This window comes from Ambystoma mexicanum, chromosome 5q (genome assembly GCF_040938575.1).
Source record: "Ambystoma mexicanum isolate Mex_15411 chromosome 5q, UKY_AmexF1_1, whole genome shotgun sequence".
NCBI classification, from domain to species: domain Eukaryota; kingdom Metazoa; phylum Chordata; class Amphibia; order Caudata; family Ambystomatidae; genus Ambystoma; species Ambystoma mexicanum.
The window spans coordinates 883,501,517-884,654,949 of record NC_090933.1 but is presented as its reverse complement, the minus strand read 5'-3'; the positions used below and the strand labels follow the sequence as shown (position 1 = coordinate 884,654,949).

Genomic DNA, 1,153,433 nt, shown 5'->3' with positions numbered 1-1,153,433 from the left:
CAAGACTGAAATTTGCTCTTGAATGTTGTCCAACTCGCATTGACTGCGGCAGCAGGCCTATCATCAATATGTGAACAGAAGTGGACTCAAGTGTTTACCCGCTTTTTTCCACTCTGTACACAGCACCAGGGCTCTCAAACACCAGAGGGGCAGGTGTACGAGAAAGGCTTCACGGTTCTTTCTTTGTAGCAGTCCTCAGCTACGCAATGCGAGCTGCCTTATGTCTCCATGACAACATGTCAACATCACGTTGAGAACGTGTCTGACGTTCGGCAGCAACGCTGCTTTCAGTTTTGACATTGCCATGACAACATGGCTGACCTAGTAAGCCGCAGACGCCGTAGGAGCTTATGCCAGGACACACACGGACAACATTTCAGGTATGTGGCACCCCAGAGGGAGTGTAATTTCAACATGACCGAACGGTCTTTACAGCATAGCTTTCTGTTGCAGCTCGCTGACCGCCCATTGGTTCCTGATCACGCTACCAAACATCCCAGTATGTAAATGCCGCACGGGCTTATGTATCGCAGCGCGCCTCCTAGTATTGGAAGGGGATCAAGAAGCTTATGCTGAGGTAGGTCCCTGACACCCAGATGCCTCATAATTCGGGCATATACATAGAATACATGTGACCAGGTCTGACTGTCAACAGTCAAAGTAACAAGTGACAAAGTAACGAGGCAGGGAAATACTTAGAAGGCACAGTTTTTTCTGTTTCTCCCCACACAGTGCCAAAAGCACCTGTTTCTCGGCTGCCGTTTAGACACTGTATTACGTTAGGAGAATGGATACCTAACCGACACCACTGTGCCCCGGCAAACAGTTTCTTGATTTTTGCTGTGGTCAGATACAATCATGAGGGAAGCTTTGCCTCCATCTCCATGATAACAGACAACTTTGCAGTATTACAATTGCCCATGTGCATCAAAAGGGGACAAATTCCGCCAATTTTCAGTTAGTTCTATAGTGGCTGTTTGCATACCGAAGGATACACCATTTGTTCAAGAGAGGGGTGTGCCCTCCTAGTACAAGGACTCCCGTGGTTCTGGAGAAAATACCACACATCTTTTACATCCCTGTCTGTATTACAGGGTGAGTATTATGTGGAATTTTTAATTGAATTAGCAGATAATGAGGAAATGATCAAATGTGTCTATCACGAGTATGGAGTATTGATACACAATATTTTTTTTCTGCCCCCTAGGGTTACTAGTTTTACCTGCCCTGAGGAAGGCTTGACATGGAAGCCACGACCATGGGCACGCCGAAACGTGCACCAGTGCGCGATTAAATATAACACAAATGAGCATTGACAAGTAGTATCGATATTTCACGTTCACGTAGGCAGACAGATGGCATGATCATTTATTAATCGTGCCAATAAAATAGGCAGACAAACGGCATGATCATTTATTAATCGTGTCAATAAAATAAAAAACAAAAATATCATCCAGGGTAATATTTCGTATACCCCAAAGCAGTTTCAGAGTAGTATTTAGTCTACCTTGCAGTAGTTCATATGATTGTTTGAATTGTTTTTTGTTCTTCTGTATTTTCGTTTTTTTATTTTTCAAGTATTTGTGATACTTTGCGTATATGTATTTTCCTAGAACTTTGGTTTTAGGCTTTTTTATGTGTTAAAAGAGAAAATGTACCACTCACTTTTGTATTAAAATAATTTCTATACTCTAAGACACCCTCTGTGTCCTCAGTGCACATAACAACTAAGAATAAGCATGAATGATGATAACACATTGCGTTGTCAGTAGCGTGGATTCTCCTCTTTTTTGTTTAATATTGTATATTACCCCCATTCCACGTTTGCCCACAGGGGCAGCCCTATGTTTTGTAACATTCTACAACAGACTGTATTTTCAATGTTTTCTTTCCAGGCATGGGTTTTTGCTAGTGTTTTTAGTTAGTTGATTGAATTCTTATTGTTTAATTAAAAGTCTACATTTTTTTCTAGAACCTTGATTGGACATTCTTTTATTTTAGAATCTTTGTACTTATGTCTTTTGGGTTGTGACTGATATCAGCTCACACCCCTCCTTAAGATTTAGTCGTGCCTCTCCCGGCGCTACCACATAAGGCAAAGGAGGTATACCTTATGGGCTGTGCCTGTTTAACCTTTATGTTTGGAATCACTACTGGTTTAGTAGTAGTGTGTGGTTCCGTAGTCGGTTTAGCCACGTCGTTTGTGGTTGAGTAGTCGGTCTAGCCACCGCTCATCCCAGTGCTCCTGTAAAGCAGTGGTTGTTTCTTCAAACATATAATAATAATGTGGTCATTATTTTATAACTCTGATAATTGGACCCATTTCTAAGCTCCGTAACAATCAGGCTGATTATCTACTGATGGTAATTGATTAACCACTTGCAGAAAAACGAAAGGCCTTGTCACCCCAACCAGGGTTTCAAACTTATCGTATTATTTCGTCCCATTCCAGAAACTAGCATGCTGCACATATCCAGCCAGTGTGCAACTATTTTCCAGAAGTTATCATTAGATGCACAGGTGCTCACACCATAAACAACTATTGCCATCCCATGCCTAAGTAGCCATGCCCTTTTCTAGATATTATCATCCTGTACTCGGGTGCTCTCACTATATGGCAGATTGTATTTATTTATTTATTGGGAATTGGATTAAGAAAATGAAACCATACACAAACATCTTCCAGATATGACAGATTTTGCCATTAAATGCTCATGTATTCAGACCATTTTGCGGGGATTGTTATAAATTGGGTCTATGAACTCACATCATATGACAACATAACCGCTTCTCCACATAGCCTACCAACTTCCCTTGTCTTCTCCGGTAGTGCTTTGAAGCAGCTTCACAGAATCTTTGTAACCTAACCTTACCTAATATAGCTGGGAACTGTCACCCTTTTCCCCACCACCTAGCTTTCTTGCCCTATCTTTCACACCCCTCTTCCATTCTTCTCTGGAACCATTTGGAGTGGGCTCTTAGCACCGTGTTCCCCAACTGAGGAGAGCCATTGGCTCTTGCTACGCTTTGAATTGAGTGGGGGAAATTACACAGCACCCAAGAGTGCCCTACATTTATATAATCATGAACACAAACATGGAATAATGAAAATGAATTCCTGTTTGTAATATTGTTGTATATGTTGTTGTCTACTTATTTGTAGTGTAATTCAATGAAACGTTATTTAAAATGCAATGAGTGAATAATGTTGGGGAGGGATGTTTCGCCATGGGCACAATATTGTCTAGAAAGTGTCCTGCCGTGTTTCCTGCATCCAATTGTAAGCACATTCAAGCCAGAGAGGAAAAGGAAAGAGAGGTCAATTCGCTTATACTCTTCCATTTCCCTCTCAGTCGTGTGAAAAAGTTACCTCTGCCCGTAAATTGAGCTTTTGCAGAAGGCATTTATTAATGCATTCCTATCTATTTGGCCTGGTCTTTACTTGGTGCAAACCCAAGGAAGAGTCCATAGCACTCCATTCGTTTTATGCCTGCGTGAAAATGTGAGGCATAAAATGAAACATACTGACAAGGCAGAGGAGGAATGCATGGCAGAGATCTTATATCCAGTCCGTGCCCCTCCTCCGTCTTGCCACTGCAGTAAAATGGGGCAGAGCAGGAAATAGAGGCATACAAGTATTGCTTCTTGCTTTTACTACTTTAATCCCTGCTCACCCCATTGAAAATGAAGGTGCTAAAATTACATTTACTTTTTTTTCCTAGCAGTTTGTAAGCATCGCAGTGCCACCACAATGTCAATGATAATATTAACAGAATACATGTGCATCGCTGCTTACTGTAAGGTGCTGTTCCACTCACTGTTCCACTCACTGACCCGGCCCAGTAAATTCCATGGCCCACTAAGGAACCAAGCATAACACAACTTTTAAATAACATTTATTAATTTATTATGTTTAAGTTCAATTTAGAACTTTTCATTAACATTAATATCCATGCACAATACATATAAATAATCACAGTTACATATCTAAATAAATAACATGGTTAAATTAATTATCCAGCCTGAGAAATGAGACAAAAACGGGCAGGACAAACAGGGAGACAGTACCCATATCAGCACTTAATTAATAGAGATCAACACAATTCATATTCCATGTACGGTTTCCCCCCCAAATTACAGTACTGCTTTCAGAGCGTCATAAATTTCGGGATGGACACCATGTAGCCCTACAAGTTTGTGGTGTCCTGGGGGTTTCCTAACAATATATACATTTTTGGCCAAACCTGATAAAGCACCACGTGTGTGGATGTAGTGTCTGTGTTTAGGTAGTAGTTCCAGAAATCTAAGGATTTTATGCTCTCGTACTTTTGGACTAGCATTCCCAGGGAGGTCATATACAAAGGGCCCAATTGGGGACAGCTAATGAAGACATGTCTTGCAGTCTCCAAGTTGGTGGGGCAGAAGCAAATTCGACAAAATCTCTCTTCTAGCTCCTCAAATAGCCCATAGTGGCAGTAGATTACAGCGCAACAGGATGCGCATAAATCGTATTCCAGGATGTGGGCACTGAACACAAGGGAGGTCATTACGACCTTGGTGCTAAGTGCACCAACTTTACCACCATGGTGTAAACTCTGTTTACACCATGGTGGATGGCGGATTTACCGCCCCATTCCAAGGTGAGTGGGGCGGTAAATCCCCATTTCCCATTTTCCCTTCCCCATTCCCATTTTTGCCCCATAGGGCATAATGGGAGTGGGGAAGGCGCTTATTACGCCGCCGTAATTTACGGCGGCGTAATTAGCACCATGGCGGGTTAGCGCCATGGATTTTAACGCCTGCTAAAAGCAGGCGTTAAAATCAGAATCAGGCGTTAAGGGTTAACGGTGGCGTTAACCCTTAACACCTGAGTTGTAATGAGGGCCAATACCTCTGGGGCTTTCCAAATGTGTGGGTCACAGCTGAATAGCCTTTCAGTTTTGCTAAATGGGAGTAGTTACAACACCAATCCCATGTGTTTAGTTTCGTACAGAAGGCCCCTTTTACTATGTTAAAATTGTTGCAGCGATTTAGATCAGGATGCCATTCCATTAGGTCAAATTGCTCGTTATTCAATTTAGTGTAGTTCGAGCCTCGTACTAAAGGCTCTTTCTGTGTGTTACTGCTCATCACTGCTAATAAGGTGCACAGTGGCGAGAGAAGAGATTTTATATGGAGTACCCCTCTTCTTCTCAATTACATGCCTGTCAAGGAGATCAAACCCAATTCTAAATGTATATGTTCTATAGGCGTTGACTTAGGCAATACCAATACGCTATGCCAAAAAAGACATTCCAGTCTATTCAACCAGCTCGGGTCACGCAATGCTAAGGCCTCCAGTCCATATAGAATCGAGGGACAGAACCACTGCTTATATAGCGTAACTAGCCGAAGCAGGGAGTAGCCTGTGTGAAGATGAACAGATCGACGGCATAGAGTACTTAGTTGGTTTGCATTCCTTACTGATTTTCAGTTCTCTAATCTTGGCATAGCTTGATCGATTTGATATGGTGATGCCTAGATATTTATAGGAGTCAACTTATTGGATCTCTCCCAAAAATGTAGTCATCATAGGGCGATTAATTTTCTTTGGGGAGAATAGCATGATATTGGTCTTACTCAAGTTCACAGCCAACTCGTTGGGCTTTGCATATCTCCCCAATTCGTTTAGCATGGCCTTTTGTCCTGAGAAGGTCTGGTCAAATATGACCAGATCGTCAGCATAAAGCATGGCGGAGACGTATTTTGCTCCAGTTTTTGGGGTACTTTTGGCTTGACTCTCTAGACAAACTGGTAAATCTGTCATGTACAAGTTAAATACCAAGGGAACTCACAAAGGTCTGTCACTATTTGTTATACCACTCTCTAAGCCCAGACAACTTGCAGCAAGTAGGCCTACTTCTCCAGAGTATGACACTCACTTGACTCCACCCAGCACCCATGTCCATAAACTGCTCCCATTTCCTCTTCCTGGGCATACATGAAGGTGGCAGAGGACTCCAATTCCACCTGATCTTCTCTCTGGGGAACAATCCATTTCATGGGACAGCCTCCCGAGAAGAGGGTTGGTTAAGCAATCTCCAACACAGAGGCACAGAGGGCTTTTTGGCACCTGCTTCACACAAGGTGTCTTTATCAGGTCAAATGGGTCCCTGGAGTGGGCAAGCTGTAGTTTCCCATTGATAGGACACAGTGGACTTAAAGGTGACAGTTTGCAGGTTGATTGCCTCTCCCCGAGTTGAAGGCACCTCATCTATAACCTCCTCCACCCAATTAGATGACTTTCTGATGTCTGGCTCAGCTGCCTGAGTACATCCTGTCTCCTTACTACCCTTAGACCCAGATGCTGTATTGTCTTGAGATGCTCCTCTAGTTCCTTGGCCCGGGATATCTCCATCTTCATGTGGAAATCATGCAAACTCTCAATGAGCCCCTGTAATCTGTTCTTTCCTCTTTGGCAACATTGTACATGAGTACCGCCATCTTTAGATGTTGCTGTGGCTCTGCTTCTGTACTGGCAGAAGGTACACATCAGGCATCCAGGGTCTCTGGAAGAAAATTCTACAGGCGCAGCGCAGACCACATTAATGCAGAGTTTGAAAGGCTTAGGGGGTGCAGCCTGACGATGGATAGGACTTTGGTAACTCCATTGCACCAGTCCCATCTGCTCGGTCTCAGCATAAATGTTGGGCATCTATGATGGCTCTTTTGTTTATGGTTTTCTTTGGGTGTACGGCTGTTGGTGAGATGATCTTGGCCTGGTGTAGCAATCAATTGTTCGATTGGTGGCTTGAGATCCTTGTTCCTGTGTAGGGGCGATATACTGCTTGGGTGGTGTCCGGGTGTGGCATCTTCATATGCGGCTGCCGCAGTGTTATATAGAATTCTCCACAAAGCTCATGCACACAGCTTCTAGCTGGATACTTGCCCGTGCACTACCATGAAGGATGCCCTGAGGCCGGTCCCACAAAGTTGTGGCCTGTCTCAGGGATTTGTTTAGTTTGCCCATTTACCTGAATCCTCGTTAAGGAATAATAGCATTGGGACAGGCTGTACCATGTGGTTCCGCTACACCGCCCCATCACAATTAGCAGGCTTTTCTTACAGTGGTAAAGCTCCTGCACAACAGAATCTGGGTGCAGCTGTGATGTGAGAAGAAGCGGTGCATGCAGGTAGCTGAAGGAAGGGAAGGAAAAGGTGGCACAGCCGAAGAATGGCAGAAGCTTGCTAAAATAAAAGGCCAGGGCTGATATACAGGGAAAAAGTTAAGTCGGGCTGACTTGGAAAAAAAAAGCACAAAAGAAACAGGAGCTCAGGCAGGAAGGTAAGTAGAAGGAGTAGGGTGGTTGATTCCCTTTCTGTTCGTCTGGGTTGCAGCTCCTGCCATGCAGAGAACACGGGAAAGTGAATCATGGTTGGTTAACTCCATAGCTGACTGAAAGAGCCAGTCATGAAAGCATCACAGTAGTGTAATGTGGCTGGAAAACGGTATATTGTTTCTTTGATGAACCACGTGTCAAAAGAAGTGCCAGACATCTTCTAACAGACCATGGATGTTATCTGTGTAAGGAGATTTCATTTTATTTTGCATCAATTGGAACAAGTGAAAATACCATTTGGGTATATCCGATTACAAATATGTAAGTTGAAATAAATTCTTCGTATGGACTTTCATGGGACCAGCGTTTAGCAGTGTATGTGAGTTCATACGTTAGTTGCAATATAGCTAACCAAACTAAGCATACAAAATATGCGTTCATTAGGCAAGGAAAACGAAAAGCATACACAATGTGTATTGGATGTACACAAATGAAAAAAACAGGATGAAGGTTTGAGGGAGAAGGGGGGGTTATTAAAACAAGAATTATTGTAGGGAGAATACTATCAAACCCAAAAGAATGTTTGGCATTATAGCTGTGAGGCTAGACAAGGAAGATTTTCATGGTAAGAGACAGGCCCATTAAATGTTACTGAGCGGTTGGAAAATGATAGAGGATGAAGGACGAAGGAAGGGTGGGTGGGAGGAGAAACCGAAGCAGAAGGAAGGGAGATGGCAAAGAATAACAGTGAGAAGACGTAAGAGGGCAAGTCACCATTTAGGGCAACCCCCCCTTTCCCATATCACCCCCCACCCCCAAGGACAGCGCTTAACATGTGTTGCACAGCAGAAGGCGGAAGACAACCGTTGGATTATTCCCGTACACATTTTCATGGCGAGGGATCTAGCATGTCAAGTTCCCAAGAACATTTTGTCCCTGCTAATGTCTGGTCCATTCTGGCCCATGGTTTAGACATGTCGTTGGTAACCCATTCTTAGTTGACCTTCGGCGTAATATCTCTCGAAGTTCGGGAGGTCAAAGCCTCCCTTCGCTTAAGGTGACATCAGGGTCTCAAGTGCTACCCGTGGCGGTTTCTTTTGCCATATAAATTGGGTTATAATTCTCTTCAAATATTTGGAAAAGGAGGGCAGTATTTTAATCGGGAGGGACTGAAAGAAGCATAGGATTCTGGGAAGTACAGACATATTTATTGAGGCATTCTTCCAATCCAGGACATCCGCAATGGGGTCCATCTGTTCAGCTCAGCTTTAAGGTTCAAGCGTGCCCCAGGGAAGTTGTCCCAGTACATGGTCGAGATCGAGTTTATTATTTTTATTTTTTTATATTTATATAGCGCACAGGCAGCCCACGGGTATCGTGGCGCTGTTACAAGAAGGCTTACTTGGCTACATTGTTTGCACTGGTTACATGAGATGAAAAAACAATGGGGAGGTAAAAACAGAGAAGACAGAGAAGCAACAGCCTGACTGAGGTTCGTAGTTCCAGTCAACCTGCTAGCAGTGAGGGTAACATAAAAGTGGATGACACTATGACACTAGCGTAGGCAGAATGGGAACAGTGATCCCAAGGGCCGGATGAAGGCGCCCATAAGGAGTGTCTATCGCAGAGGAATGGGGCAGTATAAGTTAGTTGAAGAGTATGGTTCTCAGTGTTTTCCGAAAGGTCATATGTAAGGTTTCGGTCCTTTCGGGGTTCGGTAAGGCATTCCATAGCTTTGTGGTAATGTGAGGGAAGCTGCCGTCGCCTGCTTTGGCCCTTTTAATTGTGGGAATGCGAAGTTGGTTAGCGTGTTGGGCTCTCTTAGGTCTGGAAGAGGTGGCTCTGACAATTTTCTCAGACAGGTAAGAGGGTGCTGTGAGTGCAGTTTGTTAGTTTCACCCCCAGGTAGATGATCTTATCTGTCAGTTTGAATGGGGAAATTCCCTGTATCGATCTAAGGTGGTCTCGTCTTGGCCCTGAGGGTAGCAATTCTGATTTTGTATTGTTAATTTTCAGCCCTGATACTTTTTCTACCGCTGAGAGCTCCTGCATTAACTCTGGTAGCGAGGAGGATGGGTGTGTCAGGGTAGGCAGCATGCCATCAGCAAAGGCTGCTATTTTATGTTCTTCACCCCCAAAGCCTATCCTTTGTATCCCCGTGTTGCGTCTAATGGACTGTATGAATGTTTCCAGGTATACGGCGTAAAGTAACAGGGACAGCGGGCACCCCTGTCTTGTGCCTCGCAATATTTGTCTTTTTTTGGATAGGCGTGAGTTAATGGTGAGTCTCGTAGTGGGATTATTGTATACCGCCTTTACCTGCTGTAGGAAACGGAGCCGTAACCCATAAGTTCTAGTACCTCGAACAAGAATGGCCAACATTTGTTCCACGTCTGGTGATACTATGACTGCTTGTGTCTCGCTTCGCTCAACCTTTTTCTATAAAGTGGGACACTCTTCTCATGTTGTCTCACGTATGTCTGCCCCGAACGAACCACGACTTGTCAGACCCTATCAGCTCTGGTAGTATGGGGGCCAGTCTAGCCGCTAAGACTCCCGTGTAGATCTTAGCATCGCGGTTTAAGAGCACGATAGGCCGATAGGAGCCGCACAGCTTAGAGTCTTTATTAGGTTTAGGGGCACTATTACTTTGGTTGCTGACATGGATGAGGTCACAGCACTGCTCTGTATAAAGGAGTTAAAGAGATTCGCCAATTTTGTGCACAAAATGTTTTGGAACTTCTGGTAAAAACCTGCCGAGAACCCATCCTGGCCCGGCATTTTATTCCTCGGGAGCACCTTTATCACCTCCTCTACCTCTCTTCTAATCAAGCTCTGTCTGTGGTGGAGACCCTGCCCATGTTGGTACTCACCAAGTATCTTTTTACCTCTATCTGACTAGGGTGGTCGGAGTTATATAGGGAGCCATAGTAGGTTTTAAAGGACTTTATAATCCTTTCTGTCTCTGTTGTTGTTGGTCCATCCGGCTGTTTCAGGGCCGTAATGGTACGGTTTGCCTCTGCCTCTCGAAGCTTTCTAGCAAGGAGTCTATGCCCCTATTTGCCGGCATGTAATATCGCTGCTTTGTGCTTGATAATGCTCTTCCTGCCTTGCGAGATCTGGTTAACTCTAATTGCGTTCTGAGTTCTTTTAGTTTTGTATAGTTAGTCCTGTTCTTGTTCCCCGCCGCTGTTTTTGTGGCCTCCCCTATATGGGCTTCTAAGTACCGGTCTAAGGCCTCCCACACTTTCCATTTCTGGGACTGTATAGTTATAGTCTCTCCCCGAATCACCACTTTAAATGCCTCCCAGATCCCTTCCTGCAAGCATTTCACCTCTCATTCTGCTCAAAGTACTCCTCTATCCTATCTCTCAATTTAGCCACCATTTCCTCATCTGCCAGAATCTCTTTCGGGAACGACCAGGCCCACGGGCTCCCACCTACGTATCGCTAGTGTTAGCGGTGCGTGGTCGGACAGCCAGATTGTGCCCAGCTCAATGTCCTCTATTTCTCCTAAGAGAGACGCAGAGACCCAGACATAGTCTATCCTAGAGAATGTCTGATATATATAATATATGGGAGAAGCACGTAAATCTGCACTCCTCGCCTTTCACCTTACGCCACACATCTTTGAGAGCTAGCAATGGTTTCCCGTAGGTGTCTGGACGGGGGCTTGCTCCCCTGCTCCCTCTTTGCGCTCCTATCTTGAGAGGCGACCCACGCCAGGTTGAAATCCCCTGTTAAGATGATCTCTCCATCCGCAAACATTTCTAATTTTAGCATTGTCTCCTGGAGGAATTCGACCTGGTTAACGTTGGGTGCATATATCGCCCCCAAGGTCATTAGTTTGTTCCCTACCTGTACTAGTAGAAATAAGTGTCCCCCCACCCCCCTTGTCCTCCAATGTGTCTAAAACTTGCGCCTGAAGGCTGCTTTTAAGGCTTATTAGCACCCCCACCGTTCTCCCTTGGCGTTTGCTTGGTGTATGGCTGTGAAGTGACGGAATCTGGGCCCTATCTGTTTTCTATATATGGGTCTGCTGGAGCATGATTATGTCTGCTTGATAGCGGGTGACCATTCCGTTTACCTTTTTACACTTAGCAGGTGAGTTTAGTCCTCTTATGTTTTCACCTAGTGGACGGAACCTTACCTAGGGTCAGCGCTAGACTGGTCCCGCTACCGGAAGATATTCTGTTGGTCTGGTGCCCCCCTCCCCTTTTTTCCCTATGCTTCTGATCTCCTCCCTCTTTGATGCGATATCCCCCCTTTCCTCCCCAACGTTAAATCTCAACTCCCCACACCCCCCTCCTCCTCCCCCCACCCTCTCCCACTTCCACTCCCCCTTTCCCCTCTCCCGGTCAGGGCCTAGGTTCCCAAGAACTACCCGAGATACTATCCTGGAGTCTTGGACCTGATACAACCCCTGGATATACCCCTGCAGGGGTGAACTACATCCCTTGGCCGATTCCATGGTCATCCTTTAATCTCCCCCCGTCCAGGGCAAGGCTACTCCTGTCGAATTAACGTGTAACCGTCAAGTAAGGGTAAGACACGTGTGTTCGCTGATAAGACAGAGTCAGGATCCAAATGCTTGGTTTAGGAAAGGAACCACACAAACCGGGACTGTATTAGAAGACGGTTCGAGAATGACTGCGTTATATACAAAACACTAGCAATGGTGGTTACAGAACATACTAAGATTTAAGGTACATCGACCAGAAAAAATAGAATCGAAAAAAGGTTCATTGCAGAAAGACGGTTTCTGAAAGCCAAGATACAACAACCTTTACGGGGTGACCATATTGAAAAATGAAAAGATTCACATATCCTGAAAAAGACACAGACAAACATCTGGAGGAAAATGACTAGACATTGTTTAGTCGAAACTATTACATGTTGGAAGTCCTATGTAAAACTGATATTAAAAATGTGGGACACCTATAGTTGATGAAGTTTGCAATGTGGACTAATAGTATTAGTGGTTACACCACCACCAATAACACAATTGGAAAGTAAAAGAGCAGGAATAGAAGCTTTTTGTTTATATAGAAATTGGCTTCTATTGATGAACTGACTGAGAATGATAGAAGTTTGTGGTATGAATTGAGTATGAATGAATGAAGAGAGAATATTTAATAATGTTTTAACGGTATTACCCAAATTGTTTGTTTACAATTGTTCGAATGAACAATTGACCGAATTTAAAGGGTCACAATTATATATATATACATATATATACATATATACATATATATATATATATATATATATATATATATAGGGGTTTTGGGGGGTTTGGCATTGAATGGGGGTTGTGGGGGGTTTCCCCCCACATATATGTTACAATTGACCTTCACAATTCGGTCAATTATGAAAAGGTCAATTGTAATTCGAACAGTTGTAAAACGAACAATTCGTATACAACCGTTTTAACAAACTATTTTTGTATTGTTTTTTATTATATAACAATAAAAATAAAATAATGTTTGACTAGGATTGCAGTTTTAGTCTCTTCCCCTAGTTATCTCCTCAAATCCACTGGAAATCATGTCTGTTTAATATATAACAGTTCTACCCCTAGGTGTCTGTGAAGTAGGGGCTCCCACCTTGGGTTTTTGCACCAAACAAGGTATGGCCATCGAATGGTATCTTCATTGGCTCCAACTTCTGATGGAAGTCAGAATGACAATCTAGAAAGCGGAGATGGCGACGGTGGTCAGTTACAAAAGCACCCATGGCCATGCCGGAGGCCTGTACCCCATCATAGGCCATATCAGAAAGAAATTCGACTAGGGACTTGACTGGGCGGAGCAGCAGAGAAAGAAATGCCCCCTCTTGTAGTGCCTGGGAAAAAAACGCAATCCTCCAAGTGCTGTTTCCACAGTATATGAAGAATACATTGCTGCTCTCATGGAAGATGTGCCCCTCTGTAAGCTTTTCACAAGGACCCATCCATCTTCCTGTCCGTGTCATATTTAATAGCTTCACCTGGTGCCATGGTGGAATGGCCCACCAAGATTTGGGAGAATGGCATCAACCTGAATTGTGCGGGTCCTGAGCTTCTCTTCCTCCTGGGGTGGATACGATCTTTCCAGGAAACTGGGGACCATGACCCCATCAGGTTCACCCCACTATTTACAGGATCAACTCTTTGACTTCTGTCAACAAGGGAAGACCAGTCTACAGTGTCATTTGAAGGTGACGGGGAGGAACCCTGCACGATGGGGGTCAAGCTGGGCAAACCCCATATAGTGAGCCTCCTGGATCAATACAAAGGCTAGGGAGACCATATCCAAGTATTCCCTCTTTGGACCTCCATGGACCAAGGGGATACTGATGATGAGGAGCAGGAAGAAGAGGAGGAAGATTCTCTAGAGGGAGGAGGGGATCTATGCTTCCCCATTCTACCACGCTCCTCTCGAACAGCTCTTGTGGTTTTCTTTGTAAACTGCAGCAACCTCTTCTCAGACAACCCAGAAACCTCAATCCTGGGTCTTTGTGGAGAAGCAGGGCTCGAGGAGTTAGGCTCCACATAATTACTTTTTTCTGTGTGCTTCCCCATGCCTAAGAATCAGGAGTATCACCACAGAAGACCAAAAAGTAACACCAGTTAAATATGATGCCAGGAGCGCACCATCAGCCCGTCCAAAGAATCAGGTAACCAGGGTAACCAGCTGAAGCAATCACTTGGGCCGTTGTCTAGACAGTTGTTAGGCAGAATCCAATGCAGTGCCCTTAGGGGCCACTACACACAATTAAGACTACAAGTGGTAATACAAATGAGCAGTAGTAGAGATTACACAAAGGACCACAATTACTGTGACTCCAGCAAACACTGACTTAAGGATTTTGGTTGAAAAGTAAAAGTACATTTATTTCTAGACCATCTGTTCGGAAAACACTTCACTTCTATTAATGTAAAACCACAAGTAAAATACGCTACACACAACCAATTCTCTTTGTGCAGAACAACTCAAGGTAAGTACCTTAAGATTTGACAGACCGGTGTTATGAAACAAAAGACGTTACGGGGAATACATATGCAATCACTTTTTGACAGTAATGACAGTTCGGTCTTACTAAAGATACGCGTACCCGCGGGAAGAAATGTTACCAGAGTTAAAACACACTTAGCACCTGAGTTAACAAAAGAGAGTTGGGGACAAAAATCATAGGCAATACTTTTGTCAAGGCAGACAGAATCAGAGAACACTTTCTGACAAGAAGATAAAAGTCAATAGGCCTGTGCCAGTGTCAAGTGGAACCGGGTTCCTGTTGTCGAGGATCACACAGTCAGATAGTTCACAATTGAAGATTGCCAGGAGTACTTGGATATTGTCAACAGAGGAAGCAAAAGTTATAAGAGGGAAGGAAGACAAGGACAAGCCTTGGATGAGGAGAAAAGGGTTCACCCTTGTTCATTGAAGCTGGACACAGTACCTTATTCTTTGAAGAAGCTGGTGCCACGGCAGTTGTTCCTCGTAGTTACCTGCAGACTTACAGTTCCTGGAGCTTCAGTTGTGGAGACAAAAAGGAGGACGTCTGGAGTAATCTGCACTACCCAGGGAGGAGGCCAGCAGCAGCGACAGTGAATAAAAGGTGCGTTCCTTTAAAACAGGAGAGGCTCTACAGATGGCTATCCGGACCACTACAGCAGTGTGCAGCGATTTCGACCGCAAAGAGGATCCTCAGGCTGTGGAAGATGAGCTGGTTGATCCCACCAGGCTCAAGCGAAGAAGAGTCCAGACTGGATCTTCTCTTGCTGTTGAAGGGTAGATAGCTCAGGACTGCAGCAGGGCTCCACCGGGACTAGGTAGTTGCAGCAGCTGTCTTCTTCTCCACTTCTCTTCGGTTCCTTGCAGTTCCAGTGGCGACTTCCAGCCCAAGAGTCCTGCCTTTTATGCGAAAATCCCCCATGCACACAGCCTGGCTGTCAATCACCCAGCAGGGGGGTTGTCCGGCCCGGACAACCACCTTAGCCAATCATGCCAAAGTGCGACTTGGGTTTCCAAGTATACCCTCTGCAGGGGGTGACTACACCCCTCCCTCACATACAGCCCACCTAGACACCCAGGTGCCAAGAGGAGGGCTTCTTGGAAGAAGCCCGCCAAAAGACGGTGAACAAAGGAGGCAAACCTGGTTTGCCGCGCAAAGTAAAACACAAGAAGGACTTTAACAAAAAGAAATGGCGAATAAACCCGACCAGAGCCAAAAGAAAGAGCATTTGGTCAAGCGGGTTTATGTTCGAGGCTACTATGATAGCCTGGAACAGTAGCATGTTTATATAATATAATCTCGGTAGAAAAGTTAGGGTAGATACCACTGCCACCAGCTGAGTCTGAATGTTAAAAGAGCAAAATAAAGCTCAGAGAGGCACAGACAAAAAGGGATAGGAGTTAACACTTTCCAGTACTCCATGTAAAATGGAGTGTATTGGGTCTGTAGTTTTAAATGACTATGTAAAGTAAATGCCAACTTTACGTGTTTTGTGGGGGACAGTAGTCTGCCCCAGAAAATGGAGTCAGGGGGAAGTCTCAAAGACAACCCTGTGTTACTGCACAGAAGGTGCTGTGTAACACACATAAAGAGTGGGGTTCATGGAGTGGTGTCCTCCAGAGCCCACTATTACACAAACAGTAAACATACACATGGCAAAACACATGTAAGAGTGGGAAAAAGGCTCACACTCTTACCAAGTGGAATAAATCTACTCCAGAAATCCAGCAAAGCTGCTGGGGGACTCACTAGGTGAGGGAAATTAGCCATAGAATGAGAATTCTCCCTAACAGCAGTACACAAGCTGCATCCTCCCCAGCAGCTGGGGTGAAGCACAACATTTAGCAGGGCCCCCAGCAGGGCATTCCTGTACTCGGGGCGGGGCCCCAGCTCTGCTGAGCCTCCGTTCACATCTGACATAACCATATTGCATCCTCCTGCCCCAGGGTGCTGTGCCTGGAGTTTTGCTGGATTGCGGTCCTAGAATTGCTCAACTAGGATTGCCTCTGCAAGGGTTCCAGGAGCCTCGGCTGGGAGAGGACCCACAGGGCTGAAGGCCGGCAGGCCCGTGGCCAGGAAAGTAACCGTGCCAGAAGAGGAAGAAGCAGATCCTTGCAGAAGATGTGTCCCTGCCCGGTGTCCCCTTGTCCAAGGTGACAGAGGGTGACGGTAGAGAGGTACCATACCAAAATGAAACCATCAACAACTCTAATGCATATCACTTGACTGTTCAGTTTTAAAGGGTCGTGCCATCTTAAGTACTTTTGGGGCCCAGGGCACCGACACCTTTGGGGTCCCCTGCCACCGACTCAAAGAAGGTAAGTGAACCAGAATATCTGTCCGCACCCTCCTCGTCATGATCAAACCCCATGGCATGATATGCTGCCTTGTCACAATAAGAATGGGTACACCCTTTCAGCGATGTTATCATCTTCTTTCTTTCTGTAATCCAAATATCAAACAAGTAGCATCTCAAGGGCAACATTAGCAGTTCACACCGAGGGTACTTGTTCTAGCATAAGTACAGGACACTTTTTCACTAATAGCAGTCATGAGGAAGGTACATGGGCATGGCATAGATCGTATGAAAAAGCTGCACATAACCCAGAGCAGACAGAGGACTTAGACTAGCTGCCTGGCAAGTCCAAGTGGAAGCAACGTGAAAGCTACATATACCCTAGCATAGATAGTGGATGCAGATTATAAACGAAAGGTGTCTGTATTCAGACAGGCTGAGATTAGAAGAGGGATGTGGTTTTCACGTGGTCTTACCCTTTGAGAGCAAATAAACAAGTGGCTGTGCTGTGCAATATATCAATGCTCACTATTATCATAGAGGAAGCAACACTATAGCAAGTGAAACCATGAGTGAGGGATGACAACATTAAATGCCCAGGATCCCACATTGGTTAAGAGGTGAAGCTGGGGTTTGCTCCCAATCTGCAGTTTCTGCATTTTATCACTTTCTCTTCGAGTTTTTACCATTAACTAAAATAATCCCATTTTATAGAACTGACTTGGAAAGTGCCAAATCACATACTGCATCATGACAATTGTTTAAAACAAAACATTATAGAAGCATATTATGTAAAATGGGAATGATTCTAGCTTCATTGTCTCCACCCTCAAGGGAAGTTTAGAAGTAACAGCATACTATCTGATATGATCTTTAAAGATTTCGTGTGTTTCTCTTTTATATTTTAAAGTTGTAAACACACCCAAACCACAGGCTTGTGGATTTTTATGATGTGCAGAAGAACCTTTGAATTGTGTAGAAAGGCAAATTGTTTTTATTTATTTATTTATTTATTTATTTATTTATTTGTAACGCGCCGAAGCTCGCAAGCATCAGGGCGCGACAAGGACACAAGGACGAAGAAGAACGGGACAACACATAGAGAGCATAGAGAGGGAGGAGGCAGAACGATGGCAACTAGAAGCGGTGTGGAGGTTGTCTAATTATATGAAGAGAAAGGTCTTCAATTGTTTCCTAAAGCGTTGGAGGTTGTTTTCCAATCTGAGGCTGCAAGGCAGTTTGTTCCAGTGGAAAGTCGCCAGGTTCGGGAAGGCTCGGCCGAGACCAGTGGCTTTACCTGGAGGGCTGGGATTGATCAATCCTTGTTTTGCAGATCTCAAGCTACGGCTCGGCTCGTACCAGCTGAATTTATTCTTAAGGTATGCAGGTGCCGTGCCATATAGGCATCGGTGGGTTAGGATCAGTGATTTAAACTTGATCCGTTCCTTTACAGCCAACCAATGAAGATCTTTTCTGTCCTTGGTGATGTGTTCACGTTTGGATTTATTAGTGATGGACCTAACAGCATTATTCTGGATAATCTGACATTGTTTCAGGCAGTTGTTGCTGGCGCCGAGCATTAGCGCGTTCCCATAATCTAAGCGGGATAGTATGGTGGCTCTCCCTATCGTGGTGCTGTTCTTGGTATTAAGAAAAGGTCTTATCTGACATAGAAGCCTTTGGTAGTATTGACAGTTTCGCTTTAAATAAGCGGTTTGGGCTTCTGCACCTAAGGAGGATTGTAAGTAAATACCTAGTGTTTTAACCTTATTAGATACCTTAATGGTAGAATCTTTTATGGTGAATGTGGAGTAATCCGAACCAAGATTGTTTAAGGCTTTAGCACTTCCGAAGGTCATAAGTTCCGTTTTGGAGCTATTAAGACACATCCAGTGTGCAATCATCCAGTTTTCGATGATGTCGTAAATAGCCGATAGCTTCTCGTTATCTGCGTGATGGTCTCCGCTCAGCTCTAGAATGAGCTGTGTATCGTCAGCGAAGTTGGTGAAAAAAATTCCGAGCTGAGATAAAAGAGTACAAAGGCAGCGGATATATAAGTTGAAGAGCAAGGGTGAGAAACTGGCTCCCTGGGGGACGCCGCAATCTACAGGTTTGGGTGAGGTGGAATGACCTGCCCAATTGATTTTTGAGTTCCTGTCTTCTAAAAATGAAGACACCCAATCTATTGCATCATGGGAGCAGTTACCAGCTGCGCCTAGGGCCTCTCGGAGCTTTCCGTGATCTAACAAATCGAATGCCGCCGAGAGGTCCAAGAGGATTAACAGCCCTGTTTTACCTCTGTCCAGGATGCTCAACATTTCTGTCTGTAAGTCCAGCAATGCTGACTCAGTGCTGTGGGCACTTCTAAAGCCCGATTGTTGGGGGTGTAGCAAGCTGTGATGATCTACATAATCTTGTAGTTGCCTGGTCGCTATTTTGTCAAGGACCTTCAGAAGAAAGTTGCAATTAGTAATGGGTCTAAGGTTGGCAGGGTCTTGTTGATCTAATCCTGGTTTCTTGACTAGGGGGGTGACTGTGACTGTTTTGATTTCTGTCGGTACCTTCCGGTCCCTGAAGGAAGCATTTGTCATACGGCAAAGAAAAGGGGAGAAGATTTCAGTATTATCAAGAATCAGTTTGGGAGGTATGATGTTTTCGGCGCAGGTAGTGCAATTTATGGAAGAGAGGGTGTCGTTCATGTCTTCAATAGAGACTGGCAAGAATGTGAATTTAGGAATGTCTAGAGCCGGATGTGTCATCTTAGGTTGCACGGGTGGCGGATCTGATATTTTGCGATTTATAATGGAATCTCTAGCCTTTTTGATTTTATTTGAGAAAGCCAGTTGGACTGCTTTGCAGTCAGACAGGGTTGGTTGAAAGGGTGAAGAGAGAGTGGGTGGTTTTTCGAAGGATTTAAGGATTTGGAACAGTTTTCCGGTGGCGTTGGAAGCGCTGGTAACTTGAGTGTTATAGTATTCTTTTTTTACTTCAGCAAGTTTGGCTCTGTATAAGAAGTCACACTTTTTCCAGTTTTCTTTATTTTCCTCTGAAGGGGTTTTGTTCCATATTCTTTCTAGTTTCCTTTTAGCTATTTTAAAAGTACTCAATTCCGGTGTGTACCATTGCTGATGGTTGGGGTTGGGGCGAACCTGTTTATTTTTAAATGGCGCATATTTGTCGAGAATCTCCCGGAAATGATTATTGTATTTGCGGATGATGCTTTGGCAGGAATCATTGTCAGCAGTGTTATTCATGACATGAATGAGGCCATCTTTAAGAATGTCATGAGTGATTTTCTTGAGGTTTCTGCTTAAAACTGGTTTAGGGGAATTGTCAAAGTGATCGGTTTTGACTGTGAGGTGGAATGTAGCTTCGACTTTAAAGTGATCTGTCCAGATGCATGGAGTAGTATTGGTCACTGTCAGTTTAACATTTTGTATCAAGCATACCTTTAAAATATGGTTTTCCGAGGCCTGTGATATTTGGTCTGCTCTCTTCTATCTAGAACCGCTTCCATTGAAATGGCTTACATACAAAGAAAGATGTAGCAATGGGCTGAACAATGCCACCAGCATGTGAGAAGGCAAACCTTTCCCCAGAAGACAGCACAGTACTGACAGTGATAGCACCAGTAATGGCACATGTCTCTGTACTCTCACCATGGCTGTTCAACGCTTATGTCCGTTTACTGGCATCCATAACCAGAAAAGCCATACCAAAACTCCTGCAGGCGATACCCAGACTGAGTGCAGACTAGATAACCCTCAGGCATACCACCCATCATATCACAATCTCACAGCCATAAACAAACTGTTGAGAGGCTCGCAATAAGAAATCCTGCTTGTATTTATGCCACCAAATTACGCCTTGCCGTTCAAATGGCCGATAGCGAAGATTCAGCCCTATCCCTGTCAAAATAGGCAAGTTGCAAAAAGTGATTTTTGATATCCACCTGTCCTTACTGTTCAGCTGAACATGATCACTCAAAGCATGCGTTTCCACCTACATCTTCTAAATAGATTTGCGCCACTCCCGGAAATGTGGCACAAAGTGGAAGTCCTTAGAGCTTTGGTTCGAACCCCATTGAATTACTGCAATATACACTGGACTCGACAGTAAACCAATCTACCGGCTTAACTGGTACACAACACAGCCTACAGCATGGCACTGGGAGTCAAAAACGCAGACCACATAACACCAGCCCGCATGTCCCCACACTGGCTTTCCATGGAGTAGTACGCCGAATCACTTGCAAAGCCCTGTGCCTCTCTACTCGACCTAAACACCTCGCCAGACAAATCTATGACTGTGTGCTCCCACTAGATCCTTCACACTCTTTAGAATGAAACCATCCATTCCAAGCACATTCTGCATAGTCTCTGTGTGCAGTGGTCTGGTCTTCAAGATGTGTTGTGCCCCATGGGGAACCGGCGCTATGACAGGGAGAAGGGGGGGCGGCGCATGAATCCCGCCGCGTGAAGCAGCATTCACAGTCTGCCTTTCCGATTGAGCTCGAGGCTCTGGTGAGCAAGGGAACAAACCTGAGGCAAATGGTCATATTAGTTCAAATAAACACAATGAAAGCAAGTTCCATTCTGTTTTTAATTCGGTGTTCCTGGAGTCTTCAGCCAACTTCCTTGAAAGAGAGGCACGCTGCACAAGACAATAAAAAGGAAACGAAGGGAGGGAGAGAAAGTGAAGTGCAGAATAGAAGAAAGGGAAGAGGGCGTACGCCATGGGATGGGGGAAGCAAGTGTTTATTTTATTTATTTAGTTTGTCAAACCCACGGGCATCTAGGCGCTGAGTTCAGACAGAAAGGGAATAAAGGAAAAGCCAGAACGTAAGGGGTGAACAAAAACAGGAAAGAGGGAGTGAAGAGAGGTAGAGTCATAGATAGTGAGAGAGGGAAAGAGTAATAGTGAGACAGAATGGTAGACAGGGAGAGGGTCACAGGCGGTCAGAGAGTGTAAGGCAGAAATGGGGAGGGAAAGAAGAGATAGGCAGAAAGCGAGACATAGACTGACGCAGAGAGGGACAGAGGTAGAAAGTGGGGGACAGAGTGTGAGACAGAGACAGGGAGAGGGTCATAGACAGGGAGAGGGTGAGGCAGATCGTGAAAGAGAAAGAGAGAGAAAAACAGAACGGGAGACAGACTGTACCAGAGAGAAACAGAGATATAGTGACTTTGAGCGACAGTGAGTGCAACACAGATAGAGACAGAGTGAGAGAGAGAGCGGCAGAGAGAAACAAACAGAGAAAGTCGGAGAGAAAGGAAGAGTGAGAGGTAAAGTGAGGGAGACAGAGGGAGGCACAGCGAGACAAGGAGAGAGAGCTGCGGAGACGGAGAGAGAGACTCTCTCTCCATCTCTCTCTCTCTTTTAGTGTGAGAGAGAGAGCGAGACAGCTAGAGATATAGAAAGTCAGAGAGAGTGAGAGATAGAGATATAGAGTCACAAAGAGCAAGAAAGAGAGAGTGAGAGAGATACAGAAGGTCAGAGAGACAGAAAGAGATCGAAAGAGGGAGGAGGGAAAAAAAATAGCCACTGGGGTAGAAAGAAAGAAAGAGAGAGAGAGAGAGAGAGAGAAAGAGAGAGAGAGAGAGAGAGAGAGAGAGAGGTTGTGTGCTACAACACAAGAACTGCTCCTTTAAGGGACACAGGAAGTGTGGGGAGTAGGGGAAGGACAGAAAGAGAGGGGCAAAGGAGGATGAGTCAGTATTGCAGAGACAAGATTGTAGAAGGACTAAAGATGTAGTTCCTTACGCTTGACTCTGCCTCGCTATTATAGAGCGACCTAGGCAACAAATTAACCGGCGACGAGGATCACGTGAACCTCATCCCCGACCTACTAGCCAAGATGCACTCTAAATCCATTGCCAAGGGGCTCTGAGCCATCCGGCATGGCTTCCGTCCAGAATCAAGCGCATCTGTGCACCCTCCGCCGTGCAGCACTCCCGACAACCATCCACAAGTTGGGACACCTGCACATTCTACGGCACCCAAAACATGGACACCAACTGGCGCATCTCCTCTGGGTTCTACAGCAACGGCCCTCCTCCACTGCCAGATCCTCTTCAGAGCGTGATCACGGTGATCCCAGCGCTCTCGCCCCTCTGCCAAATTCTGCAGTGACAGCCCTCCACCACTGTCAGCTCCACTCCACAACTTGACCAGGCTGATCCTAGCGCCCGCACACCATGCCAGCTCCTACAGCGACGACCCTCCAGCGCCTGCGTGGCCATAACCCTCCTACGGATCACACCACTCTACTCCAGAATTCCCCCAGTAGCAAGTCCTCCACAGGACAACCTCTCATACTAACGTGACCCTTCATCATTCAGGGGTTTTCCAGGATATTTAAACCTCCTGGACAAAATGTCACATACTACATCCGCCATCCTTGGCTGCCCACTCCCGCCATGGAAGAAGGTAAGGACGCCACCATTCCTACACACCCATCATTCGCCTCCAGGTTGTCAATCCTACAAAGACCTCTACCAGACAAAGCACATTGATGGGAAGAATGTCTTGAAGACTTCGCTGATGTCATCAAAGCTGTGGGAGACAACAAATCCCTAGCATTCCGTGACATCTTCACCAATTTATCTGGGAAAGTCGATCATCAAGACCCTTCCTGCTCGGGAAAGGGTGTCCTATGGTACCACAGTAGCTGCCCATAAGAAGAAGTTGATAATCCAACCCGAAAGGGATTACGAGAGGTACACTTTTAATCAGTGTCACCAACTCTTGCATGAGATGATGAACGAATTTGTCACCAGACATCAGAAAAAATGAGTATACTCCCAATTTGCAAACTTCTCAGATGAAGACACCATTCGTCTATTCATCATAGAGGGATGGATGTACCTCCTCTGCCTTTCGCAAACACCTACTAAAAAAGCATTCACCACTTGATGAAATCATTGAACTAGCTCAACTCTATGAAAGGGGGGATATCCAGGCGGCAGCCATTGAAGCCCAAAGGCTAAAGCGAACAATATAGCAGCTCTGTCACCCCACTTTCTCGCCTGCCTCACCACCCACCTAACAGGCCTCTGACACACTTTTCTCTGGCAAACATGATGCAAAACCCCAGGCTATGCTACAGATGTGGATTCCACTTCTCACACAAGGAAGTCTGTCTATCCATTGGACAACTATGCACCAAGTGCGGGAGGGAAAATCATTTCCAATCTGTATGCAGAGAAGGTAAAGCATTCCTGCAGATGCGCCTAAGTCAGCCCGCATAGCAAACTCTGCCCACATTTCCCAGACAGCCCTCCATGGAGCCCCATGTCCACAAAGGATGATTCGCGCCATGGAAGACACCCACATCTGTAACGATGCTCCATACATTAATGAATACATTTATCTTATTAGTGAGTCACCTGCATATGATTCAGTGCCCAGTCACTCTCAAAATAGGTGACCAACTACATCAATTTATCATTGATACAAGGGCTACAGTAAATATTATGGATGAAACTGAATAGTCCTGCGTCCCAGATATGTGGCCATTATCAAAGTCCACGGCAAGAATGTACCAGTGGGGAGCGGCACACCCCCTACCGTCACTTGGCCAGTGTAAATGCATCCTCAAAACAGGAACAGATATGCCACGGCGACTGTACATGTCTCGAGAAGCCCCCACGCAGGACGTTGACTCCTCAGTTTCTAGAAAGTGAATACTTTTGGCTTCATTGATCTCAACTACATGTCCTCTGACAAAATACAATGTCGCCCAATGCCGCCAGACATGATGTGTACCCTGGAAACCACAGCAATACCCAAACAACTACACAAACTGTCCCCAACAATCTATATGGCCTGGGCAAGTTGAACGACACAGTCCTAAACTGCATATCGATGAATCTGTTGGACCCGTCCCTCAACATCCTAGGCACATTGGGCTCCACCTCCAACAAAAAGTCTCCGGAGAATTACGCCTACTCCTGCAAGCTGACATCATTGAAAGGGCAGTGGCCCCACGCTGTGAGTCTCACCATTGGTATTAGCGCCTAAAGGCGATGGGCGCATGCGCTTGTGCGTAGACATGCGCATCACCAATGTTGCCATCAAAAGAGAACCACAGCCAGGCCTGAACATATAAGGCATGATAGTAAAACTCAATAAAGCGGTCAGGTTTTCTAAATTATACCTCAACCAGGAGCAGGTGAACCGCTGCCTGATGCTAAGGGGCTGCCGGGATTCCCGAGGGGAAGTAACTGAAGAGTCAATGCTCTGCAATGGTAGGGCTGAGAGAAAGAGGCTGCCCTTCGACAGCGGTGACCAGACGGAGAGCAGAGAAGAAGCTTATCGTTCTCTCGATCGACTGACGGAACAGCAGCATTCACTGTACGGCACGAGGAAGAACAAAGCCAAACACAGCCATTGAGCCCAGCTGGGGAAGGTGGAATGCCAGGGTGCTTCAGGAGGATTACGGCACACCGGGGAAAGAGTTGTAAGGCCGCTTGAGAAGGGTGAGAATCCCTGGAAGAGAGAGACTGTTGAATGCATGGAAAAGGTTGCAGCCTGAGAAACTGTGCGAGTCTGAGGCCCGCATGAGAGAGAACTGATATGTGTGAGAAAGCCCTGGCAGGAGAGTATACTAGGCATAGTCAAGTATGTGAAGAGAATCCTAGGGAAGACCCATGCCCTTGGGATTGTGAACTGAGTTATATGAGAAAGTCCTGGCAGGAGAGTATACCAAGCAAAGTCAAGTGTGCAAAGAAGATCCATGGGAAGACCCATGCCCTTGGGATTGTGAACTGAGTTATATGAGAAAGTCCTGGCAGGAGAGTATACCAAGCAAAGTCAAGTGTGCAAAGAAGATCCATGGGAAGACCCACACCCTTGGGATTGCGAAATGAGTTATATGAGAATGACCTGGCAGGAGAGTATACCAGGCAAAGTCAAGTGTGTGAAGAAGATCCAGGGAAGACCCATGCCCTTTGGATTGTGAACTGAGTTATATGAGAAAGTCCTGACAGGAGAGTATACCAGGCAAAGCCAGTTGTGTAAAGAGAATCCTAAGGAAGACCCAGGCCTTGGGATTGTGAATTGAGTGAACTATCTAAGAAAATCCTGGCAGGAGAGTATACCATGCAAAGCCAAGTCTGTGAAGTAAATTGCAAATACGGAGAGAGGGTGTTGTCCTCTTGGCCTATAAAGAACTTGGCTTGAACTATTGTTTGTTGTGGAGAGAAACCTGGGGAAGGGAGCCATCCCCTGGAACTGTGAACACTATGCATTTTGAACCTTGTTGTTGGAGTTATCCTTTTATTTTGGAACTTAGAACATTTGTGCACTTTCAAGGCCCAAACCAATACCCTTAGCACCTTAGAGATTAGAATTTGAGAGCAAGGATAGGATTTCAGACACAGGACACTTTGCTTTGGACATCTTGACGTAGGACAGACACTTCGTTTTTGTTTGAGGTAGGGAAATACTTCATAGAGCAGGGACAGTGAGGCATTTTCCGACCCCTTTTATTTTGAATAAAAGTCTATAGCTATCACTATTAGTCCTCTTTGTCTGCATCTCATTCCTGGCTCACCACAAGACATAAAGATACAGAAAGAGACACAGAGAAACAGATACAGTAACAAAAGGAAATCAAGACAAAGATGACAGAAAGAAAGGAGGGGGTAAAGCAAGTGACATAATAAGGCAGAAAGAGAGAGAGAGCAGTCAAGAGCTATCAAATTTGCCTATGCATACATCATCCGGTCCTGGTTTTATTTTTTGCAATCTGAAACTCTCAGTGTTGCTGCAAAGCAACAACAGGACCAGAAGATCTACCTACTCACTCAGGCATGGCACCAGAAGCTTGAGAGCTCAGTGAAGAAGGTGGGAGTAGAGAGGTGAAACACAGAATAGGAAGGGTAGAGACAACAGACCAAAGGGAAGACGAAAAGAGAAAGGAGGAATGAGAGACAGGAGAGTGAGTACAGAAGAGAGTGAAGAAAAAGTGATGATGTTCAGAGGGAGAAAGATCCAAGACACACAATGAGAGATAGAGAGAGTGATCCAAGTGACAGAACGGAAGGGAGAGGGAACCAAGTGACTGGAAGTGAGGCAAAACGTTTGGGGTACAAAGGAGAAACAAAACAACAAAAGGAAGAGGAATGAACAAGGGCAGTGATGGAGCCTGCAAGAGGGACAGTGGGAACATGAGTGGTACTCATTTTCACCTGCCTAACAAAAAGAAAAGCCACTTATTGGTTTCAATGGGATTAGCTTCAGAAACATCCTCAAAATCACCATACTTCACCGACTGAGAGATGTTTTTATGGGAGGGAACTGCCAATGTGGTATGGGAGAAATTCCCCTGATTTCACCTGGGGTGCTCTGTTCACAAGGAAAGATGCAAGAGACCTGATGCTGTCCCTCCCAGTCCCACGGTGGAGGCGGGCGAGCAGTATGAGGTGATCGACTCTGTCAAATGAGCGTTAGAGTTCCAGTGGAATCAGTGGCGCAGGATGATTGTTGCAAAGGATGACACAAGTCCCTCACTGATGTCTATCAGGGATCACATGATGCCCCTCAACGACCTGAAGCCTGACTGTAGGCCTTGCAGCAGTGACTTTTCTTCGCAGTATTTCGAGAGATGCATAGTGACAATCTTGTTAGGGATGGGATGGAAGTTATTGGTGTCTGTGGAATTCTCTGTTGTTTTGAGCAGTGGGTTGATGCTGATTACCAACCGGTAATCTTCATGAAACCTATTCACGCTCTTCTTTGTCACATTCAATACTTGTAAAGGCAATCTGCCTTCCCCCAGACATTATCCAAAAGACTTCCCTACAAACGTTCAACAAATGCCCCTCCCACACTCCGCCATGCATGAGAGGGGCGTACTTACAATTCTCCTGAAAGGAATCAGGGTGATTGCTTACTCGGACTGAGAGAGAGACATTAGGACTGTAACATGTAACAAGGAAGAGAGCAACTGGGTGCAATAAAGCATTTGATCAACCCATGAATCAAATAGAGGCTCAAAATCTGCTGCAACACCCAGTGACCTTCATTCACCAAAAAGCAGAGATGAGATCTCAGGTGATAGAATCCCGTAGAACTCTGGAAGCTAAGTCGTGATCAGCCTGGCCTGGTAGATGGAGGCAATAATGGAGCATACAAGGGCCCAGAGTAGCCCATGTGGCTGCCTCACAAATGCCCCTGAGCAAAGCCCCTTTTGGCGCTGCCACCCACCATGGGAGCCTGCGGAGGAAGAAGACCCAGACAGAGGGAAGCCCAGATAAATGGCATTCTTAACCCAGTAACTGATGAACATGGGAGAAGCCTATTGGCCCCTCCAGGTCCATAGGTGACAAACAGACTAACAGAATATCGCAAAGGATCTGGGCGAGTCAGAATGGCAGATTGGACATCCAGAGTGCCAGAAACTCAGCCTCCCCTGAGTGAATCCAAACAGAAGTAAGGGAAGACCAAAGGTCCTTGGACCTGAGGAAGGTGGAAACCATCATGGTCCCGCATGTTGGATTGCAGCATAGGGTGATGGCATCTAGAGAGACCACTAGGTAGGGCTGAACACACAGAAGCACCCCAGTTCACCAATCCTCCCGGCCGACGGATGCTACCATGAAGATGGTCTATACAGTTGAGGATCTTGGGTTTATAGAACTGAAACTCAAAAGGTGGACCCTATACAACTCAGGGCACACGGCCTGGCCAGATCTCGACTGCTTCTCCTTTTGGGTCTACACCTACAATGGCCCCAAGTACACGCCAATACCACACACCACTCTCAGCACCAACTCAGAAGGTAAGCGCATGTCTGATGGTGCATGCACTTGCTTGAGACGAGCCATTCACCTTAGCTGTGCCCCCACATTGCGCTCCCACTCCCCACCTACTTCCTGCCCCCATCCATACCACCACACCACCCCTGCTTATTCCTTCAACCCCACCACCTTGCCAAAGCTTTTCCATCAGCCACACCTCACCCCCTGACGAGGTAGACCCTTTTGTTCTCATCATGAACCTCCCCTTACCTGCTGCATCTCCTATACTAACATGCTCCCCTCACACAACATGGATACCATTGTACTTACACAGCCTCACACCATCTATCCGCTCGCACTTTGCTGCCCTGCCTCCCCACCTATTCCCTTTCCCCTTCCACCTGCACCCGCAACCAATGTATACGCTCTAGGACCACAGCACCAGGCGCCCCATCCACAGGCACTCTTTTCCTTTCACCCCTGAACCCCTACCTAATATTCTCTGTGCCCTCATTAACGCTCGCTCACCTGTTGCTCATGCCACAGACATTTTTAACTTCCTCACAATTAACAACTTTGACATTCTAGCCATCACTGAGACCTGGCTTCATGAGGCAGCAGGTCCTGCTCTCTCTCTCTCACCATTCCTCCCAACTACGCCATTCTAAGAAACGACAGCCTAATCAAAAAGGTGGTGGAGTCACAATTATCTAAAAAGATACTCTCTCCATTCGTACCTTACCTTCAGCCACTCTGCCTGTCAGACCCTTACAGAGAAACTATCCTTGACTTCCACCTCTACCATCACGCTACACATTATCTATAGGCCATCTGGACCTAGCAATGCTCTTCAAGAATGACCTCATGCATCTCCTCTTGGGTAACCTTCAATCCAAGTCTAAAATCATTGTTATGGGAGTTTTCAACCTCTGCTTCGCTTACTCTAACGACAAGGAGGCCATATCCCTCGCACACTCTGCCTTTTCCCTAAAAAAATCCTTGACCCTACTCGTACCCTAGGGCGCACTTTGTATTGGCTACTGGACCATAATTGCAACATCACAGTCCTAGGATATACCCCCTGCGCCTGGTCAGATCATCTTATCTCCTTCGCCATCCCCCCTCAAGCAGAACCCACACCATGCCCTCACTGAAACTCCCCCGGACTCTCCAGATCCACCCAGAATCTCACCTCTGACTGCCTACAGCTGCTGCTTGCTCACCCCTCCACCCGCAATGCCATGCAAGTGGATTTCTTGGTTAACCAATACAACACTGCTCTCTCTCAAGCCATCAACATGCTTGCCCCTCTTAAAGAATACATGCCTAAACCCTCCAAGCATTCCAATCCATGTTTCACCCCAGAACTACAAACCTTGAGGGCCGAGAAACACGCCATCAAATCCTCCTGGCGCGAACAAACTTCACCCGAATACAATTCAGGCTTTACAGCCATCTCCAAGACTTACACATTCCCACTCCTCCCAACCCACGTCACTTTTCCATTTCCATTCAGTCAAAAAATCCAAAGTTGCCAGCCTCCTCAAAGGCCTTAAGCCTTCCCGCTGTCAATGCAACATCTGTCCTGCACCTCTCATCAAAGAATGTGCTGACCTCCTACTACCACACATTCACTGCCATCATCAACTCATACTTTGCTGCATGCTCTTGCTCCTCAGCATTAAAAGAATCATGGATCTCTCCCCTCCCCTCCTTAAGAAGCCGTCACTCGACCCAGCGATACCAATTTAACTAGCGGCCTATCACAACTGTCCCTTTCTTGCTGAAAATCTTAGACCAAGCTGCCTATGTCCAAATCCAGCAACACCTTGAGCAAAATAAAATCCTCAGGCCCCAACAATCTGGCTTCCACCCCAGACACGGTACTGAAATGGCCTTACTTGACCTCAAAAACCAGCTTGACAACTCCAGAGACGCCGGCAATCTGTCTCTCCTCATGCGCATCAACCTTTATGCCACATTCAACCTAGTCAACCACTCAATCCTATGTCACCACCTCACTGCTTTCACTGCCTTCTCGCCAGATGCCCTCCTTTCTGATGGATCGTTCTTCCCGAGTCTTCTCTAACAACCACTCTTCCAGCCCTACAGCCCCCACCTGTGGAGTCCCCCAAGGCTCTTGTGTGGCACCCACTCTCTATAATGTCCACACTATGCCTCTTTTCGACCTCCTGGACTCTCTTAACATCAAATACAGTAACTATGCAGATGACACCCAGATTCTCATCTCTCTCACCGGCAGCCACCATACCGACTCTCGGAAAGCCAACGCGATCTACGAAACCATCCAAACTTGGATGGCCACCCACCCCCTACATCTCAATGATGAGAAACCTGAGCTTCTTCTCGTCGACAACCCCTCCCTCCTCTCCAAACTCAGTCCAGACTACCAAGCATTCACTATTGACAACCACACCGTTCATATCTCCCCAGCCGTCAAAACACTGTGTGTCCACATAGACTCAACCCTGAACATGTCCCATCATGTCAATGCTATCGCCTTATCGGCAGCATACACTACAAAAAGTACCAATGCCAGCAGACCCTTCTTATCTTCCAACAATTGCATTAACATCGCTTGTGCCCTAGTTGGCTCCAAGTAAGATCACTGCAATGCTCTCCTGATAGGCGCCTCTGAAAAATACCTTTCTAAATTACAAACTATACAGAACATAAGGTCTGCCCTTCGCCGACATAAATGTGACCACATCACTGTTGCCAGAAGAGAGGCACACTGGCTCCCCGTCAGGGAAAGAATACAATTCAAAATCCTATCCATTACTCACAGATGCCTCACCAACACTGCACAGAGCTACTTGGCACACAGATTATCCAGAGCTTCCTCCAACAGACCTACACGCCTTGCATACAGCAAAAGACTATTCATACCAAGATATAATGTGATTATAAACTAGCTTCCCTGTTTCTGCCCCTTTGCTTTGGAACTCCCTCCCTCCTCGATTGAGAGGTGAACCGTCCTTCTCCCGATTTTGGAAACAGCTAAAGACGCACCTGTTCACCTATTTTCCCCCAGACAATGTCTTGTTCTCCCTCACCTGTCCTCTCCGCTTTTAACTTTTTCTGCCTGTAACTAGTGCCTGGACGCCCTTGGGTTGGGTGTGCTCCTATAAATGTAAAATAAAATAAAAAATAAATGGTTATGGAACACCTATTCCCTCTGAGCCATTGCCTTAGAAGGACAGGGCAGACGTCCCTATTGCTCAGAAGTTCCCAAGTCTCATGTTGCAGAGAGGCCCTCTGTTGTGGATCCTTGGGCCAATGGTTACCTCTCGTTCCTCTGTCAGTAGGGAGGGACTTGAACTTGAGGGAGTAGTCTTTCATGTTGCAGTCCAGTACTACGGTGGCTGAAGTGAAGTGGGACCAAAGGAGGATGTACTGACCAACCCAGCAGAGAGATGCTAGCTCAGATAGGACCTAGACTTCTTGGCCAGTGTTGTAAATCTGGATCTTAAGGGGGTCCTTTGTTTCCTCCTGAAGCGAGGACATCCTTGAGGGACTGCGGCTGCACATCTAGAAACCCCGATTAGGGGGGTTTGACTCTGGAGGATCAGGGCCTCATTTTCTGCTGAAGGGTGCCAGGATGCCATAGCTCTCAAGTCACACACCTTTGGCGGTTGTCTCCTGCCTTGTAAACAGCTGATTCATCCACCAAGCCTCCTGAACGCCCATTCACTTCAATGGACTCTCATCCGCCAAAAACAAAATCGGATATTTTCACCCACCTTGGCGATACAAATGGTTGAGAGCTATGCCGGATGCTTTTCCAACTGAGAGGAACCTGTGGACTGTTTACTCCTAACTGCTCCCCAAAGAGCTTGGCCCCCGAAATGGTAAGCCAAGTGTGACTTACACCCGGGGGAGTCGGTGGAGGGGCAGTTCATTGAATGTTTGGGAGGGAATTCTTTGAGGGACTGTCTAGGGGTTGGGCAGGCTGCCATCATATGTACTGTCTAGGACGAGGAAGGGAGGATGTGGGTGCATGATGGCTTCTTTCATCTGGTGTGGTTTGTAGGAAGCATATGCAAATGGCAGTGATGGGAGGGTTCTAGGGAGAAGTGTGTTTTTTAGTTAGCGAGCCTGGCATGGGCAACTCTGTGCCGATGAGGCTTTAATTGTGGGGATCTAATTGCTGGCTGCTGTGGTTGTGATGCTGCCCCTTTAAGGGCTGCATACACACGGCGGAGTGATGTTGCACTCCGCCGCGTGCACTATAATTAAAGGGGGCGTTCCCAGCCGCGCAAAATGACCGGGGAGCCCGAACCGAGTGGATGTGTCCGAGTGCATCCTGTGGCCGGAGGAAGACGCAGAACACCCATAACAGTGGCGACGAAGCAGGATTGCAGGCCGGGCGGTGATATGAGCCGTCAATTTCTTTTTACATTCTGACAATTTCACCGTCTGATCATGCCGAAGGGGAGGATGCAACCCACGCGGTTGGCTGCCATTTTGTAAACCGGGCCTAGGGAGGTCGCTGCTTAATTTTAAAGTGTTGCTGGGCCATGCAGGGCCAATTTTTGGAACGCTTTTCAGCGGAAGGCACCTTTTACCACTCAATGTGGTTTTGACAAGGATTTTGATGATTTTCATTGTGTTTTCACCGAGTGTAAGGTGTATCCAGGGGATGCATGCTGAGCTAGTGGTGTAAACCTTGGGCCTACCTGGCTCAATTTTTGGAACTCTCACCCACAAGGGTGCACTAACAACCTACTCTACTCATGGTGGTGATTCCTCCTGGGGTGGATTGGACATTGTCGCTGAGCCAGCTAATTGTGAGGATGGTGATGGTGACACACTGCTAACCTGCAAGGAAGGTGGTCTGAGTTGCGGCCTTTGTGCGTTTCTACAAGGGTGCTTGTGCGCTCAGTGCCATGGATGGTGGCGGTAAAGTGGCGCCCCAGCAACCAGCGGACCAACAGCAACCTCCTGCACAAGGTCAGCCCCAGGCGCAAGCCCCTGTGTTACCAGGCCAACTGCCAGCACAACCTCCTGCAGTAGCAGTTCAACCTCCAGCGCAACACCCTGCATTGCCAGTTGTGCCTCTGGCGCAGCCCCCTGTGCCACCTGTTCAACCTCCAGCGCAGCACCCTGCAATGGCTGCCCAACAACGACCTGGGATAAGACCTCAAGGTGCTCTCCCACCAATGCCTGAGTTTGATATCTCGGGTGCACTTTCGAGCTTGGGACCACGGTGGAAGATGTGGATGGACAGACTTGAAATGTTTTTCAGGGCCATGATGGAGACGAATGATGACAGCAAATTGGCTACCTTGCTGTACTGCGCAGGGCTGGCAGTGCACAAGGTATTTTTCTCTCTTCAACCCCGCAATGTCTCATGACTACTTTCTGTCCCTTGCTAACGCTGACTATGAGAGGTTCCTCATTGGGGCAGCCTGCCAAAAAGATGATGAAACATTAGACACTTTCTATGGGAGATTGAGGAGGCTGGCCCTGCGCATGGGTTGACCCAGAGACTATGATCAGGAACCAACTGATCCAGGGGTGTGCTTCTGGGAAATTGCGCAGACAAGTGCTGAGGGAGCGGGCATCACCCTTCCCCGTATCCTGGAACTAGGGCGGTGCCAGGAAGTATCCGAACTATGTGTGTCCCGCATGGAGGCTGGAGTGCACCCCAGCAAATCTGAAGATATCTGTGCGGTAGGTAGCGGCAGAGGAGCAAGACGCTCGGGGGTGAATCCACGGGAGAGGGGGTCAGCCCCGGCCAACTCATGCTCTAAGTGTGGGTATGACCTGCCTCACCCTGCGGAGTGCCCAGCGGTGGGAAAGACCTGTGGCAGGTGTGGGGGTGCTGACCACTATGCACGAATGTGCAGAGCCACTACTCCGGTGGTAGTACCTCAAGACCCGGTGAGGGCTGGTTTCTTCCGGCAACAGCGCCCATCAAACGTTGCTCAGGTTGATCAGGCTGAAGATAACCCAGCGTCGGATGACGATGAGGAAGAGGAGGAAGAAAATGTCTTCTTTGATTCCAGCGTGGGAGTCCTAAAAGCAAAAACAAGGAGACAACCTCGATGTCAGGTGTTTGTGAACGATTCCTCAGTCCCTGTCCTGGTGGACACTGGTGCATCGGTGAATGTCATGGCCCGAGAGCACTACGATGCCATGGTGTGCCCACCCAGCCTGACCACGCCCAAGGCACGCATATTCACCTTCGGGGTGCAGACCCAATCCCGCTGGGCGGTGCTTTCATTGCAGATGTGAAACATGGCGGATCTGCGATAAGAGCCCAGTTCCATGTTACGCCAGTCAGCAGCAACACCTTGCTGAGTTGTGCAGCGGCAGAGGCATTGGGCATCGTCACCTTCGCATATTCTGTCTACGTCGAAGACATTCAGGTACTCTTGGACAAGTATTCAGCCCTCTTTGAGGGGATTGGGCGAATGGCTGGTGAGCCGGTCAAGTTGCCCATAGATGAGTCAGTCCAGCCCATTGCCCTCAAACACAGACGGGTCCCATTTCATCTCAGGGAATTGATGGATAAGGAATTGGATAATCTGGTCAGGCTGGACATAATCGAAAAGGTGGAGCCGAGCAAGGCCACCAAGAGGGAGCGGCACTTGACACCCACGATGAATGACATTATCACGGAACTCCAGGGTGCCCGTTTCTTCTCAAAGCTTGACCTCCGTGTCAGGTATCATCAGGTGGTGCTGCACCCCGAATCCAGGTATATAACAACGTTTACCACCCATCAAGGCCTCTACCTATATAGAAGACTGAGCTTCGGGGTGTCGTCGGCGGCAGAGGTGTTTCAAAACATCATTAGAGGGGCGCTGGCTGACCTGGACGGCGTACTAAATATCGGCGATGATATCCTCATATTTGCCAAGTCGGGAACGGAACACCTCGCCAGGCTAGCAAAGACTTTTGAACGTTTCCAGTCATTGGGCCTGACTCTACACCGTGACAAGTGCGAGTTCCTGAGGACAACCATTGAGTTCTTTGGGTTCGTCTTTAGGGAGGGAGGTGTGTCCCCAGACCCGCGCAAAGTAAAAGACATCGTGGAGGCTCGGGCCCCTGAGAATGTGTCGGAGGTGAGGAGTTTCCTGGGAATGGTCACGTATTGTGACCGTTTCATTAAGAATTTAGCGTCAAGATCTGAGCCCCTCAGAGGCCTCACCAAGAAGGACATGACCTGGCAGTGGGGACCGCTGGAGCAAGCGGCCTTTGACGACATCAAGGGAGCACTCATGGCTGAAGACATAATGGCGTTTTTCGACCCAGCCCTCCAGTCTGAGATAGTGGTGGACGCCAGTCCGTTTGGCCTTGGGGCAGTACTGACGCAGATTGATGCAAAGCAGGAGGTCCGCCCCGTCGCATATGCCAGTAAAGCGCTAACAAAAACGGAACAACGATACTCCCAAATCGAGCGGGAGGCACTGGCCGTGCTCTGGGGCTGTCGCCATTTCAGAATCTATGTGCTGGGATGACCCGTGACGGTGGTTACAGATCATAAACCACTGCTGCCCATACTGGCGGGGTCATCATACAAACCTCTGGCAAGAATTGAACCCTGGATGTTGGTCCTGTTGGAGTACGGGGTGTTCCTAGTGTACAGGCCCGGGAGCAATAATTCTGTAGACTATCTCTCAAGACATCTGGAGAGAACTGAGGCCCCAGAGGCTGGCGCTTGGGGACGAGGTGCTGGTACTGTCATTGACCTACGAGCCGGAACCCCTGGACGTGGTGGCAGTCCAGGGTTCAATGGTGACTGACGGGACGGTGTCAGTGACCAGGAATGCCAGTTTCTTCAAACGGCTGGGAGAACCCAGGACGGAAGCGGTGCCCAGTGGACAAGTGGTGGAGGTACCGGACGAGGGTGGTGGCCCCATGTGCCTGCCAGGATCCCCAGCCCGTGAGCTGGCTGGTTAAGGGACTCCGACCCGAGATGCTGGCAGGAGGTACCCCCCAGAGGACTCGGCGAGGGAAACCTGCCCGTCTTTCCGATTATGTGCTGGAATAGAGACTGTGAGTGGGAGTTCTGAATGTCCGGGGAACCAGGGTGGTTGTTATAAAAGGGGTTTCTGGGATATGTTTGCAGTCAATTTAATTGTGTGGTATCTAGGTATCCTTTGTTCATTTGTTCTGTTTGTTATGAAAAAGGAGGAGTGTGATGCTGCCCCTTTAAGGGCTGCACGCACGCGGCGGAGTGACGTTGCACTCCGCCGCGTGATTTATAAATAAAGGAGGCATTCCCGGCCGCGCAGAGCGACCTGGGAGCCCGAACCGAGCGGATGTGTGCGAGTGCATTCTGTGGCGGGAGGGGGCTCACGGACATCCGCGAGGACGCGGAACACCCATAACAGTGGCTGAGGCGGGAATAAAAATTGTTAGAGAGTGTGGCTTATTTGGGGCTTTGTTTGGAGAGATTATTTCAGTTAAAAGGCTGTAGTCTGATTGAGTTTATGTTTTCTTCAATGCAGATTGCTACCAGGTTGTCTGCAAGTGAGTGTTGAAGCTGGTCGGGATTGGCATGTTAGGGGCTCATTTGAAATATTTCAGCTGTCATGTTTAGTGCTTCCAATCCCAGTTTCGTGATGAATAAAACAATTTTTTGCCCGCCAGTTGGTCTGTTGGCAGCCTCTGGAGTTTACCTTGCATGGTAATGTGCTTGCACAACTTTACGAATTTGCATTAATATCCTGCAAGGGAGTGTATGAACGAGGGTGGGTAAAAACGTGTAGAGACGGGGAAAAGGAGGCGTCAATTCAAGCATGTTTTTGTTTTGAGGTGACATTGCCGTAAAATGACCGCGTGGCGGTGAGAGAACTCGCTGCCCTTTGTTCTGTAAAACAGAAAAATAGGTTGCTGAAAACATGAGAAGTTACAGAGAAAGGTTGTTCTTGTAAAGAGGCCATAAATCACCAGGGGAAAGCTGTCACCCTCCTCCCAACAACCTGTTTTGGCAAGCACTAAAAAAGTCATGTGTACCTTGTTTGGTGACCTCGCCAAATCAATAAACAGAATTACATTGTAGAATAATAGGACGGTTTAGAATCACCCACCCATCTATTTGAATCCGTGATTCTTATCACGTACACGCTTTTGAAAATTCCCGCTGAATTGTCTTTGTTTTTTAAATTTGATGGTTCTGTCGCATCCATGTTTCTCACCATTTAAGATTTTAAAGTAAATCCGGTCCTCACTGGTCCACTGGTCATCGTATGAGACGCTATCTGATGGAGGCTGGAGCCCTAGAGGATTAGTTGACAACAATATTTCAAATCAAAATGGAGCGGGGCTGGCGGGAAATAAATAGCTTGGTGGAGCTCAATGTAGTGATATCTATCCATAAACGCTCTTTTCTTGGTCTCTTTTACAGATCAACTCTGTGAGCTGTGGCGCCACCTGGGGGTGGGATACAATAATGCAAATACTTATTTTTTTCTGTTGGAAGCAATGCCACGTGAAACGTGTTCACGTGCTGGCTGTTGGTTGTTCTCGGAATCATTTGAACAGGCATGTGATAAATTGTTTCTTTTATTGTAAATTGTTTCTTGAAGCCAAGTTCCTGTTTGAAACTTAATACACACTAAAGTGAGATTTTAATTCTATGGCATGACACGAGGCTTCATATTATGCATTTCAATTTTTACTTGTGAAACCACAGCAGCAAAGAAAAAACTTTTACAAACAAAACGGTTTAACAACAGATCTAAATAGAGTTGAATGTCAATGTGTGGGTGGGAGGACTCCCCAGTCCATCCTGGAGGACAGGTCATGCCCTGCAGGAGACCAATGGGCAGGGACCCTCCTATATATATATGTCCTTTACTCTAAACCGGCCCCTCTTTCTTTGCTGCTGACACCACAGCTAAATCACTTGTTGTAGTTGTGCTTTGCAGTAATTGTCACATTGTATATTATAGGATATTATATTATGTAGAGTGTTGGTATTACAGTATGTGCTTACTGTTATAAGGTTTCTCCTATGAGCATGTTGCTGCCGCTTATTTTCATCAGGATCTTTTTCTTTTGTGTTTGTTTACTCAACGCATGCAGGCCTGTCAGAGGCTTTGGCCTCAGGCCCGACACATGTGGGTCTGCGGCGCTCGAGCAACGCCGGTGTCTTTCTAGGTCTGCACACGCGGGTCTGCAAGAAGCTTGCGCTGCACACCCGACGCGTGTAGGCCTGCTAGGCTTGGAGGGTGGCACCAAGCAGCCCACTCACTCCGTGCCCTCCTCGCATGCAAGTATTTCGCATTGGAGGTGGGTGGCGCCGGTCGGCCCGTCCACTCCAGGCTGCTTGGACGAGTGTGTTTTTCTTGTGCATGGTGCCAGTGGCCCACCCACTCCTTCCCCAGCGCGTGCAGGCCCATTAGAAGTGTTAGCTTCACACCCGAAGCGGGTGGGGCACTTTATTATAATATATATTATGTATTTATTTTATTGTATTATATTTATATATTTTTATTATGTTATTATTTCTTGTGATATATTTTGTATTAAAATATATTTCAATATATTTTTGTTATTATAATGTCCAGTCCGCCCACCCCTGCCCCACGTGAAAGCCTTTCAGAAGCTGTTGCTTCAGGTTTCGCACATGGGGCGGGGGATTATAGGAAAACTGGTTTATGTGGCACAGTTAGTTGATACTGTGCCTTGTGCCTCAAAGGCTGGGGGTTCAAACACATCTTTCCATGACAACATTATAGACAATGTTAGGTTTTGGAAGCAACACCACACAGGACAATAGGGGTGCGAATACCATATCTGCGCTTAGAACACCAAATGATATGGGTATTAAGCGTGTTTTAAGAGGGGAATAAATGTATTTTTAACATTATGACTTTGCTAAAAATTTTGACACAGCTGGTTCACCTTGCTATAGGCATACCACGGCCTGCTCGGCTTCTGGTTTTGCCTGAATTATAGTGTGGGGTTACCCCCTCGTGTGCTGCTGAATGCCACACCCTGCTAGGGTGAGCAGCTTGAAGGTGCACTTGCGCAGTATGTTTTTTCCTATGTTTCTTCTGTTACAGAGAGAATTTGAGATGTATTTGAGGAATATTAACCCTTACCCGCTAGGTTTGTGGTTATATTAAGTGCAATGGTAAACATTTTTTCCCCTTCTAATAAAAGTGAGAGTTGGAATTTAGGCATTGATACCGCAGTCAGTCTTCATTGGACACTTTGGTCATTAATTATTTCCTCTCTAGTATCAGCCTTAGGGACCTATAAAAGAGCACTTCCAGTTAGGTTTTTTCTGGTTTTCAGATCACGCTCCCTTTAGGTACATTAGCATATCCTGTTAGGTTGCAGGACAACTCAGTCCGTCTCTCCTCTTCTCCCCCTGCCCCACCCCATCCCATAGTAAGGTGTCAGGGAAGCGAGTCGGAATAATTCTGACAGTCCTTGTCTGTCCCCCTTTTTTATCTGATAAATGTTTCCTGCAGTTCCTATTTTTTCTTTTGATAACCCAGTGGTCTGGGTTTGCCTCCAGAAAGGAGCAAGATAAACTTAGTTCTCCAGTTTTCCTCCACAAAAAAGGGGTGTAACATTTGTCATAATTTTTTCTTTATAAGGTCACCCGCTTCCAGGAATCGACTGCTTCATGGTATCCTTTTGGTCCCAAATAACGGGTACAGGCCCCTAGGAAGGGGGTAGCAAAGGCCTTGAGGATTGTCAAGGCAGGTTATGGAATGTGGTGGGTCAGATCACCCAGACTTTGGCACTGGCTTTGCCCATGGATGTGCAAGTCCTGCAGAGCTGGCCTCTAGGAGCGGTTTGCCTGCTCGGCATCACTAACGCCTTTATTTTCTACAGAACGGCGTAAGTCCTTTGCTCATGTGACTTGATCCCTATGGCCATTAGTCAAAGTTGCTTTCATTAACATCTTTGCCCCTCAGGGGAATACAGCCCGCTCCTTTGACTGTTTTCTCCCAGAGCTCTACCCATCCTCGATAAGGCGCATCAAGAGGTGCACACAATTACTCCTCTGCTCGAGGGGCTTGAACACAATTGTTTACCTCCTTTGATGTTGTACCGGAAGGAGTCCGGCTAGACCTAGGGTATCTCCTGCAATGCCTCATGTGCTGGGGGTGGGGAGGGGGCTTGGAGGGAGTTCACCTCAAATTCCCCGGGGGTTGCAGTAAGTCAAAGAGGGTTCATTTTGAGTATTTCCTCTCTTTGTCAGTTTTCCCGTGCCTCCTTCCCCAGTGTTGAGTAAGGTAAGCAGAATATGATTGTGGGGAAGTCACTGATCTCATTTTTCTTGCAGGGACGGTGGTATCAGCGTCCCTCATAGTTTCTCAATTGTGAACGCAATAACTCTGCTCCCGCTACATGGAGGTGTGGGAGAAGGGTTTTGCCCGATAATTAACTTGCAAGTTCTAACATCTATTTGTTACATCTTCAAATGAAAGGGTTTATTGTTATTATTATTGGCGCCCTTCTCCCGGCGGATTGTATGATAAAGTTAGACCTCAGGGATGAGGGCTAGGTGGTTCCTGTTTTTTCCTCCTCATCAGGAGTTTCCTCTTCAGGTCCACTGTTGGGTTCACACTTAAAAATGTCCCTCCCTCTCGGTTTGGCATTTTCCCGTCAGCCCCCTGGTGCTTCACCAGGTTAATGAAGCTGGTCATAACTCACCTCTGTTCCAAGGGGTTTTCAGATAATTTCTTTCTTTGTCGACAGTTAGCGGTGTCCCTTATACAATCATGGGGTTGTTTTTTGTTATAAATACAAGCGATTAAAGCTCTGCATTTTCATCATTCAGGATGACAGACTCTCCTTCGTAAGGAAGTAATCTGTCTTGTTTCCTTGTAAGGGAGGGTTTTTTCCCTCAGTTAGCTAACATGTATGGCAAGGGCGTTGCTAGGGAGGGGCTAAGGGGGCTATAGCCCCTGATCTTTTGGTTGTAGCCCCATATAGAATCTCAGGAGCTGCAGCCAAAAGACTACCTAGCCCCCAGTCCCAACAGTTCCGACATCAGCTTAGCCCTGGGTCTTTTCCAGACCTAGCAACTCCCCTGAATGGGCAGATGGTCAGTTCCATCCGAGTCATACGTCCAAACATCTTCGTAGGAATCTGTCTTTCTCACAGTTAGGTTTCTTTCCCTGAGGTCGCTGTGGTGCTCCTTCAGTGGCTCATGAATGCCTAGATGGCACAGCTCTTTTTTTCTGTTCCCTCTCCGGGTGCCTTTCCGGGGTCAGAAACCAGCAGACTGGGCTGAGGGTGCCAGGATAGGAGGTTTTTTTCACAGGCAGAGCTAGTCCACTTTAGTGAAGCAACTGCATGTCAGCAGTCCGGAATTGTTAGAAAGCTCTCTTGCAGTCAAGAGTTTTCTCTAGGTTCAATGCCAGACATCTCCAGGACAGGATCAACATAATGTTACACAGGACTCTCTTTGCCAAGATCTTGTAAGGTGGGGTTCCAATTTACTGGTTCTCTTTCCCTTGTCCCTTATATGCTAGGTTCCCCGGCTCTCGGTTAGAATGTGGATCCTAGTGCACTACCTTCAGACTGTTTCCTCTGTGATTGGTTGGTTCCTTGTGGTATGGATTTTCCTCATTTGCCATGACAGCAAGAGTTTCTGGTTCAGTTGCGCATGCAGTTCACATAGCTAGTGTCGGCCTCGCGGGGTGGTTCCCAGCCCTATAGGAATTTACAGTGGATTTTACTGGTATAGTTCCTCTCCACCCTTGGCCTATCTCTGTACCGATATTTTTTTCTCTTATGAGTGGGTCCTTCAGGGACCCCTCTCTCTCTTATTTATTTGAACTCTTTCATCTCTTCCAGATGCTTCCGAGGTCTTTCACAAGACTCTATCTGTGTCATCAAGGACTTCGGCCAGCCTTTAATAGTCAGGGTACCTTTTCAGCTTGCAACTGCTTGATTAGTAGGTGTGTGGCTCCAATTTTTTCAGTTCCATTTCTCCTTTGCAGTAGAGATAGGTAGATTCTGGTGCAGTTGTTTGAAAGAGTAACATCACATGTAGATGAATACATTTAACTGCCGTTATTTCAACGAGACACAGTGTCATTAAGGAGGTAAACAGTGGATAGGCAGTGCTTGGTCTGCAGGGCCTTCAGGTCCATTGCCATTGGGGTTCCACCTAAGCTAGGAGTTCTTTCTTCTAGGGGACGTTTACATCGTATGGGATTAGTGCGTTTTATTTTTGTAGGGAAGGGTTGTCTGGGCTACAACTGTTTTTCCATGTCATCCAGGTGGTATATTTCTACCTGTTAAAATATTTTTTCCGATATCAGTCCGTTAGAAATGGACAGGTTAATGCTCTCCTCGAGGGGGAGGGTCATTTTTCTTTGTTGCCAGAAGGGGTAGCGTAGGCTTTCCTCCTTCTATTACCCAGATTCTTCCTGAACCTTTTAATGTATAGTTATTAAGTGTTTTTAAAATGTTTCAGTGGAATAAAAGGCTCTTAGACTTCTAATACCTCTCAGCTGCTATTTCTGTGGAACACTTTTGCGGGGTCCCTTGCCCCCTTTGACCAATTGGATTAAATAGGTTATGCAGAAAGAGGGAGTTATTTACTCCTTTGGTTTTTCAGTTTAAGGTGCTATGGTGTCTCTAGGACGTTTCTCCTGGGGGGGAGGGGCACAAATTTATCAAAGCAGCTGATTGGTCATGGGAATAATAATTGGAATAATTTTATTTTTTATCACAAGTGTATTAATTATGTTGGGGTTAAGGTGGTGCAAGGGCTTTGAACTTGCCTAATATGAAGCCTCCTGTCATGCCATAGAATGACTAATCCCCCACACTAACGTGAGAGGGGGTTTAGATTCTATTAAAGACAGGAGGCGGGAGACACCCTTGATCTAAGAGTTAAGAGCAAAAGGAACAGGGAGGGCTCAGAGGGTGGGCGGGGCTTAGGCCAGGTGACCTAGATCCGCTTGCACCTGCTCCCTATCTGCAAAGGAAAAGAGGCTGGAGGGCTGCTTAAGTAGGGAAAAAGAGCGGCAACCAGAAAGGCACCAGGTGGGCGGGGCTAAGGCCAAAAGAGCGGAAACCAGGAAGGCACCAGGTGGCCGGGAGTTAGGCCAAAAGAGCGGTAACCAGGAAGGGACCAGGTGGGCAGGGCTTAATCCAAAAGAGCAGCAACCAGGAAGGCACTAGGTGGGCGGGCCTTAGGACAGGTGACCTAAATCCACTTGCACCTGCTCCCCATCTGCAAAGGAAAAGAGGCTGAAGGGCTGCTTAAGTAAGGAAAAAGAGCGGCAGCCAGGAAAGCACCAGGTGGGCGGGGCTAAGGCCAAAAGAGGGGCAACCAGGAAGGGACCAGGTGGGCGAGGCGAAGGCCAAAAGAGCGGCAACCAAGAAGGTATTAGGTGGTCGGGGCTTAGGCCAAAAGAGTGGCAACCAGGAAGGCACCAGGTGGACAGGGCTTAGGCCAGGTGACCTAGATTCACTTGCACCTGCTCCCCATCTGCAAAGGAAAAGAGGCTGGCGGGCTGGAAGGCTGCTTAAGTAGAGAAAAAGAGCGGCAACCAGGAAGGCGCCAGGTGGGTGGGGCTATGGCCAAAAGAGTGGCAACCAGGAAAGCACCATTTAACTTTGCACCCTTTCACCATACAGATACACCTAGGCAGCCTCCCATACATTTAATTGTGCACCCTTTCACCGTACACACACAAACCCAGCCACCCATACATTTGTGTGCACCCTTTCACCATACACTTACACACGCACACGTCATGGGGTTGAGCGGAGCCCTATTACTTCAAAAAGAAATTGTTTCTTTTTGAAGTCACTCTGACTTCATTAAGAAATTATTCCCGTTAAAGACCGAACCATAACGGAAAAGATTTCTTTATGAAAGCGGAGTGACTTCAAAAATAAACGATTTCTTTTTTAAGTCATAGTCATGGGGTGGGAGGAGCCCTCGGACTTCAAAAATATATATTTTTTTGTAGTCACTCTGCCTTCATAAAGAAATGATTTCTGTTACAGAAATAATTTCTTTATGAATGCAGATTGAAATAAAAAAGAAATGTTTTATTTTTTGTGAAAAGAAACTTTGCATTGTTTCTTCTCTGCGTTACGCCAGTGCATTTTATTATTTTTAATACAGTATTGCCAAGTAGAGTGGTTCGAGTCACAGTAAACAGAACCATGACTACATCTAGAAACACATGCACGCTTATGCCAGAAGTGATGGAGATCTTTGTGAGGCATATGGCAGAGAGCACGGCCAGGCCGACTCGGGCAATGATGTGGTGGTGATCGATTATGAGGTCCTGTCGAAAGCAGTTAATTTGATTGCCCATTAAGCACTCGTTCTGTCCCATGCAGGAAGCTGAATTCCTGGTTCTCGCCAGAACCTTGTCAGCTGAGGGTGTGGAAAAGAACATGTTTTAGGACCTGGGTAAAGACAGGGGCGACTGGAGACAAGGATGTATATAACAAAGCAGCTAGGGAGTATAAACTTGCAATCATAAGAGCAAGAAAAGCTGCCTATAATACTAGAATTGTGGAGGCTAAATCTTATACGAAGGAAGTATTCAAGATACTGAAGGAGTTAGAAAATCCATACCCCAATAAGGAGTGTGACACCAGCAAGGACAGTGCGTTGTGTGCTCCTATTCAAGACGCCATGATAAACAAGCTAGGCATGATTAAAGACAACATCAAAGCCAAATTAGAGCTGCTGAACTTGAGCAGCATGGAGCCTACTGAGGAGGTTTTGTCAACACCTCAGGTTCGCTGCCTGAGAGCCCTCACATGGAGTTTAATTTTAAATTAGCATCAGAGGCAGAAATGAGGGTCATTATTGACCAGCTAAAGCCCACGAACTGCAAAGGCGACATTTGCCAGGCGGACACAGTTAAAGCTTGCTTGCCAGCATTGTTCTGTTCGATAACTGCATTTGTGAATCTATCATTCTCTGAAGGTTCCTGTTGGCATAAAAATGCATGGATTACCCCTCTTCTGAAGAAACCTGGGTTGAACCTTCTCATTCCTTCTAATTATCGACGCATTACAAATGTGCCATTCTTGCTCAAGATTTCAGATTGCCCCAGCTTATCTGCAAGTTTTGGTCATTTGTCCAATCACAACATCTTCAGCAGGAGGCAATCGGGCTATAGACCGGCTAATGAAACAGACCCAGCTTTATTAGATTTAAAGACTAACATCTTATAAACCATCGATAAGGGTTAAGCCGTGCTGTTAATGTTATTGGACCTCTCTGTGGCTTTCGAATTAGTGGACTACTCTCTTCTTGCTGAGCGACTGCAGCAGGTTGTATAGGCGCGTTATAAATGCCATATCATGTCATATCATATCATATCATATCATATCAATAAAGTCTATTCACTCGTCCAATTGTGGATGGCGAGGAATGAGCTGGCCTTCAAGCATGATAAGATTGAGCTTATGATCGCTGGTACAGCTCACAGTCTACCGAAAATGCTTGAATCTCCTCTCAGGGGATTATGAAAAGGACTTGAAAGGTATTAAAAAAGTCTACTCACTCTTCCAATTGTGGATGGCGAGGAATGAGCTGGCCTTCAAGCATGATAAGATTGAGTTTATGATCGCTGGTACAGCTCACAGTCTACAGAAATTGGTTTTTCGAGTATCAGCACTTTGTGATTGCTGGCTGTAAACTAGCTACTGAGTCCAAGGCCAGGACGCTAGGAGTATTTCTTGACCAATACATGCACATGAGTGCCCAGGTCAGCAGCTTGGCCTCGACCTCTGCGTACTGTATCAAATTGCTCACACAGATTCCTCCTTTTCTAAGACTAATTGTGTCATGGTGGCAAGGGCCATTTTTGGGACAAAGCTGGATTATTGCAGTAACTTTCTGCAGGGTATCAGCAAAAGAGAATTTACAGGTTTACAGGTCATTCAGAACAGTGCCGTTCGAGCAGTCCAGGGGCTGAATAAGAAAGAACATGACACCCAAGCCAGAAGAAACCCTCACTGGCTACCTATGTAGGCCAGAATCCACCATAGGTTCATCAGCATGGCTCATAAATGCCTCAAAATTTGAGGGAAAGCATCTCAAGGCGCTCCATTCAGACGACCTTGAGGCCTAACGACTCTACTGTACGGGTCATTCCGAGGGTCAAGCTGTCCCTGGTTAGCAAAGGTGCTTTCTTTGACGCTGCTCCCAAGCATTGGAATGCTTTGCACCTGATTTGAGAAGGATAACTTCCATGGATATATTTTAAAAAAACCTGAACCCACATCTTTCTGCCCAAAGGACATTCCAGAGCATTATCTTCCTCTTTCTTTCTGCAACTGTTGTGTGTAGTTGTCAGGTTGTTCCTGAGGGCTCTGCAGCCCGCCCACATCGTTGTGTGGGCAGACCGCCGTTGCGGTCTTAGTTCCCCTGACAAAGGGAAGTGACGTTGGGGTAGGGAGGGGGCTGGGAGAGGTTGAGGCGGTTCCTGTTGAGCTGCGAATAAAGAGAGTTGCACGAAGCCCGGCTCCCGCGTGATAATTGTCCTCAGCGGTTTATGGGGCCCGCGCAAAACCCTACAACTGGCGACGAGGGGTCCATCGTACCCACTCGTATCTACAGGAGGCCCGCAGGCGAGCGGGTGCAGCGCGTCGGCGCACCTCCACTCCGGAGGCCCGGGTGTGTCACGGAGGTCCGCGGTCGAGCGGCGTGGCGCGTCGGCGCTCCTCACGGGAACGGGGACCCGCCGGATCAGCCGCAGGCTCGGAGGGCCGAGAAAGGAAGTGGCCCTTCATATGCACCACGGGGGCGCGTTTGCGCTCTAAGAGGTGAACGCGGCAGACCCGCTGGCAGGTGCGGGCGCTGGTCCTGCCCCCCCCTCTCTCACATCAACCCGCATGCGGCGGGAGGCCCCAGGAACCCAGGGGACAGCATAAAAGAGTCCCTTGATAACTTTGTGATGCGCCTACGCATCAAGTTAAAATACTGTGAATTCCATAAGTACTCAAATGACGAGGCACTATGATCCCAAGTCATAGCCGGCTGCATCTCGCAGCCCTTCAGGAAGCACCTGCTCGAGAAACAAAGGTCCCTTGAGGAAATCCTCGCACTTGCCAGGATGGAAGCTGCAGTTGAGTCGCAGCTTGACAACCTAGGCAAGGTCACCATTCAACACCCGACACCGAATGCAGACACGATTAACAGACTATATACCGCGCCCTCACCGGGAGGGAAAGGAACAGACGCCACGTGCTACAGATGCGGGTTCGAGTATCCACACGTGGGTGACTGCCCAGCAGTAGGACAAAAGTGCGCCGCCTGTGGCGGAATGGACCACTACAGAGCTGTCTGCAAGAATCCGCCGGGACCAGGACCCAGCAGACCGAGACAACAGGAGAGAAGGAGAAGCTTGCGACACAGCCCACCAGCAGGCAGAGGAGAAGAAGAACAGACGGGATCCCGGACAGAAGAAAAACCTCGAAGGAGCTCCTACGCCAGAGACGACAGAAGGCCATCCGACGGATCAAGGCGCTCACAAAGAAGACGGTTCGTCCGCTACATTGAGATGAGATCCCCATCAGGCAGCGAATCTCAGTCATCAGAGGACGATCAATGGAAAAAAGGGTATGTGTGGGCACTCAACAACGCCACAGCCACCCAACACAGTCCGACGCTCATCTTACAAGTCAACAACACACCTCTGGAATTCCTCATAGATACGGGGGCGACAGTCAACATAATAAGTGAACAGGCGTACAACTCACTCACCAACCCCCCAAAGATCCGAAAGGCGTCAGTGGACATATACCCTTATGGGGCTACAACCCCGCTACCCTGCAAAGGGACAATATCAGCATGGTGCGTGCACAAATCGCACGCGGCAAAGATCACGCTACACATTCTGAAGACGGAAGCCAACAGCGGGTGCATCCTCAGCTTTAAGACAGCCGTGGAGATGGGTCTGGTGCACATACTGTATCAGCTCATGGCCCATAAATACTTCGTTAGACCGGACGCCATCGAACAGACATTCCCCAATCTGTTCAAAGGCCTAGGAAAACTGAAACATTGAAAGGTACAGCTGCACATAAACCCGAGGGTACCGCCTGTCGCACAGCACTATAGGGGCATTCTGGTAAACATACAGCACCAGGTCAAAGAGGAGCTAGACAAGCTAATTAAGCTCAACGTCATTGAACCAGTCACAGGGCCCACCCCATGGGTCTCCCCCATCGTTCCCGTCCCCAAAAAGTCACCGGACGGATCGATACGCCTGTGTGTCGACATGAGGAGAGCCAACATGGCCATTGAAAGGGAAAGGCATCAGGCGCCCAGGATCACTGACATGATACACCTCCTCCATGGGGCACAGGTTTTCTCCAAACTGGACCTCACGAAAGGTTATCATCAAATTGAGATCGCTCCCGAATCCAGATACATCACGACATTCGTCACACACCTGGGTCTATTCCAGTATAAAAGGCTCAGCTTCGGGATATCCTCCGCAGCCGAAATCTTCCAAGAGGAAATACACCGAGTCATCAGACACGCGCCCAACTGCTTGAATTACTCGGATGACGTCCTCGTATTTGGAAAGACTAAAGAAGAGCACGACACAGCTCTCCACAGAGTGTGCGCTGCACTACAAGAGGCCGGACTAACACTCAACAAGGCCAAATGCGAGTTCGGGAAAGGCTCACGGAGGTTCTTCGGCCACATATTCTCCGACAAAGGGATGCGACCAGACCCGGAGAAAGTTGTGGCGCTCAACTCAGCTGCACCCCGGACGAACACGACGGACCTTCGCTCCTTCCTGGGACTGGCCAGTTATTGCTCCAGATACCTAAAGGACTACGCAATCATCAGCAACCCGTTGCCCCTTTTAACGTGCAAAGATCAACCCTACACATGGTCCACAGATTGCCAGAAAGCGTTTGAGGCGATACGAGATGCCATTTCAAGGGCGGAGGACATGGCCTACTATGACGCCAAAAGACACACCGAGGTAATCGTGGACGCCAGCCCCGTCGGTCTGGGTGCCATATTAACACAAATTGACCCACAGGAAGCAGCAAAAGTATACATAGTCGCATACGCCAGCAGGAGCCTAACCCTGACAGAACAAGCCTACTCCCAGGCCGAAAAGGAGAGCCTAGCAGTGGTATGGGCATGCGAGTACTTCCACCTGTTCGTGTATGGCAAGGAGTTCACGATCATTACGGACCACCAGGCACTGCTTACTATCTACGGAGACCCCAAGTCAAGAATGCCGCCAAGAATAGCCCGATGAGGTTTACGATTGCAGGACTATAAGTTCATCATCAAACACCGGCCTGGAAAAGAAGACAACCCAGCGGACTATCTGTCATGCCACCCGACTGGCCCTGCCAACTCCCAACCATCCATCGCCGATGAATATCTCAATTATGTGGTCCACCACTTGCAACCGTTACCAGTGGGGTGGGCAGACATCATAGCACATTCAGAACAAGACCCGGCGCTACGAATTGTACGACACTGCATACAGGAAGACAGAAGGGCACACATGCGTCAACAGGCGCAGCATGAATCGGAAGAGATCCAAGAAGATATCAAACTAATAGACCATGTCCGGGACGAACTCTCCATTGTAGACGATCACGTAATATTAAAAGGGTGCAAAGTACTCCTCCCGAAGCCACTGCGCACCAGAACAATCCAAGTAGCACACGAAAGCCACCGAGGAGTGGTTGCCACCAAGAGACTACTACGGGAAAAAGTGTGGTTCCCCAGGCTGGACACGATGGTGGAGGAAATGATAGGACAATGCATGACGTGTGCACAGGTAGCACCGCCTCCGCACCCAAACCCACTCCACATGTCGCCACTACCGAAACACGTATGGGAAGAGCTGGCGGTGGACTTCTTTGGACCTCTCAGAAACGGCACATATGTATTAGTGCTAATAGATGAACACTCCAGATTCCCGGACGCACAAATTGTAGACAGCACTGCAGCCTCCAGTGTCATCCCTGTACTGGACCGCATGTTGTCCACATATGGAATACCCAGGATAATAAAATCCGACAACGGAGCGCCGTTCATGAGCACAGACTTCGAGAACTTTGCGAGATATATGGGCTTCCACCATCGGAAGATAACTCCGAGATGGCCACAGGCCAACGGGATGGTCGAGAGGTTCATGGCCAACATCAAAAGAACCCTGCAAATAGCGACCCTCCTCCATAAACCATTCGAACAAGCACTCTATCAGTTCCTCAGGGACTATCGTCACACCCCTCATAGCACGACGGGCATATGCCCAGCCAACTTGATGTTCCGCAGACCAGTCCAGACACAGTTGCCGGAAGACACACACGCAGCAGAGGCCACGCCCCTGGAACAGGAGGCCAGACACAAGGACGACACAGCTAAAGCCAAAATGAAGGACAACGCTGATCACAAAAGAAAGGCACAGGAGTCGAACATGGAACTGGGAAACCAAGTGTGGTTGCGGCAACCCAAGCAACGCAAGGAGGATGTCACGTTTGCACCGGAACCGCTGACGGTCACACACAAGAAAGGGACGATGATCACGGCCCAGAGAACCGGCCAATCCTCCGTCACTCGAAATGTGTCGTACTTCAAACCCAAGAGGTATTACATGGAGGATGTACAGGACAGAGAAGCAGACAGTGAGGACGACCACATTCAGGACAGCTATTACGTGGAGGAGAGCGAGACCTCAGAAGGTGAGGACATCTCGTCACCCCAGGGCATGGCCGAGCAGACGCCTGGTCACAGTGGTCGACCCCAGAGAAGCTGTTTCAAACCCCACAGACTCATAGAAGAAATGGAGTAAGAAGGAGAGAGCACCTCGGTTGCTAAAAATGTGGGAGATGTCAGGTTGTTCCTGAGGGCTTTGCAGCCCGCCCACATCGTTGTGTGGGCAGACCGCCGTTGCGGTCTTAGTTCCCCTGACAAAGGGAAGTGACGTTGGGCTAGGGAGGGGGCTGGGAGAGGTTGAGGCGGTTCCTGTTGAGCTGCGAATAAAGAGAGTTGCACGAAGCCCGGCTCCCGCATGATAATTGTCCTCAGCGGTTTACGGGGCCCGCGCAAAACCCTACAGTAGTGTTTTGCTCTTGTTTGTCTTTTTGTGTCTGCGCCCTTATGCCTACGGGCCTGGTTGGTACGTTATAAATAAATAACGAAAGAAACTACATTTCACATGTACATGTGAACGATTCTAAATAATTAACTAAGTGAACCACAGAGTTGCCCAGGTGTGGCCAATCGTGCAGGCATGATTCCCCTCCCATCTCAGATCAGATCCTGAACATATTCCAAGCATTTACTTGGCCTAGTGACCAGGGGAACATCCAACATTGAAATGTTGGAGGGAAGGAGAGACACACAGGCATGGAGGCCGTGTTCACATTTTTATTGGTGTGTCCCAAACAGTGACACATTTCAGGGTAGCAGAGCGACCTCGTGCGCCGTTTAACATTGATGACTTCACAAGAAGTGGTTGCATGTGTCCCACCGATATCACAGGTGGTTCTATCACATGACTTTTAAAACTCCCTTTAACATCACAGGAGGTGATATCAGTCATATCACTGACGTTAATAAACTACAATACGTTAAAACAAATAAAGTCTTATTTATGCAATTAAGAAAAATTCACAGTATATTTCTACAATGCTGTCTGAGGGTTGCTGCCTGTTTACCTAACATATTCTCCAATCCAATTGTTCCCGCTAAATATCACCCGTATCTTACCCTACAATGTAAAAATGTATGTAGTGAAACTGAAAATCACCAAATAACATGCTAAAGCCACATCAGAGTATGTAAGAATTCTTTATAGGAGCATGTTAGCCAAAATACCTATGATTCCCTGTGAAAGTGCACGGGAGCATGACAGAAAATGCATATCTGCAAGGGAATAACAAGGCAAGGCAAATAAGCAGATGACAAATGCATGTACATGGTTCTCCATAACACACTATCAAAAGCAAGGAAGGTAAACGACTGTACATTTGTTGAACTAAGTGAACCTCGCCGATTGTAACCATATCAAATGGTGACAAAAATACTTTCACATATCATTTTGTGATTGATTAATGTGGTGTTTTCAGATATGGGCAACAGCATTTACCATAACGTGCAAGACAATGATGGTAACTTAGCTCATTGGGTAGAGGGCCTGCTGCAGAGATGTGTGCCATCTCCAGCTAAAAAATGTTGAATCTAGGCTGGGCCGACCTAGTGTTTCATCCTTCCAAGGTCAATAAAACAATTATAATTATGTCAAGTAATAATCAGAACAAATTTTGGCTGGCATTGTACAACTGAAAGAATACATACTTTTCATGACTGCCACCTACTGGATCCAATACCTCATACTCAATGGAAAACTAAGAAAGGCAGATCTCAGTCTACTGGGTGATAAACTACTAGTCAGAAGTCTTTGTGTGTAGTCATGATAACAGCTCTCAAGTGGCAATGAGCACCAGAGGTATATCTTGGATTGGTTAGCTGCAAAATGGAGTTCTCCATGCAAGGCAACTTGAGTAAAACCATTCTGAAGGAAGCTAAAACTATTAGAGGGTAATTCATAGAATTTAGTGCACAAGTGGCGCACGTGGCTGGCGCACAGTGTGAGCGTGCGGCAGTCTGCGCGAGCCGCGTGCGCCAAAACCCATTTCGGCGCACAGCGTATTCATGGATTATACATCCATAAGCAGCCGTGACGCAGAGTGGCGCAGTGACCCTGCAGCAGCGCCAGTTACGCCTCCAACCCCGCCCCGGGTGCCAAAAACATTGCACAAATCCAGTACATGGTGCAAAGGCCAGTGGACCAGCATACAGCCCCCAACCACGAAAACGCCCATAAAACTCCCTGCGCATCCCTCTGAATACGCCGCTTGTGCTAGCAAAATCGCTTGTAAAACTCCCCGCACACCCCCAGAACACACGTACCCTGCTCGCGCCAGCAAAATCTCGTGTGAAACTCACCGCGCAACCCCGGAAAAACCCGTACCCCGCTTGCGCCAGCAAAATCGCATGTACATGTATTCTGGGGGTGCGCGTGGACTTTCACATGCGATTTGGCAGTGTGTGCCCTCCCGGGTGTGCCCCCCCTCCCCAAGCTCCGCAGGCAGCCCATCACCCCAGGGCAGGCCACATGGCACCATGCACTCGGGAGCACCGACACATGATCCCCCAATCCCCCCACCCCCCCTAGTGATGGGCACCTGCCGACAGGCCCCGACTCGTCCCCCCACACCCCTAACCACCACCCCATTGACGAGCACCTGCCAGCAGGCCCCGACTCAATCCCCCCATCCCCCCATCCCCCCCATTGACGGGCACCTGCCAGCAGGCCCTGACTCATGTCCCCCCACCACCCCCATTGACGGGCACCTGCCAGCAGGCCCCGACCCATGTCCCCCCACTCCCCCAACCACCACCCCCATTGACGGGCACCTGCCAGCAGGCCCCGACTCATGTCCCCCCAACGACCCCCCCATTGACTGGCACCTGCCAGCAGGCCCTGTCTCATGTCACCCCACCCCCCAACCATCCCCCCATTGACGGGCAACTGCCAGCAGGCCCCGACTCATGTCCCCCTGCCCCCTAAACCCCCCCCCCCATTGACGGGCACATGCCAGCAGGCCCCAACACATGGCCCACCAAACAACATGTCCTAACAAAACAGACCCATGGCCCTAATGCCAACCCAAATCCCCCTTGCCCCCCAGGCAAGCATGCAACCATCCACCGCACCCACTCCCAAATTACCCATGCCATGACAGTCTTAAAAGAACCACCATGCCCATGCATAAATGCACAACAGAGCCACACAGTGGCAACACATGACTGAGGCAATGTTCATTGAGACATGCACAAAACCAATGATAGTACACAACACCAATCATGAAGTTAGAATAAATGTATTAAAACATAATGAAATTACATAAAGAAAATCAAACTTGAAAATCAATAAACAATGACAGATATTACCAAAAGATACAGAAAATCCAATGAAAAACAAAAATCCACGGCATGAAAAAAGAAAAGTGGTCCATCGCCAATGTCAACATGAAAAAAATAATCCAAAAAAATGAAACCATTGATCCATGGAAAATGTCAAAAAAGAAAGTATGTGCAAGTCTTCAACTATATACAATCCAAGTCCAAAGGGTCCATGATCCCCAAAACAAATGAAACCTACCAAAAAGTCCAAAAAACTATATACATGAAGTGGAGCACAGTCCATTAACTCCAAAAAAAAAGAAAAAACAAAGGAAACCTAACACTAAAGAACTATGTACAAAGACGGTGGGCAAGTCCAACGGCTCACTTGTTGATGTTCCGGGCCAGGGCATCATCGAACTCCACGTCGATGTCCCAGAGGCGGGCCTCTTCCCTGGCCTTGTGGTCTCGCAGGGATGCAGTCATGGCGTCCTCCAACTCCCTGCGAGTTGCCTCGAGGCACTCAGCCCGCCTCAATGCCCTGCGCATGGAGTTCTCCGCCCTGACCATAGTGAGCCGTCCCTCCTCCGCCTGCCGCCGCTCCGCATCTATCCGCTGGCCCAACTGCTGCCACACGGAAGACACTCCCAATCCAGAGTCCTCTTGCCCTCTGGCCGGTTCCTGCCCCTGTGATGTTGAAGGCCCTGAGACATCATCGCTCCCACCCTGAGCCTGCTGCTGCCATGCATGTGCCCTGCTTGGCAATGCCTGCACGTCCTCCTCTTGCTGGAGTCCAGTTGTTAGGGTGGCCACCTCTGCTGGACCTCCGACTCCCGACTGTGGCAGGGATGTGTCCTCCACCAGCCTTGCCGCTGGGTCAGGGGTAGCTCCACAGGTTGCCCAGGTGATAATTGGGCAGGAAGATGGCACGGAGGACGACTGGCGCATAGGGGGTTCAGTTGAGGAGGGGGTTGCTAGAAGATCCAGCACACGGAGGAACCCAGCCTTGGTGACCTGCCCTAGTAGGCCGACGTGGTCAATGAGGTATTCGAAATGACGTGCATTGTCCTCACGAGAACCCTGCACGTCATCCCAAATACCACGTTGACGCAACACCATCCCAACTAGGACAGGCTCAACATGGTCACAGATTGCCACGCCCGCAGGGAGAGGAAGGCCAGTTGTTGTGTGCGCATCCCCTCCCTGAAAACGGGTCTGGACGAAGGCATCCCTGCTGGTGCAGGATGATGCAGTCATAAAATCAGGGACAGGATTACACACAGTCACCTCAACGGCGGCCTGTGCTGCCTACTGTCCCTGCCCCTGGACTGCACCACTAGCACCAGTGGAATCCCCCCCTCCAGGCCCGTGCGTGGGCCTTCCATGGCCTCCTCCTCAACCGAACCCCCCACCAACCTGGATGACACCGTGCCATCTTCCTCCAGAGGCCCCTGTGGGGGCTCAGCTGCCCCTACTGCTGCCGAGGAGTCCACCTCCAACTTCCGCCTCTTGGACCTCCCCTCGGCAGCTGTGGCCATGGACGCGGCACCAGACTCCTCACTCCCGTAGAGATGACAGCATGGGAGGAGAGCTGGGCCTTGCGTCTCTGGCTGGCAGTGGGATCCCTGCCTCTGTGCTCCACAGCACCGTCTCCGCCCTCTTCATCAGTCGACGCTGCAGACAGGGAGAGACAGAACACAGGCATCAGGGCACTGTACAATGGTCGGATACACACATGACAGTTGCACATGAGTGGCAGTGTCAAACTTCACAGATGGCATCAGACTCCCTAACACTCATATCATTTGAACCCACACACATGCACAAATTGACAGGAATCGTGCAGCAGGCAGCAGCATCCATACAAACACACACCAGCATGAACATCCGAAGGTTGGCATGACGTCACAAGCAACATGGGGAGTGCCGAACACATGCGCACACGCCAACAGACAGACATGCATCTGTACATCTCCACTACCTGTCACAGTGCAATCATCGGCAACTATGTCACATCTGCTAATCAGGTTCATACATGTCCGTGTCACATGCATCCATGGCATATCACAGTCACACACATGTCAAACACACACACGCACATGTATGCCGTGCACGTACATGAAGGTGGAACCAGCATCCATGTGTCACACCCCAACCGTGCCATAGTACATACACAGAAATGCTAACATGTGTGTGTCTCCACATGCAGTTGTGCATCATGCTTTGCAACACATACACCATTGATGTGCATCACACATGACTGGACTCACATGCAGCACGGTCATGTCCCTGCACATGCACATCCATACATGGCCCATTTCAGACATATGTCCAAGCTGCACACTCCTGGCACACCTCAACATGTCCTGCATCCAAGAAGTACGCATGGACACTTACCGCTCGACTCCGGAACGCTCTGCTTCTTGAGGATCTGGCGGTGAAGCGCTGGGTTAATGCGTTCCAGGACCCTCATGTCGTCGGTCATAAGGTGGACCCAGCGCCTCACTGCACCCGCTGCTTCCAATAGGCACCTGGCCTTCCTGAGGGTCCTGGACCTGAAGTCCTCCCAGCGCTTCCGGAGGTGTCGTATGTCGGGGGCCGCCACCCCCTCCACGTTTGTTTGGTGTGTTTGGGGATTTATATAGCGCTAGCAAACCCTCAGGTATCTGAGTGCTGCTTATTTCCCACGGTGTGTGGTGCTCATTTATTGACCTTGGAAGGATGGAAGGCTGAGTTTGGCCCTGCCGGGATTCGAACCTGCGTTAGCAGGCTCTGCACGGATGTCAAAGCGAGCGCTCTACTCGCTGTGCTATTCTGACAGTCATGCAACCAAGACTCTAGGCCCTGGCACGTTGTTGGCAGCCACAATGTCCTTCCAGATCCTCTCACGTCCATCCTTGTCGGCGCGTCTTCTTCCGTAGAGGGCATCATAATGCACCAGGACTTGCTCCACCAGGATACCAACTTCTGCGGCACTGAAGCTGGTAGCCCTCTGCCTCTCTGGCTGGAGGTCGCTGTTAGGCAGAATCCTGTGCAGTGCCCTTAGGGACCACTACACACAATTAAGACTACAGGTGGCAATACAAGTTTTACCTTTGGTACAAGCCTGTACTACTATGTTATAGTGGTAGCAGTAGCAGAGCAGCCAGGCTTATCTCAAGAGTATATGAGCAGTAGCAGAGATTACACAAAGGGACCACAATTACTGTAACTCAAGCAAACACTGACTCAAGGTTTCAGGTAAAAAATCTAAGTACATTTATTTTTAAACCATCAGTTATAAACACAACACTTCTATTAAACTTTAAACAAAACCACACGTTAATATATACTACAACTAACCACTTCACTTTGTACAGTATGTCTCAAGGTAAGTACCCTGTGTTTAAATGAACCGGTGTTATGAACAAAACACACTACCGCGGATACGGTTGCCATCACTTTTTGACAGTTCGGTCTACTCAATAAACGCGTATCCGTGACATGAAATGCTACCAGGGCAAAAGCACACTTAGCACCTGAGATACCCAGAGGGAGTTGGAGGCAAAAATCACAGGCAATATTTAGGTTAGGCAGACAGTATCGAGAAACACTCAGAAACAGGAGTTCAAAAGTCAAAGGGTCGGAGCCAGGTTTAAGTGACACCGGAGACCTTTTGCCGAAGATCACACCGTTAGACAGTTCACGATTCAGTGTAGCCCAAAAGTATTTGAATATTGTCAATGTTCGGAAGCAAAAGTTATAAGAAGGAGGGAAGACAATGACAAGCCTTGAGGATGAAGAAAAGGGATGCACCCAGTTTCCTTGAGTAGAACACAGTACCTTATTCCACAATGCAGCTAGAGCCCTGGCAGTTGTTCCTGTTGGTTTCCCGCAGACCCACGATTCCTGGAGCTTCGTTGTGAAGGAGGACGTCGGAAGGGGGTCTGCACCACACAGGGATGAAGCCGGCAGCAGCGACAACGAATAAAAGATGCGCGCCTTAAAAACAGGAGAGGCTCAGCAGGTGCCTATCCGGACCACTACAGCAGTGTGCAGCAATTTCGACCACGGCGGAGATCTCTGGCTGAAGAAGATGAGCTAGTTATCCCCACCAGGCTCAAGGGAAGAAGACTCCGGACTGGATCTCCTCTTAGTCGTCGAAGGGTAGATCGCTCAGGACTGCAGCAGGGCTTCACCGGGATGGGGTAGTTGCAGCAGCCGTCGTTCTCTCCGCTTCTCTTCGGTTCCTTGTAGTTCCAGAGGCGACTCTGACTTCTAGCCCAAGAGACCTGACTTTTATGCGCAAAACCCCCATTCACACAGCCTGGCTGTCAATCACGCAGCAGGGGGTTGTCCAGCCGGGACAACCACCTCAGCCAATCATGGCAAAGTGTGACTTGGGTTTCCTAGGATACCCTGTGCAGGGGGTGACTACACCCCTCCCTCACATTCAGCCCACCTAGACACCCAGGCGCCTTGAGGAGGGCTTCTCTGCCAAAAAGACGGTGAACAAAGAAGGCGAACCTAGTTTGCCGCGCAAAGTAAAACACAAGAAGGACTTTAACAAAAAGAAATGGTGAAAAAACCCAACCAGAGCAAAAAGAAAGACGATTTGGTCAAGCGGGTTTATGTTCGAGGCTAATATAATAGCCAAGAACAGTACCACGTTTATCTAATATAATTGCGGTAGAAAAGTTATGGTAGATACCACTGCCACCAGCCAAGTCTCAATGTTAAAAGAGAGAAACAATGCTGAGGGAGGTGCAGACAGAAATGGGGTACAGATTAGCCCTTTCCAGTACTCCATGTAAGATGGGGTGTACTGGGTCTGTGGTAAAAATGACTATGTGAAGTAAATGGCAACTCTACCTTTCTCTGGGGGACAGTAGTCAGCCCCAGTGAAATGGAGTCAGGGGGAAGTCTTAAAGACAACCCTGGGTTACTACACTGAGTGTGCGGTGTAACCCATACAAGAACAGGGGCACCTGGAGTGGTGTGCTCCAGTGCCAAGATCACACAATGAGTAAAAATTCATAGGCCAAAACACATGTAAGAGTGGAAAAAGATGTACACTCTTACCAGGTGGAAAAAAATAAACTCCAGAAATCCAGCAAAGCTCCTGGGGGACTCACTAGGTGAGGGAAATTAGCCCTAGAAGGAGATTTCTCCCTAACAGTCGCCAGTGGTCCCTGATGGTGTTTGCCCCGACACGGCAACCCCTGAGGCAGGTGTGGGTGGGCAACTGGGTCCTGGTGCTGGGCTGTGGAGCGATGGAACTGCAGTCGGGAATCTTCTGTTCCAGCAGGGGTGGTCATAGCACCTGAACCCCTGCAGTAGGCTGACGTGCAGGCACCAAATAGCAGGGCACGTGGCCAGCAGGCAGGCAGGCAGTAGCAGATGGCTGGTGGGAGTCGGCTCGGGGCTCTGGGGGGCAGGAAAAAACAGCACGTCAGCGTGTAATTCGAGGAAAGGCCCTTTGCGTGTAAGCGCATATGTGACGTGATACGCGTGGGCGTTTCCCTCATCACAGGTGCATAGTGATTCAGCACGTGAAGAAACAGCACCTCCACATGTTAATGCGTGTAATTCGAGGAAAGGGCCTAAGCGCTTAGGTGATGTGACACGTGTGGGCGTTTCCCTCAGCACGGGTTAAAGGTGAGCGGGGCCAGCAGTTTGCTGTACGTGCCTTTTGTGGAGACCGACGCGTGTGTTGCTACTTCTTGTTGTTTCACGCGACATCACAACTTCACAGCGGATCAAGGACGTATCTCTTCTTTTGGCGGGGGTATTGGCTAGGCATGTTTTTCATTACCACGCTAGTCAGACGGTGAGTCACTCATGCTATTTTTCCCAATGCGGGTCCCCCTGTGTATCACGTACCCATTTTCGAGGTCATAGTATCCTGCGTGTCCCATGCGTACATGTTTTTCGTGTACCTGGGTGCCACCGCATACTGCGGGAGGTTAATTCCACACACGTGGGCTACCGGGGGTTGCGTGCACGGTTTTACTGCAGTTTTGGGGTACCTGAGCATTGCGTGATCCGTCACTTTATCAACAGGGGTCACATACAGCCTTGCAGGTGCACAGGGGTGCTGTTAACATCTTGTATCCCACCCCCTTCACCCCAATTGCCCAGGACAATTGTCATGTACACCTCCCATTGGCACTACTACATCTGTGCCGGCACTACTACATCTGTGCCATGGTTGGGAGGCCACTAAAGGTGAGGGGTGCCTCAGCTGGGCATATTCTATGTGGCGGGCGTGGTCAGGGATGTGGCCGGGGTGACCAGGGAGTAGGGGGACTCCAGGGTGTCCAGGTTGGCTGCAGAGGGGGAAGAGGCAGGGGTGCGCCACTTTGGCACGATGTTGTGCCACGTGTTGGTGCAGTCATGCCACCACCCCCTGTGGCTCCGGGAGATGCAGCTCTTGCATTGGGCACTGGTGCCCATGTGACCCGGCAGTCTGTTTCATCGCCTGCCACAGGCCCAAGGGTAGCGGTAGCTGCAGGTGCAGCTGTGGACACCACTACCCAGGCTCAGGGTTGGCCAGCGCATGCTGCGTTGGCCCCTGAAGAGTCCCAGGATGATTTCCAGGAGGGCAGGAGGCACACGGTAAGTGCACGCAGGGCTGCCCTGACCAGGGCATATGTCCCTGGGGCAGTATTGTCATCTACTGCCCCGAGCAGCCTGGTGTTGGCAAGTGCATGGGCTGATGCAGCCAACACCACCCTGGCTGTGAGTCTACCATCCAGGACAGTCCCGGTCAATGACCTTGGCACAGGGTCCAATCAAGGGCACCCAGCAGCCACTGACGCAATTCAGGGCTTCCGTCCTTGTTCCACCGGACACTCCCTTGGTTCAATCCACCAGCCCCACTGCCCCTACTGATCAGGACGGCATTTGCCAGTCAGGGTCTGGACCACTGTCCAAGAGGAGGAAGGTTGCATCTGCACAAGAGGCTGGGACCCCAGACACGGCTCCGGCCTCCGGCACGTCGAGGAAGAAGCCTTTCTGCAAGCAGGAACTGGACTTCCTTGTGGACTACGTGTGGGGACACGACCGTGATATGCTAGTGGGCCCGAATTGTCACACTACGGCTGCCCAGCGTTTGTCCCACTGGAAGCATGTTGCGGAGGGTGTCAGTGCAATCGGACATGAGGTGCGCACTGCTCAGGAGTGCAAAAAGCATTGGGATGACCTCCGACGCTCTGCTAAGCTAAAGCATGCCTCTAATTATAACATGACTCTGGTGACTGGCAGTGGGCCACCACCTGAGGAGGAAGATCTCACTTTGCACAAGTCAGTCGCTGCAGAGTTCATACCGGCAGAATTGTACGAAGGAGTGGGAGAGATGCTGGACTTTGATGCCCCGTCCAGTGAGTGTTGTCACGTGTTTGTCCAGACCATGTGTGGTTTGCTTGTGTGATGTGTTGTGCTTGATTGCCACTACATGCTATGTGTACATGGTTCTCATGTGCGAGTTATGCAATGCTTCACTGATGCGTGCCTTCTGTGCAGCATGCTGGACATGTAGAGCAGACGGGGACTGTCCTCATCACCACACTTGCACCCTACTCACATGCTAGTCACCCGGCTGCCCCTCCGGTCCATGTTCCAGCTCACTGGCCCTTCTGCATGTAGCCTGGGGTGTCTTTCCACTCAGCACTGAGATTATGTCATTGCATGACTGACATGCATGTGTGTTCTGCCTGCATGCGGGTACTCCACATAGGCATGCTCCCTTGCCCCTCCTCCCCACTGCACCCCAATTTCACCATGGCACTGGTGGGTATCATGTTGGACTACTGCAATGACCTGTTCAACGCTCCTGTGTACCTGCACACTTCCCCCTGCCAACCTGCCAGACACATACAGTGGGGTACATCCTTTGTCCTTGATGCAGGGTGTCTCATTCGGACTGTGCAGATGGCAGATGCTCCTCTGGGACATGAGTGCCCATTCATGCTCCATATACATTCCATGCATGCCCCTATGTGACCTTGGCGGGATGATCATTGTAGTACGTGTCCAGGATGACATACATTTAATGGCATTTGATCATCCATTCCATGCCCACTCTGGCTCAGTCCTGCATCACGCACATGTTTAGGGTATCATAGTCTGTGTGGGGCACAGGCCTCCCCCTGTTTCAGGCCCCCTAACTCTGTTCAACTGGTGTAGTGCCTTCTGCACAAATGGGTGTACTACTGAGGGTTCATCATGTGTCCTGCTTACTGTCCCATTCTCATCTGCTGTGTTGTCAGTTGACTCAGATGATGCAATTGACGCTAGTCAACACTGTCTGCCAATACACAGTTCTCTGGTCAACCTTTCGCTGCCATGCAATACCACGCTGCATTTCCACTAAGTGGGGGGTGGCGGGAGGTTGCCAGTAGCCATGCAACCCATTGCATGCACATTGCACGTGATGCCTGAACTTGCCCTTACACTGCCTTAATGTTAATTGATTGACATCATAATGTACTTGTTCATGTAGATAGTCGGTAACATACACATGTTCTGCACTGCACCAACCCACTTCTGAGCTGTGTTACACCGTTCTACATGCCTACTCACTGCTGCAATGTCAAAGTGACCTGGCATGTATGGTCAGATTGTCATCCCTTCACTGTCATGAAAGCCACGGGCACATGTGCATCCTGTGACACATGTACTCAGTATTGGAACACCGTAGTGGGTGTTTAGCAAAGTTGATTGGTCAATCTGAGGCTGATACCAACTGGTATAGGCCGCAGATTGATTGTAGCCTACCAATTGGGTTGTAATGACTGTGGAGCTGCCTTCACATGTGTATGTGTACACTTTCACATACATCAAAGCAAGCAGTGTTGTAGCTGCTTGCTTTGCTGTATAGGTTGCTGTTCATAATCACCATATGGGTGTATATGGACACGGGTGTTCTTGAACACTTTCACATGTACATATGCAAGCAGCTTCAACGTTGTGTAGTGCAACATTGCAGCTACTCACTCATGTGTGTGTGAAGGTGTTCATTTACACATGTGTTCTCTCCAGCTTTTTTGTTGAATGACTAAAATGTAGTTGATTAACGTCAATGCTGCTGGGATTTCAGTATTGCGCCCGTTATGTTCAACTGGCACAATCCTGAAGGTGCACTGTGGTGCAGTATGTGTACACCCAGGGCCACTTAGCTAATCTGCTGGGGCCGGGCCATGATGGTTTGACACACTGAACAATGGCTTAGTGCACATTAATAGCACAATGTGCTCAATCAGGCCCTGAGGGGTGTTCTGGAGGCTTCATGGCCGGCAGCTCGGACCGCACTGTGCGTTATGGTCCCTCATGCCTGGTTGCAGGCCCTCGCTTTACTCGGGAAATTCACTATCTCTACCTGGCCCATGAGGCCCGGTACGGGCCGAGCTGCAGATGGATGAAGCTATATTGGTGATGATGGATTAGTGATGCATGTGTACATGCATATTCCGTGTGTCATTGTGTGTTTGGATACACTTGCAGCTATGGGCATTTTGCAGTTCAGACATGCGTATGGTATGTGCCATATCTTTGTTGCCATCTGTCTTTTCTGCCTGTGACATGTGCCTGACAGAGGTGGTGTGTGATGGAGGTGATATACTACATTCTGTACATGCGTATGCTTTGCTATTTAGACACATCCATTTCAGCTTTTGGGATGTGTTTGCATATCAATGCCACTGGATGCATGCCGGAATTTCAGTTGTGTCTGACATGTCTGCTTCATGTGTTGGCTGTCGATGTGATGTCTATGTGTGTGTGGGTTATGTGCTTCTGACATGTGTACCCATATTTGTTTTTTCCACATTGCAGATGATGACGCAATGGAGCCAGAGGATGGTGATGTCAATCCAGACACAGGGTTTGCTATTACACCAGCAACCCGGCACAAGTGGGGGTCGTGGGGTGGTAGGCCATGAGAACCCACTTGTGCTCCAGACCATCGTGTCTGGGGCTGGCAATGAGTCTAGCCCGGATGATCACTCTGACGTCAATGTTGAGTTGGATGCGCGTCATGTCCATTCGTCGACGGTGAGTGATTCTGATGCGGACGATCTTCTGTCCGTGACACCTGCACTGAGGGGCCAGGCGGTGTTGGAACCTCTGCCTGTGGTGGGTCGGGACGCACCGTCACACTCAATACAAGTTGATGATGTGTCCGGGGCATCACGTCGACGGATGGATGTAGTCCTGCAGCCGCGGGCAGTGCCAACCCAGCGAGAACCGTGGCTCTTTCGGCCCTGCGCGTGTCAAACTCGGCAACGCTGTGGCTGTGCGCCACTGGGGTATACTGAGTGGGAACGATCCATGTGTGCCAATTCAGAACAGCAATTGATAACATCACTCAGAGCATGGAACGTGTGGCCCAATCTGTGCCCCCCCGCCAGGCAGGTGGAGCTCCAGCAGCGGGCAGCACAGTCCAGGGCCCGTTCACTCAGGCTGGGCGTGGCAGCCTCAGACAGGGCACGCCGGGCTGAAATGGTGTCTCCGCGTCAAGCAATTGCTGCTCACGCAGAGGCACACAGGGAGGCCCTGAGGGATGACCATCAATCCCACAGATCTACTCTGGGTGTGCTCCTGATGTCCCAGAGGGAGCGGACAGAGAAGAGGTTGGAGCAGCTTGAGAATACCATCTCGGCTGAGCTATGTGCATGCCGGGAGTTGCTCCTGATGTCATGTCCGGCCATGCAGGAAGAACTCCGTGTTACACGTGTTACCTTGCAAGAGGAAGCACGCGTATCATGTGAGGTTCTGCATGCTGACCTACGTGCCATAGCTGCACAGAACCAGGCTCACCGGTCCCACAGACATGCTGCCGACGAGGGGCAAGCTGCGCATAGGCGTGGTCAGGGTACTGTGCCACATCCACCTTTTGAGTCAGAGGGTGAGCAGAACGACGACTTATCTCCCACAGAGGTCGGGCCGTGCAGGCGTTGAGCCCATGGAGTTTTTTGTTTATCTCAACATCATCGCATGTGGGAGTTGAGGTGCACCCTGCACCTCCCCCCTCCTGGGCGTCCCCTGACCCCCCGGGTCGTATGTGGCCATTTTTTATTTTTATAGTTAGTTTAATTAGTTAATATAGTTTAAAATTGTTTGTCTATTGTGCATTCATGTGACGGTGTGGTGCTTTGTGGCGTTTGAAAGCATCCACTGTCTGTTCCAGCTGGGCCCATTCAAGCTTGTCTCGTGTATGTGTTTGCAGCTTTGGGTCCTGACTCACATATGCCACTCCTGCTTCCCCTATCCATGGGCTCGCAAGTATGGTTCGGTGTTACAACCATTTACACAAGGGCATTGGACTTTCATCAGATCTGTGGCCTGTCTGCTGCTGTACTACTTGTGTTAACACCCCTTATGGGGATTATAGATCTTTTGTCCATGGCATGTCTGCAATCAATTTTGGTGAGTACATTATTGAAATGTCCATTTATTGATGTTGATTGGGATGTATGTTCATTTCTTGCCTGTATACGTGCTTGATGCACTTCATGCTGTAGACGGTAGCCTGCAACCTTTAGCTGTCAAACTCACACTGATGGTGGGAGGGGTACGGGTGGTGACAATGTAAAGTTGGTACATGTTGAGTACAGCCCCTGGGGATTGTGGCAAAGGAGGATGCATTAGGAATGTGACCCAAGAGGCACAACTCACGGTGCAGTCCTCACCTGAGATGTCCGCCTATACTACTACTACGCTCTGTTCGGTTTGGATGACACATAGTGTCTGTCTTCCCTCTTGGACTTTGATGCAGCCTGAGGGTGCAGATTTCCTACTGGACTACTGCTCTTTTACTTGTTTATCACACTCTGGTGCCTTTAGACCCTGTACTTCTTCCTGCTACTGTCCTTGTTGCAGATCTGTCCGCCCGTCTCTCGGGCTGTTATTTCCACATACTCTTACACTGCCTCGGTTTGCCTCTATACAATTCTGTTCAACAGCATCTTTCTATCGCTCCTCCTGTCTTTAATCTATTAGATCCATGCCTTTATGTTGGCTGTTGGCTTTTACCAATGCTATTCAACTGTTGTGGCTCTTAACTTGCTGTCAGCTGTTTCCGGCTATCTCTCATTCTCTGTGGCTTTCAAGAATTCTGCTGTCTATGCCTTTCTTTGTTCACGCTATCAGCTCAACCATCCTGTTGTGCCAGCCTCCTTGGTTGTTTTCAACTCAAGTTCCAGCTCTACCTGTCAGGGTACAGGACCTGGGGTTGTGTGGGAGGAGGTCAGATGTAGGTCTCAGATATGGCCCAGTGACAACCAGCATGAAGACACACACACAGGTAACTTTCCAGCATTATTAAAAGCTTTTATGCCCTTTCTGCAGGAAAATTAGCCTACAGACTACGTTTCCCAGCAGACACCGGGCCAAGAACTACAAAAACCTGGCCACGTTGGGTGGTGCACACATGCACATGCGTGTGCAAGCAGAAGCACGGGGCTTGTGCTCAGACGTCCGACAGAAGCAGACGTGTTTCCAGGAGCTCCAAGCAAGGTGAGCAGCACAAGGGGCCACGTCCCAGCCAACCTTCCTCCAAGCCCCTCGCACATGCATGCTAAGTAGCACCAGTGCTGGTGAACTTAGCCAGGCGTTGGGGGAGATGCGCACAGTACAGCTAAGCCGCGCTGAGGAGCAAATGCAGGAAGCTTTCACAGTTGTCAGGGGCACACGCAGGGGGCGTCGGCCATATCCTCGAGTCCCTCCTGAACCATAGAATCTAAGTTATTAGCGCAGTAGCATTCCTAGCCACAAACTGATACAGCACAAGGGGGGCACCCATCGACGCACAAACTCGAGTGCAGTGCATATCATTAGCCTATTCAATTAGCCATGTATGCTGCCTATAGAAAGCCACGGGTGACAGACCGCTGCTTGTACTGAAGTCGCACCTCCACACATGCATCTAGCAGCACATCGAAGGCACATTCTATGATGTGTGATTCTTAACACATGGTCTTCCGTTTAACGCGGGGACATGTGCGGCTACCCTACCGCATTAACAGTGTATTAACCTTCACGAGGCAAGCAAAACTATACGAACAAAGCAGCAGACAAGAGTGCTCGTTTGGGGAGAAGTCACTAAATTCGAGACATGAATGGTGGTATGTGTGTGTGGGAAAACACACACACAGAATAGTAACTCACGCTCTCTTTGCAGCATTGAACTGCTCCTGTTACCAGATCTGAGAGTGCGCAGGCAGGAGGCCAACACTCACCCCAGAGATAGGTCTCTCTTTTGCTTGCCTTTGAGCCATATTGTACAATGTGCATGAAGTACATGGTGTCTCTTGTTGAGTATGTGTAATTGTCAATAGTTGTATTTAGTATTTTCACTACCTTCCCTTGCCCATCAACCTCCCCTCTCCTGAGCCTCTTTCCGGCTATCCTAAATACCGATGCCTATCCAACCAACGGATCCCTAACCCTCTTTCCCCGCCGGGGTCTCGGAGGCCTGTGTAAGTTTTACCTTGCAGGTGCCCAGACCGCGGAGGGGGTGGTTGGTTCGTGCCACTCCTGCGCCTGGAGACTGGAGCTGTGACACTACCCATCAGTTGTTGCATCCTCATTGATTATTGTGTACTGAAATTGCTACCCATCCTGTTGAACCATTGTTCAGCTGTGCTACCTTGGTAGTTATTCTATCATTCTGCTTGGACATGTGCTTGGCCAAATTCAGCGACTTCAAGTCATCTACTGGAGACTCTTACAGAGTTTTTTGGTGCCTACAGGCTTTTCCCTGGTTTGAGGGTCTGGCTTCTTGGAGTTCGCTGCGATTTGGTCTTTTTACCAGTCAAGGTGGCCTCTGAGGGGGCTGAACCCTATTTACATGAAAGGTAGAACAAGGAAACAAAGGGGTAGGGGGATCGTGAAGCCAGGTAGACTACAAGGAAGAAGCCAACGGACCCCAGACACAGTTCTTCTGAAGGTCATGGTGATGAGTAAACGAGGGAGGGCCTTTTGTTGTCGTACAGTAAGCTTGGACTACAGTGTTGGGGCACTCCCTGACATTGTCATTGTGGGGTACTACGTACATGATGTGTTCTGCTGGTCAATGGCTATTCCTGTGTTGTGTTTACATTTCAGGTGTCAAGGGATTGTTGTGGTTTGACATACTGGGGTGTACACATGGCCAATGTTCACATGTGATGTGTACAGGACACTGAGGGTGACTTGATTTCACATGCATGTATTGAGTGCATGTCCCTACTGACACACACACTTACACAATGCTCCACCACACATTCAACCACCCTTCCATGCCCACACATTCACACAGATTGCCTTCTATGGCATGCTGTGTCCCTGCAGCGCATGATCACTTACCATTTGGGGATCGTGTACATGCATCAGTAGGTTATATATGTTGCTTGTCCTTTTTATATGATGCTCAAGGTATATCCCCAACCCAATGGCTTCTCAGTGTGCTGTGTGCTGAGCGGTGTGTTGCAGGAGACACACACAGCACACGGGTTAGGGATTTGCGGATTTGGATTGGCCAATGTGCATGCCAACAGGCATTCTGTCTTTTGTTGATGGTACCGCTGGTGGCATGCATTTGTGTGTGACTTTGTATGTGTGGGAGGTTGTTGGTCAGTCATTTCTTCTGATTCCATGTCAGGTGTGATTGTCTCAGGCCTATTTCCATTTATCACGTGTCACTTCGTATGTAATTGGTCATGTGTTGTGCTTTTGGTTTCCTCTTTTGCTGTTGCATGCCACGTCATGGTGTGGCCAACAAGGGTGATGTGAGTTGGGAGGGTTTGGGTGACATACCACTGATTCTCATGGCCTGTTTTGCAGGGGGATGGTGCAATTTACACCTTGCATGGTTCCTTTTGGTCACACAGGATTGGTTATGTTTAAGTAGCTATGGATGCACACATTGTGGCACTTCCGTGGCAACATTCTCAGGGTGGTAAGGTTGTGACAGTTGACTGTCTCTTTGTCATCATCGATTGTCACCTGGTATGTGCCAGGCCTGTGTGCACTCTGCAGGGGTGGGAGCTTAGGTAAAAAATGTGGCCAGAATCTGGGTCCGGGCTGTCTCGCCACGTGCCCTTTCCCCTCCCATGAGCAGCGCCTGTGCCTGTGGTTGGGGATGTGGGGGCACCACCATGTCCACCGGTACGCCCTGCCGTGTTGCAACATTGAATTTATCATGATTTATGTATATACTCCCCAACATGCTTAATTGCCATACATATGGTTTTATTTATTTTTCATACAGAGGTGCTTGCCAGCACACATGAACACAGCAGCTTGATTGGTTCAATTAAACCATGCACTCAGCACAACAGAGAATGCACTGACTTACTACAATGTCTCTGTAAGTGTGCACTTTTGACTGAAATAAGTTCATGCATGTAACATGCCACAAATCCACGGGGCGATTGGTGCATGGATGGTGACATATATTACATTTTTCAGACCTCTAGTCAATTCATTACATCACGCTGCAACTCAGAACCCACTTATTCTGGGGTGCAGTGTTGAACTCTCTGCCATAGATGTTTTTAGGTGTATATTTCATTTAAAATGTTCACTTTTTCTGTTTTTCACCTATAACGCTCTCTTTTGGATTCTAATGCATATAGGTTATCTAATCCTTAGTCATGCTAAAGGGGACCAGAATTTGACATCCTCCATAGTGGTCATAGTAACTGTATGCAAGTATGGCATACTGTCATGACCGCAGCCTCCAAGGAGTCAGGTTTAGCCCAACTGCCTCGGAAGCTGGGTCACAACTTCATTTCCAGGCACCCATCGGCTCCCATAGGGGCCTTATGGACCTTGTCCTGGCGCCAGTGGCGCCAGGCTCATAAGGGGACCCAGTCCCGGCACAGGACGTGCCGGGCTCATGATGTAAGGAATGGTGCTTGGGTGGACCTACCTGCTGCAGACCATGCTGCTCACTCACCTGCAGGATGAAATCCTCATCCATCCATGGCTGGAACTACTTTACCTTCTGGGTGTGGCCAGCACCACTCCCTGGGACTGGATACTGGAACTATTCTGGAAGCTGGGACTTCTTACCTGGGCGAGGCTGCTGTGGAAGGAGACACCTAAGCACTCCAGTAAGCTATTTAAACCACGCCCGATCAGAGCAACGTGCTTCGCGTTATTCTGCAATAGCAGCAGGACGCTCACCGTGTCAGCTCCAGAGAATCTTCAACTTCTGCATCTGGGGAAGAGAAATCCGCAATCTTACCTTCTGAAATACCATCTTCGTCTTCAGCAGCATCTGAAAAGGGAAAAGAACACCAGGTTAGCACGAGATAAAAACCAGCGCAGCACTTACCCAGTCCATCGGTGCATCTCAAGCCACGGGCTGCAGCTTTCCATTTTCCGGCAACCTGTGGAAGCAAAGACATTGGTCAGTAAACCTCCGTGAAACTTTCCTTACCTGCGCTGCATTCTTCTCGCCTCCGCCGACGCTGCTACTCGCATCTGCAAAACAAAAGGACATTGTTAAGAAATACAAAACTCCATCTATACGCACGTGTTTTGGGCAGCTCTCATCTTTCTCACTCCTCGGCGCATTCCTCGACATCCATTTTTCTACCCAGCTGCTTCTGCGACCTGAAAAAGGAAAAGAGACATTAAGAAGTGCTTTTAACTTCGAATTGACATTTTCTACTTACTTGCCTGCAATACCTTCGCCATTCCATCGCTCTCCGGACCTCCATATTCAAGCAACCGCCGATCGTGCTGCAAACAACGGCCTAGCTCCAAATCTTCATCCTCTGCAACCAAGAGGCTGGACAATTAACCAGTGAAGTAACTGGCTTCGGCGCCCCTGCACAGACACAGGATGGAGAGCTCCGCTTTCACCTACATAAGGTGAGCACATTAGCCTACGAACTACTTGGGGAGTACCAGGAAGGGGAGGCAGCTTGCCCAGTCAGGCTTATATATCCATATTAACCCCTTGCTCTCATAATTGCAGACACCTCACCCTTCAGATCAAGATCTCAGTGAGGAAAGGGCCTTTCCAGGGTGGCATTCGAGGCCTGCGCGTGACCCTAGAAGACTCCGAGAACCCCCAGCCCAGACCTGCGCCTCCGAGGGATTCAGGTGAGCGTTACACATACAGCCTAACCTTGCACACACATACATGTCTTATGAGATGCAGTGCTATTTCTTTTCCGTGATAGTTATTAGGTTTTTATTGTTTTTTTGTACCTCAGTGGTCACGACTGCTACTGGTCCTGAGGAAGGTGGGACACATTGAACTCCGCTGAAACGTAGAACACCCGTACCTATTGAACCAGTCATGTACGAGTGAGGCACCTATCAAGTTTCTTTCCGGTGTCACACGTAATAGGTAGAAATGCAAATAAAAAATAAAAAATGCATATCTAGGAGTTCTCTATTCAACAGCGAGCTTAATATAGGACACTCCAACAGATGAGTAATATATAGACTCTCTGTGTGATGTCTCATATATTGTGGAGACAACCAACAATTAATATCAATATTGATTGAGCTTTGTGTCTCATACCTGTCAGGACAATACTTTTCTCTTTTGCAACATTGTGCAGGACACATGCTACCACACTGATCCTGCACACTACTGGGGGTGCATATAGTAGCTGGCTGCGAGAGCGGTCAAGGGAGCGAAAGCGTGACTTGAGCACTCCGAATGTGCGCTCCACTATGCCCCTGGTTGCAATATGGGCAGCGTTGTATCTTACCTGGGGTGGTGTGGTGGGGTTCCGTATTGGCGTCATCATGTGGTTGCTCAGAGGATAGGCACTGTATCCTGGGGAGGTCATAATGGTTGTGATTAGCTGGGTTTGTGTATTTGTCTGTGTGCGACATGCATGCATGTGCACAGGCATTTGTACTCACCTAGGAGCCATGTGTCGCCATGCTTCTCAGCTTCCAGGGCCCGGCTCAGGGCGGACATTCTGTATATGAAACTGTCATGGGTAGACCCAGGATAGTTTGCATAGACAGAGGTGATGATTCCATGGGCATCGCATACAACCTGTACGTTGATGCCAGTGCTTGCGGTTTCGATAGATGTGCTCAGTGGCCCTAGGTGGATGTAGGGCCACATGTGTGCAATCTATGGCACCAAGCACTTTGGGGAAGTGTGACACCCTGTAAAGGTCCTGGACCACGGCCTGCCTTTCTGCGGGTGTTCTGGGCATGTATATGTGCCTGCGGACCGAGGGGCGCGCAGTCATGATTGCCAACACCTGGTGGCCTGTGAGACACCCCCAACTATGGCAGTTGTCCGCTGAAATGACCCAGTGGCCAAAAAATGCAGGACATTGAGCACCTTTTCCAAGGGGCTCAGTGCTTGGGGGCACAAGGTGGGTGATGTGAGGTCATCCTCCCACTCCCTGACCAGGTCTAGGATGATACGAGGTGGAAACCTATACCTGCCATAGACTTCGTCATCAGGCATCCCAAAAAGGCTGGTCCTGGGCAAAAAAATGCGGGCCCTGGCTATTCTCCTCCTCCTGCTGTGTCCCACGATCAGTGCTGCAAGAAATGGAACATTCATCGTAGCTGTATATACGTGTTTGTTGTGTGCACGCACTTTTATACTGCGCGGGGATGCTTTCGCCTGCCTTCGTGTGGCGGATGTGTTTCCGTCCTGTGCGTGTCGTTTTGCGTGCGCAGGTTTCCCGTATTCGATTCCATGAATGCGTGTTGTTCGCGTGCGTGTGGGCGTTCCGTGTATTTCCCAGCAGTACTTCCCCAGTTACGCCTTCTTTTTCACATGTTGTTCCCCATTTCGCGTGTTCCGCCCACTTTTTGGTGTGTGCGCTACACGTTGTGCATTTTCGCTGTGCGCGTTGTGCACGGCGTTGGGGATGTTGCAGTGACGTGTGCGCCAGTGTGCGCCACTCGTGGATTTGGCGTACATCCCGGAAAAAACACGCGCAGGGCCTTCCATGAATCGCACGTGTGCGCGTCCGCTTGCTTTTTCACGCTTGCGCCACGAATTTCGGCGCACATTTGTTCCATGAATCGGCCCCATCACATTGACACATTTTTGCCAATATTATTATCTAACATCACTCCCTCATTTACACTCAGTTCTCGAAAATATGCAGATCAGCGCACATTATTGTCCCACTTTAGGTTTGGGATGTTCTGGTTTTTAAAATGTAATTGTTTATTTATACAGCGCTTATACACAGGTGGAGTGCTTCAAAGTGCTTCAAGGCGGGAAGGGAACAAGGGAATACAGTAGTCATTCTTAGGCCTTGAAGTCTCCGGATGATCTAAGCAGAAAAAGTAGCATACTAGGCCTGACGTCATTTCTCCTAGTGCAAGTGCATGAAGTGTTACAGTTTCGACCCAGCTAGGGAAGGGGGACAGAAAAAGGTGGGGGTGAGGGGGACAGGATAGACAAACTTACTAGTCCTAGTACATTTAGATAATGCATGCATACAGACGGAGGTGGGAGAAAGAGGGGATGGGGGAACAAATGCGTCCAGTTCAACAGGGCCCAGGGTTGAGTGCAGGGAGGTTGCCTCGCTCATGGAGTGTAAGCTGAAAGTGCAGTAATGTTGAACATAGTAGAGTGGCCCGGAGGCAAGTACAAAGACTGTCGGTGGGGCCTGGGACCTGTAAGGCTCTGGAGGTGAACCAGGCAACCAGTCAGCAGAAACTGAACAGAGTTAGGGAGGAGAGGGAGGAAGGAGGGTGGAGAAATAATGGAGGTTAGCAGGGTAGAGGGAGAGAGAAGGAGGAAGAGGAGAGGAAGGTCTTGAGGAGTCTCCGGAAATTAAGGTGCTCCGGCTTAAGACGGAGAGAGGCAGGGAGGCGGTTCCAGGGGGAGGCACCTGCAGAGGATGAATATCTACCCCCAAATCTCTGTTTGTGAAAGTGTCTCACCCGCAGAGAGTCGGAGAAGGATGAGCGGAGGACTCTAGAGGGAGAGTATTCAGGAAGAGAGCGTTGTAGATAGTACGGGCCCTGACCCCAGAAAGCCTTGTGGATTATGCAGACGGTCTTGAACTTGATCCTTGCAGCCACGGGGAGGCAGTGGAAGGATTTCCGCGCCGGAGAGAGGCTTGAGGCTATGGATAAGTCATGCGGTTCTGTTCTGGATGAGTTGTAGAGGATGGAGAGTAGAAGTAGGAAGGTTGAGAAAGAGGCTGTTGCAATAGTCCAGCTTAGAGAGAACCAGGGACCTCGAGGTGGTGAGCCTCTGAGGGAAAGTGAGAAAGCATATTAATGTCTTCCAGAAATCCTCTGGCAGAACATTATCGCACTCTTCATGGCCCAAATTACCTTTATTTGACCCATGTCTTTGTGCACCTTAAACCATGCATTAACTGATGAAAAAAAGATACTACATTTACAATTACAGTCCTTTGTGTTCCAACAAATATAGCTGAATTATTCTCCAAATAAGACGTTCAATTTTTATACTGATAAATATAAGCATTTGCTGCTTGATTCTAATACTTTTTTTTCAAAATCAACAATACATAATAAACAAAGTTATTCAAGTACAGCCAATTCAACAGTCCCTAAATTACAGCTGAATGATAGGACACATCAACATTTAAAGTAACAAATAATTTCTTAATCTGAACATTGTTAAGAGTGCCTGTGTTTTTCTTTCTTTATGCGCTTTGAGTTAGACCCGTCCTCAGGAGAAGATACATCATGACCTCCTTACCCTTAATAAACATAAAATAGGTTTTACTAATGTACTCTATGATTATTGTACTTAAATGCTGGCATTACAGTTGACATTATCTATTACAGCTACCTCCGTTCTAAATGAGTTGATTTCGTGTACTGAGTTCATGTACTTCGGGGGCAACCCATTCGTCTTGGAAGAAAGACAATGCGTAGCAACACAGGTTCGATCCCCGGATCTGCGCTTAGAAACCTCTTGGTATTAAGTGCATTATAAATAACCCATTACAATTACAAATTACACCATACTTTCCAAATCTCAGAGAGCATGCCACTCTGTGATCAGCTGTAAAATTTGAAAAATAGTAATCCGTCACCCTATCGGACTCATTATAAGTTTGTCGGTATCCCGCCTGTATAAGCGGGATACCGGCAAACCGACCCTACTGTTTCTGCCACCTGATATCCCGGTATTACCAAGATATTTTAGCTGGCAAAACCCCGGTAAATCCCCATTCCATAGAGCCCCATAGGATCCTACGGAGGGGACTGCTGCAATCACCGGTGATTACAGCATTATTTTGCCTGTAGGGCCATGATTTACCGCTGGTCAGGACTGGAGGTAGATCTGTTGCCTCCACTGGCAAACTCGTGTTTTCCTGGTACAGAAAAAAAGCTCTTGCTACAATTACCGGCAAAAAATATGCTGCCATTTTTTCCCGTACCGGGAAACTCGTAATGAGGCACATGGTGTTTCAACATGTATGGGGCAAAGTACCTGCTACAGTACTTTTTTTAAAGACATACTTTATTAAGCATTTTGAAAATAAACAGTGCACGCAATGTGTAACATCACCGTGGCGGGGCGTGGCTTGGCGTCCATGAAGCCAGAAGCTCCTGCAAGATCCGATGACAGATCTGTAAAAACTGTTGAAAACCCTACCGATAGTGGCTGGGAAGCTACATGAAGGTGTATGACGAGCATGACCACAGCTGGGAACGAAGTCTGACAAAAATCCGTCCAGAAAAAGACCAGAAGGATGACCGGGGAGCCCACTGCACAGACAGACAAAATGGCCAAAATGGCGGGTGCGATTAGCCAGTTCGGCGGAGGGGCCCGTTGAGACCAGGAACTTAAAGGGAGGCACAGGGAAGGTGTCAGATGCGACAAACACACCACCAGAGGTGAAGGGAGCAGTGAGGGATCCCTCCGGCGGCGTGTGAGTTCCCAGCAATATCAGGTGCCGGCTGCGGGTGAAGTGAAGCAGATGGGAGAAAGGTGCCCCGCGGTGACCGAAGACTTCGAGTGCCCTCATGGAGGCAGCAGGCAACAGGCGCGGACGGAGGAGAGAGCTTGGAGATGCCTGTGCCCAGTCTAACACCAACCCGGGACGGGTACCCAGCTTGCGGAGTGAGCCCACCAAAGAGAGCAACAAACTTGCAGGTGCGCCGAAGGAAAGCGCAATTAGAACTGAAGGGTGCGGGCTGGAACTAATGCCGCCCTGTTGCCCGCCACGAGCAGCTGAGAACGACAAGACAGAGTCCCGTTGGAACACGGAACAGTATCCTGCAGTGGGCGCCGGAGGAATCAGCATCCACACCGCGATGGGGAGCTGTGATAACCGTTGGGGATAAGGAAAGACGGCAACATACAGAGGAGGACACGGTCCATTGCCCTGGGCACCAGCGTAGGCTCTTAAGAGTGACTCCCAAATGCATTGTAGCGACCCGCAGTGGCAAGGTGGACATTAACATAGTGCGCCCACCGCAACACTGCAGCAACGCCACGGGTGAACGAAAGACGCCTGCCAGGCTTAGGAGTACTATCACTTAAAGCCGGGAACTCGGCCGGCTGGACGGGGCCGGACAGCCTAAGGCAGAGAAGGATTGACATGGCAGCAGAGAGACGCTGAAGAGGACCCTGGAGGACGACGCAGAGCAACGGACCCCCCAGCAGGGCAGGCACAAGTGGAGGCAGAAGGAAGACAGATGCACCGCCAGAGGACTTCTCGCAGAGAGGACTAGAGCAGAGTGGAGTGGATCAGCCCAGCAGTATAGAGGAGGCACGAACAGGGAAAGGGCATGCCTGGGCCTGACACATCAGGGAGCTGGTGAGTGCGTGTATAGTAAGAACCCGACGTGAAGCCCAACGGAGCAGTGCGGGAGGCGGTGAGTGCGTGCTGGGGTGTGCCTGCTGTGGGGGCCCATACATGGAGCTCTATTATCACAAAGAAGGGGGCCTCAACGGTGGGAGACAGGATTAAGACAACAGGGGGCTGGGACCTGGACGCACAAAGGAGTGCACCACATTGGCATGCCCAACACTGGATCAAACTGTGCTGCTGGCGCACTGATGTCCCGACCTCAGCACGGGGACAGGGAAAGCCCAAGAGCACTGCTAATAAATTGAACATGGAAGTCCACAACCCATTGACTGTCGTCAAGCGGACAGCCACTACCAACAGAGACCGGGACTCACGTCCGTGAGTACACAAAGAACAATCGGTAGCAGCAAGATAGTGCAGACTACGCAGTCATACAAACTTCCGCATACAGCCATAGACAAGGAAGCAAGGACATCACCGACACAAATTATATAGGAGAACTTCCAGCCAACACTACCAGGATGACACAGCACAAGCTATACGAATAAGGTCAATTGGTGAGATGCACAGCGGCCCAGGGAACTGCTAAGGGTCTGGCAGACTGGACACCTGGGTGAGCCAGGCACTTGGGGGAGCAGGTGCTGTCATCATAGTGGGTAGCACTGTCAGATCCAGAACTGCGCACCACAACGTGTAGTGGACACCTGCCCCACACAGACTTGCGGGTCTACTGGAGGAACTAGAAGAGAAAACAATGCCTCATGCCAAAAGGGGGATAATGCCAAACAAGAAAAAAAGGAAGAACCAAACAAACTAGCATAGACTCCATTACCAGCAGATCCAGGAAAATACCACCCGCTCAGTCAAACGCAGAGATGGCTACAACGGGTGCAGCACAACAAGTGGGAAGCGTAAGTGAAGGACCTATACTGGAAGCGATAGGCGCCCTGAAGGCATCCTTAGAAAACAAGTTAGACCCGGTCATGGTGGATGTGGGCCTCCGCCGGCAGGATGCACGAAACCTGATGGACCATGTGATGACAGCAGAACAGCAGGTGCACCAGAACGCCACGGATGTCTCTGTCACACAGACGCAAATGTCGGAAGTTCTGCAGCGAGTCAAGATCCTGGAATGCAGAGTGGAGGATGCGGAGGGAAGGGCAAGAAGGAACAACATACGTATAGTCGGACTGCTGGAAGGTGAAGAAGGCAGGGACCCTATGGGTTATGTCGAAAATCTTTTGCTTCAGGAGATCGTGGCAGGGAAACTGTCCCAAGGTTTTGTAGTAGAAAGGGCACACAGAGCCCTGAACAAAAGATCCCAACCCCCCCGAGATAAATGATCGCTAAGATCATGAATTTCAAAGATAGGGAAAAGATATTGACATTCTCAAGGGAAGGGGGAGTCATCACCAGGAACTCCTCAAGAATCACCATATAGCTGGACTACACAGTCATGGTCCAGAAGCAAAGAGCAAGATTTGGCCCGACCAAAGAACGCCTCAGAGAGGTGGGTGTACGCTACATGCTGCTATATCCGGCCAAACTCAAGGTGATACATCAGGGCAGATCGAGCTTCTTTGAGTCAACAGAGGAAGTCCACAAATGAATGGACCAGTAAGGTATGCCCCAGCAACGACCTAGAGATGACAATGAAGTTGGAAACATACCACGGCAGTAAAGAATGAGGACTATACATGAGCTGAGACATTCAATACAAATTACACAAAGCAAGCCAGAAGGAATCTATGCCGGAGCGGGGACTCACGATCGGCCACACAGGCTGACAAGATACACAACCCCCCAGTGTATTACGAGTTTAGATGTCAGTTTTGAGTCATCACGCTGCGGTGGGCCAACCCCACCACGGTGGGTGCAGCAAGAGAAGCAGCGAAGCCCGAGCAGGGGGAGGGTGGCTGGACGTTGGTTTAATAGTTTTAGTTAGTAAAGCGTTTGGTTGGTTAGTAGACGGCACTAACAATGGAGGAAGCAGCATAAGAAGAGACACGGAGTGGAGCGACTGGCGGCGGAAAGGAAATGGAGCAAGAGGGTCAGTCTCGGATAAACAACCCTGGGCAGAGGCTCACTGAGACGGAGATACATGAAAACATTGGTGAATGGATGATGAGTATCGGCCTACAAACAGATGGATCGCCCCAAGCTGAGGCCGGAAAATGGAAATCCGCGGTGGGGGGCATACAGAAGGCTATGGGACAGCAGAGCCGGAAGGGACACAGCGAACATGGGCTCGGATGAGATACCGATTGCAACCTGGAATGTTAGGGGGCTAAACGCCTATGTGAAAATGCTTAGAGTATATGCCTGGCTAAACAGGATGAAGGTTAAGATAGCAATGCTGCGAAAGACTCACCTAACATGAGAGAAACAAACTAAAGTGAACAAGAAATGGGGAGGCCAGGTGTATAGTTCCACATACTCGAACTATGCAAGGGGAGTGATGGTATGGATTGCCCCAGGGGTACTGTTTCAGCTAATAAAGCAAGAAAGCAACTCAGAAGGAAGACTAGTGCTGGTGCACTGAATGCTGGAGAGTAAGGAGGTATGCCTGATAAACACATATGCGACAGGACTTTTTCAGGGAACTTGCACCCAGGCTAGCCCAGTACAGACAGGCAATGTTCATCTGGGCGGGAGACTTCAATTGCACTCTGGACCCTCTCCTTGACAGGTCGGATGACAAACACAGGAAGCCAGCACCACCCGCCAAGGTGTTACAAAAGATCCTGACCCGATTGCAGCTGCCGGACGTCTGGAGAAAGGTACACGGCGATGAGAGAGGATATACACATTATAGTGCACCCCATGGAATATTTACACGCATAGACTATTTATTCACGGGCACTGAATCTTTGAGAGACTTTACTGGGATAAATATTAAAGCACGCACACTCTCTGACCATGCACCATTACTAGCAACATGGGCACACACTCATTGATGGGCTCCGAAACCATCATGGCGATTTAGGGTGGAGGCAGTGAAGGAGGGTACGTTTGAGGAATATCTACAGGACGTGATAGAAGAATATTTTGAGCACAACGCAGGAAGTGTGGACAGTAACGGCACGCTCCGGGAGGCGTTCAAAGTGGTGATAAGGGGAGCAGCGATAGGAAAAACGGGGGACTAAGAGGAGAAGCCCTGGCAGAACTTGGCAACCTTGAAAGGGCGATAGAATTTGGAGAACACTGGGCGGGGATCGCAGGAGAGGTAACTAAGGAACTAATGGCGCAGAGATTGAGATGCGTGGAACTCTGGGAGAAACTGGGAAAACTGGACTATGGGAAATATATACAGCGGTTGCATGCAGAGGGGGACAAACCTGGCAGGCGTCTGGCATGGCTCACCAAGCAGCAATGTAAGAGAGACCCAATTATTGCAATAAACGGTGAAGCGGCGACAGTGATCAGAACTCAGGAGGGTATTAACATATTATTTTCTCGCTTCTATGAGCAATTATATGCCCCAGACACTGAGGCGGAGCCAGGGGATATAGCAGATGCCCCGGCAGAGATACGATTGCCAAGATTAACAGGAGAACAAGCTCAATTATTGGATGTCCCCCATACAGTGGAGGAAATAGAGACAGTAATCACTGAACTCTCATCAGGCAAATCCCCAGGACCCGACGGGCTCCTGGGCGAATTCTCCAAGGCGTATAAGGGCACAACAGCAGCTAGATTGCTTGAAACATATCAAGAGGCGTATGAGAGAGAACAAGTGTAAGGCAGCATGTCGGAATCAGTGATTATACCGATCCTTAAACCAGGGAAATCACTGTTGGAGTGTGCCTCTTATAGGCCGATTTCCCTTATCAATCAAGACGCCAAAATTCTTACGGCAGTCCTGCCTAACCGCCTAAAATGGGTGATACCCACGCTGATCCACTTGGACCAGGCAGGTTAGGTCCCGGGGAGGAACACGTCATGGAATCTCTGAAGGCTCCACCACGTGGTAGACCGGACAAGCAGTATACGGGGCAAATGCGCTATAGCGTCGTTAGACGCTGTCAAGGCCTTCGACTCCAAGAATTGGAAGTGGCTATTTAGTGTCCTCGCCCACTTCTGAATAGGGGAGGGGTACCTCTGGTGGATTAGGCTGCTGTATAAGGCTCCCAGGGCTAGAGTCAAAACAGGACGGCACATCTCACAGGCATGGAGGATATATAGATGAACCAAGCAAGGTTGCCCACTTTCACCGATGCTGTGCATATTGGCTCTGGAACCGCTGGCGGTTTTCGCTAGAGCGAGCATGGAGACACAGGGATAGAGAAAGATGGAGTGCTACATCAAATATTACTGTACGCGGACAATATGCTCCTTTTTGTTAGGAACCCGTGAGAAAACCTGACCTGCTTGCTAGAGGCAATCAAAGCGTATACCAGACTCTCGGGGATAGCCATCAATAAAGAAAAGTCCTTATTATTCCCCTTAGCAGACCTAAGACGGTTCCCCCAAACCGACTTCTGGATTTGAGCCTCACGTGGGCACCGCGCTCCTTCTGATATCTGGGCATAGAAATACACCATGACACCACAGACACACACAAACTTAATACACATGCAGTCCTTGATAGAACACAAAAGGCTATGGACTTCTGGGGGACACTTCTGCTAGGTATGATGGGGAGAGCGGCCCTTTTGAAGATGGTAGTACTACCACGTATGTTATATTACTTTTTTCGAACATCCCATATGACATACCCAGGGCCTTTTTCACAAATTAAACACATTGGCACAAGCGTTCCTGTGGGGGGTTGTGGGGGGATTCCCAGGATCGCTATGACGACTCTGCAAAGAAGCTATGAAGCAGGAGGCATTAGACTGCCGGATTCTGAGAAGTACTACCTGGCGGGGCAATTTCAGTTTGTAGTGAAATGGCCAGGGGAAGAGACATCAATAGATATGATACTGTTGCAACCGGTGCTGAAGAGGTACTACCTGAGGGAACTGCCGTGGACGAATAAATCCCTAATCAAGACCCTACCAAACATGGTCAAACTCGCAATGACCCTGTGGAGCACAGCGTGGAAACTTCAGGGGATGAGAGACCCACGCTCGACACAGATCCCCCTAGCGGGATTTGTAGGCCAGGACACAGGTACTCTCGCAACATATCGATCCCAGTGGGAGGCCAAGGGCGTAGCCCAGATACGAGATCTGAGGAAAATGGATGGATGGAATTCCGGGACATCGCAGAGGATCAAGATATACATGGGGGCCAGTTAATTCTATACGCCAGCATGATAACGACAATCGAGAAGAGATGGGCAGAATGGCCGGAGGAGGATGAGATAAGAGGAGGGTTGGATGTGTGATATGACATACCTGAAGGGTGTCACACGGTTTCTAGACTACACAAACAATTGCTAGAATTCAGCAATGCGAAAGTGCTGCAAACGAGAGAACGCTAGGAAGGGGAGCTTCAGAGGCCCTTTAGCGAACAGGAATGGGCCAGAGTGCTGAGATACCACAAAAAAGTGTCCAGGAATGCAGGGTTCAAACAAGCGCAGTTATACCTTACGCACAGGACATACCTTACGCCCAGAAGGATGACCATAATAATTAAGTGTTTTGAAGAAAAAAAAACATCACAGTGGCGTTTGCTATGACTTTGTTGTGCGTACCTCCAAACAGTGCACTCCCTTATCCCCCTCTTTTGTATTTTGTATTTTTAAGTTTGTATTTTTATATGAAGATCATCAGTTTCTTCAAAGCGCTTCACATGTTCTCAATGTAATTAAGTATCTTAATATTTTGGTTATACAAACAAAAACCTCCATTTACTAAAACAAAACAATAGCACATAATGTAATGATTACCAATGACTACTTACATCAAAATCAATGTTCACTCCTTTTGGTGATAAAGCTGCCATTGTATAAATCCAAAAAAGCTCTCTCTATGGTAATTTCTTTAGGGAAATTCCACCTGTTTTCAGTATTTTCAATATGTCTAACATGACGTGTGTTTCTTTTGTTTTCCAATTGAATTTTATTGGTTTTATAGCAACAAGAAAAGGTACAAACAAGCAAGGGGGAAGTCCCCCTACATCAACTAATCACCCTGATTATACCTCCCAAACCCTTTCCCACCTTTAACTCCCCCCCCCTGCAACCCCTTTCATTAGATATATATCCTTGCCCGTGTCCGACCATTCCTTCTAACTGGGGAGCTCTTTCCTTTTCCAAAATCTTGCTATGCATGTCCTTGCTGCTAACAACAACAAGTGTGACATGTGGGGCAGGGTTTGCCAGTGCCCTCCTACATTCTCCAGCCCAAACAGCGTCAGTACCAGGTCCAGCCCCCAATCCCTTCCCCCCGCAGTCTTGATCCATCCCAAGACTTCGGTCCAATACACCCTGACCAATGGGCATCCCCACCAGATGTGCCAATAGTCTGCTCTGACCCACAACCATGCCAACACAGGGGGCTTACCGTCTGAAACATTTTGGAGAGCCGCACCGGGTCGTAGTGCCAACTGTGCAACAATTTCACCCCATGCAATTTATACTGGCACGCTATTGATGTTTTCCAGGCTCTCATACACATTAATTCCTCCAGTCGTGCATCCAAGTCTCTGCTCAAATGCTTTTCCCACCTCTGCTGGAGCCCTTTCACAGACCCTCCCAACGTTTCCACCAGCGCTTTGTACAGCAATGATATAAGTCCCAACATGGTCGAGTGCCCATCTAACACCTGTTCCACCGGAGTAAGGTCTCTCTGGATCTGGTCCCGCCATTTCATTCCTCCCAGGGCCCCCTTTAACCTTAAATATAGAAAGACCAGGAGCCTTCCAATCCCCAGGGCCGTCTCCAGGTCCTGAATTCCAATAAATCTTCACTCTTTCCATAGCTGCCCGACTCTGGCCAAACCCGCCTCAAACCACTCCTGGTATCTATCTGGTTCTGGGATCTCATACCGTATTGGTGGGGCCTAGAAGACCTACAATCACCTGACCCACCTTAATTTCCTTAAACTCCTGCTGTTTACCCTTCGCCACTTCCAGCTTCTCCCTGCCCTCCTCCCTCGCCCCCTCCCCTTTGTCTCCCCCCCTCTAGAGCCCCAATTTCCCTCGTCAGTGTGTCCGCTCAGAGTGTCCTAATTCCGATCAGTAGGCCCTGCCACGTGGCTTTGGCTGTGTCCCAGACCATCCCTAGATCCATTTCCCCTGTGTCGTTGAAGCTAAAAGTACTCTCTTATGGCCGCCTTCATTTCCTCCACGAACACTTTGTCCTTCAACAACAATTCATTACAAGGCCAGAGAGATTCCCTCATTTGGAGACCCACCAAAGACATTGACATAAGCACCATGTTGGGGTCGGACCAGCAAACAGGATTATGTGCGCTCATTACCACCCTCCATTTCTGTGACCTTTGGATGAGCCAGTAATCAATCCGGGTCCTGGACCCATGCGCTGAAGAGAAAAAGGAGTAACTCCTGTCAGCTGGGTGGCCTTCCCTCCACACATCTACCAAGTCCTGACACCTCATAAGGTCCATTAGGCCCCCTGGACTTACTCCCGACATCCCCTTCCCCACACCGCCCTCCCCCCACTGTGATCAATGCTCCAGTCTGCCCACATGTTAAAGCCCCCCCCACAATAACAATAACCCCACTAACTGATCCATTATTTCCCCCATAACCCCCTGTAGGAACTGAGACTGCCCCGTATTTGGGCAATATATGGTAGCAAAGGAAATCAACACTCCCTCCAAGGTTCCCAAGACCACCATGGCCCTTCTGTCTATCCATTTCCACACCGTAGTTCACCCAATCTTATTCTCTTGTTGTGGAGGATACCCACTCCACCTTTCTTAACACCACTAGATGACCAGAAAACCTGTCCAATCTGGGAGCCTGGAATGCACATCTAATCCTCTATTATGAAATCCTTTTACATTCAGGGTTCCCATCTTTAATATACCAGCCGAGCCACTGTTGTTATCCTCCATTATTCAGAGTTTCCTTCCAATCTCCCGGCCCACCCACTCTCAACTTATCTCTTCCCCCGGGCTGTTCACTTTCTCCTTCCCTGACCGTGTCTCCTTCATATTGGAAGCTCTCCAGATGCTTTGCCTTTTCCAGGACCTCCATTTTTTCTCTGTACCTCAGGATAGCGTACTTCTATCAACCTAGGCCCTCTACCTCCTCCACCTCTGTGGGCCCTCTCCAGTTGGACCCCCTTCCCGCCATCCAGGGCAAAGAGCTGGTTGGTCAATACTTGTACCTTACTTCCCTCTTCTGTCGCAGTTTCTCCCTTTTGCTCTCCGACCCCCAGGATGCGCAGGTTAATCCGGTGCTCCCTGTTCTTCAATTCATCCAGTTTCAGCAGGGTTTCTTTTTCACTCATCTCCAGGTCCATCAGGCACGCCTCATATTTAATTTCCAGGAGGTCCATCTGTAGGTGGTTATTCGCCATCCCCTCAATTTTATCCTCCACCTTGCCCACCCGGCCCTTGAGATCACAAATTTCTGCCTGAATATCTGTCTGGATTGCCTCAATTTCCTGAAAGATGTCCTTTAGGTCCTCTCTAGTCAGGGCTGGGGCGGGCGCGTTTCCTCCCTCCGCCATCCTGTTGTGGGTGTCCAGGGCTCCCCTCTGGCTACTGTGCAGGCTTCTCCTGGAGCATTGTAGAGACACTACCCCGACGGTACCATTTCTCTGCACACAGGGGGTCCCCGGGGCCTCTCCAGCGTTGTTGTTAGTGAGCGTCTGCCAGGCACCGTCATCCCCCAACCTTTACCGGGCACCCAAAAGGCAAACCTCCCCCTGCTTCTCTCTGTGTCCTGCTGGGCACTTTTTGCTCCTTTCACCGTCCTGAAACACCTCTTAGCCCCTCTTCGCCCAGGGACATACCATGCTTCGTGCCTCCTTGATTATTCGAATTTCGGGCTCCTACAAAGTTCAATCATCCAAGGCTCTGGATGGCCACAATGTTCCCCCTCTCTGTCTTCCTCCTGCCTCTCCTGTCCTCAATGCAAGGTGGATGCTTTCAATATAAGGTCTGGAGCACCCTGAGTGGGGAACATTTTCACAAATCCCTCAGGCTAGGCGACTGTCACAAAGGCCCATCCATACCCTGCAGGGCCCGGGGGCGTCCTCCTTAGTTGCCCAGCACCAGGGTCCAGTGCAGTCTATCCCTCCTGATGGGGATCCTTCTGTTCCCCTCCAGCCCCCCAGGCATCAGGGTTCACCTGTGTGGCTTGATTAAGTCTGCTGCTCCCTCTCTGGTCCGGCTGCTCCGACGGGCCTCTCCATCCCGGGATCTCGCTGGACACTCTGGCCTTACGCGGTTGGTCTTTCCTCTTCCTAGGGCCGCTGTTCCCTCTCCGGCCCGGGTGGCCTCCCACTTTCCTCTTCCCGGGCCTACTGTTCCCTCTCTGGTCCAGGCAGCCCCCCGATTTCCTCTTCACAAGGCCGCCCTTCCCTCTCTGGTCTGGGCAGCCTCACACTGCAGTGCTTGGCTCCTCCATTGAAGTTTACTCTGCAGTTTACTCCGCACTGCTCCAGCCTCGCCTGGGCCAGGTCCACTAGCGCTCGTCGCCTGACTTTGCCAGCCGCCAGTGACCTTTCCTCGGCCGGGCTTCAGTCTCTAGCACTGCTGCATTCCACTGTGTATTTCTGGAGGGACAGGGGGGAACTCCACTGTTCTCCCAGTCGACGGCCTGTGGCGGAGCTCTGTCAATACACAGCTATCTCGGTCCGCACACGCTGGTGGTCTCTGCCGTATGTTTTTGTCCCCCAAAATGAACAGCAACTAGTGCTTTTAAGCTATCAGTTTGGATATTTGATGTTTGTTCCAGTCACCTTTGTTTGGCTTTTCTTGTAGTTAATTCAATGTAATAAATGCCACAGGAGCTTGGCATACCGCAAATTACAATCAAACAGTCAAAGGTCACAAAATGACTTGAGAAAACAGGGTTTCCTGTATTTGGTTGATGTAAAGTATCTCCTCTCATTAAGGGTTTGCATTGCTGGCATGATGAATATGGAAATGTACCGTTTTGTTTGCAGTGAAAGGCCATATGGTTCCTGACGGCATTTAAATCTCCCAATGTTTTAATATAATAGAATGGATTTTTGCACTCTGGAAAAAGTATATATGTATACTAAAATAGGTGAACCTTTTGAGCCATTTGTTTGTAGTATAGTAAATGATTCCATTCAAAGGTACATACTTTAGAACCAGCTTTATGTAGGATATTTCCTTCATAGTCTCTCTTTTTGAGTCTCATGATCACAGGTTGCTCTTGTTGGTTCTGAAGCAACTCCCTTAATTCTCAACAATTGAGTAAATGAAAGTCTCATGATAGTGAACCTAGGATGACAATTCTCTGCATCTAACACATTGTTCATAACTGTGGGTTTAACAAATACTGACGTGGTGAGTTTTTGGTTCCACATCTGTACTTGCACATCCAAAAATGTATGGTAGAATACCTATAATTCGCAGTAAATGTTCTCCTGTCATGCACTGTATTTGCAAAATCAAGAAATGAGACTTATTATTCAAATGGTCCTGACCAACTACATAAATATCGTCAATATAACGTTTTAAAGAGTCCACTCTTACTCATTTAAGAAATAACACGTCTCCAAATATAACATCATTATGGTGGCGTATACTGAAGAAATGCAGCTCCCTTTAAGGTTCCAGTAGTCTTTAAATAAAATCGTCATTAGAGAAATCATGTTTTGTAAAATGAGTTTAAATAATTTTATCAACATTTTTTATCAGATCCTACATTTTCATGTTTGAGTATAAACCATTCAACAGATTCTATGCTGTCCATATGATGGCTAGAGGTATATGAACAAGTCATGTCCGTAGTGGAATTTAATGCATTTGGTGAATTTTGTTTCTATGTCCCCTCACATTCCCTTCATTCCCAATCCCTTTTCCTACTCAATCTTCCGTGCCCTCCCTGTGCTAATTCCCGCTTTCAACCTTTTTCTCTTCATACCCCTAAACATTGGAACACTCTTCCTCTTCGTTACTGTCCTCCGTTGCCCTCCTTCGTTCTCGGCTCAAAACCCATCTCCTTGCTTTTTGATTCTGCTTGCTTACCTTTATGATTTCATTTGTTTATCCCATTTAATTTGTACCGGCTATTTGTTTTATGTGTAGCGCTTTGGCGTATAGCGCTCTATACATATAATTTCAATATTCAATTCAATATGTACCCAATCAAGATTGCTAAATTGTAATTTGTGGAATCTAGGGATAGGGAGTATCCCTCCCCTTTTGCAGGTGAAGTCTGTGAGCTGTGGTAAAGTCAAGAAGGCTCCGGGCAAGGGGCATATCCCTTGAGCCTGAGAATGATGAAACTGTGAAACCTGTAAACTGTGGACAATATAAGAAAGTTCAGGAGAAGAAGCATAACCCTGGAAGCTATGAATTGTGGAACTGTAACATCTGTGAACTGTGGAAAAGTTAAAAAAGCTCAGGGGCATAGGCATACTCCTTGAGCCTGTGAATTGTGTAACTGTGAAACTCTCACGGGAAGGGCCATACCACTGTAGATTGTGATTAGTACATGGGGGCCCCCTTTCACATCATGTTGAATTTTGAAAGATGGACACGCCCCCTGTTTCTGGTCTAAGTCTCACCCCTTTGATATCGATTTGATATAAAGTTGGTATACATTTTATAACAAAATGATGAGCCCACCCACATTTTTTTAGATCAATTGTATTGAACCCCAATCATTTTTATATAAACTTTATATACATTTTATATATATTATTTTGTTATAAAGTTGGTATACATTTGATAAGGACTCTTATATGTTTTATATATATATTATTTAGTTTAAGAATCCCAAGAATGTTTGATATAAAACGATCGATCTATGAATAGGTCTGCAGTGGTTCTAAGGCTACGATGGCCCTGGGGAGGGGCTTATAATGCCGCTATATAGCTTTTGTGTTAGGTCTGGGAAACGCGTGCGCCTTTCTAGCTTCCCAGGGGCTATCGGACGTGGTATCCAGGAAACGCTGATTATGAACCGCTACAGTTACGACGAGGGGAAAACGCACCAGGGAATCTGACGATAGTTATACTCATGATTGTCCTATGGTGTATGATGGGATGGAAGCTGTGCAGTACTTGATGGCTGACTATGAACCCAAAGCTGTTTGGGATGGCAACAATGTGGTTCTGTAGCAGCAGCTGGCCGTGGTGCCTGGGCAACCATCCGAGGTTGAAGCGAACTCTGAAGACAATGAATCTATGGTTTTGCAGGCGGAGGCGGCTGTGAATCCGGAGAGTGACCACGCCCCCCTGGGACTTGATGAAAAACAGGGCCCGGTGTGCAGTGGTTCAGAGTGCCACGCTGTAGCAGAGACTATCAATAATTACTGTGTTGGCTGTTCAAATCAATTGTGATTGTGCTGATAGCCTATTTATGGACTGCATTTCGCTAATGGATATTGATAGCATTAAAGACGTTATTATTTATTGTGCTTGCTGTACAAAACAAAATGAAAACCCGGGGGATCGCAATAACAGTCTGTGTAATGTAAGAAACCAAAGGGTGTCTCACTTACTAGTCCCCAGGGATCTTCGGGAGTGGGGGGTGAGGCAACTGATGGTGAGACACGGTATCCCCTCCTTTCTCGTGCCGAGACCCCATCCTATTTTATAGGATTCTCCAACCTTCCAACCCCCCCGCCCCAATGTTAACACAGTACCAAGAAGAAGAAGATACAAACTAGAGGAGTAAATATTTCCAACAAGAAACACACTAAGACATAGAGGACACACTCTCTTATTCTGAAAGCAGGTAGTCCGGTTAACGAGGACAGGCAAGGTCAGGCAGACCCAACCTTGACCAAACACCTGCAGACAATTAACCTATCTCAGGTGTACAAAAGGAGACTGCAGGGGAAAGGGTGTCAGTTGCTCTTGGGAAGCTAGGAGCGAGGCGGCAAGGCTGAGTCTGGCAGAGGATCCCTACCTCAATCCCAAGCACTCAGACAGCAGCAGTTGGGCTGGAAGAAGGGAGGCTGTTTTGTGAACTCCAGCAAGGGAATCCTTCTAAAACCTAGCCTAAATTGTTATCTGGACCAACAGAGACAAGCACGCTGGAACGCTGGCCCGGGGTGTCTGAAGGATTGCATTGTGAGGGAGCCATGTCTCTGTGGAGTCAGAACAAGGGGAGCTGCTCACAATGGGCCGTGTCCAGCCCAGTTTTTGCTCCTCTGGGGAATTGAGGAGCACAGGAAGAAGTGCATGCTGGGAACTGTAGTGCACCGCCTCCCAGGTGAACGACAGGGTTGGGGAAGACCAACATTGCCAGAGGCATTCGTTTTTCTCCCGTGTGAACGAGTTGGGGAGGAAGGAGGGGCAGGTGGTGTGTTCCTGACCTCAACCCAGAGATCCCCAAGAAGCTGCTTGCCAGCACCACACCAGCCGGTGAGTCTTGTGACAAGAAAGAGAGGAAACCTGGTGAACGTATGTGTGGCTGGAGCGGGAACCTGAATATTGAATTGAAATAGGAAACAAAGTGATAAGTGACTGTTGCATTATGGGACTGGCAGTTTTGGAATCTCACAATTGAACATTGCGTGTGTGCTAATGAGATGCAAAGGAGAGCAAACCAGTAGTGAACTTTAAAGCAACCGATAACTGTGAAGCCAGTGATACAGAGTAGCGGAGTGGTCTGGCAAAAGGAAAGTCTCTGTGAAATGTTTGATGTCTTGTTATAGAGCGACAAAGTGAACAAACTCTGAAATGCGCAATGGTCAAGATTAACCCTGTTGAAATGGGAAGTTTAAAGGTGAATGTTTTAAGAGAAAGATTTCTTTGAACTTTTATGATTGTGTTGTGAAACTACCAAGACACACTGGGGCAAACAACATAAGGAAGAGCTGAAGTGAAAGTCGAAGTGGTCCTGCAGGGATCTATGGTAAAAGCCTTGCACACTCAAAAGTCTTCAACATCAGTGAAAGATCTGAGCCCGACTGAGGGAGACCGGGAACATGAAATAAGTTAGGGGAAGCGAACCCCTAATGAATGTGAATGAAGCTTGGGGAAGGGAACCCTTGCAAGTGCTGTGATTGTGAGGTTCGAGCCCTGCTGAGGGAGATCTACGTTGAATCAGGTACTCTTTGTTTGGTAAGAGGCCTGAGCCTGACTGATGGAGAGCTACATAAATTGTTGATGCCTTGAGAGGGAGACATGCGTGAACTTTTGTTGAACTTTGAAAGAACTTTTGGTGTACTGAAAATAAGTGACTTTAACGTGGAAAGCCAAGCCGGCCTCGACTCACGTTTTGAACTGCCTTTTTTTGATGAGCTGAGCCAGAGTATATCATCCTGTTTACGGGGGCTGCCTTGCTCCGTGCTGTTCAACGTGGGGAGGAGAGCTGACTCAGCCATCTTTATTAGTTATGTTATAACACTGACTTTCCTTTGTATACATATTCCCCATTGCACATTTTTGCATATGTTTAGAGCAGGCAATAGGTCTCTTACTTTAACTATTGTTTTTGGACTAAGACTGACTAGGACTGTTTTTCTTTATTTTGAATGGTCGTGTTTATTCCCATTTTAGTATTGGGGAAAGTTAGGAAGTCTCCAACCCATTTAAAAGTGTATAATAACGCCTTTGAACTTGCTATTTTGTGTTGGGTCCTCACTTGTGATACCATGGGTTCGTCACAGTAAGGAATGTATCTTGCTAATAGAGACTGATATGGACTTGACGGCTCTCCCCCACACTGATACCCAGGCTACTCAGGGGTTCACAGCCAGAGAGGCGGGGGTGTATTTAAATCAACACTTTTACAGATGGTGCTTAGGCCATAAAACTGCTGACATCCAACCGAATGGTCATGCATGTTTGAAACCATCTTACTCTTCACCAAGATGTGTGATCTCTCACAAAAACTCAAATCCCAGAGTGCATGTACTGCAAAAATTGGATGTTCACAAAATACCTTGCATCTTGAATACACAGCAACACCCATAGGGTTTAAAAAGTAACGTTAATTCAGGGTAAAAGGCACTACATTGTAAACAGTAACATGGAATGGCTGTGAAACAACAGGGAATCTCGTGGTGTAAGAGAAAATGCCACAGAATTACTGCATACTGGGCGCACTTCATTAAACAGCATTATAATACTCCATGATATTTCGCTTTGTTGCTTTATTACATGCATCACTGACTTTGTCGCCTCACTAGTCTGCAGCAGCATCACACGTGCAAGAATGTACTTATACCACAGACTTTACACACAAATATCTAGCAGCTGCTCCTTTGTAACAAGGACGAATAGTGAATTTACAAATTGCATGTATTACAGGCCCTTTACTGCTGCACAATAAAGACCCCATAAATAAAAGGTGAGGTTTATTGACATGTGAACTATAAAACATATTTTCAAACTTACACAGTGTTTGAAGTCATGCAAGTGGCAGTGCCCACTGAAAAAGAGATGATTTGCCTAGTGTGTGCATGCGTTTATGTGGGTGTCTGTGTGTGTGTATGTGTGGGCCCTCACAAAAATCACATTTTGTTCTATAATGTAATCTATGCAGGGTGCAAGGTTATAGGCTTGGAAGGTCTGATTTTGCAAAGAGTTTCCATTACTTGAAATAACCACCACCCACCACCACCCATTGTGTATACTTATAGCAGAGTAGGCTTAAATAATTGCATAGACTCACACACTCTGGGTGATTGCTGAAGCCAGGATGTTACCCTCCTCTTTAATTTTGATCTCATACTTTCCAAGCTTTCATATTTAAGTGCTGGATTGATTGTGTGACAGTCCAGTAAACACTTACAAACGCCTCTACACAATTACAACCTGTTCCCAAAGGCTGTAGTCAAAATATCAAAACGGTTTTAGAACATAAGTTCGGCACCCCGTAGCAGCACTTATGTGATCTCACAAATGACAATACAAATATGCAATCCCATATTGTCCCCATCTGTGCCTATTCAGCACCTATGCATTAATGTAGCTGACATGCAAAGCCACAGAGCACAGTCTAGCGCCTGGGCCCTGCCTTCTAAACACCAAAAACATATTTAACCGGCCTGCCTTAGAAAGGGTCTGTCACACGTGTCTGTACTCTTTACATTTTAATGCATTCTAAATATTTCACATGTCAAAACACCTTTAAAAAGAAAAGCCATGTCAATGCTTTAATAGTTAAATACCACACAAAATGTACATTTGTAAACATGGCATTGGAACACAGATAATGAAATATCCCCAAAGCACACACTTATTTAGTTTGAAAATAAATAGCCACTCGCCTTTTGTTTTTCTGGCTGTCAATCGTCAAGACAAGATTAGTAAACACAAGGCTGGTTTCCAATCAAAGGCCTTGCAGGTGGTCGCAGTCCTCTGTCCCAGTGCACCCAGAGCCATGATAAAATCCAATTAGCCACAGATAGCGAAGTTTCCTCGCAGGGCTGCAACCAGCTCCAGTAAATAAGTGGTGCAGCAGGGGGACAGCAACTAAGGGTTCTGGCAGAATTTCACTCCAGGGTAAACCCACACAAGTCCCATTGCTTTTAAGGGGTGAAGGCCCATAGCCATCACCAATGCTGTTTCCTGGGTCCAGAAGCATGATGCAATATCAACAAAGCACAGATTTCCCCCCAGATGCCCTGCACCCCATATATTTCTTGCTTGCTTTGAAGAAATTGATTTTGTAACAACATCTAAAATGATCTGTTTCCTCTGTGGATGACTGCCAAGTCATCATTCTGTCATAAATTGAAAATAACCCTGCAGGCTACAGCAGATTTAATTGATAAACAGATCTCTGTGTGTATTTTCCTGGGGGTCTGTCGCAGAACATCCTATATTCTAATTATAGAATGCCTTCTTAGCCTGCCACCCATGTGTATCCTATTGCTGTTGCAGTGAAAATGTTGCAATGTTGGTGTGAGTCATCAGAATTGCTGGCCTTCCTGGCATTCCAAATACCCCCTGAGTCAGTGTAGTGCATCATCTGTGGGTGAGATTCACAAAACCAAAACCCCTCCCCCTGCAGTGCTGACTTCATAGCTGCGTGTCACCCGCAACACATTAATTTCTCTGCTAGATGTGTCCATGTAAACTGCGTTGAACTTTTACATAGCTATGGAACCACTCTTTTACATCTGCATTGTGTCCATTTCAAAAGCATCAAGCATTGCCAAAAGCCAATAGCGTGGGGTGTTTTGCATTGTGAATGACACTTTGCATATAAAGTGAGTTCAACTAGGTTTATTTTGGCCACCGTCCAAGGTCTGAAGTTGCCACGCCGACATCTATACTATATATAGATTTTATATGCAGTTCATATAACATTGATATAAAAGTTATATCAAAATTATATCAACTTTTTTATATACAATTTTGGGGGGTCCTGAAATGTATTTGATATATGAAAAAATATAAATTTTTATATCCATTGTATACATATTTTTATATTAAAATATGTACATTTGTATGTGAAATGTTATATTAAAAATATTGATTTTATATTTTCTTATTAGAAATGTATTACATTTTATATTCCTTTTAATTTACATTTCATACAAAAAAGATATCAACATTTTTTGATATCATTTCGATATAAAATGTATATTAATTTTATATCAAATCGATATCAAAGGGGCAGGACTTACACCGGAAACAGGGGGCGTGTCCCCCTGTCAAAATTTAACATGAGGTGAAAGAGGGCCCCATCTACGACTATTGTGGAATGGTATAAACCAAGAGGAGATCAAGAGAGAAATCGTATATCTTGAGTTGATGAACTGTGTAACCCAGAGGAATCACCCCCTTGAGATTGTGAAGTATGGTAATGTGAAAGTGAAGAACATTGAATACATAGAGAAATCCGGGGAAGGAAAGAACTGATTTAACTGGTAGAACTTAGTTGGTCTCTTTTTTCACTTTGGAATTTGATGTTGGAACTTTGGAAAGGAGCTGCAGGTGGTCAGCTAAAAGACATTTTTCCCTTCACATTATGAGTTTAGTGTGTGAGGTTCAAGTTAGGATTTTGGATGCAGGACGGAAAACTTGTTGTTTTGGTCACTCTGACATGGATGTTCCTTAGTTTTGTTGAGGCACTGAAACCCCTCCTAGAGTTTGGGATAGGTAGGATTTTCCCAACCCTTTCTTTAATCACCATAATGCCTCTGTATCCAAGTCTTAGTCTTGATCCCTTACAGCCCCCTCTCAAGTGATGCACCCTGTACTGTTTGTTTCTCTGCATTCTGGTACTTGTGGTTTTGCTTTTACATTGCAGATGCAGTGCTACCAGTGACAGAATGTAAAAAATAAGTGAGCAGAGCTGTGAGTGCTGTTCGCACTGACATGGCACCGTTTGAGAGACCTGCATATACATAGATTATCTGTGGGGCTATGCCCTGCAGACCCATTTTACCTGGTGCTTATGCGCATAGGGTCGATGTATGTATGGTTTGCACTAGCATATGGGAAGAGCCTATTTTCTGCCAGCGCTACACATAGACTACTGGAGGTGCATAAACTGAGGTGTCCCTAGGAGGGGAGCGCTGTGCTACCTTTCCAACACTCTACATCCAGACACCCTACACTATGATGTGAATATGTCTTTGGCTCAGGGGCGAACACGCTTTAAGGCTGCCTTTTATGATGCCTGGGTGTCAGGGTGGATGCAGATGTGTTGAAACAAAACTGAGGGGATTGGAGAGTAATTCCTCTTTTCTCTCTCCCTAGACCGCGAATGACCAGGCTACATAGGCAGGGAGCCGGGTGGAGCTACGCACACTTAAATGCGGGTGGACAATGTAATCTGGCTCCTTTTGTAGCAATGCCCCAAGGTGAGCTGCCTGGAAGTTCATGAGGCCTGCTAACAGCTTTTAGGGATGGCTATAGTGGTGTTGGAAGCTCAATCCCTCTTCTTCTCAGGCTGGGCTCTTATGGACGTGCTCTGCAGAATCCAGCCTGTTCTACCCTCATCCACATGGGCTGCAGTTATATTTCACAGGGGTGTAGAGGCAGTCTGCCAGCCTGCATTTGCAGACTTACTTTGGACATGAAAGCCCTTTTGTTGGAATGAGTTTTGCTTTCTGTGCATTAGTTATTTATTTGGGTGTTTAGTAGAATCCCACATGCCATCTTTAAGTTGCTTCAATATAATGGTTGATAGAATTTGCTTCACAATGCTAGGCATTTTGTATTGCATCAAGGATGAAAGTTCAGTTCTCATATTGATAGGTTACCCTGATTCTCTTATCAGCCGTTGGCTTCATTCTGCTGGGTTAGAGCTAGAAGTAGGGCCAGAGTGTTCTGTGGGGCCAGTCACTCGGAGGTGAGGCAGTGGGCCATCTCTTTTACATTACTGTACCGGACCCTGATGCTTATGCAGTTATAAATGCAGAACTATCGCCACCCGAATTCTGGATTGGATGGGCTGCTCACTTGTGACGTTAGACAACTTTAGCTATCTGTAGTATTTGTAAAATGATGGCCTGTGCAATGCAATCTGATAACCTAAAAGATATAGCCTACGCGGGGAGCGAATTGCACATCCTGCACTGATTATTTCTGTTCATTTCGGTACCTTTTGTTTTACCTTCATTTATAAATAGGGGATCGTTTAGGTTTCAATCAATCAAACCCATTACAACCTCACAAGATCAAATGTTTGCTTTTCATTGGAAACAGGAAAAACACAATGTTCATGTCCACTGGCTGTATTTTTTGTGTGCTTTGCATTTGTTACTGGTCGAGGCCTGGACCAGTGGTGGAGAGAAAAGGAGCCTGTAGGGAGCGCTGTGGAAAGGCTCCGGTGTTTCTCTTTGGCCTTTCGCTGTTTCCGGCGCAGACTCTCATGCAGTGAACATTTACATGCCCCTTGTTCAGCCAACCCCCAAAGCATCGCAACCACTACCCCCATCGGCTCATTTCTCTTTTGCACTCCTTGTGCTCTGCACAGCTTTGTTGACTTCACAGAGCTCATGGATGGCTACACCAGAGGTTTAAGGAAAGGCTGGCCTCAACTGGTATTTTTATCAACAGTTTCAATGAAACCGATCTGAGGACTTTTTTAAAGTTAATAAAGGGAATGCGAGCCATTGTGTGTCAATTAGGATCACAAAGCCAGTCCCAAATAAGAAGTGATATTTATAATAAAAGTAATATGTTATTTGTGCGGACAATATTTGTGTTTCAAATAACTGTCGGTGCAGAAGTATAAGCAACTTTTCTGTATATACTGAAAAAAAACAGTTGTCTGGCGAAAATGGGAAACCACTGATAAAACACAGATTGCACATTTTTGTAAGAATTGGAAAACACTACTTTAAATTGAATTACAAATAAAATATGGCAGAAAACTGGAAAGCGTAATTATAAATGCAAGCCTGCAAGTGGCAGCATGCAAGGAAAAGGGACGGGTTCGAATATGCTATTCACAAGTGAAATGGGCCAACTTGACTAGTCTGTAAACTCTTCTACGAGCTTTATTATCAGGAAATGTCACCTGATTTTATCATTATTTGAAACAGAGTTGCATGTTGCTGTTAGGCATCATGTGAATAAAATGTTAATTACTGCAAAAAAGTAAACCTTTTTTTGTTTTTATGCAAATCATGTGAATAAAATGTTAATTACTGCAAAAAAGTAAACCTTTTTTTGTTTTTATGCAAACAGGTAAAACTGTTTAGTTTTCCTTTTATTTCTCAAAGTAATCCACTGCCGGATGTCGTGGGGGTTTGGCTGTAGACATTCAGATGACCCATCAGGGACTAAGCAGTGCATCAGTAGCACCTTTTTGGAAGATTTGGAACGTTTTGCACCAAGGGGTAACTGACGATTTGCTCACCCTCATGACATATTTTCCAATTAATTGTTGCCTGCCGGCAGCCCTTGAATGACATAAAAGTTGTAACTTACAGAATAGATGGAATTAAAAGGTAATTGAGAACACGCGAAAAGCGTTAATGGGGGACCCCTGGTATGGCCCATTTGGACTTGAGACACACACCTCCCCATCCGAGTGCACCTTTTTAGCTGACAGCATGATAAACAGAGGTGGCGGGAGAGAAAGATGCAACACATTGGGCCTCATTCCGAGTTGGACGGTAGGGGATACCAGGCACCGGAAAGGACACCGGTGCCGGTAATCCCCTACCGCCCGATTCCGAGGTCCCCCAACGGGACCCGTAAGGTACGTTTGGTCGGACCAAACATACCTTACGGGTCCCGTTAGGGGACTACGGTGCAAATAACGGGGGCTCAAATAGGAATGGGGAATGGTTTGGTCAATGGGAACTTACCGTTCCCTCCAGGGTCGGAATGGACCGGTAAGTCCCCATTGAACCAAACCGGAGTCGGTACCGGTATGGGAGGCAGCCATGGAGCTAATTGCTCCATGGCTACCACCATACTTGGAATGACCCTCATTGGGCCTCATTACAACTCAGGCGGTAAGTGGTTTACGGCAGCGTAAACAGCGCCGACCCTTACCGCCTGATTACGAGGTCCCCTAGCGCCATGGTGCTTTTAACACCTGCTTTTAGCAGGTGTTAAAATCCATGGCGCTAAGGGACCATGGAGTTAATTACGCCACCGTAATTTACGGTGGCGTAATTAACGCCTTCCCCACTCCCATTATGCCCTATGGGGCAATAATGGGAATGGGGAAGGGTAAATGGGGATTGGGGACTTACCGCCCCGCCTAGGTCGGAATGGGGCGGTAAGTCCGCCAACCACCATGGCGTAAACGTAGTTTACGCCATGGTGGTAAAGTCACGGCCCAGGCGGTAACTTACCGCCTGGGTCGTAATGAGGCCCATTGTCTGCACACTTCTAAGAAATTAGAACAATTGTTTAATAGGTAATTTCTGCTGACCAGGCCCAGGCCAAACCTCTTCAATATGTCAGCAATGAAGGAAAAAGGAAGGGTGTAAAAGTGTGTGTGGGGGAAGGAGATTTCTTAATTTGAAGGGGGCAGGTCCCACTGTTGTGGGTTTGTTTGGACGCATCTAATTGTTTTTGACTAATATATTTGTTAAATCACATATGTACTATACATGTTCTCCCAAATCCCTCTTCAGTGTGAAATTCTGAAGTGACACATGTCAAAACATTTTGCTTATCAGTTCCATAGTCAATTCTGCTTTGACCACTGCTTGATGCTAGCTACTAAAGTTTCAGTAGCATGTAGGAAATTCCCTTAAATCTATCCTCCCATTCCAGCATATCCACACTTTTATCCAGTAATTGTAATTTACAAAGCAAACAGTTTTTAAGGTGAGGGGAGAGCCTTCTCCACTACTGACAATGCTTCTTCTCCATCTGTCACAAGCTTTAGCTGGAATCGCCACAGGGACACACACTCTAGTGTTCCAGATGTCAAGTGGTTAGAGTATAAGCACAGTGTTTTTTCCCCAGACCTTTGCCTCAGTTCTGCTGATTAAAATATTCTCACATGATCCCAAAAGTGTATCTAAATAAGGAAGACGCATCTTACATTTATACATAGGGATCAGTTGTTTAACTTTCTACGCACAATACTTTTTTTGTTCATATCAGCAATCAACCAAATATGTCTCAACATTCTTTTTTTATTCAAATGTTTGGTCATTATCATAAACCTATAACCTATATATTTAAAATCCATTAAAACAAATACTATTTCGACAAACATTCAGAGAAACAGAGAATTTTTAAAATGACCCAACCTTCCTCCTTCTCATTTAAGCAATACGAATAATGAAATTGGAAAGAGAAAGAGAGAAAAAAAAGAAAACTAATTAATGATAATAACTTATCTCATCCTTCAGGTTCCTTCTGTACTTCTCCTGACTGCACTTTACTCTAAATCACATCCAAGAAATCTGCTCCAAATACTATCAAACATTTCGCTTTTCTTCTGCAGTCTCATAACAATTATCTCAATATTGCATGCAGAGTAGATTTCCTCCAACTATGCATCTTTAGTTGGGAAAATTTCAGATTTCCAATTTCACAGAAAGATCCTTTTTGCAACCATTGAAGCTCTCAAAACACAGGTTAGCTGATGGTATGACAGTCCTCTAGATCAGTGTCTTCACCCAAAATCAAAGTTCCAAAGTCATATTCTCTGTCCACTCCCATGATTTTATTTATCACACTCGTTATATCACTCCAAAATGATATGACCTTATAACAATCCCATAACATATGCTCAAGTGTTCCTCATGACTGTCCACATTCCCAACATGCATCCAATAGACTCAGGCCTTGTTTGCACATGCATTCTGGTGTCCAATAAACCCTGTTCAGCAACTTCACCTGTCGAGGCCTCTCTCCTATATTTATTGACTTAAGAGGAATATTTCCACATATTGTCTCCCATCTTGTTACAGTCATTTCCTCTTGAAGGCAATTTGTCCAGGAATCAAGGAGTTTCCTATTTTCCCGTGAACCATTACCCACGAGTTTGTACATCACCCATACCATATGCTCCCTGCTTCCTACGTGTGCAATGGAGATCAGTAGATCAGAGTCCTTGAGCTATATCAATGGTACAGCTGCCCTGAGGGAACGATAGTCTCCAAATGTGCAACCTTCAAGACCATATTTGTTCTTTAATGCACAAAAGGAGAGCCAAGACCTGTTGGACGCTCATATATTCCACACAGGACAAAGACACAGAGACGTGTTCACCGTTTTATTACTTTCTTCAACTAGCTTCTCTTCTCAGGGCTTCTCCTCTTCCTCCCAACATGACGTGTCCTTAAAAGGCACGTTTGCCTTACAGTTCCAGCCCAACACTTCCCCCTCGCTTATCTTCTTACGTCCATCTCATATTTCTTTAATGAGTCTGATGGGCCTTTTGATGGTTCTTCTTGGACGGTCATCTTTCTCAGTTTCAGCTTCTGTGGGCACTGTACATTATTGCTGTACGGTTCCCCTTCATCCCTTGTCGTCTCTTGTATAGTCTGCGTCCCTGCCCGTTCTTGGCCCGACACACTCTCGTTCCCAGGTAGGAGGTGCTTGAAGAATAATGCGTTCCTGGTCACTTCCCTCTTCCTGTTGGCGGCAGTGACCATTGTCCCTTTCACCTCTGTCACCCGCAATGGCATGCACTCGTATCCCGAGTCTGTCTTCCTTTGTACCCTTTGCTTCACCAGAACTTCATCTCCTTCGTCAAAGACCTTCATTTTCACCTTTCTGGCCCAGTTGGTTCTCTCACTGGCCACTTCCTTCTCTCTGACATCCCTCTCTCTCATATGTCGGTTTCCGTGATCTTGACCTCTCCTGACTGGGCCTAATTCACTCCTTCAGCTTGGGGGTTGTGTTTATGCATTATAGGCTCTCATCAGGTCACCAGGCGGTATCCCTGTCACGGTGTGTTCATGTAGTGACGCAACATCTGGCACAGAGCCTGCTGTACTGGCATTCCTTCGATTATAGCCTTCTGTGTTGTCCTCTTTATGGATGACATGAACCATTCCATCATGCCGTTGGCCTGAGGCTACAGAAGAGTTATCTTCTGGTGTACAAACCCTAGGTGTTTTGCGAATTTGTGGAACTCTTGGCCATTTAACAGCTGCATATTTTCCGTTTTCAAATTGTGGGGAATGCCCTATTCACTGAAGACCTAGCCGATTACCCCCACCACCTGGGTGAATGCTGTGGAGGGGGTCCTCTTCACAAATGGAAATCTTTAAAACTTGCCCATGATCACCAAGAGGTAGTCTCCAGTTTCTAACGGTCCGTAAAAATCCATTGCAACACTGTGAAACACTTTCTCAGGAATCACTGTCACTTGTAGCAGGAGTGGCGGATCGCTCTTGGCCGCACATTGGCATGGGACTCATTGCCTGACTGCCTCCTCTACCATGGCATCCATGAATGGTAACCATGCAGTCTGTCTGGGCATCTTCTTGGTTGCCTGGACCCCCTGGTGTCCTTAATGTGCCAGCAGCACCAGACCTTTCCGCAGGGAGGATGGTATAACAAGGCAAAAACCTCTCAGTAGTATGCCCTGTTCAGAGACGGCTAGCTCTGCACATACTTTTGCCATCCATTTTATTTCCTGCCTGTTGGCACATCTGTGCTGTGGAAGCAGTCGCTTGCAGTCCCTCCACTTGTTGGTATTCGTCAGCTCTCTGGCCATACTGATGGACCTGTCCGCCTGTGATGCCTGTGCCAGTTCCTCTATGGTAAGTGCCTGCTGTATGGCCTGCTCAGTGACGTAGTGCCTGTAGCCTGGGGTTTGGGTGCTGCGAGATGTAGTCAGATGGGTTCTTGTCCCCTCCTGGTCTGTGGACTAAGTGCCTGCTGTATGGCCTGCTTGGTGACCTAGTGCCTGTAGCCTGGGGTTTGGGTGCTGTGAGATGTAGTCGGATGGGTTGTTGTCCCCTCCGTGGACGATGTCATAATCATATTCTTGGAGGCGGATGCCCCACCTCTCTATCCTAGGCGGCATCTTAGTCCCCTGGTTGCCGATAGGAGGGCTTGGTGGTCAGTTACAAGTGTGAACCTCTTTCCAATCATGAAGTCGTGAAAGTACTTGCATGCCCAGACTGCAGCCAAACTTTCTTTCACTGCCTGTGAATATGCACTGTCTGTCTGGGATAGAGCGCGGCTGGTGTAGGCCACTATAAAGATCATCTGCACCTCAGGCTGTTTACGTTGGGCAAGGATGGTCCCCAGTCCAACAGGGCTATTATCAACCATGATTTTAGCGTGCCATGCCGGGTTGAAGTAGGCTAGATGTGTTGCGCTTGCTACCCCTTCTTGACGGTCTCAAACGCACTTGACATTCCTTTGACTAGTGGAACAGCTCATCTTTCCGCAGCACTCTCCGTAACGGTTCAGGGGTCATTGCATATCTTGGAAGGTACCGAGCACAGTACCCTGCCATCCCTAAAAATGACCTCACATCTGCCACTTGTGCCATTGCCGGGAGCTCTCTAATGATGTGTACCTTCTGCGGGTCTGGCTGCATTCCCTGGCTGGAAAATATGTGGCCGTAGAAGCATAGCCTGTCCTTGCTGATGTTGCACTTTTCATAGTTCAATGTAAACCCAGCCTAACTCAGGATGTCGCACACTGCCATGAGGGCCTGATCATGCTCTTCTTGGGATTTCCCATATACAAGAATGTCATCGGAGTAGTTAAATGCCAACTTCACAGGGATCAGCAGTTGCCTCGTGGCCTCCTGGAAATTTCTGCACCTGATGATATTTTGAAATGTAGGCGTTTGTAGCAAAAATTACCCATCATGGGTGGCGAATGTCGGTATCACCCAAAATTCTGTATGTAATTCCAACTGGTGATACCCCTGGTTGAGGTCCAGTTTGGAAGATTGTGTAGCACAGTTCAGCTGAACAATCACGTCCTCTATTTTTGGGCCTTGATGTCTCTCCCTCTCTATCACAGTGTTGGCCACTCTCATGTCAATATACAGTCTTGGTTTATTTCCTTCCTTTGGCACTATGACCAGGGGTGAGATCCACAGTGTGGGGACGGTTGCTCTCTCAATAATGTCATTGTCCATCAGCTTTTGCAGTTCTTGGGACACTGCCTCCTGTAGGTGGAACCCTACCCTCCTGGGTTGCTGTGGGACGGGCCTGATGTTTTCGTTGATGTGTAGCCACACTACAGTGTCTTTCAGCTTTCCTAGTCCTTGAAACAACTCCGGGAACATTTGCTTGATCGCCTTTTTCCCCATCGGCACTCCGGACATGTGAGCGATGCTCTAATTTCCCACTGCCTCTGCACTGCGACGGACTACATCATTGTCCTGGAAGTGACTGTCTATCAAACCAAGCTCCTTCCCTGTCTGGTAGCTGAGCAAACACTTCCCCCTCAACGGGCTCCTCAGCACGTGGATGGTGGTGTTGGTCGTCTTGCGGTTGTGTCCTCTGAAACTGTCCAAGTGACAGCAGCAGTGTGTTGGCTCTCCACTGAAAAATGCGTACCTTGGACTGTGTGAGATCTCTCCTGTCCCCTGTTCATAGGGACTCCTGCTCCCCCATAATTTTGACAGTGACACCGGTGTCTATCAAGAAGCAGTGTGTTGCCTCCCCCATCTGGACCATTTCCTTCGGAACTTCCATTCACTCTTTCTCCCTTTGCAACAGACGGTGTGGAAATTGCCTTCTGAGCCACACTTCGGTGTCCAGACATTTGGTCGACCTAAAACTGGTCGAATGACATTTGGTCGACGCAATTTGGTCGAAAACCAAATGGTGGAATTTTTTTTTTAATTATATATTTATTTTTCAGGTTTTCGTTTTTTACAAAAATGGGTTTTTAGAAAAAAAAGGGGGTTAGGGGGGACCCCCCCAAAAAAAAAAAAAAAGGGTGAAAATAAAAATAAAAAAAAATTCGACCATTTGGTTTTCGACCAAATTGGTTCGACCATTTGTCTGGTCGACCAATTTTTTTCGACCAGATGTCTGGTAACCCCACACTTCAAGTATCGTTGCCTGATAGCTGGGCACATTCCAGAGTACGGGAATGACTGGCCACATTAGTAGCATAGTCTCTGAGACCGAGTTTCTCGATGTGGTTGGGCTGACACCAGGTCCTCTTTCCACTTCCCTAGATGTCGAGAACGCTGTCATCATCTCCTCCTTTTCGTTTCTCTTCTTCTGTGTCTCCATGGTGGTCGCCTGGATTTTAACTCTTTCATGGACCCTCACCATCTCTATGACTTTGTCAACAGTTAAGGGCTTTTTCAGGAGCTGCTTCCACTGGGCAGATGACACACAGCCCTCTATAATGCGAAGTCGGATTGCCTCATCATCGGAACAATCTGAACATTTGCAGTGGACCAACTTCTGACGAAGACGGGTGACAAACTCGTCCACGGTTTTGTGGGAGGACTGTTGACATTGATTGAATACATATCTCTCGTAGTCTCTATTGGGCTGTATCACCAGCTGCTTGTTCAATGCTGCTACAAGTTCGCCGTAGGTGGGCCTCTCCCCAACCGGGATCGTTTTGATGATGCTCTTTATTTCCTTTACCAGCAAGGTTCATGAAAATGTCTTTTAGGACTAGCAATTTCTCCTCCCTTACGGCTCCCATGAAGTCATCAAAGTGCTTAACCCATTCGGTCCACCGTGTCCCCTTGTCATGTTGTGGTAGGAGGGTGAACAGGCACAGGTTTCTCAGAAAAGCCACCATCACTGTGCCTTGCAGCGCCAGCCCTTGGTCTTCTGCCTGGTCCACCATGATAGTGCCTTAACGATGACTCTGCACACCTGGCAACTATATTCCACTCTCCCCTGCATGGTAACGCGGTCTGCAACTCACCAGGTGCTACTTGCCACACCTCACCACACCAGTACATACGTGCTGGTGTGATCTGTCACTCTGCTGGGCGTCTGGGTCACCAGTAGTATGCTTCGGTCACAGTCCCATTGCCATGCATCATGGTCTAGTAGTGCAACTCCAGAGGTCCACAGTCAGCCTTACTTTAATTTCCCGATGGCTATGCTGGGGGTAGGGTGTTAACCTGTCTCTGCACTTGTTGTGGTAAAGTGTCACTTTATTTCTTCCTCTTTTTTTTAGTTATGCACTAGATGGCCACATTAGCATGCACACATGGACTAAAGGCCCTACAGCCTGAGAATGGGGCATGTGGCACCACTGCGCAGGGCTGCTGTGCCTGGGGTAGGCCTATAGCCCGTATTGAGGGCTCCACAAATAGAACAAGGCCTCTGGGCCTTGTCACGTGCACACAACGGTGCATGCGGAATGACCCGGCAGCGCTGCCTCAGAGGAAATGCAGTCGAATGGTGGGTTGCTTTGCCTATGAACTGGGTTGGATCCCAATGGGGAACCCAGCAGCTGTACTGAGCAATTTGGACAAAACAGAGTTTTGTTGTTGAGTTTAATCAAAGGATTCAGCTATTAAGATGCACAGCCCATCAGGCCTGGTTCCATGTTTAAAGACACCGCTACATCTTTCCAGCTAGACCTTAAAAAGTCAATTAATACAGATTTCTCTCCCCACCCCTTTCTCCTAGTGGATAGCAAGAGCAACGGTTTCAGTGGACCAGCCATGCTCACTTCAGCAATCAACCAATCATTGAATGGCTCTCTCAAAAATGTAAAGAAGTGCCATGTCATGAATTCCTGGTGATATCTTGCAAAGTCCACGACACATAGTCCTCCTCTTTCATTCTGAAGCTGCAGCTTCCAAAGATTCGATCTTGGTGGTTTGTATTCCCATAAAAATGATTGAATCATACTATCCAGCTTTTTCATCATGGATTTACTTGGTGGAAGGGGAATCATGCTCATAACATAGGTGATCTTTTGTGCTGCTGTCATTTTCAGTGCACTCACTTTACCCCCCAATGATAGTTTGAGGGATTCCCATCATTCCAAATCCACTGACCATTTTTCCATTGCTAATCTCAGGTTCACGTCCATCATGAGTCTCAAATCTCCAGTAAGCCAGATCCACAGATACTTCTTTTTCGCGGGGGACCATTTAAAACCAAGGCCAGTCAGAACTGAACTATTGCAGAATTGGGAACATGGTAAAGCCTCCGATTTCGACCAATTAATTGCCTAGTTCAAAACTCTACCATACCTCTTGATAAGATCCATCAAAGCTGGGGTAGACTCTGTTAAGTCCTGGAATACCAGAAGTAGATTGTCTGCATAGAGCCATAGTTTCTGTCTTACTCCACAGACGTTGATTCCAACTATCTTCTCCTCTGATCTGATTGCAACAGCCAAAAGGTCCAAAGACAGGGCAAAGAGCACAGGTGATAATGGACATCCTTGACGAGTCCCATGAAGTAAATCAAACTTTGGTGAAATAGTGCCATTACTTAACACTTTCGCTGTTGGGTTCATATATAGTAACCTCATTCAGCTCATGAATTCCAAACCAAAGGTCCGAAACAGAATATCCCAAGAGACTCTGTTGAAGGCTTCTCTGCATCCAGTGATAGAGCAGCCACCCATACCTTCAGCTTGCTGGACTCAGACAATGTCAACAAAGGTTTTCTCATATTAGTTGCAGAGGTTCTTCTTTTAAAAAACTTGTCTGATTCGGGTGTACTAGTTTTGATGAATTTGGTATGTTGCTTCCCACCTCTAAAGCAGGCTTCCCTGACTTATTAGGTGGCATGTGAGGGTGGAAGTCTTCTCTTGTCTTTGCTTTATGTGTAAGTTGATTTCAACACATTAAAACCCCCCTCGGGCATTGCCCTATAAAATTCCACAGGCAACCCATCAGGATGCAGGCACTTCCAAATATTCGGAGCATACACAGCTTTCTTGATTTCATCCAATGTCAGCTCTCCCTTTAATAACATCTTTCCCTCCTCTGACAAATATACCAAAGTATGATTTCTCAAATATTCACCAATTAACTCTATATCATCCAATGGTGTTTCCTGGTAAAGGCTCTCATAGAAGTCTCTAAATTCACTGTTAATCGCCTGTTAATGTCCTGTGGGTCATATGTAACATGACCCCACTCTTCTCAATCGCACAAATAGCTTTGCTTCCAGCAACTACTCTTTAACGATATTCCATTAAGTGACTACATTTCTCTCCACCATCATAGTAACTGCTCCCTGTTTTAAGTAGTGCTCACTCTGCAAACTCACTTAGATGTTTATTTAATTCATATTTCATTTTTTTAAGTCTTCTCATTTTCCTCTCATCAGGCCATCTCATTATATCCTTCTGCAAGTCTTTCACAGATGCGCTCAGTGCAATCAGCTCATAATTATTCTCTTTCCGATTGACTACTGAGAGCCTCATTAGAGCCCCCTGCATCACACACTTGAAGCTTTTCCATACAGTGTCCACCTCCACTTCACCATTCATGTTAAATTCAATGCACTCCTCTGGCTCTCTAATCAGCACCTCCCTCAATGTCTCATCTTCTAATACAGAAGTGTTCATTTTCCATGTGTGTGATCTACGGGATGAATAATCTAAAAATAAGACCATCTCTATTGGGGCATGATCCGAAATCACAATATTCCCATTCTCACATCTTTCAAAGTTTTGTGACACCAATCCTGACGTCAATATGTTATCTATTCTTGAGTAAACATCATGTGCCCCTGAATGTAAAGTGTACTCTCGGCCTGACAGATGTTCCAATCACCATTGGTCCAATAAACTAAAGTCACCCATGAGTAGGCCTAATGCCTCCCTGTCTTTCTTTCTCCCATCCCGAAACCTTTGACTATCCAGGAAAGGGTCCACCACCACATTAAAATCACCACCTATTAAGATATTTTGTTCCCTTGTATCTTGTAAATGCTGTCCCACATCACCCAAAAAAAGCTCCACTGTTCGCAACTGGTGCATAAATATTACACACTAACAAAACCATGTCCTGGATCCTTAAGGGAGAACATATAAACAAATGTGTGTACCCTTACTAACAATGTTTCAAACCAAACAGGGTATTGAGGGGGACAGATGCAGAGTTTTAGGTCTGTCCGCAGAGTTAAAAGTACGGTCTCATGAATTAGAGATCCAAGGAGTAAATCTAAAGGTAAGAACCACTCACCGTGTCTTTGTGTTAAATGCTAGAAAACAAATATTTATTCTTTTTGGCAAGTAGTCATAAAAAATATGTTGGTAGACAAATGTGACATAATGAATATCAAGACAAACATTAAATGGCAACTTACAATGACATCATAAAACAATGCAATAACACAACATTACATGGCGTACAGAATTACGTGCAGGTATCAATTATTACTTCATCGATACAAATGATGAAATACAAGAATTTTTTGTTGTAAAAGAAGAAAAGAAAAGTGCCTATAGAATCACACTTTATATTTAACAGTTTTGGCTTAGGTGCAGGCTAATAGTTAAATCGATCTACTGCACTGTTATGTCAGGGGGTTTCAAAGTCTCCCTTGGAAGCACATCATTTCAAATGAACAATGAATGTTCCAGGGTCATAGCATAAAAGATATCTTTGCCGACGTGGCAGAAGCTGACTGAACAGGATCTGTAAGCAGGGAAACAGACTTGATCGGGTGTTCCCTGTTTTCTTCACGTTCCAGCGGTGTTAGAGTGAAACAAGTCCACCTTCATCAGGGCTCCATGTGGGGGACCCTGTGGGGGGTACAGAAATCTCCAGTGATGAGGTTATGGTGTGCCATTAATTACTGGGCACTATAGCCGTTGATCTATTCTCACAGTACCAGGCTAGTGTCTTACCTGCCGGTGCTGTGGATCCCAAGTCCTCAGATTCAATCACAGAGGGGCTTAGTGTCGGACAGCGTGGTTGGTCACACGGATCCCGATGAGATAATGAGATCCCGGAGGGTTATTTTTTGCACACGAATTTCTGTGTGAGTAGAGAAATGCGAAGTTGTAGAGAGGATTTCTGGTGACCCGTTTAGCAGACCACTCAGTAGAGATGGGTGGTTGCAACGGTGCTGTATATGTGCAAAATACAGACAGAGAGGAAGAAATCATCACTTTGTGGTACCTGCTAGCTGGGCAGGTATTGTTGTTGTGCCGTATATTTGTGTGCTCCAGGTGGTGGTGCCCAAGGATGATATTATGTCCAGGGTGTTAGCTCCTGGAGGGGTCAAAGGAGACAACAAGAGAAAAGAGAAGACAAATGTCAAATGGTCTCGCTGGGCATGTGTAAAGTTCATAGAACAATTATTGTGACGTTTCACGGCAGAGGAATGAGTGAATATGGTAGGGGGAGTCTGTGTGAGTGCCTGTGGCTGATAAAGCAGGGCATGTACACTAGTGACAGTGCCGCCTTGTAGAGGGCGTGACATATCCCCTAGAGTGCAGTGGAAAGCAGAGGATCAATGCAATTACTTGTATATACGTGCCAAATTCCATTTGCTGATTGGATCGGTAAGTCAGAGAACCTCAGGTCGGTGGGCTGACTGAAAGTGAGGTGGAGAGGGTAGCATAAATGGTGTCCACCTTAGGGTTAAAAGAATTACTGGAAGTTGCGTCCAACTATCTGTGCGGGGGAGAGGCAATAACTTACCTGGCATTTGCGCTCATCTGTGGCTCTGTAGAGGGATATGCTGGCCGGCGTTCGCGTCTCGAGTGAGACATGTGCGCGTACGCAGCTGGAGCAGTTGTTTATAGTCCGTTTTCACAGGAACCGTGCGTTAGTGGGCGGAGCGATCGTGTGTGCATGCATGCGCGTGGTCTCCTCTGCTATTGTCACTACATTGTCATGGATACCCATGCTCAAGTTGCTGAGTGAAGCGCACAGCCATCCTGCCAATGACTATGGATCACGTCCTGCGCTGATTCCCGATTCCTGGTTGATGTGAAAAGTGCAGGTGGTGTAAAATGGAGAAGCTACCTGGGTAGGTGTGACCTTATGTAAAGGGTACTGATGGTGTGACGTGGCATACACACAGTCTGTCCTGACCACTGTTGTGTCAGGCTCTGGATCCTTAAGGTCACTGAAAACCAGTCGCCCTTCTTTTTCACCATGGGAAGCCAGAATCACTCCCAGAAATTATTTAGGAATCACAATCATTACACCTTTAGAACTCGAGGAATATGATGAATGGATCACCTGCCCTACCAAGCCCCTACACATTTTGTCTGCTTCTGTTTTGACCAGGTGTGTCTCTTGGAGGAGAGCAATATACACCTTCAAAAGGGACACATGAGACAAAACTTTTTTTCTCTTTATTGGGCCATTAATTCCATTCACATTCCATGACACTAAGTTTATAGTATCCCTGATTCCGGTTTGTGGAGCTGCCATTACACCTACTTCTTCCTCAACGTAAATTGTCAGCCTAAAACCGATAGAACCTGGAAATAGATGCCTCTTCAAAAGAAAAGAAAAGTATAGAATTAAGAGGGCTTGTAAAATAGGTAAAAAACTTAACCAAAATACAAAACTCCACCTCAGAGCTGTAACTGAGTATTTTAGCGACAACCCAATTGTAGTTTATAGACTACCCTTTGAGCCGTCCCACCCTGGATCTTTAATAACTTCCTATTTCAAAACTTAACAACCCCTACATTTATATTGAATGTATTCTCTCACCATGTTCCCATCTCTTCTGGATTGGCCAACCCTGTAATTGTTGCCACTGTGACAAGCCTATCAATGAACCTGTCATAGACCCTGGGGGTTAAAATATGCCTTTTCCTCTACCCTTGTGCCCCAGGAGACTCAGCGTTTTTTAAAGGTTATTCAATAAAAGCGTACTATAATCTACTTTCGCGTCATCCTCTTTTTTGCTGAACAGAGTGAAGATAGTGTTTTGTTTTTAACTTGCAAGCATACCCTCTCTAAATATATATTTCTTTGTCTTGTTCCTTTTCACTTGCTGTTAAGAGTAGTGATCTCTTATGTGTTGAACTTTCCAAGCGGAATAGCCCTACGAACTGGGCTCTCATTGAATTAGCCTCTCCTGCCTTTTATCACGTGATGTGCCTGCTCAGATACTTTACTAAATTCGGGCTTTAGGCTTATTGTATGCTGTAACTGTAACAAGTCGAATCCACCAGGCTCCTACCAATATATTCTGCATCCTTATATTTCTGCAGATAGACCAACAAAATATCACACAAAATGTTTGGAAGCACGGCACTATGCACAAATAGTCAACGCACCTTTGTCCAGCAATTTTACTGGTAACATGCAAAATATTTCTCGGATCCCGGAACAAACGAATCGGGTGGATTATTGACAGTATTACAACTTGCTATCTATGAAGTGTATCATTGGGAAAACCCAGGGATTCTGTCCTTTTGTACATCAGTCTCGTTGCATTTAATATATCAAAAGCAGTGATATAGTCACTCTACGGGAAACTTGGACTATGGTGGATTTGCATATTGATGTATACAATATAACGCACAGACATGCTGTGCATCGCATTTGTGAACGACCAATGGGTGGCCTTCTAATAGGGGCTCAATCTTCATTTAGACCTATGCCATTTCGTGCGGAAATTGCTTCTCCTTGCGTGTTATAGGCTATTCTTACTGCCTTCCCTCTGGGGATTTGTACATTGATTATTAATATCTACTCCCCCCACGGGTGACGAAGGGCTAAAGAAATGTTGGGGTGGTGGATATAATCTTAAATAAATGGCATGAATGTAACCCGGTGGGTAGAGTTATAGTTGCTGGTGACTTAAATGCTCCTCTGCTTGCTAATTTTAATTGGACTTTTTCTCAGGATTGTTTAAATGAGAATGTGCACTGTTCACTTGCAAATGGTGACGACTCTATATGGACTTCTACTTTCAACATACATGATTTGATTTGTCTTAATTGTAAAACTTGCAGTAGGGAGTCATTATTATATACATGGTCTAATAGGCAATGTTATTCATGCCTTCGTTATATTTATGTGAAACATGATTTGTGGGAGAATGCCTGAGACTGTTTTTAATACATCAAGTGAGCACGCCATTTTAACTTGGTCAAATGAATGGTCTTCAGCTGTGAACATTTATTATTTTAATGATCGTGTCTGTCCCATTAGTCAAGGTAATTGTCTCATTTAGAGCTCTAGAAATGTAACAAAGGTGAGCACTTGTATCGAAAATCCTGGCCCTCTTCTCTAGAGGTGGCTTATGGAGAACCAGTGGGACCTTGCCTATATGATGAGACTCCTGAGTAATCAATTAAAATTAAAATCGGGATATAGAAATATGTGTGTAAATAACAACAAAGGCTTTGACATACTAATATATCAGGCCAAGAAAACTCTCTGAAAGAAATATTCAAAGATTAATAAATCCCTGTTGCATACACAGAAAGACAAGCATCAATTGAAAGTACATGCCGCCACTCATTATAAAAACTGGTTAAAAGCCCATAAATCTTCGATGGAAAGCGCCAATTGGAAACACATATTTGAAATGCTTAAAAGCCATGATGAAAGGCAATTCTGGACTAGAATTCAAACCTTTATCACCACTAATACTACGCTTGAGTTGAATCCCATATGTGACTCTGACTGGACAGTAGCTATAAAAGAACTTTATCGGTCCACCAGTGAACAAAGAGATAGAGGCTCGAAATATGCTTCTAATACTTGTTTTTCTAAGGACTTTGACAGAGACAGTATCATTGTGATTATCAGCACCCTAAATAATTTGAGGGCCCCGGGACCAGATACATAAAGCGAACGCAGTTTTTAAGGCTAATCCGATTTTTTGGGCAGCTGTTTTAGAACAACTCTTTCAGAAGATCTTAAAGGCAGGCCTGATCCCGAACAGTTGGCGCAAATCTATCCTGATCCTGGTACACAAAAGGGGTGCTAGGACCAACCCAGCGAATTACCACCTGCTGGCAATGATAGATGTCAGCCAAAGAATCTTTGCTACCATACTGCTGAAGAAACTCTTCCATTGGGTCAAGGAGACCAAATTATTCTGTTTCAAACTGGATTCTGCAAAGACCACAATACCTTGCATAATCTCTGTGCTTTGCAGTTTCTCATCTCAGCCTGCATGCCTACTGCCAATAGTAAGCTATATTTTTGTTTTTTCGAGTTTAGCAAAGCGTTTGATATGGTATCCAGGTCCTTATTATGGAGAAAAAAGGGAATGGGGCACAGACCCTTCCTTACAACATTTCATTATTACACTCTACTTTAATAATAGCCTATTGGTGTGCTTGAAGCAAAGTAGTAAAATTAATTTGGAAATTCCCTCTAATATAGGTTTGAAACAATGCTGTGCTTAGCGCCCCTTTTGTATAATGTGTATGTCAGCGATAAGGATCTTGCCATTAAGGCTGCCCATAATTTTCTGCAGCGGATTGGCATGATTCCGGTCTCCTGGATAGGCTATGCAGACAGTACAATCTTGATAGATCGCACCCCAATTGGGCTTTAGTGATCCCTAGTAGCCCTACACACTTTTGCAAAGGCTAATAATTTAAAAATAAATGCAGACAAAACAAAACATTTAATTATTGGTGGCAAATCAAAGAAGGTTAATTATACATGGTCTATTGGCAATAAGCCGCTGGAAATTGTTGACAGATATATATACCTTGGATTTCCGATCACTAGCACCCCTTCCCAAATATTTTACAGCAATTATAGCTTCCTCAAAGTTTGGATATACATCCAAGATGGGTGGGAAGAATATTAACAGCTTTATACCGTAAAAGCATAATTCCAATGTTTTTGTATGGGCTTGCGGCTATCCCTAGTAACATGTTAAATTGGTTGGACCAATTGGAGGGCACGATACCTCTATCTGTTACTGTCGAGACCCTTAGTTGTGAATTGGGAGTCCTCTCTATACAATCAATATGAGTGACGCAGTGCAGTAATTTGGACATAAACATACTTCCATCATCTAACGAAGCATTAACTCTATTAAGCCTGTTAGCTGAACAGTATCCACAGGCCATAAAAAATGCATTCTTGATTCAATTAAGAGCAACCACTCTAACGTGTTTAGATTCATACATGTATTGTATGAAGATATTATTTCTAACCCTAACAGAGTAACTACATTAAAAAGGAGAACTAGAGATACCGATAGGTGCAATAATATTACCAGACTTGCTAAGTCAAAACTGTATGCCGTTTATAGTAATCAGAGGTTTTGATATAACCTACCTTGTACCTATCTTACTAAATTATATTCGATACAATTACAAAGGTTTATCACATACCTTCGGTTCAACATCCTTCCCACCTTAGAACACACTGGACGATGGTCCTGTATACCTATGTCAATTGTCTACAGAATTTGCATGGCACCTTCGTACCCAGTGTATTGTATTGAAATCTTATTAGTTTAAAAGCTCTTTCAAGTTTGTTTCATCATTTGAATTCATTGAGGAAGATTAATTTTGGAGTCTTGTATACGGGGCAGAATCTATAGTGAGACCTGCTGCTCCCCTTCACATATGGAGGGAAGTTTTGCGACTGCTATGTAACAATATTATGATGTACTTTTTGTGGTTTAAGTCATGTTTTAATTGTCTGTATTAACTTTCGTATTTTATTGTAGTAGTGCTGATTTGATTAGTAATATACTGATAATTTTTAATGTATAATAAAATGTGTGAAAGGTTTATATTGAACCAGTAAAAAAGATTTTTTTAAAGAAAGCAAATTCTTTGAGGGGGCTTCAAAACAGAGGGTAAGAAGAAAGAGAGCGAAAAGCCAGTGGGTGTGCGTTACAGTGAAGAGGGGCTAAAAGAGTAAAGGAGCAGAAACGGGACTGGGCACGAGCGGGATGAGGGACAGTAAGAAGAAAGAGGGATTGCGAGCATAGAGAGTGAGATAGGAATAGAAGGAGAGCAGCGAGGCAAGATAGGGAGGAGAAAGATTATGTAGATATTTGAAAATCAGACATAGAAAATTAAACTTAAGTCAGGTGTGAAAATAGAGCTACTGGAGAGAGGAAGGAGCAGGGGAGATCTCAGGCAGACAGAGAAAGCAAGAGTATTAACAACCAGCAAGTAGAACTTAGAAACACACAGCCAATATCTAACTCTGAAGTATCTTCTAGTGACAAACATAGGCAACATTCCAACTTTGACTCTAATTCTAGTATGCATCACCTGATGCTTCAGTGCAGAAATCATCCATATATATCTTATGACTTAAATCGCACAAGCATCTTGAATATATTTGCAGGAATTCCATTCTTGGAGGACGTATTTTCCAATGACATTGATCAGGTGGAATTTGTGAATGATAAAGATTTATCAAAAGCAGAATTATGGATGTCTTCAGGTGTTGTAATGAACACTTTATACCAAGCTTGGTCCACATTATTTGAGATGGGCTTTCTATTGACCAAACAGGAGTCTTTGCAATATCCAGCACAGGTGCTATATTCTGCGACTTTAAAAACTTCCCCTTATAAATTGGACAGACCTTCACTTGCCATAACGTTTAACCATAACACACTTGCTTCAAAAAGACAAATCTTTGAAAATAATCAAAGGCTGCAAATTGAGAAACACTAGCTAACCGGTAAACAGATTCTTGTTAATTTAAAATTAGCATCATGGAACACGAGAGGTTTCAAACACCTCATTCAGATAGACTATAATTATATCATAGATTGACATTGTAGCTTTGCAGGAAGTATGGCTTTCCGTTCCACCGATATGGGTTCATCATCAAATAGCTCTAATTCCAGCCAAATGTTTACCGGCCAAGTTCTGGCCTGATGGTGGCAGTAAAAACCACAAACCACCTTACTCTTGTTCCCTGGGCCACTCCAAATATATACACTCAATTAGTAAAGATTACATCTCCGACACACACAATTGCATTGCTTAACCTTTATTGCAATCATCTTGCCATTCAAGATGATATTTTTGTTCATGATCTCCAGACTCTTCTTGATTTAATTTCTGTAGACCCTTCTATCAATCACATCATTATACTAGGAGATCTAAAGCCGATTCATGGAATGAATGTGCGCTGAAATTTTCAGCGCAAGCGTGCAAAAGCGTGCGAATCGCAGTGCCAGTGTGAAAATCACAGCGAAACCCGCGCACAGCGATTCATGGAAGTCCGTGCCCGTGTAAATCCCAGGATGTGCACCAAAATTCTGCGTGGCGCACGCTGGCGCACACGTCTCCAAACAGCGTGCGCTAGGCGCACAGCGAAATCGCACATAGCGCGGCACACACAACAAAAGTAGGAGGAACAGTGGGCGTCACACGCGGAATGGGGAACAACTCGTGAAAATGTGGGCGTCACGGGGGAAGTACGGGAGGCAAGTGCGCGGAACGCCCACACGCACGTTCAAAACACGTATTCATGGAATCGAACGGGGCTAAGGCGTGCACCAAAAAAGACGCGCTAATCAGGAAACACGTACGCCAGCAGGAAGCAGGCGTACATGGACCCGCGCAGCATAATCCGACATGAGACTACTTAGATCCAATGACAAACTCCTCCTGGACCCCCCCCGATTCAAAAACACAAGAGCAGGGGGCAGCAGCTTCACCACTTTAGCCCCTAAACACTGGAACACCCTACCCATCCACATTAAAAAAGCATCTTCCTTTACGATCTTTAAGAAACAGTTAAAAACCTGGTTATTCAACCAATATTAGCACCCAAAGATAGGACCCCGTCCATCTTATACTGCTGTGAATACTTAGGCTATTGTATAATATTGTGAATATTCTGTAATTTATATCATGTAATGGAACAAATGCAATGTTTTGAATTTTACTAATTGCTAAGCTGTCTTTTAACCACGCCGTGACACCTGAGGGTTTGGGCGTGTAACAAATAAAAAAATAAAAAAAAAAAAATAAAAAAATAAATAAATAAAAGTGTGCGCAAACAACAAACAAGCACAGACGCCAGGATGAATATACCGTTCCTAGCAGCAGTGGTCGTGGGATACCGCAGGAGGAGGAGGAGGATAGTCAGGCCCAGAATTTTTACACCCAGAACCAGCCTTTTTGGGATGCCTGATGACCAGGTGTATGGGAGGTACAGGTTTCCAACTCACATAATACTCGACCTGGTCAGTGAGTGGGAGGATGACCTCACATCACCCACCCTGTGCTCCCAAGCACTCAGCCCCCTGCATAAGGTCCTCAATGTACTGCACTTCTTGGCCACTGGATCATTTCAGCGGACAACTGCTATAGTGGGGGGGTGTCACAGGCCACGCAGTCACACTGCCTACACCAGGTCTTGGCCATCATGACTGCACGCCCATCAGTCCGCAGGCACATATACCTGCCCAGAACACCTGCAGAAAGGCAGGCTGTTGTCCAGGATTTTTACGGGGTGGCACACTTCCCCAAAGTGCTAGGTGCCATTGACTGCACCCATGTGGCTCTACGTCCCCCCCCAGGGCATCAGAGCACATCTATAGAAACCGCAAGCACTGGCATTCCATCAACGTCCAGGTAGTATGTGATGCCAAGGGAATCATCACCTCAGTATATGCCAACTATCCAGGGTCCACCCACGACAGTTTCATTTATAGAATGTCAACCCTAAACCGGGACCTAGAAGCTGGGCGGCATGGCGATACATGGCTGCTCGGTGAGTATAAATGCCACAGCACATGCATGCATGTCAGATACTGAGCAATGTCACAACCCCACTAATGATACCCACCACCATCTGCCCATGGGACAGTGCCTACCCTCTGAGCACCCACATGATGACACCAATTCGGAACCACAGCACGCCACCCGAGGTAAGATACAAAAAAGCCCACATTGCAACCCGGGGCATAGTGGAGCACACATTCGGAGTGGTCACACTTTCGCTCCCTTGACCGTTCTGGCGGGCAGCTGTTATACGCTCCCCCAGTAGTGTGCAGGATCATAGTGGCAGCATGTGTCCTGCACAACGTTGCAACACGCTGGGGCCTGTCCGTGGACATGGTGGTGCCCCCACATCCCCAACCACATGCACGCCCGCTGCGCATGGGCGGGGAAAGGGCACGGGGTGAGGCAGCCCGTACGCAGCTGGTGGCTAATTACTTCACCTAAAGGCACACCCCTGTGGAGTGCACACAGCCCTGGCACATACCATCTGACAATCAATGATGATGACATAAGGAACTGTCACAACCATACCAGCCTGAGATTGGTCACCTGGAAGTGTTACATTGTGTGCATCCCTACCTATACAAACACCACCAATGCTGTGTCATCAAAAGACACACTTCTATGCTGTTAAAATCATTACCCCCTTGCAAAATACAACATGACAACAGTGCCTTGTCACCCACCCCTCCCCAGTTGTGCCACCCAACACACCATGGCATGTCATGCTATGTGAGAGCAAACAAAGCAATCCCCAAAACATGACACAAGTGTCAAAGTACAGTGTCCCTAATGGAAACTGCCCACACACAATATGCTCCCAGTAATGTAGAACTAACAACACACATGACCAAATACTTACCAACAATACAATGCAGCTACACAACCTCAAACATAGCATAAACATGACAGTACTAAGTTAAAGTAGTGGTAGTCTTAGAACATGATCATGCCAGCACATCGGCCACTTCCAACTGTACAGTGCTGCTGCCACGCAAATGTAAGTGCACTGCTTAGAACATGAACTCCATCTCCAAAGTAGACGGCCTTGTGAAGACATGAGGAATTAACCTGCAAAATAGGCGAAAGACATGGATGCACAAGCACATAGCAATACACCATGCAGTGTACAATTCAACAACAATATCCACTAGGAATGTATACACAGTATTGACTACAGACTGCCACACAGCTCATGGGAGTCCAACGTCACTGTGTAAGTCACTGTCACTTGGACACACCCTTTGCAAGCCCATGGAAACGGGAAGCAGGAGGGGTGTGTGTCTCACGAACCCAAGCATCTAACCCAAACTCAGGACAAGCCTGCATGTGCCCAGCCGGAATACAGTGGATGCCCACGGGAGCCACACAAGGCAACACACTGTAAAAAAAAGAAAAAAAAATCAGAAATGGCCATGTGGCCACCCAGGAGGTCCGAGGACAGGGTGCGCACCAACACCCACCTGTGTGGATGTTGGGAAAAAAAACACCTCCATGGGCTCATGGCCTGCACGGCTATGTCAATGTGGGAGAACTGCTGCTGTCGCTCTCATCACGCTCTGCTGCTGCCACAGGAGGTGGTGGTGCTATGGGAGGCAGCCCACGCAAAGCTCTGATATGGTCCTCCATGGCAGCAAGCATGCAGGTGTGGAAGGTCTCGTTCTGGAGGATTATAGTGCGGAGATCCCCATGCAGCACCTGACGTGATGCCCGGATCTCCTCCCGAGTTGCCTGCATCTCAGCTGAGAGCGAACGTGTGAGCCGCTCCAGCTACTGTTCTGTCCTCAAGTTAGTGGAAGCCTCAAGGTCAACAAGAGTCTCCCTGAGGGGATGGAGTTCTACCATAAGGGCTTCCCTGTGGCCCTGGGACTCTATTGATATCGATTGGTGTAGAGTCTCCAGTGCCGCCCGTCTGTCCCTGTTGGACGCCAACATGTCCTCCCTGTGTGATTGGCAAATGGAGTCTGTTGCCTGCTGTAGTTGCTCCATCTGCCTTTCAGGGGGGGCAATGGAAGTGGCCACCCTCTCCATTGCTTGAGTCATCATCTCAACTGATGCTGCCTGTTGGGTTGCCATACCGTACATGGATTGTTCCCATGCGGTATTGCCTGATGGCGTACGGCCACCGCGTCGGTGGGTACCACACCTGTTTGGGGCAAGGCGATCTGCGCCTTGCTTTGCCGGCACTGCCTGAGGCTGCAGGACTGCATTCCCCCTCTGATCTGCTGGCCCAGGAACAGGATCAGATGTTGTGGAGTGTGACCCTGCATCCGTAACCGCCAAAGGCAGACTTACCAACACTGACATCCCCATAGAGGGTTCTACCCCTGGTACAGGTGGGTTGGACAGAACAGAATCCCTGCCAGAAACACTTACCTGCGACGCCATATAGGTCTCATCATCCGAATCAGCACCTGAATAGAGGTCTGGGGAGGTGCACCCAGAGGCACCCCTCGACAGAATGGTCTGCAGCAAGATTGGGTTCTCACCCACCACCACACCATGTCCCCCACTGGTGCCCGGTTGTGCCTGAGATTCCTCCTGGGTCTGCACCATCTCCTCAACCTCAACAGCATCAAGTGCATTATGCCCTGCAAAAACATGAAAGACAAAAAATGGAAACAGGCATTAGCACCATAGCACACAAATAGGCCTGACAAGCTACAGAACCAGTACATGATTTACACATGTACCACATGACTATAACCCTCCCATGCATGCACTGTCACTGAGTTGGAAGGGGAGGCAAAAGGCAGACACTGATGACACCAACATGGAAGAGCAACACATTTGCTGCATGCTGGGTAGCACTGCCATCACACATTGGCCTGTGAGTGGCATGTCCAATACACATACATGACACATGCCATCACACAGATGGCATGTGCCATAGCCATGGTACATTCCACAAGTACATCCATATGTCAGTGAATGAGTACTGTCATCCATCCATGTGAGATGGACATGATGAGATCAAAAATGCTACATAGTGTGACAAAATAGGCATGTGCAACACATCCAGTGTACAAAAATACAGTGATTGCAGGCCGATGTACACATCAATGGTTGGTCACTTCAACATGACAGGAAAGAACTATCATGTTCCACATTCAAACAGGCCCCAAAAATTCCTGTGATCAGGCCAATACTCAATTAGCCTGAATGGTCAAATCATTCATTTAACAAGGTAACACATGTGGGCCAATGTGGGGTTCATCAATGACAGAAGCATGTCACAAATCTGACAATAGGGCAGTGGAATGCGTAGCATAAGTTGGAGAATTGAAACAATCAGCCTGAACGAACACTGAAAAATACAAACAATGTTGTTGCAAGATGCCACTTCAAGGGCAACTGCCGTAATGTTGAGGCAAATTACTAATGCGGGCAGAAGGGATACTGTCACACCCAAATCCAAGGCCGCTGAATGTTTTGGATGAAGCACATGGGTGACCCATACCACTCAGGCACACACACCCTCACCTGGCACTCAATCAGAACCCGTCACCCAAACAACATACACATGCATTACACACACATGCATGGGCACTCACCGGACAATGCATCATAATCAGGTAGTCCCCCCACACCTTGGATCTGTTCCTCTGTGACGAAGGCCCCAGCAACAGACTCATGTTCAGTGAGTTCGTTGTCCTCTTGTGGAGACCCACCGCCAGTCACCAGAGTAGCGGCATGATTTGAGGCCAGCTTGTTCTTTGCTCTGCGTTTCAGGTCATTCCACCGCTTGTAGCAATCATCAGCTGAGCGCCTCATAAATCCAAGGGCACTTATGCGGTCGGCGATGGTCTGCCAGTGTGCCTTACGTTGACCAGGTGTAGTCTTGCACCCTGCAGTCACCAGCATTTCGTGGCTATGTGCCGACACATAGCCCACAAGTGCATCAAGTTCCGGTTCATTAAAGTAAGGCTTCCTTGAGGTACCGGAGTGTGTAGCCGTGTCTGGGGTCTCAGCCTGTCGTGCCAGAGCACCCTTCTTCCTCTTCTTTAAAGGTGGAGCAGAGCCAGAGTGGCTTACGCTGCTCTGGTCAGTAGGGGCAGAATCACAGGTGGACTGGGTAGTAGGAGTGTGGGAATGCACAATGACCATAGGTCTTGATGCAGGCATTGGTTGCAGGGTAATGTTGGCAGGGGGAACGTCAGTTTGATGGACAGGGACTGACACTGTCCTGGCTGGGAGAGTCAGAGCTGGGGCAGATGGAGCTGCAGCTGCCCCTGCAGCCTTCCCACCCTGCATACTTGGGGCAGCAGATGACATAGCTGCTCCAGATCCACGTGGATTGGTGACAACAAGTTGCACCACCACACGTGGCCTAGACTTGCTGACCTGAAAGTCAGCCAGGGAGTCATTCTGTGCCAGGTCAGGTGCCACAATGGGCTGGTCCAACAGGGGCTGAGCTTGGATGGTGTCAACCATGTTTCCCTCAACCATGGGGGGGGGGGCATGGGTGTCCCCGATTGGTCCTCCACACATGGGGGTATAGGGGCACCCTGCAAATCCCAGCCATGTCCCCTACCACGCCCACCACGCCCACCTTTTGAGGGTCGGCCACCTTTGCCTCCCTTACCGCTTGGTCGCCTCCCAGCCATTGCACTGATGTTGTTGTGCGTATGGGAGTTGCAGTAAACTATTGTCCTGGGCAATTGGGGGTCAAAGGGGTTGGATACCAGATGGAATTCGTACCCTAGTGCTCTAACAAGGCTGTCTGTGACCCCTGGGGGAAGATGACGGGTCACGCAACGCACAAGCACCCCAATATCTAAAATTAACGTGCACGCAACCCCTCGTAGACCACGTGCGTGAAATAATGAACCCTCACTACGCTGTGGCACCCAGAAACACAAAAATAGGCGTACACGTAATACACGCAGCCTACAATGACCTCTGAAGGGGAACGCGACACACGGGGCAAGCACAGTACCAAGTACGTGCGGAACTCACTGTCTGCCTGGAAAAAGAACGTGAAAAATACGCGCGTGTGCGCGTTGGCAACGCCCCCGCCAAAAGAAGAATTGTACGCTGTCTGAGGAGACAGGACAAAAGGAGAAGTGAACTCTGTTAGAGGAAACAGGCCCAACAAAAATTCAGAAAAGAGCTGTCAGAGGTAACAGGGAGTACGAACTAGAAACGCTGTGAAGTAATCGCGTGTGAACCGACAAGAAGTACAGATTTCACCCACTCGCTCTCCACGAAAAGCACGTACAAGCAAATGGCGTCCTACACGTAGCTTTTAAACCGGCCCACACGTACACGTCAGATAGGCGTGTACGTGGGCGCTTTCCTCCAATTACACGCAATGACACTCGGACGTGCAGTTTTTCCACGTGTGCTCTGTCATCACGTGCTATGAGGGAAACGCCCGTGCACGTAATGTAACTTACGCGCTTATGCGCTAAGGGCCTTTGGTCCAATGGAATCGCGTGCATGTGCTGACGCACTTACGCGCTAAAGCCCTTTCCTCGAATTACACGCTGACGTGCAATTTTTTCACATGCCAAATCACTCCGTGTCAAGCTGGCCACATGAAAACACACGGAAGACCACGCTCCTGCCCAGAAGGCTGAATTACTGCCCCCCAGAGCCCCGAGCATGCTCCCACCTGCCATCTGCTGCTGCCTGACTGCCTGCTGCCCAAGTGCCCTGGCATTTGCTGCCTGCACGTCAGCCAGGGGTGTAGTTGCTGTGACCACCCCTGCTGGAACCGAACACTCCCGACTGGGATTCCATCGCTCCACAGCCCAGCCCCAGGACCCAATTGCCCACCCACACCTGCCTCTGGGGTTGCCATGTCCGGCACAACACCATCTGGCAGCATTGGCAACCCCCAGCCAGAGAGGCAGAGGGCCACCAGATTCACTGCCACCAAAGTTGGTGTCCTGGTGGAGCAAGTCCTGGGGCAGTATAATGCCCTCTTTGGAAGTTTGCGCGCTGACAATAAAGGACGGTCCAGGATCTGGATTGACATTGTGACTGCCATCAACGCGGAGGGGGTGGCAGTCCACGACTTACATCATGTCAAGAAGCGCTGGGAGGACTTCAGGTCCAGGACCCTCAACAAGGCCCGGCGCCTCGCTAAGGCAGCGGATGCCAAGGGGCGCCGGGGCCAGCTGTTGAACCATCAAATGAGGGTCCTGGAACGCATATGCCCAGCGCTCTACGTCCAGATCCTTGAGAGGCAGACCCGTTTAGAGTCGAGCGGTAAGTGTACATGCATGGTGATAGTACGCTGTGCGTGTCGTGGTGTGCCAGTAGTGTGCAGGTTGCACATGTGTTTATGTAGGGGCATGTAGGGATGTGTATGAACATGGGCGTGAGGCAGCCACATGTGAGTCCTCTCAGTTTTGAGACACATTGATGGTGTATGTGTTGCTAAGCAAGATGGGCAAATGCATGTGTGGGAGCACACATGTTTGACTTTCTGTGTATGTACATTGGCATGGTTGTGGCATGGATGGTGGTTCATAATGCATGTATCTGCACTGTGTACATGTGCATGTATGTGTATCTGACAAGTGTGCAAATGTGATGCAACTAGGATGCACGTGACACTGATATGTAGAAGGATGAATGGCAGATGTGACATGTATGGCGATCTCATCACTGCAACAGTTGGAGGAGATGTAGACATGCATGTAAGTGTGGTGGCGTGTGTGCATGTCTAGTGCACTCCTTGTGTTTCATGTGATGTTAGGCTCACCTTTGCAGGTTCATGCTGTTGTATGTGTATGGATGGTGCTGCCTGGTGCAATGTTGCTGTTGAAATGTTCATGTGTGTGAGTTAAAATGACATGTGTGTCATGGAGTGTGATGCCGTGTCTGTAGTTAAACAATGCCAGTCATGTGCAACTGTCATGTGTGTATCAATCCATTGTACACTTCCCTGATGCCTGTGTTTTATCTCTCCCTGTCTGCAGCGTCAACTGAAGAAGAGGGCAGTGAGGGTGCTGTGGAGCACAGCGGCAGGGATCATCCCGCCAGCCGGAGACGCAAGGCCCGGCTCCCCTCCCAGGTTGTCATCTTGTCGGGGAGTGAGGAGTCCAGTGCCGCGTCCCAGGCCACAGCTGTCAAGGGAAGGTCCAAGTGGCGGAGGTCGGAGTTGGACTCCTCGGCAGCAGAAGGGGCAGCTGAGACCCCACAGGGTCCGACAGAGGAAGATGGCACGGAGTCATCCAGGTTGGTGGGGGGTTTGGTGAAGGAGGAGGCCGTGCAAGGGACAGAGACGGGGTCTGGAGGTGGTGGTGCAGTGCAGGGGCAGGGACAGGAGGCAGCACAGGCCACCGCGGAAGTGCCTGTGTGTAATCCTGTTCCTGATCCTGATCCTGATCCTGTGACTGCATCATCCCCTGCACCCCCGAAATACACGTACCCTGCTGAAATTGCGTGTGAGACTTCCCGCAAACCCCATAATACACGTATCCTGCTCGCACAGGGCCAATATTCCTGGGGTTCGCGCGAAGTTTCACACGCGAAAGGGCCCTGTGCGAGCGGGTTACATGTATTACGGGGTTCGCGGGAAGTCTCACACGCCATTTCAGCAGGGTACGTGTATTTTGGGGGTGCAGGGGAGTCCTACACGTGATTTGGCAGTGTGGGTCCTCCCAGGTGTTCCCTCTATACCCTCCACAGACCCTGCAGGCAGCCCAGACCACAGGGGACTACCCTGCACCCCTGGTCATGTCCCGCTGGCAGCCCATCCACCATGGGCATGCACCCCAGCCAAGCCACATGTCACCTTGCACTACTGATCAACAACGCATTACCCCCTGCACCCCCACCCACCAGCAGTGCCGGGCACCTGCCAGCAGGCCCCCACTCATGTCCCCTTGCACCACCACCCCCCAGCAGTGCAGGGCACCTTCCACCAGGCCCCCACTCATGTCCCCCTGCACCCCCACCCCCCAGCAGTGCAGGGCACCTGCCAGCAGGCCCCCACTTATGTCCCCCTGCACCCCCACACCCCAGCGGTGCAGGGCACCTGCCAGCAGGCCCCCACTCATGTCCCCTTGCACCCCCACCCCCCAGCAGTGCAGGGCACCTGCCAGCAGGCCCCCAATCATGTCCCCCAGCCCCCCCACCCCCCAGCAGTGAAATGCTGATCTCATGACACAAACCAAAAATCAACTATGTACATCAACACATGTCCGTCACACACATACACTGGTTGGCATTGCTTGTGTAAACCCACATTTTCACATGCATCAACCCAATGAGCGAATCCCACACATGGAAGTAAAAAATGTAAATGTATTATGTACATGGAATCAAAAATGAAATGAAAGCATACCAAAATATGAAACATGAAATGAAAAGCATGTTAAAAAGATGATTGACTGAAAATGATAACCAATTCAAAAACATTTGAAAGAAAAACAGTCCAAAGTCACCCTCCAACAACGCAAATCCAAAGGAAATGTAAAAAAATAATCTCCATTGCTTCATGTTCATAATACAGAAAATAAGAGAAATCAATCCATAGTCCAACTATTTACAATCCATTGTCCAAGGATGTAAAGGGTCCATGATCCCAACCAAAAAAATTGAAACCTACCTACCTAACTACCTAAAAATATAACTATATACAAATTTGTGTGGCATTGTCTATTGAACACAAATAAAAGGAAAACGAAAAGGAAACCTAACTCTAAAAACTATTTACAAGGGCAGCGGGCTAGTCCGACGGCTCACTTTTGGATGTCCCGGGCCAGGGCATCATCGAACTCCTGCTCAATGTCCTGGAGGCGGTCCTGTTCCATGGCCCCGAGGGTTCGCAGGGACGACGACATGTTCTGCTCCAACTCCCTGCGAATTTCCTCGAGGCACTCGGCCCACCTCAGGGCCCTCCGCATGGAGTTCTCCGCCCTGACCATGGTGAACCGTGCCTCTTCTGCCCCCTCCGCATCTATGGCATGGCCTAACCGCTGCCACATGGAAGACACTTCCAGTCCTGGGTCCTCCTGCCCTCTGGCCGATGCCTGCCCCTCCGATGTCGAAGGCCCCGAGCCATGATGGCTCCCACCTAGAGCCTGCTCCTGCTGCTGCTGTCCATGTGCCGTGTCTGATGGTGCCTGCACATCCTCCATCAGCTGGTCTCCAGTTGTGGTGTCCACCCCTGCTGGGCCGCCGACTCCTGACTGTGGCAGGGATGTGAGCTCCACCAAGCTGGCTGTGTTGGTCGGGCCAGGTCCACAGGGGGCCCTGGTGGAATCTGGGCCGGAGGACAGTGTGGAGAACGACTGGCGCATAGTCTCCACAGAGGAGGAGAGGTCCGCCAGAGTGCGCGACACATGTAGGGACCCACCAACCAGGACGGAGCCCATACGTTCATGGGATCCCTTGTCCGCAGGTAGTGGAGAGGCAGATGACATGCACTCTCCCCTACCTGTGGACGGGCCTGGGACAGGGCCTCCATGCTGGTGCATGGTGGTGCAGTCACAGGGTCAGGGACAGCGACATGCACAGGCCCCTCCGCGGTGACCTGTGCTGCCTCCTGCCTCTGGCCTTGGACTGCACCACTTGCACCAGTGGTACTACCCCCACCAGGCCCCATGTGCGGCTCAGTAGCGGGGTCCTCCTCCTCTGTGGAGACCACCAACCTGGATGTCTCCACACCGTCTTCCGCCATTGGAAGCCCCTGTGGGGGCTCACCCGGCCCTTCCGCCACAGCCGTTGTGGCAGACACAGCACCAGCCCCCTCGGTCCCAGATGATGGTAATTCCTGGGAGGGTGGCTGGGCTTTGCATCGCCGCCCAGTGGAGGCATCCCCACCGTTTGGCTCCACAGCGCCGTCTCCGCCCTCTTCTTCAAGTATCAGGGTACAGTACAAAATACCCTAGACAGGAAGCAATACCACATGCGTGGCACTGTCAAATGTCACTTCCATCCTGTCATTCCACAACACATGGGTGAATGCACACAACACACATGCAGAAACAGTCCTGGCGCCTTCAATCAACATCCATGTAGAAGGGCCCCTGTAAACCAAGATGTTGCCTTCAAAGTCACATGCAGCCATGGCGTTTCAAAGTCACACACACACTTCTCTGGCACACACACACACACATGTGCACCATACATGTACATGACATCAGCACCCATTCCTCACCCCCCTTTCATGTCCAGGAACAGAGACAGCCATGCTTTCATGTGTGCATTCCGCATAGAGCTCCCCATGTTGCATTAAAACACATGCACCAACCATGTGGTTCACACATAACTGGTCTCACATGCATGACCATGATGTCCCTGCACACACACATCCATACATGGCCTATGTCACACATACAGGCAAGCATCAGACTACCAGCACACTGCAACATGCCCTGTCTCACACAGCAATGCTTGGCCACTTACCGCTCAACTCTGGACGGGTCTGCCTCCGAAGGATCTGGGCATGGAGCGCTGGGCCTATGTGTTCCAGGACCCTCATCTGGATGTTACTCATGCGTGCCCGGCCCCCCTCCGCGAGGCGCCAGGCCTTGTGGAGGGTCCTGGACCTGAAGTCCTCCCAGCGCTTCTTGACGTGCTTGATGTCGTGGGTTGCCACCCCCTCCGCGTTGATGGCAACCACTACGTCGTCCCAGATCCTCTCCCATCCTTCCTTGTTGGCGCGTGATGTTCCGAAGAGGGCATCATAATGCCCCAGGACATGCTCCACCAGGACACCAACTTCGGTGGCAGTGAAGCTGGTGGCCCTCTGCCTCTCTGGCTGGGGGTTGCCAGTGGTGCCAGATGGAGATGTGCCCGACATGGCAACCCCAGAGGCAGGAGTGGGTGGGCAACTGGGTCCTGGGGCTGGGCTGTGGAGCGATGGTATCCCAGTCGGGAGTCTTCTGTTCCAGCAGAGGTGGACACAGCAACTGGACCCCTGCAGATGGCTGATGTGCAGGCACCAAATAGCAGGGCACGTGGGCAGCAGACAGTCAGGCAGCAGCAGATGGCAGGTGGGAGCGTGCTCGGGCTCTGGGGGGCAGGAAAATGGCCTTCAGGGCAGAAGCGTGGTCTTCCGTGTGTGTATGCATGGCCAGCTTGATAGGGAGTGATTTGGCACGTGAAAAAATTGCACGTCAGCGTGTAATTCGAGGGAAGGCCCTTAGCGCGTAAGCGGGTCAGCACACGTACGCGATTTAATTCGACCAAAGGCCCTCAGCGCGTAAGTGCGTCTGTGACGTATCGCGCAGGGGTGTTGCCCTTTCGCGTGTCAAACTTCACGCGAATCCCAGGAATACACGTACCCCGCTCGCACAGGGCCCTTTCACGTGTGAAATTTCCCTTGAACCCCGTAATACACGTACCCTGCTGTAAATGAGTGTGACACTTCCCGCGAACCCCAGTTATACATGTACCCCGCTCGCACAGGGCCCTTTCACGTTTGAAACTTCCCTTGAACCCCGTAATACATGTACCCTGCTGTAATCGCGTGTGAGACTTCCGCCGAACCCCAGTTATACACATACCCCGCTCGCACAGGGCCCTTTCGCGTGTGAAACTTCCCTTGAAGCCCTTAATACACGTACCCTGCTGTAATCGTGTGTGAGACTTCCCGTGAACCCCAGTTATACACGTACCCCGCTCACACAGGCCCCTTTCGCGTGTGAAACTTCCCGCGAACCCCGTAATACACGTACCCTGCTCCAATCGCGTGTGAAACTTCACGTGAACCCGTTATACATGTACTCCGCTTGCACACTTTCGCATGTGAAACTTCCCGTGAACCCCATAATACACGTACCCTGCTCCAATCGCGTGTGAAACTTCCTGCGAACCCCAGTTATACACGTACGCTGCTCGCACAGAGCCCTTTCACGTGTAAAACTTCACGTGAACCCCAGTAATACATGTACCCCGCTCGCACAGGGCCATTTCACGTGTGAAATTTCCCTTGAACCCCGTAATACACGTACCCTGTTGTAAACGCGTGTGAGACTTCCCACGAACCCCAGTTATACACGTACCCTGCTCGCACAGGGCCCTTTCGCGTGTGAAACTTCCCTTGAACCCCATAATACATGTACCCTGCTGTAATCGCGTGTGAACCTTCCCGTGAACCCGTTATACACGTACCCCGCTCGCACACTTTCGCGTGTGAAACTTCCCGCGAACCCCGTAATACATGTACCCTGCTCCAATTGCGTGTGAAACTTCCCGCGAACCCCAGTTATAGACGTACCCCGCTCGCACAGTGCCCTTTCACGTGTGAAACTTCCCGAGAACCCCGTAATACACGTACCCTGCTCCAATCGCGTGTGAAACTTCCCACGAACCCCAGTTATACACATACCCCACTCGCACAGGCCCTTTCGCGTGTGAAACTTCACGCGAACCCCAGTTATACGTGTTCCCCGCTTGCCGTTTGCTGTTTGGCAGCCCTGTAAACTGGTCCAGGGTTAGCGCAGCCCTTTGCGCTGGATTGGGGATTTTGATGGCTTTTCCTTGCGCTAGGGGCGTTCTTGGGGGCGTAACTCGCGCTGTTGCAGGGTCGCTGCGCCACTCTGCGCCACGGCTGGTTTTGGAGGCTAAAATCCATGAATACGCTGTGCGCGGAAATCGATTTTAGCGCACGCGGCTGGTGCAGACATTCACATGCGCACACTGTGCGCCAGCCGCGTGCGCCAGTTTTGTGCGAAATTTTATGAATTACCCTGAAAATGCATCCACAATAATTCTCTGGTACTAAGTTGGACCACGGTTCGGTGGAACAATCTTATGACTGAATGCCAAATGTATATGCTCAATGGAGCTATAATAGGAGATTGGCCCCCTGCACATACTTGGCACCGCGATCAACAGACTGCTGTAATTATTGGTATATATGTTGACAAGAACATGTTTTCGCGGAATAATACATTCACGGTGATACCCCAGAATGTTAACGATCATGACATACTGCCAATGATGTGGACATGGTTGGATATAAAGAGCAACATCATGAAGTCATCCATTTGTGATCCCTCTATCTCCCAGAAGAAAAATAGTCAATTGGTCCTCTCATACTCTAACCGTTCTCAATACTATGCTGTCTCCTTCTAGTCGTCATCTATATCCAGCTCTAAACATAGTCGATGCATCGTATGTAGCAGCACTTCAAATATTTCAATCAAAATCCAAAGTAGGCAAGACAAAAACTACCACACATCTACACTCATACAATCCTGATCTTGTTAGAAGAAAGGCTATGTTTAAAGCAGATTGTCTAGCAGCTTGATTTCTTTCTGGTGTATCTAAAACGGACAGATTGACATCTCTCAAATGTCAGTATCATAATTGGATAAAACAAAGAAAATATCTAATTTATCAGAAATACGCAGAATTCATGCTACATGCCCTCGCATCAAATAAAATCGGCACTAATTTGGGACTTATTCAATAACCCATTTGGATCTTTTCAAATGGGCATTCAAATAAATGCTGTTCCAGAACAAATATCGAACAACTACTATCAAACCTTGTATGCTTCCCCCTTCATAGGTGATGCTTGCGACTTGTCCTGGCATGGTACAATTAATATTGATTTTGACATGGATGACATCATGATGTTTATCAAGAAACTGAGTTTGTCGCAAGCCCCCGGGCTGGACGGACTCTCCAACTTCATGATCAAGAAACGTCCCGCTGCATGGGCCAAAATTATGATAAAAATATTCACTCAAGGTATTGATGCGAGACAGATTCCACAATCGTGGACAAAATCTATCATTATTCCAATTTACAAAAAGGGCGATCGCTGTGTACCGCAAAATTACAGATCAATCGCCTTACTGGACGCTCCGGGCAAATTATTTTCTAAACTTCTATTGACAGACTTTTCTAAATGGTTAGCAACAACAAACCATTCTGATCCAAACCAGACTGGTTTTACGACAGGCATTGGGACGGCAGTTAATTTGCACACACTGCAAGCCATAAAAACACACAAACATCATAATAAACCACCATTCTATATGGCCTTCATCGACTTCGAGGCGGCGTTCGATTCAGTGTGGAGAGAACTTCTGCTTGAAACATTGTGTTTAGCATCCTGTCCTTTATATTTAATCTATTGGATCAAACATTTTCATTCTGATACTACCATTCAGATTAGATTAATTCTTGGTGGAAATCTTTCATCACCCATCAAGACTTAGAGGTTTGAAACAAGGGTTTTTGCTCGCTTCTGCCCTTTTTAATTTCTTTACAGCAGATAATGCGCCATAATTTTCAGAAAACAATCTCAGATCCTCCTAGACTGGGTACGGTAGGCATTCCCTGGATGTTCTACGCTAATGATCTTCTGTTATTGGCAAAAACGCCCAGGGTATTGCAGACCCTTTTAACCCAGTTGGGTGACTACGCTGAAAGTAACTTGCTCACAATCAATCAGGCAAAGTGTAAAATTATCATTGAGGGGCATAACAAAAGCCTATCCAAAAGCTGTTGTATTTGGAGATTGCTAAAACAAACAATACAAATTGTTAATGAATTTAAATACTTAGGTTTAACTATCAGCAATCATCCCACAGATCTCCCTTACATTCAAGATATTCATCACAAACCAAAAACAGACATATCACAGATGCGCATAATTCAATCTAAATATGGGAAATTTACTTTAAAGCCGGCTGTAACTTTCTATGATCAAAAGGTGATTGTGATATTATTATATGGCGCTGAGACTAGATTGTGGTATTCGGAGAATATTTGGACACGCATTGAGGGAAAGTATTGGAAAGCAGTTTTAAACCTTCCAATGTCCACATCAATGTGTGCCATCAGGCATGAATTAGGCCTTTCTTTGTTGAATGCTAAGTATATGTGGAAACTGCTATCTACCTACAGAAAATATTTGCTGAACAACAAAAACAAATGCCTGATGAATACTATATCTACATGTGTGTTACAGTCAAATGACTTGAAAATGCGAATACGGTGTGAAAGCGTAAAAGAATATATGAATAAATCTAATATTTCACAAGATTTATTGTTAAACAAAGCTAAAACTAAATCCTTTTGGCAAGATTGGATAACTACCAGAACTAAATGTGAACAATTACTATTGTTCAGTGAGCACGTTTTCTCGTATAAAAAGCTTAAACAGCTTGAACCATATTTGATCAAATTTCCCAGTACTTTCTTGAGAGATCAATATCTTAGATTTCAACTTGACTTATGGGCAACGAAAAAATGTATTAGCCATGCGGCGTCTAATAAGTCAAGAAGAAAACATATGTACATTTTGGGCCAATCGAGACAAGCGAGAATCCATCAGGCACTTGTAAGTTGAATGCTCAGCACTTTTAAATGAGAGAAAAAAGTATTTTTATGATAAGTTATTGTATTTTAACATCAGTAGTATTATGGGAGGCTATATTTAACTGTCAATGTCAGAAAACTAATATAGCAGTGGTTCAATATTTATCACTCTTAAATCTGACGGATAATGACTTTGATGACTTGGACACAATGAAGTGTATATCAGTAACAAACTTGTAATTAGGATGATAGGTCTTTTCTTGGTTCTTTGTTACATTTCATCTAATTTTCCCTTTTTGTTAATCTTCATGAATGGTTATTTTAACTTAAATCATGTAAAACTTTTATTCTAAGAATTGTTAATTTGAATTTTTAGTTTATTGCTTTGTTTTACTTTTTATATAACAAAAGATTCATAGATTATGTGATGACATATGGAAATATGTTGTTATTGTGATTCTTAGTGATTGTATAGGACATTAGACTAACATCAAAACTATGTTGTAACTGTTGACAAATCAAGCTGAATTGTAATTTGAAAAGTTGGCTTCGGCCAGCTATATCAAAGTAATAAGAACATTTTTTTAAATAAAACAAGAGACAAATGGAGGGAGTAGAGTGGGGGTAAGTAGGAGATGGGAAGACCAAGAATCAGGGAGGAACAATAGAAGATTCGAGAGAAAATGAGAGAGGATATTAGAAGTTTGGTAGGATTGAAGGTGAGATAAGGACGTGTTTTGCGAATATTAAAAAGGTGGGCTCTTCAGGAATGAGAAAGAGAAGAGAAATGAGAAGAAAGGAAAGAGGAGAGTCGAAGTGAACGCCTAGATTACAAGCAATAGAAGAGATGGGTAGGAGAGAGGGAGGAAAAGACATGGAAATGTAGGGATATAGGGGTTAGAGGAGGCAGGAAAAAAATAGTACCTCCGTTTTGGAGGATTTGAGTAACAAGTAGTGTTCGCCCATCCAGGATTGAATTTCTAACCGACAGGTTGAAATGGTAGCATAGATTTGGGAGGTGAAGGAGTAAGAGAAGGATAGAAAGGTTGAGTGTCATCAGAGTAGAGCTGTTGAGAAAGCCCAAAAGAAGAGATAATGGCAGAAAGAGGTTGAGGGTAAAGTGAGAAAAGGAGGGGTACCAGTACAGAGCCTTGTGGGACCCCATGAGAGAAGGGAAAAGAAGAAGATACATTACCCACCCAGGAAACCGAATATGTGCGATCAGCCAGATAGGATGCAAACCACGTTTGTAGATGACTGGAAAAGCCCAAGGAGGACAGAGAAGACAGAAGAAGAGTGTCAAAGGCTACTGCTAGATCAAGGAGAATAAGAAGAGAGGAATGTTTGGCATAGCGTACAGAGAGAAGAGAATTAGATACAGAGAGAAGCAGTCTCAGTGGAGTGATGAGGATGAAAGCCGGATTGAAAGTAGGGAAGTAGCGAGTTAGAGGAGATGAAAGACGAGATTTGAGAGTACACCTTACACTCAAGAAGCTTAGAATGATAGGGAAGGAGGAAAATAGGGCAGAGGCTAGAAGGAAGAAATGGGTTCAAAGAGGGTTTTTTAAGAATGGGAAGGATAGTAGCATGTTTAAAAGAAGAGGGGAGCACAGGGTTCAGAAAAGAGGTATTAAACAGAGCAGTAAGAAAGGGAGGAGTGGATATACTTTGAAGTTAAGAGTAGATGGAAGAGGATCAAGAGGAGCCGAGGTAGGCTGTGCGTTGGCCAACAGGGGGACTGTGTCACAGTCAGAGAGAGGTGTGAAGGTGGACAGAGAAACCCCAGACGAAGGCAATGAAGAGGAATGGCAGGAAGAGGACAAAATATTGTTATGATATGATAAGTCATTTATAAACTACACAAGTGTTCCTAGGTGCGATATGGAGTAGAGTGACCTCAGGGATCATCACAAATCATCAAAGACGCAGCCAGAGACCTCTCACCGTTCATCACCAAGCTCATCAATTTGTCCTTCTCTTCAGGTACCATCCCCAGTAACCTCAAAGAGTCATGGGTTCTCCCTCTACTCAAAAAAGCTTCCTTAGAAGCTTCAATACCCACAAACAACAGACCCATCACCGCCGTCCCCTTCCTGCTTAAAATACTAGATAAGACAGCCTATCTTCAAATACAACAATACTTAGAAAAAAACACCTCTTGGGAATCCGTCAGTCGGGCTTCAGACCTCAACATGGGACTGAGACAGCACTCATTGACCTTAAGGCACAAATTGACACACTGAGAGACAACGGGAAAACTGCTCTACTACTTCTACTTGACCTTTCAGCGGCATTTGATTTAGTAGACCACAACATTCTCTGCAACCACCTAGACTCGGCAGTCCACTTCTCGCAAGAGGCCATCGGCTGGATTCAATCCTTCCTCAACAACAGGTCTATGCGTATCTTCTCTACCTCAGCCTCTGCTGACCCTATCGCCATCACCTGCGGGCTTCCCCAGGGCTCATGTGTCTCCCCCACCCTGTACAATGTGTTCACAAAGACCCTGTTCGATATTCTCGATGATCTTGGTATCACCTACACCAACTATGCCGATGATACCCAGATCCTCATCACGTTGACCGGAGATTACGACAAGGATTTGGCCTTGGTGAACAAGGTGCACCTCATAATCCAAGCATGGGTGGCCTCTCATAGTCTATGCCTGAATGATGACAAGACCGAGCTCATTATCATTGGCACCACCCCCAGCCTAAACAAAATGAATCACAAATACGCTAGCTTTATCATAGATGGCAACACTATTAACGTAGCCAAAGAAGTTAAAATGCTGGGTTTCTATCTAAACACCACCCTATCCTTCTGCAAACAGGTCAGCTCTATGGCCTCCTCCACAGCCTTCACCTGTAAATTAATTAAAGCAGCTAAACCCTTCCTCTCAACCCAGAGCTGCACTACCCTAGCCAGAGCCCTAATCCTGTCAAAGCTGGATTATTGTAACTCCCTATATGTTGGAACCAATAAATATATTACAAACAAAATCCAGATCTTGCAAAATAATGCTCTCAGAGCAGCTCTGAGCATTTCCAAAAAAGAACATATCTCCAACACCAGGAGAGCCAACAACCGGCTCACCACAACAGACAAAATCTTGCTCAAGGTAGCATCACTGGCACACAAATGCCTCAATAACACAGCCCCTCGCTTCCTTGTTGACGGATTCAAGAGATACACCCCCTATTGATCCACCAGAACTACAAATTCTAACCTACTCACAGTGCCTAGATTCAAACGATCCAAAACTGGAGGTAATAGCTTCCAGGTGAAAGCGGCCCAACACTGGAACTCCCTGCCACCCACCTTAAGGACTCCCCAAACCTACCCTCATTTCAGGCGGAATTACATTCAGTGAATAAAGGAAAAAGTCAGTTAACCTCACCCTGGCATGCCTTCCCTATGAACATTTTGTAAACTGCTTTTAATGTATCTGCCTCATTTTTGCACCTGTATTAACCTATGTACATAACTGTAAACTAATGCACAGCAATGTAACTAAGCTGAGAATATCCTTGTTGCTCCTGCGCCCTGATACCCTTGGGTCTGGTGCGCATTACAAATGAATAAAACAAACAAACAAACAAACAAACAAACAAGAGGAGAAGTACTGAGCCAGATCATGAGCAGAGAGTGAAGAAGAAAGGGCGGGATCAGGGGAAGGTGGGGAAAGAATGCGAGATAGTTTTTGGAAGAGACACAGAGGATGTGAAGAGTAGGAAAGGAGAAGGTCAGAACAGAGTGTAGAGAGGAAAGAATAGCAGAGGCTGAGTCCACACCAGATTTTCAAAAAAAATGTTGTTCGACATGATGAAGACTACATCGCTGGGAATGAAGTTGGGGAGTGAGCCAAGGTTGGGGAGGTTTCCGGGTAGGACGGAATGGAGTGGCAGGGTATAGAGAATCAAGAGACGTGGACAGAGAGGAAAAGAGGGAGGAAGTAGCAGATTCAGCAGGTAGAGAGGCAAATTCAGAGAAGGAGGGCAAGAAAGATGTACAGGTGGAGATGAATGGAGAATAATCAAAGGCATGGAGAAGGAATGATGGAGAAGGAGAGAAGAGAGTGGTCAGGAGAATAAATAGGGAGAGCAGCAACAGAGGTAATCGAAAGTGGCAACAAAATAATGAGGTTGAGAGAAGAGCCAGTTATAAGGGAGGGGGGAAGAGGTGACAGATGACAATTGATAGGAGTCAATAATGGAGATAACTGCAATAGAGGAAGGAGCAGACACGAGGTGGAGATTGAAATCTCTGAGAAGTAGAAGAGGGGGATCAAGAGATAAGAGAAAATAAAGCAGGGAGCCAAGATTCTCGCAAAAGGAGGACATGGGGCCAGGAGGGCAGTATAGCAGAAGGAAGGCCATGGAAAAGGGACATTTGAAGAGCCAGTGGTGGTCCTCGAAAGATGAGAATACAGGTACAGGAGGGGAGGCAGTAAGCGAGAAAGGGGAGCTAAAGAGGATGTCAACCCCACCGTCTCAGCCAGAGGGACAAGCGGAATGTTTAATGGCAGTGAAAGAAGTGATGAAATCAGCATGTGTAGCAGTGTTAGATGGTGAGATCCATTTCTCAGTGAAGAACCAAAAGTGTAGGCTGAGTCAAAAAAACATATCGAGCACTGAGAGGGTTTTCTTGGGACAGGAGCGCGCTTTACAGAGGGTGAAGTTGATGGGGGAAGGATTATGCAAACAAGGAGGGTAGGAAACCGTGGATACGTTCTGAGGAGATAAATGCAGGGGAAAGGGTGAGATGAGTAGTACCAGGGAATTGGAAAAGCAATGGGGATCAGAACAGGGAGCCAGCAGATGAAAAGAAAATGCAAATGAATTGAAAAGGCAAGCGCAAGAAGGAAACGTGAAGACAAAAAAACTCATGATAGGCGGTATAGGTGCCAATTTCTTTTTTTTTCCAATTTATTTATTGGGGAAATGTGCTGAATCTATCCATCATTTAGTCCTATTTTGCAAATGTTTTACAGATTGAAGAACAAGTCTGTCCAGAGGTTTCCTAAGTAGAGTGGGGACCCGAACACGGGAAGAGTGGTGGAAACTGTTGCTGAGTGGGGAATGTTTCCCACTGATTTTTGCAGCAGTGCGCCAGTTATCTGGGACACTTCAGGGTCCCGTTGGAGAGATATTGCTTGAATTCTTCCCCTGTGAACGGGGGTCCATTGTCACTCTTGATGGTTGTAGGCAGACCATGAGTGGCAAACATCTTTTCTATCACCGGGATGACTACTTCTGCGGCGGTGGACTCCAGTATCTCGACTTCTGGATAGCGTGAGTGATCATCAATTGCCACCAGTAGATGTAGACCCTCTCTGATTTTGCAAAAGTCAATACTGATCGCTTCCCATCGTGCCCGGCCGCGCTCGGCCGACAGAATCGGTTCTGGATCTGGGGGCCCACCCGTTATTTGGCAGGGCAAGCATGTGTTTACTAGGCCTTCGACACGATCGTCGATGTGAGGGAACCACACCCTGTGTCTGACCGGGGCCTTTGTTCTTGCGAGACCTTGGTGTCCTTCATGTGCTAAGGCTACTATCCTGTCTTGCAACTTTGGCGGTAAGATGATGCGATCACCCCTTAGCAGTAGCCCTCCTTCGGTGATTGAGAGGTCCTGTCGAACTGTGAACATTCCAGATAGGAACTCCCTAGCCCCCTCGGTTCTGTTGCGGGTGTGCATCATGAATTCCTTCCAGTTTCCTGACATGATGGCATCTTTCACCAGGTCGCAACAGGGGTCACTCTGGGTTTCTGTTGCAATGTCCTCAATATTCACCGGTTTGGGCCTCATGGCGCGAACCACATGGCAAATGTGTTCCTCCGTTTCTTCGGCGATCAGAACTTCCTGCTGAGTAGCTGGCTGTGGGTGTCTCGAAAGGAAATCTGCCGGGTTTCCACTGCCCGGCTGATAGACGAGTTCGAAATCATATTGCTGGAGGTGTAGCAGCCACTTGGTGATTCTAGCCGGTGGGTGCGCCGATGACCCGATGAAGATCGGTAGTAGGGGCTTGTGGTCAGTGATTGCCGTGAACTTGCGCCCATGCAGGTACATGTGGAAGTGTCGACACCCCCATAGTACGGCAATGGCCTCTTTTTCTATGTGGGAGTACCTTTGTTCCGTTGCTGTGAGTGCCCTGGATGCATATGCGATCGGTCTTTTCTCGCCCTCCTTTGTGACCTGCATCAGGATTGCTCCAAGTCCTACTGGGCTGGCATCCACGAATAGTTCTGTCGGGAGGTCCGTGTCGTAGTAGGCCATCTTGGTTTCAGTCGACAGGGAGTCTTTAATGCTCTCAAAGGCTTCCTGGCATTCCTGCCCCCAGTCCCACTTAGTGCTGACCTTTGTTAGTTCTCGTAGCGGTTCAGATAGGGTTGCTAGGTTTCGGATGAATCTGCCACAGTATGTGGCCATTCCCAGAAAACTGCGTACTTCGGTGGGGGTCGCTGGGGGACTAGCAGCTTGGATGTCCGCTACTTTTTGTGGATCAGGTGAGATGCCAGTGCGGTCAAATTTGTACCCAAAAAAAGTGATTTCGGATTTTAGAAACTCGCACTTTTCTCGATGGATTGTGAGTCCGGCTTCTTCCAGCCTGCCCAGGAGTGTCTTGAGTCTTGTGATGTGTTCCTTGGTGTCTGGTGCATGTATCAGGATATCATCGCTCACGTTCAATACCCCTGGTATGCCTCTGATGACCTCCTGGATGGTCTGTTGAAAAACTTCTGCAGCCGATGAGATGCCGAAACTCAGGCGCTTGTACCTCCTCAGACCTAGGTGGGTTGAAAAAGTGGTAATGTAGCGCGACTCTCTGTGGAGTTTGAGTTGGTGGTACCCCGCCTTTAGGTCCACCTTCGAGAACACGCATGACCCAGTGAGGTCGGTGATGATCTCATCGATTGTTGGTGTTATGTGTCGTTCCCTTTTTATGGCCGCATTGGGCAGGCGCATATCAATGCAGATCCGGACTTTTCCGGGCTGTTTGGGCTTCCTGGTGACCACCATTGGGGAGACCCACGGCGTTGGTCCCGTGACCTCTTCAATGATGCCGGCAGCTTCCAGTGTCCTTAACTCTTTCTCTACCTGTTCCCTCTTGTGGAACGGTGTTCTCCGGTGTCTCACCGCACGTGGTTGTATTAATTGATCAATGTGTAATTTGATAGTCTTTCCCTTGAGACAGCCTATCCCCTTCTGTAGCTTGGGGTGTTGCTTGAGAAAGTTCTCGACTTCGGCTGCGTTGTCAATCTGGCAGATGAATTTGACCACGCCTAGGTCTTCAGCCGCATCTCCGCTCAGTAGGCTTTCGATTCCCGCCTTCACGACATATATCTTTGACCACACCTTATGTTTGCCATGTTCAAGAGTGGTGCGGAACCTCCCGATAACTGGTAGGGGTCTCCGGCTGCCGTAGGCAAACAGACGAGTGTCTGTGGATTTGAGCTCAGGTGGTGGTGTTAGGGTTTGGAAAACACTGGTTGGCATGACATTTACCGAGGCTCCCGTGTCGATGGTCATCTGTACGTACTGGCCTTGGATGGTGACCGTGCATCTTCGTCGCCTGGCAGTTCTTGGCGGTGGTACTGGACCCTGGTTCAGTGTAGATACCAGGTATACCTTTCGGCCCTTTCCTTCGCACTCCTTGCCTGCTGTTTGCCGTATGGCTGAGAGATCATCCCCTTCCTCTTCTGTCGAGGAGTTGACTACTGCAACCCTCCTTGCGCTGGCTTGCTTCTTTTTTTTCGGTGACCCCTTTTCCTGAGAGCCTTGCGGGGGCTGTAGCGGCATGTTCGCTGATCTGCACACTTTCGCGTAGTGATCCTTCCTGCCGCACGCTCTGCACGTGGTGCCTTGCGCCGGGCAGTTTCGCCTTCCGTGTCTTTGGCCACCAGACCACCTACATTCCGTGGGTCCTGGTGCTCAAGGTTGCCACCTGTTCTGGGTGTGGCTGCCGCCACCTTCACCTCTCGTAAATTGTCTGTCGGAGATCTGGGCGACCATTGCTGTGGAGAGGGACGGCTGCAGTTTCTGTAGTGTTGCTTCCATGTTGGCGGCCCTGGAGTGGGCAAGCTCCCGCTGTCGACCCAGTTCCAGGATGCGTTGTAGAGGGATGCCTTTCTCACTGAGCACGAGTCGCCTCAGCTTCTCCGAATGTATGCCATTTATGATTTGTCTTCTAATCTCCCTCTCCGTGTTCGTGAACTCACACGACATGGCCAGTTTCCTCAGCCTCGTGTGGTAGGCGTCTAGAGTCTCATCAGTGGCCTGGATGGTCGTGCAAAAAATGAAGGTCTCATAGTCTGGATTCAGTTGTGGGAGAAAGTGTGCCGTTAGAGCGTCCTTTGCACTCAGGTATGCGTCCTGGCCATCATCAATGTTCAGGGAGTTGAAGATGCGTAGAACCTCGTCGCCCACACTGAGGAGTAGATGAGCTTTCATCTTTCTGGATGACGTGATGTCTTTGCATTCCATGGCCATCTCAAACTTTTGTAGCCATAATTGCCATCGGGGTCCACTGGACGATGGGTCGGTGAACGGGTCGAAGGGTTGTACCAGCGTCGACGAACTGCCCTGTGTGCGGGGGGGTGGCGACGCCATCGACAAGTTTGCCGCAATCCTGGACGGCGTGGAGGGTCCAGGAGTTGATGTCCCAGCCGCCATGGTGTCCCGTACCTTTGATTTGTAGTTCGAGCTGTCGTGCTGGCCTGATTTTGTCCTGCCTTATGGGTTCGTCCGCACTTTGCAGTGGGGAATGTTCTTTCGTGGTGAATGTGCTCACTCGCACTTGTGCGCCGTCCGATGGGCGCCTTGTGGCATGTGGGCCATGCGGGAGAATTAGAGCAGAAGAAAAAAAAAATTCTCAACCCCCCTGGGAGAGGGCTTGAGAGAGGAGAACAAAAAAATGTGGTCTCTGTGGCCCCCACCGGGTGTCCAAAAATTTGTTTGGGACGTCCGTGGGGCATCCGCGTGTGAATTGTTCTCGAGCGCGTGGTTGCTCGTTCACTTCCTCGTCACCATTGTTATGTATTGCAATCCGGAGGGCCCCGCACGTGGGGCTGGCTCCGGTCCAGGAGGCCGCGCGGCCTCGGGCGCGGCATCAGCAGAAGCGCGGACAAAATAGGACACCCACACGCTGTGCTGCATTCGCCCGGAACTGCCTCCCACTATCGGGGGCGGGGCTTTTATTAGACGGCCCTACGTCACCGCGCTGCGGGACGTAGGGCGGATATAACAGTACCAATAGCGGTGGTTTTATCCTACCTATCAGTGAATTAGGAATTACTTAAATGTTCCTATTTTTTGACTGAGTTTTAATGATGAATTGTATTGAAGAATTATGAAGATGCACGATGATGAGTTTAATGTTTGTTTGTGTTGTAGGTCTGTTTGTATATTTTTGCAAAAATGTTTTCTGGTAAAACTAATATATTGCAAATAAAAACATGTATTGGGTACTTATAAAGCGCCTATACAACAAATGGTGTTTATAGGTGCCACAAGACAAAAAAACAAAAGGGGGGGGGCAGGGAAGAAAACAACAATAACGGTCCTTCTAGGCCTTGTGACATTCAGATCGTGCGTGGAAGTCCAGGGATAGTGGGCAAAAGGATGGAAATGTGGCAGGGAGAGACCTGCCAGATACTAAAGGCAGGCAGCATGACTGTGCCGACATGGCATAAGGATGGAAAGGACACCACACAATGGCCATCTGCGGACAGCTACAGGCAGCAGTCATTCAGCAATAACTGGATAACCACATGCAACAAATGCTATAATACTGCCCGGGCAGAACCTGTCAAAATCCCTATCAGGAATCTAACCTACCTTTTATCCGGTCAGTGACAAATAAGCAGGGCTTAAAAGTAAGCTGCACCCAACACAAGTCAGGGATCTACATTACACAACTTAGGCCCCAAAAGGTGGATCCCCAAATGACCATTGCCCATCTCTGGGTCCTCCACTAGGACAACCTTTAGGGAAGCATTTTTACCTTTTGGAGTCTGTACCTTAGTGGCCATCCCATGGACTGTAGAGGTCAGCATCTGCAACTGATCCATTATCTGGATTGAATTCATGGGGTGTCACTAGCTGTCAGGATGGGAATGTGGGGTTTAACTGGCTCATTGATCCTTATTGGTGAGTAAAAATGGGTGGACCTTCCCTAATACCCCTACACCGTCTTTCTACTGAACACAGAGATATGTGGAGTTGCCCAGGAGTGAGGACCATGTCTGGGAGAAAAGAATCACCGGGCACAAATAATATTGAGCTCACAGACCTCCATCTAACCCACCTTTGAGGACAGTTGCAGGAGAGACAAAATGGAGACTACCAAAAGGGCACCCATGGAGGAGAACACAAAGTGTTGCAGCACAACTTATTCTTTCAAGCTGGGGTCCCTTTTATACTGCTACACGATCGCGTGAAAGGAAGGAAGAACACGCCAACCATGATGGTGTGGAAACCTTGTTGCCATTAACATGAAAGAAATGTTTTACAAAATACCGCAGACATGAGGGAAATGGTAAACCTGCAAAGTCAAGGGGCAATAAAAAAGCACCCTGGCAAACTTTAATGCTGCACACGCGATACCTTGCCCCCAACATCTAGGACCACATCTAACTTCGATCCTTTGAAGACAGCCAATAGTTCACCCAGGATGTTGCAGATGTAGCAGGCTAAAATAATGATAACTGCTGACAACATTGATACCCCAGTGTGCCAAGATGTATTAAAGTAATAATGATTTAATTGAGATGCAAATGCTTTCGTAGAGAAAGAAAAAAAGTGGTGACTAAAAGAAATGTTGAAATGAAATGAGAGAACATGCTTGAAAATGCTTTAGTAGAGAATGCTAATGATTAATAATATCTGCAAACATTTGGCTGTTTAAGAGATTCTACTTAAGTGTGAAAAGTGAAGGAGGGCCAAATGATGTGTGTGAAATTGTGATTTTATTTCAAAAGATATTTATACAATATTTAAAGATGGATGAATGAACTGTCATTCTAAGTAAGCAATTACCTGAAAGTCTGGATCCCTTTGAAGAAATAAATAAAATGACCTTGGAACAATGTTTAAGGTATTTTACAACTCAACTCAACAACACGATAACTAGGGAGAGTTGTAGATAATGGTCATATATGATGCTACAATTGCAACACGTCCACAGGGGAATTGCATATTATCTGCAATAATCTCAGGAAAGTTGCAAGTGATATGCAGATACTTCATGGAAGCTTGCTCTAGGAAAAGAAGTTGGAGACAGAGTGTAGCACAGTACAAAATATGGCGGTAGGTACAAATATTGAAGTACTATATTGGAGCTTTAAAATGTTTGAAGAGCACATCTTTCTCTCAAAAAGCCAGCAAGAGCTCCTAATTCATCTGTGTTGCCACTCTATCTAACCTTGTTAGATGTCCATATTCACGTGTGGCAGGATATATTATTCAATTGACTGGAAAGAGTATGGCTCTGAGGATTGCTCTTTTGAACCTGTAGAAGAAGGTTCAGGGTGAAAGATTGATGAGACAGGTTGACTCATGATACAAAGATAAAGAGGAAGGAGGTAATGGTATTGTCAAACGGATATAAACTAAAAGGGATCAAGACAAAACAACCATTTGCCGGTATCAAGGAAGAGATAGCTGCTGCTAGCTCTTTTCCATGTGCAGAAAGCGTTTGGTTGGAAGTTGCATTAATGTAAGTGCAGTTAGATACTGGCGGTTATTTAGGAGTGGCGGGCTGCTAACGTGGAAGGAAGATGTGGGTAATGGTCGTTCCACAGATCGTGTGTGTGGTTTGGTGCACATAGGTACGCACCGGTTCTACGCATACAGACATTGATGCAGTGGAGACATGCTTGCACTCACGCGTTTAACATGATGATGCACACTTGAGGCTGTAAGATTACAATAAAGAATGTGTGAGCAAGGGTAATTCTAAAATAAATCATCGTTATTTATTATTGTTCTGTGAGCTTGCAAAGAATTAGAAGGTACATACTCAGCATCCATGAGTGTGTTGTGCACATAATCATTGTTTAATTACTGCTCTATGAAGTATGCCCGGTCTGGGCATTATTAAAGAAGAGCTACTGTATACAAATTGCAAACATATGTTATTGGGTGAAAAAGATATGACAAGGAATATTGCACTATCAGCTGCAAATCTAAATATGTAGGTAGTCCTGCCTAAATAAATATGCCGCAAAAACAACAGTGGTACTGAAAGGCTTTGTCCCTACACATAATCCAAATTAATAATTTACCAACCTTACAAAAATGAATCAAGAACTCATTGAATGCCAAATTGAACTGACCCTTTTCCTTTCTCTGGGAGCAGTTTGTTTTTTAAAAAGAGTAACATTAAAAAACTCGTCTTGCTATTCGCTACAGGAAGGCAATAGTTCACATTGCAGGGGAGTGACACCACTACCACGGAACATGCCCCCTGCCATGATTGCTTCGTGACATCTCTCCTGGGAAACTCAATTGGGATAATCTATTAATCTTCAGAAAACCATCATCCCAAGAAATCAAAAAAGCCTCTCCAAAAAGGCCCGAGAGATGGACAGGTGGTAAACATATAGGTGGTGTTAGTGGGGCGTGTCTGGCAGCAATGTCACTGAGCCTCACATCTCCTTTTCTAATTGATAAGCCACTCAAGGTTCTACTGACACTGGGAAATGGTGCAATAATCTAGCGATCTATATCTGGTTGCCATAAAACACATAACGCATGGGCCTCACTTGTTTTGGAACCACTGTATGCCTTACCTCTACGACCAGCCTCTGGGTCTAATGGTTTGCTACACACTCTGGATCATTCTTCTGGTATTGATTGAACTTCCAATTCTTTGGAAGGATTGATGGGTCTATATGCATATATATATGTGCCTGGCCACCTGGAATGAACCTACATAATGGGTAGAGGTAAATGTTTTCTTTTCCGTTCTACAACAGTAATCTGCAAAAGAACTGGTAAGAATAATGTGTATTTGCAAACAAACCAATGCCCGCTTTTCTCGCCTACCTACATTATTCACATTCTTGTTTATTAATAATATCCTGAAGCAGAGTTCTATAATCATGTGCTACAGGTTGCAATGAATTTACTGTATGCCATTTGCCATTCCTGTACAGGTTATGAATATGAACCTAGAAGTAGCAAAATGCAGTCTGACGTCAGGACTGGGGACAACTTATGATCCTGCCCTATGGCTGGCATGAAGACGTCCATTCTCCAGAAGACCAGGAGTGGTGGCAGGAGGGTTTACTATATGGTTGCAACTTTATTTTTAATGGGGATTCTGCAATTTAAAAAGTGACCGAATGCAAGACATTTTTCTCTGTAATATAAGGCCTGCTGCAAGGTCAGACTGGCTAGCATGTGGCAGGTCCCGGTGTGCATGAAGCATCTTTCTATGTAGGGTGGGAAATGGCATACATGGCCGCGGGTGCATGTCTGATGAAGGACGAAAGAATGTCTTTTTTTGTTGTGTTGTGTGTAGTACAATGTCGTTGCAACCCTAGGCAAGTAAAGGGATTCACTGAAAGACAATACAATGTTCAAGTTACTTTGAAGTAGTTGGTTAACTATCAATCAGCTGTCTCGTGCACCCCGCTCAGCATTTGTGGTGGTGTGGGAGACAGTGTGGCTGGTGCTGCACTTCTAGTGCCCCCACATCTGGACCCGCATGTGTACTGCTCTCACAATTTACAGGTGCTTGTCTGCGCACACTCTGCAACCTTAAGCCTGCCATCTGGTGACACACACATGCACACGCTCGCACAAAAACATGCGTCCCGCCTCCACCCCAACAGGGAAAGACAGGCTCTGAATGAGTCAATGTCACAAACTGGTGTGTCAGCAGGCATCACAGGCAGGCCGATATTTTCACTTTCATCTTGAAAGCACTGATGATGATCATGTCAATGACTAGGGTCATCATGGCGATGATCATCCATTGACACACCAGATGAACTGTTAGTCTGATCTGCGCTTTGTGTCTACTCGCTGCAGGGGTGGGGACAAGACATGACACCGGCCTACATAGAGGGTACCAGGGATCACACCTGCCCTGCCTAATACAGTCATGTATACAGGGAGTGCGTGGACAGGGTGCATGCAGTGAAGACACCTCGGTGTATTGAGCACAATAAGACTGCAGTGAAGCATGGCACAAGAGAGGGGGCAGAAAGCAAATAGCAAGAATGTAGTGAACACCAACAGTGTACTCAGGAAGGGTGTCCCGTGGTACAAGGAAAATATGCAGTGAGCACATGCCATAAATTGCAGTGAGCACAAGGAGAGGGTGCAAGGAGGGCACCGAGAGCGCAGTGCTTATTTTGAGATAGTGTACTGAGCATAAGGAAAATAGCGTGCTGTGCAGTGAGCACAGGGGGAGTCCGTTCAGTGAAAACATGCCGAGGTAAGACCTAGGTGAGCATAGGCGAAAGAGTACAGTGTGCACAGGTGGGAGAGTGCAGTGAGTACAGGGGAGAGTACAGCTAACCCAAGGGCTTGAGTTCAGTGAGCACAGGGGGAGAATGCACAGTGGGCATAGGAAGTGGGGGTTCACTGCACACAGGGAGAAAGTACAGGTAGAAGACTGAGTGCATGGAGAATGACTTGGGCATAGAGATAAGTACAGTCAGTGCTTGGGGGCATTGAGCAATGTGAACACAAGAACAACATACGCGCAGAAAAAACAGGGAGAGTGTGCACTGAGCATAGGTAAAATGTACTGGATGGGATACATTCAAGACTGGTGCAAGGCCTTTTGTTGCCCTAGGTCCTAGAAAAATCGTAATTTTGCCTCCCCATGCTATCCCTCCACCAACTACATATGCACCTGATTGACAATAGCAGGCTGGATCTATGTGATCTTACCGAAAAGAATTTCAACGAATGAAATCTTACCGGAAAAAACAGATTGATTTGTTTTTAATTTAAATTGGCGGGTTCCCCCCAAACCCACTGTTTTCCCATGCTTCTAACCCCACCCGAAGACCCCCACACCTTTTAACGCTTTACCCCCCACCCACTATATATTTAGAGGCCGATTCATGGAATTAATGTGCGCTGAAATTTTCGGCGCAAGCGTGCGTAAGCGTGCAAATCGCAGTGCAAGTGTGAAAATCGCAGCGAAACCCGCGCACAGTGATTCATGGAAGTCTGTGCGCGTGTAAATCCCTGGATGTGTGCTAAAATTCTGCATGGCGCACACTGGCGCACACGTCTCCAAACAGCGTGCGCTTAGCGCACAGCGAAAGCGCACATAGCGCAGCGCACACAACAAAAGTAGGCGGAACAGGGGGAGTAACACGCGGAATGGGGAACAACGCGTGAAAATGTGGGCGTCACGGGGGAAGTACAGGAGGCAATTGCGCGGAACGCCCACACGCGCGTCTACAACACGTATTCATGGAATTGAACAGGGCTAAAGGGTGCACCAAAAAAGACGCGCTAATCCGGAAACACGTACGCCAGCAGGAAGCAGGCGTACGTGGACCCGCGCAGCATAAAAGTGCGCGCAAACAACAAACAAGCCCAGACGCCAAGATGAATATACCATTCCTAGTAGCAGTGGTCGTGGGATACCGTAGGAGGAGGAGCAGGATAGTCAGGCCCAGAATCTTTACACCCAGAACCAGCCTTTTTGGGATGCCTGATGACCAGGTGTATGGGAGGTACAGGTTTCCACCTCACATAATACTCGACCTGGTGAGTGAGTGGGAGGATGACCTCACATCACCCACCCTGCGCTCCCAAGCACTCAGCCCCCTGGAGAAGGTCCTCAATGTACTGCACTTCTCGGCCACTGGATCATTTTAGCGGACAAGTGCTATAGTGGGGGGTGGGGGGGTGTCACAGGCCACGCAGTCATGCTGCCTACAGCAGGTGTTGGGCATCATGACTGCACACCCATCTGTCCGCAGGCACATATACCTGCCCAGAACACCTGCAGAAAGGCAGGCTGCCGTACAGGATTTCTATGGGGTGGCACAATTCCCCAAAGTGCTAGGTGCCATTGATTGCACCCATGTGGCTCTACGTCCCCCCAGGGCATCTGAGCACATCTATAGAATAGAATCTATATAGATAGATGCCAACTATCCAGGGTCCACCCATGACAGTTTCATTTACAGAATGTCAACCCTAAACTGGGACCTAGAAGCTGGGCGGAATGGCGATACATGGCTGCTTGGTGAGTATAAATGCCACTGCACATGCATGCATGTCAGATACTGAGTAATGTCACAACCCCACTAATGATACCCATCACCACCTCCCCAGGGGACAGTGCCTACCCTCTGAGCACCCACATGATGACGCCAATTCAGAACCCCACCACGCCACCCGAGGTAAGATACAACACAGCCTATATTGCAACCCGGGGCATAGTGGAGCGCACATTCGGAGTGCTCAAGTCACGCTTTCGATCCCTTGACCGCTCTGGTGGGCAGCTGCTAAATGCTCCCCCAGTAGTGTGCAGGATCATAGTGGCAGCATGTGTCCTTCAGGTGCCGAGGAGCTGTTGGCGACACCACCACTGCTGTGCAAGAAGAGGCTCGTGAGTATAGAAGATCTGAGGCCGCTTCTGAAGGAGCACCCTTTTATAATGTCCTTTTCTGTCTTTCAGGTGCCGAGATGCTGTGGGCGATGCCGCCGCTGTTGCACGTGCGGTGGCACGTAAGTATAACTGAATTGTGGCCGTTTCCAAATGGGCGCCTCTGATAATGTCTTTTCCTTCCTTTCAGGTGCCGAAATGCTGAGGGCGATGCTGCCGCTGCTGCGCGTGAAGAAGCGCGTAAGTATTACTGAATTGTGGCCACTTCAAAATGGGCACCTCTAATAATGTCTTTTGTCTTCCAGGTGCTGGGATGCTGCCGAAGCGAAGGCCGCGGTGAACTCCGGTGTGATCACAGATGGATAAGGTAAGCGAGCGCAGCTGCGAGCGTTTTGCCCGTTTTCTAACCTTATGTCTTTATTTGCAGGTTGTCGGAGACTGGACTCTTGTGGCTGAATTCTGGTGAGTAGATGTTCCTGTGACTTTTCTTCATCCATAGGTTGCTGCTCCGAGAAGCTGAGGGTGTGTCTGGACCTGGAATGCAGGAGCCGACTCGGTGAGCGTCCTGCTGCTGTTGCAGAATAACGCGAAGCACGTGAATTCTATCGGGCGTGGTTTAAATAGTGGAGAAGTGCTTTGGTGCGTATTCTTCCTCCAGCCTCACCCAGGTAAGAAAACAGTTCCAGTGTCAGAGGATTAGCATGAGCCCCACCCAGGTAAGAAAAGAGTTCCTGTAACAGAGGATTGGTCCCTCCCAGCCAGTGGCTGGGACTTCACCCAGCTTGGATTGTTCTAGGTGAGTATGCAGCATGGTCTGCCACAGGTAAGTCCACCCAATCACTACTGCACACTTTAAGAATATGAGCCCGGCGCCCATGGCGCCGGGACTGTGGTTCCTTATGAGCCTGGCGCCAGAGGCGCGAGGACATGGTCCAAAGGGCCCCTGTAGGGGTCTGCTGGAACCGGGGGTGTGGATGATGAGCCTGCTTCCGGGGACGCTGGGCCAGTCTTGGCTCCTCGGGAGTAGCGCTCATGACATGAACGCTGTTTGAGGAAACAGGCCCAAAAAGAATACAGAACGCTGTCAGAGGTAACAGGGAGTACGAACTTGAAACGCTGTGAAGTAATCGCGTGTGAACCGACAAGAAGTACAGAATTCACCCACTCGCTCTCCACGAAAAGCACGTACAAGGGAATGGGGTCCTACATGTACCTTTTAAAGCGGCCCACACGTACAGCGTCACTTACGTGTGTACGCGCTAAGGCCCTTTCCTCCAATTACACGAGCTGACACTCGGACGTGCAGTTTTTGGACGTGTACGATGAACATGCACCCGTGTTGATGGAAACGCCCGCGCTCATCACGTCACTTACACGCGTAGGCCCTTTCCTCGGATTACACGCATCCACACGCGGACATGCAGTTTTTCCACGGCGCTGCCACGCCACGAGGGAAACGCCCGTGTGAGTCACGTCACAGAAGCGCTTACGCGCTAAGGGCCTTTGGTCCAATGAAACCGCGTATGTGTGCTGACGCGCTTACGCGCGAAGGGCCTTTCCTCGAATTACACGCTGCCATGCAAGATTTTCACGTGCCAAATCACTCCGTATCAAGCTGGCCACGCAACAACACACGGAAGACCACGCTCCTGCCCAGAAGGCCGAATTAATGCCCCCCAGAGCCCCGAGCACGCTCCCACCTGCCATCTGCTGCTGCCTGCTGCCCACGTGCCCTGCTATTTGCTGCCTGCACGTCAGCCAGGGGTGCAGTTGCTGTGACCACCCCTGCTGGAACCGAAGACTCCCAACTGGGATACCATCGCTGCACAGCCCAGCCCCAGGACCCAGTTGCCCACCCACTCCTGCCTCTGGGGTTGCCATGTCGGGCACAACACCATCTGGCACCACTGGCAACCCCCAGCCAGAGAGGCAGAGGGCCACCAGCTTCAGTGCCAGGGAAGTTGGTGTCCTGGTGGAGCAAGTCCTGGGGCAGTATGATGCCTTCTTTGGAAGTTCGCGCGCCGACAATGAAGGACCAACCAGGATCTGGATGGACATCGTGACTGCCATTAACGTGGAGGGGGTGGCAGTCCGCGATTTACACCATGTCAAGAAGCGCTGGGAGGACTTCAGGTCCAGGACCCTCAACAAGGCCTGGCGCATCTTGAAGGCAGCGGATGCCAAGGGGTGCTGGGGCCACCTGTCCGACCACCAGATGAGGGTCCTGCAACACATATGCCCAGCGATCCACGTCCATGTCCTTGAGAGGCAGACCCGTCTGGAGTCGAGCGGTAAGTGTACATGCATACTGATTGGACGGTGTGCGTGTGGTGGTGTGCCAGTAGTGTGCAGATTGCACATGTGTTTTCGTAGGGCCATGTAGGGTTGTGTATGAACAGGGGCGTGAGGCTGCCACATGTGAGTCCTCTTAAGTGTGAGACACATCGATGGTGTATGTGTTGGTAAGCATGCTGTGCAAATGCAGGTGTGGTAGCACACATGTTTGAATTTCTGTGTATGTACGTTGGCATGGTTGTGGTGTCACACGTGGATGGTGGTTCCTGCTGCATGTATCGGCACTGTGTACATGTGCATGTGTGTGTATTTGACAAGTGTGCAACTGTGATGCAACATGGATGCACGTGACACTGATATGTAGAAAGCTGAATGCCAGATGTGACATGTATGGCAATCGCATCACTGCGACAGTTGGAGGAGATGGAAACATGCATGTAAGTGTGGTGGCGTGTGTGCGTGTCTAGTGCACTCCCTGTGTTTCATGTGATGTCAGGCTCACCTTCGGCTGTTCATGCTGTTGTATGTGTATGGATGTTGCTGCCTGGTGCAATATTGCTGTGGAAATGCTCATGTGTGTGAGTTGAAATGACATGTGTGTCGTGGAGTGTGATGCCATGTCTGAAGTTTGACACTGCCACTCATGTGCAACTGTCATGTGTGTATCAGTCCATTGTACAGTGCCCTGATGTCTGTGTTTTATCTCTCCCTGTCTGCAGCGTCAACTGATGAAGAGGGCGGAGAGGCTGCTGTGGAGCAAAGCAGCAGGGATCACACCACCAGCCGGAGAGGCAAGGCCCGGCTCCCCTCCCAGATTGTCATCTCATCGGGAAGTGAGGAGTCTGGTGCTGCGTCCCAGGCCGCAGCAGCCGAGGGTAGGTCCAAGAGGCAGAGGTCGGAGGTGGACTCCTCAGCAGCAAAAGGGGCAGCTGAGACCCCACAGGGTCCAACGGAGGAAGATGGCACGGAGTCATCCATATTGGTGGGGGGTTCGGCGGAAGAGGAGGCCGCGGAAGGGACACACACGGGGTCTGGAGGTGGTGATTCCACTGGTGCTAGTGGTGCAGTGCAGGAGCAGGGACAGGAGGCAGCACAGGCCGCCGCGGAGGTGCCTGTGTGTAATCCTGTCCCTGATCCTGTCACTGCATCATCTGGCACCAGCAGGGATGCCTACGTCCAGCCCCGTTTTCAGGCAGGGGATGAGCGCACAACAACTGGCCTTCCTCTCCCTGCAGACGTGGCTATCCGGGACCGTGTTGAGCCTATCCTGAGTGGGATAGCGTTGCGTCAACGGGGCATGCGAGGTGACCTGCAGTCTTTTCGTGGAGAGACTGCACGTCGTCTCGCATGCCTCTTTGACCACGTTGACCTACTGGGACGGGTCACCGGTGCTGGATTCCTCCGTGTGCTGGACCTTCTTGCGACCCCCTCCTCACCTGAACCCCCTACGCGCCAGTCGTCTTCCATGCCATCTTCCCACCCATGTGTCACCTGGGTACCCTGTGGAGCTGCCCCTGACCCAGCGGCCAGGCTGGTGGAAGACACATCCCTGCCACAGTTGGGAGTCGGACGTCCAGCAGGGGTGGCCACCACAACAACTTCACCCCAGCCGGAGGAGGACATGCAGGCAGCAAGAGCCAGGGCGCAGGCATGGGCACAGCAGCAGCAACATGGTGGGAGCAATGATGGCTCGGGGCCTTCAAATCGGAGGGGCAGGCATCGGTCATAGGGCAGGAGGACCCCGGATTTCAAGTGTCTTCCATGTGGCAGCGGTTGGGCCACGCCATAGATGCGGAGCGGCAGCGGGCGGAAGAGGCACGGCTCACAATGGTCAAGGCGGAGAACTCCATGCGGAGGGCCCTGGGGCGGGCCGAGTGCCTTGATGCAATTCGCAGGGAGTTGGAGGTGAACATGTCGTCGTCTCTGCAAACCCTCGGGGCCATGGAAGAGGACCACCTCTAGGACATTGAGCGGGAGTTCGATGATGCCCTGGCCCGGGACATCAATAAGTGAGCCGTCGGACTAGCCCGTTGCCATTGTAAATAGTTAGATAGTGTTAGGTTTCCTTTCTGTTTTTGTTTATTTTGGGGCGATTGGACAATGCACCACGTTTTTGTATACAGTTCTTTATTAGGTAGTCTTTTTTGTAGGTTTCATTTCATTTGTTGGGCTCATGGACCCTGGATTGGTGATTTGTATATAGTTGAACAGTGGATTTTCTTTTTTTTCTTTTCATTTCACCATGGAGCAATGGATTTCACTCATTTTTCCCTTGGATTTGCTTTGTTGGACTGAGACTTTGGACACATTTTCATTTGGATTTCTTTGGAAACTGATTTCATATTTTTCATTATTTTCTGGACATGCTGCGTTTTATTTCTTCTTCACATTATTGTGTGTTTTCTTTTCATTACATTCATTTTGGATTAAATACATTTTTGTTTTATACTTTGGTGTGTGGTATTCTCTCATTGATTTCATGCATGTCATGATGTGGGTTTTCACATTCACTTGCACCCATTGTGTGTCTGTGACAGACATGTGTTCATTTACATACTTGCCATTCGGGTTGTATCATGTAATGGGCATTTCTATGTGGGTGGATGCCCATGATTGAGGATCGTCATGACGTGGGGGCAGGGGGACATGAGTGGGGGCCTGCTGGCAGGTGCCCCTGACTGCTGGGGGGTGGGGGTGCAGGGGGACATGAGTGGGACATGAGTGGGGGCCTGCTGGCAGGTGCCCCTGACTGCTGGGGGGTGGTGGTGCAGGGGGACATGAGTGGGGGCCTGCTGGCAGGTGCCCCTGACTGCTGAGGGGTGGGGGTGCTGGGGGACATGAGTGGGGGCCTGCTGGCAGGTGCCACTGACTGCTGGGGGTGGGGGTGCTGGGGTACATGAGTGGGGGCCTGCTGGCAGTTGCCCCTGACTGCTGGGGCTTGGGTGCAGGGGGACATGAGTGGGACATGAGTGGGGGCCTGCTGGCAGGTGCCCCTGACTGCTGGGGGGTGGGAGTGCTGGGGAACATGAGTGGGGGCCTGCTGGCAGGTGCCCCTGACTGCTGGGGGGTGGGGGTGCAGGGGGACATGAGTGGGACATGAGTGGGGGCCTGCTGGCAGGTGCCCCTGACTGCTGGGGGTGGGGGTGCTGGGGGACATGAGTTGGTGATCAGTAGTGCAAGGTGACATGTGGCTTGGCTGGGGGGCATGCCCATGGTGGATGGGCTGCCTGCGGTACATGACCAGGGGTGCAGGGTAGTCCCCTGTGGTGTGGGCTGCCTGCAGGGGCCGTGGAGGGTGTAGAGGGAACACCTGGGAGGATCCACACTGCCAATTCACGGGTAGGACTCCCCGCGCACCCCCGAAATTCACGTACCCCGCTCTGACAGCAAAATCGTGTGTGAAACTTACCGCGCAGCCCCGAATTACACGTACCCCGCTCCGATCACGTGTGAAACTTCCCGCGCACCCCAGTAATCCACGTACCCCACTCGCACAGGGCCAATCGCGTGTGGAACCTCCCGCGCATCCCTGATTTACACGTACCCCGCTCCGATCGCGTTTGAAACTTCCCGCGCACCCCAGGAATACACGTACCCCACTCGCACAGGGCCAATCGCGTGGGAAACTTCCCGCACACCCCAGGAATACATGTACCCCACTCGCACAGGGCCAATCGCGTGTGAAACTTCCCGCGCACCCCAGGAATACACGCACCCCACTCGCACAGGGCCTATCGCGTGTGTAACTTCCCGCGCACCGCAGTTATACACGTAGCCCACTCGCACAGGGCCAATCGCGTGTGAAACTTCCCGCGCACCCCCGAAATACACGTTCCCCGCTTGCCGTGTGCGGCCCTGTATACTGGTACAGGGTTAGCGCAGCCCTTTGCGCTGAATTGGGGATTTTGATGGCTTTTCCTTGCGTGAGGGGCGTTCTTGGGGGCGTAACTGGCGCTGCTGCAGGGTCGCTGCGCCACTGTGCGCCACGGCTGGTTTTGGTAGCTAAAATCCATGAATACGCTGTGCGCGGAAATGGATTTTAGCGCACGCGGCTGGCGCAGAAAGTCGCACGCGCACACTGTGCGCCAGCCGCATGTGCCACTTGTGCGCTGAATTCTATGAATTACCCTGTCAGTTTTTGGTATTTTTTCGGTAATGTTTCATCCGTTGTTTCCAATTCGGTAACATCACTGGATAACTAGCAGGCCCTACCCCAAATTTGCTCTGGCCACTTCACAGGCATATCATGTCCACCAAATTCACTGATCCTTCACGCAGTCGACCGCAGAAACAGATGGTGAAATAATTTAAATTCTATGGGAAATGAGTGGCTCACGCCGGAATACAGGGAGGCCATCTTAAAATGGGAACCACTTTCCAGTGTTGCTCCAGGAGACCTGGGATTTAGCTTCCAGGCTTTGTCACCAAAGAAGATGAATTAAAAATCATGAAATTTGAAAAATTAAGAAAATGAAAAATGTGCCTACATTCAGATAGGCTAAAAGGAGGGCTGGCTATTTGCACCAGGAGCCTTTTATAAATTGGAAGATCTACGCACTTATGCATCATGTCACTCAGTAGTGTTCTCAAAGATCTGAAGAAAGCTTAGTCATAAATGACTGGCATCTGCAGCCGAAACGTAAAGTTGGCAAAAAACCTATAACTGAACATATGTGATCTTGCAACCTAGTTGATAGCAGGGGACCTATGCAATGTTAAATATTCATATATGAGAGGAGCCGTTTCTTTAAACTCTGATCCCTGATCTGTTGCGTTAACATTAGAAACTGGAGCATGAACGTATTGCTTATACATTGCAAATATTACGCTGTGCTTCACTTGGATAGTGGTAATAGGGTTTCACCTTGAGGGTTATGAATGTGTGTGAGATCCATGCAATAAACTCTATAATGTTTTACTCTCAGTCTACAGACGTATTCTTTCAGAATGGCTGTGTTAAAAGGAGGACTTCGTTAGAAAGGTATCATGAAAATTAAAAACGGATTTATTAAGGACCAAGAAAGTGTAACTATGTGTTAGCCCCTCTGAATATTTTGAAACTATGTGTTCTTTAAAAGCATCATAATTTGGTATGAAGGTTTTTGTCGTTGTTGTTGAACTGACCCAAACGACCTCCTTCCAAATAACGCATCGGGTTACCCTCTTTTTGTAAGTTACGAAATTCACAAAACCATCCTGCAGCATTGTGTTAAGCATCATGTTCCAACTAAAACATTTGCAGGATTGGAAATAATAAACAGATCAGGCAGCATTAGAAATAACAATATCAGGCAGGAGTCGATACAATAAACATATTATGACAGATATAATGACCATTATGAACGGCCACTCCTGCCCCAGATACACACACATAAACAGAAGTTAAGGCTTCCTTGAAATACATGAAAGGTACACTATGGGCAGTATTGGAGCAAGCGTCCACTACACAAAGAACCAGAATTGTAAGTTCAGTCAAATTCACACTGGACAGGTACCTCAAAGGGATTAGGTGCATCATGGGCAGGACTAGTGCATGCTTTCCTTGCAAATCAAAAAATTACATCATGGGCACAGACAATGGAAGCTTCCCTCACAACAGGTGCAGTATGCACTAGTCCAGTTAAAGCTTGTCTCAAAAACAGATGCCAGATGGCCAGGACCACTATAAGCTTTCCTCATACATGGGTAGTCATAACACATGGACAAGGTTAGTGTAAGAGGAATATCACATGCTGGGATAGTGCAAGCTTACTGAACAAATGGTAACAAGCACAGTGGGGTCAGACCCTGGAAAGGTTGCACATGTGCAGACACAGCTGCTCCCTGCACTCTCTCTTGGCACTCGCTCTCTTCCGCTCACCTTCTTGTGGGATGGTGGTGGGGGCTAGATCAGGAAAATAGGGTTGGGGCAGTCAGCGCAGCTGTTGTAAACATATAAATAGAAAAAGGCTCACTTCTCAAAAGCAGCCACAGAGACGAGACCGTTGCCCAATACAGTTTCCATGGCCAAGTCTGCCCACCCTACCTTGGGGCCAAAATCAGGTTCATTTTTGTGCACTTTGGGGGTGGTCCACACACCACAGGGCAGATAGGCTCAGATGGAGCGTAGGGGGTCCTTTGGAGCCCAAAAGTACTGTCGCCAGAGCTCTGTTAGCACCCAGGCCCGCCATTTCATGTCACACCAATACATTGTTGGCCACATCTGCACTGCTTTTAAGTGACCCTATTTTGACAATAAAATTACCAATTTTCTTCAATGGCCTTCCAAAAGTTAATTTAATCTAATGCATTCCAGTATAAGTTAAATGATGGCATTTTGTAATGTAGGCAGGTAGGACTATAGCATGTATGTCTTTGTGTGCATAATATGGTCAGTTTGAAAGTTTGGGTAAGATGAGATGAGAACAGCTATCGTTTGCTCGGAAAAGGGCAGTTGGGAAGTATGCACACAATGTGAAAAAAGCTCTTTGAGTGGGATAAAGTAGACTCCAGGAGTTCTGCTTCAATCGATTTCATAATCCATAAAACGATTTTGCGCGCCCTGTAAATAAAAAAAGAATTTGTGAAAGAAAACATACTTGCCAATCCTACAGATTTAGGGAGTAGGCTACTGCTTTTTAAACAGTCCTACCGCCTACAGATTTCAGTGACAGATCCTACTGCTTTTTACAATGACAGGTCATTTATGTGACTTTAAGGCACGCTCCAGGATAAAGCATGCAACACATTCATTATTCTGTCTGTACAGTTGTCTGGGAGGTAATTACTTTGTTTGGGCTCAGACCGTACATGCCAACATTTCAACCCACCTGTGCGGGAGATTACGTCAGAAGAATCGGGAGGCAAGGATTTTCCCAAAGGAATGCATTGGGCAAAGATTTATTTTAGGCGCGAAAATGTAAAAAACACATAATTTTTCACTGAAAAATCGTGAGTCTCCTTCCTAAATCGGGAGGGTTGGCATGTTTGTCAGACCAATCCACTGACCTGACAGCTACTTGACTCTTTCCTGCACTCTTGCCGGGACAACCTTTAGGTGAACCACGAGTGAAGCATACATGCCAACATTTCAACCCACCTGTGCCGGAGATTACGTCAGAAAAATCGTGAGGCAGGGATTTTCCCATAGGAATGCATTGGGCAAAGATTTATTTTAGGTGGGAGAATGTGAAAAAACGCATAATATTTCACTGAAAAATCGTGAGTCTCCTTCCTAAATCGGGAGGGTTGGCATGTTTGTCAGACCAATCCACTGACCTGACAGCTTCTTGACTCTTTCCTGCACTCTTGCCGGGACAACCTTTAGGTGAACCACGAGTGAAGCATACATGCCAACATTTCAACCCACCTGTGCCGGAGATTACGTCAGAAAAATCGTGAGGCAGGGATTTTCCCATAGGAATGCATTGGGCAAAGATTTATTTTAGGTGGGAGAATGTGAAAAAACGCATAATATTTCACTGAAAAATCGTGAGTCTCCTTCCTAAATCGGGAGGGTTAGCATGTATGGTGAAGGCAAGTGGCAGAGCGTACCACCATCACACAGTACCTGCCTATCAGACTGAGGGAGGTATCAGTCTTCATGTCATTGTATTTGTATTTGTATTTTATTGAATTTATATAGCCCTTTAATCCAAAGTGCTGTATATAAGAACTAGAAGAAATACAACAAGCATAAGATGGTAATTGAATCACAACTCGAAAACAGTATAAGGAACAATTTACATTATTGCTGATGTGAGGAGGGAGCGGAGAGGGACAAGGGATACGGGAGAGACAATAAACAGCTAGTAATAATTGAGACATAAATTGAAACAGTGAAAGGAACAATTAACATTATTGGTAAGGGGGGAGGGGTGAGGGACAAGGGAATAAGAGGGAGTGGGAGGTAAAACAATATATGATGATGAATGAGACACAACTCGATGTACGAGGAACAGTTTACATTATTGCTGGGGAGAGGAGGGAGTGTAGAGTGACAAAGGAAAGGGAGGGAAAAGGAGGGATGAGAGGAGATGTCAGTGGAGTTAGAGGGAAGCAGGAGGGTGAGATGAAGAGGAAAGGGAGGAATAAGATTAGGTAAGAGTAGGAGGTAGTATAAGAGGGAAGTGGAGGGGAGGAAAGGGTGTAGAGGTGAAGAAGTAGGAGGTGAGGCAAGAGCGTAGAGAATTGGAAGAGGGGGTGAGAGGTGTTAGGGGGGAATGAAAGAGATAAGATTTTAGAGAAGAGCGAAAGGTAGGGTAGGAGGGAGAAGAGCGGATGGGTAGTGGAAGGCGGTTCCAGTGGAACGGAGCAAGGAGTTGGAAAGAGCGGAAACTGGAGGAGGCGCAGGGAGGCAGAGGAGGGGAGAGTAGGAAGAGATCAGCAGAGCGAAGAGAACGAGAGGGGGAGTAGAGAGTAAGAAGGGGGGTAAACTAGGGGGGGGGCAAGACCATGGAGGGATTTAAAGACAAGACAGAGGAATTTGAATTTAAGTTGGGAGTGAAAAGAAAGCCAGCCTAGAGAGATGAGAGTAGAGGAGATGGAGTCAAGAGGTGAGAGAAGGCAGAGGGAGCGGATGGCAGAGTGGTAGATAGATTTGAGTGGGGAGAGGTGAGAGGAGGGAAGACCGAAGAAAAGGGGGGAACAGTAGAAAAGTCTGGAGAAGATGAGGGAGGTGATCAAGAGTTTAGTAGCATGAAAGGTAAGGAGGGGTTGTATTTTGCGAATGTTGTAGAGGTGAAAGCGACAAGATTTGGCAGTAACAGAAATGTGGTGAGATAGGGAGAGGCGAGGGTCAATGTGAAGGCCAAGGTTACGAGCGTGGGGAGAGAAGGAGAGTTGGGAGGGGGGAAAGAGAATGAAGGGGGGAGGCGAGGGAGGAGGAAGAGTGTTAGCAGGGAAGAAAAGGATTTCAGTTTTATCAGTGTTAAGAGAAAGGAAGTGAGAGGACATCCGGGATTTAATAGCAGAGAGGCAAGAGGAGAGTTTATCATGAATGTCAGGTGAGAAGGAAGAGAAGGAGAGGAAGAGCTGGATATCGTCAGCACAGAAATGATGTGAGATACCAAATGAGGAGATTATGGGAGCTAGAAAAGAAGTGTAGAGTGAAAAAAGAAAGGGACCAAGGACAGAACCTTGAGGGACTCCATGGTTGAGAGGGTAGGTGGGAGAGGTGGAGCCACCCCAGGAGACAGAAAAGGTACGATTAGAGAGATAAGAGGAGAGCCAAGTGAGGACAGAGTCTTTTAGGCCAAATGAGGAGAGGGAGTTAAGGAGAAGAGGATGGTCGACAGTATCAAATGCAGCAGAGAGATCAAGGAGAATAAGAATGGAGGAATGCTTAGAGTAGCGTGCAGAGAGAAGAGAGTTGAGAACAGAAATGAGGGCCGTTTCCGTGGAATGTAGGGGACGGAAGCCGGATTGGGTAGGGGGGAGGAGGGAGTGGTTAGAGATAAAGGAAGAGAGTTGAGAATAGACAATGCGTTCAAGAAGTTTGGAGAGAAAGGGGAGAAGAGAGATGAGGCGATAGTTGGATGCGAGATGAGGATTAGCAGAGGGTTTTTTGAGAATGGGGATAATAGTCGCATGTTTAAAAGGAGTAGGAAAAGAGGAAGTTGAGAGGCAGATGTTGAAAAAGGAGGTGAGATAAGGTATAAGGAGAGGGTAGATTTTGGGGATGAGGGGAGTAGAAATGGGGTCAGCAGGAGAAGCTGTGGGATGAGTTTTGGCTAGGAGGAGGGAAACTTCAGATTGAGTGACTGGAGCAAAGGAGGCCATGGAAGAGGATGGAGGAGGAGGAAGAAGAGGAGGGGGAGAGTAAAAGGGGGAGGACAGGATAGTTTGACGGAGATTGAGGATTTTATTAGAGAAAAAGGAGGCAAGATCAGAGGCAGATAGAGGAGAGGCAATGGAAGGGTCAGGGGTTGCAGGGGAGAGAAGTCGGGATAAGGTTTGGAAGATGCAGAGGGGGTGGGAGGATTGAGACTGGAGGAGTTCGGAGAAGTAGGTGCGTTTGGCTGAGTTGAGGCAGGAATCATAGAGGGTGTGATAGGAGAAGTACGCAGATTGGTTAGAGGGGGTGGGGTGTTTAAGCCAGAGACGTTCAAGGCGCCTAAGGAGGCGGCGCATGGAGGAAAGTTGAGATGAGAGCCAAGGTTGAGCAGGACGTAGGGAAGGGCGAAATGAGGAGAGAGGGTAAAGGACATCAAGAGTGGAGGAGAGAGAGGAAGTTAAGACGGAGGATGCATCAGATGCAGAGAGAGAGGAGAAGTGGGAGAGGGGGGGAGAGAGGAGGAGCAGGAAGGCAAGCATGGAATAGACTAGGGTTAAAGCTGCGTAGGTCACGCCGGGAGAAGAGGGTGGATGAAGGGGTGGGAGGAGGAGGAGGGTAGAGGGGTGAGGGAAAAAGAGAGTAAGGAGTGATCGGAAAGGTAGTTGGGTAAGGAGGAAATAGGAGAAGCGGTGAAGGAGAAGGAGAAGATGACATCAATAGTAGAGCCAGACTGGTGCTTAGGAGGGGATGGTAGGGGAGAGAGAAGGTAGGAGTCAAGGATGGAAAGGAGAGGAGGGAAGGTTAGGGGAAAGATGAAGATTGAAGTAACCAAGTACAATTAGTGGGGTGGGGGAAATGAGGCTAAGGAGATGGTAAATGTCCTCATAGAAGGAGCCAACAGGTCCAGGGGGGCGATAGATTATTAGGAATGAGATAGCATGAGGAGAGTTAAAGATTTTGAACATGAATTCAAAGGAAGGGAAGGTAGGTAGAGAAATAGGAGAGGGAGAGGATGTGAAGTGTGTTCGAAAGAGAAGGCCTAGACCACCTCCGCGGCCAGAGGATCGAGGGACATGGTCAAAAGAGGAGGAGGAGGTGACAGAAGCAGGAATGGAGGTGTTGTGGGGGGAGGGGGTCCAGGTTTCAGTAATACAGAGGAATTGGAGGTTGAGGCGTAGGAAGAGGTCGAGGATAGCAGTGGTTTTGGTTACAAATTGATCTAGTATTCCAGAGGGCAACATCAAAGGAATTGGTAGTGTTAGTGGGATGATGGTAGATGAGGTTGCTGCGTTGGAATGATGCATTGGGGAGGGGGGTTGAGTGGGATTGGGAGGTGATGGGTAGTTTGAGAGAGGAGATGGCCATGAGGAGAAGACAGAGTATTGTGTTCAACTTGCACTGCAGGAATACATATGTATTGCCCAGGCTGCTGCTACAGAGCAGTGACAAATGTTGCCTATCAGCTCTGTGCAATTACGTTCTGTGTAATTGGATTTGGTGTTAACTTACCATTCAGAATTATACATTTTTAACATTTGAACATCTTTCCATGTTGTGCTGTTTGATGGATTGTGTATTTTAGAATGCTTCAATGGTGCCAACAATGTATGTTTTGTATTTTCCTGTGATGTCATTGTTACGCAAATTATTATTTTTGAAACTTGAAAAAATCCTACAACTTTTTGGTTACTGAATGTTGGCAAGTATGAGAAAATAGCTTCTCAATGATAAAAGTACAGTCTCTGGTCCGCAGCAAATGGCAGGAGGAGTGGAAAAGAACAGGGAGGGACTACCGAGAGGAGCATCTACTTGCTTCGGCGCAGGCGCAGCAGAGAATCCTCTCTGGACTGGTGTGCTCCCTCCAGGAGCTGGCGCTATTCTCCGCACCCTCTCAGTGTAACGAACAATCGGTTACAACCGAGAAAGTGGCTAACTGTTAAGAGTCGAGATATAACTGAGTGTATTGTTGTGATTTGTAGAGATGGTCACATGTTTTTATTGTTAAACTACTAATTTCTTCTTGGGAAAAGTAGTGTATTTTAAGGAGATATAGGAAATGTATTCCAGTTTTTTTTAAAGATGCTGTTATCGGGCATTAAAGATGGAGAAGCATAATACTTCGACTCCTTGCCTTTAATATATTGAGTTTCCTGAATTTAAGTACCGAAAATGAATGTAGTTAACCTCTAAGAATGTACTTCACTCCTTAAAAGAAGATTTTCTAAGATGGCCGACAAGTCAGCCTTCTGTCCAGTAGCTCTGGTTATTTTTGTCTTTTCTCCATGTTTATCAATTTCCTGTCTACACCATCCGGAGCTGGGCGTTGGTTACTGTCTCTTCCAACGCGGCATTTCCTGTCTGCTGACGTGGATGCAAGAGCGTTGCGATTGTCGATAGTATCTATCACACAGTGAAGCTGTCGTTTTCGTCAAGATCTGAAGTCCCAACTGCAGAGGTGACAGCCGTTGAACGTGGGAGAGCAGAGGCATAGCGCTTACTGGGCCGAAAGAGGAGATGCTTACCAAGTTTGAAACGAAATCTGCCCGCGTGAAAGGGCTCAGCTTTCACCCAAAGCGACCCTGGATTTTAACCAGCTTGCACAATGGTGTTATTCAGCTGTGGGACTACCGTATGTGCACCCTGATTGACAAATTCGATGAGCATGATGGTCCAGTTCGTGGTATTGACTTCCATAAACAACAGCCTTTGTTCGTGTCTGGTGGCGATGATTACAAGATAAAGGTGTGGAACTATAAATTGCGCCGATGCCTCTTTACTCTGCTTGGACACTTGGATTACATCCGCACCACTTTTTTCCATCATGAATACCCTTGGATCCTGAGTGCATCAGACGATCAGACTATCCGTGTTTGGAATTGGCAGTCTAGGACCTGTGTTTGCGTACTTACAGGACACAACCATTATGTGATGTGTGCCCAGTTTCACCCTTCGGAGGACCTAGTTGTGTCTGCCAGCTTAGACCAGACTGTGCGCGTTTGGGATATTTCTGGCCTGAGAAAGAAGAATCTCTCACCCGGAGCTGTTGAGTCTGATGTCCGAGGCATTACTGGGGTCGATTTATTCGGCACCACAGATGCTGTGGTGAAGCATGTCCTGGAGGGACACGATCGTGGCGTAAATTGGGCTGCCTTTCACCCGACAATGCCTCTAATTGTGTCTGGAGCGGATGACCGGCAGGTCAAGATTTGGAGGATGAATGAGTCCAAGGCATGGGAAATAGACACGTGCCGTGGGCACTACAACAATGTCTCCTGTGCAGTATTTCACCCTCGCCAGGAGCTGATACTCAGCAATTCAGAAGACAAAAGCATCCGTGTCTGGGACATGTCTAAACGGACTGGGGTACAGACGTTCCGCAGGGATCATGACCGGTTCTGGGTTCTTGCTGCGCATACTAACCTAAACCTTTTTGCTGCAGGCCACGATGGAGGAATGATTGTGTTCAAATTGGAGAGGGAGCGTCCAGCATATGCTGTCCACGGCAACATGTTGTATTATGTCAAAGATCGCTTCCTACGCCAGTTGGACTTCAACAGCTCGAAGGATGTAGCAGTCATGCAGTTACGAAGTGGTTCCAAGTTCCCAGTCTTCAATATGTCCTACAATCCAGCAGAAAATGCAGTCCTCCTGTGCACGAGGGCCAGTAACTTGGAGAATAGCACATATGACCTGTACACTATTCCTAAAGATGCAGACTCCCAGAATCCAGATGCTCCTGAAGGGAAGCGCTCATCAGGCTTAACTGCTGTCTGGGTAGCTCGCAACCGCTTTGCAGTCTTGGATCGTATGCATTCAATTCTCATCAAGAACTTGAAAAATGAGATCACAAAAAAAGTTCAAGTGCCGAACTGTGATGAAATTTTCTACGCCGGTACAGGCAATCTTCTTCTGCGCGATGCGGACTCTATTACTCTCTTTGACGTGCAGCAGAAACGCACACTGTCATCGGTTAAAATCGCAAAGGTGAAGTACGTGATTTGGTCGTCTGACATGTCTCATGTGGCACTTCTTGCAAAACATGCTATCATGATTTGCAACAGGAAGCTGGAGTCTCTTTGTAACATCCATGAGAACATAAGAGTGAAGAGTGGAGCATGGGATGAGAGCGGAGTGTTTATCTACACCACCAGTAACCATATCAAATATGCCTTAACTACTGGTGACCATGGAATAATTCGTACACTGGACTTGCCCATCTATGTGACCAGAGTCAAAGGGAACAATGTGTACTGCCTGGACAGAGAGTGCCGCCCCCGTGTCCTTACAATTGACCCTACAGAGTTTAAATTTAAACTGGCTCTTATCAACCGGAAGTATGATGAGGTTCTACACATGGTGAGGAATGCCAAGCTAGTAGGGCAGTCCATCATTGCATACCTGCAGAAAAAGGGTTACCCGGAAGTGGCTTTACATTTTGTGAAGGATGAAAAGACCAGATTCAGCCTAGCCCTGGAGTGTGGGAACATTGAGATCGCGCTGGAAGCAGCAAAGGCTCTGGATGATAAGAACTGCTGGGAGAAATTGGGAGAGGTGGCTCTCCTTCAGGGTAACCATCAGATTGTTGAGATGTGCTACCAGCGCACCAAGAACTTTGATAAGCTCTCTTTCCTCTACCTCATCACAGGCAACCTTGAAAAGCTTCGCAAGATGATGAAGATTGCTGAGATCCGGAAGGACATGAGTGGTCATTATCAGAATGCTCTATACCTAGGGGACGTGGTGGAGCGTGTACGCATACTGAAGAATTGTGGACAGAAGTCGCTGGCCTTTCTCACAGCTGCTACCCATGGCTTGGATGAGGAAGCAGAGAGTTTGAAAGAAACCTTTGACCCTGAGAAAGAAACGATTCCGGAGATCGACCCTGGTGCAAAGCTGCTTCAACCACCACCTCCTGTTATGCCCTTGGATACCAACTGGCCTCTTCTAACCATGTCCAAAGGCTTCTTTGAAGGAGCAATTGCCAGCAAAGGGAAAGGAAGTGCCATGGCTGCCGACATTGATATTGACACAGCTGCAGCTGAGGGATGGGGAGAAGATGCAGAATTGCAACTGGATGAAGATGGATTTGTTGATGCTGCAGAAGGATTTGGAGATGACAGCATTGGCAAAGGACAAGAAGGTGGTGGCTGGGACGTGGAAGAAGATCTGGAGCTTCCACCAGAGTTGGACATCACTGTGGGTGTCTCGGGAGGAGCAGAGGATGGATTTTTTGTCCCACCAACTAAAGGAATCAGTCCAGCACAGATATGGTGTAATAACTCCCAGCTGCCTGTTGATCATGTGTTGGCTGGTTCCTTCGAGACTGCCATGAGGCTACTTCATGACCAAGTCGGAGTGACAGACTTCACTGCCTACAAGCAACACTTTCTGCAAACATACTCTCGTGGACGCTCCACTTACCAAGCCCTTCCGGGACTCCCATCCATGCATGGTTATCCACATCGTAACTGGAAGGACGCAGGCCTGAAAAATGCAGTTCCGTCGGTCGGCTTGAAACTCAGCGATCTCATCCAACGCCTACAGCAATGTTACCAACTCACCACATCCGGAAAGTTTGAAGATGCAGTTGAAAAATTCCGTCTGATACTGTTAAGTGTTCCATTACTTGTGGTGGATAATAAGCAAGAGATCTCTGAGGCCCAGCAACTGATAGCAATCTGCAGAGAGTACATTGTTGGACTATCAATGGAAATTGAAAGGAAAAAACTTCCGAAAGAAACACTGGAGCAGCAGAAGCGCATCTGTGAGATGGCAGCATATTTCACTCATTCCAATCTTCAGCCAGTGCACATGATTTTAGTGTTGCGTACAGCCCTCAATCTCTTCTTCAAGCTTAAGAACTTCAAGACTGCTGCAACCTTTGCTCGCAGGCTCCTTGAGCTGGGTCCAAAGCCAGATGTGGCACAGCAGACACGAAAGATCCTTTCTGCATGTGAGAAAAACCCAACGGATGCATATCAGCTAAACTATGACATGCATAACCCTTTTGATATATGCGCTGCTTCGTACCGCCCGATCTATCGAGGTAAGCCTGTGGAGAAGTGTCCGCTTAGTGGAGCCTGCTACAGTCCGGAATTCAAGGGACAAATCTGTAAAGTCACAACAGCAACAGAAATTGGCAAGGATGTAATCGGCCTAAGGATCAGCCCCCTTCAGTTCCGTTAATGCTAGATTAAAAAGGAATACATTCAGTCTTCCCTGAAGCCGAAATGCTTACTTTCTCTCTGCTTGGTGACTGCGCTTAACTTCAATGTAACTTTGCCTTCATGATTCCCATCACTTAGACTATGCGTGGTCAAATAATGTTGTCTCTGTGTTGATTTAAGCCACAATTATCAGTCTTGTGAAAAAATGCAACTTGGGAACAGTTGCTTCAATATATAAACCCTTTAATGCATCATCCTTCTTTTGTTGCCTAGAGCAAATGAACTAGTAAAGCTTGTATGTGGATGGAACTGTCTTCTTGCCTTTGTGTTTCACCAGACCCCTTTAATCTACTGTGTCTTCTTGAAGGTAGCTACTGGTTCCTGTCCAAAGCTAAACCACACCTGTACTTCACTTTATTCTTCCTATAATAAAGCTGTGCTTGGACAGTGATATTAATTTTGCTGTCATGTGAAGATTCATATTTGTCCTAATTACATTTTTAGCAAAAAAATAAGTTGGACCAGCATTTTAAAATCAGATGATATACATTTCAACTTTGCAAAGATGAGTGCTGTACATTTACCATCCGCATTCACCCATTCTCATGAAGCTTGCGTAACTTGGCTTTGCAACCTACACTGGATAAACATACACTGGCAATCTTTGAGCAGTATGTTTCAGTATTTCTTTGAAAGCTACCACAGAAAAGGTGCATCGCTCTTTTGCATTTAAACACTCTGTATCAGTTTTCAAACCAATTGAGCAGCTTTTCAGCACTAATTTTCAAGAAATGCTAGATCATACGTCACATGACTTGAACCAGGCATTTACTTTCAAATATTGCAATATGAAAGTAACTGCCTTGTGCAAAAACATCTGTTTATTCTAGCAGTGTTTCTAAAATTTCATGAGTATATATACTTCGTGTTGAGAACAAATGCTGCAGCAAATTTGTCATTGGATCAGTACTTTAGAAGCACCGTGGTCCAGTAGTGCTTGAAAAGTTATGATATATATCAATCGCCATTTCCAAAAGCATATGTTGTGCACTCACGGCTTTCTCCATCCCATTCACATAGTTTCTGGCCAAAGGCATTTGACTCCGTTTTGCTGTACCTGCCTGAGGCTCCTAACCGCCGCCTCCTTCCCCGTCTCTCTACTTTGCCCTTACTTGTGAGGTGTCTGCTTGGACGTTGCTGGAGTATGATGTGCTCTCAGATTTCTAGGAAGTCACTGCGCTTTTGACCTACCTGGAGTGAGTGATCTAGTCTTGGCCTTGCTGTTCCATTAAGAGCCAGGCCTCAATGTTTTCCATAGGCCCTGTGGTGCTACAGTCTAAAGAGAACTGTCAACTGGAAGTAGCGCTGTTACCTCTGAGTAGAGTGGCAGTGTGTCTTTTTGCCCTGTGGGTGGAAGCAGGGCACACCCCATCTCCGTTTGAGGAAGGGCTTCTGGCAGTCGCAGAAGTATTGTTTGCTTACAACTTTTTTGTATTTCATGTTGTGTATTTTAGTGTTCCCTGCTGGCTGGTGCTCTAGGCAGCAGCCTAGTTGGCCTGGTGATTGCACCAGCCCATAGTACACTGAGTACAGGAAGAGAGTGCATTGAGCACATAAAGAGAGCAATGAGCAAAGTAACAATGTATATGATTGAGGGCATCGACACGGGGGTGGTAAAGAGGAGGTACAGTGATGTAACTCGTGGAGAGTTTGCGTTTTTATTTCGGAAGATGAGGTGCTGTAAAAATGCTGTTCTCACCACAATGAAACGCAGGGGTGAGTTGATTATGGTGAAGGGAATAGAACTGTGATGGGTTGAGGGCGGGGTTGGGGTGGATCCTAATGGCGTGAATGTGACACATTCTGGTACATTTCAGAATATATATTTTCATAGATGTATATAGTCCAGACATGATTAAGTCACGAATGTGTAGTTAATAAGAAACATTCCCTATGATGGCTTGCTCCCCTCCCTCTTTTTAGCCTCAGAACCCAGTGCCTATTGCCACTGATGAACAAACAGGTGCTAATAGATTCCGAACTGGAGCAATAAGTGTGTTTAGCTGCTGTGCTTCCGGTACAGAGCAGAATTTTGCATTTTTGTGGGTTGCAATGTCGAACGCTCAATGCTCATATAAAGGGACGAATTTGGTCAGGTGTTTCAGCTTTCAGAGCACCCTGGTTCTTTGTATGTAAGTTATCAAAGGGGGTTCCAAATATGGATGTCCATTTTTTATGGTGTTGGTGCTTTAATTCCATCAAAGGTTTCTGCTGCATGACAAGTCACGAGGCTGGATGTCAGCTGTTCCCTAAAGGTCTACAAAAACCTGAGAGCTCCATTGGACCATCATTGGTTATATATTGGGAATGTGAACGAAAAACACACTTAGAAAAGCTTTATTCGACAGGTTCGAACACATCACAAAATACTGGTGTTAATATAATAAACCTACATAAATAAGCATTAAAACAAGAATTCATTCTTATCGCTAGTTATTACATCAAGCTCTATGTTAAGAAACATTGGAGTTGCAATCATAAGATGCGAGTGCAAATATTGCATAAACCATCTTCAAATAAAATACCCTAATCACGTCTTATTATAGTTTCCCTATTTCATATTTATCATCTTATCTTTGTGTAAATCTTTGAAAAACCAACCTGGATGCCTCTTACACCTGATCAACACCACTGAATTATGTTGCAGGCTGCACAGTACAAAGTGTCGCAACCAATCGATGCATAATGCTTCCTGTGTATTTTGGGTGCTTTGGTTTCCCACATGTTTACCCCCGGGTACTGCTGTGTGCAAAAGATAATAAAGCACCGTCCACATGGAGGCACCTAAAGTGCACAATGCACCGGTGTGGAGCTAGGGTATTCCAGGTTCCCATGTCCGCGGGACCCAGTTTGCATCGGCCACAGACAGGGATGGAGGGGCTGACCTGAATTAGAAAAAATATAGAATTGTAGCGATTAACTAACGCAACGTAAGGACACAGAGATGAGCGACCGCCTTGTCATGCTGAAACTAGATCACTGTAAGGAAGACATTTTGTCTAAATCTCGAAAGACACAATATGAGTGTGTTTCTCCAAACGACTATGCTAATAACCAACCCTACTAAGACCTCACCCATCTTTACACACCTCTCAAACCCTAACTAAACACAATCATACCTCTTAAACCACAGCAACCCGCATGCACTTCACCACATCGCAACAACAAGCACACCACACAGAGCCTTACACAACGGATTCCTATTGGATACCACACCAAAAAGCCCTGCGAACCGTGTAAACCGAACTGAAGCTGCCAACAGTACATCACAGCTCCTTTGCTCTCTCTCCAAACATTGTCCTCCTAACGCACCCCCCTTTCTTTCACATCTGCCTGAGTGCCAGGAGACCACTACGGTGGTGATAGTGTGGTATAAATATCCTTTAACATTAACATGTCCCTTGTTTGAAGCGTGGGGTGGGGCAGCATGGAGGCAGAGGAGCTGTGAGGCGGTTAGTAAGAAAGATGGACAGGGAGAGGAGTGGAGAGACTGGGGGCTAGGAGACAGAAGGGCAGCGAGGCAGAGAAGCAGAGGGAAACTGGAGAAGATTGGGGAGAAGTTATAGAGCACGTAGAAAAACGTGCAAGGAGTTAAGACTTGTGAGCGCAAGCAGAGTAGGAAGGAGGAAGCATAGCAGGGGTATTCATGAAAGCTGCATAGTTAAGGTAACACGTACCAGGATATGTTTCGATGACAGTCGGCCTGATCAGCTGTCTTCTTCTACTTAGATAAGAGAATGATGAACAATTACTTCTAAAAGGCCATTTTGAAATGTTGCATCTATGATTTTCAAACCTGAAACGTAGCATGATTTACTTTCTGCCCATGTTCCTCTAAAATGATATAGCAAAGGCCTGCACCTTCAGCTACCAATGAACGGCCTCAGACTTAACAGTCAACCTCATTGACAGGATTGGTAGTTCTTTGGGGGGGAATTTCAATGCTAATCTAGACCTACCCACCAGATGACTCCATCGTGGGATAAAGGGAAACAAAGCAAACCCTTCACCCAAAGGGAAACCAGCATTACCGCTCCACCCAATCCCGAGTTTAGGCAGAAAGTGGGAGGTTTACCTTCAGCTTTTTGCTGGAGGTAAAATTCTCCCCTTTCCACACATTTGCGGTGCTATTACTGAGACGCGAATACCGCCGTTACTGCCCCACAGCATCCTATGGACTCAACAAAAAATGAGGAGTAACAGCCTTAACACAACTCGGGATCTGGCGATAAATGCACCGGGCCGAGTTGCGGTGATGCTATTTGCATTGCGGTATCCCGGTGCATTTAAAGCCAAGGCCGGGATGAGACCCTAAAAGCTGTTTACAGCAGCACTTTAAGTTCTGCTCTATGGCAACGGTATTCAAACTGTGGGTCACACCCCCAAAGGGGGCGTGGCCTTTTGTCCAGGGGGGTGTGCATCCACAGCCTGACAAAGAAAAGGAAAAAAAAGGATTTGGCTGCTGCTTCACCAACCGGCTGCAGCCCAATCCAATATGGTTCCTGCAGCACATGCTCAGTGCGACCAGGGCTCGACCTGCATAGGAGAGTTGGGGGCACAGCCATTTTTGCAACACAGCCTTCCCGGCCTGCTTTCACCTCCTGCTCTCGGCTCCGTGACTGCCGCACCACCCAACTGCAGCACCACCACGGGGCAAGGTAAGTGCTTCCTTTTTTGTCACTGACTGTTCAGGGCATTCGCCCCCGCTCCAGACCCTTAACATTCGGTACATGGGTTTTATGGGTCTGGGGCTGGGGTCTTATGTACCCAAAAGTGGGATCGCCTCAACTTGAAGTTGAGACCAGCAGGGGTTTTATGCTATTAAAAGGCTTTCCGGTTTCCCCGTTAGCACTGGGGTATTACATTCTATTCAGGGTTACAAAGCCCAGGGGGAGGGAAGGGACTGGCATCTGGTACTACACATATATGTCTGGAGTGTGAAAGTAGGGCACTCGCAGCATGAACATGTGATTTAAGGGGAAATGTTGGTATATCTATTATTGGGAAATGGCTGCTTGAAAACGTGTTTTACAGGACAATGCTGGCAAATAATTTTATGCCCAGGAAAATGTGTTTAATATGGGCAGTTCTGAGATATGATACGATAAGGCATTTATAATGCGCCTTTACACAAGTCTTTCAAGTCGCAACAAGCCTCGTGCATTTCTTTGGGCACAATCAGCATAAAATAGGGGAGGTTGGGCTATGGCTGGAAGATTGTAATCACACACTTCATGATTGAATTTGGATGCAAACAGTTTGAAACTGGGGCAGTACTGACATACTTGTTGATACAGGCCTCCTTATCAGGAAAATGTGTTGCAAAATTCTTCGGTATACCGATGGTGACCTGACATCAGTTGGAGTTATTAATGTGTTCTGATACCGAATTAAATGTAAGTTGTATGGCTTTTTATTCTAGTTGCCTGAATCTGTGCTGCAAAATGGCCTATTTCAACCCATCACCTAAAACAATTTATTAGAGGGGACACGATCTCCTGAATTCTCCAGATTAGGTTCAGACTCCCTCACTGAGGTCACTCACATTCATTTGTGGAACACATTCACGCCCAATTGAGAAAATTCACTGGCTGCCACCGGTTGATATTTTCTAGGAAAGCTCATGTTCTCCCCAAGCATTAATCAATTCATTAGGTTGGGGCTTTAATTATCTCTTGCCAAACGTTATAGAGCCCCTAAATGATGACCAGTTTGTTTTTAAAACGTGGGATTGTTCAATTTAAACTGACACTGGGAATACTTAATTCCCTAAATCGTGGGCAAAAACAGTACACCAAACGGGATCTTCCATTAAAGGGCATTCATCTTTTCGCAAGAACGACCCAATGATGGGGCCTACAGTTGCGTAGAGACCATCTGCTGACCACAGGGGGCAATTTAAGGCCCACCCACTGGCCCTGTAGCTCCAGACGAAATAGAGAATAGCTGAATCCAGCAGTTTGCTAGTGAAAATGTAAGGTTACTGCTCAAAATAAATATATAACCTCAGTAGTAAAATCATCTTAATCACATTGCGACTGCCAGCAGGGCTTAAACAAAGAAGATCCAATTTTTGCCGGCAATGTATGCTCACATTTAGCAAATGTTAAAAGTTATACTAGACAGTACTGCAATTGTATCCAGGTAACTGTACAACCACAAATCTACCTTTTCTTAGAACAGTGATCAGTCATACACACCTCCCCACCCCCGCTTCTAGATGACCTTTGATTCATCGGTATGAGCCAATACACCAACCATCAACTAAATTCACTGGTAACAGTCCAAATAGGGATATTTGTGTTTGCCCGATCACAAGCAAGCATGCATAGTGATTTCATCAGTCAATACGGTTGTCTTACTCTTAGTTTTGTTTGCTTAGAAGGGCATTATAGCCTCATTACCCAGAAACACATGTATTAAGAGTGCCTGACACATAGGAAAAATTAGGGGTTATATGAGACATCCCTGCAAGTTGCCTCCTTTTATCTGGAAAGGGTTCGACAATTGCCCCATAGCACAAACATTTGAGAAACATTCGAAGTACAACACTCTTACATAGGCAATGTGTCGGGAGGGAATAGCAACCTGTTCTAACACAGCCCAGAGAAACTCCCAAGAGACATGGTCGATGGCCTTCTTTACATCCACAGAAAGACACCAATGCGCTGTCAACATATCACTTCCTCAACCATTTTATTTTTTTATTGGACATTAGTATGGGGCCTGTAGACAGCACCACAAGACAAAAATGGGTGGGGGTACAGGGAAGAAACAAACAATAAAATGGTCCTACTAGGCCTTGGACATTCAGATCATGCAAGTGCAGTGACAATAAGTGCTGGGGGGAGGACAGGGAGGAAGTGCTGGCATAAGGGAAAGGGGGGAGGGGAGAAGTGCATGAATGATAGGGCCCCAAGTACAGGGCAAATGCTGATGGGAGCCCAAGAGGAAAAGTGCCAGGGGAACAGGGATAGGGGTTAAATAGTGCGAGGGCGGGAGACCAGATGTAGGCTAGTCGGGGAGGGTGCCCAGGTGCAAATGCTGGTTTAGGGGAGCTGGGGAAGACTGGACAAGGGGGCCTGGCCACTGTAGGGCACATAAGGGGCCAGGCGCCATTTGCAGCAACGAGGGACATTAGCAAGGGAGGGGGAGAGGGAAGGAAGATGAGAAAAGGAAGGTCTTGAAAAGTTTCCAGAACTTAAGGCGATCCGGCTGAAGTCTGAGTGGGGCAGCAAGGCCATTGCAGATGGAGGCTCCTGTCGAAGAAAGAGATCTACACCCCACGTTCTGCTTGGAGAAACGTCTGATCTGCAGAGAGTTGGAGCTAGAGGACCGAAGGACTCTAGCAGGTAGGTATTTTGGGAGGCAAAGTTGGATGTAGTGGGGTCTCGGGCCCCAGAAATCCTTGTGGTTGATTCAGATGGTCTTCAATTTGATCCTTGCAGCCCCTGGGAGCCAGTATAGAGATTTTAGGGATGGAGAGCTGCAGTCCCTGGGTTTGAGGCCAAGGATAAGTCTCGCAACCCTGTTCTGGATTAGTTGAAGAGGGTGCAGGGATGAGAGAGGCATATTGAGGAAGAGGTTGTTACAGTAGTCAATCCTAGAGAGAACCAGAGCTCTGGAGACATTGAGTTTCTGGGGAAAGATCAGGAAAGGGAGAATGCCTCTGAGGAGGTGGAGCTGAAGGTTATACTTTTTGGCAAGGCCCGTGATGTGAGGGGAGAAGGAGAGAGAGGAGTCGAAGATGACACCAAGGTTTTTTGCCTCACAAGAGGGTGAGGGGAAGGAGCCCAAGTAGGGCGGCCAGAGAGTCGGAGGGAAGCAGGGAGCAGGCGTCCAAATAAGAAGAATCTAACTGTTACTGGCATTAAGGCAGAGATCATTAGCGGAACACCATGCCTGGATAGCAGTCAGGAAGTCGGGTATGAGGGAGGGAGAAGAGGAGGTAGAGGAGGGAAGCTTAAAGGAGAGCCGAGTGTCATCAGCATAACATTGGCAGTGAGAAGAGAAGGTGGAGATCAGGTGGACCAGAGGGGCAAGATAGATATTGAAAAGCCAAAGTGATAGGATAGAGCCCTGGGGGACACAGCAGGCAGAGAGTGAGGTAGCACAGAGGAAAGGGCCCAATTGCACTTGGGAGGGTCGGTTTGAAAGCAAAGAGGTCAGCCAGGCCAGTGCCTAGTCCGGGATTCCAAGGGTATCACAGAGACGATTTATGAGGATGGCTTGATTGACAGTGTCAATGGCAGAGACAAGTTCGAGAAGGATCAGAATGGAGGGAGAGTTGGAATCCAGATTAGAGAGTTGGTCTTCACGGGTGTTCAGGAGAATAGTTTCCGTGCCACTGGATGCTCTGAATCCAGACTGGGGGTCGTGGAGACAGCCAGCAGATTCAGTGTGGTGGGTCAGTTGGGGATAACCAACATCTCCAGGAGTTTGTCCAGGAAAGTGGTGATGGCGATAGGGCGATAGCCAGGCAGGAAGGGTCAGCAGGTGGCTTTTTTTGGAGAGGGTGCACAAGGGAGTGTTAGGACAGTTTTTCTGAAGTCCAAATAAGGGCTTAGTAAAATCATTCAACTGAGGCATTGCAAAACTCCACTCTTAATATAAGCTGTACCACCTGAGTACATGGTAGCGTAGTCCGAACGGCCAGGATTATTTTAGGAGGGAGAGAGGGCTGTAGAATCAGTACAAATGAAATTGTAATACAAATGGTACAAAGAAACACTGACTGTATTGTAAAAAATAAATGGTTTATTTAAATTAAAGTAGGCCCTGATAAATCTTGGGGGGAAATAAGTACTATCACATTATATATAACCACGATTATAAAAAAACACTATACTATGCTTGAAGGTACACAGACCAAATCATATAACCTAATTCGGAACACCTAACAGGAGATCGAGGGAAGTCAAAACCAATAGTTAACTTTTTACTTTCAGTAATAGTTGTACCATGACGCTCAGCAAGAAATCACATAGTCATATCAACTGGACAATATATTTTTCTGATCTGGTGAAATACTGATACTAATAACAGTATAAACCTAGAACTCTGATTCAGGATAACACAGTTATTCTAGGGGAGTTGTACCTTTGGGTGCAATATTCAATTAGTTGCTTTTCAGTTCAGACTAAGGGAAGCAATAACTCTTTAACTTATTTTTGGATAACACTGTTATACTAAAGGTAAGTAAATCCTATACACTTTTTACAAAAGCTATAAGCAACTTAACCCCTTAAGTGCCAAGGACGAGGTATCTCGTCCTTGGGATTACCTCCCTGTTGCCGCTTAATGAAGGACAAAATGTTAGAAGGCATTGAATGGTGTAATACCGAAATCACCAAAAATGGCCTTGCCACTGGGGGGAGGGGGGAACCCTTGGCAGTTATTAAAGGTTGGTATAAACCTAAGACTCTTTTTGTGTCTGTCTTCAACAGACCATGGAATACAACACCCAGTGTTACACTTTATGAATGACTCAAAGTTATTCTAGGTAGGTAAAACCTAATGCGGACCTCCTCTGGACAGGCTAACGGCAAGTCAGGAGAAGCAAGGCCCAGTGGGGGGACACTCATATATTTATCCTAAGAGGAATAATAAAGTGAAACCAACAGCATTACTTTTGGGGAAGAGACACAACCAATTCACAGGTAAGTAACTTAACCTTATATATACTTTTCAGAATAGTGCAACACATATTCAAAGTGAGAACTTTTGTAAATGTTCACTCTCAGAGTTCCATTTACCAACCAACTTCTTTTTCAGGCGAGTCACTTTTAAACCCGTATTCTCTTTTCTAGGCAAAAGGCCCAATCCTTTAAAAGTCTTTCCCTTATTCTTGGAGCATGAGTGTTCTCAGCGGCAGAAGGGGGGTCACTAGTATCCAACAGGCATTGTCAGGATAGGTTCTTAAGTAGCAAAAGTCAGAGTTCCTTAGGAAGACTGTTCAAACAGGTGAGTATTTTATTTTAGAGTTAGTTGACGGTCCAGGGGCTTCACAGAAGACACCTTAGGAGGATTCCAGCAGGGGGTGGGGGCACTGGACGAGATGACTCCCATTCACAGAAAACACCCCAAAACTACACAGGAATCACAAGAGACTTAAGGAAAGTAAATACCCAAGCCAGCACAGTACCTCAGCACAGAAGAGGATTTTGCAGCAGGAGGACCAGGATCTGCAGCAAAATCCCCTGTCGGTGGATGCCTTGTCGTGGTGACTGAAAACAGGACCTTGTTTGCAGCAGAGATCAACGGGGAAGGCTCTAGGCAAGGTTTTTCCCATCACTGGATGCAACTCTGTGGATTTGGCACCTTCTCAGGATCACAGCAGAAGACAGAATATTGACGGTCGGATTCTCGTTGTTACAAAGGTCCAGCACTCTGAGGGGACTTTCTGGACTGAAATCATCATGCCCCTGGAGATCCAGCAGGATGCCCATGCAGTGTAAGGGAGATTTGGAAATCCGAAGACTGCACCGCACAATGGCTTGAGGTCCCAGGGTATTGCAGCCCCGAAAGGTCGCAGCATGGTGTGGGATGACTCAAAATGCAGGCTTCTTTTTTTTTAAAAACACTTTTTATTAACATTTTTAAACATAACCATGAACACAGCCCCTGAAGGGGTGTTTCCATGCTATCGCTACCTGGCGTTTGGGCAGTATCAACAGAAACCGGCCCATCATATTCTGTATTTTTTGTTTTTTCCCCCCTGGGAGTTTACCCCATATACATACTTCCGGCTTCCATTCCAACTTGGTGCCCAACAGCCCATTCACCCCTTTGATCACTTCGTCGCAGTATTCAGCTATTACACCACACTCCCATTTCATGTGCCAGAATCCCACCTGGCCTATTCCACATCTGGGATATTTGTGCGACAGTTCTTTGTTCATCGCTCCTAGCCTCACTGGGGTTACATACGTCTTGTGTATGATGTTAAATTGGACCAGTTGGAAGCGGCCGTTACGTGCTGTCTTCCGGACCAATTCCCATACCTGTGTTCACTGTTTTTCCGAAATTTGGTATCCCATGTCTGCCTCCCACTTCTCCTTAACCTTCAACTCCCTCCCGGGCTCCCCTTCCCGCAGGGCTTTACAAATCTGCGAAATCCATGCCCTACCCCCCATTTGGTCTAGCAGTACCCACAGCACCAGACTCAGTCCTGGTTCCTCCGGGATTCCCTCCCATATGTCCGCCAGTCTTCGGACCACCGCACCATATGCTAGGAAAAGCCCTTGCGGGAGAGCACACTTTAAACACCATTCCTTACAGGTAAGCAGCTTCCCACCCTCCAAAAGATCCCCTACTGTCTCACACCCTTTTTCCCAGCCTCTGTATTCTTGCCCTTCCAATCGCCTCGCAAATTTTCTGATCCACGCCCCTTGGGAGTCTACCATCATAGTGCCTCCTTACCCCTCTCGTATCAACATACTTCTTCCACGTCCCTCCCACCGCCTCGAACACCATGGACTTCCCTTTATTACCCAGTGGGTGCCACAGCAGTTCCACCGCTCTCCGATTCGGTGGCAAATCACCAACCAGTCCTTTCAGGGTTAACCCCCCCACCCCGGGTTGGTCCCACAGCAGTATCGCCTGTAGCTGTGCCGCCGCAAAGTATTTCCCATAGTTCGCTAGACCTAATACTCCCTCCTCTCTAGATCTTTGCAATATTTCCAAAGATAGCCGCCTCCTCCTCGTATTCCACAGTAATTGCCTTACCTTGGCATCCAGCATTTTAAAGAAGACTTTTTTTTCACCACATATGGTATGCTGGTAAAGAGATAAAGAAGTCGCAATATCTCGAGCAGCTCTGGGAGACATATCCTATGGTCTGTTGCATACAGCAGTAGGCCGTCCGCATATAGTGAGACTACATGCCTTTGACCTCCCGCTTCAATCCCTGCCTCCATCATTTCCTGCCGTAAAAATGCTGCCAATGGTTCCAGGGCCAAGGCAAATAGAATTGGGGAAGCTGCACAACCCTGCCGTGTCCCCCTACCTAGTTTCCATGTTTCGGACACCCAATTATTGGTCCTCATCCATCTCTGTTGGTTTATTATATAACAGGCCCAACCATCTACATATGTTATCCCCAAACCCAAATTCCCTCAGCACCCGGAATAGCCATTTCCATTCTAGCGATTCAAACGCCTTGATGGTGTCAAAGGAGGCTATCGCCATATCATGCCTCTGTGTCTTCACTAGATCGATGACATGATGAAGGTGAGAGATATTACCAAACGTGTTCCTTCCCCCCAACAAACCTGCATTGATCCGGGTTGACCAGTTGCAGCGCTACCTTCGCCAGTCTGGTGGCTAGGATTTTCCCGTCAACATTTAGTATGGATATCGGCCGGTATGCCGTACAATCCATTGGATCCTTCCCTTCCTTCAATATCACAGTAATCACCGCCTTTCTCATAGATGCTGGGAGATGACCCTTCTGGAAAGCTTCCTCATACACTTTCTGGAGCTGCGGCACCAGGAGGTCAATAGACGTGGAGTAAAATTCTACCGGAAATCCGTCACTACCAGGTGCAGTGCCTTTCCTCATTGTGCGGATTGCCCAGTGGATATCTCTCTCTTCGACTGGTGCTTCCAACTCCTCTCTTAGGTCCTCCCCCAGTTTTGGTAAACGTAGTGATTCCATAAGGTCCTCCACATCTACATACCCATTCTCACTCCTACAGTTCCTTGTAGAATGTTGCAAATGTTCCATTAATTTCCCCCTTGGTCCCCACTACTTCCCCGGAGTTAGTTCTAATTTGGGTGATAGCACGACACAGGCTTTCCTTACTGATCATTCAGGCCAGTAATTTTCCCGCCTTATCCCCCTCCCCGTGCAATCGAACATCCCGTTTGCTACTATGAAACTGCGACAGGCTCGCCAGGGTCTGTTGGTGGTGTTCAAGTTTCCGTGCCAGGCATTCCCCCACCGGGTCTCCCCTTGCTGTCTCCCTATCTAGCTCCACCACCTGGGCGTCCGTTTGGCGTAATGTGTCAAGGAGACATCTACGCATACCTACTGTCATGGATAGACACTTCCCTCTCATGGTCGCCTTGACGGCCTCCCAGAGCGACTGCCTTGACTCTACTGACCCCTCATGTAGCTCAAAGTAGGTTGTGATCCCTCCCCGAAGTTCGCCAACAAACATCCCATCCCCTAGTGCCTCTTTCTGCAGTCGCCATATCCGTCGGAGAGATCTCTCATTGGCCCTGAACATTGTGGCCACTAAGGGGGAGGGGTCGAATAGGGTGCGACGCAGGTATTCTGGCTCCTCAAAGTATTGACAGTCTTCCCTTCCCGTTAGGAGGTAGTCCAGGCAGGAGTAGGAACCATGCACGCCCAAATAGTAGAGTATCCATTTTCCTCCCCATTTCTTTCCCTCCACACCTCCACCAGCTCGAGTTCCTTCATTATTCTATGGAGTGACACAGTCCTGTGCTTCTTAGGGACCCCCCTACTCCCGGACCCATCCAGGCACTCATTCAAGTGACAATTGAAGTCCCCTCCCCACACCACCATATCTCCCCTGTATGTCCCTATCACGCGTAGTACCGATGGAAAATATTCCTTATAGTCAACATTCAGTGCGTATTAGTTGACCAGACAGATTGTTCTACTTTCCATAGGCCCACCATAATCGCCGTCCTACCTGCCTCGTCTTTCAGCACTGTCTCCACCTTCAGTGGTACCACTCTAGCTACCCAGATGAGCACCCCCTTTGCTTGGGTTGAATATGTCATTTCAACTACCTGTCCTCCCCATAGTTTCCCCCAATTTCCCTAGTCTTTTGTCAGCGACCTCCTGTAGCTGTGTGGCGGGCTCTCTCGGTCTGAATCTCCCTGTGTTACCTGATCAGGGTAGCCACCAACATGGGGGCCTCCTCAGGGGGGTGATGGTTACTGCCTGCACCCTTGGATGTGTGAAGGTTAGGTCCCTGTGTTGGTGCCACTGAGTACTGTTCTGTGGGGTCTCCAAAGCTCCCTTTGTGTTTTTATTTGGCACCAAAGGGCCCCCGATGGCGCACCATATTGGCAGGGTTCAACAGGAAGGGGGCCCGCTGTTATATCTGAGCGTTAATGTCGGTGCCGGTGCCTGATTTCAGTGTTCCAGTCCTCTCCCCACACTGTTAGCAATCCCTCCTGGGCTCGCCCCCTAGCCCGGTCACCAGGGTAGTGTTTTATATCTCAGCCGCTGTGGTGCTGCCTAGTGTCGGTATCCAGGGCTTGCTGTGAGATTGGGAGACCCACGTGCGACAGCCGGCTCTTCTCGGTGCAGTCCGTAGCCTGATTTCAGGATCCCCTTGATGTGAGCCTGGGCCGCCAGTCTGTTGTCACTGCGGGGGGATCCCGGGGCTTTGTGCTGCAATTCACCTGCTCACCTACTGAGCATTCCGCTCCTTCCACCTCCTCCGAGCGCCCCGTCCTGGGTCCTCCAGCCGCCCAGTGTCGGATTCAGTCCCCCTCCTCACAGGACACCATACGTCATGCTCCCGTTCCGTCCAGAGCACCTCGAAGTCATGTGGTTGCGGAGCACCCTTGCTCCTCCGCTCACACGGCAAGGTTCCGTGGTGGGTCCCCGATCCCTGTGTCAGTCTGGGCAACCTTGTGCACGAAGGGATATAGCGGGTGTTCAGAACACTTTGCTCTTGTTCCCAGTCCAGTTCGGGAAATCTGCAGCTCTCTCCCAGTGCCTATGGGCCGGCGCTCTATCCCGCCCAGCTGTTCGTGGGTTCTTCCCAGCCATTTTTCAGCAGAGTGTGGTGGCCATCTTGGGAGCGCAGTCACTGCGTCTCAGCTCCACCTGTCAGCCCGAGGTTCTGGCTCTCATGCACATATCAACCCTGCAGGAGCACCGTTCACAGCCCTGCACTCTCCGTTTCAGCCACCTTCTCCGTAACTTTATTGCTTCGGGGATATGTCGCAGGATATTAGCAGGATCGGGCAGGTGGAATGGGAGCTCCACGAACTACGTGCTCATCATCCACTGGCTGGCCACGCCCCCAAAATGCAGGTCTTCTTGAGTCAAGTGGGTCCTACTAGGCTGTGGGTCGTGGTCGCCCATTTTGGGATCCCCAGGTCGATTGGAAGGAAGGGCTACAGCAGTCTTCGGTTACACTGCAGACTTTCTGGTCACTGGAAATCGTCTTAGCCGCTTTTCCTTCATCATCCTCTTTGGTTTTTGTTCCAATGGTCGACTACCTCTTCAGCTTCGAGGTTCGGACTCTTATGCAGGAACCCAGCCAATCAAACTGCCTTGCAACATTCAAACTTGGGGGGGTTGGCAAACCTTTCAGGACAGCCAGCCTTCCAGTTTGAGCTGGAATCTTGCACTTAGGCTGGAAGACAAAGGGCTGTGGAATTTTGGACTCCTCCATCGCTTCCTGTCTTCACAGACACTCTGCAGCCTGGGCAGGGAGTCCACAGGACTCTTGCAGAAGATAAAAATCACACAAAGGAATTTTCCACCCTGGATGTCAGGGGAAGGGACAAGAAAGGACAAGGAACACTAAAATGGCAAAAAAAACAAGACCGGGCCCATTTTGTTAAAATGAGCAACCATGGATGCACATAGCCCTGGTAAAGGTGCACCAAATTAATAAAAGGTATCACTCCCACCAGCCATTAAAGGTACGTTTGTCCTTGTAACATAAATGTTACATTTAAAATGAGAAGGGGTATACTCAGTATCTCCCCAGCACTCCACATAAGGTGGTCTCACTTAATAAAATGTAAAAGGGATTCAAAGATACTTTTGACCCATGGGAACTGTACCTCTCACAAGGTTAGCCAGAAAAAGTTAAAAGGGGAGCTCCTAGGGCAACCCAGCAACAATAGGCACTTATTGCCAAAAAGTTGTCAACTTTTAAAGGACACTATTGAGAATCTTAAAAATGACACCCATAAAAAGAGTAAAAGATTCTGTGAGTGTGGGAAAATGTTCCCACTCATAGAGGTATAAGGAAAGAAAATCCACCAGTAAAATCAAAATGTTCTGGGGTTAACACAGGTCAGGAAGATGTATCATAACTACGAAAATCAAAGAGATTGCCATATAAAATATCTTTGATAAAGACTTTCCCACATATGGAGATATCACCAATAATAACATCCTTCGAAGTCAGTGTGCCGTATTTGTGGTGAATATTTTAGCATCAACATTGATTAAAGATATCAGCCGATATAATGGTCACTGATCATGGAGTTTGTCTTTTTCATGTAAAATAGCTATTATAATATTATCCCATGATGGCAATGAGTTTCCCCCGAAGTAGTCCAGGTACTTAGTTTTATTTTTAAATGTTTTTATTGGCATTTATATCGACAAAGAACAGTTAAGCATGGATGCATGGCAACATCCGGTTTGTCACGAGGTTGCCCGATGAACATTACAGAACAGTAACAAAAAAACAAAAAACAAACACTAACTTGACCGTCCCGCCTCCCCCCACCGCGTGAGTACCTGCCGGCCCCGCTTCGGGCCTCGCTCCAGGCACCATCCGGTTGTCTCTTAAAGTCACAGGGTCAGGGTTGTTGTGGATGTAACTGTTAAGTCTGCTTCAGGTCGACAGTTCGTGGCAGAGGATGCACTCCGGGGGGCTTAAAGTCCGTCAGGAAGATCATGTCCTTCAGGAGGGTCTTCCAGGACTCCAGTGTTGCACTCACGTCTTCGCCTCCTCGGTTGTTCCCCTCCTCCCAGGCTTTGGTTTCAGCGCTGGTCCATCTCTCCATTTCCCTGCTCCACGGTTCGTATCTGGGGCCTCCTGGGGATTTCCAGGCCATTGCTATCGTTCTCTTCGTAAGAATGCACGCCGTGTCCATTAGTTTCACTAAATGCTTGATTTTACTCAGTCTAGGGTATGTGCCCAGGAGGCACTCCTTGGGCGTCCACTCGTACCTTTCCAATCCGGCTCCCCTACAAGTCCTTTCAACAGCGAACCAGCGTTTCTTGGTTTTGGGGCAGGTCCAGAACAAATGGATTAGGTCTGCGTACTCGCTGGTGCACCATGGGCACACTGGTGGGGTTTTCCTGCTGAATGTGGATACCCTTTGTGGGGTCATGTAGCTCCTGTATAGGACATTCATCTGGATGAGCCTGAACCTGGCGTTGCGGGACACTTCCTTCAGGTGCATCAGGGCCCTGTCCCACTCGCTCTCCGTGATGTCAGTCTCCAGGTCCGCCTCCCACCTTTCCTTCAGGAGTGCACTCCTCGGGTTGCGCCTGTCGTTCAGTTGGGCATACAGTCTCGCCGTGGGTTTCCAGCCGTCGCTTAAGTTGTGCATCTCTTGCACAAGGGGGTCGGTTTCCGGTTCCTCTGGCCATGTGCTCCATGTCTTCTTAGCGACCTGTTTCACCCTTTGGTACCATAGGAATTGCCCAGCAGCAAGCCCTTCTTTTATCTGTAGTGAGTCAAATTCTCTGAAGCTTCCATCCTCATACATGTCCCCCCAGGTGTATAGGCCAAAGTTCTCCCATTTCCTCATTGCTGGTAAATCGGTGGGTGTCTTACAGACGTCAGCGAGCATGGGGATTTCAGGCATGTATGGTTGGCCCAGGCCGAGCGACGTGCGTGCCTTGTTCCAGACTTGTCTCCCCAGCCTCACCAGCATGGGCGGGTCGGGAGGCCCAACCTGTGAGCTCCATACTATTTCTTTAGGGTGCATTGGGGCTATCAGTTGGCGAAGAAGGCCTGTCTCAGCTGTTGGTTCGTCGGACAACCACTTAACAACGTGTGTCAGTTGCGCTGCGAGGTAGTACTTTTGGAATTCAGGCAACTGGATTCCACCCTCTTTGTACGGGAGAGTGAGGGTGTGCAGCGAAAGCCTATGTCTGGCCGGGCCCCACAGGAAGTCTCTGAGGAGAGATTCCAATTTTCTGAAGAAGGGGGGGGGGTATATAGTGCGTTATGTTGGTGAAGTAGTACAGGAATCTCGGTAGTATTATCATCTTAGTGATGGCCGCTCTGCCCATCACAGAGAGTGGGAGTCGGGACCAGAATTTGGTGGATTTGTGTACCCCTCGCATTGCTGCTTCCGTGTTGCTTTCGTGTGTGGAAGCAGGCGTGTGCATGATAGTGAGTCCGAGATAGCGGAACGCTGCCGTCTGCCACTGAATCCCGAAGTCTGGTAGCTCTTCTGTTTCCTTCCCTTGAAGCCCGGCCAGGGGGAAGGAGCCTGATTTCTGCCTGCTGAACTTTATCCCGGAGTATTTCGCGAAGTTGTCGAGGATGTCCAGTGCTGTGGGTGCATTCATTCGGGGGTTGCGGAGGTAGAGGAGGACATCGTCTGCGTACAGCGAGACGATGTTGTCCGTCTCGCCCGTTCTGATCCCTGCGTCGAAGAGCTGCTTCATGAAGTAGATCGCTACTGGTTCCAGGCCGAGGACGTACAGCATTGGTGACAGTGGGCATCCCTGCCTTGTTCCCCTTTGGATGTCCCAGGATCCAGACACCACACCCCCTGTCTTTACCCTCGCCACTGGGGTGTTGTAGAGCACCTTGATCCATCGTATAAAGCACTCGCCTAGTCCGAACTCCCTCAGGGTCTCAATCAACCATTCCCAGAATATTGAGTCGAACGCCTTTGTGGCGTCCAGTGAGAGCACAGCCAGATCTTCATTGCTCCCTGCGGATTGTGCTATGACGTGCTGGAGCCTTCTCAGGTTGGCTGTGGTGTTGCGCCCCGGGACAAAGCCGTTCTGGTCCTCGTGTATTATGGACCCGATCACCCTAGACAGCCTCTTAGCCAGGATGGTTGTAAGGATTTTGCTATCGTAATTCAGCATTGCTAGGGGGCGGTACGAGTCGCACTCGCCGATGGGCTTGCCAGGTTTAAGCATTGGTATTATGAGTGTCTCTCTCATGCTGCCAGGTAATATGCCGGTCTCATATGCCTCTACATATACTCCATGTAACACCGGGGCTAAGATCTCCTCGTAGGCTTTATAGAATTCTGGTGTGAGGCCGTCGGTTCCGGGAGTCTTGCATGTAGAGAGGGACCTGATTGCCTCCGAAATGTCCTCCTTCGTGATGGCTTCTCCCAGCATCGCTCGCTGCTCCGAGCTCAGTTTGGGGAGACCCACTTCGTCCAGGGTGTCTCGGATGTCCTCTATTGGGACCAGCTCATCGTGAGCGTAGAGCTTGGCATAGAAGTTTGAGAAGACATCGTTGATTGCCTGTTGTGTCCTCTGGGTCACTCCATGTTCGTCCTTGATTTCCTTGGGGGCTTGTCTTGGTTGCTCTTTCCTGCACAGCCAGGCCAATATCCTGCCCGGTTTGTCTGCCTCCTTGTGTGCCTTAGCGGTGCGTGTGGAGAAGTCGAATTTGGACAGCCTGTCCCAGGCGAGTCGGCATTCGTCCCTGATTTCTGCTAGCTTGGATTCCCTCTCACTGGGTGGGGTCGGGCTGTTCTCCAGTCGCCTGATCTCCTCTTCCTTGGCCTCGAGTTCCCTTTTCAGTTGCTTCCTGATTCCGCCTGCTTCTGCTATCACCTCGCCTCTGGTTACTACCTTCATTGCCTCCCAGAGCGTGCTCCATTTCTCGACTGACCCCGTGTTGATTCTTACGTATTCTTCCAGTTTTCCTCCTAGGGTGCCCTTGAAAGAAGGAACCATCAGGGTCTCCGTGGGCATACGCCACATCGGGATGGGGGGCCTGGGGCCCTTCAGGCGTAGTTGCATGAGCAGAGGAGAGTGGTCCGAGATCGACCTGCCCAGGTAATCCGCGGAGTGCACCTGTGGGATAAGTTCACCGTTGATGAAGAAGTAATCTATCCTGGTGTGGAGGCCATGCGGGGATGAGAAGAATGAATAGGACCTATCGGCTGGATGAAGGTCTCTCCAAATGTCGACCAGGTCCAGGTTTTCCACTGCGTTGCGAAGTGCCCTTGAGACAGAGTTGTTGGTGGTTTGTGGCGTCCTAGACCTGTCCATCTCTTCATAGTCCAGGTACTTGGACAACAAAAAAATGTGATGTACAGCCAATGAAACTCCTTGGAAGACCATCCTCACCATATGCTTTTCCATTCCATAGATTATTCAGTGTCTATCCATTTTTTCTGCATAGTCACAGCGAAGTCTAAAAGGGCACTCTACTGACTCTATTGACAGCCATGGGTGTTTTTTCCCTGCTAGACAGTCCATGATGTCCTGTGCGATACTAGGTATTCCTCAATATCGGATAGCAGTACATAATATTTTTCATTGAATCAAGTATCAAATGTGCACTAGGTACTGTCATTCCCTCTATAGCTACAAAATTGCACACACGCTTTCCTCTATTATTAATTTGAATCTCAGGGATGTAGCCCAACATTTCCCTTACCTCAAGTCAGTAGCAGGTCTTCCCTGGGAGCTTTTTGGTTTAGAGGAATAGAAGAGATATGACTGATCCCCTTCTGATGCCACACTGCCAGCAGCTAATAAAACCGAAAGCGAGCAGGGTTCTCAAAAAGAGAGCATGAAAAGACCTGGCAGAAAACCCAAAGGGAAAAAGACCACAGACGGCAAAGTCAGGATCCAAAGGACTTGAAGACAAGGGCTGGTGCTGATGACAGAGAGATGAAGAACTGCATATATTGGACCCAAAGACTTAGGAAGGGCTGAGAGTCGGAGAGCAGGGACCTGAGAGGAGAAAGGGAGAGCAGGAAGATGAGCTGAGAATAGGAGAGCCCAGAGGAAGGGCAGAGGCCTGGACAACAGCTGTAACAAGCATACTGCAACAGTGAAAACATGGATCTGGGGTGGTTATACAGCCTCCAGCATTTATACTGCATACTTGTCGTGCTGAAGTGTCTGACCCGGAAGTAAAGACATTACATCTTCGATTGGCCTTTGCAAGTTTGGATGGGGATTCTGTCATCTTGGAATTGGGAGGAGGCCGGTTTTGTGAAAAGTTCTGTGTCTCCTCTCTGTTGCTGAGATGCCTTCCAGATTCCGGGTTTCCCATCCTTGCAGGATGAAGAGCACTGCAAATGGCAGTTCACAGACACTGAGCACTGAGAGTGCCACACTGGGAGTGCCACTACTGCCACAATGAACAGGCACATGGCCGCCAGTGATACTATGCCCCCCTCCAAGCGTTGGGGCACCAGGTTTGTCTGGATACACCCTAAAACAATGACAAAACAATCTGGGGCCTTGATTTTCAAGGCAGTTTCCTTGGAGCATCGTCGGATCAATAGTGTTTCCATCCAACCAGGAAGTGATATTGGGAAAAGCAATGGAATTTCATTACGATTCAGGAGCCCATGTCGCCAGAATAAGAAGACCGGGAGGCTTGGAACATCCTGGTAATGTTCCTTGTATGTAACATTTGAACGAAGATACATGGTATATTGGATGTATCTGATTCCAGGATGCTGAAAGTTGGAGCTTTTAGGCCATTGGATTGAAATTCTATAGTATCGGGAAAGGGCAGATGTATTTCGGCAATAGCTTTGAAGGTACCACTTGGGACGGAGGATATTTCTGTCCCAGACAACAATTTCTGGACCTGTGCATTTTTTATTATCAGCAGGTCTTTTTGTGTTTCATTAGCCTTCTCTGGGATTTCAGAAACCAAGGCATATGTGTCATTAAGTATTATTAGTATGTGTTTCAAGGAAGGTATCAGTCAGGTAATTATTATTATTATTAAGATATTCATTGAGCGCAGACCTAGCTTCGGCGAGTAACAGCGCGCTTTACAATCATACGGGGAGGAATAAGGTCAGGGAGCAGAGAAACAAGGAAGTGGGCATCTAACAGAGTAGTGTAACCAGGGGAGTCAACAGTGGGGATCAGATTACCCAGTCTCAGGTTAGGTGGGGAGTGGATGGTGTAGGGAACACATAGAGAGGAAATCCATTAGAGCAGAAAAACGTACAGTGGTATTTAGCGGTATGTATTTTGTTATTGTACGAGACTTCACCAGTTGGTAGGAGGGCCTTCCAGTTGTTTTGTACAGCTGAGGAGAAATGTCAGAGACAGCTGAGATATTGTTCCAGGATCTGATTGAGTCATTTTGTTTGTCAGTTGGACTGTAATATCCAGAAGACAATGTTCTATGTATGCCTCGATATTTGCAACATAATGAGAAGAAGCTTGAGCTATATTGTAAACCCTGGTCGGAGATTAGGTTGGAGGGTATTCCATGAAGATGGAAGAAGTCACTGAAAAATTCCAGATCCATTTTCGAGACAGAAGGCACTCTCTTCAATGGAGAAAAGTGAGCAACCTTGGTAAATTATTTTCTTGTTACCATGAAAGGTGGGGTAGATCAACTACCAAGTCAGTAGAAATTGTCTGGCATGGCCATTTTAGACGATTGGGTACACCTGTTTACCCTTAAGACATTGTTGAGGGTTTTTTACTTGAGAGCAAATGTTGGAGGGAGTCAGGTACTCAGACACTGGTAGCAATACAAGATCACCAGAAATTGTGTTTTACTGTAGTTTTAATTGTGGTTGCTATATTCTTTAAAAAAAAATGTTTTAGTGGTTTCAGAACACAATTAAAACCTTTAACATACACCTCCTCCATTAACAAATTAATACAATATCAACACTACCTTCCATAAACAAATCTTCATAAGACATCAAATCCAAAATAATTCATAAAGGAAAAAAACAATCTTTTAAAAGAAGCCCAATTGTAGGGAAACCTTTAATTCCCTCCATTTCCACATCAATCTCCCTCCCCTTACTCAGTTTCCTCTAGGATAAATTCTACCAACTTCATGATCTCAATGGTCATACTGGTTCTTTCACCTAAAAGAACCCATTCGCATCATTTCACTGAAGACGGGGACCAACATGAGCTCATATAACCCTCCAAAAATGTACCTCTCACTTCCCTTAAAGATTTATAGGAGGTTACTAAATGGAACAATGTTTCTACCCCCCTATTTCATTACAAAACCTACTTTGGGCATTTCTGAGGACAGGTCTTTTCCTTGCCCATTGAACCTCTCTTGTATTCAATATCTTTAGTCGACTTCGAAGAAGGAGGTCTCTATACACTGGTGAAGGAAATTTTTGGGGATATGTCGATATACAATTTAATCAATACAAAAGGGCTCCTGGTCAAGACCGTATTCTAACCAGGAGGGCTACATTGTCAACAGACACAACTGAACGGGTCAGTAGAGAGAAACATACATAACCACCAACATGGTCTAGGTGCATTGAGAAAACCAATCTTCAATCAATGATGGTCAAACCCCCTTCATTGTTTCAAAATTTTCATTGTAATTTAGCACAATCACATATCAATGTCTATTTGAAGACACAACACAGAATAACAATATTATATTGATAGAACAAAGTGAATTGCAGCGAGCGTGATACCAAAACACATAATTTTGGCTGAAGTATACACAGTCTGTTAAGTAGATATCCTACTGTCAAGGTACATCAGGGTGGTCCCTATACCCTTAACGAAACCCGTTTGCCTTGGATCCAGAATTCCACTCCTAGCAGCCCATGCTTTTAAGTCTCGCAGTAAACCAGTTGCAAACAACTTCCTCAATGAATCAAGAAGTGCGATAGGGCGGTAATTCTTTAGATCCACTCTCTCTCCCTCCTTGAATATCGGGACTATGTTTGCCTCACGCCAGGAGGCTGGTACTTCCCTGTTCCGCATGATCTGTGCAGACATGAAAACCTGTAATTTTCCCCACTGCTCCTTGTTTTTTTCAATTTCTTAATTGGATAGCCCATCATGCCTCGATGAGCTCAAATTCCCAATCATCCTCTGAGCCTCCCCCTCATCGAATACAAATTCCCATCTCGAACCTTTGGAGCCCCCTTCCTCACTCTGTGGTTGCTATATTATGTTTATTGGTTTTTCAATTTTCTGGGGAATTGCCACTTTAAAAAAAAGAAAAGTCTAGAGATGGCAGTTTGGTTGGTAGTTTGTGATTGCAACTGCCCACTTCTCTAGGGTGGCACCACCCACGGGAATCCTGCTGTGGCAAACGAAACACAATATCTTGCACTCGCTTTGGTTCACCGCCAGACGGATGACAGCAAGTTGGGTCACAGGTGGTATGGCCGTTGCCCCGCTGGTGGAAGGCACTGCACTTGTGGCCCTGGATGTTGCTGGAAAAGATGTGGCCAGAGCTGATGGTGGGGCAGGTGAGGAGGTGGATGCAGCACTGCAGACCTGTCGTGGTGCTCGGGGTCCGTGGGCCTGCCACTAGGGCTCGTCCACCTCATCCCACTGGACCCTCACCAATGTTGGATGAGGGTTGAGATACCCAGGCTCTGGGATGGGGTGTTGGATGGCATCCGCTGCAGCACCATTTGGAAGAAGGTACAACGGACCTTCTCCACCTATTTCAAGCAGCAGTGCTCCGGCACCAGGAAATATCTCCAGCAGTCCAATGTAATCATAATGCTCTGCACCTTCTTGAAGGTGGGGGAGGGGGAAGGTTATGTGGTGGCGACCCAGACAACATCATCATCTTGTGGAGGGACGATTACCTCTTGGATGTCATCATCACTGCTGTCACTGGGTCCTGACATGGTGGTAAATGTAGGACTAGGGAGGAAAATGTATAAAGTAAAAAAAAGACTGGACAAAAGGACAATGTCACCTAAAAGAAAAAGCTAAAATAAAGAATACACAATACAGACAGATGACACTGGAGGCAAATAGAGTCTTGCCCCCCCCCCCCATTGCTTTGTCTGAGAGCAGTTAGACTGTTTGGTGTGATTCGGACCGACCCCTCCCAGTGGGAGAACTGGTGCCTGGGGAGGACCTGCTCTGCGGTGGTTCCCTATTCGGGGGCGGCCTTGCATGGACCCCAGGTGCTGGCTTGCTGAATTTGCATACCTGAGCAGGCCTCAAGGGGCGGACAATAACAAAGAGAGGGCGATGGCAGCTGGAGGCGAGGACTCAATGGCTACAAAGAAGGACGTTGCATCTTTCCTGGAGGAAATCAGGGGCATGAGAGCCGACATAAGGGGCAAAGTCGACAAGATCACTGTCAGACTCGACAATATGGAAGAGAGGCTGTAGGAGGTGGAGCACAATCAATCCTCACTGGACACTCTCGAAACTCAGCTAGATATTAGGATGAGCGAGCTGGAGAGAAGAGAGGCAGATATGGTGCTGAAGATGGATGATTTCGAAAACCGCGAGAGGAGCACCAACCTTCGGTTCTTCGGGATCCTGAAGAAGGAAGGGGAGACAGAGAGAGATCACAGACGAGCTAAACATGAGGTTACAAAACTCCTCTTCCATGACGACTCCATTGACGAGACAAAAATTGAGAGGGTCTACAGAGCCGGTGGCCTGCCTGGAGCCCGAAATCAGTGTTGGCACGATTCCACAATTACCCCGACAAAGCTAAGAGCAGGGAAGTGGTAATGATGGGTGCGGCAAGAGTCACCATTTTCCAAGACCTGTCCTCTCTCACCCTCTCGAAGAGGCGACTGTGTCTACCTCTGACGAAGTGGGTAACTAGAAAAGGGGTGCGATACCGACGGGGATTCCCGTTCTCGATATCCTTCGAGCTAGATGGGCAGAGAGACAGGTTCGTGACTGAAGAGGAGATACTCGGATCCATGAAGGAGCTGCTGGCGGATGAGGGATCGGCCTCGGTCCGGTCCCACAAGGAGAGAATGAGAGTGACAGATGCTGGCGCATTAAGGGACCGAAGAGGCATTGACGTTATGTTCCTCCAACAAACCAGATACCAGAGAGGTGAAGAATGGAGATTCCCGGGTGGGCAAATTGGATGCGAACACTCGGGGTCGGGTATGGTCAGGAAGGGAGGGGTGGGGTCTTTGGTTTGGAAAGGGCTATGTATGGAAGTAACAAAGGTTTTGTCGGACACAGAAGGGATATCGGTGTTCATCTCTGGTTTGATTAATAATATAAGGGTCACCCTCGCAACGGTTTACGCACCAAATCAGGGTCAGAAGAGATTCCTCCGGAGAACGTTAGAGAAAATAATGATGGACGGCCAGGGACACCTCAACCTGGGAGGGGAATTCAATATGTGGATGGACGCAAGGCATGGCAGGCAGGGGACCAAGATCCGCAGAGGCAGGGAAATGTTGAGATGGGATTGGCCATGGAGCTGTACGGGTTAAGGGACATATGGCAGCACCTTCACCCACAGGAGAGGGGATTCACTTTCTATACTGTACCTCGTAGCACTCTGACGAGAATAGACTGCCTGTATGTCTCCAGGGAACCTCGGGAGGTGTCAAGGGACTCAGAGTTTCACCCGATTTGGTGATCTGACCATGACATGGTATCTGTGGGCATTAACTGGGGAGGGCTGTGTCAGAGGAATTCCAAGTTGATGTGTAATGATTCACTGCTGAAGAATCTAGTCTTCAGAGAGCAATTTGAGAATGCCATTAAAGAATTATTTACCATTAATGACACTGGTGAAGTGGGAAGGGCACGGTATGGGACACAGCTAAGGCCACATTGAGGGGTCTGCTGATCAGGGATGGGTCCCACAGGAAGAGGGAACGTACACTAATTGAGAAAGAACTCGGGGACAAAATAGGCACTCTGGAGAGACATGCTCAGTCCTCCCCTGCGGACAGGGAAGATCATATTCAGGAGGCAAGGGGTCTGAGGGAAATGTTGAAATTGCTGGAGGAAGGGAAGGTGGTTCATACTCTGCAGTTCCTTAAGAAAAGATTTTACGAGAATGGAGATAAAGCGGATGCCCTCCTCGCAGCAAGGCTAAGGGGACAGCAGGCAGAGAGTTGGGTCACGGAGGTCAATGGTAGGGGGTAGGGGGGAGTACAGCGGAGGGGATTCAGGAGACATTTGCTGCGTTCTATGAGGCTCTATATGAAAGTGAGGGGAGGGCCACAATTGGTGAGATCAACACATACCTGAACCTCCGTCCCGTCTCTTTCTGAGGCTGACTCGGGGATCATGGATGCCTGTATTTCGAGTGAGGAAATTCAGAACGCCATAGGACGCCTCTGGTTGGGAAAAGCACCTGGGGAGGATGGGTTCACACCGGGCTTCTATAAGACCTTCTCACTGGCCCTCATTTCTTTTCTGACACTTCTTTTTAATGATTTCCTGGACACAGGAATGCCAAAGGAAGATAGGGACCCCAGCTCCTGTGGTTCATACCATCCAATCTCACTCTTAATTATATAGACGTCAAGATCTATGCTAGGTTTCTGACGGCCAGACTGGAGACGCATCTTCTGAATCTGGTGCATTCAGACCAGGTGGGGTTTGTGGCGAGGCGTCAGGGGGAAGATACTATGAGGAAAACACTTAATTTGATCAATGAGGCCCAGGCACTACAGGGTGACCCCACACTTCTGTCCGTTGATGCAGAAAAGGCCTTCAACAGGGTTGAGTGGGACTTTTTGGAAGCAATACTTATTAAAATAGGGTTGGCAAGAGATTTTTAAAAGGCATCAGGGCAATCCATTCCTCCCCGAGGGCCTGCATAGTGGTGAATGGAGGATACTCGAGGTGGTTTCATCTGGGGAGGGGAACGAGGCAGGGCTGCCCGCTTTCCCCGCACTATTTGTGCTCTTGCTGGAGCCCCTGGCTCGGAGACTGAGACAGGACCCACGAATTGAGGTGTTTACTGTGGGAGGCATGACCTATAAACTGGGTCTTTATGCAGATTACATGCTACTTCATGTAGTGAACCAACTGACCTCAGTCCCAACGGCAGTGGACTTGATTGAAGGATACGGCCGTTTGGCAGGGTTTAAAATAGATACAAGAAAGTCAGTCCTCTTCCTGTTAGACAGAAGCAGGGATGGCAAGCTGGGACGGTTCTCACCCCTCGGCATGAAGGTGAGCTTGGGAACATTAAGGTACCTGGGGATTAGCTTCACGAGAGAGTTGGAAAGCCTCTACGAGGCAGATTTCCCTCCTCTGAAAATGAAAGTAGAGAGACCTAGAGAAATGGAACAGGTTGACCGTATCGTGGAAGGGCAGGCTGAATGCAATTAAAATAGTTATACTCCCCAAGTTCCTATATCTATTTCAAATGCTCACGATACAGATCCCTGATGCCTTTTTTAGAACGACTAAGGGTACTCTCACACAGTTCCTCTGGCAAGGGAAGCAACCAAGGGTCTTTAGCGTGACACTGAGTTTCTCCAGGGATAGGGGGGAGTGGGGCTCCCGGATCTACAACTATACTACAAGGCCTCAAGATTCTGATTCCACACCTCAGGAGAGGGAGCGATTTGCAATGGGTGGGCCTGGATAATTACCATTTAAGACCGGCAACGGTGGGAGAATGGCTGTGGATCCCCCGGGGTAAGTTTCTAAGGAGAATTAGAGAACACCCCATCTTCGACACTATATGGAGTGTCTGGCGCCAAGGAGCAGGAATGTGTGGTGTCATGACGTGGCCTTCGCCCCTAGTACATCTATGGGTCCCAGGGATCAGGAACGCCATTCCAAACCCTGAGAGGTTCCAACAGTGGTACGAGGCGGGATTGGAAAGGGTTGGGCAACTGTGGAGGGATGGCAGGTTTATCACGCTACAGGAGTTGGAGGAGTCCCTGGGGTTGGGTAAGCTCAATGTCTTCTCGTATTTGCAATTAAAGGGTGTCTTCACAAGGGAGATCTGGAGAGAAAAAATCCAGATGGATCTCACGCCATTTGAGAAGATTCTAGATACCGCCACAGGGAAGTAGGGTTTGATCGGGTCTCTATACAGGGCCCTGGTGGACATGAGAATGGGATCCTCTGACAGGGTGAGACAGAGATGGGAGGGGGACCTTGAGATGGTTCTTTCCCCTCGGACGTGGCAGAGAATGTGTCGGGGAGCCTCACAGGCCTCAATCTCCTGCCAATACAAATTGCATGCTACTAAATTATTTCATAGGAGGCAGTATGACACGGTCAGGCTGGCCAAAATGTTCCAAAGCGTGAGCCCTATGTGTTGGCATGGGTGTGGCAAAAGAGCTGATTATTGGCATATGTGGTGGGGTTGTGAAGTGGTCCAGTCCTACTGGGATGAAGTCCCTAGCTGCATAAAGGACCTGCATGAGATCTCGAGATGTAAAACGCAGGTGCTGATATTGTTTGGACTAGAGGAGCAGGAGGGGGAGTACATCCGATTACCACAAAATGGTGCACGGTCTTCTTGTGGGGAGGGCATGCCTGGCCACACAGTGGAAGAGGGAGCTACCCCCATCCAGGAAAGAATGGATCAACATGGCTAAGAATTTATATTTGATGGAAAGCCTAAGGGCTACAATACATGGTGACTGGCTCACGGAGAGGGATGGGGCCAGGACTGTACACCATGCCGTTTAATGGGGTCATCACGTACGAACGGAACACCACAGCAATCATCGAGACTCTAGACCCCCTCTGGATGGTTTTTGAGGTTTAAGTGAACACGGTAGAGCCATTATAATGTTGAGTGGGATAGGGCGGGGCGTGGGAGTTCATTGCGGTGTCTAGTGGGGTAAAGTATTGTTTGATGATACCTATGTTGTAACCTTTCTCTGGCGTCTTTATCTGAAAACTCAATAAAAATGGAAGTTTAAAATAAAAAGTCATAAAAACTTTCTGTGAGTGTGGTGAAATAACCACGGTTATCATGCAGACCAATCAGGAGCGTGTGTCATAGCCGTGTGAGGCGTCATTGCGCTTACTCTGGGGGCGTGACTTTGAAGCTGCAGTAACTGACATTGGAAACAACCAAAAAAGCTGGATTTTGGCTGTTCTCACAGTGTCTATGGAATAGAAATCCTTTATTGTGGTGTAGCCTATGGCTGTTGTATTACTAAATGTCATTTTATGCTTTGTCCCAAAACTGCTGCATAGCCGCGGAATAACCGTGTTTATGAGCAAATTCTTTTGTCAGTAGCCGCAGGAATAGCATGTGCAGTCAGGGTGATATGAAGCTGTGGTCAATGGGTCTCATAGTCGTGGTTATGGGCAGTGGAAACTGGAAAAAAACACAGACAAAACCGAAAATCTTTTTAACGATTTAAATGAGTTGGTAATGTTCGATTGTGGTGTGGACTGGGGTTGTTTATTTGGCAAGCGTTGACTAGAGTGTCATCAAGGTATAGCCAGAGAACATCCTGTAGAGAGTCGCTGGGGCAATGAACAGTATATGACAAAAAAACAAGACCCTTGTTATTTCTGTTATCTTTTTGGGATCAAAGAACTGGCTGAATTTGGAGATGTTGCTGTGAATTTTTGGATAGTCTGCAATGGTCAAAAAATGCTTAGTTGGCAATTCTCTGTTCCCCAGGGTTCTAATTCTGGGTAGTGTTGAAGTAAGGTGTCAGCAACAGTGATTTAGCACCCTCAATATATTTGAAGACAAAGCCACAGTGAGCAAAGAAATATGTTTTACATGATTACCTATTGTTAGATAAGTCCATTTGTTGTTCTACCTGCAAGTCTCGATGATTGATTCTAATTACCACTGGGTGATGTACACCCATCAAACAATGGGCCTCTTTATGAGTCCGGTGGTAGCCATGCCGTTAAAACCGGCAGGCTGCCGCTGGACTCATGCATTTTTCTGGCTCCATGGAATCACCAGGGTATTACAACCCCGGTGTTCCTGGAAGTCAGGCATTGGAAAAATGTTAATCCCCATCCCCATTAGGACTCAATGGGAATGGGGATAATGGAAGCACCGGCACAGTTGATAACGGCGCTGGTGCTTCCCGGAAAGTCTGTGGATGGCTGCTGTCCTGCCCGCTGGTGGGATGGCAGCTACTCGCAGACTCAGAGTGTGCCGGCACCGTTGTTACCGGACCGGCACACTCGTAATCAGGCCCAATGACTCGGGTCCGGTACCGGATCCCGCGAAAGGGGAATAACCGGGCCATTCCGACCTTTGCGGGCCCAGTAATTTCCCTTACACGGGACCTGGTGCCGGTATGTCCCCATTCCCATTTGAGCCCCCATAGGGCTCAATGTGAATGGGGAGGATGGTAGCAGCGGTACCGTTCATAACGGTACTGTTGCTACCATCCTGTTCTGCTCGTGGGTGTCGCTCTGCACGCCTGGTCTGACCAGGCGTGCAGAGCGGCACCTGCAAGCAGAACTCGTAATGTGGCGGCAAGGTAAGGTTGTTGCCTTACCACCACAGTTATAATGAGGCCCAATGTCTCTATTCAAAACATGTTGACTTAATGGCCAAACTCTCCTTTCCTTTTCTAGAGCTGAATAGTTGATATCACTGTCTGTTACCTTGCTAGAGTGAGAGGCTATAGAGTGCACTTCTCCATCTGATTGAACTTGTTGGAGAACTGCCCCTCTTGCCCTGTTGAAGTATATATTTTGTATTTTAGTTTTATATATAGCAAAGCTAGCTAATAAGCAACAGGGTGTTTTTTGTACGTGCTGTTGAATGTAGCATATGAATTAAGGAGAGGCATTTTACAGTATGTGGCATGAGGATGCTCCATTATTTATTTACTTATTTATTTATTTAATTTGAAAAAGATATATACAACCCATAGGCATTGAGGCGATGTTGCAGGTACAATGTACTAGTCAAGCTAGTGTAATACATGTGGGCGTAGGTCGTGATGTGGGAACACAAGGGGTTTTAAAGATTATCCTGGTGAGGATGGGAAGCCAGTGTAGACCCATTAGGATGAGAGACATGCAGCCAAAGTTCTTTTTGACCTGTTATCAATTGTGCCGAGTACCACCAGAGTTCATTATTGAATTATTGACTTTTGCCCTTAACAAGAATTTTTTCACCTTCGATAATCAGTTTTTTCTCCAGACTAAAGGCACGGCAATGGGTGCAACTTTTGCACCGAGCCTAGCCATCCTATTTATGGCTACGTTTGAGGACCAGTATGTCTATAATCCGATCAACCAATGGGAAGCCAACATCTCCCATTGGCATCGATATATTGACGACATTATCTTTATCCGGACAGGGGATGCTATATCACTCCAACAGTTCTTGATATGGCTAAATGCCTGCAACAACAACATACAATTTACTATGGAGTACAGCACCACTAAGATACATTTCCTGGACCTCGGAATTTCCACTGATCGCAACACACTTTTGCACTACCACAGTGATCACCCGCATCACATCAAACAGAATCTTCCATACGGACAGTTCCTGAGAATCAGAAGGAACTGCACCTATTTGGAGGACTTCTATACTAATGCCGAAACACTCTGCACTAGATTACGCTCACGTGGCTACCCTAAAAGACTGATTAACATCGCCACTAAGAGAGCCAGATTCACAGATAGAGACTGTCTTTTAACACAAAGACCAGAACAAGACACACCTAAAAATGAAAGACTCACATGTGTAATTACTCACGGGCCTAATACTTTTGATTTTAAGAAAGTCATCAGAAAATATTGGCCTATTGTTAGACTACAATTAGTCGATGAACCCATACCCAGATTCGCTTTTAAAAGAGCGAAAAACATCAGGGAATATGTGGTTCACTCATCTTTTACCAAAACCTTACCACGTACAGGTCTTTGGAACTTACACAAAGTGACTGGGCATTACCCTTGTGGGTCATGCACAGTATGTAAATTCACCAGAAAATTACAAACATTTATGATTGGCACCAAACAATGGGTCCTTAATAATTTGACCAACTGCAAGACTAATCAAGCCATATATTGCATCGAATGCCCCTGTGGGCTTCGATATGTGGGACAAACTACACGCAGTGTTGGCACCCGCATCTCCGAGCACCGCTCGAGAATCCGGGGCAAGAATATTACTTCTCCACTAGTCTCTCACTTATTGGCCAACCACCACACACCTGATGACATTCTTTGGTGGGCTTTGGACCGGATAAATACTGGTTAGAACATACAGATCAGACTGCTGGAACTTGAAAAGTGATGGATCTATAGACTAGACTCCCTGGAACACGGACTCAACGAACAATCTCCTTTTTAATACTCCTCCTCCCTGCCATTTCTCTATCATTACACACCTTTGGCCACACCACAGCTTTGCATTAATTTACATCACCTCCTGAGATGAACCGTCTTTCTCTCCCCCTCTCCCCTTTTTTTACCTCCTTTCTCTCTCACACTTAGAGCTTCACCGGGTGCACTTTTCTTGGCAGGCACCCCGCTTATCAAACCTTTCCTTCTGATGCTATACTCACTTGAGAATGATTATTTCATGCGTCCATGTCACGCATTCCCTTTATTTCCCTACACTTGGATTCCTAGGCACAGACATCTGTCTTCCGTGTGTTCACAGGGACACACGGAACACTTACGCTGTTCCCTTCGATTTTCTGTTCGGCACCTCGCCAAACGGGACAGACAGGTCTCTAAGACCACACTGTGTTCAGCAGTCTTCTAGCCACAGCGGCCTTCTACCCATTCCCACTTACGATTCTCGCCGGTTCAGGCCCTCGTACATGGGCAAAGAATCCTCCCTTGCTATTCTCTGGGGCTGTAGACAGCTGGGACAGACAATTTATCACCCGTTTCCCGGGCTACCAGCACTTTTGGCAACCAGCTTCGGCTTCGCCGAATGACACTCCCCCCGGCCTCCGACCACACTATTGGTCTGACGCAGCACACACACCCCATCACTCGATTTGGTCTTGCCTTCCCATTGGACATCTCATTTCCTGGAGGCACTTCTCCCTCCACGTCGAGACCAGACATAAAGTCCGGTTGCTCTGACAACCGCTTCCGTGCTTCTGCTTTACAGCTCCAGCCTGCATTAGTGCTGCCGGCGTCAGCGAGGGCTGACATGCAGGGACGACTCTGCCCTCCCTCACTTCGTGTGAATGCCATCTAACCTGACACATCCTGTTTATCCTGCACAGGTAACACCGTGGGTCTCTTTACACGGTTTGGGTGGGGTTCTCTCCCCCCCCCTTTTTTGTGCAACAGTTGCACCCATCCATATTATATTGGGCACAATCCATTTTGGCCCCATTTTTCTATAGAATCTTGATAACTCCTTCCCTCCTTGTTTTATTGTCTCGCCCTCTCACACAGCCACGCGTCCAGGGATCCCCACTGAGAGACGCACCGCTAGAGGCTGTTCCCAGGCAGACATCCGTTCTTCTGGGTTCTGCTCCCCCAGATTTTCTGTCTTCTCTACGTCAGACAGTCTTGACAAGACACCCTTGCAGGTAATTATTCATGTGCCTTTTGTTTCCAAGGACAGGATAACACTTATTGCTTCTGATGCATTCCCCATCCTTTTCTATTTCTTTTTTAAATACAGTCATATTTCCGTTCCAGGTCTCAGCCGGTCCACCGGATCGATGATGAGAATCTTTGAACCTCACAAACATCTTCGAAATTTTTGTGCTCCAAAATAAAGACTCATCCTCAAGTGTTCAATAGAGACACACTTACCACAAAAACAGCCTTCCAGAATTACTCTCATTTGATCGAAGCCTTTGTGGTGAGTGCCCTTTTAGTTTGCCATATCTTGTCTCTTTCCCCCCCCGTACCCCTCCACGTGTGTGCCGCCGGGCCGATAGGTTTGCACGGAGACCCTTGCATTGCGCTTCCGAAGGGGACCCAATACCATTATCTTTTTATGTTTTCAGGAGGGGCTGGTCCATCAGCACTATCTGAGGACTCCCTACTTTTATAAACATTTAGACCTGGTAATGTGAGACACACGGCAGACAAGACTAAGTCCTCTGCTCTGCCCCCATTCTAGCATGACACTCTAGTCTGCATGCAGATTTTGATGTATAACCTGTTACCCTTCACTTACTCTTATAACTTTGTATACACTTTTATATCCTGTCTTTTTCTCTTCATTTAACTGGCTCTCCCCCTTTTCATAACCACAGGGTCCTGCTATTTATTGCCCTGATGCAGGCGGAGTATTCTCTTCGGATACGAAGATCATTATTCTTTTGATTCTGTACCGCCGAAACGCATTGTTAACCAGAGGGGATACAAGGTCCATCACACAACACTGTGACATCCAGGATCTTTTCCTTTTTGCAACCACCAATCGATGGACAAGGATACTTTTTTCTACAAGCTCCTTTTTTGTCAATCTGTTTCCTTTTCTTTATCCCCCTGATGCTTAGGCAGACCCAATCCCAACATATAATAATTTTTGACTTTGGGATATAAAAACAACTAATTTATTTGTTTCATCACAATTGTACAACAACAAGGGGCATTTGTTTTCCTTATGACTTCCTAGCAAGAACACAGTTTATTATTAATACAATTGTTTTTTCAATTCAAAACTTTCACTTGTTTAGATTTCATTTGTACTACAAAAGTGACAAAGAACAAATTTATGTTAACGTTCACCATTAAGTGTTCTTTTTTTCTTAATGACTCTATACCCAATATTTGTATGCACCATTTATATCACTGATTTTATATGTTTGTACATGCTAGACTTCACCATGTACGTTACTCTTGTTTCTTTGATATAAAGTTTTTACTTTGTAACTTCCATAATGTTTATGTCTCATTTTGAAGGAGTGACTTTACTTTTTACCGCATGTAATATCTATAAATTATACTAGCTATACAGGTTTTGGACCAGATGAATAATTCTAATTCATTTATACCCCATATGGGCCAACCCTTGATACACCAGGACCTTGATTTGTTGTAAATAAAGATATAAAACCCATAGGCATTGAGGCGCTGTTGCAGGTACAATGTACTAGTCAAGCTAGTGTAATACATGTGGGCGTAGGTCATGATGTGGGAACACTAGGGGTTTTAAAGATTATCCTGGTGAGGATGGGAAGCCAGTGTAGACCCATTAGGATGAGAGACATGCAGCCAAAGTTCTTTTTGACCTGTTATCAATTGTGCCATGATGTGTTGGGCGGCTATAAGTGGGGCCAGGTGACCCGCAGGTGAGTGGGGGCATTTCCCTCATCGACGTAGGAGATTATCAGGGCATGGACTGCATGGATGCATTTGAAGCTCTCGGGTAGAAGGAAGGGTATTTTCTTTCAGAGGAGGAGTGTTAGCTGCTACCAGGTGGTTTGATCCTTTATGTTGATAAGTTGTCGGAAGGCAAGAGTGCTGTTTATAGTGAACCTGAGGGATTTGGTCATCAGAGTTAGGCTAGGTGTGAAGTTGTCAAAGTGCATGTCTTTTAGCCATCCTTTAATTGTGTCCTGCTTAGATAGGTGACTGAGTTGGACAAATTCTGTCTTTCTGTAAATGTGTTTTAGGTATGTGCTTGTCATGCAGGCTTGGATGGAAGCGAGACAATTTCTGAGGCATGAGATGTCCTGGATACCACTGACTTTTAGGTATAATTGGGCATTCTTTAGGTATTGGTGGAGTGAGAGGTTGGGGTCGTTGAGAAGTGACCTCAAGTGATTGATTCCAACAGCTCTGAAGATTAAAGATCACTGGGGAGAATATTGAACCTTGTAGGACTCTGCAGGTGACCGGGCAGCGTCTGACCTGAAGTTACCCATTTGGACGGTTTGGTGCCTTTCTGACAGGCAAGATTCGAACCATCTGGGAACTGAGCCTGAGAAGCCCATTCTATTCGCAAGAAGACTTGTTAGTGTGAGGTGGTCAAGAATTTCAAATGCAGAAGAGAGTTCAAGGAAGACCCGTAGGCATGAGTCACCTTTATCCATGATTGAAGAGCATCATCTATGACCGGGATGGTGGGTCTTTCAGTGCTACATTTTATTCTGAATCTAGATTGGCAATCATGGAGCAGGCCTTGTTGGCTAATCCGATCATGGATTTGGGTTGCAACTGCCTTCTCAATGGTTTTCCCAGTGTATGGGAGGTGAACGATCGGTCGGTAGTTCACAGAATTGTGTGGTCCAAGGTTGGTTTTTGAGAAGGGGGTGCATTAGTCTTGTTTGTAGGGTATTTGTGAAGATGACTTGCTTGAGTGAGACATTTACTTTTTTGAGGAGCGGTGTGGGAAGTACCCTTGATTTGCTTTCGATGGCAGCAGGTAGGGTGACATATTTGTATATGGTTGGTTTAAATGATGCAGGAGTGTAAGCAAGATCCTTTGAGGTGAGGTATTAAAGGCAGTTCAGGCTTGTGCCATTGGTTAGAGACCAGGGGGTGGGGGATAACCGATTTTGTGGTATTGATCTGCTGTTCAATACATCTTGTTGGTGAAAAAACTGTAAATAGTGTTGCAACTTTCTGCAGACTCAGATTACTGGGTAGGGCTGTGGGATTGAGCAATGCTTGACTGCTGTTAAGAGATCTTCTTGTTGGTGGCTGCAGAGATAGTTGATGGATAGTATGCACTTTTGGGTTAGATGACGATAAACTGGTACATACTGCGTGAGGCTTGGAGGGTGAAGAGTTCTTCTTTCCTCTGAATTTTATGCCAGCAATTTGTAAGAGTGACCGGCTCATGCACTTATTGTTGTTTAGTTCTATGTACAAGGGGACAAGGGGTTTAACACCCTGATGCAACATAGTTTCCTGGGGACATCTGCATCAACCATTTTCTGTTACGGTTTGGTTAAGAATTCATAAGAGTGACAGCATTAGGGGGATGGGGTTGGTTAGAGTTGGTTAGAGTTGTTAGTTTGTGATTCACAGAACGTTTCCCAATGGTGTTTCGCCATTATAAAACACTTCTGTGAATTAGGCCCAAGGTCTTAATTCTCTGGTATTAGGCTCTGTTTAGTGTAGTTTTTTTTTAATGTTTTTATTTTTTTACAATATACAGTTAAGGAAGCCACCAGATTTGTGGTGCAATTGTAGTTGTGATGGTGTGGCAGTTCCTTTTCTTCAGGGTCCAGACAAACCTTTGGGTATTACTGAATTTTAAGGGGTATTTTATGGATATCTTGACCTCGATGTCCTCGGTCTCACCGAGACATGGTTCACGGCCAGCTATGTCACAAGCTTCGACACTCTCCTGCCTGATGCCTACAATATCCTCTCCATGCCCAGATCCAACCGTTCCGGGGGGAGGGGGGTGTAGCCCTGATCATCCATGAGTGGATTTCTGCCTCTGTCATTCCTACGCAGGGCTACTCCTCTTTCGAATGCCTCGTCTGCAGGCTCTCTCTCTCTCCTGGCCATTCCCTTACTGTGGCTACTATCTATAGGCCACCTGGTCAGATCTCCTCCTTCCTCTCTGAGTGGGAGGACCTCTCCTCTCCCCTCCTGGTCTCAACGACTCAACTCCTCCGTCTTGGAGACTTCAACATCCACCTGGATGCTTCCTGCCCCTCTACTGGACTCTTTCGTGACCTTTGCGACTCACTCTCACTCTCTACTCTCCCTTCCAGCCCGACTCACTCTGCAGGGCACATTCTGGATATTCTGATCTCTTCAGACCTTTCCCTTTTGATCCCTCTCACCACTTCTCTCTCCTGGAGTGATCACCTTCTCCTTTCCTCCCATCGCACCCTCTCTACCCCTCAGGCCAAACCAATACCAGCACTGCCACCTACCTTCTCGGTTATTTGACCCATGAAGCGTGTATCAGTTGAGGCTTTCGCCGCCACTTTCTCACCACCTCTTCCCCCCTTGGCTGACTCACACCCTGACACAGCCTTTTCCATGCTCCATTCTGCTATTTCTGATACTCTAGATGTTCTTGCCCCTGTCATGAGGATCCGCTTGAAGCACAAAGTCAAGTGCAACTCTTGGTACCATTCAGACCTCGTCACCCTTAAACGTAAGTGCAGGGTGGCTGAGAGGAAATGGTGTGCTTCCGGTACATCCTCCGACAAACTGGCCTGCCGTCTGCTCCAAAGGCAATACCGGCTCTCTTTTTGCACTAAGAAGAGAGCCCACATCCAAGCATGCGTCTCTACAGCATCTAATAACTTAGCCAAACTCTTTAAAATCTGCAAGGAGCTGGCCAATCCTGCTGCAGTCTCTACCTCTCCTGTCCCCACTCAGGCCCTCTGAACGGCCCTGGCTTCTCATTTCAGCTCAAAAACTCTGGACATCCTGTCCTCTCTCTCTTCCTCTCCCTCTACTCCTTGCTCTTCCTCTGGCTTTTCTTCGGCTACCTCTCCTACCTTCTTCTCTGCATTCCCACTGTTCTGCTCAGACAAAGTTTCTAGACAAGTCTGATCTATGAAAGTCTCGTCAAAACAGGTTCACCCCTGTTCCTCAAAAACCATCAAGGACCACATTGACACCCTGGCTCCTGCTCTGGCTGATTTCTGCAACCACTCCTTCACCACTGGAGTCTTCCCTTCCCCACTGAAGCACTCCCTTGTGCACCCTCTTCTTAAGAAACCCTCTGCCGACCCTTCCTGGCTGGCTGTCGCCCAATCTCCATCCCTCCTTTCTTGGGCAAGCTCCTGGAAAAGCTGGCCATCTCCCAGCTTAATCTTCACTCTGAATCTATTGGTTGTCTCCATGACCATCTGTCTGGCTTCAGAGCTGCCAGAAGCACAGAAACTGCTCTCCTGAACATCCGTGAAGACCTGCTCTCCAACCTCGATTCCAACACCCCTTGTGTCCTCATCTTGCTTGATCTCTCTTCTGCCTTTGACACTGTCAACTATGCCATCCTGCTCAACCGTTTCCGTGATAAACTGGGTATCACTGATTGGGCCCTGGCTTGGCTGACCTCCTTCCTCTCCGATCGAGCCTCCCAGGTCCAACTTGGGTCCTTCCTCTCCTCTATCTGCATCTCTACCTGTGCTGTTCCCCAGGGGTCTAACCTCTCCCCCTGGCTGTTCAACCAATACCTGGCACTTCTCGCCCACCGGATGACACTCAGCTCATTTTCAGGCTCCCTTCACCCACCTCTTCTCCTTCTCTCATCTCTGACTGTCTGTCCGCCATCCAGGAGTGGTGTGCCGCCAATGATCTCTGCCTTAATGCCAGTAAGACCGAGATTCTCCTCATCGGCACACCTGCTCCCTCCTTTCCTGTCACTCTCTGGCCGGCCTCTCTTGGCCCTCTTCCTGCTCCCACCTGTGAGGCTAAAAACCTCAGGGTCATCTTCGACTCCACACTTTCCTTCTCTCCTCACATCTCTGACGTCTCTAAGAAGTCACACTACCAGCTGCACCTCCTCCGAGGTATTCTTCCTTTCCTCTCCTTCCCCCAGAAGCTCACTGTCTCCAAAGCTCTGGTTCTCTCTAGGCTGGACTACTGCAAAAGCCTCTTTCTAAATCTGCCAACCTCTATTCTCCGCCCCCTGCAACTCATCCAAAACAGGACTGCGAGACTTGTCCTTGGCCTCAAGTCCAGGGATTGTATCTCTCCAGGACTGAAATCTCTGCACTGGCTCCCAGTGGCGGCGAGGATTAAGTTCCAAACCCTCTGCATTGTCCGCAAAGCCTTCTGGGGCCTGGGGCCTCAATACCTTCAACTCTCTCTTCCTAAATATCTTCCTTTGCGAGCTCTTTGCTCATCCACCTCCAACTCCCTCAGGGTTAGTCGCTTCTCCAAGCAGCGAATTGGTGGTAGATCTCGAACAGCCTCTCTACCTCTCTGAAACTTGAGGAGAACCATCTCCGGTTCCGGAAGCACCTCAAGACCTTCCTCTTTGCTTCTGCTTTCTCTCCTCCTCTCCCCTACTGATCTCCTGGCTGAATCCGAAACTGCACTGGTTACCTGGCTACACTCTGATCTCGGGCCCAGGTCTCCTCTCGCCAGTTGCGCACCGGCACTGCCCCCTGGCAACCCTTGCAGTCGGGGGCTGTTTCTGTAGCCCTACAGCCCCTACTAGGACTTGACACCTGATGTCGGCACTTGCACTTGACCTGGCTGCACTCTTATTATTGTCTTTATTTATTACTGTTATCCTGCGTACTGCACTGCCCCGTCACCTTCCCCCCTGCACTTCTCCCCTTCCCCCCTCCCCAGCACTTGCGCAATCTCAATGTCACTTGGCCTTTTAGGAACGCTGTCTCTGTCTTCCCTCCATTTCCCCTCCCTTGCTTCATCGCGCCTTGAAACACTTGTGGATAGGCGCGTTATAGATGTCATGTCATATCATATCATATTGGAGGCCATGGTGCAGAAAACTGGGAAAAGAAAGAGGGATCCTCCTCAGACCTTGTACTGTAAACAATAGGATACAAAGTGTTGTGAACCAAAGAAAAGGGTATAGGCAGTTCAACAGATGTACGACAAACCTCACAGCAAAGTAGACCACTTTAATCAAGTCATGAGCATATATCTTCCTTGTGTCTAACAATCGTCATATTGAGTGTGACTTTCAGTTCTGAATTGGGACAAGAAGTCAACGGTTGTTTTTGATAGGCAGTGCAAAGGGCTTAGTATTTCTAGGTAAACTATGGCATCTTGACCAGCTGTCACTCATGAACAACCAGTCAGCCCCTGAGTCTGCAAGTGCTGGTTCCGTAGGGGTAAATCGGAGTCCCAAGCAGGGGCAATCTATATCACGAAAGGGGTGGTCCAATGCCCAGTATTGCTAGCTACCATGTGCTTACAGGGACTGAAGTTGAGCCCCCGTTCTTCGGTCCCTCTTAGGGATGGGAATTGGTTGTTTCCCTGCTTGTTCTTTGGAACCACAGGACATTCTGAAACCAAGGGGCATTTATGCTCATAGTACACGCAGAGACTCAAAGAGCACAGTTGACTTCTCTCTTTTCCTGTTGGCTTGCCTGCATGGGTCCAGGTTTGTTGAATGGAAGCAGAAGCAACAACCTGAAATGAGGAGTCCTGCAGACACTGGCATTTTTGGTCTTATTATTTCTTGGAATTTATAATCCACTTGCAGTATTAAGGTTATAGGTACAGATAATGAATCGGGTAAGAAACACAGGCAAGTTCTTGCAATCGTCCTTCAGACCTTTGTTCTTGAAGCTGCTGGAATCGTGCGACATGTGGCAAAATGTCAAGCATTACTTGCTGGAACTCAAGAAGGACTGTTAGACAGCATAGACTACATTTGATCAGTCAGCTATCCCTTTAGGCCGATCCGAAACGCCTGATAGTTATTTAGCAAGGTACTACTGACAATAAAAAATGGGGTTGCCCAAGAAAAATCACTACTGCTCACATTGCTAAACAAAAAGCTCACATTGGCATGGTCTGTTTCGAACTGGTGTGGTATAAAAGTAAAGTGAATGGTACAGGAATTCACTGATCTGTGTTGGGTTTTTGGGTTATTGTTGAATTTATAGGGGTCATCTCTCCTAGTGTCATGATTCCTGCCCCTCATGTCCCCAGCCCTCCAAGATGTCAGGCTGGAGCCAGGCCACGATCACCTACATGGCCCTCAAGGGCCTCTCATCTCTCCAAAGACCCACTTGGAGTCAGACTTGGCGCTTGTGGCACCAGACTCACTCACTCCCATAGGATAACATTGGGGATTGGACTTGTAGTGCATTGATGGGGACAAGATGGATGCCCCCACATATTTCGGTTTGCAGAACTGCATGTGCAGTCTAGTCTTTTGGGTGTGGTTCAGCCCAGAGACACCTGGGATACCCAGAGACTATTTAAGCCACGCCCAGGCTGAGAAACATGCTTTGTGTTTTCTGCACCTGCAGCATGACACTCACCGTGCTCAGATCGGTCTTCAGTAGACCTGCATCTTTCTTCTGCGCTCAGCTCCTGCAAGAACAAGAACACCATTAGGAACAGCCTTACCTTGCAGCACTTCTGCCCATCATTCATCGCTCCTTGTGTTCTGCGGGCATTTTCGGCGGTGTCATTCCCATCCCGGCACGCCGCTTCCTAAGGAAAAGGGAAAAGAACAGAAAAAAGGCATTAGTAAGCATTCAGCAAATCTTCGCTTATTTTTAAAGACTGTACAAGCTTCAAATGCTTACCTGAATCCCAGCCGCTCTGGGGGAACTCTGTCTCCGGAACTTCTCATCCATCTGCAAGAGGCAAAAGGAACTCCAGGTTAGCGTGGAAACATCTAGAGGCGCCACATACCGCGCTTACTCATTGCATTTCTTCTTCATAACCGGTATCCACGCTGAAAACGTCGCGGCACCTAAAAGACACAGAAAAAGAACTCAGTTCAATACAAATACGAAAGGGTCGCATCGCGGATCGCGCTATCACTCACCTTCAGCGCTACTCATCTCAGCAGCACGTCGCCATCCACGGACGCCGGCCATCATCTAAGGAAGGAAAGGAACGAAGTTAGAGAACTGTTCAAAAGACTCATTATACTTACCTGTCGGACTCTTGCCAGTGAAGTAACTAGGCAGCAACGAGCCCGCATCAATCAACATGCCCCTGCGCTGAAAGCAGGATGGAGAGCACACTTTCCAAGAAAACAAGGTGAGCTGTGGATCAAAGGGAAGGGTTGTACCCCGGGGAAGAAGGGGTTCAAGCACACAGAGACAATAGGGAGTTAAACTCTACCAATCCTGTGTTTCAGGCCCTGTCTCCAGTCAAGTAGACTCCAGGGAAGGGTTTGAGGTCGTAAGAGGTCAGAACAGGCTGAGTGACGTCCCCGTGGATACCAGGTGAGCGTTACAGAACACAAAGCCTAACATCAAAATCCACCTGGGCGTCATGGAAACGTCAGAAACCGACCAGTTAGCCAACATGTTGGGGCAACTACGTTCCGAAGTACATGCAGCCAGGCAGGAGACCAACACCCTGAGGAGAGAGCTGATAGTAGCCAAAGAACGCACTGATGATTTAAGCCGGCAACTTCTCCAGTCACAAGCAAGGCATGCACCATTGCCGGGAAGCGTGCCCTCGATGCCAGCACCATCAGCCAATCCCGTTCAGATACCCCTTCCTGGGGCAGTTCCCTTGGCCCCGTTTGAACGATTTACGGGGGATCCAAGAGGTTAGCAACGTTCATGAACCAATGCCGCCTGCACTTCCTTTGTAGACCAGGGGCCTTTCCGAACGACCAATCACGGGTCGCTTTTGTGCTATCCTACCTGAGTGGCAGCGCCGCGGACTGGTCTGTACCCTTTGTGGCCCAAGACGATCCTTTGCTGCATGACTTCAGGCGCTTTCAGCAGGAGATGGTAAAGCTGTTCGCTCGTTGTACTCATGGGCAGGCATTAGACAACGAACCTCTGTCCCTACGCCAAGGCAATCAAGACTTAATAACATACATAGGCACGTTCAATAGACTCGTAGTTGAAGCAGAATGTCCAGTGGAGAAGAGAACCACGTTATTTCATCAGGGGTTGCGGGGGGAGCTCAAGGATGTTCTTGCACAAGTAGTGAACCCCCCGAAAGACTGCTCAGAATTCATTGACCTTGTTGTTCAACTGGATCATAGGTTGCAGGACCGAAGAGCAGATCGAACCAGACCGGACCCTCGCCCTATGTATGTGCGTTCAAAGGACAATATTGCCCGCACAATGGAAAGTTCAGGAGAACCAATGCAAATCGTGGGGGTGAGATCCCCCTTGACTAAAGCGGAAAGGGATTAAAAGGAGACAGCAGCAGTTATGTCTGTACTGTGGAAGGTCAGGTCATTTCCTTAAAGAGTGCCCTGTGAAGCCACCGAGGAGGACGGTAGGGGCCACGGACAAGGAAGATACCATCAAGGAATCGGAAAACTCCCCAGCCCGACAAGTGTAGGGGTCCACTTGTCGAGCGAAGAAAGTGAACTACAGACCTCCCATTTTGCACTATCTGTGATCAATCACCAACAACCATCTCGGATGCACGCAGTAAGAGCGTACATTGACAGTGGAGCCGTTGGGAATTACATCGACCAGGATCTTGCGGCAAAGATGGGGCTTCCGTTACGCCCTAAATCAACCACCGACACTGTTACCACTGTCGACGGCACGGAAATAGCTTCTGGTCCAGTATCTCAATGCACTGCAGCTTTAACACGTCTGCGCTAGGATGGACACCAAGAATCTATCGTTTTCGACCTCATTAAGGCACCACAGTTCCGGTTGATTTTGGGAATGCCATGGTTGGTAGCTCACAATCCTCGAATCGCTTGGCGAGCAAAAGAATTGGCCTTTCCCGAGACTTGCTCCCACACATGTTATCGCCAAGAGAAACAACCAATAGACACCAGAACATCTACGCTTGCGACTGTGGCAATCGGCACCCTACCAAGTGAATACCCAGACTTTCAAGAAGCCTTTCACAAAGACAGGCTAATACCCTGCCACCGCATAGACCATACGATTGCCAAATCGACCCGATACCTGGCGCACAAATCCCTTGTGGGCGAATTTACGCACTCACAGAACCAGAAAACCAGCACCTGAAGGCCTATCTTGACCAATACCTGGCCAACGGGTTCATCCGTCCCTTGAAGTCTCCAGCAGCCAGTCCTCTATTCTTCGTACCGAAAAAAGGAGGGGGACTTGAGAACGTGCATCGACTATCGCGCACTGAACCAGATTACCGTAAAAAACCGCTACCCCCTGCCACTGATCCCTGAATTGCTTGATCAAGTCAAAGATGCCCAAATCTACACAAAACTAGACCTGAGGGGGGCATATCACCTTGTTCGCGTAAAACAGGGGTACGAATGGAAAACCGCTTTTCGCACCAAATACGGCTTGTACGAATATCAAGTAATGCCCTTTGGCCTTTGCAATGCGCCTGCAGCATTTCAATACTTCATGAACGATGTCCTACGGGAATTGATTGATGTCTGTGCTCTAGTGTACATCGACGATATTCTAGTATATTCCGCATCAAAGCAGGACCCGTTAAACACGTCCGAAAAGGGAAAAGAACAGAAAAAAGGCATTAGTAAGCATTCAGCAAATCTTCGCTTATTTTTAAAGACTGTACAAGCTTCAAACGCTTACCTGAATCCCAGCCGCTCTGAGGGAACTCTGTCTCCGGAACTTCTCATCCATCTGCAAGAGGGAAAAGACACTCCAGGTTAGCGTGGAAACATCTAGAGGCACCACATACCGCGCTTACTCACCGCATTTCTTCTTCATAACCGGCATCCACGCTGAAAACGTTGCGGCACCTAAAAGACACAGAAAAAGAACTCAGTTCAATACAAATACGAAAGGGTTGCATCACGCTCTCACTCACCTTCAGCGCTACTCATCTGAGCAGCACGTCGCCATCCACGGATGCCGGCCATCATCTAAGGAAGGAAAGGAACGAAGTTAGAGAACTGTTCAAAAGACTCATTATACTTACCTGTCGGACTCTTGCCAGTGAAGTAACTAGCCAGCAACGAGCCCGCATCAATCAACGCACCCCTGCGCTGAAGGCAGGACGGAGAGCACACTTTCCAAGAAAACAAGGTGAGCTGTGGATCAAAGGGAAGGGTTGGACCCCGGGGAAGAAGGGGTTCAAGCACACAGAGACAATAGGGAGTTAAACTCTACCAATCCTGTGTTTCAGGCACAGTCTCCAGTTGAGTAGACTCCAGGGAAGGGTTCGAGGTCGTAAGAGGTCAGAACAGGCTGAGTGACGTCCCCGTGGATACCAGGTGAGCGTTACACCTAGCAGTGGGTCCAAATAAATAGTGACAGGGGATGCTATGACTTGAGAGAAGCGTTTTCAGTTTTCAATGGCTGTATATCAGTTGACAGGGTTTGGGCAGCCATTATTAATTCTTGTTGTTCCATTTGTTTGGTATGTAATCATTGGCATCACAACCAGTCAGTAGGAGGTCTTAGCTGATGCTTTTTGGTTTTGCAGAAGAGAAGAGGTTTGGCCAATCCCTTCCAAATACCACTGTGACATCATCTAGCAAAACAGTAGGTCGGAGCACTAAAAAAACTAAGAGGAAATCTAAGTAAAGAAGCACTTTAAATGATGTAAGGCAAGTGCAGGATACAAGGTGAAGAAGACCAGGCCTTGATTCCTTGATCTAAGAAGGGGAAGAACAGGGCTGGTTCCACTGATGCCAAAGAGTTGGGAAGGACTGGGAGTCCGAGTGCAGGGATCCGAGGGGAGAATGGGGTAGCAAGAAGAGGCCGAAATGCAACAAGAAGGCGACAACAATGAAACAATGTAGCAGGAGTGGCGTGACTGACAGTTCTTTACTGTTTCTCTCCCTAGTGCTGATGCCTGCTGTCAGGCGCCTAATCTGTGCGTGTACATCTACAATGTACACACACTGTGGACGTACTGCAGCAGTGATCTCAGATGAGAAACCTTTATTTGTAAAAAATTGTATAAATTTAGGTAACAGTTGAAAATGACTCTACAATAATTACACTTTTTTTTAAAATACAGACCTGCATTTCAGGAGAGTCTCTGACTAGCAGCACCCCAACAAAAGGGTGTTGAATTGCTGAGGTGAATTTCATACCTTGCTGCATAATTTTAAAAACTAAGTGGCCCGATGTGACTCTAGGCACACTAAAATAGTCATAGGGAAGCCATCTCCTGGCGTTCTTATTTCCCAGAAAACTAGTGCAAAAGTACAATTCATGGCACTATGCGGTATACCGCTTCCTTGGTGGTGAAGTCACTCAGCCTTACTCCACACAATGCACATTGGGCAATATAAAGTATGTGCATCACATGCTGTTATTTCTTACAAAAAGCAATTTCTTTGAGAGACAAAAATAAAGGTCAACATATTTAAAAAGTACATTCCAGGTATGAATCAAAAATAGCAAAACACCATTTATAGTCCAACTTTACATTTGTACAGCAACTAAAAAAGATGGTCCTACTTGATTGTCTTGAGGAAGTTACGAATCGCACTGACTCAACCAAATGTTGAGAAGTGCTTCAATAAATAAGTTACTATTTACATTTTGAAAAGTACTTCTGTAACAGTGTACAGTAGGTAGGGTGGCCACAATATCACTGTATTTTGCCTTTACCGTGCAACCATACGGCCATGCGTTCTGTGCTGGCAGCATTGACTTCCAACTATAGAGCTCTTTAGTGACTCGCGCCTTGCTATGGACACAAACTAGAATGTCTTGCGGATCACAGGCCGGTTCCTTCACAAAATAATGTTGCAATGTTCCATAAACGAGCAGCGGCTGGACATGCGTCTGCTCATGCACGGTCATCTGTGACTTCATAAAGTTCTTTGAGCTTGTCAAACTTGGAGCCCCACTCTTTGAGGTAATCATAGTTCAAGTCTTCGTCCACATTGCTCGAGGCCAATGAACTCAGGCTTCCCGCCAGAGATCCGTGGCCTTCCAAGCAGTAGACATGCAGGAGGTCCGTTGGAGAGTTTTTCGGGTCATTGTCTGCTTCCCAGATGATTTGGGACACATATTCTCTGAAGTCTGGGGCCCCAAGTAGAGAGACACTTGGTCCTTTCTGCTGTGGGCTTTTTGTGAGCGTAGAATACATAAGCTTCTTGGGACATATTTGCATCTTCTGATGTGGCTCTTTGGCTACCATGGGAGTTTGGGGGATCACAGTCCGGAGCGGTCTCTTCAGTTCATGCATGTCGTAAGCATTCTGAAACAGTAAAATCAAAACAAATGTTATGTTCTGAAATGATAAATCAAAACAAATATTACAATAAAATGTCTTTGCTCCCTAAAGAAATAGTCATGTCAAGACCATCAGTTTCCGACTTGAAACAGGATGTGTGATCTTAAATGGCGCATAGAAATGGGATGCGTGATCTTAAATGGCACATTGTGAGGTAGTGAATGATGGCTGTTCTAATGAACCATTCGCTAGAGCCCTCTGCAGATGTCCAACCTAGTCGCGTGGGCTGCTCAATTCTTAAACTATTGGTTCTAAAAAGGTAGAGCCAGCAGGTTTGCACTATGCCATAAATACATTATTGGATGAGGGATCTCAATTTCAGCATTACGATCTTGGTAAGGGGACCATCCAAGGCAGTAATAGCCTGGTGCCCAAGATAAGGGTCCAGGTGAGGCATATTGGTACCATTACCCACTGGGATGGCCAGCTACCAATCTCTTATTGCCCCCAAAACTCACAAGTGAAAAACCTAAGTACTGATGCATTTTGTTTTTAAAGGAAACTTAGCTGATGATGTATTTACTTCTCCCTCGCCTTACCCAGAGGTTGAAGTGAGCAGGAACTAACAGGACCTGAGTTCCACCTCTTTGATTTTATTAAAAAAAGAAAACAAGAAGGAAAGTGCATACACTTTGTGGAGTGTTTTCTTACATGCGTGCTTTCACTGGAGCTCTCCTGTTACCTAGTGCCACTAGAGCTGCACCTCCCTTGTACTGAAGCAGCTGGCCTCATACCCCAGCTTCAGATCCTCAGTGCTGACCATATAGCCCAGTGTGAAAATTGGGTCTATGATGATTTTTCGGCAGGCCGGTTTTGCTGATGCCCAGTTTTACAGGCCCTGTTTTGATGTTTCAGGAAAACACCATTCTTACACCCGTTACCCCTCTGACTCTCCTTTAATGCAAGGGACATCCACACACCCCCCATTCTCTGCCCAGCCTCCTCCATCACCATTCTCCCCTAACTTAAGCCAGGGACACCTTTGCAACATTTGGTTTCCTGTCAGGTCAGCTCCTTTCCTTCCCATGACTCTGCCCCCTTCCCCTGTCTCTGACACCCGGGCATAGAAAACCTAATATTTACCCCTCCCCTGACGTCAGCCACACCCCCACTTTAACTTTCGTATTTTTCCGCCATCCCACTTCTTGCGTGATTGACACATGCGCTATTTACTGACAGGCGACCTGTCAGGAAATAAAACACTGCAAAGATGGGCAGAAAATCCACAACAGCTGTTAACCAGTTTCACTGGAGCAGCGCGGATGGGGAGCACCCGAAGATTCTCGAATGCTCAACGCTTTCCAGGGAATCCCAAATTACCTTCCTAAACCAGGGTACCCAAGCCGTAGACAGCTCTTCTTAAGGTACCAGAGTGGCAATACACACAAACCCTATTGCCCCCCTCCTCCACTCTGCATAGGATCGATACCCTAGGCTCTATGACATGGGCGGTTCCCAACTCTGAAATGCTGATGCATAGAACAAATGCTCTTTAGCGCTCCTGCGATCTATGTTATAATAACGAAAAAAACCAACAAATTATTTTTTAATCTAATTTCCCAACTTTTATTTTTGCAGATTGTTTGTATTTAAATACGGGGGGGGCACTCCTCATATCCCCCACTGCAATTTATACCCCAATCCTCATAAATTTCTTTGAAAGAATTTGCAAAAAGCTCTTGAAAATTTGATTAAAAAAACATTGTTTTTCGGCCTCAGTGCTTTGCAATTCATTTTTCTCAGGTGGTACCAGGCTATTGTAGGTAGAGTTGCAGTTGGCAAAATATTTGGTATAGATACCACAAATGTTCAGATTTACAGAGTGAAAAAAAAAGATCTTCATTTTGCTTCACTTCGGCTGCTTATGGAATGAAAAAAAGGAACCGTGACTATGCCCCAACCTTAACAACACTTAAAAAGTTGAGACACATTTTCTTGCTTCATTCCTTATTCTCTAAGCAGCAAAGATAGTTAACAAAACATTTTCATTGCTTATAATGGAATATGGCAATACAGCTTGCTAAAGGTTTTTCCATAAAATGAAACTATGGCATTAACCTCAAATCAGGAAGGTTAAGCTGACGTCCGTGTAATATGTATGGCATCCTGTTTGCCCATGATGCTGCACGTATCTCTGCTTGAGGGTTGATCTCATTGCTCTGTTTTCATATAGAAGAATGTTGAGTTATATTTCAACGAAGTCTCCTAACTAGTCAGTGTCCCTTCATACGACTGTAGGGAACGGGTTGTCTATGTGCCCTATGGCAGGGTTAAGTAGTTCCTATTTAAATGTGTCTATCAACATGATATGTGCTCATTTCCACTCAGGACGGATTGGCAACCCAGTGAGTTACATAAAATTTAGATACTATGCTCTACATGCATCCTTAAAATATTAGATGAGTGGTTATGAAAATGAGAATTCTATGTTGCTAGTCTTTAATAATGTTACATATGGGTAGGAGTTTGAACCCATATATTCTTGATAGTGATCTGGCCATTGGGTTCACAGATTTATAATGGTGACCTTCAGTTAATACCCGCTATCATCCTAAATAGTTCTGATATACTGGGCTGACAGTTTTAAAGGTTAGATGCATGCTCAAATTATTAACCTTTGAGTTTCACATCCAGGGGTTGTCAAGCTGTCCTGCTATACTGTATTGATTATGAGAGGTTATTGTACTGACATGATGTTGCCAATTAAAATGGCGCTTAGATTCAATTATAATTAATTGCCACCATTTGAAAAAGAATATCTTATTATGATTCACCTGACGAGGAAATATTAATATTAATTGCTATATTAAGAACAAAACTTATGGTTGAACTTGGAATTTTCTTGAGTGTTTTGGCCTTGAATTACATAGGTTTACAATTTATGAAATGTTCAACTAAGTATTTAAGGGAGATCATAAAATGAGTTGATCTGTGATTACCACAACTATAATTTCTAAAATGGGCCCACTAGGATATCATGGATGGGGGAGTATAATATAATGGCATGGAGATTCATTTATGCCTGTTCATATGTCAGACCAGCATTCAGGAGGATACTAACGAACAGTGATGAGCACTCAAGATACCATAGTATTTGCTGTGTTATGGCCTAAATGACTTTATGGAATTTAAAAACTGCTTAAGTAATGTGGACCTGTCTGCCTATCTTGGTCAATTATGGCCAACTCTATGTCACGGTTAAGATGTTAAGGTCTTCTGATGATCCGAGTTATTCTAAAGGGTGATTTATTTTCTAGATTTATGTTAATAGGGTTCACATTGCTAGTATCGGAGTGTGTGCTTTGTTTTCCTATGATAGTTGAGAGAGATAGGTTAGTGTTATGTATATATGGACTATATTATCTAGGAGGCTTAATGAGTGTAATACGTTTTAGTTTAACAATTTTGGGGAGAGCTATAAGGAGTTTACCTATTTCTAATAATGTTTGAGTTCAATAATTAGGAGAGGAGCCTGGAGTATAGTATCCTTTAGAATGTTAAGGTTGTATAACAGGTGGAAGCTGGAGTGAATAGCCAGCATTTTCTTAAGAGGGTAGGTTTTGTTTTTTTTAATTAGTTTTTATTACAGAGACTGGTGGAATCTCAGGAAAGTGTGTGAATGAGTGGGAAAATGTTGGGGAAAACTGGGAAAGAAATGTGTGGGGTGACCTGGAATGTAAATGGAATCAATAATCAACTAAAAAAGATTTTTTTTTTAACTACTTGGATGATATGAAAGCAGATATTTGCTTCCTGCAGGAGACGCATTTGTTGCAGGATGAATTAGCCAACCTGAGAAAAGAGTGGGTTGGGAAAGTGTATGCTTCTTCGTTTAATTCAAGGTTAGGAGGTGTTGTGGTTCTAATACGCAAGAATGCGCCGGTAAAAATACCGAAAGAATGTTCTGACAAAGAAGGTACAATAATCACTCTACTAGTAAATATTCAGGGACAAGTTATGACATTATCTAATATTTATGCACCTCTGTAGATGATGGCTCGTTCTTTAGGCGTGTGGCTCAAATAATAAAAGATTTGAAAACTCCAAATGTTTTTTTGGGTGGAGATTTTAACAAAGCTTTTGGACCCTAATATGGTGGAGAGGCGGCGAGTGGCAGTCCTGCAGGTTACTCTAGTGTGCAGAGTCTGTCTTCGCTGCCCTTTACTGTTGGAGGAGGAGTGATTCCCAATCTACCTACAAGAAACACTACAGTCGCGGAGTGGTGGCGAGTGGCAGTCCTGCAGTCATGGCAGTCGAGGCTGCGAGGACTGCCTTCGCCGTTAACTCCCCTCCGAACGAGGAGAGGCGCAGGCTGCGCAGCTCACGTCCTCAGTTGGAGTCTGACGGAGAGATGCCTTTGGAGCCCCTTTATGATCAAAGGCGTGCCGCAGTGAAAAGCCTAGAGGATAAAAAGGAAAAACAACCAAACACAAACTATGTCAGTCCATGAAGGACACAAAAGCAGAAGCTCCACACAACCTCCACCTTTCAGCTCCTTAGCAAGTGGTCGAAGCCCAGAAAGACCCCGTGAAGGGACCCGTGAGACCAGAAAGCACTGGAACTCCGTTGACAATCCTGGCGAACCCCGAGAAGTCTCCCCCCATGGCCTGCCTACCTGGTACTCTCAGAAGGGTGATCGGGTCGGCGTTGCCCAGTGGAGAGGCTCCAGGGTTGCCGTTCAGAGCGCCTAGAGCGCTCACAAGTCCGGAGGAAGCCGCAAGCAGTACGCCCGGTGAGGACGTCGGAGGCCATGCTCGGCTGACTCAGGCGACTGGAATTGGAGAAATGGGGTCGGGGCCGGGGGAAGCCACTCCCGGCTCCCTCATTTTGGTCCAAGCCCTCGTCCATTGCAGCATAGGAGACTCTCAGACGAAGCAACATCCAGAGGAGCCTCCAACGCCCCCACAGGACACGGCACTGGAGCCCCCATGTGGAGAAGCGAATCAAGAAGCCGACGCAGTTGACCAACAGCTACCTTCGGCTGAATTAGTTATAATTTCAATGGTCCCGCTGAAAATTCAAACCCAAGGAAAAGACAAAGACTCTCCCTCTCTGCTCCACAGAATAGGAAAAACTGCCGCCGTGGGACAAAAGAACTGCAAAAGAAAGCCTGTCTCTCTGATAAACAGACCCTTAGCAAAATAACTGGCAGAGGTGACGTGCCCCTGACTACGAAGAGGGGAAAAGCTAAAAAACAAACAGCTTTTCAGCCCTCGCTAATGAGATTTTTTAATTGCAACAACGTCCATCGTGTGCCCCGTGGAGCTGAATTAACAGTCATGGAAGTCCTGGAAGCAATCCAGGACTGTCCACTGATGTCTAAATACAGAAGGCTGGACCCCCAAGCAACGTTTAATCCACCATTAACGCCCCCCGCCCTATTAGCCATGTTCAACTCCCCCAAGAGACAAACTGCTTGGGGACCAACGAGCCATAGGCCCCTCTGAGCAAAAATGACTCCCTGTGCAGCGGTGATGGAGAGACGAGATCCTAGAGGCAACTGTGGAACCACCGGCCCAGCCACTCCAAAGTCCAGGCCACGTTCAAGAGCAGCTAGAAGACGAAGAAATCCACCCTGATGGGGTGCCTCTAACAACCTCGGCAGAGCCCATACCAAAAGATGCCGCCTCAACGACCATAGAGGACGGACCACCTGTGAAGGCTACTAGGACTATGCCATCCAGCTTAGATATGGAACCACATAACTCACTAGGAAAAGATAACTCTGGAGTTACATCAAGGGGGAAAAATGTTCTTACCTCTGAGCCAGATACCACGTCTCAACCGGACTTAACCATCAGTGGACCTGGCAGCTACGGACGGGGCAGAGCTGAAGAGAGTCCATCCTCTCCTTTCCAGCGAGCCCCGCACAGAGGTTTTTCCTTGGATAACTCTGTAAACAATCATCAGCAAAGAACATCGAGTGCCGCTCACCCACCACGGCTTACACCCAGGAAGTCGAATAACCATGGTTCACCATCTGTAAACGAGACTCCATCGAAAAAACTGGACATCCTTTCCATCATGTCGGCTATCACAATAGCACTAGCTCCCTTTACAAAACTTTATGAATCCATGAATGACACTTTAAAGGATCATATGACACTTCAAGCAATGATACATACAAAGCTGATTTATCTAGAAGGCTATGTAATGGCACAGGAGGACTGCCAAAGACAGACTAAAGACCAACCCCACCATAATTCCTTAACACAGAATCTAGGTGAGATATCTGGCTTCCAAGATGATGGGCGGCCCTCGGCCAAAACCATGAAAGACAAGGCTGAGCAAACAACTCCAGCCATTGACTTAACTACACCAAGTGAGCCGACAGACCCTTTAAGGCAAATGGACACATCATCAACCAAAAGGTCCGCAATAGGGGGAGGAAATAGTGGGAACACGGAAGTGCTACTAATTGTAGACGAGTCCATTTGCTTACATCCTGAAAACACGGACCAGCCCGTCCAGGTCTTTACAAAAAAGGTCCCTCAACCAGAAAGAGTGACAACTGCTGGAAAGAGGGCCCTTAAACCCACAAATCCCCCAACTGTGCCAATCAGTCTTAAAAGAAAAATAACCGAAGTTCAACCTCCAAAAGAATGTTTGTCTTCAATTTACCCAGATAAACGGATAAAAACATTTGGAGAGCAAAACAAAGAACTTCAATCACTGAAATCAACAGACGACTTCATGGGACACAAGAGCCTTATGAACATTAGTCAGCACCTAGAAGAAATAGTCCTACAAGGTCCCGCAAGTAAGACACGATCTTCCCCGGAACGAAAAGTGACATTTGTTTCCTTCCCGGACAGTCCACCTCGGAGCACAGCTGACAACAATTTGGTCCAAACCTCCCCTTTCCTGACACTAGAAGAGCGTCGCAAAAGCACATTACTACTAGGTATCGCTGAAAAAGAAGGAGGGAAAATGAAAAAAGATTCTGGCAAACTGCAGCGAACTTCAACGAAAAAGGTCTTCTCGATCCCCAACTCAGGTAAACTTAGGGGAGAGAGCTTCACCGGTTAGACATAGGTCTAAAAGCTACAGAGAAAGCTTCAATCGAGATAAAGAGATAAGGAGATCGCCAACTAACTCTCGTTCTCGAAAAACGTCTACCTCTGAGTATCGACATCGCTCTCAAACAGAAAAATATCACAAAGCCCCTAAACCAATACCGGAGTGGTGGCGGCGATTTAAGTTAGAACAAATCGAAGGAAATCATGATGACGTGTTCCTAAACAGAAGCTCTGTGTTAACCTTGCTCCACTATGTTCCTAAACTGACGGTATTAACAACTGAAGTCCTAAAGATAGTCGACTCTAGCCACAAGAATGGCAGAGCGTTAACTTACTTGTATATCTCATCTAAAACGGCCCAAGAGTTGCTAAGAGAAGAGGCAAACAAATTGCTTAGACTAGGATACAATCTCACGGAGCCGAAAGAAAGCAGACAAACCCCACAAACTGAGACACGAGCCTCAATAACCCCAGAGCGTCTACTGTCCCATCAAGCAAACATGGAAGCTAGAACCCACAAGAGCCACATGAGAGAAACAGAGATGTGGTCTCAGAAAAATGTCTATCGACATTCAAATTCTTCTCCAAGACTACAAAACCATGACCAGAAACTTGAGTCGCCCCACCCAAATTTAAGGACGCAATCAAACCGGAATCAATTTTCTGACGTAAGAGCAAACAAGCCTACTACTCAACGGACGAGCAAAAACATCACAACCCCTCTTGTCTTGGAAAAAACTATCAGACAAGAGGTTTTAACTGTTCCTTCTGAAGAAAAGACTAGACCGAAAACTCTGTCTGTCTCGTGCCTTTGGGCCTGGCTGCCTAAAGCCCTTACAGCCAAAAAAACCAAATAGCAATCCAAGCCTCAACTCTTTGCCAACAGAGAGACTTGTAAACCTGCAACGTGCAACATAAGACTTGGTTTCTGGAACAACAGGGGCTTCCAGCACTTAACAGTCACAGGAGACGTTAACCTAGGTGATTTTGACATTCTATGCTTACAAGAAACATGGCTCATGAAAACACCTACACTGACTGGTACAAAACCATTTTGGCACCGGCGAAAAAGAGCACAAAGGGGCGTCCATCATTGGGATTCCTAACGGCAATCCGTATTGGCCACGGATTAAAGCTAGACAAAGTACTAACGGCAAACCAGTCTTTTTTAACGGTCCTCCTAACATGGACTCATAAATCGGAACTTGACCAGAAAACACAAGATATGGCAATGGCCATTCTAAATGCTTACTGGAATCCGGCAAAAATCGAACCCTCAATCTTTTTGAAGGAACTCGAAATAGCTATTGATGAAATCCTGGTGATCCACCAAGTATCAAACATACTAATATGTGGGGACCTAAACTCAACAGCTGTCCTGCAAAAGCCTAAAAGAAACTTCACTCCAGCAGACCACAGGGGAGTGCAGTGGCTTATGTTAATGAACTCAAGAAAGTTGCAAAACCTTGATATAGTTTTTCCCAATCTGGATCGGTCACTGACTTGGTCAAACGGGACGATTAAATCTACAATCTACCACATTTTCACCTCGAGATCATTCTTGGACCTGATTACATCCTTCGAGGTAATTCAAACCAAGGCAAGTGACCATAACCTCTTAACCACTACTTGGAAGAGCACTAACGACCCTGAGGAGAAACTGGACTACCAGCTAGAACGGAATATGCAAGGAAACAGACTCTGACCTTCGGCGAAAGATATTAACGATCTGATTACCAACTACAAAAAGATCAAAACTGAAGACCAGACCAACACGACCGACTATCACCCTCTGCTAACAGCGTATAAAAAGCCCTGTCTAAAGACGCGCTTACCCTTTAGCCTAAAAGACACACCTACGATACGATGCTAGTCGATAAACGACGGACCTATCGAAAAGCACTGAGAATCGCAGAAAAGCTAAACAGTGACCAAGCGGAAATGGCCAGCCGAGAACCAAAAACCACATATCGTGCATGGTTAAGAGCTCATCGACTGAACGTATACCAACAAGATTCAGAAGAAATTATCAAGTCCATCTGCACAAAGAATCCGAGAGAATTTTGGTCACTACTAAACTCCACATCATCGAACAAGACTAGTAGTATCCAAAACACAATCAGTGAAAGGTCCTGGAGAAAGTACATTGAGGAAACCTTCAAGCTCCCTTTCGGCAGCCAAACATCAAATCCCACAGAAAACTCCACCGTCTGGGAAAAACTAGATGACCAAGAAGACATTTATGAGCTAATAACCTCACTGAAAAATTCCAGAGCACCGGGCCCGGAGGGTATCACTAACATCGATTTAAAAGCCCACCCCATTGCCTGGTCAATATTTATCAGCCAAGTCTTCGCAAGATGTGCAGACTCTAATTCGTTACCTGTCTCATGGACGTCTGGCACCATAATTCCTTTCTACAAAAAAGGAGACCCCAACAACCCTTCAAACTATCGACCAATTGCTTTGCTTGATCCAATTGGAAAGGTCTATGGCTCACTATTGCTGAGAAGATTCCAAACTTGGACCAACGATGCCCCGTGCAATGACCACTTCCAATCGGGGTTCAAGAAAAGCATGGGAACCACTGCCAATATCCTTACGTTAAGTGTCCTCAAAAGTAGAATGATGGAAGGAGGTCCTAGGCTATACATGGCTTTCATAGACTTTACTCAAGCTTTCGACAGAGTTGACACGTCACTCTTATGGAACAAACTTGAAGCTTGGTCCTGCCCTAAAGGAATCTTGGAACCTATCAAAGCCCTCCATACAAACACTACAGTTAGAGCCCGATTAAACTGCAAAGGCTCTCTGTCATCTACCATCGTGACCAATAGAGGAGTCTAACAAGGGTGCCCGTTGGCCCCTTCAATCTTCTTGGCCTACATTGGAGACTATCAGCCATCAGAAGCATCAGTAAGATATTCTCCTCCGAAGTTAGGACAACAAAGAATAAGCAGACTCCTCTACGCTGACGACCTAATTTTAATTGACCAGACGCCAGTAGGATTACAACGTCAGCTCGACAACCTTCTGTCATATGCAACAACTAACAACCTGGAAGTAAATAAGGAAAAAACTAAAATAGTAATTCTTGAAAGAACAGCAAAGAAATCAGACAGAACTAAATGGTACTATCAATCGTCGGAGATTGAAAAGGTTCAAAGCTTCAAATACCTGGGTATAACATTGGACAGTTCCAAAAAAGAATTAGCCTTGCAGGAAGCCCTCCATTCAAAAATCAGGATACTGGCTACCAAAGGCAAAGCAATCGACCAACCAAAAGTTCAGACGGTTTTCAACAATTCCAGCTATAAACCTTTACAAAATGAAAGCAGTACCATCAATAACCTATGGAGCGAAGCCATGTTACTGCTACCGGCCGATATATGGCCGAAATTGGAAGCCTACTATTGGAGAACAGTTCTTGGCCTACCCTCTTCTACGCCAGTAGCCTCGATCCGCAGAGAGCTGAGCCATCTGTCCTTACAAGGGACTATGAACTGCCACTCCCTGAGACTATACAGAAAATGCCTGTTACCCACAAGCCCACTGCTGTACAAATTAATAAAAACTGAGCTGGTAGCAGGCACAAATAAGACGCTACAAACCTGGAGGAAAGATACACTCCCCTTCTGAAATCAATTGAGAGCGACGAGGAGGAACTGCTCCTAAATCCGACAAAAATCCAGAGGAAAATTAAAGAACTAGACTGGATACAGACCCTGTCAAAAGCCTCTGAAAACAAACAAACTCTTCATCTGCCCTCAAACATAAAAATACTGAATGAACTTCAGGGCTACATCAAACAATTTCCGAGCAGACAAGCCAGAAACTGCCTCCTAAGAGCGAGGCTTAACCTCCTTCCAACGAACGAAATCAAAGCTATTAGAGGACTTTCAGACACAAGCAATTGTAGACTCTGTCATAAGACAAACGAAAAGGAAACAATACGACATCTTCTCCTCAGCTGCACGGAAACAGAACAACTCAGGACATATTACATGCAATATTTTGCGTCTGATCCTTCGTTGGAGCCGGAACACTGCTGGTGGTCAAGGATGATCAGTGGCGACAAGCCGATGTGGCTAATGGCAACATCAAAAATACTCCAACATGTGATGATCCAACTCGTAAACTCTCCTTAAACAATGGAATAAACAATGGAATCTGCTAAATAACACAAATAATTTCTAAGCTGTTAGTCTCTACTACACCACATACGTAGACCTGCTACAAAAAGGAGAAAAGAAATGATAAAAGGGCCGATGGTCGGCTGAAAACTCCAGTTAATCATGAGAAAATTAATCCGAAAGCCACTTGGAGCCATAGACAACGCTTTGTAAAAATCATTCATTTGATTAAAACAATAAAAATAAAAAATAAATAAAAAATATGGACAAGAGTAGGTGTAGATCACACAGAAATCATTCCTTGTCACTTCAATCTCTGCTAGAGGAGCAAAAACTAAAAGATAATTGGAGATTAGGACATCCGTCAGTACAGGAATACAGTTCCTACTCTAGTGCTCATGATTCCTTTTCAAGATTAGATATGACACTAACACCAGGTAAATTGACGGAAAATTATAAACCAAGGAAGATTGTAAATATACTTTTACCAGACAATGCACCAGTGGAAATGTATTTGAACCTAAATTATGAGTTGAAAAGAATGTTTATATGGAGGATGAACACATCGATATTCAATTGCAAAAAGGTTTTGGAGAAGATAGTCTCAGAAGCTGAATGCTTTGTTGAGGAGAATCATACTGGAAAGGTGGATGCAAAGACGGTGTGGGAAGCCTCCAAGTGTACTATGAGAGGGTTGTTATTAAGTCTATCGAGCATCATAAAAAATGGCATGACAAGGAAAGGCACGATTTAGATATACAGATTAGGAATCTCTCACGGGAAATGATTAATGGAACAAAGCAGTCAGAGAATGCTACACAGTTATGCAAGTTGAAAACAAAAATGAACAAGATGCTGCCAGAAAGAGTAAGAACTGAGTTTATATCAAATAAAATGCTCATATTATGAAAAAGGGGAAAAATGTGATCGATGGCTGGCGCATCGATTCAGGAAAATAGATTCAGAAAGGGCTATTATTTCAATACTTCTATTAGAGGTCCTGATGGTTTAATTACATTCAAACCCAGAGAAATTCATGAAATATTCAAGAATTTTTATAAAGAATTATACAGCAACGTACAAACAGTGTCAGGAATTGGTGACATTTTTTGGGGAACCTAGAGTTACCAAAGATTGTAGAGACAGAGCAAGAAGTTCTGGCAGGAGAGATGACGATTGAAGAAATAAGGAGATCTATCAGTAAATTGAATTCAGGGAAATCTCCTGGGACTGATGGCCTCCCAGCTGAATTCTACAAGATTCTACCAAATTCAGTTTTGACATTAATAAAAGATATGTTTGAATCATCACTGACAAATGGCCTACTACCTCAAACAACGAGGCATACTATGATATCAGTTTTTCAAAAGAAAGGTAAAGACGAGACTCAACCATCTAGCTATCGACCTATTCGTTTGATAAACACGGATAATGGAGTTCTATCCAAAATCTTAGCTTTGCGATTGGAAAACTTACCTCCAAAATTTATTAAAGAAAATCAATCTGGTTTTATAAAAAAAGACATACTTCAAGTAACATCTGAAAACTAATTCAAACAATGTCAGTTGATGATATTGTGGTTATTGTCCTTAGATGCTGAAAAAGCGTTTGACTGTGTTAACTGGAAATATCTGTATACAGTGCTGCACACAATGGCCCTAGGAGAGAGATTTATATCATGGATTAAATTATTGTATTCAAAACCAACTGCTGATATAAATACAAATGGATTGAGATTGGATGCATTTGAACTGGAAAGAGGTACTAGACAAGGATGCCCGCTGTCCCCACTCTTGTTTGTCATTGCAGTAGAACCATTGGCCATTGCAATAAGACATGAAGGAAGAGTAAGTGGGATAAGTTGTTGGGGCATGGACCAGAAGCTTTGGTTCTATGCCGATGAACTATTGCTGGTCTTAAAAGACTTAGAGCACTCAATATCCGTCTTAATGGAAATCTTGTCAAATTTCAATGCAGCGTCTGGATATAAAGGGAACTGGGCAAAGTCGGAAGTGATGCCGTTGACTATAACATGTAATAAACAGTGGGTTGACTTCAATGGGATTCAGATGGTGTCCAGGCAGTACGAGATACTTAGGAATATGGTTAACGCCAAATATAGAGGGAATGGTGCACGAAAATCTAAAAGAATTGAACGAAGGTTTAAGACTAGGGGCCTCATTACACGGACGGCGGTGGACCAAGGTGCTATTAGGGTTTACCGGTACCAGTAAATACCGGTACCGGTAAACCCTTACCGCCGTCCGTGTAATGAGGCCCTAGACCTGGAGAGATGGAAAATATGAAACCTTTCCTTATGGGGGAAGGTAAACGCCTTAAAAATGAATTCAACACCTAAGATTAATTATGTGCTTGGTATGCTTCAGTTGAACATTGGCCCACAGTATTGGAGAGAGTTTGATAGACTCATGCAGAGTTTTATCTGGGATAACAAGTCTCAGAGACTAAAACTATGGAAGTTGCAATTACCCATTGAAAAGGGTGGTCTGGGTGTTCCGAACTTTCACGCTATCACTTGGCGTTTGTGGCACAATTTTGTGCTCCATTTCTAAGAAATAATCAAAATAATTGGGCGATAGCTGAAGCCAGAGCTACTGGGCAATTGATGTCTAGGGCAATTTTGACAGCAGTAACAAAACCAGGGAGTAAGTTTAATCCCACAACTGAATTTTTAAGACGCTCCTGGAAAGAATTAGCAAGTTTACTGGGTATTGATGATCTTAAGGCCCCAGATGCTTCCATTTGGTTGAGCGCTCGGATTAAAGAAAAGGGGAAAACATTGTTTTGGCCAGAATGGTTTTTGGGGGGGTTAGATGGATCGGGGATCTGCAAAAAGAAGGGAAGTGGCTCACAGCAAATGAATTTAAGAATAAATGGGATATTAATAACTTTTCTACCATGGATTATCGGAGAATAAAAAAGGCTATTCGAGAGGTGGATTCTGGAAATGGGCTAAATTTTGAAATTATTTCTGATGACAATAATAATAAAATGGGTGGAGGAGGTTTGGCGAGTAGAATCTATAAACACATTGGGCCTTATTATGAGTCCGGCGGTAGCCGTACCAGGAAATAACCGGCAGGGTACTGCCAGACTTGCGGGGATTTACCGGCTCTGGACTTGCCGGAATCACCGGGGCATTACAGCCCTGGTGGTCTGGTAATTCCAGAGCTGGCATTCCGTTACTCCCCATTCCCGTGGAGTCCCACAGGAATGACCTGTGCGGCCGGTGCCGTTACGCCCGCCAGGTCAGTCCTGGCAGGGTGTAACACTACATGGCCACATAACTCGGAGTTAGCCGGTCCCGAAAACGGTGCTGGTACGGTACCGTTAAATCCGGACTGGCTGACTCGTAATGAGGCCTATGGTCTCAGGATCTAAGGAGAATGGTCAGCTGCGTGAGGATTGGAGTAAAAGACTTGATAGAAATGTCAATCTATGTTTGATTAGTTTGTGTGAAAGGGCCATACAAATCAAAATCTTGAATAAAGTCTTCTGGAGCGTTTATATAAAAGGGGTCTTTCTGACACAAATGATTGTTGGGGATGTGTACATTAGACTGGGACTTTGGAGCATATGTTGTGGGATTGTGGGAGAGTGCATGATTTCTGGCTGAGTATTGGTGAAATATCAGAAGAAATTCTGGGGGTGAAGATTGCTTAAGATTTTAAAACACTGATATTGGGAGGAGATGAGTTGTTGGGAGAACTTACCACATGCCAAACGAAATGACTATTTAGAGGTGCTACAGTGGGGAAGAAAATGATTTTGAGAGGTTGGAAATCAAGAGTATCCCCGAGGATTGAGGATTGGATTGATGAAATACACAAACTAGCGGAAATGGAGAGGTTGATATACGGGAGGACAAAAAAGAACTCTCTCTTTGATAAAAATGTGTGAGAAATTCATGGATTCATACTAGTCTCTATATATATATATATATGAAGATATATAGGGTGGGCTGGGAGTGCGGTATGTATATATTAGTGGTTTATGTATATAGTTAGCAGTTGTTAATCTTAGTTTCTATGCAACCTTTGTAACTATACATTGATTTGAGTTTAATTGTTTTCAGATATTCTTTGTTTCTATTGTTAATACTTATAAAATGAAAATAAAGAATAAAAAAAAATCAAATCAGGAAGGTAGGGTACATTAGTTTGGGCTACCTTCACGGTAATATCGCAATGTACCCCTTTTTTTCTTTTAAAGCAAGCCTCCCCCTAGAACCACTAAAACAAAGTGCTTTTAGGGCTCATAAATCTTGCTGGGACTTCTGCCCCAGGCTTATTTACCCTTGTTGGACATATTCGTCATCACAAATTAAATGATAGTGGCAGAATCTTTATGTGCGAAGAACTCATAATCCGCATCTCTAGCATTTGGAGAAGGTTTTCAGGTTGCCTCTTTACTGAAGTCTGTGGCGGCAGAAACACTCTTCGCCCTTTTTCTGAAGATGGATTGAATGTTTCTATTGACATATACTGTCTAAGGTCAGAGCCTCTCAAGAGACTTGCATTACCGAATATCACCGACATAGCATCTGATCAGATTGATGTACTTTTTAAGGACCGCTGAAAAAAATGTAATAACTGAGCCTTGATTTGGAGCAGACATGTATCGTAGAGGAAAGTACTGCTTCTCCAGAATCAAGGCTTGAGGCTTTTAAAGAAAGGAGAGCATGAACACATTTTGCAGTTTTTTTAGAAGTAGTAGGAATGTGCCTTGTGTTAAAAGTAGATTCGAGCACTAGAACTGTGTTCACAGGCTCTCTCTACAAAAGTCTTAACTGCAACTGCACTTATAGATAAAGATACAGACAACTACAACATTACTGGAAGACAGACTGAAGAATTTGAAATTTCTAGAGGGTGATGTAGAGAGGCAGATGTACACATCAGGCCTCATTCCGAGATTGGAGGTAGTCATGGTGCTATTTGCGCCATGACTGCCTCCAATAACGGTACCGGCACCAGTCTCGTTCAATCGGGACTTACCGGTGTAGTCTGACCTTTGCGGGACCGGTAAGTCCCCACTGAAAAAAACATTCCCCATTCCCATTTGAGCCCCCATAGGGCTCAATGGGAATGGGGAAGTAGCTAATAACGGTATCGCAATTTGTGGTTCCGTTATTGGCTCTGATTTCCCATAACCGGCCCCGTCAGACCAGGCGTTAAAGGAGGGACCCGCAAAGGGGACTCGTAGTAGGGCAGTAAGGGATTACCAACACCGGTCACCTTACCGGTGCCCGGTACCCCTTACCGCCCTACTCGTAATGAGGCCCATCATCTACAGAGCCCACCGCCTCACCTCTGTCATATTGGAAGAACAGCAAGAAAGCACTGTGCATGACACCTGGTATCATCCCAATACCATATTGAAGGTCTGACAGACGTTATGCGCTCAGACAACCGTACCGAATGTACCCTCAAATTGAAATGGCAGACATGAGTCTGAAGACACGACTAGACATAGAAGAACAATAAGTAAAGTTGGACAAAAGAGAAGTGACGTCACAAAGAGAGAAGATATATAGACGCATAGAATCTGATTAATAGATGTCCAAAGAATGAAGGATGTAACTGAAGCAACAAAATAAATATATGTGTGAATATGAAGAAAACCATAGGCAAATAGAAGATGAGTGACAAGAGATGTAGTAGATGTATATAAGCAGAAACGCAAGGTAGATAAGACAACGCAGAAGCCTGCTAAAGTAGGAAATATAGCGCGAATAAAGCAGCCAGGTTAAGAAAATGGACGTTGGCATTGTGTAATAGTAAGCAAGAAATCTTGAGAGAGAGACCAAGGCTGCAGAATTGACAGATGCTGGATTACAGCTTTGTACGAGAACAAAGGGTATTTGCTTGGCTCAAGATCAAGGATGCCACAGTAAGAGGCAACTGCAAGGAACAAAAGGTGTTGGAGAGGATAAGCCATCTACGTAAGACATATTTCTCTCAGATTAAGTAAAGGAGTGAATAATTATGAGTGCCATCTATTGAACAATTAAAGATGCAGAAAGTGTATGCAAGATGGAGCAACCAAGTCTCCAGAGGCCAAGAGGAGTAATAGCACCCAATATAATTGAATTAAATAGCCTTACATAGAAGGACAAAACACACAAAATCATGGTCTCCTTACACGTGGTGTAATGACCAGAAAACAAGGCCTATTCATAAAGCTCCAAATGAAGATAGCAAAGTACCTTCACTCCCTTGAAAGTTCAGAAGAAAAGAACAGCCAGCAAGGTGAACTACAAACAAGAAGCCTTGTCTTAGGGGCCTGATGAGAGATGGTAGGCTAATTAGTTAAGAAAGGCAGTTGTCTGACGTTGTTCCCCTGCACCTGGGTTTCGTTGCTTACGTGCTGTTAACGAGCCGAATGTCGAAGGTTGGAAGAGAGTGCCAACCAATCATAAGGGTCTAAATAATGATGTACCATACATTGTTGCAGCAGCCTATCCACTGCTGGTATTATGCTATTATCTGTATTTTACGTGGAGTGTATTTAAGGCGTGCCTACCAGATATGGGACAACTAATGATTTTATTAACACTTATTCAGAATATAGGTATATATGTTCCCTTAACTAATCCCTCCACCCGATAGGTTTTATTGTTTGCCACGTAGGATGACGTCAAAGCCTTTTGCGTCATGGAAATGCGATGAGAGTGAAAAACAGCAACTGGTTCTGTGAAGAACCTCTTCCACGAGCTATGTCCATGATCCATGAAGCCTGTCTTGATGTGCACCTGTCACCAAAGACAGAGCAAGGAGTGAGTGACGTGCCTAGCCTACTGACGCTAAATTAGAACATTCTGCCATTATTTGACCAAAATGTTCTACTGCAAAAGAGGCATTAGCTGGAAGGCTTACTATTATTTTTGCCAAAACGCCCATCAGGTACCAGCATTCTTCACTATAAGGCACCCGTGGAATAAATTGCACCATTGTAATGTTGTTTTACATGGTATTTGCAACAGCAGGAAGAAATGCACTGAAACAATAGATATTTGCAGTAGGGAATGTTTGCCATGTTGTGTACGTCATTCAAAATTGCATTTGCACTAGTGTTTGTAATGTGACCCTATGGGGCTCATTAGGAGTTCCCTGGTCTGAAATAAATACTGGTAAAAATGCCAGTAATTTTTTTTTTTATTTTAATTTTATTGGTTTAAAACAAACCTTTAAAATATTGCACAAACGTCTACACAAAACAAGAGTTTTACCGACTCCGTCATCTTTTATCAATGCCCCTGACTGGATCGATTTCATTCTCCCCATACCTTCGAACAGAGATTGTCACCCAGATTTCCCCTTGCAGATGGTTTTTAAGAGTTCTCAACCCTTTTCTCAGGCTCATTATTAACCTGCGTTCTCTTTTAATTTCGCTTCGACAATAGCCAGAAAGGAAGTCAAGGGCAAGATTAGTTTCATGTCCAGTCCATTCCACATTTTCCGCCACCACTCCTCTGCGCACGCAGAACGATTTGCATCTGACCATTGGCCCAGATGTATTGATCTAGCGTCTCTTAGAGCTGAGCAGAAGAGGACTTAGGGCCTCATTACACGGAAGGCGGTAATGGTTAACGGCCACCGTTAATGGTAACGGTGACCGTTAACCATTACCGCCTTACTACGAGGTCCCTTAGCGGGTTGGTGCTTTAACGCCTGCTTATTGCAGGCGTTAAAAACCAACCCGCTAAGGGACCTCGGAGCTAATTACGGCACCGCAAAATTGCGGTGCCGTAATTAGCGCCTTCCCCATTCCCATAGAGCCCTATGGGGCAGAAATGGGAATGGGGAAGGGCAATGGCGGAAGGGGGATTTACCGCCCCACCAACCTTGGAATGGGGCGGTAAATCCCCTTTCCGCCAAGGCGGTGCCGGTAATTTACCGGCATGGTCCAGGGTGCTAATAGCACCCTGGATCACCGCCTTCCGTGTAATGAGGCCCTAAGTGTTTTAAGGACTCTAGCTCCTTATCACAAAAGCGACAAGTAGAGGTTAGTCCCGCATTACACGCCCAATAACTGGTTCGCTCTTTGGTTCTTAATGCATTCAACCGGAACAGTAAAAATAATCTTCTTGCATTTGCGTTTGGAAAGCGGGACAAGTATTTTTGCAAGATGTTGTACCCTCTTGCTTTCGTAGGAGAGTCTGTCATCGCGTTAGCCATCAATCGCTCACGACATGTATTTATCCAGTCAGCACGCCATAGTCGCACTTTTGCGGCCGCAGGATTACTATGGAGAATTTGCAAGCTGATGTTGTTGATCGCCAGAAGATCTTCGCAGCGTTTTATCCATTGAGAAAGGATATCTGGACTTCCTGATGCCGCCTTGTGAAATATCTGGAATTTAAATATTCCCGCTTCTACACACGTTTTTCGAAATAGTGCAAGTTGATTCCAGCATATTCTCGCATGCAAGGAGATTAATGCTAATTCGTACCGTATACAGGCAGTTGCGATTCCAGGTGGTAGATTTAGGGTCTTTGACCAGAACATATGTTCTAGTGAGCTCCAATGTGTTGATGGGCAACCAAAGGCATTTTCTGCACCATATACCAGAATTGGTACTACTTTTTGTTCATAAAAGTTGCGTAATGGTATCATTGAAAATTGCCCATATTTTTTGTGTATTACCAGACCTTGACAGGCCAACTGGCCACATTTCCTTTTTGAATCGGCCACCCAAGGCTCCTCACAGATACTGGAATTAAGTGTCATGCCAAGGTATTTTACACTTTTTGATATCTGCAATTTCTCTTGATTTAGAGACCATACAAACTTTGAGCCTTTTGAGTTGTGACTTGTTTTCAAGTTCTCGAACACCAATATTTCTGTTTTAGATGTATTGATCTTCAAATTATTCTGGCAAACATAGTTCAGTACAGCATCAAGTTTGCGTTGGAGCCCGATAGATGTTAAATCCAGGATTACTAAATCATCTGCGTACAGCAGCCAGTTTATCTTCGATCCATTGAGATTAGGTGGAAAGGATCTCACTGTTTGAATCGCTTCACCGATATCGGAGATGAATAGACTGAAAATCGCGGCTGCTAGTGGGCAACCCTGCTTCACTCCTTTCAGTGTCTTGATTTGGGTAGACAACGTTCCTGAAGGATCCAGCCGAATGGCAATTGAGGTGTTTGTGTGGAGATCTTTAATTGCCGCTAGTAGGCCAACCGGGCAACCCCACAACTCTAGTTTTTCCCACAACAGTTCACGATCGATCATATCGAAGGCCATAGAGAAGTCGACGAAGGCAAGATACACTCTCGTGTTCGTTCTTAGGGCTTCCATTTTAAGCAGATTTAGAATCAGCAGGTTTAGCGAGCATCCAACAAATTTCACAAAGCCCGCTTGTCGTTCATCTATTTTTTTCGCTGTTTTGGCCCAGTTAGTCAGTTGCACTTGCAAAAGAGATGCGAAAATCTTACCCAACACATCAAGCAAGGCCACCGGGCGATAGTTTTTTGGTGATGCTCTATTCCCCTTCTTGAAGATCGGCACAATAATGCCAGTCTTCCAAGAGATTGGGACTTGCTTTTGTTGGTTGATTCTCGTAAATAGATCAGTCCATAGGTCAGGAAATTGTTTGATCATACAGTTAGATAACCCGTCAGGACCGGGCGCACGAGAGTTTTTAGCTCTCACAATTATCTCTCGGATTTCATCCTTGGTAAAGTGTAGGTTCAATGAGGTTATGTTGGAGATTGGCACAATTGGAACAACGTCTTTGGAGTATAGGTCTATAAAGTGCTTGACCCACTCCTTTTCTAATACTGGGCACGCTTGCAGAGCCATTTGCGAGGTTTCCATGCAGTTGAGGGTACGCCAGAACTCGCCACTGTTCTTATCCCTGAGAATCTTCATCATTGCTTCGGCGTCGTTTTGCTGTAGTACAACTCGATGACTTTTAAGCCAGTTTTTATAGGCTTGTTTAACCGTTTTGTTTTTTGCAGTTATTTCAGACTTGGGCCCCTGATTGTTTTTTCGAATCTCTGCTCTCATGGATCTTTTCCGTTGCATTATCATAAGCTCAAAGCTATGTTTTTTCGTAAATGACTGGTTTTTGAGACCAAAATTCCTGCTTTTGAACCGAGACAGAATTGGCGTATATTCAACCTCTTTCGTCGTTGCCTTAAACTCGCTGCTTATCTTCATCACGTCCTGTTCTTTCAGTTTTAAGCGAAGGCGATTGGTTTCCACCAATACTTTGGAGTTCCACTTATTGCATTGCGGGCCTTTCGTGTCAAGGAATCTTAGTTCCAGCATATCGTGATCACTGTTGGGCATTGAGCGGATTTTCATAGTTTTTATTTTTCTGTGCAATGTATCGGATACAAACATGTAATCGATAGTGGAACTTTGCCCATCGCGCTGCCATGTGGACTTAGCTGGAATGTCACCCTGCGTGTGACCGTTTAACATCGCGAGCCCTCTCACTTCCATCTCTTCTCTCCATATCTCTGCCAAACGGTTTTTAGAGGAATTCTGAGGTTTGAAGAAATCGATGTTTAGATCACCACAAACTATCACTGCGCTTCCACTGCTTGATTCCAGCAACTTATCAAGGATTGCAGTAATTTGGTCGACGAATGGCAGTGAACCAGTCCGTTGATGGTTCCAGTATACATTAATGATATAGATCACATCACAAGCATTGGCAGCAGCAGCAGTTTTACGTATCTCGCAGACTTGAATGAATGCTGTGTAATTGACTGAGTTGTGCAGTCGGTAGCCCGATGATCTTTTGATCATTGTTAACAGGCCTGCAACTGGACGGCCCTTCTCGGCTTTAATCGCTGGATTTAGCGCACACTCGTACTCTGGAGCTATTGGTAGTTCACACATCCAGGTTTCCTGTAAACAAATAAATTGTAGGTCTTGTGCCCAATTGTTGTTTAGAAGATGTAAAAAACCGCGTGTGTTCCATGAGGCAAAGGAACATTCCTGCTCGGTAATAGTATTTGGCCGTTAGCTGATCGAATGAGCATTCAAGGCCACAGCCATCCATTTCCAGTCTTCCGCCCGTTCGGGTTCCCTTTGATTATTTGTTTGTGGTGGCACGTAATTTCCTGGGCATCTCCCATTTTCAATGGTAATTTTAATTCTCTCAATTGGGACAATTCGACTCTGCGGGTTCTTTTCTGCCGCCATAAAGCCTTGGGACGGAAGAGATGGAAACTGGGCCGTGCAAGAGAGATCGATCTGTTCAGGATGGACCTGCCGATTTAATTCTCCTTGAACTGGTTTTCTCGCCTCTTCGTGAGCTTTAGACGTACATTTCATAGGAAGCTGGATATCGCCAAGCTCAGTTGTCGTCGCATCTTTAACATTTTCTCGTTGTTCCGGGTTTCTCGCTTTATACGTGTCGAAACCCATTGATAGTAGCTCTTCATTCGCCTCCAAGATTACATTTGCGATTAAGTTGGACTTTACATGTAGAATCACCTTATCGGTGCGACGTTCCTCAGGAAATTCGATTATTTTCAAGTCTTTCGACTCCAAAGAGCGAAGTCGGGGTACATAGTGAAGCAGTTTTAACACATTGGTTCTGTTCAAAATTAGTTTTTCCTCGCCCTCCAGACGCTCAAGCACTAATTTGATCAGCAATGAGGGTTCTGTTTGTCTAGGAGCATGCGGCGCTGTCTTATTTTTCAGATTTAGTGTCGCCGGGGAGGCCTTATGAAAGACCAGTTTCTGGGATTTCTCTGTAATGGCGTCAAAAACGGGGGACACCTCTGAACAGAATTCTTTTTTTTTGGCAAGTGGCCCAGTTAGATCAGATTTTTGAGACTTAAGTAGGCCTTGAAGCCTTTGTCTTTCCCTTTTCGCATGCAAGGTCAGGAAAACTGGACTCCTCTGCTCTCTGATTATGTCAGGCTCCTCATTAACCTGTGGCATAATCTCGCAAATTCTATTTTTGGCTACTCGAATGGGGCAAGTTGAAGGAGTTTCACATTGCTGTGCTTCCAACTTAGGACAGCTTTGGTTTTCTGGTGCTGGATTCTGAGAGTTATTACTTATGTTTTTACCAGCTAACGAAGTAACCACTTCTTGAACGGCGCATATGTCATCAGTAGTTTTATTCACCTCATCATCAGGCTCGAAGTTATCTTCATAAACTGACATGTTCAAGAGTTCTGTTTGTATGACTAAGTCCTCAACGTTCGACGGATTCTGCGACACCTTGGACTTTAAGTCATCCAGTTCGTGATTAGCATTTTGAGTCTCCTTAATAGTGTCCGCTAATTTCAGGCTGGTTGTAATAGCCTTGTCAACTATTTGGAACATGTTTAAGTTCCGCAGAAATTTGCGAGCTCCTTTTAGTTGCGATTTTTTTCTGGCAGGCATGTTTTTTTGCTTTTTCAATTGTACGTTACAAGACTTTCTGCCAGCATGTATAGGCGAATGCACTTCGTTGTCTAAGCTTCCGAAGATGGAAAACAAGCCTACAGGCTTTGGAGTTGCCACTTTTGCGAGTTGCAGCTCGGGGGCCAACTCTGTAGTTTTCTGTACTATAGAAGTGCAGGAGGCCATTTGCACGTCCCCTAAAGCTGGATTGAATGCATTTTTTGTTTGCAGAAATGCTGTGTTAAAGGAAATATCAAGAGAAGGTGTTTGGCCAACGTTTTTATCCCGAGGTTCACTCACAGTCATTTGTTTTTGCGCCTCCGTTTCCAGCGTATATGGTCTGTCCTTCAGTGATTCATGTGAGATGTTAATCACCTCACTTGATATGGCATCAACTGCCTTATCATCCTGGAGGACTTGCTTCAATTGGTGGATTGGTTCTGAACATAGAGGCGACATCTTAGCCAACGGTGAGGAACTTGCAAATGTATTCACATTAGTGGGCAGGGCTTTACTTCCCGGCGCTTCTGGATTTTCGTCGCCCAGCCGGTCTTCGCTTTTTTTGATAACATGTGATCTATGAAACAAGGACAAGGCTTCCTTTGCAACCTCAGCGAATAATTTTTTGTCAATCATGTCATTCTTTTTTGCCTCTTTTACTGCTGTGATACCAGCCAAAATTTGATGCGATACATCTTCTTGTTTATGTCTCTCCAACTCTTGCATTGATTCAAGATGGATCAGTTTTGAATTCAACAAGGCTAGTAACGTAGTGACGTCCTTGACATTGTCGCTCAAGGATTCGTATAACTTAGTAAAGGGTGCCATCGAGATTGCCATTGCCGATGTAAGCGCCATCATGAGATCGCTAGAGGGCACATGAACACAGGAAGCGGTTCGATCTTCTGCTATCTTACTCTCTGTCTCAGGAACAAAACGCCTTCCTCCGGCCCATTTCCTCCTTATCTTTGGGAAGGGACGGTCTCCCATTGAGGAATCGGACGTTTCCGAATCATCAGACGACTCTTCACAAGTTAAACTTTCCCTTACACCGAACTGGGTTTTCCTGTTATTAGAGTGACCGCTCGTGTGTGGGATCGGTATTCTTTTCTGGGAATCGACAACGTTACCAACTTGAGATTGAACAAGGCTCTCAGGCGATTCAGCAGTGCATGCTTTGCTTCTTTTGTAGTTGCTCGATCCCCATATATCACGATTTAATTCGGTGACATTCATACAAGATCTTTTCTGAGGGGCTTTTGGAGATATTTCGGCTGTTAGGGTAGATACAGATGGCCGTTTACACGATCTAGATTTATTTAAGTTAATCAGATTCTGTAACACGGCCGAGACGACCTCTAGTGAGTTTCTTTTGTCATTGCCCAACGGGGCAGCTTCTTTAACGTGGGGTGTATGCGGGCTCAAATTCTGATGCCAAACGGTCGTCCCACTAGGCTCCTTAAAAGGGCTGTCGTTCAAAGCTTTATTAATGGCAGATCTAGCACTGTCTGTTCCACTGGACAGCCCCGTATGGATCTCGGGGCGAGCAGACGCTGCTGCGTCAATCACCGCGGCAGCCAGATCTCCCAGGCGCAACACCAGCCCCGGGACGCCCACATTACCCTCCCCCCACGTGACCTTGGCTGCCGCTGAAGGCCACGCCCCCATCGGCCGGCCCACCTGCGTCATCAACGAGCGCCGCGGCAGGAGAGTCAGACGCAGCACTGGACCACCAGGCCGCTGCGGCCCCCTCTGTAACCGGGACGCCTCCAGCCGCACCGTCAACAGCCGACGTGCACATCGCTGGCGGCATGGCGCCACTGCTAGTCGGCTCATCCAGGTTAGATGTGCTCGTATTACTCGACAAATCAAGGTTATTCTTTGCCCCCTTCGGTTCCTTCGAGGATGTTATAACTATGCACCCCTCTTCCTCCGCCTGATGCACATGGAAAAATGGGGCGGATAGGGGGGGTGAATTGAGTTCAGCCAACACTGGAGGAGCCAAGGATGATGGCGAGATCTGCTTAATGGGTGCAACCTCGTCCGTGAATTGCACGGGTTCAAACACCTCTTCCAACTGTGTGGCAGCGTTATCGTCAGTTAAGTCAGTATTACCAGATTGCGACCCACAAGAAAAGTATTCACTCACTTTTTTGTTGCTTCTGATGATGTTTGCTTGGGTCATGGTAGTCATTGCTGTTTGTCTTACTTGTGTTCTAGTCCTTCGTAGCACTTTAGACGTATATAGATTTGATGGATCCATTTCTCGGGTAACAGTTAACCTGTGCGATATCGCCGTACGCCGCTCGCCAAACAGCAAACAGTAAGATCCACAGCCCTTCGGTCCTCAGGGCTTAGCGCCACAAGGGTGAAAGAGGCGGCCTTATATACCTTGTGACCAAAGTCAGGTGACCAGGTCAGCTGCTGTTAAAGGTATAGGCACACGCACCTCAACACCTTCTTCTCCTTCTCCTTCCACTCGCCACAGCAAACAGTAAGATCCACAGCCCTTCGGTCCTCAGGGCTTAGCGCCACAAGGGTGAAAGAGGCGGCCTTATATACCTTGTGACCAAAGTCAGGTGACCAGGTCAGCTGCTGTTAAAGGTATAGGCACACGCACCTCAACACCTTCTTCTCCTTCTCCTTCCACTCGCCACAGCAAACAGTAAGATCCACAGCCCTTCGGTCCTCAGGGCTTAGCCAGTAATTCACACACCAGCATTTTTTCCAGACTGCGAAAACACAAGTTTTCCAGTGGGGCCAGTGAACTACTGGCATGCCCGACCGCCTGGCATGCCCGACCGCCTGGGAGTTCAGGCCTATACCGGCAAATAAATGCCAGAATCACTGGCACTGTTACTACCGGTGCCGGTAAATCTGGCAATCTCATCCCATGGAGTTCTATGGGACTCCATGGAGTGGGAACCCACGGGGATATCGGGCGGTGGAAATGGTGAGGCAGTTTTGCCGATATCCCGTCCAAATTACCGCAGGATACCGGCAAAACTATGAGGCCCTATATATATGCATATACCAATACTGGATAGTTAACTAGCAGTGAAGTGCACACTGACAGGCTCTACTGCTTGATTCCATTATTTTGTTATGCTCCGCACCCTCCCCTGTGGAGAGCCCTTATGACAATGCAGAGTCGACAAGTGTACATGAAAAGCGCTGCCCAGGTCACAGCTGCAGGGCAATTTAAAATGAGTGTGCTGGCACCATACCTGGTCGTGTTCGCCCCCACCTTCTTCGTTGTAATTCAGGATGTTTTCTCTGATATCTTCCCAGCTTTCATGTTCAACAGGAATGTGGTATACACCACCTTTGCGAAAATTTGATCTTCCCCATTGGCTCCACACTGTGTAAGAGACCAGCAACGCTGAAATGACAGGAGTAGGAGCTGAGTGACATGTATGGATAAGAGAGCGTCAAGCGTTTAGACCACATGGGAAGAATAGAATCTGCAGTCACTGTAAACTTAACAAAGCTCATAGGCTTAATCACTGCAGTATCTACACCCTCCCATAAATTCATTTGTATATCTTGTATAGACACCTAGGATACCCCAGCAAAATGTAGGGTATTTTCTTAGATGTTTGATATAGTGTGTACAGAGCTACACAGAGCAACAGAATGCTTTACAGAGAACATTAATTGTAGAAGGAACAACACTGACATGGGGTGCTGTACATGAAACAGTATGATGTGGGCAACTGACACAGTGACAAACGCATTCGCTCTCAAGCACCATGTGGGTGACAGTTTGTGGTGGACAGCCTGCTGCCCATGTGGATGAAGTGCTGATGACAATCCTTCACCCACATGGGTGTTATGTGTGCATTCACAGCCCTGTTTGCAAAAATGACAGAAATGCTCATGCTCTGCAGGAGCCTTTCTGCAGACATGGAAAATGCAGGTATTGATCTGTGCAAATCCCCTGCCTGCGTTGGGATTTCCTCTGGTCGGAGGCATTGGGGAACAAGCATAGGGGGAAAAGCCACATTCTGAAGTGCATTCGTTCATAAATCAGAGATGCGCTGGTGGATGTGGCAGCCATTCTCAAGGCATACACTGTGCTGTAAATTCTGCATGGGTGGAGATTCCACGTCCCCAAAGGGACTCAAATGTTTAGTATGGGGACATTTACAGTAACTAGGCAGTGGTGTTAGAGACATGATTATGGAAGAGTTCAAATACTGCTTCTATCTCAGGTTTCTGAATGTTCTTAGGGAAGTCACTTTACACCGAAGTGTCTTGGCTATTTGTAGGAGGTTGCTCAGAACCCCTCCTGGTTTGGGGTTCTAGGAACCAACCTTAGTGGACCTGCAAAGGATTCTCACAAATGTCTAACCATACTCTCACTACGATGCTAAGCAGAAAGGCCTAAACCAAGGAGATCAGGGGTTTTGTGTAAATTACATATAACAAACACAACAGGTTGTCGAGCACTAGCTTGCCCATGCAGGTGCGTACACAAATACTCCATTTAGCAACACATAGGCATTAAGGTATAAAAGCTAAATAAAACTATTTATATACATATACAATCACAGTTTAGGGTCCATAATGGCAAGCACGCACTGCACTTTCAATAGCAATATTGTTACAATGACCTAAAGTGAAGGGGGTGGGGCTGTTATACAAATGATCAAGCTTAGAATGCTGTACAGCAATATCAGTCAACACAAGCTAAACTAAATGAGTCTGATCCATAACTTTAAGAAAGTCTTTCACAAAGTTCATGGTGAACAACCGAGTTTAGGCTACTTTGGAGGAGTTTCAAAAGTTGTCTAGAGTTCTTGAATGGGGAATCAATGGGGTAGCTGAAGCTAGATTCAGTGATCCAAGGGACAGCTGCCAATCTTGATCATCCTTGGGAATCCCAGTCAGGATTCCTATGCTCTGGCTCCACCACCAAAAGCAAGGAAATGGCAGCTGCAGGGTGCCCCTTGAAATGAACGGAGTCCAGGAGGGCAACAAAATAGGTAAGCAACCCAGCACCTCGAAAGCTGCTCCTCAAGATGAACAATAACACAAGGTAAGTTGGGGTGTTGTACACTGCAGGGTTGAGGTTCAGGGGTTGAGGGTGCAAAGAGTTCTTCAGATAACCAATATAACCACTAAGGTCACCATCAGGCTGGACTTGATTGCAGTCAGAGAAGGACCTCTGCAGCGACTCCCAAGATGATGATGGTCTACTGCTACTCCCCAGACATGGCAAGCAGATGGAGTAGCCCTGCAGTGGGGCTGCAACACGAGGAAGAAGGACCACAAGGCTCAGGATCCAGGAGGTTTCCTCCTCTTGGTATAGAGCAGCAATGTTCAGCACCGCGACAGGGATACATGGCATGTTTCACAGCGCCAGGTTGCCAGACATCCCGGCAACAGGTTAAGTCACGATTTTCAAAGAAATTTCTATTTTATTCATTTATATTGCAGCGTCCGGGAAGAGCAAACTACTTCTGGAACTGATTGAATATTAAAAGGATCACAGCAATGGTTAATGGAAAGGATGGGTCTTTAGGGCCTTCCAAAAGGAGCCTAATCACTCCAAGGTGTGCAGAACACAAGGAAGAGAGTTACAGACACGGCTCAAGTACAGCAATCCCCCTACATCCTTTGGTCTTAAATTTCAAAGGGGGGACTAACAGCAGAAGATTAATTTGGGAGCAAAGGGATCGGGAAGGCAGATATTTACGAAAGTTGTCAGACAAGTACTGGCTGGCAAGGCCATGAACTTATCTGAAGATCAAACACAGCAGTTTAAAATAAATATTTTGGTGTGCAGGAAGTCAGTGTCATGATCATGTGTTGCAAGATTTAGCTGAGGAAATAGGACGTTTACAAATGCAATGAACGGCTCCATGCTATGCTTCCCCGTGGGGAATATGGGCAAAAAACAGGGGAGCACAAATACAGGATTTAAACATCATGGCTAACCATTGTGAGCACTGTAGTGCACACAATGCTGTATGCAGTAAAGAAGAGGGGTATAGCAGTGCACCTACAAAGGTGGAAATAAATGTATCACTGCCACCAGCCTGCCTGGGCTTCACTTGCTATGAGAAAAAAGAATAGCAAAACAAGGTTTCCATGCACTACTCTGCTTAAGGAAGGTAAATGTGCGACAAGAAACTTAAATGTTAGGGATGGTTGCACTGTGGGAGGCCTTCCCTGTTGATTGAAGAGCAGAGTGTCATGGCTTGGCCAGTGGTGGTCCCAGCAGTGTTCCTTCAGATTCCCTCTGTAGCCTCTTGTGTTTTGGATACTTGGTTCCAGTGGTCCACTGAAGAATTGCTCCAGGTCATATCCTAATATCTGACATCCTGGATTGAGTGGAACCCTGCTCACCTTTCAGGGACCTGCTACATACAAACCTCTGGGCGGCTACCAAATAATGAACAGCCAGTTCCAGTAAAGCCATGACCTCACATAAAAAGTTTGAAAGGTGTATTGGGGTAATCTGCACACCCCTGCCCAGTCCAAACCAGTTCCAAACATCTGGACAGAGTCCACTTCGAGGGTACACATATGTGGCCCCATCCTACGCTTGCCCTGGGGGAATATGGCAAAAGGACAGGCAAGCACAAAGACAGGTTTTAAACAACATGGCCATTCATTTTGAGCTCTGTAGTGCACAAGCTGCTGAATGCGGTAAAACAGAGGTATATAGGAGTACTCCGAGAAAAATAGAAATAAATGTTGCACTGCCACCAGCCTGTCTGGGCTTCACTTGGTAAGAGAAAAATACCCATACTCAAAAAAGAATAGCAAAGCAAGGTTTACCTGCACTACTCTGCTTAAGGAAGATAGTTGTGCAACAAGAGATTTAAATGTTAGCAAGGTCCCCATGCACTGGTAGCCTGAAGAACAGACTAGTGCCTCTGAAATGGAATGAGTTAAGCCAGAGAGAGAGAGATTTAAAAAGATCTAGCTCCCAAAGAAACAGATGCGAGTCACCAAAAAGCCAGTGCTCGTGATCCCTTGAAGTAGATGTGAAAGTTTAAAAAAGAATCCCAGCAATCCCCGGCAACATGCAAGGGTGGCTCTATTGGAAGGCGGTGGGTAACTGGTCAAAGGAGAAGGGGCTAGAGGAGGGATCCTGCACCAAGTGGCGCTGTGGCATCCTGGTCGGACACGCCCACTTGGCACAAGACATTCAATTGGTGTACAAAGAACCCAGAGCACAAAAAAAGAAAGTGGTGTGTGGAGGTGGTGGCCAAAGCCATTGAAAAGGAGTATAACAGTCCCGGTCGCCTGCAGCCACAGGTGGGAGCAGGAAAAGGAAGTGGTGACCAATGCGACAGAAAATGTGTATAACTGACCGGTTGGCTGCAGCCACAGGTGGGAGCAGGAAAAGGAAGTGGTGACCAATGCTACGGAAAAGGAGTATAATGGACCCGGTTGGCTGTAGCCAAAGGTGGGAGCAGGAACCAATGGGAAAAAGCAAGCGTTGACCAATGCCACGGAATAGGTGTATAACTGGCCTGGTTGGCTTCAGCGAGGGGGGGAGCTGGAACTAGCGGCAGAAAGGAAGGGTTGTTTAAGGGCCTCAGATGGTCAGGACAAGTGCAGCTGTGTGCATGGGGTGTGGAATCCAGGGTCTGTGATGGGGTGCCCCTAATTGGATGGGCAGGGACCATGTGGTGGAAGGTTTAGCACATTGCATTGACCTTATACTAATCCCATACATTTTGGGACAGTGGTAGAGAGAATGTCCTCCTAGTTGGATGCTGAGGCTCCGCGATCTATGGTGAAGCAGTCCTAGCAGGCACTTCCCGGGAGGCGCTTAACCAGTATATTCTTTGGGGCACGGAGTACAGGGCTGGGAGATTGGTCAGTTCACGGGGAGGCCACCTCATTCCCCATAGGACCGTTCTTTTGGTGTGGGGGAGATTGACAGAACCACTACCCCATGCGTACATGGGGGATGGATTGGATTGGTGTATGTTTGATGCTTTGCATTCACTGCTTATGCATTTTGTAAATAAATGCAGCCTAAAGCCTTCCAAAATAATTAATATGCTGTTTCTCTCTCCTTGGCCTTGCCACCTGCATGTGAGTGGTTTCAATTTTAAAGGTGCATACAATTCCTTGTTGAAAACAGCAACACTTTCAGAGAGGGGCTGTGTGTACAGTACATTGGGCCTCATTACGAGTACGGCGGTAGGGGGTTAACGGCACCGGTAAGGATGCCGGTGCTGTTAATCCCCTATCGCCGCATTCCGAGGTCCCTTAGCGGGTCCCACTAACGGCGGCTGGTTTTACCAGCCGCCCTTAGCAGGAGCCACTAAGGGACCAGGGAGCTAATAACGGGCCCACTATTTGCGGGCCCGTTATTAGCTCCTTCCCCATTCCCATTGAGCCCTACGGGGGCTCGAATGGGAATGGGGAATGGTTTTTGGAATGGGGACTTACTGGGTCCTCCAAGGTTGGAATGACCCAGTAATTCCCCAGCTAATAGCACCATGGCTGCCTGCAAAGTCGTAATGAAGCCCATAGTGTGTGAAGTACATGTCTGTGGACGCACAATTGCATTATTTATGTTTGACTTCTTTAACAATGTATATAGTTAGGTTGATATCCTTTGTGCATGGTGTGGGCATTACAATAGCACAGGCTGGTTACATTCAAACAAAGTGTGTCTCAAGTTACCTATGAAGACGAGAAGGCACATGCTTATTGCCAAGATGGACCCGGAGTTCAGGCCCAGGGGTCTTCCTCCCTTCACCAGGCTGATTTCGCAGGTTCTTCCTTTGTACCCTTCGGCACAGTGACAAACAAACTTGTACTGTGACTGTGCCACACAGGTGCCCCCATTTCGACAGCTCCATTGGCCACAGGGAGAAGGACTGCAGAGCTTCACGCCAGTTTGGGTATCTGTCACTTCCACTTTGTTCAATGGACACCTGAACATGAAAGAAAAAGACCATGTTATGTCAAAGAAACACTGTAAAGCATCTAGTGCATAGAAGCCTTTATGTTACCAACCTTATGGAATTGTATCTTCTGCTGCCCAGAACAGGGCCCATTCACTAGGGTGGGTGACGAAAGAAAGAAAGGCCCTTGCCTACCTGGAGACCATCAACAGCTCCCTAACTCAAAGCACCTTCCCATCGACCCTAAAGACAGGGCAAATCCTCCCTTTACTACAGAAACCTACTCTGAAACCCGACAACCTAGTTAACTATCAACCCATCACCGATCTTTCCTTCCTAGATAAGATCATTGAGAAAGTGCTAGTCTGGGACGCCTGCTCCCAGCTTCTCCCTCACTCCCTGGCCAGACTCCTTGGGTCCCCTCCCCTCACCCATTTTGTGAGGCAAAAAACCTTGGGATCATCTTTAACTCCTCTCCTTCTCTCTACACACATCACGGACCTTGCCAAGAAGTCCAATTTTCAACTCCATCTCGTCAGGGGCATTCTACCTTTCCTCACCTTCCCCCTGAAGCTCAGTGTCTCCTGAGCCCTGGTTCTCTCTAAGCTTGACTACTGAAACAGCCTCTTCCTCAACCTTCGTCTTTCCTCCCTTCGCCCCCTCCAACTAATCCAGAATAGGGCTGCGAGACTTATCCTTGGCCTCAAGCCCAGGGAACGCCTCTCTGCAGCCCTAAAGTTTCTACAGTGGCTCCCGGTGACTGCAAGGATCAAATTCAAATCCCTCTGCATCATCCACAAGGCTGTCTGGGTTTCTGCGACTTTTCTAAATCCAGCCTCCATCCTTAAATATCTCACCGCCAGAACACTTTGATCCTCTGGCTCCAACTCTCTCCAGGTCACGTGTTTCTCCAAGCAGAGAGTTGTAGGTAGATCCCTCTCCTGGGCTGGCGCCTCCCTCTGGAACAGCCTCCCTCTTCCCAGACTTGATCCGGATCTGCTTAAGTTCCAGAAACTTCTCAAGACTTTTCTTTTCTCTGCTACCTTCCATCCTCCCCTCCCTTGCTAAGCTGTCCACCTGCTGCCGTGACTACACTTTGCTTCCCCCCTGCCCTCTTTCCCATGGCACTTACCACCTTGGCCTGTACAGCACTTGCCCTCTCCCTCCTGCTTGCTCCCCCCTCTATTGCACTTCTCCCTTTACCCCTACCCTTTGCACTTATCTCTTGAAGCACTTGCACGGTAGGATTGTCACAAGTCCAATCCCTGCCCCCCTTCTTGTCTTGTGGCGCCTGGAAACACTTGTGTATAGGTGCCATACAAATGTCCAGTAAATCAATAAAATAAAGTAGCCATGCAACTGCAGCAACACAGCAACACCAACAATCTCCTCCAAACCTACCAATCTGGTTTCAGACCTCGTTGCAGTACAGACACGGCAACTCATACAGGTGGTCGATGGAGCCCTCAACATCCTTGACAATGGCCATCCCTGCCTCCTGGTTCTAGTCTGCCTCTCGGCTGCTTTTAACACAGTAGACCACCAGGTACTTACCAACACCCTACATCGGCACATGGGAATCACCAACCTTAACCTACGGTGGTTCAAGTCCTACATCGCCAACTGCCAGCAGTTTATTCAGATGGACTCCTCTAGATCACCAATGCTACCCATCACCAATGGAGTCCAGCAGGGTTTCATCCTCTCCCCAGTGATCTTCAATCTATACATGGAGCCACTGAGAGCCCTCCTAGCCAAACACAACATCCACATCCACCAATACACCTATGACACACAGCTATTCCTCAAGATCGACTCCATCAAGGACATCCACACGCTTAAAACATGCCTCTCACTGATCCAGTCTTGGATGTCCAGTGCATTTTTGAAACTCAACCCTTCCAAGACCGAATTCCTACTCCTCACCAACAACACCGAACACCCAAACATAAGGACCTGGATAACAACCATGAACCTGGAGGGCTTTACACCCAAGCTCACCTCCTTCGCCAAGTGCCTCAGGTTCCACCTTCTACAAACACCTCTCCTTCAAGACACACAAGAAAACTCAGACAGCTTGGTATCATCTCTCCCTCCTGCAGAAAGTCATGCCCTTACTCCCTTCCAACAGCTTTAGATCCACCATTCAAGCAATGGTCCAATCCCACCTTGATGGGGGCAATGCCCTCCTTGTAGGCTTTCTGTCATCCTCCCTTATGCCCTTGAGAAGTGTAATACACTGGCCGCACGTCTCATCAAGGGTCTGTGCAGAAACAGCCACATCACACCAGCTTTCATCGACCTTCGCTGGCTCCAACCGCACACATAAATCACCTTCAAGTCTTGCTGCATCATCTATAAGGTAGTCACCCTCAAGTCACCCATCTACCTCATGGAGAAACTCAACATCGCTGGTGGACAGTGCACCACCAGAAGCCAGGACACCTACCTGCAGACTTCAAACTCCACCAGTGCAAAAAGGAAAGGACTACAAAACAAGTCTTCTCTGCTTACACCCCAAGACTATAGAACCTCCTATCCCTCAGCATCAGACGCGTGTGTGGGGCGTCCCCACACTCCTACAATTCAGAAAAGAACTCAAGACCCACCTCTTCAACAAGCCTCTCCTCAGCGCCTAGGCCATCAATTCAGCCCATACTCCACCTGACTTGCTAGACGCCGTCCGGCCCTCTCCTCCCCGCCACCCTTTACAGCTCCACCCCTCCTCTGTGCCACTATGTATCCCACCCCCTGCTGTATATCTGTTCAGTTGTTACCTCAGAAAAGCGCTCCGTAATGCATCTGTACTGTTGAATCCCTCTGTAAAGTGCTCTGTTGTGTATCAGTATTATTTTAGACCTCTGGAAAGCGCTCTGTTGCTTCTCGAAGCTAGGTTTGCGCTCAATGAATACCAGAATAATAATAATAATAAAAAAAGAAAGGAAGCAGAGGGGATAGACCATATTGTTAGGCCTAGACAAGGGCTATGGGTGACCACCCAAATACCTGCCTTCTAACTCCAGACACAGGAGCGACAATTCAGCTTGAGGTACTAATTTGAGCCCCACAGTACCTTAGGAGTGTTGAAGAAAATGCAGCTGAATTATATTCTGTGTGGCAGCGTTGGACCCGATATCTTGTTTCCTCTGTCTGGTGACAAAAGGAGGGACTCTGGAAGGGATGTTGCAGCTGCAGTCGTGGGAAAGGTCCCTCAGAAAGGATTTCTTCAGTCTCCCACAGCCGTCTGTGGTTTTGGCACCTTTTTACAAGCTCCAACGGTGAATGTTTACTGCCCGGTCGATCTGCCTCGATTCTGCAGTCCTGCACTCTGGTGAGGGGACTTTGAGGAAGGGGGTTTTGCCATGGGAGGTCCAACTGGAGCTCAGAAAAGATCTGGGAGGATTTGTTCACGTAAAGATGATGCACTGCAATTGGGTTGGATGTCCCATGGTATTGATGGTTTGCAGTCCTGGAAGGTCGCAGAATGTCGAGGGATGGCTCGTTCTGCAGCTTGTCTTATGGGTAGTTGGTCCCACCAGCCAAAGGGAAATAGTCATCCTCTCCGGAGCTCCTGTCTTTCAGAAAACAGGGTCAGGACAGCAGTGGTTTCTTTGCAGCTACTGGAACGGTCTGCCAGCATCTCTGCTTGTCTTCTGCTTCGGATCTTCTCTTCCAGTGGTCGACTTGTCTTCTGCCTCAGGAAACTCACCATTTATAGGAATTTCCATTTATTCCTCTGCAAACTCTCCCTCCAGTTTATGGAAAGGGGTGGATGGCTGTCCAATCAGGACTGGTTTCATTCAGGCACATCCGCAGACAAACGACAGGGGAGTTTCGTGCTCCCCCCCTGCTTCCAGTCCTTACAGACACACTGGAGCCTTGGCAGGCACACAAAGGGGTCGCGCCAAAGGCAACACTCCCATCAAGACCCCCACCTCCCTGAATGGCAAAAGAAGGACAACTGCATGAGAAATGTAGAAAAGAATAAAGGAGCCACCATGTTACAACATAGGTGAGCCTTTGTGCATAACCAGGGCTGTTTGTACAGCCTGCAGTAGATAATTGCATAAACGTTGGTAGACCATGTCCACTGTCACTATCCATAACTATAGGGTTGTCACTGTAACCCAAAATGTTACATGAGCAGAGGGAAGGGGGATACTATGTATACCCCGAGCACTCCACATAAAGTGGGGTGTTGATCTCTCAAGAGTAAAGATTTAGGAAGCATCCCTCTTTCCTTAAGATCAGTAGATTTTAAGGAAAATAAAAGAATATAGAAAGGAGGATTAAAGAGTCCCCAGCAACACTGCACATAGGGTGATGTGTGCTGCTAAAGTGAAACACAGATGCCTTTAAAGAGTACGGAGGAATGCAAGACTCCATAAAATAAAGTAAAACATAAATAACAGAGTTCCCATGGTTATAGTAAATAAGAACGAATGAGGGGAAAAAGGTTCTCTTCATTCAGGAGAACATGAAAAATATACAGAAGTCCAGCAACACGTGCTGGCGGTCTCAGTAGGAGAGGGGATTAAGCATGAAACTGATACATCTCCCTAACACTTACATGCCATACTCACTGAGGACTGGCAGGTAACGCACAGAAGAATCCTAGCCAGCCCCATTGCCTTGGGTAGCACCATTGATCAAGCTTTAGGCCATGGCCTGTGATAGTGGTCTTATTCATTGCGTCTACGCGTTTCCGTACAGCGGATCATTTACAGGGGGAACTGTGGGGCAGACACAAGTATGATTATTTTTGCAGGTGAGTCAGTGGGGCTACCAAAGATTCTGGTTGTATGTTGGTATGAATGGGGTATTTATGAAGTGCATTTGATTGCATGTAAGGGTATCTCAGCACTTTAGGGGAAAGGCTGTGTATTAAGGCAGTCTGGCTTATTACTGAGGTAGGTGTAGATTAGAGACCAGACAAATTTTCAGAGCTCTTCTGATACTATTGTAGAGGAGGCTTCAAATATGGCCTGCCCTCCAACCGACCATTTTGAAGTTCCAGGAACAGTCAAGCCGAGATATGTGATGTATGATGAGCAAATAAACCAGCAGAGAGCCGCAGTGGGACTCTGCCCGGTACCTATCAGACGGACAGTACCTATTGAAGTACCTACACTTAAGAAACCTTGGACAGTAAGGTACCCATTGAGAAAACCGTATCGACAAGTGAGACAGAATGCCGATTGTCAAAACGTAATGCCTGAAGAAGCCATGAAAGTCCCAAAAGAGGACGAATGGTGGCTTCACAAGAACTCGGACTGACTCGCAGATAAAGAAAACGATGACCTGTGAACGACGAAAAGAGACGAAACACCAAGGATAAGCAACATACTGAGTTGAAGTAAAAGGACGATGTCGAGTATAAGTAGCTTATGTCATAAGAGCGATGAAGATGTGCAACCAGTTTACATCTGTACATATGCTTGGAAACGCAAGAAAGCTGAGGAAATTGTGCGGCTTGCTATGCTTCGTAGGACATTAGATGCGGCAAGCACCACAAATACTTATCTACCTCAAAAGGAGCACTTTATATGACGTATATGTCCACTTTGCAAAAGGGCAGAACCAACCGCAAGTTACCAGGGGCCCCATGAGAGAAGGCCGTCAAAACACTGGAATCGAAAGCCAAAGACAGAAACGAAACTCAGATGCATGAGACCCGTGCAAAGAAACCAAGGTCATTTTAGCTGACACAGGCTAATACAATTTATGATGCCAAGAGCGGAGTATCCTATTCAAAGGAGTCGAGATAAGCAGCAGAAGGCCTTTGGTGGACAGAAAGCTAAAATCAAATACACAAATTACATGGAGATGGAGATGATTTCACGGTGCCTAAAACACGTGACCTGCCAAGCAAGAAGAGTTGGGGCCTTCACACCTACGCGCAGCCTTGAGCAATGCACATATATCTGAGTTCTCCCAGACAGAGAGGCAGCATCGAGGCCTACAAATTAGAAACTAATTGACACATGGCCAGTGGGTCAGTGATGGATAGTGGTACTGGTTGGTGGGAGGCTAGGGGAGCTAACGGGCACCCTGCACCTGGCCGACCATTCTGCATGCTGCTAAGCAAAGTGGAAAAGTACAAGGTGACGTGGTATCAGCCCAATCACAATGTACCAAGTAATCTAGGATCCTATAGTCTGTAGAACCAATGAGACGTACTTTTAGTGACGTTCACAGTAGTCATTCTGAAGGAAGGGCTTAGATGCCCCACCTGACACTAGTTATCCAATCCTTTTACTCCACTATTATACACAGATATAGTACCTATAGTAAAGTTACCTTCCTATAACCAATAGAATTGCATGCAACATTTTTAGCGTTTCATGTCAGCGATGATGAGTTTTTAGTATAAAGGATGTGATTCTTGTGAAGTTCATCAGAGTTGAAGCGAGAAGGAAGATTGAGCAACTGCTGATTTTCATAACTCTCTGTTTTTTGTACTTGTCATTAAACGGACTCCCTTTGCCAAACCACTGAGTTGTCATTATTGATTTAATGCTTGAGTACTAATCTGTATCCCCATCCATCTCACGGATGCTGCTATTCCATCTTAAAGTGCCGTTTGGGAAAACCCCAGTCCTATGGGCCGGCTAAGGTCCCTCCTGCACACTATGATGGTTAGGTTCGCAACAACTAAGGATTACAAGTTGTTTACATAACTTGGTTGACAACACAGAGAACTTTCTCCCACCCTTTCTGCCTTTTCAGAATGTAGAAATGTGAACTAGTCCTTTCCTAATGGATGAGAAATGGTGATGAAGAAGAGTGGGTTTTTACATTATCAACACTGTGGTGTTCCAGGCATGAGTAGGGGTCACAGGGATGTAACTGGGACATGATGTGCAAATATGTTTGGGTTCAGGCTAGCATCCTGGCCACAACTTTTCACAGATGTTGCAGACAGGTCAGCACTGTAGTTGGAAGGCCCAAGTGGATAATGCGAAGGCATTTGCTGCTAGGACTTTTGCAGTAAAAATAAAATGGAAGGAATAGGCGTTAACTACTCAGGATACCTGAGGGTCGAGGTGGAGTTTTAGGTCCATGCTGAGTCCAAGTTGTCTTACTTTGGTGTCCAGCATGGGATCCAAGTTGCCATACCTTACACTTGGGGAAAGTTATGCGAATGAGGGAGTCCTCAAGGCCAGGGCCGGACTGGGCCATAAACTTGTCTCGGGCATCAATGAAAAAGTGGCCTAAAGTTGCAAAGGCCAATTCATTCCTTTTGTGGCACTGTGAATAATACCCAGGGGGGGGGGTTTCTGATTAAAAGTGATGCAAATTGTGCATTTGAAAGAATATTTATCCAGCAACACTGGTCAAAACTACTATACGCATTGTGAAGTAACTTATCAAACTGACCCATATGGGCCAAAACAGTGGTCGACTTTGACCAGAAAAACTGTCCCACACCAGCATTTTGCGTTTTTGGTTCAGCCATGGGCCTATTGCCCTATAGTCCTATAGTCCAGTCCGTGCCTGCTCAAGGCTCAGCTTCAATCATGATTCTAGAAAAGAAGACTATTGAGGTTTCGTATAAGCTCTAACATGGGCGACCATTGTTTACAGTTAAATTGAGCATGCGTAATGAAACACTAGTGCAGAGGAAAGCAGGCACATCACCTTGGGGCAGGTTTGGAGCATTCTCAGGACTCAAGTACAAATACTTTCACATCAGGCTCTATGCAAAGAGCAGGCTAGGCTGCAAACTCGAGTGGGTTGGCAAACATTGTTGTTGATGGCGCTGGATTAAGTTGCCACCCTGATACGGTGCATTAGGTAAGGAGGCCAGTACACCTTGTCTTGGTTTACACGTTCATGTTTTATTTTTGATTCAAAACATGGTTGTCCTAGCACGTGTAGTGCTAGTTACATGTGAGAAGAGCCAACACGTATTTCGACCGAAGTCTTTACCAAGGCGGAGAGGCAATTGGTGTGAATCCTTGAATAAGGAGGTTGTAGGCCACGGGATAATCACAAAAAGTGGTCCTGCCTAGGAGAGGCTGAGTAGCCACTGAAGTATCGGAGTTCCGTGGATGTCTGCGCAGACTTCAGTCGAAACACGTGTTGGCTCTTCTCACATGTAACTAGCACTAAATGTGCTAGGACAACCATTAACGTAAACACAACTTAATCCAGTGCCATCAACAACAAGGTTTGCCCACTGACTCGCTTTTACTTCTCCTTTGGGATTTTCTGGACTTTTTCCCAAGCAAACCATGTACTAGGCTGCAGGATTCAACTAATCACTCAAGTAGGGGTGCATCGCTCCTATAAGCTTGCAATCCACCTGTATAGGCTGCAAACTCCCCTTCTACACCTTGTAAAGGCACAAGGAATGAGCTGGAGTGCAAACTGAAAGCGTAAAAACATTGCGCCTCGCTTTTACCGTTTCACTTTGCACTCCACTCATTGGAAAATTACCCTCTTTATGTTTTATGTATCCAGACTCTCAGTGCTCATTAAAAAGTCAGCTGGTAGTAGACATGAACTATTGAAGATGCGCTGATGAAGGTGGGGCGGGGCAGGGGATGAGCATCGGCAACACAATGAAGTCCAGGACCTGGAAATACAGAAAATATTATGGAAGTAACTATTTTTGTCGCTCCACCATCTGGCTATCTCATAGTGCCAACGTCTGAGAATGGATGAGGATGGTAGAAGGCTTCCCGGCAACACTTGAACAGAATTTGAAGGGTGGCTTGATTACATTGTGCTTTCCTAGTGGAACTAGAGACCAGCTCATAATGCTCCCAGAATGCTTGTGGATGCCATGTCTTCTCTTTGACAGGACCTAACCTCAAAGACACAGATGCTATTTTGCTTTTGGCAACATGGCCAAGCCCGTTGGCCGGGTGTACCACTTCTATAAGAAAGTGGTGACAGAAAGAAATTCAAGAAAGAGACATCTGATTGCTGTGTGCATTATTACTATAAGGGACAAGTCTGATAGTAAGGCTAAACTACTGGGCCACAATATGTGTCTAATGTCAGTTTCTACATCACATGCACATCATATAGAGTGCTTTCGGTCTGAGGGGGAGGGGCTTAAGACTTGCAGAATGATCTTGTAATTGACATGGAATGAAGGGTGGCCACCCATTACTGCCTTATATCTGTGAAGGTCCATACATGGTTCATACGCAGCAACGGTCTACCATACAATGGCTAATCTGGCAGAGGGTCTAGGAACTGAGCTAAGCCATCATCAATATTAAAAAGGTCTAGTGTCGAAAAGCAATGAGTTCAGATGGAGTCTCTTTTAAGGTGGCTAAAACAATATGCGAATTCCATTAGGGATCTAGTTCCATGTGAATGGTGTTTAGAAGGTGAATTAGGCAGGAAAGTAGATAACTGTGGTTTTTGCTTTCATCCCTGATAGTAACCATGGAACATTCAAGCCGACATCAACCTAGAAACGCAACAGGGACAGTGTCAGAAAACCCTGTTACTGCATCAAAATGGTTGTACCTGCACTCATATTTTCTCCATAGGTCTGCGCAGCGAAAGGGACTCTGGCAAGGCTGGTCACTGCAGGCATCTGAGAGGCAACCGCTTGTAGTGCCCTGCTGGCTCAGGACTGTGCTGAAGCCCGGACTTTCACCGCTGAAGGGCAGAGACTGACCATTCAGGCGGACGTCACGCATGCAACCTAAGGACGACAAATAGAACCTGATTCCCAACCAAGTCTTTTTTTCATTAATAGTTGCTCGCTCACAATTACAGTGCACGTGCTCTCATCAGCTTTAGGAATTTGTGCTGTATGCACTTTGCAGCATCTGTTGCCTTAGACAACACCCTTTTGAATTAAAATTACATTCAACAGTTTGGGGTGTTTCCCCCCATTTTTGGCACATTCCTGGACATCTTATAATTTAACATATATTTACTCTCAACATGCATACCAATACATTTCTTATAAATGAATGCATCTACGTAGAACATAAAAAAAATGACCACCTAGAAAAGGTTTACTGTTCTCCTCGGAGAACCCCAGTGAAATGAAGACCATCTGTAACTGTGCCATCACACCACCAGGTTATTCATTCAGCAGTACCTTGTTAACATATTGTATTGCTTATAGCAGTCTCTGGGCTGTACAACAGGAGGGTGCCGGAATTGGGCTTGGCATTTCATACAGTAGTGCAGTACCGTTAATAGAGGGAGAGAGGGATTTATGTGTGTCCGGCAGGTATTTTTGAAAGAGACTTTTTGTTAGTGTTTTGTGAAACTGGAGGATGGTAGGGGCATTTCGAGCCTCTACTGGGATTGAGTTCCAGATGGTTGGGGCGTCGCAGGAGGACTGCTTGCAAGTCTTCTCTTTGCGGGCCAGCTCTGACTACAGAGGTGTCAAGTATTTTGGTGTTCCAATTGAGACAGCTTTGTAGGTGATGCAAGCAGTTTTCAATATGATCCTGGCGGGGAGCGGGAGCAAGTGAAGCATGTGCAGTGTTCGAGGGATACAGTCGAATTTGCGGGCACCTGTAATGAGTTGGGCTGCAGCGTAGTGGGCTGCTTTTGGGAGGGAGGGGCAGATGTGAGGCTGGAAGGCCAGTAAGGAGAGAATTTCCCTCATTAATGTATTAGGCAACGAGTGCTTGGACCACCATATGGAATTCGTTCGTGGGAATTAAGGGTTTGATTTTGCAGAGTTTGTGGATCTGTAGCCATGTGGTTTGTGCCTTTGTGCTTTTGGAAGGTGTTAGGTAAGATTTTCATATTTATGATAAATCTTCCTGACCTGTGTCAACCCCAGAGCCCTTTGCTTGGACTAGGTAACTATTTTACCTTGTTCCTAGGTGAAGGGGAATCTTTTTCCCCTCTCCCTTGTCTTTTACTCTTTTTATCATTGACCCTTTTATGTCTCTCCATAGTGTAGGGTTGAAGTTATAGTTTTCTACAACTTTTGGGCTTAGTCTGGGTAGCCCCTATGGGCTCCCCTGTTCATTTCTCTTTCAAGTACTTGGGTGAACTACAGGTCCCAAGTAGTAAAGAGGGATTTTCATCCCCCTTTACATTTTATATAGTGAGCCAGCACACCCCACCTTATGTGGAATGCTGGGGATACAATGTATCCCCTTTCTTACTTACCTGTAACATTTTTGTTATTATTGAAAGTTTGCTTGAATGGCTGGTGGCAGTGGTTTTACCTTTATGACTTTTAGTCATTTTTACTCGCAGGCTGGTAATTCAGCCTTGGTAATGCACAGCCGGGCCACCATTTTTCTAAAATGGTGGGGTTCTTCTTTTTACACCATTTCTTGCTTGCTTGTAGTTTCTGAGGTCTTCCCCTGCCATTCGCGGCAGGAACATTGTCAGTAGGAATTTGGTCTTCAGCGGGAATTCTTTGTATTCCCACCAATGCTCCAGAGTGTCTGAGAAGGCAGGAAGCGAGGGAGGAGTCCAAAACTCTGCAGCCCTTTGTCTTTCACCTTGCCTGAAAGGAGCCCAGGCTCAATGGGGGCCCGGCTGTCCTGATTGGAGGGCCATACCGCCCCTTTCTGTAAAATGCAGGGAGAGATTTCCGAAGTTGTGCTGTTCCTATTAAATACTCTGAACCTGGAAGCTGCTGACAAGTCGACCACTGGAGCTGAAACTGAAGAGGGAGATGAAGAAAATACAGCTGTACTGATTTCCAGGGACCAGAGAGCCTGCTGTGTAACCAGAGCCTGCTGTTACCCTTCCTTCCAATTGACCTGGGGGTCCCGACCCACAGCATGGTGGGATCCACTAGACTCAAGAAGACCTGCATTTTGAGCCATCCCACATCGTGCTGCGACCTTGCGGGCATGCAATACCCCAGTACCCTGGGACCTCAAGCCATTGTGCGGTGCATGGTCTTCTGAATTCCGAATTGAGCTGAAACTTTGGTGGCTTTCCAGAGACACGAAGTCCCCTCACAAGAGTGTTGCACCAGATTAGAGATGAGAATTCGACCGGCCACATTAAGTTTTCTCCTGGCTCCTGAAAAGGGCGCCAAAACCACAGAGCTGAATCCAGCCATGAAGACACTCTTGCCTGGATCCTTACTCATTGATCCCTGCTGCAAAATCCCTTCGAGTTTCCTGTTTTCATGACAGGGAATTCATCGACTGGGTTTTTGGCTGCAGATCCTGATGTCCCCCCCCCTGCAAACTCTTCTTCTGTGCTGAGGTACTGTGTTGTCTGGGGTATTTACTAACCTTAAGGTTGTGTGATTTCTGTATAGGTTTGGGGTGTTTCTTATGATTGGGAATCCTCTCATCCAGTTCACCCAGGCCCACTGCTGGAATCCTCCTAGGGTGTCTTCACAGAAGTCACTGGAACATTTCAACTACTCTAAAGTGAAATACTTACTTGTTTGAACAGTCCTCCTTAGGAACTCTTACTTTTGCTACTTCTCTGTCTATCCTGACCTGTCTATTGGACACTAGAGACCTAGTGACCCTCTTCTGCCACTGAGAACACTCATGCTTCAACAATAGGTATCGACTTCTAAAGATTGTGCCTTTTGCCCAGAAAAGATAACAAGTGTTTAAAAGTGTACTTACTTGTGAAATAGTTGGTTGGTAACTGTCACTCTGAGAGTGAGCAGTTACAAAAGTTCTTACTTACCTTGAATGTGTTTTGCCATTCTGAAAAGTATATATAAGGTTATTTTACTTACCTGTGAATTGGTTGTGCCTCTTCCCAAATGAAATGCTGTTAGCTTCACTTTACTATTTCTTTTAGGATATAAATGTAAAAGATAACTTTTGGCGGAGTACATCGGAATGTTGGCTGTGTTGCTACTATTGTTGCTGAGTTGGAGAGAAGTCTGCTTTCCCTCTCTATCACAGCGAGGAAGTGTTAGCAGATAAAACATCACTGCAGACGTGGAGTGGTGCAGAATGCATCAGATTGTTGGCTTTGTTGCCTGCGAGACCCAGGAGGCTAGAGAGAGACCCTGTAGCTTGCTGTGGCACAAGGTCTGTGATGGAAACCGTTACATACTTTGTGCGAGTTTTCCCAATGCCACAGACTCGACAGCAACTCAGGTCCCAGGTGAGCAGCCTGCCCACAAAACCTCAAAAAAATGCAAAAACAGTCCTTATTGCCTCCATGCCCTTTACCAGAGGTGAGCGAAAAGCGGGGTGTGCAACCCGTATTGAAGGATGCTAAAACATGGCTTTACGATTCAAGGGGGGGCGTGGAGTGTTCAGGCCTTGAAGGGGAAAAAACCTCTGAAACCGAGTGATGTTAGATCCCTTGCAGATGCCGCTTTATTCCTGACTTCTACTGGGCGAATTTGAAGTGACTGTCCTATCTGGCCTACCTTTTACAGAATCCTCTTTACCCTCCAGCTGTAATAGCCTTGATTTTGACAGATGCCGAGATTCTGGAAAGTGTGATGCTGCCTGATATCTTCGGGCAGAGACGGAAGGATCCGATGGGGTAAAGCTGACCCTTGCTAATTTACAGGCCGGTTTCATGGTGGGAGATGCCCTCAATACTAAAACACAGGAGGGTGAATCTGTGGCCGTCTCTTGTTGCCGGAAGTCAGACGCTGCTCTGTCTAGGGTGGCTTCTACAGAAGCAGAGCTTATTCAGGCTTCTTCTCCATCTATCCCCAAGCCGGGGACCCTAGTCGATGCCACGACTTGCTTCTAAGGTAACACGGATACTTCGATCTGTCCTTTGGTGGCAAGTGCCTCAAGTGATATTTGTTACATTAAAAACAAAAGTGAGTTCAACTTCAAGCCCTTTATATGGCTGAAAAAGTATGATTGGGGCTCAGTATAACACAATCCTGTTTCAAGTGACTCCCCCCCTCCCCAACGAGGGAATAAAATCTGCTGCCTGAGGCTGGCCAGAGAATGCCCAACAAAGAACTGGTTTCACCGCCGAATGAACAGCAGGGTCTAATTTCCTTTTCTACTGAGTTTCGAAGTCCATAACAGGTACCAATCTTCATCTGCGGCATCTTCACTAGATGACTCGGTCTTTCCTCCCAAACATACCAGCAAACCGGGCCAGGTCTTGAACTCTACAGCCTTTACATCTCAATGCAGTGTGATGGTGGCACTAATGATCTCGCTGTCCCCTTTTTTGAAGCTCTATGAAACAGATACAAAGGAAGCTTCAGGATGTCCTAAATCTGGAAAGGGCTGATAAAAAAGTGCCTATTGGGCTAATTGTTGGAGCTGCTGCAGTTTAAGTCTTTGGTTCAAAACAGGAAAGCTGGGTTACCGTTCTCCTTGGTTCCCAGGTCCAGACCAGTGTCAAAGCTAAAGAAAATTACCAAACGATTATGACACAGGAAGTGGAAAAGTCTGAAGTTTTGGACAGTCTACAGCCTAATGCCGGGGTAATTCCTTTGAAGCTGAGACAGAAAGTCCTGCTGTCTCGGAACCAGAGGTTCTTGCAGCTGCCACTTTGGACTTGCATTCCAATCTTTCTACTGCCCAAGCAACGGTGGGCAGCTTGCCAAGTTCTGCTGCACAGCCTTTCTCCAAATTTCAGAAAAGAAAAAATAGAAAACTCAACAAACCAATCGTCAAATAGGTGCCTCAAGCTAGAAAGCCAACACATCTGCCTGCTCCTCAGAAAAGGAAATCTAATAGTGCCCAAGCTTTTTAAAGAAATCTCTCAACTCCTCGAGATATTCCGTCTTGGGTGCCTTCACAAAAAGAACATCCACTACCTGGTCGAGAGCTGGAAAAACTGGAGCAAAGTCCACTGAATGGACAGTGTGCTGATCCGGGGTGGCCGGAAGTCATATCCGGCCCGGAAGATGTGTTTTATTTAAACTTTTCCACCTACACGATTGATGATGGAGAGTTTGGCGAGGAGGAGCAGGGGTTTCAGACCCTGACCATCCCAGTTGTTAATCTATTGAAATCTATGGTAGAGTCCGTCGAGTTGGAATCTGAAAAGGCCAGAGTGTGTTCAGTCATAATACCTAAACTTCCATCGATAGATAAGATTAACTGCCCGTGAGTGGTGAAAGACCTTTGTCCGTTCTTGACCCTGTAAGACAAACAGCGAGAAGTGTTGGTGAAAAGGAGAGCTGAGCAGAGTCATGATGCAGAGTCCCGATATGTCTGATCCAAGCAAAGTTGGCACACTTTTCTTCCCTTATGAACGTGATTCTGCACAAAGAACCAAGGTGGCTCCTGTAAATGTTACAATTTGTGACAAAACAAACATCCATTATAAGGGGGATCACATTTTGAGTTTGGAGCGACTGGTGCCAGTCGATGATGGCCTGATTTTGAACCGTTCAAATTTGGTGAGAATGTTCCATCACATTCCCTTGTTGCGATTTCTCCACTCTGAGGATATTATGATTGTGGAGTTCCCTAAGGAATACAGAATGGATAAAGTCATTTCACACCTGAAAAAAACAGTGTCAGATCATCTCTCCTGGAAATGGCCAATCTGCTTCCTCGATGGGATTTGAGTTGAAGGAACAGTTAGTAAAAAGTCCTCCTTCAAAGCCCAATGTCGCCAAGTTGAAAAAGGCCTCCCGGACGCATCAGACTTTAATAGGGTTAGAGGGCAGTCATGAGCAAAAGGATGATTATGAGATCTTTTGCGAGGAGAGAAGCGAAAGGCAAAACGAGGAGATAGATTAAGTGGTCCTTGGGTGTCTGAGGAAGCCCAAAGGTCCCCTGGAGGTTACATTTAACTGTGCAGACATGGGTAAACGAATGTTCAACAGCCCAATCAAGTTAACTCAAAGGGTGTTTTTTTCAGCCTAGAACCAGGGGCATCCACCAATTTGTCAATCGACTTCTAATTAACCACAAGACTCTTTTTGGTGGATGGCCTTTTGGAACACAAAGGGTTATTCTCATTTATCTAGGGATGCGGATGTACTTTCAGGTGACTTTGATATAATTTGTTTACAGGAAATCTGGCTACAAGTGAATCCAACTTTAGATGGCTTCAGCTCCTTTCTTAACACGGCCTACGGGGGCACTAGACGTCGCCCCTCAGCGGGGTTGCTTACGCTGGTGAAAAAATGGGAGCGGGCTTAGTGTGGTGGAATCTTGGTGCCTGAGCCCATTTTTACAAATTATAGGTTCAAACATGAAGGAAGGACCGGGCTGCCAAGACAGGTGGGGACTGATTCTGAATGCCTATAGGAACCCGGCGCCTATAACAACTGAGCCATTTATGAACGCAGTTACTGACTCTATTGATACATTTTACTTGCAGTACAAACTACACTTTATTTTTTTGGGGGACGATTTGAACTGCCCATGAATTGCGAACAATGAGAACCGTAGTGATCCCGGACAGGGTCTTCTAAATGCCAGAGAGACTAGAGCAGCAGAATGGCTGGAGCTGATGAATGCCAGGGACCTTCATATGCTCAATGGCCAATCTAAGGGTGATTGCCCTGCAGGGATGACTTGGTCCAATGGCACTTACTCCAGCATTTTGGACTATGTGTTTGTGTCTAGCTTGTTAATTAAATATCTCATTGGAAATATTGCCAAAAGATACAAGTGATCATACCCTTTTAAAACTCACTTGGGAAGGTAATCAAAGGTTCAATATAAACACTTGGCATACAAACGTCTCACCCACGCAGGGGGCAAACTGCCTAAGCTTGATGCTTCAAGACATAAGATCCCTGCCAAATAATTATGCTAGACAACTGGAAAGATGGGGGGATTTCAATTTTGTGCATCTGCTTTTAGAGTTCAACTCAAGGCCTAAAAAGGGCTTGAAATCTGCCCCTGCCCACAACCACAAGTTTGATGAGAGAATCAAGACGGAAAAGAAGTTGCTGCATAAAGACCTATGGTTAATGAGTCGCCTGAATGATAAACAATATCTAATATCGATGAAAAAGAGAAAGCAAAAATACAAAAACTGGTTAGCTCTACACAAAGCCGATGTCCTACAGAAGGATGCTGAAGCCATGTTACCAGCCCTGTCGAAAAAAGATATGAGATCCATATAGCAACTGCTCAACGAGGGAGGTGTATTGCATTCAGCCTCTTTGATAAATGTGGTTTCAGAGGAGGCTTGGATTGGGTTTCATGATACAATTATTTGCTCCATTGAGGGGGCGGGAGCAGTCAATAGCTACTATAATAATGCCAGGGTGGCCTTTTCCTTTAGATCAGCTGGACGTGGAACTATTAATCAAAAAAGCAAACTCCGTCTATAGCCCCGGGGCCAGATGGCATTACCAACTCCATGATCAAGGACGCTCCCGAGGCCTGGTGGACTTTCATTCTCATGCTCTTTGTTAGGTAAGATTTTCATAGTAATGATAAATCTTCCTGCCCTGTGTCAACCCCAGGCTTTTTGATTTTACTGGTCGATTATTTTTCCTTATATCTCTGTGAGAGGGACCCTTTTCCCACACTCTCAGAATCTTTTACTCTTTTTATGGGTGTCATTTTTAAGACTCTCCATAGTGTCTTTGAAAAGTTATCCTCTTTGGCAACTTTATGGCAATAAGTCCCTATTGTTGCTGGGTTGCACCATGGGCTCCCCTTTTAACTTTCTCTGGCTAACCTTGTGAGAACTACAGTTTCCAAGGGTAGAAAGGATCTTTGGATCTCTTTTACATTTTATTAGGTGAGATCAGCACCCCCAACCCCCCACCCCACCTTATGTGGAGTGCTAGGGAGATACTGAGTATACCCCTTTCTTATTTTAAATGTAACATTTATGTTACAAGGACAAACTTACCTTTAATGGCTGGTGGCAGTGAACCTTTTTATTAATCCGGTGCACCTTTACCACGAGCTAAAGGCACCCATGGGTGCTAATTTTACCAAAATAGACCCTGTCTTGTTTTTTCACCATTTTAGTGTTCCTTGTCCTTTCTTGTTCCTTCCCCTGAGATCCAGGGTGGGAAATCCGTTTGTATGATTTTTATCTTCGGCGGGAGTTCTGTGGACTCCATGCCCAGGCTCCAGAGTGTCTGTGACGGCAGGAAGCAAGGGAGTAGTCCAAAACTCTGCAGCACATTGTCTTCCAACCTGAGTCTGAGATTCCAGTTCAAACTGCAAGGCTGGCTGTCCTGAAAGGATTCCAACCCCCTAAGTTTGAATGTTGCAAGGCTGTTTGATTGGCTGGGTTTTTGCATAAAAGTCAGAACCTGAAAGCTGAAGAGGTAGTCGACCACTGTAACCAAAACCGAAGAGGATGATGAAGGAAAAGCGGCTGAGATGATTTCCAGCGACCGGCGAGCCTGCTGTGTAAACGTAGCCTGCTGTAGCCCTTCCTTCCAATCGACCTGGGGACTCCGAAAATGATGACCCCGACCCAGAGCCTAGTGAGACCCAGTAGACTCAAGAAGGCCTGCATTTTGAGTCATTCCAACCCGTGCTGTGACCTTGTGGGCTGCAATACCCTGGGACCTCGAGCCATTGTGTGGTGCATGGTCTTCCGAATCCCGAATCTCACTGAAACGTAATGGCCATCCTTCTGGATCTCCAGAGGCACAATTCTAGTCCAAAAAGTCCCCTTGCCAGGGTGCTGGACCTTTGTAACAACGAGAATCCGACCTGAGATATTCTGTCTTCTTCTGTGCTCCTGAAAAGGCACCAAATCCACAGAGCCACATACAGCCATGAGGAAAACCTTTCCTAGAGCCTTCTCCGTTTATCCCTGATGCAAAGTCCCTTCCAAGGTCCTGTTTTCAGTCACCACAACAAGGAATCAACCGACCAGGTTTTTGGCTGCAGATTCTGAAGTCCTCCTGCTGCAAAATCGTCTTCTGTGCTGAGGTACTGTGCTGGCTTGGGTATTTACTTACCTTAAGTCTCTTGTGATTCCTGTGTAGTTTTGGGGTGTTTTCTGTGATTGGGAGGCCTCTTGTCCAGTTCACCCAGGCTCACTGCTGGAATCCTCCTAGGGTGTCTTCTGTGAAGCCCCTGGACCCTCAACTAACTCTAAAGTAAAATACTCACCTTAGGAACTCTGACTTTTGCTACTTAAGAACCTATCCTGACACTGCCTTTTGGACACTAGACCCTAGTGACCCCCCTTCTGCCACTGAGAACACTCATGCTCCAAGAATAATGGAACAATGTTTAAAGGACAGGGCCTTTTGCCTAGAAAAGAGAATACGTGTTTAACGGTTACTTACTTTTAGACAAGTTGGTTGGTAATTGCAACTCTGAAAGTGAACAGTTACAAAAGTTATTACTTATCTTACAAATGTTCTGCCATTCGGAAAAGTATATATAAGGTTGTGTACTTGCCTTAGAAATATTCTGCCATTTTGAAAAGTAGATATAAGGTTATTTTACTCACCTGTGATTTGGTTGTGCCTCTTCGCCAAAAGTAATGCTGTTGGCTTCTCTTAACTATTTCTTTCAGAAAATGACTGTTTAAGTTTCCCAACTCGGTCTTGCTTCCCTTGACTTGATATTAGCCTCTCCAGAATAAGTCTGCATTAGGTTTCACCTAACTACAATAACTTTGAGTCATTCATAAAGTGTAGTACTGGGTTTTGCTTTCCCTGGTCTGTTGTAGACAGACACAAAACCAGTCTTAGGTTTATACCTGCCTTGAGGTTGCTTATAGCTCATGTAAAAAAGTATATAGGTTTTACTTACCTTGAGTATAACTATGTTATCCTAAAATAAGTAGAGATATTGCTTCCCTTAGTCTGTGAACTGAAATCAACTGTAATTGATTATTACATCAAAAGGGTTTACTTAGCTTGAGTATAACTGTTAGCCTAAAATAAGTTGGAGTTATTGATTCCCTTAGTCTGTGAACTAAAAAGCAACTGTAATTGAATATTACACCCAAACATTCACCTCCCCCAGAATAACTGTGTTATCCTGACTCAGTTATGGGTTTTTAATGTACCTAGATTAAGTGTTCCACTATTCTCAAAAAGTACATTTTCCAGTTGCGTTACTAAGTGATTTCCTGCTGAGCATCAGGGTACAACTGATAGGGTTTACTACCCTGGTATTACTGAAAGTAATCTAAAAGTAACTATTGATTTTGACTTCCCTAGAACTCCTGTTAGGTGTTCCAAATATGGTTATATTCTTTGGTCTGTGTACCTTCAATCATAGTGTTGTGGTTTTATAATTGTGGTTATATATAATGTGATAGTACTTATTTCCCCAAGATTTATCTGAGCCTACTTGTATTTAAATAAACCATGTATTTTTACAATACATAGTGTTTCAGTGTTTCTTTGAACCATTTGTATTACAATTTCATTCGTACTGATTCTACAGCCCTCTCTCCCTCCTATGATAAGCCTGGCTGCTCTGTCTACGCTACCCTGAACTCAGGTAGTACAGCCTTATACTAAGAGTGGAGTTTTGTACTATCTCAGTTGTATAGGTTTACTAAGCCCTTAGTTGGACTTCAGAAAAACTGTCCTAACACTGTTGGCATACACTGGGATATATTTTTGGCTGGATTACATTGACTCAGGAGATACTGTGAGTTCAAAGAAACCATACAATAGGTTTGGTTTAACCAAGGGAGTGTACCTAGACTTAACACAAAAACCAACACCTCAGACTTCAGAAAACCTGTCCTAACAGAAGGATAGGCTATTGTCAACAATGAAGCTCAGGGATTTGGCTAAGTTTGACAGCTGAGGATTGAATCCTTTCAGGCACACGTCATCCATCCATTGTTGCACGAGATGTTGTTTGGTGGGGGGACCAATGAGGGCAAATTCGGTCTTGGTCAGGTTCAGTAAGCATTTGACATCCATGTTTGGATAGAAGCTAGGCATTCGTGGAGGCAAGCAATATCCTGGGGCCACAGACCTCAAGGTACAGCAGAGCGTCATCAGCGTACTGACGGATGCCTATGCTGGGGTCATTTAGGAGAGTTCTCAAGGGTTCTATGTATAGATTGAAGAGCATTGGGGTGAGAATGGAACATTGGGGGACCCCAGACGTGACTGGGAGTCAGCTGGATCTTAATGAGCCCATCTGTAGGACCTGGTGCCTACTGGATAAGTAAAATACAAACCATTTTAGAACGGTTCCAGAGAAGCCCATCCTGTTGGCGAGGCGGGAGAGGAGTATTTGGAGATCAACTGTGTCAAAGGCAGCTGAGAGGTTTACAAAAACTAGGAGACACGAGTCCCCAGTGTCGGTGATTCTGAGTGCATTGTCCACCACTTGGATGGTCGCAGTCTCAATGATGCATTTGGGGAAGAAGCCAGACTGGTCATCAAGGAAGAGGTCAAGCTGGATGATATTGGCAAGAAGTTGGGTTGCAACTACTTTCCCGATAAGCTTCCTGATGAAAAGAAGACTTGTGATGGTTCTGTAGTTGGCTATGTCCTCTGGGTTAAGCAAGGATCTTTTGAGAAGTGGTCACATGATATGATATGATATGATATGGCATTTATAAAGTGCCTATACACAAGGCACGACCCATCTTAAACATGTCTGGTAATGCACCTTTACTGAAGGAGGCATTCACAATACAGAGGAGTGCGTTAGGTGAGTGGGCTGTTTAATGAGAGAGGCTGGGAGAAAGTCATCCATGTAAGTAGTGGATTTGAGTGAAACAAGTGTGTCTGAGAGATTCTTAGGAGAGAGGAGGGTGAAGTCGATCCAGGATGGCAGTGCTGGGGGCAGGGGAGTGGCTAGCTCTGTCTGGGTTTGAGGCATCAATGTGACATCTGATTTGATGAATTTTGCTAATGAAAAAGGTGTTTATTCCGTCGCATTTCTCAGGCACAGGAGTGGCATTGGAGCATTGCTCGACTACTTGGAACAAGGCGTTGTTCCTGTTAGAGGCTGCCTCACTAGTGGAAGTGTAGGAAGCCGACTTGGCCTCTGTGATCACGTGTCTGCGATACACAGGGATTTAAGGGATGAGAGATCCTCTGGGTAGCAGTCCTTGTGCTGCTGATTTTCAAGGGATCTGATAGAACGCTTGGTGTGTGTCGCAGGGTGCTGACTCTGACTTTGGTGCGGCTAGATTTTAGAGGCTTTCAGGACTGGGTTTGTCGGCATGGGCAATAAGTGAACACCTCCTGTGTTTTTAAAATGACCAAAAAAATATGCAAATAATAGCGACTGAAAGCCATTGTACGTACATTATTCTCATACATATTGTTAGTAGGTGTTTGTGAATTTAAAAACAATTTAATTGGGTGTTTATATCACACTTCATGCCGCAGTCCAGCCACTAAGCACAGGAAGGGGTATTGAACCCATGCTGCTCAGCATTGTCTTGCTTTCAAGACAAGTGTCTTGTGCCTGAGCTGCTCCTGTCGTGAGGTGCCCTCAGAAACCAACCTGAAGTGTGTGTGCAGGGTTTCCACAAAGTTACATCAGAACTGTCACTGGTAAACGTGACAGAACAGTATGGCTTCACTCGAAGGACAGGAGCAGGAAAAAAGTATTGCTCTCTCTCCCAAACACACACGAGCATACACCATCAATAAAAGATTATTCAAGCCTCCAAGTGTGTATACTGAGAAATATTTATTCTATTTATTAATAAACAGTGTGTGCATAAAAGTCAACTCTACAGGAGTTTAAGTGATATATCAAGCATATATATTTAAAAACAGTAATTGTGTCCTAAAGGGACACCTGTTAAGACGGATTTCTGAACTCTGTCCTGGTGGCGCAGAAGTTCAGAAGGCCAACCTAATTACTTGGAACAGGGTAACCTCTGGACGAGCCAGACCAATCAAGGTAGCGATCGCGGCGGTCAAGACTAGGTCTCAAGAGGGGTGAGGGTGACTGAAAGCCCGCAATGAGCACACAAAGCAAGAGCGCTTACAAACTACTCCAAACAGTTGTTATATCAAAAATATATACACATTTATTTTAAGGCCTTTAAAATAATGACCGTAGCGAGAAAATCACAATATCACAATATTAAGCCAACACATACCATATCAACACAATATATATACAAATACAACAGTCGCAAGCGTTATATGCACGAAATGTGTAGTCCACCTGAAAGGGAAGGAAAACAGGCAGTGCGATAATGCTTTAGACTCAGTTCGCCTTCAGAGGCCCCTAACTAGATGGAAGTCCGAGCCCTGCGAAGAGTGGAGCCTTGTGCTCAAAGTACCTGCACACGCTGGTGCCAACGGGCAAAAGGAGAAGCTCTTCGGAGGAAGTCAGGCAGTTCGGGTTAGTGCACAACAGAAGAAGAACAGGTTCCGCGACTCAAGCGCAGCCTCCACAGTGAGCAGAAGCAGAGCGCGAGTACGGACAAAAGGGTGCTGTTTTTACACAGCGGGGAAAAGCAATGGGCTACTGCAGGAGGGCGACCAGATCCTAGCTATACTACTCACCGGTCCCTGATGCAAGCAGACCCAGGCTTCTCCACGTTAGTTTCAGCAGCTGGCAGGTTCAGAAGAGCCGGGAATGCCTCGTCGTCGTGTAGAGAAAAAAGACGTCCCAATCGAAGAAACCTGCACAGTTTTGTCACCACCGCAGGGCAACGGAGCGGCCGTGTGTATCCGAGCCAAATGTACACTACTCACTTCAGACTTGGGAACGCCAAGTGTACGAAGCGTGTGAGAGTGACCAGGACTCAAAATACAACACAACCTGGCGGCGGTTACAGAGCAAGACTCCCGTGTAAGCTGGTCAGTCAACTGGATGGCCCAGAGACGCTTCCGAAGGCTTACTGGCAGGAGATGATGAAGTCGCCGAGAATAGCTGTTCCTGCTATTCCAAAGGTCGAAGCACCAGTACAGGCCTTCTGGTTCGATCAAAGGAGGAAAGGGTTTCACAGGACGACAGCAGTGCAAAGGAGGAGTCCTTCAGCGGGTCACCAGCGATTCCTCGGTCCAGCCTCTTGGTTGCAGGATACTTGGCTCCTGTATTCCTTCGTTCGTGAGAACTCAGGAGATCGACATGGTAGTGGTGTTTCCAGCCCCCTGTTATCCACGGTTCCCTTCGCGCCAAAACGGAGGGGAGCCAATGGGAGATCCGCTCATCAACACATACACCATTCGTGGACCAATCACGGACCACGGTGGTCCCAGGCATTCACACCACCCTAGACTCTCTGGCACCCAGGATGTGTATTGGGACCAGACATCCCAGCCCACACCCTGGAGGCACACAAAAGACATGTAGAAGCCCGCGAAAGCATCCGTGTTTCGCGGGAAAGTACATGCCCAAATAAGGAAGGCCCCGGGTCGGCTCGACCTGGGGAAGGTGAAGGGAGCAAAACGGTCAGTGGACAGGACAAAGGAGCCTCGTGGTCTGGCCATTTTGGGAGCCAGGCCACCATTTTGGGTTCAGCGCGAAAAACGCGCTTAGAACGCCAAAAGGAGCTCAAAATACACAAAACGATCGCTGCCACCATTCCAGTCCCTGAATGACTTGCACCGATCAAATACAATCCTAAACGAGTATCTAGGGCCTGTAGAAGGCTAGAGACCCAAGAGAGCTGTAACTTAGCTTACAGTGCCCTCTTGTGTCATGTTGCACTAAAGCCGCAACATGATAAAAGAAACTACGGGAAACAGCGTTCCCTGGTACTGACTGTCTTAAGGGCATGTCAGTTTCCCCATAAGAAAAGGAGCGAAAGCCCAGAGGAGTGTAGCAGAAGGCTGCACTTCTCTGGCAAAGTCAAGAACAAGGTGAAAAACAACAGCAAAAAGTTTAGGGGTTGCCACATGGAAGGAAAATTACCTACAATTACGAAATCTTTCCTAACACTCGCCCCTCCCAGACTATGGACAGGGGGAACTAATCCACCCCTGGATGAGTCTCTTGTTCAGGTCGGTTAAACATTCTGGACAACCCATCAGCATTGCTATGTTGGACACCTGGCGTATGCTCAATAGTGAAGTCGAAGCCTTGTAGACTTATGGACCACATAAGCAACTTTGGATTCTCCCCCTTCATGTTCATTAGCCACTTTAACGGCTTATGGTCAGTTTGCACAGTGAAGTGGGTCCCATAGAGGTAGAGCCTCAGCTTCCTTAGGGCCCACACAACAGAGAAACATTCTTTCTCTACCGTGGACCACCTGAGCTCTCTGTCCTTAAGCTGGCGACTAATAAAACCGATAGGGTGTTCCTTACCCTTCTCATCTACTTGTGATAGTACAGCTCCTATCCAGTGTCAGAGGCGTCCGTCTGCACGATAAAAGGTCTTTGATAATCAGGGGCCCTGAGGACAGGGGCCTGGCACAAGGAGTCTTTTAAGCCATTGAAGGCCTTCTCACACTCGTCGGTCCAAGTTACCTTCTTGGGTTTCTTCGGAGTTGTGAGGGCAGTCAGAGGAGCAGCTATGGTGCCATAGTCTGCCACAAAATTGCGGTAATACCCCGTGAGTCCTAAGAAGGCTCTCACTTGGGTTTGCGTAGTGGGGGTAGGCCAGTCTTGTACTGCTTGTACTTTACTGGGTAGAGGCTGTATCCTCCCTCCACCTACTTCATGTCCAAGGTAAACCACTGAGCCTTGTCCAATCTGGCATTTACTAGCCTTTATGGTCAAGTGGGCTTTCTGAAGAGCCTGGAGCACAATCCCGAGGTGTTTCACATGGTCTTCCCAGGTGGCACTGAAAACTGCTATATCGTCCAGATATGCAAGACAGAATTCGTCCAACCCATTCAACACAGGATTCACAAGCCTCTGGAAAGTGGCAGGTGCATTCTTCAACCCGAACGGCATTACCCGGAATTGGTAAAGGCCGTCTGGAGTAGAAAATGCTGTCTTCTCCTTGGCATGTTCTGCTAAAGCTATTTGCCAATAGCCAGCAGTGAGGTCAAACGTGCTGAGGTACTTGGAGGCACCCAAAGTATCCACCAGCTCATCTGTTCGAGGCAAGGGGTGTGCATCTGTCTTGGTGACAGCATTCAGAGCCCTGTAATCCACGCAGAACCTCAATTCAGAAGTGCCTGCCTTTGGAACCAAAACCACAGGGCTGGACCAAGGACTACAAGAGGGTTCAATCACCCCAACGTCTAACATTTTGTTGACCTCGGTCTTAATATAAGACCGTACTTTGTCTGACATCCTGTATCCCCTACTTTTGGTAGGTACACTGTCTCCTGTGTCAATGTTATGTTTGCACCAAGGTGTCAAACCAGGCGACTGTGAAAACAGGGGGGAAAACTGCCTAAGCAAACTTTTCACCTCAGCCTGCTGATCAGAAGTCAGGTGAGGGGCCACTCGGACACCCTCAAAGGAGCTATCTGAAGGACCGCTTTGGAACAGGTCGGGGAGAGGTTCAGACTCCTCTTCCTCAACGTCTGACGCCAGTAGCAGTGCTGCGATTTCGACTCTTGGGACGAAAGCCTTCAGCCTATTCACGTGAAACACTTTTGGAGCCTGTCCAGGCCTTCCAAGGTCCACTAAATAGTTAACCTCACCCAGGGGCTCCACCACTGTGTAAGGGCCTGACCATTTGTCCTGTAAAGCTCGAGGCCTTATGGGATTCATGATCAGGACTTGCTGACCAGGTGTAAAGTTGATGAGGGAAGCTTTCTGGTCGTACCAATGTTTCACCAGCGCTTGCCCTGCCTTCAATTTATCACTAGCCAAGCCCATCAGAAGTACCATCCGTTTTCTGAGCCCTAGCACATAATCAACTACGTTGGTAGTAACAGGGGGAGTGGGCATCTCCCATCCCTCTTTGACGATGGCTAAGGGTCCCCGTACGGGATGACCGAACAGAAGTTCGAAGGGGCTGAAGCCAATACCCTCCTGTGGTACCTCTCGGTAGGCAAACAGTAAGCATGGTAACAGAAGATCCCATTTTCTTCTCTGAGGCTCCTCCAGAGCCCCAATCATGCTCTTTAACGTTCTGTTGAAACGTTCCACCAGACCATTGGTCTGGGGGTGGTATGCAGAAGAGAACTTGTAGGTGACCCCACATTCTTTCCACATAGCCTGCATATACTTCGACATAAAGTTGCTGCCACGATCCGACACAACTTCTTTAGGGAAGCCAACCCTAGTAAATATGCCGAGTAAAGCTTTTGCAACTGACTTGGCAGTTACAGTTTTCAATGGGATGGCCTCAGGATACCTGGTTGCATGGTCGACCAGCACCAGGATAAACCTATTGCCTGAGGATGTTTGCGGGTCAAGGGGACCAACGATGTCGATCCCTACCCTTTCAAATGGTACCCCCACAACTGGGAGTGGTACCAACGGAGCTTGGATTGTCGCGCCAACCTTACCAGACAACTGGCAGGAGGTACAACTCCTGCAGTGACTTTCTACTTGCACCCCCATCTTGGGCCAGTAGAAGTGCATGGATAACCTTTGCTTGGTCCTCTTCATACCAAGGTGACCAGCAAGGGGAACTTCATGCGCCAACTGCAGGAGGAAGGGCCTAACAGCAAGGGGAACCACCAACCTCCTATGGTCTCCTTCTGTAGACTCTGTGGGCTCACTATACAGGAGTCCACCTTCCCAATAAATCCTATGCGTCCCAGGAGGTTCACCCTCAAGCTGGGCGCAGGCCTGTCTCCTTAGGCCTTCCAGAGATGGGCACTCATGTTGGCCTTTACTGAATTCGTCCCTATCAGGACCTCCTTCAACTAACAAGTCTTTTAGTTCAGGATGATCGTTGGGGTCAAATACTTCAGGCATCGCCACCTCCTCGTCAGGCCCGGGCGATTGACCAACTTCCTCCACCGCAGTGGTAGGCGAGCTCGGGGGAATATTCTCTTTCCCTCGTCGTGACTTGTCGACTCATTTCGCCTTGGGTTTCCCCTTCGGCTGGGGCGGCGTATTGGACTTGGCCAATGCTGCCCGTGCTTGAGACCGTGTGTAGGGTCTTTCGGCAGTGTCTCCTACGAGCCCTAAAGCTCTGAGATCATTACCTAACAAGACCTTTCCCGGGACGTTTCTCTGAATGCTCACTGGAATCCTGACTGCTGTACCATTTAAAGTAAGATTTACAGGTATTACGGGAAACATACGGAGTGGGCCGTCAGCCAACTTAGTGGGCATCAGAGTAGCTCTGGCAACTTCCTCTGAGTCTACCAAGGTAGAATCCACTACAGTGCGACTGCACCCACTATCCCTAAGAGCTGGAGTATCTACTCCATTGATCAGCACACTGTCTTTAAAGTAGTGCTTGGTATTATCCGGAATCCTAGCATAAGCCTCTGCGACTTTAGGCTCCCAGGAACCCAGGGACACTAAAACTACCTCAGCCTCTATCCCGCTGGGAAATGAGTCTGAGGAGAAGGATGCTCCTGTAATCTCTTCTTCCTCGTAGGAGGAGAAGGCCAGATTAGCGGAGTGGACCCCAAAGGTCTAACCTTACAACGGGGATCCCCCTTCACGTGGTCAGTTGCTCCACAAGCAAAACAAGATCCATTGGGTCTGTTTACATAGGGAGGCTTATTGTAACCAGAGTTCTGTTTCGGAGGCTGTCCTCCACTACCCTGTGAGTTCTCTTGTGTCTTACCCTTATTTTTCTTTTTGTGGCCCTTATGAGAAGAAGATTTAGCAGATTCTCCACCCTCCATATCTTTGGACTTTTTCCCTTCCTCCTGCTTACCAGGATGAGTTTTGTCCTTATGGGACACTCGATGTGACACCCATAAGTCGGCTGCAATGGCCAGCTTCTTAGGATCTATCTCCTTCGAATCGGCCAAATGCTGCTTAAGCTCTGGGGAAGAAGAAGCAAAAATGTGTTCCAGCATGACACGATTTATCATGCCTTCGAAGGTAGAAACCTTATAACCTTCGACCCAGCCAGTTAAGTTTTTCAAGGATTCAGTGACATAAGATACCCAAGTACCACCTTCCTTTTTCTTATACTCTCTGAAACGTTTCAAATATTGGGCCGGAGTCTTCCCAAACTTTAAAATGAGAGTTTGCTTTAACATTGCGAAATCAGCTCGCTCAGCCTTCGACATTTCCATAATGGCACTACAGCCAGAATGGGGCAGTCTGCTGAGTAACCAGGCAATCTTATCAGCATTGTCAACTTGTTGAACTTCGCATGCATACTCAAACGCATTCAGCCAGTCCATAATGTCATTCCTTTCTTCATACACACTGAGCAGATCTTTCGGAAACCGTGGATGAGAGGAAGCCCCAGACCATGTCCAGGACCCTTGGACCCATTTGCAGACTGAAGCTTGGCCAGTTCCAACTGGTGATCCCTGTCTTTTTGTTTTTCTGCCTGTTCGATTTTTAGTTTGGCTATGCTGAATTCAAGCTCCTGCTGCCTAAACCGCAGCTCTTGCTTCTTGAATTCAAGCATAGCCTCCCCATCAGCACTGGCAGAGGAAACATTAGACATCACATCCTCCCTGTCCTCGTGGTCGCGATGGATCAGTGCAGCGGCAGAACCGTCGGATCTACCAGTGAGAGCAGCCCCACCACCTTCTGCACTGTCCTCAGAAGTTATAGCATCAAGCTGCGCTTCTTGCCACGCCACGATTCTTTGGATCATTTCCAATTTAGTGCCTTGAGAGGAAACACCTCTCTCTGCACACATCTTCTTCAATGTTTCTGATTTGGAAGCATTTAAAGTTAACAAGGTATTTGTTTCCATACTGTTAGATAGGACTATGGCCTTTTTAAAGTTATACTACAACAATTCCCTACGTGTCCTGGTTGGAATAACCTGAAATGCCTTAGTTCGTGCGCAACACTGGATACCTTCAGTCGTATCCCACCGCTGTACACCAATTTGTTAAGACGGATTTCTGAACTCTGTCCTGGTGGCGCAGAAGTTCAGAAGGCCTACCTAATTACTTGGAACAGGGTAACCTCTGGACGAGCCAGACCAATCAAGGTAGCGATTGCGGCGGTCAAGACTAGGTCTCAAGAGGGGTGAGGGTGACTGAAAGCCCGCAATGAGCACACAAAGCAAGAGCGCTTACAAACTACTCCAAACAGTTGTTATATCAAAAATATATACACATTTATTTTAAGGCCTTTAAAATAATGACCGTAGCGAGAAAATCACAATATCACAATATTAAGCCAACACATACCATATCAACACAATATATATATAAATACAACAGTCGCAAGCGTTATATGCACGAAATGTGTAGTCCACCTGAAAGGGAAGGAAAACAGGCAGTGCGATAATGCTTTAGACTCAGTTCGCCTTCAGAGGCCCCTAACTAGATGGAAGTCCGAGCCCTGCGAAGAGTGGAGCCTTGTGCTCAAAGTACCTGCACACGCTGGTGCCAACGGGCAAAAGGAGAAGCTCTTCGGAGGAAGTCAGGCAGTTCGGGTTAGTGCACAACAGAAGAAGAACAGGTTCCGCGACTCAAGCGCAGCCTCCACAGTGAGCAGAAGCAGAGCGCGAGTACGGACAAAAGGGTGCTGTTTTTACACAGCGGGGAAAAGCAATGGGCTACTGCAGGAGGGCGACCAGATCCTAGCTATACTACTCACCGGTCCCCGATGCAAGCAGACCCAGGCTTCTCCACGTTAGTTTCAGCAGCTGGCAGGTTCAGAAGAGCCGGGAATGCCTCGTCGTCGTGTAGAGAATAAAGACGTCCCAATCGAAGAAACCTGCACAGTTTTGTCACCACCGCAGGGCAACGGAGCGGCCGTGTGTATCCGAGCCAAATGTACACTACTCACTTCAGACTTGGGAACGCCAAGTGTACGAAGCGTGTGAGAGTGACCAGGACTCGAAATACAACACAACCTGGCGGCGGTTACAGAGCAAGACTCCCGTGTAAGCTGGTCAGTCAACTGGATGGCCCAGAGACGCTTCCGAAGGCTTACTGGCAGGAGATGATGAAGTCGCCGAGAATAGCTGTTCCTGCTATTCCAAAGGTCGAAGCACCAGTACAGGCCTTCTGGTTCGATCAAAGGAGGAAAGGGTTTCACAGGACGACAGCAGTGCAAAGGAGGAGTCCTTCAGCGGGTCACCAGCGATTCCTCGGTCCAGCCTCTTGGTTGCAGGATACTTGGCTCCTGTATTCCTTTGTTCGTGAGAACTCAGGAGATCGACATGGTAGTGGTGTTTCCAGCCCCCTCTTATCCACGGTTCCCTTCGCGCCAAAACGGAGGGGAGCCAATGGGAGATCCGCTCATCAACACACACACCATTCGTGGACCAATCACGGACCACGGTGGTCCCAGGCATTCACACCACCCTAGACTCTCTGGCACCCAGGATGTGTATTGGGACCAGACATCCCAGCCCACACCCTGGAGGCACACAAAAGACATGTAGAAGCCTGCGAAAGCATCCGTGTTTCGCGGGAAAGTACATGCCCAAATAAGGAAGGCCCCAGGTCGGCTCGACCTGGGGAAGGTGAAGGGAGCAAGACGGTCAGTGGACAGGACAAAGGAGCCTCATGGTCTGGCCATTTTGGGAGCCAGGCCACCATTTTGGGTTCAGTGCGAAAAACGCGCTTAGAACGCCAAAAGGAGCTCAAAATACACAAAACGATCGCTGCCACCATTCCAGTCCCTGAATGACTTGCACCGATCAAATACAATCCTAAACGAGTATCTAGGGCCTGTAGAAGGCTAGAGACCCAAGAGAGCTGTAACTTAGCTTACAGTGCCCTCTTGTGTCATGTTGCACTAAAGCCGCAACATGATAAAAGAAACTACGGGAAACAGCGTTCCCCGGTACTGACTGTCTCAAGGGCATGTCAGTTTCCCCATAAGAAAAGGAGCGAAAGCCCAGAGGAGTGCAGCAGAAGGCTGCACTTCTCTGGCAAAGTCAAGAACAAGGTGAAAAACAACAGCAAACAGTTTAGGGGTTGCCACATGGAAGGAAAATTACCTACAATTACGAAATCTTTCCTAACAACACCAAAGATACTTTAAACCACAGGTAACCCAGATGCAATTATTCAGTTAATATTAGCTACACAGTTACAGGCTTAAAGTGGAGAGATGTACTTAAACATAATAAAAATGAAAGTTAAATGATTAGTGTTTAATTGAAGAACAAAAAATGTCATCACCAGTTCACAGGTATGTAATATTTATATATAGTTATAGTACTTTTAAAAGAGAACTTTGTAGAATTTAACAGAGCAACCCCAATAGTCATGTGAAGGAGATTGTGACTTTAAGCTATCAATGCCCTTGTGTTCCAGGCACAGGAATATTAAATGAATCCTAGGGGCCACAGGGTAAGGTTCCAGGAACCATGAAGACGAGACCCACACAACTTGAGAACTGACAAGTCAGTGTAAAAACAACATTTTGTATTGTGTTTGTAGGTGTACATATCAGGGCTAAATTGCCTGGAATTGGTGCAATGGATGAGAGCCACCCCAGAGGTTTCTGTGTGGGGTGGAATGGGGCCTTTGCGCTAGAGAATCGCCTGATAGTTGAATTGAAGAGGAAAAGAGACACAGCCAATTCAATGACCTCAGGAGTATAGTAAAGCGAGGGTAAACTGGCCTATTGCAGCGTGTGAAAATCCGAGTTACATACAGAGGCAAGGAACACCTGTTTTGGGATCCAGATTAGCCACTTTTAAGAGGGTGTAGGAGGAGTGACGGTGGATTATCTACATGAGAAGGGGCGGAAGTGGTCTGCACACAGATACAAATATAAATGTTGCAGTGCAGAGCTAGGGAAGGGCCTGGGAGAGAGATTGCACCTCACCCTTCAAATCCTGATGCCCCTACTGACCACAAAGTAAAGAATTTGGTATTAATTGGTGCCCCAGAAGGAGCCCTTGCCCACTGTGCGTGCCCTCCTTGCCCCCGGCTCCAAACCCTGCCTCCACCACTTAAATGTTGCTTAAGTAAGGAATAAGACGTACAGTTGTCTCTAATTTGGTTTTGCTAGGCCACAAGAACTTGTCACGACGTTACAGTGTGAGGACAATGTTAGCCTAAAAGTTCCCATTTATCTGTGAAGAATGCAATGTAGAGTTTTTTGGTATGTATTTGTGTTTTACATGTGACAGAAAAAGCAATAAAGCCGGGTATATCTAAAATGAAAATGTCATGTTATATCGTTGACACCTGGACTCTCTTTGGTATATAGTGACTGCAGTGGTGATATAAATCATGCGGTATATAAGCATAGTACCATAACATATTGAATAGGCTAGGCGTTTACGGTATACAGATGTTTTAACGCCATTGAAAAAACTCATAGAAAAATAAAGGGGGGCTGGTAAGGGGATAAAAGTAGTAGGGGGAAGGCATATGGATTAGATAATAGGGCAGCGGGGTTTGGGGGACCCCCCAAATATAAAATAAAAGTCCATGAGTTTTTTAGATGAAAAATGTTCATTAAAAAAACAAACGAAAAGAAACCTGGAGGCAAAAGAACTTAGCATCGTGTATATATAAACATATCTTTATCTAGTGAACTTACCTTGGAAATCACTGTCAGTGTGAACGGGAAGGCTGTTTCCTAGTATGACTCTTGTTGCACCTACAGACACGTGGCTCCGGCGTTCACCCAGGTCAGCCGTCACCTCGCGGTCCCCTCCTCCGTTGTTGACACGTAGAGTGAAGGTACTGCCGTGCCGCTCCATGCTCAGCAGAACCCACTGACCGTGGTCTATATACAGCGTCTGCATTGCGAGAGACCGCTCTTTGTCTCCAGTGCTAAAACGAACACTGAAATGGCCGCCAGCCACCTGCAAGGAAAGAAAAGACTGCCAGTGTTTTCAGAAAACAGAACACCTCTTTCTCCTTATCAAATACGGTAACAGAAGAGTAATGATAATTGTGGACAGTTGTAAAGATTGCATCACCACAACAGCACACAATTTTAAATCAAATGTTAATCCCTTAATGCAGTGTGTGTACACAATACAGCTCCAATTTGCCTTGACTCCTCCAATCACTCACTGAAACTCTTTCCTTCAGCTTCCTCTTGAATGAGCTGATTTCTCCCTCTGTTTTGAATTTCCAGCTGCAAACTATGTAATAGGAACAATCTGGGGCTCATTCTGAGCCTGCCGGTCCAGAAACAACGGTGCGGGTAAACTTACAGGCACCGCTGTTTCCGGGCCGGTATATTACAGGTCTGCATGCCAGAGCCGCTGTGCCCGACAGGTTGGACCCTGCTGTGCACAGCGGTCACGGTATGCAGACTGTCACGGAAGCACTGGCACCATTTGCAATGGTGCCAGTGCTTCCGTGTTCCCCATTCCCATAGGGTCTCTACTCTATGGGAATGGGGAATTACAATTCACCGGCGCCTGACCGCTGGGGTTGTAATCCCCCAGTGTTACCGGGAAGTCATGCCCCAGTAAATATTTACTGGTCCGGGGGCAACCCGCCGGTAGTACACGCACAGTTACCGCCGGACCCGTAATGAGGCACTCTGTCTCACGCACATACTCACACACATCACAGACACACCAACCAATCACAGACACACCAACCAATTGTACCTGTGCTCTCCCACCAATCAGCCTCCAGGAATGAATAGAGATAAGACCGTCAGCCCGGATTGCATGGATTACTTACTGGGAATCTTCAGTACTCCTAGTCCTACTCTTCCTCTCACAGTGCTTATTTGTGTGGTCACCCACCTCCATCCAGGAACACTTCTTCTATTTGTATTCTTTCCTCTGTTCAGATATCCGCCGCCTGAGGGAACACACCCTTCACTTTCCAGTACAGAGCTGTGGATTCCAACTCATTGGATCCATGCAATCCAGGTTGTGCGGGTGAGACGGGATCAGAGTACTGTGATGAGGAACAGTAGGACTCGGAGTGATGAAGATTACTGGTAAGCAATCCATGCATTACCTCTATGTCCCTTTTCCTTGTCCCAGTACTTACTTGTGAGGTTCAGCAACTTGATGCATTAAATGGGTCAAAGAACCACTCAGACCACAGATGCTATGTGCAGCATCCATCATCAGTTTATTAATAATGCACCAAATTGTAACATATGAATTTTGTGCATCCCTGCGTTCAAGATACCGGTCCCGAAAGCCCAGTCCCATGTCTATGCAAATTCAAGTGGTAGTGCTTAATTAATATGCTTGGATGTGCAAAGGAGTGGCTGTTAGGTAGATTTTTCATTTTTATGCCAAATCTCCTTCACTTGTGAGACCCCAGCACTTTTTGCTGGACTCATGGATTTTTTGGTCTGTTCTCCTAATTAATTGGGAACCTTTTTCCCCACTCACTCATCTTTTACTCTGTCTATGGGAGCTCTACTTCATTATTTGTGTACTTAATTTATGGAGTCATGTTTTTCTCCATATATTATAAGGCATCTGTAATTTACCTTTGTAGCACAGAGCACCTTGTGTGCAGTGCTGCTGGTAGCCCTTTGGGCTTCGCTTTGTATTTCGTTTTATTTTCCTCCTTGTGTGAACCCATGTTCCCAGGGGTAGAGGGTTACTTTTGATCCCTTCTATATTTTATATTGTGAGATCAGCACACCCCAAACTTATCATGAGTGCTGAGGGGTTACACAGTATTCCCTTTCTCACTGCTCCTGCAACATTTCTGTTAAAGTGACAAGCATACCTGAACAGCAGTTGTAGTGGACGTGTTCTACCAACTTTTGTGTTATTTTGTACTCACAGTCCCGGTAATGCACAGAAGGGTCACCATTGACCCAAAATCGTGGCTGTATTCTTTTTTTGCCATTTCTGGCATTCTTGTCCTTTCCTGGTCCTTCTTCTGCCATCTTTGGTGGGGGAGGTCCTGGTTTAACTTCTGTCTTCGATGGGAATCCTTTGGGAAGGCCGACAAGCCTCCGGAGTTTCTGGGAGAGAACACAGGAAACGAGGGAGGAGTCCGGAACTCTGCAGTCCTTTATCTTCTGGCATGCCTGCCTGGAACCAGTTCCAACAGGGAGCTTGTGCCCACCATTTGGACCTCAAATCTGACCATGATCAAGACTCAGAACTAGATAGGGAAGGACTCTTAAAGCCTAGACTCTATAAATGATTGCTAAAGTAACGTACCTTATGTTTGTGTTGTTTCTGTCATAAGGATCGGAAACCAAGTTCTTCTTAATTATCTTTGAATTCTATCTACAATTCTAGAAAGTATAACCAAGTTATTACTCACCTTTGAATTACATACAGTCATTCTGAAAAGTATTACAAAGTTCCTTCTTACCTTTGAATTTTGCTCATATTCTAAAATCTAACTACAAGCGCTGTAAAGTGTTTACCTGCTTTTGTTGGTCATGTATCTTCATGGTATTCCTGAAACTGAATAACTTTCGAAGTTATTACTCACCTTTGAATTGCATAAGGCCATTCTGAAAGCCTCATCACGAGTTGGGCAGTAATGCCGGCTCTATTAGCGCCAGCGCCGGATCATGGGTTCGGCGGAACAGGTATTGCCCATTCCCCATTGAGCCCATTCGGGAATTCCCCATTCCCCATTGGGCTCAATGGGGAAATTTCGCGCTCATACTGCTGGCGGATTTCCCGCCGGCGGTAAGAGCGTGAAATTTTGGCGGATTTCCCCCCAGCTCAGAGCTGGGGAGAAATCTGCCAAGGCCATGATCTGGCGGACCCTTAAATGCAGCGGTAATAGCGCTACCGCCGCATTTAAGGGTTACCGCCAGACTCGTGATGAGGCCCATTGTTGGGTTCCTACTTACCTCTGAATTGTGTATACTATTCTAAAAAGTAACTACAAAGTAACTACAACGTTCCCTACAAAATCTCTTTGCGTCAGCACATCCAAAAGAAAGAAAGAGGTTTGTAAACATGTGACTAAAAGTTCACGTTAGCGCATTAACGCTGGATGTATTGTCATCAATACCTGAGGCAGCGACTGATGTAGTCTTCAAAGGTAGTAGTGGAACATAGCACTCAGCCCAATAAAGGCATCTTCTCTTTAAGATCACATGATGTTTTAATTATTTTTTTAACCAGCTTTTCTTGCTTTTATTGTAATTTTAAGGAGGACAATATATTTTGATTATGCTCTCTGGTCAAATATCATTTTTTAATGCTTGGTGCTGCAGAGACGTAGCCGGGATTTTCTAACAAGTTGCGCCTGAACCTAATGTAGTTGGGCCCACTGCAGTGAGAGTGGGAATTTACAGATAGATTTTGGGTGGGCCTTGCCCGCTCAGGCCCTACCCTGTCTACGACTCTGTGGTGCTGTTGTGTTGCCAGGCCGCTGCTTACACTCAGCCATCATGTAACACAAGCAGCAGAATCTGGGTACCTGAGTCAGCTAGAGGCAACTGTCTTTCCGAGAGACAGCATTCTGTCCTTTGATATAGACACTCTCTACAACTGGAAAGGAAGCCTACAAGACTGGCAATAGAACTCAGCTGTGGGTCCGGGAGGTGGGGAGCAAGGCGGACCTTAGAGGCAGCAGCGCTCTGGGTGAATTGCCCCCCTCTCCGCGCATGCCTCTGGTCGACAGTGGGGCAGGGGGGAGCAGGAGTGGCACATTTGTATTGTCCCTCCCTGTTCCGGCGCCTTGCAGGGGGTTAATTACTGGAATAGAACGCTCATGCATGCTAATGCATGGGCGCCCTATTCCAATGAAAACCTCCTGGCTCCCACGTCGGAGCATATCAATAGGGTGCCCTATTGTTATTAAATGCGCCCCACAGCCGCGGGCGCATTTAATAACAAAAGGGCGCCTGCCGCACCTTTTCTCACTAGGCCAGCTCGGGGGAGCCCTTAAAAGACTCCCCTGACCTGGCGTGGTGGGGGGCTAATGAGGCCCTGGGGGGGCTGGGCGGTCGCCCGGCCCCCCCACCCCCAAGGCTGGCTCTGGTGGGGAGGCATAGAAAAAGCCATCACGCTAGACCAAAGAGGCTTTGGGCTCACTAGCCCCCTAACTCCCTCAATGCAAAATACCCTTAGTGAGAATTACCTTTAGTCTACCCCATGAGAACCTAAAGGGTCTTGCAACCTGCTTCTACTGACACCTCCTGAAATCAATGTCAATCCCCCCAAAACCCATGCCCCATTCCCGATCCGCAAAATGAAGGGATTGCATACCTCGAGTCAAATTCAACAGAAACTCATCTAGGCTTTAAATGGATTATCTAGTTGTTAATAAAATATAAACATTACACATCTCTGTGACCTGATTCCCCAAGAGGGTGCTATATTGAAGACATTTTCACTTTGCTTTTAGAATAATATATTCATTTTCAAAGAAAATAAAGGAAAATTAAGTATTTATTTAATAAAATTATAACCTAACAGTTCAACCTGACCATTTATTTCTGTATAAATGTGTCCAAAGTACATGTCATTGGAAAAACATTACATGACTAAGCAGCAGAGAAAACCAAAAGGCATGTAACAAACAGTGTAGTAGGTCGTCAACACTGTTACTGTTTGTCTACCCCCACGATCAGTACTTTCACTTAGCTGCCTACAGCCTGTCTGCCACAGAAGTACAGCCAGCCAGGAGCCTGAGGAGCTCTTCCTCGAGCCACTCCTCATTGAGGCTTGAGGCGAGGGAGACGAATGGTCATCAAATGGGGAAGGTATGTACATTCATCATGCATGCAGGGGGAGTGTCAGTCAGAGGGGAAAGCTGCCCTGAACCTGGCAGGGTGGCCTCGCTGGGTGGGGGATCCTCATATGTTGTGTTGTAGGTTATTATTTGCATAGCACTTCTGGCATCTGGGGCCAGGTTCTAGTGACAACGAATTGCGAAGTGTGGCCTAGTGTCCAAATTACTGTGTCTAGCATGCAGATACTTTAATTTAAATCCTAGCTTCAGTACCTGATCAGCAAAGTGTTATTTTGGACCAATCTCTGCATCGCTCCGTGTGTGAGAGTGCAGTTATGTGGAATGTGATGTTAAACTGTAGCCACCATCTGATGTGCTGCCGTGTGCTAATATCATCTCATCACTTCTAGGATTCTCTTATTTGGCCTACAGCCCCAAGGGCAGATTTTTATGCGTGTGGTAGCGCATATTTGAGGGGGCCCTGCCATCATCTATCTCAAATATCAACTTTTAGCCATCAGGATACGGGAGACGAGCAGTAACAGTTCACCTTTTATATTACTTTGGATTTGTACTAACCTGCTCAGAGTACAAAAAATATACACAAAGTTGAAGGGAAAGGAAATCGGGAGCTGCGCTCTGTAACCTGCAGGACCCCACTTCTGAACCCCAATCAGGGCCAACTCAGCCTTTCATCTTTTCAGAGGTGGACAAAATGAGTACCGTTTAGCTGAGCATTGAAAGTATTGAGTCTATAGATGCATCTTCTCCCGGCCACTGTACCACAAATTGAAGTTGGCCTACCAAATAATGTTCAAAGTCTGGGAGCCTAATGCCCCCCCACCCCATTCATAGTCTCACTGTGAGCCCTTGATTCTGCAAGCCACACAGTATAGTACCTAGTACCACACATAGGCTGGGAAAATGCCATCTCAGTCAGTAATTGGGCTACTTCTTAACCATGGCACATTTGATTCGTAGTCGTTATTGGCCATGATTAATCTCCCTGGAGCCTGTGTCTCCATGTGATCAGGTGACAGGCTGCATCCGCAGATGTAACAGGAAAGTAACAGTAATGGAAATTATGTTGATCCAATGCATAATAAATATGTTTTGGTGTGTGAATACTTTTGTTGAGAAGATTTTCCCTGACAATTATGTGTGTGTCAACCTGTTGCAGGAGGAGCTGAATAAATTATAATAAACAGACATAGGTTGCAATCTCGCCTTAGGGGGAAAAAAAAACACTGACATGCTTGCTTCTCTGCGAGTGTGTGCTTTGCAGCACACCTTTTATAGTTCATCTTTGGTGCAGGGCTGGCATCCACACCCTAGCAATTAGTACCTTGTAAATCTCAATCAGCGCCTGGCTAAGGTGATGGCTGACAACAAAAGAAGAGTGATAACAGGCAGGACAAGGGTGATCTATTTGCATACACTGTGATGTTGAACTGTGGGAGGGGCCTCCACCTGGCTACCCGGCAAAGAAGCTCTTACACTTTAAAATAAAATGTAAACACATCATGATAAGGCATAGTGTGCTGATGAGGTATTGTACCGAGTTAAGGTCAGATCAACTGAACCTCTAAATGCCCAGTTTGTGCATTCACTACAGCACAAACGTTGTAGCAATTCCATCTTTCTTTGGGGAATGTTTCAGAGATCTGTGTTTGTGTGCTGGGTATGATCTTTGTTCATGTACATGCTGTTGATAGGAGCACTTACCGTGCTACTAAACAACATACTTGCAATAAAAAGAACTAGTTATGTAAACTAAAATAGCATCATTATGTTGCTGGTGTTAGTGGTGGTGCGTGTCTTTCCTCACACCAATATTTTTTAAAGCAAGAACAGAATTATGAGATAAATGGTAGCTGCTACATTTCTCAGTGTCTCCCATGTTCTGGTTTATGCAAAATGCACAATGGGAAGTGATGTTAGCATTTCTCAAAGCCCCTTATAATTGTCCTCGCCATCTCCTCTTTACTTTATTTTGTGCCTTCTTTGAGACGCATCTTTCATATTATGGGTTCTCTTTGATCAATGTCCTGTTTTTTATTTTATTATCAATTCCTGAGTTTGATGTATGTCACGTTTTAGAATGTACACAGTGTGGAGAATTGCCATCTGGCAAGCGTGCAAAGCACTGTCTTTTTTGATTTTTGTTAATACATAAAATGATGCAGGCAATTCCATCTCCAAAAGGGTAATCTGACAACCAGATTCCCCTTTTCATCAACTACATGAGAAAATCAGAGTGCACTTATGCATTACTGCATCAGTATCCTGATCTGCAGTGCCTGCTCAGCTCATGGTGTAGAGAAGATGCAAAGGTCAGAAGATGCCCACTCAACAGCCACAGCAGCAGCCAAATATTGCCACGCAGGGGCGGCATTTATGATATACCCCCCTGTACCAAAACTATGATGATCATGAGTAACCCATGCTGGTGGCAGGGTGAACTCTAAATTAAGCTATGCCTGAGTTTAGGCGTTGTACATGGTACTACTTATGATCATTGCATCAGATCGTAATTAATATTGCACACATGTCAGCTCTTGTGAGTCAGCTCTGCTGTGGAAGGTGATGTGTATTCTGGCCAGCAAGGTGGAAACTGCCAAATGGCAGCACAGGAAACTGGAGAATGGATCTCTTCTTTGATCTATTTGTGAGGGCAGGTAACACCCTCCGTCAGATGCAGTTGTCCTGACCCAGGCACAAGCGGAGCACACCCACTCAAAAGGAGTAGCCTCACACCAGGGTGCTGCATCTGAAAAGGCCTTTGTTCTTAGTGGAAAGGGAGCAGGATTAAGTAGGCAGGAGTCACTGGTCAATGGAAGAAGACGTGCACTATCTGTTTCTCTTAGTCTCTCTTTCTCTTTTCTATCCCCTCCATTCAAGAACAGGGATTAGACCACTAAGTCAGGCTAGCTTTAGTCAGATCACCTGGGGATTTTTACCATTAAAATAAGGGGTCTCCCACCCCTTGTTTAGATTCTTTCAGATCCTCTTGGATCCTCTCAAGACACAAGGATTCACATGAGAAGAACTCACTGGACTTCTTTTGGGAAAGTTGGTCTTTCCAAAGCCCTCCGCCTGAGATGAAGAAGGAGCCATCAAGGCTGAAGGAAGAAAAGCCTCCTACCGACTCCCAGGGTACATCGGTAGTGACCTTTGCAGTGGACTAGGACCTACCACTCTGCACTCCAAACTCTTGAATCTGGCAGAGCAGACCCTGAACTGAAGTATCCTATCCTCGAGCCCCCCTGAGGGGGCTTCACAGCAGCTGGAGGGCCAGACCAGCCAAAGCTCTCTGTCCTACCGAACAGGTCGCTCCATGTTTTTTTAAAAAACCTTTTTTATTTGCATTTTCCACACAAAACAAAACAAATAACAACTTAAACAACAACATACATCACATCTACTGGCACATTCGCTTGGAGTTTTCGATTCTCTTATTTGCTTGAGTCACGGCGAGGTCCCTTCATCCTCAGTCCATAATGCTTGTCTACTACTCTTTGTGCTCCTTTCGGGCGCGGGTGGGCCGAGCCATCCTCCCCTCGGCTCCTTTCATCTCCTATTCGTCGAGCTCCCTCTGTCGGTTGATTAATCCTCATCCGAGCCTTTAGGCTCGCTTGTGCTGTCTCTTCCTTCACCTCCGAACAGGTCTTGCACAAGGGTGTTCCATGCCAGTAGCTTAGCCCCACTGTCGCCTTCCCTCCTTTACGTTGCTCTTGTCCACACTGTTGTTTCAGCTATCGCCCATTTTTGCAGGTCTGCCCACCACCTTTCCGTTGAAGGTCCCGTGCTTGTGTTCCACGCCATTGCTATGCAGCGTTTTGCCAATATTGTCATCAGGTCTTTCATTTTCACCAGGTGTGTTCTCTGCTTACCCCCTCTCGGGAACAAGCCTAGCAGGTAAGACTCAGGTGTTCATGTCTGCATTTGGATTCCTCCCTTCGATGCTTTTTCCTTGATAGTGTCCCAAAAGTGCGTTATACTCAGCCATGAGCAAAACATATGCAACATGTCCGCCAGCTCTGTCGCGCAGCGCGGGCAGCTCCGGGTCTGTCTGCTGCCCATGTTCGACATCCGCTTAGGTGTCAGATATGCCCTGTGTATGAGATAGAGCTGCATCTGCCTAAACCTTTCGTTCCAGTAGACTTTGTTTGCATACCGGAGGACTCGGCTCCATTACTCGTCCAAGAAGGGTTTCTGGAGCTCTTCCTCCCATTTAACTCGTGCCAGAAAGTCTCTCGTCTTGTTGGCGTCTAGTAGTTGTTCATAGTGTCTGGACACTGTGTGCCTCCCCTCCGAGCCATCGTACCATGCATCTAGTGCCCCTCCTGCGTCTTCCGCCTCCGGTATGGTCTCCCATCTCTTTCTTATCATTCAGACCATGTTGTTGTACAATATGAATTGACCATCATGTATGCCCTGCTCTGTAACCAGGGTCTGAAAGTCCACCCAGCGTCCGTCTTGCCACAAGTCCGCTCTCTGGGCCACTCCCTTGTCTTCCCACTGTGTTCTATATGTTACCAGATTCGTGATGAGGGATTTGTCTGGAGCAGGGGTCCCTTATGCCTTGGATTTTCCATGCTCTTTTCCACAGGTCCCTGCCCCGCTTGACCTTGTTTGGGAGTGTTTTTGCCGAGGCTTTGTCTTTCCATAGGACCTCGCTCAGGTAGTACTGCTGCACCTCCGGTTGAAAAAGCATTGAGTCTATAGATGCGTCTTCTCCCAGCCACTGTACCACAAATTGAAGTTGGCCTGCCAAATAATATTGTTCAAAGTCCGGGAGCCTAATGCCCCCCCCCCCATTCATAGTCTCTTTGCAGTGTGTTCAGTGCCACTCTGTTTCTCCCTCCTCCCCACAGGAACTCCTGTGCCCTGGCGTGTAATTGTTTAAAGAAAGACCCAGGGATGTTGTAAGGAATGTTAGTGAAAAAATACAGGAGACGGGGTAGCACCATCATCTTCAACAAGGCCGCCCTTCCTATCATTCCCAATGGTAGCGTCTTCCAAAACCGCATGGCCTTCTCTATTGTCTAGGGCTGCCTGTGTATTAGCCTTGTGCGTTTCTTTGGTGTCATGGTAGATGTTCACTCCTAGATATCTGAAAGTGATGGGGTCCATGTGAGGCCTAAATCCGGTAACTGGGATGGGGTCGCTCCTCTCATGTCCGCCAGGGGGAACAGCCAGGATTTCCCCTGGTTGATAGTGATTCCCAAAAGCCTCCTGAATGCTCCCAGGAGCCAGTCCCAGTTCACCGAATCAAACGCATTAATGGCATCCAGTGATGCCACTGCGCTTTCACCCCCTCTCTGATTCGTACTGTCTATGACGTGGTGGAGTCTGCAGAGATTCCACGCTGTGTTCCTTCATGGTACATATCCCATTTGGTCTGGGTGTACCAACGTGGGTATAACCCTTTTTAGTCGGTTGGCCAGAGCTGCTTTCAGGATTTTGGAGTCTTCACTTATCAGGGAAAGTGGTCTGTAAGAGCCACACTCTAGGGGCGGCTTCCCTGGTTTTAGTATTGGTACGATTATTGATTCTGACATACTACTAGGGAGCTGTCCCTTCTCGTACGCCTCCTTTATCATCTCCAACAGTTTCAGGGCTAGGCTGTCCTTGTATTTCTTGTAGAATTCCCCGGGTAGCCCATCGGGCCCGCAGACTTGCCTGTCGGAAGCCCAGTTTTGACCGCTGACAGTTCTTCCACTGTGAGGGGTGTATCTAACATTTGGCTTTGCTCCTCTGTCAATTGGGGAAGGGTGATTTCCACCAGGTCCTCCGCTATGTCTCCCTCTTCTGCCTCCTGGACCCGGGAGTACAGTTTCTCATAGAATCTCAATAAAACCGTGTTGATGCCTTCCTGGGTCCTGATGTCCTCCCCCTGCTCATCTTGAATTGCATTTATCGGTTCCCACTTACCCTCTTGTTTAGTCAGCCAGGCTAGAAGCCTGCTGGGCTTGTCTCCCTCTGCATGTAGCCGTGGAAATATACTTCTCGTAATCCGGCTTTCCCAGTCTCTCCCAAATCGCCATGCACTTCTGCCTCAAGGAAGTAAGATCCCCCGGTTCTACACCCATCTTGCCTGCCTGTGCTTCCGCCCGTGCCACCTCCCTTTCCATTCTGTCCAGTTCGGCCAAAATTTCACCCCTGAGGCATCCGGTTTTCCATATTGCCGCCCCTCTGACTTCCACCTTAAGGGCTTCCCAAACCGTTCCTGTGCTCTCCACACTCCCCGCATTATGCTCAAAGTAATCATCTATCGTGCTCAGAATGTGCTCCCGGAATTCCCCATCCATCAATGCCTCTGCCCTCAATCGCCATGAGGGTATGGTGGCTCTTCTGTATGTGTGTGTGTTGAAGCCTCAATTAGCAGGGCGTGGTTGGACAGCGTTTGTGCGTGAATGTGTGCCCCGGTGAATTCTCCCAGTGTTTCCTTGCCCGTAAACAGGTAGTCAATTCGAGTGAATGCCCCGTGCGGGGCACCATAATCTGTGTATCCCCTAGTACCAACGTGTACCTTCCTCCAGACATCCTCCAACTCCAGCTGATCCAGTATCTTCCGCAATGCTCTGGCCGCCAGCGCTGGTTTCTTGTGCTTGGTGTCCGATCTGTCCAACTGAGGGTCTAATGTGCAATTGAAATCCCCAGTCCAAATAACTGATGCTGCCCTATATGGGGCCAGCTGGGGCATGAGTGTCCTGAAGAACTCTGTAGCTTCGTGGTTGGGGGCATACACATTCACCAGGCACACCTCCCGGTTCTCCAGCATTCTCTGAATGATCAGTAGCCTGCCTTCTGCATCCCTTTCTTGTTTTATGAGTGGGAATGGGATCCCTGGAGCAATCCACGTCAACACTCCCCTTGCGTAGTTAGAGTACGTGGAACTGTACATTTGGCCACCCAACTTCTTGGCTATTTTGGTTTGTTTCTCAGCCGTCAGGTGTGTCTCTTGCAGCATTTCAATGTGGACCTTCGCCCTATTGAGCCAGGCGTAAACCCTTAACCTCTTAACGTAGGAATTTAGTCCTCCGATGTTCCATGTGACTACATTTTCCACTTCCAGGCCCATTTGCTCGCTGAGTCTGGCAGCCCGCTCTTTCCCATGGGCTGATAAGTCATTATTCTTCTGGTACGTCGTGCAACCGGGCCTGTCTTCGCTTTTCTCCGCCCATTGGGGTGGTTTTGGTCCCTCCTCATCTTGTCAATCTCCTCCTGCATCTGGTCTTTGCTGATCCCCCCCCCCGGGCACCACTCTGATTCACTGTGTTCCGTCGTAGTTCTGATTGTCCTCCCTCTTTGCCTCTGCTGTGCCTTTGTTGGTTGATGCGTCCTCCTCCACTCGTGCCTTTCCCTGACAACCCTAACCACACAACTACTATAACTATAAACAAACCCCCAGCCACCCTCCCAATGCTCGGGCTCTACCGTTTCCCAGGTGCCGCCCTCCTTTTTGCAGGCGCACTCGTTGCGGCGTGGTGCCTTGAAACTGGCATCATAAGTTCTGTCTTCCTTTGGGGTCCCGTCTGTAGGTCTTGGCAGCCTGCACCGGGGACTGTGAGCTCCCGCTTCCTACTACTGGTTCAAGTCTCTATGCTGCTACTTTGCTGTTCTTTTCGCTTTTTCATGTTAAATCGGGGTGCGTCCCCAGGTTCCATTCCTCTGATAAGTTCTTGTGGTATCTGGCGGTCTGCTCCAATGTTGTGGAAGCTCCCGCCCACCGGTTTATTGGTTTGTGTCACTGTAGAGTATGCTGTTCATCATATCCCGCTCCATGCTTCATTGGTGTGCATTCCTGTTTCTCCCGTTTCCTTCTCTTGGTTGCGGGATACCTTGCTGGTACTTCCACTCTTGGGCGTCAGCTGTAGTCTAAAAGATGTGTGACCTCTCGTTGTACAGCACTTTTAGTTTGGCCGGGTACAACAGTGAAGTGGGAGAATGGAAGAACAGGCTCCCGCCAATCCCCTCTCGCGCTTGGCCTAGAGGATCACGGCCTAGACACCCGCCACGAGAGGAGTTTGCCTATCTACCAGACGACCAAATACCCTGGTACAGGAACATACGGATGTGCCCACCCACCTGCCCAGCAGCCCGCCCTGCCCATGCCGACACCTGCGGCATAGATCAACTCGACTAAACCAACACATCGTTAGAGATGCCATGACGACCTAGCCAACGGTCAGCACGCCTGTGCAAAACATACACACCGGACACTCCCACACCAATCCACACGAAGAACATACTCAGTGCTATGACGTAGGCGACGGACACACCCACGAACGTGCATCTTTATTATTTTCCACATAGGCTCTCAAAATGCAGAAACGCAAGACGCATAATGAATTATCTAAAAAGGCTTGCTCACGCTTCTTCTAAAACCATGTACCATAATGAAGAATATAACGAAGACACGATACTGGGGATAGAGCAATATGATACCGTAACCTAAAGCGCTCTGCATGAAACGGTTCCACCTATGCACCAGGCCCAAGTAGGCCGCAAGCAAAAGCTTCCATGAACATTGAATGAGCAAGAGCTCGGTTGCTGACCCTGCAGAAAGAGCCCGGCGAAAGCACACAGCCAAGGGTACAATGTTGCAATCTCGCACGTCGCAAGCCGACGCCAAGGTCGCACCTGCAAATTAAACCAGGCACACAGTGGAAAAAACAATATTAATTGTGCAGAATTCTGCCTCAAACACGGTCCCACCTCACGTGACAAAGCCAAACCTGACAGGATGCCAAGCCCAGGAGGAAGAAGGCGCCTGAATCCCACGTTTCAAAACACAAGCAGATACAATTAAAAGACTCAATGAACATCTGCGACAGTGGGAGTAGTCGGCCTTCCAGCATATGAATGAATCCTCACATTGTCTGCACCTACCTATAGTGAAACATTGTTGCAAATGACAGGTGCACCGCGAGCTGGGAAAAGCGATGGTCCCAGACTGGGAGGCTCGCGAGCGGACCAATCAGAACATGGGGCTCTTATCACTGACGCCATTAATATTGACCAATCCTCAGGGGTCTTCATGTAACAATTTTCATGTATCAAATTGAAGGGACAACCCAAGTATATCACCTGACTTACCCTCAACCACTAACACCGTTCTCTATACGTATGCTATACTAACCCTACCACTCGAGTAACCAATCCAGAGTGGAGATAGGTTTTTTGCTGAACTTTCTAAGGTGACGCAAGTAGCGCGTCATACTAAGGTAAAAAGGGCCTGCGAGCCCTACGATTGAGTGTGTGTCAGGACGGACGCGTACGATCCTTGACCCATCCCTGCCGTTTTGTCTAATAAACAGCAGAATCACCTTGCTTCTTGCGTGTGTCTCATACTCTATCTCTTTTGGGATATACGGGAGGAGTTGGGGCCTCCCTGCCCGGAGGTCTGCGGACGGCCCGGCCGACCCCGGCAGAATTTCCCCCCGACAAGTTGGAGGCACTGCTGAGATCTGTTTAAGATCTGCTTTTTATTTTTATTTTTCCAGGTACTCCCGTTGCGAGGAGGCCCGGTGGCGCGGCCCCCTCTGCCGCTGCCCCCTTCTGAGGACTACAGGACCATTGCGGAACTGCGAGAAGACCGGACAGCGCAATCCGGATATTGGCCTTCGGGAGCCGGTTGAGAAGTATCCCGCCCGCGGTTGGCGAGTGTCCAGACGTGGTCCAGACGAGGGGAGGTGGCGAGCCGCTTGGAGGGGTGCACGCAGTCGAGCGGCCCCGCATCAAGAGAACTTGGTGAGCATGCCACGCACAACAAGCAATGTGAAATTGTGAGGGAGGGGGGAGGAATTAAATACGGGAGGTGGGAGGTGTTGCACAGGTGCGCTGTGAAGGTTTGACAATTTAGTGTTGGCAATGAAATTAATGGTAGCCGAACGAGTGCGAGAGCAGTCGGCTACGTTACGCGAGAGAGGGGGGCGGAGCACGAAAACATCACGTGCGGCCGCTCGTAGACACTGATTGGCCTAGGTCGCGACTACGTGTAAGGGTGTGTGTGTGTGTGGTTTCCTACGATTTGGCATTTATTGATCAATGAGTAGATGAGGATCCCTATTGTTCGAGCAAGAAACTCGATAGGTAGATGACGTTTCCCTGTAGGCGGTAGCTAGCTAGTTGCTCAATACGGAAGATAATTGGCTGGTTAAGCCCTCCTGTCGAGGGGCGTATCACACGCGAGGCGACGCAGCGTGCGCAGTCCGATTATATTATTGATTACCTTGTTCCAGGCGAGACAGGAAGACAGTGGTGGGGTTAACGGGGGTAGATTGCAAGTGTATTAAGAACTTATCAGTAGTTTTGAAGAGATCGGTGACGTCACCAGTAGGGCTTTCATAGGATATCCCGAGCACAAGGCATTTTTCTTTATGAGAGTGGTGGGGAAGAGAATTGTGGTAAGGGAGTGGAAAGGGAGATAAACGGTAATGAGTTGATCGGGGGAAGGCGAAACGGGGGACGTGGCTGCGCACGGAGAATGCCGGCCACGGGAAGTGTAGAAGAGTGAGGAGGAGCAAATGAAAATAGGACGGCTATATAAGAACGTCACAAGGGGTACGCAGCCACAGGGGGCTACGTGCGCCTCGGCCGCAGGGGGCCGTAAGGGTGTTCTGTAAAGGAAGAAAAGAAAGAAAAGAATATACAAATGTAAATACTATATTTTAATAATTTTCCTTAGCGGACTATCGCAAGTCCCCAAACTCACGGGGCCAGGTAAAGGTATAAGGCTGTGTATCGTAAGTGTTAGTAAGATAATAGCTACCAGATAGGGGAAAGATAACAAGTGGAGCGCTACTATGTCATACGGGGCAGGATCGGGAGGGTGGGGGAACACCCTCACTACCCCACTACAACACATATGTAAAACACTGTCACCCCATAGGGAGAAACTGATCAAGTATAGCATAGAATGGACACAGAGGACGGACAACAAAATGATAACACCATGGCCGCCTAATGGTAGCTTCGATCCATATACCCAACATTCACTATTAAACCATCTGCATAACACATACAAGGGGAAGAAGTTGACACACCACGTGGAGGTGTTTAACTTATGGAGGATGTTCCAAGGGTCCCGACCAGGACCAAATGGAATGTTCACTGTGGGGGAAACACCGGAAGCAAAAGAGATTAAGAAGGAAGGAGAGAATGGGGAAAAGGAGAGTGAAGGCCCAAAGAATACGGGGAACGGACAAGAGGGAGGAGAAAAGAATAACTCAAAAGAAAATGAAATAAAAAAGGAACAGGGTGACGATATACCCCTAGCGAAGGTGAAAACAGAGAGAGGGGGGTTGTACCCTTTAAGAGAACTAGGAGAAATAGAAAGAGAACAGTTAAGGGCGGCTGAGGGGTATTCGAACCCGGCATAGAGCCCGCCACCATATGCAGCTCATAGGAAGATGCCAGCAGGGGAGGGGAGGACTGGAGAAGAGCAAACTGCAGAAATAGGACATGATGAGTGGGTAGCTGCGCAGATACTATTAAAGTTACGAGGTTCATTAACATGAGAAGAGAAGGAGGTAGTAAGAAAAGTGGACGAGGATAATACCAGGGAGAGTGAAATGAAATGGGAAGAGCTGTTACGACAAAAGGAAGAGATTTTGGAGGAGCGACTAGCAGACTTAAGGTCTTGAGACTTGAGCAGAATGAACTGATCAAACAGCTCGAGAGGGAGGAAAGAGAGAGAGCGAGGGCAAGGAAGGAAGGTAAGAACGAGTTGGAAAAAATAAGGGAACGAACTGAGGAGCAAAGGAAAGAAGCCGAAAGGGTAAAAGCAGCAGCAGAAAGGGTATCAAGAGCAGTACTACAAGAGAGGAAAAAGGAAGAAGAAGAGAAAGAAAAAGAAATGGCAATGTGGAAGAAGAGATTACTATCAGAAACGACTAGGAAATACGAAGAAGGGAGGGTGATAGAGAGTATATTAGAACGGGAGAGGGTGAGATGGGAAAGGAAGAAAGAGGATGAAAGGATATTGGAAAAGATAAGTAGTGAAGTAATGGAGGAATTAAAAAGGAAAAGGGAGGAAATTGGTAGAGAGATGGAGGAGAGAAATGAAGGGGAAAGAGAAGATAGGAGAGGGGAGAGTGAAGTAAGAAGGTATGTATATAGAGACACAGAAGTAGCAACAACATCAGCGCAAAGGGGAGCGGTTGGTAAAGGAGAAAAGGGAGAACCGGACCTAATAGACTTAAAAACAGTAATGATCAAGGGGAAAAAGACAGAGTGGGGGCCGCCATTTACAAATGACTTTTGTAGTGAGGAAGAAGAAGGAATGGAAAAGGAAGGAAGAAATAGTGAAAGAGAAAGCCTATACACCACCCGGACCAATACAGACTCACCATGGATCTGTAGGAGAAAGGATGAACTGGAGGGAAGTGAGGAGGAAGAGCAAGGAATAGCGGAAAGACAGACACATGAAGCCACACCGTCATCATCCCACCCTACATGCTCAGCCACCTCACGCCCATTACGTACAACCAAACTCGCGCCCTTCACAAACGAATTGACACCCTATGCAGGTAGGCTTAGAGACCTCCCTAGACGCAGGCAGGAAGGACGAATACACACGCCCACGTTAAATACAGGAAATGATGAAAGAAGGGGAAAAGATGGAGAAGAAAGAGTTACGAGCAGGGGAAATACAGATGAAATTGACGATGTAGGAGAGACGGGAGAAGAGGAGGGGTGTGGGGACTCGATTTTATGGGACCCAAGGGGTAAAACGAGACACAATGTAATGCCACTTCTGGAGAGGGGAGGGGTTAGACCACAATACGTCCCTTGGAAGCATGCAGACAAAGAAAATATAAAGTGCAGGCTCCCATCATTAAGTGGAGGTGCGGGTAAATGGATATATGAAATGGAAAAACACACCGCAGGACAGAAACTGGCAGAGGGAGATGTAAAGGGCCTTCTAATATCCATATTAGGGGATGCAGCGGATGACATTTGGAAGAGAGCGGGATTCACTGGGGTAACAATAACAAACACATCGCACGATGCAGACCATTCGCAAACTGCAGACATGCACTATGGCAGGCACTGAGGGTACAGTACCCAGACACATCAGACATAGGAGCAATTACCTCACGCAAGATGCGTGAGAACGAAGATCCTGTTGATTATATCCAGGAAATACAAGAGAAGTGGCGCATGGAAACTAGAGAACAATGGGACAAAACACCAGCAATATTCTATCATATACTAGTACAAGGGCTCCCAGAAGGAGTTCAGAAACAACTGAAGAAAGTAGTGGGAATGGAAGCAAAAGAATGGCCAGAAATACAACTGACAATAGTGCATCATTGTAGGACATGGCAAGGAAAAATGAAACAAAAGGAAGAGGACAGGAAAACGAAAGAGGCTAAACTAGTACAGAAAAAACTTACTAAATACACAATGGAAGGGGCACTAATAACTACACCTACAACAATGACCCAAAGCCCCACACAAGTAGTGGCTGCACAAGATCCTTCCCAAATACCATCCTCACAGACTATAACACAACAGGTGCCGCCACTCCAACCATACACGACCAACATGGGAGGAGGATACTCAATGCCAGGAGCTGGGTATTATAATTACAACAGGGGAAGAGGAGGAATAATGAGAGGGAGAGGATACGGATATAACACTCAACAGCAGGTGGGAGGACTTAGAAATTCCTACCCCACCGGGCAACCAGTATACCAGGACAACACAGGAAGCTTTCCATGGCAGAGTAGGGAACCACCGGTGTGTTGGAGTTGTGGATTAGTAGGGCACATGTCACGCACGTGTAGAGTAAGACCAGGAACACCATCATGGGGCGAACAGGGACAACTAAGGCCAACACAGGAACAGCAGGGCATACAGCAACAGCAGACGTTGCAACAGGGAAATGAACAGCAACAACTAGTAACACAGCAACAGCCACAGACATATTCACTGCCACAACAACAGGTAGCGATAACACAACAACCCCAAGCACAACAAACACAACTGGGAAGGGTGACGGTTATGGGACATAACCCTTACACAGGAAATGGTCAATCGTTGTACCCTCAATAGGACAGCCCACAGACGGCCTTGGTGTGTCCCATCCTGTCAGTAACACCTAATAGTGCGGAGGAACCACGCATAGAGGTAACGATAGGTGACAAAAAATTATCATTCCTTGTTGACACCGGGGCAACCTGGTCTTGCATAAGGGAAGGTAAATTTAAGATGTCAGGCGAAGCCATGAACACCCAAGGATTCTCTGGGGCTAGAGGGTTGGTTCCCTTTACTGATAACATTCCCTTATCAATAGGGGATTATGACATGTCAGTCCCACTTTTATATTCTAGTGCCTCACCAGTAAATATACTGGGGAGAGACATCATGAACAGGTTGAATATGACGATCTCCTTTACGGAGGACGGCATAATTTGCTCTACTCCAGGAATTAACATGCTCACAGCACGACAGATTATGCAAGCATACTGCGGACAGACAGCGATTAGGGCTGAGCCAGTAGATGGTGAACTATTCCAGTACGGGACAGACATGGCATTTGCATGGATGCCAGGGATAGAAGGAAGGATCTGGAAGAGGCCAGCAGCCTATTTGTTCAGACCAGAAACACCAGCCAATGAACCAGAGGGAAAGGTGATTTCAGTGGACATAGAGAGCATTATAGCAACAGCTGATTACATTGCGGTACATGCCCAAGACAGAGAAGGAAGAGCATGGAGGGCAGTGATAGCACTAGCAGAGGGATGTAGACTCACCCAGGTGTCAGATGAGGAGCTGTTCTCAGAAGAAAAGGAGGAAGGTGAAATGGTGTTTATGATGAGTGTGGAAATATGGCTAAGAGTAGCGTACAAACAAGTGGCACAGAAAATTGCAATGGCACTTGAGGCACCCACATCCACCCCAGTTCCCTTCTTTAAGGAGGATATGACAAAAGTACCCACATCATTATGGACTACCAGCCCCTATGACGTGGGGTGCATAAAACGTATAGGGGGAGTAAGGATAAAATTGAAAAAAGGTGCAATACTCCCCAGAGTGAAACAGTACCCACTATCAAAGGAAGCAGATGAGGGCATATATGAAACAATAACGGCCCTTATAAATAATGGCATATTGGTCCCCTCAGAATCACCATGTAACACGGCTGTATACCCAGTTCGCAAGGCTAAAGGGGGGTCTTGGCGCTTCATACAGGACCTCAGGCCCTTAAACAACATAGTAGAAGCAGAATACCCCATAGCCGCAAACCCGGCCACAATATTGTGTGGCATTCCAGCAGAAGCATCACGATTTACAGTGATCGACCTTAAAAATGCTTTTTTCTCAATACCATTGCACCCAGACTCACAAGATCTGACAAGCTTTACTTACAGAAACACAAAGTGGAAACACACCAGATTGCCACAAGGGTACTGCGAATCACCCTCAATATTCAACAGAGTAATACAGATGGATTTGGGTAACAATGAAGTGGAAAGCACAGTGTTGCAGTATGTCGACGACATAATAATTTGCACCACAAACGAAAGAACATGCAGAGAGGACTCATTAAAGATGCTGACAATATTGGCTGAAAAAGGTTACAAGGTAGACATGGAAAAGTTACAGTACTGTCAGAAACAGGTACTTTACATTGGTCAGCTGATATCCCAACATGGAAGAAAGATTGCACCACAAAGGGCACAGGCCATTTAAAAAACGCCAGTGCCACAAACAGTGAGGGAAATGCAGCAGTTCCTAGGTTTGTGTAACTACTGTAGAGCATGGGTATTTGACTACAGCTCATACATAGGAACCCTGCTTGAGGCGTTAAAGGAAGCTAACAAAGGGGAGAAAAAGTTGAGATGGACAATGGAAATGAAAGAGGCTTTTGATGAACTAAAAGATGCGATATCAACTGCTCCGGTACTGGCAACCCCAGACTATGAGCGACAATTCTTTATATTTTCTCATTGCGACTAAGCAGTAATGAAAGCAGTGTTGGCTCAAAAAACAAGCATGGGCTACAAACCAGTAGCATTTTACAGCGGCCACTTAGATCCTGTGATGTTAGGTCATTTCCCTTGCGAACAAGGTCTCGCCGCAGCTGCTTTTGCGGTAGAGAAAGCGTCAGCAATCACCATGGGGTGCCCTACCACACTATTTGTAGAACATGCACTATTTGCAATATTGAATAAACCTAAGTCCACCCTAACCACGCAGAGGGCATCAGGGTATGAGATCATCTTATCCAGAGCTGAACTATCAATTGTTAGATGTAGCACGGTCAACCCTGCAATGTTCTTAGCAGAAGTAATTGGGGAAGGAGATTATGCACACGATTGTACGCAAATCACTGAAATATACTCATGTACTAGAAAGGTTGAAGAGAACGCACTAGAGGGAGGTGAGCTCCTGTTCATTGATGGGTCATCAACTATCGACCAAAGGGATGGCATAAGGAGGACTGGGGCAGCGGTGGTAAAAATGATGGAGGTACCGGTGTGTGTGGCAATGAAATGTGTACAACTACCACAGCATTATTCTGCTCAAGCAGCAGAATTGGTTGCACTGATCTTGGCGTTGAAGGAAAGCTTTGACAAACGAGTGACCATATATTCTGACAGCGCATATGTTACGTCCACTGTCCACTCAGGGCTGTCGAAATGGAGAAGAAGAGGGTTTAGGAGAGCTGATGGCACTCCAGTGCAACATGCCCTCCTATTGGCTGAACTAATTGAAGTAATAAATGACCCCCATGAATTAGCCTTGGTCAAATGCACCGCACACACTAACGGTGAAGACCACATTTCAAAAGGGAATGCAGCAGCAGACGCACATGCGAAGTATGCTGCATATTTTGGTGAGATATGGAACCCCCCAGAGTCAGAAAGAGGGAGAGGGAGGGGAATGGCTAAGGAGATGTTGATAAGAGAAGGGTACACCCATCTCCCAGCCACACAGATAATGGAGCTACAAGCGGCTGCACCAATGGCAGAAAAAGAAACATGGGTAAAAAGAGGATGCACAATGTCACCAACTGACGCACTATGGCGCCAGGGTAACACTGGAAAGATTGTAATGCCACTGGCACTATTGAACACCGCCCTGAGCCAACTACACCACCCAGCCCACACAGGCAAGGAAGTAATTGCAGCACGAATTAGAGAAGATTGGTTCTGCCCCGAGTTAAATTCCCATGTGTCAAATTTTATCAGCAATTGTCTCACATGCCAACAGTTCACGGCCGGTCACACGCTGAAGGTGATAAAAGTTACTATACCCCGGCCAGAGGGACCCTTCCGACATCTCCATATTGACTATGTTGATATGATCAACGTATGTCAAGGAAACAGGTATATGATTGTAGTAGTATGCCCATTCTCGAGGTGGATTGAAGCAGGGCCCTGTTCACACCCAGATGCATTCAGAGCAGCTAAATTCCTAGTGAGGGAGGTCTTCCCCAGGTGGGGAGTGTGCGAGGTACTGCGGTCAGATAATGGCCCACATTTCGCAAACGAAATGTTCCAGCACATCACATCCTTGCTGAACATCAAACATAAATTTGCATGTGCATACCACCCACAGGCCAATGGTATATGCGAACGCCTGAATGGCCTACTAAAGGAGGCAATTGCAAAAATACAGCAAACAGCAAAGAAGAGTTGGTTGTATTGCCTTCCGCTAGCCCTATTTGAGCTAAGGAATAGACCAGGTTCCGACCACCACCTCACCCCTCACGAGGTGATTCCCGGACGTCAAATGCGCCTTCCCCTAACGCCAACATCAAGAGCATTCACCGATCACGAAAATACTGCAACTGTTCTTGGTGATGAAATGTACCAATATGTGTCTTCTTTGATTACTAGTGTAGTGTTTGTGTCTCAACAGCTCGAGCGCACGCGGGGCGGGTCTAACAGCGATCAACAAGAAGACGCGGACAAAGAACTGGAAAAGGAAAGACTGTGCAAAGTTGCTAAAGGTGACCACGTACTACTCCGCAATTTCAACAGAAAGTGGAACAGCCCACGCTTCACTGGCCCTCATCTGGTAGAGGAGGTATCAACGAGAGCAGTAAAGCTACAGGACAAACGTGCCTGGAATCACCTACACGACGTAAAGATCTACAAACTCCAGACCCGCCCCAGCGCCACCAACAGGGCCACTGCAAGAACAACAACAGCATCGCCAACGGAGGAAGGGACTTCTACCACAACTAACGGCCAAAGTGTCCCCATACCCTGCCACCCCCCAGATTCCCCAGAGACAACTACTAGAAAAGAAAGGGGTGATCCCCATACCGCCCACCCCATGGTCACACGATCAAAGAGTAAAGAGACTTCAGCCAGTTGAGCCCAAACCCTCTGCCCTAGCCCCTCCCACTGCAGTAATACCTGAACTGAAGGACATTGTCTTGCACATATACACATGTAAACACCTGAATGTTCTCTTTCTTTTCTCTCGCACATGCAGGTACAGCGTATAATTGTACTGCTAAGAAAGTAGATAACTAACAAATTCACTGCCCAGGAGTAGATGGTACCCTCAGATGATAACTACCCAGAAGAATTGTCACACCAATTTGTATATGAAATAAAAAGGCCAACGTACCTGAAAAGAAGGAGGGTACGTGTCTACTACACAGCATTCCTCTTGGCCATAGAACATTCAATGCCCCACCTCCAACCATACTTGCCTGCCCTAAGAGATAGATCGCTTAGACTGGCGTGGGAACAGCTCTTCGCCTGGGCACTGAATGACTATTTGATAGGGAGAGCTTAAAAAACAACAACTAACACTAATAACAAGCATATTGAGAATTTTCAGGCGGGCAACTTTAACGTCGCAAAAATAAGCTGCCGGACTGCAGCAAGGTAAGAGCAAAATGCCGGTGAAATTAGCCTCTGTAATAAAGTTGATAGGGATTTTGATGATCACCGGGTTCTTGGCTGCCTCTGTATGGCAGTACAGCTATGCTATCAATATTATTGCTGTACCCAAACCTAATGCACCCCCACCCCCAGCTGCAACAGGTGTTACGTCAGGTGGTACTAGTAAAATCGCACACAAGGGAAATAGAGTTAAACGCAGCACATACTCAGATAACAAAGGTATTGACAACTACATACAAGATTCAGCACACATCTCAAACAACATATGGTACCAACACATGACCCACATAGGTAAGCAGACAAAAGAAGACAGCTGCTACGTTTGCTCATTGATCCCATACGCCATGAGCGCTTCTCGAACATTCGTTGCCACGGAAATAGATGAAAAGATGTATAATATACCTGGCACTGTTCCAGACGAAAGGAAGATTTCAAGGGACAGTGGTGCAACTGGTGTGGAAAACACGAGATACATATCCATATGAAAACAACTTCCTCAAGACTTATTTGAGTTACCACAAGAGCAGTTTACATGCTGAAGCATTCAGATACATAACAAGTGGTCCTGAAAAAGGAGTAACAAAGAAAGTAACACTACAGTACCTACCATGTGATTGGTACGCCACTGAAGTTACTGGTAAAAAAGGATGTTGGGAAAGACCACTGGTGACAATAACAACAAATGGGACATAGGAGTGGTTGGCAGCAACATGGTAACAAGAGAAAATATTTCAACTATTGATGGACACAACCATAGATGTTGGATGACTTGGGTCAAGTACGTACCCATGCTCACGTGGATGGAGAAGGATGAAGACCCAATAACAATACTGCCGCTAACTGCGCCTAAGGTATGCTACCAACATAAAGGAGAGGTGGACGTGGGATACAACACCAACTGTGCAAGCGTGATGGAGTTACCTGAGGGGGGAGCAGGAACAGCAGTAGTAATGGACCATTACTGGGCCTGTGGAGAAAAGGCATACCACACACTACCCCCTCTGTGGAATGGTATATGCACAATGGTGCACGTTAATGTACCATCACTAGTGGTACCCCAGAAACATGTCAATGTGGCGAACTTCCCCAAAATGGATGAAGGGAACAAAAGGAAGAAGAGATCTGTACAACCTCAGAAGGGGCCAGAGAACAAAACCAACGGCAATAATACTGTCCTGAATAGAAAGAAAAGACAAGGAGAACCTCTGACAGGAAATTACCTATGGGGAAGGTCGGAAACAGCACTCACTTCGATTCCGCCAGAACACAGACTATTCAGCAGAGCAGCAATGTTCTTCTCCTCAATAATACATCCAGGGCTGCAGGCTTACGCAAACGCAAAATGGCTCCAGATAACTTGATGGGAACTAATGATGACTATTAATTCTACAGTAAATGGATTCAACGCAATAAAAGAGGAACTGCGAGCTGTGAGGATGGTAGCACTTCAGAACAGATATGTACTGGACCTCCTCACAGCAATGGAAGGAGCAGTTTGCGCAAAGATAGGACAATCATGCTGCACATTCATTCCTGCCAACGATGCTGACAATGGTACACTGACAGAAGCAGTTTCACAATTGGCCCAGATGCACTCCAAAATGATGGATGAAAGTAAAGGTGTGAAAAAGGATGAGAGCTGGTTTTCAATATTATGGTCATGGATGCCATCTTGGCTGTCAGACGGACTGAAGATTATAGTTGGATGTACTATTTTGGCTGGAGCTACACTGATCATAATAAGATTTTGGAAGTCCCGGAAGGCACGCACCACAGACGAGATGATCGAAATGGTTGGTATGCACCCCTTGATGCCAACAGATGACGGCCAGCACACAGGCACTATCATAAAAGAGAGAGAGAAGTTGCGCAACCAGATCATCACCAACCACCTGGACCCACCATCTGTGAAGCTCGAAAACCCAAGAAACCCAAGGAGCTACATAGGGAAATGGGTATACTGCACTCCTGGAGGAACCTGTGCATATATGTATTGGTCATTTGAAGACCATGTTAACCACTATGGACATTTGGGAGGAATAACTAAAATATGGAGAGTGAGAGGAGATAAAGAAAAGGATATGTTTGTGGTCGACAAGTCGACCAGAGGGGGGACTGAAGTGGGAGAATGGAAGAACAGGCTCCCGCCAATCCCCTCTCGCGCTTGGCCTAGAGGATCACGGCCTAGACACCCGCCACGAGAGGAGTTTGCCTATCTACCAGACGACCAAATACCCCCCTGGTACAGGAACATACGGATGTGCCCACCCACCTGCCCAGCAGCCCGCCCTGCCCATGCCGACACCTGCGGCATAGATCAACTCGACTAAACCAACACATCGTTAGAGATGCCATGACGACCTAGCCAACGGTCAGCACGCCTGTGCAAAACATACACACCGGACACTCCCACACCAATCCACACGAAGAACATACTCAGTGCTATGACGTAGGCGACGGACACACCCACGAACGTGCATCTTTATTATTTTCCACATAGGCTCTCAAAATGCAGAAACGCAAGACGCATAATGAATTATCTAAAAAGGCTTGCTCACGCTTCTTCTAAAACCATGTACCATAATGAAGAATATAACGAAGACACGATACTGGGGATAGAGCAATATGATACCGTAACCTAAAGCGCTCTGCATGAAACGGTTCCACCTATGCACCAGGCCCAAGTAGGCCGCAAGCAAAAGCTTCCATGAACATTGAATGAGCAAGAGCTCGGTTGCTGACCCTGCAGAAAGAGCCCGGCGAAAGCACACAGCCAAGGGTACAATGTTGCAATCTCGCACGTCGCAAGCCGACGCCAAGGTCGCACCTGCAAATTAAACCAGGCACACAGTGGAAAAAACAATATTAATTGTGCAGAATTCTGCCTCAAACACGGTCCCACCTCACGTGACAAAGCCAAACCTGACAGGATGCCAAGCCCAGGAGGAAGAAGGCGCCTGAATCCCACGTTTCAAAACACAAGCAGATACAATTAAAAGACTCAATGAACATCTGCGACAGTGGGAGTAGTCGGCCTTCCAGCATATGAATGAATCCTCACATTGTCTGCACCTACCTATAGTGAAACATTGTTGCAAATGACAGGTGCACCGCGAGCTGGGAAAAGCGATGGTCCCAGACTGGGAGGCTCGCCAGCGGACCAATCAGAACATGGGGCTCTTATCACTGACGCCATTAATATTGACCAATCCTCAGGGGTCTTCATGTAACAATTTTCATGTATCAAATTGAAGGGACAACCCAAGTATATCACCTGACTTACCCTCAACCACTAACACCGTTCTCTATACGTATGCTATACTAACCCTACCACTCGAGTAACCAATCCAGAGTGGAGATAGGTTTTTTGCTGAACTTTCTAAGGTGACGCAAGTAGCGCGTCATACTAAGGTAAAAAGGGCCTGCGAGCCCTACGATTGAGTGTGTGTCAGGACGGACGCGTACGATCCTTGACCCATCCCTGCCGTTTTGTCTAATAAACAGCAGAATCACCTTGCTTCTTGCGTGTGTCTCATACTCTATCTCTTTTGGGATATACGGGAGGAGTTGGGGCCTCCCTGCCCGGAGGTCTGCGGACGGCCCGGCCGACCCCGGCAGAATTTCCCCCCGACAACAGCATGCATCTCACACCCATCGCCCGAAGGCGCTCCTTGGTCGGCCAAAACTGTCTTTGCACTAGCGCTGTGTACTCTGGGTAGATGGTTACTCTAGCGCCCTTTCTTGTTATCACCCTACCCTCCCTCGAGAATGTCAAGATCTTCTCCCTGTCTTTGAAGTTCATAATCTTCACAATCATAGGTCTTGGGGGTGCCCCCGGACGGGGTCTCCTGGTTAGAGCTCTATGCGCCCTCTCCACAACGAAGCCTTGGGATAAATTCCCCGCTCCCACTTCCTGAAGCAGGAGGTTTTCTATGTAGTTCGCAGGGTCCCTGCCTTCCTCCCCCTCTGCCAGTCCCACTATGCACACATAGTTGCATCGGCTCTCCCTTCTGCGTCTTCAGCTCTGCGTTCCAGCGTGCAAATCCTATCCGGCGCCTATGACATTTGGGATTGGGAGGTCGTCACATTCACAGTGTTACTCTGCACCTTTTGCTCCACCGTTGTAACCATCTTCGCTAAACTCCTTTTGTCTTGTCTGAGGAGCCCCACGTCTACGATCACTGCATCTAACGTGCCCTATATTGATGCTTTAAGTGCTTCTATGGCCTCCAGAATGCTGCCTTCCACTTGCCTGATCTCACCTTGCATGGGGTTTGATGTGGCCGTGGGCACCTCTGTAGCAACAAGCTGCATGTCCTCGTTCTTGCAGGTGAATGATCCCATACTGGTTTGCCTCCCCTTACCTCTATTCTGTTTGTCTGGCATGTTTACGACCTCTGCCTGTGTCTCTATTTCAGGGCCCCCGCTTCTCCCTTATTAGGTGCAGGTGCTATGCCTCTGAACTGCCTCACTGGTGGCCGGCGTGCTCACTCTCTATCAGGCCATTTCTGTCCCAGTGTTGTCCACCTCGAGGACCCGTGGTCCCTGATGCATATAGGTGTCTCCTTGGGTCATGCGTTTGTGGGTCTCCCCAGTGGTGTTTACTTTGTGGCCAGTCAATGGGTTGTGGCCTCCCACATATATTGTTATTAATTCATTATGCTCTTCCTCCTTTGTTGCCCTGTACCCAGGTGGTGGCATCTGCGCTGTTATGTCCCAGCTAATGGTAATGTTTGTGCAGGGGGGAGCCCTCCTCCACGGCTCCCTTTATACTTTAGTTTGCACCCTTTGCATTTCGCTGTGCCTCAGGGCTGGTGGTGCCCTTTATTGTGATATGAGGTTCCCTGGGCTCGCCCCGCTTGTCCCTTAGTGGTCTGGATATGCCCCTGTTGGGTCCTTTAGTGATCCCCCCTGTGGGGGTGTTGCTGGTTTATTGCAGGGGAGCGTGCTTTGCCCCTCTACTTTAACTGCATCCCACTGTGGGACCTCTGTGCTCCAGCTGCTGCTCCGTAGTGTCCCGCTATTATGTCCCAGCTATTGGTAATGTTTGTGCAGGGGCTAGCACTCTTCCACGGCACCCTTTATGCTTTAGTTTGCACCCTTCGTAGTTCGCTGTGCCTCAGGGCTGGTGATGGCCCTTATTGTGGTATGAGGTTTCTTGGGCTCGCCCCACTTGTCCCTTAGCGGTCTGGATATGCCCCTGTTGGGTACTTTGACTGCGTCCCCCCTGCGGGACCTCTGTGCTCCAGCCGCTGCTCCGTAATGTCTCTCTGACACTGCAATGTTCGCCTGCTCCTTTGACTTTGCCGGTCCTTCCCCTCCTCTTGTCTCCTCCAAGCCGCCTCATCCGCGGGATGGGGGGGGGAGTCCCGTTATTGGTGGTCAGCTTCTGTGTGGGTCCCTGTCCTGCAGTCCCCTACCTCTTGCAGAGGGCCGTGTTGCTGGGCGCTTCGTACACTCCCTGCTCGTGTTGGCAATTCAGGCTCTGCTGGTCTGACCGCCTCCTGGCGCTGCTCCGTGTTCTTCTCATTTGTCACCTTGGGCTCTCTTAGGCAGGGCCATGCCAACTTGCGCGTTATGGTCCAATCACCTCCAGGTTGCCCAATCGGTGTTTGGGGTCTGGGCCCTCCTCAAGTTCTGCTTGGGGGGTCTCCTTGCCGCTCGACGCTCCCCCTCCATGTTGTACGGATCGAGCTGGGGCTCTCCGTGTGGCAAAGTCTGTATATGCGTGCGGCGGAGGCTGAGTACGCTGCTGTTGGGAGTGTTGCCCCCCCTGCTCCTTACTTGTTGGAACGACTGTCCTTTCCGCCTCCTTCCATCTATGGGCGCACCGGGTGAGCCTCTGTATGTCCACGAACTGCCTGCTTTGGTGCCGCGCCTAGATGGCAGCTCTGCCTCCTGTCCTTTCCTCGGTCCCCCGGCTCCGGACAGTGTCCGACCAGCTGGTCCACCGCGGGGAAGTGTCTCTCCATCTCCTGGTGCCTCTGGACTCGTTCCCGGTCCTAATACTGGCAGGCCCGTTTCTTGCCCTTGCCGGGCACTTTTCCGCTTCGTCGCTCTGCAATAATCTGGGTTGTTGGATCCACAGCTCGGAGGTCCCCGCTGGCCGCGTTCTCTCTTGCTCCGCTGATCGTGCCATTCACTCCCTCTCTCCCTGCTGCTCCGTCTGCACCTTCGTTCATCCCGATGGGGAGTCCCGGCCTCGTCAGCACATAGCGCCCGCCATTTTGTACTTGGCGTCGCGGTAGCTCTGGTCCTCCTTATGCCGCCAGCTCACTCCAATTTTACTCAAACATTCGGCTGTGTGTTCTGCATACCTTCCGACATCCAACCTGCATTTCCTTTTGCGAAATACGTTGATTTTCCACCAGTTTGGCGGATCTGTACATCGGATCTCCCGGGAGCTCCACGAATTTGCTCAGCCACGCATGGCCACCAAGCCACGCCCCCCTGGTCGCTCCATGTTTATTGCAATGTGAACGAGAGGTGCCGTGGCTGGCTTTTACGCCTGTCCACCAAGTCAAACTACTGCTTGCACTTCGAACCAGCTTAATGCTTCCTCGTGCCTTATGAAGCCTGTCACCTGCTATGCCCAAATCGACTGCTCGATGCCGGGCCCGATCTGAATCCCTAGTGAGTCACACACCGACTCTGAACAGGGGTTACAACCATGGCTCAACCCTAGTTAGACCTTGAACAGCCACCTCATCGACCTGAACATCGATGCCCCCAAAGTCACCACTTCGACGACCATTGCCTGCTGACTCCAAGCGCTGGAGCGTTACTCATCGACCCCTCCCAGTGGCTAAAGCCTGCCTCGGCCTGAATCAACTGCAAAGCAATCCTGAGGCGGCTCTTACATGTGTCATTGTGAGCACACATTCTGCTGCACAGAGCGACCACATTCGGCCCTAGTCGGTGCCCATCGAGAATTGTATCCAGATACAGTTGGCCATGAACTGTCCCCTCGGGCCACTTGGGCCCTAGAGATTGGTTAGGTCATGATCACACCTGTTTTCAACATATACATATTCTTTTTGTGGCTAGTAATTCTCCTACCACCCCTGGAACCACGTTTAGAGTGCTAGTTTCTTCTTACATCTTCTCTATTTTTCATTTTCCGGGTTGGGTGTACAGTATTTTCTATACATTATATTACAGGTGGTGTGTTTAATTGAAGCATATATATATTTGTATAGATCCTTGAATGGACATTTTCCTTATTTTGGACTGTGATCCTGTGCTGTTTGGGTCACTACTGGTTCACCTTCACACCCCTCTTAAGAGCATAGCCTTTCCTCGACCCACGTTACCACAAAAGGCGAAGGAGGTATATCTCTGAATTGTCCCTGTTTTACCTTTACCTTTATGATTGAAGCCAGATTGAATTCTTTGTCTCTGTTAAGCATTGAGTCTGGAATGGTTCAAGCAATATCATTTTCTGACATAATTAATGATTTTGCAATATGCAAATCTAGATGGGAATATATAGTTTGATCTGGCATTGTTTCAGGCACGTCAGCCTTGGCCAGTAGAAAGCATATACTCACTGGGTGCTTCTCATTTCATTATTTCTATGGTTACTTGAGTTTGTCTGCTGTGTGGCCATGAACTGAAATGATAATGAACTGAAATGTTGTTTGATGTTTGTTACATGCCTTTATGTTTTCTCTGCTACTTAGTCATGTAATGTTTTTTCAATGACATGCACTTTAGACACATTTATACAGAAAAAAATGGTCAGGTTGAACTGTTATGCTATCATTTTATAAAATAAATACTTGCTTGAAAATAAGTTTCCTTCATTTTCTTTCAAAATTAATATATTATTCTAAACACAAAGTGAAAACGTCTTCAATATAGCACCTTCTTGGGGAAACAGGTCACAGAGCTGTGTAATGTTTATATTTTATTAACAACTAGATCATTTAAAGCCTAGATGAGTTTCTGTGAATTTGACGCAAGGTATGCAATCCCTTAATTTTGCGGATTGGGACGGGGCATGGGTTTTGGGGGGGGGTGGCTGTCTGTGCTCTGGACTCCAGAAACTGTTAAAATGACCCTGCCTGCCAGCCCTGACCGCTTTTGTTTTTCTTTTTTCTAGCGCCAGCAGTGAGCAGCACATGTCCAATCAGCAAACTGATTGGTTGCCATGTGGTGGGGGCTGCGTGGTCCGAGGTTAGCAATGAGTCATCTCATTAGTTTGGGCTATTACGTGGCAAAGCCACCTATAAGCCAAAAATATTGCATTAGAGTACAGATGGGGAGAAATGGTATCTGAGGAGGGACACAAAGCTTGAAGGTGTTGTTTGGCTATTTGTTCACCCATTGACTACTCATAGATATGCTAATCCCTATGTCCATTCCCTCCCAGTTCCTGCCCCTCCCACCCAAAACACTTCCTTGTGGGAACTCTTTCAGCTCGCTTACAGCAAGCCTTACCATCAAACGTTGCTCTCAAAGTGCCTGCCAGAGTTTTTCAAAGCAGTCTTCTGAAAGTTAATGACTTAATTTGAGCTGTAAACATACCACTGGTGCATTTAAAATGTCAGCCCGGTCTGCCTTTCCGATGCCTACACAAAAGCCCAAACTGTTGATGCGTGTTTTGTGTGTCAAATGTGTGTGCGAGAATGCAAGCACAAAGCATATGTTTTTTCTGGATCTAAATGATAATGTAAATGAGAGAAAGGAAGAAAGAATGCAAAATGTTTTTTGGCCTCGTGACTTGGCCACACACCATGAAGTGCCATCACTCCCCCGCTCCCCAGCAGTACAATCCCCCCGCCCCAGGTTGGGCAACAGATGGGGCCCCACCAAGAGTGGGGGCCCGGGGCATGTGCCTTGTATGCCCACCCATAAAAGCGTGTCTGGAGGGGTGGCAGTCAGCCAAAATCCTCTTTACTTTGGCGCAGTTACCCTATGTCAGAAATCCTTTCCAGTATACTGACAGGAAATTATTTCTTAAAACCAATCCCTCTTCCAAACAACGACAGACCTTTCTGTCTGGCTGCCATATTGCCCTTTCTCACACTGAAACATAAGTAGAGCATGGTTAACCTGATGGTCAACATCACATTACCCATTGGAAAGCTCTATAACTGGCAAGGGACAGGCACCCATGCTCTGAGTGACTAGCGCCATAGCCCACTTTCACGTTCCTCTCCTCTCGGACTGTGCAAGTCCCCTCTTTGACCTCCACAACTCTGAATCAGTGTCACTTGGTAATTCATTGAAACTGACAAATACACTTTTAGTTCTTAAAATGTAAAAACATAAATGTGTTCAATGTTATTGCGTTACTAATATGTAGAGACTAACAAAATGATGTTGTCTCTTAGAAAGGTAATAGGATTGAATTGTGTCACTGCACTCACTAGGCAGCCCTCGGAGAATCCCTACGACCCACCTTGCCTACTCTCGACCACCCAAGGAAAAGTGGGGTGAAAGACGTATATCACCAGGTGAGTGGCAGCCTTGCCACCCGCATGAGGGTGCATGGTCACCCTAAGGGGAACGCGCTACAAAGCAAATGTCCATCTCTTGATAGGCAAGCCTCCATGCAGACCTGGAATGCCCACTTTTTAATGCATGGCCGCAAAAGCAGATCATGTTCATTCTGGGTTCCATACCACTTTGCGACCCTTTCTCATATGGCCCCTGGACCTGATATGCACCTCGGAGTTGGACATAGGAACTCGTAAGAGTTGCTGGCAAGCTTTGATCTGCCTCAAGGAGATGGGCCCAGATAAGAGAAGCAGAGGGTGTTGGGAACAGCAGCACACCGTAGTGAGTGGGGCACTCTAGGATCCTGGTGTGGCACCACTAAACAGCTAGAGGTGGCACATCATTCCTCATGTTTTTTGAGGTTAGGGTAGTCCTTGTATGCACACCTGTGCACGCGTTCCTGGAGGACCTTGGACTAAGGACTGCGATACCCGACTGACAGGGACTTAGCATGGAACTGATGAGCTTTTGTGGGTAAAGGACTACCTCCATAGGTATATCAGTAGGACTATAGACATTGATGGCGGGTAAGGACATGCAAGCCTTTCTAGGCCCTTTTCCTTCTGCAACACTATGCACTCTCCAGCATGCATATGTCCTTACCTTGTTATTGAAACCCTGTGTTTGTCATAGGGCTTTTTTCAGCGGTCAAGTCCTAAACATTAAAGTGGGGGGACTCATCAACAAACGCAATGGGATGTGACGTCGCCAGAAACCAGCCTATCACAGTGAAATATGCACATTTAATTAAATTAGCTTTGCATAACCACCCAAATTGCACAGGATGAATGGCATATGCCTTTCATAAAATCAACACACACACACAAAACCAAGACAGGATATTTTCTTCTAATAGTGTTTTTGAAAACGTTCAAAGGTGTGCATGTTTTAAACTCCAAGAACCAATGCAGCTGTTTTCCCTGCAACTTGCAGTACCGAAATGAGACATTTCATCTTAAGTTGTTTATTATTTTTCATCCGGTCATATAGTGCAGTGGTGAAGTGTCCGGCCTGGCTTCGATTTCTGAGGTCGGCTTTATTTCATAAATTTAAAAAGGACATTCAATGTTTCTCATTTTAGCTGGGGGGGGGACTGAGTCCACTCTTTGAAATAAGTGGGTGGGCTCTGTCCACCCGCGTGTACCCTCGACTTGAGCCCTGGCTTTTTGAATCCCCCTAGAGAGACCACACTACTGGGGAAAGCAACCTGCAGAGAAGACAGAGGAGCAGTCACGAAGACCGGCATGTACCCACCTCCAACTTGATGTAGGCTCTCGCGTCAATGGATGACATCATGAGGATGGTGCCAAAGGCTGTGCGCGTCCGCACCATCAGCTGGACCAGGGTGCTCTGGGTGCTGAGGGGGTCACTCAGCTGGTAATCAATCCAACTGTCTTTTGCAAAGGACCACTCGGGGAGAACTGAAAAACACAAAGGATTTGGAGGAAAAGATGAAAATCGCTCCAGGGAAACACCCCACATCGCAATGCCCAGCTAGATAATAGCTAGTTATAATTTTGCAGACACAAATAGCTTCAGAAGGGAGGGGTGGAAAGAAAACATCTTAAGCAAGCTGTACTTGAAAACAGAAAAAGTCGGTGGAGGATTCAGTGAGGAAGAACTCCTGGACAGGGAAGGGGTTTTCCTTCCAGTTGGGTTATTATTGTCAGTTGGGTGTGATGGAGCAGAAACAAAGGTCATATCCCCCACCCCCTCCTCTGGTGTTCCCCCTATCCATCCCAGACCCACTTTTACACCCACCCCCTCGCTCTTGGGTGCACGCCCTATGTACAGGGCTCCATTGCTTCCCAGCCAGGTTCATGAGTCATAATTCCCATGCATGCATGCATAGATACAAGGATCCAGATGTAAGGAATCTACACAGGAATGAGGATTAAATGATGCTGTGAACTAGCATTAGCAAAGCCAATAGTTTTAATTCTAGTAATGTGAAAGGTGCCCGAGGAATAAGGGGTGCAGAGAGAGGGAACACATTATGAAGGGGAAAACTGCAAAGGGCATATGGAGGCATTAGGAAAGGCAGGGGTGGGCCGCCAGGATGCCACGCATAAGGAAGCAGTGGGTTCAGAGAGACACAGAGACGCCGCCGGGGGAGGGTGGCCTCAGCGAGCCAGAATCTGCTTGATACGCTTATGTACTGACATGATCTACACAGACGATGCTTCATGCTCAGTTATCAGCACAATAGCTCTGGGAAAAGCCTCATATGTCCATGCACCGCGACCATGCACCCAGGTATTGCCATCCAATGTTCAGCTGATAATACCACCTTTCAAATAATGACCTCATGTGTCCAGTTACTCCGAAAATCGGCCAGGTGGTGCCATTTCATACCCAGGCTCTCGCATTGAAGTTAATGTATTGGTAGGGGGTTGGGAGGGGTTGCTGGAGAGGGGCATGACAGCAGTTGTGGGAGAGAACCCAGGGGGTTCAGGAATAGACACAAGTTTGCGGGGTGGTGTCAGACACCCACCCTCTGCAGAGGGACCATTGCAATGGTAGCTCTGCCTTGTTCTGCTTTTTGCCACGATGCAAAAGGTACTTTGCTACTTTTCACATCTCTGGTGAAACTGCACAGGGTGAGTGTCAGAAAGGTTTGAGGAAGGATGGAGGGATTCCAGCATCAGGTGCCAGGCTAGCAGCACTGAAAGCTAGCCTGTCTGATGGGGAAGCAGCCATGTCTCATTCATTACCTCCCAGAAACCATTAAATGAGCGGTTAGATAGACTGCAAGGCCTCTCTGTAGGAACCAAAAACGAAGGCTGCGCTGAGGTCCAGATTTTCAGGCGGCCCAGGAGCTGTCGGGGATGGCGTACTATCAAAGCATGCAACTTGGCCCCAAAATGGTCCAATGCACTGATACAGTACATGCTGCAAGTACCAGTATCGAGCTCATCATTGAGCGCCATTGTATGGTTTTGTGTTGCGCAGACTGAAAGGACACACAGTTAAAACAATCCACCATTTTTGCTGGGCCTGGACAATTACCAGTAAAACGCTTTAGAATAGCGTTATCCTGCACTAATCACGGAATGGCTGAAAGCCAAAACTAAATTTAAGGTTATAATTATGAGAAGGCCTCCGGGCCCTTGCCCCTCCTGCAGATGTGAAGATAGTGTGTGAGGGAAAGCGTGAATAAGTTGATTGGTGAGTGGTCAAGGCATGCATAATAAATGTTTAAATTTGAATATGCCACTCGCCTATTCCAAAGCACGTGGTAATTTAAGATATTAAAAATGTATTTTGAGGTGAAAACAAAAGACATCTGTCCTCACTTTCTTCCAGTGAAGGGATCTCTTCCGGAGCATGGGGCCTTGGTGCGCGCCAGCGCTGCAGCTGACTCACCTTTGCTGCAGCTTCCGCCTGAGAATCCGGGGTGGCAGTCACAGCTGAAGGAGCCCCAGTTGCTGAGGCACAGCCCATGGGCACCGCAAGCGGGCATTCCTGCCACCCGGCACGCAGCGTCTGTCAGGGCACAACCCGGGGCACTGTTCAGAGACTCTGCAGGGGACTCCAGATCATACACCTGGCAGGAAAGAGAACTGCATGTAACAACCGTTGACAGTCCATCTTTCAAGAACAAAAAGTGACATGTTATGCTTTATACCCCCCCCCATTCCCCTTACATTTCTGTTCTGGTCACTGAAACACAATACGATTTTGGAGAGTCTCCTTTTCAAATCTGTATTTTCTTTATCCGTATACGTACATATACACCCTATGCCGCTTTCATTTGTTGGGACACAAAAATGACTTTCCACTGCAAAAATACACTTTGCACAGTTCCATGAATCAGGGTGTATATCGGCAGTGCAAAATCACGTTTCAGCAGTGCAAAGTCACTTTGAGCCGTGCAAAAAATTCCATGAATCGGGCCCTAAGTAAGGTGAAGCTGAAAGCAAAGATGTCAAAGACTCAACATTAATTATGCAGTTCATACGCCAATTGGCCGGATGCCTCCGCCACCTGCTTGCCTCTGACAGCTCTGTTCAAACTGAAGGAGATCGATTTGAATCCCCTTGGCAGGGCGACCCTCCCATGTCCAGCACATTGATTACCATCAAATTCATCTAAATACAATACATTGTATACCCTCAAATATCCATCTAAATGCAATACATTGGCTACCCTCAAAATGAATCTAAATGCAATACATTGGCTACCCTCATGAAACGAAGAGGCCTAGTAAATGATGAACTAAACAACTCTAAAACCGAAATTATGGTCTTGGGCACTATATATAGGCATTGAAAGTTAGACACAGCTTTTCCATCTTTTAAAGTGGCTGACTGTGTACTCAAAATTCTACTAAAGGTCAAGATCCTGGGAGTTATTCTAGATCAAGAACTGAGCATGAAAGCTCATGTCAGTCATTTAGTCTCATGCTCCTCTTATTATCTGAGGCTTTTAGCTCTAATTAGTCCATTCCTCAACCCAAGCAGTTGCCCCACAGTGGCTCGTGCCATTATCGGAGTATGGGATTTTTAAAGCTCAACCCTAGCTACGAAGCAATGGAGCGCTGTACATCGGGGACACACACAGGGCCAGTTGGGTGCAGAGCTGCTGAGGTGAGTAGAGGGAGCAGGGTAGGGGATTTTATCTTTCATTAGCATACATAAACTACAGCACAGGTAACCTGCCAGCTGCTCTTTCATGGCTTAATTCATGGGATTCATTTCATCGGAGTCCGGTTACTATTGATACCAAGCGCATCATCCACCTACCACTATCACACCACCGCAGATGACCCTTTTATTATTATGCTGGAAGTAGATAGGCCGCACATGTAAAGGGCAACACCCATCAATAGAATCTATCAATAGATTTATTTTCACTGTAGAAGGACCTCACAATAAATAACAAAGGAGTATTTGACATGCATTAGTCAATCTTAACATTTGGCCCCTCATTGTTCACTCCAAATCTATTGTAAATGTCCAGGTTCTCCGCTGATGCCCACAAAGTCTTACCTTGCTGTCAACAATTAGATTCCTAATGCAGCCTTTAAATCCCTTTGGGTTCAATCCTGCACCCTGAGATGATACCGAACGCTTTGTGCCTCCCAGCTGGAAAGGTTGGTAAACATTGAGGAACCTAAAAGAAAATTGAAGGAAAATGAAATGATAGCATTCAACCAAAACTCAAGCATTCTGACTTCTTCGAGCATCTCTTCTCTGGTGGATTATCGAACCTTACCTTGCATTTCCTGGAGTCTCGCCTGAAACTTCACATGCCCCCGTGGTCGTCTGTGACTTCTCCATTGATGAGCCTGGGCCGTCCTTCTCCAAAAGAGTTGAACAGTGATCAAGAATCATCTGCACCTTCTGAATGACACAGGTTGGATTAGCACATCATGCTGGCAGAAATAACACTCATTGCAAATTACAATAACTGTGAAAAAGTCCTCAAACCCAATCCCTTATCACAGAGAGGCCCTTGTTCTGCTACCTAATGAAAACAAATGCAGGTATCTATGCTCTACAGAGTCCTTCAAAGCAAATTATGTGATAACATTCTTTAATGAAGCTATGATAGCACCCGGTTAAAAAAATACTTATATTCCTTGCACTTTGAAAAGCAAAGCATGTGCAATTGTACCTCTTTAGAGCTTTTTGGAATCACATAAAATATTACATCATTTAGACTCTGGCAGTAGACCTTCAGAAGACACACAGCTATCAATGGTGGCTGTGATGGATGATCCCGTGGCAATCACCGAGCCATGGTCCTGCATGAAACTCTGGTGGCTTTTGACACCATGGATATCCTTATCCTCCTCACCAGACTAAGACAGGCAGCCAGAGTAACATAGCCTGCCCTACTGTGATTCATCTCCTTCCGCTCTGTGTGGTGTTCGAAGGACACTTGAATCATTCATCAAACTTACAAAGTGCAGTGCAGTGTGGTGTCCCCCACTGACTGACATACATATGAGCCAACATCTGGCGAGTTTAAAGGCCTTTAGTCGGTTGTGGTATCATTGGGTGTGGGTGTGCCATTTTTCGCTTGCGCCTCCTCTCCAGTGATTTTCCATAACAAACACATGCACTTTAATGTTGTTTGTATTTTATGTCACTCTGTTTAGCACTTTGTACTTATTCACTTAATTGCATTTGTATCTGTTTTTATGCTTTCTTTGATTATTCCATTTACATGTTTGTAATATTTTAGTTGAGATATGTCTGGATTCTATGCCATGCATTAATATCTTTTCTATGTAACTAAATACTTCTGGCCATTTGTGTACATTTCGGCCCGTTACATTTTTGAGGGATATTTGTCCCCATGGTAAAAGTTGATTGAAATTGTGGTACATTAATTATACCTATAAAGAGTTTGTGTATAGCATATATTGTGGTGTCCCCCAGGGCATATGTATGCACTATAATATTTGCTAAGAAATTCCACAAAATATAGAGGGGGACATTGTACAGCACATGATAATTGAATGTAGAAACCAGCGATGCTTGAACTTACATGCTGCTGGCCTCCTGCATGCAATTTTCAACGCTCACAAAGCTGAGTGCAATTGTAAGAGCAAATGAAGGCAAAATCGTCTTTACTCTTCACTTTTACTTTCTGCTTTGTGAGGAAGGAAAAAAGCGATGTCTGCAAATTACGCTTTCTAAGCAGCGTGTTAGCTGCCTGGTCTTTAGCAAGTACTAAAGTGCATTCCATAGTATTCCATAGTAATCCTTTGGTTTTACTCCTTCATGAAAATCTGTGGTGATGCAAATCCTGCTTTGCTACCCTTCTACGTCAATATCCCTTACTTGTATGCTTTCATTTTCCACTCTGCTCATTTGAAAATGATCCCCAGAGATATACCTGAAAATGTTTGAGGATCAGTGATTTAGATCTGCAGCCCTTATCCAAAATATCTAAGGTTGTGAAGATAATGCCCTCATTACAACCTTGGCGGAGGACCATGGTGCTATTAGCACCATGGTCCATGCCGCTAAGGTTGCAATTCCGCCATGGTGGATGGCGGAATTACCGCCACATTCCAAGGTGAGTGGGGCGGTAATTCCCCATTCACCAATGGCCCCTTCCCCATTCCCATTTTTGCCCCATAGGGCATAATGGGAATGGGGAAAGGTGATAATTACGGCACCGTAAATTACGGTGCCGTAATTATCGCCAAGGTCCCTTTGCAGCATGGCTTTTAACGCCTGCAAAAAGCAGGCGTTAAACAGCCATCCCGCAAAGGAAACCTTGTGATCAGGCGTTAAGGGTCGGCGCCGTTTACGGCGCCGTAAACCCCTTAACGCCTGAGTCGGAATGAGGCCCAATGTGTTCTAATGCAGCAAAAACAAATTCAACCCAGTTGGCTACATAAACTCTGACACATTACTACCCGGCGGGTGCGTGGTCTTGGCATCCCAGCCAATGAGGAGGCTCAGAATGGGGTCTTTACCACATGGTAAAGCCCGAACTCCGAGCCTCCTCAGAGCTGGAGGCCACCATCTTCCCCGTCAGACAATGAGGTAAGTGCTCCCCCGTGCGCCGCGTCCCCATCACCCGCCAACCTCCTCCCTTTTCCACACATTTCACCCCCTCCCATCCCTGCCCCACTTATCTTCAGCTTCCTTGTCCCTCACGGGCACCTGGAACAGTAGTGTTCCCTGCAAGTCCCAATTTGCTACTTGCCACCGTGGAAAGGGAACTTGCCACCATGGAAAGGGAGAAGGGACTACGTGTAGTCCCCTCTCCCCCGTTCCATGGCAGTCATCTTTTTTTGTATTTTGGGTGTCCCCGCCTAGGCTCCAGTGTGTCTGCGAAGGCAGGAAGCAGGGGAGGAGTTTTACACTCTCCTGTGCTTTGTCTGCCAAAGTGCCCGAATTGAACCAGTTCCCACTGAGGGCTGGCTGTCCTGATTGGACAGCCACCTAGCCCTTTCTGCAAACTGCTGGGAGAGTTTGCAGAGGAGTGAATGGGAAATCCGAATAAAAGGTGAGGTTCCTGAGGCAGAAGGCAAGTCGACCACTGGAACAGAAGATCTGAAGACGACCTGCAGACCTTTCCAGTAACTGTAAAGCGACCACTGCTGTCCTGACCCCACTTTCTTATCGACAGGTGCTCCGAAGAGGATGACTCCTTCCCTTTGGCTGGTGGGACCAACCAGCCCCAAGACGAACTGCAGATCGAACCATCCCCTCAGGTGCTATGACCTTCCAGGGTAGCAAACCGGGAATACCAGGGGTCCTCCGACCCATTTGCAATGCAACATCTTTGCGTGGATGAATTCGGCCAGAACTTTGGTGAGCTCCAGTTGAACCTCCAGAGGTGCACCCCCTCACCAGAGTACAGGACTGAAGAATCGAGGAAGATCGACTTGGCAATAACTGTCCTTTGTTGGAACTGATAAAAAGACGCCAAAAGTGCAGACTGACGTGGGAGACTGAAGAAATACTTGCTGAGGGTCCTATCTCACGACTGCTGCTGTGACATCCCGTTCAGAGTCCTTTCTTTCATCACCAGACTGAGGAATCAGGAGACCGGGTCCGTCACTGCTGCACAGGAAATAATCTAGCTGCATTTGCTTCATCTAATCTAAGGTACTGTGGCGTTCAAGGTAGAATTACCTCAAGCGGAACAGTTGCTCCAGTGTGACTGGACTACGTTACAAGGTGTTTGGGTATCCACCCATACCTCTGGCCCAGGCTTAGCAGCTTGTACTCCTTTAGGGCGTCCTTTGCAGGGTCACTATACCTTGTGTTATCTCGCTAAAGTATTTTATTTAAGTGACTAAAGTATCCTGAGGACCTTTGCCTTTTCTGCTGCTGCATAAGAGACTTTTGTTCCCCTCCTACACTGACTTTGATGAACTGTTGGATAGTTAGGGGTTGGACTGCCAAAGCATAGACGCCTTGAAAAGTGTTGCTGAGAAATATCTTACTGCTAATAATGTTGAATAACCCTCCTTTTCCTTCCTGCAGACTGTGTGTGAGTTTATAAATGAATGAAACTGTCATTTCGCTGTAACAAATGTGGGTGCCCAGCAGTACAAGTTATACGGTAGAACGGTCATTACTGTCATTTTCTGTAGCAATTGTAAGTGCGAGCAACTACTATTGAAGCAGTTACCTCAGTGTTGTTGATATTTCCTATGTGTATTGGCTAGTCTTAAAGAGTGTTTACTTACCTGCTTTCTGTATATGAAATAAATAAAATTTTATTACAACCTTCAGTGTGTAGGAGTTTCTTTGGACTATTGTATTGACTGTGTTCAGGGTACTTACAGCTCACATCCTCCTCATATGATACGCCTGTCTGCTCTGCCATTCTACTAATCCTTTGGGGAGTACAGACTTATACTAAGAGTTGGCGAACTGTATACGAAGGGACTATAGCCTCTATAGACTTTATAGACTCTTACCACCAAGTGGACTTTAGGAAAACTCCCCTAACAATGACTGGTTCATGTCTGTTTAAAATGTGAATGATCCTATTCCAGCACTACTGTATTGGCCTTGACCTTTCAGAGTGTTGTGTCTGCTATGAACTCACCATGTTATATTACACACCTCCGTCATAGTGGTTTTACTGACTTATAGCAGAGTTTTATGTGTGTTAGGAAAAATGTATCTTTTAGAAACTTTCCCTCTATAGTTTCTATGTACCCCCAAACGTGTTGCTTTGTTTTTAAACCTGTACTGACTTTTTCAGGGTAAGTAAAGCCTTCTGCTTCACTCACCCTGCCTTTTGCTCATTTGTTATGGGGAAACTAATCAGTCCTTCAGACTATCAGTACTGGGAAACTATGTTTCAGTTTTTACTTTTACATGTTTTTAACTTTTTAACATAGCACTCAGAATCTTACAAGGTAGTGCATTCGGGATACTTCTGTATCACCCAGGCCTTTTAAACTTGGAAATTCTGGTTACTTTTATATGTGCCTAAAGACAAGCAAGTGGCAGCAATTACACTGTTAAGATTTGTGTGTTATTTCTAGCATGCACATTTGTGATTACCTTGTATGGCTACTAAACGAGGCTAGTGCCTTAAAATGGCGATGGCACAAGATGTTTGCTTGTTCTTTGGCCATACTGTTGTTTGGCCTTCTTCCTGCCTTATCAGGTCAGGAAATCCCATATAAGGACATGCTCTTGCCCTGGAAAGCTGCAGCTTTCACGTGCTAGTTATGCCTTTGTGTGTATGTGTGGCCCAGGTGGTGGGTGGGACTGTCTGGTCCCACTCCATATCTGTGATGCTAGAAAGTCTGGGCGTGGCTCATGAGTCAAACCAATATTTCTCCCTGATTGGGAAACTATTGGCTGATTGAATGGTGTAGATCCTTATTATTGGTGAGCTTGGACTTACTTTGCTGGATTTTGGAAAAGAAGAGGACTCCTGAGGCCATGTCTTCAGATCAGCATTGGAACTAAGAATCCCTCATAGAAGGTGTGCTATAAGTCACCTTTCTGCCGAATTTCAGCCTCCTAGCCTCAAGGGATCCTGTCCTGGAAGGACTTCTACAACTGTGACTGTCCTGTGAAGTATCCTGAAGAGGGCTGCATTGGTGAAATTTGCATTTCTCCATCGCCAAGGGTTGCACTCTGCTCCTGGGCCCCACCAGAAGAATCCTTGCACCGCAACTCGTGGGCACTTTTCACCAGAACCAACAGTGGGAAATCCAGCCTCCACCAACCCCCAGTCGACCCATCAAGTGATCTGGGAAAATCAGAGTCAGGGGGGTAAATAAATGCAAAGCATTGGTCCCCCTGTCCTCCATATGATAACATTGAGAAAGCGTCTCTTTGTATCCTTGCATTCCGCTGTCTTTTGATCGCTGAACCTAGGTATTACAATCTGAAAGATAAAAACACATTTTACTTACCTAGTAACTTTGTTGCATCTCTTCTTTTGAACAATCACCAATACAAGTAACTTAACTGCTACAGAAACATTCTCGGGAGAAGGATTGTGGCTCCTAAGATTTCTGGGCACAAGACCCCATCCTTCTTAGGGATAGCGACTGGACTGCTGAAGTTAGGGAATTTAATGATTTAAGTCACTGAATGCATTTGAAGAACCTATGGTAACTGTATATGGCCCTCATTACGACCCTGGCGGAAAGTGACTGACCGGACCGCCACAGCGTAAATAGCGTTTCCGCCATTGCAAGAAGGAGCAAAGTGCGGCCCATTCCGACCCATCGGGCACGAGCACCACGGCATGGCGGAAGTGCAAAGTCCGCGATGGCGGAAATGAACCCAAAACGGCCCACACCGCCGCCGTACGGCGCCCTAGGTGCAATACCGCCACCCATCACAGCGGACACCGCAGTGTGCGCCTACCGTAAAGTACGGTGACCGGAAATATACGGAAACGGAAGTTAAAACACGGGCCCGGAACGGGAAACAACCCGCCGTACACCTATAAAACCACTAAAACCACATAACCACTAAAATCACTACCCTGAGACACAACCCAACCCGTCATCCACCCTAGCGAAACCAAGAAAAATGGGAAAAGTAGCGAAGAAAGCGTGCGACCGCAAGCGGCAGGTCCACTTCTCCCGTGAGGAACTCACCGTGCTAACAGAGACCCTCCAGGAGAATGCTGCCGTCGTCTTCTGCACGCAAATGACCAGGACGGCACTCGCAAACAAGAAGGCCATATGGGCTCTGGTGGCACAGCGGGTAAGTGCGGTGGGGACCGCACCCCGCACCCCACAGCAATGCCGTAAGCGATGGGACGACCTGCGGATACGCGTCCGCAGCATACTCTCTGCCAACCGCAACATTGCCACAGCCACCGGGGGAGGGTCGGAATCACCCATCAAGCTGACCCCCTGGGAAGAAATCTGTGCCTCCACCATCGGAATGGAGAGCATAGAGGGAGTCGGAGGGATGGAGAAAGGAGTGCAGACATCCGAAGAATCAGGTAGGTGGCCCAAATAAAACAATGCTAAATCCACAAAGTCCATCCATGTGAAGCACCATGTGTCCCCATAGTGCAACAGAAACACATGTCCAGGAGAACGTCCACACACATCGTCCTGATAGCGCACGTTAAAACCCACAATAAATACATAAATAATTAAAAACCCCTAAAACACGCACTACACGTGCAGCAGGCACACCCTAACTGCAGGCTGCCAAACAACTGCACCCTCACTCCACACACAAATGGAAGCACCTCCAAGGCCCCGACCCAAATCACCCTCAGGTACCACCCCAATGCATGTGATACAATGCCATTCCAATTCCCACAGACCCACCAATAACCCTCGCCCTCCTTTACTCCACCACAGGGTCCGATCCAAACGACGAGCTGCAGGACACCCCTACCAGCACACCTGCAAAGAGGGCCAAGACCAACGGCCAAAGACCCTCCACCTCAGCTGCACGCATCAAGACACGGCAGCAGCACAAATCAGGTGGCAGCACAGAGGAGGGAACATCAACAGGCACCCCAGCAGCCAGCATGCCCACAACACCACCACCACAGGTCCCCCCAACGGATGCCACAGAAGGCACTGCCTCCGGTGGCAGCAGCACCATAGGTGACACCCCATTGATGGCAGCATGCTCCGACACAGAAGACGGGGATGTTGAAGTCAGATCCATCCATGACCTGTCCCAATCCCCCTGTCTGTCCCATCCCGTACTACATGAGGATACCACGCAGGGGCACCCACAAGACGACGACTGGCCATCCCCCACAAGCCCTGTGGCAGGGCAACATGAGGACAACAGCCCCTCTGTGACACCCCCGCAAATGGCCATGGCCCAGCAGAGGCAACAGTCCCTCGACCAGTTAATAGTGCAACAGCAGCAACTGGCCACGCTCCTCAAGGACCATGCCGATGAATGTGGGGGCACTAAGGCAGACATAGAAACATCAACTGAGACACTTAGGGCAGAAATGGAGAGAGGTACAGAGACACTAAGGGCACAAATGGAGAGTAGCACCGAGAGCCTGAGAGTCCAAATGGAGAGAAGCACCGAGAGCCTGAGGGGGGAACTGCATGCGACGTCCAAAGACGTATGTGGTGAACTTGCCGCAGTGCGCCGTGTGCTCACTGAGCTCTCGCAGACCCTTAGGGACATGCATGGACGTGAGCAGGCAGAGACATCATCCGTTGCAAGTTCCGTCCAGGGCAGCCCCCAACGTAGATCTGGGAGGAACCTGCGCTCCACAGGCAGGGGTGCCCCTGATACCCGCAGAGGGGGCTTGCAATAGCGACTGCCCACTGACGATGAGCATCTTTGGACACTGGTGTTGGGGGGGGAGGTGGGAGGGTGGAGGGGGTGCGTTGGGCTCACTTGGGTGGCGGGTCGATAGGGTGTACAACATGATATCACATATGCCATAAAAAGTGCACGATCAACCAATGAGATGTGTGGACATTGATCTTTGTGTACTAGGCCATCATAGGCGTACAGTCCATATTGTGCATGTCCCAGACACACACAGTGCCACGAGTCCCGTGTCCATGTATCAGCCACCAGGCGTGAGTGCTAGAAGCATACATCAATGAGATGCTGACGAATTTCACGGGCCTCCTGTGCCTCGCGGACTCCTTGAGGTGCTGCCACATCCCCACCCTCATCATGACCATCATCAGGTGCTTGCAGTTCTGCGTCAGGGGGCATGGGCACATTTCTACGTACGCACATGTTGTGGAGCATGACACATGCCATCACCATCTTTGCAACCTTCTCATGGCGGTACAGGAGTGCCCCGCCAGACCTGCTGAGGCAGCGGAAACGACCCTTCAGTAGGCCGAATGCCTGTTCAATGACTACACGGGTACGTGAGTGGGCATGGTTGTAGTCCTCCTCATGCTGGTCCCGTGGGTTCCGGACTGGTGTGAGGAGCCATCTCTTCAGTGGATATCCAGCATCACCTGTATGTGGACGAGAAACGTATGATGTGGAATGCCATTGCTACGTACGCACACCCCCCCCCCTTCCTGCCAGGTCATTGCCGAATCACATACCCCACATTATCATGCATGAAATGAGACTCACCGAGTAGCCAGGATCTGTTCCCTGCGTGTCGCTCCATGTAGCGTGGTATCGTAGAGTTCCTCAAGACCATAGAATCATGGGTTGATCCAGGGAATCGGGCACAACAATGTGTAATGATCCTGTTGGAGTCACACACCATTTGTACATTCAGAGAATGAAATTGTTTTCGGTTGCGGTACTGGGCCTCCATGGCATGTGGGACGACCAATTCCACATGGGTGCAGTCGATGGCACCAATGCAACCCGGTATGCCGGCAAGTGCATGGAATCCCACTTTCGTGTTGGTAATTTCCAGCTCCGAGCGTGGTAGGGAGATGTAGTCGTCTGCGTGCTGCAGGAGGGCATCGAGCACTTGCAATAGTGTCCGTGAGAACAGTGGCTGAGAAATGCCATGCAACTGTCCGACTGTGTGCTGGTAGGTGCCTGTGGCCAGGAAGTGGAGTACAGACACCACCTTCAGTAGGGGTGGGATGGCGGTTGGGCTATCTATCATGCTGACAAGGTCAGCCTGTGTCATGTCCACAATGGCGGTTATGGTGTCCCGGTCCAGACGGTAGAGGGTGTGGATCTGCTCATCAGTGAGGTTGAACGGATGTGCTCGGAGGCGTGGGATTGCGGGCTGCCTGCGTGGTGGTAGTGGCTGTGCTGGCGGCCCTTGCTGGCCCTGCCTTGGCCTCCTCCTCCTCCTGCGTCTCCTCCGTGCGGCCGGTTGTAGTTGGTGTTCGTCTTCTTCTTGGAGTTGGAGTACTTGCAGTGCTATCAGGTCCCCCAGGGCCAACATCGCGAGTCCTGCCGGTAGCATTTCGGTGTGGTTGTGGGAGGAGACTGGCTGTGCAATTTATGTGTTTCCAGGCTGAATGGCCTCCACCTGTGGTGATTCATTCCACCTGTGCAAACTGCTCTCCCCTTTGGCCGAGCACGTCCCGCGCACAACGCTGCAATTCGTGGAATGGCATCTTGCTATTGCAATCTTGTATTTGTACCCGATGGCCGTGTAACATTGGTTGATATGTTCATTCTGCTGTGGTCCCATTGTTTCACATACTATCTGTGCAGTCGCGAACAGAGTTGTGAAGGGTCAGTGGAACGTAGTACTCGAGTAACGGTGGGCCCTCATTCATCACTGTACCGAGTTGCAACGACGGGCGGGGCGTCCCATTCGTGGGTGAAGGCAGTTGCCATTTTCACACACAGCCGCACTCGATGGATTAATTAGTGTTTTCAAACGGCCACAGATGCCTCTTCGACGTGATGTTGCAAATGAGGAATTCGAAGGGCGGCGCTTTCGGTTTTCAGCTAGCGGCAAGGAGATGCCCACAGGTCTGACTGCAAATATAACGTTCTATTGTTCAATGTCCTTGGGACAGGGGCCATGGCGAGAATGCTATGATTGATATGAATAGTATGGGATGCGCAATTGCGTAGTGGACGATAAGGCAGGACGTTCCCAAATACATGTTACTTCACTAGACTGGAATTACGGGCTGGGGCACTGTGGATTTTGCAGGCTGCATAACGCACAGACTCAATGGATATTTCTAATGTTATGTGAGTAAATATTCAGGCGTTTTCATTACGGGATGAGGGAATGATGAATGGATGCATGGGCAGGTGATTTGATACAGAGTTTGCCATGTACAGGGCTTCTTGGGATCTGTCCGCCCCCCCTGCGCTATGTGATGCAGGGCTGCCATAGTGGGACCATCGTCTATCTGGCCTTGTTGAGCCCTCCCTGTCTCGACGCGCCTTCAGACACTTGTGTCCATGCACGTTACCAATCCCATCTGAAGGATTCTGTTTTCACAGACGCATGCACAGGTACACTCGTTTGTGATGGTGTTTTCACCTCGATATAGATAGTTATGATTCGCAAGTGGTTTTGGGGTGGTGATGATCCTTTGGAGTGGGCTAGCATGCATATGGCTGTGGATTTAGTGTGATCATTGAAGTGAGTTGTTCGAATGTAGTTCTGATGGCCATTCTATTCTTTTTCTTTTCTTTTGGTTGACAGGTATCTCCTCCCCTTTTGCCACTGCCATCTGTATGCCACTCCTGCAGATGGGTTTTACTCCCGACACCTGCTGCTTCGTGTTAATCAGTGGAGCAGCATTACGATCTTATGGGACGATCGCCAATGGGCCACATGCCCTTACGCAGTACTGGTGGCTCGGAGCAACATTTCGGCCTTTCAGCTGGACTAGTGCCTCCCCATTGGGACGGCCCTGCGGTTCTGTGCGCTTCCATGTTGCCTTTTCGTACGTGAATGTGGCTCTGTGTACCATGAGGGAACAGGGCGTCACACAAGTGGTGGCTGGTCATTTCTTGCGGATGCAGCCCACAATGGTGAAATGTGTTTTGGAGTTCATGGCCTGATGGCTGTATGGGCTTGGTGATATTGATGTGCATTAAAATTCTATTCTGATATGGGCCGTGTAGCGTTCTTCTTTGCAAGTGATGTGGCATATTCCTATTTGGGGAGCGATGTCTTGTGAGGGGATCTGCATTGGGTTCCAGCTTCGGAGTTTTGTTGCGTGGTCCTGTACTGGGCGCGTTTGCCTACGAAGCCCGTGAGGTCAGGGATGGGGGCTGCCAATATGACAGTTTGGATGTTGTCATGCTCAGGGGCAGGGGATTGGGTTTTGTGTGACAGATGCCGGTCAGCCAGGTGGACTGGTGGAATGTTGTGATTTTCTGAATGTTGCTGGTCACAGGTGCCTGTGTTTGCGTGCGTTTCTTGGTGGGGGACTGTGGTCATGTCCATTGGGATGGCTTCTGTATTCGTGCCATATGTGCCCTGCAGCTCCCATTGGCCCCTCTTGAGGTTCATTTGTTCGTTGGCATGCATGGGTGACTTGTGCATTTCACTGGTTGCATGTGGCTTTGTTGCACCTACGGGGAGTTGTACTTTGTGGGCAGGGAGCGGTGTACGGGCAGTCAGTGGGGCCGTTTACGGTTGATTCGCGATGCCGTACTTCTCACCATGGCGGAATGGTGCATTCCGCCATGCTTGATGGCGTTAGGTACATGTCCGCTAGGGTCGGAATTGGCGTACCGTTGCGCCATGGTGGTGTTTACGGTTTGGCATGGCGCGCGCGCGCGTGCTTGGTGCAGTTAGCGTTGGCGTTCACTACGGTGTCGCTAATGGCATCGTACTTTGCGGTGACGGGTCATAGTCGCACCGAGCGCTATTCGATGGCGGTATTGCATTTCCGCCATCGTTTTCCGATTTCCGCCAGGGTCGTAATGAGGGCCAATATGTTTATTATTGGAAAGGCTGCAGTCAAGGGCGTAGTTGTTTGGCGCCTGCAAGGTGTTCAGCGACTGCGGGGATAGAGCTAGTGGTGAGTTTCTCAGCACACCGATAAAGCTATATTGCCATATTGATGAACTGTAGATAGTCGACCTACCCTGCGTGCTGTAAAGAGATGGGTGAACGGAAGGTGACAACACCAGCCTCACCAAGGGAAGGTAATGAGAGTCTGTATGAGCTTTTTAAGCCAATTAAAGATGCAAACCTGCTGATCTCTTAGATACAGGGTCTACTGGAAGGCATAGACAGTCTACCCCAACCCCGGATTACATTGCCGAACGGGGGATGGGCATTCCCAAAGGTGGGAAGCTCGGCAGGTGGGTACCCGATTTGGTGCAGCCATACTGGGTGGCAGACCCTGAGGAACAAACTGGCTGCTGTAATCAGAGTGAAGGAGAGGGGCAGGTGGCTGGGAGCAAATACATCATCCATGTTGCAAACCTGGATGGTGGTACGGGTGGTATTGGCAGGGGTGCAAAAGAGTGCCACCACCAACCAAAAGCCATGTGCTTGGAAAGGAATGGGACTGTGGATGCAGCAGGTGAATTGAGGCCCAGGAAAAATGGGAAAAAAGCTGGCGATAAAACCAAAACATGTTCCCCAATGACCCAAGGTCTGACTATCACACCCCAGGGGCCGGAGTGCATGGAGATGGACAAATATCTGGATCGAGGGGAGGCAGTCGAGGAAGTGGTGATTGCCCCCGGAATTACCCTTAAAAACCAATTTGAAGCCCTAGAAAATGATATCTTAATAGGGGAAAGTGCCCAGGGAAAGAATCAAGGCACAGCAAACAATAACAGCCTATAAACATCAGGGTGTCCAGAACAACTTGGAACTCAAGAAACTACTGCCGAGATACCACCTGTGCGAAACACTGTGGTCACCAGCTCCTGTCCAAATTCCATGTGTGCTTTTGGGGCTACGTCCCTAAGGACCATTCCATTTGAGCTGGAAGGCCTCAAGGTAGCGATCACACAGCTCAGGAGCGAGGTATTCCAATTGATCGATGTAGTCAATGCTCTTAAAACTTTGCCCCAGCTGAAGGACATAAAGAAGGATAATCTCTGATGTAAGAAAATGCATATAGCAAGTGGGAACATGGATACGAGGGGGCAATCTGCAAATAACATGATGGATCCACTGACCAAGGGGCCTGATGGTACCAGGAAATCCTTACCCCCATCGGGTACTGGTAGTTTGTATGGGCCCAAAGTGATCCGGCAACTGGGCATTATGAAAGGTGACCAAGTACCAGCCCCAACCAACTGGAGACACTTGGAAATAGTAGCAAGAGGCCCAGTATGGGTAACTTCTATGCCCTAAGAGAAACAATTGACAGGTTCTCTCGATGTAATCCCCCTGGGAGGCCTGGGAGGAATGGCTCTGGCCAGAAGCACACAGGTCTGCCCAGGAGGCTCCCATAGGGCACATTTCCAACTGAGGCCCCGAGGTTGAATAAGCAGGGGGATCGGAGAGGCACCTTGAGATGTATTTACAAGATAACGTTCCCAGTCTCCGGGTAGGAGTAAATGAGAGTAAAGAAGCCCTTGTGAACAAAGTAACCCATTGGATACGGCACATGAGGGGATGTAGATCCATCATACGGAAGGATATCCTGAAGTGCAAAAGGATGTTAGCACTGAGTGGTTTGGAGGACTATATTCAGGTGACTGTGGCAAGTGGACAACTGGCAGATGGTCTCTTAACATTTGAGTTACGTACCTATCCTCCAGCTGGCTCCAGGATTGTGATAAGAGTGCACCCCCAAGTCAAGACTCCTGCACCAAGATTAGACCAATCACCAGAGCTACAACCCCCTGGATTGAGTCGATGGCCCCTATTGGTAGAGAGGATGATCTTGAGGACATTGATTGATCAGTGGGGTTAAATGTCCCCGTGGAGTCCTCTATTGTACCCATAGGAGCGTTGGGGATTCCCAGGCCTCAAGAAATCTTGTCATAGAATGTGGAAGGTCTCCGCAGGCACCTGCAGGATCCGGGATGGAGGAACTTTATACAGGAGTTTGATGAAGTTGATGTGGTGTGTATGCATGAGACTTGGGAAATGACCATTACTCTGGCACAGGGTTTCGCATCCTTTGGGGACCATACATCTAAGGGTATGATGGGGAGACCGAAGGAAGGGCTGCTAATCTTGCTAGGCCTCTCGTTGGGCCTCAACTTTATTGATAAACCTACTGAGTCTGCAGATCTGCAGTGTCTTCAGGCAACTTGTGGGGACGGGAGACAAATGCTTTTATTTAATGTTTACAACCGACCTTACGTTAATACCCCCATGGAAAGTCTAAACAAAATGTGCCAGACCATTACCAAATATGAATTGTGTAAAGGTTTTAGCCCCCTGGGGTTGGCCATGGGGGATCTGAATTTACAAAATGAACCAATCGAGGAACTAGAGGGGCTCTGGGATGAGTTGGATGTGGCATTGGGTATTCCTGCTGTGGTGTGTGAGAAACCTGCGAGGAAGCACCGGTTGGCAAGTGATGCAGTGCACTTAATCCACGGTGCTAATCTGACAGCTTGTAATGGTCGGTTTATCTTAGACCAGCCTGCTCAGTTTACTTTTGAAGGCCCAATGGGGAGCTCCAGGATTGGTTCCATTTTTGTTAGTGCTGGGGTTTGGGACAGGATTGTAAGCTTGAATGTGCAAAAGCAGGGTGAGAGTGACCATAGCCCTGTTTGCTGTGATATTAAGGGATTGTGCCCAGGAGAGGAAGGGGGTCGGGCAGGGACAGAGAGTGCTCAACTAGCTGTTGACGGCTGAGCTAGGTTAAAGATTAAGTGAACTGCACTGGATTTTGATGCGATCAAACCTGTCCTAGCTATTGTACCTTCTGTGAGAGAAATCTGTGAGGACGAAAGTACCTCTGGGGGCATTATAGATACAGAAGAATGCATTGTTCGTTGTATCTATCCCTTTGTAACTAAGACAGCCAGGAAGGTGTGACAGGAGGCCCTGAAGTCCAAAAGATGGTTTGACCTAGACTGAAAAATGGCTAGGGATTCCTTGATGCACTACTGGAAGGTAAAGGATGAACTGCACTCGACATGCAAAGCGGGTGATACCATTGGGTTCTGGAGGTTACTAAATGGAAGGGGTCTGAATGTGGCAGACCCACTTAGGTGCCCGATCACCCCTGATTCATGGTATGAACACTTCAGGGCCCTGTACCATGATGGTTTGTTAGACAGTGGGGCCATCCAATTTGTCAGAAGCCGCGATATACAGGGTATCAAGGAAGATGCTATTACGCCTAAGGAAGTGGAAGTGGCTATTATGGCACTGGGGCAGAGAAGGCCCCGGGGCCTGATAAAATGGCAATTGACATTTTAAAGGATAAAGTAAGGGTTTGGACTCCTATTTTGTGCCGTTTGTTTAATTCTGTGGTAGTCACTGGCAGCAACCCATCATCTAAGCATGATGCAGACATCGTACCAATCTTTAAGAAGGAACTACAGGCCCATCCCCTTGTTAGACATGGCAGGGAAGATCTATGCCAAAGTCCTCTTGGGACGCTCACAAAAAGGGGCTGATGAGAGGCAAGCCATTAACCATCTCCAGGCAGGTTTTGTAAGGGCATTAGTACAATAGATCAAGGATTTAGACTGAGCATGATCCTGTCAAAATATGTCCTACTCAATAAAACCAGAATATATGCAATATTCGTGGACCTTTGAACTGTGTTCAATTGTGTTCCACAGCAGTTATTGTGGGATGTTTTGGCCAGGAAGGGGGTACCAAGGGAGCTTATAAAAATATATGCGCCTTATATACCGGCAATAAGGGGTTCCATGTCTTTAAAACGACTCCATAAATATCAACATACATTTTAGTGACACCTAAATAACGAAACAAATTCGATTATGTTTTCATTTGGGGGGTTCCACCCAAGACCTCCATTCCCCCCACTTTACTAACCCCTCCACCCTTTTTTATCCCTAACCTCACCCCACCCCTCACATATACTTATATTAAAAATGTCAAAATGTTTTAATTATTCAAGTGTCACTGAAAATGTCGTTATTAATTTTCTGTCATTAACACTGTATGCCCAATAGGGCCACAGTGAGGTGGGGATTGGGAGGGGGCTAAGCAAGTCTTTTCCTGTCGACAAGGGGGTCCGGCAGGGGAGTGCGTTAGCCCCCTTGCGATTCTCCCAATATATTGAAGACATTATTGGGGAACTTGTGGTAGACTGCCTTGATCCCCCTAGGCTTGGCCTGGACATGTTATCTGCTCTGTTTTATGCGGTCGACGCGCTGATCCTGTCGACTACACCAATGGGCCTTAAGAAAAATGTTGCTGTTTTCATGGGGAAGTGCAGATGCCTCAAGTTGGAGATCAACAGCGATAAAACAAAGGCAATGGCCTTCAGGCATAGACTGGCTAGGAGGGTCCTGTTGAGTATCGAGTGCGAAAGTAAGACTCTGGAACAAGTTGCTATGTATGACTACCTGGTTATTCGGTTCTCAAAGAGTGTCCAATGTCTGAACCAGCACTGTAGGGCTGCTGTGTCACTGGATAAGTAATGTGGGGGTTTGCAGAAATGCTTTAGTACCCATGGAAGTGGGGCAATATCGCCTGTCCTGAAACTCTACAGAGCACAGGCTTTGCCGGCATCCCTATATGAAGCAGAGTTGTGGGGTCACCTAAAGGCTGCACCCCTCAATGTCTCTGAGAATGATTTTCTTAGGACGATCCTGATGAAACCAAGCCCCCCCCCCTCACTAGTCTTCAGATGGAGTGCAATTGGCCCGCTATTGCAGGGGTCCTGGCCATAAAACCAGTGTTGTACTGGGTCAGGTGGTGGTCAAAGGAACATCTAGCACCCTACCACCAGGCTTTAACTAACCTTCTAACCCTGAGGGGGCCTTGTTCCCTTCCCTGGTTTAGGTTTGTCCACCTAGAGCCGGGTTTGATTGTGCTGTGGGAGTGACCCCAGAGCATAACAGCAGGATCCAAGATGGCGGTGAAGCGAGCTTATCAAGAAATGGTGCTAAACCAGATGATGCAGGATTGCATGGTTCTGAGCACAGGACAAATGTATTTGTCACATAAATGGTCACATAGTTTTGAGGAGTATCTCGATAATGTCAGCCCAGGGTAGGCCCACTCACTGTATATAGATCTGCACATTAACATCTTGAAGGTAGCTTCCTTCACTGCTGGATGGAACGAGAGGAACAGCACAGAATGTATAGCTTGTGGGGCGGCCAACAAATCGATTAGGCACTTTGTGCTGTTTTGCAGTTGATTTAGTGATCTGAGACGGCTGTATTTGGTATAGTTGTTTAAACTCAGGAATGTGCGGTGGCCTCAAGAAGCCATGGAACTTTGCTTAAATGCCAAGGACCAGGTTGCAGTGTTTGTGGTATCTAAGTGTATATACCGAGCCTGGCTACTAAGATCAAAGTATTCGGAACCCTGTGGCTGTGTGCAGGATATTCTGACAGCTTTGTGGTTGGAGCATTGGGGCATGTTTAGCAAATACCAACAATGTTATGGTGGGTTTCAAAGTCTTGGAGAAAATAAATGTCCACCTGAAATGTTAAAGTAGAATAAATCCTTTGAGCCAAGTCACATATGCCACAGCACCACCCAGCAGCCAACACTGAAGTTCACCTCCAAAACCTTCCCCTGAAACAAGAACCATGTGATCTACTGAACAACCCCTGGAGATTCCTAGTGCTGAAAAGAGATTTGGGTAGATTCAGACTATACGAAAAGGTAACCACCCCCAAACTCACTTGGAGATTTGTAAACAGCACTGAGCCACTTTTCCAAATGTTAACACAAACCTTGACTGGGGTCACTTGCACTCAAACGAGTAGTAACCCAATTTTTAGCTATATGTGAGAAAGGCGCATTTCCAGTAGGAATTCACAAACATGAGTAATTTTTAAGTCATTTATATATATTCTGGATACCTTGTTTGGATTGAGGTGGCGGAAAATGTTAGTAACCAGTGATCTACTGTATTATCCTTTCTGCATTCCTGGGAGGAATTATGCTGGCAAGAAGGACTCTGTTTCACAGACTGGGGATCTACTGCATTGATGAAAAAGAGGTCAAGGGAGCACTTGGCATTTTGAATGATCCATTAGCAGAAGTCAGGGTCTTTGCTATTTTGTAAGAGTGCCTGACCGTGTTTGTAAATGAGACGCTGAGTAAGGATATCACTGCATACTGACATTAGCCGGGTGGATTGTTGCACGTACTGAGTTGGTGCGCCCCGTGGTATTATTGTGACAAGGTATGTAGTGTGACTGCACAAGGAAAACCTGGACACTTTCAAAACCGCAAATTAGATTATCTCAGAAAAGAAGGGAATAGAGTTGGAACATAGCGCCCGCTCCCATACCTTGCCATTGCTTGTAATTTGCAGGCTATGCCAGAGGCGGTCAGCCACGTTGATGCTGGAGGGAAACTGAAGGAGGAGTGATCCAGAGCCATGGTTAACTGTCAAAGAGGGAGCTCCGTTCTTCAGTTCTGAAAAGAGATAAAAGGAAATGGCTAACCAGTTCATTTGCCATGGTATAGTCAATGATGCCAGTTATGGTCTAATTGTGACAGCACTGAAAGAAACATCTTTGATATAACTGTAGGTCACGTGATCTATGGTCAGAAATAATCGAAATTCTCTTTAATACCCAGTAAATATGACTCAAAGAGGACCTGGACATGTCCTGGACATGTGTACCGGCTCCTGAGATGAAGGGGCTTCTAATGCTCATTCAATGCACGACCTTAACTCCTGGACAGTGCTCATGCTCATATAGTGGCGAGATCTTGGCGATATATATTAAACAGCTGGTGCTATTGTGCAACCTTCAGAATTGTAAATGTTCTTCGACTTTTTTCAGATTGTGCCACCCCCGAACGGGCACGTTGCTCTTATATGGCATGTAGTGCCTTATAAATCATATTCGCAAATGGAGGGATTGTAGGGTTAAGATCAATTGCATCAACAACATCCTTTCACTTAAGCACTGTCTGCCCCTCATCCAAGCCTGGATGTGAAGCACCTACCTTAAACTGAACCCTACAAAGAGCGAAATCATCGTCCTTTGAAACCCCACAACACATGCCCAAGTCCAGAAGGGGCTGACTGACATGAGGCTCAACTCCAACCCAGTGCAACATCTCTTGGCTTTCCTAGTGGCTGTGATCTCTGTGTGAAACACACATTAGCAAGGAGATCCCAGCAGCATGGTAGCAGCTTGCACTTCTCTGCAAAGACAAGCCTTTCATCTCTGCCCCAGGTTTCAGAACAGTTGTCCAATCCCTGGTCAGCTCCCACCCAGTGCAACATCTCTTGGCTTTCCTATTGGCTATGGTCTCTGTGTGAAACACACATTAGCAAGGAGATCCCAGCAGCATGGTAGCAGCTTGCACTTCTCTGCAAAGACAAGCCTTTCATCTCTGCCCCAGGTTTCAGAAGAGTTGTCCTATCCCTGGTCAGCTCCCAGCTAGTGCAACATCTCTTGGCTTTCCTATTGGCTGTGATCTCTGTGTGAAACACACATTAGCAAGGAGATCCCAGCAGCATGGTAGCAGCTTGCACTTCTCTGCAAAGACAAGCCTTTCATCTCTGCCGCAGGTTTCAGAACAGTGGTCCTATACCTGGTCATCTCCCACCCAGTGCAACATCTCTTGGCTTTCCTATTGGCTGTGGTCTCTATGTGAAACACACATTAGCAAGGAGATCCCAGCAGCATGGTACCAGCTTGCACTTCTCTGCAGAGACACGCCTTTCATCGCTGCCCAAGGTTTCTGAGCAGTTGTCCTAGCTCTAGTCATCTCCCACCTGGACAGTGGGAAGGCCCGACTCGCAGGAGTCCCAGATGTCCCCTTGGCCCCTCTGAAAGCAGTCCAGGTGGCTGCAACATGCTTCACCACATGACTAGGAAAATGCATCCATGTCACCCTCATCCTCAGGCAGCTTTACTGGCTACCCTTCAAGCATACATCATGCTCAAAGCTACCTGCATCCCCTGTAAAGCAGTCACAACCAAACCACCACTCTACATGGCCAAGAACTCAACCTGTCTGGAGGCCAGCGCACCACGAGAAGCCACAGTATTGCCGGGCTGGAGACAAGGAACTTCAAGAGAGAACAGTAAACAAACCTTTTCATGTTCTTCACCCTGTTTCTGGAACACAACCCATGTAGGACTGGCCCCCTCAAACCTCCACTCGAGCAAGGACCTGATGACCCTATTCTTCTAAGAACATCTCGCCATTAGCAAATCGCTCCACTCAACCCTATTTCACCCCCTTGAGAGTCCCCCACTCTCTGCTCATCCTACCCATCTCAGCTCCTCTGCTTGCCCTGCACCCTACTTGTAACCCCCTGGGCATGTCTCTTTTGTACAGCACCCTGTGACATCCCAGCTAGGTCTGTACTTCATAAATCCCACACATAAATGAATGAGAATTGCTGCAAACCTGTCATATGTACAGGCGGTGATCTGCCTAATGGCTTATGAGGAGCGCATCGTGCAATGAAAGCGACACCTTCGCCATATTGTCATGTCACCCTCTATTTAGAGAACTCTGCAGTTCTGAGGCAAAGTATGGGAACTCCAAAGGCCTGATACATTTTGTCTGCAGCAGAAATGCTGAGTTTGAGTTCACATATAAACATTGGTGGCCCATATATGCAAACCTAAACAACTTCTATTTAACACTTGAAATATAGGTATTACCCAAATTGTTCGTTTACAATTGTTTGAATGAACAATTGACCGAATTTAAAGGGTCACAATTGACATTTTCACAATTGACCGTATATATATATATATATATATATATATATATATATATATATATATATATATATATATATATGATACATTACTCACCGTAATCGTATTTCTGATGCTTGTATCTGCTTAGATTCACATGCTGTGCATAGGCCGACATCTAGTGGAAGCTGCGGAGTATTACAGTTTGTTTTTCGAAACTCGAAAATGGGCGTCGACACAGGCGTGCCAGTAATACTATCCCTAGTGTGACGTCCACTGTACCCAAGATCCCTCACGCGTCTGGGATCCTCAGATTGTATTTTTTCTGACATGAGGAAGCATGAGGAGTAGCGTGAGTACAGATAATCCAAGCAGATAGACAGAAAGGTAAGACTACAAGCAATCATGCGCCTTCTCTCGGAGGGGAGGAAGGGTGGGTCGCATGTGAATCTAAGCAGATACAAGCATCAGAAATACGATTACGGTGAGTAATGTATCCCTTATGAGGCTTGTGGAATCTGCTTAGATCACATGCTGTGCATAGATTAGCGAGCAGTACCCGAAGAAGGAGGTGGGATGTGAGAAGGGTCATGAGCAAACAGGTGTCTCAGAACCGCTTGTCCCACTTGTGTATCTGTCTTGGAATGAGTGTCAATGCAGTAATGCTGAGTAAAAGTGTGAATAGAGCTCCAAGTAGCTGCTTTGCAAATGGTGTCGAGGGGAACATTTGCAATGAAAGCCAGAGTGGCCCCAATGCCTCTAGTAGAATGGGCCCTTGGCGTAAAAGGCAGAGTTTTTTCAGAAAGAGAGTAACACAGCTGTATACAGTTGATAATCCACTTCGAGATCGCGCCTTTAGAGACCCGATCCCACTCTCTGCCTGTAGCTACGGAGACAAACAGTTGATCTGTTTTCCTTAGCGGTCTGGTTTTATTTACATAGTAGAGGACCGCCCTACGCACATCAAGGGTGTGTAGTTTCACCTCAGCTGAGCTTTGCGGGTTCTGGAAGAAAGCCGGAAGCTCGATGGACTGGTTTACATGGAATTTAGATATAAATTTAGGTGAAAACCTAGGGTGTGTGCGTAAAACCAGTTTGTCTTTGTGGATAGTAAAGAAAGGATCTTGCACTGACAGAGCCTGAATTTCACTGACCCTTCTTATAGAGGTAATGGCTACTAAGAAGGCCGTTTTATAAGTCAGGTGTTTGAGACTACTTTTATGCATGGGTTCGAAAGGGGGGCCCATGAGCTTAGCTAGCACCACATTGAGGTCCCATCCTGGCGGTGGGTTCGAAATAGGAGGGTGAAGTCTCTTTACTCCTTCCATGAAGGCTTTAACTACTGGTACTTTCCACCACGATACCTTGTTATGGGATGTGGTGTAAGCCGAGAGGGCTGCCAGGTGTACTTTCAGAGAGTTAAAAACCAAACCTGCGTCTAGCAGGTGGAGCATGTATGTTACAATGTTGGAAGGAGTGCAATCAACTGGGTTGATTTGTTTATTCTGGCACCAAATAACGAATCTCTTCCACTTGTCAAAGTAACAGTGCCTTGTGTTTGGTTTCCTGGATTCTTTTAGGATGTCCATACACCTCTGTGGTAAATTGAGATGCCCAAACTCTATGACCTCAGGAGCCATGCTGCCAGGTTCATTGAGTTGGGGTCCTGGTGCACTGTTTGACCTTGTTGCTGGGACAGTAGGTTGTACCAGGCTGGGAGTTTGATGGGCTCGCACACCGCCATCCTGCGTAGGTGTGGAAACCATGGTTGTCTCGCCCACATGGGAGCAACTAGGATGAGCGTCATCGATTCCTTGTTCATCTTGTACACCACTTTCCTGATGAGAGGAGTTGGTGGAAAAGCGTACGCAAACATCCCTGACCAGTTCATCCACAGGGCGTTCCCTTGGGAGTCTGGCTGGGGGAACCTGGATGCAAATCCTCGGCATTGTTTGTTTTCGCTTGTGGCGAATAGGTCTATAGTGGGGAAACCCCACTGAGAGAAGAGATCTTCTACGATATCTCTGTGAAGGACCCATTCGTGTTCTTCTGGGAGGGAGTCTCTGCTTAGGGCATCCGCTAGGGAATTGAGCTCCCCTGGAACATGTTGTGATGACAGGAAGATGTTCCGTCTGAGTGCCCATATCCAGATTTTCTGGGCAAGCTTGGACAGATTTGGCGAACGAGTCCCTCCTTGTTTGTTCAGATAGAACATGGCTGTCGTGCTGTCCGTCCGGATCTGCACCGACAAGTTTAGCAGATGGGGCTCGAACGCTTGAAGCGCTCGGAATACTGCCAGAAGCTCTAGCAGGTTGATGTGGTTCTTGGCTACTGAGTGAGACCAGAGACCCTGAGCTGTGTGGTGGAGATGGTGAGCTCCCCACCCAGTCAGGCATGCATCTGTAGTCACCACTGCCTGTACTTCGGGATCGTAAAAGGGTTTTCCCCTTGCAAGATTCTCTCTTGTCCACCAGTGTAAGCTCTGTACGAGTGTTGGCGAAACGACCACTAGATCGTCCCACTGACCACTTGCCTGAGACCACTGTTTCGCCAACCATTCTTGCATGGGACGCATGCGCAGACGCGCGTGGGGGACCAGGTAAATGCATGACGCCATCATGCCCAGTAACCGCATTGCTTTGCGTACCGTTATTTGTTGACCTGACTGATAATGTGGAATTTGCAGTAGTATATTCCGAATTCTCTCTTCCGAAGGGAAGGTCAACCCTTTTTGAGTATCTAGGGTTGCTCCTAGGAATTGTTTTGAGGTGCTTGGCACCAGACTTGACTTCTTCTCATTGATAGAGAAGCCTAATTCGTGGAGGAGGTCGATAGTCCTCTGAATGTTTGACCTGCAAATTCCTGGGGTTTCCCCCGTTATGAGCCAGTCGTCCAGATAAGGGTACACTGGGATTGCCTCCCTGCGTAGGTGTGCAGCTGCCACCGCCAGTACCTTGGTGAATACCCTTGGTGCTGAAGCTATCCCGAAGGGCAGTACCTTGAATTGGTAGTGGCGACTGTCCACTTTGAAGCGCAAGTATTTTCTGTGAGCTGGGAGCATGGAAATATGAAAATAAGCATCTTTCATATCCAAGGTTGCCATGTAATCCCCCTTTTTTAGGAGGGGGATTACCTCTTGTAGCGTGGTCATACGGAATTTTTGGGGCTTGACATACTTGTTGGCAGGCCGTAAGTCCAATACTGGACGCATTGTCAAATCTTTCTTTGGCACAAGGAAGTAAGTTGAATAGATACCCTTGTTTACCTGGTGTCCTGGGACGAGTTCTATCGCGTCCTTTTCTAGCAGAATGGCGATCTCCTCGAGAAGGATCTTCTGATGTTCTAAGGAGTGTATTCTTTGTCGTGGAGGGTGGTTCCGGGGACGCTGCAGTAATTCTATACAATATCCTGTGGACACTGTTGACAGCACCCATCTGTCTGAGGTGATCCCTTCCCAAGCCTGGGTGAAGTTGGAAATGCGTCCCCCTACTGGGGTTGCGTGAGAAGGGACCCTGAACTGAGCGTCACTGCTTTGGTGGAGGCGTGCCACCTCCCTTGTTGGGGCTGCCTCTGCCTCTTCCACGACCTCTCTTGTTACCCCTGCCGTAACTTTGGGTAGACTGCTGGTTGTTGTTCCATTGTGTACCCTGTCCTTGGGCATAGTTGCCTCTTTGTGAATTTTGGCCGCGTGGGCGACGAAAATTACTGTTCCCCCTCTGGTTAGGGGGTTTGTTGGTAAGCTGGCCAAGGGATTTGAGAGTCTCGTACTCGTCCTTGGCATTTTTAAGTGCGTCTTCGACCGCTTTCCCAAACAATAGATCGGGTTCCACCGGCTTGTCTATTAATGAAGCCTGGGTTTCTGTTTTGAACCCCGACTGCCGTAACCACGCATGTCTTTTGATAACAGTACCTTCTGCTATCAATCTTCCTGCGTTGTCCGCGGCGTCGAAAGTTGCTTTTAATATGCAACCAGACACGGCTCTCCCTTCTGCCGAGATCCGAGCCAACTGGCCCTTTAACGGTTCAGGAGCAGAGGCTATGAGCGCCGCGACCTCTTCCCATTGATGGCAGTTGTAACTTGCCAACAGGGTGGTGGAGTTTGCAATCCTTGCTTGGTAGGCGGACGTTGAGGCTACCTTCCTGCCAAACCCGTACAGTCTTTTGCTCTCCTTGTCGGGAGGAGCTTCTGACGACGATAAGGGTGTCCCAGCCCTCTTCCGAGTGTTGGTAACCACTAGGGAGTCTGGTTTAAGATGTCCTCTTATATAAAGAGGGTCAGACTGGGCTGCCCGAAAAAGTTTTTCGACTCTGGGGTTGACGGCTCTGGTGAGGTTAGGATTCACCAGGGATGGATCTATTCTACGTTGGATGGATTTAAGGATAGGGATGGTCTGAGCGACCGGCCTCCTCTCTCCCACCAACTCTTCTGCGAAGTCCCTTTCCTCCTGTACACCGTGGGTGTCGATGTGAAAATGTTCTGCTGCACGAGCGAGAACTTCATTAAGGAGGGGCTGGTTATCAACTGGCGAGTCGGTAACTGGGGCTTCGCTCTCTACCGGGGAATCTACTCTGTAAATTTCCTGTTCATCTTCTACCTCCTCCAGGTCCTCATCATCCGCATAGTATTCAGTCCCGGTTTGTTCCTCCATAATTGTAAACTCCTGGTCCCCTTCAGGGAAAGGCTGTCCTTGGTAACTGGGGTGTGGAGTAGAGTATGGAGTAGAGTAAGGCTGCACCTCGAAGGGTTCAGGTCTTTCGAACTGGGCCTTTTTACTTAGGGGGATAGGATCAGAGGAGCCTGAGGGTGTGGCCCCTTGAGGGTCATACGAAAGGAAATGTTCTGGGTTTTTGTCATAAAGATCAGCTAAGGAAGACATCCTTGACATGATCCTGTCTATGTCTTCACTGGACCATTCTTTGGAACAGGGTATGACTTTAGTAGGCAACTTAGAGGACTTATCAAGGGTACCCTTGCTGGATGATGATGTCCCAGTAGATTTATGTTTGTCTGACTGCTTAGGGAGGAAGGATGGTCTTACAGGAGTGGAAGGCTGTGCTTTCCGCTGTTTCCCCCCCTCCCCGTGCGTGGAAAAATGTTTTCCCTGCCCCTTGGAGGCCCCAGAGGCTTTCGACGCCTGGCGTCGAGGGTCTGGAGAGGTATCTTGTTTCGAGCGTGGGGCCTCGCTGGTGTTAACTGCGGCCTCGGTCTCCTGGAGCGCGGCCTGGGGGTGGAAGTCGTCTTCGTCTTCCGACGATCGAACTTCCGTTAATCTAGGGAGCGAGGCACTCTTGGCAAGAGTGGATGATTGCCTTGCGTCATGAGGCGATCTCGATCGAGAGCGCCCAGAGGACACCGAGTCGGACCGTTCTATCTGTGCCTCTTTCCGAGAAGTCGACGTCGTCGAGGTTCGGTTGGACTTAGTGTGCTTAGTGTGTGTAGGGTGTGTAGCGCTTGCGTCGCCGGGGGTCTTCCCCATAGCCGCCCTGCCGGACAACCTTCCGAGGTCGGTGACCTGCGCTCAGCAGTCTTTCGACGCCGTAATGCCCTCGCCGTCCGAAAGTACGGCGTCGCTGCCATCGCTGAAGGCGCCCTCCGCTGCCATGGCCGCCTGCCTGGCGTGGTGGGCCCAATGCTTTGTCGAACGGTCCTTAAGTGTCTTAGGCTTAAACCTACTACACGCTCTGCAGTTCGCTTCGGGGTGGTCCCTCGGCAAGCAGAGATTGCACGTGGCGTGCCTGTCGACCCAAGGGTATTTGCGGTTGCACTTGGGGCAGAATTGGAAAGGGGTACCCTCCATACGCACCTTGAGGCAGCGGGCTGGTAAGTGTAGGAAATATATAAGGTGTACCTATATACCAAGAGTGAAGAGTATGTACCACCCCCCACTCTCCCTACTTGCAGGGCCGAGGCCAGCGGCCTACTAGGCCCGGGCCGAGGCCAGCGGCCTTCCTAGGCCCAGATCCGTCGTGCAGTAGCCGACGGTCGATGTCTTCTCCAGCCGTCGTCGAGTGTCGAGGGTCGACGTTGGGGTGGGGAAGGATGTCAACAAATAATTTTAAACTTCTATAATTAGTAAAAGTATGGCTAAGGCCAGGGGACTCCGCAAGATGCTTCTGACCTGTATGGCGGAAAAAAACAATCTGAGGATCCCAGACGCGTGAGGGATCTTGGGTACAGTGGACGTCACACTAGGGATAGTATTACTGGCACGCCTGTGTCGACGCCCATTTTCGAGTTTCGAAAAACAAACTGTAATACTCCGCAGCTTCCACTAGATGTCGGCCTATGCACAGCATGTGATCTAAGCAGATTCCACAAGCCTCAGAAATATATATATCGGTTTGGTAATGTATATATATATAGGGGTTTTGGGGGGGTTTGGCGTTGGGTGGGGCGTTGTGGGGGGTTTCCACCCACATATATGTTACAATTGACCTTCACAATTCGGTCAATTGTGAAAAGGTCAATTGTAATTCGAACAGTTGTAAAACGAACAATTCGTATACAACCGAAATATATACATGATGCCTAGTAAAGTGACCATATGTGCAAGGTAGGTTATGCATTATATCTATATATATATATCATATATATCATGTATGTGACCTGTATGTATTTATCGTATGTGTAGTTTCAATGGTAGAGCATGTCAGATTGTTCAGCTGACAAGCGCTATGAAAGAATAACTGTCTGAAATACAAGCTCCCAGCTCTGCTGAGTCCCATTCCCCCGCCCCGCACTCCTGGAATATACTGGCACATGAGAACGTGATGATGTTACACACTCCTGAGAGCAGGCAGCGAACACCATCTTGCCCCCTCTCCCTCAATGCAGTGCTTTCGACCCAGCCAAATCGGTCCACAAGTGCACAAATGGCCATAAAAGACACATATACTTGTACATGTGCAACCGTTGCAAGCCAATCGATAAGCTCCTTCCACAGAGTTTTTACCTGAATACACACTATGGGCCCAATTCATGGAATGGTTTGCACGGTTCAAAGTGACTTTGCACTGCTGACACAAACCCCGATTCATGGAACAGTGCAAAGTGTATTTTTGCTGTGCAAAGTCGCTTTTCACTGACTTTGCACTGTAAAAATACCATGAATCGGGTTTGTGTCGGCAGTGCAAAGTCACTTTTCGGCTGTGACCAGTTTTTCAGATTCTGTGATTCTGTGTTTTCTAAAATAACCTTACAGTCCTTCATTGGTAAGGACCATTTTATGGTAGTGCTTATTGTGTGCACTGCTGATGTTTAACACAAGAGAGCATGGATGGATCATCATGTTATTATCACGTATTTAAAACCACCAAACCTCTTTTAAATGCATTGTATTAAACTGCGTAAAATATTTTCTCAACACATTACAAGCTGGACATCATTATAAATATATCAACAACTGAAAGATCTTTCACAGAAGAATAAACACGAGACCAAGATTTGGAAGGGGTGACACTGTGGCCATGTATAATGAAGATTAAAATACTCCCTATGGACATAAGAAGGATACTGCATGTCACCTCGCCGTTCTGTGACCTTATAACGGAACTCTGCCTTTGGCCTCCTCTATATCAAACTACTCAGTGACTTGAACCTCTCCCATGTACATCACATTCCCATACACAACCTATATGTCCAGTATTACAGGTCATCTTCCCGAGCCTTGAGTAGATTGCGGTTAAGGCAGGGACATTTGAGAGGGTTTTTGACCTCACGTCAGATTCCAGTGCATGCAGCTGTTGGCTGTTGTACATACGGTGTATGAGGCTGTTGGCTGTAGTACATGCGGTGTATGAGGCTGTTGGCTGTAGTACATGCGGTGCATGGGGCTGTTGGTTGTAGTACATGCAGTGCATGGGGCTGGTGGCTGTAGTACATGAGGTGCATGGGGCTGTTGGCTGTAGTAAATGCGGTGCATGGGGCTGTTGGCTGTAGTACATGCGGTGCATTTGGCTGGTGGCTGTAGTACATGCGGGGCATATGGCTGTTGGCTGTAGTACATACGGTGTATGAGGCTGTTGGCTGTAGTACATGCGGTGCATGGGGCTGTTGGCTGTAGTACATGCGGTGCACGTGGCTGGTGGCTGTAGTACATGCGGGGCATATGGCTGTTGGCTGTAGTACATACGGTGTATGAGGCTGTTGGCTGCAGTACATGCGGTGCATGGGGCTGTTGGCTGTAGTACATGCGGTGCATGTGGCTGGTAGCTGTAGTACATGCGGGGCATAGGGCTGTTGGCTGTAGTACATACGGTGTATGAGGCTGTTGGCTGTAGTACATGCGGTGCATGGGCTGTTGGCTGTACTACATATATTTTATTTTATTTTAGTATTTGTAGAGCGCGCTGCAACCCGTGGGCATAGAGGTGCTGAGAAGAATACATATGCAGGCTTGCTTGAGGGTTACAAGATAGCGGCCCAGTACAGTTGATAGAACAGTTACATGCGGGGCATATGGCTGTTTGCTGTAGTACATGCGGGGCATGAGGCTATTGGCTGTAGTACATGCGGTGCATGGGGCTGTTGGCTGTAGTACATGCAGTGCATGTGGCTGATGGCTTTAGTACATGCGGGGCATATGGCTGTTGGCTGTAGTACATACGGTGTATGAGGCTGTTGCCTGTAGTACATGCGGTGCATGGGCTGTTGGCTGTAGTACATGCGGGGCATGGGGCTGTTGGCTGTAGTACATGCGGGGCATATGGCTGTTGGCTGTAGTACATACGGTGTATGAGGCTGTTGGCTGTAGTACATGCGGTGCATGGGGCTGTTGGCTGTAGTACATGCGGTGCATGTGGCTGGTGGCTGTAGTACATGCGGGGCATATGGCTGTTGGCTGTAGTACATACGGTGTATGAGGCTGTTGGCTGTAGTACATGTGGTGCATGGGCTGTTGGCTGTATTACATATATTTTATTTTATTTTAGTATTTGTATAGCGCGCTGCAACCCGTGGGCATAAAGGCGCTGAGAAGATTACATATGAAGGCTTGCTTGAGGGTTACAAGATAGCGGCCCAGTACAGTTGATAGAACAGTTACATGCGGGGCATATGGCTGTTTGCTGTAGTACATGCGGGGCATGGGGCTGTTGGCTGTAGTACATGCGGTGCATGGGGCTGTTGGCTGTAGTACATGTGGTGCATGTGGCTGATGGCTGTAGTACATGCGGGGCATATGGCTGTTGGCTGTAGTACATACAGTGTATGAGGCGGTTGGCTGTAGTACATGAGGTGCATGGGGCTGTTGGCTGTAGTAAATGCGGTGCATGGGGCTGTTGGCTGTAGTACATGCGGTGCATTTGGCTGGTGGCTGTAGTACATGCGGGGCATATGGCTGTTGGCTGTAGTACATACGGTGTATGAGGCTGTTGGCTGTAGTACATGCAGTGCATGGGGCTGTTGGCTGTAGTACATGCGGTGCACGTGGCTGGTGGCTGTAGTACATGCGGGGCATTTGGCTGTTGGCTGTAGTACATACAGTGTATGAGGCTGTTGGCTGCAGTACACGCGGTGCATGGGGCTGTTGGCTGTAGTACATGAGGTGCATGTGGCTGGTAGCTGTAGTACATGCAGGGCATAGGGCTGTTGGCTGTAGTACATACGGTGTATGAGGCTGTTGGCTGTAGTACATGCGGTGCATGGGCTGTTGGCTGTAGTACATATATTTTATTTTATTTTAGTATTTGTAGAGCGCGCTGCAACCCGTGGGCATAGAGGTGCTGAGAAGAATACATATGCAGGCTTGCTTGAGGGTTACAAGATAGCGGCCCAGTACAGTTGATAGAACAGTTACATGCGGGGCATATGGCTGTTTGCTGTAGTACATGCGGGGCATGGGGCTGTTGGCTGTAGTACATGCGGTGCATGGGGCTGTTGGCTGTAGTACATGCAGTGCATGTGGCTGATGGCTGTAGTACATGCGGGGCATATGGCTGTTGGCTGTAGTACATTCGGTGTATGAGGCTGTTGGCTGTAGTACATGCGGTGCATGGGCTGTTGGCTGTAGTACATGCGGGGCATGGGGCTGTTGGTTGTAGTACATGCGGGGCATTTGGCTGTTGGCTGTAGTACATACGGTGTATGAGGCTGTTGGCTGTAGTACATGCGGTGCATGGGGCTGTTGGCTGTAGTACATGCGGGGCATATGGCTGTTGGCTGTAGTACATACGGTGTATGAGGCTGTTGGCTGTAGTACATGCGGTGCATGGGCTGTTGGCTGTAGTACATGCGGGGCATATGGCTGTTGGCTGTAGTACATACGGTGTATGAGGCTGTTGGCTGTAGTACATGCGGTGCATGGGCTGTTGGCTGTAGTACATGCGGGGCATATGGCTGTTGGCTGTAGTACATACAGTGTATGAGGCTGTTGGCTGTAGTACATGCGGTGCATGGGCTGTTGGCTGTAGTACATATATTTTATTTTATTTTAGTATTTGTAGAGCGCGCTGCAACCCGTGGGCATAAAGGCGCTGAGAAGATTACATATGAAGGCTTGCTTGAGGGTTACAAGATAGCGGCCCAGTACAGTTGATAGAACAGTTACATGCGGGGCATATGGCTGTTGGCTGTAGTACATACGGTGTATGAGGCTGTTGGCTGTAGTACATGCGGTGCATGGGCTGTTGGCTGTAGTACATGCGGGGCATGGGGCTGTTGGCTGTAGTACATGCGGGGCATGGGGCTGTTGGCTGTAGTACATGCGGTGCATGGGGCTGTTGGATGACCTGTCTGGAATAGGGCGGAACCAAGTCATGATTTGATTTGAAGACCTGGGTAAGAAATGTCTAAATAGCGCTATTTATTATAGTTTACACTTGTATATCGTTTTCAAAACGTTCTTCAATGCACAGCAACCCTCACAGAAGCATTTAAAGCAACACAACCATATAGTTCAGAAAGGTTCATCAGTAGATTTGAGAGGTACATAGCATCTCTAACTTTCTCCCTCGTTCTTTCTCTTTCTCTCTCTCGCTCTCTCTCTTAAATATTTCTCTCTCGCTCTCTTTCTCTCACTCCCCCCCACTCTCTCGATTAAAAGGTGGATTCCTTTTCACAGGCTAACAGGCCTTACGTTGGGGCGGAAGGCCAGCGCTAACCAGTCGAAGGAAGGCAAGGTTAGTCCTCCTTCCGGTGTCTGTGACGTTAACCTCAGGAATCTAACTCTGGGGTCTTTCCAGCTCATACAAGCTGTGTTAACATGCCATCAAATACTTGTATCCAGCTTTTCTTAACTACGCATGTCATATGTTGAAAAATGTAGAGAAACTGGGTTAGTATAATTTATCCCTTTCAATCGAAAACCAGCCCTCCAGGTACAAGAGATTTTTTTACAGAATCAGATCTGTGTTTTTAACTTTTAGTACTGATTGTGATATGATATGATATGGCGTTTATAACGCGCCTACACACACGTGTTTCAAGGCGCGATATGGCAAAGGGGGGGGAACAGAGGGAAGACAGACAATGATCCTACTAGGCCTGGTGTCATTCAGATCGTGCAAGTGCATGGGAAGGGGGGGAAAGGAGAAGTGCACGGGGGGAAGGGAGAGGGGAAAGTGCAATAAATGGGAAAGCGGAATAAATAAGATAAATAAGACAAATAAAACAGCCAGCTAGTGACAAGTGCAAGGAAGTGCAGACATAAGTGCTGGTAGGGGGACTGAAGGGATACAGAAAACGGTCCCCAAGTGCAGGGGTTGCCAGGGAGGCAGTGCAGGTGGGCAATTGACGGGGCTTGGGCCAGAGATCAGAAAAGGTGCATACTATCTGATTTTGTGGCATCCTACGACTGTCTGGTGAGCATACTGAGATAGGTAGGGAGACGCTGGATAGTCGATAATCCGAATTTTCTATTATTTGGGTCTGAAACATTTCAGAGAAAATTCATGGAAGGTGGCTGGCGGGCAGTCCTGCATATTGGTCTGCTGAAGATGGGTAAAGGTGAGAGAACAAAGGAGGTTCTAGGTGTCATCCGGGGAAGCAGTGGCAATGCACCTGAAGCATAGGGTAATGTCTGCATAAAAGGTGGTGTTGAGCAAAAAAGTGGGAGGGGATCTAGGCAGTGGTTTGGGGGAAGACCTACGGGAAACATGGCGGAGGCGGAGATGGAGCAGGGCAATGCCAATAAGTACACCCACTCAGAGAATTGTGAGGTCAACGATGAGAGTGCTCTGCCATTAATGGTCATTATGGCCAACAGGCATTTTGGTGTGTATCTGCAGGAATATCATTGGGAGGATAAATGTCAAGAAATGTTCCAGCATGCCTTTCTTCTTCGTGTAGCTATCCCTTCCCCAGCGAACAAAAAACAATTAAACAGACAGCTGGAGTACTGACCTAGAAGAAGCAAGTCTTCAGCATCCCCATGTTGCAGCGGTGCCATTGGCCCGATATAGAGTAGAAGGCCATCCGCCACTTCTGTGACAAACTCCACAGATATGCGGCTCTCAAAGCAAAGGTCGATAGTGGGGAACCAGGCATAGCCGTGTCCAGTGAATGTGCGTTGAGTCTGTTGGCATTCAGGACCATGAAAAACTGTGGGGCACTCGCATCTGTAAAGTGTTAGATAGACATTAGATACCAGCTGTGAGTCTCTTGCAAACCCAATTTCAGATGTGGTAGGCATGACATGTCTTATTAGGGCCCATGCAGTCACTCTGTGAATTTTGGGTAACGCTCATACACATAGCAAGGTATTGGTGACCATCCTATGGTGAGCTGCCAAGCAAGGTTACCTGGAATCGATGAGAAAACCCTTTCTTACGTACTTGTATCCCAGACCAGTGTCAACGCAAGTTCCTCCATTGAGACACGGGCCCCCAGGATAGGAGGCGCACGAGAGGTGCTGACTTTCCCGGGCGGAGCAGATGCATTCGGCTCTGTTGAGCACAGTCACGGAAGCCAGCGAGACACTCCCAGCGGTTACGACAGTAGGCATGTGCTTGTAAGTCTTGACGTTGACGCACCCAGTGCTATCACTGCAGTTTGTAGTTGCACACTCGCTCACACCGATTTGGAGAATGTGCACCCCCAAAGCAGTGTCTAGCTGCAGAGGAAAAATAAAACGGACATGTGGTAACTTTCATGAGCAGATTAGAAAGGACTGACCACAAAAAACATTACATTTGTAGCCGCACAGGACTGTTGTTTGCACCCTTCTACCTTGGTGTATGCTGCGCTCATTCCGGCACTGTACAGAATACTACCTCTGCACACACTCAAAATTTACTCTCCACTCATTTACACCCTTGTACAGTGGTAATACTGTGTAGCCTACAGCTCCAAACTAGTCATAAAGGAAACTCCTGGATCAACACCTTTGTCACAAAGCAAAAGCTCCACCATGTTAAAAAGAAAGAACGCTATGCGGTTCTTCATTGGGCATAATTTCCCCTTCAGTCCACCATGGCCAAGCACCAAACCAAGAAAGAAGTGTATATCACTCCACTCTGTCAAAAAGTAATTGACCAAAAAAGAATCCTCTACAACACTCTGAAGTTCCACATTGGTCAGAACCGAGTCCTCTTCCATCCCAGCAAGGTCAGTGTAGGGACTTCTTTAGTTGTTAGTTTAGTTCAGTTTTAGTCCACCCTGGCAAAAAAATAAGAACGCCCTGCCACAGCCCCACTTGCGCTTCAATTCCATTCCATTGAATAGAAACTTCATACTGCCAAACCGGGATCAAAATCAACCTTTTCTCTCCAGTTATCAACCAGGACCCAAATGACCACTTGTTCAGTGTCTCAAAGCATTTTATAAGATTACTTTAAGCTCCTCAGACTTTCTAAATGTATTATTACATTAGTTGATTATTCTTTGCAACCGTTCCAATTAGAGAAATAATAAGTCTTAATTCTTAAGTCTTAATTCTTCAATCATATTTTTGAGGAAATGAAAAAGGCTGTTATGATGCCAAGTACCAATGAATGTCCAGAATTAGAAAACGACAATCATGTTATGTTTACAAGCATGTTCAGCTTGAGGATTGCAGTGCGAACGCTGGTGAACAGTGGCCACACTGCAAATGACCTCTGAACATGGAGGGATGGGCAAGGTTTCTCAAAATAAAGTGGGACAAAAGGAGGGAAAAATGTCTTATCATTTACAGATGTGCTTAGCCAAGAGTGAGAAGGGCCTGAGAAAAGTGAGTCCTGAAATCAGTAAAAATTCACACTTTGTGTGTGTGTACCTAATTAAAAGCAACATCATCCTTAAACCAGATGAAGCAATAGGGGAAGCATTAGGAAAAGGGGGCATTAGGGGTGGGTGTTTACCAAGGGCTGGATTTTCCTATTTGTGAACTCTTGAAGGGTATGGGATCTCCCCTCCATCACGAGTAGCCAGGAGTCCCTTTGGCCATCCACTTTAGAAGATTACTCTTGGGCCAGACCCCTGCGGTAGGTCGCTGTTTCATGCAGCAGTATCTCCAGATGTAATCCAATGGTCAGAAGGTTTAAGAACTGTTGAGAGACTGTGACCTTTGCATGCAAATTGCTTCCTATCCTAATGTAGTAAGGTATTTCGGAAGCCCCTGTGTGCAACATCACAGTCCTGCATAGGGCATTGAGGCACAGCTGATTATTGCTAGCAGGGTTAGACCAAAAACACAACACAAATAATTACTGGAACTTAATGTATTGGAAGACGTTTGCAAGGCCTTTTAAGAAGAAATATCAAGGCTCTTGGAGGGTTTAAGACACCACACCAAGGCAAGAGGTGTTGTATGCACATATGGTCTACCCCAATGCTAAATGCTGAATAAACGGCCATATTGGTTTACCCACGGCAGAATCGCTGCTAGGTTTAAAGAATCTAATGGGGGAAACCCATCCAAGCCAGAATAAGGTACGTGCTAGATTCCTCACATAATATGGGCCTTATGTCCATTTTAAGGCATTAAGCGCCTTCTATATACCACAACATTTGTAACTGAATAGTTTAATCTAAAAATGCATCTCCCTTTTACCTTTAGGCTTCTCCAGACATATTAACCCGAAGGATCTGGAATCCAACATAATTTCGAATTTCTACTTGATATCTAAAATTGCATCTGGTGCCTAAAACACACACCAGAAGAGTAAGCAAACACAACAAAGTGTAAGTATCAGTTTATCACATCATTCAGAAAGCCTCGAATACGGAATAAGTAACTAAGTGCAATTGCTTCTGGTAGTGCCACAAACAACGATACTATGTTGCAATTTTTCTCTTCATTTTTAGACTAGCATTATTCCTCCTGCATGAAGAAATGCGGGGAAAGACGTGTTGAGGATGTTATATTGAGGATGTTATATTGGGGATGTTACATTAATGATTAACGAAAGGTGAAGGATGTTAAATTTATGGCTAAGCGAAAGTGGATTCCAAAGTCAAATTGAATGTGTTACATCCGGCAATTGACTGTATTTATTCTTTTCAACAATGTACTTTGACATTAAAAAATAGTTTTATTGGCGCAAATAATGGACTCTGATCGTATCTTATACTTTTAAGAAGAAATATCTGAGGTCTTGGGGGTTTAAGACACCACACCAATGCAAGAGGTATCGTATGCGTGTATGGTCTACCCCAAAACTAAATGCTGATTTCCCTCCCACCACTCCCATGAAAGAAGGTGTGGGTGAGCATCTGCCCTTCAGTGTGAGAGAGAAGGGCCTACTTCTGGAAAACCATGTCCTATGAGTGTGACACTGAAAGTCCAGCTCTGTGCCTATGCTGTGATGCACCAGTGTTTCTTGTTTTTTTCAAAAAGGGCAACCTACTATTTTCTTGATGAGTCCTCATCAAAGGCATCGTCAGGGACTTCAATCCCCAAAGTGCCCATGAGAGGCCCGAGACCGATCAGGATCAGGGTTCACCTAAAGTCCCCCGTTCTCTGTGTGAGTCTCTGTGTACAGCTGTCTCTGTGGGCTCCACTGGTTGGTCACAGTGGTATGGAATATAGTGTGCTACAGACTACTGCCTGCTATACGGAAACCTTGCATAGATCTGGAACTGCGTCCAGCAACCTAATGTGGGATATGGTTGTTGCCAGGTACGGGCATGGCGATTGCTTGCCTCGCACAGTGAGGGCTGCAGTTGTCAGATTCAGGTGAAGTATGTTTCTGATCGGTTACATGTATTTCATGTCTGACTGTACATCTGAAGGAAAGCATGGAAGGAAGTCACCCAAAGTTAAATGGTTCAGCCCATACAGTGATTGGTTGACCATCAACATTTCTAATTATTGTAGCCCTGTAATTGGGGCTGTGTTTCCGACTCAGCCCTCAAACTCCTACTTAATTTCAAGGTATGAATCCTTACCTACCTGAACGTAGGGAAGACGTCCCTCAAAGAGGATTCACAAGGAAGCATTGATTGGGTGAAGGGTAAACTCATTACAAGTCAAGTTTCTGCATCTCCTCTCTTCCAGCTGAGCTTCCCATGGCAGAGGCCACTCTCACTTCTAGTACTTGTCCCCAATTCCATCTGACAGCGAAGCTTCCTGCCCCTTTTGCCACTCTCATCTCCAACTCGGCTTTTCCCATAAATCACCACCAACTTCCCTAACCCCATACCTTCTGTCACCACCACCAACTTCCCTAACCCCATAGCTTCTGTCACCACCACCAACTTCCCTAACCCCATACCTTCTGCCACCACCACCAACTTCCCTAACCCCATACCTTCTGTCGCCAACCACCAACTCCCCTAACCCCATACATTCTGTCGCCAACCACCAACTTCCCTAACCCCATACCTTCTGTCACCAACCACCAACTTCCCTAACCCCATACCTTCTGTTACCACCACCAACTTCCCTAACCCCATACCTTCTGTTACCACCACCAACTTCCCTAACCCCATACCTTCTGTCGCCAACCACCAACTTCCCTAACCCCATACCTTCTGTTACCACCACCAACTTCCCTAACCCCATACCTTCTGTTACCACCACCAACTGTGTTTCCGACTCAGCCCTCAAACTCCTACTTAATTTCAAGGTATGAATCCTTACCTACCTGAACGTAGGGAAGACGTCCCTCAAAGAGGATTCACAAGGAAGCATTGATTGGGTGAAGGGTAAACTCATTACAAGTCAAGTTTCTGCATCTCCTCTCTTCCAGCTGAGCTTCCCATGGCAGAGGCCACTCTCACTTCTAGTACTTGTCCCCAATTCCATCTGACAGCGAAGCTTCCTGCCCCTTTTGCCACTCTCATCTCCAACTCGGCTTTTCCCATAAATCACCACCAACTTCCCTAACCCCATACCTTCTGTCACCACCACCAACTTCCCTAACCCCATAGCTTCTGTCACCACCACCAACTTCCCTAACCCCATACCTTCTGCCACCACCACCAATTTCCCTAACCCCATACCTTCTGTCGCCAACCACCAACTCCCCTAACCCCATACATTCTGTCGCCAACCACCAACTTCCCTAACCCCATACCTTCTGTCACCAACCACCAACTTCCCTAACCCCATACCTTCTGTTACCACCACCAACTTCCCTAACCCCATACCTTCTGTTACCACCACCAACTTCCCTAACCCCATACCTTCTGTCGCCAACCACCAACTTCCCTAACCCCATACCTTCTGTTACCACCACCAACTTCCCTAACCCCATACCTTCTGTTACCACCACCAACTTCCCTAACCCCATACCTTCTGTCGCCAACCACCAACTTCCCTAACCCCATACCTTCTGTCACCACCACCAACTTCCCTAACCCCATACCTTCTGTCGCCAACCGCCAACTTCCCTAACCCCATACCTTCTGTCGCCAATCACCAACTTCTCTAACGTCATACCTTCTGTTACCACACCAACTTCCCTAACCCCTTACCTTCTGTCGCCAACCACCAACTTCCCTAACGTCATACCTTCTGTCACCACACCAACTTCCCTAACCCCAGACCTTCTGTCATGAACCACCAACTTCCCTAACGCCATACCTTCTGTTACCACCACGAACTTCCCTAACCCCATACCTTCTGTTGCCACCCCCAACTTCCCTAACCCCATACCTTCTGTCGCCAACCACCAACTTTCCTAACCCCATACCTTCTGTCACCAACCACCAACTTCCCTAACGTCATACCTTCTGTCACCACACCAACTTCCCTAACCCCATACCTTCTGTCATGAACCACCAAATTCCCTAATGCCATACCTTCTGTCACCACACCAACTTCCCTAACCCCATAACTTCTGTTACCACCACGAACTCCCCTAACCCCATACCTTCTGTCGCCAACCACCAACTTCCCTAACCCCATACCTTCTGTCACCACCACCAACTTCCCTAACCTCATACCTTCTGTCGCCAACCGCCAACTTCCCTAACCCCATACCTTCTGTCGCCAATCACCAACTTCCCTAACGTCATACCTTCTGTTACCACACCAACTTTCCTAACCCCATACCTTCTGTCGCCAACCACCAACTTCCCTAACGTCATACCTTCTGTCACCACACCAACTTCCCTAACCCCATACCTTCTGTCATGAACCACCAACTTCCCTAACGCCATACCTTCTGTCGCCAACCACCAACTTCCCTAACGTCATACCTTCTGTCACCACACCAACTTCCCTAACCCCATACCTTCTGTTACCACCACCAACTTCCCTAACCCCATACCTTCTGTCATGAACCACCAACTTCCCTAACGCCATACCTTCTGTCACCACCACCAGCTTTCCTAGCCCCATACCTTCTGTCGCTTGCAGGGCTCTTTGCCCGTCCTTTCAGCAGTTGTGGTGGCACTTAGGTGAGGGCATAGCGAGGGTGTCTGCTTATGCCTAATGTTGTGTCTTTCCCCTTCTCTCATTTCTACAGGAGAGGGGCTCCTTTTTGACCTCTTCTTGCTGTTATTCATTTTTCATAGATCCCTGCAATTTTACAGCACAGATGGTTTCCCCAGGCCAGCACTCTTTGCCACCCCCACCGTGATGCACACACCTTCCGTACCCACACCCCTGGCCCCAAACACCACTGCCTGCAGCTACATCACCTGCAATGAGGTAACTGCGAAGTGAGAGACGAGTTAAGGTGACTCAGCACTCTGTGCTGATTAGTGTTGTCTTCGAAAAACTGTTCCGACATCGAATCTCTGCTGCGAACACTGGACATCTATTGAACAGAGAGCAACCATGGTGGTGCCCTCTCTTGAGGATCATCCAGGCAAGCCTGGTGGTAAAATCACACTGAGGACCCAATACAAATGTAAACAGAAGCATGGTCTATGGAGAGATATGTAAATCCGTATTGTCTGAGGCTCCATTTGATATTCCAGACAGGAGCACTCATTTACAAGCTGAGTACAATGCATCGAAACATGAACTCAGCGGAAGCCTTGCTTGCACTGGTCATTATGATGACCCTGATGACAAAGTGGCTCGAGCATGTGAATTCAGACACCCAGTAATCGAGGCTGCGACTCAGAGTGCGGCCAGAGACGACAGCAAAACAGGCTATCCGTAACAAGTTCTTGGCCCACCCAATGGTAGCATGTAGAGAAGATATTCCGGTAAAAGGTGCAGCTGTGGAGCCAGTGGAGATGCTGGTTTGCTGCAGAAGAAGGGCCACTATGGCTGGGGAGCAGGGGAGTGGTGCCCGGAGGTGTAGCTTGTGTTCAGTTGAGCAGCTCAGATAGCAGCCTTATTGACCAGAGTACTTATGTTTGCTTTTGGTTTGCTCTTGGGTTGTCACTTACTTCATTAGTCACTGGCGGCCACAGGCCTCTGGCTCTGCCACTTACTGGTGAAGAATGTTTCCCAGGCTCTTGAGCTCTTCATGTTCGTTCTGCACAGGTATGGGCCAGTAAGGATTCTTGGGAGCAAGGGTTCTTGGGGGCGTGCAACTCTGCTGCAACTGTCAGGCCAAGGGTATAGAGCACTCGCTTGTAGTCTAGTATAATTGGGATCAGGCAAGGCGTTGTTGCAAGGAGTGGTTCTGTCAGGTGGCAGGTCTTGGCAGAGCCTCCACATGATCCGTCTTGGGTTACCCCTTCCTCCATGCTTTGGGACGTTTAACTAGGTATTGCAAGGTGAGGAAGAAGGCCATCACCTTTTAACAAGTACTAGGAATGGATAGGGAATGCATACCTATATTTAAACATTCTGACAGCGGCGACCCAATCAGTGGGGGTGGGGGTCAGTGGGGGAAGCCACACCCAACTTTCATGTATTGCTTCCTCAAGTTTTCTCTCAGGTAAGACTTCATTTACACACCTGGTCACATTTGGCTCTGGACAAAGGCAACACCACAGGTGTTGTGAGGAGATGTGAGGGGAGTTTTGTAGAGGGAAACACTGCCCTTGGTGTACCATTGCCCTGCGCGACGTATGGTCTCTCAGGAGGTGGACAAGTACTATCCAGGTCTCTGATGAAGCTTCAGGTGATTACCCCTCAGGGAAAACATCAGGTAAAGCAGGTGGGGTTAGCTAAAAATCACTGAGGCCTTGAACCAGAGTGGTGTGAGTGGACCTTCAGTCGGGCAGCGATAGGTACCACATTCGTTTGCTTTGTAAATGGTGAAAGAAAGGAAAACACCTGGGAAAGGTCTGCTGGGAGTGGCATAACAGCCTAGGACAGTGTTGGGTACGCCATTGTGTCTTGGGTATAGGGGACCATAGGCTAATTTCCCCACAGTGCCATGATCCGCCCACTTTTGATCTGCCCCTGCTACCCTCTTGCAGAAAGGCCATACACAACAACCTGACCCTGATACTGAGACGCCACTAGCAATGGAGCAATGCCCTTAATCACACCGCACCTGGAAACCTAAGCTTAGTATAAAAGCACTACGTGTGTCTGAAATGTGACGTGCTTAAGCACTGGCTAACGCATCTGCCATAGACTTATTGCTGGGATAGCTAAGTATCAGATTGGATATAGAACGTGTTTAAGGATTATCCTGAATGTCTGCATACTACCACTGTTTCTCCGGCTGAAAGTTTGTTCCCTATGATTAATCCTGGTTTGGAAATCCGAGATATTATGAAATCTCTGAACCTCTATTATGTAGTTTTTCAAAGTGCACTTGTGGGCGTGTAGAGGGTACTCTTTCTTCTCGGGCCCTGTGCAATTCCATGAATTGCCTTGAATATAATATGGACCTTTTTAAATGCAATTCTGGGTGTTAGTGGCAAACAGCTCAGCGTTTAGGAGGGCGGTGATGTGTGTACATTGTTTTCCTTCTGTGACTATTAACGATTTGAGCCTTCACCCCACCCCTCCACTCCACTTCTTTAGGGGAATGCCATACCAGCTCCCCAACCGCCACTACGTAACTGCGACAATGGGACGTATGCTCCTAGAAGTCCAAGTACAGACTGGCGCGTATAGACCTACGGAATAGTGTCAAAGAATCAAAATCTGACCTTGTATGCCTCATTTTCACCTGTGTTAACCACACCCAATAACCACTTAATGTTCTGTGGTCAAACTCAACACCCACAAACCAATTCCCATGCAGCTTTTTTAATACCCTACTCAACAAACGGCAAACAACCGAACACTACACCTTTTCAACCAATTTACACATCAGATCCCCTGGCCATTGCATCCTAGCTCCATCTCCTTTCCAGACACACGCTCCTGATATCCTTAACACAAAACACCTAGAACCTCGCATACCCACAGGGGTTTGGGTACTTCTCGCCTGCACGCATCAGCACAAAAGCACAGCAATTTTGCATATTCCCTGCCCTCCTGACTGCCCAAACCCCACTCTCTTTCTGAGCTGCCTGCGGCCTGAAGACCGTGAACTTGGCAGCAGTGCATGGTATAAACCCTAATTACATAACTTTTAGATTTAGGACTGATTCATATATCATGCATCCAAGTATCACTAACAGGTATAAATGTGTAGGACACATGATCATTGTAATTATTGAACAGAAACAGAAGGGTACGGAAACATATCACGAGAGGGCTGAATGACCTCTTACAAATAAAGATCAGAGATAGTTTGCTTTGGTTAATGACACGCCCAGAGGAGCACGTGCAGCGTACCTGCTCTTTAGCGGCTGCTACGTTGCCTTCCAGTTTCACTGCCTGGTAATAGGGGGAGCCGTGAGCTGCAAACCAAACGTCAATTTCTCGAGTCCGGCCCGGAACATTCAAGACACTGAAAAGGTGGATATTTTCTATGCGGGCAGGGATGACCTCCGACAGCAGCCTCTCCAGGGTATTGTATTTACTTTCCTTCTCTGGAGACTTGGCTATGAATTCCTCAGCAGAGATACCTGTACAATGCAAAGCAAGATATATGCAGCAGGGTATTCAGAAGGTGGCGCTGTGGTTAGAGTGTTACAGGTTTCTTATCACTCGATAGCTTATATATGATAGATGGGGGATCAGCAACCTTTGACTCTCCAGATGTTTTGGACTATGACTCCCATGATCCCTTAACATTGACTATGCTGGCTAGGGCTGATGGGAGTTGAGGTCAAAAACATCTGGAGAGCCAAAGGTTGCAGAACCCTGCGATAGATCAGTGCGCTTAGGGAGGCAGAAGAGCGGCACACACACAAAGCGGTAAGGGTTTATGTGCTGAAGGCAAGGATCCCTTTATGGATACAAAATGAATGGCTAGGATACATGCACTGAATGCAGGGATAAATGAACAGAACGGTGGGGATTTGTTCACTAAAGAGCAGAGTTGGATCTATATGACAAAGATCAGGGAACTATATGTTGAATGACAGGGAAACACATAGGGCTGGAGTACACATTTAAGGAGACACAGGCATGTCCTGAAATGCAGGGAGTAATATGATGAATGGCAGCCATATAGATGACAGATAGATCGGTAAAATAGTTCATTGAGTACATTCGGCCTCATTATGAATTAGGCGGTAAGTGGTATCTCCGGAGGTAAATCATCCCACTCAATGCAGCAAAAATCTGCAGAATTGGCGGAATTACCGTGGCGGTAATTCCACCATGGTAATTCCGCAAAAAAAGCTCCATGGGGCCCAACGCACCGAAAAGAAATGGGGAATTACACCGCCACTACCACTTGTAATCAGGCGGAAATTCTGCCTGACCAAGTGGTGGCAATGGTAATTCCCCAGGGCTATTTTATGGAGGATTTACCTTTGATTTTCCGCCTAACTCGTAATGAGGCCCATTATTTCTCTGCAATATCTCTATGTGCGACCTGCGTGGTGTGCCGGCATAGCCGACTCAGCCATATGTCGCTCTGATGGTAATAAATTGAGTACGAGTGAGTTGGGTAATAACACCACCTGTTATCAGCCGCAAGAAGCCATTCCGTTTGTGGTGTGTGCTGTCTGCCCACTTAGGGAAGGAACAGATGTACAAGGGTAAGCCAGGCACATACACACCAAGCAGAAGGAACAGACTGGCGTGAAGGGAAATAGGGCCTCATTACGACCCTGGCGCTAATGTGTTAACGGCGCCGTAAAAGGCTGCGGCGCCGTTAACCCATTAGCGCCTTACTACGAGGTCCCTTTGCGGGACCCGACCTGAACGGCTGGTCTAGACCAGCCGTTAAAGTAGGGACCCGCAAAGGGACCTTGGTGCTAAGTACGGTACCGGAATTTGCGGTACCGTACTTAGAGCCTTCCCCAGTCCCATTGGGCCCTATGTGGCAAAAATGGGAATGGGGAAGGGCAAATGTTCAATGGGGAATTACCGCCCGCCAACCTTGGAATGGGGCGGTAATTCCCCATTGAACATTGGCGGACTCGTTACGATACCGGCACCAACCATGGTGCTAATAGCGCCATGGTTTAGCGCCAGTATCGTAATGAGGGCCATAGACTTTAAAGGTTGAGCGTTTGGACATGTGAGTAATTAGGCTGGTTCTGAACAGTGCAGGCCTGGCAGTAGCTTGTAGGCAATAATAGTAGGGATGAGTGTTCCGTTGACAGGGGCCACTAGCAGAAAAGGTGGGGCCCTGTCCTCTGGTGGGGCACATGGGTGTCTGTACAGGGGTTGGTGGGCTATGGGGCGGTGGGCATGTTTTAAGGAAGTAAAGGATGGGTAGGCACTAAAAAAAACTTGTTAGTTGTACTGGTTTCAAGTTCAGCATTCAGGTTTTAGTCGTCAAAATTCATTAATTTCGGAAATCAGACCATTTGCACAAATGTACCTCAAGTTAGTAACTTGTTAAAAAGAGGTCAATGACAGATTAATAAGAAATCCTTAAAATATAACATTGAAACAATAGCTATTTATCTGATTACGTTTTTTCATATTTTAAGCACAGTTGAAAGATCATTTGCCATTGGGAGTCAGGCAGCAATGACAAACAGCAGCCTACGTGCCAACATTAAATAATACAAGTCAGGTCAACACTACGCACACCCTCCCCTTCAATAGGACAACATTTCACGCTTTCTGACTGAATGAAGAGGTCAAAAAAGTACAAAATGCTGCACGTTTTTAATAGATTTACAGGTTACAACGAGCTTCGTCCACGCTAATGTTAAGCAGTAAGGGGGAAAGGAAAGTGCCACACTTGCAGCCATCCAAGAAAATAATAGACCTCTCTTAAGGTGTATTTCGGTCTACAAAGCAACAGTGTTTCCAACATGTAATAGTCATGTAGTGCTAGTTTCCGGGCACATGGTATTTTCTGCTAACGCACTAAATTATAGGCAAGAGACTCCACTTGTAACATTAGCAAAAGCAAATTGTTTAATAGTGAACATTATTGCTTAACATTGCTTTTATTAAATATTACAGGAAACATTCGAACCAATGCATAGTACCTAAATCCCCCGGTAGGTCCTGTAGAGACTACCTAAGGTTGAAAGACAAAATAAAGTATTTCCATCTATGGACCAGATAGCACTATGCAGTAGTGGGGCGCGCAGTGTACGCCACCTAGACTCCCTAGAACCATGCACTGACTGCACAGGACAAGTGGCTCACCTGCTATCCGCACGGATCCGGCATTGCGAGCCGCTTCGGCGGTGATTTCTCTCACTATGATCTTCGCTGTAGACACCATATCGGGCCAGAAACCATCCGTGACTTTGAATCTGAGGTTGTAGACTCCTGGGGCTGTGCCCTCTTTAATGCTCAGCTGGCCTGAATTTTCACTGAGGATAAAGTACCTGGGAGTGGGTTTCAGAGAGGGGGGAAATGTGATAGGGTAATTAGAAAGAATTAAAAACCTGACCATTACATTTTTAGATTAATTTTGTTATTGTTAAATGATCATTCAAGCAACAAAGCACAGGGGCCTTTCCGGTACCCTGTATAAGAAGCCTCAGACACAGTCATAATAGCGGTAAACAGTATGTTGGCGAATGTCTGCTTTATCCCCTTCGATAGGACGTTCCCAGTGTTAACCTTCCTCATTCCCTTCTGACCCATTAATGAAGGCGTGAAAAGAGCACACCACGCCCTGGTGCTTGGGTGGAAAAGATACATATAATGTTGTAAAAGCCATTTGACCAGTGCATATTTTGCACTTACTCCAGTGATTAATGGAGGCTACGGCAATATCCAGTATGATATCTGAGGTGATGCTCGAATGGGACTCGTATGACATCTGGGGTGATGCTCGGATGGGACTCGTATGATATCTAGGGTGATGCTCGGATGGGACTCGTATGATATCTGGGGTGATGCTCGGATGGGACTCGTATGATATCTAGGGTGATGCTCGGGTGGGACTCGTATGATATCTGGGGTGATGCTCGGATGGGACTCGTATGACATCTGGGGTGATGCTCGGATGGGACTCGTATGATATCTAGGGTGATGCTCGGATGGGACTCGTATGACATCTGGGGTGATGCTCGGATGGGACTCGTATGATATCTGGGGTGATGCTCGGATGGGACTCGTATGATATCTGGGGTGATGCTCAGATGGGACTCGTATGACATCTGGGGTGATGCTCGGATGGGACTCGTATGATATCTGGGGTGATGCTCGGATGGGACTCGTATGATATCTGGGGTGATGCTCGGGTGGGACTCGTATGATATCTAGGGTGATGCTCGGGTGGGACTCGTATGATATCTGGGGTGATGCTCAGATGGGACTCGTATGACATCTGGGGTGATGCTCGGATGGGACTCGTATGATATCTAGGGTGATGCTCGGATGGGACTCGTATGATATCTAGGGTGATGCTCGGATGGGACTCGTATGATATCTGGGGTGATGCTCAGATGGGACTCGCGTATGGTAGAAAGAACCTCTCTTAACAAACATATCAACATATGAAAATGCTGTGGAGGGCGGATGGTCAATATCTTAAGTATTTATGGGACTCGCTGTGAATTTTCAATTTTTAGAAACCCTCTATTTAGTAGAATCCAGAGGGAGGAGCCCCCTGGAAATATACAAAGTTGAGGTGTACAAAGTCTTGCAAAATCCAGCATATGGTTCCATTTCCTCCTCGCTGATCACAGAAGGATGCTCCAGTAATGCCGCTATCCTTGATCATTCCAAACATGGGAATATGGGCCTCCTGAACCCTCTATAGGGATACCGACATACAAATATTCAGGCAATATCTTTCTTAGGCGACCAGGAGTGAACTGCCACCCAAGTATAAAATCCCATATTGGGACACAGAGAACAACTGACTGCTGTGTTCCAAAATGTGTGTTCATCTCCCCCAGCTGATGTATTTTGATCAACAGGATTATGGCTGTAAGTCTTGTTGCATTAATCGGTAGGCTTAAAGGGCATTAATTGCTCTGCTGCCGCCCTTTTTTCATCTTAAGATCTTAGTGCCATACCATGAATGCCTGAAGTGGGTCTTGCACTGTTCAAGGCTCAAAATTTCCCACTTTTCAAAATGGTTTCTTACCTTGTAGAGGCCGCCCTTCTGCCAGCTCCCAATACCCATATCTAGTACTGATCTGGGGAAATCAGGGGGTCTAGAGACTGATGCAGAAGGAAACTGAAACATTGCGCTCCAGTATTTTCTAGTGTCCTCGTCCCAGTACTGTGATGGAGATCTGTGGATTGGGGTGCCTAGGTCTCCCTGCCCAGTCCAAACCAGTTTGCAGCACACAAAGGCTACTTCCAAGCTCAGGAGGGAGCCTGCAAAGAGAATGGCCGAATATGGCCATTCCTACCTCTACCGCTAGGAAGCTGGGCAACAAACATAGTGGCGGTTATTTCGGTTTTTTTGGTTGTGCAGTAATACAATGACATTTAATTTGGCAGCACAGAATTACCGCCACTTTTAGCGTACTGCCAAATTTCGAGTCCGGCCTTGAAGTAGAGGAAATCTTCTGATTTAGCGGCACATATTAGCAGAATCCCGGCATGCAAAATTACAGCCCATGGAAATTCCAACAATATGTGTATAGGCGCGTTATAAATCCCATATCATATATCATATGTATCATATCATATATCCTATCGACTCAACAAATGGGGATTAACCCTGGCCATTCCACCACTCGGAATTTGGTGGTAAATCCGCCAGGATGAGCGGCAGCAACGGTAATCGTGTTTGGCGGTATTTCTCTCCGAAGTACTGCGGTATTACTGCAACCTTGGAATGGGGACCAGTTATTAAAAAGGATAGGACTTAAAGAACACATGTAGCCATTTTGGCCACTGCAGTGGCTACCACGCTTTAGAAAAGTAAAGGTGCACAGGAGCGCACACAAAAAGTGTAAAAATAGGGTGCCGCTCCCACGAGCCTGTCGGAGCTGCACCCAATAAGAGGAAAATGAAGTAAAGATAAGGAGTACAAGGTTCTCAAGAACTACTGCCCATAAGGGAGGTAATAGTGCCACACAATAGGCTGGAATTGGGGGTTGCCCCCTTGCACTGGGAGCCCTAAGGCATCTTTAGTGTCTCCAAAAAGAAATGAGTAGAGCTAGTTAGTGAGGCTAAAAAGACCTCACTTACTAACAAGAGGACAGGCTCACCACAGTGGGCAGGTGTGCTGGGAGTGCCGCTAAAAGAGATGGGGAAGCGGCACAAAGAAGTCTCTTCCTGACACCGGCACTGCTATCATTACGCAGGCTGCATCGGGGATGAAGCGCAAAGTTCCATGGACACGGCGTGCCTCCTTCAGGAGTAATCACCCTGACTCTCTGTAGAAATTGTCCCCGGAGTATATCAAATCCAGGCGCCTTGGCTCAAGTAATTCCCAGACTATCGTCAAAAACTCTTCAATCGTAAAAAACACGGAGGTATCGGGATTTCTGGGCCTCAAAAATGTGAATGCTCTCAATCCACCACCGAGGCGTCAACCTAACTATATCACTTTAAGGAAAATGTTGAGCACCAAACTCTTCAAGGAAACGAATTGGCGATTGGGATGCCTGGTGAGCCAGAAAAGCTTGCTCAGGACTCTACCCACAGACACCACAGACACTACTTACTGCACCTCCGTTCCCATCCTCTCGTCACCGGTCTCTGCAATTCTACCCTGCGTGGAACGACCCATGCCACCGTCTCTTCGAGTTTACTGTGTCCAGAAGTAACCGCAATGCAACATTTATGAAGATGTAACAAAACCTCTAAATAAATATATAGATGAATACTCTAAGGCCACCCTAAAACCTTAGCTACTCCCTCTGGAATTCCCCTGAAAACCAGTAGGTGGCGTTACTGGAAAGTGGATGGAGAGGAGGAGTCAGAAACATACTAGTTATCTCTGGACAAGGATGCGGGAAAAAAGGCATGACACAACTCAAATTAGGGGCACCTGAGAGCAACAGAGCCGTGCACGACTGTATGTAGGCCTCTCTAAAAGAGTTGCCTTAACTCCTCCTCGTGTGGCTGTGTGAGCTTTGTGTACGAATGTATGCAGCCATCTCCAGAAGTGTTCCCTTAACTCCTCGTGTGGCTGTGTGAGCTTTGTGTCAGAATGTATGCAGCCATCTCCAGAAGAGTTCCCTTAACTCCTCCTCGTGTGGATGTGTGAGCTTTGTGTCAGAATGTATGCAACCATCTCCAGAAGAGTTCCCTTAACTCCTCCTCGTGTGGATGTGTGAGCTTTGTGTCAGAATGTATGCAACCATCTCCAGAAGAGTTCCCTTAACTCCTCCTCGTGTGGATGTGTGAGCTTTGTGTCAGAATGTATGCAACCATCTCCAGAAGAGTTCCCTTAACTCCTCCTCGTGTGGCTGTGTGAGCTTTGTGTCAGAATGTATGCAACCATCTCCAGAAGAGTTCCCTTAACTCCTCCTCGTGTGGCTGTGTGAGCTTTGTGTCAGAATGTATGCAGCCATCTCCAGAAGAGTTGCCTTAACTCCTCCTCGTGTGGCTGTGTGAGCTTTGTGTACGAATGTATGCAGCCATCTCCAGAAGTGTTCCCTTAACTCCTCGTGTGGCTGTGTGAGCTTTGTGTCAGAATGTATGCAACCATCTCCAGAAGAGTTCCCTTAACTCCTCCTCGTGTGGATGTGTGAGCTTTGTGTCAGAATGTATGCAACCATCTCCAGAAGAGTTCCCTTAACTCCTCCTCGTGTGGATGTGTGAGCTTTGTGTCAGAATGTATGCAACCATCTCCAGAAGAGTTCCCTTAACTCCTCCTCGTGTGGCTGTGTGAGCTTTGTGTCAGAATGTATGCAACCATCTCCAGAAGAGTTCCCTTAACTCCTCCTCGTGTGGCTGTGTGAGCTTTGTGTCAGAATGTATGCAGCCATCTCCAGAAGAGTTGCCTTAACTCCTCCTCGTGTGGCTGTGTGAGCTTTGTGTCAGAATGTATGCAGCCATCTCCAGAAGTGTTCCCTTAACTCCTCGTGTGGCTGTGTGAGCTTTGTGTCAGAATGTATGCAGCCATCTCCAGAAGAGTTCCCTTAACTCCTCGTGTGGCTGTGTGAGCTTTGTGTCAGAATGTATGCAGCCATCTCCAGAAGTGTTCCCTTAACTCCTCCTCGTGTGGCTGTGTGAGCTTTGTGTCAGAATGTATGCAACCATCTCCAGAAGAGTTCCCTTAACTCCTCGTGTGGCTGTGTGAGCTTTGTGTCAGAATGTATGCAGCCATCTCCAGAAGAGTTGCCTTAACTCCTCCTCGTGTGGCTGTGTGAGCTTTGTGTCAGAATGTATGCAGCCATCTCCAAAAGAGTTCCCTTAACTCCTCGTGTGGCTGTGTGAGCTTTGTGTCAGAATGTATGCAGCCATCTCCAGAAGTGTTCCCTTAACTCCTCCTCGTGTGGATGTGTGAGCTTTGTGTCAGAATGTATGCAACCATCTCCAGAAGAGTTCCCTTAACTCCTCGTGTGGCTGTGTGAGCTTTGTGTCAGAATGTATGCAGCCATCTCCTGAAGAGTTGCCTTAACTCCTCCTCGTGTGGCTGTGTGAGCTTTGTGTCAGAATGTATGCAACCATCTCCAGAAGTGTTCCCTTAACTCCTCCTCATGTGGCTGTGTGAGCTTTGGCCTAGTGGTTGTGAAAGCAGGCCCGTGTTGCCCCGGGGAAGGCACCTGCCCTCGGGGTTCCCATGTGATTCTCTGTGAAGCACCCACTTACTTACGGGATGTGTGGTATTGCACGGGTTATCCCCCCCCCATTTTATTTGCAAGTAAATGTGTTTGAAAAAATGTTTGCAAACAAATGGCCCTCAAGCAAATTTTCACGAACAAACATCCCAGAACCGTTGACATAGGCCTCTTGAATTCTTTCGGCAATTCCTTCTTAAGCGAGCCTTGGAAGATTGAGCTTACCTTGATGGCTTTCCTTCAAAGCGATATCTCTTATGCTCCCAGTCGTCCAGATCCGGCGCCTGCACCTTGCCGAGAGCTGTGGTGGGCACGACACCTAAAGACGGGCAGAGGGAAAGAAAACTGCTCATGTGAAAAGAACCCCTTAACCAGGATGCAGGCGAGACAATCATTCAAGTACAGGCAGTGAAGCCATGCTTGCCAAGAAGGCAGTGGCAGCCCTATTACTTCAACTTGGTTCCGCAGGTGATGGTGCTACAAAGGATCATGAAATGCCTTTATCTGGCTGCGTGCCAAGTGATGTTTAGGGACACATGGTGGCTACTTTGCCCAGTAAACTACAACGTCACAACTTTTGGCACTTCAGCAGGACGAAGCTTGCCGGGAGCGCAGATCAGGATCTGCGGTGTGCAGGAGTCCAGTGTATTCTGCAGTCATTTTGAGGAGGATGTTTTTTTCAGCCAATTTGATTCCTTTATTTATTTACCATGAGTATTAGTATTGCTCCTAATTACAGTGCCAGTCATAGCGACCCTGTAGATGTGCTTAAGTTGGAGCCCCCTTAGCAAGAGCCCCCTTTTTTACATCCTCGCAACTCAAGCAGCATTGGCCAAATCTTGACAACACATTTCAAAACAATGCAGAACTAGCTTTGAATTTTCGGGAAGGTTTCTTGAAGGTCCCCCCATTGCATGGAAATGTATAGGAGAGGTCCCACAACTTCAGATCCCCATTCATTGCTCACAGGCGAAAGCTTGCTCTCCCCCACACCTTGAACCTCACAATGTATTTGCGCCAAACTTTTGAGAGGTGTGCGAATCCGTTCTTAAAAGTGTGCATTCCCTTTTTTGGAACAAACCCGTCCAGCAGTTCGTTTTAAGTCTGGCCAAAAGTGGGCAAAAACCTATTCGAGGTATCACAGTTTGCCAACAGAGCAGGTGGCTCATTGGTGCCATGCCACAAGCAAAGTAGCCACTGGCCACCACGGCAGGCGATGCACAGCAGCACAATGGGGCTTTTTAGGGGAAGCCAGGGCATGGTCGAAAGCCCTGCCCCAGTCACTGGGCATTCCGTAGGCCACGCCCATTGGATGCAATGGTTGGCTTGGAGGGGCTGTGGGCACTGTGCATGTATTAGTGTATGTTTTCTTTTTAAAGCAGCAAAAGAAGCTTTAGTTAAAAGAAGGTTATTCAGTTTTTCTTAAGCCCCATCAACTGAGCTGTCTAAATAGTAAGCTTAGCTGCTTCCCGACAGCCCATTCATCTGACTATTTTACATGCGTAACAGAGCATTCCACGCGGTGCCGCCACTGGCCATGCGGGCACTCTGTTTGCACCAGGGGGGTAGACAGGGTAGGGCCTGAGCGGACAAGGACCACCCCAAATCTGTAAATACCCACCCAGCACCTCTGTGTGTGCATTTACAGATGTAATGTCACTGCGGTGGGCCCAACTACCTTAGCTTCAGGCCCAATTTGTTAGACAATCCTGGCTACGCCTCTGGTTTGCACGAGAGTAGCCTCATGCATCCACAAGCCAAACCAGCTGTAACATGCACAGCTTTTTTAATCTATTCTGCAGGCCAATGATAAAGGGCGGGACTTCCGTTTGTGCTTCTGAAAACGAACCCTGAGACCTGTGCATGTTTAGTAAAACTGCACTGAAGTCCTCAACGCCAAAGGTAGTATTGCTTGTTTTAAAAGTTTATATGAACTTCTCTGATTGTATCTTTTTATGTTTGTGGTACTCCCATAGGGAATTTGACTAAGAAGTGTCGCTGACTTGTTATTTCTGCCATTGAAACTGATCATGACAACACCCAGGACATCAGAAGAGGCCAGCAGCAAAGGTCCAGTGCACATTTTACTGAATGCATAGCCTGCATTTAAATGTTGTCTTCCATGTTAAAAGTGAAATCTTATTTGATTTAAAAGACGTCTTGGCAATGCTAATAGGTATGATACCGCATCAATCCATAACGTTGTGCTACCTAGAATTAGGTCAAGAGTAGTTTGAAGATTTGAATTGCATTTTTCGTCTTTCTTCTATTTCTGTTTTCAGCCAATTGGATTCCTTTATTTATTTATTTATTTATTTACCATGCTTATCATTATTAGTATTGTTATTGCTCCTAATTACAGTGCCTGTCATAGCGACCCTGTGGATGTGGTTAAGTTGGAGCCCCCTTAGCAAGAGCCACTTTTTTACATGCTCACAACTCGAGCATCATTGGCCAAATATTGACAACACATTTCAAAACAACATCGAACTAGCTTTTAATTTTTTTGAAAGTTCCTTGAAGGAAGCACCAAGGCATGGAAATGTATAGCAGAGGTCCCAAAACTTCAGATCCCCATTCATTGCTCACAGGCGAAATCTTGCTCTCCCCCACAGCTTGAACCTCAGAATGTATTTGCGCCAAACCTTTGCGAGGTGTGAGAATCCGTTCTTAAAAGTGTGCATTCACTTTTTTGGCACAAATCCATCCAGGGGTTCGTTTTAAGTCTGGCCAAAAGTGGTCAAAATCCTATTAGAGGTATCACAGTTTGCCAAAACAGCAGGTGGCTCATTGGTGCCATGCCAAAGGCAAAGTAGCCACTGGCCATCATCGCAAACGAAGCACAGCAGCACAATGGGGCTTTTTGGGGGAGGCCAGGGCATGGTCAAAAGCCCTGCCCCAGTCGCTGCATGAATCATGTCACTTGGGCTGCTTTCCATGCTGTTTGGGCTCTCAGCCGCTCCCTAGGCTCCCCTAAAAGCAGCCAACCATGCCAAAGCACATCTTATTCTGGGTGCGCAGAAATGTGACCTAATCACTCCCATCGTATGCGTTCAAGACTGCATGTGTCATCTACAAAGCAGACACGAGTAGCACACCACTGTACCTGGCAGCTAAGCTCCATATATCTAGTGCCACCTGCTCCTCGCACAGCAAATTGACCAACCGGCTCGAATCACAACTCATTCGCAAAGAGAAGACCCACAAATGATCCTTCTCTTGTTGTGCACCCACCCTCTGGAACTTGTTCCCGTTATTGGCTCCGAATGCTTCACTATTCGCCAGTTTTGCAAATCTCAAAAAGCAGCCTTTTCTACAACACGTGACCAAAAACGAATCCCAATGGTCGCACATAACACAACTCACAGTACTGTGCTACTGTTAAAAGATGCCAGCCCAAATGTAGGCTACCTGCACTCTGACTAGCGCTCAGCTGCTCTCCAGCTAAGACTGTGCTTTAAATAAAATATAAAAATAAGACACTTTTCTTCCCTTTAAAGGAAGCTGCTATCTGATCCCTGCTCCTCCTATCGGAACCAAGATTCCAAAAATTACGTCTTGGAGGTTGGACATTTACAGTGCAGGTTCTAGGCTTCTGGAACACTCATTTATCAACCCTGAGAAGCCTGAATCTAGAAGTGTATCTATTATGCCTTGCCTACTGTTTCAAAACTTTATTCCCATAATACCAGACTTAGCGGCCTCTTCTTCTTCGACCTCTTCCCCCTATCTCACCTCACTTCCTGTCCGCTTGTGTGATTTCCGATCATTCTGCATCTTGCTATTTTGCACTTTGAGCTGTCAAAGGTTTCCTGCATGAGTGTGTTACAAATATGAGACTTGACACGCTTGCCCTTCATTTTCTATAGCTAATTGCTCTACTGGATGTTCACCAACCTTACTTGTGTTGGAATTAGGGCTCTTAATATAAGAATCCTGGAGTGGGCTCCTAAAAATCGATTCCTAGTACTCGTATGACCGAGTGGGGCTGCATGGGAGTCTGCCACTCACACTATTCCAGTGTTTTATTTCTAGGCGTTTATAGAGTCTGGTCAGAACTATCCTTTTCATGTCCTTCCTCCTATTTGTGGCTGAGGTCACGTGTGGGACGGTGCCAGTTCAGTATTTCTTCTGTTTCTGTTGCTGAATGATCATAGGTAGTTTAGCATCCGAGTCCTCCTAGTTCAAGGAATGAAGAGGAAGGGTCGTAGTCTGCCCCGAGTTCTAGTCTCCCTTTCCATTCTACTGTGAACACCTAAGAAGCATGCCATTTTGATCTCCTTTCGGTAATGCGCTGAACCTTTTAGGAATGTGTTGCTCCATAGCTTTTCTCTACTCCTGGCACTGTTGGATAGTTATTTTAATACTATAGTCCTTCTTCCGTTTAAGTAGGTTATATGCTGTACTTCAGGAGCTGTCTATAATTCTGTACTTCTACAGCTGCAGGGTCCTCTGGCTCTTTCCACTGGGCCCTGTTTACATGAGTGCTGCACTTTCTAGGTGGTTTGCTAATCTATCTCCTCATATTCTTAACGCTGCAGCGTTGCGCACGAGAGTGTGCTATTACAATACATGTTCTATTATTATGGTTGAGGGCTGCTACGTGGCACCAGCCAGTGTGGTTTATTGTTTGTATATGGCATGGGTGTGCTTGGGGGTTTATAGTCATAATGTCGACAACAAAATGTCGAAAAAAAATGTCGAAAAAAAAAATGTCGACTTTTTTTTTCAATGCATTTTTTTTTCGAAATGGGGGGGTTCCCCCGCAGTCCCCCCTTTTTTTAATTTTTTTTTTATTTTTCCCTTTTTTTTACTCCCGAACCCCTAAAATAAATATATAATTAAAAAAAACGAAAGTCGACATTTTTTTTTTCGACATTATTTTGTCGACATTTTTGTCTGTCGACATTTTTTTTTCGACATTATGACCCCCCACCGTGCTTGGGATGTGTCCTGTGGCAGCCCATGACCCACTGCTATGCCCAAGGTGTTTAGTTGGCTTGGCACCCAAGGTAGTCTAACCCTCTCTAGGTTAAGAGCAGGCATATTGGAAATGTATACGTTTATTTCATCTTCTCTTTCTAGTCAGCAGGACCGGGCTTTCCATTCTAATTCTTTGGTAGAGACCAGCATATAAGGTCTTTGCCACGCAAATCCTCCGGCTGCTTCAATCTTATTTCTGTCCTAGGAAGTCTGTCTTTCAGTTCCCTATTCTATTACAACCGCGCAGAGGGCAGTTTACGTGTGGCTGCTGTGCCAGTCCGTCCTCTATTTCATTTGGCAAAGTTGCATGTAAAGCTTGTATTCCTTACATCTGTACGGTACGGACAAAGAACAGCTTCTTACAAGCATCCTGTAATTGTCCATCTTTTATTTCTGTGTGCAAAAGGGATTGCTTCTTACATTTGCCATGTTAGACATTTTTAAATTTAGGAGGAATGGCGTCCATTGCGCATGCCAAAGTTCGACATTATTTCGTCTGTGCAGAGATTAAAGTAGAACCAACGTCCCCCCATGTCAGCCGACTCACGCCATCTCTTGTAGACCATCGAAGCCTTCCTTACGTGTGTTTGTTCTGAGGATTAATGCTGTGGTTGCCTTTCTGGCCCCACTTTTCATTGAAAGGGCTGACTCGCCTCCCAGTGGCATTCATCTATCTGGCACATAGCGCCCTCGTTAATCCCTCGCCTCGCATATGGGGGCGGCCTGCACTTTGCAAGATCGAACCTTGTGGCAGGGCTGACTCAGCCATTTGTCTTTCTGAGTGCAATTAAATAAGGTAATAATAGCCGCCCGTTGACCTAATTTCCAAATCGGAGGAATCTGGCTTAATAATATAATATTTCTATGGCCCAATGGAGCTTGTGTGGGGACGTCACGTGATCGCGGGAGCGTGGTCTCGCGAGATCTGGGCATAACGAGATCTCATGAGCCCGCGCTCCGCGAGACAATGTTCCCGCCAGTGTTGGCGAAGCGCCAGACCAGTCAGGTCTACCCAGAGCGCTGCTCCTGATGAGGAGTCATCGGAACTGAGGCCCTGAAGAGCCCAATGACACCAGCTTCCAGGGCATAAGTCCAAAGCCATAGGAGACCACATGGGAGCCCTGGAAGCTTGCAGCGTGCCATCCTTGTGCACACCTTGCCCCCAGTGATGCAACTGGTAGGGCCCTGAACTGAACTGTGAGTAGTTCCCCTGTTGCACTCAGCCAAGTTTATGCCCACCGGTTTGTCTTGTAATAAAGACAGTTAAAGCCCACTGCAGCATCCTGTCGTCCTTTAAGCCACAACATAATTGGTGACGAGGATATCAAAAGACCCACGGGCCCACCATGCAAGGCGCCACACCGCCCCCTGGGTTTCTCCCTTCGCCAGGGACCCCAGCAATTCCATGGATGCAGTGGGAGCCCCTTTTCTCCACCTATCTGGAGGCGGTGGGCGGCACGCGATATGTCCCCGTCAGGAAGAGGACGATGCTACTAAATGCATTGGGGGTTGAAGGTCAGCGCATTTTTGCCAGCTTGAAAGCAATACCTGCTGCCGACGACGACGATGTCTACAAGGAAGCGACTCGTCGCATTGTGAAGAGGTTCATGAATAAGGAGAACGTGGTACTGCACAGGCTGAGGTTCTACACCCGCAAACAGGAAGGGAGCAAACCTGTGGATGACTACGTCACCAGGATGAGGGAGCTGGCTTCTCTTTGCGCCTTTGGCGAAAATGCAGAACAAGTTATCTGAGACATGCTCGTCGTTCACACTAACTCTAGGAAAGTCCAGGACAAGTTCATCCAAGAAAAGGAGGTCACCCTTGACAAGGCCATCCAAATTGCCAGGGCGGAGGAAGAAACTTCCAGCAGACGCAAAGAGGCGGGAAGTCACCTGCCCGTGCCCGAACTTGCGGCGCTACAATGGAGAGGGCGCAGAGACAAGCAGTCCCGCGACAGCCCCAGAGACAAAGACCCCAGGCAAAAGGAGGTGCCGAAATGTTATAGATGCGCCAGCACCAAGCACATGGCGAATGATCGCGACTGCCCCGCCAGGAATAAGGAGTGCTCCAAGTGCGGACGCATTGGTCACGTGGCCCCGGCATGTACATGGCGAGAGAAAACCGTTTACCGCGTCGATGGCGACTGCGCTTCAGGCGATGATGACGAACTACAGGACAGACCCATGGCCGTCATGGTCAACGCCCCCCATGCCAGGAGGGAAAAGCCCCACTGCACCATTAAAGTGGACGGAATGGAAACACGTGTCATGGCAGATTCGGGATCTGACCTCACTATCCTTCCCATCAACACGTATAAGGAGATGATGGGACAAGCACAAGTAGAGATCAGAACGACCAAGCAAAAACCGACAGTGTTCGGAGGTGCAACTGTCGACCTACTAGGCTACATCAGAGCCCAGATCGACTTCAAAGGGAGGTCTACCACTACCAAAGTGTACTTCTCACCCAAAGGCCCAGCCGTGCTGGGATGGGACGATCAACACAAACTCAGCATAAAACTAGATCCCAGCACTCCGGAACAGGTACTCATGGTCTCCTCAGGAGCAGCGCAAAATTATAAGGAGATTTTCCCGAGCCTGTTTTCCGAGAACCCTGGGAAAGTGAGAAACTTTGTCCACAAGATTCGCCTGAAACCCAACGCGGTCCTGGTAAAACACAAAGTCAGGGCAGTACCTGCCACGGCGAGACCCGCATTGGATGCCCACCTCCGGAAGATGGTCGAAGAAGGCACCATCGAGACCATGGAGTCTTCAGAGTGGCTGAGTCCAGCGGTGTTGGTCAAAAAGAAATCCAGCAACAACCTCAGAATATGCATCGACCTGAGAAGCCTGAATCTAGAGGTAGTCACGGATAGCTTTCCTCTCCCCAGCATCAACGAGATTGTCCTCATGATGAAAGAGGCGGCAATATTCTCGAAGCTGGACATGCGTGATGCCTATCACCAGATTCCCCTACACAAATCCTCCCGCCCTCTGACAGCGTTCATCACTCCCTTCGGCACCTTTCAATATACCCGCATGCCATTTGGGTTGTCGTCGGCAGCGTCCGCATTCCAGAGGATGATGAACTCTCTACTTAAAGGACTCACAAATGTTTCTTTCTTTCAAGACGATATTCTCGTGTATGCAAAAGACAACGAGACCCATGACAAAGCTCTCAGGGCAGTCCTGAGCAAACTTCAAGGGGCTGGCGTTCATCTACGCCACGAAAAATGCGTCTTTGGAGTGAGCAAGGTAGAATACCTTGGGTACTGCATCTCAAGTGAAGGCATCAGCCCCAAGAAGAACCTCATGGAAGCCATAACAGAAGCCCCGGCTCTGATGTCCAGAGAGGAACTACGCTCATTCCTGGGCCTAGCCGAGTACTATGCTAAATTCATCCCGAGGTTCTCCGAGACCACGTCCCCCATGAGAGAGCTTCTGAAGAAGGGGGCAGCCTACTCCTGGGGCCCAGACCAAAACGAAGCGTTCAGTGAAATCAAAAGGAGAATTCTACATGCACCATGCCTGAAACCGTTCAGCCCTGAATGGGACACCTGCATTACTACAGACGCCAGCGCATATGGCCTGGGGGCCACCTTGACCCAGAAAAAGGGAGACACTGAAAACATTGTGGCGTTCGCATCAAAAGCGCTATCATCATCGGAGAAGAATTACTCCACCATTGAGAAAGAAATGTTGGCATGTGCCTGGGCCGTCGACTACTTCAGATCTTATGTTTGGGGCACGAGATTCAGGTTGGTCACCAAGCACAAACCCCTCATTCACATGCTGAGCCCGGGCGGCACCAAGAACGCCACCCCGAGGCTGGCCAGGATAGCCGCAAAGCTTCAAGAATATACATACGAGATAGTGCACATTGCGGGTTGGAAAAACGCACAAGCGGACTGCATGTCCAGGCTCCTGAACCAAAATGCCCCTGGTACCACATTCTTGGAAGATGAGTATGTCGTAGCCTCCATCAGTGACTTGGGGAACGGCGAGTACATGGACCTGAGTGAGCGCCACTGGCAGGAGGAATTCGAGCAGGACGACGGCCTACGGCGCGTATGTGTCTGGGTTCGCGAAGGGTGGCCCGATGAGAGAGCGATCCCCGAAGGCTTTCGTCCTTACTGGAAGGTGAACGAGGAAATCACCACCATGAACAGTCTCATTCTCAGAGGCGATCAAGTCATCCCGCCCAGCGGAATCCGCAAAGTGATACTGTGCAGAGTACACTCAGGCCATCTGGGGTGCAACATGACCAGACGCAGGATACGCGACGCCTATTGGTGGCCGGGCATGGACCAGGACATACGACAAATGGTCGAAAGGTGCCATGAGTGCACCAACAGTGACAAGTGCCTAGCCGTGAGGCAAGCTCCCATGCTGCCCAGTGAAGTCCCCAAGGGGGTGTGGCGCAAACTAGGTTTGGATTTCATTGGGCCTTTGGACAACATGCCCCCAGAACACAAATATGGGATAGTCATGGTCGACTATTTCTCCAAATGGGTCGAAGTTGACTTCACCGCAGACATCACCACAAGCACAGTCATCGAAGCACTCACCGCCGTATTCCAGCGGGAAGGCCTACCAGAAGAGCTTGTCACGGACAACGGAGTCCAGCTGGTCTCTCAAGAAATTGAGAAATTCCTCAAACTCAACAACATTCGACAGCAGAGAGCAAGTCTTTACCACCCACAGGCCAATGGCCTGGTTGAGCGGGCAAACCGCTTCATCAAAGGGGCGCTGCAACTGGCGCATGCCTCGGGCCTAGACCCGTACAAGACAGTCAAGGAAGCTGTAGCAGCCCACCGCATCACCCCCAACGCTGTCACAGGTGTTTCGCCATTCCATCTGCTAAGGGGGAGAAGAGCAGCATCCACACTGGTACCACCGTGGCTCCACCAAGTGAGGGCCGACGAAGAAGTGGACATGGAAGACGTTGTTTTCCGCATGCAGTGTAACAAAGAAGCCATGAAGACTCAAGAGGACTTGCGTCGAGCCGCTCGCCACACAGTAGTTAACAAAGGCGACCTAGTAAAGATACGCCTTCCCCACAAAGACACTTCGACTGGCTCCAGATACAGCAGTCCCATAGAAGTCCTGGAGAAAGGGTCAAACCACATTTGCACCAGCGACGGAAGGAAATGGAATATAGAAAGGGTGGCTATGTACCGCAGGAAAGGATCCATTGAAGAGCCACACTGGGAAGCCGGAGAAGATCAAGACCACCAGGAGACATCTGAAAACTCTCACCTCTCAGAAAGAGATAACTCGGAGTCACACCACGGCAACGAGTTCTCTAGCCCCAACTCTTCAACCCCACTCAGGGAGTCACAGCGAAGAGCAAGACAAGGAGAACCCGAATCACCTGCACCCCTTCAAGAGCGTTCCTGCGGTCCTGCCCAATGTCCAGATCGAAGTAGACCACAGAGAGATAGAAGGAGACCCAGCAAGTTTGCAGACTTTGTCATGGAATGACCATCCATCCTTTTTCCCAGTAAAGGAGGTGTGTGGGGATGTCACGTGATCGCGGGAGCGTGGTCTCGCGAGATCTGGACATAACGAGATCTTGTGAGCCCGCGCTCCGCCAGACAACGTTCCCGCCAGTGTTGGCGAAGCGCCAGACCAGTCAGGTCTACCCAGAGCGCTGCTCCTGATGAGGAGTCATCGGAACTGAGGCCCTGAAGAGCCCAATGACACCAGCTTCCAGGGCATAAGTCCAAAGCCATAGGAGGCCACATGGGAGCCCTGGAAGCTTGCAGCATGCCATTGTTGTGCACACCTTGTCCCCAGTGATGCCAGCGGGCGATATTTCCCAAAATATGCACTTTTAGTAAAATCAAGGACTTTCCCCAAATATTCTACGATTGGAGTTTATAATATACAATGATTACCCCCATAGAAAATTTGGGGAAAGTATTTTAGGGGTCAGGAAAAAAGAGTCACCTGCCTTGCAACGTTTATCAGGTGACATTGTCACAATCTTCATGTAGCTGGTGATTCCCCAAACTGGGACTCTGCTGGAGCCTATGTGCAGGCAAGGGCCCACATGTGCAGGAGGGACAACTAAAGGACGGGATCCTTTTAATGCTGGTGTTCGGTCAAATGGTCGAAAATAAATGGTCGAATGACCATTTGATCGAATCAAAATGGTCGAAAAAAAAGGTCGATTTTTTTATTTATTTATTTATATATTTTTTAAAGTTTTGTTTGCTTAAAAATATTTTTAATAAAGAAAAAGGGGTGTTGGGGGGGAACTCCCCCATAAAATAAAAAATAAAAAATAAAAAGAAATTCGACCTTTTTTTTCCGACCATTTTTCGACCAAATGACTGGTAACCTTTAATGCTACAGTCTTGTGTCAGGATTTACAAATAAAAGTTCGAAATATTTATATTTGGCAGAAAAGATTTTGAAAAGCAAATGTTTGAACAACAATATGAGAAAAAAGTGAGGAAACAAATGGAGAAAAGAGTAAAATATAATTAGGAGGGTGAAAAGGTGGGGTGCCAACTCTGTTTAATATTAAAAAGGGGCAGAATAGAGGTTTGTGGAAAGGATGACTTGTCAGGAGGGTAAAAGGAAGGTAACAGGGTTGCCACCCATTATAATGTTAAACATAATGTTTTGACTATAGGCTGGGGAACAGGAGTTACAGATAGGAGGAAACACGGGTCAAGGGGATGTCAGGGGGCAGCAGACGGAAAGGAACTTTGAGTATGCCCGTCCATTTTGTATAGACTTGAATCATAGCCTGGTACTTAAGGGGTTAAACATAACATTAACAAATGAAATACTTTTTTTAGACTTCGAGATTTTCCAACATAAATGTGTGGCAAAGCAAATTGTAAAAACATGTGGATTTGGAAGCTTTAATTTTCGAGATTTAATTTTCAAAGTTTGGTGTTTCTAACCTTTCCGAACTAATCACCTACAATATTTGTAGCTATATCTTGCAATTTTATTTCATGCCATTGCTACACATATTCACTTCTTGGGGCAATAGGGAATAAGGTCATTAAATAGTTCATAAAAACAAATAACCAACAAGCTTAGAAAAAACAAAAGAGCTTGAAGATGATACTTGCAGATTGTGACAAAGTAAATGCTCTTAATCAACATCAATATCATTACCCTCGTAGCTGTAGATGACAGACTCCATGTGTCCGGAATTATGCGGATGGTCATTTCTATCTCCAATAGTAACCGTCAATGTGTTGGTGGAGCTCATCGGAGGACTGCCACTGTCAGTTATAACAATGGGCAGGAAAAAGGCTTTGTGCTCCTCTCTGTCGAAGGTTCGTAAAGCAATCAGTGCTGCACTGCCATTGTTATAGTCCTGCAGGCTGAAATCGCTCATGTTTCTCAAATCACCATCCAGATGAAAAGAGAACGGGGCTCCATTGACTGCGCTGTCTCTGTCAGTGGCATGCAACAAAACCGATGTTTCATTCAAGTGGACAACATGTGGCGAGGCAGTATTTTCCCAGACCACTGGGCTATATGGAGCCTCAAACTCAGGCCCATTGTCATTGATGTCCAGCAGGGTCACTAGAATGGTGGCAGTGCCCGTCAGTGCTGGCTGTCCCATGTCAGTGGCCAGAATCAAAAGGCGGTGCTGGGCCACAGTCTCACGATCCAGTGATTGCTCAACCCTAACACAACCTTCTCTATCAATGGCGAACTGTCCTCTCGGATCCGACTCATTAAGAATATGGTATGAGAACATTCCATTAAGCCCGGAATCCAAGTCGATGGCAGAAAGATGAGCTACAGGCGTGCCGAGTGGTACATTTTCAAGTAGCGCAGCTGCTTCATAAAACGGAGGGAAAAACAATGGGGCATGATCGTTGGAGTCTTCAACGTTGATAATACAATTAGCCAGGTTATAGAAATCCAAGTCTTCCACTTTCACTGTCAAATTAAATGTCCTCTCGTGTGGCTTTTCAAAATCTAACCTCTTCCTTAAACGGATAATGCCACGCTTATGGATCTTATCCGTCTCCATGAAGAATCTGCGATCATCATCTCCATGTACAATGCTGAAAGTCATCATGGCGTTTTCACCCTCATCGCGGTCCCCAGCCGACAGCACTGCCACCTCGCTGTTGATTCCTGCACTCTCTGGGATAAACGCTGTATACGATTTTTGGGTGAAAGTTGGGGCATGATCATTGACATCCGATACCAAAATGGTGGCAGTCCCAGTTCCAGTAAGGCCTTCACCATCACTAGCTTCCACCATTACCAGGTATTTATCGTGTTTCTCTCGGTCCAAGGAACCCAGTACGGTAAAGAGTGCACCAGTAGTTGTGTTTATCGAAAACAGGTCTAGATTGATCTCGTTCCGGGCATTTTGAACAATTCTGTAGGTTAGAACGGCATTCTTCCCAGTTTTGGGGTCGTCAAGGTCTATGGCGGTCATTTCCATAATAGTGGTGTCCGCTGGGGAATTTTCCAGAACAGATCCCATAAAGCAGCCATCGGAAATACATAGAAAAACAGGTGGGTTGTCGTTCACATCTCTCACTTCGATGATCACATCTGCAAAACCTGTTAACCCCTCGCCGTTTTCATCAGTGGCCAGAACCAAGAAGCGCCAAATTGCCCGCTTTTCGCGATCCAGCTTCTTCTGCACATAAATGTTCCCAGTGAACTCATCGATGATAAACTCGCTGTTGGCCCCTTGTCCATGCAGGGAGTAACGCAGAGCACTCTGGTCCGCTTCCTGATCAGGGTCTGTGGCTGAAACCTGCAGTAAAGACAGCGTAGGAAAGCATCAGTAAAGATCCCAGGTATGAATGACAAGTAATCACTCAGTGTTGAGGTGGCAGAGGGTGCGATTGGGACATGAAGGGGTGCAATCAGAATAAGCGTGTAACATACTTCCACTGAACCCATAAGATCAGCAACAAATACACCTTGAAGAGTACAGGGTAAATATCAAGTACTAGTGATTTAGTATTTAAACATGAGTATTGTTGATTTCACATTTACAGAGCATTGATCTGAGGAGCAGGGTTCTGAAGTACAGGCCATGTGATCATTAGGGCCCAACTAACGGCAAGTGCATTACATTGTTGTTGGCTCATTGAACTGCCGCTAAACCTTTAGCTGAGCAGCCAAAGGTACAATTAAAGGGCAGTGGAAGTAATACCTGATTTCACACGGTATGTACCTCTGTAAGGCAAGAAGGCATTAAAAGAGCGGTTGCATGGTATGAGCTAGCCCCGAGTTTGCCTATTATGCTTTTAGATGGATGGCCTGAAGCCCACTATGTTAATAGGATAAAGGGTATTGCATGTTCCTAGCTTTGTAGGAATACATTTGTTCTGTATGAGCCAGCGGCCACGATAATGTGGACGAGGCGTTGCCTTGTCTCCGTGCTTCACCTGCTTTTCATGTGCGATTGAACTGAAAAGGCAGCTCTAAATTCAATGCTTATCAGAGAAATGCAGGAAGCCACATTGGTCATGTTGTTACCTACAGAGCGACACATTAGTCTGGCCGCAATGTTAAAAACAAGCGGCAGTTCAAATATCACCTCTTTTTTTCCATTGGCTTGATTATGAGTCATGAGCTATTTACCTCATGCAGCATTCTGGGCAGTACTGCATGCAGCAAATATGTATTTATTTGTCCACTTATAATGCGCCAGAGCCCACAGGCATCAGGGCGCAGACGGTAAGGCGGGTGGCCATAGAAGCGTCGAGGGGGGTAAAAAAGAGAAGGATTTATCCAAAGACAATAGTTTTTACCCCTTTCGTGAACTTCCCCAAAAAATATTTCGGCACACAAGGGTTTGTGGAGTTTGTTCCATAAAATGGCAGCCTGCGAGGCAAAGGATCTCCCCATCCCTCTGACCCACTTGCTCGTCAGGACCGAAAGACAAACCCTGTCACTCGATCTAGTGAGTCTAGCCGGGTTGTAGATCTTAACACACTCTTTAAGGTAGCCTGGGACATGACCATAAAGGCATTTATGCAGTATTGTCAGCGCTTTTAAATGGATACGAGCTTCCACGGGGAAGGAAGACTCCTCCTGTGGAAGGAAATTGGTTCATGTCTAGGTATGTTCTTGGACCAGAAACACACGTTTTGGACTAATTGGGGTCTCATAGCTGAAGATTCCCCTGGTTATAGTGTCACACAATCAGATCTCAGATCATTATTCACTTTTATCGTTACCAATCATGTAACTCTCAGCTAGCTTGCCCTACAACAGAAATACACGAAACCCTCATGTGGTGGCCAACCCTAGGCTCTGCTGATGGGCCACTTATCTAGGGGGAGGGGATAGGTTAAGATAACTGGCCCTATCACTTATGCTTACCAGTCACTATTTCCATATATTCTAAAAGGCACATGTCATATATATGAGGTCATGTGTCATCTGCTTCACAAACTAAATTTGTTCCACTCTATTCATTTTCTTTGTTTGGCAAAAAACTAAAATAATAATAGCTCATCAATGTATGGATAGTCTCTCATCGATCAAAGGACCGAACGTTTGTCGGTATTCCACCCCAACATTACACCAGAATGAGTGTAAGGGTGAACTGTTAAGGGACCAGTTACAGGTCAGAGGGGCTCGAAGCAGACCCGGCCCTGGTTAATCTGTTGCTCTTCTCCAGCTGAGCCTATGTTCCTGTGAGTTTCCTAACTGCACTGTTGTGTCCCTGGGTCTGCATCAGTGATCCTCTCTCTTGCTTTCTTCTGCTAGGAGGGAGGAACCAAAGTGGGTTCCCTTTTTATCACCTGAGAAGATGTGGCAAAAATAGTACAGTACTTGTTAAAGGTGAATACCAAGAAGGGGCGTGTTTATGTGAGGGCTAATCTCCTGTAGTGACAGAATCGGGTCTCACATGTGTCCAGCTTGTTGCATTAAAGGGCGCCATCCACGTTCACCTTAACATGCCCCTGGCAGCCTGCCCAGTGCTTGAAGTCAGGAAGCCTCTCTATCCCATTTACTAATATCCCCAAACAGGGGCCAAGTACTAAAAATAAAAGTGAGTGACTCACCAACAAGCGCAATGGGAGGTGACATCACCAGAAATTAGCATATCAAGGTGATATATACACATTTCATTAAATTGGTTTTGCATAACCACCCACATTGCACAGGATGAATGGCATTTGCCTTTCATAAAATCAACACACGCACACAAAACCAAGAGAGGATATTTTCTTCTAATAGTGTTTTTGAAAACGTTAAAAGTGTGCATGTTTTAAACTCCAAGAACCAATACAAATGTTTTCCCTGGAACTTGCAGTACCAAAATGGGACATTTCAGCTTTAGTAGTTTGTTATTTTGTGTCAGGTTATATGGTGCCGTGGTGAAGAGTCCGACCTGCAAACCTAACACTTGCGGTTCGATCCCTGAGGTCTGCTTTAATTCATAAATTTAAATACGACTTTCAATGTTTCTCATTTTAGCTGGGGGGGCTGAGATCACCCTCTGACGTGAGCCTCTCACATGAGCCTTTTCCACAACAAGCCTAGCCGCTATGGCTGACATGCTTGGTACCATTTAAGGAACACAAGTCCTATCTGGGCAATCATAACATGCACAACAGTGTGTTATTGGGGCCATCAATGTGAGTTGAACAATCTTCTTTCACTCACAGTGTGGCGCCCCAAAGAGTCAACAAGTGAGTGGAACATGCATTCAAGAGATATGGGCCTCCCGCACGACCACGGTTGGAATCTCAGAAGTCCCAAATCAGCCTTTCTTTGTTCGAAGGGCAATAAGATTCCTACCATTGAGTAGCCAAATACTCAAAACTATTATTATTAAAGTGCAGGCAGTCTATGTGAACGGTCAAAGGAAACTGCAACCTTGTGTCCATTCAAGAGGTTCGGCCTTGATGAACATGGGAGGAAGCTGCCCATGGGTGAACGGTAAGGCCTTGCGTAAGAGCCCTTGGATGCAAATGGCTGCTCTGGGTTTTGAATTGCACCCGCTCTGGCAAAACCATGGGCATTCTCGCTCACTGAACTTCCACCCCATACCATCATAGGTCTATGATGACAGCACTGATACCCGTGGTATTGTCACTGAAACACAATGTTGCCATTGGCTACGCAGTTTATGAAAAGACATGTCTGTTTTGCAGTTGTCAAATATATTTACAATGAAATCCATTTAAAAAAAATGAAACAATATAAATTGCCTCATTTTATGAATTAGGATGACGGCTCCCTGTTTTCTGTTTTTACTGATTTTTGCGCATACATATGGACAGAAATAACCCTTTTTCCTTTCAGTATTTATTTGCAACAAAATAGTTAAAAATGGAAAAGCCTGCCTCTTGGTTGGGTCTTTAAGTTGTCAAACATGTGTGGCAGGTCAATGGCTGGGCAAAGCAACCTAGCAGGAAGGTTGAAAAGGGAATGGAATTGGTTTTTAAGTTGCTTAAATGGCTGCAGATATGCAGGCCGTGGCCTGTTTGCTAGAACACGGCTCTAGCAGCGTCCCATTATAGGCACCCAAGTGCTAATGTGTGGTTTTCATGTATATAAATATGAAAACATACCGGCTACAACTTATGTTTTTTACATAGCAAAAAGTGAATGTAGATAAATAAAGAAAAAAAGACCAAAAAATAAATATGGATGAATACAGATGGAAATGGTGCAAAAATAAATCCCATAACACCGGGATCCTTAATTATGATACAGTGGCTTGCGCAATTGAGCTCGCCGCTCATACATACTGATTGTTTTTCTCATCAAATATGTTGCGCAACACAAAATGGAGACACTACAGTACTGCACAACACAAAATGTAGACACTACAGTACTGCACAACACAAAATGTAGACACTACAGTACTGCACAACTGATAATGCTGATGTATGCAGTGAGGGAAGAGCATGGCAGCACTCAGGACCAACCTGCAGCACGAGCACGGGGAGGTCGGTCAGCTCCTCGAAGACACTGTCATGGTACTCGTTCATGGTGAAAACGGGCGCCTCGTCGTTCTCATTCATCACGTCGATGATCACCAGGGTCTGGTTCTCCCACTTGCCATCGGAGGCCACCAAGCGCAGCTCGTAGCGCTGCTCCTCCTCGTAGTCTAAGCCCTGCGCAATGAAGATGGTTCCTACTTCTGGTTCCACGTCGAAAGTGCCCTTCGCGTTTCCAGATGTGATTTGGTATCTCAACTTGGCGTTCGCCTCTTCCGGGCCCAAGAGAAAAATGCATAATAATATATTAGCAAAACAGATCAGGAATCCCAAACTTTGACACCACCGCCCATCACGTCCTTCACTCATCATCAAAGCAGGAAAACATGTTTCTTAAAAGTAACCCTAACAATTGATATTGCGCTTAAGATTGTCTGGTGCAGTATAAGGCACGCAGTGCACTATCTAGGAGTAGGTTCTCATATGTAGACTTTTACATTCATGTTTCCACTGTGCAGTAAGTAAGCCAGATCAGAGGCGTAGCCAGGATTGTCTAACTAGTGGGGCCTGAAGCTAATGTCGCTGGGCTCACCGCCCTGACATTAACATCTATGAATGCCCACACAGAACGGCTGAGTGGGCATGTACAGATTTTGGGTGGGCCTTGCCCGCTCAGGCCCTGCCCTGTCTACACCTCTGGGTCAGATATATATTTTGGAAAGTTGTGGCACGTTGCAATGGCCCACCTGATTAACCCTCCATGGGGAAGTCGCCTGGCACTTTGCTCTGTAGCTGAACAAACCTGGGTACATCTCTCGGGCACTGCTGGCCCGATGTCCTAGGGCGCAGTGGAAAAGCAAGACGTAAACGTGATGCGTAATGAATTTGGATCTCCATTTCTTGCTCTGCCGAAGAGCGGCACTGGGCAGAGGAGCGGCACGGAGCAGAATAAGATCCCCATCATTCTCCTCTCCTCCGTTTCGTGTGCGCACTATGTTTAACGCCTGTAGGCTTGAAACACATGGAGTCCTGTCGATTACACCTCAGTGTTGCACCTGGTCAAGACCAGGCGGATGATGACATAGGAATCCGTTAGTAAACACCACCTGCAAAGGGCATTTGCAGGTACTGTTTACTTTTCCACAAGACGGAGTGGAAAATGGAAGAGTGAAAGCGAGCTCTTTCCTTGTCCACTCTGCTTCATGGCCCTTTAAATGTGCACTCCGAGAGCCGTACTGCACGGAGTGCTAAGTCGCGGGTCCCTACATGCCATCGCTGCCTCTTGTAAAACGAGGCAGCAGAAGGATTCTAAAGCAGATAGTGTCACCCTATGTTGGTCTTTACAAATCTCTAAAGCCAGCGGCGGTGCACCCGTGCCGGATGGATGGGGAAACACGTTTCCGCCTCGTGCTTCCCTCTCCGCCCGCAAAACCTGTTTTCTGCCAATTTGAGATTTTCATGCTGGCGTAAAATGAATGGATTCCTGTGACATCTTCTCGCAATCAGAAGCAGCTAACAGCAGGAAGATTACATAGGAATCCATTACATTGCAAATGACGTCTGAAAAACATAATTTGCAGATGGCATTTATGTTTAATTTTACAACACAGAGAGTAAAGTGGGAGAAAGGAAGCACTTTCGCCTGTTTCTAATCTTCAGTTTTGTACTTTGTTTTGCCAAATTGCAATATTGCAGGCAAGGATCCAACAGCACATACGTGCTAGTGCGGGTGGTCCCCTGCAGGCAAGGGTCCCATGAGCCCCAGAGTGTATTATGACAGTGCAGCTTTCTGCTTCATTGGGAGATGGCAGTTGCAGTGGCTGGTGGTGTGGCAGAATTCTGATTACACAATGTACTCAAGTGGGGCAAGGCCAGTATTAGAATCAAGGTCTGTCCACAACACCAGCAACCACTTAGGGCCCGATTCAGAGGTCTGTGTAAAAATAGAAAACTGTTGTTCCCAGAAGGAACAACACTTTTCTTAAAAGCACCATATTCTGTAAAAGGAAGAATTTAGTGTACTGACATGAATGCTTCGGCTCTTGCATGATATACTGCCTGACAACAGCCTTAGTGGCCATCACTAATGCAATACAGCACCGCAAGGGCATTCTCATTGCAGAGTACTACTTGTGCATTTAATAAAAAAGGAGTTCAAATATGGCTCATCTGAGGTGTCGTTAACGTACACGGCACATTTTTTCTTTCAGAACCACGGCATTGCCCAGGTGGCAGTGCCACTTTCTGGTTCACTGAATTCTCAAGGACGCTTTTGTGAATTAGAAAAGTGGCAGGCTTTTTAGAAATCCTCGCAGTGACACTGGTGCACACGCTGGCCTCACAGTGACAGCTTTTAGCAGCATTTGCTGCGGGAAAGCACAGCAACTCCCCTTCAACCCTTCCACCTACTGCAGAATGCTGGTGCTGGAAAATGGAGGGGAGAATTTCGTCTTTCCACGCTACTTTCCTCACAAGCGTAGAGTCAGGCCCTTAGTCGCTTCACCACATCCCTTGTACACAAGAAACACTTGTGTGCAGTCGTGTTATAAATGACTTAGCATATCATATCACACCTCACCACAGCTGCATTGTTGTTCTCGATGTTTTCATAATGCAAATGCAGGAATAACCTCACCCATAAGCGGACAAGGGTATTTTTCTAAATTTCAAAATGCATCCAGGAAGACCCATTTCTTTGACTGCAGCCAAAAAACCTCACTGGACTGGTAAGCCACATAACACATGTACAACTTAACTTCAGGGGGGACTACCTGTCATTGAGCAGTTAAAAAGCCATGTCCCATGCATACCTTCATCTTCATCATTCGCTGTCACTGTCATGACAACATATCCGACATCCTTGCCTTCCTCCACTCGGATCTCGTACACGGATTGTGGGAACGCCGGCGCATTGTCATTGACGTCACTGATAAAAACCCGGACATAGGCAGTATCTGCAAAGAAGACGAAACCTTTGAGGCCAAACCACAAACAACTGTGCAATATTCAAAAGAAGAACAGGGCCTGCCTTCGGGTGAGCAATACGACAGACTACTTTACTCTAATTTCAACCTAAAGGGGAGATGTCTTGCTTGTTCCAGAGCCCTATACATATTCCCAGCAGCCTTGTGAAATCAATTATTGATTTTGAAATTTGGACAAACATTTGCCTATGGAAGTCCAACTTGCAAAAATCGATCTTCCCGTGCATGATGTCCTCAGTGTTTCTTGCATTGCCGTGAAATGGCTGCACGGGCACGGCTGGCATCAGGGCAAGACAACACTAGGTGGCCAGATGGGAGGGGGTCACCTAACGGTGCTCCCTTAAAAGTAGCGCATTTGATTCCCTAGCTAGAGGAGGGGCTAGGAAGGTGGCACTTCCATTTAGGCAGCAAAACCCCAGACACCGGTCTCTTTTGGGAGGGCAATCTTCTTCCAGTCCTTGCTTTCTACAGAACAGCACTTTCCATGTGGGAATATCTAGTTCAGCTTTTACCCATTCATTGTGGCTCTTGGCACTTCAGCATGCAAACCAACGTTGGCTAAAAAGCCAGGACTGGGTAAAGGGTATCCCGATGACTTGGGGTCCTCTGCAAGGAATGCGTTCGATGCATTGAAGGCAATGGGGGAGAGCACATGCTCACACCGCAGAACTACATGCTGGGACTTTTAGTAATGCAGGTTGCTCCATGCTTTTAAGCCACTTTCAGAAATGACAAAACTCTGAGTTTTAATATCCATTATTGGACTGCACGAAACAAATTTGCTGAGATAACACGATACATGAGCTTTCAATGTTACATAGACTTCTTACAGTGAATGGATGGTAGAAACAGGAGGAGGGGGCTTCATTATGTTGCTACATGCATTTAAGTCCATAAAACAAGGCTATGCAACCTGGGGATCGCCAGATGTTTTCTGCTATGATTCCCATGATCCTTCCCTATTGACTATGCTTGCTACACTAACCACACCCCCCTGTGAAAACTTAAACCACCAGACCATGCGCTGTAGAGACTGGTTCAGGAATCGCATCCTTTGCATGTGCAAACATTGACCTTGATGCAGGGGGCTGAAACCTTTGCCTCTCCAGATATTTTGGACTTCATCTCCCGTCAGCCCTAGACGGCATAGTGAATGAGGAGGCATCATGGGAGTACTAGTGCAAAACATCTGGAGAGCCACAAGTTGCAGATCCCTGCTATAGGACATCGAAAGATCATTCATCGTGCCGTCCTGGCTTATTGTTTTCAGTTAGGCCAATGATGGGACTTCAAGACTTGCAATGTTTTAATATGACTCCATCTTTAGGGTAGTTCTCTGGGTAGTGTTTTATCCCGTCAAAGAGGCATTAGATCTCATTACCTGTGTTGGGCTGGTTGTGCATTCCAGGACGAGCAGACTCGGACGAGTCTTGAGATTGTACTTCAATCAAATAAGAGCCCTTTTTCTCTCGGTCAAAGGAAGCCTGGGTGGAGATAACCCCGGTCTCCGCGTCAATGGTGAAGAACTTGTAGTCGCCACTGGGGTCTCTGAGAAGCACATACTGCACCTGGAATTCACAAGCATGCCACAAAGTCATTCTGAAATCTCCAGCGCTGCTCAGCGTACATGATTACCAATTATCCATGTCAAAAGCTAGCAGCGCAACATCTCCTTAAATCAAAAGATTTCACAGTATACGATTGCCTTTTAACATAGCTAAGGAAAATAAGAAGCATGATCCAATTTAACCATTAGTAACTGCAAAGGTCAAAGTGCATCATGCGCCAATTACGTACGTTGATGGTGGAGGATACATTTCTCATAATTGCTTAAACCGCCTACTGTGATGTTGCACTGAATAATTCTACACAATTCTCTATGTTGAACCCACAAGAAACAGACCAAGCACAATTCTTCAGTCAACCTCTTTTTGAACTTTTAGAAGCCCAGACAAGTAAATATAAAGTTGCCAAATGTAGGAGCGAAGAATAGAAAGACTTCCCAGGAGTTCAGTGTGTTGCATATACCAGTCCTCGGTGTACGCTGGAGGATTCCCCCATTGGGGCAATGAGCCTCCTTTCCTACAGGACAGTGGCTCTGAATGCTAACAGGGTTAGAACAGGACAGTCACTGTGACGTGTTAGTAAACCTGCTCTTGCCCTACTAGTCATTCACAATCACTTCCATGTCAGGGAATGTCTCTCCACCAGTCCACCATACCAGCTGTAGAGCCTCAGAACTCCTATTGATCTGGCTAGCAGCGTACATATTCTCCCTTTTACTCTCTCAATCACTCTCTCCCTCCGCTCCCTGTGCCTATTTCTTGCTGTGACTCTTACAAATACAATTGGCTGCAATTTCTTCCATCTGATCCTTAGATATAAAACCAGACAGTTGTTAGATATTAAAGTGCCAAGGACGAGTATACTCGTCCTTTTTACATAGACTTCAATAATAGCCTGGCACTTAAGAGGTTAAAATCCATAGACATCTTGTTAGGAAAGATTTCTCTTTGCTGCACCTTTCCTTTCATTTTAATGGAGCCCCAAAATGTTGCTTTTATTTTTTACCCTGACCTGTACTTTTTACAGTGCAGGCTTCACTACACTGGGGGTCATTCCGAGTATGGTGGTAGCCATGGAGCAATTAGCTCCATGGCTGCCTCCCATACCGGTACCGACTCCAATTTGGTTAAATGGGGACTTACCGGTCCATTCCGACCCTGGAGGGACCGGTAAATCCCCATTGAACTAACCATTCTCCATTCCCATTTGAGCCCCCATATGGGTCAATGGGAATGGGTTGGGCGCAAATAACGGGCTCGCGAATGGCAAGCCTGTTATTTGCGCCCTGGTCCCTTAGCGGGACCTGTAAGGGACGTGTGATCTGACCACACATCCCTTACGGTTCCCGTTAGGGGACCTCGGAATCAGGCGGTAGGGGATTACCAGCACCGGTCTCCTTACCGGTGCCCGGTATCCCCTACCGCCCGACTCGGAATGACCCCCACTGTCTTTTGCTCATCTGTTGTGGGGAAACTGACATGTCCTTCAGGCTGTCAGTACTGGGAAGCATTGTTTCCCTTACTCTTGTTACTTAGTTACTACTTTTAGAAACTTGTTATCACTTGTGGTAACATTATTCATTGCAATATGCATTTTACAATCCAGTGCAATGGGGAATACTTTTGTTTTTTCCCTACTCTAACACTCAAATGATTTTTAGTTACTCTAAGTGTGCTAAATGGATAAGCTGGGGGCATTAGTGACTTCGTACCATTTTTTGGTGCTTTTAGTTTTAGCCTTACTGCGTTTAACACGTTTGGCTACTAACTGTGGCTAGTGTCCAAACATGACCATGCCACAAGGTTTTTCGTTGTCCTTTGGCCATCTTGTCTTTTAGACTTCTTCCTGGCCTGTGAGGCCATGAAAATCCTTATATGGACTTTGACTGCCCGGGAAGGCAGAGGCTGTTGGCGGGCTACTAGAGGGCTATGTGTGTTTGCTGGGAGGATGTGGACTGGGACTGTCTGGTCCAATCCACAAACTGGTTTCAGTGTGTCTGAGTGTTATGCATGAGTGTTACCGCCAGTGGTATGATTGAACCACTGCTGAGGTTTGTGTGGGGCTAGTTCTGCTGTTGGCTAGTGGGATTTTCTGCTCTTTCGTGGCTTTTGGTATAAGAAGAGGACCCATGCACCCACTCTGGAGAAATCCTGGATCCTGTATCAACCTATGTCATGTTTTGTACCAGTGTTTTTTAGTATGTAATTGGAATACTGTTGAATTTTATTGTAAGATATCTGCAACAATGCTGTGATACCCGAGGGTTTGGCGTTTAACAAATGTAATAAATAAATAAACCTGAAGGAGCCAAGACTCCTGTCCAGATGTGAGGAGACTGGAGACCCGTCAGAAGGAGGCCTGGTGAACAACTTCAAGCCTTGTCTTGCTGTTGATCTTCAGCAGTCCTGCGAGGGAGGTGCGACCCGTGGAGTGGAGGGAACATCCATTCCTGATGTCTGCTTGGTACCCTGTGAAGAAGAGCCTTCGGCAGTGTCCCGGGACTGCCCTGTGGCTGACCAGCCCTGAGTTTGGGCTACCGGGCTGCCAACGTCACTGTTCTGTGTTGAGGCCTAGATCTTGGGGGATCCTCAGCATGTCCTATAAGACATACCTCAGCAAATTCAGAGTCCTAATATCAAGGGGAACCGAGATAGGAGGGAAAGTCCGACCATGACAAGTGAGTCCCTTTGCGTTGCTGTGCTGCGGTGACCACTGTCTGAAACAGCTTACCTGAGTCGAGTCCAGTCCTGAGAGGGGTCCTGCATCATGTTCTGCTGCATTCTACCACTGAGAGTCCTTGCACCAGCCAAATAAACCGACCAGAGATCTACTCAAACCTGTAATCCCTTCGAATCAAGGTATGAGGCTGATGGCGGGAAAAGTGATTTCAGACCTTCTTCCATTGACCTGCCAAGTCCTGTTGTGAATATGTGAATAATCGGAGTACGGGGTGGGTTACAGTGGTTCTTACCTGCCCCTAAACTCCCTATAAGTGTTTTGCTAACTTTTCTAAAACTTTTACAATACTTTGGTTTTGCCATTGCTTGCTCGCGCACGCCTTTCGAATGTTGGGGACACTTTTGCTAGTTGGAATAACATGTCCTCTAACCCTTGGAATTGTTCACTGGACGCCAGAGACCCTACCTTCATTTTCTCCAGCGTTACAAACTGTGTCAGAACGTTTCTTGAACTTTTGGGCATAAGGCCCAGACAATTCAGGGAAGGACCTTTGAAGATAGGGCTAATTCTCTGTGGACCTCTAGTGCAAACCTAATCTGTACTTTCCTTTACATGGGCTTGATCTGTATTGTGCCCTACTCTAGTGACCGTATATATGTATTCTATTATTAGTGTTGTGTGATATGTCTACCTGTTAGTAGTCATTTTTCATAGTGTTTGGCATAAATAAATAACTGTATTTGTATACATACTGTCTAAGTATAATTTGTGACTCCCATTGTGTCTACTCATTGTGGACCCTTTACAAGCTCACCACCTCTCAAGACTTAGCCTAGACCTCTCATCATTGCTACCTTGAACTGGTTTGGCGACAGCTCCCAGAGTTGTCCCTTTCACAATATAGGTTGGCCTTCTATACATCTGTCCCCCAGATCAGAGTATAGAAAATCAGTCCTAACACACCTCACTAAATATGGACTAAACCTTTAATATGATAAAAGTAATTCATTAACCCTAAATGTTCCATCTCCAACTCTAAGCTGGCCAGTTCTACAGCAAGGTGCCAACCGGAGGCAGCAACTTAGTGTAGCAAGTTCAGCGCTGTGTTGGACTGCCCATTCAAGCAGCCGTTTTGGCCAATTTCACGCTGCCTTATGTAACAAGCATTCTTGGAGCAGAAATTGCTTTCGGGCTCTGAATATTTTCACACCCTCATGTGCCCCCACAATGTAAGCACATAGTTGATTGAGCAATCTCGATCGCGGCTCTGAACCTATTCATACATAAATACATTGAGATGGCAGCAAACCAAAAGCCTATTGTGCATACCAATCTCCTCTGATGTGGTAACACCTGGAGACTGGAATCACTGTCAGTGTTCGAAATTTGCTTCTTTGCTCGCACCCATGTTTTCATACACACCAATTCTGTTGATGTACCAAGACCATAGAGTTGGATGTATGTTCCCGAGCTCTCCCCTTCACTCCCACTGAACACTCCTGAATGCAGACAGGCCCCTTTTCAATTGCACCCCCCGGGGGCACCTGTTTTGTGCTCCAGTGATGGTGGAATACTGCAGTTGGGAGGGTGTTACCAGCCCTTTCTTCCCTGTGGAAATGGCTGAGGATACAGGTCCCTAACCATTCCAAAGCCGCCGTTATCCCTCCCAATTCCCCCTCTAGGTTTCCAATCTTTGCACACATCGGTTAGGAGAAGAGGGCTGCAGCATAGGGAGCACCCCTCCCACTCCTGCACCTCTCCCACCCCTGCACCCCCTCTTTTACTTTTGCCCCAGTAAACTTTCTGGACGAACGGAGATGTCAGAGAAGCAGTGCACAATATCAACTTCTAAAATTGTATTTATTTATTTATTTATTTATTGTTCTTGTGTAGCACCCAAAACCCAGAGGTGCTAAGGCGCTTTCACTTAAGTACATGGTTACAAAGTGGTGCATATACATACAAAGTTACGAGGCAGGCCAACACAGTGCCTGGAAGTACAGGAGATAAATACTAGGGAACACTCGCCTCTTGTTGAGGGGAGCTGCATCATAGTACATATTGAGTCATTATAAATGCAGAGTCAAAAGTATATGTGCAGATACATGGTGCCTGCCCCAAGCTGCAGGGCGGCAGCTACATACAAATGCGGGAGCTGGTGGGAGGTAGGTGGGGGGCACAAACACTACAATACAATGGGACAGGGGTGGATGTTAGACAACACATGGGACAGAAAGGGAGGTAGGCACCTCGGAAAGGTGAGCTAGGGGGAGCGGGCATGCTAGCAGCGATGTATGCAACCATAAGAAAAGGCGGTGAGCACACTACATGTGCGAACTTGGGGGGGGTACACATACTGCAACCCATACGATTAGGGGGAATGGATACATTCACTGAAACGCACGCGAACAGTGGGAGGGGGGTGCATATGCTCCATCACATATGACCAGGGGGAAGTGGTACATTCACTACAACACACACGACCAGAGGGAGGGGGGTGCACACGCTCCGACACATACGACCGGGGGAAATTGGTACATTCACTACAACACACGTGAACACTTGGAGGGGGGTGCACACGCTCCAGCACATATGACAGGGGGAATGGCTACCTTCACTGGAACACACACAACCAGAGGGAGGGGGGTGCACACACTCCAACATATACGACAAGGGGGAATGGGTACATTCACTACAACGAACGCAAACAGGGGGAGGGGGTGCATATACTACAAAACAACGATGGGGGAGGGGAGTACATTCACAGAGGCACTGAAGACCATACCAGTTGACTGTTCTGAAAATGATAGCATATAACGTGAAACATCAATACAGCGGGCGGGCTGTGGCCTCGGTACGGATGGGCAGCTCGCGTATACAGAGTAATAACGTGACATCCAAATGAGATGACAGCAGAACAGTTTGTAAAACATAGGGAGGAAGTTCAGGTTTGTACTGTACATTGAATCAACTGTTGCAGGCTGGATCAGTAAAGGAGGGTCGCTTGGTAAGTGTACATCGGGCGGAGTGAGGGGTTCCGTGAAGGAGGAGCGTATGGGTAAGGAGGGGACGCTCGTTAATACGAAAGGTAGATAGCAGGTGGAGGTAGGTTAGAGTAGGGAGTCAAAACAGTAGATCGACGACAAGATTCACATCTTACCTGATCGGATATCAGGGGCAACCCGAAGGCAAGTAGAGGCTGGTGAAGTCTCTGAAGAAACACTTGAGTGCCAAATCCAAAAGGCTGGTGAAGGCTCTGAGAAATGCTTGCCTGACGCAACCAAGCGGGAGGGGAAGCCTCTGAAAGCTGCACGCTTAACAAAACCAAGAGGCTGATGAAGTCTCTAATGGAATGGTGGCTTGACAAAGCCAACAGCCTGGTAAAGAGTTGGAAAGAACTGTAGCCTATCAAAGTCAAGAGGCTGCTAAAGTCTCTGATGGAACACTTGAGTGCAAAGGCTGGTACTCGAGCCTGGTGAAGTCTCTGAAGCAACGATTGTCTGACAAGGCATAGAGGTTGGTTAGGTTTCCGAAGACACGCTTGCCTGCCAAAGCCAACAGTCTAGAGAAGTCTCTGAGAAATGCTTGCATGACAAAGCCCTGAGGCTAGTAACGTGGCTGGAAAGGTGTACCTTACAAACCAAGAGACTTATGGAGAAGCCATGTCTGATTGAGAGTCTGGTGAACGTTTAACTGAAACAACCAAGAAGTATCTGACATCCCCTACAGCCTAGCTGTCTAAAGAAACACAAAGATTACCAGATGCCTCTAGAGGACAAATGACTGACCATTGAAGAGGCATGACTGAGTGTTGGGAAACCAGGGTCCCATTTGCCTAAAATAGTGGCTGTACTTTTCTAAGCACTTTTCTTCATGGCTTGGTCTTTCTTGCGCCTTCTTCTACCTTCCTGATTGTGGGAGATCTTGATGGGTCTTTTGTCTTTGGCGGACTTTCCTTGAAAAACCTGCCAAGGCTCTGTGAGTGTCTGGTGGGACAACAAGTGGGGCAGGTGACTGAAACTCCCCTGGTCTTTGTCCTGCAGTGCACCATCCTGTAACCCGTTTGTGCTGGGAGGCTGACTGTCCCTAGTGGACAGCCATCCCCAATTTTGAATGAATGCATGTCTGGTGGGCTCAGCCAGTTTTCCTGCATAAAAGATGAGGCTCCTGGAGCAGAAACTCAGAGTCGATCACTGGAACTGAAGATCTGAAGAAGAAAAAGAAGAAGAAGGATGTCTGCAGCCACAACAGAGATCACACTCCCCAAACTTGAGGAGGCAGAAAGGGAGAACCTAAAGGTCCCGATAACGTTAGAAGAGCTAGAACAAGTAATCAAGCTACTGCCCACCAGTGAGGCCCCAGGGGCAGATGGACTCCTGAGTGAATTCTATAAAGCTTATAAGACAGAAATACTCCACCCAATGCTACCAATGCTCAATGAGGCGTTTAGTACAGGCAAATTGCCAGGGTCTCTACGGGAGGCGATCATTATTCCGCTCCTCAAACCCAACAAGCCGGACACGAAGTGCGGGTCCTACAGACTGCTCTCGCTGCTCAATCAGGACAGTAAGATCCTGACAGCAGTGATGGCGAATAGGTTAAGAGCAGTCATAAACAAACTCATACACTCAGACCAACCAGGGTATGTCCCACTTAGGAACATATCCGACAACCTGCAGAGACTCCATCATGTTATAGATTATGTCCAGGGGAGCTCCCAAGAGGCGGCAATAATCTCACTGGATGCAGTGAAAGCCTTCGACTTGGTCAAATGGCCGTGGTTATTGGCAGTTTTGCAAATATACGGAATTGGGCCCAATATCTGAGATGGGTCCGATTATTATACAGTGAGCCATTGGCGCGAGTCAGAATGGGTGCGAGCATCTCATAACAGTGGCAACTGAGCAAAGGCACCAGACAAGGATGCCTGTGGTCCCTGATGCTTTTCATCCTAGCATTGAACCCTTAGCTGCATATTTAAGGCAGCAATATGGGGAAGCAGGAATCAGCACTAAGGGAGGGCAACACTTGATATCGATGTATGCGGATGACATGCTGTTGTACCTGAGGTACCCAAAAGAGAATCTACAATACATTCTGGAGGTTATAGAGCGGTATGCGAGATTGTCTGGCATAATAGTTAACCCAAAAAAGTCAAGCATATTCCGCTTGGGGAGATACGTAGGAATGCCCCAACACAAACTGCCGGTACTACAGATAAAGTGGGACAACGAAACGTTTACATATCTGGGTATAGATATATATCATAATACCGAGGATTAACATAGGTAAAATACTGTGTAAGCGGTATCCAAAATAGAAAACAGTATGGTATTTTGGGCCAAGCTACCTTTGACTATGATGGGAAGAGTGGCGTTATTAAAGATGGTGGTACTGCTTAGGCTATTACATTATTTTGCTAACATCCCACATACAATACCCAAGCGATTCTTTTCGAAGCTACAGAGCATATGCAGGGGTTTTATCTGGCAGAATTCTAGGAATCGAATAGCATTATGAAAGTTACAAAACTCGTATGAGCAAGGAGGTATTAGATTGCCAAACTTTGAAGTATATTATCTGGCTAGCCAACTCCAATATGTAGCAAGGTGGTTATCAGAAGATCAAACGCTTGAGTCTAAACTGTTGACTGCTGAATGCACCCCTTATTTCTTGAACAAGAGGATGAGGTTGCCAAAACAACAGAGGGTGGGAGAGGGTAGACTGTTAGACCTGGGAGGTAAGACATGGCGTAGAGCTTGCCAGTTAATGGAGAACCCATCCCCGTGTTCCCCACAGATTCCGCTAGTGGCGCTAGAAGGAGTAGATGAGCAAATAAGGCTGAACATCAGAAGGAAGTGGGAACCGGTAGGCATAGTGACAATGGGGGATGTGAGGCGAGACGGGAAGGTTAAGGAGTTCGATACACTGGTGGAGGACATGAGGTTACATCAAGGACAGCATATCACATATTCTAGGCTGATGAGGATTATCAAAGGTACGGGGCCCGAAGTGGTGTTGGCACAACAGCCGGAGACAGTCATAGAAACATTTTATGACATGTCTGAAGGGGGCCACAAGGTATCCCGTATATATGAGTTGCTGATGTCTAAGGTTGGAAAAGAGGTGGTCCAGACGAGAAAAACGGATGTCTGCAGCCTCTTCAGCGACCACCAGAGCCGGCTGAGTAACCACTGCAGTTCGGACCTCAACTTCTGTCTGATAGGGAAGCCCTGAAGAGAACGACTTCCTCCCTTGGACTGGTGGGCCTAGCCAGTCCCAAGACGAACTGCATTTCACGACATCCCTGGATGAGCTGAGACCTCCACTGTCTGCAATTCCTCAATGCCCGGGGCCCTGTGCCATTTTGCAGCGCAAGGTCTTCTGAAGTGCTATTCCATATGAATGGATCCACTTTAAGGAGGGGATCTCAGTCCTTTAAGTCCCTTCAACTGAGATGAGGACCGAGAAAGGGCACACACTCCACCACACGACAACCGTCCTTCAACTGAGTTTTGAAAGAGGAACCAACAAGCCAGTGCTGCAATGATCTTCTGCCGAACTGCGGTCTACTGTCGCCTCTCCTTGGAGACAGTCCTGCTGCACCAACTTCTCTGCTTACAAGGTACTGTTCAGTCCCTAATACTTATATGGGGCCTGCTTTTGTTGTTCCTGTGCTTCGTAGTGTTGCAGTTAAGCTGTTACTTGTATCCCCTCCTAGGCCGACATTGAGCTACGTTTGGGGTGGACAAACCTTTGTGATCCTTACCTAAAGAAACCTAACTGATACTCACCTGTAAACTTGAAGAAATCTTCATAGACTCTGCCCTGTCCACTCTTTACCTGCCCTTGCTCCCTCAGCCTTTGGTCACTGGACCCCACTGCCCCCTTGACCTTGTGAGACATAGGATAGGCTTGGACCTCCTAAGATTGGCTAAGTAAGGGTTAACTAAAGTTACACCAGTGGTCTAAAGTTTGAATACTTGTTTCAGAAGTTTTGCTACTTTATATGTCACCTTACACATGTTCTGAAGTATTTTTATCTTTTGGATATTGCAAGTATTCTGTGTTTATACTACTGTGTGATAGTACTTATCTTACTTAAATGTTAGAAGCCTTAGTGTATATAAAATAAATAGTTATGTTTTAAATACCTTCTAGTGTGTGTTTCCTTGAACTAAGTGTATGCTCCGAGTTCTGTGTGTCTCCCTACAGCCCTCCTACCTCCGCTGCTCAGCTATTGCTACCAAACTTTGGGTAGTTGTAGGTTAAACCTAAGGGGTGTAACCCTGTTCACTAAAGGTGGGCTTTCTAAAGTCTTGTGCCAGACTGGACTTTACAAAAATACCCTAACAGGGGGATCTAACAGCAGCATCATGATTTCATGTAGAAGGGCCCATGGGTTCAAGACGTTCTTTGCTGGTCTGCTTCTGCCTACCCCTCACGCCTCCCCCACTTCTCCTTGCCCTCAGGGGTGAAGAATTAACTAGAGATCACAGCCTGTTAAGACGGATTTCTGAACTCTGTCCTGGTGGCGCAGAAGTTCAGAAGGCCAACCTAATTACTTGGAACAGGGTAACCTCTGGACAAGCCAGACCAATCAAGGTAGCGATCGCGGCGGTCAAGACTAGGTCTCAAGAGGGGTGAGGGTGACTGAAAGCCCGCAATGAGCACACAAAGCAAGAGCGCTTACAAACTACTCCAAACAGGTGTTATATCAAAAATATAAACACATTTATTTTAAGGCCTTTAAAACAACGACCGTAGCAAGAAAATCACAATAACACAGTATTAAGCCAACACATACCAAATCACCACAATATATATACAAATACACAGTCGCAAGCGTTTAAAGCACGAAATATGTAGTCCACCTGAAAGGGAAGGAAAACAGGCAGTGCGATAATGCTTTCGACTTAGTTCGCCTTCATAGGCACCTAACTAGATGGAAGTCCGAGCCCTGCGAAGAGTGGAGCCTTGTGCTCAAAGTACCTGCCACGCCGGTGCCGACGGGCACAAGGGGAAGCTCTTCGGAGGAAGTCAGGCGGTTCACGTTAGTGCACAGCAGAAGAAGAACAGGGTCCGCAACTCAAGCGCAGCCTCCACAGCGGGCAGAAGCAGAGCGCGAGTACGGGCCAAAAGGGGTGCTGTATTACACAGCGGGGAACAGCAATGGGTTACTGCAGGAGGGCGACCAGATCCTAGATATACTACTCACCGGTCCCCGAAGCAAGCAGTCCCAGGCTTCTCCACGTTCGTATCAGCAGCTGGCAGGTTTCAGAAGCGCAGGGAATGCTTTGTAGTCGTGTAGATCAAAAAGACGTCCCAATCGACGAAACCGGCACAGTTTGTTGCCGCAGCAGGACAACGGAGCGGCCGTGCGTATCTGAGTCAAAAGTACACTCCTCCCTTCAGACTTGGGAACGCCAAGGGCACGAAGTGTGGGAGAGTGGCAAGGACTCAAGATACGGCACAACCTGGCGGCGGTTACAGAACAAGGCTCCCTTGTAAGCTGGTCAGTCAACTGGATGGCCCAGAGACGCTTCCGAAGGCTTACTTGGCGGGAGATGTTGTAGATGCCGGGAATAGCTGTTCCTGCTATTCCAAAGGTCGAAGCACCAATACAGGCCTTCTGGTTCGATCAAAGGAGGACAGTGGCTCTCAGGACGACAGCAGTGCAAAGGAGGATTCCTTCAGCGGGTCACCAGCGATTCCTCGGTCCAGCCTCTTGGTTGCAGGATACTTGGCTCCTGTATTCCTTCGTTCGTGAGAACTCAGGAGATCGACATGGTAGTGGTGTTTCCAGCCCCCTCTTATCCACGGTTCCCTTCGCGCCAAAACGGAGGGGAGCCAATGGGAGATCTGCTCATCAAAACACATACCATACGTGGACCAATCACGGACCACGGTGGTCCCAGGCATTCATACCACCCTAGACTCTCTGGCACCCAGGATGTGTATTGGGACCAGACATCCCAGCCCACACCCTGGAGGCACGCAAACGACATGTAGAAGCCCGCGAAAGCAACCACGTTTCGCGGGAAAGTACATGCCCAAATAAGGAAGGCCCCGGGTCGCTGAACCTGGGGAAGGTGAAGGGAGCAAGACGGACAGTGGACAGGACAAAGGAGCCTCGCGGCCTGGCCATTTTGGGAGCCAGGCCACCATTTTGGGTTCAGGGCAAAAACGTGCTCAGAACGCCAAAAGGAGCTCAAAATAAACAATACGATCGCTGCCACCAGTCCAGTCCCTGAATGACTTGCACCGATCAAATACCATCCTAAAAGAGTATCTAGGGCCTGTAGAAGGCTAGAGACCCAAGAGAGCTGTAACTTAGCTTACAGTGCTCTCTTGTGTCGTGTTGCACTAAAATGGCGACACGATAAAAGAAACTACGGGAAACAACGTTCCCCGGTACTGACTGTCTTAAGGGCATGTCAGTTTCCCCGTAAGAAAGGAGCGAAAGCCCAGAGAAGTGCGGCAGAAGGCTGTACTTCTCTGGCAAAGTCAAGAACGAGGTTAAAAACAATAGCAAAAAGTTTAGGGGTTGCCACATGGAAGGAAATTTCCCTACAATAACGAAATCTTTCCTAACACTCGCCCCTCCCAGACTATGGACAGGGGGAACTAATCCACCCCTGGATGAGTCTCATGTTCAGGTCGGTTAAACATTCTGGACAACCCATCAGCATTGCTATGTTGGACACCTGGCCTATGCTCAATAGTGAAGTCGAAGCCTTGAAGACTTATGGACCACCTAAGCAACTTTGGATTCTCCCCCTTCATGTTCATTAGCCACTTTAACGGCTTATGGTCAGTTTGCACAGTGAAGTGGGTCCCATAGAGGTAGGGCCTCAGCTTCCTTAGGGCCCACACAACAGAGAAACATTCTTTCTCTACCGTGGACCATCTGAGCTCTCTGTCCTTAAGCTGGCGACTAATAAAACCGATAGGGTGTTCCTTACCCTTCTCATCTACTTGTGATAGTACAGCTCCTATCCCAGTGTCAGAGGCATCCGTCTGCACGATAAAAGGTCTTTGATAATCAGGGGCCCTGAGCACAGGGGCCTGGCACAAGGAGTCTTTCAAGCCATTGAAGGCCTTCTCACACTCGTCAGTCCAAGTTACCTTCTTGGGTTTCTTCGGAGTTGTGAGGGCAGTCAGAGGAGCAGCTATGGTGCCATAGTCTGCCATAAAATTCCGGTAATACCCCGTGAGTCCTAAGAAGGCTCTCACTTGGGTTTGCGTAGTGGGGGTAGGCCAGTCTTGTACTGCTTGTACTTTACTGGGTAGAGGCTGTATCCTCCCTCCACCTACTTCATGTCCAAGGTAAACCACTGAGCCTTGTCCAATCTGGCACTTACTAGCCTTTATGGTCAAGTGGGCTTTCTGAAGAGCCTGGAGCACAATCCCGAGGTGTTTCACATGGTCTTCCCAGGTGGCACTGAAAACTGCGATATCGTCCAGATATGCGAGACAGAATTCGTCCAACCCATTCAACACATGATTCACAAGCCTCTGGAAAGTGGCAGGTGCATTCTTCAACCCGAACGGCATTACCCGGAATTGGTAAAGGCCGTCTGGAGTAGAAAATGCTGTCTTCTCCTTAGCATGTTCTGCTAACGCTATTTGCCAATAGCCAGCAGTAAGGTCAAACGTGCTGAGGTACTTGGAGGCACCCAAAGTATCCACCAGCTCATCTGTTCGAGGCAAGGGGTGGGCATCTGTCTTGGTGACAGCATTCAGAGCCCTGTAATCCACGCAGAACCTCAATTCAGAAGTGCCTGCCTTTGGAACCAGAACCACAGGACTGGACCAAGGACTACTAGAGGGTTCAATCACCCCAAGGTCTAACATCTTGTTGACCTCGGTCTTAATATAAGACCGTACTTTATCCGACATCCTGTATCCCCTACTTTTGGTAGGTACACTGTCTCCTGTGTCAATGTTATGTTTGCACCAAGGTGTCAAACCAGGGGACTGTGAAAACAGGGGGGAAAACTGCCGAAGCAAACTTTTCACCTCAGCCTGCTGATCAGAAGTCAGGTGAGGGGCCACTCGGACACCCTCAATGGAGCTATCTGAAGGACCGCCGTGGAACAGGTCGGGGAGAGGTTCTGACTCCTCCTCCTCAACGTCTGAAGCCAGTAGCAGTGCTGCGATTTCGACTCTTGGGACGAAAGCCTTCAGCCTATTTACGTGGAACACTTTTGGAGCCTGTCCAGGCCTTCCAAGGTCCACTAAATAGTTTACCTCACCCAGGGGCTCCACCACTGTGTAAGGGCCTGACCATTTGTCCTGTAAAGCGCGAGGCCTTATTGGATTCATGATCAGGACTTGCTGACCAGGTGTAAAGTGAATTAAGGAAGCTTTCTGGTCGTACCAATGTTTCACCAGCGCTTGTCCTGCCTTCAACTTTTCACTAGCCAAGCCCATCAGGAGTACCATCCGTTTTCTGAGCCCTAGCACATAGTCAACTACATTGGTAGTAACAGGGGGAGTGGGCATCTCCCATCCCTCTTTGACGATGGCTAAGGGTCCCCGTACGGGATGACCGAACAGAAGTTCGAAGGGGCTGAAGCCAACACCCTCCTGTGGTACCTCTCTGTAGGCAAACAGCAAGCATGGTAAAAGAAGATCCCATTTTCTTCTCTGGGGCTCCTCCAGAGCCCCAATCATGCTCTTTAACGTTCTGTTGAAACGTTCCACCAGACCATTGGTCTGGGGGTGATATGCAGAAGAGAACTTGTAGGTGACCCCACATTCTTTCCACATAGCCTGCATATACTTCGACATAAAGTTGCTGCCACGATCTGACACAACTTCTTTAGGGAAGCCAACCCTAGTAAATATGCCGAGTAAAGCTTTTGCAACCGACTTGGCAGTTACAGTTTTTAATGGGATGGCCTCAGGATACCTGGTTGCATGGTCGACCAGCACCAGGATAAACCTATTGCCTGAGGATGTTTGCGGGTCAAGGGGACCAACGATGTCGATCCCTACCCTTTCAAACGGTACCCCCACAACGGGGAGCGGTACCAACGGAGCTTGGATTGTCGCGCCAACCTTACCAGACAACTGGCAGGAGGCACAACTCCTGCAGTGACTTTCTACTTGCACCCCCATCTTGGGCCAGTAGAAGTGCATGGATAACCTTTGCTTGGTCCTCTTCATACCAAGGTGACCAGCAAGGGGAACTTCATGCGCCAACTGCAGGAGGAAGGGTCTAACAGAAAGGGGAACCACCAACCTCCTATGGTCTCCTTCTGTAGACTCTGTGGGCTCACTGTACAGGAGTCCACCTTCCCAATAAATCCTATGCTTCCCAGGAGGTTCACCCTCAAGCTGGGAGCAGGCCTGTCTCCTTAGGCCTTCCAGAGATGGGCACTCACGTTGGCCCTTACTGAAGTCGTCCCTATCAGGACCTCCTTCAACTAACAAGTCTTTTAGTTCAGGATGGTCGTTGGGGTCGAACACTTCAGGCATCGCCACCTCCTCGTCAGGCTCGGGCGATTGACCAACTCCCTCCACCGCAGTGGTAGGCGAGCTCGGGGGAATATTCTCTTTCCCCCGTCGGGACTTGTTGACTCCTTTCGCCTTGGGTTTCCCCTTCGGCTGGGGCGGCGTATTGGACTTGGCCAATGCTGCCCGTGCTTGAGACCGTGTGTAGGGTCTTTCGGCAGTGTCTCCTACGAGCCCTAGAGCTCTGAGATCATTGCCCAACAAGACCTTTCCCGGGACGTTTCTCTGAATGCTCACTGGAATCCTAACTGCTGTACCATTTAAAGTTAGATTAACAGGGATCACGGGAAACATACGGAGGGGGCCGTCAGCCAACTTAGTGGGCATCAGAGTAGCTCTGGCAACTTCCTCTGAGTCTACCAAGGTAGAATCCACTACAGTTCGACTGCACCCACTATCCCTAAGAGCTGGAGTATCCACTCCATTGATCAGCACACTGTCTTTAAAGTAGTGCTTGGTATTATCCGGAATCCTAGCATACGCCTCTGCGACTTTAGGCTCCCAGGAACCCAGGGACACTAAAACTACCTCAGCCTCAATCCCGCTGGGAAACGAGTCTGAGGAGAAGGACGCTCCTGTAATCTCTTCTTCCTCGTAGGAGGAGAAGGCCAGATTAGCGGAGTGGACCCCCAAAGGTTTAACCTTACACCGGGGATCCCCCTTCACATGGTCAGTTGCTCCACAAGAAAAACAAGCCCCATTGGGTCTGTTTACGTAGGGAGGCTTATTATAACCAGAGTTCTGTTTCGGAGGCGAACCTCCGCTACCCTGTGAGTTCTCTTGTGTCTTACCCTGGTTTTTCTTTTTGTGGCCCTTTTGGGAAGAAGATTTAGCAGATTCCCCACCCTCCATATCTTTGGACTTTTTCCCCTCCTCCTGCTTACCAGGATGAGTTTTGTCCTTATGGGACACTCGATGTGACACCCATAAGTCTGCTGCCATGGCCAGCTTCTTAGGATCTATCTCCTTCGAATCGGCCAAGTGCTGCTTAAGCTCCGGGGAGGAAGAAGCAAAAATGTGTTCCAGCATGACAAGATTTATCATGCCGGCGAAGGTAGAAACCTTATAGCCTTCGACCCAGCCAGTTAAGTTTTTCAAAGATTCAGCGACATAAGATACCCAAGTACCACCTTCCTTTTTCTTATACTCTCGAAAACGCTTTAAATATTGGGCCGGAGTCTTCCCAAACTTTAAAATGAGAGTCTGCTTCAACATTGCAAAATCAGCTCGCTCAGCCTTCGACATCTCCATAATGGCACTACAGCCAGAATGGGGCAGTCTACTGAGCAACCACGCAATCTTGTCAGCATTGTCAACTTTCTGAACTTCGCATGCATACTCAAACGCATTTAGCCAGTCCATAATGTCATTCCGTTCCTCATACACACTGAGCAGATCTTTTGGAAACCGTGGATGAGAGGAGGCCCCAGACCCATGTCCAGGACCCGTGGACCCATTTGCAACCTGAAGCTTGGCCAGTTCCAACTGGTGATCCCTGTCTTTTTGTTTTTCTGCCTGTTCGATTTTCAGTTTGGCTATGCTGAATTCAAGCTCCTGCTGCCTAAACCGCAGCTCTTGCTTCTTGAATTCAAGCATAGCCTCCCCATCAGCACTGGCAGAGGAAACATTAGACATTACATCCTCCCTGTCCTCGCGGTCGCGGTGGAACAGTGCGGCGGCAGAACCGTCGGTTCTGCCAGTGAGAGCAGCCCCACCACCTTCCGCACTGTCCTCAGAAGTAATAGCGTCAAGCTGCGCTTCTTGCCACGCCACGATTCTTTGGATCATTTCCAATTTTGTGCCTTGAGAGGAAACACCTCTCTCCGCACACATCTTTTTCAGCGTTTCTGATTTGGAAGCATTTAAAGTTAACAACGTACTTGTTTCCATACTGTGTGATAGGACTATGGCCTTTTTAAAGTTATATTACAACAATCCACTACGTGTACTGTTTGGAATAACCTGAAATGCCTTAGCCCGTGCGCAACACTGGATACCTTCAGTCGTATCCCACCGCTGTACACCAATTTGTTAAGACGGATTTCTGAACTCTGTCCTGGTGGCGCAGAAGTTCAGAAGGCCAACCTAATTACTTGGAACAGGGTAACCTCTGGACAAGCCAGACCAATCAAGGTAGCGATCGCGGCGGTCAAGACTAGGTCTCAAGAGGGGTGAGGGTGACTGAAAGCCCGCAATGAGCACACAAAGCAAGAGCGCTTACAAACTACTCCAAACAGGTGTTATATCAAAAATATAAACACATTTATTTTAAGGCCTTTAAAACAACGACCGTAGCAAGAAAATCACAATAACACAGTATTAAGCCAACACATACCAAATCACCACAATATATATACAAATACACAGTCGCAAGCGTTTAAAGCACGAAATATGTAGTCCACCTGAAAGGGAAGGAAAACAGGCAGTGCGATAATGCTTTCGACTTAGTTCGCCTTCATAGGCACCTAACTAGATGGAAGTCCGAGCCCTGCGAAGAGTGGAGCCTTGTGCTCAAAGTACCTGCCACGCCGGTGCCGACGGGCACAAGGGGAAGCTCTTCGGAGGAAGTCAGGCGGTTCACGTTAGTGCACAGCAGAAGAAGAACAGGGTCCGCAACTCAAGCGCAGCCTCCACAGCGGGCAGAAGCAGAGCGCGAGTACGGGCCAAAAGGGGTGCTGTATTACACAGCGGGGAACAGCAATGGGTTACTGCAGGAGGGCGACCAGATCCTAGATATACTACTCACCGGTCCCCGAAGCAAGCAGTCCCAGGCTTCTCCACGTTCGTATCAGCAGCTGGCAGGTTTCAGAAGCGCAGGGAATGCTTTGTAGTCGTGTAGATCAAAAAGACGTCCCAATCGACGAAACCGGCACAGTTTGTTGCCGCAGCAGGACAACGGAGCGGCCGTGCGTATCTGAGTCAAAAGTACACTCCTCCCTTCAGACTTGGGAACGCCAAGGGCACGAAGTGTGGGAGAGTGGCAAGGACTCAAGATACGGCACAACCTGGCGGCGGTTACAGAACAAGGCTCCCTTGTAAGCTGGTCAGTCAACTGGATGGCCCAGAGACGCTTCCGAAGGCTTACTTGGCGGGAGATGTTGTAGATGCCGGGAATAGCTGTTCCTGCTATTCCAAAGGTCGAAGCACCAATACAGGCCTTCTGGTTCGATCAAAGGAGGACAGTGGCTCTCAGGACGACAGCAGTGCAAAGGAGGATTCCTTCAGCGGGTCACCAGCGATTCCTCGGTCCAGCCTCTTGGTTGCAGGATACTTGGCTCCTGTATTCCTTCGTTCGTGAGAACTCAGGAGATCGACATGGTAGTGGTGTTTCCAGCCCCCTCTTATCCACGGTTCCCTTCGCGCCAAAACGGAGGGGAGCCAATGGGAGATCTGCTCATCAAAACACATACCATACGTGGACCAATCACGGACCACGGTGGTCCCAGGCATTCATACCACCCTAGACTCTCTGGCACCCAGGATGTGTATTGGGACCAGACATCCCAGCCCACACCCTGGAGGCACGCAAACGACATGTAGAAGCCCGCGAAAGCAACCACGTTTCGCGGGAAAGTACATGCCCAAATAAGGAAGGCCCCGGGTCGCTGAACCTGGGGAAGGTGAAGGGAGCAAGACGGACAGTGGACAGGACAAAGGAGCCTCGCGGCCTGGCCATTTTGGGAGCCAGGCCACCATTTTGGGTTCAGGGCAAAAACGTGCTCAGAACGCCAAAAGGAGCTCAAAATAAACAATACGATCGCTGCCACCAGTCCAGTCCCTGAATGACTTGCACCGATCAAATACCATCCTAAAAGAGTATCTAGGGCCTGTAGAAGGCTAGAGACCCAAGAGAGCTGTAACTTAGCTTACAGTGCTCTCTTGTGTCGTGTTGCACTAAAATGGCGACACGATAAAAGAAACTACGGGAAACAACGTTCCCCGGTACTGACTGTCTTAAGGGCATGTCAGTTTCCCCGTAAGAAAGGAGCGAAAGCCCAGAGAAGTGCGGCAGAAGGCTGTACTTCTCTGGCAAAGTCAAGAACGAGGTTAAAAACAATAGCAAAAAGTTTAGGGGTTGCCACATGGAAGGAAATTTCCCTACAATAACGAAATCTTTCCTAACACAGCCAATGGGAGAGTCCCAGTTGGCATGAATGGGAAGGTAGATTTCTCTCATCTCTTTATGCTACTCTAAAGGAACCAGAATTGCCCGCATGCCATCCTGGGCTTTTCTCCCCTTTATCTTCATCTTGCCTAGGAAATGTTTAAGATGATAATACCAGCATAGTTGTAATCTAGTCTGATGCCGGATTGGGGCTGCGCTATCAGTCTGGAAGATGCTCATCTAGATGTGTCGATTTGGCCTCCTCGTCAGCATTTTTACTTTTCTCACTGGGAACAGCCCAGATACGGTACAAAGTGAATCCATTTAGGCTCAGAGCAGTTCCTTGAGTATTGGCCAAGTGTATCACCTTAGTGACTGTGGATTGATAGTTCTATAGGAAAATGTCACCAGCTAAATGTCACAAGTGAGGCAATGTTTTTTTCCTAAGTCCTATAAAGCCTTCCCAACATGTCCCTAGGACTGGTGTTATCTACTATTCTGAACTCCAGCCCTAGCATACTTGGGGAAAGTGCTTGATTGTAGCCAGTGTGCACATTTGTTGAAACATGGCCCTCCGCCCCCAATGGCAATGGCACTAGTTGACCCTGTATTTCTGAACCCAGGGGAGGTATACGATCCCTGTTTAGGTGACTGGCTGATTCATGCGGCCAGTCACAAGGGGGTGCAGCCCAGGCTTTTCTTCATATCCTCTTGAGTCTCACTTTCTTTTTCTTTGGGGATTTACATCAACAAGAAGTCATTGCCTACATAGGTCATGTTTAGACGCACATCTCACCAAGTCTTGACCACACAGGAAAAAGCATTTTAGGAGTACTCCTAGCCAGGCTCATGCTGCCTCAGGTGCAGCTGCATATGGACAGCAATTGGGATCAAAACACAAAATCTTAGACAGAAGACACCCAGTGGTGGCCTCAGGAGTCTTAACTCCTGCCTGGCCCCTCATACCAAGATCCCTTTTGCACAGTGTCAAAGTTGCTCACAAACGTTACTATTATAATTCAGGCTATGGTCCCATTCCCATGGACAGACGTCCCGTTGGTATGAAGGAAAAGGGACCTATGGACTAAGAGTACAGTATAGTAGTCACTATGGTGTGCAACTTAATCTATGTTGTACATGTGTCTTGTTCCTTCCTGGCCACTGGCCAAGACCGTTTGCTTTTACAGCAATGGCAGCAAAAGAGGAAGAAAGAAGGAACTAGTTAACAGAGGCCAACAACATGTCATGTTTACATTTCACTTTTGTCTGAGCATTTATTTAAACAAACCAGTTTATAGCAATTGCATACCTGTGACAAAAAAACACACATTTGTAATTTTCAAAAGTGCCACAAGATTTCTGAAAAGTTAGTAAAAAGGCACACTGTTCAGCCTGGTACCATTTGCCACTTATTTTAGTTAGTTCCAAAGCCAAGTCAATCCGAGTTTATGATGTCAGATGCATGCAGCTCCTGTGTTCACATGCAACATACATGAGTTTTAGGAAGGAATTCGATCTATACGTTTATGTACTCTTATGTCCCGTCCCATTTCCTCCATATGGAGGGGATGTCCCACAGAAAGGGGACGGGACCAGAGCCTGTTGCATAGCAGCATTTTCTAGAACTTTCTTGCATGGACCCGCAAGCCATGCCCAACACTGACATGTTCTATGTGGTGCCAGCAGCTAACAATGGCGTCATTCAGTGGTTGCAGTTCCGTACCCTAGGTTAATAAAGGGTCTTGTAAAATGTGGTAGAACTGCCACCATTCCACTGGCGGTTCCCCAACCACGACTGTAACCCGCTGAGTATTCTTAGAATGTGTTAGTATGTGCTATGTCTGTAACTGTCTGAGTAGCTATGTATGTATCAGTGGCATATCCTGCTATCTGTCTCCCCCACAATTCCCAAGTGCTAAGTATTGTCATTCTGTAATAGGGGGGTGGGTCATGTATGTCTCAGAAACGTTTGTTTTGTTCGTTATCAAAAAGGAGGATTGTGAGGTGTGACCCTCCCATGTGTATTACCCTTTTAAGGGGATGTGTCCCTCTCACGTGTATTGCCCTTTTAAGATAGGTATATATAAATGGGTAATCCCTATTTTTTGTTAACGGGGGGTCAAAACTGTAAGAAGGGATTTTCTATGGAGAAAAAGTTTGTGAAAAAACAGATCGACTACCCCTCTCTTTAAGTCCTGTATGGGTCACAGGTGAAGATGAAGGTTAACCTGTACAATTTGTTAGTAAGGTTATCGCCTTTTTGGGAAGAATTGCAAAAAAATGCTGCTAGGTACAAAAAATTCTATCTTTTTAATAGTCACAAGAATACCTAAAAACGTTACAAGCTTAACAAAACATAGCAAACTTAATACATTTTCAATTAAAACATTCAGTCATCATTCATCTATTCTAACAGGGGAATACTACAACTTAAACAGCTTTGTGCATAACAGTGAGTCAAAATATGCATTAGTGACAGGGGAAAAAACATTAGGTTTTCCCTTTAGCAGTCGACATATGTTTCGGCCCTTTGTAGTGTACCACCTCTGTCAACAGTGATCACTAAGGTAAATGTTGGGCCATCTTCAGGACAAATGGTTACTTTGTGGTAGATTATTCTTGTTCCCCATTAGGCACACTAGCACATCTAAAAGGATAAATATACATATATTAATGTATAAGAATGAAATAGAAAAAGAGTTGCAATTCCCAACTGGATAGCATCAAGGCGATGGCTAGATTACACTGTTCTAGACACGCACACTAAACCCACCTATGGTCCATAGACTGAAGTTAGGACTATTGAGACTGGTCAGACTCTCGGATGTGGCCGGGTATTGCCATCTCTGGTCTTGGTTCCTATAATTAATTAGAAACGACCATTACTTAGTGTTATGTTACTTCTACTACAGGCTATTTATTAAGTGAACTAAATTGACTTACAGATTAGCAACTTCTGTGGCTTTGTTTTCAAGGTTGGTCTTTGTATTTCTGTATTTCACTTGGTACCATTCATTGGCAGGGCATGTACCGTTATTCTGGTGGTTATAGTGCTGCCTAAATCAAAGGAGAAAAAGAACTCGCTGTTGAATGGATATATTACAGCATGTTAGAATAGTCATCATTCTTTTATGACTTTATTGTTGCTGTGTTTATTTAAACATGGACTGTGGGCCGCAGGCTGTTTGCAATTAATGAAAGCCTGTGCTATAATATAGTCGGCTTTATTCTTTTATGACTTTATTGTTGCTGCGTTTATTTAAACATGGACTGTGGGCCGCAGGCTGTTTGCAATTAATGAAAGCCTGTGCTATAATATAGTCGGCTTACAAAGCGCCTTTTGCATTATTGCTTGTGAAACTCTAAAGGATATTGCCCAAAGATGCATGACATGGCTATGGTTCATTTTTCTATTTTCTATAATTATTTTAAATGTACTACTGTCACGAATTATAAAGATAGACAATGTGCAAGCATTTGGCCCCGTGTTCACCGCCTTGCAAACTGCAGCTTGACTTTTGCATGTTTATTTAAAATGCACGTGTTTCTATGACCTGTTGTAATCAGTGCCGTTCGTGTCAGATTTTACGAGCAAGCTTATCAGTCATTGTGATCACTGTGTCATGCTGACAGTGCGGTTAAGGCTTGTATAATTTAAAACTCTGAATTCATTGAAGCTGTTCTAACGCTTACCTTGATCTGTGTTGTTTATGTCCGAGTGAAAGCTGGAAGTCTGCAAGAGCGGCAAGAGCTCGTTCTGCAGAGTAATGGTGTGTTTTTGAATCGAGTCACGTGATAAGAGACCCGTATTTACCTCACATTTGTAGCCTTTGGAACGTGACTATAAGGCTGCTGGAACTTGTAGTCAAGGGCCAAAAAAGGCCATGTTTTGTATTATTGCAAATCAAATGCCGGCCGTATGAATGACACCTTTTGTAATATTGCACCTGGTAATGTGATATACTCAAGTGATTTATAACAGCTACTGGCATCATATATTAGAAAGCGCCTTTGTATTATCCGGTTGTGCCGCAATTATATTGGGTAATTTTGCACTTGCATGGCCCCCTTTCTTTTCTCCGTTTAATTCCAAAAAATAACACCTATAGATAGTGTTATCGGTATTGCAATAGTGTGTGGGGAAAAGCAGTGTTTCTATGTGTTGGTGGTCTGTTTAGTGTTACTGTGTTAAAGATCGCCCACTCCTTTTGTTATGCAGAACGCAGCCTGGCCTTCATTATCTAGCATTTGATGTGTCCACGGGCCATTGTTTTTTGGCGCCCTAGCGATATTTATATGAGGGGAGATGTACTCTATCCTTCCAAGATTGTAGCTGAGAGTCGTCATGCACTATAGGTTGTGCTATAATTTGTTACGTGGCAGTCATGGGGTCCTATTTATACGAGTTTTGCTCCAGAGTAAGGGATCTTGATACTGGACAGCTAATTCTAGCAAGCACCCTTTTTAAAAAAGGGAGCCTCCAGATATAACCACCCATCAACAAGTTAAATAGGGGTGGCTTCAAAGGAATGCATTCCATTCTATGGCAATGTTCAGGCCATATTTAACCGTATCTAAATTGTGAATCCATTTCTGCTCGCATCTTGTGAGCTCAAGATCCATATTACCTCCTCTGGGGGAGGGTTTGATGACCTGTATGACACACCATAGTAGATCTGTGCATTTATGTTGTTGTTGAATGTAATGGGCCACTAAGGGTTTATTGTCAATTTCATTCCGAATACAAGATTTGTGTTCGCAGATTCTTTGACGTACCTGTCGTTTGGTCTTCCCTATATATACTAGGTCACAAGGGCATTTTATGGCATATACAGCCCATTTGGTAAGGCAGTTGGTAAATGTCTTTAGCTGTACTAGGGTGTTGCGCAATTGGATACTTTTCATAGTGGTGGTCTGTGCACAGACTGAACATTTTCCACAGCGGTGATGCCCCACAACTGGTGGTAGGCCCCAGAGTTGTGTCTGGGTAATCACAGCCTTGGGCGCAACAGGGTAAGTGTGAACCAAGGTATCTTTGATGTTACGTTGTCTTTTGAAGGCAAAACGAGGCATAAGGGGATTAAAATCTTCAGTTTTGATCATGTGCCAGTGTTTTTTAATGATCTTTCTGAGATGGTTACTAATAGGACTATATGTGCTGACACATGTTATTTTTTCCTCTTCCTTACGCCGGTGCATGGACTCTAGGCAAGTCATCCTATTACTATGCAATGCTCTTTTATATGCCCGGTGGATTGTCTTTTTCGGATAGCCTCTATCTTGTAATCTTTTTTGTAAACATTTTCCATGTTTTTTGTACGTTTCAACTTGTGTACAGTTTCTGCGAATCCGCAGAAACTGCCCGTAGGGAAGTCCTTCTTTTAAACTCAGCGGATGAAAGCTGTGATAACTGAGCAATGTGTTTTTGTCTGTGGGCTTCCTGTATAAGATTGTTTCTATACTTCCCGTCTCAGTTTTTTGTATTTGAAGGTCCAGGAACGGTATGGTATGCAGGTCAGTATGTATTGTGAACTGTATATTAGAGTTTTGCGCATTTAACCATTCATGGAACTTTGTCAAGTTGTCAAATGTGTCGCTCCAGATCATATAAATGTCGTCAATGTACCGTAGCCATGTCATAATCGATGCAGAGAAAGGGTTAGAAGAATCAAAAATACATTGTTCTTCAAGGTCATCCATATATAAGTTTGCCAAATCTGGAGCAAAAGTTGCTCCCATGCTTGTGCCTTTGAGTTGGTTGTAAAAACGTCCGTTATATAGAAAAAAATTCTCTGTTAGAGCGAGTCTAATGCATTCTAAAATGAATGCAGTGGGGACACTATTAAGTGTTCTAGTACGTCTGTCTAAGTATTTTGCCATCACCTTCAGGCAATCCTGTTGTGGGATGCTGGTGTAGAGACTAACCACATCAAAGGTCACCAAGATGTCTGATGGACTGAGTTGAAAAGTCTCCAATTTTTTTAACATACTGGTAGTGTCTTTGACATATGATTTCATTTGGGACACAAAGGGTCTTAAGAACCAATCTGAATAGACTGAAAGCGGCTCAAGAATAGAATTAATCGCCGCTACAATAGGTCTACCGGGGGGTGTTTTTTCATTTTTATGAATTTTTGGAAGGATGTAAAAAGCCGGAATGGTAGGTTGTGTGTTGACCAAAAAGTCTTTTTCTTCCGGCTCTATCCATCCTTCATCCATTGCATGTTTCATGAGGCTACTTATCTCATCTTGGAGCCTTGGTGTGGGATCTTGCGCCAGTTCCCTATATGCAGTTTTATCATTGAGATGTTTCATTGCTTCTGTTTCGTATGCTTCTTTGCCCCATAGCACTATTCCGCCCCCTTTGTCTGCGGGCTTGATTATAAATAAGTCGTTGGACTGTAAAGATTTTAGAGCCTCTCTCTCAGCCTTTGTGAGATTGTCTCTCGAGTTGTTTTTGGTTTTTATCATACTTTGAATTTCGTGAGACATTCTTTGTTCAAACGCTAGTATCGCTGGACTGACCATTGCGTTTGTAGGTGTAAACTTGGAGGGTGGTTTTAGACCTGTAATGGACGGTTCTTTTCTCGATGGTGTCGAGTTCCTAAAAAAATATTTTAGGCGTATTGTTCTATAGAACTTTTGAAGTTCTATTTCTGTCTCAAAAGATTTTGCCTTAGTGGTAGGAACAAAAGACAAACCTTTAGAAAGGACACTGATTTCCGTGGAAGAAAGGGTGTGTGAAGTTAAATTGAAGATCGGTACTACCAAGTTGGGGGTGGGCCCTGCCAATTCCTGGTATTCATCCGGGGTGGTCCTGGATTCTTGTTGCGGCCGCGTTTGCCCCGGCCCCGAAAAAATTGGGGCGGGGGTCCTGCTTGGCTAGTATCTGAACCGCTACTTGAGGAGGCATTTGAGGAGTTGGAAAAATTGACAAATTGTTTGTTCCTATTGCCTGCATTGTATGTTCGACCTTGGTTGGCCTTCTGTAGGTCTTCATAATAACTTCCTACAAGATAAGGGTATGTTTTTGTCTCCTTATATTGTTCAACGTCTTTCTTCAACTTCCAAATTTTTTTGTCTAGAGTTAATTTTTTGAATTTACTTATTTCATCTTCAATCTTTTCTAAAGTTTCTTTAATATCTTTGATGGTTTTGTCTCGTTTGATTTTGTCTTCTAAAGCTGCAATTTCTATTTTTTGTAGGTCTGCTTCTTCTTCTGCCGTATCTATGATTAGTATCAATAGATCTCTTGAACACTTATTGCTTACTCCACTGAACTTGCTTTTAAACTTTGAGTTATTCGTGAATACTCTGGGGATGTTTCTGATTTGCAAGCCCTCTGGTATTGTGCCTGCTTTCAGATATGCCAGCATAACAATACCAGAGGGCTTGCAAATCAGAAACATCCCCAGAGTATTCACGAATAACTCAAAGTTTAAAAGCAAGTTCAGTGGAGTAAGCAATAAGTGTTCAAGAGATCTATTGATACTAATCATAGATACGGCAGAAGAAGAAGCAGACCTACAAAAAATAGAAATTGCAGCTTTAGAAGACAAAATCAAACGAGACAAAACCATCAAAGATATTAAAGAAACTTTAGAAAAGATTGAAGATGAAATAAGTAAATTCAAAAAATTAACTCTAGACAAAAAAATTTGGAAGTTGAAGAAAGACGTTGAACAATATAAGGAGACAAAAACATACCCTTATCTTGTAGGAAGTTATTATGAAGACCTACAGAAGGCCAACCAAGGTCGAACATACAATGCAGGCAATAGGAACAAACAATTTGTCAATTTTTCCAACTCCTCAAATGCCTCCTCAAGTAGCGGTTCAGATACTAGCCAAGCAGGACCCCCGCCCCAATTTTTTCGGGGCCGGGGCAAACGCGGCCGCAACAAGAATCCAGGACCACCCCGGATGAATACCAGGAATTGGCAGGGCCCACCCCCAACTTGGTAGTACCGATCTTCAATTTAACTTCACACACCCTTTCTTCCACGGAAATCAGTGTCCTTTCTAAAGGTTTGTCTTTTGTTCCTACCACTAAGGCAAAATCTTTTGAGACAGAAATAGAACTTCAAAAGTTCTATAGAACAATACGCCTAAAATATTTTTTTAGGAACTCGACACCATCGAGAAAAGAACCGTCCATTACAGGTCTAAAACCACCCTCCAAGTTTACACCTACAAACGCAATGGTCAGTCCAGCGATACTAGCGTTTGAACAAAGAATGTCTCACGAAATTCAAAGTATGATAAAAACCAAAAACAACTCGAGAGACAATCTCACAAAGGCTGAGAGAGAGGCTCTAAAATCTTTACAGTCCAACGACTTATTTATAATCAAGCCCGCAGACAAAGGGGGCGGAATAGTGCTATGGGGCAAAGAAGCATACGAAACAGAAGCAATGAAACATCTCAATGATAAAACTGCATATAGGGAACTGGCGCAAGATCCCACACCAAGGCTCCAAGATGAGATAAGTAGCCTCATGAAACATGCAATGGATGAAGGATGGATAGAGCCGGAAGAAAAAGACTTTTTGGTCAACACACAACCTACCATTCCGGCTTTTTACATCCTTCCAAAAATTCATAAAAATGAAAAAACACCCCCCGGTAGACCTATTGTAGCGGCGATTAATTCTATTCTTGAGCCGCTTTCAGTCTATTCAGATTGGTTCTTAAGACCCTTTGTGTCCCAAATGAAATCATATGTCAAAGACACTACCAGTATGTTAAAAAATTGGAGACTTTTCAACTCAGTCCATCAGACATCTTGGTGACCTTTGATGTGGTTAGTCTCTACACCAGCATCCCACAACAGGATTGCCTGAAGGTGATGGCAAAATACTTAGACAGACGTACTAGAACACTTAATAGTGTCCCCACTGCATTCATTTTAGAATGCATTAGACTCGCTCTAACAGAGAATTTTTTTCTATATAACGGACGTTTTTACAACCAACTCAAAGGCACAAGCATGGGAGCAACTTTTGCTCCAGATTTGGCAAACTTATATATGGATGACCTTGAAGAACAATGTATTTTTGATTCTTCTAACCCTTTCTCTGCATCGATTATGACATGGCTACGGTACATTGACGACATTTATATGATCTGGAGCGACACATTTGACAACTTGACAAAGTTCCATGAATGGTTAAATGCGCAAAACTCTAATATACAGTTCACAATACATACTGACCTGCATACCATACCGTTCCTGGACCTTCAAATACAAAAAACTGAGACGGGAAGTATAGAAACAATCTTATACAGGAAGCCCACAGACAAAAACACATTGCTCAGTTATCACAGCTTTCATCCGCTGAGTTTAAAAGAAGGACTTCCCTACGGGCAGTTTCTGCGGATTCGCAGAAACTGTACACAAGTTGAAACGTACAAAAAACATGGAAAATGTTTACAAAAAAGATTACAAGATAGAGGCTATCCGAAAAAGACAATCCACCGGGCATATAAAAGAGCATTGCATAGTAATAGGATGACTTGCCTAGAGTCCATGCACCGGCGTAAGGAAGAGGAAAAAATAACATGTGTCAGCACATATAGTCCTATTAGTAACCATCTCAGAAAGATCATTAAAAAACACTGGCACATGATCAAAACTGAAGATTTTAATCCCCTTATGCCTCGTTTTGCCTTCAAAAGACAACGTAACATCAAAGATACCTTGGTTCACACTTACCCTGTTGCGCCCAAGGCTGTGATTACCCAGACACAACTCTGGGGCCTACCACCAGTTGTGGGGCATCACCGCTGTGGAAAATGTTCAGTCTGTGCACAGACCACCACTATGAAAAGTATCCAATTGCGCAACACCCTAGTACAGCTAAAGACATTTACCAACTGCCTTACCAAATGGGCTGTATATGCCATAAAATGCCCTTGTGACCTAGTATATATAGGGAAGACCAAACGACAGGTACGTCAAAGAATCTGCGAACACAAATCTTGTATTCGGAATGAAATTGACAATAAACCCTTAGTGGCCCATTACATTCAACAACAACATAAATGCACAGATCTACTATGGTGTGTCATACAGGTCATCAAACCCTCCCCCAGAGGAGGTAATATGGATCTTGAGCTCACAAGATGCGAGCAGAAATGGATTCACAATTTAGATACGGTTAAATATGGCCTGAACATTGCCATAGAATGGAATGCATTCCTTTGAAGCCACCCCTATTTAACTTGTTGATGGGTGGTTATATCTGGAGGCTCCCTTTTTTAAAAAGGGTGCTTGCTAGAATTAGCTGTCCAGTATCAAGATCCCTTACTCTGGAGCAAAACTCGTATAAATAGGACCCCATGACTGCCACGTAACAAATTATAGCACAACCTATAGTGCATGACGACTCTCAGCTACAATCTTGGAAGGATAGAGTACATCTCCCCTCATATAAATATCGCTAGGGCGCCAAAAAACAATGGCCCGTGGACACATCAAATGCTAGATAATGAAGGCCAGGCTGCGTTCTGCATAACAAAAGGAGTGGGCGATCTTTAACACAGTAACACTAAACAGACCACCAACACATAGAAACACTGCTTTTCCCCACACACTATTGCAATACCGATAACACTATCTATAGGTGTTATTTTTTGGAATTAAACGGAGAAAAGAAAGGGGGCCATGCAAGAGCAAAATTACCCAATATAATTGCGGCACAACCGGATAATACAAAGGCGCTTTCTAATATATGATGCCAGTAGCTGTTATAAATCACTTGAGTATATCACATTACCAGGTGCAATATTACAAAAGGTGTCATTCATACGGCCGGCATTTGATTTGCAATAATACAAAACATGGCCTTTTTTGGCCCTTGACTACAAGTTCCAGCAGCCTTATAGTCACGTTCCAAAGGCTACAAATGTGAGGTAAATACGGGTCTCTTATCACGTGACTCGATTCAAAAACACACCATTACTCTGCAGAACGAGCTCTTGCCGCTCTTGCAGACTTCCAGCTTTCACTCGGACATAAACAACACAGATCAAGGTAAGGGTTAGAACAGCTTCAATGAATTCAGAGTTTTAAATTATACAAGCCTTAACCGCACTGTCAGCATGACACAGTGATCACAATGACTGATAAGCTTGCTCGTAAAATCTGACACGAACGGCACTGATTACAACAGGTCATAGAAACACGTGCATTTTAAATAAACATGCAAAAGTCAAGCTGCAGTTTGCAAGGCGGTGAACACGGGGCCAAATGCTTGCACATTGTCTATCTTTATAATTCGTGACAGTAGTACATTTAAAATAATTATAGAAAATAGAAAAATGAACCATAGCCATGTCATGCATCTTTGGGCAATATCCTTTAGAGTTTCACAAGCAATAATGCAAAAGGCGCTTTGTAAGCCGACTATATTATAGCACAGGCTTTCATTAATTGCAAACAGCCTGCGGCCCACAGTCCATGTTTAAATAAACGCAGCAACAATAAAGTCATAAAAGAATAAAGCCGACTATATTATAGCACAGGCTTTCATTAATTGCAAACAGCCTGCGGCCCACAGTCCATGTTTAAATAAACACAGCAACAATAAAGTCATAAAAGAATGATGACTATTCTAACATGCTGTAATATATCCATTCAACAGCGAGTTCTTTTTCTCCTTTGATTTAGGCAGCACTATAACCACCAGAATAACGGTACATGCCCTGCCAATGAATGGTACCAAGTGAAATACAGAAATACAAAGACCAACCTTGAAAACAAAGCCACAGAAGTTGCTAATCTGTAAGTCAATTTAGTTCACTTAATAAATAGCCTGTAGTAGAAGTAACATAACACTAAGTAATGGTCGTTTCTAATTAATTATAGGAACCAAGACCAGAGATGGCAATACCCGGCCACATCCGAGAGTCTGACCAGTCTCAATAGTCCTAACTTCAGTCTATGGACCATAGGTGGGTTTAGTGTGCGTGTCTAGAACAGTGTAATCTAGCCATCGCCTTGATGCTATCCAGTTGGGAATTGCAACTCTTTTTCTATTTCATTCTTATACATTAATATATGTATATTTATCCTTTTAGATGTGCTAGTGTGCCTAATGGGGAACAAGAATAATCTACCACAAAGTAACCATTTGTCCTGAAGATGGCCCAACATTTACCTTAGTGATCACTGTTGACAGAGGTGGTACACTACAAAGGGCCGAAACATATGTCGACTGCTAAAGGGAAAACCTAATGTTTTTTCCCCTGTCACTAATGCATATTTTGACTCACTGTTATGCACAAAGCTGTTTAAGTTGTAGTATTCCCCTGTTAGAATAGATGAATGATGACTGAATGTTTTAATTGAAAATGTATTAAGTTTGCTATGTTTTGTTAAGCTTGTAACGTTTTTAGGTATTCTTGTGACTATTAAAAAGATAGAATTTTTTGTACCTAGCAGCATTTTTTTGCAATTCTTCCCAAAAAGGCGATAACCTTACTAACAAATTGTACAGGTTAACCTTCACCTTTTAAGATAGGCCATGATTTTGTCTTGGACCAAGCTAATGAAAGGAGCCTCTTAAGGCACGTGCAGCAGAACGGCTGCAGACTCCAACTATGGAACTCCTGTTGTCTCCGTCTCTCAATGTGGGCCTGCAGGCCTACACAGTGTGATCACTGTCCTGCGGCCTTGGCCTGCAGGTGACACGCCATGTTCCCACGGCCCTGCAGGTCCCTGCTGGTCTGGGCCCGCCAGACCAACCTGGTGCCCCAGGTCCAGGCAAGTCACCCACCATCCAGGATGTTATCGACATCCACGGTGCTCCGGCACCTAGGCTGTGCCCCACAGCCTCACTGGGCCCTGCCCTACAAGTACCTATAAGTCCGGGTGACGCCGGCACACCAGCATGGTGCTGGCCCCTCCAGTACCAGTGAGACCGACCGCGTGACCACCACCGGACTCACAAAAGTTTGTTTGCGCGCCATGCCCACCTTTCTCAAAGTCGGACAGGACGGAGCAGACTGCCGCAGCTGCTCTTTGTTGCGCCAACCGAAATTCCTATTGTAATGAAGCGTAACTGCAGCAAGATCCACATTTGCCCACTATTCCACATGTTTTGCCATCCTGTGGGGTCTGTTGAGTTACTGGGCATTCTACTAAACAGGAGCCTGGTATGCTGCAACGGCAAGAGCTCAACAACTCTGTAAACAGAAGCACGAGGAACAATAGGCCTGATGGCCAGAGGCAAACACATTCAATCTTTCCCGAATGAAGAAATAGGAACAAACCTCTCCATGCAGACCAGAGTCCAGGTCAGTCGCCAACACCTGGGCCACGGGCGTGCCGGTCTCTGCTCCCTCCGGTGTGGTCACCTCATAGGTGGAAGAGGTGAAGAATGGGACATTGTCGTTCACGTCTGCAAAGACAGGTGAGATGTATACACTTAGGCAGGGCGGTATCCACGAACACTCATACATACTCAACATTAAGCCTTGTTGGTTTTCATTCTACACACAACACACAGGGGCCAGAGTCGGTTAGGCTATGGCAGTAATCTTCGACCAAACCGAGCAACAGCAGCGGCTGGTAGAGGTTTACCGACGGGTACTGTGTGTGCGCATCCATTTAGAGCAAAGGACCTTCCTACATTGCACAAAGGCTTCATCTCTTTTTAAAGACATCATGCACATTTTACTACTGTTAAACAGCCATCGTATAGATATTTTTTATATTTCAATCTTTTATTGAGTAATAACCACCGAAATTCAGATTAAACACTCCCATGAAACACTATAAGGCCTCCGTACCAGAGGAGGTCTCTTTCAATGCCCTCAAACTACAATTTTTTTTCCCAACAAGTAAATTAATGTATACTACTCCACACCCCTCACCTCCCGTAACAAAGAGGTGCTAAGAATGGGGTGGTGGGGTCAGAGTGGACAGGAACTTTAACCTCCTTTGCACAGCACTGCCAAGCACGTTGCCTATGATCTCCGGTGGCACACCTACCCCTCCACCCCCCACTGCCCTTTGCAAAACCTACATCTCTCCAAGGCCACCACAGTGCATGACGCAGAACTAGCCCCTTTGAACTGCAGCTAATTCATGACCACCCTCTTTTAGGGACTGCCCCCGTGTTACCCCTTAGGTGAAGTCTATTACTATGCCACGGTGATAAGTACCAGCGGCTCTGAGTTGTCTTCCGCTTACGAGTCTTCCCTCATTTCGTTGCTGTCGGTAGGTCTCTGCACTCCACCACATCGCTGTCTTCTTGCAGCGCTTCCTAAGACCCACTGTTTGCTTTCCCGCTTATTGAGAAGCCGAGTCTTCCCCGATTGCAAGAACGTCTTTATTCGAAACTAAACATTACATTTTTTACAGGCAAGAAAGGTAACCAAGGATTCTGTTGAAAGAGTGCTCATGCTCCACACATTTCCCACAAAGGGCTGACAGGGACTGAAACAACAGTAGCGCTCCAAAAGATAAACTGCCCTTCATCCGCGATGAGAGGCGCACTCGCGCCTGTCTTTAGAGCTAGTTCCTATCGTCGACTTGTGGCTGTAATGTACAACATGAGTGTAGCAAGTCATCGGGCAATGCATGGTTCACTGTGCTGGATTTTCTGGGGTGAAGTCCCAAAGCAAAAATGGGGGGGACTCATTAACATGCTAATTGAATGTGGCGTCACCAGAAATTAGCATATCAAGGTGCCGTCTGAAAAAAGTGGGTGGGGGGGCTCCTGGAAAAAGTGGGGGGAATCTGCCCACCCGCGAGTACGCTCAGCTTGAGCCCTGTATCATTTCCCTAATGGCCTAGGACTGTCACAGTGGCGTCACCAGGAATCAAATTTAGGAGAGGCACAGAGGGGGCCAAAGACAAAAGTTGGGGGCGGCCACAGACACATGTGGGGGGCCACTTATGAAAGGTAATGTGTGACATCACAAGCACTGCTGCAGAGAGACTTTTGTGCACACCAACTACCCACACCCCACTGCACCTCCCCTCCCATCAGAATGCAGGCACGAAAGGCCCACCATTAGCAGTTTTGTGCTCTACATTCTGATGGGAGGGACTGCAAGCTGCTCTGCACCCTATGGAGGTCGCTGTGGAGAAGCCGGGCAGGAACATCTGAGAAGTGGCTCGTGCTCATGTTCATACCAGTGCCAGAATGCATACCAAGATCACTGCTAGCTTTGGGACAAAAGGAGAGTATTTGCCGTGTGATATGCAGACATTTGCCTTAGTGAGTGTCACAAATAACAACCACGAACGGAGAACACGGTCACTGCTCGCCTTAGGTAAAGGGGGCAGAAGGGGGGGCACGGGCCCTCCCAGGCACCCCCTAGCAACGCCACTGGACTGTCAGTGCCACCAGGGACTACTGCCGGCTAATCCTACATCTCACCATGCCTGTATTGTGTGCCGAGAAGCATGTTGAGGTGTCGAGTTAATCAGGAGGGGGGCGACCATGTTCTGCAAGACAATTGCTTTTCTCCTGTGAAAAATAATCTCTCTTTTCACTGAAGAAAGAAACTCAAAGCCATGTCTATAGTCACTGATGGGTAAAATCATCTCAGCATCCACTAATCTCCAGAACCAAAGTGGAGGCGTCTTGAATTCCAGCCAATCAACAAGAGGCCCAAGCGTGTTTCTTGTTAAGCCCGCATTAGCACTAGCGCAGACCTGATGCTAACGCCTCTGCACTGTGCCTTGTTTCAGCAGCAGCAGCAGCCTCAGCCCTCGGTACACTTCTCTCTAAAAGCATTTTGGGGCTTGCAGAAGAAACAGAATAATGTTGGGGGGTAGGGGGAGTTCGATTGTAACTCTTCTGGAACCACATATTCCATTGCACCTGCGAACATTCTGATTTCTGGGTTTACCATCAACAGCCCGTTATCTAGCTCACCCAGAGGACCAATGAGAAGACGACGACATGGACATTTTGTCTTCAAAAAGATATGGAACTGCAAGCCCCACAGACGATGCAGGATTGCTTTAGCAATCTGAATTCTGATCAACAACCAGGCCAACCCTTTGGAAGGGAAGCTTTGTGCTCGGCCCGCACTACCATCGGAGGTGGGTCACTTCTGTGTTCCTAACTGAGTTTCTATGAACAGATGTGGCTAGGCTATATTTTATTTGGAGGTAGGATTTTTTGCTTTGGGCTTTTAATTTCCTTTTGGCTAAGATACATTTTCACGAGCAGTATTGAAAGTATACAAACACCAGTTGGTTCCAGTTGTATTAAACCAATGTTAACATATTTCATCTTGACCTCTCACTTCAATCACTGGAAACATTGTGTGTAGCTACCAACCTCATTAAAACGCTGTCCACCTTGATGGCGTTACTGTGAGGGAGGGGCAGAAGAGCAATGCGCGGCCTAGCCCAAGCACTCAGGGGGAGGGCTATTGGTCTCTGATTTTCACAGGGTTGTCGCAAGCAATGGGGGTCACTTTGCATTCAGAAAAATATAAAGCAGGCATGTTAAGTAGAGCACTGGTGGGGAGGTTCAATTCCAGCTCTCATGGTTGCTCCCTTTTAGTGCATCACTGTAATGGACACCTTACATTATATCTTTCTTTTATTTTACTCAGCTAGTCTATTTCAAAAACAACACCCAACATTTCATTCAAACAGTGGTTTAGTTTTAGGCAGTTTCATAATAACAGTTTACATTTAAAAGGGGTGTACCACACTGGCAGCAAAGTTAAGTCTTAAATTAAAGGGCTGCTCCCTGTTTTCAAAGTCTAGTGTCTATCCTTTACACGGACAATGTTCTGGTTATTTCGTTTGAGCAAGGGCATATAAGCTTAAACACAGCCCAGTACGTCTCTATGTGCCAGGGATAACAGTCAGTGCCTACATGGCAGAATTCACAGGGTCCAAGAGGTAAGAGGTGTGACCAGGCCTATTGTCAGAAGGAGGGCGCCCGCACTCCTACGCCCTCCCAAGGTGTCTGCGTAAGGGCTGGCCCTCTCCCGGGCAATCCTTACCTGGAATGTTAGCGGCGGGGCATTGGCGGACCCCGCCACAAACCAGGTAGCAGCAGGACGAAACGCTGCAGCAGCCCGGCACGAAGAACAGCCATGGGACGTCGCGGCAAGACGTGAACATGACCAGTTGGGAGAGGAGGCAAAATCCTGTGATGCAGGAGGCGGGACAGCATGGCCGCTGCAGCAGGAGGAGAGTGTGGCTCCAAATGGCAGTGCCAGTTGGATCCCACATATACAAAAATGACTAAACCACCAGGGATTTAAATTAATGATTAAAGGCCCTTACAGCGGCCTCCCTAAAGCAGGTACCACTAGCCCACCAGAGAATATATTAAGCGCCTTAAATATTGGGAACAAGGGCTCCCTCTGGACCAGTACATGGCCCAAGTTGGAAACTGGGCTGGACTAGACAGAAAAGCCATTTTAAGCCTTCCCTTTGCCCTTCCCATGACACATGCCCTCAAGGAAGGTAAGGTATTAGATAGGGTAAGTAGCCAATCCTGGGTGGTGGTGGGGTAGTTAGGTAAGTGTGTGTGAGTGGCTTAGTGTGGGTTAGTTGGGTGAGGACAGGAGGTGGTGGAGGACATATAAGAGACCAGAGGAGGCGAGAGCGACAGGAGTGCGGGGGCTATTGAAGAGAGGAGGTCTGTGGCGTGTTTGTGTGTGAGAGTGGATAGTGTGAGGAATAGAGGTAGAGTAGGAGTAGCAGAGTGGTAGTGGTAGTAGAGCCGGAGGTAGTAGTATTTGGGTATAGAGATAGTGGATAGAAGCAGAGGAGCGAGTGAACGGTAGTAAGAGTAGTTGTAACGGCCATGAAGAAGACGACTAGAGGGACGACAGGTAGCAGAGGGATAGGGTTAATAACAGAGTAGGAATAGTAGTAGAGGGAGAGCAGTAAAAGCAGCAGGGATGGGAGAATAGGAGAAGTGGTAGGAGCAGAGAGAGATTCCACTGAGGAATAGCAAGGGACAAGGCATTAGAGTGGGAGGAAGAGGGCAGAGAAGATAACAGCGGGGATAGACATAGAGAGATAGTTGGAGCTAAGATTGGCAGTAAGATCAGAAGTAAGAGAAGACATAAGATGAAAGGGTGGAGGTGGAAAGGAGGAGTGAGAGATTGTGATGTGGTGGGAATAGAATATCTTGGAACCCAGGGAAAAAAAGGGTCAGGTGAGAAAGGGTGTGACCAACGAGTTGGCGAAACAGCATCGAAGGAGACACCATCCTTAATACCCTTAGAATACTAAGCGGGGCTAGGTCGGGGATGACTAGAAGACCCCTAGGGAGGTAGCTAGTCACAGTCTTCGAGACAACCTTTCTAGCTGGAAAGGAGTATCGTAGACAGTAGGGGTCACCTGTCGATACAACTAACATCCCCGTTATGGATGATTGGGCTAGGGAGGAGGAGAAGGCTGAAGTAGTTGAGAGAGAGAGAGGGAGAGAGGGATGCCCCTAATGCCAAAACATCCAAAAGAACATGGTAGGCTCAAAGATCCCTTTTCTAAGCCCTAACAGCCATTGTATTTATGTAAGAGCCTACAATGAACACCCTTGGACTGTTTTTCAGTGTGGCTATTTGTGGCAGGCCTTCCTGTCACAGCGGACAGAAGCCACACAATCACAATGCAATACCATGCATTTTGCAAGTGGTTAATACACGTAGTCATATAAGCATGGAGCGCCATTCAATATTGCACCAGCATGTGAGAAAAGGCATCATTGCAAGAACACCTCCCCCTGAGACAACACATCACACAGACAATCACAGGTTAAATTGGGAACCAAACAGTTGAATACTGGCGGAGTGATTCAAATCCAGTGGTAGAATGAATGAGACCCCGGTTATTATTTGGTTTATGAAACACATTTACAGTAGTCCACTTTTCCATTGACGACGCTGGCAAAACATAAATCCATGTAAAGCGCTGGCAGAGAGGTTTGAACCCAGCTCAAGGCTGCTCCCTTTTTTCAAGGTTGTACATGCCCAATGCTCTGGGTTGGAAGCGCATGGGGACCTATAGGATGGCATTCAGGACAGTACACCATGCAACGTTTTCGTCATGGTCAAATCATACACATAGGCAGTCTACTTTGCATCTAGCACAACGCTCTGGAAAGAGTAAGAGGTGCAGTTAGTTTGACTTTGGGCATATCGACGATGGGTAAAAGGAATACATGTGTGGGCAGTGGCTCGCTGAGCTGTAGGAGGGTATATTGCAGCAAAACGAACACCACGTGGTGGCTGAGATTACAAATGTAGATTAATGTTAATAACTTTTGTCCTGCTGGTGTAAGGGCTTTTAAATACAGCTAAGGAGTCACTCTATAGAATGGTCAGGTGTTATAAAATATAATCAAAGCTGTCTGATCAAATAAAATCCAAGAACACTCCCATTGCTTCCTATAACATTGGGTGCTAACATTCCATTTAGAAATCAAGCTCCCTGAAGTGCATTCATTAAGTGAGCGCCTCCTGAAGCCACTGTCCGTGTCTAGGAGGGTCAGGGTTTTCCCCATGCTCTGGGTATGATGGGTCTTGCCAATGCAATAGCTTTAGAAAATAGAGACGGTGGCTGCCCTCAAATATTACTAAAAGGGAACCAAACATAAACATACAACTTCAATCTTAAGAATCCAAGCGATAAGGAGCCACTGTGGCCCAAGAGTCTCTTAGTAAGGCACCAGCTAGAAATAGTGATCAAAGTGAGCAGGAACGGTCAGCAGCAGTGTTCCACTACTTTCATTTTTTTCTGTTTGCCATTCCTCTAGTTTTTACGTCCATATTCACCGTTCTATATTGAGGATGTGTCCATTCATGTGCCTATGCAAGTGTAAAGTATTAATAGGACCCTTAGTGACTAGTCACTTAGAGCCTGATTCATGGAATTATTTGAGCGTGAAATAGGGAACTTGTGCGCCAAACTGCGTGCAAAATCCTGTTCGGCGATTCATGGAATCGAATGCGCATGCCTTTTCCAGGACTAACATGGTGTTCGCGCAGGCTCTGCACATCTCTGCGAGCCATCGAGTGCATTGCATGAGACACCACGCACAGCGTGGGTGCCGCTTGCGCAGAGGGCTGGTAAGGGGGCAGAACACACAAAATGGGGAAGAACATGCAAAAAAGTGGGCATTACGAGAGACAGCCCACAGGCAGTCCCTTGAACACCCACAATTGCACCAAACGAGACGTATTCATAAAACCACCCGTGCAGCTTCTCGGACTAGAAATGGCCACAAAAAACCCTTGATCACTACGCCACCCGAAGGCAGGCGTAAAGACACTTGCGTATAGGAATCGCAGCACAGAGCTGGGTCTGCATGTTGGATTTAGGGGTACGTGTACGCAACCTGGGTTCCGATCTAACTCAGGGGTAAGCGTATGCAGTCTAGCAGAGTGCAGGAAAAGTTTACAGGGTTTGCACGCAGAAATTCAGAGTTTAACCCGAGTTACAAAGTAACATACGCATGTTGTCGGGGTGCTAGCAACAATTACGGGGGACCCTGCACAGAGTCCACGAGATGTATTCGCACCTGAGAGAGCATGTTCTAGCTGTTTATGCTTTGCATGGTGGCGTGTTGGGGGCGTTCCGGGCGAGACTTGCGAATACGGTTACTTTGCGCAGTAAATTCCATGAATACGCAAGGCGCGCATTTTTTATTCTGTGTGCAGGCTCGCGCAGCGTCATTCTTGGCGCGCGACAATTGTGGGAGAAATGCACACTTTTCCATGAATCGGGCCCTTAGACTATTGCAATGCCCTCAGCTGTAACATGTCAGTTGTTGCAATATACTTCCCCCCTACCCTCTTCCCAGCTGAGACCACAGTTCCACTACTTTTTCCGGTACCCTTCTACCACTGGCTACAAACATATGAATACGGTCTGCAAGTACCAAAGGGCAGCACATATTAGAATCAGGATACCATGTATTAATCCTGTATGGAGTACAAACGATACAACAGAGGTCTGTAGAGATGCAACTTGTGGTTAGCTGCAATATTTGTTTTTAAGGATTTTCAAACTATTCTCAAAGAGTCACTCTAAGGACTTTGGCCAATGGGCACTAGCATGAGGTGTTACTTGACAGATATTGAGCCCTTCATCATGGCATCTTTTTTATGAAAACTTCTAATACCCCTGCGGGTGCTGAATACATAAATCAAATCTTTTGTAGAAAGCTTCCGATCTACAGACATGTGGAGGCTCTGACTGGTCTAACACCCCAAGATCCAGACAATAATTCTAGTATGGACCCGTTTGTTGGCCAGAATAGGCTAGATGTAACTAATGTTTCTTAAGAAAATGTGCTTTAGAATGCATCAGGCAGCAAGTAATGTGAAGCCACCTTATTCATCTGATAGATGCTGGTACCTGGCGCTGGATTGCTTTACGGATCCTGAAGTCCATGCATCGTTTAATGAGAAGCCATGCTGGGGGCAGGGTGGGTCTGAAGATCCTCTCGATCCGTCCCGCCTCCTACTTACATAGCGTACATGCAGCACAGGGGCTATGGGTTTGGCTGCTTTGGAGACCCCTGACCTTGGAGTTGCACTACTCATGGACATTACTTGCGTCCGGTACTGGAGAATTTGCTGATGGGCCCATGTGTTCTGTTTCCCGTAGGAGCAGCCATTGCTCGGATCTGGCATCTTTGCTGGATGATATCATGATCGCATCTGCATTTTGCTTTTACCGGATGTGCACATGCACCAATCACAAATGTGCTCACTTGTTGATACATCACAATAGGTGCTGCATTTGGGGGAACATATTTGGCTTTGGAATCAACCCTGGAAATGAACATTCGATGAAACAACGCTTCCACGAATGAACGAAAACGTAACAAGGGACAGTGTATGCATTGGGTTCCTCTTCAACCAGTGCTAAGGGCGTCTATGTTCGTCCTGAATTCCTATAAGAAATCATTGTGGGCTCCGCCCACTCCAGCAGTGCAGGGAGCATTAGACCAAAGATAATCAGAGGTTGCAACGCCCCAAATCTCCACGTGCTTGTTTACATCTACAAATACAAATCGTGGGAACTACTTTCACACTGCACATATCTTTGTCATATGAATAGCACAAAGGTATGGAGATCGAGGGTGTCGGGGAATGTGAGAAGAGGGAGGAGGGGGAGGTGGGGGAGGTGGCAAATGGGGCAAGAGGTCTGGAGGTTACAATGGTGCCTCCCGCATTTGGAAAAGAAGGAAGGGCACGTGAGGGAGAAAGGTGTGTACATGTATGGCGTGCCCCAGGCAGCGTCACATTCCACATAAAAGAAAAAAAGGGATGACACCTGAAATTCAAATGGGTAGGGCATGCTGGGTGGCATGTGCAATGATGTGGTCCGCACAATGTAGGATGCGGCAGTGCAGCATGGCGGGTGGAATGGAGAGCCCGGAGGAAGTGTGGCAAGGAGTGCGCTGCCAGGAGTAAATGTGGTGAGCAATTCAGAGATGGGCGGAAGGAGGAGACTGGAGAGGGCATAGGGAGGAGCGGGGGAAGAGGAAGGAGGGACAAGGGAGAAAAGTGGAGCGATGGTGCGGGTGAGTGGGGAAGAGTGCAGGTAGCTATATAACTTGGGCAATGAAAAGGGGATAGGACACAAAGAATTAAGTAATGACCAAACAGGCAGTGATCTTAACACAATGATCAGCAGGACAATTATATAAAAGAGTGTGAACAATATAGAGAAAGACTTTAGTGACCAGGAGAAATTCCATGTTTACCTATAACTTCTCCAAAAACGGATCCCACGACTTCTAAAACTTCCCCTAGGATGCTTAGAAGCGTTGCCCAGACCTTTGGACTGCCCAGAAAGATCTGCGGGGCTTCCCTGATAGTCATCCTCAAATGGGCAAGAGAAAGTCATCCTCAAATGGGCAAGAGGCCCATGCAGGTGGGGCCTCAGCACCACCGCCAAGCTCGTTAAGTGGCAACAGGAAGTACTCCCACATCACACCAATTCCAAAAAGACCTGCACAGGTCAAGGCAAGACCGCTCAAGGCAAGACCGCTTTCCACACAAATGCACCCACATAGGCGACCTAACCTATACAGCTCACAAAAGCAAGCAGTGGGAGCAAACTCACAGCTTTCCACACGGCATACACCACCCAGAAGGCAAGAGAGCAGGAGAAAGCAAGCATTGCCTTCCTTGGTATGGCCAGAGTTGAGTCTGCTCCGCCAATCAGCCCATCTCGCTCAGACAAACCGCTACGCTCACCTATGCTTCTAAAACTGTCTGCTGCACCCCTGCTCAAGCCAGACAGATCCACGCTCCATCCTCTGCACCCTTGCAGGCAATTCCCTTCTGCAGAAAATGGCAGCGGGAACAATACTGCTCCATGTACAACCAGACCAAGTCAACATATCTAGGCAAGGTAATAGGTGGGCCTCTCCAAGGCATTGTAACTCATGGACTATGATGGTTATACCACCACTGGCAGATTGTGAGGAACCTCGCTACGCTACAGAGACTCCTGTTGATGTCATTGGAAAATGGGTGCAAAATGCCACATGCAACGCCCACCCCATGCAAGCACCTCTTGGCATTCAATGCATTCATGTCAATGCTATACCTCTCGAACAAGTCGGATGCCTTGGGGTGCAGTCCCTAAGTGTGGTCTTTGCTAGAACAAACCCCACATAGAAATCACACTTCGATACTAACTGGTGTACTTGATTTAAACATGGGGGCACATTTGCTAACTCATGAATTCATTTTTTTTTAATTGGCAAAGTAGATATTGTTTCCTTCACATACATGTGGACAATTATAAAAGTTAATAGTTTTGATGTCCCGTATTCATTTCAATGGCGGTATGTTGACAAGGATATATGTTAAGACAATTACTATGGTCTGTATGGACAGCCGGGTTTGTGGATTCCTACCTGTTATATTGATGTAGACAGTGGTGAAAGAAGCGAGTGGAACGGAGGCCACATTTTGCGCCCTCACTCGCAGCGTGAAGAATTTTGTGGTCTCAAAGTCCAGTGGCTCTGCGACAAGGATGGAAGCGGATCCGTCGGCTCTGTTGGGCTTCAGGTAGAACCGGACGGGCATGTTGGTCTCTGGAATCTGGCCCTCTTCCAAGTTATAGGTGACTCTTGGGTCACCAAGCGGTGAGATGGCCTTGATAATCTGGGGGTGCAAAAAACAAAGTGTTCATTGAAAGGTTGATGATCATCATAGCTGGTTTTGTGGGGCTTTGGGGCCCCTTACGTCAAACATGTTCTTATTTGAAGTCAAGTGCTAGTAGGTTGAATGCAGGACGTGCATCTCTGTTCTGCCAGTAAACTCAGGGCAACAACCTTTACCTATCTTTAACAAGGTGTGATGAACAGGGATGAAACAATAACACCAGGTCCTTCGCTGTTCTGGGCAGGGAAGGGAAACAGTTACCTTCTTTGCAGAGTGATGAACAGGGACCAAACAATTACACCAGGTCCTTAGATGTTCTGGGCAGGGAAAGGAAACAGCTACCTTCTTTGCAGAGTGATGAACAGGGACCAAACAATAACACCAGGTCATTAGATGTTCTGGGCAGGGAAGGGAAACAGCTACCTTCTTTGCAGAGTGATGAACAGGAACCAAACAATAACACCAGGTCCTTAGACGTTCTGGGCAGGGAAGGGAAACAGCTACCTTCTTTGCAGAGTGATGAACAGGGACCAAACAATAACACCAGGTCCTTAGATGTTCTGGGCAGGGAAGGGAAATAGTAACCTTCTTTGCAGAGTGATGAACAGGGTTGAAACAATAACACCAGGTCCTTAGGTGTTCTGGCCAGGGAAGGGAAACAGTTACCTTCTTTGCAGATTGATGAACAGGGATGAAACAATAACACCATGTCCTTAGATGTTCTGGGCAGGGAAGGGAAACAGTTTCCTTCTTTGCAGAGTGATGAACAGGGATGAAACAATGACACCAGGTCCTTAGATGTTCTGGGCAGGGAAGGGAAACAGTTTCCTTCTTTGCAGACTGCCTCCATACATATATTTTGGCGGTGGCAGCAGCAGCAGCAGCAGCAGCAGCAGCAGTTTTCTTGTCTTTGTTTTGTCCCTCATCTGCCCCCCCTCCACTGCTGAATCTTTCAGTGAGTTGTTTTGCATGTACCCACAACTAAATATCGGTGTAGACACCAGATGTTAAGCAGACCAGGGCCTGCGGAAGGCATTATATCCATAGAGTTTTCAAACCCTAACATGCTTGAAGGACACGTAGAGTCTTTCTGAAGGTGAATGTTAAAAATGAACCATGCTGCCGCTTCGGGGAAGGGGGAGTGGCGGTGTCACTGACATCCATTACTCATCAGTGTGCTTTCTCATTGACTGCAATTTCCTTTTCAGTGTGCGTCACCCTTCTTGACAATCTCTTATCAATGTGTCTACCATTCGTGGCAATTCCTTATCGGTGTCCCTGATTCCTGCCTGTCAACTCCGTATCATTGTGTCTTCTCCCTTCCTGCCACTTGTGAGTGTACCTTGACTCTGCCTGCCATTATGCTACCAGTATGACTTATAAGTGGGCCTTCTCCCTGCCAACTAATTCCTTGTCTGTGAGTCTTCTGCCTGCCTGCCATTTCTTTACTAATGGGCATTTTCAATGCCTGGCAATTCCTTGTGAGTGTGTGCCGTCTCCCGGCCTGCCAATTCCTAACGATTGTGCCTTTTCTCTGCCTGCCAATTCCCGTTCAGTGTGCCATTTTCCTTCCAGCCAATTCCTTATCATTGTGTCTTTTCTCTGCCTGCCAGTTCCTTGTCAGTGTGTGCCTTCTCCCTGTCTGCCAATTCATTGTCAGTGTGCCTGTTCTTGTTTGCCAATTCACTGTCAGTGTTTGCCTTCTTCCTGCCTGCTAATTCATTATCACTATGCCTTTTCCCTGCCTGCCAATTCCTTTCAGTGTGCCGGTTCCTGCTTGCAATTCCTTGTGTTGTTGTTCAACTTTACTTTGGAAATGACTTCCATACAAGTTACAAAAGTACCCATTTCAATAAAAATTGTTAAAATCCCACAGGTAAAAATCAATACATAAAAACATGACAAGTTATTGCAAAAGTCTCATAAAGTCAACCCTTTTAGACAAAGCACATATTAAATATGTTGATACGGCCTAGAGGCCCAAGCTACTCCGCACTGATGAGGACCAACAAGCCAAAACATGTTTGAGGATGCTTGTGGTCTCGTGCAGAAGGGATGTGACCTAGCAGTTCGGGCTGGACTACCCTTTTTGGGGTGGGGCCAAGCCTGATTTGCATATCGTTTTTTCCCTTCTGTAATGGCTGCTAGGCGAAGAACGATGGTCTGGAAGGTTGCCCAGAGCAACGCCAGTGGATAAGATTCAGTCTAAACCTTCCAGCCATCACCTCTTTTTTTTGCTTTGATACAGCAATAAATACATCAATTGCTATCGCCTGTTTGCATAGATGTTCAGCAAGGTCCATTGTCCTCACTCTTCAAGTATAACTACAAGGTTTTACATTTTTTTTCCTTATTATATCATATAAGGGACAATGGAACAGAAAATGTTGCAGTCTCCCTAGTATTCATACAGTGAGGGCACATAGGAGAGAAATCTGGGTGCCACCTTGCTTTAACAGTGGCAAGGGGAAAATTACCAAGTCTCACATTTGCATACAAGGACCTTTTACTGGGGTCGTCTATCAAAGTCAAATAATTCTCTTTTTTGTACGAATTTTCATTTGTGTTTTTATTGAATTTTCAGAGAAATACACTCCATTGATACATGGGCCTCATTAGAAGGTTGGAGGTAACCATGCCGCTTTTAGCGGCATGATTGCCTCCATACCGCAATCCGGGCCCGGGTTCCTCGAATGAGGAATTACCGGGCCATCGCAACCTTGGCGGACCCGGTAATTCCCCGTCCGAGGAACCTGGACCCGGTTCATCCCCATTCCCATTCGAGCCCCCATAGGGCTCAATGGGAATGGGGATGGAGCTAACAACGGGCACGTTAATGACGGGCTCGTTGTTAGCTCCCTGGTCCCCTCGCGGGACCCGGTAAGGACGCCTGGTTTTTCCAGGCGCCCATTGCGGGTCCCGCGAGGAGACCTCGTAATAGGGCGGAACGGATTTACCGGCACCGGCACCTTTACCGGTGTCGGTAAACCCATTCCGCCAACCTTCTAATGAGGACCAATAGTGCCATAACCTTGCGACCCACTCCTGTTCCGTAGGGGCCTCCACCTTTTCCATTTTCGTGCAATGCAGCTATGCTATGATTCATTTTTGCCTTCCTTTGAGCCTTTTTCGGAAGGTTCTCCAACCCCTCTCTATCCCCAACATGGCCTTGCCGTAATTTCTACTAATTTGGGGGCCAAAAATGTCTTTCATAGCTGCGTTGGACTCAGCCCAGAATGGTTGAAGAACCGGGCAGTCCCACCAAATGTGCCTCCAGGTGCCATGTTCTCCACAACCCTGCCAACAGATCCCAGACACTGCGGGATTATACCTATGTAACTTCTCTGGGGTTAGGTGCCATTGTACCATTACCTTTATCCACATTCCCTGGATCTGAAGGGCCCTCGCAAGTCTTGGTACATTCTGCCATAACCTACGCCATTGCTCCTCAGGTATCTGGTCCCACAGGTCTTTGTCCCATTGTGTCATGTATATCCATTCAGGACATGTTGGGGGGTCTGAGAAAAGCCTATACAGTGCTGCTATCATATGTTGGCCTCCTGAGTTGGTCGTCACATATTTTTCAAAGGGTCTTAACTCCCTTGTCGCAGCTTTTTTATTTCCCTGGGGCCAATCGCCAGTGTCTTAATTGTGCATACCTGAATACCTCTACTTCCCCCAGATCGAAGTGATGCTTAGATTGTTGGAACAATTTGATCTCTTGACCCTCCACCATATCTCTGCTTTTTCTAAGAATGTTTATATATAGAATAGTCATATCCCATAGCTAAGGTTAGACAGCTTTTGGCATAATCGCCCGAGACACACTCAGTATACGTGTCCACCACAGCGGTTATGCACCTTCCATCAATATTCTCCAGATTGGACCACACATCCTCCATGCCTAATTTGGTTACAAGGGACTTGATATGTCTAAACCATTCAAACGAGCATACATTATTATAGGACAATAGATCTTTTAGTGCATCACTAAACTTCATATGATCCACACCTGATCAGATGCGAATCGACAGCAATAGAGGTTTAATGATAATGCAATTTTTGATACAAAAGAGGCCCAGTTCCAAATGGACTGGGATATTTGGAGAACTGCCCGGAAGGCATAGAAGATGCTTTAAAAAGTAGTTTTCTGTGGTTACAAGAGCATCAGGTTTGCAGTACCCCCACATCTCTGCACCATATAGGGCCCTGATAATACCTCTGATCTCTGGATCTCTATGGCTGGCTTCACAGAGTTGCATCTTGCTTTATTAACCAGTTGCAAGATGCCATTACATTTCCTACCCTTTGTTGCATCAGCCCGAGCCACATGTTTGATCCATCTCCCATCATTAGAAATTCTGATGCCCAAATAATCAAAGTTGTCCACTTCTTCAACAATCTCTCCTTCTATATCCAGGGCCATAACAGAGTGACAGGCCCGCAATTTCCCACATCGAATAAATTGGGTTTTTGCGATCTTTACTTCTAAGCCTCTTGCCTCACAGAAGTTTACAAAATTGTCGACCTGTTTCATTAACCCCATTGGGGTGCGGGAGATAAGCACAATATCATCTACGAAAAACAGAATTCCAACCTTCTTGCCTGCTAATGTCGGGGCGCCCGATGATCCCATTGGAAGCCACCCAGCTCGGCATCAAAGAAAAGGTTGAAAAGTAGAGGGGCGATGGTTCACCCCTGCTTTACCGCCTTCCTTAACCAACATTTTCTTGAAGTCTCACCACTGAGTTCCCACCTAACTCTGGTTGCTGAATCCGCATACAGCTCAATCATTTCTTTGAACAATTCCAGCGGAATGCCTTTAGCAAAATGCCCTTGTCCACGCGTGCCTTCTCCCGGCCTGCCAATTCATTATCAGTGTGCCTTTTCTCTGCCTGCCAATTCTGTCAGTGTGTGCCTTCTCCTTGCCTGCCAATTCATTATCAGTGTGCCTTTTCTCTGCATGCCAATTCCTTGTCAGTGTGTGCCTTCTCCTTGCCTGCCAATTCATTATCAGTGTGCCTTTTCTCTGCATGCCAATTCCTTGTCAGTGTGTGCCTTCTCCTTGCCTGCCAATTCATTATCAGTGTGCCTTTTCTCTGCATGCCAATTCCTTGTCAGTGTGTGCCTTCTCCTTGCCTGCCAATTCATTATCAGTGTGCCTTTTCTCTGCATGCCATTTCCTTGTCAGTGTGTGCCTTCTCCCTGCCTGCCAATTCATTGTCAGTGTGCATGTTCCCTTCCTGCCAATTCCTTGTCAGTGTGCATTTTCCTCCTTGCCAATTCCATGTCAGTGTGTGCCTTCTCCTTGCCTGCCAATTAATTATAAGTGTACTCTTCCCCTTCCTGCCAATTTCTTGTTAGTGTTCCCTTTCTCCCTGCTCGCCATTTACGACAGAAAATGGCTGCATGCCAACAAACAGCAAAGAACTGCCTCGTCAATGGTAATTTGGATGTTGTTATTGAACGGGTGTGCTTGACAATGTGTCACAGGTGTAGCCACTTTATGCAATTGTTAAAACTGGCTGAATATACAATCCTCCACCAAATAGAATGCGTGATTTGAGTTGGGATCTCTGCTTTCCTATTTACTGCCGCACAGTTTTTTTTAAAAAAAGATGCACTGATCAACCTTCAAAGCCATCAAGGGCTATGTCAGTCCTCTTCCTTACCCACCCCTATTCCACTGCATTGATTCTTTCTTTGTCAACAAGATCAGCATGATCTGCCAACATATTGACACCAACACCACAACTGACAGCACACTGAGCATCCCATCTCGCACACCACAACTACCTGGACAGCTTTCAAGACACTAACTATGGAAGAACTTACTGCCGCAATAGCATCACTGAAGGCCACATCATATGCAGGTGACATCCTGCCTGTCTCTGCACTCAAGAGCCTTCTGGCTGAAGCACTCCTCCATTACCCGACGATCATCAACAGCTCCATAACTCAAGGCACCTTCCCTACGACCCTCAAGAAAAGACAAATCCCCCCGTTTCTCAAGAAATCAACACTGGACACTGGTGACCTCATGAACTACTGCCTCATCACCCATCTTCCATTCCTAGGTAAGATCCTTGAGAAAGTAGTAGCCAAGCACCTCCTCCAACACATCGAAGCCAATAATCTCCTTCTGCCCTACCAATCTGGCTTCAGGCCCAGATGCAGCACAGAAACAACTACCTTCAAGGTATTCAACGATGATTTAAAATCCTTGATGATGGCCATCCTTGCCTCCGGGTTTTCCTTGACCTCTCAGTAGCATTTGACACAGTAGACCACCCGACACTCAGAGACAATCTACATCATCACATGAGAATCAGTGAGATTGTCCTGAGCTGGTTCATTTCCTCCAGATCACTAACTCTACCATCCTATCCACTGTGATCTTCAATCTTTACATGGAACCGCTCAGAACCCTCCTCGCTCTGCACAGCATCCACATCCACCAATATGTAGATGACACACAGATTTACCTCAAGATATATTCCATCAAAGACATCCACAAGCTCAAGGCATGCCTCACATTGATCCAGTCGAGGATTTCCAGGGAAGCTCAACCCCTCCAAGAGTGAATTACTACTGCTGACCAACAACACTGGACACCCTGACATCTAGACTTGGCTCTCTGCAATGAACTTCAAGAGCTTCATACCCCAGCTGGCCACCTGCACCCAGTCCCTTTAGTTCAACATTAATAGACACCTCAAGTTCAAACAGCACATAGCAAGGAAGACACAAACGGTGTGGTACTAACTTTTTCTCCTGCAGAAAATCAAGTCCTTCATTCCAGAAAACAAATTCAGATCTGTCCAAGCTTTGGTCCTCTCCCACCTGGATGGCGGCAATGCCCTTTTGGAAGGTCTTCCGGCAACTAAACTGTAACTCCTAAAATGGGGCATGCATGCAGCAGCACGACTCATCAAATGAATCTGCAAATTCAACTACATCCCGCGACTCTCATCGAACTGCACTGGCTCCCGATGCAAGCAATCCTGCTGCATCATCTATAAGGCTGTCACCCTGAAGTCCACAAGCTACCTCATGGAGAAACTCAGGATCTCCAGAGGTCTACAATCCATCAGAAGTAAGGACATGTGCAGACTTGAACTCCACCGGTGCAGGAAGGAAGGAACCAGAAGACATGCCTTCTCTGTGTATGCCCATAGACTCTGGAACCTCCTCCCCATTATCATCAGACACGCCCCATTGCTTCTACGGTTCAGGAAGAGCTCAAAATCTTCCTCTTCAAGGAATGGCTCTTCCCTAACACCTAGGTCCACACACCTTCCACTCCCCACCCTACCGGATACTCAGCTATCTGCTCCTCACAGGTTCCTCCCTTGGTTGCTTGTGGATCCCTTGCTGCCAATTGTCTGACCTCCCCTATTGTTAACTCCCTGCTCCCTTTTTCTCTGATTTCCTCACTGTGTTTTTCCCCCATCAATTATACAGTGCTCAGCTGCTTCCCGAAGCTAGGTCTGCGCTCAATTTATTTTTGCATTTTTAAAGCGCTCACACAGCCTGGGGGCATTGAGGCGCTGTTACAGGAATATGTCTTAGTTGCATATTTATAACACGCTTAATACCCAGAGGTTTCTAAGCACAGACCCGGGCATCCAACCTGTGTTGCTTCGTGTCGTCTTGTTTCCAAGGCGAGCATGTTGCCACTGAGTTATCCTCCCGGGACAATAAATATCATAATAATAAAAATACTAATAATCTGCGCTTCGTAAAATGTGACCTGGGCTGGGTGAAGGGAGTGTTAAAATTCCAAAATGCAAAAATTCGAAACGAGAAGGAATAGGCCCAAGACATATTGGGGTTTATGTTTGTGAAGGAGTAACATAAAATATATGTGTCAAACCCATTTTCAAAATATGTATACATTTATTTTAAGTTACTCCTCATGTTCATGCATTTGTATAGCAGCGAGGGGCCACGGACTGTAATTTACGGTTCTGCCTCCGCTGCATCTCTCTGAGCCATACAAATGCGAAAGCATTTAGCCTAGCAAGACATGTTCAAGCTGGAGTCAATTCTGTGGATTCCTACTGCATCCCTCTGCTTTCTACACCAGCAAATAGAAGGTGGAGTCCATAGGGATTCATTGAAAACGCTCTCTGCCACGCATACATTGCAGGTGGCATTTACTAAATGTTAATTGCAGAGTGCCGAATGGAGGCATGAAGGCGATTTGGCCTCCACTTTACACCTCCCTTTTGGGCTGTGAAGTGCAAATAAGGGAAAATACGCAGAGGGGAGCTGTTTGCACCGTAACACGTCTCTTCCACCTAAATTACAGGGACTTCGAACATGAGCCTTTTTGAAGCAACCGCTGAATTTTGATTATAATTTGAGACATTGGGAGGGTGGAAAGACGCAATAAGTGTAAATGGAGTCCTCTGCTTGGCTTAAATGCAAGACTTAAAATTGTCATAAAGGACGGGTTTCTTAACTTTTCCCTACCTGTCATGGCTGACCTTTGTAATCTGATCATGTCTTCAGTAAACTGCACCTGAAGTGTCTCCTTCGGAAGTAGAGGACTCCCTCGTTGGTTAAACAGAGGGGGTGAGTTTGGGACTCAGAATTTAGGGCCTCGTTACTAGTTTAGTGGTAATTCGGTATTAAATCAGCCAAAGTTCCTCCAAAATTGATTACCGTTACTGCCACCTGGTTCCGTTGGGGTTACCACGGCATTACGAGTGGTAGTAATTCCCCATTTCTGGAGTCGATAGGATTCCCTGGGGATTTTTGGCCATTTTACCACCGGCACAATTGCAGTGCTGCAAATCCGTCCATTTATTAAGGTAAAATGGAGGATTCACCTCCAGCAACAAGATGGTGGTGAATCCGACACTTTTCCTCTATATAAATATGCAAAAATAATAATTTGGAGGTGCAGGAGAAACAGCAGTAATTCCGGCGGCGCCAAAAAGAGTGGCGGTAACAGAATTATCGCCCACTTTTTTCCTGCACCGGCCAAACTCGTAGTGAGGCCCTATTAGTCTCTCCACAGGTAGTGTGTGAATGAATGCAGCCTTTGTGGTTTCCTCTTGGCTTTCACACGAAATTTCCCAGTATGCAATGTTTAAAGTAAGACTCAAATGCTTAACCCAGTCTTGCCTTCAAGGCCTACTTTCCCAAGCAGGAGTGTTTCAGACAATGGGCCTCATTTCAAGTTTGGCGGTAGCCTTGCCGGTAAGACCTTTTTCCAGCACCCAGGGATGGGCAATTCCCGGGTCATTAAGGCTTTGCTGGACCCGGTAATCACTGATTCCCGGGCGATGGAAAATGTTCTTCCCCATTCACATTTGAGCCCGACAGGGCTCAATTTTCAATGGGGAAGCCGGATGCACCGGCACCATTCATAAATGGTGCCGGTGCATCCAACATGCTCTGCTCGCGGGTGCCGGTCTGCCCGCCAGGTCAGTCCTGGCGGGCGCGAAGGCACCCGCGAGCAGAACTCGTAGTTTGCCAGTACGGTGCAACGATACCGGCAAGCTTACCGGTACCGTTGTTACTGTACTGGCAAACTCATAATGAGGCCCTCTGTCTGCACTCTGATTTCGGTCTGGGTGATATATTATTTCTTACTATATTTTGGTTTCTTTTGAAACCTAAAACCATTGTTCTGAATTCTGGCATCTAAATAACCAATAGTAATTCAAAGAATCTAGTCCAGCTTTTTGGAATGTTATGCTTAATTGGGAACTCTTTGGAGAAAAGGTAGCGAGCACCTCGTCCTGTTGAGACCTCCCACCCCTCCCAAACTGCCTATCGATTTGCATTCAAAAAGGCTTACACCTGCTGTTTAGAACTGCACGTGGGTATTGCACTAACAATAGTGAGCTCCTAATTGTATATGGAATGCTGCTGCTACTTGATCCAACAAGAATTGGTGAAGCGAATAAGTTCTGTATCTAATATGCCAAGTGCAGCCTCAAATGCCGCAATAATGCCATACATAGTCACCATACGCTTTGGAATAATCATACATGTGCGGGTGCTGCCATCACATGCTAAGCACATTCTCGAACATACAACTGGTGAGTCGGCATATGCAAAGTATCGCCTTGCAGGGGCTGCCATCATATGCCACATGCACCGCTAAGCCTACTACACATGCCATATCTAAGGGCTAGCGTCTAAGTACTGTCAACATATGCCATGAGCACCTTCAGATGCGCCTGTGATTGCCTCGTATGTCTGCTACAGTCACCTCGAGAAAGACTGACTTTAAAATGAAACTTTGTATTCATTTAGTATTTCCCATGCACTAATAAAAGACTGAAAATGAGACAGCAGTGATTATTTACAGAAAGGGTGGGGGACACACAGGCGCGCGCACAACCACACACACACACACACACACACACACACACACACACAACCCCTAACAAACAGTGAAAAGTCAATTGATGCAACAAAATCACAAGTGGAACTTCATTCATAACAATTTAGGAGGGCGCCATTTAAAGCGGGATTCTATTGGGTCCAGTTGGTGCCATTTAGTTTTATAATTGACGGGCAAGGAACCTATCCCCAAGGCATTAACATCAAGCCACTTATTATTCCATGCAGGTGTTTTTTGTTCAAAACAGAGAATGAACAAGCCCCATTTTGATGAACCACCATTATTTTGGGTCTGCACGTTTTGTTTTGATTAAACGTCGAATTCCTAAAGCCATCAGAAAGGGCCCTAAAGTAAAGGCATCTCCAAAAAACCAAAAGAAAGGCCGCTGTATTCCTTCTCAGAGTGGTTACATGATCACAGCAAAGTAAACTCCCCCAAATACTGGAGCCCATTAGCTTGACCCAAACCAATGTAATTTAACACATAAATGTCAGCCGCGGGTCTTTCTTCAACAGCTTGCACTTGCGCAATCTGCATGCCAGCAACGACACGGGAATGGGTAGTGGTCGCTAATGTCCTCCATTCGGCACTCTGCAATGAACATTTAGTAAATGCCACCTGCAATGTATGCGTGGCAGACAGCGTTTCCAATGAATTCCTATGGACTCCACCTTCTATTTGCTGGTGTAGAAAGCAGAGGGATGCAGTAGGAATCCACAGAATTGACTCCAGCTTGAACATGTCTTGATGGCACATGGTTGTGATGTGGTTGTGATGTGGGCCGACAATGCCTGCGCGGCTCCAGGATGGAGAGGGCGTGGTTGTAGCCAAAGCCCTGGCATTCATTCATCCATTCGAAAACACCATCCGCCTCAAGTCACACTCACAGCACTCGTTTTTGGCAACAGTGGGTGTGGATGGATTACTCCTCCATTTCATATGTAAAGAACACACATTTAAAGAATGTATTTAAAAAATCTTTGGCGTCCAAGACCGCGCTTTCTAAGCAACCATGTGCCACGAAGCCCAAGGGCTATCTCTTCGAGTCCTATATTTGTTTTAAGTCCTCCGGGAGAATCTTGTCTTGATTCCAGACACTTTGCTATGCACATGTTAAGAACATGCCACAGGGCCGGTGTATATCCGCCCTACCATATTACCAATGCATGGCAAGTAGGCAATAACAATTTCCAGCTGCCATTGCAAGTGAGATTCATTTAAGAAACCAAAACTCTTCTGATCATATTTAAAACTACATAATCCTTTTGGTGTCTCGGCATTCAGTGTTTGTCTAAATTCCATCCATAGGTTTTTTTACTATTGCATTTTGTAATGCATTAAGGATTCTTGTTCGTTGTCCTGTGCTGCGGCCAAACACAGCAATGAACCTGCTGAGATTGGCAAAATGTCAGAAAAGAATAATACAATGTTTAACATGATTTCTCCAGGGTCAAGATCAGAAGGGTGGCCCTCAGCAGTCATGATCATCACAAGGGTGGCCCTCAGGAGTCATGATCATCACAAGGGTGGCCCTCAGGAGTCATGATCATCTGAAGGGTGGCCCTCAGGAGTCATGATCAACAGAAGGGTGGCCCGCAGGAGTCATGATCCACAGAAGGGTGGCCCTCAGGAGCCATGATCAGCAGAAGGGTGGCCCTCGGGAGTCATGATCCACAGAAGGGTGGCCCTCAGGAGTCATGATCAACAGAAGGGTGGCCCTCAGGAGTCATGATCAACAGAAGGGTGGCCCTCAGGAGTCATGATCCACAGAAGGGTGGCCCTCAGGAGCCATGATCAGCAGAAGGGTGGCCCTCAGGAGTCATGATCAACAGAAGGGTGGCCCGCAGGAGTCATGATCCACAGAAGGGTGGCCCTCAGGAGCCATGATCAGCAGAAGGGTGGCCCTCAGGAGTCATGATCCACAGAAGGGTGGCCCTCAGGAGCCATGATCAGCAGAAGGGTGGCCCTCGGGAGTCATGATCCACAGAAGGGTAGCCCTCAGGAGTCATGATCAACAGAAGGGTGGCCCTCGGGAGTCATGATCAACAGAAGGGTGGCCCTCGGGAGTCATGATCAACAGAAGGGTGGCCCTCAGGAGTCATGATCAACAGAAGGGTGGCCCTCAGGAGTCATGATCACCAGAAGGGTGGCCCTCAGGAGTCATGATCAATGCCAAACACAAAGGGGAGAAGAGGTACATCTCCGGTCACAGAGATGTCGGGAAGGTAGAACGCAGGAACGTGGGTCTCCCAGCACCCTCGCCACTCAGCATCCTCAGGATTTACTTGGGGGCAGTGCTGACTGGATATCAGATCCTCCTCAGAATCATCAGTCCGATCGTCTGACCTCTACTCGGGGGTGATGCTGATGAAGGTGCACCAACATTCCCGGACAAAGAGGGAGGTTTGCAAGAGCTAAAATGTCCTCTTGGCACCAGTCAATGCACTCAAGATGTCACTCTCCACGATGGGCGTGGCTTTGATTTAGGTCCTGTCTCCAACATGATTACCACCGGGTCTGCTCCAGACAAGGATGACTAATCTGATGGCTTCCCGCTCGACATATGTTTTGCAGTTACTGTCACGCAAGAGAGATCCTTGGCTTTGGGTAACCGAGTCACCGGTTTCTACTACTCAACGGAGGGCATCCTATGGGGTAAAGGAAAGAGCCATGATATGCTTATGGCCACATCATCTTAAGGCCTGTGGGGCCAATGAGAGGACCACATTCCGTCGGACATTGCTGCACCTGCACCTTCCGCGGCATACTGCAAGCATCTGCCACATCTAATGAACGTGTCAGGGAGCGGTCCATGCAAGCTGTCCAGATGTCCTTCTCCACAGCTCTATTTTCACTGGCCTCAGCTTGAGACAGTTCTCATGACTTGGCCAATCAGATCATTGTGGTTCACATTCCCTGCGTCTGCCAGCTGAGGGCTCAAAGGCACATTTTTTTTGTATTGAACTTGTCCCCATCAGGTCACTTTGATCAATGGCATTTTTTTGCTCGCGTCTCAATTAGAGCAAGAGCCAATATCTGCCTGCCAAGGAAATCCATTGCACCCCCCACCGATTCCCCCCCTCCCCCCAGAGAGACCAGAGTTCTTCCTCTTGCCTGCTTCTGAGGTGGAACAGTCATGAACCCATGACCTTGGAGCCGCGCTCTCTACATTGGTACAATGTGCTGAGCCAATGCAATGCAAAGCTCTCTCTGATTGATGCATTAAACCTCTCATTGCGCTGGCCCTCTTTCCATTACGGACAAATGTCTCCGATGCTGCCCCACACAGACTTTGCATTTTGCAAATAGAGGCCACCTTGAAGTTTTATCTGCAAAAAAAGCCTGTCCAGGAAGATAGGTTTGGTATGCAGTCTTTATATCAATATTTTATATAGAATTGATTATATCTCGACATTTTTTTAATGAGAAGTTTTATAGAGAATGCATTTAGGGGTCGGGTAAAGGGTTACGTATTTTTGAGAAACGGTTGGGGTGAGTTTTTAGGGGTCGAAAATTGGGGTATGGGGAAACCCCCAATTTTTATTTTTAAGTGCATTCTCTATAAAAAAAAGTCTGTATAAATGTTTCGATATATAATCATTCTTTATATAATATTTCGATATAAAGACATGTGACCAAAAAGCCTTTTCTGTTGGTTGAAGTTCTGTAGAGAGGCACTGAGCGGATTTATATGTTTTCCCCGATTTCAGTTCCCTGACCATCATGCTGCCCAAATTTGGTTGCCCGATTCCAATTAACCAAATTGTCCCTTTAAAGAGAAGGTGCTTTCCCAGATTACTGAATTGTTTCCTGTGTGATCAAAGATGGGCCCCTTCTTTGTACTCATTCACGCTGCACTCAATGCCTAATGTACTATTCTGGCCTGCTCCCTAATGATTCACTAGTCGCCCACCTGAATGCCCCCTGTATGGCCAGATCCCCGCACTCTACCGGCACGCATTACACATCTGAAGTATGTGCCTCCAGCACATCGCCCTCCTTCATGGCTGCCTTGACCCGGAAGCAGATGTGTTTGTGCTGGGCACTGTTGAAAGGAGATGTGGCGACTCGCATTACACCCAGCGAGACATTCGCACAGGTCTCACTGGTTGCAGGGAATTCGGCAAGCTGCGGGCCAGATGGGCAAGCCCCTGAGAACATGTTGAATAGCCTGCATTTTCTATGAGCTGCGATCTCCAAAACAGTTTCTCAAGAGCCAAAATGGCGTCGTGTTTTCTGACTATGCACAAAAAATGCGTTTGAATTGAGTGACTCAAAATGGAAGTTACTTACATAGGCATAGGTCATTCTGAACAATGTGGGCTTTTGAGGCCCAGTATTTTGAGGCCCAGAAGCTTATTTAGGACCACCATAGGCTGAGACACATGATCAAATCAGTAGCACGTGAAAATAAAAGTTCAAAATGATCGGTGAGTAAGGAACGTATTGAGGCTGGGACAAGTGAGCAATTTTGGGTTCTTGGTCAGAGCAGCCTTAGGGTCTTGGCTAACACTTTAGAAGCCTCCTTCGACCCGACCACGAGTTTTTGCAATGTCTCATTTTGCAATGCCAGCAGCCCTGAAACAGTTGCTAACTATGGTAGCAAGGTTGCCAAAATGATACCGGGCACAGAGCCGGGCGACCGCCCGGGGTGCTTTTTGCCCTGCCCCACCAGCTCAGGGGGAGTCTTTCAAGGGCTCCCCCGAGCTGGCATTGTGGGACAAGGCGCAGCAGGCGGCCTTTTACTGTAAAAGGTGCCCGCGGCGGTGGGTGCATTTAAATGCGCCTCTCCGCCGTGGACACTTTTCACAAGAAAAGGCGCCATTAGCCCCCCACCACGCCAGCTCTGGGGAGTCTTTCAAGCGCTCCCCCGAGCTGGCGTGGTGGCAGGTGCCTCATTGTCATTGAATGAACCTGCAATGGCGGGCTCGTTCAATGACAATGGGGTGGTAACGGCACCTATTTAACCTCCTCGCGGGAGCGAGGAGGTTAAAAAAAAAACAAGTTGCCCATCTTGGCCCCACCCCCTGTTAACCAGGGGGGTGCGGTGGGTGAGGGGGGGCGCCAGTGCGCCCAGGGCGCTGCTGCCCTTAAGGCCGGCCCTGACTGGGCAGCTTGGCTGAGGGGGACGCTTTGCGGTGACAATAGCGTTATATTTAGAGCAGGGATGTCATTTCACCAAAATGCCTGGGGAAGCGGAAGTAACATCACACGACCCTTGACCCCCTGATGACATCACAGGAAGTGATGCCATTTGACCTCACCCCGAAATGATATCGGGGGAAGCGATGAAACACGACCTTTCACCTGTTGACAAAACAGAAAGTGGAATCACACAGCACTGTAGACTACGAAAAAAATATGGTAACAATATCACTATAATGTGATGTACATTTCATACAAGAATGGATCACCATATGTATCATTAAGATCAGTGTGTATAGGCCCATATTACCAAATTACTATGAATGCAAGCAGAGGTCCATGACCAAATGACCAAATGATAATGACGTGTTATATAGATAAAATATACACCCAATATCAGCCAACCTGTGTTGGTACTCATTTATTGACCTCAGAAGTATGAAAGGCTGAGTTGAAGCGTTTAAGAAAAGACTACATCAGTGACTCACCCCCTGAAGTGTGCCTGAAATAAACCTTTGATGACTCTAGCAATTATTTTATAGAATTCCAGAGAGGCACATTTGGTAGTCCTATTCTTTCTTATGTAAAGTCAGTGCTGAAAGTGTTAGTTCTTATTTTTCGTCTTTTTTTTTTTTAAGGGGCCTGAACAAGAATGCCAGCCACTCCATAGGTAAAGAGCCACATGGTGCTGGCCACAGCCCAGGAGCTTGCATTACAAAAAAAAAAATACTAAACACCCCCCCCCCCCAAAAATCTTTTTTTTTTGCAATTTTTTTGTAGAGGTCGCAAGGGAGACCTCAGAAGTCTGGCGACCCCTAAATGACGTCCCTGATTTAGAGTGGTGCTAATTCAGTGGGCTGGTAAAGGGCAATGCCATGTTTACGGGCAATCTTATATATTTGTAGTGCCTTAAGTGGCCTGCAGACTCGAGCCGGGGCTCTTCGGGGGCGTGGCCTGGCAGGGGGTTGGCCCATCAATTAAGAGGCAACACTTCCCTCACCTGAATGCTGCCTGTTAGGCCACGCCCCAGTAAGAGCCCCGGCTCGAGTTTGCAAAAGGGCCGGGGCTGTGGCCTAACTGTCAGCATTCAGGCCAGGTAAGTGTTGCCTTGGCTTTTACTTGCGGCGCTGTCCCCTTCCCAGGCACCCCTTTCACTAGAGATGGGGGATCATCACCCTGTTACCTGGGGTGCAGGTGATGATGACTGCACCTTTAATCTAAGGGGTGTCAGGCAGGGGGTCGACAGCACAATCAAAAAGCAAGGCTATTTTTTGTAAAGGCTCAAACGCTCAAGAGCTTCAGGCTTTACAAAAAGAAGCCTCAGCTTTTCACTGAGTCGCCGACCCCCTGCCGACCCCCTGTCACTCACCACTTTCTTTAGAGATGCATGGATCATCACCCCTGCATCACTGTTGAAAGGGGTGGCTGGCAGCAGAGTAGGCACGACAAACGAAAGGCGAGGCTTTTTTTCTTTCTAAAGCCTGAAGCACTCTCTTACACATGAGAGCTTCAGGCTTTAGAGAAAAACCCTTGCTGTGTAGCAGTCTGGTGGGCTGCGGTTAGCAGAGTACTTAAGGGGGCCCTGGCAGGGCCCCGACTCAGACAGACTTTTTGGAAACTGCTAGAGCTCGGCCCCCGCTAGCCCCGCCCACTTAAAGCCCTGTGTATTTGCACAAGTGCATGTTTGATCATTTGCCTACATAGGATGAAAGCCAGCTCTCTTTCAAACGCGTTTTAAGATTTTTTCTGCAGTTTCCACACTGCGCGATTTTCGAGCGAAGCCTCTTGCTATGGACGCCCACGCTCCACGCTGGTCAGCACAATCAAGGTGGAGAAAATTGCTATCTCAGCGACAGCAGAGTCGCATTCACTCAGGCTGCAGAAGCCTGGCCTGCTCTCACAGCAGCCAATGCGCAGAGCGCGGCGGCGGACGCAGGGGACGTCAATAATGGATGCACGTGCATTGATTCCTGCTCGATACATGAAGCGAAATGAATTCAACCGAACACCGTGCAGACTGGACAGATTTGCATAAAGAGGACTCACACTAACTTCGTTTTTTGTGTGAAAGTGAATCAATATGGAACGGTAGGCAGCGCAGTTCCGGTCAATATACCGTTTTATGGACAGTGCAAAAGCAAATGATAAAATATAATGCCACGCTGCGGTTTGTGAGTTAGGCAGACGTAGGACCTATATTTACAACTATAGTCATTATATAGCTTTTCTGTGTTGCTAAAAATGATTACTTTAAAGAATGTAATGTACTGGGTCTCGGTTGTTTCATAGCCATTCAGATAGCTCAGCTAGAGGCCATAATGAAAAGTGACGTTTTTTTTTTAAAGCAAACATAGGTTTTTGAGCAAGTGATCCCTGCGGTTTAACCAAATGACAGTTTTTATTAACAATTTTTTGAATGGCTTTGCTTATCGGACTGAACGTGGTGACACATATGACAAAAAATGTACTTTGAGACAGAAACTGGTACATACATACATGGGCGCACACAACAAACAAACTGTTCTAAATCAACGGGGGCTCCGCCCCTGTCATAGGCCACTACAAATGTGGCAAGTGTGTGGCGTGGGCGTGTAGATTTACAGAGACCACACATTATTTTGAGCATGGGCACATAAAGGGGGAGCTTAGGCACCACACGAATTGTCAAACTAAAAATGCAAACCTATCCGCCCCGTCAGACAGCGTATATCCCAACACAGAAATAAGGTAAGTGACAAACCTCTGGTAGAACACTATTCCAAGATGGGCCACACAGACCAAGATCTCCCGCTGTTCATTCTATAAATATTAAAACCGCACTCACGAGGCGGTAATTTGGCAGCTCAGCTGCACAGAACAGAACAAAAAATCATATTCCGCTTAAATACAGTCAACCTAGGACTTAATATTTCTGTAGAATGGAATAACCTTACCTGCACACGAATGCTTTACAACTTAGGATCTTTGATCATTGAAATGCAGATATAATAAATGAACAGATCCCAACCATGTGGACTTGAGACATGACGAACCCGGCATACCGGTTCGCCGCAACAGATGTGCATCATCACGGTGGTGGACACACGCTCTCATTTGACATGCCGTGGTTAGGCAGCCACCGCAAAACGCGGCACAACATACAGTCCATTGACCAGGTGAGACGTACAACAACAGGGTCTTCTTCCTGTCCACCAGCATTAAAAAAGCGGTCAGATCATACACACAGACTGCCCTGTATTTTCAGCTCTAATTGTTCATTTAGTGCGATGAGCACTAATACACAAGGTTTGTTTATCCTTTTTGGCTGCCGCCCACAAGCAGCGTCAGGCTTTTCCAACTGTTGCAGGCACATAGTCCTGTTTCTATGCCCATTCATTTCTATCTGCCGGTATTTAACCTGGATTGCACGGGCGCCCGGGATAGGCGCCCAGGGAGAGCACCATGCATTGCCGTGCAGGATCTAGGCACACTCAAGTGCGATCTTGATACATCATACCTAGTCAATGTGCGTTGTGTATTTACACACTCGCGAGCACTCTAGAACGCCAGAAAGGGACTCTTAGAGATTCTGCAGCGCACGCTTGAATAAACAGCTGGTCTCTACATGCAGCGAAGTGGAGACCCAGTAGCCCACATTAGCCTTTTGCCATCCTCGCACTTACGAAACGGGATATTAAACAACAAGGATGCACACAATTAAGATGGTTCATTCGCTTGTTAGAAATCTACGTTCCTGAGGAGGGGAAATATGCACTATGAGTTTTCCTTCAACCACCCACAGGTAAGATCCGAGGGTAAACACAAACCAGTTCTTTGTGTTGCACAGATCTAAGGAACCACAGCCATTGAGAAGCTCTTGCAGCCGCAGAGCTAAATGTGAAAAACACCCGGGACCCGCAATTAGAAGGACAACCTGGGATAGCCACCAGTAGATAAGCGTCACTATTTGACAGTGGTTTTTTATCATCTAGAGAAACATGATCAGATCGTATTAACACAGGCACCTCCCTCGTAGGCCTCCGTATATGATCAGGAGCGTGCCTTTCCCGAATTGAAGATGGGGATCGCCCGACATGCACATAGTAAATAGAGTGCTTCAGACCGTTTCAAGCGGAATAGTCTCAAAGAAACACACTGTGTGCAGAATATTCATTGCTGCCTGTTCTGCACCTTTTTGCCCACAGATGGGCCCCTTTTCAAATGATACAGTCCCCTGAACATTTTAGATAATTTCAGAAAAAATCCTGAGCTTGCATCCAGTACCTTTCCCTGGAGATAAGTTTGTGATCTGTATCCATAGACCATAAATATGAGTAGATTCATTCTAGCATAGAATGATCAAGTGGGGACAGACCATGTTGATAATAGGACGTTGTTACTTTATAGATGAGGCAGAAACACAGAACGGTGTAGAAGCGGGGCCCAGCAAGGCACCCAGTTAGTCCTGAAGAAGGCTGGAGACAACAGAGGGCCAGAGCATCAAAGCCTGCGCATACCGGCCTACACACACGTCGACAACACTTGTTGTTTTAGCAAAAAGACACATCTGTAGACATATGGGGTGTAAGTGAATTGGTGAATTGTTGTCATTAAGCCTTTATTAATATAGGCTATTAGAGAAGAATTGCATTGAGTGAGAAGTAGGAATGAGGTTATGAATGAGTACGCCTAATCAAATAAGTTGAATGAAGTTGGGAGTAAATATTTACATCAGGTGTTTAGTATGAAGATAATTGCTTAATTTTGATATTACCATGTCATTTTTGAATTTTGTATGAAAATAACATATTTATTCAGTAATTTATTAGGTTCTGTCATGCACACTTTAGCTGGGAAAGCTGTCATTATTTCAGAGACGTGCTGTATTTCGGACAGTAGTTTACTGCCGTCATGGACACTTTAAACATGGCAAATTATATGAGTATTTTTATTTTTTTTATTTTTTATTATTCTATATGAGTATTTATGATTATGCCGTACATGAATTTATGAACTGCCATAACACTCTCGGCCACCCTGAGGGGCGGGGATGTCCGCTGTGTGCTCATATTGAACTGTAGTAATTGAGACTTAATTAATGCAGTGGCTGCATCCATACTAGGTACTTTTGGGTTATCCCCTGCCACTTAGCATTATAACGGGTTTCTTAGTCGTTTGTTGCAGTGATTTACAGACGACATCGATTTTTTGGGCCAAGTCGTGCTGCTTCCTCATTTTCCAACACATGCAGCCCTGGTTTTCCCTAAAGTCTATAGGGTGTCCTCCAGGCGAGCCACCACCTCCGCTTTAGTTACAGGCACTTTAGTTAGAGCCCAAGCCTTGTCTCATCTCATTTAGCTGGTTCTGTTTCAGGTCAGGATTTGATCTTGATTGCTCCAGCGTGACTGGCCGCATGTCATCGCAATGGTCGTTACAGCAATTTTTCACTCACCAGGTCAGTCTAGTACCAGTCTTTTTGAGGCACGGTTCTAGTTTTTGGGCTTGCTTAAATGTTCACATCTGTTTTGTATGCTTACATACTTGTCGCAGATTAAACTATGGTCCTGAAGGTTTTTACCACTCTGCACGGTCTTCTTTTGCTCTGGTATATACAGCTGTTCGATTGGGATTCCTATATGCTTACTTGGTACATGGTATATATGAGCCCAAAGTGTTTTTTTCAACAACAAAAAAACAACAAAAAATGTTTGTGTTGCTTTCAGCAGTTGCTTTCTTTTACATTTTATTTTGCAGGCAGTCAGCATAGACTTGGAGTTTCTATGTAGTAGTTTATAGCCATGTGTTTGTGTGTTCTTTTACAGAATGGTAATATCTACCTCCTGAGGAAGACGTGTTTACTACCACTACACGTCGAAACCGGTTGAGAGATAAACTCTACAGGGATGTGATCCTTTGCGCTTGTTTTTCCGATCCACCCTGACAATAGATTATCTGTGAAATGATCTCTATTGATTGCGAACATAACAATAATGTCGGTTATTATGGGGAATAGTCATGAATTCCTTTTCCTCATAGGTTTTTAGCATGATTCTTTTGTCTTTTAGCTTCTTGGATGTATGTTACGGTATGATGAGTTGTGTTTGAATGAGTGCACCATGAATGGCAAGTATGTGTGACAATGTTTTAGCCAATTTTAGGCATATGGTTGCTGCTGTTTTGTTGTACTAAAGTGATCAGTGTTTAATTATTTGTGTTTGATTCACTATTGTTCAAATTGTTGGTATCACTTTAAATACATTTTGATACATTTTTTCAAATATATATACTCTGGACATATCCTTTCTGCTTTTCTATGTTATTATAATACTCTGGTCCAGAGGCTAGAGTTTCCCTGCTCTCTTCAGTTTTTTTTAACCAAAAGCACAACCAGAGTTACTTTTAAAACCTTAACCTATTTCATCACCTACAAAGTTAAGGCATAGGGTGGGGTAGATATAGGGTGCATTAGCAGGAGAGACAATGAGGTGGTAGCAGAGAAAGAGGCAGTAGCAGAAAGAAATGTGTCAATGAGGGGATAGCAAAAGCAATAGGTCTAGCAACAGAAACAGTATTATAGTGACAGTCATGGGTGTAGCGGCAGACAAGAATAATGACCGTCTGAGGAAGCAATAGAGAGACAAATAGGGAGGTTGGCATAAGAGTAAATAAGAGGGAAATAAATATGAAGCGGCATTGCACAAGATCATAATAAAAAGATACAGAGTGCAAAACAGACCATTTTCGGGTGCTTGTCACAGATTGGAAATAAAAGCAAGTTCAACTATTTTTCAGGCATTCCAGAATGAATAAAGATTGGCATCTTATATCTATAAAGCTTTTTGTCTGAGAATTTGTTCATCTTCTGCAGAACTTTTTTCAACAATTGTTTATGCATACACCATCCTAAGAGAACCTTTGAGACTTTAACAGCTCTTGGGTCAGATTATAGCTCCTGGTCAGAGGGAAATCCTTGACACCAAGCCCCTACTTTCAGCTCCTGCTTCTTGAATCCAAATTTCGACCCCTGCTATTATTATATTAGCGCACCATATCTGTCATATGGATGCCCAGGCCTCCCTTATGGTTTCTACTGTGAATTGTCAAACACATTTATTTAGTTGTACCACTCAATAATGCAATGCTCAAGCAAGTGAATGAATAAAGAGTTAAACATATTGGTCATGGTTCCTGTTTGGCCCTCTCTAGACCACCAGCCCACTATGTATTCCTAATTTGAATGAGTGCCACTCACTGACAGCGCCCTCTTCAGTCAGGTGCTGTAATTTGCAGCTCACTGAAAAAGATGAGCTCGGACTCAGGAGCAGGGTTTGGATGGAAACTCGTTCATTTGTTTGCTTGTTGTTTTATGCCCTGGGGACTTACAGTGAAATCCATCCTTAAATTGCAGTGTGGTTGCCCTGTCCCTTTCTCTGGGCGTCTTCTGCGCCTCCAGAAATGATGTCTTCATTGCGGAACATGTTTAAAGGCCTGAGTCGGCCCTTAAAAGAAATAAGCCAAACACATACTTCATTTTCACTCCTCGGCTATAACGTTTTGTTTGCTTGCTTTCCTTTTTTGAGTGATATATTTCAATATTGCACAGGTGTGCAGCATGAACTGGCGACACTATCTGGCTTTAACTGTTTATTTTGAAGGGAAAAACACGAGTGAAAAGTTGAACCAAATGATAAAATTGGCATCTGTAAAAGGAAATCTTAGTTACGCAGTTATACTAAATAGCCAGAAGATGGCAGTGGTTGACAAAAGAAAACAGGATTCCTCGCACTGAAATCGCAGGGGAAGGAACTCTGGCTATGAACGTCTACAGTGCGCATGGCTCTTGTAATGAAGAGGAGCAGAAACAATTCTTTACGTTTCCATGTGAGTGTCTGTTTGGCAAGCAGAAGAGCTGCACAACACGGCATAGTAAAGCATCTGATGACCTTACGCAATCTATCCGTCGCTGACGGGAGATTTGCTTAATTCGAAATGGCTGAACGGGAAATTAAACCGACTAGTATAAAAATAATTTCAGCAGTGAACCATTTCGCTGGATGGTGTTTTGTACTCTTTCTCGAGCATTTTAGAAAGAAACACACAGCATGTGAGCTTTAACGGTGAACATTTGCCATAAAAGGATGCACATGCTTATTAAGGAGACCAGATCCCACTCTGCATACATGCGTAGCACCCAGAAGCACGAGAAAGTCAGAATGAAGCGCTTTATACAATTCAGGCTTTAGTTAATGACTGTTTGTAGGGTGTCATGTAGCCAGTGTCTTCTTAAAGCCAGTCAGAATAAAGGGCAGCATTGGTAGATCAGAAAGAAATATGGCCCAGCTATGGCGGTAAACACATTGCTTCACCGAAAAGTAAACTTTTGTTGTGCAGCTCTTAAAGATGTTTCTAAAAGCTGTAAGCATTTTCAGAGACAATATTGTAATTGTAATTGTTTATTTATAATGTGCTTAATACTCAGAGGTTTCTAAGCGCGGACCGGGGATCGAACATGTGTTTCTCCGACGAGAACGTTGCCCCTGAGCTATCCTCCCGAAACACAAAGTGATATATAAAAGTCAACAAGTGCGATCTCACACTTGGAAAATATAGCCTTTTCACTCACTCCTTGGGATACATGTCAATATTCCATTCAGGAGATGCTTGTCCTGTTCTCTTTTTAATGCATTCTGGGAAATGTAGTACCGATTTTTCTATTATAAATCAATGGCTAAAAGTCTTAGAATGCAAAGAAAAAACATAGACTGGGCTATCAAATGGAACGGGGCATGGCATTAATGTTCTGGGCACGATCGGACTGGGGTATACAAATGTCTTGGGCACCAATGAGAAAGTGGGCCACTGTTGCACATGGCAATTCATTCCTTTTGTGACAGACTGAGTAGTACCCAAGGGGGGTGAGGAGGAATTTTGATCAAATGGAATGAAAATGGTGCATTTTGAAGCATATTCATTCAGTAACACTGGTCAATACTACTGGCCGCATGTTGAAGTAACTTATAAAACTGGCCCACATGATATGATATGATATGGCATTTATAACGCGCCTATACACAAGTGTTTCAAGGCGCCAAAACACGGGCCCACTTTGACACAAAAACAGGCCCACCCTGGCATTTTGCATTTTTGGTTCGGGCATTGCTCTGCTGCACTATGGGCCTGTCCGAGCCTGGTCCTGGGGGAACATTGGTGCAGGGAGAGTGGAAAGAGGAGACTCCAGGGAGGTGGAGGGAGAGCCGTAGTCTCCCAAATATTTTATTTTGCCCAAGTTGCCTACCCATGCCCTTGCACCCTCCTTATCCCCTCCATCTGCTGGTCCATGTGGATAATGTGTGGGGCGTGGAATCACAGGGGGGCACCCACAGCATAAAATGGTAGACGTGCCCCTACAGACAACGGGGCCCATTTTACTGATGGTTTCGGGGTGACATCATCGATAACTCGAGCTCTCTTTGGTTATTGGATGTCAGGCAGGAGCTCTGGGTGGAATGTACTTCCATTGTTGGTAGTTACCCATCTACGGTTATACCTAGAACCATGCTACACCCCACTACTACCACACAACCAATGCAGACACACAAGGCATCACTTCATAAGCATGTTTAACACACAAAGCATTTTCTCTCCTTAATCACTCTGGTGGAGCTGACTGCGGAGGTCTTTCAGATGTTACCCACGGTCGAAATGTACGAAAAGAAGTAGTGGAACTATGGCTCCTAGTGGCCTGCCCCTGCTCCCCACAGACCGCGTCACCACGCCCCCTTCCACGCGCATTACAAACCCCCAAACACACCTGCTGTTTAAGGGAACGTTCAGTTTGTTTGTTTGTTTGTTTGTTTATTTTATTTGTATAGCGCTCCAGACCTAGGGGTATATGGGCGCTCAAGGATATGGTTACAGGATACAGGTTTATACATTTAGAACATTTGTGCAGAATTTATACAATTTACAAAATACAGTTAATGCAAGGGAGTTATACATTTTATAAAATATGTACACAGGGAGGATACAAAAACTAGTACCAGCAGACGCAGGGTGCTAGTGGGTGAGTGCTGATATGTGTATAATGTGTCCAGAGTGACCTGAGGGGGTGTTAGTTTTTATTCAGTAGCCAGGTGATAACCTGGGTTCTGAATGGATGAAAGGTTGAGATGGATTTGATGTTAAGTGGAAGTGTATTCCAGAGTTGGGCGGCTAGAACCGGGAAACTGGTTCCGCCAGCTCTTTTTAGGGTGTATTTGGGCACCACCAGGCATAGTGTGTTGGTGGATCTGGTGATTCTGGTAGCAGGTTTCATGGTGAATTTGTTGGTGAGATAGGGCGGAGCTAGGTGATTCAGGGCTTTGTAGGTGAGACTTTAGGTCGATTTTTTGTTGAATGGAGAGCCATTTACATTATTTTCTGATAGCAGATAAATGTTCTCTCCTGGGAATATTAAGAGCAGCTGGGAGTGCGTTGTTTTGGAGGAGCTGCAATTTGTTAATTATGGATTTGTTTTCGCCTGCATATAGGCCGTTGCATTGTCCAGTTTAGACTGTATAAGTGCTCTGGCTAGTATGAGGCAGCTGTTAGTGGATAGCAGAGGTCTGCAAGCCCTGATCATCTTACCTGTGTAGGCAGTGGCTGAGGCGGTCATGTTGACTCGTTTAGAAAGGTTGGTATTTGTATCTAGATAGAAACCGAGGGTTTTTACACTTTTAGTGATGGGTATAGTGTTTCCATCAATAATGATGCTGTTGTAGCTGGGGCTGAGTTTCAGGAGGGTGTTGGGGGAGCCGACAAGGAGCAGTTCAGTCTTATCATCATTCAGGCAGAGGCCATGTGTGGCCATCCATGCCTGAATGATGGTGAAGACTTTGTTGATCCGGCCGTCGTCAAAATTGTAGTTACCTGATAGAATTGGGAGTATCTGCGTGTCATCTGCATAGTTGGTGTAGGTGACACCCAGATGGTCCAGTTTGTCGAATAGAGGCTTTGTAAATATGTTATATAAAGTAGGCGAAACACAAGAGCCTTGTGGGAAACCACAGGTGATGGGAATCAGGTCGGCCGCTGCTAGCGGTGAGAAGACACGCATGGTCCTGTTAGCGAGGAAGGATTGGATCCATGTGACCGCGGAGTGGGAGAAGTGTGCTGCCGATGATAGGTGGTTGCATAGCATTTTGTGGTCAACCAGATCAAAGGCTGCAGAGAGGTCTAAAAGAAGAAGGATGGCAGCCCTACCCTTATCTTTGAGTTTGTCAATCTGACTTTTGAGATCAACAAGGGCCGTTTCTGTTCCATGTTGAGGTCGAAAGCCACATTGACGGATTCCTAACAATTGGTATGTCTCTAGGTAGTCTTGAATTTCAAGTATGCCACTCTATCAAGGATTTTTAGTAAGAACGGTACAGTGGTGATAGGTCTATAATTGGTAGGTATAGACGGGTCGAGTGTTTGTTTTTTTAACAGTGGGAGAACCCATGATTGTTTCAAATTGCTTGGGACTGCGTTACTAGTGAATGGCAGGTTTATTAGTTTGGTAATGAAGGGGGATAGATCCCTGGCTGCGTCTTTTATAATCTGAGCAGGGCAGCTGTCCCCTTTACAGTTGGACAGTTTCAGGGAGGCTATAATTTTTTGTATAGTTACCTTTTTAAATGTGAAGCCTGAATTGATATCAGTGGGCGATGGTAAGGTTGGACTGGAGGTTAAGCCATTGGTGAGTTGTTGTCATTTGTTATCAATTTTAGTTTGGAGCCCAGTGATTTTGTTGGCGAGGGCATTCTGGATGCCCATGCACCAGGGTTTATCTTTTGTACGGGTATCTGTGGGAGGATTGGGGTTTTCTAGTTCCTTTAAGATGTTGAATAGTTCTCTCGTGCTAGAACCTGCGTGGGTTATCCTAGAGTTGAAGGTTTCTTTTTTTGCACATATTATATCATTTTTGGAAAGAGCGGTAATATTAGTAAGATTGGTTCTGTTTTCTGAGGAGGGAACTGTTTTCCACAGTGTTTCAAGTTTGCTTTTTTTTGTCTGAGTATTTTGAGTTCAGGGGTGTACCAAGAGTTCAGGTGTGCTTTGGGTTTCCCTTTGCATATTTTCAGTGGGGCAATGATGTCGATAGCTTTAGACATGGATTTGTTGTAAGTGTTGACCAGCAGGTTCAAGTCAGCTGTGGCCGGTAGTGCGTTGAGAGTGGGGACTACCAGGGGTATTAGAGCTTCAGCTGTAATGTTCTGCTTGTTCCTTGTTGGGCAGGCAGGTGCATTAGGAAGCTTTTTGGACATTAGGTTATTGATATTAATGTCTAGCGAGAGGAGGTGGTGATCCGTCCAAACAAGAGGTAGGGGGTCCTTAAGGGTAATATTGCAATTAAGAGCAGTTACCCAGTCGAGAGTCCTTCCTTTCGAGTGAGTGGGTTGGGGCAGAGTTGTAGGAGGCCAGGCTCAGCTAGTGCATTGGCCAGGGAAGTAGCTGGGGTGTCATTACGGTCATTGTACCCGAGGTTGAAGTCCCCAAGAATGATAATTTGTGCTGAAGGTTTAGAGCTCTCGGTTACTAGGGATGTGATATCTTCTTCAAATGATCCAGGCGGGCCTGGGGGCCTGTATATTAGATGCATCGTAATTGTGCTTTTGGGGGATGTTTGCAATTTGACTGTGAGATGCTCACATGATTTTAGCGGAAAAGAGGAGGCCAGTCTAATGTCTAGAGAGGATTTAAAGATGATGGCTACACCACCTCCTCGAGCGTTGGGTCTATCGGCTCTGAGGATGGAGTAGTTATCAGGAATAGCTAGGGTTAGAGATGGGCCCGCAGCGTCATGCAACCAGGTTTCTGTCACCGCAAGGAAGTCAAGGTTGTTGGACAGGAGGATGTCGGCGGTCTCTATGGCGTGGGCGACTAGGGACCTAACATTTAGAAGTGCTCCTTTTAGGGGAGTAGGTTAGAGTTGTTGGAAACTATATTTTGGATTTTGGTCTTGGTATGTGGTTTAACTGGATGATTGCGAGTCTTATGGGAGATTCTGGTACCTAGTCTGTTGTTACGGTCAGTCAGGTCAAGAATGATGGTATGTGTGTCTACTTGGACATTAGTTCTAATAGGGCTGTAGCCAAGAACGTTAGTTCTAATTGGGCAGTGACCAAGAGCAAGGCGTGATGAGCTCGTGCTAGGGCGGGGCCACTTGGGACTATCAGTGTTACTTTTGGCTGGGGTGTCAGCTAAGTGAGCACTGCCATAGGTAGGATGGGCGTGTTGGGCAGTGCGCTGAAGTGCAACTTTCAACTTCGTCCTACACTTTCATTGTGAAACGGAATGGTTTCTTTTTAAAATAAAAGTATAGGAACAGTAAAACTTTTTTTAAAAGGAAGTAGAGGAGCGCTGCTCCCAACCGCTCCTGGCCCCTTCGGCAACTGGATGTTACGATTTTTACTTTCATATTTCTTTTCTGAGTGGGAACTTGCTTTTCCTCCGTTTCAGTGTAGGACAGTGCTCTCCCTGCGGGCACTCACAGTGGGATTGCATGTAAGGCATTTTAAGGGAACAGTAGACCATCCTGGAGTAGGGAAAGTGGCATTTTGCAGGAAATATGTTATCAGGCTGGCCTTATTTAGAATTTGAGATCCTCTATGCACTTTAGAATATAGGAAAGTCTGCTGTGGACTCTGCTGCAGCGCATTAAAGTCATCCCTGGCTATTTCAATCTCCTCCTTAATGAGGTGGGAATTTAGTTTACACATTGGAATCTACTTTTCATGCATAGTGTTCCTTGCTTATAATTTCCTCTACAGGTATCAAATTATAACACATTTTTTACTGGCAATTGTTGGCGGACGGTGAAATTGGAAATTGGTGAGGCACAAATCTTGTTCCCGATTTGGAGTGAGCTAGAGCAGCCTGAAGCCTCTCAGGGTGAATTAATCTCTCCACCCAAGAATTGTATTACAAGCATTGGCAATGCCAACAGTTTGGGCTTTTCTGTAGGCATGGGAAAGGCACTTGCCAGGCACTGCCGTAGTGGTATTAACTGGCCATTGATGGTAGGAGGTGAAAAAGGATGCCATTACCTGGGCATCTAAAAGCTGTGCCTGGCAAATGCCTAATACTTATACATAAGCCAAAATGGTTGGCTTTGCCAATGCTTGTTTTTAACAGGACTTCAGTGAAGGACATGCAGAGTGCTTATAAATCGAGTGGCGGAAGTCAGACCTGGCAAGCCATTTTTATTACACCAGTAGCGCCTTTACAGCCCCAATTAAGATATTAACTCTAAGAAGGCTGCTTTGAAAAAACACTGGCAGGCACTCAAGTGAAACATTTGATGGTAAAGCTTGATTCAAGCGAACCCAAAGAGTTCCCATGAGGAGGTGTTTTGGGCAGTGCGGGGCATGAGTGGCGAGGGGCAAGAACTGTGTAGGAATTGCCATAGGGGTTAGCATGGCCATGGGCAATCAATGGGTGGGCACATAACCAATCATCACCTACAGGCTGTGTGTCCCTCTTCACATGGCAGTGAATCAGAATGGAGATGCAAACCCACAGGCAAGCAGAAGCCCCCGGAATATATAATATACAGGTTTGCCTACGTGAAGCCTAGAAGACACCGGTTGTGAGTTTCAAACTATCATATTCACTCGTACAATCGTTAAGGCAAGTAACATCGAGTGCAATACATGACACATGGGCATCACATATAGGGGTGGTCATTTCTGATGATGACTGGCAGAGAATCTGTATATGCACTGGCAGCGAGCGTATCACTCAACACCGATTAAAGGAATTTTCTGCCCGGTTCAAAGTGACTTTGCACTACCAACACAAACCCTGAATCATGGAACTGTGCAAAGTGTATTTCTGCAGTGCAAAGTCAGTGCAAAGTTCATTTTGTACTGCAAAAATGACTTGTACTGACTTTGCACTCCAGAAATACACTTTGCACAGCTCCATGATACCGCGTGAAGGAGTTCGAGATTGAGTTCCACTATGAAAAGAGAGTGACATTAGTAGTCACAGGACCAATATACGTGAATAGCTTGGATCGTTTTCTACCTGAGCTTTCTCAACATAATGAAGTAACACTGCTAAATGTTTATAAATATGGACGTTGGAGTTGAAATGCTATGAACACCGTGTGGCGGATTCAGAATGCCCACTATTGTTCTAAATTGAGTGAATGAAGTTCAGAAGTAGAAAGGAGCTCCTTTCGCTTTAAACCCTTGAAGAATGTCCCGCATTTATAGACGAGGGAACCGAAACATGACATGCAGGGTTCAGAAGACATGTATTGAAAATCCTGCGTTAGCTAAAATACACGGATTCCACTGTATAGGTTCTGAATTTAAAAGAAATAGCTCTGTTGACGTTTAAAAAATCAGAATCGAGCACAATACTCTAAAGCAATAGTAGGACCCTGCGATGTGAGGGAGCCATCCTAGATGTCCTGTCATTTCATAGATACATTCTCTACTGTGGCACTAAACAGTGAAGGTGTTCACAGGTGTAAGTTAAGCACATTTGGAGATTTTCTTTCATTTTGGAAAACAAAGATCAATTTGTATGTGATTTGTTTAATGGTTACTACTACACCAGGAGACACAGTCAAATTAATTCTATTTTAATGTGAGTTGTGCTTTTGAATAAACTAAATATATATGTTTTTAAAACAGTGGAATACTCGCTTGCTGCAACAAAGTACATGACACACAGATCGTTTAGGAGTTCAAGACATCCCTCCCCCTATGCCAATCCTCCCCATCTGTACTATAATGCAATAGTTCCGACTTATAGGTGTCACAAGCGACACCTTGAAAGCCCAAACTTAAAAGGGCAACAATGGTGCATTTTACAGCTGGGAGTTTTGGTGAAATTAGAAGTGTAATGTGATTTGGAATCAGTTCTACAGGGAGCACGAGAAACATAGCTGTACTTCAGATGCCTGGTCTTAATGCCCCCTTGTATGCCCCCATGCCACTCTCACTGCCCCGGTCTTCCCCACTCATGTTGATTTGTGCCCGGTTTCCCTTCCAACACAATTCCATTTTTTGTAGACTCTGGGAACGAGCCCTGAAGCACAGATGAAGACACACATACTCCTTCTCTGAACCTGCAACTTCCCAATACCCTCCGAGGGCAAACCTCTTCTGCAGAACCAGTTGTACAAGACTTGCCTCTACCAGGGTGCACTCTCTCCTGGACTCAGCTGCATCAGCCCAGATGCCAGCCTGCAAGACCGCCGTCCCCTGGAAGTCTTTCTTCCCTTTCCTTGTGCAGGCCAGTGACGAGGGAACCAGACTCCAAGCGCAGCAGCGACTGACAGCATCCGAGGCATTCGTCTGCTCATGGCTCAGAGCTTTGAGTAGGATCTAAAATAATGTTGCCGTTCAGAGGAGGGCTTCTGCCACCTGCACCTGCACTCACTGGTCCCTGTTTGCACCTTTTGCCACCAGACCTACTCCTCCACTGGCCCACACACATTGCACCACATCCCAACATCAGTAACTCTCCGCCAGGAGCTCGTCATCTCACGCAGCACCAGAGCGAACGGAACACCAAGAACCACTGACTTCTGACCTCTTAGGACCTGTGCTCTGACTGTCTGCCGTCAGAAGCGGAAGAAGATGTGGGACTGTGAGGTGCCGTCCACTTGGCTCTCCTCCGGAAGTTGACCAGAGCGATCTTTAGCCTCGGCCGTGTCCTTAACATTTGGTGTACACTTATCAATGGGGGGATGTACACCATCAGGACTAGTCTCACGAGCAGACAATACCACGGACTATCCATCTCTCCGGCCTGTTTCAATGAGCAACTACCTCCAGATTGAGCCAATGCAGCCCCTAGCATACTGCCTGGGCACCTTCTGAAAAATGACTTATCCTAAGGCCATGGCTGACTCTGCAATTTTCGGCTGATACCAGTGTCCCAGGTTAGATTTTGAAGCTGGAGCATTTTACTCCCTATGTTTTAAATATGGGAGTAAACTGATTTTTAGGGAGTAAAAGTATAAGTCCAATTCCCAATGCAAGTATTTTATACTAGAAAACGGCAATGTTTTTTGTGTTCATTATTCCTTTGCGCCTAGTTCTTCATACACCTTGCAAGACCCTTGTTGACTTCTTCCGATCAGGCAGCAATAATAGTAGTGGTACTACATGCAATACTGGCCCAAACGTATCCATGAAGCTGTCTGGGTGAAAGCAGGGGCCCAAGGCCCTACGTGTCCATTTCCAATGTTTTGCTGCAAGTATATTTAATCCCTATTTTTGGGGGTATTTACCCATTTTTAGGCAGTAAAAGTGGCCACTACACCCCTTATCTGCAGGGCTGGCTGACCCTACCTGACAGGGTATAGACTTAAAGGCATTACCCTGAAAGACTTGAGACTTTTAAAACCTAGATTACTTACCTGCTATTACACATGCGTGTTTGCTTACATTTTACGAGATAGCACATAATTAACATAAACATAAGTGTGGACATTCCTTTTTTGTGTTTCCCTGCATTCTTGGGTACCCCGCTGCCCGTTGAGACGTAGCCCTTATCGCCCAACCGGGCTAGCACTGTGTGAGCCTCGGAAGCCAAGGGGCAGCCTGTTGGCCACGATATGGGAAGATAACGCTTGACCCTAACCCTGGGAGTGGGCGATGTCCCCTAACAGTGCATGTCACAAAAATGCAACGGGTCAGCTATCACCAAATGAGTGCTGGTGAGACAGCAGGACAGAGCACACACCCCAAGTGTAGTAACCGGGTGTAAGCTCCCAATGCGTGTGCCGTTTCCTCACTAAATCAAAACTGGAGCTTAGGTGCTTAACCAGTGAATGGATGGAAATGATAATATTTAACAGCAGATTTATAGATCCTCCAACCCCTCTCACCTGGAGCTTAAATAACCAAAGAGGTGTTCCCACTTTAACACCCATAAAAAAAGGGGAAATCAAAAGCGTCCAACTTCCACAAACTTTTCGTCATGTGCTATGAAGTTCTCACCACTATCTTGGTGTCCCGCATGGTGTTCTCAGGAATGGTCACCCAGTACGCCGGCTGCTCCCACTGCGGAGGCTGGTTGAGGACATTGGTGATGGTGACGGTCAGCTCTACTGAGCTGCTGCGGTTCCCCCCATCTGTCGCGATGATGTATCGGTTGATCTGGGACGTCTGCAAAACAAAGAAAGGACATTCAGCGGACGGAGCCGGCGGTTCATGCGCCTAGTCGCCAAGAACCATCATGCCCCTTCTACTTGGCGTATGAAGAACCGCTGGTATGGGCCTCACCTGGGAGATGGGTTGGCTCACGTACACCCATCCTGTGCTGGGGTTGATCTGCAAGTACTCGGGCTGCTGCTGGGATAAGGAGTATGTGATGGCAGCGTTCACCCCCTGGTCATCATCCAGCGCGGCCGCCCGAAGGAAGCTGGTGCCCACCTGCGTGTCTTCACGAAGAAAATCTTTAAGAGAGCAGGAAAGAGAAAACAAAATCATTCCACATGCCTTGTGTGTGCTGCAAAAGAAGCTGAAAAAGGAAACACTGCATTTGTTTTTTTAAAAATCACTTTATTTAACATTTTTAATGTAATACAATATAGACATATTCATAATATCCATGGATTACACTTCAACTTCTAAATTCTCACAGTATCAACTAACCAAATTACTGCACTAACCATATTACCATTTTATAATCTTATTAACTATAACCAATCCAATATTTTAGTGCAAAACACCCACATAAATAACACAACTAGACAATACATACACAATGAACATAGACAAACAACAAAACATCTTATAATTTCCTTATCCTTCCATGTCCTACCGACCCTTTACTATAATCTATAATAATACTTGCATCAACTGTACAGCTCATCAAACTGTCCCCATGTCTCAAAGTATTTTCCTTCTCGTTCCTGCTTTTTTAGCATAACTTTCTCATAACTAGCCAAGATTCGTAGATCCGATAGCCAACCCTCCACCTCTGGAAAGCACTTCTTTCTAACTATGAAGGACGTATGCTAGCATGTGGCAAGGACCCACATCAAAACAAAGGAAGGAGGATTTATTTGTTATGTGATTCAATAAATCCTACCGAGGACATCGTCCTCTAAATGATCCGGATCCTGCACTGTATAGATTGTACCTTCAATTACCAACTGTAATAAGTTATTGCAGCCATGTAGGGCTGCCATTTTATTATTGCAACTGAGTAGTGATGTCACAAGTAGACTGTTATAAGAACATTATTAAAAGGTTCTTCTACAGATGTTTTTCGGCTCCCATGTCGTCCCACTTTCCCACCCTCTTGTATGTGAGAATGCGAGGGTGTTGCAGAATGCTTGAGTGTCTGTGTGATGTCATGCACCTGAGTGAACATTTCGCCAGAGTCAGACATGGAGCTGCTGAGGAGTGGATGTGACGGAGGATGTTTTCCCTACATTACCTAAAATTCTTACCTATTTACTGAAGACTTGTACGAGAAGACCTGTCCCTGATTTACCTGGAAGTAGCTTCAAGACACCCAACCTACGACCTACCAGCGGTGCCTTCCTGCAGCCCGTATCTCCGTACACTACACGTATATTATGTAACATTGAAGATGTTTCATTCCACATTGCTCACACTAAGTTTCAGTGCTTTGCAGGTTTCGGGTGGCACATGTGCTAGACAACTAACCTCTGCGAAAACAGAGCAGTACGGTGAAGAGCCACTTACATTGGTAGCGGCTATTCTCGAACTTTGGATCATTGTCGTTGACGTCGAGGATCAGGACGGTGATCTGGCAGACGCCGATTAGTGGTTCATGAGCCTGGTCTGTCGCCGTGACTGAAATTGCGTAGTCTCGCTGCTTTTCACGATCAAAGACTTGAGCCGTCGAGATAACTCCTGAAATTAGAAACATCTTTCATATCGCTAGCTACTCCAAACACAGAGGTGTAACCAGGGCCAGCTTTAGGCCCGGGCAACCTGGGCAGTCGCCTGGGGCGTCACATTAGCCCCACGTCACGCCAGCTAGAGGGAGTCCTTCAAAGGCTCCCCCGAGCTGGCGTGGTGGGTGAAGCCACCCCATTGAACACATTTATGGGTATGTCTACCTACTAAAATCACTTACTCAAATTTCATTCTGCCTCTTGCAGTGAACACATGCGTCTACAGCCCGGTAAACCATACAGCTAATAATCTGCAATGGCATTTTGTGACATACAAAAAATTGCCACCTGCTCCTGCCTTAACAGGGAGGCGGAGGTGCCACTTTTTGTTATCCTCGCCCTGGTTGCTGCCAGAGCTAAGCCCGGTGCCCTGGCCATAACATCATACAGTACAGAACCAGCCACAAGTAAAGAGAAAATGACTCAAGATTGAGACTGCGGATTTCAGGACAATATAATTTCCGAAATTACACTGGATGCTACCGTCTGCCCTGTCTGTCTGCACTGGGCTCTTTTAGGTACACGCACATTATTCTACTCCTGAGGTAATGTATTGGCCTGACATGGTTGCCATCCCGTCCCTCTCTATTTTACGCATGCAAAGAGCCTCTGTTGCAGTGTTGCATTAAGGATGGAATTGTAAAGGCTGGGTTGAATTTCCCAGGCATATCCTACCCATTGGTTTGCCGGTGCAAAAAAGATGGTTGCCGAATACTCAGAATCTGTCTGTCCAAACCCCTTTCTGCCAAATACTTTGGTCCTTTGAAGCAGTTTACTGAATAATAATAATAATAATAATAATAATAATAATAATAATTGAGCATTTATATAGTGCTAGAAATGAAGAGAACGGGCATGACTCGCCAGAGGGAAAGTCGCTAGAGAGTGGCCTCTCCTACAGCACAGGGGACAAGCAACATGATGTGATATGATATTTTATTCGTATCGTGCTCATACACAGGTGATTAGGAGCGTGACGAGGCAAGGGAGGGGGAAAAAGCATCTTACTAGGCCCAGTGACATTGAGAATGTGCAAGTGCAGGAGAGAAGGAAGGCGGAAAGTGCAGGGTGTAGGGGGTAGTGGAAAGTGCTGAAAAAGTGACATAACAACAACAGGTAGTGCGGCCAACAGGTTGTAAGTGTGAGAATATGGTGTAGACAACAGGTGTCAGATAAGTGCTGGAAGGGGACTGTAGGGTAGCAGATACAGACCCAAGTGCAGGGGTTGCCAGAGGGCAGTGCGGCTCTGTGGCTGGGGGGCAGGGATCTGGGCCCGAAGTCAGAGGGTAACCAGGTGCCCACTGCCAAAGCAGAAAGATCATCAGGGGAGAGGAAGAGTGAAGGCAGAAGCAATGAGGAAGGTCTTGAGGTGCTTCCTAAACCGAAGATGGTTCTCCCCAAGTTTCAAAGAGGCAGGGAGGCTGTTCCAGAAGTAGGCCCCATCTGAGGAAAGGGATCTACTCCAACTCGTTGCTTGGAGAAGCGACTGACCCTGAGGGAGTTGGAGGTGAAGGAGCGAAGAGCTGAAGCAGGAATGTATTTACAGAGTTAGAGCTGAAGTTTCTCAGGCCACAGAAAGTCTTGTGGACAATGCAAAGGGCCTGGAATTGAATCCTTGCAGCCACTGGGAGCCAATTAAGAAATTTCAGGGCTGGAGAGATACTATCCCAGGGCTTAAGGCCAAGGACAAGTCTTGCAGTCCTGTTCTGGATGAGCTGCAGAGGATGGAGCGTGGTTGCAGGCAGATTTGAAAAGAGACGGTTGCAATAGTCCAGCCTAGAGAGAACCAGAGCCCTGGAGACAGTGAGCTTCTGGGGGAAGGAGAGATGGCGTGGTCAAGTGTTCAAGTTACTGACTTTGGAGCCAGAATACCTGGGATCTGGTCCTGAGTTTCAGAGATCCTGACGGTACAACCTTGTTACATCGACAGTCTTTTTTTCAATGTTTGTTTCTACCGATTTGTTTTGTTGAAAAATCTAATTGAATAATATATGGGGTAGTGGGTAATGGTATATTAGGGGTGGGGTGGGGAATAATGTTACATTATTAGGGCAGGGGAGGACCCCCCAAATAAAAAAAGTATTTTTCAATTAGTTTTTTGGCCAATAAAAGTTTAGGTAAAAAAGCATCGAAACAGTTATAACAAAGAACTGATCCAGACAATGCTGTGATTCTGGGGACATCACTATCCCCTCTGCGTCATATGACAAATAGAGAAAAATCACATCTAGAGTAGGCCATGCAGCACCGCCCCTTGCCATGCTCCCATTACATCCTGTTTTTGTCATTTGTTCTCATCCGGAGTCCTCACCCCCTACTGCCCTGTGTACAGCAGCTCCGGCGACAATACACAGTCTTGGCAGGGCGCTCGCCGGCTCCCTGTAAGGAGGCCTGCGCTATATCACATAACTAAATGAAAGGAAGGTGTGCAGAAAATCTAGCCACCCAATCTGGATGTGAGCACAGGGTCCAGCCATCAGGGGAAGGATATACAACGTTTAGCGCATTCATCCAGTCCAAAGGTAGTGTCGCTCAGTAGCCCACCATTGGCGGCTTGAGAGCCACCCGGAGGGAGGCCTCTAGGGGAGAGCTGCCCCTGGAGGTGGCAATCTAATACTATAGCTGACACAAGGCAACAGTAAGCGTAAGTCACAGATTTCAAACTGAATGGCTGTCCAGTGTTATTATTTATGCTATTTGCAATAAAAAAGCTTTAAAGTGGCTATCAGTTCATGTTTACAGGTGTCTCATTATGACGGGTGTGGGAATGCATTTAGATGCCTGCATAGAACTCCCAAGTCCAGCATTTTCCCCAGAAGGAGTGAGCGTGTAATGGGTTTCAGTCCAGTTACCGCTCCAGAGCCTTAGTAGACAAGCATTGGCAAAGCCAACATTTTTGGATTTTGAGTAGGCCTGGGAGAGGCATTTTCAGGCACTGCCATGAAGGTGCTCCCTGGCCAGACTATGGCAACAACCGGCTAATGATATGAGTACCGGGGAATAATACACACTTTGTGTTCATGTGAACAAATGTCCTCAATTTGGGTGATAAAGTGAAAGCCAGAAAACGATAATACCTGGAGGTTGGGAGGCTTTCTCAAGATAAAAGTGAAAAAGAGTCGCTGCTGTGTCCTGAGCGCCACTGGTGCCACTCTTCTGTCCCTGGTTCAGCTGCACGTCTTGGTGACGGAAACTTGGAAGTCGGCTGAGAAGCCTAGTTGATTCTGTCAACGTTTATTTTTTCTCCATGCATGAAACGTGCCTGCACACGAAGGTTAGGGATAGTGTGACAGGAGCACCCCTGTCGACACCATTTTACTTTGGAAGTTAACAAAGTGCAATACTTTAAACTAACCGGTAGATGGCAGTATATGCATATCATGTGAATCTGAACAGGCTCGCAAGCCTCAGAAATATATTCATACTGGAAGAAATCAAGGAAGGTCACAGTATATTATTGCCGCTGGATACAGGCTGAGTATTATATGCGCACAGTCGCGTCTAGAGGCGTCCATAACTGTTGACTCTTTACTAAAACTGCAGTCATTATCTCATTAATGACACTCCTTAAACAGTGAATAAAGAAAAAAGTGCAATTTCGCGCAGGTGAAATGTTGTGTATGCAAGAAATCTCTAAGTTGCACAATAATACACTGAAAGGTGCAGTGGTTTCCTGCATTACCGCCATCAAGGCTAATCTCCCTGCCCTGGGGCCCATCCCTGCCCCAAGACCCATCCCTGCCCTAGGGCACATCTCTGATCCAAGGTGCGCTCTATTCTGTGAGGCATCCCTGCCCGAGGCCCATCCCTTCCCCAAGGCCCATGCCTGCCCCAAGACCCATCCCTTTCCTATGGTATGGTAATGTTTATTTATATAGCGCCTATACACAGGCAAGTGTTTCAAAGCGCTCCAGGAGGGAAGGAACACGGGAAAAAACAACAGTCACTCAGAGCCCTTGAATTTCTGAGACGATAATGGTCTGCACAGGCAGATTAAGTGAATATGATACATTTAGCAGTTTAGATACAGGAAATAGGCCTGACGGGTATAATGCTATTTTTCAAGTGCACATTAAGGAGTGAAGACAAGGGAAAACAGACAGACGATCTTCAGGCAGGGCTGTATACAGATCGTGCAAGTGTGCGAGGGAAAGGGGGGGCAGGGCACCGAGTGCACCCATTCAGTAGACACTGGTGAAGTGCAGAGAGAGAAGCTCTCAGGGTTTTATTACAAGTGCAGTGGGGAGCAGGGCCTTGAGGCAAGTGCCGAAGGACTGGCGGGGGTGCCTAGGAACTGTGAGACTCTGAGGCACACCAGGCGGCCAGTCAATAAGCTCTGTGAAAGGAGGGAGAGAAGGAAGAGCAGTGAGCTAGGTTTGCAAAGTAGGGTGAGAGAGAAGGAAGAGGAGAAGAGGAAGGTCTGGCAAGTCTCTAATCCAAGGTGTGCTCTGTTCTGTGAGGCATCCCTGTTCTGAGATCCATCCCTTCCCACGGCCCATCCCTGTCCCAGGGCACAACCCTCATAAAATGCATACCCTGCTGAATGGCATATTCCTATTCCGAGGCCCATCCCTGCTCGAGACCCATCCCTGCCCAGAGAACCATCCCTGTCTTACGTCACATTTCTGATCTAAAGCCCGTTCTGTTCTGTGAGGCATCCCTGTTCTGAGATCCATCCCTGCACTGAGATTCATCCCTGCCCGAGGCCCATTCCTTCCCCAAGGCCCTTCCCTGCCCGAGACCCATCCTTGCACATGGCCACATCTCTGATCCAAGACCCGTCCTGTTCCGAGGCCCATCCCTATTCTGAGGCCCATCCCTGTCTGAAGCCCATCCTCTCTGAGAGGCCCATCCCTGCACTGAGGCCCATCCATGTTTGCCAGCCCTGGTTACCTCCATCATGAGGGCCAGGATCTCTGACCTTCTAATGCTCCCAGGCCGCTTAGGCCGAGCACACGAGCGCTGGCTTATAATCATGCGCACTAGCACGTTTGAACTGCACTACTAGTCAGACCACACCAATCTTGCTTTCACTATTATTGTTTTATTAAATGCAGTTTTGGAATTGGATGCATGATTTAGTTAGACTTTTAAATTATTTATATACAGAAAAGGCACATGCCAATGACATCATGTATAATGGGTGGAGCAAGTGAAAAGGCAAACTTTGCACCAATAGGAATAGGGTTCCAGGGCTTTCTCACATGGCTAACGTTCGCAGTTCCAGCCCCCGGGGAGCTCCCTCCTCACCTGTATCCGGGTGAATGCTGAAGCCGGGCACGGCGCCGTCCCGGTGCATGATGCCGTACTTGACTTCTCCGTTCAGCCCCAAGTCTTCGTCGTGGGCCTCCACCTGCAGGACGAAGGTGCCGGGGGGCTGGTTTTCCAGGACCCAGCTCTTCTCACTGTAGTGGGCACACTGGGGGCGACAGGCAACAGCACATGGCCCCATTAGTGCCACCGAGGCAGTTGGAAAGCAGGTAAGGGCGAGAGGGCGGTCGGGCCAGCAGCATGCGATGCATATGAATTATGGTAAAGGCGGTTAAGCATCAGACTGGAGAAAACACTACATGGGGGCATATTATTAAAATCAAGCATTCATGACTGTGGCTGCAGCATTCGTACTTTCGCCGCTGACTGTCCACACCTGATTCGCAAACACCTCTTACCCATGCTTGTGCAATGTAAGCATCTCTTGATTGACATGATTGCATGTGAGCTATTTGCATAAAGACTTCTGATTTTTTAACTCCACATTTACATAGTGCACGCGCTGGCCCCTGTAGAACGCCCGCTGCAGTAGACGCTCTTTTGTTTTACGTGTGGGGAACGTACACAGCTGGTACGAATGTTTCCCAGGTGCATTTTTTACTCGCATGTGTAATGTACGCACTGTTTTAATAGTGGTGAATTGAATGCTATCAAATCATGTCTTTTAGGAGTGAGTCTGACTCAAAATCATCAAAGAACTGTTCCCAATAAAAGGTCTCTATGCCCAAGAAAACGTTGAATGTTCCTCTTTCGGCAGAATTAGGACCCTGGGCGCTTTCATGTCTGTATGTGGACACCACACGGGGATGTTATTTGTACTGCCTTCTGCAGGACAAGCTGATTTGGGAGAACAAAAACGTAAGATTTCCTAAAACTTAACTGATGCAAGTGAAAAATGTGATTCTTCTCCCAAGTAAGGCAACCAGTGTCAGCTGTTCAGGGTGTCCATGTAGGGGTCTAGGTGGTCTGGACATGCAGGCCGAGCCAGGAGTTACTTCCTTGGTTCTGTGGTTGATGGGTAACCTAGTACATGGCCTCAGGTGACTCCTTTCCTCCACCCTTCCAAACCAGGAAGGCCTTTAGAGATATGTTTCAGGGTTCTGTTACCTCCTGTGAGCAAGGTCCTGGGCATGAGTGCCTCAGTTGCAGTAGGATTAGTACAGCCATCCCACATAGGCCACGGGGATGGTTATGGACAAGGCCATGCCTATTGCTTGGAAGTCTTTGTCTTCAACTCTGTTGCAGTGGTTTGGAAAATGGGAGGATCTCCCCCGCCCTAAACAGGCAACATGCTACAACAAGTTGGTTCAGAGTTCTCCTGTTGTCAAAGGTCCATTCCAGGCTGCTGTAACAAGCATCCTTTGCCTTCTGATGCCATACCCAGAGTGCTTTGTCTGTAGGAAGGGAGGAAGCAGGCCGTTTAGGGAACCCTAGCCAAATCCAAAATGCTGTAGCCCCACTCTGGGCTAAACCTCTCCTCTGCCTTTCTACTTCACAATGACTCCAGTAATCAGCACTGTGGTGTAAGAGGGCCATGGTCATGTCAGGACCGCCTTTAAGCACCAGTTCCCATGGTACTTCCTAAGGAGGGTTCCTGTCGGCTGGAGGAAGGTGTTGACCTTCCTCATGGGGATGAAAAGAGAAGATTAAGATTTCAGGGCAGGGTCTCTCATCATTGCTGTGGGTAAACCCAGGCCAGACAGCTAATACACACATGCCATATTATAAATCAGTCTCCTTGCCAAGTTTACACAAATATGACATCCAAATGCTTGTGGCTATTGTGGCTATATAATTATGGGATACCAGTAGCCACCATGTCATAAACAGGCATGGCTTGCGTTTAGATATTAACAAGCCACAAGGCTGCTGGTGTACACCATCACAAGAATTCGCATCACAGGGGCAGATGATTAAAAAGATATCTCTGCTTGGTGGAACTTTGTGTGTCAGCAACTGTTCAGGAATGCAAATATGACCTTTTACCCTGCCCTGCTACCAATGTAGGGCAGGTGCTGGGGCAATCAGGAGACATTAATAGCAAGTGAACATGGGATCGCCATGCTTTAGGCTTTGAGCACTATAAAGAGAAGGTTTGATTAGCAGGCCTTCCTCCCAGAAACAGAATTAACCACACCAATGTATTACTAAATACCACAAAGTAAAGGCTGTCCCGTCCTCGCCAGGGGGCATTCTGTCACATGTGCGCTATAGCAAGCACTTAATTATTTTGTGCTAGAAGGAGCAGCCCTGTAATGGAGCTGACCTGTGAACATTCTGCATGTGCCATGGGAGGCCATGAAGGAAGCACTGAGGAAAGATTGTATCCGCCTTTACGTACTGAGATGTATGGAGGACAGCACATACTGAAACAAAGTGACAATAGATTTAATCATTTCCCTTAAGAAAGTGTACTTAGAGCAACAACTGCTCTTCTGGATGTTTTGGTCTTAATTCTTGAATCTTGAATAAAGTATCTGGGGGAGTTACTGCATACTGCCTTGGAACATGATGTCTTTAGTATGGAAAGGGGGTTCCTGTATATATCCCAATGCAATAAACAAGAGGGTGCAGGCACCTATTTGCTCTTTTTATTTTCAGTTACAATGAGGTGCAGAATCACTCAGTGGCGGGGGGTCAGCGGCCAGCCTCCTCTCTCCGCTGTCCCCGTCCAGCGGACTTGGAACACCGGGGAGAGAAGAGTGCACATGATCTAACACACCAGGAAAACTAGACTAGGGAAACTAAGGGAGGGGAAAGGACAAGCATCGCGAGCCAGGGCAGATTTCTAGGGGCCGCCATTTTGAGGGATATTTGCAATTGTCTTGTTTACACCTAGACAGCCTATAAGTGCCAATCAGCCATCCACCACGCGCGCACAACGAGGGAAGCTCCACGCTGCGGGTATAGATCAGGAACGCGGCTACAAGGCATGCCCTCACCTCTCCGAAGACCGGCTTGTTGTTATTCACATCGTTAATGCCCACAATGACTTGGGCGACGCTGCTCAGCGAGGACGGGCCGCCCGAGGAGTTGTCGTCTACTGCTGTGATGTTCAGCACATACTGAGGTCCCTTCAGTCTGGGCAGAGGGCTTCGGCGGAGTTTCAGGATCCCTGGATGTGGAAACAGAAGCAACACTTTGCAAGTGACGTAAGAACTTGTGCCAAAGATGACTGGAGCGCATTATGTCGTGAAATTATATGTGCAGCCCCAGGTGAACAGGCCAGAAAAAACAACAAGAACCCTTTTTCTTCAAATTCACTGTACACTGAAAGCACCCATACGTTTACCAGATGTGTTGGCATTTTCATTCAAACTGGGCAATGTGTTTTCCTTTTCTCTTAAGTATTTATTGTTTAAAGTATATAGTAATCACCATTAAAAGATATTTGAGATTGGGTTTGAAATGGCACTCAGCAATGGTGCCATGTGTAATACAACAATGTTTCAAAACCTTTGCAGAATCACACAAATACAAATGTTTGCAATAAAATAGCTGCAATATTGATCGCCGCGTACAAGGAAGGGGCTGAAGGGTAACAGGTAGGCAATATATTGCCAATGTTATAAGAATGTAGCCTGGGGTGCCAGCAAGAGACTTGCTCACCCAGCAGATGCCCACTCTGCCTCGCGGTCACACTGCTGCACACCCCTGAATCGACTTCTCACTTATCCTGAGAAAGTGGCAGGGCACTAACGTGACAGGTTCCTCATAGATTAGATTGTGTGCTTATCGTATTTATTAACTCCAATAGCACTTTAAGCCAAAGCGCTGTACATACATTAATGAAATGCTAAAAAACTGATATGACAATTTCAATACAAGACAGAAAAGTAACCACTAGAGCAAGACAAAAGGGACCGCAACAAAAGTGAAATGCAAGTAAACTGCCCAATGTGATGGCCTAGCAGACAGGAAAACAATAGCCAGACAATTAACCTCAACAATAAACTAAAAGGAGGGGATGAGGTGGTCTAGATGTAGACAAGGAGAAGACCAGGCAACATTGCAAATGAGTACCCAGCGAGTGGGGTATAGTGGCCTCCCAGCCAATAGGGAGGCTCAGAACGTGGGTGTTACCAGACGGTAATCCCGCCGTCCTGTGCCACCTCAGGGCTGGCAGCCACCATCTCACCTCCATCTCCCCTCGCTGGGGAATGAGGTAAGTCTCCCCCCCACCCCATTCCCATCCACAGAATTCCCTCCCCGCCCTCCTACCCACACTTACCTTCTTTTCTGTCCATTTTGGGAACAGGCATGCTGGGAACGCTTGTGTCCCCAGCGCGTCTGCTCCCAATCTGCGACAGGCTGTCATGGAAAGGAAAAAGGTACTTCAAGTAGTCCCTTCTATCCTTTCCATTGTGGCAATTGTTTGTTTACTTTTTTTAATGGCTGCCACGGAAAGAGAGAAGGGACTACGTGCAGTTCCTTCTCCCGATTCCATGGCGGACATTTTTTGGTTTACTTTTTTCTATATTTTTCAATGGCCACCAAGGAAAGGGAAACCAGACTTTGTTTTTCCTTCCCAGGCGGGCAGTTTCGTAACCTTTTTTTTCAGTTCTGAAATGCCAGAGTGTTTCGGAACAGAAAATAAAATGCTTTTAGTACCCCGGTCTTATGGGCCGGGGTACTTATAGCTATAGGCGCCTCACAGGGGGGGCATTACCACTTCAGGTAATGCCCCGGGGGCTTCATTGACTAAATATAGACCTGGGGCATTTCCTGAAGTGGCAATGCCCCCTGCTCAGGGCCTATTGCTTAATTAAATGCTATACTGATGTATTGCAGGTATATACGCACGTGCTATTGATGTTTTACAAGGATGCAACAGCACAGCTCCCAAGTTGTGCACTTAATTCTCTTCAACAGATATCATTCAGGAGGGCAGCAGAGACAAAGACACAGCCATCACGACAATGGCAGCACAGAGCAGACGGTGAGAGTGACATCAAACAGTTGATGTCAACCAATGCGAGGGGGGTACCATGCCACCAAGTGGCTCCACAGACAGATAACGTTGCCGCCATCAATAGAAATTCGTGGCTCCCACTCCATTGTCCAGTTTGAATCTCAGTTCGGCTGCAGAGGACCACACCACAGCCTTGCTCTGCCTTGCCTTTCCAGCTCTAAAGCTCCTTGCTGCAACAGAGCAGTGCCACCAAGACCTGAAAGAGGTAGCCTGCCCACAGCAGGAATCCACCAAACTCCACACCGCTCTGCTGACCGTCTGTTCCTCTTACCTTCCCGGCACACACAGAAGACACCTAGCGGTGCAGGCACAAGCTCCGCGCAAGTCCACGGTACCACAGCTCCTGTGGCTCCACACGCCCTCAGTTACCCACATAGGTGCCACACCTCCATGCAGTCAGCATTGCCACAGTTGCCACAGCTAGTGCCACAGATCGCTGCTCCACCTCCTCCTCATTTCTCCACCCCACTTGATATGAGGTTTAGGTGTGAAAAACCCAGCATTTAGCACAGTAATTGCCCCAGGACTCACCCTGGTGCAGGGAGCACACTACAGTGGCAACAGGCACAGTATAAATACTTATTACATTACATGTACGGTCAGAGTCTGGGCAAGAGATTCAGATACTCACAAGCACTTGCTGTGGAGGGCGACCTGCACCCAGTCCCTATCCTGGAACTATGGCTGGCCAGACTGTGCTCTGCTTGGGAGGGGAGGGGATAGTGACCACAGAAAGTGTCAGTGCATCTGCATAAGAGGAACGGCATGAACACGATAGCCGCGCTGAGAAAGCAAGGTGCGCGACAGGAAGTGGAAACAGCCTTCAAAATGGTGTCATGGAGGGAGCTCCATCGCAGACTGAGCATAAAGGTATAATTCAGCAGTAAGGTGGAAACTAAGGGGGACTGCTCCTTAGGGAGGTTATAAGGAGGACTGCTCATAAGGGAGGTCATATTTCTGCAAATGTTGACCGTAGCATTCCCGATATTCTGCACCGGCAGTTATCAAAGGTGACATTCTTCGCTACCGAAAAGGCTCTACTTAGAAAAGGTGTTGCATAGACCAAGTCTCGGGAGGATAGCTCAGGGGCAACATGATCGTCTTGGAAGCAAGAAGTTACGGAGCACCACAGATTCGATCCCCGGGTCCGCGCTTAGAAACCTCTGGCAATTAAGCACGTTATAAATAACTTATCATATCATATCAAGTGCCAACATGAGGAGTCCCTGTTATGAGATCAAAAAAGACTGTCAACCCACGTGAAGGGAAAGGGTCTCGATTTGAGAAGTAGTAGCATCGTCTAAGGGAGTTCCCAAAGGAGAGGAGAACGTTAAAGAGACCAGGGGGAGCATGGGAAACAGTTTGGGCCCATAGTCTTGGGGTTCTGAATACATTGCTTGCCTGGCTAAGCTGTGTACATGGACATTTGTGCTTCAACAAGGCTATTTATTAAGCAAGTGTTTAACTCCAGTGGCCTAGATGTTCGTACTGCTACGTGGCTAAGTAGGCGCGACAGCCTTGGGGTGTGGTGATGCAAAAGCAAATTATTTTATTGTGCGTGGGTAATCAATAACAATCGGCTGAAACATGTTTCGCACATAAAGCAGCTTTTCAGAGCTCCTTCATGGCGATGCCACATGACAGCATTTTGTCGGGCAACAATCAAACCCACATTGGGCCGGAGGTACTCGTTCATTCAAGTAACATGACCGGCGTGAGAGCCGCTGTCTCCTGCACCTCTGATTGGCCAGTCAAGCAGCAGGAGACGCGTTGGAGTCCACCAAAGCAACCCCAAAGGTGAAGGCTGGCATGAAGCATTGGTTTCTCCTGTTAGCGCAGAGGTCTATCGTCAAGGTTGAGCATGGAGGGATTATTGTTTCCGCCCCGCTCTTGATAACACTGAGATGGGGTGGAATCTCTTAAACCACTTGCTAATTGATTGAAGACCAAGCCAAAGCCTTGCAATTGGTTCGCGCTGGAAACCAGGGGTGTTGCAAAATTGATTCTCTAATCGAAGACACGCAGAAAGTTTCAAGCTTTGCTTTCTGATGACCAGTGGATTTCTCTAGCCAAGATAGAAAGCAATTCTGTTGGCCATCTTCACATCATTGAGTTTATTGAAGCTTGCAGTGCAAGTTCAAGGCCCTTGACATCCGGTTCCCAGGATATGACTTCATCTCCCCTCACCCAGCACTGACCTAAACCGCAGTCTAGAGAAGATGGGAGTACCAGGGTTCCCCATCACCCGCCATTCAATCAAATCCAGCAGCACTGACATTTTTTTAGTGCCAAAGATGAGACGTTTGTGCAGCCTGAAAGGTGGCTCTGTCGGTCTCTTTATCCGGCAGTGGCTTCCCTCCTTTGGAGAGGTTGTCTGGAAGATGTTCCATTCCTCCCTGGGAAAATGCAAAATTGCCACTTACTGGAGAAGAGGCCACAATTTGGCTCTTTCCAGACATGACTTTTGCACTATTTTGGATTGCAAACTCATCCCAGCCCTGGAGCAGGAATAGACAGACTTCTGTGACATTCAGAGCTCTCAAATTTCCCAATGCCATGCATGAGAGGGCAACACCATTCCTTATTTATTTCTCTTTGGATTCTGGCACTTGAATTTTCTATTTCCCATTTAGAATTTAGGAAAACTACAGGTCCCAGAATTCAAAGAAAACACAGGACTGGATGGCCTTTTCACACATGACCATAGGAAACCTGAGAGCTCTGGACATTGGCCCTCTGGGATCTTGCCATCCTAATGGCAGAGGAGAGCTGTTCTCACCGGTTAATTAGAAGCTCTGCAGGAAAATTAGGAAATCAATAAAAGATGGACTGTGCTTAAAGGGCGGTTCACAAAAAGTACAAAAGTGTGACCCTTCATACAATATCCACGTATTAACACACCTCACCATCATTCCATGGCATTCACAGTTACCATATGAGCCAACCTTTCAATCAGGTGATGTCCAATGCTAACGGAGAAGTCTACATTAAGGAATGCATTTGAAGGTAGCAAGACAAGAGAATGTCGCTCGACACAGAGAGCGCCAAGCCTTAGATGGACGGGCACAGAACCTTCTGAAACAGTGAGGCCAACCAAGAAGATGCCTGGCTTTTGGAAGTGAGTTTCCTCACACCTAATCTGCCCCTTCACCCAATCCAATTGGGTTATAACTTCTCTGCTGTGCACATTCTCCATATATCACATGTACAACCTGCCATCTTTGGCAAATGTTTGGGTATTCCCCGGCAATACCCGTTTGATTTCCTAAATCAGATTTGGCAACTGGTTCCATGTCATGAGGATAACATTTATCCAGTCCTGGCTTTGTAGTCTCCAACACTTTGCATGCTGGGACTGGTAGTTATGTGGTTTTGATTGTATTATTAATTATTATGATTATATAATGAGTGTGGACCTAGCTTTTGGAAGCAATGTAGTACTTTACAAATCATTGGGGGAAGTACAAGGTGAGGGAAGCAGGTTGCAAGGGATCAGTACAAGGGAGCGGGGAGACACCAATGGGAGTGGGGGTGGCTGGGAAATATGGCAGCAAGTGATCTACAAGCAAATGGGGGAGGAAACAGGGAGACGGGAGCAGATCACCCTGTCTCAGGTTATGAGGGGAGTGGAGGGTTTGTAGACCTAGGTGTTGGGGAGGAGCCATTCTTTGAAGAGGAGGGCCTTGTGCTCCTTCCTGAACTGTAAAAGGAACCGGGGAGAGGGTGGTGCTGATGGGGAGGAGGTTCCAGAGTCTTGGGAGTTAGGGGGGGACAAGTAAAAGTATTGATCCTCAAGTTCCAACATGTAAACAGCCGCGTTTGCAAAGTCTGCTGCACTGAATAATCATGACCCCGTTGAACTGAGACCTGTCTTCACAATGTGATGCGGATTAAAAGCATTTGAACACAACCAAACAACACATTCTGCTTTCAGTCTTATATTGCTTAAAAACTACTGATATTGTGGCAGCAGCTACGGGTGCATATCACTGTTGAAAGAATAACGCCACTTCTGGCCGCATGATAAGGATTTGGACACTTTAGGGTACTGTGCGCTTTATTTTAAAGTAACCATCCCAGATATGCCCAGGAATGCAATTTACTTGGCCTTTTTGATTGCATATGAAATGCTCTGACTTGTAGGCAACGGACACTGATAAACAACAGGAATAGGTCCAAATATTGCTAGGATTCGACGGAGCGACAAAACCAATCCCAAGCAAATGTGGAAATAACCATACAACCATTGCGAACAGACTGGCAAGGATTCAAATGCATCAGAAACGCATACACAATAAATTAAAAATAACAAGTAAATACATTTGATTACATACATGTATTGTATTTTATTTTGCCATGGGCATTTGTAGGGTACATCATCTTGCAGAAAGCCTCATTGGTGCCCAGCAGGATGGCTGGAGGAGGGGCAAAGGTTTAGGTGAAAGCTTGGGTGAACAGTCAGATTTTCAGCACCCTTCTGAATCGTAGCAGGTTTGAGGTGTCTTAGGGGGCAGCTCCAGAAGAAGGCTCCTCACATGGCAACACCTTTTACCTCCCATGTAAGAGGGGTTGGATGGAGGAGGGTCTAAATAAGCAGAGTGGTGTCAAAAGCTTCTGAGGGTGACGTAATTTGCCAAGTGAATTGGGAGGTTTTCTGGGGAAAGACTGTTGAGTTTGAACTAGGACTTTAAATTTGCATATCTCTTTAATTGGACCCAAGTCACTACGACTTTAGAACTGGGCGGATGTGGGAAATAAGGCCTACATTGGAGATACATTTAGTGGCCGTCTTCTGCAGAATCTGAGGTTTGGATACCGAAGATGAATTGACACTTCCCGTGAAATCGTTTCTTTAATGTCCCTTGGGAGGACCCAAGGCTTGCATAATAGTGGGTAGGTCAGAGTTGGAGAGGGGGAATTTGATGTTTCGCAGGTATTCTAAAGTGAGATTTCTTGCAGTCAAGAGTGATTCCCCGGATTTTAGCTTTATTCATTATCCAGTGCAAAAGAAAGGCGCCAATGTCCTTCTGGGGGCCAACTGTCAGAAATTCGATTTCAATGTTGTTTTTGGTAAAAGTGTTGTCTGATATCCAGGATTGGACCACAATAAGAGTAGGCAACATCTGGTCTAGGTACTGAGATGAATTGCTGGAAATCCCAATGGAGAAATCTGTATCATGAGTGTGGAAATGGAGCAAGAGCCGGTTCATCTAAGGCGATGTCCAAGGAGGAGCTTGTGGTTGGGGGAAAATATGATACCTTCACAGAGACTGTTAGGGAAATATTTATATAGGCCTCTGGCAAGGGTGGTTCAACTATCTCACCCTATGGCAGGTATTAAAAAAATGTGGATGGCATCTAAAATGAAGAGGAGAATCTAAATCCCTCCATGAGTAAGGAGAGAATAACAACTCCCAATAAGAATGGCCAATGCAGTGGGTGTGAGGAGAACTAATCTAAAAGCAAAGAAACAAGAGGAACTTGAATATGCCTTACGCATGTGAGAGGAGGTTGAAGAATACCCTACATCTCTAAAATTAATTAAGAAAAGTAATCCTTCAAAGTTTGGCCACTAATAGTAGAAATATGAAGAAAATAAATTCCTAGAGTAGAAATGGATTAAACCAAACCATTGCTATAGATAGACTAACCAGTACTTGGAAATTGTTGCAAATTATGTTTTGAACTGTTGAAAATAGCTTGGAACCAATTAAGGAACGAACCATCGACAAACAAAAAACTGTACTATTGAACATTTTGATCCTGAAGAAGACCCTATTGCGACACAAAGAAATTGACACAACAAAAAGGATCTAAACATGTAGATCTATGTTTTCTGAAAAATGAGTACCTACAACAATATGTTTCATATACAATGGATGCCATTAAGTAAGTTGATGACCAGAAAACTAAATTGAAAGTTCGGTCTGCAGTCCTAAATGAAACAGAAAAGTCTGGCAATAAGACAACACAATATTTTTTAATGTGGGGGAATATGACATGAATGCAATGGTGAGAGTGAGAATTTGTATATTATTTTATGCTGTATTGATATTGTCTTTTGTTTGATTCAAAAATATCTTAGCGAATTTAGACAGATTTATATTAATAGATTTTTATTTAATTGTTTTATTTTTAGTTTGGGCTATTAGATGACGCTTGTGACACCTATAAGCCGAAGCTATTGCATTAGAGTACAGATAGCGAGGAATGGCAAATGAGGAGGGACACACAGTCTGTAGGTGTTTTTTAGTATGTGCCCACCCCTTGACTGTCGATGGCCATGCTAATCCCTATGGCCATTCCCAAACATTCGTGCCTCTCCGGCCCAAAAATCCTCGTCATGGGAACTCTTTCCAGCCACTCAGTTTATAAGCACTCTGCATGTCCTCCACTGAAGGCCTGTTAACAACAAGCATTGCCGAAGCCAACAGTTTTGGCTTGTGTCCAAGTATTAAGCTTTTGCCAGGTACTGTTATTAGATGCCCAGGTGCTCACACCATTTTGCACCTGCTACCATCACTGGCCAGTTAATACCACTACAGCAGAGTCTGGCAAGTGCCTTTCTCATGCCAACACAAAAGCCCATACTGTTGTCATTGCTAATGCCTGATTGACCTTTCATTTTGGGGTATTCGAAATAAATGAAATAAACAATAAGTGTTTCACTTAAATTCCATCAGTGGCAACTCTTTGTTTTCCAGAAAGTGATAAAAAGTCCACCAATAGGAAGGCCAAAACCATCTATGAAAGTTGTGAGAGGAGAAGAGCAGTCAGGCCTATCTTTAGGTGGGAAGGAGGGCTGGTGGGGAAGATGAGATTACATGCAGTCTGAACCAATGAAAGCACCCATCACTGATGTACTGAACAAATAGATACTTTATGGAAGTATCAGTTGAAAAACAAATTCTTTAGCACACATAACACAAGATGTAATTATTGTATGTATAGAAAACAGCAGCTGTTATTTAAAATAGGCCTCACCCCAGAACTACTAACATGTGAGGTCATTATCTAGTGTTAGGTCCTTTACATACTTAGTTTAGTTTAGTGTATTAATTTATAGAGCGCCGCAAAAAAGGCCCACAGGCATGTGGGCGCAATAAACAATAAGACATAACAAACAGTCACAAACGGCAAACAAAACCCATTGTTGGACCAACCATTTCTCAAACAAGAATCCAAGTGGCAACCTACTTTACAAGGTGAAAGCATCAATAAATCTAATTCTGATTAGCCCAGAACAATTTTCAAGTGAGGGTGTCCGGTCAAAGGTTAGAATCCAAAAGGATCGAATGCCATAGGGTCGAGTCAATAGGACCAAAAACAAAAGGGTCGAATTTTTTTTTTAAATGTATATTTTTTTTGGGTTTCCGTATAGGAAAAAAAAGTGTTTTTTACCACAAAAAATCGAGTTTGAGGGGGGATCCCCCAACAAAAAATAAAAAAATAAAAAATCGACCCTTTTGTTTTCGGTCCTTTTGATTCGCCCCTTTTGTCATTCCATCCTTTTCATTCGAAACTTTGACCTATAACCTCAAGTGAGACATAGATGACGTAAAGTTTACATTTTTACGCAGTGTCAAAAAGCTGGAAAGATTACTCCAGCTGCATCCCATAATGATGCCCTCTCTATTATCCCCATTGCACCAGTCCTGTACTTGGGCCCTATGCAAAAATCTGAGATCTTGGCCCCTGGTGCAACCCGGGCCCACTCTGCTGTGCAAACAGAGCAGAACCTTGTTTCTGAGCATCACTCTAATCGCGGGCCTCTCCGGTCTGTCAACATTCTTAATAATTAGATTTCTACGATCACTGACCAACTTTCTTAGGTTAGGAGCCGAAATCACGGGCATTCTAGATATTTTAATGCAAATGTCCTTTTCAAAAGGAAAGTCAGTCACCCTATCCACTGCGTCCTTCAGATAGCTCGATGTATGCAAAGATGGAGGACCTGCAGATGCAGAGTCTACAGCAGTCGTCACCAACACAGCAGCCAGGAGTGGCCAAATCACTTTTGATTGAAAATTACTACTTTCAACACCTGCAATAACCAAACCCTCACAATCCATCAGTTTGTCATACTATATCCAGCATATTAGTATGTTGCAGTGTAACACCCAAATCACTTTAACAAACTTTATCCATGCCCTGTGAGTTCAGCTCAGTCTGGCATGCTGTATCAGCCCTCTCTTTATCCATGCCCTATGAGTTCAGCTCAGTCTGGCATGCTGTATCAGCCCTCTCTTTATCCATGCCCTATGAGTTCAGCTCAGTCTGGCATGCTGTATCAGCCCTCTCTGGCAGAACCCGTGATATGATATCATCAAAGGATTCTACCCTTAGGTGGGAAATCCATGCTACTCTTACACTGGGAAGATCAAAAATAATGTTCTCTTAAATAAGCTGGCAAGTTCTTCAACCCATTTGGCCATTATCAGACTCCTCGATTTCCAGGTGAGACTGTACAAGCCCCTCCGTAACCACGTTCTTCCTAGTCTTCAGAGGAGACCGCAAAGCTTCATCCAAAGCTATGGACACTCTAAAGAAGCGGTGGCAAGGGGGACGTAGACGTAGAAAGACCTGTCATTGAGATAGCTATAATTAGTGCTCCCGTCCCCGCACTACCACACAATGTCCACAGTATTTCTGAGCCCCTAGCACATATAAACATGGCTGGTTGAAGGGTGCACCATATACTACATATAGATCTAGATGGGAAGAAAGAGAGATTAGACACTGAAACATAACACCAGAAGACAAGAAATAGTCAGACCTATAGTGCCAGCCATAAGGACCCCATACACTCCCAGAATAGTAGAGAGACAAATGTAAGACTGAGTGAAACACAATAGCAATGCGATTCAGCGGCAGGAGTGAAAGGCAGGACTTCCCTAAATTATAGATAAAATCAGGAGCACCCCACAAAGCTAGGATAAACCCTAACTGGGTACTGCTAGTCATTAGGATTTATACCATTCAACAGCAAATAAGGATAGATGTGTAACCACAATAGCTGCAATGCAGTCAGGCATTCCCATACATGAGGGGGATGCAGGATAAACAAAGATTAAGAGAAACTCAGGAGCCCAGGCTCCAATTCATGACTTTGGGTCTCAACTCCAGTGATCCAGAGGGAACCCAGAAACAATGTCACTGCCCATGTAGGTACCTGTTTCAATCACTTCCAGAGCAGTTGAAGAATTCTTTTCCCAGGAAAGTGGAACAACCCGGTAGGTAAAGCTCTTCATCTGCAGGGCACGTGAATGGATCCAGTGACCCAGGGATTGGAATCTTGAGCCAACGAAGACCCCACAGGCCAAAAGAATAATAATCAGCTATTAGTGAGTTTTTCACAAGTTGCTGTCTGTGACAGAACTTGGAAAAGCCCACCTTAAGTGACAGGGTTGTACCCCTTCAGTTTTAGCCTGACCTACCCAAAGGTTGGTAGCAATGGCTGAGCAGCCAGGCTTAGTCTAGGAGGGAGAAGGGCTGTAGTGAGGCACACAGTACTTTGAGCATACAATTGGTTCAAGGAAACACTGACACACTAGCCATTATATAAAAATAATGGTCATTTATTTTATATACACTAAGGCTTTAGAGATAAATCATGTAAGTACTATTCACACAGTAATAACACAGCAGAATAGAAGGGAGCACAGTTTAAATCAAATGTAAAGCAACGCAAAAGTTAGAAAAAACTACTGAGTCTAATATGCAAACTTAGCTCAACTCTTGCAACTTAACCCCTGCCCAACTAATCTTCAAAAGTCCAACCCTATACTAAATGAATCTCACTGAGTCAAAGGGGGCACTGCGGGTCCAATGACCAAGAGCTAAGGAGGAAAGAGGCAGGTAAGCAGTAGACTGAGCAGAGTCTATGAAGGCTTCTTCAGGTTTGCAGGTAGGTAATAGTTTGTTTTGGCAAATTAGAGCCCAATGGGCTGCTCACCCCAATAGGACGCAGAGTGCCCAGGTAACAGCTTAACGTTATCCCTCCAAGAACACTTGAACAATGCAGCAAGACCAAGGTAAGTACCTACACTCGAGACAGTACCTTATCAATGAAGAATTTGGTGCAGCAGGTTGGTCCCCAAGGGGAGGCGACATTTGTCCCTGGTTCGGGTTTCTTGGCCTGGATGGCTGATGAAGGAACTTTGGTGGGAGCAAATGGATGCACTTGAGCAGTGGGACACCCAGCATGGGATATTTGTGGCAGTTGTGCATTGTAGCACTTCACAGGTTAGGGTCAGTGATGGTTGTCGCCCAGGAGACTTTTCTTTGGTTCTCGATCCACAACTCAGCTGAGGGGTCTAGGAGTGAAAAGGTGTCACTGCAGGCCAAGAAGGATTCCCATGAGGTTTCAGCCAGATCCGTTATTCAAAAGACATTGCACGGCAAAATGGCACGGGTCCCAGGATGTTGGGAGTTTCCAGCCCAGGATGTTCACAGCTGTTCGTGGGATGGCACAAAATGCAAGTAGTGTTAAAACTGCTTAGTCCCACCATAACAGGGAAGGAAGTCGTCTTCAAGAGATCTTCCCTGCCGCTTGGAATTCAGGGTCGCATCTTCAGCGGTCACTCAATGGCTCTGGCGGTCACTTGGAATTTGCTGGGATGCCCTTCTATGAATTCCTCTTCGGATCTTCTGTTCAATGGTTGACTCTGAGGTTCAGCTCCAGGACCGTCCCCTTTTATGCAAGAAAACTGGCTGAGCCCACCAATCACCATTCAAGCCTTTAATGCAAATCTGAATGGTGGCTGTCCCAGTGGCACAGCCAGCCTCCCAGTTCACACTGGTTCCAGGCAGGCACACTGCAGGACAAAGGCCAGGGGAGTTTTGGTATCTCACCCCACATCCTGTGCTTTCAGGCACTCAGAGAGCCTGGGTGGGCTTTTTCCAAGGGAGGCCCGCCAAAGACCAAAGACCCATCAAGACCTACCCCACCCACGAAGGCAGAAGAAGGCTCAGGTAAGAACAGATCATCATGAATATGGCTTCAATAAGTACAGCCACCATTTCAGGCAAATGGTGACCTCCGTGTCCCCTAATGCAGCTGCGAAGACAGTCTGCGGTAGAAGTTCACAAAAAGTTGTGCAAAAGGGAACACTTCCGCTAACCTGTCAGATGAACTTGTAACAGTAACTAAAGGTTACTGGAACAGTGCGAAAAGGGAGACAATGTTTCCCCTAAGCACTCCACATAAGGTGGGGTGTGCTGATCTCACAAAGTAAAATACAGGAGGGACGAAAGGGTGTCCCCCTGCCCTGGTAACAGTAGCTAACCCAGGTAAAATAGAAAGAAAAGCTCAGCAACACTGTACTGAAATTGCTGTGTGCTGCAATAGTAAAAAGGTAGATTGCAAAAAAGATGGATGAAAGCATAATTGCATTAGAAAAGATAAAAGGGTTCCCAAGTACAGAGTAAAAGAATGAGTGAGTGAGTGAGTGTGGCAAAAGGTACCCAATCACTCAGGAGAAATATTCCAAAAATCCAACAGTTCAGCAGAAATGCTGCTGGACTCACAAAATGGGAACAATTACATCCAAGAAGGAAATTCTATTAAACAGCTTTACCAGGAGTGAGAACCCTCATTCAGAGACAAAAGCAGTGATGCCGGTGGCTCCAGGAAGACAGAGGAACCTGGTCACCCAGGCCCCTGGAGTTCAACAGTTAAGAGGAGAAGAGCACACCAGAGCAAAACCGATCGAAGGGCCGGGATGATGCTGGAGGCCACCCAGAGCGATTCAGAGGAGCAAATGTGGCACCATGCTTGGGTCTCACACCCTTCCCGGTGGCAGCAGCTTCCAGTACCAAGATGGATAGCCCAGGTAATGAAAGGAGGTGGGAAGTGGTGATAAAACGACCCAAACAAAGGCTACAAGATGGAAGAGCCTTTCTAAACAACATGAAATGCCAGCAGAAAGAAGGAGATGGCATGGAATGGACATCCAGCAACAAAAAGGGAGGAGCAGCCAGCCAATCAGGCTGGCCCCCAAAATCCATCTTTCACCCAGGCTTGCCCCACAGAATGTGTGTCGGCCGGCCGGCCATGCCCAGGGCCAAGGACTTGTTCAAACTGGCCAAAGCTAATATAGAGGTGGCCATGTAAGCTCATAAAGAGCCCACACGGGCAAAATGACAATTTTACGGCTGCTTGGTGATTTCCCTGGATAAAGGAAGCCCAAGAAAAAATGGCTGAGATTAGGTCTTAAAAAATACATTGGTACCCCAATGGCTACCAAAACGGTATGAAGGATTACTAATGTGGTAAAATGGCTTGCACCCCATAGTGAACTAAATTACATCCACCACCATCCTACTCACCAAAAACTATGTAGGATAATTGTCCTTGAGGCCCTAGTGGGCACCAAAGGAACATATATCTTAAACGGGTAAATAAAAAGGTCATTATGGCACAGGACTTCACTAGAAGTCCCTCTGACGACAAAAAAGGCAAGACATCCATAAAATAGAGCTGGATAAAGCAGAAAATCTAGGGAACCCAGCAGAAACCTAAACAAATCGATGTTTACCCTAACAAATACCTCAGGTTCAGCGGACATCATGGGCAAGCCCGGGTGAGGATAAGGAGCGATCCCCTGCAGAGGGCCGTAGAAGATGCTGGCTATGGATGTAAGTTCCATTAGTAGGATTTGGCGGATGAAGGTGGCAGAAGCGGCTGGCAAATCTCAAATGACAAGTAGGGCGCATGCTTGGAATGAATGGGATGGTGGAGGCCATCTCCATTGGTTACCGTAGATTTCTGTGTTCCAGGTTTAGAGCAGAATCGACTTGAATGGCATCCAGAAGCTGGGTTTTGAGGAAAGACAAAGTTGTGTGCTGACCAGAGACTCGATCATTTATTCCAGGAAGAGAATAGCAACGATTCGTCTGTAGTTTGCAATAATTCTCAGCTACATTGTGTAATTGTTCACTTTTGGTTTCATGTAAGCAATTTTTAATGGCACTGCTTGTAATGATGCATCAATCGATGTGCAAGAGAGTGTAACTAGCGTCCTTCTAAAGGTGCCGGGTGCAGTGATCAGCTGGAAGTCCGGCAGCTTTGGATTTAAGTATGGTGTTTAAGTGTAATAGGGAAGATCAAGAAGAGTCTGGGTGGGGGAGAAGACATAGGAGGAGGGATGTGGGTAATCGAGCTATTTTTGATGATAGATGATTTGATGTGAAAAATCCATTTCACAGGAAATGCTGCATTGTGCTGTACCATTACCTGTAAGGTGCCATGGGCTAAGCTTGGCACGTTATTCAAATGTTGGGACATACCATAGAGTAGCACCTTACACTATTGGAACTGACCAAATACATGGAGAGAAACAAAGTTGACCTAGCTGTAGCCGACGCATCCTAAACCGATCTAGTGCTCTTTTTTTCTTTCTTTCTTTCTTTCTTTCTTTCTTTCTTTCTTTCTTTCTTTCTTTCTTTCTTTCTTTCTTTCTTTCTTTCTTTCTTTCTTTCTTTCTTTCTTTCTTTCTTTCTTTCTCTCTGGATCTCACACTATTTCTCTCTCTTTCTGTGGGCGAGGGTCGCATTGGTGACAGCAGGGCAACTAGAGAAAAAAACACAGACATCTTGGTGGAGAGTTGGGAAAAGGGAGCTGTGTTTTTATATGATTAAAAGTAGAACAAGAGCGTCAGTGACAGAGGCATCCCCTGAGCTGGAGGCTGGCCTTTTATTTGGAGACCTACGTTGTCATTGCATGGGTCTTGCTGGAATGTCACTATCATACTGAGGGCACATTGTCTGCATGGGCAGAGGTGAGCGGATGCACATAGGCTCTCCGGGAGTGCTGGAATTCAACCAGAACTTGTAATGGTCCACTGGAATTGGCTGCAGAGTCTACAAATGCATGTGCCATTTTCTATACTTTGTTTATTATTAGTGTGTGTGTCCGTGGGTTTGTGTGTGCATACTGTAAGAAATGTGCATGTTCAGCAGGACTACCAACCAATCAGTAACCAGTACACAAACAATACAATGCATTGGTGCTTGCAGAAACAGATCATTGCTTTTAATCTGATTAACAACCTTGCCAGGAAGCAAGGACATGTTGAGAAACAAAATGGTGTGTATTCGTGACAGAAGAAGCTATTTAAAAAAAAAAAAAAGAATATGTAATTTCAGTGACATTATAAACTGGCTCTTTTCAACATGTTACAATATTAATTTCTAATGATCAGTGCAATGATATGTTGCAGAAATAATAAGAAAACTCATATTATCAAAACCTAGATTAAACAAATACATTATTTTTATAGACAATTATCATTACAAAGTGGAGAGGCTGGTAAACCCCTATGGCTCCTTTTTCTGAAATACCTCCATGAGAACGAGAAGGTGACAATAGCATGAATGAGGGATCCTGGCTGCTCTGCATAAAAGCAAAGAGCATTTTGGGAACAGAAGAATGGCAACACATTTATCTGTGATAAAAGGGCAATATGCTTGAATCTCTAAGTACATAATGTACACTTGTCGTTGTGCTAATTTTATTTTTTATAGAACTCACCCTAACATTAAAGTGTTTGCAAACATGAACAATGTAAACATGCATTCAGACTGCTTTAGGATTTCGATGTGAGAATAAAATGGCGATGACATCTGTCCTCCTTGCAGGTTCTGAGATAATAAGAATTTTAGAAGAGGTGGGACTGAGGAGTGAAGCCAGATCTCAGGGTGACGATGTCTGTGTATTTAGGCTGTGAGTATACCCAGTCCTCAATGCAGAGACATTCTCAGAGAATTATATGTATGAGTAGCTGAAACATGGACAAAGATCATTAGGGGGAAATGCTGATACATCAAATCCCATTACTAGGCAAATAAATAAAACATTCCTTCTGAAATGAAACCGAAGACGCTGGTCAGACAGATAAGCAAAGTTATTCATATGCTGGGAATATTCTCCAGGCTCAGACAGGCATTGCCAGAAGGGCATGTCCACCAGTCCAGCACTGGCAACTTTTCCTGGGCAAGGCTAACAATTTAACATACTCTGCAGCTATTGCTGAGCAGTTTGTTTCAAAAGGACCCCAACTGTGGTTATGCATGTGGGACCCATCGTTAGGTGCTATTTTTATCTGTCTCACAGAGATCCTTGCAGCACATTTGTCAATTTCCTCATCACGTCTTCCGACCTCTAAAGGACTGAAACGGCAGCAGACGGGTTGTGTTTTTAATGAAACTGTTAATGACAGCACAACTCTGAAAACTGAGGAGGTATGGCCATGGTAAGGAACTATTGTTAGAAAAACAAATACATAGTCTGCATCATCATGGTGTACATTCAAAATAATGCACTGGGTGGAATACCCAGAAGTGCCCAAAGATAGAGAATAATATACACAGTTCTATGTTCTTGGATCACCAGGTTTATTTTCGCTGAGTTTTTTGTTCAATATTTTTTAATTTTGTTATTTGGGGGTTGGTCCCCAAACCCCACCCCCTTCCGTATTAACCAGTCCCTGTTCCCCCACATCCTTCTAGCCCTTGTATCCTCTTACCCACCCAGCCAAAGGGGGCAATAAACGCACGCTCTATTGTCACAATATATTATGCAGCACAAGTAAGTCAGGGATCTTTCTCCCCTGCGATGAGTGTGCGCACAATAAAACTGCTTTTTATTTTTACAATCCCAAATCGTTTTTAAGGAGGCTTCCAACCGGTCTCAGACCGAACCTCCACACACACCCCGAGTCACAGTAGAGCAGGAACCAGGCCGGTGGGTTATCAATGAATATTTATTAATTTGTGATTTGATAGAAAAAATGAATACACAGTTACAAGAACCACCAATGTGTGGCAACACACCATGAAAATGAATGCAACCACAAGGAAGTGCATGCACACACAAAGGATTTTGGAAGAGATTTTCAGCAACACTATGGGAACAGCAATGAATGGACAAATTTGTTTTCTGCTCCAGGTTAATGGGTTTTTTATTTAGTTGGGACAGTTACTATGGGACAGCACACCAGGATATTTTGTGCTGCTTAAACTAGAAGACACATGGCACTTCAGAACAGACTAGCTTGCACACTATAGGAAATTCGATTTCAATACATACAACACAAGAAAAAATAAAAAGGGAATGCAATTTTAAATCCGTGATCAGAATATAATAGGAGAAGAAGAATAGAGTAGGAAAAAGAAGTTTTAAAAGGTGAAACAAATTTCCAGGAAAATGTAAATCCCAATTGTTTTTCTAAGGCTGTGAATGGCAGGCAGGCTTTAAGCAATGAAAAATGAAGGAAATGCAATTCAGAATATTATAGGGGAAGAAGGATAGAGCAGAAAAAATGATTTTTCAAAGGTTGAAAGAAACTTTTAGAAAAACAAAAATGGAAATCACACACGTGTTTGCTGAGGCTGCAAATGACAAACACGCTTTAGGCAATGGGGAATTCCCATTGGAAAATCAGTTTTTAGTTAACATGACAGGTGAAACCAACAGGTAGGCTTTGGACCAAGATTACTCACAATAGGAACAACAATGTGTGTTTAATATGAAAGAGGCAAATGGGAAACATGCACCTCCAGCACCTCCGATCTATGTGAGACATTTGTGGCTTGGACAGTGTAGTCTAATGGTGTGTGGCGATTCGGCACCCGAGCCGCGGACATGCGGCTGCCACACGGTACTTACGCGGTGCCTGGCCACATGAGATCACTATACGTGGCCTAAAAACATGTGTTTGACACCCGGCACACAGCCAATAGTGTCAGACCATTGTTCCTCACACATGGGAAAGCTCCCGCAACAGGGCCTCTGATGTGCTACCCGCGGCGCCTGACTCCGTGATGGCCGCCGCCGCCTCCTCCTAGTGGGACGGCCATGCTGGAGTCAGGCTCACGTGACCATGCGACTTGCAGCGCCATGGCAACATAAGCAGAATGGTAGCGCGAGCTGCGGTGAAGAAACCTCTCGCGCGCGGCTCGTAGGACCACCAGAGACGTTCGCTCCAGGTAAGCGGCATCTCTTAGATGCTATCCGCGGCCAGCCACTCCCCCGCAAGCAGGGGTCGAGAAGCAGGGACGCGGACCTGCGTGTGTACACAGGGTGTTTTTGTTGTGCACTTGCTGAATTTGAAGCTGCAACGCATAGCGCGTGCAGCTTGACAGTGTAACTCATGCAATTTGGTTAAAAATGGATAGTTATACAAAGAGTATTGTCGCTTTCCTATCCTAGATGCACGAGTGCATCACACTTGACAGTAATAATTGTTATTTGGCCCCCAGGTTCCGGGCCGTCTTACCCCCCGTGGAGAGCATCCATACCACACGGAGAGGATAAGCCTTTGCCTTACTGATAATGCAATGCAGTGTTTTGGAACAGACCTACAGTTGAGGTTTTTAAATTGGATATTTATCCCTGCTCCATCTCTCACCCCTCCCTCCTGTCATCCCTACAGGGAGAGGTACAGAAGTTAAGCAGACACCGCTGCTGCAACTAAATAACAGCGGGCATATACCTTGATGCCTTGCCTAGCCCTGATGAATGTGGCTCATCCACCTTGTTCCACAGAAACCGGTCGGCTATAGAACGACTAGATCTAGTGCACATCTAGTGCACAGTGCTATCCGCACAGGTCCACATCGTTCTGAAAAAGGATCTCTAGACTAAGCACCTAGGGGTCCTTTCTGTTTTAGGTGAACAACCTCCAGAGAGAAATCCACTGAAGAAATCTCTTCCTTGTTTTTAGACAAAACCTGCACCTGCCAACACAGAGAAAACTCATTAAAATTAATTAAACCTTCATCTGGATGGCAGCAAGCACATGCAAAAACCAAGGTGGTTGAGCATGTGTTTTTTAGCACAACATAGTGCACCAGAGACGATTTGGAAAGCAAAGTTAGACCAACTGGCTTCTTGAAACCCGTCCCATTCGACAAAACTGTGTTTTCTTTAGTGTGACAACAGGAAAATGACTTACATATGCAGGCAAAGAAAAGACTTTTAGGTGGAAAAAGGACTACAATTAAAAGGCAACAGAGAGATGATTTTTTTTCAATCGTAAAATGACTTAAATGCACAGATGAACAAAAGATGTGTCAATGGGAGAGTTACAAATGTACAGACAAATAAAATACTGTTCAATAGGAAAATGTCTGAATTTCACAAACAGATAAAGAAGATATGGCTTGTTTAATCTATTGCTGGGGATGTCTATACTTATACAAGAGAGCTGCCTGGAGCGCCACAAAGCATCAGGGCCTCACTTCCTGGGGTCAGTCAAGGATTCTCTCTGTCTACCAAAAATTCCCAAGTCAGCTTACACCAGCTCCCGGCTTCACTGCAAGACCTAGGCCTCTCTCTCTGCAAAGATGGTTCAAATTTTGGCAGCTGGTCACCTCAAAATTTGGAAGGAAAATCCTCATTTGAGGTGGAGTAACCTATATATACGGCAAATGACGTCACTGCTGAGTCATCTTCCTCACAAAATTGATAGGGCAATGTTTAGGGGTTCCCAAAAGGGGGAATGACTTGAGAAGCCAGGGGAGGATACCCCATCAATCATCTAACTGGGACAGGGAGTTGGATCCTGACTTTGCACATGGAAATCTCACATTATGACACATGCCCTTTTTCTTTCTATTACTCCACATATGCCAGCATATTTAGACACTACATTTTTTTGTGAATCAAATGATCTGACCTAGAAGTGTGAAGGTTATTCTATGGAAAAGTTATGGTGTTTCCTCCTTTACTCCCCAACTGTATTCATGAAACATCTAGCACTCGGTGTCCAGAATATTTAACACTTTCTTCATGTTCCCTCAAATTTTCATATTTCTCAGTCACACCAAGAATGCCCCATAATATATTCCTAAATAACTTGGGGTGTGAAGGTGGCATAAAATTCATTTTGGTCTCACCACAAGCAGTTCACTAACAGTTGTTCATAAATTCAAACACGGATAGGGTACGATTAATATTGCCCAATTTATTGCATAAGCAGCACATCTCCCAATCTGTGCAATGGCTTGTGAAACCCCTCATTATTCTGCCCCCTCCTTTGGGATCTGGTTTTTGGGCTCTGACAATAAGAGGGAGGTATTTGTTTAGAATAGCCCTGAGCTTCAAAGGCTAAATGACCAGTTGTACGATGGCCTGAGTGGTTTTGGTCATAAAACTTGGGGATCCAAAGAATTCCTCAGCTCATCCCCATGAAAATGCAACTTAAGACTTGCCATTTCTCCCCATTGCTGAACAGTATTTTACATTTAATCCAACCTTAGCAAATGCACACTTTTGTATGTAAAACCCTTGCACAGTAATTTCCTGCAAACGGTGATCACAGAAAGGCGACATAATGTACATATTTCCAGACTTTAGCTGTGCATGTGAAAACTTAAAGTGTTAATGTAAAAAACCATTGCCATATTACTGAAGTCGTGAAACCTTTCATTCTGTGGCAGTTCAAAATCTCCAGGTAGATTCTGCAAATTACTATGTCTTTTCGTGATAGGCTCATGATGAACAAACTTGTAGCTCCTTTCTTTCATTCCTGCACAGATTTTGAAGAGCATGTCCTTAATACAAACGGAGGGAAAAACTGATTTTGCAGGCAATGATTTTGGCCAAAGTACAAAACTCCATTCTACAGTGCAAACTTGCACACAATCTGGTCATTTCATTTACATGCAGGATGCAGCTGTTTCGGCCCATATGGTCACCGTTTTTCCAGACCTTTTGAAAATGTTTCCTGAGGTTTTTCCCTGGTGTGTGGCAAAGAACATTTTCAGGCTTCTCCAGGCGTTGATGCCTAACTTTGCTCCTTTTTGTTTAGCATTGCAGGGCCTTATTTCCATGTGGAGTCACAGTGGGCCTTTCATTATGAGGAGCCCTCATACTGATTCCGGCCTTTCATTATAGCATTCAGGGCTATTTCACTCCACACTATGGCCAGAATTAATATTATTTAACAAAGGGCACCTGGTTAATGCCTTACTCTACCCAGGTAGGTAAACGTTTATCGGACACAATTGAGTAAGGTCATGTGGGGAGCCCAACCAGTGAAATACAACATTCAATCCTGATATTCAAAAAGATCAAACAATTTGAGGTGAATGCTACTCTATTTCTTATTTAATATATAAGTAGCATGTGTTACACATACACTTGTGGAGACATAGAATACTCAACAAAAAACATGCATACAATACATGGCATGGTACATAAGTAACATGGCCCAAAAGTACATTTTGGGTATGGATTTCCAACAATTACAAGCCCCGTATTCCCTATTTGGGGTGAAGAATCGGAGTATTGAGAATGTAATTGGGGTACATAATTAACAAGGGTGTAGGGACTATACAATGGTGGAGTGTTTACAATACAAGTGATCTGGCTCAACACACAATGTGTTTGCCTAGAAGCTATCTTTGGGTAGCTGTAGATGGAACAGCCTTCATCAGGACGAGAAACGTGGTGCACGTAGGAGAATCCTATGTATATCGTAATCTAGAGTCCAGTGAAAGGGCTACTGGTGGTCCTCGTCTTCAGCAAGGGAAAAAGGAGCATGTGTCTTCTCATGCCTGCCGGGTCAGCCTGTAGTCTGGACAGCCGTCCTGAAAATCAAAATGTGTCCGGGAAGGTCTGGCCAAGGGTGCTAGTCCCCTGATGCATGGTTGGTTATCAGCAGTGCTGAAGCATTCGTTAGAGGTGGCAGAAGCTCCCTTCTTCGCTTTTGTGGCTGTGCACACAGGGATAGTCCAGTCCTTTGGGCAGGGGTGGATTCAGTGATTCAGTTTTTGTAAAAGGGACTCATAACATTACTTGTGGAAGTCATTCCATGTTTTTGGAAGTCAAAATATGTTGATGGTTACAATTTTGAGAGCGAACGACTTACATGAACACAAATGGAAGCCAATTGTTAGGTAAAACAGACAGTCTCTTCTGCTATCTGCTTTTGAAGCCTGAGAAAGGCAAAGTAGCACCTGGATTTGTAAAGGTCGCAATATGGCCACAGGGAGGGAGGAGTCCTGTGAAGGTTCATGGAAAATAGAAATAGCATCAGCATGTGCAAGAATTCTTTGAAGCTTTTTCTGCACTTAAAACCAGCCAACATGAGTTTAACTGACGAAGCATGGCCATCATACCTTGTCTTGATCAACTAGTGGAATGATCTGTCGACTAGTTGCCATCTTGAACTATACGCTGTGAAGCCAGTCGTTCAGTTTTTCAAGTCCATGTCCAATCAGAATTCTCCTGCCAGTTTGGGCATCATGAAGACTATTGCATGGAACCCTAACCCTAGCGCTTCTATGGAGATTTGGGCTATTACTTCCCTTTCCACTTAAAAGAGAGTCTTCTAAGGAGAAGGTATCACTTGTCCTTGTAGAGGAGAGGAGAAATTGCTATCCTCAAATTATGTTTTTTGCCAGATCATCTGGTTTTCCTTAAACCACTTTTCTCTGAGATGGGGATATACAACAGAATGTGCTTGTGAGACATCTGCCCCCCACCCTCGGATCTCTGTGTTTCTGTGGACTGCCGCAACCTCAAATCCAGTCGCAGTAGCAGTGGTTCCTTCCTCCATGGTCGTGTCTGACATTAGCTTAATTTTCAACTTCACGTTGAGAAGGTTTACACCCTGCAATTCTCTTGTTAAAGACTGCTCTAAATGCTCCTGGGATTAAGCGGTTCACTCCATGTAGTTGTCTTTTTAAGCGCAGCACCCCCTTCTCTGTCCAGAAGACCTCAGTATGCCATATCCACATCTGCCAATGATGGTTCATTTTGTGAGATTCCGAACCAGAGAATCCATGTGGACAATATCCCATGATTCAGCATCTGATCTCCTCGCTGGATATCGTTGGGTTAGGTACTTTGGCACCATCCATTGTTTGGGGGATCCTTTCACTCTCTGAATTAGGAATATGCTGCTGAAGTAACTTACCTACTCAGTTATTCCTCCAGCCGTTTCTCTTTTTCGTCTGTAGGAGGAAACTCCAGTGTCTTCTAGGCATGGGCCGGAGTGTTGTGTCTTTTCTCTCAAAATGTAATGCCCTCCAGCAGTTGGGTCTTTGTCTGAGTCATCCTTCCTTCCGTCGCCTGTCATTTGGGAAGAATTACCAATTGTTCTCTCCTCTGCTGCAGTGTTAGGTATACTATTTATTGACTTCCTGTAGTTCAAGCTTTGTGTTTGGCAGGCCTGCTGATCGAGACCGACATCTTAGCCTACTGTAAGGGATAGGACTCTAGTGCTCATAGCGAGAGGAGGGGGCGTCCTGCCCATTCATCACCCTGTTCCTGCATCTTGTTCTTGCACTGGTTGAGGGATCAACAGAAGACAAAGAGTGGGCTCTGTGGGCTCCTGCCTCACCACGATTAGACCTTCAATGTAAGCAGCTCTTCTGCTCGCAGGTCACTTATGCTGATGACCTAATTGGCACCTCATTGGCTATGCAAGCTCTCCTTGCATTCCTAGCAGCGTATTCTGATCCTGAGCCTACCGACTGCTGCCTGGCACACAGGCAATTGCACTGATGCACTGCAATTTTCCCGACAACAAATCGCAGAGCGTCTGGATCAGTGATTGAGAAATAGCTAGTAACTTACCTGATCCGCCATGCTTATTCTTCCCTCCCGTTCCCCAAGGTTGCCTCGCTGTGCTGACATTACCGGAGCAATGAGGCTGCTGAATGCTCCTGCTGACTGCTCCACACCACATGAATACGTTCTTTAGCACCAGTCCTCCCGGTTCCATGTGATGATGTCCCTGCAAAAATGTCATCTGACAAAAATGTCGCCAAAAAATGCCCATGGTTTGCAGGGACAATATCACATTGAAAACCTTTTTTTTCAAGGGGAGCGGGGCATACGCCTCCAACCCCTCTCCCATTGACCACATATATAGGGTCACCATATATAAAGTCACCACAGCCTTTTCCCGGCAACCATATGTATGGCAAGCATGTATATGGGGATAATATTACCGGATACCGTCCTCCCAGTGCCACGTCGACTGCTTTTAGAGGCTTTGGTTCCAAGAATAGGACCCGGGCAGGGATCATCGGAGCGCCCACGAGCCTTGCTATATGAAGTGGTTAAGGTAAGGCAAAGAGGCATGTACTGTTGGGAGATTATTTATTTATAATGAAAGCTAAGTAAAGGTGGACAGGCCCCACCGACCGCGGGCAGCAACTGAACGTTACACATTTGAAACTCGCATTCGCTCCGTCGTTCGTCACCGCATTCCATTCATCCTTTCTTCACGAGGGAAACTCGCGCAGCGCCTCGTGATGAAAGGATGATGAGTACATTACACATCTCCCCTCCTTAGTCTCTTGCTGTTTGTAGAACACTGTCTGATAATATTTCTTCTGTGTCTTCTGCATCCTTAGACAATATCTTTCATGTGGTCTGGCTTGCGGAATTATCCTTCCTATTCTTGACACACGTGAAGAATCTGATTTTGTTTTTGGCAAGGAGATTTGTGACATTGCACTTCTATTCGACATCGGTCTCACATGCTCACCATTCTTCTCCATGTTTCCACTACCACTCCAACTTGGTTGCTCTTTGTACACTGTTTCCCCAGTTCTCACACCATTACATGACTTCATCACATACACCCTCTCCATATTCCAAACTCTGCCATCTTGTACTCTCACTGCATGTTTAAAGACCTCAATCACACCTACTGGCTTGGACCATTTGCAGGGTCCATCTCTTAGTACTGGGGGTAGTTTAATTCTTACTAGACTCCCTACTCTTGGAACCTTATTCTTTTTTCCTTTCCTTATTTGACCATCATGAGCTGTTTTTTTCTTTAGCTGGATGTCCCTAATGTTCTCTACTGCCTCTCCAAAATCTTTCCTCACAACTGTCTCCCTTTCTAACCAGGATGGGGACAGTTTGGTATTTGCTCTGCGTCCCCTACTTAATTCAAAGGGTGATAAACCTGTCGTACTATGTGGAGTAAAACGGTGAGCAATTATTTTTCTTTTTGCTGCTTCTTCCTAGCTAAGTCTATTAGCCCAAGCCCAACGGATGGCGTCCTTGAGTACTCGGTTGAATCTCTCAACCACCCCATTGGTTTGTGGATGATATATTGCGCTTGTTTTGTGTACAATGGAATTACTTGTACAGAATCTCTTCATTTCTTTCAACCTGAATTGGACACCATTGTCCGTTAATATGCTTCTTGGGAAACCCTCTCTGGCACATATTTCTGACAAGAATTCTACTACTAACTTTGCATTCATATTAGGTTTAATTAAAACTTCTACCCATCTGGTCAGAAGATCTATGACTACTAAACAAAATTGTTGTTTACCGTCACAATGAATAGGTCCTAGTATATCTATGCCTACTTCATCCCATACTTTTCCTGGAATGTTTGTTATAACCATTGGGTACTTCACACTCACACATGCTCTGTCACTCTGATTACAAAGGATACATTCTCTGATAGCTCTCTCGATTTGTAGATCACATCCGGGCCACCAGAAATCATCACGTATTCTCTGTTTAGTCTTCACCATCCCTTGATGGCCTTCGTGACCCAAATCAATGATTCTTTGTCGTAGGCTCGCAGGTGGAATTATTCAATCTCCTCTCATGACTCTGTCATTTCTTACATTGAGTTCATCTGCAACTCTCCAGTATTCGATGAGACTGGTGTCCTCAAATTTAACTTTCCTCAAACTTCCGTTGCTTTGTATAATTTGCTTCAACTGACCCATATTATCATCTTGTCTCTCTGCTTCTTCCCACTCAGCTTTGGATATGGATAGTGCTTCTATATTCAAAACAACTTATGAATTATCTTCACTTTCATCATCTGTCTCAGAATTGTTGGTAAGCCGTGACAGACAGTCAGCAGCACGATTTTTCACTCCTGGTACATATCGTACTGTACAGTTGTATTCCTGCAGAAGTACAACCCATCTTTTGATCCTGTTGGATACATTGTCCAAACATTTATTCATAATGACATGTATCAATGGCTTGTGGTCAGTGCGAATCTCCACTTCCACTCCCCAGGTGAAATTTCTGAACTTCTCTGTCGCCCACTTGATGGCCAATATTTCTTTCTCTATTGCAGCGTACGATCTTTCTGCACATTTTAACAATCTTGACGCGAACGCAATTAGAACTTCTTTTCCGTCAACTTCTTGGGTGACAACAGCCCCCAATCCCAAGTTGCTCGCATCTGTCATAATTATGGTCTTCTTTCCACTCTTGAAGTTCTTCAACGATGGTGCTCTGTTTAATTCTGACTTGATATTTTCAAATTCCTCTTCACACTCCTTGTTCCATTCAAATATCTTCTTCTTTAAAAGTTCACGGAGTGGAACTGTATGTATAGCAAAATCTCTTATAAACTTTGAATAATACTCCGCCATCCCAATGAACGTTCGTACCTCTTCCTTTGTTTTTGGTCTTGGCATGTTCATTATGGCATCAGCTAATTGCTTCTTTGGCCTTATGCCTCCTGCAGAAATGGTATGTCCTAGATATTCAATTTCGCTGCGATTGATGTTACATTTTTCTCTACTGAGAGTCATTCTGCCTCATATAACCTCTTGTAAACATGGTGTAATCTTTCATTATGTACCTTCTGGTCAATGGCATGCACTAATATGTCATCTTGGAAGAAAATAATCCCTTCATCACCTTCAAACAGCTTGTGCATGATCCTTTGAAATACTGAAGCAGCTGATACTAACCCAAAGGGTAGTCTCCTTTATTGATATAATCCATCCGGCGTAATGAATGCCGTCATTTTCCTAGATTCTTTATGAAGTTTAACTTGATGGTACGCTGATGTTAAATCAAGAGTAGAGAAATACTTTGAAGTTCCAATGGTGGACACAATCTCTTGTATATTAGGGAGTGGATGTCTGTCTGGGATCACACTTTTATTTAATTGTCTCATGTCCACACATATTCTCAATTTTCCAGATTTTTTCCTCAGCACTACTAATGGCGAAACCCATTCGCTGGCATCTATTCTTTCAATGATCTTCTGATCTTCCAATAAGTTGATCTCCTTTCTCAATTCTTCTCTCATAGAGAGTGGGATGTTGCGCAACTTCTGTGCCACAGGAACATATCCTGGTTTCATTTTGATCTCATGAACAAAACCGCGCAGACATCCAATTTCCTTCCTGAAAATTTCCTTCATCGTGTCAACACTGCTAGTGATCCCTTTAATCTCTTGAATTTTCCCAGCACCGCTTTCAATAGAATATACAGACTCGTCCGATGCGGCATCCAATTTTACTTTGAGTTTGCTTTGGTGAGTCCAACTTAACAAGGGTGTTCTCCCCTTTTTTGTTATGTATATTTTCCCATTGGCTTTCCTTTCCTTGAATCTGAGTGCTCCCCAGAACCATCCAATGATATCTATTTTGACTTCACCATAAGCTCTGGGTTTTATGTCTGGCTCATGCAAATACTCATGTTTTTTTCTGTCCCAGAGATTCTGTGGTATCAAGGTATATTTAGCTCCTGAATCAATCATCATGTGCATGTTGGTTCCATCAACACACACTACGGCTTTGGGACTTTCCATTTCTTGTTCATTTTCTTCATCTGTTAGGACAAACACACATTCTTCTCCATCTTCATCACTATACTCATCATTTCCTATCCAGTTAGTGGAAGTATTCTGCATTCTACAACATCGGGCATAATGTCCCTTGCCCTTGCATTTCCCACATATAATTTTCAGAGCAGGACATCCTGAGTTATCCGCCCAATGATCCATGCTAGCACATCTAAAACATTTCCCTGTACTCTTCTTCCTAGAGTCATCTCCTCGTCTGCGCGGACTCTTCTTCCTCCCATCACCGTTATTGACTCTACGGCTTAGTTTTTTTCTTTTATCATCATTCCAAGGCAACCTTCCACTCCTCTCCGACTTGCATCTTCTATTGAGGCTTTCTGATACCTGAGCAATGGACTCATTGTTCTTGTTCACAGTGGGTGTCACCATCTTGTCTTTGGAAACATCTTGTTTAATATCAGTAGTCTGTATTCTGTCTTCCAATTCTCTGACACATTTCTCGGTGTGCTCCACTTCCTTGGCTATGCGTAAAACTGTGTCCAGGTTGGGATCATCTTCAGCCCATAACCTTTCTCTTACTTTACTACTCCTACACTCCAACATGAATGTATCCCTCAATCTCACATCCAATTGGGCATTGAAATTGCATGTTTTAGCCAATTTCCTCAAATTGGTGATGTATTGTTCTATACTCTCGCCCTCTTCTTGAGTTCTCTTCCCAAACTTATAACGTTCCAAAATGGTACTCAATTTTCTTTCATAATGCTTGCCCATCTTCTTCACAGAACGTTCATATTAATTTAGGTCATTACTTTCATCAGGAAGTAGATCTGTTAGGTCTTCAAACTTTTCCTGCCCTGCTGGGCCTAAACAATGCATCAAAAGAGATTTCCTCTTCTCCACGCTGCAGTTCTGACCACATACAACACCAGCGTAATGTTCAAATGATTTAATCCACCTTTTCCATGGAATTGCTGGCTCACCGACATCAGACAGGAAAAACATGGGGGGTGGTACACTATTGAAAGACATAGTGGACGAGATGAGGGTATGCACCACACAGCTGTGATGAGATGATCAAATTGCACAGTTGCAGTCCTTTAAATTTTAGATACAATTCAGTGAATCATGCATCCCAAATGTTAAAATATGTCCAGCAAAACTTGTGACTCGCTGTGGTACACGTGGGCTGTTAACGATTTCTTGCTTGCCCCTATTTTCCATATACTAGTAAAGTAATGCACTTGCACTCATATACCATGAAATACGGTACAAAACCTGAAGAAGGCAAAAAGGTGCTTATATACCGTGAAATACGGTCAGAAACTTGAAGTAGGCAAGGAGGCGTGTCCGGATGGTACACAACCGGAAATAAACACACATGAAGAACAAAAAGAAAACTCAGAAGGGCTGCGCAGACACTCACTTGGTTTAAACGCTCGCTGCGGCGTTACTAGAAATGGAACTGGATGCAAATGGAGCGGAGCGGCCACAGCTTTTAATACAGCTGCACGGCCTGCTACACGCTCAAAGAAGTGAAGCTGATCGGGCGACCAGAGCAGCCACAGCTTTTGGCACAGCTGCAAGGCCTGCTATACGCTCACGAATGCGAAGCTGGAGAGTCCTGAAGCGCTTGTGATGAAGGGGGGGGGGCGGTGGGGCCTGGAAGTAATCCTCGTTGCCACTTGAAGTGGTTAAGGTAAGGCAAAGAGGCATGTACTGTTGGGAGATTATTTATTCACAATCAAAGCTAAGTAAAGGTGGACAGGCCCCACCGACCGCGGGCAGCAACTGAACGTTACACATTTGAAACTGCATTTGCTCCGTCGTTCGTCACCGCATTCCACTCATCCATTCTTCACGAGGGAAACTCGCGCAGCGCCTCGTGATGAAAGGATGATGAGTACATTACACTATAGATATGCCCCTTTCATCCTCTCTGTACAGAAAAGAAAACAGGAAGTGACCAGGACCTCTGCGATCCATGTAGACCTGGGAGAAGATGGACCATGGCGGTGACAGAGGTTAGGGCTTGGGATATTTCTGTCTCTGTCTAGAGGTCATATAAGTGAGGAATGTGACTACAGGGGGATGGGGGGTGACCCTGGGGTAACATAGTTACATGCCAACACACCCAAAGAGCGGGGTCGAAAAGGTTGATTTACTTAATTACATTCCTACGAGCTACACGCAATACGCCAGCAGCACTAGGGTGCTTCCAGGCAGAATGTGAAAGACAATGTTTACTTTTGAATAAAACATTTGACGCCTGCTGACTGTGTGTCACAGTCAGTGTGAGTCAGACGGCATGCGCGAGGCAGCCTGAGATGAGAAAAACAGCTGCCGATGCCAGCCTTAGAAACATATGTCCAACAATTCTGGCGCCATCAAATCCAGTAACTGCTTCCATGCATGTCAACATGTGTCTGTTTCCATCACTCATTTGCCATCAGCATCGTTTCTGTATTTTATGTGTACGTATTTCAATGACCACATTATAGCTTGAAGAAAAGACTTACTTTAGTTCCTATCGTATTCTACCAGGAACAATGTACTATATTAGTAAGAAGTCCCTCTAAACTAGAGTACCAAGCAAGGAGGGGAGCTACACAGGTTGTTAGGTGGTGGTGGGGGGAGGCAATGATGCTACCAAATGTTGCAATTGAGTACTGAATGTCCAGTTTGAGACAGAGGACGCACAGTACACCTACAGTGCGGTCTGTGGCACCTCAGTCCTTGAATAGGCTCCCGACTGTCAATGGGGGGGGGGGAGGTGGCGCAAGTGGGACTTGTAGATTTCAATGTTGATGAGCACATGGCTCCTAAACCTGAAACTTCAATGACCGCTTTCTGAATCCTAGAAGTGGTTGTGAGAGTTACCAGTTTACCTGTGCCAGCCAATCTGGAGCAAGGTGACACCCATGATATGATAGGTTATTTATAACGCGCTTAATACCCTAAGCATGGACCCAGGGATCGTACCTGTAGTGCTCCGGGTCCACGCTTAGAAACTTCTGGGTATTAACCACGTTATAAATAACCAATTACAATTACAACTAGTGGAGGCACGGGATCGGGATTCGAACCAGGGTCGTGCTGTGTTGTCTTGCTTCCAAAACAAGCGCGTTGCCCCTGAGCTATCCTTCCTCCGTGACGATGAAGTGGTGAAAGCATCCAGCTATTTCCTTTTTGGAACCGTGAAGTCATAACAAACCCCAGCACAATGAAAAGGAAAGAAGCAAAAGCAGGTGACTAATGTGGCCCAATAAATGCCAGCCTTCAGCGACAAATCCTATTGCATTTAAGCATCAAGCACATGTTCGTAAATTATCTGTCCATCTAGGTCATGGTTACTCGTTATGTGGCCCTCCAGATCTTTTGAACATAAACTCCAGTGCTCCATAGCCGGCATTGTCAGTGGTGAAGGATCATGGGAATTGTATTAGGAAACATCTGGCAAGCTACATAATGAGAAACACTGGCCAAGGGTTATAGACTGCAGAAGCGAGGTGGTTCAGCCTCTCTGGACCCCGAACATTTACTTCTATATTTATGTCAAAGAGGTATTGTTTGCAAAATGTTGTTAATGAGCCTGATCTAACTTGCAAACAGCGGGCATCTCCCGAATGCATAGACACAGATGTTGTACACGTGTGGCGAGAATTATTCATCGCACACCGTGTGAAGGCTCACACGCTCCTGTGGGCTCCAAGTGGGCTCTCAGCAAGAGGATGTTATTGATATTGATATTGATATTTTATTTCTATTGCGCTCGTACACATGTTTCAGAGCGCGACAAGGTAAGGGAAGGGAACAGGGGAGAACAAAACATCGACCTTACTAGGCCCAGTGACATTGATAACGCGCAAGTGCATGGGAGAGGGGTAGGGGAAAAGTGCATGAAAGGGGGGAGAAGTGGAAAGTGCGAAGCAGAGGAGAAACAGATAAATAACAATAAATAAATAATAAAGGCAACAAACAGTGGTAGTGCAGCCAGCAATTAGCTAATGATAGGTTTAAGGCAGCAGACAGGGTAGGTCTGATAAGTGCAGGAAGAAAAAGGGGGGGCTGTGTGGGTACAGATACAGACCCCAGTGCAAGGGGTGGCCCGGAGGCAGTGTGGGAGGGTGGCAGGGTGAGCAGGTACCTGGGCCTGGAGGACAGAGGGTGGCCAGCTGCACAGTGCCAAGAGAGAACAGATCAGCAGGGGAGAGGGGGAGCAAAGGCAGAAGAAAAGAGGAAGGTCTTGAGGTGCTTCCGGAACCAGAGATGGTTCTCCTCAAGTTTTTGAGTGTTGGGAACTCAAGTAGAGTTAGCATCTCTACTTCATCCTACCTTTTTGACTGTCCAGTTCAAAGTTGCCCTCCTCGTTGCCTGCAGCGATCAGGTAGGACACGCTGTCACCATCGGGGTCCTTTGCATGCACTGTAGCCACCAGGGTGTTGGGGCCCGCATCCTCCGCAAGGAACGTTCTGTACCTAATGCAGTGGAAACAGAGTGACACGGAAACAATGTGGTGGACACAAAGTGGCCGATTGGCTGTAAACCTCTATAAAAACAATGCTGAAGACTTAAAATGGTTCCTCAATTAAATAAGAAAGGAACTCTAAAGTATCCGTAGCTTTCTTGGTCCTGACGTTGGTCGTCAACTGAATCGTGTGGATAAAGTTGCTTCGGACAAGGGCCTTGCAACACGCATAGCAGTAGATACTATTACTTCATGATCTGATATTTAGTTCACGGATTGTCATTGGTGCACAACAAACCTTATCTTTTTTCTATGGTAAAGGCAGGTATGACTTTCCAAAAACAATTTCCAATGTGGTTTCCGCTTGTATTTCAACGTGATTTCTGCTTGTATTTGTCACCTTCCCATAACCAAGGCTGGCCTAGATGATAGTAACTAAGGAAGTGTAGATTGAGATATGTGCTGACAGCAGACTACAAACCTACGAAAAACCAGCAGGAGGTGCGAACGCAAGGCGTTGAGGAAGAAGTGGCACAAGCAGAGGGTTTGTCCAACTCTAGGCCTTGAGGGCCAGATCCATGGCAGGTTTTAAGGATACCCCTCATTAATATTCATCACATAGACTTGCATACAATGATTCTAAATGTATGCATGCACATTTTTACTAATGAATATTAATGAGTTATTAATGAGTTATGTCCTGAAAACCCGTCAGGTTTCCAGCCCACGATGCCTGGAGTTGGACAACCCTGGACTAGACCCTCAAAGGGAAACCGGCAGGTTAATTGGGTGCTTCAAAAACAAATACTCAGTAGGTGACTCACAAACTGAAGCCCACCCTCACTTGAGAGTGACCTCGGGACTGCTCAGATATCCTGCCTATTGGAGGAATGAATATGAGCTCCTTCAGGGTCTTTGAGGCTTCTCAGGGCCTAGCGCCTTCTAGGGAACTCATGGCCTGGGGCACCAGCAGACAGCCCGTGGTGCTGTCATGCTCGCTAAGTTTACTCTGCCTGTCGGAATCTGTTCTTTTTAAAAACTTTGCAGCATGACAGTGTCTGACGTTGCTAGCAAGCAGCCGGAAGGCCACAAGTTAGCGCTATATGAAATACCAAAACAAACCATCAATTGCGTTTGATATTGCCTTGCACGCCTGACCTTCCCAGCCATAAAATGATAATAACAATTTATAGAACACATAGCACAGAGCGACACTTGAAAAATAGGTGCTGTCACAAACCCAACACAATCGTACTAATTTTAAGGAACCAGAAAGGATCAAAGGTTGACTTGACCTGGATTGGAAGTGCAGGACTAAGAAAATTGCAGAAACACTCATCAAACTGAGCTATACGACGGCCTTTCACAACCAAAATTCCTGCAAGATATTGTGACAGACACCACCTCTGCCACCCCCTATTTCATCCACAGTCTTTATGCGGCAGCATCATATGCAAGCACGCAGAGCACCCTTGCGACACCCAATCCCAACAAATGCACCACCATGAAAAGAGGAAACGCTCAAGAGCTCTAAAAACAATTCTTACGTGGTCTGGGAAAACACGGGTGCCTCGTCGTTCACGTTCGTCATGCGGATGCGCACGGAAGCAGTGCCGGTGCGCGGCGGGAACCCTTTGTCCACGGCGATCACCACAAATTCATAGACATGGTTGATGCGCTCATAGTTGAGGCACTGGCTGGAACTGATGACGCCCTGCGGTGTGATGGAGAAGTCTGAGCTCTGTGTGAAGTAGGACAACTCAGAGTTGGAGCCAGTGTCGCAGTCGCTCGCTTGGACTAAAGGACACAAACAATATTTAAGAGCAGCCACACCAAGAATTGTGTAAGGCAGTTGTGCTGTGAAAAGAATCCCATTTATTGTACACGTAGGACAGTTCTTATTCATACTAATCTTAGCCCACCATTACTGATCAAACAACATTGTCATTCCACTATAGTCATTCCACTACACAACGTAGACCGACTTATGACGTCATCCAGGTTACCTCGCCCACATAAAACAGACATCCCCTAGAAGGTATGTGAAATGTAAATGCTGAATACAAAGCTTATATGTTCACACATGGGGTATGAAGCATAACTAATCTAAGTAGGTTGCCACCATCAGAGCACACAGCAGCGTGTCGGCAGCGTATCAGCAACATATATCAGCACTGTGTCAGCAGCGTGTCAGCAGCATATCAGCAGCGTGTCAGCAGCGTATCAGCAGCATATATCAGCACTGTGTCAGCAGCGTGTCAGCAGCATATCAGCAGCGTGTCAGCAGCATATCAGCAGCGTGTCAGTAGTGTGTCAGCAACGTATCACAGCTCAAATAGTTATTTACTTAGGTGCAGGAGGTGACTCAGCTGTATTAATGGTGGTTGCTATCTTTGTTGCATTTGCCAGGGCTGTTAATCTAATTTCTTACCCAATTCTAGAATTAGATTTCAGGCTATATAGTCACATGGTAGAAGAATGGATCCCCAAAAGTATTTGCTAACTTTCATCACAATTCTAGGGATATGAAGCCAGTCACAGACGGAACAGACTCAAAAATCACGCTGCAATTTACTACTAGTGAAATTCCTTCTCATTAAAGATGAATTTGCTACCTACATTAACTGCCTCATGTTGACAACTAACAAGACAACAGCCATATACACATTTGTATACATTCAAGTGCATGGGCGACACAATATAAAGTAAAAGCCTAAGAAAATAGAATCTAAGGCTGTTATCGGAACATTGCCTCGTGCATAGTTGATATACTGCTGCACAGTACACAATATGTTGTTATTGTGTATTGTGTGTATTGTGTGTTTAACCAACCTCAAGTTGTAGCTCGTGATCACGCTTGAATGGAATTTCAACACGATAACAATATTATATTTCTTGCTGTCGGCCTCATGACTGGTTCTTACATATCAGAGAACTTGTGGGAAATTCCTCTCAGTCCTAACCTAGGAAATTACAGACAAACGAACATATACTAATGTGTCCCGCCAAGCGTGTAACGCTACACTACAGTTACAGTCGTAGCCCTACCTGTGTGCAGTCTGCTGATTATACCTACAGTTTATTGGATGTATTGCTTTACCAAATGATTTTTAATTTGACATGCAATTTGCCTACAAACAATCTTAATTGACTCTCTGGCTCTAATCAATTATTTTATTAATCCAAGCCTTGCAGCACTATTTAAATGATATCATTCATGTCAGAGCATTCTGTTCTGGTTCCTAAATGAATGATGCATATTTCCAATAAAGACACATTTGCACCCTTGTCTGCCACTTACATGTATGTGGTGGTTGGTTCCCATAGTGACTGCATCTCTGATAGGGTATGCATTTCACTGTTGCCCTACAATCAACACGTCTATATTAGCTCATTATTTGGGGGGGACATGATCATGTTATTACCGCCGAATAGCAAAGCGGAACATAATTTTGGAGTTTAGTATTCCATAATACTCCATTGATATCATAGGGGTATCAGGTTGGAGTCTTCAGCAGTTCCAGAATTGGTGGAAACTTCCCATGTCCAAAGCTGGAGATACATTTCATTCACAATTTGAATTTCCATAGGCACCATGTTTACTATCTTTCAGCTGTTGTCAGATTTCTTTTTCAAATTCAGGAATATGGTCTTGCAAACATATTGGCTCCAAGGTTTCATCATTTAGCATGCACTGTGAATGTATTTGACTCTTGGTGCTGGCAGCAATGTGTGGACGGTGAGGAGTGCTACAAGCAAGTGATGATATAGCTGACCCAGCTGCAATGGAGTGGAGAAGGAGTGCAGCGACGTGAAGAGCGCTGAGTAGAACGACTGTTAAACAGGCGATGCAGTAGCAGTGGCATAGCAAAGGAGGAGTAGAGAAAGAGACAATGGTAAAATGTAATAGGAACTCTACCAGTATAGAGAGTCAGGCAGGGGGAGGTTCGAATAGGTGGGTCGTTGGCTTGTGTGATTGGGCGTGTATGGCATCTAATGGAAGGATATTCCACAGCTGAGTACTGATCGCCGAGACTCATCTGCCTCTGCACTGTCTATGTTTCGAGTATGGGATGAGAAGGAGATTTGCATCAAATGTATGGATGTGCCACTGAAATTATACACGTTCACTTTTTGCAGGAATGGGATAGTGAGTGTGGCGCAAAAAAGCTAGTGACACAAGGCCTATCCTCATGACACCTTACTCAAGTGGTGAAGTGCTTGGGAAACAACCTTTCACGCAAGAAAAAACATACAGAATATCTGTCAATATGTTTAAGAAAAATGGTGTGTTCAAAAGTGGCTAGAATAAGAAAACTAGAATAAGGTGCCACTTTGTGCTTGCTGCCGTTATGTAGAATGATACACACGCAGGATAGAGGTTGTTTGTTAGACTGCAGGGAACTAGGTGCCACATTATAGGGAGGGTTAGGTTGCTGAATACACAGAGAGAGAACATAAATGACAAGAAAAGCACAATGTTTTCCCTTGGCAAGCACCCACACAGCACATGATTATAAAGCACAGCATTGTAATTTAAATAGCTTAATAGGGATTTTTGTTGGTTCATGATGGTGTCCAGACAACTGAAAGTGACAAGGCTGAGAGAAAAGGGAGGATAGCTGAAACTGCACAAACATGCTTTCTCCATGCTTCCAGCTTAGATAAGCAACAATTGAATTAGTCTTGTTGCTAGCAGACAGAAATATACACGTTTTCATCCCCAGGTGCACATAGTAACTTTGCAAATAACACACTAGCAAGATATAGCCACAGCGCCCCCAATGGTGACGGCAGATCAACGCACATACCAATGACACATTAACTGGTTGAATACATTGACAGCAAAGGGTCTCATACACTGGCCTCACACTAAAATGTATAAGCTACATACATAATGACCCAATTAGATCAAACACCTCCAAGCAACAGTATGTGTCAAGGGGAGTACAGAACAAACTGTCCAAGGTTGAGCAAACCATCTGTGATATTGGGGCCTGGTGTGAGATGAGATGGGAGCGGGTTTGATAGTTCTTTGGCCAAGGCAACGTTTCTATCTCTCCTTTCCCAACAAAGTTAATTGGACTGTTGTGGATACGTGTAACACCCAAGGCCAGAACAGTAACAGGCACCAGTATTTTAACAGTGTCAGCTTATTGTGGTGGCAACCAATCAGAGCACAGTCTGGTGATGTGCGGTACATGACGTCCGGCATAGTAGAAGGGACCCTGGCCATATTCAAAGGTAGTGATTATCCACTTGAAAGATGAAATGTATATAACAATGTATGTGACCTTATCTTAATAGCCAATGGCAGCTTTAAAAATTGCTTTTTTTATGAATATGACGATGTAATGTGTTTAGTTTATAACTCCTGAACTCTCAGGAATTCATTGAGAAAGTCTGGGGACGTCTACCAGCCCGAGTATATAAATAAAGCTGGGTTCTTCATGCACCTTGGTTTGCCCCCTTAGTTTGTTTTGTGTAGATTATTGGGAGCAAGTTTACAAGCTCATTCAGAAGAGGCCATCTCGAAAAGTAAGTTTAAAATGTTACATGAAAGGTGTCCTCTGTACAAAGGGCCCCTTGCCTTGGACCATTTCATTGATGGTTCTATTAAAACAAGCATTGGCAATGCCAACAGTTTGTGCTTTTGTGTAGGTATGGAAAATACACTTGCAAGACACAGCCGCAGTGGTATTAAAAAGGTGAAAAATGGTCCGAGATCCTGGGAATCTAATAGCAGTGCCTGGTAACTGCCTAGTACTTAAAACCATGCTAAAACTGTTGGCTTTGCCAATGCGTGTTTTTAAGAGTGAAGGACACGCAGAGGGCTTATAAATCGGGTGGATAAAGGCAGACCTGGTTTAGATATTATTTTTATTTCACCAGTAGTGGGTTTACAACTTCAATTAAGCCATTAGCTCTCAGAAGGCTGCTTTGGAAAAACATTGACAAGCACATTGAGTGCATAGTTATATGGAAAAGCTTGATTAAATTGAGCTCAAAGAGTTTCCCTGAGGAGGTCTTTTGGGCAGGAAGTGGCAGGTACTGGGTGGGAATGGGCATAGGGATTAGCATTGTTATGGCCATCTTATGGATGGGTAATAACCAGACAACACCTACAAGCTGTGTGTCCCTCCTCATATCCCATTCCCACCTAGCTGTACTTCAATGCAGTAGTTACAGTTTATAGGTGTCGCTTGTGACACCAAATAGCCCAAACTGAAAAGGTTAAACCAAATGAAAAGCTGTAAAGTGCAACCACCAAAGCTTGATTATCTGAAATGTGTGCAGCGGGAGTGCATCTCCACCCATGACCAGCCTCTCAACTTCATGACAACAGTGTGGCCCACTGGAGACAGTACAGCAGTTGTGACTGCATCCACTGCTGTCATTGCTGCTGCTGTCTATATTTGAATTTTCCTCCACTCTCTAACTACATTATTTTCTCGTTTCAAACTTGACTTCTTACCGCCTTCAAATCTAATGTGAACTCCAGAGCTTTTTCCCGAAGGTGTAAATCCTCCATGCAATCTGGGATTTATTCAAACACTTTCAAAACAGTATCAAAGTGCCCCTACTCACAGGGTTTATATACAGCATAACAAGGACTCAAATCTGCCCTGTGTCATGTCTTTCTCCCCTACCCCACGTGTCTGTGCACTAAGTCAAGCGTCTATTTGAGGGACCCCTCATTAGGCAGCTGCTACGAGTTGTGATTTAGTACTGTGTCAGCAGGCCAATCAATCATAGTGGCTGTTATTCTTTGAAAGGTTGACTTTTTGAAGCATCGCTATGGTGGGACGGATCATCTCATGGGAGATTGCATGTTGGGGTGGATCATCTCATGGGAGATTGCATGTTGGGGTGGATCATCTCATGGGAAATGCATGTTGGGGTGGATCATCTCATGGGAGATTGCATGTTGGGGCAGATCATCTCATGGGAGATTGCATGTTGGGGTGGATCATCTCATGGGAGATTGCATGTGGGGTGGATCACCTCATGGGAGATTGTATGTTGGGGCGGATCATCTCATCGGAAATGCATGTTGGGGTGGACCATCTCATGGGAAATACATGTTGGGGTGGATCATCTCATGGGAGATTGCATGTTGGGGTGGATCATCTCATGGGAGATTGCATGTTGGGGCGGACCATCTCATGGGAAATGCATGTTGGGGTGGATCATCTCATGGGAAATGCATGTTGGGGTGGATCATCTCATGGGAGATTGCATGTTGGGGTGGATCATCTCATGGGAGATCGCATGTTGGGGTGGATCATCTCGTGGGAAATGCATGTTGGGGTGGATCATTTCATGGGAGATTGCATGTTGGGGCAGATCATCTCATGGGAGTTTGCATGTTGGGGTGGATCATCTCATGGGAGATTGCATGTTGGGGCGGATCATCTCATGGGAGATTTCATGTTGGGGCAGATCATCTCATGGGAAATGCATGTTGGGGTGGATCATCTCATGGGAAATGCATGTTGGGGCGGATCATCTCATGGGAAATGCATGGTGGGGTGGATCATCTCATGGGAAATTCATGTTGGGGCGGATCATCTCATGGGAGATCGCATGTTGGGGTGGATCATCTCATGGGAAATGCATGTTGGGGCGGATCATCTCATGGGAAATGCATGGTGGGGTGGATCATCTCATGGGAAATGCATGTTGGGGTGGATCATCTCATGGGAAATGCATGTTGGGGCGGATCATCTCATGGGAAATGCATGTTGGGGCGGATCATCTCATGGGAGATTGCATGTTGGGGCAGATCATCTCATGGGAAATGCATGTTGGGGTGGATCATCTCATGGGAGATTGCATGTTGGGGTGGATCATCTCATGGGAAATGCATGTTGGGGTGGATCATCTCATGGGAGATTGCATGTTGGGGTGGATCATCTCATGGGAGATTGCATGTTGGGGCAGATCATCTCATGGGAGATTGCATGTTGGGGCAGATCATCTCATGGGAAATGCATGTTGGGGTGGATCATCTCATGGGAAATGCATGTTGGGGTCGATCATCTCATGGGAGAGTGCATGTTGGGGTGGATCATCTCATGGGAGATTGCATGTTGGGGCGGATCATCTCATGGGAAATGCATGTTGGGTTGGATCATCTCATGGGAAATGCATGTTGGGGTGGATCATCTCATGGGAGATTGCATGTTGGGGTGGATCATCTCATGGGAGATTGCATGTTGGGGCGGATCATCTCATGGGAAATGCATGTTGGGGTGGATCATCTCATGGGAAATGCATGTTGGGGTGGATCATCTCATGGGAGATTGCATGTTGGGGTGGATCATCTCATGGGAGATTGCATGTTGGGGTGGATCATCTCATGGGAGATCGCATGTTGGGGTGGATCATCTCATGGGAGATCGCATGTTGGGGCAGATCATCTCATGAGAAATGCATGTTGGGGTGGATCATCTCATGGGAAATGCATGTTGGGGTGGATCATCTCATGGGAGATTGCATGTTGGGGTGGATCATCTCATGGGAGATTGCATGTTGTGGCAGATCATCTCATGGGAAATGCATGTTGGGGTGGATCATCTCATGGGAAATGCATGTTGGGGTGGATCATCTCATGGGAGATTGCATGTTGGGGCGGATCATCTCATGGGAAATGCATGTTGGGGTGGATCATCTCATGGGAAATGCATGTTGGGGTGGATCATCTCATGGGAGATTGCATGTTGGGGTGGATCATCTCATGGGAGATTGCATGTTGGGGCGGATCATCTCATGGGAAATGCATGTTGGGGTGGATCATCTCATGGGAAATGCATGTTGGGGTGGATCATCTCATGGGAGATTGCATGTTGGGGTGGATCATCTCATGGGAGATCGCATGTTGGGGCAGATCATCTCATGAGAAATGCATGTTGGGGTGGATCATCTCATGGGAAATGCATGTTGGGGTGGATCATCTCATGGGAGATTGCATGTTGGGGTGGATCATCTCATGGGAGATTGCATGTTGTGGCAGATCATCTCATGGGAAATGCATGTTGGGGTGGATCATCTCATGGGAAATGCATGTTGGGGTGGATCATCTCATGGGAGATTGCATGTTGGGGCGGATCATCTCATGGGAAATGCATGTTGGGGTGGATCATCTCATGGGAAATGCATGTTGGGGTGGATCATCTCATGGGAGATTGCATGTTGGGGTGGATCATCTCATGGGAGATTGCATGTTGGGGCGGATCATCTCATGGGAAATGCATGTTGGGGTGGATCATCTCATGGGAAATGCATGTTGGGGTGGATCATCTCATGGGAGATTGCATGTTGGGGCGGATCATCTCATGGGAGATTGCATGGTGGGGTGGATCATCTCATGGGAAATGCATGTTGGGGTGGATCATCTCATGGTAAATGCATGTTGGGGTGGATCATCTCATGGGAAATGCATGTTGGGGCAGATCATCTCATGGGAAAATGCATGTTGGGGTGGATCATCTCATGGGAAATACATGGTGGGGTGGATCATCTCATGGGAAATGCATGTTGGGGTGGATCATCTCATGGGAAATGCATGTTGGGGTGGATGATCTCATGGGAGATCGCATGTTGGGGTGGATCATCTCATGGGAAATGCATGTTCGGGCGGATCATCTCATGGGAAATGCATGGTGGGGTGGATCATCTCATGGGAAATGCATGTTGGGGCGGATCATCTCATGGGAGATCGCATGTTGGGGTGGATCATCTCATGGGAAATGCATGTTGGGGCGGATCATCTCATGGGAAATGCATGGTGGGGTGGATCATCTCATGGGAAATGCATGTTGGGGTGGATCATCTCATGGGAAATGCATGTTGGGGCGGATCATCTCATGGGAGATTGCAGGTTGGGGTGGATCATCTCATGGGAGATTGCATGTTGGGGCAGATCATCTCATGGGAAATGCATGTTGGGGTGGATCATCTCATGGGAAATGCATGTTCGGGTGGATCATCTCATGGGAGATTGCATGTTGGGGTGTATCATTATCATCTCATGGGAGACTGCATGTTGGGGCAGATCATCTCATGGGAAATGCATGTTGGGGTGGATCATCTCATGGGAAATGCATGTTGGGGTGGATCATCTCATGGGAGATTGCAGGTTGGGGTGGATCATCTCATGGGAGATTGCATGTTGGGGCAGATCATCTCATGGGAAATGCATGTTGGGGTGGATCATCTCATGGGAAATGCATGTTGGGGTGGATCATCTCATGGGAGATTGCATGTTGGGGTGGATCATCTCATGGGAGGTTGCATGTTGGGGCAGATCATCTCATGGGAAATGCATGTTGGGGTGGATCATCTCATGGGAAATGCATGTTGGGGTGGATAATCTCATGGGAGATTGCATGTTGGGGTGGATCATCTCATGGGAGATTGCATGTTGGGGTGGATCATCTCATGGAAGATTGCATGTTGGGGTGGATCATCTCATGGGAGATTGCATGTTGGGGCAGATCATCTCATGGGAAATGCATGTTGGGGTGGATCATCTCATGGGAAATGCATGTTGGAGTGGATCATCTCATGGGAGATTGCATGTTGGGGTGGATCATCTCATGGGAGATTGCATGTTGGGGCAGATCATCTCATGGGAAATGCATGTTGGGGTGGATCATCTCATGGGAGATTGCATGTTGGGGCAAATCATCTCATGGGAAATGCATGTTGGGGTGGATCATCTCATGGGAGATTGCATGTTGGGGTGGATCATCTCATGGGAGATCGCATGTTGGGGTGGATCATCTCATGGGAGATCACATGTTGGGGTGGATCATCTCATGGGAGATTGCATGTTGGGGTGGATCATCTCATGGGAAATGCATGTTGGGGCAGATCATCTCATGGAAAATTGCATGTTGGGGTGGATCATCTCATGGCAGATTGCATGTTGGGGTGGATCATCTCATGGGAAATGCATGTTGGGGTGGATCATCTCATGGGAGATTGCATGTTGGGGCAGATCATCTCATGGGAGATTGCATGTTGGGGTGGATCATCTCATCGGAGATCGCATGTTGGGGTGGATCATCTCATGGGAAATGCATGTTGGGGCGGATCATCTCATGGGAAATGCATGTTGGGGCGGATCATCTCATGGGAGATCGCATGTTGGGGTGGATCATCTCATGGGAGATTGCATGTTGGGGCAGATCATCTCATGGGAAATGCATGTTGGGGTGGATCATCTCATGGGAAATTGCATGTTGGGGCAGATCATCTCATGGGAAATGCATGTTGGGGTGGATCATCTCATGGGAAATGCATGTTGGGGTGGATCATCTCATGGGAGATTGCATGTTGGGGCAGATCATCTCATGGGAGATTGCATGTTGGGGCAGATCATCTCATGGGAGATTGCATGTTGGGGTGGATCATCTATGGGAAATGCATATTGGGGTGGATCATCTCATGGGAAATGCATGTTGGGGTGGATCATCTCATGGGAAATGCATGTTGGGGTGGATCATCTCATGGGAGATTGCATGTTGGGGTGGATCATCTCATGGGAGATTGCATGTTGGGGCGGATCATCTCATGGGAGATTGCATGTTGGGGTGGATCATCTCATGGGAAATGCATGTTGGGGTGGATCATCTCATGGGAAATGCATGTTGGGGTGGATCATCTCATGGGAGATTGCATGTTTGGGTGGATCATCTCATGGGAAATGCATGTTGGGGTGGATCATCTCATGGGAAATGCATGTTGGGGTGGATCATCTCATGGGAGATTGCATGTTGGGGCAGATCATCTCATGGGAGATTGCATGTTGGGGTGGATCATCTCCTGGGAGATTGCAAGTTGGGGCGGATCATCTCATGGGAGATTGCATGTTGGGGTGGATCATCTCATGGGAGATTGCATGTTGGGGTGGATCATCTCATGGGAGATCGCATGTCTACTTTTTCTGTTGTCAATGGTTGCTACTTTCTTTTTCTTTTTTTTCTATTGAAGCAATCCAAAAAAGGATACATTACATAATAGTAACTGCCATAAGAGTGTTATTGTGTAGGTAATTTTGTATGCATTACTATAGTAATTCAAAATTCTTAACTTTTTCATTTGATAAGACCTTTGAGGGGAGTCCAGGTGAAGCAAATTGTTCTGGTGCTTTGTATAGCGTTTCATTTAGTTTAGCCTTTTTTTTTATGAAGTATGAACTTAGCTCAAGAGCAACAGAACACTGAACAACAGCAAAGTCTCAAGGAAAATCCTCTACAAACCACATCACGCCTCTGTGCAGACATGAAAGGCATCACTGACTCTATGAACCAAAGCATTAAAAGGAACTCATCCCACAAATGATCCGAACACGTGTTTAGCTCCTTGTGGGGATATCAAAGTGTTGAAGGTGCAAGTCTCGAAAAAGAAAGATCCCGTCCAGGAGGAAGGCAAACTGCTCCAAGAACTGCATCAGCGATACTATTTTTCTTAAGGGATTGCCTAAAAAAAGATTATATGATGCTTGATTAACTTTCATTGTTTTATTTCATCTTCCTCCTCTGGAACTAGAACTCATGAGGTCTGAAGAGTTGCTGTTGCTCCAGGAAGCCGACTAAAGTCATTGCAATAGGTTTTTCGAGAGCAGGAGTCAGCAATTGAGTCATTGCAGCGATACGCGGCACTGGGTTGAGTTGGTGCCGAGAGAGTTTGAAGTTGCAGATAAGCGGTCCAAAGTTAGAGTGGCTAAAGCAGCACTACAGGTTGTGTAGCAGTCTGAAGTGAGTCAAGAGTGGTTGAGCTGGCGCAAAGATGATTGGGAGTTACAGGGAGCCCCAGTCCTTGGTCTCCAGAGATAAATTACATCATTCGTTTCTGCACTTCCAGTCCAGGAAGCTTGTCTGGCACCTGAAAGTGTGCAGGATTCTGGGTCCAGTGCACAAGCAGCAGAGAGATCTTGGTCCACTGCAGTGTCACCCCAGATGTGCCTTTCAGGTGGGCAGGGAGAGGTGCTTTACTCTTCCTTGGAGCCTTCTGTCTCTACCTCTGGGCACAGTACTTTGGAAAAGACTGAATCGCTATAGAGCTGCAGGTGAATCCTTCGTGTCTTAAAGTCGAAAGAGGAATCAGCCAAGGGTAGTTTGACCCCCCTGTATAAAGGTAAAAAACTACTGCAGATTGGCCCAAAGGAAGCCTTTTGTCAGGGGTACACGCCAGGCTGCTGTAAAAAGCATTGTTTGCCTTCTGATATACCCAGAGTGCTTTGCCTGCAGGAAGTGGAAAGGTGGTGGGAAGTTTAGGGATCCTCAGCAGAATCCAAGGTGGTGGAACCCATCTCAGCCTACCCCTCTCCTCTTGACTACAGGCTACTCCACCCCTTCCCGTGTCTGCCTACTTCAAAAGGACTTCAGTAATTTGGACCTTGTTGTGAGAGGACCATTGTCATGTCAGGGGTTTATTTAGACCACTGGGTCTCAGGGGATCTCTGGTGAAGGGTTCCTGTCTCCTAGAGGAAGGTGTTGACCTTTCTCTGGGGCCGGGTGGGGTTCAAAGGAGAAGCTTGCTGGGTGGAGTCCTGCATGGTTGTTGTGGGTACACCAGGGCCAGACGGCTAATACACACCAGCCCTGTCATGACTGAGTAACCTCACAAAGCTGATACTAATATGACATCAAAATGCTGATGGCTTTATAATGATGTGATTCCATTAGCCCCCATGGCATAGCCATACATGGATTAATTGTAGGGTTTTACAGCCACCAGGCAGACTATGGCACTTAACTTTTACATTTTGAACTAGGGGTGCTGACAGTTAAAAAGGAACAGCTGTCTGTGTTCCAGACACTTTTGAGGAATGCACATGTGACCTTTGAACCTGCCCTGCTGCCACTGCATGGCAGCTGTTGGGGATGTCAAAAAATGGTTGCAGCAAGATACATGGTTGAATTATGCTTTAGGCATGGAGCATTATGAAAGGCAGAGTCTGATTAGCAGGCCTCCCGCCCAGAAACAGAATTACCTGCATAATTGTATTGCTAAAAATAAAAACAAATCGGGCTGTCTGCCACACTAGGTGTCATGCTGCCACATTTGCTCTGCTCTACTTGCTGGTATATGGAGCGAAGCATCTAGCAGCTGGTGGAACCATTTGAACATTTTCAAGCAAAGTAAATGTGTGCTTGTCCTTCTTTTGCGCTGTAAGGAATGGGCCTTCTACCAGCGAGGCTTGGCCTTGACAGTGTGGTGTTATGGTCAACTACACAGCATTCATGAAGCTCACTGCCCAACAAGTGCATGGCCGCTTCAGCATTTCACGGGGCAGAAACGAATAAAAAGTTGCTAAAACTAAAACAGTAAGTACCTCAAAACATGCTAGAAATAAGGAAGAAAAACAACAGTACCTAAAATAAATATAGAAAACAAATCGTGCTCAATGCAGAAGGCGGGCGCATGGATGTATTTGCATATTCTAAATGTTTTGAGCACGTCCTTTTATTAAGGTATAACAATTCTGAGAGTCCTAGTCATAAGCTTCTAGAAACTCCTCAAACTTAATTAGTTAACCTTTCTGGGCGTTCTCACCCTCTGTTTAAAGTACAATAAATAAGTAATTAAACGTACAATCCTCGCCCTCCCTGTAGTGTTGAGTCTGAGAGCTGGATGCCCCATCTGTTTCTCAGCAGACAAAACAACCACACAAGGGCCCGATGTGTGAGGAGCCCCGTGAAGTGGCTCTGGAGTCCTGCGCCATTTTCTCACCATCGCTTCACAGCCGGTCCGCAATGGCCCCCATTCAGTGGGCACGCATAAAGGGTTTAATCTGGAAAGTAAACTTTCTTTCAGCCTGCCCAGATGGGAGTGTGAGACGGCACTCCTCGGGCAGCGGGGAACCCGCACGAGGTGCTAATCCGAGCTGCCCCCTATCCACGGCTTTGTCTAAACGCGCTAAATGCAGGAAGCCCTCCTTACTTTCAAGCAGCGAGGGCTTGACATAGACCTGTTTCACTGGAGTAGGGAGGTAAAGGCCAGGCACCCAAGGACGACCGAGTGCTGTGAAATTCACCATGTCCACGAGGAATTGCCCCCTCACCAAAAAGCCCCACCACCCACCAACTCACCAACGAGCCCAGTCCTCGAAGGTTATGGGGCCCTGGCGCTTTTGAGAACTTTCACAATGGGTGGACAAGCCAGACCACCGAAAAGCATGCGCTGCACACGCGTATTCCCCTCACCAAGACGTCACAGCCACGCAGTCGCCTCACTGACTGCAAGCTTTACTCACACACTCCCCATAGGACGTTGTATGAGTGTGAGGTTAAGAGTCCAAGCAAGGGCAGAGAAGAACCCGATGGAGACAGAAATCTGTATTCTCTCAGCCAGCTGTGGGTCCTTGAAGGCGGAACTCAGGGGAGGCTGTCAAACAACTTCTCGGCCTGCTTCCTGTTCGTGCAGGTGCCCAGAGCTGCAGGTGCAAGAGGAAGAGCGGAGCTGAGGGGCTGGGCAGGAAGCTACGTTCTGTAATGATATGTTATCCAAAATGCATACTGGGCCCACCACCGCCTTGTGGTCTTACGGTGCCTGACCTGTCTGAGCGGCAGTGTATTTGTGACCCCACCAGACCTTGGTATCTGGATAGTAAGGAAGAAGGTTTTGGCGTGTGGGGAGTAGAAAAGGGGAAGTAGTCAATAGACACATCCGTTCAGTAGGGGTAAAAACACGTGGCATGAAAGGGAGAGGATAGAGTTGTGTTAGTACGGACGCCTGTTTGTGTACAGTTATCAGTAAGGGTGAAAGAAGGTTTCGGAAATGTAAAGCTCTGCTTAAAGCAACGGTTTTTCTATGATGGCAATATCTAGACCCGACGATGCATGGTAGTAGGCGTAGTAGGTGTGTGGTTGTGTGATGGACTTGAGATGTGCTCAAGCGGGCTTCGTAGCGTGGAGGATTTCACCAGATGTGTATATATGAAGCTCTCCCCATATCCAAGAAGAGATCTGGTTTTGCCAAGCCACCCAACGGATATGCTCGTGCCAAGAGTTGGACGCGTACGTGTCGGGGAAATCATGAGGTAAGGTAAATAGTTGGAGTTTAGTCCAATAGTATTCGGTTTCTACGCTGCGGGCTGGGCGTAATTCATTGTGACTTTTAAGATAGCTGATCTATAATGGTAAGGACTGTGATGTCCTGATGGGGAGGCTTGCCTAAGGGAAGAAAGTGTCTTGGCTTCCGTTATGTAGAGACATACATCTGGCTTTACATGCCCAGAATGGAATAGCTTTCAGCGGCTTGTCGCTCTGGGTCTGACTACCCGGGTTATGAGAGATGCAGAATAGTATGGACTGCGAAAGGCTGAATTAAAGAAGGGCAATTTCAACTGCATTCTTACATTTATGTTTTATGTGTTTACATTCTTTTTTGCATGAGTGGTTATAAGAATGTTTGTGGATCTGCATAGGTGAACATGCGTGTTTGCAAGCCTGTGTGTACATGTCTATGAATATTCAGGAGCCGCTGAGACTGACATTGGGCAGGGGATGGGCATTGTAATATAATGTAAACTGGTCTTGTCCTGCACACTTCCTAGGACCTCATATATTTCTATGGACACAACCAGAATGGAGAGGAGGGCAGCGCAGACATAATGTTGAGCCAGGCCTCTTGTTTTATCTGGGCAGAAGCAGCAGTAGAATTGGGCCAGCGCTGCCATAGATTGTTCATACAGACCGCGTGATTTTCCGTGTGCCAAAGCAGCATGAAATTGGGGCTGTGCTGTCATATTTTGTTGACAGGTCTCATGAACTGATTTGGGCATAAACAGCCAGCCTGAACATGTGTTTTACAGTAGCAATGCTGCCATGTGCAGTTGCTTTCAGAAAGGCCCTCAAAACCTGGCTTTTTCCGTCCTCCCCCTAAAATCCCTCTCCCACTCAATGCTTTGATCGCTCCCCGCACCCAAGTACTGGTCCAGACCCAACAAAGCACCTTCCCATTCGAACCACCACAGATTCTGCCAGCGTTCGCAGCGCCACACCGTGATAATCACTCACAGATGATCATACATCACCCCCTTGCCGTGCCCCCCCCTTCCATTTCCTCATTTACTACTGTGTCTCAGATCTAGGTGTTTCTGACACTGCTCAAATGTTTCAGAGTTGGGGTCTCTCCATTAATTTGATTCTAGATGCTGCTTGTACCTAGGTGTGTCTCAAACCTAGGCGTTACTCCCACTGCTCAAGTGTCTCAAATCAAGGTGGTTCACCAATCACTGCAGTGTCTCATATTTGGGCGCGTTTCCATTTACTGTTTTGTGTCGGACCTGGGAATTTTCTCCTGCTAATCTAGGGTCTCAGGTCTAAGTAGTTCTCCATTTGCTGGTGTGTCTCAAATTTAGGCATTTCTCCCACTGCTCCAATTCTCAAATCAAGGTGGCTTATAGTTTGCGGGACCAGCCAATCACATTGGCAGATCTATGAAGCGACATCTGTCCGAGTTTGAGGTATGTATAAATCGCAGCACGTTTGTGGACACTTACCGCAGGCACGGCTCCCCATCCATGCACTCTAGAATGCAGCTATGGCAACGACAAATCCAGTCTAGCTGCTCACATAGCCGCCTGCACTGAAACCCCTGTTGATTCTTAACACCTCTGCGACTAGTATGCCGTGACAACCTAGGGTACATTTGGTCTAGCTGATCACACATCCAGTCTCCTGCACTAGCAATTCGCCTGAACCACCGACAGCACCCACCCACGTGCCTGACCTGTGGGTTTCTTACTGGAGACAAGCCAGCCCTCCAAAATCCTAATCCTGGCAGAATGCACACACGCATCTTAAACTAAACTAGTAGAATTTTCCCGTACATGCACTGCAGTCTCCAAAGGGCGTTCCAACCACAAAGCACATTAAGGCCATACAAATGGGGAAATGGCGCTATATAAATGCTGACTACAATACAATCTAATAAGGCTCATCACTATCCGTGGGAAGATGCCGTGCAACAGGAAGGCAGCACTGATGTATACTGTTGACAGGGCTCATTATCTGTTTGCGCACAAGCAATGTGATAGAACAGCAATGCCGGCACCGTAAGACGACAGCCCCCATGATCTACCTGGGGAATGAGAGGCAATTCTGACATATATTGTTGAGGGAAGCCTCGTGATTTTTCTTTGCGCACAGCCAGATAGTGCTACTCTGTAGTGTTGATGAACTGGCCTCTTTTGGAGTATGTCATGTGTTTTCTCATTGTAAATTATAAGGCTTTTTATCCAACTGTTCTGAAACGTGTGCTGCAAAATGCACAGTTTCCACCCATCATTTAAAAAACATTTTCAGATAAAAAACCTGCCGTACCCCACTGAGTTCCTCTGGCCTTGCTTGGGCCAATTTGGGGGAAACTCATTTACCATTACCTCCACTCGGCCCAGTGGATTTACTGCAGGATTTAGCATGGGATTACGAGCGTTAGCAAGACATTTATGGAGTCCATGGAACTCCATGCTATTTTGGCAATTTACCACTAGTGGTAATTCCGCAGCAGTAAATCTGGAGGTGACTCCTGCAATTTACCTCCAAACCAGGAATTCAGCGGTGCAGTAACAGCAGCGGTAATTCCATTGCCACCAGAATAGTGGCGGTACGCCAATTTGTAGCACACTGCTGAACTCGCAATGAGGTCCAATATGTATTAGTGTCCTTTGCGCCCCACTTCCCCACTTGACATCCCCCACGCTGTGAGTTTCTTTGGTCACATGTGTGCGTTTTGTAGAAAAGGTTATGCATAATTTTCCTCTCTTTCCTAACAGCAACATGTGTATGAAGAGAGGAGTGGTATGCTTTTATTTTTGTTTTCGCTTTATTGATGATTACGATGTACACTTTTCTTCCCATTTAATCAGATATATATAATCGCATGGTGCAGTGAACCGCAAGAAACTCTTTGTTTTACATATTCCTTTGATGAACAAAAACATTACAAATAAAGCTCAGTCACCAGCGTCATTCATTCATCTGTAGTATATTCCATCAGCAATGCTCCGAGGGAGACCCTACCGGCCTGCCAGGACAATCCACCTCTGCCAGCCTCAATGAGGCGGTGCCTTGAGGTAGTCTGATATGCTCACGAAGCCCCTTGCAGACCATTACTGCTCTGGTGCCCAATGTATGGCACAAAGTCCCCCCAGTCACCTCCCCAGGAGCCAAAGGAATGGGAACCAGGGGAGCAGGGCAAGAGCAGCAACACGAGGCACAAATGCTTCACTAGAATTCCCTTTAAACATTCATTCATTTCACTCTGTGGCCCAAATGATGCCATGCCTGCAGTATTATGAGCATTTAGCAACGTTATACAGGCTGTGCGTTATACAGGCCGTGCGTTACACAGGCTGTGCGGTTCTCTTCACCGACAACTGGTTTTTCAAAGTAAGTTTTTCTGGAAGAATTACCTAGAAAAAACGAAAAGATGTTTTTTTTATATTGGGGGATCCCCCCTACAAGTGCTGCCATTCCCTATAGTTTTCTCCTTACCCTAACCCCCTCCCCAGCCCTTGTAATCCTTACCCCCCCACCCCATATATTTTGATGAGTTTTTTCATAGTAAAAATTTCGTTAATAATGACTTCATGATACCGGCTGTGCACGCATTAGGCTTTGTCTTTCGCCATAGATATTAAGTCTGGTGTTTTAAATTACACGCAGTCAACATGGGCTTGGTACTGGAACCTGGGTTGGTTGGAAGCCCCATGTTGAGTACCTCATTCTCTGCCTCTGCCATTCAGCCAGTGGTGCAGAATCTAGAGTCTACCCTAAGAGAGCTATACAATTAGGTAGAATACTGTGCAAAAAAGAAAGCAAACATTGGTACTTATATATTTTGGCCAATCATAGAACTGGAGCATTCCACACCCCTGAAGAAAGATTAATTCAGCCCTTCTGATTTGCTGAAATGCTCCATATTCCAGCCAATCGCAGCCCAGCTTTGACTCAGCACTGACTTCTGGCAGACCTTGGAGTCACATTCTTGGAACTCAGTTTAGGTGGGGTTGGCGTAGCACTCTGTCAGAATACGACCGTTCTATTCTGCCTGCATAACTTCCCCCACGGCTACTGGAAGCCATATACACTAATGGCATATGTGGCAAGTTGGGCTGATAGGAACATTCTTTGTGGAAGCCCCATAAAATAAGGGCACTGCCGAAAAAAATTCACATGCAGTGAAACCAAAACCTACCAGACTTGCTGACTAAAAAAGGTCATCTGTGGGGAGACCAAAGCAGAGCGGCCCAGGCGTGAATATGGGGCTGCAGGCTTTGGGGGAGAGAGCCCCAAAGTACTAAGACATGACCTATGCGAGACACAGTTAAACTGATGGCGGCTGAAGCCGAAACGGCTATGCTCTTTTCATAAGCTCTGGCTTAACGTGGCTAGCACCTCTTCCATAGACTTATCTACACATTCTTAGAGCCATGATTTCCTATTATATAATCTTTAGCAAATAGGAGAATGGCCAACCTTTACAGCGGTGTTAACAAGTGTGATTAAGTCTGTCCGTTGCAAAATAGACTACAGAGCTGTGTCCAGCTCTTCCCGTGATCACACTCAAATTCCCATAATCAGAAGCTCAGGCGCGCCTGAATTAGAACCTGACTCCATTCAACAAACTGCAGCAGGTTCCTCGGCATGCAAGTGAGTAACAGGTAATGAGATCCATTATATCGTAGCACCTGCTGCATTACTTAGTCAAATGTTGTTTAATTATTTTGTCAATGATCGACTTTTGTAATGTATGACTCCCCAGGGCAAGGCAAGGCACAGTAGAACAGGGTCACACTTGTGTAGCATCTAGATTCGATGGTCAAGCTCTCCAGGGGATTAGTCTCTCGCCATACAGTCCTTCATTACCTCATCTCTCTACCTCGGTATCCACCTCCCCACACAGTCAGCCCTGGACATTGCTGTTTTGCATGGCGTAAGCCTCGGCAGCCCCATGACCTTGCACCTGGGGAATTTGGGGAAGTGATTTCTTTCGGGTTACCAAACGTCTTGAGCTCATCACGCAACCACACACCCAGACCCTCTAAGAGCACTGCTGGACCAAGGAGAAAGATCGCTCTATGACATGCTACAAAGCTCTCCAAACCACTCAGCGCATTGTCCATTCTTCCCTTTCTTCTGCAGCGAAGCGGGAATTCAAGCTTATATTATCACTGCCCTGCAACTTCCTGCTGTGCCGTAGCCCCCTGCTTCTGCCCCTGCTGTGCCACTTTGACCTACCCCCACCATTCACTACCACAGACTCAGGTTTAGACATCCCAGGCTTAGCCCCAATTATGCACACATGTGGACAACACTTGGCGCTGGGAGCCCACTACAGTGGTAGCAGGTGCAGTATACATTAACATTTACAAACGATATCGACATTATAACTTAGCACGAAAAATTAGAACTAAAGGGATGGGCTAAAATACTGCATGGTACCACAATACACAAAGAACATAAAATGGAGGATCGATATCATATTTCCCCTTAACCTGCACTTGCCACAAGACCATTGGCTACACATAGCTCTTGGACTAATCTGGTCATGTTTTTAGGATATCCACACTGAACTTCATTGGAGATTATTTGTTTATTTCTTTGTTCTTTCTTACGGGCGCAATCATAATTCTGTTGGGTCCTACACTGCATGCACTGTTGTCATTCTGATTTCTTACTAAAGGAAATTCGAAGATGGCCGCCTCACTCAAAAGGCATGAACCGTTTACACGACATCCTCAAAAAGAGGGGCAGCATGCTGTCTCAATGCAGAGAAATGGCTCACCTTGAAGCAAGGAGGTACCAACAGGAACTGTTTCGGGAATGTTGTCTTGGCTGTAGATGGAGTGCAGGAACTCTGGCGCGCAGTCATTGTCGTCCGTGATGTGAATCATCACCTGGGAGGAAAGAAGTCAGGTATTATGATCAAAAATAGTCCCACAGTCAAGCCACCTGGGGATGCAGCCTGTCCCCAGGACACCCCTGTCCTCTGGATCCTGTAGCCTTTTTCATGGCTATAATACAGGGGCCTGCAACCTTTGGCTCTTCGGGTGTTTTGGACTACAACTCCCATCAGCCCAAGCAAGCACAGTCAATGGTGAGAGATCATGGGACTTGTACTGGAAAACATCTGCAGAGCCGCAGGTTTCATGCCCATGCAGAAGGCAATCTACCCCTGAGATCCTCATGAAGATGCTCATTCCTGCTCATACAGTGTTTACAATACACAACCATTTAGAGCATGGTGTGCTTTCCTCTACGCCAGGGGTGCCAGCGATTTCCAACTCCACTCATCCAGGGCAACACTCGTGCCAGGATCTCAGGATACCCACCCGCTACTGCATACATATTGCTTCATGCACATTTAGCCTTTGTGGATATCGTGTAGAGTTGTGGAATACGCGCCCTTGGTGTACCAGAGTGGGACACCTTTGGTGTACATGGTTAATGCCGTTCGTTTTTGTAGAAGCTCAGATATTATATGTGTGTTAAGTTGCCCTCCAAGTGACTGGGTTCCTGCTCATGGAAGGCTGTGACCCACCTAAGTAAAATCCCATATGATGACTTGACCACTCCCCGATTTGGAAGAAGTTACACATGATATGGAGGAAATGACACACGAACAACAACAAAACAGACATATTTGCTATTGTTTTAAAGCTGCAAACCACAATGTTAGTCATCTCCAAGCTGACAACTGGAGATTGGACGATAATGTGCAGAATAGGACATGTAAGTAAACAAGTATTTCAATGTCTTTTGGCTAGGCCCATGAGGTGTGGAGGCAGACCGCCTTCCAAAGTGTGAAACCCATATGCAATGAGTGAGCCTTGAGGCGGCAGCACATCCTGCTCTTTGTACGCCGGCATCTCTAGATGATCTTGCATGCAATAGATCAAAGAGGGATGAAATTCATTGGTGCAGATGTCATTACCTATTTAGGAAAGATGCTAAAGTGCACAGGTGCACTCCACATCCAGCCTACATGTCAGGAAAAGAGGGGATTTCCCTAATTACTAAAGGGAACTCCTGCAAATTCATGGGATGGGCTGCCGCCCCAAGCCTCAGCTTGCTGCCGTTTTGATGAATGTGCATGGTGTGCATTAAACGGCCTGCCCTGAACATTTCAAAGGGTACAAATGTAGGACCAAATGTGACAACCTACTTTAGCAACCTGGAGTTGGTGCAAGTGATTTGCGGATGTGTTGGCGGGCTTGTGGGTGCCAAACATTTACAAATCAGTAATGGGCTGACATTATCCATAGCAGTTCGACATAGGCCCTCATTAGGACCCAGGCGTTAGGCGCCGACCCTTAACGCCTGATTCCAATGTCCCTTTGCGGGATGGTGATTTTAACGCCTGCTTTTTGCAGGCGTTAAAACCCATGCCGCAAAGGGACCTTGGTGCTAATTACGCCACCGTAATTTACGGTGGCGTAATTAGCACCTTTCCCCATTCCCATTATGCCCTATGGGGCAAAAATGGGAATGGGGAAGGGTAAAATGGGAAATGGAGATTTAACGCCCCACTCACCTTGGAATGGGGCGGTAAATCCGCCATCCACCATGGTGTAAACGTAGTTTACACCATGGTGGTAAGGGTACGACCCAGCCGGTAACTTACCGCCTGGGTCGTAATGAGGCCCAATCACACACTTTTGGTAAAATAATGGGGATTTCTGCACCTGCATGTACACTGAGCACACAAGTCATCCTTGCACACCCACAGCTTACTGAGAAAGATACTGTGTTGACTTGATATTCATCTCGGTCTAGTATTTGAAAGGGGGACCAACACTCCTGGTATTTGAGGAAACCAGTTGTCCCAAAAGACCTTCTGTTTTATTCAAACACACCTTGCAAGTGACAAACTAATCTAAGATGAACCATTAGCGGCCACCAGGCAAACCAAGACCGAGAAGGTTTTTTGCAACTATATTGGTGGCAGTGGTGAACACTGCAGAAACACATTCACAAAGAGATGCTTCAGGGAGGACATTCTAAGTGACAAGCGGGTGCAGTCAAAACAAGTTCCACTTTCTACAAATTTCCTAGAGATCCTCAGGGACTTTTAGGGAATCAAACAAACACAACATCCGCCTAAACTTTGCCAATGTTGCCCTTATAAATGGCATCTCCCTATTCGATTTGTTTCCTGAGGGCGCGATGATATTCAACTAAAGTTCTGCTTATAGGTTCAATACGATATTTTCTTGGGCATTTGCTCTAAATTTTTTCTTTTTGACTAATCCTTTTTGGTTCGTTTTTCAAATTAGTGCCACATGCTTTCTTATATATTAGAAAGCGCTATAGCCTATTTTCTTACTGTTTTCGTTGTTATTCTTTTTTACAAAAACTTCATTAATACATATTTCTTTTGAAAAAAGGGTTTTATTTGTATTCACAAACTAAAACAATCCCTTGATTTAAAAAACACTAACATAAGATGTATGTAGCAGAGTTTTTTTGTGTTTGTTGAATTAATGTTCAATACACATAAATTAATGTTTGACGATGTTTAAAGTAGAGTGTAATCACACAAGGATGAACCAGGAAAATCATTCAAAACACAGAATCGATCACCGAATCTAAACTCATCCTGTCCCTCATCCAAGGACTGCGCTGTCCCTCATCCAAGGACTAGTCTGTCCCTCATGGAAGGACTATGCTGTCCCTCATCAAAGGACTAGGTTGTCCCTCATGGAAGGACTAGGCTGTCCCTCATCCAAGGACTAGGTTGCCCCTCGTGGAAGGACTAGGCTGTCCCTCATCCAAGGACTAGGTTGCCCCTCATGGAAGGACTATGCTGTTCCTCATGGAAGGACTGCGCTGTCCTTAATAGAAGGACTAGGCTGTCCCTCATGGAAGGACTAGGCTGTCCCTCATGGAAGGACTGCGCTGTCCCTCATGGAAGGACTAGGCTGTCCCTCATGGAAGGACTAGGCTGTCCCTCGTCGAAGGACTGCGCTGTCCCTCATCAAAGGACTAGGCTGTCCCTCATCGAAGGACTGTGCTCTCCCTCATGGAAGGACTAGGCTGTCCCTCGTGGAAGGACTACGCTGTTCCTCATGGAAGGACTGCACTGTCCTTAATGGAAGGACTAGGCTGTCCCTCATGGAAGGACTAGGCTGTCCCTCATGGAAGGACTGCGCTGTTCCTCATGGAAGGACTGAGCTGTCCCTCATGGAAGGACTAGACTGTTCCTCATGGAAGGACTAGGCTGTCCCTCATCGAAAGACTGCGCTGTCCCTCATCAAAGGACTAGGCTGTCCCTCATCGAAGGACTGTGCTGTCCCTCATAGAAGGACTAGGATGTCCCTCGTGGAAGGACTACGCTGTTCCTCATGGAAGGACTGCGCTATCCTTAATGGAAGGACTAGGCTGTCCCTCATGGAAGGACTAGGCTTTCCCTCATGGAAGGACTGCACTGTCCCTCATAGAAGGACTGAGCTGTCCCTCGTGGAAGGACTAGGCTGTTCCTCATGGAAGGACTAGGCTGTCCCTCATCGAAGGACTGCGCTGTCCCTCATCAAAGGACTAGGCTGTCCCTCATGGAAGGACTGCGCTGTCCCTCATGGAATGACTGGGCTCTCCCTAGGGAGCAAGGTCTATCCTTATGGAGCAGTGATGTGCCGCCTATCTAAAAGGTGACCCTCCACTAAACTCACATTCTTAAACTGTGAGATGGCTCCAGAATGGGATCCTGCGGATTACACGCATTCCATAAGGTCTGCCCTTTAATAGCCCGACCCCTCTTCAAAGGAAATATACACGAATATCACATGATCAGCCATGTAAACTGCAACCATGTTTTAAACATTTTTCCAGCTTCAGGTGCACCATGTGTAAAATGCAGCTAAATATAACGCGCCACTTGCACTCATTTGGACTGACGTGCATGCAATGTAGGAATGTTGATAACATGAGTCCAAAACGAGACAAGCTCTTCCCGCCGATGCATGGCCATGACTTTGAGCATATATACTTTTCAATGTGAGCGCTTCGAGACCCTTTGGCAGTCATGGGAAGCACTTTGCGAGCAACCAACATAGCATAGCATTGGTAAATTAAGCCCCAGCTCTAACCAGCTCGATCCATCACTGAATGGTAGATTTAAATAATATTCCCAATCGATCCGTGGGCTCATAGTCCAGTCAAACACATTGCCCGGAAGCATCCACGATTAGGCAAATACAGAACCCTCCTGGAAACCCTCCGCGAGCGCAATTTAACAACTCTGTGCAGAATTTTTGTTTTATTTTTACTATAAAGTGATACAGCTTTCATAATGTGGACAATGCTGGATAATCCCCATAATTGTGGGTGCATAGAATACGCGCCAAGAGGCCCCCCAAATGACACAACGCCATGGCATGCCGGATTGTTGTATTTGGCGCTCACAATGGTGCGTCACGAGCCGCCGCCTCCTCAGGAGGAAAGCACCGCGAACGCTTCAATCACAGGGAATACCTTACTCTTGCTAAATTCGTCCTCAAAAGGCAGAATTCAATCGCTCTCTTTATTATAAAGTGAGCGGACGGATGAAAAGGGACGAGAGGTCATGAGGTCAGCCACAAAGGACCCGTGACACCCTGCTGTGTTTTGCACACATAGAAATCCCCTGTCATAGTGTGCGCGAGGATCTGGAAGGACTAGCCAAGATGGGGTTGTATCAGAAGATGCAACAAACAAAATAGCTTCGAATGGCTTTCTGAGTGGGACAGGCTTGGAGAGCAGTATCTTCCGCTGACCCTTTCCCTGGGCGCCTTTCCCGCCGATGGAGCGGACATAGCAGGACGTGATTCGTGGAATTTTCTGCACGGAGCAAAGTCACTTTTCACTGCTGTAAAGTCACGTTGCACTGCCAACACCCACCCTGATTCATGGAACTGTGCAAATTGTATTTTTGCAGTGCAAAGTCAGTGCAGAGTCACTTTGTGCTGAAAAAATGACTTTGCACTGGGTCACCCTGATTCATGGAACTGTGCAGTAATTTTTGCAGTACAAAGGGATTTTGCACTGCAAAGATACACCTTGCACAGTTCCATTAATCAGGGTGGGTGTGGGCAGTGCAAAGTGACTTCTTTGCAATAGTGACAATTGTTATTGCACTGTGCAGAAAATTCCATGAATGGGGCCCAATATACGTCTCGCGTTCTGTAGCTGGGTGCAAAATCGTAGGGCTGCGCTGCGCCTCCCCAGCAATGAAGCGACGGCGCCACCAGCTCACGCGCTGTGCTATTGGTCGGCTACGTGCATAGCGTGGGGACGCAGGCGGCGTAACGCGTGCATGGATTTCACTGCGCGGTCATTGATTCTGTTCTGCGCCGGCAGCTTTCATAGCTTGCGGGGTCTCTGTCACACTGGGGCTTTGGCAGAGGAGTGTGCTCTGACCTTGTAGCTACCTTTAGGCTATGGAGGAGGTTGGTACGCGTGCCAGTCAAGCATGGACGCAACGATGGGAATGGAAATGGACTTGACACATCAGTTCAATTAAACAGGGGTGGAGGCGGAGGGGGGCGGAGAGTAGGCTGGTAAGCTGATGACTGGGCACTCTGGGTGCTGGGCACAGAATAGGGATCACAGTGGGTACCAGGGGCGCATTATAAATGCTTTAACATAACATAACATGAAGGGAAGATATGGTGGGTCTGACATACAGATACACACAATGGCAGGTGCACTTTGCTTTTGCATTTTTTCACCCACAGCCGTGGCATGATTGACATGCAGAGCTTGCTTGCAGGAGAGAGGGTAAATCTGTGGGAGCAAGGGACCTGCAACCAGAAATCCATACAAATGTGTTGTGCCTGCACCAGATATTCACACCTTATTTATTTATGTATTGTGCATTGCACTCAGGGGTGTGACCTAACAATTTTGGCCTGACTGCTCCTATGGGCAGGTTTAAAGAGATTTGCTTACAAGAAGTCTCTTTTTGTAATGTGTCACAGATGGCACAATAATCACTCCAAGACGCAGAGATGAAGGAAGGGCTTTTATTGTCCTCTTTGTGGGGCTTAGGACCGTCCCACTCTTTCTCATTTTGTTGGGACTCTCCTCCCTAAACCAGGCGAATGTTGACCCCTACTGTCTAAAGACGGACTTGAACTAGAGATGCTGATCTATATGCTTGCCATCAAAACTCCCACAGCGACTTCCTAACCTTCAGTACTGTATCCAGCTCAAATGGGACTTGGGATGGCAGATTACAAATACACGGGTTGACTAAACCTTTGCATAACACAATTACTTCGGCCTGTCTCTTTACTACTCGCTTGTCTACTCTGCCTCACTCCCTCCACCCCTCTTCTGTCCCTTCTATGTTCTCACTCCCACTAGGTCTTCCCTCTACCCTTTCATGTTACTTCACCCTTCCTCTTACTACTACACCCACCTACTCACTACTCCTCCCTCCTCCACACTACCCCTCCTACTCTACTCACACACTACTCTGCACAGAAACATATTGGCGAAAGGGAAGGAATAGGATGTGTGGCCCTATTATGAAATATTGTGCTTTGGGCTGCCTTTGGAGCCTTCCCACCTCCTTCTACCTCCTGCAGAGACAGGCTTTAAAACCTCCCTGATAAGGCCCGAGAACTGGCCTTGTCACACACCTCCATCTTTTCCTCCAACTGTCCCCTCTGTCCCTGGCTTCTACCCTAACTGATCCCCCCAGCAGGAAAAAGACTGGCCTGACACTTGAGCCTCCCTGAGGCACTGGATGGAAGTGAGAAGGCCATGCCCAGCAGACCTTCTTCAGGTAATCGTGGCATGATGATCATGGGCATGGTAACTGCGTGTCGCAGCACCTGAAGGGTAACGTTAGCCTGGGGGTTAGAGGTGGATGTCTCCACACACTCAAACAATCTGAGTTAATTGACCAGGTTGTAGGTGATCTTGCTGTACAACATCTGCTCAAGTGCCTGTTTAATTGCTCCTGGAACCAGGAGAGTCCGGGCCGGCATGCCATGGACTTGGATTGGCAGGTGGAATACATGATCATTTTCGCCAGTGGTACAGACATCCAGACTCCTGGTTCTTGTTTCTCCTGTTCTTCAGGGAACAGATCTGCGAGGTATTCATGTTCAAGATCCGCCTTGGCCCATCAAATGTAATCTTTGGGCTCCTGTTCTGGTTTTGTTCCGTAATGGAGGAGCCCAATGGCCATCTGTTCCTCCTTTGGCTTTTCAGGACAAAGACAGGCAAAGTGACCGGTTTCCTGCATGTATAACACCTTATCGGCCCTTGATGGGGTGGGCATCATGGTGCCCGTGAGTCCATGGGGGTTGGTATGCTGGGCTTTTACTCAATGGGACATGAGATTGTAGGACCAGGCTTTTTAAAGGATGGACTTTAATCTACTCCTGGCCCGATGGTCTAGGATCCACCAGCTTTTTAGGAGCTCCACTTGGTTCTCAGGGAAACATGGCTCTTTGATGGACATTTGTGTTCTGTATAGCCTCCTTTAGAATGGCTTTGTGCATATGCCAGATTACGTTTTTGCAGGCTAAGGCGGTAAGGAGTCTGTCTCTACATTGCTCCAACGCCGGCATGACTTTCACTTCGTCATAGGTTATGTCTGACAGCTGCCTGTTGAGTAGATCTCTCACTTGATAAAATGGCTGCTGGGGAGATTCCCATTGTCAGAGGCGCAGGTGCCGAAGGCAACATCTATAATGTTCTTGTTCTTGTGCTAGCTGCTCTAAAGTACCCCTTCTTCAGGTCTTTAGAGGGAGTCCTTAACATTTGGATTTAGGACTTGGAGTGCTTGTTGTACTTCTCCCATCAACAATGGACGATATACTTGTCCAACGGTCACAGTGCCAACCTGCTGTCTTGGCAACCCTCTCGAAGTTGACAAAGAAGGTTGAGGGATCTTCCCCGGTGCCAAGCTTTTGTAGGATTGTTGGCGGTACCGCTGGTTGCTCCCCTCTATCTACCATCACCCTCTGTAAGGTGGCTTACGTCTCCTGGTGTTGGAGGCTGATGGCAAGTTTTCCATCTGTCATGTCCCATAGGTGGCGCTGGTCTGTCTGGCATAGGTGGAAACAGATCAGTCTGGTCTTCAGTATTTCCCCATGACGGCGCTCCAAAGTGTCTGCAGCATTCCAGCCTTCCCTGTTCTACCCCCAGCTCGGACTCCGCCAATTGAGACTGACAGAGCAAGTTATCTTGGACGACAGACGGAGACCTGACGCGTTGCTACTCCTCATAGTGAATGCTTCGTGAGTTTGTTTCTGATTTCCTGGCGTTAGCTTCATGAAAAGCCTCTTTTCTAACTCTTCTCCTTTTGAACTTGCTCCCTCTCAGTCTTCCGAATCCAATCCGCAGAGCCCACCACTTAGGACCCATTTGGTCGCTGCTGCTGCCTCGCTGGTACGCCAAACATTCTTTCTGACTCCCGGGTTCTTCCTTACTATTCCCTCGCTTACTCTCTGTCCATTCGTTCAGTGCGACGGGAACCACATCTTTCTCTCACGGTTATATCCTCTTACACCTACACTGCTCTTCACTTTCTCTCTCTTTCTCAGCCTGATAACCGTTGCGTTTCATCCCAGCACTACGCTCTCCTCCTTCGCCCAAAAGAAGGACGCAATGGTAATACTTGCTTTCTTCTTTGAGGCAAAGTCCTCCGTTCAAGGAATTTGCATTCACCCGTATGTTTTTGTATTACAGCACGAGTAAGGCAGAATCCTCAACACCAATCTTAGGATTTCCTCAGTTTCAGAGACATCGAATCACCAGGGTTTCTTTCCCCAGAGGGTTTCCCTAGGAACCCTGTTCCCTCCTTATCGGTTTTGGTACGGGGGAGTAGGGTGACTGGGGGGATTCTCATATGCCTCAGATTGCTACCTTGGATTCAGGTCAGTGCCAGAATCTTATTTTTGAAGCTGTAAATTCTCACTTCTGATAGCTTTGACACCATCTATGAGGGTTCTTAGTAGATCTTATATCATGCTGGAGGGGGGATGTGGGATCATAGAGAATGGGGCTCCAGGTTACGGCTACTGGTTCGGCTATCTCCTTGTCTTCCTGTGAACAAGAGGGCTTTCTCCACCATAGGAAGGCCGGCCTGCTTTCCAGGATTCCCAACCCACTTCCACTGGCTTGACCTTGTTTTAGTTGACAGGTTTTCTTGCATGTCTCTCAAATTCATTCCTAAAGACTTTTCTTGGGTTTTATGTCCAGGGGGATGCTTTCACCGGGCCAATGTGCTTGGGTGGGAGGGTAATCTAGCTTTACAAACTCAGAGGGACCCTGAGAAGCCTCTGGTACTGGCTCAAGGCTTAACATTTCTAACTCTACCAGTATTTCTCAGATTGCTCTATCCCAGGGTTTGGTGCTGGTGGTTACAGAGGAATCCTTTGCTTTGGATGTCACATCCGTATTCCCTTGTCATAGACCAACGTCAGTATCGGTATCAGGGTAATTCCGCTTATGACACCACTTGTCACAGATGGCACAATAATTACTCCAAGTTGCATATATGTTTCAAGGGTTTTATTGCCTTTTTGTATGGCATAGGGCTGTCCCTCAATACACACTTACCACTCTACCTCTGCCAGGCAGAACTAATCGCACACTACTCAACTAGTTAGGCAAACATCATGGAGACACCACACACACACTTGCGCACACACACACCTACAACAATGATAACAGACAACCTGACCACCTTTAGACTTCCACCCACAATGCTCAGCTCGGTCTGAATGTGCAATTGGACCCATACCAAAACCCAACGAATACCCCAGTGGACTATCCCACACATATCCTGCAACTCAATGTGAGCACACTCTCCCTCCATTATACCTCTCCAATCACACCTTTCACACTACAACACAACATTATCAACCAGTCTCCAAGGACCTCCAAGCCTCGTGTGACTGAATAACCCCACATAAATTCACCACACCACATCAACCCTTCCAAATACTGACAGGCTACCCGCCCACGAATCCCTACCATAGCAAACTCTCATCTAACAAGACAACCTCTCCCATGGAATAGTCTGATCGCTCCTCTATTGCACTTTACCTGCTCTATGCACCCCCTTCAGCCTGGCTCAGAAATTCCAGTGTTGGCAGTATGTTGCTCAAAATCTCCAAGGAAGCTCGCACCCCCAAAACTACATTGGATCCCTCAGTACCCCACAGATCTTTAAGTCCTTTTACCCCCTCATTGCCCAACAGGCACCATTCATCTGCCATGAAACAGGGTGTGGCAAAGGATTGAAAGATTCAAACCCTCTACTACTCTCCCCAGGGTAAGCCACTACTGGCAGACACCACAGACACCACACTACTACTTCTCGGGACATCTGAGAGCTCCAAGAGCCATGCAAATGGCAGTCATCACACATTATGCATGCAGCTATACCTAACATCGTCTTCTGAGAGCCCGCATAATTGGATACATCTTACTGTGAGACTGTGCCTCAACCCTAGGGTAGAGGAATGTTACTCTTCCCCCTTAAAGGGGCATTGCAAGGAATGTGTTGTTTAAATACCACAATTTAAGGAGGGTACAGCTCCCCCCCCAGCCCCTGCTGCACCTTGGATTGCAGAATCCCCCTGCGCATGTACCACATGGGGGACCCTTCAAACAAAGAAAAAGAACTGGTGCACCAATTAGCTCCCCACAGACCGATACCTGGTTGATCCTGCCTTTAATGAAGTGCACCACAGACATGAGCGGCACAGCGCAATGAACTTCACCACTTCAACCCAGACTGTTTTCCTTGCTGCACCCCATTGCCAGGAGGGGCACCACTGTTTGATATCACAGCTGCGGCCCAGGCTCTCTCTACATGGTGCCTCTTTGCAGGAGGGGTGCCGCATCACAGAGGGCGCCAAGATTTCACTCTTGGGGTGCATGCCGTGTGGAGGTGGAATGGCGCCTAAGCACTGCCATTGCCCGGGCCGCTCAGTTGTTTGACACCGTGCTCCCTGTCAGGAAGCGGAGCAGTGTCTGGGTGCTGCTGGTTCGCCGCTTCCTAGGTGGGCCCATCAATCCCCAGACCGATCCAATTACGTGCCTCTTATAAAGAGAGTTAGCGTGCCCCCTGCTGCTGCAATTAGTGCCAGACTGCTCCTGGCTTACTCTGCCTGGCAAGGACTCCTCCTCTGGACCCGGCCCGCCACTGCTACTGATTGTGCTGGGCCGCTCCTGACACACGCGCCCTGGCTTGTGAGGACCTCCATCTGCCCCCTCATCACCAGGACAATCCCTCCATGCTGTGGCTGCAATGGGACAAGTATCAAAAAAGCACAGGAACTCTGTAGCACCTCCCTGCGGCAAAGTGCACATTCAGGACCTAGACTGTGGCTTTATGGAAGTCAATTACTCCAGTAACTTACTTTGACAGAATCACTCGGGCTTGGGGAACTAAAAATATGAATGCGTTTAAGGGTTTGGCGGTTTACGGGGTTAGGGGTGGCAGTTGGGGGATAGGAGGCGTGTGTGGGGGGAATCCCCATAAAAAAATGGAAGTGATTCTGTTGAAGTACATTAGCAGGAGTGGTTTATGACGATAAAACCACGTAGAACCATTCAGGCAGCCCTGGACAAGCTGCCTGCCAAGAAAAAACAGCTTCTATATATTTTTTACTATAAAGTGCACATTATAAAGACTTTATATATTTTAAAGGACTCATTTTACCATTTTAAGAATTTTAGATGTAGCTGCTAGTTACTAGGTCTTATTAAGGTTCTATGCTACTTTGCTGACAGGAGTTTTCCGATGTAATTTTTTCTGAAAGAATTACAATGAAAAAAAAATCGAATTTTTATATTTTATTTCAGAGGGTTCCCCCAAACCCGCTCTTTCCCTATGCGTTTAGCGTCAATCGAACCACTGCCCCACCCCTTTCAACCCCTTAGCCCCATATATTGTGACACGTTTTTTTATTGTAATTTTTCAAGTAAAAATGACATTGAAAAAACTCCTGTCGGCAAAACAACGCGATACCGTTATTAATAGGCATTAGTAATAGGTGTGTACTGTGTTTACGGTGCCCTTTTTTGTACAATATATGAAACGTCTGGTGTACTGGAGCTGATTTAATATATATCTATAACATCTGATCACTAAAATGACAATACACCAGCACACCTTTGTGTGCCTTTACTTGTGTTGTGGTTAAGTTAACCAGTGTTTCCTTGATAGGGTTTGGGGGTATTCCTATAACTTTTCCTGACACATTTGCTGCCCTAGTGTGGCACACCCAAGGAGGAAGCCAGAGACAGATAAAGGTCAGGGTTAAGGTAAAACATATGAGCTAGCAAAGAGTTTTATCGTGTCCACCTCCACCCCCCGCTACAGGAGGATGACCCACTATGCAGTACCTCAGTCACACTGCTGAGTCCGCTCTCAGCCTCCAGAGCCTTCACGAGGATGTGGTACAGATGATGCTCGCTCTCAAAGTCCACAGCGTGGGTCAGGCCCAGCTCGCCACTTTCCTGGTTGATTCTGAAGAGGCCACTGGGGTTCAGCAGCAAGGTGTAAGAAAGGGCCTTCTTCTGGAAAGAGACCGCCTCGACAACAGCAATTCTGTGGAGAAAACAGAAACAGTACACGTCCGCCATCTTCTGCATCAATGTGTCTAATCTTTCTAGTTTCATTTATGAATAAGAGCCTGCAATCCCCAAGCAGGTCCTGGGTCACAGTTTAGGATCGTGCTTCCTTTGGGGAGATGGAAGATTGGATGTACCTTATTATTTCGAATACGTACATTTCGAAGACGGAAATGTCGAATTCTAAATGTTCGTATTCGAAATAATAACCCCACAGCTAAATTGCCTTTGTATACCCTGCTCCCACCACCCCCTTACTTACCTTTTGGCGGCACACTTCGCTGTAATGAAAACCGAATGGTTGAAATGTTCGGCATTTTCGGCTGCGCATAATTTTGGTACAGCCCAAATTCGATCATTTCAACCATTCTTTTTTTTTTAACAGTGTTTTTGTGCAATACCGGAAGAGTCGTGTTTTTCATAGTTAATGATATTGTTTGTTCTTTGGGCGAAGCCCTTCACAACTTCACAACTTAAGGGATTTGTTCCTCACCAATCTTCTGCTTATTTTTTATTGAAGCACACTTGCCCTCCCTTTATCAGCTGCCTTCAAGACTTTAAAATGATTGGTATTAGCAGTAATATTGCTGCTACTTGTAATATTACTACTAGCAGGACTTCTTTTGGCACTATTACTGTTGGTGGTGCATGATTATTACTACTACCTAGAATTAGCACTACTTCTTTTGGTTCTATTACTGTTGGTGGTGCAGGATTATCACTGCTACCTCTAGCATTAGCACTACTTCTTTTGTTTCTATTACTGTCGGTGGTGCAGGATTAGTAGGTAAGCAAACCTCTTGGTGTAAAGTAGAAGAAAATGCAACTTTTTCCTTTGCTCCTTTGCTGGCGTCATGGCTCTCCGGAACGCACTTCCTGCTCTTCTCTGATTAACACTTCCGCTTTAAGGGCTTGAACGCAGCCCAGAAAATGGAGGACAACCAAAGCAAGGCAAATACTCGCAGAATGTTTACAATTATACAGGGAGGTTTTTTCCACTGGAAAATTGGCTGAATGTAAAACGTTAACCATTAAGGAACAAGATATTTTATTTTTGTAAAAACTGTATGTTCCCTTTAACTTCCCCAGCTTGAACCCAATACAAATCCGTTTCTAAGGGCAGGCGAAGTGAGGGTTGGCTGCTCTAGTGGGCTTTTTGGTGCATGACATCAGAAACTTATAGAATGTGAATGCCGTTGGGGGGGGCAATACCTATTAGTACCGCAGGACTGCCTCAAGGGTTCTAATAGTTTTAGGGTCCTTTTTATGCGGACAAAGTAACGCGCATTGTATTTGTGCCATTTTCCCATTAAAAAACTGCAACCACCAAAATGGCCGCCGGCAAAATAGACAAGACACACTTGACTTTTTTGTTATTGCACATCTGGGTTGCAGAGCTGGAGAGGGAGGTGTTGGAGGTCATGCACGTGGGTCCCTGGGTTGGGTAGGTACAGGGATGAGGGTGGCACATGAAGAAAGTCGGGGTATGGAGCAAGGAGAAAAAGAAGATGATGGCTGGCAGAGAGGTGCCGACTGGTCACAGAGGAATGCAAGTGGACAACGTGGATTCACGCTCCTGTACCGGGCAATCTTATTGGCTGGCGCCTTTCTCCATGGCGCTATTTTTTTTTAATTGATTTTCTTGGTTAATTGCAAAGCACCCATCATGGCACCCAAGGAAGTTAACAGAGAGGGGGTGACAAGGAAGATGAACGTAGTAAGGGTAAAATCAGGGTGGGAGGAAGAGCCTAGTTGCCACTAGATCCCTCTGCCAGTATTGTGCCGTAGATTAAGAAGCAGGACGCCATGATTCTCATGACACCCACCTGCTGTGATGAGAAGACCCGCTGGAAAGCCTTCCCCTCACGACAGCAAGAAAATGGTGCAACCTCCTCTCGCGCTCAGTTCATTCTCATTGCTTTCAGGGGTATATTTGGCTATTCTTGAACACTGGCCGCCCACAAAGGAAGCCATCATGGGTGTCAATCCCACACCAACACGCAACACTGACCTCACCGTTCATGCAACGAAAATGCCCTAATAGTCCACGTCTGAAAAACGACAAATGACACCTATACTAACAGAGTCCCCAAAAGCGCTCTGATAGACGGATCACAGATGTGGCTTGCGTGATGGAAGAGGCTTGGCGGGAACCTACAGATAAATAGGGGACCCTTTCTGGGCATCAGAACGCAGCATCATGCAACTTACCTTTCCCCAGCTGGCGTGTTCTCAGGAACAAACAAGCTGTAGGACATGTTGGTGAACTGCGGCGCTCTGGTCCCAGCCAGGATGGAGATGGATGCGCAGGGGCTCTTATTGGCATGCCGGTCAATGGCCTGGACAGTGAGGGCGTACTCCTTATTCCAAGCCAAAGGTAAGCCAGTGGTGACAATGGCGCCCGTCTCCCTGTCGACTACAAATCGTTCTTCACCACCTGTCAACAGAGGAGCCAGGAAAATGGGTGCAACTTTCAGCGACAGTGAACCACTGGACAAACCAAAGCAGTCTTGACAAACCAAAACAGTCTCAAGCACCCATTGTACTTTAAAAATCATCCTGCTTACCCCAGTTTCTTCCACAAGAAGCAAGACTTATTCAACATTACATTTCTCAGGATTTTTGAGTTTGTTCCATAAAACTGGACTTGCTCCCTTTGTCCCATTTATTTTTTACATTCAGTTTTATAAGCTCTGACTGTTAATGGTAATTTCGGAGTGCTACATTGGAGGCAGGGTACATCTGCTGTGCTGTCGGTACCTGTACTCCAGGACTGTCCTTGTGTTGAGGGGAGTTCTTCAATGATGACCAAAATAAACAGCATCATCTCCCCTTGTCAGTTAGGATCTCGGGAAGAAAAACCAAACTATCTGTTCACCTCTCCGCGCATTAATTCACAAGGTTTGCAATGTCAGAGGGCAGGAGTTGTTTTTTAGGGTTCCTGGACTTTACGACAGCGTTTGAAGTCGTGTCAAGGAGTACACTTTGTAATGTCCTTAATACCATGGGTGTTCGCAGTGCACACCTGAGGTTTGGCAGGGGAGGATATTCCAGCTGTACTTTTCCAATAACTTGCGGGGTTCCACAGGTTTAATTTTGTCATGGGATGGAGAGCTATTTGCTAAGGAAAAATTGCAATGTTCCGAAAATTGCAAGTAGGTCCATCCCATGACTCCTTTTCATTGGTGATGCGGTAATATTGGCAAAGGCAGAGTTGGCTTTAAATGGTCTTCCGAAAGGTTTCAACCTCTACTGTAAGAGACATGACTTCCGAAGCTAAAATTAATTGTAAATGAAAATTAAGTGGCGGTAGTAAAGATATTTGACTAGTTACACCTTAATTTCTTCTCCAATTTATCATGGACCCCCCACATTTCTCTGGTGAGAAGTAGTTTCAGGCAATCATCGGCCCATTCTTTTGATTTGATGGCATTTCAACAAAGGAAATTACTTTGATGTAATTCACTTTGTTGAAATTGCTTCGAAAATAAATTTCGAACTTTGTTTTGGGGGGGTGATTCCCACATGCCTGCTTCCCCTTCACTGCCACCCCCCCACACAAGCCCCTCCCCACCCCCCTTTTTTTGCCCCATACCCCACAAATACATGTACAATTCGAAGTATTTTCAAAGTCATTCTTCCCATGGCGTAAAGTACATCGAAGTAATTTACTTTGTGGAAACAACGGGCTACGCTTTCTATCAAAACATCGTAGGCTTGGCGGCGGCCTAATTAAATCCTCCGTAGAGGTCTACAGATGAAATCTGTGGATCAGTTAATATATGGAGCGGAAGGATGGCATCTGTGGGGGCAGAAGCTGTGCGAGTATAGAAGATAGCTTCCTGAAATGCCTGATGGGTGTACCTACAGTGGAAGGAAACACAATTGTCCACAGGGAGGTTAAAGTGGGATTTGTAGAGGATATGTTTCTGTTCAAACCTCTTAAATGATGGCTAATGATGGGGGTAGCCACATGTTTTTGCTGTATGAGGCTTTAGTTAGAGTGTTGTTCTCTTCACCTAGGGGGCATAAAGTCAGATGGTTACAGGACCAGAGCAAAGCTCTTAGACAGCTGGGACTGAGTCTATGTTATAAAGACCCCACAAAGTTCCCTATGAGTACAGACATAGAAGTATGGGTGGCAGTGAAAGCAAGACCTGACCTGCACTGAGCAGAGCCAATACACAAGTGCACTGATGGACAGCCCTGTGGCTACTTGGACGTGATCACCAGCGACCATGCAAGAGCTAACGTAGACATCTTGCCTCAAAGGACTACATTCATAAAGTCAAGGCCAGACAAATGCTTAACAGATCTTTGACCATGTACCGCAGGGAATAGGGAGGACATTGTGCATGGTTCATCTTTTGCCCTCTCTGCAGGGACTTGAGGAGGAAGTGGGGTTCAATAAACAGGAAGACGGGTCCAAAAATGATAGGATGGCCTTTGTTCTGCTTATGAATCTCAATTAACGCCTTATTTGTGGTAACTTTGATTAGGAGGGCCTTGCACCATACACACTGCAAATGTCGTTTTCTCAAATGATGTTACATGTTTTAAATCGATGAGGTACCTGTTAATATAGCATATACTGCGACTCACAATGTGTTTTGATCACTGTGTTGTGTGGTGCATTTGGATGATGGCTCTTATGGTTGGTACTCGGGCCATCAGCACTTTGCAATGCAAAGCCATGGTTCGCTTAAGCCCCTAAAGTTGCCTGTCACCAGTAGAAGGGCTACCACGATAACCTTTAGTAATTCACCACCAGTAAAGCGTGCCCATGGCATTTTAGTGGCACAGGAAATTGTATTGTTAAAGATGCTTGCCAGTAACCTTAGAATGGTCCTTGGATTGACTCCCAGTCATACTGCAATGACTGAAGAGCCGCACTTGCTTTCTGCACTTCAACGCAGGCACTTAGCACTGCATTAGATCTTGGACAATTCTGCAACAGGTCCAAGACTTGCCGCAGTATGAACATTTAGCTCCTAAGGAAGGCAGCACTGCATAGCGCTGAAATCAGTAGCGCCGTGCATGTGAATGCGCGGGTACACAATATGATGCCAGAGAATCAGGAATGTTACAGAGATTCTAGTATGTCTTTCATCGAGAAACAAGACAGAGACCCAGCATCCATGCGGTTTTAAACATTGTGTGTATTGCAAACACAGTATGCATTGTATTTATGTTTTGATTATGTTGTCTAAAATTCTAAAAGAAGGGAAACCATCAGCTCACGTGTACTAGCTGAACTCGCGTGTCCTGGCTGGAAGAGGTTACCTTTTAGATCTCATAGTGGGGTGGGCTCGCGTGTACTGCCTGGATTAGGTTACCCTTTAGCTCTTATAGTGGGGTGGTTACCTTTTAGCTCTTATAGCGGGTTGGACTTGCGTGTACTGGCTGGATGAGGTTACCCTTTAGCCCTTATAGTGGGGTGGGCTCGTGTGCACTGGCTGGATGAGGTTACCCTTTAGCTCTTATAGTGGGGTGGTTACCTTTTAGCTCTTATAGCGGGGTGGGCTCACGTGCACTGGCTGGAAGAGGTTACCTTTTAGCTCTTATAGTGGGGTGGGCTTGCGTGCACTGGCTGGAAGAGGTTACCTTTTAGCTCTTATACTGGGGTGGGATCGCGTGTCCTGGCTGGAAGAGGTTACCTTTTAGCTCTTATAGTGGGGTGGGATCGCGTGTCCTGGCTGGAAGTGGTTACCTTTTAGCTCTTATACTGGGGTGGGATTGCGTGTCCTGGCTGGAAGAGGTTACCTTGTAGCTCTTATACTGGGGTGGGATCGCGTTTGTAGCTCTTATACTGGGGTGGGATCGCGTGTCCTGGCTGGAAGAGGTTACCTTTTAGCTCTTATAGTGGGGTGAGCCGGTGGGCGCACGTGTACTAGCTGAACTTGCGCGTCCTGGCTGGAAGAGGTTACCTGTTAGCTCTTATAGTGGATTGGGCCGGTGGGCTCACGTGTACTAGCTGAACTCGCGTGTCCTGGCTGGAAGAGGTTACCTTTTAGCTCTTATACTGGGGTGGGATCGCGTGTCCTGGCTGGAAGAGGTTACCTGTTAGCTCTTATAGTGGGGTGAGCCGGTGGGCCCACGTGTACTAGCTGAACTTGCGCGTCCTGGCTGGAAGAGGTTACCTGTTAGCTCTTATAGTGGGTTGGGCCGGTGGGCTCACGTGTACTAGCTGAACTCGCATGTCCTGGCTGGAAGAGGTTACCTTTTAGCTCTTATACTGGGGTGGGATTGCGTGTCCTGGCTGGAAGAGGTTACCTGTTAGCTCTTATAGTGGGTTGGGCCGGTGGGCTCACGTGTACTAGCTGAACTTGCGTGTCCTGGCTGGAAGAGGTTACCTTTTAGCTCTTATACTGGGGTGGAATCGCGTGTCCTGGCTGGAAGAGGTTACATTTTAGCCCTTATAGTGGGGTGGGATCGCGTGTCCTGGCTGGAAGTGGTTACCTTTTAGCTCTTATACTGGGGTGGGATCGCGTGTCCTGGCTGGAAGAGGTTACCTTTTAGCTCTTATACTGGGGTGGGATCGCGTGTCCTGGCTGGAAGAGGTTACCTTTTAGCTCTTATACTGGGGTGGGATCACGTGTCCTGGCTGCAAGTGGTTACCTTTTAGCTCTTATACTGGGGTGGGATCGCGTGTCCTGGCTGGAAGAGGTTACCTTTTAGCTCTTATACTGGGGTGGGATCGCGTGTCCTGGCTGGAAGAGGTTACCTTTTAGCTCTTATGGTGGGGTGAGCCGGTGGGCACACGTGTACTAGCTGAACTTGCGCGTCCTGGCTGGAAGAGGTTACCTGTTAGCTCTTATAGTGGATTGGGCCAGTTGGTTCACGTGTACTAGCTGAACTCGCGTGTCCTGGCTGGAAGAGGTTACCTTTTAGCTCTTTTACTGGGGTGGGATCTCGTGTCCTGGCTGGAAGAGGTTACCTTTTAGCTCTTATAGTGAGGTGGGATTGCGTGTCCTGACTGGAAGTGGTTACCTTTTAGCTCTTATTCTGGGGTGGGATTGCGTGTCCTGGCTGGAAGAGGTTACCTTTTAGCTCTTATACTGGGGTGGGATCGCATGTCCTGGCTGGAAGACGTTACCTTTTAGCTCTTATACTGGGGTGGGATCGCGTGTCCTGGCTGGAAGAGGTTACCTTTTAGCTCTTATAGTGGGGTGGGCCTGTGGGCTCACGTGTACTAGCTGAACTCGCGTGTCCTGGCTGGAAGAGGTTACCTTTTAGCTCTTATACTGGGGTGGGATCGCGCGTCCTGGCTGGAAGAGGTTACCTTTTAGCTCTTATACTGGGGTGGGATCGCGTGTCCTGGCTGGAAGAGGTTACCTTTTAGCTCTTATAGTGGGGTGGGATCGCGTGTCCTGGCTGGAAGTGGTTACTTTTTAGCTCTTATACTGGGGTGGGATCGCGTGTCCTGGCTGGAAGAGGTTACCTTTTAGCTCTTATACTGGGGTGGGATCGCGTGTCCTGGCTGGAAGAGGTTACCTGTTAGCTCTTATAGTGGGTTGGGCCGGTGGGCTCATGTGTACTAGCTGAACTCGCGTGTCCTGGCTGGAAGAGGTTACCTTTTAGCTCTTATACTGGGGTGGGATCGCGTGTCCTGGCTGGAAGAGGTTATCTGTTAGCTCTTATAGTGGGTTGGGCCGGTGGGCTCACGTGTACTAGCTGAACTCGCGTGTCCTGGCTGGAAGAGGTTACCTTTTAGCTCTTATACTGGGGTGGGATTGCATGTCCTGGCTGGAAGAGGTTACCTTTTAGCTCTTATTCTGGGGTGGGATCGCGTGTCCTGGCTGGAAGAGGTTACCTTTTAGCTCTTATACTGGGGTGGGATCGCGTGTCCTGGCTGGAAGAGGTTACCTTTTAGCTCTTATAGTGGGGTGGGATTGCGTGTCCTGGCTGGAAGTGGTTACCTTTTAGCTCTTATACTGGGGTGGGATCACGTGTCCTGGCTGGAAGAGGTTACCTTTTAGCTCTTATACTGGGGTGGGATCGCGTGTCCTGGCTGGAAGAGGTTACCTTTTAGCTCTTATAGTGGAGTGGGCCGGTGGGCTCACGTGTACTAGCTGAACTCGCGTGTCCTGGCTGGAAGAGGTTACCTTTTAGATCTCATAGTGGGGTGGGCTCGCGTGTACTGCCTGGATTAGGTTACTCTTTAGCTCTTATAGTGGGGTGGTTACCTTTTAGCTCTTATAGCAGGGTGGACTTGCATGTACTGGCTGGATGAGGTTACCCTTTAGCTCTTATAGTGGGGTGGGCTCGTGTGCACTGGCTGGATGAGGTTACCCTTTAGCTCTTATAGTGGGGTGGTTACCTTTTAGCTCTTATAGCGGGGTGGACTCGCGTGTACTGGCTGGAAGAGGTTACCTCTTAGCTCTTATAGTGGGGTGGTTACCTTTTAGCTCTTATAGCGGGGTGGGCTCACGTGCACTGGCTGGAAGAGGTTACCTTTTAGCTCTTATAGTGGGGTGGGCTTGCGTGCACTGGCTGGAAGAGGTTACCTTTTAGCTCTTATACTGGGGTGGGATCGCGTGCCATGGCTGGAAGAGGTTACCTTTTAGCTCTTATACTGGGGTGGGATCGCGTGTCCTGGCTGGAAGAGGTTACCTTTTAGCTCTTATAGTGGGGTGGGATTGCGTGTCCTGGCTGGAAGTGGTTACCTTTTAGCTCTTATACTGGGGTGGGATCGCGTGTCCTGGCTGGAAGAGGTTACCTTTTAGCTCTTATACTGGGGTGGGATCGCGTGTCCTGGCTGGAAGAGGTTACCTTTTAGCTCTTATAGTACGGTGAGCCGGTGGGCGCACGTGTACTAGCTGAACTTGCGCGTCCTGGCTGGAAGGGGTTACCTGTTAGCTCTTATACTGGGGTGGGATCGCGTGCCCTGGCTGGAAGAGGTTACCTGTTAGCTCTTATAGTGGGTTGGGCCGGTGGGCTCACGTGTACTAGCTGAACTCGCGTGTCCTGGCTGGAAGAGGTTACCTTTTAGCTCTTATACTGGGGTGGGATCGCGTGTCCTGGCTGGAAGAGGTTACCTTTTAGCTCTTATAGTGGGGTGGGATCGCGTGTCCGGGCTGGAAGTGGTTACCTTTTAGCTCTTATACTGGGGTGGTATCGCGTGTCCTGGTTGGTAGAGGTTACCTTTTAGCTCTTATACTGGGGTGGGATCGCGTGTCCTGGCTGGAAGAGGTTACCTTTTAGCTCTTATTATGCGGTGGGCCGGTGGGCTCACGTGTACTAGCTGAACTCGCGTGTCCTGGCTGGAAGAGGTTACCTTTTAGCTCTTATACTGGGGTGGGATTGCGTGTCCTGGCTGGAAGAGGTTACCTTTTAGCTCTTATAGTGGGGTGGGATCGCGTGTCCTGGCTGGAAGTGGTTACCTTTTAGTTCTTATACTGGGGTGGGATTGCGTGTCCTGGCTGAAAGAGGTTACCTTTTAGCTCTTATACTGGGGTGGGATCGCGTGTCCTGGCTGGAAGAGGTTACCTTTTAGATCTCATAGTGGGGTGGGCTCGCGTGTACTGCCTGGATTAGGTTACTCTTTAGCTCTTATAGTGGGGTGGTTACCTTTTAGCTCTTATAGCGGGGTGGACTTGCATGTAATGGCTGGATGAGGTTACCCTTTAGCTCTTATAGTGGGGTGGGCTCGTGTGCACTGGCTGGATGAGGTTACCCTTTAGCTCTTATAGTGGGGTGGTTACCTTTTAGCTCTTATAGCGGGGTGGACTCGCGTGTACTGGCTGGAAGAGGTTACCTCTTAGCTCTTATAGTGGGGTGGTTACCTTTTAGCTCTTATAGCGGGGTGGGCTCACGTGCACTGGCTGGAAGAGGTTACCTTTTAGCTCTTATAGTGGGGTGGGCTTGCGTGCACTGGCAGGAAGAGGTTACCTTTTAGCTCTTATACTGGGGTGGGATCGCGTGCCATGGCTGGAAGAGGTTACCTTTTAGCTCTTATACTGGGGTGGGATCGCGTGTCCTGGCTGGAAGAGGTTACCTTTTAGCTCTTATAGTGGGGTGGGATTGCGTGTCCTGGCTGGAAGTGGTTACCTTTTAGCTCTTATACTGGGGTGGGATCGCGTGTCCTGGCTGGAAGAGGTTACCTTTTAGCTCTTATACTGGGGTGGGGTCGCGTGTCCTGGCTGGAAGAGGTTACCTTTTAGCTCTTATAGTACGGTGAGCCGGTGGGCGCACGTGTACTAGCTGAACTTGCGCGTCCTGGCTGGAAGAGGTTACCTGTTAGCTCTTATACTGGGGTGGGATCGCGTGCCCTGGCTGGAAGAGGTTACCTGTTAGCTCTTATAGTGGGTTGGGCCGGTGGGCTCACGTGTACTAGCTGTACTCGCGTGTCCTGGCTGGAAGAGGTTACCTTTTAGCTCTTATACTGGGGTGGGATTGCGTGTCCTGGCTGGAAGAGGTTACCTTTTAGCTCTTATAGTGGGGTGGGATCGCGTGTCCGGGCTGGAAGTGGTTACCTTTTAGCTCTTATACTGGGGTGGTATCTCGTGTCCTGGTTGGTAGAGGTTACCTTTTAGCTCTTATACTGGGGTGGGATCGCGTGTCCTGGCTGGAAGAGGTTACCTTTTAGCTCTTATTATGCGGTGGGCCGGTGGGCTCACGTGTACTAGCTGAACTTGCGCGTCCTGGCTGGAAGAGGTTACCTGTTAGCTCTTATAGTGGATTGGGCCAGTTGGTTCACGTGTACTAGCTGAACTCGCGTGTCCTGGCTGGAAGAGGTTACCTTTTAGCTCTTTTACTGGGGTGGGATCTCGTGTCCTGGCTGGAAGAGGTTACCTTTTAGCTCTTATAGTGAGGTGGGATTGCGTGTCCTGACTGGAAGTGGTTACCTTTTAGCTCTTATTCTGGGGTGGGATTGCGTGTCCTGGCTGGAAGAGGTTACCTTTTAGCTCTTATACTGGGGTGGGATCGCATGTCCTGGCTGGAAGACGTTACCTTTTAGCTCTTATACTGGGGTGGGATCGCGTGTCCTGGCTGGAAGAGGTTACCTTTTAGCTCTTATAGTGGGGTGGGCCTGTGGGCTCACGTGTACTAGCTGAACTCGCGTGTCCTGGCTGGAAGAGGTTACCTTTTAGCTCTTATACTGGGGTGGGATCGCGCGTCCTGGCTGGAAGAGGTTACCTTTTAGCTCTTATACTGGGGTGGGATCGCGTGTCCTGGCTGGAAGAGGTTACCTTTTAGCTCTTATAGTGGGGTGGGATCGCGTGTCCTGGCTGGAAGTGGTTACTTTTTAGCTCTTATACTGGGGTGGGATCGCGTGTCCTGGCTGGAAGAGGTTACCTTTTAGCTCTTATACTGGGGTGGGATCGCGTGTCCTGGCTGGAAGAGGTTACCTGTTAGCTCTTATAGTGGGTTGGGCCGGTGGGCTCATGTGTACTAGCTGAACTCGCGTGTCCTGGCTGGAAGAGGTTACCTTTTAGCTCTTATACTGGGGTGGGATCGCATGTCCTGGCTGGAAGAGGTTATCTGTTAGCTCTTATAGTGGGTTGGGCCGGTGGGCTCACGTGTACTAGCTGAACTCGCGTGTCCTGGCTGGAAGAGGTTACCTTTTAGCTCTTATACTGGGGTGGGATTGCATGTCCTGGCTGGAAGAGGTTACCTTTTAGCTCTTATTCTGGGGTGGGATCGCGTGTCCTGGCTGGAAGAGGTTACCTTTTAGCTCTTATACTGGGGTGGGATCGCGTGTCCTGGCTGGAAGAGGTTACCTTTTAGCTCTTATAGTGGGGTGGGATTGCGTGTCCTGGCTGGAAGTGGTTACCTTTTAGCTCTTATACTGGGGTGGGATCACGTGTCCTGGCTGGAAGAGGTTACCTTTTAGCTCTTATACTGGGGTGGGATCGCGTGTCCTGGCTGGAAGAGGTTACCTTTTAGCTCTTATAGTGGGGTGGGCCGGTGGGCTCACGTGTACTAGCTGAACTCGCGTGTCCTGGCTGGAAGAGGTTACCTTTTAGATCTCATAGTGGGGTGGGCTCGCGTGTACTGCCTGGATTAGGTTACTCTTTAGCTCTTATAGTGGGGTGGTTACCTTTTAGCTCTTATAGCGGGGTGGACTTGCATGTACTGGCTGGATGAGGTTACCCTTTAGCTCTTATAGTGGGGTGGGCTCGTGTGCACTGGCTGGATGAGGTTACCCTTTAGCTCTTATAGTGGGGTGGTTACCTTTTAGCTCTTATAGCGGGGTGGACTCGCGTGTACTGGCTGGAAGAGGTTACCTCTTAGCTCTTATAGTGGGGTGGTTACCTTTTAGCTCTTATAGCGGGGTGGGCTCACGTGCACTGGCTGGAAGAGGTTACCTTTTAGCTCTTATAGTGGGGTGGGCTTGCGTGCACTGGCTGGAAGAGGTTACCTTTTAGCTCTTATACTGGGGTGGGATCCCGTGCCATGGCTGGAAGAGGTTACCTTTTAGCTCTTATACTGGGGTGGGATCGCGTGTCCTGGCTGGAAGAGGTTACCTTTTTGCTCTTATAGTGGGGTGGGATTGCGTGTCCTGGCTGGAAGTGGTTACCTTTTAGCTCTTATACTGGGGTGGGATCGCGTGTCCTGGCTGGAAGAGGTTACCTTTTAGCTCTTATACTGGGGTGGGATCGCGTGTCCTGGCTGGAAGAGGTTACCTTTTAGCTCTTATAGTACGGTGAGCCGGTGGGCGCACGTGTACTAGCTGAACTTGCGCGTCCTGGCTGGAAGGGGTTACCTGTTAGCTCTTATACTGGGGTGGGATCGCGTGCCCTGGCTGGAAGAGGTTACCTGTTAGCTCTTATAGTGGGTTGGGCCGGTGGGCTCACGTGTACTAGCTGAACTCGCGTGTCCTGGCTGGAAGAGGTTACCTTTTAGCTCTTATACTGGGGTGGGATCGCGTGTCCTGGCTGGAAGAGGTTACCTTTTAGCTCTTATAGTGGGGTGGGATCGCGTGTCCGGGCTGGAAGTGGTTACCTTTTAGCTCTTATACTGGGGTGGTATCGCGTGTCCTGGTTGGTAGAGGTTACCTTTTAGCTCTTATACTGGGGTGGGATCGCGTGTCCTGGCTGGAAGAGGTTACCTTTTAGCTCTTATTATGCGGTGGGCCGGTGGGCTCACGTGTACTAGCTGAACTCGCGTGTCCTGGCTGGAAGAGGTTACCTTTTAGCTCTTATACTGGGGTGGGATTGCGTGTCCTGGCTGGAAGAGGTTACCTTTTAGCTCTTATAGTGGGGTGGGATCGCGTGTCCTGGCTGGAAGTGGTTACCTTTTAGTTCTTATACTGGGGTGGGATTGCGTGTCCTGGCTGAAAGAGGTTACCTTTTAGCTCTTATACTGGGGTGGGATCGCGTGTCCTGGCTGGAAGAGGTTACCTTTTAGATCTCATAGTGGGGTGGGCTTGCGTGTACTGCCTGGATTAGGTTACTCTTTAGCTCTTATAGTGGGGTGGTTACCTTTTAGCTCTTATAGCGGGGTGGACTTGCATGTAATGGCTGGATGAGGTTACCCTTTAGCTCTTATAGTGGGGTGGGCTCGTGTGCACTGGCTGGATGAGGTTACCCTTTAGCTCTTATAGTGGGGTGGTTACCTTTTAGCTCTTATAGCGGGGTGGACTCGCGTGTACTGGCTGGAAGAGGTTACCTCTTAGCTCTTATAGTGGGGTGGTTACCTTTTAGCTCTTATAGCGGGGTGGGCTCACGTGCACTGGCTGGAAGAGGTTACCTTTTAGCTCTTATAGTGGGGTGGGCTTGCGTGCACTGGCTGGAAGAGGTTACCTTTTAGCTCTTATACTGGGGTGGGATCGCGTGCCATGGCTGGAAGAGGTTACCTTTTAGCTCTTATACTGGGGTGGGATCGCGTGTCCTGGCTGGAAGAGGTTACCTTTTAGCTCTTATAGTGGGGTGGGATTGCGTGTCCTGGCTGGAAGTGGTTACCTTTTAGCTCTTATACTGGGGTGGGATCGCGTGTCCTGGCTGGAAGAGGTTACCTTTTAGCTCTTATACTGGGGTGGGGTCGCGTGTCCTGGCTGGAAGAGGTTACCTTTTAGCTCTTATAGTACGGTGAGCCGGTGGGCGCACATGTACTAGCTGAACTTGCGCGTCCTGGCTGGAAGAGGTTACCTGTTAGCTCTTATACTGGGGTGGGATCGCGTGCCCTGGCTGGAAGAGGTTACCTGTTAGCTCTTATAGTGGGTTGGGCCGGTGGGCTCACGTGTACTAGCTGTACTCGCGTGTCCTGGCTGGAAGAGGTTACCTTTTAGCTCTTATACTGGGGTGGGATTGCGTGTCCTGGCTGGAAGAGGTTACCTTTTAGCTCTTATAGTGGGGTGGGATCGCGTGTCCGGGCTGGAAGTGGTTACCTTTTAGCTCTTATACTGGGGTGGTATCGCGTGTCCTGGTTGGTAGAGGTTACCTTTTAGCTCTTATACTGGGGTGGGATTGCGTGTCCTGGCTGGAAGAGGTTACCTTTTAGCTCTTATAGTGGGGTGGGATCGCGTGTCCTGGCTGGAAGTGGTTACCTTTTAGTTCTTATACTGGGGTGGGATTGCGTGTCCTGGCTGAAAGAGGTTACCTTTTAGCTCTTATACTGGGGTGGGATCGCGTGTCCTGGCTGGAAGAGGTTACCTTTTAGCTCTTATAGTGGGGTGGGCTGGTGGGCTCACGTGTACTAGCTGAACTCGCATGTCCTGGCTGGAAGAGGTTACCTTTTAGCTCTTATACTGGGGTGGGAACGCGTGTCCTGGCTGGAAGAGGTTACCTTTTAGCTCTTATAGTGGGGTGGGATTGCGTGTCCTGGCTGGAAGTGGTTACCTTTTAGCTCTTATACTGGGGTGGGATCACGTGTCCTGGCTGGAAGAGGTTACCTTTTAGCTCTTATACTGGGGTGGGATCGCGTGTCCTGGCTGGAAGAGGTTACCTTTTAGCTCTTATAGTGGGGTGGGCCGGTGGGCTCACGTGTACTAGCTGAACTCGCGTGTCCTGGCTGGAAGAGGTTACCTTTTAGATCTCATAGTGGGGTGGGCTCGCGTGTACTGCCTGGATTAGGTTACTCTTTAGCTCTTATAGTGGGGTGGTTACCTTTTAGCTCTCATAGCGGGGTGGACTTGCGTGTACTGGCTGGATGAGGTTACCCTTTAGCTCTTATAGTGGGGTGGGCTCGTGTGCACTGGCTGGATGAGGTTACCCGTTAGCTCTTATAGTGGGGTGGTTACCTTTTAGCTCTTATAGCGGGGTGGACTCGCGTGTACTGGCTGGAAGAGGTTACCTCTTAGCTCTTATAGTGGGGTGGTTACCTTTTAGCTCTTATAGCGGGATGGGCTCACGTGCACTGCTGGAAGAGGTTACCTTTTAGCTCTTATAGTGGGGTGGGCTTGCGTGCACTGGCTGGAAGAGGTTACCTTTTAGCTCTTATACTGGGGTAGGATCGCGTGCCATGGCTGGAAGAGGTTACCTTTTAGCTCTTATACTGGGGTGGGATCGCGTGTCCTGGCTGGAAGAGGTTACCTTTTAGCTCTTATAGTGGGGTGGGATTGCGTGTCCTGGCTGGAAGTGGTTACCTTTTAGCTCTTATACTGGGGTGGGATCGCGTGTCTTGGCTGGAAGAGGTTACCTTTTAGCTCTTATACTGGGGTGGGATTGCGTGTCCTGGCTGGAAGAGGTTACCTTTTAGCTCTTATAGTGGGGTGAGCCGGTGGGTGCACGTGTACTAGCTGAACTTGCGCGTCCTGGCTGGAAGGGGTTACCTGTTAGCTCTTATAGTGGGTTGGGCCGGTGGGCTCACGTGTACTAGCTGAACTCGCGTGTCCTGGCTGGAAGAGGTTACCTTTAAGCTCTTATACTGGGGTGGGATCGCGTCTCCTGGCTGGAAGAGGTTACCTGTTAGCTCTTATAGTGGGTTGGGCCGGTGGGCTCACGTGTACTAGCTGAACTCGCGTGTCCTGGCTGGAAGAGGTTACCTTTTAGCTCTTATACTGGGGTGGGATCGCGTGTCCTGGCTGGAAGAGGTTACCTTTTAGCTCTTATAGTGGGGTGGGATCGCGTGTCCGGGCTGGAAGTGGTTACCTTTTAGCTCTTATACTGGGGTGGTATCGCGTGTCCTGGTTGGTAGAGGTTACCTTTTAGCTCTTATACTGGGGTGGGATCGCGTGTCCTGGCTGGAAGAGGTTACCTTTTAGCTCTTATAGTGCGGTGGGCCGGTGGGCTCACGTGTACTAGCTGAACTCGCGTGTCCTGGCTGGAAGAGGTTACCTTTTAGCTCTTATACTGGGGTGGGATTGCGTGTCCTGGCTGGAAGAGGTTACCTTTTAGCTCTTATAGTGGGGTGGGATCGCGTGTCCTGGCTGGAAGTGGTTACCTTTTAGTTCTTATGCTGGGGTGGGATTGCCTGTCCTGGCTGAAAGAGGTTACCTTTTAGCTCTTATACTGGGGTGGGATCGCGTGTCCTGGCTGGAAGAGGTTACCTTTTAGCTCTTATAGTGGGGTGGGCTGGTGGGCTCACGTGTACTAGCTGAACTCGCGTGTCCTGGCTGGAAGAGGTTACCTTTTAGCTCTTATACTGGGGTGGGAACGCGTGTCCTGGCTGGAAGAGGTTACCTTTTAGCTCTTATAGTGGGGTGGGCCGGTGGGCTCACGTGTACTAGCTGAACTCGGGTGTCCTGGCTGGAAGAGGTTACCTTTTAGCTCTTATACTGGGGTGGGGTCGCGTGTCCTGGCTGGAAGAGGTTACCTTTTACCTCTTATAGTGGGGTGGGCCGGTGGGCTCACGTGTACTAGCTGAACCCGCGTGTCCTGGCTGGAAGAGGTTACCTTTTAGCTCTTTTCCAAGACTGTGTTGGTTTTCATTCTCGTGGATCGACTTCAGGGCCAGAAGGATGACTTGTCTCCCCCACACATAAGCACCAAAAACACAAAGAGGGTGAACAATACGGCACCTTTCCCCTTGAAAATCGAGGAAGCACATCTCCTCGATTTCAAGTGGAAAAAGCACCCCTTTTCCGCGTTTTTGGGGACGAGCATGCGTATCATTCATATTTGTGAGTGCTCCCACTGGGCCTATCTTTTGTCTATTACACATAAATCAAGGCAGTCCTAAAATGTGCACACTGGCTTACATCATATTTTAGAAAGTTGTTAAACAAAATTCAAAGTTGGAAGACCTAAAAGAAACATAGTGGGATAAAGCCAGGGAACGGGCAAAAGATGCCCTCTAGGCTGCTCCGGCAGCATGCGACTCTTCTTCAGGACGCCGGCCTGCAGCCCAAGGCTTGCAGCATGGAGAACCTGTACACACCAGCACAGTGAACCTCTACACAGCATCAGCAGATTGGCGGAGGTGATCACCTGTGCTCAGTCAGGAGGAATAAGGGAGAGGAGGCTGTGCACATGTGCACGAAACGCATGGGAAAAGGCGTCGAACGTGTTTCACAGTATTCGGATGAGGGTGCATGGAGGAGTTTCCACCAAAGAAACACAGTGGATCATGGGCTCCCATGACTTTGACCACACTTAGTGAGGAAATAGCCCAATCACATGGACGTGCAAATGGTCGGGCTCTTTCCCGTGGATTCCTCGCAATTACAAAAATTATGGTGGAAGAAAAGCATTTGGGCCTCACATGGGGTGAATCTTCCATTAGCACCCTGGAAGGGGGCGCTGACCAATCAGGATGCTTCGATCACGGGCTGTATTGTATGGTACAAGCCCGCGTTCCGGGCAGCCTAGGTAGCCAGCGCCCTCTTCCCTGCTCCACTTTCCCCCACATCTCTCAGCACCCGTGTAGTTCCCTACACGGGAGCTATTGGTGTCTTTTTTTAAATAAAAAAAAGAAACTTTGCTGTGCCGCGCCAGTCCCCAAAGCCTTTCAATGTTAATGACTTCACAGTCATCAACATTGAAAATGGACTTCTTTTTTTTTTAATTGGTTTATACAAACCTTTAAAAAAGACGAACATCGAATAAAATTCACACATTACATAGTTACAGACAAACGCAGCATCATGAATGACGAAACATCACTCAAATTATGTGAAAAATAAAAATCAATCAAGCACTAATTGAATATATGGAAAGCCTAACAGAGTACAGACTTCAGACCACACTACACACTGGATTTAGTGAGTTCTTCTTCAATGTTTTTTAGGAGAAATGTCAGGGCATATGTTAGTTTTTTGTTTGCTTCTTCCATTGTGCGTTGAGCTTTCTCTGCAACAATCGCTTCAAAGAGTGTTTTTCTCATTGCATAAAAGGCGTTGCAGGTAAGGATTAGATGCTTGATATTTTCTTCTTGATAGTTACAAAACCTACATCTTGGATCCAGTCTCTCATATTTAGGCCAACGCATGATCACTTCTTTTGTCTTAAATTGGTTCAATCTAAATTTCATGAGAAGTATTCTTTTTTGCTTATTTGGACATTTTTCAAGATATTTGTACCATGAGTTATAAGCTTTTCCTTCCAGCGGAACATTTTTCATTAGCGAGTATTTTGCTCTAATGATGCCAGTATTTATCTAATCATGTTCCCACAATTTCTTCTTAACGGCATCTGGATTGTCAGCCAGCGTGGCCTTATCACTGTTTATATCAGCCAAAATTTGATGGCATTGTTTTATCCAAGCTGAAAATACTGAATTTGATTGTTTGTTCTCTTGATCGTGGAGAATTTTCATCTGTGGAGTACCATTGGGCAGAATTATTTTGCGGAAGATTGACAAGGTGTTCCAGATGACCTTCACATTTATAGATGGAAAAATGGACTTCAAGGACAGCACCGCACGGCACTGGGCCGCACATCAAAGGTACGTTTCTTTTTTTTTAAAAGACAGCATTAGCACCCGTGTAGGAAACTACACGGGTGCTAATGGTGATATGCCCCTTGGCAGTGGGCCCACCCGATCGGTAATGGCACTGCTACCCTTGTTAAGGCACCCTTACTCCGCTCGGGCCCATAACTTGGGCGGCGGGCCGTTACCGACAGTGTCGGACAGCCACCTTGAGGCTTATCAACTCATTCTAGACTGGAGATATGGGTTACGCTGTTTCGGGAAGTCCCCACATACAGTAGTAGCTGGCGTTCCTGAGGCTGTGGACTCAAAAAAGGGTGGGATGGGCATTTCCAGGCACTACCGAAATGGTTCTAATGGGCCATACATGGTAGCAGCTTCAAAATGGTGCGAGTACCTGGGGCATGTAATAGCAGTGCCTGGCAAATTCCTGTCTACTTCTGATACAAAATCCGAAACTGGGGTTTTTAACAGTACTACAGTGAAAGATACGCATATTGCCTGAAAATCAAGTGGCTGAAGGAATACTTGGCTAAGACATTTTTGCTACACTATTACGGCCCCAATTAAACCATTACCTCTCAGAAGGCCACTTTGAAATTGCACTGGCAGGCACTTCAAGCACAAAGATTGATGTTGCTGCTTGACAAAGCTAGCTCAAAGAGATCCCAAGAGAATGCGTTATGGGCGCGGAGAGGCAGGAGGTGGGTGGGAATGTCCATAGGGATTAGCATGGCCATGGGCAGTCAATGGGTGAGTAAATAACCAAACAACACCTAAAAGCTTTATGCCCCGTTAAAGTGCATCTCCTTCTAGTTGTAGGCCAATGCAATCGTTTCAGTTTATGGTTGGTGACAGGTATGCAGCAGAAATACAGTCGATTGTCTAGAGGAGCAGGTGCATGCCTCTGCAGGAAACCCAGCCCCCCTACCTCCCATACGTTGGAAGCCTGAGAGCGTGCTGTGTTTGACACCAGCAGCTGTGCAAATACCGCAATGCATGTTCGAAAAAAGATACCCATTGAGACAACCCTATCGAATGTATCTCCGAAGGGATGACAATTTGAGGGAGAAACTCCCTGAAGGAATATAAAAAAGAGCAAAGAAAGAAGCCTGTGACATTGTAAGAGAGTATGAACGATGTCTAAGGATACTGGCTGAAGAGGATGTATGCATCCTACAGAAACTAATGATGAAGCAAAGAATCAAGAGAACTTTTAAATACAAAAAATAAGATTACATGTGCACAAAGTGCTGCAGAGAATCTATCATTCATTAATTGTACAGATGCTGAAACGCAAGTAGACTGAGTTATCATAAAAGCTGGCTATATGTAGTGAATGGAATTCAGGGGAAGCCGCCATTGTATAGGAGCTGGACATCAGTATCATGATTTTTTAGTAAACCAGGACCCATGAAGAGGAAAGGGAAAATTGTGTCGCAGCAAGACAAAGCGGAATCGTGGAGCCGCATGTTCAGGTTGTTTGGCCTGAAGTCAAAACTGAAGCAGCCAAGATCAGCTATCTATTCTGGAAAGGAGTTAATATGCAAGGATGAATAATCTCTTGCTAAGGTTCCAAGAGTGCCAAGTTTAATTAATTTAAGACATCTAAAACCTGCAAAATGGACCAAATCGTGGTCTCCTGTCATGTGAGCCAAGGATGAAAATAGAGTTCGACTTGGAGTCCTAAAACACGATAGTGAGTGCCCGCACTCCCATGTATTCTCAGAGAGAAGGATACTTTGCAAGGCCAAGTTCAAAGACAATCTTCATGGAAGAAGGCTTGGGTGATGAGAGATGCTGGGCTAATTGGTTGTGGAGGTAGAGTCAGGTCCCATCTCCTTGCACCTGGCCTGGGCTTACGTGCTGCTAAGTGAACTGAATGTTCCAGACATGGCACAAGCATGCCAACCAATTGTAGTGCTCCATATAACGAAGGACCTTATAGTTTGAATACCAATGAAACACTGTGTATCTAATGTTTCTGAAGATTACATGTTTTAGAGGTAGTTATATGTTGTCCACCTGACAGTGGGCAGCCAATTACAATCCTAGTTGCTGTAGAATGTGTACTTGGATGTTCGCCTTAAGCCAATCCTGACCCTTAGTAGGTTTTTCATTATTTTCCACGTAGTAGGACATCACCTCTGATGCATTTTTAGTATATAACCATGTTTTTATGGAAAGGTCGCTGACAGAACTCGAGCATACGTCTGTTGATGTACGTTGCAACTCCCTGTTTTAGATAATTGTTAATAAAACAGTACTTTGCCATCTTCCTGAGTTGGTTCGGTTATTTGGGTTATTCTGTGTGAACCCATCCATTACATGCACGTTCCTAAAGGGCCATAAACTCAATACCCTGAACATAAACTCATTGCACTGTGGTCTGTAGAATTTCAACAGAGTTGTTTCTGCTAAAAAACACTTTGGATATTTTCCCTCCACTTGTTTTTGCCCAAATATTCAGGTTCTTAGTAAAATGAAAGATTTCAGAGACAATTTAAATCAATGGATATTCTTTAAAGATTAAATGCATGGGGAAAGCTCTGGCTTGCTCTGCCTGAAAGGTCCACCCATTAATCCCATGTACAGCCCCCAGTTCCCTTCTGTGTGCTACTGGCCAGTCTTGCATTCTCTCTCATACTGCCCAGGCTTCCTTTCTCCCCACTGTCCCTCTGGGAGATCCTGGCCAGGTTTCCTTTCTTTACTTTGCCCCTCTGGGTGGTCCTGACCAGGCTTCCTTTCTCCCCACTAACCAATGAGACCCCTGCCCTCTTTCCTTACTGGTCACCATGCAAAGCAGTGTTCTATTCATTGGGCCTGTAGCAGACACATTGTGCCTCATTCTGAGTGTGGTGATCCAGAAGTAAGGGTGCTGGTCGCACAATACCTGGCATCCTTTCCGGACCGTCACACTCCAACTCTGCCTTCCTGGGCCCGGCAGGTATGACCTGCTGGGTGCAAGGGCCCCAGTAGGGGTAGATGTGGGACTCCAAGGGAATTGGGACTTACACTTTCAGCTGCCTGATATCCCGGGCCGCCGGGCTTGTAATGTCCCGGTGGCACCGGGTTATTAGGCGGTGGAAACGGTGTTACGAGTTCAGCGACAACCAGCCGGTAGCAATGGCGGTTTTCCCGCGAACTCGCAAGGAGGCCCATTGGGGGAGGTGCTGGATAGTTATTGTTTCCATGAAGTTCTAAGGTTCTCATAGACTTGGAATCTAGATAAAAACAGAGCACACTCAGAAACCGCATGCTGCACGTGATCTTTATGTTATTATCAAGGTGTGTTTAAAAAATAGCATCCAATTGCCTAGTGGCCTTTTGTATATGTAATTTTATTTTATACAGCTACTGGTTGGAGAGCGCAGCAATGTCATCACCAGTTCATCCTATCGTAAATGTGCTATATACAAGACTGTGCACTGAGGCTTCGACATTCTAAAGTGAATTGAGGACAGCGTTCGGTTCCATCGCCTTGCAACATGCTATGGCATGTGTGTAGAGTTTCCTGGCATTTGTGTAGCTTTTCCTGGCATTTGTGTAGCTTTTCAGGGCTTTTGTGAGAGCTGGCTTGTTTACTGTCAGGAAGGTAGACAAAGCTTAAGGTTTTATCACTTCCGTTTTCCGCATTGTGGTTTTGATGAAGAGATAACCTTTATACACACACATCTACAGCATTGATTTAGCTAAGAGGCAAACAGAAAATGCACCGTGTATGTGGCATTCAATTGTTTTAATGGAATCAAGGATGCACAGAGCTGCACAGAGCTGATATTGACTTCAACTAAGAAATGAATTCGTAGCGGGTCGGGATAGTGCTACAAACATATTCACAGGACTGAGACATGCTAAATAAACCTTGACCTTTTACCCTGAAGAAGCGCATGCAATTGGGGGTTACAATACTCCATCCGAAGAGTGAAACAGTGTAGATCTACAAGCAGTCTTGTTACTAAGGAAAATAAAATGATTTTTTAGAGCGAGAAGGACTCCCCCCCATTGCACACTCTGTACTAACAATGATGCTGTTTTTGATATTAAGTGTTGACGTTCTTCCATTCACTGTAGTGTGAGACTAAACCGATGAAAACTTGAATGTTACATTACTTTGAAGTTATCCAGCTGACACTGACATTTCTGCCAGTCCTTTGGGTTCAATGGTTTCTTCTGGTTTCCACATATTCCAAACTGGGCTCCCAGCAAACACCTAGCAAGTATCAAGAAAAGCTACATTCCAGTTCACTGACCACCTTGCTGGCCATGGGGGCCCTCCCCAGTGCTCCATGCAATTCGGGTTACTTGAGGATGTATAATGCCTTTGCAATGAATGGGTGGTGGTGGACGATACTACCGGGACAAGGTGCCTCAACATGCCTCAGGCGGCTCATTGCTTACCTTCCACAAGCAGGTATGATATTCCATCGCTGGAGCTTTCGTCGTGATAGTAGTGGGCCAACAGCTGGTAGACGGACGCGCCTTTCTCTGCCGCTGGGTCTACGCAGGCCAGGTAGGGAAATGGATACATGGTCCATTGCAAGCTCTCCTCTTGCGGGACAATGATCGTCAAGTGGCACAAATACCAATCGCTCTCTGCAAAACACATGAAAATGAAGCATGAAATACCCGAGCCAAGGAGGGTTCCTTATTTCAGAATTACAAATGATGACTTCTTCCTATTCTTCTTTCGTCTGCAGTCTCAAGGATACTAGGACTCTCCAATAAGCACCTGGGAGCTTGGGTGGAAGTGGGCGCCAGGGCCAAGGTGAAACATCTAATTGGGTGCATGTGAAAATATAAAGCCGAGAATAGGATTTTGTCAAAATATAGGTCATCCTACCCCAAAAGGTTGTCCCACAATTATTAATCGCAGTTCATGACTTTTAGCCACACACTGTTTGAGTGGCGGAAGATTTTGGGAAATCTGGAGGAAAGTTGATCATTATAATGCATGCTGGTTAAATAATTGGCAGTAAACCAACTCATCAAGCCGACTCACATCGTCCCACAAAATGTGCCAGCGCTAGCCAGTTGGGCAGATCATTGGACATTAGGCTGTTCTGAACATGGCAAATCCTGCTTCTTGCTGCACATTTCAAGGGTGGGCCCTAGTATTAGCAGCCTTTGGAAATTCAAACTGAATGTAAAAGTATGTAGTTATATGTTCCTACGGGGCGTGGGCTTGCATGGAAAGTGGTGTCTTGCAAGTAGACCTTGTTCTGTGGAGGAAAGGAAAAGGGAGAAGATGAGAGGGAGGGAAAAGCAGGAGTAAGGGCAGGAAAGAGACAGGCTAACAGTTGGAAGGATATGAGGGGGTGATGGCTAGGGTATCTGATTGCAGCAGTAGGGGTTCGTGTGTAGTCCTTAGCAGTGGACGAGGCGCAATGTTCATCAGAAAGAGGGAAAATAGAGCGTTTCACGATAACAAGCATTTTGCAGTCAAGGAAGTTTCTACTTCCTGGAAGGTGGCACTAGAAGTAATCAAAGCATGGTTGTGTGGTGGCAGCAATATGTGCACATGGGTGCCCTTGAGGCGTGGAGGCTTGATTGCCAGTAGCGTTTGTAGGCGACCCACACCAATCCCATGGGAATTAATCTGGGAATGCTAATCCAGCTATCACAATTGGCAGCGCCCAGAGTTGGCTGTGTAAAGATGTGTGTGGGGAGAAGGCCACACACCACCATGCACAGGTGCTTTGCTTTGTCCATCACGTGGACCTGGCCACAGCAGTGTTTCGGGTGTATGCTGGAGGTGGGCGGTCTTCTGTTTCATGCCATTTGTGATCAGTAAATGGAAATGACGAAGGACAGAAGTTCAAGAGGAGCAGTTGAAGGTATTTAATACAATGATGCTAGCAGTGGCCCTGGCAACCAGCAACACAGGCAGTGGCAATGGCAATGGGCTGCCCAAGAATGAGCTCTTCTAAAGTGTACCTGAATGGGCGATAGTCTCTTGATTTTAAATAATGCTTTGCAGTGTTGGTGAATAATTAATGAAATGAGAGTGCACCCTTCGAGATATTCATTTTTCTAAGTTGCAACAGCACTGGGCAGCATGCAACAAAAGTCCTATTTCTGTGGCTGTCGAATGTCCTGGAGAAAGGGTATCACACAGTGACTCCCAATGTGAGTTTTAGAATCACACCTACCAGGACCCCCAGTGTCCTCCCATGCCCATACAAACCTCCGACAATGCCACCCCCTCACAACCCACAGTATCAACGGCAGGATCACACAGCAGGCACTACCGCTCTCAAGCCAGCACTTTCATTGTACATTAACCACCAATATTAGTGCCAATGACTCAAACGCTAGGTAATTAGAGCAAGAATTGGAGACAAATTAGGACCAGTGGTAGACCCATGACTCAATGGTTGACTCATTGTAGCTTATAATAGTGCCCATGACTCAATAATTTAACTGATTCACGAGAACCAATATTAGAGCCAATGAGTCAATGAGCGAAATGTATATTTTATATTGTGGTTTCCCATAGTGCCAACTTGCAAAAGAATAGTTTCAAAGCGTAAGAAAAAGAGGGGGTGGGGTGCACCGGATGTGTTAGTGGGAATGAAATATGGTGGGGACGAAAGGGGGTGTGCAGTTAGGCAACCGCTGTAAAGTACACAGTACAAAACATGGGTTTGGTAACTATATAACAAATCACAAACAAAGTGAAATCAAAAGAGTCATGGTTCATCAACAGTGAAAAACAGGTGTGTTCCACTAAAATAGAGGTGGTGCTTCCCTGCTGTGAATAATGATCTATGATCAGAGTGCTGTGATGTCAGCACGGACTCCATACATCTGGGAAAAATGAGTAGGGCCTGCTGGGCCGCGGGAAGACCCCCAGCGGGCTTCAGGGAAAACCTGTCTGAAAAGGAAGTGTTTAAGCAAAGGGTTCAATAGGAAATAGTTGGATTCCATTCTCAGTGTTCTGGCCAGCTCATTCCAAATTGTGGAGGCATTCACTGCAAAGGACCATGCATGGTGGATCTCTTTGGGATAGTGGTTGGGGTGGGGGGCATTGAAGGCAGGAGACTCTCACATGTAGATCTGAGCAGTGATGCAATATACATGGGCCCCTATTATGGAGACTACAATGGGTCAGGCATACGATTCTGAAGCAAATGTGGTGTTCAGTTGGTGGCCAGCAGATGGCCTTAGGCCCTGGTGAGATAGGGTGGCATGGTGTAAGCTCCAGTAGCCATATCAGTGTGGGGTTGGTTTAGTCTCGGATGCTCTACTTGAGTCCTACTGCAGGTTCCAGAGTCCTGTTAAGGCCTTTTTGGGAACGGCTATAGTGGTGTGTGATGCAGGAATCCTGTTAGGCTGAGGATGGGAGATCATGGGAGTTAATTTACATTATCCAGTCTTCGACTAGCCTTCTCACCCCAGGCTGTAGTTACTGTGTCCTGTCAATAGAGGGCATCATGCAGATGTTAGGTCAAAACAGGGGTTTGGGGTCTAGTCAACAGATTAGATATCCTAGTGTGCCTTCCGTTACAGTTTTTAGAGGGGTGCAAACTGCTGCCTGAAGGAAGCTTCAAGGCGCTTACATATTAGACATTTAAAGCCAAATACAATAATGAAACCTCAACATAATATAACATGAGCTAAACAGCTAGAATTAAAGGAAACCAACATCATCCCCCCAAAAGGAGTATGTGGAAATTGAAAGAAATTTTTAACCAATGGTGCTTGTATTATTTTGTGCTTTATTTTAGGTCGGTGCTCAGTAATCCTAGTGGACACCGGTCTGTTAGTCATGCCGACATTTATTTTAGCACATGGGCATTGTATTGCCTATATTGCATTTCTGATATTGCAATTAGAACTGTTTTTCAACTGCCATGTTGAAACAACGTAGATTTCTTCGTGGAAGGCCACACAGTACATCTCCAACAAGGGAGATGCTCAAACAAAAAAGGGCCGGCCCTGGTTACAGCGGTGGCAGGGGCCATATGTAAATATCATGAAATATATATATATATATAGTCCCCGCTGTGTTTGAGTACTTCTAAATTCAGCACAACATTCATTCATAGGTTGCGTGTATCTGCATGGATTTTACGCTGGGTAACACCTAAAGCAGAAAGACATTCACGTGTAATTGTGTAATGTAGTCACTTCAGTTTTGAAGTAGTTTATTCTGAATCAAACTGTTCATAAAAACCATGCCAGTTTTATAACATAAAACTGCTGGTATTATAACATGAAAAGTGACACAATACATGAAGTACATGAAGACATCAAAGAAAAATATACAATAATTTCCAATGAAAGACGAGAAAGGGAAAGCATTTCATATACCTATCTTGTAAATTAACAATGACAATCAAATGAAAAAGATGAAGAAAATTAAGTTGTTTCTTCTATATAACTCATAAGTAGTTCGACCTGAACATCAATCAATGCACTAAATCTGATTTGGTAACTGTCCGTGCGTTGCAGGTTTCAAAATTAATGAATAATTGTTGTGATTAGCACAACAGAAAATCTATTGTGAAATTCCTTTCAACCTAAGCTTTTGAGAGAACTTATCATTCTTATGATCATAGTATTTGAGTGTCCACATTCACAAGGGATATGGCCCACTATATAGTGCTTTGTAGGTTTTAATGGGTAGTAATTGTGCTTGTCTGTTTTATTTCAGAGAATTTAACATGGACACATTTGTCCCTGATGTTTGTGCCCCCTTTGAGTGCAAACACAGGCACACGTGGAAAGCTGCCCAGGCTTTTACTAAGGCCTACGCCTTTTAATCAGTTGGGTAAACCCTGGCGTATGTCTAGAGTGTGCAGGAACACATACTATAGCGGTGGCTGGAGTGGGTTTGTTTCTAGTCTCAAGTAAAGGTTCCCGTAGGGTAAATCAAGCTCTTCTCGCCAAACGTATTAATAGTCTATTGGCGTAACCTGGAGCTTGTAGTTTATCAGTCAAAGGATTGCCATGTTCAGAGTAGCCATCCTTATATGAGCAATTTCGTCTAATACTCAATAATTGTCCCTCCAGCAGGCTGTCTCTTAATGTTTTTGGGTGATGGCTCGAATCTATTCACATAGAATTCTGATCTGATAGTTTTCGTAATAAAGTTGGAAAGAGTTTCCCTGGTCGATGGCCTATGGTAACATCTAGAAAGGCTACTTGGTCCGTTTCATAGGTCATTGTGAATTGTACATTTGTATTTAGAGAGATTAACCAAATTACAAATCTCCTGCAGAATGCTAGTGTCGCCTTTGAATGTCATCTATAAACCACTTCCAAGAAACTATGTAATCTTTAAATCGGTTGATGTTAAATGTGTCCCTGTGCTCAAACTCAGCCATGTAAATGTTGGCTAAACTGTGTGCATTTGAAGCACCCATAGCCGTACTTTTAATCTGATCATACATTTCTTTATACAAAAGTAAAACATTTGTTTGCATAAAGTAAAGTCCAGTAGTTGCACAATGAATTGTGTAGAGACTGGTTGGGGTGAAAGTCTCTCATTGAGTTTAATTGGGACTAGATCTACTACTTCTCGCTATGGCACATTTATGTATAGCACGACCACATAATAATACACCAATACATTCTCATGCATATTGCATGCCAAAACCTCTAATGTTTGAATTGTGTCTGATGTGTCATTTAGAAAGGCTCCTGTTTGTTGGGCAATAGGTTGTAAGAATTAGGCAATGTACTTACTGCTTGGTTCCAATGGTGAAACACGTAGAGACACTAAGACTATGGGTCTTCCTGGCAGCTTAACAGGGTCTTTGTGTATTTTTGGTAATGCATATAAAAGTGGATTTCTCGTATCCCTTTGGGTCAAGAACATCACTCCTGGTTGCATAATGACGCCTTCCTCTATGCCTCTTTCACATGAGTTCTGCAATTGCACCATGAGTTCCACGGTGGGATCAGATGTTATTTTTAAATAGTGTTCAATATTTTGTAACAGCGTAGACGCTTTATCTGGCGGTTGCATGATACGTTTGACATTGTTTCGCAGAGCCCTGTTTTCTACCTTTGCTCTGTTACTTGAAAGCAGGGACCGGGTTCTTAAATACTCGAGGGAGTTATTGTATAATCATTTTCTTGAATGCAAAATTTCCGGAGGTGTTTCCTGATCTAATGGGATGAACGTTGATGCAGGTCTGCATTTGCTACTGGAGGTTTGCTTCTCACAGTGTTTATGTTAATGTTAATGTTAAAGGACATTTGCACCGCGCACTATCACCACCAGAGTGGTCCCCTGGCGCTCTGGCGTCTCTGAAAGAGGAGGGGAGGTTGAGTTAGTGGGAGCAAGCAGGAAAGGTGCAAGAGAGCAGTGATGTGCTGTTGGCGGCCTCAGCGCGGTGGGTCCGTTGGCTGGACCTGGGGTGTTTGCGGCCGGTAGTCATTGTGTACTGTTGTGCAAGACTATGTGTGTTTTTGTTTTGTTGTTGCAATGTAGTGAAGTATGTGCGGTTTGTTGTGCTGTAGGTTTGGTTGTGTTTGGTTTGGAGTTTGAGAGGTGTATGCAGAAAGGGAAATTGTTAGTAGGGTTGGTTAGTTTGCGTCTCTATCCTGAATTGAGGCACTCGGCTTGCGTAGTCTCCCCTGATGCGGCTCTGTCCTGATCTGGGTCCGACTGGCATACAAGGTTCCTTACTCCTCTGGCCCCCACCTCTAACAAGCTCTCTCTCGTAGCTCCCCTTATCCTCCCTTCATACTCCTGTGGCCAGTGCACCTGCCAATGTCAACCTCTCAGGTAGTGTGGTGATTACCAATATCTCGACAATTCCACACCACTGTGGTACCTGGCGGTAACTAAGGGGCGGGCGAAAGTGTTGGTGGGATTGTCTGGGGTAGTTGGCTCAGTCTCCGTGCGTGCCGCCTGTGTTCCAGTCTATCCGGTGTCACCCGTCCAGGTGCCGTGGGAGTTACCCTCTCAGGTCGGGGATGTCCGTGTCCTTTCCGGTTTAGTAATCCTTTTTCCAGTTTTGGTTTCCAGATTTAGTCTGTCGTGTTGAAGAGCCAGGTTTTTAGTGATTTCCTGAATTTAGGTGATCTTCAGTGTTTCGTATTTCTTTTGCGATGTTGTTCCAGATTTTTGCGGCTAAGTGGTAGAAGGAGGTGCCTCCAAGTTTTTTCTTAAGGTATGGTTTGAGTTCCAGGCGGATTTCGTTGCTTGATCGGAGGAGTCTCGATGGTTTGTAGACTGTTATTTTCTTTTGTAGGAATTCTGCTCCTTGTCTGCTGATTGCCCTGTGTGTTATGCACATTGTTTTGAAGGTGATGTGATGTTTTACTGGGAGCCAGTGTAGTGTTTTTAGGGCTGGAGTGATGTGGTCTCTTCTCGATAGTTTGAGGAGTAGTCTTGCTGCTGCATTTTGGATACGTTGCAGTTTCTTCAGGAGGTATTCTGGTATTCCGAGGTAGAGGCTGTTTGCATAGTCGATTTTTGACATGATTAGGGCGACGATAGTGAGTGTTTTGTGTGTGAAGGAGAGGAAAGATAGAATTCTTCTTGCCGTGTGGAGGAGGAAAAAACATTTCTTCACTGTTGCATTTATTTGTGGTTCTAGGGTTAGGGTGTTGGCCATGGGATGGTGGTTTCGTTCTCTTGGTCTTTGGATACGATCATGATTTCTGTCTTTCCTGGGTTGATTCTCAGGTTGTTGGCATCCATCCAGTTGAAGACTTCTTTTAGACAGTTGGTTAGGGTTGAATGGTCGGCATCAGTGTCTTTGATTATGTAGATGATCTGAGTGTCATCTGCATAGTTGTAACATGTAATGTTGTATTTTGTGAAGATTCTGATGACCGGTGTCTGATAGATGTTGAAATATAGTGGAGATAGTGAAGATCCTTGTGGCACTCCACAGTCGGTAACTCGTGGAGTGGATTTGAAAGGTTTTATCCATACGGTTTCTGTTCTGTCTGCTAGGAATTATTTGGTCCAGCATAGTGCTGTGTCTGTTATGCCTATGTCTTCTAGTCTTTTGGTCAAGGTGTCATGGCTAACTGTGTCAAAGGCTGCAGAGGGGTCGAGCAGAATAAGGGCTGAGGTATTGTTTGATTCTGCGTTAGTTTTGAGGTCGTCCCAGATGGATAGTAGTGCTGTTTCCGTTCCTCTCGCTGGTCTGAACCCGATTTGAGCTTTTTCCAGCAGGTGATGTTTTTCTGCTTGTTCTTGGGTTAGTTTATATACGTAGGTTTCTAGAGGTTTTGCTGGGTAGGGGATGTTAGAGATCGGCCTGTAGTTGGAAAGGTCATCTACGTCCCCACTTGTGTTTTTCAAGAGTGGCTTGATGTATGCTGATTTGAAGATCTTCGGTACAGTCCCGGTTGAAAGTGATAGATTTAGAAGGTTTCTGTAGTGTTCTGCTGGCGATCCTTGCGCAAGGATTGATTTGTCGATGTCTGCGGCACAGGGGTCCATGGGTGATCCCGCTTTCTTGCTTCGTTTTACCAGAATTGCGAATGCCTCTGTTGATATTTCAGGAAAGCTTTGGAGTTTGTGTTGTGGCTCCATGTTAGGTTCGTTGGGTTTTATGTTGTGGTTGGTTGGTCGCTTTGTATGGTTTGAAGTTGTCTGCCAGGTCGTTGCATAGTTTTTCTGAGGGGATAGAGGTGTTATCGCAGCCTGGTGGGTTTCTCATTTCTTCAATGATGCTAAACATTTCTTTTTGTGTGTTGGTGGCATTGTTGATTCTGTCATCGTAATGTCTTCTCTTTGCCTTTTGAATTTCCTTCTTGTATGCGCGGATTTGTTTCTGGTACAATGTTTTTTCCCTGGGTTGTATTCTTTCCTCCATTCCAATTCCATCTTTTTGTTTTCTTTTTTCATGTCGTTTAATAGTGGGGTGAGCCATTTTGCCATTGCTCTTTTTTTTGATGGGGTGAATGGTTTTTCTGGGGCGATCTTGTCTATTGTATCTGCGATCCATTTGGGCAGTATCTCTGCTTTCCCGTCTAGGTCAGCTAGCTCCAGTTCGGTAATTGAGGGTTTCGTTAATTCCAGTTGTTCGAATAGGTTGCTTTCTTTGACGTGTTTCCAGTTTCTTTTGGTGGTGGTTGTGAGTTTCGGATGTTGGATGTAGGCTTGGGTAGGCAGAGTGATCGCGAATGGGATGATGAGATGGTCGCTCCACAGTATTTGTATCGGAGGTGCCGTGGTGATGTGTTTTTCTTTGGCGAATATTGCGTCTAGGGTGTGTCCTGCCGAGTGCGTTGCTCCTTTGACTAGTTGTCATAGTTTCATGGTGCTGAGTTGTTCAATTTGTGAGTTTTGGGAGTTGGCGTGGCTGTCTTCAAACCAGATGTTGAAGTCCCCCAGGATGATTAGGTGTTCGTGGTTGATGGCTAAGTTGGTGATGGCTTCTATGAAGTTATTGACGAATGTTGCATCATATGTCGGCGGTCTGAATACCAGGATGAATGTGATGTTGGTTTTTGGGCTTGCTGTTAGGTGTATTACCATGGTTTCGCAGTTGAGGATGTTGAGTGGTTCGTCAGTTTTTATTTTCAGGTGTTCTTTGAATGCTATAGCGATGCCTCCTCCTGTTTTTTCTGTTTATTTGTAGGCATTTGAAGTCGGTCGGAAGGCAGCTTTGGAGTGTCATTTTGTAGTTGTCGTCCAGCCATGTTTCTGTGATGAACAGGATGTCAATTCCGTTGTCGTCGAGTAGGTCGAAGATCTCTGTTGAGTGTTTTGACATGGATCTTGCGTTTATTAGATTGCAGTGAATTTTGGAGGTGTTGTTTGGTTTGGGCTTTGTCAAGGTCGTCTTCTGCTCGGTGTTGAGGTTTTCTTCCTGGTCGGTCAATTGTTGGGCTGTGGGATTCAGGGTGTCAGCGTCTTCGAAGAGTTCTTCTAGGTTTTGTCTTGGACTTTTTTGTGTTTTCATCAAGTTCATCTTCCAGGAGTTGTGGTTGTTGATTGGAAGTTCCTCTTGCTTTGGTGATGTAGGGGGTTATTGCGTTGGTCGTCTGTTTGTTGTTTGTGTTGGTCATCCTTCTTCTACTTGCTTGTGTTGGGTTGTTTGATGTTGCTGCTTCTAATGTTGGGTTGGATTGCCGTGGTGGCCAGTTGCCTGCGAGGTATGGAGTTAGGTAGAGGGATTTTTTTCTTTTTCTTCTCTCAGAGTTGCTTCGGTTTGTGTTCCTGTCTGTGGGGGTCCAGTCTATGGTTGTTGTTCTAAGTTGCTGTTCTGGAGTGTTTGTTCTTTCATCTCTTTGTCTTTTCCTTGGAATGGGTCATTTATGCTGCATTGTATAGTTGAGAGTTGTTTAAGTTGTTTAGTCTTTGTTTGGTGACATCTAGTTGGTCCTGCTTTGGTCTGGTTGTCTAGTGGTCTTGTGGTGTAGTGGTGGGTGAGGGGGTGTCCGCTACTAGTTTTGGCTCTGTCTGCTGGTGGTATTCGGGCTGGAGTTGGCGACTCATTCAGTCGCTGTCCTGGGGGGTGGTAAGGGTATTAAATTGGGTGTTATTGATGGCTCTCTTTACTGTTCGTCTCCCTGAGCGCGGTTCACTGTGGTGAGCAGGCTATGTGGATTGGGGAGGGTGGCTTGGATGGGCGCAGCTTGGACTTTTGCCTTTTGATGCGAGAGGCCCTAGTCAGAGTGACCCACGACCGTAATTCACTGGTGGCTTCTGTCTTGCTTGAGAGTTAGTTAAATTTGGGAGTGAGCTAGATTTGAGAGTGGACTCAATTTGAGATACCTGTATAGTGGGAGAGAGGCTTATCAAATTTGAGACACCTGTACAGTGGGAGAGAGGCATATCAATGCGGTTTGGAGATCACACAATGGAATTTGGGCACATAGGCCCTGCTAAGTTTGAGACACCTGTATAGTGGGAGAGAGGCCTATCGATGCAGTTTGGAGATCACACAATGGAATATGGGCACAGAGGTCCTGCTAAGTTTGAGACACCTGTATAGTGGGAGAGAGGTCTATCAATGCAGTTTGGAGATCAAACAATGCAATTCGGGCACAGAGGCCCTGCTATCAATGCAGTTTGGAGAACAGACAGTGCAATTTGGGCACAGAGGCCCTGCTAAGTTTGAGACACCTGTATAGTGGGAGAGAGGCCTATCAATACCGTTTGGAGATCACACAATGCAATTTGGGCACAGAGGCCCTGCTAAGTTTGAGACACCTGTATAGTGGGAGAGAGGCCTATCAATGCAGTTTGGAGATCACACAATGGAATTTGGGCACAGAGGCCCTGCTAAGTTTGAGACACCTGTATAGTTGGAGAGAGGCCTATCAATGCAGTTTGGAGATCACACAATGGAATTTGGGCACAGAGGCCCTGCTAGGTTTGAGACACCTGTATAGTGGGAGAGAGGCCTATCAATGCAGTTTGGAGATCACACAATGCAATTTGGGCACAGGGGCCCTGCTATCAATGCAGTTTGGAGATCATACAATGCAATTTGGGCACAGAGGCCCTGCTATCAATGTAGTTTAGAGATCACACAATGCAATTTGGGCACAGAGGCCCTGCTATCAATGCAGTTTGGAGATCACACAATGCAATTTGGGCACAGAGGCCCTGCTATCAATGCAGTTTGGGGCAACGGGGGTGATCACATTGATGAACATTGGTTTTGCCTAGTGGTCAGGTATCTAGGGTCGAGCTGTACCTCTCCCCAACTCATGCCACCCTACCTTACTGGTCCTTGTAGTTGCTGGTTGACGGCTGGCCACTGGCTTCCCAGTTTTGTTGGTGTCTGTTGGCTGCTGGCTTCATTGGCTTCCCCTGCAGACAACTGCAGACATGTCTTGGAGCCACCAGCGTAGGAGCCGCCCTTTGCCTTGGGGCCCTTTGCCGCAGGGGCTGCCGGGCAGAGGGCTGCCCTGGGGAGGTGGCTTAATAGTGCAGAATTAGCCAATCGCTTGATGGGGCGCAGGCAGGGAGTAGGGAGGGGGTGGAAACCAGAGGCGGGGGAAGAATTGGGAGCAACAGCAGGGGCTGTAAGCCAACTAGATGGAGGTATGGACCAAGGCCTTTTTTACAAAAAAATGGGGTCGCTCTAAGAGCCCCACTCACCTGCTAGGCTCCGGTGGTAATGGAGGCAGGTCTTGGGTCAGGGTCACTAGACCCGACTCAGCTCCGGAGCACACAGCCAATCACAGGGGTGGGAGAGCCTGGGAGGCGGGCAGAGGGAGGGAGAAGCAGGAGGAAGGTGCGGGCAGCAATGGCGGCACTCACACGGCCTGGATGACCTTTTTACAAAAAAATGGGGTCACTCTAAGAGCCCCACTCACCTGCTAGGCTCCGGTGGTAATGGAGGAAGGTCTTGGGTCAGGGTCACTAGACCTGACTCAGCTACGGAGCACACAGCCAATCACAGGGGTGGGAGGGCTGGGAGGCGGGCGGAGGGAGGGAGAAGCAGGAGGAAGGTGCGGGCGGCAATGGGGGCACTCACACGGCCTGGATGGCCTTTTTCCAAGAAAATGGGGTCACTCTAAGAGCCCCACTCACCTGCTAGGCTCCAGTGGTAATGGAGGCAGAGCTTGGGTCAGGGTCACTAGACCCATCTCAGCTACGGAGCACACAGCCAATCACAGGGGTGGGAGGGCCTGGGAGGTGGGCAGAGGGAGGGAGAAGCAGGAGGAAGGTGCGGGTGGCAATGGGGGCACTCACGCGGCCTGGATGGCCTTTTTACAAAAAAATGGGGTCGCTCTAAGAGCCCCACTCACCTGCTAGGCTCCGGTGGTAATGGAGGCAGGTCTTGGGTCAGGGTCACTAGACCCGAATCAGCTACGGAGCACACAGCCAATCACAGGGGTGGGAGGGCCTGGGAGGTGGGCAGAGGGAGGGAGAACCAGGAGGAAGGTGTGGGTGGCAATGGGGGCACTCACACGGCCTGGATGGCCTTTTTACAAAAAAATGGGGTCGCTCTAAGAGCCCCACTCACCTGCTAGGCTCCGCTGGTAATGGAGGCAGGTCTTGGGGCAGGGTCACTAGACCCGACTCAGCTATGGAGCACACAGCCAATCACAGGGGTGGGAAGGCCTGGGAGGCGGGCAGAGGGAGGGAGAAGCAGGAGGAAGGTGCGGGCGGCAATGGGGGCAGTCACACGGCCTGTATGGCCTTTTTGCAAAGAGATGGGGTCGCTCTAAGAGCCCCACTCACCTGCAAGGCTCCGGTGGTAATGGAGGCAGGTCTTGGGTCAGGGTCACTAGACCCGACTCAGCTACGGAGCACACAGCCAATCACAGGGGTAGGAGGGCCTGGGAGGCGGGCAGAGGGAGGGAGAAGCAGGAGGAAGGTGTGGGCGGCAATGGGGGTACTCACAGGGCCTGGGTGGCCTTTTTTACAAAACAATGGGTCGCTCTAAGAGCCCCACTCACCTGCTAGGCTCCCGTGGTAATGAAGGCAGGCCTTGGGTCAGGGTCACTAGACCCGACTCAGCTACGGAGCACACAGCCAATCACAGAGGTCGGAGGGCCTGGGAGGCAGTGGGGGCACAACTCCATACGCTGTTCATACACACCCCAATTTGCCCCCTTCATTAACCGCTACCCTCTGCCCTTGGGGCCCAACCCCCCCACAGCCAACCCAATGAGAGGCATGACCAGTTGACTGAGTGGGAGAAAAATGGCCACAGCAAACTTTATTACATACATAAAGTCAGGAGTTAGCTTACAGGTGTTCCGTTTTTGCCGCTACCCTCAGGATTCTGCGCTGAGCAATAGCATCCTTGTCTCCCCCGCCCCTTCGGGTCCTTGGGGGACCCGTCGCAGGCGCCCCGTCCCTCCTTAACAGTCCCTCTCTATCTTTGGGCCATTTCTTTCTTTTGCAATTTTTCTTTTTCATTTTTCTTTCCCCATCTCTATTTAAGTGCATTTTCTTTCAATGTCTTAATTTCATTTCATTCTCCATTGTCCGCTTTGGCTCCTTTATTTAAGGATGCGTTTAGGTCTCCTTTTCCCCCCTCTTGCTTTCCTTTGCCTCTGGATTCCCTCGTACCCTTTTCCCTAGTTGGCTCTCTATTCCTTGCCAAATTATTTCTCTCCCCCAAAAGATCTTCCCCTTAGCCCGTCAAGCCCCCCCTTCCACCGAGAGTTGTCCCATCCCCTCCGGCCCCTCCCTCCCCTTCGCACCCTCCTGTTCTCAAGAGCCCCATCCAGAGCTCCCTTCACCCCAGAGCCCAACAGCTTTAATATCGCCATCATCTTTCCCTGCCTTTCGCTCAAGAGGGGTCCTCCCCAACTATTCCCCCTGCTCCTCTTGGCCCCTACCCACCGCATTCCAAGGACCCCTCTCCCAAGTGTTTCTTCAACTCTCCTAGAGCTGACAATTGCAAATGCCCCACTGCTCTTATCCTTAAATAGTGCATGTGTCTTTATTTCCTAAAGCATTTTCTACGTTTAATTTCTGTTGTTGCCATGTTCCTGCATCGTGTCGGGCTAAAAGAAAGTCCCTTAGGTAAAACCTGAATTTGTGTTGTCGTCAAATTAAGCGACGTTAGGTTGAAAATCGGGGTTGTCAACTTTTATATGCTTGCCTATATTTTCTGAATTTCTTTGTCCACTCTGATTTAGTTGGTTCATTTCATGCAATTGCCTGCGACGTCACAGCTGGCCTCTCCCCAAGAAAGGTCTATTATTAGAAAATTACTGATATCTGTTCTTCTTCAGCCAATGAGCTGCTGATGTCAGAAGAATTTACCATTTTTTTCTGTCGATTGCCAAGGGGATCATCGCCCTTCGGCTGTTGGCTAGCCAAATAAAGGTTTGAACATATAATCTGTTGCCAGATATGGGTATACCATGTTTGTAGAAGAAAAGGTTAATATCTTTTTTAAGTTTACTATATTTTTTGTGAAGATACATTTTTTTACATTTCTCTATCTCCTTGTTGATGCCATCCAGCTTAGATGTTGTTTCTGTGATGAGTGCATTTTCTAGAAATGGTTTTTCTGCAGCCTCTGGTTCTTTTAATATAAAGTATAAGATCTTGATGGAGTGAAACATCAAAAACCTGCTACATTTTGTGGCTATCTGACTGAAGCCTATTGTGCATTTGTTACCATCAAGGGAAAGACACAGTGTTTTTTGAACTTGTATCCCCAAAGGCATGATGTTTACATTTACTTATTCCTAAGGCTTCCATGCCCCGGCAGGGGGGGGAGTGAACATAGCCGGTAACGGCACGCCAGCTTGAGACTGAGTATAGCGAGGGCCTTGGCAAGGGCTGTGGGCCGTTACCGGCCATGTACGCCCCCCCCCCCTGCTGGGGCGTGAAATTCATTCGCACTCGGGGTGCAAATGGCTTTATTTTTTTTTAAAAACAAAGATGGCCGTCGCCATAGGGAAAAGGGACAAAGTGCCTTTTCTGTTTCTATCGCGATGGCTGGAGCGGGAGATGCGCCAAATTACCTGCAGATTAGTGGAGAGGTAGGTAGGGGTGGGGAAGAAGTTTAGGTTTGGTTCTGCGAATGGCAGAGTGTGTAGGCAACAGGGAAAGGCTCCCTGTTGCCTCCCCACATACATTTCTTTTAAAAAATTGCACAACCCGGGCTAGGGCCTCGGGTGGCTGGAGCAGCAGGCGGAGAATATATATTCTTGCACGCCGTTCCATCCACCTGATCGGCTAATGTCCCTTCCCCGGTTGCGAATTTAACAATTGCCCATGACGTTCTGCCCTGAAACACTTTGAGTTTCAATAGAGAGTCGCTGTCACCTTGTTGGTTGTTTAGAAGTTGGTCAAATATCAATGGGCCACTTATGGCCACTTGAATTTCAGCCTCTGTGAAAAGTCTCTACTTCCAACATTGCAAAAATAAATAACTGCAATGTTAAAAAACTATTGGAGCTGCTTAGTTTTAGAACCTAATGTCGGTCATAATCATTTATGCAAAAGCCTCACAGGTGACGGCGGGACCAAAACTAACAGCAAATAGAGAGGGCAGCCCCACATTTTACTAAGGTATCTGGAACAAAGGGAGGAAAAACATCAAAATACAGTGAGGAAAGTTCCTGATTGCACAAAGTGAATCAATAATCAAAATATTCTACAATTTTATTAAATTGCTGGTTGATTTTTCAAGGACAATTTATAGAGATGAATACATATTTGTGACAAACTTAATCACAAACATAAAAGACAGCAATGTGCAATTGTGTTGCCTCACTGTGACAACACACCACATCTACCAACACGGAAAGACACGCCACCAGTAAACACTAACACCACCCCCATATTTAGACACACCTTCATTCACAACAAGTCTCAAGTTAATCTGGACTTCTGCAGAGCAAGGTTGTTTGTCTCTCATCTCGTTGTTTTGTGTTTTAAGGTATCCAAACCAACCTTGCCTGCTTTTTGTGTGCTTGTTGGACATATAGTTTAAAAAAAAAAATAAAAGATTAGCTAGTCCTTTTAAAGGAACATGTCACCATTATCTGAGAAGCCAAGGCGGGATAGTGTTAATGTTAATGTTAAAGGATGTTTGTACTGCGCACTATCACCACCAGAGTGATCCTGTGGCGCGGTCAGACGTTTAATGGGATCGCTTATCAATAGTTAAAGTCTTATTGGAATGTATATATTTCTATGAAGATCTTTCAGGCTGTCCCAAGTCGAGTGTGAGATACTCCACCAGCCCCACATCACCCAGCAAACCCCGACTAGTAGTCCTTCATTTATACTCTGAGACTTAGACTTCAGTATTGAATAGGAAAGCAAAATGAGATGCAACCAAACGCAGGGTGGGCAGGACATCTCAAGTCTGACACGGTACAAGGCAGGCACTCTGTTTCTGCCTACCTTGGAGAAATTAGTGTAAATGAAGGAGTGATGTTAGATGACCAAGCGGGTATAGTTTTACATTACCAGCTTCGTTGCCCTTCAAAATGTGTTTTATAACATGTATTCAAAAAAAGTGTTGGATAGGTATGCATATCAACCATTCCTTCCTATGCATCAACAAACATACAGTTTGATACCAATCAGATATGCAATTGCCATGAAGTCTTGTCCAACATGAATAAAACGCAAAATGACTTGACAAAATAACCACCCCTATTCCGGATCCTAAACCGGTTGTCATGGCGTCCCCATCTTATTGGTGCCGCCGTCTTCTCTTCCGTTAGTATAATTAATTTACCTCCCTCTGTTTCCTTGCAGGCTCCTACTTCCTCAGTTTCTCCATCCAAACTCATGTACTTCGCTACAAACTGAAATCGTTCCATCTTGATATCGCGTCAGGACTTGCAAACCATATCAGTCAATTTTTCCATATTATATATGTTTCCACTGTTAGTCACTCTCGTCTTGATGGTAATTTACTGTTTTTCAACTTTGGAGCCAGAGCCGCACTTGCCGCCAGGAGCAAGCTATGACCCATGGTCTATGGGCCCGAACCCTTCTTCCATCTCCAGCCAAAAAGAACTAGCCATTGGCTTAGAGTGCTACCGATATGATAGAGTTCCCTTATCCATGACAGGACTTCCCTCCACCACATGTTCCAATATATGCCTTCTACTGTACATGCCCTCTAACAGTGGAGGCTACGTGTGGCATACATGCAAGCGAGAAATGGCGGCAGATATTGCCAGCCGTGAAGCAGTCATGCATCTCATATTGTGAGGTCTAATGATATTTCAGCCTACCCATTACACATCATACTCCAGGGCACTATGTCCACTTCTCACCCCAGATCTTCCTGCCACCTATTCCTGACTTTCAAAGGGTCCTATGGTTCTACTCCCATCATTAGTTTGTACAGCCTGGTGATCTTTCCACGTTCCCCTTGCATCATCAATAAGCAATTCTCAAAAGGTGTCAGATCTCTCTTTAGGTTTTCACCCCATTTCCTTTCATTAAGCACCCCTTTTAATTACATATGCAGGAAGACTGAGAGGGTACTGATATTCAGCAATTCCTACAGGTGCGGCTATGCCATGTACGCACCCTTTATCCACAGTGGGCCTGCTTTTTCTAGTACCCCTGCATTCCATGCCTGAAATATGTTAGGGTCAACGATACCATCACTGATTGGTGGTGCCCATATACAACTAAGAGGAGATGGCCATGTGGACAACCATCCTGTGTCTGCTTTTTCACACCAAAGACCCCATACAATCCCCAGCACTGGATTCCCAAGAACCCTACGTGGAATCTCCCTTCGTAGAACCCATAGCCCTTCCCCAACCGTGACTGGGTGCTTTGCTGCATTTTCCAGTGAGACCCAATGTTTCCCGGCCTGAAGGTCTAGAATAATCCTCAGAAAATCGTAACTGTGCACCCTTGTAGTACGATTTCTGATTTGGGAAGCCCACTCCCCCTTTTTGCTTTGGGAGGACTGCTCTTGGTCTAGATTTCGCCCACGGGAATTTTAACAATTCTTTTTTAACCATGCTTAAAAAGCTCCCTTGGACATGCGTCAGCAACATCGGGACAAGGTGTAGACACTTAAGGAGTACATGCATTTTATAGTATTCACTTGTGCCATTCACAAGAAGGTCTTCTCCTCCCATGATTCTAAGTCTTTCTTCACCTATGCACACAGAGGCAGATAGTTTACTTAATAGATTTCCTCTAGATTCCTCATCAGGATGATCCCTGGATATGTAATCTCTTTTCTGCTCTTATAAAATCATGGGCCTACAAGGAAGGTGCAGTTTTGGTGTGGGATTTCCCCCATGGGGAGTATGATAGATTTAGCACAGACTTTCTCAAACCCTGAATTCTGTCCATATTCCCAAATGTCCTCCAGTATATGCATTAGTGACTCCACAGGGTTCTTAACAAACATCAATATATCATCGGCGAAAAGAGTCAACGTGTATTTCTGGCCTTGAACTTGAAACCCTTGTATGTGCTCATGTTCCCTCAGTGTGACAGCTATTGGCTACTGCCACTAGCCACTAGCTACATTACTAGCCACTAGCCACTAGCTACATTACTAGTACATAGAGAAGAGGTGGCAGGGGGAATCCCTGTCTTGTCACTCTCCCAAGCAGTATCTCGGGTGACTGCACCCCATTTACCAACACCCCTGCTGCGGGAATTGAGTACAGCCAGCCATAGCAACCAGTTCTGGCCAAAGCCAAATCTCTCCAGTGTCTGATGTAGGAAGGCCCAACTGCCTGTCAAACGATTTTACCGCGTCCAATGTGCAGACCCTCCTCTCCACCCTTTGCGACTTCAATCTGAACGCCAACATGATTTCAACCTTATCCCTTTTTTCATAGTACTGCTGCTTGATCTCCCGCAATTCCTGACAAACCTTGCTCAGATTTCATTCCTGCAGTGCCAATCTGACCTGTTGTATCTCGTGTAACCGACCACCTCTTTTGCCTGCACCGTTTCTATATTCCTCTTCCAGATTCCTTATTGTGGACTTCCATTTATCTTCAAACAGGGTAGGTTTCTTTTTCTGCCTAGACTTCTCTGAAATAATAAGCCCCCTCATGGTTTCTGACTAGCACGCCATCCCTCGTTGCACCCTCCGCACCCCCCCCATCATTTTCCAGGAAATAATTTCTTTCCTCATTGTATCTCTAGATAATTTGTCCCTTAATAATGTGTCATTGCATCGCAAATACTTCTTCTTACTTAAAGGGGTGCCCTGTTCCATTTGTATTGCCACCATTTCATGGTCAGACCATGATATCGGCTCAATAGTTGCCTTCCTGAGGAGAGGTTCCTTCCCTTTATTGATTAGGAGATAGTCTATCCAGGTGTATGTCATGTGGGTTTTAGAACAGAAGGTGTATCTTTTTATTTCCGGGTTCCTTTCCCTCCACGCATCACACCAGAGATGTGGAGGCACTCTCCTAATCTTGAGTCTACGGGTTCACTCTCTGTTGCTGGTTGCCAGGCGCTAGGTTATCCAGTCCCTCTTCGCTGGTCACGTTGAAGTCTGCTCCAATGATTGTGGTACCCTCTGACCATCCTTCAATGAGACTCAATACTTTTAAAATAAAATCTATCTGCTGGGAGTTTGGGGCATACAATGCCACCAGTGTTAACCATTTGTCATACAACTTTCCCTTTACCATGAGAATCCTTCCCACCTGGTCTCTCTTGACCTGTACCTCATCCAATGGAACATTGCGTTCCGGCAATATACCTACGCTCTTTCTCTTCTGCATTGTTAAGGATCAATATGTCTGTGCTAAGGTCCATACCCCGTACCCTCCATACCTCTTCTGAAATCCGTTCCTGCACAAAAAGAACTGATATCCCATTGTGACCCACTTCCCTTGTTAACAGACACCTCTTTGTGGGAGTATTTAGCCCTTGAGGGTGGCTGACTTCAGTTCCCCCTACCGTCCCCCACCATATCCCAATCCCTCGACTCCTTTCCCAGCTTTTGGCCTCAACCTTCTTGAATAACTCCAGGGTGGTCTACCCATTCGCATGCATGATGTGGCTATGTTTGTTGAATCCTGACCACTCCCGCTCGCCACTCAATCACTCTCTCCTTCAAGGGTAAACTGCAACATGTAAACAAACAATCAGACATTTTCCAATTACAGTTGAAATAGAGACACCTGCAACGAACCAGGCACCAGGTGCGGTTTCTCTTCTTCCTTCCATCCCATTGTTACACCTAAGCGGGTCCTGGTGACTTTTCCAAATATCACTCTCTTCTCATCCCCTTTTTTCCTTGCTAATTTAACCGCAGTACCGCTCCCATCCCCCATCCATTTTATGAAGGTTGTTGTATCTGCCTCTCTTACTGTCCCTTGATTCAGTTATCGCACAGCAGCAACTTAAATGCAGAGTCCAGGAGAAGCCTATGCCAAAAATATCCTCAGAGGTGATATTAACATTCTTTGAGGATGAGGGCTGGTTAATTGGTAATCCACCTCATAGATATATAGCACTAAAGGCTATTTTATATGCTGTTTATTTGCAGTTTGGTGATTGCACACGTGTCTCAAGAAAAAGCAATGGCAACAATTTAACATTTGTAATATTGGTGACAAAACAATTGTATTGAATTGTTGTTTTGTGACTAGGAACATAGATCCTGAGGAATGCTCATCATGTAGTGGGCATAGGAACAGAAACATGTTCAGCACAAGATCATAGAATGTTCTATGGACCTAGTATCCTACAGTGGTAATTTGATCTGTTATTTAGAAGAGACACACTGCCAACAGGATTTTGTAGTCACAGTAGCACTTTAGACAACTGATGCTATTTGCATATTATCTTTGTATTTTTGGAAATTATTTTGTAACCTAGCGATTCATATATGTTTGCATTTTTTGATAATTAAATAAAACGTTTTTATGAGTACACAAAGTTGTTTTGAATACATTGCAGTGAGCCACATAATAATGAGCTGTGGGTTTGAGGGATGTGGGGTTTTCCATGACTGCAATTCACCCCATGCACTTGACCCAACTATGTTTGTGAATTGCTTTGTTTGACACCATGTCCTTGAGGCCCAGACCTCCCCGGAGATCCTTGATGGCTCGGGCTGCATCATCTGTATCCACTATGTTTTATGACGTACCCCGTATTTCAAAGGAGAGGGAGAATGGGTACTGCCCATCAGTATCTGTTAGGGGTCTGCACTGCCTCTGCCATTCAAATGCTGATGCCAGAGACCTTGAGATATCCTAACTTTTAACTGTCCACCAAACCCTTCTCCATATCTTTGGACAGAATGTCCAATTTATCTGTGTAGTAGTGGTACTTCACAACAACCGACTTGGGCCGCCTACAGGTCCACTGCCCCTGTGCATTCTATCTACCCATATATCATCATGCCCCTCATCACCAAATAGAGATCTCCAGACTAGTTTCACTTTACTTTCAAGTTCTTTTTCGCAGACAACCTTTCTGTCTGCCTGTGGAATGCCTAAGAGGTGCACATTGTTCTGCCATTCTCTATCTTCGAGGTCCTCCAACTTCAGAGATGTTTCCTTGTCCCTCCATTCCAATTCCTTTAGTCTGGCCCCCATACTCTCCTCCATTATCTCTACAGATGTGTGATTGTTCTCAAGGAATTGTACTCTCTCGTCTACTTCTTTCATCCTACCTTTTTCCACAAGGAAGGCCTGGAGATCAGTCTGAGAGCTTTTATTTCCTACAAAATACCCAGTATACCCACTTTCAGAGCCATCTCTATCCCAGGATCGATATCTCAAGGGCTTTAGCCCTGTTTGATCATGCTTGCTAGCTCTGTTCCTGAGGAGATACCCAGAATTCCTCCCCCATACTTGGTATTACTCCATAGTCCCAATGAAATGCCATGATCTCCACGCCCATCCTGGGGTGAAACCGTGGATCTTCCTGGCTTGCTCCTAAACTCTCTCCTCCAAGGACCAAAATGCCTAGTGTTTCATTCCCTTGCAAGGGGCACCTGTGACATGTGGTCTGGATTCAGATGCCTCACCTTTTTTCTCTTCCAAAGGGGCCAAACTGTTCTTATGGGCCACTTCACTGGGCCACTGCCCCCACCGGCTATCTAGTGGTGTTTGCTTGGGGTCCTCCTCTCCCTGCCACTACTACCATAGCCGAGGAACAAGCCCTGCTGCAGCCTTCACCCCCCCGCACCCACCGGTGCACCCTTCAGACACTTCATGCTGCTTTCCCACACGGAGCCCATGCTAACAGCTGCCTGGCTGTTGTGTGAGCCCTCTCCAACACCCCCTCCCAGGAGTCACCACCACGCTCGAGGGTCTCCCGTCTGTGCTCGGTCCACTGCGTCAATCTTCTCGACTGCGCCCATGTGTGCCGGGGCCATGCGGACCTTGGGTGGGCTCTACCCCAGACTCTGCTCCAGACACTTTCTCCGCCTAATGGGCTTTACAACTAGCCTCCAGAGTGAGGCTGCTACTCAGATGGGCTACAGAGGCCTTTTCCTCTCCCCTTCATGCTCTGCTGTCCCGAGGGGGGAGCACTCTTTCTCTGGCTCTCGCTCTCCTCTCAGGCCTTCTACTAGGTTCAGATTTCCACCTTTCTGGTCAGAATCACTGGGGGGATGGGTCACCCTCTGTCAAGGCCAGGTGCCATCCAATCCTTTATGTGGGGGGAAATCTCATCATACGCCATGAACGCCCGGGAGCTCCTATTTGACACTATCATTAGGCCTGCACCCCCCCACTCAACACATTTGTAACCACCAGTATTTTGCATGCAGAGTACTATTGTGTGATTAAGCCTTCCGAGGTATACCGCTGTAAGCTACTATAAGTGATGCACCTTGGATTGCTTAACTCTTAACTGCCTGCACCACATGGGTAGTTTGGACATTTCATCATATTTACCTCTCTCCTAAACAAAGGTTATGACTACAACATGCCCCTGGTGGTGGTTAATCACCCAGTAGACCTTTGTGCCTTTTTTATTTACCCACTAGCGTGGCAATTGGACCTAGTAGACAGCAGTTGAGGAAAGTACCTTTCTGGGTGTATGTGTCCAAAATGTGTTCCCATTGTTAACAGGTTCCAAGCCTTTATTTAATGCATATGTCATTAATAGGAGTACAAGGCATAACATAAGCAGTGTCGCATATAAATTTGCTATGCCATTTTTTGTAGGTTTAGACATTTAATTGACACTTGTGTAGCACAACTAGCTATTTGAATTACCTTGTTACAATGAAGGCACAGCTCACCTGGCAATCCTCTCTTGCTCTTGGGGCTCCCTCCGCCCTCTTTCATCTGTTCACTGCAAGTTCAAAGCGGCTAATGGGAGATAGTGCCACAGTAACCATCTCTTCCACTTTTAAAATCGCCAAAGACCTGTGTGGGAGTGCTAGGAAAGCAACTCTCTCTTTTTGAAATAATTGCAAAGGAGAAGTCACTGAGATGATACATTTATTAAGCTAACTATATCCTGTCTGGCAAAGACCAGTATGGGTTAACTTAATTTGTTTTAAAAGACAGTCCTGCAATTCCGTTCCTAAATATTTAAGTACATAATACATAATGACAGTATTGCCACTGTAAAACACATTATTGTCACCATGTTTTTCAGTAAAGTTTAAGTTAGTGTATCTACATCTCATAGTCTAGACTATATTTCATTTTGTAGTGGAAAGCGCATCATATTGATGAGTAAACACTTTTGAAATGAGCATGATCACATTTCCAAATAGTTTTAATGGCAAACTAGTTTTGTCACCTGCTGGCTGCATACATCTGTGCAACTGGTGCTCAACCCATGAGCTTCCCAAGATGCCTGACCAGTGAAAGTGCTCTGTTAACCGGTTTACAATACAATGCATAAGTGTTTACCATTCTTGCATTTCACATTGTACTGTGAAGAACAACATATCTCTACTATCCCCTTCCTGGGTAAACTCTTGGAAAAGTTGGTCCTCCCCGAACTGACCCTCCACATTGATCGTGTTGGCTGCCTTCATGACCACCAATCTGGATTCCGGGCATCCAGAGGCATGGAAACTGCTCTCCTGAACACCAGTGAAACCATGCTTGCAAACCTCGACTGCAGCTCTCTGGCGGTTCGTATTCTCCCCAATCTCTCCTCTGCCTGTGACACGGTCAACCATTTCATCCTCATAAAACAACTCTGTGACACCCTCTGCATCAATGACTGGGCACTGCACTCTCCTCCGCCACCACCCCCTCTACCTGTGGTGTCCCCCAGGGCTCTATCCTATTATCTTGGTCTTCAATATCTATCTCGTCCCTCTAGCTCACCTGATCTCCTCCTTTTCCTCCTTCTATCGTCATTTCCAGTCTTATGCCGATGACACACAGCTCTCCTTCAAACTTCCCTCTACTTCCCCCTCTTCCTCCTCTCTCATCCCCAACTGTCTGTCTGCCATTCAGGCATGGTGCTCAGCAAACAATATCTGTCCCAATGCCAGAAAGACTGAGATCCTCCTCATCGGGTCACTTGTGCCCTCTTTTCCTCCTACCCTTTGGCCACACTCTTTGGGCCCTCTACCCCACCATCTTGTGAGGCCAAAAACCTTGGGGTCATCTTCGACTCCGATCTCTCCTTCATCCCTCATATCATGGACCTTACCAAAAAGTCTCACTTCCAGGTCCAACTCCTCAGAGGCATTCTTCCTTTTCTTACCTTCCCCAGAAGCTCAATGTCTCCAGAGCTCTGGTCCTTTCCAGGCTGGACAACTGCAACAGCCTCTTTCTCAATCTCCCCCTCTCCTCTCTTCGCGCCGACCAGCTAATCCAGAATAAGGCTGCAAGACTTATCCTTGGCCTCATGCCCAGGGACCATATATCTCCAGACCTAAAATCTCTCCACTGGCTCCCAGTGGTTGCTCCACATACCACCCTTGAGAACTGCCTGTACTAGCACTTAGCCTGAGGTGCTCCTCCTGCCCCCCTTAGCACTTCCTTCTTGGCTCTCCCCCAGCACTGGTCCACTCCTCTTCAATGCACTTGGACGGCTGAATGTCACAAGGCCTAGTAGGACCACAACTGTATATTTATTAGCATTACTTTTTTGTTTTCTTGCCACTGTTTTATTTCCCCTGTTCCCTTCCCATTTAGCCTTGTGGTGCTTTGAAACACACTTTTGTTGTATAAAGTGCCTAACAGATGATCAAAAACAAATAAATAAACATAAATGCATTTTTTATCTATGTACTTTGCTGGCTGCCCCATAATAACTTTTCAGAAATGCATTATCTGTTGTTCTTTTTTTGCCCTTCCAGTTTGAATCATAGTTATCTTGGCTAAAGGGTTTTCATAAAGATTTCTTATTGTGTTGAGAAAAGGATTGTGAACCCAAATGATAGTTACTGAAATCCCTTTGTTTAACCATGATAACTCTATTGAATCAAAAAAGCCTTTACTCTAACATCCAGTAAGGTTTATACTACTCAATGTAATGTCTTTTTAAACCAAATGATGAATGAATTAGAAAAGCAATGAGTAAGTGCATGTACAAAAGTATGTTTATACTTTCTGGTCAGCTCGATTTCAGGGGAAAATTAGAATCAGGTGTTGAAATTGCCTAGATCTCCGAGGGTGAGTTTAGGAGGGTCCTCCGTCATGCCACAATGAAGGAATATCTCAGAGGAATTCAAAAGAGTAGTAAGTATGCTCTTCAGTGCATAAAGGGGTATACAAATAGTTCTAAAGATTTAGGGCCCCAACACTCTGCTGTCAGGCAGACAAAAAATGAAGACTGCTTAAGAACACAAGAGTGGCCATCCTACTATAATCTCTCTGAGAACACATCAGCAAATCCTCCTGGAAGTCATGAAGAACCCGAGAATAACATCAAATGATCTGCAGGCCACTCTCGCCGTGGTGAATGTGTGTCCATGTCTCTAGAATCAGAAGACAACCAAACAAGAATGGTGGCAATGGAACAACAACCAGGAGGAAAGACCACTCGCGAAAGAAATGTTGCTGCCCATCTAATGTCGCAAATAGCTTGTACAGTAGGTGATTTCCCAGACTTCGGGAGCTGTCGCCTCTGCAAAGATGAGACAAAGGTAGAACATGACATTTGGTGAAAACCAGAGACTCAGTTCAGCCAGAAGTACTGCAACCCAACCATCAAGCATGGTGATGGAGAGTGATGGTTTGGGGCTGCTTTCCTGGCTTAAGACCAGTAGGGCCTGCCAGCATTTGCACAACCAGCATTTCCGCATTGCATCAGAAGATTAATTGGGAGAATATCAGCCCATCCACCCCTGAGCTGAAGGTGAATGAAAGTCCATGATCCTACCCAACAGGTAGATTGACACAAGAATGGTTTCAGAAAATATATCCCGTGCTTTACAGCGTCCCAGTGAAGGTCCAGACCTGATGCCCATCAAAATGTTGTGGCAGATCCTCAAGCAAGCTGTACATGCAGAGAAATCCTGAAATGGCACTGAGCTGAGGCAGTTCTGGAAAAAGCAATTGGGCAAAATTCCACAGCCCCACCCACAGGGAGCTGCTTGTGCTACTGCTTCCAGCAGGCATCACGCTCAAGCCGGCCTGCATCACCTACAAAGCAGTCACCCTCAGGGAGCTGCTCTTGCTACCGCTTCCAGCATGCATCACGCTCAAGAAGGCCTGCATCACCTGCATAGCAGTCACCCTCCGGGAGCTGCTCTTGCTACCACTTCCAGCATGCATCACGCTAAAGACGGCCTGCATTACCTGCAAAGCAGTCACCCTCAGGGAGCTGCTCTTCCTACCGCTTCCAGCATGCATCACGCTCAAGATGGCCTGCATCACCTGCAAAGCAGTCACAACCAAAACGCCACTCTATCTGGGTGAGAAAGCCACCATCTGTGGAGGCCAGTGCGCCACCAGAGTCACAACATCACCAAGCCGGACACAAAAAACTGCAAAGGGGAGAAAATAGAAAACAGGCATGTTCCTGCTACATAAATGGACTCTGGAACAGGCTACTAATGCTGATGAGAGGTCCCCATCCATCCTCCACTTCAGAAAGGACCTGAGGACCCTGCTCTTCAAGGAACATCTCGCCAGTCTTTGCACTCAACCTCCATTATCTGTCTCTGGCGTTTCCTCCTCTACCGGTCCCCCCCTGCTGTTACCCCTACACCTTCACTTGTAGCCACCGGGGACATCCCGTATGCACAGCACGCTGTCGCTTCACTGCTAGGTTTGCCTTGTATGAATCCTGTGCATGCAAAACCAATATGAGAAACTTACTGACGTCACTGCCAGTCGAGGGAGGGCCAAAGGATCTGCCGGATCTAAAGGTTCACACATAGTATTTCTCTCACGGGTATTGAATATTGAATCATTTGTGGATCAAGAAATCTTACAAAAATGATCATGTGTTTGCGACATATAGAATATGTATACAATACTAATAACAATTCAGGTTTGCAATATGTGTAAATCCTAATGGGTTCGCCAAGCACGCTGTGTATGTTGTCGGGTTTTGTGCCTTGCAAGCCAGCTTTTTCCCCCACAGTGAGTGTACACCTTGTGAAATACAGTCATGCAGAAAGCACTGAAGGATGGTGTACACCGGAAGGTTAGCCGGGAGGAAATGCAGTCTAAACTGCAAAGTGTACTCTAGAACCCCTGGCTACATCCCAGCTTCCCCATTTGACCAAACAATGTGATCGTGGCCTTTGTTTCACTGGGACGATTTTCTTAAGCTGCAAAACATGTGATGACCTAAAAGTTATTATTTTAACAAACACGCACACTCATGCATATTTGAAAAGGCTGCGTTGTTGGTATCTGTATGGTAAAAGAATTGGCCTTTTTGTGTGATTCAGTTATACAAACTTTCCAAACAATTTCAAAACAGAACAATGAATGCATATTTTGTACATTTCCTAGTAATATCAAAGCATACCATAACATTCAGGCATCAAAATGCCCCTGGGTTTGATTTCATTGTTCTATCATTTAAAAAAAGCTCAATGTGTACGCATTGCTCCTACATCTCATTGCTATTAAGAAATGTAGCCTCAATTTCATACCACAATGTATCTATCGCAATTAAAAAGGATGTGTTCTGACTGCCTAGACACTGGAGCCAGGAGCAGTTTGATCTGATTGATTCGGGCGATGGTGCAAACCTGAGAGGTCGTTGTAATCAAGTTCTGCAAGCAGATCGCAGGAGGGCAACAGACGTCTGATGGTTTCTGGTGTGCTTGTGATTTTGCAAATTCGCCAGAAACGCAGCTCTTTCGGCATTTTTTGTCTGGGGCCGAGCACCGCCAAGCAAGGCCGCAGATGCATGTGCAATAACATAACATGTATGTTCTCCTACGTTTAGGCGAGGGAAATGGAAGCAGACACTCTTGGGACTGGTTATAGTTATGTTATGGGCCATCTTTTGACCGTTTATGAAAAGTATTTTTTTTTAAAGTGTTTCATGACATGCAGAATTAGTCAATTCAGCGCTACCTAATTCCCCAATCATCCCTTTTAGGACCGTGGGCGGGTATTTACCCAGAATACAATAATCTCCATCTTCATTAGAGAAATCACTGATTGTCCCCGTTTTCTGTAGAAGGGCGGCACGTCTTTGATTGTAATCCGTCATAATACCAAGATATAGCTAGGACTCCATGCTCTCAATCTCCTTTTCTTCAATAAGCCAACAGGGGGCGCACTCAAGTGGAAGAGGAGTGGAAGAGTGGAGTTTAAATAGAAAAGATGGCTCCACTCCAGAAGGCATAGAGGTGTTGCCCATTTCAGTCATTTCGCCCAGAGTCCATTTCGATCTACACTGTCTAAGGCATACGTTTTCCCTTTTGGTGCTAGAAGTTCGGTTTTTAAGGATATTTTTAAGGGTAGAACAGTGTTTTCGAAAAAAAAGTTCGAAATGTGTTCAGTATATTGTGTTTCTGACCCCAATTGTTCAATCCAGCATATACAAACATTGCAAACAGTTTCCCCTGGGGCATTTAGCATCGCTATAAGTCTATAATTCTATCTAGCACATTCAGACCCTAAGACTCTAAATATGTTACCCCGGTTCCCCCGTTTGTTTTTACCCTCCCGTTTTCTCCCCTATGTGAAAGTACCTGGTGTAACAGTGGCTTGATGCCTGAGCGCTTTGTGCGCTTAACAAATGTACAAATAAATAAATAAGGAGATTTAATCGATCTCCCTTTTTGAACACAGGGATCAAAATAGACCTCTTGCATGAAGATGGAATCCGGCCTTCCTTTATCTCGCGCCTGGCGGCTTGAATAGTGAGCCACGACTCTTTACTCGCGGATAAGTGCGAGGATTGCTAATACAATGTTTGGTAGGTGGGCAAGTGTTTGGCAGAGCTCCTGCAAGTATCATTCTGCGTAGAAGGCATGAAAGGGTGTGATTGTGACTAAGAGGCACATCCCAAATGTAGGGCAGTAGATAGTTTAATAGTGTATTTGTATCGCGCCTATACACACATGTGTTTCAAAGCGCTTCAAGGCGAGGGAGGGAGCAAGGGAAAATACAATGGCATTCTTACAAGGCCTTGAGAAATTAAGAATGTGACATTAACTATCATACTAGGCCTGACGATATTTCAGATAGTGCAAGAGCTTTGACAATAAAGAGGGGAGGGAGGGGGAGGTAGGTGATGAGACAGACAACGAATATCATACTAGGCCCTGACAACATTTCTGGTAGTGCTGGAGATTGACAAAAGGTGAAGGAGAGGGGGGGAGAGGAACAAAACAAGCGACTATCGTACTAGGCCTGACAACATTTCTGGTAGTGCTGGAGATTGACAAAAGGTGAGGGAGGAGGGGTGGAGGGGAACATAACAAGCGACTATCATACTAGGCCTGACGACATTTCTGGTAGTACAGATCATATTGAGCTATATCTCTTGTTCACAAAGCTTAGGGCCCCTTTACAGGAAGGAGAGACAGAGCCTGCAGAAGATACTGGGTTGTAGAAGATAACTCTTGACTTCCCAGATTGGCGAAAGCAAGAAATTCATGCGTAAAATGAAATATGGCATAAAATACCTACCTAGGTGTGATCAAGTGTTAGAGTACCCGCACACAGGAATTACCTCCAGCACCGTAAGGACACATCAAACCTATTTATGGACTCCAGACCACATTGCTGAAACCCTGACGTCCATAAGACCACGGTACGGATTGCGAATAGAGACCGCAATCGGACAGGCTTGGTGGCCTTTACGGGTAAGTTAAGGGGAAAGTGTGGCAGTGGGGCCGCGCAGTGGTAGGAGAGCGCAGTGGAGAGACAGTGAGAAGGGAGAGTTCCGGCATAAGACGTCCGGCATAAAACGGACACTGCAGGGGATGGCCATCCCGCTTGCCTTCTGGAAAGTCGGTCTTATGTCTGCTACTTTTGGACATAGATGCCATCAGACGGTTGGACTCCAGATAAAGCCTTACAAATTAGTACAAATTGTTGCACACTCCTTTTTTTAACAGACAATAAAAACAAATTAAGGGAATTTTGTAGGATTCTATACATGTATGTCAGCATTTCAAGTTATATGATAAAGCCGTTTTCTAGTGACACGTCAATGCAAGATTCCTTCTGCCCTTTACAACACAAAACATATACTCTGGTCTAATGTTGAGGTACAACATTTCACTCTGCAAACTTAAAAGCACAAACCTATAATTGCCGCCCCCCCAGACCCCCAAGGTAAGTGACGCATTACTTGTTAACTATCACGATTTGGTCGGAACAGAATTTAGACCGGTCAATAGAGGCAAAATTAGTATAGAGTGTCCAGACTCTCTCTATTTCAAATGTATCTGTCAGCGAGATGCATGCTGGGACAGTAGGAACTGAGTACATGTCCGAACCCATAGTGACAGTGCATATCAGGGCAACTGACCTGTGCCAGCAGGGCGGCGATAGATGAGGTCGGGCACATTGGTCAAAAGTGGCCTTGCTACTGCATTACACCAGCTTTATTCCGTGCCTGAGACTGCACTCACATCTGCTAGACACCAACGATCTCAGCCTCACCCTGCATGCCAACACAAGTGCCTGGCACCACCATTGCCTCACGTTACCAAGACACTGGGCTCCCTGCTGCTGGCTACAACCACTGACTACAATTCACCTGACACTAGCCTCCCTGCTGCCACAGACTGGCATCAACCTGACACTGGCCTCACTGTTGCCATAGACCGGCATTAACCTGACACGGGCATCCCTGCTGCCACAAACTGGCATTAACCTGACACTGGCCTCACTGCTGCCACAGACTGGCATCAACCTGACACAGGCATCCCTGCTGCCACAGACTGGCATTCACCTGACACAGGCATCCCTGCTGCCACAGACTGGCATTACCCTCACACTGGCCTCACTGCTGCCTCAGATTGGCATTAACCTGACACAGACCTCCCTGCTGCCATCGACCTGACACAGGCATCCCTGCTGCCACAGACTGGCATTAACCTCACACTGGCCTCACTGCTGCCTCAGACTGGCATCAACCTGACACAGGCATCCCTACTGCCAGAGACTGGCATTCACCTGACACTAGCCTCCCTGCTGCCAGAGACTGGCATTCACCTGACACTAGCCTCCCTGCTGCCAGAGACTGGCATTCACCTGACACAGGCATCCCTGCTGCCAGAGACTGGCATTCACCTGACACTGGCCTCACTGCTGCCACAGACTGGCATCAATCCAACACTGGCCTCACTACTGCCAGAGACTGGCATCAACCCGGCACTGGCCTCACTGCTGCCACAGACTGGCATCAACCCGACAGTGGCATCAACCCGACACTGGCCTCACTGCTGCCAGAGACTGGCATCAACCCGACACTGGCCTCACTGCTACCACAGACTGGCATCAACCCGACACTGGCCTCACTGCTGCCAGAGACTGGCATTAACCGGACACTAGCCTTCCTGCTGTCACAGACTGGCATTAACCTGACACTGGCCCAACTGCTGCCACAGACTGCCATTAACCTGACACAGGCATCCCTGTTGCCAGAGACTGGCATCAACCTGACACAGGCATCCCTACTGCCAGAGACTGGCATTCACCTGACACTAGCCTCCCTGCTGCCAGAGACTGGCATCAACCTGATGCAGGCATCCCTGCTGCCAGAGACTGGCATCAACCCAAAACTGGCCTCACTGCTGCCAGAGACTGGCATTAACCTGACACTGGCCTCACTGCTGCCTCAGGCTGGCATTAACCTGACACGGCATCCCTGCTGCAACAGACTGGCATTAACCTGACACTGGCTTTACTGCTGCCACAGATTGGCATTAACCTGACACAGACATCCATGCTGCCACAGACTGGCATTCACCTGACACTGGCCTCACAGCTGCCTCAGACTGGCATTAACCTGACACTGGCCTCACGGCTGCCAGGCTCCATCGTCATATCTAACTTGCCCTCAGACCTGACATTACAGGCAGGTATGGCCTGACATTGACGGGCAAATGAAGATGAAAAGGCCTTCTTACTTGTGATAGATTAGATTTTTTGTTTTTGGCGTCTAACGAGAGTACATGTCTGCTCTGCAACCTTCTCCTGCAGTCAGAGGTGTGACACTTACTAGCCACATAAATAGGCCAGGCACTGTGGACTGCCTTGTACATCGTCAATCACGCCTCCTTATAATCACTGTGGCTAGTTACAGGCAACCAATGGCACCGGAGAAGCGCTGGAGTCTCTTGCTCAAACTTGACACAAGTCTGGCGGCCACAAGGAGGACAGGCTTTGAGAGGGACAGGCAGTCTACTCAAAATCAACTGGGTAACGGAAGCGAAGCAAGCAAAAGGATGTATGGCCCGAAGTGAATACAATGGAAAATGACAAGACTTAGCAATCGACTAGACGTGACGTCTCAAGGAGAGGCGGAGAGGGGGGGGGGGCAGGGTTGAGCAAAGAAAATAAAACGATGGTTTGGCCAAGGACTACACAGCTTCCTCAGATGTTATGTTATGTTACTTTATTTGTAGAGCGTCAAGCCCTAAGGCGTCCCGGCGCTGAGCAGTGAGACAGCGATAGATAAACTCCTTCGTCCACAATTGCATTGGAAGCCTGGGCTCCGACGCACAGAAGATACGGAGCTTGGTTTTGGAGGAGTCCTCCCCTCTTTCATTGCCCCTAGGCACACATATCTTCTGCAAAGGACACCTGCAGGTACAATTCCATGGCATCAGCGTACTGGTGCATGGCAATGCCCCAGCTGGCATCCAGATCTCTCAGTAGCTTGCCATGCACAGACTAAATAACTTGGGGAAAGGAAACACCCACGGAGCTTGCCAAAGGAAATGAAGGATAGGGCAGACCTCACCCCTCCCACCTCGACTAGCCGAGAATGGACAGATAGTAACCATGTAAACTAGGCCAGGGCCCACCTACTCGAACCCCATGAAATTGTCAACGATATTGAGAAAAAGCCAGTTGTCGAGAGAACAAGCAAAACCAAAATACCTGCAATTCTGGCGACTGGTGCCTGAAGGGTTTGGCTTCTGGTGCTGCAACTGATACTGGTGCGGGGTTCAAGTAGGAGCAGCAGCCACATATTAGTTATAGGAAAAAATGTGCTCCATGGTTCCGCCTACAAAGGGCAGAACTGTAAGTGTTTGGTGGTGAATCAGGCAATTAGGCTCTGAAGGGGGAATTGTTTTAGCAAAGGGGTAATACGTCCTGTCTTGAGGACTTGGGGATAACCCCCTGAGATAGTGAGGCATCGATCATGTCACACCACGGCCCGACTAAGGCATAAAAGGACAAGTTTACGAGGTCCTATAGAAAATGGGCTTCGTAAGAGTCATAAATATAGTGTTTGCCCCTAGGGATTCCATTGGCGAATTGAGGAGGAAAAGTGATAATGGACAACCCTGCCACATCCCCTTTTGCAAGTTCAAAAGGCCAGAGTTAGTAGCATTTGTCAAAATATTTCCTAATATATCATTACACAATGTATGGAACATGCCTGTAAATTTCCCTCCAATTTTTTTCTATCTATCGGGAGGATAACACAGGGCAATTCGTTTGTCTTCGAAACAAGGCAATGCAGATCAACAGAGGTTTGAATCCTGGTCCTGCGCTTAGTGGCATGTCTCCGGTACTAAGTGTGTTATAAAAGATTAATTAATTGAATCCTCATTTTTTTAGGGTGTTTAATACATAAGCGTAATTTACCATAATGAAGGCCTTCTGAACAATTAAGAAAGACTAACACTGCTAAAACGTGGTTGGTGGAAGAAATTCCATAGAACAGTGTATTTGAACCATGTTTGTTCCCAGTAGAGGGGCTCCCACACTCCTTTTCAATTTTGTAAAACTTGGGGTTTCACCCTAAGTAACCCAAGCTAATTCATACATGGACCCCTTGCTCACTGTGCCTTAGAGAGGATCAGCTTCACCTCACTGAGGAGGCCCAACAAGTCCGAAACATGTGTCTGGGGTTGCTGATGGTACTCTTGTTCAGAGGAGAATTGCCTAGTATTTCGGTGCTGGACTGACCTTGTGGGTGGGACAAAGACTGATATGCAAATGGATATTTCTCCTCGGCGAAGGGTGTAGTGAGCTAATACGTGGTTGTAGACCCTCCTGAGTGGAATACATTCCATAGAAGAGCGGATGGCCCACCCCAAGAGTTACATCGCCATTATGATCTGTGTTGTTTAAATGCGGGGCCAATGGTGTGTTTAACTTAAAACAAAAAAAGAAATCTTACCTTGCATTGCGGCGCCGCTTAGTATTTCTGAAGTCCATTGTCTATGTTGGTGACCGTGATGTTATGAACAAGGAAACAGACTCAGAAACAGCAGTGGGGTGCTGCACCTCAAGGTAAAGCTTCTTTTTTCTTTTTCTAAAGTTAAACACAACCTTAGCTCCTGCGTATGAACTACACTGGTGGAAAGGGTTGAGGAGGAGTGTGGAAAGGAAGGAGGTGCAGGCCAGCGGCACTCAGGCTGCTTGGGAACGAAGGCATATACCAGCTAATACAGCTGGCGTTCCAAACTTCCTGATTTGCCAGTGACCCCTTCCAACCGTTTAACCCCTTAAGTGCCAAGGATAAGTATGTTCATCCTTTTTGCATAGACTTGCATAATAGCCTGGCAGTTAATGGTTGATAATTGTCCATGGAAAATCAGACCTGGGTTTCCATGCTGGTTTACACGGATTGAAACGAGTGATGTAAATGTAACCCTAAATAACAACAGGGCTAGTTTAAACAAGGAGAAAACAACCGCCTTCCCTAGTCATTACATAACAGTTATCAAACACAACCTAAACGGTTCTTTGGGAGTAAAAGAGTGCAAAGGTCAAACAACTGACTTTTAAAACACATTTACAAAACACATAAGGAAAGACAATGGCCTCTCTGGCCCTCAAGAAGAACAGCCTAGCCCTAGCGGGGTGCCTATCCCTAGATGGCGGGTGGTGCAATGCCTATCTAAGAGGGATAGATCAAGGAGAAAGCTGTCCCTAATTCTCATCAATTGTGTGGGCAGTACTGAAAACATTTAATTTGCAGAGGGGCAACAATGTCCAGTGCGAAACCATCACATGAATTTCAACAACAAGTCGTGTGATTAGATCTTGTGAAGAACAGTTGCAAATCTAGCATGTGGTTGCTGGTGCCATAGGAATTTCAACAATGCATTTATTCACCCTCAGGCAGCAAACTGGCCACATGTGGGTAGTTTACGTGTGGAACGAAGTATAGCATTAAAAACAAATCCCAATCTTCATGGACATCCTTAAAAGTTACACTAAACACAAGGAGTACCCCCCATGACACTGGGGATTATCTCTTAAGATTATGGGAACACCATAACCAGGAGGGTCGACCGGTTTCGATGGTGCGATCAGTTTAAACCATCTTCTTCAGGAGAAATGATTTAGTGGTGTGATTGCACTGCCACCCAGCTCCTAATCGAAAGTTGACAACGTCAAGGAGCGTGATGGAGCGTGATGCATTCACACTCTGCATGCACTGAGGTGTTCATTCCTGTTTTGTCTTTTGCACAGTAGACTACTGAAATTAAATAATACAGCGAAAATTGCAGTCTGTCATATTCTATTCAGTGTTCTCTTCCTTTGTGTTTCAGAGTTGAGATTTTTAAGAACCTGTAGAAGAAGCTGTTACATACGCAACACGTTGGTCCCTATGGTCCCGAAACCGATTGTGCGGTGTAATTCGGGTCGGTACTTCCAAGATGGCGGACTGCAGAACAGTCCGCACTGAGAACAACGTTGCAGTCTCTACACGTTCGCCAGGGACACGGCAAACAACTCACGTGATTCCTTATACTGCTCTTTGCGTCGCTACTGTTTTGGCTGATGCTCTGTGAGTTCGTACCTAGATTCTCTAATTTCACTCTCCCTATGCTTTCCTACATCCTACCGTACTAATACTGTCTTGATTCTATTTCAGATTCTCTTTCCAGCTGCTTCGGCTTGCTCAATCCCAGGGGTCATTCCCATCTCCCCGTCGGGAGCTTAATCTCCGTTCCAATCTCTGGGGTTCCTTCCGGGTAATTATTCGCTACAGTTCATTTGTCTTCCCGTCAGTCCCTATCTTAGCATTTCCATAGTGCACGCACTTTCCTCTCGATTACCTCCTAGATTTCCCATCCTTCAGCTCTCTCGGAATCCCATCTTTCAGGGATCGCTTCAGGTATTTGAGGATTTGCCAACTAAGAGGTTAGGGGTCCTTCCTACCTTCTTTACACTTACCATTCTACTCTCCCACAAAGCACCTTACCTTGTTGTTTCTTGCCATCAGAAGAAGCCTTCCCACATCACCATTGGAGACGTCGTCCTTACGCTGTGATCGATACACCGGAGCCCGCATCCTGTCAGGGTTTTCTACCCCAGAGGGTTTCCCTGCCGGTCGCACACTTTCTCGTAACAGAAGCAGCAGTGCTTGCCCGCATGCTCATGAAGTCACGTGGCATGGAAACCGCATGCCGTGAATGCTCTCGATCCCATTTTAGCATGTCCTTTAATCAACTCATTATTAAATATAAACATGTACCAGTATGGCTTTGTTAGTATGTGATTGGATCCTACTGAGGTGGCGCTTACCTTTCTCCGCTTGTGATAGAGATGTAAATTGGCCTATTAGTTTGCGGAAGTTAATAGTGAGGCCTGGGGACAGCAGGGGGTGCCCAGAGAGATGGAGCCTGGCCTGGCAGAGGCTCCATGGGCATGTGTGCCCACCTTGTCGGAAGGGGTGGGTCAGCTGCCTGGCTGCCCTCATTAGCATTCCACACGTCGTTATTTCGGGCACGCTGCCCCGGTAAAGTCCATGAGCTTGCTTGGTAATGAACTCCTTACATCTGAACTGCGCTTTGCTCAGAGGACGATTACCATGCACTGCATTAATGCCCTTTATCTTTCCCGACAATTATTTCTTGATAGTCAATGCGCAACATGTGTGTGCCAGAGTACAACGACCCGCAGAGGCGGTTAATCACACAGCGCTAATATTGGTGGATATGCCCCCACCGCACAAGCCTTGTCAAAACAGCACTCTTAAGCAGGGGTATTGCTAGGTCTGGAAATGATCCGTGCTACGCTAATGTTGCGACTGTCGGGACTCGGGGCTAGCTAACCTTCAGGCAGGCCCTGAGCTTCTATCCGGGGCTACAACTAAAAGATCCGGGGCTATAGCCCCCGCAGGCCCCGCCTAGTGACAACTCTGTTCTGAAAGGGGTAGCAGGAAGGGCCTGAGGGGGGTCCACTCAGCCTGTTGACTGAGTGCATTCTCCTGTGTCGGCGTCACTGACTCTCCCTTTAACTCATTTTTATTTCACTTAAAAATTGTTTATGAAGAAATTTAAATAAACTGCTAGGTTAAATTATATTCTTTTCTGGAAACCCAAAACAACATGTTCTTTTCTGTTTATTCAGCAGTTTTGAAGCTGATGGGGACAGTGAAACGTTATGGCTGCCTGATGCCAAATGTCTGGTTGGCAATAATGTGTGCCTCACCAACATCAGAGGGTGAGATGAAATCAAGCCTCCCCATGCCAGGGTAAGAGCATCCTCGCAGAACATGGATCTCATATGGCACCACTACTCATGCACGACATCCATAAACCATGTCCAAGCATGTATGTGGCAAAGAGATTCAGACACGCGACCTTCCCTGCCACGACTGTACTGCTCACCGACTACACAAAGGTAGACTCTGCTGGCCTTTCACAGGCCTGAGTGACAGCACCATGCATGCGTCTCGCGCAGACAGGTAAGTGGTGAACACAACTTAAGTCTGTCAATCAACTTATCTCCTCTCTTACTCTCCAAACCATGCCGGCCCCCTCCCTATTCCCAAGCTGTAGATTCCACCTGCTCAGCTAATGATATTGCCCTCTACTTCTCATCTAAAATGTCTATGATCCATGACATCCTATCTCCCTTCCCCTTCCACACCCTCTTACTTCCCTCAATCTCCACTGCCCTCTCTAGTCTTCACTCCTCCACCGTCTCACCTTCTGAGCTGGCTCCCACCCTCTGCACTGCCATCCCCTGTGTGCTGTGGCCAGCAAGCCATCAACAAGATTTCATCAATAACGTACTGCTATGTCCCATCTCTCTTCAACCGCTCCCTCTCTCTTGGATCCTTTCCCGCAATCTTGAAGGTAGTTACAGTACTACCTACCTACCCTCCGGAAGCTAACTGCCCTGCCAACTACTGACCTGTCTTTCTCCTGCCCCACGATTCCAAAGTACTTGAGTGAGTGAACTTTAGTAGGATCACCAGCTGCCTTGAAACTAATGATCTCACCCTCTCCAAGCCGGTTCCTGTTACTGTAAAAGCATTCACTCATCGCAGACTTTCTCTCCTTGGCTTAACACTCCAAACTCTCCTCTATTCTCATTCCATTGGTCCTATCTGCTGCCTATGACATCGTCGACCACCCGACTCTTCTGTTGCCCCTCGTTAACCTTGGGATTGAGGACACTGCTCTCACCTGGATTGCTGCCTACCTTCGTGATCGCTCATTCTCTGTTTCCGGCACAGCTAATCCTACTCCTATGCCAGTGATTGTCCCTCAGGCCTTGTCCTTCGCCTTCTGTTCTTCACATTCTACACCTCCTCCCATGGGAATGTTCTCTCTTACTTTGGGTTCTTCATCTTCCCATTTCCCTCCTTCCCCCAAAAGTCAGTCCATGTGGCTGATCAACGTTGTCTTCATCACCCATCACGGTACGGCACTTCGCTACTGTGATGTTGGAAATGCATCAGAGGGACAGGGCCTCTGAATCCTTGTCCTTTTCTGCCTTTTATCGTGTGTTCTGTTATGTTTTCTGCCCAGGAGTCCATTTGCGACTCCTGGCAGTGCAGCTCTCTCTTTTGGTTTGGTGAACAGACCCATGGGATACCCTTATGGCACCCCTGGGTAGGGGTACAACCCTGTGCCCCTAGTGTATGTTTTTGGGCACCTGTGGGTGGCCCACAGAGCAGGGTATGGGCTGGTGGCAGCTCCATGCTGAATTGGACAGGTGCTCTGGGTGTCCTCCATTTTGGGATACCCAGGCCCTGCCATTGGGATCAGTTGATTCCTGATAGAAAACAAGATGGCCCCTGTGGCCTCTTGCTTTCTATGGCCTGTTGTCTTGTTTTTCCCAAAGTCCTGGGAAGCCCTGACTCTGTACCTTCCCCCTGACTGGCTGTTGGGTGGAAGTTCCATATATGGTGTTGTTGTGAAGGCCCAGCTAGACTGACTGGAGCCTTCCCTTTGACTGTATGTTGTGGGTACCTCCTGTGGGTGGGACCTGGGTGAATGGAGTGTGTGACCAATATACACTTCTCGTTGTGGTTGTCTGGTTTCTGGCATGTGAGACAAAGACTGAGACAGCCCTGCCCGAAACTGGCCTGAATGCAGTGTGTAGTGTTGAATGGCTGGGTACTTGTCCCAATCCACATTCCTTGTTGTGAGTGTCTGAAAGGAAGGAGTGTGGCCTGAATGCACTGTGTGCCTGATTGGCTGACTGACTGCATGAATGCCCTTCTGTGTGATTGGCTGCTGTGTGTGTGCCAGCAGTGTGGATGAGAGACAGAATAGTATATCTGGGGACCTCTCACCACTGGAAGTTGTTCAGAAGCATTCAGAAGCTGAGTCTCCACTCAAGAGTAACTGGATTTGCTGATCCTCGACGTCCAGCTGGAAGAAGAAGACTTGCTGTGGCATTTGCTTCGACAGAAACGGAAGGTTGTCGAAATCGTCGAGGACTGACCCGAGAGAGGACCTGGCTAGGCGCCCTCTTCCCGTGCTCCGAGGGACCATCGAGCACCGCTGAATCTTCGCCGAAGCGCCCTGGAAGTCAGACCCTCGAAAGGCTGCCGACCCGAGACGGGACCGCCGAGGAGATCGAAGTGAAGCACCCGGACATCGACGCTGTCGAAGTCCATTGCCGTCGACCAGGGTTCGCAGGTCTGTGTAACCGCTGGAGGCCCGTCGAAGTTGTGTTGCCCAGCCGTGGGAACCACTTGACGCCGTGCCGCCGACGACCGGAGCCGTCCGCTCCTTGCCTAAGAACATTTCAATCGAAGGACTCCCTCGACCGCATCGTCGACCGCTTATCCTGCCGGAGAAAGTCGAGGACGACCAACGCGCCGAGGAGAAACCTGCCGGTGGGTTTCCCGCCACCCAACAACCTCAAAGACTCGGACGACCCGACGCCCTTGCTGGGCTTCCGTCTCTACAATCTTTGCGGTCCAGAACTATTGTCATCGAGGTGCCCCGCACACCTCCGCCTTGCAGGACGCCGACGCCCCGACGCCGACGAGCACCGCTCGGACGAAGCTGCCGCCTCTTTGACATCGTTCTACCTCGTTTGTCGACGGACGTTCGACGCCCCGTGCCTCCCGCTTGAAAGGGAAGGCATTCAAGAAGGGCCGTCGATTCCCCGTCGCCGAACCCCGAGGTCTTCGACGTTTCTCGACGCCTCTCGACGATCCGTGACTCCCGCTTGAAAGGGGGGTCATTCAAGAAGGATCTGTCGACGCCTCTTCGAAGAACTCGACTCCACCAGGTACATTGGGGGGGTAAAAACATTGCAGGAGAGAATAAGACTATTGAACAATATATGGACTGGGCTTGTGTTATATCTCTTTATTTTACAGGTTGCCCAGGTGGGGGGATCTCCACACAGAACTGTGTCCAGTAGCTAGGGCCAGTATTCTGCCTATTGTTTCAACCATCTTTTATCTCTCCTCTCTCTATTGCTGGTTTCCTTCTTATTGATCTGTGTGCCATTTCTACAGTATTGTGAATGCACTTTAATGAGGTCTAATATTAGTGGTACCACTTTAGAATTGTAGATATTTACCATTATTGATTTTCCTGAGCACAAAGTGCGTTATTGTGATAAGTGTACATAACCCTTGAATATTAATTATATAAAGACTGTGTTTTCAGTAATACAGTGTGTGGACATTCCTTTGTGGGGGCTTGGGGATACACTGTACTTAAGAACCAGCCTGCATCACCTCCTGAGAAGCTAGGCCTTGATTGCTCGTCCATTGCTACCGTAATAGAGAATCTTGGCTGGGGTCTTCTGTGCCTCCCTTCTACCATATAGGGAGCAGAGGTACAGATACCCCCTACCGGTCTTTACAAGCTGGTGGCAGCGGTGGGATGCTTATGGTTTTAAGACTCAGTGTATAACCGTGCCACTTACAAAATATCCGCACTTTATTAGATTAAGGTTTGGGTGTGTACCAAATAACTGCATTACAAGCAATGGAGTCCATTGCAAATGGTAAATTGACTCGGATGAGCTTAGAGGCTCTCCAGAGTGCTTGTGAAGCCAGGGAGTTAGACTTTGTGGATAAGTCTAGGGCTGAGCTGATAGCTGCCCTGGTGGACTACCAGACTGATGGTGAAACCCTTGATGAAGGGGGGGATGCAACCAGTGAGGACTCTGCCCCTGGGGTTGGCACTGAATCTGTTTCTGGGAATGCCACCATTCCTGCTGCCTCTGTTCCAAACCCCAGCAATTCCATGGAACTTGAGTTATTGAGGATGAAGTTAGCCTTTGAATATCGCAAGTTGGAAATAGAAGCTGAGCTTAAGAAAGAGGAGCTGGCACAGCAAGTGGAACTCAAGAATAGGGATCTTGAACTCAGAAATAAGGACCTTGAACTCAAAAGCCAGGACACTGAATGTCAGAGAATCCAGCTAGAGAAAGCTAGAGTGGAGACTTCAGCTAGATCCAGTGAGAGTGTCAGGTCCCCAGCCACCAAGTTTATGAAAGATTTGGTTGGTGTGTTTGTGGAGGGTTCAGATATCCTCCAATGGATTGAAGCGTTTGAAATGGCTTGTGCAATTCATGATGTAGATAAAAGAGATTGGGCTAAGTGTTTGTTAAGCAGAGTGCCTCAAACTGGATATGACTGTATTCTGAAGCTGGGTGTGGAAGAAAGGGGTCAGTATGAGTGTATGAAGTCTGCTTTGATTGCCAAGTTTGGCAAGACACCTACCCAATACCTTAAAAGGTTCAGGGAATTTAAGAAAAGAGAGAATGTGTCTTGGGTTGACTGGGTGAGTACTGCGCACATGAACATGATGGGGTGGATTGATGGATACAAGGTGAAAACTTTTGTTGAGTTGTCCCACCTCTTGTTTTTTGAGCATTTTTCTGAAGCCTGTTCACCAGAGCTGCGTCAGTATGTGGCTGACCAGAACATTTTGGACCCCTTTAAGCTGGCTAGGTTGGCTGACAAGTGGGTCTCCCACCGGGTGTCCCCTAAGGACTCCAGTGGGAAGGACAAGGACAAAGAAAAGGGGGCCTCTCAGAAAGCTGAGGAGTCCCAAAAGCAGTCACAGTCGGGTAAACCAAAACCTTCCTCTCCTAAGACCCAAAAATCTAGTGGGGATAAGTCCTCTGTGGGTGGGAATAAGAGTAGTGGTCCACCTGCTGCAAAGCAGGTTCCCAGTGGTTCCAGTACCGTACCCCGCACTCCTGGCACTTGTTGGGATTGTGGGGCTCTGGATCACAAAAGGGGTGACCCCAAGTGTAAAGGTAAGGCACTTGGAGTACAGGCTGTCAGCCTGACCTACCCTTACCCCGTGTCTGAGGTGGAGGCCACTGTCCTCCCCTCCTCTACAGGAATCACATTTGGTGCTCCGGTAGAGATTTCCTTAGTGTCCCTTGGGGCCTGGGACCAGTACGCAGAAGTACTGGCAACTATCCCGCAGAACACCCGTAGGTTTTTGAGAAGTGTCCTCTTGAATGGCCAGCCTTCTACTGGTTTGAGAGACACTGGGGCAAGCATGACAGTGGTGGACAGGACCCTGCTCAAGCCAGAGGACTATGTAGGTGCTCCTCTGAGAACCACCAGGTTAGCTGGTGGGCCTCCCAAATTATCGCCTGTAGCCCTAGTCACACTCATGATTGGAGACAAGACAGCAAAGCTTCCTGTCCTGGTTCAGGACAATGTCCCTGCTAACATTCTGTTAGGAAATGATCTAGTAGAGTTGGGGTTGATCTCGGATGGTCTTCCCATGACTGCTGCTGCAGTCACTAGGTCACAGGTGACACCGGGTCTGGCTGTGAGTCCGGTACCCGAGCCAAAGGCGAGGCCTAAGGCAAGAAGAAGGAAGACCAAGAAGGCCACCTCTGTGGAGGGAACACCATCTCTTCCTGCTGTTCCGACAGCACCCATTGGGATCCATGCTCCGGACGGGCTGGGTCCAGTGGAAAACCCAAACTCAACTCCTGTGGGAGAAGATACAGAAGACTCTCCTGTGGGAGAGGTTCTCAACCCGGAGGATCATCCCGACCTTCAATGCTTGTTAGCTGAAGGGGGACCCTCCCGGGCAGACTTCTGTAAGGGACAGAGAGAGTGCCACTCTCTCGAGGGACTGAGGAAACAGGCCCTGTCCCAGGCACAAGGAGAAGTGCCTAAGACATTCCGGATTTATTGGGAGGGTGAGCTCCTTGTTAGTGAGCCCACTAAGCCTGAACCTGGTGCCCGCAAGAGGTTGGTGGTACCCCAGGTTTACAGGCCCTTCCTACTGCAGTTGGCGCATGAGGTGCCCTTGGCTGGTCATCTTGGGACTAAGAAGACTAAGCAGAGGCTCTCTGCCCATTTCTACTGGCCACGGATGGGAGTAGAGGTGGAGTCCCACTGCAGGACCTGCCCCACTTGTCAGTTGTCTGGCAAGACTGGAGGCAGGGTCATTGCCCCACTGCAGCCATTACCAGTGGTTGGCACACCATTTGAGAGGGTGGGCATCGACATCGTCGGTCCCCTTGACCCTCCCACTTCAGGTGGACATCGGTTCATCCTGGTCTTGGTAGATCATGCCACCAGGTACCCTGAGGCAATACCCCTTCGGACTGTTACTGCCAAGGTGGTTGCCAGGGCTCTCCTGGGCATTTTCACCCGTGTTGGATTCCCCAAGGAGGTTGTCTCTGACAGAGGATCCAACTTCATGTCTAGTTACATGAAAACCATGTGGAAAGAGTGCGGGGTAACCTACAAGTTCTCCACCTCTTACCACCCCCAGACCAATGGTCTGGTTGAGAGATTTAATAAAACTCTCAAGGGCATGCTAGGGGCTTTGGAAGAACCCCTAAGGAGGAAATGGGATCTCCTCCTGCCATGCCTGCTGTTTGCTTACAGAGAGGTACCTCAAGAGGGTGTTGGTTTCAGCCCCTTTGAGTTACTCTTTGGACATCCCGTGAGGGGGCCCCTCGCCTTGATCCGAGAAGGCTTGGAAGCCACCCCTCCAGGTCCCGCCAAGCAAGTGGGGGACTATGTGTTAGGCCTCAGGCGGAGGATGACACAAATGATGGGTCAGGCAACAGCAAATCTCAAGGCCAGCCAGGAATTGAATAAGTACTGGCATGACCTGAAAGCTTCGCAAGTGGATTGGACTCCGGGACAGGAAATCCTTGTGATGGAGCCTACCAAGCCTAGAGCTTTGGCAGACAAGTGGACTGGACCCTTCAGGATCATCTCCAAGATGGGCGAAGTCAATTATCTGGTTGACATGGGAGCCTCTGGGGTAGCCCCCCAGGTATTCCATGTCAACAGGCTCAAGCCTTTCCACAGGCGAGCAGAGGTCTCATGTCTCTTGCTAGCTTCAGGGCAAGAGGAGGATGAGAGTGAGCCCCTTCCTGATTTGCTGCATAGCAACCCTCAGGATGGCTCAGTGGAGGGAGTACAACTCTCTCCAGATTTGACAACAGAGCAGCAGAGGGCCTGCAGGGCTTTGCTCCAGCAGTATGCCTCTCTGTTTTCACTGACACCGGGCCTTACACCGTGGTGTAAGCACGAAATTGACACTGGTGACAGTGTGCCTGTCAAAAGCAGGTGCTACCGTATGTCAGATACCGTCAAGAACCACATCCAGGCTGAGGTCGCCAAGATGTTGGATCTGGGTGTTATTGAACCCTCAACCAGTCCCTGGTCCAGTCCAGTGGTCCTTGTCCCCAAGGCAAGTTCCCAGGCGGGTACCAAAGATTGGAGGTTCTGTGTGGACTACCGAGGAGTCAATGCCGTCACCAAAACTGACGCGCACCCATTGCCCAGGGCTGACGAGCTCGTGGACACCATAGGTGCTGCCAAGTTTGTGAGCACCTTTGACCTTACCTCAGGCTATTGGCAAATAGCTCTGACGGACCATGCCAAGGAAAAGACGGCTTTCTCAACACCTGAGGGACTCTACCAGTTTAGGGTCATGCCTTTTGGGTTGAAGAATGCCCCTGCCACCTTCCAGAGATTGGTCAACCATGCGCTCAGTGGGCTGGAAGCCTTTTGTGTGGCTTACTTAGACGACATTGCCGTCTACAGTTCCACCTGGGAAGAGCATTTGACACATCTGGATAAGGTGTTGCAGGCCTTGAAAAGGGCTAACCTCACTATCAAGGCCACCAAGTGCCAGATAGCTCAGGGGAAAGTTACCTATCTTGGTCATGAGGTAGGAGGGGGTCAAATCCAACCTCTCTCCAGTAAAGTACAGGATGTACAGAACTGGGAGACTCCCACTACTCAAACCCAGGTGAGAGCCTTTTTGGGCCTCACTGGGTACTATCGCAATTTCATGGCAGACTATGGAACCATAGCTGCACCCCTGACAGCTCTAACTTCGCCCAAACAGCCTAGGAAGGTTAATTGGACCGAAGACTGTCAGAGGGCCTTTGATGGCTTGAAAGAAAGTCTGTGTAGGGCACCTGTGTTGTGTGCGCCTGACTACAGCCGACCCTTTATCGTCCAGACGGATGCCTGCGACACCGGAATTGGAGCTGTCTTGTCCCAGTTAGATGACAAAGGGAGAGAACATCCTATCATATTCATCAGTAGACAACTCAAGGGTAGAGAATTTAGGTGGGCTACTGTTGAAAAGGAGTGTTTTAGCATAGTTTGGAGCCTTAGGCGTTTTAGGCCCTACCTTACGGGGTCTACCTTCAAGGTCCAAACAGATCATAAGCCCCTGAAGTGGCTTATGCAGATGAAGGGTGAGAATCCGAAATTGCTCAGGTGGTCCATTAGCCTGCAAGGGCTAGACTTCACCATAGAGCACAGACCAGGGAAGAGTCACGATAATGCAGATGGCCTTTCCAGAAGGTATGCTGACCGTCTGGATGAGGGTGTCTATCCCGTGGGAGATTAGACACCCTCCACCTCAGTCTGGGGGGGCGACTGTGATGCTGGAAATGCATCAGAGGGACAGGGCCTCTGAATCCTTGTCCTTTTCTGCCTTTTATCGTGTGTTCTGTTATGTTTTCTGCCCAGGAGTCCATTTGCGACTCCTGGCAGTGCAGCTCTCTCTTTTGGTTTGGTGAACAGACCCATGGGATACCCTTATGGCACCCCTGGGTAGGGGTACAACCCTGTGCCCCTAGTGTATGTTTTTGGGCACCTGTGGGTGGCCCACAGAGCAGGGTATGGGCTGGTGGCAGCTCCATGCTGAATTGGACAGGTGCTCTGGGTGTCCTCCATTTTGGGATACCCAGGCCCTGCCATTGGGATCAGTTGATTCCTGATAGAAAACAAGATGGCCCCTGTGGCCTCTTGCTTTCTATGGCCTGTTGTCTTGTTTTTCCCAAAGTCCTGGGAAGCCCTGACTCTGTACCTTCCCCCTGACTGGCTGTTGGGTGGAAGTTCCATATATGGTGTTGTTGTGAAGGCCCAGCTAGACTGACTGGAGCCTTCCCTTTGACTGTATGTTGTGGGTACCTCCTGTGGGTGGGACCTGGGTGAATGGAGTGTGTGACCAATATACACTTCTCGTTGTGGTTGTCTGGTTTCTGGCATGTGAGACAAAGACTGAGACAGCCCTGCCCGAAACTGGCCTGAATGCAGTGTGTAGTGTTGAATGGCTGGGTACTTGTCCCAATCCACATTCCTTGTTGTGAGTGTCTGAAAGGAAGGAGTGTGGCCTGAATGCACTGTGTGCCTGATTGGCTGACTGACTGCATGAATGCCCTTCTGTGTGATTGGCTGCTGTGTGTGTGCCAGCAGTGTGGATGAGAGACAGAATAGTATATCTGGGGACCTCTCACCACTGGAAGTTGTTCAGAAGCATTCAGAAGCTGAGTCTCCACTCAAGAGTAACTGGATTTGCTGATCCTCGACGTCCAGCTGGAAGAAGAAGACTTGCTGTGGCATTTGCTTCGACAGAAACGGAAGGTTGTCGAAATCGTCGAGGACTGACCCGAGAGAGGACCTGGCTAGGCGCCCTCTTCCCGTGCTCCGAGGGACCATCGAGCACCGCTGAATCTTCGCCGAAGCGCCCTGGAAGTCAGACCCTCGAAAGGCTGTCGACCCGAGACGGGACCGCCGAGGAGATCGAAGTGAAGCACCCGGACATCGACGCTGTCGAAGTCCATTGCCGTCGACCAGGGTTCGCAGGTCTGTGTAACCGCTGGAGGCCCGTCGAAGTTGTGTTGCCCAGCCGTGGGAACCACTTGACGCCGTGCCGCCGACGACCGGAGCCGTCCGCTCCTTGCCTAAGAACATTTCAATCGAAGGACTCCCTCGACCGCATCGTCGACCGCTTATCCTGCCGGAGAAAGTCGAGGACGACCAACGCGCCGAGGAGAAACCTGCCGGTGGGTTTCCCGCCACCCAACGACCTCAAAGACTCGGACGACCCGACGCCCTTGCTGGGCTTCCGTCTCTACAATCTTTGCGGTCCAGAACTATTGTCATCGAGGTGCCCCGCACACCTCCGCCTTGCAGGACGCCGACGCCCCGACGCCGACGAGCACCGCTCGGACGAAGCTGCCGCCTCTTTGACATCGTTCTACCTCGTTTGTCGACGGACGTTCGACGCCCCGTGCCTCCCGCTTGAAAGGGAAGGCATTCAAGAAGGGCCGTCGATTCCCCGTCGCCGAACCCCGAGGTCTTCGACGTTTCTCGACGCCTCTCGACGATCCGTGACTCCCGCTTGAAAGGGGGGTCATTCAAGAAGGATCTGTCGACGCCTCTTCGAAGAACTCGACTCCACCAGGTACATTGGGGGGGTAAAAACATTGCAGGAGAGAATAAGACTATTGAACAATATATGGACTGGGCTTGTGTTATATCTCTTTATTTTACAGGTTGCCCAGGTGGGGGGATCTCCACACAGAACTGTGTCCAGTAGCTAGGGCCAGTATTCTGCCTATTGTTTCAACCATCTTTTATCTCTCCTCTCTCTATTGCTGGTTTCCTTCTTATTGATCTGTGTGCCATTTCTACAGTATTGTGAATGCACTTTAATGAGGTCTAATATTAGTGGTACCACTTTAGAATTGTAGATATTTACCATTATTGATTTTCCTGAGCACAAAGTGCGTTATTGTGATAAGTGTACATAACCCTTGAATATTAATTATATAAAGACTGTGTTTTCAGTAATACAGTGTGTGGACATTCCTTTGTGGGGGCTTGGGGATACACTGTACTTAAGAACCAGCCTGCATCACCTCCTGAGAAGCTAGGCCTTGATTGCTCGTCCATTGCTACCGTAATAGAGAATCTTGGCTGGGGTCTTCTGTGCCTCCCTTCTACCATATAGGGAGCAGAGGTACAGATACCCCCTACCGGTCTTTACAGCTACCTCATGCTTCATCTTGTCTAAAACCAAAGTAATCTATCTCACACCTTCCCCCAAAGTGCACAACCTTGGGGTCCCCTTTAACATCTATCTTAAGCTCAGGCACTTTATTACCTCTAAATCTAAAGCCACTGACACTAGGATCAACCTGCTTAACATTGCCAGATCCTCCCTGTGATCACCTACCACTTCACAATCTTAGATCCGCCCCGGTCCCCATTCACCTTGACTAGTGTGTCAGCCTCTCCCTGGGCCTCCCTGCTACGACTTTGCTTCCATCAACAAGATCCGTACATTTGGGGCACATACCCTGTACAAACTTCTCTGCATGGCTCCACGCCACCTTTCTGCCGACTGGCTGTCTATGCGCAACTCGTCAATCTATAAACAACGTCTTCTCCGCTACACATCTATTCATGGCCATGCATTCCCCACAAGCTGGCATCCTCCATCTCCTGCTGCTTGCTGCTTCCTTAAATCCAACGATCTGGCACAGGCTATAGTGAAGATTTATTGCCAGGGTGGCACAGCACGATATGTCATCCTTAGCATGCTTCCATGGAACTGGCCAAAGTTTGAAATATTCAGGACTTGTTAACTGGGTAGGGGTTGGGGGGCGTGGAAGTGAGGGTGGAGGGTATGGGGAGTGGGGATGAACATTCTAAGAATAGGGACTTTCATTACAATAGCATTTTCCGGGCGGCAGGGGTCGGGGGGGTCGTGTCCGGGCATCCGAGCATACGGGTACCTGGCGCCCCTATTCAGGGCCACTGAAAAACTACAACTAGTTAAAAACGGTATCTGGTCATTGCATCGACAACCAAAACATCGACAGCCAAACCATCTAAAAAAATGTATCTAATGCATTTTTTTTGATGGTATAAGGTTTAGTTTAATAAAAATGGGTTTTAAAGGTTCAAAAAAGGGAGGTTGGGGGGGGGAACCAACCCATTAAAAAAAATGCATTAGATGCTTTTTTTTAGATGGTATGGCATTAGATGCTTTGGCTGTCGATGGAATGACTATAACCCGTTAAAAACACAATTCAAGAAAATACACACTTGCATTGTACCAGAACATAAACTGATGTGTTCTCAAACAAAATCTCCCTGGAAAACAGGCAACAAAAGTTTGCGATAATAGCGCCTCCTGAGAGAAATTGCTTGACAAGCGTATGCAGCTTATTGTTGAATGCGATGTGATTAAAGATTTGCAGTGCTATAAAAAGAAAAGCCAGCCAATAATGTATGTCTGGCAAGCAGACATTACCGCGATGAACTAAGTAGTTTAAAGGGAAATGTTCTTGTCTTGGAAGATTAGATTGCTAACTGCGGTTTGTGAGGGATTTCAGACCAGAGGCAACCACTGCAGCGTGAATCACGCAGGCATTCCCACTTACAAAAGTGTGTCACAAGAAAGCAACGTAGCCAAATTCACTCCATCAAATTGATTACCAGAAGCTTCATGGCATTTTAAAGAATGCACAGTACTATTACCCAACTAAACTGCATTCATTTGATCAACTGCATACAGTCTGCACTCCATTTATTGTATGCACTGATGGTTGGGATGTCATTACGACCAGAAACGACGTACACAAAAAACAATGCAGGCGGGAGACGCGGTCCTAGGATAGGGTGCCTCTACAATAAGGGTATCTGGTAGTTAGCAGCCAATTGATGATGGGGGTAGGTAATGGGATACAGAAAGCGCAGATAAGGATTAGGAAATAGACATAACTAGCTCACTTAGTACAGGGCCAGTGCCCCAATATTTTATATAATATTACAGATCTTCACATATTTACAGCTGGAAAAATGATTGGGGTAGTGTGGCAGGGGGTCGGCTGTAGCCCGTCCGAGCGGGTGGGAGAAGCCCCTTCTTAGGACAGAAGAAGGAGCTAGAGTCTAGTTTTGAAAAGCTCAAGGGATGGGGTCGTTTGGATATCAGGTTTCGGGGGTCCAGTGGAGAGCGGCAAGATAGGAGAAGAAACAGAAGCGGATGTAGGCAGAGCGGAGGACGGAGAGGGTGAGGATGGAGGTGGAACATGGAGTGCTAGAGGGAGAGTAGGGGAAGATGCACTCTACCAGGTGGGAGGGGCAGGACCAAGAATGCATTTAAATACCAGAAGAAGGAGCGATTTTGCGTTGCAAGATAGCTGGCATGGTGGCGTTGTGCGGTGGTGGGAGAGGATCGGGTTGGATTATAGAGGATGTGAGTACTAGTATAGGTCAGGTGTTTGTTAGGGGAAGAGAAGGAGAACATGGGGAGATCAAGGTGTAGACTCAACCGGTAATCGGGTCAACAGAGCACACGAGTAGAGATATGCCCTTTAGCTGAGTGGTGGGTGTGATATTTTTTATGTTGGGAAGGTTGATTCTCACGGCCGTGGCAGTGGCCATGATGAACTGTTGCAATCTAAGATTGATGCCAAAGAGGACCCCAAGGTGGAGAGCCTTGGGCGAGTGAGGATGTGTAGAGGGAAAGAGATAGCAGAATGATAAGCATTGGAGGCAGGGAGGAACTGTAATCCCTGGTTTGGAAGAGTTCAGCATCAGGCCATGTAAGGCCATCCAGTGACGCAAGGGCTGTTAGGCAGTTGGTGATAGATGTTTTTTGAGATGGTCGGAGTGAAGGATGGGAAGGAGAAGACGGTCTTAGTGTAATCGGCAAAGAGATGGTAGTGAAAGCCAAAAGAGAATATTAGCATGCCCAGGGGAGGGATGAAGAGCCCGAAGAGGAGTTGGCCAAGGACAAACCCTTGGGATTCACCCTTAAGGAGTGGTTGGGGAGGAGATATTCAGGTTCCAGGGGATGGAGAATGTGTGGCAAGAGAGGTAGGTGGCAACCCACCTAAGTGTGGTGTCCTTAGAGCAATGGGAGGGGAGGCTTTGGGGGAGGGGAGGATGGTCCACAGTGTCAAAGGCAGCAGTCAGATCGAGCAGGATTAGAATGGAGGAGATGTCAGAGTGGAGGAGATGTGGTTAGAAAATTGGAGACATGGTCAAGTGTTGTTACAGTGGAGTATATACTCCTCAATCCCAGATTGTAAAAGGATTGCGTAGAGAGTGAGCTTCGAGGTAGCTGACAATGCAGTTACAAAATACTCACTCAAGTATCTAAGAGTGCTGGGGCAAAAGAGAGGCAGGTCTGCAGAAGGAGGGAATATTGGGGCCAGCAGTGGATTTCTTGAGAATGGGGGTGACGAAGGCAGGAACGGAAAATGCTAGCGGAGAGGAAGAGATTGAAGAGAGAGGAGAGGTGACAGGAGGTGACAGGAGGAGATAGGTGTGTGTTCCCCAATAGCTTGAGGTGCAAAGGGTCAATAGACACACAACATGGGTCAGCAGAGCAAAGGATGGTTAGGAGTTCAGTGGGGGATGCAGGGCAAAGTGGCATAGAGAGGAGAGGGAGGGGGCTAGAGGAGGTGGAGAGAAAGAGCAGGCGGTGGGAGGGATGTAAGGGTTCATAAGGTATCACATATTTGTATGGCTATGGATGAGGCGTAGGAGGCAAAGTCATCAGCAAGAGAGAGGAGGATAAAGAGCTGTTTTTAGCAGGAGATATCATGGCCTGCAGGGGGATGGGGAGCTTTTGAGGGTGGAGAGGCGGGATGTTAGGTCAGTGTAGTATGCTGACTCAGCAGAGTCAAGGGCAGTAGGGGCGGCAAGGACAGAGTCTTTGCAAGTAGCAAGGAGAATGTGAGAGGGATCGTTATGCCAGCAGCATAGACATGGGGGTCCGTATTTGTTGCATGGCTGGGTTTATCCGTGGCTGAGGGTGAAGACAAGAAGCCAGCAAGATATTGACAGTCAGAGGAGTACAAAAGTCTGCCGTTGAACTCCATGAGGAGTGCTCAATGGAGGGGGCACGCAGAGGAGAGAGTGCTAGGACTTGACTTGTTCCAGGTAGGAAGCTAAGATTTCAGGTGTGCATTCCCTCTTAGTGATAGGAAAGGAGAGGCGTGAGTGGGGAGGGTTATAGGTGAAAACGAGTCAGCCCTGCCAGAATTTGAGTATATGCATGCTTTGTCTCGTGGTGCGCAACAATAAAATGCATGCAATTAACTACTGAATATAAACATTCCTGAGCTCACTAAAGGTAGTCATGCAGAAAGAACACGACCCACTGCTCTCCGCTACTAGGACTACTCCATGAACACTTCTGATTCTTACAAATATCATGAAACAAAGTTCTCAATTCAGTCCCATGAAGCCTGGCATTTATATTGGCCTTTCCCCTTCCGCAATGGCCTGGCAGGCTGAAGAACGATGGCCTGGAGGATTGCCCAGAGCAACGCCAGCAGTTAGGATTAATTCCAAACTTTTGTGTTGCATGAGTCACCCCGAGTGGGACGGGTATGCCCAAACGTGGGTCCCGAGACTGCTGGGCCTAGAGACCCAAAATACTCCTCACTGATGACGCCCAATGAGGCAGAAGCATGCCTGTGGATGCTTGTGGCCTCGTGCAGAAGGGGTGCACCTAGCAGTTTGCGTTGGACTGCCCCATTTGGGGTGGGACCAAGCCAGATTTGCATATGGTCTTTCCCCTTCCGCAATGGTATGGCAGGCTGAAGAAGGATGGTCTGGAGGGTTTCCCAGAGCAACACCAGAGGTTAGGATTAATTCCAAACCTTCCAGCCATGACCTCTTTTGTGTTGCATTTATATTTTATGCCACTTTGTATTCCTATCCATAGTATAAATGCAGGACTACATGTACCTGAATGCAATATGATGTGAACCTAATAACTGGTACTGGTCTATTACTTCACACTTGATATGGCATAACTTGAGCTGTCCGAAGACTACCCTAACTATGGCTGTATTACTTTCATACGTACACACATCGCAAGAATGTCTATGTTATGGTCTCCTGCTTGTAGTTATTGCTTGGACATGCACGTATCTCAGTACTATGCACAGTGTGCATAACACTTGTAGATCCTAAAATAAAAATGTTAAATCCCCTTTGACAGATTTCTAGCCAAAGCATCTTTCTTGGGTATTGGCTGGGAATATCAAAGTAATTAATGGCTTTATTAGTCTTTACATGAGCAGCATGGTCTTTCCACACTGGCTACCAGTGCATTCCTCTTCAGCAGAGGGCTTCATGTGGGAGAGCTCTTAACATGTATGTGCGGCTCTTGAGCGAACTTGTACCCTGCGGAAAGAAACATCCAACATCCTGCAGTTAGAGTATGAGATGCTTCCTAACAGCATGTGTGTTCTCTCCTGTGTCTATGCCCCAGTTGCTTATTCAGAAGGCACTGAAATATGTGAAATCATTTTATTCTATGTGATGGAGTAAACCAAGTTGCAGACAGAATCCTGGTACTGATGGGGCTTCAGCATTTTATCACCTCTGCTGGTGCGTTCTGGTACCAGTGAAATTGTGCCTGTCCCTTCTTAGTGTACTCAACTATAAGCACACTCTCCTCAGTATCGCCGCTAGCTCATGAAGACCAACGGCTTCCCATCCCACACTCATGGCAACGCCTGAATGTCATGTCGCGGGTTGGGCCCTAGGGAAAAGAGGGTGGGGCTTTGCCCCTCAGGTCACAGCATGTCTAGGCCACTGGCTTGGCAACCTCCTCAAATCCCTCAGTCTGTCTGTCCCTTGCCCACCCTGTGCACCTTCACGCACCCACTCGTTCTGCCTCCTGACCCCCTCCTAACCCTCTGCTGAAATCACCACCAACAGTCATTCATTCAAATCAGCCCTCAAGATCCACCTCCAACACCTTGAAGGAGCACCCACCCTCTTGCACAGTATTACCCTCTTAACCCACCCTACCTGCCACCGCTGCTATCACCCACCCGCCAACATCCCACTCTTTATGTCCGCGTAACTGTTAAGTAACTGGTTATGTTCAATTATTAGGCTCTTATTCCTAGGTGAGTCCTTTGCTTATTTTTTTCACTTTTCCAGTTGTCTGCACATTTGGGCACACGTATTGTGACCGTTTGCAATAAGATCCAGCGTGAATTGTCCAAACAGTGTCCTATTACTGTGCGCCAACTGAATTTATAATGTAGTTCTGCTTCCAGGAAAGCACTATTAGTCCTTTTTCATTGGTCAACTACTATTTATTGTTGCAAAGAGTATCCATATATTTCCATCATTTGTATTTCTCACTTTCTGTCTCTCAACAGGTGTTTGCCCATTGGCAATTGCCCATGGTTCTCCAGGAGAGAATCCCTGGTATTGCACTGTGATCACTTCTACCTCTTGTTCCAATTGTTTTTTTCATTAATGTGTATTGTGTGTGAATAAGGACTGATAGTGCTTTCCTGGAAGCAGAACTACATTATACATTCAGTTGGCGCACAGTAATAGGACACCATTTGGACAATTCATGTCCGAGTGCCTGCCCTGCTCCGTATTTGCCCCTAGGATACATGCTGCTCAATCCATATTGCCACCACAGGCCATGGGCGCGCTATCTGTGGCTTGTAAGGCACCTAATTTAAGGGCTGCCCAGCCTACAGTTAGAAACTTATATGTCTATGTTTGAAACACATTTTTTCCTCAATAAATACAAAATAGAAGGGGAATGTCTCTAGGTATCCATCCCCAGCAAGAGTATTCACGTCACTAATCCTACAGACCTATACCGTCACATCCCTGGCATGCACCATCCTCAGACAATCCCTGAAGACCATCTGAGCACCACCAGGCCATGAACATGCCATGGCAGAGGTGTGTGCCTCCTAAATGCCAGGCAAAAAAACTTTACATTTTACAGCACAGCAACATTTGAAAACATCTGTCTTGTCCATTACAGCATTTCTTTTGCAGGTATCTTTTCAGCAACCGTATCATTTGAGAAAGAAAAGTCCTAGAAAAGATGCCAGCACAAAACGTAGCAAGTGCAAAAAAGAGTGGTCAGACGTAGCCAAACATGTTTACATACATCTGGCCCAGACCTGTCGTATTGCACGACATATAATATACAAACCAGCCTTTTCTTGGTATCGTCTCAAGTGCCAAATTGTGTAGATTGGCAGAATAAAGCGATAGTTGGATTTCGGACCATTTGAACTAATTAAAGACTCGAGGTCAACAATAGCAAGAAAATGAGGATTTTGCTTCTGCTTCCATTAAGACCAGTGCTAATGATACACAAACGTACAACAGAACCACATGCAAACATTAAACGTTCCAGTGGAGCTGCTAATAATCTTTCTACATGCATGTAATAACAAAGAGAAACCAAAACAAAGAGGTGATGGCTGGAAGGTTTAGAATTAATCTTAACCTGTGGCATTGCTCTGGGCAACCCTCCAAACCATCATTCTTCGCCTGCCAAGCCATTACAGAAGGGGAAAGACACTATGCAAATCAGGCTAGGTTCCACCCCAAAAGGGGCAGTCCAGCCTGAACTGATAGCTCACATCCCTCTGCAGGAGACCACAAGCATCCCCAAACATGTTTCGGCCGTGTTGGGCCTCATCAGTGAGGTGTAGCTTGGGTCTCTAGGTCCAGCAGGCATGGGACCTACGTCTGGGCATACCCGTCCCACTCGGGTTTGGTTTTAGTTTCTCTCCCTATGTGAGAGAGGGTATGCCTAGACGTGGGTCCCTTGCTCGCTGCACCATAGGGAACCAAGCTGCACCTCACTGAGGGGGCTCAACAAGATCGAAACATGTCTGAGGCGGCTTGTGTTTTTGTGCAGAGGGGACCTGGCCTAGAAGCTCGGGCAGGGCTACTCCCATTGGTGGCAGTACCTGACTGATTTGCACATGGCTGGACCCCTTTTGCAATGGCACAGACGGGCTAAAAAACAGTGGTGTGGAAAGTTGCCCAGAACAATGCCAGTGGTTTAGATTAATTTGAAACCCTCCACTCACTGCTTTTTTGGTTTTAGTTTGTCTCCCTATGTGAGAGAGGGTATGCCCAGATGAGGTACCTTGCTCAATGCGCCATAGGGAATCAAGCTGAAGTTGGGGCAGGGCTACTCCCATTGGTGGCAGTAGCTGACTGATTTGCATATGGCTGGACCCCTTTTGCAATGGCACAGACGGGCTAAAAAAACAGTGGTGTGGAAGGTTGCCCAGAGCAATGCTAGTGGTTTAGATTCATTCGAAAACCCTCCACCCACTGCTTTTTTGGTTTTAGTTTGTCTCCCTATGTGAGAGAGGGTATGCCCAGATGAGGTACCTTGCTCAATGCGCCATAGGGAATCAAGCTGAAGTTCGGGCAGGGCTACTCCCATTGGTGGAAGTAGCTGACTGATTTGCATATGGCTGGACCCCTTTTGCAATGGCACAGACGGGCTAAAAAAACAGTGGTGTGGAAGGTTGCCCAGAGCAATGCTAGTGGTTTAGATTCATTCGAAAACCCTCCACCCACTGCTTTTCTGGTTTTAGTTTGTCTCCCTATGTGAGAGAGGGTATGCCCAGACGAGGTACCTTGCTCAATGAGCCATAGGCAATCAAGCTAAACCTCACTGAGGAGGCCCAACAAGGCTGAAACATGTCTGGAGCTGCTTGTGTTTCCGTGCAGAGGGGAACCTGGCCAGCAGTTCGGGCAGGGCTACTCCCATTGGTGGCAGTACCTGACTGATTTGCATATGACTGGACCCCTTTTGCAATGGCGCAGACATGCTAAAAAACTATGGCGTGGAAGGTTGCCCAGAGCAATGCCAGTGGTTTAGATTAATTCGAAACCCTCCACCCATCACTTTTTTGGTTTTAGTTTGACTCCCTATGTGAGAGAGGGTATGCCCAGACATGGGTCCCTTGCTCGCTGCGCCATAGAGAACCAATCTGCACCTCACTGAGGAGGCCCAACAAGGCCCAAACATGTCTGGAGCTGCTAGTTTTTCTGTGCAGAAGACACCTGGCCTAGCAGTTTGGGCAGGGCTGCTCCCATTGGTGGCACTACCTGACTGATTTGCATATGACTGGACCCCTTTTGCGATTGTGCAGACGGGCTAAAAAACTGTGGTGTGGAAGGTTGCCCAGAGCAATGTCAGTGGTTTAGATCATTCGAAACCCTGCACCCAGGGACGTCATTTAGGGGTCACCAGAGGACGCAACTGTGACTTCTGAGATCTCCCTTGCGACCTCTAAAAAAGAAAATAAAAAAATAAAAAATATATATATATTTTTTTTGTAATGGTAATGCAAGCTCCTGGGCTGTGGCCAGAACCATGTGGCTCTTTACTTCTGGAGTGGCTGGCTTTCTTGTTCAGGCCCCTTAAAAAAAAGAAGAAAAATAAGAACAGGAGTGCCACAAGTCTAACACTGTCAGCACTGACCCTAAATATGAAAGAATAGGAATACCAAATAATGTGACTTTCTGGAATTCTATACAATAATTGCTAGACTCATTAAAGGTTTATTTCAGGTACAATTCAGGAGGTGTGTCACTGATTTAGTCTGTTCCTAAACGCCTCGTCTCAGCCTTTCATCCTTCTGAGGTTGATAAATGAGTACCAACACAGGCTGGGTGATATTGGGTGTATATTTTTCTATATAAAGCGCTTAAGCGTAAGTGCTATATAATAACACATCATTATCATTTGGTCATGACGTCTGCTTGCATTCACATTAATTTGGTAATATGGGCCTATACACACTGATCTTAACGATACATATGGTGATCCATTCTTGTATGAAATGTACATCACATTATAGTGATATCGTAACCATATTTTGCATAGTGTACAATGCTATATGATGCCACTTCCTGTTTTGTCAACGGGTGAAAGGTCATGTTCCATCGCTTCCCACGATATCACTTCGAATGGGGGGTCAAATGACATCACTTCCTGTGATGTCATTGGGGTCAAGGGTTGTGTGATGTCACTTCTGCTACCCTTGGAATTTTGATGAAATGATGTCCCTGCCTCCACCCACTTGTTTGGTTCTACAGGCATGTAATGTAATGTAATGGAATCCGTGTCCAGTGATGAAGCCACATGGGAAAAATACTTTCCCCAAATATTCTAGAATAGGAGTTTATAATATGAAATGATACCCCTTGTAGAATATTTGGGGAAAATATTTTAAGGGTCCGAAAAAAAAAAGTCACCTATCTGGCTACTTTTTCCAGGCAACATTATCACATGGAACTATGTAATCACATGTCGTGCCAGCTACCTAGGAAAGGAGGCAGACAAACAAAGTCAACATGGATGTTTTTGCAACACCAAAGGATGGAAAACAACTATAGATAGGAATATGGCTAACAGGAACCAGCCATACCAATCCATGTTAACGATGATGAAAGAAGAGGTGGAGAGCCAAATGAGAGAAGGCCCATACTGCACCCCACTCCAGTGGATGATATCATAACAGTATTCAAGCATAGTAACTCATAAGACTCCTAAGACTATTCAGGTAGGTGGTCTCGACGTATCCATTTCATCCCTTTTATGGACTTGATATGATATACGATATGGCAGGTATAACGCGCCTATGCACAAGTGTTTTAAGGCGCAAATAAAATGTCTCAAATCTATTGGATTTTCAAAAGTAGAAGTATGTCCATTGAGGGTAAATTTGAGGATAGCTGGGTGGATGATACCATATCTTGCATTTAGCTGCCTTAAAGCAGGTCTGAAGGGTCAATAGTTCTTTTCTTATGGCAGCAGTCGCATCAGACACATTCTGGGATATATACTGTCATGACCCTTGCCCCTGGCCCTCACTGGCAAATCAGCCTTCCAGTTAGGGCCAGGTCAAAGGCCTTAAAACTTCATCCAAGACTCTCTTGGAGTCAGTCCTGGTGCCTTTGAGGCCAGGTTCATAACCATCATGAAGACCAACATTAGAATGGGACTGTTTACTTGGGATTATTTAACTTGGTGGGGGTTCAGCCAACATGGAGGCACACACGTAGCTCAGTTACAAGGAACTGAGTTATGCGGTCTAGTCTTTTGCGTGTGGCAGGCCTGGGACTACTTTACCTGGACTACTTTGGGTGTGGCAGGCCTGGGACTATTTTACCTGGACTACTTTACCTGAGACAATTTAAACCGCACCCAAACAGCAGAACATGCTTTGCGTTATTCTGCTGTGGGCAGCGTAACGCTCACCGTGTCCAGTTCTTTGATGCCAGCTTACCTGAAACCAAGGACCTGCAGAGAGAGAAAGAACACTACGAAACTTACATGGAACAGTATCCTGTCTTCAATCCATCGCCGACTTCAGTTCCACTCACCTGAAGGTACGAACTCCATCATCCGGCACCGCATGCATCCTGGAATATCATAACCTTGAAAGAGGAGAAAGAAAGACAGCATTAGTAAGCGTTTCCTCACATTTCCTCCCGAATGAAGAAAGCCACACAATTCTTACCTGGATAGTTATCTCCTGGTCAGTATCATTGCTGGAACATTACGGCGCTCGGCGAGGAACATCGCAACCTGCAAGGAGAGAAAAGACACAGGTTAGCAATATAAAAGGCGTAACAGCGCCGTACATCGCGCATTACTCACCGGACAGCATCGCGCATACCGCGCTTTCGCCTACCGGCCCATACTCATCTTCAAACTGCATGACAACACCAAAATACCTTTCCATACCTAAAAGGAAAGAAGCAAGACATTATTATTTGAACTAAGAGGAACATAAGAACTTCATATAAAGACTGTAAAGAGGCAAACCTACAGAGTCGCAGCAGGCCTGGATTCCCACGGGGGGCTTGCACCAGTGAAGTAACTTGGTCGCTGCTCGCCCCCCACATCAACGCGCCCCTGCCATGAGGAGCAGGACGGAGAATCAACCTTTTACAATATTAAGGTGAGGAGAGGGCCCAAGGGGCAGGAAGGAGTTGAGGCCAAGAGAGGTGGGAAAACATAAAGACAATCTGGTATTGAATCCAGCTCTCCTATATTGCAGACCCATCTTTAACCAGAGGCCTTACCAAGGGACTGGGAGAGGGTTCGAGAGTGCAAGTTATCCAACCAGGGCTGGGGGGCGTCCCCGTGGATACCAGGTGAGTGTAAAATATACTTCTTCCTGCCTTCCCATATGAGCTGTTTCATTTGTTTCACTTTATTCATTATAAGATGCACATGAGTATAATCTAGAAGAGCAAAGATGAAAGCTCTAAAAGAGGTGTTAGAACTGCGCATTGAGTTAATCGGGCCTACCCGATGGGCTCTCTGGATGTTGAGTTGCACTGGCATTAGTAGATCAAAGATCTTAGGAAGCAAAGTATTTAGGAACCTTGTGGGGTCATCTCTTTCAATTCCCTCTGAAAGGCCCACAATTCGCAGGTTGTTCCTTCTAGTTCTATTTTCAAGATTTTCAGATTGTTTTTGTTGGGATTTGACTATGGTTTCTAGCTTTTGTGCCCTACATGTAACATCCTCAGTATTACTCACTCGTATTTCCAGAGTCTAGAAGAAAGCAAAGTATTTTCCCATGTTTAGGTTTCTCTATTGTGTGTTAAATAGGATGTTGCAGCAAAAAAGAAAGGTCCTCTCAGTGAGGAAGTTTCTTGTTGAAAGAAATCTGGCCTGGCAATTGCATTGTTGTTTTCCTGTCTGCTTTTGAAGACAGAATGTTCAGGCACAGTCAGTACCAGTAGTTATGTGGATTTAATGGAAATGCACCCAAACATGAGACATCTGCCGGTAGGCAGTGACAGGTGCAGAGTTCAAGAGATACTGCATTTGTTATTTGTGGAACTCCAGATGTGCTGCTTTTCGAATTTATTTCATCCATTTCCAACATCATTTTATGTTATGTTATGCTACGTTGTCTTATACCGTGCACCGTTGCCATTAGTATGGTCTGCGGGTGCTCATTTGGCTCTGCAAGAAAGAGGGTAAGGTGGGTTAGTGAGGGAAGTTGTGCTCTTCTGTTCGTGCTTGCAGCACTAGGAGAAACTGGCATCTCTGCGTATCAGCTTTCTACGTGAGTTTAGCCTGTTGTATTCGGAGGGGTAAAGCCCAGTGTCTGAGATTGTTTGATGTATGCAAATGTTTATATGTTGGGTGTGTGTTTGTGTGCTTCAAGTGTCGGTTGGCTGGCCCATAGGGCATGTGTGATACTATGCTGTATGGAAGCAGGAGCTGTGGTGGTTAGTGCATTGACTACTCTCAGTGTTCTTCTAAGTGCAACACATTGGCTAAACCTCAAAATTCTTCTAAGTGTTATGCATTGGTTACCCTCAAAATTCTTCTGAGTGTAATGCATCGGCTAAACCTCACAATTCATCTAAGTGCAATAGGTTGGCTAAACTTCAAGGTTTTTCTAAGTGCAATGCATTGGCTACCCTCGCAGATTCTTCTAAATGCAATACCTTGGCTAACCTTTACAATTCTTCTAAGCACAGAGCATTGACTACCCTCAAGGATTCTTCTAAGTGCAGTACATAGGCTAACCTTCATCATTCTTCTAAGTGCGATTCGTTGGCTAAACCTCACAATTCTTCTATGTGCAATGCCTTGGCTACCATCTGAGATTCTTCTAAGTGCATTGCTTTGTCTAACCCTCCCAATTCTTCTAAGTTCAATACGTTGGATACCCTTGAACAGTGTTTTTAGATTTTTGTGTTATAGTCAATTAGAATTTTCATATACAAACGAAGAAAAAAGAAAATAAATCCAGCAAGGATTTATTTTCAATTAAGACATAAGAGATACAGAAAGTACAATCTCAGGTAGAAAAGGATTAAAAGCCACAACATATTAACGGCCCATTCTCTCATGTTAGTTTCAAAGATATTTGCAATTTCCCGCCACATAATAGTATACTAGATGATGCAGGCTTGGCTGTTGCCTCCCATGTACTCTTCCCACAGAGAGTCCATGTACAAAGACACAGGCAGTCCCACAGATCATAGAAAACCTACACTCAATTTCTGTAGTGGCTCACATACACACAAAAGATGCCTAACAGACTCCAGAATCCCCTCTCCACATAGGCGACATACCTGCCTTCCCTTGGAACATGATTCTAGGCCCCCTCGATTTCCCTTGTTCTGACAATATTGAATTTTAGTTTTAGATAATCCCAAACCAAATAATTCCCCACAAATTTTAGAATTTAATTAGGTAAGGAATTCCTTTCCTGAATGTAGGTAACGAACTTCGCAGCATGGTTTTTTGGGGAGAGGATGACTAAAGACCTAAAGACTGTTCCTGGCCATGACCCGATCGAATAACTTTCATGGTCTTCTTAAAGCTAGGGAGCGAAAAGGCCAGTGCATTCCCTGGGGCAGATGTTAGCCATTTTCTTGCCAGTGTGCAAATTCTGACGATACTGCTGGATGGCATCAAAGTGGCCCTGGTCTTATAGACATCAGAAATTAGGCCCTTGAGCGAGTTTTCTGGATCGTTGTCTAATGTCATAATAGGGTTAGACAACAGAGTTTTATTTTACAGCGAATAGGCAAAACGTTGTACTCCAAGTAAACCATTTCAATGGCAGTGCGAGGTGGATGACATAAGAGGCTCTTCAGCAGGGAGTGTTCAATTTTACACATCTCCTCAAGGTTTGCTTTTGCCCATGTATCAGCTCCAAAGAGTAGTTTAGTTTGATAGAGCTGAACTAAGGAACCAGTCAACCCCTCCCCCCTCATCCTTTTGGGCAAATGAGCGAATGCGGCAAAAAGTTACATGGGTTTTCACTCTAACTTGGTCCAAATGGGAAGCCCTGCTTAATTTGCCATTGAGATGCATGCCAAGATATTTGTATGAGGAGACCAGTTCAAGTGTGGCCCCTTCCATCTCCCATCTCACCTTTTTAATCTTTTTTTCTACCTAAGTTGAAGACCATGATTTTAGTTTTGGTTATGGTTATGTTTATGACTAGCGAGTTAGCATCAGCATAAGCTTTCAACATGTTCAAGGAAGATTGTAAGCCTCCATGGGTGAGATCTAAGATAGCAAGATCGTCCGCCTAGCCTAGCCACTGTATCGGGATGGAACCTACTTAGGGAGGGATAGTGAACGGGTTGTTAAGAGCTGCACCCAGATCAGAAAGATAAAGGCTGAACAGTGTGGGGGCTAATATGCAGCCTTGTTTGAGGCCTTTATATATTGGAATCCATGAGGTAGTCCCACTATGCTGCAATACTTTGGCTAGACTTCACAAATCTTCTAAGTGCAATACATTGGCTAACATTCACAAATCATGTAGGTGCAATACATTGGCTAACATTCAATATTCATCTAAGTGCAACACCATGGCTTACCTTCACAATTCTTCCAAGTGTAATACATTGGCTAACCTTGACAATTTTCCTAAGTGAAATACAATGGATAACCCTCACAATTCTTCTAAGTGCAGCACATTGGCTGCCCTCGAAGGTTCTTCTAGGTGCAATACATTAGTTAGCCTTCACAGTACTTCTAAGTGCAGTACATTGGCTAGCCTTCACACATCTTCAATGTCCAGTGCATTGGCTACCCTGGACAATTCTTCTAAGTGCACTACATTGGTTAGTCTTGACAATTCTTCTAAGAACTATACATTGGCTAGCCTTGACAATTGTTCTAAGTGCAATACATTGGCTAGCCTTGACAATAATTCTAAGTGCATTACATTGGCTAGCCTTGACAATTCTTCTAAGTGCAATACATTGGCTAGCCTTGATAATTCCTCTAAGTGCAATATATTGGCTAGACTACGCAAATCATCTAAGTGTAATACATTGGCTAGCCTTGACAATTCTTCTAAGTGCAATACATTGGCTAATATTCAAAAATCTAAGTGCAATACATTGGCTAACATTCACTTTTCATCTAAGTGCAACACATTGGCTACCCTTTTGGATTCTTCTAAATGCAATACCTTGGCTAGCCTTTACAATTCTTCTAAGTGCAATGCATTGGCTACCCTCAAGTGTGATTCATTGGCTAAACATCACAATTCTTCTATGTGCAGTGCTTTGGCTAACCCTCACAGTTCTTCTAAGTGTAATAGTGTAATACGTTGGCTACCCTCGAAGATCCTTCTTAATGCAATACATTGGCTAGCCTTCACAAATCTTCTAAGTGAAATATACTGGCTAACATTCACTATTCATCTCAGTGCAATACATTGGCAAACATTCACAAATCATATAAGGGCAATACATAGGCTAGCCATCACAATTGTTCTTTGTGTGATACCATGGCTAACCGTCACAATTTACCTAAGTACAATACAATGTCTAACCGTCACAATTCTTCTAAGTGCAGTGAATTTGCTACCCTCGAACATTCTTGTGGGTACAATACATTGGCTAGCCGTCACAATTCATCGAAGTGTAAACACTGGCTAAGCAGCATGAGATGAATCATTCCCAAAGCAGTATGAGATGAATCATTCCCAATGTGAAGCTTCTGGATGCAGCAAGATTTAAGACAAGGCTAGCTAAGGAGAAAAGTAGGGTTCAACGCAACAATAGAATCGATATTGTTGGGCTCCCAACTCTTGCCACCTTACCTGGTTGTAGCAGTGGGATGTTTTGTCAGGTGTCCAGAGTGAACAGATGCATACAGGCAATGGGAGCTGCCCATGGGAGCTGCCCTTTTCCTCTGGCCCTTGGCCGACTGCCCTGGAGTGTTCTGGGTCACGTGACTAGGTCAGGACCAATCGGCGAGCAGGAGGCAGGCAGGGGAGTGGGCAGGGTAGGGCTTGGCCGGAACACGAGCTGGAAGTGGAGCTCGACGGCTGGAACAAAATGGTGGTGAGGGTCACGAGGGCTCATGGGCAGCAGCTCAGAGCAGCACTTACCAGGGAGACTGGATTAGGTGCTTCACGGCAGGCAAATGGACTCTGGGTAGTGTGGGCGAGGGGGGAAACACTCCGCTGCTCGAGAGTGTTCCGGGTCATGTGACTAGGCCACAGACCAATTGCCGAGCTGGAGGCAGGAATGAGGAGTGGGTAGGGGAGGGCTTGGCCAGAACATGAGCTGGAAAGGGAGCTCGGAGGATGGAACAAAATGGTGGTGGGGGTCAAGGGGATTCACAGGCAACAGCTCAAAGCAGCATTTACCAGGGAGACTGGATTAGGTGCTTCACAGCAGGCAAATGGACTCTGTGGAGTGCGGGCGAGGGGTAAAACACTCCACTGCTTGAGAGTGTTCCGGGTCATGTGACTAGGTCATGGACCAATCCATGTGCTGGAGGCAGGCAGGGGGGTTGGGCAGGGGAAGGCTTAGCCGGATTGCGGGTTGGAATGGGAGCTCAGAGGATGGAACACAATGGTGGTGGGGGTCACGAGGATTCACAAGCATCAGCTCAAAGCAGCACTTACCAGGGAGACTGGATTAGGTGCTTCACAGCAGGCAAATGGACTCTGGAGTGTGGACGAGGGGGAAAACACTGCTGCTCAAATGTGTTCTGGGTAACGTGACTAGGTCACGGTCCAATTGGTGAGCTGGAGGCAGGCAGGGGGTGGGCATAAATGGATTTTGTACAGTAGATCATACTGCCACTGTGCAGATTATTTTTAATGCACAAAAAGAAACGGTTCTAACATGTGTATGCATTAGATTGCACAGGTGGTGAGAAAGTGGGCATTTATTTGGCTGTTTGGGTGGTCAAAATGTTTTTGTGCTGCTTTACTAGGAAGGCATTGTCCTTTCTTTCACTAAAGGTCAATTTTATAAAATTCTGGTCAGTTTTTTACATTGCTATATTTACATTCTGTCTAGTAGTTAGAAGATTGGAGTTAAATTATGAGGTACTTCAATTTATAACAGAATGGTAATTACCACATTTGGAATAACTATGGAATATCGCATGCACTAATTCCACCAGACCTATAATCAGATCCATAAAATCAGGTGGTATAACCAATTACCACCTGCTTTTAACTTTACAGCCATACAATGAGGGGCCTCGGTGTGGTGCTGTAGCCACACAACGTTCATATTTATGAGACGAATATTGCATCCAGGCGATCTACTAACCCTTGTGAAGATCCTACATTAGGCAGAGCGATGCATGAGACAATGTGATATCCTGCATGCACATCCGATATTGCAACATCCCATGCCCCCTGTATTAAATGTCCTCGTTCTTATGTAGTATCAGTGTATGATTCCCCCCCAAGATGAACAGTGATCTTTGTGCATCCGCTGGGAGTGAAGCGGCAGAGCCCAGGCCGCCTTGTTCTTTCAAGAATAAGATAGTGCTTATCATGATCCTGTACTCTCTTGAAACAAACAGTTGCATGCAGATATACTCTTGCAGCTTGCACATCCATGAGCATTAGCACTCTTATGCTACACACAACCACAAAGAACTGCAACTGAACATCCTTACGACTCACAAGAGCTATGCGGTTACACTCCTATGACACAGTCAAATACAGATTCAAATATAAATAGTAGGGATCTTTGCAATTCTATCCATTAGAGGCACAATGAGAGTTCACCACGCTGCCACCTTTCTGGAAAGGGGGTAACTGCAGTACAGGGAGGGAGGTATACAGGAGTCCCATGGCAGTGGCCTTTTTTGGAACATATTAATCAGGGAATTTACAGATCCAATCCCACTCTCACGTTATGCTGATGCACCTACATGGATTGAAAAACAGGGGAATCTCACCACGCGGGTCCAGCACTCCTGCTGTACCAGTCATTGTCCCTTTTCCCACCAACCACTCCCCCACATTCCTCTTTCTTGCAAACTCAGATACATAACCCACATATGCCTTGATAATCCCAGGATCTACCCCTGGTGGGTGGATTGGGAAGGTCTATGCAAATCAATCCACACTCAATTGGAATTCTAGAGCATTTATCAGGGCTATCAAACAACCAAGTACACCGCAATGGCAGCTAGAATGCACCTTTAAAATTATCATCATCTCAGCCCTGCTCTGCTCATTTTCAGCACTTACGCTGACTGGAGACTTCAAGTCACATGCTCTTAACTTTAAGCAAACATAATAATTCAAGAATATGATCGTAAAAGGAGGTACAGCTAATAAATTGCCCATTTCTAGTAAGGAATGTGGCAGCAGAGTCCTAGTGTGACCTGCCAGTGAATAGATGAGATACCCACATCTCTACTTCTCATGCAAGATCTATAGGCCATAAGCTAAGCTCTTGAAGTCCTGTTCTCGTGGTCCCTGTATACTTAAAGGCAATCCTGTAGCAACCACATTGATAGGGAGCAGGGAAGCCGAGAGATCTGGTCCCAGACCATGATACAGTTAAGTGATGACACATGCTTGAAGAGATAGGTTTTGAAACTTTGTCTAAATTTAAGATGGTTTTAATTGCATTGAATATTCAGTGGCAGGTAATTTCAGAGGTAGGCACCACTGGCCCCTATCAATCGTTTTCCCAAAAGGTATCCACCAATAGTTTCATGGCCATTGAGAATCCTAGAGATTTGGTGGGGGTGTATCTTTTGGTAAACCTTTTTTGATAAGGGGGAGCATTCCCTTTGTAAACCTAATGGATGATGCACTGGGCTTTCAATTCAATTAGTTTTTCAAGCGAGAGACAATGCTATGCCTTTAGTACTGGAGTAATATGGGCCTGCCAATTCAGTGTCAAGATAAGTCTTGCTCCTTTGTTCTGAATAAACTGTGGCATGTCAAAGGGCTGTTTAGGGAGGCTCGGGTACAAGTTCCAGAAATAGTCTAAGCTTGAGAGTCTATCACCAGTGTTTCAGCCAGTTTGTAGTGCATATACGAATATGGCAGGATTCTCTTCAACATGTGCAAGTGGAAATGGCATGATTTGGGAAGCTCCTGGATGTACCTGCTATAACAGAGCTTCCACGGAGGGGTGCACGCCTGTGCATGGAGGAAGGCCAAGTGAAAGGTAGGGTGTGGAAGATGTTTATTCCTGTGAACATTAACTCGCTTTTGGAAGCATTAAGGCACCGGAAACTGTCAGTAATACAATAATGTATTGCAACCGGGCATTGAGACATTTTGTGAGATGATCTCACCAGGTTTCTGGTCGAAATACAATCTGAGAGTCATGCACATACATTTGCCACAGGACAAAAAAAGGCTTGATACAGTGCTGCCACTTGTCGAATTGAGTCAGGAAGGTTGAGAAAGATACCAGCACTTCTTTACCCTTTTGAATGTAACAATATATTGGGAGACCACACTCAACATAGGGAGTCCCCCGGGCCCCTGATCAATAGCGCCTACAATATACCATTAATTTTGAATTCGGCAAGCCCTATCTATGACTCATATAGAGCCATGTGGATCCCTCCCCCTGCGCCAACAATGAGGTAAGAACCAGGCCGGGGTCTAGGGAGAATATATATTTATTTAAAGTATATGTTCAACTAATTTCCTTTGATAGCTACACACGCCGCCTTCTTTGTGGCACAAAACAAAACTTCAACAATAAACAATTAAATAGTACTTGATTAGGTTTAGATTTAACACAAAGCACAGTTTTACTTTTGGAACAAGTTACACATTGTACATGTGGTCCTTTTTTTAATTTCCTGTGAAAATGCTAGCAGTTTTGGAATCACACAGGTTTGTAAGAATACATGTGGTAAATAGAACCTTGTTTCCTTTTCACCCAAAAGCAATGCAAAATCGTTCTGCTATCAGGGTCACTTACTCTCAGGAGAGAGTATGTATGGTTCAATGGAAATTACACTAGTTTCACTTTGCAAAGCATTTCTACCCTCAGCACCTAAAACCCAGGCCTTAATTACATGCAGCACCCCTATGTTTGAAGGCCAGGTCTAGGGAGTGGGGGCAGGTTAGGAATATTGTTTTGGGGCTGGCACGTCCCTTTGTTGAAATACAAGGTTTAAGAAGTCATGACAATTGAGAATTTAGTTTTGGGATAAGTACACCTTTTGTGTAAAGGCAAGTTTTGGAAAGTGCTAACAGTTGGGAATTTCGTTTGGGAATACTGACTATTATCAATTTTTCATTTTGTGGCAAGGACACCCCAATTACCTTATGTAACCATAACTTAAATACTGCTAGGAAAGAAGTTGGGGGTTTTTAACTCCTCCAAACTCCTGCTGCGTCAATCTATTTGGGAATTAATTAAATTAATATACAGTCAAATCTGCTAAGGGTCTACACAATTTGCCCCCCCCACTCACTATGAAGGGAAGATATCAAGGCAGGCAGAGCTGCAAATACTTGGTTTCAAATGGATCAATTCTATTTCCATTGGACCTCAGTTTTGTGGTGGTCAGGGAAGATAGCCAGGCTCCTCTGGGGCAACAGATTGGATCTTGCCACAGGCTGCTGTCAGAGATAGTCCCAGCATCCATCCATCAGTTGGCTCTCTTTAACAATCATAGCCCAGTCAGCAGTTTGCTTCCCCAGTTTTTCTCTCCCATGCAAAGTTTAAGGCTTCTCAATGTTAAGGCTTCTCCACCCAAGATGGTTTTAGGCAGGTTTTCCTTTTTCTCTTTCGCCCTTTTTTTTTCTCTATCCCCTTTCTACATAGAGCAAGTGCTTTTTAATGTATAACCACACCTCCAATCATTACAATGATAAGGTGCCAGTTTATTGGTGCTAACTTTTTCATTGGAGGATTATCCTCTCTTCTTCCTCCCAGGAGCCAACACCTCTCTGTCGATAGTCCCTTGATTGAAGCAAAGTTAAATTGGTGGGAGGGAGGAACACACCTTTTGGAGTGGTCATTTTAACTTTTCAGATTTGTCACCCAAAAGTCACAACAAGGCAAATGTTTGCAATTTACAAATAAAAATTATAATATAGATATATTTGTGTTCCCCTAATCATGGCGGACTTAATGAGACGACTCCCATGTTTGCACGAGATTGCACAGGTGAATGGTAGTTTCCCAATTTATTAAAACATGATAACAGTCAGTATCTCTACATCAGGTATACATTTGCATGCCTCCCTAGGGTAACATCTCTCTTGGGTTTCAGCTTCATCACACTCTCAGGGGAGCTGTGAGCACTGTCTAGCTTGGTACAAGAGTTCTAAGATTATGGTATCTATGAGTATTGCCCCCACAGAACCGCCTTGATAATATCTTCAAAATTACAACTCAATGACTTTCCTTGCCCTTCAGATAATGAAGAAAATCATGAAAATGTTGTCCTATGGGCAATTCATTGGCAGAATACATGATATACATTGCCCCCATTACTTTACAGTTAGTTTCATTTCCATTAGCTCTGTCAGTTTCCATTTCCCTGAAACCATATGATGCAGGGTTCTGGGGTAATGTTGATTCAGTCTGAAATAAATACCTGGCATGCATCAGCTAGGCCATTTGCCCTGGCAGGCCTAAAAGAACTGGGCTTTCAGAGACAACAGATCCACACATATCTGGCAATGGGGGGAATGTATGTGGGAGATCTGCCCGGCAACCCAAAATAAATGCATGATTTTCTCACGCTCAGAAGAGATGTACATGTTATATCTGAACAAAAATAGCCTTTTCAAGGGTGCATTTGTTCCCCTGTGCAGCACTTTATTTACTAAAGTGGCAAACTGAAAGAGAAAGGATGCTGTTCATTTTGTCCTTCACAATGGGCATTTTTCATGTTATAATGTGCACAGCATTTTGATGTGTGACAGTTTCAATGAAAAATGCTGCTTTTTGCCTCGCAGCCAACCACATGCCTTTTCCATCTTCACATAGTCCTTGTGTCATACTTCAGGAGGACACACATTTTCCATGATACACTGTTAATTTTGTCATTTTCAGCAAGACACATATTTCCCACCCACCAGGACCCTTCGCTGTGTTAAGGTTTCAGGCCTGTCCTTTTGTGTGCTAGGGCTGTCATTAAACCCCACATGAAGCACACATGATACCCACCAAATGAGAGGAACTGCTGTAGAGGCAGCCAGACTGCCAGCTCAGCTTCTTCCTGGCCATCCATGCCAATCCTTTGACTCGTAAGTGTCTGTGTCACAGATTCTTAAGAGTCAAACGATTCAGCATACCTAGTTTTTAGGTTTTATAATGGAATCGATGGAGAGATCAAGTTTGTGTTCATTAAAATTGCTCAACTCCGTTATGATATGTTTTGGGTGATGTTTCATATTCCACCTGCATGGCACTGCATATTCCGGGAACAGGGACCAGAAGGATGTAAGCATTGACAAAGCCTAGAACATTGGCGTGTGTATGAACATTCGACAAAATTCAGTATTTGGCAGCTCTTTTCACCATATGCCTAGGTATTATCATCTGAAACTCACAACTTCCATCAAAGGCATGTGCACTCTCATCAATGCCATAGAATTCAGTCAAATGCCCAGGTACTCAAATCATTGGTTAAGTATTATGACGGTCAAGTGGGAAGTGAAAGTGAAAATAATGCCTTCTGACTGGAGCACCTCTCCACGCCCTCTCTCCCCATGCTTGAAGTACCCACAATGTATAATTCTGTGCTGTGTTATCATTTTTCAAAGCACTTCTTTGCATGCAGTAAAATGCACATATCATGGAATGTTTGAAATGCAGTACTTAGTCCAGCTGATTTCCTCAGGACTCTATCGTGAAACAGAGCAGCAGATGTCAAGCGGTGGGTGTGCCACCAATCAACCAAAAGGAAAAAGGATAGACAGGGCGAAGAGAATGGCATAACCATGCATATGAAGGCAAACAGATGGCAACAGCTGAAACCGACAGCTATCTCTCAACTATTTCATAGCATTGACTAAGAAAAAGGAAACCCCAATGTCCCATTCACTGCACTATTCATTCATGCCAGACATTTATTAGAACTAAAACAGCAGGTAAAACAGCAGTGATAGAATAGCCGCTTCTTGTTTTTTAATATTTTCTTGGGGTATTTATTGAGCACAGATTTAGCTGCGAGAAGTCGGAAGATGAAAACAAGTAATACATAGATCTGAGTTATAAGCAGGTTGGTGTGGTTAAGAGTGTGGAGCAGAGGAATAAAATGGGTTAGAAAGAGGAGTCTTAATGAGAATGAGCTGTGGGTTGAGTACACTGGATGAGCTATTTGGGGCATAGGTGCGGCCTGAATGGGCGGGCAGTGAATTCCTTTCTGAAACACAGAAGTCTAATGTTCATGGGAATTAGGTTTTATGGTGCGGAGCATAACCCAAGACTGGACAGGGAGTGGCTTCTGGCATTGGTGAGTAAACCTGGATTGAGTGTTCCTTTATTGTACTTAGTGCATGGTCGAGTATAGAGGCTGCCCCTCCATTCTGCAGGCCTTCGTTTGACATAAGGTGTAAACTAGACCATTTAATGTGGTCCTCATACCCATCCTGAGCCCTAATTGATAAATGCTCACCCTCTTTGTTCCTTCAATCCATCTGAGCAGGACCTTTAATACAAACCCTGCCAAGACCTTACTGGATGTATCTATTAGGGATATCAGCCTATTTATTTATTTATTTATTTAATTTATTATTGCACACCACATGCCCGTGGGCCTTAGGGCGCACACTCAACATAAACAAAACAGACAGACATGTAGCCTGAGTCAAAATATTGTGGAGCATTTAAAGTAGCGTTGCGCATTTCGGCCTGGTTTCAGATTGAACAGGTACGTTTTAACTGCCTCCTTGAAAGCTGACAGAAAATTGGAGACTCTCATTGTTAATGAGAGTGCATTCCATTCTTTGGGGGCCTGTACAGAAAAGCTGACGCCTCCAAATTTAGCCAACCTAAATCGAGGTTGTTTGAGTTTGTAGTTATCGGTGGAGCAAAGATGTCGGGAAGGATAATCAACCATTAGCTGCTTTGAACGATATAAGGTCCAGCATTTATAGGATGATGCTAGGATCTTATGCAAAATCCTCTGCTTGATGGGCAACCAGTGCAGTGCTTTATAGAATCAGTTATATGGTCCTGTTTTCATAGACCAAAGACTGCTCGTACTGCACTGTTCTGAGTAGTCTGGAGAGCCACAAGATTGGCTTGTGTTGTCCCAATTAAAAGACTATTCCAATAGTCAAGTCTTGAGTTGACTAAGGCTGACGCTAAGATTGATCTATTGCTAGGGGAGATATATGGCCTAATTGGATTAAGGAGCCTAACCACATAACCACATGATGAACACGTGTGTGGCACATGAGCCTTCATACTAAGTTCTGCGTTCACACCCAGGGTTTTAACACAATCAGTTACCCTAATCTGATTGTTAGTGATGTTTAAGCTTTTGTAGGATGTATCAACTTTCTTAAATCCTTGCCCGGTAGCCACAATAAGAAGCTCTGTCTTATTGTCATTAAGCGCCAAGGAGTTACAGTCCATCCAGCTCTGTATTGCAGCATATACACTGTTCAAGGTCTCAAAGTCTTGGTCATAATTGCCGACAGTTCAAAGGCCACCTAGGTGTTGTCTGCATAGTTAGTATATCGGATACCCAGGCAATCCAGTGAGTCAAGCAGTGGTCTTATATAGACATTGAGGAGACATGGCGATATACAAGATCCCTGTGGTACTCCAGCGTTGATGAAATCTGGGGAGGATTGAACATTTTCCACTGCCACTCTCAACACTCGAGGGCCGAGAAAGGATGCAATCCAGTCAGATGCCCCGTTGGAACAACCCACCAGAGCTGTCAACCGGCCGACAAGAATAGCATGGCCGACTGGGCCGAAGGCCGCGGAAAAATCTAATAGCATCAGCAATGCCGGATGCCCTCTTTCTACTATACCAGTCAAGCTGCTTTTGATGTCCAGGCGGGCTGTTTCTGTCCCATGCTGTGCTCTAAATCTGGATTTGTGTGTGCCCAAGATCTAATTCTTTTCAAGAAAATTCTGAAAATGAAGATGGCCCACTTTGTCCAGGATATGGAGCATGAAGGGTACGTTGGTTATCAGGCGATAGTTTTCTAGTTAAAAAGGGGACAAGAGACCTTTTTTTCAATATAGGGTAACCCAGACCTCCTTAAGAAATGCTGGAACCACTACCTCGCCAAAGGATAAATAAACCATTCTTGTCATTTATGGCATAAGAAAGGTAAGGGATTCTTTGAGAATATTAGCAGGGCAGAGGTCTCCCTTGCATGATGTAGGTTTTAAGTTGGTAACTATCTTGAGGACCTCAGCTTCAGATCATTGTTTAAAGTTGAATTTGGGTGTCGATGAATTAGCATTAATGGCATCTGAAATAGACCTGTCTTCCATTGTGGCATTAGAGTTCAGTTGTTGTATTCCAAAGGTTTTTTGATGACCAAGGATTTTATCTGAGAATTCTTCCTGAATCATTTGGCACCATGCTGAATCTCGTTTGATGGTATGATTGTCCACACTTTTACCCTCAACTTCCTTCAAAACTTTAAATAGTTCACTAGAACTAGAATTAGCCTTGCTAATTCTAGTATTGTAGTGTTTTGATATTGCTTCAGTGACGGCATTCTTAAAGTTCTTTACTTACATTTACATTTATTTATTTGTATCGCACACAATAGACCCTCATGCATGATGGCGCATACACACGAACAACGCATATACAATCAACAAAAACATAAAACATAGAGCATAATAAAAGGGTAAAACCTAAAAATCAAAAAGCCAAACAAGTGTTTAGCCAAAAAGGGAATGTACAATTAATTGCAGAAAATGTCTCAACTTTACATTATTAAGTAGTTAGTTAACAAATAGCAGAGGGAGAATGAAAGCAAAACCAGTGAAGAAAGGGCCTATAGTATTAGTTTGCAAATCGACCCACCCCTAGGAATATATTTACAGAGCCTTAAATAGGCAGGGAGATTGGTAGACCCGCAACCGACCAGAACACAGTTGGTTGATTGCTTGGAACACCAATTGCTCAGAACAATCCTACGTGCAAACCTCAAGTCCAGTTCAGAACAATCCTACGTGCAAACCTGAAGTCCAGTGTTCTAACCACACCTGATCCCGTTCGCTGACGTAACCAGACTGGAACCTTATTGTGTAAAGAGTCTCTAGACTCTGTTCCAGTTGCTTTCCCTACATTGGTTATGACAAAATTCCTCTGATCCTGGACAAAGGATTTTATGTCTTTATTCCTTGTGCGTCAAGATCGAAAATGCACTTGTTTAGTAATCAATACAGCTGGCCGCCATTGAAGGTGCTGCCTCCAGAAAAGGGGTGGATGTAGCTGATACCTCCTGCTGAGAGGAGGCTGGTGTGCAGAAGGACCCCTCATCTGTTTGGCAAGCTTGCCGTAAACCATCTGGGGAGTAATATGTTTGAGTTGTTTTTTCCAATCGGTCATTGGCCGAGGTTTGAGTCATTTTTCCAAGTTGGTCATATGCCAGTTCTATGGTCTTTTGTTGAACAAGTCCTGCTAACAGGTGAGCGCCATCCAGCTATGGAGATCATCAAAGTTCATGCAAGCAGCAATGTCCAGCATCATCTTCTGCCTGAACAGACACTAGTATGGCGAGCTCCTGGGGTCAGCACCCCCTGTAAACTTCCGTGCTACAGGAATACCCTCCATCTGAATTTTGTTCAGCCCATTTTGAGGTGCCTTCAGGAGTTCCACCTCAGGGATATTCCCCTTGATTTTGGCTTGTTCCTTATTAGTGATATTTATCACCTTAGAAGCTTCCATCTCAGTGATATTATTTGCGCTAGGTGTAGCAGGACAGGAGGGAACGCCAAGTCCTTGCCCATCATAATTATCGTCACCCATGAGATCTTTATTAGTGTGCAGCATATTTGACATGGCGAGATGCTCTAACTGGAGTTTCAGCCTCCTTTTCGCGCTTTGTGCCAGAACATCTGATAGCACATTATTTCTCCTGCGAGGGGTCAGAGTGACGGAACACGTCAGAGACTCACCCCTTGTAGCAATATCAGTGGGATGATTAGGTTGAAGCCGACCTGGGGTAAAAGGAGTTTCTGCCTCCATGCTGATCTGTGTAAGTACTAAGTTTAATGGCAACCACCGTGACAATGCACCAGAAACTTTACAAGAAAACAAAAGGAAGACCAATTCAGCAGAGACCAGAAGGACCAAAACCGAGAAAAGCGGCCCTCACAGCCAGCTAAAGAATGGGGCTTGCTTAACTGTGCAGCACTCGCTATATCTAGGAGCCCAAACTAGTGGCGGGCTGTGTAACAAAATATCAATATATCTTGCGAAGGTCAATGTAACATGATATAGGATATAGCAACCTTGTTATCAGGAGTGTTGAAAGTAAATGTGTCTTGGATTCAGATTACCTATGTCTGATTTTATCGCGGCGGAGGGCAGAGGGTCAGGAAACAGGCGGGATGTTCATGCGGCTGTATGGGGAGCTGCAAGCAGTGTTTAAACATAACGCTGCGGTCCTCGGCTCCTCGGTACCTCGCTGCTCCTCTCCGCTCTACTCCACTCCCCCGGAAGCGAAAGATCTAGTAACAGACCTTACCCTGACTGCGACTTTATAGTTTGTTAGGGCCTGTGGTCCTTTCTTCGATCTTGGCTGTAGAACATCATCATTAAACCAAGAATTCTTTAAGGTCTCAGGTTTAATTAGCTTGTTTTTTTTTGGGGCTAGGATGACTGTAAGAGAGGAGATATTTATTTATTTATATTTCTTGTCACGCGCCTCAGAGCGCACACAGATGGGTAACCAAAACTGTAACATTTTCCATGAAGTCAGGAGGTAGCAGTTTTGTTTTCAGGAGTGAGGAGAATTTAGATTGAGATACATTCTTGAAATTGCAACACTTTATTTTTAAATTCTCTGCAATTTTTCCAGGCAGGTGGGTGCTTCCAGGAGGCACACTGTAAAATTAACCATAAAGTGGTCTGACCATGAACATCTAGAAGAGGTGGGATTCAGGACATTCAGCCGAAGCACCACAGCCCAGTCAATGGTGTGGCCATCCCTATGTGTGGGTTCTTTAATCCATTGGGTATAGCTAACTACATCCAATGCGGCGAATCATGAATTGGCTGATTCATCCTCTTTATTCTCTGCCCAATAATTCAAATCCCCTAGGATGATGAGTGACTCGGGTTTGGTCAGGCTATTAAGCAGCCCAAGAAACTGCTCCTCAAAAAACGGCATATCTTTGGGAGGTCTATAGATGATTACGATAGTGATGGATAAATTAGGATTTATTTTTATTTTATTGAGCAGGCATTCACAGCCGTCTGGCCCAGTGTGTTCCACTTCGTAAAGGCCCCATTGTTCTTTAACCAACAGTGCCACTCCCCCCCCCTATTGTCTATTCGGTCTCCCCAAAAGATGTCATAGTCCTGTGGAACCGCCAATGAGGCGGCAAAGTTAGTTGTATCATTCAACCATGTCTCAGTAATACACAATATATGAAGGTTAGAAGTGGCAAGGTAGTCTATAACTTGTGGGGGAAAATCGGACCCCCTTTTTATAGATTGGGACTATAATTGCCCTCTGCCAGGTAATCAAGTCAGTGACAACTGAAGTAAACAGAGTCGGCAAGATGTTTGCCCACAAGTCTGGATTTTACTTTCAAACCAAATTTGACACACTGTCGGGACCACAAGCTCTTGAGTCTTTTAGTCTCAACAGAGCTCACTTCAAATCATGCAAATCAAAACTCAAAGCCAAGGGGGCTTGTGATAACTCTGCTCTAGTACGGGATACATTGATCACGTTGACAAATAGGTTGTGAAAGTGAGGAGCCCGGGAGGATTTTGAAATGCCATTTACTTGACTCGTCATTTGTGCATTTTTGTGCTCATCTAAGCGGGGGTTTCAATTTCACCAAAATGCCAGGGGTAGCGGAAGTGACATCACACGACCCATGACATCCTGATGACATCACAGGAAGTGATGCCATTTGACCCCACCCCAAAGTGATATCGCGGGAAGCGATAGAAAACGGCCTTTCACCCATTGACAAAACAGGAAGTGGCATCACATAGCATTGTACACTACGAAAAATATGGTTGAGGCGTTTCAGAACAGACTAAATCAGTGACTCACCCCCTGAAGTGTGCCAGAAATAAACCTTTAATGAGTCTAGCAATTAATGTATAGAATTCCAGAAAGACACATTATTTGGTATTCCTATTCTTCTTATTTAGGGCCAGTGCTGAAAGTGTTAGACTTGTGGCACTCCTGTTCTTATTTTTCTTCTTTTTTTTTTTTAAGGGAACTGAACAAGAAAGCCAGCCACTCCAGAGGTAAAGAGCCACATGGTGCTGGCCACAGCCCAGGAGCTTGCATTACAAAAAAATATATTTATATTTTTTCTTTATTTTTAGAGGTTGCAAGGGAGACCTCAGAGGTCGCAATTGCGACCTCAGAGGTTGCAATTGCGACCTCTGGCGACCCCTAAATGACATCCCTGCATCTAAGGTTCGCCAAATACACCTATTATCGTTATTGATCAATAACTTTAGTGGTTCCTTGTTAACTTTTATATAATTTTGTATTTTATATAATTAATGGCAATTTTTGTATTTCTGTTTGATCCTCCTGCGCTCGTCAACTCTCTCCTCCGTTCCCAATTATTCTCCTCAATTCCTGACACGTTTCTCTCTTACGATTGTTAATCTATATGTCAAATGGGTGTGAATGGGATGGCCCAGTACAAATACACCTTCAAATCACATAATGTGACTCATGGGGGCTATGACTTTAATTGTGCATGCATTCTGGTATTAGATCTTGCTGGGTGAATCATATGTATTGTCCTCTTTGCTAGACTGGCCCAGTAGTTTTACCTTCTGTTCTCTTATGGCTAGATTGTTCTGCAGAACTTTACATTACATCCCCATATTGATTTGTGTGTCAACTATGTGTCTTGGGTATTGGGATTTGTAAAGATTTCAGGATTGTGGATCTGTAGAAGCAGACTGCAAATGTGGCCGTTTTTTTACATGTTCCTCAAAAAGGTCCCCTGTATATTTGACCTGGCTTCTGAGTTCAACCGTGGCTACATCTCTCCAACATTGTGCCCTTTTATTTTTAGAGTCGATGCACGTGCTTATTGTATTCCCCATGTCAAGCAAGGAGGTAACTGGTAATTGTGCCCCCTATCCATCCTAGCGCCTCTGTTCCCTTTCACCCTAACTCGAAACCTCCTGGGTGCACCTCCTATATACATTGACCCGTTACTTCTCAGGTGTGCGTTTTATAAATCCCATGCATACATACATTACTACTAGAAACCAAAGCAGTTCAGCTGTGAATACTGTAGAACACTGCCCTCTATACGATGCATGTGCACAAACACTGCAGTGCGGAAACCATTTACTACAGTATTCATTGTAAACATGTGTACAGTTCTGTAATATTCTACTATACAGTACCATATACTGCAGAATATATTGCAGCACACTACATATGCAATGCAGAAACTGCAGATTCTACAAGAAATTACTGCATTTCAGCTGTGAATACTGTAGAACACTGCCCTCTATACGATGCATGTGCACAAACACTGCAGTGCGGAAACCATTTACTACAGTATTCATTGCAAACATGTGTACAGTTCTGTAATATTCTACACTACAGTACCTTATATTGCAGAATATATTGCAGCACACTACATATGCAATGCAGAAACTGCAGATTCTACAAGAAATTACTGCATTTCAGCTCTGAATACTGTAGAACACTGCCCTCTATACGATGCATGTGCACAAACTCTGCAGTGCGGAAACCATTTACTACAGTATTCATTACAAACGTGTACAGTTCTGTAATATTCTACAGTACAGTACCATATACTGCAGAATATATTGCAGCACACTACATATGCAATGCAGATACTGCAGATTCTACAAGAAATGACTGCAGTTCAGCTGTGAATACTGTAGAACAATGTCCCTCTGTACGATGCATGTGCACAAACACTGCAGTGTGGACACCATTTACAACAGTATATATAACAAACAAGTGTACAGTTCTGTAATATATTACTGTACAGTACCATATATTGCAGTACATATTGCAGCACACTAGGTATGCAATGCACATACTACAGATTCTACAAGAAATAACTGCATTTCAGCTGTGAATACTGTAGCACACTGCCCTCTATACGATGCATGTGCACAAACACTGCAGTGTGGAAACCATTTACTACATTATATATAACACGTGTACACTTCTGTAATATTCTACAGTCCAGTACTATATATATTTTAGAATATATTGCAGCACACTAGATATGCAACCATATACTTCAGTATTTATTACAATCAACTGTACAATTCTGTAGTATTCTAAAGTATACTGCAGCACATGTTGCAGTATACTAGAGACACAATTCATGCATGTACTGCAGTTTAGCTGTGAATGCTCTACAACACTGGACTGCATAGGATGCATTTGCACAAACACTGTATTGTGGAAACCCTGTATTACAAATAATTGCACAGTTCTGTAATAATCGAAAGCACACTACCATATACTGCAGAGTATATTGCAGTATACTAGAGATACAATTCATGTACTACGGTTTCTACTAGAAATTAGTGTGGTTTGGCTGTGAATACTGTACCATGGTAAATACACCATTAATTCGTACACACAATGGAGTAGAAAAACCATTTGCTACAATGTTGGTCTCAACGCTCTGTAGAATATGCTATAATGTTGAGTATTTTTTAGAAGAGTAGTATTCCTTGGAGTGCAGACATTTTCACTTTTTCTAAGTGCTCATGTATTGTTCCATTGGCCACTGAACACAACAACGCAGCGTATTATAATAATCACAATGCTGGCATGGGAACATGAAGAGAGTCAAGAGAAGTGTTAAGAGTAGGCTGGTGTGTTGGTGTGTGTAGAAGTGTTAGTGTGGCGGCTGGTGTGTAGAAGTGTGGTGTTAGGCTGGTGTGTAGGCATGTTAAGTGTAGGATGAATACTTGTTTTGATACTGTTCTTTCACACATTTTATAAGCCAGAAATGTGTTCCTAAATAGTTACTAAACAAGTAAACACCTAAAACAAAAAAACAGAAGTAGCTTGCCCTTACAACGTTATACTTTCCTGTTTTTCTGTCTAAGCTGTCTATTTAGTAACCGGATTTAGGCTCTTTTTCAGTTGGATTTTCTTTGCCCTTTAGCGTCCTCCTTTGTACGCACTCTCAGGATTTGTTGCTGGCCTCGTAACTCCTGCCACTTCCATGAATGCGATGTTTTCCAAATCCAATTACGCTGTCCCTTTTCTCTCTCTATAAATCATTCTTGACTGTGCTCCTCTCGACAGATGTGGCCTCGTCCTTCCTTTGTGTCAGTGGACAACAAGCTTTCCTTGCAGAATCTCTTCCATAGGTGCATTTTTCAGGCCCCATTAGTGTCAGTCAAACAGAGTGGAAGGGAAGGGGACGGATGGCAGCAAATTCTGCTAATGCAACTTGAAGACAATTGAAAGTGGCCTGTCCCTGGCCAGACTCTGAATTGTCTTTCCGTTTCATTAGCAAATAGCAAGACCTTCAGTACACCATGCAGAGAACCTTGACAGACCCTTACACCTGGGTTACATGTAATCCACTTCTTATGTCCTAACTGCATGTGCCTGCGCAAGAAGCTTAAGGTGATCTCAGGTGGACGTTTCCGACAGCTAGCCAAGAATAAAGACTTGGCGGGCAATCAAGGTTGCAGAGAAAGTGTTGGTAGGCACAGTGCCCTGGGGCCTGACTTCCATATAGGGTACGTACGTAGCAAGGGTCCAGCCACAACAAGCAACTTTCCCCCAGTTTATTTGAGTGATATGGGGCGGGAGTCTGTTGAGGACTATGAGATTGTTTTCATGGGACTCGTGTTCGCTCTCAACACCTCGGAGGACATATTAGGTTGGGCCTTCTTGTGAGCAAGCACAGGAATCCCTCAGTGTAAGGGGTTGTTTGCTGGAAGCACGCATAGCTAGGTAGAGAAAGCACGTGTTCGGCCGCTACACTGATCAAGAGTGAGCTTCGGAAGCTTTTTAAAGAGACTGTGTCATTTAAAAATAAAGAAAGCTTCAAGGCACATGAAGCTTCCGCAGATCAGCCCTGCCACGGGCATGTGGATCCTGGCACGTTGAAGAGAAGCCACAAAGGAGGCAAGCAGGGAAAAAGCTGGCTTAATCCCACAAAGCCAGCGCAGTCAAAGGATTTCCCCTTCAGCTGGCGTAGCTAAGGACCAAGTATCCCCCGTTGAAACCGCAAAAGAAATGCATTTTTTCTTTCTTTCAGAGCAGGTTTAAGGCCAAGCCTGCTGATCTGGGGATTAGTTTGGGCCTTGTGTTTTTTAATCTCCCCAGCCATGGCTGCTTTGGAGTGTGGCTTTCAACCAGAACTTCGCCGGATTCCGCATATTCCTCTGGCTCGAGGGGGACCTGGTGCACTGGACTTAGGCCCACATATGTGAAGATCCCTAATGTTCATTTGTTGCGAAAAAAAAGTTGTTCTGTGGTAAGGTGTAATGCGCAGCCTGTTATTTTTCATTTAACCGCTACCCTGGGTGTGGCAAACACCATGCACTGTTTATTGATCTACCCTTGATCGCACACATGCTTCCCAGAGAGAACAGATCATTAGAAAGCGGGCAGGGTACTTTTGCAGGCTGGCAGACATATTACCTCAATTTTCCACGCGAACGTCAAAATAACTATCTCTTTAATCGTAAGTATTGAAACGTGGGCAAAGGGCAACCCATTTGGCACCCGCACCCCCATGGCGATTTGTGGAGTATGTGGATAGCCTTCTGTCTGACCTCCGAAATTGACTTGTTTGCTTGCTTATGCAATGTGTGCCCCAGAATGCAGCACTCATCCCGTCAGCATTCCGCTCATATGCCTCCATGACGTTCTGCGCTTTAGGCCCCCCAGACTGTGTTTACCTGCAAATAATGATGCGGTGGCTAGACTGGCAGTAGTTGGATTGAATGCAACGAAGGAGCCCCCAGAATCCTAGAAATGCTTAGTCACTGGTAAGAGCGAGTCATCATGGACTCAGAATCAACAGCATCAAGAAACGTTATGTCTGCCTGGGTCTTTGAAGGACTGAAGGCGTCCTATAGTCCTGCTCCAGCAGCAAAAGAGGGCACGTCATGTGTGATGTTGTAGCCCCTCGGGGAAGGCCTCACAGCGGTGGATCACATACCGAGACACTCACTCCGTGTATGGTGCTGGAGGAAAGACCCCTTGGCAGGCTTTTTTCCTTCTCTTAATTGGCTCCGTCACTTGGGCCATCATGGCCACGTTCTCTCACGTTCCTGGGTCACCTGACCATCACATCCCTCCCCATCTTGGACAAAAACACCAAACTGTTTTAACTCGGTAATGTCTTCCAGTCCATCGGCTGGCACAAACAAATAAACAAAATTCGATCTCACTGTCTCGTCGCCTGTCGCCCTCTGGGCTCTCCTGCTTGTCGGTGGATCACATGTAGCACAAAACCTTGCAGCCGTGTGGATGGTGATGGGTACTGCCGGAGTTTGTAACGGCTGCTTCCTTCCCTCCTCAGGGTCTCTTCGGTCTCGGGAGCTGGCGGCTTTTCTCTTGTTTCAGTGGCCGTTTGCTGTGTCGGACCGAGTGACCCTGTCACTGCTTCTGACTGGGGCTCTCGATCCAGTAGGGTGCATGCATTCAGTGTTTATGGGTTCTTTGGGGCCTTTTGCCAGGTGGTTGCTGGTATCCGTTTGAAATGGTACGCATTCTGCGTCACAGTCTCCGGGCCTCAGGATGCTGTCACCATGCCATGGTTCTTGTGAGTGACGATCCACGGTTGCAATTCATACCGGAGAGCCATTTTTATCTTAAGAGCACAGTTCTTGACTAGTGATGTGTCTCCCACCCATAGCTGGCTGGGTGTTGCTCACCTTGCTCTACTCTCACTTTGGTTGTGTTCCTGTCTTTGTTGCTCGACATGTTCTCGGTCCACCTATGGCGGGCTCCAAGTGTGGTGAAGGGAGAGTCCTGTCTGGATGGGTACTCCAAACATGAGTGCTGCCAGGCTGACTGCGGTTGATGAGTGTGGTGTTTGCCTGTATGATCGGAGTAACAGGTAAAGCTCTGGGAGCCAGGACCTGTTCTTGTCTTTGGCTATCCGTAGTACCTTGTTGATTGATGCCAGGAATCTATAGGCGTCTTCATTGGCCTGGAGCCATTATGGCGTAATGCGGTGGTGCCGTACTCCCATGTTGTCGAGGAATACTTTGAATTCTTTGCTCCCGAATGGTGGGCCATTGTCAATCTTGATTGATGATGGTATCCTGTGGATGGCGATTATCTTTTCCAGTGCCGTTGATGGCGAGATCGCATCGGTGGACCGCACAAGCTCAGTTTCTGGGTATCTCATGAACTCGTCTACGGCCACAAGGAGATTTGTGTCATTTGCAATGGTACAGAAGTCTATGCTGACAGTATCCAATCTGTGTTGACTGAGTGGGGGAGGGCTGGCGATTGGTTCTGGGGGCCCTAATCGGTGGGCTGCTTGGCACGACGTGCAGGTCTCCACCAATGCAATGATCTTCTCTTTAATCTGTGGCATCCACACTCTTGATTGGAGGAATGCTTGTGTTTTCACTATTGCTCTGTCCTGCAGGCTTGCGGGTACTACAATGTGGTGCCCTTTTAGTATTAGCCCTTTGGTGGACACTGACAGTCCGTGTCTAGTGCCGAAAAGGCTTTGCAGCAGCTCTTGGGCTTGCAGGGTGTGATGGGCCACAGCTGTGAGGTAGTTCTTCCATTCCCCAGTTAGCACTGCCTCTTTTGTGATCTGGAGACAGGTGTCGTCCGTTTCGGTTATCATTTCATGTAGGTGAATTGGTTTTGTCCTGGCACATGCTATGATGTGACAAACGTGTTCTTCCGTTTCTTTCAGAGCCTCGCACTCCATCACCCTAGCTGGCCTCGGGTGTCGTGACAGAAAATCAGCTGGGTAATCTGACCCTGCTCGGTATTGCACTTCCAGGTTGAATTTGCTAAAGTTGGAGCATCCAGCGTTGTATCCTTGCCGGTAGTTGAGGTGGGGACCCCTTGAACATGGGCACCAGTGGCTTGTGGTCTGTTAGCACCTTGACTGGGTGCCCCCACAGGATGGCCAGCGCTTCTTTTTTGATGTGTGCATAGTTCTTTTCTGTGTGCATGAGGGCCCGGCTGGCAAAAGCAATGGAGTGTATGGTCCAGTCTTGATCTTTTTGGGCCATAACTGCTCCGAGCCTGACAGGGCTAAAATCCACTAGTAGCTCAGTCTCACGGGTTGTATCGAAGAAGGCCATTGTGGCGTCTACTGACAGTGAGTCTTTTGTGCGCTTGAATGTGGCCTCATGTGTGCCGGTCCACTCCCACGCTGCTCTTGTCTTGGTGAGTTCCCTCAGGGGTGTACTTGTGGTGGTGGCTAAACCAGGGATGAGCCTTCCACAGTAGGTCACCATCCCTTGGAATATGTGGACCTCAGTGGCGCTGGTGGGCGCTCAGGCATTTTTGATGTCCGCCACCTTGCTCGGGTCTGGGGATACTCCTTTCTCGTTGAAAATGTACCCGAAATAGCTAAGTGTCGATTTTCCAAACTCACACTTCACCACGTGGAGGGTGAGCCCTGAGTCCTCAAGCCGCTGGATCACAGCAGCCAGTCGTGAGTTGTATTCTTCGTTGGTCTTCCCATAAACCAGAATGTCACCACTCACGTTTGTGACCCCGGGGAGATCCTGTATTTTTTTTTCTGATTTTGTGCTGGAAGACTTCCGCCGCGGATAGGATTCCAAAATTGAGTCAGCGGTATCTCCGTATTCCCAGATGGGATGTGAAGGTCGTAATGTAGTGATACTCCCTGGCCAGGCGGATTTGATGGTATCCTGACCTTAGATATAGCTTGTGGAAAAAGGTGGCCCCTGTGAGGTCCACAATCAGTTTGTCGATCGTCGGATAGATGTGTCTTTCTCATCCTATAGCTACATTGACTCATATCAATACAGATGCGCACTGCCTGTGGCTGTAATTGATTTTGCTGTGACTACCATGGGGGATACACAACGTGTCGGCCCTGTGGTTTTTTTCAATGATATTGAAGTCTTCTAATTTGTTGAGTTCAGCCTCTACAGCTGCCTTCGTGTGGAATGGCACTCTTTGGTGTCTGACAGCTCTTGGTTCCATGGTGGGGCCAATGTGAAGCTTCACTGTGCGTCCTTTCAGGTATCCAATTCTCTGGAATAGTTTCTCATGCTTTTCCATGAAGCTGTCAATATCTCGTGGGGGGTACTGTGAAGGTGAAATGAATGCGCTTCAGTTTCTCTGCTGTTGGGCAGCTGAGTAAGGTTTCAATCCCTGCATCTACTACCGATACTTGTGTTCCTCAGCTTTCTTCACCATATATAAATCTTGTTTTGAAAGTGCCCCTTAAAGGTAGCAGTTTCTTGCATCCATAGGCGAATAGCTGCACCGACTTCCGTTGTAGAGTTGGGTGTGGGCGAAGTTGTTCCTATTTGCTGGCTGGCATGACATTCACCGTGGCCCCTGTGTCTATAATCATTTTCACTGGTGTCTCATCTGCCAAGATTACACAAGTGTGGTGTGACTTTGTGCTCCATGTGCCTTTTCCTCATAGTGGTTTAATTGCTGAGATCATGTGTACTCTTTCTTTCCTCAATCTCTTGTGTCAGGGTGTTCAGTCTGGGGATGAGTCTCTGCTCGACTGATCATCCTCCTCACTGTTGCTTTCATCGTCCTCAGCATCTACTGCTTGTGTCCGTCCTCTAGGTTTGCGGTGCGGTCACGTTGATTGTCAATGCGATCAGGGTTCTTGTTGTTGAAGCCGGTATGCCTGGGTGCACCACTGGTGTGTGTCACTCCTCCATTTCCTGGACATGTCAGGCATCTGATGTTCATTCAGGCCTCAGGCGCTCAAATACAATGCTGCAAAATGGTTCAGTTTCCTGCATTTATGGCACGTGGTCCCTAGTGCCGGACATGGCTCTTCCTTGAGCCGTTGTCCTCCGCACCACAGGCAGTTTCTGGGTTTCCCAAGTGATGACATTGGTCTACTTTTCCCTTGTCCGAGGGTGTTGATGGTGGTCATGCTGTTCTCTGGGTTTTCTATTTCAAGCGGCAATCGGCTGATCATTTGTTCCATTTCTGCTACATGTTCATCAGTTCTTTATCGCTGGTGTGCCATAGCGAGGATCTGTTCGAGGGGTAGGTTTGTCTCTGATAGAATTTTCTTGACGATAGGCCATGGATGACCTGTTGCCGGGTGGCAAATTCCTCGTCCGGGAAGTCGCAACCGGTTGCCATCTCTTGGAGTAGCCCGTGAAAATCGTCAATGTTTTCGTTTGGGTGCCGGCATGCTTGACTCATCCTGAATCTCTTGAAGTCTGGACTGGTTGTGGTTTGAATTTCCTTGTCAGTACTAGTTTGGCTGAATCCTAATCATCCTCGGTACCTCTGTTCGGTAGTGCATTGAAGAATCACAGTGCCATTGTTCCCAGGTTAAGCATGAGCAGTGTCCACTTTTCTCTGGGTCCAGGACTTTTCTCGATTTCATGCTCAGTTCGAATTGCTGAATCCAATGTCCCCAGCGGAGCGCCGCTCTGGGCTCAAAGGTTCAAACGGTTTCATGAAAGTGCCTTGAGTTGTGTCTAGCCAGGTGTTGGCATCATAGTTTTGTTCTTGACTCCTTGCTTTGGCCGTGGATGCAGCCAGGTCAGATGCCATGTTGTCTGCCTATCTTTCCAGTCGTTGTTGCTCACCACGCAAGGTGTTTATCCTGGGCTTTCTCTCTTTGCCGCTGGGTGTGCAAACCAGGGTTGGAGTTTTTCTGGTGCAGTGGTATTATTGCTGTGGCGTTACCCCCTTAACCTTTGTGCTGTTCTCTACGTGTGCCCGTGCTCAGTATGGTGGGGTATGTTCCTTCCCTTACAGTGGCTTGCTCTCTGCACTCAACATAGCCTTCCTTCGCCACCTGCTGCGTACACGCTGTCCATGTGGTGCCTCCACTAAGGGGTATTACAGCCTTTTGCTGAGATCTAGCGGCGTATCCCTGGGCTGCTTGGGTCCCCTCATTCGTTGCTGTGTGTGCGCGGTTAGCTCCCAGTGTTCCTTTCTGTCTCTTGCAGATCGAAGCAGGCGTTGAAATGCAACACGTGTGATGCGCACAAAAGGTTAGCTGTGTTCCTGACATGATAAAGTACTGCGTTAATTCAGGTATGCTGTCCGTAGCACTGTGCTGAAATGCTGGCAGTTAGGGGAAAGCATGTAATGGGAAGATGAATCACTTTCTGATGTGTTCGTCATAACGTGGCTTCCCGAAGTCCGTGTTCCTGTGCTTGCCTCCTTTCGTATGGATGGCATTTGTTACTGAACTGTTCAGCAGTCGTGCCGGCTGGTCTTCACTACACCGCCTTGTCGCCAACGTGATGTTGGGGCCCCTCGGGGAAGGACTCACAGTGGGGGATCAAATAACAAGACACTCACTCAGTGTATGGAGCTGGAGGAAAGAACCCGTTGCAGGCTTTTTCCTTCTCTTTATTGGTTCCGTCACATGGGCCGTCACAGCCACACTCTCTACCATACCCGGGCCACTTGAACATCACACCATGCTTTATGGTGAAGTAGTGCCTGATTCTACTGACTAAAGATGGCCCCACTGCTATTTTCTGTTTCAGATCCACGTGAGCACCTGGAGACCATGCAAATGGCAGCGGTGCACGGTGCAAATTCCAAAAACATAATGTAACTTATCACAATGCCCATTTCAACACAGACTGCCAATATCCTGGTTGATGGTTTGACTGTGCAATCATATTCTGTATGATCAATTAACAGACCAATCTGTTCACTGATGTTGTTATGCCAAAGGTTCTTATACCGCACACTGTTGCCACCTGTGTGGTTTCTTCGCACTCTGGTGGCTCTGTAAGGTAAGGAGGGAGGTATGATATGATATGTCATTTATAACACACCTATACACAAGTGTTTCAAGGTGCGACGTGGCAAGGGAGTGGGAACAGAGGGAGGACAAAGACAACAATCTTACTAGGCCAGGTGACATTGAGATCGCACAAGTGCAGAGGAGGGAGGAGAGGGTAAGAACGGGGGAGGGGAAAGGGGCAGTGCAATACATAGGATCAACAGTAAGAATAAATAAAATAAAAAAAACAATAGGTAAAAGTGTGGCCAGCTAGTGGCAAGTGCACGAGTAAGTGCAGACATCAAGTGTCAAGAGCTTGTAGGGACTGTAGGGATACAAAAACAGCCCCAAGTGCAGGGGTTGCCCGTGAGGCAGTGCAGGTATGCAGCTGGCAGGGAGGGGACCTGGGCACGAGATCAGAGGGTAGCCAGGTGATCAGTGCAGTTCCAGTCAGGAGTTCAGCAGGAGAGAGGAGGAGAGAACGCAGAAGCAAAGAGGAAGGTCTTGAGTTGCTTCCGGAACCGGAGATGGTTCTCCTCAAGTTTCAGGGAGGCGGGGAGGCTGTTCCAGAGGGAGGCCCTAGCCGGAGAAAGAGATCTACCACCAAATTGTTGCTTGGAGAAGCGAATGACCCTGAGGGAGTTGGAGGCGGATGAGCGAAGAGCTTGAAAAGGAGGAGATTTAGGAAGAGAGAGTTGGAGGTATTGAGGCCCCATGCCCCAGAAGGCCTTCTGGACAATGCAGAGGGTTTTGAACTTAATCTTTGCAGCCACTGAGAGCCAGTGAAGAAATTTCAGTGCTGGAGAGATACGATCCCTGGGCTTGAGGCCAAGGACAAGTCTTGCAGTCCTGTTCTGGATGAGTTGCAGAGGGCGGAGAGTAGAAGCAGGCACATTTAGAAAGAGGCTGTTGGTGGGAAAGTTAGTGGATCTGATTGGCATAAAAGAGCAAGAGAGCTGTGATGTGCTGTTGGCAGCATCAGTTTGGTGACACCGTTCACTGAGCGCAGGTGTGTTTATCGGTTGGTAGCAGCCATCTTGTGTTGGGCGAGACTATGTGTGGTTTGTATCGTTGTTGTGGTAGTGTTGTGAAGTGTGTGCGGTTTGTTTTGCTGTAGAGATATGGTTGCGTTTAGTTCAGCGTTTGAGGGATGTATGCAGAAGAGTGAGATTTTTAGTAGGGTTAGTTAGTGGCCGTACCTTTCCTGCCCCTGCTGTTCCGACTAAGTGCCGTCCATATTCTTTCCCCTTTAGTACATTCTGGTGTGCAGCAATTACCACCTGATCAGACGGGAATGCAGCCATGTTTAGCCATACAAGCGGCAGCCGAGCCCTGCACCAGACCCTACAACTCGTGTGATCCCTCAAAAGGTTTAGTCTAACAGCAAAGGTACGGTGCTCCCAATACCAAAAAAAAGGAGTCCCAGGATCCGCTTAAATGTGTGGCAGATCACAACTAAGTGTAGTACATGCTGCTATTCTATAAATTCCTCAAACGGTACTGGTATAAAGCGTCAGAGAACAGAGGCTCCATAAAAGGAATTTCCCATACTGCTAGTTACGGGTCGCGCCCCTAGCCCTTTGGTTCTTACCATGCATATTGGCCATTCCACATCACATGACACTTTGAAGTGCGGCACTTTCCAACAACAAATCTGAGTGCAATCCCCAACACCCTGCCCAAACTTTGCAGAATGATTAATTCCTTAAAATGAATGTAGAATGTTTTTTTCATTATGACTTAACAGCCAACACAAAATCGGACACACCGCACACGCCTCATGCCGGATTACCTTGCCCAGTCAATCTAATAGCAATTTCTACTGCGCTTGCACTACCCATCCACAACACGACTTACTTACCTGCAGAACAAGCAGGTGCCAAGGGGCCAGGTAAAGGGAACATGCAGCACTATATCAAGAGGCGTAACATAACATAAACGTTTTACAATTGTAAACATTCCCAAAGAATTGTGAAGTATCACGAAAATCAGGGCAAGAACATTGTTTTCCGCTGGTCGGTTAAAATTGGCAATTCGTGTGGCTTCTGCCAGACACCATCATGTCACCAGATGACTTTGCAAGCGCGCAGTGTATCGCAAGTGCATTCTTTCGCGGAGCAGGAAGGAAAGAGCTACATAAGGACCTGTAATTCACAATAACTCGCGCAAGGTCAGACAAGATGAATGGATAAATAACACTGCTGGATGCAATCAAGCAGAGGACAGCCCTGCGTCTATTGCCGGGCCTTCATCTGACTTATAGCTGACGAGGCACTATATTTACAACATGCAGCATTACGCTGAAATGACATTCCTTTAGTAATTGCCCACAGGCCACAAAATCAAATGTAGCTTGAAGAGCAATTTTCCTGTAAAGGCAGAAAATGGCTGTAAGATCCAGTGACTGGATCGGCCGGGCGGGTTGCCTGGACCATGTGACGCAGGCGGCGCTCATTCCCAGCTAGCCGTATCTCGGATGCACTGCGCCGCGTGCTGACGGCGACGTACAAGAATCCCTAAACGTGCGCACAAAGCTTACTGGGACCATGGTTTGCCAGTTGTATTAGCAGGCAGAGAACAATATATGTGTCGATTGTCTGTGAAGTAAATGAAAGTGTTGCTGGCCGAAACCTCCGATTAGTGGGCCCCTGTCACCTACGTTCTTCCTCCCCACTGGGTTATAAGGCGGAGGGGTGGTGCAGCTATGTACTTCCGACCCAGCCCCCTTCCTTCCGCCATCATTAAGTTTTACAGGAGGGCTGAAGGTGCAAGTTGGTGAGGGGAGCAATGAAGTTTAGCGTGCCATGTTACTTCTATTTAAAATGGGTCAGTTGGGGAAGAGCAACCTCTTCATTCTTCTGAAGGTAAGCCTTGTGGTTCAGCTAGCACCCTCAAAGTGAGCAGCTTGGGGTCTTTAAGCTTATGTGAGGCTTAGGTCAACCTTCGTGTCACTTCTTTGTCTACATATAAGGCTGTATGCTAAGTGCATAATAACAAATGGACTGCCCTTTGAGCCAGGTTTGACCGTGAGACAGGACTTCAGGAGGGGAGCTATCCCTGAGTGGAAAGTACAATGCAGCTCTCCTGTTAACCACTTATCTTAAACCCTATAACTGATAAACAAGGTTACAGGGACGTCATTTCACCAAAATGCCAGGGGTAGCGGAAGTGACATCAAACGACCCTTGACCTCTGACAAGACAGGAAATGATGTTATTTGACACCACCCCGAAGGGACATCACAGGAAGCAATGGAACATTACTTTTTACCCCTTGACAAAACAGGAAGTGGCATCACATAGCATTGTTCCTAAGTACACTATGAAGAATATGGTTACGATACCACTGTAATGTAATAGACATTTCATACAAGAATGGATCATTATATGTATCATTAATATCAGTGTGTATAGGCCCATATTTCCAAATTATTGTGAATGCAAGCAGACATCCAAGCCTCAATGATAATGATGTGTTATTATATAGCACTTATGCTTAAGTGCTTTAAATAGAACAAATATACATATAAAATCACCCAGCCTGTGCTGGTACCCATTTATCGACCTCGGTAGGATGAAAGGTTGAATTGGCCTTGCCGGGATTCGAGCCTGCAACCTGCAGATCACACACACATCGCAGCAGTGATCGCTCAACACACTGAGCTATCTTACCGTCTATAGCTATTGTACCGGCCATATTAAAATGAGCAATTACATGTCTGACTGTTCTCAAAGTCAGAAAGCAAATTACACTCTGTAATGGATACCATTAAACTGGTAAGTGATATGTAACAGCAGGCCAGTTCATCTGCAGGTCTGGTGCAAAGTTGGACACATGTCAAGCCTGCTTGGATCTACTTTTGAGGCTTCAGAGGTTGGCAAAATACATACCATTGACAGGGTGTATAACTTTTTAGTAAAGAATTTAGAGTAGTGCTGGGAAAGCAGTGCACTCACACGGCATCCCGTCTGGGTACTCGTTACCTCATACATGCAAACAAACATCCTGAACAGCATCCCAGGGAGATAGTAAAGATAGACACATTACAACAAAACATTAATTGTGGCACAATGAAATCAAGTGGCACTTTATGTGCTATGGTAAAAAATGTCTACAGTTTACACAAGCTTTTAGGCACTAGGGTTTTGTCAGGTGACCGAGGGCACCAAGATGGAATGCCTTGTGATGATCCCAACCGAGACAATGGCCGAAAAAAACATGCTATAACTGCAACCTGCGAATAACAAAATACATAATCGGAAATGGATCCTTATTCAACTCTAAATGCTTTTTGGAAGTTTTTGTCTGCATTGTGAATTTGACGTGTTTAAGAACAGACTAAGTCAGTGACTCACCCCCTGTTATTGTGTAGAATTCCAGAAAGACACATTATTATTCCTATTCTTTCTTATTTAGGGTGATTGCTGAACATGCTACACTTGTGGAGCACCCTGTTTTTTTAAAGAGATCTGAACAAGAAAACCTGCAATTCCAGAAACAAAGAGCCACATGGCACTGGCCACAGCCCAGGAGCTTCCATAAAAACAAAATACACCTTTTTAAACATCTACCCCTATGATCTCCCTTGCTAGCCCTAAAAAATATCTTCTTCACAGGTAAGTCACTCATGGAACAGGAATCAGGCAGAAGTCAGGTAAGTATAAAAGGAACCTTGCAGGACGTCATTTGGGGGTCGCTGGGAAGACTACTCCGGCTGCATCCAATAATGATGCCCTCTTTATTATCCCCATTGCACAAGTCCTTTACTTGGGCCCTATGCAAAAATCTGAGATCTTGGCCCCTGGTGCAGCCAGGGCCCACTCTGCTATGCAAACAGAGCAGAACCTTGTTTCTGAGTGTCACTCTAATCAGTCTGTCAACATTCCTAATAATTAGATTTCTATGATCACTGACCAACTTTCTCATATTAGGATCCGAAATCACGGGCATTCTAGATATTTTAATGCGAATGTCCTTTTCAAAAGGAAAGTGAGTCACCCTATCCACTGCGTCCTTCAGATAGCTCGATGCATGAAAAGATGGTGGACCTGCAGATAGCAGCCGTCACCAACACAGCAGCCAGGTAGTGGAGTAACTTTGCTGAAAATGTTGGGGGGACATGACATCTGAAGAAAAGGTGCCCCAGCCAAATGAATGGTGACACAATAGTGTGCCATGAAAGTTGGGGGGGACAAACACCCCTGTCCCCCCCTAAAATTACGCCCATGGCGGAACTCAGGGGTCGCATCTGCAACCCCTGGCGACCCCCAAATGATGTCCCTGCAAGGTTCCTTTTATACTTACCTGACTTTTGCTTGATTCCTGCTCCATGAGTGACTTACCTGTGAAGAAGATATGACAATGTTTGGCGATGAGGGTGGGATACACTCGCAAATTATAAATGGTAAATGTTGACCAATGTACATTTGACATGTGCAATGTTCTTGCGGTAACATCATAACGCCTGATTGCAGTGACTGACCACCAGTACTTACAGTAATAATTGATACCAATGGTGGTGACTGATCACCATCTCCTTTTGTATAAACATAGGCACATGCCTGTTGCCATCTGAATTTAATGTTGCACATTGGAGTGTAGCCATGTGTGTGTGTGCTTGTTTATTGATGGACCAGTCACGGCTGTTCGTTTTGCGATACAATATTGTAGGAGAGAGTGGTTTGCGTTAATTATAAATTAATGAGTGTCACAAAGATGGTGGCAATCGAATCTTAACAGATTACAAAAGACGTGTGGATTTATAATAGTGTGTGAGTTATACATCAGGACAAGTGTTTTACGCTACCTAGAACTCAAGGTGTAGGAGCGTTCATCTAGTGGTGACCTTTAGGTTCTATACTTCCCAGCACTAAGGGTGTAGGAGCGTTCATCTAGTGGTGACCTTTAGGTTCTATGCTTCCCAGCATTAAGAATGTAGGAGCGTTCATCTAGTGGTGACCTTTAGGTTCTATGCGTCCCAGCACTAAGGGTGTAGGAGAGTTCATCTAGTCGTGACCTTTAGGTTCTATGCCTCCCAGCACTAAGGGTGTAGAAGCGTTTCATCTAGTGGTGACCTTTAGGTTCTATGCTTCCCAGCACTAAGGGTGTAGGAGCATTCATCTAGTGGTGACCTTTAGGTTCTATGCCTCCCAGCACTAAGGGTGTAGAAGTGTTTCATCTAGTGGTGACCTTTAGGTTCTATGCTTCCCAGCACTAACAGTGTAGGAGCGTTCATCTAGTGGTGACCTTTAGGTTCTATGCTTCCCAGCACTAAGGGTGTAGGAGCGTTCATCTAGTGGTGAGCTTGAGGTTCTATGCCTCCCAGCACTAAGGGAGTAGGAACGTTCATCTAGTTGTGAGCTTAGGTTCTATGCTTCCCAGCACTAAAGGTGTAGGAGCATTCATCTAGTGGTGACATTTAGGTTCTATGCTTCCTAGCACTGAGGGTGTAGGAGCGGTTATCTAGTGGTGACCTTTAGGTTCTATGCCTCCCAGCACTAAGGGTGTAGGAGCGTTCATCTAGTGGTGACCTTTAGGTTCTAAGCCTCCCAGCACTAAGGGTGTAGGAGCGTTCATCTAGTGGTGACCTTTAGGTTCTATCCTTCTCAGCACTAAGGGTGTATTAGCGTTCATCTAGTGGTGACCTTTAGGTTCTATCCTTCTCAGCACTAAGGGTGTATTAGCGTTCATCTAGTGGTGACCTTTAGGTTCTATGCTTCCCAGCACTAAGAGTGTAGGAGCGTTCATCTAGTGGTGACCTTTAGGTTCTATGCTTCCTAGCACTAAAGGTGTAGGAGCGTTCATCTAGTGGTGACATTTAGGTTCTATGCTTCCCAGCACTAAGGGTGTAAGAGCGTTCATCTAGTGGTGACCTTTAGGTTCTATGCTACCCAGCACCAAGGGTGTAAGAGCGTTCATCTAGTGGTGACATTTAGGTTCTATGCTTCTCAGCACTAAAGGTGTAGGAGCGTTCATCTAGTGGTGACCTTTAGGTTCTATGCTTTCCAGCACTAAGGGCGTAGGAGCGTTCATCTAGTGGTGACCTTTAGGTTCTATGCTTCCCAGCACTAAAGGTGTAGGAGCGTTCATCTAGTGGTGACATTTAGGTTCTATGCTTCTCAGCACTAAAGGTGTAGGAGCGTTCATCTAGTGGTGACCTTTAGGTTCTATGCTTTCCAGCACTAAGGGCGTAGGAGCGTTCATCTAGTGGTGACCTTTAGGTTCTATGCTTCCCAGCACTAAGGGCGTAGGAGCGTTCATCTAGTGGTGACCTTTAGGTTCTATGCTTCCCAGCACTAAGGGCGTAGGAGCGTTCATCTAGTGGTGACCTTTAGGTTCTATGCTTCCCAGCAATAAGGGTGTATTAGCGTTCATCTAGTGGTGACATTTAGGTTCTATGCTTCCCAGCACTAAAGGTGTAGGAGCGTTCATCTAGTGGTGACCTTTAGGTTCTATGCTTCCCAGCACTAAGGGTGTAGGAGCGTTCATCTAGTGGTGACCTCTAGGTTCTATGCTTCCCAGCACTAAGGGTGTATTAGCGTTCATCTAGTGGTGACCTTTAGGTTCTATGCTTCCCAGCACTAAGGGTGTATTAGCGTTCATCTAGTGGTGACCTTTAGGTTCTATGCTTCCTAGCACTAAGTGTGTATTAGCGTTCATCTAGTGGTGACCTTTAGGTTCTATGCTTCCTAGCACTAAGTGTGTATTAGCAAGGAGTAGGAGCGTTCATCTAGTGGTGACATTTAGGTTCTATGCTTCCTAGCACTGAGGGTGTAGGAGCGGTTATCTAGTGGTGACCTTTAGGTTCTATGCCTCCCAGCACTAAGGGTGTAGGAGCGTTCATCTAGTGGTGACCTTTAGGTTCTAAGCCTCCCAGCACTAAGGGTGTAGGAGCGTTCATCTAGTGGTGACCTTTAGGTTCTATCCTTCTCAGCACTAAGGGTGTATTAGCGTTCATCTAGTGGTGACCTTTAGGTTCTATGCTTCCTAGCACTAAGTGTGTATTAGCGTTCATCTAGTGGTGACCTTTAGGTTCTATGCTTCCTAGCACTAAGTGTGTATTAGCAAGGTGTAGGAGCGTTCATCTAGTGGTGACATTTAGGTTCTATGCTTCCCAGCACTAAGGGTGTAAGAGCGTTCATCTAGTGGTGACCTTTAGGTTCTATGCTACCCAGCACCAAGGGTGTAAGAGCGTTCATCTAGTGGTGACATTTAGGTTCTATGCTTCTCAGCACTAAAGGTGTAGGAGCGTTCATCTAGTGGTGACCTTTAGGTTCTATGCTTTCCAGCACTAAGGGCGTAGGAGCGTTCATCTAGTGGTGACCTTTAGGTTCTATGCTTCCCAGCACTAAGGGCGTAGGAGCGTTCATCTAGTGGTGACCTTTAGGTTCTATGCTTCCCAGCACTAAGGGCGTAGGAGCGTTCATCTAGTGGTGACCTTTAGGTTCTATGCTTCCCAGCAATAAGGGTGTATTAGCGTTCATCTAGTGGTGACATTTAGGTTCTATGCTTCCCAGCACTAAAGGTGTAGGAGCGTTCATCTAGTGGTGACCTTTAGGTTCTATGCTTCCCAGCACTAAGGGTGTAGGAGCGTTCATCTAGTGGTGACCTCTAGGTTCTATGCTTCCCAGCACTAAGGGTGTATTAGCGTTCATCTAGTGGTGACCTTTAGGTTCTATGCTTCCCAGCACTAAGGGTGTATTAGTGTTCATCTAGTGGTGACCTTTAGGTTCTATGCTTCCTAGCACTAAGTGTGTATTAGCAAGGTGTAGGAGCGTTCATCTAGTGGTGACATTTAGGTTCTATGCTTCCTAGCACTGAGGGTGTAGGAGCGTTCATCTAGTGGTGACATTTAGGTTCTATGCTTCCTAGCACTGAGGGTGTAGGAGCGGTTATCTAGTGGTGACCTTTAGGTTCTATGCCTCCCAACACTAAGGGTGTAGGAGCGTTCATCTAGTGGTGACCTTTTGGTTCTACGCTTCCCAGCACTAAAGGTGTAGGAGCGTTCATCTAGTGGTGACATTTAGGTTCTATGCTTCCTAGCACTGAGGGTGTAGGAGCGGTTATCTAGTGGTGACCTTTAGGTTATATGCCTCCCAACACTAAGGGTGTAGGAGCGTTCATCTAGTGGTGACCTTTAGGTTCTATGCCTCCCAGCACTAAGGGTGTAGGAGCGTTCATCTAGTGGTGACCTTTAGGTTCTACGCTTAGGAGCGTTGAGCTGTTGTTTAAGCACAAGTTAAGTAATACAGCCTTGTAGGTATTTAGGTAATAGCGTAGGAGGTTTATCTATGTAGATTAAGTTGATGGCTGGCTTCTGGCGCTAAGAGTGTGGACGTGTGATAAAATGCCCTATGGAGCTTTGTAAAGCTTCATATAATTGAGATGAGTGTCTCCTGACACTAATGGTGTATACACTATTGAGTATAGTTAACTTCTGGCACTAACAGTGCGGAAGCGTGGAGAGTTCACTTCTGGCACTAAAGGTGGGAAGCGTGGAGAGTAGACTTCTGACACTAAAGGTGAGGAAGCGTGGAGAGTAGACTTCTGACACTAAAGGTGCGGAAGCGTGGAGAGTTGACTTCTGGCACTAAAGGTGGGAAGCGTGGAGAGTAGACTTCTGACACTAAAGGTGCGGAAGCGTGGAGAGTTGACATCTGGCACTAAAGGTGGGAAGCGTGGAGAGTAGACTTCTGACACTAAAGGTGCGGAAGCGTGGAGAATAGACTTCTGGCACTAATAGTGCGGAAGCGTGGAGAGTTCACTTCTGGCACTAAAGGTGGGAAGCATGGAGAGTAGACTTCTGACACTAATAGTGCGGAAGCGTGGAGAGTTAACTTCTGGCACTAATAGTGCGGAAGCGTGGAGAGTTCACTTCTGGCACTAAAGCTGGGAAGCGTGGAGAGTTGACTTCTGGCACTAATAGTGCGGAAGCGTGGAGAGTAGACTTCTGACACTAAAGGTGCGGAAGCGTGGAGAGTTGACTTCTGGCACTAAAGGTGGGAAGCGTGGAGAGTAGACTTCTGACACTAAAGGTGCGAAGCGTGGAGAGTAGACTTCTGGCACTAATAGTGCGGAAGCGTGGAGAGTTAACTTCTGGCACTAACAGTGTGGAAGCGTGGAGAGTTCACTTCTGGCACTAAAGGTGGGAAGCATGGAGAGTAGACTTCTGGCACTAAAGGTGCAGAAGCGTGTTCTTGAAGCAGTGAGCACCAACAGTGCAGGTTGTCAGTCCTGCACATCAACAGTGAGATACAGTTAACATTACAAAAATGTGCATAATATGAAAATTGTTTTTTTCAACTTGCGCTCAAACATGTTTTTTTTATTACAACAATACAACTACACTGTGCCAATGTCCAAAAAATATCGTTTTAATGTTGGTTTCACAAAATAGGTTGCACTTATGGCCTTTCAGCCGTGGCGTCTTTGCCGCGGCCGAAAGGCAGTCCGTACAGAATCGACAGCAGGCGCAATTGCAAAGAAATATAATTTGGACTCTTTAATACCTGGGAACAGAAGCCTTGAAAAAGAGCAGCACTCGAAAAACGTGTCAGCTGGTTCTGAAGACAACCTATTTTGTGAAATCATCATTAAGAGAGGGAGGAGCCTCTTAGTCTGGAGAACTTGAAAGGGGGACTACCAGGAGGTGTGCTGAAACTGATCTGAGCGATCAGTTGGGGTGGTAGCATGTAAGTTTGTTTTGGAGGAATTCAAAGCCTTTCATGTGGAGGGCACAGAGTTAATGCACATGGCTTTGAAAGTGGCCATCGGCTGATAGTGGAGCACTCTGAGTGCAGGGGAGATGTGATCTCTGGGGAAGAGTGCAAGGAGGATCCTCACTGCAGAGTTTTGGATCCGTTGGAGCTTTCTTAGAAAGGCAGGGGCACCTAGATAGAGGGAGTTGAGTAGTCTAGGCAAGAGAGGAGGATGGCCATGATTGCAGAGATTCTATGATGGTATGAGAGATAGGAAAAGTCTGCTTGAAAATGCAGATGTGGTAAGATCTGGAAACAACATTAATGGAGCGAGAGAGGGTTACGTCCGAGCTAATGGTGCATCCCAGGTTTTTGGCTGAGGATGATGCATAGGGTGTGGGTACTAAAGAAGGCATCCAAGGGGTAGGTTGGGGAAGGAGAGATTTTTTACCACAGATTAATATTTTGATTTTGCCAGGAGTGAGGATGAGGTGGTTGTTCGTCATCCTGCGTTCTATGCCTGTGAGGCAGGAGGCAAGCTCTTGGAGGGGTGAGGTCGGGGAGTTGGGAATCTTGAGAATAATCTGTGTGTCATCGGCGTAGTTGTAGCAGGTGAGGTTGTGGGAGCGGATGAGAGCAGGGAGGGGGATAGATAATGGTTGAAGAGGAGGGGGAGAGGGAACCTCCCATGAGGGACTCCGTGAGTGACTGGTCAGGGGGCAGACGAGAAAGGGCGGAGGATGGTGATTTGGGAGTGATCGGTGAGGAAAGAGGAGATCCATCTAAGCGCAGAGTCCCTGATGCCTAGGGAGAAGAGTCTGTTCATGAGAGTGGTGTGGTTGATTGTGTCAAAGCTGCTGAGAGGTCAAGGAGGATGAGTGCAGCGTAGCCATCAGAGTTTGCTGTTCTTTTTAGGTCAGCCCTTATTGAGACAAGGGAGGTTTCGTTCCATTGAGGGGTCTGAAGTCTGACTGGGTGGGATCAAGAAGGCTGTGGGATTCTGCGAAGAGGCTGAGCTGGGAGTATGCCGTGCGATCTAGTAGTTTGGCTATGAAGCGATTGTTAGAGATGGGGCTGTAACTGGAGGGGGTAAAGAGAGGACTTTTTGAGTAAAGGTTTGACACAAAAGGGTTTGTATGCTTCCAGGAAAATACCAGATGTCAATGAGCAGTTGATTATAGATCTGGCCAGGCTGCCTGAGCAGGGAAGAGAGAGAATATTCTTAAGTAGAGCAGGGGGGAGGGGGTGCAAGGTTCTTCCGGGTATCCTGAGGGGCGGCTGTTTGAAAGAAGCATTGGGAAATCAGGGTGGGAGATGGCATAGAAGGAGCTGAACAGGGTGCTTGTTGCAGTGGTGTTGCAGTGGGTGCAAGGAAGGGGAGCAGGGGGGAATGCAAGGGGGCCTTGCTAGTTTATTGTCGATGGTGAGGTTTCTTTCAATGGCTATGTTGTAGCAATGGTCTGATAGGGCATCACAGAGACCTTGTGAGACGGTTGCAGGGGGGGCATAGAGCAGAGATAATCTTGTGGATTTACTTGCAGAGGTTGTTGGCATTAGAGAGAAATCATGATGGCCGCTACTGTGTGGCTAAGAAAGTCTGTGAAAGTTCTGTTTTAGCCGGGGGTCTGTAATTGAGAAGCCGTGGGGGAACGAGAGTGACAGTTGGAATTTGACTAGCAGGGATTCACAGTCATCGCTGCAGGGTTGTTTCTCAGAGTGTAGGGTTGTGAGGTGAAGTTTGTGGAGGATGGCTATTCCCCATGCCCTTCTGGATCTGTTGTGCACGATCAGGGAGTAACCGGGGCAAAGGCCTCAATCCAGTCGGAAAAAGGTCATCAGAGAACCAGGTTTCAGTAATGATATGATATGATGTGGCATTTATAACACACCTGTACACAAGTGTTTCTAGGGGCGGAAGGAGGGGGAAACAAAGGGAGGACAAAATAACGATCTTACTAGGCCTTGTGTCATTCAGATTGCGCAAGTGTGGGGCAGAGGGAAGGGGAGAAGTGCCAGGGGGGAGGGGAAGTGGGAAGTGCAGTTAACTCACAAGTGCAGCCAGCGGGTGGCTCATAAGTGCAGAGGGAAGGGACTGTAAGGTTGCAGATACAGACCCTTAAGTGCTGGGGAGCCCGGAGGCAGTGCAAGGGCAACTGGACATACAGGAACCTTGGCCCGAGTTCAGAGGGTGACCAGGTGACCAGTGCGCGGAGCAGTCAGGTGCATCAGCAGGGGAGAGGAAGAGAGAAAGCGGAAGCGAAAAGGAAGATCTTCAGTTGCTTCCGGAAACTGAGGTGTTTCTGCTCAAGTTTGAGAGAGGCAGGGAGGCTGTTCCAGAGGGAGACCCCAGCTGAGGAGATAGGTCTGCCCCCAACTCTCTGCTTGGAGAAGCGGCTGACCCTCAGAGAGTTGGAGGTGGATGAGCAGAGAGGTCGAGAGGGAAGATGTTTTGGAAGAGAAAATTGGAGGGAGAGCGGTCCCAGTCCCCAGAAAGCCTTGTGGATGATGCAGAGGGTCTTGAACTTGATCCTTGCAGCCACGGGGAGCCAGTGAAGAGATTTTTGAGCTGGAGAGCTACTGTCCCTGGGCTTGAGGCAAAGGACAAGTCTCGCAGTACTGTTCTGGATAAGTTAAAAAGGTCAAAGAGTAGAGGCAGGAAAATTTAGAAAGAGGCGGTTGCACTAGTCCAGCCTAGAGAGCACCAGAGCTCTGGAGACAGTGAGCTCCTGGGGAAAAGTGAGAAAAGGAAGAATACCTCTGAGGCAGTGCAGCTGATAGTTTGACTTCTTAGAGACATCAGAGATGTGAGGAGAGAAGGAGAGGGTGGAGTCAAAGATGACACCAAGGTTCTTAGCCTCACAGGAAGGAGCAGGAAGAGGGCCCAGAGTGGGTTGCCAGCGAGAAAGAGGAAAGGAGGGAGCGGTTGTCCCAATGAGGAGGATCTCAGTCTTACTGGCATTAAGGCAGAGATCATTGGCGGCACACCATTCCTGAATTTCTGCCAGACAGTCTGGTATGAAATAAGAAGCAGAGGTGGCTGACGGGAGCCAGAAAGAGAGCTTAGTGTCATCCGCATAACATTGAAAATTGGAGCGGAAAGTAGGGATGCAGTGTGCAAGAGTTGCCAGGTAGTGGTGGAAGAGCTAGGGAGAGAGGTTAGACCCCCGGGGAACACCATAAGTAGAGAGAGAGATAGTAGAGAGGAAAGACCCCAGCTGGACCTTAGAGGGTTGGTCCGTGAGAAAGGAGGTCAACCATACCAAGGTTGTCGCGGTGGCGATTGAGCAGGATGTCATGGTTGATTGTGTCAAAAGCAGAGGATAGATAGAGGAGAATGAGGACAGAAGGGAGATTAGAGTCCAAATTGGAGAGCAAGTCTTCACGTGTGTTCAGGAGAGCAGTTTCCGTGCTTCTGGCAGCTCTGAGGCCAGACTGGTGGTCATGGAGGCAACCAACAGAGTCAGTATGTAGATTAAGCTGGGAGTGGGCCAGATTTTCCAAGAGTTTGCCCAGGAAAGGAGTGATGGAGATCAGATATCTGAGTCTTCATCAGAGATAAAGTCGAATATCATGAGTTTGTTTCTGGCAACAGATCTGGTGTAGATGAGTCTGCATAAGAGTGAGGGCATTGGGCAGTGGTCCGAGGTGGGGGGTGGTTGAGGGGGGTAGGTATTTTGAGAAGGGGTGGAGGGGGGAGGTAAGGGGACCGGAGGTTGGTTCAACATCAGAGGGGTTGGAAGCGGAAGGTAGGAAGTGGTGAGGGGGTTGGGTTAGAGGGAAAAGGAGATTGAGAAAAATATAGGAGGGCTTGCAGCTTGAGGGAAGGGAGGAGGTGTGAGAGCTAGTGGAGTTTCCAGGTGAATGGAAGAGAGAATGGATGGGGTTGGGAGGGGGGAGTAGAGGTGTAGGTGAGTGGGACAAGATGAGAGGGGGGAGGTGGGTCTGCACATTGAGGGGCTTCTGTGTCTAGGGGAACGTGAGGTTGCCAGAGGGGTGAGGGTGGAAGGGGCTGTTTATTGCTGAGTCTTAGCCAGGGCAGCACGGGCTGTGCTCAGGGATGTGAAAGCTGAGTGGAGGACGGGGGGCGAGTGGGGCTTGGGGATAGTGCTGGAGGGTGGGAAGTTGGGTAAGGGGATTGGAAAGGAGGGGTATATGTGTGCTAGGGGGGCTTAGGTTGATGTCAGGGTGAGGAGGTTGGTGGAGTGGTCTGGCTGGGGATTGTTGTGTATGGGGGCGAGGGGGGCAAGAGGAGGGCATGCTGGTGGAGAGGCGGTCTGGTGCGCCAGAGAACTCCTCTAGCCTTGGAACTGTTGGGCATGATGGAGGAGTGGGCTGAGAGCGGACGGTGGATGGGGGGGTGTAGGGGGATGTGAGTTTGACTACTGAGACCTGAGAAGGGCTGGTGGCAGTGCCTGAAAAACAGCTGGTACAGAGGTGCACAGGGACTAAAATGTAGCAACACTCAAAATATGAACAGGGCCTAAAATGCAGCAACAACAGAATTTGAACAGTGCTTGAAAACACACCAGAATTCTAAAGGTGTGCAGGGCCTGAAATGCAGCAACAGTCTAATATGAACAGTCTAGAAACACAGCTAGATTCAAAAGGTGTGCAGGGGTGTGCAGTGAATAAGTCGAAAACATTATGTCGAAAGACATAATGTCGAAAAAAAAATTCGAAAAAATAATTGAATGTTTTATTTTTTTAATTACATGTTTTTTTTTGGTTCCGGAGGTTAAAAAAAGGGGTAAAACAAAAAATAAATATAAAAAAGGGGGGTTGGGGAGAACCCCCCGATTTCGCACAAAAAGCAACCAAAAAAAGAAATTCTACATTTTTTTTTCACTTTTTTTTTTTTAGAGATTATGACTTTCGACATAATGTCATTCGAATTTATCACTATAAACCGTGCGCAGGGCCTAAGATGCAGCAACAATCTGATAGGAACAGTGCTTGGAAACCAGCTAGATTCAAAAGGTGTGCAGGGCCTAAAACGTAGCGACAATACAAATATGAAGAGGGCCTTAAATGCAGCTACACATGGAATATGAACAGTGCTTGAAACCACAGCTAGGTTCAAAAGGTCCTCAGGGCCTAAAATGCAGCAACAATCTGATATGAACAGTGCTTTGGAACAGCTAGATTCAAAAGGGGTGCAGGGCTTAAAACGTAGAGACAATCAAAATATGAACAGGGTCTGAAACGCAGCAACTATGTAAGAACAGTCTAGAAACCGCTAGATTCAAAAGGTGCAGAGGGCCTAAAATGCAGCAACAATCTAATACGAAGAGGGCTTAAATGCCTATATTCAAACCATTAACAGTGTGATCCTTTGCAAGTTGAGAGGATTTTAGTTTAGAGGTCACATTTAAGTCATTTGCTATAATGCAGGGGTGGGTCTGCAACCTGTGCCTCACCAGAATGTTCGAGTTATGAGTTCCATGATCCCTCACAATTGCCAAAGGTGGCTTGTAGTGAAACCCACCTGGAGAGCCAAAGGTTGCAAACCCCTGCTGTAATGAGTGTAAACAATCTTCCTTCTGTAGTGTCAGGCGGGTGAGTGATCTTTGCTGGCATGATATGATTGGTTAGTTATAACATTCTTAATACCTAGAGGTTTCTAAGTGCGACCTGGGATTCGAACCTGTGTTGCTACCTGTCGTCTTGCTTCCAAGGCGAGTACGTTGCCCCTGAGCTATCCTCCCGAGACAAGCGAATCCTCCATGAGACAGAGAATCCCAATACTATATGTAGGTAAAATGTTACCTTGTACACACACAAGCAAGGACATTGTTGCAGTTTTAATCAAGCACGTGATGATTACCCATCAGGCAATGGAAGTACCATCAAATTATAAATCATATTTTGTCCTCATTAGCTATGGAATTGCTTCCATATGAACCATGAATTTGCACACATATGTGCCCCCTCACAAGCCACAAAATCTTTAGGCATAAAACATAATGCTGCCCCAGATTACCTAACCTATCGAGATCAACAAACATGGCAGAAGGGCGCAACACAAGGCCACCTTACAGCCACAGAAATGTATTTACATCAAACACTAACGTGTCCACCCAAGGGCCTTTCAGATTGTAAAGGAGCCAAAAGAAAGTACCCCATATAAGCATTACATTTCACCCACATGAGCAGGTGTACGTTTCCCATATCATCCATGGAAACGCGCCATATAAGTCATGAAATAGTTATCAGAGTTGAGATGAAAATGACCTTGATGAGGAAGTGCTCCTTTGAGACCTGGAATATCCTCTCTGCTGTTAAACCGCACCCCAATACTATATGAAAGGCACCTCAAGTGCACCATGAAACTACCCTACCAAGTTTATTTAAATGCCCCCCATCACCCCCTCAAACCCATAGTCACACAAGTAATTAAAGGGCTCCACAAAAGGCACACAATTGTCTTATACTTACCTCTAAACAAAGGATTAATATTGTCTTAAAAATTCTAGCCTTGGTTCAAAAAGGGGGGTAGGGGTGCGGGAGGGGGAAGGGGGGGTCAGTGCATGCCTGCAGGAAGATCTGGACTTCAGCCGGACGAAAGGAGATTTCCCTGGGGGAGGGACAGTGGTCGCCAGCCGGGGATGGAGGGCGGGGGCGAGGTTTAGAGACCATTGCATCCCTGCAGAAAGACCTGGACTTCTGCCATGTGCGCAGAACTTCCTCTAAACAAATAGAAAACGTGTGAAAATGACCACATCCCACACCATTCCCTGCATATTAAGACCTATTCTGTGAAGGTTACGGACATATGTGGCACCTTTACATTGCCAACACTAAGATGGCTGGATATATTTACCCAGCATTGCAAGAGTTCTTGCTATGTGGGTCTTTTAACCACTGAGCCCCATTCTACTTAGGTTGCTGTGTCCTAGCAACGCAAAGCCTGCTGCACTCCACTCTCTGGAATCAAACACACGTGCAACCGCTGGGGGGAAAACAAGTCTCCATCCAGTCACAATCACGTATGTGTGGAGTTTCTGGAGATAATGGCAGCAGTTGACAGAAGTAGGGCCTGATTCGTGGCTTTTTTAGCTCCGTGGAAAGTGACTTTGCACTGCCAACATACACCCTGATTCACAGAACGGTGCAAAGCTTATTTTTACAATGCAAAGTGACTTTCCACTCCAAAAATACACTTTGCGTCGCTTCGTTGAACAAGGGTGTTTGCTGGCAGTGCAACGTCCCTTTCCACCAGCAGCATCACTTTGCACCAGGCTAAACATTCAATGAATCGGGTCCTAAAAGTAAATTGGCGAAATGATAATTCCAGCCCCACCAGATTCTTTTCGGGAAAGCAATGCATACTTTCCTGCAGGCATGTGTGACGCTATACACAATGAAGACATAGGACACGGGCCATACGTGCTATTTTTGACAAGTCAGAACTTCCCAAGAGTTGCGCGCTTCTTCCCCAAAGATCACTCCAAGCCGTCGCCTCGCCAGCCCCTGAGTCCCTCGTTTCTACAGCGCTGGAGGGGGCCCGCTTGAAGTATGTGCAGTTTACATAGCACACAAAGGAGTTCAGGGGTTGCAGCAGTGGGACACCAGAGAGGACAGTCACGCCTCACCAGGGGGCGCATGCCCTCTGATCTTCCATTCCATTGCGAAGAATCGGGGTCAACGCCGGGTCCTTCTGAGTCTCCATTTTCACTGTGAAGAATGGAGGTCACAGCCTGGTCCTTCCGAGCCTCCATTTCACTGCGAGGAATGGGCGTCACAGCCTGGCACCGAGAGTGTATTCTCAGAGGCTCATACAGGCCCCCGCTATAGCAAATGCGTGTCCGTTTTTTGACAGTCATGCCTGTCGATGTGTGGTCCGTGGCAGACAGTATTCGCACTGAGCTATAGGACTGGCCTCAGGGGGCTAGGCAACATCAATAGCAGGAAGACAAAAGGCGCCTGAGGAAGCCGAGCTGCGAAACCGTTAGGCCAACCTGAAAAAACCTAATCCTCAGAATTAACGGATTTTTCATTTTCGACTGCGTCCTGGACACAAAGAGATTAAAAGATTATTCGTCTACAAAGCCGGGTTGTTTCCTTTGCTAATTGGCTTTGCTCCCCACTGTCCTTTGTGGGGCGATGACAAAAAAAAAGACGCTGCCACAGAGCGACGCCATAATGGAGCGGAGTGGAGGCGGGGCACTCCCCTGTCACTCAGAGGAATGTGATTAAACGTATGAATCAAGGCCGGCTACCAGTGGCAGCTGGAACCTTCTGAAGGGGCCACAGACATCTCTTGAACCTCAGATCGCACCCGAGGCTCAGTACATCGATTGGCTTGTGCCACTAAGCACGCTTACAGACTACACGCACTACAAACACTACATTTACTGTAGTTTTACTTGGCTGCTAAGCTGGAAGCTGTTTTACAACTTTGAGCTTAAAAAAATAAAATAACAGTAGCTGGTCTCTGAAAGTTGCAGTAGTTTTACCTAAACCAGAGGTCTCCAAACAGAAGTTAATTTATTCAACGCATCCGAACCCTGGTCGTCCCAATTGCAGGCAGGGAACTTGGCTGCTGTGCCACATGGAACTACTTGTGAAGTCCCTGTCAGATGTCCCTGTCAGATGTCAATATCACATTCTGCTCCTGCAAGCCGCCTGTAGTATCAGAGTTGGCCTTGTGCGCCCCCCTGACACTGTCTTGCTTAAGCAAGCTGCTCTTGTTTGCCAGAGATGTCAGAGGGGCTGGGGCAGGATCATTGTGACCATGCAATGAAAATATCACAGTAGCACTGCCTCTCGCCTGGAAATGTTCAAAATAATATTTAAAAAATTGTGCAATTTCTTTCATGTGGCTTCTTTCAGTAGAAGCCTACCAGGGTAGCTCAGCGGGTTGACAGAACAATGCTGAGATGTTATATATTCAAAACTAAATGCTGTATCATATCATAAGTGTTTCAAGGCGCGACAAGGCAAGGGAAGGGGAACATAGAGAAGACAGACACTGATCCTACTAGGCCGTCATTCAGATCGCGCAAGTGCATGGGAAGGGGGAAGGAAGAAAGTGTGGGGCGAGGGGAAGGAGACAGTGCAGTACATGGGATAATAAATAAATAATAAGTAGCGTCCGGCCAGCTGGTGGCAAGTGCAAGGGTAGTGCAGACATCAGGTGTCAAGTGCTAGTGGTGGAACTGTAGGGGTAAAGAACAGTGCCTAAGTGCGGGGGGTTGCCAGGAAGGCAGTGCAGGTGTGTGACTGGGGTGGGGGGCCTGGGCTTGAGAACAGGGGGGGTTGCCAGGTGACCAGTGCAGTTTCAGTATCGGCCAGGAAGTCAGCAGGGGAGAGGAGGAGAAAAGGCAGAAGCAAAGAGAAAGGTTTTGAGGTGCTGACGGAACCAGAGATTATTCTCCTCAAGTTTCAGAAAGGCAGGGAGGCTGTTCCAGAGGAAGGCCCGATCCGAGGAAAGAGATTTACCACCAACTCATTGCTTGGAGAAGCGACTGGCCCTGGGGGAGTTGGAGGCGGATGAGCGAAGAGCTCGAGAAGGAAGATATTTTGAAAGAGAGAGCTGAAGGTGTTGAGGCCACAGGCCCCAGAAGGCCTTGTGGACAATACAGAGAGTTTTGAACTTAATCCTCGCAGCCGCTGGGAGCCAGTGCAGAGATTTCAGTCCTGGAGAGATACGATCTCTGGGCTTGAGGCCAAGGACAAGTCTCGCAGTCCTGTTCTGGATGAGTTGCAGAGGGCGGAGAGTAGAAGCATGCTGATTTAGAAAGAGGCTGTTGCAATAGTCCAACCTAGAGAGAACCAGAGCTCTGGAGAAAGTGAGCTTCTGGGAGAAGGAGAGGAAAGGAAGAATGCCTCTGAGGAGGTGCAGCTGGTAGTGTGACCTCTTAGAGACGTCAGAGATGTGAGGAGAGAAGGAGAGTGTGGAGTCGAAGATGACCCCGAGGTTTTTAGCCTCACAGGTGGGAGCAGGAGGAGGGCCAAGGGAGGCCGGCCAGAGAGTGACAGGAAAGGAGGGAGCAGGTGTTCCAATGAGTAGAATCTCAGTCTTACTGGCATTAATGCAGAGATCATTGGCGGCACACCCCTCCTGGGTGGCGGACAGGCAGTCTGAGATGAGGGAGGGAGAAGAGGTGGCTGAGGGTAGCCTGAAAATGAGCTGAGTGTCGTCCGCATTGCACTGAAAGCATAGAAAAGTGCTATCAAATGTGTTTGGCCAGGGTATGGGTTGGGCTGGTTACTTGCTCATATTCAGGACGGAGGTGGGGATATCTCTGACGCTGTAGTGAAAATCAGAGGTTTATAAATATCCCCACCCCTATATCTCCCGCTAGTAGCTCTCCACTGTTGACCTCCACTAGAAGTAGCTCTAGCTAACGTAAAGGTTGGAGACCCCTGTAATCAAGCCTGTGACCATTGTCATTTGTCTCCATTGAATCGAGTCTACTTACAATTTCATGTAACAGCGCCTCCATGCCTCTGGGCTGGAAGTGGGCTATACAAATGCAAATAAATACATAATTTCACTATTTTATTTGTATTTTTTTTTAATGATGCTTTGCGCCGGTCAGATTCTCTGATAAGAGCTATGTGCAACCTGCAACCTGCATGTCCTGGGCCTGGAATTTAGGCCCAGGACATGCTTGCATGACAAGCTGCCATATGAGACTGCTGCACAGAAACCAAGCTGCCATATGAGACTGCTGCACAGAAACCAAGCTGCCATATGAGACTGTCCTACACAGAAACCAAGCAGCCATATGAGCAGGGGCGGAGCAAGCCTCAAAATGTTGGGGGGGGCTGGATGGCAGTCTTCAAAACTGTGAGATGGACATTAAACCTATTGTGCAGATTACCCCCCTGCCCACCCATCCTACCGCCCCAAGCCCAGGAGGCTGAGTAGATATTACGCTTTCCTTTGTCGCATTAGATCCATGTTTCACCACAACTCACCAGAGGCATAGCTATGATTGTTTAACAAGTGGGGCCTGGAGCTAATGTAGTAGGGCCCACACTAAGACGAGCCCGCAGAAGGAAGGGGGCTTGTTCCGCCCCCAGCCAAATGCACAGCAGTGACAGAGAATTGAGGGATCGTGAACCCCATCCCCAGCCAAATGCACATGAGTGACAGTGAGGCGTGAGGGAGGGCGAACCAACGAAGTGGGGGCGGGGGGGCTGTCTCCTAGAGAAAAGTTTTTAAATAATGGGTTAAAATAGTACATTTTTCAGTACACTGTCTGTGATAAATTAGGTAAAAACCACACAGTTTGCAATCGGTTTTGCAGGGTAAGACATAAAAAGCACACTCGATGCCAAGCCACCAACAATGCACAGGAGCCTTTTCAACACATTTTCATAATGCCTTTGCCAACTATATTTGCCAGTACTCTGCAAGTGTAAACAAACATTTTCATATCGATTGTGCTCACACATGTCCATTCTGGTGCACCTATATATGCCACTATTCCTACATAGGAAAATACTTATGTCTGCTTTGTCCATAATGCCAGTAATGATACTATAACAAAGTATGTTTATGCTGGCTCTGCCAATACATGCCAGTATCCCCATGTAAGAACATACTCCTGCTGGCTTTGCCTTAATGCCAGTGAAAAAAGGCCATGCCACAGTAAGGAAACATATTGTGGCTGGCTACACAAATCACTGTAGAAAGTTACCATGCACTCATGAATGAATTAATTAGTTAAATATTCAATTCACAATGTATACAATTGGGGTGCACGGGAGGTATAACTACCCTGACTCAGAGTAATACATATAAATACATAGAAAGGGGCCCAGTCTATGAGCCCTCTCGTCCCCTGCACACCGTAATGCCAGATCACCGGTTTAATGAAGACATTTGTGCAGGGATAATTGGAGGTGCGGCCAAAGAGTGCATTGAAATTAGGCTTCTATTTGCTTTTCTGAACCTTTTAACAACCATAAGTCTTCCATCTTTGTTCATTATCTCAAAAAAAGTGGACATAAAAATACAAAGGGCCAGATTCATGGAAATACTTGCGTCGAAAATATGGGATTTGCGTACCAATTTGCATGCATATCCCCGTCCAGCGATTCATGAAACCGAATTTGCGGGACTCATCCTGGACTTGCAAGGATTCCAGGCAGACCCGGCACGTCTCTGCGAGCGGACGTGCGCCTTGCGCTAGACAACGCGCAGAGCGGAAATGAGGAAGAACAAGAGAAAAAGTGGGCATTAGGCGGGACGGCCCGCAGGCAGTCGATAGCATGCTTACATTTGCGCACGATGTAACAAAGTGGACCTCCAGTACTTCAGGTAAGTTACAGGTTCCTTTATTGTCCAAGTCCAGTACTCTTCCTCAAGACACTCCCTGGGAAAAGCCGATGGCACCCACTCGCAGGGAACATGCGGCAGCAAACTCCGATGAGCGACCTCTCCACCTCGCTGAACCGCCACTGATCATCCCGATACGATGCTGCGCTCGAGCTCCCGCTCGATAAAAAAAAACAAAAAGGCGGCCCCTGATGACGAACCCCTCCACCTCGCAGCCTCCTCCGGATCTAGAAGACCACCTGTCCAGCGACCACCGTACCACGGGCAGGGCCTCCTCCAGCCCGGAGTGCAAAACGCTCCTTCTCCGCTGCCGACAACTGTACAGCAGGGTCGCACTCCTAACCGAGTGAGCGGCGACAAACACATGGCCACAGGCTCCTCCGTGACTCCAACGCCAGCTGCACTGGAAGCGCGGAAACAGCGCTCAGCCCCAAGAGAGCAGGGGAGCGCTGGCCAATCAACGGCTCACTAGTCACCGCCGCCACCGTACAGCAGGACAGTCCTTGCTGTCATATGCAGCGCTGGCCTGGCCATGCGAAGCGCCACACTCCATACAAGGGACTCCACAGGCCTACAAGTGCAGGCCCACCTGGGTGTGGGGGGGAATCACGGGGGCGGTGTTTCGGAAGGCTGCACCCCCCCCAGCAGTGCCAGATCCACCTACCATCCCATCCTCGTCGCCAGTGTAACAAAGTGGACCTCCAGTACTTCAGGTAAGTTACAGGTTCCTTTATTGTCCAAGTCCAGTACTCTTCCCCAAGACACAGGGATGGTAGGGGACACAAGATGACAAGGGAAACACCGGGCTCACCCCCACACCCATCTTCTCAGCTCACTCTTCTCACTCTCACTCCCAACCGTCACTCACCGAACCTTGCACACCAATATTCTACATAAACATTCCAAGTAGGTGATGTCACATACCCACCTAACCTGAAAGCAGATTACTACACACGACAAAGCGTATTCATGGATGTGACAGCGCAACCTCTGGCAAGAAAAATGCACATGCAAATCCCTCAATAGCTCCGCCACCCGAAGGCAGGCGTACAGGCACTTGCAGGACAGAGATGGGTTTGCATATCAGATTTAGGTGTGCATGTACGCAGCCGGGGATCTCATCGGGCTTGGGAGTGCGTGCACACAGTGTAGTGTGGTGCAGGAATGGTTCACAGGGGTTTGCACACAGATTTTCCAACTTTTACCAGAGTTACGGGAATTTGTACGCAAGTCGTCGGGGGGTGCCGGTACCACTTACGGGGGACCCTGTGCAGGGTCAATGAGATGCAAGCCTGCATGCGAGGGACCCCACGCACTATTGGAAGGGTGCATGTAGTCGCACCCAGACGTGCACACAAAGGTAGCTGTTCTGGCTGTTTTTGCTTTGCGTTAAGGCGTGTCAGCGGCACTCCGGCCGCGACTTGCGTATACGGTTACTTTACACAGAGATTTCCATGAAAACGCTGGGCATGCATTTTTCATTCTGCATGCTGGCTCACGTACTGTTGTGCTCGGTGCGCGGCCTTTGCAGGATTTATGCACACTTTTCCATGAATCGGACCCAAAACCTCTGGTCCCAAAACCTCTTACAAATAAATGCCTAACTCAAAAGGCACATGGCAGGGACTCAGGCAGGGACTTACAAACCGAAGCCCATCCTCACATAAGAGGTTATCAGGGATTCCAGGCATCCTACCTGTAGAGCAGGGAGTTCAAGGGCATCCTGGCCTATCAAGCCTTCTCGGGTCTCTCCTAGGGGCCCCGTGCCTTGGACCCCACCACAGTCCCTGTAGTGCATGAAGCTTGGGCTCTGTGTGCCGGTCTGGTTTTGGGCTTAGCAGTATGCTGCAGTGACAAAGTGTTCCTAGACTGCTGCAGTGTCAAAGTGTTCCTAGACAACTGTAAGGCAACATGTTAGCGTTACACAAAAGAGCAAAACTGTCTTCATTTCCGTGTGAATACCTAACACCTAAGATCCGGGGCCAGTCTGCAATTCGCAAGTTTGAATCCTGTCAGGGCTGACACAGCCCTTCATTTCCTGATGTTGATGAGTGCCATTAAATTGGATGATAATAACACCTTTTATTACAGTACTCAAAAGCGAGAGGAATCCAGTATGGAGAGCTTCATAAAACCATTATTGTTATTATTATTATTATTATTATTATTATTATTATTATTATTTATTTATTATTTTTTTATTTTTTTATTTATTGTAACATTTAGTTTATACAAACTTTTATTACAAACAACAAACAAACCCACACAAAGCAAACCACAGCCAATCTCATAAAAGCACAAAGTTAGAGAGAGAAAAATTGAATACACAAAAGGAAAGCATTAAATACACAAAAGGAAGAAGAAAGAGAAACCAAGGCACAAAAAGCAGTCATATTATTATGTGTATTTGCACTTAAGCTCGTATGCAACATTTGCTGGGATGCAAAATATTCTGTACGTGCCAAACACTGACGCAACACAGGTCCTGAGTATCCTGTCTTTTCCTTTTTGGCTTATGGCCAGTGCTGGAATTGGGCAGGATTTCCCTGGATTTGGAATCCCGCAAACACTGTATTCACATATTTAAACTTTTGGGAATCCAAAGCCTATGCCCACACTAAGCCGCCATGATACACTGGGCCCGCACTGATCAGCTGTTCCCAATGCCTGGAGACATTCCAAGTTCAAACGAGTGCTGCTATGGCTTGTCTTTCTTTTTTAAATTTAAGGACATTCAAGTGCAATTAACCTACAAACCCAGCAGCCAGTGGATAACTTGAAGTGGCTATTGTCTCTTAAGAGGTGTGAATGCTGTGTCACACAAGGAGAAGGATGCATTCATCAGCCATGCTGTGTGACACAATGACTGCATTTAGAGGCACATTTCTTTCACTGTGCTTCTTTCCAGAGGAGTTTTTATTTGTTGGGCTCACATTAATCTGCATGTGGTAATTGTATGCTCCCTTTCACGATGGTGAAAATACACCTAGAATCATCCTTTTATCTTAATCATATTGTCAGGTTGACTTATTATGCCCTTTGTGCATGTTTAAAGTCATCTCCCTAACACGCAGCGTTCTTTTAGTCTTGTACGTCGTAGACGTTTTGCAATATTATCACCAGCATGCAGCGCCCCACCCCTAGCCCTGTCCCTATTGCCTCCTCCAAGGTGCAATCCCAGAGTACTTTTTCCATTTCAAGCATTGCCTATCGTACAAGATATCTTTATAACAAATCACAAATTAAAATCAAGGAGTATCAAAAGCAGCCCACAGGCTGGCCCTTTATGGTCAGTTAATGGGCAGGGAGATGGGCAGTGTGCCCGGAGAATGCAGGAAAGAGCTTCAATGCATCAGGAGGAAGATGAGGTTAAAGAATGCAGTTTCATGTAATGGCGGCTCGTCTTTTGAGGCGGCCATGCCACTCCACTGTCTCCAGCTATTAATATGGTGCAGGCAGAGCGCTCATTCATTCATTCACAGATGTTGTCTGTGTGAACTGTATCTGTGTGGGCTGAGGGGCGCATTTCTGAGTAAACCTCCCCCACATGTGCGAGTGGGGGGACAGTACATTTTGCACCCCGGTGCTGGCAAAGAGAATGTGATCTCACCGCTGCTTACTCCCAGGTGGGGCTGATGACCCCACCTCACCATGTGAAATGCTGAGGCAGGGGTCGTGGTCAAAGAGTCACTATGCCAGTCCGTCCTGCCCTGAGTGTGATGTCATGTGGCCATGCGGCGGCGGCGTTAAGTTGTCGCACAGAGAGTAAATAAAGGGGCTGTGCCTGTGCAACAGGCAGTGCGCACCTGAAGCCCAAAGCCGTTAGACCTGTGTCCGTGTGGCCCTTTCACTGGGGGAAAGGCCTACGTGCTTGGGGCTACGCACATGGCGTATCACCCTTAACACTGACGATGGGAACAGCGTCTGGACAGGAGGAAAGGAATACAGTTCTGCACTGTGTTGGCTGGTGGCAGCAGGGATTCCTCTCAACGTCTGTCAGTTGCTGCTCGCGGTAAGAGACAAACTGCCATTTTCTTACTTTCCTAGTGGCGATGGCTCCCACGTGGAGTGCTCGTGCGCCCATAGGGAAGATTTTTGGACCCAACACGACCTGCTCTACGGGGCAAGTTTTCACCAGATACAAACAAAAAACAAAAAAAAATGTTCTTTCATCATAAAGAGAGAAATCAGACAGCCGGAGAGTGGCATTTTCATCAGGCTGCCATTGGAATTGTGTATCCTAGACCACACCAGAACCAGGAAGGGGTGGAGAAGCAGTCTGGGTGCACGCAAGAAGTCTCGGGTTCCCTAGCATATGCGAGTTGCAGCCTCCATATTCGGGGGAGGTTCCTCTGCTCTCATACATGTGAGTCTGGGTGGACATTAATCCATTACACCATGAGTGAAGATGAAAGCGACCACCAAGGGGCCGGCCAGGCACCCGCAGCAAGGATTCCTCGAGCTAGGAGAAGCCCTAGTCAACAAAGTTCCTTGTCCCCGATGCCGGAATTTGACATGTCCAGGATCTCATCGAGCATGGGGCCGACATGGAGTCTCTGCGTCGAGAAACTGTGCATGTACTTTAAAGCCACCAGTGAATTCCGATGAGGAGGTGAAAGTGGCCACGCTGATATATTCCGCTAGATCTGAAGTGCACAAGATTTTTCAGTCCCTCACACCAGTGGACAACTCATATCAGGCTGCGAAGAACTGCTTGGGGGAACATTTTCTGCTGCCGGCGAACCAAGACTACGAGAGGTTTGTAATGTACGCGGCCAAACATAAGGAAGAAGAGAATTCAGATAAGTTCAATGGACGCCTCAGGCATTTAGCTACTACATGTGCTTGGAAAAACAAAGAGGGAATGGTCAGGAATCAGCTAATACAAGCATGCACTTCAGGGAAATTGCAATGCCAGGTGCTACGTGAACCCGGGCTCACGCTGGCCGTCCTACTGGAAATAGGCAGATTATATATACTGGCATGTGCCACCAAAGGGAATGTCCCTGTTGGGTCGCTCAAGCTAGAAGATGTTTGTGCAGTGGGGCGACAGCAGACGACAATGGTGGGGAAGCCACAATGGAACTCAAGGAGGGAGAGGGGAGAACCTGACGCCCTGCCCGAAGTGCGCATATGACCTCCCACATGCAGGAGATTGCCCAGCAAAAGGGGAGTGTGCGGCCAGTGCGGAGTAATGGGACACTTTGCCAGAATGTGTAAGGCCCCGACCCCTGTGGCTATTTCGCCAGGGCCAAGTAGGATGTCTGTCGACACCTCGAAACATCAGTGACAGGTATCGGTGATAAAACAAGATGTAGAAGAGTGAGATCGAGCAGAGGAGGAAGAAGATGCGGAGGAGAATTTCTTCATCTACAGCACTGACTCGATACAAACAAAGAAAAGGAGACAACCAACCTGCATGGTGACCATGGAGGGAACAAGGATGCCAGTCCTAATGGACACAGGGGTGTCGGTATGTCTTATGGCTACTCAACACTAAGAGGCTCTCCTGAAGCTGCCACCCCCATCCAAGGCAAAAGCGAGAATCTTCACTTTTGGAGGCACACAATACATACATCTCAAGGGTATTTTCGCTACCAGGGTGACCCATGAAGGACGAGAAACCTAGGCAAAATGTATAATCGCAGATATCAGCAACCACTCCCTGCAGTGCTGTGCAGCGGCTGAAGCTTTGGGGATTGTACACTTTGGATATCATGAAGTACTGGAGATACTCAAGGAGGTGTTTGTCGGAGTCGGGAAACTGAAAGGTGGGCCAATCAAACTTCATATCGACGAATCAGTAGACAGCCCTCAAACACTGCTGCATACCTTCCACCTCTGAGTGAAGGTGGAACAAGAACTTGACAACCTAATAAAGCTGGACATCATTGAGAGCGTGGAGGGACCCACTCCCTGGGACTCCCCTACCGTTGTAGCCCAAAAGCCAAAACAACCATGATCAGTGCGCCTATGTGTCGATATAAGGCTCCCCAACCAAGCCATCAAGAGGGAGAGGCATTTAACCCAGGCACTAGACAATGTGGTAGGGGAGTTGAAAGGTGCCCTTGTTTTTTTTTTAAATTGGACGTAAGGTCTGGTTACCACCAGTCGGAGCTCTACCGGGACACCTGCTACATTACAACATTTACGACCCACCAGGGCCTCTATCAATACAAGCGCCTCAGTTTTCGAAATATCCACAGTGGCCGAGTTTTTAAAAACGTGATTTGAGGGGCTTTGGCAGGGCTACATGGTGATCTCAGTGACGATATACTGGTGTTCGCAGTGTCGGAGGCAGAACATATGAAGAGACTTGAAAAACCCATGGAGAGGCTTAAATAACTGGGCCTCTTAATAGACAAGGAAAAATGTGAGTTTTGAAACAACACATAGAATTTTCTGGGGTTGTCTTTCATGAAGGAGGCATATCGCCCGATCCACACTTGGTTCAAGACATTCAGGAAACGAGTCCAGCAGGAAGCGTGTCAGAGATCAGAAGCAGTGCATAGGAGCATTTCTCCAACTCATTTTCATGATGCCTTTGCCCACAATATGCACTAGTATAAAAACATTTACATGCTGGCTGTGCCCATACATTTCCATGCTGGCTGCACCAATATATAATACCAGTATTCCCATATAAGAACATACTCATGTTTGCTGTGCGCATAATGCCAGCAATGATACTATAAGAAACCGTGTACACACTTCTACCAATATATGGTAGAATACCCACATAAGGACATACTTCAGTTGGCTTTACCATTCTAATGCCACGTTATGAAAACAGGTCCAAATTGGATGACCAAAATGCCAGTCTGAATAATAACACTTATAATACTTGCTTTATCGAAGGATGCCCAATACAAAATGTCATGTCAGGGCTAAGAAACGGCTAGACGAGCTGCACCAAAATACCAGTCTAGCCATGCAATAACACTTAACATGATTACTTTTTCATAGATGCCCAAATGCCATGCCTGCCCCCTAGTGCACCAGCGCCTCACACTCACACATAAATCACATTATTAATGTGATTGTGTGTGTGTGGGTGAGGCACTGGGGGGCCTAGTGGCAGATTATGTGTATGGGGCACTGAGGTCCCAGGGGACAGCCATGGCATTTTCTACTGGGCATATATGCCCAGTAAATAATGCCATGCTTGTCCTCTGTGGCGTTGAGCACCTTGCAGACATCTGTTATCAATTGTGTGTTTTTACAGTACTGGGGGGCCCAGGCATGGCATTCTTTACTGGGCACCTATAATAGATGCCCATTAAAAAATGCCATGGCTCCCCTGTGGGCCCCCCAGGGCCTCACATGCACACAATTAATGTGCTTATGTGTGTATGTGAGGCGCTGGTGGGACCCAGTGGTCAGGCATGGTATTTCTTTTTTTTTACAAGACATCTATCATAGATGCCCAGAGAAAAAATGACATGCCTGGCTCCTGGGCCCCCAGTGTCTCATACATGCACAGGTTCTTATACGCATGCACCTGCACACAAGCAGTCGTGCACCCTTACAGCTTCTCTCAATCATGCATATGACACCTATCAGAACACTTCACTCGCACAGATATACACACTCATACATACATGCACACAGTCACGCCCCATACAGCTTCTCTCATTCACTGAATGATTGAGAGAAGCTGTATGGGTGTGTCTCTGCTTGTGTGCATGTATATATGAATATGTTCATTTACTTGAGTAATAGTTCTGGTGGGTGCCGTGGAATGATTTATTGGCATGGACCATGGTGCCCAGCAGAACACTTTACTCATGCATGTATACACACACAGACACATGCACACAAGCAGTCATACACTCATTCAGCTTCTTTCAGTCATGCACTCTGCACCCACCAGAACATTTACACAAGCACACACATTCAGGGCCTGATTGCAAGCCTTGTGTAAAATAATAAAAATATATTTGCATCATGGAATGACACTTTTCTTATTTTACACCGAGCTCACAATCAGGCCCTCATTTTCACATACAAAGCATCCACACGAGTCACGCACCCATACAGCCTATCTCTCAATCATACACAACACTTACACACACACTCAGGCCCTGACTTCAAGCCTGCCTCCTGCCCCCACCCCAGGGTTTCACACACGTACATGTTCATATATGCATGCACCTGCACACAAGCAGTCATACACCCTTACAGCCTCTCTCAATCATGCATATGACACCCACCAGAACACTTCATTCGCACACATATACACGCTCATACATACATGCGCACAGGCACGCCCCATACAGCTTCTCTCAGTCACTGAATGATTGACAGAAGCTGTATGGGTATGTTTTCAGGGGATCCATTCTGGTTGCCGTGGCCAGTGTATTGCTCTCTTGATGAACCGATCAGCTCTTTCCACCAGCCCATTGGCCTGGGGGTGGGACAGCGCTGCTTTTATGTGTCGTATGTTGTGCTTTTTCAAGAAAGTCTCAATTTCTTGTGAGACTAATTGGACTCTGTTGTTGGTGACAATGTTCTTGGATAGCCCCTTTCTCTGGAACACGTTTGTCAATACTTCTATGACGGTTGACGTGGTGATATTTGATACAAATTTGGCTTCCATCCACTTTGACAAATAGTCGACCATGATCACTCAGTAACGGTGCTCGGAAGACATTGCTTCAAGGGGGCTGATAAAGTCTAGTCCTACCTTTTGCCACACCTCTTCCAGGACTTCTATGCGTATGAGTGGCACCTGTCTCGCCTTTAGCCTCTTATTGCTGTTCAAGCACTCGTGACATCTGTCCATCATCATGCGGATGTCATGATCCATGGCGGGCTACTAGTAGGCCTCTCTCACTCGACGTTGTGTCATGATGTTTCCTAAATGTCCTGAGTGGGCCCTAGACAAGATGACTTTCCTCATGCCCACTGGCGGAATCACCTGATCGCCCATGATGTTCAGCCCTTCCGCTTCAAATATTTCTTCCGCTACTTTCCAATAAGGCCTCATGCCTTCTGGGATGGGATCTTTGGGCCAACCTCTCCTGACCCATTCCCTGAATCTCAACATCGTGGGGTCTTTGCAAGCTTCCTCGTGCCAATGGCCCTCGCTCATTTCCAGAAATTCTGCACTTCTCAGATCCTGAATGGATGCTACCACACATTCATCTTCTAAGAACGTGGTTGCCTTCTCACTGTTTCCTGGTAGCCTGGACAGGCAGTCTACTTGGGCGCTTCTTCCACCCTGCTATGTGCGCTTTGTCAAATTTGTATTCCTCCAGTTTTACTGCAATGCACGCTAGCCGCAGCATGGACATTTTTGTCCCTCTGGGGCTAAATATGTGGATCAAGTGTTTCTGATCAGTGACCAGCTTTAATTTTGTGCCCCAGATGTAGGTCCTGAAGTACTCTGCCAATGATGTGCAGGCTAACATCTCCTCCACTGTCGAGTAATTTCTTTCGGCTTTGGAGAATGCCTTGGATGCAAATGCCACTATGTGTTCTGCATCTCCTCTCTTCTGAGTCAGCACAGCGCCCAACCCATACGCACTGGCGTTGGTGGTGATGACCGTGTCCCGCTCTGCATTGAATGGCTTTAAGCACGGGGCTTTCATGATCCTTTCCTTGATGGCTTCGATCGCTTCCTTCTCCGCCTGGAACCATGTCAACTCAGCTCTTTTTTTGACGGTACGGTGACCTTAGAGAGGTTGTGAATAAACGTTGTGTAACATTTCATCAGATCCAAAAAGGATCTTAGCTCGTCCTTGTTGGCGGGTTCCGGGGCTTTTACGATGGCCTGCACCAGGGTTTGCTTGGGGCTGATCCCCTGACTTGATATCTTGTATCCTAGATATTCGACTTCCTTGGTCCTCAGCTCACACTTGTCGTACCTCAGCTTGACCCCAGCTTATCGTAGCTTGTTGAGGACTTCTCTTAGTATTCTGTCATGCGTGTGTTTACCTTCAGCGTAGACTAATAATTTGTCTTGAAAATACAAGACATTACCCACGTCCCGCAGCAACAAATCCATCATCTGCTGGAAGGTGGAGGCTGCTGATGATAGGCTGAACGGCATCTTGGTGAACTGATAGGTGCCGAACGGGCTGATGAATGCGGTTAGAGGCCTCGATTCCTTATGCAAATGTATCTGTGATAGGCATCCCTCGTATCCAGCTTGGAAAATACTTTAGCCTCCTTCATCATTAGTATGAGTTCATTTATACTGGTGAGGGGATAGCTGTCCATAATGACCTCTATGTTTAAGCTGTGGTGGTCTATACATACTCTCAAGTTTTCGGAGTTCTGTTTCTTAATTAGTAGCACCGGACTTAGCCAATCCGATGCTTCTACTTCTTTGATGGTGTCTTCTTTCACAATTTTTTCCAGTTTCACCTTTAGTATGTTTCTAGCCATCACTGGCACAGGACGTACTTTGTGCTTCAGTGGATTGCATTGGATTTGAGCATTATCCTATGCACGTTCTTCTTGATTCTTACCGGCCCTTCAGAAAAAGGTTTGGGGAAATCTTCTTTTGACACCGGCACTCCTCCTGCATTGACTGCTAATGCTTGTTCCTCCGTGCTGCGGTCCAACTTAATCTTTAGTCTGGCTTGATCGTCCCACCCCAGGACTTCTGGACCTTCCCTGACCAAATACACTCTGGTCTCCCTTCCTTTGAATTTGACGACACCGTTGATGTATCGCAACAAACTTACTGTGGTGCCTACAAATACAGTGGGCTTGTGTTTGGTGCTGATTAGTTCTACGTTATCACTTGCCACCATCTCTTTATACGTGTGTATGGGCAGAATTGTTAAGTCGGTGCCTAAGTCTGCCATCACTTTCATTTCCATACTTTCCACTCTAATGATGTAATGGGGCTTTCCCTCCTGGCCTTAGAGCTGTTGACCATTATGACGGTGGGTCTTCCTTCCTCTTCGGACGACTTGTCTCCTTCCTCACCTTCCTCGACCTGTACAGTGTTCACTTTTATGTTGCACCACATGCATGCGATCGCAAAATGTCCAATCCGTTTGCAGACAGAGCATTCTTTGTCCCTCGCAGGATATTCCCTGTCATTTGCCAAGTGCTTTGTGATGATGCATCTATGACATTTGTGGGGTTCCTTCCTCACCAACCTTCCTTCTCTGGGTTCAGCTGGTTGCTTCTCTTCCTTCTCTCTAAACGTTAGGGCCTGGACTTTCGCAGTACATGAGCTACCCGCGAACTCTTTGCATCTGCCTGCCATTTCTTCAACGGCTCCCGCAAACTAATCGGCTTTGTCCAGCTGGAGTTCTTTCTCCATGATGAACTTGTCCTGCACCTTCCTGCTATTTGTGTACACCATAAACATGTTGCAAATCATGCTTTCTGCATTATTCCCAAAGTTCCAGTCTTTGTATTTGCAAAGAATTTAAATGTTTTAGATTCTTTGCAAATGAAAATACTACATTTGCATTCTTTTGGAGTGAGTTAAAATCACTCGCTACATAGTGCAAACGCATTTTTAAAAAACATTTTTTATTTTATTTTGCCGGATCTGGGGGGTCCTGAAAATGTATGGGTGCTGTGTGGGCGGGGGAGAGGAGGGTGCACCGCTCTAGTGCCCACTATGGGCGAGCCTCCACTGCTTGATGCTACACCTACATACAGAACATTATATCAAAGGGTACCACATACAGTAAAGCTGAAAACAACACTCAGAACAGGGCAAGAACGCACTAACAGATACAGTGCAATGCGTGGAACGTATATCACTGTTGCATTGTAATGTCACCGGTTTTTAGTAGACCACCAGTTGTATTGCCTTGTGTAGTTTGCCATAAATCAGTATCATTTAAAAGAAGTCGCAACACAAATAATTACATTAAATACAGGAACGTAACAAGACATGCATTTCTTCAATTGCTTAGGACTTTCCTGAAGTGCCACAAATGTTGTCTTGCAGTATCTTCTGTACTCTTAAAAATACTAAGCAACCGAAACACACAGACTGAAAGCAACTGACACACCTAGAGAAGTGCAGAAATTTAAAGAAATCCACATACTGATGGAAATCGAAGGTTTACATTGACCCACTCATCCACAGTAGTCCATGCATGCACAGTAACCCAGGGCCTACAACACCCCATAAATCAGCAGCCTACCACACACTCACAGTAACCTACAACCATTGCAAACCACACATCTGCAGCTCCCATAGTAATCCTCACACCCAAAGCAACCCTCACACTGATGTCACCTACACAGGTATCAGAATCTACATTCACAACAGGCCAGGCTTCCACAACATCCACATACCCACAACAACCAGCATGCTCACAGACTGATGGTTCAACAATACAAAGCATTTATAAGTTTGCACAGGTCGGGATATACATGAACACTAGCCCCTCAGATTCATTGAAACCTACATATACATAGCAACCCACAACAAAAGCAATCCACAGGCTCCAAGGAACCACACAGTCACAGCAACTAAGACTCAGACCAACAGATCCACAACCCACATAATGACAGCCACTAACAAAACCAGAGAAACTCACACAACCAATTCACTCCACTCACACTAACCGCTACTCATAGAACTGCAACAGCCCAGATGCACAGAATTTCACACAGATTCAGCAAAACCAACCCTAATGGTTAACCACATGGCAACAGCAAATTACACAGACACTATCCTCACCCACTACCAATCACACAGCAGACTACATGCGCAGCAAAGTACAAACCCACAACCAATCCTGTGGCTCTGCAGCCAACATAGTCATGGCAACAGATACACATATAGCAATTGACCAGTCCACAACATCTGACAGAGCTGCAGCATCCGGACATACACAGCAGCCACAAAGCCCACAGCAACTCCAAAAAGTTAAAGCAACTGACACGGCAACCATAACCCACAGACTCTTACAGGAAACAACAAACACACCATCGCAAACCACAGACGCACAACTCGCAAATTAATTTGTACAACAAAACACAAAGCCATTTTAACTAATGCTGTCACATCAACACACACACCTAGTGGCAGCAGCCTGCACAGTCACAAACATGCACTGGCCCAAGACAGACTACAAATCCACAGAAACAAACACATATACGAGCAACTCAAACAGCAGCCCCCCACACAAACCAAACAGCAGCTGTCCACAAATAATCACATCAACCCCACCGACCTGCACACCACTCACGCAAATCAATAACCTTCGACCCGTTCAACTAATCCAAAATTGGACTACAAGACTTATTCTTAGCCTCAAGCCCCTTAGCCTCAAGCCCAGGGACACCATCTCACCAGCCCTTATTTCTCTCCACTGGCTCCAGGTTGCTGCTAGGATCAAATTCAAGACCCTCTGCATCATCCACAAGGCTTTCTGGGGCCTGGGACCCCGCTATATCCAACTCTCTCCCCCTAAATACCTCCCTGCTAGAGCTATTTGGACTGTTAGCTCCAACTCTCTGCGAATCAGACGCTTCTCTAATTAAAGAGAGGGGGTAGAAATGCCTCCTCTGCAGAAGGCTCCCTCTGGAATGGTCTCTCTGCCTCTCTCAGGCTTGAGCCGGATATCCTTAACTTCCGGAAGCTCCTCAAGACCCTCCTTTTCCCCCTCCCGTGCTAACATCTTCTTCTGTCTCCTTGACTGATTGCCTGGTTTCATTGACTGGCTGCCTGGATCCCTCTGAGTACTACAGGGTTCCAGCCCCCCATCCAGTCCCCTCTTTCCTGCACTTATCTGCACTTTTGGGCACTTGCCCGCAGGCCTCCACTTAGCACTTGCACCTTGCCTCTTCACACTTTTCCCTTCCCACCTTAACACTTGTGTAGCACAGACCAGCACTTACCCCACTCCCCTAAGCCCCTATCCCTTGTACTTCTTGTGCTGCACTGGCAGGTTCCAAATGTCACAAGGCCTAGTAGGATCATGTGTCGATTTAACCTGTTTGCCTGCAAATGTCTTGAATAATTCAATAACTGATTCTCCAATGGTAAACAATTCTGATCCGCCAGTTCCTGACTCACCTAAGCTCACTGAACCCTCTGTATTTCCAGAAACAAATAACTCTGATCACGGAACACCACCAATCGTTATTCCTGAAGGGGATATTAATGTTCAGTCTCCTCAATCTATGGATAATACATCCAGTCCCATACAGAAATTGCATGCAAATGACACTACTGCCCCAATTGTTGTGTCTCCTCCTCATTCCTCATTAAACAAATCGCATCACGCGAACTCAGTGTGCGTGTCTCCTACAAACCTCACAATGATAGTCTTTTTCACTCACCAAGCGTATTTGATCCAGAACATGATGACTCCATTGTTTTGTCAGCTTCATTCTTGCATCCTACTCCGCAGAGACCATCAAACATTCCGGTCCTGCCTTCACTTGCTGTGGCTGCTTCGGCTTCCACAAACAGGTTAACTGAAGTTGCTCTTGCGGCAATTAACTCTTCAGTTAATTTCATGCTCAAATTATTTGAAACCTTGGACACTAGAACCCAACACCACTCAGCTCAGTTGCATATACTTGTGTCCTCCCTTAATAAAAGAACTACATCACAAGATACCCAAACAGATGACTGTCCGCCTTCTCCATTTGAAGTAGACTCTAGTTGTTTTCTTGTAAATCCAAATGAAACGCCTGTGGATACTCGACGGTTAGCATCTAACATCTCGTCTTTACCGTCATTTCCAGAAGTTATTCTCCTTGTCGAAGCAGTGGACGCCTCCACATTAGAGGTGCCACTTTTGAGACCTGATAATAACTCTTCCATTCCTGTAGTTAAACCTATAGTTGCTGAAGGTACACCAGCACTGTTTAACATATTTAATGCTCACTCACATGTTGATTGTATAAATCTTTCTTCTATTACAAAAATTCAAACGAATTTAAGCGCAAATACTATGTGCTAAACGAATACGACGTATCCAAATGTCCAATCGTAACATGAATAAAATGATCAAAACAAAACGGAAAAAGCCCATGAAGCCAAAAAGATGCCATCCCAGAAAATTTGACTCCCTCACTGAAGACCATGAACCCCTAAATGATTTACTTCATGCCATTTCAGCTCGAGCTGAAGATCAATCAGATTTGGACTCTTCCCCAGTCCAAATTGCCTTAACCACTGACGTGATATCTGACATCTCTCCTAGTTTGAATTTGATACCCTCCTCTAAGCCTGCTTTGCAAGAAAAAATTGTGGCAGTGAGCTCTAAAACACGATCTGAAGTTACTCTGTCACAAACCGACGCTATATCTGCTGACGTGCGGGCAGAGATTAAGAAATGCAATGGATGAATATCTAAAACTTAAATCACTAATAACTCAGCCAACTCTTCCGCCTGTTATCATGCCAGTTGTAATGCCATCAGTAGGTTGATCCAAATCCTCTGTTTCGCAATCTCTGGAACTCGCTAATGAAACTCCTGTAATCACATTGTCGCAAACTGAGGCCATACTGGCGGATGTGCGAGCTGAGATTGGACATTCAATGGAAGAATTCCTACAATCAAATCCTCAGCGAATCAATCTAGTGTACAATCTGCCTTAAGGTCATCAGCCCCTTGCCCAAAATCCTCTGATTTTCGATCAATGGCCCCACATAGAGACATTAACCGTTTCCACCCAACAGATAAATCTGAAAAGAATCATAAGAATGAACGCTCAAATGACGCATGTGCCCCATCTAAATCTAGACATGCCTTATCTTTCAATAAACACCATTGCTTCATTCTTAAATGTTGAGCAGCGCCGTTTCCATCCTATGATTTATCAAGATCGAGTGCATTAACAATACTGAATGATGTTGATTTGTTAAGTGGCATTTCCACGCAGGACATATTACAAGTTGAATTTTTAGATGACCAAGATTGGTCTGTGGTTCGGATTTGGGTAGGTTCTGCATTGATTCGTAACACTGTATGGCAAGCCAAAATGAAGCTCTTTGCGATGGGTTTCCTTTTGGCTCTTGACCCAATTGATCTAGAAGACCCGTCTGACATGACCTCAGCCTTTACTACTCCGATGACAAAAAAGTTGAGGTTGTATTCCTCCTCCAACCCTCTCTTGCATTCTCAAGCTCATTCTCAGTCCACTCAAAATCATGAAATCAAACCACAAGCTTGGAATCGTCAGAAATAACCATCATTGCAATCACACTCCCCTGAATATCGAATTGGTAGTTGGAATACACGTGGGTACTCCCATTTGATGACTGCAATGGATGCTATCTTATTGAGTCACACGATAATTGCTTTTCAAGAAACATGGTTGTTACAGAGGCCTGTATGGAGTGGGTCTGATGTTGTTTTGAATCCCGCTAAACCTGAAGTGATAGGTCGCCCCTCGTCAGGCTTAATGATTGCTGTGAAATGTGGAATGGGTTTTCAAATCAGTCCTTGGCTTGCACCAAACCATTATTTACAATTGGTCAGAATTACATTCTCAGGGGGAGTCATTGCTCTTATAAATCTTTATCGGAATCCTGCTGCGATAATAGATTCAATCTTTTTTCTGAACTCAAAACTAGGGCTGTACCGAATAGCATATTTAGTATTCGGCCGGATACCGAATAGTTTGTCAACTATTCGGCCGGAGCCGAATAGTGAGCCGAATAGTTTTTTTTTTTTAGGCCCCCCTATGCAATACAATCTCGGGCCACCGGCTTTGGCCCGGTGGCCCGACAAACACAACATTATTGCGGTGAGGCCGCGGGGGTTCCCTGTGGCCCCGCGGCCTCACCGTGCTCAAGGGGTGAGGCACATTTCACAGCGAGGCCGCCGGGGTCGGCAAAGTGCCCCGGCGGCCTCATGAGTCTGGGGGGGCCGCTCCTGTAGGAGCGGCCCCCCAATGCAAAATAAACATCGGGCCACCGGCTTTGCACCGGTGGCCCGACAAACAAAACATTATTGCGGTGAGGCCGCGGGGGTTCCCTGAGGCCCCGCGGCCTCACCGTGGTGAGGGGGATGGGGGGCACCGAGGCCGCCGGGGTCGGCAAAGTGCCCCGGCGGCCTCATGAGTCTGGGGGGGCCGCTCCTGTAGGAGCGGCCCCTCAATGCAAAATAAACGTCGGGCCACCGGCTTTGCACCGGTGGCCCGACAAACAAAACATTATTGCGGTGAGGCCGCGGGGGTTCCCTGAGGCCCCGCGGCCTCACCGTGGTGAGGGGGATGGGGGGCACCGAGGCCGCCGGGGTCGGCAAAGTGCCCCGGCGGCCTCACCGCAATATGCAAAATGCAAAATAAACGTCAAGTTTCAGAAAGGCAGGGAGGCTGTTCCAGAGGAAGGCCCGATCCGAGGAAAGAGATTTACCACCAACTCATTGCTTGGAGAAGCGACTGGCCCTGGGGGAGTTGGAGGCGGATGAGCGAAGAGCTCGAGAAGGAAGATATTTTGAAAGAGAGAGCTGAAGGTGTTGAGGCCACAGGCCCCAGAAGGCCTTGTGGACAATACAGAGAGTTTTGAACTTAATCCTCGCAGCCGCTGGGAGCCAGTGCAGAGATTTCAGTCCTGGAGAGATACGATCTCTGGGCTTGAGGCCAAGGACAAGTCTCGCAGTCCTGTTCTGGATGAGTTGCAGAGGGCGGAGAGTAGAAGCATGCTGATTTAGAAAGAGGCTGTTGCAATAGTCCAACCTAGAGAGAACCAGAGCTCTGGAGAAAGTGAGCTTCTGGGAGAAGGAGAGGAAAGGAAGAATGCCTCTGAGGAGGTGCAGCTGGTAGTGTGACCTCTTAGAGACGTCAGAGATGTGAGGAGAGAAGGAGAGTGTGGAGTCGAAGATGACCCCGAGGTTTTTAGCCTCACAGGTGGGAGCAGGAGGAGGGCCAAGGGAGGCCGGCCAGAGAGTGACAGGAAAGGAGGGAGCAGGTGTTCCAATGAGTAGAATCTCAGTCTTACTGGCATTAATGCAGAGATCATTGGCGGCACACCCCTCCTGGGTGGCGGACAGGCAGTCTGAGATGAGGGAGGGAGAAGAGGTGGCTGAGGGTAGCCTGAAAATGAGCTGAGTGTCGTCCGCATTGCACTGAAAGCATAGAAAAGTGCTATCAAATGTGTTTGGCCAGGGTATGGGTTGGGCTGGTTACTTGCTCATATTCAGGACGGAGGTGGGGATATCTCTGACGCTGTAGTGAAAATCAGAGGTTTATAAATATCCCCACCCCTATATCTCCCGCTAGTAGCTCTCCACTGTTGACCTCCACTAGAAGTAGCTCTAGCTAACGTAAAGGTTGGAGACCCCTGTAATCAAGCCTGTGACCATTGTCATTTGTCTCCATTGAATCGAGTCTACTTACAATTTCATGTAACAGCGCCTCCATGCCTCTGGGCTGGAAGTGGGCTATACAAATGCAAATAAATACATAATTTCACTATTTTATTTGTATTTTTTTTTAATGATGCTTTGCGCCGGTCAGATTCTCTGATAAGAGCTATGTGCAACCTGCAACCTGCATGTCCTGGGCCTGGAATTTAGGCCCAGGACATGCTTGCATGACAAGCTGCCATATGAGACTGCTGCACAGAAACCAAGCTGCCATATGAGACTGCTGCACAGAAACCAAGCTGCCATATGAGACTGTCCTACACAGAAACCAAGCAGCCATATGAGCAGGGGCGGAGCAAGCCTCAAAATGTTGGGGGGGGCTGGATGGCAGTCTTCAAAACTGTGAGATGGACATTAAACCTATTGTGCAGATTACCCCCCTGCCCACCCATCCTACCGCCCCAAGCCCAGGAGGCTGAGTAGATATTACGCTTTCCTTTGTCGCATTAGATCCATGTTTCACCACAACTCACCAGAGGCATAGCTATGATTGTTTAACAAGTGGGGCCTGGAGCTAATGTAGTAGGGCCCACACTAAGACGAGCCCGCAGAAGGAAGGGGGCTTGTTCCGCCCCCAGCCAAATGCACAGCAGTGACAGAGAATTGAGGGATCGTGAACCCCATCCCCAGCCAAATGCACATGAGTGACAGTGAGGCGTGAGGGAGGGCGAACCAACGAAGTGGGGGCGGGGGGGCTGTCTCCTAGAGAAAAGTTTTTAAATAATGGGTTAAAATAGTACATTTTTCAGTACACTGTCTGTGATAAATTAGGTAAAAACCACACAGTTTGCAATCGGTTTTGCAGGGTAAGACATAAAAAGCACACTCGATGCCAAGCCACCAACAATGCACAGGAGCCTTTTCAACACATTTTCATAATGCCTTTGCCAACTATATTTGCCAGTACTCTGCAAGTGTAAACAAACATTTTCATATCGATTGTGCTCACACATGTCCATTCTGGTGCACCTATATATGCCACTATTCCTACATAGGAAAATACTTATGTCTGCTTTGTCCATAATGCCAGTAATGATACTATAACAAAGTATGTTTATGCTGGCTCTGCCAATACATGCCAGTATCCCCATGTAAGAACATACTCCTGCTGGCTTTGCCTTAATGCCAGTGAAAAAAGGCCATGCCACAGTAAGGAAACATATTGTGGCTGGCTACACAAATCACTGTAGAAAGTTACCATGCACTCATGAATGAATTAATTAGTTAAATATTCAATTCACAATGTATACAATTGGGGTGCACGGGAGGTATAACTACCCTGACTCAGAGTAATACATATAAATACATAGAAAGGGGCCCAGTCTATGAGCCCTCTCGTCCCCTGCACACCGTAATGCCAGATCACCGGTTTAATGAAGACATTTGTGCAGGGATAATTGGAGGTGCGGCCAAAGAGTGCATTGAAATTAGGCTTCTATTTGCTTTTCTGAACCTTTTAACAACCATAAGTCTTCCATCTTTGTTCATTATCTCAAAAAAAGTGGACATAAAAATACAAAGGGCCAGATTCATGGAAATACTTGCGTCGAAAATATGGGATTTGCGTACCAATTTGCATGCATATCCCCGTCCAGCGATTCATGAAACCGAATTTGCGGGACTCATCCTGGACTTGCAAGGATTCCAGGCAGACCCGGCACGTCTCTGCGAGCGGACGTGCGCCTTGCGCTAGACAACGCGCAGAGCGGAAATGAGGAAGAACAAGAGAAAAAGTGGGCATTAGGCGGGACGGCCCGCAGGCAGTCGATAGCATGCTTACATTTGCGCACGATGTAACAAAGTGGACCTCCAGTACTTCAGGTAAGTTACAGGTTCCTTTATTGTCCAAGTCCAGTACTCTTCCTCAAGACACTCCCTGGGAAAAGCCGATGGCACCCACTCGCAGGGAACATGCGGCAGCAAACTCCGATGAGCGACCTCTCCACCTCGCTGAACCGCCACTGATCATCCCGATACGATGCTGCGCTCGAGCTCCCGCTCGATAAAAAAAAACAAAAAGGCGGCCCCTGATGACGAACCCCTCCACCTCGCAGCCTCCTCCGGATCTAGAAGACCACCTGTCCAGCGACCACCGTACCACGGGCAGGGCCTCCTCCAGCCCGGAGTGCAAAACGCTCCTTCTCCGCTGCCGACAACTGTACAGCAGGGTCGCACTCCTAACCGAGTGAGCGGCGACAAACACATGGCCACAGGCTCCTCCGTGACTCCAACGCCAGCTGCACTGGAAGCGCGGAAACAGCGCTCAGCCCCAAGAGAGCAGGGGAGCGCTGGCCAATCAACGGCTCACTAGTCACCGCCGCCACCGTACAGCAGGACAGTCCTTGCTGTCATATGCAGCGCTGGCCTGGCCATGCGAAGCGCCACACTCCATACAAGGGACTCCACAGGCCTACAAGTGCAGGCCCACCTGGGTGTGGGGGGGAATCACGGGGGCGGTGTTTCGGAAGGCTGCACCCCCCCCAGCAGTGCCAGATCCACCTACCATCCCATCCTCGTCGCCAGTGTAACAAAGTGGACCTCCAGTACTTCAGGTAAGTTACAGGTTCCTTTATTGTCCAAGTCCAGTACTCTTCCCCAAGACACAGGGATGGTAGGGGACACAAGATGACAAGGGAAACACCGGGCTCACCCCCACACCCATCTTCTCAGCTCACTCTTCTCACTCTCACTCCCAACCGTCACTCACCGAACCTTGCACACCAATATTCTACATAAACATTCCAAGTAGGTGATGTCACATACCCACCTAACCTGAAAGCAGATTACTACACACGACAAAGCGTATTCATGGATGTGACAGCGCAACCTCTGGCAAGAAAAATGCACATGCAAATCCCTCAATAGCTCCGCCACCCGAAGGCAGGCGTACAGGCACTTGCAGGACAGAGATGGGTTTGCATATCAGATTTAGGTGTGCATGTACGCAGCCGGGGATCTCATCGGGCTTGGGAGTGCGTGCACACAGTGTAGTGTGGTGCAGGAATGGTTCACAGGGGTTTGCACACAGATTTTCCAACTTTTACCAGAGTTACGGGAATTTGTACGCAAGTCGTCGGGGGGTGCCGGTACCACTTACGGGGGACCCTGTGCAGGGTCAATGAGATGCAAGCCTGCCTGCGAGGGACCCCACGCACTATTGGAAGGGTGCATGTAGTCGCACCCAGACGTGCACACAAAGGTAGCTGTTCTGGCTGTTTTTGCTTTGCGTTAAGGCGTGTCAGCGGCACTCCGGCCGCGACTTGCGTATACGGTTACTTTACACAGAGATTTCCATGAAAACGCTGGGCATGCATTTTTCATTCTGCATGCTGGCTCACGTACTGTTGTGCTCGGTGCGCGGCCTTTGCAGGATTTATGCACACTTTTCCATGAATCGGACCCAAAACCTCTGGTCCCAAAACCTCTTACAAATAAATGCCTAACTCAAAAGGCACATGGCAGGGACTCAGGCAGGGACTTACAAACCGAAGCCCATCCTCACATAAGAGGTTATCAGGGATTCCAGGCATCCTACCTGTAGAGCAGGGAGTTCAAGGGCATCCTGGCCTATCAAGCCTTCTCGGGTCTCTCCTAGGGGCCCCGTGCCTTGGACCCCACCACAGTCCCTGTAGTGCATGAAGCTTGGGCTCTGTGTGCCGGTCTGGTTTTGGGCTTAGCAGTATGCTGCAGTGACAAAGTGTTCCTAGACTGCTGCAGTGTCAAAGTGTTCCTAGACAACTGTAAGGCAACATGTTAGCGTTACACAAAAGAGCAAAACTGTCTTCATTTCCGTGTGAATACCTAACACCTAAGATCCGGGGCCAGTCTGCAATTCGCAAGTTTGAATCCTGTCAGGGCTGACACAGCCCTTCATTTCCTGATGTTGATGAGTGCCATTAAATTGGATGATAATAACACCTTTTATTACAGTACTCAAAAGCGAGAGGAATCCAGTATGGAGAGCTTCATAAAACCATTATTGTTATTATTATTATTATTATTATTATTATTATTATTATTATTATTATTTATTTATTATTTTTTTATTTTTTTATTTATTGTAACATTTAGTTTATACAAACTTTTATTACAAACAACAAACAAACCCACACAAAGCAAACCACAGCCAATCTCATAAAAGCACAAAGTTAGAGAGAGAAAAATTGAATACACAAAAGGAAAGCATTAAATACACAAAAGGAAGAAGAAAGAGAAACCAAGGCACAAAAAGCAGTCATATTATTATGTGTATTTGCACTTAAGCTCGTATGCAACATTTGCTGGGATGCAAAATATTCTGTACGTGCCAAACACTGACGCAACACAGGTCCTGAGTATCCTGTCTTTTCCTTTTTGGCTTATGGCCAGTGCTGGAATTGGGCAGGATTTCCCTGGATTTGGAATCCCGCAAACACTGTATTCACATATTTAAACTTTTGGGAATCCAAAGCCTATGCCCACACTAAGCCGCCATGATACACTGGGCCCGCACTGATCAGCTGTTCCCAATGCCTGGAGACATTCCAAGTTCAAACGAGTGCTGCTATGGCTTGTCTTTCTTTTTTAAATTTAAGGACATTCAAGTGCAATTAACCTACAAACCCAGCAGCCAGTGGATAACTTGAAGTGGCTATTGTCTCTTAAGAGGTGTGAATGCTGTGTCACACAAGGAGAAGGATGCATTCATCAGCATGCTGTGTGACACAATGACTGCATTTAGAGGCACATTTCTTTCACTGTGCTTCTTTCCAGAGGAGTTTTTATTTGTTGGGCTCACATTAATCTGCATGTGGTAATTGTATGCTCCCTTTCACGATGGTGAAAATACACCTAGAATCATCCTTTTATCTTGATCATATTGTCAGGTTGACTTATTATGCCCTTTGTGCATGTTTAAAGTCATCTCCCTAACACGCAGCGTTCTTTTAGTCTTGTACGTCGTAGACGTTTTGCAATATTATCACCAGCATGCAGCGCCCCACCCCTAGCCCTGTCCCTATTGCCTCCTCCAAGGTGCAATCCCAGAGTACTTTTTCCATTTCAAGCATTGCCTATCGTACAAGATATCTTTATAACAAATCACAAATTAAAATCAAGGAGTATCAAAAGCAGCCCACAGGCTGGCCCTTTATGGTCAGTTAATGGGCAGGGAGATGGGCAGTGTGCCCGGAGAATGCAGGAAAGAGCTTCAATGCATCAGGAGGAAGATGAGGTTAAAGAATGCAGTTTCATGTAATGGCGGCTCGTCTTTTGAGGCGGCCATGCCACTCCACTGTCTCCAGCTATTAATATGGTGCAGGCAGAGCGCTCATTCATTCATTCACAGATGTTGTCTGTGTGAACTGTATCTGTGTGGGCTGAGGGGCGCATTTCTGAGTAAACCTCCCCCACATGTGCGAGTGGGGGGACAGTACATTTTGCACCCTGGTGCTGGCAAAGAGAATGTGATCTCACCGCTGCTTACTCCCAGGTGGGGCTGATGACCCCACCTCACCATGTGAAATGCTGAGGCAGGGGTCGTGGTCAAAGAGTCACTATGCCAGTCCGTCCTGCCCTGAGTGTGATGTCATGTGGCCATGCGGCGGCGGCGTTAAGTTGTCGCACAGAGAGTAAATAAAGGGGCTGTGCCTGTGCAACAGGCAGTGCGCACCTGAAGCCCAAAGCCGTTAGACCTGTGTCCGTGTGGCCCTTTCACTGGGGGAAAGGCCTACGTGCTTGGGGCTACGCACATGGCGTATCACCCTTAACACTGACGATGGGAACAGCGTCTGGACAGGAGGAAAGGAATACAGTTCTGCACTGTGTTGGCTGGTGGCAGCAGGGATTCCTCTCAACGTCTGTCAGTTGCTGCTCGCGGTAAGAGACAAACTGCCATTTTCTTACTTTCCTAGTGGCGATGGCTCCCACGTGGAGTGCTCGTGCGCCCATAGGGAAGATTTTTGGACCCAACACGACCTGCTCTACGGGGCAAGTTTTCACCAGATACAAACAAAAAACAAAAAAAAATGTTCTTTCATCATAAAGAGAGAAATCAGACAGCCGGAGAGTGGCATTTTCATCAGGCTGCCATTGGAATTGTGTATCCTAGACCACACCAGAACCAGGAAGGGGTGGAGAAGCAGTCTGGGTGCACGCAAGAAGTCTCGGGTTCCCTAGCATATGCGAGTTGCAGCCTCCATATTCGGGGGAGGTTCCTCTGCTCTCATACATGTGAGTCTGGGTGGACATTAATCCATTACACCATGAGTGAAGATGAAAGCGACCACCAAGGGGCCGGCCAGGCACCCGCAGCAAGGATTCCTCGAGCTAGGAGAAGCCCTAGTCAACAAAGTTCCTTGTCCCCGATGCCGGAATTTGACATGTCCAGGATCTCATCGAGCATGGGGCCGACATGGAGTCTCTGCGTCGAGAAACTGTGCATGTACTTTAAAGCCACCAGTGAATTCCGATGAGGAGGTGAAAGTGGCCACGCTGATATATTCCGCTAGATCTGAAGTGCACAAGATTTTTCAGTCCCTCACACCAGTGGACAACTCATATCAGGCTGCGAAGAACTGCTTGGGGGAACATTTTCTGCTGCCGGCGAACCAAGACTACGAGAGGTTTGTAATGTACGCGGCCAAACATAAGGAAGAAGAGAATTCAGATAAGTTCAATGGACGCCTCAGGCATTTAGCTACTACATGTGCTTGGAAAAACAAAGAGGGAATGGTCAGGAATCAGCTAATACAAGCATGCACTTCAGGGAAATTGCAATGCCAGGTGCTACGTGAACCCGGGCTCACGCTGGCCGTCCTACTGGAAATAGGCAGATTATATATACTGGCATGTGCCACCAAAGGGAATGTCCCTGTTGGGTCGCTCAAGCTAGAAGATGTTTGTGCAGTGGGGCGACAGCAGACGACAATGGTGGGGAAGCCACAATGGAACTCAAGGAGGGAGAGGGGAGAACCTGACGCCCTGCCCGAAGTGCGCATATGACCTCCCACATGCAGGAGATTGCCCAGCAAAAGGGGAGTGTGCGGCCAGTGCGGAGTAATGGGACACTTTGCCAGAATGTGTAAGGCCCCGACCCCTGTGGCTATTTCGCCAGGGCCAAGTAGGATGTCTGTCGACACCTCGAAACATCAGTGACAGGTATCGGTGATAAAACAAGATGTAGAAGAGTGAGATCGAGCAGAGGAGGAAGAAGATGCGGAGGAGAATTTCTTCATCTACAGCACTGACTCGATACAAACAAAGAAAAGGAGACAACCAACCTGCATGGTGACCATGGAGGGAACAAGGATGCCAGTCCTAATGGACACAGGGGTGTCGGTATGTCTTATGGCTACTCAACACTAAGAGGCTCTCCTGAAGCTGCCACCCCCATCCAAGGCAAAAGCGAGAATCTTCACTTTTGGAGGCACACAATACATACATCTCAAGGGTATTTTCGCTACCAGGGTGACCCATGAAGGACGAGAAACCTAGGCAAAATGTATAATCGCAGATATCAGCAACCACTCCCTGCAGTGCTGTGCAGCGGCTGAAGCTTTGGGGATTGTACACTTTGGATATCATGAAGTACTGGAGATACTCAAGGAGGTGTTTGTCGGAGTCGGGAAACTGAAAGGTGGGCCAATCAAACTTCATATCGACGAATCAGTAGACAGCCCTCAAACACTGCTGCATACCTTCCACCTCTGAGTGAAGGTGGAACAAGAACTTGACAACCTAATAAAGCTGGACATCATTGAGAGCGTGGAGGGACCCACTCCCTGGGACTCCCCTACCGTTGTAGCCCAAAAGCCAAAACAACCATGATCAGTGCGCCTATGTGTCGATATAAGGCTCCCCAACCAAGCCATCAAGAGGGAGAGGCATTTAACCCAGGCACTAGACAATGTGGTAGGGGAGTTGAAAGGTGCCCTTGTTTTTTTTTTAAATTGGACGTAAGGTCTGGTTACCACCAGTCGGAGCTCTACCGGGACACCTGCTACATTACAACATTTACGACCCACCAGGGCCTCTATCAATACAAGCGCCTCAGTTTTCGAAATATCCACAGTGGCCGAGTTTTTAAAAACGTGATTTGAGGGGCTTTGGCAGGGCTACATGGTGATCTCAGTGACGATATACTGGTGTTCGCAGTGTCGGAGGCAGAACATATGAAGAGACTTGAAAAACCCATGGAGAGGCTTAAATAACTGGGCCTCTTAATAGACAAGGAAAAATGTGAGTTTTGAAACAACACATAGAATTTTCTGGGGTTGTCTTTCATGAAGGAGGCATATCGCCCGATCCACACTTGGTTCAAGACATTCAGGAAACGAGTCCAGCAGGAAGCGTGTCAGAGATCAGAAGCAGTGCATAGGAGCATTTCTCCAACTCATTTTCATGATGCCTTTGCCCACAATATGCACTAGTATAAAAACATTTACATGCTGGCTGTGCCCATACATTTCCATGCTGGCTGCACCAATATATAATACCAGTATTCCCATATAAGAACATACTCATGTTTGCTGTGCGCATAATGCCAGCAATGATACTATAAGAAACCGTGTACACACTTCTACCAATATATGGTAGAATACCCACATAAGGACATACTTCAGTTGGCTTTACCATTCTAATGCCACGTTATGAAAACAGGTCCAAATTGGATGACCAAAATGCCAGTCTGAATAATAACACTTATAATACTTGCTTTATCGAAGGATGCCCAATACAAAATGTCATGTCAGGGCTAAGAAACGGCTAGACGAGCTGCACCAAAATACCAGTCTAGCCATGCAATAACACTTAACATGATTACTTTTTCATAGATGCCCAAATGCCATGCCTGCCCCCTAGTGCACCAGCGCCTCACACTCACACATAAATCACATTATTAATGTGATTGTGTGTGTGTGGGTGAGGCACTGGGGGGCCTAGTGGCAGATTATGTGTATGGGGCACTGAGGTCCCAGGGGACAGCCATGGCATTTTCTACTGGGCATATATGCCCAGTAAATAATGCCATGCTTGTCCTCTGTGGCGTTGAGCACCTTGCAGACATCTGTTATCAATTGTGTGTTTTTACAGTACTGGGGGGCCCAGGCATGGCATTCTTTACTGGGCACCTATAATAGATGCCCATTAAAAAATGCCATGGCTCCCCTGTGGGCCCCCCAGGGCCTCACATGCACACAATTAATGTGCTTATGTGTGTATGTGAGGCGCTGGTGGGACCCAGTGGTCAGGCATGGTATTTCTTTTTTTTTACAAGACATCTATCATAGATGCCCAGAGAAAAAATGACATGCCTGGCTCCTGGGCCCCCAGTGTCTCATACATGCACAGGTTCTTATACGCATGCACCTGCACACAAGCAGTCGTGCACCCTTACAGCTTCTCTCAATCATGCATATGACACCTATCAGAACACTTCACTCGCACAGATATACACACTCATACATACATGCACACAGTCACGCCCCATACAGCTTCTCTCATTCACTGAATGATTGAGAGAAGCTGTATGGGTGTGTCTCTGCTTGTGTGCATGTATATATGAATATGTTCATTTACTTGAGTAATAGTTCTGGTGGGTGCCGTGGAATGATTTATTGGCATGGACCATGGTGCCCAGCAGAACACTTTACTCATGCATGTATACACACACAGACACATGCACACAAGCAGTCATACACTCATTCAGCTTCTTTCAGTCATGCACTCTGCACCCACCAGAACATTTACACAAGCACACACATTCAGGGCCTGATTGCAAGCCTTGTGTAAAATAATAAAAATATATTTGCATCATGGAATGACACTTTTCTTATTTTACACCGAGCTCACAATCAGGCCCTCATTTTCACATACAAAGCATCCACACGAGTCACGCACCCATACAGCCTATCTCTCAATCATACACAACACTTACACACACACTCAGGCCCTGACTTCAAGCCTGCCTCCTGCCCCCACCCCAGGGTTTCACACACGTACATGTTCATATATGCATGCACCTGCACACAAGCAGTCATACACCCTTACAGCCTCTCTCAATCATGCATATGACACCCACCAGAACACTTCATTCGCACACATATACACGCTCATACATACATGCGCACAGGCACGCCCCATACAGCTTCTCTCAGTCACTGAATGATTGACAGAAGCTGTATGGGTATGTTTTCAGGGGATCCATTCTGGTTGCCGTGGCCAGTGTATTGCTCTCTTGATGAACCGATCAGCTCTTTCCACCAGCCCATTGGCCTGGGGGTGGGACAGCGCTGCTTTTATGTGTCGTATGTTGTGCTTTTTCAAGAAAGTCTCAATTTCTTGTGAGACTAATTGGACTCTGTTGTTGGTGACAATGTTCTTGGATAGCCCCTTTCTCTGGAACACGTTTGTCAATACTTCTATGACGGTTGACGTGGTGATATTTGATACAAATTTGGCTTCCATCCACTTTGACAAATAGTCGACCATGATCACTCAGTAACGGTGCTCGGAAGACATTGCTTCAAGGGGGCTGATAAAGTCTAGTCCTACCTTTTGCCACACCTCTTCCAGGACTTCTATGCGTATGAGTGGCACCTGTCTCGCCTTTAGCCTCTTATTGCTGTTCAAGCACTCGTGACATCTGTCCATCATCATGCGGATGTCATGATCCATGGCGGGCTACTAGTAGGCCTCTCTCACTCGACGTTGTGTCATGATGTTTCCTAAATGTCCTGAGTGGGCCCTAGACAAGATGACTTTCCTCATGCCCACTGGCGGAATCACCTGATCGCCCATGATGTTCAGCCCTTCCGCTTCAAATATTTCTTCCGCTACTTTCCAATAAGGCCTCATGCCTTCTGGGATGGGATCTTTGGGCCAACCTCTCCTGACCCATTCCCTGAATCTCAACATCGTGGGGTCTTTGCAAGCTTCCTCGTGCCAATGGCCCTCGCTCATTTCCAGAAATTCTGCACTTCTCAGATCCTGAATGGATGCTACCACACATTCATCTTCTAAGAACGTGGTTGCCTTCTCACTGTTTCCTGGTAGCCTGGACAGGCAGTCTACTTGGGCGCTTCTTCCACCCTGCTATGTGCGCTTTGTCAAATTTGTATTCCTCCAGTTTTACTGCAATGCACGCTAGCCGCAGCATGGACATTTTTGTCCCTCTGGGGCTAAATATGTGGATCAAGTGTTTCTGATCAGTGACCAGCTTTAATTTTGTGCCCCAGATGTAGGTCCTGAAGTACTCTGCCAATGATGTGCAGGCTAACATCTCCTCCACTGTCGAGTAATTTCTTTCGGCTTTGGAGAATGCCTTGGATGCAAATGCCACTATGTGTTCTGCATCTCCTCTCTTCTGAGTCAGCACAGCGCCCAACCCATACGCACTGGCGTTGGTGGTGATGACCGTGTCCCGCTCTGCATTGAATGGCTTTAAGCACGGGGCTTTCATGATCCTTTCCTTGATGGCTTCGATCGCTTCCTTCTCCGCCTGGAACCATGTCAACTCAGCTCTTTTTTTGACGGTACGGTGACCTTAGAGAGGTTGTGAATAAACGTTGTGTAACATTTCATCAGATCCAAAAAGGATCATAGCTCGTCCTTGTTGGCGGGTTCCGGGGCTTTTACGATGGCCTGCACCAGGGTTTGCTTGGGGCTGATCCCCTGACTTGATATCTTGTATCCTAGATATTCGACTTCCTTGGTCCTCAGCTCACACTTGTCGTACCTCAGCTTGACCCCAGCTTATCGTAGCTTGTTGAGGACTTCTCTTAGTATTCTGTCATGCGTGTGTTTACCTTCAGCGTAGACTAATAATTTGTCTTGAAAATACAAGACATTACCCACGTCCCGCAGCAACAAATCCATCATCTGCTGGAAGGTGGAGGCTGCTGATGATAGGCTGAACGGCATCTTGGTGAACTGATAGGTGCCGAACGGGCTGATGAATGCGGTTAGAGGCCTCGATTCCTTATGCAAATGTATCTGTGATAGGCATCCCTCGTATCCAGCTTGGAAAATACTTTAGCCTCCTTCATCATTAGTATGAGTTCATTTATACTGGTGAGGGGATAGCTGTCCATAATGACCTCTATGTTTAAGCTGTGGTGGTCTATACATACTCTCAAGTTTTCGGAGTTCTGTTTCTTAATTAGTAGCACCGGACTTAGCCAATCCGATGCTTCTACTTCTTTGATGGTGTCTTCTTTCACAATTTTTTCCAGTTTCACCTTTAGTATGTTTCTAGCCATCACTGGCACAGGACGTACTTTGTGCTTCAGTGGATTGCATTGGATTTGAGCATTATCCTATGCACGTTCTTCTTGATTCTTACCGGCCCTTCAGAAAAAGGTTTGGGGAAATCTTCTTTTGACACCGGCACTCCTCCTGCATTGACTGCTAATGCTTGTTCCTCCGTGCTGCGGTCCAACTTAATCTTTAGTCTGGCTTGATCGTCCCACCCCAGGACTTCTGGACCTTCCCTGACCAAATACACTCTGGTCTCCCTTCCTTTGAATTTGACGACACCGTTGATGTATCGCAACAAACTTACTGTGGTGCCTACAAATACAGTGGGCTTGTGTTTGGTGCTGATTAGTTCTACGTTATCACTTGCCACCATCTCTTTATACGTGTGTATGGGCAGAATTGTTAAGTCGGTGCCTAAGTCTGCCATCACTTTCATTTCCATACTTTCCACTCTAATGATGTAATGGGGCTTTCCCTCCTGGCCTTAGAGCTGTTGACCATTATGACGGTGGGTCTTCCTTCCTCTTCGGACGACTTGTCTCCTTCCTCACCTTCCTCGACCTGTACAGTGTTCACTTTTATGTTGCACCACATGCATGCGATCGCAAAATGTCCAATCCGTTTGCAGACAGAGCATTCTTTGTCCCTCGCAGGATATTCCCTGTCATTTGCCAAGTGCTTTGTGATGATGCATCTATGACATTTGTGGGGTTCCTTCCTCACCAACCTTCCTTCTCTGGGTTCAGCTGGTTGCTTCTCTTCCTTCTCTCTAAACGTTAGGGCCTGGACTTTCGCAGTACATGAGCTACCCGCGAACTCTTTGCATCTGCCTGCCATTTCTTCAACGGCTCCCGCAAACTAATCGGCTTTGTCCAGCTGGAGTTCTTTCTCCATGATGAACTTGTCCTGCACCTTCCTGCTATTTGTGTACACCATAAACATGTTGCAAATCATGCTTTCTGCATTATTCCCAAAGTTCCAGTCTTTGTATTTGCAAAGAATTTAAATGTTTTAGATTCTTTGCAAATGAAAATACTACATTTGCATTCTTTTGGAGTGAGTTAAAATCACTCGCTACATAGTGCAAACGCATTTTTAAAAAACATTTTTTATTTTATTTTGCCGGATCTGGGGGGTCCTGAAAATGTATGGGTGCTGTGTGGGCGGGGGAGAGGAGGGTGCACCGCTCTAGTGCCCACTATGGGCGAGCCTCCACTGCTTGATGCTACACCTACATACAGAACATTATATCAAAGGGTACCACATACAGTAAAGCTGAAAACAACACTCAGAACAGGGCAAGAACGCACTAACAGATACAGTGCAATGCGTGGAACGTATATCACTGTTGCATTGTAATGTCACCGGTTTTTAGTAGACCACCAGTTGTATTGCCTTGTGTAGTTTGCCATAAATCAGTATCATTTAAAAGAAGTCGCAACACAAATAATTACATTAAATACAGGAACGTAACAAGACATGCATTTCTTCAATTGCTTAGGACTTTCCTGAAGTGCCACAAATGTTGTCTTGCAGTATCTTCTGTACTCTTAAAAATACTAAGCAACCGAAACACACAGACTGAAAGCAACTGACACACCTAGAGAAGTGCAGAAATGTAAAGAAATCCACATACTGATGGAAATCGAAGGTTTACATTGACCCACTCATCCACAGTAGTCCATGCATGCACAGTAACCCAGGGCCTACAACACCCCATAAATCAGCAGCCTACCACACACTCACAGTAACCTACAACCATTGCAAACCACACATCTGCAGCTCCCATAGTAATCCTCACACCCAAAGCAACCCTCACACTGATGTCACCTACACAGGTATCAGAATCTACATTCACAACAGGCCAGGCTTCCACAACATCCACATACCCACAACAACCAGCATGCTCACAGACTGATGGTTCAACAATACAAAGCATTTATAAGTTTGCACAGGTCGGGATATACATGAACACTAGCCCCTCAGATTCATTGAAACCTACATATACATAGCAACCCACAACAAAAGCAATCCACAGGCTCCAAGGAACCACACAGTCACAGCAACTAAGACTCAGACCAACAGATCCACAACCCACATAATGACAGCCACTAACAAAACCAGAGAAACTCACACAACCAATTCACTCCACTCACACTAACCGCTACTCATAGAACTGCAACAGCCCAGATGCACAGAATTTCACACAGATTCAGCAAAACCAACCCTAATGGTTAACCACATGGCAACAGCAAATTACACAGACACTATCCTCACCCACTACCAATCACACAGCAGACTACATGCGCAGCAAAGTACAAACCCACAACCAATCCTGTGGCTCTGCAGCCAACATAGTCATGGCAACAGATACACATATAGCAATTGACCAGTCCACAACATCTGACAGAGCTGCAGCATCCGGACATACACAGCAGCCACAAAGCCCACAGCAACTCCAAAAAGTTAAAGCAACTGACACGGCAACCATAACCCACAGACTCTTACAGGAAACAACAAACACAACATCGCAAACCACAGACGCACAACTCGCAAATTAATTTGTACAACAAAACACAAAGCCATTTTAACTAATGCTGTCACATCAACACACACACCTAGTGGCAGCAGCCTGCACAGTCACAAACATGCACTGGCCCAAGACAGACTACAAATCCACAGAAACAAACACATATACGAGCAACTCAAACAGCAGCCCCCCACACAAACCAAACAGCAGCTGTCCACAAATAATCACATCAACCCCACCGACCTGCACACCACTCACGCAAATCAATAACCTTCGACCCGTTCAACTAATCCAAAATTGGACTACAAGACTTATTCTTAGCCTCAAGCCCCTTAGCCTCAAGCCCAGGGACACCATCTCACCAGCCCTTATTTCTCTCCACTGGCTCCAGGTTGCTGCTAGGATCAAATTCAAGACCCTCTGCATCATCCACAAGGCTTTCTGGGGCCTGGGACCCCGCTATATCCAACTCTCTCCCCCTAAATACCTCCCTGCTAGAGCTATTTGGACTGTTAGCTCCAACTCTCTGCGAATCAGACGCTTCTCTAATTAAAGAGAGGGGGTAGAAATGCCTCCTCTGCAGAAGGCTCCCTCTGGAATGGTCTCTCTGCCTCTCTCAGGCTTGAGCCGGATATCCTTAACTTCCGGAAGCTCCTCAAGACCCTCCTTTTCCCCCTCCCGTGCTAACATCTTCTTCTGTCTCCTTGACTGATTGCCTGGTTTCATTGACTGGCTGCCTGGATCCCTCTGAGTACTACAGGGTTCCAGCCCCCCATCCAGTCCCCTCTTTCCTGCACTTATCTGCACTTTTGGGCACTTGCCCGCAGGCCTCCACTTAGCACTTGCACCTTGCCTCTTCACACTTTTCCCTTCCCACCTTAACACTTGTGTAGCACAGACCAGCACTTACCCCACTCCCCTAAGCCCCTATCCCTTGTACTTCTTGTGCTGCACTGGCAGGTTCCAAATGTCACAAGGCCTAGTAGGATCATGTGTCGATTTAACCTGTTTGCCTGCAAATGTCTTGAATAATTCAATAACTGATTCTCCAATGGTAAACAATTCTGATCCGCCAGTTCCTGACTCACCTAAGCTCACTGAACCCTCTGTATTTCCAGAAACAAATAACTCTGATCACGGAACACCACCAATCGTTATTCCTGAAGGGGATATTAATGTTCAGTCTCCTCAATCTATGGATAATACATCCAGTCCCATACAGAAATTGCATGCAAATGACACTACTGCCCCAATTGTTGTGTCTCCTCCTCATTCCTCATTAAACAAATCGCATCACGCGAACTCAGTGTGCGTGTCTCCTACAAACCTCACAATGATAGTCTTTTTCACTCACCAAGCGTATTTGATCCAGAACATGATGACTCCATTGTTTTGTCAGCTTCATTCTTGCATCCTACTCCGCAGAGACCATCAAACATTCCGGTCCTGCCTTCACTTGCTGTGGCTGCTTCGGCTTCCACAAACAGGTTAACTGAAGTTGCTCTTGCGGCAATTAACTCTTCAGTTAATTTCATGCTCAAATTATTTGAAACCTTGGACACTAGAACCCAACACCACTCAGCTCAGTTGCATATACTTGTGTCCTCCCTTAATAAAAGAACTACATCACAAGATACCCAAACAGATGACTGTCCGCCTTCTCCATTTGAAGTAGACTCTAGTTGTTTTCTTGTAAATCCAAATGAAACGCCTGTGGATACTCGACGGTTAGCATCTAACATCTCGTCTTTACCGTCATTTCCAGAAGTTATTCTCCTTGTCGAAGCAGTGGACGCCTCCACATTAGAGGTGCCACTTTTGAGACCTGATAATAACTCTTCCGTTCCTGTAGTTAAACCTATAGTTGCTGAAGGTACACCAGCACTGTTTAACATATTTAATGCTCACTCACATGTTGATTGTATAAATCTTTCTTCTATTACAAAAATTCAAACGAATTTAAGCGCAAATACTATGTGCTAAACGAATACGACGTATCCAAATGTCCAATCGTAACATGAATAAAATGATCAAAACAAAACGGAAAAAGCCCATGAAGCCAAAAAGATGCCATCCCAGAAAATTTGACTCCCTCACTGAAGACCATGAACCCCTAAATGATTTACTTCATGCCATTTCAGCTCGAGCTGAAGATCAATCAGATTTGGACTCTTCCCCAGTCCAAATTGCCTTAACCACTGACGTGATATCTGACATCTCTCCTAGTTTGAATTTGATACCCTCCTCTAAGCCTGCTTTGCAAGAAAAAATTGTGGCAGTGAGCTCTAAAACACGATCTGAAGTTACTCTGTCACAAACCGACGCTATATCTGCTGACGTGCGGGCAGAGATTAAGAAATGCAATGGATGAATATCTAAAACTTAAATCACTAATAACTCAGCCAACTCTTCCGCCTGTTATCATGCCAGTTGTAATGCCATCAGTAGGTTGATCCAAATCCTCTGTTTCGCAATCTCTGGAACTCGCTAATGAAACTCCTGTAATCACATTGTCGCAAACTGAGGCCATACTGGCGGATGTGCGAGCTGAGATTGGACATTCAATGGAAGAATTCCTACAATCAAATCCTCAGCGAATCAATCTAGTGTACAATCTGCCTTAAGGTCATCAGCCCCTTGCCCAAAATCCTCTGATTTTCGATCAATGGCCCCACATAGAGACATTAACCGTTTCCACCCAACAGATAAATCTGAAAAGAATCATAAGAATGAACGCTCAAATGACGCATGTGCCCCATCTAAATCTAGACATGCCTTATCTTTCAATAAACACCATTGCTTCATTCTTAAATGTTGAGCAGCGCCGTTTCCATCCTATGATTTATCAAGATCGAGTGCATTAACAATACTGAATGATGTTGATTTGTTAAGTGGCATTTCCACGCAGGACATATTACAAGTTGAATTTTTAGATGACCAAGATTGGTCTGTGGTTCGGATTTGGGTAGGTTCTGCATTGATTCGTAACACTGTATGGCAAGCCAAAATGAAGCTCTTTGCGATGGGTTTCCTTTTGGCTCTTGACCCAATTGATCTAGAAGACCCGTCTGACATGACCTCAGCCTTTACTACTCCGATGACAAAAAAGTTGAGGTTGTATTCCTCCTCCAACCCTCTCTTGCATTCTCAAGCTCATTCTCAGTCCACTCAAAATCATGAAATCAAACCACAAGCTTGGAATCGTCAGAAATAACCATCATTGCAATCACACTCCCCTGAATATCGAATTGGTAGTTGGAATACACGTGGGTACTCCCATTTGATGACTGCAATGGATGCTATCTTATTGAGTCACACGATAATTGCTTTTCAAGAAACATGGTTGTTACAGAGGCCTGTATGGAGTGGGTCTGATGTTGTTTTGAATCCCGCTAAACCTGAAGTGATAGGTCGCCCCTCGTCAGGCTTAATGATTGCTGTGAAATGTGGAATGGGTTTTCAAATCAGTCCTTGGCTTGCACCAAACCATTATTTACAATTGGTCAGAATTACATTCTCAGGGGGAGTCATTGCTCTTATAAATCTTTATCGGAATCCTGCTGCGATAATAGATTCAATCTTTTTTCTGAACTCAAAACTAGGGCTGTACCGAATAGCATATTTAGTATTCGGCCGGATACCGAATAGTTTGTCAACTATTCGGCCGGAGCCGAATAGTGAGCCGAATAGTTTTTTTTTTTTAGGCCCCCCTATGCAATACAATCTCGGGCCACCGGCTTTGGCCCGGTGGCCCGACAAACACAACATTATTGCGGTGAGGCCGCGGGGGTTCCCTGTGGCCCCGCGGCCTCACCGTGCTCAAGGGGTGAGGCACATTTCACAGCGAGGCCGCCGGGGTCGGCAAAGTGCCCCGGCGGCCTCATGAGTCTGGGGGGGCCGCTCCTGTAGGAGCGGCCCCCCAATGCAAAATAAACATCGGGCCACCGGCTTTGCACCGGTGGCCCGACAAACAAAACATTATTGCGGTGAGGCCGCGGGGGTTCCCTGAGGCCCCGCGGCCTCACCGTGGTGAGGGGGATGGGGGGCACCGAGGCCGCCGGGGTCGGCAAAGTGCCCCGGCGGCCTCATGAGTCTGGGGGGGCCGCTCCTGTAGGAGCGGCCCCTCAATGCAAAATAAACGTCGGGCCACCGGCTTTGCACCGGTGGCCCGACAAACAAAACATTATTGCGGTGAGGCCGCGGGGGTTCCCTGAGGCCCCGCGGCCTCACCGTGGTGAGGGGGATGGGGGGCACCGAGGCCGCCGGGGTCGGCAAAGTGCCCCGGCGGCCTCATGAGTCTGGGGGGGCCGCTCCTGTAGGAGCGGCCCCCCAATGCAAAATAAACGTCGGGCCACCGGCTTTGCACCGGTGGCCCGACAAACAGAACATTATTGCGGTGAGGCCGCGGGGGTTCCCTGAGGCCCCGCGGCCTCACCGTGATGAGGGGGTATGGGGGGGGGGCGTCACTTACCTGGTGATTGGGTCCGGGTGCTGGCATAGGAAGTGAGGGACGGGAAGAACTGTTCCCTTCCCTCGCTTCCTATTTCAACACGTTAGGCTGGTTCCTCTGTGGTCAGACTGCAGAAGCCAATAGGCAAACAGCTTGTTTGGCTTCTGCAGCCTGAACACTGTCAAACATTCTATGATTGGCTGTCATCTCCCAAACAGGGAGAGGGCAGCTAATCATAGAAAGTGGACTTCGGCTTCGAGTCCCTAAACAGAAACTATTCTGCCGAAGCCGGATAGCTGTATTTCAGCCGAACTTCGGCAGAATAGGGACTCGAAGCCGAAGTTCGGTACAGCCCTACTCAAAACCCTTTTAGATACCATCATGCAGGATGCACAAATCACCAACTTATTTGTAGTTGGTGACTTTAACATAGATTGTTTGTCAAGCTCTAAAAACAAATCCTCACTGGCTTATTCCAAATGGGAAACATTAATGAAGTATCGCAACCTTATTATGTTGAGTGGGGCTTGTGATGGTGACATTCCTCCTCATTACACCTGGCATAGAGGCTCCACAACCTCGACTATAGATTTTGTATTGGTCAATACAGGCACCTTTTCACAAATTTTCAACTTTGAAGTAATCAAACGTAATTCTAGTGATCACAAACTCTTGTCTGTCTTGTGGAAGCCTTCCTCCACTATCCCTTTCTGCAGGAAAGCTACCTACAACACTACTGTCGTGGCCAATAATGCACGAACAAGACTGCATTGGACGCACAAATCATTGGAACAATTTAGGCAGCTCATTAGTGATAACAACATTACGAACTTGCCCCATGAATCCTACACATCACACCTGTCTTTATTTCTCACTAAAGACGGGGTCAATTTGCACTGGCATAATTTTCAAAAACATTCTTTTGATCGAGAGATACAAAATCAAAAGAAGTGGGTAAACTGGCAAAAAAGCCATGCTGCCCACTTACCATCTGCCATCAGAGTTGCCACTTTGAAAACTCTTAAATGCAGATATAAGAACTGGTTGAAATGCTATAAAATCACTCAATTACAGCATGATGGTGAAACAATGCTGTCCGCCATCACGTCTAAAAACATATCTGCCATGCCATATGGTCCTTGTTAAATTTTGCCAATCACAACTCACAGGCCCCTGTGCAAATAAACGGTGTGCTGGAAAGTGTATGGATTGAACACAACAAGGCTTTGTATGCCTTGCCGAAAGTGCTTCCGCAACCTCTTAGCTTACCTTCAACATCTTTTGGTCAAATGGAAATACTGGAGGAGGACATACTGCTCTACTTACAGAAATCTAGCTCTTCAAGAGCACCTGGCCCCGATGGCCTCTCCAACTACATTTTTAAGCAGCATCCTTTTGTATGGGCTGCGATACTGCATCGTATTTTTGCCCAAATACTCAAAACAAATGTCATCCCTGCGTCTTGGTGTCAGTGGATCATTGTGCGAATCTTCAAGAAGGGTGATCGGTCTGATCCTTCCAACTATAGACCGATCGCACTTCTTGACCCTCCTGGTAAATTGTTTGCCCGATTTGTTCTGTGAGACTTCAATTCATGGACGTTGAAACATCTCAAACGTGACCTTTGCCAGACAGGGTTCATACAGGGTTTAGGAACTTCCATCAACCTTTTTTCCTTGATAACCATACTTAATGTTCATTCCATGAATAAACAACCACTTTACCTAGCTTTTATTGATCTAAGAGCCGCTTTTGACTCTGTCTCGCGTGAAATCCTTTTACAAAAACTGGAGTTGGCAGATTGTCCTCCATATTTGATTTCACTAATTCATGCCTTACACACTCAAACAACTATCCAGATTAGATTGACCCGAGAGTGTCTTCTAACCACCCCGATTAAAACTTATAGAGGCTTGAAGCAGGGTTGTGTGTTAGCCTCATCAATATTCCATTTTTTTTAACCGATATTGGCGCTATCTTCATACGAACAGTGGGAGATCCTCCAAAACTTGCTTTTAAACTGTCCCCAGCCCTGCTTTATGCGGATGACCTTGTCTTGCTTTCCAAAACTCCTTCTGGTCTTCAAAATTTACTTGACGGATTGACATTGTACACTCAGAAAAACCTGCTGTCCATTAATTTATCCAAAACTAAAATCATTACCTTTGGACTCACACAAAACAATTTGACAAAACACTATCATTGGCATATTAACAAGTTTGAAATTTAAATGGTCAATCAATACACTTATCTTGGTGTGACTATTTCCAATATCAGATCCCAATCATATTGGCTAACTATTAATGGAAAATGGAGCCAGATGCTTTCGCAAATCAAGATCATCCAAGCAAGGCTGGGGAAGTTTTCTCCTTTATGGTTCTGAGACGCAAGATCTAATGCCAGAACCATGCTGGAGTAGACTGGAGAGCCTTTATTGGAGGCGCTGTTTAGGACTACCAAACTGTGTTCCAATCTCTTGGATTAGACATGAGCTGGGCCTGATTTCCTTATATACTCGACATCTGTGGCTTATTGTTAGCTTATTTCGGAAATGCATAATGACTATGGATAACTTGATGCTAATAGGTACTTTGTCCACCCATATATTCATGAGCAAGGAACCGCAGATATCTAAATGGCGTCAAATTGCCATTAATGCACTAGCAGAGGCTGATGTTTCCTTACAAACTTTAATCGAAAACCCTATGAAAGCAAACAGTAAGATGTTTAAGGCTGACTGGATAAGAACTCGAGAACAGTGTTCAAAATTATGTGACTTTAAAAATTATTTTCAGTCACATAAAAAACAGGGCAAAATGGAACCCTATTTAAATAGATCGCCATCAGTATTACATAGAATCGTATTCTCCAGACTACGGTTTAATCTTTGCCCAACACGTGAAATATTGGTTAGATGTAAATTGTTGATATTGGCTGATGGTGACTGTAGACATTGCCAAGAGATTAATCAAAAAGAAACACTTAAACATTTGCTTACTGAATGTATATCCCTTGTCATGAAGCGAATACTGTTTCTTAAGCCAACCCTCAAAGAACATGCTGAATTATCTCCAAATTTATTGTGGCAAATTATACTTGAAGGTAGAAATACCTCCCTTAGAATTGATGTCATTCGCTTCCTTCACGATTTGAACCTACTAGAAAATCGCATTGTTGAGGGTGATGAGTAATTCAAACCCTATATTTCAAACCCTAACAAATGATCATGACTAGTTTAGGTCGAGAACTAAACATTCATTGTTTATTCTGTGATGAGGATAGTTCAACAAGTCTAATTGTAACTTTAATTGTTCATTTACTGTTATATCAGGTGCTCTCTTTTTATTATTCTGTTTTTACTATTATATCACATTGTTATCGTGTTATTTTGATCACAGTCTTTTTATTTTTATTTGTTTTTAACTTAAGTTGTTCACAAGAAACAAAAGATTGTTCTATCTCATCACTCTGTATCATTGATGGATTTTCTTTTTTATTGTTCAAATTTGTTTAATGTGTTGTTTTTAAAAGTTGATTAAATTCAGCTAAATAAAAATAAAATAAAAAGTAGGACCATTATTGTGTCTTTCTCTCCTGTTCCCCTGCCCCCTTTTTCTTGTCTTGTGGTGCCTTGAAACCCCATTTGTTGTATAATATGATGATATAATATGATATGGCATGTATAACGCGCCTATACACAAGTGTTTCAAGGCGCGATGGCAACAGCATCGGATATTTGTATAGGCGCCTTACAAATGTCCAATAAATAAATAAACCCCCATGAACGGCAATGCACACCTCCTCTTTCACTGTTCCGATCATTCCCTTCCACACACTCCTTGTCCTGTTCTTCTCATACACCCTTCCCTGTTTCCCCGCCATCTCTCCCATATTGTCCTTTCTATGCCGCCACCTCGTTTACTAAGAGATGCAGGAAGCTGGTGCAAATGGGGGGGCGAGGTGGGAGAGGAGAATGGGTGGTGGGCTGTGTGGATCATGGTTTGACAATACAAGAAGGACAAGAGCAAAGCTGACGTGTAGCGTGTTGTGAGAGGAGAAAAGAGGCCTTTAAAAAGCTCATCCCAATATCTGAGGTTCAGTTAAACGAGCTCCATTCATGTGATGCGGCGCCTTAGGGCGGCAGAATTGATAGATTAGCTGCTAAATCCACGCTTCAAAGATGAAGTGCTCAGCCGTGCTTTTAATGTATGCTTCTGGCTGACAGCATTTCCCCTGCCTTTCAGCACACACTCCTAAATGAGCTGTAGCACACGTGTTTGCTGTTAGCATAAAACAAACATCAAAGAAAGAGGGGGCATGACCCCTGTGTTCTGTACAACTCCCCCAACGCCAGGTACTCTCTCCCGTCCATACAACCGTGCACCCTATTAAATGTGATCCGGAGAGTGAGCCATCTGAGGGGCTGGTGAGGTCTGGGGCAAGGCCTGACAGCTCACTAATAATGAAAGAGCGATTTCTTCAAAGACCCCTTTATTGCCCTGCTCAGGGGGACCCCATATCTGCCGTCAAGCGATGACAGAGCCCAGTGTAACACTTTACAAAGTGGGCGAAAGGGTCTGCCTTTCACAGTACTAAATGTAATGGCTCCCAGGCCGTGCATGTTAACATGCATGAAAATAAATAGTCCTTTCCCCTACAGATTCTAGTACTAGATCGGACTATTTTTATGTTATGTAATGAGGATTACTCACACAAGTCGCTAGGTTTGTACTCCAAGCTCTTCTTTGCATGGACTGTGGAGAGTGTGCTTCATATGCTCACTTGTAGGCAGACGAAAGAAGTTAATATAGGAATGACATATTACCTGAAACATTACCTACACCATTTTCTTCCCACCCCTTCCTACTCTGTAACTGCATTCAGAGTATACTAATCTAGTTCATGTTTTTAATATCGGTTAAAAGGAGTTTGTCTATTTGAAAGTCTACTTCCCGGTTGCCATGTGAAATTCGGGGCGGTGCGGGAACTCATTTTCTCCTGGTGATTGGATTGCTCATGGTCAGAAACTGTTGACATCTTTGGAATAATCGTCTCTGATCAAAATGTCATGTCATCGGGTCAAAGTCCATTGATATTATTCACTGCTATGTCATCTCTATGGACTCACAAAAAAGTGTCACAAAATGTACTGTACAGGCGGCAACACACACAGCGCTGTGCTGCCCATTTCCCTGGTAAAACGTGACATGGTTTGAAGACTCTGGGCCTTATTCCTGGAAATGTACACATAGATCCCACAAAGCCTGCGCGCCGAGAACGAATCTGTGCGCATAAGAAAAAATACACGCCCGGCGTATTTATGGAATTGTTCCCGCATAGTAGGCCTATATGCAAGTCGCGGCCGGAACTCCCCTGACACACCCCCACGCAAAGCCAAAACAGCTAGATTCACCTACACTTGTGGGATCCCAGAATGCAAACACATGCATCCTGTGAACAGTGCGTGGGGCCCCCCCACCAAGCCTGCATCTCTACACCACTATGCGGGCTCCCCGTAACTGTAACCGGCACCCCGAGAACATGTGTACAGTTTCCTGGAAATGCATTTATTTTCTGGTGAAACTGCGTGCAAACTCCTGTAAACCGTCCCGGCACCCCGCTGCGCTGCATACGCACACCCCTAAGTACGATCGGAACCCCGTCTGCGTGCACACACCCCTAAATCCGACATGCAAACTCACCTCCAGAGTTGCGATTCCTCGGTGCACGTCCGTACACCTGCTTTCCGATGGCTGAGATTTCGAGGGCACTACGCGGGCATTTCGCAGGTGAGAGGTTGCGCGGTCACATCCATGAATACGCTTTGTCATGCACATTTGTGGGCATGCTATGGACTGCCTATGGTTCGTCCCTTGTAACGCCCACTTTCTGGCTTTTTCTTCCTCATTTTGTGTGTTCTGCCCCCTACGCAGGCCCCACCCCCTCATGGAGTCTCATGCAATGCCCTCAGTCACTCGCAGAGCCATGCCGAGCCTGCGCAAACTCCACACAAGTCCCCAGCAAAGTCCCACGCAGTCGATTCCATGAATCAACTAACAGGATTTCGCGCACGCAGTTTGGCGCTCAAGTTCCCTATTTTTCACGCAAATAATTCCAGCCTTGCCCTGAGAGTGTGGCTTCTGGGGCAAGGCTGTAGCACTGTACCAGGATCCTGTTCTCCAGCAGCAATGTTAAAGCTCTGATCCACTGGCGCTAAAGTGAATTACCTTGGTAGGTGCTGTATATATAGGGTCGTGCCGCAAGGATTTGATTAGTGGCACAGGTCGCACACTGCAGGGGCTTCTTTTGTGTGCTGGGTATAAATGGAGCAACGTGCCACATGCGATTCTTGTGTTCTCAGGGGGGACGGGAGGAGACATTGCCACAGGAGCTTCTTGTGTCCTCAGGGGGGACGGGTGTGGAACATGCCACAGGGGCTTCTTGTGTTCTCAGGCGTAGATGGGTGGAGAACTTGCCCAGGGAGCTTCTTGCGTCCTCAGGGCAGACAGATGTGGAACGTGCCTCAGGGGCTTCTTGTGTTCTTAGGGGAGAAGGGGGTAACGTGTCACAGAGGCTTCTTGTGTTCTCAGGGGGGCATCCCACAGGGTCTTCTTGTAGTCTCAGGGGGGACGGGCGTAGAACATGCCACAGAGGCTTCTTGTGTTCTCAGGGGAGAAGGGTGTGGAACATGCCACAGGGGCTTCTTATGTTCTATGGGGGAGATAGGTATAGAACATGCCACCGGGGCTTCTTGTGTTCTCAGTGGGGACGGGAGGAGAACTTGCCACGGGACCTTCTTGTGTTCTCAGGGGTGATGCGTGTGGAACATGCCTCAAGGGCTTCTTGTGTTCTCAGGAGAGAGAGGGGGGACATTCCACAGGGTCTTCTTGTGTTCTCATGGGGGACGGGCGTTGAACATGCCACAGGGGCTTCTTGTGTTCTCAGGGGAGACCAGTGGGGGACATGCCACAGAGGCTTCTTGTGTTCTCAGGGGAAAAGGGTGTGGAACATTACTCAGGGGCTTCTCGTGTTCTTAGGGGGAGACGGTTGGAGAACTTGCCACAGGGGCTTCTTGTGTTCTCAGGGGAGAGAGGGGGGATATCCCTCAGGGTCTTCTTGTGTTTTTCAGGCCCCACTCGTTAGACACTCCTGGCCATGCCTCTGCTCTGGTACCCTGGCCATGCCTCTGGTACTGGGGAATGAGGGGACAGTGCAAACCACATGCCATATTATTGGCAGGGCACAGTTCTCCCCATGTGGGTGAAAGGGCTGAGACTAAAGTTCCCCTCCCCCCTCTGTCACCCCTTGCTCCCACCCACTTTGGCTTTGAGTGATCTCTGGCTGAAATAAGTGATTTGTCATTGTTTAATGAAATGGTGTCCGAAAGTTTTTTTTTTTTTTTTTTTTTTTACAAAGGAAAATGGGCGTCACGTGCCATTACTCAGCACTTCCCAGGCCTATGGAATGCACATGCAGCACTCCTTGAAGAAACCTGCAGCATAGCACTCACAGCCAATCAAAACAGGGACCTCCGTGTAAGTGAGTATGGCACTGGTACCAATGCAGCATTTACATTATGGCACTTCAGGCGAAACGCTATAAACCATAATGGCATTTATATAATCCAAGTTAAGTGACAGAAGAAACACTAACATATAAGTGTCATTCAAGCTTAAGAAAATAATTTTTACATCTCTACTATGGCAGCCTTTATGTTCTGTATGTTTTACCCTGTTTAGAAGGCTCTGTTTCCCAGTCATTTAATTTACCTGAAGTGTCTATAGTGGGTAGTGGGCTCGTGGATTGACGACCCTGGACCCGGGTTCCCTGATGAAGGATATCGTTAAATGGCACGTCCAGGACAACTGGAGTAGCTTCTAGCAGATCACAGGAATGGCCTATCTGTGCCTATATCCAGGTATGTTTGCCTGGAGGCATGTCCTATTACACAACAGTACAGGGAGCGTAGCCAGTCCCTTTGCAGGGCACCTTTACATGGTTACATTGTTTGTATTGGTGGAGCCAAGAACTGTAAGGCGAATGTGATGGCACAGAATTAATAGCAATGGACATTTTCATCGGGTAGAGTGGTAAGGGGAGAGGGTAGGATGGCGGTCATAGGTGCCCCTTGGCTGGCTTGCAGGTAGAGCTTGAGCCTGTTCTTGATTCATTCAATAGATTGGATGTCTTTGATGTCAGAGGAGAGTTCCCAGTGAAGGGGAGGCAGTATTGAGAAGGTGACTAAGTGGCAGGTAGCACAGGGAGTGCAGAGTCAGAGAGGTTGACAATAGTAGAGGAGCAGAGGGCACGAGACAGAGGAGAGATAGAGAGAAGAGAAGAGAGAGAGAAGAGAGAGAGAAGAGTGAGAGAGAGAAAGAGAGAGAGAGAGGGAGAGAGAGAGACAGAGAGAGAGAGAGAGGGAGGGAGAGAGAGAGAGAGAGAGAGAGAGAGAGACTCAGTTTGCTCGGTAGTGGGGGTCCTCCACCACTGGTCAATTTAAAGACGAGAAGTAGAAACGTAGCAATTTTACACAGAGTGTCAACCAGTGTGGTGGCAGTAAGGTTCAGGTAGGAGAGGGTCTAGGTAGCTTTAGAGGGATATCAATGATAACACCCTTGTTGAAGGGGGGGAAGAGCAGAGGCGGGAATTCCCATGAGCAGACTAGAGAAGTAATCTAGGTTCCTGAGGACCAGGGTAGAGAACAGGGTTTCAATAGAGCATTGGATGATGTGCAGGCACATCCTCCTGATGTGTGAGAGGCCTGGTTATGCTGGTAGTCATGAAATGATTACAGCCTCAACATTTTGAGTCAAAGATGATGGAGTGAGGAGGTTCAGAGTAAAGGTGATAGATAATGGGAGAGTGGGTTTTTGCAATGGAGGCAGAACAAAAGATTACGTCTGTCCTTGAGAAAGGTAACCTCAGGCAGCGTCGAGCCATTGGGTGATGGATGATGGAGAGGAAGGTAGTGATGGGGAAAAGGAGAAGAAGATCTGGGTGTCATCAGCAAAGATGCAATAGTTAAAGAGAAACGAAGGGATGCATCAATTTGCACAGTGAGGAGGTAAATAGGGTGAAGAGAAGTGGGCCCAGTACAGACACCTGGGGGACACCCGCTGAAGGTATGGGTGGGAGAGGAGGTGTTGGAGTTCTATGAAATGGAGAAGAAGTAGTCAGAGAGCTAGGAGACCACCCATTCGACGACAGTTTCCTTAAAGCCTGGGCAATCAAGATTTTGGAGGAAAGAGGGATAGCCATGTGGGTCAAAGCATCTGAGAGATCAAGTGGAATGAGTACAATGAGGTAGAAATAGAATGAGAATGGAGGCTAGGTGAGATTGATGAGGAGTGGAAATAAAGTTGGAGACATGGATAAGAGCAGTTTTGGTGGCATTATGACTGCAATATCCAGGCTGGACGGGATCAGGTAGTACATGATGCTCAAGGTAGTTGACAATGTGTTTTGAGGCCAACTGTTTTGAGGATTTTTGAGTGGTCGAGCAGAAGGGAAATGGGTTAGTGGAAAGAGGAATTGTTAAGATCAGCAGTGGGTTTTTAGAAGATGGGCATTGGAGCAGGCTGGGAAGATTCTAGTAGCCCAAGAGGGATTGAGAAGTGCAGAGAGGTTAGAGCAGGTGAGCACGCTCTATGATCACTTGGGATTCAAAGGGGTTGATTGAGCACTTAATGGGTTGTACGAGTGGAGGGTCAGGGGGCACGTAGGAGCAAAGTGGGATAGGGAGGACAGTGAGGTGGTTGAGAGGTGGGGAGTAGGAAGAAAGGGTGGGAGGACTAGGAGAGTCGACTGGGTGTTCTCATATTTTGGTAGTCCTATATTAGAAATAGGGGGCAAAGTTATCAGTGGGGAGGGAGTAGAATATGAAACAAAGTTTAGTGGGGATAAGCATGGGCTGGATGGTTAAAGGTAACTTCTGATGATGCAAATGGGGAGAGATAAGATATTGATGTAGAGAAAGGATGGAGAAAGTTCTTGCATGCAGTGAAGGCAGTAGGGGAGAAAGCTTCATACTAGCAGTGCAGGTGGGGACGCAATGTTGTCCTTAGCTGTTGGATGGCAGGGAGATCCATGGTTGAGGGAGGAAGCGGAAGGGGTGAAGGAGAATGCGGATAGGGATAAAGGGGATAACCAGTCCCCTGAATAGTCCCTGAATGTCAGAAATAAAGAGACCAGGCCAGGTCAGTATTTAAGAGGGAAGTTGACTGGTGCTACTCATTGGAAAATGCAGGCCAGTCCCAAAACACTTCTGTTTCTGACTTAAGGCCAAGTGACTTGGAAAAAAATGGGCCTAGTTACACCCTATTAAAATAGACAAGTGCACAAGTAGAGAAAGGCCTACTTGGAGCATTGCGATACTCATCTTATTTCTAATGTTATATTAAAGAAAGAGATTACACACGGGCAGATTAAAAACTGCGGCAGAACACATGGGAGGAAAATAAATGGTTGTGAAATTGGAAGCTAAAAAGGAGGATTGATACCTGACATTTAAGAAATAAAATGAAGGACAGAGTGCATTCATCAGGAAGACAGAGACATTAAGTCCATCATATAAAATGACAGCATGAACAAAGAAGGGCCTATTTCATTTGGGGTAGATTTGAATACTACTTCCTTATGTAAATATGGACTGTCTGTGTCGAGAGAGTGAACTTATTTTTGGTTATACAGTGAGTAAATAAAATGGCATCTAGGAACCTCAGGCCTAAATGTAATCTGAAATTCAACATGTTAAACATACAGTGCCAATGGGAAATGTTATTCCTTTAGGACCATACAGGTAACTGGCTGCTGTTGTTTTCCTCCACTGAGCTGCTGGGTATCTGGAATTATGACCCCAACATTTGGGGGCTGGGTTCACCAAGGCCAACGGCCTGTAAGTTCAGTAAAATAGAAAGAAATACAAAGCTAGAGATCAAATGCGTGGTGAATTGTTGGTAACACAGCCAAAAAGACATGACCTTAAGGTCAGTTTACCCATAAAATAAATGCATTTAACACTGAACAAAGACGCTTTGAAATCTGAACTCCAGGCTTTTTGGAGCTGGGCCTACCAAGAAGAAAGTCTGGTTGTCAATAAGTTGCTGATAACATGTCCTGCAGAAATAACCTTGAGGTCAAACTTCCCATAAAACTGTACATTAAGCACTGAGCAAGGCTTTGAAGCACAGCAGAAGAACATGTTAAGATAAACACAAATAAATTAGATATCTGGTCACATGTTTTGAGAGAAATGTAAACGTACTGAGGCCATGTCATGCCCTGCCATTGATTAAACACTGAACACGGTTTCACCTTAATAAAAGGAGCAGCGTGTGTCCTACAAAGCCTAGACTGGGTTTAAATTAAACAGGAGAAAGGGCCCATTGGGATGGTGTAAAAATGATATTTTTGTGACGTGCATAAATTAAGTTATGTGGAAAAGTATGATTTTTGCCATTTAAATACACCTGAGCAATGTGAGAGTTGGCACGGGGGTAGATCATGAAAGTCAGGTTTAAATGGGGAACTGTCCCAATTTTAGCTATTTCGGCACTGCAGACAATCATGAAAAAAGGTAGCTCCGCTCAGGAAGGGACTGCCAAAATGGAATTAGAATGGCCCGACTCACCATAAAATATAGAACTCAATAATATCTATCATCATGGGGTTATTTGAAGACCTAAGGAGTTATTACCGTATGAGATTTTCAGAACAAAAAGGCACAAATCTTTGTCAATTTGAAATGATGTATCTATTCTCCTCCCTCAGCCTACATCATACATATCTCTCAACTCCTGGTCTTTTCAGCAGGCAGGGGGTCTGGTGGGGGGAGGAGAATGGAGCAAACTACCCAATCCTGACCGCGGGAATTATGACATCCATGCTACAAAAGGGCAGGTTTGCATCAGAACTGGGCTTTTTGTTAATTGTTTCAGGAGAGAGCTGTTGCTGGACTGTTGTGAGGAACAACTAGCAGATAGGCCTCAATCCTTGCATTGGAAACAGTGACTGGGAAATAGAGAAACTAGCTGGGACCCAAACTAGAGGAGCAGAAGGAGTCTGGGTGCAGGAGAAAATCCTTGACTGAAAGCCCTTGGCCAGACCCATGCTGTTCTCAGAGGAGCCTTGCTATTTTCCCTGACCAAAGCCTCCCATGTAAGTAAATATCCCAAAGCCATCAATTGTGTGGGGAGTCACCTGCCTTTATCCCTTTCCATTGGTGGATCAAAGAGGGGGTGAAACTGCCCTTCACACAATTTATTAAGTCCATTCAAAGTAAATTCCCCATAGAAAACCACCCTTTGTTGAAATTGCGTTGTGTTGGGAGCAGCCATCCTTAAACCTTTCTATTAAAGTGTGAGGATGGGGGAAGCTGTGTAGATCCTTAGCACATTTGATAAAAGTAAATCAATTAATTCCCATATAGAAAATCACGGAATAAGTGTTGTTAAAACCATAGGGTGCATCCCTTTCACTGGTTCCATTGAATCCCTGTATTCCGAATCCAGTCAGGCTCCTCAGTTTACCTGGTTTTACATGCTATTCCGAAACAGTTGGCATCATTTGGATGGACAACTGAGACCCACTGACAAGCAAATCGCTTGGAGTATGATCGCCAACAGTGAGTGATTGGGGTCAAACTTGCTGAAAAGAAAATCTGAAAAGACTGAGATATTATGGGTGTGGGCATGCCCCAGGTTGTGGCACATTGGTATTAGACCTCTGTCGTTGTGTGACAAACTTACTAAGCAATCTGGGCTTGACTGATTTTGAGCTTGGCGTAGGGGAGGCAAATATCGAGACCAGCAGTTAGCTCAAGTTAAATGTGTGCTCATCGGAAGTTGTTGTTTACTAGGGCGGGGACTGGAGTTTTCAATAAAGAGTGTTGACAAAAAAGAGACAATGGCCCATCGTAGGGAGACAGTGATCCTGTGATGTAAAAGTTAATGTGCTGCCACTTTCTGGGTGGTTATTGAGTGGTCCAGGATCCTCTCTGACTGCTGCTTTAGGCTAATGTCGCTGCCTGGTGAACCTGTGTGCTGGTCTGGATGCACTTGACTGTTCTGCAAAAGCAGAAAGTCATAGAACTTAACCCCCAAGCATAATGCACAAGATTGTGTAATAGTCAAATCACAAAACTATAATGCTTTATGTTTTCCTAATGTATTTGATCTGTATTTACCTGCGAGCGCTTCTGAAGGGGAATACACTGGCAGCGGAGCATTCACATTTCTGGGTGCCTTGGCTGTAATCAGTGCTTAATTTGTGGGGGTGTTTGCCAGGGCTTTGCCCTGGCGCTTATTTTTGGGGGTCAGCTTTTATTTTCTCAGACTCAGTTTGACAATGGGGTATTTTGCCACCTTTCTTGTTTTAACTGTCAATCAATAGAATTCATAAAAACAATCAAGATCTGCATCCCTCCGCCTGATGATCTATGGGGTGCAGCAGTGCAGTGTGGGGTGCAGCAGTGCAAAGCTAGTTTTGCATTTTTATGAATAAAAACAAGTTGGACTGTGACAATGCTGGAAGGTAATGCTGGCCATGCCCGAGCTCTTCTACTGTAAGAACCGGTTCTATGTGATTTCATCGAAAAGATTTTCTCAAGGTAGATTTCGTCAAGCAAAAAAAAAGAATGCTTGGTTTTGTTGAATATTTATGCTGCCACCACACCTCTTTAACCCCCCTACATTATTATTATCCTAGACCACCCATACATATATTTTTGCCAACATACGTTGTAATAAATGCGATGAAATCTACTTCAACAAATTCTGCTGCGGCCAAAAAACTGCTGTTACCTAAGAACCAGCGCCACAGCAGGGCGAGTTCACAACAACGACACATCCTGCAGCGCCAACCTACACACGATGGTCTTGCTGCAGCGTAAGGCTGGAAAGTTCCTCTGTTTGGCAATGCCTGCATTTGCCCAGCAGTTTACCATATAGAGGTTTGCTGTGCCTCCTGTGGCTAGACAGTCTACAATATCCTGTGCTTGAAGACACACTTGTACGTGTGTCTCATTTACAGACTCGGCTGTTCATTCGTGTATTCTTGATTGGCATCAGTCAATCACATACCCCAACGAGCCAGTGCACGTCACAGCTTTAACCCCAAATATGTTGACACTGTGGAGAGCAGCTCTGGGTGGTGGGAAAGTAGCACAGACCTGCTTGCCCCGATGTGGCACAGGCATGCTAGAAAGTATTTGGGCCGTGGCACGTATTCTTGTTTAGAAATTACGGGCTGGCTGTAATCGCAGAATGAGCCGAAAGGACCCGGTGCAAATGCATGTGTGCACTTTGTCTACTTCGCCAGCCCATATTGCAAGCTCCAAGTCAATATAGTGACCAGAGGGACGCAAGGGTATTGTTGTCCTCAACATTTTTATACTGGCGGGCACTGCCAGCACACATCTTCTACCAACCTGCTCGGGTGAGCACGGGGAGGGGCGGAAAAGGGCTATAGTCTTAGCTGGAAGACACTTGATACAGAGAAGCGCAGAAGTGTCTGAAAGGCGCATTGTGCTGGGGAATAATCTCTCTTTCAAGTCCCTTTAAGGGGGCAACTCTGCTAGCGTGGAAGCAGGGACTTAAATCGGTCACCTGCGTCTTTCGCCACCTTTAGCCTGCGCGCTCCATGAATTCCAATAATGTGCTTCGCAGTGTGTTCAGCGTCTTGTGACTGATGAAAACAGCTGGAAGTTCAATTAAAAGTCAGACATATCAAAATTCAGATTTACATCGACTTTATTATTCTGGAAGCTTCTTCCAGTGGCAATAACTTCTTAATGGCTTGTACCAGCACATTAGACACTATTTAAAAGCCCCGGCTGTTCATTGCAGAATAGAAATCAACAATTAATAAAAAATAAGATCACGTTTTCATATTGCGCTTAATGCTGGATTTCTTCCGCTTCAAAGCACTGTAGGCAAACCCCAGTTGTTGCCCACTTTTATGGTACTCAATTTATCAACCTCGGAAGGATGCGCTGTTGAGTCAGCCCTGCCAGGATTCTAACCCATGCCCTGACGCTCTGGGCGAGTGCTTCATTCGCTGACTTTTCTTGATTTTTTTTTTGTAGCTTTTGCTACCACGGCTTTGGCGATATCTAGGGGTGTAAGCGAGAGGTTTTACTATTGCTGAACTTCTGGGTGCTCAATGTATTGATCTGAGGAGGAGGACGGGCTGAGACAGTCTTCTCAGGATTAAAACGTGGGCACTGCAGGTCGCACACGCGTGCAAGCATCTTACTCTGCCATAAAATGGGATACACGGATACACACTGGCTCCCAGTGCGCGATAGAATTTCTCTGCGCACATTAGTAATCACACACAGATGCCTATCTAACACAGCCCCCAAATACCTAACTGACAAATTCTCCAGCAGCCAATCCGCCAGAGCCACCAGATCCTACTAGTCACATTGCCTCAACATTCCCAAGTACAAACTGAAGACGGCAGGTGGCTCCAGCTTCCCAGTGTTAGCAACGGAACTCTGGAACTCCCCCCCCCCACAGCTTTTAGGGCCGAAACTTTGTTCTGGTCCTTCAGAAACAAAGTAAATACATGGCTCTTCACCCAGCAAAATTAACCACAGCTCGGACTGTCTCTACATCTTACATTGCAGCCCTTCTATGACTCTGCCCTGCTCTATGTCTATTGTGTTGATCTAACTGTATCTGTATATATGACCAGCGACTGGCCTGCTCAAGGGTCTCCATTCCTTCCACTTGCACGTGTCCCACTCTTCAATGTACTCATATCCTATGCCGGCTTGTTGACCGATATGTAACATGAGTCAATGGCCTTTTGTCAATTGCTTTTTCTGTTATTGTACCTGCAACAACCACCAAGCATAAGCAACCAGATATCTCAGGGTTAGGTGCGCTCTACAAATAATAAACTAAACAAAACTTACCTCGCTGAGCTACCTGGCCTGCTATGCAAATCCCAATGTCAACGTTATGAAATGAAATGCCTAGTTAAAAAGAAGCATTTAAGCAACATGCTCCTTCTTTGAGGTACAAGATTCCCAAATGCAAACCTGATGTGTTTGTTAACTTACTTTGTGTTTGCGGAATATGCCGCAATTAAAGGAGTTACTAGGTTTGTAAGCATTGCCCGAAAAAAGAAAGGTTTCTCACTATAGTAGATATTGGTATTCATTTGGCTCTTTCATTTTCAAGCTGGATTATGCAGATTAAATCCCATAAAAGCCCACCCTTAGCCCAGCCACAATTCTCATAGTGATAAATCTCCTAGCAAGCCTCAAGAACTTCCCAGCAACCCGGTTGGTCCAGGGCACTGCTCCCAGATTACCTGTAGAGGAGAAGTGAAATGCTTCTGCAGTGAATCCCGCCCCCTACCTCCTGTATGTTGGAAGCCTGAGATTGTGCTATGCTTAACACCAGCAGTTGTGACCATACCACGGCGAGTATTCAAAAACAGCTATCCTCTGAGAAAACTCTATCAAATCTAACCCTGAAGAGATGATAATCTGAAGGAGGAACTCCCTGAAGGAATATGAAAAAGAGTGAAATAGGAGCTGGGGACGTCACGAAAGACGAGCGTGACGCCCTGAGAATACTGGCTAAAGAGAATGTATGGATTTTACAGAAACTGATGAGGAAGTTAAGAATCAAGTCACCTTTCATATGCTAAAAGAAGATTGCACATGTGCGAAGCACTGCAGAAAATGCAAGCCATTCAATAACTGTACAGATGCTGTAACGCAAGTAGACTAAGTGATCATAGAAGCTGGCTATACGTAGTGAATAGTCTGCAGACGAAGCCACCATTGTATAGAAGCTGGACATCAGTGTCATGAATTTAGTAAGCCAGGACCCATGGAGAGAAAAGGCGAGATCTGTGTCGCAGCAAGAATAGGCTGAGATCATGGAAACAAATGGCGAGGCTGTCTGGCCTGGTATCAAAGTTGAAGAGGGCAATATCGGTTATCTATTCTTGAAGGCAGTGAACGTGCAAAGCGGAATCATCCCTTGTTAAGGTGCACAGAAAGAACACCAAGCGTGCCAGGTTTTATTCATTTAAGACATTCAAATTCTGCAAAATGGAGCAAATCATGGGCTCCTCTCACATGAGCCAAGGATGGAAATAGAGTTGAGCGTGGAGTCCTAGAACAATGATAGTCGGTTCTCGCACCCCCATGTATTCCCAGAGACAAAAATAATTTGCAAGGCCAAGTTCAAAGGCAATCCTCATGGCAGAAGGCATGGGTGATGAGAGATTTTGGGCTAATTAGGTGGGGAGGTAAAGTCAAGTCCACCTCTTGGCGCCTGGGTCTGAGCTTACATGTTGCTAAGTGAACCGAATGTTCCAGAATGGCACGAGCATGCCAACCAATTATAGAGGGCCATATAACAAATGTCCTTATAGTTTGAAGACCAGTGATAAACTGTGTACTTAATAGTGTTGAAGATAACATGTTTTTAGAGGTAGGCATGAGTTATCCACCTGACAGTAGATAGCCAATCACAATCCCAGTCCTTATAAAAGATATACTTCGATGTTCCCCTTGCACGTATCACAATCCCTCATAGGTTTTGCTTATTTGCCATGTAGTATGAAGTCACCTCTGATGCATTTTTTTAGGGTCAGGTACCGTAATGTACCCCATCAAAAACAAAACATTATACAGAGGTCCTCCAACCCTCTCCCATCCTGGCGTAGGCCACCTTTGCTAAATCTGCCTCCGACACAGTCCTCAAAGGCACCCTACTAATAAAAACAGGAACAAACATGCAGGGTATCCTAAAACCCCCTCCCTTACTTATTGAAGGATTCCAAGACGAGCTCCAACAATACCTCAGTATTGGGCAAAGTTAGCTTGGTGAGTGACCCCATCATCAGCCAATTCTTCCTTTTTCAGGAGTGTCTTTAATAGTTGGGGCATTCAGGTATTCAATGCTGTGCTATCCTTTGTGTCTTTCTGGTTTTTCCTGCAAATCCGTTCTTTAGTGGTCCATTTCCATAGTCTAGGGCCCCTGGGGTTGTAGTCGCAGGTGGCCGCTGGGCCAGACTGTTCATCCAACTCAAGTTGCATTATCCGGGCCCCCTCCTCTTTTATCACTTGGTATTGTTTGCCCTCCCAGTTGAAAAGATGGCCAAACTGGAGGGTCCATCTATATGGCACCATTTTAGCTTACAAATGCACCAGCAGACTATGCATCTCCCTTCTTTTCTGCAAGGTCAGCCGCAAGAGGTCTTGAAATAGTTGGCTTTCATTGCCATTGAGAGTGATTGGGGATGCCCTTCTCGCCGTCCTCAATGTTCTTTTTGCGGGTAGCAAGGTAGTGCAGCAAGGATGTCTCTGGGGTGGGTGCCAGTGTCTTTGCGAATTGGGCACACCCTGTGGATTCTGTCAATTGGGATAACCACTGCCCCTCTGTGTTCAAGAGGTCTTTGAAAATAGTCTGTACTTCATTTTTTAAATCCACGCCGTGCACTGTCTCCGGGACATTTCTAATGCAGATGTTGGACCTCCACGATCTGTTCTCAAGTTCTTGACAATGCAGCTCAGTATTCTGTGTAATCCTGAACAGATGTTCTAGTAGCTCGTCCAATTTTGTTGAGTCGTGGGCCAGGTTTTCAAGTGCTTTTTCATTGGTGTTGACCCTTTCCGAGAGAGAGAGGAAATGTCCTTCCTCATTACCGCTAGTTTGCCTTAAATTTGCTAGTGAAGGTATTTAGTTGTACCTGCAGGGAAGTGGCAAGCCTGTCCTGGAATTCCCAAAAGCATCGTTCCATACCTTCTTTAGAAGCAGCCATGGTGTTGTCGGAAGTGTTTGATTTCTTGCTAGCTGAGTCTTGAACACTTTCTGAGCTAGTGTGAGCCCCATCTGACCTAGACCAGCAATATTGTATAGGGTTTACCTTAGGTTAAGACTGATGTAAAGGCTTCTGCACTGATTCTGTTCCTTTTGTTCCCAGTATTGGTCGCTATCCACGCCAGGGACAGCGCCTCTGCCTCCTGTTTTATTAAATCCCCCACGCCTGGAAAGGCCTGAGGCTGGTATGAGGCTTCTTCTTGGGAGTGTGTTCTCAAAGTTTTTTAGAGGGGGAATTTCTGTGGTATCTCCACCCAGATGTACTGGTCAAATGCTTTGTTTGCCCCGGTTCACTGGCAACTAGGAGGCCACCTCTCCCCAATACAGCAGGGCCTGAGAGGACCAAACATGATCACAATGAGGAGGATATCTTTTCCCAACATCGTGTTTTTATATGCACGTAATCCCAGAGACGTATGGCCTAAAGTTCCCATATGGCCCCCGCTGCTCAACAGGTACGGGATCTTCGCCTGCTTCATGCACCGCGCCTGTGCCTCCTGGTCCGCAGCCTTGTTGTGAGAAGACTCCAGAAGGTGGAGTGAGGCAGAGCCCAGGATCCCCCGGGCTGACCCCATCCCGATATGAGAAGACAACAAATGTTCTGATGAAAGAAGAGGGCGGCAGGCCACCGCTGTGTCGCAGTTAGCAGGAGTCTCTACTTGGGCTCTGCATCAGGCGTAAGGGTCCCCATTCGCCTCTTGACCACTTTAGGCTAGCAGGAGTTGGGCACCAGGACCTTCCAGTCGATCCTTTCTTTCTCTCCCCATATAACTCAATGCACGTAATAACCGTGGAGAGGGCCAGCTGCTCACTGTGTGTACCCCGGCATAGATCACTGCACTTGTACCCACGCACTGAATGCCCCACAGCTGGGGGAGAGGAACGGACACAGGTGACAACCTAGGCGTGACTTCCGCCTCTGATATAGGATAGGGGGAGGCAGGAGGCGGTGGCGCAGCAGGCGTCCTCCTGGCTGATGCTTCCCTCATGTTCTCCGACCAAGCAGAGGAGGCGTGGTCGGCAGTCCCCCAGAGCCTGCCACCGACGCCGGGTCCGGGAGGTGAACACTCCACCTCCCAAGGGGCTAGCTGTCCTGTTCACCGGTGTCCACCAGAAACCGCTTGGGGAGCACCCTGCTCGTCTTTCTTCTGCCGCCGCCAAGCCATAAATAGGAACGCCCGAAAACGCTTGTGGCGATGCCCACTAATGTCCTCTCTGGTGCAGACGAAACTTCACTGCCTCAACACTGCCGTGACTTTACTTGCTGGTGGCCATCTTGGAATCAAAAGCCCATCCACATTTAAGAGCGCCCATCGTTCCACCCAGCATACCTGCCAATGATAACTGGCCATGCGTGTCCATCCAGAACATAAGGAGTGAGTGTAATGGGTATTTGCTCTCATGTTTCTTTTGCATTATTTCAAAGCACCCCACACTAATTATGATACCCAGGCAGAGCAGAGGGCCTCAAAGCCTGCCCAGCCCTTAAGACATCCTCACATCATACTCTAGGACAGTGGTATTAAAACATTTTTAGGCTGAGCCCCCCTTGAGTAAAAGGTTCCTGAGCCCCCCTCAGGAAAAATATTGCTGCTGGCCCCCCCAGATTCAGTTTCTGCTTAGATATTCTATTAAAAGCAGTCACTGTACCTCTTTTGGGAGAGACCTGTGCCCCCGCCACCTGGACATCCTTCGGGCCCCCCCCGGGGTGTCAGCCGCACAGTTTGAAGGTCACTGCTCTAGGATGCCAGGGTGGTAGCACATCTGCTTTCTCCACTCCAGGGAAATCTTCCTTGAGGGCAATCCCCTCCCCTCCACACCCCTGTTGATACAATAGCCTCTCAACCCTGTGGCAGTGGTTAGCACCAAGAAGCCATGGGAATGTTGAAGGTTCTGCTTTACAAGTGCGACTTAATAGAAAATAACAAAAGTCAGAAAGAAAGAAACCTGGACAAGTCCCTATAGAGTCAATTTTCAAATGACACACATAGCTGCATCAAGGTGTACACTTCCTTCTGCACTACCGTTGTCAAGTTACTTACACAACCACATGGCCCTGACATCCCTATGACCAAAAACAGATTTGCAGGTAGACTCTTTAGATACATTTAACTACAGCTTCTCATGCAAGCACCAGGGGTCAGAGAGATTCTAACGTTGTCCCTTCTGGACACGTTCTGGGTTCATAATGCTGCCACCTTTCATACAAAGTGGTAATTTAGGTACAGGGAGGGGGACCCAACACACTTATACAGTGGAAAGGTGTGTGGGGTCCCCTTTACTGAGAATGAACATGGGTCAAATACCCTGTTCTATGGAATGTCTTCCTCTCAGGAGGGTCTACAAGCACGTGTTAGCTCACTGCACCCAGTGTCAAGCGTGAAACAATGCCACTGGACCAATGCAGAGTCATGCATCTTTCCTTGCCCCCTGTCTTTCGCAGCCTCCTTCCCCGCTCCTCCTCTCCTTCCCCTCTCCGCCTGTCTTTGCAGCCACCCCCCCTTTTTTATGTCCATTAGCACGTACTCTTATCATTTGTCCCGTGACCTCTGATAGCAGATTGTCCGCCCCCCCTTTACCTCCCTGTCTTCTCCTCCTACTCCCCCAACACTATTCTAAATTGTCGTCTGACCTTTATGATAGTCGTTTGTTCTGTTCCTCTCCTCCTCCCTCTCTCGACACCACCGCCCTCTCCCCCTACCCCATCCTGTTACTCATGCACTACATCCATTGTCGTCAGGCATAGTAATGTTACTGCTGGTTTTCTCTCATTCTTCCCTTCCCCTCTTCTCCTTAATTGTTCCTTGCACTTGCATTGAAATGTCGCCAGGCTGATTATGATAGTTATTTTTCACATTCTGTACTGTTTCAAGCGCCCAGTGGTGCAATGTTTTAGCTTTCAAAGTGCCATGGACTTCTTCATCCTGGCCAAAGAATGAAATGAGTGACTGAAGAACCAAGCAGGACATTTCTTTCACATCTAAAAAACAGAATCTTCCATTCAAACGCCACAGGGTGCAGGAAGCATCTGCATGGACGCGGTCCTGCGACTGCCACCTGATCTACAGCGCATCACCACAAAAAAAACCTCGAATTATTGGAATGTACATTCAAGATGTGTTCAAGATGTGGACCCGCCCTGGGTGAATGGCTTCTACCAAATCACGGATGGCTGTCTTTTCTCTAGGCGTTCAGCTGAAGAGGTGATGAAAGGATCAAAGCAAATCCCTTACCACACTTTTCAAGCCTGCGTGATCTCGGTGCCCCTCGACTGCACGTGGGTTTGTTTAACAGGTTTCATTGCGGGCTTCCTGCTGCTGACGGCCTGCACTGACATGGGAGCGGCCTTCTGCAGGCCTCCCTCCTGCTGCGTGGGTTTGCTTCACGGGTTCCATTGCGGGTTTCCTGCTGCTGACGGCCGGCACTGACATGGGAGCGGCCCTCTGCAGGCCTCCCTCCTGCTGCGTGGGTTTGCTTCACGGGTTCCATTGCGGGCTTCCTGCTGCTGACGGCCTGCACTGACATGGGAGCGGCCTTCTGCAGGCCTCCCTCCTGCTGCGTGGGTTTGCTTCACGGGTTCCATTGCGGGCTTCCTGCTGCTGACGGCCTGCACTGACATGGGAGCGGCCTTCTGCATGCCTCCCTCCTGCTGCGTGGGTTTGCTTAACGGGTTCCATTGCGGGCTTCCTGCTGCTGACGGCCTGCAGTGACATGGTAGCGGCCTTCTGCATGCCTCCCTCCTGCTGCGTGGGTTTGCTTAACGGGTTCCATTGCGGGATTCCTGCTGCTGACGGCCTGCACTGACATGGCAGCGGCCCTCTGCAGGCCTCCCTCGTGCTGCGTGGGTTTGCTTAACGGGTTCCATTGCAGGCTTCCTGCTGCTGACGGCCTGCACTGACATGGGAGCGGCCCTCTGCAGGCCTCCCTGGTGCTGCGTGGGTTTGCTTAACGGGTTCCATTGCGGGTTTCCTGCTGCTGACGGCCGGCACTGACATGGGAGCGGCCCTCTACAGGCCTCCCTCCTGCTGCGTGGGTTTGCTTAACGGGTTCCATTGCAGGCTTCCTGCTGCTGACGGCCTGCACTGACATGGGCTCGGGACTCTGCAAGCCTCCATCCTGTTGCGTGGATTTGCTTAACGGGTTCCATTGCGGGTTTCCTGCTGCTGACGGCCGGCACTGACATGGGCGCGGGCCTCTGCGTGGCTTTGCTTAACGGGTTCCATTGCGGGCTTCCTGCTGATGAAGGCCTGCACTGACATGGGCGCGGGTCGCTGCAGGTCTCCCTCCTGCTGTGTGGCTTTGCTTAACACGTTCCATTGCAGGCTTCCAGCTGCTGACGGCCTGCACTGACATTGGCGTGGGCCTCTGCAGGCCTCCCTCGTGCTGAGTGGGTTTGCTTACCAGGTTCCATTTCAGGCTTCCTGCTGCTGACGGCCTGCACTGACATGGGCGCTGGCCTCCCTCGTGCTGTGTGGGTTTGCTTAACAGGTTCCATTGCAAGCTTACTAGAGTAGTACACTTGCTGCTGAAGGGCAGTTTCTAGACAATATTGTGTCCAGGGCGAAACACTGGAATACGCCTCCCCTCACATTATTCCTCTACTGCTAAATGAATAAGAAGTCTACAGCCACCTAATGGGATGAATTCCTCGCATACAATGTTGACTTCTGGTAAATGGTTGCATGCCGGATGGATAGCTCATGTGCAGCGTGCTGGTTTTGTGAATGCCATAATGCCATGTGACAAATACGAAACCCTGGTGGCACACACTAGGCCCTTCTTCCTTCTGAGGGTGTAGAATCAAGTAACAGAAGTAAGTAATATTATTACTGATTAATGAAGAGCCTAGAAGTGTCCCATCTACATAAAGCTCTTTAAAAATCACCAAATTAGAATTATATGATGCAAGTACCATGACAACATGTTGAAATGATGGTAAATTCTGCTCGTTGCTGTTCACTGATGCAGGGCTGGTGCTACCACTAGGCAAGGTTAGGCGCTTGCCTATAATATGAAAATGTTAGAGCAGCAAAAGCATGATTCTTTGTATAATATATATTTAAGCAATATGCCCCAAGGCGCGGGGCCATTACTATTAGTACCCTGGCCTGCAAGACCAGGGTACTAAAAGCAATCTTTTTCGGAACAGAAAAAAATAAAAATTGAGTCAAAGAGAATGGCTGCCGGGGAAGGGAAAACGGAGTCCGTTTTCCCTGTCCATGGCGACCATCGGGAGCGGACGCGCTGGTAACAGAAGTGTCCCCAGCGTGTTCGCTCCCCAAATAGGACAGATAAGAAGGTAAATAGGGTTGGGAGGGTGGGGAGTGGATTGATTATTGGGGGGCAGGGTGAGGGGAAAAAACAAAAAAAAGTACCTGAATCCCCGGTGGGGGAGAATGGCAGCCTACAGCCATGGGGAGGATTGGAGTGGAGATGGCCCTGTTTCGAGCCTCCTCATTGGCTGAGGGGCTGCCAAGCCCTCCGCCGGGGACAAAGGAATGGAATCCTGGATGAGGGATTCCCAGCGAGGTATGGACCTGACGAGGGGCAATCAGAATGTTTGTTTCATTCTGGTTGACCCTCGCCAGGTACTAATATAACGTATTCCCTCTCTCTCTCTGGAGGTGGGTGGCACTCTCAGCTGCACTGTCAGCAGCAACACCAGGCAGCAAGTCAAAGAAAATGGCCACCGGGGAAGGGAAAACCGAGTCCGTTTTCCCTGTCCATGGCGGCCATCGGGAGCAGACTCGCTGGGAACAGAAGTGTTCCCGGCTTGCTCGCTCCCGAAAAAGGAAAGATAAGAAGGTAAGTAGGGTTGGGAGGGCAGTGAGGGGATTGGTTGTGGTGGGGTGTGGGAGGGGGAAAACCCCCCAAAAAACGTACCTGAATCCCCGGCGGAGGAGAATGACGGCCTTCAGCCATGTGGAGGCTCGGAGCAGGGATAGCCCTGTTTCGAACCTCCTCATTGGCTGAGGGGCTGCCACACCCCCACCGGGGGCAAAGGAAAGGAATCCCGGACAAGGGATGCCCAGCAAGGTATGGACCTGGCGAGGGCCAATCAGAATGTTTGTTTCATTCTGGTTGACTCTCGCTGGGTACTAATATAATGTATTCCCTCTCTTACTCTGGAGGTGGGTGGCACTCTCTGCTGCACTGTCGGCAGCAACACAGGCAGCAAGTCAAAGAAAATGGCCACCGGGGAAGGGAAAACAGAGCCCATTTTCCCTCTCCATGGCAGCCATCGGGAGCGGACGCGCTGGGAACCGAAGTGTTTCCGACGTGTTCTCTCCCAAAAAAGGACAGATAAGAAGGTAAGTAGGGTTGGGAGGGCGGGGAGGGGATTGGTTGTGGGGGGGGGCAGTGGGGAGGGGGCAAAAAACCTGAGCATTAGCACCGCACATGCCCACTGCCCTCGTGACTGAGGCTCGCTTGTGTGAACATTCTTTCTTCGACTTCTAGACGAGTGGGCGGTCTTCTGGTGACTGGACCGTCCATGGGGTCTGTCATGCTGCACAATAGCTGGAGCCTTGTGTATCACGACAGGAGTGTATGTGATACTCTGAAATGTATGCTGTTGACAGAGTACTGCGGAATGCCTTTAAAATTGGAAAAGTTCACGATGCTGGGATTGGGAATGTTAGAGAGATTTCCAGGAGATGGGACGGGTTACAGGTATCATGGGCTGTCTATGATACCCAGTCAATTTGAATGTGACACATTTTATACGTTTTATGACATGCTGTGTGGTTGTCAGTAGTATGAGGAGAATTATATGGGTAGGTACAATATCCCGGCCCTTTGGCGGTATTTACCTCTAATAATCGGCACATGCAAAGTCCTCCATCAGCATGCCACTGCAGTACTAAGCATATGACAATTCTGTTATGCAAGGTTGCATTATGCAGGTTTGTAAAGGACCACCTCCCCTCTCCGGCGGCAGTAGGGCTAGAAGGCACGTGGCATGCGCTCCTCTCTATATTCTGTGATGGCATGGTGATTAAAAGGGACTGCAAATGGTCTTGGAGAGCGGGAGGATTTTGAAGGGATTGTGCTCACTTACCAACTTCCTGAGTAAACAGCTCTCTGCAGCCAAGGGAGTGGTCTGGGCTCTTCAAGCACTCTGTGTTTATTTAATCCTGACTTAAGGTCTAGTCCGCCTCACATGGAACTACACAGAGCCAGCCCGACTCCTGAGGCATGGGCAGGGGCCTACAGACACCAGTGCCTGCCCCTACTAGAACAAGTCACAACATTATTTTAAAGCAGGTTTATGCTGCTTCCTTGGATGATTTGCACTTTTCTGTTCGTCTGAGTGAAGCTAGGCTGTCACCTCCCAAAGCCCTGTGATGCTCTTAAGACAAATATACCACCTCCCAGCAGCCCTCTAAAAGCTGCAGGACCCATAATTACGGTTTATCACTTTATTTAATATAGCAGAGCTTTTGAAGTGTGAGCGATTTATAAGTGAAGTGATGGCCCATTTAAGACGCTATGGTTTTGGACAAGAGGTTCTTAACGTTTCCGTGTTAAGAAATTCCTAAAGCTACGCCCTCCTTCCGGCCACTTAAAATATAGCATACAAAGCAGTTTTGAACGAACTGCATTATTTTCAGATGATCATATTTAACACACCAAAGGCATTTATTTTTGGTAGAATGTAATATTTTCATCACACCATAAATAAAGCCTGTATTTGTCAAACATTTCAACACAAACAAACAGGTAGCCTTTTCACACATTACCTTTTGTTATCAGTCTAGTAAGCTGTTCTGGAAAAAATGCCAGTAGGTCTGGCTCCAGCATTTTTTGCGGACTTGGTTACTCTGAGTCTGCCGGTAGGGGCAGTGAACAACCGACAGGTCTGACCTGCCGGTAGTTCAGGCCCCTACTAGCAGAGAAATCACTGAAGCACCGGTACCGTTAGTAACGATGCGGGTGCTTCAATGTTCCCAGTCCCATGAAGTCCTATGGAACTCCATGGGAATAGGAACTTATCGTTGGGCCGCCGCCCGTAATATCCCGGCAGAAACGTTAAGCCGAGATGGGCAATAGTCCGCCATTAGCACTGACGCCCTATGTCTTGAAAGTACATTTTCAAAACTCAAAAGCCATTTTTTGCCTTCTGCCGAATTGTGAATACCTTACTATGGTTTGTGTACTTTTTAAGCCATCTTTATAAAACAGAATACTATTTTAAGCCAAACATGGGGTGAAGGGAAACAAGTCTTTTATATATGCCCACGATGTGGTACGAGCTTGCAATTCTGGAGAGGTGGTTTTCCCTCATTGTGGCCATGTGTTGCTTTTCAGGGAACAAGCAGAGGATATATGTGGGTGGGCAGTTTGGCACACTTTTTTCAGAGAGCGGAAGCTGCCCAGGTTGGGTGATTTTGAGGCTGGCAAACTTGCTCAATTGTTTGGCTACAAGGATTTCACCCTGGTTGTCTTGTTCCAAGTGCTGACACTTACCCACAAGACAGCATGAAGGTGTCATCAAAACACATATCTTGCATTGGGATTTTGATTTCAATGGAATATTTGACTACGGATTGTTGAGATTAAAAGATGGGCACGTTTTATACTTTTTCCAGTGTATTTATTGGAAAACACAGAGGCTTTAATTTGACTTCTGAAACCTAACACTGTGAGTGGACGTGAGGATGAGGAAAGTGTAATGGGACCCATCCACAGCAGAAGACTTGTGAAATGTGTTTATTTATTTTTACATTTGTAAAGCGCCAAAGCCCAAGGGCATCGTGGCACTGTTACGGGACCAGTTACTCACAGGGTGGCTTAACATGAAAGAGGAGGGGGGAGGCATTACAGGAGCTTTTAGGTGGAGGTAATCGGTTGCAGCAATCGGTAACAAAATGGGGACGGTTGGTTTGGAAGGGTTAGGACCAGGAGTGGGGGGTGCCAATGTGACACTTTGCCCAGGGTGGCAAATTTCCTTGCAACGGCCCTGCACTGATGGCAGAAGCTGGCCATTTGCGTGAATACCTGGCAATACTGTGAGTTTCTTACTGTGTGATGGTCATACCTTTAATAGGTTCTGTATATTAACATATTCTGGCAAAACCTATCAAATGATGGTACCTTGGGCATGTAATTGTAACGCTAGGCAGATTGTGACTGCACATGAGCATTGATCTCAATACCTACAATAATTGTTGTCTACCTTGGCACATATATTGTTTCAGGTGATGGCCCAGGAGAGAACTCTTGCATTCAATGAATCCACTTGCATTACTTTTGTTGATGCCAGTAGCAGGTCAACAGGAACACAATAACCCAGTTATGCATTCTGAATTGTGTATACAGACGCACATGGATCCTTTCCCACCTCTGCCTACTGTCATCACACTGCATGGCTCGCCATGCAAATTCTGCCTCACACTTTAAACTCCTGCTACTTTCCCATGAAACCATCCATGGTCTTTCCCTCACTGAATGCACGTGCTGGTATTCTCCCCCTCAAACTCTCGCTCTTTGGATCTTCACAACCAACCATCCTCCCACCACACCCCTCTATGCCACCTTCCATTTTAGGCTACTTGCCCCATTCCACTGAAATGCTCTACCTCTGACCATCAAAGCCATCTCTTCAGTGGAACTCTTCAAAAGGAGGCACAAGCTCAAACTGCTAGTAATGGAAAGATCCCTGAAAGACCTCCACCATACTCTACACAAAAAAACTGGCCAAACCCACCTCTGACACATCCTGTCCTCAGGACTACTCTGTGCAATTTGTAAATATGTAAATAATGGCCTCATGCCCTGAATGTTACAAATGGTATAACGTCCTCCAGCCCCATCCCTTCACCACCTTTTTATATGCCATTCACACCCGGGGAAGGGTGCTCAGCCCATCAGGTGGCTGGAACAGCGGCCAGGAATACACAAACCCCAGCCGCTGTTACAGCCACCCGAGACCCTTCCCGGTGGTGCTTTTTTGTTCCTTTTGTATTTTTTTCGAACATGGGGAGGCAACAAGTAGGCTCTCCCCGTTGCCTACCCACGTTAGAAAAACCCAATTCCCCTTCCCCCCACCCCTACTTACTTGTGGGACCGGAGCCTTGCACTTCGGTCCCCGATGCTCCTCCTGTCTGGCCACCGCCATTAAAATAGAGAAGGGACCAGGTCCTTTTTTGGATGATGGTAGCCATTTTGGAACATGTTTTCCATGGCCACCCTCATCCGAAAAGGAACCTAATCCCTTCTCTATGTTAAAGGCGGTCTTTTTTAAACTTTTTTTTTCTCTGACAGGAGATGGGCTCGAGCTGAGCTCATCTCCCGTTGGACAAAAAAAACAAAAAACGTTCTGCACTGTGGGAAATCCTGGGGTGCGAATAGCTTTCATGCCCCAGTTGGGGGGTGGACATGAGCTTTAACAGCCCGCAGCCCGAGACGAGGGACCTAGTCCCTTTTCTATTTTAATGGTGGTGGGAGGAGCATCAGGGCCGAGCGCAAGGGTCCAGTCCTGCAGGTAAGTGGGGGTGGGGGAAGGGGAATTGGGTTTTTCTAACGTGGGCAGGCAACAGGGAGAGCCCTCCTTGTTGCCTCCCCACGTTAGGAAAAAAATGCCAAAGCTCGGTGTGGCGGGCCGTTAATGCCCATGTCCGTCCCCCAGCTGGGGCGTGAAGGATATATTCACACCATACTCTTATGTCAAGGTAACGTACGCCAGGTCTGCTTCTGCTCGCAATGGCACCCCTTTCTTAAATAAAAGCAACTTAAATGAATACAGACAAATAATCATACTTTCAGTAGTAACTTACAGTTGTAGCAATATGCTGCAAATCACATGCTACAAAGCCCCCGCTAGCATCTCTTTAATTTAGGTGAGTTATAAGTTATATAATTGAAACCGATAGGCATTAGTGATTTAAATGGGCCATGCAGCACATCTGGGTTGAAAAGACTTCATTTGCTGGTAGAGATGTCATGTCCCAGTGCTGTCACTTGTAAACGTCGCTTTGAGACTATCCTTGCTTTGCCAACACATTGGCTTCACACAGGGAAGGGTGCATCGTTACATGTGAGCAAATAGAGGAGAATTGTAGTTGCTAAACCCCAGACCTGACCAGTAGTCAGGTCTGCTCTGTTAAGGTGTGATGTGCAACTGGAAGAAATGGGTACACAGTACACATGGGAGACGTCGCAAACATGTAGGCAAGTTAGGGTAAGGTGAAGAAAACCTAAAAGTCTGCAGTGTTTATTAAAGGCAGATGGAGTTTCTTAATATGATGTCTTAATAGGATCCCATATACTCTATCCCTGGAGCAAGTCTGTTTCTATGACAAGTAGCCACTGCATGCGACAATCTCCCAATGGGCCGCATAAGCTGCATGCTGTAGCACCATGAATGCAATGGAGCGCAACCTGAAGGCCCCGTCTTGGAGTATTGCTTGAGCTGCTTAGAGGCTTCCCCTCATCTGATCCTTCAACACTACAAGAAAATGCCCATGAGGGCGCAAATCCTTAGGGAAGGAGAAGGCAATGGCGGGGCAGACGGGATAGATTCCATCGCAGGGTTTTCCATCGAGGGAGAACGGTAGTGGGGTAGGAGGACTGCGGGGGTCTCCCCACGCATACATCTGTAGTAAAATGTCCTACAAAAAGCCCCAACAATTTGATTAATTCTCCCTCGATGAAAGAATCTCGAGGAAATCACATTGAACCGCGGCAGACTCCGGCAATTCCCCATGTACAGAAGGCTTGGAAGGGGAACCAATGCGACCACTGCCCGGCCGGTACCAGTGGTCAAGCAAACATAGCCCTTCCAAGAACCCAGAAAAAGAAGCACTAAAGCCTCAATCCCAATTAGTCATTCGTATGGTGAAAATCTGATCAGGATCTGCCCAGGGATGAGGATTCTAATGTTTCAAAGCAACAATAAACCTGTCCATGCAAGTAAGGGACACAAGCGATAGGAAGACTGAGTTCCTACTTTATTCTATTAGGATAGAGTTTCCTTCTTATTAGGACAATTAAAATAAACTGCTCCATCATGCAGAATACTGAATAGCACACCGGGCCAGCTGTGATGCCTCAGAAACAAATAGTCTCTTTACTGGCGTGGCAGCAGTATGGCCAGTTTTCGGGTGCTTGTGCAGTAAAACATGGACCCCTTTCTCAGGATGCAGAAGATGATTTACCAGGCGTGATGATGTTTAAGGTAAAGCTTTCCATCCATCACTTTATGCAATTTGTTCTCAGTTTCCCTGAGTGGAAGGGGGCGTCCAGTTGTGGGTTTATTAAAAGCTATGTAGGGAATCAAGCTGCACCTCACTGATGAGCCCTAACAAAGCAGAAACATTTCTACGGTACCTTGCGGTCTGTCTTCTTTTTGCTGATAGATTGTATCCATCAGCAGTGATTTTTGGATACCTAAGCTTGAGCCGCATTACTCCATCTTCTCGGTTTGAGTATGTAGTCGTGGGTTAGGATTCTTCTTGGTTTGTATGGACCTGTCACAGTAGGGCTGGTTTCACAGGGTCTTCGCTGTGATGGGCCGTGGGTAGCGGTTGAAAGGGTTTGCAGTGGTGGCAGTGAGTCTTCTGATCAGAGGGTTCTGGTTCTGATCCAGTCCTTGACAGAAGTTCTTAATCAGCTTCTCTAGAATTTTGTACAACATCTTGATATCCAGTTCTCTGTGAAGGTAAGATATCCTTGTGAAGATTGGAGATCCAGACGATATCTGCAGGGCCTTGTTCTGGACTATCTGAAGACTCTACCGGTGTCGCTCATGGCAGGTCATCCATGCTGGGGAGGCATATGTCAGGGTAGGTCTGATGATCGCCTTGTAGACGTTGATCTTTGTCCAGAGCGTCATGGACTTGGTCTTCAGGAGTGTGTACAGCGCTGCCATCTTTTCAGTTGCCTTCTACTAAGTATTCTCGATATGGCTTCCCCAGTTGAGTTTGCTGTCCAGCATCACACCCAGGTAGCGGCTGCTGCTCTCCCACTTGATGGTCTCCCCGTTGAGGCTGATGTGCAGGTGTTCCTTGATCTTCTTTCTGGTGAACAGCATTGCTGTTGTCTTGCTGGTGTTGAGTTATATCTGCCAGTCGCTGTACCACATTGAGATGGTATCCAATGAAGTTTGCAGGTTCTTTGCCACTTCCTTTTCGCTGAATGACTGGGAGATGATTGCAACATCATCCGCATACAGTGCTAGGTCGGTCTTGTTGAGATCGGTCGGGATGTCGTTAGTGAAGATTTTGAACAGGAAGGATCAGAGGTTCAATCCCTGTGGCACGCCTGTTCGGATGTGATGAGGACATCTCAGACCGCATGGTGACATGGACGGTGTGGTCTCTCAGGTAGCTTTCAATCATCTTCACCAGGTAGTTTGGAAATCCCAGGCCGATCATCTTGTGCAGCAGTCCCTTGTGCCAGTCTCAGTTGAATGCTTTGGCGACATCGAAGAAGACAATTCACATGGACTACTTGATGTTGAATCCGTGGCTGTTGGTGTCCACCATTCTCAGCAGATGATGGGTCATTGCATGCTCTTTTCAAAATCCAAACTGTTCATTTGCTAGTAGATTTCGTTCGGAGGCGAAGTCACTGAGCGGGTGAGGAGGACCTTCTCGAGGAGCTTTGATCCTCCAGAGACCAGGCTGATGAGGCGGTAGTTCGCAGGATCCCTCAGTGGTTTGCCGGCCTTTGGGAACACAATGACCCTTGCTTCCTTCCAGGATCTCAGGAAGTGCGGAAGCCTCATGCATGCATTGAAGATCTCTGTGAGGTGTTCCTTTGATGTCGGTGGGAGGTTCTTAATTTCCAGGTTGGTTATTCCGCTGCTTCCTTGTGCCTTGCCGTTCGCCAGCTTCTCTGCAAGTCCTGCTGCTTCAGAGCTTGTGCACTCCTTGACCTCTTCTGCTCCCATCGTGGTTCGGTCTTCTGCGAGATGCTTCTCAACCTCTTCCTCCACTCCGTCTGAGAGCCCGCTTGCCTTGTTTGAGGTGAACAAAGCCTCCAGTGTCTCTGCGAGGACCTCTACCTTGTCCTTGTTGCTGCATGGATTGGTGGGCTTGGCTTCTTCTTCCCAGTCAGGCGACGAGTCATTCTCCATACTGAGTGGTCCGCCTCCTTCAGCTTGCCTGTTGCGGCTTTCCACTTCTCTGTACGGTGCTGTCTGATTTGCTCCTGCAGCAGTCTTGTGAGCGTGTTGTACTTCTGCAGGAGATCAGGTATGTGGAACTTCTGCCACTGGTGTCGGGCCCGGTTCTTGTCAGCGATTGACTGTTGGATGCCTCTCGGTAGATCGTAGATGGAACATCAGTTTGTCTTCTTGCTTCGGAACGCTGCTCTTGATTGCCTGCTGGACTGCTATTGTGAAGTCTTCCACAGCCTTGTCAATGTCTTCTTTGGTGCTCAGCGGGTTTGGTGTGACCTTGCTGTTCAGTTCTTCCTTGTAGCGACTCCAAGCAGCTCTTCTGAAGTTGTACTTCTCGGTCTACTGGTAGGGTTCCATCTCATCTCCCACAGTTATTGCTACTGGGTTGTGGTCCGAGGTCAGCTGTGCCAGTGTTTCCAGCTCCACAGAGTGTTGCAGGTTCTTCAGTACCACGATGTCCAGCATATATGGGTTATGACTTGCTACACCTGGGTAGTGCGTGGGCTCAGTTGGGCCTGCTACCACACAGTCGTTCTTCCTGGAATACATCAGCAGTGTCTGTCCCCTCTGGTTGGCAATCCTGGAGTTCCAGCATCGATGTTTGGCGTTGAGGTCTCCTCCGATGATTGTCAGAACAGTGGAATCCAGCAAAGCATCCAGATCTCCAATGTCCAGCTTTGCTTTCGGAGGGCCTTAAGTTGCAATCAGCCAGAGTGGTCCTATTGCAGTCTTGACTTGCACTCCAGTGGTTTCAGTGATTCTGAGGGGTGGGAGTGCAATCTCATGGTGGCCGTTCGTCGTCTTCACTATCACTGCTGTCCACCCTCTTTTGGCTCCTGCAGGTCGGTCGGTCCGGTACACTCTGTGGTTCCCCAGGCTCAGCTTCTGATTTCCTTGCAGGTGGGTCTCTGACAGCAAGGCAGCACTCATCTTTCATGTTTCCATCAGGTGAAGGAGTTTGTCTGTCTTCTTCTGGATACCGTTGGTGTTCCACATCACAATGGCGTAACTGGGTTTAGATGCCATGTTGGTTTGTTTCTCCGCCCGGGAATAGGCTCAGGATGAGCCTTGCCGCCATGGTGGGGTCGATGTTCAGCACTGCAACAAAAGCTGCGATCTTCACAATGATGGTTTTCCAGTTGATGGAGCTTGCGTTTCTCTCTTCCTGCGCTGGGGTAGTAGCTCGCGGAAGGTTGGGTTGCGGATTTAGGACTCCGGCATAGCTCAGCCCGGATGTGGTGGGTGTCCTCTGGGTCTTGGCTGGACCTTGGCCTGGTGGCAGGCGAGGTGGGATGTTCCTCTGCGTGGCAGTTGTTTGTTGTGAGTCCTGGCGATGTGCGGTGCCTTGGTGTGGTTGATGGTGTGCGCTGCTCCTCTGTGAGTCAAGTGCAGTGGTTGCTGGGATCAGTGGTGCTTGCAGTGGTCATGGTGCCCTCCTCTGCTGCTTATCCTGTTTTGCTCTGGTCAGGGCCGGGAATCCACGGTAGCTAGCAGGGTGTGGTACCTTTGCAGTTGGTGCAGGTTGCCAGCTCTGTTTGGTCACGAGGGCAGTGTTGCAATGCGTGGGTCTCCCCACATCACACGCAGCATGGCTCCTGGTGGCAGAAGGTGGATGTGTGGCCGATGCATTGGCAGTTGAAGCACATGATCCGTCCTCGTCTGTCCTTCAGTGCTTCTGTGGGGACTGTGCATCTGCATAGCTGTGCGATCTTTGTCGGGTCAGCAGGTCTTCCATCGCTGGTTGGTGCCAGGGTGGCAACAAACAGAGGAAATGTCCTGCTCCTGTCTGCTGGTGAGGTCAGCTGTACGACGCTCAGGGCTTTAAGTGGCTTGGGGCCTGCCGAGCCGGGTCCTGGCAGTCTCCAGGAGCAGCTCCCGACCTGTGGTCCTGCCGGGGTCCACCCCCTACTAGCCCCAGCCAGCCGACACCTCAGGCAGCCTGTGTAGAGGCTCCACGGTTACACGAGCTGCCAGCAGGTGTCAGCACTTCGGTTTAAAAAAAAAGAAAAGGCATTGCCTTTTCTTTACCGAAGTACTGACAGCTGCAAGCAGCAGGCATAATCATGCAGTGCGGGCTGCCTGATGTCTACGTACTCGAAACAGGAGGAGCGCTGGTTTGCCAAGCTCTCCTTTTGTTTTGAGTAACTAACTAGTCATCACCCAGCATGATGCTGGGTGATGATTAGTTACTCAAGAACGTAAGGAGAGACTGGGCCCTCCAGCCCTCCTCCTGTTTCAAGTACAGAGCTTTCATTCAAGGAGCCTGTGGTTAAAGCGGGCTCCTTGAATGAAAGGACTGCCTGCTGCGAGCTGGGGCACACTGGTGTCACACCTTTTGGTGAGCCCAGACCATTCTTTTGTTTAAAATGAGGGGCTGAGCGCATCAAAGGTAATAATGACAGTGTGCCCCAGCTCCAATGTTTACCAGCCGCCCCCCCTTAATCGAAGGGGGGCTCTCACTAGGGGGTGTGTCCTGAGGCCACACCCCCTAACTAGGGCCACCCTCGATTTCCAATCCCACTTAAAGCACTGACAACGCTCTTCACTGGGAGGCAGTGCTCTGCAAGTTCCTCTGAGATGTTTCCAATGCTGGTGTTTGCCGGGAGGGCACCGATCATAAACCTCTGGGACCTCCAGTGGGAAGGTGTAATATTGTAGGCCGTGCTTGGTGAAGGTGTTTGTCACGCTCCTGTAGTCCTTCACTATGGTGAGAGATATCTTCACGTGCTAACCATGAGGCTTGGTCGTGAAGGTTGGTTCAGCGCACAGCCCTCAGAGCAAGTCGAACAGGTCCTTGTGCATCTTCTGGCTCTTCACAAACACTGGTGGGATCTGGATCTTCTTGGGTGGGAGGGACGTGTGCTCGTCCACAGGATCGGCAGATTCTGTGCTCGGTTCTTCCTGCTCTAGCCAACTTTCTGAACTTTGGTGGCGATGCGGTTGGTGATGCGTTCGCATAATCTTCCACTTGTGACAGACTAGTTGCATATCTTCCTCATAGTCCTGGAGGTGGGGCGTCTCAGACGTCTGGGCCGCCATGCTTGCTCTAGGGTAAAAGAAAGAACGTGCAGAGCAGGGAGAGAAAAGTTGGAGAGGAGTGGAAAGCAGGAGAGGAGAGTGGTGGAAGATAGGAGAAAGAGGAAAAAGGCACAGTGCTCTTTGCTGCCCTTTGTAGAGGCTAGTGCTTGCTCTTATCAGAGCAGCATCTTATACGTTTAAGTAGCTCTTGATGACCCTAAAAAAGGGTAATTGCAAAGAAGAATCAGCTCAGGTTTCTTGCGTCCGTCCCGTGCAGCCAAACTGTTTGGGTTAAACAGCTATCATTTGGTGTTAGAACGAAGACTGATTTGCGTGTGGCCGGCCCCTTCCGTAATTGCACAGGCTTGAAAAATGAATGAATCGGGCGAGGCCCTGAGCAATGGCCGTGGTTATGATTAACTTAAAGCGTTCCCCTGTCACTTCTCGGTACCTATAATTAAACGTCCATACCATGAAAAGGCAAAAACACATTTCTAACAGTCGAAAATGAAGATAATTTGCAGGATGTCTGCATGGTCTGGTGACTCAGATGGACTGCAGCTATTGTGGGCGTAAAGTGCTGCAAGGCTTGCTTTCAATTTTGCTATGCCAAAGTCACAAATTGCCCGCTAAACATTAAAATGAAGGCAGCGTATGCAGAACCTCTGATAATCACCGCACTTAGAAGGTTTACAAAGGACTGAGAGATCAGAATGTAATACGGTGGAATGATAGGTGAGCCATGACACAAAGTGCCGAGCGATGGGCTGAGCTTCCAGACAGCCTGGCAGGCAGTGTGGGAACCGCAGTGCGCCGCATTATGTGGACAGAGATAAAGGGCAGACATGACCCGCTCCTCCCCGTGCCCTTTCTATCATTTGCCCCGTGCCTCCAAAGCGGGGATGTCCTTTCATGTGGGTGACATGCAGATAAAGCGCTGCGTGCCAGGTGGCGGGCTCATTACATGGCTGCCGCTTGTTATTGCTGTTTAAAATGCAGCCAGCGAGCCGTGAAAAACACATGATTGACAGGGGAAACCTGACACCGAGTTTACAGACTCCGCAGCATGCAGGATGCGCGCTGAAATCCGAAAATCCGAGCGTGGGCGTGCACATCTAGATGCAGGACACAAATTACGTGGATTGTGGGGACAGACAGAGACCCTGCAGAATAAACCATTCTTCAGTCTTTATGCCACGCCTGTACTATACTATAGTGTGATACATATTTCATACTAGAATGGATCACATGTATCGTTAATATCAGTGTGTATAGGCCCATGTTACCAAATCACTGTGAATGCAAGCAGACGTCCAAGGCCAAATGATAATGTTGTGTTATTATATAGCACTTACACTTAAGCACTTTATAGAGAGCAAATACATATACAATATCACCCAGCCTGCGCTGTTACTCATTTATTGACCTAAGAAGGATGAAAGGCTGAGTTGAGGTGTTTAACAACAGAATAAAGCAAGGGTGTTGCTAGGTCTGGAAAAGATCCGGGCTACGCTAATTTTGGGACTCTGAAGACTGGGGGCTAGCTAGCCTTTTTGGTTGTAGCCCCTCAGCCTCTATCCGGGGCTACAACCAAAAGACCCGGGACAATAGCCCACTCACCCCCCCTAGCAACGCCTCTGCCCTGAAGTGTGCCTGAAATAAACCTTTAATGAGTCTAGCAATTATTGTATAGAATTCCAGAAAGACAAATTATTTGTTATTCCTATTCTTTCTTATTTGGGGTCACTGCTCAGAGTGTTGCACTTGTGGAACCATCTGTTCTTTTTAAGAGGCCCGAACAAGAAAGCCAGATACTCCAGAAACAAAGAGCCACATGGTGCTGGCCACAGCGCAAGAGCTTACATTAAAAAAAAAAAAAAAAAAACATTGTTAAAATAAATAAAGTTTTATTCTTTTTAGGGTAGAAATGGAAAATGACGTCACTGCGCTTTAAATTGGGGGCAGTTGGTTTTGAGCATTGTTAAAACTTGCCTAGTGTTGACTGTTGAGATTATTTTTCAAAATTTGGGATTTTACTTTGAATATGCAGGAAACACGACAGAGGGTTGCTTCAAAAACAAAGCATGGGTTTGAGACGGAATACATAAAGGTCTGACTGTGAGGCAGAGTGCTGAGTTATGCTGAACAGAAAACCCCAAAATGAAAGGTTCTGCGCAAAGGTGTACACTTTACCATGACACAAAGGAGTCTGGTTTATGCAGATTCACGAAGAAGGCCACAACGGTACATAGCCCTGCGTCAGCGAATCCGGAGACTTACAAGGAATTCGGGTGGCCTGGATGGGACAGCAAACCTCTGCAGCGACTGCATATTAAAGGAATTTTTTGCAATGATAACTGGTGGTGGCATGAGACATGGGTATTGGGGGGAGGAGGGCAACTCCACATCCTTGTATGCCTCACTCCTATGCCCTTTGCTGGCACCCTCAGGATATGGCTCATCAAGATATTTTCTCCAGTGTGTTAGTTGTACCTGCCTTTTGGCCATTTTCTGGTGCAAAAGGCTTGAATTTGAAATAATTGTCATACCCACAATGCCTTGCTGGTGTGGCTATGCACTGGAGATGAACTTCCAGTGATGGTGGTTACTAGGTGGCATAGCTCAAATGGATTACTCTACTTTCATATTTCAGGTGAAAGGGTTTTTCATGCCTCTTTAAACCCACCATAACTTTGCTGGTGTTCGCTGTTTGTGTATGTGTGTGTTCATATGATATATATACATATGAGAAATGTAACCTTGCAATAGTGTATCTGTTTAGAGTCACATGCCATGCATATTCCGCCATCTTCTCGTGAGTCTGGAGTATCACATGTTGTTACTTAAAGTGAAAGTAGCTGCTGACAGGGATGTTCCTATCACACTAGCCGTATGTTATGTGTATAGGTACCCATGATGCTTCTTGTCTTGATGGACTCTCATCGTTTTTTTTCCTGCAAGGCATGACCATTGTGTTGCAGTGTTTAGGCACTTTCATTTATGGTTTTATTTTCTCTGTTCCCCACCATGTAGAGACCGGATGGGTGCATGGGTCTCTAAAAAGATAGAAGCTAAAGAAAGACGACTACTAGGTAAGTAACATTTGCTTTCTGGGGCTTGCAAATCTGTTTAGAGTCAGATAATATGCATAAATCAGCAAGCAGTGTATTACAGATGCAGTGAGTGCACAGATGAAACGTGGTAAATAAACGGCTTAGTAGTGCTTGGCCCACTTGCAAGTCTGATCTGATTGTAGTTGCATTCTTGAGTCGCTTCAGTTGAATAAAATGTGCTAAAATAAAGCTAAATTAAAAGGAATGCCTAGGAGTGAAATAGGGTGACCCCAATGGCATAATTTGGTAAGCATATGTATATGGAAAGTGCCCTTTGACGCTGCAACTGTGCCTCAGCATGAACAGTTATTTTGCACCATTACACCCCCGCCAATCACTGCCGCCACTCCCGCTCTCTGCGTGTTTCCAACCTTGATGGCAGGAATCTTTGCAACTGATGATGTTGGAAACGCTCCACACTTTCCAAGCAGTGGATCTGACTAATCATGTCTATATCTGCCACCTGGCTTAAAAACAGAAACATTTGCTTGGATCTGTAAACGTGGAGCATTGGGTATGAGAACCTCTCGCTGGGAATGGAAAGTTTCCAAAGAGGACCAATATATCCCTACAGTGAACTTGTTGGAGCGAGATGCGCTATTAATAAAAGATAGATTTTCAACAAATTTGAAATCTTAGCTGCACCCTGCATACTAACGCAGAGCCTGCACACGAGCACTCTCTAAAAACCTTGCCTGTAATTAACTAACAATCAATGTCCTCAATTAAAACAAAAATTGGCATGTACTATATGTCCTTTCCATTACACCAGCAGCGATAGATTGATGGCGTGAATACAAAAACAGCCATTAACCGTGAATAAGGACTGATCCAGCAGCCAAACCAATCTGAGTATCCTTGAGGCTGCACATTAAAAGAACCATAAAATATTCCCAACAGTTTTATGGCAGTAAAACAGCAGAATAATATTAACTATAACGGTGTACATTAAAATATATCGCTCCGGCACCGGGCGAGTCAGTGAAATGAAACGAATAGCAATGTAGTACTAGGGACCATCTAGAGGTTAGGGACGTGTACTCTGTGGACAGGCGAGGCAGGGAGATTAATGGGCAGGGGAGACAAAAAAGGTATTAAAGTAAGATTAAGGTGAAAGCGTAAACCCAACAAATCGCAAAGAAATTGTAGCCGTAAAGTGGCCATATTGCCTGAATTGAGCACTGTCAGCTTACTGTGGACCTCACCCATCATGCGTGACTTTATGAATGAACTCCATACACTAGTAAGCGCATAGGACCTTAATGGGATTTTAGTGGGATTAGTAGTGCTAATGTCACCAAATGGAATTCTAGTTACCACTGCCAGTGGTAACTGGGGATTATTATTCTGACTTCTTTAGGGATGGGAGGTATAACCACATGCAGTAATTCTTCACCATATAATACTGCTATTTTGCTGGAGGTGATACTCCACCCGCACCCTCTAACGTGGTAAAAAACCTTGGCTGTGAGTTGGACTCAGATTTATCCCTCACCCATCACACCACCAGCGTATCCAAAACCTGCTTCTTCCACCTACGTATTCTCAGGCGGATTTTCCCCTACCTCACCTATCCCCACCGTTTCTCGGCCATCAACTCCCTCATCCTGTCCTGCATAGACTACGCAAACTGCCTCTACCTAGGAGCCCCGGCAGCCCAACTAAGGAAACTCCAAAGAATCCAAAATACGGCAGCACGTCTGCTCATTAATCTGCCCGTTAGAGAACACATCAGCCCTACCCTAAGAGTCCTCCACTGGCTCCCCATTGCTCGACGCACCACCTTTAAAGCCATGTCTCGGGAGGATAGCTCAGGGGCAACATGCTCGCCTTGCAAGAAAGACGTCACGGAGCAACACAAGTCCGATCCCCGGGTCAGGGCGTAGAAACCTCTGGGTATTAAGCGCGTTATAAATAACCAATCATAGCATATCATATCATGTGTATCACCCGCCGCGCAGTCCACAACACCGGCCCGGAATTCCTGCGAGACAAAATTGTCCCCTACCATCCGTCCAGGAACCTCAGATCTCGCACAGCATTTCGCCTAGTGATCCCACCCCACAGCTCTACAAGGCTTAGCGGTTCCTCCTTCTCAGTCCAAGTGCCAATCATCTGGAATTTCCTACCCCAACACATTCGCAACACTGAAAACCACCTGAAATTCAGGAAGGCCCTTAAAACCTGCCTTTTCCAATACTCTCCTAATCCATTGCACCCCGAGAATACACCACTAATAATCTCCAATGCATCAATCACAACACAGCGGCCAGCAGCTCTCGCAGCGGTTTCACCTGACACACCACCTCCAATTGCTCAACAACACTGCCAGCCAACAAGTATCCCAGGTAAGCCAGCAGCTTTTGTTGTGGCACACCTGAACCACTTTTAACCCACCCACATCAACACTGCCAGCCGACAAGCACTGTAGGTAAGCAAACAGTTTGCGCTGTGGCACACCCACAACTTTCTCTGCGCCCCCGGTCTGCCGGTCCACATGAGAGACCACGAACATTGAGATAATTAGCCCAGGGTAGCACACGCCCATCACTAAGGAATCACAGCGATTGTGAACCTGCATCGCTCACTCAGGGAATTCTCAATACTAGCAATCTCCCACTACAAATGTACTCCTAAATCTCGGTATAACAAACCATCGATGACTACTATATTACAGAAACCCACTGTACTTTATGCTGAAACCTAGGGTGTTGTGAACCCTAGGCCTCTCTCCCACCGCACAGGATTGTCGAATCTAGGTTTAGCCTCCTTCTTTGTTTATTATATGACGAAGCCTACTGCATTGAAACTTAGACCTCTCTCCCACTATACAGGATTCTCAAATGTAGGTGTATCCTCCATCTTTGTTTACTATATGATGAATCCTACTGCATTGTGATACCTAGGCCTTTCTCCCACTGTACAGGATTCACTAATCTAGGTGTAACCCCCGTCTTTTTTTAGTTTTTTTGCTACATGCTGAAACCTACTGCATTGTGAAACCTAGGCTCATTAGTATAGGACTCTCAATTCTAGACCTGGACAAATATCGCCCCAGCCGAACAATGTCACAGCTTACGGTATGTATATCGCACACCACTAGTGTGGACACAGGCCGCAGGCATGGCCAAACATCCATGCATGATAGAATACGCCTATGGCTAAGCACATCCGGTCTAGCAACACACATAGCCGTCCAGACTGAAACACCTAACTTACCTCAACACCCCTGCCACTAGCATACAGCGACTTCCATCTGAAAGGAACTCGGTATAGCTGGCCACACATCGACTCTTGATACAATAGCAACCTATCGCAAACCACCAACACCCACGTGCCTGGCCTCTCTTTGGGCTGCTTACTCGAGCCTAGCCATAGACTAGCAAAATGCACACACGCATCTCCTAAAGTAAACCCCTTAGAACTCTCCACCACATTGACTGCGGTCACTGAGGGCGTTCCTATCAGAAAAGCGCATTGAGGCCACACAAGTGGGGAAAGAGTGCTATATAAATTACTAAATACAATACAAAGGCTGGAGGTATTACCCCCTGGTGGAACTTGCAGTAATACTTTTACTGTCTGTTTACCCCTTAACACCAACTTCGCACTGAGGACCAAAGGGTCCCCTGCTGTGTTCCCTCTAAACATGAGGGTGCCTGAGGATGAAGAAACTCATCCCTCAGTGTATTTTCTTTATTCCTGTGTTTTTCTTACACTTGTTACATGCCTATCACTTGTGCCTATCTCTTGTCTGGTATGAGTACATCGCTAGCGCCCCTATCGCATGCCCTCTGCCACCCTCGTGCCCCAGCCTCACGTGGCGTCCCGGCGTCATTTGTTTCCATGTCCAGCACTGTCAAGATCCAGGGATACGAAAGTCGTGGGTTTGAGTGTTTAATTCAGACAAATGCGTCACTTCATTCCGAAGATTCGTTCTCTTCGTTACGCAGGTATTTCAGCAGAGACTTTTTCCATAATTTGAGGAGGCAGAGCCGTCCGGACCTGTTAGCCTTTGGTGTGGTGGTTACCTGTGCCTTGTGGCTGGGCAATAACGAACTTAGACAAGGTTGTTTTTGGTTGGCAATAAAAAGGCTGTGGTGTTTTATTGCACATCTGCATCTGAAAGCGAGGAAACCTGGTCTACTAGAAAGAGGATCTCCTGAGTGGACACCTACTTAGAGTTGGTGTAACAATGCCAGGCCCTGAGAAGAGTCCTCAGCGTTTCTTAAGCTCGGGCACGGTCCTCTTTCTTTTGAAGACTCACTGTTGACAATCCTCCAGAACAGCCAACATCGGATTCGTCCGGCCTTGGACATTTGTGCCCTATCTCTTACCTCACTTCTCATCTCCTCTACCCAGCCACATCTTTCCAGCTGGCTGTCGTACCTTAGTGGCAGAATGCTATGCAGGCCAATGATCCGTTCAGTCCCCAAAGCTGGGTTCCACCCAAGTCAGCTATGGACCCTGCACCTGATGTTCTTAAATCTGTCATTGGCTGCGAGGAGTGCGGATCCTTGTGCTGCTGGATCTGGTCGTGATCCATAAGCCATTCCAGTAGATCTGCAAGTCTTGAAGATATTGGTGTCAGAGGACAGGTCCGGCTCTGGATAAAATCGCTTGTATCCTGTTGCATACAACCGAGCCCACCCCTCCAAGCTCCTCTGGTCCTGTCCCAGCCAACTGTGGAGTAGCTCAGGGCACAGAACCTCCGCTGCTCCTGTTTAATGTGCATCATTGGCCCCTTGCCTGGCTCATATGCTCAGTCACTTTACGCTTCTCTAACTATGTTAATGTCGCACGCATTCTTCCAAAGGCGGCATCCCTTACAACAACCAACAATGGTAACCTCTTTAAGGAATGTATTCGGACCCTGAACTCTTGGATTGATGATACATATTGCGAAAGAAATCATCTAAAAGGGAGACTCTTCTGTTGGTGGAATGTAATGGCACCCCAATGGCCACCAGATATATCCATGCCCCGCCCAGGACCTTTGGCCAATAACCTTCGACTCTTCATTAATCGGAAACTGTCTTTCCCCTGTGGCGTTGCGGGAACTTCATTGGCTCCCATCAGAGAATCGTATTATCTTTGAAAGCCTCTGTCTCCTCCTTATTGTACCATGGACCAGACTCTCCCTACATTACCACTCTGCTTATTAAGTACGCTCCCGCTAGATGTCTTTGTTTGATTTGGCAGGTTGGCAGTTCCAAGCATCCAGTGAACTCGTGAGGGCCACCAAACCTTTTGTCATTGTGGCCCAAAAAATTCGAATCTAATACTTCTTGCTCCAAGAGCAACTGCAAGGCGTCTCAATGTAAGTACACAACTTAAAACCTGGCTCTTCTGATAAAAATATTGACATCGGTTGTTATAAACCAAGTACATGCCCAGATCTTCAGTTACCAATAACATACCACAGCATGACATTATCCGCGGCAGAAGCTTGTTGTCTGCTGAGGTAGGGCGCGTGCTCTCTAGCAGGGGAGTTGCTAGGTCTGGAAAAGACCCGGGGCTACGCTGATGTCGGAACTGTTGGGACTGGGGGCTAGCTAGTCTTTTGGCTGTAGCTCCTGAGATTCTATCCGGGGCTACAACCAAAAGATCAGGGGCTATAGCCCCCTCAGCCCCCCCTAGCAACGCCCCTGCTCTCTAGGTCCTCTTACGACTGAGGGAGAAGTAAAATCATTCTAAGAGAATAGACATGTTAGTTAGTGGTACCTTGTATCATTTCTCGAGTATTGAAGGGGCGGGCTGCAGAGAAAGCGCAGGGTTAAGATTAGATGTAGGCCCCCAGGGGGTCAGACTGTATAAAACGAAGCTCGGCCTCTGGGAGGCATAGTTTCTGAAGTAAGGCCCTCAAGAGCGAGAAAGCAAGAGAGAGTGAAAGAGACAGAAGAAGGGGGAGCCGTTAATTACGGTTTCGTTTATGAAAAAAGGCTCACTTCTCTGAGTGTTTTCATGATCAAAAACATAAATCCAATCCAAAATGGCCACCGTGAATAATGGCGCGCATGCTCAAGAAAGAGAGCCTTTGGCAGCGCATCCGCGTATCGCAGAAGAGAAGCCCCGACAGTGCAAGAAAAGGAAAAGCAGATGAAAGATGAAGGAACTCTTTTTTAAAAAAAAAGATGCTGACAGTGGGAGACATTCCGGTAAATCTCATTGGCCGACACATCTGCCTTTCCCTTTCTTGGCTGTATTCTTCACTAGTTCCGTTTTTAGGCTACCGTTTTGTGCGGGATTTTGATTGCATTCACGTGCTCTCCCTTTCTACAGAATTGCATGGAAAAAAGGTGGCTGAATGCCCGAAGGATGTTTTTTGCCCCGGCGTGTAACTGGGGCTCCTGCGCTGCGCCATTGCCTATGCAATTTCCCACTCTGCCTAACGTCAACATCTAATCTGCTCAAGCAATTCGCAAGCCGTAGAAAAGACTCATTGCTCGGAGAGATTCGCCTTTTCTGATCCCAGGACAAGGGTAACCCCCCCCCCACTCCCCCCAAGAAGGGAAACACGAGCTGAGAGGCAAGGGTCAGAGATCAGAGTTCACGCTGTTCTCCCCTGCTGATGCCATCCGTGTGTGAATAGCAGGGCCGGCCACTGGCCCAGGTGCGTGCGTGCCGAGGTGACCCCGGGTCCCACCAGGCCATAGAGCTATTAGTGGAAACCGAACCCCCAGGATTAAGGCTACTGTGTTACAGCAGCCTGCTGCATCACTGGCCAGTGCCAGAGTTATGAGGGAGCCGCGCTATCAGAATACACGGCATGGCACACCTATGTATGCCATACAGCAAGGCCCACATTAATGGCAAGGGGTTGAATTCAGCCAAGGGCCGCCTTTGTACCCTCTTCTCTCTACCCTTCTCCCACACGTCCTCTCCTCCATTCTTCTGCACCCCCCCCCCCCCTCAGCATACTGCAGTTGCAAAGCGGAAAGGTGGCAAAGAGCAGAGCTTTTAAGTGGGATGCGAAATTGAGGAGGGGGGCCTAGATAGGTGGTATGGCCCAATTGTGCAGGATGTGGCCTAAAGAAGGGGCAGGGCCGGGCTTAGGGATGGGCCACTAACGGGGGACAGTCCAGGAGACCGCCCGGGACGCCCTGCCATCAGCCCCCGACCGCCCCAGCTTGACAGAGTGGTCTCCCCGAGTTAGCGTGGTGGGAGGATATGGGGAGTGGGGCGCATTTAATACCAATAGGAAGAAGATGCGAAGCATCAGTGCCTATTGAAACACCCCCCCCCCATGACAAGGGGCACCCTTGAGGGAGGGGGGGCGGTCACCACATTTTGGTTTTGCCACCCAGGGTGCTACAGCCACTAAAGCCGACCCTGGGCAGGTGACTTGGGCAAGGACCACCTGCCCCAAACTAGCAACACATCATGAAGCCCTGCCAACATGTAGTTTAGGGTACCAAGCATGGTCTTAGTGCTATTGTTTGCATCCAGTCTGAACTCGCTAAACACAACGCCCTCTGCTTAAGTTTCCAAATAAACCGCTGTCTGTAAATACATCCCTTTCTGCTCAGGATATAAGCTCTTCACCAGTGAGTAAGTCAGCTTTGTTCTGTAAATAAATGTCCCAGTGTACTTAATAACCCTTAAATGCTCATTTAGGGTTTCAGCTCCCCTGCAGTCTGCCTGTCCCCTAATAACCTGTGACTACTAACGCCCTGCAAGAAGGGGCTAATGATATGCATATATATATATTTTTTTTTTTTTATTGAACTTTACTCAGTAAACTAAGTTTTGTCAAAAAAAAAGAAATTGTTTTGATCGTCTTCAGAGTGCTGCCGTTAGAGCAACACATGAATTTTTTCCAACATGTTGTAGACCGACAGTAGAGATTTGGGGCTAAAAGTCCAGAGTCCCCCCCTGCCTAGCACACCGGGTCAGAAACCTTGAGAGCCTTTTACTTTCCTCTCGCGTTAAACCGCTTCCAGTCCCGTTACGGGTTTAGCCTCTGATCTGTTACAGTTTATCAGATCGAATGCGAGTTCGATAAGTTTTACCAGGGCTTGCGTCCATCTCGTGTTTTCGCCAGAGATCAGTCTCTTCCATAGTTCGTCTGGTTCGAAAATCCACAGATTTTCCCCCAATGGGGTGAGATAGATAGTTCTGTTTTTGTTTGTAATTTCGCATTCAATCACCAAATGTTTCAGCGTTTCGATGGATGAGTCTTTTTTACATAGGCGACACCTTTTATCCGATAAGTCTCCTCTGATTGTTAGAATTTCCCTGGTTGGCATCAGGTTTAGTCTTGCTCTCATGATTGAAATTCTTAATTTCTTATCTGGAAACTTAACACAGTATTTTAGGGGTTGTTTCGCTTTGTTAAATGACGGAGGTAGGTGATTTAAAAGCTTGTAGCTAGTGGCTTTCTCCATAGTGCAGATCCAGTCCATTTCTACCATTTTCCTTTTGATGCGGTCTGGATTTTCTTTCAGATCTTTTTCCGAGCATTCTATTTTTGCCAGATCATCTTTTCGAAACTTGGTCCATTTAGCCAGAGCCTCGCAATTTCCTTTTTCGATTTCCTCCCGTAAGATGTTAAAAATGGGTAGAGTGTCTGACATGATTATTCTTCTGTATAAGCGCATCGCGCTTTGGTCTATCATTGATGCTAGAGACACGAGACCAAGTTCTCTTCTAATGGCCGGGGTGGGCGATGATTTAGGTAAACACAAAACAGTTTTCCACACGTACCCTTCGACTTTAGACCAAAGGCTGCATGGGAAGTACAGCGAAGCCTCTATGCCATAGGTCAAGGCCGGGACCACTTTGGCTTTGTAGAAGGATAGAGCCGGTATTACAGAAAATTTGCCGAACTTTCGGTCGACTGCTCTCATTTGGGAGGTCAGGCATTTTGTTTTTTCCCAGATTTGTTTTTGGAGGGTCCTTTCTGTCTTGGAACTGTCCAATTGTATCCCTAGATATTTGAAGTTTGTCACAACTTCTATTTTGGTGTTATCCAGGAAAACGCTAGGCTTTTTCACTGTTTTGGTTTGAGCTTTTTCTATCACTAAGATTTTGGTCTTTGATTTATTGATCTCCAGATAATTATCGGCAATGTAGCTCTCCAGGTTTCTTAATTTTCTTTGTAAACCCACTTTAGTTTGGTCAATTAATATGACGTCGTCAGCGTACAACAGACGAGGAATCTCACATTTCCCGATTTTTGGTGGGAACGATCGAATACTGCTTTCAGATGTTTGATAGTCGCCTAGGAATGCGGTAAACAGCGCTGGTGCCAGTGGGCACCCTTGTTTCACACCTCGATTAACTCTAATTTCGTCGGACAAGGATCCCTGATGGTTGAGTTTGATTCTGATTTTAGTATGCGAGTGGAGGGCTTTTATGGGCTCCAGGATCGTGGCTGGGCAATTCCACCCTTGAAGTTTCGACCAAAGACTAGGACGATCAATTCTGTCAAAGGCCTTTGACAGGTCCACAAAGGCCAGGTGGACCTTAGGGGCACCTTCTTTAACTTTCGCTTTCAGAATGTTGAGTATCATTAGGTTGATCGAGGTGGCTCCATTTTTCTGGAATCCTGTTTGCAATATGTCGATGGACGGGCTGTTTTTACTCCATGCTTGTAGATGTTTTAGGAGACCTGTGGCGTATATTTTGCCTATTATGTCTAGAAGGGCAATTGGCCTATAGCTCGCTGGATAATTTCTCGGTCCTTTTTTATAAATGGGGACTATTACAGCCTTCTGCCATGATTGAGGCACCTTCTTTGTTTTGCCGCATTCAGCGAAGATCTTACTGATCATTTCCGCCCATTCATTGGGTGACATTTTTAGGTCCATGTTGGTAAGGCCGTCCGGACCCGGGGCTCTCGAGGTCTTCAGTTTTCGTATGGCTAGTTCGATGTCATCCTTGTTCGTTAAGTCGGCCCATGGTGATTCAGGGCCCTGACTTTCAAATTCTGATTCTGTCAATCGGCCGTCAAATTCAGCCGTGAAGTATTCCTGTATCATGATTCTTCAGCCACTGCGTTGGAAAGTTGGAAAGTCTGTGGGTTGTTTGACTCTTTTATAAGGGTCCAAAATTCATTTGATTTTTTTGATTGGAGTTTACGCATCATCGTCTCAGCGTCATTTTGATATTGAATGATTTTGTGCTGTTTCCGCCAATTTTTATAGATTTTCACTTCTTGGCGCCAAGCCTTCCAATCGTCCTCTACATTGGACTTCTTTGCTCTTCTTAACAGTTTACGGCCCAGTTTCCTTTTTTCTACCAGGGTCTTATCGTAACTATGGTGGTTAGGAGGACGATGTCTCGTTTTCTTTTGCCCTTTCACCCAGAATTCTAGAAGTAATGGTAGGTAGTTTGGTCTTTCGATCGGTTCTTCATTTCCCTCCTGAGTGGCTTTATTCGCCCAGGCCTGCCTGATTTTCTTGATGTTTTGTTCGTTCAGACGTAGGCGGGTCTGTTGTAAATTGGTTTCAATTGTCCAATCGTAAAAGCTTGCTTTCCGGTTAGTGGTTAACCATGTGCATATATTCCCCAGGAGGCACCACCCTCCTCAAACTAAAGGCCCCGTCGCCTTCAATGCGGCCAAAGACAGACCTCAAGGTGTTGACTTATCCCAGAAATCTTCAGTGGGCCCTGAAATCAACCAGGAGAGCCCCAATGACAAAGGAGAGGACGATTGGCATCCATGTAGACTACTCTGTGCTTTGCATAACACGAAAGAGCATTTTGGGAACATAAGAACGAACAAACCTTTTTATACATGAGGGATCGTGGATGGTGATTCGAACCTACAACCCTTCTGAGCACATAATGCACACTGACCTTTCTGCTTATTTCATTTAAGATAACACCCTACTAGTAACGTGACTGCAAAACAAGGGTCATAGATACACATTTGGAGAGGGCATCCCTCCAATCAGTAAGGTGTTGGCTGTCTGACAAACATCATATAAGCACATATGGAGAGATTAACCAGCCAGATGCTGGCTGTCGGGCAAACTACAAGTCATATATACACATTTGGAGAGATTAACCCACCAGGTGCTGGCTGTCGGGCAAACTACAAGTCATATATACACATTTGGAGAGATTAACCCGCACAGTGCTGGCTGTCGGGCAAACTACAAGTCATATGTACACATTTGGAGAGATTAACCCACCAGGTGCTGGCTGTCGGGCAAACTACAAGTCATATATACACATTTGGAGAGATTAACCCGCACAGTGCTGGCTGTCGGGCAAACTACAAGTCATATATACACATTTGGAGAGATTAACCCACCAGGTGCTGGCTGTTGGCCAAACTACAAGTCATATATACACATATGGAGAGATTAACCCACCAGGTGCTGGCTGTCCGGCAAACTACAAGGCATATATACACATTTGGAGAGATTAACCCGCACAGTGCTGGCTGTCGGCCAAACTACAAGTCATATATACACATTTTGAGAGATTAACCCACCAGGTGCTGGCTGTCGGCCAAACTACAAGCCATATATACACATTTGGAGAGATTAACCCGCACAGTGCTGGCTGTCTGGCAAACTACAAGTCATATATGCACATTTGGAGAGAATAACCCTTCAGAAGTCAGGCCCTTCTCGTGCAGTAAAGTGCAAGCCATATATACACATTTGGAGAGTGTTGCCCTTCAGGAGCCAGACACTGGCTGCTCTGCTCTAGCAGGCGGACGCACTGCTATGGCATCCTGGCTAGCACCGGCACACTTAAAGCCCTAGCAAAGAGACATTATACTAGTAACTACCAGAAAATATGCATAAATTCGGGGTCCTTCTAAACACATCTATTTTTCTGGAGGGGACATAACTAGGAGGGACTGTGGTACACACAGCCGATAGCGGTGACTTCATTTTTCATCCAACATGTGACAGGGAAGTAGGGAGAAATGACAATGACCGAACAGAAGTGGGCAGCGATGGTGGGTCTGGGGGTGGGGGGGGGTTTGTGAAGAGGCACCAGCTCAGCCCAGAGTCAGGCAGAGGTGTTTGCATAAAATGCCTCACCACTGCGTTACATATTATCTATGCAAGTCAGGAAGATAGTGGAATTCCAAAAGTACTACTACCCCGCCTCCCCAATTCAGAACGTAAATCAAACCTTCTGGCTTTTATTTTGAAAACAACCCTCACTTTTAGAAAAGCGGCCAAAATGGCATGCAAATCCCACTTCACCCATCTGGTTGCTAAAATATTCTGAAGCGCACATCTAAGGCAATGTAGTGCTTCTGGTGACCATGGCAGGGGTGCCATCATGGCCCACCAACAAATTCACTGGAATTTAGTATTTTTCTTCATCACGTTTTAAATGCCAAGAGCATAGTGAGGACTTCTGCATTGTGATTCGTTACGTTTAAAAGCTATATGTGCGTATTCTAGTAAGCCATGATTGCCACTAAGAGGCTGATTCGTGGAATTTGTGCGCCTAAAAATGGGGATTTGTGCGCCATTCTGCCCGCAAATCCGTATTTGTTAAACAGGGATTTGCGGGCAGAATGGCGCACAAATCCCCGTTTTTCGGCGCACAAATTCCATGAATCAGCCCCTGAATGTACAATACTGTGGCAGGATATTGTCTTCTTCACAGTGGCGAATCTGATCCTGGAGTGGAGTTCAGTGTAGGCGGGGTTTGGGTGACATCATAGGGCTTGCAGGATCAAAGCTGAGGTGACCTTCAATGTCACTGGGCTAGAGGGCTCAAGTGGGGGGTGTTAAGACGGATTTCTGAACTCTGTCCTGGTGGCGCAGAAGTTCAGAAGGCCAACCTAATTACTTGGAACAGGGTAACCTCTGGACGAGCCAGACCAATCAAGGTAGCGATCGCGGCGGTCAAGACTAGGTCTCAAGAGGGGTGAGGGTGACTGAAAGCCCGCAATGAGCACACAAAGCAAGAGCACTTACAAACTACTCCAAACAGTTGTTATATCAAAAATATATACACATTTATTTTAAGGCCTTTAAAATAATGACCGTAGCGAGAAAATCACAATATCACAATATTAAGCCCACACATACCATATCAACACAATATATATACAAATACGACAGTCGCAAGCGTTATATGCACGAAATGTGTAGTCCACCTGAAAGGGAAAGAAAACAGGCAGTGCGATAATGCTTTAGACTCAGTTCGCCTTCAGAGGCACCTAACTAGATGGAAGTCCGAGCCCTGCGAAGAGTGGAGCCTTGTGCTCAAAAGTACCTGCACATGCTGGTGCCAACGGGCAAAAGGAGAAGCTCTTCGGAGGAAGTCAGGCAGTTCGGGTTAGTGCACAACAGAAGAAGAACAGGTTCCGCGACTCAAGCGCAGCCTCCACAGTGAGCAGAAGCAGAGCGCGAGTATGGACAAAAGGGTGCTGTTTTTACACAGCGGGGAAAAGCAATGGGCTACTGCAGGAGGGCGACCAGATCCTAGCTAAACTACTCACCGGTCCCCGATGCAAGCAGACCCAGGCTTCTCCACGTTAGTTTCAGCAGCTGGCAGGTTCAGAAGAGCCGGGAATGCCTCGTCGTCGTGTAGAGAAAAAAGACGTCCCAATCGAAGAAACCTGCACAGTTTTGTCACCACAGCAGGGCAACGGAGCGGCCGTGTGTATCTGAGCCAAATGTACACTACTCACTTCAGACTTGGGAACGCCAAGTGTACTAAGCGTGTGAGAGTGACAAGGACTCGAAATACAACACAACCTGGCGGCGGTTACAGAGCAAGACTCCCTTGTAAGCTGGTCAGTCAACTGGATGGCCCAGAGACGCTTCCGAAGGCTTACTGGCAGGAGATGATGAAGTCGCCGAGAATAGCTGTTCCTGCTATTCCAAAGGTCGAAGCACCAGTACAGGCCTTCTGGTTCGATCAAAGGAGGAAAGGGTTTCACAGGACGACAGCAGTGCAAAGGAGGAGTCCTTCAGCGGGTCACCAGCGATTCCTCGGTCCAGCCTCTTGGTTGCAGGATACTTGGCTCCTGTATTCCTTCGTTCGTCAGAACTCAGGAGATCGACATGGTAGTGGTGTTTCCAGCCCCCTCTTATCCACGGTTCCCTTCACGCCAAAACGGAGGGGAGCCAATGGGAGATCCGCTCATCAACACACACACCATTCGTGGACCAATCACGGACCACGGTGGTCCCAGGCATTCACACTACCCTAGACTCTCTGGCACCCAGGATGTGTATTGGGACCAGACATCCCAGCCCACACCCTGGAGGCACACAAAAGACATGTAGAAGCCCGCGAAAGCATCCGTGTTTCGCGGGAAAGTACATGCCCAAATAAGGAAGGCCCCGGGTCACTCGACCTGGGGAAGGTGAACGGAGCAAGACGGTCAGTGGACAGGACAAAGGAGCCTCGTGGTCTGGTCATTTTGGGAGCCAGGCCACCATTTTGGGTTCAGCGCGAAAAATGCGCTCAGAACGCCAAAAGGAGCTCAAAATACACAAAACGATCGCTGCCACCATTCCAATCCCTCAATGACTTGCACCGATCAAATACAATCCTAAACGAGTATCTAGGGCCTGTAGAAGGCTAGAGACCCAAGAGAGCTGTAACTTAGCGTACAGTGCCCTCTTGTGTCATGTTGCACTAAAGCCGCAACATGATAAAAGAAACTACAGGAAACAGCGTTCCCCGGTACTGACTGTCTTAGGGGCATGTCAGTTTCCCCGTAAGAAAAGGAGCGAAAGCCCAGAGGAGTGCGGCAGAAGGCTGCACTTCTCTGGCAAAGTCAAGAACAAGGTGAAAAACAACAGCAAAAAGTTTAGGGGTTGCCACATGGAAGGAAAATTACCTACAATTACGAAATCTTTCCTAACACTCGCCCCTCCCAGACTATGGACAGGGGGAACTAATCCACCCCTGGATGAGTCTCTTGTTCAGGTCGGTTAAACATTCTGGACAACCCATCAGCATTGCTATGTTGGACACCTGGCCTATGCTCAATAGTGAAGTCGAAGCCTTGTAGACTTATGGACCACCTAAGCAACTTTGGATTCTCCCCCTTCATGTTCATTAGCCACTTTAACGGCTTATGGTCAGTTTGCACAGTGAAGTGGGTCCCATAGAGGTAGGGCCTCAGCTTCCTTAGGGCCCACACAACAGAGAAACATTCTTTCTCTACCGTGGACCATCTGAGCTCTCTGTCCTTAAGCTGGCGACTAATAAAACCGATAGGGTGTTCCTTACCCTTCTCATCTACTTGTGATAGTACAGCTCCTATCCCAGTGTCAGAGGCGTCCGTCTGCACGATAAAAGGTCTTTGATAATCAGGGGCCCTGAGGACAGGGGCCTGGCACAAGGAGTCTTTCAAGCCATTGAAGGCCTTCTCACACTCGTCAGTCCAAGTTACCTTCTTGGGTTTCTTCGGAGTTGTGAGGGCAGTCAGAGGGGCAGCTATGGTGCCATAGTCTGCCACAAAATTGCGGTAATACCCCGTGAGTCCTAAGAAGGCTCTCACTTGGGTTTGCGTAGTGGGGGTAGGCCAGTCTTGTACTGCTTGTACTTTACTGGGTAGAGGCTGTATCCTCCCTCCACCTACTTCATGTCCAAGGTAAACCACTGAGCCTTGTCCAATCTGGCATTTACTAGCCTTTATGGTCAAGTGGGCTTTCTGAAGAGCCTGGAGCACAATCCCGAGGTGTTTCACATGGTCTTCCCAGGTGGCACTGAAAACTGCTATATCGTCCAGATATGCAAGACAGAATTCATCCAACCCATTCAACACATGATTCACAAGCCTCTGGAAAGTGGCAGGTGCATTCTTCAACCCGAACGGCATTACCCGGAATTGGTAAAGGCCGTCTGGAGTAGAAAATGCTGTCTTCTCCTTGGCATGCTCTGCTAAAGCTATTTGCCAATAGCCAGCAGTGAGGTCAAACGTGCTGAGGTACTTGGAGGCACCCAAAGTATCCACCAGCTCATCTGTTCGAGGCAAGGGGTGTGCGTCTGTCTTGGTGACAGCATTCAGAGCCCTGTAATCCATGCAGAACCTCAATTCAGAAGTGCCTGCCTTTGGAACCAACACCACTGGGCTGGACCAAGGACTACTAGAGGGTTCAATCACCCCAAGGTCTAACATCTTGTTGACCTCGGTCTTGATATAAGACCGTACTTTGTCTGACATCCTGTATCCCCTACTTTTGGTAGGTACACTGTCTCCTGTGTCAATGTTATGTTTGCACCAAGGTGTCAAACCAGGCGACTGTGAAAACAGGGGGGAAAACTGCCTAAGCAAACTTTTCACCTCAGCCTGCTGATCAGAAGTCAGGTGAGGGGCCACTCGGACACCCTCAAAGGAGCTATCTGAAGGACCGCTCTGGAACAGGTCGGGGAGAGGTTCAGACTCCTCTTCCTCAACATCTGAAGCCAGTAGCAGTGCTGCGATTTCGACTCTTGGGACGAAAGCCTTCAGCCTATTCACGTGAAACACTTTTGGAGCCTGTCCAGGCCTTCCAAGGTCCACTAAATAGTTAACCTCACCCAGGGGCTCCACCACTGTGTAAGGGCCTGACCATTTGTCCTGTAAAGCTCGAGGCCTTATGGGATTCATGATCAGGACTTGCTGACCAGGTGTAAAGTTGATGAGGGAAGCTTTCTGGTCGTACCAATGTTTCACCAGCGCTTGTCCTGCCTTCAATTTATCACTAGCCAAGCCCATCAGAAGTACCATCCGTTTTCTGAGCCCTAGCACATAATCAACTACGTTGGTAGTAACAGGGGGAGTGGGCATTTCCCATCCCTCTTTGACGATGGCTAAGGGTCCCCGTACGGGATGACCAAACAGAAGTTCGAAGGGGCTGAAGCCAACACCCTCCTGTGGTACCTCTCGGTAGGCAAACAGTAAGCATGGTAAAAGAAGATCCCATTTTCTTCTCTGCGGCTCCTCCAGAGCCCCAATCATGCTCTTTAACGTTCTGTTGAAACGTTCCACCAGACCATTGGTCTGGGGGTGGTATGCAGAAGAGAACTTGTAGGTGACCCCACATTCTTTCCACATAGCCTGCATATACTTCGACATAAAGTTGCTGCCACGATCTGACACAACTTCTTTAGGGAAGCCAACCCTAGTAAATATGCCGAGTAAAGCTTTTGCAACTGACTTGGCAGTTACAGTTTTCAATGGGATGGCCTCAGGATATCTGGTTGCATGGTAGACCAGCACCAGGATAAACCTATTGCCTGAGGATGTTTGCGGGTCAAGGGGACCAACGATGTCGATCCCTACCCTTTCAAATGGTACCCCCACAACTGGGAGCGGTACCAACGGAGCTTGGATTGTCGCGCCAACCTTACCAGACAATTGGCAGGAGGTACAACTCCTGCAGTGACTTTCTACTTGCACCCCCATCTTGGGCCAGTAGAAGTGCATGGATAACCTTTGCTTGGTCCTCTTCATACCAAGGTGACCAGCAAGGGGAACTTCATGCGCCAACTGCAGGAGGAAGGGCCTAACAGCAAGGGGAACCACCAACCTCCTATGGTCTCCTTCTGTAGACTCTGTGGGCTCGCTATACAGGAGTCCACCTTCCCAATAAATACTATGCGTCCCAGGAGGTTCACCCTCAAGCTGGGAGCAGGCCTGTCTCCTTAGGCCTTCCAGAGATGGGCACTCACGTTGGCCTTTACTGAATTTGTCCCTATCAGGACCTCCTTCAACTAACAAGTCTTTTAGTTCAGGATGATCGTTGGGGTCGAATACTTCAGACATCGCCACCTCCTCGTCAGGCCCGGGCGATTGACCAACTTCCTCCACCGCAGTGGTAGGCGAGCTCGGGGGAATATTCTCTTTCCCTCGTCGTGACTTGTTGACTCCTTTCGCCTTGGGTTTCCCCTTCGGCTGGGGCGGCGTATTGGACTTGGCCAATGCTGCCCGTGCTTGAGACCGTGTGTAGGGTCTTTTGGCAGTGTCTCCTACGAGCCCTAAAGCTCTGAGATCATTACCTAATAAGACCTTTCCCGGGACGTTTCTCTGAATGCTCACTGGAATCTTGACTGCTGTACCATTTAAAGTAAGATTTACAGGTATTACTGGAAACATACGGAGGGGGCCGTCAGCCAACTTAGTGGGCATCAGAGTAGCTCTGGCAACTTCCTCTGAGTCTACCAAGGTAGAATCCACTACAGTGCGACTGCACCCACTATCGAGTATCCACTCCATTGATCAGCACACTGTCTTTAAAGTAGTGCTTGGTATTATCCGGAATCCTAGCATAAGCCTCTGTGACTTTAGGCTCCCAGGAACCCAGGGACACTAAAACTACCTCAGCCTCTATCCCGCTGGGAAATGAGTCTGAGGAGAAGGATGCTCCTGTAATCTCTTCTTCCTCGTAGGAGGAGAAGGCCAGATTAGCGGAGTGGACCCCCAAAGGTCTAACCTTACACCGGGGATCCCCCTTCACGTGGTCAGTTGCTCCACAAGCAAAACAAGATCCATTGGGTCTGTTTACATAGGGGGGCTTATTGTAACCAGAGTTCTGTTTCGGAGGCGGACCTCCACTACCCTGCGAGTTCTCTTGTGTCTTACCCTTATTTTTCTTTTTGTGGCCCTTATGAGACGAAGATTTAGCAGATTCTCCACCCTCCATATCTTTGGACTTTTTCCCTTCCTCCTGCTTACTAGGATGAGTTTTGTCCTTATGGGACACTCGATGTGACACCCATAAGTCTGCTGCAATGGCCAGCTTCTTAGGATCTATCTCCTTCGAATCGGCCAAATGCTGCTTAAGCTCCGGGGAAGAAGAAGCAAAAATGTGTTCCAGCATGACAAGATTTATCATGCCTTCGAAGGTAGAAACCTTATAACCTTCGACCCAGCCAGTTAAGTTTTTCAAGGATTCAGTGACATAAGATACCCAAGTACCACCTTCCTTTTTCTTATACTCTCTGAAACGTTTCAAATATTGGGCCGGAGTCTTCCCAAACTTTAAAATGAGAGTTTGCTTTAACATTGCGAAATCAGCTCGCTCAGCCTTCGACATTTCCATAATGGCACTACAGCCAGAATGGGGCAGTCTGCTGAGTAACCAGGCAATCTTATCAGCATTGTCAACTTGTTGAACTTCGCATGCATACTCAAACGCATTCAGCCAGTCCATAATGTCATTCCTTTCCTCATACACACTGAGCAGATCTTTCGGAAACCGTGGATGAGAGGAAGCCCCAGACCCATGTCCAGGACCCTTGGACCCATTTGCAACCTGAAGCTTGGCCAGTTCCAACTGGTGATCCCTGTCTTTTTGTTTTTCTGCCTGTTCGATTTTTAGTTTGGCTATGCTGAATTCAAGCTCCTGCTGCCTAAACCGCAGCTCTTGCTTCTTGAATTCAAGCATAGCATCCCCATCAACACTGGCAGAGGAAACATTAGACATCTCGTCCTCCCTGTCCTCGTGGTCGCGATGGATCAGTGCGGCGGCAGAACCGTCGGTTCTACCAGTGAGAGCAGCCCCACCACCTTCCGCACTGTCCTCAGAAGTTATAGCGTCAAGCTGCGCTTCTTGCCACGCCACGATTCTTTGGATCATTTCCAATTTCGTGCCTTGAGAGGAAACACCTCTCTCCGCACACATCTTCTTCAATGTTTCTGATTTGGAAGCATTTAAAGTTAACAAGGTATTTGTTTCCATACTGTTAGATAGGACTATGGCCTTTTTAAAGTTATACTACAACAATTCACTACGTGTCCTGGTTGGAATAACCTGAAATGCCTTAGTTCGTGCGCAACACTGGATACCTTCAGTCTTATCCCACCGCTGTACACCAATTTGTTAAGACGGATTTCTGAACTCTGTCCTGGTGGCGCAGAAGTTCAGAAGGCCAACCTAATTACTTGGAACAGGGTAACCTCTGGACGAGCCAGACCAATCAAGGTAGCGATCGCGGCGGTCAAGACTAGGTCTCAAGAGGGGTGAGGGTGACTGAAAGCCCGCAATGAGCACACAAAGCAAGAGCGCTTACAAACTACTCCAAACAGTTATTATATCAAAAATATATACACATTTATTTTAAGGCCTTTAAAATAATGACCGTAGCGAGAAAATCACAATATCACAATATTAAGCCAACACATACCATATCAACACAATATATATACAAATACGACAGTCGCAAGCGTTATATGCACGAAATGTGTAGTCCACCTGAAAGGGAAAGAAAACAGGCAGTGCGATAATGCTTTAGACTCAGTTCGCCTTCAGAGGCACCTAACTAGATGGAAGTCCGAGCCCTGCGAAGAGTGGAGCCTTGTGCTCAAAAGTACCTGCACATGCTGGTGCCAACGGGCAAAAGGAGAAGCTCTTCGGAGGAAGTCAGGCAGTTCGGGTTAGTGCACAACAGAAGAAGAACAGGTTCCGCGACTCAAGCGCAGCCTCCACAGTGAGCAGAAGCAGAGCGCGAGTACGGACAAAAGGGTGCTGTTTTTACACAGCGGGGAAAAGCAATGGGCTACTGCAGGAGGGCGACCAGATCCTAGCTAAACTACTCACCGGTCCCCGATGCAAGCAGACCCAGGCTTCTCCACATTAGTTTCAGCAGCTGGCAGGTTCAGAAGAGCCGGGAATGCCTCGTCGTCGTGTAGAGAAAAAAGACGTCCCAATCGAAGAAACCTGCACAGTTCTGTCACCACAGCAGGGCAACGGAGCGGCCCTGTGTATCTGAGCCAAATGTACACTACTCACTTCAGACTTGGGAACGCCAAGTGTACTAAGCGTGTGAGAGTGACAAGGACTCGAAATACAACACAACCTGGCGGCGGTTACAGAGCAAGACTCCCTTGTAAGCTGGTCAGTCAACTGGATGGCCCAGAGACGCTTCCGAAGGCTTACTGGCAGGAGATGATGAAGTCGCCGAGAATAGCTGTTCCTGCTATTCCAAAGGTCGAAGCACCAGTACAGGCCTTCTGGTTCGATCAAAGGAGGAAAGGGTTTCACAGGACGACAGCAGTGCAAAGGAGGAGTCCTTCAGCGGGTCACCAGCGATTCCTCGGTCCAGCCTCTTGGTTGCAGGATACTTGGCTCCTGTATTCCTTCGTTCGTCAGAACTCAGGAGATTGACATGGTAGTGGTGTTTCCAGCCCCCTCTTATCCACGGTTCCCTTCGCGCCAAAACGGAGGGGAGCCAATGGGAGATCCGCTCATCAACACACACACCATTCGTGGACCAATCACGGACCACGGTGGTCCCAGGCATTCACACTACCCTAGACTCTCTGGCACCCAGGATGTGTATTGGGACCAGACATCCCAGCCCACACCCTGGAGGCACACAAAAGACATGTAGAAGCCCGCGAAAGCATCCGTGTTTCGCGGGAAAGTACATGCCCAAATAAGGAAGGCCCCGGGTCGCTCGACCTGGGGAAGGTGAAGGGAGCAAGACGGTCAGTGGACAGGACCAAGGAGCCTCGTGGTCTGGCCATTTTGGGAGCCAGGCCACCATTTTGGGTTCAGCGCGAAAAATGCGCTCAGAACGCCAAAAGGAGCTCAAAATACACAAAACGATCGCTGCCACCATTCCAATCCCTGAATGACTTGCACCGATCAAATACAATCCTAAACAAGTATCTAGGGCCTGTAGAAGGCTAGAGACCCAAGAGAGCTGTAACTTAGCGTACAGTGCCCTCTTGTGTCATGTTGCACTAAAGCCGCAACATGATAAAAGAAACTACGGGAAACAGCGTTCCCCGGTACTGACTGTCTTAAGGGCATGTCAGTTTCCCCGTAAGAAAAGGAGCGAAAGTCCAGAGGAGTGCGGCAGAAGGCTGCACTTCTCTGGCAAAGTCAAGAACAAGGTGAAAAACAACAGCAAAAAGTTTAGGGGTTGCCACATGGAAGGAAAATTACCTACAATTACGAAATCTTTCCTAACAGGAGGTACACACGGGTGGACGTAGTCCCCCCTTTTTTTTTCAGAGGGTACCTTGATTTGTCAATTTCTGATGACACCACATTCAATTGGTATGTTAATGAGTCCCCCACGTTTTCTTTTAGGGCTTGGACCCTGCTGGGATTTCTGGGCCCTCTTGCGCATTGTGGCAGCACTACTGCAATGAATTTCATTTATTTCTCACACGAATGTCCATTTTCCACCCCTCTGGCATCTGGTCTACAGTGATTTGACTGGAGCATTGGAAAGGGCAGAGGGGATGTGGATGTATTTTCTCTGGAGTGCCCCATTCAATGAACAGTTGCTGGTAAAGCAATGAGATGAAGAGTTTGTGTTACCATGGGCCCTTAAAAGAATGAAAAGTAAATGGGGGCGGGGTCTCTGATGCATGAGATGTGTCAATAGGAAATGGACGCTCTATAATGTCACAGCCATCACGAAAATGGAAATCACCCCCACGTTGGGGTGGCGACATGGCCGGTGACGGTCCGCCAGCCAGAGCCTAGGTAAGCCCGAGCAAAGCTTGGGCCGCTCAGGACTCGGGGAGGGATGTGGGCCATTACTGCCCATGTCTGCCCCCCGACAAGAGTGATAGCCCGGGGTGCAAAATGTTTAATTTTTTTCTCGGGAGATTGCCTCTGTAGGAAAAGGGACTAAGCCCCTATTCCATTTCTATGGTGGCACCGTGAGCAGGAGGAGCTCTGGGACTGGAGCAAAAAGCTCCAGTCCAGCAGGTATCTGGGGAGGAAGGAAGGAGGTGGGGAAGGGGTATGTTCTGATTTGGGAGGGTGGAGAGGAAACAGGCAGAGGCTCCCTGTTTACTCCACACAATCAACAGGCGCCACCTGGGGAAGGGCCTTGGGTGGCTGGAAACAGGGAATACAGTGTGTATTCTTTCCCGCTGTTCCGGCCACCTAATTGACTGAGCGCGCTTCCCCAGGTGTGAATAAGCAGGAATTGCATTCATAATATGCAGGTATGTAATTTCACCAAAACGCCAGGGGTAGCGGAAGTGACACCACACAACCCTGGACTTCTGAAGACATCCCAGGAAGTGATGTCATTTGATCCCAGCCCTGAGTGACATCACAGGAAGTGATCCCAAACGATCATTTGTCCTTTGACAAAACAGCATGGGGCATCACATAGCATTGCTCCTCAGTACACTAAAATAAATATGGTTACGATATCACTGTAATAGGATGTACATTTCATACAAGAATGGATCACCATATGTAGCATTAATATCAGTGTGTATAGGCTCATATTACCAAATTACTGTGAAATATCAGACGTCAAACACAACAACCTGGACTATTGTACATCACTCGGGCTAAACTGTAAACAGACAGAGAATCTCGAAGAGTCCTAAACCCCAAACTGCAGACATCCAGTGCCTGCCAAGTGTCTAGCCACAGACAAGAAACAGCAGCTGACCAGCACAAGTCCAACCAGAAGACAATCAGAGGTTGCACCACTCATGCTTCTTGTCAATAGTGCACTTTGAACCATTGCACAGCAACCCACTCCTGCCAGTCACCCAGAGCCTGGATATTCCCCAACCATTTTCACCACAGGCACCACCACGGGCACCCCACCCTCCACTGCAAGTCACTAAGGGCCTTCTGTCAACGGCGTTAAATGTCTGGCACCCACTGCCACCCTTCAACACCTCCAACGCCTTGCTCTAACGCCTTCACGTTTACCCAGTGCCACCCTGCAGAAACTTAAGTCTCCAGCATTCTCCAACATCATCAACCTCAAGCAAACTAGTAACTTAAGTCTCCAGTTACCTCCTTCAACACCTCAACAGTATGAGTCTCAATTACCCTCCTCAAACATCTTACATCTGCATTCAATGCATTTCAACTCTCTTACAACACATTACATCTCAAACACTCTCTACCAACATCTGTAAGTCACTAGTACAACATCTTAAGTCTCCAATAACAGCCTCCATAACATTGAGCCTCAAGCACACACCTCAAACCCAGAGCTATGCCAGTGGTTATGAAAGATTTGAAATCTTCCAGCCATCACCTTTCTGTTTTGCTTATTTGGTAAGTAACCCACAGTTGTTTTTTGTAAGATGGGAGGTAGAGGGGAAGGATGTGTTGCAGGTCACAGTAACTGCATGTTTTTTTTAAATGTTTAAATGTAAACGTCATCAGCAGCTCCATGACATCACCCATAGAAAACGCCCATTTTATTATTTTCTTTGGTCCTTTATATGTTGCTTAATGTCAGCCTGCTCCAGCTTCTAAGCACTGGAACAGGAACTGAACCCATGTTGCACTGCATCTTCTTGTTCCCAAAGCAAGTGTGTTGCCCCTGCGCTATCCTTCCAAATATATCTTTTTGTTTTGCTTGAGGAAGCAACGGATGATTTACTTCAAAGCCGGAGGGCAACTTCATGTAAATTAATTATCTCACCGTGCGTCTATCTACAGTGTGCCTGTGATGCAGGTCTGGCGGAGCCCTGAGGCAGAATTGGTGGCAGAAGCCACGGGGCACACCCCTCTCATCACAGGCCCAGTGGCTCACTGGATGTGCAAAGCAGACAATGAGAAACACTGATGAGATTTGCGTTCATGACTCCTGCAGGCTGCTCTTACTCAGTCCCAGCTAGCTAGATCTAGCCCCCATACCCTTCCCGTTGCTACCGTACTGGGTATTAGTTGCACAGCCAGACACGCCTCTGAACCCAACCAGTCAGGCATTATTCACTAATGGACTGCCAACCCGTTAGTGATGAAAGCTTTGTGGTTCGTCCTGCATCCCTCTTATTTCTCCAGCTAATGAGATCCAGATTCCAGGTGATAAAAGCTGTGGCGCATTTAGCTGCATTTTACAAATGCCTTTTTCAGGTGCAACACAGAAATCTGCTCCTGGCACTGCCTCTTTGTCCGGTGGCCCAGGGGTCGCAAGTACAGGTCTAGGGGTAGCAGAGGGTCAATCAGCGGTAGCAGCTGCTACCCCTAGCAACCCTCAAATGACGTCCCTGATAAGGCATTCTATTTTCCAGGCCCAGTATCTCAGGCCTCAATAAAGTGTTCTTTTGTTTTACTTTCTACAACATTTAATTCTGCTTGTTGGCATTCTTCTGTATAGCTATAGTCGATAACCCTTTACACTTGTTTCATTTTGGTGCATAGCTGCCAACTTGCCCTGTGCCATGCGTGACACTTCAATCCAGTCCAGTTTTTACCATTCTATGCTTGGGCTTGTAGGCCCACAGTAACAGTGGGAAAAACAAAACTTCAAGTCCCAGCATGCAGTGGGAAAAACTGGGACTGACTTGCGTTGTCACACATGACACATGTATATACATAAACAAATGATCAGGGAGACACACCGGATAGATCAATATGTATATTACCAATGCTGCCCCATTAGTTCACTGTTATAAAATACATTTATTAGTTCATTCATGAAAAGCCATTTTTCTTAAAAAAAAGTGAAAACATTATCATACACATCAGTGTTACATATATATATATATATATATATATATATATATATATATATATATATATATATATATATATATATATCAAAACATTATTTTTAGTTGTTGAAACAAAATGTACATCATGACTTTACCAACATGAATACATCAACACAAGAGGAAGAAAAAACAGACATTTTGTGTATAACTACTAACTGTCACTTCACACGGCTTTTTTACATTGCCTGTTCACCCTTGGCTTTTTCCAGGGATATTAATATACCATAAACCTCACAGGTTATCCTATTTATCCAATGCATATCAATAACATTGTCATAAGAACATGTCGATAACACGTGTGTTTCGGCCTCATAAGCAAGTGATCCACACTCTAGCTTGGACAGCCTTCATCAGGATGGACCTAATTACTTGATCTCCCAGATATGGGCTCCTGTGTTCCACACCACTACAATACAAACAATAAAATCAACACATGCTGATCTATCTGAATAGACTTATCATGTCCACTTTGAGTCACACGAAACTCTAGTTCGCATCTACAACAAATAAATTGCATTCGGGGGTCTTTACATTGTATAGACCCACTCTTCTAATAATTTGTGCCCTCCTTCACTTCATCTACTACAGATCAACTTCATGTGGTATAGGTCTTACCTATCAGTGATTTCTCTTCCACAAACAGATTCTTGCTACTGCATGTTCATATTCTGAAAATATGAAGGATGTAAATGAGTATCTATGTCGAATGCATGAGATTCTCGAGAGCGTGCTCAGACCCTCCTGGAAGTTGGGAAGCTTCCTGGCCTGGACATCTCAACATGTTGAACCCCAGAGCAGAATCTTGATTCTGAAATTGCCAAGCTTGAACCAAGAGTGGCACAGTCAAAAAAAGACTGTGTCTAAAGGTGAATGTTGTTCGTAACTTAAGGTTTGGAATGGTGTGGAACTAGTATGGTAGAATGGAAAACACCTGGCACCTTGACGTCAAGTTAAGGTTATCATTTAGAATGTGTGCTGTGACATACTAGACTTTATTTGGTCGCCTTTGGGTATGGTGTGACATGGCTTGTACGTGTACCTTGTACAACAGCATAGTCAAACAGGATGACATTTCTTTTAACTGTGTATACTGGACAGGTGGGCATACCCAGAAAAAAGGGGCCACTTGATATTTATGGTGTGCTCTAATTATTGACACTTCTAAAATTCATTACACGCAGACTAAATAGTTGTATGCATTAGAGGGGCTCGATTTATGGGGCTGATGAGCAACTCAAAGTCAGAAATCCAGTTTTGAAAGCGTAAATCAGGCCATGAGGCCTTGGGCAGGATTATTTTGGGCCCTCTGCAGGTAAGGTTTACCCAGTGCTTTAAGTGGGCAGTCTCCAAAACGTAGGGCTGAGCCAGGGCCCTGACGGGGCCCCCCGGTCCCACCACAGCGGGACGCGTTATCCCACCACGGTCGCAGCAGCGACGGGAGATGCGCCCGTCGCCATTTTCAAGTCAGGCAAGCTGTGACTGACGGAAGTGCAGCCAGCCACAGCGTCGCTCTAACTGGAGGTTGCAGATTCAGCAACGCTGTGGCTGGCTGGCATTTCTGGCAGTCACTGTAACTTCCTCCCGCGAGGGGTCAGGAGTGGAAGTTAAGGACCCTTTGTTTCCCCACCCTCTCCCCAGGTCATTGTGGCGTCTTTGACCCTCGGAGAACAAGGGGGCTCTGGGATTTAATCTCCTCTGCTATGCAGATTAGAACACAAAGCCCCCAGGTTCCCTGAGGGTCAGAGACGCCTCGGGCTTGGTGATCTATTCTGCTCTGCAGCACATATATCACTGAGCCCGAGACGTCTTTATCCGTTGGCAAAGTCTTATGAAAGATGGCTTGAATTGTGTACTTTTCAAGGCATCTTTTATAAACATAGAAATATGTTACGTATTTCTATGTTTATCTTACTATGGTTTGTGTACTTTCAAGCCATCTTGAAGTGCACAAAACATAGTAAGGTACACAAAGAAATATATAAACGTAGATATTTATATATTTGTGTGCGTAACTTACTATGGTTTGTGCACTTTCCAAGCCACCTTTTATGAACATAGAAATTTGTTAGATATTTCTATGTTTATGAAAGATGGCTCGAAAAGTACACAAACCATAGTAAGGTACGCATACAAATATATACATGCGTACATACCTTTATATATTTGTTTGCATACCTTACTATAGTTTGTGTACTTTCTGGCCACGCCCATCATGGAAGCCACGCCCCCAGATGAGGGCCCCTCCTCAATGTCTGCTAGGTGCTCTGAGACTACTGCAATGGCTTGTAACGTGGGACGTATGCTTATTGCTTCGGCTGATGCGCCGGGACGGTCTAAGCACGGCATTTCTGCAAAACCAGCGCGCGATGGCACTATGCAGTGCACGCTGGATCACACCAGCGACCTTGCCCGCATTGATCACTGAGTAAAGCCCCCTCGGGGCATTAGTTGTCAATATGCTGTCTGCGGGTCAGAGGAGACTGTCGAAAGCCACACTTGCGGACTGACAGGGTAGACATTTCCCGGTAATAGCGGCACAGCGGGCAGCGGCAATAGGCCTTTCTGGGGCCACTGCTGAATATGGAGGCCAGTGCGTTTTCTCCAGGAGCACGAGGACTCACAGGACAGTAGTCAAGAGATCTAAGTTACGGAGAATGAAGTGCTCGGCTCTGGGGGCGCGCTCCAGTCCAGATACAAGCATCTATGGTAGCAGGGTCCACACACAATGTGGAAGACTTCAGAACAGTCCAGCGACGCTGGGCGTGTGGCAGGGCAGAGACAGAACCAGTCACCAGCAGGATAGTGGCGGAGCATTTCAACCAGGGGCGAAGCTAGGGGGGCTAAGGGGGCTATAGCCCCTGATCTTTTGGTTGTAGCCCCGGATAGAATCTCAGGAGCTACAGCCAAAAGACTAGCTATCCCCCAGTCCCAACAGTTCTGACATCAGCGTAGCCCCAGGTATTTTCCAGACCTAGCAACTCCCCTGATTTCAACCCTGGGGCCCCAATGCTTGAGGGAGCAGGAGCCCCATCCATGTGTTTTTTTGTCATTTTTTGCCTGGGTTCTAACTAGGGGATAGTGGCAGAATAATCCAGGCCATGCTGGCAATAAATTATACTGTGTATGTGCCCATTCCAATCCAGTTCCTCTGTACAGACAACAGAGGGGCTTGCACCATCAGGCCTGGGCCATCCCATGCCCATTGGCCATGGCATGAGTCCCGCTGCTGCCACCCCACCTTGCTTTAAATATTGCATGAATTTTAGAAGGCTAATGCCCAGCTCACCCCTCCCCACAGTTTTCCAGTCTCTGCCTGCACGCCTCACACCCTCGCCCTGGCATCACACGTTCACGCTGCAACCTCAGACCACAGGTCCGTGTTTCCTTTTCTATGATAACGATGGGCACGCGGCGCCCTGCAGTTCAATGCCCTGCCGGCCCCCTCTTGCTCCTTCCACAGCCTCCTCCCAGCCTCTCTACTTCACCTGATACCTTTGCTCTCTGTACAAAGTCTGATACATGTTTTCGCCTGTATTCCCCAGGTCCACGAAAGGCACCCGCTCGCACAGAAGGTCAAACACGGGTTGTGCCGTCTGTGCAATTGGCACTTTGGGGAAACGACCCGCACGGTGTTTTCTCCTCCAGAGAAGAACACTGATGCATTTTAATCCAGGTATCATTTTGAAGATATGCATCGTCTGCTGCGCTCAATGTGTCTTTCTCCGGTCCAAGCGATGCAAGTTAATCATTTGTATTAGCTCTTGGTCCTGGACTAGATGGGCGACCTTTTTTAAACATGTAAATCGTGAAATTAAGAATCGTTCTGTCATTATTAGCAGCCAGTGCTAGTCTCAAATGATTCTATCTTCAGCAAATCTTGGCGAGGCGACAAAGGGACCAGCCACTCCATTGCAACAGAAAATAAAAAAGAAACTTAACAAATCAAATAGATTGTAGCGTTTACTCTTTAAAGGCATAGTTTCCATAGCCAAATCCTCCCCAAACTCTGCTCACCCAAAGCCCCAGGCCATAACCTGCGCCACCTCTACGCCCCAACTACACCGGAGGCCATTGCATCCATTCGCGCCCTTTAAAGCTGACACTTCCGGGGGCATACATTGATGCCACGTGTTTGAGCACTGGAAGTTCAGGCTGCGGCGTGTGTGCCAGTGCTGTTCTATTCAGGACACTGTGAGTTATGGGAATGAGAGTTAAAACTACTAAAGGAACTTTTTACACAGCCTAAGATGTCACAGGGCTAAACGAATACAAGAAAGACAGACCTGCACTTTTCCCAAGTATGTTTTTTTTTTTTTAAACCTTTCCCGTTGCCGCCACATTCTGCCCTTAATGTGTGCAGCCTGTTGCACCACGAAGTGTGCCCGGTCCTGCCAGTGTTTGTTTGTGACTTCTGACCCTAGTCTGTAAAACCCATGTCAGGGCCAGGTGAACAAACGTTCCCTGCAGCACTAAACACACACTAACACAAACAGGCAGCTGAGAAGAGGGAGGGGCGTCCTGCCGGCAAGACCGGGAAAAACAAACAGTGTTCTTTCAATCACACACAGGGGAGGGGGACCGCTAGGAATGCTCCACACATGCCAGCACGGCGGACATCTCGGGCGGGCCCGAGCGGCGAGGAGGCACGCAGACACGAATATGGGCAGCACAGTGGCACACTGACGTGCAATACACTACACTCTACTTTACTGGCGGGACACGCCAGTCAACTATTGGCAAAGTAAACCGACGGCATCCCCAAACCTCAGTCTCTTCAGTAGCAATCAGTTTCGTTGTCAGTTTTTTCTACAGTCCATACTGCTTGACGCAATTTGGGGCACATTTGCAAAAAGATTTTCAATGCTATGTTCACTTCCGCAATCTACCCTCTTCTCTCCACCCTCGCCAGCTAATCCAGAATAGGGCTGCAAGACTTATCCCTGGCCTCAAGCCCCGGGACCATATCTCTCCAGCCCTAACATCTCTCCATTGGCTTCCGGTTGCTGCAAGTATCACATTTAAATCCCTCTGCATCATCCAGAAGGCTGTTTGGGGCCGGGGGACCACGCTAACTGCAACTTGCTCTCACCGAATACCCTCCTTTCAGATCCCTCTGATCCTCCGGTTCGAACTCTTTGCTTCCCAAGCGATTCTCGAAGCAGAGAGTGGGTGGCCGTTCTCTTTCCTTGGCTGGCTCCCTCCTATGCCTCCCCCTCGGTCTCCGCCTTACGCCGGATCTCTTCAAGTTCTGTAAGCACCTCAACACCTTCCTCTTCTCGCCCTCCTTCCCTCTCTCCATCCCGTGCTAACCCCCTCTAGTCGCTGTGACCTTATGTGTTCTTCTGGGTCCTGGCCTTCTGTCCAATCGCCCGCAGCATCTGCCCTCCCCTGCACTTGCCTTCCGGCTCCAATTGGCATGTGATGTCTCACAGGCCTGCCGTTATTGTATTGGCTGGTGACCGCTATTCCGCCAAGTGGGCACTGCCTGGAACTTACCTGTTGCCTTGCAACTGACTCTCTGCCCCCCCTCTTCTCTGTGAACCATCTAGCACTTACGTCCTCCCCTGTCACTTGGAGACTGCAGCCTGGGGTGGTATGCTCTGTCAATTGCATGGCCGAAGAGATTATTGCGCTTCCTTCCTCCTATCCCTTGGATCCCACAGGTCCTGTCCGAAATCCAGAGGAAGTGTGCTCAGCTTCTTCATCATTGTTCCCTTATGGGAAATGAAATCCTGGTCTCCCTGATGCTTTGCCTGGCCTCGTACCCTCCGTGTGTCCTTCTGAAATCGTCATCCCCTCTGCGATGCCCCAATCTCCTCCTAGCCACTCTCCAGCTATCACATCTGTGTCTAGGTCTGTAAACTAAATGGGAGGGGTTAACTTTGAAGTGTATTCCCCATGAAGGACTCAGAAACCATTGATCCTTAAGGTGGACGACAGACAGTAGTCCTGTTTCTTTAGGTGGTGTGAGCAATCTCACCTCACACCACTCTCATGAACATGTTAGATTTTTTTACCAATGGTTTCTATTTGGGGTTGACTGTTTCCTCCCTGAAAGCTCATCTCGATGCTAATAGAGAAGTTCAGGAACCCTGGGGAGCATTTAAACACGATGCCAAGAGATTGTTTCAGTCTTTCCTGCAGGCTTGCGCTCCTGCTCATCCAGCTCTCCCTACTTGAGCCCCTCTCACTCTCCTCAAGGTGTTTCAAAAGGTTTCTTACAAAGCTGCGGCTGATGTTTCACTTTAAGTTACTACCATTAAAGCTGGTGCTCTTCTTGGCTTCTACCATGGCCAGTAGAGTGGCTGAACTGGGAACCTTATGATGTTCAGAGTCAGAGTTTATTCTTAATATCCCTCCTTCAATTAGGCCCAAGGGTCCTTCTGTTTTTCATTCTTCTAGCTTTTCTTGATACTGACCGTGTCTCTACACCCTCGCGACGTGAGTGGAGCGGTTAGTACCTACCTTGTGATGTCCTCTGTTTCTCGCTTGTACGATTCCTTTTCGATCTCCTCTGAGTCTCTGACCCAGGTCACAAGGGCAATAAGCCTTCCACAACCACCATCAGGAGATGGGTTAGGGAGGGTATTACTATGGCGTATGAGCTTCTGGGTGCCCCCTTTCTTCCACTAATTCAGAGGGAGCTACTTGCGGAGTGCAGCCTCTTGGGCAGAGTGCAAGGGAATTTCTTTAAAGGAGATATGCAGGGCCGCCACCTGAGTTTTACCCTCAAAATTTGTCCGGAATTATAAATTGCAAATTAGGAATGTGTCTGAAGTTCCCTTTGCAGGATTACAGCAATCCTGCGATCTGCTGGATTTTAGACACCCGTTTTGTGCTTTTCACCAATCTGGCTCTTTTACTAATCATGTTCCTGCTTGCTATATCTTCATTAGAATAGACTGGTAGGTGGAAGATGGGGCGAGGAGGTAATGCCCCGATTACTTACCGGTAAGCTTCATTTCTGGAAGCCCACATCTTCCTCGTCTCAGTCACACCCACCACTCCCACTTACCGCCCTTAGCTTGAACTAAGATTTAGCTTAATACAGGAGGTGGGGAGGGCCTAACTGGCCAATACTCAAAGACGAAAACAAATCATTTTTTAATTCCTTAATGCTTTAAAAAAAAACAGGTCAGCCCGAGGTCAACACCGCTTATTAGTATGGACTAGGACGAGGAAGATGTGGGCCTGGCATAATGAAGATTACCATTACATAATCAACGCCTTTTCCATTCTAAATGACAGGAAACAGCTCTACACACTAACTGTCGTGATCACAGAGAAGTGGCTGCTTCACTTTAGGTGGGGGGCGGCGGGGAAGCCACGTTTTAGCGCCCTGTTGATATTTCATTTGGAAGATAATTTGCAATCAATATCGGTCTAATAAACTTGCAGAATATGATTCATCAACTGTAGGTACTTTTACCGTAGGTATCGCGAGATTAAAAGTGCCGCCCATCTACGTACCGGCCCCAACCGAAAGAAATATCTCTGCAAATAAATAATAAATCTCAATAATTGCGCGTTGCAAATAATGAATGACAGCATTGTTAGTACACATGTAAGGCCGCGGCGCGCGGGCCCTGAATCACAGAGCGAAAAGGCGCGCGTTTTTATCTTAGAAACGCAGGCTGCCCTTGCCTGCTCTGGCGTAAATGAGATCCAACGAGCTCGGTGAGTTATGGACGCATTCCTGTTCGGTGTGTTGTAAATATCTGGGATTGCACTGGGCCCCGGGGACTGCTTTTTCATCTCGGGCCGATGGGCGGCATACTAATGGGAGCTGCAAGGTCACTTAAGTGATGTCAGGGCGTTTTAAGACAGCAACACACTAGGCAGGGCAGTAGCTTTGGCTGGGCAGGCTTCCCAGAAGCGGGTCCCTTAAATGGACGCCGGCTGACTGACAAGGGGCCAGGTTCAGTCACTGGGTCCCGGCAAGTGAAAGGGCTCCACATACGAGCGGCCACAAACATTTAATACTAAAATGGACTACTTCTATTGCCCCCCAGGCCTGATTCATGGAAGTGTTTTATAATGGCGCAATCCCATAGGAAATCGTTCCCTGAATCAGGCGCGAGATCTTCGCTTCTGTTTGATGAGAGATTTCCATCCGGTAGGCCTGCCTCACCAGGATTCTATGCTAATGCGCCACTCACAGACCGCAAACCGAGCATTGCGCTACAAATGCCACTTTGCCATTTCATGGTGCAAATCTCCACCGCCCCCTTTGATTTTCGGTACTTGCCCCTCCAAAACCACCTGCAGTGCACCATGTCCTTTCATTCCCCGAGCTTAACTTTCCTGTCCAAGGCAGCATCGCCTCCACCTTTCACCAACTACATCTCCACCACATACCCGGTCACCTAGGCCCCTCATTGTTGCCTCTCCCCACTCCTCCCCCAAGCAGGTGGTCCTGTCTTACTCTCCCCCAGCACACTTTAGCCCCATTGCCCGTGTCTGCTGTACCCAAACGGTGGGCCGCGGATCTGGGGACTCCCCTTGATGGGACACTCTGATTTAAGTCGGGGGTGGTTTGCCCTCTTACTTAGAAGTGATCTTTATCTATCCTCCACACACCTGCATAAATGATATACAAAATGGCGGAAGATCTCATTCAACTTCTTTATTCTTTTCCTCCCGCCCGCCCCAGTCACCCCTTTAGCCAAGTTATCTGCTCCTTCCCCACCCAGATTGTACCACTTTAGAACAGTGGTCGAAGTGTACGAAAAGAAGTAGTGGAACCATGTTCCTTGCTGGCCCGCCCCCCACACGCCCTCCAACACCCAATACAAACCCCACACCTGGATCCCGCCTTTCCTCAATTCTACCCCCAACACAGTGTAAAGGTGGAAAGAAACAGCGAAAGAAAATGCAAAATTCATTTTAAATAACCCCATTAACTTTATTTGTTGCCCCCACAGCATGCAGCTTTATGCACCCTCCCCTTTCTAATCACCCACCATTCGTACCTCTGAAGGGGCATATCAAAGATTATGGCACCCCTCCCACCTACCACTGATGCAGTGCACTGAAGTGCAAGTTTTAACTTCTTCTTACACTTTTATTTTAAAATGAAACCGTTCCGGAACGGTTTCTTTAAAAAAATAAAAGTATAGGAACAGTGAAGCTTAATAAAAAAAAGTAGAAAAAAGTAGAGGAGCACTGCTGCCAACCGCTCCCGCCCACTTCGACCACTGCCTTAGAAATACCCCATTCACTAAATGTATCATCTATGGTCTGTGCCGCTGTTCTGAAATGTGTGTTCTTGTAACTGAGAACCTAGAGTATTGGTCTATCATTACGAATACCCATGATCCTTTGTGTGCTGGCCCATAGAAGTCGAGGGCTAACGTATGCCATATCGTTTTTTGGTATGGTGGCTGTTTGTAGTGAGAGAGGTGTGTTTGCTCTTTCTGTTATCTGACATGTTTCACCATGTCTGATGGTGTCCTGTACTGTTTCGTGTAGGTTGGGGAATAATGTTAATAACACGTTTTTATATAGCGCTATAAAACCGCAGGTATCTGAGCGCTGCAATAACAGGTGTTATTATCCCACTGCGTGGTACTCAATTTATCGACCTTGGAAGTATGAAAGGCTGAGTTGGCCCTGCCGGGATTCGAAGCTGCGTCAGCAGGCTACGCACGACGAGCGCTGTGCTATCTGACCGGCTGACCGACCTGGTGTTTTAAGAGTCTCTTTGTATTCGCTATGACTCAGTGTCCTTCATGAGCAATATCAATCATCAATTTCCCCCAAGGAATGAGGGATAAATTAGCCTTGCACCCCTGAGAAACAATTCAATTAAATTCAAAATGGCTTTTATTCGACCAATTAGTCATTTGCCATAAAAAAAACATATTGGGAGCATGAGTATACAAAAAATGAAAACAAACGTGATTAAGGTCAATACATGGGAGCATGAGTATACAAAACATATACACAGGATAATTCATTGAAATCAATACATGGGTAGCAGATGTAAAACATTTTAGCCCGCTGATGTATTCTAGAGCATACACAGTGCCATCCGTGCAGACCGTCACGGGTTCATAGATTTCCACTAGTGTTGGGAGTCTCATAGGATACTGGCAAGAAAGGAGGGAATTATGGCATCATATTGCCGGATTTCCATCTTTTACCCTTTTCGCTCTTACTCTCTAGGCCTGTGCAAGATAACTTGCTACATAGTATACCACTTTCATCCCAACACAGGTTTTAAAAAGCTTAAGCGCGAGACTTGTTCGTCGTATGCCATGTGTAAAGCATATTGTTTTTAAAAACGTACAGCGTGCTACTCGGTAATCTTGGCAGAAAAAGAGGAAATGGGGTAGGGTTTCTCTAGCAGAGCCACAGAATGGACATATGTCAGTTCCATCAGTGATCCAGTTTTTTGTTCGATGTGCAAGGTTCAGTGGAGAAAACTTGAACATAAGATAGAGGTGGCGTGCCAATGGGGGCCTGACATGGTCAAGATATTTTTCAAACCCTGTGGCTGGTTTGTGGGACAAATAAAGGGTGCCAGGGGGAGAACTCATGCAGTCATTAAATATCTCAGCCTCAATCATTCTACAGATGTTTTTTGCTTAGGATATGTCACCTTAGGTGGTTCCCTGTGGGTTCTGCCATAGATCTCCCAGCTGCATTCTCTCCAGCAGGTGTTTGACATGCCTAAACCAAGGTAACGACCTGCCACCCTTTGCCACAGTCTCAACCAAAAGAGGGCCAGATTAAATGGGGCTCATTTCTGAATTGGTTTTAGGGCCAGTTCAGCATAAATGGGAGAGCTCAGGCCAGATTTAGGCAAACCCAACAGTTTTTTCAAAAAAGATCTTTCGGCCAAGCATAGTTTGTTGGTATCTGAATAGCCCGAGATTTCAGCCCCATTCAATGTAGCAGACTTAGCTTGGGCTGAATACAATTTAATAGCAGGTGAAATGGGACCTTGCCCACGAGCATAAAATAATCTCAGTATGCCTCCCCCATATTTAGCCTGGGACAAGCTAGATTTGGACATCTGGGGAGGCTAATTGCCCTGATTATTAAGTCTCACCTCTAAGTAGTCAAATTGTTGCACCTGCTCCAAGATGGTGCTGTCAATTGCCATTCTGCATTTGACGTATTTGCTAAATCTTGGACGAAAAACGAGTGATTTGCTTTTTGCCATGTTATTGTCAAGTTGGAGCTCCAGGCATTTGCCCGCAAAGGCCTCCAACGTAGTCGTAGTCGGAAGACCCCTGACAGGCGTTGACAGGAGGACAGCATCATCTGCAAAAAGGAGGATTGGTCATGCCTCTTGGCCTAATTTCAGAGAGTCTTGGCAATTTAACTTGACGGGCCGGACCACCTCATCACTATAAATCAGAAAGAGGATAGGGGCCAGTATACATCCTTGCCTCACACCTCTGGACACCTTAAATGGGTCTGTGAGTTCCCCTCCAAGCCCCCAACATACTGAGGCCATATTACTGGAATAGAGTTGGATAATTACTTGTAGTAGTCCAGCTGGTACTCCCTTTTCGCTAATGTTGACCACAATATCGCCTACAGACACTATCAAAAGCGGTCCTAAGATGGATGAAGACCTTAAATGCCTTCATCTTTTTTAGCCCCGCGTACTTCTGGGTGATTAGGTGGAGACAAAAAACCTGTTCTACAGTGCCTAACTTCGACATGATCCCGGCTTGCAGATGGTCAATCACCTTGGCCTCAGAGACCCCACTGTTGCAAGTGTACATAAATGGCTTTAGCAAAATCTTTCCCCACTCCATCGAGTAGGGAAATTGGCCTTTAGTTAACTGGGTCTTCCCTTCCTCCCTTCTTGTAAATCGGGATCATTGTTGCCTTTTGCCAAGTGGGAATAACCCTGTTCAATTCAAGGGTAGCATTGAAAAGGAGCCACAATGGAGGCACCCATACCAGTAATTCATCTTTGATCAGGTCAATGGGCAATAAATCCGGGTCCGGAGCCTTCCCCCACTTCTGGGAAGATATTACATTACATATCTCCCCTAGCTCTAGTTGTAATGGTTTATTTCTTTATTTATTTCAAATTCTTGTAAAGCGCTACACGCCCATAGGCCTCAGAGCGCTACACAAAAATAAACATAACAAGTAAAAAACACAATAAACAGAGGAATACACAAAAACAACAAAAAAGCATCAGCAGGAAGTCTATAAAGACAGCAGACATATGCAGAAAAACAGAGACTCACACTATTAGTCTTAAGCTTGAAGAACCCATTGGTAGGTATTTACACAGACTTAGAAACCCTGGAAGGTTACTCGTTCCACAGCCCACCACAACACAATCCCTATGTTTCACAGTACACCAGTCATCCATTTTTACTCTGCGCAGAAACTTAAGATCAGAGCTTCTAACTACACCAGTGCCAGTTCTTAGACGGAGCCATGCCAGGATTTTATTGCATAAAGCCTCCCTTGTTTCTCTCTCACCCGGAACATCCACATTAAAAATAATAAAGTTCCTGTGGTCAGTGACCAAGTCTCTAGTTAGGCAATCCTTACGGGTAGGCATTTGAGATTTTCTTGACCGTAAAGTCCAAATATTGGCTGGTTTGGGAACAAGGTCCACGGAACCCAGGCATGCCAGCCATGCGCGCCTTTACAATTCTGGTGGGAGCTAGAGAGACAGTGTTGACGGAATGTGGAGAATCAATTATAGGTGGAACAGTCGAGGCAGGTGCATTCAATGCAAAAACAGATTTCAATAACGGCGTTTCAGAACAATTCAGGCATGTGGACACATCAGTTTGATAAAAACCATCCGCTTTGGTAGGAGCCACATGTGCTACAAGCGGTGTCTGGGGATCAGAAAGACAGGGTATCCTAGTTGGAACCGAGCGGTAGCTTGCAATCAATTTCTGTCCATGGTCCATCCAAACCATAAGGTCATCAGAGTTGGCACAATTCTTAAGTTTAGCAGAATTTTGATTTGAAAAAGCTTCCATGGCTCAGATGAAAAGTTTTTCTCAGGATTAATAGGGAAGCTGTCTTTATGCAGAGAGTTTATTCCAGCAGAAGGTATCAAGGAAGCACAACAGGTTTCGACGTGTGCGACCGGAGAAGAGATCCTCTACCCAAATACCATGGCCCTATCAGGTGAGCTACTGAGGTCAAAGGGTTGCAGCGAGTGGGAATCCATAGGAGATGCCCACGGCAACGCGGCTGAATCCTGAACGAGGATCTTGGTAAGGTCCGCTGGTGGGTCCGGTTGCTTGGGTTGGTTCAATCATATTCCTGCCATCCTGGGTTTGTTGGGGAGTGATCTGTTCATGTGGCGGCCCTCTCATTCCATAAAGCTCTTGAAATTATTTTTCCAGGAACTGGGGTCTACCTCCGCCACCACTCCCCTTTCATGCCCTACTATCCTCCAAAAAGCGCTGGAAGCTCCGGTTTGGGAAGCCTCCTGCATTTTGTCCCATTCTTCCCATAAGTAGGCCTTTTTTTTAAATTTAACCAATATTTTATATTTTGCCCTACAGCAGGGCAGTTGCTAGGTCTGGAAAAGACCCAGGGCTACGCTGATGTCGGAACTGTCGGGACTGGGGGCTAGCTAGTCTTTTGGCTGTAGCTCCTGAGATTCTATCCGGGGCTACTACCAAAAGATCAGGGGCTATAGCCCCCTTAACCCCCCCCTCTAGCAACGCCCCTGCCCTACAGGCTCTCGGCACAGATTTGTCTGGGCCTTGTCGTTTTCTTTTTAGACAGTTCAGTATATCAGATGTAGCTACTCCACGGTCCTCGTCAAACTATGGATGGACTCCGATTGCACGGCTTATAATTCTTTGTCGCCTCTTATGTTGAGGCCTCTTTCCGATCGATCTCTGGTGAGTCTGCCAACATATGCCCACATTAGTGTTAATTGTGACAACCATTGCTAGTGGTCTACAAATCTGGGCCCTGGAGAACACAACAACAGCACCTGCCCATATATTGTACCCCAGCATGTAGTGATATTCAATGGCTATTGCCAGCCTGATCTGGAATGAAGCTATTATGCAATCTTAATGCTAATAAAACGCTAAACAGAAGCCAAACTCCTGGGAACTCCTGGGAAAAATATCCCCCAGGAGAGCAGGTTCAATGTTAAATAGGTACAAAAGCACTGTGTTCAAACAGCCAGTTTTCAGCCTCGTATGTCAGAGCGATGGATAACAGAACTGCCACAGGGTCCCACATCACACATTTATCCAGTTGTGTGCTTCTGCCCGAGGGTGGTTTGCAAGCTGGCTCCTTTTGTTTAACTTTTTCTATTATAGATATTGACATAGACTTCCCAGCATGCACAGTTTTGCAGCTAAGATTCCAGAAGCGGGTGAAGGTGTTCCCAGTGAAATGGGGCCAGCTGGCCACACTGTACTCCTGAGACTTAAAGTCTGAATCCGTCACTCTGCTGCAAGGTCTGTATGTGTTTTACATGTGTCCCTGCTTGGCTTACTAAACTGGTTCCCTGATGAGCGCTTTTGCTAGAACTCATCAGCCACAGCAATCAAGATGTGTTTTCTTAGGCACCCTAGTTTTGCAGGGTCAGGGTACACTGTGCCTCTCTGTGAGGCCCAATAATGCCACTCAGTGTGTTTGATGTAATGTTTTACCTGCCACGTTTTGTTGAATTGCTAAACAAAGAGTGTGGCGTTTGAATTATGTATGTTTATGAACAGAACGGGACTGCAGGCTTTAATAAAGGAAGATGCGGTGCAGGGGTCACTGTTTGTCATACATGTTCATAGGTTGGCGGTAGGAACCCCAGAATCTAGCCAATCATCTTAAAACTTGGCAGTGTTCTGAGTGGTATTCCTGCCTGAGAAACCAAGGACACCTGCGATCTGGCATTACGTGTGAATGCATGCAGCTGTAATTTCCCACACTAGCCAAGTGACAACAGAAATTCACATTAGGTTCGTCTTGAATGAAAATCTCAGTTGCTAGAGGGAGTTTTATCACGTCCAATAAGCTCCTCCGGTGTGGGAGACAGTGAGCACTGGCAGGAAGGTAGTAGCACACCGCAACTTGGCAGAAGCTAGTGTTATGGACGTCACCACCCAGTACCCTTTTCATGGATAGCAATGTGGCATCTGACATTTGGGAACATGTCACACCATGAAGCTATGGGAATGTGTTACCTGAAAAGTTCCTCGATATGATTACATGTTTCCTGATAAGAGGACTATCTGGCGAGTCGTCCATGAGCTCCCCCACTTCCCGCTATAAGTACAAGACTCAAACTCAGAATTTGGTTTCGTTTCTTGGTCACTTCTTTACAGGGATCTGGGGTAGTAATCCAGCCAATGCTAGAAGGCCCGGATCTTGAAAGTCTTCCACTCTTCAGGTCACTCTCTGAAGAGACATCGCTGATGGAGAACATTTGTAAGAATCCAGTCTCTTTGATTGAGCCACACTATTGCATTTGAGAGACTTCTGACTCTGAAGGAATCTATGAAACACCTGGGACAGTGCGTTTTCTTTGTGTCCTTGCATCCTCATTGAAGTTCCCTATTGATTTTAAGGTTGTGTAGAGAGCAAACCTAGCTAGAAAGCAACATTGCTAACATGTGAATATCTAACTATGTTTGTAATCCCACCCACTTGTAACCTAACCTTTCGCAAGAACAGCGTCCAGATGCCTTAGGGTTGGGTGCGCTATATAAATGGCAAACATAAATAAATAAATAAAAAAGAGTTTCGTAATGCCGTCTGTGAGGCATCCCTCCAAGGTGTGTGTGCCTGTAAGGTTTCTTCTGTGCGCAGGCCTAACCTGCTGAGCTGCATGCCCCCGACCTCTTTACACATTGTTTGGGTTCCGAGTGTCTCTTAATGACGTCAGAGGAGAACTTCTTCCCCCCGCACCCACCTGGCTATGCCTAATGTGTGATCCAGCCACATCAGCTGAATAGGTAATGCCGCCTACCACCTAAAAGCCCTAGTTCTGGGTCCCATCCTTCCCACCTGTCAGTTGGATTGAGAACAGTGGGTGTCCGGAGGAGGCCAGTGCAGCTTTGAGGAGGGCCTATGCATAGTCTTTCTGACTTTCACTTAGGAGTTACTGAGGCATCATGTAGTCCTGCTAAGGCCATAAGAATGCATGATGTCGCCTGGCAAGTGTTGTCCACTCTGGAGAACGAGTGCTCTGTCTTGGTAAGAGACCAAGTCCACTCACTGAGGCAGTATCCGCAATGGAACCTGGACTACCTAAAATATCCTTAGTCTCCAGCTTTGCTAGAATTGTAACTAACAAGAAAACCGGAGCTAAGCTATTTTAAAGTGTTATTAGGTATTCGAGCTATGCCATTTAGAGTGGGAACCCCATCAACAAAAATGATTTACAGAGTGCTTTCCTGCATTAAATATAGACGACAAACCATCACATATGAAGTGAAATATAATCAAACAGTAAACACAGTGTAAAAGAAAAACAAATAATGGCAACCTGTCAAAAGCAAATGAAGGAAACAGATGAAGAAGCTTTTCACTAATTTCCAAAATTGTAACTGAGATTCTGCAGTGCAGATAGAAATGGGTAGACTACTTCAAAGAGTCAGGGCAGCAGTAAGAAAAGCTTGGGTTTTCACTTTCTTGAATTATTGATAGTTACACAAGCTTCGCTCTGTTTCTAGAGTTCTCATTTCTCCCTCAAACCTGAAGTTTGCCTGCAAGAGATGAAGCCAGTGAAACGATTTCAATATAGGTGTAACCAAGTCACATTTGCTGGCACTCACAAGCAGTTTTGCTGCAGAGGGGAAAGCTGTTTTAGGAGTCTTAAGGTAGACTCAAGCGCCCCAGTTAAGATCACATGTCCTCCGGCAACATGACATGACTTGATTAGCCTACTTCATCTACATCATAAGCACCGAACTTCAACTACATTAGCTCTTTCCTTCCAACACCAGCCTCAGAATGTGCTCTCAGAGTAATTATATGTTTCCTGTACCTCGTTGTTGTAAGCCTTGTTTAAAGCCTGACTGTATTATCTTGTCTAAGACTACGCCACTGTTTGTAACGTATTATGCCTGCATGTAACCACCTTCTTGTAACTACGCGCCAAAATGCCTCAGGGCAAGACTGCGCGTTACAAATAAATAAATACAAATAGCGCCCGGGATTGGACAATGAAACACAAACTCTTATAGATGAAACGCCTTCATTCTGCAAAGCAGGGATAGCTGACATTAGTGCCTGGCACGTCGCGTCCACGGGAAACACTGAACGTGGATTTGCTCGTTTCCGAGCCATACCACAGTGTAATCCCGTGGACGCACGAACGTCGTTTGGATGCCGGGTACACTCTTTTTTTCAAGCCAACCTTGGAAAGGGAGAACGGACCACATGTATCCCCTTCTCCCTTTTTCAGGGTGGCCTTTTTTTATTTTTATTTTTGTCCCATTCATTAGTATGGAGCAACTTCGCCCAAAATGGCGCCCTGTTGCTCCATACTAATGAAGCAGTATGCACGGTCTAGTGTTCCTAGAACCAGTGCGTATTGCATCAAAACCTTTTCAAAAGGCAAAGACATGCCGCTTGAAAATGTTTCGTAAGCATTCCGGAGCTGAAAATTAAGGAAAACCAGTATCCCGAGCCGGCAGACCCCGGAATACTAATGGCAATAACCGCCTCACCGACGGGCCATTACTGCCTTATGGTAATACCTCCGCAGCCACCATTAAGGCCCTTGCTACGCTCGGGCCTGTAACTTGAGGCCCCAGTGGCATTACCATAGGCAGTAATGGCCCTGCGGCTCTGCGGTTATTGCCACAGTAAACCACTTGAGCTTTCTCATGAGCAGTCAAAGAACGTTTGGAATCAACAAAAAGTCCTAAAGAGGTCTATTTGCCAGAATCAAAGCTTGTGCTCTTGGTTGAGTAATTTTTAGGATTTTATTTGGGCCAAACCAACAGAAATCTGTTTTTGAATTTTGAGTGTGCAGGAGCCAACCATTCTTCAATGTCAGATAAACATTGCCCCGGCCGACAGATGTCATTTTCAGATGACACTTGCCTGTAAAATTGAGTGTCATTGCATACGGAGGATGTTGATGCCAAGCCTAAGCACTAAACCCCCCAGAGGGCTTCAGGAGTAAGACAGTTCTGCATTTGCATTTTAAAACCCATTTTTGATATTGCCTTTAGTTAAGTCATTCTTTCCTATTGGATATATTTTAATTTTCCATTGTTTGGCTATGCATGCTAGTTTACACTCGATTTGATAGTAAATCCACCATATTACGAATCATGGGGTGGTGGAGCTAGAGTCCATTTTGAAGTCCCATTCGACTGCATTTTGCACATTTGCTGCAAGTGGTAATCGCACCTGCTGCAAAGCACCAGTTTATTGGTGGTAATGTGGAGAACAAACCTCCGGCTAAGTGCTGGAGACGTAGCACATCACCACCAAACTCGAGTTATGGCGGTGCAGTAAAAGTAGCAGTAATTCCATTGCCAACACTTTTGTATGGCCCGTCTATACTCGTAAAGAGGCCCTATGTATTTATTGTGATTGCATTTATGAGCTAGGCCTTTCTACAGCAAGCTCATTTGCCTTCTACAAAATACAGCCTGAACGTTCAGTCTTGCTACCAAATGGTGAAGCAAGTGTTCCCATAAACCTTTCTTTGACGCTATATTAAGAGTTGTGTGTCTTTTAGCTTCAGGCGGCTTATGGTGAACCAACTTTTAGACCACCCCATATAATGGCAGCTAAAGACTAACACAATGCTGGTCCTTCTCTCTATCCCAGTTCTCAAACAACAAAAGGCCAGCTCTGTGTTCTAGGCTTTCCCAGCGCTGCTGAGAGGGCGGCAAACATGTTCCACGCCGCCCAATAGATGTTCCTGGCTGTGGGTGGGGGGATAATAAACCCCAATAACCGTTCTAAATGCAGACACCGACTCTTTTCACGAAAAAGCGTGAGCAATCTATGCTGCACTCCAACTTCTGTGGGTGTGGGAATTTCTCTGCTACTGTTTTGGAACAGTAATGTTCTCGTAAGAATTAAATAGAGAACGCAATATGGCTTGGAATCGTGGCATGTTGCCACTTCACTGAGCACAGTTTGGGGCGGCACAGTATTTCAGACTCGTCATAAAAATAAAAATATGCAAATGCGCCTTTCGTGTGGCGGGGGAGCTACAATGCAGCTCTGAAGGACTGTTTACAATGCAGGCACTAAGACGTGTTAATTGTTGTGCGGGGAGACGGTGCTTCGCTGCACCAAGACACACACAATCAAAGCGCATGTTGTTTTATGTTTCTCTACAGTCTGTAGATGGCTGGGCGGCTTGGGCGGCTGCTGGGCACAGCCTGGTAATGTCACAGTGCAAGAGGCCGCGTGTGCATGGAGCTTTGCAATACCATTGGACGCGCTGTGTAAGAGGGGCAGGTGGAACGAGGTGGACAGGCCCATACCTCAGCTCTCAAACGCTCAGGAGAGCTCAACATGGAAGCGCGGGGACGCTGGACCCCCGGGTGCAGATGAACTGCTAGCCTTTGAAGTGTTTGTGTATCACTCAGGACTCAGAGGATAAACCCCAAACGTAGACAACTAGCCGGCTGCGCTGCTGTTTCCTGTCGATAATTTAACTTCGATAAAGAAAATGGAGACGAGTCGGTTTGAAGCCCTGAAATAAACGTTGAAGCGCTGGAACTTGAAAAGGGCCGGGTATGATATGTGTTCCTAAGGATGTCATGTGTTGGGGGAGATAGCAAGGAAAGGGTGTGACATGCGTTGACAAGAATGACAAGGGAAGGGTGGCACTTGTGTTGAACTGGGGATGTGGGGGAGGGTTACTTTTGATAGAAGGGGCTGAAGGAGCAAAGAAAGATGCCTCATCTATCAGAAGTGTAGTGGTGAGCTGCAATTTGGGGACACTTGTGTCACAAGTCGTGTGTGTAAACAATTCAAGTGGTGAATCTCTGGGGGTGTCGTCCTTTGTGAAGGGCGGGGGGGGGGGAAGCGGGGTGCTCGACCCCCTCTTCCCAACAGTTTTAGCTGAAACGAGAGAGCCCTGGATGGGGCCTGGTCGGTCCCAGTACACACAAGTGACGCCATGTTGGGTTTATCCCGTCACAGCGCCGGTGACCGCGGCTGTGGGACAGTGACACCCCCGGACATCCCTGCTGGCCCGCAGTAGTAGTACTTTCCGTTGCACTTGTGGGGCGACTTCGGGGATAAAACTCTCTTTGTGGAGGGGGCGAGGTTAAGCCAAAAACGAGTGTTTCTTCCGTGTATTGCACGGGGGAATCAAAGCGGACCACGCTCCAGAATCTGTCACTTCCCAGCACCCGTAAATCCGGGTGGCAGAACCTCACTTACGCAACCACGTGCAGCCTCGTCCCAGGGGGGGCAGACTATATCGTGCAGGAGGCGCCCGCATGGCTTTGCCAGGGGCACTGCTGAGCCGCTCCACAATCCAGCACTATTGCGAGTTACTGCACGAGTGCAGTGCGTTTGCAAGTGTCGGTGCCAAGGCCAGGTACGATGGCAGTAATTCAATCCTGACATTGGTGGCCCGCTGCGTGTGCTGTGCCCTGCACTGCGCACAGGGGCGCCACACGACGACGGGCGGCCCCCAGTCCCAATTGTGGGCGTGTGCTGCATCTGAGGTGGCGAGAGCAATTCGCTGGTCTCCCCGGAATCATCGTGCATTATTACCCCACGCGGTGTGATGGCTTGTGTGCGCAATCCTGCCTCGCGCCACACCTGCAGAATATCGACACATCCAGCCAGAGCGGTTCTGCCCGCCTAGTCGCAATGTCTACCATATATTGAATAAGGGTGTGTGGGAGTTATACCCGGAATGCAGAAAGGTACTGATGTCTGAACCTAACAGGTCTTGCTGGAAGACAGGAGCAACCAGGGGCATATTAAAGCAACTTTGCACTGGCGCGTGTCATTTTGCACGTTTTTTTGCATTAGTGCGAAAACATTCTTTCAATGTACTTTTGCGAAATAGAAAAGTTTGCCTTAGTACTAGTATCTTTGCATACTAGCACTGGGGCAAACATTACTTTTCAGCTAACATATAGCCTGGCTATTTTACTTCATTATTTTATGTATGTGTTTTTCTGCGTAGGGGGCACTGTAAAACACCGAGGTTCACACGCTGACAGGGGCCTACTCTCACCCTCACTTGGAGGAGAGCGCGGACCGCACTCACCCACCCCCGAACTTAGCCAAATGTATCCCATGGGATCTAGTGTGCAGACACCCTCCATCCACCGAAGGGTTGGCCTCCACTGGCACCAATGGGATCACCCTCCCATCAAACCTTGGTCACCTTGCACAGCGTCCGCCCCCATTGACATCAATGGGGTCTCCCTGCCAGCAGAACGTCATGAAATGATTATCTCTGTCACTTCTATCAGATCACCCCCCCTGCAAACCATGATCAGCCAAGAAAGCGTCCTCTCTGTTGACTTCAAAGGGCGCACCCGACCCATTTCAACTGGGGGGAGGGGTGCATCCACACCATGTGGACAGACAGTGTGCTGTGCGTTCCACTATCCGTATTAAAAGAATACAATCTCCTTGTAGGCATGCAATACGGGGCAAAGGCCTTGAACCACACTGCGCAAAACCTAAGCGCATGGGGGCTGTGCTGGCTGGGGTCACAGACGCCACCCAGGCTTGCTGCAGTGGATGCCGTGCAGCACTATGGGCCTCAGCTTCGCCGACTGCACTGCCAGAATGTGCCCTCCTCTGCCCCGCCCATAAGGACATTGTAAAGGTATACATGCTCGTGGCTATCCGGGAACTGCTGAGGTTTGAAATACGAATGACCGACAGGTAACTAACTATTCAAGGACATTCCGCCCAGGGCAACATGGCATCGAGCCTTTAGCAAGGGAATTATTGACTTCATCTATGTTAACGCAAGCATGCTGAATAAAGTAACATCCTTTCAAGTAATTGACACGGAAGCGAGTGATCATAACTTGCTCAACGTGACATGGCTCTTTAAACCTAACATGACACAAGGGAAACCCCGCTACCTTATGGGCCCCTATACAGTAAATAGAGCTAGAAATAGGCTAATATGGACGGAGTCTTCTTTGGAAGCGTTCAGGTCAAGTTATGACGCTCAGCTAAAGTGTAAAGTTGATTGGAAACGAGGTTCGGAGGTTGTTTATCACAAATGAATGCAGCTTTTTCAACCACCTTCTATTACCCATAAGCAAAAACAAACACCTCATTTGCATATATTCGATCATGAAATTAGAACCAGGAAATCCCTGGGTCGGGCGGAAAAGAGGGAAGCCTTTAAGCTCCCTGTGATGAGCGAGCAATGGCCCTAACTCTCATTAAAACTAGATACAGGAATTGGTTACGAGAGATGCAGGCCAAATTGTACCAAAATGATGGTAGTAACATGCTAAAGTTACTGGCCAGTAAAAACTCAGCAGAATCGTGGAAAATCATTAACAAGGCGACTGCAGGTCACCAAGTGGCTGTCCAAACCAATGATGTGAGTGAAGAGACGTGAGTTCTGTACTATTCTAATTTATATGCTGCACCCCCAGAGGATACAAGTATGCATAAGCCTGACCCCCAACCTCAATTCCATCTGACTCTTGATAAAGATGGCATTTTACTTTTCATCAACCAAGCTAGTCAGTCTAGAGCACCTGGCCCGGATGGGTTGTCAAACATACAAATGAAGCAATTTCTGGACGTTTGGGTGGACATATTACATCTCATGTTTAAGAATATTCTTTCATCTCAAAAAATACTGGTGTCCTGGAAACAATCCATCACTATCCCTATTTACAAGAAAGGCAATCGAGCCAATCCGGCCAGCTATAGACCCATTTCCCTATTAGACGTGCCTGGGAAGATCTTTTGCCGTCTAATATTAAGGGATTTGAATAACTGGACCAAAAATTGCTTTAAGAGAGATCCTTTTCAATCTGGATTTGTGACTGGGCTAGGCACCCTCCCTAACATCATTACCATTAATATGCTCAAAGAACAGTTAGCTTTCCGGAAACAACCCCTATATTTCGCATTTATTGATTTCCGGATGGCATTTGACTCAATAAACAGGGATTTATTATTTCAAAAGTTAAAATTGCTTGGTTGTCCACCATCTCTTTTAGCACTAGTGATCCACTTACACACGGAGACCTCTATGCGTGTAAGATTATCTTTAGAGGGTCTCCTGTCATCATCTTTTTCCACTTATTTGGGTCTCAAGCAGGGATGTATTTCAGCTTCCATATTGTTTAATCTTTTCATCTTTGATATGGGCAATTCATTTCTTCAAATTGCTTCTGATGCCCCTGAATTGGGGGGTCAGCGTATAGCTTGGTCACTGTACGCTGACGATTTGGTCTTAGTATCACAAACGCCAAAGGGACTTCAGAATTTACTATCTGCCCTTTCTATTTATGTTGAAAAGAACCATCTTATAGTCAACTTGGATAAATCACAGATTGTGGTTTGCAGACCGCAAGGTAAATGTAAAACTAATAAGTGCACTTGGTCCATCCGAAAGGAACGTATGGAAATAGTATCAGAATACAAATACTTGGGGTGATGATATAGAGTACGATTGTTGATAATACCTAATTGATCACTCTTCAGTCTAAACTTTCGAATTTGATCTCACAAGCTAGAATCCTCCTTTATAAGTATGGGAAATTTACCTTAAAACATCTTCTATTGTTCTATGAGCAAAAAGTAATCCCCATAAGGCTTTATTGTGTTGAATCAAAACTGTATATAAATGATAAAGCATGGAATAAACTCAAGACCTGTTTTTGGAAAAGGGTTTTACATCTTCCAAATTGCTCACCCATGCCTATTTTACGATTTGAATTAGGCCTGAATTCTTTGGCCAGCAGAGTTAAGTGGAGGATGTGCTCCTTTTTTCGTAAGTGTTTGTTGGGTTTGGAAAATATTAGCATCTTGAGCACGGTTGCCCATTATCTGACCTCCTTAAATCATGCTTTCCCAGTGAGATGGCGTAACCTTGTCCTGAATACTTTGGCAGAAGCTGACATATCGTTATTGCTCCTAATTGAAAATCCTGTCCGTGCTAAAACAAAATTCTATCGTTGGGTCTGGATACAAAATCGTGAATCTTGTTTAAAATACAAAGATTTCAATAGTAATAACTTTGGCAACAAGATGATGGGCCAAGTGGCAGGTTATCTGTTGAAATGTCCTTTTGGGAGTATACAGAATACATTTCTACGTCTCAGACTAAACTTATGGTTAACCAGGGATGTCCTGGTCAGGCGTAGCATTATCCCAGCCAATATGAATTTCTGTTGCTTTTGCGAATCCCCTTTTGCAAGGGAAACTCTACAGCATTTGATAGTATCTTGTGGCAACCTGCATAAACAACAAGCTAAATTCCTCACTAACCTGTTGAGTCTGCATGAGGAATTAGATGAAAATCAGATATGGAGTATTCTATTCTCTAGTATGAAATTCCCAGTGATAAAAGCTTTAGTGCATTTCTTTGAAGCTATCTTGCCATGTGAAATTAAGTTGTAAGAACAATGGTGAACATCGTTTGCAAATATCTAAAGCTTATTATTATGTACTTAGGAATTGAATTGCATTAGGCTTTTTAGTTTTTATCTGTTTTTATTAATTACTGATCATCAGAACTATTGTTTTATCATGTGTATTGTGGAACTGAGTATAATTGAAAAGTGTAATACTTGTTTTGTATTTTTGAGAAGTTGATTTACTCAGCTATATAAAAAAATAAAATAAAAAAAAACTATTCAAGAGACTCGTTCTCTCTTAATGTGCCTCCCATCACATCATACTCAGATGTAGCTAGGCTTCCCCCTACACAGGTGCACCCAAGCTCCTCTGCTACCCAGGTGCACTCTGCCTTCCAACATATCCAGGTGCACTCAGACTCCCATAGCCAGGCACACCCAACCCCCCCATACCCAGGTGCACTCAGACCAGGTGCACTCAGACTCCCATAGCCAGGTGCACCCAACCTCCCATACCCAGGTGCACCCAGTCTCCCATACCCAGGTGCACCCAGTCTCCCATACACAGGTGCATTCAGCCTCCCATACCCAGGTGCACTCTGCCTGCCAACATACCCAGGTGCACTCAGACTCCCATACCCAGGTGCACCCAGTCTCCCATACCCAGATGCACCCAACCTCCCATACCCAGGTGCACCCAGCCTCCCATACCCAGGTGCACTCAACCTCCATATACAGGTGCATCCAACATCCCATACCCAGGTGCACCCAGTCTTCCATAGCCAGATGCACCCAGCCTCCCATAGCCAGGAGCAACCAGCCTCCCATACCCAGGTGCACCCCGTCTCCCATACGGAGGAGCACTACACCTCCCATACCCAGGTGTACACAACCTCCCATACCCAGGTGCACCCTGTCTCCCATACGGAGGAGCACTACACTTCCCATACCCAGGTGCACCCAACCTCCCATACCCAGGTGTACACAAACTCACATACCCAGGTGCACCCAACCTCCCATACCCAGGTGCACTCTGCCTACCAACATATACAGGTGCACTAAACCTCCCATACGCAGGTGCACCCAATCTCCCATACCCAGGTGCACCCAACCTCCCATACCCAGATGCACCACACCTCCCATACCCAGGTGCACCCAACCTCCCATACCAGGTGCACCCAACCTCCCATACCCAGGTACACCCAGCCTCCCATACCCAGGTACACCCAGCCTCCCATACCCAGGTACACCCAGCCTCCCATACCCAGGTGCACACAATCTCCCATACCTAGGTGCACCCCGTCTCCCATACCCAGGTGCACTCTGCCTCCCAACATACCCAGGTCCACTCAGTCTCCCATACCCAGATGCACCCAACCTCCCATACCCAGGTGCACCCAACCTCCCATACCCAGGTGCACCCAGCCTCCCATACCCAAGTGCACCCAACCTCCCATTCCCAGGTGCACCCATCCTCCCATACCCAGGTGCACCCATCCCCCCATACCCAGGTGCACCCAGCCTCCCATACCCAGGTGCACTCAGACTCCCATACGCAGGTGCACCCAGCCTCCCATACCCAGGTGCACTCAGCCTCCCATACCCAGGTGCACTCAGACTCCCATACGCAGGTGCACCCAAGCTCTCTCCTATCCAGGTGCACTCTCATCCTCCCATCCTACCCAGGTGCATTCAGTTTCCCATGCTACCCATGTGTACCCAAGCTCCCCTCCTACCCAGGTGCACTCTCCCTGCCAACATACCCAGGTGTGCCCAACCTCCAATACCCATGTGCACTCAGACCCCCCATCCAACCCAGGTGCATTCAGTCTACTGAGGTGGACTTATCCTTCCAAAGGGCACTCAGCCGCCCATCCTTTCTGAAGAGCACTCAGGCTCCCATCCTTCCCAGGTAAAGTTAGCCTTTCACCCTGCGGAGTATGACTTTGCTTCCCACCCTACTCAGAGAGCTGCTCTCCGTCTTCGTTGTCTACCCTGGTACCTTCCCACCCTACTGTGGAGCAATCAGCCTGCAATGACACCCAGGTGAACTCAGCCTCCCATTTTACCGAGTATCAGTCTCCGATTCTGTACCAAGAACCCCTCACATTCCCATTCTACTCAGGTCCTCTCAGGCCCCCATCCCACCCATGTCACTCATCCTCCCATCCTACCCGAGTGCATTCACGCTCCCATCACACCTAGGTTGCACTCACCATCCATCCTACCCAGTCCCGCTCAGTGCCCGTCTCCCCGAGGCGGCGGGAAGACTGACTTTCGTGGAAGTGACACGTTTCTCTCCAAAGACGGATTACGGGGCCCATTCATCGGGATCTTTTAATAACTTTTACAACTAAATTCCACATCCACCTGATGGCGTTCACTTGCAATACCTGCACGTGCGCGTTCCTGCGGCCTCTTCCGTGCTCTCCTTATTAACAGCATACGTTTTGAGATTTCAGTCAAAATACAATAAACCGCCAGCTGGAGGCGGGTCGGTTTCACTTTGTAAAATGAAAATGCATGAAGTGCGGCGCGTTGTGACCTGAGCGAAGGGCCTGTCCTGTAGCAGTGGGAACGCCCGGTTGGCATTGGACTCCCTATCCCACCATTCACCGCCCAGCTTTGCAGTTTAGCTGCCCCTCCGTGCCCCTGGCATGGCTCATCCCGCTTATCCTGTGCCCCTCCATGAAAGCTCAGCACCTTGCACCGCCCCCAATCGTCGCGTGCCCCCAATCATCGCTCAGTCTAATCTACTACATCCTTTACCACCCATACCCTCCCGCGACCCCTGGCGGTGGGCCAAGTCCTTTCGCCCTAAAGTGGCTCCCCGCTTTAACACCGAACCTCCTGTTGTGGCCGAGTCAGGCCACTGCCAGACCCATAATCCCGCGCCCCTTAGTGTCCCCTTCTCCTGTGCCCTATGTGTGCCTTCCCTCTCTCCTTTTCGGCCGCCCTGTGCAGCCCGCTCCCCTTCCACTGTGTCCCGTCTAGAGGCTCTGCTCTGCCGCCCCCCATGTTATCCCCTTGTGCGTCAATCCCATTCCCCGAGTCGCCTTTCACCCCCCATGCCCTCGCACCTTGCTCCAACCTCTGCACCTTTCCTGAGTCGCCTTCCCCCTCATGCCCTCTCACCTTGTCTCTGCACCTTCCCTGTGCCCCCGTCGCACCCCATGCCCCTCACCTTGCTCCGGGCTCTGCACCTTCCCTGTGCCCCCTCCTCTCTTGCCCCCATGCCCTCTCACCTTGCTCCATCCTCTGCACCTTTCCTGAGTCGCCTTGCCCCCTCATGCCCTCTCACCATGTCTCTGCACCTTCCCTGTGCCCCCTTCGCACCCCCATTCCCCTCACCTTGCTCCAGACTCTGCACCTTCCCTTTGCCGCCCTCGCTTGCCCGCTTTCCCTCTCACCTTGCTACACGTCTGCGCTTTCCCTGTGCCCCCCTCATCTACTGCCCCCATGCCCTTTCACTTTGCTCTGGGCTTTGCACCTTCTCTGTGCCCCCCTCCTCTCTTGCCCCATGACCTCTCACCTTGCTCTGGGCTCTGCACCTTCCCTGTGCCCCCCTCCTCTCTTGCCTCCCATGCCCCTCACCTTGCTCCAGGCTCTGCACCTTTCCTGTGCCCCCTTCTCTCTTGCCCCCCCATCCCCCTCACCTTGCTCCAGGCTCTGCACCTTCCATGTGCCCCCCTCCTCTCTTGCCCCCCATGCCCTCTCACCTTGCTCCGGGCCCTGCACCTTTCCTGTGCCCCCCTTCTCTCTTGCCCCCATGCCCTCTCACCGTGCTCCAGGCTCTGCATCTTCCCTGTGCCCCCCTCCTCTCTTGCCCCATGCCCTCTCACCGTGCTCCAGACTCTGCACCTTCCCTGTGCCCCCTCCTCTCTTGCCCCCATGCCCTCTCACCTTGCTCCAGGCTCTGCACCTTCCCTGTGCCCACCTCCTCTCTTTCCTCCATGCCCTCTCACCTTGCTCCAGGCTCTGCACCTTCCCTGTGCCCACCTCCTCTCTTTCCTCCATGCCCTCTCACCTTGCTCCAGGCTCTGCACCTTCCCTGTGCCCCCCTCCTCTCTTGCCCCCATGCCCTCTCACCTTGCTCCAGGCTCTGCACCTTCCCTGTGCCCACCTCCTCTCTTTCCTCCATGCCCTCTCACCTTGCTCCAGGCTCTGCACCTTCCCCGTGCACCCCTCCACCCCCCCTCCATGCCCTCTCACCTTGCTCCAGGCTCTGCACCTTCCCTGTGCCCCCCTCCTCTCTTGCCCCCACGCCCCTCACCTTGCTCCAGGCTCTGCACCTTCCCTGTGCCCACCTCCTCTCTTTCCTCCATGCCCTCTCACCTTGCTCCAGGCTCTGCACCTTCCCTGTGCACCCCTCCTCTCCCCCCCTCCATGCCCTCTCACCTTGCTCCAGGCTCTGCACCTTCCCTGTGCCCCCCTCCTCTCCTGCCCCCATGCCCCTCACCTTGCTCCAGGCTCTGCACCTTCCCTGTGCCCCCCTCCTCTCTTGCCCCCATGCCCTCTCACCTTGCTCCAGGCTCTGCACCTTCCCTGTGCACCCCTCCTCTCCCCCCTCCATGCCCTCTCACCTTGCTCCAGGCTCTGCACCTTCCCTGTGCCCCCCTCCTCTCTTGACCCCCCATGCCCCTCACCTTGCTCCAGGCTCTGCACCTTCCCGGTGCCCCCTCTTCTCTTGCTCCCCCCCGTGCCCTCTCACCTTGCTCCAGGCTCTGCACCTTTCCTGTGCCCCCCTCCTCTCTTGCCCCATGCCCTCTCACCGTGCTCCAGGCTCTGCACCTTCCCTGTGCCCATCTCCTCTCTTGCCCCATGCCCTCTCACCGTTCTCCAGGCTCTGCATCTTCCCTGTGCCCCCTCCTCTCTTGCCCCCATGCCCCCTCACCGTTCTCCAGGCTCTGCACCTTCCCTGTGCACCCCTCCTCTCTTCCCCCCCTCCATGCCCTCTCACCTTGCTCCAGGTTCTGCACCTTCCCTGTGCCCCCCTCCTCTCTTGCCCCCATGCCCCTCACCTTGCTTCCAGGCTCTGCACCTTCCCTGTGCCCCCCTCTTCGCTCCCCGCCCTCCATGCCCTCTCACCTTGCTCCAGGCTCTGCACCTTCCCTGTGCCCCCTCATCTCTTGCCCCATGCCCTCTCACCTTGTCTCTGCACCTTCCCTGGTCCCCCTTCGCGCCACCATGCCCCTCACCTTGCTCCGGGCTCTGCATCTTCCCTGTGCCCCCCTCCTCTCTTGCCCCCATGCCCTCTCACCGTTCTCCAGGCTCTGCACCTTCCCTGTGCACCCCTCATCTCCCCCCCTCCATGCCCTCTCACCTTGCTCCAGGTTCTGCACCTTCCCTGTGCCCACATCCTCTCTTGCCCCAATGCCCCTCATCTTGCTTCCAGGCTCTGCACCTTCCCTGTGCACCCCTCCTCTCTTCCCCCCATGCCCCTCACCTTGCTCCAGGCTCTGCACCTTCCCTGTGCCCCCCTCCTCTCTTCCCCCCTCCATGCCCTCTCACCTTGCTCCAGGCTCTGCACCTTTCCTGTGCCCCCCTCCTCTCTTGCCCCCCCCCGTGCCGCCCCTCTCACCTTGCTCCAGGCTCTGCACCTTCCCGGTGCCCCCCTCCTCTCTTGCCCCCCCCGTGCCCTCTTACCTTGCTCCAGGCTCTGCACCTTCACCAGCACCTGGGTCTGTGCGCCCTGCAGCCGGCGGGTCAGGAACACTCTGCCGGAGCCACTCTCTATCCGCACAGGCGGGTCCGGGGGACCGCGGATCTCGAACCACCTCCGGGGGTAGCGCAGGTCGGGCACGGTGAAGATGGTCTCTCCGAGGGCGCCCCCGGCAGCCGGCACCCGTGCTGTGTGTGAACAGGACGATGCCGCCGAGGTGAACGGTGCCAGGCGGCCGGGCGGGGTGCGCCGCAGCCTCAGGGGTCCTGCGTGTCCGGGGGTGGGGGGTGCCACGCCGAGGGGCACTGGCACTGAAGTATATGAGTCTGCGGGGGGGCACATCAGAGCCACCAGCAGCAATAGGTGAGGCATCCAGCAACGCGCCTTGAAGTCCATCCCTTTGCTTCGCTGCCCAGTTCTAGTCCGTCAGCTGCTGATGCCGGCACACAGCGGGGTTTAGAGGGGTCCCTAAGTCAGCGATGTTCCCGGGAGGGAATCCGAAGAGCCTTGAAGCCCCGGAGCCGCAGCTGCAGCCCTTACCCAGGTGTCCCGGCGCCTCCTGTAGCTCTAATCAACGATGCCCGGAGCCGGAGTTCCCAGTCCCAGATTCATTTGTCGCCCAGCCTGCCACTGCCCGGGGCGTAGGAACCCGCAGAGCCTGGCTGCAACAACGGCCCGGGCCCTGGTGCAGGATGTCCCCGTCTGCGGCGGCTGTCTAGGGTTTGGGAACTTTGCGAGTAGTCCAGTAGCGCCCCACCATCCAGTCATCCAGCTATACACAGAGCCTAGAGGCTCTGCTCATCCAGAATAACCCAGAACCCACAGGATTTGCCTATCCATAGAATCCTAGAACCCACAAGAAGTCCCAGAATCTAAAGCGTCTTTAATACCCAGCACCCGCCTCTAATCAAGGAATACCCAGCACCCACAGACGCCCACGGTCCCAGAAAACCCAGAACCTGCAGCAGTCTCTAATCCAGGAATACCCACTACCGTCAGCGGGACAACTAGAACCTCCAGCAGTCCCTAATACATTTGCAGAACGCCTAATCCAACAATATCCAGAACCCGAATGTGCCTCGTTTGCAATAATCCTTTGGGTAGGCAGCTTCTCCCTAGCCCCGGCCAAGGAAATCCAGCTCCTGCAGCAGCAACAGCAGCCCGTGACACAGCCCCAGTCCTGCAGCAGCCTGTGCTCTGTGACACAGGAATCCCCAGTCCTGCAGCAGCCTGTACTCTGTGACACGGGAGTCCACAGGTCCCGCAGCAGCCTGTGCTCTGTGACACAGGTCCCGCAGCAACACTCCCGAGGCAGCGGCAGGGCTGCACACATTGACGGTCCGCACACTCAAGCAGCCCCAGCATTGCTCCACGTGCTGCATCGCCCGCCCCTTCCCCTCTCAGCCAAGCCGGGGGAGGGGGTTACTCAGCACCTCCCCCAGTGCCAGACATTGTCACTTTTTGAATGGGCACCCAGTGGGCTTATCAGCTTGCAGGATCACAGCCCGCACCGCCCGCTCCCCTCACCCCCCGCACCCCCTCCCGCCGCTGCGTTGCGGGACTGCATGCTAGCGTGCCATGCTTCATATGATTGCGATGGTGGAGCCTGGCAGGTGGGGGTGCAGCCAGGCTCTGCCAGGAGCGCTACGAATCGTTCAAATCCCCAAACACTGCACACTGTATACAAGACGAGAGACCACCGTACGGAGACAGAGGCAGACTGAGAAACAAAGGAACGCTGTCACCAGCGCGCTTCTGGGAGGGATGGCGTTAGGGCCTTTCCAAGTTTTCTATTGACATGGGCCGCCGCAATTTTGGGCTCCACTGTGACTCTTCACAAAGGAAACTTAATGGCTTTCCTAAAGTGGCGATTAAAGGTCTCTGTTTCCGTGCTGGCTGCCTTTGTTTGCTCTGCTCTGCAGGGAACAATAAAGTGTCCCTTCTGCAGGGCACCCAAATCTGCATTAGTTTATCCAGGACGTTGCCAATGCTGTGGGCATACACCGGTTCCCTAAGCAAGCCACATTCTGGTCATTATATTGACATAGAAGACCGTAATCGAGTAAAGAAGAAGTGCAACATGTTATGAAGGGATTTCTGACATCCATTATTACACATTGATTGTATATCATTATCCTGGGAGAGTGCTTCCTGTGAGTGCAGTTAGCAGTGTTTGCAGGACGTGATTCTGCTGTTCTACACATCTGTCGGCTACATGCAAGGAACGCACTCTGTCCCACCTGCTGAAGCCCTACAAAATCACTGGGTTGCACGCGCGCCAATGAAGAGTATTTCTTGTGGGTGCAGTTAGTGTTAGCAGGATGTTACTCTGCTGCTCTACACACTTGTGCATTACGTGCAAGGAACGGACGCCGCCCACCTGCTGAGGCACTCCAAAATCACCGGGCTACGCAATCTTGCATGTGCGCTCTTGGAGTGCTTCTTGAGAGTGCAGTTAGCGTTGCTAGCAGGACGTCACTCTGCTCTTCTACACACCTGGCTACTACGTGCAAGGAACGCACTCTGTCCCACCCGCTGAAGCCCTATAAAACCACTGGGCTACACACTCTTGCGCGTGCGATCTTGGAGAGTGCTTCTTGTGGGTGCAGTTAGTGTTAGCAGGATGTTACTCTGCTGCTCTACACACTTGTGCATTACGTGCAAGGAACGGGCGCCGCCCACCTGCTGAGGCACTCCAAAATCACTGGGCTATGCAATCTTGCGCGTGCGATCTTGGAGAGTGCTTCTTGTGGGTGCGCTCTTGGAGTGCTTCTTGTGAGTGCAGTTAGCGGTGCTAGCAGGACGTCACTCTGCTCTTCTACACACCTGGCTACTACGTGCAAGGAACGCACTCTGTCCCACCTGCTGAAGCCCTACAAAACCACTGGGCTACACGCTCTTGCGCGTGCGATCTTGGAGAGTGTTTTTTGTGGGTGCAGTTAGTGTTAGCAGGATGTTACTCTGCTGCTCTACAGACTTGTGCATAACGTGCAAGTAACGGACGCCGCCCAACTCCTGAAGCACTCCAAAATCACTGGGGTACGCAATCTTGCGTGTGCGCTCTTGGAGTGCTTCTTGTGAGTGCAGTTAGCGGTGCTAGCAGGACGTCACTATGCTCTTCTACACACCTGGCTACTACATGCAAGGAACGCACTCTGTCCCACCTGCTGAAGCTCTGCAAAACCCCTGGGCTACACGCTCTTGCGCGTGCAATCTTGGAGAGTGCTTCTTGTGGGTGAAGTTAGTGTTTGCAGGATGTTACTCTGCTGTTCTACACACCTATGTGTTACGTGCAAGGAACGGACGCCACCCACCTGCTGAAACACTCCAAAATCACTGGGCTACGCACTCTTGCGTGTTCGCTCTTGGAGTGCGTCTTGTGAGTGCAGTTAACGGTGCTAGCAGGACGTTACTGTGCTGTTCTACACACCTGTCTACTACGTGCAAGGAACGCACTCTGCCCACCTGCTGAAGCCCTACAAAATCACTGGGCTAGACGCTCTTGCAAGTGCGCTCTTGGAGAGTGCTTCTTGTGAGTGCAGTTAGCATTGTTAGCAGGACGTTATTCTGCTGTTCTACACACATGTCTGTTCCGAGCAAGGAACGGACTCCGGCCACCTGCTGATGCCCTACACAATCACTGGGCTAAGCGCTATTGCGCATGCTCTTGGAGGGTGTTTCTCGTGAGTGCAGTTAGCAGTGTTAGCAGGACGTTATTCTGCTGTTCTACACACCTGTCTGGTATGGGCAAGGAACAGACTCTGCCCACCTGCTGAAGCCCTACAAAGTCACCTGGCTACGCGCTCTTTCCGTGCTTGGAGAGTGCTTCTTGTGAGTACAGTTAGCAGGACGTTACTCTGCTGTTCTACACACCTGTGTGCTACGTGCAAGGAATGGCCTCCACCCACCTCCTGAAGTTCTACAAAATTACCAGGCTATGAGCTCCGGCGTGCACGCTCTTGGAGAGTGCTTCTTGTGAGTACATTTAGCAGAGTTAGCAGGGCATTACTCTGCTGTTCTACACACCTGTCTATTACGTGCAAGGAATGGACTCCGCCCATCTGCTGAAGCCCTATGAAATGACCAGACTACGCGCTCTTGCGTGCAAGCTCTTGGAGAGTGCTTTTTCTGAGTGCAGTTAGCATTGTTAGCGGGACGTTACTCTGCTGTTCTATACATGTCTGCTACGAGCAAGGAACGGACTACGCCCACCTACTGAAGCCCTATGAAATCACCAGACTATGCGTCCTTGCTTGCATGCTGTTGGAGAGTGCTTCTTGTGAGTGCAGTTAGCATTGTTAGTGGGACATTACTCTGCTGTTCTCCACACATGTCTGCTCCGAGCAAGGAACGGACTCTGCCCACCTGCTGAAGCCCTACAAAATCCCCAGGCTACGGGTTCTTGCGCGCATGCTCTTGGAGAGTGCTTCTTGTGAGTGCAGCTAGCTGTTCCCAGTGCAGCTGTGCGGCAGTGAGTCGGGCTTAGATTCTCTGACTGAATTTTCTTACCAATAAGTGTCTTATCGACTGTGACCTCAGTAGTGATTTTGTTGGTAGTGAATACCAGGTATGCTTTAATGATTAAGCGATGGTTGCTAATATACCATTCTAACAGCACACGATTTGTTGGGGATGATTGTTTCACTCCAAGCTGCCTATGGTTCAAGTGGCAGTAGCAAAGTACATAAAGCAACTACACATAGAAACTTGTATAAAATGAATAGACAAATGCTTTTATCATTTCAATGTTATTTTCATTCTCTTTTCTCTCTACCTTTTATCATATTTTATAATTGAATTATTTTTTTTGTATGTAATATGTAATTTGTGAAAAGTTATTTGGACTAAAACAGAAATAAATAAAAACAAAAAATACCAGGGTGCATTACTATGCCGGGAAAAGCCATACAATCCGTATGATCTAAGGAACAATCAAAAGAGGGCAGCGGCTTGTAAGACAGTACCCCGTTCAGGGATGACCTCAGACCGAGCTAACTGCGATGGCACATTATGTATGGCTCCTGTAACTTCCGCTGCGAAGGGGAAATCTCTTTTTTAAAGGTCGGTCTGAGGTTGTGGCAACTGTCCATGCAATAGCAAGACATTAGGAGGCTATGGATAACGCACACACTTCTGTCTCAGCAGAACTCGATAATCACAATTCTTTATTGAATTTATGTTATTCACGACAAGCTGTAGTTGTGCATTTGGAAGTTTGGACGTACGTCACGAACCTAATGTGCCAGTGGTTGAAACAACTATGATTAGTGACAAAACTTTGTTGCCACGAGCTGCTCCAGGCTCCCCCTCGCGGGGAAGGCTATCCTGCACCCTTGTTTAACCGATATTGTTAATGGACGGCCCTCACCAAAAACATCACCTTCAGGGAACTATGGGGGGGGGCTAATCAGGTGGTATTGGAGCAGGATATGTCAGATAGTGTTATCTCTGCAGTCACGGAAGGGGAGGAAGCCCATGAGGGGGCTACCAGCTTTACTGAAACGTTGCCATCATCCACATTGTACTGTACAGAAGCACTCAACGATTTTCCGTGATCTGGTGAAGGGCTTGCAAAGAGTTGGTACCCCGGGATTGGCCCAAGGTCCCTGTGGTAACAGACCTCTCGTAGTGGGTCATGCGGGGGTGCCTGGCATGCTTGTGCCATTGGATGTCTCGGATGCTCAGATTATGGATGTGTTGGAATCTACCAAGGTGGGGGACGGGTTGGAGAACAAAGAGGTCGCAGAAGATGACCCACTCCCTATAGAAAAAAGGAGAAAACTGGAAACAAGCAGCTTATCAGAAGGTGAGGGTACGTGATGACCAACATAAGGGCGAGGGCTTGAAAGTTCAACCCACAGATCTGCCGGTAACATCTAAGAAAGCCAGGAAAAAAGCTGCCATCTGTATGAAGAGAGTGAAACACTCAGGACATCTAACCCATTGGCTCCCAGCCGAAAAGATCAAATCCCACCCTAAAGAGACGCATCAAGACCTAGTGGATAAGGAAATAGTCTCGGGAACTGATGAGAGCTTACAGGTGTCTGTCGCCTTGGAGTACTCTTGGCATATGTTGGATATAGACTCATGGTCACAGTTGACCAAAGTATTAGGGGGTGGTTTGGTTTCCATGAGGTCTACAGTGAGGCACCCTACCCTACTTAGAACCTCCTTTTACGATTTGCAGAGTGGTTGATGGAGAAAAGCAGTGCATTAATCACGGTAGCCTATGGGAGTCATTCAGTCATCTACCTGCACTTCGAGTGCTCAGAAGTGATGACTGTGTCCATGTGGAAGAAATAGAGGGTCACACTCCCCACTGTCTAGAGGCCACTGCCGTGGGTCCGACATTTCTGCTCTGGTGAGATCTAATTTGGAAAAGCTCCTGAAAAGGGGTTCAGATTTGGACCCGGCTGTACCTATCGTAGGATGTTGTGTGGAAGTGGAGTTGGGTAAATTGGTGTCTGGGCCTAAGAGCAGATCACCTAAAAAGGTGCACTTAGAATCAACTGGTGTGAGTGGAGTGGCGCCTATTAGAGTCTCATCTACCAAAGCGCACTGGGACGGGCTCCTTTATCTTATGCGGGGGGAGGAGGGGATGGGCAGATCAAAGCCTGATCCTCCTTACAGTTTAGAACCTGGAATATCTGTGTCCACTGCCATTTGTTCAGGAATAAAGGTTCTGCCCACATGTTGTGCACGGCCGATGTCATCATGCTACAAGAATCATGGCTATTGGGGGAGGTGGTTATACGCCGATGGTTTGGTAATTTTTGACCAAGCATTTGAGGGAATCAGTAGGTGTGCCCAGGCCATCCCACCAATCGCAGTAAATAATGACGTGAAGGTCAACATGAAAAAGACACAGTTCATGGCCTTTGGTAGGTGTAGAACTGGGAGCTCTAATATTAATTGTACGGAAGGGCGAATTGAAAAAGTGCATAACTATGGCTATGTGTGTTATGAGATCTCGTCCAGACGGTGAGTAGATCTTATCTTGAGCAAGAAAAAAGTGAAAGCTCTGGCCATAATGGATGCTATTAGGCACTTTGCTAGATGCACTGTGACAAAGTCTCACCGACACAGGTAAGAGGATTATATGTACTTTATTGCTCGAACCCACAGGCCTCCAGCTTCAGCTTCCTCCACCTAACGGCCACTGTGGAATGTTGACTGCTGAACATGCATCAACATTCCTCAGGTGCCCATGCACGAGCCCGTGCATATTACAACACACTGCTGGCTACAGTCTGGTAGGTATTATTAGGATCTACAAACAGAAGCTGCTTACATCTATCCTCTATCTCGCGCCTTGAAACACTTGTGTATAGGCGCGTTATAAATGCCATATTATATCATTATGCCCTCGACACCACATATGGTGATATTTCTGACTGGCCTGATAGACTAGAGGGGGCTGTCTGGAGGAAAGTCCTGGGCCTGACAAACTCCACCCCTGTTGAACCGGTGAGGCTAGAGCTGGGCCTCATCTCCATCTCAACTTTGATCAATATCAATAGAGGAGAGGCTTTTTTTTTTTATAAAACTCATGTGCGCAGAGGGGGGGCACCCTACGAAATATTGTGAAGACTGCTTTAGTATATTAGAACAACAGGGTGCTACTGAAGTTTAAACATATACATCAGTGCTTTTTCCATCTGATTGGCTGGTCCCCAGCTTGGGGATATGGCACGGTCTATCTGTTAAAATCTTTTAGTGACTGTGCAGAAAAATGGGGTTGGGTGCACAGCCATGAGAAGATTGCTGCCAACATCTCACTCGGTGCCTATGCTAAGATGATTTTTTTCATTTTAAACAACCTACATTTGTCAAATACACTCACCTGTTTATGCAATTGAGATTTAACAAACTGGATGTTTTGGCCAATAGGGGTGCTTGGATGGGCATGCCAAGGAATGCCCACACTTGTAGGCTGTGCCGGGATCCAAATGTTATTGAGACAAGAAGGCATGTCCTAACCTCATGGCTGGGGAATATGTTGTTTACTACAGTAAACATGTTGTCCAAATGCATGTCATAAAGAGTGAGAACCTTTGGCTAAGAAGTGTTTCTGGTTTCAGCATGGGTGTGACCATTTCAATCATACAAGTTTGGAAAATGACTGTTGATAGACTGGGTAATGATGGCTTGCCTGCTAAATTGGACTAAGGCTGGGGTTGTCCCCGGCAAGGTGGTTTTATTTCATTGTACTGTTTTGTTTTAAGGTTGAAGATTATGTATATGGTATTGTTTGTTATGTTTGTCTGTGTGTGTGCGTATATATATATCCAGTGAAAAAAACGTTCAAGGGACGTTATGGTTAAGTTGCGCTACTAAAAACCTATGAAATTCAGTAAAAAAGCTCTGTTAAAGGGACGTTACAGTTCCAAGTAAAACAGAAAAACCCTTGAAAATCGCCAGTTATAGTAAACTAAGCAACCATAACTCGCACCACCACTGTGCACTGATAAGACTAACACCCAGGACATCAAAGATGACATCACAAATGTCATTGATGACATCACCGATGACATCACATGTCTGGTTCACTCTTTTTTCCATTACTGATATATCTAGGCCAGTAACAGTCAGGAACAACAAAAAATTCAAAAAGTACTATATTTGTAGACTTATACTTCAAATATTTTCTTACAGTAATTCACTTAGGGTCCACGCACAGCATATGAAACATATACATAGGGGAAAACACAGGCTTCAAAGACAGCAATGCTTTGTGTGTATGAAGATCATCAGTAAGGTTATCAACACTTTCTTATAGTTCTGCTGTTTTTATATTACTTTACTTTCCTGAATATGCTTATATTGGTATACATTGTATGCACACTACTTTCCTTAGGGTCCAGTCACATTATATGATAGTTATACATAACGAAGTAGTAGCTTTGAAGAAGAGCAATCATTTCTATGTATAAAGTTAATTAGGGTATGAAGATTGGCTGGTAATTCTGTTGTTTACTTCATTTTCCCTGTATATGCTCATATTTGTATGTGTTGTCTATTTGTGTTTTGTTTCGAATAATGCAATTACGTACTAAGTGGGTTTTATTAGCTAGTTATTAAATGTTTCACAGTAGGAAAACTGTAATAAGAAAGCATTTATCATTTTACTATTCAACATGGTAAGATTAATAATATTGTACATTCATCATGTAAGTTGCACACAATGCCTATGTTTCTACATGAGTAGCTTAGTATACTGGAAAGAACCTTATAATAGAATGGTATTTGTATCAATGCATTACTTAATGCACTACGTACTTCATATTTATTCCAATAATCCTTCACACTTTTTTATCAACATTACTATAAGAATCCCTTGTACAGACTTTTTATGAAAAGTAATGCACATGTGATGTCATCAGTTATGTCATCAATGACATTTGTGATGTCATCTTTGATGTCCTGGGTGTTAGTCTTAGCAGTGCACAGCGGTGGTGGGAGTTATGGTTGCTTACCATAACTGGCAAATTTCAAGGGTTTTTTCGGTTTTACTTGGGACTATAATGTCCCTTTAACAGAATTATTTTACTGAATTTCATAGGTTTTAGTAGTGCAACTTAACCGTAACGTCCCTTTAAGAACGCTTTTTTCACTGAATTTCATGGGTTTTTAGTAGGGAAACTTAACCATAACATCCCTTTAACAAAGTTTTTTTTACTGAATTTCATAGGTTTTTATTAGGGCAACTTAACTATACGTTTCTTTTGCAAAGTTGTTTTACTGAATTTCATAGGTTTTTGGTAGTGCAACCTAACCATAATACCCCTTTAACAAAGTTTTCTCAATGAATATAGATATAGATAATATAAATTTGATAAATGTTTACTAGGCTTCCCTTAGCTTACATACATATAACATAGAAAATACTGAACCCCGTTCCCCCGCTAGTGATTTTAATGTCCGCGTACCGTGCGCATGTCCGCGAACAGATGCGATCACCATCACCACTATCCAAAAATTCAGGGGGTATCTTACATTATTGTGTTATACAATAAAAACACTGAACATGTTAAAAAAGCACCACATAAATACATTACATTTAATAATAAATAAGAAGTGGAAACTGTATATATAAGACACCAACCTTCCACTGAAATAAAGTTTGCAATATAATGGAATATACCAAAACAATATAAATATGCCTCCAACAGAATTACCTCACAAAAACTGCACAGCAAGAAGCAAGAGTATACCTACATAGCAGTAACAACAAAAGTTTGTAAGAAACTAGTAAATACACTCAATTTATTTAATATATTTATACATTTTCTGTATTAGGTACACGAAAACGAATATATATATTTTTTTACACAGAAATGTCCAGTACTTTGGAATGGCTGGAAGAAAATTTCCCACGAGATGAAATGAGTGAAGATAGTGATACTAATGGTAGACACAACATTTCTCTATATAAGCCAATTAATAACCATTACTTTATGTGTACTTAAAACATTTTATTTAAACAGACCAGACAGACAATAAATATAATATACCAAGAGAGACATTAGAAGATCCTCTGAAAAGAATGGAACTAAAAATGGATACTTTAATGAAAAATGTCAATCTTCTAAAACAGTTTGCTGTAGACCACATTAAAGAAACATTAAATATCACTGTCCAACATGTACCTGTTCCCCCTCTACGTCTCCCAGCCAACTATCCCCAAACCCTCCCCAGCAAGAAAAATGTTACAATGAAACTTCATCCCTTCATCCCCTCTCATACATCATGTCCAAACCCCTAATTCCCCTGTATTTGTTTTAGTTTCTGCTTCCCCCTCTCTTTCGTAATTTTTATACTTTTATACAATAATAACATTTTAAGTGTGTTGTTAGTATATTCCTCTGTGTCTTATTTTTTTTTAAAAAGGCAGTTAGGGTGTCTGCAGACAGCGGGGATGTCCTTATGTCCACAATTAACCAAAATGGGGATGTCCTAAGGACACTACACCTGTTTGCACTGTTCGTAATTAAAATGGAGGTGTCCTTAGAACACACAAGATGTCCGCCTGTCCGCAATTAACCAAAATGGGGGTGTCCTAAGGACACTATACCTGTTTGTACTTAAATGAGGGCATCCGCAGGACTCCAAACCCGTCCGCATGTCTGTAACTATTCAAACTAGGGTGTCCTAAGAACTCCCCCCCTGTTCATAACGTCCGTAACCAGAAGAATGAATATATCCGTAGAGCACATATCCCATCCGCCTGTCTGCAAAGTTTTGACACACATTTATTTTATTCGGGGACTTCAACACTGTTCGCAGAACACCCGCGCACATGCGCACCACACCCTTTGGTCCTACGAACATCGCACCTGTCCGTAACTCTCTTTCTGTCTGTCAGCAATTCTAAATATGAGCAGTGCCTAAATGTCTGTGATGCATGTACTGTACTTTGCAATCACTGCGTGTTCTGTCATCGTGACATTTTCTACATATCTATACCATAGCTATGCCATGGCCTTCTTCTGTCTGCCAGCGGCACAAAACACCATCTCCTCATATTTCTCTATTCAAATCCCTCTATCCTACTTCTGCATGTCTCTGCCTGCACAGTTCCTCTCCATGGCACTGCCTACCCCCACCTTCTCTCTGTGTGCGAAGCACCAGCCATGCTGATAAGGCCAGCATCCCTCTCCTCTCGGACAAAGGTCATGTTATCTCTTTCTGCCAAGCAAACTATTTACGCATACTTGTACACTGTAACTCATAACAATCTCTCCCGGAATGAACAGCTTCTGAATGGCTTCAGAGCCAGCTAAATCTCTGTCTAGCATTTGCTCTTTCTCTCGCAAACCCAAGCGCTATCTATAAAGCCTCAATGCATATTCTAAGTGCACACTCAATGCGTGTCTCTCTACATGCATACATAATACATAACAACCTATCTGTACATTTATAACGTGTCTCTAAATGGCACTTCAAATATAACAGGCCTAATTCTATATTCAACTGCAAAAGCATACAAAGTGGCAGAATAATGTGGATAGTCTAATGTTACTATTTCACGTCACTACTAATCAGTACTAATCAGAATGTATGATGGATAACTAAACAGGATGCAATTATGGATAACTAATCCCTAAATGGGTAATTATTCTCTAACAATGGGTAATGATTCCATAATAATGGGTAAGGATTCTGTAATGATAACAAACCAGGCTTCTCCATACTATCAGGTTTTACACTAAGGACACTATACCTGTTCGTACTTAAATGAGGGTGTCTGCAGGACTCCAAATCCATCCGCATGTCTGTAACTATTCAAACTAGGGTGTCCTAAGAAAGCCCCCCCTGTTCATAATGTCTGTAACCAGAAGAATTAATATATCCATAGAGCACATATCCCATCCGCCTGTCTGCAAAGTTTTGACACACATTTATTTTATTCGGGGACTTCAACACTGTTCGCAGAACACCCGCGCACATGCGCACCACACCCTTTGGTCCTACGAACATCGCACCTGTCCGTAACTCTCTTTCTGTCTGTCAGCAATTCTAAATATGAGCAGTGCCTAAATGTCTGTGATGCATGTACTGTACTTTGCAATCACTGCGTGTTCTGTCATTGTGACATTTTCTACATATCTATGCCATGGCCTTCTTCTGTCTGCCAGCGGCACAAAACACCATCTCATATTTCTCTATTCAAAACCCTCTATCCTACTTCTGCATGTCTCTGCCTGCACAGTTCCTCTCCATGGCACTGCCTACCCCCACCTTCTCTCTGTTTGCGAAGCACCAGCCATGCTGATAAGGCCAGCATCCCTCTCCACTCGGACAAAGGTCATGTTATCTCTGTCTTCCAAGCAAACTGTTTACGCATACTTGTACACTGTAACTCATAACAATCTCTCCCGGAATGAACAGCTTCTGAATGGCTTCAGAGCCAGCTAAATCTCTGCCTAGCATTTACTCTTTCTCTCGCAAACCCAAGCGCTATCTATAATGCCTCAATGCATATTCTAAGTGCACACCCAATGCGTGTCTCTCTACATGCATACATAATACATAACAGCATATCTCTACATTCATAACATGTGTCTCTAAATGGCACTTCAAATATAACAGGCCCCATTCTATATTCAACTGCAAAAGCATACAAAGTGGCAGAATAATGTGGATAGTCTAATGTTACTATTTCATGTCACTACTAATCAGTACTAATCAGAATGTATGATGGATAACTAAAGAGGATGCAATGATGGATAACTAATCCCTAAATGGGTAATGATTCTCTAACAATGGGTAATGATTCCATAATAATGGGGTAAGGATTCTGTAATGATAACAAACCAGGCTTCTCCATACTATCAGGTTTTACACTAAGGACACTATACCTGTTCGTACTTAAATGAGGGTGTCTGCAGGACTCCAAATCTGTCCGCATGTCTGTAACTATTCAAACTAGGGTGTCCTAAGAACGCCCCCCCTTTTCATAATGTCCATAACCAGAAGAATGAATATATCCGTAGAACACATATCCCATCCGCCTATCCGCAAAGTTTTGACGCACATTTATTTTATTCGGGGACATCAACACTGTTCGGAGAACACCCGCACACATGCGCACCACACCCTTGGGTCTTATGAACATCGCGCCTGTCCGTAACTGTCCGCCGCACGTGTGTTGCACTTTTAATTAGTTCGGGGACCCGAAAACTGTCCCTAGAACACCCGCGTGTATGCGCACACCCGTCCCCGCGCATTTGGTGTCCTACGGCCAGCCATCCCATTCGCGAACGTGTTCGCGACGTCATCATGTGACTGCACCCATGCTGAGCTTGTGTCCTTACTTGCGGACACTGTCCGTGCCCCCGAACATTTAAAAAGTGCTTTTTTGAGCAATCCAAGGTATTTTACAGTAAAAGTTCACCATTGCACATGTCCCAGATGATGTCCGTGCCGATCTACATACTTTTTGGAACTTTTTGAGCCCTTTCTTGGTGTTCGATCTGTCCGCGGACAGCGTGGGTGTCTGCGAAGCGCGCACCAGCACCCCTATAAAAGGCCACACCCCAGAGCTGCTCCTCATTCTGCTTTTGGATTTCCGAGATTTACAACAGGACAATTGTGTAGGTTCCTGTTCTTGGTCCCTGGTTGTTTATCATTAACCTTCCAGATGGCATCCCAAATTGCTTCTGCTGCTACTGCCTCGGCATCAGCACCCCCACACCCTTCACCACGTGCCCAAGGGCCTGCAGAGGGGAACAGGCGTGAGGATGCAGAGGAGACGGATGAAGAGGATGAGGTAGTGGAATTCCCTACTACCAGCACTCGTCATGAGTCTTGGGTATGGCGTTTATTTACAGCTCTTGATGGAGTGCCAAAAGCTTGTGCGAACAAGGTGATCTGCACTCAGTGCAAGATGGTGCTGAGTCGTGGAAAGTCTGGTACGTATAGCTGTGGTACGACATCAATGAAGCAACACCTAAAGTCGTTCCATGATGGGGCTATTTGTAAGGTTGTACCTTGCAATAAATGTAGTAGGTTGAGTTCCTCTACAGCATCCTCCATTTCCGCTCCTGCCACCACAAGAGACACTGCTGTGGGACAGCGCATCCCTCCAGCTGCCTCACATGCCATTCATGATGCTGTTGACCCTTACCTTTCGAGGATCACAATATTGTGCATGTACTGCAACGCAGTACTCTGCAGCCGGGAGAACCTTCGGAGTGCTTTCGAGACTGCGGTCGAGGAGCATCAGAAGAACTGCTACCTACCTGAGTAAGGCCCACCCTACATCTTCCTCTCTCCACCTGCCCTTTCTTATCCCCGTGGTTTGTGTCCCTTCCTTACCCTCCTTTCCTTGTGTGTCGTGTTTCCAAAACCAAAAAAAATATAAAACAACAACCCCCCCAAAAAAAGGCTCTTTTCAGAGCTGCCTTTTACAGTTTAAAAATAGAAGTGACAAATAAATAGTGCAGGGCCCTATGCATTTAAGTCCGCGGAAAGTCCGCAGACATCTAAAATATTGGGGTGCTGCCCTATCAGAACCATTGCACTTTTCTCTGGGAGGAAGTGGTGGCTCTCAAAAGAGCCTTTTTGTGGTTTTTTTTTGTGTTCCAAACACTTCAAATGGTCAACACCTTCTACAAAATGGATTGCTGTAATTCCAAAAAGGGTCGCAATGCGTTTTGTATATTTCGCAGAAAAATATGATTGCCAGCATAAGTAAGATGTACTCCATCTCTGTGAAAAATGTGTGTACTACGAAACAGAATGTTTTCATTCTGAAAAAGAGGACATACCAACATCTCTCAAAAAGGCACAGACAGCCTTGTTAATATTGCGCCTTGCTTTCTCCATTTGTGGGCCAAATGAAAAAGAACGAAGCCACATTTGTCTCTGCGCAATACGGGAAAAAACTACTCTGGAGTTTGGCTATATGTCCATGACTTTCCCAAGTCCTTCTTTCATTGCAAATTGCAAAGAGATTCCAGACATATGTCTTAAACTGTTCCCTCCACAATGAATAATAATAATGTCTGGATGACGTTGTGTCACCAAAGTAGCACAGAGAGGTACCAAAGCCAGCCACGTCATTCCACGCACTCCATGCCAGTGCACTCCCAAATGAGAATCCAAGATGTGCAGCCACTCCACAGCGATCTGCATGCACCTCCAACCAATTTATCCACGATTCTCCCAAAATCCAAACAATCTGCTTTCTGAAACACACAGCCATAGCTATCTGCTCTCCTCTCAGGAAAAATACTTTCTGACAAATTCTCTCCTTACACAACACATCCAGTAAACCTTATTGACCAATCCCTTGCTCTGCTCAGTCTCATTTGCATGCCTCTCAATTCCCTGTATGTAATATGTGCTGTCCGCAGACAACTGTGCTGTCCGCAGACAAATCGAAAAATCTGAGCGTGGGGAATGAAAATTTAAATAGTGTCCCCCATTTTCCCTTTGAGGATGGCTCCGAAAAGAGCCTTTTTTTGTTTTTTTGCAGATGCTTCAGAAACAACTTTTATTTTGTATTCTTTTTGTATTTTTTTTTCTTATTTTCCTCCAAAAACTTCACATTAGCTTCCCCAAAGCAACCCTTATGTTCCAAAACAGCATGGCATTTCCCATAAAAGATAAAGACATGCCATCTTCTTTAAAATAAACAACATTGTCAGAATCAATGTTCTCATTATTACAAAAGAACATACCAGCTCTAAGCATGAAAGCAAACATGCCTCGGTTATTTGCACACCTAGCAATATTTTGCTGAGGACAAAAAACAGAACTATTGCCCCATATTGCCCTAGGTACTAAACCAGAAAAAATAACCTTGGCATTTGGAAGTATTTTCATTACTGCCTGAACCAAGTGATCCAAATCTGCCAACAAAGTAGGGGCACTGCACAGCCCAAATGCAAAGCACTACAGTGCAAAATAACTACATGTGGACTGTTCACCCTGCTCATATCTCCACAAACCTATACAATTCCATGCACATTGAAACCAGGCACAGTGCTCCACACCACCTCCACTCCATTAACATCATTTTTTGCCACATTCCTGCATTTAGCATACTGCTCCAAACCGTGCAAACACATATCTCCAAACACCAACACCCTGACTTTCTCCACCTGTGCCATCTTCACTACACACAGCCTCTTTCAACACAAACCACAACCTCAACATCTGATTGGCTGATCCCTACAGTCCCCTTTCCATGCTGGATTTGCTGAGAAACCCCGGATGCGGCACGCACTGTCCGCGGACAAACGCGGTGTCTGCGGAGCGCTAATACTGGGGCAGCCCTTCTACCCTTTCCACTTCACTCTCTGCACCATTTCCTCATTGGCTACTGTTAAGCAGTCACACAATCATCCATCAATCACATCCAAGAACTCTACATCTAACTCCATCATCACAGATCAGCACTTTAGATGTACTATTGATCACTCTCAGTACTATTGGGCTGTGACTGCAAAGGACCTACAGCAACAACTACTATAAAACTCCCCAAGATTTCTACTTGCAGATGCATGCACATCCACATGCATGAACACAGACTACAGGTATGAATAATTTCAACGCAGTACATGTACAGCTCTTCTAGGAATACATATAAACAGAGTAACTGCCACTTATCCTGTATAAACTGTAAAATGAACTTACTATAATTTCTCCCATTTACTATGATGAAGTGTCACTTGTAAACCTGTCTGCTCTCCAAATTTTTGTTTACACACACAGCTATCAAAAAAACGTTATTTCATATTAAAAGATGGCAGAAATAACAGTATAATTATGAAAAAGGCTGTCTAGTGTGTTATAAAATTACACGCAGCCAGGATGAGTACATGCATCTTCATTCATGCACACACACACACAATATCATTAGAAAGGCTCCCTGCTGAAACAACACCACTGCCTCTATATCAAATCCATCTGCTTTATTTCCCACACCTTCACAAATGCATACATTACATGCTTTTCTTTACAATCTCTGCCATTTACCCTGTAAAAATAGCAAAAAATGCATATGATTATTTCTTGTATCTCTTAACATCCAATAACATAGCCTTAAAAAAACAAGTGTTCTCTATACATTTACTATTATACTCATTTGTAAAACATATTCAACTAACAGATTCTAAGTAAAATATACAGGATGCACATAAGCAAAGGAAAGTGCACGTGCATACTATGCTCAGTTATAAGAAAACACTACTATTACTAAAACCAAAAAAATCAATGTCTACATTAACAAAAGTGCTATAAACACACATATACACTAACTTCTTTCTTTTACAATTGCAGTGAAGACCACTCTCCTGAAAAGCAGTAGCGTCTGAAGAACGAACAAGAATTAGAAGAAACCTACTCTTTCCAGTCAAAAAAGCAAGTACAATACTAACATAATATTCTAACTGTTACTCAAACACACTAACATTTTAGTATTGTAGAACAAACAAGTGTATTAACCCTCTACCATTAGATGTAGTATTAGTGCTTCCCCTTACCAGCTGCATACTTTATATTGTCATCTGAAACTCAGTATAGTAACACACAAATACAAGAATAGCCTTCCCAACCTGATGTAGCTGCCCATTGCACAATCACACACCTCCACAAACATCCTTACCATCATACTCAGACACTCATGCACAAAGCACGCACACACTGCACAACAGACCAACCCACACTTTATTTTTTTCTCCAACAGACCCCAAAGAATGCCTACCAAAAAGCAACTCCGTAGAAAGCAACGCAGAAGTAGAGCAAATCAAAATAAAAGTGTCCAAAATAAGCATCCATCTCTAGCAGATTTTGTACAAAAAGTTCACACAAAACAGCTAATACAGTCATTAAGTGAAACAAAACAAGCTTCCAGTACATAAACTTTGCTTCCTCTATCAAAATGTAAAATGAAACAGAAAGTGATTAACAAGACTTCAGCTACCACTACTGCTAACGCTGCACCTATAAATTTTGATTTAGTGGCAAGTAACCATACCAAAAAAAATATTTTACTAAAAATGTTCTGCCACAGAGTCCTTCAGAACCTTATAAAAACAGGAGAGAAATCATCCACAACCCTTAAAACCTACCATAGAAAATGTATCCTAGAAGCACTCATAGACAGTGCAATCCTTCTCAAAAGGAAGTTATTTATTTTAGTTTTAAACAGAATGAAACCACTAACAAAACTAACTACTAAACTACAAAAAAACTTCTCAATAAACGGAATATCAACAAAAATAGCTTCTTAAACATCTGTAGAGGTGAATGGAGTCACACCACGAGCACAGAACCATATTTGAATGAAGAAGCATATAAACAAAAGCAAACAAACCCAATTGCCATACATAGCAGTGGACACAGCTACGAAAAACTTAATAACACCATTAAGTAACAAGAAACTCTGCTCACAAAATATCCCCAGAAAACTCAGTATCACCTCTCCATTCTACTGAACCAAAACGTCCAGTCTACAAATGGCCGTGCACATCAATGTGTAACATTGCCAAAAAATCTTTCAAATATTTACGCCAGTTCCTCAATCAGTATGTAAAAAGCAAAGACAATTCAAAATGAAACTACTACAAAATATGGATGTCTGTCCAGTGCGCGGACATTCATTAGCCTGCATTTCAGGACCTATTTACAAAAGCACCTTCCATCATATCAAAATGATATCAAAACATCATTCAACTATAGGAAATCTGGTCCATAAACTCTTCTATGCTAAAAGTCCTGCTTTAGCACTAGTCAATTTAAATAACAATCTTCTACATGGTACAGCCAAACAAGTACTCAAATAAATAGAGCATATCCAGAGAAAATATTTTGGAAGTGAAAGCCACTTACAAAATACAATAGCTTTACAACAGACTAGCAACTACTGTACAAATATCAACCTTCTATTAAACACATACAAAAAAGAAATACTTAAGTTTAAAAGTACCTCCGCTGAAGTACCAAACCATATGTGTGTGTGTGTTGCCGCAGGACTTTTTAAAATAAAAGTAGCACAAAAACTGTAGACATAACATACACAATAGAAGACAATGAAGATTCCAAATGGTTCCAATTAGCTCTATACGTTATAGCAGAAAACACATACGAAATTACTGACCCCTTAATACTTTGTAATTACTACATTGCAAAACTTGACAACAACCAAACACCTTCACGTGCTATCACAAATAACTTTGAATTATTCCCACTACCTAAACCCCTGCAACAACTAAATTTATATGAGAGCATCATAATTCGAACAGTGCACCCATTTCAAGCAATAATACACCTTCAACCAAAAACAGCAAAATTACCTCCCTCTGAATTAGTGAAAGGTATTTGTGACGAAGTAGTTTATTTACCATTAGATCTCAAAGAAAATGTACACACTCTAGGAGTGCAAAGGCCAATTGATCAATCTTTAATTGTCTTAGTAAATGGTGTACCTACAAAAGACAAAACAATTTGGCAACAACTCATGGATTTACATAAAGTTAGACAAGCCCTGTAATATCTAAAAGACAACAATGAATACTACAGAGAAATTAATATTGAAGAAAACCTGAGAGAAACCATTGAAATAATTCAAGAGTCACCAGAAACTGGTCAATTTCAACTTCTAAATCCTGCTACAGAATCTAATATTTTAGACCATTATACAATTCATCCTTAGACTCTAAAGACACTATAGATGATGCACTGGAAGTGTACCAAATACGACAAGCCAAAGGATCTCCAATCAGCATATGGGAAAAAAGTATAGAAGCACGGGCCTTTCCTCTAGTCTTGCCTACTGGAAAAGGAGGAAGGTACAATGATAGACACACAGATAACAGCATCAGAATATCGCTCTTTAAGAATGTATTCTGACGACCCCAGATTCAGACAAAAAGTGGAATACATATTCCACCCTCTCTTTGAAAGTGAACTAGCAACTCTATGCTATGGATTTTCACACACATTAAAATCAGGTACCCATTTTCAGAAAAAGTCAGCTATGCAATTATTACAAAAAGTGAAAGAAAAAGATGAGGTTTTACAGTCAAGTATTCCAAATCTTTTAGCAAACAAGCGTGGTACAAAATAATACTGGTTCCGACGTCACGGAGATGTACGCTGTATGATGAGAAACCTTGGCCCACCCACTTGGTTTGTTACATTACGGTGTGCAGAATATGCATAGGAAGATTTACACAATTTCCTACACATGCAAACAAAAACAAAACAAACATAGATATAAAACACCAGGAGAACTCTGCTCTCTAGATCCTGTAAATGTATCAAGATATTTCCATCATCGCTTCATTGCTATGCTACACTTTATTTGTAATAAGACTGTACCTCCCCTCGGAGAAGTTCAACAATTCTGTTGGAAAAAAGAATACCAAGCCAGAGGAGCACCACACATCCACATGCTATTATGGATTAAAGATGCTCCTAAATTTGGTCAAGACAGTGATGCCACTGTTTTGCAGTTCATCCAAAAATATGTCACTTGTGAAATCCCTTCACACACAACACATAGTGACCTTCATGAACACATTTTACAATTTCAAAGACACAAATTTGGGAAATATTGTGTCGCAAAAATTAAAAAAAAGGGAAATACTACACCAAATGCCGCTTTGGTTTCCCTAGACCAGTTTCAGCAACAGGTCAACTGAACAACTTCATGTCTTCAGTCAGACATAGGGCCTCATTACGAGGAAGGCGGTAGGGGGATAACAGCGCCGGTAGAGCTGCCGGCCCAGTTATCCCCCTACCGCCTCATTACGAGGTCTGTTCGTGGGTCCCGCAAAGGACATCTGGTAAAACCAGGCGTCCTTAGTGGGACCCACTAGCAGACCAGGATGCTAACAACGGGCCCGTCATTAATGGACCCGTTGTTAGCATCCTCCCCATTCCCATTGAGCCCTATGGGGACTCAAATGGGAATGGGGATGTACCGGGTCCGGGTTCCAGGAAAGGGAATTACCGGGCCCTCCAAGGTTGGAATGGCCCGGTAATTCCTCATTCCAGGAACCCAGACCCGGTACCCAGTATGGGAGTAGCCATGCCGCTAAAAGCGGCATGGCTACCTCCATACTCGTAATGAGGCCCATAGTGTCAAAGGTAAATCACCTAAGAACACATATTACATAAAAAGAACAGAAGAATCAAAATGCATCAATGATTACAATACAATCATTGCCCTCTTATGGAATGCAAACATAGATGTGCAGTACGTTGCAGACAATCCCACTGCAGTTGCACAATATGTCACAGCCTACTTAACCAAAGCAGAGAAAACAGAACTTCAGGACGTATGGGGTGACATATCATCTGACAGAACACTATGACAGAAATGGTACAACTTAGGCATAAAAATGCTCTCTCAGAGAATGTGGCTGCTATGAAGCTGCAGACCGTTTAACCGGTACTGCCTTGTATGGACAATCTGACAATATAGTATGGCTAAGTCTTGGTCCTCCTAAATCTAGAAAAATAGTTCTCAAATCATATGAGGACATAGGAACAATAGCCAAAAATGATCCCAACAGCCAAGACATTTTGAAAAACAATTTACTAGACACATACTACCCAAACAGGAGTACCACTTTGGAAACCATGTGTCTCTACCATGTAGCCCAAAACCTCACATACAAAAATAATATTAAACCAGATGAAAAGAAAGGTAGATACAGAGCAGTAAATTGTGAAGGCAGCTTAGTGAAACTTACCAAACGAAGCTTAATTAATCATATCAAATTGTAATTAAAAACTCCTCAACATAAAGAACTGTATTACATGTCCCTGCTAGAACATTTTAAACCATGGAGAAAAGAAGAAGAGTTACTGCATACATATGACTCCTATGAAGACGCTTTCAAAGCAAATGAAAATAACAGATGTGAACTTTACACAGTACCAAACAATGTTGTACAATGAACAACAACATGAAGAAGAACTCCAGGCCCAACTAGAAGTGGACACTCCTGACAGTAGTCAACCTTCTGTAACAGGAAGCCAACAACCACTTGGACAGCCACTAATAGCAAATAAGGCAGAATTAGCCATGACAGAAGTAGAAAATACCATGTGTCAGTATGAACAAGCTACAGAAGACTTAGCTATACTGAAATCACAACTGAACAATGAGCAGCGTAGCATTTTCCAAGAAATAACAAAACAAATTGAACATAGTGTTCAACATGAAAATGAAAACTGTGCCTGCCAAGACTACAAACCTATACTGCAATACGTGAGTGGTCAAGCTGGTTCAGGGAAAACATTCTTAATCAAAATCATCAGCAAGTTCCTCCAACAATTGACAAACAACAAACTGTCAGCTGTTGTAACTGCCCCCACAGGTTTAGCGGCCTAAAACATAGGCAGTGTCCCTTTACACTGATTACTACTCCTTCCAGTAGAACACCAAAACAAATTAGACTATTACAAACTTTCCACAGAAGCTGCAATGGAACTACGCAGAGTATTCAAACAAATGAAAATGCTGCTAACAGATTAGGTGAGCGTAGTCTCCAAACTAATGTTGGCTTTGGTTCACCTCAGATTATAAGAGGTCCTCAAAACAGATTACGAAGAGCTCTTTGGAGGAAAACACATTATTGTTTTTGGAGATCTTCTTCAATTGACACCAGTGAAAGGTGAACCTATTTTTAAAACCTTTGTGTACAAACTGTGCTGTAAAACTCTTGGCAGCATAGGAAATGTCAACCTTTGGCAACATTTCGAATACAGAGAATTAACAGAAAACTTGCGCCAGTCTGCAGACCTCACATATGTCAACATTTTAAAAAGTATTAGAGTTGGTGTACTATCTCAAGAAGCACAATCAATATTAAAAACCAGGCACCTCCATGCACTCTATGGCCATAACTCATGTGCTACTGATGTCATGGAACAATTAGCACACAAAAATGTCAATTGTATGTCCTTGATGCCAACTCTTGCAAGCTGTTCAAAATTCAATGAAACAATGTTGAAAAAAGAAATGCAACCAATAATTGAAATGTGCGCCACAGATAAACTGGACGTACATGGTATGACACTACCCATGTGTCAACAAGCCACAACAAGACTAAATACCTTAGAAAAATCTATCTGAAACACAGCTGGTTTGGAGAAAATATCAAAATTATCTTCAAACTGTAGAGTAAAGCTTAAACGTAACCTTGACGTGGAGCAAGGACTAGTTAATGGAGCACTTGGTATAGTTGTTGGCTTTCAAACATACCCACGTGACAACAACATTCAATTTGTCAATATTCTCTTTGACAAACAATCAGAGGTTAAAAGGATAGGATGCTCAACAGCCCGCTTCCTTCTTTTCAAAGACATGTATGTACGCAGAAAACAATTTTCACTAACTCTAGCATACACAGTTACCATTCACAAATCACAAGGTCTTACCCTAGATAAAGCATTGATAGATATTGGTAGCACAGTCTTTAAAGAAGGCATGAGCTATGTAGCACTATCACGCTTACGTACACTTGACGGGCTATTTCTAATCAACTTTGATGCAAGTAAAGTAAATGCTGATATCCCTTGCATTCTAGAATACAATAGACTGCGTTCACTTTACACCCCCATCAAAAACCTATCCTGTTCCGCAAAAAGCAAAACGTTGCAAAAGAAAACTACTTCAAAATGAAACGATACAGGGTCCCACTGCAATTCCTCCAAAGAAAAAAAAAAGAAACTAATAATTCATCAAGTACCACAACCAAAGAAGAATCTACTGGTCAAAGTAACTCAACTACTTCTTCAAAGAAGCAACACACAGGGCCTCATTACAACCCTGGCGTTAAGGGGTTAACGGCGCCGCAAAAGGTGGCGGCGCCGTTAACCCCTTAATGCCTGATTACGAGGTCCCTTTGCGGGTTGGCAATTTTAACGCCTGCTTTTTGCAGGCGTTAAAATCCAACCCGCAAAGGGACCTTGGTGCTAAGTACGGTGCCGCAATTTGCGGCACCGTACTTAGCGCCTTCCCCATTCCCATTGAGCCCTAGGGGGCATAAATGGGGAAGGGCCCATGGTGAATGGGGAATTACCGCCCCGCCAACCTTGGAATGTGGCGGTAATTCCGCCATTCACCATGGCGGACCCCGGCATGGACCATGGTGCTAATAGCACCATGGTTTAGCGCCGGGGTCGTAATGAGGCCCACACTCTGAACAGATGACTTTGACACAGAACTGTCAGGTCCATTCAAATTTTCAAATACGCAAATGTAGCAATAAATATTCTATTCAAATTGCGACCAATTATTGACAACATTTACTTACACAGTACAGACCAATTGTGTTTGCAAATGTTAGTCCTTCACAGAAATGCAACCAACAATCCTGACAACATTTACAGTGTTCATGGAATAAGACAAGAATTGGACTACTGTGCTGGCATGGTCAATTCACTATAAACTCACAAGAAGATCCATAATAATTTCTAATGTACTTACTACAAGTACTGGAAAACAAAAACATACCTATAAATGAAATCCTCCAGATTTCATACATGTAGAAACATACATGCACTCTGTGTAGCCATGTGGCACAGGAAGAAGTCCCTAATGAACGCTTCGTGTACGTATCCATACCTAACTGTGAATCCATTGCATTTCAGCAACTTGCACAAAATGCAACCATGGCAGATTATGTACTACCTGCAATTCAGATAATCACTCCACCTTACAAATATAGACACATAGTAAATACGTAGTAGTAATGGTTTTACGTTACAGTGCAGATGGTACCAAAAACAACTGTAAGCTGACTGGATTCACACATGGTCAAGTATCACTTGGTAAGAAAACCTTCACAACAATAGGTATAATCTACCACACAGGAGCCACAACCAATGCAGGTCACTACACTGCATATATAAAAAAGAATTGTGGATGGTTCGAATGTAATGATAGTACCATTAATCTAAAGCACAGATTACCAGCAAATCTTGTAAACACTTACTTAATATTCTTAAAACCAAAATTTAATACGTAATCTGTATATGAACATAAGCAAAACTTCAAAACTATGCACAATTAGAATACGCCAACATGTATCTAACTGCCCCAAGATTCTGCAACAAGCAAACAGATAAATAAATACCACTAAAATGTAACAAGAAATAAACAGTTAGAATACACCAACAGGTATCTAACTTCCCCAAGATTCTGCAACAAGCAAACAGATAAATAAATACTACTAAAATCAAACAAGAAATACACAGTTAGAATACGCCAACAGGTATCTAACTGCCCAAAAAATCTGCAACAACCCAACAGATAGATGAATAGGATAAAAGTAGAAATAAACAATTAGAATTAGGGCTGTACCGAACTTCGGCTTCGAGTCCCTATTCTGCCGAAGTTCGGCTGAAATACAGCTATCCGGCTTCGGCAGAATAGTTTCTGTTTAGGGACTCGAAGCCGAAGTCCACTTTCTATGATTAGCTGCCCTCTCCCTGTTTGGGAGATGACAGCCAATCATAGAATGTTTGACAGTGTTCAGGCTGCAGAAGCCAAACAAGCTGTTTGCCTATTGGCTTCTGCAGTCTGACCACAGAGGAACCAGCCTAACGTGTTGAAATAGGAAGCGAGGGAAGGGAACAGTTCTTCCCGTCCCTCACTTCCTATGCCAGCACCCGGACCCAATCACCAGGTAAGTGACGCCCCCCCCATACCCCCTCATCACGGTGAGGCCGCGGGGCCTCAGGGAACCCCCGCGGCCTCACCGCAATAATGTTCTGTTTGTCGGGCCACCGGTGCAAAGCCGGTGGCCCGACGTTTATTTTGCATTGAGGGGCCGCTCCTACAGGAGCGGCCCCCCCAGACTCATGAGGCCGCCGGGGCACTTTGCCGACCCCGGCGGCCTCGGTGCCCCCCATCCCCCTCACCACGGTGAGGCCGCGGGGCCTCAGGGAACCCCCGCGGCCTCACCGCAATAATGTTCTGTTTGTCGGGCCACCGGTGCAAAGCCGGTGGCCCGACGTTTATTTTGCATTGGGGGGCCGCTCCTACAGGAGCGGCCCCCCCAGACTCATGAGGCCGCCGGGGCACTTTGCCGACCCCGGCGGCCTCGGTGCCCCCCATCCCCCTCACCACAGTGAGGCCGCAGGGCCTCAGGGAACCCCCGCGGCCTCACCGCAATAATGTTTTGTTTGTCGGGCCACCGGTGCAAAGCCGGTGGCCCGACGTTTATTTTGCATTGAGGGGCCGCTCCTACAGGAGCGGCCCCCCCAGACTCATGAGGCCGCCGGGGCACTTTGCCGACCCCGGCGGCCTCGGTGCCCCCCATCCCCCTCACCACGGTGAGGCCGCGGGGCCTCAGGGAACCCCCGCGGCCTCACCGCAATAATGTTCTGTTTGTCGGGCCACCGGTGCAAAGCCGGTGGCCCGACGTTTATTTTGCATTGGGGGGCCGCTCCTACAGGAGCGGCCCCCCCAGACTCATGAGGCCGCCGGGGCACTTTGCCGACCCCGGCGGCCTCGGTGCCCCCCATCCCCCTCACCACGGTGAGGCCGCGGGGCCTCAGGGAACCCCCGCGGCCTCACCGCAATAATGTTTTGTTTGTCGGGCCACCGGTGCAAAGCCGGTGGCCCGACGTTTATTTTGCATTGAGGGGCCGCTCCTACAGGAGCGGCCCCCCCAGACTCATGAGGCCGCCGGGGCACTTTGCCGACCCCGGCGGCCTCGGTGCCCCCCATCCCCCTCACCACGGTGAGGCCGCGGGGCCTCAGGGAACCCCCGCGGCCTCACCGCAATAATGTTCTGTTTGTCGGGCCACCGGTGCAAAGCCGGTGGCCCGACGTTTATTTTGCATTGGGGGGCCGCTCCTACAGGAGCGGCCCCCCCAGACTCATGAGGCCGCCGGGGCACTTTGCCGACCCCGGCGGCCTCGGTGCCCCCCATCCCCCTCACCACGGTGAGGCCGCGGGGCCTCAGGGAACCCCCGCGGCCTCACCGCAATAATGTTCTGTTTGTCGGGCCACCGGTGCAAAGCCGGTGGCCCGACGTTTATTTTGCATTGGGGGGCCGCTCCTACAGGAGCGGCCCCCCCAGACTCATGAGGCCGCCGGGGCACTTTGCCGACCCCGGCGGCCTCGGTGCCCCCCATCCCCCTCACCACGGTGAGGCCGTGGGGCCTCAGGGAACCCCCGCGGCCTCACCGCAATAATGTTCTGTTTGTCGGGCCACCGGTGCAAAGCCGGTGGCCCGACGTTTATTTTGCATTGGGGGGCCGCTCCTACAGGAGCGGCCCCCCCAGACTCATGAGGCCGCCGGGGCACTTTGCCGACCCCGGCGGCCTCGGTGCCCCCCATCCCCCTCACCACGGTGAGGCCGCGGGGCCTCAGGGAACCCCCGCGGCCTCACCGCAATAATGTTCTGTTTGTCGGGCCACCGGTGCAAAGCCGGTGGCCCGACGTTTATTTTGCATTGGGGGGCCGCTCCTACAAGAGCGGCCCCCCCAGACTCATGAGGCCGCCGGGGCACTTTGCCGACCCCGGCGGCCTCGGTGCCCCCCTCACCACGGTGAGGCCGCGGGGCCTCAGGGAACCCCCGCGGCCTCACCGCAATAATGTTTTGTTTGTCGGGCCACCGGTGCAAAGCCGGTGGCCCGATGTTTATTTTGCATTGGGGGGCCGCTCCTACAGGAGCGGCCCCCCCAGACCCATGAGGCCGCCGGGGCACTTTGCCGACCCCGGCGGCCTCGCTGTGAAATGTGCCTCACCCCTTGAGCACGGTGAGGCCGCGGGGCCACAGGGAACCCCCGCGGCCTCACCGCAATAATGTTGTGTTTGTCGGGCCACCGGGCCAAAGCCGGTGGCCCGAGATTGTATTGCATAGGGGGGCCTAAAAAAAAAAACTATTCGGCTCACTATTCGGCACCGGCCGAATAGTTGACAAACTATTCGCTATCCGGCCGAATACTAAATATGCTATTCGGTACAGCCCTAATTAGAATACGCCAACACGTATCGAATTGCCCCAAAAATCTGCAACAAGCCAACAGATAAAAGATTAGCAAGAAACAAGAAATAAACAGTAAAACAATTAAAGAAATATACTGTACCACAACATAGGTTTTTTTTAATCCAGCATGGATTTTTTTTCCCACAGACCCAATGATTTAGAAAACAAACACAGAAACTGAGCAAATTGCGCAGTACACTGGTTTGAACTATAATACTTGTTAAGTACTAAATATGAGGGTCCAATACAGAAATGTCTATTATGCAATGCAATAACTCATTATGAACTACCTACACTAACATATGATCTTTTCTTTCATCACAGAGATCGAAAAAGTATGTCTGGTCCAATTACCCATGCCATGAAAAAACTGCATACAACCACAAAAAACTCAACCAATAAGTATACAATAAATAACTCACAAACACTGCTGCATAACACACCCATTCAAGCAAACATCTACCCATACACCACAATCCAAAATGTTTACTTCCATGGGTAACTTAGGCCGCAGTCCTTGTTACAAACTCTACAATCTTAACTGCATAGCCTAGCCAATACTTCACATACAAACTCTACAAATGAAACAGCACACAAACCTTTGGGCTGTGGATATTTGATGGGTGTTTGATTCTATGGGTGTGTTATGCTGCGGTGGTTGTGGCCAGGGCCTAGAGTCTTGGGTGCATGGCCTACGGCCTTCAGCCATGCACCCAAGACTCTAGGCCCTGGCCACAACCACCGCAGCATAACACAACTATGCTACCAAACATTTTGACTGTGGTATGTGGGCTGCTTATAGCGATATTAATTACAATCAATGCTCTACTAACAACCCAAAACCAACATCAAACCAATAAAGTATTCAGCCATGCACCCAAGACTCTAGGCCCTGGCCACAACCACAGCAGCATAACACACCTATGCTACCAAACATTTTGACTGTGGTATGTGGGCTGCTTATAGGGGATATTAATTACAATCAATGCTCTACTAACAACCCAAAACCAACATCATACTAAAGTAAAATAGCTAGTAGTACATTTATTATGTCCGCGGACTGCCGCGATGACTGCAGACATGACAAACACATCAGGGGCACCTGCAACTTAAACAATACATTATTTGACCCATCTCTTACTCCCCAACCCTCCCCAAGCACTCATGCACACCAACACACTCCCCAAAAATGCATTTTGCCTCTGTTCGCCGCCGCTCTGTCTGCAGATGTACGCAAATCCAAGATACACCTCACGCCTCACTTCAGCCAATCAGCGAACACGTTGCATGTCCACGGACATGACGCAAGCCGATTAACCAATCGGTGTCCTGTCCGCGGAGCGAACAGGGAAATGTGTCTGTGGAGCGGACATAGATATCATTCATTTTTTTGCCTTATGTTTGGGTCATTTAAAAAAAACTACTGGACGGATTTACACCAAATTAACAAAAGCACGCTTTCGGGTCTAAGCCGCCGCTCCTGCCACAAATTTGGTGGAAATCCGTCCAGCGGTTTGAGCTGTATGTGTGAATATATATATATATAACTCGCACCATCTACGTGCATTGCTAAGACTACCACCCAGGACATCAAAGAAGACATCACAAATATCATTGATGAATAGTAACACATAAGCATACTACTGCAAAGCAACATTTGAAGTAACTGGCCACCTTCCGAAGAATTCCACATTATCATATGCTGGCGCACAGCATGGGGGCATGTTCGAAAAGTCATACCCACTTCACAACGACATGTGTAACTGGTTGATAGTGCGGAAGTACATTGTATATTCTTGTAGGAACTTGTAACTGGAAAATGTCCGGCGCAGAACTCCACAAGGCAAGTGTGCAACACAATATAAGCAAGAGTGCATACCGACGTATCTGGATCATTAACCCCCATTCCTCCCCAAAGAGTGGGGGATTAATGCCATTAGCAATCGAGATTTTACAGCAGTAACCCGTGGTACCAAGAAAGAGGATTTGTTGTCTTCAACAGGAACACCTCCGGTGTTCCCGGCTGAAGAAAACAAATCCTTTTTCAAGATGACCACCATAGAAAGGGAAGACAGGTGTTGGATAGAAAGCCTTCTTCGCTTTCCATTGCAGGCTGCAGAAAGCAAAAATTAAACTGTGTGACCGTAAAGGCAGCACCACATTTGTGTTCTTTGAGAAATGTATGGTTAAGAGCAAGACCTTTACCAGAAAGGCAGTCCCTGGTGGACATGGCGACCTCAATGCAATATTTTGTCCCTTCCAGTAATGTCCAGTAGCCACATGCCCGACATTGTGGCCACTAACCATATGTAGAGGCTACCCCTCAGAGACGGAAGCTGTACCGTTGATTGACGACACTTGTTAAATATCAAAACACTATCACATGCACAACACAAAGCTTTTTGGGTGTTGTCAATGACCTTTACATACATGTGTTGTACATGTAGTAATTATTTTCTGTAAAAATGTGCGTACAAAATGCAAAGGAGTAGTCTACTTACGTTTACATAAAATCTCAAACAAACTCTGTGATGGGAAGCGCAATGACGTTAGAACTACTGGAAGCTACACCATTACCACTCACCTTTCGACACATAATTTCGTAAGAGGCACAGGTCGAAAGGTGTGAAGATATGTGTATTGGGAGTGTGTAACCATATATTATTTTACAAACATTTCTGTGCAGCAAACACTTTCAGTGCACCTTACCTCATTTTTCCTCTTTTAAGAAGATACTAATCATTTTGAACTAATGTTGGTTAATAGGGCATCTGGGTGACAGAAATTGGCCTGACGATGACAGAAATTGGCCTGACGGCACTAAAGCATATGCGATGGGCCTGACCCTTCTGTAGTCAAAGGAAGTGGTATGCAGTACCTTTCTCCATAACGTTCCTTGGCAGCTTAAACAAATGCATCCATATGGACATACCTGCCGTGATGTAGCACCTACAAAATAACACATTACGACCTGCAACGTAGCATGCCACATTGTGAAAACAGAGAGTACATTTGTAAAAAAAACACTAACATTTAAAAATTAGTACAGTAGTTTTATTTCACAATAAACTGAGCGAAATCATTGCCCTATGCAATTAGTAAAGTAGTTGTGTTTCACAATGAACTGTGCGAAATGATCGCCCTATTCACATTTCCATAGCAGTAGTACGTTTGTCTCTTTGGTCGACAATGAAAATGTTAATGGCCACGTTGGTTTTTTTCACACACAGAAAGTGAGCGTTGCCGCCATAGTAGTTGTCTTCCTCCCACATTGATGTGCAAGACGACGCCAAACGCTGTGATCTACACCACCAGAAAGGATGGAATGTTACTCCTTATGGCGACAGCAGCGTAAGGACACAGAGGTCCGACATGGTCATCCCAGTGAATTATGACGCACAGACAACCGGTGATGAACAGTTGCATTTGATGGTTAAAAAAGCCATCACACGGCAGCTGTAATCCGTGACAATCACATTAGGGAAGGAAGTATCTGAGGGGGAAAGGGGAAATTAAACATGTATCAATACGCAACCTTTGGTTAAACCAAAGTTGTAATACATAACAATTTCAGTAAAAATTTAATTCAATAGGAGGAAATGTAGTGGGACCCTATGGACGGGGACAATGTGCAATGTCCATAATGGGAGAAAAAAAAATCGAATGGCACAGAAAGCTGGAACGTCATTATTAATAACAAAATTTTTGTTTGGAAGTAGCTGAGCGGTGAATCGGAAAATAAAATGTGTATCAATACGCAACCTCTGCACAAAACAAAGTTGTAACACATACTTTTTTTACTAAATATTAATTTAATTTGGGGAAATGTAGTGACACCCTACAAACGGCGACAATGTGCAATGTCCATAATGGGGAAAAAAATTCAACGGCACATAAACCTTGTCATTCATTAGGAAAAATATTTTTTTCCCAAAGTAAACATTTAATGTCAATTCGGTATATAGGCAGGAAAAATACACTTACATGATGTGGACCGCCTCCATTCCGTTCGCTGCAGTCAGACAGTAGTGTATGTGGAAGAGTGCCTCTTCAGGAACTAATATTCCATGGTCAGTGCAAACGTTTTTGAAGCATAACCTTATCAAACAATATGTTTTTCTAACTGTTACTCCCTGCATGCTTTCTGCTCTTTCCCTGTACCTCAAGGTTAAAAAACAACTGACCCTTATGGGTGTCGACAAATATGCGGCCGTACTGAGCTCGTATTGGAAACAGAAAATGAAGTGGCCTTCACGTCGAATGCAAATACATTCTCATTTTGCAACAACATATCAGCGGCTATTCATGAAAACCGCTACTCCGTACATGTGCGGAAGTGCTGTGTGTACGAAATACTACAGGTGGCTAGCTTAGATTTCAAACAGTAGAACACCAGCCTGACTGCAGTAATGTTGGTTATGTATTGTAAAATGGACGCAGTAAGTTAATTTCGTACAATGAGTGGCAAGTTTCACTGTACCGTATAACAGTGCTAACAAGAATACTCCAATGTTTGACTTTCTACCACCACGTCTCATTAACACTCACCTTTCGAAACAGTGTTCCATAAGTGTAACAAGTGCATTGGTGTCTTCTTCGTTTAGGTATGTTAGCAGCGATGTCCGCGTTCAACAGAAAACGAAGTAAACATGGCGGACGTATCGGAAGATTAAGACGCACTTCACGCTGTGCCACAATCAATCGGTGAAAGTGCAACATTGTCGCGGGCAGCACGCCACGGAATAGCCAATTGCAATCTTCTCCACGGAGCGAACAGGGAAGTGTGACCGCGGAGCGGACATAGATATCACTAATTTTTAGAGACATACTTTTGATCTTTTTTAAGGGAACTACTGAATGGATTGTCACAAAATTTACAAAAGCACTGTTTCGCGGCCAAGCCCCTGCCGCAAATTTGGTGCGTAAAATACCCCCCATTGAAAAGGGGGTATTTTACCTTAAAATGATGCTGCTCTGACGCTATTTTTATCTGTTCTTCCTCGGACTACTGTTATTAATAGGGCCCTGACATGCCCATTCATATCCCCATTGTGCTTCAGCAAAACCAAGTATGACCCCTGAATGACAGGCTCTGTCAAACCAAATCTGAGAAAAATCAACAAAGAAACTTCATTTTCCGCTGCACGGGAAAAGCTCCACTTTTTAAGTTACAAAGTGTCAATGATCAGTAATTCAAAGAAACTCCAGCTCTGGGCTATGTCGATTTCAGTGCATAGGTGGTTCAAATAAACTACTGCCTGCAAGAAAATAACGATGGCTGCAAAACAGTGTGGGAAACCAGATGGAAAGTCAAAAACCGAATTTGAAAGCAAAGTGCTAGCAGCTTGCACCACATGTGTAAAAATAGGCTTTGCAAACTAAAGAAGAAAAATGCTTCTTTGAGAGTACTATGTTGAACAAAAATGACTTCTTGCCTAGCAATGTGAAAGGGGATTGTACTGTGAAAATAGAATCCTCATTACAAGTGCTCCAGTCCGGAATTAACGCAGCCGGCATAACCATACTGCACCGTTTCTGCGTCCGCCTAATCATGACCTGCGAACCCGGAAATAGCACCACCTCCAACCGCCACTGCGGAGTTAAAGCTCCCGTAAACTCCGCCTGCACGGAAACTCCTCCGTTGCCGGCAATACGAAACACCGCGAGCATCACAACTAGCGCGGACATGGAAACTCCGACAACAAAATGGCGGTAAAACTGTGATCACGGTGGTGGTACTGCCGCCACAACGAACATGACGTTAAACTGTGCCTGGTGTCCTGAATCAGGCCACAGGTGCACCAAATCAGCCCAGCTGGACTCAGCAGGCCACTGGGTGTGTACAAAAGGGCCCCACCAGCCCAACTCAAAACAGAACCATGCAGGCAGCAGCTCTAGTAGCATTGGGACTGGGCCTACTCAACCAACAGACAGCACTGCACATGATGGCAGTAATGTTGCAGAGGAGGAGGAGAGGGCGGAGGCGTAGGAGGCGCAGGCGGCAACCAGCTAACCCTGTACCCATGGCAAACCCCATTGTCCAGCCGGCAGCACCCCGCAGGCAGCCTGCAATACCACGCATCAGGGCCTCACCCTGGAACCTCACCCCAGGACAGATCCACACATTATACCGGCTGGACCGTCCAACAATCCTGTACATCACTGGCCTGATAGAGGACAACATCAGCAGCCACATAGACACCCCCACCGCCATCCCCCCCTCCTGAAGGTCGTGTCTGTACTGCACTTTCTTGGCACCGGTACCTATCAACACACAGTCAGTGAGCTGCACGGCCTATCACAACTCTGTTTCTCAATAATCGTGGTTCAGGTACTGGATGCCCTGTTGCGCCATGTGTCTGAACAGATTCCCCTACCCTGTACCCTCCCCCAGGTGATTGCCACCAAGTTGGCCTTCCATGCCATAGCAGGCATGCCAGCCAAATTGCATAGGTGCAGTCGACTGCACCCACATTGACCTGACACTACCAAGTGCAATTGAAATGGTGTTCCGCAATAGGAAACAGTACCACTCACTGAATGTACAGATGGTATGTGATGTGACGCAAGTGATTACACATTGCTGCACACGTTTCCCGGGCTCAACCCATGACTCAATGGTACTGCGGAATTCAACGTTGCCACGGTACATGGAACACTATGCTGGACAAAGCACATGGCTATTGGGTGAGTACAAAAGCCAATGCTCCGAACCTGTGTAAGTGGGGTGTGTGTGTGTGACCAGGGCAATGAGCTACGTGAGTGGGCTGCTGCGACTGCACATGCAGCATCCCCCGCCCATCCAGTGAATTTACAGCAGAACCCAAACTTCACAAAGCCGTACACACCCTGCCACCTGACACGCACAGCCTGAACTCCCGCTGGCTCACACACCTGGAGCCACCGCAAACCCCCCCCCCCCCATAATATGCAACACAGCACTCACAATGCACATGATGGCTGTACATGAGACGTCCTGCATCTACTATATCATCACTGTGGAGTGACCCTGCCATGTGTGCACATCACTGCACAATGCCATATTCACAAGCCACATGCACACCAATGCATTGGTCAATGTCCAGCTGCCAACCCCCACTATGATGGCCATATAAGAATAACACCCATCTGTGAAAACACTGCATGACACATACGCATGAATGACCAATGACACAAGATTGCACTGCATCTGATGAAGACATGATACTACCAACACTGACATGTCTCCCACATCTACATCCCATGTAGGAGATTCCGGATATGCTCTCACGCCATGGATGATGACACCTGTACGGAGGCCAAGGAACAGGCATGAGGATGCGTACAACAGGGCACATGTCCGCACACGTGGCATGATTGAGAGGACATTTGGACTACTGAAGGCCCGGTTCCGCTGTTTAAGCAGATCTGGCGGATCACTGCTGTACAGCCCAGTGAAGATGGGTAAAATTACGCTCGTTTGTGCCATGCTGCACAATCTGTGCCAGCGCAGGAACATTCCAATGCCCCCAGACAGAGATGATGAAGATGGGGATGGTGACGGAGACGGGGATGTGGATGGGGATGGGATGGCACAACCACCTCCAGGGGGTCCACTAGATGGACAACAAGCACGGGATGCACTGATTCACATTTACTTTTGAGAGACAGCACATCCACAGCATTTCAGGGATATGGTGATGCCACTAAATGAATAAAGGGTATTTCCGTGACCAAATTCTAATTGTCCCTATGGGTCGGCCATGTGTTTTCAGGCATGGATCTGTCGTTCGTAGAAAAATTTCATATGGACCTTACCCGACTTTTCGTCCACTAAACTAACGATAAATCAGGCTGTTGTGTGCCGAAATTAGGTGATAATCCTATCACTTGCCCCATCACCCTGGCTGTACGCTTTTGCGGCACCAAATCATATTCCCCGCCCCTGAGCCTGACATCAACAAAGCATTCATATTCCCCGGCTCTCTCCGTGACGTTTCTGGGCTGCGTAGCCAAACGCGCCCAGTCGACTTCTACGCAACTTCACACAGAACCCGTAAAACAACACAGATCATCTCACAACACAGCGCGCCACAATTTGGAATATGAAACTGTGGTTTAAAAGCAAACAGCAAGATTGTACAATTGGTAAAGTACATTTATTTGACGTCAAATGTTTAGAGAATATTCAGCGATTCGCATTTGTCTTTGCTCTCGATCCGCAAAAGATCATCTTGAGTCACGCGCTGTTCCTTTGCGGTACACAGGGTGTTGTTTTACGATAAAAGAAGCACTATGGTCACACTGATAATCGCAAGGCTGTTCCAACAACGAGGCACTAAACCACCGTAACGGTTGGGATGTTGCTTCTAGCTGCTAGTACCGCTTAAGGGCATATTGGTCCTTGCCGATCGTCCCATAAAATGGTCAGGGTGGTGAAGTTGTTGACATGGAGCTGCACCTGGCAGCTGAAGAACCCGTCGGCCGGGGTCTGGAAATGATGGCATTGGCAGAATGGAAGGATGTACCTGTATTAAAAACATAAATTAGTCTCTCCAGCCGCTCTTCATTAAAATTATTCTTTTTATTTATTGGGCCTGAAACTATTTGCTAGCGAGGATAGTGCAACGGAGTATGTTACGTTATTCCCACTAACCCACCCCCTCTCCTCCGCCTTTTTCAGAGCCGCCTGGGTGCCGGGGGAGCACTTCGGCGTTGATAGTGCGCGGTACAAAATGCCACATTGAACGAACAAGTACAACTTAACCGGCCTTTAACGCTAAGCTATTGTTAATATATTCCGGCATAAAATCATCTAAAGGGTTACTTACATTAGATTTGCATTTTCCATTGTCTAGGCGTAATGCAGTCCCTAAATACCACTCCGTCTGTGCCAACGATCTTTCTTACAGTGAACAGGCATGACGGTCGCGTTTCTGAAATTTCATCCTTATCATCTCTTACGTTATTGCACCTCTCCTTCAAAAGAAGTCTTTAGGCACGGTGTCTGTCTGTCAAGGTCAAAAAACAATAGAACCTTATACTGCGAGTCGTGGGCCACTCCGGCCCGCGAGCAATAAATCGAAGCAGCTGACCTTCACTGTGAACGTGCATACATTCTTACTTTGCAACATTCTGTGTAAAGCCATCCCTGAGAACTTGATTTTTACACTCCATCTTTGTATATTGTCCGCGTGCTTTTCAGCCCTAGCAAACCATAAATATGGAGATAATTGTCTATTTATGTAAAAGTGAGATTTATCATTTGTTTAGTGGACGAAAGTTCGGGTTGGGTCCATAGCAAATTTTACTACGATCGACCGATTAATGTTTAAAAACACATGGCCCACCCGAAGGGACAATAAAAATTTAGGACCGGAAATACCATTTAATTGTACTACATATGAAATGACAGATGTCCACTCATTATGGTACTTTTCTAAGGTGTTGTATTTTCGATAAACCAGGTAAGAAAGTGCATTGGGTAGGTAAGCTGTACACCCGTGCCCACCCACCATCCTAACGTACACACCCTCAACCAGGCCCCAAACAACTAACCCCGTAATGGACCTCCCCCACCACCCAAACGTACCCACCCCCCTACACCCATGGTGTCCCCAAATGTCATGTTGACTGGCATCCCCACATGCCACTATTTGCGGCGGCGTTATGCGGTGCATTGTCCTTGCAGGCGGCTCCAGTCACCCGACTAGAACGCCTCCGTGTCCTGGCAGTGGCAGAGCTGGATGGGGTGGTGCTGGCTGAGGTGACTGTCGGTGTGACTGTGGGCAAGCGCCCTTGAAATGCCTGCTGGGCTACTAACATTGACTGAGCAATGCTGGATTGCACACTGTTCCCTTCCCTGACATGGCGTGCCAGGGTGACAATGGTGCCCGCAAATCGTCCAATCGACCTGGAGAGCCTCCGCACCGATGTAGCATTGCTCTCACGCTGTAGCCTGGCCTCCTCCCGCTGATGCGAAGCCTCCTCACGCTGCAGCCTAGCCTCCTCCAGCTGACTTTCCACCAGCTGCGTCAGGGTGGCCTGTTGTTGCTCAAAGTGCTGCAAGCATGTACTGAGCTCAGCCATGGCGGGAGTTGGGGAGCGCATGGGGCTGTGCAGTTCTTGGGGGCTGAACTGTAGGCCATGGATGGGTGACACCTCATCCATGCTGTCCCCCTCACCCTGTTGTACTGCTTCAGTCTGCATGGCCGGGGCACTTCCATCACTTGATGCAGCCTCCTCAGCTGTGCAGATGGGCTGCGATTCATCATCCGGGGTTAGGGTGGGTGCCTGCATGGGGATGGTGGCGTATGCTGGTGTGCCTGATGTAGCCGGTCTGCCTGATGTAGCCGGTGTGCCTGATGTAGCCGGTGTGGCTGATGTAGCCGGTGTGGCTGATGTAGCCGGTGTGCCTGATGCAGCCGGTGCTTGTGTGCTGGAGCAGCTAGCATCATCCTCCTGGGCAGAAGTGCTGAGTTGGGCGCATGCAGGTGGCCGCTGCGTTGCCTCTTGGCCGTCGCTGTCACTTGTCTCGACTGTGGGGATACAGAGGGCATGCTGTTAGTTGTGTGATGTTACTAGATGTGTCCATCACATGCATCCAACATGATAATCCATTACCACTTGCATGTGCACACTTGTGACTATTGATGCACTCAGGTGTGTGTGTGTCTGCTTCCAGTCAGGCACACACTGTGTGCATTTCCATGGTTCATGCTTTGGGGATGTGTTACTTGTCATCTGGCCAGTCAGTGGGTCCATTGGGTCACTCCTGCCCTGTTGGGGGGAGGCATTGTGAGTGGGTCCATTGGGTCACTCCTGCCCTGTTGGGGGGGCATTGTGAGTGGGTCCATTGGGTCACTCCTGCCCTGTTGGGGGGGGGCATTGTGAGTGGGTCCATTGGGTCACTCCTGCCCTGTTGGGGAGGAGGGGGCATTGTGAGTGGGTCCATTGGGTCACTCCTGCCCTGTTGGGGGGGTGCATTGTGAGTGGGTCCATTGGGTCACTCCTGCCCTGTTTGGGGGGGGCATTGTGAGTGGGTCCATTGGGTCACTCCTGCCCTGTTGGGGGGGCATTGTGAGTGGGTCCATTGGGTCACTCCCATTCACACTTATGGCTTTGTACTATGTGCACTTACCAGCATGTGCAGGTGGGCTCACTCCGGCCTCTGCCTCTCCTATGCCGTCGATGCCTTCGAGGTGCATGACACTGCTGCAGCGCTCCTCCCACGGTTGCAACTTGAGAGGGGATGCAGGGCCTCCACCAGTGCCAGTGCTGTGTTGGTGGTGTGCAGTCATGAGGTTGCGCACCCGGAGCCTGAGGTCATCCCACCTCTTATGGCAGTCCTTCACAGAGCGTGTGGTCACACCGACCGCTGTGCACTTGCGTGCTGCCTCCGCCCACACCTCCTTGCGCCATTGCTGAGTAGCACGCCGTTGATCTGCACTAAAGAGCATTTCCGCATGCTCAACAATGTGGTCCACCAGAACTGTGAGCTCAGCCTCACTAAAGCGCGGCTTTCGCTGTCTGCGTGCTGGTATCCTGGATGCCATTCGATGAGTTGTCAGTCTCAGGGAGGTAATCTGACCTGTGGTGTCTGAGGATGGCAGTGGATTGTGCTTTATATAATGGCCGCCTCTCTATTTCTGTTTTTTCCCGCGGTCATGCTGTTTCCGCTTCCGGTGTTTCCGTGTAGGTGGGGACGGACACAGGTTTAGCACCGTTTTCTGTGGCGTAAAGTCCATGTGCGTGGGTGTTTTCATGACGGCGGTGACTCCGTTTCCGCCTCGGTGTGTTGCGCACGACCCAAGTGCCGTAATCGGCCCTTCTTTCCGAAACCTTGCGGTCGCGGAAGTGGAGTAACCATTGTCACGGAATCACCGGATTCCGGCACGGCCGACTCGTAATGAGGCCCAATGTATGAAATGGTTCTATTCAGCAGGTTTTCTTACAATTCAGAACAAAAATAAATACAATTAAATCAAACTTCAGTGGCTGCAGGGGGGGTGTCAGCAAAAACATGTTTCTGCTGAGAGGAGGACAGAAACAAAAGGGGCCCTCTCGGAAGATACTAACACCCCAGTGATAATTACTAGGTTGGACAGAATCTGGTCTGGGCTGAGCCCTCTACAATGGAATTTCCATGACACGGAAGTGTGAAGTGGAGAAGGGGCAATAAACCTTCAAACAAGCTGGGAAACCCCACCTTACTCTGGAGGAAATGACAGTTGGTGGTAGCTGAAGAGGAAAACAAATTGTCCAGTGCAGGACAAAGGACCGCCCATATGTTTCCAGAGACTATTTTATAAATAAACTTTAAAAACTTTTATCTTTGCAGCAGGACTTTGCAAAAATAGGAACATTTGGCGGTTTAAATGTGATTTTTGTGGCTTTCAAATAAGAGGTCTTGGCTGTCAATAGCATGTATGGGACACGAATGCCAGAGGAATGTGAATCATGGGGAAAGGACAGATGATGGAACATTAAAAATTAACAGAAATAGGCCCTATGATAGTATATATGCACGTGTAAAGTTACAGAATTTTAGGCCGAACATTTCACACTGTCCAAATGACCAAAGATTATTAAACGTACAAAACAATGTCTCACAGATTGCACAGTTGGACTGCAATGGTCTGCATAAAATATGTAACCTGTTTATGTAATTTGCTAAGAGACTTCAACTGTATAAATGTACCACTTGTGGCAAAATCGGATTTTAGCTAAAGTAACTGTGAGAGGCTTTTAACATTGTAAAACTCACATCATAAATCTGCCATCCTGCCCTTTAGATCCTACCAGCTGAGAGCGAGGTGGGCACTAGCACCCCTGACCAATCCAGTGGGTTAGAGGTGTATTTAGCTAAGCCTGCCCAGCCATATACTTCTATGATGTCACTATGCATCATAAATAAGGGTCCGAGTCCATAACAGGACTCTACACAGACACACACTCTTCCTGAAGTTTCTGCGCTGCGTTCCTGATCTCCATTCATCTTGCTGATTCCAGATTTTCCCTACAAGGCCAAAGCATTTCTGACCCTACTCCATAGCCCACTGCAAAACCCAAGCATAGCTGATTCCTACTCCAGCAAGGCAATTGATCCAGAAAAAACCCACTAATATCCCAGTAACAAAAAGGGGAAAGCAGTGGTACCTTTTGCATCCTGAAATCAGACCAGCTTGCTGCCCACTAACTGCTTGTCCACTGACTGCATCCAGCGGTACCTGTGCCCACCAGTGATCGGAATTGCCAGCTGTTCACTACTCGGTGACCAGACCTTGCCCAGAGCACCTTTGCCAGGCGCGCTGCCGTGTGCTGACCAGACCCTGTTGACTGTCCAAAAATCCCAAAACTAAAAAGTGGACTGTGAGTATAATCCCCACCCCATAGAAACACATAGCCTACCTTGTCATGCCTTTGTCCTTTTTCCACTTTCTAAGTAGTCATATTTATACCCTGGTAACTTGTTGAAACTGTTAGAATTATCCTTGTATCCTGTCCTTAATGTTTAGGTGCTAGCGCCATCTCTTTTCAATTTTGTCTGGTGTAAATTATAAGCCCTTTGTTATATTTGGAGTAATCAAACTAATTTCCATATATTTTATTTGTTGGGGTTGAGCACTGGGGGGACAGGGTTGACCTCGCGAATCAACCTTGGAGCTTACTGTGTTCCTCTTTTACAATATAGTCTAGATAATTCCGTTTTAAGTAATATTTTCCTTTCTTTCAAAACTGAAGTTTTTATTTTGACTGCTCTATTTTCCTAAAACTGAACCCCATTTCACCCCAGAAATCTCATCCAAATCCTAAGATACTACCATCCATTCACTTCAGTAATATCCCTGTTATATACATCTATCCCCCAGCCCAAAAACCGTACTCCAAATCAGAGTATTTCACCCGTTTTTCAAAGAAACTGTTTTTGACATTTGAAATGGGAAAACTTGAAAATTTCAAGAGATAAATGTATTAAAAAAACGAAAGAAATAAAATCTAAGCATTCCCCAGATACTCCTAACATACTGATGATAAATATATATGACCCCCCCTAACAAAAACTGCACAAGCAATATATTTGATTGTATTGATGTGATAATCACCAAATGAGCAATGTCAACTAATAATAATATGATCTTGCTTGGAGGTGACTTGAACGCCAGATGTGGTGTATCTGTGCTGGAAGGATTCTATAAAAAGATTGCTTCATCTAACGTTCTGAAATATCCTAAGGCTAACAATAAAGGAATGGAATGGAATGAGTTCATGATTGAGTGGGACTTATGGCCATTAAATGGTAGGACTTGATATGGTCATATGGCACAAAACATACAACATTAGAATACTTATGTGGAAACTCGTTATTATTACAACATGTAATTGACTTTAAAGTCCTTCCTTCACTTAGCGACCATGCTATTATCTGTATCCACCTAAATATGCCTACATATAATGTGAAAGATAAGGGCCCCGATTAATGTGACTCCCAATAATAGTGGAACCTGTATTTAATGGTCAGCCACTAATATTAAAAAGATCTGCCAGGATATACAGCGGTTTGTAGAGGAATCTCACAATGTATTGATTAGACTGAAAAGCGATGAAACAAAAAAACTGCTTAAGAAGCTATCGAAATATATTGTTGTGTCAAAACGTGGCCCCTTGACCATCCCAGGAAAAAAGAAAAATAGCAGTTTTGATATAGAAATACTTCATGCAAAGAGACACTCCGTTAAAAATAACGGGAGGTCAAATGATACGAGAAGTCCCCTAGTAAGAGCAAGAAATGTAAAACGCTAACTAATCAGTACAGAAATTGGACCAAAAGTAGACAGAAACTGAAATTAAATACTCTGTGGCAGAACTAGATGGAGCTTTAAAAGATAACAACACACATGGGCCTCATTACACGTTATGCGGTAAAATCCGGCCATTACCGGCATGGCGCTATTAACGTGTCCGGCTTTGCATGATGCCGCTAATAGCGTGGCATTACGAGTATGCGGACACGAGCACAGGGCCATGCCAGTAATGACCCTACCGCCATGCCGCAAAAGACCCCAAAAAGTCCCTTACCGGCTTCGAAGAAAGCGCTGATAGCACTTCCGACCTCCCGCCACATGCAAATAGCGGTCACCGCTAATAGCGGAGACCACTATTAGCGATCACCGCTATTAGCGGTGACCGTAAAATTGCGGAACCGGAAATAGCTTCATCGCACAGGAACGGGAAAGAGCACGGCGGCCATCTTTAAAAACACAATCCATTGCCATCCTCAGCAGCCAGGACCTGTTTTCACACGACTCCAACACCAAATCATCCCGGATACCCTGAAGATGCCAAAGGCCATCAAGAAAGGCGCGGATCGGCAGCGCAAAGAAAAATTCACCAGCGAGGAGCTGATCATCTTAACCGAGACCCTTGCCGCAAATGCCAATGTTGTATTCACCAATGACATGCGGCGTGAGACCCCCGTGAAGAAGAAGGCCATCTGGGCTGAGGTTGCCCACAAAGTCAGTGCGGTGGGCACCACCACCCGCACTGTCAGGGACTGCAGAAAGAGGTGGGACGATCTACGGCTCCGGGTCCGCAGCATTCTGGCTGCAAATCGCAACCTGACTATGGCCACAGGAGGTGGAGCTGATTCACCAATAAAACTCCGGGAGTGGGAGGAGACCTACGCCAGCACTATTGGCGTGGAATCCATCGAGGGAGTCGGAGATATGGAGCGTGGTGCGCCCACTTCATCAGATGGAGGTGAGTGTACACATTAAACAATGCATTGTGAAGGGTGAGGGGCCCCCCAAATCTGAGTCCAGAACCAGCCCATGGATCCAGCCACAAACATACATGAACACAACCCTGCCAATGTGAGTGTCACACCCCAACACACACACATGCACGCATCACCACATACACGTGTAACACAGACCCATTCATGCATGACCCTCCCGACATCCCCATTACCGGATTCCCAACTAAAGAGGTCCCAATGTATAGAGCGGCATGACGTAATCATTCTGCATAAGGCACGTAGAACCATCACCAATGATATTCCCTATTTTTGTCCCCCACAGGATCACAGACAGACAGTGGTGAACAGGGGACTGTGACACATGCTCCCCCAGCCAAGAAAAAGCCCAGGACACAGGAGACAGGCGACACCGCCAGCACCTCATGGGGCACCGGGAGGAGTGAGCACCAGCAGAGGGGTAAAGGCAGCAAGAGCGCCAGTTCAACACGGCCTGAAGCCACGGCTGCTACAATAGCTGCACCCACGGCAGTGTACCCCCCGTTATTGGAAACAAGCACAGAGGGCCCGCTCTCTGCTGCCACCAGTTCCACTGGTGAGGCAGCAGCCACCGCGCCGCTGTCGGACGTTGAGGAGACCATTGACCTTGAAACGCAAAGGCCGACCCCTAGCCCCCCGCAGCAGCGACCCCAAGAGCTGGACGCAGTCGCCATGACCTGTCAGCCATCAGCCAGAGGCAGGTGGAAATAACAGTGCTGGTTGGCCAGCATGTGGAAGAGGCAGCCCGTCTGAGGGAGGAGGTTAGGTCGAATGCAAGCCAGACAAGAGAGGGCATGGAGGCCTGCACAAACAGACTATGCGAGGAGATGGCCCAACTGAGGCAGGTCCTCACACGCATAGCGGACGCTATGGAGCAACAATATCCCCCCCACCACAGGATCAACCGGGCACCTCCTCCTCTGCGAGTTCTCGTCAGACAAGCCCCCGCCGCCGCTCCTTGTGCACCATGAGGCGCACGCCATCCCAAGCTCCCAATGGCGGTGGAGGCCATGAGAAGTAGGGCCAGCAAGAACTAGCTGGCACATGTGCAGCAGGACACATGCACACTACAAGCCACACATGGGGGTGTTGTGGGAGTAGGGGGGAAAGGGTGTTTTTGGGAGTGTTGTGGGGGGAGGGGGGAAAGGGTGTTTGCACAGTTGGGGGCCATGCACTTTTTGTTCACGAATTAATCATAATACACTGTTGACAAGTTGAGACACAGGCTTGGTCTTCTTCATTGTGTATGTGTACTTTATTGGGGACAGGGTCCATTGTGCGCCTCACCACATACAGCAGGGCAACAATACACATCTCCATCCAAATAGTTGACCCATGTCTCTCAGAATATTTGATAAATCAGATTCTGACGCACATCGTGTGCCTCCTGGCCATCGTCACTTGCATGTCCTGGTGGCCCATTTCCCCTATCCTCATCCCCATCAACATCATCTTCATCAGGTGGTTGCATGTCAATGTCAGGGGGCATAGACACATTCCGTCTGATACACATATTGTGCTGCATGACACATGCCATGGTTGCCTTCGGCACTATGTCATGGCCGTACAGGAGAGCCTCACCCGGCCAGTTTAGGCACCGGAGCCGTGTCTTCAGAAGGCCAAATGCCTGCTCAATCACGACGCGGGTACGGTTCTGTGCAAGGTTCTATTCCTCTTCGTGCCTGTTCTGTGGGTTCCGTATAGGGGTAAGGAGCCAACTCTTCAGGGGATAGCCAGCATCACCTGCATGGCTGGAACAATGGGGCCTTGTTACTGGTCACCTCAATTGCAACCTGACATTTCACACTAATTCTGTTAGCATTCTGATTAGCATCCACGATTTCCAGCATGCATGGAGACGATCAGTGTAACTGCAATGTGAGAAGGTAAGCTAGTCCCTGCAAGTGGACATGCACCATGCATGCCTCCAACAGTATTTCCAATGTCCTGGGTGTGGATAGGTCCTGGGTGTTCCTGGGCCCAGGCAACCTTTGTACCACACTGCTAGTGTACTGGCATTATGATTCCAATGTCCCCATGCTGTGAAGCGGCACATCAGTAGTGGTGTACGGGTGTGGTTCTGTACAATGGCTACAGGTGATCCCTTTGCATGCACTCAAGGGCGCATATCTGTTGTGATGTTGTTCAACGCACATTTACATTATGCATATTGACTGCATGTAATAGTTTTGTGTCATGTACGGTATAGTATGATGTGTAATGTGCATGTGGATAGATGTGTCATGTATTGCGTTATGGATTGATGCCTTTGTTGTGCATTTTACTACTTGCATGTGGTTTCGTGTCCTCTCCATTGTGTGCTGCGTTGGTGGACATTGGCGTACATCTGTATGTCCCTTTATTGAACAGACGACAGCCCACAACCAGTTGGAGTATACATCTCTCCCCCCCAAACACACCCCACATCACACTGCCATGTGCCTGCCCTGCTACTCACCAAGTAGCCACAAACCTTGTCCAGCATGACGCTCCATGTTGCGTGGTATCATTGAGTTCCGCAGGACCATTGATTCATGGGTTGATCAGGGGTATAGGTCACGACTGTTGTTCTCTTTTTTGAGTCACATACCATTTGGACATTGATGGAGTGGTAATGCTTTCTGTTTCGGTAGACAGCCTCATTGTGATGTGGGGGCACCATTTCCACATGGGTACAGTCGATTGCCCCGATGCTACTTGGGATGCATGCAAGTGAATAGATGCCAACTTTGTCGTTGGAGATCTCCTGGGCTGTCCGTGGCAGGGATATGTGTTCACTGTTATGCTTCAGGGTGGCATCGAGCACCTGGGTCGGCGTGCGTGTAACTACTGGTTGTGAAATGCCATGCATCTGCACTGCCGTATGCTGGTAGGTGCCTGTGGCCAGGTAGTGGAGCACAGTTACCACCTTCAGTAGAGGGGGGATGGCAGTACGGATGTGTATGTGGCTCACTATGTCGTTGTGATTCATGTCCACCATGGTGGTGATGGTATCCCGGTCCAGGCGGCACAGGGTGTGTATCTCCTCAGGGGTTAGGTTGAATGGAATGGCTAGAATCCTGGGGATTGCTGGCTGCCTCTGTGGTATAACTGGGTGCCCTGGTGTGGCTTGCTGGGCCAGTATCACCATACTCCTCCCCCTGTGTCTCCTCTGTGCTGCCTGTTGTTATTGGTGCTGCAATGCAATCATGTCCTCCAGCCCATGTAATGCTGCAAGTATTGGAACCATCTTGGTGTGGTAAGGGGTGTGGTGTGCTCCTTTTGTGCTGCCCCAGTCTCCATTGCCTCCACCTGTGGTGTTGTGGCCACCTGTGGCAGGTGGGGACACTACTCAGCTCTCTTAACGTGTGGTTCGCGATGCCGGTATTTCCTCCTTGCCGGTATGGGCTTCTTCGGCCAATACCATGCCGCTATTAGCATGTCCGCATGCCTTGTAATGGCGTGCTATTAGCGCCATGGCGCTATTTCCGACATGAGGGGTCGTGCGCCCAAGGACTGGCCGCTATTAGTGGCACCGTTCTTAGCAGTGCCGCTAATAGCGGCCAGTCCGGGTCGTGATTAGCTAGGGAATTTAGCGATCCGGTAATCCCTTACCGGTACCGTTATTCCCTTACCTCCTGACGTGTAATGAGGCCCACACTCTATTTGGAAGTGATTAAATAAAGCTTGTGGGTATTCTTTACACCAAATAATAAATCCTGCCGGGGAGGAGACTTGGGTTAAATACATTGAATCTAAAATGTATGATTATGCATAGGAGCCAGAATTGAGGTCTAAGCAAAAAGAATGGCCATTGAAATGTACAGTGAACAGCATAAAGAGAACTATAATTAAATCTAAAAATTCTCGGCCCCTGGCCCTAATGGCCTCGCAACAACTGTGATGAAAGAAGATCCAGACATGTGGGCAGCCATACTGCTTATGCTGTTCATGAAGGTATGTAAGGAAAGCAAAATCCCATTATCATGGAAGACCTCAATCCTGGTCCTGGTGTATAAATCCGGTGATAGGCTACTCCTCGAAAATTATCAACTCCTGTCTCTATTAGGCACCAAAGGGAAAGTTGTTGCTGCTATAGTACTAGACCATCTCCAAAGTTGGGTGAAGCAAAATCATTTACTACACCCCTTTCAAACGGGATCCAGGCCAGGATCATATACCATACATAATATTAGGACGTTGGATGCTATAATGACTAAAGCAAAAATAGGTAACAATCCCCCTGTATACCTGGTATACGTAGATTTCAGCGCTGCTTTTGACAGCGTTGATCCACAAACCATGTGGAATAAGCTAAAAAAGATGGGCTCTGCGCATTGGCTGCTAGAGATTGTTATAGCCCTTCAGACTAATAATAGGGCTCAGATTTGACTAAACAACCATAAACTTCTGTCAGGTCCAATCAAAATAAATAAAGGTGTGAAACAAAGATGTTTGTTAGCAGCTCTATTTTTTAACCTGTATTTAGCTGACCTTCCCACAAGATTAGAAATGAAAGCTAATTGCCCTCCCCAATTTAAATATACACAGGAAACTGCTATGTTATATGCAGATGCATTAGCCATAGTAGAACACACATTTAGAGGGATGAAAGAAATGTTAGAGGAATTGGGTAAGTACGTAAAAGAAAATTGATGGAAGATAAACGTGAATAAAACCCAAATGATGTAAATTTCATCCAGAAAAATGTTGAAACATGGAATGGTGACAAGTTGGGAAACTATAGACTATACAGACAATTATAAATATTTGGGAATTGTGATGCATTGTAACAAGAATTATAGACACATACCAGAGTCTAAGATCTGTCGTGCTAAGCAAATCACGATGTTGATATGTAGATTTGTCACTGGTTATGCTGGATATTCATTGGGCGGCATAGTAATGCTATATAGACAATGGTTCATCCCTGTTATATCCTATGGGCTGGAGACCCTAGCCATCAGAGATTTGAGATGGCTAGACAGAATAGAAGGCATCTTCTGGCGCACTATCCTACAGTTACCTTGCACCTGTTCTATTGAATATGTGAGACAAGAACTTGGATTACTCTCTCTTAAAGCTACGATACTGTTGCATAGAGACATTCTCTTCTTGAAAGTCTTAACTCATCCTGAATTTCCAGTGCTAAAAGTTCTAGGAGACAATGACATTTCACATCAAAGTGGGAGCTACATAGACCAATATATAAAACTAGTAAGCAAATTATATTTAGAACTGAATTGGTCGGTAGGTACAGGTCGCTGTGGAAATTATAACATCTTGAAAGGGGCGTTCACATAAAGACTTAAGAGGTGTGATTGGGTAAATAATTATGGTAATATAAGTAATTTACATAATTACATACAAATAGAGGGAATTGTACACACTTTCCTCCATCCCCAAACATACCTGTTAAAGTGGCCATCTCCAGCAGTTCGTAAATTTAGATTGCCCTTGAACACTAACCAACTCCCGGTAAGAGCACTATGGGGATCAAAGTGGAAACTATCCAAAGATCAAAGAATTTGGTGTATGTGTAAGAGTAGTACCAGTCTAGAAACTGTAAAACATGTCCTAACGGAGTGTCCTCGTTTGGGTCCTATTTATATGACTCTTGTTTGCTTGCTTTGTATATAACTATGATACGATAAAAACCATGGAATTCTGGCAATATTGTTTGACTACTGACTCAGGAGCGATGTCCTTTGCACTCTTAGGGTAAGGCAAAATGCAATATTGCTTTTAGAGAATGAATTATAAAGAGTAAAATGTAATCATTTTAAATTTTAATGTAAAGATTTGTATGGTGAAATGTATTTGTATAGGTTTAAATGTTTAAGTGAATATGTTTTAAATGAAATGTATATATAATAATATAAGTTGTGAAAGTTCAATTTGAACTAAATACAACTATAAAATAAAAAAATAAAAAAAAATAATAGGGGCAGCTCACAGCCCAGGCGTGGTTTCTGGCAGATACCAGCTATAAGTATTCAATGGGCCTTGGTTGGTAGGAACCGGAGCCAATGTATCAGAAAGATCTGAAGAGGTTGTGGGGGTATTTTGCAAGGAATGCCAAGTTTTTTGAATGGCAGGGTAACTGCCAGAATCTAGATTCTCGCTGTGATCTTGTTTTTAAGGCTGAAGACGTGCTGCCACTTCTGCTGGACTGGCATACATACTTTCACAGTGCAGTGAGTGACAGCATGGGTGCAACAATACCTACATTTCAGAAGGGAAGGAGGTCTAACTGTGATGGGCTGGGCTAACTTGGAGGCCCCTCCTGTGTAACTTCTTTACACATCCTAATGAGACTATTCTAGTGAAGCTTCAATGTTACAAGCAGCACATCAGAAAGCACCCACTTAATATCTGCTGTGAGAATGAGTGGTCTCCTGCTCCCCCACTACCCTTCCAATCACTTGCCTGGCATGCAGGGAGTACCCCACATTACGATTTCAGTTGTCTAAAAATGTATGCAGGTGCTAATAAAGAAATGCTGTATGTTAGTAACTGCAGGGCCTTTGTTAATGGCGCGTCTTTGTCCAGTTCTGTAAGGCGACGGCTCTGTAGGTCAAACAGGTCGAGTCAACATAGCACAAAATTGGGGGGCTAGGGCCCGATTAGCTCAATTGTGTTGCGCCGCTGAGTGAGAGGCATTCCTCGGCAACAGCGCCTGCACCTTTTCTTGTCCTCGGCGACTTTGACGGTTCATTGAATCGCTTCAGCACGACATACTGTACGGTACCCTCAGAGGGGCCAGGCACGTTTCCCCTTCGCGGTCACTGCCTCTCGTGACAGCAGTAAACGCAGCACGCGCGGCTCATTCCCTGTCGAGCACCGGAATCCACAGAATATAATCAAGGAGCACGCACGACGATTGGCAGACGTGACTCACGCTGTGTTGACGCTCACGCGGGCACAGTTCATCCGATGTTTATTTAGCCAGTGGCCGAATAGAAGATGGGAAGGCTGGTACTCTATTTGTTAAAGCTTCGCCAGTACTCATTTTTTTTGTCAAAATAACCCATTCTAGAACTTGTGTTTTTTTAAAGAAATACATTGCATCGGCAGCGGTATTGCACAGTAGCTTCCATATCCAGTTTGATCCGGGAACTGGATCAAACTGGCTGGAATCACGAATATTGTTACGTGGTGACGTCAAATCAAAGATAAATTGTACAGTGCGCACAAGCAGCAGCCACTGTAGGTTCGGACCTGGTCCTCCGAGTGCCTGGCAGGGAGACGTTAGTTCCAGCTTCTGCCATAGCCTTAACTCCAATTCTGGGCTGCCTGCTTCTGCCCTGGCTGGAACTAGTGGGCCTTGCCCTTCCTTGGCAGCTTCAAGTTCCGTAACTGTTTGGGGTCAGTACCGTGGCATCCCTAGAAACCGCCGTTACACAGAGCTAGCTGCACTCAGCTTGTCACAATTTTATTTGTATATGTGTGCTATTTTAACACTGTTCGTCACCCCATACGTGCAGAAGTGGAAATCGGAAAAAATGTGAATGGGGATCCCCCAAGGGCTGGGGTGGGGGCTGAGTTCAGAGGAGGCGAAGCTGGAAGTTTAACTCCAATCAAATTAAATGTTTGAAATAATAGTTTTAACATGGTGCAATTTCTTTCATGGCTTGAAAAGTACAGACACAGTGAAGTTCCCGGGCAGAGGCCATCACCAAACATTGTTGATCTGATAGGTGCACGGGGCAGTGGGAACGGGACTGGTGGTGTACCTTATTTTTAACAATACTTTAGGCTGGAACACATTTGGGGTTCTCGGGACCATCTCCGAGAGCCTTTGCTAACCGTATTTGTAGCCAGGAATGTCAAAGCAGAGCTCTCAAGTTTCCCGTGGCCATGGTGAGAAGGCCATCCAGTCCTGTTTTTCCTTTTGAATTCTGGTACTTGTAGTTCTGTATATCCTATTTGAAATTAAGGAAAAAGTCCCAGAGTTCAAAGGAAAAACAGGACTGGGTGGCCTCCTCATGTTTCTGATGCAATTTATTTCTGGTTTCACCTCAAAGTCCAGTTCACCAGTTACTTGCAAATGTTTTAAACTGGGCCCACCTCCAGCTCGTAGGTGTTCGGAATATTGTACTATATATATCTAAGGAAAGTTCGAGTGGTATCATAAAATACCAAATTAGACGTCATACACTGATAGATGTAACTGGAAAAGGTCAGTATTGCGTCCCAGAACGTTGTTCTATAAATCGGTCGGCCCCATTACGAGGTTGGCTGTACAAACCGCTGGTAGCGGCGGGTTGCCACCAACGGTATGCAGTAGTTCTGTCAAATGGATAATAACGAACAACATTAATGTCTAAATGATAACGAAAAAATATCGATTTTTAAAAAGAGTATATATTTGGGGGTGGGGTAAATGGTTAAAACGGGTGGGGAATGGGATGGGGTGGGAATATAAACAAAGGGAAACGTGGTGTTTGGAGGAGCCCAAATTAAAAAAGAAAATGTGGTATTTTTTTCATTATAAATGTTTAGACATTAATGTTGTTTGTTATTTTGTATTTGTTAAAATCACATGTAACTGCTGCCAATCCCCTAAAACTGTTCCTGTCGCCTGATATTCCAGTGCTACCGGGATATCATAATCGGCAGCAGAATGGTTATTTCACATTCCCATGGGGTCCCATAGGACTCGATGGGAATGGCAAACCAAAAGCACTGGCCCCGTTAGTAACAGTGCCGGTGCTTCAGGGCCTGAACTTCTGCAAGGAGTACCGTGCCCCTAGCGGCAGACAGACTCGCAGTTTGGCAGTCTGGAAAGGGTGCTGTTACGTTGCAGTTCCAGGATGTCCAGGAAAAAGTTAGCGGTCGCTAGGGATGAGGATTCCGGGAGCAGAATTAGAGGGATGGGTGAAAGGAAGGAACCAGGAAACTAGGAATAATGGATTCGCCGAACAGCACACACATGTCAAGTCGCTACCTAATGATAGCGTTGAGACGCGCGGGGCCGCGAGGGCGTGGCCATTTTATAGAACGTGCCGTGTGCAACGTGAAGGCTGGTGCGAGGCAAGTCACTTGGCACGGCCATGTTGGGAGTAACAAGGAATACAAGCCCCGTCGCAATAAGGACCAGGAAGTCCAGAAGGGGCAAGTTCTATGGGTCATGACAGCATGCCTCCTCCGAAGACCTGTTCCACCAGGTTTGCCCGGGTGTATGAGATGGAATCTTCTAAGTAATCGAGGGGTATTTAAGTTAGAAACTGGTTCCCAGGTTCTCTCGCTAGGGGGATATCCCTTTCATTCAACCAGGTATTGAAGTCGACCCCGTTTATACCTTGAATCTCATATTCTGGACACTTCATATTCCAGCTGATCGTCCACAACAACAGGACTGGGTCTACAGGATTTTCGGGTGGATTGGATGTAGGGTTTCAATAGGGAAGTGTGAAAGACTGGGTGTATTTTCTTCCAGGAATCAGGTAGCTTGAGTCGGAATGAGACAGGATTGATGATTTCCTTTATGGAAAATGGTCCATAGTACCGAGGGGCTAATTTGTTTGGCCGTAGATGTCGCGGTAATAGTTTTGAGGACAACCAGACTTGATCACCAACAGAATAAGAAGGCGCTGGTCTTCTTTTGGAGTCCGCATAACGCTTAGTGCGTGTCTGGGCCTCTTTCAATTGTTCCATGGCTTCCTTGTGTATGTTGATGAGAGTCTGAATCCATGAGTCGAGAGTAGGTACTGGAGTGGGATGTGGAAGAACAGAAGGTAAAACGGACGGGTGAAAACCTTGACTGCAATAGAAAGGGCTGACCTTGAGTGCTGAGTGATCGGAATTGTTGTAGGCAAACTCGGACAGGGGTATGAGGAGAGACCAGTCATCCTGAACCTTGGTGGCAAAACAACGAAGATATTGCTCCAGAGTTTGATTTACACGTTCCGTGGCTCCGTTGATTTGTGGGTGATAACCTGATGAGAGAGCGCGTTGGATCCCTAGAATACAACACAGATGTTTCCAGAATTGTGAGACGTATTGAGGTCCTCGGTCCGATATGATCTTGGAAGGAAGTCCATGAAGACGGAAAATGTGTTCCAGGAAGATTCCAGCAAGTTCTGAGGAGGATGGTAGCTTATACAAAGGTGTAAAATGAGCCATATGATTGAACAAGTCTATGGTTACCACGATGGTCGTGTATCCTCGGGAAGGTGGTAATTCCACAATGAAGTCTGTAGCAATAAATTCCCATGGTCTTGTTGGCAGCGATGGTTGCAGTAGAAGACCCGCCGGTCTCTTGTTATCATGTTTGTTTTGACCGCAGATAGCACAAGCCTTGATGTACTGTTGTACGTCGGTCTTCATTCCAGGCCACCAAAACTGTCTTTGTATAAGACGGAGGGTGTTAGTTACACCACAATGACCGGAGTGAAGGGTAGCATGGCAGAGGTTTATTATCCTTTGTTGTAATTTCTGCGTAGGAATGACCAGTGCATTGTCCTTGAATAAATATCCTTCCTTAACTCTTAGATCCCATGGATTCTTCCTTGAAATATCCTTCCAGAGGTCAGAGGACTGGGTTTGTACTCGGATTTCTTCCAGGAGGTTGACTGCTTGAGCTATAAAGATAGTGTGAGGAAACATCTTAGTCTTAGGATAGGCCTTGTCTTCAGTGGCTACGTAGTCAGGACGTCGAGATAAGGCGTCAGCCATCATGTTTTGTGATCCGGGAACATGAGTGATTTGGTATTTGGTACTGGGCAAAGAAGTAGGCCCAACGCACCTGACGACTGTCCCTGCACTCCAACGACTGTAGAATTTGGAGATTCCAATGGTCTGTGCGGACCTGAACCGGATATCTAGCACCCAGAAGTAGGTGTTGCCATTCAGTGAAGGCTTGGCGGATGGCCAACAGTTCCTTCTCCAGGACGGAATAGTGTGTCTCGCTGGGAGTCAGGGTTCGTGAAAGGTAAGCAATGGTGTGTTCCAGTTTATCCTCAAGTTCCTGTTTCAAGACTGCTCCTATGGCGTAGTTAGAGGCATCCGTTTCCACTAGGAATGGGCGATTTATGTCGGGTTGGGCCAGGATGGGGGCTTGCGTGAACTCTGTCTTCAATTGTTGGAATGCTTTATCTTGCGGTGTAGACCAGATAAAGGGGGTGTCTTTCTTCAAGAGAGCAACGATCGGCTGAACGATCTCGGAAAAGGTAGAAATAAACTTCCGGTAAAAGTTGGTGAGCCCCAGGAAGGATTGAACTTGTTTCACAGATGTGGGAGCGGGCCAAGCCAGTATGGCCTTTACCTTTGAAGGGTCCATACCAATTCCTTCTGGGCTAAGGATGAATCCTAGCTAGTGAACAGAAGTAACGTGAAACAAGCATTTTTCGGGTTTGGCTAAAAGTTTGTGTTCACAAAGTCGTTGTAGTACTGCCTTTACATGTTCTTCATGCTTTAGAGGATCCTTGGAAAAAATCAATATGTCATCCAGATAGACAATGACAAAGAGGAACAACATATCAGAGAACACCCTATCCATAAAACACTGAAAGACTGCGGGAGCATTAGCAAGTCCAAAGGGCATGACTAGATATTCATAGTGACCAAAGGGTGTTCTAAAGGCTGTTTTCCATTCGTCTCCTTCCCGGACACGGATTAAGTGGTAGGCACCCCGGAGATCCAACTTCACGAATATTACGGCGCCTCTCACAGCTTCCAGGATATCCGAGATCAGGGGAAGTGGGTACCGATCTTTGAGGGTGCATTGATTTAAGCCTCTATAGTCGAGGCAAGTTCTGAGTTCCTTGGTATCCTTCTTGGGAACGAAGAACAACGAAGCACCCGCTGGAGATTTCGAGGGTCTTATGGTGCCGTTTTCAAGATTGGTGTCTAGGTATTACCGAAGGGCCTTTTTTTCAGGTTCGGAAAGAATGAACATTCTGCCGAAGGGAATTACTGCTGAGGGATCTGTATCTATGGCACAGTCTTCGGGCCTGTGAGGGGGTAAGGCTTGGACTATGGCAGTAGAAAATACATCAGCATATCCCTGATAGGCCTCTGGAACTTATATGATATTGGAAACCATGAGTGGTGTTTTTTGGTCTCTTGGTGGTTCTTTAGAAGGTGTCGAGGAGGGATCCAGGGATAGGCAGTGGGACATACAGAACTCTGAGCCCAGGCATAATGATCCTGCTGTCCAATTGATATACGGGTTGTGCTTTTGTAACCAGGGCATACCCAAAACCATGGGGGAATGGGCTGACTTAATGATGTTGAATGTAATCCGCTCTTGATGATGGTTTATGGAAAGTTGGATCTCTTTAGTCTGCAGGCTTATGGGTCCTGAAGAGAGGGGTCTTCCGTCAATTGCTTCCACCGGCTGCATGGTGTTTCGTGTATCGTACAGAATATGATGACTAACAACCCAGTCTTGATCAATGAAAATTCCCATAGCTCCGCAGTCCACCAAGGCCAGAATGGGATAGGTCTTGTTCTTGGAGGGCGACAGGAAGGCCTGTAGTATCACCAAATTGTTTTGTCCAGGAGAGTTCAAGGATGGAATTGATGTGGAGCAAACATCTCTCTCCCGACACCTCGCTCCATCTAGGATCGGGAGCTGGCGTTTCCCGAACGCCGTGGAGGGGCTAGAGGGAATTCTCTAACAAGGTGTTTATCCGAGGCACAATACATGCACAGGCCTGTGTGGATCCTTCTCATCCTTTCTTGTGGGGAAATAGGCCCACAGAAGGCTCCTATTTGCATGGGTTCCGGATCTATGTCAGGGGTTGGGGCAAGATCGGTTTTTACAGAAGTCTCAAGGGAATTCTTTTGAAAGGGTATCTTGGTCTTTCTTCTTTCAGCCTTTCTTTCGTGGATTCGGAAGTCTATTTGCATGGCTAGATCCATAAGAGCCTGGAATGAGCCAGGACGAGCCACCCTGGCTAATTCGTCCTTAATATCCTCGTTTAGACCCCTGCGAAATAGAGTGAAACTTGCTTCTGAGGACCAATCCGCTTCCTTGGCCAGTTGTTTGAATCTAGTAACGTACGTTAGCATATCCTGAGATCCCTGTCGGAAATCAAGTAACCGTTCCTGAGCACTAAAAACCTGTTCTGGGCGGTCGAACATAGTCTTGAGTGCCTGAATTAATCCATCATAATCATCCAGGAGGGCATCTCATGAGTTGACTAAGGGAGTAGCCCAGGTCAACGCGTTCCCTGTGAGGTGCGAGATTATGAAGCCCACCTTCGCCCTGGAAGTTGAAAAATAATAGGGCTTAAAAGTAAAATGCACCAAGCAGGAATCCAGGAATCCACGTAAGGATTTTGCCGAGCCATCATATTTGTCTACCACTCCACCCAGTAACACACTGTCCTTGTTAGCAGGGTCGTGAGACAAAACAAGCTGTTTTAACACAGTATTCTCAGCTTTTAAGTTCTGTACTTCAGTTGTGAGTTATTGCATGCCACGCATAAGGTCCTGGACTGCTTTCTCCATAGCAGTATCAGTGTCGGTCGTTTGGCGTCTCAAACAGTCGTAAATCTCCCCCCCCGTCTCACCTGGGATCACTTCTTGCTCTGTTCCGCGGGAGGATTCCTCTTGTTGGACGGATCGGGTCTTGTATAGGCTCGCTCGAGTCTCGTCCGGCTGCAGAGCGCGTTCAGAGTTCCGGGAAGGTCGCAGTTCCAGGATGTCCAGGAAAAAGGTAGCGGTCGCTAGGGATGAGGATTCCGGGAGCAGAATTAGAGGGAAGGGGTGAAAGGAAGGAAGAAGGAACCAGGAAACTAGGAATAGTGGATTCGCCGAACAGCACACACACGTCAAGTCACTACCTAATGATAGCGTTGAGACGCGCTGGGCCGCTGGGGCGTGGCCAATTTATAGAACGTGCCGTGTGCGACGTGAAGGCTGGTGCGAGGCAAGTCACATGACACGACCATGTTGGGAGTAACAAGGAATACAAGCCCCGTCACGATAAAGACCAGGAAGTACAGAAGGGGCAAGTTCTATGGGTCATGACAACTAGTCAACAATTGGATCCAGTTGAAATCTACTTCAACTGGTCAGCTGGCATTTCGACCAAGGCGCAGTTGCTTTGAAATAGTGAGTCGTAATTATTTTTGTGTGTGAATGTTTGTACAGCTGCCACTCTTTTCTGTATGGTCATGGGCCACCTTTGCTCAAATAGCTCTGCAGTATCCCCTTGTACATTCTAACAGCAGATCTGAGGCCTGAGTCACCATGCTGAAGCAGAGTGCAACCTGTCTGTTGCACAAGGGCGCAGAACAGATCTGTTCCTGCAGAAAAACGTGGATGCTTAAGTTCATGAATATGTGAAGGAGTGCTAGTGCTTAAGGGTAGTGGCACACAAAGGTACTGGGCTCCCACATTGGTACTGACCACTGCACACATGTGTTATTGTTTGCCAAGTTGTGCTTTGGGCAGCTTGTTCTGAATGCTTTTGGTGAAACAGTTCTGAAAGCGGGGTCTACTCCGTTTCCTCCATGTCTCTATGACTGGCGCACTCCTTTTACTGCTCTATAACGTCTGTGCCCTGGAGACTATCTGTGGAAGTGGTTCGAGGTAGAATCCCCAGAGACATTGATGCATGTCTTTATCCCCTATAGTGGTCGCATGGCCCCTTTATTGTTTCAGACCCTCTCGAATAAAGGTCCCTGCTCCAGTATTCACACAGGGTGTTCTATTTGTGTCTATGTTTTTTTGCGACTATGGCTTTTACCCTTCACAGGACTGCAGCTCAGGGGGGTGCCAGTGCATTGTACAGTACATTCATGGCTATGAACCGGCCACCTCCTGGCCGGTGTCTTGTCAAGCAACCGGGCCATGGCACTGTAGAAGTCTGATAAGTGATTTTGGACTGAGGTCTGATACTTTCACTTGCGTGTGAGACTATCCCAATGAACACTGCACAGAGAGGGGCCCCAAAGTGTGTCACCATCTTGCCCACCTGTTGCAAAGTGCCAGAGCGAACAAAGCCTCCCTGCCTTGGTCTTAGTTGAGATGAAATCAATGATTTACTGTCAAGGTGGTTTTAAAGGTATCCTCTCATACATGTTTCTGGCAAAGTAAGGCAGCCTCGCATAGGTTGGGAGGCCCCTTAGCAAGTTGAGCAAAGGTTGTGCAGGTTGGCAGAAGAAACGCTGGAAAACACAATACTTAAACCTGTTGGACATGAGATGTGAGGAACAGTAAATGTAGCCGCAATGAGGTACAGCTGCAGGATAATGGTCCATTTCAATCCCTGACACAGAAAGGGCACGACAGATGGGCAGTACTGGAACAAACCCCCCACCCCCACCTGCCCTGGGCATAGCAAATAAAGGGTGATTTGCCTCCAGCTCACTGTCATGCAAACTTAAGTATCGGACAAATACTTACGTTTGCATGACATTGACCTGGAGGCAAAGCACCCTTTATTTGCTATCAGTCAAAAGCAGCGCGCTGGGCCACTCACAATGCAAGAACAGCAGGGGGCTCAATTGAGCCCCCTGCTGTTCTTGTATTGTGTGTGCCCTGGCAGTGTGTAATTGTTTAATAGGCACAGTGAAACTTTTCTCCCTCTATTGCTCGGTTCACTAATTGACAGTCAATTAGTGAACCGAAGCACATTGAGAAAAGTTTTTTCGGTGCGCCACTAAACCCCCCCACCTCACTGCCTCCTTGTGGAGGGGGGGGACAGGGGTGCACTGAAAAATCTCACACAGGGCGTTGTATGGGTTGTTTGCCGGGGCTTAGGTAGAGGCAAGCCAGATCCCGAGATCCGGCTAGAGATCCGATGCCGGATCTCAGATCCGGCGAGAGCCAGTCCATTGGCCAGCACTGAATTCGTGAGGATGAGAGAAGTATATTTACTACAACCGTGGTGCACTGAAGGCAGAGGGCAGCCTCTGGCTCTGCCTTGTAGTTAGGGAATTCCGAACCTGTTTCCTGCTCCTAGTATTTTAGATAACTTTTGGGACGATGCACTGCTCCTGAGGGCCACTGTAGATGAGACACTACTTTTAAAGAAACAAATATGCACAGGTCCATAGGATACTGAGGTGAGATTATGATGTTCCAGCATCACCTGTCTGAATTAGCTCCACTGCCAATACCCCATCTCCAACAATGGGATGTCAAGTGACAAAACAAATAGACAATTTGACCATGCACAAGGTGGTTTATGTATGACACTTACTAAAAGAAACTAATTTCTAATTTCCAACTGTAAATAGCTTAAACAAGCCTTTGAAGTATTTATTGACAAGTGTAGGAGTGGGCCGCTGATCACCTTAACCCAAAGTATGCCCACCATTTAAAGAGCAAGTGCACGCTTGTCCGTAAAGCAAGTTTATGGTAGAAACGGCCAGGAGGGGGCTAGATGACATCACATCAAAGAGTCAAACTAACCAGAGTCTCCTCAAATCACACAAAGAGCACACATCGTATACACTTTGCAACAGCTAAAACACTCCCACAGGTTTCGTTACAAAGTCAACCCCCCCACACATGATTGGTCAAACCCATACAATGTAAGCACATCCCCTTCAGTTCCCACACTTGTTATTGGATACATTCATTTAAGCACTAAGCACCTGTCTCTTTAAACTTGTAATTGCATGTTTCACTTGTATGTAGGCGCGTTATAAATGTCATATCATATCACAACCACATCTCTTAGTTACACAACTATAAACAGTTTTCAATTATTACAGGCTCCATCTGTTTGGAAACTTTACCCCTCCTTGTGATGCACACAGCCAGTCTTTGGAAATTCCATTGATGTGAAGAGGAAGGAAACAAACTTCCTTTTGATCTATTGCTGCTGGTTTTATCCGCCCAAACTTGTTGGTGTCCACATTTCATTCTAAAGTATGTGACTAGCCATTCCAGCACACATGGTCTCAACCCACACCCTGACAACTTAATTGAAAACCCATGATCTATTGGTACACCTTCCCCGCAAGCAACCTTTGCATCTGGTTAATTTTCATCTTGCACAAATAACACTAAAAGTAACTTTTAACCCATTCACATTAACTACCTTATATTTGTGTCAGTTTGCAACATTGCGTCAACATCGGCGTCACCCAGTCCCTAACATGGTACACGCAATTCAAACTTCTCTCTGCCCGTGGGACCTCTATCAACTACCCCAACGCAAGCTACAATAGTGTCTGGTTCATACACTGAAGCCATTGCTGTTTTTGCAGAATGCAGTAGGTCATAACACACATTTAGGGCCTTATTTACACAGATTTTAACATTGGGAAGGCCCATATAAAACAGTTATGCAAATCAGGCCCTTAGTCTCATGACATTAGCACACAACGAGCTCATGAAATACGTGTTTCCACTCCTGAGTGGATTACCAGTAGAACGCTCCCAATTTGCCACACATTGATGTAGATTTAATTGCCCTTTTTCATCACAATTAGAAATATTCAAGGGGGCACGAACATCTCTCCCTCGCCCGCGGCTGTCATGTTGCTCTGCAGCATGCAAGTGACAGTGGACGGACCTGGTTTCTACAAACGCGCTACTGCTTTGGACCCATGTGCCATGCTCAAAACCTTCCCTGATACACACCTATTGCATACCATCGAAGCTCTTGTAGTGTTACCTTGGCTTATCGACAGAAAAGTAACACCAGCATTGAGATGCAGTCCTCCTGCAAATCGACATAAGCATGCGGCAGAGTGAAGACATAGCAGTGGGGATTATTCTTACATACAAATCTGTCTTTATCACATAGATGTTGGGGACTCTGAATGTGCACATCCAGGTCACAGTATATGTGACCCTGTATTGGAGCCATGCCTTGCAACTTAGTATAAACCAAGTCAGATACATTTTAATGAAAAATATATTTTGCACCATTTAAACAACTTTGTACAATTTATCTCAGCAGTCCCCTTGCCTCCTCGGGTGTGTTGTCTCTACTTGGAATGATTCCTTCTTCCCCAAAGCCGTATCTATCAAATCTTGCGTAGCGTCCATACCTAACATGCATGCAAAGATCACTGATCCATGTGTGAAGCAAGTTGGTATTAATCTTATTGTATGGCTTTCACGCCCGGCAAAGGGACGGACATGGCCGGTGACTGCCCGACCAGGGCTCTGCACAGTTACCGGACAAGTCCGCCCCTCGCCAGGGCACAAAATTCATTCGGCAGGTTCATCCGGGGTGTCAGGTTCATCCGGGGTGTGAATGGCTTTCCTTTTTCCCATGGGAAGAATCATGCTGCTTGAGCAGCCAATCGCTGAGGGGAAAAGCAAATAAAAATAAAAAAAGATGCCCGCTGTCAATTTCTTTTGCATTTCTATTTCAGCTGGCGGTGCGGTACACCTGCAGGTAAGTGTGAAGGGAGGGGTGGGAGAGAAGTTTTGTTTGGTTAGGGGATGGGGAGGCAACAGGGAGAGGCTACCTTTTGCTTACCCACATACATTTCCTTTTTTTTTAAAAATGGGGCCACCCGGAGAAGGGCCTCGGATGGCTGGAACAGCAGTGGAGAATGTATATTCTAGCCCACTGTTCAAGCCACCTGATTGGCCAATGGCCCTTCCCTGGGTGCGAATATTATTTTAAGCCCTCTCTGTCACTTATGCTGCATCGAGGAGCTTTTCCCCAAACATTATAAACCTGCTCAGGGACAGTTATTGGATTTGCGAGGCACTGCGCGGGAATAGATATCTGGGGAGAGGGCTTATTTCCATATGTATTGGCACTGCTAAAAGTGAAAATAGAGAGAATGACTACAAAGGAGTGATATCATCTTTCATACTGTTATGATTCAACATAGCAAGTTACATTCAAATAGACAGAAATCACTTTGTGATGCAGGTATGAATGGTCACTATTATGCATGGATTAACACACTGAATATTGCAGTTTGTCGTCACTGGCTTTTTCCCCACGAAAACGCTGCTCGATGGTGTCTCGGGACTTTGGAGTCCACATTTAAACTTCTTCTTGCCACTTGGAGCTTTCCTTCAACCCTTCTGTCATCTGGGCTTGTGGATTATGATGATTATGATTCCTTTGCTAGGCCTCCAAAACCTTTGGAGCCATTTTAGGGTTGGCACCTATCCATGTTCCATCATCTATGTTTGGGTGATGGCCAGATATTTGACTTGCAAGTTGCATATTTTCTTTATTTTTATTTATAAAGCTCATGTCATGGGCCCGAAGGCATAGTAGAGCTAACAAGATATTCACCATGCATACATAAAAGAGATACAACTGGGAATAGAATACCCATAAATTTACGGGGAACCTAGCATACATCATCCACACAGTAGAGGATTTCAAAAGGCTGCACTAGTCAAAAGTTCAGCCAAACATCCCAGCTTTCAGGTTCCTTTTAAACTTGGAGAAGGATTGGCATAGTCTCAAATCGGGAGGCAACGCATTCCGGCTCTTCGGGGCTGTATAGGCAAATGATCCCTGCTTGAACCCAATTTTAGACCATGGTGCACTTAGAAGCCCTACATTAGTTGATCTCAGTGTCGTTCGAGCTGGCAACCAGGCAATTTGATTAGTAAGGTAAGCTGGACTTATTCCATATAAGCATTTATGTTTGATACATAGAAGGCGGAATGTCACTCTACTGGCTATAGGCAGCCAGTGTAGCGCCCTCCTAGCTTCTGTGACATTCTCATTCCTCCTCAGGCCCTTAACCGCTCTAACTGCGCTATTCTGACTCCCATGAAGGCAAATTATTTGTCCTTTCCCTGCACCCTGCAGCAAGCAGGTCCCGTAATCCAATTTGGCACCGATAATTGCCCTTGCGATGGAGGCACAAACTCCCTGTGTCAAAAGAGGCCTCAGCTGTGTAAGGTGTTTGAGGTAGTAGGAGGTGGACGAGACCGGGTAGCTCACATGAGACTTCATGTTGAGCTCCTGGTCAATCACCACCCCCAAGGTCTTCACTTTCGAGAGGGTGGTGATAGCACATCCTGCTATGACCAACTCCTGGTAGTCTGAGGTTAGTTTCCTTAGACATGAGGCTGTGCCCACAATCATTATTTCAGTCTTTGCCTCATTGAGTGCCAGATTATTCTCCATCATCCATGATTGAATCAATGAGTAAACCATGTTGATGGACTCAATATCCCTGCTGTAATCTCCTGAAATCGGGATGAGACGCTGAGTGTCATCAGCATAGTTGGTATACAGTACCCCGTTGGCATCCAGAATTTCTAATAGCGGTAGTATAAATAGGTTAAACAAAACCAGGGGACAGACAAGATCCCTGGGGCACTCCACAGTGCACCTGGAAATCATCGTCCCGCAGTTGTCCGCAAAGACACTTGCAGTGCGTTCAGACATGGATTGCACCCATTTTGCAGCCGTAGGTGAGACACTGTCAGAGTGCACAAGTGCTTATTTTTGTTTGCTACTGTTTCAATGGAACATCACATTATTTTATTTCTGGGTTGGTGTTCGTTTAGCTCTGTTTCTTCTCCTGATACGTCTTTGGATATTTTTGCCATCATTTCATGTTCCAGTTGGTAATTTTTGTAAAGCAATTTGGCGTAAAACACTACAGTAATAAAATATAACAAGCATAAAGAATATAGTCTTAAAATGCAAGTGAGGCTTTTCAAAAAAGTGAATCACTTCTCCTGACTCAACATCTTGTCATCTAAGGCACAGTAGAGGAAAACTATTTTCCCTACGTCACACTCACAATTTAATTAAGTGGCGAAGCTGGGGTTTGAGCCCCATCTGCAATATCGTCATACACCACTCGACCAAATATCTTACCTGCTCTAGTTGGAACACTTTAGTAAATCAATGTGACAAATATATAAATCCTTGTAGAAATATTCTAAGCAAAAAGAGTCTGGCTTTGCACAATATAAAGAAAATGTGAATTAATGTTTTGTTATGTTACTATGTTTATGTACTCCGCCAATAAAGAACAAACGGGCATAGAATTTCACAGGATAGTTTAAAAAAGGGACAATGGGTCTACTTGTGATGGGACAGGACACATTTCAGTATCTATCTGGAGCTGTGTGTGGACTTTCCGATGCAAACCCCCCACCACACACACAATGTAATTAGGAAGGCCTGCTGCCATGCACCCCTGATAAAGAGCTACATATTCATTTGGCAAAGGACGTGTAAAAGGGGCATTTGTTTGGACCCCATTTTTAATGCCAGTCGCTGATTGAGTGGTATCCAGCCCCTTACATTTCTTCAAAGTTCCATGTTTTTGTATTCCATGTTTTTATATTCCATGTTTTTATATTCTTTTGTGCGTTTCCTACAATTCCCAACCAAAGCTCCTGCAACAAACTACTTTTTCCAAGTAAGTGCACAGTCCCACAGCTTTTATTTTTGCACGTGACCTCTGGGTTTATCAGCAAATAGTTCTCACAGGGCACTCACAAGACTGTCTCTACTAAGGAGAGTGGGGCGGGCTAGTCTGCGGGGTTCACAATACTCTATTAGACGGACACCTCAGACACACATTACCGAAGAAAACATATGGGTAAAACAAAGCGAGGTCGAGTTTTTACCTAGGTCGGCTAGCTATTACAGCGCTTAGAAGCACGAAGTATCTCTCATGAACCGCTATATAAAAACGGGATGTATGTCCAGCCACCTGTTGAAATTTGGGTACGGCAGCATTTGCTCTTTCGTTCTTGTTTTTCCTTTGCCACTGCTGTTATAATAATTATAATATAATCCCAGTATCGGCAGGGTTAATCTCTGCCTTTCTCCTGTTTGACAGTGCCCTCAACCCATTTGGTCTGTTTCTTTGGTGAGCTATAGCGTGTAGCATTCACCTCCCATAGCTAGTAATGCTCTGATTAATTACTGGTAATCTACATTACTCCTAGTCGTACGTTTCCCAGTCGCAGTACTTATTTTATTTATGGAGCATTTGTATGGCGCATATACAGCAGTGTTTCCAGGCGCCACAAGGCAAAAAAAGGCAAAAGAAAAGGGGGCCGGGGAAGAGGCGAAAAGAACAATAAGGTCCTACTAGTAGGTCTTGTGACATTCGAATTGTGCAACTGCAGTGACAAGAAGTGCAGGGGGAGGGGAAGGTCGGGGATGAAGGAATGTCCACCACCCTAATATGTGTGGCTTCCAGAGACACCAGATGTGACTGCCCCCCAGGCAGCTCTCTGAGAGGCCAGGGCATTCAGGGAGCAACCCGAGCTGCCTTGCTGGTTCACCTAAGCCAAGGCCATTGTTGTTGTCTGTCCTGACCACCGCCGCCCGGCCACCAGGGACTCCCCGAACACCAACAGGGTCCTGAAAATAGCACACAATCCCTTCCAGTTGGACGAGCGATGAAGCTCCCCCAGAGCCCCCAACCCCTGTGCCGAACGGGCACTCAGAGTGACACACCACCCACGCCCGATGCCATCAGTATTAAGAGTGGTCCGCATGGGCCGAAAAGCTCCACCCCCACCCAGCGATTGCGGGCCTGCAACCACCACTGCAGATCCGCCATCAGAGCCCGAAAACACTGGGACAGAGGCTTCGTATGCCTGTGAAGCCGTGAGCCAGTGGGCCAGAAGGAATGAGACCAGGGGACGCAGATGAAGGCGGGCCCACGGACCAGAAACATACAGAACGCCATGTGCCCCTGCATAGTAAGTAACATGTGAGCCAGCACCATCAGCCGCCGGAGAACCCTGGGGAGAACAGAATGCAGCTGCTGGGCCCTTTTCAGAGGCCAGAAGACCTTCCTCACCTTGGTGCAAGACTGGGTCCGATAATAACCAGATCCTGGGAGGGCATCAGGTGGGACTTTTCTTTGTTTTCTTTTTGCTTATTGGTTAATTAAGACCTATTATATTATACACTTTTCAAATTTCATGCAAACCATTTAAAATCAATATTACAATACAATTTAAGATCCATTATGGAAAAATACATAGATTTGCACTCAGTAAAATCGTAACATTATTAATTGGTTAAAAAATGTGTCACTCAATTGGCCACTAAGGTTAATCCTCAGACAACTTTGTTTACGATCTTCTTCCATATATAACACGTCGCAACCAATGTATACCTGAGATTGTGCCGCATATATAGCAGCCCAACATTGGTCAGAGGCTATGGTGACTAAGTTACTCACCAAATTAGAATAGCCCCTAAGGTAGAGAATACTTAATTTAGGACAGAGGGTAAGTAAATGTCTCACACTTTCAACCTCACTCTTACAATAACGACGCTTCCTCATTTCATACGGAACAGATTTCCATCGCTCAGTATACTCTTTACAGGGGAGTGTATTAAAACGTAGCAGCATGATAAATCTTTTAACATCAAAATGACCATGTTTCAATAAATAGTCACATGGTTTTCCCAGTTTAAAACCTTGCATAATATAAGATGTGTATCTTTTTTTAGGGCTTAAATAATCCAAGGAATTATTCTTGTCCCATTTGACAGGTTTTCTTTTCATTGACAGATTAAAACAAGGATCTCATTGTCGCAATCAGAGGTATCTAAATTAATATTCGAAAGAAAAGCGTCAACATTTGATTGTAGGTTGCTCATAAGGGGGTTCTTGTGTCCAGAACGAGTGGCTTTCGCTATAATACCATAAAGACTCCCTTGATCAGTTGTCCACATTATGTCATTGTATAGCTTAACACAGCGCATTTCATCAAGGTAGACAACGAAACAATTCCCAACTCACAACTAATTGCTTCTTTCGGGCCCGCACTAGGTGGGCCTTTTGCCAGTTGACCAGAAACTGCCAGCCCTGCAAAGCTTGGCAGACAAGACATAGACGGGCCAGTACCGTCCCCCGCTGGGCCGCCTTGACTAGTCAGTCAACCAGATAGGGGAAGAGTTGAACTCCTATCGGGTGCAGATGAGCCAACAGGGGAGCCACCAACTTGCTGAACACCCTAGGGGCTGAACACAACCCAAATGGAAGGACCCTCAACTGAAAATGCATATCCCCCACAGCAAACCGGAAGAATATGATCTCGGAGGGGAGCAGTGCCACATGGTAAAAACCATCTGGAGGTCCAGGGACACCAGCCAATCCCCCTTCTGGGCCAGAGGGAGAATGTTTGGCAGAGTCTCCATCCTGTCCCATTCCTTCCTCACAAAACAGTTCAGGTTCTTGAGCTCGAGGATGAGGCAGTACTTCCCAGATGGTTTCAGAACCGAAAATCCCTAGAGTAAAACCCCCGACCACATTGCTCCTGAAGGACTGGCAGTATTGAGTTCTTTAGTAGCAACTCCAACAGGGCCGTAGACATCACCGAATTCTTGGGTGAGGAAGAGAAGCCCTGACCAAGAGGGACTGTACAGGGGGAGACCAGAAGTCCATCCGATACCCATCCCTGACAGTGTGGAGAGCCCAGGAGTCGGAGCACCACCAGGCCCACACAGGAAAAAAACTGCCAGAGACCACCACCCACTGTCATGCTTTAACCATCAGGGCGTTTGCACCGGTCCAATGGTCGAGTTTCCAAAAGGAGCGGGTCCTAGACCCCAAATAGGCAGGCCCCGACTTGGCAGACGACTTCTTGAGTGCTTGAGTGAAAGGAGGCCTCTTCTGCAATTTGTCCGCATGTTTGTCGACAAGGAAAACTATGTGTACTTTGTCCTCCAAGGAATTACCAAAAACCGTATCCCTCAAAGGGAAGTTTAAGGGACGCCATCTTCTGTGAACCCTCAGTCTTCCAATCTTGAAGATGAACATGCCTCAGAGTTGAAACACCGGCACCCATATCCATGGCCGAGCCTCGCACACCATCATAGGCCAGGTCCGATAACAACTCCACCTGCCGCTGCATATCTGAGAGGAGCACAGTTAGAGCCATCCTCCATAGCCCACTGCAGCTTCTTAAATCCCCCCAGTACCGTCTCTGCTGTATAGGAGCCGTAGATATTTGCTGCAGAGGGCCAGATGGACTGCAGAATGCACCTTCTTGAGGCCTGAATTGACCTTGTGATCAGGGGCGTTGCTGTGGGGGGCTAAGGGGGCTATAGCCCCTGATATTTTGGTTGTAGCCCCGGATAGAATCTCAGGAGCTACAGCCAAAAGACTAGCTAGCCCCCAGTCCCAACAGTTCCGACATCAACTTAGCCCCGGGTCTTTTCAAGACCTAGCAACTCCCCTGCTTGTGATCCACCGGGTCACGGACCGCTGCTTCCTCTGCCAACATGGAGGACCGACCCACCGGACTGGTGCAAATGTCACCCACCACCACGGAATCTGAAATCAGAGCGTCACCCCTTTGTAATGGATAGAGCTTTGCCATAAACCGGGGCAATGCAATCCTCTCTGGATTCTTCCACTCCCTAAGAATCTTCTTGTGAATGCCCGCAATCAGGGGCAAATCCATGTTTGGCGCATGTTTCTACTGCCTAATAGTGGGATCCACACAGTCGCCCTGGACCAAGGGCTCAGGAAACCCCATACCATCCCACACCGGTGCCAAGCCAGCCTCCATGTCATCCCTGTCCAGGTACTTTCCTTCAGCTTCTGCATTAAAAGAAAGGACAACTGAGGACTCCGAACCAGAGGAAGATGAAGAAGCGCAAGTAGAGGCATGCCAGAGCTTCCTCCTTCAACCGTGCCGACGGAGAGCCTGCTTCAGCCAGTCACTAATGTCTTTCTGGGACAACTAAAAATGCAGAGTTTTTCTCTCCTCAGCATGCCTGCACCCAGGTTGATCCAGGGACTCAGAAAAATAGGACCCCAGGTGTTGATTGGTTGCATGTTTATCCATGGCCACAGTAGCAAAACACAGGAACCACCAGGGATAGCAATCTGTGACAGGAAACTCCAAAGGCGCTAAAGTAGGAAGCGCGAAAACAAGAGCCAATCACCGGCCCCCGACCCCAGCCATCACCATGGAAACCGACAACCACTGGCACACATGAGAGGCAGTCCGGGGAGGTGCCAATGGAAGAACAGTACAAATGCCAGCCCATGACCAACGGTGCCAAACCCCCACCTGCAGGCAAAGGGAGTGTGAAGCAGGCAGACGTGCCGTCATCGAGGGGCGGGGGTAGCCACGCCACACATGTCTGACCCCCAAGACTATTACCTGGGGCAGACATCAAAGGTGTCGACATGCGCCGCTCATTGCAAATCCCCAATGCCCCTCAAGGAGCCCGGGTTGAGCCGCCATGCTCAACCCATACCTGATCCCGCAGGGGAAAACGGGGAACATGCCTCACCGGATGGGACAGGATGCCCCACCAAGGGATCCAGCCAGGGGAGCAGCAACCGGAGCTCTCAACAGTCCTGGCCAGAGGGCAGGGAAATTAGAACTGGGGTTTGTGGGTAAGTAGGAGATATTATACCTCATAAGAAAAAGAAAGTGAAGAAGGGTTCCTGCAGTGGATGCGGGACTCAGATGTGAGTACTGTGATGAGGAAGAGGGATGTGGAGGTAATGCTGTTCACTGTGTAACCTGGGTGGGTGTAAGAATATTGGCAGGTGTGAAAACCTATGGGAGCAAAGTATTTTGGTGGTTTGGTCTGACAGGATTTTTTTTTCCATTATAGGCACTTTCCTGCACCTCTTATATAGAGCACAATTTAGCTGTTAGGTCAGCCAATACACAACTCTATTTTCACATGTCCCCTTTTATGGGGGCAGACTTACACAGTGACATCAATAGACAATGGGCCTCATTACAATACCGGCGGTAGCCGTGCCAGAATAACAGGCACAGCTGCCGCCGGTATCATTCTTTTTTTAGCACCCACAAATTGGCAATTACCGGGTCATTATGGTCCTGCTCGACTCTGTAATTGCCCATTCGCGGGCGCTGGAAAAAAATGCTCCCCATTCCCATTTGAACCCCAGAGGGCTCAATGGGAATGGGGAGATCAGATGCACCAGTGCCATTCGTGAATGGTGCCGGTGTATCCGACATGCTCTGCTCGCGGGTACAGGTAAGCTTGTCCGGTCAGACCTGGCGGGCGGGAAGGCAGCCGCGAGCAGAACTTGTAATTTGCCGGTCCGGTAACAACGGTACCAGCAAGCTTACTGGTACCGTTGTTTCTGGACCGGCAAACTTATAATGAGGCCCAGTGTCACAAGGCCCCTTTAGAAGGTACACTGCACCGTAATACCAACTCTGGTACCACTTAGATTACCCTCAGTTTAAATAAGTGTAGGTCACAGTGTGCATAGCCACAAGGAGATCTTATGATGGCATATGTTACGTCAGCGGAGGCATCACATGCACGGGCATCGCACAGACCTCAGGCAAACCATATGGATGCCTGGATCCAAAGGCTGACTGTGTGGACATCACCTAGATATTATGTCATGGCCCGAATGACCACGCTGCTCGGTCCTGTACATTGGCTATGCCCCCCTTTATGTCATAAGAACAAGCCGCCGAGCTGTAACTCATTGTCATGATGGCATTCTTGCCAACGCACTAGTCACATGAAATCATTTTTTCCCCCAGTATGGGGTCCGGCATGGATTCACATCCTCATGAATATTCTGTGTGGTATCAGGCTGGGAATCCTTGGTAAAAGAAAACACAGTTTTTCTTTATGTACTGTATTTGTATGTATAAACTGTATTTCTTCTCTAAACCAATCACTGTCCTCTGAGTCATACTGCCCCCATCCAATGACAGTCCTCTCCCTAAGCCCCTCCTCTGGCAGCCATATTCAGGTTTTTACTGCACGTTTCAGTGTTGGGAGCCCTCAAGTTTGCTCTCCGAACGATTTGTATGTTTTTTTGTGTTTTCAACGGAAAAAGTTCAATTTATGTTTCAAAAGACCCTGTGTGCTCTTTTGGTCATTTGTTGACAGCAGAGACCCATTGTCGGTGAAGTTCCGTGCCCCTCAAAGGTGAAGATTCATTGAAGATTCTACAACGCCATCTTAGGCCTACTTTGCACCCTTTGACTATGACGGAGGAGAAGGGTCCTCTTCAGGCTCTGCACCAAATGCGGGCTACAGAATGTGTTTGTGGAGGACAAGCACCTGCAATGCCTCTACTGCCTGTACCCAGACCACATGGAAGTAGAGTGCAAGATATGCCTCGGCTTCTCCAAGAAAATGACAAAGAACAGGCATAGTAGGCTGGCGGCATTGCTTAACACGAACGAGGAGTGGTCTTCTAAGTCCTTTGAGGGTGCCTCATCTGTGGGAGCCCAAGATTAGGCCAAGAGCCGTAAGTCTGAGTTCGCTAGGTTCACCATAGAAGCGGGTCCCAAAGTGGATAGGGCATCACCTTCCACCTCCATTGCCAGCATACCTTCAAGCTCCTCTTCAAAGAGGAAATCATCTACCCTGGCTAAACTATTGGAGAAATCTGAGAAGCTTCGGACGGAGGAGAAGGAAGACGCAGCCCAAGCAGGCTCAACCGGCACAGGCAAAGACCTTGTTGCTACTCCGTCGACAACTACTACTATTGCGGAAGCTTCAGGTGCTGATCCTATGAGGGTAGCCCTCACGGCTCAGAAAGTGTCCCTGCCCCAAGGCGTGACACTGCTGCAGTGACTTTGGCAAAGTCTGCAGGCACGCCAGGAGGGGTGCCACCGGACCAGGCCCTGGTTCAAGACCCTCAAGGGGTTAGGGGGGGCGAGGAGGCCCCAAAACAGCCCTCCCAGGCTGTCACCCAAACCATGGGGGTCTCATCCATGGACGATGAAGATTAGGAGTCCTTGCATATGGTCCAAAGAGGACGACGGCAACAATGTTCTGCATTCTCAGGCGAGGGACATTTGCTTTAATATTCTGTCGATTCTACACACCTTGGTGTCAGAGATCCAGATGAGAATGCTTCCAGCGCTGGTACCTGTGATACCCCAGGTCCCCGATCAGCCTCCAGTGAAGAAGCGGAAGTGTCATCTGATGACCCCATATCAACCTCCTCCACCACATCGGGCACCTTCTCCCCTAGCAGACCCAGACACGGGTATGGGAATGGATACTGCGGTGATGACGGATGATGATGAAGACATTGTCGCAGCGGACAATGAATTGCCACATTTGGATGCTCCACATAGGGTGTCCCCACTGGATGAGGTGGGGTTGTTCTACTCCATGATCTCCAGGGCTTCCGAGCTATTCCAGCTGGTGCCTGAGGAAACCAAGAAGGAGGGCTTCTTGTATGATAGGCTTGAGGCCAAGAGGAAGACGATCATGGCAATGCCTTTTCTGGACGATGTTTGACAGGAGACCCTGGCCCTCATGAAGAACCCTTGTACAGCTCCAACCAAGCGGGATAGGCTGGAGAAGAAATATAGGGTGCCGAACACTGCACCCAAGTGCTGAGGTCGCAGCCATCGCCGGATTCGGTGGTGTCAGCGGCTGCGAGGAAGCGGTCGGCTAACCCGTCCTCATTGTCTTCGGTCCCTCCGGACAGCGAGGGGAAAAGGATGGACGCCATGGGAAAGAAGGTGATTTACACCGTAGCGTCCACTTTCAAGGCGGCCTACGCACGGGCGATCCTGGCCATGTACGACACAGAATTGTGGTACAAGATAGAACTGATCCTGGAGTTCCTCCCTGATGATAAGAAGATGGAAGCCCTTGCTCTCTTCCAGGAAGGGGAAGTGGCGTCGGATCACGCCATCACAGTGTCATTGGTCGTCGCTGACACAGGGTTCCAGCAGATGGGGAACGGTGTCTGCCTTCGTCGACAGGGTTGGATGAAAGCCACTAATTTCCATCAGGCTGTCCAAGCGAAGGTGCTAGTCATGCCCTTTGATTGGGAAAATCTGTTTGGAAGGCCGTCGATGAGTCCCTCCAGGCCATCAAGATGGATATGGAGACGGCCAGTTCCCTGGGCGCCGCTCGTCTACTTTTCACTCCTCCATGGGAAAGTCGAGCAGGTCTTTAAAAGGTTCTCCACACCATACAGACAGCCTTTCAGATCCTCAATGCAAGAAGCCTACAGAGGCCATTCCCAGGCATATGGTAGCAGAGGACAGCGTCGCCGTCGTACACATGGCAGGATGACGGCGCTGAAGCAAGCCTGAACCGACCGGGATGTCGGGATGTCGGGCCCCCACTTATGCATGCCGATGGGAGTCCGGCGACGAGGTTCATCAGCGAGTGATGAAAGATCACTGCTGACAGATGGGTGCTGGACATTCTCGCCCAAGGACACACAACTCAGGTGTCCGCAGATCTCTCCCATTCCCCATCAGGAGCAGCACATCCCTCAGCTTCTGGTAGAGGTACGAGCCATGCTGCAAAAATGGGCAATAGCGCTGGTTCCCCAACGGTGCCGGGGTTTCAGAGTCTATTCCAGATACTTTCTAGTCCGAAAGAAGACAGGCGACTGGAGGCCCATCCTGGACCTATGACGACTGAACAAACACCTTAAGTCCCAAAAGTTCAGGATGGTCATATTGCAACACGTGCTCGGCCAAATGTAAAAAGGAGACTTCTTGACATCCTTGGACCTGGAGGACGCCTATTTCCATGTCCCCATTCACAAGAAACATTGGAAGATTCTGCATTTCGTGGTGCAGGGCCAGTACTACCAGTTCAAGGCCCTATCTTTCGTCTTGAAGTCGGCCCCCAGAGTGTTCAGAAAATGTCTGGCATCAGTGGCGGCCCACCTGCGTCTACAGGGCATACACGTATAACTGGACCTGGATGACTGGCTGATACGCTCCCGCTCGTGGGAGCTAGCCGACAGACACATGAGACGACTGCCAGGCTATTGATGGATCTGGGATTCTCTGCCAACTATCCAAAGCCCTGCTTCACGCCATCGCAGAATGTGCTGTTCCTAGGCGCCAGACTCAATACGATGTTTTGCCTGGCGTCGCCCTCAGAAAAGAGGCTTGCAGCCATTCAAGGAAAGGTACAACGATCATCATTGACGAAGACGGCCATGGTGCGGGCCATTAAGTCGTTACTTGGCATGATGTCGTCCTGCATCTACCTCGTTCGTCTCTGCAGGTTGCAGATGCAACCCCTACAGGAGTTCCTGGACGCCCGCTGGATACAAGTGTCCGGAAGCTTCACGGACAAGATCCCTCTTAATGAATAGTTCATATCGGCGATAGAGTGGTGGGGCGTCCGCTCTAACATCGGCCAAGGCACAGGATTTCAAGACCACCCATACCAGGAGACGGTCACCACGGATGCCTCCCTAGAAGGTTAGGGAGCGCACACCGGACGTCTGCACGCCAGAGGCATGTAGCTGCTGGAGGAGAAGGATCTGTATATCATCAGCCTGGAGCTACAGGCAGTGTTCTGACCCCTCAAGTTGTACCTATCATCTCTGAAATGCAAGGTGGTGAAGATCTTCATGGACAACACCACCATGTTCTACATCAGGAAGTAGGGGGGCACTCGATTCCCGGTGCTCTCCAAGGAAGCGCAGGATATGGGCCTTCGGACAGGGATGTTCCTCATCCCTCTCTACCTGGTGGGAGTTAAGAAAACCATTGTAGACTCCCTCAGCAGGAAACTGCGCTCTTGCCACAAGTGGGAGCTTTGTCAGGATCAGGTGGAATACCTGTTCATCAAATGGGGCAGACCCCAGACCGATCTCTTTGCGACGGCGGCGAACTCCAAATGCCAGAGGTTTGCCAGCAGATTCCACCAGCCGAGGAGCCTGGGGGACGTATTCTCCTTCCTGTGGGAAGGGCTGTTTCTGTATGTGTTTCCTCAATTTCCTCTCCTGCTACAAGTCATCAACACACGCAGACAGTGTCAATTCAAGATGATACTCATCGCGCTGGTGTGGCCGAGGCAGATTTGGTATCCGGACCTTCTCAGCCTGTCAGCATCCCCTCCAGTCAAGTTGCTGGTAGTTCTGGATCTTCTTACCAGAGAGGGAGGCGCAATCCTTCATCATGACCCAGGATCGCTGAACCTGAGGGCTTTCCTCCGGCAGCCTTAGAGTTTGGAGGTTATGAGTTGCCAGCGGAAGTGGAAGCATTTTGCTACATGGTGCCCGTCAAAGAAGATTACCCCTTTGAGAGTCACTGCACCATAGATCCTTTCATACTTGATATCCTTGGTAAAGGCTGGACTGGGGCACGCCTTCATCAAGGTGCATCTGGCGGCCATCTCCCGCCATGGCAACAATTCCTACATGCAAAATAGGGGACGCACGATTTTGTCGTCTGTACCCAATTGCCCAGCAGTGACATTGAGGTGCTGTTAAAGGTTCACACGCCCGGGAATATAGACAGTTAGCCTAGGCAAAAGACCCTCTCGCAAGAGGAGGGCTGGTAGCTTTGTGATATGAGTAAAGTCCCACACCAAGATGGCGGATGCGGGCTCATGGCACCGACACGCATGCACGCCGGTCCCATGACAACCATATATACAGAATTGATTTGGGCCGAGTGTCGAGTCGGCGGTCGGCTCTGATTCCAGACGTATCTAGATTAGGTGAGTTTTGATTAACTTTCCTTGCTTGCAGACATACTAGGAGTGAGAATTCACTTGCAGCTGCACGAATCGCAGTCACCTGCCGATTAGAACAGAGAGCTGACATTTAACTACATTAGGGAGAACGTGAGGCATTCGCTCCACACCACACCATTTCCTTTGTAAATTGGCCGATATCACATGCCTTACAATTGTGGACGCTGTGCCCGAAGAAACTTTCTTATCTCTTTATCCCCTAGTAGTGACCTGTTATCACACTAATCACGAAGCAGTCAACCTTCTTTTGTCCCTGCCTGGCCGATACAACACAGTTTGCAGCCAGGTGAGTACAGGCTTGATACTGGGCTTCATCTGGTATCGTAGGGAATATCTGATATTGCTAGAATGTATACTGTCCATTGACATTATGTCCTTAACATACAGGGCGTAGCAGCAGCACTGAGCCACCCAATTGAGGGATTGAAGGTCAGTGACTCACTGTATTACATTTCGTGACATTAGTGATGTTTGTAGAGCATTCCAATTTCTTAAAAAGAGACTAAGTGAGTCTATTCATTACCTTTTTAGGAGCCTGTCAGAATTATTTTCTACTAATGAATGTTTCGGAACTTTGAGCTCCCAAGCCCTGAAGATGGATTTTTAAATCTGCTACTCTCATTTGGAGCTTATTGGATGAATAAATCTGTTTGATTTATATTTTGACTTATATATTGTTTTTGGATGAATCGTGTTGAAGCTCAGCACAATCTGTTTGACTTGCTGTTAATTTGTTTCATAAACATTTGTCTAATCTGTATAGTACTACACTTGATCAATATTGATACCTCTGCCAAGGGAGGTACATGTGTTTGATTACCTTTGGATCTGCACATTTCTTTGTATGAACAAGAGTATTGTGACAATGTTATTTGAACGTGACTATGAATTTGGAGCACAAAATGACTGATGGTATTCTTTACAGGACAGCATCGAACCGTTCATTGTTTCCATATGTTGGAATCTTTGTATTTGATTTTGTACCCTGAAGTTCTACGTGACATGCACAAAGGGTTTTCGGAAGACTTCAAAACTGTTCGTGAACTTTGGTCCTGTGAACCAGGGGAAGGCCTTGTCCAAGGCTTCCAATTCAAGGTGGCTCTCCGGCTGCATCACACACTGTCATCGGTTGACAAACCGACCGCTGCCGGGCCGTCCGATAGCCCACTCCACCAGAGCGATCGCTGCAACGACGGCGTTCCTGTCTGGTGTGCCTCTGCTGGACATCTGCAGGGCTGCTACATGGAGGTCCATGCACACCTTCACAAAGTTCTACTGCATCAAGAGGGATTCTGGGGAGGAGTCCAGAGTCAGCTAGGCAGTGCTACGCAACCTGTTCGCTTGAGGTCAGTCTGTTCCAGAGGTAAGGGTTATTGCTTCTGTTGAGCCTTGCCACCTCCCGTGGTTGTGTAATGTTTTACTGCTATGTATTTGTTATTCATGAGCATGTGAATCCATGCCAGACTCCATGATGGAGAAGGTTTGAGTTACTTACCTGTAACTATTGTTCTCCAGCATGGGTCTGGCATGGATTCACATGTAAACCCTCTCTCCGGCCCCTCTGCGGCTCTTCTTAGCCATACTGCCACTTTACGTGCTTACCAAATCTGAAGAGGGGCTTAGGGAGAGGACTATCATTGGATGGAGGCAGTATGACCCAGATGACAGTGATTGGTTTGGAGGAGAAATACAGTTTTTAAGTGAAAGTGAAAGTTTTTTCTTTTACTGAGGATTCTCAGCTTGACGACGGGGAATATTCATGAGCATGTGAATCCATGCCAGACCCATGATGGAGAACAATAGTTACGAGTAAGTAACTTAACCCATACTTTTCAGGGGCTCTGTGTATCTATTTCGATTGGAGTGCCGGAGGGTTCCTGGTGTCCCGGGTGGACATTGTGTTACCCTATCTTGGTTTCTGAGGATACCCCTGAGGGTGTGCTATTGCATGTGTACTTTTGTCTTCTGCCTGCATTGTCTGAATACAGCCTGTAGGCCGCCATGGACCATAAACATTCACTCTACCTCTTCTTTGATATTAGACCCCCTGTCTATTCACAGGAAACAAAATATAGTCTGGCATGATACACGGAACATACTCACAAATGTACTTTAGTCATTGAGCCACCTCATTCCCTAACTTTTCTTACAAACACAACATTCCCCTTCATACACGGTCTGTTCTTGGACCAGGCTACCCTTGGCTCAAGCTTGGCTAAGAATTAACATTCTAAAACTTGACCGCTGGCATAACGTCTCTATATGCCCAGCCAAAAAGTCAACAATCTACAAGGATTGGTAGGCCCAGGAGGCACTTCACGCATCCAATACCATACCATCCACTAACTTACATTCCCCATAACCTGCCTTGGAAAAACCATCCAAACATCACAACAGTGCTATTTCGTTTTGAAACACTATTTACTTGATGTGTAAGCGCCTTACAAATGAACAATAAATAAACACCTCCCCAGAGCTATGAGCCATCTATCTTTCCTGACATGCACACACGCTACCACAAAACATTGTTTCCCTGCTGCACCCTCCTTCCTTTCTAACATGTATTTCCTATCCATCCTCTTTCCTTCCCCTTCTTTATGCTTTTTACCCCTGCAGACTGAGCTCTGGATTCCCCTGGGTGGGGGAACAATACACCACCTTACAGACAAGTCTTGGTCCCCTGAAACTGTATTGGTGGTGCTTTGGTGCAGTATAAGAAAATAGTAACATATGATATTGATTTGTTATATATAGCGCTTTCTCCAAAGCGATGTACATTGAATATTTACATACAATTATTGCCACCAAACCGAAGCTGGTATTTATAACAAACACACATAACATAACAGGTTTATTTGTAGAGCGCACATTCATCCCCAGAGGGACATCTTGGCGTTATTCACAGATAACAGATGTCTATTGTCACCCAATACTCATTTTATCTACCTCAGAAGGATAAAGGGCAGAGTGGACCTGCCGGGATTCAAACCTGTGGCCATGAGGTCAAATACAGGCTCCTGTAGTGTATGCATTAGTCCACTGAGACAGACAAGACAGACACACATCTCTCTCCCTCACCTGAGTGGGAACCCCTCTGGAATCTGGCTATTGAGCTGCTGTACCTTCTGCTTACCATGCTGTGCAAAATCTCTGAGGGGAATCTTTTTTGTGGCTTTGCTGCTTCTTGTATCCCCAAAATGAGTTTGCTTACTGGAGCCCGAAGACCTTTTCCCTCTAATTGCCTGCAGATCCTTGTTGGTTCACCAAGAGAATGCTCGCAGCCAGCTGCATCTGCATAGCTCCTTCATCGCCAACGGGTTGCAGAACCAAATTCTTCCAATGTAGGGAATATGGAAGTCCAGCTCCAGACATCTTCCAGAAGTGTGAGGTCACAAGCGGAGAGCAGGGCCGGCACCAGCCAGACCCGATGCTCAGCCAAAAACTCACCTCTGAACCCCAACTCCTGGGACTCCTTTAGTGTAGTCATCAGCGTGTATGGTCTTCCCAAGTCTTCTGATTTAACTGGAGTTGCTGGGCTTCTTTGATGCAACCCTGGGAATTGCCTGCATCCCCATTTTTCTCACACCCGGGGATCATGTAAATCTCAATAACGCGTGAAACCCTTAACTGCAGCTATTCTCTGTCTTGTCTTTGGTGGTGGAACCTTGATGTAGGACTATTTTGTCACGGTCCCTCTGACTCCGCAGACAGGTGGTTGCCCTTTTTCCCATGTGCGTGCACACATACCTGGCTTTGAACTATAACTATATCCTTCCTATTGATTTTAGCCCATTACACTGTATGGGAGGGATTATGTACTACTCCTAGAACCCTTTAAGTAACTGAGACAAATTACTTAACTCTTGATTTAGGTGAACTATTGTTGAGGTGCTCGGCCTGGACTTTGTAAGTCAGTGTTTGGTATTTTAAAAGGATGTGTGTTTAAAGGCTGTATAAGGTTATAACCATTGTTTCTCCCACGGTACACTGCATCATTGATTGTTTATTTGTACCCCTCCTGTCTTATGTTTGGAGTGTGTACCATAAATACATAGGGAATTGGAAGGGGTATTGGAGACACCAGCGAAGCATGAGCCTAGGTATGCAGTGCTGGGGATATGGGCAGACATGGGGATGGACAGATATGCTAGGATATTCTTGAATATAGCATGTACAATAGCAAAAACATCCATAGCAGAACGCTGGCCGAGGCCAGAGACCCCGACCACAGCAAGCTGGCAAGTGGGAATGGATGCCGTAAAAGGATGGGATCAGCTGGTGTATAGGAGTAGTGGATGCCCACACAAGTATGAGAACTTAGCATTCTATCAAACGAACCAACTAGAAGTGACAGGTGCCACCTTCTCTTCTTCCGAAGAGCGCAAGGGAGTTACAGCAGAAGGTATCTTTGTGTCCGCTAGGACCTGGGAAGACAGTGTGGAGAACCAACAACTCTACTCAATGCATTTAAATACTAGGAGTTACTTCAAGGGTACTGTCTCTATCAATTGCCAGATAACGACTGGCATTTAGAGACACTGGGACTAGCATGGCAGTGGTGGACAAAACCTTTGCAATCCTAAAAGAATATGCTGAAGCTCCTCTGAGGTGCCCTAAACCTGCTGATGGATCCCCCACCCCCATAAGTTCCATCTACTGCCAGCCACTTTAATAGTTAATGAAAGTTGTGTCAGGCATTGACTTGCTGGGCAAGTGATGTAGAAGTGTTGGGGATTGTTTCTAGTGCTGTGCAAACCTTTCTGAGGACTGTACAAAGTAGCCCACATACAAAAAAGGCCAAGTGTGTTTCAAAGGATAAACAAATGGCCTAAGGGAAACCCAAGGCAAAGACAGTAAATAAATCTCCATTTCACCCTAAATCCCAAGGTTTACCTGAGGTTCCTAAACCTGGTCAGACTGCTCCTCCTGTTGGAGAGGAAGAGGAGCTTCAAACTCCCTTCAAAAACATAGAACATAAGATATACCCTAAGTGTGATGCTGGAAATGCATCGGAGGGACAGGGCCTCCGTATCCTTCACCTTTACTGCTTTTTATCGGGTGTTCTGTCGTGTTTTCCACATAGGAGTTCATGTGGGACTCCTGGCTGTGCAGCTCTCTCTCCTTTGGTTTGGTGAACGGACCCTTGGGATACCCTTATGGCACCCATGGGTAGGGGTACAACCCTGTGCACCTAGTGTATGTTTTTGGGCACCTGTGTGTGACCCACAGAGCAGGGTACGGGCTGGTGGCACCTCCGTGCTGAAATGACTGGTGCCCTGAGCGTCCTCCATTTTGGGATGCCCAGGCCCTGTCATTGGAATCGGTAGATTCCTGATGGAGACAAAATGGCCCCTCTGGCCTCTTGCCTTCCATCACCTGTTTGCCTGATCTTCCCGAAGTCCCGGGAAGGCCTGCCTCTGTCCCTTCCCCCTGATTGGCTGTTGGGGGAAAGTTCTGTATATGGTAGTGTAGGGAAGTGCCGACCAGACTGGCTGGAGCCTTCTCAATGACTGTATGTTGTGGGTACACCTATGGGTGGGACCTGGGTGAATGGAGTGTGTGACGAATATACATTCTATGTTGTGGCTGTCTAGTATCTGGTGGTTGACACAATGGTTGAGACAGCCCTGCACGAAACCGGTATGAATGCAGCTTGGAGTGTTGAATGGCTCGGTACTTGTCCCAATACACAAAACTTGTTGTGTGTGTCTGGAGAGACGTGAATGGCCTGATACCTCGTGTGCCTGATTGGCTGCCTGCTTGCCTGAATGCCCGTAGTCGTGATTGGATGCTTGAGTGCGACCCAGCAGAATGAATGGGAGATCAACAGTATATCTGGGGACCTCTCACTGCTAGGAATCGTGTTCAGAAGCTGAAATCCACTACGATGAGTAACTGGAGTGAAGCTTAACCTTGAGCCCTGCTGGACCAGAAGAATTGCTGTTGCTCTCCTTCGCAATCGGAAAGCTGCTGTGCTTCAAGAATTGACCCAGAGAGGACCTTGTAAGGTACCCTCTTCCTGAGCTACGAGGGACCATCGTGCACAGCTGATCTTTGCCTAAGCTCCCTGGTAGACAGACCTTAGACAGGCTGCCGACCCGATACGGGAACCGCTGCAGAACTCCAAGGAGAAGCGCCCAGACTGTTGTCTGCCACTGCAGACGACCGCCGTCGCCGACTGGAGCTGCCGTGCTCCGTTGCCTAAGAACTTCATTGATCCAAGGACGCTCTCGTCCGCATCGTCGCCGCCGTATTCTGCTGGAGAAGGCCTGACCGTCGACGCGCCGAGGAGCATCCACCGGTGGGTTTCCCACCATCCAAAGACCAGAGAGACGTCGACGACTCGACGCCCTTGCTGGGCCACAGTTTTTCAACTCTTTGCGGTCCAGAACTATCGACACCGAGGTGCCCCGCACGCCTCTTCCTGGCAGGACGGATACGCTTCCCCGTCAATGAGCACCTCTAGGAACGACGCGGCCACTTCACCGTCGTAGCTCGACCTGTTCTCCGTCGGATGTTCGACGACCCGTGACTCCTGCCTGAAAGGGAGGACACTCAAGAAGGGTTGTCGATTTCCCTGACGTGGAATGCTACAACACCAAGGTACCTTGGGGTTGCAGAACTATTGGGAAATCTAAGGGTGAACAATATATGGAGTGGGCTTATATCTTTCTCCTACAGGTTGCCCAGGTGGGGAGATCTCCACACATAACTGTGTCTAGGTAGCGGGACCAGAATTCTGCCTATTGCTCAACCATCTTGCTTTCCTTTCTCTCTCTACTGCTGGTTTCCTCTTTATTTTGATCTATGTGTCATTCTGACCGTATGCACTTGAATAAGATCTAATAACATTAGTGGTACCACTTTCGAATTTTCCATATTTACCATTGTTGATTTTCGGAGTACAAAGTGAGTTATCGTAATTGTGTATATGACCTTAAATATTAATTATATAAAGACTGTGTTTTAACCGATACGGTGTGTGGACACTCCTTCGTGGGTGCTCGGGGATTACACTGTACTTAAGAACCAGCTCGCATCACCTCCTGAGAAGCTAGGCCTTGATTGCTCGACCACAATACCAATAATAGAGAATCTTGGCAGGGGTCTCTGTGCCTCCCCTCTACCATATAGAGAGCGGAAGTGCAGACCCCCCCCCCTCCGGTCTTTACAGCTGGTGGCAGAGGTGGGATCCTTATGGTTTTAAGACTCAGTGTATAACCGTGCCACTTACGAAGGATAGCTGCACTTTGTTAAATTAAGGTTTAGTCGTGTACAAGATAACTGCATTACAAGCAGTGGAATCTATTGCAAATGGTAAATTGACTTGGATGAGCTTAGAGGCTCTACAGAGTGCTTGTGAAGCCAGGGAATTAGACTTTGTGGATAGGTCTAGGGCTGAGCTGATAGCTGCCCTGGTGGACTACCAGATCGATTGTGAAACTCTTGAAGGGGGGATGCAACCAATGAGGACTCTACCCCGGGGGTTCTCGCCGAAACTGATTCTGGGAATGCCACCATTCCTGCTGCCTCTGTTCCGAACCCCAGCAATTCTTTAGAGCTTGAGTTATTGAGGATGAAGTTAGCCTTTGAATATCGCAAGGTGGAACTAGATGCTGAGTTTAAGAAAGAGGAGTTGGCACAGCAAGTGGAACTCAAAAATAGGGATCCTGAACTGAAAGACAAGGACACTGAATGTCAGCAAAACCAGTTAGAGAAAGCTCGAGTGGAGACTTCAGCGAAACCAGTTGAGAGTGTCAGGTCCCCAGCAACCAAGTTTATGAATGATTTGGTTGGTGTGTATGAGGAGGGTTCTGATATCCTCCAATGGATTGAAGCGTTTGAAATGGCTTGTGCAATTCACAATGTTGATAAGAGAGATTGGGCTAAGCGTTTGTTAAGTAGAGTGCCTCAAACTGGATATGACTTATTCTGAAATTGAGTGTGGAAGAAAGGGGTCAGTATGAATGCATGAAGTATGCCTTAATCGCCAAGTTTGGCAAAACGCCTACCCAATATCTTAAACGGTTCAGGGATTTTAAGAAACAAGAGAATGTGTCTTGGGTTGACTGGGTGAGTGCTGCGCACATGAACATGATGGGGTGGATTGATGGTTACAAAGTGAAAACGTTTGTTGAATTGTCTCACCTCTTGTTTTTTTGAGTATTTTCCGGAAGCCTGTTCACCAGAGCTGCGTCAGTATGTTGCTGACCAGAACATTTTGGACCCCTTTAAGCTGGCTAGGTTGGCTGACAAGTGGGTCTCCCACCGGGTGTCCCCTAAGGACTCCAGTGGGAAAGACAAGGACAAAGAAAAGGGGGCCTCTCGAGGAGTCCCAAAAGCAATCACAGTCGGGTAAACCAAAACCTTCCTCTCCGAAGACCCAAAAACCTAGTGGGGATATGTCTGTTGTGGGTGGGAGTAAGAGTAGTGGTTCGCCTGCTGCAAAGCAGGGTCCAAGTGGTTCCAGTACCGTACCCGCACGTCCGGCACATGCTGGGATTGTGGGGCTCTGGATCACCGAAGGGTTGACGCCAAGTGTAATGGTAAGGCACTTGGAGTCCAGGCTGTCATCCTGACCTATCCCTACTCTGTACCTGAGGTGGAGGCCACCATCCTCCCCTCATCTACTGGGATCACCTTCTGTGCTCCCGTAGAGATTTCCTTAGTGTCCCTTCGGGCCTGGGACCAGTACGCAGAAGTACTGGTGACTATCCCGCAAAACACTCGTAGGTTTTTGAGAAGTGTCCTCTTGAATGGCCAGCCTTCTACTGGTTTTAGAGACACTGGGGGAAGCATGACAGTGGCGGACAGGACCCTGCTCAAGCCAGAGGACTATGTAGGTGCTCCTCTGAGAACCACCAGGTTAGCTGGTGGGCCTCCCTTATTATCGCCTGTAGCCTTAGTCAACATTACGATTGGAGACAAGACAGCAAAGCTTCCGGTCCTGGTTCAGGACAAAGTGCCTGCAAATATTTTGTTGGGAAACAATTTGGTCGAATTGGGGATGATCACGGATGGTCTACCCATGGCTGCTGTGGCAGTCACCCGATCGCAGGTCACACAGGGTCCGGCTGCGGAACCTGGTACCCTTGCCAATGGGGAAACCCAAGGCACGAAAGAAACGGAGGAGTAAGAAGGCCGCCTCTATGGAGGGAGCCCCTACTCCTCCTGCTGTTCCGACAGCACCCATTGGGATAATACCCCGGACGGGCTGGGTCCAGTGGTAAATCCCATCTCAACTCCTGTGGGAGACGAGCCAGAAGACTTTCCTGTGGGAGAGGCTCTTAACCCGGAGGATCATCCCGACCTTCAATGCTTGTTGGCTTAAGGGGGACCCTCCCGGGCGGACGTCTGTAAGGGACAGAGAGAGTGCCACTCTCTCAGGGTCTGAGGACATAGGCCTTGTCCCAGGCACTGGGAGAAGTGCCTAGGACATTTTGGATTTATTGGGAGGGTGAGCTCCTTGTTAGTGAGCCCAGTAGGCCTGAACCTGGTGCCCTCAAGAGGTTGGTGGTACCCCAGGTTTACCGGCCCTTCGTGATGCAGTTGAATGCATGAGGTGTCCGTGGCTGGTCATCTTGGTACCAAGAAGACTAAGCAGCGGCTCTCTGTCCATTTCTACTGGCCACGGATGGGAGTAGAAGTGGAGTCCCACTGCAGGAACTGCCCAACTTGTCAGTTGTCTGGCAAGACTGGAGGCAGAGTCATCGCCCCACTGCAACCGTTGCCAGTGGTGGGCATACCGTTTCAGAGGGTTGGCATCGACATCATCGGTCCCCTTGAACCTCCCACGTCACGTGGACATCGGTTCATCCTAGTTTTGGTAGATCATGCCACCAGGTACCCTGAGGCTATACCCCTTTGGACGTTACGGCCAAGGTGGTTGCCAGGGCTCTCCTGGGCATTTTAATCCGTGTTGGATTCCCTAAGGAGGTTGTCTCTGTTAGAGGATCCAACTTCACGTCGAGTTACATGAAAACCATGTGGAAAGAATGCGGGGTAACTTACAAATTCTCCACCTCTTGCCACACCAGACCAACGGTTTGGTGGAGAGATTTAACAAAACTCTCAAGGGCATGTTGGGAGCTTTGGAAGAGCCCCTCAGGAAGAAGTGGGATCTTCCCCTGCCATGCCTGCTGTGTGCTTACAGAGAGGTACCTCAAGAGGGTGTTGGTTTCAGCCCCTTGAGTTACTCTTTGGACATTCCGTGAAGGGGCCCCTCGCCTTGATCCGAGAAGGTTGGGAGGCCACCCCTCCACGTCCCGCCAAGCAAGTGGGGGACTATGTGTTAGGCCTCAGATGGAGGATGACACAGATGATGGGTCAGGCAACAGCAAATCTTACGACCAGCCAGGAATTGAATAAGTACTGGCATGACCTTAAAGCATCGCAAGTGGATTGGACTCTGGGACAGGAGGTCCTCGTGATGGAGCCTACCAAGCCTCGGGCTTCGGCGGATAAATGGACTGGACCCTTCAGGATAATCTCCAAGATGGGCGAGGTCAGTCATCTGGTTGACATGGGAGCCTCTGGGGTAGCCCCTCAGATATTCCATGTTAACAGGCTCAATCCTTTCCACAGGCAGGTCGAAGTCTCATGCCTCTTGCTAGCTTCAGGGCAAGAAGAGGATGAGTGTGAGCCCCTTCCTGATTTGCTGCATAGCAACCCTCAGGATGGCTCCATGGAGGGAGTGCATCTCTCTCCCGATCTGACGACAGAGCAGCAGAAGGCCTGCAGGGCTTTGCTCTGGCAGTACGCCACTCTGTTTTCATTGGCACCAGGCCTTACACCATGGTGTAGGCACGAGATTGACACTGGTGACAGTGTGCCTGTCAAAAGCAGGTGCTACCTTATGTCAGATACCGTCAAGAACCACATCCAGGCTGAGGTCGCCAAGATGTTGGATCTGGGTGTTATTGGACCCTCAACCAGTCCCTGGTCCAGTCCCGTGGTCCTTGTCCCCAAGGCAAGTTCCCAGGCAGCTACCAAGGATTGGAGGTTCTGTGTGGACTACCGAGGAGTCAATACCGTCATCAAAACTGGCGCGCACCCTTTGCCCCGGGCTGATGAGCTCGTGGACACCATAGGTGCTGCCAAATTTGTGAGCACCTTCGACCTTACCTCAGGCTATTGGCAAATAGCTCTGATAGACCATGCCAAGAAAAAGACGGCGTTCTCAACACCAGAGGGACTCTACCAGTTTAGGGTCATGCCTTTCGGACTGAAGAAAGCCCCTGCCACTTTCCAGAGATTAGTCAACCATGCGCTCAGTGGGCTGGAAGCCTTGTGTGTGGCTTACTTAGATGACATTGCCGTCTACAGTTCCACCTGGGAAGAGCATTTGACTCATCTGGATAAAGTGTTGCAGGCGTTAAAAAGGGCTAACCTCACTATCAAGGGCACCAAGTGCTAGATAGCTCAGGGGAAAGTCACTTATCTTGGGCATGAGGTAGGAGGAGGTCAAATCCAACCTCTCTCCAGTAAAGTACAGGATGTACATGACTGGGAGACTCCCAATACTCAAACCCAGGTGAGAACCTTTCTGGGCCTCACTGGGTATTATCGCAATTTCATGGCAGACTATGGAACCATAGCTGCACCCCTGACAGCGTTGACTTCGCCCAAACAACCTAGGAAGGTTAATTGGACTGAAGACTGTCAGAGGGCCTTTGATGGCCTGAAAGGAAGTCTGTGTCTGGCACCCGTGCTGTGTGCGCCTGATTACAGCAAACCCTTTATCGTTCAAACCGACGCCTGCGACACCGAAATTGGAGCTGTCTTGTCCCAGGTAGATGACAAAGGAAGAGAACATCCGATCATATTCATCAGTAGACAACTTAAGGGTAGGGAACTTAGGTGGGCTACTGTTGAAAAGGAATGTTTTAGTATTGTTTGGAGCCTTAGGCGTTTTAGACCCTACCTTACCGGGTCTACCTTCAAGGTCCAAACCGATCATAAGCCCCTGAAGTGGCGTATGCAGATGAAGGGTGAAAACCTGAAACTGCTCAGGTGGTCCATTAGTCTACAAGGACTACACTTTACCATTGAGCACAGACCAGGGAAGAGTCACGATAATGCAGATGGCCTTTCCAGAAGGGATCAGCTGGTGTATAGGAGCAGTGGATGCCCACACAAGTATGAGAACTTAGCATTCTATCAAACGAACCAACTAGAAGTGACAGGTGCCACCTTCTCTTCTTCCGAAGAGCCCAAAGGAGTTACAGCAGAAGGTATCTTTGTGTCCGCTAGGACCTGGGAAGACAGTGTGGAGAATGTGGGATGTATTTACCCATGCATCCGAGCCCTACCTCAAAACTGTGCAGTACTGACATGGAAAACATCATGATGGCCAGAGCTTCCCAGAAAATGCACAGGGAAATGCATGAAGAATAGGCTGCCACCCATTTTTGCCGATGTTATGGGCACAGAAGGACACTGCCTAAAACCACCATTGGACTACCCACACAGTAGTCTGAAACCATTGGGAATGGCAATGCTGATTGCCAAAAGCAAACCCATAACTGTTGGGAATTCATTTTCTTAAATCCCAAAAAGGGGTGCAGTACCAGTACTCACCACTATCCAAAAGCCGGCGTTTTAAAACAACACCAGATTTTACTTTTTTGTGTAAAACTGAATAAGTGAACCCAAGGCAAGCCAAAGAAAGACTTACTGAGAGGTGGATACAATGTAAAGTTATATTCTGAAGTGACTTGAAGGGTATAACAAGACTGGTTGAGCTGTGGATTTCAGCACTTTAAGTAAATTTGGACTGAAAGACATTAAAAATCTCAAGGTTTAAGAGAAATGAGTGACCTACTTTGAGTGTCACATAGGTTGCACTTGTTTAAATGTCATAGTTTTGAACTTAGAATCAGCATTCTAGCTGCATATGTAAAAAAATTGTCTTGACTTAAACTGGGAAACAAAAAGTGACATTTTATCTGAAACCTGGCTTAAGGAACTGAATTCTGCCTGGCAACTACCCCCATCAGGAGTGAAACTTGAGTCACAGCTGTGTTCCCAGGCCTAGCTGCCCTTTTGCTGCTCACACCAAAAGGGATATGACACTTCCCTGATTGAATTACCTGGGCTCTGCAGGAAATTGAACAAAGCCCTGTCCTGACTCAGGCAAATGTTTTATTGGTGGGAGTCGTAAATGGAGCTTCCTCTTGGCAGAAGCTGGGAGGGGCAGGGTCTCTGAGCTTGGCAGAAACTGGAAAGACTGGTTTCTGTACCATGTGACATGAAAAGACACACCTCTATAGCCAGAATATGGTTTTAGAAAAAGATGAATAACTCATAGAGCGGACATGTGAAAATTGTATAAATGACACCATAATTCTTGTGATTTTTCTGCCCACATTTTAAGAGGTTTTTCGAACCGGTGGCATGTTCAGGGGGGTTTTAGCGGAAAAGAGGATATTACTCAAAATGTATGCATGTGAAAAATCTGACACTTCATCAACTAATGTCCATACTCCTTGCGCACATGTGTGTAAATTTGGGTCAATGTCCGGAATTGCAAAATCAGTTAAAAAGTGAAATATGTGCCATTTCTGAATGCAAGCCCCCAGGAAGAGCAAAGTTTGGACAGGGTATATCTCCTGTGATATGTGATGTGTGCATGTAATTTTAAACCAATGTTTACCTGTGCAAATATGTCTTTTGTTATCAAATATAGAATGTGTGCAATTTGACTGGGGAGTGTCCTTTCTGCAGGCTGTAAAATGACATCACTCTGACACAACTTAGCTCCCCCAATCAAGTGAGAAATGGAAGTTTGACCAATTAGAAGCTGAGAGAGGGGTAAGGTCTAGTGATGCTCACACACACCCATTTTAAAAACACATAAAAGCAGACAGTCAGGACAGATAGGGACTTTCAAATCCATTTGCAGCTGGAAGCTCTGCCGGAAAATCCATACTTTACCTCCCTCAACCTTCAGAGAGCAGACATAGAGACTTCAAATCTATCAAATCTCCAGAGAAAGCTGTGCAGAAAGATCCAGACTTTAAATCCCTCAATCTTCAGAATCCAGAGAGAGAGCAGACCCAGATCACTGTGAAGTGCAGAGACCAGAGTCCCGTCTAAAACCTGACCAGATCCATGACAAGGCATATTTCTACATATATTGTGAGTACATGGCAAAACTGTGCAGAACCAATCTCTTAGTTAAGATAATATAATTCAAGCTATTTTAATCTAAGTAGAACTGTCTCCTAACTGTCATTTGTAAAGCTGTCACTTGTCATTTTCTATTTGCAAGCTGCACTTGTCTTTTTGAACTTTAAAATTTCAAATCTGAAAAACGACCTTCACTAAATCGCTCATATCTCCGCGACCGTTTGGGCTAGAGACTTGCAGTAACTTTCATCTGAAAGCTGAGAATCTTAGCTTTTAATCGCACCAAGAACCACATTCCTACCCCTTATAGCTTTACCGCAATTGCGGAACACGCATTCGCGAATTTTACCGCGATTTGCAAATTTCTTCACGTGTAAAAATCAGCTGCTGCTTGCCTTCCATTGGCCAGAAAATCGTTTGCCTCATAAAAACTATCCCTGAATCATTGCAAGAGTGAGCCTGAGCTAATATTAACTAGATACCACTCACCCTGAACCTCTACAGGGAATTAAAAGCATTTTTAGCATATATTTTTCACTCCATTGCCAGCACATATCAAAGCATTTTGCCTGTGTCTTAAACTTCTGTTGTCTAAGCTTGCTGGGGTGAACTGAATTACATTGATTGCATTTCTGAGAACTGTGTGCTTCCCTCCCATTTCCTTGCATCCCATAAAGGGGGGGGGGAGTGAATAGCCAGAGAAAAGTGATTACATTGTTTGGTTGAAATCATATTGAGTATTTTCTGTACTGCATTCATTGAATAGTGCATCCACCTGAGCTTACATAAAGCATTCTTTACCACCTTCTTCTTTTGTTCCTATTTACCAGTGTGCTATCTTATCCATTTCATGTCAACTCATTAGTGATTATAAAGAAGTGTGCTAGTGCCAGATTCTCCGTTGTTAATATTTATCATATCAGATTAAGTGTGATATTCAATTATTAATTTACTATAAAGCGTGATATCTATATCTATTGTTTAAATTATCAAATAAACCTTTTAACTTGCAAAACAGAACTACTTCTTGGCTCAGTGGGGTCAGGAGGATTCCAAGAGAGGGGTGTTATATAGGGGTAGTCATCCAGAACGCAGGAACTGGACATAAAGATATATCAATAAGGGTTTTCATTCAGTATTATAGACTAGGCGTTGACTTAGCTGTAGTGTTGAATTGAATCCTCTTACAAGAACCAACAACTCTACTCAATGCATTTAAATACTAGGAGTTACTTCAAGGGTACTGTCTCTATCAATTGCCAGATAACGACTGGCATTTAGAGACACTGGGACTAGCATGGCAGTGGTGGACAAAACTTTTGCCATCCCAAAAGAATATGCTGAAGCTCCTCTGAGGTGCTCTAAACCTGCTGATGGATCCCCCACCCCCTATAAGTTCCATCTACTGCCAGCCACTTTAATAGTTAATGAAAGATGTGTCAGGCATTGACTTGCTGGTCAGTGATGTAGAAGTGTTGGGGATTGTTTCTAGCGCTGTGCAAACCTTTCTGAGGACTGTACAAAGTAGCCCACATACAAAAAAGGCCAAGTGTGTTTCAAAGGATAAACAAGTGGCCAAAGGGAAACCCAGGGCAAAGACAGTAAATACATCTCCATTTCACCCTAAATCCCAAGGTTTACCTGAGGTTCCTAAACCTGGTCAGACTGCTGTTCCTGTTGGAGAGGAAGAGGAGCTTCAAACTCCCTTCAAAAACATAGAACATAAGATATACCCTAAGTGTGATGCTGGAAATGCATCGGAGGGACAGGGCCTCCGTATCCTTGTCCTTTACTGCTTTTTATCGGGTGTTCTGTCGTGTTTTCCACGTAGGAGTTAATGTGGGACTCCTGGCGGTGCAGCTCTCTCTCCTTTGGTTTGGTGAACTGACCCGTGGGATACCCTTATGACACCCATGGGTAGGGGTACAACCATGTGCACCTAGTGTATGTTTTTGGGCACCTGTGTGTGACCCACAGAGCAGGGTACGGGCTGGTGGCACCTCCGTGCTGAAATGACTGGTGCCCTGAGTGTCCTCCATTTTGGGATGCCCAGTCCCTGTCATTAGAATCGGTAGAATCCTGATGGAGACAAAATGGCCCCCCTGGCCTCTTGCTTTCCATCACCTGTTTGCCTGATCTTCCCGAAGACCCGGGATGCCCTGCCTCTGTCCCTTCCCCCTGACTGGCTGTTGGGGGAAAGTTCCGTATATGGTAGTGTGGGGAAGTTCCGACCAGACTGGCTGGAGCCTTCTCAATGACTGTATGTTGTGGGTAAACCTGTGGGTGGGACCTGGGTGAATGGAGTGTGTGACGAATATACATTCTATGTTGTGGCTGTCTAGTATCTGGTGGTTGACAAAATGGTTGAGACAGCCCGGCCCGAAACCGGTATGAATGCAGCTTGGAGTGTTGAATGGCTCGGTACTTGTCCCAATACACAAAACTTGTTGTGTGTGTCTGGAGAGACGTGAATGGCCTGATACCTCGTGTGCCTGAGTGGCTGCCTGCTTGCCAGAATGCCCGTAGTTGTGATTGGATACTTGAGTGCGACCCAGCAGAAGGAATGGGAGATCAACAGTATATCTGGGGACCTCTCACTGCTAGGAATCGTGTTCAGAAGCTGAAGTCCACTACGAATAGTAACTGGAGTGAAGCTTAACCTTGAGCCCTGCTGGACCAGAAGAATTGCTGTTGCTCTCCTTTGCAATCGGAAAGCTGCTGTGCTTCAAGAACTGACCCAGAGAGGACCTGGTAAGGTGCCCTCTTCCCGAGCTACGAGAGACCATCGTGCACAGCTGATCTTTGCCTAAGCTCCCTGGTAGACAGACTTTAGACAGGCTGCCGACCCGATACGGGGACTGCTGCGGAACTCCAAGGAGAAGTGCCCAGACTGTTGTCTGCCACTGCAGACAACCGCCGTCGCCGACTGGAACTGCCGTGCTCCGTTGCCTAAGAACTTCATTGATCCAAGGATGCTCTCGTCCGCATCGTCGCCGCCGTATTCTGCTGGAGAAGGCCTGACCGTCGACGCGCCGAGGAGCATCCACCGGTGGGTTTCCCACCACCCAAAGACCACAGAGAGGTTGACGACTCTACGCCCTTGCTGGGCCACAGTTCTTCAACTCTTTGCGGTCCAGAACTAACGACACCGAGGTGCCCCGCACGCCTCTTCCTGGCAGGACGTTTACGCTTCCCCGTCAACGAGCACCTCTAGGAACGACGCGGCCACTTCACCGTCGTAGCTCGACCTGTTCTCCGTCGGATGTTCGACGACCCGTGACTCCTGCCTGAAAGGGAGGACACTAAAGAAGGGTTGTCGATTTCCCTGACGTGGAATGCTACAACACCAAGGTACTTTGGGGTTGCAGAACTATTGGGAAGTCTAAGGGTGAACAATATATGGACTGGGCTTGTATCTTTCTCCTACAGGATGCCCAGGTGGGGGGATCTCCACACAGAACTGTGTCTAGGTAGCGGGACCAGAATTCTGCCTATTGCTCAACCATCTTGCTTTCCTTTCTCTCTCTACTGCTGGTTTCCTCTTTATTTTGATCTATGTGTCATTCTGACCGTATGCACTTGAATAAGATCTAATAACATTAGTGGTACCACTTTCGAATTGTACATATTTACCATTGTTGATTTTCGGAGTACAAAGTGAGTTATCGTAATTGTGTATATGACCTTAAATATTAATTATATAAAGACTGTGTTTTAACCAATACGGTGTGTGGACACTCCTTCGTGGGTGCTCGGGGATTACACTGTACTTAAGAACCAGCTCGCATCACCTCCTGAGAAGCTAGGCCTTGATTGCTCGACCACAATACCAATAATAGAGAATCTTGGCAGGGGTCCCTCTGCCTCCCCTCTACCATATAGAGAGCGGAAGTGCAGACCCCCCCCTCCGGTCTTTACAGCTGGTGGCAGAGGTGGGTTCCTTATGGTTTTAAGACTCAGTGTATAGCCGTGCCACTTACGAAGGATAGCTGCACTTTGTTAAATAAAGGTTTAGTCGTGTACAAGATAACTGCATTACAAGCAATGGAATCTATTGCGAATGGTAAATTGACTTGGATGAGCTTAGAGGCTCTACAGAGTGCTTGTGAAGCCAGGGAATTAGACTTTGTGGATAAGTCTAGGGCTGAGCTGATAGCTGCCCTGGTGGACTACCAGATCGATTGTGAAACTCTTGAAGTGGGGATGCAACCAATGAGGACTCTACCCCGGGGGTTCTCGCCGAAACTGATTCTGGGAATGCCACCATTCCTGCTGCCTCTGTTCCGAACCCCAGCAATTCTTTAGAGCTTGAGTTATTAAGTTGGAACTAGATGCTGAGTTTAAGAAAGGGGAGTTGGCACAGCAAGTGGAACTCAAAAATAGGGATCCTGAACTGAAAGACAAGGACACTGAATGTCAGCGAATCCAGTTAGAGAAAGCTCGAGTGGAGACTTCAGCGAAACCAGTTGAGAGTGTCAGGTCCCCAGCAACCAAGTTTATGAAAGATTTGGTTGGTGTGTATGAGGAGGGTTCTGATATCCTCCAATGGATTGAAGCGTTTGAAATGGCTTGTGCAATTCACAATGTTGATAAGAGAGATTGGGCTAAGAGTTTGTTAAGTAGAGTGCCTCAAACTGGATATGACTGTATTCTGAAACTGAGTGTGGAAGAAAGGGGTCAGTATGAGTGCATGAAGTATGCCTTAATCGCCAAGTTTGGCAAAACACCTACCCAATATCTTAAACGGTTCAGGGATTTTAAGAAACGAGAGATTGTGTCTTGGGTTGACTGGGTGAGTGCTGCGCACATGAACATGATGGGGTGGATTGATGGTTACAAAGTGAAAACGTTTGTTGAATTGTCTCACCTCTTGTTTTTTGAGTATTTTCCGGAAGCCTGTTCACCAGAGCTGCGTCAGTATGTTGCTGACCAGAACATTTTGGACCCCTTTAAGCTGGCTAGGTTGGCTGACAAGTGGGTCTCCCACCGGGTGTCCCCTAAGGACTCCAGTGGGAAAGACAAGGACAAAGAAAAGGGGGCCTCTCGAGGAGTCCCAAAAGCAATCACAGTAGGGTAAACCAAAACCTTCCTCTCCGAAGACCCAAAAACCTAGTGGGGATAAGTCTGTTGTGGGTGGGAGTAAGAGTAGTGGTTCGCCTGCTGCAAAGCAGGGTCCCAGTGGTTCCAGTACCGTACCCGCACGCCCGGCACATGCTGGGATTGTGGGGCTCTGGATCACCGAAGGGTTGACGCCAAGTGTAAGGGTAAGGCACTTGGAGTCCAGGCTGTCATCCTGACCTATCCCTACTCTGTACCTGAGGTGGAGGCCACCATCCTCCCCTCCTCTACTGGGATCACCTTCTGTGCTCCCGTAGAGATTTCCTTAGTGTCCCTTCGGGCCTGGGACTAGTACTCAGAAGTACTGGCGACTATCCCGCAAAACACTCGTAGGTTTTTGAGAAGTGTCCTCCTGAATGGCCAGCCTTCTACTGGTTTGAGAGACACTGGGGCAAGCATGACAGTGGCGGACAGGACCCTGCTCAAGCCAGAGGACTATGTAGGTGCTCCTCTGAGAACCACCAGGTTAGCTGGTGGGCCTCCCTTATTATCGCCTGTAGCCTTAGTCAACATTACGATTGGAGACAAGACAGCAAAGCTTCCGGTCCTGGTTCAGGACAAAGTGCCTGTGAATATTTTGTTGGGAAACAATTTGGTCGAATTGGGGATGATCATGGATGGTCTACCCATGGCTGCTGTGGCAGTCACCCGATCGCAGGTCACACAGGGTCCGGCTGCAGAACCCGGTACCCTTGCCAATGGGGAAACCCAAGACACGAAAGAAACGGAGGAGTAAGAAGGCCGCCTCTATGGAGGGAGCCCCTACTCCTCCTGCTGTTCCGACAGCACCCATTGGGATAATGCTCCGGACGGGCTGGATCCAGTGGTAAATCCCGTCTCAACTCCTGTGGGAGATGAGCCAGAAGACTTTCCTGTGGGGGAGGCTCTTAACCCGGAGGATCATCCCGACCTTCAATGCTTGTTGGCTGAAGGGGGACCCTCCCGGGTGGACTTCTGTAAGGGACAGAGAGAGTGCCACTCTCTCCAGGGTCTGAGGACATAGGCCCTGTCCCAGGCACTGGGAGAAGTGCCTAGGACATTTTGGATTTATTGGGAGGGTGAGCTCCTTGTTAGTGAGCCCAGTAGGCCTGAACCTGGTGCCCTCAAGAGGTTGGTGGTACCCCAGGTTTACCGGCCCTTCGTGATGCAGTTGAATGCATGAGGTGTCCGTGGCTGGTCATCTTGGTACCAAGAAGACTAAGCAGAGGCTCTCTGTCCATTTCTACTGGCCACGGATGGGAGTAGAAGTGGAGTCCCACTGCAGGACCTGCCCAACTTGTCAGTTGTCTGGCAAGACTGGAGGCAGAGTCATCGCCCCACTGCAACTGTTGCCAGTGGTGGGCACACCGTTTGAGAGGGTTGGCATCGACATCATCGGTCCCCTTGACCCTCCCACGTCACGTGGACATCGGTTCATCCTAGTTTTGGTAGATCATGCACCAGGTACCCTGAGGCTATACCCCTTCGGACATTAAGGCCAAGGTGGTTGCCAGGGCTCTCCTGGGCATTTTAATCCGTGTTGGATTCCCTAAGGAGGTTGTCTCTGATAGAGGATCCAACTTCACGTCGAGTTACATGAAAACCATGTGGAAAGAACGTGGGGTAACTTACAAATTCTCCACCTCTTGCCACCCCAGACCAACGGTTTGGTGGAGAGATTTAACAAAACTCTCAAGGGCATGTTAGGAGCTTTGGAAGAGCCCCTCAGGAAGAAGTGGGATCTTCTCCTGCCATGCCTGCTGTTTGCTTACAGAGAGGTACCTCAAGAGGATGTTGGTTTCAGCCCCTTGAGTTACTCTTTGGACATCCCTTGAAGGGGCCCCTCGCCTTGATCCGAGAAGGTTGGGAGGCCACCCCTCCAGGTCCCACCAAGCAAGTGGGGGACTATGTGTTAGGCCTCAGACGGAGGATGACACAGATGATGGGTCAGGCAACAGCAAATCTTAAGGCCAGTCAGGAATTGAATAAGTACTGGCATGACCTTAAAGCATCGCAAGTGGATTGGACTCCGGGACAAGAGGTCCTCGTGATGGAGCCTACCAAGCCTCGGGCTTCGGCGGATAAATGGACTGGACCCTTCAGGATAATCTCCAAGATGGGCGAGGTCAGTTATCTGGTTGACATGGGAGCCTCTGGGGTAGCCCCTCAGATATTCCATGTTAACAGACTCAAGCCTTTCCACAGGCGGGCCGAAGTCTCATGCCTCTTGCTAGCTTCAGGGCAAGAAGAGGATGAGAGTGAGCCCCTTCCTGATTTGCTGCATAGCAACCCTCAGGATGGCTCCATGGAGGGAGTGCATCTCTCTCCCGATCTGACGACAGAGCAGCAGAAGGCCTGCCGGGCTTTGCTCTGGCAGTACGCCTCTCTGTTTTCACTGACACCAGGCCTTACACCATGGTGTAGGCACGAGATTGACACTGGTGACAGTGTGCCTGTCAAAAGCAGGTGCTACCTTATGTCAGATACCGTCAAGAACCACATCCAGGCTGAGGTCACCAAGATGTTGGATCTGGGTGTTATTGAACCTTCAACCAGTCCCTGGTCCAGTCCCGTGGTCCTTGTCCCCAAGGCAAGTTCCCAGGCAGGTACCAAGGATTGGAGGTTCTGTGTGGACTACCGAGGAGTCAATGCCGTCATCAAAATTGACGTGCACCCTTTTCCCCGGGCTGATGAGCTCGTGGACAACATAGGTGCTGCCAAATTTGTGAGCACCTTCGACCTTACCTCAGGCTATTGGCAAATAGCTCTGACGGACCATGCCAAGAAAAAGACGGCGTTCTCAACACCAGAGGGACTCTACCAGTTTAGGGTCATGCCTTTCGGACTGAAGAACGCCCCTGCCACTTTCCAGAGATTAGTCAACCATGCGCTCAGTGGGCTGGAAGCCTTGTGTGTGGCTTACTTAGATGACATTGCCGTCTACAGTTCCACCTGGGAAGAGCATTTGACTCATCTGGATAAAGTGTTGCAGCCGTTAAAAAGGGCTAACCTCACTATCAAGGCCACCAAGTGCCAGATAGCTCAGGGTAAAGTCACTTATCTTTGGCATGAGGTAGGAGGAGGTCAAATCCAACCTCTCCCCAGTAAAGTACAGGATGTACATGACTGGGAGACTCCCACTACTCAAACCCAGGTGAGAGCCTTTCTGGGCCTCACTGGGTATTATCGCAATTTCATGGCAGACTATGGAACCACAGCTGCACCCCTGACAGCGTTGACTTCGCCCAAACAACCTGGGAAGGTTAATTGGACTGAAGACTGTCAGAGGGCCTTTGATGGCCTGAAAGGAAGTCTGTGTCTGGCACCCGTGCTGTGTGCGCCTGATTACAGCAAGCCCTTTATCGTTCAAACCGACGCCTGCGACACCGGAATTGGAGCTGTCTTGTCCCAGTTAGATGACAAAGGAAGAGAACATCCGATCATATTCATCAGTAGGCAACTTAAGGGTAGGGAACTTAGGTGGGCTACTGTTGAAAAGGAATGTTTTAGTATTGTTTGGAGACTTAGGCGTTTTAGACCCTACCTTACCGGGTCTACCTTCAAGGTCCAAACCGATCATAAGCCCCTGAAGTGGCTTATGCAGATGAAGGGTGAAAACCTGAAACTGCTCAGGTGGTCCATTAGTCTACAAGGACTACATTTTACCATTGAGCACAGACCAGGGAAGAGTCACAATAATGCAGAGGGCCTTTCCAGAAGGTATGTTGACCATCTGGATGAGGGTGCCTATCCCGTGGGAGATTAGGCACCCTCCACCTCAGTCTGGAGGGGGCGACTGTGATGCTAGAAATGCATCAGAGGGACAGGGCATCCGTAGCGTTGTCCTTTACTGCTTTTTATTGTGTGTTCTGTCGTGTTATCCGCGCAGGAGTTCATGTGGGACTCCTGGCGGTGCAGCTCTCTCTCCTTTGGTTTGGTGAACGGACCGTGGGATACCCTTATGGCACCCATGGGTAGGGGTACAACCCTGTTCCCCTAGTGTATGTTTTTGGGAACCTGTGTGTGACCCACAGAGCAGGGTACGGGCTGGTGGCAGCTCCGTGCTGAAATGACTGGTGCCCTGAGCGTCCTCCATTTTGGGATGCCCAGGCCCTGTCATTGGAATTGGTAGATTCCTGATGGAGACAAAAAGGCCCCCCTGGCCTCTTGCCTTCCATCACCTGTTACCCTGATCTTCCCGAAGTCCCGGGAAGCCCTGCCTCTATCCCTTCCCCCTTACTGGAAGTTGGGTGGAAGTTCTGTATATGGTAGTGTGGGGAAGTTCCGACCAGACTGGCTGGAGCCCTCTCAACGACCGTATGTTGTGGGTACGCCTGTGGGTGGGACCTGGGTGAATGGAGTGTGTGACGAATATACATTCTATGTTGTGGCTGTCTAGTATCTGGTGGTTGACCCAATGGTTGAGACAGCTCTGCCCGAAACCTGTATGAATGCAGCTTGGAGTGTTGAATGGCTCGGTACTTGTCCCAATACACATAACTTGTTGTGAGTGTCTGGAGAGAAGTGAATGGCCTGAATACCTCATGTGCCTGATTGGCTCCCTGCCTGCATAAATGCCCGTAGTCGTGATTGGATGCTTGAGTGCGACCCAGCGGAATGAATGGGAGATCAACAGTATATCTGGGGACCTCTCACTGCTAGGAATCATGTTCAGAAGCTGAAGTCCAGCACGACGAGTAACTGGAGTTAAGCTTAACCTTGAGCCCTACTGGGCGAGAAGAATTGCTGTTGCTCTCCTTCGCAATCGGAAAGCTGCTGTGCTTCAAGAACTGACCCAGAGAGGACCTGGTAAGGCACCCTCTTCCCGAGCTATGAGGGACCATCGTGCACAGCTGATCTTTGCCTAAGCTCCCTGGTAGACAGACCTTCGACAGGCTGCCAACCCGATACGGGGACTGCTGTGGAACTCCAAGCAGAAGCGCCCGGACTGTTGTCTGCCACTGTCGACGACCGCCGTCGCCGACTGGAGCCGCCGTGCTCCCGTTGCCTAAGAACTTCATTGATCCAATGACGCTCTTGTCCGCATCGTCGCCACCGTATCCTGCTGGAGAACGCCTGACCGGCGATGCGCCGAGGAGCATCCACTGGTGGGTTTCCCGCCAGCCAAAGACCACAGAGACACCGACGACTCGACGCCCTTTCTGGGCCACAGTTCTTCAACTCTTTGCGGTCCAGAACTATCGACACTGAGGTGCTCCGCACGCCTCTTCCTGGCAGGACGTTTACGCTTTCCCGTCAACGAGCACCGCTAGGAACGACACGGCCACTTCACTGTCGTAGCTCGACCTGTTCTCCGTCGGACGTTCGACGACCCGTGACTCCTGCCTGAAAGGGAGGACACTCAAAAAGGGTTGTCGATTTCCCCGATGCGGAACGCTACAACACCAAGGTACTTTGTGGTTGCAGAACTATTTGGAAGTCTAAGAGTGAACAATATATGGACTGGGCTTGTATCTTTCTCCTACAAGTTGCCTAGGTTGGGGGATCTCCACACAGAACTGTGTCTAGGTAGCGGGACCAGAATTCTGCCTATTGCTCAACCATCTTGCTTCCCTTCCTCTCTCTACTGCTGGTTTCCTCTTTATTTTGATCTATGTGTCATTCTGACCGCATGCACTTGAATGAGATCTAATAACGTTAGTGGTACCACTTTAGAATTGTACACATTTACCATTGTTGATTTTCGGAGTACAAAGTGAGTTATCATGATTGTGTATATGACCTTAAATATTAATTATATAAAGACTGTGTTTTAACCGATACTGTGTGTGGACATTCCTTCGTCGGTGCTCGGGGACTACACTGTACTTAAGAACCAGCTCGCATCGCCTCCTGAGAAGCTAGGCCTTGATTGTTCAACCACGATACCAATAATAGAGAATCTTGGCAGGGGTCTCAGTGCCTCCCCTCTACCATATAGAGAGCGGAATTGCAGACCCCCTGCGGTCTTTACACTAAGCTACAAGATTTGTTCTTGCAAAAGGTGGCACCCATAGGGGGGTCTTTTATTAAAGTCAAACGGAGTGTCCCTCCCAAAAAGGACCCAGAAGCCAGGTCTGTTCATATTATAAGGGGAAACCTAGTGGGAAACATATGATCTATTCGTAGAAAGGGGATCCTGTTAAGTGGACCCACAGAGTCTGGTGTTGGGGGCCATAGGAGGCTGGCGGTGCCCAATCAATCAGCCCCTTCCGAATGCAGTTGATCCATGAGGTGCCTGTTTCAACCTATATCCGGTCACCTTGGGAAGAAGACAAAGGAAAGATTTATCTTTATTTTTAGGATTACAATTACACGCTCCACGATGCGCTGGTCTATGATTGTTTCTGAGATTGTATCTATTTTCTTTGATGTATTTCAAAAAAGCTAGAAGCAGCAAATCAAGAAGGCAATGAGTTTAGTTTATTCCTCAAAAGTGTGTTCAGTTTTGCACCTATTCGATATGTGTTTTGTTCACAGACTTTTACACAGATCTAGTGTCAAATCTCTTGTACATATCTAGTGTCTCCTAAATCTAATTCTGAACACAATAGTAATTCCACTAAATCAAAATAAATCTCCCTGTGTACAGGTTTGTTAATCAACATACATCAAAACGTATTTGCTCATCTGTGTTCAATTTTGACATCCAACATAGGTCAAAGTGGTGCACCTATCTGCTCATAAGCATATATATCATGACTGTTTGCCCACAAGCCAACACGTGTTTCAACCCAGTGAAGGTCCTTATTAAGGCTGGGCTATAATACATGCAAATAGTTGAGTGCTTGGATATCCTAACAGTGACTTTTGCTAATTCTCTCCTGCCTTCAAGAGAGCTTCTGCTGTAATATAAGGACCTTTACTGGGTCGAAACATGTGTTGACATGTGGGCAAAAATCATGATATATATGCTTATGAGCAGATAAGGGCAACAATTTGATGCATGTTCGGTATCAAAATTGAACACAGATTAGCAAATAAGTGCAATATGTTAACAGATGTTGATTAACAAAATTGTACACAGGGAGATTTTTTAGATTTAAAAGTATAACTTTTGTATTCACAATGATAATCGGGAGACACTTGATCTATGTATAAGAGACTTGGGAGATGCTAGATCTGTGTATGAGTTTGGGAGCAAAAGACAAATCGAATAGGTGGAAAAATGCACACAGATTTAAGGAATACACTGAACTCGTACCTTCTTGATTTGCTGCTTCTAGCTTTGTTGAAATACATATAAGAAGATAGATCCGATCTCAGAAACAATCATAGACTAGCGCATGGTGAAGAGTGTAATTCTAATCCTTATCTAGTTACAGACTGTGGGCCAGCCTGTTCAAACCCACCCAAGCAGCGGTCAATAAAGTATTAGCTTAAGATCCTAGAGCTGCACAATTAGGTTTAGCACATAATTGTTTTGAATTACCTTTATTTTTACTTGCCCAGGATGATGGCTCAAGTAGATAGTCACTGTACAATTTGCACCATTTGCCAGTTGTCAGGCTAAGTGAGTGAGTGCAAATATTAAAGAACCTTTGGTGCCACTGCCTGTAGTGCACTATCGGTTTAGAAGGTAGGATTCAAGATTGTTGATCCTCTTTACCTTCCTATAGCCTCCAAACCCATTTTATACTGGTGGTGGTTGGCCATGTCACCAGGTATTCTGAAGCAATTTCCTCTTGTCTGGTGGGGGGGACCAACTTCATATCCAACTACATGAAAGCCATGTGGACTGAGTGTAGAGTTACATACACGTTTTCCACTGCTTACCATCCACAAACCTTTGGATTGGTTAAATGATTTAACAGTATCATATAAAGCACGGGAGCTGCCATTCCTTAGAGCAACCTTTGTGAGGGAACTGGGATCTCCTTCTGTAATTTCTCGTGTTTGCCTACTGCAGGAACAATCCACATGAGGGTGTTGGCTTTATCCTATTTGAACTCCTGCTTGGTTATCCCATCAGATGTCCTTTGGCCCTGGTAAAAGAGGAATGAGTTTGAAAGAGCTATATACTGCTAGGCGATTAACGTAAATTCCACTAAGTCAGTGCTGATCCAGGCAATCAATTCACAGGTTTTCAAGTATCTCCGCCTACAATTGATGTGGGTGGAGAATGTGGTACTGTACTGAAATAGCTTGAACACCCACCACTAGTACTTATTCATGTACAGAGGGTATCTTTAAATTGGAAAAAATATAATCTCAAGCTTAAAGAAACTGAGATGGATTTTATAAGAGCTTGGAATGCAGAAAATGCCAAGACATGAGAGGCAGAGTTGGCAGAGGAAGACAGAGGGCATATCAGATGGCTCTGAATGACAAGTAGTTGAATGCCCAAATGGATATTACGACATTGGAACTTGAGGTTGCCAAGGATTCTAGTCCAAGTGGATTGAAAAATGTGAATGGTTCCAAGACCCCTTGTAGCAGTACATTTTTAGAGACATGTGATCATGTAATATGATGAATAATGATATATGGGATTGGTTGAATGCCCTTGATTTAGTTTGTAAAATCCATAGGGTGAGTGAAAAGAATGAGGCTGCACGTCTTTTTAGTAGTTTCTCCCAGAGCGGCTGTAATGCAGTTGAGGAACTGAGTGTAGTGAGGGGGATGTGCATGAAAGCTTCGGAAAGGCTCTAATCCTTACACTTTGGAAGGCTGCTTCCCAGTACCTAAACAAGTTTTGAGATCTAAATAAGAACAATAGTACTACGTGGGAAATTTCACCACTTAAAAACTGTAATGGGAGGATTGATGGCAAAAATGATAAATATTTTGAAGGCATGGTTTATTTGTTCATGTTGGATCATATTTTTGAATCTTGTCCTCCTAAATTGAGGCAGCATTTGGTGGATTCCAAGGAGTTTGATCCTAAGTAGTTTGCAATACCAGCTGACTTGTGTGTACCCCATATTGTAGGACAAGCCTATCAGAAATCTGAGGAGGTTAAGGTGCAAAAAGTGGGGTCAGAAAACAATTCTTGCAAATAGGACCACAAACATGAGGTTAGTAAATCACATGGGCACATATTAAGGTGAGTGGTGCACCTCTAGTAAACCTCCCTATACCAAGTCTTTTAGGTATTGGTTGTATGTGGGGCTCAGAGCATGTGAAGTGGGGGGGAAAGGCCCTGGGGGCTCCTCTGTGAACTTAGCATTCTATCAAACGAGCCAACTAGAAGTGACAGGTGCCACCTTCTCTTCTTCCGAAGAGCGCAAAGGAGTTACAGCAGAAGGTATCTTTGTGTCCGCTGGGACCTGGGAAGACAGTGTGGAGAACCTACAACTCTACTCTATGCATTTAAATACTAGGAGTTACTTCAAGGGTAGTGTCTCTGTCAATTGCCAGATAACGACTGGCATTTAGAGACACTGGGACCAGCATGGCAGTGGTGGACAAAACTTTTGCCATCCCAAAAGAATATGCTGAAGCTCCTCTGAGGTGTTCTAAACCTGCTGATGGATCCCCCACCCCCCATAAATTCCATCTATTGCCAGCCACTTTAATAGTTAATGATAAGATATGTCAGGCATTGACTTGCTGGGCAGTGATGTAGAAGTGTTGGGGATTGTTTTTTGCGCTGTGCAAACCTCTCTGAGGACTGTACAAAGTAGCCCACATACAAAACAGGCCAAGTTTGTTTCAAAGGATAAACCAGTGGCCAAAGGGAAACCCAAAGCAAAGACAGTAAATAAATCTCAATTTCACCCTAAACCCCAAGGTTTACCAGAGGTTCCTAAACCTGGTCAGACTGCTGCTCCTGTTGGAGAGGAAGAGGAGCTTCAAACTCCCCTCAAAAACATAGAACATAAGATACACCCTAAGCTAAAAGATTTTTTCTTGCAGAAGGTGGCCCCCACAGGGGGGTCTTTTATTAAAGTCAATCGGAGTGTCCCTCCCGAAAACAACCCAGAGGCCAGGCATGTTCCATATTAGAAGGAGAAACCTCGTGGGAAACATATGATCTATTGGGAAAAGGGGATCCTGTGTAGTGAACCCACAGAGTCTGGTGTTGGGGGCCATAGGAGTCTGGTGGTGCCCAATCAATCAGCCCCTTCCGAATGCAGTTGATCCATGAGGTGCCTATTTCAACCTATATCCTGTCACCTTGGGAAGAAGACAAAGGAAAGATTTATCTTTATTTTTAGGCTTACAATTACACCCTCGGTTTAGAAGGTAGGGTTCAAGATTGTTGATCCTCTTTACCTTCCTATAACCTCAGAACCCATTTTATACTGGTGGTGGTTGGCCATGTCACCAGGTATTCTGCAGCAATTTCCTCTTGTCTGGTGGGGGGACCAACTTCCTATCAACTACATGAAAGCCATGCGGACTGAGTGTAGAGTTACCTACAAGTTTTCCACTGCTTACCATCCACAAACCTATGGATTGGTTAAATGATTTAACGGTATCACATAAAGCACGGGAGCTGCCATTCCTTAGAGCAACCTTTGTGAGAGAAGTGGGATCTCCTTCTGTAATTTCTCGTGTTTGCCTACTGCAGGAACAATCCACAAGAGGGTGTTGGCTTTATCCTATTTGAATTCCTGCTTGGTTATCCCATCGGAAGTCCTTTGGCCCTGGTAAAAGAGGAATTAATGAGATTCCTCCCATACTTGTCTCACCTTAAATGAGATGGGCTATGTGTTAGGTCTCACGAGAGGGATGGCACTAATGATGGCTTAAGCATACAGAAGTCTAAACATTGGTCAAGCTCCAGTGAAACATTGGTATGACCAGAAAGCTTCACAGATTTAATTAAATCAGGTCAAGAAAGCCGATGTGTCCTAGGGCCTTTTATGGCAAATGGACTAGATCCCAAACTGTGCCTTACAAACCTGAAAAAGTCAACTATTCAGTGGGCTTGGGCTTTCCCTGTAGACCGTCCCTATAGGCAGATAAGAGAAATGACAAAAGGAGATCCCACTTCCTTCCCAAAGGTTTCACAAAGGCATGGCACGTAAAATGCTTTTCATGATTCAGTTAAATCATTCAACCAATCTTTATGTTTTTGGATGATAATCAGCGGAGAACCTGTCGGTGGAGTGACATCAACAGATTGAAAGCATTCATCTCTAGGGTTGAATCAAGAGCATAACTCTTTGTTTCAGCCAGGGAGGAAGAGGAAAATGAACAACTCCCAGAGTAGCCATTCATATGTCTCAGTGGATTGAGTAATCCTCTCACCACGACTGACATTGCAGCAACAGAAGTACTGTACAACACTGCTTGGGCAGTTTTCTCCCCTTTTCTCACTCTCCCCAGGGCGCACCGCTTGGAGACAGCATGGCATTTACACTGTAGAGAATGTCCCTGTTAAAAGCAGGGGCTATAGAATGCCACAAAAGGTATAAGACACATCAAGCCAGATGTCAACAAGATGATGGATCTTGTGGTCATAAATCAGTTAGGGTTTAGTGGTCTACCTTGGGCATTAGGTAGAAGGGAGTAGAGGATAGGATTCAGCCTATTAAAGTAAAGGCTTTACAAGACTGAGAGATGCCTGCTACTCAGACGCAGATAAGAACATTTTAGGCCTCAGTGAGTATTGCAGGAATTTCATGGCTAACTATTGGAACCCCAATTGGTGCCCCTCACTACATCACATCACCCAACAACCCTGAAAAGTAGTTTGGATTTGCCAAGCTCCTCGTCTCTGCTCCCTGACCCCAATAAGTCTTAAATAGTGCAAACTGATGATTCTGATGTTGGAATATGAGCAGTCGTATCACAGTTGGATGAGACAGCTAGGGAAAATCCTGTCTGTTTTGTCAGTAATCAGCTTAATGGTAGGGAGTTGAGGTGTGGGCCAACGGGGAGAAGGATTGCTTCTCTATATTGTGGTTTCTGTGACGGTCCAGACCCTGCTTAATAGGGCCTGCATTCAAGGTTAATGTAGACCATATGCCCTTAAAGCGGCTGATGCGCATTAGACAAGAGAACTCTAAGCTGTTCAGGTGGCCCATAAGAGTTCTATGGCTTTAACCTCGCCATTGAGCATAGGATAGGAACCAAGAATAGCAATGCTGATTGCCTTCCAAGAATGTATAATCAAATGCAGTAGATCTATCAAGGGGACGATGAGCTCCCCTATCCTCAATCTGGGAGGGGGGGTGTTAGGAAAGCGTTCTTTTTTGCTGCTTTTTTACACTAATTCTTTTGTGATCCCAGCATATTAGCGAAGTCTTTTTTTCTGAACAAATTTGACAAGTGAGGTACTTTTGTTACCCACATGCCTATGCAACCATTTTCTTTGGACACATACTGGCCAGTCCCCAGTACAGGAGAACCTGTTCCTTGTTTTGCTTTTTTGTGTAGCACCATTGTAGGCCTTAAGGCTAGACTGTAGGGTACCATATCCCCATTTGATTTACTTTAAGTGGACCTTTCATTTACAACAGTGAGTTTCTGGCAGAGTTGAAGCAGTGTATATATTTTGTACTTTGCTGGTGCACTACTATGCACTTTGCTAGTTCCACTGCACAGTAGACCTTCTTCCTGTGTTCAGTCCGGTCATGGCAAACAAGTGTCTTTATTGCCTTCTTCTACCCTTTCAAAGGTAGGAATGTTTATTTATGGCCATGCTCTTTTGGGAGTTTTGCCCCGGAAGGGAAACTGTGTGCTTGGAACTAGTTTGAACTGGGTGGCGGTCGTAGACACCCCAATTCACACTCAAACCTGAATGATGCTAAGACTTCCTTTGAGCTGGTTAGCGATGATTGGATAACCTCTCCAAGTTGGTACTGTGCATGTCCAACGATAGAGGGTCAGGGAGAGGGGATTGGGGTCAATCCCACTCCAACATTTGTATATCTGGACAGGGTTTGGAGCCATTCACAACTCATATATTGGACCTGGGATCTGAAGCACCAAAAGGACCTTGAAGGATATCAGGATTGCTGCTTTAACTGTCATTGGACAAATTAACTCCAGCAAGACGAAGGTCTGCCTCTCTTGACCATGGAAATCTTACACCAGGTGCCTTCCTTCTTTTAATCAGTGGAAACATCTGGTTCTTTGTCCTACTCTTCTTTTGCCATGCGTCAGTCTCTCGTGGAGCCCAGATATTTCCTCTAGTCTGGAAGGTCAGCACATCCTGACGGTGGGGTGGGGGTCTGGAATCTGGGCACTGAGCTGCTGTGCCTGCTGCTCACCTTGCATGCAACATCACTGAGGGACATCTTGTTTGTGGCTGTACTGCTGCTCATAGCCCACATCCTGAGTTGGCTCAGCAGAGGTGAAGTCCTGTTATGCTCTCTTTGTTGCATGCAGGTCTTTGTGGGGTTACCCAAAGACTGCTTACCACCAGTTGCATTGCAGAGGCTCTTTTATTAGACATGGGTTGCAGAACCAAGTTCCAGAATCCTGATGTTCTGTCCTAGACATCTTCCAGAATGTGAGGTCTTGTGCAGAGACCAACACCAACGCATTCCAGACCAATACAGAACTGAAAATTCACTTCTGCACTCATCACCAATGGTCCTCCTTCCCCATAACCCTCAGTTTGAGTCATATCCTCAAAGTCTTCTTTCTTACCGGGAGTCACTGGGCTTTCTCTTGGTGGCACCTGCCGCTTACCTGCATACCTATTTTGCTTGCCCTAGGTCAAGGGTGTGCAACCTGTGACTCTCCAAACATTTTGGACTACAGCTCTCATGATCCCTCTCCATTGAGTATGTTGGCTAGGGCTAATGAGAGTTGTAGTCCAATACATCTCTGGAGAGCCAAAGGTTGCAGGCCCCTGCTCTAGGATTCTATAATTTTCCATATGGTATACAGTCTTTACCTGTAATCATCCTGTGCCTTGTCTTTGGTGGTGGAGCCTCAACATAGGAATCCTGTGTGTCATCATTCTGAATCCCATAACAGGTTTCTGCCCACTTTTCTCTACAGGAAAAACATAAGTGCACACATACTTGGCTTTGAACCATAACCATACCCTGCCGATTGACTTGAACACAATAAATCCTAAGCAAATGATTTTATCAAGGCTCAGAATTTGCACTTGAGGCAATAGACTAGATGAGAAACCTAGTCACACAACCGCTCTCCGTTTGTACCCAGTCTGGGTAATTTTGTTTGAAAAAACAGTTCTAAATGGTGTAGGAATTGTTCATAAGAAATAAGTTCAAAGACTTTGTGTAATGTATATATTTCTTTATGAAAAAAATCAAAAGAAAAACATTTTGGATCGATAAACTTGGGAGTCTGTATCCCAATGGTCTCAACGATGAGATTAACTATCATTGCTACATTTAATGTTTCAACTTGCAGTTTATTTGTTACCATTGGCATGCACAGGTTTTTATGTTGATGTATCTTCTCACTCTCTTAATAAGGTATAACATGGTTCATCACATCAAGTTTGCTTTTCCTGGTCACATAACTGTGTCCCAGGGCGGTACTTCTCCGTACCACCGTTAACATGGTTTATCACATCAAGTCTGCTTTTCCTGGTCACATGACTGGGTCCCAGGGTGGTACTTCTCCGTACCACCGTTTACAGTCCTGTTGCATGTTTGCCCACGTTGCCCTGAGTGCTTGTTATACATGTCAACAAGCGTAGACACACATGGTTATTATTAGTGTTCCACCCGCTTGCTCTATTTTGCTAATGAGGTACATTATGGTTTACCACAACCAGTCTGCTATTCCTGGTCATCCGACTGGGACCCAAGGTGGGGCCACCCGGCACCACCACTCGCAGATCGATCTATACATTTTTTATGCTTTTCTTAATGTTCATCATGTTATTGTATACATCTATCAGTTTAGACATCTTAGGTATTTTTTAGTGTTCGCAAGAACACTTTTTAGGAATGCTTTGATTTTCCTTTTTATCTCAAGGAGTTACAATTTTGTGCAACACTTTGTTAATATGATGAATTTTGATTACATTTCTCATACACAGGTTACGTTTTGTTTATATTGTGGCTTTCTCTTGGATATGACAATAGTATTTTTTCTATGTCTATGTCATGCATAATTTTTACATTTTTTCTTGTTTAGCCCCCACAGCCTCCTTAATTTCTTTTTTTGTATCATTGATGTCCCTAACGGCAGTTTGCTGCCTCTTGAATTGCATGCCGCATTACGCGGGTTCAGCCAGCGTGTTGCGGTCACGTGTCTATTTCATTCACCGTTTCCCTAACAACGGTTTCAGTCAGCGATGCACAACTGCTCGCTGCGTTCACCGCCGACACCATTCTGTGAACCCAGGTGAACCCAGGTAACCGAGCTTCTTGTGGCTCATTCTACTCCGTTTACTTACCTCCTTTAACCGCACCCACTAAAGTTGGTTTCGCTTTTACAGACCGTATACTGGATCCCCTCCAGCACCCGATCGTTTTCTTTGTGGAAACATACGTCAGATATTATTGCTTTTTACTTTTTCACCGCGCCTGACTCCATTCGTTAAGCAAGGTAAATTCCTTTCCTCTCGAGCACATGACAATAATTGAATGGTTGCCACCAGGATTTTTGTACTGATCTCCATTTTTTCTATTGTTTTTTACATATTACACCTTGACTTGAATTCTCCTATTGGGGTATGTAACCATTATATTTTTTTATGTGCTTTATGATCACTGTTACATTTCATTGTGTATCTCTTGTTTTATATACATTTTGTATGTTTTAGTTGATGTTACTGTTTCCTAACAACACAGACTTGCCCTGATGAAGGAGTTTACACTCCGAAATGCATTGGCATCTTAAGTTTACTTGCATAATGAAATATGTCAGCTGCGTCCTCACTAAGATTTGATTAGTGATTTTTCTTTTGATTTTTTTCATAAAGAAATATATACATTACACAAACAAAGTCTTTGAACTTATTTCTTATGAACAATTCCTACACCATTTAGAACTGTTTTTTCAAACAAAATTACCCAGACTGGGTACAAACGGAGAGCGGTTGTGTGACTAGGTTTCTCATCTAGTCTATTGCCTCATTTGTTTTCGGGTCAGGGTGACTCCAGACCCATCACAGCCTGCTCCTGTAAGTGTTTTGATTCTTTGGACAAAAGACGCCAAATAGCATTTATCTTGTGGTGCCCACTTATTTCTCTTTTTCTTGCCCTTCCATTTTTGAGTCAGAATTTGCACTTGCCACTAGCAAATGGTGAGTGATATTTAATTGTTGGCGAGTAAGAAATAGTGTGCTCTGTTCATGTAGGTTAATTACATGGTGTGACAAAATGACTACTGTTCTGCATGAATATGGGGATGAATAGTGCATACAACTCCTGCTCATCCCTACACTAAACCAGCAGTGATCCCAACCATAAAGGTGAAACAGTCACAACACAACAAGTATACCTCCTTTGTCTCTCAGAATAGTGTAGGCCCACGGCAGGCTAAACTCTCAAAGAGGGATCCGAGCTGGTACAGGAGAAACCCACACAATAGTACTGGGATAGCAAACAAACAGAATGTCCCACCAAAGCTAATTAAAAAAGGTTACTTTCATTGAGCTACAAAAAACTGAATAAAAACACTTATACCCCACCCTTGGAAGTGAAAACACAGAGAATGCAGCCTTTGAAATAAGGGGACACTCTGGGTTTGAAGACAGGGGTGCAAATGCAATGATTTCCGCAGCAATGTCAACATTAATGAAGATGTCATCAAAAAAAGTAGAATGTGGGGTCTTACCAGTCACTAGGGTCCTTTAAGGTGGTCCAGGGGTAACAAAAACACGTTAAAAAAAATGCTTGTTTCTCGGCTCAAAGTCAACCAGCCCGGCTGCTTGGTACTTTAAATGGGCTGAGTCAGAATCTAGATGCTTCCAGTAGGTGATTTCCGTGGCATAGCGGGCGTTGAGATAGTAAAATCATCTCAAGATGGTCCAACGATGCAGTGAAGTCCTGTAGCAGTGATTGGTACAAATCAGATGTAGAAACCAGGTGGCAATGGGTAGGGGTCAGTGTCTCGAATCGATTGAGCCGGCTTAAAAGGACATCAACATGTGATGCAGTTCAGTAATGGTGATCGGCTATAAAACTATGAAGCACAGGCAGGCGATGGGTATAGTCAGTGGCTCGATGGCTTCAAAGCAGATAGAAAGATCCACAAGTGTCAAAAGCAGATCTGGATGCTTGCAGTAGCTTGTAAAGCATCTCAAAGTGGTTGCGCCAGCTCAGAAATTGATTAAAGCTAGAAAACAGGATCCAGGGCCATTTCTTGACTTCTGATTGCTGGCAAATCCTGTCCAGGGTCAACAGGGGAAAAGTACTTTTTTCACATGCACTTATCAACCAGGAATGTCTCAGAGAGCACTTGCAGGATTCTGTCATCTCAGTGAGCATCCCAGGTACATGTGATCTCTCCTGCAGTAGGCTTTGTCCAGCCAACAGGTCACCCCGATATTCCCTTGGGGTGATTACGAGGACAATCTTGCCTCTTCCTTGGAAATTCCGGTCTTCACCTGTCAAGACTGCCAGGTAAACTCCTTTCCTTCCCAACCTCCTCCTCACCTGAGCCTTCTGATGAGCTGTCCTTGGTTTCCGTGGTAGGTCTTCTTCTGGACTGCTTGGATTCGGTGGTCAACCGCCTCTGGGAAAGCTTCTTCTTCTTTTCGTGTAAATAAGGCCTGGCTCCCTCAGCGGCCACCTTGGCAGGAGCCAGACCTCGGATAGCAGGGAAAAAGCCTGATAGGCAGAAAAAACCTTGGTATTGCAGGCAATGGTAGTTCTCGAGCTGGGACTGAAGAAGGCTGTAGAAGACTTGAAGTCTTAAGGGAGGTCTGCCCAATTTGGAGAGGTATAGTGTGTAGTCTGTAGGTAGCAGTAGACTGGACGCTTGGTCTTCAGTAGTGTCCGGGGGAGGAATCTGTAACAGGATAACGGGCAAAGAAAGTATATAGAAGAGGTTCTTTAAAAGGAGAAAGTATGGGCTGAGACACCGAAGGAATAAAGAACAAGTAAAGTTGTCAGTAGAGTCCCACTTACCTAGAAAACTGGCAGAACCCGGAGAGTGAGGGCACCCGAGCCGCGGTTGCGTTAAATGGAGAAAACAGCTCTGCGAGCAGAAAGGAAGAGCCGCAGCGCTGTGAAAGGAAAGGCTGAACTGCAACCGCGAACGAGAAAATAAATCAGAACAGCTAAGCCAGCTGTGAAACACCACCAAGGTAAGTGCAATCAATAGTATAAGGGAAGAAGGAAGAATAACAAGAGCGAAGGCAAGGAAGCTAACAGAACACAGGCGGAAACGAAGGGGAAGCCTATAGAAGCAGACAAGGACAGAAAGACAGGGACAGCGAACAAAAAGAGAAAAACAGCAGCAGCAGCGATTAAACGGGAGGCAAAGCAGGAATCAAGGAAGGATCCGTAGAAGAGAGAGGAACTCCGCCGAAGACGCAACAGCGTTGAAGGAGACTGAGGAGAAACAAATACAACACGCCGAAAAGGGGGCGTGGTTCTGTTTTAAAGTACAGGGCCACCATGTTGAGTGAGGACTAGACCTGAAGGTGTACTGGATAGTCAGAGACGCCATGTATTCCACAACTTCCAGGGGCGAATCCTGACAGTATACCCCTTCTTCCTCGGGGGCCCTCGGGTTTCCCTGGATGAAGATGATGAAAACGTTGGATGAGTCTGGGGGCATGTAGATGACTTCTGGGTTCCCATGTTTTTTCTTCCAGAGAATAGCCCTTCCAGTGAACCAGATATTGAAGCCTACCCTTACGATAGCGGGAGTCTACCAGATATGCCACTTCGTACTCCTCCTGGTCAGGCGGGTGCGGTGGACATTGGTTAGATATCTTCCATACATAAGGGCCTGTCTGGTATTCCTTGAGCAAAGAGGTATGGAAGACCAGGTGTATGCTCTGCTTTTTTTCCGGTAGCTTAAGTCTGTACGCTACAGGATTGATCTGTGAGACAATGGGAAAAGGCCCTATGAAACGTGGTGCAAATTTGCCGGCATGAACCCATCTTGGCAAAAACTTTGTGGATAACCAGACTAACTGGTTGGGCTTCCAGACTGGGTTAATGGCTCTCTTCCGGTCAGCCCACCTTTTGTGTGTCTGTCGGCTGGTCTCCAGTGCCTTTTTGGCAGTCTTCTGAACCTCTAGTAGCTCAGCCAAAAGGCTATCAATGGCAGGTGCACTGGTGGAAGGCGTACCTATCCATGGCAAGGGATTAGGATGGTATCCATAAGTACAGAGGAATGGACTCATCTGGATGGAGGTATGTAGAGCATTGTTATAGGTGAATTCAGCCTGAGGGAGAAAGGATACCCATTCATCTTGCTTGTTGCTGCAGAAACACCTGAGGTACTGTTCGAGGGTGGGGTTAAGCCTCTCAGTCTGACCATTACTCTGCGGATGGTAGCCTGATGATAACACTCTGTCGATACCCAACTGCTGGCATAAGGTGGCCCAGAATTTAGAGGTGTACTGAGATCCTCTGTCCGACACTATGGTTCTTGGTAAGCCGTGTAATCGGACTATATCCCTTAGAAAAATCGCTGCCATCTCTGGAGCAGAAGGTAGGTGGGATATGGCCGGAAAATGTGCTAGGTTGCTGAAGGAATCGATAGTTACCATGATGGTATTCATCCCCCGGGAGATAGGTAACTCCACTATAAAATCAGTAGAGATAGGTTCCCAAGCTCTTCCTGGTACCTTGGGCTGTTGTAGCAGGCCGATCGGCCTACCTGTAGAATTCTTGCTGTGGGCACAGATCGGACACAAAGTGACGTATCTGTCTACGTCTTGGAGGAGAGTGGGCCACCAAAATTGACGGCGTATGAGATCCTGGGTCTTGCGTATGCCTGGATGACCAGACAATGGAGTATCATGGCACCATTTGAGAATGTGAATCTGAAGGGTCTTTGAAGGGATATAGAGAGCCTTCCCTTGGTAGTATTGGCCATTCTGGTCTTGAGTGACTGAGCGGGGATGTGTTTCTTCCTTTTGTATTGTCCTACAAGGTCTTGCAAGAAAGGAATCACAGTAGCCACTCCTTGTACCTTAGGGAGCATTAATTCATGACTCTGGACCTTGGTTGACTCTTCACCTTGACTTCGGGATAGTACATCTGCAACATGATTCTCAGTACCTGGAATGTAGGTAAGACAGAAATCAAACTGTAAGAAAAAATATGCCCAAAGGGCATGGCGGGCATTGGTGCATTCCATATGTTGAAGAACCTTTAGGTTTCTGTGGTCAGTGCGAATGAGGAATTTATGATTTGCCCCTTGTAGCAGATGGCGCCATTCTTGGCATGCCAGTTTCATGGCCAATAGTTCCTTCTCGAGGACAGAGTAGTTCTGTTCACTACTAGTCAGAGTCTTTGAATAGTAAGCGACTGGATGTTCATATTCATCTTCTGTCTCTTGCAACAGTACCGCTCCTACCGCCCTAGCAGAGGCGTCGGTCTTGAGGATAAATGGTTTGTTTTGATCTGGCTGTACTAGGGTGGGAGCTGTAGAGAAATGATCCTTTAAACAACAAAATGCTTCCCTTTGATCTTGATCAAACAAAAACTTGATGCCCTTCTTGAGCAAATGAGTGATGGGTTGTACTAGCCTGGAGAATTTTGGGATAAACTGTTTATAAAAGTTTGCTAAACCAAGGAACCTCTGAATCTCCTTGACGTTTTGGGGTTCCTTCCAGTCTTGGATAGCCCGGACCTTACTGGGGTCCATCTGATCACCATCACCTGAGAGGATAAATCCCAGATAAGTCACAGAGCCGGCTTCAAAGGTGCACTTCACAGGTTTGACTAATAGATGGTTTGCCTGTAAGCGGAACAGCACTTCCTTGACCTGATCTCTATGTTCCGGAAGGCTACGAGAATACACCAAGATGTCATCCAAATAGACAACTACCGACACATATAATAAATCCGAAAATATCCTGTCCATAAATCACTGAAATATGGCGGGGGCGTTAACAAGCCCGAACGGCATCACCTTGTATTCAAAGAGACCCAAAGGGGTCCGAAAGGCTGTCTTCCACTCGTCACCCTTGCGGATCCTCAGGAGATGATAAGCTCCCCTGAGGTCCAATTTGGTAAAAACCTGTGCTCCTTGAACTGCTTCCAGAACGTCCCCTATCAGAGTCATGGGATAGCGGTCTCTGACTGTAACCTGGTTGAGCCCCCGAAAATCAATGCAGGGCCTGAGTTCTGCTGACTCCTTTTTGGGTATAAATAATAGTGATGCTCCACAAGACGACCTGGACTCTTGATCAATCCATTCTGGAGGTGGGCATCTAGGTAGTCTCTCAAGGCTTCCTTTTCTGGCAACGACATAGGGTACATACGACCAAAAGGAACTTGTGCTGACGGGATGAGGTTGATGGCGCAATCTTCTGGCCTGTGAGGAGGAAGGCTTCTGGGAAGTGTGTCTTTGAAGACTTCAGCGAATTCCTGGTACTGAAGTGGGATGGAAGACACTGTCTTCTTTACTGGAATAGCCATCTCTTCCACTCCAATCTTGAGGTTAGGAACCTCCATGCAATGTGTTTGACCAAATGTGGAATCAAAGCTCACCCTGTTTGAGACCCAGTCAATTGAAGGGTTATGCCTTCGAAGCCAAGGAATACCGATGACCAACGGAAAGTGTGCAGCCTTAATCATATATACCGAATACCATGTCTTCTGTATGCTGACCCATCTTCATTTGTAAGGGAATAGACTCCTTGACTATGGGACCAGAGGAAAGTGGAGTACAATCCACTCCTTCCACCGGAATGGGCTTTAGTTTACGGCGCTCTGGCACATTGTTCTTCCGGGCCCAATCTATGTCAAGAAAATTGCCTGCAGCCCCGCAATCCAACATGGCCAACACCTCTATGGGCTCAGGACCAGAAACCCATATCTGCACCTTGAAAACCATGAGCCTGTTGTCTTCAACTTCTTCTATTGGTCTTGTGTTGTAGCAAGGGCTGTAGCTTGTTCCCCCGACACTTCCCTTGCATAGGTTCGGGGGCTAGCGTTTTCCTTCCGCCGAGGTGGCACCTCTGGGCAGTTGCGAAGTAGGTGCTTAGACGAGCCACAGTACATACATAGTCCTGCTTCACGGCGTCTTCTTCATTCCTCTGGAGTTAGAGGACCCCTGGTTGTTCCAATTTGCATGGGTTCACCACCTCCGGTGTTCTGTCTTCGAGGTTGAGAAAGGGGTGCTGCTGTGGTTAAAGGACGAGGTCTTCTCCTTTCTTGCTGACGTTCATTTAGACGAAATTCAATCTGTAATGCAATAGTTGTGAGTTCCAGAAAAGAGGAAGGGCGAGCAATCCGAGCCAGCTCGTCCTTGATATCTTCATGAAAGCCTCTCCTGAATATGGTCTGTTTAGCAGAGTCTGGCCAGTCTGCCTTTGTGGCGAGTCTGATGAACCGGGAGAGGTAGGTCTGTACGTCTGTAGTACCTTGTTTCACATCCAATATGGCTTCAAATGAGTGTAAAGGACTTCAGGTCGATCAAATCTCTCTTTGAACAAGTGTATGAAGCGGTCAAAATTATGCAATGCGGGGTCATTGTTAGTTACTAACGGGGTGGCCCATGACAAAGCATTCCCAATCAGGTTAGCTATGATGAATCCCACTCTAGACCAGGCGGTCTCGTAGGTGTGGGGACGAAATGTGAAGTATACCTGACAGGCGTCTAGAAACTACTTTAGGCCCACGGGATGCCCATCGTATTTCCCAAACGATAAGGCCATGGTGGTAGGTCACCCCGGTCATCCCTATGCAGGACCACCTGCTGTCTTAGAGCTACATTCTCTGTTCTCAGTGCTTGTACTTCAACCGTGAGATTCTGCATAGCCGCCACCAGCTCCTGATACTGCTCCAAGGACGCCATGGGGATCTCTGGGTGTTGTATACTGTCAAGACTGCCAGGTAAGCTCCTTTCCTTCCCAACCTCCTCCTCACCTGAGCCTTCTGATGAGCTTTCCTTGGTTTCCGTGGTAGGTCTTCTTCTGGACTTCTTGGATTCGGTGGTCAACCGCCTCTGGGACGGCTTCTTCTTCTTTTCGTGTAAATAGGGCCTGGCTCCCTCAGAGGCCACCTTGGCAGGAGGGGGCACCTGTCCAAGGGGAACCCCGAGGAGCCAGACCTCAGATAGCAGGGAAAAAGCCTGATAGGCAGAAAAAACCCTGGTATTGCAGGCAATGGTAGTTCTCGAGCTGGGACTGAAGAAGGCTGTTGAAGACTTGAAGTCTTAAGGGAGGTCTGCCCAATTTGGAGAGGTATAGTCTGTAGTCTGTAGGTAGCAGTAGACTGGAAGCTTGGTCTTCAGTAGTGTCTGGGGAGGAGTTTGTAACAGGATAACAGGTAAAGAAAGTATATAGAAGAGGTTCTTTAAAGGAGAAAGTATGGGCCGAGACACCGAAGGAATAAAGAACAAGTAAAGTTGTCAGCAGAGTCCCACTTACCTAGAAAACTGGCAGAACCCAGGGAGCGAGGGCACCTGAGCCGCGGTTGCGGTAAATGGAGAAAACAGCTCCGCGACCGCAAGCAGAAACAAAGAGCCGCGGTGATGTGAAAGGAAAGGCTGAACTGCAACCGCGAACGAGAAAATAAATCAGAACAGCTATGCCATCTGTGAAACACCACCAAGGTAAGTGCAATCAATAGTATAAGGGAAGAAGGAAGAATAACAAGAGCAAAGGCAAGGAAGCTAACAGAACACAGGCGGAAATGAAGGGGAAGGCTACAGAAGCGGACAAGGACAGAAAGACAGGCACAACGAACAAAAAGAGCAAAACAGCAGCAGCAGCGATTAAACGGGAGGCAAGGCAGGAATCAAGGAAGGATCTGTAGAAGAGAGAGGAACTCCGCCGAAGGTGCAGCAGCATTGAATGAGACTGAGGAGAAACAGATACAATGCTCCAAAAAGGGGACGTGGTTCTGTTTTAAAGTACAGGGCCGCCATGTTGAGTGAGGACTAGACCTGAAGGTGTACTGGATAGTCAGAGATGCCATGTATTCCAGGGGCAAATCCTGACATCACCTCTGTGGCAGAGAACCTTTGGAGCAGTCTGTACTCCCAACCAGCTCATGTGCCCAAAGGTGAATCAACAAATGGGGGGTCCTTCCCCTTATAAAGGCCATCTTCCACAGTGGATTGCTTCAATTCTAGCCTTCCATAAAGAGTCCAATCCAAGTTGCTGTTTCAGACTCTTCTCCCTGGTGATGTCATACCCAGAGTGCTTTGTCTGCAGGAAGTGGGGAGGTTTACAGAAAGTTTGGGAGCCCTGGTAGAATCCAAGATGATGGGAACTTTCTGTGGACTAATGATTCTCTCCTGGGTACTCCGACCCAGCCCTCTTCCTCCGTGTGCACTGAACCTCTCCTTGCTCCTGTAAGAAGGTGTCTCACCCGCTAGTCCTCAGAGATCTGTCATCCAGGAGGGCAGGACTCAGCCATCACTATTGGATCCAGTACCTGGGTGTGGACCAGTGGGGGAGGACCACCTGGATTGGGGGTCTTAAGGTAGTTGAAATGGGACACTGACAGGTGAGACGATGTACCCCCTTCCTCCTAGACCCTTTTCCCATCCTTCCTGTAGGATACTTAGAAGCTCTAGCCCCCCCTTTTCTGACACAAACACTTCCCTTCACCGTGAAAGACAATGGACTAACACCAGAGCAGTTTACCTGACATGAGCTAACAGAAGGGTCAGGCAGAGCCAGGCAATTGACAATAACTATGCATACCTGACGGCCCTTTCCCTTCCCCACAGAAATAAAAGGCGGGGCACGAGAGCACACTTGGGGCAAGACCAAATGCACGAGGAAACAGCTACACTGCACCGGCAGTTCAACAGGAGGAGAAAGGCAGAGAGACCCAGAGGGACGACGAAGGGGAACTGCCCTTGATCTTTGCAACTCAAACCTGCAAAACCTCTGAAAGGGAAATCATAAGAGTGCGACGTCCAGCTGGTGTGTGGTTTGACAGGTGTCAACAGCAAACATAGCTCCCCCGCACTGATAGCCAAAGCAGGAGGAAGCACTTGCCTCTGTGGTACTGTCCTTGACTCTCAAGACAAGAAAACGCCTACAGTGCTGAACTGTGCTCGGCCCAAGGTTGAAAACGGTGACCTTGTTGAACAAAGAACTTATTTAATGAACTTTAATGAAACCCCAGTAAAAGGTTCAGAAGCAGAATGGTCAGGTGCCATGGGACGCTCATTCGAAGGACTCTAACTTAAGCCTTTTTTGGATTGTGTTTATATTTTGTTGCTACAGAAGCAAAGAGACCTTAAGAGAAGCCGGAGAGAAGTGTCAAAGTGGTCCTACAAGGGTTGAGCAAAACCCCTCGTACACTCAAATGTCTTTGACATATTGGAGAAAGGTGAATGAACTGTGAAACTGGCAAACATGAACCTGACAGAGGGATGCCAAACTGAATGAATTGCGAAACTGGTAAACATGAACCCGACAGAGGGATGCCAAGCTGAATGAACTGTGGAAAAGTCTGTAGTGAGGGAGGCCAACATTACAAGAGGGATCAGAGCCCTGCTGAAGGGGATCCAAAGGCACAAAGAGCAATCGCCCAACATGAAAGAGTATCAATTTAACTTTTTGTTTGTTTATTGTTTTTGGTCCAGCCGGCCTTCCAACGCAAGAGACTTTGCAGGAAAGAGACCTGTGCCCAGAAGGTACTGGCATCATTAAAAGGAACTAACCTCATGCTGGTGAGCCCCAGGAGTGTGCTGTGCTCGAAGGTCCTGCCTTGTTCTGTGCTAGAATCGTGGAAAAGAGAGACCCTAGCCCTACCATCCTGACTTATCATTTGACAAACACTTCTTTCTTTTCTTGTGAATATTATCCCACGCAAGTTTGTAGTTTTCTTTTTTTGGCATAGGCCCTTTTTTATTTGACAAGACGCCACTAGGACTACCTTATTATTTTTTGATGGTCGTAGCTTGCTCCCATCTTCGATTTAGGTTTAGATTAGGCGTTTCCCTCACCCATTAAACAGTTTACTAAACACCCTTGAACTGTGATCACTTATGTCTGTCTTTACTGTCGCCACCATGAGTTCCTTACACCCCCAACCATAAAAAAGCCTATAATTTGCAGCATCACACCACAAAATGCTGCACAATACCAACATGAAGAAATGCAATCTTACCTTCTCCAACGACTATTTAAAATAAATCTTGCAATACTGATGGACAGTACCCTCACAGTAGACCCACAGGTTAAAGCCATGGTAAGAATATGCTTCTTTCAACTCGAAATTATCTGATGCATCATGTTGCACCTGAAGTTTATGCACAGAACCAAGGCAATTATTACTCAAGTACTCTCAATACTGGACGATGTCAACAGCCTCTACCTACTGAATAAGCTACAATGAGTCCAAAATATGGCTGTCAGATTTCTTCAGTGACTAAAGGCACAAACAAATCACCTTGAGTACCGGATTGGCTCCTAATCAAATGGAGAATTCACTTAAAAATGATATGCTTTGATCGCTGTGCCTTTCATTGCAGAGTCCCAGAATTCACTTCAAGGAAATGTACCCGCGACAAACCCTCAATAATGCTTTGATCCAGGAACATAGCCCTAGAAATGGTGCAAAACCTCAATTGGAAATGGCATGGAAGATCTTCTTCCTTCTTCCTTTCAACTAAACTGTGGAATTATATGCTCAAATGTCTGCACCTGTAGGAAAAACACCCGGCCTCCAGAAAATCCCTAAAACCTTGTTATTCAACTAATACCACCAAATGAACTGCACAAAATCCTCAACCTACAGATGCCCCCACATGGAAGCATTGAGTAGACAGCACCTTCTTTGACTTAAATCACAGGCACATGCTTCAAATCTACTCACAACTCTTCAGCCAGGGACTTTAGGTTATCTGACCCAATTAGGTTGGTCTTCTCGCAACCTCTAAATAGAATCACACCAACATTCTTGCAAACGTGCAATGTGCCAGCACACAACACACTAGCTAAGAAGTACAGGAGATTGGAGTCATCCCGGTCGGCTTCCCAGTGCCATTTAAACCTAACTTGAAAAGCAAGAACCATCATTAAGAGAGTCCATACCAAACACTGCAACACTGGACCAACATTCTTCAACCAAAAGGTTCCCTTTCGCTTAAACCTCCCCTCTCACTTTCTAACAGACTATAATTTCCATCCCTCTCCACTTTGCCATAGTCACACTATCATCCATCACACACAGCAGCAACCACCTACAAACACACCACACTAACTGGGCCACACCAATGTTTACTAGATGAACTAGGTCCTTTCAGTGCTGCCGCCAACTGATTGAACTTGGCCTCTCCCTTTCGATGAAACACACACCAAAGGTTTTCTCTGTCACTACCCACCTAAAATCACACAAGCATTCAGGCTTGGATACTTCCAGCTTGCCAATATGCACACCAGAGGATTCACATCTGCTCCTCCTTTTATCCCAACAACAACTGGCATTCCTCTTACAAGGCCAGGCATCATAAGGGCACCAAAATGATAGCAGTGCGCTTCACAACGACCACTTACATTATAAACCATGGAAACACCATCATCCATTTTAGTATTTCTTTATTGCTTTGGTGCAAGAGGTATTCATGTTGTTGATATGTGAATACATGTAGAATCTGTACTGTTAGAAAATGCACATGAATATTTATTTTTGGGTTTTGTATTGATATTTATTTGAAGAACAGAAATGTCAATTGCAATCTGAAATGACTTACAGTAACACATTTACAGATGGTGGCGGCATCCCCACGAAGGGTGCCAGTACAATAGCATAAAGAAAAGAACAAGTGGTGAGCCAGTTCATGAGGATTTAAAAAAGTAGGACATATACAGGGGACAAAACAAAGAGAAAAAATATTTATATAAAAGAAAACAGGTGACATACAAAGGTTACGGTAACCTAACGGGGCAAGTGCTTCAAATGAAAGAGGAGTAATATTTAAATATACAAAATTACATTGAACTGGATATACACAGCCCTTTAAGATGAGTAGCAATTACCCTGGAGATGGCTGGGGATGCAGACTTTATTCCTACATCAATAATAGAGACGACTCAGGAAGTTGGCAAAAGGAAGACTGTTTTAATATCAATTATCTAAAACAGGGAGCATAAAAAACATCAACAAGTTCACTCGATCCTCTTACTCAAACATTCTTAGCATAAACTGATATCTTATAAACAATACTCGTCATCAATTATGTTGACAATATGAGCGAGCACCAATCGTCTCAAGTTCCGATCCCGTTAATCACAATTTTTACTTTAATCTTTCCAAAAAACAACCATCAAGTTCAATTTTAAAAACGATCCATTTTTTCCGTTTATGATGTCATCATTTTCTAAACCACATAAAACAACCAGACAGACTCAAACGGTCACATGAATCTTCTACGATCTTCTCTTTAAAACTCGTCTTGCCCTCTAAAATACTTCATACAAAGTGTAAATTAACTTCTTTAGATTTGCCTTTAAATGAATCCGTTTTCTATGTGTTCCGCTATGGGACTCTAGGTTCAAATTTCTTCTGTTACGTTTAGAAAAAACACAGGGCAGGGCGTATTCTCTTATTGTGGCCTCTCTCACGATTTACTTATTGCTTGGCCACACTCAAGTCAGTATCTCATTCGCCATATATATATATTACACTCTAACTCTCACGTTATGTTTTATCCTGCCACCCTCCGTTACTCACTTAGTTTCTTCATTCATCAGCCATGCTTTTCCCAACTCACTCAGTTTCTTTTTTACTCACCGCTATCAATTTCATCTTCCGACTCTAGGTATGGTCTGCCTTTTTTAGCGCCTCTTCTACCTTCCGATCGATCCGCTTCTTGTAGATGTGGGAGGGGATTCTATGGAAACTAGGGGACCCGTCACACCCAACTTGCAAGACTTTTCAAATTACACTAACCACTATCTACGGGGAGCTTTACGTCCTTTCAGCCGAATGGCAAAGGTCGTCCTATATTGCTGGGACTCTAAAGTTTACTCATGCCGATGGCTCTGAACCATCCTCTCCGCTACCAAGTGGAGTGGATATACTGTAAGAGGATTTAATTCAACACTACAGCTAAGTCAATGCCTAGTCTGGGATACTGAATGGAAACCCTTATTGATATATCTTTATGTCCAGTTCATGCGTTCTGGATGACTACCCCTATATAACACCCCTCTCTTGGAATCCCCCTGACCCCACTGAGCCAAGAAGTAGTTCTGTTTTGCAAGTTAAAAGGTTTATTTGATAATTTAAAATATATATATATATATCACACTTTATAATAAATTAATAATTGAATATCACACTTAATCTGATATGATAATGATTAACAACGGAGAATATGGCACTAGCACACTTCTTTATAATCACTAATGAGTTGACATGAAATGGATGAGATAGCACACTGGTAAATAGGAACAAAAGAAGAATAATGTGATAGAGAATGCTTTATAGAGTTCAAATGGATGGAATGTTGAATGAATGAAATGCAGTATAGAAAATACTCAATATGAATCAACAAAACAATGTAATCACTTTTCTCTGGCAATCCCCTCCCCCCCTTGATGCAATGCAAGGAAATGGAAGGAAGCACACAGTTCTCAGAAATGCAATCAACTGTAATTCAGTTCACCCCAGCAAGCTTACACTACAGAAAACAGATAGGAGTTTTGAAAACACAGGCCCAAATGCTTTGATATGTGCTAGCAATGGATGAGAAATATGTTGGAAATGCTTTTAATTCCCTTTCAGAGGTTCAGGGTGAGTGGTATCTACTCTCTATGAATTCAGGATCACCTTAACAATGCTTTAGTAGTAACTAGCAGGTAAACGAAGTTTTTGGCAAGGAAAAGCAAAACTGCTGTCTTTTTACACGTGAAGAAATTTGCAAATCGCGGCAAAATTCGCGGATGCGCCGAGCGCTATTACAGAGGAACCACAAGGACTATCTCTATCGTTTTGGGGTCCTAGGAAAGCCTAGGATCTCAGCTTCCAAATGAAAGTTACTGCAAGTCTCTAAGACAAACGGTCGCGGAGATATGAGCGATTTTGTGAAGGTCGTTTTTCAGATTTGAAATTTTAAAAGCTCAAAATGACAAGTGACAGATTTTGCAGCTAGAATGACAGGTGACAGATTTGGAGCTATCAGGCAGTTCTACTTAGGTTAAATAGATTGAATTAGATGAATTTAAACTAAGAGCTTTGGTTTGGTACAGTTTGGCGGTACTCACAAGAGATTTTAAACAGGAAGGCGGCTTTGTCACGATCTGGTCAACAGGTCTGGACTTCGGACAGTCTCTGGGCACAGCGTCTGGTCTCTGGAACTGCTCACAGTATCGGGGTCAGCACTCTGGATACAATGGCCTGGTCTCTGCTAGGCACCGGTTCTCTGGGTCGGGTCCTGCCTTCTCTTTGGATATTTCTGTCACCGGGTTCTTGCAAAAGTTCTTGGCAAAATTCAGACGGCGTCAGCCGGCTGTCTGAAGAGTTCAGTTGCAAAAAGATTTTTAGGCCTGCTGACAAATACTCTTGCTGGCAGTGGCCTTTTTGGTTAAGGTTCTGAAGTCTCTGTTTATCTTGGAGTCTAAGTGTTGGCTCTTTGAAGTTTGATGGAGGTAGAGTATGGATTTTTCCGGCAGAGCTTCCAGCGGCAGATGGATTTGAAAAGTCCCTATCTGTCCTGTCTGTCTGCTTTTATGTGTTTAGAATGTGGGTGTGTTCTAGCATCACTGACCCTACCTCTCTCTCAGCTTCTAATTGGTCAAACTTCCATTTCTCATTTGATTGGGGGAGCTAAGTTGTGTCAGAGTGATGTCATTTTATGGCTTGCAGATAGGACACTCCCCTGTCAGATTGCACATATTCTATATTTGATAACAAATTAACTTGCAATTTTACACATGCAGCTAGAATGCTGATTCTAAGTGCAAAACTATGACATTTCAACAGTTACAAAGGCATGTGACACCAAACATAGGTCACTCATTTAATCTAAACATTTTCGATTTTAGTGTCTTTAAATCCAGTGCAACTTAAACTGCTGACTCCATAGCTCAGCCAGTTTTGTTATAAGCATTGTTCTGGGCTCTTCATTTCCCAGATTTTGTAGGCACACAAAACTCCATTCTGCCAAATGTCTGCTGGTGTTCAGTGAATATTTTGCACATATTGTAATGCTTGAAAATAGGCATTTTGAGCCTGCCTTCAGAGAAACACAGGGTGGTTTTAAAACGCCGGCTTTTGGATAGTGGTGAGTACTGGTACTGCACCCATTTTTGGGATATAACAAATGAATTCCCCACAATTCTAGGTTGCATTTGGCAATCAGCATTGCCATTCCCAATGGTTTCAGACTACTGTGCGGGTAGTCCAATGGTGATTTTAAAGCGCTTTGAAGCTAACCGGCGCTACTGTTTTTCCTTTGGCAACCCATTTCCCTCATGGCAACCCGGCCTTTCATTCTCGCACTGGTGGGTGACAAGTGAGGCAACCATTTTGGTGGGCGCACAAACTGCGCAGCTTTCCTGGATTTCGGCGCACATGTGGGTTTTCCGCCATCTTGAATTTTCTAAGCCCACAGCACCAAATGTTGTAGCATGATAGCTTAAACGTGGGTCAGGACACCCAACAATACCCAGCCCTTTAAGATGAGTAGCAATTACCCTGGAGGTGGATGGGGATGCAGACTTTGTTCATACATCAATAATAGAGAGGACTCAGGAAGTTGGCAAAAGGAAGATTGTTTTGATATCAAGTATCTAAAACAGGGAGCATAATGAACATCAACGAATTTGCTCGTTCCTCTTACTCAAACATTCTTAGTAAAAACTGAGATCTTATAAGCAATACACGTCATCAATGACGTTAACCTATGTGTGTACTAACGTCATCCTACGTGGCAAACTTCAAAAACCTATGAGCATGGATGATTGGTTCTGAGTGAATATCTTAGTATACAATCCAAACTAGTCTAAAAAAGTGTGGCTATGTGATTGGTAACTTAACATCAGGTGGGGCAACTAAGCCCTTGTCTAAAAATGACCACTATGAACGTCACTAAATACACATTTCCCATTGGTTTACACAACTATAGGACCGCTAATTACACAGTCCTCTACAATTGGTTGGCACTCTAACCTGCGTCAGTACTTTTCCACCTACGTCTAGCAGCATGCAGGCTGGCCATCTAGGTGCTGGTGAGATCGTTTTAACATTAGCTTCCCACCAATTAGCATATCAATCTTTCATCGCCTCAGTGGTCTACTGTCAATTAGGCCTTTGAAGCTCAGCCTTAGGAGTGTTCTTAGCGCTGAGAAATTTGGGGAGTAAGAAGCATGGTCTGCCTTCGTCTGTAGGTTTGACCATTTAGTTCGTCCAACTTCATGCTTCCATATTTGTTTGTTTGTTTGTTTGTTTATTTATTGTGCGCGCCGGACCCTGAGGTAGCAGGGCGCATTTGACAAGAGGGTTTACAGCTTGGTTACAGAAGTTACAAAAATACAGAGCATGGAGAAACAAATTTTCTTAGCTCCACAGGGTGAAGGTAAGGCAGTGACGTACATATACAAAGATGGTTACAGAAGTTATATCTGTACAGAGTATAGTGGAAGCAGTTCTCTTAGCTCAACAGGTGGAGGTGAGGCGGTAGGGTACATATACAAAACGGTTTGCAGACAGCAGGTCATCATGAAGTTGACATTAACAAAGTAGCAAATCTATAGCAGGTGCAGTTACATAGCATTCTCAATGAGCCATTTTATTGTGTTCTTTCTAAATTTGTCGAACGTTTGGTCAGCTCTGAGAGTGTGGGGTAGGGAGTTCCGCAATTGAGCTGCTGTCATGATCTCTGCTTCCAAAAAGATCAGGACTTGCCCGACTCCCTTGGAAGCAGACCCATAACCCCGGTTCCGAGTGCCAGCCAGTCCCAATTGGGACCTTTTGGACCCTGTCCTGGCGCCAGTGGCACCAGGCTCATAAAGATGCCCAGTCCCAGCGCTGGAAGCGCCGGGCTCATAATGCTTGGATGGACTTACCTGCAGCAGACCATGCTGCTTACTTACCTGCCAGTTGAACCCCTGATCCTCTTCTGTTTGGGACTACTTTTCCTGTTGGGTGGGGCAGGAGCCACTCCCTAGGTTCAGAACACTGGAACTCTTCTGGAAAGCAGGAACTCTTTTCTTACCTAGGCGTGGCTGTGGAAGGAGACACCTAAGCACTACAGGAGGCTATTTAAACCACACCCGATGGATGAATCTTGCTTTGCGTTATTCTGCATTCTCTGCAGCAGAACGCTCATCGTGTCTTCTGCTTCTGATCCTGGGCCTAAGGGAACAAAGGCTTACCATCCTGGAATCCAGTCTTCAGCAGCACCTGTAAAGACAAAGAAAGAACAGGTTAGCACTACGGTCTTCAGTGGCAGCGCATCTCTTACCTGGTCCATCGGCTGTCACCAACGCCTCGCGCTGCATTCCGGCATCTGAAAGACAAAGGCTTACCTACTCTTCGCATGCTCCGGAGGTCTTCGCACTGCATTCCGGCATCTGAAAGCCAAAAGCTTACCAGCTCTTCGCACGCTCCGGAGGCCTTCGGCGCTGCATCCCGCATCTGAAAGACAAAAGAAGGTGCGTTTAAAGACATTGGGCAACTTTATTACTCACGTGCCATTACTCCTTCCCACGCCGAATCCAGTGGGTATTCCAGCACCCTTCAGCTTCTCTAAAGCTCCGAACTTGTACCTGCAAGATAAAAGGGACAGTTAGTGCGCATCGTGAAGCAGGCTACAAGCGCTTACTTACGTGCTTCCAGGTGCTTCTATTCCTCACGCGGGTTCAGCCCGCCATCCGCCATCGCCGGAACCCTGCAAAACAAGAGATATCATTACAAAAGACTTTTAAGACATTTGAAGTGCCCAGAACTTACCGTTCGTGCAGTTAACGACGGACAGCAGTCCTCTGAGGTCAAGAGGCCTGCACCCTTATCCAGTGAAGAAACTGGTTACGGCACCCTGCCCCGAGGCAGATGGAGAGCTGGGCATTCAATTACCTAAGGTGAGGGCGTTAACCTTTGGGGTTCTACAGGAGAAGAGAAAGGGAAGAGGAGAGAGGCACCCAATAACCCCAGTTCATTAATCCCATATTTTCTATCTGCAGACATCTTACTCTTCGAGTCAGACATACAGTGCACAGAGGTCCAGCCCAAAGAGCCAACCGTGTGTTACACATCACCCTTGAAGATACGGCATTCACCCAGTCAAGACCGGCGCCTCTGCGGGAATCAGGTGAGCGTTACATTTCTGCACTGGTTCTGGCAAGCCTTGGCACAATATATGGTAAAGCACAGGTATTGATTTTGTCCAAGATTCATGCATTTCGAACATCCACGCGTCTTGGAAATTATGTAAATAAATTAACAGATCTTCAGAATCCTTCATTTTTCGAGTCATTATAGCTCCCATATTGGAAGTATCTGAGTAAAGTACTTGTAGCGCTTTCCATACTGCAGCTCTACAATTGTTAAATGGCACTCCGTCATGCGCAGTATTAATTGTGGTTACGCCAGGATAGTCTGCTCGTGCCCACACGTTATCTGCTCCCTCACCAAGTATGGCAATTAGGAGACCCTTAATGTCCCCTATAGCTAATGTGTTTCCTCCTGTCATTTTTTCTAACTCATTTATCCACTTTCCGGCTCCCGATGTCAGCATTGGAAGCTTGTTTTTCAAGTTTTCTTGATCCATGTGTGGCCATGGAATATATTGTGGTCTTACTCCCTCCTTCTCTAGTAGCGGAAAATGGAATGCGTAGCCCTCTTTTTCTTCTCTAATTGTTCTCCTGTCCTGTCTATTGCAGGGGTAATATTCCCGCATCGCCCTCTACCTGGCAATGTCCTTAGTCTGTCTACATGGGGCGGTGAAGACAACCCCTCTGACCATGATATACTCCTTCATGTCGGTCAGACTGCGTGGGTGACTCTGATGCCCTCGGTGCAGACTCGCTGGTGTCTGACCATTGTATCCCTTTTTCCCTTGGAAGTCGTCTCCTGCTTCGTCCCTTTTCCTCTTTCTCCTCGCACTCCTCCCTTTCGGAGTCGGACATTGTCTGTCCCCAACTAGTGCGACTTCTACTATCCTCTTTGTTCCTACTTATCTCTAGCCTATCCAGTTATAAGTCTCTATTTCCACTACTTTGGGAGACATCCTCAGTGTCGTACAGCTGAGTGCTCTCCAGGCGCTCGTCCTCCCCCCTCTCCTTGGGGTATTTGTTCTAGCCCCATTTCATCACATATTTTATCGATCGTTTCTCCGATGCTTCTCGTGTCAAAGTCATCTTCAATATTCGCCCTAGACGTACCTGGTACTGAATCGTACCCAGGAAAGAATTCTTCAATGTCTTCCCAGTCTACAACTGGATCTGGTTTTTTTACTTCCCTCTCCAAATATTCAAGATCGCGTGCTCTCTGTCTTCGCTTACGTTTGATATCGTCATCAAATTCTTTGGGCTTACTCGCCTCTTCTCTGACCCTATCTTCTTCCTTTTCATTTCTACGTTCATCTGCCCTTCAAATTTCCTCATCTCTTCATCTCCTTATCCTTTTCTCACGTATCCTTTGCTCTTCTTCTAACCTTTGCTGTTTCAGTCTGTCTGAATGTCTGTCTGAATTGTAGGCTGCTCTTGGGTTGCGATCAAGCTGTTTTTCTTGCTCCTCGCGATATAGCTGTTCTCGCCTTTGTCTGTCTTCCTTCTTATCCTTTCGTCTCTTAACTCCTTTTCTTTCCCCTTTCTCTGTGTTTCATCTAATCTCTCCTTTTGTCTTGCGTCATCAATGCCTTTACCATCAAATTTCAATAAAATGTGTTCTCCCATCCATTTGTCTTTCGCAAATGCTATCTCATCAGTTCTGTCTTCGCTCCCTTTCCATTTCCTTCTCTTTCCTTGTAGAGAGATGCACTTGTCTGTGCCCGATCTTTCCTTTCATAATCGCGTCTCCCCTTGTCCCTTGGGAATGCGGAGGTAATATTCTTGTCCTTATCTCTCCCTTGATTCTTGTCACTAGTATGTGTAGGTGACTCATATGCAGGGTTGCTGTACCCCGTGGCTGCTTTAAATTCCCTTAACGGGTATAATCCCTCATCCTTACTTTCTTCGATTTATGTTTCGTGCGGGGCAGGTGGCGCGGTAGGCATCTCAACCCCTCTGTGCATACATTAAGTATCCAATCTGTTGGCGGCTCTTCCTCCTTTACCTGTTCTACATTTTCCACAACTCGAGAACAGCAAGGCGTTTTTCTAGCTTCTTGCCTGTATATGTGGCATGCAAATATGTCGGCATATGTTATGTTGTAAAACGGCTTTAGATAAAGACCCATTGTGTGGCCACGACATAAACATTTTATGGGCAGTACCTTTAACCCACTTGGTGCTTAAATCTACTCGCTTTCCTCTTATATAACACTTGTCAATGCTTTTGTGTGGTTTAAACAGCTTCTAACACTATGAGTGAACACCAAACACTGCATGCTCCAATCCATATTTTCCACAAAAATGTTATATTACTGATTTGTTCAAAAAACATCAATTCATGTGCGATTCTACCTCAGCTATTAAATCGCAACAATTTTAAATCAGTTTTCTTAAAAAAAAATATTTTACATATGACGTCACAACAAAACATATAAGACATACGCTTGACAGACTAGACGGACAGCAGCTGGACACAGATATCTCTGCCTCTAATCATTACCCCTTCATGGAGTGTAAACATACCCCTGACACAATGTCTTTAAACGTTGTGGTAGCCTAATCGTTCCCCATTATGTGGGACTCTGGGTACACTTTTCTTCTAGCCGCTATTATTTAAAGCGTAGGAATAAGGCGAACCCTTTCACTTCTCAGTTTTCTGCCCCGGTAACCTCTCCCATCTCGGGTGTCTACCCCGGTAACCTCTCCCTTCTCGGGTGTCCTCCCCGGTAACCTTTATTTATTTAATTATTCTCAAGTCATTATCCCCTTATATATATACACAGTCTTCTCTACTTCTAACTATATTTTGTTTTCCCTCCTCCCTCCATTACCTTTTCCCTTTACTTGTTCTAAGGCATGCACTGTTTGCCAAAGCACTACATTTTTTCTTCACTCACCGTTCACATTGTTCCTCTCTGGACCCTCGGGATCACCGCCTTTGTTACCGCCTTCTTCAGCTTTTCGTCCAATCAGCTGCCCGTAGGAATGGGAAGGGAAATGTGGGAAAACGAGTACCTTCAGGCCCTGACTGCAGTTTCTTGCTTACGCTACCATTGTCTACGGGGAGCTTCATGGTCTACTCAGCCGAATGGCAAGGGACTTGTGATATTGCCGAAGACCTAGAGTTACTTCATGTCAACGGTCAATAGGTGTCTTATTTTAATCAATAATCGATAATCGATAAACCATCCGATCTTGCTACCAAGTGTACTGGAGAGACCCCGGGCCGGTCCATAGAGTCAGGGTTTGCTCTGCAGTACTTTAAGACGAGATAGCTGCACCTTGAGATTGATGGGGTTTTCTTACTCCAACACCAATCAATAAGGACAATTCAATGGTTTGGCAAGGGGGAGTCCGTTTAATGACAAGTACAAAAAACGGGGAAACATGGAAATCAACTGTGATGCGATAGCCCGTCTCGCTTCAACTCCCTCGAACTTCATACAAAACATAATTTTTATGCCAAAAACGTGTCATAATCTGACGTGTAACACTCAAAAGTTAGCATGCAATTCTATTGGTTAAGAAAAGGTAACTTTAATATAGGTGCTATATCTGTATATGGTAACGGAGTGAGGGGTTTGGGTAAACATTGTCAGGTCGGCATCTAAGCCATTCCTTAAAAAATTACTAATGTAGACTTCACTAAAAGTACGACGTCTCATTGGTTCTACTAACTATAGGACCCTAGATTATTTGGTCCTTTGTGATCGGGTTGGCATCAACCCCAAGCATAAATCTCCACTTTGCTTAGCAGTACGCAGAACGGTCAACCAGGTGCAGGGTGTCCCCCAATTCACCCTGCCTTCTTTCAATCAATCATCACATTATGGGCTATGTGTCAAATAGTTCACTGTGGTTGGCCTCGAAACTGCATCTTCTTGTCTCAAAAAAGTTCTGATATCTCTGTCTGGGCAGATGCCAAGCGTAGGTGTGAAACTGGGCCTCTTCTCGCTCAGCTGGTCATGTGCTAGCACACCATGAATTTGCCTCGTTTCTCTCCATTAGTGTATTTGATTTTCATTTCACCCGCCACCTGCATTTGCCTTCTTATCTCGATTCTTCAGAGGCAGGATATTCTGTTCTTGTTCATAGCTTCTCTCGATGTGACCTTGGCTTGCCTGGCACAAGCTGCCTATTCAGAGTTTCGATTCAGCCTTTTTGCTTGTGTTGCTAGAATATAAAACTTTTTGTGTTTGGCCTATAATAACCTTGGTTGGTTCTGCTTTTCATGCAAAGTGGACTCGCACTTGTGTAATATGCTTCATTTTGAGGTAGATTGTGTACAATGGTGCTTGTCGCTCTATTCTTCTACTAAGCATAGCAAGCTGCACTGTTTCCTTAGCTTTCTTGCGGTTACATGCACATGTACAGTTGTTAGCTGGTTGAATATCTTCATCCTGCTTACAGTTTAAGCTTCTTTGCCTTTTATCAACGTTCTCTTCTTTTAGTTTCACGATATCTTTATCCATGGCGTCTCGTCTCTTTCTGTCATCCTTTAGTCATTCTGTCGTCTATGGGTGCGTTAGTCCAGTCCCTTGTGACGTCACCATTCGTCTTCCATTAAGGATTTTCTGGTTTCTTCCTGTTCAGTACTTAAGCAATCTTCATTTCGTTTCATTTGCTGGTAGGGTTTTCTCAATGGTTACGTTACTGCACATGGTTGTCTGGTTATTGGTACTTCAATAGGTATTGTTCTTCTGATAGGTACTGGGCAGAGCCCTACTGCGGCTCTCTGCTGGTTTATCTGTTCATCATACATCACATATTTTGGTGTGAATGTTCCTGGTACTTCAAAATGGGTGACTGGAGTGCAGGCTATATTTGGGACCTCCTCTACAGCATTATGAATTTTGCAAGGAATATTCTTTATTTCATTGCCGAATTAATGCAACTATTTCTAGCCCGATAGGTCATCCCGTTCGCGAGATAATTAACTTTATTTTGGTTTTTCAGCATTACATTTTGTGGTGTTCCACGCACCATCTACAGGTCATTTGTAGAAAGTGCTCATCATCGTGCTCTCGGTGCTGACCTGGTCTTGAGTTTTTTCATTTTCTCATTTTTTTAGAAAAGAGTGAGTGTCTTTTTTTCCATTGATTTCTTTTGCAATAAACTCAATACATGTTAATTTCACTCATTAATTCAACACCAAATGTTTATTTACCTCAAAATTAATTTCTCACATGAATATCATATTTGTATTCTTACTCTGATTATTTGCAGTGTGTGTTGAGCAGCGACAATGGCCACCACTGCCAACAACACTGCAAATAATCAGAGTAAGCATGCAAATACGATATTCATGTGAGATATTAAATTGAAGATAAATGAAAATTTGTTCTTCAATTTTTTAGTGAAATTAACATGTATCGCGTTTTACCTTTGTGGCAAACAACAATATCTGTTCATCTTTTTCGTTGGAATATGATAGCAAATCTGAGAATGGATATCCTGGGGGAAGCTGGGTACTTAGGCTAGTTTTTTTTTTTTATAAAAAGAGAAGGCAAGAGATAAAACACTAAACTAACAAGTAAGTACATTTTGTTAAATAAGTAAGTACAACAGTTTCAAAAGTGTTCTTGGGAGTTCAATGAAGAGCCATTCCTAGAATGCAATCACAGGTGACTAAGATACTATTCCTATGTAGGCCAAAAAGTTGGGGAAGAGACCAAGGGGCATCTGTTGTGTGGATTTGGCCAGTTTTTATGGGATGATCTTACCTTCTGCAACATTGACCAAAAGAGCAGCTTCTGGAATTCTGGTGGAATTGAGGTCACATAAGACACTAGCTGATCAAGAGGGGACCAAGAGAAGAGGATTCAAGTGAAGAAAGGACTTGTCAGCACTTCTTGAGAGTCAGGAGAGCAATACCCCGGGTGTCAATAGCAGCTCTGCAGCAGAAGGTTTTGCGTTTTTCTTTTGGCGGTCACTGTGTGTGCTATTTGGTGATGATTATAGGCTCCAGCAATGATACACAAGTGCAGGAGGGTCTCCAAACCGCTTTTAGGAATGGTTATTTGAGCTTCTCGGGTTGCGGGTCTGAGCCAGAAGATCTGAATGGTGAAGGCTCTGTGGACTGTGCTGCAGGATTCCTCAGTCATCCTCAGACACAGGATTCAGCTTCTGACACTGGGGTCAGCTTGAACAGACCCTAAGGGAAGAGCAAAATCTAGAAGCTATTCTTACAAAGTCACACCAGAGGGCGTCCAGCCATGGAAGGACGACTGGATGCGTGCTCTGCAGTGGTCACAGCAAAGGGGGCAGCACAAGGCCCTGAGCACCTCAGATATCACTTGCCTGATGTCCCAGGATGAAGACAATCTGACCAGGTTGGTGTGGAGGTTCTTTGGGGTTCTGGCAGCTAGGGAGGTCCCACTTCATCACCTGGTGATAGTGTGGCCATGGTATGGAACTGGTATGTCAGGAGCTAGAAAGAGGCCTTAGAGAAGGAGCTGTGATCCAGTTGTCTCCAGCATAGTAGGATGATAGAGCCCCAGGGTTGGTTCCTTCTGTAGAGGTAGAGCTTTGTGTCAGGTTACGGTAGAGCATCAAAGAATGCTGGTGCAGAGCTTCAGTCCTTCCTCGAGCAGCAGGCCTTTCAGGAGTTCAGGCACTGCATTCTAGCAGTAGGAAAAGTGAGTGGGTATAGGTGTATGCTTTTGGGAGGCAGCACCCAATCACCCATCAATTACAATTGAAACAGAAGTGTGGTTAGCCAATGGTAGACCACCTTCCGTACACACCCATTCACTAAAATAGGGCTCCCAAAGTGTCAGAATCCACACTGTCCAAGAGAGGCTCGTCAAAACTGGTTTCATGCCGACTACAGCCCCCAGTTCTGGGATACAGGGATCAAAGATGGCCACTTCCTCTTACACACACAACGATGGACAAGAGTCAGTTAGCCATGTGACCCCCTGTCCCCTCCACTCCAGGTCTTTGTGGAAACAAAGGCAACCTTAACTTTGTGAAATGGAGGAGGGGCCAAAAAGGGCACAGCTATTTAAGATGGTTACCACTGAGTGGAGCTATTTTGAACATCGCAAACAGCCACCACCAGCCTAGACGCACGAGTAAAGATGGGGGAAACCCTCTCTTGGACACTTATCCACAATCTCAGTAATGCTTGCCATTAAGCCTAGCTGGGGGGAAGGAGAGGGAAAAACCAATGCATCCAGCAGAAAGTGCATGGGTCCCTCACGGGCAAAATAACCTGAAATATGGAATTCTGCCTAAACACAGATCGCATTGACACAGGAAAAAAAGAGATTGCCCGACAAAGGGAGGCAGAGAACGTGTACGAGACGGAGACAGAAAACAGAACGCACCTGACAATCTGACTCACCCACAGACAGACACATGGCGTAAGAGAGAGAGCAACCGGGGGGCACAGAGAAAGCGGGAGGGAGACTAGAGTCAGAAAGTGTTATATGGGCTGGCAGTATACGTTGGCTGCAGTTAGTTTATTTGATTTGATTTACACGGCTCTGTGTGTGGCAATAGCTCCATAGAACCCAGCCGTCTTCTAAACTAGAGATCGTACTATGCCCGGTGGAAGGCGGGAGTGGCGCGTCCCGTGCCGGGCGTTCATCTGCCTCCTTTTAATCGTAGTTCTGCTTTTCTGTTATACGTGCAGACACGTGTCTAATCATCTTGAGATCTCTTCATAGTCGGCTCCAGGTTGGCTGTATTATCAATAAAAGGTGCTTACTTTTTTCTTTATGCGAAACAGGTGTGCAGCCTTATCTGAATCAAAAGTACCGTTTTGCAAAAAAAAGTAAACATGTTTGCATGTCATTTGGGCGACCTTTCATTTCATAAAATTAACCAAATAAAATGCATATGGCCCATCACAGTTAACGATTTCAACATCATCGGTTTGTCCTGAAGATTTGTAATTTTGCAGATACAAGGCTTACTGGAGATGATCTTGCACCCAATAACCCCCCCAATCCCACCCCCTCCTGCGCCACTCATTTGCCATTCATTGCTGGATGCTCGGCAGCCCTTATCTGACAAAAAGGGCTGTAAATCACAGCTCCAGGGAAAACCACAAAAATGGCGATGCGATGGAGAGCCAAACAGGAGCTTTGATGAACAACAGCCATGACAGCTCTGGCCTTGACACACGCCTTCAGACCAGACACACTGGGTACAGGCTGGTGGAGGGGGTGGAACACCCAATCCGCCCCCCTGAGCTATGCATGTCCTTGCAGAGAGTGGTGCAGGAGAGCACAGGCTGGTGCTGGGTCAGAGATTGCGAGACAGGCTACACTGTAAGGTAGGGTACAAAGGCACAGAGAACGATGGGTGGGCACAGTGTGTTATACAGTGCATAGGGTGGGGGGGTGGATGTCCGAGCGGCGAGAGGGGAAAAGAGTGCACGGTCCGGAACAAGGTACAGACTAAGAGAGTGAATGCACACTGGGGACAAACTAGGGCATGGAATCAGAGAGGTCATGGACTGGACAGAAGAACACAGAGTGAGGTGAGAGAGAGATGAGAGAGTTTACAGATTGTGATCGAGAACACAGAGTGGGATAGAGTGCATACAATGTGAAGACTGGTGCATCCCAGCAGAGTCCCTGGGAGAGGACAGAGAGAGGCTTGAGAGTTTGCGCTTAGTAGCAGAGAAGACACAGAGTGGCAAAGAGGGCACATAATGAGAGTGTTAGGGAGAATTCTCAGAAATGTGCTAATTCCCTTCTACTTTAGAAACCGACAGGCTCTTTTTGCTGCACTTTTGGGTTTTTAATTTTTATCCTGCTCAGTCACTCTACCAACTTGTGTGGTACTGCATACAATCTTGCCTAACAGAGAGAAAGGGCACAGAGTTCAAGAGTGAGCACCAGCACAGAGGGGGCACAGTTTAGCGACAGAGGGAACATCTCGAGAGAAGAGGGTAAGAGATAAAAGGAACGAGTGAAGAAAAGGGTACAGAGTGGGATAGTTGCAACAAACTTAGGAGAAAGGCACAATGCGAGGCAGGGGGCCGATTTATGAATTTCCCGGGGGGTGCCCAAATATAGGAAGTGACATCACCAGCGGTTATATGACCGCATTTGCACGTAGTCGCCAGCTTGGTGCAAGGAGGGTGGGGGGCGCTGAACAGGGGAAACATTGGCTAGCATGTAAAGTCAAGTAAGGAGGTGTAAGCCTTCCAGTTGCATTCCAGTAAGCCATCACTGCCCCTACTCCACGCCTCTATAATCCTCCAGGTTGTAGTAGCCCTCAAAAGGCAGAGCAACACAACTAGGATGGGAGAACGAAATGCCATCCCATCCTGTGAGTGTGTCAAACCTCAGAGCAAAGACTGTGCGTGTGCCTCCCACCTTGGAGCACAATCTCACTTATTTGGTGCAAATCTAATTTGGAGGGAAAAACCAATGCATCCAGCAGAAAGTGCATGGGTCCCTCAAAGGCAAAATAACCTGAAATATGGAATTCTGCCTAAACACAGATCGCATTGACACAGGAATAAAAGAGACTGCCCGACAAAGGGAGGCAGAGAACGTGTACGAGACAGAGACAGAAAACAGAACGCACCTGACAATCTGACTCACCCACAGACAGACACATGGCGTAAGAGAGAGAGCAACCGGGGGCACAGAGAAAGCGGGAAGGAGACTAGAATCAGAAAGTGTTATATGGGCTGGCAGTATACGTTGGCTGCAGTTAGTTTATTTGATTTGATTTACACGGCTCTGTGTGTGGCAATAGCTCCATAGCACCCAGCCGTCTTATAAACTAGAGATCGTACTATGCCCGGTGGAAGGCGGGAGTGGCGCGTCCCGTGCCGGGCGTTCATCTGCCTCCTTTTAATCGTAGTTCTGCTTTTCTGTTATACGTGCAGACACGCGTCTTATTCACACAGGGCACAGGCCCGCCCATCTTGAGATCTCTTCATAGTCGGCTCCAGGTTGGCTGTATTATCAATAAAAGTAGTAAGGAGGTTATAATAAAAGTCAAGTAAGGAGGTTTAAGCCTCCCAGTTGCATTCCAGTAAGCCATCACTGCCCCTAGTACACCCCTCTATAATCCTCCAGGTTGTAGTAGCCCTTAAAATCCAGAGCAACACAACTAGGATGGGAGAACGAAATGCCATCCCATCCTGTGAGTGTGTCAAACCTCAGAGCAAAGACTGTGCAAGTGCCTCCTACCTTGGAGCACAATCTCACTAATTTGGTGCAAATCTCGCAAGTGGGCGCATGGGAATCCCATGCGTGTGTGGGGGCTGCAGACCCTGGATCACATGATCACTTCTTCAGTGTGAAACTCTGGCCAAGGCTCTTTGGGCAAGCATTCAGGATGGGTCTCACACTTTTAAACAGTGTGATATATTGAGTGGGCACCTCACTCCTTGGAGCATCGTATACCCGTTGCTGGTAATCTCACAACTGAATGTACAGTTTCACTCTTGGTCATCTTAGTGACCCCATGTATATTAATGGAGACAGTCTCCCATCTGGGAAGACAATTATATTTCTGTTAAAACACTCTGAATTCTCACTCCAGTTTTCTCGATCTATAGATCCATACCATATTCATTAATTGTGTGTGCAGGGTTGATAATTTGTGTCTGAGAGAGCTCATTCTTTCATTCAGGAGAGAAAAAGGGGTAAGAACCCCCTGTATGTGGGCTCAGGCTCATTTTGCCCCAAGGCCCCTCACTCCAGAATGAGTGAGCAGGTTTTAATACCCTGCGGATTCTGCTATCCTACAGGCTCGAGCCTTCTATCCCTTGCCCCATCATGGCTTCCAACATTCTGAGCGGCTGCTTATGTACAGCAGGCAGCTCGGGACATGCCTGTTGCCAATTGAATGTAGCCAGATCTACTATTTAGACACTGGGAGAGTGCCATGAACCCGCATTTGTAGTGAAGAAGCACTCAAGATACAGAACACAATGGTATAGTGTTGCCGTCCTGCTGAGAAATGACAATTTGGCCTGTTTAAATGTAAAGCAGAGTGGCTGAGAAGTACACGTACTTTGCCATTAAAAAATAAATAAAGCAGCTGCGGTGGGTGGAAGTGCTGCTTCCGTGGCATCAAAAGTATTCAATTCCCTGCGGGTAGTGTTGGTCATTTCCTATTGAAGTATAGCAGTCCTATTGAGAAGTGCCATTAAAAGTGAAGCTGTCCAGTAGGCTGGATCAGTGCTGCCCCATAAAAGGTGTAGAAGCCTCTGTGAGAAGTGGCAGTACTGTCCCAACGGTGAGAAGTGTAGTATTTTCACATTAACTATGCTTATTGGGTTATTGAATAGTGCTGCTACATTCTGAGTAATTCCACCCTTTAAATATATTAGCTCTTGTATAACCACAACAGTGTTGAGTTATTCTGATGATGATGAAGATGATATCAGACTTGCTCAATAGTTCTGGTTCTCTATCATTAAATGTACTTCAGACTTTCAGAGTCTCGGGAAGACAGGTCAGGGGCAACATGCTCGCCTTGAAAGCAAAATGACATGGAGCAACACAGGTTCGATCCCTCGGTCCGCGCTTAGAAACCTCTGGGTATTACATGCATTACAAATAACCAATTAAAATTAAAATAAATAAATCTGCTGAGAAGTGCTGGGGCCTTGTCAATAAGAGTGTAGCAGCTCAACTGAGAAGTGCTGATGTTGTCCCATCAAAAGTATAGCAGCCCCACTAAGATGAACTTGCATTGCCTCAACAAAAGCATAGCAGTCCCACTAAGAAGAACTAGCATTGCCTCAACAAAAGCACAGTATTACAATTTTAGAAGCCCTGTTGCCAAGAGGGGTGCACAGATGTACAAATACATCCAACCCAAAAAGATTTTTAGAAACTGAGGGACAGACTTGCTTTGCATCTGTGCCTCCATTTCTAAAAATCGTTTTGGGTTTGGTGTACCTCTACATCTGTGCACCCCTCGTGCACAGATGTAGAGGTACACCCAAACCAAAACGATTTTTAGAAATGGAGGGACAGACTTGCTTTGCATCTGTGCCTCCATTTCTAAAAATCAAAATTGAGGGGCAGACTTGCTTTGCCGGATGCACAGATGTAGAAGTATACCCAAACCAAAACGATTTTTAGAAATTGAGGGACAGATGCAAAACAAAATCCTCTTGCTCTGCATCCATCCCTCAATTTTTAAACATCATTTTTTACCCGGCTTTCACCCGGGCTGCCAGAGAAAGACATGGTATGGATGGAACAAAGGGCCCGCATACTCGCTGCCCCTGATGCGAGGGTACAGTGTAAGGGTACAGTGTAATGGCACAGTGTAAGTTGTCACAGGAATATTCAGTTGACTTCATCGCAATTAAGTCTTCTGCAATTCTCTGCTGACACCCTGCTGTATCTTGTCTTGCTTGCCTGTCTGGTGTGTGGAACCCTGAATGAGTGACCGTGGTGTGAAGTTCCTATGTCAGCGTTCTCTATCAATGATATATATACATCCTGCAGCTGGGGAATTTGTTGCCAACAATGCTGGGTGTAGGGTGTTGGAAGCATATACACCCTGCTCTTAACAGACTACCTTCTGAAGCACAATAAATACTCAATAAATGATACTCACGTGCAGAAGACACCTCCTGTAATCCTTCACATTTTTGACTTGCATATATTTCACTGATGTTCTCACACCTTTACAGGATATAAGATACCCTCAGCCTCGTAAGGGCTTAGCTAGCCAGCAGTGTTTACGTGGCCAAAAGATGGGTATTGGTTTCACCAGTCGCCCCACGGACGCCCAGTTCCCACTTGTTTCCGGTTTGCAGACGTCATTGGCCTCCTTATTTTTTCAACATCAATACTGCCTTCCTATCTCCATTCTCCAGCTAGTATCTTGAATTGTCCTTCGGTGGACTCATTTGCCAAGTGATTTTCAAGCACGCTAATGATTTGTTAGGCAATGTCTCTGCCAAGTGATTTTCAAGCATGCTAATGATTTGTTGGGCAATGTCTCTTCTAGCCCTACTTTCTCCCCTTCATTGGCACGGTGTGGTTTTCTGTTTCTTACATGGGGGCACGGGTTTACCTCTGCTGCATATCAATGCCATTTCCCCCAATGTTATGGTTGTGAGGATTTCGACCATCCGCACGGTGGGTGTGTACTCGCCTGGGCATTTTTAAAATTTTACATGAAATTGAATGATGGTAGATCAATCTCTGGAAAACGTGTGGGGATAATCTGCACACATCTTCCTATGCTCAGCTCACGACATATGTTTAGACCTGTGTACTCAGGGTGGACACAGCAGTACCCCCTGTCATATTTAGCTTGGTTCTGACAGGTGGAGTACATGACGCATCTCCAAAATGGGGAGGGCCAAACCTTCCCCCTGCCATGGCCAGCCTAATTAGCTAACAAAGGCTCCATGGATCCGCCCTGTTATTTTCTTGAGCCCTGTAGTTGGTGGCAGCTTTGCATACTAATCAGAAAGTAATTCAAACAGGCCCGCATGGGGCCTGGCTTCAGAGGCTAACAAAGGAGACAGGAAACCCCAACTCCCTTTCATATGCACTGTGTCGACCTGATACCAGCTCCCACCGTCAGTATTGATTGACAGTGAAATGTCATGCCTGGGACTGCATGTTTACATTAGACATCCCTGAAGGGGGACACCATTCAGAAGCTATGAGTATATGTTTGATGGAGCCAGAAAGTCTGGTCTCGCTGCAGCTTCAAAAGGAGACCTGCCATTTTAATTAGGAACCACAGAGAGCTCCATTAACCAGAGGTACCCTTTGATCCACAACAAACATGAAGATGAGTGGGATTTAGTATTACGTGTTTTCACCCCTTTACCTTTGCTGTTGCAAAGCACTCTGGTTGTGACCTCACACATACAGGAGATTGTTGGTGGAGACCCAGGATTAGTTCATTAAGGCAGGCTTAGCCTACACCAATCCCTGTGGTCCATTCGGCCTTAAAAGAGGGCAGAGACCCTCTTTTGGCAAATCATCTGAAGTATTTGCCAGGAGTAGCAAGAAGAATTCATCATTGGACCCTGGCTGAAGATACAGTCTGCCTTATATCTTCCGCCATTGAAGGAAGGCTACAACCTCCAAGAGTGAAGCAAGATCCCTCCTTTAAACATCTCCCATGGAACAGAGGGAGATACTGAATCCAGAGGACCCTCCAGCAGCTCCAGAACCGGTACCCAGCCAGCACACAGCGTGGCCTGCTAGGGTCTGCAGCAAGCTTCCTAGGTGGGAAGTCTGAACCCTAAACTAAGGACAAGGCAGCTGCATCCAACATACGCCTCAGCTTTAGACCGTCTGCCTTAAAGGATGACACAAGCCCACTGAAGAAGCTAGGATAAGTGCATCGACAAGCATCTACTGACGTCTGCCTTAAAGGACATTTTCAAGCCGGTCAAGCCCCTGGAGCTGCAACTGACTGCACTGCTGACTGTTGTTACGCCGCAGTCGCTAAAGCATCCCCTTTCCTTCTTTGAAACTGTCTGTCCTCTGCATTCCTTTACAGTGTGGGTTGTATTTCTATGTGCTAGAACTGTCTGTTGTGATAATAATAAAGTCGATATTTGTATACAACCTTGGCTGGACAGTCCCTTTTATCAATGGGTAATAATTGTATTTTCGCTGTGTTGGAACTAACCAAAGATCCACAACCTTTCGGAGATAAGCCGTTCTGTCCATGTTACCAAAATTGGACAAGGAGGCTTATAATTTGCTTGCGTTTCCAATCTGTAGGGATCCCTTCTGGTGTACTAGAGGTGTGGGGCTGATTCATCGTCTAGAAACCGATATTCATCCCTGGAACACTGGCATCCCGGAAGTTGTTTCGGCACAATGGTTGCAACATGTCTTGTTTTGTGTCTTGTTGGCTGTCTCAGCCTCTCCTCTTGTTAGACACATCATCTTTTACCTTCCTATTGTGCTTTTCCTTTTATGACATGTTACGTCCTCTGTCAGTTGATTTATCTTCCTGGTGAAGTCTAGAAGACACTCACTCTTGCATGTACCCTCTGGTGTGTTTCCTCTTCTTTTGACTTCCCATGCTGTCCATGGGGAGTGCTTGTATGATTGTTACCTCCTTTGTGTGCATTCCAGAAACGTGCATTTCCGTTCCTCCTCTGGTCTCTGTCTCTATTTGTCGTCCCTTTCGTCAGTACAAAGAGGGAAGTGGTGTTGTTTCTTGTTTTACTTGCCTGTCTGCTGGATGGAACCCTGGATGAGCGACAGCTGTCTGGAGTTCTCACGTCAGTGTGCTATTTGAAGGTTCTAGAGTATACAGTTGAGGTAGTTGTTGCCATCTATGCTGGCTGTAGAATGCCTGGTTGCCCTGCTCTCACAGGACAAAATTCTGATGTACCCGAGCGTCTTACACTGACTGATACTCCCTTACAGATGACGCAACCTATGTTCATTGTTCTCCCAGGCTTCTATATATGTCACCCCCTGTACCACTACCATAATCGCCATAGAACCTCCAGAAAAATGCGTGTGTTCGTTTGTTCAAAGACACACAGGGCCACTGAAAAAAATACCTGTTGATAATAGAGTTACGCATGTAGGTGCAAATACAATTAAAAACATTAGTAACAATGTAAACCCAATTTCAAAGTGGCAGATCCAAGAAAATATAATGTGGAGAGAGAAAAATATCTTCAGTGAACAAAGTGCCCCTCTGTCACAATATAGCAATGCTCGAATTATAGTTGCACATTCTCTTAGTAATTACCCGGTGGCCACCAGGGAGGACTTGCGCCTTCCTTAACTAAACCTAGATGCCGCATTGTTGCATAGTCACCTCCCTGGCAACATGGTAGCTCCCAGGATGTTGTCATGGGTCACGTGGCAGGAGCCACGTGACCAATGTAATAAAAGTAACGAGCCGCTTCCGGCTCGTCTGTCACACCATACTCTGGCTCTGGTGTGGTTCTTTCGTGCGCCTGCCTGGCACAACACTGCATGGTGTAGGCCCAAGGACCGGGCCCACCACGAGGCCGGCGCCCTGCTGGGCAACGCCGACCTCCACTGTCTGCTGGCCATGTGATCATGGCGATTAGGGACGACCCCGGCCTGGGTGCCCCCAGAGCCGGGGCCGTCGTGTGCTGGGTGCCCCCAGCCTGTGTGGACTCCAGTGATCTGGAGCGCAGTGGGGTGATCCCCACTGCATTGTCCGCGGCGTGAACGCCGCCCAATGGAACCCGTCGGGTGATCCCGACCTGTGTCTGGGGTTGCCTGGTGACCCGGAGCAGCGCCCATAACAATGGTGACGAGGGCTGGAGCCCAATGCATGTGGCAGCATCGGCCGCTCTGAGGGCTGTCCAGGGCCCGTGCTGCTGAGGGGCACGGCCCGCCTGGTGCCCGTGGTGTTGTCGCGGCGTCGGCCGCTGGAGGGGTGGTCCAGGGTCACCTGGTGCCCCAAAATGGTGGAGGACTCTGCCGCACTCCATGCGGGTGTGGCCGCAGTGCCGGAGCCCGCTCTGAGGAGCGGGCGGTGGTGAAAACTGTGAATGGGTGCCGCCGAACAGCTGAGGCGGCCCCGAACATTGAGCGGCATCGGCCGCAGCACTAGGGATGTGCTGGGGCTGCCAAACAGCTGAGGCGGCCCCCAGGGAGTGTGGACCTCCGGCCCCTTTGGCCATGGGGGAGAGGGAATGTGCCGGCAGCTGCCCTGCAACGTGGAGAAGCTGCCCTTCCCCCCACCATGGAGGCAGCATCAGCTGCACGTGCTGCTGCGCCCCTCCCCCACCGGAGCGGCTGCCAGGCGGCGGTTGCCGCGGACGTGGGAGGTGGAGCTTTTCCCCCATCCCCAACGCGAGGCGGGCCCACCCCCAACTGGGCCCGCGAGAACAGAGGGAGCTCCGGAGTGGAGCGAATAACAGAATAAGGCGCTGTCCCCCGGCGACCTGCAACAGAGGGGGAGCGGCCCTCCCCGCTGCCATATGAGCGGCATCCGCTGCGAATGAGGGGTGAGTTGTCCCCTCCCCCACCCGGAAGACATGCTGGGCGGGAGCCGCGGCTGCCGTGTGCCGGCACTGCGGAGATGGGGGGACCGCCAAACAGCTGACACGGCCCCCATGGGAGGCAGGCCCAACACTAACTGGGCCCGCATAAACAAAATGTGTGCACTGGAACAGGGGTGGTCGCGCTCCTCGACATGGACATGGAAATGCAAAGCCTGCAGAGGCCCGATAAAGGGATGTCTCCCGCCAAGACCCAGGCCTTCTGGGGGTGAAACGGAAGAAAAAACAGGACAGTGTGGAGGGCTCCTTTAGCCCCGCAACAAAGGGGCGTGGCCTTTAAGGCCTGCGAAACAAACAAAGGAAAAGGGGAAGAGCTTAGTCACCCGGGTCCGCAGCGTGAGTGATCCCAGCACCCTCCCCACAAAGGGAACGGTGTGAGCCTGCCCCTCCGTGTGGCCACAAAGTGAGGAGGGACGGCGTTAATGAAAGAGTCCTGGAGTCCCATGCAGCAGAAGAGGCCTCCTCGTGGGAGGTGCGCCCATCATCACCCGGGCCTGTAATCCGGCAGAGAAAGAAGTGCGGGAGCATTCAAAGGATGGTGGCCCTCCAAAAAGCCCCCCTGCAGGTGTAAGGACTGCTCCGTGCCGGAGCTTGATGTGAGGAGAGGTGCTCCCACGAGATGGACCACAGGCCTGCGGCAGCCCATTGAGAACCTGGGCTTGCCCTGGAAGTGATGAATAAGAAAATAGGGGGCTGGACATTGAGGTATGCCTCCCCTGCCCGGCAGCCTCAAGCCTGCCACGGGTGGCGGCCCCCCCGATCCCGATGTAAGTGGACCTGGCCGACATGGTCCTGGCCCCAGGTGTGAGTTTGCCGGCCCGTGGACTCTGAAATCTGCCCACGAGGGAGGAGAGGTGGAACAACGGGCCTGCTGCCAAGGTGCCAGTAGTCCACCACAGGCGCCCCCAGACGAATGACTTGGACGATGTGGCCCCTGGGCCCCCCCAGGTGTGGCTTTGCCGGTTTTGTGGCATGACTTTGATGTGCCCGTCTGACATGAACATTGGCAAGCGCACAGGATGGTTTCCTGCAACTCCACAATGGCAGAAGAAGGACATTGGCACTGATATTCCAAGGAAGATGCTGCGCCTGTAGCGACGAATTGTATTGAAATGACCCTGTCAGTGGGACGTGGAGTGTGGGGCCAATAGCTTTTATTAGTGTTTTGTAATAATAGAACCACTCACCCAGGTTAATAAAGTGGTGAACAATTAGCGGAGTGGTTATAGGAACGGTAGTGTGTAGTGGCGCAAGTTTGTTTTGTTGTTATTAAAAAATGGATTGGTGTTGCATAGTCACCTCCCTGGGACCATGGTAGCTCCCAGGATGTTGTCATGGGTCACGTGGCAGTAGCCACGTGACTAATGTAATAAAAGTAACTAGCCGCTTCCGGCTCGTCAGTCACACCATACTCTGGCTCCGGTGTGGTTCTTTCGTGCACCTGCCTGGTGCAACACCGTGTGGTGTAGGCCCAAGGACCGGGCCCACCACGAGGCCGGCGCCCCTGCTGGGCAACACCGACCTCCACTGTCTGCTGGCCATGTGATCATGGCGAATGGGAACGACCCTGGTCTGGGTGCCCCCAGAGCCGGGGCTGTTGTGTGCTGGGTGCCCCCAGCCTGTGTGGACTCCAGTGATCTAGAGCGCAGTGGGGTGATCCCCACTGCATTGTCTGCGGCGTGAACGCCGCCCAAACGGAACCCGTCGGGTGACCCCGACCTGTGTCTGGGGCTGCCCGGTGACCCGGAGCAGCCCCCATAACACGCATGAAAGGTGTATTTAACGTATCAGACTCTGCCCTTGCTGTGTTACTAGACAAACTCACACCGCACCCAACATGGAGGCACAAATCCTATGTGACAATAGGTAACACTGTAATGTCATCTCCCAGTATAATGTACATAAGCATGCCACGAAAGTGAGAAAGAGCCAGGCGGCCAGGTGCCTCCCCCTCCACCCCTCTCCCTAAACGGCTGCTGTGGGTTTTAATTTTAAACAAGAGATAATGGGTGCAACATGTGGCCCCTTCTCTTGAGAATCATGTAACGTACACACAGCCTCCTCATTAAAGGCTTGCAACCAGGACCACCTACCCTCCCACGGGCAATGTCAGCAGCAACTCTTGTCATTTACACTAATCCTATCCAGGCGTGTTCTGAAAGCATCCAGTGTAACTAGGTGCCCGTGATGGGCGGGGCTGTAGTCCCACACATCCGGCCAGGGAGCAGCGGCTCTCCTGAAACGGAAGGACAGCCTCTGCTTCGTCCATGGTGTATGTGTGGCAAGTCAGTGTTTCCAGACATTCTGGAAACCCGCGACAATAGTAACTTCCAGAATGGTGGGTAGCAGATGGGGCGTATCATAAAGCTGGCACAGCGACATGAAGCCGTGTATACTTTGCTATTCCGCTCCATTCAATTTTACAAAGGTTTTGAAGGCACAGTGGGAGACAGGAGGGGAAATACGTTTCCCACTAGTACTTCCAACTCTGCCGGCAAAATATCGCAGTTTTACGCAGCTTGATATTTTCATGCTGGCGAAAAACCAATGTATTCCTATACATTTCGCCTGCGATTAGCACCTGCTAAAAGGAAGCAGATTTCATAGGTAGCCTCTGTAAATGCCATCTATTCATAAAATGCATATGTATTGTGCAATGGTTAAAAGACAAAACCTTCAGCACATAAATAAATACATCAACCACATCAAGTGCATCAGATCACAAATATCTAAGTCATGAAATGCCACCTACATGTGGGTGGCATTTACTTATTTTTTGACAAAACTGAAAGTAAAATGTAAAGATTAATGTGATTTTTACCAGTTTTTACTCTTCCATTATGCTCTCTGTTTTTGTAAATGTGTAGAATTGCATGCCGGGTGCCCCACAGTACGTAAGGGCCTATGTCATGAATCTACCACTTGTTACAAAATAAGCCCCATGGTGATGCCACCTCAAAAAATGCTATGCATTTGTACGTAGTCTATTCTATTTTTATCGGAAATGCCCAATATTAAGTAAACTTCCTCAAAAGTCTCAACTGTTACTAATACTTAAGTTTCATATTCCATGCAGCCTGCTATATTGGCTTTTAACGGCCCAGCGATTATGTTAAAGGCTAGAGCATAGCGAGGGCCATTAACGTGTCTTCCAGCGCCATTATTGGTCTGTAAAGCCTGCTTTGACATGCCGTAAATCTATTAGCACCCATTATGCCTTCCAGTTCCTACGGCAACCTAAACTACTAAGCTAAATATCCTGCACGTGAGAGGCACCGAATCCCCGGAGCAATGCCAACGGCTGTTGCCTGGGTACTGCCTTCATTAGTGGACTGGCACCTCCTGCCTGTTACATATAAATATATATCGATGTATTTTTTGGTGCAGAAAAAGAAAATGTTAAAACACAAACTGTGCTGGCCTTTATATGTTAGGTGTTAATTTTCGTAAAAAAAATGGGTCCCTACAGCGCCACTGGCTGACTTTGTAAAAAAAAAAAAGTACAGTTACAGGAGATGTGCATGCAAAACTGTTTTATTTTTATTTTTAAAACAGATAAAACAGAGGGAGATTACAAATTAATATGATAAAATGGAGTATGATAGTGAGAAATAGATAAAAGGAATAATACTTGCATATAACAGAGGTTGTGGAATATTTCCAGTTTCACCGGTTACAGCGCATGATATTGTCACTTCGCTAGTCAAATGTCCGTAAATAATGGCACAGAAAAGGGCTGGACAAATGTGCGAGGAGTTGCCTAATGTATTCACGCCTTTTGGGTCCGCTGAGGGGATTTAAAGAGAGCACTGTAGGCTTCCACTCTCTTGGCAAGCCCAGGGAGTGTATCAATGGAGCAGAGCCAGGGACATAAGGCTCTATAATGTTTCCCCGCAGGCCGATTTCATCAAAACCTGGGCTCGATTTCGGTGCTTCCTGGAAAACATCTTTCCCTTTGCAAGCCCCCTTCCTTATCCATTCCCAATTTGGAGGACACCCCCGCAACTGCTGTTCCCTCCCCTGACACTCAACCCCAGGCCTAGTCATCTGAACTGCCACCCGTACCGCTATCCTGTTCCCAGACATAATTACACACACATACAGGTATGCCATACACACACATCCCTACCCCTCCGCAAAGTCCCGCCTTACCTCACTGTCCGCAGCCTCCTCCTTTTTGCGCTGTAAACGCTGGGTTTACTTTGCCCTCACATCTGAATTGAGGATTAGTTCCTCCAGTTTCATTTTACTCATCCATCCATGAGTAAACACAAGGTCTACCTTAACCGTCCCTATGAACTGGGAGCCAATCAAGAAGAATTCGAAGCGAGCAAATCGAAGCGCAGCTGTGGTGCAACATTGAGTTTGCTGCGAACAAATCGGCTAGTTCGGGGCATAACAGAGCAATTAGGAAGCTCAGCTTGTGTGACACTCACAGGTACACTTTAATGGTAGAAGAGCTGTGGAACCACCAACAAATGAATCAAGTGTGGACCTGCCTTTCCATCCCCAGCCTGAGCCCCTGCCTTTTGCCCTCTCTCCATGTTCTTCCAAAAATACCTTTAATATTCTTTCCTTTTAACTGTACCCAGTATCTGTATCCTCTTGTTGTACAGTGCTCCACTGTTTCACAGCTAGGCTTGTGCTAAAAACAACCGAGACGATGCATTGGGGTTACTTCAGGTTTCCCGATATTCTGTACACCCTCGAAAAGGTATGCCTTGTTGGCCATCTTGGGCTTTTATAAAGAGCAGCCTTTTTGTATCCTTGGTAGTATATTCTTCTCTCGGGTATTGAACTTAAAAGTCTACAAAAACGGTAGAGTAGCTCAGGCATATAGTTTGCACACAGCCAGTTGGACCTGGATACCCTTTGCCTGTGTGACCAGAATCCAGAAATTGGAGGACACAGTGCTGGTCACTGTCTTTCAATTTTCGGTTAACTAGCCACTGGGACAGTCATGACGGATAGTTGACCATAGATCTGAGCTTCTATTCTTATACTGTCCGCAGGGAGAACTCACACTCTAAAGTGAGTGAAAGGTGAAATGTAGTGCTCAATAAAATCCCTAAATTATTAATTACTGGTGGTCGTTTCTCAGTTCCCACAGAACCATATAAATGGAGGTAAACTGTAACCCCATTTATTTACTGTTCTTCAGGTCTTTCTACAATTTGTCAAGCAGAGTTGGGGAGCAGGACAGACTTAACATATCCCACATGTTCCCTCTCTGCCTGAATAATTTGGCTGCATAACCGCCAGCATGTATTTGCATTCTGAAGATAAATGAATGGATTCCTCTAGAATCCGCCTGAAATTCACACCTGGTAAAAGTGGACAGATTCCAGAGGAGTTCATTGTCAATATCTACCACAATGGTTAATTGCGAAAAGGTACCTGTGTTTGTTGAAAATTGCAGGAAGGGGTGTTTTGCAAAAGAAAGTGATCCTCTCCTTGCAATTTAAGTATCAAATCAAAATGATACCCTGCCTTGTAGTACTGGATAGCTTATGCTTAGTAAGGCGGAATCATTTATCTCAATTAAAAATCGAAGAATAGTATTGCAGATGTGCATTGTCCTACGGCGCTTATCTTCAAAGAATATCTAGTGGAAATTGTTGCATGTTTGAACTCCAAAAAGATACTGCATCTGCCAAGTATATAAATTGCTATAAAAAAAAAAGATTTGAAGGACTATGGCACCAATAACTCTTCAAGAGACGTGTTTAGATTTGTTCAAAGGTTCAACAAAGAGAACATGTTTTCATTAAAATGGAAAACTTATTAGTCATAGGAGTAATATCAATATTTTCCCTCAAACTTGGTGTTGGTTACTTTGGGGCCGATTCATGGAATTATTTGCTTGGAAAATCAGGGATTTGTGCACCATTCTGGAATCGATCATGCAGCACTTTTTCGTAACTTGCGGGACTTCACGCAGGCTCGGCACGTCTCTGCGGGCGGTCGAGTGCCTTGCGAGACACCACGAATAGAGTGGGCGAGTCCTGCGCAAAGGGCTTTGTAGGGGGCACAACTCAGAAAATTAGGAAGAACAAGGGAAAAGGTGGGCATTACAAGGGATGCGCCGCAGGCAGTCCATAGCACGCCAGCAAAAGCGCATGACAAAGCGCATTCATGGATGTGTCCGCGCAACCTCTCGCCTGTGAAATGCCCACGCAAATCCCTCCATCGCTCTGCCACCCAATGGCAGGCGTAAGTACACTTGTGCCTAGGAATCGCAGCGCACAGATGGGTTTGCATGTTGGATTATGGGGTGCTTGTACACAGCCGGGGACCCGATCGGACTTAGGGGTGAGCGTACATGGTGCAGTGTGGTGCAGGAACGGTTTACAGGGGTTCATTCGCAGATCTTGAGTTTTTCTGAAGTTATGATACATCCTATGCATGTTGTTGGGGTGCTGGTAAACAGTTACGGGGGACCCCGCGCAGGGTCATCGAGATGCAGGCCCGCTGGTGGGGGACCCCACGCACTGTTTGAAGTGTGCATGTATTCGCACTCGGGGCAGCGCGCAAACGCAGTTGTTCTGGCTGTTTTGCCTTGCAAGTTGGCGTGTCGGGGGCTTTTCGGCAGCGACTTGCATATACGGTTGCTTTGCGCAGAATATTCCATGAATACACAGGGCACGCATTTTTTCTTATGCATGCACGCAGGCTCGCTTAGTATCGTTCTCGGCGCACAGCAATTGCGGGAGAAATGCACACTTTTCCATGAATTGGGCCCATTGTCTTCAATTTTATTTGCAGTTCTCCATACGCATACTTTCTTCACTCATAATTCTGTTACATATTTGGCACGTATTCCGCCACTACCTTGTTGCTCACTAGGAGGAATTATTCTCTTATTTCTTTCTAGTAGTCCACATTTCTTTTTTGTAATCCAAAAGGTTATTTTGTCTTGCAATACTTAGCGATATGTTCTTCTAGATTTCAAAATTTCAAATATTTCCTGTAATGATGCCTTCTTGGAGACTAGATACATTTTACTAGTTTATCCTGGATTCAGTTATCCCTATTGTTTTGTGCTACAATGCTTTTTGGATTACAAAAAAGAAATTCTAAAGAATATCCTGAAAGCAGCCTTCCACTTCGTTCCATCACCCTTTCCCGATGCGTGGAGCCACAGATGCCCAGCTTGCATAGTCTCCAAGATATCCCTACTCAGGGGAAGTGCATTTTATATTTGTTGTTATAAAGTGCAAACATAGATTAGGGGCAACGATAAGAATGGGAGATTTAATATATGTAGAATTGCAGGTGAGGGCTCTATGCTTTGTTGATCAGTATCATGTGCTAGTCGAGACACTGTCCAAGCAATAAAGTATTCAGTTCTTTCCTGAACTACTGCAGCCATTTCGGGGTCAGGCAGATGTCTAGGGGTTGGGACTTCCACGGCGCAGGTGCATGACAGAAGAACGCCGGATTCCTTGTCTTTTCCTTCTAGCATGTTTTTGGTTTACAGTCTTGTGTCAGTGCGGCTTCTGGAATTCCACTGATCCCCAGAGAAAGCTAGCATTTTAGCTAGGTAAGGTGCTGCTTATGACAATGTTGATTTGATTAAATAAGGATTTAACTATGGTGCACTACTGGTGCTGTCTTCTTTCAAATGAATTTATAAACAAGGTAAGATAATCCCTATAGCTTCAGGTGCCCTGAGTCCAACCCTCGCCACAGAGGGAACAAAAAAGAAATGATCAGAAATCATCAGACTCACTGATGAATTGTGATCATTTCAATATTGATTTGATTGTAATGCATGCAGTTATGAAGATAATCTAGTCTGTTATCATTAGACATTGCAGTTCCCTGAGCATAGGGGGAAAATTGCAACAGCTTCCTGGTGCTTATTTTTAGGATTGCTGCTGTGTGTTGGTACCGCTTTAGGTGGTACAAGGGCAGACGCTGAGACACCTCTCAAGAGTGTGATTCTCCCCTAGGTGTACTAGTAGCAGAGAATGGTTGACAATCCTGAAGTTGGAGGTGTAAGGAATCGTTTTATTTTGCATAATAGTGCTATGTGATACCAGGCCATTTCCGTTTCCTGGCTCTGTGTCTGAAATGACAGTGTGGAGGTGATGGCGAATCCCAAATGATTTGACAGACTGGGCTAGATTCCATAGGACCCTTCACGATTCATGCCTGGTAGCCATGATATGATGCATGTTTGTTTCACTGGATGCAGAGGATCCCAAACTCAGTTTTTGTGGGGTCGAGTTTTAGATCGGTCCTTATCATCCATGCTTGGATGAGCGCCATGCAGTGTTCCAGCCACGTGCTGTCTTCGGTGCAGCTAACCTTTAGTCATAGATGTGTATCGAAATGTTGGGATCTGTAATGAGTTCTCCTATCGGATCCATGCGTTGGTTAAGCATAACCCACAATGGGATGGACTTCGGTGGAACGGTGTATCTGACAGAATGGCAGTGTGATTTGAGACTACCCATCTGAACCAGTGGGTACCTGTCTGATAGACAGACATACTCGCTATCCCACATCTCCTGCCAAACTTATACTCACCCTCCATTCAGATAATCTATCTTGCACGGCTATTGACCTCTCTGCATACAAATAATTTAAGAACCTGCACCAGCCACTTCCTGACACCTCTCCTCCCTCTTCAACCTCTCTCCCCACAGGCATTTTTTTTACCATGCCTGCTAGAAAATAGCCACTGTCAACCCCATAATTAAGAAACCCACTGCTGACCTTAGAGTCTCTCCTTCCACAGACTTGTTTCCCTACTGCCGCTAAATGCCAAAGTTCCTGAGTGAGTCGTCTTTAACCTCATTTTACAGCTATTTGAGGCCTAACTCACATTGATACCAATCCATTTAGAATTTTTGAGCAAACACGCCAATTTATTTATTTTATTTTTATTTATATGAATTTATGAGACCACTCTCGCCTACATCTCCAACCATTGAACAAATGCTCATCTCTCTCACCTCTCCTTTATCCTAATACTGCTTGATCACTTTGCATCATTTGACACTTACATTGTGGGCTATCCCAGCCCCCCCAAACCCTCTCCTCACCGTGTGTCAGGGATACAACACTCAAATGGGTGGCCTCTTAGCCGCCAGACTACTCCTTCTCCATCTCAAGGAACTCTTACACCTCCTCATCCGTACTCATTCCACTGGGTGTCCCCCAAGGGCCGGTCCCCAACCAGCTTCTGTTTACACTCTGCATCACTTACTCCTTTTCGCTTTCACTACCACCTCTTTACTGATGACACCCAGATATTCTTCTCCTTTGCCTCTTTCACCCCAACATCTCCCAATGCATCCCACACTGTCTCAAAGTCAACCATCACTAGATGGTATTACAGTGCCTGATGTTTAACTCCTCCAAAACAGAAATTATATTTCTCCCTGCCTCCAAAGCAGTGGCGGCCGCTGAGGTATAATTAATAAAAAGTTATGCGAACGTTTCATTTCAACTCTGGGACTCCCATGGCAAATGCAAATGCGCCATTGTCAGCAGCAGCGCTGCAACAATAACAATACAAATGATGAAATAAATAGTCAATTACCACGAGGCTCAGTCAGCTCAGCTGTGAGCTGCCTGTAACCGTCTATAAGGGGCGGCTGCAACAGTGGGGCACGACCCTATTAATGCAGCTTTTCCTATAGTAAAGTGCGTGGAGCTTATAGCTCCACGCACTCTACATAAACCCATTTAAACTAGGATCCTGGTGGGGCACTAGTTCTGGCCCCGTCAGTAATAATATATACGCAAAAAGCGCTGCGCATCAAGATTCCACTAATCATCTCAGTCCAGATGACCTTGCTCCATAGCAGCATAAATACAGAAATGTCATTGGCTGTTTGCCAGTCAAAGACATTTCAGTGTGGGAGTGAGGTGGTGGCGCACGGTGCGTGCCACCTTCACTTTGGATCGTTGTTGGACTCGTCACATCGTGATTGACTTCTCTTCTCGACTCGTCGTGAGCCGTGTACCAGTCCAGATTCCAGAGTCCAGACCAGTGTAGAATGTCTTCTACTAGCCAGTAAGTGTAACTACATTTTAGTTTCATAATTTCCCCCCAGCCAGGAGCCCAGGCCAGGACAGTGCTCCAGGTCGAGGAGGGCCTAGCACTGCCCTGGCCTCTGGGCCTGGAATGCACCATACGTGCCGCGTGGCTACTGGGGCCCATCGGCGCTCGACTGTGTCTCTCTACTACACGAGAGCCCAGCTGAGCGTGAATGGCCTGGGCTGGCTTGGAAATTAATGCAGGGCCTAGTTGACCATCCATGCCGCATGGCTACTAGTAGGCCCTGCTGCATCGTTGAAGCAGCAGGGTATGGCCTAGTAGTAGCCACGCCTCACGATCTGCGTTCGCCTGTGGCTCTCTCGGTCGGTGCTAGCCTAACACGACCGAGAGCCCAGCTGCGCCTCCATGGCCTGGGCTGGCTGGCTCTGGTCAGGAGGACCGTCGTAGGCGCACTGCTGGGCCTGGAATGCAGGGCCTACTTGGACCATCCGTGATGGTCCAACTAAGCCCTGCATGCCGCGTGGCTGCTAGGCCCTGCTGCATTGGCGATGCAGCGGGGCCTAGTAGCCACACAGCACAATCGGCGCTCGCCTGTGGCTCTCTCGTGGCAGATAGTGCTAGCCTAGCCTGTGTCACAGCAAGCATCACTCCTAGTATGACGACGGTATCTAAGAAGCTCTTGTCTTGTCTCTATGCCATGTCTAAAGGAAGAATTAGCTTCCAACATGGCGGCACCGAGGCACCGGAAAATATGACTATAATCTTGCGCTTATCCTGTGCCTTGAAGGCAGTAAAAACCTCCAATGTAATGGAGTCCAGGCATGGGTACGGGCTCTGATCTGGTTCTATTTTAAACTTTGGAAGTCCAACTACAATATTTTACTGACTATGAGGTTGATAATTGTGCTTTGTAGCTAATGTTAATGTTATGTGAGTTGGCTATTTTTTAAAGTGCTAAACTGCAATGGGTGTGGACTTGTAAGAGAGCCTAGCCGAGCGTCTATGGTCTGGGCTGGCGAGGACCATCTAGGCGCACTGGCTGCCCTGGGCCTGGAATGCAGCTGCCGCGGGCTACTAGGCCCTGCTGCATTGGCGATGCAGCCAGGCCTAGTAGCCACGCGGCACGATTGACGCTCGCCTGTGGCTCTCCGCTCTCTCGGTGCTAGTCTAGCACAAGAGCCTCACAGCCCAGCCGAGCATCGATGCCATGGCCTGGGGCAGGGCTGTCTCTGGTGATGGTCGGGCCAGTCTGACAGTTTAATTCTATAAGCAGTCGTTTCATCTTCTAAACTCTCACTTTTGTCTGACCGCATATATTTTTCTTTATATCCCTCTCAGTCTCTCTTTCTTGAATTGTTTCTCTTCCCTCTCTTACCAACCACCACTGCACAAAGGTTTGAACAGTCAGAACCAGCGACGTTGTATTTAACAGCCTTGTTGTGAAAATGTTTTTTTACTCAGATATGCTCTGTCGCTATTGGTAGCCACCCAAATAAAACAATGAAAGCTATTTGTTTATTTAAATGCACTGAATCCCCGAGAGGTGTTCTCCGCTCCTATTGCCATTCTAAAAGTAAGATCTCCCACCCAACCCCCGCTAAAAAACTGTGACCTATGGTCCATGAAAAACACGTGGCCTGCTTAGTGCATGGCTCGAAGCCATGGTAGGCACTCTGTCGGAACACCACTATGCCAGGCTATTATGAACAAGTGAAAATAGATAGCTACACAGACTTACAGGCAGCTAATGATAATACGATCCATTTAGTGGTTGTGTCAGTTTGTGCTTTGTTTTGTGTGTTGTGTTTTGATTTCGTTACTTAAGAGCATTTGTGAAAGAAAGCTAAAAAAAAAGGCAGAGTATCAGTGCAGTGCAAGTGAAGAGTGACTTTTGATTAAATCATGTTCGATTAGGCATAAAGAATGGGAAATTGCCAATGCGAACATTATGTGGAAAAACACATAGCAACATCCCTTAGAGCGCTGAGCCACTGGTGAGGGCCGGAAATGAAATGGCCTGAAAGAATTCTTAAAAAGCAACTAAAGCACAAGGTACTACTGAATCCTATTAGTTTCAGTCCTGTGTGAAACAAATGATAGGAAGTGTTCAAGTGACAATAGGTGTGAAAGAAATGTTTATTTGAAACCTCTGTCTTGCTTTTTCCTCAACCCTAATGATAAAGTGTGGCTGCCCAAAATGTATGTGCCCTGGATCTGTAACTGAGGGCAAATTCGAGACAGCGGGCTGAACGATATTATGGACGGCACTGTGCTCCAATTGAGTCATTCATTCTCAAAATACTGCTTTGAAACAACAATGGCAGGGCATTCGAGCACAGTTTGTTGGTTATGCTTGATAAAGCTAGCTCAAAGAGATCCCAGAGGAAGTGTTTTGCAGCGGTAAGGGTAGGAAGTGGGTGGGAATCGCCATGGGGTTTAGCTTGGCCATGGTAGTCAATGGATGGGTAAATAACCATAACATTTAAGTTGTTCGGTTGTTTTTTATGAAAAAGGCAACACATTTCAGTGGGGTGAGGGGACTAACTCTTCATGTGCAGGGAGGGTAACTTCATAGGCTTTGGGGAAAGGGCAAACTCACTTTTGTGCGTGGGGGCATCTAACCTCTACACATTGTAATGATACTATTCTGGTGCAGCTTCAATGTTACAAGCAGTTAACTCTCCTTATCGTCTGAAACCATTTTAATACTGCTCTGACCCCATGTTGCACTTTATCAGATCAGTCTCTCGCTTTCTCTTTACAGACCATCAAACAACTTGCATGAACAAATCCAACCAGTCCAAGGTAATTGTGAAACTGAAAACATCGGACTTCAACCTCCATAGTGCACCTTCCGGGATTTGGTTTTCCCATAGCCTGAGAAGAAGTTAATTGCAGTGACCATTCTCCAGAACGACAAAGCAGGTGAGCTAGCATGAGTCTTTTGTAGCGTTGGGTGCTCAGGCGCTCCAACTCTGTTCGGGTTCTTTAGTAAAGAGGCATATAGCTATCTTGCTTAAAAAATTTTGAAAAGAAGCCCATGTTTGTGGGGATCAAAGAAGTGGGGAAAATCAGATGAACAGTATACTAAACAATGGTATCTATGGCTAGCTGAGAAGCTGGCATGTGAAAATGGAAAGTCATAAGATATATAATGCTAAAAAAGCTTGCTTATGGGTCAACAGAAGCACACTTATTGTTGTCATGATTTCTGCCCCTCATGTCCCTAGCCCTCCAAGATGTCAGGCTGGAGCCAGGCCACGATCACCTACATGGCCCTCAAGGGCCTCTCCATCCCTCCAAAGACCCACTTGGAGTCAGACTTGGCACTTGTGGCACCAGACTCACTCACTCCCATAGGATAACATTGGGGATTGGACTTGTAGTGCATTGAGGGGGACAAGATGGATGCCCCCACATATTTCGGTTCCCAGAACTGCATGTGCGATCTAGTCTTTTGGGTGTGGTTCAGCCCAGAGGCACCTGGGATACCCAGAGACTATTTAAGCCACACCCAGGCTGAGAAACATGCTTTGTGTTTTCTGCACCTGCAGCGTGACACTCACCGTGTTCGGATCGGTCTCCAGTAGGCCTGCATCTTTCTTCTGCGCTCAGCTCCTGCAAGAACAAGAACCCCGTTAAGAAGAGCCTTACCTTGCGGCGCTTCTGCCCATCAGTCATCGCTCCTTCTGTTCTGGGGACATCTTCGGCGGTGTCATTCCCATCCCGGCACGCTGCTTCCTAAGGAAAAGGGAAAAGAACAGAAAAAAGGCATTAGTAAGCATTCTGCAAATCTTCGCTAATTTTTAAATACTGTACAAGCTTCAAACGCTTACCTGAATCCCAGCCACTCTGGGGAACTCTGTCTCCGGAACTTCTCATCCATCTGCAAGAGGGAAAAGACACTCCACGTTAGCGTGGAAACATCTAGAGGCGCTGCATACAGCCCTTACCCACCGCATTTGTTCTTCATAAGCGGCATCCACGCTGAAAACGTCGCGGCACCTAAAAGACACAGAAAAATAACTCAGTTCAATGCAAATACGAAAGGGGTGCATCGCGCTCTAACTCACCTTCAGCGCTACTCATCTCAGCAGCACGCCGCCATCCCCGGACGCCGGCCATCATCTAAGGAAGGAAAGGAACGAAGTTGGAGAACTGTTCAAAAGACTCATTATACTTGCCTGTCGGACTCTTGCCAGTGAAGTAACTAGGCAGTAACCAGCCCGCATCAATCAACGCGCCCCTGCGCTGAAGGCAGGACGGAGAGCACACTATCCAAGAAAACAAGGTGAGCTGTGGATCAAAGGGAAGGGTTGGACCCCGGGGAAGAAGGGGTTCAAGCAGTTGAACTCTACCAATCCTGTGTTTCAGGCCCAGTCTCCAGTCGAATAGCCTCCAGGGAAGGGTTCGAGGTCGTAAGAGGTCAGAACAGGCTGAGTGATGTCCCGTGGATACCAGGTGAGCGTTACAATTGTCCATTTTGAAACTGTTTTTCGAAGGATAGGATTACCTCTTGATGTCTTGGTATCTTCCAGTTGAATGTGATTTCAGTTTTAGAGCTGAAAATCAGCAGAATGCCTTCTTTCTTTACCATTGCTCCCACATTCCTTGAGAGGGGTAGGGTTTGTGATGCAGTCGGAAAAATCACACTGAATTTCTCCCCACATTGTAAACAATTATTTTTTTAGAACAGTATTAACAGTACAAACGTGCCTCATTTCTTCCATAAGCACTCATTTACCAAACAAGCTGCAATACATACTATGTGTCGTGTGTCACAGTTGCTAATAGGCATGTATGTTAACTGATGCATAGATAACCAGCAATTTTACCCAACTCAATGACAAGTACAGCTGAGTTGGGTATAATTGCAGATGTTATCTGTGCCTAGTACTGAAAAATTATACCTCTGTGTTATTAAAGAGCATACCTTTGAACAATTACTACATGATCCCATACACATTTTTACATCAGAATTTTACTTATTAACCGGTGTTGCTCGTGCTGAAAATTAATTCAGTGGATCAGTTACTCTCAAAACCATTTTCCGGACTCGCACACAGTGAAAAACTGGAGGTGAAACAACTAGGCCCTGATCGGCCAGATTTAAAAATTGAGCAGTCCGCAAAAGATAGGGGAAAAGCATACGCACTTTCTCCATGATTTGGTATGAAAAGAAGACATGGCTCACTGGTAGCGTTGCTAAGCAGTCTTTGTTCTGCTTCCCCTGCTTGCTGTTTGGAGGTAAAACGGCCTGGACGAAAACGGGAGTCACTGACTTAAAGCATTTGTCAGAAAAAAACACGAGACATGAAACGTGCAAATGTCATATGGAGAATATATTACAGCTGCACATGTTGGGAAGTCTGAACATTGCAACACAGTTGGACGATGCCTATCGCCCGAGCGTGATGAAGCATAACGAAGATGTGGATAAAAACCGATACATCTTGTCAAAGTTAATCGACTGTGTGCGTTTTTGTGGTGCATTTGAATTGGATTTACATGGCCATGAAGAAACTGAAAATTCTTTGAATCCTGGTGCATTTAGAGGCCTTGTGGATTTATTATCCAGCATAGATAGTGCGATGGAACTGCATTTAAAGAATGCAACAGTATTCAAGGGCACTTCAAAAACAATTCAAAATGAGCTACTGGACTGCATGCTCACGGTCACTAGAGAGATCATTGTAGAGCAGTTAAAACACACAGATTATATGGCTATTCAGGCAGACGATACAACCGATGTTTCCACTAAGACTCAGTCTGTGCTAGTATACCACTACAATGATGAACGATTCAGAATTGTTGAAAGGTTTTATGGATTTACTCATCTGAAAGACTCTAGTGCACAGACCATTTCTACAGCCATAATGGAACAATTGAATAAAGTATTCCCTGAAGATTGCCACAAAAAAGTAATTGCACAAACATATGATGGTGTGAGTGTAATGAGGGGGGTGTCTGGTGGAGTCCAAAAGAAAGTAGCCGAAGCGTATCTTAACCTCATCATGGAACAAACTGTTTCCAAAATATCAGAAGCTTGAATTTTATTTACTGATATCTCTGGCTTCTGTAAAAAAAAAAATCTCATTCTCCAAAAAGAAACGAAGTTCTAGATGAGGTATCAGATAAAAGACGTCCAAGACCATCTCGCACTAGCTGGAGCTAGCATATTCGGGTAGTAGAAGCCATATATCAGCATAGAGATGTGCAGAAAGCTACTGCAACTTTTATCAAGTGCATTGGCAGAGTATGTGAAAGCACTGACAATTTGGAAGCTAAACTTCCATCAGAGGCAACTTTTGCAAGTCGCAATATAAATATGACCACTTTGAATCGTTTGGCAAAAGAAGTATGTGATATCATAGTTACACAAGCCCAAGAACGCTTTTCATTTACTAAACACTTCGAGGGGGCCAAATTGTTGCAGAGTGACCTATTTCAAACAGATGGACAGTCTTTTCCCAATGATACACTGACTGCAACTGTCCAAGCATACCCCATGTTAAACAAGGAAAGACTGCACACTGAGCTTTCAATTGTTTATGAGAGACTGGAATTCTGCAGTGCAAGTGGGGCAATTTCTTTATCAAAATTGTTCATTGACAACAATCTGGAAGAAGCATTCTATGAGACAATGCATTTATTAAAAATTCTTATTACTACACCCATGACAACAGCTGAGTCTGAGCGCTGTTTCTCCACCCTGAAGCGAGTTAAAACATTCTTGAGAAACACAATGACGGAGGATCGTCTGAATGTTTTGGCCATGCTGTCCATGGAAAAAGAACTCATTCAAGAGATCCCTGACATCAATACATGGACTATTGATAAATTTGCCTCTCTGAAAAATAGTTGTGCACAAATTGTGTACAAACTTTCAAAATGATTGACCGGTGAATGTTCTGTTACAAGCTATTTGCAGTTATATTGAGGGTTACCTTGAATTCTTTGTTTCAATGGCCTTACATGTTAGGATTGTGTGTAAGGTTGCATTGATTTATTTGACAGAACAGTGCGAAATGTGACGTTTGTTTAATTGTTGATCAGGTTATGATGTTATGGTTGTTGGTTGATAATAAAGCACTGAAAATAATAAACTTAGTAAACTACTTCTGTTGCATTTTTTTCCATGCAATTTGTATGTGCTATTTGTGTGACCTGTGCATTCCACATGTTTCAACTTTGAGCAACTGAAGCAATGGCAACTCAGCGAGGCAGACAGCCATTAGAGGTAATAGGACAAATGTTGCATTAATTAAGTGGTTAAAAACTAAAAAGAAATATTTTAGCTTAGTTTCTCCCCTTTCAAAAAATGCCTAAAATCCTTAGTAAGAGGATGAATGCATATGAATGCCAATAACAGCATGACAAACATATATGTTTCCATCATTACTGACTATATAATGAATTTCTTTATGCATGCACCATAGTACCAGCTATTCTCAATACAAGCTGCTGTAAAATACACCATCACACTTGCACACGTAAGAATAAAGTACCACCATTAGCATGTAAAACCTAATGCTTTTTGTCATATTTTGGTTGTTTTTTGGACAGTAAATAGCACGTTTTGGAAGCAATTTTTCCAAACATTTCGCGGGGGAGAACCCCCCCCACACCTCTCTTGGGTGGTGTAGGCTTGTGCGCGTACTCGCTCAAAAATTACCCTGGGGAAATGTACGTCCCACCAGCTTTTAAACTCACCAACCGCCACTGCTCCAGAGTTATCCTCACCCCTCCAGCTCCCATCTCCTTCCCTTCCAGACTTACTCACTCCTTCAGGCAAGGGGTCTTCTTTAATTGCTTTGTCAACATTTTCAATATTAAAACTCTTCCCCACCTCTCCCACCACTCAGTGAAAATGCTAATGTCTATTCTTGTGCTGCTCAGCAAACTTGTTTACTGTTCAAAATTCTCTTTGGATTCTGTCGCTCCTCTTTCTCTACCCTTCACAAAGCCGTCACATATTCTAAATACACCCTCTAAATCTTACCTCAATCCTCCCGCACCTCCACACAGCGTCACCATGCTGTATGGCTCTCCCTCCATGTATTACTGCTCTCTCTTTAACACCTATATATTTACTACAGAGCTATCCATGGTCCTGCCCCCTTCCTTGCTGCCCATCTCTCTTTGTGCTCCCCCTCTCAAGCCATACGATCCCCCTACCTCCTTAGTCTTTCTGTTCCCAGCTTCCCAGGCACCTACTCCTGCTTCAGTTCCTTCTCTCTAAGTGCCTGCAAAATTGTAATGGCCTTCCCTAGATGTTAAAGGCAGCTCGTTTGTGGAGCATTTCAAGACTCAAACTACATTCATTGGCCAGAGAAGGGCATCTCCCACCTGACTCCTACTCCCCACAAACTGCCTCCAACCCATCCCTCCCCTTTTGACTCCACACATTTGATACATTGGTAAAGTTGTACATGACCATATGCCCCGGCACTAGGGCCAAGCCTTAAATGCTATGTATGTCAACAATGTTGTTTCTGTCGCTGGTTCCTTTTCTCTTCCCCACCCCCTTATGAACCAGTTACACTCACTGCGAAAGCCTTAATCTTTTGGAAAGATATCCTACCCAGGGACTGCCTCTATTGCCTGTATTACCTCCTATGCACATCATTCCTGGTCGAAATGACAACATAGAGTAAAAAAGAAAATACAATAGGTACACCAGTGGTACACCAGTGAAGCAGAGAGCCCGCAAATCACATTAAACTGGCCAGAAGTGTAAGAAATGTTGCGTAGTCAGCTGTGTCAATTACTATGGAGAGCTCGAGTAGGGAAAGGCGATAGGCACTCCACTTTGTCCATGATACGTTATGCATCATTAGTGTACATGCAGTGTTTTTGATTTTGGTACTGCGCCTGGGTCTGTGCCAGACTGATTAACCTAATTATCCTAATCTTGCCCTACTTGTATGTGCAGTTGAAGGGCCAACATCCTCTCAATGATCTTCCCAAGAAGAGGAGCTGGGCAGTCGTTTGCAATATCTTCTGGGTCGAGATTTGCTTTCATGAGAAGTGGGTATATTAGTCATATGTATGGTAAGGTGAAAAAGTACCATGGTGATTTTGAAAATGGGCAAGAGAAACCTGATGATAAGTGTTCATATATTTTGTTATCTTATCTTATATTTGTATAGCACCTCATGCTATATGTAATGGCATCAAAGCACTGTAGGAAGTATTGCCCTTTGGCAGACAATGGCCTGAGAAGACGAGAGAGGCAATGCAATGCATGCAACAGAAATTGTAGTTTAAGCACTGTATGAAAAGCAGAAATGTCTAGTGTGGAGACATCCAAAGCCGAAGAGTGGATAGGGAAGAGGCAAAGACTGTATTGAAGATGACAGAGACTGTGTGATAGCTGGACCAAATTCTGTTTTTGGGGGGCTCAGCTGTAAAGCTATGGATTGCAGTGCTAAAAGAGGAACGTAGTGGAAACGACAAGTGTATGAACCCGTAGGGCCATGGCATACAATTGAGGACTCTGCTATACTTTACATGCAATGTACATGCATAGAAACTATGTCACAGCTGGATCACATTTTCTATTGGACTTTGTGTTCTATGAGGCACAGTGCCACATGCAGCGTACATTCACAGTGAATGATATGCAGCCACATGCAGTAGGTATTGAGCAGATCTCTTACCTAGACTCAGCAGCGCTGTTGCAGCACACCTTACCTGAGACGTATTTCCACTGCTGTGCTGTGTTTAATGGATGAGGGAATGTGGGCGAGTTCAGTTGTAAAGAGGGATCAGAATTCTTGACCATACCTGGAATATCCATGGAGAAATCATGGAGTAGGATAGGTTGCGGACAGTCTTGCAGTCAATTTAAGTGCCGATTGATTCCATTTTATATACAAACAAGTAGTTTACGTTGCCACATCTTTCCCACTTATTGTGGCATCAGGAGGTCTGAAGAGGGAGGCACCCAGAGGCGTTGCTAGTGGAGGCAGAGGGGACTATAGCTCCCGGCCTTTTGGTTGCAGACCCTGATATAAGCTCAGGTGCTACAACCAAAAAGTTAGCTAGCCCCGAGTCCCAACAGTCCTGCCATTAGTGTAGCCCCAGACCTGGCACCCTCTGTTACCAAAGCAGTAACCCAGAGTGCTAATGGTGTTAACACCCCGTTTCAAGTGTTTGAAGGGGGGTAATGGCCCAGAGCCCTCGTTAACGACCCTCACTTTGCTCGGTAGTTATCTGTGATGCGCGATGTGTAAGATGGAATCTCACAGACAACTCTACAAGGAACCCATCAGAACTCAGGGCAATATTTGCATAGATTGGATGACTCGAAACAGACTGACTCAACCCAACCAAAACAGGGCCAATAATCTGTGACACTACCCAAACAAACCACACACCAATCCCCTGGCTGGAGGAAATGGGAAGCTGCCCACTTCCGCCGAAACCTCGATTCGCGAGGGACAACAACCTAACACTGGAACCTCTTGTTCAAGCCATCATAAGCAGCTATTTTCCCCAGCTCTGTACAATCCGATGTATCATGTGCTACCCACAATTCACACACAACTGTTAATTACACTCATACCCTCAAGACTAAACTGCACCAACAGGCTCTGCGCTGCGTCCCCAAAACACCTTCTCAAGCGAATCTCAGGAGGATAGCTAAAGGGGCAACGTGTTCGCCTTTGAAGCAAGACGACGCAGAGCAACACTGGTTTGATCCCCGGGTCCGCGCTTAGAATCCTCTGGGTATTAAGCGCGCTACAACTACAATTAATCAATTAATTATAATGCAAAGAGCCAAAATGTGTCAGTTAATATGCACATCAGGCTGACAGAGATGAACACTCTGCTCGCTCAAATTGCTCTAGATTAAACAAAGGATTCACTTCAAATCATTTTGCATAGCCCACCGCACCTTTCATGGCAGGGACCCAGAATCTATTGCCAGGAGATTCCCACATGACCGACCATCGAGGGTGCTTCAATCCAGCTTTAGTATCGTTACCAAAATCCAAGAAAAACTGGCAGAGGATCCTACTCCTTCCTTTCAACTTAAGTCTGGAACGCCCTGCCTGATAAATATGCAAAAAAGAAAACCACTTGACTTTCAGGAAGCAAGTGAAAATCTGGATAGTTTAAGCCATACCTGACTGTCCCCAGTTAGTGCTGCTACACGTATGGGGAGAGACCGGATTCACCATGATTAGGACGGCCTTGATGATGGGGAAGATAATGCTGGCCAAAGAATGGGGTATCTGGACGTCACCAAGTTATCAGAGGTGGTTAGACGGATCACCAACTGTTCAGAGTTGGGGACCGGGGGTGCCCACAGAAGTTTCAAAAGGTTTGGGCCGGATGGCTGGAGATGGGCTGATTCTCCACGATCTGTGGGAGGGCTGAGAGGGAGGGTGAGCTAGGGGAGAGGAGGCAAGGGTCACGGGAAGAGAGGTTGCTGGGGGGAAAGGGGAGAGAAGGGTGGTGAGGGGAAGGGAGGTTCCCCTATTGTACCCTCTGTCTCCCCTCATGCGCTCTCTGCTGTAGCTCCAATGCTCCTCTCCCCTCGCTCTCTCTTTAGTGCTTCTCCGATGTTCCTACCACTAAGATCTATCTCTGCCCTCTGATCTTGCTCTCACCACTACTTCTCTTTCTCCACACACCCCCTCGCCACACAACTACTACTACTCGTTCCACCCCTTCTCTTTCATTCATTCTCCTTTCACTTCCCCACTTCCGTTGTCTTTCACTCCCTACTTCACTTAACACTCATCACCCACAAACACATGCACGCAAGCATGCACGCGCGTGCGCGCATTGACACATGCGGACTCACGCACTCATTCACTTCCAGTATCATTTCCTCTCAACAACCAATACCTCATCTTGCACACCACCTGTATAATCTTCTTCCACGCCTGCAGCATTCTTCCTTCGTCCATTCTCTTGGTCCCCCTCTGCCTCCTCTGACTTTAACCAAACAAACCACAACTTCCTGTTTCCCAGGTCTCCATTTATACTGCCCTCTTTATTCCCATTGATTGTACATTCCCCGTGGTTCCCTGGGTCAATCTTTTCCTGCCCGGGAGATGAAGCAGGCAACAGAGGATGCAAAAGGTGGCCTAAGCCCTGTCTCTTTCTCACGTGCAGGTGGGGCGCGTTTCAGTAATGGCAGCCCACGGTTTTGAGTTACATCGTTCAATTCCCAGTTCTCGCGAGGGCCTTGTTGGACTGTTAGCCTGTTTGTTGGATGGGGTAGCCATTCTGTAGCTCTACCTGGGGTAAGCACAATGTTCTTGTGGCACTCTATGCACTTTATGTAAACACACTGCACTACAAGAAGGGATAGGGATTGAGGCCCTCCGAACTGCCACCTTCCCCTCTTGGGTAGGGATAGCTCTGTGTTCCTCACTGGTAGGGCTCCCACCTGAGGCTGAGGGGAGTCCCTATACCCTCTTGACAAGGCCAGAGTATTGACCTTCTCACAGCTGTCAAGCCAATGCGCTGGACATCTCGTCTCTTCACTGCCCCCTTGTGTGCTTGCTCGTGTTGGTTGTGTGCCTATTCTATTAGCTCAATGGTTGGCTCACAGTCCCTTTCTGTATAGCTAACAACTTGGCACCTGCATGTCCTTGCTCCTGTGTGAAATTAAAACTTTGCTCTTTGAATACAGGCAGGCACAGAGTTTCACATTTCACCTGTCACATGTGGATAGCGGACTGCTTTGTGCCCTGTAAATGCATCAGGGCATCTGTGTTTACATTATGTGCGTGTGTACTGTATTGTAGTATACATGCGCAAAACACTCTTGCTATGGATCCCCACAATATTATTGATAAATGCTGTTTCAGACAACCACGTGTACATAATGTGCATTGCATATCTTTGTATCATTTCTACAACAGATTACAGGGCCTGAGATACTCGTCACTTCTGTTCAGTAGAGATACGTTTGTTCAGCATTGTATCTGGGATATAGCTCAACATTGCAGGCTATGTGGGAAAAGCGAACATGAGTATGTTCTTACATGGGGTTATTGCCATATGCTGGTGCAGCAAGCATGGCAATTTTCGTATAATGGCATTCATTGCATGGTGTAATTTAATGTGGATACTGGCATATATTGGCAGAGCCAGCATGGAAATGTTTTTACAATATTATTAATGGCTATATGGACAAAGCAAATGTAAGGATGTAATGACATGGGGATACTGGCATACATTGGTACAACCAGCATGGAAATATTTTATTACAATGAAATTACTGGTTATATGAGCAAAGCAAACATGAAGTTGTAATCACATGGGGATATTGGCACTTATTGGCACAGCCAGCAGAGACATTTGTTCTTACAATGGCATTACTGGCTATATTGGCAAACAAGCATGAGGCTGTAGTTACCTAAGGGATGCTGACACATACTGGTGCTGCCAACATGGACATGTTTTCATACAGTAACGTTGCTAACTATATCAAGCACATATGGGGGTAGTGGCACATACTGGCACATATAGACTGTACATGTTTTCGTAACGTGGCATTACTAGCATTATGACAAAGCAAATGTGTGGGTATATTTACTTGGGAATAATGGCATATATTGGCTCAGACAGCATGGGCGTGTCCTCTTACAATATCAATACTGGCATTAAGGAGGACAACAGCCAGCATAAAAATGACTTCTTACACTAATAGAATACTGGCATTTATTGTGGCCAAAGGGACTAACTAACCTTAGCAAAAAAGAGAGGGCGAGAGTGCACAGCCTTTGTATTTGTAGGTGTCTAATAATATTGCGTGTCTATATTGCTAGTTAAAAGTTCTTTAGTAAGGTGCAGCCCACTTTCAAGTGCCACCGTGTAGGGCACTTTATGTAAACTGAAGAAAAAAGACCAAGGCTGTTGAGCCTTCGGTGTGGGCCGCACACCCTTTACCCACTTCGGGTTCAACAATTTCTGTAAAGTTGTATTTAAATTTTCATTCCAGGTTGGTTTTGTTTAGACTTTTTATTTTTTCACAAGTTATTCTTTAATTTCAAATATCTAAGTTTTTAAATTTCAGCTCTACCAATTAGGCTAATACTGTGTCTGAGGCAAACAAAAAAAACCTTTATGGCTAATGCATTTCGGAATATTATCCTTCTTCAGAGCCGGGTTATAAATTCTAACTTAATCATAAGCAAAATATATACATTACATTAATTCAAGCATGTCAGAATCATAGAGTCTGTCCATTTTAAATGTACAGGGCGCCCACAATTACAGACAAACGTTTAACAAGTAAGAGAAGACATAAGAAAAATATAAACAAGCAGATCCCATGAGTTCATTAGTTTACGTAAATTGTTATTATCCATTTCTGCCAACACCTATAAATCCCCAATCCCTATTGTGCCCAGTGCGGATGTTGTTAATCAAAACCTATCGTGGTTGTGATCTTGTGGGCTCTGTATTTACCATATTTATCAAAACATGCCCGTGTTCACTTGCTATCATATGGCACTGCTCGTGTGGTGCGCCCTGTATTCTTATAAGGTTTATCCGTGCTCTCTTCAATTCGTATTGTGGCTAGCAGTGAACTATTTTACTGGCCGTGTGCAACATAAGTGTGGCCACTGACCTGTTTGCCGTTTCGTTTCCTATGTTAGGAGATTCATAATCTCGTAAGTTTCACTGTAGAATAGCAGGTTGGACTCATATTAAATAAACAATACATGCTGTGGTAAGCTTAGCTTTCTGTTCGTGTAAGCGATCGCCGATCGCATTTCATTGAGATGATCTTACCTTGTCTAGCGCTCGATCCTTCTGTCTCACGCGCGGTCAGCAAATGCCAGCCGCAGTGCATAGTGTTGCCATGTCAACACTTGGTATCAATATGGCCACACGCAGCTACACGCGTCGGCCATTTTGGTAGGGGCCATTATGTATTGTGTGTCTGTGTATTACCTCGTTAACCACTAATACATTATGGAGCTAAGTGTTGTGGTGTGTTATAGAGTATTGTATCTACTGCATGCTATGATGTATGTGACACTAGTTTGTGAATACGTAAATGTGAGTGTTTATATGGGAAATAAGAACAAAAAAATGCTAATAGAGATGAAACTGACAATATCAGTATGCTGTTGTATGCACCACAATACTGATAATACTCCAATACTGCTGATATCTGAACACATAAGTTAACTATTATTCTGAGTTCTGAAGACTATAAAGATTTCATTTCAGCCAAAGTGTATACCCACATCCTCACATTATGATTGTAAAATGCCCATTTGAACTCATTTCATCGCATTGTTGTTTATAAAAAGCAGTTTAGATCAAACTCTTCATTGAGTCCTCTTGGGGATAATGCTTCAAAACGGTCTATCCAGTAAGCTTCTTTCTGTTGCCTTCTTTTTTTCATGTCGATATGGGAACCTTGTACTTCAACAGTTTCAAGGACTTGACCTGTGAAGTATTATGTTTCTTCTCATTAAAATGTTGTGCCACAGCTGAGTTTGCATTGTGGTTGCGGATGCATGATTTGTGCTCGTTCATACGAGTTTTTAATTTTCTTCCTGTTTCTCCTACATAGTACAGTCCACACGGACACCGTATGCAGTAAACATAATTTTCTGTGTTGCAAGTGGCGTAGCATCGGATTGTAATCTCTCCGGTGTATGGGTGGGGAACCAGTCCCCCTATAATGATGTTATTGCAATTACTGCAGTTTAAACAGGGAAAAGTTCCTGTTCTCTTGTGTTTGCTCCTTTTCTTTGTAGTGTCTCTGGTGTTCACTAACCTGTCTCTCAAATTGCTAGATCTCAAGTAGGCGAAAGTAGGGACATCTGAGAAAAGGTTCTTTGTCCTTTTGTAATTTTTCAGTATCGTCCAATGCTTATTAATGCATCTTTTAATTTGCATGCTTTGTGATATGATATGATATGATATGATATGGCATTTGTAACGCGCCTATACACAGGTGTTTCAAGGCGCGACGAGGCAGGGAGGGGAGGAAACAAGGGGAGACAGACAACGATCCTACTAGGCCAGGTGTCATTCAGATCGCGCAAGTGCAGGGTTGGGGGAGGGGGAAAAGTGCAAGGGGAAGGGGAGGGGGGAAGTGCAGTACAAAGTAAGTGGCGTAAAGTAATAAATAAATAGGGCCAGCTGGTGGCAAGTGCAAGGTAAGTGCAGAACAAGTGCTGGAAAAGGGGGGGGGGGCTGTAGGGATACAGAGACAGTCCCGCAGTGCAGAGGGGTTCCAGGGCATCAGTGCAAGTGGAGAGTGGCTGGGCCCAGGACCGAGGCCGTTAAGAGTGTTCCAGTTGCAGAATCAGTGCAGTTTCAGTGAAGAATATTAGCTGTTCAGCAGGGGAGAGGGAGAGAGAAAGCAGAGGCAAAGAGGAAGGTTTTGAGGTGCTTCCGGAACCGGAGATGGTTCTCCTCAAGTTTCAGGGAGGCAGGAAGGCTGTTCCAGAGGGAGGCCCCTGCCGCGGAGAGAGATCTACCCCCAGCTCGTTGCTTCGAGAAGCGGCTGACCCTGAGGGAGTTGGAGGCGGATGAGCGAAGGGCTCGGGAAGGAAGATATTTGGGAAGAGAGAGTTGAAGGTATTTAGGACCAAGGCCCCAGAAGGCCTTGTGGACAATGCAGAGGGTTTTGAACTTTATCCTCGCAGCCACTGGGAGCCAGTGTAGAGATTTCAGTCCTGGAGAGATACGGTCCCTGGGCTTGAGGCCAAGGACAAGTCTCGCAGTTCTGTTCTGTATGAGTTGCAGAGGGCGGAGAGTGGAGGCAGGCAGATTAAGGTAGAGGCTGTTAGGCTGATGAGAATTTTGACACGTATACAAGCGCTGGTGGTTGTTTTTTGTCTTTAGGTAATAGTGTACTTTCTCTGGTCTTTGCAGATACCTTGTCTTTAGCTGATTGCAAATCTTCGTTTGGGTATCCTCTTTCTTTAAGTTTTTCGCTCAACTTTTCAAGCTCTTGTTCACATTCTCTGTGGTCACTGATAATCCTTTTTAAGCGTAACATCTGTCCATAGGGTAGGTTCCTCAAGGTGTTCTGGGGATGAAAACTCATGCGGTGTAATAAGTTGTTTCTGTCGGTTGAGAGGTTGTGATCTGTTGGTTGTGTACATTTACTTTAATGTCCAGGTAATGTATGCCGGGATTTCCAATTTCTGAAGTGAACTGAATGCGTGGGTCTATGCTGTTGATATAGACCATGAACTCGTCAAGTGATTCTCTTGTTCCTCGCCAAATACCAAAAATATCATCAATATACGGTACCCATCTTATCAATTGGTTTTTCCATTCGGTTTTCTGTAATATGTGTGTTGTTTCAAATCTATGCATAAATGCATTCGCATACGCAGGTGCCATAGTTGCACCCATATCAGTTCCTGAAGTTTGAATGTAAAACTCATTCTTGTATTCAAAATAGGAGTTCATTGATATAAACGTGAGTAGAGTAAGGATGAATCCTTAGCTGCTCCTATCTCTCCTTCCTGTAGAAGTAACCCTTCCACTGCCTCCTGTCCCAAATCATGAGGAATGCTTGTGTATAGATTTGTTACATCAATGGCGAAAAGAACATCCTGTTCCGTTAGGTGTATACCTTCTAGAATATTCAGGAAATGAGTGCTGTCTTTTACATAAATAGATGTTTTCTGTATCAAAGGCTGAAGAAAGTAATCAATGTAAGTACCTAATGGTTGTAGAATGCCTCCTGTGGCGGCAACTATTGGTCTTCCGGGTGGGTTGTTGAGGCTTTTTATGTATTTTAGGCAGCAGATAAAAATGGGGGGTCTTTGGATTCAAGGTGAGTAAGAATGCTTTGGTTTTCTTTGTTATCATTTCCCTTTCCTCTGCTTTAGTGAGCAGTTCTTCCAAATATTTCCGTATTTCTGTAATTGGGCTGTGATCGATTTCTGAATAGATATTGTGATTGTCGAGTTGTCTCTTGCATTCATTCTCATAATCCATTGTATTTTGCAGCACTAGAGCTCCCCCTTTGTCTGCTGGTCTTATGGTTATTGCATCATCTCAGTAAAAATTCTGGATTATAGACATTTCTCCTCTGCTCAAATTTCTATTCTTTGAAGTTCCATATTTGATCTTTTTGAGGTCTGCTGTGATCATTTTTTCAAAGATGTCTATTGCTGGAACGTTAATGGGTGGTACAAAAGTGCTTTTGGGTTTGAACTTGACAAAATCTGGTAATTCCTGTGTGGACTCTGTATTTTCCATTTCCGAGAAGAAAACGTTCAGTTTTAACTTTCTGGTGAGCTTATGTAGCTCCACCTTGGTGTTGAATAAGTTGGTGTTGTGGGCAGGAACAAACTTGAGGCCTTTTTGCAGTACCCTGTCCTCTTGCTTAGTGAGTCTTCTGTTAGAGATATTCACCACTAAGTTGTTCGAGCTTGAAATCTTGTCTGTACTCCCAGACCTTTTCCTCTTGCCCCTCCTTGTTCGTTTCTTCCTTGTTGATTGTCTAAAAAAGATTGCTGTGATGTAGTGTTGGTGCTAATGGTGCTTGGAGGGGTCCCACTGGTGTGTCTTGTTCCTCCTGTTCTTTGTTGTTATGATTGCGTAGACTGTTTGTCTCTGTTAGAGTCTGCATCTGAACTGCTATTGTCTGAGTTAGAATTAGGGTTACATGGTCTCTGTGGTTGGTTTTTGTATTTGTCTGCCCATGTATACACTTCGTTACGTAGGTAATCAAACATATGCATCCGCAACAACAATGCAAACTCAGCTGTGGCGCAACATTTTAATGAGAAGAAACATAATACTTCACAGGTCAAGTTTCAACTCCTTGAAACTGTTGAAGCACAAGGTTCCCATATCGACATGAAAAAAAGAAGGCAACAGAAAGAAGCTTACTGGATAGACCTTTTGGAAGCATTATCCCCAAGAGGACTCAATGAAGAGTTTTATCTAAATTGCTTTTTATAAACAACAAGGCGATGAAATGCGTTCAAATGGGCATTTTACAATCATAATGTGATGATGTGGGTATACACTTTGGCTGAAATGAAATCTTTATAGTCTTCAGAACTCAGAATAATAGTTAACTTATGTGTTCAGATATCAGCAGTATTGGAGTATTATCAGTATTGTAGTGTATACAACAGCATACTGATATTGTCAGTTTCATCTCTATTAGCATTTTTATGTTCTTATTTCCCATATAAACACTCACGTTTGCGTATTCACAAACTATTGTCACATACATCCTAGCATGCAATAGATACAATACTCCATAACACACCATAACACTTAGCTCCATAATGTATTAGTGGTTAACGAGGTAATACACAGACACACAATACATAATGGCCCCTACCAAAATGGCTGATGCGTGTAGCTGCGTGCGGCCATATTTGTACCAAGCGTTGACATAGCAACGCTATGCACTGCGGCCGGCATTTGCTGACCGCATGTGAGACAGAAGGATCAAGCGCTAGACAAGGTAAGATGATCTCAATGAAATGCGATCGGCGATCGCTTAAACAAACAGAAAGCTAAGCTTACCACAGTATGTATTGTTTATCTAATAGGAGTCCAAACTGCTATTCTACAGTGAAACTTACGAGATTATGAATCTCCTAACATAGAAAACGAAAACAACAAACAGGTCAGTGGCCACACTTACGTTGCACACGGCCAGTCAAATAGTTCACTGCTAGCCACAATACGAATTGAAGAGAGCACGGATAAACCTTATAAGAATACTGGGCGCACCACACGAGCAGTGCCATATGATAGCAAGTGAACACGGGCATGTTTTGATAAATATGGTAAATACAGAGCCCACAAGATCACAACCACGATAGGTTTTGATTAACAACATCCGCACTGGGCACAATAGGGATTGGGGATTTATAGGTGTTGGCAGAAATGGATAATAACAATTTACGTAAACTAATGAACTCATGGGATCTGCTTGTTTATGTTTTTCTTATGTCTTCCCTTACTTGTTAAACATTTGACTGTAATTGTGGGCGCCGTGTACATTTAAAATGGACTTAATGTGTCATATTAATGCTTGATGTGAATACATGACTCTATGATTCTGACATGCTTGAATTAATGTAATGTATATATTGTGCTTATGATTAAGTTAGAATTTATAACCCGGCTCTGAAGCAGGATCATATTCCGAAATGCATTAGCCATAAAGGTTTTTTTTGTTTGCCTCAGAGACAGCATTAGCCTAATTGGTGAAACTGAAATTTAAAAACTTAGATATTTGAAATTAAAGAATAACTTGTGAAAAAATAAAATGTCTAAACAAAACCAACCTGTAATGAAAATGTATATACAACTTTACACAAATTGTTGAACCCGAAGTGGGTAAATGGTGTGCGGCCCACACCGAAGGCTCAACAGCCTTGGACTTTTTTCTTCAAAGGGACTAACCTTGTCATCCTACCACTGGTAATCTGGTAGTACTTCTGGGCGAAGTGGTGGTATCAGTAATTCAGTTAAGGAGTAATTCCACAGAAATTGCTGCAAACCCCACCATGGGGCTTTTAGAGCTGAATGGAGCACTGTGTTAATATCTATTAGATGAAACACACCTGGAAAAAATAAACACTTTGAGGAAAACATTGCAGAGATGCAGCACCAAAGAACTGATGGACCGGAAGCTGTAGGCCTCGAAACTCACCATGGTGTGAACGGGTAGGGATGGAAAGCGGAGCGAGTGGAATGAGGGTTCAACTCAACTGTGAGTTTAAAGAAGCTGGTGATGTGGGGGGGGCGTAGTTCATTGGGAAGTTCTAATTGTTTCTATGTACAGTATCGGATGCTTTACCAACTGCATCTGCAAGCTGTAAATGTTACTGTTAAAGAGTCCCATTCTACAATGCAAATCAAATTGGTGTTCACAATATCATTGCAATTGTTACAGAATTACAGTAATTTACATTAGAGGGATGCATTTGTTATGTGTAGGACATGCCAATAGCCCCATGTCTTCTGCGATATGTTCTCTATGAGAAACCTGAGGGCGTCCTCACATCTACTCCCCTTTGGTCCTCCTCTCAGGTGGCCAAGGAAAGGCCGTCACTCTTGGATCCTGACCCTGGGGGTGGTGAAGCAAGGGAGGATTACCTGGTTTCAGGGTCCTCAGGATTGGGATTTAATTATGGTCACGCAAGTCCCATTAAGAATGCACACCTGCAATATGTCAAGTGGTTGCAGGTGTATAAATGGGAAACTAGAGAACAGCACAGAGGGAAACAGGGAGGCATTTGTGGGAGAGACCAACAAAGGATCATTACTGAGAGGAGGCACCCGTGGTGGGACCGGAGAAGGAGCCAGGACACCAGCCGAGAACCCGCAGGATCTGGGAAGCCCAAGGCGGGAGAAGCTGTGAAGCTATCACAGGTATGGGAGTCTCCATATGCCAATACGAACAGCCAGAGCTGCCTATCAGAAGGACAGTGTCCCTGCAGAGACAAAGGAGTTGCCGGCGTATCTAAAGCTGCAGCTGGTGTTTGTGCAGGGCTCGTAGAAGCCGCTTTGCTGACCGGAGAAGCAGGAGAAAGCAACGGGAGCTGCCGGGGAGGATGCTGAGGACCGGCGAGTGTCAGGGAGAGCCATTTAAGACCAGGGTGCTGCTGGCAGGCTGAAGATAAATAATTAAGCAACGATAAAAACAAAAACTTGAATTATGTATCTCAAATACCAAACCGAATGAAAACTCGCAACCAAGCCGCATTATGCATATTAAATACCGAACTGAAGTAAAACTCGAAAACAAAGTTGAATTATGCATGTTGAATATCGAACTGAAGGAAAACTTGAATTTAAGCATAAGGAACACTAAACTGAACACAACTTCATGGGCAAAGCAAATGGCAGATGACAGCCAAGGGGAAATTGACCATGGGCAGGCAACATAAGGAAAAGAGCGCAAGTGTGTAATAGTGCCATATAAAGATGGGGCATGAATTTGACCACCTGAAAGTGAACCTTATGAAGAAATGCAGTGCGGCAAGGCCAAAGACTGGCAAGAGGTGTGTGACACGTGGTGGCAAAGCCACCAGGGGGCTAACTAGGAGAAGCGATAGGAGTTTAAGCCTGCACATAAAGCCAAGAGGCCAACAAAGTGGAGCTAAGTGAATGTGACTTTGAACACAGGGGTAAGTACAGAAGAACCTGTGTGGGCTGAAGAGCCGAGGGATCCTGGTTACGTGACCTGTGATGGGTGGACTGTGTGGTCTGACAACTGCACACAGACCAGTGAGTCCTAAATTGTGAAAACTAAAAGACATTGTGAAACAAGCCAAGAGTGGTATTCTTGAAAAAACTAAAACCACTGCCAGTTGCTATGTTGAAGTCTTGGGGAAGGGAACCCTGAGATGTGATGAACTGAAAATGCGGTCTTGAGGATGGAACCTCAAGACAATTTCCTTTTGAACTGTGTTATATTGAATTTGGGGAAGGGAACCCCAAGAATTGTGTGGAACTATATTGGGAAAGGTAATTGTGAGACTTTTATGGAACTTTCTTGAACTTGGGGAAGGGGAGCTTAAGAGGAAGCTAAGAGCTGGAAGAAGCTCAGAACTTTATGCTGATCAAGATGTCTTGGATTATTGACATCCCTACACGTTGTTTAGCATTAGTTGTGAGGGCAAGGATAGGTTTTGGACACAGACAGACTTTTAAGTTGAATTCTTTGACTGAGACTTTTCTTAGCTTCGTTCAGGTAGGAAATCCCACATTGGCATAGAGCAAGTTAGGCCTTTAACCATCCTGGCATTTGAGTTAATACATTATTTCTGTTTGAACTTTGAATCGGTTGTCTGTGTCTTGCTTCATGATGCCTTCATAAGTCCTAAATCTCTAATTGCATAAAGGAAATGCATTGGGCCTCATTACGAGTCACCTGGTATGGAAATAACGGTGGCGGTAAACCCGCCGCCACCGTTGTTTCCATACCGGGTGATCTCGAGTCCTGCAGGCGGAGGTGTCATTCCCACCAGGTCTGACCTGGCGGGTTTAACACTGCACGCATGCAGGCGGACGTGGAAACACCGGCACCATCACAAGATGGTGCCGGTGTTTCCATGGTCCCCATTCCCATTGAGTCCTATGGGACCCAATGGGAATGGGGATTTACCGAATTCCGCCTCCGGAATTCCCGGATCACCGGGGATGTAATGCCCCGGTAATTCCGGGAATCATGGAGGCGGAATGGTAAAACGAGTCCGGCGGTAACCGAGCCGGAAAAACTGGCAGGTTACCGCCGGACCCGTAATGAGGCCCATTGTCTCTACTACAGCATCACACAAAAACACATGATGTGGACCACTGACTGCCCTGTTCTGTACTTGCCATCGGGGCATGCCCTTTGAACCAAAATTCACAATAACTCTACTGTAGCTCTGTATGGTTTCATCCGTCTCGTTTTTAAATTTGCTGTACAGTACAGCATTTAGTTATAATTGATATTAACACGACACAGTGCACCATTGCTGCAAAACAAGACCTGTTGTTTCGGCGAGTGGGCAGTAGGGAATTCCCTGTATTCCTTTGTTTCGTACGAAGTAACAAAAAACAAGACACAAAAAAAACATTAATAAAATTGTGTACTGTAAAAACAACATAGAAGGAATAAAAACAATACATAATAAATAAGTAACAATACATATTGAACATATACATTCACAGATGCCCCATGCTTATTTCCTGCACCCCAATAACAAAGTAAGAACTACATTGAAATAATAAATACATAACATATGTGATAAATATACTGTTTACTGAGCACATTTAAAATAACATTGATAACCTGTCCCTCAGTTCATTGAAGAGTTAGACCAGTTGATGAGGCATTCATCCAGCTTGTGAGATGTTCAGGAGTCTCACACAAATATTGCTCTAAAGTACAGTAGGATTCGAGAAATGCGTAAGTAAAACAGCCGATTCGTCTGATAAATGAGAGCAATATGTACAAATGTGCCTCTAGTTGTGAGTTTGTGTTAGGTGGTGGCGAGTGTGTGGTGGACAGCTGGATTGGTGTCCGCTTGTGTCCTCAGTTACGTTGTCAATGGCTGGGCTGTGTATATCTACTAGTCAGCACAGTGAGGGGTCTTAAAGGAATGGTTCGGTCAAAATTTTTTTATTGGCCCTACGGGTCGGCCATGTGTTTTTAAGCCTAAGTCGCTCGATTTTAGAACAATTTCCTATGGACCTTACCCGAGGTTTCGTCCATTAAACGCACGCGAAAACAGGCATCAGGGAGCTGCCATTTTGTGATAATCCTATCATTTCCCCCATCGCCCTGGCTGACCTGCTTTTGCGGCATTAAATCATATCCCCCGCCCCTGAGCATGACATTATCAAAACATTCATATTCCCTGCCTCTCTCCGTGACGTTACTGTGCTGCGTAGGCAAACGCGCCCAGTCGTCTTCTACGTGACTTCACACAGAACCCGGAAACCAACACAGATCAACTCACAACACAGCGTGCCACAATTTGGAATATGAAACTGTACTTTCAAATCAAACAGCAACACGGTACATTTGGTAAAGTACATTTATTTAACATTAAATGTTTATAGAATATTCAGCAATTGGCATATTAAATAGGAATGTGATTTTTTTTCTTTTCTCTCTATCCACAAATCCTAGGCACTAGGCTAGCGTAAAGGTTGATATGTTGCTTCTAGCCGCTAGTACTGCCTAAGGGCATATGGGCCCTTGGCGATCGTCCCATAAGATCGTCAAAGTGGTGCAGTTGTTTACGATAAGCTGCAGCTGGCGGTTGAAAAAACCATCTGCCGGGGTCTGAAACTGGTGCAGTAGCAGTAGGGTAGGATATACCTGTTTTGAAAACATGAAAATTATAATTAGTCTCGCCAGCCGATCTTTATTAATATTATTAATTTTATTTATTACGACCGATCTGAAACTATTTGCTTTCAAGGATAGTGCAATGGAGTATGTTCGGCTCTAAAATCAATGTGAAAACTAACAAAATAAATCGAGGTTAACACACAATGAGAAACGACTGTTTGTCTACATGCGTGTGGAATGTGGACCTGCATGCCCATGTGCCCGGTACAAAGACGATCCCACAAACGTTTTACTTGCTCTTCATTAATTCATTCATGTGCTCTTGACAACGATTTTTCGTATACTGAACTAACATGAAACTCGGTCTAGTTTCAGAAGTTTTTGCCTTATCGTCTTTTACGTTATTGCACCCCTCCTTCAAATGAAGTCCTTGCGGCATGGTCCCTGTCTCTCAAGGTCAAAAAACAATAGAACCTTATACTGCCAGTGCGAGTTGTGGGCCACTTCAGGCCGCCAGCTGAAAATCAAAGCCGCTGACCTTCACTCTAAATGAGCATACATTCTTACTTTGAAACATCCCGTGTAAAGCCATCTTTGAGAACTTGAATTTTCAAATCCATCTATGTACTAGGCCTCAATGTGCAAATGCGAACTGGCTTCTCTCCCATCTGCAACGGCTCGCTTGGAGCGCTCTGAGGCAACCAGTTTTGTCCTCGTTGTCCGGGACCTTTGCAGCCCTAGAGAACCATAACTATGGAGACATTGACTTTTTGGGGGAAGGTCAGGGAAAGTATAACGTACCCGAGGAGTTGAGTTGAAAGTGAGATTTATTGTTTGTTTGTTTTATTATTTGCAATACGCAAGCCTCCCCTCGGTTAACAGTGCACAACATTTACATGAGATTGCGAAACTTAGTTACAGCAACAAAAATATATACATACACATATTGACAAGGTCAGCGATATGAGGTGAATAGAGAGAGAAGTCAAAGATGACACCCAGGTTGTTCGCCACCCAGGATGGTGAAGGGAGGGGTTAGGGTTAGCATACTTTGTAGGTACACTGTACAATAACATTTATTTACAAAAAGACAATCATATTACAATTATTTAAACCGGGATTTGTACTTCACAACCAGCTCTGCTTTGGGTGGACATGGCACAGTGGCAATGTTTGGTGGCAATGCATCAGTGCTCTGCACAGAAACGTTCAAAATTCCATATCTGTGCTTCTCGATTACAGCAACAATAAGGCTTTTTACAAAGTCGAACTCCATTTCCTCATAGAATGGTTTGATCACCCATTGCTTACTTCTTTTAGAAAACACCTTAGTGTAGCAAGGCATCCTTACATTACCCGTAGTCCTAGATTGTTTACGGCAGAGATTCTCTTTATGGGCAAAGACCGCAAGTAGAGTCCTATGTTTCATGCCCTGTATGCTGAAATGCAAGCGCTTTGGCATGTACTTTAGGCACATATTGTGGAACACCTCCAAACCTCCTGTGTGACAGAATTCTGTCAGTCCCCTCCAATCTCTTGATAGAGTTTTATCGAAAACAATCTTCTCAATGGCTTTGTGTGTTGGTGAAGATGGAATTAACCACTTCTTCTTCCTTGCCTCCTCTGGGGACAAAGGGCCATGTTCACATGGGTGGAAATGTAGGTTTTTTTGACCAGTGGTGAACATTGGTACAGTGGTGCATCAGTGACCGCCATTTTTCAAGTAGTATTTACACTGACCCTTGGCAAGTTTTGGAGCTCCACCAAAGATGGTTGGTGATAGACTGGGACCACTGGGAAATACATTCCAAACCTTTTTTTTACCCTGCAGCCGAGATTTTCTTATTGATTGATTTAGCAAGATGCCATACATCAAATTGATGTTTAATATGTGGGAACTGCTCTCTCATTGTCTTGGCAATTGAAACGTGTCTGTCCGTGGCTATGAGGTCGATGTGCATTCACCTCGATTGTAGATATTCCACTGATTTTATAAATCCTAGTTTCTCCATGGCCACTGAGGATGTACATTGTGTTACCTGCACGACCACCAAACTCACAATTTTCTTACTATACATGTCCTGAAAGTGGTAGGTGCAGTACTTGGCAGAAAATCCAGGGCTGTCACACTGTCAATCGCCAGCTAGCCTGAATCGTTTCCATTCCAATGTACTTGCTAGAGGCAATTAATCAATTTTCCAAGCATCACTAATGGCCGGAAACAGATAATCATGTTGGTATTTGTAGTACTGCGTTTTAGAAATGAAATTAAGTCCCACAAACTGAAAGAAAGACTCTAACTTTCTAAAACTGGAGCCACTAAAAAGTGATGCAGCTGCACACAGTAGATTGCCTGCTGGCAGTTTCCCCAGCATCGGTTGTGCAGACCATGAGAACGTATGATTTAATCTACAGGCGGCATGTATTTTGACGTTACTGCCTTGTTTTTGACGAGTCACATGAATCAATGGCTTCCCACATACTTTCCCTCTGACGGAATGCCCACATTTCAGCATACTTATAATATCCATCAAACAACTGTCGAATACTATGTATTTGCCCTCTTTCATTAGACTGTCATCGGGCATCACACTTGTTTCGGACTGCATCGTTGAGGACATATCAGCAGCATTGAAAGAAATATCGCCGATATCAGGTTCTGATGCGTCAGTGAATGCTGCTGCTGGTTCATTCTCTGTCATTTCAACATCTGTTACTTCAACATTGATGGAAGAACACAACAATGTCGTCAGCTTTTTTGGTGGCAATTTTTTGGTGGGTGTAGATTGTGTGAATTGATCTGCGACTACTTCCGAGCTATCCTCAATACATTCAGTATCATCTTCTTGTGTTGCAGTCGCACTGTAGCGATGGTCCTTTACAACTTAACTGGGTTCTCCGGACACATTAATTTCATGTTCTGGCCATTGGATATGAGCATCTCTAATCTCAACACGCGGCGTCTGAATTAATAGTTCCTCCTTAGTGTAAATGGTCTGGCAAGCAACATCTCTCATTCGCTTCACTGTCTGTGTATGTATAGTTCGTACACCCACGGGTAAGTAGAGGACAGATTGGGAAAGGGATGTTCAGTTTAAACACAAGTATAGTACAATTGACTGGAAAAAACATAAAATAGTCCCCAGCACAAAGAAAGTCTAAAGTTATGAACTGTTTGTAACTAACCTTATTTTTGTTTCTTTTCTTTGCAACTTTCTTGACTCGACCTTCAACATCTGCACGCTGTAGCTCCGATTTGTTTCCGCATCTCTACCCTTCCTCTTGCGCTGCAACGACTATATTTTCTGTATCCGCATAGACAGCACGGAATGAGGCTCCATCGACTCCCTGAAACATAGTACTTTCATTACTATGTATCACAATATTGATAACATAAAACACACGTGAGGACGAACACACAAGTACATCTCAATAGCTCAACTCGAATTAAACATTGTGTAGAACAATCAAACGACAAGTATTCGAGCTCTGATGACCTAGTTCCATGGAACTGTCAGTATCCATACCTCTGGCTCTGCATGGACTGCCATGAATGATTGTATTGGAGAGGAGGCATCAGCAACTCCCTGAAACACAGTACTTGCGTTAGTATGGTTTTCAATATTGTAAACATAGCATACACTTGGGGTCGACGGCACAGGTACATATAAAGAGATAACCACAAATGATGCATTGTCTAAAAGAATCAAGGAATATTTAAATATGATCAGATTTAATCGACTTATTTCTCCGATTTCTTTACATCTGCATCATCTAAATGGGATGTTGTGATTGTAGTGGAAGCTCCATCGTCTCCCTGAAAGACAGTACTTGCGTTAATAGGGAAGGAAGTATAGCAAATGGAATCACGTTATATGATCACACTCGATGGAGCTGTCAGTATCCATACCTCGTGCTGCTGAAGAATATCTATGGATGTTGTAAATGTGGTGCGCACTTCCGAAAGCTGTTGCGACGATTCGTATCCGCATGGTCCCGCTTCCACTTCCCCTGGAATTACTTGAATGTCAGGCTCCACATCAAGTGCGTGGGTTGACGCTTCAACAACTGCCTGAAACATAGTATTTGCATTAGTAAGGATTACAATATTGAAAACACAACACACATTTGGGGTCGACAGCACATGTACATATCAATGGCTAACCACAAATGAAACATGGTGTAGAACAATCAAACGACAAGTGTTCCAGTCCTGATGATCACGGTCGATGGAGCTATCAGTATCCATACCTTGTGCTGCAGAAGAACATCTAGGGCTGTTGTAAATGTGGTGGACGCTTCAGCATCTCCATGGAAGACAGTACTTGCATTAGTATGGATAACACTAATTATAACTGAAAACAAACAGCAGGGGACGACAACTAAGGTGTATATCAATTGGAAAGCACTAACCAAACAATTGGTAAAATAAGCACACGATACATAAAAACTATTACTTGACATACATAAAACAAGTCTGTAGCGGAAAAGCCAAGTATGATTACCTGATACGCGCTAGAAGTGGTTGATAACTGCGGGCACGTCACGGATGTACAATGTTCTTGCTTCAGATTCAGTGGATAGTCAAGCAGTTGTAAAGGTAAATTATTGTTTGATAATGAAATGCAAATATTAAAAAACTGCCATGTAAACCGACAGAATACTTTAGAATAATGCTATCGAAAATGCTATCGAAAATGCGCAATATAGCACAGCTCCCTGTGCCCATAAATAGATTTCCTTTGGGGGTTATAAAATATGTCATTATTCAAAAAGCTATACACTCATATCAATATCGAAAGTATTACAAGGGACACAACACCTAAAATATCAATTGATCCATTCGGCTACCTACACACTACCGCAAGGCCTAAAGTTAAATCTGGACACTTGACTCACCAGTGGCGGAATGTGGACGAATAGAGTTGGAATAGCGTTTGTGAGCAATTTCCGTGTCGTTCGCCGTTTATTCTTCTTTGTTACCCAAGATGTTGTGTATATGTTTGAGGAAAAGTGCAGGCTGCAGATGCGGTATCGATCACCCCTCTTGTCCTCAAAGACTTGCTGGACTCTACTTTCAAGCTCTTCCGGTGGATATCCGCAATGTCTGACCCATTCTCTTATTCGATCAACAGTTTTAGGGAATACATGCATTGTAGTGCCTTCAGATTTAGCATGGGTCTTCGAAGGGCAACCGCTAATCGAACAGGCAGGCATTGTTGAAAATTCTGAAAAGTAAATATCTAGATTATTATAAAACCTTGATGAATAAAAATGTCATAAAAAAGTAAATGAACCATACCATGTTCAATGCAAGGTTTGTTTTGGTCGCCGGAACTACATCAGTTCATCATGTGCGGCTTAGTATTTGCATAAGTTACAGACATTTTTTAAATGATGTGACTAAACTCTGAACATGTGACTCGTCCCTTGGATATTCTGTCTTGCACGAGAAGGAAACATGCTTACATTATAGACTGGACCCCCGAAGGATGCAATTCGATGACAATTGACACATATGAAAATAAATAGATCTATTGATAGCATATGTTAGACTATGACTAGGATACATGGCCTTACCTTGACCAACAAACAGTTGGATTCAGCAGGCCGAGCAGTATGTTGCAGGAGAACAGGTAGATGGCCACAGGTAGCACACTGACGAGTTTGCTCGAAGCGGTCACAGATAGCACGACAACGAGCAGATAAGCATAGATCTCAGTGCTTCTCAGGTAGAAGGTTCAGCAGTTGACTTGCAAAGCACAAAGATGTTCTCATGAGACATATCAAGTGGTTTATAAAGTATTAGAAACAGGGGTGTGTTTGTGAATGAATGACGTGTGTATATGTCGTGGTATTATGTGGTTTGCAGGGGGGCGGCCTGCCTCAGGGGAGGCCCGCCTGGAGACACGGGGTCTGAGGAGGCCATGTGAGCGATGGCCCCTGGGCGTGGGATACCTTTTGAAGTGTACATGCTGTTTGGCACCTTGGCCGTTTGCGCCCATGACAGCCCCCCATGCCAGCGCTCATCCCCGGTTGCGAACCGCCTTTGATAGAGGGGGGTGGGATGGATGGGCCTGGGACGTGCAGATAAGGCACAGGAAGACTGCTGAATGGAGACACACTTATGTGGATTGCAGGCGGGCCGCCTGCCTCAGGGGAGGCCTGCCTGGAGACACGGGGTCTGAAGAGGCCATGTGAGCGATGGCCCCTGGGCGTGGGATACCTTTTGAAGTGTACATGCTGTTTGGCACCTTGGCCGTTTGCGCCCGTGACAGCCCCCCATGCCAGCACTCATCCCTGGGTGAGAACCGCCTTTGATAGAGGGGGGTGGGATGGGTGGGCCTGGGGCGTGCAGGCAAGTGTGTGGGAGCGAGGGGCCATCAGGCCCCTCTCATCTTTTACTTCTCAGTAGAAACTCGGACCAAGTGCCTCCAGTAGTGTGTTCGCCCCTTGCCCTTATGTGATGTTAACTTTGGTTGACATTCGCGTAGATGCGACCACTGAGCAGGACACGGGGCATCCATTTTTGTACCCCCTTTACACTCCATCTTGGTGACCAGGCCTCATTGCGCAGAGCACATGGCCCCCACCCTCGTTCCCACTCTGACTGGAAAACTCCAGAGGTATTTGCAACAGCTAATAAATGTAACACATCACTCTTCCTCTGAGATCACTGTCCTGCATGTGAACCAGCCTGAACTAAGCACATAGCTCGTTCATCTCCACAAACGTGTCCTTGCCCACGCACCCTCGCCAGTGGAAACTTACTGCCATTCTGACCCTGTGTCCCTGCAAGGTATTCTCTTCATGTGCCAGACCACTGACCACGCCATGATGCCCACCTAGCAGATCCCCAACTAACATTAGACCCCTACTGCAGTATTTTGTTGCCTACCAATAACAAATGCCACATACCGGAGATTCTTGTGAGCACAGACCCACACTTCAAACAGTGTATTATAGTGGTCAAGACCCTTAACCTAAGGCCTGTATAATCCAATGTTAATTGATAGTATAGATATATGTGTGACTTTTATAGAGACATAACCGGCTGAAAGACTTTGAACAAGTGTTATTTACTGCATGCATTATTGAGAATATATTATGTTAGCTTAGATAGTGACCACCCTGCTTCACAGCGACCTGACCTTCACCCATTCAGAGCACAGATGTCTGACGTCCATCCTTGAATGGAGACACACTTGATTCATTTAAAAAATCAAAACAACCGTTGTTAAAATATATGTGGTGTTTTATTTTGTATCTTATTTTGATGACACAAAAATACAAGACTTTACACATTCTACAGGTCAGGTTGCAGCACAGCGAGAGAAAATCCCCTGTACTGACCGCTGTCACTTGGGAAAGTTTCTCTTATGGCACGAACGGCACAGGCGGGTATTACTCTTCTAACGCGGTGTCCAAGCCTCCGGTGAAGCCACCATGTAAAGGAACGATAGGCCACCAGCCTGTACCACCTGTGAAAAGGAATGAAACAAACTGTTTTTAAATGACCAAGATAAGTTTAATAAACGTTTGTTGTCAATGACAATTCTTGTAACTAATGGCATTCTGCTCGGACAAATGCTATCTAGACACTGCACACCACTGAACGACTTTCATGCGTTACAATGATATGTATATGTAATTTTGGATATAGTGGAAGACCATGAAATAGGAGTGGCATGACAAGCAGAGTATACTTACTCGCTACTCGGATTACGAGGACGAACAGTTGCGCAAAGTTCGTGCATAAGCACCATCATTATCCTCAACACGGACCGTGTGAGGCAGGCTGCCCTGAAGTCTGGCAGCTCAGTGATGCATTGCGGTCGTGGCTCGCCTTCCGAAATGTAGGCCACGCATCCCGAGTTTTCACAGCAGCAGCAGTTCTCGTCCTCGGTTGGCATTAGCTTGCACCGATTGCTTGTGCACCAGGTGGAAACACTGTCCATGCGACTAGGTCCAGGCTCTTCAGCTGTTGAATCGTCCTCCCAACTGCTGTACGAAGTCCCATCGTTTTTGGGTGTTTCCCTTTCCAGTAGTTCCTCCTCGGTATACTCGGGCTCGTACATGTAGGGCAATATTGTAGCCATTGTGTGTTAAACAAACTAAAATAATTTATAGCGGTGGTACTGGTATCTGTTCACACTGGCTACAAGCAACGAAGGTAGCTGACCAGAGCACAGAAACGAGTCACAGAATACTCAAAGTAACACAGAGAGAGGAATGGAATCGAAAATCTGCTGCTGTGTGTTGTGAAACAGTCTGTTTATACTTATTGAGGAAAGAGGCGTCCTGCCATTTCCATGGCGACATGTCATTAGCTGAAGCGCAGCGAATGTTGACACGAGACGTGCTTTGGCGTTGTGAAATGGGCGGTACGCGTCTGCTGATGACAGGCTCAGGGGCGGGTGATGTGATTTAGTGCCGCAAAAGCAGGTCAGCCAGGGCGATGGGGCAAGTGATAGGATTATCACAAAATGGCGGCGCCCTACTGCCTGTTTTCGCGTGTGTTTAATGGACGAAAACTCGGGTAAGGTCCATAGAACATTTTTCTAAAATCGAGCGACTTAGGCTTAAAAACACATGGCCGACCCATAGGGCCAATACAATTTTTTGACCAAACCATTCCTTTAATGGTGATATTAACCGAGGTGACAGGTGGAACTTGCCGGTTATGGCACCGCCGCCCGTGTAAGGTGACCCTCTGTTCACTCGGACATTTAAGTTGGGAGGCAGGCCACTACCAGCAGGGTCGGCCCGCCGCCTCGATTAATATCGCCTCAGTAAGTCAGATCGATCACTAAAAATACAAACCAAACCTGCAGTATATTTGTCAAATAATGGCATGTTGTCTATCTGGACTCTTCTGAAAGAGCATACACCAAAGATAAACCACCTGTTACATGCACACTACCCAGAACTATGAATAAAGTGCGTCCCAGCCATTTCAGCTCAATAGCAACAACATCACCAACGTATGTACCAGCACTTTCCAATGATTTCTACAAATTTAGGAAATGTATGGCTTGCCTGTATTAAAAAACAATGCCATCATTTTCAATATAGCAATCGAATACAATTTGAAATCAGTTTACCAATTGCTGCTCAATGCACTATTTATGCATCATAGAGTGCATAATTCCGAAAATCCACATATGAAGCACTATTTGACAGTTGAAAGACTGACTCTTCGAACATCTTATGGTTATCAAGCACTGTGGCCACAGACTCCAGCAGAAGTGCGGTAGAGGGGCTAGCTGACATGGGGAGTCAAACAAACAGTGTAACATTGTTTTCAATGGACCATGTGAAATCCCAACGCAGAGGGTGAAATAGACTTGGTCCTTGGGGAGAGAGAAATAAAATTGCACAAGGACACTTAGTCACAACAAATAAGATGGAGCAGCGCTAACTCTACTGCCAACACACATTCCCCAATGGAGGGGATTCCACTTACAGCATTGCCATGACAACCCCAAGATAGCAACCTACACAAGTCACCTAACAATACACCATACCAGCTGGCTTCTAAATCTGTGGCTTAAACCTGGACAACTCAGTAGATCTTGCTACTAATTAGAAAGTATTGGCTTTTACTTAATAGTACTACACCGTGCAAAATTAGGATACAGCGGGAGATTGAAAACCTATCAGAACAGCAGAACATACGCATAGGCACCTGGTAAATTTCAATGATTCAATACAATCCAGACAATGCATTTACAAGCATGCATTGGTGATGATAATAGTTGTGGCTTTTGTGTAGACATGGGAAAGGCACTTGCCAGGCACAGCTATAGTGGTATTAACTGCACATCGATAGCAGCAGCTACAAAATTGTGATTACCTGGGCATATAATAACAGTGCCTGGCAAATGTTATGCAACAGCCAAAATAGTTGGATTTGTCAATGCTTGTTTTAACAGGCCTACAGTGAAAGACATGCATAGTGCTTACAACTCAAGTGGCTGATGGCAGGCCTGGTTAAGACATTTCTATTATACCAGTAGCATGTTTCCAGCTCAAATTAAGTCATTAACTGCTTTAAAAAAAAAGTTTGATGGTAAGGCTTGAGAAAGGTAGCTTAAAAAGATCCCAGGAGGATGTGTTTTGGCGGAGAAAGGGAAGGAAGTGGGCGGGAATGGTCCTCGGGATTAGTATGGCCATGGGCAGTAAATGGGTGAGTAAATTCCAAACAACACCTACAAGCTTTGTATCCCTCCTCAAATGCCATTTCTCCCTAGATGTACCCATATGCAATAGTTTCGGCTTACAGGTGGCGTTAAAGTGCCACTCAATAGCCAAAACTAAAAATTAATGATTGGACTCCCAATGCTTTGAAAAAAGCAATTCCATAGGAGCTTGTAAGAACTTGTCTGATGTTGTTAGATGCTCATACTACAATCTCTGAGCTGGCAGGCCTCCTTTACCAGGCACGGAACCTCACAAAAAAATAAGAGATGCAAGGCATGCACTTCACAAGGCCTCCATTACCTTACATATTAGAGAAAACGTGTGCAGACCGAGAAACGTTGATGTATACATCAGAAGTCTTAATGAGTGGGGTGTGCCTTGGCACCATACGGGATGGTCGGCTAGCTCTCGGCTCCTCACCCCGCACCCGTTTAATATATCTTTTTAACTCTAAGTAGTCAATCGACATACTTAAAAGAAATGCAGAATACCTCCAGAAGCAGATAAAATGTGTCCATGTTTCTGCAACGGCTTGGCATTTTCGCGGCTTAATGCGTAGAGGAGGTGAAACGGCAGAGCCTGTGTAACAGCGTGTCGCAGTGTATGCGCAGCCGAATTTCCTGTCAGCTGGTGGGCTCTCGTACGACGTGCACATCACAAAGTCTATGGAAGCCTGTTTCCTCACAACACGGCTCCCTTAAAGGTAACGCGCTGCCAAATATAACAGTTCTAAGTAACATAAGCACTTCAGATATTGCTTCATGGCATTATAAAGCATAATGCTCCTATATGTCTTGATGACTTGATCCTATTTTTTGTTCTTTTTTTATTTTTTGATGAGCTAAAATATTTTAGCTAAAAGGTTTTGGACTCATTATTATCAAGTACTTTAAAAAACTTTATAAAGGGAAAAACACAACAAGCTACATGATAAGTGTATTTTTTACAGAGGTATACCAAATGTTTTGTCACTAAAAAGTGCTTTTGCAGGCCAGCGCCAATTCCTTTGAACATCTGACAACACAGTAACTCCTAAAACATCTCCAAGATACATTATGGCCAGCTCTAAGAAAAACCCCAGCAAGGATTCTACCACTTTAAAGAGGGCCCAAAGTGACCCGCCAGCCTATGAAGAAGCTATGGAACCGCCATGCGAGCCATACTAACTGAAATCAGAGCCTTAAAACCTTTTATGGAAGCAACCAATAATAAGCTGCAACTCTTAGGCGAAAAATGGTCGGCTTTTGACACACGGATATCTGAAGTGGAGCGCAGGGTTAATGATGCTGAGGACATCACAAACAGAGTTGGAATTATGGAAAATACAGTCAAAGCTCTCCAGAAACACTCTGAACATTTGGAAAATAGGAATAGGAGAAACAACCTACGTATTGTTGGCCTTCCTGAAGGAATTGAAGGACCAGATGCTAGCCTATTCCTTATCAACATGCCACCCAAGTTATTGGATCTATCCTCTTGACTACAACTCAACATCCAGCGTGCGCATAGAATTGGACCTCTTCGTCCTCAAACCAACATAAGAAATGCTCCTAGAACTCTAATTTTTGCTCTCTTGGATTTCAAACATGTCTGGCTTATATTGCAAAAAGCAAAGCTTATCAAACACCTAACCTGGAATGGTCACAACATCTTCATATCTCAAGATGTTGCTAATTCAACGGCTGCTAGGAGAAAATAACGTTTACTGTTAGCAAAACGTTTACTGTTAAGGCCTGCACTAAAACAAATCAATGCTAGATATGGAATGATACATCCTGCAACTCTAAAAGTAACTCTCAATGGTCATACTACTTCTTTTGATAACCCAGAAGATCTAAAGTGTTGTATTCATTCACAAAGGTAGGAGGTTATGGGCACTGCAGGTCCTTCCTGCCATAAAAGTGATTCTGTATACATTTTCTTTGACTTCTCAAACATGATGAGTGTGTGAGTGGGTCCCTGAGTGGCCTAGTCTCATTCGGGCACCCGGCCCTCGCAATTTTTTTCCTATTTTTTAACATGAAAGGTTTTGGCTGTATCCTGTTAGCCATTTCGTTTTGGTATATTAGAGTCATTATCAATGTTTATTCTTTTTCATGTTGCTGTTTGTCAACCCTCCCCCATGTGTATCACCTCTTCCTCTTGTCCTCTCCCCAAGGGTAATGCTTTGTACATAATAATTGAAATGAATATCTTGTTTGCATGGAAATGTATTCAGGCATATTCTCAAAAGTCTTAACTAATGTTTTATTTTAGGCCTATTTTTACACCTTTGCTTTAGTATGTCTATAAATATAACATCTTGGAACGTTAAAGGTCTCCATAATCCCATCAAAAGACAAAAGGTACTCACTTATCTAAACAGATCCAAAACATCTATCGAATGCATACAAGAATCCCACCTTTCATGTGAAGAAGCGGCCAAACTTAAGAAGCTTTGGGTAGGCAAAGTATTTGCCAGTGCAGCAAGTGGCAAGAACAATGGTGTCATTATACTAGTAAGTGTAAAGCTTGACTGCAAGATCATAAATATCTTCTTTAACTCCACATATTATTCAATACTAAATGTACATGGACCAAATGCACCAGATCCTACATTCTGTAAAACACTTAAACAACACTTGCTCAGTTCTAATATATAAAATGTGATTGGATGCGGAGACTGCAACACGATAGTGGATCAATTTCTCGATAGAAAATCCAAGGTCCCTTTTAAACATTCAAAATCTCACAAGCAATTTCTAAACATTATCTCAGAAATTGGTCTTATTGATTCCTGGCGACTACATCATCCATCAGCCTTAGATTACACCTTCCATTCCCTTTCCCATGACTCTCTCTAGAATAGACTACATTTTCCTAGCTAAATCTATATCTGCTAACCTAATTGAGTCCAATATTGACTGTATATCCCTGTCAGATCATGCCCCGGTTCATATTAAATTAAAAGATACTGTGAAGGATTCCAATCGGGCGTCACACACCAGACCAGGGCCTTCGACCTTAGCCTTAGATGGAGCGTGCAATTAGCATGTTTTTTGTTTATTTTCTACAAATTCAAATTGAGCTGATACCAACCTGCCTCACACCCCCTTTTACAAATACCCGGGTCACAATGGACCATGAACCTGGCCGGTGGGTGGTAACACGATATTTATTTATTTTAAATTCAAATAAAATCACACAATTTTTATATTGGGCAGCAATCACCAATGGGGTGATAATTACAATGAAAACCACTGAAATACACTTGGGTAACTTTCTACAAGAACATACCCAAAGCACAAATGAATAGGAAGCACTTTTTCAATTAGGATAGATAGCACCTGAGTTAAGGTTTCCCCCTGCAATGTTCCCTCAAACCACAATCAGTGGTTTTCCTAGAATTGAATTCTGAGTGGATTTAAAGAAGCGGCAGGGATAAGAGGAAGCAAACAGAATCAAAATCCGACCTTCCCTCACAAAATAAGAGATAAAACCCTTTGCAATTGCATCACATGACACTCGGATATTGATAAATAATGAATTGTATGTGTGGTTAAATAATGAGGTACATATGTTTTATCACAGTATCAATGATTTAATATCACTGGCAACTATAAAGCAATGTATCACAAAAGGCATACCATTAAAAAGCAATTTGAAAGTGAGAACACCAGTGCAGTCAAAATCACACGTGTAAAAGTTGTATTTTCAACTTTTTCAGTTTTAAATGTCAAAACGGTTTGTTAAAAAAAACGGGTGAAATACACAGAATCGGAATGCGGATTTTAGGCTGGGGAATAGATGCACATCACAGGGAAAATATGGAGGTGAAAGAGTGACTCTAGCTAAATAATTGAATGAGATTTTCAAGGTGAAAGAAATTCGGTTTTTGGTAAAATAAAGCAGTTACAAAGAGAAAATAGGGTTGGAAAGAAAGGCAAGTTTTACTTAAACTAGATTATCAAGACTATATTGTTAAAGAAAGACACAGTACGTTCCAAGGTTGATTCACAACGTCAACCTTTTTACCCCACGTTCAACTTTATGTGGGAATTAATTTGATTATTCAAAATATGACTAAGGACTAATGGACAAAAAACATGTATAACAGGAGAGACAACGAATATATCTGCTAGAAATTACTCTGTGACCTGAGCAAGAATATAAGGATGGAAATATGAATCATTGGTTGGAAAATTGTTTTTCTGTTCTTTTTAAAAGTTTTGTAAGAAACTAAATAAAAATAAAGAAATTAAAAAAAGACTAAGGATTTATGATCTATGCAAGACAGAAATTAATAGAAAAGTGGCACTAACGCTGGGAGAGGACAGGGTGCACAGAGAATTCTAACAGTCTTAAACCAGTTACCAAGGTATGAATAGGATTACTTAGAAAATAGGACAAAGGCAAAGGACACGATAGGGTAGACTATGTGTGGCTATGGGATGGGGAAATACAATCTGTGCTTGAATTTGGGATTTGGGACAGCCCACCGGGTTCTGGACTCAAAGGGCTCTGGTCACAGCAAGGCGGGCACCCCTTACAGCAAACAGCAGGGCAAATGTGGTCACTGGATGGCAAGGATACAGCTGGCATGCAGGTAGTGGGCAAAAAAACGGTCTGGTCACAGGATACTTCCTAAAGGGTACCACAGCTTTTCCCCTTTGTTATTGGGAATTTAGTGGGGTTTCTGGATCAATGGCCTTGCTGGGATAGGGTCAGCCATGCTTTGGCCTGGCAGTAGAGGCTGGAATCTTGCAAAGGTGGACCTGGAATGTCTGGATACGCAGGCACTGGAAATTCAGGAGAGAGTGTGTCCTGTCCCTGTGAGCTCCCACCCCTTATATAAAAGCCGGTGACATCACTGAGTTTATTGTTGGGCAAAACTAAGGTAGTCCTACCCGCAAGAACCGGATAGGGCAGCCCATGTTGGTCGCCTCCGCCATGAGGGGATTCAGTTTAGGGGGCTGTGTTTTATGAGGTGCAAAGCCATCCCACAGTCCTTTTTGCCAAAAATCAATCTTAACACAAATCGCACATTTGTACAGTTGTGGCATTTTTTCAAATTACATAGGCAGATTACATATTTCACACAGAGCATAGCAGTACAACTCTCCAGTTTGTAGGACTTTGTTTCATCCATCTAGTAATTTTTTGTCATTTTCAATGAAATTATCTTACCTAAAATCCTATAACTTTATACATGTTTATAGATTATAATAAGGCATGTGAATATTACATTTCACAGTTGCATCACCAAAATTGCATCTAGATTGTGAAGTTTTCGCGTTACTGCGTTGTCCAATTTTGTAGATAAAAAGTCTTGAAATGTATTAATAAAATAGCCTATGGAACCAGTTGGCCAGCATTGTCTACCAAATAAGGGCATAGCTTACAATGCTGCTCTGGATTTGGCTTTGAAGCTCCCCAGTAGAAGTTGAGGGGAGGTGATTTTCCAAAAGGCACACGTAGGTGTCCCAGAATCTCTTATGTCAGCCTGGAGCACAGACAAAAGTCTGACAAGGGTGTGATATTCTGCCTTCTGGTCCATTCAAAGTTTAAAAGGGCAGCAAGTAACACGTATGTGTCCCAGAAATCCCTTGTGGTTTCTCTTGGGGGTAGGGCACTGCTGTTGTCAGCACCCAAATGTCCCTTGGGCCATTGCAGAAAACCTGTTTGGGCTGATTTCCCAGTAGCCAAAACATGTATTTCTTTATTTAATTTTATTTTGAAGCAAGGCTGTTGAAATAAAACATCCCATATATGTTTCCCGGCAAACCCCCCTTTACATTTCTAGGCCCAGACAGGGCCTTCTTTCAACATTACACTTTTAAAACAGGCATTTTTCCTTATTTGCAAAAGCGCATTTTAACAAGTGGTGAAGTCTGCTGGGCTGACCATTTCAAAAGGTTTTCTCTTCCTTCTGACTACCCAACATTGTTTTGCAGCCCTAGTCAGTTTCACTTATACAGCAATCTGTTTAAGACACAGATCCACTGAAATTGACATATGCCCTTAGAGCTAGGGTTTCTTTTGAAGCATTGATTTTTGACATTTTGTAGCCCAAAAGTCAAGCGTTTTTCCATGCGGCTAAAAGTAAAGCTTCTGTTGATTTCCTGGATCTGGTCTGACACAGCCTGTTATTCAGGGATAATGCTCTCTTCTACTGGAGCACAATCTGAATATTGATGGGCACGGCAGGGCCTCACTGATAAAAGCAGAGTAGTGTAGAACAGATTAAAAGAGCATCAGAGCGGCATCATTTTAAATGTAAAATATTTCCCTTTTTCAATGGGAGACATTGGGCTAGCAGCAAAGCAGCGCTGCTTTTTCACTCCGCTTCTATAGTACACACCCTGGCAGCTTTTCTCGGTGTGCTCCCTGTTCCAACTTGCCCAACGGTGCTTGGCAAAACAGTGCAGCCATCCTTTTGTCGCTGAAGTTTGATGCGAGGCAGTGGTGCTTAAAGGAGCCAGCACAGCCATTTTGCTGGTAACTGCTGAAGCGCAACTTGGTTATGGATGGGAATTCTGCAGAGTGGGTCAATGGGCCTCATTAGGACTCCGGCGCTTATCCATGGTGCTATTAGCACCATGGTCCATGCCGGAGTCCGCCATGGCGGAATGGGGAATTACCACCCCATTCCGAGGTTGGTGGGGCGGTAATTCCCCATGCTGCCATGGCCCTTCCCCATTCCCATTTTTGCCCCATAGGGCTCAATGGGAATGGGGAAGGCGCTGATTACGGTACTGCAAATTGCGGTACCGTAATTAGCACCAAGGTCCCTTTGTGGGTCCCTACTTTAACGACTGGTAAAAACAGCCGTTAAGGTCGGGTCCCGCAAAAGGACCTCGTAATTAGGCGCTAGATGTTTAATGGCGCCGCAGCGCTATTAGCGCCATGGTTCATGCCGGTAAAATACCGGCACCGCCTTGGTGGAAAGGGGAATTACCGCCCGATTCCAAGGTTGGCGGGGCGGTAATTCCCCCTTCCACCATTGCCCTGCCCCATTCCCATTTTTGCCCCATAGGGCTCTATGGGAATGGGGAAGGTGCTAATTACGATACTGCAAATTGCGGTACCGTAATTAGCTCAACTGGTCCCTTTGCGGGTTGGTTTTTAACGCCTGCAAAAAGCAGGCGTTAAATTCCCCAACCCGCAAAGGGACCTCGTAGTAAGGCGGTAAGGATTTACCGGTACCGGTAAAATACCGGTACCAGTAAACCCTTACCGCCTACCGTGTAATGAGGCCCAATAACCATACTTCTGACTATTCTTGTTTTAATCCACTCAAATATAAATCAAATGTATATCAATTCTCCAATACGATAAGTAACTACCTAGCCTCCTAGTTCAAAATTAAAAAAGAAAGAAGCAGAATTACCGGGATAAAAGATTTGAATGGAACCAGAAAATGTAATGATAAAGAAATCATCAATGTGTTCAGCAAATCTTTATCATCAACTACACTCCTCTGAATCTATCCCCAACAATCCAAATATTGCTGCATTCCTTCAAAACGTTAAACGCTCAAATTATTCAACGATTAATGACAGGGTTGAGTGGGATTATCTATTTGATGCACTAGGTTGGCATGGGTTGCACAAAACCTTTATGTCCATTATTAAAATTCTCTACTCTAACCCTCAAACTTCTATTTTTATTAATGGTCAGATGTCTTCCTTCTTTCCTTAGAGCGAGACACACGACAAGGATGTCGTCTTTCCCCTTTGTTATTCATCTTAGCCCTTGAACCCTTCATAGAAACTATCAGAATACATCCTGGTATTCATGGAATAACCTTTGGAGATCTAAAAATTAAAATAGCCGCATATGCGGATGACTTTGTTCTATTTCTTTGCAAAATATAATTGATATTGTATCAAACTTCTCTTTAGCCTCAGGATACAAATTAAATATGGATAATCCGAAATTCTCCCCTTAAATATTTACTGTAACAAACATCAGCTCCAAGAGAATGGGATGAAATTGTGCCCTACAAAAATCAAATACTTAGGCTTCCAAATGTCCTCATCAATTAAAGATATCATTAAAGTTAACACTAACAGTATCTTCATTAAAATCAAAATCCTTTTGGAGTCATGGTCCCCGTTATTTCTATCCTGGTGGGGTTGTCCTGAGTCTATTAAAATGATGATCTCCCTGATTATTTTGTATGTTTTATTTATACTCCCTACCCCTATTCCCAGTAAATTTTTTTAAGTTGTTGATTCATCCCTTACTAATTTCTTATTGTATTATATGTATTGCATTGTATGCTAGATTTATAAGGCGCAGTAAAGACCCAAAGGCATCAAGGCGCTAGGCAGCAGGCTGCTAGAGAGGGAGGCAGGGAGAGCAAGCTAAAACAGAAGTGTTTTCAACTGCCTGCGAAAGGTGGCTAGAGTCTGAATACTCATAACATGCGGCGGGAGCGCATTCCACAGTGTGGGTGCCAGCACTGAAAAGGATCTGCCACCCAAACAGGAGCGCAGAAAGCGGGGGACAGTCAGCAAGAGCTGGTCAGTCGATCGAAGATTTCTCTTGGGTTGATAAAAGGCCAGTCTTGACTGAAGAAACGAAGCTCCTGTGGAATGGATGACCCGATAGACCATACACAAAATTTTAAACTCTACCCGAGACTTAACTGGGAGCCAGTGAACGCGACACAGAAGGTCTCGGGAGTGTGCAAATCTAGGGGCATTCAGAGCCAGCCTAGCTGCCGCTTTTTGTAGGATTTGAAGTTGCTGCAGTAACGCCAGCAGTTGCCCCAAATAGATGCCATTGCAATAGTCAATGGCACCCATAATGGCAGCAGTGACAATTTTATTCGTCAGCAATGGGAGCACCTTCCTAAGTACCCTAAGTTTAGCGAAGCCGCTGCAGCATGCCAAGGAGATCTGTGCCCCTCTAGAGCCTGATGGCAGAATTTTAATGCCCAGGCTTTTTATTACGCTGGCCAGTTGGGGACAAGGTCCAAGATAGGTAGGTCAGTGGTCAGGTGTCCAGCCCATAGTAGTTTTTCCATTGACAATTATTTCGGACTTGTCGCCGTTAAGTTTTAGCCAATTGTCGGACATCCAATGACAAACGGCAGAAAGACAGTCTTTCAACAGAGTCGGTGGCTGTCGTTTGGAGCATTGAGACAGAAAATGATTTGTGTATCATCTGCATACATATAGAAGTGGACACCTAAGCTAGCAATCAATCGAGCCAGGGCTGCCGCCATGTATAAATTAAAAAGCAGGGGTGACAGTGACGCACCGTGGGGATCTCCACAGTCCACCACCGTGAGTGAGGAGATACAAGGAGGGAGAGACACCACCTGAGTACCGCCTAATAAAAAGGAGAAGAACCACTTCAAAGGGACTCCTGAGAACCGGCCTCCAGGAGAATATTGCAGCAGTCTTGGGTGGTCAACAGTATCAAAGGCCACGGAGAGATCAAGTAAAATAAGGGCACTTGTCTAACTGCGGTCTGATGCCAGAGCAATGTCGTCATGGAGAGCCACCCTAACTGATTCAATCCCCATCCCAGGACGAAAACCTGCCTGGATGAGATGAAGGATGTTGTTGGCCCAAGGTGGGTAGAAAGGTGGTGGGTGACAATGGCTTCCAACAATTTAGATAGAGCAGGGAGGAGAGATAGGGGATGGTAATTTCCGGCAATCTCTAAATTAGGTCTTTTAAGCAGTGGAGAAACAACTGCATGCTTCATAGACGGGGGGGATGAATCCAGTGCTACAAGAGAATTGAAGTGCTCAGTAATAGGCAGAATCAAATTCAGCGCCAGAGCCTGTAAAATGTGCAGAGGAAGGGGATCCATGGGAGAGGCTGATTTAAGTTTGAGAAGCACCTCGGCCACCATGCACTCTGAGATGGGGGCCAGCTGAAAAAGATTGGAACATTTAGGAGCCGGGGGATAAGAGAGTTCAGCAATCTTAAGCATGTTGCTTCTCTCGGCCAGAATGTTATCTCTAATTATGTGAATTTTATTAAGAGCATTAAGAATTCGCTTGGCGTAGTGTTGAGATTTAGCAGATGTAACCACTTTTTGATAAAAGTTTCTAGCAGATATGTAGGCCAATTTGGTTTCTAGGATTTTTGGCAACAACATTTTTGCTTATGGGGATAGAAAACACTTAGGATGTCTCTCAGTAAATTAAAGATAAGAGTCACCTCTGAAGGAGTAGGGTTCCCAGATTTTGCTAGGTATCATTATGCCTTTATATTAAAAGAAGCGCAATATTGGTTTTGTGAAAGTGAAAAAATGTTCGTACCTACATGGGTTAGTGCGGAAAGGAACATGGTTAGGCCTTTCTCTCTTGCTGACTGTTAGGCATTTGATTCAAATAATAGATTTACCAAATAATATAATGTGCAATCCACTGCCAAACAGATTAAGAGGTGTTTTAGTTCTCCAAATTAATACGAGTTTATACCACAAGCTATATGGTTTAATAAAATAATAAAAATTAATCGTAAAGTGATCTTGTGTAAAAATTGGGTTCTCAATGGAATCAAATTTGTGCATCAACTTTTCAAGCAAGGTGCACCGCTAACATTTAATGAATTTAGAGAGGAATTCCTTATTCCTCAATCATTTTATAACCAATACTCAATATTAATGAATGCACGTCTTGAAACACTTGTGTATAGGTGCGTTATAAATGCCATATGATATCATATCATATCTATTACAGATAAACTGACAGATAACCTACAGCTCCTGTTACATCTCTCTGGACAAACCATTGATGTTAGACATAAGCATCTATATAATAGTCCGTTTTCTGCCTCCCACTTCTATAAAGATCTTACAAATGACTCCAACCAGACCCCTCAATGGAAAACACAGCAAGAATGGCAACAAGACTGCTCAATCATTTTAGAAGGCCTCCGGATGGTCGCCCTTTTGGAAAAAGACTTCTACCATAACTGTTGCTGCTAATTTGACTCAAACTCTCTTCTTCTTCCGTCACAGACTTTTTATTACTCCTGCTAACCTGTTTAAGTGTAGAATTACTTTAGATAATAAATATTGGAACTGTAAAGATGGTGAAGGAACATTTCAACATATGTTTGCTGAAAGTAAATTCGTTAAAGCATTTTGGAAAAATGAGCAGCATTTTGTTAAATGTATTTTAAAATTAAATTAACCCTTTAAATTTAATATTCTATTTTTCGGTAGCGCCCACTTTCATCATTTAAATTCCCATGCAATTTAGGGGGTAATTCATAGAATTCAGCGCACAAGTGGCGCACGCGGCAGGCGCACAGTGTGCGCGTGCAAATCCCTGCGCCAGCCGCGTGCGCCAAAATCCATTTCCGCGCACAGCGTATTCATGGATTCCAGCCACCAAAACCAGCCGTGGCGCACAGTGGCGCAGCAACCCTGCAGCAGTGCCAGTTACGCCCCCAAGAACGCCTCTCGCGCAGGGAAAAGCCATCAATATACCCAATCCAGCGCAAAGGGCTGCGCTAACCCTGTACCAGCACGGCAAGCGGGCTACGTGTATCACTGGGGTGCGCGGGAAGTACCTCACGCGATTGGCCCTGTGCGAGCAGGGTACGCGTATTTCAGGGGTGCGCGGGAAGTTCCACACGCGATTTCCGCAGGGTACGTGTATTTCAGGGGTGCGCGAGAAGTTCCACACGCGATTTCAGCAGGGTACGTGTATTTCTGGGTGCGGGGGACGTTCCACACGCGATTTCAGCATGGTGCGTGCATTTCAGGGGTGCGCGGGAATTTCTACACGCGATTGGGCCCGTGCGAGCAGGGTACGCGTATCTCAGGGGTGCGCGGGAATTTCCACACACGATTTGTCTGGGTACGTGGATCTCAGGGGTGCGCGGGAAGTTTCACACGCGATTTGGCAGGGTACGTGGATTTCAGGGGTGCGCGGGAAGTTCCACACGCGATTTGGCCGGGTACCTGCGCGGGAATTTCCACACGCGATTTGTCTGGGTACATGGATCTCAGGGGTGCGCGGGAAGTCTCACACGCGATTTGGCAGGGTACGTGGATTTCAGGGGTGCGCGGGAAGTTCCACACGCGATTTGGCCGGGTACGTGCGCGGGAATTTCCACACGCGATTTGTCTGGGTACGTGGATCTCAGGGGTGCGCGGGAAGTCTCACACGCGATTTGGCAGGGTACGTGGATTTCAGGGGTGCGCGGGAAGTTCCACACGCGATTTGGCCGGGAACCTGCGCGGGAATTTCCACACGCGATTTGTCTGGGTACGTGGATCTCAGGGGTGCGTGGGAAGTCTCACACGCGATTTGGCAGGGTACGTGGATTTCAGGGGTGCGCGGGAAGTTCCACACGCGATTTGGCCAGGTACGTGCGCAGGAATTTCCACACGCGATTTGTATGGGTACGTGGATCTCAGGGGTGCGCGGGAAGTCTCACACGCGATTTGGCAGGGTACGTGGATTTAAGGGGTGCGCGGGAAGTTCCACACGCGATTTGGCCGGGTACGTGCGCGGGAATTTCCACACGCGATTTGTCTGGGTACGTGGATCTCAGGGGTGCGCGGGAAGTCTCACACGCGATTTGGCAGGGTACGTGGATTTCAGGGGTGCGCGGGAAGTTCCACACGCGATTTCAGTAGGGTACGTGTATTTCTGGGTGCGGGGGACGTTCCACATCCAATTTCAGCATGGTACGTGCATTTCAGGGGTGCGCGGGAATTTCCGCACGCGATTGGGCCCGTGCGAGCAGGGTACGCGTATCTCAGGGGTGCGCGGGAAGTGCCACATGCGATTTCAGCAGGGTACGTGTATTTCGGGGTGCGGGGCAAGTTTCACACGTGATTTCAGCAGGGTACGTGTATTCCAGGGGTGCGCAGGAAGTTCCACACGCGATTCCATCAGGGTACGTGTATGTCAGGGGTGCCTGGGAAGTTCCACACGCGATTTGGCCGGGTACGTGCGCGGGAATTTCCACACGTGATTTGGCTGTGTACGTGTATGACAGGGGTACGCAGGAAATTCTACACGCGATTTGGCTGTGTGCTCCCAGGTATTCCCTGTACACCCTCCACGGCCCCTGCTGGCAGCCGACACCACAGGGGACTACCCTGCACATCTGCTCATGTCACCCAGCACCCCCACCCCCCAGCATACAGGGGAAGCCTCCAGCAGGCCCCCACTCATGTCTCCCACCACCCCCACCCCCCAGCAGTGCAGGGGCAGCCTCCACCAGGCCCCCACTCATGTCCCCCTGCACCCCCACCCCCCAGCATCCAGGGGCACCCTCCACCAGGCCCCCACTCATGTCTCCCACCACCCCCACCCCCCAGAATCCAGGGGCACCCTCCACCAGGCCCCCACTCATGTCTGCCACCACCCCCACCCCCCAGCATCCAGGGGCAGCTCCACCAGGCCCCCACTCATGTCCCCTATCACCCCCACCCCCCAGCACTGAGGGGCACCCTCCACCAGGCCCCCACCCATGTCTCCCACCACCCCCACCCCCCCAGCAGTGCAGGGGCACCCTCCACCAGGCTCCCACCCATGTCTCCCACCCCCACCCCCTCCCAGCACTGAGGGGCACCCTCCACCAGGCCCCCACTCATGTCTCCCACCCCCCCGACCCCCCAGCACTGTGGGGCAGCCTCCACCAGGCCCCCACTCATGTCCCCTATCACCCCCACCCCCCAGCACTGAGGGGCACCCTCCACCAGGCCCCCACTCATGCCTCCCACCCCCCCGACCCCCCAGCACTGTGGGGCAGCCTCCACCAGGCCCCCACTCATGTCCCCTATCACCCCCACACCCCAGCACTGAGGGGCACCCTCCACCAGGCCCCCACCCATGTCTCCCACCACCCCCACCCCCCAGCATCCAGGGGCAGCCTCCACCAGGCCCCCACTCATGTCCCCCTGCACCCCCACCCCCCAGCATCCAGGGGCAGCCTCCACCAGGCCCCCACTCATGTCTCCCACCACCCCCACCCCCCAGCAGTGCAGGGGCAGCCTCCACCAGACCCCCACTCATGTCCCCCTGCACCCAGGTCCTCACAATCCCCAATCATGTGGGTTATGGTCAGCCTCCACAGCCAAAAGGCCTTACCAAGTAACCCATTCACCCACATGGAAATGGAAATTACATGTTACACCCCCAATGTTCATAAAGCAAATGAACCCATGTCCGTCACACACAATGGTTGCAAATGAATGGGAAAACACCCAACATGACATGCATGAAACCAATGAGATGATACCACACAGTGAAGTATGAAAACAAAATTGTATTAAAAAAAATTGAATGCAAATGAAATGAAACAAACTACAATGGCAATGAAAAAAAGATAAGCTGCATGTCCGTCCAAAAAAATCTAAACTACAAATCCAAATCCAAAAAAATGTTGTTCAAAGTCACATTAAAAATAAAATCAATCCGAGAGATAAAAATAAATGCAAAGACCATTGCTCCATGGAGAATAAATCAAAAATAAAAAAATAAAACAATCCAATAAAGAACTATGTACAAAACATCCAAGGGTCCATGAGCCCAACTGAACAAAGGAAACCTACAAAAAACCCTAACTAAAATGCAACTATATACAAAAAGTGGAGCTGTGTCCGTCGACTCCAAATCATAAGAAGAAACAAATGAAACCTAAAACTAAAGAACTATATACAAAGGCGGCGGGCAAGTCCAGCGGCTCACTCCGTGGTGTTCCGGGCCAGGGCATCATCAAACTCCTCGTCTATGTCCCGGAGGCGGTCCTGTTCCATGGCCCCGAGGGTCCGCAGGGACGACGCCATCTGCTCCTCCAACCCCCTGCGGATTGCCTCGAGGCACTCGGCCCGCCTCAGGGCCCTCCGCATGGAGTTCTCTGCCCTGACCATTGTGAGCCGCGCCTCTTCCGCCCGCCGCCGCTCCGCACCTATCTGCTGGCCCAACCGCAGCCACACGGAAGACACTTCCTGTCCTGGGTCCTCCTGCCCTCCGGCCGATGCCTGCCCCTCCGATGTTGATGGCCCCGAGCCATGATGCCTCCCACGTTGACTCTGCTGCTGCCTCCGACGCAACTGCCTCTGCCAGCACGACGGCATCCAGGCTGATGGAATCCACCGACGCCGTCGTGCACGTGCCCTGCCTGATGATGCCGGCACATCCTCCATCAGCTGGGGTACAGTTGCTGTGGTGTCCACCCCTGCTGGACCTCCGACTCCCGACTGTGGCAGGGATGGGATCCCCACCAAGCTGGCTGCATTGGTCAGGGCAGGTCCACAGGGGGCCCTGGTGGCATCTGGGCCGGAAGACGGCAAGGAGAACGACTGGCGTATAGTCTCCACAGAGGAGGAGAGGGCCGCCAGATTGGCCGACACATGCAGGAAACCCCCAAACATGGACGATCCCAATTAGGCCACATCGGCACGGTGCTCTTCGTGATGACGTGCGTGCTCCTCCTGGGAAGCATGCACGGCATCACGAATCACAGCCGTGCGCATCGTGACCCCAATCAGGACCTTCCCCATACGGCCAGGGGTCCCCTCGTCCGCAGGTGGAGGTGAGTCAGATGACATGGACATCCCCTCTACCTGCGGACGGGCCTGGGACGGGGCATCCCTGCTGGTGCATGGTGGTGCACCCACAGGGTCAGGGACAGCGACATGCACAGGCCCCTCCACGGTGACCTGTGCTGCCTCCTGCCCCTGCCCCTGGACTGCACCACTTGCACCAGCAGGGATGCCCCCACCAGGCCCCATGTGCGCCTCAGTGGCGGCCTCCTCCTCCTCTGTGGAAACCACCAACCTGGATGGCTCCTCACTGTCTTCCGCCGTAGCAGGCCCCTGTGGGGGCTCACCCACCCCTTCCACTGCAGCCGTGGGGGCATTCCCGCCGCCTTGCTCCACAGCGCCGTCTCCGCCCTCTTCTTCACTAGCCGCTGCGTAGAGGGAGACATAGAACACAAGCATCAGGGTACTGTACAATGGTCCCCTAGACAGGAAGCAATAGCAGATGAGTGCCACTGTCAAAGTACACTTCCATCATGTCCCTCCACAACACATGTGTCAGTCCAGGCAAAACACACACAGTGACAGTCATGGTGCATGCCATGGACATTTCCATACATGTCCAATGGACTCTCGAAACATACAATGTAATGGAACTCACATGCATCATGGGTCATGCCTATCACATGCACACACTTCACCTCAGTCACATCCATCTGGCCCCGTACACCCCAATCACAGTGGATACAAGGATGACTAGGCTGCATCAGTGAATCTGTACATTGTCACAGACATGTGTCATGCATCCATGGCATTCACAAGTCACAGACATGCAGGTCAGGCACACAGACATGCATACCATATATGTACCTGGCATCAGCACCCATACCTCACCCCCACCCATGTCCAGGAACAGAGACTGCCATGATCTCATGTGCGGTTCACACATTACTGGTCGCACATGCATTACCATGATGTCCCTGCACACATACATGCGTACATGGCCTATGTCACACATACAGGCAAGTATCAGACAACCAGCACACTGCAACATGCCCTGTCTCACACAGCAATGCTTGGCCACTTACCGCTCAACTCCAGACGGGTCTCCCTCTCAAGGACCTGGGCGTGGAGCGCTGGGTGTACGCGTTCCAGGACCCTCATCTGGATGGAACTCATGCGGCCCCGGCCCCCCTCCACGAGGCGCCGGGCCTTTATGAGGGTCCTGGACCTCAAGTCCTCCCAGCGCTTCTTGACCTTCTGGATGGTGCGGGTTGCCACCCCCTCCACGTTGATGGCAACCACACAGTCGGCCCAGATCCTTTCCCGTCCTTCCTTGTTGGCGCGGGACGATCCGAAGAGGGCATCATACTGCCCCAGGACTTGCTCCACCAGGACACCAACTTCGGTGGCAGTGAAGCTGGTGCCCCTCTGCCCCTCTGGCCGGGGGTTGCCACTGGTGCCAGATGTTGATGTGCCCGACATGGCAACCCCAGGGGCAGGAGTGGGTGGGCAACTGGGTCCTGGGGCTGGGCTGTGGAGCGATGTTATCCGAGTTGGGAGTCTTCTGTTCCACCAGGGGTGGACACAGCAACTGGACCCCTGCAGATGGCTGATGTGCAGGCACCAAATGGCAGGGCACGGTGGCAACAGGCAGGCAGGCAGCAGCAGATGGCACGTGGGAGGCTGCTCGGGGCACTGGGGGGCAGTAATTCGGCCTTCTGGGCAGGAGCGTGGTCTTCCGTGTGTTTTCGCGTGGCCAGCTTGATACGGAGTGATTTGGCACGTGAAAATCTTGCACGTTAGCGTGATATTCGAGGAAAGGCCCTTAGCGCGTAAGCGCGTCAGCACGCGTACGCGATTTCATTGGACCAAAGGCCCTTACAGCGTAAGCGCGTCTGTGATGTTTTGCCCTGGCAGGGCTTGGAGATCCCGCGTGCCTTTGAACTGCTCTGTACGTGCTTTTCGTGCGGTGCGTGTGTTTTCCATCCGTTGGGGTTCACACGCTATTACTTCACAGCGGGTGTTGGCTACGCGTTCTTCTACACGCAAGGCAGACGGTGAGTGGTACCCCGCTCCCCCCCAGGCCCGATCGCATGAAGCGAACCCCTGAAATACACGTAGCCCGCTCCCCCAGGCCCGATCGCGTGAGAAACTTCACGCGAACCCCTGATATACACGTAGCCCGCTCCCCCAGGCCCGATCGCGTGAAAAACTTCACGCGAACCCCTGAAATACACGTAGCTCGCTCCCCCAGGCCTGATCGCGTGAAAAAGTTCACGCGAACCCCTGAAATACACGTAGCCCGCTCCCCCAGGCCCGATCGCGTGAGAAACTTCACGCGAACCCCTGATATACACGTAGCCCGCTCCCCCAGGCCCGATCGTGTGAAAAACTTCACGCGAACCCCTGAAATACACGTAGCCCGCTCCCCCAGGCCCGATCGCGTGAGAAAGTTCACGCGAACCCCTGATATACACGTAGCCCGCTCCCCCAGGCCCGATCGCGTGAAAAATTTCACGCGAACCCGTGAAAAAGTTCACGCGAACCCCAGGCCCAATTGCTGTATGTTGCCACTTTTGTATTGCGCAGGGACGCTACCGCCTGCCTTCGTGTGGCGGACGTGTTTCGGCTTGTGCGTGTCTTTGACTGTGCGTGGCTTTGCCCTATTCGATTCCATGAATACGTGTGGTTCGAGTGCGTGTGGGCGTTCCGTCTGCTTCCCTGCAGTACATCCCCAGTTACACCCTTATTTTCGCGCGTTGTTCCCCATTCCGCGCGTTACGCCCCGTGTCCCGCCCACTTTCTGGTGTATGCGCTGAGGTTTTGCGCTTTCACTGTGCGCGTCGCGCACACCTTTCGGGATGTTGCAGTGACTTGTGCGCCATGCACGGGTTTGGCGCACATCCCGGGGTGTACACGCGCAGGGACTTCCATGAATCGCGTGCGCGTGCGCCTGTTTTTTTCCGCTTGCGCCTTCTTGCGCCTGCTTGCGCCTGCTTGCGCGAAGATTTTCGGCGCACGTTTGTTCCATGAATCGGCCCCTTGATCTCTTTATTCTAATTGCAATTGAGGTAATAACTTCCCACTGGAAAAAATAAGAACTCAACTGCAAAATATAGTGGAACTCTACATGTAACATACATAGGATTGAGGGTTGTAATGCTTCAACACCTATACTGTATTGCAAATATGCATTGAAATGGAGACTCTTTACTGATTTTCTTGCCTAAGATAGTCTTGCTGCCTTAAAACAAACTTAAGATAATTAACCAATCATTGCCCTCACCACATGCCTCCCTCCCCTCTTTTTTATCCCTCCCCTCTCCTTTAATTCTTGCCCTTTATTGTATGTTTTATATGTCTCCCTCCCACTTCCCTGCTTTATCCCTTAAAATTAAACTATATTTCTAGAATATACATAGCATCAATACAATGTTATATTTCTTTCGTTGACAACTTACATCATCATCTATTTTTGACTTACATACCAATTGTTAAGATGTTATAATTTCTTATCACACCATGTTCTTGATATGCATTGTATATATCCTCAATAAAACATATTTAACAAAAAAAGAAGTCTTAATGAGTATTATGTTCAATTAATTAATTAAAGACAAATGGTTGCCCCTGAGCTATTCTCCCTGCCCTGAATTATTACATCAAACACTTCCGCGGATATGACAGAATTGTGACAAAGCAAAGAGCAATGCACAAACTAATAACAAAGTCAAGCAAACAACCATAACTGTTTTCATACGTTTATGATAAAGCAAGAATTATTGATGAATAAATAATTATGTAAAGATGTTTGAAATACCCCCGGGTTATTTCATTGTTGATACATACATGTGAAAAAAAATTATTAACCTTTGGTTGCCAGTCGTTTTCATGAAAGACTTGCCATTTGGAATATTTTATCTCTAGGGCGTCGATATAATAAACACTGGAAAGAGAGTCCATGAATACAACTGGATGTTGGTAAGCTTATGGTAAGAAAAAGCTTTGGAATTGACAGTGTTGCTGTAAGGAGGCAGACGTGGCAACTAGTGTGGACTGTGACGATGAAGAGTAAGAATAGGAGAAATGGAGATTACCTTTCATAATCAAGGCATTCCTTTCTTTTCACTCCCACGGGAGTACAAAAAACAAAACATATATGTGTAGAAAATAATGTAATGATAAGGACTATACAGCCATAAAAGCTTACTTGCCGCATTCATCATGTGAAAAGTTGAACCCAGAAGTGTGCCCAATAGCCTCTCTGTGAAAGCAGAATTTAGAAGTGTGCCCAATAGCCTCTGTGAAAAGTTGAATTTAGAAGTGTGCCCAATAGCCTCTCTGCGAAAGTTGAAGTTAGAAGTGTGCCCAATAGCCTCTCTGTGAAAGCTGAAACTAGAAGTGTGCCCAATAGCCTCTCTGTGAAAGTTGAAACTAGAAGTGTTCCCAATAGCCTCTCTTTGAAAGCTGAAGTTAGAAGTGTCCCCAATAGCCTCTGTGAAAAGTTGAACCCAGAAGTGTGCCCAATAACCTCTCTGTTAAAGCAGAATTTAGAAGTGTGCCCAATAGCCTCTCTGTGGAAAGTTGAACCTAGAACTGTGCCCAATAGCCTCTATGAAAAGTTGAACCTAGAAGGGTCCCTGATAGCCTCTGTGAAAGTAGAATCTAAAAGTGTGCCTAATAGCCTCTCTGTGGAAAGTTGAACCTAGAACTGTGCCCAAATAGCCTATCTGTGAAAAGTTGAACCTAGAAGTGTCCCCAATAGCCTCTGTGAGAGTGGAATTTAGAAGTGTGCCCAATAGCCTCTCTATGGAAAGTTGAACCTAGAAGGGTCCCCAATAGCCTCTGTGAAAGTAGAATCTGGAAGTGTGCCCAATAGTCTCTCTGTGGAAAGTTGAAACTAGAACTGTGCCCAATAGCCTCTATGAAAAGTTGAACCTAGAAGGGTCCCCAATAGACTCTCTGTGAAAAGTTGAACCTAGAAGTGTCCCCAATAGCCTCGGTGAAAGCAGAATTTAGAAGTGTGCCCAACAGCCTCTCTGTGGAAAGCTGATTTTAGAAGTGAGTCTAATACCCTCTTTGTTAAAGTTGAATTTAGAAGTGCGCCCAATAGGCTCTAGGAAAAGTTGAACCTAGAAGGGTCCCCAATAGCGGCTCTGTGAAATGTTGAACCTAGAAGTGTGCCCAATAGCTTCTCTGTGAAAAGCTGAACCTAGAACTGTGCCCAAAACCCTCTATGAAAAGTTAAACCTAGAAGTGTCCCCAATAGCCTCTGTGAAAAGTTGAACCTAGAACTGTGCCCAATAGCCTCTATGAAAAGTTGAACCTAGAAGTGTCCCCAATAGCCTCTGTGAAAAGTTGAACCTAGAAGTGTCCCCAATAGCCTCTGTGAAAAGTTGAACCTAGAAGTGTCCCTAATAGCCTCTCTGTGTAAAGTTGAATGTAGAAGTGTGCAAATACCCTCTTGGTTAAAGTTGAATTTAGAAGTGTGCCCAATAGCCTCTGTGCATCTCCCATCGAGCAGTGCATAAAACCGGACCTCAATATCTTCAAAACAAGCTAAAACCCTATCACCCTCAACGCACTCTAAGATCAAGCTCTGCCGGCCTCCTAATCATCCCTAAGACAAACTCAGTCACGTTAGATGGATCATCATTCTCAGCCTTGGCCCCCACACTGTGGAATACACTCCCACCCCATATCCGCCTTACTGAGGATCTAATGTCTTTCCGCAAACTGCTGAAAACCTGGCTCTTCCCCTGGAACCGACCCGTACGCGAAATGACCCAAACAGAATAAAAGCACCTCAATGACACCAACCCAACAAACTACCAGATGTGAGAACCGACATCTAATAACCACTAATATAAACTGAAAAGACAAACAGAACAGAATGAGTAGAGTAGAGCAAATCAGCGAAGTGAATAATAAGAATTAAACGTACAAAACAGATTTAAATCAATGAAATGGATATAATCCATGATGAATGAATGGAGTGAATGGAGTGGATGAAATCGATAGAACCGACGAAACATGTGAAACGGATGAATGCGCTGACCACATGAATGCGGTGAGCAGATAAGTGTGTAGATCGGATTAGTGTGTAGATTCGAGGAGTGTATAGAACGGATGAATATGTTGAACGGATGAGTGTGTAGAGCGGCTGGATGTGCAGAATGGATGAATGCGTAGAGCAGATAAGTGCGTAAGTACAGAGATGTGCGTAGAATGCAGAAGTGCGTAGAGCAGATGAGGGTGTAGACCGAATGACTGCAGAAAAATGTGAAGAACGCTGAGAAGATGAGTGCATAGAGCGGATGAGTGTGTGGAGCAGATGAGTGTATGGAGCAGATGAGTGTGTGGAGCGGATGAGTGTGTACAGCGGATAAGTGTGCAGAGCAGATGAGTGGATAGAGCGGATGAGTGTAGAGACGAATATGGAGAACAGGATATTACTGTTAAATGCGTGGAAAATGACGAGTGCATGAAGCAGAATAAAGGCGGGGAGCAGAAGAGCACGGGGCGGGGATGAGCATGGGGCTGGGATGAGCATGGGGCTGGGATGAGCATAGAATGGATTGCATAGAATGGATAGGGTGCATGGAACAGATGCTGTGAAGTACATAAGATAGTTTGGAATGCTGAAAATGTTCGAATGACCACATAACCCACCATATGCTTACTCTCTCCTTTACACCACCACTCAACTAGAACACATAGATACTATGACACCATTCGGTATAACTGTTCTCATACCAACAACCGCCACATACTCTACATCAATCTATGTAAACACTGCTGGTTTCACACCCCCAGCCAGGCGTACTCCTCAGACCTAACGCAGCCACATCCGGTCTGGAAAAACCCTGCCAGAATGAACACATATTCCTGACCCCGCAACCACCACATCTACCGCTAAGAAGCAGCTATTACACGCTCAAGCTGCACACATACCTGGTGCTCACACGCACCTTTGACTCTCCCTACTCCCTCTACTGATCTGAACTTCGGTTCCCAAGGACGTTCAACCTACCAGCGCCTTCAGACCATACCAATGGTATATAAGGCGTTATATGAATGCAAAATAACATAACATAACATAACATGTGCCCTTAAAGCACAATTTGAGAAATATGTTTTGGCTGTGGCTGTTCTCCTCTGATAAATGCTCCAACTACTCTACTGTGACAAATAAGCTCCAAAATATCTCTTTATTTGTTTCTTTCTCTATGATGAAAACCCCAAATCTTTTCCTATATAAAAAAGAGAATATTTTGTGGGCCTCAGTCAATCAGGAATCGTGGAGTGAGGGCTCTAACCGCCAACAGAAGGTCACATTGTAAGCTTCCCTTTTATTTTATGTTCACTTCTTTAACCTCTGTTGAAATCTTTGTGACTTTGTTGTTATTTAAAAATGTGCTGGGTTACCATATTTCATAAAGCCACACTCGTTTGCTTTTATGTGGCTACTATGTGAAACAAACTCCTAATATGGCTGCCATGCGCAGTGTCACAATGTTAATGTTAAGGGTTTTTCTACCGCGCACTGATGCCATTTGTATGGTCACCAGGCGCTCGTGTCTGCAGAATAAGGGGAACCTCTGAACTTGGCAGCCCTGTTAGGATAACCTTTCAGTAATCATTGTCTGATGGCTTTCCTCGTTCGTTCGTTCGTTCGTTCGTTCGTTCGTTCGTTCGTTCGTTCGTTCGTTCGTTCGTTCTTTCTTTCTTTCTCTCATCTCAGGACCCGCCTTTGTGGTTTGACTTGGCGTGGGTGGGATGATCGAAGGGCATTGCTTAGAGCAGCCATGGGCTGGACAATTAGAACCACGGTAGTGGAGTGAGGAGGACCCCCAGAGCGCCACGGACAAATAGAACCAGGGTAGTGGAGTGATGAGGGCCCCCAGAGTGCCAGGCTATCATTGTCAAAGCAGGTGAGCCTGATTGTCCTTTCTAAACTGCTGTACCAAAGCACCTGTTTTGTTTCTATTCCATGCCTCACGTGAGTGTAACTCACAATTCTCCCTTTGCTGATGAATGCACTAGTTTGGGTTATGAACAGGATTGCAAGAGTCGGGGGAAGGGAGAGAAAGATCCACAAAAAAAGGTCATGCTACCTTCTCCTCAAATGCACCATGGAACATTAATGCTAAACTGACACACAATGTTCCAGCCCCCCATATGATGACTTGACTCTGTACCCTCACCCTGCAACATTCGGACAAGTGTGGGACATGGAGTGTGTGCTCCTCCTCTGCATCTGGCTCTGACCCTTGTTGGGCCTGCAGTGCAGCTAACAATCTAGAGCGGGACACAGAACGTGCTCCTGCTACCTCTCCTTTTGTGCATGGAGGGTTTAGAGCAGTAGCGTACGGCCACACTGCTGTCTGTGTCCTTCTCCAGACCACTGACCACTGTTCTACAGGCAGACAGGCTGAGCAGGAGCACATGCCAACATTGCTGTCCCGGATAGGATGGCCAGTAAAATAAGTCATGCCACAGTAAGAAAGGGCTAGGCAGGCTGTCCCAGAATGCCAGACTAGGCAAGCAATAACACATACCGTACTTGGTTGATCATGGATGCCCAGAACAAATGGCATGCCACAGTAAGAAGGGCTAAACTGGCTTTCCCAAAATGCCAGTCTAGCCAAATAATAACAGATACCATACTTGGTCTTAAACCAAGTATGGTATGTGTTATTTCTTGGCTAGCATGGCATTTGGGGCAGCCAGTCTAGCCCTTTCTTACCGTGGCATGTTGTTCTTTTCTGGGCATCTAGATCACTGGTTGATGCAATGTTTCTTTCTCCACTACTGCTGGGTTCAAGCTTGATGACTTGTTAGCATGCATCTTGCAAAATGTGCAAGTGCTGCTCACTTCAAAATAGGAAAGGATCCTCAAAAAGGGACCACCAGACACTCACTTGATTGACGGCGGTGAACATGCCAGAGGAGGGGGAACCAGAGGATCCTACATGAGAATGCTGAAAAGACAACTCATCAGGTTAAGTGAATGTTGCTGGGATGTTATATGCGTAGACATTACTGTAAAACATATGGCTTTTTTTCTATTCCTGCTGCAAAATGTGTTGTAAAATGTGTTGTTTCGACTTGGGGATGGGTACTGGTCCCTCTCCTCACTCAGTGTGGAAATCTCTACCCCTGTAGCAAAAATAAAAAACCATTACCCATTAATATATGCAGAGTAAGTGAAAGTTATCTTAAAGTGAAATATACAAATTGAGTTCAACTGACCTGTCCCCTTAGAACAGTTGTCTTCAAATGTCCAGAGGGGGCCCCAGACTCTTTAAAAAGGGATTAAGATGACAGTTCTTAACATAAAATATGAGCAGATTTTCTACTAATGATATTTTCTATTAAAATCAGTCACCTTAAATCTGCCCCGGGCTCCCTAGGAAGGCCAAACCCTGGGTTGGGGTGGCCAGAAACAATATTTTAATCAAGGGGGATTGGTATGAAAAAGTGTGAATACCTCTGCCTTAGAAGAAAGTGAACACAAGAAAGTGAACAAGACAAAGGAGAATGTACCTTTCAAAAAAAGAAATTTCCACCTGGAAAAATAATCAGAGTGTGGGATATGTTGACCCATTCCGATGTGCCCCACTGCCTCACTTTACAAAAAAACTGCCAAAAATGGATGCGCTAACCCCTGTACGCGTAAAAATCTGCAAAACTGTGTGTGGGTCACAATCACAAAAGGCTGCACACCCCTGCCACACACAGTCAAAGTGGGGGTGAAAACAGAATTCTCACTGCAGGAGCATGCCAGTGGACTCTGTTACATTTAACATGAAGCAATGCCGCAGAATTGGGCTAAAAAACAAAAATGCCTTTTAAAATGCGGCGTTGCAACCTTCAAAGTGCTGTTTTGGTGCTAAATCCATTCATTTTCCAGTGAATCATTGAAATTAAAAGTGTACTGAAATTACAGATCATCCAGGTGGCTCAGAGGAGCCGGGCCTCATTGACTGACAGCAGCTAAGAAATGTATCTTATGAAAAACCAGCCCAGCAACATTTGTGTTCAATTCCATGCGGGGGCTGGGGGGTGGGGGAGAAATGCACCTAAAAATGGCAACATGTAACAATTTTAGCTGTGAAGAGAGAACTGGTGCTGAATAAAATGTATGTGCTGCAGAGGAAAATCTGATGTAAAGGACTCAGTATTATGTGCTTTTTCAGGAATTAAGTGCGCAATCGCCTGTTTATAAGCATGTTTTTGTTGAAAGGCCTAATTCTTTAAATGTCAAAATCCACCTATAACTGTGTTGATTTATAGTTTTAATGAAAGATGTACGTAACTTAAAGTCAAAACCCAGTCTTGAGTTAATTAAATATTTAATTCTCAGCTGATAGCCTCGGCCCGGAATGGTTGACACCTCACTACTGACAAGAAAGGACTAATTGCTGCTGGAAGGTTTTCGCATACTCAGAACAAAGAACTCATTAGACATTTGTCTGTGGCCCAGCCAAAGACAATGGCAGGCTTGAACACTCATCCCTACAGGGGAGGGGCAGGAAACTTCTCTCTGGACCCCACCCTGATCAAAGGAATTTGACAGCTGTTGCGAGTTGAAAGAAAAGTAAAAAAAACAGCTAAAGGACTTTTGGTGGTTAATGCCTATTTGTAATTAAACTTTCAAAACCTTTAACTTTGCCACATGAAGGAGGACACATCTAAATGTTGGTAGTTGTAAATCTAATTTTAGGTTCTTTCTTTGAAGACGTGATTGAACCCTGTACTACAGAAGGAAGAAAAGTTACACAGAAAGACTAATTGTGCCAAGAACTATTGATGATGCCAATATAATATTGTATACCCGTGTTCTAGGGGTGATTGCACAGATATGTACTGAATTAGGAATTGTTAGGCCAAACCTTTTGTAACGCTTACCTTGGACTCTGCGGGAACACCACTCCTGAAGCTACTATGACTCTTCTTAGTGCACGCTGCTCTCTCTCTATCTTCCCTACCCTCTCTTCACTGGAAACCTGAATTCAAAGGACATAGGAGGGGAGGGAGTTTATTATAATGAATTTAAGCTAAGAGCATGAGTTTTTTGAACTTCCTCAATTAACCTTCCCACAATTTTCAAAATTACTCTCCTCACCTTAGCTTAGGTTTCAATGGGCTATCCATCCTGCTTCAGCGCAGGGGCGCATGTCCTGAAGAAGGAGATTATTGGCTGGCAACAGGGGGGAACTACCTTATGTGAATAGTTAGAAGGTAATTGCCTCTTTTGAATTACGAGAGGAAAGAACTTTCCTAGGACTGGCTGCTGTGTAGGAAATAGAATGCAATGAAAACCCCATGAGCTCAAGAGTATAACAGTGTGCTTACTTCTAAACCAGAAAAGGTGTCAATACTGTAAGTAACCTTTACTAAATACCTAAAATGATTCCATTGAATGAGGAAAGCGTTTCCAACCTAAGTGGAAGATTCACCTCAAAACGCTATTCACACATATCAGCACCAACCAAAGGAGCTTATAATCCATATGCAGAAACACGGAAAAAATATTTAGAACAAGGGAATAACTCTCCTTAATATCAACTGTGTTCACCACATGGAATGTAATTGTGAGGCAAACAAGTCACTAAATGGAGTTTGCCTGCATTTCTTAAACCTGAATTCTCTCACACACATCAATATCAAACACGCTCGCGAAAGCGCGCGCTGCTAAGACCAAATAAGTAACTCATGAGGTGGCGCGATGCTAAACACTCGCACAATAACTTTCTACAAGGTATTTATATTGACAGACAACAGATTACTGATGTAGCAATACTTGCGGTGAGATGGTGACAGAAGTGAAGGCTTCTTCCGACACCTTCTGACTGAACGAACACTAAATTCCTCACTGGCAACGAGTGACTGAGGCGCCAGAAGAACAGATGCTAAGAACAAAAACGGGCCATAGGGCTAAGGAAGGGAACAAGGAAATAACTAGAAACACCTAAGGAAGTCTGTGGTTCAAGGGGTCTGTGGAATTTTTTGGGAGAGGCTGAACGCCATAAGCGTCCACTGCATGAGGCAGAGACGACGCGAAGCACCGCACAGCAGGGAGGAGGGGCTTATGTACTCACAGGGCTGCAACAACTAGACCATGCTGCTGAATTCAGGGAAGGCAGCTTGGCGGCCATATTAGATGACAAGGAAATCCTTGAATGACAGTGACCCACCAGGTTCTTTCTACCCCGAGACCAGGAATGATAAGCCACTGACCAAGACCTCTTGGGGGCACTTTTAAGGGAAACCCCAGTGGTCATGACAGTATTCCCCCCCAAAACCCCTCCTAAACTGGAACTCCCCCTCCCAGGTTTGCACGGGTTGTTACGATGAAAGGCTCTTAGCAATCTGGGGGCATGAAGGTTTTCTAAGGGTGACCATGTTCTATCCTGAGGATCATACCCCTTCCAATCCACCAAATAGAACAATTTATTGCGCACTCTCCTTGAGTGCAGAATTGCCTTAACTTCATACTCAAGTTGATCTTTTTCTACCTCCACCGGAGCTGGAGCATCTTGGATTCTGGTGTTAGGATGAACTGGTTTCAAAAGTGAAACATGAAATACTGAGTGGATTTTCATGGTTCTTGGAAGTGCTATTTTCATGGCTACTGGATTGATTGTTCTTTCAATGGCAAATGGGCCCAGGTATCGTGGAAGGAATTTTCAAGACCCCTTCAAGGATAGATTCCTAGTGGCTAACCACACCAAATCCCCCTCCTTGTAAATAGGAGCATCACATCTTTTTCTGTCTGCAAATTTCTTCTGAGACTCCTTGGCCAAGGACAATTGTTCTCGTGCTTGATCCACAGCTGCAGTAATGTTTTCATGCAGAGATTTTACTGCTGGCATCTCCAAGGGTTCTGGTGGGTCAAAAGCCAATGTGCGTGTGTGTCGGCCGTGCAGAGTGTAAAAAGGACTAAGTCCTGTGGAGGCATGGACGAAGTTATTATAGGCGTATTCTGCAAGCCACAAAACATTCAACCAGGTGTCTTCAAGTTGATGTAACATACATCTGAGATTCTGTTCTAGAGTTTGATTGGTTCGCTCTGTTTGTCCATCAGTCTGAGGATGATGGCTGGTGGACAATTGCACATCTATTTTTGCCAACTTGCAACATTTCCTCCAGAATTTAGAGACAAATTGGCTTCACCGATCTGAAACTACTATTGAAGGGAAGCCATGCAGTTTCACAATGTCCTCCAGAAAGGTTTTTGCCAAGACAGTTACTGTAGGTAACTGACCACAAAAGTGATGGGTGGAAGGTTTCGAATGAATCTAAACCACTGGCAATTGCTCTGGGCAACCTTCCACACCACCGTTTTTTAGCCCGTCTGCGCCATTGCAAAAGGGGACCAGCCATGTGCAAATCAGTCAGCAGCTGCCGCCACCGAAGGTAGCAGCCCAGCCCGAACTGCTAGGCCAGGTCCCCTCTGCACAGAAAACCAAGCAACCCCAGACATGTTTCGGCCTTGTTGGACCTCCTCAGTGAGGTGCAGCCTGGTTCCCTGTGGCGCAGCGAGCAAGGGACCCACGTCTGGGCATACCCTCTCTCACAAGGAGAAACAAACTGACCACAAAAGTGATGGGTGGTGCTGTAGGTAAGCCTTTCAGGGCTACAAAATGTGCCAGGTCCACCACCACCAAAATGGTGTCAAAGCCTTCACAATTTGGTAAATCCGTGATGAAATCCATAGAAATGGTATGCCAAGGAGCAGGGGGCACACTCAATGGTAAGAGGAGGCCGGCAGGTTTTCTTTTTTGAGTTTTATTTTGAGCACAATTACCACAAGTTTTCAGGAATTGAATGACATCTTTACGCCAAGTAGGCCACCAGTAGGATCTCCTCACCTTTTCCAAGGTTTTGGCGATTCCCGGATGACCTTCCAACAAAGCTCCATGATAGTTAGCAACTACTTGATCTTGCAATTTAGGCGTGGGCAGGTACAAACGTCCCTGATAAAAGGGTAAACCATCTTGCACCGAAAAGCCTTCTCTTTTTGATTCCCATTTTATCAGTTCCTCTGTGGAGATGCTGGTTTGAATCTCAATTCTCAACTCTTCAAATGTCGAATCTGTGGTATCTATAACCCCGAGTATCTTTGTTCCAGGAATGATCTCCACAGGATTCAAAGGCACATAAGCGTCTTCCCCTTTTCCAATACGAGATAGGGCTTCAGCCTTTCTATTTCCTACCCCTGGTCGGAATGTAATGATAAAGTCATATTCTGCAAAAAAGAGGGCCCATCGCAGCTGTCTAGAGGATTATGCCTTCACAGAGCGCAGATATTGCAAGTTTCTGTGATCGGTGAAGATGGTCACTGTGTGTCGTGCTCCAAATAGGTGATGTCTCCATTCTTTAAGCGCACACTTTATGGCCAATAACTCTTTATCAGTGATAGTATAGTTAATGTCCGCAGGGGAGAAAAGGCCACTGGATGCAGTTTGTGGGTGTCAGGATTGCGCTGAGACAGAACAGCTCCCATGGCAACATTCGAGGCATCTGTTTCCACCACAAAAGGAAGATCAGGTCTAGGATGTTGGAGTACAGGCACAGCTGTAAATCGCTCCTTCAATTTTTTGAAGGTCTCATCCGCCTCTTTAGTCCAATCAAATTTTCTGTTTTTTCTGAGCAATGAAGTGATGGGATGAACCAAACGAGAAAAATCATAAACGAATCGTCAGTAGAAATTCGCAAATCCAAGAAAACTTTGAATTCCCTTGACAGAAGTGGGCGCAGGCCAGGTGAGAATGGCATCGACCTTTCGGTTATCCATCTTGATTCCATGTGCCGACAGAATGAATCCCAAAAACTCCACCTCAGGAACATGAAATTGACATTTCTCCAACTTGACATACAAAGAGTTGTCCTTGAGTGTTTGAAGTACAGAAGTCACATGCCTTACATGATCCGAAGGGTTTGCGGAAAAGATTAGAATGTCATCCACATAGACAACCACACAGATGTCCAGCAATTCTCTGAAGATGTCATTCATGAAGGACTGAAAGGCCGCTGGAGCATTGCACAGCCCAAAGGGCATCACTTGGTATTCGAAGAGGCCAAACCGTGTTCGAAAGGCGGTTTTCCACTCGTCTACTTTTTTAATTCGAATAAGATGATAGGCACCTCGGAGGTCAAGCTTGGTGAAAATCCTTGCCTGTTTCACTTGATCCAGCAAGGTCGAGAAGAGGGTAAGAGGATAACGATTCTTCACGGTGATCTGATTCAATGCTCGGTAATCAGTACAGGTCCTCAATTCACCCTCTTTTTTGGGCACAAAAAAGAGTGGAGAGGCGGCTGGTGATTTGGATGGTCGGATAAACCCATTAGCCAGATACTGATCCAGATAGGACCTCAAATGAACATTTTCTTTTTTGGTGATTGCCTAGATTCTACTGCATGGAAGCTGAGCTCCGGGAGTGATATCAATTTGACAATCGTAAGGGGGACGTGGGGGTAAAACTTCATCCTGTTTTTCCTTTTGAAAGATATCCTGAAATTTTTGATACTCTCCTGGTAGTGAACCTACAAGACCTAAGGTAACTGTAGTAGTGGACTCGGGCTGGGCCGGCATCATTAAATCTTCAGTAGACAAACATTCACTCTTACAACCTGAGGCAAATGTCAACATTCGGGAACACCAATCAATTAAGGGGTTATGCTTCTCCAACCAGGGTATTCCCAAGATGATCTGAAATTGTGGGGCTCGAATAAGGTCAAAAGAGATCCTCTCCCTGTGTCCTTCCTGGCAAAGCATGATGAGTGTGTTAGTGTTCTGCATGACGGGACCTGACACCAATGGTGTGCCATCCACCCCACAAACGTTCTCAGCTTCTAACTTCTCCCGTAAAGAGATTCCCAATCTGCTTGCCAGATGTATATCCATATAATTGCCAATGGCCCCACAGTCAATGTATGCAGTCAAAGCATGCCTTTTTGTAGGACTCTCTGGACTAAATAGGACAATTGGAAACACGAAGTGTGAGGTCACTGCAACCTTTTTCATGCTCGACAAGCTGACCTCTAAACTTGTCGGGCACTGGAGTTTTCTGCCATCTGATCTTTCTTGTCCTGATTAACTCCTCACAAAGGTTTCCTAGCCGGTTTTACTGGACAGTCCCTCAAAAAGTGACCAGCCTTGCCACAGGATAAGCACAACTGCTGTTGACGCCTTTTCTCCTTCTCGGCTTGGGAGATTGGACCTCGGATTCCACCCAACTGCATAGGTTCCGGATGAGTATCTGTTCCAGATCTCAACAGTGGTTCTCTTGAATGAACCACAAAGGCTCGATTGTCTTGACGAGCTCAATCTGTTTTCCGGTCCTGTAGACGATGATCCAACTGTACTGTGAGATCAATGAATTTTGTGATATTCTCAGGTGGATTCACTACTTGAGCCAAAACATCTATCAGCTCGCTGCGCAATCCCCGGTAAAATAGCGTTGTCCTTTTTTCTGTGGGCTAATTAGTTTCTGCCACCAACCTACTAAAAGTAGCCACATATGCAAGCAATTCCTGATTGCCCTGGCTTGAGTGAAAGCAGCTCATTATCCAAGGCTTGTCCTTGAGTGTGACAAGCAAATAGTTTTTCTAATTCTCTCTGAAATTCTGCAAAGTTCTGCAACACAGGATCATCCCTAGTAACCAGGGGAATGGACCAATCAGCTGCATATCCACCCAGATAGGACAACACAAATGCAACCTTTGACTGATCATTGGGAAACACTCCTGGTCGGCACAAAAAATGCAATCTGCATTGATTCAAGAATACAGCAAATCTTTTAGGATCCCCTGTAAAACGCTCCAGAGGCGCTAAAGGAATATTCCCTGGAATGACCACTTGTACTGGAACTGGGGGCAAAGTGGAGGAGGAAGCCTGGAGATTCCCTTGGGGCAAGGGCACCTGTCCCGCTTGAGTCTGTAATAGTTGACGAGCCAACTCATCGGTCCTCTCTCTATTCACCCCTAATTCTCTTCTAAGAGCACTGGTTTCAGTCCGAGCTGCATGGACCCTCAGTTCTCCCAGAAGTTGAGTTAACTGATCTACCTCAGGAGTTCCCATGATGTCCAGGCAGAGCACTTTTCTGTACGGCTTTGCGTTCTGTAACGCTTACCTTGGACTCTGCGGAAACACCACTCCTGAAGATACTATGTCTCTTCTTAGTGCACGCTGCTCTCTCTCTATCTTCCCTACCCTCTCTTCACTGGAAACCTGAATTCAAAGGACTGAGGAGGGGAGGGAGTTTATTATAATGAATTCAAGCTAAGAGCATGAGTTTGTTGAACTTCCTCAATTAACCTTCCCACAATTTTCAGAATTACTCTCCTCACCTTAGCTTAGGTTTTAATGGGCTATCCATCGTGCTTCAGCGCAGGGGTGCATGTCCTGAAGAAGGAGATTATTGGCTGGGAACAGAGCGAACTACCTTATGTGAATAGATAGAAGGTAATTGCCTCTTTTGAATTACGAGAGGAAAGAATTTTCCTAGGACTGGCTGCTGTGTAGGAAATAGAATGCAATGAAAACCCCAGGAGCTCAAGGGTATAACAGTGTGCTTACTTCTAAACCAGAAAAGGTGTCAATACTGTAAGTAACCTTTACTAAATACCTAAAATGATTCCATTGAATGAGGAAAGCGTTTCCGACCTAAGTGGAAGATTCACCTCAAAACGCTATTCACACATATCAGCACCAACCAAAGGAGCTTATAATCCATATGCAGAAACACGGAAACCATATTTAGAACAAGGGAATAACTCTCCTTAATATCAACAGTGTTCACCACATGGAATGTAATTGTGAGGCAAACGTGTCACTAAATGGAGTTCGCCTGCATTTCTTAAACCTGAATTCTCTCACACACATCAATATCAAACACGCTCGCGAATGGGCGCGCTACTAAGACCAAATAAGTAACTCATGAGGTGGCGCGATGCTAAACACTCGTACAATAACTTGCTACAACGTATTTACATTGACAGACAACAGATTCCCGATGTAGCAATACTTGCGGTGAGATGGTGACAGAAGTGAAGGCTTCTTCCGACACCTTCTGACTGAACGAACACTAAATTCCTCACTGGCAATGAGTGACTGAGGCGCCAGAAGAACAGATGCTAAGAACAAAAACGGGCCATAGGGCTAAGGAAGGGAACAAGGAAATACCTAGAAACACCTGAGGAAGTCTGTGGTTCAAGGGGTCTGTGGAATTTTTTGTGAAAGGCTGAACACGGTAAGCATCCACTGCATGAGGCAGAGATGACGCGAAGTGCCGCACAGCAGGGAGGAGGGGCTTATGTACTCGCAGGGCTGCAACAACTAGATCAAGCTGCTGAATTCAGGGAAGGCAGCTTGGTGGCCATATTAGATGACAAGGAAATCCTTGAATGACAGTGACCCACCAGGTTCTTTCTACCCCGAGACCAGGAATGATAAGCCACTGACCAAGACCTCTTGGGGGCACTTTTAAGGGAAACCCCAGTGGTCATGACACCTTTATGATTAAAATTGACAAAATTCCACAGAATGACAAAGCCAGCTCTCACTGAAATGGGAGTCGGAGGTAAATGTAACCCACAAAATATGTAATGCATGTGTTCGATATTGTTAGAGGGCATAATTATAGAAATGTTTATTTGTGGGAAAGTTAAATTGTGGTCCAAATAAAAGTCACATCATAAAATATGACAGCTCTTTCTGGCTTCCAACCAGAAAAAGGCAAGTGCCTTTGACCTATCACAGCCTTGTGGGAGTGGATTGTAATTCTGCCCCTACCATAAACTTAGTGATGTCACTTGGCATGATAAATAAGGAAACTTCACCACACACACACACACTGATTCCTGACTCCATCCTGATTTCTGCGTGACGCCCTGTTCCAGAATTCTTCCTCTTATCCTGTTCCAGACTTCTTTGAAAAGCTAAGGCCACAGCATTTGCTGAACCCTTTTCAGCTAGGCCCAAATCCTGAACCATCCCAAACTTCAGGGAAATAATTCTGATTCAGTTTGGTTTGCTACCACTAATGCTCGCCTGCTGAAACTCGCCATCCGCTAATCTACAGTGTCCATTGACCAGAAAGGCCAATCCAATCCAATCTGAGGTACAGTCCAATTGATCAGAACCACCCAGCTGACCATCCCGCCAGAAGTGCCCTGCTGCCTGTAGACCCGATCCGTGATGACCAGAACCTGACGGTCCAATCTTAAATTAAAGTGGACTGTAAGTATAAACAGGAATCATAGTAACCGATAGTATATTTGCCTTGTCCTAACCCAATCTCAACACATCCTCACTTTAACTTAAGAACTTATAATAGTTTCACACCAGTCTTGAAACTTTGCTTTGATTTCTTGTGCTAGTAATCATTTCTTTAAAATCCTTTTGTCTTGTGAAATCCCAAACCCTTAAAATCATCCCACGGGTAATCCGACTGAGTCCTCCAAGGCGGACAGAGAGTTGCTGGGGTTGGTATCCACGGACCATTCTGGAGCTTACTGTGTTTCAAACTGGTAACCATCCTGAATACTCTAGTTTAGAGCAAAATTGTCATTGTAAAAACTGATTTCTGTTTTCATTTTCGCGCCTTTATTTTCAAAAAGGCCTCTCATTAAAACTTGCATAACTTCTTCAATTTTATAGCTAGAGACTTCATTTCACCTCCGAGTCAAACCTAAGACCTGTAGCTACATCCACAACCAGCATCACAAAACAGTGTATTTGACAAGTTTTTATTAAAAATCGCACAGTGAAATTTAGGCGGGGATTCGCATTTTTGCAAAAGTTTTACACATGTAAATTTCAAATCAAAGTATTTCCAAACCTCCATTCTGATTCCAAGTGTGTATTGTTGCTCATCTTGTAGCTTATGTTTGTTAGGACCTGTTCAGTATTGCTCTCATAGGAATTTACATCAATTTAAGTATTTTTGCACACTTTTCATTGTTTTTCTAAGCCATTTTCAACTGTCATTTTAAAAAGTGTAACATTTTCCAAAACTTTTTTCTTTCTTGTTTGGGGAGGGAAGATTATATTCAAACACTATACCCTGTTCTACATTCCTAAACACCTGCTGCTTACTTACCTCTGTGTAGAATTGCTCATGTGTGAATTAAGAACTTTGCTGGGGGAAATCTTAACCTAAGCGCTATCTTTTCAGAAGCCAAAACTGTTCTTTTCCCTGTGTTTTATCTTCTGTATTGCTATAAGTGAATTAAATTGCCTTGCCTACTTTCTGATTGTTTTGTTACCACATTGGTGATTGCTGCCCCATATATATTAACTTGTGTTTGATTTGAATTTTGAATAAATAAATAAATAAATAATACCTTTACCAACCAGCCTGATTCCTGGTCCAGTGTGACCTGGGGGTATTTTGAGAAGGGTGTGATATGAATGCTATATCACTCAGAATATTGAACCTATAGACACAATAAATTAGTATTTCATTTGTGCATTGCATGCTAGGTGAGACCCGGGTGTATTGCCTGATTGAAATCCTTAACAGATTTGGGGGCTCGTGCCCTGATTTTGAGTTTGAATTACCACCTGTGACAGTCTAACACAGCATACTAGCCTGCAGGGTACAGACACCTTGCTGGGTTGGTGTACTGTGCTACACTGTACAAGCACCTCTCAAAATAAATATTCCTAAATCAGGCCTGTTTGTAAAAGTAAAATTAAATTCACCCTAAAATAAGTCATAAAGAAATAGATATTTCTAAAATGGCGATCCCAGTAGAAATCAATATGGCTAGGTAACACCTCATGCACAAACTGTTTGTCAGGGGTGAGTGGCCAGAACAGAATGAGCAGATCTGGCTGCAAGAAATCAAACAACAGGTCACTGCCATGGACCTGGATATATGGCAGGACAAGGGCCCATTACACCAAGCTCTTAGTGAACTGTACATGGGCCCACAAGCTAAAGAGGAGCAGAGTACAATTGCCAAAATAGCGGCCTACCTGTACCTCCACATAGGAATAATGCAGGAAAATCATGCAGAAAACATAGTTCTGGCAAAGAATCAAGTGGAAACACTAGAGAAAATCCAAACTGATCTAGACTCTGCAGAGCAAAGGCTACTGAAGAGCCAAGAATCGGAGACAGAATCTAGGCAGTATCTGACAAAATTAAAAGAAGATCTGGCTCTTCAACAGCAGGAGAAGGCAGACCAAAACACCCAATTACAGGCACTTAAAGAGGAGTGTCAGGAAAGGTCGGACTCTTTACAACAGAATCAGCAGAAACTAGCACAACAGTTAAATTATAATAAAGCATGCACAGAACAGATAGTCACCTTACAGAACCACATAGAATCCTTGAAAGAGGAAAATAATAAATTAATTATTAAAGACATCCACTCGCAAGAGGAATTTGATGAGGAGCGCCAGAAATCCAGTGCATTTAAAAAACAAAGGAACGACCTGGCTGAACAGAGGGGCACCTTAAGTCAGGAGAGGGACGCCTTAGGCCAGGAAGTGAGCCAATTAAAAACCAAGCAAGATGAAAGAAAGCTGGCCCTCCAGGTGCTCCATGAAGCAAGAACAGACTATGAGAAGCTACTAGAGCACACCAGGGGGGTGGAGGATGCGCTGGAAAAGAAAACCCAGACCAATAATGATAAAACTCAGGAGGTGAGTCTCCTGCAGCAGAAATTGACCCAGTATTTCCAAACCAGGCAGGAAGCACAGAGACAATGAGGCTCTCTGTGAAAAGAACGATGCGCTCCACAAACAGATAGCAATGCAAGAGCAAATTATTGAGACCAGTAAGGCCCTGTTAGAGGAGCAAAAGATTCAGATTTTGGCATATCACCAGGGAATAGGGGCTGAAAGAGAAGAGGTAGGGAAGGACAGAGAAACCCCTGAGCATAACATCAGGACCCCTGTAATCAGGGACTCTAAACCCCTTAGTACCATAGACTCTGCCAGCTTCATGTTCACTGGCTCATATGAACCACGAGCCATGGGGATTGTAGACTTCAGCAGAATAGGTAACATGGGACTGACAGATCAGCGCCTCCCAGAAATTGATGGACAGGCGTCTCTGTACAGATTCCAAAATGTTAGGGCTAACCTCTCTGATCAGGAAGACTCCTGTGAGGGGGAGAGTCAGGGAATTGGATCCTCAAAAATACCGCCTACCAAAGGATCAGTTTGTAAAATTTGGTGGGGAACTCCAGGAAATCAAGCCCAAAAAGAGTATCCTAAAAACCTCTTCCCAGCTAGGGCAGTGTGGGGGCAGGAGGTACTCTGCCAATCCTGGGAGCAGGGGAGAGTCAGAAGACTCTTCTGAGCGCCACAGGCATAGGGAAACTAGGCACCCACATTCTGCAAGCCCCTCTCAAGCTCGCAGAATCAGGGAGAGCCTAGAGGATCAGATAGCCACCTCCAGTAGTAGTGCCTCTGAGTCGGAGGATGAGTGGACCCGGGTAAGGCCAACAAAATCAAGAGGCTCTACAAAAATATCCCCTGAAACAGATCAAGGCCATTAGGAATGTTATAACTCCCTATCAGAAAAATGCCAAGTATTCAGTCTGGGAACACCTGGAATTATACGAACAGGTGATGGATACTTTTCATTTGAAAGATAGTCAGAATTGCATCCAATATGTGAAATAGACATTCTCCCTTGAGTACTCCAGCTTCTTTGAAGGGTTGGATGATCCGAACCACTCAAGATGGTCCACCTACAGGGCAGCCATCTTAAAACACTTCTCTGTCCATAGAAATCCCCAAGAGGCCCGCAAGGCGGTCTATAATCTGCAGTGTGGGGAAGATCAGGCCCCACAAGAATTTGTGCAGGAACTTAAACGTTCCTTTGCGCAGACCACTAGGAGGGTGCACACAGATAGTAGGGAGTTCATCAATACCTTCTTCCATGCACTCCCCAAATACATCATGACCCAGCTGGTGAGGGACTTTCATGAGAAGAGAAGAGATCACTGGACTGGGTCATTGAACAGGCGACCCGTATTTATGAAGTGCCGAAACCTGTAGAGAAGAAAAACACCAATAAAACCCCAAAACCAGCCAACACCGCTGGTGCTGCTAAGGTGGCGTAGGTGAAGGTTGCCCCCATTTTAGATCTGTAGATGGGGGGGCCTAAAAATATACCTGCACAGAACCCATCCAATCAAGGAATCGGAAGGCTCTCGGGCCAATCCCAAACAGGTAGTCAGGGAGATAATCCCACAAATGGGACCCCTAACTCCCCTGATTACATTAGCCCCAAAACAAGGGCAACAAACCCATCCTGGGGTATGTGTGGACTCCCCCAGCCCAAGGGGGGGATCCAACAAAGTAGGTACCAACCCAGGAAACTTCCCTCCTAACATTCCCTAGGAGGATAGTAATCCCCGAAATGCTGGGTTGAGCTTCTTTCCCCGGTACCCGCAAAACTTTAACCCACAAAACAATCCTTCTTTCTTTCCCCACTTTCCTGAGCCCAGACAGCCCAATCCGAGAGAGGGGAGGCCAAGGGTGAGGGTTACCCAAACTATCCTAAACCAGGGTATTATGGGAGAAGGGACAGTTACCCTTCCTGTGATCCACCTAGGATGGACCAGAGACACCTGTACCAGCCAGAGCGGGTGTCCCAACTGGAGCGCCAGGTCCACAACTTGTCCCAGGATCTGGGTCACATGTTGAGGGCTCAGCAGAACCCTCAGATGAACATGGCGGCTCAGAACTCCACAAACCAAGGGTCTGGTACACCAGAACAATGACAGGGAGACAACCCCGATACCCCACCAGTTCCGAAGGAGGAGGCACAGGGCAAGGGGTGTAAAGCCTTAGAGGAAGCTTCCTTCCCCACTTGTGAAAAGACCCTGGAAACCCAAGAACCAGAACCAAAATCTCCTGCCCCCAAAAGTCTGCAACCTAAGGAACAGAGGGCGGGTAGGAGAAATAAAGGACCTAAAAAGACCCATTTTGTGGAGGAGGTTAGTGTCCTCCAGTTTGAAGGAGAGGGGTCCTCAGAGGACTCTGGGAAAAAGATCTTCTCCTTCAGGGATGGGGGAACTCCTCCCATAGAAAAATGGGCCCTGAGAGATCCTAGTAAATACTGGGTAAATGTGGGGACTGAGTTAGAATCGCCCATCATTGATCCCCAGAATGATAGGCCAGAAAACCACCTTGCCCAAACATATTCTAGGGACTGCCTCCAAAAAGAGGGGGGCAGACCAGAATTAGAACCAGGGGACCCCAAAACTCCCCAAATATCCAACTGCCACATTTTTCTTACAGATCCCCAAGCTCCCACACAGAATCCTGCCCAAACTATCCCTGTGTCAGAATCAAGAGTCAAGAAACTAACCCACCAATTGGCCCTAAATGCACATTTTCTTTGCCCCCTTGAGAAGGAGGGAGAATTTTATGCCCCGGTCCAAGTACAAGGGCAATGTACATTTTTGGCACTGGTGGACACTGGATCCCAAGCCACTCATCTGTAAAAGAGAGCCTTTGATCAGCTGAATTCAGGACGGGGGTGGGGGAGAGATACCAGATCACTCTCTCCCCTCTTCCTGGACAACTTCAGAACTTCGATGGGAATGAAATGCCTGTTGAGGGGACTGCGGATTCGGAAATAAAAATTGGGTGACACAAGGTGAAACACCCGGTCATAGTCAGGACTCCGGAGGGCACACCATGTTTACTGGGGAATGACATCCTCCGTAGATTGTCTCCCCTAATAGACTGTGTAAACAAGGAGCTCTGGACCCAGACTAACCGACCAATAAAATTAAAACATAGTGTCAACCATGTTAGTTTAAATGGCACATGCCACATGGTTGAATCAAAACAGGATCATATTGAATTCCATTTTCAAAGCAACCAAATCCCTGACGTGACAGTAATTGCAGTAGGACAACAAACTGGTGATGGGAATTCATCTCTATTTTTGAAAATCAACCTTCCTTTCAGTTTCCAGTCGCATTCCACACTGGAAGGAAATACCCTGAAATTCTATTCGAATTCACAATCAGAAAATCCCACTTTCATAGTCCAAAATTGTGAGAACCCAGCGCAAAGCTTAGCTGACATTCAGAAAATTAGAGAACAGTTATACATCCCTATTCAGTGAAATGAGGGGAAGGAATCTGTTCTCGCCCGAGTGTGCGTGAACAATAGTAAGAGCTTCATTAGCAAAGCCATGTTCCGAAAACTCCCAAAAGAACTCCCAATTCGAAACATCTCCTGCCTAGCAGGTGTATGCTCAAATTTTCTATAGGCAACAAAAGTATAGCACATCATTGTTGGGTCATGCGAGATGTCCCTGCTGCATTTTCATTAGGCAGTGACATTCTCAATCACTTTGCCATTAGTTTGGACCTGATAAACTTCAAAGCCTGGTCCCGATTAGTGGGTAACCCCTTGGACTTTGATGACCCAGAGAAAGCATTTCGGTCAGCTCAACTGATGCTGTATGCAATTGAAGTTCAAATTGGTGAGGAAATCACCATCCCAGAACGGAACAGACTATTCCCACTTAAAGTAAAAATTAAAAGAGGACAGAAACTGCAAAATCCTGACGCATATGTTCACCTGAACACCCATCTCCAACAGCAAGGATTGGGGTTAAACCCAACACCATTGGTCAATACAGAACACAACACCATTCCAATATTCGTGGATAACAGCAACCCTAGGAGTATCACTCTGGGCGCAGGCACCATTATTGGAATGGCGGTTGATGACCGACATTTTTCCATAGATTTAGGAAATGAACTGATAGGACCGATCCCCAAAGACTGTTTTGACAGTGATAGCGACAATGACACAACACCAGATAGGATCTTCACCCAGCATGGGGGGAATTTCCTGGTGTACTCTTCCTGCCCTTATGGTAAGGAAGAGGTGACCTGTGACTTCAGGACGGATGAGGTGATCTTTCAAGTCCACAAGGACTGCCTTCCCTGCCTGGAACCCTCAGTCCAGGTCAATACTTTAACCATGGACTTCTCCACCCAGCTGGAGGAGGCCGCTGAGATAGCCAAACCAGAGGTCTTTCCAGGCTTCAGGCAGATGGTTGAAGAGAGAGTCAACCGAGCTGATGCCTGTGAGACTCTGGCACAAAAGCAAAAGTTGAAACAGGCTTTCTTAGATTTTCAGGTTCTCTTTGCAGTGGACTTACATGACTCAGGTCGCACCGAAATCCATACAACAACAATTCCCACGCACCCTGACATGACTCCAATGCTTGTGAAGCAATATCGCTTGCATCTCGCATCCATGGAGTCCCTCACAGAAATAATTAAAAACCTTGAGTCCCGTGGGATAATTCGTCCAGTCCACAGCACCTTTAATAATCCGGTGCTGGGGATTTTAAAACCAAACAGCCAGTGGAGACTCTGTGCTGACCTAAGGGAGCTAAACAAACGGGTCCATATGTCCCGATGGCCTCTTTCCTACATTGACCAAGGGCTGGCCCAGATCCAGGGGTCAAAGGTATACAATGCCATTGAACTGACGAATGGGTACTGGACCGTACCTGTCAGTAGGGAGGAGCAATACAAGCTGGCCTTTACCTTCGGGGGCAGCAGTACACTTGGACTCGGACTCCCTTTGGATACATCAACTCCAGAAATGAATTTAATATCTTCTTGCACAAGGCCATGCCCGACTTGGGTGAAAGGGATAACCTGGCCTATGCAGATGATGTTCTGATCAAAAGCTCAACTGTGGAAGAACACATAGCGGAGATCCATTATGTCCTGACACAGTTGAGGGTTGCCGGAGAAAAACGATCTTTCCAAAAGGCACAGTGGTGCAGGGCCTATGTCAATTTCTTGGGGCATGGGATACCTCGTGAGGGTCTCTGTCCCCAGGAAAAGGAAGTGGAATCACTCCTGGAACAAAAAGACCCCAAAACTCTGCGTGAGCTAAGGAGCCTCCTTGGACTGACTAATTATAGCAGAAAGTTCATTGAGGATTACACAGAGATCACAAGACCCCTGATCCATCTGTGGAAGGGGGGTTCAAGTGAGAGTGTGGTCCAGAGCAAGCTGAGGCAGTAAAGCAACTCAAAAGAAGCCTCTCACAAGCGCCTTGTCTAGCTTACCCTGTCAAAAACAAGAAGTTATTCTTGGAGACAGGGTTCTCAAATACATGCTTGACCGCAGTATTATAGCAAGAGCATGACAATGTCAATAAAGTCATCTCGTATGCAAGCAAGACTTTGGGCCTCATTACGAACCAAGCGCTAATGGGTCAACGGCGCCGTAAAAGGCTGCCGCGCCGTTAACCTATTAGCGCCTAATTACGAGGTCCCTTTGCGTGACCCAACCTTAACGGCTGGTGTAGACCAGCCGTTAAAGTAGGGACCCGCAAAGGGACCTTGGTGCTAATTACGGTGCAGCAATTTGCAGCACCGTACTTAGCGCCTTCCCCATTCCCATTGAGCCCTATGGGGCAAAAATGGGAATGGGCCATGGAGGAAGGGGGAATTACCGCCCCGCCAACCTTGTAATGGGGTGGTAATTCCCCCTTTCTCCATGGCGGAGTCGGTAATTTACCAGCATGGACCATGATGCTAATAGCACTATGGTCTTCCGCCAGGGTCGTAATGAGGCCCTTTATCTTCTGTGGAGGAAAAATTCAACGATTGTGAGAAGGCACTCCTGGCAACGGTGTGGGCATTGAAGAATTACCTCCCGTTCATCCAGGGGGAACACATCATAGTGGAGACTCCACACCAGCCTCTGCAATATCTTCAAAGTGACAGAATCCGGCCGGAAATTTGAGTAATTCCCAAATTACTTCCTGGATTCTGTCAATGCAAAGCTTTCCTGTGGAGGTCAGATATGGCCAAAACAAGAAGAGTCCCCTCGCGCAAGTTTTGGTTGACTTGCATGATTGTGCCAGAGAAAACTGTCTTGAGGACGAAAGTCTTAAAATCAAGGACAACATGGAGGCGTACCTCAATTCCCCACACAAAGTCTATGAAGAAGACAAGTGTGTGGGAATGCCCACTGTCTACGTGGATGGGTGCTCCTACCATGTTGACAACAATGGGGAAAAGGAACTAGTGGCTGGCGTGTGGAATGCCTGGGTGAATGATGCCCTGGAACCCGCCGCTGGGTACAAAATCGGTCCCCGTAGTAGTCAGGTGGCAGATCTGATGCAGTTAATCAAGCCATCCTAACTGCTGTCCAACACCAACTCCACAAACTGGTCATAATCATTGATTCAGATTATGTCCGGAACAGGTTTGTGGAGCACCTGGTAAATTGGAAAACCAGAGGCATGCTATGTGCTAACAACAAACCACTAAAACATGGAAAACGAATACAAAATATTGATGATCTGGTCACCTCTAGTAGGATGACCATCTATTGGAAGAAGATCAAGGGTCATTCCAAAGTAGAGGGACCAGACAAAGCTGGAAATGACCTAGCTGATCAACTGGCCAAAACCAGAGCCAATCCAAGGGGATCTCCTTGAGATTGAGTCCCTGTCGGGGGAAATCCAGGTCACTGCTGTCACTAGGACCCAGACAAATGCTCACAATGAACTCTCAACTGCCCAGTGGAGTAAGGAGACCCCAGATGCTGATTTAATCAATGCTCAAAAAGGGGATCCAATCATTTGTAAGTTTCATCAACACATTTAGGACCCTGAGAATTTTCCCCTGACGAAATACCGATTGTATTGGAAAAGAGGACCTCAGAGTGTTGATGAAATGTCAAAAAATGTTCCGAATCCAAGACGGTTTGTTGGTGAGGAGATCCATACCTGGCTTTGACCAGTGGGTGGTCCCTACCTCATTCCAAAGCCTGATGCTAAGTCACGCCCATGATGCGGCCACAGCCGGTCATCAGGGGTTTCATACTACATTACAAATCTTGCGAGAGGTTGCTTGCTGGCCACACATGGGGAAGGACCTCAACCAATCCTTGAAGGGGTGTCTTGCGTGTGCACAATTTCAGCCAACATCACTCACACACTGTGCTCCCCTCCAGAATAGGGGGATGACACTGCCTTGGTCAGATTTACAAGTAGACTTCATCGGGCCCGTGATTCGCTCCTCTAGGGGAACAAGTACATGTTAACCGTAACATGCTTGTTTACTAAGTGGGTGGAATGTCTCCCAGCCCCAAATTGCAAGGCAGAAACAGCAGCTGCCCTGATGATCAATCACATCTTCTCGCGTTTTGGACTACCCCAAAGGATTGAGTCAGACCGAGGTAGTCACTTCACCAGCGAGGTGATGACAAAGATGTGGGAGATACTTGGGGTAAAAAAGGAAATTACACTTTGCATACCACTGTCTTCTAGTGGTGGAGTTGAGAGGTACAATAAAACCATTGTGAGCATATTAAAAAAGGTTGTGGCAGACTCTGGGCCAAGTTGGGATATTCAATTACCCCTTGTCCTGATGGCCATCAGATCTACCCCTTCTTCTGCATCTAAAATGTCTCTATTTGAGCTGATGACTGGACGAAGGATGGTGCTACCCCAGCATCTGCTCTATAGAACCCAAGAGCAGACATTGATAAATGCCTCCACAACTCATGAGTATTTTGGGAATCTGAGAAAACACCTTCAACATGGTTTTGCGTATGCTCAGCGGAATCTAGAAAGATCTGCAGACAGTATGAAGACCCACTATGACCTTAAGACAACCAAAAAGGAATATCAAGTAGGAGACAGGGTCTACTTGTAAAATTTCCAAAGGAACCAAGCCAAGGAGAGCACATTTTTGCCCAGCTGGTGGGGACCTTATCAAATTGTGGACAAAATCTCACCAGTGGCCTACGGAATAAGCTTCCCCAAAGGAAATTTGACAGACAGGGAAGACAAGTGGGTCCACATAAACCAGCTAAAGAGTTGCTATCCCAGGCGTACTTTGCGGCAAATAGAAGAGCCTACAGAAAACCCAGAGGAAGAGAATGATGAAACCTAAGAACATTTGGAATTGTGATTAAATACATGCAAGGAATAATTTAAATTGTTATTGAATACATGCGGGGAATATTGTAATTTGTCACTGAATGCATGCATCTATCCCACTGCTGAAATCCCCATGGGAATAGTAGTGGGCACCTTTTCATAACTGGGTTGTGTTCTGTTTTCCAGTACTGGCACTAAGTATACCTAATCACCAAGGAGGACCTCCTCGGGGACCCGGGAGGAAAAACCAAAGAGATCCAGAGTGTCGCTCCACACTGGAAAAGAAAGCATGAGAGAAGATGGGGGTATCGTTCCTATTCCTACCAGAGCCGGCGAGGAGAGCATGTTGCATCAATCGATGTCTGGAGAAGAACCTACACCTGAAGAAACCGGTGTTCTTCACATGGACAGAAAGAAAAATCCCACATGCTGGACTTCCCCATGACTGGAAGTCAAGCCGAAGTCAGGGAGGGGCTTCTGTGGGATATGTTGACCCATTCCGATGTTCTTCACTGCCTGACTTTACAAATGGGGAAAGAAACAGCCAGAATTGGATGCACTAACACCTGCCACACACAGTCAAAGTGGGGGTGAAAACAGAATTCTTACTGCAGGAGCATGCCAGTGGACTCTGTTACATTTAACATGAAGCAAGGCCGCAGAATTGGGCTAAAAAATGAAAATGCCTTTTAAAATGCAGCATTGCAACCTTCAAAGTGCTGTTTTGTCGCTAGATCCTTCATTTTCCAGTGAATCATTGAAATTAAAAGGGTACTGAAATAACAGATCATCCAGGTGGCTCAGAGGAGCCGGGCCTTGTTGACTGACAGCAGCTAAGAAATGTATCTCATGAAAAACCAGCCTAGTAACATTTGTGTTCAGTTCCACAGGAAAAATGTGCGTAAAAATGGCAACATGTAACAATTTCAGTTGTGCAGAGAGAACTCCAAGCAAAGCTGGATACATACATCAAGACTGCAAACAAATCCCAGCACTTAAGGGAAGAACTGAAGCTGAATAAAATGTATGTGCTGCAGAGGAAAATCTGATGAAAAGGACTCCATTTTATGTGCTTTTTCAGGAAGGAAGTGCAAAATCGCCTGTTTAAAAGCATGTTTTTGTTGAAAGGCCTAATTCTTTAAATGTCAAACTCCACCTATAACTGTGTTCATTTATATGTTTTAATGAAAGATGTAGGTAACTTAAAGTCAAAACCCAGTCTTGAGTTAATTAAATATTTAATTCTGAGCTGACAGCCTCAGCCTGGGAATGGTTGACACCTCACTACTGACAGGAAATGACTAATTGCTGCTGGAAGGTTTTCGTATACTCAGAACAAAGAACTCATTAGACATTCGTCTGTGGCCCAGCTAAAGACAATGGCAGGCTTGAACACTCATCCCTGCAGGGGAGGGGCAGCGAACTTCCTCTGGAACTCCCCCTGATCAAAGGAATTTGACAGCTGTTGCCAGTTGAAAGAAAAGTTAAAAAAAAATGCTAAAGGACTTTTGGTGGTTAAATGCCTATTCGTAATTAAGCTTTCAAAACCTTTAACTTTGCTACATGAAGAAGGACAAATGTAAAAGTTGGTAGTTGTAAATCTAATTTTACGCACTTTCTTTGAAGACGTGATTGAACCCTATACTACTTAAGGGACAAAAGTTACACAGAAAGACTAAATTGTGCCAAGAACTATTGATGCTGTAAATATAATATTGTACATCTGTGTTCTAGGGGTGATTGCGCAGATATGTACTGAATTGGGAATTGTTAGGCCAAATATTTATGATTAAAATTGACAAAATTCCATAGAACGACAAAGCCAGCTCTCACTGAGATGGGAGTTGGAGGTAAATGTAACCCACAAAATATGTAATGCATGTGTCTGATTTTATTAGAGGGCATAATTTTAGAAATGTGTATTTGTGGGAAAGTTAAATTGTGGTCCAAATAACTGTGGGAGTTCCCAAGTCTCATCATAAAATATGACAGCTCTTTCTGGCTTCCAACCAGAAAAAGGCAAGTGCCTTTCACCTATCACAGCCTTGTGGGAGTGGATTGTAATTCTGCCCCTACCATAAACTTAGTGATGTCACTTGGCATGATAAATAAGGAAACTTCACCACACACACACACACTGATTCCTGACTCCATCCTGATTTCTGCGTGACGCCCTGTTCCAGAATTCTTCCTCTTATCCTGTTCCAGACTTCTTTGAAAAGCAAAGGCCTCAGCATTTGCTGAACTCTTTTCAGCTAGGCCCAAATCCTGAACCATCCCACAGTTCAGGGAAATAATTCTGATTCAGTTTGGCTTGCTACCACTAATGCTTACCTGCTGAAACTCACCATCCCGCTAATCTACAGTGTCCAGTGACCAGAGGGCCAATCCAATCCAATCCAATCTGAGGTGCAGTCCAATTGAACAGAACCGCAGAGCTGACCATCCGGCCAGAAGTGCCCTGCTGCCTGTGGACCTGATCCGTGATGACCAGAACCTGACGGTCCAATCTTAAATTAAAGTGGACTGTAAGTATACACAGGAATCATAGCAACCCATAGTAACCCATAGTATATTTACCTTGTCCTTGTCCTATCCCAATCTCAACCCATCCTCTCCTTTACTTAAGAATTTGTTATAGTGTCACACCAGTCTTGAAACTTTGCTTTGATTTCTTGTGCTAGTAATAATTTCTTTAAAATCCTTTTGTCTTGTAAAATCCTAAACCCTTAAAATCATCCCATGGGTAATCCGACTCCAAGGTGGACACAAAGGTGCTGGGGTTGGTTTCCGGGGAACCACTCTGGAGCTTACTGTGTTTCAAACTGGTAACCAGCCTGAATACTCTAGTTTAGAGCTTAATTGTCATTGCAAAAACTGATTTCTGTTTTCATTTTCGCGCCTTTATTTTCAAAATCGCCTCTCATTAAAACGTGTATAACTTCTTCAATTTTATAGCTAGATGCTTCATTTCAACTCTGAGTTAATCTTAAGACCCGTAGCTACATCCACAACCAGAAACCACATTGCTAAACAGTGTATTTGAAAGTTTTTATTAAAAATCGCCTAGTGAAATTTAGGCGGGAATTCACATTTTTGCAAAAGTTTTACACGTGTAAATTTCAATTCAAAGTATTTCCAAACCTCCATTCTGATTCCAAGTGTGTATTGTTGCTTGTCTTGTAGCTTATGTTTGTTAGGAACTATTCAATATTGGTATTGCACTCAAAGGAATTTACATGAAGTTAAGGATTTTTTCACACTTTTCATTGTTTTTCTAAGCCATATTCAACTGTCATTTTAAAAGTATAAAATTTCCCAAAACATTTTTCTTTCTTGTTTGGGGAGGGAAGATTATATTCAAACACTATACCCTGTTCTACGTTCCTAAATACCTGCTGCTTACTTACCTCTGTGTAGAATTGCTCATGTGTGAATTAAGAACTTTGTAGAGGGAAATCTTAACCTAAGCGCTATCTTTTCACAAGCCAAAACTGTTCTTTTCCCTGTGTTTTATCTTTTGTATTGCTATAAGTGAATTCAATTGCCTTGCTTACTTTCTGATTGTTTTGTCACCACATTGGTGATTGCTGCCCCATTTATATTAACTTGTGTTTGATTTGAATTTTGAATAAATAAATAAATAATACCTTTACCAACTAGCCTGATTCCTGGTCCAGTGTGACCTGGGGGTATTTTGAGAAGGGTGTGATATGAGAGGTATATGACTCAGAATATTGAACCTATAGACACAATAAATAAGTATTTCATTTGTACATTGCATGGTAGGCGAGACCCAGGTGTATTGCCTGATTGAAATCCTTAACAATAGAGAGGAGTATGTACAATAACCATGCTGGTAAAGTATAAAAGGTGCACACCTTTTAATTCCAACAATTTATAATGATATATTCTGTGGAAAACAAAATCCAAATATGACACGTGTGCTTTAATGATACTTGTATGTGGTCTTGGGGGTAAGCGCCTGCACTGGCAGCATGATAACCTGGGGTGAAATCCAAATAGCATTTTTTAATGCTGGCCTCAAAAACTCTCAATGGGGGGCTACATCTGTCCTCTGAAAAAAAGTGAATGGACGCTGTCCACCCACATGTATCCTTGACTTGTGCCCCAATATCAACACAGGATGAGAACCAGGGAAAATAACCCTTGCAGTCTCTAGGACTGCAACCTCTCTTGCCACCCCCTGGGCAAATAATCATGACTCACTTGCCCTCTCATCATTTCCACTCCTCACCCCCATGTTTGGCTTTAAACCATACTTAGATTTATAAAGATGACTTAAAAAGTACAGTAAAGTATTTACACAAATCTATAACTCCTTATAGAAATATGCTAGGCAGGAAGTGTTCAATTATACCAGAATGCAATTCCGTAAAATGCAAAAAATGGCCTGTGTATTTGGAAAATTTACTTTCAAGACTTAAAAGACTTGTAACAAAAGGTAATGTGTGAAACGGTTACCTGTTTGTGTGTCAATCTTTGACAAAGTCATGCTTCATATATAATGTGAGAAAAATGTTACATTATACCTATATTAGCCGCTTTTTGGTGTGTTAAACATCAATCTGAGAAAATAAGGCAGATATGTTTTAGGCAGCTAACTTGTACTTTGCGTGTGCTTTCAAAATATAAATGCTCCTTTGAAATTCTTAAGAAATGTTAAGAACGTCTTGTTGAAGAAGAAATGGTCTCTTAAATGAGTCATCACGTGTTAATCGCTGCCACTTTAAATGTTCTGCTCAACTGGGGCAAAGGTGTCCTGCTGCCAGGACAATGAGTGTGCTGGGCTGAGCAGGGACACTGTGCTCCTGCTTGACACCCTCAGGGTCCTCAGGGACACAAAGCAGCCTTCAGGAACGCAGACAGGATTCCTCACCTCCGTAGTGCTCAGCCGAACGTGATGCAGCAGCTGACTTCCTCCGGTTACCAGAAGCGGCGAAAACTGAAGCCGTCTAACTAAGGCAAAGTGAAACGTTACAGCAGAACCCGGTAGCTCCTCTCGGCAAACACACGTGGGCACAAGTCATCACAGTTAACCCCTAGAGACACAGAATCTAAAGTCACTAAACAGAATTTTTAAAGAAATAGTGCAGATTCTGTTGAAGTACAACTTAGCTTTTAACATGAAAGTTCTTTCAAAAATCAAATCTTCTCTTCAACGAAATAAAGTCTTCTTTTAAAACTCGACTTCCTTCTTTTGAAATTGGTTATTTCTCTCGAGATCCTAGGCCCAAACTCAGGAACAAAACAAAACATGACCTGCTCACTAGAAAACTAAAATGAAAGGCAGTTTAGAATGTTTTGCCTTGTCCTTTGTCCTCCCATCCACCAAACAGATGCACGCTTTAAGCATCCACATTCACCCAGAGCAGCACCCAGCACCGCAAACCGCAGGTAGCCATTGTTCTTTTCCTCCCAGCACTCCACCAGCTCCAATGATAAAATACTGAAAAGTGCAGTACAGTAGTTAGTAATCTGCGCAATGCACACTACTCACGCACATACACTATGCAGATGAACCCTATGCACTGGTATACTCACTCCTTCTCACCACAGCACTCAGTGGACACACTGCAGAACTGTTCACTCCATAAGCTCCTGCCATGAACTGGAAAATGTACCATGTGTGAACAATGAGCACACTCAGGCAATCAACAATGCATGCACAACTCACAAACCACACACGAAATGCAACAATCTGAGGAATAGTTGTAAGCAACCCACATAGCTGTTCATGTAAGGCTTCCAGCCATGCATCCAAGACGCTATGCCCTCACCACACACAGCACACCCTAGTGCACCCCACGTTGTACTCCTCATGTCACTTGTCTTGCATTCCACATCTGCAATTGCGCCTGCCAAATTTCACCCTGCCCACATCTCTGGGCCTCATAATGGGCCACATCCCAACATAATGGCCTCATGAAGAGGAACATTTGCCACATACCACAATCCACAAATGTACCATAGGATGGGTGGTCCAAAGGGCAACTCATGTCAAACTCAAACAGCGCCATGTGCCTCAGTATTGTCCAAGGTGGTGGCATAATGTACACCACATGGTACTGGACGCATATCAGGTCACTTGTGCTGTTCTACAACGTCTACAAGGTCCTGCAGAACCTTTTTTTGAACGTCACCACTATCGAAGACATGCATATTTAAAAGTGCATGCCTGCGTTATGGTGGCAGGCTATGGTGCATGCCTAGTCTCTTTGGTGCCTGGCCTATGGCCTTTTGCCATACACCCAACAGTGTAGGCCTTGGCCATACCCAGCACAACATAACAGAGTCATGCAGGTGAACAAGTGGCCAGATACATGCAGGACACGCCTAGCCACTTCTAAGCATCCACTACTTCACCACTGCACCCACAGGACACACTAGAGGAGTCGTCACTCCGTCAGGTTCAGGCATGTACTACAACAGTGTAAGAATGGCAACCAATCCCCACAACCATGAAAGCAACATTTTATGCAATGATCTCAAGCCGCACACTGCACTTCACCCCAGGGCACATATTTGGCGGTGCAAGGTGACCACCCATTCATCGAAAGGGCTACAGGCTTAGCACACGCAACATACCGTACTGCAGTGTACATTTCAAGTTTCATGTGGTCTTCATTGTACTCCCCTTCTGCCATTGCTCTACCATCACTGACCGCTAGGGCCTCACCACACACTAGTACAACACATGTTTTACTTCTCATGTCATGTGTAATGCACTCCCCATCTGCAATTGCGCCTGCCAAGTTTCAACCTGGGCACATCTTTGCATGCATGGCTCCATGCCGTTGTGTTGCCTGTGCTGAACGGTATGTGAGTGGATGTGTACATTGTCCATATTGCAACTTTCTGATGCTGATGACTTCCTTTCATGGGGCAATGTGGTCAAACACTTTTTCAAGCAATGGTCTTATAAGGGCCTAACCATTGCAAACGCAAATAGTGCCATGTGGCTCCCTACTGTGCAACAGAGGCAATGATGAACACCATATGCTAATGTACGCATAGCAGCTCTCTTCTGCTGTTCTACCAAGTGTACAATGCCCTCTGCAACCATTGTGTGCTACCCACCAACTTCGAAAGCATGCAGAGTGACAACTGCATCACTGCATTATGTTGTGGTGGCTGTGATGAAGGCCTAGGCTGTTGGGTGCATAGCAACACTCACCACAACATAACAGAGCCATGCAGGCGACCATGTAGGCAGGTGCCATAAATCACAAAGACAACATATGCAACAGCACTTCCACCCAACCGCCGCACCATAAAGCAGGGAGGCAAGGACACGTGTTCCACTTACCGTAATACAGAAATATCTTGCTGTGTTTGGCACCGCTACCCACTTCCAATCACAAAGCATTATAAGCATGCCAACCAAACAAGACAATCTTCACAACATTGGGCCTGCTCCCAACACTTTAGTACGTGCATAGAACCAATGGTGCGTAGTGCACTGCAACACTTACTAATCTGCGCAATGCACACTACACAAGCACATATAAGAACCAGTTTCACAGTGACCTCTTCCATTTGTACACTATTCCGTTAGTGCACCCAGTGGACACACTGCACGACTAGTCACTGCATCACCTCAACCCATTTACCGACAACTGTAGGTTGTTCTACCAATCACTACACCCATGCAACCAACATTGTGTGCACTGGAGCCGAACCACACACAAAAAGCAACAATGTGGCACCTACTTTCACCCAGTGGACATACTTTTCTGTGCTAGGGCTGCAGCCATGCATCGATGGGGCTACAGACTTACCTAACACAGCACACCATAGTACACGCTATGTTTAAATCCTCATGCATCATTGAATGCTCTCCCCTTCTGCAAATGTGCCTGCCACCACTCATCACAGAAAGACATTGCTGCTGCACCTGGAATGCTATAACAAAGGCTGCCTGCAATGACCACACAAGATTGTTGCCTGTTGAGGTATCCACGCATTGGCGGAGCATGCACGGATAGCGCTGGCACACCACTGTCTTCTTCTAATGAGATATATCACATGAAGCACTTCTCACTCCCGCATGCTTTCCATCCCTTCTTCCCACTACCAGATGCTGTACACTGTTTTTCAGCCCCTTTCACTGCCGCATTGTCCTCCGATACAACATTCCGCCGTCATGGAACACTTTTGACACACATCCCGTCATCGCACACTGCGTTGCAATCACCATTTTGACCACGCAAGCAAACAGGGAAATGGGACGCCGGAGCGGAGACAGATATGACAAATTTTAGTGCACACACTGCTACACACAAGAGGCCCAGCCATGCACACAATGCCTTAGAGCCTTGCCACACACACCACAAAACTATCCTCCGATACACCATGGCAGCGTTTCCCAAAACCTTTGACGCACAGCACGCTTCCCTCCAGCCAACCACCGGCCGCGTCCAATATTCGCCGACATCACGGCGTACCGCCGGCCAATGAGACTTAGGTCCGCGAGTGAACACGGAGATATCACACATTTTTTGGGATGTACGTTTCAGTTCTTTGCAACAAAAGTACTGGTCCGATTTCCACAAAACCCACACAAGCACACTTTCTGACCCAATCCCCCACTCCTGCCACAAATTTGGTGAAAATCCGTCCAGCCGTTCGGCCTGTAGCCGTGCACAAAGCTTTTGCCCATTCAGTCTATGGAAAAAAAATTCATTTGGGACCCCCCCTATAACTTTGCACCCCCTGCACAAAACCTCACCCAACTTCGTGAGAAAATTCGGAGCCGGCCATATACTTATTTTGCAAAGTTTGGTGATGATTCCTCCAGGGGGAGCAAAGTCATAAGCCGAAGAAAAAGTGGTCTTCTTAGGGGTTTAGCAACTTAACCATAACTAACAACTAAATATACATATATATATATATATGTATATATATATATATATATATATATATAGATTAAACAGATAGAAATTTAAATGAGCCTCAGCACTAGAATATTTTTAAGTGTTCAGGTGAACTTAACTCACTGAATAACAAATTGGAATCAGTTTCATTCCTGGTAAAGGCCTCAATTGTGCAGTACTGAGGTTGTCCATAGCCTTCCCCTATTGAACCGTCTGTCGCGGTTTTAGAACACAGCACGCTCCATCCAGCCAGGGACTCCTTCCCGTGACAATAAATGTGGCGCACAATAAAAACGCTTTTTATCTTGAATAACCCACAGGTTCTTTTATTTGAGTAGGCCTCCAAACTGTCTCGCATCCACCTTTACAAACACCCCATGTCACAATGGACTGGGAACCAGGCCAGTGTGTATCAATAAGATATTTATAAATGTATTATTTAATGAACAAAAGCAAAATCAAACAATTTGTGGCACACAATACAATGTTTCCTACATAACAATTGGTTCAGAATTCCTAACACAGTTCATATGAATCTTTAATGGCAAACAGGAAAAGATTAAGCACTCCCCCTGCAACACTCACTCCCAAACATCAGCTAACTTAACTCCCTTTGGATGGAAGGCAGTGGCAAGGAGTAAGGATAAAGAGAGAAAAATCGTATTTAGAATACAACCCACTACCCCAAGATGGGAAGTTAGAAAATAAAATGAAAACCCGATTTTTTTGCAAAACGGCAGAATCAGATTTGCTTGATTACTCGCACAGCAGCTCACAACTGCGGTGGGACAGCTAGAAAGGAAATTTGTGATGCTACACTTGCAGTGATAAGGAAGCCTAAAGACTACTACTCAGCACACCCGGGCAGCGTGAAAACAGTGTAGGAAAATCAATTTTGGGGAAGAAAAACACACATGGCAAAATGGAAATTCACTTTACACCGGAATTCTGATGATAGGTAGCTAAGAAAACGGAATGAGCTGTCAAAATCGGAAATCGGTTTTAAGGATAAGGACATAGGCACATAACAGATAGGATTCTAACAGAAAGAGATTGCTCTCAATGGGACTACTGTTTAGGCTTTTTATTGGGACAGATGCAAATTAGGAATTTGTAGGGATGCACAAAATACACAGACAAATTTGGTTTTCAGTAACAAGGGGAGGCTATACTTTAATGACTATAATTAGTAAAACACTTGTCAAAATTGTTGGTTTCGAATGTCAACAATATTGAACGTGAATTTTCAATGGGAAATTAATTGACTTATTTCAAAATGATACTAAGGACTTATACAGACAACTGGAAGATTTCTCAAAGGAATGCGCTAACATGCACAGGCTAATACAGATTCTTCCATGGAAAGAAGAATGAATTATACTGTCAATTTGGACTTTCAATAGGATTTTCCATAGGATTGTCTATGGGATTTTTAATGGGATTGAGTTTACAAAAGAGAGGGGTATGCAATTTGGGACTGGGGTTATTTGCTACTTACAAAGTAAGCCTTGGTGAGGGATTCTGGAAAGTCAGCGGGATCTCAGGACCCTCTGGACAGCTAGGCAAGGGGTCTGGTCTCTGCACTCTCCTGGATGGTATTCTGGACAGCCAGGCTGGACCTCAGGACTCTTTGGACAGCTAGGCAAGGGTCTGGTCTCTGCACTCTCTTGGATGGGATCAGCTGCCTCCATCATCTTTCTCCTGTCTCCCTGGATTCTGGTGTGTGTGTTTGATCCTGTGTCTTGTACAGTCCCCCCTTATATAGCCCAAAATGACATCATTTATTTTACAATCTGGGGGAAGTACCCTATAATTAATCCTATCCTGGGATAGGACAGCCTACCATCCCTTTCCCCGCCCCCTGGCATCATTGGTTCAAGGGGAGGGATCACCATCTGTATTTCATTAGCAATGTTTTGAGCGCTGCGGTTTACATGAAATGGAAAACAAAGCCGTGTCAAGTTGCATTTTGATGAAATCCTTGCCCCTCACGTGAATGAACAGTTAGATAATGCTGCTTTCTGATGTATTGCCTATCTTTTTGGCATTCAGATTGAATAAAACAAACGCACGGCTGTTTTTTCAAGCAGCGCATAACTTTGTGGTATTTCTGATGAAAGAACAGCAACGGCAGAGCTGTCTTGAATGTAGTGCACAACTTTGATCTTCAGATGACAGAACAGCAAATGTAGAGCCATCTTGAATACAGTGTTCACATGCTTGCCACACATGTGCTAGGGAGAGCAAAACACAGCCCTTTTTCATGGCAATGTTTAAAATGCGGTTTTTAGATGAAGGATTTCTGTTAGGGCCTGTAAATGCACCCCACATGTCTTAGATGGGCCATTAATGAGGAGTGGAACTTTTCTTCTTACATGTCTTTTAGCTACGAGGGAGGCTGTCAGCGGCTGGAGGCTTCTTTGGAGTTCCAGGCGTTGGTGTCAGTTGTCTCCCATTATACCCAAGACACGCTTCACATTTACAGAGGTATCAGCTCAGTGTCTCAGGGCTAGTGCTTTATCATGTGAAAAGTTAGTTGGCAAGCTTAGAATGAATGCTGAAGCAATAACTTCACTTGCTTGTTTTGATTATCTCTGAAAGGATTCTGGCTTGGTACATCCTCATAGAATAAGGACTGTGACAAGGAAGACGGACGAGTAGGTAATGACCCGATTACTTACTGGTAATATTCATTACTCTGAGTCCAGGTCTTCCCCATCACAGTGACTTGACATCTCCTCCCCCCCCCCCAACCCCTGCCCTGAGATGCATCGTGGTTTTAAACTGATTGCTAATCAAACAGGAAGTCTCAGTGAGTCACAGGTGCTTGTATACCCAGTTTATGGGAGGAGGTAAAAATACGGGAAAAACAAAACATGTTTTCTTGTAAAGGGCTTGTGAAGGACCTACCTCGTGGGTCAGGACTCACCTCATAGAATAAGTACTGTGACGAGGAAGACCTGGACTTTGAGTAATGAAGATTACCGGTAAGTAATCGGATCATTCTCGAGCCAAAGCTTAAAAGAGTATTTATGAATTGAGATGTCACCATATTTCATACAATAAAATATTGCCTTAGGTGCATAGTTACAATATCTAAGTTTGTGCAGAACCAAATGATGCTATAGCGCGAGGGTGTTTTCCCGTTGGACCGCAGTGTGCTTTTTGGAAATCAAACTAACAAAGGCGTGCAGTAATAAAAGACAATGACCACCACTCACTCATCGATTAGACATCAAGTAAAAACGGAAATAGTCAATACATGTACAGTAAGTACTCGGAAAGCCTGACAATACGTGATGCTTTTAAAAATAATCCATCCAATTACCTACAAGAACCGCTAACAGACAAATCATTATGAAGTAACACGTCAATATGCACAGCCTTTCTATAAAGAGCCGTCTCGCCTTCTGCTGCGTCATTTCTGCTGGCCGCCATGTATGCTCGCTTTATGGAGCTCTATGGATTTCCCGTTTCCCCCTTTGAGATGAAGCATAGGACAGTAAAAAAGCATGGGCAAAGCCAGTTACTTCAATGAATGGGCATTCTGTCTGCACGCAGTGGTTGGCGGTCCAGGGGAAGCGTGAGCTCCGTTGCCAGAATGCACGTTTCACCATTATATTTATTTATTTTAATGTATTTTATTGTTGGGATTCAATAACACGCCAAGCGTAAAACAGAGTCACAAGTGATGCCAATGTGCGCTCAGATGTTTGTCTTTATAGGCCTAGGCACTTACACCATGTGCCCCAGTTACACCCATCATATTGCAATCGCATATCAGTTTTTGTACATTACATGCCTAGGTACTTAACACCATCAAGTTACTACATCGTGTGGCCAGGGTCTCACAGCATTTGCACGGTATTGCCATCACTGCCCAGCATTGGAATCCAGTGTCAAAGACTCCTAGCATGCTATAACCTATGCTAGTGTACTCACGCCATTTGCCCAGTATTGTCTCAGTTGCCCGGGTACATGCACGATATGCCACGATTTGACATGATATGGCCAGGAAATCACACCATTGGCCACGTACTATGACCTCGTACTGATCACATACACTAGAAACTAGATATTGCCATCATTTGCCAGAGTCCTGAAATTACAAGGCATGTTTCCCGTGCATATGCTAGGTACCTACACCATTTGCTGGGTACCGTCATCAAATGCCCAGGTATTCAGACTGTGTGCCAATCACTGCCATAATTTCATCATTTGCCAGATAATGCCTTCATTGAACAGGTATTTCCATTAAATAGCTAGGATGTAACCCCCATTGGCCAGGTATTACAATTAAATGCACATATATAAACACCATTTAGCAGGTACTGGCACCATTTGGCCATGTAGTCAAACCTTATGCTATTGTTTGCCTTCATATGCAGATGGTAGTCACAGCTGTGATTGTCAACATATGACAGTTATGATCATGTAGGCAAGCACTTATACCCCATCTCTTATTTTGCCATCAAATGCCCATGTACTCACTCCATTGGCCAATTATTGCCATCAATAGTGTACTAGAAACACTTGTGTACAGGCCCGTCATAAATGACATATCATATCGTATGCTCAGCTATTTCACTATACGCAATGGCATGGGAAAAGAGCAGTACATCTATGTTCCTTCTCCAATGTAGGCTTGCCACGACACTACTCTGACTTTCTACCTATGCATAGAGGCGAGTAGGGGGGCAGAAGGGATGGCTGCAGTGCCCCCATTCTCTCCTCACCCAAGCATACATCCTGACCAGCTCCAAAGCCAAAGGAGAGACAGTCGGCGTAGTCAGGGGGAAGGTAGGGCAGGGGCAGTGCACTCACTTCTTGCTTCTCTCCACAAACAGTGGAAGGGAAGGGTGATGTTGCTGTTCTCTTCCCTCTCACACATAGCTCCCAAAGCCTGATCTAAAGATAGAGGGCTATGCATGGAGGTGGGTGAGGCTGAGTAAGAACATTGGCTCAGTGTTGCACATCAGGGCTCAAGTCGAGGGTACACATGGGTGGACGGAAACCCCCAACTTTTTTCAGAGGGCACCTTGATATGCTAATTTCTGGTGATGCCACATTCAATTGGTATGTTAAGGAATCCTCCCACTCGGGCAAAACTGCACAAAATACCCAGACTCGCCATTAGTGGAAAAGGTTGCTTTAATGTAATAGGCCACAGTTTACAATCAACGGTAACTGTTGGACCCATATGCATGCAAGTTCCAGAACCGACCCACCCTCCCGGGAAAGAAAAGTGGGGCCAAACCGTTTCAAGTGTTGGCAATAAAAGGCAGTAGGTTTTTATTGTTACAGATATGGTTATGGAAACAATGACAATAATCACATATCTATATAATATCATACTTTTGGGCACCAGGTCCTGAGGTAACCCCCTCTGGCCTGTGCCGCCACACACGGGCAGAGTTTCAGCTGTCTGTGTTCCCCCAAAAGTGGTTATTTGCATCCCCTGTTGGTTAAGGTGGAGGACATTTCTCGAAAGAAATGTTCCATACCGGGTCCTGATAAATGTGTCCTGTCCTTGAGGAAAAGGACGGGTTCTCCTAATGTAATGGTCGGGTGTTTTATGAAACCTAGGCCTCTGGCTATGCAGAATTTTTCTATCCCTCTGTTGAGTTTCCATTTGGAAATGTCCACTGATTTGTAACAGGTGGCCCCCTGCCATTTTCTTCTAGGCAGGATTGCAGAAAAATAGATTTCGGTATCTCGCCAGTTGTGTGAGATGCCCGCTAGTGAGGCGCGTATTTCCTCGAGCAGGCTTCGTCTTCCTGTGGACACTAAATCGTTGCCCCCTAGATGTATGATCAGGAATTCTGGCGGATTCCAGTGTAAGAAACTAGTTCTGTTAATTTGTCGTGAATGTCTGCCCAGAGGAGGCCTCTATATCCCCACCACGGTGCAATGGTGTTCCCAAATGGCGGGCCCTCCTTGGTTTCTTCTGCCCATCGCCCCGTCCTGAACACAAACAAGTGTCCGACTATCCACACTGATCTTAGCGGGGCCTTCCACCCGGCAGGTGTTTCTGGTTGGTGAAAGAAAAAGAAGTGGGGGGACTAGATTAGTTCTGGTCTGATGTATCTTTTGTAACAATCCGACTTCCACCCTCCTATGCTTTTTACTTGTGTTGTGGCACGAGACCCCCTCACCAAGCTGCGGTTGCCGCCCCGATTCTGAAGGAGTGGGTGCTGAATTCTTTTGGGTCCCATCCTGCTTTGCTGATAACTTTTGACAGTACCCCTTTAAATTGGTAGTGGCTTAGTGCCGAGGTATCCGTGTGCATTAGGAACCTACCCCCTACTTTTGGTCTTTGTGCATAATAAAGGTTGGTGACGCACACTGGGCAATTTGTTGCATCGTCTATGCAGCAAATGTTGATGGTTCTTTTGGCCCCTGTTTTGGACTGCTGTATGTCTATGGTGACACTGTCATGTCTGACCCTGGTCTCCATGATCCCCAGACCGTTATTGGCCTTGGTGCTTGAGTTGATGAGCTCTCCTATTCGGAAGGCCCCGAAGTATGCCAGAAAGAAAGCCGTTTTGAATAAAAGGGTCTCATAGGGGTGACAGCATGTGTCGTCTAACTGGTTTGTAATTTTTATTAGCTTTTCAAAATCGCGCGGGTGCCGGGAGTCTACCTGGGGCCCCTCCACTCTGCCACAGCCTTTCATGGCGTACGCAATCAGGGTGTTCTGGGAGGGGTCTGTGTCCCCCGGGAGTTTGGCATGGTAGGATATTGCTATTAGGTGTCTATTTGCCCTATCCCTCTTGAAATCCTGCTCGTGGGCCCATTTTAAAAATATTTCGATATCTTTTAATGTTATCAATTCTATGTGGTTTAACCCCGTTATTCTAAAGACTGATTGCAGGCACTTACTGTACTGAGCTGTGGTTGTGCTTGCTAGAGCTTTTTCTGCCATCTCTGTAAGGAACCCTGTGTCAGGGTTCATGCTATCTGTGAAAACAGCGTTGTTGGCACCCGTTTGTGAGGTGCCTGCTTCTCGCTGTACATCCCGGCCATGGCTCTCTGGCGCTGGCGTTGATGTGATTTCTTTTAGCTTCCCATTATTGACCAGCAATCCGCTGGTATTAACGACATCTTTTCTTGGATGTGTGATGCTAGGTTCCGGAATCTTGTCCACTGAAAGCGAGAAAAAGCATCTGCAATGTTATTATCCGTTCCAGTGATATGTTTGGCTTTAACTACAATGTTTTCTTGCAATGTGACTACTGTGATGGCTCTTAGGACTTTCAGTACTAAATGGCATTTGGTCGTTCTTCTGTTTATGATGCCTACCACCGCCATGTTGTCACAACAAATCAATAGTTCTGTGTTTGCTAACTGCCTGCCCCAGATGCGTATTGTTAGCCAAATGGGAAATATTTCTAAAAGCGTTATGTTTTTTGTCCATCCTGCAGGGTGCCATGTTTTCGGCCAATGCCCCGCCACCCATTCTTTGTCAAGGATGGCGCCAAACCCCTTGCTCCCGGCTGCATCTGTAAAGAGGACACTTTTTGGCCATGTATTCATTGGCGTGCGCCAAAGTGTGGTTCCGTTGAAATTTCTGAGGAAATCCCCCCATACTTTCACTCTTCTTTTACTTCTTTGCCCTGCCGGATGTGGAGGTGGGGTTTGATGCACGATTTGGTTTTAAACTCTAAGCTCCTGGAAAATACCTTCCCTTGTGGGATGATTCTGGCTGCGAAGTTGAGGCTGCCTGCTAGTGATTGTAGCTATTTGTTGCCTTATTTTTTGCGCTTAAGTTTTGTATTTTTCCAAGAGTTCCGCAATCTTTGTGTTTGGGATTCTGCAGAGGCCCTCTGCTGAATCTAGCTCAATCCCCAAGAAAATTATGTTGGTGGATGGTTTTGTTGTTTTTTCTGTGGCCAGGGGAATGCCCCAATGTGTGGCAATTTTTCCGAGTTCGGCCAGCGCCCTGCTGTATTCTCCTGATGCTGCTGGCCCCATTACCAGGAAGTCGTCGAGGTAGTGCACTACGTTGACCCTAGGTTGTTGTTTTTGAAATGCCCATTGAAAAAATTAGCTGAACTGCTCGAATAGTGCGCAAGAGACTGCGCATCCCATCGGGAGGCATCTATCAACGTAAAATTTGTTTTCAAAGGTAAACCCTAGCCATTTCTGTGATTCTGGGTGCACCTGTAAAAACCTGAAAGCGGATTCATTGTCTATTTTGGCCATCAGTGCATTCTTGCCACATTCCGGTATGAGCCTAATTGCCTCTTGGAAATGTGTGTAAGAGACAGCTGATGCTGTGTGTGAAAGGCCGTCATTGAGTGAGTGGACTTTCGGGTAGGAAAGATGATGGATTAACCTCATTTTCCCTGGCTCCTTTTTTGGAACCAGGCCTAGCGGTGATACTATGTAATCTGTAAATGGCCTAGAATCCCATGGTCCTGCTATCCTGCCTAGATTTAGCTCTTTCTCTATTTTGTTTTTCAACACTTCTGGGTTGTCTCTAGCAGATTTTGGGTTTTTGGGGATGCATTGGGACCCGGTTCCCTTGAAGGGAATGGTGAAACCTGCTGTGAAACCTTGTTGGATTGCTCCGCTGGTTTCGCTGTCTGGGTAGTTCAATAGGGCCTTGTTGAAGTTCTTGGGGTTGATGGGGGTTCTCCCTAGTTTTAAAACTGCGATCGTGCTGTTGTTGTTCGGGTGTGGTTTGTGGTGGTGTTCTGTTGTTGGTTGGACAGGGTTGGGGCTACTCTTTCGTATTTTTGGCTGGTAGCCTAGTGCAGTTGCTTGCCGGGTGGTCGCCATTGCAGTTTGTACAGTTGTGTTTATACCAGCATTCTTTACCCCAGGTGCATAGGTTTTTTCCAAATTTCCTGCATGGAATATTGGCTTTGGAAGCGTGATGATTTTTGTTCTGTCCGTGTGTCACGGACCTCACACCAGACCCCCACTGGCAAGCCCACTTGCCAGGTGGGATCAGGGCTCGGGTCTCCATCAAGGCCTTGAAGGCCTGGCATCCACTCCCAAGGCTCTCTTGGGGCCAGTCCTGGTGCCTATAGCACCAGGCTCATACACCTTGAAGAACATGTATGCAGGGAGCTACTTTTTTCATTTGGGGCCTTCAGCCAACATGGAGGCATCCACAAAGCTTGGCTCCTAGGAACCAAGCTATGCGGTATAGTGTTTTGGGTGTGGTGGCCTAGGGACTACTTTACCTGGACTACTTTGTTGAGGCTATTTAAACCACACTCGTACAGGAAAGCATGCTTCGTGTTACTTTGGATTCTGCAACGTGATGCTCACTGTGTCCTGTGATACTCACTAGCCCCGGAGAAGCAAACCTGCAAGGAGACAAAAAGGAACATTGTTAGCAGAATTTTACCTGCAATCTCCATCTTTTATCCGCTCACAGCTCCAGTGAACAGCTTCTTCTGGATCCACTTGCCTCCCAGAGCGAAAGACCTGAAAGAGGAAGGGAAAGGACAATATTAAAGAAGGCATATTGGACATTGCAAAACCTCGAACTGCACAAGAAGCTTACCTGGCTGGTCGTCTCTCGGCCGGCATGGTTCCGGAATTCCACACACGCTGGAAAACACAGCGACCTGCAAGAAAGGAAGAAAACAGGTTAGCAGAGGCAAGATAATGCAGCGCTGCGCATAGAGCTTACTTACCGCATCGTAGCGCACATAACACGCCATCATTTACCGGCAAGGCCCAACTCAGCCATTATTTGAACAAAGAAAGGCATGCAAGATTAATACGCTATACAAAAGCTGCAATAAGACCTACCTGAGAGACACCAAACGGACCCGCGCCAGTGAAGTAACTTGGCCGCACACGCCCGCACAAGACAACGCGCCCCTGCCAACAAAGCAGGACGGAGAGCACGCCTAATTCCACAACAAGGTGAGGAGAGGGCCCTGTGGGGCTGAAGTCACATGGGATGGTGGGAGGATATTTACCCAGTCGGCCAGTCTTGAACACAGTCCTCCTATATTTTCAGGCGGAAGCTTCCCCGCAGGCCATACCTGGGAAAAACCTGGGAAGACGATACCGGCAACCAGCCCAGCTGAGTGGCGTCCAGGTGAGCGTAACACCGTGGGCATTTGACTTAGCCGCCCCGGGCTGGTTTTTCTGAAAGGGCTGTTCCCCTTTCTTGTTATTCTCATTGTCAGGGACTCGTGTCCCTTGAGAATTTTTGTTGGTTTGTTGGGTTTGTTCGTTAAGGTAACTTCTTCCTCAGCTGGAAGCTCGACGTTTAATATGCAAAGATCATTTGTCACCTCATCCCATTCTATGGCTGGCCTCTATGACATGCTCCGTCTGAATCTGATATCATATGCTAACCAGATACGGGCTTTTTGGGCAATCTTTACTTCTCTGACTTTGTCCATGTAGGCCCAAAGTTTGGTGCCATCCCTGGGAAATTTTTCTAAATATATAGTTGCTAAAATGGCGAATGATTTCAGCCAGTTGTCCCAGTTCTGCTCCACCTGCGCATTCCTGGCTATTGCTTTCTCTTCTATTTTCTTGGGGTCCATAAGGGCATCTCTCCCTTTCCGTTGTGCTTCTATCAAAGAGAAGATTTCAATGAATTATTTCGCCCATATAGCTTCTTTGATCGTAATATCTATGTTCCATGCTAAACATCTTTTGTATCTATTCAGGATTTCTGAGTGAAAAGATTTTCATTTTTGGTCCAGTTGGGCGCTGCTCATCATTTCCATTTCCGCACCACTGTTTTTGTTTATCTCTGGCTGACCCGATGCACTAGCATTTGGGGTTGCCCATGCTTTTAGTGCACCATCTGAGTCTGACGTTGTGTTTGCAGTTGTGGGCCCGATTGGGCTTGTGGGTGCTGGTGCTGAGGTAGGAATGATTGTGAGGGGACCGACTGCTGCTGGTGTTGCAGAGGTTTCTCCTGTATGTGTCGTTGTGGATACAGCTAGGTTGATGATAATTATGGGATCTAGTGGGGTGCTGTGCCTTGCTGGGCTTTTTGTCCCTGCGGGGAGTTGTTGTTTGTCTCCCATTTCTAGCATCATTTTTTGCATATCCCTCATGTTTTCGCTTAATTTTGACAAAATATCGCTTTTGTTACCTTTGTCCGCTCCATCTGATGACTTCCTCTTCTTTGCGGGCGGGGGGCTGTCTCCTAGCCCAGCTGGCATGGGTGCACCTTCTTTTGGTAGACCATATACCACCCTTACCCAGGCCCAACCATAGTTTTCAGCTGCTTCGATTGCTGCGAGTAGGTGAGGAGATTTGGGCGTTGGTGTTGTTTTGGAGATTTGTGCATTTTTCTTTTGGGAGCCATCCGCTTGAAAAGCTGGAACTGACGGCGCCGCCTGAGCCATGTCGCTCACTTTGGATTCCCTCGTCTGTTCGTTTTTTTTCTGATGTACATGGCTTGGCACGTGCCTCTGCTTACGGAGGGGAACCTGGGAGTTCTTCTTGGTTGTTCGAGCAGTACAATGCTCAGGAAATTGAAAAATAAAGACGCCGTGGCTGCAACGAACTCTGTCAAGAAAAGCAGGTTAGACAAGCTGAAGATGCTTAGTTAAAAGCAAACTTCAAAGAAGAACAAAGAAGAAAGAGGTGGAAGACACTGAGTGAACAGTGAACTTCCAGGCTGTTTGGGACCCCGTTCAGGCTTGACAAACAGATTGTGAAAGAAGAAAGAGGTGGAAGACGCTGAGTGAACAGTGAACTTCCAGGCTGTTTGGGACCCCATTCAGGGTCAACAAAAAGATTGTATTTTGTGAGAGATGTGTAGTTCTTTTTATAAGATCCTGGGTTAGCCCAGGGTCTTTGTAGTATGGCAGTAGGGCCTGAAGTCCAACCCCTGGCCGGAAGCAGCCGACTGTCTGCCCCCTCTGAGGGGGGGGGGCAGTGCATTGTGTTTTCCCTGCCTGACTGTTGTTGTTTCCTCTGGGTGCTTAGCACCTTGTTACTTTGTTGGAGGGAGGGGTAATTGTTCACACCTCACCCTTCCCTTCCTTTGTGGGGACAGAGACTGCGTGTTTCTGTGTGCGATGAGGATAAGGCCAGGCTGTTGGGGATGGAGCTGCCCCTCTCCTGGGCCTGCCGAATGGTACCAATAGTTACCCTGCCTCGCTTTGGGAGGCCCTGCAGCATTGCCCATAACCTGGCCCCTCAGCCCTACAGACTAAACAAACCGTTAAACATGTATGTAAACCACTGTCCTCTTCCCCCAATCCCTCCCTTGAAATATTCCTTCGCCCTTTAACTCCCCAACATCTTTATCAACTTTATCCATGTCCTCTCCCCGAGCCACCGCACATCCTTCTTCCCAACCTCTTCCCCTCTCTTGTAACCCCGGGCTAGCCTGTCCATCCTAACAGTAATAACCACCCTCCTTACCGTGATAATTATCCTTCGGCTTGAACCAACCATCATTTAACTGACCGTGCCCCTGGCTACCTCTCCAATATCCCCACTGTCCACAATATCCTCCTAACCAGCAACTCCCCACCTTACACCCCTTAAACTGAAAGCAGACTGACCTGCCACATAAGCAACAAAGTAACACTGCCATGCAAAACTTACCCTATATCCCTTGCTGCCCTAACCTGTCCGAAAAAGATCACAGTCTCACCCTATTGCTCTCCTCCCCCACCCAGTACACCAAACTGAAAGAAAACGTCCTCCAAGACAAAATTACCAGGGCCGGAGGGCGGGCAACACGGAACAGCGTTAACAGCCAACTGTTCCTGAACCTTCGCAAGCACCAGTATAAATACAGATGGAGCACTCTTCCCCCACGTGCGGCTAGCTGGCCAGGGTGCAGCGACCAAATCTCACTGGGGAGCAACACGAACCGCATGCTCCCTGGGACCACCCTTGGACTAAACTGCACAAAATACCCAGGCTCACCATTAGTGGAAAAGGTCCATACAGTACTAACCACCCTCCGTACCATGATAATAATCCTTCAGCTTCAAACAACCATCATTTAACCGATTGTGTCCCTGGCACTCAGAAAACCCCTCCCTTTCTGCCCCACCCCCAGACCCTCCCTATTACTCTTTGCCCTCTCCCTTCATTTGTCTATTTATTTACTATTATTATTGTTTCTTTTTTAAAACACTCCACGCTTAAAATCCCGAAATACTGAAATCCTGAAACCCAGATTCCTACTGTAACCCCTAACTGTGTGTTTTCTTTTTATTTCTTTTTATTTCACACCCCATACTGAAACAAACCCTCTCCCTCTCACCGTTAGCCTTAACCCACCCCACCCCTTTACAACACCCACCCACCCCTCTCTGAGGGCCGCCACCCCTTCCTTTCACAGAAAACCCAATTTCACCTTCTTCCCCTACCCTTGACCACAACACGCACTGTGTGCCCAACCAATCTGCCCAAATAGTGATAGCCATCGTTCCCCTTCAGACGCGCCTAAACAAAAATTCACCTAAGAAAATGCATATACAAACTGTTTCACTGTATATTACAACATTAATACCCCATCATAATAGACACTGTCACTCAAGTCACAAGTCCCTTATTCTCTTCTCCAGAAAACCCACCTTCCATTTGTGGGGTGCATTTACAGGCCCTAAACAGAATTCCCTGTCACCTGAAAAGCTGCATTAAACAGTGCCATCAAAAACGGCTGTGTTTTACTTTCCCTGGCACACATGTGGCAAGCATTTGAACACCTTGCACCAAAAACGGCTGTGCTTTGCTTTGCCTGTCACATGAGTGGCGAGCAGTTGAACCGTGCAATCGAAATAAAATTGCCCTGCATTGCTTTGTTTCACTGGAGTGACATGAAGTTATGCACTGCATCAAAAACGGCCTTATTGCACATTTCATTCACATGAGGGGCAAGAATTGCAATCCCGCAACTAGACACAGCTTTTTCTTTCCATTTCACTTGAACATCTGCCCTTTAAAACATTGCAAATGAAAAACGGCTTGGCTTTTTCTTTTATTCAGTGTCAAATCAAAGAACTCTGTGAAACGGGGGCTACCCCTCATTGTCAATGGACCAACAGCAAATGCAACTCACTCAAAAGGTGCACACGTGTAAGAAATTAAAGAAATTACTTTAAAAAGCCACTTGCTCGCACAGAAGTGTCAGTGAAAAATGCTGTGGGGGAGAGGTTGACTAATGCCAAGTACATTGTGTTTTCCCACACAAGACTCCAATCACCTTTGAAGTGGCCCACAACACTGGACAAACCAGTTTGCCCTAAAGCAGGAAACTCCACAAAGAAATGCCCGCTCTCACTGAAAGTCACATCTACCAGTGAACTATTTCGCAATAACCAGTGATGTGAGTATGGGCGACATAATTCCCACCTCTGCCAGACTTTAAGGGAGGGGCTCAGGGAGGACAAAGAAATCAAAGTGTGGGTTGGGCATGACTAGGAGGGAGAGCCCTTCCTGCAACCCCTACTAAAGATGAACTGACAGACTTCAAAGAAGGTCCTAAAAATCTCTGGTTGCAAGCTGACCCAGGATGCCAGTGGGCTTTGGGGGGTGATGTGCCCCTCCCACAGAGGAGGACAGGTCCTTTCAATTGACATTTAAAGATTGATTTCAATTTAGGCATTTTTCGCAGCACTCGGAATAAGAAATAATTTTGTTTTATGCTATTTCTCCATGCAATTTCCAGGCGGATTTTTAGGGACTAAGTGCGTGTTCCCAAGACATTGTGAACTGAAATGGCCAGTAAAAACTAATTTCTGGCTGATTTTAAAATGGGACCAATATGACAGTTGGTGGAAAGATGGAGATGTAAATTGTGAATATGCTTGATCATTTGCAGAGTTACATAACTTGTATACATTGTGTGAAAAGGACAACAATGCACCAAAGGGCCATGCTACGTTGTGCAGATTTGGCAATCGATTGATATAATTCCCCATGACCAGACACAACTGTATATCTTGTTCACATGACCAGGGCGAATAGGAGTATGAAGTTATAAGGCATAACTCAGTTTTGATAAAAAGCTGACTTGAGAACAAAGAACTGTAATAAATGCCAAACAGACAGATGGTGCTCTCTCCCCTTGAACCAATGATGCCAGGGGGCGGAGAGAGGAATGGTAAACTGTCCTATCCCAGGGTAGGAGTAATTATAGAGTACTCCCCCTAGATTGTAAAGTGAAGGATGTAATTTGGGCTATATAAGGGGGGACTGTACAAGACAGACAGACACAGGTCCTCAAGGTCGAAAAGGTAATTCTCTCCCTGAAACCCTCCAACTGCCAGGTGATCCTTGCCTCGCACAGATTATTAAAGATGAAGCCAGAGACCTCTCACCCTTCATTACCAAACTCATTAACTCATCCTTTTCCAAAAGTGTCATCCCTAACAACCTCAAAGAGTCTTGGGTTCTACCACTACTCAAAAAACAAACCCTAGACCCCTCCATACCCAACAACAACAGACCCATCACTACATCCCCTTCCTACTCCAAATTTTAGACAAGGTTGCTTACCTTCAAATACAGCAATACTTTGAAAAAAACCATCTCCTGGGAGACCACCAATCTGGCTTCAGGCCCCAACATGGAATAGAGACAGCCCTGATTGACCTCAAGGCACAAATTGACACCCTTAGAGACAATGGGCCTCATTCCGGGTTTGGAGCTAACCATGGAGTAATTAGCTCCATGGTTGCCTCCGAAACCATCCCAAATCCGACATGGTGAATGGAGTAATTACCGGTCCATTCCAGGGTTGGAGGGAACGGTAATTCCCCATTCACCTTTTGCCCTTCCCCATTCCCATTTCTGCCCCATAGGGCTCAATGGGAATGGGGAAGGAGGTAATTATGGCACCGTAAAATACGGTACCGTAATTACCACCGAGGTACCTTTGCGGGTCCCGTACTTAACTCCTGCTAAAAGCAGGAGGTAAGGAAGGACCCGCAAAGGGAACTCGGAATACGGAGGTAAGGGATTATCGACATCGGCACCCTTACCGGTGCCGGTAATCCCTTACCTCCAACCTCATGATGACCCCCAATGTCAAAACAGCCCTGCTTCTCCTCCTTGACCTATCTGCGGCATTTGATTTAGTGGACCATTCCATTCTCTGCAAGCACCTTAACACTGCAGCCCACTTCTCACAGGAAGCCATTAGGTGGATACTATCGTTCTTCAGCGACAGAACCATGCGAGTCTTCTCCACATCTGCAGTGGCTGACCCCACCTCTATTACCTGTGGTGTGCCTCAAGGATCCTGTGTCTCTCCCACCTTGTACAACATCTTCACGAAGCCCCTTTTTGATGATCTTGACGGTCTGGGTATCACCTACACTAACTATGCAGATGATACCCAGATCCTCATACCGTTGACGGGAGATTACAACAAGGATTTGACCTTGGTGAACAGGGTGTACCTCATCATTCAGGCATGGATGGCCTCACATGGGCTATGCCTGAATGATGACAAGACGGAGCTCATCATCCTTGGCACCACCCACAACAAGCTAGGCCACATTAACAAGCTAGGCCACATTTACTCCAGCTTCCTGATTGACGGAAACACCATCTAGGTAGCTAAGGAAGTAAAAACGTTAGGCTTCTACTTAGATTCCACCCTCTCCTTAAAAAAACAGGTAAGCTCCCTGGCCTCTTCTACCTCTTACACATGCAAACTAATCAGAGCAGCTAACCCCTTCCTCCCCCCCAACAGTTGCACTACCCTTGCCAGAGCCCTTATTCTATGCAAGTTAGATTATTGCAACGCCTTATACCTAGGAGCCAATAAATATATCATAAACAAGATTCAGATCCTACAAAATAACGCGCTTAGAGCAACACTGAGCCTTCCAAAAAAAGAGCATATATCCAATTTAAGAAGAGCTCACAACTGGCTTTCAACCAAAGACAAAATTGCTCTAAAAGTTGCATCTCTCACCCACAAATGCCTTAATAATAACGCCGCACAGCGCTACCTCACCGACAGACTTATCAGATACTCCTCTAACCGACTCACTAGAACATCCAACTCCAACACCCTGGCAGTGCCCAGATAGAAGCGCTCTAAAACGGGAGGCACCAGCTTTCAAGTACAAGCTGCACAACACTGGAACTCCCTCCCTTCTTTCTTAAGAGCCACCTAACCCTACCCACTCTTCAGGTGCAAATACATCCAGTGGATCAAGGAAAATGACATCTAACTCTCCTAATCCACCCTACCTCTCCCAGCTAACTCACAGCACATTACCTAGCCCTGATTCCAAGCGATACATTAACACTCTATCTTACACCATGTACATATGACCTCTACTTTTTGTACATATTATATTATCAACTGTTTATATGTCCCTACGTACGTGTATGTATATTACTTATTGTATATTAAGCCCGCCTATTTTATTTCCTGTATTTTCTTTATTGTATATTAATGTACAGCAATGTAACCAAGCTGAGAATATTCTTATTGCCTTTTTGCGCCCTGGTACCGCCGGGTCTTGTGCGCACTACAAATATTAAACTAAACTAAACAGGCCCACAAACAAGAATCCGGGGAGACAGGAGAAGGAGGATGGAGAGGAGGCAGCTGAACCATACCAAGGACAGTGCAGAGACCAGACCCCTTGCATAGCTGTCCAGAGTGTCTTGAGATCCAGCTGGCTGTCCAGAATCCCATCCAGGAGAGTGCAGTGAGCAGATCCCTTGTCCCAGCTGTCCAGAGTGTCCTGAGATCCAGCTGGCTTTCCAGAATCCCAAGCAAACCACCCCGACGTACATTCCATAAACCTTTCCCTTTTTGTAACACAAATCCCATTGAAACCCCATTGAAATCCCATTGAAAGACCCAAATTGCCAGTATAAGTCATTCACCTTCCATAGAAGAATCTGTATTAGCCTGTGTATGTTAGTGTATTCTTTTGATAAATCTCTCAGCTGTCGGTATGAATCCTTAGCATTATTTTGAAGTAAATCAATTAATTCCCCCATTGAAATTCACGTTCAAAATTATTGCCATTCCAAATTAAAAATCTGGTTGAGTGTTTTTATTAATTATTCTAGTCATTAAAGTATTGCCTCAAAAGAATTAGTCTCTGTGTGACCGAAAACCAAATTTACCCGTGTATTGTGTGCATTACCCCACAAACTCCTAAGTTGCATCTGTCCTTTTAAAAACCCAAGCCGTAGCCCATTCAGAGCAATCCCTTTTGCTAGAATCTTACCTGTTATGTGCCTCTGTCCTTGTCCTTGAAAAGCCAACTATCGATTTTGAAAGCTAAACCCCATTCTTAGCTGCCTGTCATTGTAAATCCAGTGTATAACGAATTTCCATTTGCCATTTGTATTTTCTTTTTGCACATGCTTTCTCACAAAATCGATTGTTCCTTTTCTTTCCACGTTGCTCTGGTGTGCTGATTAGTATCCTATAAGCTTCCCTATCTCATCAAGTGTAGCAACACACATTTCTTTTCTAGCTGGCCAATAGCAGTTGTGAGTAGCCGTGCGAGTAATAATCAAAATCCTATTCTGCTGTTTTGCTCCAAAAACAGGTTTTCATTTTCTTTTCTGGCTTCCCATCATGGGGTGGTGGGCTTTATTCCAAATACGATTTTTTTCTCTCTATCCTTACTCCTTGCCACTGCTTTCCATTCAAAGGAATTAAGTTACCTGATGTTTAGGGGTGAGTGTTGCACGGGGGAGTTCTAAATGTTGGTGCTATCATTTGATTAAAAACTGTTCTTTTTTCTGTTTTGCCATTATCAGATCTGTGTAAACTGTGATAGGATACCTGAACCAATTGTTCTGTTGGAATCATGGCATTTGTGGTGCCCCATATTGGTGGCTGCTGTATTTTGAGTATTTTTCCTTGCTCATTAAATAATATATGAATAAATCTCTTATTGATACACCGGCCTGGTTCCTAGTCCATTGTGACATGGGGTGTTTGTGAAAATTGGGTGCAAGACGGGTTGGAGGCCGATGCAGAAAGAATCCGTAGTATAATAAAGATAAAAAGCGTTTTAATTGTGCGCCACATTCATAGTCAGGGAAGGAGTCCCTGGCTGGAGTGTGCCATGTGTTAAAACAGTAACACGCTGCCCCTGTGAAGAAAAAGACAAATTGAAAAACATACCAAAAACCTGCCCCACTTTACTGCACTCCGCCACTCCTCCACTACCATACCTACCGCTTATTACTAAAAATCTCCCACTGCTCTCTCGCCCCTCATTCCAACCCCTGGCACTTCAACCCCACTCTATCTCCCTGCTCACACAGTCCTACCCTGAAAAATCCCCTCCTCCCGTAATGTAGCCCCCAACTGCCACCCAGTTTCCCAGTGTTGTTCCTGATTCATTAACCCCACACCAACCAACACCTTTGCCTGCCGTCTCTTTCCTCCAGCCCTGACATGATTCCTCCACCCCTGACATAATAACAGTACCTAGTCGTCCGTGTTTGCCCATTGTGCCAGCCCCATAACGGGGCGCACACAGACCTCGCCACTCCCCTACAGAAACAGTACTTGGCCATCACTGATTACACCTCCCATCCATAAAACCTCGAGAATTAATCAATCATAAACCTGAACCACTGAACAACCTCTTGGACACTGCATCCCGAATACCTCATGTCACCCCCCTTTCTTTCCACATCTCCCCCACTCACCCACTGATCCCTTTCCTTCTACCATCCTTCCCCTACTTTCGACCCCTACTGCTCGCTTGGCCCCTCCACACAAATTCTTTCTCGCAGCCTTAGCACGAAAAACAACCTTCCCTCTTACCAACACCTCAGGCACCTTCTTACACCACCTGGGAATGTTACCCTTTACTTAATCCCGTTCCATGTACAATCCCTGCACATATCCCCTTGTCCTAAAAATCCACTGGCTTCTACTTCCCCATGACAGACTGCCCACAGAGCTCAGCTGACGCTGACCCAAATTCACTCAAAACGCCAGTCCCCAACAATGCTTCCCATACATATTGTCAGTCCTAAACCAAATAAGCACACTGAAACACAATGAGATGACAAGGTAATCAGCATGTTTGAAGAAATCACGAACCTAGGGCTACTCTCACAGTCTGCCACCGTACGATAACCTACACATGTTGTTGTGCCACTCCCTGTACTACATCAATAATCCTCACCTCAACCGTAACATCTCCCCACTCTAACCCCTTGCCCCACCACTGTAATCTGTTAAGTATTTCAATCAGGCAATACACCCTGGTCTCAGCCTAGTATGCAGTGCACAACTGAAATGCTTATTTTGTTATATATATATAGGTTCAATATTTGAGGGATACACCACTCATATTGCACCCCTTTCTCAAACACACCGGATCACAATGGACCAGGAACCAGGCTGGCTGGTAAAGGTAATATTTATTTATTTGCTTATAATTCAAATCAATCATATACTTTTTAAAATGGAGCGGCAATCACCAATGGGGTGACAATAACAAATAAGAATGTGAACAATGCACTTAAATTAATCCTTTGGCAACACAGATAAAAACACCAGAGAATGGAGATACTTTTGAACTTTTGGAACAATAGCACTCAAGTTAGGATTTCCCTTGCAATGTTCTCTCAACCCACAAATAATTAAATCTGAATGGATATATAGCAGCATCAGGTAATTAGGAATAAAGAATAAGAAACAAAATTTGAATCCAATGTTCCCTCCCCAAACAAGAGAGAAAAACGGATTGAAACCCTTGCAATGTTAAAATGACACTCAGAAATGGCTGAATAAAACAATGAATGTGTGCAAAAATCCTTAAATAAGTACAATTCTTTACTGGAGCAACACTGGAAAGTTACAAGCTGTCATAAGCAATAGACTAAGCAAAAGCATACAATTCAGAAATGAATGGCAGATTTAAAACAGTTTGCAATCAGAAGACACGTTGGCAATTTAGCAAACTTTTGCAATTCCTGCCTTAAATTAACCAAACGGTTTTTGATAAAAACGGGTGAAATTCACTGATTTGGAGTGCATTTCTTTTGTTGGGGTGTAGCTATCGATCTTAGGTACAATCAGGAAGTGCAATGAAGTCTCTAGCTATTAAACTGAGGACGATAAATAATGTAGAATAAGAGGCGTTTTTAGAAAAATCGGGTAGTGAAAACAGAAAAGAAATTCAGTTTGGACAAAAACAGTTTTACTCAGTATAGAGCATGCAGGCTAGAATACCAAAGAGGGACACAGTAAGCTCCAGGGTTGATTCATGAGTTCAACCCTACTTCCCCAGCACCCGCCCTGGCAGAACCAGTCCAATCACTACAAATAGGATTGATAGCCTAGGATTTACAAGACAAGATAAAAATGACTAAAGAAATGGCATTTAGCAAGATAAATCAATGACAATGTTGCAATAAGTATTCTGACAATTTTACAAGTTATTAAGGTAAGGATAGGATGGTTTAGCGATTGGGAGAGGACAAGGCAAGGTATGCTATGGTTTTCTATGGTTCCTATTAATACTAACAGTCGACTTTAGTTTTTGGATTTTCGACCGTCAAGGGTTCTGGTCACCACACGGATCTGAACAAAGGACAGCTGGGCAAACTCAGCGGGGCAGATCAGCTCTGCAATTCTGGTCACCAGACTACACTGGACTGGCACTTCTGGCTACTACAGATCAGCGGGATGGCAGGTTTGCAGCAGGCATGCATTTAGCAGCAGCAAGCCAGGTTGGTATCAGCATGCGTCCCTTGGGTATTGGGATTTTTTTTAGAATTTGAGGTTTTAGATTGAGGCCTGGCTGGGAATGGGGTCAGCAAGGCATAGGCCTTGGCTTTGCAATGAAATCTGGAATCAAGATCAAACAGGATGAAGCAAACAGCAACCGGACGCCACACAGAAATTCAGGAAGAGAGTCAGGAATCAGTGTGTTGAGTGCTAGTCAGGGGCTCTTATTTATTATGCCAGATGAGAACATTACAGTATATGACAGGGCAGGATTCACTACCCGCCCCTAACAATAGGATTGGGCAAGGGCATAGTCTCCGCCTTGCTCACAATTGGTTGGATATCAGAAAAGTGTTGTCATGTTTATGAGGTGGTTTTTACAGGATCTAGACACTCCCTCATTTACTTTACTGAAAATCAAATTTTGCCATAAACAGATATTTATGTAGTTGCAACTTCTTAGTAAATCAGATACACAGGTTACATATTTTGTGCTGCACAGATCAGTCCAATCCTCAAGTCTGTGGGACCTCGCTTCGCCTTTCTGATACATTTTGGTGATTTTAAACATGAAAGAGTTGGCCTAAAATTCCCCAATTGTATACACATATGGAAATTGTCCCCAGGGATGCATGTACAAAACTTTATGTTTGCAACATTAATACTTTCCCCGTAATCTGTCATATTTTATAACTTCTGTTCCCCATGCGGTAATGAGTTCTACCAAGTTTAAACAGAAAGAACATAAAGTTAGATTTAAAACTACAAACATTTCACATTTTTACTAATTCTTGCTGCAGAGTTAAAAGTCTTTAAAGTTTGCTTATAAAATAGCCTTTTAAACCAAAAGGAAGTCCATTGTCACTTGATCATTTTTTTTGTCTTACCTCCAACTGACACCAATTGTCACTTCCTCCAAGGCAAAGTGGGATCTCCAGTCTTAATTGAAGGTTTTAGTGCCCCTTCACACTTGACAGGTGAGTGTCCCAGCCTGCTATTGTCCCAGCCTGGAGCACAGATGAATGTCTGATGAACATGTGAACTTCCGTTGTCCTGGCCCATTCAAAGTTTTTGAAGCTGGCAATTAGCGCTTTCCTATGCTGGAAGTTTATGGTGTGCCTGCAATTCTAAAGGAAGTTACAGGGCTAACAACTGGCAGACCAGGTTTTTTAGACCTTGCCAACTCAGCCCAGTTGATTTAAAAGTCTTTATTTTCTGATTTCTGAGTCTTGATTTAACAAACCTGTGGAATAAAAATAGCCTATGTGTATATTATCACCAGCCACATAATCCTTTTACATTGCTAAGTAAGCAGGCTTTCATTAACAATTTACTTTTAAATAGGCAATTTTTTCTTCAGTCAGCAAAACCCATTTTACAACATGTGTTCAAAACTGCTAACATTTCTTTCATTCATTTTGATTTGGCAGCCCCATCTGCCTTTGCAATACTGCCTTGCAGCCAAAGTCATTTTCCTGGAAGCATGCGTTTTATCTGAACTATGATACATGAAACTGACCAGGTTCAGATGGTTGAATTTCTTTTGAAGACAGCTAATGTTTGATACATTGTGGAGAAATATGCATGATTTCCCGTGCGAGTGAAAGCAGAGTCTTTGGTTAATTTTTCAAAGTTACTTTTGACAGGGGCTGTCATTCAGGAATTAGGCCCGGTTCTGCTACGACATAATGGATGATCCTGGGCATTCCAGGTACTTTTTATCGCAGTGGTTTCATAAGGACTAGATGATTTTAGCATCAAGCAGCACTTTTAATGGTTGAAAAGGGTGTCATTTTAAAGGGAATTCTGGGGGTTTTCAGCAAGGCAATGCTGCCTATTTCACTTAATTCCATGTCAAACGTTGCAGAGCACACTAGCACACTCCTGTGGTGTGTACTCTGTTCCACCCCGTCTGAAATGTGTGTGGCAGGGTGGTGCAGCCATTATTTTGGTGGTTGTAAAAATGCAATTTTGAGATCCTGGCGCACACAGGAGCCAGAGCAGCCATATTGTTGCTTCTTGCGCAAATGCAGCATAGTGATGTGGTACAGCACAGCTGAGTGGGTCAATATATCCCACACATTCCTCCCCGACATCTTCTGGACTTTCAGTCATGTGGGAGTCGGACAAGTGGGATTTCTTTATTGAAAAAACAGGTTCAGTTGGGTATGAGTCCTTTTTCCATCAGCGAACGATGCAACACGCCTCCCTTGCTGCCTCTGGTTAGAATGTGGAACGATACCCCCAGCCTTCTCTTGGGTTTTCTTTTCTGGTGTCGAGCGACGCCCCGGATTTCCTTGGGTGTCTCCTTCCGGGTCCCAGAGGTGGCCCTCCTTGGCAATGATAGTCCAACCAGTGCAAATCTAGGAATGGAGCACAAACAGGTTATTACAATTTTCCCACTAACTGCCCACCAATTGGGTTGACAGCAGTGGGAGACACAGGCATTCAGTTATAATTAAACTATTCCTATGTTTCAGATGTATTCCCTATTGGGTTTTCTGTAGGCTCCTTTATTTGTCGCAAAGTGTGCCTGGGTTGGCAACTCTTTAGCTGATTGATGTTGACCCACTTCTCATCTGTCATCTTTGGGGATGCAGATTCTGTAGGCGACTGGTGAGATTTTGTCTACAATTTCAAAAGGTCCCCTCGGGCAAAAATGTGCACTCTTTGGTCTGGTTCCTTTGGAAATTGTACAAGTAGACCCTGTCTCCTACTGGGTATTCCTTTTTAGTTGTCTTTAGATCATAATGAGTCTTCATGCTGTCTGCAGATCTTTCTAGATTCCGCTGAGCATACGCAAAAGCATGTTGAAGGTGTTTTCTTAGATTCTCAACATACTCATGAGTTTTGGAGGCATTGATCAGTGTCTGGTCTTGTGTTCTATAGAGCAGATGCTGGGGTAACACCATCCTTCGTCCAGTCATCAGCTCAAATGGAGACATCTTAGTTGCAGAAGAAGGGGTAGATCTGATGGCCATCAAGTGGTGATCGGATGTCCCAACTTGGCCCAGAGTCTGCCACAAATGTTTTTGAGCATACGCAAAAGCATGTTGAAGGTGTTTTCTTAGATTCTCAACATACTCATGAGTGTTGGAGGCATTGATCAGTGCCTGCTCTTGTGTTCTACAGCGCAGATGCTGGGGTAACACCATCCTTCGTCCAGTCATCAGCTCAAATGGAGACATCTTAGTTGCAGAAGAAGGGGTAGATCTGATGGCCATCAAGTGGTGATCGGATGTCCCAACTTGGCCCAGAGTCTGCCACAAACCTTTTTAGCATGCTCACAATGGTTTTATTGTACCTCTCAACTCCACCACTAGAGGACAGCGGGATGCAATGTGTAGTTTCCTTTTTACCCCAAGCATCTCCCACATCTTTGTCATCACTTCGCTGGTGAAGTGACTACCTCGGTCTGACTCAATCCTTTGGGGTAGTCCAAAACACGAGAAGATGTGATTGATCATCAGGGCAGCTGCTGTTTCTGCCTTGCAATCTGGGGCCGGGAGACATTCCACCCATTTAGTAAACAAGCATGTTACTGTTAACATGTACTTGTTCCCCCTAGAGGAGTGAATCACGGGCCCGATGGAATCTACTTGTAAATCTCACCAAGGCAGTGTCATCCCCCTCTTCTGGAGGGGAGCTCGGTGTGTGAGTGATGTTGGCTGAAATTCTGCACACACAAGACACCCCTTCAAGTATTGGTCAAGGTCCTGCCCCATGTGTGGCCAGTATACAACCTCTCGCAAGATTTCTAATGTAGTGTGAAACCCCCGATGACCGGCTGTGGCCACATCATCGGCGAGACTTAGCATCAGGCTTTGGAATGAAGTAGGGACCACCCACCGGTCACAGCCTGATATGGATCTCCTTACCAACAAACCATCTTGGATTCGGAACATTTTTGGACATTTCATCAACACCCTGAGGTCTTCTTTCCCAATGTAATCGGTATCTGTCAGAGGAAAGTTCTCAGGGTCCTCAATGTGTTGATAAAACTTACCAATAATCTGATCCCCTTTTTGTGCCGTGATTAAATCAGCATCTGGGGTCTCCTTACTTCATTGGGCAGTTGAGAGTTCATTGTGAGCATTTCTCTAGGACCTAGTGATAGCAGTGACCTGGATTTCCCCAAACAGGGACTCACTCTCGAGGAGCTCTCCCTGGATGGCTCCAGTTTTGGCCAGCTGATCAGCTAGGTCGTTTCCAGTTTTGTCTGGCCCCTCTATTCTGGAATGACCCTTGATCTTCTTCCAATAGATGGTCATCCCACTAGAGGTGACCAGATCATCAATATTTTGGATGAGTTTACGATGTTTGAGCGGTTTGTTGTTAGCACATAGCATGCCTCTGGTTTTCCAATTTACCAGGTGCTCCACGAACCTGTTCCGGACATAATCTTGATGTATACCACGGTTACTGCTCTCTGCTTCCACTAACAGTTCTACCTGCCGCCCAAAGCCACCTACTCCTATGCTCTCCTCCCCTCACACTAGAGCTAGACATTATGCCACCACCTTTTGGCTAATTGTGTCAGTACCAGACTATCACTCCGACTGCGCTCAGGCCCCAGTGCTACAATTGATTCCAGGTGTGATTTACTTATGCATTTGAATTGCTCTGTCTCAGACCCAGTGCTAAAATTTAATCTAGATGTGATTTTCTTGTGCAACTTGAACTGCTGTGTCTCAGGCCCTAGTGCTAAAATTGAATCCAGGTGTGATTTTCTTGTGCATTTGAATTGCTGTGTCTCAGGCCCTAGTGCTAACATTGAATCTAGGTGTGACTTTCTTGTGCATTTGAATTGCTGTGTCTCAGGCCCTAGTGCTAAAATTGAACCTAGGTGCTACACGGCCATATGTTAATTACCAGCATCTCCACTGCACTTGATCCATCCTGCCCAGACAATAACAATGCACCTCCCAACGCTCTACACTGTTCTTCTTAGATCACTACTTTATATTGCGAACACCCAATATCCCACAATGCTACCAAACTCACTTCCATATGAGTCAACCCCCAATCCCCTCAAACTAACCGATATGATCACCTCACCCTGCACTGTTCTCCAGAGGAAACTCAAATTACGGGGCCAGACTCCCTAGGCTTTATGACCCGTTAACCAAAACATCCCACAGTAAGGCTAGTACTAGCAACCTCTCTCAGCATCCTCTTCAACTGAATAGTAGACTTCTCTGTGAGCCTATCCGCACCAAGAATGGCACTCCTAAAAGCTCGCCACTACCTTTGAAACTCGTACAACCTGGGACCAAGGGTGCACGTATAAATGCCCGCTCTATGGTAGCCCACGCAACAGACATTGCTGACCTACTAGTTAATGAAGATCTTGATTTCTTAGCTATCACTGAATCGTGGCTCCATCCAGCAGCAGGTCCCGCAATCATGCTAGCCATACCAGATGACTACACCCTACTAAGACTCGATCGTACTACCTATCGAGGTGGAGGTCTTGCTATTACAGCCAAAACTAAACTCTCATTGATAATCTCACCACCCTCCAACTCAGGATCATGCAAATCCCTAACCGCTAAGCTTACCTTAGCTAATACACAGTCTATTTCCATTCACCTCATTTACCGACCACCCGGCCCTCTAGGATCATTTGAAGAAGACCTTACAAACATCCTATCAAATAAACTTAAGAATTCCACACAAAGTATCCTATTAGGAGATTTTAACCTTGGTCTTAGCGACCCCTCAGATGCTAATGCCACAATAATTAATAATACCTTAGAGGAACTAGGATTCACCCAGAAGATCACAGAGCCCACCCATACTAAAGGTAGAACTTTGGACTGGCTAGCTGTGTATAACTGCCCAGTCCTGGTCTCATCTATACTTCCGCAGCCTTGGACAGACCACTACCTGATCTCGTTCACACTAGAGGCGACACCAGTGCTAACACACAGTATAGCTCCAGCTGTCCAGACCAGAAACAAAAAGAACATCACCCCTGAAAACCTGCTCCCATTGATTTTACCGACACTGAATGCCATTCCGGATCATACAGATCCCTTTATAATGGTAGACCTATATAATAAAGCCATGCTCTCATCCCTTGATGACATAACTCCCCTGAAGTTGAGAAAGAGCAAACCTCAAAAGCATGTCAACACTTGGTTCTCTCCTCAACTTAAGGCCCTCAGACAGGAAATGCGACGCTGTGAGAAAACCTGGAGATCACATCCCTCAGAAAACAATAAGAAAAACCTCAGTACAATAGCCTCCCAGTATAAAAAAGAAATTATCCTGGCCAAACAAATGTCCTACAGCACTCGAATATCGCAAGCGAAATCCAACACTAGAGAGCTCTTTACAATACTAAAAGAGGTTGAAACACCTATCCAAGCACCCGACTCATGCCTCAAGAAACGCTTTAGCTAACAACATCACCTCCCTAAAGACGAACATAAGCATTAAAAAAGACTCCCTTCTCGCTTCCACTAAATCTAGAATCTCGATCCCTAAAACGTTATACCCCACTCGGTCGCACACCTCTGCGCCACCTAATCCCCACTTCAACTTCCATAAAGTATCTACTAAAGAGGTTGAAAATGTCATTCTTACCCTCAAACCCTCTAATTGCCACGGGGACCTATGCCCTGCACAATTGATAAAGGATGCGGCTCGTGATCTGGCACCATTTATTACTAAACTAATAAATGCGTCATTCATATCAGGCACCGTACCTAACAACCTGAAACAATCCTGGGTCCTCCTCCTTCTCAAAAAACCTAATCTAGACCCTGCTACTCCTACTATCGCCCCATCACTACAGTACCGTTCCTACTTAAAATCCTCAATAAAATAGCATATCAACAAATCCAACATTACCTTGAACACTTCCATCTCGTTGGAGTCCGACAATCAGGCTTCAGGCCTCAACACGGTACGGAAACCGCACTCATAGATCTCAAGGCACAGATTGATGAGTTGAGAGATAAGGGTAAGACTGCACTATTGCTACTCCTTGATCTCTCAGCCGCCTTCGACCTGGTTGACCATGAGATCCTATACAACCACTTACAAAAAGCAGCCCATTTCTCTCTAAAGGCAACCGGCTGGATCCAATCCTTTCTAAACAACCGCACGATGAGAGTCTTCTCCCCATTAGCAGCAGCCGACCCATCGCCTATCACCTGTGGTGTGCCCCAGGGATTCTGCGTCCCCCCGACCCTGTACAACACTTTCACAAAGCCCCTTTTCGATGATCTAGATGGTCTGGGTATCACCTACACCAATTATGCCGATGATACCCAGATCCTCATCCCGTTGACGGGGGATTATGACAAGGATTTGGCCTTCGTCAATAAAGTCTACCTCATCATCCAGGCATGGATGGCCTTACATGGTCTATGCCTGAATGATGACAAAACAGAACTCCTCATTCTAGGGTCCTCACACAACCTCAACAAACTAGACCCAAGCTACTCCTCTCTCGTAATTGATAATAATAAGATCACCATAGCCAAGGAAGTCAAAACCCTTGGCTTTTAACTAGATACCACATCACCTTCAAAAAGCAAGTCAATGCTATGGCCTCCGCCACATCTTACACTTGCAAACTTATCAGAGCACCCAAACCATTCCTCTCACCATCTAACTGTTTCACCCTAGCCAGGGCTTTGATCCTGTCCAAACTAGACTATTGCAATGCGTTATATGTAGGTTGCAACAAATATATCACAAACAAAATCCAAATCCTACAGAATAATACCCTAAGAGCGGCTCTTAGCATCCCTAAGAAAGCCCACATTTCCGAGACCAGAAGATCTGTCAATTGATTATCTACGAAAGATAAAATCTTCCTCAAATCTGTCTCTTTGACCCACAAATGCCTCCACCAAGCAGCCCTCAATACCTCATAACTAAATTCACCAGACCAGCTTCTTCCCGCCCCACTATATTGATTGACTCCAATCTCCTCCATGTGCCCAGATTTAAACGTACGATGTCAGGTAGGAATAGCTTTCCTGTAAAAGCAGCACACTTTTGGAATTCCCTACCACCTACCTGCAGGGAGGACCTCCCTTACCACCAATTCAGATCGAAGACCATTCAGTGGCTCAATGACCATGATATATAACGCCTGCTTGCTGCACCACACTACTATGACTGTAAACATGTACACATTGGTGTTCAACTGACCTGTGTAGTTACAATTCATGATATAACCTGCATTGTGTATCTGTATATTTATCTGTCACTTATGCCTCTCCGGCTTCAATTGTCTATGATGCTCCAGCAATGTAACCTCAGCTGGATTTTCTTTTTTTCGCGCTCTGAAACACTTGTGTATGAGCGCGATAGAAATAAAATATCAATCAATCAATCAATTTCATCCCTCTGTATGCGACAAGCTTCGCAATCCTTTTTATGTCTCTGCGCCTTGCTACCCCCGGGTTAGGTGCGCACTATAAATAAATAAATACTAAATAAATACTAAATCTGAATCGATGATTATGACCCGTTTGTCGAGTTCGTGTTGGACAGCAGTGAGGATGTCTTGATGAACTGCCATCAACTCTGCCACCTGACTACTACGGCAACTGATTTTGTACCCAGCGGAGGGTTGCGGGGCATCATTCACCCAAGCGTACCCAATGCTGGCCACCAGTTCCCTTTCCCCGTCGTTGTCAACATGGTAGGAGCACTCGTCCACATAGATGTGGGCATTCCCTTGCACTTGTCTTCTTCATAGACTTTGTGCGAGGAATTCAGGTACGCCTCCTTGTTGTCCTGGGTTTCAAGACTTTCGTCCTTGAGAAAGTTTTCTTTGGCACAATCATGCAAGTCAGCCAGATCTTGCGCAAGGGGACTCTTCTTGTTTTGGCCATATCTGTCCTCCACAGGAAAGCCTTGCATTGACACAATCCAGGAAGTAATTCTTGATTACTCACATTTCTGGCCCGGATACTGTCACTTTGGAGATATTGCAACGGCTGGTGGGGAGTCTCCACTATGATGTGTTCCCCCTGGATAAACAGGCGGTAATTTTTGAATGCCCAGACCGTAGCCCGGAGTGCATTCTCACAATCGTTGAATCTTTCCTCCACAGAGGATAAAGTCTTCCTTGCATCGGAGATTACTTTGTTGACCTTGTCATGCTTTTGATATAATACTGCTGCCAAGCATGTATTCAAGAACCCTGTCTCCAAGAAGAACTCCTTGTTTTTGACAGGGTAAGCTAGACAAGGCGCTTGTGAGAGGTTTCTTTTGATTTGCTTTACTGCCTCGGCTTGTCCTGGACCCCACTCCCACTTGACCCCCCCTTCAACAGATGAATCAGGGGTCTTGTGATCTCTGCGCGGTCCTCAATGAACTTCCTACTGTAATTAGTCAGTCCAAGGAGGCTTCTTAGCTCACGCAAAGTTGTGGGGTCTTTCAGTTTTAGGAGTGCTTCCACTTTCTTTTCCTGGAGACAGATACCCTCAGGGGTTATCTCATGCCCCAGGAAGTTGACACGGGTTCTGCACCACTGTGCCTTTTAAAAGGAGAGTTTTGCTCCGGCAGCCCTCAACTGTGTCAGACCATAATGGATTTCCACTATGTGTTCCTCCACAGTTGAGCTTTTGATCAGGACATCATCTACATAGGCCAGGTTACCCTTTTCAACCAGGTCGGGCATGGCCTTATGTAGGAAGATGTTGAATTTGTTGCTGGAGTTGATGTATCCGAAGTGAGCCTGGGTCCAAGTGTATTGCTGCCCCCGAAGGTAAAGGCCAGTTTGTATTGGTCCTCCCCACTGACCGGCACGGTTCAGTACCCATTGGTCAGGTCTATGGCAGTGTATACCTTTGACCCCTGGATCTGAGCAAGCCCCATGTCAATGTAGGGGAGAGGCCATCGGGAAATATGGACCTGTTTGTTCAGCTCCCTTAGGTCAGTCAGAGTCTCTACTGGCCATTTGGTTTTAAAATCCCCAGCCCCGGATTATTAAAGGTGCTCTGGACTGGACAAATTATCCGACGGGACTCAAGGTTTTTTATGATTTCCGTCAGGGACTCCATAGAGGCAAGCGGTATTGCTTCACAAACACTGGAGTCATGTCAGGGTCCTTGGGAATTGTTATTGTATGGATTTCCGTGCGACCACAGTCATATGAGTCCACCGCAAAGAGATTTTGAAAATCTAAGAACACCTGCTTCAACTTTTGCTTTTGCTCCAGAGTCTCACAGGCATAAGCTAGGTTGACTCTCTCTTCAGCCATCTGCCTGAAGCCTGGAAAGACTTCTGGTTTAGCTATTTCAGCGGCCTCCTCCAGCTGGGTGGAGAGGTCTCTGGTTAAAGTACTGACCTGGATAGAGGGTTTCAGGCAAGGGAGGCAGTCCTTGTGGACCTGGAAGATCACTTCATCCCACCTGATGTCACAGGTCACCTCTTCCTCACCGTAAGGGCAGGAAGAGTACATCAGGAAATTCCCCCCTTGCCAGGTGAAGATCCTTTCTGGTGTTATGTCATTGTCACTATCACTGTCAAAACAGTCATTGGGGATTGGTCCTATCAGTTAATTACCTAGATCTATGGAAAAATGTCAGTCATCAACCACCATTCCAATATTGGTGCCTGCGCCCAGAGTGATACTCCTAAGGTCGTTGTTATCCATCAGTATTGGAATGGTGTTGTGTTCTACATTGACTAATGGTGTTGGGTTTAACCCCAACCCCTGCTATTGGAGATGGGCATTGAGGTGAACATAGGTGACAGGATTTTGCAGTTTCTGTCCTCTTTTAATTTTTAATTCAAGTGGGAATAGTTGTGTCCATCCTGGGATGGTTATCAAACAAAAGTGGACCAGTAGAGCGGGATGACACTAGCTAAATTTAGTACATATCAAATTTTATTCAATAAACTAATCACAAGAAAAATCAATCTTGGTAATATAAAAACCAATAAAAAACCATCAATTCATACCCTCACTCATAACCACATACAAAACTCATTCAGACATTTAAGTATACGACACCGAAGTGTTAACCACATCAGTAAGCATTGGAAATATTGTTACACCAATTGTTTTCAATGGTCGCGTTAAACAATGACCCAGTCCATAATATCAGGTGTCGTTATATATCTGGTACCAAACTCGACCAGATGTCTCTCACAGACAAGCGTTGACACGTGTTTCGGTCAGAGACCTTCTTCAGGATGTAGGGCATAGAGCAAATACTCTGCCCTATTCTCAACATATATGGGCCAGTAGTAAATCTAAAACACAATAAAAACAATAATGTCATCCCTATTTCTTAAAGTCGGTGACAAATAATGTCACAAATGTGCTGGAATTCAATAGACACATAAGACCCTACTCACCCCCAAAATCCAACTCTAAGGAAGGTGAATGGGACAGCAGAAATTAATCCTCCACTGGGATCAGTGTATATGTTGAACCTGTGGAACCAGCAGAAACACCTCTCAGTATTCTGGACAAGAAACCTGAATACTCAGTATACATATCTATGACCATACAGAAAATAAAATAAAAAGTTAAAACACTTGCATGCACCCATGGTACACCTTAGAATTCTTCAAAAGGATAGGACCACCAATGGATCTGCCTAGGGCCTGCGTAATGCTAGCAGGGACTTCCTGAGGTATATCAATCCCTTGGTCATACACGAAGCTACAAAAGAAACATATAATGACAACTCCTCAATGGGGGGGGTCTCACCTCATGCAGCAGTCTTAGAAGAGTGGGGAACACACCCACCACCTCTGAAACCCTGTCTAATTGCATATACCTGTAAAAATGCTATAATGTATAGTCAAACTACACAGGGAGTTGAAAAATATCTCACCATAGCCACCTCCTCACGGGAAGAACCCGTTATGTGTGCACTATATGTATAACACGTTCATATCATAGGCACCACCCGCATAATGTAGGTAGCACCATGTATAATAACAAAGACTGTCACTAATAGCGGGACAGACCTCTGTTTCACTTTTGCGTGCCGCATGCCCTCTAAGGAAGAACAAGTGTTTTTAATACTGAGAAAACACTATCGCCAGTTGCTGTGAATATATGTAAAACGCTCCTCGGAGTAACAGTAGCGCGACAACCGCCGCGTGTCTTGATCAGAATGTATTGGATACTACAAAAGCTTGCGCGCGTCTGTACAACTGTAACACTCTACCGCGAATAACGCTTATCTTGTTAGAAACTACAACGCCGGCACCTCAGTCACTCGCTCAGCTCCAAAACCACACTAAATACAATAACAGTGCAAGTTAGACATAGGGCCTCATTACACGGAAGGCGGTGAGCCATGGCGCTATTAGCGCCATGGCTCATGCCGGTAAAATACCGGCACCGCCTTGGCGGAAAGGGGATTTACCACCCCATTCCAAGGTTGGAGGGGCGGTAAATCCCCCTTCCGCCATTGCCCTTCCCCATTCCCATTTCTGCCCCATAGGGCTCTATGGGAATGGGGAAGGCGCTAATTACGGCACCGCAATTTTGCGGTGCCGTAATTAGTTCCGAGGTCCCTTAGCGGGTTGGTTTTTAACGCCTGCAAAAAGCAGGCGTTAAATCACCAACCCGCAAAGGGACCTCGTAGTACGGTGGTAAGGGTTAACGGTCACCGTTGCCATTAACGGTGACCGTTAACCCTTACCGCTGTCCGTGTAATGAGGCCCATAGTCAAAGGACTACGTTTTAAAAGGTGTTCAGAACACTGACAAAGGACTACATACCTAGGGCATTGAAACAAAGAGGGGACAGAGTCTCTATAGGTACACTGTAAAGAATACACCCGTGCACAACTCCTCCAATATAACGTTAGCCAGGGGGTTAGACAAATATTAGTGCGCAACCAATCCACATGGTAATGCTCAATAGCACTCGCATGTATGGTAAATATAGCTTAAGTCTAAACTGCGCAAAACAAGTACACGCCAGCCCCGCTCGCCCAATGAAACATTTGCCGGAGGGTTGAGCACAGATAAATACAGAACAATGTGAAAATTGTAAACATATGGTTGATATCGCCAAACACTGTACAAAACTAATGCTCCATGTGAACACATGGAGAGGGCACTGTTATTGTACACGGTGCTACCTGCATTATGTGGGTGGTGTCTATGATATGAACGTGTTATACATATAGTTATACATATAGTGCACACATAACGGGTTCCTCCCGTGAGGAGGTGGCTATGGTGAGATATTTTTAAACTCCCTGTGTAGTTTGACTATACATTATAGCATTTTTACATTTGTATGCAATTAGACACAGGGTTTCAGAGGTGGTGGGTGTGTTCCCCACTCTTCTAAGACTGCTACATGAGGTGAGACCCCCCCATTGAGGAGTTGTCATTATATGTTTCTTCTGTAGCTCCGTGTATGACCAAGGGATTGATATACCTCAGGAAGTCCCTGCTATCATCAGGCAGGCCCTAGGCAGATCCATTGGTGGTCCTATCCACCATGGGTGCTTGTAAGTGTTTTAACTTTTTATTTTATTTTCTGTATGGTCATAGATATGTACACTGAGTATTCGGGTTTCTTGTCCAGAATACTGGGAGGTGTTTCTGCTGGTTCCACAGGTTCAACATATACACTGATCCCAGTGGAGGATTAATTTCTGCTGTCCCGTTCACCTTCCTTAGAGTTGGATTTTGGGGGTGAGTAGGGGCTTATGTGTCTATTGAATTCCAGCACATTTGTGACATTATTTGTCACCGACTTTAAGAAATAGGGATGACATTGGGCCTCATTCCGAGTACGGCGCTAACCAATGGCGCTATTAACGCCTTGGTTGACGCCGTACCCAGACCGGCAGCGCCTTGGTGGATGGCGGAATCACCGCCCCATTCCAAGGTTGGCGGGGCGGTAATTCCCCATTCACCAAGGCTCTTCCCCATTCCCAAATGAGCCCCCATAGGGCTCAATGGGAATGGGGAAGATGCAAATAACGGTGACCGTTCATTACGGTCACCGTTATTGGCTTGGAGGCCCCTTTGCGCTCTCGACTTTAACACCTGCTCAAAGCAGGCGTTAAGGGCGAGGGCGCAGAGGGAACTCGGAGTATGGCGGTAAGGGATTACCGCCACCGGTCTCGTTACCGGTGGCCGCTATCCCTTACCGCCATACTCGGAATGAGGCCCATTATTGTTTTTATTGTGTTTTAGATTTACTACTGGCCCATATACGTTGAGAATAGGGTGGAGTATTTGCTCTATGCCTTATGTCCTGAAGAAGGTCTCTGACCAAAACACGTGTCAACGCTTTTCTGTGAGAGACATCTGGTCGAGTTTGGTACCAGATATATAACGACACCTGATATTATGGACTGTGTCATTGTTTAACGTGACCATTGAAAACAATTGGTGTAACAATATTTCCAATGCTTACTGATGTGTTTAACACTTCGGTGTCGTATACTTAAATGTCTGAATGAGTTTTGTATGTGGTTATGAGTGAGGGTATGAATTGATGGTTTTTATTGGTTTTTTATATTACCAGGATTGATTTTTCTTGTGATTAGTTTATTGAATAAAATTAAATATATACTAAATTTAGCTAGTGTCATCCCGCTCTACTGGTCCACTTTTTGTTTGATAACTGTATACTATACCTGAAGGATCAGGGACTTGATTGCAGGTCTACCCCTTTATTTACCTTTCGTCCTGGGATGGTGACCTCCTCTCCAATTTGAACTTCAACTGCGTACGGCAGCAATTGGGCTGGCCGAAATGCTTTTTCTGAATCATCAAAGTCCATGGGATTACCCCCCAGTTGGGACCAGGCTTTGTAATTGATCAGGTCCAAATTAATGGCAAAACGATTGAGAATGTCACTGCATACGGCACGAGTAGTTTGGAGTCGTGAGTCTCGAGGCACATTTCCCACTTATTGATCAATTTAAATGTGGGAATGGCTAGATCTTTTGGGAGCTGTCGGAACATGGCTTTGCTGACAAAGCTCTTACCATTGTTCACGCACAGTCAGGTGAGAACAGATTTGTTCCCCTCATTTAAAGGAATAGGGATGAATAGCTGTTCTCTAAATTTCTGAATGTCAGCTAAACTTTGAGCTGGTTTTTCATCATTTTTGACTATGGAATTGGGATTTTCAGATTGTGAATTGGTATAGAATTTCGAAGTATTTCCTTCCAGCGTGGAATGCCACTTGAAACTGGAAGGAAGGTTGATTTTAAGAAATGGAGAGGAGTTCCCATCACCAGTTTGTTGTCCTACAACAATTATTGTCATGTCAGGTATTTGGTTGTTCTGAAAATGGAACTCAATATGATCAGGTTTTTGTTCAACCATGTGGCATGTGCCATTTAAACTAACATGGTTGACACTATGTTTTAATTGTACTGGCCTGTTAGTCTGGGTCTAGAGGACGTTGTTCACACTGTCTATTAGGGGGGACAACCTACGCAGGATGTCATTCCCCAGTAGACAGGGTGTGCCCTCTGGAGTCACGACTATGACCGGGTGTTTCACCTTGTGTCGCCCAATCTTTATTTCCAAATCTGCAGTCCCCTCGACAGGAATTTCATTCCCATCGAAGTTCTGAAGTTGTTCAGGAAGAGGGGTGAGAGGAATCTGGTATCTCTCCCCCCTTCCTGAATTCACCTGATCAAAGAACCTCTTTGACAGAAGAGTTGCTTGGGATCCAGTGTCCACCAGTGCCAAAAATGTACACTGCCCTTGTACTTGGACCAGGGCATAAAATCTTCCCTCCGCCTTCTCAAGGGGGCAAAGATAAGGTGCATTTTGGGCAAGTTGGTTGGTCAATTTCCTGATTTTTGACTCCGACACAGGGATAGTTTGGTCATGATTCAGTGTTGGAGTTTGGGGATCTGAAAGAAGAATTTGACATTGGGCTATGTGTGGAGTTTTGGGCTCCACTTTTTCTGATTCTGGGCTGCCCTCCCTTTTTGGAGGCAGTCCCCAGACCTGGTTTGAACGGTGTGGTTTTCTTGATGCTCATTCTGGGGTTCAATGATGGGAGATTGTGACTCAGTCCCCACAGTCACCCAGTCTTCATTTGAACCTCTTGGGAATCATTTTTCTTTGGGAGGAGTTCCCCCGTCCCTGAAGGAGAAGATCTTTTTCCCAGAATCCTCTAAGGATTCTTCCCCTTCAAATTGGCGGACACTGATTTCCTCCACAAAATGGGCCTTTTTGGATTCTTTATTTCTCCTACCCACCCTCTGTTCCCTGGGTTGCAGACTTTCGTGGGCAGGAGGTTTTTGTTCTGGTTCCTGGCTGTCCAGGGGTCTTTCACGAGTGGGGAAGGAAGCTTCCTCTAAGGCTTTGCACCTCCCTTCCCCCCGTGCCTCCTCCTCTGGAACCGGTGAGTTGTAGGGGTGCTCTCCCCGTCATTGTTCTGGAGTACCAGACCCTTTGCTTGTGTGGTTTTCATCCGCCATGTTCATCTGAGGGTTCTGTTGAGCCCTCAACATGCGAACCAGATCCTGGGATACATTCTGGACTTGGCGCTCCAGTTGTGACACCCGTTCCGGCTGGTACTGGTGTATCTGATCAATCCTAGGGGAATCACGGGAAGGGTAACTATCCCTTCTCCCATAGTACCTTGGTTATGGAGAATTTTGGTAACCCTCCATCCTTGGCCTCCCCTCTCCTGGATTAGGCTCTTGAAAGTGGGGAAAAAAGGAGGGTTGTTCTGCAGGTTGAGATTTTGTGGGTACCGGGGAAACAAACTCAACCCGGCATTTGCGGGATTTATGCCCTCCTGGGGAAAGTTAGGAGGGAAGTTTCCTGGGGCGGTACCTACCTGGTTGGATCCCCCACCCTTGGACTTGGGGAGTCCACACATACCCCAGGATTGATCTGTCACCCTTGTATTGGGGGCTGATGTAATCAGGGGAGTTAGGGGCCCCATTTGTGGGATTACCTCCATGAGTACGACCTGTCTGGGATTGGCCCGAGGGCCTTCTGGTTCTTTGATTGGATGGATTTGGTACAGGTATATTTTTAGGCCCCCCCATCTCCATATGCAGAATGGGGGCCACCTTCACCTCCCCCACTTTAGCAGCAGCAAGGGTGTTGGCTGGTTTAGGGTTTTTGTTTGGATTTATATTATCCACCGGTTTTTGTACCTCATAAATGCGGGTCGCCTGTTTTGTGACCCAGTCCAGTGATCTTTTCTCAGAAAGTCCCTCACCAGCTGGGTCATTCTATATTTTGGGAGGGCATGAAAGAAGGTGGTGATCAACTCCCGACTATCTGTGCACACCCTCCTGGTGGTCTGTGCAAAGGTGTGTTTGAGCTCCTGCACAAATTCTTGTGGGGCCTGATCTTCCCCGCACTGCAGATTGTAGGCTGCCTTGCAGGCCTCTTGGGGGTTTCTGTGTGCAGAGAAATGTTTCAAGATGGCCGCCCTGGAGGTGGACCATCTTGAGGGGTTCTGGTCCTCCAGTCCCGCAAAGAAGCTGGAGTATTCAAGGGAGAATGTTCATTTCACATACTCTATCCGATTCTGGTTGTCCTTCATATGAAAAGTATCCATCATTTGCTCATATAATTCTAAATGTTCCCAGACAGAATACTTTGCATTTTTATGATATGGAGTTATAACACTCCTAATAGCCTTGATCTGCCTAATGGGATCGTTTTTCATAGCTCTCTTAAGTATGTTTGCCTTCTTTGTTTTAGTCAACTGAGTCCACTCGTCCTCAGACTCAGAGGCGCTTCTACTGGAGGTGGCTTCTTGATCCTTTAGGCACTCCCTGATTCTGTGAGCTTGATAAGGGCTTGTAGAATGTTGGGGCCTAGTTTCCTACTCCTGGGGTGCTCAGAAGAGTCTTCTGACTCTTCCCTGCTCCCAGGATTGGCGGAGTATCCCCCGGACTGCCCTAACTGGGAGAGGTCTTCAGGATACTCTTTTTGGGCTTTATTTCCTTGAGCTCCCCACCAAATTTCACAAACTGGTCCCTTAGAAGTCTGTATTTTAGTGGATCTAATTCCCTGACCCTCCCCTCATAGGAGTGTTCCTTGTCAGAGATATCAGCCCTAACATTTGGGTATCTGTACAGGGACACCCATCCATCAATTTCTGGGGTGCGCTGATCTGTCAGTCCCATATTACCAACCCTATTGTATTCTGCCATCCCCATGGCCCCTGGTTCATATGAGCCAGTAGACAGGAAGCTGGCAGTGTTCATGGTATTGAAGGGGTTTGAGTAAGGGGTTTGAGTCCCTGAGTACAGAGGTCCTTATGTAATGATCAGGGGTTGCCCTGTCCCTGTCTACCTGTTCAGGGTCCCTCCAGTTAGGGTTTAGTCTAGCACCCTCTTTCTCTAATCTTTTTCAGCCCCTATTTCCTGGTGATGAGCAAAAATCTGAGCCTTTTGTTCATCTATCAAGGACTTACTGGTCTCAATGATTCGCTCCTGCACTGCTATTTGTTGGTGGAGTCATCAATCTTTTCACAGAGGACCTCATTGTCCCTCTGTGCTTCCTGCATGTTTTGGGAGTACTGGGACATTCTCTGTTGCAAGTGATTCATCACATGGGTTTGTGTGTCTTTGGCTTGGGTGTTCTCTTTCAGAGCACCTTCTACCCGTCTGGCATGCTCCATTAGCTTCCCATGCTCAGTTCTTAGTTCCTTTAGCTCCTGCAGGGCCAACTTACTTTCCTGTAACTTGGTTTGTAACTCGCTTATTTCCTGGCCTCTTTCTCTTTATTTATGGGTGCCCCTCTGCTCTGCCAGGTCATCTCTTTGTTTTTTGATAGTGTTGGATTTCTGGCACTCCTGATCGAATTCCTCTCGAGACTGGAGGTCTTTCACAATTAATGTATTATTTTCCTCTTTCAATGTTTCTATCTGGTTTTGTAGGGTAAATATATATTCTATGCAGACTCTATTATAATTTAATTGTTGCGCCAGCTTGTGTTGACTCTCTTGCAGACAGTCAACCCTTTCCTTACACTCCTCTTTTAATGCCTGTAATTGGGTGTCTTGCTCTGCATTCTCTTTCTGTAGGAGAGCCAGATCTGCTTTTAATCTTGTGACATAATCCCTAGATTCTGCCTCCAATTCTTGGCTATCCCATAATTTTTGTTCTGCAGAATTTAAATCAGTCTGGATTTTCTCGAATGATTCAATTTGATTCTGTGCCAGAACTATGTTTTCAGCGTGCTTTTCCCATATCACTCCCATGTGGAGGTATAGGTAGGCCGCAATTCTGGCAATTTTGCTTTGATCCTCTTTAATTTTTGGGGCCATGTACAATTCACTGAGAGCTTGGTGTAACGGGCCATTGTCCTGCCATGTATCCAGGTCCATGGCGGTGACTTGTTGTGTGATTTCCTGTAGCCAGACATGTTCATCCAGTTCTGGCCACTCACCCCTGACAAAAAGCGTGTGCATGAGGTGCTCCCTAGCCATACTGATTTCCACTGGAATAGCCATTTTGGAAATGTTCTTTCTTTATTAGTTATTTCGGGGTTGATTTAATTTTACTTTTACAGATAGGCCTGGTCTTAGAGTATGGGCCTCATTCCGACCCTGGCGTTAACCAAGGCGCTATTAGTGCCTTGGTTGACGCCGTTATTTTTCCGACTCTGCCATGGTGAATGGCGGAATTACCGCCCCATTCCAAGGTTGGCGGGGGCGGTAATTCCCCATTCACCATGGGCCCTTCCCCATTCCCATTTTTGCCCCATGGGGCTCAATGGGAATGGGGAAGGCGCTAATTACGGCACTGTACATTACGGTGCCGTAATTAGCTCCTAGGTCCCTTTGCAGGTTGGTTTTTTAACGCCTGCAAAAAGCAGGCGTTAAGTACCAACCCGCAAAGGGAACTCGGAATAGGGCAGTAAGGGTTTAACGGCACCGGTCTCTTTACCGGTGACCGTTAACCCTTACCGCCTTACTCGGAATGACCCCTTATGTGTTTTAGGAGGTGTTTGTGCAGTGTAGCACAGTATTCCAACCCTGCAGGTTAGTCCCCTGTGCTAGACTGTCACAGGTGGTAACCAACTCAAAATCTCGGCACAAGCCCCCAAATCTGTTAAGTATTTCAATCAGGCGATACACCCTGGTCTCAGCCTAGCATGCAGCGCACAACTTAAATGCTTATTTTGTTTGATATATATATAGGGTCAATATTTGAGGGATACACCACTCATATCACAATCCTTTCTCAAACACCCCGGGCCACGATGGACCAGGAACCAGGCTGGTTGGTAAACATAATATTTATTTATTTATTTAAAATTCAAATCAATCATATACTTTTTAATATGGAGCGGCAATCACCAATGGGGTGACAATAACAAATAGGAATGTGAACAATGTACTTAAATTAATTCTTTGGTAACATAGATAGAAAACACCAGAGAATAGAGATACTTTTGAACTTTTGGAAAGATAGCACACAAGTTAGGATTTCCCCCTGCAATGTTCCCTCAACCAACAAATAATGAAATCTGAATTGACACGTTGGAAATTTAGCAAACTTTTGCAATTCCTACCTGAAATTAACCAAACGGTTTTTGATAAAAACTGGTGAACTTCACTGATTTGGAGTGTGGTTCTTTTGTTGTGGTGTAGCTATTGATCTTAGGTGCAATCAGGAAGTGCAATGAAGTCTCTAGCTATTAAACTGAGGGAGATAAGTAATGTAGAATAAGAGGCGTTTTTATAAAATTTGGGTAGTGAAAACAGAAAAGAAATTCAGTTTGGACAAGAACAGTTTTACTCTATACTAGAGCATTCAGGCTAGAATACCAAAGAGGGACACAGTAAGCTCCAGGGTTAATTCATGAGTTCAACCCTAGTTCCCCAGCAGTCGCCCTGGTGGAACCAGACTGATCACTCGAAATAGGATTCATAGCTTAGGATTTACAAGACAAGGTAAATATGACTAAAGAAATGGCATTTAGCAAGATAAATCAATGACGGGATTGCAATAAGTATTCTGACAATGTTACAAGTTATTAAGGTTAGGATAGGATGGTTTAGAGATTGGGAGATGACAAGGCAAGGTATGCTATGGTTTTCTATGGTTCCTATTGATACTTACAGTCCTCTTTAGTTTTTGGATTTTGGACCGTCAAGGCTTCTGGTCACCACACAGATCTGGTCTAACAAAGGACAGCTGGGCAAACTCAGCAGGACAGATCAGTTGGGCAATTCTGGTCACCGGACTGCACTGGACTGGCACTTCTGGTTACTGGATACTACAGATCAGCGGAATGGCAGGTTTGCAGCAGGCATGCATTTAGCGGCAGCAAGCCAGGCTGGTATCAGGATGCTTCCCTTGCGTATTGGAATTTGTTTAGAATTTGAGGTTTCAGATTGAGGCCTTGCTGGGAATGGGGTCAGCAATGCATAGGCCTTTGCTTTGCGAAGAAAATCTGGAATCAACATCAAACAGGATGAAGGAAACAGGAACCGGACGCCACGCAGAAATTCAGGAAGAGAATCAGGAATCAGTGTGTTGAGTGCTAGTCAGGGGGCCTTATTTATAATGCCAGATAACATCATTACAGTATATGACAGGGGCAGGATTCACTACCCACACCCCTAAAAATAGGATTAGGCAAGGGCATAGTCTGCGCATTGCTCACAATTGGTTGGAAATCAGAAAAGTGATGTCATGTTTATGAGGTGTTTTTTACAGTATTGTCACGATGCCTGCCCCCGGAAAGCCAGACCAGGCCCAGCAACCCCGGAAGCAGGCATCATGCCACTTGAAGCATGCCCAAAAACCCCAGTTAGGGGCTATTTGGCTACAGTCCTGGCGCCTATGGCGCCAGGCTCATAAGAATAAAGTCAGTCCAGGCTCATTACAGAAAACTTACCTGATGCAGACCATGCTGCATACCTACCTGATGCTGACCATGCTGCATGAAGCCACAAGCCAAATGAGGTTTAGAGGGACTATTTTACCTCAGGGACTCCTTTCCTCTCGGGTGGGGCTGTGGAAGAATACTTACCTGGAACTTCTTCCAAGGCTATTTAAGCCACACCCGGACAGCCACACGTGCTTCGCGTTATTCTGCGTGCTGCAGCGTAACGCTCACCGTGTCTTCAGCAGCTCCAGTCTTCAGCCACGCCCGCTTCAGCCCTGGAACACCTGGAACAAGAAAAGGAGAAGGAGAAGAGATCAGAACAAAACCCTTACCTGAATCCTTGATCCAGCACATCGTCGATCTGGAAGAGAGAAGCCTTCACAGTGCCTCGCAGCGCCGCGCTGAACTCACCATCCGGGGCTGCATTCCTTTACTCCATCGCGAACCCAGCATCTCCAGGCCATTCTTCAACACCTGGGGGAGACAAGAACAAATAGGTGAGCAAGGGCAATACAAACCACCCCCAAAGACTTACCTGATTACCACAGGGGGGTACTCACCTCATCTCGGGTCAGCGCAGTCAATTCTGCATCACCGCCCCCCCCCGCCCCCTAAGGGGAAAACAAGGACAATACAACCTAACCCCAAAGACTTACCTGATTTACCACAGGGGGGTACTCACCTCATATCGGGTCGGCACAGTTAATTCTGCATCATCGCTGTACCCCGGCCCCAAAGGGGAGAACCACAATAGACTTACCAGGATCTTACCAATTGCCACTTGGAACTCTTCTAGTGGTTTAAATCTGCAACCTGCAAGGAATCTGGCAGAGTGAAGATCAGACTTTTGAACTCTTACGAACGATTGGACTTTAGAGTCAATACTGGAACTCGCCAATTCCTCCACGCCAGTGAAGTAACTGGTCGTCTACGCGCCCCTGCGCTCGACGCAGGTTGGAGAGCTCATCTTTCCAAATCATCAGGTGAGATTAAGAGGGGACTTCAGGAGTGTTCTGTGGGCAGACAAGGGGAGTGGGAAGGCGGGTTAACGCTCAGATTACGGGAGGTTAATTCCCCTTCTCCATTGCAGAAAGATATTCGTACGAGTCCAACAAACGAAGCTAAGTGGGTCTGTCCAGTCTGTCATCTCGGCTCTACGTGTTACTCTGGTGGAAGCAACAGCGGGCCAGACCAGATCGACGCCCCCGTGGGAATCAGGTGAGCATAACAGAACGCAAAGCCTACCCACAAATACCCACCTGGGTGTCATGGAGACCTCGGAAACTGATCAGTTGGCCCAATTATTAGGGGAACTAAGGGCCAAAGTGCATTCCGCCCGCCAGGAAACCAATGCCCTCAGGAGGGAATTGATAGTATCAAAAGAACGAACAGAGGATTTGGCCAGACAGCTATTACAAAGCCAGGCTGGACAAACACCTCTACCTGGACTCGGGGCCAGCCCAGCTCCGGTGCCACCGAGTAACCCGGTGCAGATAAACCTTCCTGGAGCCGTTCCCTTGGCTCCGCCTGAAGGCTTTGCCAGAGACCCAAAAAGGTTTGCTATATTCATGAATCAATGTCGCTTACACTTTTTATGTAGACCTGGAGCTTTCCCAAATGATCAAGCCAAGGTAGCTTTTGTACTGTCATATCTCAGCGGCAGTGCAGCGGACTGGTCCATTCTGCTAGTAAATCAGGATGACCCGATTCTTAGAGATTTCCAAGGTTTTCGAACAAGCATGGAAAGACTGTTCGCTCGACATTCCCAAGGACAGGCTTTGGATAACGAACTTTTATCCTTACGGCAAGGTAATCAGGATCTTTTATCTTACATTGCAACTTTCAATAGATTAGTTGTGGAAACCGAATGGCCTGAAGCCAGGCGAATTACATTATTCCATCGAGGGCTTCGGGGAGAACTCAAGGATGTTTTAGCCCAAGTCGTGAACCCGCCTCTAGAATGTGCTGAATATATAGATTTTGTGGTCCAGTTAGATCACAGATTTCAAACCAGAAAGGCTGATCGAACCAAGTTTGAAAACAGGGTCTTGGTTAAAACCTACGTAAGCTCTAAGGGGGTAGATGCCTCAGACCCCATGCAAATCGGGGGGGTTAGAGGACCTTTAACCCAAAAGGAAAGAGAAAGAAGACAGCAACAGCAATTATGTCTATATTGCGGGGCTACTGGTCATTTCCTTCGGAACTGCCCTGTAAAACCACCCAAGAAAACTATAGGAGCAGCAGACGAAAACCACTTGAAACCTGACTCGGGAAACGACCACGCCCGGCAAGCGTAGAGGTCAGCTTGCCAAGCTTAAAGAAGGACACTCTGACCTCACATTTCACCATACCCATGGTCCTTATAGATCCAGAGCAGCCATCATGCATGCACGCGGTAAAGGCATACGTAGATAGTGGAGCCATAGGAAACTATTTGGACTGCGGATTGGCTTCCAGGATGAATCTATCTCTCACCCGAAAGACCACTGCCGATGTTGTCACCACTGTTGATGGAACTGAAATTGTCTCTGGGCCCGTAACTCATTCCACTGCAGAGATGACATTGCTGGGTCAGGATGGACACCGAGAGGTTATGGTGTTTGATTTAATCAAGGCTCCACAGTTTCAACTGATACTGGGAATCCCTTGGTTGGAAAAACACAATCCCTGTATTGATTGGCGAGAGAAGAGACTAACCTTCCCAGAATGTGCTAACACCTGTTACCCAAAGAGATCTTTAAATTCAGTACTGGCCCCAATAATCCCAGCTGCCATATAATTACCTGCTGAATACCAAGACTTTCAGGATGTCTTTCAAAAGGAGCAGGCAAACACCGTACCACCGCACAGATCGTATGATTGTGAAATAGATCTCATACCAGGAGCACAACCACCTTGCAGCAGAATCTATGCCCTCACAGAACCTGAAAATCTCCACTTGCGCCAGTACCTAGACCAGTATCTTGCTAATGGCTTCATCCGCCCGTCCAAGTCCCCTGCATCTTCCGCTTTGTTCTTCGTGCCTAAAAAGGAAGGCGACCTTAGAACATGCATTGACTACCGCGTGCTGAATCAGATAACTATCAAGAATCGATACCCATTGCCTTTGATCCCTGAACTACTAGACCAGGTAAAGAACGCTTGTATATACACAAAACTAGACCTTCGGGGGGCATATCATCTGGTACGCGTCAAAGAGGGTGACGAATGGAAGACTGCTTTTCGCACCAAGTACGGATTATTTGAGTACCAGGTGATGCCTTTCGGACTGTGTAACGCACCAGCGGCCTTCCAGTTCTTCATGAACGATGTCTTCGGAGAGCTCATCGATGTTTGTGTAGTCGTTTACATCGACGATATCTTAGTATATTCCCTATCAGAATCCGATCATGTAAAGCACGTCCGAGCAGTCCTAGAGAAGTTATACCAGTATAAGTTATATGCTAAACTGGAAAAGTGCATCTTTCACACTACGGAAGTAGAGTTCCTTGGATTTATTCTGACCCCGAAAGGAATCCGGATGGATACACGTAAGGTGGACGCAATTCTTAATTGGCCTTCGCCAAGCTCAGTCAAAGGAGTTCAAAGCATGCTACGCTTTGCCAATTTCTACCGCAGGTTCATCCCGGACTTCTCACACATTGTACATCCCATTACAACACTATTGCGAAAGAATAAACACTTTGCATGGACAGAAGAAGCCGAGAACGCCTTCCAAGAGTTAAAAAAGAAATTCACGTCCGCTCCTGTATTACGACACCCGCACCCAGAGCTTCCCTACATAGTGGAAACAGATGCATCCAGTTCAGCTATGGGAGCAGTGCTCTCCCAAAAGGATCCCGAAACTAACCGGCTGCACCCAGTGGCGTTTTGGTCAAGAAAGTTTTCGGCTCCCGAATTAAATTATGCCATAACCGACAAGGAGCTGTTGGCCATTAAGTCCGCCTTCAAGGCTTGGCGGCACTATCTGCTGGGCGCCAGACATACCATTACGGTCATCACTGATCACCGCAACTTACAATACCTAAAGGTAGCCAACGCCCAATCTTCATGCCAACTCCGTTGGGCATTGTTCTTCGCCGAGTTTGATTTTGTAATAACCTATCGACCAGGTTGTAAAAATGGAAAAGCTGACGCCCTGTCCCGAATTGGAATGGGAGAAACAGAAAGAGCTTTAGAACCTGTACCCATAATTCCCGAACAGAAGATCCTTGGTCTGACATCCATACACTCTCTGGAGGACATTCAAGAAAGGGTCCATCAACTCTTTGATTCCGATGCCTTACAGGGCTGGGCAAAGAAAGGTCCAGAATATTCTGTCACCAACAATCTACCTTATTACCAAGGCCGGCTATTTCTGCCACTAGAGGAACTACAGAAACTTGTCATTTCTCATTACCACGACACCTTGATGGAAGGGCATCCTGGCATTGCAAAAACTGAAGCCAAAATCAAGAAACAGTTTTGGTGGCCCACCTGGCGAAAAGATGTCAAGTTGTTTGTCATGTCTTGTGGCATTTGCACTCAAAATAAAGGGGAAAAGAAAAAACCCGCTGGATTATTACAACCATTAGACATACCACCTACTCCTTGGCATACCTTGTCATTAGACTTTATCACGGATTTACCCCCGTGCAACGGTTATAACACTATTCTAGTTATTGTAGATCTTTTTTCTAAAATGGCCCATTTCATTCCTTTAAAAGGAATACCTTCAGCTTCAATCCTGGCCAAGGAGTTCCTTGAAAATGTTGTCCGCCTACATGGCTTTCCTTCCGTGTTAATTTCGGACCGGGGAAGTCAATTTCTTTCACATTTTTGGAGGAAGTGCTGCCAGCTGGCACAAATTGATGTTAGGCTTTCAACCAGCCACCATCCCCAGACCGACGGTCAAACAGAGAGAACCAACCAGACTCTTGAGCAATACCTACGTTGTATGCTACATCAATCTGAGGGGGATTGGAAAGACATTCTTTGGATCGCCGAGTATGCATACAATAATTCTGTACACTCAGGAACTAAACAAAGCCCTTTTTTACCATATATGGTCACCATCCTCGAACCTCAGATTTAGATTCTCCCCAGCATTTAGAGATGCCCGCGGTGGACCATCTCCACGCTGTTATCACACAAGCCTTTAAAGAGGCGACTGCACATTTACAAAAGGCTAAGGATAAATACAAGAAGGATGCTGATCAACACAGGAGTGAAGCACCGCAATACCAAGTAGGGGACCAAGTATGGTTAGCCACCAAGTACTTACCACTCAAGGGAACACAGACTTTTAACCCCAAGTATTTGGGACCTTATTTTATTAAGGCTATAATTAACCCAGTGGCCGTCAAGTTGGACCTGCCTGGTCATATGCGTGTTCATCCTGTTTTTCACGTGTCTCTTTTGAAGCTTGTGCAACCAGGAACTAGGCTAACCACCCCACCTGAACCTATCCTCATAGACGGAGAACCCGAATTCAAAGTCAAGAATATCTTGGACTCTAAAAGGGTGAGATCAAAACTCTTCTATCTCATTGATTGGAAAGGTTATGGTCCACAAGAAATATCTTGGGAGCCTAGTGACCATGTGCATGCACCTCAATTAGTGAAAAGGTTCCACCAAGAATTTCCAGACAAACCTAGGCCGAGAGGGAGAACAGCTTTAGGAGGGGCCTTGAGGGGGAGTGCTGTCACGATGCCTGCCCCCGGAAAGCCAGACCAGGCCCAGCAACCACGGAAGCAGGCATCATGCCACTTGAAGCATGCCCAAAAACCCCAGTTAGGGGCTATTTGGCTACAGTCCTGGCGCCTATGGCGCCAGGCTCATAAGAATAAAGTCAGTCCTGGCGCCATGGGCACCAGGCTCATTACAGAAAACTTACCTGATGCAGACCATGCTGCATACCTACCTGATGCAGACCATGCTGCACAAAGCCACAAGCCAAATGAGGCTTAGAGGGACTATTTTACCTCAGGGACTCCTTTCCTTTCGGGTGGGGCTGTGGAAGAATACTTACCTGGAACTTCTTCCAAGGCTATTTAAGCCACACCCGGGTAACCACACGTGCTTTGCATTATTCTGCGTGCTGCAGCGTAACGCTCACTGTGTCTTCAGCAGCTCCAGTCTTCAGCCACGCCCGCTTCAGCCCTGGAACACCTGGAACAAGAAAAGGAGAAGGAGAAGAGATCAGAACAAAACCCTTACCTGAATCCTTGATCTAGCACATCGTCGATCTGGAAGAGAGAAGCCTTCACAGTGCCTCGCAGCGCCGCGCTGAACTCACCATCCGGGGCTGCATTCCTTTACACCATCGCGAACCCAGCATCTCCAGGCCATTCTTCAACACCTGGGGGAGACAAGAACAAATAGGTGAGCAAGGGCAATACAAACCACCCCAAAGACTTACCTGATTACCACAGGGGGGTACTCACCTCATCTCGGGTCGGCGCAGTCAATCCTGCATCACCGCCGCACCCCGGCCCCTAAGGGGAAAACAAGGACAATACAACCTACCCCCAAAGACTTACCTGATTACCACAGGGGGGTACTCACCTCATCTCGGGTCGGCGCAGTCAATTCTGCATCACCGCCGCACCCCTGCCCCTAAGGGGAAAACAAGGACAATACAACCTAACCCCAAAGACTTACCTGATTTACCACAGGGGGGGTACTCACCTCATTTCAGGTCGGTGCAGTTAATTCTGCATCATCGCTGTACCCCGGCCCCAAAGGAGTGAACCACAATAGACTTACCAGGATCTTACCAATTGCCACTTGGAACTCTTCTAGTGGTTTAAATCTGCAACCTGCAAGGAATCTGGCAGAGTGAAGATCAGACTTTTGAACTCTTACGAACGATTGGACTTTAGAGTCAATACTGGAACTCGCCAATTCCTCTACGCCAGTGAAGTAACTGGTCGTCTACGCGCCCCTGTGCTCGACGCAGGATGGAGAGCTCATCTTTCCAAATCATCAGGTGCGATTAAGAGGGGACTTCAGGAGTGTTCTGTGGGCAGACAAGGGGAGTGGGAAAGCGGGTTAACGCTCAGATTACGGGAGGTTAATTCCCCTTCTCCATTGCAGAAAGATATTCGTATTAGTCCAACAAACAAAGCTAAGTGGGTCTGTCCAGTCTGTCATCTCGGCTGTACGTGTTACTCTGGTGGAAGCAACAGCGGGCCAGTCCAGATCGACGCCCCCGTGGGAATCAGGTGAGCATAACAAGTATCTAGACACACCCACAATTACTTTACTGAAAATCTAATTTTGCCACAAACAGATATTTATGCAGTTGCAACCTCTTAGTAAATCAGATACACAGGTTACATATTTTGTGCTGCACAGATCAGTCCAATCCTCAAGTCTGTGGGACTTCGCTTCGCCTTTCTGATATATTTTGGTGATTTTAAACATGAAAAATTTGGCCTAAAATTCCCCAATTGTATAAACAGATGCGAATTGTCCCCAGGGATGCATGTACAAAACTTTATGTTTGCAACAGTATTACTTTCCCCGTAATCTGTCATATTTTATAACTTCTGTTCCCCATGCGGTAAGGAGTTCTACCAAGTTTTAACAGAAAGAACATAAAATTAGATTTAAAACTACGAACCTTTCACATTTTTACTAATCCTTGCTGCAGAGTTAAAAGTCTTTAAAGTTTGCTTATAAAATAGCCTTTGAAACCAAAAGGAAGTCCATTGTCACTTGATCATTTTTTTTTCTTTCCAATAAACTGACACCAATTGTCACTTCCTCCAAGGCAAAGTGGGATCTCCAGTCTTAATTGAAGGTTTTAGTGCCCCTTCACACTTGACAGGTGAGTGTCCCAGTCTGCTATTGTCCCAGCCTGGAGCACAGATGAATGTCTGATGAGCATGTGAACTTCCTTTGTCCTAGCCATTCAAAGTTTTAGAAGCTGGCAATTTGCTCTTTCCTGCGCTGGAAGTTTATGGTGTGCCTGCAATTCTAAAGGAAGTTACAGGGCTAACAACTGGCAATTTCCTGATTTTTGAGTCTTGATTTAAAAAACCCATGGAATAAAAATAGCCTATGTGTATATTATCACCAGCTACATAATCCTTTTACATTGCTAAGTAAGCAGGCTTTCATTAACAATTTACTTTTAAATGGGCAATGTTTTCTTCAGTCAGCAAAACCCATTTTACCACATTTGTTAAAAACTGCTAACATTTCTTTCATTCATTTCAATTTGGCAGCCCTATCTGCCTTGGCAATACTGCCTTGCAGCCAAAGTCATTTTCCTGGAAGCATGAGTTTGATCTGAACTATGATACATGAAACTGACCTGGTTCAGATACTTGAAGTTCTTTTGAAGACAGCTAATGTTTGATTCATTGTGGAGAAATACGTACGCTTTTCCGTGTGAGTGAAAGCAGGATCTTTAGTTAATTTTTCAAAGTTACTTTTGACAGGGGCAGTCATTCAGGAATTAGGCCCGGTTCGGCTGCGACATAATGGATGATCCTGGCCATTGCAGGGCCCTTTTTTATCACAGTGGTCTCATAAGGACTTGATGAGTTTAGTATTAAGCAGCACTTTTAAAGGTTGAAAAAGGTGTCATTTTAAAGGGAATTTTGGAGGTTTTCAGCAAGGCAATGCTGCCTATTTTACTTAATTCCATGTTAAACGTTGCAGAGCACTCTGGCCCACTCCTGCGGTGTGTACTCTGTTCCACCATGCCTGAAATGTGTGTGGCAGGGTGGTGCAGCCATTATTTTGGTGGTTGTAAAAACGCAATTTTGAGATCCTGCCGCAAACAGGAGCCAGCGCAGCCATATTTCTGTTTCTTGCGCAAATTCAGCATAGTGATGTGGTACAGCACAGCTGAGTGGGTCAATATATCCCACAAATCCCTTCTATCCCCAGACCTTTCCAACTTCCTTTCTTAAGGGGCAAACACCTTCAATAAGGTCTACACCCCCATGTGATCCTCAATGAGTACTCGCTTCTCCTCCTTCCAAACCCCCACAATACCAAATACTGCCCTGCTCCTTGCCATTCAACCCCGTCTGTTTCCCGTGTTTCCCTGTCCGGGCCCTCTGTCCATGCAGTTTAACTCACTCCCCACACCTCATGCAGTAAGCTCCACATCCCTCATCCACACAGGATGGCGTTCTGTTTCCACATCCCCCCTACTTTGCCACTTTGCCCCCATGGTCGCCCTTGCAAATGCTCCAGATGATCACTGCTTTCCCCAAAATTCACCAAGGGCCGCCTGCACCCTCTTTCCATGCATTTTAATCCATACACCTGGTACCTTTGGTAGTACCTCTGTTTCCCTCCTTCGCCTGGGATGCCTCAGCAGTGGGGCCAGCGAAGGTCCAGGAAACACGGAACAGTGTTGACCGCCAACTGCTCCTGAGCCTTTCGTCCACACACCTATAAATGGAAGAGGGGCCGCTCTACTCCCCCGTGCGGCTTGCTGGCCGGGGTGCAGCACCAAAAGCATTCGGTACGTCCCCCCCTTTGTTTTTAGGACTTGACCCCTGCTCCACATTTCTTTCTCTCTGTTAGCTGTTTGCAGCCGCATGTGTCATGCAGCCAGCAGGAGACTGAGGGTCAGGGGAAAAATCCCTGTACCTCGGTGTCCTGTCAGCACCCACTCTGGGGGGCACTTTTTCCCCCAACATTTGTTTGAGAGATGTGGCAGCAGGAGTAACACTCCACATGCAAAGAGAGGGATCTGCATGCTTGTCTTTACACATCTTTTATGGAGATGAGCTTGTAGTCTGACCTCTCTTTCCATGAAATTATGCAACAGGAGGCTGTCCAATAGAAAGCAACACTAATTACTAATGTGTTGTATAAAGCTGATTAATACACCAGGCTTCAGCATACATTTTAACAGGTCTACTGGCTGCCAGGGGTGTTGCTGGTTCTGGAAAAGATCAAGGGGCTATGCTAATGTCGGGACTGTCGGGAGTCCGGGCTAGCTAGCCTTTTGGTTGTAGACCTGAGCTTCTATCCAGGGCTACAACCAAAAGACCCATAGTTATAGCCCCCTCAGTGCTCCCTAGCAACGTTTCTGCTGACTGCTGCTTCCAGAGCCCTCTTCCCTTTCTAGCATTAGTCTTACACACTTTCAGGTAGTGCCAAAACGCCACTCTTACAACATAGCAACAATCTTGAGTATGTTAAATGTCTCCACTGAGGCAAAGTTAGAGTATCTAAGTGCTAGCATGGCTAAATTGTTAGTGTGTACTTCCGCTGAACTGCATTGTGATGTCTGGGAATTAAAGAAGGAAATTCAAAGTGTTACTGAGGCACAAAGACAGCCACGCACTTGCCGGTTAGGCTCCCCGTCAAAAAGAAAATAATGACAGCATGGTAAGTGCATGGCAACCCTAGCGGTTTGTGTTGCTATTCAAAATAAATCTATACTATTACCAACATGAAGGGCCAGATGAAGCCCAATAAAATAGCACATCGATATACACTATCTTTTTGTGGTGTGGGGTGATAGCTCAGGGGCAACACGTTTCTCTTGAAATCAAGACAATGCAGCACAACAGAGGTTCGGATCCGGCGCTTAGAAACCAATCTCTGGTATTAAGCACGTTATAAAAGAACAATTATAATTATGGGCCTAGTTGTCTTCAACTGTATTATTTCCACCGGTTGCCAAGCATAATTAGGTCACTCTATAGAAAACACTCCAACTGCGAATAATTTCCTCTCTCTGCCTTTGACATAACACATCCCACTTTAAACGCTCATTGAAAGGGCCAATCGTTTTTTCTTTTGTGTTGAAGAGGATTTCTGTATTCTCACTTGTGTAGATTTGGGCCAGGAGAGGTGGTGGAGGGGTGCAGGATGAGAATGAGTCACGTTGGCAAATCACACTTCTTGCCACCCTTAATTTCATGGTATGCCCAGCTACACATTTCAAATGTAAGGTTTCCTAGCATATGGGCAGAATGTCACTTCATTTACAAGTATTGTTATCATATCCTCCAGAACTCTCACAATTTGCCTGGTATTCCCATCACATGCACAAGTATTCACCTCATTTGCCAGCTATGGCCATCCTTTGATCGGGTACTTGCACCATTTTCCAGTCCCTAACATCAAATACCCAGATACTCAGATCTTTGTCAGACATTGGAACCTTTTGCTCAGGTATACACAGCCTACGATAGGTGTTCCAAATATTTGTCAAGTTACTCTCATCATATACCACGTTTTACCCTCAAATGAACATGTACTCCCATAATTTGCAAGATATTGCCATCATCTGCCCAGGTATTAACGCCATCTGTTAGGCGCTGTTATCACATGCATCGATATTGCCATCCACTACTAGGTTTCAGCATCATTTCTTCAGATACTTGCACTGTTGGCCGGGACTGCTAACATTTGCCCATACAGCTGTCAATACCCAGATACACAAGTTGACAAGTATTGTCTTCTCTATGAATGCTCACCAGTCATTGCCAACTGTGGCCTTTGCTAAGGGGCAGCAGTGTGTGAGGGGTGCTGCATCATGCTGCAAGGAGATTGCTGATCTCGCGCATGCTGCAGAGTTCCTCCACCCTCTTGCCAAGGCTGCGGGACTAATGCGGTGCGGAAGGTGGAGTGAGAATGAAGCTGCTGCTCTCCTCGCCTTTTGGCACATATGTATGGGGCACAAAGTTCTTTCTAGTCACTGGCCACCAACCGTTGATTTACTTGTTCAGCCCAGGCGGCACCAGAAGAGCCACGCCGGGGTTGGACTGATTGCCAGCATGCTACGAGAATATATGTACTTTCTAGTTCATATCCCAGGGGGGAACAATTAGCAAGCTGATTGCATGTCTCGGCTGCCTTTAAAGTATACAGAGAGGACACTTCATTGAAGGAAGAGTGCATTGTAGCATCTATTGAGGATGTAGGTGGAGATGACAGTCCTACGCTGAGCAAAAGCCATGGGCTTGAAGAGAGGCATAAAGATCCTGTAATGACAAGGTTTGAGAATTGCATCACGAAAGGATGGCCAGTACAAAAAATGCTGCTTCCATATTGACTTTGGTTGAGCTGTGTATTGAAGACAGATATTATTCAGTGTGACAAAGCCAGCCCATATCAGAGGATTCGGGGAGCAATCATCGATAGGACACATCAATGCCATTTAGGCTGCTCTATGTTCAGGCACAGAATAAGAGAACTGTATTGGTGGCCCAGAAGGATCATACAGCTTACTATGCTCATTGAAAAATGTCATGACACCTTAAATACGACTGGCACCATTGTTCAGGACAGAGATACTGTCAGGATCCTGGGCAGAAATACCCCTGGACATTGTTGGCTCTTTAAAAAGCATGAGACTAGCACACGAGTAGCGAATCGTAGTGGTGGGTTATCCGTCAAAATGGACAGAATTGCAATTTGTTCCTAATACTTCCACATCGCTGTGATTAAAACTCTTAAGTCAATACTCATGAGGGGCTGTCCAACCAAAGAAATGGTCACTGACAACGAACTTGCGCCATTCAAAATGGAAACATTCCCCAACCATGCAAATATAACACAGAAAAAGACAGTGTTATACTATCCCGAACCAAGCAAACTAGTAGAATGTGCCAACAGGTCCATAAAAGCAGCATCCAACTGGTTTTGGCTGTAGCATTAGACCTCTTTCTCAAAGCTTTGGAAGCTCTACCTGCACAAAGGTTGACACTCAATCACAGGGGCGACACCCTGTCACATGGTGCGGGTCACAAAAGCTTCATCAACCCTTGTTTCTGCAAGATTGCCAAAGGCGCCAGAGGAGACCACAATTTACATGGAAGAAATCATTTGTAGATTAAGCAGAAGCGGTGGTATGAGGACAGGAGAGCAGTGAAGAGAATCTCAATGGGTAAAGAGGCTCAATCATAAAGATCCTGTTACAGAATCCAGGTTTACCACACTCTTAAGAGTGACACATAATGGAACCACCATGTTGTAACGCTCACCTGATTCCCACGGAGGCGCAGGTCTGGCTTCGAGTGCTGATGCTTCTTCAATGGTGAAGCGCAGGACTCTGAAGATGGACAGGAAGGGCCCTCTACTCTGGCTTCTCTGGCTCGCAGGAATATTCCCCTGTGCGTGAAAAGGGAGTATTACCTACTGACTGAGTTATGCTCAAGCCTCCCACTCTCTTCCAACCCTCCACAATACCCTTCCACGATTCCCCGTGAAGTCTCACCTTAGGGTCTGAAAGGACGAGCTCTCCATCCTGCTTCTGACGCAGGGGCGCGTTGAACCCAGTTGCTTCACTGGATTGAGGTTGGATGGGAGTTCAGGTAAGCTTGATTATACTGGTAAGGCGCTGTAAAAGTTCTGTTGCAAGTTCAAAAGTTCAAGCTTTAAATAATAATGTTCATTGTCTTTTTTCAGGTGATGAATGAAGATTCCTTTGGAGATTTCTTGCAACAAAGCGCTGATGTTGATGTCTTTTCCCCATAGGGGCCGGAGTTCGGAATGCCGGAGATATGGTGTCGACTTGAAGTGAAACGTGCAGTTCCAGTAAAGATCTGGTAAGTCCTAGATGAGCGCTCAGGTAATGTATTTGCATTCGCTCATCTAATGTCTTTGTCTTTTTTCCCCATAGGGGCCGGGGTCCTGCTTGGAAACAGCAAGACCCGAAATGAAATGGGAATGACCCAACAGGTAAGTCTTAGAAGGAAACTGAGCTTTTCCTATTCCCTTCTTTCTCTCACCTCTTATTCTTGTCTTTTTCTCTAGGCTCTGGGAAGTGGCTGTGTATCCGGATGATCGCTGCTGAAGATGGAGGAACCCAGGAAAGGTGAGTGAAATGCAGCGCTGCAGCGATCGTAACGAAATGCTTTTAAAAATGATGTCTTCCCTTTCAGGATCGTCGGTGATGTCTCCGTGGTGCAGATTAGCTGGTAGGTCTCTTGTCTCCCTTTGCAGGTGACCCAGGATGCTGACAGGCGTGGCTGAAGTCCAGATACAGGAGCTGACACGGTGAGCGTCCAGCTGCGAGGAGCAGAACAACGCGAAGCGTGAGTTGCTGATCGGGTGTGGTTTAAATAGCTTTGGAAGAAGTTCCAAGTGTGTATCCTTCCTCCGATCAGGTATGTATCCTTCCCCAACCACACCCGGGTGGAAAGTAGTCCCACAGGTAAAGTAGTTCTTATTCAGGCCTCAAGAGGGCCTGGATGTGGCAGCATGGTCTGCATCAGGTAAGTGCACATTAAAACACTTGAACACATGTCTAGCTTTATGAGCCTGGCGCCTAAGGCGCCAGGACAGAGGTCTAACATGAGCCTGGCGCCTAAGGCGCCAGGACTGCGACCAAAGGGCCCCAGCTTGGGCCCGCTGGCACTCCCCTGGGGGAAATGATGCCTGCCTCTGGGGTTGCTGGGTCAGACCTGGCTCCTTGGAGGTAGGCATCATGACAGTACCCCCCCCTCAAGGCCCCTCCCAAGGTTCTTCCCTCCGGGGGTTTGGGCTTGTTCGGAAATCTCCGGTGAAACCTTTGTACTAATCGAGGTGCGTGGACATGGTTACAAGGCTCCCATGATCTCTCCTGAGGTCCATATCCCTTCCAGTCAACAAGATAGAAGAGTTTCGACTTTACCACCTTGGAGTCTAAAATGTCTTTAACTTCGAATTCTAATTCCCCTTCAATTTGAACTGGATCTGGAGGATTGGACAATCGGGTTCCTGGTTGTACTGGCTTCAAAAGTGATGCATGAAAAACTGGATGAATACGCATGTTGGACGGTAGATCCAATTTAAAGGCCACTGGGTTGATTATAGCTGATGGGATAAGGTCCTATGAATCTGGGATTGAAGGTTCTTGGGCCCTTGAGGGGTAAATGTTCAGTTGCTAGCCATACCTGGTCTCCTACTTGGTAAGGAGCAGTTTTACTTCGGTCCAAATCAGCGTTTTCTTTATACTTTTTCTTGGCTTGCTGTAAAATAGTTGCAGTTTCTTTGAAGGCTCGGGTTATTGTGGAATGCAGATGATTTACTGCGGGCATTTCCAGGGTCAGAGGTGGATCTAGATCAGAGGTCCGAGGATGGTGACCATACAAAGTATAAAAGGGGGTTCCAGAATGCACTGAATTGTTGTATGCATATTCTGCGATCCAAAGGATGTCTTTCCAATTTAACTCGGATTGGTGTAACATGCACCGAAGATATTGCTCGAGAGTCTGATTGGTTCTCTCGGTTTGTCTGTCGGTCTGGGGGTGGTGGCTGGTGGATAACCGCACATCTATTTGTGCTAGTTGGCAACACTTCTTCCAAAAATGTGAGATAAATTGACTTCCACGATCTGAGACTAAAATGGTAGGGAAACCATGTATGCGAACTATATTCTCCAGGAATTCCTTGGCCAAGGTGGAAGCTCAAGGCAAACCCTTTAAAGGGATAAAGTGGGCCATTTTGGAGAATAGGTCCACAATTACAAGGATTGTGTTGTAACCAGCACAAGGAGGCAGATCTGTTATAAAGTCCATTGACAGGGTGTGCCATGGTGCCGGTGGAATATCCAAGAGTTGAAGTAGGCCGGCTGGCCTTTTCTTTTGAGCCTTGTTTTGGGCGCAAATTCCACAAGACAGTACAAAAGACTTTATGTCTTTTCTCCAAGAAGGCCACCAGAAGTGGCGTTTGATTTTTTCCTCCGTTTTAGCGATACCAGGGTGTCCTTCCATTAAAGATTCATGATGATGGGCAATAACAAGTTCTTGCAATTCTTTACTTGGCAGAAACAACCGCTCCTGGAAGTAGGGTAAGTCATCCTTAACGGTGTAATGAGGACCCTTTTGACTCCATTTCAGTAAGGTTGAAGAGTCTAGAAGTTGTTTTACTTGCGTTTGGATATCCTCAATAGATTGCAATGAAGTTAAGCCTAAGATTCTTTGCTCAGGTATGATGGACACAGGTTCTAAGCTCGAATTAGGTTCTTCCATGCCAATCCGGGATAAGGCGTCTGCTTTTCCATTCTTGCAGCCAGGGCGATAGGTAATTACAAAATCAAATTCTGCAAAGAATAGAGCCCATCGGAGTTGTCGTGAAGATTGAGCTTTGGCCGTCTTTAAATACTGTAAGTTTCTGTGGTCCGTAATTACGGTGATGGTGTGTCTTGCCCCGAGAAGGTAGTGAAAGCAGATTTGATGGCCAGTAACTCTTTATCGGTAATTGCGTAGTTGATTTCAGGAGGAGAAAATGTTCTGGACCAAAAGGCCACTGGGTGTAGTTGGTTAGTTTTTGGGTCTCTTTGTGACAGGACAGCTCCCATGGCCGAACTGGAAGCATCGGTTTCCACTATGTACGGGAGATCTGGGTGCGGGTGCTTCAATACAGGTGCAGAGGTGAATTTGGTTTTCAGGTCCTGGAAGGCTTGTTCGGCCTCAAGAGTCCATTCGAAGCGTTTGTTTTTCTTTAGGAGAGCGGTGATGGGTTGGACTGTTCGGGAAAATTCCGGGATGAATCTTCGATAGAAATTGGCAAAGCCGAGCATGCTCTGAACTCCCTTCACCGAGCTTGGAGATGGCCATTTGAGGATGGCGTCCACCTTTCGCGAGTCCATTCGGACTCCTTGAGGTGTCAGGATGAATCCGAGAAACTCAACTTCTGTGGTATGAAAAACGCATTTTTCGAGTTTTGCAAATAGTCTGTGCTGGCGCAGTTTCTCAAGAACTGCCCTAACATGTTTTCTGTGATCAGATTCTGAAGAAGAGTACACCAGGATGTCGTCAATGTAAACAATGACGCAGACATCGATAAGTTCCCGAAGAACATCATTCATAAAGTACTGAAAGGCGGCAGGTGCATTGCACAAACCGAAGGGCATCACCTGATATTCGAAAAGCCCAAATTTGGTGCGGAATGCAGTCTTCCATTCGTCGCCTTCTTTTATGCGCACCAGGTGATAAGCTCCTCGGAGATCTAACTTGGTGTACACACAAGCGTCTTTCACCTGGTCGATAAGCTCAGGGATCAAGGGCAGAGGATAACGATTCTTAATCAATATTTGATTTAGGGCGCGATAGTCTATACACGTTCTAAGGTCGCCTTCTTTTTTTGGCACGAAGAACAGAGCTGAAGAGACAGGAGACTTGGACGGGCGAATAAAACCATTGGCTAGGTACTGATCTAAATACTGACGCAAATGCAGGTTCTCAGGTTCCGTAAGAGCATAAATCCTACTACAAGGTAGTTGAGCATTGGGTACCAGATCGATCTGGCAATCATAAGACTGATGGGGAGGTAACTTGTTAGCCTGTTCTTTCTGAAAAACGTCTTGGAATTCTTGGTATTCTGACGGTAGCTGTACAGGGGTGGAAGTTGCTGTGGCTAGACCCATAGCTGGATTTCTTGGATAACAAGATGGTTCACAATCAGGAAAACTTATCTTCTTTGCTCGTCAGTCAATTCTGGGATTATGTGTTTCTAACCAAGGAATTCCAAGAATTACTTGAAATTGTGGGGCCTTGATCACATCAAACACGATTGCTTCCCGATGTCCATCCTGACCCACCAGTGTCACTTCAACAGTGGAATGCGTTACAGGCCCTGAGGCTATTTCGGTTCCATCTACTGTAGTAATGACATCTTGGGTTACTTTCGGGCGGAGAGGAAGCTTAATCCTGGAAGCCAATTCACGGTCTATGTAATTTCCAATAGCCCCACTGTCGATGTATGCTTTTATAGCATGCAACTGCTGAGGCTGTTTTGGGTCCACGAGCACCATTGGCATGACGAAATGCGAGGTCAAAGAGTTAGTTTTCAAGCTCGGCAAGCAGACCCCTACGCTTGCCGGGCTAGGTCGTTTCCCGAATCAGGTGTCACCAGTTTGTTATCAGTAGCTCCAACCACCTTCTTAAGTGGTTTAACTGGACAATTTCGAAGAAAGTGACCGGAAGTCCCGCAATACAGACAAAGTTGCATTTGCCGCCTTCTCTCTCGTTCTTTCTACGTTAATGGTCCTTTAACACCACTGATTTGCATAGGTTCAGATACGTCGGTACTCTTGGAGGTAGCGTGGGTTTTGATCGGTGCTCGGTTTTCATACTTGAACCGATCTGCTTTTCTATTTTGAAGTCTGTGATCAAGTTGAACCACCAAGTCAATGTAGTCTGCTCAGTCCTGGGGTGGGTTTACTATCTGAGCTAGAACATCCTTAAGCTCTCCGCGCAGGCCTCGATGAAACAATGTGATCCTTTTGCTTTCTGGCCATCCAGTTTCCACAACCAGTCTGTTAAAGGTGGCTATGTAGGACAGAAGATCCTGGTTACCTTGTCGTAAGGATAGCAGTTCGTTATCAAGGGCCTGTCCTTGAGAGTGTCGAGCGAACAATCTTTCCATGCTGGCCTGGAAGCCCTGAAAATTCTGGAGAATGGGATCATCCTGATTTACCAATGGAATAGACCAATCGGCAGCACTGCCACTGAGGTAAGATAGTATAAAGGCTACCTTGGTCGTTAGGGAAGGCTCCGGGTCTGCATAGAAAGTGTAAACGACATTGGTTCATAAAGATGGCATATTTCTTGGGATCCCCCGCAAAACGTTCAGGCGGGGCCAAAGGCATGTGTCCAGGTAGATTAATTTGTACCGGGTTACTCAAACCCATTGATGTGGAAATGTCTCCGGAATTAGGGAAAGGAGTGTGCCCTGCCTGGGCTTGTAATAACCTTTTGGCTAGGTCATCAGTTCTTTCCTTAGATAAGATCAGTTCTCTTTTGAGAGCGTTAGTCTCCTGGCGGGCTGAGTGCACCTCTGCCCGTAATTCCCCCAAAAGCTGGGCCAGCTGGTCAGTCTCGGAAGTCTCCATAGCGCCCGGGTGGGAAATTGTGGGTAGGCTTCGCGTTCTGTAACGCTCACCTGATTCCCACGGAGGCGCAGGTCTGGCTTCGAGTGCTGATGCTTCTTCAATGGTGAAGCGCAGGACTCTGAAGATGGACAGGAAGGGCCCTCTACTCTGGCTTCTCCGGCTCGCAGGAATATTCCCCTGTGCGTGAAAAGGGAGTATTACCTACTGACTGAGTTATGCTCAAGCCTCCCACTCTCTTCCAACCCTCCACGATACCCTTCCACGATTCCCCGTGAAGTCTCACCTTAGGGTCTGAAAGGACGAGCTCTCCATCCTGCTTCTGACGCAGGAGCGCGTTGAACCCAGTTACTTCACTGGATTGAGGTTGGATGGGAGTTCAGGTAAGCTTGATTATACTGGTAAGGCGCTGTAAAAGTTCTGTTGCAAGTTCAAAAGTTCAAGCTTTAAATAATAATGTTCATTGTCTTTTTTCAGGTGATGAATGAAGATTCCTTTGGAGACTTCTTGCAACAAAGCGCTGATGTTGATGTCTTTTCCCCATAGGGTCCGGGGTTCGGAATGCCGGAGATATGGTGCCGACCCGAAGTGAAACGTGCAGTTCCAGTAAAGATCTGGTAAGTCCTAGATGAGCGCTCAGGTAATGTTTTTGCATTCGCTCATCTAATGTCTTGACCCTGGCGGAAAGGGGTTCACGCCGGCGTAACCCATGGCGTACCTCTCCGCCCGACTACGAGATCCCGTAGCGCCATGGTGATTTTTACACCTGCTTTTTGCAAGCGGAAAAATCCAGGGCGCTACGGGACTTGTCGTTAATTACGCCACCGTAAATTACAGTGGCATAATTAACGCCTTCCCCACTCCCATTATACCCTATGGGGCAAAAATGGGAATGGGGAAGGGTAAATGGGGATTGGGGACTTACCGCCCCGCCAAGGTCGGAATGGGGCGGTAAGTCCGCCAACCCCCATGGCGGAGTTGGCAGCTCTGCGCCATGGACCATGGTGCAAATTGCACCATGGTTCTCCGCCAGGGTCGTAATGAGGCCCTTTGTCTTTTTTCCCCATAGGGGCCGGGGTCCTGCTTGGAAACAGCAAGACCCGAAATGAAATGGGAATGACCCAACAGGTAAGTCTTAGAAGGAAACTGAGCTTTTCCTATTCCCTTCCTTCTCTCACCTCTTATTCTTGTCTTTTTCTCTAGGCTCTGGGAAGTGGCTGTGTATCCGGATGATCGCTGCTGAAGATGGAGGAACCCAGGAAAGGTGAATGAAATGCAGCGCTGCAGCGATCGTAACGAAATGCTTTTAAAAATGATGTCTTCCCTTTCAGGATCGTCGGTGATGTCTCCGTGGTGCAGATTAGCTGGTAGGTCTCTTGTCTCCCTTTGCAGGTGACCCAGGATGCTGACAGGCGTGGCTGAAGTCCAGATGCAGGAGCTGACACGGTGAGCGTCCAGCTGCGAGGAGCAGAACAACGTGAAGCGTGAGTTGCTGATCGGGTGTGGTTTAAATAGCTTTGGAGAGAAGTTCCAAGTGTGTATCCTTCCTCCGATCAGGTATGTATCCTTCCCCGACCACACCCGGGTGGAAAGTAGTCCCACAGGTAAAGTAGTTCCTATTCAGGCCTCAAGAGGGCCTGGATGTGGCAGCATGGTCTGCATCAGGTAAGTGCACATTAAAACACTTGAACACATGTCTAGCTTTATGAGCCTGGCGCCTGAGGCGCCAGGACAGAGGTCCAACATGAGCCTGGCGCCTAAGGCGCCAGGACTGCGTCCAAAGGGCCCCAGCTTGGGCCCGCTGGCACTCCCCTGGGGGAAATGATGCCTGCCTCTGGGGTTGCTGGGTCGGACCTGGCTCCTTGGAGGTAGGCATCATGACATATGTCCTGGCTGCTGATGGTCAAAAATTAAACTACTGGCACTGTTCACAAAATGCAGATGATGCCACTGCGGAGTAATACCCATCGCTGACAGGTTGCCCATCACCAAAGTGAAGTGAAACAGACATGACTGTTTCTCCTGATAGGGAGGAGCCGCAAGTGGAGCTGTTCACAGAAATGGACACTGATCAAGAGGAGAACAAGAGTTCATTAGCAAGAAATCTGGAGAGGGACTTTATCGAAGGAGAGATCCTTCCAAGTTTCAGTGGTTCCTCTTTGGATACAGGAAGAGCATCCTGGATCAGGAAAACGGCATAAAGATACAAGGAGTATGTCATGGACTTATGTTCCCTTTTTCTGTCAAAGGGAAGGAGGTAGGTGGCCCTGTGGGTCTCGTGAGATAAACCGGGTGGCTTGCCGGAGCCTCACGCGGACAACACCGCGAAGAGTGTACGACACAGCCTCGCAAGCAGAATTGCAGCAAGCTCTGAGTGAGACGGACTTGCGCTCAACGTATGCAAATGATTATACATAAAGATGCTTATGTTACATAAAGCATTTATTGAGAACTACTAACCATGAGTGACTTCCACCAACAACTCAGGAACCACAGTCCGCTCTCTACAAATAGTTGAGAGACTCCGCCCACAATGCCAGGGGCATCCTGATTTCAGAAACAAGAGGCACCAAATCACCACCCCATGGAAATCAGCGGCAGACTGTAATATGTGTTGGAAGAGGAACGGAAATGCTGAAATATAGCCAAGACATTGGCTGGTTAGTGGGAGCTCAGACCATGGCATGGGCTTCTTTTTTTTTTTTTAAAGCACGATTCTCTCTTATAGAAAGCCCGGTGTAAAATTCATCGACAAAAAAGGCAGCTCCATTTTACTTAACCCAAGCAGATGGTGGAACCGCCAGGCGCCTGCCTGATGTAATTAAACAAAGCAGTCGGTGCCGAGCCCGCTGTTCACAGCCCCATGAGCACAGAAAAGCCCTGCACTCGGCCTTTCCCGCTCTTGTAGCACAATAATTAGAATTACATTCTTTGCCTTGAAGAGAGGGCAGTTTAGCGCCATGATCATCATTATCCAATTAGCTTACAAATTAACAAAAATGTGATCAAAATCATGGACTGTAGGGGGCTTCTTGGGGTAGCACGTGTCTGCAGATGATGATGCAGGAGGCAACCTCTAAAAACCTGAAGATGGAAATAACATGGGCTTAATCCAGAGTGTTTGATGTGTCATACATTTTACCTATGGCCCTGGAGAAGGTGGCGTATACTTTTTTTTAATGATTGTTACGGTCAACATGTGCGTTGTTTCTTTCTGCCACTGAACCTTCTTTTTGTGTTGCTCTTGTTCTTTATGGAGGTGGATCTATGTCACAGCTTCAACACAGCAGGATTTCACAGTAAACATTATAAAATGGTCATGCACAAATTAAGAATAATATTACATGTAATAAAGGGCCTCATTACAAGTTTGCCGGTCCGGTAACAACTACGAGGTCTGCGGGCGGGTGCATTTCCGCACGCCAGGTCTGACCTGGCGGGCAGAACGGCACTCGTTTGTAGACCTCAACGGATGCACCAGCACCATTCATGAACGGTGCCGGTGCATCCATCCTCCCCCTTCCCATTGAGTCCAATGGGACTCGAATGGGAATGGGGAGTCATTTTTTCGGCACACGGCAATAGGGAATTACCGGGACCGCCGGGGCTGTAATGTCCCAGTAAGCCCCCATCGCCGGGCGCCGGAAAAAAATGAGTCTGGCGGCAGCCGTGCCGGACTCATAATGAGGCCCAATGACTTTATTTAGTACATGTTATCAGATAGCAATGATTATTCCTGATTGATTTTAGTAACAATGAAAGAAATGTTATCTGAATGCGAATTGCATGCAGGGAGCCACCAACTTAAGGGCATATGTGCTGTTGGGTCCCGAGCATGCAATTATATACATTTACATAACAGAGTTTTAAAGTGAAGATAATAAAACAGGTGCAATCGTCCTTCATTTTGGTTTTTATGCTCTGGTTTTGTAAAACATGTAAATGTCACCTGAAAATCTCATGCTGGTGTGAAACCTCATTTAAAAAAAATGTAAATTGCATGCAAGTGACCACCAACGTTAGCACTTACGAGCTGTGGAGTCCTCTGCATGCAATTTTTAACATCCACGGGACCGATTAATGTTTCCCCCCCATCTTGTGTAAAAGTCACTGCCTTCTAATACGATTTGCAGGTAGCGTTTACTAATGGATCCAGAGGAATCTACCTGGTGTTGAATGGGTACAAAACGAAGGTGTATTCCATAGGAATCCATTTATTTCACACCTGCATAAACATGTAATTCCAGGGAGCTGGTACCTATAGGGGATCCTTTACCCGCCGTGTACAGAGAACTGGTTCCAGTACAACCAACAGAAATGCCTTGGTCTGCAGCAGTTCAGCCCTCATGTTTCCCGAGGATGGTTAGGGGACAGAGCTCTCCTCTGCCTTGGATGCCATCTGTTTTCACCTCCATGGCAGAGGCTTTAGAGAAGACCATACTCCCAACAGAGGTCTAGTGATCCAAAGAATGAGGAGGTGGCCCTATCCTTATAAAGGGGATTGGCCCAAAGCAAGCCTTCTTTAGGGGCACAATCCCTATTGTGATAATAAGTAACCCTTGCCTTCTGACATCATACCAAGAGTGCCTTGTCCTGCAGGAAATTGGGGGCTGTGGGCAGGAAGTTGTATAGAGCCCAAACAGAAACCAAGATGGTGGAACACCTCCCTCAGACCATCTCTCTGTTCTGGCTACTCTAACTCTGCCACCATTCTTATGCCTGCTGACTTCAAAGGGATTCCAGTGGTCAGCACCCTGGTGTGATTGTGGCTTTGTTATGTCAGTATTACCTTTAAAGTACTGATGTCCAGGAGATCTCCTGTGTCCTGAGAGGAAGGTGTTGCCTTTTCTCTAAGAGGATTCAAAGGCAGCATCCTGGCCATTGTTCCACATATCAGCTGTGAAGACAGTGGGACCGGACACTAATATACATCAATCCTGTCATAGCTTGGTCTTGCTCACACAGCTGACACTAGTGTGCTATCAAATTGTTGTGGGTGTATAAGCATTTGCACTTAGTAGTCACCATGCTGTAAACCAGGCATGCCTCATATTTCAAGATTTACATGCCACCAGATTGACTAAAGCATACAATTATTAAGTTTGGAAACAAAGAGGCAGAAAACGATAAAGCCATCTCTGCCTGCAAGAATTTTGTGTTCCAACAGCTGCCAGACATGCACATCTTACCTTTGAACTTACCCTGTGCCAATGCAGGGCTGGTGCTGATGGCACAAGTAGGGTGTCTCAGCAAAGGTGCATGGGGCAATATCATTTTGGAATGGAGCATTTATGAAAGTGGGTGTCTGATTAGTAAACCCCTCTTTCAGAAACAGAATTGCCTGTATCATTTCATACTAATAAGAATAATAATCCCAGGGCTTTCTGACCCTCGCTGATGGCAATACATCACACGCTCAGCATTGTATTTGCTGTGATGAATCCAGGGAATTTGTTGCTTTTCCCATAGTGGGAGCCACCCCCTGTGGGACTAGGGAATGAGTCTGCAATGCTTAATACCCTTCAGTCGACAGGGCAAGCGGCATCTCACTGGGGGTGACTCCCCCTTAGGGGACAAGTAATCCCCAGTTAGAGATTTTACCTCATCTCCCTTGGAAACAGAGTCCCAAGTGTTTCTTGATTACATGGGAATTGGTGATTGGCGGAGGAACCTCAGAGCCAGCGTAACATGTCTGAGTCCAGGAAGGCCCAGAGCCGGAGCTGCTCAGGACCTTCAAAGGAGCAGGAGATGGAGCCTCCACAGACGAGGTTAACTGGTGTGCAGCAGCTCCAGTGCTGAAGTCCTGTCAGTCACAGACAGGAGGATCTTAAGTGGAAGACCCAACTGGGAAAATGCAGGCTGCACGGCTCTGCAGCAGAGGGAGAAGCCACTGGCGAACACCGCAGAGGAGAACCTGGTATGCAAATGAGAGAAAGAAGCGGAAAGAGGATCGTGAGGCACCAGAATAGCCCATGAGGGGGTAAGAGTGATATGAAGTCCAGAAGGCTCAAGAAGCTAAATAGCCCAAACCAGGCTGAGGCACAGAATACCATGCAAAGGGCTGTGGGCGATACAAAGTCCAGCAGGCCTCAAAGGCCAAATAGCCCAAGCTGGGGTGAGCCATAGAATATCCTGTGAGGGGACGGGAGAGTGATACGAAGTGCCGAAGGCTTGAGAGGCTGAATAGCATGAACTGGGCTAAACCACAGTGTAGCCCAAAAGAGCATGAGAGCAACAAGAAACACAGAAGACCTGATATGTTGGTTAGCCCAAGCAGGGTTGGGAAACTAAATACTCCATGAAGGGGTGAGGAGAAGGCCCACACAGTGCTAAAAGAAACAATACCCAAGAGGTACTGAAACACCCTGGAGGGGTGAACACGAAGCGGACACCAAATTCAAAACCTGTTGTAAGAAGCAAGTAGCCAGTTTACAAGACCAGGTACTCCAATTGCGGAATGAACTCTGAATTAACAAGGACATCTGTGTGGAGGTCCAGGGTCACCTTTTAACACCCATTTGAACTGTGCCAGAAGGCCGAGGCCTACAAGAGATAGAGAAAGCTAAAAACAGAGTTGGATGGGAGTCAGGAACGTGTCACCACATGCCAAGACAGGGGGAAAGTTATACTTGGATCTACTCAAAACGCTGGCTATTAACGTGCAAATGTGTCATTGGCAGCAATGTTCTGGCAGGTCTGGCGAGGCCCTGATCTTTGGAGTTTGAAACCTGTGGCTTGACTGCCCCCAAACATCAAACAGGCAAACCAATTCAAGTCCTCAGTGGACAACCTAGGTTTTTCAGCCTGAGTTAAGGTAGTCACTCACATAAATGGACATCCCGTTAATGCCCTCATGTGCATCAATAGCCCCCTTGAGATGGCCTCAACCTCAGGGTTACATTGGTCAAACTACCAACTGATCATGAAGAGGCACCACCCATCTTAGACCCAACATCAAGTCCTCTCAGAGATGCTCAGCACCTCGGTCGGACCACTTAGGAAGATAGCAGAGCTTGGTTGTTAACAAACTTCTACCTTCAGCCGTTCAATGGTCATTACTCCATTATCCTACTGGATGCACTGAACTAAATGCTCACTAGATATCTGGACTCCCTAACACTAGCCATCCAAAATAACTTGCCACCACAGAAAAGCGCAAATACGTGGTCCGATATCTATTTCAACACTCAGAGAAGACCTTTATGAATCATAAACCTGCAGAGGACACTGTGGTTTTCTCCGCTTTTAAGCCCCCCCATGAAGCCATTGGAAGACACAGCTCTGTCCGTCCCCTGCAACCTTAATCAAAGACATCATCAAAACCCTAGCTCCAGCCATCTACATCATATGCAACTCATCCTTCTGAACTGGCAATATCCAAAGCCATCTTAAAGGTGGATGTCATTTCTCCCTTGCTAAAGATAGCAAAGATCTGACTACTGCACTATAGCAAACAGCGTGTTCATGGACTAAAGTACTTGGAAAGAGCATCACAGTGCAGCTGTCCATATTTATCAAACAATCGGACTCTCTACACGGGTAGCCAGTCTGTGTGCAGACCTTTCTGGGTCACAGAAATGACTCTCATTTCTATGAGGGAGGATGTCTTCAAAGCAATTGACAGCAACTCTGCATAAGTACTCAATCTGCAACACCACTCAGCTGCATGTGGTACTGTGGACCACACCGCCCTTTTATCAATAGACCTAGCTTTGCTATGATATGATATGATATGATATTATAAGGCATTTATAACGCACCTACACACAAGTGTTTCAAGGCGCAATGAGGCAAGGAAGGGGGAACAGAGGGAAGACAGACAACGATCCTACTAGGCCAGGTGTCAGTCAGATCGCACAAGTGCATTGGAGGGGGAATTGGGAAAGTGGGGGGGGGGTTGAGGAGGCAGTGCAGTACATAAATAGAATAAATAACAGTGAGTAAGTACGGCCAGCAGGTGGCAAGTGCAGGGGTAAGTGCAGATAACAGGTGTCAAGTGCTGGTAGTGGGACTGTAGGGATACAGAAACAGTCCCCAAGTGAAGGGGTTGCCAGGAAGGCAGTTTAGGTGTGCGCATCAAAGACTTTGCCCTAAACTAGAACTCCTCATTCCCTTTGAGTTATAGCAGGTGAGGTCAGATCTAGCCCTTCAAGACTTAATGTAGGCATCCCCAACGGATCTACATGTCCCCCCCCTTGCTGTCTATGCATACATCAGAACCCCAGCATCCATCCAGAATCAATTCTCTCACAGCTTGCTGTGATAATATGCTGTTGTTGTCCAAGTAGTCTTTAACCTAAATAGAAATGCCACCAATCTTGACAAGATCTCAATCCGCCTCTGGGCTAGGCATGGGTGGCTAAGTCTAGATAACTAGACCTGAATCCTTCAAAGGAGGTTGGTTTTAAACCCTGACATCCTCCCCTTCTGAAGGCCAGACTCCTCCAGGACCCCTTCCTGTACCATCCAAATAACCAAAACACCCATGCTTCGCCCTTGAAGCTGAGATGTCTAGTGACCTGTAGATTGGGAAATGTCCTGCCAACACATGAAAATGTGTACATGCTGCGGTATAATCAACCATTTCTTGAAGATGTCACAGACAATAAAGTTGATCACAGCACATGTCCTGCCCACCCTTGACTATTGGAATTCCTTGTACACAGGTCTCCCCAAATACCAACTCAGGCCCATCCTAACCCGCATTGCTAGACAGACATTCGGCTTCTGCAAGAGAGACCGTATCACACTAACAGTCAAGGCAATAAAAGGGCTCCCCTGTGAAGCCAAAATCCTGTGCCTGGCACACAGATGCCTACCTAATGATGGCCCCAAGTACCTGAGATTCTTACTGACCACATACAACTAGCTGGAAAATTCAGGTCGTCGGGTGAGAACTTCATGACACCCTCAAATGTAAAAGACAAGCACATGGTGGAAAATCATGGTGGCAGCCACCACAAAAATGTGGAACGACCTGCCCACCTTCATGAGAACTGAACCCAACTACAACAGGTTCAAGAGAATGCTAAAACGAAACTTGTTCAAGTCAGCATTCCCGCAAATGTAGAAGGGCCGGCTGATGTCTGCAGGCTGGGGTTGAGATCGTAGCACACTCCCAAGTCATTGCTCCTGCAGGGACTCTTCCCAGGTAAAATCAGTAAGATTCCACAGCTCTTGGTAACCACTCAGGAACTCCGCACTTAGGTATCTATTGTCTAATGATGTTTTGTTTATTTATTGCACGGTATAAATCACCATAGCATAACATAATCAGTTGTCAAATAGGAATGTATGCTTTGGACGGCTCCACAATTGTTTGAAAGCACTAACGCCTTCCTCCCCTTAACACTCTCTACTCCTGGCACTTTGAAATGACATCATTGGTAGGTGCCACTTTGCGAAACACAATCAAAATGAAATTAAATACGATTGTCTTTATTGTGTGTGTATTGCAATGAAAAATGCAAATAAACACAACCAATTCGAGAACCCCATTATAGGTAAATACAGTAGCAAAGGGTAACACTATTTACCTCCAGCAATTCCTGCAGGAAGAGAATTGTGTTTGTGACAACACCTTCTTCCTTAAAACCTTCTTGAAAGCTCCCACAATAGCCCTACACAACAAATGCAACGTCCAGGGCACATGTCCTCAGAAGTCACAGTTCTGGATGTGAGGCAATTCTACCACAATTAGCATGAGCAAGTCAAGGTCTATGCTCGGATTCGACCAATTGCTGTGCTAAAACAAACAGCAAACCATCTTCCTATTACTACTGGTAAATGTGCGGTAGACTTCCGAACATCAGACCCCTACAGCACTGATCCAAAGACGTTATAGTAATGATATGATATGATGTGGTATTTATAACGTGCCTGTACACAAGTGTTTCTAGGTGCGACAAGACAAGGAGGGGGAAACAAAGGGATGGCAAAATAACGATCTTACTAGTCCTTGTGTTATTCAGATCGTGCAAGTGTGGGAAAGAGGGAAGGGGAGTAGTGCCAGGGGGGACGGGAAGGGGGTAGTGCAGTTAACTCACAAGTCCAGCCAGTGGGTGTCTCATAAGTGCAGAGAGAAGGGACTGTAGGGTTGCAGATACAGACTCTTAAGTGCTGGGGCACACATACGCAGTGCAAAGTCAACTGGACATGCAGGAGCCTGGGCCCGAGTTCAGAGGGTGACCAGGTGACCAGTGCATGGAGCAGTCTGGTGATTCAGCAGGGGAGAGGAAGAGATAAAGCGGAAGCGAAAAGGAAGGTCTTGTGTTGCTTCCGGAACCAGAGGTGGTGCTGCTCAAGGTACAGAGGGAGGCCCCAGCCGAGGAGATAGATCTACCCCCAACTCTCTGCGTGGAGAAGCGTCTGACCCTCAGAGAGTTGGAGGTGGATGAGCGGGGAGCTCGAGAAGGAAGATATTTTGGAAGAGAAAGTTGGAGGTAGAGTGGTCTTAGGCCCCAGAAAGCCTTGTGGACGGTGCCGAGGGTCTTGAACATGATCATTGCAGCCACAGGGAGCCAGTGAAGTGATCTCAGAGCTGGAGAGATACGATTCCTGGCTTGAGGCCAAGGACAAGTCTCGCAGTCCTGTTCTGAATAAGTTGTAAAGGTCGAAGAGTAGAGGCAGGAAGATTTGGAAAGAGTCTGTTGCAATAGTCCAACCTAGAGAGGACCAAAGCTCTGTAGACAGTGAGCTTCTGGGGGTTTTATACAATCACATGGGTAAACCTTATGTTTTTCAGTGCATTGGCCTTGTAACAAATTTGATGGTATTTTGGCAGTCAAACCGCCAAAACTTTGTGCACGGCTACAGGTGGAACGGCTGGACGGATTTTCACCAAATTCGCACCAGGAACGAGGGCTTGGGCCAAAAAGCATACTTTTGTGTGTTCAGTGAAAAGTGGACCAGTAAATTTGTTACAAAACACTGAAATGTACGTCCCAAAAAATTAGTGATATCTGGGTCTGCGGACCCATTTCCCTGTTCGCTCCGCGGACAGAAGTGTCATTGGATCGCGGTATGGCGTGGTGTTGGAGAAGTTTGGACGCGGCCGGTGGTTGGCTGGAGGGAAGCGTGCTGTGCGTCAACATTTTCTGGGAAAGCCGCCATGGTGTATCGGAGGGCAGTGCGACGGCGGCAGGGTCTGCAAAATGTACCGTACGCATCGTGTCGGCGGCCATAAAGGAAGGAATGGCGGGCGGAGTGAGAAGTGGTTCATGTGACATATGTAGGCTGGTATTTTCTGTGGTGATTGGAGGCAGCTGTAGTAACGGTCCCTTAGTTTCTACTGTGACCTGTTTGCAGCAAACTGTTTCCGTGGTGAGTGGTGGCAGGTCATTTGCAGATGAGGAGTGCATTGCGCATGAGATAGGTTGGGTGGGAGCGCGGATGGTGGTGCCCTGCGGATGGAAAGCGGTAGCTGGGCACATGAAGGCATGCATGAGTGAATGAAGGTGTGGTGGGTCTGTGGAAGGATTACACTATTAGGTGCATGGGCAAAGGCCGTAGCCCATAGGCTGTAGGGCATGCACTGAGGATGGTAGGGCTGCATCATACACACCGCAGGAAGGCATGTTTCAGTCTGCATCCGGTACAGGGTGGTGCTTGCAAAGTGCAGTGTATGCCGATTGGTTGCAGTTGCATTAGTGCTGTAAACTGATTGTGGGTAGGTTGGCAGTGACGCAGTACTTTGTGAATGGCAGTGGGTAGAGGTGGTGGAGGATGTGGTATGTTTGTGCATTCTGGTAAGTGCGACCTATGTCCGTGATTGCATGTTTTATGGTGTGGGGGATTTGGGTGAAGTGCTGCTACCTACGTGTGGTACGTTTGTGCAAAATGGTAGCTGCCCAGATGGCCATCATGTCAACTGTTGGCATTTGCTGCTGCGTAGCGCCATGGCGGTGTACAGGTTGGGTAGGAGTGTTGGTGGCAGTGGTGTCTATGTGCATTGTTGCAGAAGCTGACATGGAGATATGCATGGTGGCATTACGTTGCCGTGAGTGTGTTCAAGGCCTAGACCATTGGATGCATGGCTGAAGGCCGTAGGCCTTGCATTCAAGAGCTAAGGCCTTGAGGACACGCAGGCCAGTAATTGTCATGACCACTGTCAGGGGCCACAAGCTGTGCCACTTGCAAGCCCCCACATCTATTCCAAGGGCCTCAAGACTTCTGAAAAAATGCTCCTGGAGCCAGTCTTGGTGCATCTGGCACCAGTCTCATGTACTGTAAGGAGATACTTACCAGGCTTACTTTCAATTGACTACATGGGTCTTTAACTCCAACATGGAAGCAACCACACAGCCTAGTTCTCAAGAACCAAGCCATGTGGTCTAGTGTTCTGGGTGTGGCAGGTCTGCAACTACTTTCCCTGGTACTACTTTACCTGGGCTATATAAACCACATCCTGACTGCAGAACACGCTTCGCGTTATTCTGCAACTAGCAGCATGACGGTCACTGTGTCCAGCTCCTGGTCTTCAGCATCTTCCTGTAGTCCTGCAAGAACAAGAACAAGATTATTATCTTACCTGGGAATACACCATCCAGCACTAAACATCTCAACCGGCTGCAATCTGTGGAACCGAGAGAAAAAGAAACATCACTCACCTGTGAATACTAGCTTAAAGACTTCTGGCGAACGGCTACCAGGACTGCTGCTCGAACATCGCGACCTGCAATAAAGAGAAAAGGAAAAAGCAATATTAGAGCGCTCGCGCTTCCAAAACATCGATTTCCATCAGTCTCATCTGAATTCTATTCAGCATGCCGCACTTCCATCCGGATCACCACAGCAACATCCTGCAAAGGAAAAGGAGACATATTCAGGTTCGCTTTCAATATACAACAACCGCACGGTGCTTTACTTACCTTAGCGGGTTCCGGGGGCCAGTTATTCATCGCACTCTCATCCACTCGCAGCACCACAGAAGCCTGTAAGGAGAAGAAGAAGAAAACACAGGTTAGCTGTAAAAGACAATAAAGACGCTGCACTTCGTGCTTTCTCTTACCTAAAAACATGCCTCTCCATCTGGCACGCCAGCAGCAAAACCTTCGCACCTGAAAAGAAGGTGATAAAGACATTAACGGAATCCACCACAAACAGAACAAAGACTTACAATTAACATATCAGCAGATTCGGGGTCACAGCAGGCCTGGGCCCAAGGAAGGCGCACTGCACCAGTGGGCAAGTGGGCAACTCCCCAACAAACATCAAGCGTCCCTGCAAAAGAAATGCAGGACGGATAGCTCACCCTACAAATAACTGAGGTGAGAAAGAACCAGTGGGAAGGGGATCAGTCAGAGGAAGGTGGGAGATTCACCCATTAGAGACAGTTATCACAAATCCTCCCTTGTGTAATTGCAGATTCATTATTCAGCACTGGGCAACTACGCATCTAGGGTTCCAGATCTCAGAGCCTTCCAGACGTCCCCCGGGGATGTCAGGTGAGCGTAACAGTAATGCATTTTTCAATGTGCATGAGTAAGAGGGTGGTGACATGTAAGGAATGGGTGTGGAGCCCATTTCAGACGTTATAGGTCCCTGTTGCAAGTAGATTGTGGGTTGGTTGGGAGTGGTTAACAAACGACACCTCATGTGACTATAAAGTCATCCAAAATTTAGATCTAATATGTCAGAATATTAACCTGCTCTCAAAAAATGGTTATAAATTTCACAGATCTAATTACCTCTTTTTTTCTTTTAAATTCCTTAAAATTGGTGTGATTTTTTGACATTCAACCAACAAAGTATAGACACTGGCCAACCAGTGAAAAATTCAGTATAATATGTTATATGAAAGCTCTAAATACCCTTAGGGCAGACACAGGATAACTAAACGGAAAAAAAGTTATTTAGACTATATTAATTTAAAGATCAAGTTAATCTTTCCAGTCAGTTTAAATACATCGTAGAAAATTGAACATCCAAAATGGCGCCCATAGCGGAATAACGTTCATCACGCAACTTTGCGGATGACGTCATCACGCTACGGCACGCATACACTAATCGGCCAATTAGTTGTTATGTTATTTTCATTCATCCGGGGTAATCCCTCTACTAGGATCATTAGTAAAATCGCCCTCAATTAAGTCATTTAAATGATCAGTAAAATGCGACAGGTATAATTCCCATTTTATATTAAACTGCATGGATCGAAAAACTTAAAAATGGCATCCGCACCGTGGTGACGTTCATTACGCAAACACACGGATGACAGCATCACGCAGCGGCACGCAAATAAATAGCGGCCATCTTGGCTCACTAAATGAGCAGTTCCAGCCTTCTGAACTAGGATCCAGTGCCATCCGACGATAGGAGAAATCCAGGTAATTGCATCTGCAACTTTAGTAATATTAGACTTGAGGATCTAACTCCTAGACCCTTCATTTCTCCAACTATAATGATGCTAGGACTTTCAGTTACAACAAACAAAGAGCCCTGGCAGCATTAGTCATATTTCTGAGCACTAACAGCCAGTAATCCATTTTAAACTGTAGTTTTTCAATTACTACCAACAGGGACTGCTCAGTACTATATATGAAGGTCACTCTTCAATAAGATAAGAATTCCATTTGCACAGTAATCAAATTGATCTACCTGCAGAAACAACTAACAAGAATTGACCAGTAAGAACCAGCTTTCTTTTATTTTGTGAATCTTCATATAGCTACACATACATACTTTTGTTGGTGATATTTTGAAGCATGCACATGACAATTAATAGATTGGTTACACATATGACTTAAATATCAATTTGAAACTTTGAAGCATAATATGAATATGCATACTAAAACTATGTTATTGATCAAAAACCAAACAGAATCATGTCTTGACAACTATATTCATTATTTTTTAATTTTGTTCACAATGCTATGTATATATATATTTCTTGGCAGATATTATTGTTTCAATCACAGCTTACCTCCTGAAGAACCACTGCATTGAAAGTGGGGAAACACGTGTGGAGGGTGTAAACATTTGACAATTACTTTTTTGTTTAAATTTCATCTGTGAAATGAACAGACTTTCTAATAATTTGAAATCAAATAAATATCCTTTTTGGAGCGCCTGTCAAACAGTGTTTGAACCTTTTCTTTGTAGGTTGGGAGTGGTACAATACTTTGTGAATGGCAGTGGGTACACCCATAGTATGTGATTCAAAGTGCACAGGGATTCAGGAGAGAGTGGGGGTCATTATGAGTTTGGAGGTAAGTGTTGCTCCAAGCCCGCTATTAGAGGGCGATTACGAGTACATGGGCACAAGCTTTGCGCCTTGCCAGTAACAACCTTACCGCCCTGCCGCTAAAGGCCGAAAAATCATCCTTACCGGCATTGTGCGAAGCGCAGATAGCTCCACCGCCATCCATGCCTCCGGCATTAGCGGTGACCGCTATCAGCGGTGACCGCTAGTAGCGGTCACCGCTGATAGCGGTCACCTCAAATAAGCAGAACCGGAAGTAGCGTCACCGCACAGGAACGGGAAAGAGCAAGGTGGCCATCTTTAAAAACACAATCCATTGCCATCCTCTGTAACCATGACCCATATCAACACCACACCTGTCCCAACATATACTTGCAGCATAGTACAATGCCCAAGGCACTAAAAAAAGGTGCTGCGCGCTTGCGAAAGGAGCGCTTCTCAGAAGAAGAGCTCAACATGCTAGCAGACGCCTTGGCAGAAAATGGGGATGTTGTCTTCTCCAATGACATGCGGCGACCTGCACTGATGCGGAAAAAAGATATATGGGCGTAGGTGGCGCGGAAAGTGAGTGCCGTTGGCACCACCCCGCGCACAGTTAAAGATGTCTGGAAGCTCTGGGACGACCTGCGCTTACGCGTCCGTAACATCATCTCTGCTAACCATAGCCAGGGGATGGCAACAGGTGGTGGTGCTGCCTCCCGCATAAAGATGACTCGCTGGGAGGAGACCTGTGCGAGCACCATCGGGTTGGAGGCAATCGAGGGAGTGGGGGATATGGAGCGTGGAGCCTTGTCATAGGCTAATGCAGGTAGGTGTCCCAAATGAACCAATGTAAAGAATAACACAATGATGTCCCCCTGAACTGACAGTGTAATGATGCAAAGCAGGGTCCACCAGACACATGTTCGCAAGACTGCCTACAGGCAGTGCACAGCACCATCTTGTCCACATGCATGATGCACCCATATATGTTTCATCCCAGACGCATCCCTGCATGACCCACCCAAAAGGCAAGCAACCCATATGTCACTACCCCAACGCCAATTACCTGCCATTCCATAGAAATGCAGCTACCCCAATGCATGCCTGATGCATGTAAACCCATCACTAGTGCTCTCCCTCTCTTGGTCCCCCACAGGCACACAATCTGAGAGTGAAGATCAGGACCCCAGGGAGGATGCTGCGACACAAGCCAAGAAGTCCAGGGGCATGGATGGAGCAAACTGTCTAGTTTAGTTTAGTTTATTATTTGTATAGCGCCGCCTGGCCCTAGGGCGTCCCTCAACATCCAGGGGAAGAGGGCAACCTGGACTACTGCACAAGCCCAACACAACCCAGGAACCTACAGCACAAATGTGCATTAGGGACACCACCACAGCACCCACACCAGCCACATCCACGCAGAAGCCAGTGGCTGAAGGCACGGTATCCACTGCAAGCAGTACTGCCGGGGAGACAGCTGCCACGACAGCTGTGTCAGATGATGAACAACACACTCCGACACCCGGAACACCTACTGCTACAGGCCCCCAGCAGTCACCCCAACTCTCCCCACCCAGCAATCAGTAAGCCAGTAGCCATGAGCTGTCTGCAGTGGAGTCATGGCCAGGGAGCTTCAGCCCGACAGGGAGCATGCATGAGGCCCCAACCATTCCGCATGCACCATCAACATCCGCCAGTGTCTGGGACAGGCAGGAGGGGATCAGGGTAATACAACAGCGCCAGGAGGAGCTGACAGGGCTGGTGACCCAGCACATCACCGAATGTGGCTAGGCAAGGGAGGAAATCAGGGAATGCGCAGCATCCCTCAAATCTGCCATTGAGTCCACTTCCAAAGACATATGTAGCGAATTGGCAGCTGTGAGGCAGGTCCTCACCCAAATGGTGGCAGCATTGGAGGCCCTGCGTCCCACACAGGTGGTTGAACAACCAGGCACCTCCTCAAATGCCAGCTCCAGACAGACCAGCCCCCTGCGTAGGTCTGGGCGGAATTTGCGCAGGTCACACAGGGGTCCACCCGATGCTGCCAGTGGAAAAGGGGTGTAGGTGCAGCCTGCCATTCCGGACTTATGAAGATTAATGGTGCATGCAAGTGCACACCATGTGTGGGGAAGTTGAGGGGGGAAGGTGAGGGGGGAGAGGGTGTGCGGGGAAGTTGAGGGAGGAGGAGGAGGGGGAGAGGGTGTGTGGGGAAGTTGAGGGGGGAGGGGGAGGGGGGAAGGGTGTGTGGGGAAGTTGAGGGAGGAGGGGGAGGGGGAGAGGGTGTGTGGGGTGGAGTGCTTGTGCACTTAATATGCTATATTTATTCAATACACCTGTTGTGAAATCAGAATTCACATGAGCGGACATTGCTTATTGTGTACGTGTGCTTTATTGGTGAACAGTCTACAGTGTCCATGTCCCTGACACTCCCAGTGCCCTGAGTCTCACCTCCATGTCACACTCCGCATCCATGTGTGCTAGAAACATTGGTTAATCAAAGTCTGACGCACAGCACATCCCTCCTGTGCATCGCTGCCTCCCTGAAGTGCAGCCCCATCTCCACCCTCCTCATCCTCATCGTCAGGTGGTTGCAGTTCATCTTCAGGGGGCAGAGTCACATTCCGTCTGATGCACATATTGTGTAGCATGACACATGCCATGCCGATCATCTTGCCCACCTTCTCATGCCCGTACAGGAGTGCCCCACCAGACCTGCTGAGGCAGCAAAACCGTGCCTTCAAAAAGCCAAATGTCTGCTCAATCACCACACGGGTACGTGTATGCGCAAGATTGTAGTCCTCTTCATGCCTGTTCTGCGGGTTCCGGACTGGGGTAAGGAGCCACCTCTTCAAGGGATAGTCTGCATCACCTTCATGTGTGCAATAATGGTTATGTGTAAGTGATCACATCATATGGGACCTGTATCAATGACACCATAGCATGTATTCATTTCCTGTTTGCACCCACATATCCATGCATGAATAGAGCCTCATGATGTAACTGCAATGTGTGAATTCATCTGATCGACAGGTATGCGTGGCATCGTCTAGTGGACGCAGGGGTGTCCTATTCCTTGTGAGTGCTCATGCACTGTGGTAGTCCACGCCGGTTGTTCCCATGATCTGGGTGATGTGTAGTCAATTGTATGCTTTCATCCTGTCACCGTTGATGGCAGATGCATGATGATCTCACTCTGCACGACAGATGTTGACATGCTGTTTTGGTGGACCTCTGTGTTGGTGTAGGGGTGTGTTCATGTATTTTGCCCTCATGTGACTCCTTTGTACGCACTAATGGACAACTCTCCTTTTTGATGATGATATTTGGTGCTGTGCATTCGCCATACTAATTGCTTGTCGCTGCATTGTGTTGCGGGGGCTACGGTCTGGTTATGTGCAGTGTACATGTTGATGGCTATGAAATGGATGTAGCACTGCATCATTTTCATGGTAGGGCAGCTTACGTCTTGCATTTTGGGGTCAGGTGTCAGGTCCAATCTGGCCTGCTTTGGGGTATGAGCATGGTCCATCCTCTCAGGTTCTCTCAGCCAGGTGAAGTATGCATCCCTCCCCCCATCTCAGCCAGGTGAAGTATGCATCTCCCCCCATCTCAGCCAGGTGAAGTATGCATCTCTCCCCCCCATCTCAGCCAGGTGAAGTATGCATCTCCCCCCCCATCTCAGCCAGGTGAAGTATGCATCTCCCCCCCCCCATCTCAGCCAGGTCAAGTATGCATCTCACCCCCCAATCACCTACCCACATCGCGATGCCATGAGTCTGACATGCAACTCACAGAGTAGCCAGGATCTGTGCCCTGCGTGGCGCTCCATGTAGCGTGGTATCGTGGAGTTCCACATGACCATTGAATCATGGGTTGATCCGGGAAATCGGGCACAACAATGTGTTATGATCTTGTTTGAGTCACATACCATTTGCACGTTGATGGAGTGGTATAACTTACGGTTGCGGTACACTGCCTCCATGGCATGTGGGACCACCAATTCAACATGGGTGCAGTCGATGGCGCCAATGCAACCAGGGATGCCGGCCAGTGAATGGAAACCAACTTTGGTGTTGGAGATCTCCTGGGCTGTCCGTGGTAGGAAAATGTGGTCACCTGTATGCTTCAGGAGGGCATCGAGCACTTGGTTCAGCATACGTGAGAATAATGGTTGTGATATGCCATGCATCTGTCCTACTGTGTGCTGGTAGGTGCCTGTGGCCAGGAAGTGGATCACAGACACCACCTTCAGTAGAGGGGGGATGGCGGTACGGATGTCTATGAGGCTGGCAATATCGTTATGTATCATGTCCACAATGGTGATGATGGTGTCCCGGGCCAGACGGTACAGGGTGTGGATCTGCTCAGGGATTAGGCTGAATGGATTGGCTCTGATTCGAGGGATTGAGGGCTGCCTGTGTGGTATAACTACCTGCAATGGTGGTGCAGACTGTGCCTTCCTCACCCTCCTTCTCCTCCTGCGTCTCCTCTGTGCTGCCTGTTGTTGTTGTTGCTGGAGTTCCACTGCAATCATGTCCTCCAGCCCCAGCATTGTATTGGAATCATTTTTGTGTGTGACTGGGTGTGGGAAGGGGTGGGGTGTGCTCCTTTTGTGCTGGCCCAGTCTATATTGCCTCCACCTGTGATGATTGTGTGCACCTGTGGCAGTTGGGAACACTGCACATGGCCGTTTACGGGTGGTCCGCGATGCCGGTATTTGCTCCATGCTGGTGAGGTACTTTTCTGTCTTCTGTAGGCCGTTACTAGCATGTTCGCATTACTTGTGTTCAGCTCCTGTTTACGCCAGGCCGCTATTGCGGGCATGTGAGGTCGTGTGCCCGCGCCCATGGCGCTATTAGAGGCACCATTATATACGGTACTGCTAATAGCGGGTTGGTGGGTCGTAATGGACCGGAGCGGTAAACGATGCCGGTAATCCTTTACCGGCATCGTTTTTCCCTTACCTCCAAACTCGTAATGAGGCCCAGTTTCTTGTTTGTACATTATGGTAACTGTTGCAATTTGTTACTGCATACCACCATGGCGGTGCTCTGTGGTTGGAGTTGCTGCAGAGAAAAGTCACATTGTGTGGTTACTGGGTGCAATGCTTGTGCCAGTGGTGCATATTTGCATAGTGGTAGTTGGGGATATGCTGATATGTATTGTTCAATTATGGTGGGGGAAATGTCTGCAAGGAGCAGCCCCACTGGTGCAAAGCAGGTTTGGCAGTGTATGTGGCACAGGGTGGTGATCTTTGGGAAATGTGCGTGGAGCACATTGTCAACGTGCTACAGCAGGACAAGTGACTTGCAAAGCGTGCATTGTGCATACCATGGTTGTGGTGATAGTTGGAACATGCCACAGCATTTGGTGTGCAGCAGGAGATGGTACAGTGAGAAGTTGAGTAGTGTGGCCACAAGGTGCAGTGCATAAGTAATGTGACTATGGAAGTGGGTATGGTTGACAGGCAGCTTATATGTGGTTGGTTACTCTGCTGTGTGCACATTTATTGAAGTAGGCCCAATGTTGTGAAGGTGGTGTGCATAGGTTGGCAGTGACACAATAGACGTGCTGCTACCTACGTGTGGTACGTTTGTGCAAAATGGTAGCTGCCCGCATGGCAGTCATGTTAACATTTGCCATTTGCTGCTGCGTAGCGCCATGGCATTGTACAGGTTGGGTAGGAGTGTTGGCGGCAGTGGTGTCTATGTGGATTGTCGCAGAAGCTGACACAGAGATATGCATGGTGACATTATGTTGGCGTGAGTGTGTTCAAGGCCTAGACTATTGGATGCATTGCCGAAGGCAGTAGGCCATGTATTAAAGAGCCTAGGCCTTGAGGACACGGATGCCAGTAATTCATTTTTCAATGTGCATGTGTTAGAGGGTGGTGACATGTAAGGGATGGGTGTGGAGCCCATTTCAGCCATTATAGGCCCCTGTTGCAAATAGATTGTGGGTAGGTTGGCAGTGGCACAATAGTTTGTGAATGGTAGCGGGTACGCCCATAGTATGTGATTGAAAGTGTATAGGGATGCAGGAGAGAGTGTCTTGTTTGTATATTATGGTAACTGTTGCAATTTGTTACTGCATACCTCCATTGCGGTGCTCTGTGGTTGGCCATGCTGCAGAGAAAGGTCATGCTGTGTGGGCACTGGGTGCAATGCTTGTGCAAGTGGTGCATATGTGCATAGTGGTAGTTGGCGATATGCTGACATGTATTGTTCAATTACGTTGGGGCGGAATGTGTGCAAGGAGCAGGCCCACTGGAGCAATGCAGGTTTGGCAGTACATGCGGCACAGGGTGGTGATCTTTGGGAAATGCGTGTGGAGCACATTGTCGAATATGGTACAGCAGACCAAGTGAGTTGCAAAGCGTGAATTGTGCATTCTACGGTTGTGGTGATAGTTGGAACATGCCACAGTATTTGGTGTGCGGCAGGAGATGGTGCAGTGAGAAGTTGGGTAGTGTGGCCACAGGGTGCAGTGCATACGTAATGTGACTATGGACGTGGGTATGGTTGAAGGGCAGCTTATATGTGGTTGGTTACCCTGCTGTGTGCAAATTTATTGAAGTAGGCCCATTGTTGTGAAGGTGGTGTGCATAGGTTGGCAGTGACACAATAGCGTGTGATTGGTAGTGCGTAGGTCTGGTGCAGGCTGCACTATGGTTGTGGCTTCTGCTAATTGTGACACATTTTCGTGCACGGGTGTTTTATGGTTTGAGGGAGATGGGTAAAACTGGCGCTACGTATGTAACGTTTGTGCATAATATTAGGTGCCCACATGGTCGCTTACTTGGATGTGCAGTGTTGCGGTGGGTGTGGAAAGGGTTGCAATGTTGTTTGCATACCTAAAGGTGTGCTGGGAGTGCGTTAGGATGTTTGTGGATGCTGCAATACTGCCTTCTTTAGCAGATATTTTTGGTGGAGGGGCTTTTCAAACAAACGGAACGTTTACTGAGAGTGTTGAATGATAAAAAAGGAGTGGTGTACAGAAATGACAGTATGCAATGCAGAGGTTTTGTATGCGATTGGTGCATGTGCGTTTTGAAATGTGACAGCACCCAATTTGGGGAGTGCTGCAAAAAGTGCCTGTGCAAAGGGAAGAAGTATTGGCACAGCTTTGTAGATGGGAAAGCGCACGTGCACTTCCTCCCATTATGAGCAGGGTGGAAATGCAAATGGAATTGTGGGAAATAGACAATTAGGAGTTTAGGGCATGGGTCATAGGAAGGGGCGTTACCATTTCATCACAATACTGTGTCATGAGGGTGGTCGACATGGAGAGATGCACCGTGCTTATCATCAGTGATATCTTTGTGCACCATCTGCACAGGTGGTGCATGCAAAGAGGCGTTGCTGGTAATTTCGGGTTGGAAGGAGTGGACACTTCTGGGTCTGTCAGGGACGACTGCAGTTTTGGCGGGATGGTTCACCTTTGCAGATATGTGGCGTCCGTCACAAACATGGACTGTGTCGTGGTGCACTATGGAAGTGCACATTTGGGTTACATGTTGTGTGGACGATTAATCCGTCTACTGATGAGGTTGCTGACCGTAGTGATGAATATTTTCCCTACTGCCAAGGTGGTTTTCTCATGCATCACACCAAGAGCAGTGTGGGTCCATGACGGTGTGATCTGTCCCCAGCCAATGGTCGTAAGATGTGTTATAAACAGATTTATGCATCGGTTTATGCAGACTGCTGGCATGTTCTCCACCCACTATGAGATCATGATGTTGCAAAAAATGCAGTGCCTCCATAGAAATGGCATTTATTTGAGCGCCATTGGCAATGCTGTTTCCTTTCACACTGTGCAAGAAGCATTGACCAGAATGTTGTAAAAATGTGAGGACAGGCAAGCAAAAACGCATATAAAGAGAAAATACAGAACAAATTGCTTGCACACACGTAAAAAAATAAAATATACCTTCAAACATATATGCAGGAAGACTGAATCCCCTGCCTAGTTTCATATTGTTTACCACCCACCTCCCCCACCTTCACTATCACGAAAAGGTAGTGAATTACACAGTACTTTCAGGATGGCACGTGCCACATCCTGGGTGGCCTTGTGGATGTATGAAGATGGAGAAATTGTGCATACTTTCATTGAACTTTGCAGTGGACGTGCTTTGGATGGCACTACATTTGTACTGTGAATGTGTAACGGTACATTTCAAGTGTTGCACAGCAGTGACAGTGTTCGATGATGGCGACTTTAATGCAATTGGTGGATGCATGTGTGCCTATTTACCAGTAACCTAATGAGGTAGAAGTGCAGAGAAGATGGTGCAAAGGGAAGGAGGACTGTTCCAGTTTTACAGGGGTGCGGTCCACGCGCTACTTTGGGAGGTGCACGTGGCAAAATCTGCCCTTTACTCCACCTTCCCCAATTGCTGTGGCAGTGTGGGGATTTGCCAATCAAGTAGTGTGGGTTTGGTTAACAGGAAGGGGAGGTGAAACGGTTGCACATTATACTCTGCGTACTGAGGGTGGCTGACATGGCAAAATGTATTTTGTTCCCTGTAGGTGCTCCCTTTGTAATAGATGGGCACAACTGTGCTCTGCAAAGAAACTTTGACAGCAATTTTGGTTTGGAAGGAGTGGACGCATTGTGGAATGCTGCGTATGAGTGCCATTTCATCGATATGCATGCACTTTGCAAAGACCTCGCCACGTTTCCAGTAGTAGATGTTATTGTAATTTCTTACGGCGGCATGCATATGGGTTACCTGCCTTGCTTACATTTGTCCCGTAGACTGAGGCGGTTGTTGGGTGTCGTGTGGACGCTTTTTCGCACCGCCAAGGTGCTTCTCTCATCTACTGCTCATGGATGTTAAGCCGAGCCAGACGAAGGAAGGTGTCACATCAACAGAAGCATGTACACTTTTTTGTCCGCTCGTGGAATGTTCTTCTGCAATAGTGACCTTATAACTTATGGACATTAGGGGTGTTTCCAAGAAAATGGCAGGTTTTGTTTGCTCGTCTACAGGATGCGGTGAAGAGTTTACTGAACTAATGTGCATAGAAGAAAACACAAAAGCTACTGAAAACAGACAAAAAAGGTGTTTTTGTAGAAGGATCTACAAAAAAAACCCAGACTCTTTTAAGAGTCGCCCCTTACTAGGAACTCCCCCTGCCCTGGATGTAAGTTATTCCCCCACGGCTGCACGCAGCATGAAAGTCACATGCGGGTGGCAGCCACGCAAATGTAACTGTGGGGATTGTCCAATGAGTTGCTTAGGATGTGCAGCAATAGGAAGAGGGATTCCTGCTGCACTGGGGACCGGCCCTCAACGTACCTGGGGACTCGCACGTGCCACATTCAACGCTCCTCACCATGTTGGACTATGGAAATGGGACTGTAGCGATTGCCCTATCATGTGCTGCTCAGGGTGTGCGTCAGAGCAACGCGTGCCAATAGGAAGAAGGACTCCTACAGCTTTACTGGGGCACAGCCCTGGCGGTACTTGGGGAAAGGCACGTGCCACATTCTGTGTTTGTGAGCATGCCGGCCAATAGAAATGGGACTATGCCCTTTGGCCAATGAGGTGGTCGGGGTATGCGTTACAGAAAAGAGCACAATAGGCAGAAGAAGTCCTCCTGCTTCACCGGGGCACCTCCCTGGCAGTGATTGGGGAAAGGCACATGCCAGATTTTGCCTTATCACCATGTTGGCCAATGGAAATGGGACTTTGGCCTTTGGCCAATCAGGTGCTTTGGGTGTGCGTCACAGGAAAGGGAGGCCTTCACTTTTCCAGAACTTTGTGTTTTGCAGCCGGCAAACATGGCAAGGCGCACAGTTTTCGTTGTGGGTGATTACTTTGTGGAACAGCTGTGCGTATATGCCCTCCAAGCAGACTTGTCTAGCAATTTAGGTTTGGAGGGAGTGGACGTTTTGTGGAGTGGTATGGAATCGTGATGTGTTGGCGGACTGCTTCTAGAATGTCGACGCGTGGCCTCTTCGGCAACTGTACATGTTGTGATTGTGCACTTTGAGGCTTCTTTTTGGGTTCCATGCCTTGTTCTCATGTGTTCAGTCGACTGAAGATTTTGATGAAAGCAGTGCAATGCATCTTTCCTACTGCCAAGGTGCTTTTCTCATGTATAGTGCAGAGAATTGCCTGGCATTATTCCAATGCTTCCTGTCCGCAGCCAGAGGCCGGAAGGGGTCTCATCAACAGATGCATGTGTGACCTCTTGAGTGCTGCTGGGATGTTCTCCTGTGAGAATGAGAACATTGGTTCCCGATACATACACCTTTTCAAGGGAAATGGCATGTCTTTGTCGGCCAGTGGCAATGAAATGTTCATGCACAATCTACAGACTGCAATGAGGACCCTACTGTAAGATTGTGAGCTGCAGTTCAAAACACACATTCACGTATGAAAACCGCAAAGAAAGTGTTTCTAGGGAAGCACCTTTAAAAAAAATAAAAAAAATAAAATAAGCAAAGGTTCTTTTAAGAGCCACCACAGCCAACGACGTGCGTTCTCCTGGTACAAAGTTATTCCCCCATTCCCGCGCAGGTGCAGCACGAAAAGTCAGCAAATCTTGCGATAGCTTCAGGGTGGCACGTGGTACATATGCCCCTTTTGCAGATGACGCCTGTAGATATGGGCCTGCAGAGACTACAGGATTGGGCAATGAAGTTTGTGGGTGTGGTACGGACCGATGGAGCTACACTGTGTATTTCTTCACAGAAATGCAGAGGGTGCCGTTATGGGTGTGTGTTTTACGAGGTAAAGCGTGCAGATTTCAGGGTATGCCAACATACATTCAGTGAAAGTGAATGCAAAACACTGAGCACTCGCTACTCATTTACCAATCTATGATGTACATGTGTACTGCTATGGACTAGGAACAATGAAGTGCCTGATTTTGGTTTGTGTGTGTGATACGCAAACATGCCCTATATTATTGTTGTTCATTGTGCAGGGAACATTGCACAGCATGTTACAGGAGTTTCATTGCAGTTTGCAATGAAGGAGGCACTTGCCCAGTTCATGCATTTCTTTCCAATCTCTTGCATAACTTTCTATCGCAGTATGCAGCTATCAATGTGGCAGCGTCATTTTCTATATGGTCCGTCAATTGAAACAGCGTGGTACATTGCAAAGAAGTGTATTTGTGAATTTCTTTGTGAATTTCTTTGTCATGTGCCAATGGCATACTTCGCCCTTGCCATTATGACGTTTCACAGCACAAATACTTTTCCCTACCTACAACGTTCAACTTACTGTGCCAGCTATCTCGATTTCTGCACACCCCATCTAAATTGACTTGGTGCCTTCCTTGCAAGTAGTGATATTTTCTTGCAGTCAGTGTTGCGCTGTGACTGTCTTCAAAATGCTCTGCAACACGTAAAGAAACCTCTTTGTGCAGCGCACTCCTTTCTAACTGACTGCACTACAGTGTTCTCCACAATGCCACGCCTCTTGCCCTGCATCCTTGCATTGGCAATTCCGTTGTTCATCTGTGAAAGGTGCTTTCTTTGTTTACCTTTTTTCGTTCTCCAGTGCATCGTTATTTATTATCATGTTCTCATACACGCCACAGAAGGAAAGCCAGGAAAAGTCTGGTACAGAAGGGATAGCACCTGCCTAGATATTATAGGGGGCGTGCCGGGAGACACAATTATTGGGTGGCCATCACCTACATAAGCGGTACTCATTGTAATGCTCCTGTAACGACCGTTGCAATGCACTTCCAACTACCTTCCCTGTGTACTGTAGCGCACTGCACCACATGTACAATACAATGACCTTTGCCAGGTAAGGGTCTGTAGCGCAACATATACTTTGGAAAGGATGTTTTACAGCTCTGCTGCCCTACAGGAGTGCCCCTCTTGTTGGCCGCAGCAGATGTGGCAAATGTTGTACATGAAAGTACCCAACATCATTCTTTGAAAGGCTGTATTCTGGCCCACTGCATCTTTGTCCTTCAATTTGAAATCACATGAAATCACATGCAGTACACACACATGCAGTACACATACTTTATGTTACGGCATTACTGTTCGCGGTTCCATTCACGGATATACATGCATTGTGGAATACAAGAATGTTTACAACAATGCCAACCACAGCTTCTTTACTAATGCCACGAAGCCATTTATTCTGTGCAACCCATGCACATACAGCGCCTTTCCAACCACCAGTAAGCTTGTTTCCTTACTTGCCTTTACATGCACTAGTATGTGCGTGTGGAAGGTGCACCAGCTTTGCAATTTTGCAGCCTTACTACAAACTGTCCCACTTGCAGTTACATGTTTTCTTCAACTGTATAAATGGCGGGTGATCTGTTCATATTTTCCATCTCACTGATAAGTGCACACACAATGGGCCTCATTATAACTATTGCGGAATGGGTTTAACGGCGCCGCTAATGGTGCTGGCGCCGTTAAACCCATTCCGCAATATTACAAGGTTCCCTCGCCGCACCCGCTCTGGACGTCTGGTTTTTCCAGATTTCCATACGAATGGCCCCGTTGTTAGCTCCCTCCCCATTCCCATTGAGCCCTATGGGGAAGGACCTGGCCCGGGCTCCGTGAAGGAGGAAATACCGGGCCCTCCATACTCGGAATGGCCCGGTATTTCCCCATTCAGGGAACCACCCGGACACGGTTTTGGAGGCAGCCATGCCCTTATTAAGGGCATAACTACCTCCAAAGTCGTAATGAGGCCCAATGTATCAGTTTCACGGGTCATGGAAAGGGAAGCAGCAGATAAATCTAAGTAATGCCACATTTAACATGCCCACGTCACAGTGCAGGTTTACTAGTGGCCGTTATACAGTTAGGAGTACTTTAGCCACACATTGCTAAGTTTGTAGAGC

The 1,153,433-nt window shown here is 46.8% G+C and overlaps 2 protein-coding genes across 2 annotated transcripts; one reads left to right on the top strand and one right to left on the bottom strand.

Annotated features, from left to right (window-relative positions):
* Positions 1-164,174: 164,174 nt before the first annotated feature.
* Positions 164,175-168,468, top strand: COPA (COPI coat complex subunit alpha). The gene has a single exon (XM_069621375.1). The coding sequence runs from the start codon at positions 164,359-164,361 to the stop codon at positions 168,028-168,030; it is 3,672 nt and encodes a 1,223-aa protein (XP_069477476.1). The 5' UTR covers positions 164,175-164,358; the 3' UTR covers positions 168,031-168,468.
* Positions 168,469-208,814: 40,346 nt separating this feature from the next.
* On the bottom strand, positions 208,815-818,318 carry LOC138497739 (neural-cadherin-like). The gene is made up of 33 exons (XM_069621376.1): positions 816,911-818,318; positions 572,195-572,389; positions 551,252-551,477; positions 548,813-549,017; positions 536,244-536,355; positions 515,984-516,233; positions 514,304-514,446; positions 481,393-481,565; positions 478,430-478,598; positions 472,965-473,135; positions 471,531-471,703; positions 471,246-471,413; positions 437,519-437,768; positions 426,918-427,045; positions 394,152-394,338; positions 392,597-392,740; positions 389,775-390,058; positions 384,013-385,630; positions 372,113-372,206; positions 366,387-366,571; positions 363,495-363,727; positions 354,256-354,533; positions 353,825-354,039; positions 339,099-339,226; positions 320,618-320,745; positions 320,392-320,515; positions 318,767-318,947; positions 316,655-316,821; positions 281,962-282,229; positions 258,219-258,399; positions 248,506-248,759; positions 243,075-243,229; positions 208,815-216,273 (listed from the first exon to the last, which is right to left on the bottom strand). The coding sequence occupies exons 1-33, from the start codon at positions 817,320-817,322 to the stop codon at positions 215,860-215,862; spliced, it is 8,013 nt and encodes a 2,670-aa protein (XP_069477477.1). The 5' UTR covers positions 817,323-818,318; the 3' UTR covers positions 208,815-215,859.
* Positions 818,319-1,153,433: the final 335,115 nt, after the last annotated feature.

Coding starts and splice junctions, on each gene's coding strand:
- COPA (XM_069621375.1), top strand. CDS start 164,359: ATGCTTACCAAGTTTGAAACGAAATCTGCCCGCGTGAAAGGGCTCAGC.
- LOC138497739 (XM_069621376.1), bottom strand. CDS start 817,322: ATGGACTTCAAGGCGCGTTGCTGGATGCCTCACCTATTGCTGCTGGTG. Junction 473,136..478,429: donor CAGCATTCACCCGGATACAG/GTGAGGAGGGAG, acceptor TTCTAATTTCAG/GAGTTATCTCGACGGCTCAA. Junction 437,769..471,245: donor TGCGGGACACCAAGATAGTG/GTGAGAACTTCA, acceptor TTGCACCCCCAG/ATTATCAAGGCCATCTCACC.